This window comes from Bacillus rossius, chromosome 1, assembly GCF_032445375.1.
Source record: "Bacillus rossius redtenbacheri isolate Brsri chromosome 1, Brsri_v3, whole genome shotgun sequence".
Taxonomy (NCBI): Eukaryota; Metazoa; Arthropoda; class Insecta; order Phasmatodea; family Bacillidae; genus Bacillus; species Bacillus rossius.
Window position 1 is genome coordinate 197,294,029 of NC_086330.1, and position 978,473 is coordinate 198,272,501.

The 978,473-nt window shown below is 37.1% G+C and overlaps 3 protein-coding genes and 3 long non-coding RNA genes across 9 annotated transcripts; 5 read left to right on the plus strand and 1 right to left on the minus strand.

Annotated features, from left to right (window-relative positions):
* The first annotated feature begins 79,392 nt into the window (after positions 1-79,392).
* On the plus strand, positions 79,393-88,571 carry LOC134527219 (uncharacterized). The gene is made up of 3 exons (XR_010074126.1): positions 79,393-79,482; positions 81,708-81,761; positions 87,187-88,571. It is a non-coding gene; the product is annotated as an uncharacterized LOC134527219 (long non-coding RNA).
* Positions 88,572-151,889: 63,318 nt separating this feature from the next.
* Positions 151,890-163,674, plus strand: LOC134527208 (uncharacterized). Of its 3 annotated transcripts, XM_063359674.1 has the most exons (6): positions 151,890-152,285; positions 152,812-152,954; positions 159,363-159,967; positions 161,171-161,307; positions 161,399-161,602; positions 162,737-163,674. In XM_063359674.1, the coding sequence occupies exons 1-6, from the start codon at positions 152,062-152,064 to the stop codon at positions 162,960-162,962; spliced, it is 1,539 nt and encodes a 512-aa protein (XP_063215744.1). In that variant the 5' UTR covers positions 151,890-152,061; the 3' UTR covers positions 162,963-163,674. The 3 variants fall into 3 exon arrangements, with proteins under 3 accessions (XP_063215744.1, XP_063215745.1, XP_063215746.1); XM_063359675.1 differs by lacking the exon at positions 161,399-161,602 and having other exon boundaries at positions 151,893-152,285; XM_063359676.1 differs by lacking the exons at positions 161,171-161,307; positions 161,399-161,602 and having other exon boundaries at positions 151,897-152,285.
* A 129,002-nt stretch (positions 163,675-292,676) lies between these two features.
* LOC134527218 (failed axon connections) lies at positions 292,677-863,191 on the plus strand. Of its 2 annotated transcripts, none has more exons than XM_063359709.1 (7): positions 292,677-293,263; positions 725,823-726,025; positions 804,170-804,305; positions 806,192-806,329; positions 840,810-840,940; positions 841,855-842,017; positions 862,561-863,191. In XM_063359709.1, exons 1-7 carry the CDS (start codon positions 292,976-292,978, stop codon positions 862,618-862,620), a joined length of 1,119 nt encoding a protein of 372 aa, XP_063215779.1. In that variant the 5' UTR covers positions 292,677-292,975; the 3' UTR covers positions 862,621-863,191. The 2 variants fall into 2 exon arrangements, with proteins under 2 accessions (XP_063215779.1, XP_063215778.1); XM_063359708.1 differs by having other exon boundaries at positions 292,678-293,263; positions 804,170-804,320.
* On the plus strand, positions 745,471-760,622 carry LOC134527210 (uncharacterized). The gene is made up of 2 exons (XM_063359677.1): positions 745,471-745,528; positions 757,766-760,622. Exon 2 carries the CDS (start codon positions 757,806-757,808, stop codon positions 759,606-759,608), a length of 1,803 nt encoding a protein of 600 aa, XP_063215747.1. The 5' UTR covers positions 745,471-745,528; positions 757,766-757,805; the 3' UTR covers positions 759,609-760,622.
* On the minus strand, positions 842,895-846,821 carry LOC134527220 (uncharacterized). Its single transcript, XR_010074127.1, has 2 exons — positions 846,552-846,821; positions 842,895-844,724 (listed from the first exon to the last, which is right to left on the minus strand). It is a non-coding gene; the product is annotated as an uncharacterized LOC134527220 (long non-coding RNA).
* Positions 863,192-936,674: 73,483 nt separating the features above from the next.
* Positions 936,675-949,481, plus strand: LOC134527225 (uncharacterized). Its single transcript, XR_010074129.1, has 2 exons — positions 936,675-944,682; positions 947,997-949,481. It is a non-coding gene; the product is annotated as an uncharacterized LOC134527225 (long non-coding RNA).
* The last annotated feature ends 28,992 nt before the right edge of the window (positions 949,482-978,473 follow it).

Genomic DNA, 978,473 nt, shown 5'->3' on the forward strand with positions numbered 1-978,473 from the left:
ATATGATTATGAACTCAAGTACGTACCGGGTAAGGATCTAGCAATTGCAGACATGTTGTCGAGGGTAAACATAAAACAAGAGAGCAAGGATAAATTTGATTCTGAAATAGAGGCTCATGTATGTGTAGTGCAGGAAAAAATACCTATTACAAAGGATCGCTTAGTAAAATTTAAGCAAGCAACAGAAAATGATGAGGAATTGCAAAGGGTATTAAAATATACTAGGGAGTGTTGGCCATTGAGTAGTACAGAATGCGAGGCCATAGCAAGACCGTATTACAAATTCAGAGAGGAATTGTTTGTACATAACGGGTTGTTGTATAAAACAAATAAAGTAGTGGTTCCAAAAGAGTTAAGACAGAAAATGTTAGCATAAATACACTATCATCACTGTGGGATTGAAAAATGCAAAAACAGGGCAAGACAACATTATTTTATACTGGCCAGGGATGACCATACAAATTGAAAATTTAGTGGGTAACTGTGAGGCATGTATTCAGTTTCAAAAACGGCAATCTCCGGAACCTATGCTGACTAGGATGTCTGAAGAACCATGGCTTATGTTAGGTACAGATATTTTCTATTATAAAAACAAAAATTTTCTCATAGTGGTAGACTATTTCACAAAATTCATTGAAATAGTAGAACTTTCTAATATGTCAAGTGAGGAAACAGTCAGAAAACTCAAATCAATTCTAGCAAGACACGGTATCCCAGAAACAATATATTCTGACAATGGTCCTCAATTTAATAATAAAAAGTTTAGGGATTTTGCTAAGAAATGGGGTTTTCAACATATAACTTCAAGTCCACATTATCCAGCTTCTAACGGTATGGTTGAACGACAAATACAAACGGTCAAAAGAATGTTGAAACGAATAGATCTAGAAAACAAAGATAGTGACCTAGCTCTGCTGGAGCTCAGAAATACACCTGTCACTAATACCATTCCATCATCAGCCAAGTTATTGTTCAACAGAAAAGTCAGAAGCATGTTAAGTATTAACACCAAAGCCCAACATGATTATAACAACATTGTGCAGGAATTTAGGAACAGAAATATAGTCAACAAACATTACCATGATAGGAATGCTAAAGTGTTAAGAGAACTGGCAGAAGGGGAAGTAGTGTATTTTGAGGATGCAGAGGTTGGGAGCCGGCCGTTAAGGAAGGGACGTATTCAGAAAATGAGTACAGTAGGACCCAGATCTTATCTAGTAGAAACCGAGAAGGGTAATATTGTCAGGAGAAACCGTCAATATATATATACGACTGGTAATCAGGTTCAGTTTAAAAAAATTGACAGGAAAGAGTTGGTAGGCAATGAGGAAGCTGTGGAAACTGATTCTGGGGGCATGGAAATCTTTGCTCAGAGGGATCTCTCCCCAACTAATAAACAACAAGGGGGAGAGATTGACTCTGACTCTAAAACTGACAGCAGAGTGACCACAAACAATACTCGAGTGAATTTGGGTACCCAGAGAACACGTAGTGGGAGAATATGTAATAAACCTAAATATTTGGATGATTATATGTAAAGTGTCATGTATACTTTGTAAAGATGATTTTATGTAAAGGGTCATGTATACTTGGTAAAAAAAAAAAGGAAGATGTCATATATGTGTCATGTAGTCTATGACGGAAGGGAGCGAGAGAGGCAAGATGTATGTAAAGACAACAGGTTGTTATTGAAAGTATTAAAAATCACAAACCATCGTACTCAATGTTGTTCTTATTTAATATAATTATAACAAATCATGACACATGTTGTATACAAAAATCTAAAATAACTAGATTTTAAAACATAGTAAATAATTTTTTTTTAGTTAAATTCATATTTTTTTATTTTGAATTGCACTCTCATTGGTTGCCATTTTGACGCCGACCACCAATGCTCCTCTGTCGCATAGACCGCTATGCCTCATCAACGTCTCGCAAAAGCGTGTGCACCGAACGCGCCCGTGCGCGCAGCAAAGGGTAGTGCGTGCGACGAGGCGAACGCCATGCAACGAGTGCTGCGCCGGCGGAAGGATCCGGCCGGGTGTGGCATACCCTTCCGCCGCACTACACCAAATTATTTTAATTGTATTTTCCACAGGTTTTTATTAAACATTATTTTTCATCAATTAATATTTCAGTCCTTGCAAAATCATGTTTCACTGTGCGATTTGTCCCGAACCTGGCCGGTTCAGTTTCCCGCGAAATTCACACGTTTCCGCGGGAGGGCTGGCGGGGGAGGGGGGTCACGCACGGCGACACCGGCAGTGTCCTTCGAGAGCTCAACCAGGCCGACAGCCTGCGCGCAACGCGAAACCTTCAACCTTTGCTTTCACCGACATGTAGTTTTCAATAGTGTAATATCTTTTCAACCTTTTATGTACAGTTCACGGTCGGCCTAAATTTACCATGAGGTACTTAACTTAATTAAATCAGTGCTCCAAGATGAGTGTTCTACGTCATACGTAAGTACTGTGGGGAGTTTATGTGAATTTACATCGGCGCTTCACGCCCCAACCTAGCCTACAGGCTACATAGTTTTGGCCCGCACGGGGCAGCCAGCAGGCGACGCGTGCCATCGAACATAATAACGATTCAGTCCCTGGGACACATCTAGACATCACGTAGAGTCGCCGGAGACACGGGCCTACGTGCCGCTAGCCCAGTTTATTAAGTGTAATGTATTAGTGAAATAGTTGTTCGTCCAAGTGTTATCTGTCACGTTAGGGTTTATGTATCACCGTTGTACGGCATTGAGCCGCCAAACATAATAGCGATTCAGTCCCTTGGACACATCTAGACATCACGTAGAGTCGCCGGAGACACGGGCCTACGTGCTGCTAGCCCAGTTTATTAAGTGTTAGGTAATAGTGAAGTGTATTGTTCGTCAAGATATTGTGTGTCATGTCAGAGTGTATTTTTGTAACTATCGCATCACGTGTACAAGTCCGCACCTCACGCGCATTAAAATCGTGAGCCGCCACTGAGGAAGTGAGCTGCGCATGTGACTAGTCGCGTCGGGCAAACCGTTAGGGCCAGAACGGGCAGTACCATGTATTGGGCTGTGCTGTATTAAATTCACCAACTAAACTTTGTGTTATTCTTCAGGCGTCCAGAGTGGCCATAACAGCTCGGGGGGCCCTACTGCGTTAACCCCTACCTCTAGCCACAAGGCCGAACCTTCCCTGAGATCACGAACCCGAGCAAAAATCACATCTAAATAGTCAGAGGTAGCGGGGATGGCGTCAATTTGTAACGTTGTTACCATGTTGGTAACTGCCTCGACCGTGTGTGATTACTTGCTGGTCATTATATATAATTGTTTTATATTTATTCAATTTCTTGTTATATTTAATTACTTTTATTTACTTTTTGGTAATTAATTTGGTAAAATTAATTACTTGAACTTTTATAAATTTGCACTATCGAGCCAGCGAGTGTTAACTTGGTACACTATACTGCACGCTTTCGGTAATGTTCGGGCCGAGCCGAAGATTTCCGAGGGGAATACTCCGTGTGAAGCCCGCGAGGAAGTGGTACTGCTCGATGTGACGCCGGTTTGGACGGACCGCAAGGGACGAGTGCCTGCACTGATCGAGCGTGGAGGTTTCGACGGCCGGGCCGCGTTGGAGAGATGCGAGGCGATGGACATCGCTGGTGCCCCGGGGTGGTCAAGTGCCACGGCAGCGGCGGACTTGCTGCGACTCTGAAAGTAAGACTAGAGACCCTTATTTATTTTCTGGTGATGGTTCACCTGCACGGAAGGTGGAAAAAGAAAATTGCAATTTGACTTGATTGATTACTTTATTGAAACGATCGTGACTGCGTTTAACGCCTGGCGCTAATGTGATTAATACTCTCAAGAACTTAAAACTACTTCTGAAGCGTGTTCTATATAGCTTGATACTTTGGTGCAAAAACAATGTGGAAAATACCATTCGGTGAAAATGGCCGTACAGACTTTTTTGAACTTTCATAATAATAGTTCATAATAATATTCCTTTTTTCAGTAAATCCATGCGCATGGTGTTGTTGCGATTATATTCCCGGTATCACTTATTAATTTTTCATGTCAGTGCTAAATGTATATTATTATTGTACGGCGTCATCACTCGCAGTTACAGTATTGCATTAAATTCATACTCCGTACGTCTGTTTGCTTTATATGTGACGTCCCATCGATCCCACTTCAATTTGTTGCTTATAGAATCTTTTTCGAATCCCATACACACAAGACAGGGGAAGGGTACATATAAGATTTTTTTATTATTTTCCTTTGCTTCCCTGTGGCGGTGTGTGTGGAAGGTTTTTTGTAGACCCCGGTAGCGATCAAGGTTTTTGAGATTGCTGGAGGCCGGGGTTACAACGTTTCCGTGCATTGTGGAAGCAGCAGATGCGACAGTGAAATGTCAGGGAGATCCTTCTCCGTTTACGTTTACAGTGTCTCCGTTTCCGTGCCATTGTAGAACAGGCCTGAGAGTGCATTTCAAGATTAATAAATATTTATTTAACTAAAAAAATAATTACTAATTATTTTAAATCTAAGTATGGGCAGAATTTGCAAATATATGAAATTAACGTCAAATTAATAAAGAACACTAAAAATGTTAGTTTTTCAAACAAATTGACATCGACCCAAGTGTCTCCTCGGCTCCTTCAGGCCGTTATGCCTCGTCAGCGTCCTCTCTTGCATAAGTGAAGTGGTTACGATCAGGGACGCACCCGCTTGCGCCCTAGCATGTCAGTAGACATCATTGTGTTGTAAATATTTATACTTTTTATGTACATTTTAAGTGATCACGAGCCTCCACGATTGTATATATTTGTAACGTAACAGAACTCTCACGCCTTAAATAGTGTGACTAAATATTGTACAAATACTTCACTTGTCATTAATTCGTAACTAAGTAATTAATTTGTGTTTTCGTTTTGCCAGTTACAGTTTAATTACTTGTAATGTTTCTTAATAATTATGTGATTTCATTCGAGTGCTATGTTTAATTATGTAACCGCAGCCTGGTCCGCTGCGAGACGAGCCTCTCACACGCCGGCCTATTTCCCCTCCCCTCCTCCGCAGTCCGCAAGCTCCGGCGCGCGGATGGGTGGAGGAGAGTAAGGGTTAAGGCGATTGGTGCAAGGTAAAAAATGGTCACAGGCCCAAAAACAATGAATTTTGTATCATATGATCACTAAAGAGTCTAGATGCCCATGTGGTTGACCGTTACTATGTAGGGAGGTCAAGAGCTTAGTTCCAGCTCGTCAGTGGCGAGGTGGCCTTCAGACGGGAAGGGTGTTGCTGGCGGTCGCTTTGCGGCCTGCCATCTATGAGAAACTAACAGAACCTCGAAGGTTGTATCTCGCTCTCCCTCTAACACACAGCCGATACGGTTCTATCGTGCCTGGAGGAGGGGAAGGTTTAGCAGGTTTCTCTTTCACTCATCCTTCACCATGGGGAGGCGGAATGGATTTTTTTTTTCCGCAACTGCGCACGACGTCATGTGGCTGAGAGCCACTCCCAGGGCCCCCACATGGCCGGTGCTACCGTTGCTATGGCAACGGGGCTCATGGGTCTAGGGGGGCTGCGAAGGAAAGAAAAAAAAGCTTAAAACAACAAGTAGACAATTTTAAATAAATCATAGAAAACAATTAAACAGTAAGGCCTAAATTTAGTTACCGATGAAATATTGCACCAGAGAAATATTATTCGAAATATGCTGTGCATACAGAACGTGTCTGATTCTACAACTGTGAGTAACAAAACCACCACCAATTGACGTGACTCCATGTTGACAGTGCAGAACACTTACACTCATTTGTTTGCCATTATTCAAAATAAATTTACGTTGACAATCGAAACACTGACTTAAAACTAGTTTTAATGTGTTTTGATAATAATTGTGAAAAGGTTAAAAATATATATATAACTAAAACAATGTACATAAAAGGAAAAAACCGTTTTTTAATCTCTGTTAGAAAAAAAAGGGGGGGGGGCATGATGACTTCTAGCAACGGGGCCCACAGAATGGTGTGGGGGGGCCTGGCCACTCCCGCACATCTTCTCACTTAACTCGCTCGTTCTCTCACACTATTTCAATAAATATTTTCAAATATTCAACATCAATACTTTAAACCATTGCGCTTCCTACGGATTAATTATATTTCATGCACGTGCCCGAATTCAGCTGCAAAAAAATAAAACGTGTAGTCATTTTTTTTCTTCAAAAACCTTCCGAAACACTGTGTGTTAAAAAACATTCTGAAAGCGCATTTTTCTAGATAAATGGAAATTCTAAATCACCTACGCCACAAGAAAACATTGTGCTTTAAAATTATGTAAAGAAAACACCTCTTAGTATAATAATTATGCAAAGGTGGTGTGATATGTTTTAGATGTCTCACCATCTTATCATCCATGTAGAAGAGTTACTCGAAAAGCTAACAAGACTATTGCCTCGGCAATGGAATAATGGTTAAGGAACTATTTTTCAAATGTTTGTAAACAGTAAACAACATATAAAAAATCTTATAACTGTAAAATTAAAATACAAACAACCCTATAGAAAATTTAATTTCAATATGAAAAAGTCTACAATCATGTTTACAAGAAACGAAATTGCAATAGCAATACAAAAATATCGCAATTTTGTTACATTGTTAACATATATATTATTTTTAATAAAGGCAATAAAAATGACATACTCAATATTTGGAATACAAAAAATACCTTAAGCCCTACATAATTGCTGCGATATTCACAATAAATGCTTTTCTTAAATATAGTACCTAGTTAAAAAACATCGTACTTAAATAAATTATGAACATACATATTATGGTGAAGGAAAGTGGACACTATCACACTGAAAAATCTTAGAGGGTAGGTAGTTTTCCTCATCTTATTTCTTTCTTTGTGTTTTTGGTCTTGTTCATTAAAATATTTCAAGTTCAAATACTTGATACGCATATACGTTCTTGTCCTGACAAAACAGTATATAACTTCTGGATATTTATTTTCAGTAGTTCCGCAAATAATTTTAGACAGTGATTCAAAAATCCGCTCTTTTTTGCACAAATTGTTGCCATGGACATTGTCAAAACACATTTCAGCGATATTTATTAATTCAAAAAATTCATTAGTGGGACATTTTAAGTTACTCTTTGATTGTTCATGTATCCAGCTATCGTCCTCCGAATTGAAATCTGTAGTGCCAAGGTCAGGCTATGTATTTCTGAAATGGTGAGCTATATAGCCAGAAACATATTTCAGACCTTCAAGAGAAATTTCGTCACTTGAAAGGGGCCTGGCCTCTAAATCTAAGTCTATTTCTTCCATGTCAGCAAGATCTATTTCATTTAAAGGTGATTTCTCTTGAAATGTCTTTGTAAAATGCATTTCCTTGCACAAAAGTAGTTCTGTAATTTCATTCTGATAAGCACTGCCCTGTTCCATTTAATTTGACGAAAAATCACTTACCAAACACATTTCGTCTGTCTTTTCATCCGTGTTTTTCCGTTCAGCAAAAACTGCTGCAGAATGTTTTCACAATATGTAGTTTATAATTCTGTATTTAAAGTCAATGGGCGACAGATGCGTATTTTGATGTCCCATACCTCTAATATACAAAAAAAAAAAAAAACACTCTTATTTTCGAGTGTTTTACTGGCTGAGTTATACTGGACATTAATTAAATTGATCGCTGATATTTATACTTTTAAACGAAATTTTGGATTTACCATTTTATGTGAACTCTAATGCGTTTAAAAGTGTAACGCAACACTACACACAGGTAGTGATGTCTAGTACACTGCCCTATGCACATTAGTTAACAAAAAAATAAAATAAAATATTAATTACTGATAAAAAATACCTAGATGTCGTGATACAAGTAACACATGCTTATCTGATATTTATCTCAATTAGAATACGAAAGAGGAAGACAAAATAATTAACTGATTTTAAGACTGATTTATTACTTACACACGAATAAACAAATACCATGTATCCCTCAATACAGTAATTCCATTTGACCAAAATATGACTCCGATTTTTTTTAACTATCGTTGCCAGGTACATGGGCACGACTTCGCAAATGTCATTGTTTCACGTAGAGTTCAAAAATGGATTTACGGTTCGAAAAATTCACTTACTCATAAATTAAATTAATTGTCCGATAAAACATAAGACCTATATACTCAATACCACTAAGATAGTTGTGCATTGTATGTTCATATGATCGTGCCATTAATAATACTGAGAGGCTAATTAATTTAGTAAATATAATATTTAAAAGCGGCTGGTTTTAGTCTATCCCAGCAACATCAACAAAGTCATAATATCAATCGGCAATGTTAAAAAGTTGCAGGGCGTCAGTACAGCGATAGTGATAGAGTAATAACAAAATGGCCATACCTGGACTAATGATATCTTCTGACGTTAATAACTTTAAAATCGTGTATTCCCGTTCGCAACTTAATATACCATCAGCAGTCTGATGATAACCTTTTTATACATACTAATATTACCGCACACGTAACACAACTTATGGTAGGCCCGCGTCAGGAACGTCCTGACGCGGAGCTGCACGCACCAAAACGACCAAAACCAAGCTTCTTTTTGGTAGCGTAACTTTTACAACAATAGGCTCGAGGCACTTTTTGAAAGTTCCGCCGAAACCTCGGGCAATTTCTGGCCGTGAAAAACGTAATTCCAAAAACCGCAATTACTTAATAATTACATAGAGAAAAGCCCAAACGTCTGTAACAATGTCAGAACCCAAAATAAATTGAACATATAAATTTAAATAACGTAGCACAGACAGTGGCGTCTCGTCAGGGCAAGCAAGACAAGCAGTGCTTGCCCAGGCAGTTGCCAGACATTGTATTTTTTAAATAAATATTTTATTCAGAATAGTATTTTACTTTGGCTCGTGCAGTTGGGTGTATGTATTTTTTACATTATATTCTTGGGACCCAATACTGTGCGCTGTGCGCTATAAGAAAAGAACTCGTTGACACACAAAACATGCTGTTTTAGAAGCGTTGCTAGGTTTAGAAGCGCTGGTAGGACCACTTTCAGCAGGAAGGCTGCCGCAGTAGTTTCCTTTCGGAAGGGGGGTGGCATGGTACAAATGTTCGAGGAGGGGATCGGCTGTAAAAATACGTGGTAGAAGCTACGAAGGTAACGCTTTTTTGCCGAACTGAAGCGAACATGGCCGAAGCAGATGGTGGAATTCTTGCGCCGACTGCTTCGACTGTGTCCGCTACAGTTCGGCACGGCAGGTGGCGAGGTGGCGTTTCAGGAATGTTTGACGTGCCAGTTTCTTGGTACACGTACCAGTTAACAGAGTTTCTGTTCATGTATGATGATAATTTCTTTTGTGTTGGTACGAAAAATACCAAGATTTAATTTTTTACTATTCTAGTACATTTTTATGAGGTTCTTCTCTTTATTTTAAGTACTTACTTTGCCATGTGTTGTCTGTTTATATATTTTGTACCAGATATCGATTATAATACACTCCCACTTAGTATATAAATAATGTAGAGTAGGTATTTTATTATCAGAATAATGTAAGTCAAACATTATTATTTTTTAAAAATATTTATAATTTAAAAAAAATGTCCATTTTTCTACCTGTGGAATAGTCAATGTTCAGTTAAGAAAACCACTTAAATAGCACCCTTTTGGACCTTTAAATCCAAATTTTCACGGGGGAGGGCCCCTGGACACCCCCCCCCCCCCCCCCCCGGGCAATGTTTTGGGATGAACAGAGTTGTTGCTTCCCCTCATGTAAACCTCACGCCTCGCCACTGAGCACAGAATAATAAAACTGTAAACAAATATTTGAAGTATTAAGGTTTCAGTGTTCTGTGCAATGTAATATTACAAAAGGACATTTGTAATTAGTGTGCCCGTCATTCTGGCAACGCTAGCTAACATTTCAATTTTTTTTTATTTCATATAACTGGAATAGCCTAGTGTTGATTTGATGTTCTAAATAAATTTTAATACATATAAAATCTATTTTTTTGGTTTAATTTATGTCTGTCATTCTAGTGTGCATATAGCATACCCTAACTAACCGGAATACACAACTGATGTTCTATGCTGTCAAAACATAATAATGTGGAGGGTAAAATTTTTTCATATGTGTGAACAACCACCACAAAGAATAATCACAGTGTCAGTATTCAACTTCAAGTCAAAACATAACCGCTAAAAAGAATTTCGCTGTACGAATTTTTCTGTACAGAGACAGTTTCCTTGCTTGAGCAAAGATAAACTCCACTATGAAGCGCGACCTTGACAGACCCTTCGTTTCTTCGGCCTCTTCTCTCGTCCTCCCTCTACACCCCATTCTTCCCCCTCCCCTCCCACAGGCAGTGGCCAGCCGGCCGGAGCTCCGCCGGACTACCTGGTTCCGATAAGCGCCGCCCCTCAGTGCCACGTCGTGGGGACATTCTTCCCGGCGGCGAGAGTTTTACACGCAGCACTAGAACTTCCACTCCAGAGGGCGTGTTTTGAGTCGGATCGTATCAAAAACAAAAAAATATGAAAATATATACATAACTCAATTGTGTTCTGCCAATTATGTTTTAATTTTCATTTAAATTTATTCTTTAAATCGCTCCTGAAGTAGTCCAGCACTGATCAATGGAAATTGTCAATATTAAACTGTAATTTTGACGATGAAAATTTTTTCTTACTTTTATAGGTGCAGAAACCTATTCGTACACGCGTTTCTTGAACTATACTTAAGTTTAACATAATTATGTGTTTTCTAAATAATTCTGGCTTGGAATAAAAATAAATGCATTTAAAATGACATAACTCAGTAAAAAAAGTTTATTAAAAAAGATCCTAGGTATATTATGTCTTAAAAAGAAGTGTCAAAAATAAATATGTACAGTCAAATTAGTTTTGTCGTAATATTTTCCATGCGCCAAACGCCTTAACCAGACTCGGAGCCGATCAGACGTGGGCTCGCTCCGCTCCGCTCGAGACGCGTGTAGCGCAGCAACGTCGTTTGCTAGCAGTATCATTCGTTCCGGGACTGCTACCGCAGTTGTGTCGAGCCGGGTCAGAATTACTTAACACTGCTGAACTTTCTCAGTACGTTTCGCCACAGAACTATCTCTGCGTACGTAACGGGCTGCATATGTCCTACGTATTACTGCTGAACTTTTGTAACCGGTATGAATCGCCACGGGACTGCATCCGCGACCACATAGAGTCGCGTTTCGTTATCAAGAGTGAATTTCCGGGAGTCCGGGTCGCGGCGAGGGAGGACGCTCGTTCTGCAACGTGCCGGCCAGGCTGCAACAGGATTCTTCACGGAATAAAGGAGCTCGTGAAAATGGACAGCATCGTCTTCTCCTTGCTACCATCTACCATTCCTTCTGCCTATGTAAATTTCCCTCCTGGTACCATATTCCACGGTCCCGGCCACGTTGGCCTGAACTCCACTCTCTCTCCAACTGGAGCTACACGGGAAAATCAGAGCGAGTCTCAGGACAATTCACAATAGGGACTTAGGGACCATAGGCCGGGGGACGTCAAAATGTTAACGTATTTAGAACATAAACAAACATGGCTACCACCACATCCAAATACTCGGCGTCTATTGGTCGCACGGAGCAACGTAAACGGAAGAGCTCAGCATTGCCGAGCTAATCCGTACGGGTTCGTCTACGTCTGCGTGCTACTATAGAAGTTCTGTTCCGTGAGATCCGTATCTGATGACGTGATCCGTCTCCGTTTCCGTGCCATTGTAGGACGGGCCTTAAAAAGAACCATATCATTATGTTTTTTACAACTGACTTTCTGAATTATGAACATGACTTTTGTTGCCTTATTTTGGATGTCAGGAGCCACAGGAATGAAATTTATTAGGAAATGAGACTTGAAATCGTTAGAGTTAATACATTTTTCTCAGTTGGAGCTTTGTTTGCAACAACATTATTTCTTAAATCACGCCTTATTTGAGCCGTGAGCCGGCTGGTGTAAGCAATTTAGCCTTGCGTACATCTTGGATACAACTGTTTCTTAGAATATGCTAGGATTCAAAAACTGTATTTGACACTTCATCGTCGCGTTTAATAGCTCCCTTATATTTTCTGAAAGCAGTATCCCCTCGAGCCATCAATAACAAGATGCCGGTGTCATCTGTGCAGACGGAGGATGCGCCACACGCCGGGTTTATAAGAATAACTAGACCATTTTGTTAAGCAAATCAGTTTTATGAAAAATTTTGATATTTCTGCAGCTAGAAACTTAAATGGGCGAATGGAAAAGCATGGTAAATAAGATTGTGGCGCGATAGACCCGGTGCAGGGAGATGCCCATGGCACACAACTTTGTTAAAATTAGAGGTGAAGATTAGGTCAAGCCACTAACTACCTAGATAGTAAAATAGACTTGAATCGAGCTTGAATCAAGCTTGTCATGGCAAGTGTGTTAGCTTGAATCAAGCTTGATTCAAGCTAACTAGTTTACACTTGACAAGCTTGCAGCAGCAAGCCTGCCATGACAAGCTTGCAGCAAGCTTGCCATAATGTGATTAAATCAAGCTTGCAGCAGGCTTGCCGCGACAAGCTTGCAGCTGGTTGCCATGACAAGCTTGCAGCAGGCTTGCCTTGACAAAATTGAAGCTGGCTTATCGTGACAAGCTTGCGGCTGGTTTGCCATGACATGTTTGCTGCTGGTTTGCCATGACAAGCTTGCAGCTGGTTTGCCGTGACAAGCTTGCAGCTGGTTTGCCATGACAAGCTTGCAGCAGGCTTGCCGCGACAAGCCTGCAGCTGGTTTGCCATGGCATGTTTGCTGCTGGTTTGCCACGACAAGCTTGCAGTTGGTGCCGTGACAAACTTGCAGCTGGTTTGCCGTGACAAGCTTGCAGCAGGCTTGCCTTGACAAGCTTGCAGCTGGTTTGCCATGACAAGCTTGCAGCAGGCTTATTGCCTTGACAAGCTTGCAGCAGGCTTGCCATGACAAGCTGTCAGTGGCTTGCCACTAGATGTCATGAGATGCTTGCTATGCAGCAAGCTAGTAGTGATGTGCTTGAAACAAGCTTATAACAAGTGTGCTTTCATATGCTTGTAGTAAGTCTGACTCAAATTATTATACTATCAAATTGGTTTTGCTGCAAATTTGCAGAAAATTTCAAGATTGCAATTAGTTGTCTGAAGAGTAAAATAAATTTTGTACAATCAGTGCAACACTACTGCTGATACAGGCTTAAGAACACATAATGCTTATATTGTTCTGTCAATAATCATTATTGTACATCATTCTACAAAAAGCCAGCTGCAAGTAAAACAATTATAAATTGTCTATGTAGGACGACAAGCTGCATTAACTCTCTTTCTACTTTCAAGAAAAAAAAACATCAACTATCGAATAAATCTATTTGCAGATGAATGCTCCGATTAAAGCAAAAAAGACCTGGAAAAATAGAAAACCCGGTTTTGGACCTGTTTTCGACAAGGAATTAAATAAAATACTGCCCATCTTGTTATAATACACTAAAAAGTTAGTACCTACTCTTATTAAATGCCGTATACCAAGAGCTTAGATGTTATACATCAAAAGGTAATCAAGAATAAAATTATATTTTTAAAAACTAAAAACACGCTTTAATTGTATGAACTAAAAAGTAAAAAAAGCTTTAATTATATTACTTTGTTCAACAGCGACATAATTAATTACAGCAGCTCTGTACAACGTCGGCGCTACAGGTCGTCAACCTGTGTGCGTAGTTCGCCCCCCCCCCCCCCCCAAGTATGAAAATGACATACTTTATAGCCTAAATAGAATCGTTTTATCATAATTTAATAACACTTGATCACATAAAATTATCATTTGATCAAGTTAATTTAAACAGATACAGCCTGTCAAAAAAAAAGTGCGAAGTTAGCCCCCCCAAATTTCAAAATCACAACTTTTATTATTGAATCTGAAAGAGGATCATTTGATCAATTTTGATCAACCAAAAGTACCATTTGATAAATCATAGTTTCATAAATATATCGACTTTAAAGAACTGAAAACGCGAAGTTCCACACACCCCCCCCCCCCCCCCTCTCCCACATTACAAAATCGCAACTTTTATTATTTTATTATTGAATCTGAAATAGAATCATTTTATCAACCAAAAGTACCATTTTATCAATCATAGTTTCAAAAATATATCGAAAAATAAAACTCGAAGTAAGACCATCCTCACATTTCAAAATCGCAACTTATATTATTGAATCTGAAAGAGGATCATTTGTAAAGTTTGTTTAACCATAATTACCATATGATCAATCATTTTTTTAATAAATCTATCTAATTTTAAAAAAAAAGAAAGAAAATGCGAAGGTGACAACCCCCTTCCCCCCCACATTTAAAAATCGCAAATTTTATTATTGAATCTGAAAGAGGATAATTTGTTCAAGTTTGATCAACGAAAAGTACCATTTGATCAATCATAGATTCATAAATATATCAAATTAAAAAAAAAATCAAAACATGATGTTAGCCCTATCCGCCCCCCCCCCCCCCCCCCCGCCCCCCACATTTCAAAATCACAACTTTTTTTAATATTTAATCTGAAAGAGTATAATTTGTTTAAGTTTGATCAACCAAAAGTACCATTTAATCAATAATGGTTTCATAAATACATAGTTTTGAAAAATTCTAATGATAGTATAGCTCTCCACATTTTTAGAAATTTTACTTTTGTTGATATTGTATATGAAAGAGTATCAAGTGGTAAAGTTTTACAAAAGAAATTCCTTTTCTAAGATTTTTTTTTTTTTTCAAATTAAATGCCTAGTCATCTCCCTTACTTACACTGTCGAGCTAACTAGTGTATCCAATAAACGTTATTAATTTGAGTTTAATAACTTTCTACACACTAGTTTTAATCTCACAGTGTTTGTGAATGAATAGTGTTGACAGATTTAGTCTTAAGTTAAACTAGTATGTTCATGCTTTATAGTGATAATTATACCCTGAAATGACTTAAATTTCCATGTAATAGTTCGTGTATTTTCAGGTTTAGTTTTATGTGTACGTTGATCAAGTACAATTGAACAATATATTCTCTTAAACAAATAATGTTAACTTGCTTTAACTAGTTTAAATCATTACTTAATGACTAAAGCAGATGGAATTCGTTTAGTTTTCTGTCACTTAACCATTCAATTATTTTTTACGTTTAGTTTGATCTTTAAGAATGATATCATTTTTCTCAATATTCTATTTAATAAGAAATATTATGTATTAATTAATGACAAATAAGTTACAATATTTATGGGTTCAAGAAAATACTTAATTGCCAGCTAAGCTCATGGTCGGAAAGTTTGGACCTCTGAGTTTGTGAAACAAGAAATACGCAGATAAAATACTAATGAAGGTTATTAAATAATGATCTGATTTTAATATTGTGTTACTAAAACAATTCCACCTGTAGTAACTACTAAATTTTACAGGGATTAATATTCCAATAACGTAATTTAACAGTTAGAGTTAACTGTTGAAAACAAGATCAGAATTTACAGTCCTTATACAAACATTTAAAGTGTGTGATGATGTAAGAAAATTCACTTTTATTATTAAGTTCCAAATGTTGTTTGTTGTTTAAAACAGGGTTAAAATCATTGAAACAGGGATGTCGTTAACCAACCTCGGCAGCTGTATACGAACGTTCATGAAGGTCTAGAATGATGTCTTGGATTGATCCCTGGAAACTGATGTAAGTTCTTCAAACTCTTATAGCCTGCTGGACTACAACTGAAACACTACTCATATAATTTTAATTGTGTAATGAGTTTTAGATGATATTAGCCAGTATTTTTTTTTCAACCACAGATATGTGCTTAAAAATACTTCGTTAGTTAAAAAAAAAAAAAAAATACCAATTTAGTTACGTACCTTCAAAATTCAAAACGTTTGAAAATCGAATGCTATTTAATCAGATTTAATAAAATTTTAAGTTTCATTCTATCAGCAACATAAATAGTAATAGTTCTATCAGAACCTAAAAATTTTGTAAACATCTATTTAAACACATTTGTGACGTATTTAAAAATTGAAAAGTAAGTATCAGTGTTATGATGTTATCTGATTTCTTAGTGTAGGTACTGCACACAGTACAAATAAATAAAATAAAAATGCTTGCAAAGGAAAATACTTCAACTTGATAGTCCAGGAAACCAAGACTTAAAAAGGCACAAACCTGTGAAAATTTTGTCCAAAGCTGAATTTTTGTACAGTGGTAGAGTTGACTATGCTTAATAACATACCGAAAGTTTACCGCTGTACACCTTGTGCGTATCACAGAAAATATGCATTTAAGTCCTAGATGACAGCGACTTACATCAGTCCATTAAAATCACCATTTGTACAGTTTTTAATTTAGACTGTCCATAAAATTACCAAAATAATCCTGAGACTCTAATACAGCCATTAATGTTGTAAAAAGCATAAATTGTTAATATTAAAGACATGATAATAAGCGATTAATTCATGACATTTTTTTTTATCTTTGCCACCCAGATAAAAATATGATTTACACCAATTTGAAGAGCCCAATGCGAAAAATTTGCAAATAAATGTTTTTGGTTATATCTTTAGCTTTAAGACAGTATATTTATAAAGAGTCTAACGTAATTAGTTGGCTCATTAAAGCGGCCCGAGCGTTGCAGTGTACTCCGGCCGTACTGATCTCTCACGGCCACCGCCGCGCCGGCGCGGCATTGCGACACACTGCGTACTGCGACACTCATTCAACTTGGTCTTACTTAGGGATTACTTAAAACATAGCTAATTCATATGATAGGGTGTATTTATGTTACATGTATTGAGATTATGCATTTTTTTTTCTTATATGATTTTTTTTTGATACAATAAAATTAACAATAAACGATTTCTGCTTGGAACTTGTAAATGAAAAAACTCTAGAGGACCTCTGGTTTTATATATGCATGGATTTATTCTGTTACAACAATTTTATTATTAAAAATTATTTTTGTAGCAACTAATTTTTTTTTATTTCTGATACATCGTTTTATTTTCGATCAGAACAATGCAAAATTTTAATGTAGCCTGTATTCTAAAATATTAAAAATTATATAGGTATTTACTTCTTTAAAATCAGTTTTATACATACAAATTGAATAAAACGATACATCGTAAATGTACTCTGAGTTTTTTTTCACTTTTATAACATAATTCCTATAATAATAGTTTTTTTTGCCAGAAAATAAATAAAACACGAGTTGTGTTGTAAAATGTATAGGTAGCATTATATATTTAGTTTTTTTAATAAGTTAATGTATTTGAGTGCTGCGCCTAGCTGACGTCGTTGGATTGCTGGTGGCAAAGAGAGGTGGTGGATGTTTTTGCAATAGTTTGACCGTATTTTATGACCCTACCTGTGAGAGGGTGTTCATCCCAGAAATCCTAACGGTTAAGGAAAATAGCCATTCTCTGTATTCACGTACGGGTGTGCTACTCGCGCAGTATCGTCAAATATCACAACTTTCCGGGACGTTCCTTCATTTCTCGGTTAGCTCTGGTTTCACCAAAGTAAACGGAACAAAATATTGTCTGTAGTGATTTCATATTCCTATTACCGTAGCAGTATGGCGTTTGAAGAAAAACCAAGTTTGCTGTATACTGAGAGCCTACTTAAAAAAAGTATTTATGGAGTTATTAAATTATTTACGTAACACAATTTTGTGGATCTTTGGGAAATTATCATTTAGGACTTAAATGCTCGTTATTGGTGTGATCACAAGGGTTACATCGGTAAACTTTTGACATGTTACTAAGAAACGTTCATTCTACAACTGTACAAAGTTTATTCTTTGGGATAATTTTCCATGTATTAAAACCCTTTGTTTCTTAACAGCGAAATTCGTCCCGACCCGAGCCAACTTCGGCAACCTCGCAGTAGTACACACTACGCGGCTCGGATCGCTTCGGTGGTCAGACAAATTGTATCAGACTCTCAACAAATAAACTAATGTAAAGCTTAAGAACTTTGCAACTACTTTTATTTAATGTTTTCACATCGAGCTTTTCATGCGTATTTCCATTTGTGCCATTTTTTTTTCATAACACCTCTCTCCTAATATTATTGAATACATTGCATATTTAGTCAAACGTAGTGAAAGGTTTTTAAATTTAATCATAGAGATAAATGTTTTGAGTTAGTTTTGGTTTGCTATTATGAAGGTCTACTATAGTAATTGCGTTTAAGGAGTGCCATATTGTTAAATTGCCAATAAAGTATTATTTAGTACTTAACTACATGTTTTCGGTGTTAGGCGCAAGGTTTGCGGAGGTAAACATTTCACATGTTGCTAGAAAACGTGTACGTTACTACTGTTTCAAATTTCAGTTTGGAGCAAATTTTACAAAGATTAAAACTCTTCGATTTCGTGGGAGTGGAAGTGGCCCCAGCGCTTGCGGCTGTGGCTCTGTCGCAGTGGGTAGATGACATTGATACGCTCGGAAGGCTCTAGTGATCCAATAAATTAAGCTAGACCTTAAAGAGATATGTCGCTGTAAAGCTTATGAATTATACAACAACTTTTGTTTTAAAAATATTTTCGTAAAACCCTTTATTTTTAAGTGAATGATATTTTTATTTCCTTGACTGATGTAAAAAAAACTTATTTCATTAATAAAACAATTTTTTTTCTTACCTTTTATATTAACACATAGAACTTTATTTATTATAAATGTGTGAAGTAGTGCTTTAAGATTATTTTCATAAAGCTATCGAGAGTCTACGGTAAAGAGTGCGTAAATGGAAAGCATTTTAATGAACTGCTATCAGTCGCTGTCATCTAGGGATTAACTGCAAATTTTCGGTGATACGCACAAGGTCTACAGCGGCAAACTTTCGGTATGTTATTAAGCGTAGTAAACTCTACCACTGTGCTATCATATTATTTATCTTGTTTGGTATCCTTCCGCCCAGTGGTCAAATTAACGTTGTCAAGGGCCTAAAACTCGTGCCCAAGCGTCTATTATGGGAAATGTGAACATATTACAACTTTTAAAAATTAACTACACACCAATTCTTACGCAAACTTCACTGTACGCAGTCACATACACCTTTACCTGTAACTATTTGTAAATGGAGTTTAAGTAGAATATAATTAATGTCCATATGGTTTATATATAATACTAGCTGCAGTACCCAACGTTTGCCAGGCTGAACCCAGGGTGATATTTATATTGTCCGCGAGTTAAAACGAAATGTATAGCACTATATGAGAGTGTGGTGGATATAGAGAAATAACACACAATTGCTGTTTGTATGTCTATGAGCCTTTGTCCTATAAAAAAAACTTTTCATTTGAAAAAACAAATATTTAGGTCATTAATTGAGATAAAAACTATCCTACCCCTCAAGTTGGACTAAGTTACGTATATGTGCAAAATTTCATTAAAATCGGTTAAGTAGTTTCGGAAATTAGCGTGGACGAACATCGTGACACGGGATTTTTATGTATAAAGATATATCAATAAAAATATACAGCATTTCAGCTGTATATTTATGTTCAAAATCACAGCGACTAAAATTGTGTTATTTAAAAAATTCTGCTGTCTGAAAATGCTTACTCATATCACCCTCAAGGGCAATATAATATTTTATAGTTATTAAAAATCAAAATAACTATATAATTATGTAACTAAAGACCAAAATTTTTAAACAGCTTTCAATCCATATAAAAATTTCTATTTTAAATGTAGTGCAATAAAATGTCTCACAGAAAACGCATTTATTAAATTAACAAGTTTTTGTCATCATATTTTTCTGAGACATTTGCCCAAAATTTACTTACGTTCGAATGTGGAGCCATAAATATAATTTAATTAAGTACTACAACCATTTTCTTATTGCTTACATGAAATAACCTTTGGCAGACCACGGCCATCGCTGTTTTCAAACCACGTTATTGCGCACTGCTTCACAAGAAAAAGTCAGCTAGAACTCTGCCACATTAACAGAGGCAGCGCACTGGAAGTGTGACCACACCCAATCAATATTTACAAGAAAAATATAATATTAAGAAATAAACTCTTAAGTAGGTTTTTTTTTTACAAATGTGAACTGATTTATTTTTATTTGTGGAAGGGCCACGGGGTGTTGCGCTTCGTCCCGGAAGCCATAGCCTGGCTTTAGCAGAGGTTTAAGCTGAATTTTTGAATTCGTAGGCATCGTCTGCAGTTTGAAGTGCATTTCGGTTTGGAATCGCTGTAGACAGATAATTTAAATAAAAAAATTTATACTTGGTAAAATATATATGCACCTATTTGATATACCAGACGTTTGGGATAAGTTACAATTGAACCTTAAATGTGCAACATTGCAGCTCGTAACCTATAATTCGTACTCAAATCAGAAACGAAGATATTTAACTTAAATATAAAAGATAAACTAGTTTTGAAATAATATCATCTAATCCAGGCCATCATAAAATGGCTTTACAGTTAAAATTATATATAATTATATTTATGAAAGCATGAAAGACAAGCGAACTTAATCAGAAACACATAAGAATAATCAATATCCAAAATTTAAAACAAAATATTTTTCCAAAATTTGGTTGTCTGTAAAGTCGGTTTACGGACGATAGTTTAACGTGACAACATCATAACAAAACATTAATGAAATGATTGCATACTTTTATGAATAAAATTGAATCATTTTTATTGAATTATCGCTATTTTGTATGGATATAAAGAAGGAGTGAAATGAAATCTACAATTTAATTGATAAATTTACTTTTATTTGCACTCATTAATTCAAATATATTTATTACTTTAACGAAGAGATTATTTTAACTATAACTTTTATACATGTGTGCTATTTAACTTCTTCCAATTTTGGGGGCAGCCGGCGTTCATCGATTTATTAGACGTTGTCACGTCAAAAGTGTCCCGTAACGCACGTTGTCCCGTTACGCTGTGTCCCGTCAAGCTCATTGTACGCTTGCGCCGCATCTATTTCTCTTTCACTCGATTGGAACAACCATCGATTTGACTTTTTCGAGGCACATTAAACTTGAAACACTCCCATTCGTTTCCTACTTTTCCTATCATCGTCCTATCCTTAACAGAATAACACGTTTTATAAATATTTTTGCAGAATTCAAAAAAACTGAACCTGCAATCGGCTTAATGTTACAATAATAGCGTTACCGTATGGGTTCTACTCATCTTGTTAGTAAATATAATACAATATATTTAATGAAACAGAGCTCGCGCGTCTACCACTAAGTCAGATTTATAATTATCACATCACCATGTGCGGGACACTACAAATATGTGCAACATATTATACAACATAATACATGCCGTACGTATTCTAGAACTCCTGTCGAGCTGTGTCAACCGATTATAATTCAAGTTTTTTGTCTGGTATTGTGGAACAGGAGATTGGCAGTTTTGATGATTCAGAGACATTTTTTTTTATATTTAAAAGTAAAATTTTATTCTGTTGACGTCGTCCCAAGTACTCCTCCGGCTCGCTGAGGCCATTACTGCCCGTTCCTGCTTCAGGCTTGCGTGTGCGCCGGCGCCCGTGCGCTAAAGTGTAACAAATGGCCTTGGCCGAAAGGGAAACGCCCTGCAGAGGCACCACCATAACAGTGATGTGCCTTTCATAAGGGTTTTGTTTATGTAATTATGTGAGTGTGTAAATATCTATTTGTGTTGTGTACCTGTAGATGTGTTTCCCGGGCGACTGAGTCGCGTCTCCCCACCTGTGACCATGTGGCTCCACGCACTCGCACACGAAAGGAAGATGAGGGATTCATGTCCGCCCGGCAAGGGGGGAGGCCGCGGATCGTCGCGGAGCGTGAGTCGAGTTAGTCGCCTGAGTGGGATGAGAGGGAAACCACACATAACTTAGAAAGTCAAAACTTAGAACTGTCATAACTTATAAAACTTGGAAAATCCACGTAGAATTAGAAACACACAACTAAGAAAGATCATAACTTAGAAACACACAGCGCAGAACCACACAACTTAGAAACGTCATAACGTAGAAAGTCTCAACTTAGAACTATCACAACTTAAAAACACACAACTTAGAACTGTCAACACTTAGCAACGCGTAACTTAGAAACACGCAACGTAGAACCACACAACTTAGAAACGTCGTAACGTAGAAAGTCATAACTTAGAACTATCACAACTTAGAAACAAACAACTTAGACCTGTCATAACTTAGAAACACGTAACTTAGAAACACGCAACGCAGAACCACACAGCTTAGAAACGTAAATACGTAGAAAGTCACAAATTAGAACTATTATCACAACTTAGAAACACACAACTTAGAACTGTCATAACTTAAAAACACACAACTTAGAACGGTCAGAACTTAGAAACACGTAACTTAGAAACACATAACGCCGAATCACGTTACTTAGAATTTGAATGAGAAGGAGTAAATATTTTGAAAGGACTGTAGTGAGAAATATTTTTGTTTGCACTCCCTGCATTCAGAGCTGCACTCTTGTGGCTAAATAGTTACTTTCGCGTTCAGTTTGGTTCTCTCTGTATAGATGACGCTGTTAGTTTCACACATAGCTAAATTGACTCCCGCTAATGGTTTGCTCGCCACATCTGAACGACACGTTTATTTTATTCCTGTTTCCAATGATTAAGATTTAATTTGTGTTAGTAAAACAGTTGTTTTTTGTTTGTATAGCTATAATAAATTAAGTTGATTGCATAATGAGCGTTGGGCTAAATTCACGTGTTTAAATAACAACATGTAAACCTAAGAAGAAGAAAAATTGAATTAATTTCTCCCGTTTCCATGACGTCGTTGTTGACGGAAATTTAAAACGAAATAAAAAAATGTATATAAATTAAACTTTTATTATCTCATTTACTTTCGTTGTAGCGTCATTAGGTATTCTTCTCTCGAAGGTTACAGTAATGCCATTTATTTAATATAAAATTTTTACCTTTTTTTAAATGTAGCTTTAAGCATAATCTTGAGAATATAAATACAGAATGTATGTATAATAATCGTTAAAACTTTAATAAGTAAGAAATCACGTAATGTTCAGACGCAGGGTAATTTAATTTTTTAAAACATTTTTAGATAAAAAACGTTGCAAATTTTATATATGAGGAAAATAAAAATCTAATTTTTCCATTTCATAAAATTTTTATCAAGGTACTATTTTCCTCTTGATTTCCGGGGCAATACTGCACAAGCAATGTTTACTGGGGATGCAGAAAACGTTTGGCCAGACAGCTGGTTCCAACATGACGGCTAGGTCATTGGAGAGGTGGTAAAAAATCAAGATTCATGAAGTGATATCGAACCTGAGCTTTCGCGTTTGAGCTACCTCGTTGTATTATACGTAGTGCATTTCCGAGTAACTCTCATTACTTGATGTGATATAATGAAGTATTTTTACTGTAATTAGGTTTTAAATTTAAAAGTATATATTTTATTACAAATTTTTTCTTTGTTACTTTGATTGATTATTGTTTGCGTAACCTATTTTCATAGTTTTTAAAATAAAATTCGATAACTATTTTCGTTTAATATGCCTATTCATATCTTTGAATGAGTTCCCCATAGTTATTTATAACTATTTTTGACTAATATTATAAAAAATTTTCAGGGGTATTTTCCGTTTATAAATTTGTCATTACTTTGAATTAGTAACAGTAGTTAGGAATAGCCGATCCGGGGACAGTGGTGCTTGGTGCAGGATTCAGGATTGGTGACCCTTGACCCCTGACGTCACTGTTATGACCTTTGACCGATGACATCATCACCGATTTCCTGGAAATTTCCCGATTTTCCGCCAATTTTCCTCAAAATTTCCCGTTTTTCCCTCAAATTTTCCTCAAAATTTCCCATTTTCCTACAAAATTTCCCTACAATATTTCCCCATTCCCCCAAAATTCTAACAATCCCCCCATCTCCGGATAGAGGCTTGGCAATTTTCTAACAATCCCCCCATCTCCGGATTGCGGGTTGGTATCCCCCTTACCTACCCACCCATATCCGGATCTTGGATTACGTCATTTCCGGCCACCATTTTGAATTCTAGAACTTTCAACCATTTTGTTTTCCAGTATTTAATATTATGAAGTCATAGCCGCCATTTTAATCACACCTGTTGCAATTTTCGTTACGATCGCCATCTTTGTTTATGACATCACAACAATCATTTGTTTTCGTCTGCTGAAGGCCGCCATCTTGGATGTTGTTACTATCGCCATCTTGAATTTTTTTCTTCTGTGCTGGGGCCCGCCATCTTGATTTCACATTATGTTCCGCCATCTTGGATTTCCCCATCTTTGTTTCTTCTGTTTGTTCCTAGAGAGCATCACCATCGCTCTATTCAGACACATAAGGTCGATATTTCATTACATACCAATGTTATTATGGTCCTTATCAATATATTAAAAATATTGTTTTTATACAAAATACATTCGGTACAGCTGAGATTCGAACCATCGTTCACACAGCTCTAACCTTTAGGTTGGAAAACATACGCCTTTAACCGCTCGGCCATCAAGACAATTACCGATCGAAGAATTAAATAAGGTATATATATATGTAAAACATTAACACACATATTCGGACTTGTAATATTTTTATTGAAAGTAATAATAGCATCATCTTTTCGAGAATTATACGACATATATTTTTATTATTGTTTTCATACTCGCTACCAGGAGCACTAGTGTCTAGCAGAGTGCGGCCGCCATCTTGTTTTCCGTATTCGCTACCAGGAGCGCTAGTGTCTATCAGAGTGTGCAGCGGCCATCTTGTTTTCAATATTCGCTACCAGGAGCGCTAGTGTATAATGGAGTACAGCAACAATCTTGTTTTCAATATTCGCTACCAGGAGCGCTAATGTATAATGGAGTACAGCCGCCATCTTGTGTTCAGTATTCACTACTAGGAGCGCTAGTATCACTTAGTACACACATTAACTGCCAGAGGGTGTTATATATTAGTTTAATTCTGCCCCTGCTGGAATGTAGTACTGTCTTGACCTATAACATCTCAAATATGTCCCTCACCTTGAACTTTCCACTATATTGGATTATAGCATTTATGTTCGCCATCTTGTCGCCAACACTATCTTGGCATCATCACATTACTGTCGACACCCTGAACTTCCCGCCATCTTGGACTATATCATCACATTTGACTTATAACACATTCACACCACCACCATCTTAGATTTTGTTATCACCCACTTTAATCTTGGCCACCAACATATTGTATTATCACCTCATGTATGCACCCACCATACTTGATTATATAATCATACTAACTTTCATCCCCTGCTAGAGTATGTAGATTAATTATTCGTAATGAGCATCACGTGATCATCCCAAATACTAAGATAAAATATATATATTCCTAGTATTACCATTAAACTTATCACGAACCTTACACCAAAGTCATACTGCAGACTTGTGCACTGTAGCACTCTACTCAAACTGACTTACACAGCTTACATTTTCTTAACATGATTTCAATTGCGACTACAATTTCTTTGAGGGCTTTCATTGGCGCCTACAATTTCTTTGAGGGCTTTCATTTGCGCTTACATTTTCCTTGAGGGCTTTCATTTGCGCTTACAATTTCTTTGAGGGCTTTCATTGGCGCCTACAATTTCTTTGAGGGCTTTCATTTGCGCTTACATTTTCCTTGGGGGCTTTCATTTGCGCTTACAATTTCTTTGAGGGCTCTCATTTGCGCTTACAATTTCTTTGAGGGCTTTCATTTGCGCTTACAATTTCTTTGAGGGCTTTCATTTGCGCTTACATTTTCTTTGTGGGCTTTCATTTGCGCTTACATTTTCTTTGTGGGCTTTCATTTGCGCTTACAATTTCATTGAGGGCTTTCATTTGCGACTACAATTTCTTTGAGGGCTTTCATTTGCGCTTACATTTTCTTAACATGCTTTCATTTGCGACTACAATTTCTTTGAGGACTTTCCTTTACACTTATGTTTTCTTTGAGTGTTTTAAGTTTCGCTTATTTTTTCTTTACATGCATTCCTTTGCGATTACATTTTCTTTATATTGTAACTCAGTATCTCATGTAAACAATATTTAAGTATCCATATATATCATTAATCTTTATAGCAAATGTTATGGTCATGCATGCATCCTTATTTTTATAGTTGTCACCATAAATTAAGCAGGATAAATTAAGGGAAATAAAAAAAAAACATAGTATGAATGAAAAATTTATTTAATTTACAATGTTTATTTTATACACAGTTCTACACAAAGATATATTCATCTATTTATCTAGTGGGTCGAAATGACTGATTCTCAGCTCCAGACGGTTCACCGAAGTCAGCGTCCAACCAGATCCTTTACCCATATATTCTTCTTCTTCCATGCAGAGTTCTTCTATACTCTGTTTAACTGACCGATCTACTTCGTCAGAATCGTAAATTGCAGCAGCCGATGTCTTGAAAGCACGCTTGCTCACTTGATTCTCATGCGGTGGCGGTTTACCATATAGACAATCCAACCATAAGTTATATTTTAAAGGCCCATGCGATGCTGTATCATCCATAATCTGTTGTATTATATTCTGCTCAATATCACTCAGAAAAGTGCAAATATCTTTGGCCTCAATAAAAGTATTTAGATAATAATAGTCTTTCAGAACTCCTCCAAATGCAGATTGTGCCAAGTAAAATCCATTATCATTTGTCTGTAACTGACCAAGCATAGTGTTATATTTATGTCCAGATGACGATGCGGGTGGTTGTTGCTGCTGATCTTCTTTAATGCTGGAGCCTGTGCACATGGGTACCTCTAGTTTAAATTGAGGAATCGTAACGTTCACATTCTGTTCTACAGGCAAGCGAACTACACCTTTACAAATCTTCATATGTCTTTTCAAATTATCTCTGCGAGTAAACCATTGATTGCACCTGTCGCATTGAAACTTCACATGTGAGGGACTCTTCATACATTTACTTCTCTCGTGCTTTCGCGCATGATGAGCTAATGCAAACATCATGTCGCAGTAGTTGCAACGATGTATATTTGATGTGCCTTCCAAGACTTGAGCAGATGTGTTCGACGACGCAACACTTAAACTATTTGACACATCAATGCAACGCGGTTGCGGAGATATCATCACTAGTGACCACATAACTCTTCCTTTACATATTTCTTCATGTGTTTTTTTCAATTCTTCGCAGTGAGTAAATGTCTTCTGACATTCATTACAGAAAACAATAGTGCGAGATGGATTCTTCGCACAATTACTCTTCTCATGACGTCTCATATTAAAACTTGTTGAGAACATCATATGGCAGTGCGGACACCGATGCTTTATTGGTGGTGATGGCTCCATGCAGGATTTCGAAGAACTCGCGGTAGGAACCATACTCTCCCCAAATGCCTTTGTAGTTAAACAAGAAAGAGAGCTCCCAAGCGATGTTCACTCTTCGGAGTCAGGATGACAACTAAGCTACTAATTCCATCCACATCCCTACATATAAAGCCAACCCCTACCCCCACTACGACACTCTTCACATCATCAACATGTTTACTTAGGACTCAGCTTACATAGGGTCTCTCTCTCTCTTCTACTCCATATCATTCAACTATCCTAGAATTCTTGAAACAATCTAGAAAAAGCAGATTCATAAACTAACCAATGTAATCACGAGATTATTTCTTTGTATGGTAAACACAACTAAAATACATCTCCTCCAGCTGCCATGATCTATTATTAATAACATGCATCATATCCTCTTAAATATTAACATCTGTATAGGACTTTGCACGCCTCATTTAATTTCAAAACTCCCAGCCACTATATCTACGCAGAACCATAAATCATTAATACTATTCCAAATCACAGTCTTACACCAGCATGTTTGTGTAATATTATCTACTATATTTTTTTTCGTAAAGTTACCATTCCAACATAACCTACTAACATAATACTTTGATAATGTTATGTAGCATTCCATACCATTTTATCAGTCAGTCGTAATCATGCATAACTATACTCTAGCCATTGTTCCAAAGCAGCCAAATTTAATACTATCAGTCCATCATTATCATACTACTTATTATAATTCCATAAATATTTACCATAAATAAACATTTACTACACCATATTAAATATGTACTTGGTCCGCTCAACAATCCAAAATGAATATCGGTCAAAAGACAGTTTTTTAAATCTACAAACCATAACATACATTCCTATTCCTCAGCCTCGCAGTACCCAACTTTCATCAGCTTACAAACTCTTTAAATTAAACATTTAATTATGTATTTTTTCTTTCATTCTTTGAATGATTCTTGCAGTAAAGAATTTTGAGTCAAATACCACTTACAGACAATGCAATTCACATCATGCCATACAAAAAATCACAGCATATCTCGACTTAACCACAGGATAAATCCATACAAGATCTTAAAAACCAACTAAATATAATACTAAAGATATGTACAAAGTCCTATCTGACATTCTGGTCGAGTCATTGCATATGAATACAAATATGAGGAGGGTACACACAAGCTAAGTCATTACATACGAATACAAATATGAGTAGGAGGAGGAGGGATCGTAGCTTATGGATACAAATATGAGGAGGGATCGTAGCATACATACATAAATCACACCAAACTTTACTCAAATACCAACTATATCAACCAGAAAGTAAATTATAAGAGGTATGTTTCCAATTTTAATTACTTTCCGATCGATCATTCAGAAACCCAGGCATAAAACACATAAATATCGTCTAAGATCAAAAGAACTGCAAAGTCAACATATAATATCACAGTCTAAGCCATAAGATCTATGTCCATCGCATTTATATCAACCATTTCCCTTATACACCTTAAGTGTATGAAATGTAAGGCCAGCAAAAAGAAATACCTGATACATATCACCCATTTTAATTGTCCTTTTTCACAATGAAAAATACTTGTAATGATTATGCGTAGAGATTCCAAACTTGTATTCATACTATTAATTCTCCATACCCACATACTCTAAACTTCATAAAAATTTATCAAGCAACATTTCTATTACACATTACACAAATTACATAGTTCAATATCTATGAACCCCCTCCACATAAAGCAATATATAAAAAAAACATTAGTATAAGTACCTACTTATAAAATATCTGCAATAGGTGAACTTAACAGAAGCTATGTTTTACCAAACATTACTTTAAGTCTCTTAAAGGCATTTACCAAAATAAATATATATATATATATTATTTCATACACACACAAACAACACAGTTAAGCCCCTCACGATTAATTTTACTATTAGAACACTTTCGATTATTATTGAAACCATTAAGCGTTAGATATGTCTTAATTCATTTTTTTTATTAAAAGTGTTTAAATAAAAAATTATCCAAATAATTCATCCTATGTAAAACTCATAATAATAAAAGCCATACTACCTCCTATTCAGAATCTCATCATGGGTATTATTATCATTATGAGAAAACACTACATTACCGACTACAGTAAATGATTCCAACCAATTATTTGTCAACGAAATAGTGCTGCTAAAATTAAACCCTTTTCACTAAGCCAAGTTACAAGCCCCAAAAAATTTAATACAAAATCACTGGCACAGCACCACTTTTGTTTACGTATAATTTTAAAAAGGAAAGAAAATGTATAGATACATACTTCCATTAACACTTCCTGTTTTAAAGCATATAAATAAAACTCTTTAAAGTCGAGTTTAATATCCTCCATCAATTAACTATAAGCTCTTAGGTTTACTTAGTAGTATAAATAAAACGCACTTAGATTTATAAGTTTTTATTCACTTAACTCACACTAAACAAATAACTAACGATGCAATATTGCATAAATACGCCCCAATTCCTCGAGTACAAATTGCATACGATGCAATAATGTCGTTAAAACAGTATCAAGTGATTCGGATAGATTCCTCACAGCCTGCAGCACTTCATCTTCTCCAACTTCATTATCTTCACCATCGTCATCACCATCATCATCATTTACGATAACCACATCAATATCCCGAGCAGCTGGAGCAGGAGCAGGCGCAGCCGGAGGATGCACAACCAAAGGTTGTATCACAGCCACTAAAGGACGCAACATAGGGCGCACATCCCTCACCTCTTCATTCGTCACCCCGTGATGGTCTTCCAGACGCACTAGAGGCGATCTATCCCGAAACTCAACAGGTGATGATCTCAACTCCCGGCGGGATCTACGCCCCCGACGAGCCACGTTTCGCGAAGCCATCACTATATTGCTGACAGACGAAGCAAATGAAGCTAAGTTGATTCGTTCGAAACTTATATACTAAACAGTAGGTACACACAGTTCCCCATGTAAACACATTATTAGTAACAGACAAACTATTCACATTGGATACCGAAAAGTTTTCTGATCAGTTCAGTGGCGCCACATCCATCAGACAGTATTTCTAAACTTTCCACAAATAACATTTCGAAGAGGAAGAAAATACCACGAGATAATCATTTAGAGTAAACTCCAACAGAATTCTGTGAAGTGACAAGCTAAAATGTTTGCAAGTAATTTAATTTTAGGAATACCCCTTCAGGGGAGCTTCCCTCCAACATGATACCGTAAAACGGGGTGAGAATGTGACTGCATGGGTGAGAATGTGACAACACACATTTCTGTCCTTGAGTGCACTCCTGGTGAGTCACAGCAAAGTTATTTTTTCGATCGATTAATCGTTGAATTCTTTAGATTTCGATACATGCGATGGAAGTGTTTTTGTTGTCATACTATCTATAGCCTATTTGTATGAATTTTTTCTGCAAAGTTGGGAAATAAACGTGTTGTTTAAATATAGAAAAAGTGTTCCAGAAAAGGGATATTCCGATGTTTCATACATAAAGGTAAAATTGGTTTTTGTTAACTACAATTAATACCAAGTTATTTGCTGTATAAATTATCTGAATATTATGAAACTGTAATTTTTGAAAGACGGTTAAGTAAAAAATGTGCATTTGAAGGGGTGAGAATGTGACATCAGTGTCACCAATTCCAATTTTAAAAAGTCACAAAATCCCTCATAACATAGACAATATATTCAAATTATCAGAAAGACTAACTAAAATAAATAATTTAAGATTTAAGAAAGACTTATAACTTTATGTTAAATGCTTTATCAGCGACATTTTGTAAGATTGTTTATTTATCAATGTTCTTTGGTATTGATGTTTTTGTTCATTATTTCAGAATTACCTACAGTTTTTACCTGGTAGTTGTTTCCAGTATGCCACGCAATTACAAAAAAAAAGTTGGCGGCAGAACGTATCGTAATTGGACAGATGACCAATTAAAGGCTGCAATTGAAGACATTAAATCTAAAAGAGAGAGTCTACGTTCAGCTTCTGAAAAGTCTGTTAACATTTGATTTCTATCATAATTAATTTTAAAGTTATTGTATAAAATATTAGGAGCACAAAGATAATGTTAATCGTTTAAATTTTCAGATATGGGATCCATAAAAACACTTTGTGGAAAAAAATGCTTGGCGAATTGTCATCCAAAACAGGCGGACAACCTGTACTAACAGAGGAGGAAGAAAACGTAATTGTTGCTCATCTCATCACTGTTGCAACTTTTGGCTTCCCCTTCACCATTTTGGATCTTCGATTGGTGGTCAAATCATACCTTGACAGGTTAGGGTGAATTGAAAGAAGATTCCAACGTAACTTACCAGGTAAAGATTGGGCAGATTTGTTTTTGAGACGCCATAAAAAGGAGCTAACTCAGCGGACAGCTCGTCCCATTTCACGAGTTCGTGCTGCATTAGATAAGGATGTTATTGTTGAGTATTTTAACCATTTAGGCAACAGTATTGATGGAGTGCCTCCTTCTCATATATGGAACTATGATGAGACGAATATAACGGACGACCCTGGAAATAAGAAAGTACTCGTCAAGAGAGGAACCAAATATCCCGATCAAATTAAAAATTCCACTAAGGCTTCAGTTTCTGTAATGATGTGTGGGAATGCAGCAGGGGAAATGGCCCCACCTTATGTCACCTACAAGGCTGAAGGACTCTATCAAAGTTGGACTGAGGGAGTACCACGTGGCACAAGCTATAATCGCTCGAAAAGTGGTTGGTTTGATGCTAGGATATTTGAGGATTGGTTTGAGGGATTGATGCTCCCTATACTAAAAAAGCAAGATGGTGTTAAAATTTTAATAGGAGATAATTTAAGTTCTCACATAAATTATCATGTTGTTGAACTGTGTGAAGCTAATAACATAAGGTTTGTAGCATTGCCTCCCAATTCCACACACTTGTTGCAGCCATTAGATGTAGGGTTCTTTAGACCAATGAAGGGAGCATGGAGGAACATTTTAAATGAATGGAAAGAAAGTGACCAAGGTAGGAAGCTGAGAACAATCCCCAAAGAGAGTTTTCCTGTTTTTCTAAAAATGTTAGTTGAAAATCTAAAAGAGAAGAGCAGCCAGAATTTAAAATCAGGTTTTCAAGCATGTGGCATAGTTCCTCTAAATCAGGACGCTGTTCTCAAAAAACTTGTTGGCAACGAGATGGCTTCAAGTGATCTCCGTGAACATGTGGCAGAGTCCTTTCTGAATGAGATGGAAAAGAAAAGAAAATCAGTTGTTTGTGTTGTGCAAAGGAAAAGGAAGAAAATTGATGTGCCACCTGGAAAAGGTTTCACAACCGCTGACATTCCTCACATGATCCAATCTCAACCTACCACTCTGATGGAAATTCAAGAGCAGCAACCTTCCACCTCTGGAGTAGTTCAAGAGATTCAGCAGAAGCCTCGTCAAACGAGCGGGACAAGGAAAAGGAAGGCCATAAAAAGGAAACAAAAAGATTTCTCATCTGAAGAGGAAGAGGAGAGTGAGAAAATAATTGATGATGAAAGTGAAGACAGCGTAACAAGCAATTTTTTTCAAGATTCTTCTAATTCTTCTGAGGAGGACAAGTCTGAGGATGAACAAGAACCCCTCACTCCAGCACCTGTCTCTGAACCGCAGTACGTAAAAGGAGATTATGTAGTGGTGACATATGAGGGAAAAAATTATCCTGGTATTGTCATTGACCTGGATGATGATGATATTCATGTATCGACTATGATTCCCTGTGGAAAGTACTGGAAATGGCCAGAAAAAGTCGATTCAATTTGGTACAAACGTCATGCTGTTTTATTCAAAGTTCCCCCACCTCGACAAATAAGTAAAAGAGCAGTGTTTTGCATAGACATGAAGCCTTAAATACACGTTGATGAATTGTAAACATTTTGTATTAACTTTATAATTGTATTGTGTCAATGTATGGTCTGTATCAGTAAATCACTGTATCGTAGTTCATTGTATTAAGCTAAAATGTTTTTGTGTATGTTTAACTTTATTTTTTCTTCAATGAACATGTGTTTTGTGGTCTAAAATACATTGATTACTTATTTTTGTAAAGCAAAATGTAATTTATGGGGTTAGAATGTGACACTACTAACTTAGCAGCAAATATAATACAATATTGCTAACGTCACATTCTCACCCCACTCATTGGGGTGAGAATGTGACAAACAATTGTTTTAATAAAAACATTTTAAATCCATTTTTGAAAATTGATATTTTCAGAAAAGTAAGAAAAAGGTGTTATCCATCATAAATAAAATTTTCAGTCCATAAATATAAATACTGTAGTTAGGGCAGGTCAAAAACTAAGAAACCTGTCACATTCTCACCCCGTTTTACGGTATAGGACACACTGATGAGGACTCAGCTGTTACAAGGACTGCTACCACTCAATTACCAACAAATAAACATTCTTTCTACGAAAATAATAAATTTCTATAATTTCAGCATATAATAATTTACTAATAAAAGTATGAAAGAATTATTTATATAAACAAAATTTATATACATCCCCTTATAAAATATATTCAAATGATAAATTGTTTTTTATTCCTCAAAAAACACATTTAGAATCTAAATTTATATTTATTATGTAAATGCTTTTTGAATGATGCTTTATTCCAAATATAACAATTACATATAAGGTAGGTTGCCCTAAGTTCGCCAGTGTGCCAGAATTCGCCACCTGCCCTAAAAAAAAAAGTACTGATGTGGGCCAACAGGTGGCAGCAAGCATATATATTTACACCTCTAAAGCTTTAACCTTTGTTCTGTAAGTATCCATTTGTGATATATTAATCGTTTTAATTAATTTAAAGTTCCATATATATTTTAAAAGAGTTTTCTGTGTACTTTATGATGAAATAAATAGTTGTGTGGATTTATGAAAAAATGTTTAATGGTTCATTATTTTAGAAAATCGTGTATGTGTTCTTAATTTCGCCACCATAGCATGTTATGTGGCGAACTTAGGAACAGTATGACAAACTTACCTCTGTCAGTTACTCAATACCTAAAAAAGTGTCAAGAGGTGGAAAATCATTTTGCATTGGTAAATATAATTACATGATATTAATTTATGTATTTTAAAATTATTAAAAAATAAATAACTCATAATTTTGGATAAATATTTGGAGTGTGTAGTTATTTAATAAAACATTCATGAACTTATATTTTACTTGTTTCTTTTTATAATTATAAACTCCATTATTCACTGCTGGTATTTAAAACATTGTTTCAGGCCATGGATAAAAGTACTCTGCGTGGAAAATATTGCAAATGGTCCAAGGAGGATTTGGACAAGGCTTTGGCCATGATCAGAAGCAAGAAGATCAGTATATTGGGAGCAAGTAAGCGATATAACATACCGCGCCGAACATTAGGAGGTTATGTCAAATCTCAAGTTTGGAACAAAAAGAAAAATGGACGCCCTACAGTCCTGACAGGTGAGCAAGAAGTACAGTTGGTTGCTAGAATAACGCGATTAGCAGATGTAGGCTTTCCCTTGACTGTTAAAGTCTTAAGGAAATGTGTTTACACCTTTTGCGAAAAAAATAGGATAAAGCAGCAATTCAGTGTTATGAAAGGGTATGCTGGCAGGAAATGGCTTAAAGGTTTTCTCCAGAGACATCCTGAAATCGCTAGAAGGAAGGCACAACATCTTAATGAGGCTCGGGCACAAAAATTAAATAAGTTTATAGTGAATGATTACTTCCGAACACTGAAGGATGTAATGACAAAGCTTGATATTGCACACATGCCTGAACGAATTTACAATGTAGATGAGAAAGGTTGTCGTCTCAGTTTACATCGACAGCCTTTCGTACTTGCCAAGACAGGCTCTCGGAGAGTACATTTCCGTGGTAAAGAACATGGTGAAAATGTAACTATTGTGTCATGTGGCAATGCACTGGGCAATGTTATACCGCCTATGATCCTTTTCAAGGGACAACACTTGAAGCCAGAGTGGGCTGACAACTTGCCAGCTGGAAGTGTAGTAGAGATGACAGCGAAGGGTTCAATGACATCTGAAACATTTGTGAAGTGGCTGCATCACTTCAGCCGTTACAAGTCTGCAGGACCATGCCTTCTAATCATGGATGGAGCCAAGTGTCACTTAGATTATTCCATAGTCGAGGCAGCTGACAATGTGGGTGTTTCACTGTTATGTTTACCCAGTAACACCACCCACGAGCTCCAGCCGATGGACAAATCAGTTTTTGGCCCATTTGAAGCTTACTGGGATGAGGAACTTATGAAATTCTGGACAACATATGAGGATCGAGTATTCAACAAGCAGCGCTTTGGTTATGTGTTTTCACCCGTATGGGAGAAGTCTACAATTCCAAAAAATATTAAAGCTGGATTTGAAGCTTGTGGAATTTTCCCATTTAATCCAAACAGAATTCCGGAACAAGCTTTCGCGCCAAGTGAAACCACCACAGTACCAAGAGTAACCTTGCCACCTTTTCCTGAGCCAGCTCAACATCAAGAAGCCATACGGAACCACCACGAGGATGAACCACACAATGACTCTGAAGAAACAGATAATAGCAGTGCATGGGACAGTGATAACTCGCATGGAGACAATAGTACTCGGAACCAGCAATCGAATGTCTTATTCTCAGAAATCCTTAGTACACCTGCCAGAAATGTCCAACCAGCCAAAAGAAACCATCCAGCAATTAACAGTCGAGCAGTAGAAGTGCAAAAATCGTTGTTTGTGAACTCAAACAATCAATCCATTCCCTGCAGCTCCAAAAATGTCCATCTCTCCGCATCACCATCAGCACACAACCAGAAGAATCCTCCCAAGAAGTCCAAAGCTGTTGGTTCCAAAGAAAATCCAACAAAACTTTACACTTCACCTCGAAGATCTTCTGTAACTAAGAAATCACTGCATCAAGAGAGTTGGTACTGCTTTTTGTGCAAAGAAGATAGAGTGATAGACATGAGGGGTTGCAGTTTGTGTAAACGGTTTGTGCATGAAGAGTGTGTTGGACTTACCAAACATGACAAACAAGTATTTGTGTGTCCTACATGTGAAGTATAGTGGGATGTTTAAGTAACCGCATGTAGAATGTTTACATAGGTACTGGAAGTAGTTGTTCAGTTTGTATGTTTTATATTTGATTATCATGTGGCGAACTTATGGTACATATGTACCCTAAGTTCGCCATTTGTAGACACACAATTTTTTATGTGTATACAAGTGCGCATACAGTATTCTTTGGCTTCACATCCATTTTATGGTGCCTTGATATATTTATTTTACAATAAAATACCTACATAGTTTGTCAAACTATATATGATTAGATATGTTAACATATCTAAGCTTCAGCATATGTTTTAAATATATCTAATACAAATATGCAAGCATAAAATATATGGTGCCCACCTACGTCAGAAAAGAAATTGTCCGTCGTGGGAGATAATTTATTTTATTAAAGCTTGATTTTTCTTTAGCTGACTGCAGGCAGTTGTTATAAAAAAAATGTTAACATATCTAAGCTTCAGCATATGTTTTAAATATATCTAATACAAATATGCAAGCATAAAATATATGGTGCCCACCTACATCAGAAAAGAAATTGTCCGTCGTGGGAGATAATTTATTTTATTAAAGCTTGATTTTTCTTTAGCTGACTGCAGGCAGTTGTTATAAAAAAAATTAAAAATGTTAAAAGCTGTCAACACACATTCATCCGCAACGACATATTCTAATACTCAAATACATTGATACATCTTCTTCTCCAATTTATGATTTTATTTATCTAAGTAGTAACATTTAATCTAGGTGTTGGAATTTTATAAGTCTACTATTAAAATAACATATAAGTTGTATTGGATGCAGAAGCTAACATGTATTATTTATCGCTACCAGCATCAGTACCGGTATGTTACCTGATCTTTTCCTTGAGAAAGAATTCTTCCCCCCTAGAGGTCTAGCGAATCTCTCCATCTCTTGTGATTGTGAGAGAGCATCCTACCTAATTATACACAAACTTTACTTTGACACAGCATGTGGTGATATATGTTAGCATGAAGCGAAACTACTTGCAACTTACATAATTTAAAAGAAAAAATTAGTTACCGCTGATGGCATGTTTAAAAAATAATATTTAAGTAATTGTTACAAATTAAAACTCCCAATATGCATCTGGTATTAGTCGTAGAAGCTGATATGTATTCTGAGTCGATGTCAGCAATGTTATCGAAATGACACGGGTGTGTGTATATTGCGACAAGGAATTCACCTTGAGAAAAATGCGAAGCGACATGAGAGAGCAGAGTGTACATTAAGTCCTTACCAAAATCCATTTAGTTGCAATCTTGTGTCAGAAATACTTTGGTCGAAGATATTTGTTGAATAAACATCACAAGATCTGTGCAACCAGGTTATCTAATGATAACGAGATCAAGTCTACAACAGCAAAGAAGAGGAAAGAATATAAATTATAAGAACATTATTATGACCTCGGAGAAGGTGAAAATGCTGGTTCTACAGACTCTAACCTAGATATCACTAATGAAATAGAATTGAAATCTAATGAAGAAAGTAGTGTTTTTATTGGAAATTAATAGAAATAATTCACACAAAAATTAAGTTGTCTTCGTCAATTTATGAACAAAATAGAATAGGCTGAAACTGACAAATTCTAAGATATCGGTGAAGCACTTAAAGCTGACTAGATCACAATTGTGCTTTGTTTAGGAACTTAATTTGTTAACGGTATACTTGAGACAAGCGAGATTTTCTCTAACTCTAAGGAATTAGGTTGAAGACATTATCTTTTACTACATACTAAAATTAATCATTGGAAATTTTTTAGATATTTTCTTAATATAAGTTGATAAACAAGAAGTTTATGCTGTGAAGGAAAATTTTAATACGTAACAGACTTTGAATTGTTTTATAATGAGATAAATTTATAACTGGGAATGAAAGAGTGGTGCCTATTAACAAAATTAATTTAAAAAATATTAATAATCAATTTATTTTATATATGTAATTGTTATATTTGGAATAAAGCATCATTCAAAAAGCATTTACATAATAAATATAAATTTAGATTCTAAATGTGTTTTTTGAGGAATAAAAAACAATTTATCATTTGAATATATTTTATAAGGGGATGTATATAAATTTTGTTTATATAAATAATTCTTTCATACTTTTATTAGTAAATTATTATATGCTGAAATTATAGAAATTTATTATTTTCGTAGAAAGAATGTTTATTTGTTGGTAATTGAGTGGTAGCAGTCCTTGTAACAGCTGAGTCCTCATCAGTGTGTCCTATATGATGTTGGAGGGAAGCTCCCCTGAAGGGGTATTCCTAAAATTAAATTACTTGCAAACATTTTAGCTTGTCACTTCACAGAATTCTGTTGGAGTTTACTCTAAATGATTATCTCGTGGTATTTTCTTCCTCTTCGAAATGTTATTTGTGGAAAGTTTAGAAATACTGTCTGATGGATGTGGCGCCACTGAACTGATCAGAAAACTTTTCGGTATCCAATGTGAATAGTTTGTCTGTTACTAATAATGTGTTTACATGGGGAACTGTGTGTACCTACTGTTTAGTATATAAGTTTCGAACGAATCAACTTAGCTTCATTTGCTTCGTCTGTCAGCAATATAGTGATGGCTTCGCGAAACGTGGCTCGTCGGGGGCGTAGATCCCGCCGGGAGTTGAGATCATCACCTGTTGAGTTTCGGGATAGATCGCCTCTAGTGCGTCTGGAAGACCATCACGGGGTGACGAATGAAGAGGTGAGGGATGTGCGCCCTATGTTGCGTCCTTTAGTGGCTGTGATACAACCTTTGGTTGTGCATCCTCCGGCTGCGCCTGCTCCTGCTCCAGCTGCTCGGGATATTGATGTGGTTATCGTAAATGATGATGATGGTGATGACGATGGTGAAGATAATGAAGTTGGAGAAGATGAAGTGCTGCAGGCTGTGAGGAATCTATCCGAATCACTTGATACTGTTTTAACGACATTATTGCATCGTATGCAATTTGTACTCGAGGAATTGGGGCGTATTTATGCAATATTGCATCGTTAGTTATTTGTTTAGTGTGAGTTAAGTGAATAAAAACTTATAAATCTAAGTGCGTTTTATTTATACTACTAAGTAAACCTAAGAGCTTATAGTTAATTGATGGAGGATATTAAACTCGACTTTAAAGAGTTTTATTTATATGCTTTAAAACAGGAAGTGTTAATGGAAGTATGTATCTATACATTTTCTTTCCTTTTTAAAATTATACGTAAACAAAAGTGGTGCTGTGCCAGTGATTTTGTATTAAATTTTTTGGGGCTTGTAACTTGGCTTAGTGAAAAGGGTTTAATTTTAGCAGCACTATTTCGTTGACAAATAATTGGTTGGAATCATTTACTGTAGTCGGTAATGTAGTGTTTTCTCATAATGATAATAATACCCATGATGAGATTCTGAATAGGAGGTAGTATGGCTTTTATTATTATGAGTTTTACATAGGATGAATTATTTGGATAATTTTTTATTTAAACACTTTTAATAAAAAAAATGAATTAAGACATATCTAACGCTTAATGGTTTCAATAATAATCGAAAGTGTTCTAATAGTAAAATTAATCGTGAGGGGCTTAACTGTGTTGTTTGTGTGTGTATGAAATAATATATATATATATATATTTATTTTGGTAAATGCCTTTAAGAGACTTAAAGTAATGTTTGGTAAAACATAGCTTCTGTTAAGTTCACCTATTGCAGATATTTTATAAGTAGGTACTTATACTAATGTTTTTTTTATATATTGCTTTATGTGGAGGGGGTTCAGAGATATTGAACTATGTAATTTGTGTAATGTGTAATAGAAATGTTGCTTGATAAATTTTTATGAAGTTTAGAGTATGTGGGTATGGAGAATTAATAGTATGAATACAAGTTTGGAATCTCTACGCATAATCATTACAAGTATTTTTCATTGTGAAAAAGGACAATTAAAATGGGTGATATGTATCAGGTATTTCTTTTTGCTGGCCTTACATTTCATACACTTAAGGTGTATAAGGGAAATGGTTGATATAAATGCGATGGACATAGATCTTATGGCTTAGACTGTGATATTATATGTTGACTTTGCAGTTCTTTTGATCTTAGACGATATTTATGTGTTTTATGCCTGGGTTTCTGAATGATCGATCGGAAAGTAATTAAAATTGGAAACATACCTCTTATAATTTACTTTCTGGTTGATATAGTTGGTATTTGAGTAAAGTTTGGTGTGATTTATGTATGTATGCTACGATCCCTCCTCATATTTGTATCCATAAGCTACGATCCCTCCTCCTCCTACTCATATTTGTATTCGTATGTAATGACTTAGCTTGTGTGTACCCTCCTCATATTTGTATTCATATGCAATGACTCGACCAGAATGTCAGATAGGACTTTGTACATATCTTTAGTATTATATTTAGTTGGTTTTTAAGATCTTGTATGGATTTATCCTGTGGTTAAGTCGAGATATGCTGTGATTTTTTGTATGGCATGATGTGAATTGCATTGTCTGTAAGTGGTATTTGACTCAAAATTCTTTACTGCAAGAATCATTCAAAGAATGAAAGAAAAAATACATAATTAAATGTTTAATTTAAAGAGTTTGTAAGCTGATGAAAGTTGGGTACTGCGAGGCTGAGGAATAGGAATGTATGTTATGGTTTGTAGATTTAAAAAACTGTCTTTTGACCGATATTCATTTTGGATTGTTGAGCGGACCAAGTACATATTTAATATGGTGTAGTAAATGTTTATTTATGGTAAATATTTATGGAATTATAATAAGTAGTATGATAATGATGGACTGATAGTATTAAATTTGGCTGCTTTGGAACAATGGCTAGAGTATAGTTATGCATGATTACGACTGACTGATAAAATGGTATGGAATGCTACATAACATTATCAAAGTATTATGTTAGTAGGTTATGTTGGAATGGTAACTTTACGAAAAAAAATATAGTAGATAATATTACACAAACATGCTGGTGTAAGACTGTGATTTGGAATAGTATTAATGATTTATGGTTCTGCGTAGATATAGTGGCTGGGAGTTTTGAAATTAAATGAGGCGTGCAAAGTCCTATACAGATGTTAATATTTAAGAGGATATGATGCATGTTATTAATAATAGATCATGGCAGCTGGAGGAGATGTATTTTAGTTGTGTTTACCATACAAAGAAATAATCTCGTGATTACATTGGTTAGTTTATGAATCTGCTTTTTCTAGATTGTTTCAAGAATTCTAGGATAGTTGAATGATATGGAGTAGAAGAGAGAGAGAGACCCTATGTAAGCTGAGTCCTAAGTAAACATGTTGATGATGTGAAGAGTGTCGTAGTGGGGGTAGGGGTTGGCTTTATATGTAGGGATGTGGATGGAATTAGTAGCTTAGTTGTCATCCTGACTCCGAAGAGTGAACATCGCTTGGGAGCTCTCTTTCTTGTTTAACTACAAAGGCATTTGGGGAGAGTATGGTTCCTACCGCGAGTTCTTCGAAATCCTGCATGGAGCCATCACCACCAATAAAGCATCGGTGTCCGCACTGCCATATGATGTTCTCAACAAGTTTTAATATGAGACGTCATGAGAAGAGTAATTGTGCGAAGAATCCATCTCGCACTATTGTTTTCTGTAATGAATGTCAGAAGACATTTACTCACTGCGAAGAATTGAAAAAAACACATGAAGAAATATGTAAAGGAAGAGTTATGTGGTCACTAGTGATGATATCTCCGCAACCGCGTTGCATTGATGTGTCAAATAGTTTAAGTGTTGCGTCGTCGAACACATCTGCTCAAGTCTTGGAAGGCACATCAAATATACATCGTTGCAACTACTGCGACATGATGTTTGCATTAGCTCATCATGCGCGAAAGCACGAGAGAAGTAAATGTATGAAGAGTCCCTCACATGTGAAGTTTCAATGCGACAGGTGCAATCAATGGTTTACTCGCAGAGATAATTTGAAAAGACATATGAAGATTTGTAAAGGTGTAGTTCGCTTGCCTGTAGAACAGAATGTGAACGTTACGATTCCTCAATTTAAACTAGAGGTACCCATGTGCACAGGCTCCAGCATTAAAGAAGATCAGCAGCAACAACCACCCGCATCGTCATCTGGACATAAATATAACACTATGCTTGGTCAGTTACAGACAAATGATAATGGATTTTACTTGGCACAATCTGCATTTGGAGGAGTTCTGAAAGACTATTATTATCTAAATACTTTTATTGAGGCCAAAGATATTTGCACTTTTCTGAGTGATATTGAGCAGAATATAATACAACAGATTATGGATGATACAGCATCGCATGGGCCTTTAAAATATAACTTATGGTTGGATTGTCTATATGGTAAACCGCCACCGCATGAGAATCAAGTGAGCAAGCGTGCTTTCAAGACATCGGCTGCTGCAATTTACGATTCTGACGAAGTAGATCGGTCAGTTAAACAGAGTATAGAAGAACTCTGCATGGAAGAAGAAGAATATATGGGTAAAGGATCTGGTTGGACGCTGACTTCGGTGAACCGTCTGGAGCTGAGAATTAGTCATTTCGACCCACTAGATAAATAGATGTATATATCTTTGTGTAGAACTGTGTATAAAATAAACGTTGTAAATTAAATAAATTTTTCATTCATACTATGTTTTTTTTTATTTCCCTTAATTTATCCTGCTTAATTTATGGTGACAACTATAAAAATAAGGATGCATGCATGACCATAACATTTGCTATTAAGATTAATGATATATATGGATACTTAAATATTGTTTACATGAGATACTGAGTTACAATATAAAGAAAATGTAATCGCAAAGGAATGCATGTAAAGAAAAAATAAGCGAAACTTAAAACACTCAAAGAAAACATAAGTGTAAAGGAAAGTCCTCAAAGAAATTGTAGTCGCAAATGAAAGCATGTTAAGAAAATGTAAGCGCAAATGAAAGCCCTCAAAGAAATTGTAGTCGCAAATGAAAGCCCTCAAAGAAATTGTAAGCGCAAATGAAAGCCCTCAAAGAAATTGTAAGCGCAAATGAAAGCCCTCAAAGAAATTGTAAGCGCAAATGAGAGCCCTCAAAGAAATTGTAAGCGCAAATGAAAGCCCCCAAGGAAAATGTAAGCGCAAATGAAAGCCCTCAAAGAAATTGTAGGCGCCAATGAAAGCCCTCAAAGAAATTGTAAGCGCAAATGAAAGCCCTCAAGGAAAATGTAAGCGCAAATGAAAGCCCTCAAAGAAATTGTAGGCGCCAATGAAAGCCCTCAAAGAAATTGTAGTCGCAATTGAAATCATGTTAAGAAAATGTAAGCTGTGTAAGTCAGTTTGAGTAGAGTGCTACAGTGCACAAGTCTGCAGTATGACTTTGGTGTAAGGTTCGTGATAAGTTTAATGGTAATACTAGGAATATATATATTTTATCTTAGTATTTGGGATGATCACGTGATGCTCATTACGAATAATTAATCTACATACTCTAGCAGGGGATGAAAGTTAGTATGATTATATAATCAAGTATGGTGGGTGCATACATGAGGTGATAATACAATATGTTGGTGGCCAAGATTAAAGTGGGTGATAACAAAATCTAAGATGGTGGTGGTGTGAATGTGTTATAAGTCAAATGTGATGATATAGTCCAAGATGGCGGGAAGTTCAGGGTGTCGACAGTAATGTGATGATGCCAAGATAGTGTTGGCGACAAGATGGTGAACATAAATGCTATAATCCAATATAGTGGAAAGTTCAAGGTGAGGGACATATTAGGATGTTATAGGTCAAGACAGTACTACATTCCAGCAGGGGCAGAATTAAACTAATATATAACACCCTCTGGCAGTTAATGTGTGTACTAAGTGATACTAGCGCTCCTAGTAGTGAATACTGAACACAAGATGGCGGCTGTACTCCATTATACATTAGCGCTCCTGGTAGCGAATATTGAAAACAAGATTGTTGCTGTACTCCATTATACACTAGCGCTCCTGGTAGCGAATATTGAAAACAAGATGGCCGCTGCACACTCTGATAGACACTAGCGCTCCTGGTAGCGAATACGGAAAACAAGATGGCGGCCGCACTCTGCTAGACACTAGTGCTCCTGGTAGCGAGTATTAAAACAATAATAAAAATATATGTCGTATAATTCTCGAAAAGATGATGCTATTATTACTTTCAATAAAAATATTACAAGTCCGAATATGTGTGTTAATGTTTTACATATATATATACCTTATTTAATTCTTCGATCGGTAATTGTCTTGATGGCCGAGCGGTTAAAGGCGTATGTTTTCCAACCTAAAGGTTAGAGCTGTGTGAACGATGGTTCGAATCTCAGCTGTACCGAATGTATTTTGTATAAAAACAATATTTTTAATATATTGATAAGGACCATAATAACATTGGTATGTAATGAAATATCGACCTTATGTGTCTGAATAGAGCGATGGTGATGCTCTCTAGGAACAAACAGAAGAAACAAAGATGGGGAAATCCAAGATGGCGGAACATAATGTGAAATCAAGATGGCGGGCCCCAGCACAGAAGAAAAAAATTCAAGATGGCGATAGTAACAACATCCAAGATGGCGGCCTTCAGCAGACGAAAACAAATGATTGTTGTGATGTCATAAACAAAGATGGCGATCGTAACGAAAATTGCAACAGGTGTGATTAAAATGGCGGCTATGACTTCATAATATTAAATACTGGAAAACAAAATGGTTGAAAGTTCTAGAATTCAAAATGGTGGCCGGAAATGACGTAATCCAAGATCCGGATATGGGTGGGTAGGTAAGGGGGATACCAACCCGCAATCCGGAGATGGGGGGATTGTTAGAAAATTGCCAAGCCTCTATCCGGAGATGGGGGGATTGTTAGAATTTTGGGGGAATGGGGAAATATTGTAGGGAAATTTTGTAGGAAAATGGGAAATTTTGAGGAAAATTTGAGGGAAAAATGGGAAATTTTGAGGAAAATTGTCGGAAAATCGGGAAATTTCCAGGAAATCGGTGATGATGTCATCGGTCAAAGGTCATAACAGTGACGTCAGGGGTCAAGGGTCACCAATCCTGAATCCTGCACCAAGCACCACTGTCCCCAGATCGGCTATTCCTAACTACTAGTAACAGTTTAGGAAAAATTGCGGTTTCTTTTCTTCGGCTCGTAGAAGTTACAATTGAGTTCTAATGAAAAAGGTGTGGACTAAGAAAGTGGTTGGATTAGATTTAGCATGTTTTCTTTAAAGAAGAGGTACAAATAACTGATATCAAAATGAATGTAAAATTCGAACAATTTCTTATATTTAGTTTTTAAATTCAACTTTATTTAATTATTGCTGTAGAAATGTGGTAATAATAACATATGGACTGGGTTAACATTCAAAAGTGATGTTAACTTGTGAGAATTATAATATATCATATTTCAAAAGCACGTGTACGCCACGTTCTGGTGCAACCATGCAGTAATAAAATATTAAGTGAATCAATGAATTATTCCTGTTTTTTAACACATTAAATAGTCATAATTGATTCTACACAAAAATATCTCCAAGAAAGTATTGAAATACATATTATTTTATTCCAAACTTAAATCGAAACTGAAATGTTAACACCACACATAATTGTACAAAAACAAATATATTAAAAATGTAAATCTACTTAAATATTTGTTGTAAAGCCAATTTAATTAAAACGCAAAGGTTTGAATCGAGTAGGAATTTTTGAAAAATTAAAACTTTTTGGCAGTTTATAAAGAGCAATGTGTGCAATACACCAAGGGCCTTTCACGACTGCGGTGAAGAAAGCATCGACAATGCAATAGCTGCGGTCAGTAGGAATAACACGGAATAGAGACTATACTAAGAATATGTCAAATTAAAAGTCATGTTACAAAATAAGTATGCTGTTGATAAAAACAAAACCTTTTAAGTGTTTTATAAGGAATTTCCGAATAGAAAAAATTTCATATGAAGAAAAAAATACTAATATAATAAATATAAAGTAAACTTAATATATGCATAAGAGGCATGTGAGGGGAGTATGTTTAAAATAATGGTTTTACAATTTATGAAACACGGAACTTGTGTTGTCGAGGTGTATATAATGGCGTAAAGATCGTTTAACATGAAATAAAGGAAACTTTATTAAATTCTGATAATATTTATTTGAAGGGAAATTTGACCCCCTTCCCTTTCCTCTCTTCCAGAAGAATCTATGTAAAAAATTAGTCTCCGAACAACGCGAAGGACAGACAGAAAAACACTAATTTATTATTTTAATAGACAGAATTGATGAAAAAAAGCATAGCAAAGGAGGTTTAAAATATATGATTTGCTCTTAAAAGTAGATAAACTTTAAAATATATTTATTGTAAAGAAAGATGGTTTGATTAGTTAGCAAAACGTAGTTAGGTACACACTGTTGGCTAGCGTCTCCCTTCTGAGCTCCGTGTGCGTGGCTGACAGTAAATAAAGACGAGACTACAATAGCATTACTTAATAAGGTACATGTAAATGAAAGACTGTAACGCTATAGGCGTAGCTTGACAGGAGCAAGGCACTGAGACTAGGGATTGCAATACAGCTAAGTGGAATCCTGCAATCCCGCGGGATCCAGCATCATCTGAAGGCCTGGGGGATCCCGTACTGGTTTGTGGATCCACATCGTGAATTTATTGACAAAAAGCGCAAAATTCAGTCAAATTTGCCGCTCTTTGAATCGCTTAGCGCGACGTTGCCGCTCCGTCGCTCTACATCTCACATGCACTCGGACATAGCCGCGCCGCCGCGCCGTCTCACTCGCCAGTTGGCATTTGACTCGCGCAAAAAAACTGGGTGGTTCCGCGAACAATCCGTCGTCGCGTTAGTAAAGTATATTTTTGTTTACGTTCATTTAAATAATTTCTGTCTTTACCTTTCAAGATAATCCCATTGAATTGTGGTAACTTTTTAGAGCAATTTTATTAGCTATTCACGTAAGGTGTATTACATTAATCCATGTACAAAACCTAATCTATTATTTTTAATTGCGGGTACTAGTAAAGTATGGCTCTTTCAAAACCACATCAGAAGAATTTTGGTGACAGTAATGTTAAAGTTTAATGGCATTAATTAAATACGTCTGAAGACCTAATGTGTTCTCAATTTTTGAAAATCAGTCATCGTTATATCACTGGCTTAAGAACCCACTTAAAATTAAAGCGATGCTTAGAAATAGGTCAGTTACGTTCATTTATAAATACAGATACCAAAGCATCCACGTTAAAAAATGAAGATATTGAAGAAGAATTACTCAAAAAGAAAAGTAAAACTATCAGACGGATATTTGATAAAAGAAAATTCGATGTGGCTTCTTACTACAATATTAAAACATAAACACAATTTATTCATACAAATGTTTTCTGAACAAAACATTACCGCAAACTGTTATTTTCAAAGGCTTGTTTTCGCCAAACGAAAACTAAGCATAGAGTGTCTCGCAACATTTAAAGTAATTTGCCAGCGAAGTAAATCAAGTCGGAGGCTTCGAACGAGAAAGTTAAAATCACGTCTAGCGAAAGAGGAATTAATTTCTTACATATGTAAGGTTTAATTCAGTACAATAAAAGAATAACTAAGCCTACTGTCTTTGTAAACATTAAGTGGCGCTCACAAGTCATGACGAATTAAACAAGTGTGAAATGGACGGCGTGTGCATTTTACGCCTTTAAATCTAATAAAATGCACGCACTTTTGTATCTTGTAAGTGAATCCAATTATTTGTACAAATAAGGCGTTTATAAATTATTGAATTGTATAAACAAAAATTGCGTCTTCTTGGTTAGAACTTTTGCAATTTTTTTTAATGATGTTACATTAGATGACACTTGTGTTGCCTTCTTTAAGCAACAACTAAATTGATTTTTTTAAATGTATATTTCTGTATTCACTTAAATATAGGACAAGAAAACAATGACGTTAATTTTTTTTTGCTACCTTAAAATATTTAAAATGACTCTTTATGTATACACCATACGTTGCCAAACATTTCTAAAAATAATTATTTGCATTAAAAGTTAGGAAAGAATTTCATCATATGAAAATAATTGTGATTAATATATATTTTTTTTTAATTGTATGAAGATTTACCAGCATTCTGTTTATTTTTATGTCATGTTCAGTGAGATTGAAAAGTTAAAGAATAGAAAGAGTATTTGAACATAAAGACTTCTTGCTTGCTGCGGAGGAGATGTCACCTAATGGGCTTGGAAGTGTAAAGACAGCGGTGTATTTTTTGTTGTCTTCCCGAGGTTCAAATACCGTAATTGAATTAATTGACACTAATATTTTTTTTTCATGTGACTGGTTTCAAATACGTCTTAATATAAGTTATATTTATAAATAGTTGTCTGAAGAAAAGAGAATGAAAATATAATTCATAATTTTTGTAATTTATTTCAATTTTTTTTATTTGAATCTTTTAGTTTCTAGGTAAAATTGGAATCTAGGATTCAAATTTCACTCGAAGCATCAAATTCTACCTGATTTATGGAACTTTATTAGATCTGTTATTTTTCTGTCAAAGTAATACGTCAAATTCGGGTAGAACCAAACTTTAACAACAATAACAACTCTAAATTATGTTTTCGACTCGCCAGACCTTACTACTTGCAATAATTCAGAAATTTGTTAGTCCATGAAAATGTTATGTAATTTTGTTCTCTTTTAATGTTAAAATATTCAAGTTAACCAACATGAAAATATCTGTTAAAATTATACTTTCCTTATTCATTTAATTTAAAGGAATTTTGTAACTGGTAAAAATAACGACAAAATGTTTGTGACTGCAGAAGTTACACTAATTATTTTATTTATTTATTTATTTATCTATTTATTTATTGTCTTTATTGGTGGCGAAGTTAAGGCGGTACGCCTTCTCTTACACTTAACCACTTTTCTGCAATTACATCAAAGATTTGAATATTAAAAACTAAGCATGATATAGACTAAATATTAAGAGAACAAATTAAAATTTTAACTTAATGTTCAAATATTAACTATTACAAAAGATTCAACCATAACTAATTATAAAGTAATTAAAAATAAAAAGGAAAGTAATTAAACATACAGCAAATAGTATCAAAACCGAGAGAAAAAAAAACATTAGGTGCTACTACATTAAAACCAGTCACTCGCTCATTCACACACAGAATCAAGCAGTAGGGTAGCAGCGAAGTGGTCATGGTAAGCAGTTGTTACAAAGATGTTTTTTCAGCCTGTACTTAAAGGATGTTAGATTTTTTGTTTGCCTTGTCGCTTGGTCTAATTTATTCCAGAGCCTGCTACTCACGGTTGCAAAAGATCCCGACAGACATTTGGATGAGTGCATTGGGTTGCGTGTGGATCGCGTGTCATGGCTATGGTAACTATGTAGGTAATTAATACTGGCTGACATATAATGAGGTGATACCTGCTGCAGCACCTTATAAGCAAGGATAAGTATGTGCATTTTGCGTCTTTGTGCGAGAGTGAGCCATTTTAACTGCTGGTAGTATTGGGTTAGATGATCACGTAATTTAAGGTTAAAAATGTATCTTACGCAGCAGTTTTGGAGTTTCTGTAGTCGCTTAGCTAGTTTATCAGTTAGATCAGAAAAGAGGACATCGCAGTAATCAAAGTGGGGCATAGTTAATGTTTGAACAAGCATGGTTTTAATACTAAGTGGAAGCAAATTTTTTAACCGTCGTAAGCAGTGAAGGGAAAAATGTACCTTCTTACATATTTGCATTATCTGCTCCCTCCAGGTTAAGGTTGTGTTTATCAGGACTCCCAAATTTCTTACGACGTTAGAAAGCTGAATATCAACTCCTTGGAGCATTAAGTTACAGCATTTGTTAGGAATTAATTCAGTGAGTTTATGAGGAGAACCAATTAATATTGCTTGGGTTTTATTTGCATTCAGCCTGAGTTTATTAACTTTTGCCCACTTAGAGACAGAATCTAGATCATCATTGACAGAACAAATTGACTGATTGATATCGGTTGCTTTTGCGTGAATATATATTTGCACATCATCGGCGTACATGTGGTATAGGCAATGTTTTAAGCATTTAGGTAGATCATTTATGAATATAGTAAATAAAAGTGGCCCAAGAATTGAACCCTGAGGAACACCTGCTACTATTGGGAGCCACGTGGATACTTCGGTATTGAGAAAAACACGTTGGTAACGACCACCTAGGTAGGAATTGAACCATGTACAAACACTATGAGAAAAATTATATTGAATTGACATTTTTCGTACAATAAGATTGTGATCTACTGAATAAAATGCTTTACTAAAGTCAAGCAACGTTAGGATCGTTATTTCACGCCTATCAATAGCATGACGTATGCTATCATTAACATTAATGAGGGCAGTAGTGGTACTGTGGCCGGGTCTGTTTCCTGATTGGAAGGTATCTAAAAAATTTATCTGTAAAAGGTAAGCATAGGTTTGTTTGTGCACCAGATGTTCAAAGGCTTTGAAGACAGTTGGCAAGATGCTTATAGGGCGAAAATCTTTAGCTGTCTCAGGAGACTTAATTTTTGGTATGGGCTTTATGTGTGAATACTTCCACTCTGTCGGGTATTTACCTATTGTAAGGGATACGTTAAAAATATGTTCTAATGCAGGGACTACAAAAGGTAAAATAATTTCCAGCATTTTAATTGATATTTGGTCGTTACCAATTGCATTACTTTTGATGCGACGCAAGGCTTTCGCGACATCTAGACATGACACAGGAGAGAAGAAAAACTTATCTTCAGAATACTCAGAGTTGTTAGGTACGAATGTGTCAGACGATTTGGTTGTGGACGGGATTGACGTATCTGTATGCTGGCTAACGAAAAATGAATTTAACTGATTTGCTGTTAAATTATGACTTTTAAGATCCTAATCTTTCTGTGATGAGTTAATACCCGCTGTTCTAAGACTAGCCCACAATTTCTTAGGCTCAGAACGAAACTCGTAGAGACCATACAAATGTTTTCGTTTGGCTGTTCTGACAGCTTGAGTACACTGGTTCCTGAGTTTTCTGTAAATTTCAAACATTTCACCTTTAAGAGACGAGTTGTGTTTTCTTTCTGTTTTGAAAATTCGAAATGCATGGTCTCGTTTAGCCATTAATTTACGGATGACAGGTGTCATCCACGGAGAGGGGGGGCGCGTTATACGCTTACGAACGACAGGAGCATGTTGGTCAAAAATATAGGTAACTATCTCATTAAAAGTGTTAACTTTTCCGTCAATAGTACTGCATAACAGAATGTTATGCCACGGAGCGTTTGCAGCCTCATCGATAACTTCGTCAGTATTGATGTTTCTTAAGCGCCTGTAAGTTACGATCCTGGGGGAGAACTTGGGTACTTTTAAGGAATAGGTTACAAAAATGAGGTCATGGTGGGAAAGTCCAGGGGCTGCAAGTTGTCCATGGTTCAGAACTCTTTCTAAGTTAGATGCTATGATTAAATCAATCCACGTGCTAGTTGTTTCAGTATGATGAGTAGGCAAAAGTTGGCATATGCTAAGGTTAGAAGAAGCGAGCATATTTCTCAGATAGCGCGTATGACTCGTTTCATTAAGAAGATTAGTGTTAAAATCACCCAATATTATGACATGTTCATACATCGAGACAGCTGATATAATAGCTGTTTCAAGTTCATCGCCATAGTTAATTTTAGGGGGCTTGTAAACTACTCCTAACAACACTCTCTGGCTGTTGACAATAGCCTCCAGGAACAGGTACTCGGGCCCAGGCAGACTCTCGGGTAGGGAGGTTGAGACAATTTTAGTTTTAATGTCGTTACGTACAAATATGACCACTCCTCCACCTCGTTTGTAAGTTCTGTCATTTCTAATTAGCTCATATCCATGGAGAGAGACAAGGCTATCTGCAAGGGATGGGACTAGCCATGTCTCAGACACTAGAATAGCGTGGAATGACAAAGAGGAGAAAATATCTCGGAACTCGTCGATGTGTCCAAGGAGGGACTGTGCGTTAACGTGACTAACGTGTAAAGTGCGCGGGAAACGGTTCGCTTGGAGCCCAAGGAGCATGTAAGAAGATCTGGAGTGGACATGTGTAGGGCGAGAGCGAAGCCAGCCGGTTGCGAAGAAGGGTTGAAAAGAAAGAGGAAGAGAGCGTATTTCTACTGCAAACGCAGCCCCAGCCCACTTGTCCTTGAGGTTTGAGTGGCGTAGGTGTGCGGCTACAATGGTGGTTTCCTGTAGCGCATATGGCTGTACAAATCGATGGAATTCCAAGCCGGATGGCGTTGCTTTTCACATGTATTAAAGATTTTTTTTTTCATTTGTTAACTAAATTAATTCCCAAAACTTTTGAAGCATCAGAAAAAAGTGGCAAATTTTTTAAACGGAAGTAATTAATCTTCGAACTTTTCGAAAAACCTAAGAAAACTATTTAACAACGAGAAGTTGTTTCAGTTGTAAGTATAATTCTTTACTTTTTTCATAGATTTCCAAAACGTGACGATCAACGACAGATCTGGGAAAAGCGACAAAGCGGAAAAATTGGACTGCGTCTCCGAACCATGCATTGTGTACAGTGCATTTTGAAGACAAATGGGTCTTAAGAAGCGAAAATCTAACTCGATTAAAGGATGATATGGTGTTCGGTATATTAAGGTTTCCCTCAAAGGAACGGTTTCACAATGCTTTTAAGATATTAGATAAATCCCAACATAAGTTTAAAACATTTCTCTTAAAAGTGTGCTTCGTAGCATTAAAAGACGTGCCTTAATTATTTTGCAAATTTATCATTGTTATGGTGACGATGTCAGGGGTTTTCGTATTTTTTTAAGAAATATAGTATAGTATGTATTAGCAACTACGTTAAGAACTGTTATTTTATTCACACAGAGAAAAGAAATACAAAATGCTAAAATTTGGCGTCTGTCTTTTTATATCCTATATAGGCTTGTTATTATATGTGTGTTGTAACATGTATAAAAATGTTAAATATATTCAACAATATTTGGTAATTATATATATTTAAAAACTTTTATGTACGCTACTTGAAACTACGTGAAAGGTTTTCAGTCTATAAAGGCCTATTCTATGATTTTTTAAAATTATTAATTCTTATGCAAACAATTAATAAAATTGAAAGTTTCTTACATTGTCAGTATATGCATAGCATTACAGTTATTACAAACAATTCTCTACCAGTGTTTAGCTAAGGTTTGCATGTTACGTTGGTTGAGTAAGTAGACTGGAACATGAACATGATATTGAAAAGACTTCTAACTTCTACTAATACACGTATATTACAAGAGATTTGTAATAGATTAAATGAAGTAAGTAAGAATTAGTTTTTTATAAACGTTGTGTATGAAATTATAAAATTTGAGAAGTATAATAACAAAAAGAAGTGCGTTACGAAGACATATGTCGGTAGTGTTACCCACTGAAACATTATTCCCACTTCAACTCTCTGTAAAAATAAAAGTATGGGGTTGAATGCGTCAAGAGTGGTATATAAATAAAATTTGAAGCTTCTTCCTAATTTCATACGCAGGTGTCCCCCACCTATAGTTGCAAACAAAAATTTTTCCTCGATGTTGAAATTTACTCTGCGTATTCACAAAAAAATTTGGCAGTAAATAGGTATTTAATTTTTAAAAATGAAAGTATTCGTGTTTCGAAAAAAATATTAAAGCGGTGTGGGGAAGAATGTTTACAGATAATCCAGTAAAATTTTCAGTTTGATTGTTTTGATAGTTTCGGAGCTGTTGCGAGTTTAGTTTGGAGGATTTTACGGCCGCGCGAGACAAGTTTGGCTCGTTTTCGTTTTCTTCCAGCGTAGGAAGCAGGGAACAAACGCCGATACCCGGCTTCACCTCGCATCCTCTGCTAGCCTTCCCTTGTCCTCTCCAGATGTATTACTGTATATTAGCTCCATGTTGGAGCCTGAGTTGACCGCTGGTAGAAAGCGTGGGCTGCAGAGGGGTAGTAGGGACAGGGGTCACAGCAGGGGACGGCCAAGGGACGGTAGACGTCTCCGGGGAAAGAGGCTCTATGCGACCAAGGGTACGAGACCAGGCGGACAAGGTTACGGGTGAATCTAATGCTGCTGACATGACACTAGAAGTTCAATATGAAACCAACTACTCACCATGATCACCCCACGCATAGACTTCCACGACAGGTCACACACACAAGCACACGCAAAAAACAAAAGGAGAAAATACATGATCCACATAACAAAAATTAGAACTAAGATACACAAACTTTTGAAGTATGTTAAAGATATTATTTAATGTTGTGGGGAAGTGAATTTCACTCCGCAATCTGTAGTTCCTCTGATTTAGTAATGTAAATCCGGCGTGTTCCAGTGTTGACAACCACTTTGCAGTCAGCAGTCCACACATTTTTCAGACCATACTTCGCAACAGCAGCATTCAGCAGGGCGAGGCGCTCCGAGGTCAGGTCCTCGCGTATGGTGATTCCTGTTTTCGCGAGCTGACGCTTCGCACGAAACACCTCACTACGCCGTCGATATGAGACGAATTTCACAATTATAGGGCGAGGTTTACCACTCTTCTTTGCACCGACCCGATGGCTGCGGTCGATGTCATCGACGGTGATGTGCGGGAGCTGCAGCCTGTTGTGAACCACGTCCAGAACCAGGGCGTCAGTGTTCTCTCGGTCGTGCTCCGCCACACCAAACACTCGCAGACTTGATCGCCGCTGGTACTGCTCCAGCTCGTCCTGGGCCAGGAACAGGTCACGCTTTGCATTTTTCAACGACCCTTCCATCTTCTGTATTTCGCCTCGCAGTTTGCTTGTTTCTTCGACGTTGAAGGATATCGTGTCCTTTAGTTCACGCATAACAGCCTCAGAGACAGCGGAGGTTACAGCCTCAACAATAGCACTCACAATGTCCTTCGAGCAAAGTAGGTCCTTGACGCGTTCTTGCACTAAATGCTCAATCTGGCGCATCTCAACTTGTCTGGCAGCCATGGCACTGTTCTAAACGATACGCACAAAGACAAACGCAAATTATTTTAAATTACGGTTATTGTGCTTGAACTAGACAATTATTTTTTATGCAGTTCAACACCACGACACCTTCCCTATTGTTAATGCAAGTTACAAAGATATACACCGAAAATTACACCTGCAGGAGCTACAGAAAGCAGGAGCGAACTTATACACGTCTACCCGCTGCCCGCCATTTTCGCCGTTTTTTGGCAACCAAATCCAAGTACACTTAAAAAATACAGCAGTATGAATCAGTCAACCGAAAAATATCTTCAGGCAATATTTTGTATGGTTACGAAAAAAAACTTAAATTTGTTTTCAGGCTAATTTTTCATATAAAATTTAAAACAAAGTTTTTAATTTTTGATGAGTCTACAGAAATCGTTTTAAAATAACATTCTGAAGTAGGGGCCTATTAAGCGTTAACACAAATAAATTATGGATACTAAAAGTAAGCTCAGGAACAGTATAATTAATGTAAGGTTATAAAATTAGTTCTTAAAATAATGACTCTCTTAAACAATTAACCTTATTGAGTTAAAATAAGATAGGATGGCTTGTCGCTACAGCAGTATCTAATATAATTTCGAAATACATTTCATTAACTTTTTACATGTTTTTGGCATTGTTTTCTTGATAATCCAATACACGATCAAACTCTATTCGACAATCCGTTTGAAGTGTACAAAACTATGTCGCTAAGATTTTTTTTCTCATTTCCATTGGCCTACAACACAAACTCTAGATGATTTACTTACAAATAACAAATGGTTGAAGTAATATCATGTAACGTGTAATGAAACCATTGAACTATCAAGTATATATTTTAAATTTGCATGATTATAAAGCCCTGTAGTAAATAATAAAATTTACATATACAAAAAAAAAGCATATGAAATATGTTGATTTCAAACTTTTGTCAAAAGATAGACCCGTAAGTCTGCTAGGTATGTATTTATTGAACCAATGTTTAAACTAAAATAATACTATTGCACATAACGAAAACTTAAAAAAATGTTTCACTGTGAATTAATTGGCTAACTTTCTGTGTTGTATGGGACGATTATGCATTTTCTGTAAGACGGCATTTTATTACACGTACATACATAATACTTCAGCCTACTAACATTATTATTGAACATTGGACTGTGAATTAATTTTTCCGTTTCACAAATGACCAATAAAGCGGAGCTTTAACAATTAAACGAAATAACATATACATTTAAAATATTTGTTTTATTTACGCAGTTTAAAAACACGAATAGTTATTTGGTGTTCACTTATTGCAAAGAATAAACCAATCGTATTGTTCCGAGTTTTAAAACCATGCAATCAAAACTACCCATAAAGTTTTAGGCATTACTAGTTAATTTAAATGGCCGTTATTTCCATAATATTGGTAATTGTATGTTAACTTTATTTTTTATTTCAGTTGAAATAAATTTTTGTTAGATTGCGCTTCAAATAATTTAGGCTATTTTTATATATCATAGTTCAACTCTGTGTTTCAATTGGAGATAAGCTCATTATTTACTATTCTACAATTAATAATAAGTTTTTTGTTAAATGTACGTACTGTGAGGAAATTCCATAGTTAATAAAAAAGTTTATAAAAATGTAGTATTTAAAGTACCAAATAGAAAGCACTCGTGGTAAAGATGGTTAGGTATTCATCTCCATCTAACGAGCAAAGTGAGAACTATGTAGGGACTGCATGAAAGACAGTATGAAAACCTTCGCCACAAACACACAACCGAATATTAACAATTCAAGATCCACACAACTTAGAAACGTCATAACGTAGAACTATCACAACTTAGAAACACACAACTTAGAACTGTCATAACTTAGAAACATGTAACTTAGAAACACGCAACGCAGAACCACACAACTTAGAAACGTCATAACGTAGAGTCACAACTTAGAACTATCACAACTTAGAAACACACAACTTAGAACTGTCATAACTTAGAAACACGCAACACAGAACCACACAACTTAGAAACATCGTAACGTAGAAAGTCATAACTTAGAACTATCACAACTTAGAAACACACAACCTAGAACGATCATAACTTAGAAACACACAACGCAGAACCACACAACTTAGAACTGTCGTAACTTATAAACATGAAACTTAGAAACATGCTACGCAGAACCACACAACTTAGAAATATTGTAACATGGAAAGTCACAACTTAGAACTATCACAACTTAGAACTGTCATAACTTAGAAACACGTAATTTAGAAACACACAACACAGAACCACACAACTTAGAAACGTCGTAACGTAGAAAGTCATAACTTAGAACTATCACAACTTAGAAACACACAACTTAGAACGATCATAACTTAGAAACACGTAACTTAGAAACACGCAATGCAGAAGCACACAACTTAGAAACGTCATAACGTAGAAAGTCATAACTTAGAACTGTCATAACTTAGAAAATTCTAAGTTATGTGTTTCTAAGTTGTGTGTTTCAAAGTTATGACAGCACCCCCGATGAGAGAGTGCGGTCGCGAAGTTGTGAGTGAAAGTCGAACGGATACTGTCAGTCGTGTCACCGTTGTCACGTCCCCGTCATTCGCGTCTTCGTCGGTCACGTCACCGTCTTTCACGTTGTCAGTCACGTCACCGTCAGTCACGTCACCGTCGTTCGCGTCGGCAGTTACGTCACAGTCTTTCGTGTCATCGTCATTCACGTCACTGCCAGTCACATCACCGTCATTCACGCCACTTTCAGTCGCATCACTGTCGTGTCACCGCCAGTCAGGTCACTGCTAGTGTCGTGTCATGTCGCGCTCAAAGTGCGTGGAGCCGGGCCTCGCCCTGATGGACTGTCACATATGGAAGCCGTGACAGCCCATGTACAGTGTGTTCCGTGTGCAGTAAACACAACTAACGTCATAAAATCTTTTATTTCATCCGAGTTAGGCTAGTTCCCTTGCCACGTGGCACGAACCTTCTCTGCCGGAGCAGTTGGGCAGCGACTCCGAACTACGGGAACGGCCCTAACGTCGACATTGTATTACACAGAAAATAAAGAAACATAGTCAGTGTATGAATTGACAACTTAGGTATGCACTTAAAAGTGCAGGCATAAAATAAATCATGTGTGCAAATAGAAACCGAGATACACAATAAATTATAAAATTATAAATGACAAAGGGTATACTGGCGCACCCTGCTCAGTGGTAATTCGCAATGAGCTTCAATAATTAGTTATGAGTAACATGACAGATGGCGTTGCTAAACCACGCGAACACTGCAATCTAACGTCGTTATGTAGGTACTACTTGAAAAATTCAGATTCGAATAAAATCCGGATCTGACCATGTTTGACCAAACTACAGTAACAACATGAATTCCATTGAAAAAAATTCGACACTTTTCCGGATACAACTAACCCGACTACCACCATACCCGGAATCTTCACTACACGGAAATGTGTCGAACCGGAATAGTGACTATTCCGGGTCGGCACCAGTCCGTGCCAACTTGTGAGATTTAAATCTTATATGAAATAGTGACTATTCCGATTTGACACAAATCCGTTTTTTGCCATTGTTTAGGCGGAATAGTCACTATTCTTTTCGACACAAATCCGCGTCCCCATGAGAAAACCGCTTACAGTGTAATTAGTTCGAGGTACACCCACGTGAGTGCATTTGAGCGCTAGTAGTCTGTTTTGTTTATGTTGACTGACATTTTTTCCCGCTTAAATGCTTATGAACTGTGCACAATATAGGCAGGGGGGGGGGGACACTTCATAGGGCAAGGCAATCGCATTTTTCTAGTTGCTATACAGTTTTATCCATCATCTGAGCACGAAAATTATAATCAAAATACCACGTTGATTAAATAAATATTACATTTGTTTTAACATTTTATCAAATTTATGGCATAAATTGGTATTGTTGAAATGAAAATAATATATTTACTTGACGCCTTCTGCCTTCTGCCAAGGTGATGTTGAGGGTGTGGAGTTGCTTCTGGGCGCCAACTAGCAATAATAGCTACGTGCTCTTGACTCAGAGCGTGACGTCGCCACGTGGCCGGCAGGCAGTAAGGGTCGTTCCGTCAGAGTTACCCCCAGCTGTTTAGCCACCAGGGACGCTATACTACGGGCGTTGTAACAAATACGCGGGGGCTCAATTCAAAGTGATTTATTGTCAGGCACGCTATACATGCGCTGCGTCGTGCATGACCCGCTTACTGGGAGCCGCGCTCTACAGGACACGTTTCTGATGTGCTGAAAACTCACGCAATTCCGGTAGAGATAGCAAGGGCGGAGATCGAGAGTCTCCGCGGGCGACTCGCGTCTCGTCTCCTTGGAGGGCGGTGATTAACTGGCGATGGCTGTGACGTCCGCACGACTCCCCAGCCTCGCTCCCGCGAAAACGTGTCGTGTGCAAAAGTAATCCCGGGCCATGCACGCCGCTAAAGTCCAGAATTACAATTAATATTTAAACATAGCCATTACTTAATTAATATTGTTTTTTAGAGTGCTGAATGTTAATTTCAAAGTCCAGGTAATCAGGTCACCTAACAGTACCCCCGTGGTCGACTTTCGCGCGGGCGACAGTCGATTAGGCAGGGCAGCTTACGTTCGAGGTGTTGCACCACCCTGCACCCAGGTGCGTTCACGTCGCACACGCTCGGGGCGAGGCGGCGATGCGCCATAGCCGTCTGTGCGGATTCGAGGAGCACTAATGTTTGGCGTCATACTTAAAAGAAAATAAACAAGTTTTCGTTGGCATGTTGAACCACTTGTTTATCCAACAACACCATAATTAATGGCGTAGGCGTTGAATTAAGCAATATTAGGTTTAATAAAAAACTTTCTAAGGAAATTTTGTTTCAATCATGTTGAAATAGTAATCTCGTAAAATAATATCAATGATTTCATGAACTACTTTATAAATCACTGTTGACTGTTATGAAACGTGCCTGATTCGGCTACGTGTTGTGTTAACTACTGGTACAACAAGAGAAGACCCATACAGCACAAAATGTTACAGATATGTTTCAGAAATATAACTTTTGAAACATTGTAACATGTTTGAAACATTTCGCAACCTACCTGAAACATCTCGGATATATTTCAGAAACGTCGAAATGTCCGCCCTGTGAAATATTTCAATGAAACCTCCCTGCAACATCAAATGGTAATGTTTCTGAAATGTTTCAATGAAACCTCCCTGCAACATCAAATGGTAATGTTTCTGAAATGTTTCCACTAATGTCCCATCAATATTTCTGAAACATTTAACCGAAATATTTCCATAAATGTTCTGAAATACATATAAAATGTATCATGTGACCCAAAATACCTCTGGAAATTAGGATGACTGAGGGTATATTTATAATTTAAAAGAGTATTGCACTTTAACAGATACCATAATGTTACAGCTGCATTGGTCAGCTAGTTGCAGTGAAGTGCAGTGACTGTGTTCCAATTCATCACAGCATTCCCTCGTACACTTCCTCTTGATCACTTTTTGCATAATGCCCCTTGACCACACCCTTAGAAAGTGTTAATCGGTGGATTGATATGATCTTGTTCGTATCTTCTTGTTTTCGTCAAGTTTTGCTTGTCCATAGTAATGTGTCAATTTTTTGATTATATAAAAAAATAGATATTGTAATATTATTTTGTTTGAAATTATTTTAAAGATGTGCTCTGGTAGGGCATAGAATGTGAATTTTTGTCGTTTTTAATGTAATGATAATTGATTATATTACTTTATAATTTGGCTTGTACAATAATTAAAAATTTACTTACAATTTCTAATGTAAGATTAAAAAGGCCTGCCGACAAAATCCAACAATTCAGGTAAATTAATGAAACCATATTCTCCACCCTACTGAGATTAATTTATAATTTATATTTATATATATATAAATATATGAACCAAGTTAAAGAAATAATTTAATTAATAAAGACATCAGATGTTTTCCCAGGTCAGCGTACCAGACTTGCCTAACATTAATTTTACAAACTATTTTATTATACTAAAAAAAATTATGGTTATAAAAGTAAAATTTAAATAAGTCTTCAGTATGCTTGCAAAGTGAATGAAACTTACATGAATGTAATAGGTAGCCCAGCATTGGTGTCCATGGTTCCTGTCCATTGCATTTTATTTTAATGGGGAATTTGAATGTGATATAGTGGCAGGCAGGCATGCATCTACATCAGTACATGGGGAAAAAGGGACAAGCTAATGCACAAAGGTTCCATTATTAAATACAATGACAATGTCATCTTGTAATGAATAAATTAAATTGAGGCTCCCCAAGCTATCTGGATGTGATCTCCTTATGCTCAGCACAGAAAGTATGCTAATATTTACTTAATCCATAACAACCAAACCCCACTTGCATAGGAGACATGATTAATGAGCATTTTAAAATATAATTTTCACAACCCAATGTGTTATGGCCACTTCAAGTTTGTTTTTGAGTATCATAAATGAGCACTTGTCCATCGATGTCTTTATCTGTATTTGAACAATGTCTTGAGAATTTGGGTATGGTTTTCTATTGCATTCCAGATGTTGACATTCTCAAAAATCACGACACTGTTATTGTGTACGGTATCAGTGGTCTAGATAATCATGTGGTATTACATTAACTTAAAATACTTGATACACACAAGAAAAAAAATCGCATTCAACCTCAAACAAATGTTATAGAAATAAAAAATAATATACCTATATACAATACACTAACATATTATAATAGAAAATTCCTACTTGTATGTTGCACAGGAAACCGGTATTAACATAATGAACAGCCATGAGACTTGACCTGTGCTCGTATTGTGATGTACTTTTCTCCTTATTTAATGCTATAGTAAGTATATATGGCTGGTGCTTGTTTTTTGGACATTTGCAAGAAAAAAATGTGCGCTTGAAAACCCTCAAAAGACATGTAACAATTTTATGTTATAATTAATGTCTTTTTCTTCTTAAACACACATATACTAATTTACAGAGGGTCTAAATATGAAACAATGCAGTCTTAATACAATTTCATCATATAGCTTTATAATCGACATATTGTTTTCCATTTCACACAAGCTCAACATAAATGAGACTGGACTAGAATCGGCTGTCCTCACTAAACAAAAAACTTGTCTGACCAGCCTAAATGAAGTGAGATGGTGGTGTAGTAGTGGAATATAAATGGGAATGAAACAAATGTGCAATGAGAAATACTCTTTAACATTGCAATGTCACTTTCCCTAATTGAAAGACTTATTGTATCAGACAAGAGCTCAAATTGATCCAGCTTCCCTAACATTGAGTGGCCAGTGACTTGCTGAAGATACAATAGTGGCAGTCCATAAAAAATCTGGTTTCCTTAATTTTTTCTATAGATAGCATGTTAATCTACCTAAAGTTCGTGGATTAAGCTAGGTTTTATATTTGTATTTTAATACTACAAAATTGACTAAATAGCCTAAGGATAAAACAACAAATACAATATGGCAATAGTATATAGGGTCTCTAAAATCCAAATTTTCAAAGTAAATACACAAAATAATATTAACACAACAGTACTTCCACACAAACTATATTCAAATGAGATCACAAATTTATTGTAAACAAATAATATAAATAATTTTGTAATATGCAGTACAAAATTTTAAAATAATATGAATGGCGAGTTATACTTTGTACAAAATAGAAGGTACCGGTACGCAATAAAGCCGAGGCGATCCTGTTTTGCAATATTTGTAAACTGTAAATATTTGTTCTCCTCTGTAGGGAAACAGGAACGCACCGCTTGATGCTGGCTGCAGAGAACAGTGTGTGAAGTTAACCTGTCTTCACTTGTAAAGTATTGAAGACAGCGCTCGCAAATCCATTTCTTACAATTACCTCGGGACAGTTGTGAATACAATAATCTGGACAGACTCTTAATAGTTACAAAGTGTAGGTGCTCTGCCGCGCCACTAGAACGAATCGCTAAAACATTTACATGTCTCGCTCTTCGCTCAGAGGATACGCGAAGAGGTTGGATAGAGGATACAGATTTGCCACTAAAACATTCATCAACAATACTCCCCTTACTGTCTACGCAAGCATAAACGTTAACGGAAATATTATTGTTCCTCTCGAATGTCTTAATCTGATGGAGAGTAGACGGGAAACTCAAACCAGACGTATTGAAAGCCACAAGTGGATCCGGATACGAACTGGCTCGTTTAATATTGCCTTCCGCCGGCATCACACCTGCCATAACGGCATACAGAAAGCAATGCTGCTCGGGACATTCAATATTGACACAAGCTTTCCTATTGGATAAAAACGTCGGTAATTTCGTGTGCGGCGCGCCAACGGTGAAAGCCCTATAGCTTGAAACATGTACATCCATGTTAATCAATCGCTGTAGAGCCCACTCACTGCCACGAGCAGCGAATTCGCTAACGTTCCTATTGACTTCCGGTATTAATACTGAATCGTAGATTTCCCCTACCTCATCAGAGAGCATTACCGCGGCTGAGTGGGTTGTAAAATGAAATGTCTCACTCTCGCCTCCCTCCACAGATTCCTTAACAAACGAAGCCGAGAGTGAAATGTAGACTTTAAAAGGGCGTACCAAGACGGAAGTTAAGGCCAGAAAGGGAACCCTACATCTCTGTAGAAACCGGTCCAAATCGGGATCAATAGGCTCAACATCATTTCCGATCCGAAAGTCCACTATCCGGTTAGCAAAAGCAGAGTCCAAGCTAACACTTTCCAGGGGAGGCAAGTCGCCAGCTTCACGCGGCTCCACCCCGGACGCCCGCGCGCTGTCGCGAGTGCCCGACGTGGAAGCCTCACTGGGACGGGGTCGCTTCGCCTCGGGGGGAGTAGACATGACGAGGAGGGGATGGACGGGAAGTTACGTTCAGCGGTACAAATAATGTTCTGGAAACATAAAATAAACATTTGTTAATATTAAAGGAAAGGGTCTTGAGTGAAGCCCTTAAGCGTGATTGAGCGCAAACTATGTGTCGCTGTAAACATGACTGAGCGACTGTGAACTTGTTACTCTGCGCGCGCCGTAACCGCGACTGAGCGCACTCCCCCTCCGCGCTGTGTTGTCATGACAACGAGCCTTTCCCCGCCCCGCGGTCGGGGAGGGGAGCTCACCCCGCAGTCGGGGAGGGAGCCCGCCCAGCCGGCAGTCGGGGAGGGGAGCCTGCCCAGCCCAGCCAGCGGGAGGGACCGTGTAGAGACGTAGAATTAACACTAGCGGAGGAGACTTACCTCACGTATCATGCGTCGACATCAAATGCAAGCAATCACCTCCCGACGGCGGTATTTATACATGCCCAGCTAGGTCAGTCCGGGTTGGACACACTTTCACCACACGTACGTCACACGGCCGTTTTCCGTCTTAAGACAAAATTTAGTGTGAACACATTAGTTATGTATGTTGTTTGCAAGGTCATTGCAAGGTCACGAGTAAACACATTAGTGTGGTTTGCAAGGTCAAGTGTGAAGACATTTTTAAATAATATTTATGTGGTTTGCAAGGTCACGAGTGAACACATTAGTGTGGTTGTCAGGGTCAAGTAGAAAGAAAAATACATCGAAACATTTTTTTTATGTTTTTAATAGCCCACACCCGTTGGAATAGAGTTACAAACTTATTACATTGAAAACAATTTACGTATAAAGATATTACACCGAAGACAATAATACGTATAAAATAATACAAAACGTGAAAACGATTTACGTATAAACAATTTTACGTATAAAGATATTACATTGAAATCAATTTAACGTATAAATGGTATTACACATAAATGATATTATGTATAAAATAAATTATATTTTCTTTAAAAGGTCTGTAAGTACTTTGCGCAGTGTGGTTCTGGCAATGTCTAACACTCTTTCGTCCAATGCTTGGTCACTGCTCACCGCTGGACCCAGGTCGCCCTCATCCAGGCCCCGCGCTCTGCGGGCGGAAGGGCGGCGTCGGCGTCTCGGCTCTACCGGCGGCGAAGTCTGACTGCAGGCGGGCAATGGCGGCTGCGTCTCGAAGGCGTGTGCGTAGACCTCTGCACTTGTTGCGGGTAGAGTTGTATCGGTGCGTAGCATACTAACGCAGCACTCGCCGAAGCCGGGGCAGGGAATCACTTCTAGAGGCAGGTCTTCCGGTCTTGGGTTGTGTATATGTTTCGAGTGCACGGTAGAGTCACATTCTTCCGTAACATGTCTCAACGCGCCCTGGCTCCACTCGCTATACTCTACACTGCCTACGCTTGGAGTTACATCTGGATACGTGTTCCGGGGATTAAAGCTAGCCATCTTTACACCGTCACTGTTTCTGCACAACTGTTCACGCACGGACCTGCGGGTCATTTAAAACAATATTCACCAGATGAATAAATAAATGTATTATGCAATCACGGCATTCTGAACAGTTCATTGCATCATCTGTTACTTGGGTATTTAGATACGAAGACATTGAGACGTTTACTCTGGACCACCGAGCTATATTTATACCGACATCTCGCCGTTTGCGGTGACCTTGAAGCCTACCCCTCCTCCTCTGACATTTCCGCCTTATCATTGCTCTCGGCAATGTTTTCAATCATCCATGCTCTGAGCAGCGCTGTGTTGTGGCGCGACGATACCGGTCTTGTGCCTCTGCGGTTGTTGCTGTACGTTTTATCTAATATCTTTAATGATGGGCAGCCATATTCACTTTGAACGTTCACTATGCGCACATGTTTGCGACAATGTTTAGCTAGCCAACGTTTCTGTTCGGCTCCGGCGACCATTATAGTTCCACTCAGGTGTGCCGTCAATATGTTTGGCAGGCTTGTGTAGGGAAATATTCCGTCTTCCCATTTCAGATTGTGGAAGGTGTTGGTGAGCCATGTGTTTGTTTGTTGATGTTTTCTAATTAAATGTTCCCACGCAAATGGTGGTTGAAACGAGCGCGTAATCACGTTCCCTTCCGCGTCTGCGATGCTAACTTCCTTAACGATAAACCCGTGCTGTGAGAAGAAGCCTTGGAGGTTAACACACTTCGCCATGGCGGCTGAGACACGACTGAACATACATCGCGTTTAGCTCATTATTTTAATACTTTGATCCCTCGGGTTGTACGATACTAATCTATCGTGTAGAATAATTGTGTATGCCTGTGTTAGCGGCTGTATATTGTTTGCTGCGGTAATGTCTATTTTACAATCTATGATGGTTGAGGTCAGTTTTTCGTTTTGACGTGACACGTCGAATACAAAGAGAGGGGCCTTATCTTTAAATCCCTCCGGGTCAAGTAGAGGCGTATTTAGTCTACCGTAGTAGCTCGCTTGAAAGTCCGAGTACATATTATATGCAAGTAGGTAGTATCCATTCGTAAAGTTTATTGCTAGGTCCGAATATGGATACGCCTCGGAATTAAGATAGACCTTGATATTTTGTAAATTACAATGGTCGAATTTAGATTTGTTTGCGGCTAGAACATTATGCCTGCCGGTTTGAAATGCCACTATTATATAACGAGGGCGTTCGCTGGAGAAACTAGATTTTACAGCCCAACTGACGCTCTGTGATGGTGGTAAACTCGGGTAAACTTCTACTCCCCACGATCTGAAAGCCATATCTATGTCGCGGCCTTTTTCAATCATTTTCAACAGCCGTGTGCGCTGGGCGGGGCTTACAGTTACATGTGGAACAAGCCAGTCGATAGATTGCAAACTTAATGTCACTTGCTGTGGCTGATCGCTTGTGTCCATTATAGCGTTAATATAACTGTTTGCGGTGATTATAACGAGCGTTTGTTTACAATTTATTAATATTTGTTTATAGTCTTCTGCAAAGCCTAGCAACTGGTTCAACGGAACGCATATTTCAAACTCGCCTTGCACTGTAAGTGGTAAACTGTAGTCGCCGTCCGGACACCATCCCGCCATCTTATTTACGGATTTTTCATCACGCGTGCGCGATAAATAGTTTTTCACAGTTGTCACAATTCCAACTTCACGTACCTCGTCGATTGTCACGCCGTTAAGTTCGAATGATATTCGGTTTATCATATGCAGTATACCATTGTTTACGATTTTTGCATTGTCTGGTTTCTGCCCGTTTGGTTTCGTGAATGCACCGCGAATTCGCAGAAACGATTTAGCAATGTGCGTATACACGTCAGAGTTTTGTATTGCTATAACTATCTCGGAGCTTGGCTCGTACGGTCCCGCAATGTATGGTTTGTACGTGTGCATTTCACATTTTGAGACTGCATCGTCAAACTGCGGTGATTGTTGCACATCGAGTATACTATATTCCATTTGGAAATACTTTGAAACCTAATTTTTCTAGGAACCTCACGTTGGCAGGTGTTAACCGCTTGATGTTTGCTTTCGTACTGGCTCTATGCTTGCTCACCCCCGCCCCTTTATGCAAACCAAAGTATCTTACGCCCATACTTTTTTCAAATGTAAGCGTAGGATAGTCACCTCGTTTCTAAAGTTGATCAATTTACCGTTCTGGTCTACCACTCTAATAACCAACTCTCGTATTTGTTGCACGGTAACCGGACTGTAAATGAGTGTTTGGGGTGTATCACTGAGCTTATATCCTGGAGGAACATTCGGGGAAAATTCGTGTATCGTACTGTTTGGTTTTCCATTAAGGAAGCTGTGGCCAATAATATTCGCCGTGATTCTAATCACGTTTACCGGCATCACGTTTACGGGCTGGGTCGACTCGTGAATTTTATTCGCCTCGTAGACTTCCGGTTCGAATCCAAGTATCGGGGCTAGGGAACAGTCGCCGGTGCAGTCGATTTGTGCATTGCTGTGCAATACACATTGTAGAGTGTTTGGATTACCTTTCAACGAAAACATTACGTCTGTGGGTAGGTGTTGTTTAATATACGTTTCAATGTCTAAGACTTCGTAGGAACCTATAGGTAATTTAATTTCTCGCGTCATCTCTTCGTTCTTCAGCTTGTACCTAAACATCTGGTTGTTTTCGTCCACGTTCGGGATGGAATTGTATACGGTAAAATCCACGAGAGCGAGCTGCCATAACCCGTCACTTACGTCGATCGGTGGGAAGTGTGTTGAACACAGTTCCGATGTGTTTCCACTTAGTATTAGCGTGATGGACATGTTCTTTCGAAGCCGGTTCTCTTATATACCGAGATGAGAAACTTTATGCACAAGTGTCCGCAGTTGAATGAGTTTAACTTTTGCTGTCTATCGTAATTATATGTTATTTTGCAGCCTCTCAGGTATCGCTGTATTTCTAAAGGGGGCGGCAGATCTCCAAAACTATCGTAATACCGAGCCGTACGATCGGTCTTGGTATACGCTACCCAATGCGTTCCGGGCCCCTTACTCGTATCTAAATTAATAATACCGCTCTCGTTGTGATATGGTTTTGTGGGTAATTTATCCTTCATAAACACATTTCTAAAATGTGGAATTTTTAATTTCCTAATTGCTGTCTTTATGTCTGTGGTGGTAAGGGCTCGCTTTGGCAGGTTACTCAGTATCCTCATTTCCTTTTCCCGCCCCTCTTCCTTCTTCTCCGCTTGACCCCTCCCCCTGACTTTGGGTAGGGATGCAGGTATAGGCCCGAACCATTTTTTGCAAGCACCCGCATTTTACTATTGTGCTGTGCGTTGTTTACGGTCTTGGCTATACCCGCCGCTCCGCCAATCAGACTGCCTAGCGCTGCCAGCGCTGGGAAAATGAAAGGTAGTAGCCCGCCTTTTTTCGCGCGGTTTTTCTTTGTTGAGACACCGCCGCCAATCTTACGTTTTACTCTCATTATCTTATTGACTCCCCACGCTGCAATCTTTTCACCGAATTTCGTTGCGGGATTCTTTGCTATTTGTGCGGCTTGGTTCGCTAATATACCGTCGGCTATATGTCTGTCACTTTGGTTATTACTTTTAGAATAGCTAATATCGTGGAGACGACACGCCTCGTCAAGGGAGTTGACTCCTGTATCTCCGCGTGCTAGCCTCTTGGCGAGTTTCGTTCCCGGACCGCAGAAATTATATCCTGGTAGATGTACTTCTACTGGCAGCTTGTTAATAACAGAGTTTATTATTCCTCCACCTCTTTGTACCTTCTTTCGTGTACAACGCATAACACTATACTGATTCGAGTTGGTATAAGTACGCTGTTTTTATAGTTTTCTGTTTAGTTGCGTAATGGAAGTAGTGCCACAGCGCGAGTCGCTGCCTGTGCAAATTACACAGGCTGATGAAGCCAGTGCTCGCGAGTCGCGGCATGGTTCTTTATTACCGTCGACAATAAGATGTTTGATTGTCGGTCCGTCCGAATGCGGAAAAACGTGTGTCCTACTTAGTTTACTCGAGGAACCGAACGGTCTTCGGTTCGAGAATGTGTATCTATATTCAAAATCGCTGCACCAACCAAAGTATAAACGGCTGGCTACGGTTCTTAGAGCGGTGGAAGGTTTGGAATTTTTCCCGTATACGGAAAATGCTGATGTGGTACCTCCTAGCGAGGCCAGGGCCAATTCGGTGTTTGTGTTTGACGATATAATGTGTGAGAAACAAGGAATCATACAACAGTATTTTTCTATGGGTCGACACGCACATGTTGATTGTTTTTACCTAGGTCAAACTTATGGCAGAATACCTAAACATTTGCTTCGTGATAATGCGAATGTTATCGTGCTTTTCCGCATGGATATGCTTAATTTGCGACATGCCTACGATGATCATGTAAACAGTGATATGGAGTTTCGCACGTTTAAGGATATGTGCTTCTTGTGTTGGAAAAATGAACATGGTTTTCTTGTTATTGTAAAGGATTATCCTTTACTTAATGGCAGGTATCGTTGTGGTTTTGATCATTTTATTGTAGCGAGTCATTGAAGGATGTCCTACAGCGTATCAAAGTTTGGAGGTGGTCCTCTGAAACGTCAGCTTGACTCGTGTATATCTCGCGATCTTGATGGGAATTGCGATTTGGGCGGAAAACTTTTAAAGCGTGTGGGTATGCCAAAGGATGCTGGGGATGGCGCGAGTAAACATTATATCGACTCGGTCGCGAGTGTAATCACTCGCACGGTGACGGAGGAGCTGTTGCGTCGGTTTACGGAGCTCAATTCATCGTTAGTCAATGTACGGGATGTGCAGGTTGGTATTATCGAGTTTTTACGTAATATGGAGTTGAAGGAGCAGCGGTCTGTGGACCAAATTAATTCTCGTCTGTCGGTACTGCCAACAAAGTTGGGTGATATGTATGTTACTTTGTTGGAGAATAAACTCGATCTATTTGAGAATGCGATTATAGAAAAGGTAAACGGTATATTGGCGGAACTGATATTGAAACTTACCGCTAGTGGCGCTGACATTTCGCAACGTGTTTCTCAATTGGCTCGTACTATTGGTGTTGTTAAGAATGGTGTTGATGGATTGGTTTCTGCATCAACTGTGAGGACTGTTGCTAAGCGGCCCACACCTCAGAGACCGCCTCCTAAAACTTAGACATTTTGTATATAAAAAGGCTTTATGCTGTATGGTTATCTTCAGTCATGTCTGCCGAGGCAAACGCTTTAGATCATGTCATACGGAACATACGTGCCAAATATATTTTGGCTAAGCGAGCGCGAATGGAGAGGGATGCGATTAATCAGGAAATGTTCAAGTCTGTTAATTCGCGTTTGGATAGTCTTGGACAGTCGTTTGTGCAGTCTATCCCGCAACGTGATATTGTTCCGAAACAAGAGTCTTCAGAGGTGAAGCCGGAACCGGTAATGAGTGATGGTTATGATTCTGACACTAGTATACGTCGCAATGTTATGAATGATTCATTGGGTGAATTACAGTCTTACGTACGGAGCTACAACCTTCGCTCGGGTGATGGGACCTACGGTCTCTATAAACGCAACAACCATTGGTTCTTAGGGGATACGGAAGTATATTTTCACGATAATAATTTAATTCGCGTCAGCGAAGAATTGATACAGCCTGCTCCCGGCTTATTCGAATTATTGTTCCGCCGAGTGCCGCACGCCTACTCTGATTCTGCCTTAAAACAATACGGACATTTACTAGATATTACAAATGCTTATTATAAAAAAAATAATCCTACGACAAAACGTTATAAAAGCGAAACGCATGCAAAGTTTGATATCATTAGGGGATTGTTTCCGAATATTGACTCATCTCAGCGAGGAAGTGGCTTGTTACAAAAAACATTGGATTTGCAACGCACAAAGCAATTTATCTATTGGGACAACCCGAACCAACTTATTGCTCGCCTCAGATTACTAATGGCCTCGCAAGCTGCTGGCCATACCGGACCTAGCAACGAGGTGATATCTATTCTTGAAGAGTTGAAGGAAGCTGGATATATCGTAAAATGAGTGTCGCACAACGTGGGATTTCTAATGAACTGCATCGCGGAGTTCGCAGAATTTTTCCTCGTAGACCTGTGTTGACATATGGGCTTCGCGATTTATTACAGATTGATTTGGTGGAGATGATTCCGTACAGCAGGATAAATAGCGGTTTCAAGTACATCCTTACTGCTATAGATGTTTATAGCAAACGTGCTTATGCGGTTCCAGTTAAACGAAAGACGGGAATATTAGTCACCGCGGCCATGAAGAGTATTTTAAATGAGGCGGGAAGTTTTAAGAATATTCAAAGCGACGCTGGAGCGGAATTTTACAATAAACATTTTCAAGCCTTAATGCAAAAGTACGCAATTAATCATTACTCTAGTTATAGCGAAGTAAAGGCGTCTGTTGTAGAACGTTTTAATAGGACTTTAAAGGATATGCTTTACCGTGAGTTCTCGGCGCAAGGCAATTATAAGTGGCTTACACTTTTACCGAAATTACTTTCTGTCTACAATAATAGGTTCCACCGCACTATAGGCATGGCTCCGAATGCTGTGAGGGATAACTCTTTGCTACAAACAGTTTACAGATATGTTAAGAAAATCGATTCTAGATGGATAAAGGCTCGCGTGGGTTCGTACGTACGTATATCACAACTCAAGACAGTGTTTGAGAAGGAGTTCAAACCGAGGTGGTCGCACGAAGTTTTCAGAGTGGTCAGAGTTATGAATAATTTTCCACGTGTGTTTCATTTGAGTGATTTGGACGGTAATGAAATTAAAGGCGGATATAATGGTCCTGAGATTCAGGTCACTGCATATCCCGATACTTATTTAGTGAATAAAATTCATAAAAAGTGTGGCGAACATTTCCTAGTGTCGTGGAAAGGTTTTCCCGTTTCCGTAAAGACTTGGATTAATTACCGTGATGTTAGCCGGTAGGTTTCCCCCTCCGGCTTTGTTTTTCGGCCTCGCCGCCTGTGTCCGACATAACAACTTGCCCCCTGGGGCGTTCACGGGCGAGATCGGTAGTGGAGATTTCATTTTCCCCCTCCGGCCACGCGCCTCATCGGTCAACACTTTTTTGTCAACAAGTCATCTGCAGTCACCTTCCCCCTCCAGACACGCGCCGCATCGGTAAACATTTTCCCTAGCGGCGTTTTGTCAACAGGTCCCCGCAGACGCAGCGCGGCCACCGGTGAGAGAACATGCTTCCCTACACGACATTTATTTTGTTACATGTCGCCGGGGTAGGCTGGGTGCGTTCCGGTGTTGTTTTTTCTGGGTCTTCGCCCCTTATTTTAACTATGTTTATTACTTAACGCTAAGGCGCTAACTCATTGGCCTGTAACAATATTATTACATTTAAATATGTTTATACATTGTTTACGCAATATTATATATTTTAACTATGCTTGTTTTACTCGACGTAATAGTAACTATGCTTATTACTTGGCGTGTTGCACACACACAGTGTTGTTTTTAAATACATTATTATGCTTATATTATGATGTGTGGGGTTATAATTGCGCAGTTTACGAGTGACGCTCCAGCAGGCAACATCTCGCTCTCTCTGCGCGGGATTTTGAGGTTATGTTTGTTTTAGTCATAGCTGGTATTGTGGGGCTTTTAAGCATACTGAAACATGGCGGGTTGTTTTCGAATTTTAATTATGGTTGTTGGAAATTAACTTTGGCGGCTTATGCATACTTTTCCAAATTTAAACATAGCGATATTTTATTTCTTTTCGAACTTTAAATATGGCGATTAAGCATACTTTTTGTGGCGGGGTTTATAGACATAGCTATAATGACTGTATTATTTAAGCATATTTTTTTTCTTTCTTTTCGAAATTTAACAACATGGCAGTTGCTTCTTTTAAGCATATTTAGATATGGCGGTTGTGGAGTGGTGGGGTTTATAGACATGTTTTTTTTTATTTAAAGACATGGCGGTTAAGCATAATGGTGGGGGGTTTGCTTTAAGCATACATCATGGCGTCATTTGTTTTAAGCATACAACATGGCGGCGGTTGTGGAGTGGCGGGGATTTTAAGCATGGTGGTTTAAGCATAGCAGTTTAGACATAACTAGTGTGGGGTTGTGTGTTTTAGGCATACTTGGGGTGTGGGTGTGTGTGGGTTTATAGACATATTTATTTTTCGTAATTTAAACATAGCGGTATTTTATTTATTTTCGAATACAATATGTCGGGTTAAGCATATTTTAATATGGCGGTTGTGGAGTGGTGGGGGTCTATAGGCATATTTTTAATATTTAAACATGGCGGCGATTGTGGGGTGGTGGGGTCTATAGGCATACTTTTTTAAAATATGGCGGTTAGGCATAACGGCGGTTAGGCATACTTGGGGTGGGGGTTTATAGACATATATTTTTTTCGAATTTTACACATAGCTAGTATTGCTTTTAAAGCCATAGTTTCTTTTAAGCATAGCTTCTTTAAAGCATATGTTCGTTATTTAATTCCCCATACTTCATATGGTTCCGTGGTCTAGTGGTCAAGGCGCACGCCTCCTGACCACGACGTTGGTGCGTCCCCGGGATCGAATACACCCAGCGCCCTGGCTTTTTTGTATACAATTCCCACATTCGGAGCGACGGTGGCGCGCTCCGGTAACTAAAGGCTGAACTAAGATGGCGGCCTACCGGCGCGCCCTGGTAACCAATGTCAACAACAATGGTGGCCTCCGTGAGACAAGATGGCGGCCTCCATGAAACAAGATGGCGGCGCCCATGGGGGTAGTGGGGTCGGTGTTTACATTTCTATGTTTACATCAGTCACAGTACCCCTACGCTCTCCCTACTGTTGGCCTCATATATTTTCGGTTCGAATCCGAGCATGGTACCTATGGTTTCGGATTTCGTAATGCCAATTTGTTCACTACACATTATTTCACACTGTAACGTATTGGAATTGTCACGTAATTCAAACACGGTGTTTGGAGACAAGGCTTGCTTGATGTAATTTGCGATGTCGCTCAGCTCGTATGCACCAACAGGTAACCGTATTTCATGGACGGTCCCATTGCTTTTCAGGAAGCAGATCTTGCAGTTTTCTTTGTCGATATTCGGTATGGCATTATAGGTTTGAAAATCTGCGAGTCTTTTACACCATTCTCCTTCCAACTCCAGGGGCGGGAAATGGACCGCGCGCAGCTCCGAACTGTGACCCGTCAGGATAAGTTTTATCGACATGACTAATAAATTATCATCACTGCACAACCTTTAAGTAGCAATTGTTTTGTCAGTTAAATTTTTTTAGTTAAAAAACGAAGACACAAGTGTCTGCAGTTTGTTTTATTAGGTGACTGTTCGGTTTCCTAATTGTAGAACAATGTAGTGGTTCGGCCCAGGTACAACCTAAGTTCTGGCGGAGGCCGTAAATGTCCAAAACTATCGTAGTACTCGGCCTTTTTTCCAGTCTTTACATAAGCCACCCAGTGCGTGCCACGACCTGCCGATGTATCTAAATTAATTATGGCGCTCACGTGTCTTTGGCTTGCTGGGTAAAGTGTCTCGCATAAACACGCCTCGGAAATTTGGTATTTTCAGTTTTCGAGCGTACCTGATCAAATCTATATTGGTGAGCGGATGTTTCGGCAAAGAACTTAGGATTTTTTCATTGGTTTTTTTCTCATGCCCCGTCCTGCTTTGCGAGTGTGAAGATAGAGTCCTGCGCCGTTCTTTTGTTTACCCATGGCAATGGCTTCCATTTTGGCGTTGTGTCGTTGTGCTTCCTTTAATTGTTTTTTTCTGGTTCTTGCTAGTGTTGACTGCTCTGGCAATATTTGCTGCGGCTGCAGCGATTCCGCCGAGTGTTCCGAGGGCGGGTAGCAGCAGAGGTAGAAAATCACCCTTCTTCTTGTTCTTTCGTGTCTTGCGCTTGCGAGACCTGGTCCGGCGACGAGCACCCATTCCTAATTTGGTTTTTGCCTTCATGATTTTGGAAACGCCCCAGGCCGCGAATTTCTCTCCTAGTCCCGCGTTCGACGATTTACTTATATCTTCGGCTTCCTGTGCCAATATCTCGTCGGCCCGGTGCCTGGATTCCAGATCCTTGCTGAGTGAGTATGCAATATCGAGCTAACCTAGTTTAGTGCCGGGGCCGCAGAATCTGTAGCCGGGAATGTGTAGCTCGAATGGCAGATTGTTTATCAGCGAGTTCACGAATCCTGCACCGATGTGTTTTTTGTTCTTACCTCTTCGAGGCATTACACACAACTGACCAGAAAGTATAAATACGCTTCTTATTTACATTTTTTGTCAGTACAATGCAAGTCGTCAAGCAAGAAGTGTGTTTGCCCGTGCGCATTAGGCAAGACGATGTATTTAGTGCACGTGAATCACGACATGGCTTACTGTTGCCTTCTGCCGTACGATGCATAATGGCGGGTCCATCCAACTGCGGTAAAACGTGTGTTCTACTGAGTTTATTAGAGGAGTCAAACGGTCTTAGGTTCGAAAACGTGTACCTCTATTCCAAATCATTGCAACAGCCAAAGTACCAGCGACTAGCTACGGTTCTACAGTCGGTGGATGGTCTGGAGTATTTCCCGTTTAATGATAATGCGGATGTGGTACCTCCTAGCGAAGCGAGAGTCAATTCCGTGTTTGTTTTCGACGATTAATGTGCGAGAAGCAAGGCATAATACCAGAGTACTTTTCCATGGGCAGACACGCCAAGGTAGACTGCGTTTACCTGTGTCAGACGTACAGTCGTAATCCAAAACATCTCCTACGGGACAACGCGAATGTCATAGTGCTTTTTCGCATGGACGAACTTAATTTATGTCACGCGTATGACGATCACGTAAACACCGACATGACATTCCAGGAATTCAAAGACATGTGCTCCTTGTGTTGGAAAGAAGAACACGGATTCCTAGTCATCGTAAAGGACTGGCCTCTATATAAGGGCAGGTACAGACGAGGTTTCGATCAGTTTATCGTCAAACATGAGTCATAGCATTTCAAAATTCGGTCGTAGCAGCAGACATACTGTATGTCACGACTCCGATATCCGCAAATACATTATACTACTGGCTCAAAGGGTGGAAAGTGTGAAAAACGAATTACTAGAGTATCTCGTTGCCATCGACCAGCGCGTGGAAGCTTCGGATTCTCGAATTCGCGACATGATCGAAGTTTCGAATGCGCAAAGACGTGACGACCTAAAGTCGCTCTTTTCGAAACGTAATTCGCGTCTTGTGAAAAAAGACGCGTAAGCATGGATGAAAAAACCGATTTAGCCAAACAACTACACGAGGTGATCGAGGCCATACGAACAAAGTACTTGCTCGCGAAGCAACATAGATTAGCCGACGAAGTTCGTAAGGAAGAGGAATTGAAGCCCCTAAGTACACGACTGGATAGTTTGATATCCAGGAGGGACGAAGACGTAAAACCGGTTAAAATAAAAATTAAGGATGAAGAGCTACAGTCTACGCCCGCAGTGAAAAGTAAGCGCGGTCTTGAAAACGACACTACTTCTAGCGCGGATTCTACAGCGGAAGACGTACAGCGTAGACGATTTCTCAGGAAGAAAGTACGTGACACAGGCCCCGAACTCGGACCGCTAGCGAACGAATACCTAGCCTCTTATGCGTCTGGAACAAGCGACACGACTTATGATGTGCGTAAACACAGGAATAAATGGGTCCTTGGTTCGAAGGAAGTACATTTCTTACCTACCGATAACATACAGTGCGATAAAGACTCGCGGTCTGTGCGAATTGTTGTTTCGCAAAAAGCCGTGACGGTATTCTGAGAAGGACTTGCGTAAATATCATAAACTGCTAAAGGCCACACATGTAGTTTTCGTAAACAACGATCCGAACTCTCGAACATTCAAGGACTATGAGCATGAAAAGTATCCAATTATAGCCAGTCTTTTTTCGGAAATAGTGGGGGCCGGGCTACATAAACTCGATACTGGTAGAAAATTGGACTATGTATATTATGACGAATCGAACGAGTTGGTTACGAGATTTAGACATTTGATGGCTTCGCAAAACGCGGGAAATTATTCGCACACACATGAAATTGTATCCATTATAGAAGAATTACGGGAAGCGGGATATATTGAATAGTGATCATGTCAAAGTTTGCCATTGCGGGCGAGTTGCATAAACCCGCAAGACGTAATTATCCACGTCGAAAAATCAAAATCAAAGGATTGGACGACAATTGGCAGTCTGATTTGATCGAGATGATTGAATATTCGCGTGTGAACAAGGGCTACAGGTACATTCTTCTTGTTATTGACACTTATTCCAAATACATTTGGACTATGCCCTTGAAACGTAAGACTGCAGCTGATGTTACGAATGCGATGGAGGATATTTTGAAACAAAAACGTAAGCCCTTATTATTACAGACGGACGGCGGGAAAGAATATTTTAATGCTTCGTTCAAGGCATTGATGAAAAAGTACAACATAAGTCACTACTCTAAGTTTAGTGGCGTAAAGGCATCGATTGCCGAACGTGTAATTCGTACTATCAAGAATAAACTGTACAGATATTTTAAAGCGAACGGAAATTACAAGTGGGTGGATATCTTGTCGAAAATTGTGAGTGAATAAAATATACAGTGCATTCTACAAAGAAAATGAAGCCAAAGGACGCAACGGACAATCGCCTGCTTCGAACCGTGTACACCAACGAAAAGCGACTGGATCCTAGAACGAAAAAGGCGAATGTCGCCGACGTTGTGCGCATATCAAGAAATCGAGGAATATTTCAGCGTCCCTACAAAGGGACTTGGACTGGAGAATTATTTCGTGTTTATAGAATAAACAATACGTATCCTCGAACGTATTTCCTGAAAAACCTGAATGGTAAAAAAATTTCAGGCGCGTTTTACCAGGAAGAAATACAAAAAACTGGGTTTCCAGATACTTTTCTCGTTGAAAAATTGTTACGGCGTAAGAAGGGAAAGGCCCTAATTCGTTGGCTTATCCATGGACCTGAGTTTGATTCATGGATTGATGAAAAAGATATTTTAAAAAAATTGATTTTTTTTTTGTGTAAAAAATTGAAACAATGAGTGTAAAACATATTTGTATTAATAATAAATGTGTATGTACTAACTGGCATGTTTATATTTATTTATGTACGTGTATAAATACATCATGCTTGGAGCGTGCAAAGAGCAAGTCTGCACCGCACCGCGGTCGACTGGACAGTGAGGTGGCTTTACCCCCTCCACAGAGCCCGTGGCGGGGGTGGGGGGGCCTGGCGTCACCTGCAGGTCGAGCATGGTTCTTTTCCTCGCCACCGTCATAGCGACGACGCGTCGCCGGTAAGAGCACGGATCCCATCGTCATATGTCTCCTGTCATCGCTAAGGCGCCTTACCTACGACGGCTTGGCAATCGATAATATGCAGAGGTTGGCAGTGAATTTACAGAAAGGATGTGTTTTATTTGGCAGTTGGTGTAGCTGCTAGCAATTTATAGCCAATAGAAAAATACCTACACGAAAACAAGATTGTGGACATTCGTAAAACTTAGGCATGATGTGACTATCGAATTATATATTTTCTACAACTATATTCAATATTTATATCATTTTTCATTGTACGCCTTTTGGAGTTCCGTAAATGTAAGTTTTACAGACTATTTTTTGCTCAGTAAAACACCCGTCACGTCTCAGTCTTAAAATATAATAAAATCATTTTACATAGCAAAGTCGGTTATAATTATTAAATAGTATATAAGAAGGTTAAGGAGTGCATTAGAAACTGTGAAAGTTTGTAGTTTTTAATATGAAAATATTATTTAGCGATCTTGTGAAACGTGTTGCCCGTTATTATTAATTTTGTTTTCAATGGTCAGTTATTATTACTTTAAATCATATGATGAAAAAAGAATTTTATAACACTTGTGACTCGACGTGAAACATTAAAATACTAGACCTGATTTAATCATTATTTGGTAATTTTCGTCACCGTTAAAGTTAATATGCCGATTTGAAGGTACCGAAACAACTCGGTGTGCTATACGTCCCACTGTTCAAAAATACTACTGTTATATTTAATTACATTATCCTTAGATTTGTTTATAGCATATTTTCTAGTGCACTGCAAGTTTTATTCACACTATTTTGTACCGTAGCATATGTATTGGGTGAATACGCTGATAATATTTATTGAGCATCTTGCAAGCTTGAAACAATATAACACGAAGTCGGTGTTGTTAATTAAATGCCTGAATATAATATATTACGTAAGCTGTAGTTGACAATATTGTGTCTTCATTTTATAACTACCAGAAGAGTATAGGAACTAAAAATACCCTTTAACGGAATTAATTACTTTCTTTTCACATAAGCCGCTCCTCTCACAAATTACAATTTTCGTATGAACTATAAACACGAAACCTCTCAACTCTACGTGAAACACTATAATTCCTACATTGTTACCATTTTATCATACTGATAGTATTTGAGCGAATCTTAGGTGAATAAAATACGTTTCAATATGCGATACAGCAGGAGCAAACCTAGCCACCAACGAGGGTGGGGAGTAGGCCTAACCTAAAAGTCACTAAATGTTTGGAGGAAATGCTTTGTGTTTAAAATGCGATAAAACGAAGGTTTAAAATAACCATCAGACTACTATGTATTTATCAGCGGCATTCTTGTGTATTTTCAACCTTATCAATGCATGTATTTTATTTTTACAAGTGATTTTTTTTATTACACGTATGGAAGCTGAAGGGGAAATGAGTTGTTTTTAGAAGTTTAATAAGCCACACGCGTATAGGTGTTTCACACTTAACTTTTATACAGAATAATTAACTAATGTGATGTTATCTTCTATCTAGTTGAAATATTACGTTATTTTGTCCTGGCCTTTATTTTTTTATTAAGTGATATGACAAAAGTAGGCAGATTGGCAGTTTTCTTAGTATGATATATTTTGGTTAACTGAGTATTATGCAGTTAAAAATAACGAGAAAAAAGAATCAATGTGTCTTATTCACACGAAACATAGAAACAAAGTATTTATTTATGCGGCGTGATTATTATCGGAAACAAGTTGTTTCGAAGTTTGTTCAGACAGAGAAAAACATAACCCTTTTTTAGATACATCGTATAACTCACATACGTAATTTCTGAGTAAATATAATTAAGGCAAAACCTTAAATTTCACGAAAATATATTATTTAACTCATTTGAAAGAATTATTTCCCAGTATTAAATGAAAGTTACACACGTAGTCGGCTGTATGACGGGGTTATGACTGACAAGCCATTGCGACTTACGTATGACGGGCATGTCGTAGCTAAGGCGTCTTCCAGAAGGCGAAGAAAGATCCATGCTCGCTTTTAGTAGCGAAGCGTCATGCCGATGACGCGTCATCCCTATGACGGGCGAAAAAGAGAACCATGCTCGCCCGGCTGGCCGCAGCGGCGGTGGCAGGCCGCCGGTTGTTCATCACTGGGGCGCAGCCCCTCAGCGCGGGGGAAGTACAAGCCTGTCAGGGCTCTTGTCCTCCCAAGTGGTCGTCATTATCGGATGGGGGGATTGAGAGGGATAGCCCTTCCCCTCCCCTCTCGTCATTAGTTATTGTGCGTGCTGATTCCCAGCTGAATGTGTGGAGAGGAGGATTGAGAGCCACAGTTTCAGCCCCCCTTCCATTCCCTTTGGTTTCCCCCTCCTATCCTGCCTACCAAGGAAGGAGGGGGAGGCAGAGTAAAAACATCCCCTGCCCCGTTGGTGGCTATTAAAATTTTGAAAACTGTAGGTCTGGCCTATTGGCATGTATTAATTTTTGCCGAAAGTTTGGTGAGATTCACGAATTTACTTCTAAATTTATGTTGTAGGTGGCGCCAAGGGCTGACAGTGAAGCTGCATTACGTAATTAAGTTGAATTTACGGTAGGTAATATTAGTTAATTAATTATTGAATTTTAGAATTAATTATATGATCCAAGCTACAAATGTAAGAGGAGCACGGAGTTTTTGTGGCTATTCTACTTATTTAGGTGTCATTTTGGGGCGTTTTAAAATGCGATTTATGTCGGGGTTGTAGTCGCCTATGCGTTTAATTTCTGGGTTAGCATGAAGTGCGAGTTTCTTATAGAATTTATTATTACGGAAGTGTAAGTAATCTTTTACGAGTGGAATTTAAGTCGGCTGTGTAAGTCTATTGTCCATGTGAGTGGGGGCACATCGCCGATTATTCTAAGAAATTTGTTTTGAATTACTTGAAGTATTGGTTTTTGATAGTTTGTAACATTTCCCCAGACTTCGTTTCCGTACATAAACTCGGACCGGACAATAGAAACGTAAAGGAGTAGTTTTATGTGTCGTGGTAGTTTAGTGCTCTTTATGAGAGGGTATAGTAGGGAAAGTTTGGCCATTGCTGCCCCCCGCACTTTGTGTATGTGATTAGTCCATCTAAGTTTGCGATCTATGATTAATCCTAAATACGTGGTAGTTTCGGTATAAGGAATTATTATATTACCTATTTAATGTTACGTTTTTAGAAGGTTGGAGCCTGCGAGTGGTGAGATTTAAAGCTTGGGACTTGGCCGGGTTGGTTTTAATCTTCCATTTGGTGAATCATTGTTCTAAGTCGTTTAGTTGAAGTTGAGTGCGGAGAACAGCATAGGGAAGGCTCGGGTCGTGAGTGAATATTATTGTGTCATCGGCATACATTTGGATGGTGGAGTGAGTGACTGGGATGTCTGCCGTGTATATTTTGTACAGGAATGGCGAAATTGCCGAGCCCTGCGGTACGCCTGCTGTGATTGGCCGGATGGAAGACTGGCCTTTGTCAATTGTTACATAAAATTTTCGGTCTTGAAAATAACTGTATAATAAGTGAATATAGCAGTCCGGGAAATTGAAGGATATTAATTTTTGTAGAAGACCCGGGATCCAGACTTTGTCAAAGGCTTTTGCGACATCCAGAAATACAGCAATGGTGAATTCTCTTTTCTGCATGGCAGCCATGGTTTCAGTAGTAAATTTCGTAAGGGCATGAACTGTGGAGTGAGCTGAGCGAAAACCAAATTGCGTGTCCGGGATTATTTTGTGTACAGCCGCATGTGTTTGGAGTCTGGTTAAAATAAGTTTTTCAAAAATTTTACTTAATGAGCTAAGCAGTGAAATTACGTCTGTTTTCTGGTAGTTTCGGATTTTTGCCTGGTTTTGGTAGTGTGATAATTTTGGCTGTTTTCCAGGAGCTGGGGAAGTGCTGATACGAGAGTATAGCATTGAAAAGGTCTGTTATTGCGCATAATGCATTAAATGGCAGATTATTGATTAGTTGGTATGTAATTTTATCTTCTCCCGGGGTTTTGTTTTGTTTTACGGGTTTGATAGTGCTGATTAGTTCTGGGAGAGTGATTGGATCGGGAATGGAAGTGGAAGGAGTTTGATTAAAATTATTTACGTTTTCTAAGAGCTCCTGTGTAAAAATCGGGTCCCCTATGTCATTATTTGGTGTAAACTGTTGTTCGTAGCAATCGGCTATTGCATTAGATTTGTCTATTGGATCGTAGAGAAGTGCACCTGTCGGGGATTGAACCGGGTTGGAGTTTGTGTTTTTAGTGGTGTTTCTTAATACTTTAGCTATTTTCCAAAATTTATTCATATGGTCTGAGAGTTCTGCTACAAAGTTTTCCCAGTTATGTATTTTTAGTTGTTGGAGCTTATGTTTTAGTTGATTTTTAAGTGCGTAATATTTATTTTTATTTTCAAGTGTTCGAAACTTTTGATATTTATGACGGGCTTGTCTTTTGTTAATTAGTAAAAGGTCGGCATCCGGAAATGCATGCTTTAGAAATTCGCGTCTATTTAAAAACGTGGTGTGTTTTTTAACAGTGTTTAAAAACGTGTTTTGAATTATTTCTGCCGCGGGGTCGATTTGTTCTTTGGATGTTATTACTAGATTATTATTTTCGAATATTTCCTCTATTTATATTTTAAAACTGTCCCAGTTGATGACCGGGGTTCTGCAAAGTACTGGATTTGGGTGTTTTAGAGCATTTGTTTCTAGGACACAGTGTACAGGCAAGTGGTCTGAATCTAGTTCCGGCAGGGCTGTTAGGTTAATATTTATATTAGGAATGTTAGTTAGTATTATATCTATCACGTCTGGTTGATGGCTGACGGCCCCGGGGAAGTGAGTGGGAGTGAACGGCGTGCGGACTAAGTATTTATTTTGCAGTGAGTGGTCGCTTAATACTGCTCTTTTGCGATTATTTATTTTACTGTTCCACTGTTTGTGTTTGGCATTCAGATCTCCAGCTATAAGGAATGGGTGCGGTTGGTTTATTATTTCGTTGAGATATTCATTTAGCAGAGGTTTATTTGGCGGGCTGTAGGCTGCGACTAAAGTTATGTGGCCGGTATTTGTGCGAACATTTATTGACGTATTTTCTATGTGGCTGGTTACTGAAGTTTTATTTATGTGGTGTTGAAGTCGGTTGTGGACTAGAATTAAAGTTCCCCCTCCGAAAGACACTCTATCTGTGCGGTAAGTTATGTAGTTTTTAATATTGCATCGTTTTGTAGGTTTTAAAAAAGTCTCATTAATTAAGGCTACTTCCACTCCGTACTCCTCTAGAACTCTCTAAGTTCGTATAGTTGTGTAATTATAACATTGGCATCCCAGTAAAGGATGGAGAGGGTACCTGGGTTCGGGGCAGGAGGGTGTGTTACCATTAAGGGGCCTCCCTAGTAGCATCAGAAGTTAGCGGAACACTATGTTTTTAAAATAATGATGGGACTTTATTAATCGACACTACGAATCTGAAAATTTTTCACCCACGAGAAGATAATACACGAATTGTCTGTATACTTTTACATTTTTGTTTTTTTCTATCAAAATATGAAATAAAAAATCACCAACTTGTCCAACTTTGGAGCCATTTTATACTGCTTAGGAGAATGACAGAAAAAAAGTACAAGTCTAGAAAAAAAGATAATTTTTTTCTGAAGAAATTCATGTATTTAAAACATATAGTCATCGCTTTGAATTCCGAGATATCTTTTCCACAATTTCCGCAAATCCTGAAAGTTTTCCACCGTCTCGTGCTGCCGCTCGGCGAAGCCAGCTCGTAGGCCAGCTCAGGTAGCGTGGTGGAGGAACCCGTTCCCGGAGGGGAGTCAGGCTGCGTGTACACATTGCGTTGGTCGACGTCCGTTGCTGCGGTGAAACCAACGGACGTTGATCTGTACTCGTGTTCCCACATACAGCGGTAGCGTTGTGCTTGCATTCGATCGTAAGTCATGGAGCGTGTAAGAGTAGTGTGCTTGGCGGAGAGTCTAGGTTTGCTAGACAAACCTCGAAACAAAAGAAAATACTGGGTGCATCCGTACAACAAAGAGAGAGCATCTTCTAACAGGTTCAGATCGTTTTTTGAAGAAGTTAGGAAGCACGAAGATAAATTTTTTAGTTACTACAGAATGTCAGTCAAATCATTTGACGAACTTTTGGAAATCGTGCGACCTCAAATTACCAAGATTGATACATGTTGGAGAAACCCATTAACTCCTGAAGAAAGACTTTCAATAACACTAAGGTAGGTAACAAACTTTATTAATATTTAAGTGATTGTGAACAATTTTGCACATTACAGCTGCAAGGGTTATTTCAGATATCTGCAGTGCTATGATGGGACATGAAATCAGGCGATGGTGTAGGTTCCGAAACACTGTATGATGGTGAGGGTCGGTACTCAGGTGAAGTGTCATGTTGGCTGCTTGAGGCTACGGGATTTTGAAAAGGGTGAAGCTGAAAGGTGAGCTGTTGTGATGGAGGGGCGGTTGAGACGTGTGCAGCCCTTTCATATGTCGTCGAGGGTCGGGACAAGTTGAAGGTGTGCTGATGGCTAGTTTGGAATGTTGGATGGGCAGTAGGCGCTGTTTTTTCCTTAACTGAAATCATGAAATTTATAATGTGTTGTTGAAACCTGAGTTTTTCAATATCACTTAACGATTTGTACATGGGAAGCAGTGAAAGGAGATACATTTTATCTGGGTCACTTGTATCTTCGGGCTGGTTAAGTTTGTTTAGAAGTTCTGTTTGAAATTTCGTCATTATTGTATTTTGTTGCGGCCGGCGGTGTTTGAAAGTTTCTTCTCGATGAACGGACGATGAGGAGGCAGAAGTGGATGTGCTTGGTGATACGTTTGATGATTCTTGGTTGCCGATTTCTGTTGGCGTGTCTTGGTCTTGTTCGCCCAGCTCGTCTTCTGTCATGTTACCGGTAGTTCTGAAAATAAAAGCATAGCACAAGTTGTAAAATAAAATTGACGTATAGATATTGAGGGGACCGCCTTCGTAGGGATACGTCCGCTGTATTAAGCCAAAAAGTAGTTCGGAGTTAAGGGTGGTACTGGCATATGTGCCAACAACAGTTTCATAGCCTCTAAGCGCGGAGCTCTGTTTGCGTGTAGTGTTTTCGTAATCCATGTTTTGTACGGGATTTTATTGTTGCACTAATTTGACAAAACATTGAAGCATGTTCGTTGAGTGGTTTCATACAGTATTTCAATGGCAAGCTAACTGTAATTCATTCTGTACTTTAATGCAAGGTAACTTTAATTCATTAAGTATTTTAATTCGTTAAGTACTTTAATGGCAAGCTGCGCCTCTAAAACTGTCTTTTCCTGGTGAAAAACTGTAACAATACCGAAGCTTTCGAGAGACGTGCAGTAGTACAGTAAACTTTAATCTGTATTATATAAATTACTTTTGAAAACATCCGATAATACGAAATACGAATTACTGCACTGTTATGTTCTAGGAAGGTGAGCCTCTTAATAATCATTACAATTTTATATTTCGTAGCAATAGTTCAACTTACCTCCTTTTCTGAAGAGAATTAAGCAAAAACTGAAGAGCATCGGCAAATACATATTTCCTTTTCTTCCCTCCCGGTGCTCCGCTTTTTTCTGCATTGATAGAGCGGACGAAATTGTCTCTTATATTTCGCCACTTGTTTTTGATTTCGGTAACTGCAACAAAAGGAAAAAAAAAAAAAACACTCACAATTTTTGTGAAACATGTGAAGGAAGCACATGGTTGAATCAGCTCTATATTTTTGATTGCCAGTATTCATATAAATATTGTATTGTTTCAATTAACCATTGTTCGTAGTGCATCCTCTATAGTATGGACAGTAACCGTAAACATTTAGCATTGTTCGGTCAACAGTGTGTATTATGATACCATTAAGAACTACAACTAATAAAGATAACTAACGTACTGATTGTTTCGTGTCAGAGATTTGTAACGAATTAAATTTTTCAATGTGACGTTACAGTCATTTCGTTATATTTGTTGCAGGTACCTTGCGTCTGGAAGCACCTACGCTTCCCTACAACTTGAATACTTAGTTGGGAAAACAACTATTTCTAAAGTTGTCGCCGAAACTTGCCAAGTAACCTAGGATTGTTTGCATTGCACGGAAATGCCCGAACCAACAGTGCAGCAGTGGATCGAGATCGCTGACAATTTCTACAGGAAGACTAATTTTCCCAACTGTGCAGGTGCGGTAGATGGGAAACACATACGGTGTATTAAACCTTGCAGATCGGGGTCGAAGTACTTTAATTATAAAAAATACTTCTCAGTCGTGCTGATGGCAGTTGCGGATGCTGATTTACGCTTTGTTGCTATAGACGTAGGGGCATATGGACAAGAAGGAGATTCAACAGTTTTTAGAGATACTGTTCTTGGTAAAAAGTTGTTTTCAGGTACATTGAATTTACCACCTCCAAAATGTTTGCCAAACACCTATTTTAAACCACAGCCTTTTGTCATGGTTGGTGATGAAGCATTCAGACTTCATACAAATCTTCTTCGCCCCTACCCACAGCGTAATCTCGATGCCCGTAAAAGGGTTTTTAATTACAGGTTATGTCGCTGCAGAAGATACGTGGAATGCGCATTCGGGGTGCTCGCTAATAAATGGCGTGTTTTGCACACCCCAATACTGTTGCATCCTGACAATATTTACAAAGTAGTAAAAGCGTCTTGCGTCCTGCATAATTTTGTGCGCAAACGAGACGGTGTTAATTGTGAGGACTCCGAATCACATACGTTCGTGGATGTCAGTGATTTCGGACGTAATGCTTATGTTCAAGGTGTAGGCGTTAGGGACTTTTTTGCTGATTATTTTATGGGACCAGGAGCAGTCCCTTTCCAAAAGCCCTATATGTTCTAAATGCCTTTTATGGACTCCACACAATGTGTCTAATGATGCAGTTTGTTCGTCGTAATGTTTGTTCCAAACACTGTTTCCTGAATTATCTGTGTGTGTTAAATAATTAACAAAATGTACTCATTGCAAATACGATACATTAAAGAAACAATTGTAACAATATCACATAATTATGCTGTAACATATATAGGCCTAATAATAACATTTACGACAATACAAATAGTGTGTTTTTCTTACCTTTTGTTCTTTTCTCCGATTGAGACAGTTGTTCCCAATTATCAACCAGTTCTCCTGCCACTGTCAACCAACACTTCTCTTTAACTGTTAAGTCTTTAAAAAACTCGTCAGTTTTGTCCCAAAGTGGAGGATTATCTTGAACCAATGCTATCAACTTGTCACAATCCATAGCAGACAAAAATAAATTGCAGGCAGTTGTATCGACGCAGGCCGTTGAACGTGTACTGTGGGAACAGATCCGTCTGTTTGTTTGTGTCCTACCCCCACGCATCACGGTGCGGTGGATGTTGGCACCGCGACAGTCGCCGGTAGGAAATCCCCAACGGCCGGTAAAAACACGCAACGGCGAGTGTGGGAACGGCCACACTGATATCTACGTGTTTACTCCTGTTCTCCGACACCGCACCGCAGCAACGGACGTCGACCAACGCAATGTGTACACGCAGCCTCAGGCTACCTGTGTGTGCGTGCGTGCGTGAGAGGGAGACAACCCACAACCGGCACCGGTAAAAGATAATCCCGTGACCGAAAGAAATTCTCAGAATTGCTTTTAGTTTGCCTCGCCACAGTACCATGTGCTCGACTTACTCTGTGACTATATTCGTGTATCTCTAAAACATTGCTTTTGTTTAAACTACAAATATCCTAAAGCTTACCATAATTGTAGATCATGTATTACGAAATAAAGTATTGAAACTAATCAATCAACACATTGAAAGTTGTCCTACAAACTATTTATTGGTGGCTTTACAGTCTCGCTAGCTAATTCGACAACATTTATATTTAATTTTTAACATGAAAATACACTTCATTGTTTTTCCTTTTATTTTTAATAAAAATTCAAGAAACAATTATTATACTACCCAATATTTTTTAAAATTATTTTAGTTTTCCAAAATGATTTTACACATCTTACAACGCCGGGGAAAAATTTTATACTGGTATTAACCAAATGGTTAACTATTTACAAAAGTTTTGATACTTAAAAATGTAGGTTTTATATAAAATGTATCTTAAATTAAAAGAAAAATCGTATTTTGAAAACTAAATGTCATTTTGCTATGCTTTTTGGTTAGATAGATATCTGATTGTCTGCACTGTTTTAAAAATGATCATGGAATGATAAATAAAAAATAAAAACTAGGGAAGTTCTATATTAAATAAGCTAGTCAGAATTATGTAAATGTTCCTCCTGGCGCAGGAATCACGAGGAGGATTGAAGATGAGGTCAGTGACCGATCGCTCACATATGTAGTTATGGATGGTACGTTATTAATTACAAAATTCAAAAACCATTTTGAAGTTAAAAAGTATAATTAGTGGCAATGTTTAATAAAGATGACGTAAATTTTCAGATAAACTTATTTCTACAGCTCAATTAATTAATAAGGGCAGGAAATAAAATTTTTACAGCAATTATACAAAAAAATTTTAAACCACAATTAATTTATCCAAAAACCAAAATTAAGTAAATATTGCCCACACATTACAACATCCACGAAAGAACCTTGCAAATTATTTTTGTTAGATGCATTATTTTGCATTCAAGTTCTTTATTGTTTTATACTTCACCTACTTATAATTGTTACATATTTGGCACATTGTCCGTCACGCCCAATTAAAGGGCCTGAATAAGTAGAACGCGTTTCTGATCAAATTGCACGCCTGTTACTTTACCTGCAACCCGGAGCGGTGTGAAATAAATTATTGTACATTCGTGACGTTGGCAATCAACTTAAATATTTATGAGTTAAAACCAAACATAACTATAACGGATAATCAAAGAAATTTTGAAATTTTGAAAGTTTGTTCTGTTTTTATATAGTACACAAAGCAGTTAAACCATAAATTATTTGTTGTTGAAAAAAAATAATCCTTAACCTTTCATGCTTTTTTTCATTTATTTTTATTACCAGATATTTCCGTTTAAGTAATACTTATATATATATATAACAATATAGCAATCTAGAAAAAAAATTAAGGTAGCCTTATTCCAAATATGTTATGATAGACGTTAGTTAACTAAGAATATAAATTCGCTTTACAACCACAGCTTGTACACAAGTAAAAAAAACATGGTTCTACTTACAGGCCGTATTGAACGTAGGGTAGGTTTATGACAAATACAACAGCAATAAACATATGGCTGAGTCTGCTTTCATGTACACTTTTTTTTAAGTTATCACTTTTAAAGCGGGTAAAGGGTACCTATCAAGTAGCTTAGCATTACCCAAAGTGAATGTCGTGCTCCAGAAAATGTTCGAACTATGTAATATTTGTATCACTGTTGCGTTACAGACTTGCAACTTTTTTCAGTGCGCGATGTCACTCTTATGTAAAAATATGTCGTGTTTAGCGCAAACGTGTTCGAATGAATCCACATCGAGCTGCCAAAGAATACCTATCGATGTCGTCAACATACACAACACACAATATACAAACCAACGTTTACAAGTGTATTCATACGTAAGTATAAAACTGGCGGCGGGCCATGATGCAGTTGGTTCTTCGCGTACAGTCCACTGACGGGATAAGAAGCGTCAAAGATCTTATATGGCTATTCTGTAAACTTGTATGTCATTTCACTGCCTGCTTTAGACAAACAACATCTATTACTTTTAGCTTTGGCTTGAAAAGAATTACTCCGACCGGCTTTCTTATATGACTTATTTCAGCTCCTCGTGCGACCAGTGTGTATACCTAATTTGTCCGCGGCCTTATCTTTAGGTGAAAGTTATTTGTAAGGGAAGTTGTATCGGTAATGTTCATCATGTATTACATAACAATTCGACTTAGATACGCACATGTGTTTTTAAAATATATGTTTAATAACTTGCAATACAAAGTATGTGTTGAATTTCATGTATTGAATTTTTTTTTACATTATGTACGAACATAATAATCACAATATTTCATGAGAAATTTTTAAAACATTTTACAAAGTAATCTCTAATTTCTTCCACACCTCATGGTTAACCTTACTATTTTATTTCATGTTTCAGTTGATTTAAACTGTTTGGAATCATAATATGACGGACAATGAAGAATATTAGTTTCAGTAAATTTTATGAGAGGATTTACTTATTACATTAAATATACCTCAATTTTTACCTCAAAGGAAAATAGTTGCATATCATTAAATGATAAATATTTGTTTCCCATTAATATAGTTTATGAACATAACTTATTGTTATAATACCTACATTAGTTAAATTGTGTTTTTGTAATGCTCTCCTATTTCAGTAAAATTTTCGGGCAAATTGAATAGCATATAGTCGATCTTTAACATAAGCTTTTGGAATACATAAATATAAAAATTATGTTCTCGTGATTTTAACAATTAAATATTTCTTCGCATGAAAAAATTAATTAACTAAAAAATATTTCAGTAATTTATACTTAAGGACTAAAAAATTTTATTTTTATAATATAATAATATTGTATGTATGTATACTTTTCTGAAAAAAAGTAGATTCAAGAAAACAAATTTTCTTTTTTTTAATTTTGTTCTTGAACTTACTTGACAAGCGATATTGAACTTCAACTTTATACTTTCGGTATAGCACTTTTCGATTTATTTTCTCCAAACGGGAATTAAAAGTAAAGAATAAATAACATTTTCCTCTATAATTATTGCAGCAGTATACTGAAAAGTTTAACTTTCCTTTATTTGCATGACGCGGAGCTCCTAACTACACAAAATTTTTGTTATTTATTTTGAACGTTGTATTTATGTTTCCTTACAAACTTAAATGAACCTCTTAACATTTAATTTCATCAAAAGTTATACAATATAAGTATCAAGTTAAAAATTTTTAAGTGTAGTTGTGGCTATTTTGTTGTTGAAAATGACACTCTTAAGTTTGAATGAAAGTGAGATATGATAAAATTATATTTGTAGTTAAAAACAGATAATTCATTTCAAATTAAATCTTTTGTTACATGCATATTTCCAAATAAATTTGACAATATATTAAATTCTATGCATTTGAATCTATTCGTATATTCTGCAGCATTAATTCCTATAGGCCTAAGCAAATACTTATTACGTACAATTTACTTTTAGTCCTGTCGTATAGTTATGCAAAAAATTGTATCAAAAGTATTGTTTCTTCTATGCGGTTATGGTTTAAAAAGAAAAAAAAAAGTAATTTAATTTATTTTTAAATTCGGTTGTCAGTAAGAACACGTATTTAGTGTAATACGGCATATATTATTCTGTTTATTAAAACATTACTATCGATAACTCCATTTTAGATTTATCTGTCTATGTTATATTTCAAATTGATTCTTTTTCTTCGGCTTATGACAGCAGCAAATTTTGTTTTATCGCATATGTAATGTTTTTATGTTTTGCATATTATAATTAATGAGTTAGTATTGTTGGCGGGTGAGGCTTTTTCACAAATGGACGCGTTCTTGGCGGCTAGCAGGTAGGACGCGTGTATTACGCAGGCTGGATAAGGGAAGTACGACTGCGGGCGAGCTCCATGATAGAAGCAACGGGAGTAGTATCACTCGGCTATTTGTATAGGTTGGGATAGCTGTGCGAATGGTAGAACAGACCACGGGACTATGGTGAGGAAAAAGGTCCCAAGCTCGACATCCCGACGATGAGACCGTTTACGTACTGTCGATGGATCATCAGGAAAGTTAACAACTTCTTCAGAAACTTGAGTCCCTCTTTCAAAATTCAGTTTAATACCTGGAGATGACTATATTCGGTGTTCTACCAAGCGAAGCATACTCTTAATTCATTACTAGTTGATGTTTAATATTTTGACGCAAAATAAAATTGTGAATCAGCTTACTTTGCTCATGCCAGGTTTTACAAGTTTTGTCAAAGTTAATTAAATGAATAAAAATTGTGTCCCTTTGTTGCTGGCTACCCGCAAGAAATTATCATGGTGAATAATAATAATTTTAAGTCGACATGTAGGATATTATGATTTTTATGGGATTGTGTTTTGGTAATGGTGTGTGTAACTGTCTTGTGTATTTTATTACATTCACTTCACGTAACGAATTGTCTGAACGTAATGTTATTGTTTGTTTGTTTTAATATTTCGTTTTATTGAACAAAGATACATAGTTTGCCACTTCGAGCGACTACAGAAATGACAATACAATAAGTTTACAGTGTTCCAAACATTTTAGTTTCCTCTACTGTACATGGGGCGAATATTTTTTATGTTATGTTTACTGAAACCATTTTACGCGCTAAGTGAGATGTTGCGATTGAGTAGAAGGGAAAATATGTCTTAAAACCCTGCGTAATGTTATGAATTCCATTCATTCGTTTACTCTGTGATCCGGAGGGTCTAATGTTAAGACTGAATACATGTGCACTTCCTCTATGTAGAGTGGCTTCATTGAGATGAAAGCAAAGCTCACGTTGATGAAATACTTATTAATTAAAAAATTAAAATGTTGTTTTATGCTTCAATTTCTGTTAGTGTCGTACACAGATTAAAAATGTAATGCAGAGTTCCTCAGTTTTATGTATATTGAAATTTGCTCATGTGTAGAGTAGTTATTAAAAGCATAAAAAACATATATGACGAATTGTTGTGTATTATTTCCATTAGGCGTGACCATGAAAATAGATAAGATTTTATCATTATGTGAAATCTACATTTTAAATGTTGGCGTTTAAATATTTATGAAAGCGTGTGATCTTAAAGCACTATTTATCTATTTAGGAAGTAGGTAGTTTCTTTGATTTTAGAAGGGTTTTTTAAACAAACAACTAAATTAATTCAAAAATTTGAACTACTGCAAGCAAAAAATACTTTATTCCATTTTTATTTTAAAATTAGCCATTGTATTCTACCTTGCTTACACTCTATTATCGAAAAATATTTTTTTTTTTTGACAGAGATGAATACCGTAAATTAATACACAAAACATACATGTTTTCGTATGATACAATAATAGCTAGTGACAGTGACGAAACCAAAATTATTTTGATAGTTTGTATAGAAAATCCCCAACAGTAGTGGTGGTATATTTAGGGATTTCTTTGTAGATGGGTACTATTCCACAATAAAAAGGAGTTATCGTCAATTATCAAAGCAGCCATATTTCGTATCTTCTTTGACAGCCTAAATACAGCACCAAATGACGTACTTGGCTAAAAATTAATTCCAGCTGCATGCGTAGATTCCGGGAGGAGGGGAGAATCTCAGGGTGGCCCGAACCTCCCTGAAATAAAAAAAGCCCATCGGAGGGGGCCCGCTGGCATTTGCAAAATCTTCACGTTATCCCGTGGGCCTCATGGGAATCCTACAAATTTTCGCCCGTGGTTCCAGCTATACATTTCACTGACACCTTGAGCACAACAGTCAGTGCACACTTAGTTCTTCCATACCACCCGCACTTGTCTTCGATAAAATCTGAACTCAGGTGGATTCAGCGTGACTGACTAAGCCTGCAGTCTGAATCCACCTGTAGGCCGCTGTTGCAACAGCTAAGAAATGAACACTGCTCGTAGTGAACAGTCTGTATGTAACTCGAAACGGGATTCCAGTTCATTCGTGTATACTTATTCATCATATTATGCAACGTTAAAGTCATTAAAAAAATATGCAAAAATAAAATAAAATGCTAAACATGTAATAAGAGCCAGAAAATAATAATATGCAGTAATATTTAGTGTAACTAAATACGACGTGAACCCTAGAATACAAAGTTGACGATGTGTCGTTGGTGGGAACACTTGTTTGTTCCTGACATTTTTTTTCTTTACAGAATTTAAAAGTAAGTTTGACATGCACTTTTTATTCAGGAAGTAAGTTAAAAATTTATTTGTCGTTATTTAGATTTAAAAAGTTGATTTGTGTCTAAGAGTAAAAATAATTAATATTATTTTCATCATTTTATTCCCAGTTTTATTACTCAATTATTAGTAGGACGTGATTTCTCGTCGCGGTGCGGAATACTTTTATGAATGAAAGCATAACTGTTCGTGCAAAACCATTCATCACACAAATGTCAGTTCGAAAGTATAATGTTGGAAATTTTTTTAATGATATAATTTTTGCATTTTTTCCCCCCTGAAAACACAAGCTAACACATCGATTGTTGGTGACAGCATTTTTTGTAATTTATGTAAATCTCTTAATTATGTAGAACGTTAATTAAAAAATAAAAATACATGTTTTAAACAGAATTGACGATTGTTTGCATTTCATGGATATGGACTGGATCGCAACACTAATTCAATGTTTCAATTTAATAAACACTGTCAGGAAGCAAGCAAGGCAATGCGAGAACATTATCCTTTTGGTTGAATGTAGCGAAAGGGAAAAAGAGTCACCTTTCTTGCCACGATCTTGTTCGCAGATAACGCAGATATAAGTAGTAAATGGACTCCACACAATGACAACCCTCCCATTTTTCCGCCCCTCTCGCTGAAACGCCCTCTCCCAGTAAATGGACTCCACACAATGACAACCCTCCCATTTTTCCGCCCCCCTCGCTGAAACGCCCTCTCCCCCCTCCACCCCGGCGCAGGCGACAGGCTCAGGTATATCGCCCCGCCCAACCACTGCCCGTAGCACGTGGCCAGTGGCCCACCGCGCTAAAAATTTTTACTAGGGAGGCCCCTTAAAGGGCCCCGGTGAAAGTTGTCAGGGCCTGCACCAGCAGGAGGGTCTTCATTGAAGGATCGGTGGCTGTGTTGGCAAGGAGCATGTAGGGCTTCATGTGTGCCATGAAGGCGGCGAAGTTGGCATCACGCAGGATGTCCATGAGGTCCCGGAGGTCGGACATGGCGGATTGGATGCCAGCACAGTCGCCGAGGGAGCTTGGAGTTGCGGTAGGAGTTTGGGAGTGGGGGGGGGGGTGGATGTTGGGAGGGGGTGGGGGGAGGAGGGGGGTGGGAGCTGGAGTGTGATGTGGTACGATGACTCGTGCGTTGTTCGCCGCCTGTGCGAACGAGAAAGTTGGTACCACTGGCCGTGTGAGTGCAGGGGGTGGTAGCAGTGGGTATTGAGCTGGTATTGGCTGTGGCGCAAGAGGCTGCGCTAGTTCTGCGCGCGAAGACGCCTGATCCTGTCGGAATTGCACGTGTTTGAGATATTCGGGGCAGAGTTTTGAATTGCCCTCGTGCACGCCTTTGCCCTTGCAGTTTGCACAGTTAGGGTTCTTGTTGAGGTTGGGACAGGCGGCGTATGTGTGTGGCCCGGCGCAGTGTTTGCATTGGGTAGCGAGACGGCAGAAGTTGCGAGTGTGCTGGTACCTCCAGCAGTTCTGACACTGCGCAACGTCCCCGACACGTTTTCGGTAGAGCGTCACTTCAACACGAGTCATGTTGATTGTAGTGAGTGACGTGAGGCGAGGGAGGGTGTCGTTTTTAGCGGCCGTGACGCTAAAGAGTGGTAGTAGCTCCTCCCAGGTGTTGGTGGGATCGGCAGGGTCCACGCATTTCTTCTGAAACTGGTATACATCCAAGATGGTGTACCCACGTGCCTCCAGGTCTTCCCTGATTGAGTCTATTGGTGTGGCGCGCGGCATGCGGACAACAACTTTCTGAGGTAACTCAGAGGATGTGCAGAAAGTGTAGTATGGTATGGGCACTGAATCTAGGTACTGTTTAAGCGATTGGTATGCTTGTACGTGCTCGCACGCAATCTGCAGGCCCTCGCGCACGAGAGAAATCTGCGCGGCCCCTGGGGCGAGCGATCGCATGCGAGACACTAACTGACTGTACAAAGACTGGTCGGTAGGGATGCAAACGATACATCGATGTTTTGAAAACATCGATGTATCGTTCATGAAACATCGATGTTTTGAAAAGCGATACATCGCCGATGCATCGACGAAAAAGTCCAAAAACATCGACATCGTTCATCATTAAAATTGCCCTAGTTTTTTTTATAATATTTTGTCTATAATTTCATGAATATTTATTGAATAAATAAAAACATTACGATACGACATTTAAAGATGTGTAAAATCATTTGGAAAAAATAAATACCGTTAAAAAAATTTGTTTGAATAAGAATTTTCTTTTAAATTTATAAAAATATAGGGAAAAAGCAGCGAGACTTTATGGACAATTCATAGCTTGTTGTACATACAAGCTATTGGTATCTACCGATACGGTCTCGCTAGCCCTAATGAGAAAATTAATGTAACATTTTAAACCTGCACATACACTTCATGCTTTTTCCCTATTTTTTTTTTCAATTAAAAATAAATTGTGTAAAAAAATAGTTATTTTTAAAATGATTTTAGACTTCTTAAAATACTGGGGAAAAAATGATAAGGATACCAACCAAAATGGTTTAGCATTTGCAATATGTATTTATACTTAAAAATGTAAGTTTTATAAGTATCGAAAATTAAAAAAAAAAGTTTCTTGAAAACTAGATGACGTATCGCAATGGTTTTTGGATAGATAGATCTCTCATGATCTTTAATATTTACAATATATTCATGAAATGATAACTAAAAACATAAAAAAACAAGGCTGTCCGGGCGCACACACACGGTGCGGAGAGCTTCAGGAAAAACGTGATTTGAAAACTACTCAAGATATCCAAGTGGGGTCTGTTTACGAAAAGCATTTGAGTGTTCGCTGAATGCCGAAAGGTACTTTTGAATTCTGATTAAGTTTTTAAACTGTGTTTTTAGTAGAGTGAAAATTGGCTTAAATGTTTTTTTTTCAGAGTAATTTTTAGGCATAAAACAACCTATACAGAATCTTGAAACCACTTAAGGGCAGTGCAGTACACCTTTTTCTTCATTTCTCCGCTATATAATGTTACGGTCACCGCTCAACTTTCACAGTTATCCTGTGACGACGAGACGAATGCGCGCCAGTTCGGAGCCTTGCGCTTAGAGGCTATACCGCGCTGGAAGCACCAGCGAGCGTCGCGCTTATCATTCCGCCTCACTAACACACATAAACCCCGAACAGACGGCCAGTTTTACATACATTTGAATTACGGACATGCCCTTTTAATGTTTACCTTTATTTCTGCTAAAGTTGTGAAGCTGTAGTCATTTAAATTTGTCCACAACTCTTTGAAGTTTACTGAGAGCTGGTCAAGTAGTTCATGTGGATTTTAAAGTTTTTGGTAGCAGACTTTGCTTTTAATACATGTTTTTGTTCTGCATGAGACACGACTGTAAATGGGTTGTGGATATTGTGGTCAGGAACCTGTAGTAGGTATGGTTTTTGGCTACATACTATAGTTTAAATCATTTTGGCATGTTTTTCCTGATATTTAAAAACATCGGTTAAAACATCGATGTATCGGTTGTCAGAACGATGTTTTTTGACATCGATGCTTTTTCGTTTGAACATCGATGTTCGTGATATCGATGTTTTTCAGAGCGATGTTGCATCCCTACTGGTCGGGAATGACCAGCCTGAGCGCGTGTTTGCGCGGACCTGTGGCACGCGGGGTGCGGGTGGAGGGGGCGGCTGCGCCCTGATTGGCCAGAGCGGGAGCGGGCGGAGAGGGGGCGTTGGATGGCCCTGCCGCGGGTCGGGAAGCGTCTGCCTCCGCGAGCGTGGCGAAGCGATTTGAAACCGTTATTTCAGGTGGTCTGACTGCTGGCGCTGTTGTTCGCTGCCGTTTTCTATGTGTGGTCCATTCTGCTGTGCGCTCTTGCTCCTCCTCTCGCTGCTCCATCGCGTTCTTTTCCTTTTCCTGAGCATGCAGCCAGGCCCTGAACTTTGCCATGTCGCTCGCGGGGACCATGACAGGTGCGGAGTCGGTAGGGGGGACAGAGTTGGTCGTGTCCATGTTCGTGGGTTCCTGGGGGGGGGGGGGGGGTGCGGTGACTGAAACTGTGTGGTCAGGTACCTGTACCTGGAAGGTACCTCCCTCGTATGAGATCAGGGCTGCGCCAGGCGGAAGGTTGTCCGGGATTGACAGGGCCGGGATTCCCTGCTCCTGCATGCCACTGGCCCCTTCCCCAGCCGGCCCCAGGGCGCGGGTGTAGGAGGGGGGGAGGTTACTGGAATGTCTGTCTGATGCTTTAAGAGCGTGTGGTCTGACAAAAACGTATCCCTAATCGCTGTGAGGGGGCTCGCCGCTGACCCAAGCGGGCTAGGCTCGAGATGACCTGTCGAGTTTTCAAAAGTTAACTCGCAGGTCGGCTGCCACCCTCGTGTCCACGAGCTAGCGAAGCGGTGCGAAGCGAAGAAGTAGGCAGGGCCGCACTCCGACGATCCGAACAGCTCCGAGGTCGCGTTGAATCTGGCGGTGGCAGGGTGGAGGTGGTGTGGATCTTAGTTCGCAAATATATACCCTCGCCTCTCCCCTGGTCCATGCAGGTGGATCTGCCCCCACCATGTCGCTCGTCGGACCGTGGGACAGTGCTCTGAGGGCAGAGACCTGATGTCCGCTTCAAGGTCACGTGTGCTGGTCGCCACGTGCTAAAAATATATTACAAAATTATTTTATTAAGAATAAATATTAATGTAATTTTAAGTATACAGTTATAAAGAAAAAGTTTATTCCAAGTATAAAGTTATAGAGAAAATTTTTTTCCAAGTATAAAGTTATAAAGAAAAAGTTTATTCCAAGTATAAAGATATGAAGAATTTTTTTCCAAGTATAAAAATGAAAATAATTAATTTTTAAAAAAAATGTGTATAGTGATTTGGGGATTTATTATAATGATAAAAAACAAAAATTTTTTTTTTTTATGTTTTTTAACATTTTTTTCTCTACTTAATCATACATGTATACATTCCTCATACATTAGTTTTTTTGCCTCAATGCCCCCTCCCCCCACCGAGTACCTTCTTCGTAACACGTAGATGTAATTTTTTTTTTATTTGATTAACAAGTTTTTCTTAATGAAAGATTCATCAACAACAAAACATTATAAGATTTTAATTTAGTTTTGTAGAGATACATTGAAAAAATATAAAATATTATAAATATTTTTTAATTAGTTTTTTATTAAGATACATTGAAAAATGTATTTATTAAAAAGTTTTTTTTCAAAGATACAACAAAATAATTTTAAAAAACTTGGTTATTTTCTTTTCATTTAAGTTTTGATTAAAAAAATACATTAATAAAACAATATACAACAACAAAATAATATTTTTTTAAAGTATATGATGGCTAATTTTTATTGCATTGTCTATGAATATGCATTGCTGCGTTAAAGTTAGGCGTCACACAATAGATTTGATCTGGCCACGGGGCACAGTTCACGACAGCAAGGTGTCTCAAACTTTGAACAATAACTTATATCATCGTAGTATATGTATCAACAATGTTTTAGTCCAGTGCAGTGTTCACTGTAGCGAAATTTCCGATTACTGATTGTCGATGTCTTTAGTTCATCAATCGAACACGGAAAACACGCGTACGGATGGCATAGTATAATTACACAATTTGGGTTCGTCCAGTCAAATGCAATTATAGGTTTTACGGTACCGAAGGGGTCCTTGGAATCCCATTTAAGCCTAAAGTGCGTGTCTACACGGCAAGATTCAAAGTACATAATGACCGTGGCGAACACGTCAGTCGTGGAACCGTAATAAAAAACTTGATAATGAACGCACTGCTGTCCTGATCGTACGAAAGAATAGTTTTCTTAACCGATGTCGAACAAGGCACACTTTTCAGTCTCGTGAGGGCGTGGATCCGGACAGAGGTCCCAGCACCACGTGGTGACATCTTCATCATCGTCGTCGTCGCCGTCGTCGTCATCGACGTGGTCGACAAAGTCTGGGTACCTGATAGAAGATGTCCTCTGGGCGAACCACGTTGACGATCTCCGGGGCAGCTGTCGCGTCACGACGGCTGAGACGTCCTCGTTTGGAACGTGCGGCTGCCACGGTCCCTCAGCGAACGATGCCCAAAACGTGTCGGACGAAGGTGACGTCGATGGGCTCCGACGGCCCTCGTCGACGCGGTCACCCGCCGCCGACATGGAGATGATGATGGTGATGCTAACGAAGGTGGTGTCTCACTCTTCGATTCCAGAGTCTTGGTCTTGTTGTTGTTGTTGCTGCTGCTGCTGCTGCTGCTGCTGCTGCTGCTGCTGCTGCTGCTGCTGGAGTTCTATAGCCGCCTACGTCGTACGTAGGATGCGGTGGTGTAGATAAAGAATTAATTCCTCGCTTCCGGGAAATGCTTCAAGAGTACTTAAGATGGTTGCAGTTAGCGATTGACGAATTTGTTCGAAAGTCATTCCTTCGTATCCCGTAATTATTTCCGCAATGCATTTGTGCATTTCGGCAAGCGAATCCATGATTATAAATATTATGAAAAAAAATTTCGTCTCCGCGGCACGATGTAGGTACTCGATGTTGACGGAGGAGGAACTGAGGCAAAAACTGAAGGCTTCCCGGGTCCGGCAACCGGTATTTATACCCTAAAAAAATTAGGGGGAAGGGGGTAGGGGTGGAGGTGGTGGTAAGTGGTGGAGGTGGTGGTGGTGGGTTAATTGCAGGAAATAATAATAATTTTTTAGAGCCGAGGGGGGGGGGGGTGGTTTTTGGGTAAGGGGGAGGGGGAAGGTGGAAAATTCCTAGAGACGAATATTTAGGGTAAGAGGAAAAAAATTCCAAGAAAAAAATGGGGGTGGGGGGTTGTAAGTTCGTATATGTGCATGGTAAAAAGTGGTGGGGGCCAGTCTGCCAGCAGCCACTGTGAGGGAAGGATCGGTCACTATTTTTTTTGCCCTCACCGGGTTTGAACCGAAGACTCCGAGCTCCGTGTCGTAAATTTATGTTTTTTTTTTAATTTTTTAATTTAAATTTTATTAATTGAATTTTTTATAAATTTTAAATATTTTTCATTAAAATCGGATAATAAATAAAGATTTTAAAGATGGCGGATGTAACGGAAATTGCAACGGTGACGTCATAATTCAAAATGGCGGGGGGAAAATGCCAGAATGTTCGAGAAAACATAATGACATATTAAATGTCCGCCAAAATGGCGGAACCAATATGGCGGATCAAAATGACCTTCTTCGTCTTTAGATAATAACAGTCATTTAGACCATCATGAAATTTTTATACATACTAAAGGACCAAGTGACCTTGAAATATATTTTAGTAACACCAAGAGGTTTTGAACTAGTAAATATTCAGTCACTTCATATTTTACTACGCGAAATCAACAAAAAGGAAGCACCGCGTAAACGACTTGTTACATCGAACGCAACTTATCATATTGCGTAGTGGATTTTTAACACAGTCATTCTTCTGGTGTTGTCTTCCATTCTGCGGTCCATTCTGCGGTCCATTCTGCGGTCCTGAAATGACTAGCCTATACGTCTGATATTGTCATGACTCGGTCTCATGGTCCATAGACAATTGGCCTGTATGTGTGGCTTTGTACATGAATGATTTATAGGTTATTCAGATTATCGAAAAATTATACTTTCATGTAAGGCATAGCGGTACTGTATTTAATTCGTTGGTCAGGTTTATTGTCTTGAGTTGTTTTTCGTAGAGTGAATGATTAATAAATACCACGAAAAGTAATGGAAAATAAAATATTAAATATATTTAATATTTAGTTACACCTGTCACTGGTCAAGCAGTGCGTTCATTACTTCTGGAACTATTAAACAAAGTATAATGTTATTTATATCAATTTTCTCTTTATTATGTATTTCAAAGTATATTATACTCTTTGTAACTTGGATGTCCAGGTCCGATCTCAAGACACAATGCTAGCATGCTTAGGGCTTGGATGGTTGATCACCGTGTTGAAATGTTGGAGGTCGCCAGCAAGGCGGGGGACAACAACGGAAGCAACGGTACATGTGACTGGACTGGAGGGTGGTCCTAGCGGAATAAATTGAGGTCAACACCCTAGACACAGCAGTCAACACATAGTCGTGTGGGTATAGAGCTGCTGCTACAAATTCAAGCAAATGCTGTTCGTTCCAACTGCAAAGTACGCGGAAGTAACGCCCGGATTCCGTCGTGTGCACTACGTCACCGAGGATGGTTACTTCCAACTAGAGGTCTGCAACTTCGGTCATCACTGCACTAGTGATTGTGACGAGGAGGCTCCGGACATCATCGAGACATCCTGCAACAAGGTAGATTGTGTCGTCTATTATCTAAGACCTGACAGTACATTACCGGCTTAGTCTCGTCTCGACCACCATGACGAAATGTGTAAACCTCCAAGTCTTCTCTAGTCAGTATGGATTTATTATCAAGGAAGTTAGCATTGCAGATGAAGAAGGAAATGTAATAACACACTATGTGTGATAATTATTTTTAGCAGAATTGATAATTTAATAAAACACGTAAAAATTAACTTTAAGGTTTTTTTTCTAATGTGTCAACAAATCAATGATAGGATGGATTTGTATGTAGAACTAGAAGTATACCACATCTCTTGAAGAACACTGCATGGTATATAATGAAAGACTCTTGGGCTCAAGAAACTATACTATAGGTGGAAAGGATGATGCGGTTCCTAAGATTAAATGAAGGGAACATTGTTGATTTTTTTTCTGTATACTACGATGATTTAATTGTGTTTGAGATGATGGGTTGAAGGATTAAATAATAAAACTGGACACACAGGCTTTTAAAGAAAACGAGAATGGAACTAACCATGTCTACAAAACAATAGAGAATAATGTGAAGCTCACAAGATCATAGATTGTGGTAAATCTCTGACAACTGAAATGCGGAAACGATATCATAAAATGAGTGATATTGATGCAGCTCATGATAATATTGATGACAGCTACGATGATGATGATGATAACTTTGCGTCTGTGATAGTGACACGGATGCGTGGATGTTAAGACTAATAATAACAAATATGTAAAGAAGATGGAAGCTGTAGCACATGAGACCAATTGTTCATCGAGAGACAATCCAAATGATTGAAGAATAGACTAAAACTTCTACTTGGTTCGCGAAATGCTGAAAATTTATACGTCCTCAAAGAAACATGAACTAAGAAATTCGAGGTTTATATAATAAAACCTACTTTTTTTGATCTGATGTGTATTAATGGGAATAAATATACAATTTAATATGAGTTTTATTAAATATCTTTCTTACATATGTACTTTCAAGCTCTTGACGTCTACAGTGTACATAAAGTATATAAAATATTTACGTACCTGGTTCTTCGTTTACCATGTATATTTTGCATTTTAAAATATGAATTTATTAAAGAAAAATGACTGAAATGTTGTGTGTTAGAAACCATAAGTCCGTCTATAACTGGTGTGATTTATAATACTGTGAAATTTTGAGGATAGTATGACCAATAGGATGTTAATATGATGATGTGACATTGGCCTGCTACTTCGCTTGAATGAAATTTAAATGTTAACTTTGTGATGAAATCTGCAAGTGCGTGCATTGCGTGTCCATTTCATATGTCGAATTTGCTTCCAAATTTGCTGCCTTTTTCGTTGAGTGGGCTTCTATTTTTAATGTAGTTTTGACTCGAGTATTATAGTAATTGGTTCTTGATTTGACTAGCGTATTATTCCATACGGTGCATGTATACAAGCAAGTCCTATACAGCAGGTCGCTCAGTTTGTTACTGACGTTATCGGTGTAAGGATCACCTAGTTTGTTTCTTCTGGTGCATTCATCATGTAATTACGTGTTCTTGCGAACTCGATGGCATCTTTACCGACTTTAACGACGAACTCGATGGAGGTTGTACCATCGTCTACGGGAACCTTGACGACAGCTACGACGGAGAAGGAGCAGATTCCGTTGACAACCACGGCGACAACACTGGAGGAGACTTTTCATCAGGCTCGATACCACCAGCAGAAGAGACTTTAATGCCGGTAGTGTTGGCTGTGCAGGAAAACTCGACGAACTTCGTTTCAGCCTCAATGGAGACTTCAATGGATGCCGAATCGACAACAACTAACGAACATCGGTGCTGTTACTGTGACAAGATTTTCTCAAACAGCAGCAATGCTCGACGGCATGAGAAGAGAGAATGTGCCAAGAACCTATATCCTAAAATGATTGTTTGTGAGAAATGTCATAAGCAGTTTGCCAGAAAAGATAATATGAAAACGCACATGAAGACATGCAAAGGTCCTGCTGTTCGGCAGAAAGTAAAGGTTTCGGTGCAACAGTGATGCATCGATGTTCATAAGAGTATGCCTGGAGATGTCGCAACTGCGGCAACGTCAGTATCTGGATCGGGTCTGAAAGGTTCGTCTTCATCAGCAAGGTATCCTTGCAGCTACTGCGATATGTCGTTCACTTTTTCTCATGTAGCACGAAGACATGAGAGGAGTAAATGCAAGAAGAATCCATCTCGCATGAAGTTCCGCTGTGATGAGTGTCATGTATGGTTTACACGTATTGATAGTTTGCGACGGCATGTGAAAAAATGCAACGGTAAAGTCCGTGTGTCTACTGAAGAACTACCTGTAGAAATTTCGACTCCTCGCTTTAGATTGGAGACTCGTAAGCGTACAAGCAAGAAAACCAATGTGCAGCAACCGATTGCTATAACGTCTGGACATGAAAATAAACCTAATACTGTGTTCGGTGCATTACAAGTGAATGATAATGGGTTCTACTTGGCGCAGTCTGCATTTCGTGGAAAATTGAAAGATTACTATTATCTAAATACGTTAGGTGAGTCAAAAGACATTTGTAATTTTCTTGATGATATCAGAGAGGACATAATCAATCAGCTTACTGATGATGTAGCAACAAACGGTCCATCAAAATATAACTTGTGGTTGGACTGTATATATGGAAAGCCGTATCCATTCGAAGACGAAGTGAGGAAGTGTGCATTCAAGACATTGGCTGCAGTAATTTACAGTTCTGACGATGTGAAGCAAACTGTTAAAAACGGTATCCAGAAACTCTGTCAAGAAGAGGAGGACTATGTCTGTAAAGGTTCTGGTTGGTCTCTGTCTAGTATAAACCGATTGGAGCTAACAATTAGTCATTTCACGCCTATGCAGGGCTTTCGTAAGTGATCCTGTAGTAAAATATAGATTTTGTAATAAAATTTATTTTGTGAAAGAATTTGCGATGTTTTATTTACGAACCTGTCACTATTATGTTAAATTGTTGTTATATTTATTTTTTCTTCAGCATCCAGAATCGTACCAAGGACCTAAGTCGATCTAATTAATCATTTTATTGGTTGCAAAATTTATTTAATGAGTTTTGAACTTTTTGCTGAATTTCTAGCATTGAAATTACGAATTTCTAGCATTGAAATTACGAATTTCCAAGATGGCGTACATGATGGCTTATAATATGATGGTAGTAGAGGATTTTAAGCCTCTTTAAGAATTTTGAACATGGTTTATTGAAATTATTATTTTTTTACATAAAATTAAACATTATTGCATCGATCGAGTATCGAACCAAGGACAGGAACTGATCGAATCAATATGTAAATTAATGAGTGATTTATTTAATTAATTATGGATTTTTTCCCGAATTTCTAGCTAAATAATTACACGATTCCAAGATGGCTGCCATAACGAAACATGCAACATTAATAGGATCCAATATGGTGGTCATAATGTAAAGTGTAACGATAACATCGTACTCAACCGAGATGGTGAGCATAACGAAACATGCAACAATTAAATATAATCCAAGATGTCGACCATAACGATATGTTCAACAGTGGTTTTAAGTAATAATTTATTTAATTTTTATTATTTTAATTCGATTAGTTATTTTTTTTAATGATTTTTAATTTTTTTCCCGTTTTTCTAACATAAAAATTATTGATTTTCAAGATGGCGGACATGACGGTTAGGTTAGGTTAGGTTAGGTTAGGTTAGCATAGATTAGCATATGGATTAGGTTAGGTTAGGTTAGGTTAGCATAGATTGGCATATTGATTAGCATGGATTAGATGACATCATCCAAGAGGTTGGCAACATCGAGGGTCGCAAGGCTAAAGGTCAGGGTCGAATTTCAATGTCAGGGTCAAATTTCAAGATCAAGGTCATAGTTAAAGGTCAAGGGTCAAAGTTCAAGGTCAAGGTCAAATGTCAAGTTCATAGTTAAAGGTCAAGGGTCAAGGTCTAGGTTCAAGGTCAATGTTCAAGGTCAAAGTTCAAGGTCAAGGTCAAAGGTCAAGGTCATTGTTTAAGGTCATGGCCAAAGATCAAGGTCATAATTAAAGGTCAAGGGTCAAGGTCAAGGTCAATGTTCAAGGTCAAAGTCAATGTTCAAGGTCGGCTCCTGGATCCTGCGCCTGTCCCAGAACCGGCTATTTCCTACTACTGTAACGGGACATTTTTTCGTGCGTACATGGCTGATGAACGAAACGGGACACTTTTTCGTGTGTGCATGGTCGAAGGAAATGACATAATCCCTTAATCCCCCTCCCTCCTCCCCTGCCCTCATACATACTATACTTACCTACTCATGTGTGTGATTATTTTTAGGTTCTGTTCGAAGTATAAACGACATCGACAATCATGGGACCACGATGCGATGCAGATGGCAATTCAGACAGTGGTGTCTGGAGCAATGGGGGCATTCAAGGCGGTAAAGCAGTTTAGTGTCCCACAGACAACACTTGAAAGGCGCGTGCAGAAAGTGCGGAATGGGAAGTCAGTCCTAGAGGCCACAGAAAAAGGTATGGAATACACCTGTTTACCTCATTAAATATTGTTGGGCAGATAGATGTTTAAAAAAGTACTAAACTTTTTCGTGGTTTTGTTCAGGTCTGGAAAGATTCAAGACGATTTTCTCAAGAGAACAAGAAAACGTTTCACATGTTATTCGTATGGAAGAGCGGCTGTTTGGATTTAGTATTAGTGACTTACGAGCCATGGCTTTTGAGTTAGCAGAGAGGAATAAATTAGTTAACAATTTCAACAAAGATAAGAAAAAGGCAGGGAAATGTTGGTATTATTCTTTTCTGAAAAGAAATCCAGAACTTTCTTTGAGAACACCGGAATCCACTTCTCTTGCCAGAGCTATTGGATTTAATAAAGTTTCGGTTGCAAAGTTTTTTGAGCTACTGAGACAAGAATACGTAAATAATAATAAATAATAAATAATTTTGGACCAGATCGCATTTGGAATGTCGATGAAATGGGAGTTTCTACGGTCCCCAAAAAGAAGTCCAAGGTGATAGGATTAAAAGTAAAAAAGCAAGTTGGGAAGTTATTTTCAGCAGAAAGGGGCACGCTAGTAACAGCAACAGTCTGTATTAGCGCTGCAGGAAACTTCATGCCATTGATGTTCATTTTCCCGAGAAAAAAGCCCAAAAATGATTTTATTGACCATGCACCACCTGGAACTACAGCTGAATTTCATGAGAGTGGTTGGATGCAAAAATATATTTTCGTTGCTTAGTTTAAGAGGTTCGTGGCTTTCACTAATCCTACAGCTGAAAAGCCAGTTCTCCTCCTGCTTGACGGACATGCAACTCACACAAAAAGTTTAGATTTAGTTTTATTAGCGCGTCAAAATCATGTGGTTATCATATGCTTTCCTCCTCATTGCACACATCGCATGCAGCCACTGGATGTTGTTTTAATGGCACCCCTTAGCCAGTTTTATGCACAAGAGGTTGTCAAGTGGCTACTGCAACATCCTGGTAGTTCTGTCTCTGAGAAGCAAGTTGCTGACCTTTATGGAAAATCCTTCATGATGATGCAGTCTGCAGTGAATGGATTTCGGGTAACTGAAATTTATCCACTGTACCCAAATGTATTTCCCGACTACCTTTTAGAACCACCATACACAACAGAAAGACCTAGCCCTGCCGAAACACATTCTGCAGTTCAAGAAAAAAAAAGTCCCTTGCCAACAAGGGGGAAAACCAGCTGGAGAGATTATTCAAGCTTCTATTGCCGAACCAGGATCTTCAATAGAAAAAAATGTTTTTGGAGCTACAGTATCGCTTCTCCAGACGATCTGGTGAAAATCCCTCAAGCTGAAAGAAACATTAACAAAAGTCGCAGATGTGGGAGAACTGCAGTGTTGACTTCCACTCCTTATAAGGATGAACTAGCTACAGATCTCGCGACCCAAGAAAAGAAACTAGAGGCAAACAAGAAGAGAACTCATAATGAAGGGAAACATCGCAATGTTTCGAAGAAATTGAAAGCAGTGTCCTACAAATTATTTGCTGAATCATCAAAGTAGAGAACTGATTTGAGTATGAATATTTTAATATATCGGTGTGTGTGTGTGTGTGGATGATGGAAAGTTTCCATTTTATTGTATGTAGATGATGGAAAATGAGTGTTGAAGTTGGAAAGAGTATGTAGAATTGAGTGTCGATGACAGAAAATGAGTGTTGAATTAAGTGTCGATGACGGAAAATGATTGTCTAATTGAGTGTCGATGATGGCAAATGAGTGTCGATGATGGAAAATGAGTGTCGAATTGAGTTTCGATGATGGTAAATGAGTGTCGATTATGGAAAATTAGTGCCGAATTGAGTGTCGAATTTAGTGACGATGATGGATAATGAGTGTCGAATTGAGTGTAGATGATGGAAAATTACTGTTTAATTGAGTGACGATGATAATGAATTTGCATTTGATTGAATGTCGATGATGAAAAATGAGTGATGAATTTTGAGTGTCGAAGATGGAAAATTAGTGTCGAATTGAGTGACGATGATGATGAATTTGCATTTGATTGAATGTCGATGATGAAAAATGAGTGATAAATTGAGTGTAAATGAAGGAAACTGAGTGCTGAATTGAGTGTCGATGATGGAAGATTAGTGTTGAATTGAGTGTCGATGATGGAAAATAAGTGTTTAATTGAGTGACGATGATGATGAATTTGCATTTGATTGAATGTCCATGATGAAAAATGAGTGATGAATTGAGTGTCGAAGATGGAAAATGAGTGTCGAATTGAGTGACGATGATGATGAATTTGCATTTGTTTGAATGTCGATGATGAAAAATGAGTGATGAATTGAGTGTCAATGATGGAAAATGAGTGCCGAATTGAGTGTCGATGATGGTTAATTTGCATTAGATTGCATTTTAATGATGGAACATGAGTGTGTAATCAAGTGTCTATGATGTAATATGAGTTTCAGTGATGGAAAATGAGCTTAGAATTACTTGCATCCAGCACTGTGTATGTGTAGCTAGGTTCTGAAGGTTCAATGTAAACTTTGCTAATATGTTCACTGTCAGGCTTATTTAACTAGCCGTCGGTATGCAGTTGTATGTTCGAATGTAAAGAAATAATAGGTTGTTAATTGACTTCTTTTAGTTTTTGTGTGCTGAGTGAAGCCAAGTAGACTGATGAAAGTAAGTTCGGAGCTTAATGTAGAATGGACTTGTGTTGATGGATATGTTGGTGGCCTACTGTATGAGCATAAATCGAATGCTAGTGGTCTGATAATATTTTGGGTTATTTACAAATTTATTTATCGACTAGCTGCAGTACGCGGCGTTGCCCGAGCTGAAAACAGGGTGAAGGGGACCTTTTACGAAATCAGATGTAGTTAGTAATTGTATTCTTAATTTTAATGTCAAATGTGCAAAATAATTGATATCACTTTCAGATCCCGACAGACGTTGTTCTGCCAGTGTATTGTTATTTACCTGTATATATCGAAAAATTGGTGGTCTGTATGTAATCTACACTATAAAGCACTATAGAAAAAAGCTGAAAAATAAGAGATTACATATATTGAAATTATTATATTATCTAGCTAATGCTCAGCATGCATTGCAATGCCTCATTCAGTTTTGTTTTGTAATATGTTTAAAGTAGTTACACATACACAAATCATCCATCCATATCTCTAAATATATATTTATCTCTATTTACATCTATATATATGTATCTCTCTATCTCTATTTATCTCTTTATATCTACATATATACATATATACCTCCAAATATCTCTATCTCTTCTATATATAAATCTCTATATAGTGCTATACATCTATATATCTCTTTATCTAACCCATTTCATTCCCTATACCTCGCTCTATCTCAACTTATCTCTCTGTCTCTCTCAATCTCTCTCTGTATATATCACTCTATCTCTGTCTCTCTTTTATATTTAAATAAATTGTATCATGCGTGCGCACTTAGACAACAAAAACAGACGAAGTGCCGCTATATAATATGATCATATGAAATAAACACATTTTTTTAAACGATTCGTGCTCCAACTATTTCAAAATAGTTATACCGTCTCAGAAACCTTCACGGGCATCCGCATAAGAAATCACCAAAATTTAATCGCAATCGGATAAATGGTATAGGAACGCATACGGCACAAACAAACGAAAATTAAAGACATGACAAACGCATCGAACGAAGGTGCGTTTAAAATTAAAGTCAACTCTATCTATTGACGAAGTTAAGAACCAAACTGTTATTAACACCTTTATTTTGCTAGCCGCTGCGAGCTCCACTAAGCGGGCTGGTCTCACCAAGGAGAAAAATATGAATTGGCAGACCTTACTATGTGTATGATCGTGTGGCAGACATAGAGAAATGACACTCACTCACTATTTGTATGTCTATGACCTATGATTTTTTCTGTTATAAAATGAAACTTCACTTTTTCACTCCCTTAAGGATGGAATTTCATATTAGTATGTAGCCTATGTGTTATTCTGATGTATAAGCTATAAAATTGTAATGTTTCATTAAAATCCATTCAGTAGTTTTTACGTGAAAGAGTAACAAACATCCATCCATACTTACAAACTTGCGCGTTTATAATATTAGTAGGATGTGTGCTATGACAAGCATACAAATTTCTAGTAAACTCATAGAGTGGGTCTCTTTCGGAGACTTTTGTCGTAAGGCTTAACAAGAATCGGTTCTGAAGGCTTAGGATTTTGAAGATGTGTGGTACTGAGCATGTCTTGGCTGTAGCTATATAAACATTGATGGTCCCCTGAACTGTAGATGAGAGTTACAAAAAATAATTGACTTTGGACCTAGCCTGGTATCGGATAAAATATTGTAGTCATATGTTGTGGTCATTTGGAGTCAGTTGGATGTTATGTGTAGGTGTGTATAATAAAATTTATATTTGAGTAGTTTAAATTATGTTTGGATTCTGAAAGTTCAATTAGGTATTCAGGGACTCTTGGTCCTCTAGTAAGCCTAAATGAACCATGTATGTACGATGTGCGATTAGTTGTTTGAATATATAATTTAAACTTGTAGGTATTCCCTGAAATTCCTAATTTTTTTTAGTAATAACAATTGCTGGTGTGTTGACTTGCGTATTATTTAAGCGGACCCTGTTATTTAAGCGAGTCTCAGACAACAGGACCCTCAGTCCACCTCTTGTAGTGGTACATTGCAGATCTGTTGGATTGACTTGTCGGCATATAAGTCTGGTATATGAATATTTTGTGTATCCGAACTCAATGGTAGCAACGTCAACATCGGTACAAAACCCAATGGTGGCGTGGTCAGCGGCTTCAGAGATCTTGGCGGAGGGTCTCGCGTCTTCACCGGGGTCCCTGACAACGGAGGCGACGATGACGAAGCAGATCCCGATGTCAACGATGAGGGCAGCTCCAGAGATTCCGATGCTAACGAGGCTACTATCTCCAGAGATCTCGATGATGGCTATATCTACTGTCTCTTCACTCCAAGAGACTTCAATGTATGCATTATCGACAACAGAGGAGACTCCGATACCTGCAACTACACCGCATTTGGTAAATAAACATTTTGTGAGCAATTCCGAGCTACTGCATCAGTCATGTATACTTCAGATACTTTGACATCCAGTACAGATGATCTGTCAATGTCGACTGGGAAATCTCCAGCTCACGCAACATACGGGACTTCGTCGCCTACAACAGCAGTGTACATTGAAAGTAATATACTTTCCGAGCCGTCGGTGACTCAAGGTCTAACGACGAGACATCTGTGTACGTACTGTGACAAAAGTTTTAAATACCGTCAACATGCAAAAAGACATGAAAATCATGTCTGTAGAAGAAACGCTTATCGTGTGACATTTCCGTGTGACCTGGTGTACTTTTCACAAACAAAAGTAATTTGTAAAAGCAAAGTTCATTTGCAAGTTGTACAGCGGGGAAGCGATGGTAATTATGATGAATATCTGTATCAGTGCCGCTACTGTGGTAAACGTTTTGAACGACTACGAAGTACACGCATCCATGAAAATCATGGCTGCAGAAGAAATCTTGACCGTGTAAAATTTCTGTGTGATAAGTGCGGTGTAAAGTTTACTCGAAAATTTTACTTGAAAAAACATTATAAATTTTGTAAAGGTAGGTTTCTAGCATCAACATCTCTGGCCCTCTGTATGATACAGTGCCAGATTTTACTGTGTATAAATGTACAATTTTAATTAAATTATAGAATTAAAGAATTTTTTATATATTTTCTTAAACTACATCGTTTATCTTAATGTAAAAAACTACATGTGACACGTAATTTAGGTCGAAGTTGTAATGCGCGTTTTGTCTTGTTTGTGCGTTTTTTTTTTACCAGTAATGCTGAAGGCAGTTTTTTTTTTGCTACAATTATTTTTGTCTGAGTATGTCTTCTGCATTCTTAAGAATTTTTGATGGGAGATGTTTTCGTAAAGTGCTGGTACAGGTAATATCGTATTATTAGAGCAAATCTGATAGGAACTTTATTTATTATTTATGTGAAATAATTTATTACTCTCCGAAATATAACTAACAGACTAGATCCACATTTTAGCCGGGTTGAGCTGGATCCTATCGTTTCCTTTATAATTTTAGCTAATGTATCCTAGAGATCGTATCCTACTGAGTTGAATGTTTTATCCAAATGTGTGTCCGTTTCATTGAATGTTTGTTGTCAAGTCTGTAGCCAGGGCTGAATATGTAATGGTTGAAAAACCACTTGGTCTTGTAGTAAGCATAAAATACATATTTCAGGGGTGTTTCTGCTCTACAGTAAGCTTTAAATTTGCTGATTTGGTATTTTTATACAAAGATTTTTTTCATGTGTTTCTGATGTACCCTTGCAGCCTATTAGCCTTGTAGCCATGTTCGGAAAAAATAATTAATTTATTTTCAAGGAAACAAAAGGATGGGTGGATGAATGATTTATTCCTGCTCTAAAGGAAGCCATGTGAAGGGAGTTCACAGCAAAAAGAAGTTATATGTGGATTTATATGTTACAGAAAATACATAAAAACTGGCATGGACCCTGTTAATGTAAAAGATAACTCACTCCTGGAACCTGTTTATTTTGATGCAAATAAACTAGGCATAATAAAACATAGAGCTAAAATTGTATATTTACCAGTATATTTATAAATTGTCGACATAAATATTCCGTATTGTTAAAATACGTGATTACCATAGGAGATGTTACTACTTGGAAGATTTACAAGGTTCGGCGATATGTGGCGGATTCTATGGGGAAGAAATTCAGCCTACCAAGTACCCAAGCGATTATTAAGTAGAAAAATTGATACATTAGAAAGATGATCCCTTGTTTGTGAAGTGGCTATGATTATATAATCATGTGTAAATCAGTTGGATAAACACTACTGATGCCATATAAATTTTAATGTTTTGAAATGTTGTAAATTTTTATATTAATAAATGGAAGTCTTAAATAAATAAAAAAAATGTATTTATTCATGTACTGTTTGAAACTTTTCACTAGTTACCAGAGGTCGGGATGTTCGTCGAAGGTGCTTAAAATGGTATTAGGAGGCTGGTGACGTGTGGCGACAGGTCTAAATGACGCAGCTATTTGGGGTGTGGATGGTTCATGATGAGGGGGTCTGCTGACTAAAAGGCCGTGCGTAAGTGACGTGTGTGCTTGGCACGCACGAACAGGACTGCAATAGAAAGGGTAGAGAGGTGGGGACAGTTGAACAATTGCACCCCCTTAGGATGTATCATTTGTAGTTATCAACAGAGCTAGTAAAATGTGTCGTGCCAGCTATGAGAAGATAGTTGAGGATGAGTTCTATGCGTGCTGTCAGGAGGCTAGCGGCCAGGAAGAAGCTCTTGCGATGGATGAAGACGAAAAGTCCAGGGAAGACATCGCAGATGTACCTGTGAACACCTCCACTCTGACTGTGGAGTATATTGTTGCTGAGGGGGGGGGATATTAGGCAATTATTCCTCAATTATCGACTTTGGAGCTGTGTGATGCTTGTATAGTTGTGTGGACAGAATAATTGATGGCTAGTATGGAAAGTACTGCGGAGCGGGGTGTTGTGAAGGGGGTCGGTAACGCCTTCTGAATGGTATTGTGTTAACAAGGGGGAGAAGATGGTGTGAAGGAGTGTGTGTTTTTTTATTAAATAGTGTTAAATATTTTTTATATATATATTTACTTCGACTTCTTGCCACGACTTAAAAATATACTATTTTCATTTGATATGAAGTGCATCTCGTAGTGGCAATGGCTTTGCTCGTAGCGACAGTAGGTAATGGCTGAGGTGAGTGTTGTAACTGCATCATATACACTATAGCGATCAGACATTAAGTTGAAACGTAAAATATTCATGTGTCGGATGTGGTCTCTCTCGTGAAGATAGGGGAATATCTAATATTGTACAAATGTGAATCGGTATTTTTGTTTGTAGCATAATATTCTCGTGAACGATTAAAGCTGCGTGTGTTTTTTCTTTCATTAAAAATTTTAGGGGGGTGGATATATACCCAAACATTTAAAATATCTGCTTCCATGCAGCTCTTTAAACACATGTACGCAAACATGTTCCTACTTAGAAGAGATACTTCACTACTTGTGGGTTAGGACTCTGAAAAATTTCTGGTTCCTGTGACGACTATGAAGTAGTAAGTAATTAAATTTGATGGAAGAAAAGTTATTAAGTATTATTACTATAACCATCGCATCCGCAACACTGAGACTTTTTTGTATATAGTTTCCATTTTCTGATGTATAGTGTCCGTTTTTTGTATATCTTTTCCGTTTTTGTATATAGTTTCCATTTAGGTTATATAGTTTTTTTTCTTTTGGATTTTATGTCGTGAAAAGCCTGGTTTTATTTCAATTAATATGATTTTACCTACAAATTGTTTATTATTTTAACATAACACCTGCATTCCGCAAGGTAATCCTATTTAAATTTGTCTCTGAGAAATGAAAATATATACGCAAACATTAAAATGTCTGCTTCCATGCAGCTTTTTTAACACATGTACGCAAACATTGACGTGTTTTGAAAAGTAAAATGAAATTATATGCAAACATTTAATAATATCCGCTTCCATGCAGCTTTTTAAACGCTAGTACGCAAACATGTTACTGCTTAGAAGATACACCAATAAAACTATTAAGTGTGAGGACTCTAAAAAATCTGGTCCTTAATGATGTTGGATTGGGTGAATAAATTAAATGAACTAAATATTTTCTAAAAATTATCATTACAATAACCATCGCATCCACAACGATGAGACGATTCTTTTGATATATGATAGCATATATCACAGACTATACATATAAACATCATAAATGACTATGTTTTTAACAAAATATGGCCGTCTATAACAAAATGACTTTGGATTTTTTTTTAATTGTTTGTCCTTAAGGCTCACAACAACTCTGTTGGGAAATATAAATACTTCCCTGCATACATTGTATGTCTTTAAAAAATAAATGGTGGTCACAACAACAAAATGACTGACTTTTGTGGATTTTGTGATTTATTTTAATAAAATTTGTGTATTTTTTGGTCTATTAGGGTCATAACAACACTGGTAGGAAATATAAACTCGACCTTACATACACAAACATACTTTAGAAACCTACACCCGATGACGAAATCCATCAGATGACATCAAGATGGTGGTCTCCACTAAACAAGATGGCTGCCTCCAGCAGACTATAATGCATGGGTAGGAGTGGGGAGCTTGATGATGGCATCGTAACGAAAAGTGCAACGCACAGGAGTGAGGAGCTCGACGACGAAGTCATCAAGTTTTTAAATTAAAATTTTATTAATTTTTTTTATAATTTTTTTCTTGACTTTCTAAGTTAATAATTATGATTTTCAAAGATGGTGTACGTGACGTCATAATTCGGTGAAATGTTCTAGAAAACAAAATGGTGGAATTTTCTAGAAAACAAAATGGCGGAATTAAAGATGGTCGCCAGAAATTACGTTATTCTAAATGGCCGCCGGAAGTGACATAATCCAATATGGACGCCGGAAGTGACGTAATCCAAGATGGCCGCCGGAAGTGATGTAATACAAGATGGCCGCTGCAGATCCTTAGATCCCGACCCCCCACCCCCTGTGCCAGAATGAACCAAATATACTTACTGATGGTGAGTACAATGACAAATCGACTTAACCCGCAAACTGAGAAATACCTCATGAAAATGGCAGTGAAAGCATGTGATCCTTATTTATAAACACAATACTTTGGTAGTCTTAAAATTTAATGCGTAAATTAACAAATATGTGCTCGATTATTTTAAGGTCTTAATTATTGAACCCTTTTCGTTTTAGGATTTTCAAATTAATTTTGATGTTATGTGGATCCCGCCCCTCCCTCGACAGCGGGCCTGAAAGGTCCATGACCCTGTCCGAGAGTCCTCGGAAACACCCGAGCACTGAGTAGCCTACATATGAATGAAAGAATAATGTTCAACTCCTCTTAGACATCGAGGGGATGCGAGGCAGGTTACTGGAGAGATGAGATCACAGCAATGACGGGGTGCATGCAGCCCCATGAAGACCTTCAGGCTCACGGCAACATCAGCAATGTTTCCCACCTGCGAATAATCACGGATGATCCCGTTTCCGTTCACCAGTTGACCTAAAAGCGGCGCGTTTGTTGAACAAAACTGCCAGGTAGCCTGCCAGTAGCGAGCATTGCAATAGGCTGGTTAGAAATAAGCCAAGCTGCGATTCCACTAGAATGCTGTAATGTAGTATCACTGGACTATAGTACTTCGTGTCAATTTTTGACGAAGGCATCAGGATTGTATAATTATAAATATTGTCAATATATTAAAATTATTAAAATTATAATTTTAAAAAATTTGTTCATGTTATACAAGAAATAACTAATCGTAAATAATCATTGAAGATCAGCTGTGGCTAAAACCAAAAGCTATTCAGTCTTGAAAATTTTCTCTTTGTAATCAACATCAATAAGTCGTATAGGTAAAGTAAATTCTTTATATACCAGTGTTTATAAATTTTTGTTTCGTAATATTTGAAACGGAATATTAGTAGGTGTGAGCTCGATTGCAATATGAGGGTGCTTTCCTAGTCTAGTCTAGTCGGTCAGAGTACAAAGTGTGACCTTATCACCGACACAAGCTTGTTCTGGGTCTTGAATAGGTCGTCATGCCAGAGACGATAAGTGGGCTGTCTTCGAGCAGCAGGATTTCTTCAAACGCGTTGACCGACTTCCGGAACTGGTACATATTTGTAGAGCTCCTGGGGGCCTCACAGAGCTGCGTGGTAGTTTGTATAGTCCTTCTGTAGGCCACGGAAAGCTGTGAGGAAGTCTATCTGGTCCCAATGTATGCCATGCTGAGCTGAGTTGAAGATTGATTGGTTCCTCGTGTTGGTCTAGCAGAGCTGAAAGTAATTCTGTCTTGTCCCTCCTGTAGGGCAAGTAGAGATGTGAGGAAGTCTGTCTGGCCTTCCTGTAACCTCCGCAGTGTTCCAAGGAGTTTGGCTGTTCCCTCCTGTAGTCCACATAAAGCTGTAAGGGAGTCTATCTGGTACACATGTATGGCACACTGAGATGCGAGGATGTTTGTCTGAAACTTCCTGTAGACCACGAAGTGCTGAAAGAGAGTGCCTGGTCTCTGCTGTAGGTCCTGCAAAGCTGCGAGGGAGTCAATTTGGTCCCATCTGTATGACACGCAGAGCTGCGAGTGAGTATATCTGGTCCTTTCTGTAGACCCCGCAGAGATGCGAGAGATTATGTCAAGTCCCAACTTTAGGTCACGCAGAGCTGAGAGGGAGTCTGTCTGGTCCTATATTTATGTCATGCAGAGCGGCGAGGAAGTTTGTCTGGTCCCTCCTGTGGGCCACACAGAGCTCAGAGGTAAACTCTCTGGTCCCATCTGTAAGCCATGCAGAGCTGCGAGGGAGTCTATCTGGTCCTATCTTTATGCCATGCAGAGCTGCGGGCCAAACAGAGCTGCCTGGGAGTTGGTGTGGTCCCTCCAGTAAATAACGAAGAACTGAGAGGAGGTCTGTCTTGTCCTATCTGCATGCCACGTAAAGCTGCGATGAAGTTTGTCTGGTCCCTCCTGTAGGCCACGCAGAGGTGGGAGGTATTTTTTGTGTTCCTCCTTTAGGCCTCGCTGAACTGCGAGGGAGTGTCTTGTTTCACCTGTAGGCCCCGCATTAGTTGCGAGGGAAACCTTGTTGTCTTACCTGTAGCCCCGCATTAGCTGCGAGGGAAACCTTTTTTGTCTTACCTGTAGGTCCCAGAGAGCTTCAAGGAAGACTGTTTTATCTCACTTGTAGGCCCCGCAGAGCTGCGAGGGAATTTACTTGGTCCCTCCTGTAGGCCACGCAGAGTGGCGAGAGAGTTTGTCTGGTCCCTCTCGTAGGCCACACAGAGCTGCTAGGGAGTGTCTCTGGACCCTTCTGTAGGCCACGCATAACTGAGAGGAAGTTTGTCTGATTCCTTCTAAAGGATACGCAGAACCACCAGGGAGTTTGTTTGGTCCCTTCTATATGCCACGCAGAGGTGGGAGGATGTTTTTGTGGTCCCTTCTTTAGGCCATGCAGAGCTGCTAGCAAGTCTGTCTGGACCCTCCTGTATGCCACATAGAGATGCAAGTAGTTTTTCTGGTCCCTCCTGTAGGATCCGCAGAGCTGCGCAGGAGTTAGTCTGATCCCATCTGTATGCCACGCAGTGGTGCGCGGGGAATTTGACTGGTCCCCTCCTGTAGGATACTCCAAGCTGAGAGTGATTTTATCTGGTCCCTCATGTAGGATCCGCAGAACTGCGATGGAACCCTTCTGGTACCTCCTGTAGGCCACATAGAGCTGCGAGGTAAATTTGTCTGGTCCCAATTGTAGGCCATACAGAGATGCGAGGGAGTCTGTCTGGTCCCCCCAGTATGACACGCAGAGCTGCAAGGAAATTTGTCTGTGCCCTTATGTAGGCCACGCAGAGCTGAGTATGAGTCTGTTTAGTCCCATCTGTGTACGACACAGAGATGTGAAGGAGTTTGTCTAGCCCATCCTGCAGGCCACGCAGAGCTGCGACGGAGTCTATTTTTACCTCCCGTATGCTACGCAGAGCCGCAAAGAAGTCTGCCTGGTCGCTCTTGTAGACTACGTAGAGTTTCTAGGGGGTCTGTCTGGTCTCTTCTGTAAGCCACGCAGAGCTGAGATGGAATCTAATTGGTATCATCTGTATGTCACACAGATATGTGAGGGAATCTGTCTGGTCCCATTTTTAGGCCATGCAGAACGAGTTGAAGTTTGTCTGGTCCCATCTGAATGCCAAGCAGAGCTGAAAGGGAGTCTGTCTGGTCCCACCTGTAGGCAGAACTGTGGGGAAGTCTGTCTGGTCCTTCCTTTAGGCTCCTCAGATCTGCGAGGGAGTCAATTGGGCCCCATGCCACGCAGAATTTCGAGGTTGCCTGTCTGGACCCTCCCGTGGATTCTGCAGAGTTGTTAGGGAGTCTGTCTGGTCTAATCTATATGCTGCGCAGAGCTGCGCAGGAATCTATCTCGTCCCATCTGCATGCCACGTAGTGCGGCGGGAGTTCGTCTGGTCCTTCTTGTAGACTAAGAAAAGCTGCGAGGAAGTGTATTTTGTCCCATCTATTTGCCACGCACAGCTGCGAGGGTGTCTATTTGGTCCTTCCTGTAGGCCACGCAGAGCTGAGAAGCAGTCTGTCTGGTCTCATCTGAGTAGGTATATATAGTAGTCCTGGGACAGGGGCTAGGGGGCTGGGGAGCCGGGAAGCCACGGCCACCATCTTGGATTACGTCACTTCCTGCGGCCATCTTGATTTACGGAACTTCCGGCGGCCATCTTGGATTACGTCACTTCTGGCGGCCATCTTGGATTATGTAACTTCCGGTGGCCATCTTGGATTCGACTTTGACCTTTGACCCTGGTGGCCATTTTGTTTTTAACTGCCATTTTGTTTTTCTAGAACATTCAACCATTTTGTTTTTCTAGAACATTCCGCCATTTTTTTAGAACATTCCGACATTTCGAGTTTCATCCGCCATCTTGAAAATCTTTATTTATCATCCGATTTTAATGAATTTTTTTTTTAAAAATTTACAAAAAATTAAATAATCAAAATTTAAAAAAAAAATTAAAAAATATTGTTTAATAAAATTTTAATTAAAAACCCGCGCATCGAAAACCCCAATCCTCTATATTACGAATACACCTTCTAACACCCCACTCCTCTGTTACAATGACATCGTCATCGAACACCCCACTCATCCCTGTTACAATTTTTCGTTACACCGCATTCTTTAAAATAAATTTATTATCAAAATAAAATATATATACCATCGTTGTCTGCCGGAGCCAGCCATCTTATTTAGTGGAGACCACCACCTTGATTTCATCTGATGGATTTTATCATCGGGTGTAGGTTTCTAAAGTATGTTAGTGTATGTAAGGTCGAGTTTCAATTTTCTACCAACATTATTATGACCCTTATAGATAAAATCTACAAAAATCCACAAAATCCACAAAAATCCACAAAATACAGTCATTTTACTGTTGTAACCACCATTTGTTCTTAGTCTTATCATTTATAGGTTTTAACTAAAATATATGTTATCAATACTATCGTTGTGGATGCGATAGTTAAAGTAATGATAATTTTAAAAAACATTAATTACTCTATCTTAGTGAACCAGAAATTTTTCAGAGTCCTAACTCACAAGTAATATTCTCTTCTAATGTTTGTTTACTCGTATTTTAAAAAGATGCATGGAAGCAGATATTTTTAATGTCTGCGTATAATTACATTCCTAGACAAGTTCATGTTTGCGTACTCATGTTTTAAAGCTGCAAGGAAGCAGATATTTTTAATGTCTGCGTATAATTACATTTTACAATTCTCTAACACATTTATAAGCATTAGTACCTTGGATGATATAGGTGTTATGTTAAAATAATAAACAATTTGACGGAAGCACATTCATAGAAAAGGACGCACAATCGGAAGCACAATCAACAAAAAGGAAGCACATTTGGAAGCACAATCAACAAAAAGGAAGCACAATCGAACATTTTACGTTTCAAATTAATGTCTGATCGCTATAGTGTATATGATGCATTTACAACACTCACCTCAGCCATTACCTACTGCCGCTACGAGATACACTTCATATCAAATGAAAATAGTATTTTTTTAAGTCGTGGCAAGAAGTCAAAGTAAATAAAATATCAGAAAAATATTTAACACTATTTAATAAAAAAAACACACAAACCTTCGCACCATCTTCTCCCCCTTGTTAACACAATACCATTCAAAAGGCGTTACCGACCCCCTTCACAACATCCCGCTACGCAGTACTTTCCATACTAGCCATCAAATACTTTGTCCACACAACTATACAAGCATCACACAGCTCTCAAGTCGATAATTGAGGAATAAGTGCCTAATATTACCCCCACCACAGCGACAATATCCTCCACAGTCAGACTGGAGGTGTTCACAGGTACATCTGCGATGTCTTCCCTGGATTCTTCGTATTTATCCATCGCAAGAGCTTCTTCCCGACCGCTAGCCTCCTAACAGCACGCATAGAACTCCTCCTCAACTATTTTCTCATCGCTGGCAAGACACATCTTACTAGCTTTGTTGATAACTACGAATTATACATTCTAAGGGTGCAATTTTTCAACTGTCGCAACCCTCTGCCCTTTCTATTACAGTCCTGTTCGTGCATGCCAAGCACACACGCCACTGACGCACAGCCTTTGACGTCAGCAGACCTACCCCCTCCCCCCTCTCCCTGAACCATCCACACCCCAAATATCTGTGTCATTTAGACCTGACGCCACATGTCACCAGCCTCCTAATACCATTTTAAGCACCTTCGACGAAAATCCCAAACTCTGGTAACTAGTGAAAAGTTTCAAACAGTACATAAATAAATACTTTTTTTATTTATTTAAGACTTCCATTTATTACTATAATAATTTACAAGATTTCAAAACATAAAAATTTATATGGTATCAATAGATTTTATCCAACTGATTTTCACATTTATCGAATCCTAGCCACTTCACATTCTTTCTAACATATCAATTTTTCTACTTAATAATCGCTTGGGTACTTGGTAGGCTGAATTTCTTCCCCATAGAATCCGCCACGTATCGCCGAACCTCGTAAATCTTCCAAGTAGTAACATCTCGGATGATAATACCATATTTTAACAACACGGAATATGTATGTCAACCATTTATAAATACACACAAAATATTCAATTTTAGCTCTAAGTTTTATTACGCCTAGTTTATTTGCATAAAAATAAACAGGCACCATGACAATTTTTCTGTATTTTCTGTAACATATAAATCCACATATAGCTACCTTTTGCTGCGAACTCCCTTCACATGGTTTCCTTTAGAGCAGGAATAAATCACTCATCCACCCATCCTTTTATATCTGTGAATATAGTTTAATTATTTATTTCGATCAAGTCTACAAGTCTTCTTGGCTACAAAGCTACAAGCTACAAGGTTCTAATTGGCTACGAGTCTACAATACTACCAGGCTACAAGACCACGAAGCTACAAGGATACATAAAAAACACAAAGAAAAAAATCTTGGTATAAAATACCAACTCAGCAAATTTAAAGCCTACTGTAGAGCAGAAACACCCCTGAAATATGTTTTTTATGCTTACTACAAGACCAAGTGGTTTTTCAACCATTACATATTCAGCCCTGGCTACAGACTTGACAACAAACATTCAATGAAACGGGCACACATTTGGATAAAACATTCAACTCAGTAGGATACGATATCTTGGATACATTAGCTAAAATACTAAAGGAAACGATAGGATCCAGCTCAAGCCAGCTACAATGCCTCCAACCACAATTGGCTCCAAATGATTTTAGTTACAATGTAGCACGTACCCGCCACAATTGCCGGAAAGACGTTATTATGACTCTTCATTTTGTTAGTCATTTATTACGAATTTTACATCTTTTAGTTAGAAGTTGTATTACGAGAACCCAACCTTAGCTAAAAATTAGATTACAATAAATAAAACAAACTTTTTTATCCAAAGTATAATTTTGTTTTTCACTTTTATACACATGCAGACAAAACAAATTATTATTGTATGTAGCATGCATTTCTTATTTCACGAGGTATAGACCATATTTGATTGGTATTGGGTAAATCTTCTTCATTTTTGCGAGGCAAGTAGAAGTCTTAAGGCTCGGTCTCAGTCATGAGAAATTGTCCTTGCGGCACTCAGGCCGTTGAGGGGTGGAAAGATGAGCAGAATTCACAATACAATGCCTTACCCCCACTCTAGACCAGCGAGGGAGGTAGGTAGGGTTCGCCCCTAGTCACCCTTCACCCCTCCTACGCATGGAACCGGTATTTACGGACTGCACCCCTCCCCCTCGTCCTTCCTGGAAGTTGTTATCTCACAGGCGACTGGGAGGGAAAATCCTTCCGTCTTGCCTAGGCTCAGTAGCCTCGCATTTCAGACATGTGGTTTGTCATGGCCACTATCGGTAACACACCGCGCCAGTCAGAAGGTGTCGTCTGCGTGTCATCTGCTTTGATATTAGTTTGTATAGACCTAGTAACACAGGATTTTGCCCTGGTTTTATAGCTGGTTTGTTTTTATATCTCAGCGCTATGAATAAGCGTATCAGTATAAATAGTTTTCCAATAACAAATTGGGAAATAATAATAAAAAATTTAAAAAGATAAAATTTATCTTATTTTCAGTAATTATGGTGTTTATAAGATCTTGTTTGGCTAGCCTTGCTCTGCATTCCTACTTCAGACATTACAATCTGTAAGTGCGAGGTTTACTTTTACCAATGCCAAACAGCAAATCGACACATAAACACACTGCATTTCTTGAAAACACTGTACCGTTCTCATGTAATTTTCATAACAAGTCAAATTCGGCCATTAAAAATACTTAAAGGAAACTACGCAGGCAAGATTTAAATATGAGCTTTTTGACAATTTTCACAATTTTGTTTTCTTTTCATATACTAAATAGGATAAAAACTAAAGGATCATCCTTAGATAATAAATGTTTAAATTTTATTTTAAAATACCATAATCCCACACCGTTTACTTCCTGAGATACGCACAAACGCATACAAGCTGAGTCTCACTAAAAAAATCTACGTCCCCAGTCCTCTTGAATAGATGTATGGGAACGTTTTCAGTTTTCTGTATAATCAGTTTTAAGACAGTAATTTACAATAAAAGAATGTAAACATCAACGCAAGTTAGTCTCCAAATGAAAAACGTTGTCCGATTATGTGTAAAATGTCAAAGAACCATATTCTAAACTCATCCGCTTAAATGTCATGCTGTTAACAAGGGAGTATGAAAATGTTGAGTAAAGCGGGAGTACAAATTCGATACTAATATATATATATATATATATATATATATATATATATATATATACTAGCTGACCCGGCAAACGTTGTTTTGCCATATAAATTTTATCTAGGGAATTTCTAGTGTAGAAAAAAACTAACTTATTGTGTGTAAGTATGTGGTATATGAGGATGTGGTGAAAGAGGCATGGAGCACTGTGAACGATGAGGGAATATAAATAATTTATTTTTATTTATTTTTAATTTATTATTTAAAATTATATATACCATTTATATAATACGATAGTAACAATAACAATCAATGGCATTGGCAGCAATGAGCCCATTTTATGATACTTTGTGATACTACATCATATCACAGAACACTGAAACTTTAATTTAAATAGTTTATTTATGTTTTCAGTTTTTGTTTACGTTTTTATTTGTGCCAAATTTATATATCTTTCATGTTAATTAACTTCTATATTTGTTTTGGATATTGCTTTGAGCTTTGAAACCAATATGATAGAATATTCCCATGTGGTGCAATAAATCTCTTCAGCAAACATGAACTTGTTTAGGAATGTAATTCTACGCAGACATTAAAAATATCTGCTTCCATGCAGCTTTTTAAAACACGAGTAAACAAACATTAGAAGAGAATATTACTTGTGAGTTAGGACTCTGAAAAATTTCTGGTTCACTAAGATAGAGTAATTAATGTTTTTTTTTTAATTATCATTACTTTAACTATCGCACCCACAACGATAGTATTGATAACACATATTTTAGTTAAAACCTATAAATGATAAGACTAAGAAAAATGGTGGTTACAACAGTAAAATGACTGTATTTTGTGGATTTTTGTGGGTTTTGTGGATTTTTGTAGATTTTATCTATAAGGGTCATAATAATGTTGGTAGAAAATTGAAACTCGACCTTACATACACTAACATACTTTAGAAACCTACACCCGATGATAACATCCATCAGATGAAATCAAGGTGGTGGTCTCCACTAAATAAGATGGCTGGCTCCGGCAGACAATGATGGTATATATTTTTTATTTTGATAATAAATTTATTTTAAAGAATGCGGTGTAACGAAAAATTGTAACAGGGATGAGTGGGGTGTTCGATGACGATGTCATTGTAACAGAGGAGTGGGGTGTTAGAAGGTGTATTCGTAATATAGAGGATTGGGGTTTTCGATGCGCGGGTTTTTAATTAAAATTTTATTAAACAATATTTTTTAATTTTTTAAAATTTTGATTATTTAATTTTTTGTAAATTTTTAAAAAAAAATTTCATTAAAATCGGATGATAAATGAAGATTTTCAAGATGGCGGACGAAACTAGAAATGTCGGAATGTTCTAAAAAAATGGCGGAATGACCTAGAAAAACAAAATGGTTGAATGTTCTAGAAAAACAAAATGGCAGTTAAAACAAAATGGCCACCAGGGTCAAAGGTCAAAGTCGAATCCAAGATGGCCACCGGAAGTTACATAATCCAAGATGGCCGCCAGAAGTGACGTAATCCAAGATGGCCGCCGGAAGTTCCGTAAATCAAGATGGCCGCAGGAAGTGACGTAATCCAAGATGGTGGCCGTGGCTCCCCGGCTCCCCAGCCCCCAGCCCCTGTCCCAGGACATACTATATATACCTACTCATCTGTAGGCCACGCAGAGCTGCGAAGGATTTTTTCTGGTCCCTCCTGTAGGCTATGCAGAGAAGCAAGGGTGTCTGACAGGTCTTTCATGTAAGCCTCTCAGATCTACGAATGAGTCTGTCTGGTTACATCTGAGGGCCCCGCGGAGCTGTGAGGGAGTCCATCTGGTCCCTCCTGTATGCCGCTCAGAACGAGAGTAAGTATGTCTGGTCCCATCTTAATGCCAAGCAGAGATGAATGGGAGTATGTATGGTCCCACCTGTAGCCTCCGTAGAGCTGCGAGGGAGTCTGTCTGTTCCCATTGTAGACCCCACAGAGCTGCGAGGCCTCTGTTTTATTTTTCCTGTAGACCCCACAGAGATGAGAGGGATTCTGTATAGTTCCACCTTTAAGCCCTACAGATCTGCGTGGGTGTCTATCTGGTCCTATGTGTAGGCCACGCAGAGCTGCGAGGCAGTTTGCCTTGTCCCCCCTGTAGGTCACGCAGTGCTGAGAGGGAGTCTGTCTTGTTCCATCTGTAGGCCCCGCAGTGCTGCAGAGGAGTTGGTCTGTTACCATCTGTAGGTTACGCAGTGATGCGAGTAAGACGATCTGGTCCCAACTATAGGCCCCGCAGAACTGTTAGTGAATCTGTATAGACCCAATTTAGGCCCCGAATAAATAAGAGGGATTCTTTCAAGTACCACATGTAGGTCCCGCAATAGCTGTTTGTGAGTTTTTCCTGTCTTACCTGTAAAGCCCACAATAGTTGTGAGGGTGTGTGCTATCTGTTCCCATCTGTATGCCCCGCAGAGCTGCGAGGGAGTTTGTCTTTTCCCTCTTGCAGGCCATTTAGATCTAATTGGGTGTCTTTTATGTCACTCCTGTAGGCCCTGTAGAGCAACGAGGTAGTCTGATTGGTCCCTGCTGTAGTAACCGCAGTGCTATGAGGCAGCATGTCTAGTCCCATCTGTAGGCAATGCTGCAGCTACGAGGCAGTCAGTGTGGTCCCCATGTAGGCCCCGCAGAGCTGCGAGGGAGTCTGTTAGGTCTCACCTGTAGGCCCCGCAGAGCTGTGAGGGAATCTGTTTGTCGCACCTATAGGCCCAGTAGTAGCTGCGAAGGATTTTTTTTAGTCTTACCTGTAGGCCCCCGCTGAACTGCGAGGAGTCTGTCTTGTCCTACCTGTAGGCCCCGCAGTATCTGTGCCGGAATCTGAAATGCAATGAGACGCTTTGAGTAGAAATAAATAAAAGCAAATATCTATGTCGTAAATATATTGATTAATTTTGATAAAGAGAATACTTTATACGTCACATTATTCGATAACCATTCCAGATATTAAAAAAATGCGATTATTCGCAGATATCGCAATTTAGCGATGATCCGTCGTGCAGCACACCAATGCTTTTTCTGCCTGCTTTCCACAGTGAGTGCCGTGTCGAGGTGTGAGACAGTTACAACTTGGAAATGTCGTAGGCTGAAACGATTATAACTGACAAACACACAAGCTAGAACTATCATAACTTATAAAATCACAATTAAGAAACTTCTTAACATAGAATATAACTTAGTATTACCATAACTTAAAAACATCCAAATTAAAACTATTACAAGTAAGGACCACATAACTTGGAGGTCGCCAGCAAGGCGGGGGACAACAATGGAAGCAACGGTACATGTGACTGGACTGGAGGGTGGTCCTAGCGGAATAAATTGAGGTCAACACCCTAGACACAGCAGTCAACACATAGTCGTGTGGGTATAGAGCTGCTGCTACAAATTCAAGCAAATGCTGTTCATTCCAACTGCAAAGTACGCGGAAGTAACGCCCGGATTCCGCCGTGTGCACTACGTCACCGAGGATGGTTACTTCCAACTAGAGGTCTGCAACTTCGGTCATCACTGGACCAGTGATTGTGATGAGGAGGCTCCGGACATCATCGAGACATCCTGCAACAAGGTAGATTGTGTCGTCTATTATCTAAGACCTGACAGTACATTACCAGCTTAGTCTCGTCTCGACCACCATGACGAAATGTGTAAACCTCCAAGTCTTCTCTAGTCAGTATGGATTTATTATCAAGGAAGTTAGCATTGCAGATGAAGAAGGAAATGTAATAACACACTATGTGTGGTAATTATTTTTAGCCAAAGTGATAATTTAATAAAACACGTAAAAATTAACTTTAAGGTTTTTTTTCTAATGTGTCAACAAATCAATGATAGGATGGATTTGTATGTAGAACTAGAAGTATACCACATCTCTTGAAGAACACTGCATGGTATATATTGAAAGACTCTTGGGCTCAAGAAACTATACTATAGGTGGAAAGGATGATGCGGTTCCTAAGATTAAATGAAAGGAACTTTGTTGATTTTTTTTCTGTATACTACGATGATTTAATTGTGTTTGGGATGATGGGTTGAAGGATTAAATAATAAAACTGGACACACAGGCTTTTAAAGAAAACGAGAATGGAACTAACCATGTCTACAAAAAAATAGAGAATAATGTGAAGCTCACAAGATCATAGATTGTGGTAAATCTCTGACAACTGAAATGCGGAAACGATATCATAACATGAGTGATATTGATGCAGCTCATGATAATATTGATGACAGCTACGATGATGATGATGATAACTTTGCGTCTGTGATAGTGACACGGATGTGTGGATTTTAAGACTAATAATAACAAATATGTAAAGAAGATGGAAGCTGTAGCACATGAGACCAATTGTTCATCGAGAGACAATCCAAATGATTGAAGAATAGGCTAAAACTTCTACTTGGTTCGCGAAATGCTGAAAATTTATACGTCCTCAAAGAAACATGAACTAAGAAATGCGAGGTTTATATAATAAAACCTACTTTTTTTGATCTGATGTGTATTAATGGGAATAAATATACAATTTAATATGAGTTTTATTAAATATCTTTCTTACATATGTACTTTCAAGCTCTTGACGTCTAGTGTACATAAAGTATATAAAATATTTACGTACCTGGTTCTTCGTTTACCATGTATATTTTGCATTTTAAAATATGAATTTATTAAAGAAAAATGACTGAAATGTTGTGTGTTAGAAACCATAAGTCCGTCTATAACTGGTGTGATTTATAATACTGTGAAATTTTGAGGATAGTATGACCAATAGGATGTTAATATGATGATGTGACATTGGCTTGCTACTTCGCTTGAATGAAATTTAAATGTTAACTTTGTGATGAAATCTGCAAGTGCGTGCATTGCGTGTCCATTTCATTTGTCGAATTTGCTTTCAAATGTGCTGCCTTTTTCGTTGAGTGGGCTTCTATTTTTAAAGTAGTTTTGACTCGAGTATTATAGTAATTGGTTCTTGATTTGACTAGCGTATTATTCCATCCTGTGCATGTATATAAGCGAGTCCTATACAGCAGGTCGCTCAGTTTGTTACTGACGTTATCGGTGTAAGGATCACCTAGTTTGTTTCTTCTGGTGCATAAGTCGCGTAATTACCTGTTCTTGTGAACTCGATGACATATTTACCGCCTAAAACGATGAACTTGATAAATGTTGTACCATCGTCTACAGGAACTCTAACGTCAACGGCGACGAGGAAGGAGCAGATCCTGACGGCAACGAGGATGTCAACATTGTGGGAGACTTCAACAGTCATGGTACCACCAGCAGAAGAGAATTTAATGCCGGTGGTGCTGGCTTCACAGGAAGACACGACGAACTTCGTTTCAGCCTCGATGGAGACTTCAATGGCTGGTGATTCAACAACTAACGGACATCGGTGTTGTTACTGTGACAAGATTTTCACAAACAACAGCAATGCTCGACGACACGAAAAGAGAGAATGTGTCAAGAACCTTTATCGTAAAATGATTGTTTGTGAGAAATGCCATAAGCAGTTTGCCAGAAAAGATAATATGAAAACGCACATGAAGACATGCAAAGGTCCTGCTGTTCGGCAGAAAGTAAAGGTTTCTATTCAACAACGATGCATTGATGTTCATAAGAGTATGCCTGGAGATGGCGCAACTGCGGCAACATCAGTATCTGGATCGGGTCTGAAAGGGTATCCTTGCAGCTACTGCGATATGTCGTTCACTTTTTCTCATGTAGCACGAAGACATGAGAGGAGTAAATGCAAGAAGAATCCATCTCGCATAAAGTTCCGCTGTGACGAGTGTCATGAATGGTTTACACGTATTGATAGTTTGCGACGGCATGTGAAAAAATGCAACGGTAAAGTCCGTGTGTCTACTGAAGAACTACCTGTAGAAATTTCGACTCCTCGCTTTAGATTGGAGACTCGTAAGCGTACAAGCAAGAAAACCAATGTGCAGCAACCGATTGCTATAACGTCTGGACATGAAAATAAACCTTATACTGTGCTCGGTGCATTACAAGTGAATGATAATGGGTTCTACTTGGCGCAGTCTGCATTTCGTGGAAAATTGAAAGATTACTATTATCTAAATACGTTAGGTGAGTCAAAAGACATTTGTAATTTTCTTGATGATATCAGAGAGGACATAATCAATCAGCTTACTGATGATGTAGCAACAAACGGTCCATCAAAATATAACTTGTGGTTGGACTGTATATATGGAAAGCCGTATCCATTCGAAGACGAAGTGAGGAAGTGTGCATTCAAGACATTGGCTGCAGTAATTTACAGTTCTGACGATGTGAAGCAAACTGTTAAAAACGGTATCCAGAAACTCTGTCAAGAAGAGGAGGACTATGTCTGTAAAGGTTCTGGTTGGTCTCTGTCTAGTATAAACCGATTGGAGCTAACAATTAGTCATTTCACGCCTATGCAGGGCTTTCGCAAGTGATCCTGTAGTAAAATATAGATTTTGTAATAAAATTTATTTTGTGAAAGAATTTGCGATGTTTTATTTACGAACCTGTCACTATTATGTTAAATTGTTGTTATATTTATTTTTTCTTCAGCATCCAGAATCGTACCAAGGACCTAAGTCGATCTAATTAATCATTTTATTGGTTGCAAAATTTATTTAATGAATTTTGAACTTTTTCCTGAATTTCTAGCATTGAAATTATGAATTTCCAAGATGGCGGACATGATGGCTTATAGGATGATGGTAGTAGAGGATTTTAAGCCTCTTTAAGAATTTTAAACATGGTTTATTGAAATTATTATTTTTTTACATAAAATTAAACATTATTGCATCGATCGAGTTTTTAACCAAGGACAGGAACTGATCGAATCAATATGTAAAATAATGAGTGATTTATTTAATGAATTATGGATTTTTTTCCCCGAATTTCTAGCTAAATAATTACACGATTCCAAGATGGCGGACATTGTGTCATACTACCTGACGATATATATACTATTAACAAAGTGATGGGAGGTCAGTCTGCCGATAGCTTCTGTGGAGGAAGGACCTGTCGCCATATTTTTTTATCTCGACGGGTTTAAACCGAGGACTACGCGCTCCAAGGCGTAAGTGTACATTTTTTTTTATATTTTTATTAAAATTTTATTAATTGAGTGGCTAGCTCTAAGGTTTATTAAGCCGCTTTTAGGATTTGGGTTTTTTCTAAGGCAAAACGACTTTTGAGGTTTTTCGAAATCCTAATTTTTCCTCGAAACGGGAATTTTTCCCTCGAAAACGGGAAATTTTTCCTCAAAACGAGAACTTTTGAGTCATTTTGAGTCATTTTTAAGGAATTTTAGGGAATTTTTGAGTCCAAGATGGCCGCCGATGACGTCATCCAAGATGACCGCCGGATCCTGGATCCTGCGCCTGTCCCAGAACCGGCTATATCCCACTACTTTGAACAATTCTTCAGAAAGAGTCCATGTAATACCTAGACTTGTAAATGGTCGGAGGTATTCTTTGCATTTGCAAATAATTTTGAACCCCAGGATCTTTCCTTACCAGAAAAAGAACTCACACTGTCACAGCCTCACCAACTATGGAATCCTATTACTGCAGAGGCAACTTCTGAACTTATTGCTTTGTCAATTTTGCCATCAATTACTCTTATGTGATTTTTCATCCCTTTTATAATGTATAAGCAGTGTTGTTAAAAGTACTCGGAAAAAGTAATTGGGCTCAATTACAATTACTGTGGTGATAATGTAACTAATTACAAGTAAAATTCACTTTATATAGAAGTAATCAGTAAAATTACAATTACAATTACTTTCCGCTACCATTTTAAAACTGACCTACGCTTCAATTTTTTTTACACTTTGTTACATTAATAAACATACATATATGTTTTGTTAAAAAAAAGATTTCATGTAATGATTAAATTTATTATCTTTAATTAAATGAATAATATTTGAGTACAAACTTGCTTGAATAACATCAAAAGACTTCATACAAGTAGCTACCTGTAATAAAAGTAACACACTTTAAATTTTGGAATTGACCTTACGAAACAATTGCATTTTAAAGTTCTCATCAGATAGATTCCCTCTCTTGATGGCAAAAACATCTTTACCAACACTAAAAAGACGCTCAACGGGAGCACTTGACGGTAGCGATGTGTTAAATTTTAAAAATGCAGATTTTAGGATAGGGTAATGTTGGAGACACTGCAAGTCACTATGGATCTTCATTTTTGATCATAGATGTTGTGCATACGATCGTAGCACTACAAGCGTAAAATTATAAACTTTACTAATACAAAAGTGTATGATCTTCTTGTTCTTAATTGTATTCATTATACGTTCCGAGAATAAAAGTAACGGCAAGTAAATATAAAGTATCGATTACCTTAATGTATCGATTACAATTAATGTTATGTATTCCGATTACAAGTACGAATTACATTTTTTAAATGTAATTCTTTACAAGTATAAATTACTTGAAAAGTAATCGTTACAAGTAATCCGATTACTTGTAATTCGTTACTTAACAACACTGTGTATAAGTTAGCCTTCATATCCAAGTGTAGACAAACTGAAATGACCAATACATCTGTGTCATTTGAGTAACAAAGCACTGTTGGATAATTAATGGCAGCATGTTTAGCAAGTAGCATTATGCAGGTATCTACTTCTTCATGAATACATGTTATGTCTTTCACAGCTTCAGAACCATTTGATGTGATATTGATGCATTACTCTTCCAATGTTACAAAATCTTCTTTGTCACCAATCATTTCTTTCCATTGCTCACCTTGCCAAGAGTCCACCAAAAATTTTATTAACTTAGTCTTACTTTCACCACTCTGCAGAAGCCTTCTCCAACAAACTATTTTGTGGCCACTCTTAATGCAGCTAAAATTGATCCCATCTTTGGAATCCCTCTTTTCCCGTTCTGACAATTTAATAGAGTTTTTTTTTTTCTGTAAACATCGAAAATTACATCTATTCTCAGACTTAAGCGCCCTATGTTCAACACCTGAATAAGAATATCCTTACACAATTCTTCGAAAGTTCGGTTTTCTCCGTGTACTGCGTGCAGCAAACACATTGCATCTATTATACAAGCAGATTTTGTTTTTGGTACTTCACAAGGTTATGTAAAACTTTCCAAATGATGAGCAAACTTAGCTTTATTAGTTTTCTTCAGTGATCCATCTGCATTTCCTAGAGTCCAAGGAAGTGGTCCAAGTGGGTGACTGAATACATCTCGCATGTCAATATTACGATTTCAAAACACACTTAAAAAACAATAATTTAAATAAAAATATTTGAATGTAAAGTTACATTCCAAGTTCAGCATTCTACTCTGTATACAGTTCTGGAAAACTTTGTCATCTTATAAAAAATTCAGAATTATTTATGAATATATTATTTCTTAAGCTATTATTTAAAAAATCAATTGCATTTTTTAATTTAAGTTCATTTAAATTTATTTGTTTGTTAAATGTAATTTTTCCTGATAAAAAGCTAGGGTATTTTTAACAAATGGCAGTATAAACAGTATAATGTTGTCCAAATGTTAGCACTTTTTTTTTAAATTTCTCAAATACAATTAAAGTTAACAAGAACTTAGTTAAGCATAAAAATTGAAGATTTAATTCCGCTGTTTAATTTTTAAAAAATGGTTAAAATCGGATAACCCATAGCTTAGAAATATGACTTTGAATAACTCAATGTCGGCAGCCATTTTGAATTGCCGCCAATTTTATAAACTACCCTTTTGAGATGTCTAACACTTATTTTTAAGTTCAGCATCATCCAATAATCAAGTCCTGGAAGTTTAGTTTTGTCCCCCCAATTTATACCAAAATAATATTATTTTAGCAGTTGGGACAAGGATACTTGGACACTTTGTCATCATAAACAATTAATCGTTTCTCAGGCTACAAAAATCCGATTAAATTGGATGTTTTTTTTAATTGAAGATCTTTTTATTAGCTTCATTTGGTATTCATAGTTGTTTTTGCTAAAAAGCTTCGTTTTTCAGCAAATGACAGTAACAGCGTAACAATACTGCCAAAATATTAGCCTTTTTCAAAATTTCTCAAAACCTATTACAGTTACAAGAAATTAGTTAAGAATCAAAACTGAAGATGTGACTCTGATGTTTAATTTAAAAAGAAATTGTTATCGGATTGACCATAGCTGAGAAATATGACTTTGAATGCCTCACTGTCGGCATCCATTTTGAATGGCTGCCATTTTTAAAAGCTACCATATTGAGATGTCTATCACTAATTTTTCAGTTCCTCATGACCCAGTAATCAAGTCCTGTAAGTTTCGTTTGGTTCCCCCAAATTATACCAACAATTTGTCTGGCACAAGGACTATAAGAGACAGACTGGAACTGTCTCTCCTTTCCTCCTCGCCAGCCTGCTAGCCCGCGCGAAGGAGGGGTGATAATCCCCTTGGCATCCGGGCTAACGGGACTCCTGGAGGGTGCGCTGCATTCTGGCCCAGGGGTGTACAAACACCGACGGGACAGCCGGTGCTGACAGCCGCATGGTTGGCGTAGTGCGGTAGACGTCTTCACGATGTACCGCCACACTCCTAAACGTCACTTGACCTAAAAGTCACTTGGCCTAAAAGTCAGTTTCCCTAAAAGTCATTTGACCTAAAAGTCATTTGCCCTAAAAGTCATATCTCCTAAATGTCACTTGACCTAAAAGTCACTTGGCCTAAACGTCAGTTGCCCTAAAAGTCATATCTCCTAAACGTCACTTGACCTAAAAGTCAGTTGCCCTAAAAGTCATTTGACCTAAAAGTCATCTGCCCTAAAAGTCATTTGCCCTCAAAGTCATATCTCCTAAACGTCACTTGGCCTAAAAGTCACTTGGCCTAAACGTCAGTTGCCCTAAAAGTCATATCTCCTAAACGTCACTTGACCTAAAAGTCAGTTGCCCTAAAAGTCATTTGACCTAAAAGTCATTTGCCCTAAAAGTCATTTGCCCTAAAAGTCATATCTCCTAAACGTCACTTGGCCTAAAAGTAATTTTTATTTTTTTGTTATCTTCTCTTCTCTGTGTTTGTACTTCGGACGTCATCGTGTTTCTTGAAGTGCTTAGTTATTCGAGTCAATCATAGAGTGCAGCAGAGACATTTTTTGAGGCCACGATGTTCCTAAAAACATCTGCGTAAAGATTTTTCCTTCAGCAGACATGAGTAATGTCATCATATCATTCAAAAATCTTCCAACAGTTCTAAAGAAATTGAATTTTAAAATCATAAATCATATAACTTAATTAAAAATTGGATACATTTTCTCTCGTGTACCTAGCTGTTACATGCAATGAAAATATCTTCAGTGAAATGGCGATGCGAATGTTTCTCATATCACATAATATTGACAACGATTAAGAGCTGCTCTATAACTGGAGTCTGTGTCATTTTTTTCATTCATGCCACTTTCTTTGGATATTCTAATGAAATTGTAATGGAAATTAATTTAAATAACTATAACATAAAATACCTTTATTTTTATCTTACTAAAGAAATGTGAGAGAGCCATTTGGAAATAGTAAATAGAGAATGGTATCGACCACATAAAAATGAACTACTGTTTTCAGCGTTTCCAGTGGTAGGTAGCATCGCGAACTAACTTATGTAGCGTTAGCATGAATATCGTATTTATGTAGCTATACACTAAAAATTATTTGTTTAATGTCCAGCATTCGAGAAGAACAGAGGTCGCTATAATAACGTGTCTCTGAAAATGTCTCATTCCAATTTTTTCTCGCATAAGGACGCCTTAAAAAGATAAGTATATCTTTCCATATTTCGCACTCTTCTTGTATTGAACTTTATTAATCAATTAAAGTCCAATATTTTCTGCTATGTCCAATATCACAATAAGAAAAAAAATAATACTTTCCATGAATTTATGTATTATGAATGTACTAAAAAAATTCATATGTATTCTGCTTTGAATAGGGCTTTGTAAATAATTTTGATGAAAACACATTTTTTTTAGATGAAAAGTAACATAACGGCCTTGCTAGTCTGTAAATCAAGACACTTTTCTTAGAAAAATCTACAGAAAATCACAGTGTTTTGATTATTTTTTTTGTCTATTCTATAATTAGTAAATGTCAACTCCTTATTTTCCCCGAACGCAAAGTTTGAGAAAATTTTTTTTAAATATTTTTCTATTAAATGTTTAATTTATTTAAATTATATTATTTTTGTTGCAACTGCTGAGTAAAGTTTGCGAAGTATGTATACGCCTGTGTTAACCATTAATATTAACGGCAAGGAGCGACAATGAAGTTGGTAGGTTTACACTTCACTGGATGGTTGGTTGTGTTAGATACTGCGCAGCAGTATTGCATTACTCTGCCGCAGTTTTTAGTTACCAAGAAACAAATCAAGAAAAACTATTTTTTTTTTACATTTTTTAATCAGATTTATTAATTGCGGCCCTTGGTCTTGCAATTACCGCAGATAGTCGGGGGTTGACTTTACTGAAAATAGATCATAGAATTAATATTTCAGTTACAATTCTTCAATCTGATAAATAATATTTTACCCTAAAATGGTTTACGAAGTGGAAGCCGAAAAGTGGAAAACCGATTCGGCTCATCTTCGAACCTGACCGAGATATGGACCCAAACAGTTTGTATACGAAATTTCATTTTGATCCGTTCTTAAATACGCCTGCAACCTTGCGGACAAATTTCGTTATATCACACATATATGTGCATATATATGTGTGTGTATGTATATATATATATATAAACTTTTCAACGGGGGGTAATTTTGGGGTCTTGGGACCATGATCGAAGGAAATATGGTGAAATTTCCTTAAAGTCGTGACTCGCGGAACTCCGCAATAGGTAGATTATAAAAAATTTTCAACGAGATTATACACTAACTTATTGTTATGACCAGATTTACTGCAGCACTGTTATTTTCTTTGTAACATTTATTATTTTCCGTGTTATGTTACTATCCCATAGGCGACTAGGGGTAATAAACCTAAACAGCATACTTTTTAATCTACACTAATTCATTGCTGGCTTTAAAATATTTACTAAGTTTCTGATAAGACTTTCCATAAAAAAACGAATACGAAATATGAACTACTGGTTGTACAAAAACATTGGAAATACGAGATGACGAGCATTATTCCTCCTTTCGAAAACTAGCCTTCGTACCAGAAAATTGAGCTGCATATGTTATAAATCCATCCTTTTATTAGAAACTATAAACCTGTCCCTAACGTGTTTATTAACAAATCACTTTAACTAACGACTGTATTTTAGTTTCAAGACATCACGTTTATTAGAAACAAGATTTTGCAACCTCTTTAAATATCTAAAAAACTACTTCTTTTTAGACTGATGTTACTAAAAACCCACGTATTGATTCAGATGTACGTATACCTAATGGAAACCTTCATTTAACTCTATGTACACACTGTCAGCAATAAAACTAGTTTGTCTTCTCTGCTATGGCTTCTAAAAAAATCGTATTACAAAAACATACGTTTGTCAGGACTCCGCGCGTAGAGACGATGCTTGTCACTTCCGTGTTCCCATGCCAAAAGTACTGTGCAAATAACTTGAAGTAGAAGTCACCAAATTGGTTACCAAACTGGTCACCTCGGAGATTTCAGTTACATGCAACTTTTGTTTGTAATGTAATTTAATTTTACCAACATGCATTATCATTTCGTTTGAGATCATAATCGTATTACCAAAAACTTTATTTTTGTTTATTCGAAAACAAAAACTTCATGATTTTTTTTAAGATATGTTATATTGTAAATACAATTTGTATAAATGTGTCCAGACAATTTTTCAATTCGTTATGTTAAGCTTGTGTTTCAAAAATTGATATAATAATAAGAAAAAAAACTAGTAATGGGCCTTGATGTAAAAAATAATTAGTTTCAACTTCCTCTTGCAAAATACACTTTCCTTTATAGTTAACGTAATTACGTTATCTGAACATTTAGTTCCACGCTAAAATCAAACTCAAAAGTTGGCGCCAATGGCACGATGGTAAGTGTTGGAATAGGGTGAAACATTTATAAGGCCCGAGGAATGTAGAAGGGGGGGGGGGGGGGGGGCAGTTTGAGAAAAAGAGACTTGTATATGTGTTATTTAAGGGTTTGTTGTGCAATAGCAGTATGCATTTTAGATTTTTGTCATATTTGTTTTTACGTGGTATTTATTGAAAATTATAAGGTAAGCGGCTACCGTAACGCAATGGCCAACATAACGCCAGTGCAATTGTGCTAATTATTGTATGACGTCGAACAACCTTGACATAGATTAATTAAATTTTAATTAATTAATCTTTAGAGAAATTAATTTCAAATCTTAATATACGGTTCAACATTAAAATTAAATTTCCAAAACTAAAGTTTAACAGTTTTTATTAAATTACAATAATAATGTTTAAAGGGTGAACAAAGACTTCAGAGCCCGTGAGATGTGGCGTGTGAGATTCTCGAAAAAACCTGCTGACCTGGAGCAGTCCAACATGTAAAATTTGACACTAAGAAATGTTATCTCAGCTTTTCAAGCAATGGGGATTAATTTTTTTTTTTTTTTTTTTTAACCAAGACGTTACCTCACCAACTTGATTCGCCTCAAAACAATTCTATGCCCCCAATTTTCTTTCGCCATCAGCCCTCTTAATGACAGCAAATATTATCAAAATATCTTTATCTGAAAACTATAGAAGCAGGTTTTATAACTGATTAAATTTTGTAAATTTTAAACATGCATGAATATAACATTAAATTATTTTAAGTACGTGGGTTTTTGTATCCACATGGATGCAATAAAGCCATTTCGTTCTTTACGCGCTAACTGATGTTTTAAACGAACATATCATTAATTAACAGTCCTTTTAACACATTAGTTGTATCAAATTATTTATGGACTTTACCTACATTTCTGACATAAAATCTTGATATTTAAGACACTTTTTTTTTTTTTTTCAAAGATAAATATTCTCTAAACTGGTGGCGTTATTGTATGCCATATACTGCAGGGACCACGAAAGTAGCGAGCTGGATCCAAGGCTGGATCCTATAGTCCTAGCAGCAGGCATTGCTCGGCACGGATCGGCATAACGAAGCGGCGGCGGGGAAGCACGCCTAACTCGGCACGGCCCGGCTATATATAAGGCGTTCTAAAAGTATATGGCTTAGTAATGAAAGTGCAGCATCTAATTGTGTGCCCGTGAAAACGTTAAAAAAGCAATTATACATGTTGTAAAATAAAACACAGTGTAAAATGATATTAAAATTATAAAGAAAATTAGACTAAAGAGTGGAAACACACTGCATCGTTGGTTTGACCCACAGCTCACGTGAGGCGAAATGGCACCTCTCAGTCATACGAAAAGAGGCGATACGGAAATATTAAAAACATAAAAGTAGCACTAGATCTCACTAAGTCAAAGAATAAACACCAGCTCTTACAAAGGCTGAGACAAACACGATGTAGCACTGTCACTATCACTATTATAATCACTGCTGTCCCTAACACTAGACATGATTGCAATAACCTACCCAGTCGTCCGTTGTTACCGAGTTAACAGCATCCAGTATGTGCATCTGAAGTGTTGGCGCGGAGAACTCTCCCACAGTCCCACGGTACTTATTACATTCCCGAATGCACCTCTTTATCTTTGCCCACGCCAGCTCAATAGCGATTAACCCACACATGTATGGTGGGAGTCGAATAACACGATATCCTACATTTTTTTTAGGTTGATCAACCCGAAAAATTTTCTCCTTTGGTTTGTGTTTTTCTACTAGTTTCATAAACATACATTTTAGGCATTTTTTCGTTACACACTTCACCATTGCGTTTTAGCCATGTAATAATTTTTCTTTTTAACTATATTTCGAAGGAGGCTTATCGTCTTGTTTGGAGTGGTATGACGTATTATCCATCACAACAACAGAATATGGCGGCAAGTTTGGTATAACACGTTAAGACAGCCATTTTTCAAAATTAGTAGCATTCATTTCCCCGTGATAATATCCGACCTAGTCTCTTGGTTGCATTTCCTTACGTTATTCCGGTTACGTGATTTTTGCGTTGCCAGCATTTATGGAATATGAGATTAAGAGTGAGCGATAGTAAAAATTTTTTCTGCAGATTGGAATGAAATTTTGTCAAAAGTTTTATTTAGCTACTGTTGTTGTCTGTACGTAGTGTCGAAATTTTTCATAACATTTTAATTGAGATATTAAACATTAAGTTTTAATAATTTAAAGCAGTTTTATACAGAATTTTAAAAAGTCTCGTGTCTGACGCGTTGACTATATATGCATGTAACCTTCTTGTTTACTAAAATAAAATGTCGTGTTAATAGGTGCATAAATTCTATCATAAAATAATTAAATTATAAATATCTGCATAATGCAGAAGTGCAGTCTTTTATGAAATCGCCTCTTACACATTACTAACATATTGTAGAGAGATGGGATGAAGCCCTTATAGAGACAAAGCACCATGGATATTTGTTAAGGCTAAAATACGTCAGAGCTATATCTGGGAAAGCCAAACGAAGATCAGTTAATATTACCAATTTTTCACACGTAGCGAGTGCAGACGTCTGTGAAACTATTTCCACATAAGTTCGTATTTGACGAATCAAAATGTAAGTTAAACTATTATACAGTAGAAAGAATACTGCATCGTTTGATACCTAACATATGTCTGTGCACTGCCTGGAAACTCTAATCGAAGGTTAGTTAAAAGTCCAATTTCGCGTTGTTTTTCGAATTTTACACGCAGCCGTTTAAAAATAATACGCGCTGAAGAGCCCTGAACAGTGCTGCTAAGGATTGAGCAGCGGGAACTTCCCTGAACCAGGTACTACCTGCTTGTAGTGGGGTCTGGCGAGACCGCGCTAAGCCGCTTATCTCTCTTCAAGATCAGGAAAGGGGGCAGTGCCTTGTTACCTGCCTCTTTCTGACCACTGAACCATGGAAGTGCAGAGTGTATCAGTGCTGTCGTTCAAGTTCCTTGTGCCAGCTGAAAGAAACTTGCATCAACAGTTTCTATGTTCAAAGAGATAATTAGTAATCATATTGAATTATTTATAATTAATTTTTATTAACGTTACCTTATTTTTCCCTGTTCACTTACAATTTTGTTTATCTCACACGTCTGCCTCCCTACACTCAGTACGCCTTCATGGCCAGTGACAGTAAACCTTGTTATCATTAAAGCCCGTTATGTAATGACACGGAAACGTAATCAAACAGAAACGCATCTCGTAAACGCAAGACGACCATTTACGGTACTCCGTCAGCTCGTTCTACAGAGTACGAATTTCACAGAAACATAACAAAACTTGCGCAAATAAGCGTAAAAAATACTGACGTCAGCAACATCATTGTAAACAATATCAAACGTGAAATTTTAAACATGCATCGGTTTTTATGTTTAGTTTACGTTGAATTGTGCATGATGACTTCTGTTTGATGCATTTAACTAGTCAAACGGCTTATAATTAGAGACGTCTGAATTTCGCGAATAGATTTCGTGACTGGTTGTATTGCATATCACTGCATCTCATATTCACGTAACTGATTAGGTGCTTGTTACTCTCGCGCGTCTGGGCACTTAAATATGTATATGTCAAATATCATACCACACGTACGGTAATGTATGATTAATCACTTACTGTAATTTTTACATCTCGGAATGCATTTATACACAACACATTCGGCTTAGTTTTGATAAAACTTAAACAATTAGCTTGTCTGTATTTCACGGTTAATTTATCAATGTACTGAAATGTCACTTTTGGTTTTAAATAAATAAGTTTTATATATCACACTGTATAAAAACATAAAATTGTGTGAATTAGCACATAACAAACAAGGTAAACAACCTAGATTTCATAAAATCATTTCTACATCCACCGGTTTTAAACTCACGATGTATGTAGACTAACCGACATGCCGAAGGCATTACTTGTTGGAATTTCGCGCTTAATCTAGCTCTAAAACTAAATATTTCCATTCGTTAAAAGTGTGCCGCAAATATGCTTCTGTTTGTTTATTGACATTTTTTTTTTTCACTTGAGCCATTATCATTACCCAGCCTTTTTTCGCCGTTCAAAACTGGTATTCCCGAAAGAGAGGTGTACACCAAACTAGAATTTTTTGATATTCCAGACAAAAAAAAATTACGTCTTAAATAATAAAGCGGAAATAACTAGCAAATACATAAATATCGTATGGGGAAGGTACCTAAGGGTAGGGTATCGTACTCCGAGTGCAGACTTGTTATTGGGCGCCTGTAGACATCTGCGTGCCCTAAGGGATGAAAGCAATGAAGCCCTGCAATTGCGAAGCGCTTGAATGAGTGGGGCGGTGGAAACTGGAGATCCCCGAGAAACCCCGCCAACCACGAAATCGGAACGATTCCTACGTGCGAAATTCCGGGCTTCTGCCCCGCTGGGATCGAACCCAGATCGCTTTGGTGGGAGGCGAGGGGTCTGACCCATCGACCACCGCGGACCCTAATATTCAAAAACAAGAATAAAATGGACATGTACATGGTATACGTAGTGATAAAATAGTGCATTGCTATTAGCTGCATGGAAGAACGCATGCACAAGAGTTCGGCATTGCCCATTTCTACATCTCTCTTACGCTTGCGGATGCGAATATGTGTACACTTACGTGTGAATTTAGAACGAACTTAAAGGGTCTTACGTTTCCCTTTTCGTGATACGTATACGTTTGCGTGTCACGGTCAAACGGGCCTAATCATTACTTGCATAGCTGTTTCATAAATAAGTAGGTATATACTTAAACTCCCTTGCCCAGAAAACTGCTCGTAACTAAATAGGCACTTCGTTAACGATGCTAAGACTTTGCTGCAACTATTTTAGTATACAACTTGTATTTTAGTTAAATTTATTAACATTTCTGAATGCGTACTGCTGTATTTTCGTAAAATTAATATCACACACGTGATGTCACGGAAGTTGTTATTATGGCATAGTTGTAATGCACGTGTTACTGAAGTCTCTATTGTTTTATATAATCATCCTAACTACACTATTAATTTCAACGACAGTTTGTTATTTATTTGGAAAAAGAAACCGCGTCTCCATGAAGATTCGAACCACAAAACATTTTTCTCTATATTAATCTATACACTGCTAACTAAACATACCCCAGAACAAATGAACAGTAAGCACCAAAACGAAAATATTTAACAGAATTAGCATAAAATGTACAAAACAAAAAAGTTTGTTTTACTATAGCATAAAAATTACAATATACAATAAGCGCGGATGTGAGTGTCTTATAGTGCCTGGTTGTAACACTACTATATAACAACCACGATTTAGTTAATTATTTTGGACAACGCCATTTATGTTTTGAACTGTTAGTCATCTAAAAACCTCCGAAAACCAAATAAATAAATAAAATATTAACAACAGAAAAAAAAATAATTTAAAAGAAAAACAAGACCGAGTCAGATGTATTCGAACACAGTCTGAACCAGCAAGGAAAATAAAAATAAATATGGACAATACAACGAAAACATCACAGACCAAATATTTAACCTCAAAAAAACTAGAGAGCACAAGAATTCCGTGAAAGGAACTTATTAAAAAACATGTATTAAACACAGACGAACACAGTGGACATACAGTGAGACAGATTGGATGCAAGCAGACAGAAAAGCTGGACAACGCAGCAAACACATAAAGACAACGATGAAAATAAAAAATTCTGTGAACAACACAACGACGACAGCACTAACGAACACAGAAGTTGTTCAATGACATCAGGCACAAACAAACTGTTTGTGCCTGATGGCGGGAACAGATGTCAGTTCCCGAAACGTCGTAACTACTGTCATTGAAAAACTTCTGTGTTTGTTAGTGCTGTCGTCGTTGTGTTGTCCATAGTATTAGTCTGACTGCTCGGTTCGCCCACGCTTTGTTATAATAAGTCCTATAGCACCGATCATACAATTCCGTATTCCTGTAGCTGTCTCGCCAGATGCGCAAAACTGGCATGAGTTTTCAAGAAATTATATAACCACAGAACATTTTTGAAAAGCAGCATAATTATAAATCGGCCCCTTTGCATTACCGTTATTATATTGAGGAAAATACATTTCGTGGGAACAGATTTTTTTTTTTTTTGCGGCAACCAATAAATAGTTTGTGACTAAACGAATGTAGCACTAATAAACAGTTCAGTGACTGAGTAAATATTCTCAATGTTACATATGATCAACAGCGTACCAAGCTGCTAAGTTGGTATATATTGTACTATTAGCCCCGCCTCGAAGCTTAGTCGTGTCCCGATTAACCATTTCGTGTTATTGTGATTGTGTTTTGATGCAGTGTTCAGGGCCGCCGAGAAGGGGGGGGGGGCAAAAGGGGCAAATGCCCAGGGGCCCGGTAGCCTTAGGGGCCCGGGCGCCCGGCTGGGAAGTGGAAAATAAATGGCTGGAAAAACATTTTTCCCCTGCTATTAAAACATCTTGTACTATGTGTGTGTGTGTGTGTGTGTGTGTGTATATATATATGTGTGTGTGTGTGTGTGTGTTATGTGTTCCTGTGTAACATTCAGTTCACACCAAAATGGGAACGCCAGGTACGAGCACAATAGGTTTGCTTGGTCCAGTATACCCCCTCCTCTTGGGGTCAATGCCATTTAGACTCGCCCTTCTGAAGTAAAGAGTGCGGTGATGGGCCCTGGCTGGAGGGGGTTTCATGGAGATATCTAATGAAATGAAACATCTCAAATCAATTAATGTTTCAAATATTGGTCCAAACCAGTTGAAACCAATCCAGCTTTTAAACACACTATGGAGATTAAAATTGGATAGTTTATTTCCAAACGTGTGTATCGCTGTTCGAGTGTTCTGCACAATTCCCGTGACAGTTGCCGAAGCCTAAAGGTCCTTCAGCAAAATGAAGGAAATAAAAAATGTACATCGCTCATCCATGTCTCAGGAAAGGATTAGTGGGCTCACCTTGCTTGCCTTAGAGTCTGATCTCGCTCGGTCATTGAACTACGACGATGTAATTAACGATTTTGCTTTGAAAAAGGCACGGAAAACAGATTTGTTGTGATTACTTCTGAACTATTTAATTGTTTGTAAATCAATATTATTGAGTAGCATAATCCTTTTAAATGCATTATATGTTTAAAATTTTAAATAATATACTACAGTGTATGATTATTCTGAATGTAGTGTTTCGATATGAAGTAATGACTGTTCTGTCGTAAAACATTTTGCAGTGTTATTAAATTTAGACATTTTTATATAGTATATGACATTTGAATTGTGTTTTAGTAGGATGTAAAATATATATCATTGTTATTTAAAATGCACGTCATTTATGATTTTACATCGAACTAAGGGTATTAAATTAATTTGGATAAATTATCAATATGTATTACAAATTTTTCAATGTAATGAACGTGGTTCAATGTGTTTCATATTTTAGAAATAATAAAATTTATTACTTAAATTATTTTAATAATATTTATATTTAGAATAAATTATTATACTTACGTATTTTAAACACTCATATGATAATGCAATTTCTGATTACCATTTAAGATCTTTTTAGCAGAATATACATCAAAATTAAATATTATTTGTATATTGATGGGATTAAAAATGTAAAAGTGCACTGAGATAATACATGCAAATGCTCTCTTTTTTTGCGTAACTAGGAAATCGTTATGTATGTTCAAATGAAGGATGCAATTTTATGATACCATATATATTTATGGTATAAGTAGTACGTAGTAGTGGTATGGAAAAAAAAGGAAGGGGGCCTACTACCCCAGCTGTCCAGGGGCCCACAAATTCTCTCAGCGGCCCTGGCAGTGTTTACCATTTCCTTGCCTTGAACTTATACTTGCAACATTGCACTTATTCACTGTCACAATAAAATAATTCACGTCCCTTCAATAAGTTGACAAAATTAGATTTAAATACATATGCAGAACTCACAGTCTACTGGACCAATCACTTGCAGCACTGACTGCAACGGATGCTTTCATAGTTCTGTCTGGCCGTTCATTAATATGATAACGGTAGTGTGCAAATTAAAACAGACCGAGATGTCTGACTGAATTTAAATCTGCACAGTACTGTATTGTAAATTAAAACTTTTATGAAACAAGCATTTGAAAGCATCATGGAGAATTACGTAACGGAAGTTAAAGAGTTAAAGACAAAAGTTCTTAAAATGCTTATTTACCATTTTTATTTCAGTTCAAAAAAGCTAGTGTTCCACTAGTTCTTATATTTTTTAATTTTTGTGACATGATAAAGTTATATTATTACAATGCTGTTTACGTAATGTATTGAAGTGACTCAACTTAAAGATTAAAGCAGTGTTAATGTTGTTAATCTTGCTACTCTTTCGCCATAAATTGTAATCTCCATCATCAGGGTAACAGCCATGGTACAAAGAGTGGGAAGGTATACCGTGTAGGTCAGTGGTGAGGGCATATAGTTGAATAAGTAACAATCTAGAGCCACTACGCTGCCAGGAACATGGCAGATTAGATTTTGTCCGTTATCACTCCTCGTTAATATGCCGCACTGTGCGTTCTATAATGGACGTAAAGTTTTTATCATTTCTGAAAGACGTTGGGTTTGCGAAGACAATATATAAATGTGTGTAAGAGAAGAGACACTGTTAACGTGATCACAGGTTATCACATATTGTGATCGTTGGAATGTTATCAACAGCACTCATAAAAATTATAGTTGAATTCATTGTTTAAAAACTTGCGTAAGTGGTAGTATTTCTTTGGTTTATTTATGTTAGTTCTACACCTTTGCATTACAATATCAAGGGAATGTTCGTAATTATATATATATACATACATACATACATACACACACACCTAAACTCATGCCGTTACAAGCTTTTGGCTTCAAATGGTATATAGTCTATCCCATGAACGAGTGTAGCCCTACTTCTTTACATCTCGTAAAAGTAATTTTAAAAACTAAACGTAGTACCTATTTTATATTCGCAAATATATGATATAACTTGCCACAGGGACGGTTAAAGGTGAAACGATATAAACAGCAAAAGTAACAAAGTAATTTGAAAATAATGATGTCTAAGTGAATGAATAAATAAAAATTTTATGAGTAGGGTACACGAGTCTCATACCCCGAGGGCAGATTTGTAACTGGGCGCCCGTTGTCATCTGCATGCCCTGAAGGATGCAGAAGCGACGGAATGAGAAGGGCGGGGGAAACGGGAGATCCCCGGCAACGTCAGAATGCAAAAAATCTCGGATCGCCTTTCGAAGAAATATTGCCTGTTTTGCATCATGTCGCTAAAATAATGACGTAGTCCTCTTAACAACTATATTTCCATTTTTGCCTTCATTATTTTCCCTTATGCCTAAACAATTAATATTGAGCGAATAAACTCCAACTGGTTCAAACACAACTTCCAAATATGCATTCGAAATATTTAAAGGTACACATTTTCGTACAAAAAAGTTCGAAATGTGTACTGACCACGTTTTGGTTGGATGCTAGGTTCACCATAGGCTCATTCACGCAATTTAACTACCACATCATTAATTATACGTTTTGTAACAAATTATTTGTATTATTTGTATTAATACAATATCATAATTTACCACGTATATTTACAATTGGGAGATTTTTGCTAGCAGACTGACTATTGAAATGATGATGTTTTGTTTTCGATTTGCTCTGCAACTAAAACACTAGAAAAAATCAAATGGAATTGGCAACAAAAATTCATTTATTTACACACCGCATTTTGGTATGTTACTTTACTACTTTAATTAAGGATGGTAAGCTGGGGTCGCAACGAGACCTTTGCATTTTTTTTTATCTTTCTTTATCATGTGCTATTATAACACAGAAATCGAATTACAATTTATGAAATTTTATGCCCAGAAAATTTGTTTAACGTATTTCGTTTACAACAAGACTACAGACTATGTCAAACTATGTCAATATATTACAATTGATAACTGGCACGATAGTGTACTCTGAAAAATTATGATTTTAAATTAAAACAATGGCTAAACCTAACATGGTAATTTTCCATTTAAAACAATACGACGAGAACACTAAAATATTGTCAGCATACTTGTCATGTTACTTAACAAATACATCATATGTAATTTTGTGTTAAATCCATGAAAAACTAATGATAACAATACAGTAGTATACGAATGTATTTCCGACGGCAGGCTTCAGGCTGTGGATTGTGTGGATTGTGATTGTCTGTCCGCCATCTTGGATTGTGACGTCACGGCGGCCATCTTGGATGACCTTGACCTTTGACCTTGACCCCGGCGGCCATTTTGGATCCGCCATCTTGGATCCGCCATCTTGGATGACGTCATTTTGTTTTCTCGAACATTCCAGCATTTTGTTTTCCGCCATTTTGGATTATGACGTCACCGTTGCATTTTCCGTTACGGCCGCCATCTTTAACTTTTTTATTTATTATCCGATTTTAATGATAAAAATTTTAAAATTTATAAAAAAATTCAAATAATAAAATTTTAATAAATTATTTATAAAAAATATACAGTAACGACACGGAGCTCGGAGTCCTCGGTTCGAACCCGACGAGGTCAAAAAATTAAAAATGGCGACCGATCCTTCCCCCTGTGGTGGGTGCTGGCAGACTGGCCCCCACCACTTTTTACCATGTACATATAACATCGTCATCTAGTATGACATCATGACCGCCATCTTGTCTTCGATGTTGGAAGCCATCATCATTGTATCGGCGGCTAGAGTGCGCTGACGCCATGTTAGTTTAGTTCTTATCCGCTAGAGTGCAGTAATCATTTATTATTACTGAGGTTCCCGCCATCTTGAAATTTGGCCGCCATCATGAAAATTCGTAATTATTTAGCTAGAAATTCGGGAAAAGTTCCAAAATTCATTAAATAAATTTGTAATCTATATACTGATTAATTGGATCGACTAAGGTCCTTGGTTCGATCACTGGCCGATAAAAAAAAAACTTTAATATTTTAAAAAGGAACCACTAAAGTGTCAGGTTTGAGAAAATAATTTTCGTGGTAGAATGCATCGTGGAATTATACTCGTTTATTAGTTTCGGCAAGATGTCAAGCCACTTGTAATTTCCGTTAGCCATGAACTGCCGCCACATCTTGGATCGCAAAGTTCTGTTAAACCTTTCGACAACGGAGGCTTTGACGTTACTAAATGTAGAGTAGTGTTTGATGCCATACTTCTTCATCAAAGCCTTGAAGGATGCATTGTAGAATTCTTTCCCGAGGTCCGTTTGCAGGTGCGACGGTACACGTCCATCACACAAAATATTGTTCATGGCCTTGACTACTTCAGTTGCAGACTTTGATTTGACAGGTCTAGCCCAAGCGAACTTGCTATAAACATCGATGACTGTCAACATGTACTTGAAACCTTTATTCAATCGGGAATACGGTATCATCTCAACAAGGTCCGCCTGGAATAAATCATCAATTCCACGAACTATGACTTTGCGACGAAGGTATTTTCGTCTAGCAGGAGCATGAAGTTCGTGAGCGATTCCGGTTCGACTCATTGTATGTAGCCGGCTTCCCTCAGTTCTTCAAGTATGGAGACTATTTCGTTGATGTGCGAATATAGTCCATCCACGGTAACCTCCTACTTTTTTAAACGAACCTTTGAAAAAACACACCAGGATGCAGCATGTTTGGTTCGTTTGCAAAAATACTTTCCATCATATGCATATTAAACATGAATTAACACTAAATTACCGTATAATGATGTTAAATAAAATTTTACAAAAAAAGTAACTATCTATGTACAATATTATTAATATTAATGATCTCGCATGTGTGTAAATGAAACAGTGAGAGAAGTGGTGTGTTGGCAATGATTAGAACGAAATAGTTCCATAGCCAAAATATATATTTTTTGACTTTCCGCGTGTATTTAAGAATTTGTGTGGGTATTTGTTAAGTTTGAACATTTTTTTAAATCTCTGGTGAAATAAAAACGTTATGTTAACGGTAAAAAAATATTACGTGCCGAAACCGTGGTCGCGCATTAATAATGTTAATAGTCACTTGTTTGTTTTCTCTTTCAGCCGTTTGCAGTCTGCACTCTTTACGCCATATTGCAGTGTGTTTTAATATATTACTGACCGTGAAATAACGTACAGTTTGTGTTTCAGGATTTTGTGTTAATATTGTGTATTTTAACTTTGTTATATTATTTATTATCTACTATTGTAATGATGGAATTTGTTATCGTTTTGATATTTTGTGTGGTTCTTGTGATTGCTGTAATGGTAATTGGTTCCGGGATGGGGAAAGCTACTTCTTCGCAGCGTCAGATGGACATCATTAACGTCGCTCAGAACTTATATGTTTTAATTAGGAAAGGCGACTTGAAGAAATGTGACGTTACGCAGACGACCGCGTTTCTTCTCAACATCGCAAAGTCAACTGTTCTCAAGTAAGTAGGCTTTTTTCGTTTTCATGCACGTAAAAAAAATATCGACTGTGTCCTAAGTATTGTCGGCCTGTGTTTTAACTCACGAGGTTTTTTGTGTTTTATTTCCAATTTATATTTTTTGGTGTGAGACAACACCGCCATGTGGCGTCTCTGTTGAAAAGTTAACCTAAAATCATATTAGGCCTACTCAGGTCCTAACAATAACAATATAGGCACTTTCAAGTATTTTTATGGGTGTGATACACGTTTGTTTATAACGATGTTTATAAACTTTATGATAGGTTTAACTATAACATAAGGGAGTGATTTTATAATTTGCATTTAATTAGTTTTTCATCTGTTTGGGAGATCACAAAATAAATAAAAAAACACTTCATTAATTTCGTGGACAAAGTCTGTCATGTTTCCATTTAGTGACCACAAAGCAAATATTTGTGACAAAATGCCATATTTGGAACACTGCCTAACTGCGTATTGTGAACGGGTCCCCGGAAAAGTGTTATGACAAATGTTTTTTTTTTGTTAGGTACTACAAGAAAGACATTGAAGAAGTTTCAACACCAGGAAAAAAGAGGAAAAAAAGGCCACAGGAAGGAAAGGCACTTGACACAGTCGACGATTTCACAGTAAATGCAATCAGGAATGCAATTTACAGGATGTACGCTGAAGGTAAAAATTTGATACTGAAGAGTAGTTTCAATATCACTGGGGTACAGGGGCGTAGCCAGGGGGAGGGTTTTAGGGGTTCAAACCCCCCCCGAAATATTCAAAATATCTCATTAATATATACTGAAATATTAACACTTGTTCCACGGTAATTGCTCACTATTACAACAATGTTTTGAACATGCCGCGCTGCCGCCGCACGCCGCCGATTATCCAATGACACTGCCCGCATCATCGTATTCGTTTGGTAACCTTAGACTTGATTTCGTGTTGTAACCCGCGCCGCGCATGCATCCGTTGCGTGCAATCAGCTCGGCTATCGCCAGTCTCCACCGATCCCTTGCCACCGATCACTGAATCTGTGTACCGTGTACTGTGAAGTGTGGACAATTGGACATAGTTATTTGTGTGATCATTGCTCTGGCTGTGATTTCACTTCGAGTAACTTAAGTGGCCACTGGCCATATTACAGGAGTAAGTAAATTGTAATCTTCTTTACTTACTATAAAATTAATTCGCTTCCCGCTTTTGTCTGGTTGTCTCTATAGCTGTTAGTTTGCAACTCTGTACGCCTAGATCTTCTAAACTACTCAACTTATGTTAAGGCTGTAAGGGTATATTATCGTAATATACATATACACCTTTAGAGAAATTCGAAACTTCATTCGGTGAACAGTTCCAGTCGCCGAGAAGCCATCGTGGATTAGAAAGTTGTTTTGTTTACATCAAATTTTTATTTTTTTTTTGTTTGCTGATTTCGCTTAGAAAACTTTGCTAATTCTATTTTAATATTAATTATATAAGAGTAAAATTACGTTTTTTATAACCTTGTGTTTTGTAAAACTATGAATCAGTAACGGCTTTGTTTGGAGTTTCGGGCTCGCTGCATGTGACTGGTCCTCGTCGCGGCGGGCGGCATTTCAAATGTTTGAATAAAGCTGGAATCACAATACCACGACGGCTCCGACACGACAGGTCCGACAAGCTCAATAGCCAATGAAATGCAATGTCACCGTGACGTCACTCCGTCAGAAAACGCACCCCGACGGCCCGCAACGAATAGATTTTATTTCTAATTCCGTCGTGTCGTACGGCCCGACAGAAAACAAAACGGCAACGGAAAGGAAACAGTACGGAACTAAATTTCAAAAATATTTACCTACTTCGTAATTTTGTTTAACATGCGAGTGAGTTTTATATCTTGCCTTCATCTGTTTGTACAAATTTAATCGTGTTTATGGTTAAAGTTGTTATTGTAGATTGGTGAAGTTTGAATTTAATAATGAATGAGTTTAGCGAATAACTAAATATTAATAAAGTTAAGGCTGAATCTATTTTGTAAGGCATTAGGTTGAAAAACTGCCATAATTATCCTAACAAATAGCGAGAAAAAAGCATGGGCTGTAATAGCATCATCTGTTTCTCTTTCAATTATTTTTTTAAACGTCAGATATACTTTATTTTATGAAAATAATTTGTTTGGAACGATTTGCCGACAGCCAAATCAGAAATCGTCGGGTTGAATATTGTCGTGGCATTGTGACCCTAGGCTATTAAATCTGTCGTGCTGCAATGCTGTACGACGGTTTGTCGGGCCTGTCGTGTCGGACCCGTCGTGGCATTGTGATTCCAGCTTAATAGTGCCGCGGCCCATGGCATGCTGAGACTTTAAAACATCAAAAAGTTTTGATTTGTTCCTTTGAAACTTTTAGCGTCTCCCGCATTAGGGGAAGCTTAATTTTGAACAAATAATATGTGAAAAGTGGTTTGTTATGCCAAAATACAGTAAAACAGTGCGGGTTAAGTGAAATTTGGCTGCACAAATTAATGCAAGAAATTTCATGATTCGGTGACGTAAATATTTGTAAGCTATATTTGGCCGTATTATACATGCATATTATAGTAGAGAAAATTCTAGAAAGATTTGTAATGATGTCGTAAAAAAAGTTTCTTTTTTTTTCCATATTGAATGTTAATTAATAGTATACATAGCAAATGCAATGTTCTTTAATGTTATTTCTGACGTGATAATGTCTTATACCTCGATGAACGCTGGCTGCACGAACGAAAAAGTGTCCCATTCCGTTTGAGCCGAGTGTTTCCATTGTCGTGGTTTACATTGTTTATTACAAAAATAAAAAAACCTTAAAATTAACGAGTGCGAATAAATGTTACATTTATCGAAAAAAATGTAATTTACAACTTACTCCTTCTTTGTATTATACAAAATAATGATAATTCAGTGATATAATAATTAAATAATTCAATTCAGACGACTCGCGCGGTTAGCACATAGCACTGTTGCTGTAATGTACTTAATGAATAATTTCAGTTACATTAATTTTAATATTAACTCTTATTATTTAGTTGTAATTTTTATTTTTCTTTCTAGGTACGAGTTTCATGTTGTCGAGAAATGGAGGGAAAAAAAAGAAAAGGCGATAAGTTTAAGGGTATGGACTACTGGAAAAAGTGGTGTGGTCAAGCGGTTTCCAGTAAGGAAACACATTTGGCTACTGAAACTACAACAAGCTTGCGCGCTGCTGGTAATGAGACTGTGGTGGCAAGTGAGCCTTCGACCTCAGTTACAGAATCGAACGACAAAGTCGAGTCAGTGGCACCTGTGACCTCAGTTACAGTATCTAACGACGAATTCGAGTCAGTGGTGCCTGCAGCCTGTTTAATGGGTACGACCAACCAGCCTACGTTTATTCAGGAACCGACCAGCTTGCCTGTTTCATCATCATCTCATCCTGTAGCTAAACTGGACGTTGGTTTTTATTCGAATCAAGATGAAATGGTGAATGAATATATAAAAGTCCAAATTTTAAAAGTCCCTTGGACCCCACCCAAAGATTATAAGTTTCCCATTTCCACAAAACGAAATTTGCGCTTTCAACTTAAATGGATAGAGAGATTCCCCTGGTTGTCATATTCTGAATATAAAAGTGGAGCATTCTGCAGAATTTGTGTTGTAATGGGACGTTCACTTGAAGGTAAAGGCAGCCATCAGCGAATTGGCCAGCTTGTAACCGAGCCATTCTGCAAGTGGAAAAATGCATTAGAAATATTTGAAACTCATGCAAAAACAGGATATCACAAGAGAAATTTGGAACTTGCAGAAAACTTTCTTAAAGTAACATCTTTGCAGGCTTTTTCAGTCAGTGAGCAGTTGTCTTCTGAGAGAAAGAGGCAGCAAGAAGAAAACCGAAAGAAATTAATCCCTATCGTAAAAGGAATAATTTTTTGCGGTAAACAAGGCATCCCATTAAGAGGTAAAATAGATTCTGGGCGGATTGTACCAGAGCCTGATCAACCACTGCAGAATGATGGTAATTTTCGGGCACTGTTGCGGTACGGAGCTGAGTCTGGGGATAAAGATCTTTCTGAGCATTTGGCCACTTCTCAGAAGAATGCTCTTTACACAAGCCCTCAGATCCAAAATGAAATAATAGACATTTGTGGTGAAATAATTCAACATAAGATAATCGAAGAAGTAAAGAAAGCCCGATTATTTGCTATTCTCGCTGACGAAACTACTGACATCTCGCGTGTGGAGCAAGTCTCGCTGTGTTTGCGATATGTTGATTTGAAGGATGTTGAACATCATAAAGTTAAGGAGATGTTTCTCGAGTACATTCCTACTGTTGATGTCACAGGATCCGGCCTAGCAAATCTAATTATTACAGCTCTGAAAAGGCATGGGCTTGAGTGTTCTCATGTGGTTGGTCAAGGTTACGATGGGGCTGCAGCTATGAGTGGGTATTTGCACGGGGCCCAAGCTTATGTTCGTCGAGAATGTGCTCTTGCTCTTTATGTACACTGTAGTGCACACTCTCTCAACCTTGCAATTGCTGACTCATGTTCACAAGCAGATATCCGAAATTGTGTTGGGATTGTACAGTCTGTCGGTTCGTATTTCAGACATTCCGCTCAACGCACTGCTGTTTTGAAAGACAAAATTCGAGAGTTGTTACCCGCCGATCACCAAAAAAGCCTGCTTGTAATGTGCGAAACACGGTGGGTCAACAAGCATGAAGCTGTCATGAGATTCAAAGAAATTTATCCAGCGATTGTCAATGCTCTCGAAGAACTCCAATCTAGCCATAATAAGGAAACATCACAACAAGCCGTCCAAATGCTTAACACACTTCGATCTTCGAATTTTGTGATGTCCTTAGTGATTCTTGAGAAAGTCATGAGCTATACATTGTCGTTATCCAAACAGCTGCAAACAGCTAACACCGACCTGATTACAGCATTCAGCCATGTGGATGATGTTATTAATACCTTGCAACTTCTGAGGAATAAAGTTGATGACGAGTATCCTCATATTTTTGAAGAAGCAAAGGTTTTGCTCGAAGAAAATGGCGGTATACTGCAGATGCCACGCATAGTCGGAAGGCAGTTGAACCGCTCAAACATTCCTGCGTCTGATACATGCTCGCATTACAAAATAAATTTCTTCATCCCATTCCTTGACCATACCATTCAACAATTGAACGAAAGGTTTACGAAGCACCGTAAAGTAGTGACTGCACTTTCTGGTATCTTGCCATCAAATTTCGCAGCCAGTTCTGAAATTGAAGAGGCAGTTTGTATGTACTCTTCAGTGCTTCCCGAAAGAAGTACATCTGTAGTCAAAGCAGAACTAGATGTGTGGAAAGCAGTGATGACAAACACCTCCCCTACTCCAAAATCTGCTTTGGAATGCCTAGATAAGTGCGATCAAAAACTATATCCAAATGTTTACACATTGCTACAAATTTTGGCTACCATACCTGTTTCCACTGCTACCCCAGAAAGGACGTTTTCAAGCCTAAGGAGACTGAAAAACTACTTACGCAACACAACCAGTGAAAACAGACTGAACGGTTTGGCTCTTATGAATATACACTATGGGGCAGAAATAGATGCGGATGAAGTAGTGGACATATTCAAAATGAAAAACAGAAGAATAATTCTATAAGTGTAATTGTGTATGCAGTATGCACTTTCTATTCACGTGTATATTAATGTTGCATTGTTTTGTCATTTTATTTTGTAAACCCCCCCCAAAACTGAAATCTGGCTACGCCCATGCTGGGGTAGGCCCTACTTAATTGTATTCATTTCATATATCCATATGCAGATTGACCGGTTCAGTTTTTTTCCCGATATCATCTGTCCTTTAAAAATACTTAACATTTTTGGGTGGTTTGTTAGGTTTCTTTATTGATATGGTATTGATATATAGAATATTGTGCAACATATGAAATAGGTACACGTCCTTTTAAGGTTAGGTTAAAGATAGAAAGAAAATTGTTACATTCTAAAACTACAAGTAATGTTTATATCGTTATACACAGTATACATATTAAATAACCTCAACTTTTATGATGTATCAGAAGGTTAAATAATGACTATTTCCAGTATCAATAATATCCAGTTGTGCGCTTTAGCAGTAATTGGTTACAAATTAGTGAGTTGTGGTCTAAGCAAGCATGGTTATTAAAAAAAAATTGGGATACTTAATTGGCTAAATTGTACTGTGTGGCAGGGTCCAGTACAATATATATTCTATTGCAAAATAGTGTCATGCCCCGCCTAACCCTTTAGAAAATATAGGGGTATTGTTATTTTATAAACAATAGGCCTACTTCATTGTAATGAAGTATCATATGAAAACACAACTTAGCCAGACAAACTGTGTGTTAGTGTATGAAGTAACAGAAGGTTATAAAACAGTAAAAGTTTAGTATCGCGTATCCGATTCGATACATTGATCCTGATCGCATGATCCTGCAAATATTGATCCTGTGATTGATGATGCTTGCTTTTCTAATTTATTACGTTTAAAAATCCTGTACAAAACCAAAACTAAAAACCTGTGATGTAGTAATGAGTTATGATTTAAAGTTGAATAATAATGAAAATATATATGTTTTATTAAACTTATGATAATTATTCTTGCTATACCACAATATTTGATTATGTTCAGGATCTTTGATCTGAATAAATGAAAAAAAGCATGCACCACACGATCAATAGGATGTACAGGTTCATGCATAAAGATCTAGGGATCACATGGGATACACGATACAAAACATTTACCTATAACACAGTGTAGAGCTTGTAACTTATTGATTGCTAAATTGAATGCTGAAATACTAATGTTTTACACAACTTCAATACAAACGCGCAATATAATCATCATATCATTGCAGACAAAAATACTGCAATGTAGAATTCCTCTAAGCAAACTACAAAATTTAAATTAATTTAAAAGTATTTTTGAAATGTAAGTTTATTAAAACTATTTAATAAATGTAAATTGTGCACTTAAATTATCTTCTACGGGGTTGTGGTTTCGCTTAGTTTTGTGTACCTATGTTATTTCATGTATTGTTAATGTATGCAATAAATTTACAGGTTTGAATGTTACAGTCGACACCATTTTGAAAGAAATCAGGGAAAGACAAATAGATTATTATGGTGGAAGATCAAGTCTTCATAAATTGTTAAAGAAGATGGGATTTTCATGGACAACTGTTGATGGACGAAAAGCTTTGATAGAGAATGAAAACATAGTATTGAAGCGAATAGATTTCTTGAGAAAGTATAAAGAAGAAAAAGAAAGAGGTGCCAATTTCATATTTGTTGATGAAACATGGATTTTCCAGAGAGGCAAGGCATTAATTTATTTGAAAATTTGTTCTGTGGTCCAATACAAAGTATTTCATTTCCATTTCATATATTTTTCAGGAACTGTATCAAAGTCATGGCAGGACAAGAGTCTACAATCTGCGAAGAGACGTACTGTTGGAGATGGTAAAAGGTTTATTGTTGTTAATGCTGGAGGGCGCACTGGCTTTGTGCCAGGAGCAGGATTACTTTTTGTTTCAGGTCAGAAGACTGCAGACTACCATGTCGAGATGAATGGGGAAACTTTCTTGATGTGGTTTGAAGACATGTTGGTGCATCTTGAGGAACCCAGTGTCATCATAATGGACAATGCTTCATATCACAGCACCCAGGTATGTGCAATGGTAAAGCAGTGTCTTTTTATTGCTCAAATTGTAATGTGAAAAATTTACATGTGTTTATTATTGTGTATAAGTACGAATATTCGAGACTAATAAATTTTGCCAGCAATAATTGTTATCTTAATAGTATGCCTACACTACATTTTTATAAACTATAATGTTTGAGCTGAAATTGATTACACACACACACAGATATATATATATATATATATATATATATATATATATAATGTAATTGAATTACATCATAGTGCAAACTAATTTAGTAGAGGATTTGAAATAACAAATAAAATTTTTTTATTGCAAATAGCATTTGAAAATGACATAATTACTTGTTTGGTAAAAGGACCCACTTTATGAATGCTCTGTTGCCCTACTTAATAAATTAAAATAATATTTTCAAAAATATTTCTAGTCACTAAACTAACATGCTTTGTTAAATTTAGAAATTCATTACGACAATATGCCAAAACACATGTTTGCTTTGCATAAGTACAGTAGAACCCTGTTATAATTTGTTTTTAAGGGGCTACAAGAAAAAAAAACATAAGCAGGAAATTCAATTTAGTACTTTTTAGTGTGGATTTATTGCCAATGGACTCAACAATCTGCATAAAGATATATTTGATGCTCCAATTTGCTTGTAGCAAGCCAAAAACAATTTTTCTTTAACATCATGGTGCTTCCAGCTTCTATCTGCTTTGTCTTTACTTACACATTGTCTCATTGCTGTAAAATTGTCTCATTTCTGTATAATTGTCATAATTCACGACAGTGTTTACAGTGGAAATGCTTAAGTCCAGTTCTTTTGCCACTTGAACATGTGATTTAAGTGAATACATTTGAAAACACACAGAATGGCTAAAAATTTATGAATTTATTTGTTTTCCAAGGGTGTCAACAGGCAGTTAACTGCTAACATACACATATACATAGACAGTATAGACAAAGGCTTTTAATTTTTTTCGTCTTCTAAAATTTTATGAAGTGAACATTACAAGCACGAAACGCATAATTTGTGAAACATTATATCCAGGAATTAAATACATTGTCCTTATAGGGAAAATATTGGACTTGAAAAATAATACATTATAGGCAGGAAAACTTTATAAGCAGTAAAATTGTAACAGGGTTCTACTGTCATGAATTCTTATCAGCTACTTGAGTATTTAGTTAAATGTTGGCATAACGTAGGTTGAGAAAACACCTACAACGAACTGGACCAAGGATGCACTGATCGCGTGGCTGGAGAAGAATGAGATAAAACATGAAAATAATTTGTTGAAAGTGGAGCTGCTGAGAATAGCTAAACAAAACAAGCCCCGAATACGGTATATTATTTCGTTTTTTTTACAGCATTTCTTTAAAAGTGAGATAGTTGCAAAAAATTACGTATACGCCTTGTTCTAACACACTTTTCAGATATGAGGTAGACGAGTTGGCTCGTAACTATGGCCACGAAATTCTACGACTCCCACCCTATCACTGCCACTATAATGCAATCGAACTAGTTTGGGCTCAATGTAAACACCATTACAATAGTAACGTGGGGCGGGCCAAGAGATTTGACAATGATGCAGTTGCAGCCATCTGGAAAGAGGCTCTTGATGCTTCCACACCAGAGAGGTATTTTCATGTTGCATGACCAATGGGGTATTCCTTTTGAAGTAGAAATTGTTTTATTTTCCTGTAGAACATTCCTCAAGCTTCAGCAAAACCCTTACCATACATTTTTACATAATACGTAAGTATTGTTGCCTAGCAGCCTGGTCCTACCATTCCTTTTGATAACTTTGTGTGCTAGTGTGTGTATAGTGTGATTATCATTTTGTGTATATTCATATACCAGTAATACAGTTTTAAAACAATTGGTAAAAATAAGTGGTTTGAATTTGTGTAGTTGTCGTTTTGAAAATGTGTTGCATGTATGTGTTTGTAATTTTATTCCCATGTGATTCATACATATCTGTGTAGTTTCTAGATCTAACAGTGGTGACTTATTTGCAAGGTTTTTTTTTTTTGTAATTGCAGTCCATTTGCAATTGTTTCATTTCCATAAATAGTTTTGTATTTATTAGTAATTGTGATATTACTTTCTGTTATGCTTAATCTTGTGTCAATGACTTTAAAGTTATGGTGGGTTCAGTGCTGTAGGCAGATTTCAATATTCAGATAAAATTTCAACGTAGAGAATTTTGAATATTTTCATCTAGCGAACTTGAATAGGTATTTACACATGTAGTTCTTGCACATTAGTATTTTCAAAAGTTATGTTATTATAGTGAAATACATATACAGTAAATCATCAAAACTATTCAAAAAATTAAATTTTCGCTATATCTCACTGTTTTTGTCTGGGACAAATTTTAACCAAAAACAAACACAAAAGTTATGAAATAAATATTTTATCATATGCATTCTAAACCTTTATTGATAACATAGAAAATATTTACAGCTTTATTATATCTTGAATAAACCACTATAAATTTTTTTTTTTTTTCAGATAACATAAAACAAAACATGTTACTTCAAGTATTAAATAATAGCTTTGATAGTTGAGGAAAACACATTAAATGAGTTTTGTTGTGTTTGAAAATAATTTCTTGTGGAGTGAGTTCAAAATTGTATGTAATAAAGAGCATGCCATGCATTGTTTACTATGCCGTTTTGACAGAAACAAACATATTTTGTTATAGAGTGGTTTTTGCTATAAACAGGTCATTTATATAGAGGTTTTACTGTATACATTAATTTTTTTAGATGGGCGAGGTGTGTGGATCACGTGGAGAAGCTAATTCAAGCAGACTGGGAGAGAGAAGTCCACATAGACAGCGGCACCATTCCTCCACTCATTATCCACCTCGGCGAGGATAGTTCAAGTGAAGACAGTGACAGCGAAGAATTTGAGGTTACGACACAGCAAGTAGATGGAGACAGTGAAGTACTGGCAGTTCCTCTTGATGATTTACCCGGGTGTTCTTATTGAGGTCTGTATGTAATAAACACCTGGGCAACTGTAAGTATTGGGGTTTGAAACATTTTTTTTCTTTTATGCATTCCCATTAAGTATGTTGATTACTGGAACTTTATGTATTAACTTTATATTACACATATTATAAAATTAATAATAAATTTCATTTCTGGATTCGTATAGGTGTATGTGAAACATTTTATTTTGTTGTGTCTCTTCATTTTTCAGTGAACTTACTTGGAAAACAAAAAGCCAGTCCCCATCCAGGGCCACAAATAAATAATGCATATAAGTGGTATAGAAATTACTGTCAATTCTTTACCACAATTTTACTGTTCATAAAATTATGATTTTGTCTAATAAGTATACTCAGGAAAATGTATATAACCATATTTTTATTTGTGGCCTTAACCGGCAAAATGGTAGGGGTTTATTAAATAAAAGAAGAAAATTCATTTTTAAATGTTTTCATCTGAATTTGTTAATTTTATTAAACCTTTAATCCTTAGTCTTTTCCAGATTGCTTAGATGGACAGCCATATGTATAATTTACAATACTTTTTTTTTCAGATGCAGAAAACTGTGTTGAACTGTACTAAAGGATGATATTTATTGCTTACATAAATGTTGTAAATTTATATGTTCTCCTAAAAATTTACTTTAAATTATATGTTATTTCTTTAGCTAACAAACTTATTTTTTAATATTTTTACCATTGGGTATCATAAATGTTATGAACATATACATGTATACTTAGATCATATTCAAATTACTTATATATATATACATACACACACACACATTGTTTTGACAGCTGGTGATTGTAAACAAACCATTTGACATTTGTCACATGGCAATGTTTTTGTTTACATACGGCGGAAGGATACATAGTGACATTAAAGTAGATCCGGTGAAAAGCAGGGCTTCAGAAAAGTAGGAGGTTACCGTGGATGGACTATAGTTTCCTACGCTAAGCGAAGCATGTAGAATTCTAAGGCGATCAACTAATTCATTAGGATCGTCCCAATATACATAGTCAAATATCTGACCACTTTCTAGCTTTTTTAAACCTTCGCCATGTATTGTTAGTTCACTGAAGAGATTAGCGAGAATGTCGATTTTTTCATGATCTACGTCTTTATATACACCACTATCTGGATCGTTATCGCGAAAATGTGCATTGGTTAGCTCTAGCAGTTTTTTGTACTCTTGTAAGTCTTTGTGAGAATATCCTTTAGGCTCCCTGCGAAACAGCAATTCGTACAGACCCGGAGTCCCGCGCGTTTTGAACTCTTCTACGCGAACGATATTTCCTGGTAGAAAGTCTATTTCTTTAGCACCGAGGAACCACTTATTATGTTTTCTGTACACTCCGTAGGTCGTGTCATTATTCCGACTCGTAAACGATATCAGGTATGGTCGGACCATTGCATTCACTTGATGTCCCTTTTTCGGTATTTTTTTCTTGTGCATGGTCTCTGTACTTGTTGAGTCTTCTTCTTCTCGATCTGGTTCATACTTTCTCTTCTTTACTGTTGACATTTCATCTTCAACTTCTGTCTTCATAATGATAGCTGGTTCTTCCTTGTTTTTAAGTTCGTCGAGACGACTAGTGATTGGTTTAAATATCTCCTCATTTTCCATCTCACGTGCAAGTCTGGTTCGTCTAGCAAGTAAATATTTTTCACGAACAGACTGTATAGCTCGATGAAGGTCACTGGCCAGGTCCGACATTGTACTGGCTGAAAACTTATTGCAAGACCTCCTTATATACTTTTTTATTCCTTCGCAGAAACTTCTTTCTTGTGTGTGGCAAAATCTGAATTTGTTGACAAGTGAGATAGTGATGCTTTCAGACTACTTTGAAAAGTCCTCAAATCGTCACGTCTTTGTGCATTCGATACTTCGATCATGTCTCGAATTCGTGAATCAGAGGTTTCTACGCGCTGGTCTATGGCTACAAGGTACACTATTATTTCGTCTTTTGCACGTTTTATTTCTTGGCCAAGTATCGAAATGTATTTACGTATTTCAGCATCATGGTTTACGGCGCATAGCTGTGTACTTGGAGCTCGACTGGTACGACCGAACTTAGAAATGCTATGATTCATGTTTGAGGATAAACTGATCGAAACCTCGTCTGTACCTGCCCTTATATAGAGGCCAGTCTTTGACTATAACTAGGAATCCGTGCTCGTCTTTCCAACACAAGGAACACATGTCTTTGAATTCCTGAAACGTCATGTCGGTGTTTACGTGGTCGTCGTAGGCGTGACGCAAATTATGTTCGTCCATGCGAAACAAAACTAGAACATTCGCATTATCACGCAGCAAATGTTTGGGTATTCTACTGTACGTCTGACACAGGTATATGCAGTCTACCCTGGCGTGTCTGCCCATGGAAAAGTACTCTTGTATAATACCCTGCTTCTCACAAGCAACATCGTCGAAAACAAACACGGAATTAGGCTTTGCTTCGCTTGGAGGTACAACATTGGTATTATCGCTAAACGGAAAATACTCCAGACCATCCACCGAGCGTAGAACAGTGGCCAAGCGCTGGTACTTTGGCTGTTGCAACGACTTGGAAACAAGTCAACGTTCTCGAACCGAAGACCGTTTGGTTCCTCCAGTAAACTCAGTAGAACGCACGTCTTGCCACAGTTTGACGGTCCTGCTATGATGCAACGTACGGTGGATGGTAATAATACACCATGTCAAGATTCGCGACCGCTAGTTTCATCGTCTTGCGTAATGCGCACGGGCAAACACACTTCGTGCTTGACTACCTCCATTGCTACTGACGAACATCCTATAAGAACAATCGTATTTATTGATTTTAGGTCAGTTGTATGTAATGCCTCGAAGAGGTAAGAACAATAAACACATCGGTGCAGGACTCGTAAACTCGCTGATAAACAATCTGCAATTCGAGCTACACATTCCCGGATACAGATTTTGCGGCCCCGGCACTAAACTAGCGAAAAGGTTAGCTCGCGGTGACGTGGGCATTAATTCTCTCGACGAAAAGTGCAAGCAGCACGATATTGCGTATTCCCTCAGCAAGGATCTGGAATCCAGACACTGGGCCGACGAGACATTGGCACAGGAAGCTGAATATATTAGTAAATCGTCGCACGCGGGACTAGGAGAAAAAATCGCGGCCTGGGGCGTATCTAAAATCATGAAGGCAAAGACCAAATTAGGAATGGGTGCCCGTAAACCCAGAACTCGCAAGACCAAGAAACGCAAGTTACAAAGATCCAATAAGAAAAAGGGCGGATTTTTACCGTTGCTGGTGCCCGCTATAGGCGCATTAGGCGGGATCGCAGCAGCCGCTTCCAACATTGCTAGGGCCGTGAATACGTCCAAGAACCAGCGAAAGCAGTTGGAGGAAGCACGTAGACATAATGCAAGCATGGAAGCCATTGCCATGGGTAAAAAAAACGGTGCAGGACTGTACCTACGTCCTCACAAATCAGGCCGAGGCATGAAAAAGAAACGAAAATCCTAAGTTCTCTGCCGAAACGTCCGCTCACCAACGTAGATTTAATAAAGTACGCACGAAAATTGAAAATACCAAATTTCCGCGGCGTGTTTATGCGAGACACTTTACCCAGCAAACCAAAAACCAACGAACGCGCCATAATTAATTTAGACATGTCGGCAGGTCGCGGCACGCACTGGGTGGCGTACATAAAGTCTGGAAAAAAAGCTACTTACTACGACAGTTTCGGTAATTTGAGACCTCCGCCTGAACTTAGGCGGTACCTGGGCCAGACCACTACATTTTTCTACAATTACGAAACGGAACAGAAGCCTAATCAAACAAACTGCGGTCACTTGTGCTTGAGATTCCTAAGTATAAAATAAATGAACAGTAGCGAAAATAAATCAGTCATGTCCGTAACACTGATATTGTCAGGCCGTAGCTCACAGCTACGAGCCACATTCTACCCGCCACTGGACTTGAACGGAGAATGGAGCATCGGGCTCGCAGATTTTCAAACGTATAATGCCATACCGAATATCAACGAAGAAAACTGCAAGATCTGCTTCCTGAAAAGCGATGGAACATCAACTCGCGAAATTTCCATACCTACCGGGTCGTACGAGTTGATCGATATTACAAATTACATCAAGCAAGCTTTGACTCCAAACACAATTTTCGAATTGCGAGATAATCCAAACACGCTACAATGCGAACTTTACTGCAGTGAAAATGTCGACTTTACGAAACCCAGGACCATAGGTTCTATGCTAGGATTCGAACCGAAAATATACGCGGCCAAGACCTTGCACGTCTCCTCGTTACCCGTACAAATAATGCCTGTGAATGTAATACGTGTAAACTGCAATTTGGCAAGTGGAACGTACCTCAACGGACGACTAAACAACATGCTCCACGAGTTTTCGCCAACGGTCCCGCCTGGATATAAACTGGTCGAAGTACCGCAAAGTATCATTTACGCCCCTGTGCTCGCCAAAACAGTACACGAAGTGGTAGTCGACATTGTCGATCAAAACGATAAACTAGTAAATTTTAGAAACGAAGAAATCACACTACGTTTACACTTGAAGCGATGGGACTGATTTTCAAGGCCTATAAATCAAAGAAGCGACACGAACTCAGGACCAGTCTGTTGCGAGGCCGCGCTGCGCTAACACCTCTTAACGTTAAGTATCTCCGCAGTTTAGGCTACAAAGTTCACAAGCATGGAAGATTATTTAAACGTGTCAGAAAAAGCTCAGTTTAGCGACGAGGTAAATAAATTTGAATACCACTGCTACGCACCCTACCTCCAAGGGCCGTATATGCCCGGTAGGGAAATACGCATTCCGGTACAGAAACAAGACGTCTATACTCTACCCTGCCAGTCGTTTATACGTATAAGAGGCACGCTGACAAAGGCGGACGGAACACATCCCACAACTGCGTATTTCGGACGAAACGGAATATTGCATTTATTCGAACGAGTTATTTTCGAATTGAATAATATTGCGATCGACGAATCGTGGGACTTGGGCATTACCGCCACGATGAAAAATTACCTGTCTCTAACACCGAACGACCTGAGCGCGACCAAAATCGCAGGTTTTGGAATGGAACCCGATTTCAAAATTCCCATTTACGAATCTGGTAAATTCGAAGTTAGCATACCGCTTTCGATGCTTCTCGGCTTCGCGGAGGATTACAAGAAAATATTGATTCAAGCCCGCCAAGAACTTGTGTTAATTCTAGCGACAACGCACCTGAATGCCGTCGTGGGAGCACCCGGAAACGACCCCCAGCCGGTCGCAGTCACCGTCACGAGCACCGAGTGGTTTGTTCCGCACATAACCGTCAGCACGAAAGAAAGGCTCAGACTATTAAGTTACGTCAAAAAAGACAAGACGGTCGAAATTGCTTTCAGGAGCTGGAATCTCGTAACTTGCCCCTTACTGACCCAGAACAGACGCAATCACTGGGTCGTCAAGACGTCGAGCAGTACAGAAAAACCGAGATATATAATATTAGCTTTGCAGACAGACAGACAAATGAACTTGAAAGCCGACAGGTCGGTGTTTGACCACTGTTTTATGGAAAATGTAAAATTATTTTTAAACAGCGAAAGCTACCCGTACGTGGACATGAACATTGATTTCGAAAATGGCGGTATTTCCTTGCCATATCACATGTACACGCAGTTCCAATCTTCGTACCACAGACGTGAATCGCACCCAATTCTGAGTCCAGACACCTACAAAACATTGGCTCCGCTAATCGTATTTGATGTGAGCAAACAAGACGAATCGATTCGTAGTTCAATGATTGATTGTCGATTGGAAATTTCCACGAAAAATGACGTACCGCCACTCACAACGGCGTTCTGTCTGATCCTACACGACAGAGTAATTAATTACGATGCGTTTTCAGGTCTCGTGAAAATATTGAGCTAGATATAAATACGACTGCATGCATCATTACAACATCAGTTGGCGACAAGATGTACTGCAACCTGCAAGGTTTCCAGAGCCAAAATGGCTTTGTTCTCAAAGAAATTGCCGTCACCTCCGGAGACAAGACTCGAACCCGCACCTTCCAACCCCCGTATCCGTGGAAACTACTAGACGAAAAAAGTAAACGCTCGAATGAATGGCTATGTAAATATTATCACGGACTAGAGTGGGACGAAGGAAAAATCCCATACCACCAAGTGAAAAACACACTTCAAGATTTACTAGTCCAAAACGAAATAATATACGTTGCCGGACCTGAACAGAGGAAATGGCTACGAGATCTATGTGACGACGAAACAGTTGAAATTGTAGATGTACAGACCGACTACGGCTGTCCTTCCCTGCGCAAACTCTGTTCAATGTACGACGTGCAGCTACGTGACAAGTTTGAACGTGTCTGTGCCTGTACAAACTCGCAGTTAATGCAGAAATGGCACACACAGTGTTAGTAGGAGCCTGCATATATAAATGACGTACCTACGTACATGCCTTCAGTTGACGTTCAACCTGCAAGAAGATGTTTACGTTTCATCCTGCTAACGTGTACGTGAGCGCAAGACCTAGCTTCAGCAGTGTCGAGTACAGCTACTGGGATTCCGGGTATCTACGTACATATACAGAAACCTGTGATGGAGATGCTCAGCATTGGCGGTTTGCTCACTTTCCTGTGTCCTACGAACCGACTCAGCAGCTATTATATTGTTGCGAACCTGGAAACTGTGCCGTCTATCACATGATACCGCACACAATCCTTCCTGCTAGCATCGCTGAGGTAGTTGCCTCGTCTGCACGTGTAACACCAAACATGAGCGTGTTGCAACCTTTTGCTACCTGTGATGCTTCTACGCAGACTTCCAAACGGCGTGCATCACGTCGTCGAAGTTCAGGCAGTGAATCTGTCCCAACAAGCACTGCAATAGAGCCAAGGCGCAGACGTGGTCACAGATGTCATCGACCAAGTCTCGCTCGAGATGACGACATCGCAGAAGATGACCAGCTGGAAACCTGTGTTCCTGATCCCGTGACCTGCGAACCAGTTGGAACCGGAGTCGAAGAGGCAGTTCGTGCGGCATTAAAGACTTTGCTTGCGAAAATGCTTAATTCCTTAACCTAACATGCATTTGTGTAATTTTTTTATAAATAAATGTGTAAAACCTGAACTTGTGTTTGTTTTTTATTTCTACAATTTTTAGCTACCTAATAAAAATTAATTTTAATTACAGACAATATTTTGACTAATGTAGTATTCCAGTAGACCGCGGGTATATAAGCGAAGTTCAGACGAGTGGACCCTCAGTATACCTCTGGCCGCGGTGCAGTACGGACCTGCTCTCTTCAGTCAATTTCGTGAGATTTAGTTACTGCTCCAATGTCGACCGGGATAGACTGTTTACCGTCAGCAGCGGGGACCTCGATGACAGCAATGATGATGGAGTCGGAGATCCCGATACCGACTGCAGAGGAGACTTCAATTAATGAAGAGCGTACTTCGCATCAGTGCAAATACTGTGGCGCATCATTTACTAGCACTTCAAGCGCTCGCAGACATGAAAGAAGCAGTTGTCCGAATAATTTACTGAAACCAATACAATTTCAGTGCAATAAGTGTAATAAACTAATTTCACGCCTCGACAGCTTACATCGTCATTATATAAAATGCTCCGAGACAGTTAAGTGCAAGTATAATGAACATGGTTATTGTTTTGACTCATGTGTTGTACCAGCTGATGAGAACATATAAGTGAGACCCTGGTGATATGAACTTTAGTCCGTCTCTGGCTGCGGTGATGAACGCATCGGGTAGTTAGACTTGAATAATAGACCAAAAACTAGCTGTTCTTGAGACCTCGATGGCGTCTTTACCAGTATCAACACCGACCTGGATCGAAGGTCTACCATCATCAGTGCAGACCACGATGACTACGTCGTCTACAGCTACACCTGCTCTCTCAGCACAGCAGGAGATTTCGTCGCGTGCAACATCTTCTGCAGAGCAGACCTCAAAGGCTTCCGAAGTTAACATGACAGCAGTGTTACAATGGTTGTCAACAGTTCCAGTGTCATTGATAAAGGAAGGAGCATCCAACGGTGTTCCATCGCCCAACTGTACGTACTGTGAGAAGATCAAAAACTTGAAATTACGTGATTATGTAATACACAATTGTAATAATAACTCTGAACGTATTAAATATCAGTGCAACAGGTGTTTAAGCAAGTTTATACACTATGGAAGATTAAAACGACACCTCAGGAATTGTAATAGACTGGCTGTACATTCATCAGAATCAAGCTGTATATTTTGTAACAAAACATTTACAACTATTCGAAGTGCTAAACAACATGAAATATATCACTGTCCTTTAATGAAGTCGATAATTCGGTTTTGTGTGAAAATTGTAGTGTACCAATATGTCGACCTGATAGACTGAATAGTCATTTACGAACATGTAAAGGACTTAGTCCATACAATAAGAAGACTGTTTGAATCGAGAAATCCACAAGACTTTAGTTCTATGTCTGTGTATTATTTTTTGTACTTGTAGTAGATTAGAATGTATGTAATAAAAAATTTTTTTAAAAGAACTTGTGGTGTTTTTATTTTCTCAAACCTAACACTTTTGTGGTATTTTTTAAATTAAAGTTGTTTTGTATCGACCAGGGATCGAACCAAGGACCTTAGTCGATCTAATCAATCAGTATATAGATTACAAATTTATTTAATTAATTTTGAACTTTTTCCCGAATCTCTAGCATTAAAATTACGGATTTTCAAGATGGCGGCCAAATTTCAAGATGGCGGGTGTCACAGTAATAAATGATTACTGCACTCTAGTGGGTAAGAATAAAACTAACATGGCGTCAGCGCACTCTCGCCGCCGATACAATGATGATGGTTTCCAACATCGAAGACAAGATGGCGGACATGACGTCATGCTCACTGTCGATATATATGCTTTGAAAAAAGTGGTGGGGGCCAGTCTGTCAGTAGCCACCACAGGGGGAAGGAGCCTGTCGCCATTTTTAATTTTTTTTGCACCCGTCGGGTTCGAACCGAGGACTCCGAGCTCCGTGTCTAAAAAGTACAATTTTTTAAAAAAATATATTAAAATTTTATTAATTGAATTTTTTTATAAATTTTAAAACAAATTTAATTAAAATCGGATAATAAATAAAAAAGTTAAAGATGGCGGACGTAACGGAAATTGCAACGGTGACGTCATAATTCAAAATGGCGGAAAGTTCGAGAAAACAAAATGACGTCATCCAAGATGGCGGATCCAAGATGGCGGATCCAAAATGGCCGCCGGGGTCAAGGTCAAGGTCAAAGGTCAAGGTCAAGGTCATCCAAAATGGCCGCCGTGACGTCACAATCCAAGATGGCGGGCCGACAATCACAATCCACAGCCTGAAGCCTGCCGTCGGACATACATTCGTATACTACTCAATACATTTGGTTCTACAATATGTGATCCAACGAGTTACAGCTTTGCTTAACATGTTTCTTCGCCAATTTCAGGCCAACCACACATAAGGAAAATTCAGTTTGGTGTTTACAAACAGATTCAGTTAAAATGTCTTTCTTGCGTATTTACTTTTACAATACAAACTTACAACTATGTACTGAAAATACTTTCCTCCCCTTCTTTTTTCAAATGCACATTTGTCGATGTTTTAAGATTTCATGGAAAACGAAACAAACGTAAAATTTTAATAATTTATTTTGAGTAATATTATTATTTAAAATAGGATTTAAACAATGCTCCCCCAAAACTGTTTACACATAATTTGCAGAGCTAGACGAATAAACAATTTTACCTTTAGAATGAATTTTTATATTTTATGTAGTACGCATTACTTTTAATCCTAATTCTATACGCAACTTTCCACGAAATTTTTATTCACAGCATATTTATTACTACTGACACGATTTACACTGATTGTTATTAGGTAAATTTCAAGTAAATGTTTCTTCGCCAATTTCAGGCCAACCACACATAAGGAAAATTCAGTTTGGTGTTTACAAACAGATTCAGTTAAAATGTCTTTCTTGCGTATTTACTTTTACAATACAAACTTACAACTATGTACTGAAAATACTTTCCTCCCCTTCTTTTTTCAAATGCACATTTGTCGATGTTTTAAGATTTCATGGAAAACGAAACAAACGTAAAATTTTAATAATTTATTTTGAGGAATATTATTATTTAAAATAGGATTTAAACAATGCTCCCCCAAAACTGTTTACACATAATTTGCAGAGCTAGACGAATAAACAATTTTACCTTTAGAATGAATTTTTATATTTTATGTAGTACGCATTACTTTTAATCCTAATTATATACGCAACTTTCCACGAAATTTTTATTCACAGCATATTTATTACTACTGACACGATTTACACTGATTGTTATTAGGTAAATTTCAAGTAAATGCTACCTTTTGTAGCCGAACCCACGGTGTGAATTATGGGAAATTTTTATATAGTTTTTCGTTTCATGGTCCATAGACCTTAAATACAATTTATGGACACGATAACTGCCGCAATTTTTTACCAATCACTTCTAAACTGATAAATAAGTTCTGACAGTGGAAATTTTCGATCAAGTTCGTTAATAGACAATATCTGACCAAAGTGGTAGAAATGGGGAAGGTTTTCCTAAAACCCGAAAAATCGCTATAACTCCCATAATATGAGAAATATCATATTCGTTTGAACGTATTAAAATTTGAATTTTGGTCTTAGCTATTTTTTTTATACGACCAACCATAACTGCAGGGGGTTGATAAAACAAGGGTTTGAGGACAATAAAAAAATCATAGCTCCCAATGTAGGCACAACTTCGGATCTATGAATTTTTGTATTATTGTTATAATTTTTATCTCAAACGTTTGTCTAAAACATTTTTGGATTAGAGAAACGTTTTCTGAAAGGGGTCAAAAAATAAGGGCGAATTATTAAAAATAATTCATAAAGCGCCCTTAGTAGAAACACTACCAAATCCGTTCAAATGTTTTATTAATCTTTTAATTTTGATCTAAAAATTTAGTCTAAAATATGTTTTGATTAGACGTACTGTTTTAAAGGGGTTATATAAATATGGGTTAGTTATAAAAAACCATTACTCCCTTAGAAGAAACACTATCAAATCAGTTCAAATTTTTTGTAAAACTTATAATTTTGTTCTAAAATTATTTTTTACGAGACGAGCCAATATTGCAAGGGGTTAAAAAAACAAGTTGGAGAAGGAAAAAAATCATAGCAAGGGCACAACTTTGGATCCGTACGATTTTTGTATTAATTTAATAATTCTAATCTTAAACTTATGTGTAGAAAAAATTTTGATTACACAAAAATTGCTGCAAGGGACTGAAAAAAGAGTGGGATATTAAAAAAATTACAGTTCCCTTCTTAGGCATACCATAAAATCCGCTCAAACTGTGCTTAAATCTTATAATATTCATCCAAAACATTTTGTCTAAGAACATTCTTGATAATACAAACCATTGCTGCAAGGGGTTTTGAAAACTTTGGTATGGAATATGAGAATAATTAAAAGCTCTTTATCATGTACTCTATGGAATTAATTTTTGTTTTTGTTTACATTTTTAGTGTTGCAAATATTTTTCTAAGTAAATTTTATGTTACAAACCATTACTGCGTGGGGTGGGAATAAAAATGATAGAAATATAAAAATGTTATTACTTTTTTAACAAATATTTTTATAAAACTTTAGAAACTTTTCCTAAAACGTTAAGCTGAAATAATTGTTGATAAAAAGAACAATAAAAACCGAAGTTGGTATTATAAAAAACAATACCTAACCTTAATAAGTATCAATTTAATCGAATTTTATTTTTATTACCTTTTTTTAATATTACCTTAAACCTTTGTCCAAAGGATATTTGTGTACGACCACGTATTAGTGGCAAGGATGATAAGTAGTGTTTGAAGGTTGAAAACAATTACATAACTACTTAGTAGGTACAATATTAAATTCGTTTAGACATTAAATGCTGAATATATTGAGTTGTGAAAAAACATTAAAAATAGTTTCGCTGTCTGGAATGCAAGAAAATGTTTAGTCGGACATTTTTTAATATTGGGTAAAATATCTATAATAGGATGTTATGTACATTAAGTTTTTAAAATGTTCCAGGAGTTTGTAAAAATCTTCAAATCACTTTCACTTTGAAATCTACGTACGCCTGTAGGCTTTGTTGAAATAGATTGTTTATATCTATTTACAGATGCACACGAGATAGTAACACAAATGAATCATCCAGTGTCAACAAGTTACCAATTCCAAATTAATATGTTTCAAAAGGTATCTAATATCAATACAAACTTTTAATATATTATCTTCGAAATATATCTTTTGACTTTTTTTTAAATAGATGTTTCCTAATGCATAATGATAAACACAATAAAAACCAATTTCATTGGAAAATTAGTAAATTCACTTTGAAAAAGTTAATGCATAAAGTGGCTAACTTACATTCTGCACTTAACGATTCAAATGTTGTTAGGTGTTTTACATTACCTGGAAGACATATATTAATATTATACAAATTGAAACCAAATAACAAAATTTGCTTCTTCGTTTTGCAGATGACGTGCCTTATAACATGTATATTTTCTTTGAAATTCTATCCAAATCGGCTGCAACAAAAGACCTAACTATAAAATGTTTTCAGCAATATTTTTGTTTTAAATTACAGCATTTTAAAACAGATGTTGAAACTTATAAAATTTTTATTTCTATAAATTTAGCAATATTATGCACGTAGAAAAAATTCTCTTTTCTTTATTTAAAATACTTCGCAATGAAAAATCAGATACATCAAGTCACGGTTAGCTTTTTTAAGGCCTCGTAGGTTTATTATATATATTTAAATGAAATTATTTACATTAAGAAGATTAACGGATATTATTGTTGGCAAAACAGTTCACAATTATACTTACAAATTTGGACGTCGTTTGACTAAATGGTTTTTGATTTATTGCGAGTTGAGTTTGACAGATCAGAAATAGCGGACGCGCAAACACACTCCTTGCGCCTTACACAGCCCAGCTACGTCGCAGGACGAGTTCGCTCCCCCCCTCCCCAACCTTTCCTGTCTTGTAGTCCAGGAAACCAAGACTTAAAAAGCCACAAACCTGTGAAAAATTTGTCCAAAGCTGAATTTTTGCACAGTTGTAGATTTGACTATGCTTAATAACATACCGAAAGTTTACTGCTGTAGACCTTGTGCGTATCACCGAAAATTTGCATTTAAGTCCTAGATGACAGCGACTTACATCAGTCCATTAAAATGCTACCCATTTGTACAGTTTTTAATTTAGACTGTCCATAAAACTACCAAAATAATCTTGAGACTCTAATACAGCTATTAATGTTGTAAAAAGCATAAATTGTTAATATTAAAGATGTGATATTAAGCGATTAATTCATGACATATTTTTTATCTTTGCCACTCAGTTAAAAATACTTTTTACACCAATTTGAAGAGTCCAATGCGAAAAATGTCTAAATAAATGTTTTTGGTTATACCTTTAGCTTTAAGACAGTATATTTATAAAGAGTCTAACGTAATTAGTTGGCTCATTAAAGCGGCCCGAGCGTTGCAGTGTACTGCGGCCGTACTGATCTCTCACGGCCACCGCCGTTCCAGCGCGGCATTGCGACACACTGCGTACTGCGACACTCATTCAACTGGGTCTTATTTAGGGATTACTTAAAACATAGCTAATTCATATGAGAGGGTGTATGTTACATGTAATGAGATATGCATTTTTTTTCTTATATGAATGTTTTTAGATACAATAAAATTAACAATAAACGATTTCTGTTTGGAACTTGTAAATGAAAAACTCTAGAGGACCTCTGGTTTTATATCTGCATGGATTTATTCTGTTTCAAAAATTTTATTATTAAAAATTATTTTTTTAGCAACAAATTTTTTTTATTTCTGATACATCGTTTTATTTTCGATCAGAACAATGCAAAATTTTAATGTAGCCTGTATTCGACAAAATGAAAAATTATATATTTACTTCTTTAAAATCTGTTTACTACATAAAAATTGAATAAAACGATACATCGTAAATGTACTCTAAGTTTTTTTTTTCACTTTTACAACATAATTCCTATAATAATAGGTTTTTTCCCCAGAAAAAATATAAAACACGAGTTGTGTTGTAAAAAGTATAGGTAGCATTACATATTCAGTTTTTTTTTAATAAGTTAATGTATTTGAGTGCTGCGCCTAGCTGACGTCGTTGGATTGCTAGTGGCAAAGAGCGGTGGTGGATGTTTTTGCAAGAGTTTGACCATATTTTATGACCCTTCCTGTGAGAGGGTATTCGTACCAGAAATCCTAACAGTTAAGGAAACTATCCATTCTCTGTAGTCACGTACGAGTGTGCTACTCGCGCAATATCGTCAAATATCACAACTTTCCGGGACGTTCGGTCATTTCTCGGTTAGCTCTGGTTTCACCATAGTAAACGGAACAAAATCTTGTCTGTAGTGATTTCATATTCCTATTACCGTAGCAGTATGGCGTTTGAGGACAAACCAAGTTTGCTGTATACTGGGAGCCTACTTAAAAAAAGTATTTATAGAGTTATTAAATTATTTACGAAACACAATTTTGTGGATCGTTTGGGAAATTATCATTTAGGACTTAACTGCTCGTTATTGGTGTGATCACAAAGGTTACATCGGTAAACTTTTGACATGTTACTAAGAAACGTTTATTCTACAACTGTACAAAGTTTCTGCTTTGGGATAATTTTCCATGTTTCTTAACAGCGAAATTCGTCCCGACCCCAAGCCGACTTCGGCAACCTCACAGTAGTACACACTACAGGGCTCGGATAGCTTCAGGGGTCAAACAAATTGTATGAATCCCTTAACAAATATACCCATTTAAAGAAGAATAAATATGCAACAACGTTTATTGAAAGCGATTTTCACGTAGAGCTCTTTATATTTATGTAAGATGTATTAACTTTTCCGTAAAATTGAATGAAAATGAATTTATCAACTTTAATGATTTAAATTGTCTATTTTATATAAAGATGTTAAAACTGTGTACTTTTTATTACTATCCTCAGATAGGGAAATGTTTCTAGATTATTTTGGGTTCCATACTGTCAGTCTACTCCATAAACTGCATTTGCAATATCCATTATTGTGGATCGTTGCAAAAAATTGACATTTTGAGCTTAACTGCTCGTTTTTGGCGTGACGCACAAGGTTTGCATCGGTAAACTTTTGATATGTTACTAAGAAACGTTCACTCTACAACTGTGCAAAGTTTCTTCTTTGGGATAATTTTCCATGTATTAAAAACCTTTGTTTCTTTACAGCGAAATTCGTCCCGACACGAGCCTACTTCGACAACATCGCAGTAGTATACACTACGCGGCTCGGATCGCTTCAGCGGTCAGACTAATTGTATGAGACACTTAAAATATATACCAATTTAAAGATGAATAAATATGCAACAACGTTTACTTTAAGCGATTTCCATTTTGGGCTCTTTAAGTTTATGTAAAATGTATTTATATTTCCTAAAAATTGAATGAAAGTGAATTCGTTAACTTTAATGATTTAAATTGTCTATTTTATAGAAAGATGTTTAAACTTTGTACTTTTTATCACTATCCTCAGATAGGGCAATGTTTCTAGATTATTTTGGGTTCCATACTGTCAGTCTAATCCATAAACTGCATTTGCAATATCCATTATTGTGGATCATTGCAAAAAATTGACATTTTGGGCTTAACTGCTCGTTTTTGGCGTGACGCACAAGGTTTGCATCGGTAAACTTTTGATATGTTACTAAGAAACGTTCATTCTACAACTGTACAAAGTTTCTTCTTTGGGATAATTTTCCATGTATTAAAAACCTTTGTTTCTTTACAGCGAAATTCGTCCCGACCCGAGCCTACTTCGACAACCTCGCAGTAGTATACACTACGTGGCTCGGATCGCTTTAGCGGTCAGACACATTGTACCAAGCTCTCAACAAATAAACTAATTTAAAGTTTAAGAACTTTGCAACTACTTTTATTTAATGTTTTCACATCGGGCTCTACGTGTTTTTGTTATACGTATTTTCATTTGTGCCCTTTTTTTCAGAACACCTCTCTTCTAATATTATTGAATAAATATCATATTTAGTCAAACGTAGTGAAAGATTTTTAAATTTAATCATTGAGAATAATGTTTTGAGTAAGTTTTGGTTTGCTTTTCTGAAAGTATACTATAGTAATTACGTTATAGTGCCATATTGTTGAGTGGTCAATAAAGTATTATTTAGGACTTAACTTCTCGTTTTCGGTGTTCCGCGCAAGGTTTGCGGAGGTAAACATTTAAAATGTTGCTAGAACACTTGAATGTTACCATTGTTTTAAATTTCAGTTAGGAGCAAATTTTACAAAGATTAAAAATCTTCGATTTCGTGGGAGTGAGAGTGGCCACAGCGCTTGCGGCTGTGACTCTGTCGCAGTGCGTAGACGACATTGATAAGCTCGGGAGTCTCTAGTGATCCTATAAATTAAGCTAGACTTTTGAGAGATATGTCCCTGTAAAGCTTAAGAACTGTACAACAACTTTTGTTAAAGAAATATGTGCGTAAGACCCTTTATTTTTAAGTGAATTGTCTTTTTATTGCCTTGACTGATGTAAAAAAACTTATTTCATTAATTTAACATTTTTTTTCTTACCTTTAATATTAACTTTTAGAACTTTATTCATTATAAATGTGAGTAGTAGTTCTTTAAGATTATTTTCATATAGCTATCGAGAGTCTACGGTTAAAAGTGCGAAAATGGGAAGCATTTTAATGAACTGCTGCAAGTCGCTGTCATCTAGGACTTAACTGCAAATTTTCAGTGATACGCACAAGGTCTACAGCGGTAAACTTTCGGTATGTTATTAAGCATAGTCGACTCTACCACTGTGCAAAAATTCAGCTTTGGACAAATTTTTCACAGGTTGAAACCTTTGTTTCCTGGGCTAGCTACGACAGTGCCCTCTATGAAAAGATTCTGGAACTGTTTGCAAGTCTATTTCGTGGCCTCCATGGCTCCTCCACGATTTTGTCATTTCCTCCTTCCGCCTCCGACCAGTCGCTCACTCTTAAGAGGATTCATCATAAGGAAAATAATTCTGCTCTGCCTTTGCGGTAGTCTTCGTACGTGAAGTGGTGGGCGGAAGGTTGAGAAAGTCAGTGGGGAGCAAGGCAGGCGAGGATGAGCTGTAAAATCAGCGGGTGGTCCAGGATGCAGGGGGGTTTGAAAAGGTCTTACAATGGCTTAGGTAAAGTGGTTGAAGATGACCGTGAAGAAGTAAGGGTGGGGGGGGGGGGGGAATGTCCCAATATTTCTATTCCCTGCACCAGATTGTAGTTTTCTGTATCATCTTTAGTTACCGCCGCACAAAAAATAAATCTGTGAATCATTCAAAGCTTTCCATAAGGTATCTGTAATGCATGATGAAGTGATAAATGAAAAATAATCACATAAAATTTAAAAATTATACTCAAAATAAAAACAAAAGTCAAAACATTGTTTCATAACACATTATTTATATTTAATACATTTGCAGACCTTTTATAATAGAAACGGGTACAACACTTATCTTACAGATATACTTAAAAATCGCCTACGCAGTTGTGAAAGTAAAAAATGCATATAAATAGATATAAAATTTTTTTGACTATACGTTTTTAATAAAATCCATAACTAGTGAAAAAAAACTTTGTGTACAATATTCAAACCATACACTTTACATAACAATAACACAATCTATAGTTGTGCAAATTATCTGTGCTAAAGAACGTTTGTAAAAAAATCCTACTAATATTATAAACGCGAAAGTTTGTAAGTATGGATGGATGTTTGTTACTCTTTCACGTAAAAACTACTGAATGGATTTGAACGAAATTTGGCCTACAGCTAGCTTATAACCTGGATTAACACATAGACCCCATATTAATATGAAATTCCATTCCTAAGGGAGTGAAAAGTGATAATTTCATTTTATAACAGAACAAATCATAGGTCATAGACATATAAATAGTGAGTGAGTTTCATTTCTCTGTCTGCCACACGATCATACACATAGTAAGGTCTGGCAAATTCATATTTTTCTCCTTGGTGAGACCAGTCCGCTTAGTGGAGCTCGCAGCGGCTAGCCAAATAAAGGCGCTAATAACAGTTTGGTTCTTAACTTCGTCAATAGATAGAGTTGCCTTGAATTTTAAACGCACCATCGTTTGATGCGTTTGTCATGCCTTTAATTTTCGTTTGTTTGTGCCGTATGCGTTCCTATGCCATTCATCCGATTGCGATGAAATTTTGGTGATTAGTTATGCGCATGCCCATGAAGGTTACTGAGACGGTATAACTATTTTTCAATAGTTGGAACACAAATCGGGTCAAAAAATGTGTTTATTTCATTTTATATAGCGGCACTTCGTCTGTTTTTGTTGTATAAGTGCGCATGCATGACACAATTTATTTAAATATAAAAGAGAGACAGAGATAGAGTGATATATATATATATATATATATATATATATATATATATATAGTGAGATAGAGACGGAGAGATAAGTTGAGATAGAGCGAGGTATAGAGAATGAAATGGGTTAGATAAAGAGATATACCTATAGATGTATAGAGCTATATAGAGACTTATATATATAAGATATAGAGATAGTGGAAAGCATATATGTAGCTATAAAGAGATAAATAGAGATAGAGAGATACATAGATGTATATAGATGTAGATAGAGATAAATATATATAGAGAGATGGATAGATGATTGTATATGTGGAACTACTTCAAACATATTACAAAACAAAACTGAATGAGGCATTGCAATGCAAGCCGAGCATTAGCTAGATAATGGAATCATTTCAATATTAGTAATCTCTTATTTTTAGCTTTTTTATATATTGCTTTATAAAGTCTAAATTACATACAGACCAGGTAAATAACTATAAACTGGCAGAACAACGTCTGTCGGGATCTGAAAGTGATGTAAATTAAATTTTACATTTGACATTCAAATTAAGAAGACAATTACTAACTACACCCTGTGTTCAGCCCGGGCTCCGCCGGGTATTGCAGCTAGTACCTATATCATTAACGTTTATTAAAGTACCAGACACTTTTGCATTAAACCAAATAATAAATAATAGTTTAAAAAAACTAGAAAACACGCTTTTATAGAAAATTGAACTAAAAAATAGAAAATAAATTTTAATAAAATTGAATTAAAAATAGTGTAAAAAATGAATTTTATTTTAAAAAAAATAAAGCGTGGGGTGCATGGTGTCAATAGTTATAATTATTTTATTGACAGATATGAGTAGAAGGATTATCATTTTGATAATATATTAAAAAGCACCCCACGCTTTTTTTAAAATAAAATACTTTTTTTCCACTATTTTTAATTCAATTTTATTAAAATTTCTTTTCTATTTTTTAGTTCAATTTTCTATAAAAGCGTGTTTTTTAGTTTTTTTAAACTATTATGTATTTTCTACTTTTTAGTTTGGTTTATTTATAATTTAAAGTGATACTTCTTTATCGACGTATGAAAGAAATTTTATAACAATGTAAAAAAACTTGTTAGTTATTACATCAATTACTATTAAGTAGATTTTGAATAGATATTGGCTGCAGTTAAAATAAAATCGATAAATATTGTTTTATCTCAGAAGTGTCTCTAGATGTGGCTCAATTTTTTATTTATTACATGACTTTACTATCAAAGTGATGAGTAGATATTGGCTGCTTCTAAAATATACAATCAATATAGCGTGTTGAAGAACTACAGTACTCAATAATTTCAATATACTGCTATTAAAATCAATATATTCGGGAAGTCATTGATGTTTATTCTAAGTCAGCATATCTGATGGGTGACATCCTTTGTTTTCAAATGTCTCAAAACATTTTCTCCCATTTGTTCCGGTCCGATTCCACTGTAAGTTTCATTTGCATGCAGTTGTACCAAACTACACTGGAGTATTCTAAGAAATGTTTTAAAATTTCTATTTTCTTTTTGTCTTCTTTGATTAGCAAACATTTACATTCTTTGTTGAAATCTGTAATCCACTGATAAGCATTTGAGTTTCTGCCCGTGAATTTCTCAATCATGAAATCGTATGCAAATTTTCCCTAAATTTTGAGTTTCAGATATAGTTTTTTTTTTCCTCAAGAAATTTTTCTAACAGTATTTCCAATTTTTTATTAGATCCACTAGGTATAGATTCAGCACTTTTTGTTTTTTCCTTAATTTCATCGAGGTAAAAATCCTTAAACTGTATGTTTTGCTCTTTATCCAAATATATTTTTGATATATCATCTGTCAAACTTATCCATATTTTCCGTGTTTGATGTCTTTTATTTAATTATTTACTGACCTTGGCATAGTTTGGAATATTTTTAACTGCTTGGTGTAGATTTGCAGGTTGGTATTCTCTTCAAGAAAGTATATTGCTCACAATAATCATAACTCACTCTCACTTTTCATTTAATTAAATGTCACAATATTTAGTAGGCTTTGTTTATATCGCACCAAAGACAAACTGAAAGAAAATAGTTCGCACATGAGCGAAATGCGAACTCTTTTCTTTCAGTTTGTCTTTGGCGCGATATAAACAAAGCCTACTAAATATTGTGAAATTTTATAAATAACAAAAATCTTATTTTGCAAATTGAATAATGGAATAATCTTATCAAATTAGTGTATTGTCATCGGTCTTCGATAAATCTACAAAGTTTGAATGAAATCTGGCCGTTTAAAGTGGGTCAAAATCGCACCCAAAGGAGTCGGTTACAAACATACAAACAAACATACAAACATACAGGTGAAGCTAATATAAAGTGTGTAAAATTAAATCAATTATACTTTTTTGTCAACTTATATTATTACCCTTTATTTTATTTGTTGAGAGAAAAACATGAAACAGTAAATTTAAAACCATTACAGAATGGCAATTTTAATTGTTAAAGATATTAACATTATCAAACAACACTTTAAAATAAATATCGCGCGCTTTCACGGTTTTTGCTTTGACTTTGGGTTCTAGCCGCGTCACATTGGAAGTTATTTCGACGTTGCGGAGTGCATTGCAGCCTCTATCTTTAGGGAAGCAGCAGCAGTCGTTTCTTACCTACTGTTCGTAACAGTAAGTAGTAGGTTACTGACGAACAGTAGGTAGTAGGTTACTGAGAGTAACAGTAGGTAAGAAGCGACTTCTGCTGCTGCCCTGAAGATGGAGGCTGCAACGCACTCCGAAACGTCGGAAAGAACTTCCATTGTGACGCGGCTAGAACCCAGAAGACAAGAACATTTATTAAAATGTTTCTAGTTGATTTGATTACTTAAAGTATTTTAGTAAATTCTTGCTTATTACCATAATGTTCCTGATTTGTTATGAAGTCGCTTGAAATCTCGATTATCAATGACTCCGACATCTTTTCATGTTTATCATTGGCCAAACATTATTAAATATGCAAGAGGAATTACCTCACAGAATTTGCCAGCCAATTTCAAACTTACCATACATAGTTTATCAAATACAGACACAAATACAGACATATTAGTACCTCTGGCCTGCGCCTCTTTTTCCTGTATGCTGATAAAAACTATCTGGCTTTGCTAGACTTCCGAGCCATTGATAGCTACACTTCTTCTGGCGAGTTGCGAACCTCAGTTTTGGGACAGCTCCACAGGAAGTGGTAACCCCACCCCCTGCACTCTTCCCTATTGTTGTTGTCGTCAGGCTCGGGCAGAGTCCTGCGCCCAGCAGGGGTCAGCTTAGCAGCTCCACAGGGGGGAGGGCTCTCGCTGTCTACACCTCATCTTCTCTTCTCTGCCTCCCACCATGTTTTCCGCGCGACGATCATATTTTGGCCCAGCAATGTGTGCATTACTTTAGAAATACATAATTTTCATCAAATATCTCAATTACGACAGTGAAAACACAGAAAGAAATTTATTTTATAAGGTTAACACTATGTTTCCAATGAAAAATAATTATGAAATATTCAATTAGAACTTCTGAAAATCACGCTGAAAACAGCTCAGAAACAGTACTTTCAATGCGGGATAAAACTTATTTAATCACAAAAATTAAAAAAAAATTATTCAATAAAAACCTTCCTTATACCTTTCTATATTTTTCAAAAATTTTTATTTATTTTCAGTATTAAAATTACGCCATTGAGACTTGGAACCGCGAGACCCTGCAGCACACAATTTTAGCAGCAGTGATGAATCCTCTTAACATCCACCCACGACTCATCAAGGTAAAACACTTCGTTACCTTCAGACCTACACTGTCTAATTTGTGCGAGGTACTTAGAGCTCCATGCCACTATATCAGCTCTTTCGATCAACAAACGCCACCGGTCTTCGCATCGTTTCCAGACTCAATAATTTCTAGAGCGATGAAAGGCTTCAATGCCAACCCATTTTTTTCTACTTTTATTTCGTGACTTGCACATAAAAAAATACGTTGTAGCAAACAGAATAAACAATAATAAATAATTATACGCATGTCTGCTCCATTTTGTGCAACTAACATAACCAACAATTAATACAATTTTTTTACATCACTGATGCATACTATTCATGTATGAAAAGCATGGCTTGCCTCATTTTCCCTAGTGTTGTATGCCGTTCATTATGCATTGTAATTTGTTTATTCCATAGGGGCCATAGGGGCAGTAAGCCGTTACTGGGACCGAAGTAAACATCGAAATGTAAACATTGCCCCAGTAACAGCCTGGGGGCCGCCATCTTGTCACGTGGGGTCCGCCATTGTTGTTGACATTGGTTACCAGGGCGCGCCACCGTCTGCTGGAGGCCGCCATCTTAGTTCAGCCTTTAGTTACTGGAGCGCGCCACCGTCGCTCCGAAGGCGGGAATTGTATACAAAAAATCCTGGGCACTGGGTGGATTCGATCCCGGGGACGCACCAACGTCGTGGTTACGAGGCAGACGCCTTGACCACTAGACCACGGGACCAGATGAAGTATGGGGAATTAAATAACGAACATATGCTTTAAAGAAGCTATGCTTAAAAGAAGCTATGTCTTTAAAAGCAATACTAGCTAAGCTTAAAATTCGAAAAAAATATATGTCTATAAACCCCCACCACTCCACAACCGCCATGTCTTTAAATCTCAAAAAATATGCTTAAAAGAAGCTATGCTTAAAAGCCCCTTCATACTAGCTATGCTTAAATTTCGAAAAGCAAACCCCACCCCCAACCCCTAAAAGAAGCAACCGCCATATTTAAATTTGGAAAAGAAAATACCGCCATGTCTTAAAAAAAAAAAAATATGCTTAAAAGAAGCTATGTTTAAATTTCGAAAAAAAAAACATATCTGTAAACCACCACCCCAAGTATGCCTAAAACCCCGCCATTATGCTTAACCGCCATATTGTTAAATTACAAAAATTATCCAAAAACAATTACCGCCATATTAGCTATGTCTAAACCCCTCCACTAAAAGTATGCTTAATCACCATATTTAAATTATGAAAAGAAATAAAATAATGCTATATTTAAATTTTAAAAAAATATGCGTAAAGGCCCTGCCATACTAGCTATGCCTAAACAGTTACCCTATATTTAAATTTCGAAAATAACCCGCCATGTTTCAGTATGCTAAAAAGCCCCCACCCACCATATTAGCTATGACTAAATAAACATAACTTCAAAAATCCCGCGCAGAGAGAGCGAGATGTTGCCTGCTGGAGCGTCACTCATAAACTGCGCAATTATAATCCCCACATCATATTATAAGCATAATAATGTCTTTAAAAAAATGTTTTAAGTAATAAGCATAGTTAAAAAAGGTGTTAAGCATAGTTACTATTACGTCGAGTAAAATAAATACTATAAATATAGAAAATAAGCATAGTTAAATTTTTATAATAATGTATAAACAATGTGTTAAGTATATTTAAATTTATAATATTTTTACAAACACTTTGTAGTAATTGGCTCTCGGCCAATGTGTTAAGCATAACTGTACGTCGAGTTACAAACGCCATGCTGGAAACCTCGCTCGTGCGACCAGGAATTTATTAAGGGACCCCTGCAGTTAACACGAAGCGCTCAGTAATTAGCTATGGCACGATCGACATATGTTACCGAGGTAATAAAAAAAATAGCAAATAAGCATACATAAAATAAAAACTCACCGGAACGCACCCCCACCCACCCCGGCGACATGTAACAAAATAAATATAAAGTAAATGTCGTGTAGGGAGCTGCAAGCATGTTCTCACACCGGTGGCCGCGATGCATCTGCAGATGACTTGTTGACAAAGAGACTGACGCAAGTGAAACTGTTTACCGATGCGGCGCATGGCCGGAGGGGGAAGGTGAAAGCACCACTCCCGGTCTCGTTAGCGAACGCCCGAGGGGGCAAGTTGTTATGCCGGACACAGGAGGCGAGGCCGAAAAACAAAAGCCGGAGGGGGAAAGACGGGCGACCCACAAACCTACCGGCGAAAGTCACGGTAATTAATCCAAGTCTTTACGGAAACGGGAAAACCTTTCCACGACACTAGGAAACGTTCGCCACACTTTTTATGAATTTTATTCACTAAATAAGTATCGGGGTACGCAGTTACTTGAATCTCAGGACCATAAAATCCGCCTTTAATTTCATTACCGTCCAAATCACTCAAATGAAACACACTTGGAAAATTATTCATAACTCTGACCACTCTGAAAACTTCGTGCGACCACCTCGGTTTGAATCCCTTCTCAAACACTGTCTTGTGTTTTGATATACGTACGTACGAACCCCCGCGAGCCTTTAACCGTCTAGAATCGATTTTCTTAACATATCTGTAAACTGTTTGTATCAAAGAGTTATCCCTCACAGCATTCGGAGCCATGCCTATAGTGCGGTGGAACCTATTATTGTAGACAGAAAGTAATTTCGGTAAAAGTGGAAGCCACTTATATTTTCCTTGTGTCGAGAACTCACGGTAAAGCATATCCTTTAAAGTCCTATTAAAACATTCTACAACAGACGCCTTGACTTTGCTATAACTAGAGTAATGATTAATTGCATACTTTTGCTTTAAGGCCTGAAAATGTCTATTGTAAAATTCTGCTCCAGCGTCGCTTTGAATATTCTTAAAACTTCCCGCCTCATTTAAAATATTCTTCATGGCCGCGGTAACTAATATTCCCGTCTTTCGTTTAACTGGAACTGCATAAGCACGTTTGCTATAAACATCTATAGCAGTAAGGATGTACTTGAAACCGCTATTTATCCTGCTGTACGGAATCATCTCCACCAAATCAATCTGTAATACATCGCGAAGCCCATATGTCAACACAGGTCTACGAGGAAAAATTCTGCGAACTCCGCGATGCAGTTCATTAGAAATCCCACATTGTGCGACACTCATTTTACGATATATCCAGCTTTCTTCAACTTTTCAAGAATAGATATCACCTCGTTGCTATGTCCGGTATGGCCAGCAGCATGCGAGGCCATTAGTAATCTGAGGCGAGCAATAAGTTGGTTCGGGTTGTCCCAATAGATAAATTGCTTTGTGCGTTGCAAATCCAATGTTTTTTGTAACAAGCCACTTCCTCGCTGAGATGAGTCAATATTCGGAAACAATCCCCTAATGATATCAAACTTTGCATGCGTTTCGCTTTTATAACGTTTCGTCGCAGGATCATTTCTTTTATAATAGGCATTTGTAATATCTAGTAAATGTCCGTATTGTTTTAAGGCAGAATCGGAGTAGGTGTGCGGCACTCGGCGGAACAATAATTCGAATAAGCCGGGAGCAGGCTGTATCAATTCTTCGTTGACGCGAATTAAATTATTATCATGAAAAAATACTTCCATATCCCCTAAGAACCAAAGGTTGTTGCGTTTATAGAGACCGTAGGTCCCATCACCCGAGCGAAGGTTGTAGCTCCGTAAGTAAGACTGTAATTCACCCAATGAATCATTCATAACATTGCGACGTATACTAGTGTCAGAATCATAACCATCACTCATTACCGGTTCCGTCTTCACCTCTGAAGACTCTTGTTTCGGAACAATATCACGTTGCGGGATAGACTGCACAAACGACTGTCCAAGACTATCCAAACACGAATTAACAGACTTGAACATTTCCTGATTAATCGCATCCCTCTCCATTTGCGCTCGCTTAGCCAAAAAATATTTGGCATGTATGTTCTGTATGACATGATCTAAAGCGTTTGCCTCGGCAGACATGACTGAAGATAACCATACAGCATAAAGCCTTTTTATATACAAAATGTCTAAGTTTTAGTAGGCGGTCTCTGAGGTGTCGGCCGCTTAGCAACAGTCCTCGCAGTCGATGCAGAAACCAATACATCAACACCATTCTTAACAACACCAATAGTACGAGCCAATTGAGAAACACGTTGCGAAATGTCAGCGCCACTAGCGGTAAGTTTCAATATCAGTTCCGCCAAGATACCGTTCACCTTTTCTATAATCGTATTCTCAAATAGATCGAGTTTATTCTCCAACAAAGTAACATACATATCACCCAACTTTGTTGGCAGTACCGACAGACGAGAATTGATTTGGTCCACAGACCGCTGCTCCTTCACTTCCATATTATGTAAATACTCGATAATACCAACCTGCACATCTCGTACATTGACTAACTACGAATTGAGCTCCGTAAACCGACGCAACAGCTCCTCCGTCACCGTGCGAGTGATTACACTCGCGACCTAGTCGATATAATGTTTACTCGCGCCATCCCCAGCCTCCTTTGGCATACCCACACACTTTAAAAGTTTTCCACCCAAATCGCAATTCCCATCAAGATCGCGAGATATACACGAGTCAAGCTGACGTTTCAGAGGACCACCTCCAAACTTTGATACGCTGTAGGACATCCTTCAATGACTCGCAACAATAAAATGATCAAAACCACAACGATACCTGCCATTAAGTAAAGGATAATCCTTTACGATAACAAGAAAACCATGTTCATTTTTCCAACACAAGAAGCACATTTCCTTAAAAGCGCGAAACTCCATATCACTGTTTACATGATCATCGTAGGCATGTCGCAAACTAAGCATATCCAAGCGGAAAAGCACGATAACATTCGCATTATCACGAAGCAAATGTTTAGGTATTCTGCCATAAGTTTGACCTAGGTAAAAACAATCAACATGTGCGTGTCGACCCATAGAAAAATACTGTTGTATGATTCCTTGTTTCTCACACATTATATCGTCAAACACAAACACCGAATTGGCCCTGGCCTCGCTAGGAGGTACCACATCAGCATTTTCCGTACACGGGAAAAATTCCAAACCTTCCACCGCTCTAAGAACCGTAGCCAGCCGTTTATACTTTGGTTGGTGCAGCAATTTTGAATATAGATACACATTCTCGAACCGAAGACTGTTCGGTTCCTCGAGTAAACTGAGTAGGACACACGTTTTTCCGCATTCGGACGGACCGACAATCAAACATTTTATTGTCGAAGGTAATAAAGAACCATGCCGCGACTCGCGAGCACTGGCTTCATCAGCCTGTGTAATTTGCACAGGCAGCGACTCGCGCTGTGGCACTACTTCCATTACACAACTAAACAGAAAACTATAAAAACAGCGTACTTATACCAACTCGAATCAGTATAGTGTTATGCGTTGTACACGAAAGAAGGTACAAAGAGGTTAAGGAATAATAAACTCTGTTATTAACAAGCTGCCAGTAGAAGTACATCTGCCAGGATATAATTTCTGCGGTCCGGGAACGAAACTCGCCAAGAGGCTAGCACGCGGCGATACAGGAGTCAACTCCCTTGACGAGGCGTGTCGTCTCCACGATATTAGATATTCTAAAAGTAATAATCTAAGTGACAGACATATAGCCGACGGTATATTAGCGAACCAAGCCGCACAAATAGCAAAGAATACCGCAACGAAATTCGGTGAAAAGATTGCAGCGTGGGGAGTCAATAAGATAATGAGAGTAAAACGTAAGATTGGCGGCGGTGTCTCAACAAAGAAAAACCGCGCGAAAAAAGGCGGGCTACTACCTTTCATTTTCCCAGCGCTGGCAGCGCTAGGCAGTCTGATTGGCGGAGCAGCGGGTATAGCCAAGACCGTAAACAACGCACAGCACAATAGTAAAATGCGGGCACTTGCAAAAAATGGTTCGGGCCTATACCTGCGTCCCTACCCAAAGTCAGGGGGAGATGTCAAGCGGAGAAGAAGGAAGAGGGGCGGGAAAAGGAAATGAGGATACTGAGTAACCTGCCAAAGCGAGCCCTTACCACCACAGACATAAAGACAGCAATTAGGAAATTAAAAATTCCACATTTTAGAAATGTGTTTATGAAGGATAAATTACCCACAAAACCATATCACAACGAGAGCGGTATTGTTAATTTAGATACGAGTAAGGGGCCCGGAACGCATTGGGTAGCATATGCCAAGGCCGGTCGTACGGCTCGGTATTACGATAGTTTTGGAGACCTGCCGCCCCCTTTAGAAATGCAGCGATACCTGAGAGGCTGAAAAATAACATATAATTACGATAGACAGCAAAAGTACAACTCATTCAACTGCGGACACTTGTGCATAAAGTTTCTCATCTCGGTATATAAGAGAACCGGCTTCGAAAGAACATGTCCATCACGCTAATACTAAGTGGAAACACATCGGAACTGTGTTCAACACACTTCCCACCGATCGACGTAAGTGACGGGTTATGGCAGCTCGCTCTCGTGGATTTTACCGTATACAATTCCATCCCGAATGTGGACGAAAACAACCGGATGTTTAGGTACAAGCTGAAGAACGAAGAGATGACGCGAGAAATTAAATTACTAATAGGTTCCTACGAAGTCTTAGACATTGAAACGTATATTAAACAACACCTACCCACAGACGTAATGTTTTCGTTGAAAGGTAATCCAAACACTCTACAATGCGTATTGCACAGCAATGCACAAATCGACTGCACCGGCGACTGTTCCCTAGCCCCGATGCTTGGATTCGAACCGGAAGTCTACGAGGCGAATAAAATTCACGAGTCGACCCAGCCCGTAAACGTGATGCCGGTAAATGTGATTAGAATCACGGCGAATATTATAGGCCACAGCTTCCTTAATGGAAAACCAAACAGTACGATGCACGAATTTTCCCCGAATGTACCTCCAGGATATAAGCTCAGTGATACGTCTCAAACACTCATTTACAGTCCGGTTACCGTGCAACAAATACGAGAGTTGGTTATTAGAGTGGTAGACCAGAACGGTAAATTAATCAACTTTAGAAACGAGGTGATTACACTACGCTTACATTTGAAAAAAGTATGGGGGTAAGATACTTTGGTTTGCATAAAGGGGCGGGGGTGAGCAAGCATAGAGCCAGTACGAAAGCAAACATCAAGCGGTTAACACCTGCCAACGTGAGGTTCCTAGAAAAATTAGGTTTCAAAGTATTTCCAAATGGAATATAGTATACTCGATGTGCAACAATCACCGCAGTTTGACGATGCAGTCTCAAAATGTGAAATGCACACGTACAAACCATACATTGCGGGACCGTACGAGCCAAGCTCCGAGATAGTTATAGCAATACAAAACTCTGACGTGTATACACACATTGCTAAATCGTTTCTGCGAATTCGCGGTGCATTCACGAAACCAAACGGGCAAAAACCAGACAATGCAAAAATCGTAAACAATGGTATACTGCATATGATAAATCGAATATCATTCGAACTTAACGGCGTGACAATCGACGAGGTATGTGAAGTTGGAATTGTGACAACTGTGAAAAACTATTTATCGCGCACGCGTGACGAAAAATCCGTAAATAAGATGGCAGGATGGTGTCCGGACGGCGACTACATTTTACCACTTACAGCGCAAGGCGAGTTTGAAATATGCGTTCCGTTGAACCAGTTGCTAGGCTTTGCAGAAGACTATAAACAAATATTAATAAATTGTAAACAAACGCTCGTTATAAACACCGCAAACAGTTATATTAACGCTATAATGGACACAAGCGATCAGCCACAGCAAGTGACATTAAGTTTGCAATCTATCGACTGGCTGGCCCCGCCTAGCGCACACGGCAGTTGAAAATGATTGAAAAAGGCCGCGACATAGATATGGCTTTCAGATCGTGGGGAGTAGAAGTTTACCCGAGTTTACCACCATCACAGAGCGTCAGTTGGGCTGTTTAATCTAGCTTCTCCAGCGAACGCCCTCGTTATATAATAGTGGCATTTCAAACCGGCAGGCATAATGTTCTAGCCGCAAACAAATCTAAATTCGACCATTGTAATTTACAAAATATCAAGGTCTATCTTAATTCCGAGGCGTATCCATATTCGGACCTAGCAATAAACTTTACGAATGGATACTACCTACTTGCATATAATATGTACTCGGACTTTCAAGCGAGCTACTACGGTAGACTAAATACGCCTCTACTTGACCCGGAGGGATTTAAAGATAAGGCCCCTCTCTTTGTATTCGACGTGTCACGTCAAAACGAAAAACTGACCTCAACCATCATAGATTGTAAAATAGACATTACCGCAGCAAACAATATACCGCCGCTAACACAGGCATACACAATTATTCTACACGATAGATTAGTATCGTACAACCCGAGGGATCAAAGTATTAAAATAATGAGCTGAACGCGATGTATGTTCAGTCGTGTCTCAGCCGCCATGGCGAAGTGTGTTAACCTCCAAGGCTTCTTCTCACAGCACGGGTTTATCGTTAAGGAAGTTAGCATCGCAGACTCTGAAGGGAACGTGATTACGCGCTCGTTTCAACCACCATTTGCGTGGGAACATTTAATTAGAAAACATCAACAAACAAACACGTGGCTCACCAACAACTTCCACAATCTGAAATGGGAAGACGGAATATTTCCCTACACAAGCCTGCCAAACATATTGACGGCACACCTGAGTGGAACTATAATGGTCGCCGGGGCTGAACAGAAACGTTGGCTAGCTAAACATTGTCGCAAACATGTGAGCATAGTGAACGTTCAAAGTGAATATGGCTGCCCATCATTAAAGATATTAGATAAAACGTACAGCAAAAACCGCAGAGGCACAAGACCGGTATCGTCGCGCCACAACACAGCGCTGCTCAGAGCATGGATGGTTGAAAACATTGCCGAGAGCAATGAGAAGGCGGAAATGTCAGAGGAGGAGGGGTAGGCTGCAAGGTCACAGCAAGCGGCGAGAACGTAAAAAACAAAAACAAGATGTCGGTATAAATATAGCTCGGTGGTCCAGAGCTAACCAGTAAACGGTAGCCCACATCCGTTGGGAATGACGTTCGACCCAACAGCACACTACCTGGAGGTAACGCCGGGCTTCCGCCGCGTGCAGTGTGTCACCCCCGACGGTCATTTTCAGCTACACGTATGCAATTTTGATCATAATTGGGTGAGTGACTGCGACGAGGAGAACCCAGACATCCTCGAGACGCCCTGCAAGCTGTCAGACTGTGTCGTAACCATATACGGCCAGATACTACTTTCCCCACAACGCTAGAAGAACTTAAGGCAGCAGCCGACACTGAAACTGTAAATTCAGTCCCCGATTATTCCTCCGTAACGTGTGAACTGACATGCATCACGAAGCCAGAGACTATCGTTCGTTGGGTAGAGAGGTGCGGTGGACGTATTCACTATACCATATATGGTAATCATAGATGGTACACATCGTGCAGCTTCCTACAGTGTAGACTCTTCCGCTTCAAACCCCTCGTGTAACAATGTTACATAACCGTAAACCAAGGACTCTGAACGAAGCGATCACAATAAGACATAATGTTGGGCGCTGGGATGAAGACTATATACCTGACGCTATAGACATACACGATGATCCTGTATTCTACCCGCTGTGGCATCTTCCGCCGGACCCAACACAGTGTGAAAGGCAGGCATGCACTATGTTTGACCCTACCGAAAAAAGATACATGCTTACCCATGCGGGTTTGCATAGTATAGAATACCGAATACGCTTCTATGATACAAACAATCCAAACATTATCAAAGCCTTCACATACCTCGAGTACTGCAGAGACAACACGCATTTCCGATTGAGGTGGGAACCGAAACGGCCATATAATACTGTGCGCCGTGTGAGCGTGTTTCAGTGTGAGGGTAAAGACTGTATTGTCCATTTGAGCCATCCGCATGCACGCTTCCCATGCACGCATCACGACCTCGAAACATCCAGAATACCTGCTGAAGAATCCGGTTACGCCGAGACGTGTGCCGGATCATCACGTTCTCGCTATGACATGCAATTACCAACAGGATGGATACAAACGCATGACACGCCTTGTAGTCACCATTTGTGTCCGTTGGGGCGAGCCTACATATTAAAATTGAACAACTTCTCAGTGCCTTTGTATCTAAATACCCAAGTAACAGGTCGTGCACCGAAACGTTGCCGTTTGATGCCACTCCTCCTCCTGCAATGAACTGTTCAGAATGCCGTGATTGCATAATACATTTAATTATTCATCTGGTAAATATTGTTTTAAATAGACATGCAGGTCCGTGCGTGAACAGTCGTGCGGAAACAGTGACGGTGTAAAGATGGCTAGCTTTAATCCCCGGAACACGTATCCAGATGTAACTCCAAGCGTAGGCAGTGTAGAGTATAGCGAGTGGAGTCAGGGCGCGTTGAGACATGTTACGGAAGAATGTGACACTACCGTGCACTCGAAACATATTCACAACCCAAGACCGGAAGACCTGCCTGTAGAAGTGATTCCCTGCCCCGGCTTCGGCGAGTGCTGCGTTAGTATGCTACGCAACGATACAACTCTACCCGCAACAAGTGCAGAGGTCTACGCACACGCCTTCGAGACGCAGCCGCCATTGCCCGCCTGCAGCCAGACTTCACCGCCGCCACCAGTAGAGCCGAGACGCCGACGCCGCCCTTCCGCCCGCAGAGCGCGGGGCCTCGATGAGGGCGACCTGGGTCCAGCGGTGAGCAATGACCAAGCATTGGACGAAAGAGTGTTAGACATTGCCAGAACCGCACTGCGCAAATTACTTACAGACCTTTTAAAGAAAATATAATTTATTTTATATGTAAAAAGAACTTTTATTTTATACGTAATATCATTTAAACGTAATTTCTATGTAATATCTTTATACGTAAATTGTTTATACGTATTATTGTTTATATGTAAATTGATTTCAATGTAACTTGTATACATAAAATTGTTTATACGTAAATTGTTTTCAGTGTAACTTTTATTTTATACGTAAAATTGTAAATATTAATTACAATGTAACTTTTAATTTCAATGTAATATCTTTATACGTATAATTGTTTATACATAAAAATTGTTTATACGTAAATTGTTTTCAGTGTAATATCTTTATACGTAAAAATTGTTTTCAGTGTAACTTTAAATTTCAATGTAATAATTTTATACGTAAATTGTTTATACGTATTATTTTTTTCAATGTAACTTTTATTTTATATGTAAAAACGAATTATACATAAAAATTGTTTTCAATGTAATAAGTTTGTAACTCTATTCCAACGGGTGTGGGCTATTAAAAACAAAAACAAAATGTCTCGATGTATTTTTCTTTCTACTTGACCCTGACAACCACATAAATAACTAATGTGTTCACACTTGACCTTGCAAATCACATAAATAACTAATGTGTTCACTCGTGACCTTGCAAACCACATAAATAACTAATTTGTTCACACTTGACCTTACAAACCACATAAATATATTTTTTAAATGTGTTCAGACGGAAAACGTCCGTGTGACGTACATGTTTACGGACGTGTGGTGAAAGTGTGTCCAACCCGGACTGACCTAGCTGGGCATGTATAAATACCGCCGGCAGGAGGTGATTGCTTGCATTTTATGTCGGCGCATGATACGTGAGGTAAGTCTCATCCGCTAGTGTTAATTGTATTACACATTTTCTATTAATCACGTCTCTATGTCTCTACGTCTCTACACGGTCCCTCCCGCTGGCTGGGCGGACTCCCTCCCCGACTGCGGGGCGGGCTCCCCTCCCCAACTGCGGGGCGGGAAAAGGCTCATTGTCATGACAACACGGAGCGGAGGGGAGTGCGCTCAGTCGCGTTTACAGCGCGCGCAGATTAACATGTTTATGTAGCTCGGGCTCAGTCATGTTTACGGCGAACATAGTTTGCGCTTAAGTAGTTTGGGCTTCACTCAGTATACACAAGGCCCTTTCCTTTAATATTAACAAATGTTTATTTTATGTTTCCAGAACGTTATTTGTACCGCTGAACGTAACTTCCCGTCCATTCCCTCCTCGCCATGTCTACTCCCCCCGAGGCGAAGCGACCCCGTCCCAGTGAGGCTTCCACGTCGGACACGCGCGACAGCGCGCGGGCGTCCGGGGTGGAGCCGCGTGAAGCTGGCGACTTGCCTCCCCTGCAGAGTGTTATCTTGGACTCCGCTTTTGCTAACCGGATAGTGGACTTTCGGATCGGAAATGATGTTGAGTCTATTGATCCCGATTTGAACCGGTTTCTACAGAGATGTAGGGTTCCCTTTCTGGCCTTAACTTCCGTCTTGGTACGCCCTTTTAAAGTCTACATTTCACTCTCGGCTTCATTTGTTAAGGAATCTGTGGAGGGAGGCGAGAGTGAGACATTTCATTTTACAACCCACTCAGCCACTGTACTGCTCTCTGATGAGGTAGGGGAAATCTATGATTCAGTATTCATTCCGGAAGTCAATAGGAACGTTAGCGAATTCGCTGCCCGTGGCAGTGGGTGGGCTCTACAGCGATTGATTAACATGGATGTACATGTTTCAAGCTATAGGGCTTTCACCGTTGGCGTGCCGCACACGAAACTACCGACTTTTTATCCAATAGGAAAGCTTGTGTCAATATTGAATGTCCCGAGCAGCATTGCTTTCTGTATGCCGTTATGGCAGGTGTGATGACTGCGGAAGGCAATGTTAGCCGAGCCAGTTCGTATCCGGATCCACTTGTGGCTTTCAATACGTCTGGTTTGAGTTTCCCGTCCACTCTCCATCAGATTAAGACATTCGAGAGGAACAATAATATTTCCGTTAACGTTTATGCTTGCGTAGACAGTAAGGGGAGTATTGTTGATGAATGTTTTAGTGGCAAATCTGTATCCTCTATCCAGCCTCTTCGCGTATCCTCTGAGCGAAGAGAGAGACATGTAAATATTTTAGCGATTCGTTCTAGTGGCGCGGCAGAGCACCTACACTTTGTAACAATTAAGAGTCTGTCCAGATTATTAAATTCCCAACTGTTAAGGTCTACTCATAAGAAATGGATTTGCGAGCGCTGTCTTCAATACTTTACAAGTGAAGACAGGTTAACTTCACACACTATTCTCTGCATCCAGCATCAAGCGGTGCGTTCCTGTTTCCCTACAGAGGAGAACAAATATTTACAGTTTACAAATATTGCAAAACAGGATCGCCTCGGCTTTATTGCGTACTGTGACACCGAGTCATACCTTAAGCCGATATCCACCTGTTTACCCGGTGATGAGACATCTAATACCACACGGGTAAACGAACATGTACCATACGCATGCAGCATTTTGTTAGTGTGTGGATACGATAGCTCTTTGATCAGGTATGTGTAATTCGAGGGTGATAATTGTATTGCTGAATTGGTCGCCGAATTAGTTTCAATGACAAAGTGGGTATGTGATATTTATTCAAAGACCATTCCTATTAAGACGCCGACTCCAGACATCTCTGCAAGGCTTGCGAGTCAGACACATTGCCATATCTGTAAGAAGGTATTGGCTGGGCAGAAGGTGCTCGATCACTGCCATTTGACTGGTGAAATACGTGGTTATGCCCATTCGAAATGCAACCTGGCTTTCAGGATGCAAAAGAAACAGCTTGTCGCGGTATTCCATAATTTGCAAAATTATGATGCCCACTTTTTAATGAAGCATTTAGTTTCGCGGCGGATTGCACAGCCGGACGGCTCCTTTGTTGTGGAGAATCCCGGCGAGGTCAAAGTATTAGGCGTAACTCTAGAGAGTTACAAATGTATTACTAAATACATTCCTGTCTCAGGTAATGCGCAAGGAGGCATGCGCACTGTGCGTCTTAGATTTATTGATTCACTTAACTTTTTAAATTCATCTCTGGAAACTCTCGCTGGCAATCTCACGCCGGATCAGTTGAAACTCACCCGTTCAATGTTTACGGATGACGCACAGTTTCAGTTAGCTACGCGTAAAGGTGTGTTTCCCTATGACTTTGTTAAGTCAAGTGAACATTTGCAGACTGCCTCGCTACCACCAAAGGATGCGTTCCATAACGTAATGAGTGGCACGGACGTGAGTGATCTGGACTATACTCACGCTCAAAGGGCTTGGGATGTATTCCATTGTGCCACATTGAAAGAGTACGCACTTAGTTACCTTAAGGTGGATACTTGTTTGCTGGCCGATATAATCGAATCGTTCCGTTTCGTTTGCCTACAACATTATTCGCTTGATCCCGCTCATTACATTACCGCTCCCTCGCTCGCATGGGATGCACTTTTAATTAAAACCGGTGTGCGTCTTGAACTTGTGACCGACCCGGACATATACCTCTTCCTAGAGTCTGCCGTTCGTGGAGGTATTACAAACGTAAGTCGACGTCACGCGAAAGCTAACAATGTGTAAATGTCCAGTCACGACCCGAGCCTTCCGTCTTCGTACATTTGTTATTTCGATGTTAACGCACTGTATGCTCACACAATGTTGGATAAGCTTCCTGTGGGTAATTTCCAATGGGTTCCCAGGGATGAGTATACGAGTTGGGATTTCAACACCATTGACATCGATGGTGATACATTTTTCGCGGAAGTAGATTTGACCTTTCCCGATGATTGTCACGATCGCCTATCAGATCTGCCTCTGGCCCCTGTGAATGGCGTACCGCCAAACGGGCGTATGAGTAAATTACTGTTAACTCTCGCGCCGCGTACTAACTATGTTGTCCATGCTAAAACACTGCGGCACTACGTTCAGTATGGGGCGGTCATCGGCCAGGTTCACCGCGTGCTGCGGTTTGCGCAGGCGGCCTGGATGAGGGACTATATAACCTTTAATGCTGAGCGTCGTGCCCAGGCTGTGAACCCCATTGAGAATTCGTTTTTTAAATTACTGTCGAACTCGGTTTATGGAAAAAGTTTGGAAAATACGCGAAAGCATAAGGATATACGCATTGCTTCCCGATACGATTCCATTTATGGGGCGGCTGAGCTGATTGGTCGTCCGACATTCAAGGCTCGGCGAATCATCGATGAGAGTTTAGTCCTCATAGAGATGCAAAAAGGAACGATTATCTTTGATAGACCGTTGTACACAGGTGTCGCCATTTTAGATTTATCAAAATTAGTTCTCTACGATTTCCACTATAATTACATGCAAAAGAAATTCCCTCCACAGTCTCTGCATCTCCTGTACACGGATACGGATTCGTTAATTTACCACGTTGTGTGTGACGACATTTACGATTCGATTCGCCCCGATTTAGCTTCCCGTTTCGATACTTCCAATTATGCGCCAGGTAATGAGCAACGCTTCCCCTTGGTTAATAAGGGTGTAACAGGTGTGATGAAGGATGAGGCCGCTGGCAATGTCATCACGGAGTTTGTTGGTCTTTGCCCGAAGCTTTACGCGTTTAAGATGGAGGACGGTTCTTCTACGCGTAAGGCGAAGGGAATCAAGGCCAGCGCACAGCGTTCACTCCTGTTTCCTCAATACCTGGAATGCTTGCTTCAAAATTCACGGGTTCTCGCGACCCAACACCATTTCCGATCGCGAGGCCACACTGTGTTTACGGAGCGTGTGACCAAGGTAGCATTGTCTTCAGGAGATGATAAGCGTTGGCTTTCTGAAGACGGTGTCAGCACTCTACCTTGGGGACATAAGGACCTACGCCTTTCCCCGGACCATGATTAGCCCTTTCCCATTGTTATGTTCAGCTATGCTGTCGTCTCCGAGTGATGGGGTGGCCTAGCGCTCCGATCCTCCCACCATTGCACGTGGAGAATAACCTATTGGTATGTCACAGTACACAAGTATTTTATTTTTCTCTTTAAAAAAAAGTTATCTCTTTTACAAAGGCTAATGTAATTTAATTTATTTTTCTCTTTAAAAACAAGAAATGTTAACGTAATTTACGTGTTTTTTAAAGTTAGAATGATTTTAACATAATTTACACATGTTTATATAATTTTTTTCCTCTTTTACAATGGCTAATTTTTTTTCTTTACGAGTCTTAACGTAATCTCTTTTACACAAGTAATTTATACAAATGTTAACGTATTTTTTTTTAAGTAGAATATCTTTAACGTATTGTACACATGTTTATATAATTTCATTTTCCTCTTTTACAATGGCTAATGTTATTTTTTTCTTTATAAGTCTTAACGTCATTTATTTTAAACATGTTTATATAATTTAATTTACACAAGTAATTATCTTCTTCTTTACAAGTCTTGGAGTAATTTATTTTAAATGTGTAATTTATTTTCATGCATTTTACATTTATTTATTTTACACAAGTAATTTATTTAAAAAAAAAGAAATGTTAACATATTTTCTATTTCCAAATCTTAACGTAATTCATTTCACCCCATATTTATTTTCTCTCTTTACACGCTTGGGTTATGCTGTAGCTACTGCGTATGTATTGTTCTGCAGATCTCCCCAACATGAGATGGCTGTATCGACATGTGCTGATATGTCGGCCCTTATACCGAAAGAGATAGCCGAGCTGTTCTTTATGGAGGAGGGTGAGCCACAGCCACCGCGGGAACGTGAGCCTGAAGTTGGCCGCAGCGATGGCTCGACCGCGCGTTCGCTGCGGCCGAGGGAGTTAAAGAGTTGGCGGGGCCTTCGGGTTGGAGTTGTCCGCCAACCGTGGATGAGCGACGTGGCTATTATATATATATATTATATATATATTATATATTATATATATATATATATATATATACCAAAAGTTAAATAAAACCAACATTATTTTTTACCAGTGTGTTGTCTACATTATTTCTTTTTCCACCTCTGTATATTCCTTGTGCTTGCTCCTTTCCTGTACGCAGCGATGGCCTGACCTTGTTTCTCTGTGGTAAACACTTTCACTGTCACCCAGCAGGTAAACACATTCCTGGTCGCTGGCGCACGAGCGAGGCTTCCAGCACGGCGTTTGTAACTCGACGTACAGTAATGCTTAACACATTGGCCGAGAGCCAATTACTACAAAGTGTTTGTAAAAATATTATAAAATTTAAATATGCTTAACACATTGTTTATACATTATTATAAAAAATTAACTATGCTTATTTTCTATATTTATAGTATTTATTTTACTCGACGTAATAGTAACTATGCTTAACACATTTTTTAACTATGCTTATTACTTAAAACATTTTTTTAAAGACATTATTATGCTTATAATATGATGTGGGGATTATAATTGCGCAGTTTACGAGTGACGCTCTCTCTGCGCGGGATTTTTGAGGTTATGTTTATTTAGTCATAGCTAATATGGTGGGTGGGGGCTTTTAAGCATACTGAAACATGGCGGGTTATTTTCGAAATTTAAATATAGGTTAACTGTTTAGGCATAGCTAGTATGGCAGGGCCTTTACGCATATTTTTTTTAAATTTAAATATAGCGTTATTTTATTTCTTTTCGTAATTTAAATATGGCGATTAAGCATACTTTTAGTGGAGGGGTTTAGTCATAGCTAATATGGCGTTAATTGTTTTTGGATAATTTTTGTAATTTAACAATATGGCGGTTAAGCATAATGGCGGGGTTTTAGGCATACTTGGGGTGGTGGTTTATAGACATGTTTTTTTTTTCGAAATTTAAACATAGCTTCTTTTAAGCATATTTTTTTAAGACATGGCGGTATTTTCTTTTCCAAATTTAAATATGGCGGTTGCTTCTTTTAGGGGTTGGGGTGGGGTTTTCTTTTCGAAATTTAAGCATAGCTAGTATGAAGGGGCTTTTAAGCATAGCTTCTTTTAAGCATATTTTTTGAGATTTAAAGACATGGCGGTTGTGGAGTGGTGGGGGTTTATAGACATATATTTTTTTCGAATTTTAAGCATAGCTAGTATTGCTTTTAAAGACATAGCTTCTTTTAAGCATAGCTTCTTTAAAGCATATGTTCGTTATTTAATTCCCCATTCTTCATCTGGTCCCGTGGTCTAGTGGTCAAGGCGTCTGCCTCGTAACCACGACGTTGGTGCGTCCCCGGGATCGAATCCACCCAGTGCCCAGGATTTTTTGTATACAATTCCCGCCTTCAGAGCGACGGTGGCGCGCTCCGGTAACTAAAGGCTGAACTAAGATGGCGGCCTCCAGCAGACGGTGGCGCGCCCTGGTAACCAATGTCAACAACAATGGCGGACCCCACGTGACAAGATGGCGGCCCCCAGGCTGTTACTGGGGCAATGTTTACATTTCGATGTTTACATCGGTCCCAGTAACGGCTTACTGCCTCTACTGGCATGACTGTTGCTTTGCTTACATCTGTATAATTTGCAACACGTTCCATTGCTTTGAGAATAGGAATCGAAAGGTATTTTTCACGAACTTCTTGACCACAGATTAAAATACTTTACTAATTATTTCCTCTCTTTGCTGTGAATCACTTTTCCTTCGGCTGCATGATTCGTCAAAAACTACCTGCCAATATTATAACGCAGGAACTCCCCACTGCAATACGCTCCCTTCCCCTTCCGCCCGTACTAGCCCTGTCGTCCTTCAACCTCTCTTTCCCCTACACCCGCGCGCAGACAGCTCGCAAGATTCCTGGTCCCTACAGTACTTAAGTGTGTTAGGCCCAAAATTATTTATAGCATATTATTTTGTCTTTATGTTGGCATACATGCTTCTGTGCAAAACCGATTTTCGCCATAACTTATAGTTTTCTCATAGCTGGCAATCAAGTTAAAATATATGACATGTCTTGTAAACATTATTTCAGTGGCCAGTGGATGTAATTTATTATTTTTTGGTATATTAAGAGTTCATTATGCATACTACTGAGTGATCTATTTAAAAACAAATGAAAAATAATAAGTTATTCGTGTGCTTCAGCCAGAAGATGAAAAAATTCAAGTTTTTTCTAGAACAAAAAATATTTGTTTAAAACATATAAAAATACAATCACGAAATACCTATCTAAATATACTTTCATCTAAAATAACAAAAAAAAAATGTGACTTTTAGTTGTGAGCCTCTACGAAAGAAATGTATCCCCTGGAATTCCAAAATATATTGAATGCAACCCGCCACTCTAGTGGTGCCGCGCTGTCTGGCTCCTCTTTTCCTCTTCCCGGAAAGACCACGCGGACTTGGCCCGGCGTTGCCGAGTACCTGACAAGGAGCATGTAAGAAGATCTGGAGTGGACATGTGTAGGGCGAGAGCGAAGCCAGCCGGTTGCGAAGAAGGGTTGAAAAGAAAGAGGAAGAGAGCGTATTTCTACTGCAAACGCAGCCCCAGCCCACTTGTCCTTGAGGTTTGAGTGGCACTGGTGTGCGGCTACAATGGTGATTTCCTGTAGCACATATGGCTGTACAAATCGATGGAATTCCAAGCCGGATGGCGTTGCTTTTCACATGTATTAAAGATTTTTTTTTTCATATTAACTAAATTAATTCCCAAAACTTTTGAAGCATCAGAAAAAAAGTGGCAAATTTTTTAAACAGAAGTAACTAATCTTCGAACTTTTCGAAAAACCTAAGAAAACTATTTAACAAAGAGAAGTTGTTTCAGTTGTAAGTATAATTCTTTACTTTTTTCATAGATTTCCAAAACGTGACGATCAACGACAGATCTGGGAAAAAGCGACAAAGCGGAAAAATTGGACTGCGTCTCCGAACCATGCATTGTGTACAGTGCATTTTGAAGACAAATGGGTCTTGAGAAGCGAAAATCTAACTCGATTAAAGGATGATATGGTGTTCGGTATATTAAGGTTTCCCTCAAAGGAACGGTTTCACAATGCTTTTAAGATATTAGATAAATCCCAACATAAGTTTAAAACATTTCTCTTAAAAGTGTGCTTCGTAGCATTAAAAGACGTGCCTTAATTATTTTGCAAATTTATCATTGTTATGGTGACGATGTCAGGGGTTTTCGTATTTTTTTTAGAAATATAGTACAGTATGTATTAGCAACTACGTTAAGAACTGTTATTTTATTCACACAGAGAAAATAAATACAAAATGCTAAAATTTGGCGTCTGTCTTTTTATATCCTACTAGCTAAACCCGGCCACGCTTTGCTGTGGCACAGTTTAATATTAATTCATTGTTTAATTTAATATTTTACTGTGCATGGCTGTGGAATGTAATAGAAGAAATAAAAATGTGTTTAGCTTAAATATTTTTATTGTAAAGCTAATGGAAGGACTACATTCCTTGTTTTCCCATTTTTTGCATAAACATATAGATCAGATGGTTTACCGACTCTGGAGCACCCGACATATAACTGTCCATGAGAGAAGCATTCATTTTCTAAATTCAAACCGCACACTTGCAAAGATTGTCCTTGTGCTTTATTGATGGTCATAGCGAACGCAAGGCGTATTGGAAATTGAAGTCGTTTGAACTCGAACGCCATATCTGTCGGAATAAGTGGCATTCGTGGAAGTAATACGTCTTCACCTTTATGAAGTCCAATCAAAATTGTTGCTTCAATAAGATTATCCATTAATTTTTTAACTACTAATCGTGTACCATTACATAATTTAGGCTGACAGATATTTCGAAGCAATATAATTGGCACACCAATTTTCAAATTCAAAATATGTGGTGGTAATCCTGGAACATCGAGTGAATTGAGAAATTCCGTTGGAAAGTTCACTGCTTCATTTTGGTGCACTACTGAATCAATAGATTTGTATGTCATTGTTTCACCTTCGATTCTGTTTATAATACTATTGTTCATATCGTGTACGTCAACATTTTTAGCCGCTAGAATGGCTCTTTCGCTCAACCATGCATGATTTTTGAATTTTGTTTCGATGTTTTGGAATACCTTGTCTACTAATTCCTCTTTTGAATCTACGATGTTGCATAAATCAGATGATAAGCTGATTTTTCCTGTTTCTGGATTTGTAGGTACAGTGCCGTTACCAACTTCAATTAATTGTCTTGAAAATATGACTGCTGTTGGATCGTTCTGAAGTTTAACTCGCATATTCGTGGTTAAATGCATTTTTTTTACTGTGTTCCAAAAATTTGAATATTTTAAGCAGGCATGCAATTCATCAGCAGGTGTTGAGCGAGGTATCACTGGGAGCGTTTGCCTGAAATCACCGGATAGTAACACCAACACTCCCCCAAATGGATCTGGATTATTTCGCAAATATTTCAGTGTATGGTCTAATGCTTCCAATGACTTTTTGTGAGCCATTGTACACTCATCCCATACAATGATTTTGCACGTCTGAAGAACTTTTCCCATTCCTGATGTTTTTGAAATGTTACATGTTGGACTTTCTGTGCATTGCATGTTTAGTGATAGTTTAAGAGCTGAATGCGCTGTTCTACCTCCTTCCATTAATGTTGCAGCAATACCCGAGGAAGCAAGAGCTAATGCAATATGGCCATTTGAACGGATCGTAGCAAGGATTAAGGAAATTAAGAATGTTTTTCCAGTTCCACCTGGAGCATCCAAAAAGTACAATCCACCGGATTGGTTGGCCTAAGCTTGTATGATAGTATTATATACTATATTTTGTTCTTGAAGGAGTCTCGGTGTATTTTCCTGGACGAACAATTATCATAACAACGTACGTGATTATAACAAATTATAATAGCAATATATAAGATATAAGCTATAAGATAAGAATTATTTAATTTTCAAATGTATTGTACGAAATGTATTTTTTAATTTAAACGTATTTTTATCAATAGAGTCGAAAGAATATACTTTCAAATTAAATAAAGTTTTTTATTCTTTCTTGAAATATATATATATACATATTTGTGTAAATTATAGTCGTCAAGGCACAATGGTCGAGTAGCCTGAAGTGCTTGAACTTCGACAATATGGTACAGCATCGTCGAGCGTGGTCACAACTAAGTTGGGTGACCATGATATTTAGTTATAGAAACATTTTTTTCCGACTTTTCCGGTGGATTTTCCCAAACTTTTATTTCATATAAACACTCTTCTGTTAAGATGCAATGTTCTGTAAAAATTTCAATCCAAACCATCGTATACTTTCCGAGTTTTGCGGCCAAATACATACGGAAGCTAAATTTTTATATATATAGATATAGGCTTGTTATTATATGTGTGTTGTAACATGTATAAAATGTTAAATATATTCAACAATATTTGGTAATTATATATATTTAAAAACTTTTATGTACGCTACTTGAAACTACGTGAAAGGTTTTCAGTCTATAAAGGCCTATTCTATGATTTTTTAAAATTATTAATTCTTATGCAAACAATTAATAAAATTGAAAGTTTCTTACATTGTCAGTATATGCATAGCATTACAGTTATTACAAACAATTCTCTACCAGTGTTTAGCTAAGGTTTGCATGTTACGTTGGTTGAGTAAGTAGACTGGAACATGAACATGATATTGAAAAGACTTCTAACTTCTACTAATACACGTATATTACAAGAGATTTGTAATAGATTAAATGAAGTAGGTAAGTAAGAATTAGTTTTTTATAAACGTTGTGTATGAAATTATAAAATTTGAGAAGTATAATAACAAAAAGAAGTGCGTTACGAAGACATATGTCGGTAGTGTTACCCACTGAAACATTATTCCCACTTCAACTCTCTGTAAAAATAAAAGTATGGGGTTGAATACGTCAAGAGTGGTATATAAATAAAATTTGAAGCTTCTTCCTAATTGCATACGCAGGTGTCCCCCACCTATAGTTGCAAACAAAATTTTTTCATCGATGTTGAAATTTACTCTGTGTATTCACAAAAACATTTGGCAGTAAATAGGTATTTAATTTTTAAAAATGAAAGTATTCATGTTTCGAAAAAAAGATTAAAGCGGTGTGGGGAAGAATGTTTACAGATAATCCAGTAAAATTTTCAGTTTGATTGTTTTGATAGTTTCGGAGCTGTTGCGAGTTTAGTTTGGAGGATTTTTCGGCCGCGCGAGACAAGTTTGGCTCGTTTTCGTTTTCTTCCAGCATAGGAAGCAGGGAACAAACGCCGATACCCGGCTTCACCTCGCATCCTTTGCTGGCCTTCCCTTGTCCTCTCCAGATGTATTACTGTATATTAGCTCCATGGTACCTGACCCGTCTGTGACAATCCTCTCTACCTGCTTCTAGACCAGCGGGCTTTCTTCCTTTCCCCACGGCAGTTTAAACAAGTTGTCAAGAAGTGTCGTGGTCAGTGGTTTAATGCTTGCGGTTTAATATGTTGAATGTATTAGAGTAATTAAATGAATTTAACTTCTATACAATAGTTATTTTTGCTGTTGCTATGGCACCGTAAATACTAAATTCGGCAGACGTTATCTCAAAAGTAAAATGATTAAACTTTCCAAAGCAATGAAGAAATACAGAGCTGAAATTGCCACGTCGCATACCACAGTCTCGCTACACGGCACTGAGGCTCTACCAAAATGTCAGGATTATAATTATCAACACTGCTATTATAATGCCACATAATTAACTAACATGTTTTTGATTCGTAAAAGTGAAAAAAAAAACACATTAATAAATCCTTTTCCTCTCATTTAGTTATAGACGTGACGTTAATCTGAATCACAATCGAACATAAACATATTTGACGTAAGTTATATTCACGGAAATCTGATAATGTTCCTGGTTTATCCGTTATTAAGGATTTGTAAACTAGGACAAAATTTAACTACTCACTGTAAATGCGTAACCAGTTGAGAACATTGTTTGAAGTTTTAAAAAAAAAGTAAATAAAATAAACTTGTAGCCCATCGTTCAATCGTAATTACACCCCATGTTAGTTAAGCAATAAAACATTGTTTGTGGCTATACAGTCAGGCTATAATTTATTTCAGGCTATTAACATTTCTTCAACTTGATTATAGTTGCCGAAAAAAGCTGGCGCGGTACCACTTGCATTCGGATGGACCTAAGATTTATTTCTTGGTGTCCTGTTTGCTCATTGTACGCATGCGTGATATCTCTCTTCATTCTCATTGTACGCATGCGTGATATCTCTCTTCATTCTCATTGTACGCATGCGTGGTGGCATCTCTCTTTCACTCGATTGGAACAACCATCGATTTGACTTTTCAATCATATTTTCGTCGTTTGAACTATTAATATTATGTAATTTAACGATCGTCCACCGATTTTCAGCACAATCGGTACGGTTATTTAAAAGTAATGTTGAATATTCAAATACGTTTTGAATCAACAATGGTGTTTTACAGTTACACATAATAATTCAAATTACACCCGGGATCTTTTGCACAATGTTTTAAAAAATATTGTAACACATTATAAATAAGTTTGGTGTATTTGGGATGCGTATTTGTTATAAAATCGTGTTATAAAAACGAATTAATATTATTCCCCTACCGTGAACAAAATTTTTATAAATATGAAACTATTATTATTTCAAGTATGGCTTCGTGGCCGTGCGGTCAGCATCGCTAACTTTCAATCCAAAAGGTTGTCGGTTCATATCCCGGCAGCGGCGAAATTTTTTTTTGTACTTGTAAAAATAAATATGGTGCACGCAACATTTCAAAAGTAATAAATTTATTTGAATTAATGAATGCAAATAAAAGTAAATTATTAATTAAATTGTACATTTCATTTCACTCCTTTGTATCCATACAAAATTGTGATAATTCAATAAAAATGATTCAATTTTATTCATAAAAATATGCAGAGGTAGATTTTATCATACAAAAGATAGAAAAATTTAAAAAAATTATCTTCCTCAAAGAATATACCTAATATTTTTAATGCCTAACTGGTTTGGTTGCAAAAACCTATTACGGCTCAGTCTCAGGCCGAATATGATATTTCCTTTTCTTCTGGATCAATCATTTCATCAATGTTTTGTTATGACGTCACGTTAAACTATCGTCCGTAAACCGACTTTACAGACAACCAATTTTTTCTATAGGTCACCAGACACCTGTATTTTCCGCATTTTGTTCCATGAGTAAAGTGACATGAGTTAGTCTGGGATTAAATAATCTGGTCGGTATCGTATATATCACGTACGTCTTCCACCCCTATACAGTACATGTTAGCTGTATATTTTATCGTATGTATCGACTGTGAAATGTAATAATAACGTTAAATATATTATTCCAATTTAATTTTCAGTGATGCAGATGAATTTGTTCTTATACCAGTTTCCCCCACTACCAGTGCTATTGACACTATAGATGAAGACGACGATAATAATTTTAATAATGGGAATGGGGTGGATTTGAGATAAACGAACTGGATAATCCACCTCTCACCGTTGAATATCATCCATATCCATTGCAAATCAGCGAAGTGGTACCTGGACGACGCATTGTGAATCCATCATTTTTGCTCCCGCAGGTGGAGTCCGTATCGAAACACCTTACAGTATGTACAACAGGTCGAATGAAAATACAGAATGAGATTCGTACAGGGCTTCTCTGTATGTGGGCGTATGAATGATAAAAATGTGGCGCTGAAGAAAATGTCACAACAGATGAAAAAATTGTATTCAATTGTGAAATTAACGCTGCGTTAGTATGGGTAGCTGTGGCCACTGGAATAGGTCACTTACAAGTAGAGGAGCTTAAGGTAGTTCTGAATGTACCCACAATGACGTCAAAAGTGTTTATAAAAGAAGAGAAGAGAATTGAAAAGGTAAAATAAAATTATATTTTATAATAATTTATGGTGAGGATATGTTAATATTTTGTTTATGTGTGTGTATATATAATCTGTGTTTCCGTGAATCCTATAATATATTCTCTCAGTTGCAACATGCCATTAATTGTTCTCATAAATCAACCACAGAACAGTAGGAATAAGAACAAACAAACGACTTAAAATCCGTAACATGAAGACTTGACAAATATATCAGTATGCCTAATATGTATACGCTTATCAGTTGTTCGAACATAAACTTTAAGATTTGATGAAACGAAAATACATACTCTTTTAACTAAACAACTAGAGACCTGTCAACTTTGTAGATTCCTTTAATGACATAGGTGTTTGGTGGCCGTGATCGCTACAGCGTTATGCCCACGTTGCGGGGTGCCGTGGTACATGAGTTTGATCCCAGCCCATGGCATGGCTCAAGTATAATATGAACACCGAGTAGAGACGCATGCAGATCAGAGCCTACAGCAATTAACAGGTCCCATCGCTTTTAGCCTTTCTGTGAAAAACTGTGCAATGTCACTCTCTCCCTCTCGCTCCCCCTCATTTAAGGAAGCTACGCTTCTAAGAATTTTATAAATTTCGTATTTGGTCAGTTGATAATTTAAAACCACATACTAATATTAAACTCAGGAAACGATTATAAATTCTAATGTTCAAGTGACTGAAACCGGGAATTGTAGCAACCGTGAAAATAACATAGATTTTCCCTTTAAAAGGGGATTCGCTACTGAAAATGTAAACTTTTTTATTTATTTTGTGAGGCATTCAGATATATTTTTTTCCTGTTTAAGTGGTATAAAAAACATGTACTCAAATTAAGAAAAGAATTAAAATTTGTACGGTGAAGGTTTTTTTTTTTTGTAAATTTTATGTAATATATATGTAATATACAAAATACTATATAACTCTGGAACTATTTATTAGATTTTCATGAACCAAGTGTTGTTTTTCAGCTGTTTTGCAGTTGTTTTTCAATTGAGGAAGAAGTGGACTCTATCTGAGGCGGGAAAGTTTTATGCCATCCAAGCATTTCAGAATTTGTTCTAAACACTTCTCCCAAGATTGTTTTGACAAGGAAGCTTGTTCCAACTGTTTTTGACTTTCCGGCACATTTACAGCCTATAAATGTCAAGAGGAAAGCACCTACCGAGAGAAGCCAAATTATGTCTCAGCCGCATGAGAACGCCACCACCTCGCAGCAATCCACTACCAAGTATGTGATTCAGAAATATTTTTTAAATTTTATATATATTTAAATTTATTTAAATTTTAAGGTTAAAGACTATGTTTAAAGACATTTAACTATTAGCCGTAAACTTAAATATACAATCATTACAGCTTTGGCAAAAAAGTAGGGATTGGGTTAGGTTAGGTTGCTCCTGAACTAGGTACTTTGAATTTTAACTTGGAATGAATTTTCAAAGTTCTTCAGGAAAATATCAAGAACTGTGTTACATTTTATATTTACATCCTCACCTTCAAACAAGTTCCCCCAGTTATTGCATGACAATGAAGGTATTGATTTGAAATTCAATGAATTTTCTAGTTATATATTTTCATGTTTTTTGTTTAGAGTCTATACATTTCACTGGCAAGTCAATTATTTGAGCCAAGTGATCTGAGCATCCTAATACAACATTTTCTACTTTAAGGAAAAAGATGTTTGTAATGATGAATTCCAAGGGTGTCGCCAGGGGTGGGGGGGTTGGTGTTAGGGGGGCAGTTCCCCCCCCCCTAGAGCCCTAGAGATTCAACAAAGTGTAGCAAAATTCAAAAAAATACATACTTTTCCAAAAACTTGCCCCCCCCCCCCCCCCCCCCCGTCGACGTCTGGCGACGCCCTTTATGAAATCTATTGTATTTTTTGATTGTGCTGTTTAGCACGTATAGCCAAATACTCTTTTTCAAATTGCATTTGCACATAATCTCTACAAGCCTGGTACCTACATAATATGTTCATAGGTTAGCAAAATAATAATTACAAACATATTTTTTTTTACAGGGATATTCATACAGTTGGAAAAAAGTTAAGATTGGCATATCTAGGTGACTTCAATGAGAAGAACCTGACTTCCCAGCAGAAGTAAGAAGTGCCTTGGTGCTGCAAAGGAAATAAGATAAAAATACCGTAAGAAACTGAAACTCCTTCGTCAGCGGTGTAAACCAGCCACTGCAAAAATAGTGAGCCTTCAGGCAGTTATCTCGCATCTACAGGACAAGAAACTGATGGGTGATGTTGCTGCAGATACACTACAGGTAATGCCACTTCAAATAGCTCAGCTCATTAACACATTCATTGTTTGTAATACCTATTAGCACCTGGACACCTGAACACATTGTCACTAACTATTAGATTTATTCCCTCAGCTTTACTTTTGTCTAAAATATATCATAATTCAATTTTAAGTAATTATAACACAATAAGTTCTCTCTGAAACTTGGTTAAAGAGATATGTAAGGGTTTGAATGACCAGGATCTAAACTATACTTATGGTCAGAACTGTATATGATTATTCACACGTCTATAAATTTAGTGGTCTGAGTTATTGAGAAAATTATCAAGTACATTATGCAAAATTTCAAACAATACATTTTTGTTAGGAGAAATGACAATTTGCTAGTTGCGTCCTTTATTGAAAGACCAGCTTTGACAGAAAATTCCTAGTAGACATTTAAGCTGTTATACATTATGCAAGTTAGTATATTATTTGCAGATGCTGAAACAGCAATAACTTAAACCAGCTGTAACAACCCAGATTACAGCCTTCCTCATGCAATCTAGTAATTATCTTTTGTTATAAATTTTTTTTGTCAAATTTCAGGTTAGGTTTTCAAATGATGTAAAGTTTTCCTTTTAAAAATTTTTGTAAACGTAATTCTCTGGGTTTATTGTTTTTATTTTTTATAATGCATAAGTTTATTTTTGAAGTAATATTTTTGCTGGCTTCTTTGTGTGGGAAGGCGTGCTGACGTGATTTTCCTTCGTTATTTCCACAACCGAGGCTTTGTTTCACACGCTAGGCATGTGTGTCACGGTCACGGGAGTGTGAGAAAGATACAAAATTGCTGCGTCGTGGGAACAGAAGTAAGCATTTCGTGGGAGCTTCTGTTGCTATGCGCAGTGATTGGCTGAAAATTACGTCAGCGAGCCCATGACACTGCCCGCACGAAGGAAAGGAAGGCTGTAAGATCAGTCATTGTCTGAGCACCGTGCCGAGAGGTCGTGGTCGGGCGATGGCTCGTATCATTTAACAATGTAATATTGAACTAAAACTTAGCGGCTACGGTGCGAGCGACGCCTAACAACCTTCTTTTTTTTTTGGACATTTAAATAAATTAGAAATTTTTGACCGTAGACGTAGGCAAAGCTCACAGCGAGGAAACAAAGTGTTTTGTCCAGCCGTCACTGCCCGGAACTGATCTGGGCAATATAATGTAGTCGTAGTAAGAATCTACGTGTTTTTTCTCCTTTCTAGAGGTACAGTTTAAATTTTTTTTGTGTGCTCTGTTACACGGAATATGGTGCGATTTTATCATGAATAAAAGAAACAGGTAATCCATCAAACATTGAGCAGTAATTTCTTCGTGACATGCTTCTAACCTGTATGTTCCACTCATCACCAAATTTGAGCTAGCCGGAGGTGGTGGGTGGTGACACAGTTTCTTTTTACTAAATTTTAAAGGTAAAATCTGTTGCACTATAACACAATTAAGATCATTGGTTTCAGAAATATTTGCCACCTGCTGTTGTGGATCTCATCCAGCGATGGAAGAAGGGGCCAACCAGAGAAGCCTAACCTCCAGAGCTGAATACGTTTGCTCTGACACTGAATTTCTACTCGGTAAATATGTAGTTCAGCGGTATTTGCGAAAAAAAAATGTTAAAAATCTGAAAATACTATTATTGTATGCTCTTCAACTTCCTCTTTTCATTAAAAGCGGTGGAGATAAGAAATTCCAAATACTTTAGGAGATATCGCCGTTCTTATTTTGCTATACAAAACCTGTGTAGGTAATCATTCGACCGTCGCAATTTTTTATTGCCATGTGTTTGTGAATGCCTAATTAATGTAAATGGTCGATTAGGTCAGGTCAGTTACATTATAAATACTTTGAAACTAAGCGTACATAAAAAATAATATGAATTAATTTCAATGGTTTTGTAGTTTTAAAGTATTTATAATGTAACTGACCTGACCTAACAAACCGGGACAAAGGATGAACAGTAACAACTCACATAAAAATTTTTTGTTACTTATTACTTGCGCAACAATATCCAAATAACAAATAAGACTTTAAAATTAGAAACGTTAAAAACTCACCTAAGTTGGAGGCGGTAATTAAACACTGTTTTAAACAATAAATGAACTAAATAATAACATATTGGTTCATTTGAATTCTGGCCTATCACGAACAATCACGTGACATCATTATCCAATAAAAAAATAGATACTCGTAAACAAGAAACAATGTTGAATGCCACATGAATGCACTGGTATTGTGATGAAATTTAAAAATTCGATATCTCCTAAAGTATTTGGAATTTCGTATCTCCGCCGCTTTTAATGAAAAGAGGAAGTTGAAGAGCATATAATAAAGGTATTTTCGGATTTTTAACATTTTTTTTCCGCAAATACCGCTGAACTATATATGATGAAATTAAAAAATTAGATATCTCCTAAAGTATTTGCAATTTCTTAACTCAACCGCTTTTAATGTAAAGAGGAAGTTAAAGAGCATATAATAAGGGTATTTTCGGATTTTTTACATTTTTTTTTTGCAAATACCGCTCAACTACATATTTACCTTCTACTCTCCTAAGGCGTACAATTATGTTAGGAAAATGTTCATGAAGTGTTTGCCACATCCTGTTACACTGCAGAAGTGGTATTCAACTGTTGATGGAAAGCCAGGCTTCAGTACTGAGGCTTGTACAGCATTGAAACTGAAGACAGCAGAAAATGTTACATGTGGTAAACCTACATTATGTTCTTTGATGTTAGATGAAATGGCCATACGTAAACATATATAATTTGATGGTCAGAGTTTCATTGGATATACTGACTTCGGTACAGGGTTGGATGATGATTCCCTACCTGAAGCAAGGGAAGCATTGGTGTTCATGGCTGTTGCTCTAAATGGTAGCTGGAAGATCCCAGTAGGGTATTTCTTGATTGCTGGTCTGCTTGTATAATAGTCTACCTCAGCATGTTAAAAATATCAATAATAAAAAATAATTTGCAATAGAGTTAAAAAAATAGCAGAATAACTGTTTTTTTCTATTCCTTCAAAGATATTGAAGACTTTATAAAAATAAAAAATAATAGTAAATATTTTATAGGGTAATTTCAAACCCACTTGTAATTTATGCTATTACTATCTTTATTGCATACTGATTATGTGTTATATGTTCTGTTTCACTTTTAATTATACTTTCAGTAGTTTCATATGCTGTAATTAATAACTTATAAGTAAAATGTAATTGTATATTTTGTTTTTGTTTTTTTGTTTTGTGAAATTGTATATCATATATTTTTTGTGTTTTGTTTTTGTGAAACTTTATATATATATATATATTTTTTTTTCTATATGTACTGGACATTTATCATACCCCAGAAATGGGGTCAAAGGATATGAAATAAAAAATAAAAATATAAAATAAAATGGTATGACAATGGCAAGTCAATGCTTGAAGATTCTTTTTGATTGTGGCATAGTTGTAGCATCAATGACATTTGATGGTGCTGCATCAAACTTATCTATGGCTGAACACTTTGGAGCCAAGTTTTCAGTACCTGATATGAAAACTTGGATCACAGATTCTCATACAGGTAAGCCTATAGGTATACCTGTTTCTTGACCCATGTCACATGTTGAAACTTGTCAGGAACTGTTTGGCCAGCAAGGGTAGTTTAGTGGATGAGAATGGAATTATTCTGTGGAGGTTTATTGAGGAATTAGAAAAACCTTCAAAGGTCTCAAGGTTTACATGCGGCAACAAAAGTGGGAAAACGCCACATAAATTGGTCTAGCGAAAAGATGAAAGTGAAGTTAGCTGCACAATTATTCAGCCAGTGTTGCTGATGCTTTAAAATTTTGTAGCCAAGATTTACAGTTGGTTGAATTTGAAGGATCTGAGTCTACCTTCAGATTTATAGAAGTTTTCAATAATTTTTTAGATATTTTGAACAGTTGAAACTTGCTAGCAAAGTGTTACAAAGCACCTCTATCTGAACAAAACATTGACAAAGTGAAGGAATTCTTGGTGTCGCAAAGAATTATATATTGACATTATGTGAATCATCAGGTGGGAAACCAATGCATTTGAGCAACACAAAGACAGGTTTCATTGGATTCCTTGTATGCATTGAAAGTTTATTGCGTTTGTATGATTATGTGGTAAAAAAAAAAAACTTGATGATGAAATTTCTGTTGAGATACAAAGTAAGCCAGGACCATCTGGAATTATTTTTCAGTGCAGTAAGGGGTCATGGGGGCCATAACAACAATACAACTGCGAAACAGTTTCAAGCAGCTTTCAAGCGCCTGCTAGTGCACATACAAATAAGCACCACCACATCTTCCAACTGCCAAGCTATTGATTCTACCACTGTTTTGAATGCAAGCAGTGGGAAAAGGAATATTAGTGATCCCTTCCTCAACATTACACTGTAGTGTTCCTGTTGCTGTGGAAAGTGTTGAACATGACCACAGCTACAATACCTAGCGAGTTCTACCAGACTGAGTGAATATGTAGATGATGTAGTGGGGTACATTGCTGGCTTTGTTGTCAGGAAGTTGAGATTAATTTTGACAATTGTTGTAGTGCACTAGTTGCAGAGGAAATGGGTTTAAAGCTTCTGAACCGGAAGAATATTGGTGGATTGGTGAGACCTGCTGAAGATGTAAAGTTATGCCGTTTGGATGAAAAGTATTGTAGGATTGAGCTCTAAATTTCGCTTTGCATAAAGTTTGTTTGAACACTGTTTTGTGTAAAATAATGAGAGGCCTCGATCTATCTCTGTTCCCTGTGTTAGATGAACATATACTGTATCAGCAACCCTTACATAACCATAATAAGATACAACTTTAAAAGTCCATACTTACCAGATAGTACATAAAAATTAGATTGTATCACACAGGAAAACAATATTCAGATCCTTGTACCAGGAGAGAGTTAGGAGTGTGTGCACAAAGTTAGTGCTGTTTAAAAATCAGTAAACCTGTGTAAGTATTTATTTGGTGCATATTCAGAACCATTTTTGTTAATGAAGGTAATGCATCAAGGGATGCAGTGGTAATTTTAATTATGTGAATCCATGAAGTCATGCATTTCGTAACACCAACACTAAATAGTTAATGCTACTGAGAAATGCTTTGAACATTCACAAAAAATTTTCCGTGCAATATATGGTTTTAGATTGAGTATATATACAGCCCAGATCTGTGTCATTCTATAACTTAACAAAATATTTTTTTTAGACATTTGATAAAAGTACAATTAGTTAATTAATATTCTTTAATTTTAGCAACTTTTTTGTATATTTCATCCCAGCTCAACATGACGAACGAGACACTATCATAAAATTATTGTAAATTTAAAACTTCATTATGCCAACACTGAGTTAACATTTTAGGTTTTCAAGTTTCTAATTATTCTATAATTGAACAAAACACGCAATATAATAGTGTTAAAGTAATTCTAAGTAAAACACATTCGAAAAAAAATTATGCTGTGAGAAGGACGAACACTTAACACTTCGCATTATGCTCCAAAATACGCCGTACATCAGTAAAATGATATAAATAAACCACAGGAATATTTAAAGCACCTTTATTGACGTGTAAGTCATTTAATTATCACCATACCTTACAGCAAATACACGCATATGTATTCTAATTAATTCAGAACCATGTTTCGTATCACGAATTGCCATTACGTTGCAAACAATAACAAACCCGAGTGGCCCACAATCAGCTGTTTTATGTTGACCTCAAGGCGGTTGTTTGGAGCGCTAAGACGACGCAGGGTCTATGATATATATACGTCGTTGATTGCGACGGATTGCGAGTGGAGTCAATTAATGTGAATTTTAAGAGCTCGATATTTATAAAAAAAAAAATTTCAAATTTTCTGTGAATTCAATGTCAGAAGTGTTACGTACGAAAAACGTTACTTCTTGAACACGAAACAAAAACATCTTAATTTACTTTACCGTTTTTTTACTATTGGCAAGTTGCAGTAACGACTTATATAATTATAATTTATCCTGATGTAAGCCTATTGGTTATCATAATTACGGCTAATAAGCTGTTCTAGTATAGTTGTATTTTGTACAATGGTGACTCAAAACTTAATTCAATACAAATGAACAGGGGGGGGCCGCTCCGGTTGCTCGCGCGCCATTGGTTGGTAGTGTACGACGTCACTGGGGGGACAGCTGGTCGGGTGAAATAATGCCGCGCAGCGACGGTAATCGCCGGAGCTGAAGTGCGATTCAGTTATTGCTCCAAACTACATAAACATTTTACTTTCAGAAGCAGATACAGTAGCAAAAACAATGATTCGCAACACGTATTTTACATTTAGTTTGTAGATAATATTTATCGAGAAATTCTTCTGTGTTGATAAATGTTTTACTCCAATTTTTGAATGTAAATTTGCAGTTTTTTTTACTTGTAAAAAGAAAAATTCGTTAGTTTAAACGTTAAATTAACGCTTAGTTAAATTAAAGCTTAAATATATCTCAATGTATTATCACTGTAAAAGAAACATAATCGTAAACTGTTTTATTTCTGCATGCATACTAGCTGCTAATATAAATTATTAGGCAATGTTTCCTCATGCATTTTTATTGTCAAATCTACGCATACCATAAGCATAGTGTTTCAAATGTGAGTAGGCCTATAGCCCGTCCCACTCTTAGATTGCAGTACACGGCTTATGGCGCGCGCTGTTGCCAAATCTCTAACACATTACGAATTTCAGGAGATGCGTGTATTTGTAATTTGGATCGAACAAGAAGCATTTTAAGAAATCATATCGTAATTTATAATATTTTATACTATTACACATATAAATTTGTAATAATGCCACTTTTATGTAAATTTCAAATAAAAACTACCTATTGTAGACGAAAATTTCTTATAGTTTTCTTTTCTGTTCTAAAAATCCCATATATATATATATATATATATATATATATATATATATATATATATATATATATATATATCACATTTTCATGGGCCCGATAAATGCCGTATTTTTGGACAAGTCATGTCCAAAATGATAAATAAAATACAGTAATGGAAATTCTCGGTCGAGTAAGTTATGGGAAAAATCCGAACAATTGGTTCGAAATGGGGAAGATTTTTTGAAAAACAGAAAAATCGTAACAACTCCCATAATATGAATAATATCGAATCCGTTTTAACGTATGATAACTCGGATTACCTAATGCCGAAAAATGTTTTCTAAATACATTTTTGATACGACCAGCCATAACTGCATGGGTTCGAAAAATATTTTCACCGGACAAAAAAACGTAACTGCCTTAGTAGACACCTTATCAAATCTGTTTAAATTGTTTGTAATAATATCATAGTTATTTTCCAAAACTTTGTCTAAAACAATGTTTGATAAGATGCTTGGTGTTGAGAAGGATAGAAAAGTAATTCAAAATTTTGTACCATGATCGCTATTGAATTCATTCGTATTTATTTCATACATTTTACATATTATGTTCAAGAATCGATTATAATATTTTTAGTTGACTAAGGAAGCCATGTATTTGAAATTGCTTGTAGGACAGAACCCCACTTATCTAAACACACGACCCTGTTTCCTCTTACGACGGCAGCGCGCGCTCTTGTACTGATAAGACACATCTTTAACAGCTATTTCCACGGAAACTGTAGAAGCAATTGAGATGGGGCTGCTTTTAAAAACTAATTCAATTCATTGTGAACATTTTTCTCGCTTTCGTCCCCCATATATCTTTAATAGAAAAAATGTTTTCCGCGTGTCAACTTTTTGATGTTTCAGTTTGTGAGAAAATGCATTTCAATATATTTAAAAAATTATTTAAGTGAAACCTGTACAGTTTTTGTCTTAACATTTGTTCGGTGGCGTCCTAAGGCATTAATTTACTAACAAAAAAAATCTGAATGAAATACACATGTAGGTTTTCTTTTTTTGATGTGAAACATATCGGAATACTTCAAAACAGTTCGCAGCGAATAAGTTATGTTTTTTAATTTTTTCGGACACTTAAAATATTGTTAAGTATTCAAAATAAGCATTGCCTGATGCGTATTTTGATTCTATACAATATGAAAAAAAGCTTGGTCCAAAAATTAAAATTTTAAATTTCGTTTGATATTTGGCAACAACGCACGAAGAAACAAGGACAGTGCTAACGGCAATCGGCGTGTGTTAGAGAGAGAGAGAATGCGCCCATTTACTTCCACACTGCAATCTAAGAGTGGGATGCTCTATAGTAGTACTCCAAAAGTTAATGGCAAAAATTTGATACAACAATGCAATTTACACTTTTCCAAGTGGCATTTTATACACATTATGTCGCGATGTAAATTTGCATTACTTACATAAATATAATTTTATGAAGAATAAAAAAAGACGGCTCAAACCGTGTTTCCGTGACATTATTTATACAATTATAAAGTCTCTAAAAATCATTACAATTAGCTTAGTACATGCATCACTCGTTTATGTTTTAATACAAAAAAATTAATGCATCACTTTAAACATGTTACAGACGACGAAAGATGACGATGTCATGACATTTCATTACCTTTCGCATACAGGCGTATCCGAAGCTTCAACCGATGTCATCCTCAGGCGTTGCTGATCACTCCTAATCTTTAGCAGATGACGATGATAATGATGATGATACCCATAAGCGTTTTTTTTTCGCTGCATGTTTTTTCAAGGCTTCAATTTTATTTTTATGGTTTAAATGTCGAATGCGAATGAATGTTCTTGTTTTCACGAACAAATGTAAAATTTTTCTGTTTATTTCAGGGAATTTCTCTTGCAGCAAAGATGTCATTTTTTCTATTACGTTTGAGCTCTTGGATATGTATGACCCATGAACAGCAGCAAACACGACTTCGAACTGCATTACTTTATCCAACCACTCGGGTGAAGGTATCGTGAGTCTTCCTCTTGATATTATTGAAAGCCAATCTCGGGGTGGACTGGTCATGCGACCCACCCTCCCTACATAAACTTGACCTGCCAGCTGTCATAATGAAAAAAGACCATATATCAGTTTTAATTGGTATATTAAAATATGTTTTTAATAAATAATTATTTCTCTATTTAATTCTCAATAAAAAGTTAGTACATAGTTAAAATTTCTAACATTTGAGGGAATGGCGTACCTGATAAAAATCTACATACATTATTGAGCTAAAATCATACATAAGGTCAAGAGAATGTAGAAGGTTTTGAAGACTAGTTTACTATAACAAATAACGCAAAATTATAAAGTTAGAATTAACTAAACAATAACGTAAATTACCTGCTCTTCCGATGGGTCCTTTTTTGACACTGTTTGTTGTGCATGCCAATTGGATATTTGTTGGGAAGGAATTGCATTCGGTTGCAACTTCTTCCTTACTGGTAAGCCCAAAAGCTCGTTCCTTACGTCTCGCTCATAGTCTTCTGAAAGAAAGTGGACTGAAAACACGCGAGCATTGCTGATATTAAATTTATCTTCCCGCTTGCATCGTGATACCAACACCTTTTGAAGTTCGAAAGTTGTAGGAAAACGATGGTAAATAATGTCTGAAGTCTTGCGTCCATAGTTACTGCAGCTTGCTATTGCACAGTTGTGATTGCTTTTACTCATTGTTGAACAGGATAACTAAAAAGAAAATTATTTCTAGGAAATACTGTGAAAAGTTCAGGAAAAATTTCCCGACACTCACACAAATTTCGTTTACGAAACGTCAAACATGTTCGAAAACGATGCAAAATATTCACGGATAAATAGCTACACAAGCTTACGAAAAGGATGAAAGATATTAAATAAAATATCGTTAAGTGTTTTAGAAAATAGTATGGAAAACTATTCACAACACAATAACGTCCACGTCACTGACCAAAAGTCATAATGAACTAACAACTGCTATATTGCTGATTGTTGATCGCTAAAGCGGCGAGTCTCGTGTCCCCCAAGTGACGTCACGGAGTGCGGCGGAGGAGGAGAAATAAAAGCGCGCGAGCCCGGAATGGCCTACCTCCTATTTTACTTACCTTGACAAATGAACAAGCATTCCGGTATCGAAAAAATGTATCGAACTTACAGTTTCGATACTCGATACTTTGCGATACCGTCAAGTATCGAAGGTATCGAGGTATCGAAGTATCGAAAATCCCATCACTAAAATAAATTTGTTTGTTTCCATGAATTATTGCATTGTAACCATGATTTTGTTGTTGTTTAATTTGACTGGCACACAGCCATAAACCTCGAATGGGATATGACTCTAAAACACTGCATTGTCTACTAATTAACTCTTTTATTACTTTAGCATGCCTTACGAATTCAGAAGCGAAAGGATAACCTGAGCTATATTTTAATATCATTAAAAATGGTGCCATAGAACTATTTGATGTTTGATATCTTTTATTACTTGTTATGGAATTCAGTGAATAATTAAATCATTTATGAAAATATATAATTATTTAATTTAGTTGCGAACCAATTTGTTAAGTCGATAATTCATTTATCCATATATCTTAAGAATCTGAATGCTTCATACAATTTGAAAGTGTTTCTTTCATTTCAGATGAACATTACTTTCTGCCTTGTTGACTATAGCCTGATATTGATTGTTAATGCATGGTAACCTCATTTATAAAATTATTTGCACCTGGTCGTCTGACCGTTAAACAATTTACAAAACTTATATATGATAATATAATTTCAAAAAACAATTCAACATTTTCTGCTTCCTAATGTATAAAAAATATTTTCATGAAGATTTATTTCTAAACTTGTTTTTTCAATGCTGGAGACGTACTGAACAAATCAATCATATGTATACAGTGTTTAATATGATTTTTTTTTGTACATACAAAGATTCGGAAAAATTGCAGAATATTAATTTTTAGTACAAAACTTATTTCACGAAGCGATTTAAAACCTTGTATAAAAACATATTTAAAAATATATATATTCCGTGCCATGTTTCACCCTTTAGTCAGCTACGAAAACATGGCATTTTTAATATCTGACCCTTCGTTTATTCACAATAAAACTGGCGGTTCTTTACATAACCATTAAATAACCATACATAGTAGTCAACAATAATTATATGGGGGACTATTTGCTTACATTACATTTTTAGACACCAACCGAAGCTTAGAGGTAGGTATAAATGACACGCAACACGCAAGTGGTGGTGAACCACATTAAAATATAAATAAAAGGATAGGATAAATCACATAAAGATCAAGTTTTTATAGATTTCGTCTGGTGTATGTGAAAGCGCATTGTAACATCTGGGGCTATCGATAAAATTACAGCGTATTTTAATAAGCCTCTGAGGCTAGCATGTTTTAGGAAATTTATTTTTTGAAATTTTACACGACAGATTTTAAACAAATGCAATATATTGTCTTTTTCAGGATATTATTTTACCCTCTTTGCGCTCTAAGTAACCTATCCGCTATTAAACCTGCCTTTTACTCTAAAATTATATTATTCAGTATTCACTTATTCCTAGTAGTCAAATCTAAGTATAAGCGTTCCTCTTTTGAGGCACCTCAAAGAATAAGCATCACTTAATCTTACAACAACTACGCATTACGAACTGCAAATGCAGTGAAGTGTCATCACTTTTGATTTTGCTATTGGTCTTGGGTGTTTTAACAATGGATATGGCCCTCAGTATTGGTAACATAAATGTGCAGATTGGACAAAACTTTAACAACTGTAAAAGTATTTGAAACTTTTTTCCCTGCAAAAAAAGGAAAATAGTTGTAGGCTTACACATGTAGAATATCCATAACTAAGTTTGGGTTCAATCACGCAATGTAACAGGAGTTATTTTGTAACGTCAACATATTTGTGTTGAGTCTCATTCTGTGTATTTTGGCATGGTTACTTATAAATAAATTTCAAATTGTGTGTTATGGCTTAGCTGAACATATTTGGAATCCCTGCTTACAATCTTCTTTATCTTGTTTTGCATCACTCTGCTCAACGGCGAAACTTACGTACTTGATGTACTGACTCGTGTCCAAGAACTATTGCGAAGAAATGTGGAAATATTTCAAACTTCAACAAAACATAAACCAATTACAGGAGCAAGCAATTTAAATATTATACTTTTTATAAGACGTTAATGCACTTAACTGTACTTCTCCGCTCTCATTGCGAACTTGACTGGATATTTACTAAATAAATTTACACTATCTGCATTTATGAGCAGGGTTTTTTCAAAGGGTGGATAATGTAAATCGATGGTCTACCATCACAAAAACATTACTTACCTGTAACTATTTTTCTTAAAATTTATTTTAAACCAATAATTATAGCATATGCACATAATTTATAGGTAGGCCTGTATATTAATCAAATCAAATAACCACTTTCAGCTGTAGAATTATGTACAGAAAACTCTAAAATAAATTTTATTTAAAAAATACTGCTATATGCTTTTATTCTTACTTAAACCCTTTTCAAGAGCCATGTCACCAAAGAAACATTTTAAAAACGTATTTCATTGACAAACTAATTGCGTAGCTAAAGTATTTTGTTAGATAACATTAATTCATTATCGTTAAAAGTTCTTTTGAATCGTTGGTCAATAAAACATCTCACCGAAGGTCTTTTATTAAATTAACGAATCTTGGCAATTCTTTAAATGTTGCTGCTTTTCCAAATGATTACATTTAATTTTACTAAAGAGTAAAATCATTGTTTTATTGTTTAGGTACATGTTTAATACTCTTCTACAAGCTGTTGAGCTGCACACTGTACGCCATTGGCTTGTCCAGCAGCAAAAGAGGAAACTCAGGCAGCTGAAGTCTTCAAAAGGAAAGACAGGGATGAGTGACCGCGCTTCCAAGAATGTCCCTACCTGCTTTGAATATATATACTGTATAGAAGTCGCCAGCCCAGGTTAAAATTTCTAATACGGTTTTGAGGTAGTTGGTTAATTCACCGCCGCAATCGCCACCATCTCTAGGGCATCGACTTGTGGTGGTCCCTAGCGGACAAGTGTCGAACTCTTCAAACACCCCTTCCCCCTCCCGTTGAACGACGTTGAACTGCAGTGAATGATGGATGAGGGGTGCGGGGAATGACAGCGGGCGACAGCGCTGCGCTCTAACGTGTACATAACAACTAAGACGATACAGGGCGTTACGGCAGCGCACTACAGCGGTGAAGTTCCCAAGCTGCTCATCATACGCTTCTGAAAAACGTAGAGTAAATCCTATCCACTCGCGACTTCTATACAGTATATATATTCAAAGCTACCTGCTAGGTTTTCGTTTGGCAATATGGCATCCCGCCACCTTTCTGTTTCGGGACTCAGGAGATTATTATACATGGGAATGCCCAAGCCTCATAGAAAGAGAGGTCCCACGCAGAACAGAGACGGAGATAAGACCGACCCTTGCTACCTGAACAATACCACTAGCGCAGACACGCGGAATTCTCGAACAGTGGAGCGGCTCGAGCGCAGTTAACCTATATTCATGACATACATGATACATTTGTACGTACACTTTTTAACGTTTTTATGTTTTCTCTGAAAATATAATTTCTTGTTCCTACTGATACGCCAAAAAGTGAAAGTGAAAATCTAACTTGTGAAAATCTAAATTCATAAAATACAGTGTTTTTAAAAACAGAAGAGTCACAGTCTTTTCCATAAGCACCTATGTCCACATACACAAATCTATAATTTGAATCAACCAACGCCATCAAAACTATAGAAAAGAAGTGTTTGTAGTTCATGTTCATTGACCCACTCCCAGGTAATTTAAATATTCTCACATGTTTGCCGTCAACCGCCGAAAGACAGTGCGGAAAATGCGCTGATTTGTTGAAGCCATTGCTAATAGCCCGCCAACGCTCATCTGTAGGTTTCGGCAACAGTAGAGTATTAAGCCGGTTCTGGACCAATGTAAACATTGCGCCAGTACCAGCCTGGGGGCCGCCATCTTGTTTCATGGAGGCCGTCATTGTTGTTGACATTGGTTACCAGGGCGCGCCACCGTCGCAACCACGGGGGGCCGCCATATTGTTACGTGGAGACCGCCATCTTAGTTCAGCCTTTAGTTACCGGAGCGCGCCACCGTCGCTCCGAAGGCGGGAATTGTATACAAAAAATCCTGGGCGGCGTGGGGATTCGATCCGTGAGATGCAGCAATGTCGTGGTTACAAGGCAGACACCTTAACCACTAGACCACGAGATCAGGTGGGAGGTGTAGAATTAAATAAGGAACATATGCTTAAGATTCTAACCACCATCTCTTTAAATTTCGAAAAAAAATATGTCTATAAACCCCCACCAATCCACAACCGCCGCCATGTTGTATGCCTAAACCGTCAAATTTGCTCTTTAAAGTGCTATATAGTGACAAGAAACGATAAATACGGAATTATGTATATTTAGATACCAACCATACAATTATAACAATTTAAATATGAAACATATAAAACAAATCCTCGTGTATGTCGTATATCTAGAACCATACTGTCATGATCAAAGATGTCACCAGTAGTTTCCTGTACACATAATGAAGTAATAATAAACAACCAGTGGTTACAATCAGAAATATTACAAAAAATATGCACTTAAAAATGAGTTTGGTTATTCAGAAGCATTATAGTAATAAATATACAATTGAAAAGCAAACCAAATTACCAATAATATGAAATCACTTCAAAAAAAAAGAAAACAAAGTTCAGATTTTACAAACACAGAAAGGTGAAAAAACGCAAGTAGATCAGTAAAAGCTTCAAAGACCAATTCCCTCGCAGATAAAGGATGATAATCATTGCAGTAGCGCACATTGTCCCACATATGTATCGAAACACAGGGTTAGATCGTAACACACACAACCACACACACGACTTCCAGGATGTTTCCACCATCATGTTTGGAACCTTTATACTTATTTTTTTAAATTTAAATTTACATTGATTAACAACGAGAACCGTAATATATAGATATACATACAGCAGCACCGATAGTATCTAAACACAACACTCTTAATAGAATATTCTCCATCACGTTCACAAACCCATCCGTGAAATAAAAATGAAGCTGCCAAGAAAAAGAATCGATATAAAGACTTTAAACTCTGCCGGCCACCGCAACCCAGCATGAGTTGCCAGACGTGTCCTTCACAGACAGAAGGGGTTGCCAGTGCGCAACCAATATGTAATTATTGTAAAAAGACTCAATTAAAACAATCAAACATGTACGTTAAATCAGGCGAGCATTCTCATAGTTTAAGTGAAAACAGGTCGGAACACAACTTGGTAACATAATATTAGCTATTCCTAAACCTTAAATACATACAATGTAAGAAATCGCACTAGCCAATTTACACTAATATTCCACAAAATATAAGTTCACCGAGATACAATGACACACGAATATATGCATGAATGATAGATAAGTACTATACAACCCCCCAAAATTCAAAACATATATATCAAAGTACACTTTCAATACTAACCCCAATGAAGCAGAAAATTCTATTACACTCCAAGCACATATCACAATTGAACTAGAAAAATAAATATAAAAAAAAATCTTGCGAACACACAGACAAATATTCATCATAGCACCATTGGGTGGAAAGAAGATAGTACCATCAATTTCATCTTTACAACCACATTCATTAAGAAAAAAAGCAATATATATAATTAAACTTTTATTAACCACACAGGAATCTTTTAGTGTATAATCGTTGTGCAGCAAAATTAGGAAAATAAAATTACAGTTTATTTTTAAAAAATCTAATTACCACTACTAAAAAGTATGTGCGCTAACTCATAATTGCAAAACCATTAATGAAAACCTACAAAACCTCTCTCTCTCTTTCTCTCTCTCTCTTATTCGTTCTATATACTGGTTGCGAAATTCCACGATTGATACAATTAACTTAGAGATAACCCCCACACAGATGCATTGTAACGTCAACTACATTATGCTTTTGAGAGGGAAACGAGAGCAACTCGAGAACACTCGCAGACTCACAGCAACGTCCGCCACATTTACACAGAAAACAAACCACTCGTTCCCACCGGAGGGAGACGAACCCCGAGCAAAAGGCAAACACCTCCGCTTAAACACAATAACAAGTGACCTAAATGTAAAACGATACTGCTAACGCGAGCAAACACATTGGTTAAAAAACTTGTTTAGAATAATGGAAGCAATACACTCTTTAATTCTGTGTCTCAACTCTTGAAAATCATTACGTAGCGGCGACAATTTTACATCTTTTATAAAGAACCCTAAAGGAAAAAAAAATCTCAATGTAAATGATGAAATTAAAACATAGTATTTGTCGGTTGATGATAGTGAAATAATGTTAGATAAAACAATAAAATAAATGTTAAATAAATCTATTCAATTTTTTTTACTATAAAATGACTCCATTTATAACCATAAAATTTTTGATAGTAATTCAACAAATCAACACAACTTAAATTAATTAAAAGTTGTAATACTAAATTCTTAAAATAAATATATTTCCTTTAACAAATTGACATAAAGATTTAAATTAATTAAAAAAATAGCTAACTAATTAATTTTAAAATCTATTCATTTTTATTATTATAAAATGACTCTGCTTTTAACCATTAGTTTTTGATAATTTTCAACAAATAAACATAAATTTAATTATTAAAAAAAATAATTTATAACTATATTCTTAAAAAAATTTGCGTTGATAATTTTCAACAAATAATCATAAATTTAATATTTAAAAAATTAATTTTTAACAATAATCTTAAAAAAAATTTGCGGCCGCAAAATTTTTTTAAAGATTATTGTTATAAATTAATTTTTTAATAATTAAATTTATGTTTATTTGTTGAAAATTATCAACGAAAAATTATTTTTAAGATTATTGTTATAAATTAATTTTTTAATAATTAAATTTATGTTTATTTGTTGAAAATTTTCAACGCAAATTTTTTTTAAGATTATTGTTGTACTTGTACTCTCATGTGTATACTTCAATATTTACCTAATTTTCTGTTCAGTTTAGACTTTTGAAATTGCTCTTTTAGTTCACTCTCCTGTTTTGTGTTTTTATTTTATTTTTGAGGCTGTGATATTTTCGGTGGTAATAATGTATTGTTTCTTTTATATAATACTTTCAGTTATGGCGGTTACGCCTGTTTTTATTGGCATACATGTGTCTTTTTAGTACAGCATCTGTAGTATATGGAATGTAATTTCTCCTGGCCATCTCTGTGGGTTTATGAGGTGTCTGGGTTTGAGTCTTGGGTTGGGAATATAGTGGTCGTTTCGATGTAGGTTGCAATATGCCTGTAGGCGTTGTTTGGTTTTTTCGAGTTGTCTTGTTATTTATTACTGATAACGATATTATGGTAATATTAACGAATTGTATATGTGGGGGTACAAATTCAATGAACGTTTATGATGAGAAATATACAGTTTTGTTTGTGTAAACGCTTCAGTTATTTCAATACTTATTTTTTTAGTATTCTCCTGACACTATATTTATTTTAATGTAAAGATATTTTATATAGTAATAATTGGTTAATTTATGTCTGGCAATAAATGGATTAGCACTAGTAGGTAGTACATAGTTGGTGGGTAATGAGTATTCGTACACCACATGTTTACTTTCATGTATATATTATTTCCTTCTTTACTCCTTGTCACTTGAAAGTCGTAGTCGGGCTTCGTCGTTCACGTTACTTGGTTTAATGGCATGGGTGGCGTAATTAATAGTTTGCAAGGCATCCGTGCTGTTTTACATATTTTAATATATTATTATATCAAGCATTACAGCTGGAGGCTTGTGTTCGGAGGATGCTGAGTGTTTGTACTAAACAATACTAATTTTTTTCTGCCCTCAAGCAATGTGAAAGTTACTAGTGGTCCGCCGAGGTGACTGTAGCAGTCTCTTAGGGAAGGCAGATATAATTTTTGTTTTCTGGACCATCGTTGAAGCGATGCGGTGTTTGAGGCATGGAATTGCTATGTCTGTTATTCTGTAAACGATTTTGGCTAAGTGGTTATTAATATGAATATCCTCGTGTGTTCTTTCACAAACATTACTGGTATGTTCTATTCAGGTTTCGTCGGAATGGGATTACAGTGCTTCCTATGCTTAATGGAATGCGTAGTAGTAGAATATAGTTTTTTATTTAAAACTGAACCAGTAACATTTTATTTTACATTTTGTTTTTAACGCCAGAGTTTCCTATGCTTATTGGGATGTAGTTATATAGGTTATTTTTTTATTCACCCCGATATATCGTTAATTATTATTATACTAGTATGAAGAGTATAGTTGGTCTCTGATTATTCATGTACCATTATATAGAGATTGTTTTTTTTATCTAGCCTTGATGGAAAGTTAACAATAATCTTATAAGCAAACTTACTGTACAACATGACTCATATAATATTCCTTTGTGGGTGTCAACACTCCTTATTTAGAACACCAGACACACACACACACTATATGTATATGTCATGAGCGAAAGGGAAGGATGGATAACACTTAATATTTTTTTTGTAAGTAAATAGTATGGTTATTAAGTAACAATGGTATAACTTTTTATAATGATACATTTTTTTATTATTAGAATAACATGCTATGTTTATAGCCGGGAATTAGTTTACTTATATGAAGGATAAATAAGTCAGAGCTGATGATCTACCTATAAGCATTTGTATTACACAGACCGTTAAAACGACTTATGTTTATATTCCTACAAAGTTTGACTATAAGAGATCAAATCTGCAGATATTTAGTTTAGGGTTTAACACATTTTACTTACATATATATTATTTAATGGCTATACATACACTTTATCACTATATTTTTTACTTAACAACGTATTGTGGCTATATCGCTTTGTACTTCCTATTTAATGACTATAGTACAGTATGCCTACACAAATACTATAACCGATTTTTTTTTATTAATGAATGTATACTAGCTGGGATAGCACTAAAGACTCGTATGTGCGTCTTATTTTTTTTTTAACAAATGGGAATAGCATGTTTTGTCTCTGGTGTTGCGTCGTTCGTTCGCGAGGTCTTATGTGCGCATTGGTTTGTTTCGCTGGCTTTTAATTATTTCTGTCTTCGTTTTACAGGGTTTACGTTCTCTATTTTCGTGTCGCATGAGCGCTTCATTCATTCTTAGCTTGTTCCTTCAGTTGGTGTGGTGGTGCGGGGTGGGAGGTCTCAGTCGACAGATCTTGGTTTCAGATCTTTCCCTGGGCTTGGTGTTATAGTCGTTCTTTCCTGTTGTGTATGTATGTTTCTTAAGTTTCGGTTGCTTAATAACATATTTTGAGGATGTAGGTATTTATGGTTATTTATATTTATTTGTGTTGTCATTTCTCGGCTCATGCCATTTGGTGTGTTGACTTGAGAGTGTGGTAGTTTTATAATATTGTTCTCGTAGATAGATTTTTTTTAAAGACTGGTTTTGGTTTATTGGCTTTCTATTGTGATTAACTTATGGGTTATGTTTAGCCTAGTGGTATAATTTTTTTGGGGGGGAACTAGGGGTTTCCGTCCTTATTTATTTCCTCAATGTGTAACTGAATTAGTATTTTTATTACCTTTCTTGCATTTGCTGTCAATGGTTTTGCTTATTTATTTTAGGGTAACACTATTTTATTAAGTCTTATGTTTGTTTTCTCGCGGTTTTGCGTTTGTTTTATTTTTATTCCTATTTACGTATAGGGATTTTTACACTTTGCATCATGCTGTCTCAATAAGCGAATATTATTTCATGGGAGTTTTCGCTGCTGAGGTTTTATTTTCTGTGATTGGCGATTTTATCTGCATTCCGCTGTATTGTGTTCGTGTTTGTGAGTGTCTGCTATATCATTTTGATTGTTTTTGTTTTGTTTTAATTGGTTTTTTTAATTGTTATTTACACTTGATTTATGATATTTTCTGTCACATGCTTTCGGCGGTTTCATGTATCACTGGGCTGTACGTTTTTAATTATTGTTCTCCCCGCTTAGGCGAGTTCCGTGGCTCTACTGCAAGCTACTATAGCGCGTGGGCCAAGGTCATAAACAACTTTCCCCTTCTCGCTGGCTTTCGTCACGCGAGAAATTTGTCAACAGTCCCTCCGCGTGCCTACACGGCGTACAAACATGTTACTCTAACGCTCCTGCTTTGTTATATGTTTTATAAATTTAATTATCGTTAAACGTTGTCGGGTGGGCGGGTTGCGCTCCACACGGCGTACATAGGTGTTACTATTTTAATATGCCTTTATGTCTGCGTTTTTATTTGCTTATCATTACACGTCGCCAGGTTGGACTGGGTGTATTCCGGTGAGTTTTTATTTTATGTATGCTTATTGGTACATGTCGCAGAGCTCTATTTGGATACAATCTTTCCTACACGGGCTTTTGTTCTACATTTATTAAAAATTTTATTTATTTACTTATCGTTACACGTTGCCGGGGTGGACTGGGTGCATTCCGGTGAGTTCTTTTCTTTTCTTTTATTTATGCTTATTGGTACATGTTGCAGAGCGCTATTTGGATAGAGATACTGTTTTTATTATTATTTTTAACTATGTGTACATGGTTACATGGTTACATCCGTTTTCTAAAGTAAAGTATGTTTTAAATAAATAAGTTTACCTGGAGTTAGATATATTTCAAAATTACGCAAAATTGCTCGACTCTTAACTACATAGGACCCCAGATCTCTGTGTTCGGTCCTGAGGCCCATGCATTTCACACACATCGTAGGAGGTTGAGTTTAACTTCAGTCTACCTCAGGCTCCATATAAAAGTGAAAAGGTAGTTGGCATTGTACTACTGAGATTAAATTCTAATAATGTCGATAAGTTCTCATCTTCTACGCATTGAACATTATTTATTGGCTTACCATTTTCCAATAGAACTAAATATATATATATATATATATATATATATATATATATATATATATATATATAATTATCAATGACACATTTGTTCGTTTACATTAATCCAAATTTTGGATTTTTTTTTTCATCATCAGACTTACAGAAAGTAGCAAAAATATGCAGCTACTTCCTGAACTGAAAATAATTGTAAGTACAAAGTGATACAAGGTTTTCATAACCTCAAATATTTGTTAACTTTTTTCGCCATGAAATGTTTTCAATGTTTCTCTTCGCAAATATGCGAGCATGGTCCATCTCATCATTAATCATGGTCCAAGCCATAGGCGGGATTTGGGGGTGGCACCCCAAAAATTTTAGAGAAAATTTTTTTTTGCAGGTGTTGATAGTTACCTCTCTTTAGCGCTGACGCACGGCGCAGCATCACTGTGAGTGAATTACACTCGTTTCAAGTTCGTTGTTAGTACCAATGTCACCGTTAGATAGCAACATATCAGTAAAAATAATAAATTCCGTGTACATAAAACAAAACTTCTTATATTTGTATTACGCCTCACGTAAAATTATTACTCAACGTAGTAAACCAACTGCTGTAAATGATTTTATGAGCTATAATTTTAGTTTAACTTCTAAAACGATTATATATAAAAAAAACAATAATTCACTTAATCATCGGTGGTACGAAGTTAGCCACACAGAGAACCTTTCTGTGTTTGTATGTACACATAAAGTTTCTCTGTCTGTGGGTAATAATGATATACGGGAACAGAATAAGTAAAGCTAACAGAAGTTACATTAGACAGATTTTTCATTGTTGTTTTTATACCAACTCTTGGGGCGTGCATAAATTAAATGTATACACGGCAGCCCAATAGTTCTGTAATCTATCTATCCCGAAATAATTAATTTGAAAATTGTATGCGTCATAATACTCACTTGGTAAATGTTTCCTCAAAAAATTTGAAATAAGTAAAATTTTTAGTATAACATAACATCCACATTCAGTGTAAACCATCTTTGGTGCCATGGCAACAAAGAAATAAACGAGTTCGTTAAAAACCACACTATGTCGCTTCTTTTACTTGTTTATTCTATGGCATGGGTCAAAACAGTGAAAGTGAATTGCCCAAAAAAAAAAAAAATTTGTGGTATGTGTCAATTGTACGTCATAACATTTCAATGTAATACACATAAAAATTATTTCGGGCTGGCCGGGGAGGGGGGGGGACAAAGTGCACTGTTTATCACTTTCCCTCGTTTGTCCCATGTCTCATTACTACCCCTTCTGACCCTATACTTTTTGTTTTGTTTTGTATTTTCATACTACCATAATAACCAAAAGTTATTGACAGAATCACAAAACCACTGAATTTATGCTTGTACTAAATTGTCATATATAATATTTTTATGTAATTTTTTATGTTAAGTCGGTATGTTTATATTTCAAGGCTCAAATAAAAGGACAGAGTTCACTACTGCGAAATGAGAGCTGTCAGCAAGAAGAGGATGAGGCATCTTATTCGTCTTCTCATCAACTACCCGCTCCTTGCTCTCACTTGAGTGACCGTGCTTCTTTGTCTAGGGCTGAATCTGTTTTCAAACGAGATGTTTCCGCTTTTTGTACTAAAGACGACTCTTGAATGCCTGACCAATTACTCAGAAACGAACGTGATCCCTGTCATCATCCATCTCTAGCTATGAAATACTTCAAAGAGGGTCCATTTCAGCCGGACAAGTTAAAATTTCCTGTTACGGTTGGTCGGAAATTTAGGGCTAAGTGGTACAAAACATATACTTGACTGGAGTATAGCCCACTGAACGACAAAGTCTACTTTTTCATATGCCGACTATTTCACCAATCAGAAATGGTAACAACAGCTGAAGATGCTTTTACAGTCACCGGATTTTGTAAGTGGAAGAAGGCTCCTACAGCTTTCGAGAACCATCAGAAGAGTAACACACATATCAGAAATAAAAATGAAATTTGCTTAGTGTCAGCAGGCCGAAAAAGATGGAAGCATTGCCGAAAGGGTTATTGATAAATATTCCAAAGACGTTCAAGAAAACAGACTATACCTACAAGTAGTGTGCGAAACCTTGATATTTTGTGGAAGGCAGGCAATTGCCTTAAGAGGTCACGATGAGACCACTGTTTCAAAAAATAAAGGGAATTTTTTGGAGTTGATGGAGCTTCGCAGCAAAGACAGCACATTAATAAAACAATTCTTCGCTGATCGACACAAACACTTCCAGTACACAGATGGAAAAATTCAGAATGAACTGCTAAACATTATGGGAGAGCAAATAAAGACTCAAATCACTGATAAAATAAGACAGGCAAAAATGTTTGCCTTGATTGCTGATGAAACACAAAATATTTCCAGACTGCAGCAAGTAGTTGTTGTGATAAGATATGTGAACGACAATCTGGAGGTTCATGAATCGTTTGTTGGATTTTACTATACAGAAAAAAACTGATGGTGAATCGTTAGAAAATCTATTGAAGGATGTTTTAACTTCATTCAATTTGGAAGTACAAAACATACGAGCTCAATGCTACGATGGAGCATCGAATATGCGAGGGCCGTATAAAGGAGTTGCGGCAAGAATCCAGAAAGAAAACCCTTTGTCAATGTACATTCACTGCAATGCACACATTTTAAATCTCTGCATTGTAAGTTGTTACACAGGGGTAACATCAATAAGGAATACTTTTTCCACTGTACAAACTATGTACAACTTCATTGAAAAATCAGGCAAACTCCACGCAATTTTTGAAAAAATTCGCAAAAGCACAATTTTTCAGTGGTGGAACAAAAATTTTGAAGTCTCTGAGTGACACCAGATGGTCCTGTCGTGTTGAAGCTGTACGTTCATTACTTGACAATTTTGAAACTACACTGACAGCTTTGAGCGAAATCGCAGCATCTGATCATACCTTTGGTGGCGAGGCCAGTGACCTACTTAAATGCATGGAAGATTTCAATTTTATGTTTGATCTTTTGTTGTAAAGAAGAGTACTTTCTCAGTGCAGCATCCTATCTAACTCCCTCCAAAGTGGTAGTGTGAGCTATTAAACAGTAAAACGTGTGGCGAACAGCACTATTGATGTTTTGCTTTCTTTTAGGACAGATGCCTTTTTCACTCAACTGTTTAATCACAGCACTGAGGTAGCCGAACAGTATGGTTTCCAGCCAGCACAGTTACCACGAAAAATAGATGGTGGTAGTAAAACTCCCTTTGAAACTGTGGAACAGTTTTACAAAATTACGATACATTTCCCTCTTCTTGACATTCTTGTCCAAGAAATACAAGACCGGCTGGATGAAAACAATTTAGATGTCCTAAATCACCTGAATAACATTCTAGGTGAAAATAAAATCAACGCCTCTAGTGTAAATGTTGTTTGCAACTACTACAACCTAGACAAGGAATGCCTCGTGGCAGAACTGCAGTGTTTTTATAAAATGGAAATTATTAAGAACAAGTGCATTGAAGAAAGAGTGGTTGCATCTGCATGTGTAGGAAATAATGTGAAACATATTTTTCCATTAATTTTCTAATTGTTTCGTTTGTATCTTACCATACCTATGAACTCGGCTTCTTGTGAACGATCCTTTTCATGTCTGAGACGGTTAAAAACATATTGCAGGAATTCTTTAGGACAAGAAAGGCTCTCTTCTTTGGCTCTGTTCGCCATTGAAAGAGACATAAAAATTTGACATATCGGATGTGATTACTGCTTTTAATTCAAGTCGAAAGCGAAGATTACATTTTCAGTGAATGAGAAAAAGTAGAAAAACTTAACTGAAATTGTGTGTTATTTACAGTAAAATGACTACATTTTTTGTTACTTATGTCACTATACTATATTTTCTGTAAGAAAAAACCTTCGCATTAATAAGGCTACATATATTAGAATGGAAGCCAGTGTTGAAATCATGTTTTTTTTAATTGAGATTAAATCCCTCTCTTTCCCCCCACAGTAACTTCTACATTAACGCGGCCGAAAACTGCTTAAATAGCCATTTTGCACCTTGAATTCAAAAATTTTCCGGGGGAGGGCCTTTATTCGCTGGGTTGCTGTTACTTCATTTTCCCGTTGCCCCCCCCCCCCCCCCCCAACAAAAATGCTGAAATCCCGCCCCTGGTCCAAGCTGTAGTAAAAATGACAGTATCGTGTACAGCAATATTGCTAGCGGTGTCCTAGAGTCAGGGCTGCAGGGAAGTCAAGAGCTTAGAAAAGTATGACTATACATGTGGACTAGCTGTCCCCCGCCCACTTCGCGTAGCATATAATACAATCTGAGGGGGAGGCAAATTTGTTACATCTTCGGTCTCCGATTCAAGATTGTTTTTCAAGATTGATTCATGGTTTAGTAATATCACTATTTATGAGTTTAAATAATAGAACTAAAGCGTCATAATGACCATTGTTGTAGTTTCCAGTAAACCTGTGTCTTTTAATTCCATCTAATGATTCGCAAAACGTAGCCCTGAGACAGCCATCTTGATATACTGAAACGTAAATGAACAAAATAATTTTGAGCTTGAGTAAGTATTGTAATAAAATTTAATTGAAAAAAAAATAGTTCAAAAAATTAAATTATCATTATAACCATAAATAAAATTTCATTAAATGTATTGATTATCAATAACTTAAGAAATCAAAATTTAAAAAAAATTATGTTAAATAAACTTTAGAAAATAAATAACGGATGTTTTTAAATTTAATTAAGAATCTAGTAATTACTATTAAATGGATATGTAATTAATATTCCAATTATTACTTCAAAAGTTGAATTACTTAAAATTATGGTGATAGATTACATGGGAAAAATAGTAGAGTATATAAGAATTATATATGTTTAAACGGAAAAACCAATTAAATAAAAATTCACCAAAACTTCAAGAATATGAAGAATAAATTCTTATTGATTGAGTTCACTAAGTTTGATTTCACTCACTTTAAATATCAATAAAATAACTTCTTAATTGAGTAACAATTAACTAAATTATCATGAACCACATATTAAGTAATATTCTATTCAAATAAAAAATCACCAAAGCGAAGGAAATAGTAAGAATATTATAGATTAATAATTAATCTCACTTAATTAAGCTGACTTAAATCCGGTCTACTTGATTTAATTAAATCAATCTGATTAGTTTTTTTGAAAATATTAATCCTGACAGCTGTCTGGTTATATTTTTATTTTGACACAATAAAAAAAGAAACAAATTAATGTGATTTGTTTTTAAGATAACATCAAATATATAAACATAATCAAGTTATATTATGACTACTGTAATATTTACACATTAAAATAAAATCTTATTTAAATTTTCTACAAATAAAGAACCTATTTCAATTTAATAACTGAAATAAAAATTAATATATTTATAAATTACAAAATTAACTAATTTAAATAAAAATAATATTTGAAATAAAATAAAATAACCAAATATAAACTAACTGATTAGAAAAATTTTCGCCAATATTTTTTATAAAAATATGGATTAAAATAATTTTAATTTAGAGCAATTAATAATAAATGGATACAATACATTATGACCTCTATAAATTAAATTAAATACAATTTATTAAATTAATTGTAATGAATTGGTAAAAGTTATTCTTATTCTGATGGTAATCTTTTGAATTGGAGATTTGCAAATTCAGAGGTTAAATAATATTCATAGAAAGTAATAATTCGATAATCGAGAATTGAAAAGGAGAGAAAATAAATGTCATCGTCATCTACGTCCGAAAACTGAACTCCAATTGTTGTATTCTCAGCAATGAAAACCTATGAATAAGAAAAAAATATTAGATAAGATATAACTTTTCATTAATAATGTACCTAGTGATGATTATAAAAATTAATACTTGGTTAGCTAAAATCTTCATGTTTTTCAAAAACTTAAGACGCTGATTGAATTCAAATGCTGATGAGTTTATTGATAAACAAAGAATTGTGGTTATGTTTTTTTACAACGCTTATTCAATTTCTATAACTAAAGATTATTTCTGTCAACATCAGCAATCTAAATTAAACCCGTATAGAATCCTTCATATTAATTTTATTATTCATTATAGCCCGAACTGTAATTAATATTTTTTTTACTTTCATTATAAAGCTCCCGCAATCCCTTTCGTGGGTGGAATTTCGTAAAATCCGTTCTTAGCTGACCTCTACTCGGCGAAAGGAATATTCCTACCAAATCTCAAGTCTTTAGGCCTTATGGTTCCAGAGATATCGTGATGAGTCAGTACATAGGTGAAAATCTCTTTTATATGTATAGATAGATAATTATCTGCCCGATGGGAAGCCACATTTTAATGTTATTTCTCGTATCAATATGGCGGTGTTCCTTTTGATTTTGTATCTATCAGTAAGAATTTGGGGAGTAGGTGTTTTGAATCTTTCCATGTTTATAACTGAACTCAAAATGAGCACTACCTCTACCCCTTTTCTCAAGTGTATAGCAGATTTGTTTTGCTTATAATGAAGCTTTCCTTGCTGAAATGTTAACATTTTTGTTAAACAGTACTCGCTTCATGATGGAATTTTTACTATTCTTCCCAGTGAGTTACTTTCAAGCCATTAGACGACAGAGTGACATTATCTTTATATTAGATACCCAATCCATATGATAAAACAATGGTTTTGACTAGCAGTCGTGATTTAGGCAGCAAACTGAAAAATAATCTGACAACAACTTTTGTTTCCGTATCTAATGACCTCGAATATCGTATCTAATGACCAGAGTAATTGAAATCATATTTTCATTCCATGCTCATAAATGCCTATAATCACAGAGCCCGAGATGCATAGGCTATGTCACCAAGCAAACAATTCCCACTCCCCTTGCACGTAAAACATTACACGTCTCACCTGTGGAGGTGTAGCGAGGTGACGCAGTGGTAAGACCCGTTCTACAATAACACGGAAACGGGAACGGATCACGTAAACGGAGACGGACCCGTACGGATTAACTCGGTAAGGCTGAGCTCTTCCGTTTACGTTGCTCCGTGCGAACAATAGAAGCCGAGTAGGCCTACTTGTCTGAGGTGTTAGCCATGTTTGTTTACGTTCTAAAAACATTAAAAATTGTTTAAAGTATTTACAAGTATGTCTAGTGTTCTATTTTACTTTGGGGGTTTATTTTAAGTGTAAATTTTGCCTGTGCTGTTAACTCAAGGCATAATACTTTTTTTTTAATTAAATTAATATTTCATAACGTTCCGTGCATTGTGAAAGCAGCAGATATGATATTGAAATGTTCCGGGAAATCCGTTTCCGTGCCACTGTAAGACAGGTCTAAGGCACTAGACTGGACACGGGTTGGTATTATGGCAGGGGCAACTCCAGGATTATTTTTTGGGTCCAGCATACCACAGGGGCGTATGCACAGTTTCGGGAGTCTGGGCTCTACCGGGGGTCTGGCCCCCGTATCAGAGTTTGGTCCGAGAAATGTTTAATATCCAGGTGCAAAATGGAAAGTTTGGTAGATTTCGGGGGGTAATTTATTTCTCTCTGAAGTCCAATAAGTATAATAAACTTATTATTTTATGTCTACAAAATGCACTTTAATACCTATAAATGTCACAAATTTAATTGTTAGGATTAAAATTGTGTTAATATTAGGTGAATATTACAAGACAATTCGTACGTTAATGTAAAATGTTACCAATCTGCAGGCAAATGTGTAGTTTCATTTCATTGCCAACTACCCTTTTAAAAATACACCTAACGTTTAATATGAAATGTGTACTTTTATATAAAGTGTCTTATTTCCAATTTTTAATTTTGAAAATGGGTAGGTCTGGGCCTACCCGGCCTACCCGCTGAAGCCGCCTATGTATTCTGGGAAGGACATCAGGAGTGAGAGTGAGAGCAGCTGGCAACACTGCTGCTTGATCGGCGCTGCAGCAAACAGGCGGGGCTTTGTGCTGCTGGGCTGAGTGCGCATGCGCAGTACGGCCCGGCGCACGTGGCGTCCATACGGCCACACGGCGCATGCGCGGGCTGCGGGCTTCCAGCTCGGGGCCCAAACTACACATGTCTCTCAGGAGATAGCTGTTTCCGGATACAAAAGGATGCGGGCTTCCAGCTCGGGGCCCAAACTACACATGTCTCTCAGGAGATAGCTGTTTCCGGATACAAAAGGATGCGTCCATAGCACCCGCATACCTACATCCCTTAGCAATTAAGCCAAAATGTAAAGGACGCATTTAAAAAGGCCCCCACACACGATCAGTCGAGCTTATCAGTTAGAACTGTACAATCGGAACTTCCGTGTGTGAGAACAGGGATTTGCCAGTCCAACCGGAGACGAAAAAATAAAACAATCCATCACTCCATCAGCTGAGTGTCGTGGCAGACTTCTTTGTTTATTCTCTTTGGTTGCTTTGCTATTTTTTGTTTCAAATTCAATTGCAACTTACAAAGTTTCTGCCATATTAAATGCTCAAACGAAACAACCAACAACAACTGCAACCACAAGACTAATTATGCGAGAGGAAAGCTTCAGTTTTGTCCAAATTGACAGCTCAGAATGTGGTTAAAATTGAGTACCGGGACTCATAGTGTGTATTTATCATCTGTTAACATTTGTTAACATTCTAGGCATCATGTGTATAGAGTTATAAATACTTTCTTTCCTTCTGATTTTCAAACCCATGGTTATTAAAAAAAAATGGTTGTCTGTAAAGTTGGTTTACAGACGATAGTTTAACGTGACAACGTCATAACAAAACATTAATGAAATTATTGATCCAGAAGAAAAGGAAATATCATATTCTGCCTGAGACTGAGCCGTAATAGGTTCTTGCAACCAAACCATTTAGCCATTAAAAATATTATATTCTTTGAGGAAGATATTTTTTTAAATTTTTCTATCTTTTGTATGATAAAATCTACCTCTGCATACTTTTATGAATAAAATTGAATAATTTTTATTGTATTATCACTATTTTGTATGGATACAAAGGAGTGAAATGAAATCTACAATTTAATTAATAAATTTACTTTTATTTGCATTCATTAATTCAAATATAATTATTACTTTTGAAATGTGGCGTGCTCCGTATTTATTTTTACAAGTACAAAAAAATTCACAGCTGCCAGGACACGAACCGACTAGCTTTGGATTGAAAGTCAGCCATTCTAACCTGACGGCTACGAAGCCATATCGAGAAAACTGTTTCAGATGGTGTAAATTAATATTATTCCACGCACGATATTTGTTTGAATTTCTTTTAACTAGCATATTCTCTGTTGGACTCGAAATATTTACACGCTCGTGGGCTCATAACTATAATACGGTGTGTGATTTAGTTGATCAAATAATAACTCCTGACAAATAATTACCAATGTCAAACTAAAGCGTGAAAAGTATCACACCAGCAATAAATATTTAGTTACACAGCTAAAACAATACTCATACAAAAGTGTTTAAATATACTGATTGACACTAGTAATTAAAATAATACGTAGGCCTACTTGTAAGAACGCCATTTCCTTGCGAATATAATCCCGTGGCGCGGTGCACAACAATAACCTCGGTTTGCCGCCACGTGCCGGCCGAGTTCTCTGTACCGTCCGCAACATACCAGAGAGATGCCACGCATGCGTAAGTGGGACATCCGTAGTGGGACAATTTTTCGTGCGTGCAGCCAGCGTTCATCGATTTATTAGACGTTGTCACGTCAAAAAGTTAAAGAAGGAAATGGGCATCGTGTGGAATGGGATAAAACGAACCAGTACAGTAGCGGGTGCTCAGACGATATCCGTCAAGCAGCTGGCGTTCGGTCGACATCCGTTCTGCAGCGGGTGCTCGGACGACATTCGTCAACCAGCGGATGCTCGGTCGACATCCGCCCAGCAGCTGATGCTCGGTCGACATCCGTCCTTCAGCTGGTGCTCGGACGTCAACCGTCCAGCAGCGGATGCTCGGACTCAACCATCCAGCAGCGAGTTCTCGGACGACATCCGCCAAGCAGCTGGTGTTCGGATGTCATCTGTCCAGCAGCGGGTGCTCGGATGTCATCCGGTCAGCAGCCTGGTCTTGCACGACTACCGTCCATTAGCGGGGCCTCGAACTACATTATTTTAGCTGTGGTGTCACACATGACAACTGTCCAGCAGCGGGTTTTCGGAGAACATCCATCATCATTGTTTTTCGGGCGACATCCGTCCTTTTGCGGGCCTCGGACCACATCCATCCTGTGGCCGAGGTTTGGACGACATACGTCCGGCGGCCGCGTCTCTGACGACATCCATCCAGGAGCGGGGCCTCGGACGACATCCATCCAGAAGCAGGGCCTCGGTCTACATTCGTCTAGAAACGGGGCCTCTGACGACATCCGTAATGCAGAGTGGCTTAGACGACATATTACTGTTGGCGAAGCAGTCACCCTCAAATGACAGACATGTCTCTGCCCATGTCAATAATTGGTAGGGAATTTTTTTAGCTACTATAGTAGTTAGGAATAGCCGATCCGAGCGCAGTGGATTGTGGATGACGAGCAAGGAGCAGTGACCTTTGACCATTGACGCCACTGTTATGACCTTTGACCGATGACATCAATGCCGATTTCCTAGAAATATCCCGATTTTCCCCCAAATTTCCTCAAAATTTCCATTATTTCCCTCAAAATTCCCTTTTTCCCTATAAATTTCCCATTTTCCTACAAAATTTACCTACAAAATTTCCCCATTCCTCCAAAATTCTAACAATCCCCTCATCTCCGCATAGCGGGTAGGTATCCCCCTTACCTAGCCTCCCTTCTCCGGATAGCGGGTTGGAATCACCCTTACCTAGCCACCCATATAACACATCACCGCACCCCCATATTGGATTACGTCATATCCGGTCACCATCATTTCCGACCGCCCTTTTGGATTCAATTTTCGCATGCTCTATCATTCCATTATTATTATGCAATCATATAGTATAGTGTAACTAAATACGACGTGAACCCTAGAATATAAAGTTGACGATATGTCGGTGGGAACACTTTGTTCCTGACATTTTTTCTCTACAGAATTTTAAAGTGAGTTTGACATGCACTATTTCTTCACGAAGGAAGTTAAAAATTTGTTTGTCGTTATTGCAATTTCAAAAGTTGATTCGTGTCTAAAAGTAAAAATATTTAATATTATTTTCATCATTTTATTCCCAGTTTTATTACTGAATCTATTAGCAGGACATGATTTCTCGTCGCGGTGCGGAAGACTTTTATGAATGAAAGCATAATGTTCGTGCAAAACCATTCATCACACAGATGTCAGTTCTAAAGTATAATGTTGGAAATTTTTTTAATTATATAATTTTTACAAATTTTTTTCTGAAAACACAAGCTAACGCATCGATTTTTGGTGACAGCATTTTTTGTAATGTATGTAAATCTCTTAATTATGTAGAACGTTAATTAAAAAATAAAAATATATGTTTTAAACAGAATTGACGATTGTTTGCATTTCATGGATATGGACTGGATCGCAACACTAATTTTAGTGTTTCAAGTTAATAAACACTGTCAGGAAGCAAGCAAGGCAATGCGGGAACATTATCGTTTTGGTTGAATGTAGCGAAAGGGGAAAGCAGTCACCTTTCTTGCCACGATCTTGTTCGCAGATAACGCAGGTATGAGCAGCAAATGGACTCCACACAATGACGAAAGAGCCTTCCCCTCCGACCCTCCCATTATTCCGCCCCCCTCGTTGAAACGCCCTCTCCCCCCTGCACCACGGCGCAGGCGACAGGCTCAGGTATATCGCCCCGCCCAACCACTGGCTGTAGCTGTAGCACGTGGCCAGTGGCCCAATGCGCTAAAAATTTTTACTAAGGAGGCCCCTTAAAGGAGACTTGTTCTGGAAATTGTATGGACTCAGTTTCGGCGGTTGTCCGCGACCATAGTATTCTTGCTGAAACCTGGCATACATTTAATATGCGAGAAGAAACCTTCCATTTCCAAAGACCATCACGTCCGTATACAGGCAGCTTTCACTGTTAAAAAATATTTTTACATTACATATTTGACAGTTATCGAACACGGAACGGCTCTCTCTTGAATTGAGCTGTCTTCCAGTCTGAAGCCCGTCTATAATGTATCTTGTTTTATCCGTAGCAAAGCTGGACTTTACTATCCATTTGATACTCTGACTTTGAGACATGCCAGGATACACTCCAGGCTTCAGGATCGGAATTATACATCAATGTTCTTGCCATATTCTACTTACTTCAACATCTTGATACGTTCCACTGTACTCACTTGGATATGAGGCAACATCCACTCGATAGACTGTAGTGTTAGCGAGATATCCTGTGAGTTTACTGCGGCAGCGACTATTGCATTAATGTGCGTGTTGGCTAGAAACAGTACGACCACTTGTTTCTAATAATTAATTATATGTTTGTAGTCTTCAGCGAATCCTAGAACCATAGATAAAAGGAGCACAAACTTCGAAATTTCTTTCGGCATAAGTAGTTAGCCTGTAGTAATCCTTGAGGCCCCAGCCAGCCATCTTGGCAACCGACAGTTCGTTCGACATCAGCGACAGGTAATTTACATAGTGGATGTTATGCCCACATCTCTCCTCTGGTCTACCTCGACACCAATGAGTACATATTTAATTTTCTCGATTAGGTGAAGAATACCATTGCAGGATATTTTCGTCATCGTCTGAATTGTACCATCAGCCTTTATCAGCGTGCTTCTTGACTGTAGAAAGGACTGCGAAGGTAAAGTACAGATATATTGATACTGTACAGTGATACTTACGTCAAATGGCAGCGCGTACGGCCCGAGCAGAAATGACTGGTACTCGTGCAGTTCCATTTTCGTAATGCTATCATCGAAAATGGCCAGGTCTCCCACATTAAGAATTTCATCTTCCATATTTATTTGGCATGTGTCCTTTACTGAGAAGAAACTTGATGCTGTCAGGTGTTAATACACCGATATATTGGGTGAGAATTGGTATTTTGCATGTCAATGCGATTTTTTTAACTGATGGTCTAGCAAATTTTATGCCCATCGCTTCAAGTGTAACCGGTAATTTCTTCGATTCGAAAATTCACTAAGCGCCCTCGCTGGTCAACGATTCTGACGACGACTTCGTGTGCGCTCTTCACGACGACTGGAACATAAATGAAACTTTGCACTACTTCAACCAGTTTGTATCCTGCTAGGGCCATTGGCGAAACACATAAAGCAAGTTGTTTAGTCTTCCACTGAGATACATGCCACATTGCCAATTATGGTTTATTTGTATAACATTCACAGGTAATATGTTTAATGCTCGCATAGATTCGTACATTTTTCCTGCAGTATCTACTTTCGGTTCGAATCCGAGCATCGTACCTATGGTTTCATGTTTCGTAAAGTCGACATTTTCACTGCATATTGGAATGCTATTTTGGATGTTTGGATTTTCATGTAGTTGAAAGTCTACTTTTGGTGGTAACTTTTCTTTCATGTAATTTGCAATGTCATCAATTCGTAAGAGCCAACAGGTAACTGTATTTCTTGAGAGGTCCCACCATAAAGCAGAGCCTGCAGATAACTTCATTTATATTCGGTAAGGCATTACATGTTTGAAAATCTGCCAATCCAATACACCATTCTCCATCTAAATCTACAGTTGGAAAATGAACCGTCCGCAGCTCAAAACTTTGACCTGTCAAGATAAGTGCTATAGACATGACTGACTACTCAATATTATGTATGTCTTTTATATTTTTTAAGTTAAAAAGTGAAGGCACATTGGCCGAAGTTTATTTTGTCAGGTGACTGATCGGTTTCGTAGTTGTATTACAACGTAGTCCTGCATAGTCACCGTCTAAGTTCTGCGGAGATCTCAAATTACTGAAACTGTCGGAGTACTAGACCTTTTTTTTTTCCAGACTTTTTGTATGCCACTCATTGCTATGGCCTGTTGACACATTAAAATTAATAATGATATACTCATGGGTCTTTGGCTTGCTAGTTAAATTGTCTCGAATGAACACATTTTGGAAATGAGGTATTTTCAGTTTGCGAGTGAATCTAATTAAATTTATATTGATTAGGGTCCATTTTAGCAGAGAACTTATGATTTTTTCACTCGTTTCTTCCTCGTGTGTTGCCCTGTATTATGATGCCTTAAGTATAGTCTGCGCCTTTTTTTACCCATGGCAATAGCTTTCATGTTGTCATTGTGTCTTCGTACTTCCTCCAATTGCTTACACTTACTTGGATCTGTTAACTGTCCGCACTTTAGCACTCATAGCACAGATGAGATCACCGAGGGCACCCAATGTAGGCAAAAGCAAAGATACAAATCCACCAGTAATCTTTTTAGTGATAGTTTGTGCTTTTTCCTTGATCTTTCGCAGATCTGAACCAGTCTTGGGCGAGTAAACCTTGGTCTTGTTGGTACCAGCTCGGCCAGCACCCATTTCTAATTTATTCTTGGCATTTATCACCTTGGATACGCCCCATGCCACTAATTTTTCCAAGTCCTCCATCCGTCGATTAATTTATATCTTCGGCTTCCTGTGCCAATATATCTTCTGCCCTAAGCCTAGATTCTTGATCCTTGCCAAGGGAATACGCGATATCGTGCTGCTTGCACTTCTCATCAAGAGTATTAATGCCCATATCATCTCGAGCTAGTCTTTTGGCTAGTTTCGTACCTAGACCACAGAATCTGTAGCCTGGGATGGTAGCTCTAAATGCAGGTTATTTATCAGTGAGTTTACGAGTCCTGCACCGATTTAGTGTTTTGTTCTTATCTCTTAGAGAAATTACATGCACCTGAGGCGAAAGTATAAAGGTGCTTGTTTTTATCGAATTTCGTATGTACAATGCAACTCTTAGAGCAAGAAAGTTGTTTGACCTGCGCATACTATAAGACGACGAAGTCAGTGCGTGCGAATTGCGGCACAGCTCATCATGGCCTTCTACCATACGATGCATAATGGCGAGCCCGTCCAACTGCAAAAAAATGTGTGTTCTAATGAGTTTGCTGGAGGAACCAAACAGTCTTCGGTTTGAGAACATGTAGCGCTATTGCAAGTCGCTGCAACAAATATTGTACTAGCACCTGGCTACGATTCTACGATCGGGGGGTGGCCTGGAATACTGATAATGTAGAAGTTGTGTCTCCTGGCCAAGCAAGAGCCAATTCTATAATAGTTTTCAATGACATCATATGCGAAAAGCAAGGCTTGATTGAAGAGTATTTTAGACTGCATATACCTATGGCAGATGTATAGCAGAATACCTAAACATTGTTGTGTGACAATGCGAAATTTATCGTGTTTCGCATGAACGACACCGACATGATGTTGCAAGTATTAAAAGATATGTGATCCTTGTTTTGGAAAAATATAATGTATTCCTTGTTATAGTCAAGGACTGGCCTCTATGTAACAGCAGATACAGACAAGGGTTCGATCAGTTTATTGTCAAACATGAGTCATAGTATTTCGATTTTCAGTCGTAGCAGTCATGCTCTGAGTACCGAACTACATGCTATTCTCAAGTCTCACGATACAGATATCCGCAAATACATTTTGCTACTTGGCCAAAACTATAAAGTGCAAAAAACGAATTACAGAGTACTTGGTTGCCGTCGACAAGTGCATGCATTCATATTCTCGAATTCGCGACATTATCAAGGTATCGAATGTGCAAAGACACGACGATTTGAGGACTTTACAAACTAGCCTAAATGCATTACTAACTTACTTGACATCTAAAACAGATCTTGCTAAACATAGCAAGAATGTTATTGATTCAAGTATGGAAGATATTGATAAAGTTCTGTGGGACGAATTAAATGTATCAAAGGCAGTCTTACAATCTGTTTTTTAGTCAGTACAATTTCGGCTTGGCCATTGACCTTCATCGTGCTATAAAGTCTGTTCGTGCAAAATATCTACTTGGTACATGAGCTAGATTTTCAAATTAAATGGAAAATTTATTTAAAAAACACCAGTGGTCTCATCGAACTTAAAAATAAGGAAAACCTACTCCTTATGGTGAAGAAAGATATTGATGACGAAATGCCAATGTTGCGCCCGTCTGCCTAACACTGTGCAGTCGGGCTTAGGTGGGTTCGAGTGCCGAGCGGTGCACTCGCTGATAGCCAAAATTAAGGGATAGGTACCCCAAGAAGGAACTCGTTGAATCAGTGGAAGATCTATTTACTACTGCTGCCAACTCTACAATTCATTTCAGTACCAGTCAACTACAACCATAATTACATACTGAACGTCCGCTCCCTCCGAGAGCCTAACCTCCTCTGCTCTCTGTCCCTCAGCATCTCTCACATAATACCACCGCCAGCAACGCCCTAATCAAAGTTCAGTTTTTCAGGCGTCCAGTCACGAGGCACGCCGGCTTCCAGAAATCAGCAACGACGCACAAGCACACTCATCCTTGGTTTGTACAGCATACAGAGTTTCACAAACAGTTCTGTGTACATGCCCGTTGACGTCTTGAGATTACAAACATTCGCTACGCATCAGCCGGCTAATTGCGCATGTACCATTTCCACTGAATCATAAGAACTAGGGTAAACCTGGGTAATTTCGTGATAAAATGTCATTTTATGATCATTTCAATGATACAAATAATTGCAAGTCTTTGTTTAGTATGTTAGCATTTAGTACACACTTAATGTTAATACTTTTATTGTGTTTTAAATTATATTATATAATTTTTGTTAATTATAATTAATATTTTGTCTATATGTGTGTATACTAGGTTATTTCGTGATAACCTTGGTAATTTCGTGACTATACCTTGATAATTTCGTGATAGTTTACTACTCTGTTAAATACATAGAAAAAATTTCTATAATGTGCCAATTAATTTCATTATGTTATTTTTACAGTTTTACATGTTAATTGTCTCCAAAGTACACTAAAATAATATTTAACATTTACTTAAATTGAATAGTAAAAATTAAAAAAAATTCTTCCACCGAAAATAAATGGAAAATAATTTCAAAACAAATTAAATAGGGATTTTAACAATAAAACACATTAATCTTCTTTACAATTGCCCTGATATTCTTCACACATGAAGATGTCTTCCTCAGCATCATATAATGTTTGGCATTTAATGTGATACCAGACCAAACAGAAACTACACTGAACCCATGTGGCTCCAGTTTTATTCCTTGCATAGTCATTGTAACTCTTGCCACAAACTTCACAGATGCAGTCATCATATCTCTCCTGCTCTCCAGAAGTGATGGCAGTTGCACTGTTATTGTTCTGCTTATTTGGTCTGCCTGTAGCAAAATAATTACCACATTTAGTGAATAACAATAAATCATAATGCTTAGTTTCGTTTTATACAAAATTACCTTTTTGTCTTTTCTTTGCCCATGGTTCTCCCTCAGGTGGATTTAAGCATTTTGCTCTGGGATCTCTCTTAGCTCTGTTTGTTTCTCGGATCTTCCTTACAGTTGCCGCTGTTGGCAAAGAAACTTGAAAGTCAACATCTTCAACTGGTTGAGTTGCTGTTCCAGGAGATGTTTCTGTCAGTTTTGATGTTGTTTTTGGCCTCTTCTGAGAAAGCATTGGGGATTAGTGGGCAAACACCTGTCTTCTTGAAAACTGAAATGATTGTTTCAGAGCTAAAAGCACTTAAAAATGCTGGTCTAAATAGTCTGTTAAAATCAGCACGTCTTGGTTATTGAGTACGATTTTCTCTCATGTGGCTACTGAGACTCTTCCGCCAAGCTTGTTTCAACGGCCGGTCAACTCCAACATTAAGTGGCTGTAAAAGATGAGTCGTGTGAGGCGGGAATGTGAATATGAAAATCCTATTCTCTTTCGCAAGTGAAATGACATCTTCAAAATGTGTGAAGCATGGGAATCCATTAGAAGGACAACTGGCCTCTTTGGTGGAATGCAGTTGATGAAGTGCTGGAACCACTCAAGAAAGAGATCACTATTGATCCAACCCTTTGGTGTGAGCCTTATTAAGCTTCCTGGGATGGCATCCTTTACCAGATCATCATTCATCCTAACACCTTTAAAAATGGTCATGGGTGGTACCCAATGACCACTGGCATTCACACATACCAGTATGGTGTGGTTTTCACCACGATCGACATATGTTCTCTTGTAGACATTTTTTTTCCAATCGCTGTTACAACTTTAGAAGGTTTAAAAACGTACGACAAACCTGTTTCGTCGCAGTTCCAATTTTTATCAGGACAGTCTTTGATTTGCAACTTTTTTACAAGTTCATCCAGGCTTGCGAAGAAGTCATTGATGATTGATTGATCTGTTTGCCATTGATGATCTGTATGCAGCAATGTTTTCTGGGATCCGAAGTGTCAAGCCATATCGATTCTTGAAGTCCTTTCACCATCATTCGCTTGCTGCTTCATCGTCACTGTTGAAAGGGTGTTTCTTACCAGAAATCACTGCAAGTTTGTAAGCAAGGCGAAGAATTTGAATGACTGTCAACCCAAAACCAAGTTCATGCATTGCGATTAGATATTTGTAAATTCTTTGTTCTAATTCTATTGACAAAGCGAAAGGTTTCCCAAGTTTTGGTAAACTTTTTCCCAAGTTTTCTTCATTCTTGCTCCTTGTAATAAAATCTTTAAGAGTGGACCAAGAACATTGCATTCTCTCGATGACTTGAACACATAGTAACCATTTCGTACCATTTGTGCAGCCTTGATATGGTCTTTCTGGTAATACTGTGGATATTTTGTAGCCATCTGGCAGACAATAACAAAACAAATTGTTGTTAATTGACTAGTGATGCAGGTGTCATAAAATCCAAACATCTAGGCTCCTAAATAACAATATATATTTTTTTAAGATTCAAAGTCACTCCGATAATAATTTGCTTAATTTTTAGGTTCTAATTCAGTAAGTGTTTAGAATTAGATAACTGGAAGAAACTGGCGACAGAATATTATCGCAAAAAATAACAAATAATAAATTTACTAGTCATTTCTACGTTTGTGTTTACACTATACAAAAATGACAATAGGTAATTTCGTGATACCTTGGTTATTTCGTGATATCCTAAATTAATGTGAAAATATTTTCAAAGTGTAACTCACATGCATTAGTTTCGGTACAATTATTTAAATAATTAGAATTAGTGTTTACATAATCGTCACAAATTATTAAACAATACACTGCAAGACACTCCAAATTATCTTCTCCTAAAACCTTAAATTATTCTTTGTGTTGCTAAGGCTATATAGGTTTTAGGTTAGAAAGAACAAATACGTTTAAGGTGCTAAAAAATAGCTTAATATATTTGCTATAATTTCACAAAATTTCAATTACTTACCTGTTTTGTTAGTTTTTCAAATATTTTTCAAGAACACGCTTAGATAGCCTTCCGCAAAACATTACAAAAATTCAACATCAAATAACAAAACAACTCACAGAGAACAAATGAACTATTATGGGGAATCCTACGTGAGTTAGTCCGGACACAGACATGCCGCGCTATCAACCAACGAAATTTCGAACTGAAAGAGCGTTTTGTTTTTCCGTGAGAGAATGTTCAAAATATGTCACGAACTAATCACTGCCACGAAATTATCCAGGTTTACCCTACGTACAATATTTATGTCTTAAAACGTATGCTTAAATGAAATAAATACAATACAAAGAAATAATCTTGTCATTATGTCTACCCTCCCGGAATCCCTGACACAACACCAAATGCAAAGAAGAGGAAGTATGAACCCGCACGAGAAGAATATAAGTAACTTTACGAGTTCCGAGTTTATGAACAAGGAAAACAATACAAAAATGAGGACACCAAGTTAATGCAATGGTCAAACCTGAGATCTTTCACGAGTCGGGATAATGATCCGACCTACTGAGTGTACAGAAAACATAATAAGTGACCCTCAGGGCTAAAGAAATATACAATATTTTACAAGAAAATATCATAAGTGTAGAAGACTACAAAACATACGAGACTCCAGTCCGGTACGAATTGCTGTTTCGCAGGAATATTTGCAAGAGTACAAAAAACTGCTAGAACTAGCACATGTACAATTTCGCAATTACGATCCAGAAAGTGACATATATAAAGACGAAGATCATGAAAAAACCGACATTCACGCTAATGGTGAAGGTATAAAGAGCTAAAAAAAAAAGTTATTGGAACTTAGATTATGTACATTGGTACGACCGGAACAAATTGATCGATTGTTGCTACTAGGAGCTTATTCTAAATTTATCATTACAGCCGTCGATTCATCTCGACATCGAGTTCCCTCGATAGGGTTTCTAACGACATAAAATATCGAAAGCAAGTAAAGTGAATCATAAGAAGATAATAGTTAAGATGCTACAATCCTCTCCTCCTCTGAGACTTCAGAGGGGCATGACGTCACAGTTGCAATGTAACGAATGAAATACATTTTATATGTTTCTTAAGTGTTATAAATAAAACGCAATTTTCTGAAATAATATTATGTTGTATTAAAATAAGTAATAATTTTTAGAATCAAAATTTTTTTGGTTGGTTGAACAAAGAAAAAGAGTAATTATAAATTATGTAGGTAACACACTCCCATGATTAAAAATTTGAGTTTACAGCTGTGACGAGACTGCGAAAGTTTGTATAGCAGAAGAAAAGCAAAAATTGGGTTTCTTCACACATAACAGAAAAACAGCCAACTCAGTTGCTGACCAAAGAAACTTCTTACTTATGTAAACATAAATATATTACTGTTTAAATAATCCAAACTCTAAAAAAAGAAGACAAAAACACGAAAATTTCAGTCATTTATTATAAATTATTTTACTCAGGACTTGCAAGAAAATGCAATTAAGTTGACTTAGAAGGTATTAAAAATATTTCTGCGCAAATTTTCGAATTAACGAGATTAAATTTTCTTTGGTATGATAGAAGCGTTTGATTACATGTTATTCAGCTCATGGATATAATTCGCAGTAATAATGGTGCTCATTTAATTTAAAGAGTTCAAAATACCACCGACCCATTATTTGTATATTTTCTTTGAGGAATTGTAAATAACAAGCGAGGCAAAGAAACAAGTGAACTTTCACGTATTTTCATTTGCCAGAGGTTCAGTAGATATAAATGCTTTATTTATGTATAATTTATTTATAATATTCATTTCTTAATAAAATAAGTTATTTGTTTCATTTAGATATTTAATTTTTTATTTAAGTTATTTGACTTTGTGTTTTATTATTTGTCTCTATTACTAATTTTCAAAAATTAAGGCTATAGGCCTATCCAGAATGAAAGAAGGAAACAAATGGATAGAGCTATGAATTAAAAATATTATAGGATTCAGAACAACTATTTTATTTTTTTAAATTTCACACGAAGGGAAACCAACTTTTTAATGCCACAAAGCAAATTCAAATAATATTTTGTTTTCAGCAACGGTGTTTGAACCTCATCAATTCATTTACTTGAAACATGGGACCGCACACTAACCCGATATGTTACAAATAGACAGTTACATAACTCTAGTTTACTCGCGTATTATTTTAATGTGATTATTTCTAGTCATGACTATTTAAGTTTGCAAAATGTATTCCAGCATAGTTCCACTATCACAAAGTTTCATTTGCCACACCAGTACATTTGGTTTATACCTATAGAGGTGGGTTCTTACAGCAATTTTCTGTATCTGTTCCAATCAGTTACTGATACAGTAATGTACTGTTTACAAGTAGCTGATACTTCTGTATCAGCTACAGCAGTAGCAGTCCCAGGAAGCAACAAGGTATCAGCATTCTCGTTACAGGTTACACATCCTCCGTGCCGTCATCACCAGCGTAAAAAGTTATGAGTTTTATCTTTCCACGTTCTTCGTAAAAAGGTATCAGTTTTCTCATTCTACATTCTTCGTAGTCGTAAAAAGGTATCAGTTTTCTCATTCTACATTCTTCGTAGTCGAAAAAAGGTATCGGTGTTCTCTTTCCACGCCTTTCGTAATCGGAGTCTTCAATATTTGCAAGGAGCACGCACTGCGCACTGAGCGTACTTTGATGAGAAGCCTAAGATGTACAGGGTGGGTACAAAGTCCCGTTACCCCCCCTTTTCCAATTATATGGGCTGCATTGGATAGCAAACAGATTTACGGTCCATATTTCTTTGAAGAAACTGTAAACCAACATCATTACCTTCAGATGTTGCGAACCTGGTTCATTCCCCTGTTGGATAACAAAGGTATCAGAGATCACTGGTTTCAACAAGATGGTGCGCCTCCCCATTATGCCATTTCAGTGCGTGAATATCTTAATGAGGTGTTTCCAGAACGCTGGATCGGCCGTGGATCACCTGCATTACCAGCTCCACTTGTCTGGCCACCCCGTAGCCCCAACCTCACAACCTGTGACAATTCACTGGGGGGGTTCATCAAAGACATTGCTGCTGAGAAGCGGTATGCAAATGTTGATGACTTGAAGGAGGCCGTGAGGCAGGCATTTCATAGGGTTACTCCAGCGATGCTGCGCAAAATGTCGCACAGAACGTGGTGCCGAATTATTTTTTGTTCGGAGAATGACGGGATGCAAACAGATGTTGTGGACAGTTAAAGACAAAACTGGTGTATATGTATTGGTGTTACTGTGTATTAGTCCAACATATTCACCATTTAACATGTTAGTAGGGGGGTAATGGGACTTTGTGCCCATCCTGTACATCAAGCTCTGTCCCTGCCCGAACACGCCCGAATATTCACCTTCGGCCAACCTCGGGATTTCTTTATTTTTGCGCAGGAAAAATGAATTCAAATATTAAAAGTGGTCGGTTAGGTTAGCTACATTAAATCACTTTAGAACACTATGGACGGTTAGTTAGGTTAGTATAGCTACATTAAAATAAACAGAGAACTATAAATATATATATAAATAAACCCGAGGTTGGCCGAAGGTAAATATTCGGGCATGTTCGGGCAGGGACAGAACTTGATGTACACCTTAGGCTTCCCCCTCCCCTACATTCTTTCCCTTCTTTATCCCTTATAAGTCGTGCCGCTCCCTTCCCTTTCACAAGCTCCGCCCAAGTGACCGTCATCTTCGATCGGGTTCTGCGCACATTTGCCGTGGTGTTGTTCCAGGTGAATTCTAAACTGATACTAAAGTACTTGATACTTGAATAGTGTACTCGTTTGCAGTACCTGATACAGGTGTGTATCAGTTACAAAATATCAGATTGATACTCTGCAACCCACCCCTACCTATATATTAATGAAAGAGAATATATATACACGATACATCACACACGGGTCCGCCATCGTGACGACTTCGGCTCGTGGGTATGGTAGAAAAATAGAACACGTTCTGTTACGGTTTTAGGTAAGACTTTGGGCATGAAAACTTTTAAGCCCAGAGCTATACCATCTTGGAAGGATGCTAAATTGTGATCTACACAGGAGCAGAGGTGTACAAGCTAAAAATAAGCATTAAAACAGCCAAGGAAATGGGCATCGTGTGGGGCTTTCGATAGCTTGTACCATCTCATTACGAAACTATAGTTTGTAACGATTTTATACATCGAGAATGATGTCACATAAAAACTAAGAATACGAAACTGTCGAGAACGACCGATAATTGATAGGCAACGACAAATAGTCGTCAAACTAGAAGAACTAGGGGAAGCTGGCTACATATAATGTGTCGAACTGGAATCGCTCGCGAACTTCGCGCTCCTGCAAGATGGAAATATCTTCGGCGCAAAGTCGCAGTGCGTAGACTTGATAATTTATTTCAGGCGGACATTGTTGCTATGATACCATATTCCTGAATGAAATAAATGTTTCAAGTACATATTGACGGTCATCGATGTGTACAGCAAGTTCACTTGGGCCAGACCTGTGAAATCGAAGAATGCAATCAACGTAACCAAGGCCATGATAGACATTTTGGGTGACGGACTTTAACCGCCGCACCTGCAAAAGTATCTCGGCAAAGAATTCTACAATGCGACTTTCAAGGCCTTTATGAATACGTTTGGCATCAAACATTGCTCTAAATTTAGTGACGTCAAAGCCTCAGTAGTCGAGAGATTTAACAGAAATTCGCGCACCAAGATGTGGCAACTGTTTACGGCTAACAGAAATTACAAGTGGTTGGGTGTTTTGCCGAAACTAACAAGCGAATACAATTCCACTGTGCATTCACCTATGAAAATTAAACCTAAAGACATAAAGGACGATCACCTGCTTCAAACAATTACGAAACCCAGTATCTTCGCATATCCAATGTCCATAAAAACGTTTTTAAGAATGCAGATTTCATACTCAGTCAAAACACTGCATTCAATATTATTATTGTTAAAAAATACCCACAAACGGGCAAAATTGTGCATTACAGACCTGACCTAATAACAAAATTACCTGTCACCTGTACAGGGCCGCAACTAGGGGGGAGCAAGCGGGGCATACGCCCCGGGCGCAAAGCTGTGGGGGCGCCGAAATCGCTTGCATTGTAATTCCTTCCTACTACAACTGGTAACTGGTAAAAAGTTTTTTAACTTGTATGCCAGGATTGTCTAATCTGATTTACAATATAACGTCTCCACATAGCACCATTTTTTCCGTGGGAGGGCCCCCGGACCCCCCGCTTTATTGTTGTGGTATGTGCAAAAAAGAGGGGGGGGGGGGGAAGAATGAATCCATTCATGCCCCGGGTGCCACCAGAGACTCTAGTTGCGGCCCTGCACCTGTAGTTTATTACATTAAGAAAAATGGAGAAAATGATAATAAAAATAAACAAATTTCGTTAATGCAATAATTTATTTTAAATTACACACATTTACATACAGTCAAATCAGACACTGTATATATATATATATATATATATATATATATATACATATATATATATATATATATATATATACATATATATCGTATACATTTATCAGTCCATGCTACAAACATTTTTAATTAAAAAAAATATTTTAGTTCGTTTTAAGACTAAAAAAATACAACTAATTCATACATATCACGGTACAACAGTTCAGGAGTGTTACACCTTATAGGAACACAGATGTTGATGCTAAATTAAAGCAGTAACACGCGAGACATATAGTACATCGAGAGACAATCCGAATGATTGGTCAATATGCTAAAACTTATACTTGGTTCGCAAAATGTTGAAAATTTATACATCATAAAAGAAACATGAACTTAGAAATGCGGGGTTTATAGAATAAAAACAAATTTTTGCTCTTGTTTATATTGATGAGATAAAATATACATTAATCTTATGAAATTAATATTTTTATTTAATATCATTTTTCGTACGTTCCTTAAATTTTTTGGTGCCTAAATTGTTCATAGTTGATATAAAACATTAGCACACCTGGTTCTTATATTTAACATGTATATTGTACATTTTAAATTTTATTTTTTTAAAGGTCAATGACTGAAATGATGCGAGTTTTCTTATATTAGTCCTTCTATAATTGTTGTGATTTAAAAGACTGTAAGTTTTTGAGGATAATATGACCAATAGGATATTATTCTGTCACATTGGTTTGATACTCCGCTTGAATGAAATTAATGGAATAGATTGCTTGGTTGAGCTCAGTACGATACATCGAAAAAATTGAACAAAGATATATTCAGCTTGGATGGTCTCGGTAGGTACGAACGAAAAATGGGACAGTGGAGTATTATGATTTGTGAGCCTAGGTAGGATACAAGGAGAAAAGTATCGTTGGGTTACGAAATGTGGGATACGATTAGCAGGATACGGTTGGTAAGTTAAGTTATGTTAGAATGATTGAATTATTGGTAAGTGGGTATATGTAAATTTGGGGCCTATAGTCACTTATAGTTCGGTAGACTCTTCTAAGGCTTTTAATACATGTGTTATTAATAAGCTCAGACATGATGAAATTGGTCACTATAAAACTCTTTCGTTTAATATGATTGGGGTGTAATAATATTTTTTCTGTATTTCGAAGATATTTTATGTAAATGCTTGCAATAGATAATGTGATTCTGGCAGTACAAAGCTTTTATCGTATATCTTTGAAAGCATGTTAAATTCTACACAGTAGGGCTCGTATGCCTGACATTGGACATGTCCTGGTTGAAATGTATGACAAGTATCGAAATAAATAATGCATCATGGTTAGTATACGCTAAGTATATACATATCTTATATTTGGACATGACTTGGTTGAAAGGAATTACTAGCAGTCGAAAAAGAAGGCCTCCTAATTTGGAGACATTTGGTCTATAAATTTATAGTTGGCATTATAGTAATCATAAGGTGCAATGAATCCTGACTACATTGTAGGTGTAATGATGAGTAATACATATATGTCTTCGTCCTTGTTTGCAGTGACGATTATTAATGTCATAATTTTTATAGCATAAATTATTTTTGCATTCAGCAAAGTTCGAACCAAGTACTGAAATCGATATAATTAATCAATATATTAATTAATAATTACGAATTTCCAAGATGGCGGACATATAGGCTTATAGAAGGTTGGTATATAAGAAACGTAACCCACTTTTAGGATTTTGAACAAGATTGATTGAAATTATTATTTTTTGTCTGAAATATATTTATTTTTGCATTGATAAGTATCGAACAAAGGACGGATATCGATCGAATCAATCACTTAATACATGAGTGACTTTTGCGATGAATTTTGAAATTTTTCCCGGATTTATAGGTCTATAAATACAAATTTTCAAGACGGCACTCATTATGGCTTACTGGAGGCTGGTATATGAGGAATTTAAGCCTATGTTAGGATTTTGAAAATTATTTATTGAAATTGTTATTTTTTACATAAAAATATTTTTTTGCATAACACAGGGATAGGATCGAGAACCTAAATCGATCGGGTCAATCAATAAATTAACAAGTGATTTTTTTTTAAAATTATTTTTGGAATTTTTCCCAATTTTCTAGCTAAATAATTACGAATTTCCAAGATGGCACCCAAATTTCAAGATGGTGGGTACCACAGTAATAATAAATGATTACTGCACTCTAGTGGGTAAAAATTAAACTAAAATGTCAGTAGCACACTCCAGCAGACGAAAATAAGATGGCTGTCTCCAGCAGATGAAAACAACATGGCGGATGTGGCTTCAAACTAGCTGACGATATATATATATATACCCTGGAATTAGTGGTGGGAGGTCAGTCTGCCTGCGGCTTCGGTGGAGATCTGTTGTGGTTTTTTTATTTTTGACCAAGGGTGTAAGTGCTTGTTTTATTTAAAATTTATTAAAATTTAATTAATTTCTGTATAAATTTTTAATTTTTTCTAAATTTTTAGCATAAAAATTACGGATTTTCAAGATGGCAGCTGTAGCGAAAATTACAATGGTTGTCATTAATCAAAATGGTGGAAAGTTCGATAAAACAAAATGGCAGATACAAGATGGCGAATCCAATATTGCCGGCGGGGTCAATGTCAAGGTCATCCAAGATGGCCGCCGTGACTTTAGAGAGGTTGGTCTTTGAACCCAACCCAATCCACACCATGCACTCTAGTGCAGAATACCTTTTTCTACAGTACTTACAAAAACTAATAAAAAACCATATAAATGGAAAAACTAGGAATGAGTAAACGGGAATAAAGATGTCAAAGCTGAATATGTACTTATATTATTGATAATATATGTAATTAGGCACACCATGCCTTACATTTAGGGGAAATTGTTTGGAAAGTGGTTTTGGTATAGCTTAGAAATTCTTGATGCATAAGCAGGCTAACAGATATAAAATAAAATAACTGGCCGGCTGTTAATAGGTAATAGCTAGATCTGCTTAAAGATTTTAAAGAAAACAGCGGAGATACAATGTGAACATTTTTTTTTTATGAAATGCGAAATAAAATCGTCAGGAACACAGGATTTTGCGAGATTCCAACTATTTCCTGGATTTTAGAGAGGTGCTTGTCAGTCTTGACGACGGCGTCGGGTGATCAACATCATTCCTTAAGGGCATTCAAGAATCTATAACGGGCGTTTGATTTTTAAAAAATATTCTGAAAAAAAAAAGTGTTTTAGCCCTTTTCACTCCTCAAAAAATAAAGTGTTAGATCGAAATACGGAAACAGAACCACTCTTATGCTCTCGGCATATTATTAAATGCTCTTCGTAAATAGACACAACTCTTATATCTTGAGCAGTTTCCAACTCGCACGGTTTCTTCTGAATCTGTGTGCACCATGTGTGTGCTTGAGCACAAATCCATTTTGGCTCTGGAAACCTTGCAGGTTGCAGTACATCTTATCGCTATCAATGCTCGACCGTAAATAAATTAATATCGCAAACAAAAATGTATATATGACAGAATTTTCACAAGCTTGTCTCAGCAATTGCACGATGCAAGCCTATCGTGAAGTATCAGACAAAAAGCATAGGTTTTTGGTGGAATATTTCCACTCGTCGATATCTCAATCCTACAGTCGATGATGTTTGAATTTATTCGATCATCCTGTTTGGAAGCCCTGTTCTTGAAAATTTCGGGACTCAGTATCGGAGACTGTTGTTACACTCCTCAGTCATAACAGAGTAAACCTAAGTTCTGTTATCACTTTGTCACACTTTACTCTTTCTTGATGACTGGGGTAACTAGTGGATCTTTTAGTTTTAAAAGGCAAAAAACAATGAATTCGTCTAGATATTAAGGTACCTCTATTTTTATTTTACTTATGACTATTTTCACAGTAAGCTGATATTTTATTAATTGATTGACAAATATATATATATATAACATTGACATTGATTTAAAATTACTTTATTAAAAGAATGGGCCGGCCCTCATAAGGAAATTACCCTTAATTAGCCCATTAAAATATAATTAACAACATTAAACATGTTCCTAAGTCGCAAGTCCAGCATATGTTGAGCAAAGAAACATTTCTGGTTGTCCGACCTATTTATTCAACGTCGCGATTCAATGATATTCTGAAAATATTAAAAACAATGAAGGGCTGGCGGTTTGACGATTGCTGGGCGAAGTGGAACATCTGACTGGACGTCAGAGGGCCTTAGTCATCCGGCCCTTGGAAACTGATCTGGTCCTTGGAAACTAATCTGGTCCTTGGAATCTGTCCGGTCCTTGGAAACTTATCCGTTCCTTGGAAACTTGTCCGTTCCTTGGACCCTGTCTGTGAACAGATCCGAAACACATATGTTCAGGACTGGTTCACAAACAGTTGGCAAAATAGGCAGAAAATGCCTTATAATCACGATGATGGTCGGGAAGTAAAGGTTGTCAAAACTCACCAAACAGGGAGATGGCTTCCAGGATCAGCCTAGGTGTGGAGCTCGCGAACCAGCGGTTATCGCAGACGTATTCATAATCAAAAAATAATAATGATTAACAAAACATGACTACTCCTACGAGGTACACAAGACTGACTAAATGCTAATCACTAAAGTTGTGGGAATCATATCCCTGGCCTGCAGATTTGCAAATAAACGAAGAAATTCACAATGAAGCATTAATTTTAATTGAGGATATGTGCTTTATGCTTACCAACAAAAAATTATTACAATTAGGAATGACAACGCCCAATCGCCCAATGCACGACGCATTTAATCAAGAGTTGAGACGCGAAACCCAAAACGATTGCAAAACATTAAGAAAACCGTTCAAAGACACGTACCCCTTTTAAATCAGCAACAAAAATATGCCTACGATACACTCATGCAAGTAGTGAAAAATGGAACTAGCGAAATTTTTTTCTTATATGCGCCTGGTGGAACTGGAAAAACATTCTTGATATCATTGATTTTGGCAATGATTTCGATCACGAAACGGTATTGCACTTGCACTTGCATCATCAAGTATTGCAGCAACGTTGTTAGAAGGCGGTCGAACACCTCATTCAGCACTCAAATAGCCGTTGAACATGCAAGTTAATGAAACTCCAACTTGCAACCTTTCGAGGAATTCTGCGATGGCCAAAGTGTTGCAGCAAAGCAGATGAATGCACGATGGCACACAAAAATTCTTTGTTGGCATTAGACCGCCTACGATTTACGAAAGAACCAAAACCGGTTTGGTGGAGCGATGATTCTATTGGCAGGTGATTTTCGACATACATTGCCAGTAATGCCTCGATCAACGCCAGCCGACGAACTTAATGCATGTTTGAAGTCGTCCATTTTATGGAAATACATCAAGCACTAAAATTAAATATAAATATGCGAGTCGTATTGCAAAATGACGAATCTGGTGAAATATTTTCCAAACAATTGCTCGATATTGGTAATGGCAAAATTCCTGTTAACACATCTTCTGGATACATTACATTCCCTGCAAATTTTTGTCACTTTACTGAATCAAAGACCGAACTCATCGAGATGGTTTTCCCAAACATTGCTGAAAATTACAAAAATCATGTTTGGTTAAGTGAACGTGTTATATTGGCTGCAAAAAACGTTGATGTCAACGAAATGAATTTTCAAATTCAAAGTAAGATAGCTGGCGAATTGATGACATACAAATCGGTTGATTCCGTTATAAACCAAGATGATGTTGTCAACTATCCAACGGAATTTTTTAATTCCCTGGAATTTCCCGGATTACCACCTCATAATCTGCAACTAAAAATCGGATCGGTAATCATAATGTTACGAAACATAAACCAGCCACATCTTTGTAATGGCACTCGGCTTGCGGTGAAGAAATTAATTAACAACGTCATCGAAGCCACAATTTTAAAAGGGAAGTATAAAGGCGAAGACGTTTTGATTCCACGCATCCCTATGATTCCGAACGACATGCAATTCGACTTTAAACGGTTACAATATCCAGTGTGACTTGCATTTGCAATGTCAATAAATAAATCGCAAGGGCAGTCGTTAAGTGTTTGTGGCATTAATTTTGAAAATCCATGTTTTTCACATGGCCAAATGTAATTCGCCTGTTCCCGTGTCGGAAAACCATCAGCATTATTTATTTAGGCGCCAGGAAATAAAAACTAACAATCAGTGGCGTCTCGTCAGGGCAAGCAAGGCAAGCAGTGCTTGCCCAGGCAGTTTCCAGACATTGTATTTTTTAAATAAATATTTTATTCAGAATAGTACTTTACTTTGGCTCGTGCAGTTAGGTGTATGTATTTTTTACACTATCTTCTTGGGACCCAATACTGTGCGCTGTGCGCTATAAAAAAAAGAACTCGTTGACACAAAAACATGCTGTTTTAGAAGCGTTGCTAGGTTTAGAAGCGCTGGTAGGATCGCTTTCAGCAGGAAGGCTGCCGCAGTAGTTTCCTTTCGGAAGGGGGGTGGCATGGTACAAAGGTTCAGGGAGGGGATTGGCTGGAAAAATACGTGGTAGAAGCTACGAAGGTAACGCTTTCTTGCCGAACTGGAGCGAACATGGCCGAAGCAGACGGTGGAATTCTTCCGCCGACTGCTTCGGCTATTTCCGGTACAGTTCGGCACGGCAGGTGGCGATGTCGCGTTTCAGTCGGCGGTCGTCTCTCGGGGCGCGCGCATCTCTCCCGCGGGCTGTTGGCTGGCAGTGCGTGGGGGATTTGTGGGCGTACGATGATACTACACTCCCACTTAGTATATAAGTAATGTAGAGTAGGTATTTTACTATCAGAATAATGTAAGTCAATCATTATTTTTCAAAAATAATGTATTTAAAAAAAATGTCAATTTTTCTACCTGTGGAATAGTCAATGTTCAGTTAAGAAAACTACTTAAATAGCACCATTTTGTACGTTGAAATCCATATTTTCCCGGCGGAGGGCCCCCAGACCCCCCTCCCCCCCCCCCCCCAACCACATCATGTTTTGGTGTGAACGGAGTTATTGCGGCTCGCCACTTGCTAACAATGTTGTGTATCAACAAGCATTACAATAAACAATATGATATAGAGATAATAAAAAATTACAAACGTATAGAATATAAAAATATACAACAATATAAATAATAATTATTAGTATAGTATTCCAGTTTGAATTGAATGACAGGACAACGTCTGTCGGGTCAGCTAGTGAACAATAAACAAGTCCAGGAGAGTCCCGCTAATCCGAACCCCGCTACTCCGAAAATCCGCCTAATCCGAACAGGGCTAGGACAAAAAAATTAATTTTTATAACATTTAAGAACTAGGAAAAGTAAAGAAAAACAATTTTTTTTTCAAGTAATGTTGTAGATTTATTAATATTATTACTAACGTGAGCAAGGCAGCGACACGTGCAGGTGCAGAGCTGGCTGGCGGCCCCACACAGCCACTGACGTCACGTGGCCGCCGCAACATGAGACGTGCCGCGCGCGCCTGGAAGATTAAAAGGATCGTCGCTTCCCCCCTCCACCTCCCCCCCCCCCGCTCCGCGCGCGGTGCTGATAGCTAGACACCGGACACCTGAAAGGTTGGGGAGTCCCGCGCGCCACCTGGCAGCTGCCAATGCGTGTCTAGAGATTTCTCGCGTCGGGTCGTAGCCCAGGAAATGAAGGTTTTATGTCGGGAAAAATTAGAGACAAGCTTTCGCAAGGGTTAGGACCTAACTAGAGGTATATTTACCCAAAAGTCCCCACCCCTCCCCTCTGTGCTTCCCCCTCTACCCCCTTTAAGAATAGATTTGCAAGCATTTGGATTACCCTTCATATCTCCGTTATTTATCGCAGTCAAACTTTCTATATATCGTTTTATTCCTTATATTAGTATCTACAATAAAGGTATTTATTGTTTTTTTCCTACGATTAACAGTTAACTAGATATTAGCTGAGGAATGTTCAGTTTTACAATGTTATGTTAAGTTTGTTAATAATATTTAAGTTTAAAATTTTAATTTGCGACAATTTCACGAAACGTTAAGATAAAAAGTGTAGAATGATTCTTTAACTTTCCAACGGTATTAATTTTTTCATAGTTTGGATGACGATAACATGAAGTAGAGGGCCGTAAGTAAACCAAGAACTAACCCGGACTTAAGGCCATATTTCACAGATTTTTTTTTATTTTTCTATGTAAAAGAGTTGTACATGGATACTTTAAAACTGTAGTCGTTTTTTGTTTAAGAACCATAATTTGCAATATATTTCACTTTTAAGTTGATAATTTAGGGTTTTTGTGTACCTTTTTTTAATTAACTATCCATTTTTTCCCTACTAAATTGTATTTGATGTGATCTGTACCATCTGCAAAACAAAATAACATATTATGAAAGTGATAAAGCAAGTTGCCGAATGTGTGTTGTAGTCTTAAAGGATGCTTGAATAAGCGCAAATATTTGGGTAAAAATTACCATTTATTTTCAGATTTTGTTAATCGATAGTTTGAAACTTAATCTGTGAAATAAAATCTGTTTCGAATTTCTTAGTAATTTGTAGCTCTCAAAAAACATCCAGTTTTGCAACACCGTTTTTGTTATATGTCAGTTGCCTAAAACACTCTTCTCTTGGACTGTACAGTAGTTGTGCCTGTGTTGTACGCACCCCACTGGCACCCCCTGCCATCAGGCCACGCGGAATTCTTTCCCCACCCCCCTCGCTTTCTGACCTTGAAGATTAGTCACACAAAATAAAATTTTATTTTCGAGTTTTTTTAATATAAACAATATTAGTGGGTAAACAAATTTCGGGCCAACCTCAGGCTTCTCGTCCACGGAAACGAAACAAACACGCAAAAGCTGTGAACGAGATGTGAAGGAAAAGAAGAAAAATAAGTAATATTGACAATTATCTGAGTTTAATCGAAATAGAATAATACCTATTTAATTTTACATGAAACAATAAAGTTTAATAGTTGATGAAATACATTTCTGTATTATGTCCTTGAGTTTTGTCGAAATAAGAATTTGAAATACTATGATAAAGTTAATGTCTTCCATGATGCGAATTGGATTTAAAAAATGTAAAATTAAACGCATATATATATATATATATATATATACATATATATATATATATATATATATTTAATTTGAGTATTGCACTGTGTTGCTTCAAACTTGGAGCTTCCCCATATGGATTTAGCAAACTTACAGTTGGTTTTACTTTGTTGTTTATTGTAATTATGTATGTTAAGTTTTATATTTAATAAATGCAATTTTATAACCGTTTTGAAGCTGAATATCATTGTGTAATCGCTTTTAGTACAAGAGGTAGCGGGTTCAAATACCGGCCAGATTTAGTTTTCTTGTCGACATATGAGTCGTATAGTTCCAAAACCTGCCTTCTCCCCAAAAATCACAAAATGAGTTGGTGGTACTGGCACCTTCTGTTTTTGAATTCGCATCCTTTGATGTTGTCAGATTATACCAAAAAAAAAAATCTATTCCTATTTTAAACACCATAGCAAATCTAAGTTTTTTTTCCAAAAACTGCCTTCTCCTTTCTAAATTAGTTCCAATACATGCCTACTTCAATTTATTCCAAATGCTGCTTTATCCTCATTTTTAGAAGTCTGCCATATCCATTTCTGTTCCAAAACATGCCTATTTAAAGATTATTATTATGAAACTACCAATGGTTCAGAACAATTGTATTTTTAATAATTTTTCTTTTCTAGGCTGTACATTCTGGCTGTATTCGAATTTATCACATTCATTTGTTGCAGAAAAGAAATCATGTGTTCCTGTGCTCCTGAGTTATATCTGAAAGAAGTTTGTGCTGTGATGTAGATTAAATAGTGTTTTTCTTCATAAATCTCACATAATGGACACACATTCTGAACTAGATGTTTCTGTCATCAAAACTACAGAACGGGGGAGGAAGAGAACAAGAGATCCTGCAAAGTGGATAAAAAACATAAAGAAAGTAGAAAGGTAAGTATTGTCGCCACCAATGGGTGAAATATTATTTGCAAGCTTTTGTTTTGAAAAATCACATTATAAAACATTAATATAAATATAACTATAAAGAATATAAATACTTATTACATTTGCAATTGTACAACTCTAAAAATGTCATTTATTTTCAGATACACGTCCAAGTGTCCACCAAAGCAGCCCGAATGTGGTCACAAATCAAACGCATACAAGTGCTGCACATTGACAAAAAGGGATGTAAATCATTTCAATGCTCTTTTCTACAAGACACCAAATAAACTTGTACAGGATTATATTATTATTAAGTACTGCAGTGCATCGTTGCCGAAAAGAAAAAGGGCAGTAAAAGAAGGAAGTTCACGTAAAGGTATATCAATAACGTATTACGTTAAGAAGGCAACATTGAGACCAGGAGAACCTGGTAAGATTCCTGTCTGCCAAAAGACATTTTTAGGCATTTTAGGAGTTAAAAAGACAAGAGTACAAAACATTTGTAAGAAGCATTTCATGAAATGTGAGGTGTTGAATGAACGCCGAGGTGGGGACACCAGGTCGAAAGCTTATGAACCAAAGCGCAAATCTATTGCACAATTTATTGAGCAATTAAAACCACTTGAATCCCACTACTGCAGAGGTAAAAGCAATAGGCATTATTTACCAAGCGATTTGTCGATCAATAAACTGTGGAGAATGTATAATACCCAGTGCACTGAAGTAAGTTTGAAAGTAACAAAATCTTTTTTCAGGAATTATGTTAATAGAAACTTCAATATAGGTTTTGGCCAGCCGGCAATGGACGTTTGCTCTCAGTGTCTTCAGTTAACAGAGCAAATTAAACGTTGCCACGACAGTGAAAAGAAATCTGAGCTGATAATTAAGAAGCGAGTACATTCAATGCGAGCTAAAGCATTTTTTCAGCTTTTGAAAGAGAAAAATGAGGAAACGCTTGTTCTGTCATATGACTGCCAGAAAAATCATGTTTTGCCTAAAGTACCAGACCAGTCAGCGTACTATAGTCGACAAATATTTATATTTAATTTTACTGTTTGCAGAGGATCATCTCGAGACACACTGGATAAAGGGAATGTATTTGTTTATTGTTGGACTGAAAAGGATCATCCTAAAGGTCCGAATGAAATAGCAAGTGCTGTATATCATAATTTATGTTCATATCCTGTGGATCCTTCTGTAAATAAGGTTAGGTTATTTGCAGATGGGTGCGGGGGACAAAACAAGAATGGTATTATCGTCGGAATGCTTTCAAAGTGGCTTCTTTCTAAGGCACCAAAAAATGTGAATACCATTGAACTTATATTTCCCGTGACAGGTCATTCTTTCATGCCTGCAGATCGAGTGTTTGCTCGTATTGAGAAAGTGATTAAACGGAAGGATACGATAATTGAACCATGTGAATACATGCAGATATTTTCTGACCATGGAACTTTACATTGCCTAGGTTCTGCCGAATGCCCAGTCTATGATTGGAAAACAGCTGTGAGTGACGTCCAACTACCACCTGGGAAATGGCACTTCAAATTCAAACCTAGTAAACGTATTATCCTCAGTAAGTCTAAGAAAAGCTCTTTAGTGCTTGTCAGGGGAGAAGAAGCATACAGAAGTGACATTTTATGTGTTAATAGGTCCATTGTTAAGAAACATAATTCAGTACAAGAAATAAGCGCCTCAGTGCTCCCATTCTGCAAAAACAGAATAAAAAAGGAGAAGGTAAAAGACGTTTATAAGTTGCTTGAAAAACATTTTGGAGATTTGTGGCAAAACCTGCCAGTGCTTTCATTTTACAAGAATTTAGATAGTGGTAATAATGAGTTTGAGGATTGTTCATACCAGGAGCACGAGGTTTGTGAAGGTGGCTATGAAGAAAACGATTTGAGAATATAAATATTTTTTAAATATGTATATTCTTTACAATGAAAGTGTAACATTGAAAGTGCTTTTATTTTAAGCTACATTTGTTTGACAGCTTGTAACTGTATTTTATAGTAATATTTATGTATAAGATATTTAATTGCATGTAATTGTAACATCGTCATGTCTATAGAGATACGTATTTCTTGATTACAACTTCAAATTTTGTATTTTCAAAACACCTCAAAACCTAAATCTGAAAATTTAAGTTTTCTTGTTATTTTCAAAAGCTGTCATATCCATGTGTGTTTATTCCAAAAGTTTCCTAACACCACTGTTAATTCCAAAACATGCCTTCTTCAATTTTGATTTCATTATAATGCTCACAATTAACATTTTTTGAACATTTAGCTTTGAAAAAACTGCCCTTTGATTCATTTTATTTTGATATAAACACAAATCTTGCTAAATTTATTGTGTGATCAATATGAATACGTTTTCCTTGATTATTGTAAAAACACCAAAAGTGGAAAAGGCAGGTTTTGGAACTATACGACTCATAAGTTTAAGTTTATAAATTACGCCCCTCCCATAAGCAAACCAGCTTATAAACCCTAGTAATAAACGTCAGCTGAAACAACTTGATTTAACTTCTGCTAACAACATAGCTACACTTCGCGGGAAATTTTGTTTCTGTTTCTTGGACTCTAACATACGATTAACGAATTTCCAATTTTTTCTTTCATTATTTTCTGTATATTGTGTGTGACGTTACTCCCATTTTGTACTGACAAAACCAATTCTGAGACTTTTTAAATAGATTGAAGTGTTTTAACTTAAATAAATATCTAAATGTATTTAGCAAACCTGTACGTGTAAAATCTCGAGGCCACAAACTTTCTTGAGACCTGAAAACGAAATTCGCTGGGCAGGTGGGTGTCGGACCGCACATACATCCGTCTTCCCCCCTCCCCCGCCGTATTCAGCTTTTTCCTTGAGTCATGTACTTAAAAATGTTTAGCCTGCTTTTCTAACACTGTTTTACCTACGCCTATGCTTACAGTGGGTGTATGTATTAGTCTTAACCATCTAATCTGTGTCATAAGTATCTATTTGTACAATCCAATCGAAAAGCAGCAGATCGTTACAGTATTTTGAAAACGAGTTGAAACAATTTATATTATTGATGTACTACCATCTGTGATTGTAGCTGTTATTCTGTTGATGTCACCCCAAAATCGGGTTAGTTGTAGGTGCATAACAATAATCTCGAATTTATCTTTCTATCTGAGAGTTACAAACAAACATTTATAGGTCGTCTTTTTAATAGCTTTTAAGCAGATAATGTAAGTTAGTAATTTTAAAATTATTTTTTTCATTCAATCATAGAGTGAATAAAATTATTAATAATATAACAGACTGTATTTAGAAGTATAAAAATACTATAGCATCAAGTTCGTGCTGTGAATACTTTCTTAGTGTCAAGTCATATTACCAAGTGCTTTTTTTTCAACGCGACTTCAAAAAAACTTCAACACACAAATTTTCACAACCTAATAATTTTTTTTCTCAAAAGTAACACGTATATAGATCGCATACTAATATTTCAAACACATTTTTATAAGTCATTATTTCACATGTCTATCTTATTCATTGTGGCATAATGTCATTGATATTACCAGCCTACCATTATTTGTTTATCCTATTCGATGTAGTTAGTTGACCTGATTTCATGTACCTGTGCTGCTAACTTTAAAGTATATTGTAAAGAAACACTCCTACGTCTCACATTGAACATTTTATGTAAAAAAAAAAACACTTTTTTTTGGCAGAAACAATATGGACGAAATACAAAACATGTCTGGAGTTGAACGGCTAACAAGCAGTGGCAATACGTCTTCTTCGAAAAGTGAATCTCGTGCGTCTTTGTACGACAGAAAGGAAGACAACGATAAATTGTTCATATTTGATGAGGAAAGACTTCCAGATCTATTAGTTGAAAACGTTCCTTCGTTGGGCCATACATTAGCAGGAAACAGAATCGTAGACATCGGACATTTTATGAAAGGAATGAGAGTAGTCTACAAGCACCCAAACATTTGCACACCAAAACGTTTGAACAGGTGGTAAACATTAAAGTTAACTAAATTTTTTGCTGAATTTGCAGAAAAACGTTTTTGTAAGTGTTGGAATCTTAGTTATTTAGGAACATATAAATTTAATGTCTTAAAATTACTTGCGAATTTGTAAGGAATCTTTACAGTTTGCTTACGATGACATACCATTTAAGCTGGAAAGTATTCCAAAGTGTATAAATTTTAATGCGCGTACACTAAAAAATATTGTGTGCTTTTCAAAAACGTTTTTGGAATCTATTTGCTAAGGATTATATTTGTAATAGTACAAGCTAAACATTTTACATTTGAACACACTTCAATAGAATGAACATAATTCATGTTGCAATGATTCAAAATAAATATGATACTAGAAAAGATCTGTTATGCGGTTTCACGAAATGTAAATCTCAAAAATAAGTGTGAAGTGTACGAAAGTATGCTTGTCCACAAAAAATTGTTTTGGCATCTAGTTCCCAATAAATATATAATGTACTGTGTATCCATTACTTTGAGTTTGTGGGTTCTCACAAATTGAAAATCTTGCGCATCCTGAAATATTAAAAAACTTAAGAATCTTATATGTACTGAAACGTATATTTTATACTGTTTGCCATAAAATATTTATGCGTATGAAAACAATTTAACAATGGGTTTTTATGTTATTTTTGGTTCAGAGTAATATAAATATATGTTTAATCCCCTAAAGAATCAAGTTTTTTTTGTAATAATATCTATCTGAAATTTTTCATGATTAAATGCTTAAATATACAGTTTTACAAGGAAACTTATGTATCAATTTTTTTTTAAATCGCCGTCGCATTTAATCAGTTTCCTGGACTGTCAATAAAAATGCAGTATGTTAAAGTTATACGTGGATTACGTTAAAATAATAGTTTGAAAAAACTAAAAAAACACGCTTTATAGAAAATCCAACTAAAAAAAAAGAAAATAAATTTTAATACATTTGAATTAAGAATAGTGTAATTTTTTTTAATAAATATAAATTAATAATAGTATAAATAAGAAAAAGATGTATTTCATTGTAAAAAAAAAGCGTGGGGTGCATGGTGTCAATAGTTATAAATATTTTATGGAGACACATGAATAGTCGGATTATCGTTTTGATATCTATAAGAGCACCTCACGCTTTTTTTTACAATTAATTACATTTTTTCTTATTTATACTATTCTTAATTTATATTTATTAAAAAATTTACACTATTCTTAATTCAAATTTATTACATTTTTTTTATATTTCAAGTTGGATTTTCTATAAAAGCGTGTTCGGACTGGCAACAACCGGCAGCTGTGAACTAAAATACATGACTGCTTATTCACAGTATCATCAACAGCATCAAGCTGTTGTGACATTTACTTAATTATTCACTTCTTTATGTGCATTTTTCATTTCCAAACTTTGCTATTATTAACACATCATGCTATTTAATTTGTATAGGCCTAGACAATTTCTACTTACAACAAAAGTACTTCAATGTATTTAACAAACAGATCTATTCATAACATTTTCGACTCAACGCCTACATACATAATTATTCATCATCAATTGCATCTTCACTATGGCTGTTGCATTGTTAGCTACACGAAAGACCATTTCAGTGTTCACACATAGCTGAACAATGTAAACCTGTCTTTCGATATCCACAATAGTTCCCACATGCAGATTTACATGAACATGACATTAAGTGCAACAGATCGTTTGGTGCAAAATACTTAGATGTGGTGATTGGCTTAAGTACTTTTCTCTCGCCTCCAGCTTCTCTTACACACTCCAGCTTCCATCCTCACTCAGAAGGTGGTAAATTATCTCCCAACCATCTTTGAACTTGCAAATAAACCCTTAGCATATGTGGCTGACATGCCTCTGTTGTTGGAGGCATTTTAGCCAAATCAAAATTTAACCTTAAATTTGACTTCTTTGCCATCATAGTGAACTTGAAGTATCGTGCTTCATTCAAGCTAGAATATTTGTTCATTACATATAATTCTAGTACGAATCTTTCTCCGCTGATCAGCAATTTTGGTTTCGATACATTATATTCTGTAAACATCAAAGCATGTTTCTTTGCCTCAGACGAAGATTTTAACATTTCAACTGATTTTACCTTGCCTAAACCATAAAAGCATGATGTCGTATCGCAGCCACTCACTGTATGTGCAAATAAGAGGGCTTTTCTGATGTCATGTTGTTCAATCAACGTTTTAACGTTGTAGAATACTTTGGCTGGATCTTTACCACCTCTTGGTTTACAAAAAGTACATATTTACTTTCCCGGGAGTTAGGGCAACTAACAGAACCAGTAAATCAGTATCGGAACCTACAACCACCACCTTGGAGAACGGATTTAGTTATTCCATGGCAACCTTCGCAATTTCAACATTGGCATCTTCTTCTGCAGTGTAGGTGGCTAAACCCTTTTTATCCATTTCAGAAGCTACTACCTGTAACAAATTTTTCTTGTTTCTTCTATTTCCCAATAAGTTTTCTTTAGGCACCATACATTTAGTATTTTTGTCGAAGTTTATGTCACATGAATTTTTTTATGCAGCTCTTCTTGTTTGTTCTTCGTTTTTCGTGGAAGAGTGCTCCGGATATCCATCACAGATGATAGTGGCATGTTCTCCATAGTTACTTATTACATATTCGCAGTAGTTAATTATATCTCCATATGTGGAACCATTTGGCCAGCTGTCATAATGAATCAAAAATCCTCCATCAAGTACAAATATAGTATCAGTTTCATCAATATCTCCCTGCACGCCATTTTAAAATATCTTCATTAATGAAGATTTTGTGCCTTTTCGGAGTGACACATCATCGAAAAGAGATGGTGGCCTAGATGCCAGCTCATATGCAAGGTATTCTTTTAATTTATTTGGACTATCGCAAACACACAGTATTCTGTTGAAAAGCTGTTGAGGATTAACTGTCACTTCTTGCGATTGAACTTTTAAGTTTAACCATGTCCCTTCTCTGCAAATGTAAATAGGCAAAAATTTTTCCTTCCATTTTCCTCATTGCTGCAATACCGATTTCATAAGCCTGATCACAGTTCACGGAGTCGTCAGACACAAGAGACAAGTTCACCAGATAACTTGGTGAATGGATTTTGATCTCGAAGCCACACAGTGAACTTTTCCAAATCGTTGTGGTCTCTGTTTCTTCTTGATTCTCTTATTTATATGTGTTGTTCAGTGAATGTAATAGCACATTCCAAAAATTCTTCAATGGCCTCTTGTATCTTCCAAAAATGAGGTGTTCCAAATACCCATTTGGACAGTGTGCTTTCAGTTATGCCTCTTTCGTGTGTCAAACCACCTACAGATTTCATTGGGCGCATGGGGCACTGCTCAATACACATATCTGTCCAAGTCCCTGACCAAAATTTGCCACTTCGTCTTACTGTGAACATTCCCCTCTTTGTAAACAATTATAGATCCCTCTCTGCCAGTTTGGAGTCGACGTCCATCATTTGCTGGACATATTAATGTGCAGATTTCTAATAAGGTTAGTGTCCTGCAGAATGGAAGAACGGAAGAATTTTCACATATGTCGCCAAGTGCACATCCCAATCTCCTGTTCTTTCTACATAAATGAATTGCAGAACTAGGTCTATACATTTTAAAAGAGTCAGCCAAAGTTTTGAAGTCCTGCTTGATGTTTCCATGTTTTTTTTTATAGAAGTGACTATTTTAGCATGAGCTTTAATAACTTCTGGTTCCTTTACTACATATTCTGGATCCATCTCGTGGTTCAGGAGTTTCTCGTGAAACTTCTCCAAGGTGGCGATGTTGTCCTTCAGCTCTTCACAATGGTCTTTCATCTCATTAACAATTGCAGAGGCTGTGAGTGCAAATGCTCGGACACATATAGCATATGAATGACCATTAAGCATGGTCTGCAATGTATTTTTACCATACACAGTAGCCCACAAACATTCAAGTCCACTGTCTTCCATTATTCGTCCCACAGAGCCACCCACTGCAGCTTGTACCAAGGGTAGAAGAAAATACAGCGCCTTCCTCGCATAATCTAGTGTTATACATATGTTATCGTCATCCAAAATATGAAAGAATTAATACCATTGGAAAGCTAAATAATCATTTTACACTTTTTATCTTAAATGTTTCGTGAAATTGTCGCAAATTAAAATTTTAAACTTAAACATTCATAACAAACTTAACATAAAATTTTAAAACTTGACATTCCTCAGCTAATATCTAGTTAACTGTTAATCTTAGAACAAAACTATAAATACCTTTATTGTAGATAATAATATATTGAATAAAACGATATATAAAGTTTGACTGCGATAAATAACAACGGAGATATGAAGGGTAATCCAAATGCTTGCAAATTTATTGTTAAAGGGTGGTAGGTGGGAAGCACAGAGGGGAGGGACTTTTGGTAAAATACATCTCTTTTTTGGTCCTAACACCTGCCAAAAGTTCAGCTTGTCTCTAATTTTTCCCGACATTTATACATTTTTTCCTTTCATTTCCTGGGCTATCGGTGCGGAATGACGCGACTGGTCCCAGCCGCACTAGTGAATTGTAGAAGTGGTGCCTGTGATACATAAGCCCGGGACGCGGGCCTCCAGTTCAGTTGAGTTCAGCGGGAGTTTTCCCGCGGCGGAGTTCCCGGGGCAATAGTGCCGCGGGTGCTGCAGAGCGGTGAAGTCCTTGGATGAAGGTTCCAGGGCGGGGAGTCAGTCAGTTCAGTCGGGAGTTTTCCCGCGGCGGAGTTTCCGGCCGATAGAGCGGCGAAGTCCCTGGACGAAGGTTCCAGGGCGGAGAGTTCAGTTCCGGGCGATAGAGTTGCGGGTGCAGCGGAGTTCTGAGCGAAGTTCCGAGCGAAGCGTCGAGTGGATCCTCGTCGAAGGGAAGTCGACGGCGGCGGCGGAGTGCGGTGACGGTGTACTGCGACGGAGGTCCACAAGGGGAGCTGCGGCGAGAGTTGCGCCAGAGTTGCGGCCCAGCGAGGTGCGCAGTGTGTAAGAAACGAGTGACTGGGGAAAAAACATTTTTAAGCGTAATTAATTATTTGGCAATTTTAGAAGATTATTTGTTAGTGATGTGAATATTGGCAATTAATAAAACTGCGTAGTAAAATATTTAATTTGGCTATCCATTTGCGAACCCGGTAGTTTTTCCCACATGACGATTTATTTTTAATAAATCCTAACAATATGTACATAAGAAACTTACAATTTGTCTATTTCACTTTCTAACTATCGTCTACATCGAGATCAGTTGACGTTCCCTGCACAGCTGCTACGATATCTTAATCTGTGTATTCCTCGTGACCACAGTCGTCAATGGCCGTCCACTTTTCAACGCACTCTTCAGCATTTTCGCAACCTGGTACAATTATTTTCACTTTTTGAAGAAGTTCAAACTTTTCTTTTGCTGGGGGGAAGACCGTTTGGACAAACTCTAAATCAGGCCAGACATTTTCCCATGATTTCTGTAAAGAATTATTTTGTGTTTTCTCCCTAGTTTCTGCTACCCAGTAAATAACATCTTTGATGGTGATTTTCTTGAGTTTATGCAAGATTGTCAGTTCTTTATTCTCAGAAGCATTTTTCTGTAATTCTGTTTCAAAGCCTGCAAAACTCCATGGTCCATTGGCTGCAAAATTGTAGTGACTTTTGGTGGGAGAAAAATGGCTTTGATATCACCGCAAACAAGTTGCATTACTTCAGGATGTGATGGAGCATTGTCTATAAGTAACAAAGCACTATGAGAATATCCACTTTCTTTGTTAAAAGCCTTTACTTTTAGCACAAATTGTTTTTCAAACCAGTCTTGGAACAAGACACGATACATCCAAGCTTTCTTTTGGTTTCTGTAAAATACAGGGAGAGTGTTCATGTTCATGGTTTTATAACAGCGTGGTTTTGCCGATTTGCCGATAAACAATTATGGAAGCTTATTTGTGGCAGAAGCGTTGCAGCAGGCTAACACAGTTAGGCGTTGTTCATCCATTTAAAACCCTGGTGCAGATAGTTCCTCTTGTGATGCAAGACGTTTGGTAGGCAATGCCTTAAAGTTAAGTCCCGTCTCATCCGCGTTAGCTGCCTGATTCCATGTCGTTTCTTCCATCGGTCTAAGAAACCGCAACTAGCCGTAAATGATGAGTCACCATCCATGAGATTGTTCAATTAAAGCGCTTTTTTTCTGGAATCAGAGGGCCAGTGATAAGGATTCCTTTTTGTCTTTCTTGAGTAAACCACAAAAAAAAGTGCTTCGTCCAATTTTTCGTAAGAAGACACTGTTGTTTTGCTACGTTTTTCAATATTTTTTTCACTTGTGATAGTACAAACCTGCTCAATTTTGCCTCTGTTCTTTTTGCAGTCGGAAATGGTTGCTTTGCCTACAGCGAATTCTTTCGATAACAGAGTGGCGCTTTCCACTTTGTCAAGTCTTTTCACGCACTTCCAGTTTTTCTTTTAATGTACACGAGTTATGTTTACGCTTGCTTGACATGATGACCAACATCAGGGACAAGCACAGAATGTAAAAAAGTACACTAAACACCGCTCACAAGAGCTCACAAAACACACGACAAGTGCGCAGCAGCAGGTGACACAGCTGTAGCATGTGACGCACTGACTGTCTGACTCATCATAGTTGGGAACGGAAAAGGAGAGGAATGAGTAAGCCTATGCGGGAAGGAGGATGGGGGCTTTGTTAACTCTGGCTGAAGGTCACTGCCCTTCCGCTAATACACACTCACGATCCGCCCTACATTTCGACCTAATGTTGTCACGTAATTTAGGCTGTTGAATTTGTTAAACTCGGAATATTTGAAATTGCAGTTTAGGCTATGTGAGTAATTAAAAATACTAAAGGAGTATTTTTCGTCTGACATTTCATACATATCAGACACTAAATACGCCTCAAAAAGACAATATTATAATGATAAAATTTCGCCTAATCCGAATTTTCGCTAATCCGAACAGGGTTCTGTCCCAAATAGTTCGGATTAGCGGGATTCTACTGTCATTGGAAAACATAAGTACGCAATATTAGGAAGTATGTGCTTCAAGATGTGTGTATTTAAAGATATATAAAGTTATTGATTAAACTAAATATGTATAAAATAATCAATGCTTAAGTACTTAGCAATAGTGTGTAATGATGATGATAATTATTTTTATTTTGAAATGTTTTATTAAACATGTTTTATTATTGGTTGTGCGTAAATAAACACACATACATATTTTATTTTCCCCAAAATGTAAGGTTTATACTGCATTTAATATAGAAAATACCCAATCAGTAATTTTGTGAACATTTAATAATATTAAATAATAGTCCAGAGTATTTGTATTATGTGTGCTTATAATATTTATATTTAAAGTTTTATCTTTGCTTCTATGACCATCATGCAAATATTAACATTTTCGGCTCATTATTTCTTGTGACTAAATGATGATGATGTTGCTGCTGCTGCTAATGATGATGCTGATAATTATAATAAGAATAATAATAGTAAAAGTTTTGTGAAGTTTATTTACCGAAGTAAATTATGTACTGTTGTGTACGAATAGCTGTATTCATACGATTGTTGGGATACCAATTTAAAATATGCATATTACAAGCAAACAAATTTAATTTGATATTGAGCCAGTGCCTATAAGAAGCTATGTGTCTTCGTTGGTCACTTGTTACTCTAGACCAGTGGTGGCCAGCTAGCGGGTATGGTACACTATATTTGTAATTATGCCCGCTTAAAGAATATTTCAATAAAATATCATTAGGTATACTCTCGTGCATTTGCAGTCCAATTTTGTCTATATGTAGGATAAGTTGTTAGCCATTGCATGCTCACAGAAGTATTGAAATATGTTAGTTAAATAATTTTTTTTTTGTAATCTATATATTGTTACATGTTAATTCTCCTTAGATGAAAAGATTTTTCTTTATTTTTGATATTTGATTTAAATCTTAGCTCTCGGTGTATGGAATTTGGTAGAAGTGATTTCGTGAAAGGAACGAAAGACACATGGAACGGAAATGTGTAACCAGTGTGGCGGATGGTGCAAAACAATGTCCACAAAGCCAAAAGGAAATTTTATATTATTAACTGTTTAATGTATATGAAGAAGATGGACAGTGTTATAATAAAATTCATTGTCAAAAAAATCCAAATCCGGGGATTAATATTTTTAAGTCCTTTCTTTTTTATCGAAACAGTTTCATTATAAATTATAAAATTTCGCTTTGCAAATGGAATGATTCAATAGTCAACGTAGCTGCTTCTGCATCTAAATCTAGCGGCGGGTGCGGAAACTACGTGTGTTTGCGTCCAGAAATGTAGTTGAAAACACAATTTTCGTATATTTATCACGCTTTGCATTAATTTAAAGAATTCTACGTTAAATTTCGTGTCCGAGTTACGTATTATAAGTGTATTTGCAACGTGAGAACACACGAATTTGCTCGTTACCGAGGTTAGATATTATGCATCTTTGGCGAGTACTGAAAAACTCGCTCACATTTATTTTTTTAAATATAGTATGTTTAAAATAATCATTTTTTTTTTCCATGACATTCCAAGTATTGTATTAATTGGTAACTCTACAGAATCGTACGACCTTAATAAATCGTTGTTATAAATGCCATGTGTATTCATGCGTGTCTGATCCTCAGATTAGTCAGAAGGATGATATCTGGCCCTCGGAAATAGTGAAGTTGATCGTCACTATCCTAGACTGTCAGACTTGGATCAGAAACTTTACACTCGAGTAGCCTAGTAGTGTAGGTTAGCCGGTCCGGGCCATGGCGTCAGGCGCTTGATTATGATTGTCGGTCCGCCATCTTGGATTGTGACGTCACGTGACCATCTTGGACTCAAAATTCCTCAAAAATGACTCAAAATGACTCAAAAATTAACGTTGTGAGGAAACATTTCACGTTTTCTTCCTCAAAAATTTGTAAATTAGGATTTCGAAAAACCTCAAAATACTTTTGCCTTAGAAAGAACACAAAATCCTAAAAGAAACTTAAGCATCCATGTCTACAGCCTTCGATAAGCCTCTGACGTCATCTAAAAAAATATTTTAAAAAATTGGTTGTCTGTAAAGTCGGTTTACGGACGATAGTTTAACGTGACATCATAACAAAACATTGATGAAATGATTGCACACTTTTATAAATAAAATCAAATCATTTTTATTGAATTATCACTATTTTGTATGGATACAAAGAAGGAGTGAAATGAAATCTACAATTTAATTGATGAATTTACTTTTATTTGCACTCATTAAATCAAATATGTTTATTACTTTAATGAACAGATTATTTTAACTATAAATTTATACATGTTTGCTATTTAACTTCAAGATCGTCAAGAATGTTTTACGCTTTTTCGCAATTACACATTTAATGACGAATTTTGTTCGTCGTGAAATTAAACGTAGAATTTAATAAAAATGCCCTTGCAGTTAATAAAATAAGTATTAATAATTTTAAGAAAGAATTTCGGCTTTAATATCCAACCCAGGCGCTCGTGGTGCTTTGGAGCCGAGGTTAAAATTCGTCGAGAATATTTTACGTTTTTATGTCTTCCAGTGCTCAAAATGATATGCAATTGTGGCCCCAGGTACGAAATTTTATTTATAATTCATTAATAATAACGCCCCTCACGATAAACAAAGGAAAATATGTATTAACGAGTACCTGGTTGCCGTGGAAGCGGATAGATAGCACGATTCGTTCGGTTCGCGTCCGTCACCGTAGATTACAGCACCGTAGGGGAATAATATTATTTAGTTTTTATAATGCGATTTTATAACAAATAAGCATCCCAAATACACCAAACTTATTTATAATGTGTTTCAATATTAAAAAAAAAAAAACATTGTGCAAAAGATCCCAGGTGTAATTTGAATTATTATGTGTAACTGTAAAACAACATTTTTCGTACAAAAACAAATTTGAAAACTGAACATTAATTTTAAATAACCGTACCGATAGTTCTGAAAATCGGTGGACGATCGTTAAATTAAATAATATTAATAATTCAAACGACAAAAATTTGATTGAAAAATCAAATCATGTGGAAGAGAGATAGATGCGGCACAAGCGTACAATGTGCGTAACGGGACACATCATATTGGGATAATGTGGGTTACGGGACACTTTTTCGTGCGTGCAGTCGGAGTTCATCGATTTATTAGACGTTGTCACCTCAAAAACTTCCTTCTCGAAATGGAGCTCGGAGTCCTCGGTTCGAACCTGATGAGGACAAAAAAAATGCGACCGATCCTTCCCTCATGATGGCTGCAGGCATGCTGACTCCCCCCACCACTTATGCCATAGCATATATATCGTCACCTAGTATGACGTCATGTCCGCCATCTTGTAAATCCGTAATTTTTATGTTAGAAAATCGTGAAAAAATTTAAACGTCATTAAATAAATTTCAAATTAATATTCTGATTGATTCGATCGATTCCTGTCCTTCGTTCGATCCCTTGATGATGTAAAAAATAAAAAATAAATAAAAAAGATCCTTCCTCCATGGAAGCTACCTAACCCACAATACCAAGGTATATATATCATCACCTGGTATGATGCCATGTCCGACATCTTGTCTTCATCTGCTGAGACTACCATCTTGTTTTCAGCTCCTTGAGTGCACTGGCGACATGTTAGTATAATTTTCTGTTCACCATACCATGACCTCGACTGTTTACATTGAACTTTAACCTTGACCTTGAAAATAAACCTTGATCTTTGTCTTTGATCTTGAACTTTAAACTTGACCTTGAAAATTACCTTGACCTTGTAATTTTTCTTAACCTTTAAATTATTTCTTGACCCTGTAATACGACTTTGACCTTGAAAATTGACTTTGACCTTGATGACCATCATGGATCCGACATTTTATGTTCAGTACATGCTACCAGGACATGCTAGAGGACATTGCCACAATCTTGTTTTCGTCTGCTGGAGGACAGTAATCATTTATTATTACTGAGGTGCCTGCCATATTGAAATTTGGGCGCCATCTTGGAATCGTGTAATTATTTAGTTATAAATTCGGGATACAAAACCAAAACTTATTAAATAAATTTGCAATTAATATACTTATTTATTCGATCGATTCCTCTCCGTTTTATCCCTGGATGATTCAAAATATCTTAATTTTATATTTAAAATATTTCAATAAATCATGTTCAAAATCCTAAAAGAGACTTAAAATAAACTATCATATAAGCCATTACGACTGACATCTTGGATATTTGTATTTATTGACTTATAAATTCGGGAAAAATTCCAAAATTCACCGAAAAAATAACTTATTAATTTACATATTGAATCGATGGATTCCTGCCGTCAGTTTTCTTCTTGACCAGTGAAAAGTGTAACTAAATATTAAATAAATGTTATATTTTGGTTTCCATTACCTATCGCGGAGTTTATCAATCATTCACTCTACGAAAAACAACTCAAGACAATATGCGACAATGTTCGACGAATTAAATACGTTTCCGATAAGCCTAACATGAAAGTCTAGTTTTTGATAATTAGAATAACCTCTAAACCGTTCATGTACAAAGCCATCCACACATATAGACCAATCGTCTTCGGACCGCGAGGCCGGCTCATAAATAATGTCAGACGCATAGACCAGTTATTTCCGAACCTCACGACCTTCTTCATCGTCAGCTAATTATATTCAATTAAACCAACGTAACATGTTTTTACGCTTACAAGAGGACCAAGATTCCCATCAAAAAGGCAGCACATTTTGGAAGATCCATCAACAAAAAGGTAGCACATTTTGGAAGCACCATAATCGAAAAGGCAGCACATTTCGGAACCATGATCAAAAACGCAGCACATTTTTAAAGCACCATCAACAAAAAAGGCAACACATTTGGAAGCACAATTAAAAAGGCAGCACATTTTCGTCGCACAGTCAATCAAAAGGAAGCACATTCTACAACACGAAAGCTCATTCAACAAAAAGGTGTACATTCTCACGTACATTCAACTCGGTAGGATGCGATCGTCAATGTTAAGTTAGGATATAATGTCTCCAACAGTCTATGAATCCAATAGTTTTTAGTTCCATAAATCTTTAGCTCCAAAAGTCATTGGCTCCATCAGTCATTACTCAAACAGCTCCAACCGCTCAAAATGCTCAAAAGCTCCAACAGCTCCAAATGCTCCTAAAGCTTCAATAATCCAAAAGCTCAAAATGCTCAAAAGCTCCAACAGCTCCAAATGCTATAAATGCTCCGAATGCTCAAAAGCTCTAACACCTCCAAATGCTCCAAAAGCTTCAATGCTCCAACAGCTCCAAATGCTCAAAATGCTCCAAATGCTCCAAATGCTCTAACAGCTCCAAATTCTCCAATAGCTTCAATGCTCCAACAGCTTCAAATGCTCCAAATGCTCAAACAGCTCCAAATGATCCAAATGATACAAAGGTTCAATGCTCCAACAGCTCCAAATGCTCCAACAGCTCCAAATACTCCAAAGCTCCAAAGCTCCAACAGCTCCAAATGCTCCAACAGCTTCAAATGCTCCAAAGCTCCAAAGCTCCAACAGCTCCAACAGTTCCAAAGCTTCAAAGGTTCTGAGAAACCTCTCTCTGCATGAAGGATTTTTTACCTAATGAGGCATGACATGCTATTTGGAGTTACATTTTATTCGTGAATATCTGCTACTAAATCATTACTTCCATTTTTTGTTTACCAGGCGGGATTCAAAAAATAAACAACCATTACTCAGTCAAATAATATACCATGAGACATCTGTGAAGCACTAACATGCAAGACGAAATTCCTTCTCCTTGGTGTCTAACGAAGCCATCCTTCTTTTGCGATCGTTAGTGAGCATCCCGCATCCCACATAAAAGAACTAAATAATATTTAACTGTAAGCAAGATGTGGTGTCATCTGTTGACAATAATCGACACTACTTTAAACAGGTTATTTTGCATGAGATAAATTAACTCTCACCACTGAATGGTGCTATTGTAGTCAGAGTCATGTAGTCTCGTAGCCATATAGCCTTGTTTCCTGGAAGCTTCGTAGTCCTGTAGCCTCGCAGTCACGTAACCTTGTGTTCTGGAAGCTTCTTAGTCATGATCAGGGCCGCAACTAGAGTCTCTGGCACCCGGGGCATGAATGGATTCATTCCTCCCCCCCCCCCCCCTCTTTTTTGCACATACCACAACAATAAAGCGGGGGGTCCGGGGGCCCTTCCACGGAAAAATGGTGCTATGTGGAGACGTTATATTGTAAATCAGATCAGACAATCCTGGCATACAAGTTAAAAAACTTTTTACCAGTTACCAGTTGTAGTAGGAAGGAATTACAATGCAAGCGATTTCGGCGCCCCCACAGCTTTGCGCCCGGGGCGTATGCCCCGCTTGCTCCCCCCTATTAGCGGCCCTGGTCATGATGCCTTGGAGCCTCGTAGACTTATAGCTACGTAACCAAGTATCCTTGAAATCATGTAACCTTGAGTACTGGAAGCTTTGTAGTCCTGTAGCCTCGTAATCACGTAACCTTGTGTACTGGAAGCTTGTAGTCTTGTAGCCTTGCGATCACGTAACCATGTAAACTCGCAATCGCATAGTCTCGTAACCACATGGTTCGTAGTCACGTAATCATGATGCCTTAGAGCCTCGTAGACTTGTAGCTACGTAACCAAGTAGCCTTGTAATCTTATAACATAATGCTGTTTGAGCAGTTGGAGCAAAAGAGAAAATTCTGACAAAGACAGATGCGGCAATTGGTGCCTTGTAGATGTGTAGCTTCGTAGTCAAGTACTCATGTATACATGCAGTTCTGTAGTATCGTAGCTTCGTAGCCTCTTGATCTTGTAGTCAAATAGCGTAAGGCCTAAGACTAATTGGAGTCAAATACTTTTGACATCATTGATTTTTGGAGCCGTAGTCAGTTGGAGCATTTGTAGCTGATGGAACTTTGAAGCTTTGGAGCTGTTGGAGCTGTTGGAGCTTTGGAGCTTTTGAGCATTTGGAGCTGTTGGAGCATTTGGAGCTGTTGGAGCTTTGGAGCATTTGGAGCTGTTGGAGCATTGAAGCTTTTGGAGCATTTGGAGCATTTGGAGCTTTTGAAGCTTTAGAACATTTGGAGCTGTTGGAGCTATTGGATCATTTGGATCTGTTGGTGCTGTTGGAACTATGAACCTTTGGAGCATTTGGAGCATTTGGAGCTGTTGGAGCATTGAAACTTTTGGAGAATTTGGAGCTGTTGGAGCATTTGGAGCATTTTGAGCATTTGGAGCTGTTGGAGCATTGAAGCTTTTGGAGCATTTGGAGCTGATGGAGCATTTGGAGGTGTTGGAGCTTTTGAGCATTTGGAGCATTTGTAGCATTTGGAGCTGTTGGAGCATTTGGAGCTGGTGGAGCTTTTGAGAATTTGGAGTGGTTGGAGCTGTTGGAGTCAATGACTGATGGAGCCAATGACTATTGGAGCCAATGATTTATGGAATTAAAAACGGTTGGATTCATAGACTGTTGGAGACATTATATCCTAACTTAACATTGACGATCGCATCCTACCGAGTTGAATGTACGTGAGAATGTACCTCCTTTTTGCTAAATGAGCTTTCGTGTTGTAGAATGTGCTTCCTTTTGATTGACGGTGCGACCAAAATGTGCTGCCTTTTTAATTGTGCTTCCAAATGTGCTGCCTTTTTGTTGATGGTGCTTTCAAAAGTGCTGCGTTTTTGATTATGGTTCCGAAATGTGCTGCCTTTTTGATTGTGCTTCCAAAATGTGCTGCCTTTTTGATGGGAATCTTGGTCCTCTTGTAAGCGTAAAAACATGTTACGTTGGTTTAACTGAATATAATTAGCTGACGATGAAGAAGGTCGTGAGGTTCGGAAATAACTGGTCTATGCGTCTGACATTATTTATGAGCCGGCCTCGCGGTCCGAAGACGATTGGTCTATATGTGTGGATGGCTTTGTACATGAACGGTTTAGAGGTTATTCTAATTATCAAAAACTAGACTTTCATGTTAGGCTTATCGGAAACGTATTTAATTCGTCGAACATTGTCGTATATTGTCTTGAGTTGTTTTTCGTAGAGTGAATGATTGATAAACTCCGCGAGAGGTAATGGAGACCAACATATAACATTTATTTAATATTTAGTTACACTTGTCACTGGTCAAGAAGAAAACTGACGGCAGGAATCCATCGATTCAATATGTAAATTAATAAGTTATTTTTTCGGTGAATTTTGGAATTTTTCCCGAATTTATAAGTCAATAAATACAAATATACAAGATGTCAGTCATAATGGCTTATAGGATAGTTTATTATAAGCCTCTTTTAGGATTTTTAACATGATTTATTAAAAAAAATTTAAAATATAAATTAATATAATTTTCATCATCTAGGGATCAAACGAAGGAGAGGAATCTTTCGAATCAATAAGTATATTAATTGCAAATTTATTTAGGCCTTATGAATTTTGGTTTTGTATCCCGAATTTCTAGCTAAATAATTACACGATTCCAAGATGGCACCCAAATTTTAAGACGGCAGGCACTTCAGTAATAATAAATGATAACTGCACTCTAGCGGGTTAGAATAAAACTAGCATGATGGTACACATACAAGACGGTGTCTTCCAGCAGACGAAAACAAGATGGTTGCAATGTCCTCTAGCATGTCCTGGTAGCATGTACTGAACATAAAATGTCGGATCCATGATGGTCGTCAAGGTCAAAGTCAAATATCAAGGTCAAAGTCAAATTTCAAGGTCAAGAACGAATTTAAAGGTTAAAGTAAAATTACAAGTTCAAGGTCAAGGTTCAAGGTCAAGGTCAAAGATCAAGGTCAAGGTTAAAGTTCAATGCAAACAGTCGAGTTCAAAGGTATGGTGAACAGAAAATTATACTAACATGTCGCCAGCATACTCTAGGAGCCGAAAACAAGATGGTAGCCTCCAGCAGATGAAGACAAGATGGCGGACATAACATCATACCAGGTGATGATATTTATACTTTGGTATTGTTTGGTCAGTTGGGTAGCTTCCATGGAGGAAGGATCTGTTGTTTTTTTTAGTTTTTACATCATCCAGGTATCGAACGAAGGACAGGAATCGATCGAATCAATCAGAGTATTGATTAAAAATTTATTTAATTGCTTTTAAAATTTTTCCCGATTTTCTAACATAAAAATTACGGATTTACAAGATGGGGGACATGAAATCATACTAGGTGACGATATATATGCTATGACATAAGTGGTGGCGGGAGTCAGTCTGCCTGCAGCCACCATGAGGGAAGGATTTGTCGCAATTTTTCTTTTGCCCTACCAGGTTTGAACCGAAGACTCCGAGCTCCATTTCGAGAAGGAAGTTTTTTTAATTTATTTTTTAATTATTTTTAATGAATTTTTTTATAATTATATTTTTTTCCATTAAAATCGGATAGTAAATAAAGTTTTCCAAGATGGCGGCCTTAACGGAAATTGCGGAGGTGACGTCACACTCCTAGATGACGTCAGAGGCTTATCGGAGGCGGTAGACATGGATTCTTAAGCCTCTTTTAGGATTTTGTGTTCTTTCTAAGGCAAAAGTATTTTGAGGTTTTTTGAAATCCTAATTTTCTAATTTCTGAGGAAGAAAACGAGAGAATTTTCCTCACAACGGTAATTTTTGAGTCATTTTGAGTCATTTTTGAGGAATTTTGAGGAATTTTGAGTCCAAGATGGTCGTGTGACGTCACAATCCTATATGGCGGACCGACACTCATAATCGAGCGCCTGGCTCCATGGCCCGGACCGGCTAACCTACACTACTTAGCCTGTTTGTTTAAAAAATCAAAACAACCTGAGCTGATTAAAAAAGTGTACGCCATCTCATTTAAGCTTATTGTGTAACTAGCTATAGCATCTAACATCTAGCAACTACGTAACATCTTCGCTCGTGCCTATTAAAGGATTATTGATGATTTGTGCCATTTTAAGAGAAGTATATGAGAATAATTCCAAACTTTTTACTAAAGAAATATACGAAATAATATGTCAGATGTATATTAGATGTCATCTTAACAAAAAAATTTAAGTTTGAAGTTTTGAAAGTGGCAATGCGTAAGCCCCTTTAATTTTTAACATTGATAGAGAATCTGATTTTATAACTCCAGTTTTAATGTATTTGAGTATATATTTTACCTTGATGAAATTTCAGTTACCTAGTTTTCACTTTATGAGTAAGCCTATTTTAAAATGCGTGATACACGCGTATATTTCATTTTAATTTAGATTATATAATTTTATACATTCACACTTTCATTTAGACTAATTTGGTTGTATGCGCACAACAATTAAAAAATAGAAATTAAAAATCTTGAAAAACAGATTACGTACCTCTTTATGTACTTAAATAATTTATTCTCAGTTTCTCATTTCCCGCTTGATTTGCTTCATGTTTTAAAATTTTTACTATAATACCTACCAAACGTACCCGTTTTCCACCACTTTTCCGGTATAGGGTAAAGTCGGGAGAGATGCCGCACATTTTATAAAAGTAAAAAAAAGGGTTAATATTTAAATTATACTACAGTTTTATGAATAAAAACTTATCTGTACTTGTTGATTAATCATGAAATCTTATTATAAGTATGTTTGAAAATATCTATAACAAAATAAAAATATGTACATCAAAAAAATCATTACACTTGGCCATCTATCCCACCAGGGGTGGGTGTGATGCCGCAGTGTGGTGGGAGAGATGGCTTATGGAAAATAACATTATATTTTCTTAGCTGCCCAGTTCTTCCTCTTTTCCATTCTACCGCACACTGAACACATGTTGCAATAAATCGTGCATGTTTCATTCAACCACCGTGAACAAATAACACATTTGATCCAGTCTGCTGATGAAGTTGTTTTTTTCGTACTCTTCTAAGCACTCGACGCACTCGTTTTCTTCGGAAAGTTCTGTTTGTCCACTGCATGCTACACTAAACTCACTGTTGTCTGATGATGAAGAAATTTTCCGTTTTCTCAGTCTTGGTTTTCCGTTGGACTCAGGCTTGTTGCACGTCAACTGTTTAGACCTACATTTTCCTGCAGTTTGGCGAGCAGAAATTTTACTTTTCTTTCCCGAGATGAAATCGGGTTCGGTGAGAATTGCAGCTGACTGTTTCTCTTTGAGTTCTTTCTTGCAGGCATCACTGGTATCGGCGATATTACGCTTTCTTCAGCTTTTCTCAGAGAGAGGTTAACGTTACGTTCCATAAACGATTTGAACCAATCCCGACCCGCTCGCTGCCTTTCATTGTTGAATTTGTGGGGTATACCGCAACTTACGGCAGGGTCGTAAGCGAGTTTCTGGATGGTTTTCCTGTTTGGAGCGAAACCTGCAGCTTGCAATTTTTCAACATGAGAAACTAATTTCTTCTCAGCTTCATATCCTAGACACAATGACGACACAGAAATATTGAACCCAAAAAAAAATTCAGCACAACGGTTGTGGTTTTTTTTTTTCGTTCTCTTAGTACATTTTTCTTTGGTTTGTTGACCATATTCCTGTCACGGAATATTTTGTGGTGTTTATATCCTTGTTGACAACAGCAATTTTTTGCTTAATTTTGTGTTTTTTGTATTTTTTTTGGGTTTTATTTATATATTTCTTTATTTTAATTTTTTATTTATTTTTCAACAGAAAATGTTTTTAGCAATGGCGTATGTCCAAAAACTTACATCAAGTCATGCACTCCCACTGCACAAATCTTTCAAAGATAATATTAATTTATTTAGCAAACCAAACGTATGTTTGTCCCATGATAAAAATTCATCAATCTCAAGTCCAAGGAATCGTGAATGTGCCACAAAATTTAAGTTAGTATTTTTTAACAGAGTATTTGGTTTATTTGATTTTAATTTAGAGGTAACGCTAAAGCCTAAAACAATTTCAAGGTCCCTTCAATACTGTTGTTGTATGTTTATATTATTATAATACAATAATTATATGTTCCTAAGACGACAACAAATTTTCTTAGTTGCAACATGTTTTTCTATTTTTAATTTGTGTACACAAGCACCAAAGTGATATGTACAAGTTTCATTATAATAAATGATATATAAACGGTCATATAAAATTTTGGAATAATATCGCAAACCGAAGACTTATTATTCGTTTTATTAATGTTTTAGTTGTCGGCATATACTTAACTAAACGTTTGATATCGAATTTAAAGGTTAATTCATTACAATTATGTTTTGAAATAATATTCTTGGGAATGTGGTCCTGAACTATTCACATTGAACTTTAAATTTAAATGTCCAGATATCTTTTCAATGTTTGTTTTTACTGTACATGTATATGAGAAGGTATTATTTTTTGAATATATTTAGTTATATATATATATATATATATATATATATATATATATATATATATATATATATATATATATATATATAGCTATATATATATAGTCCATGAAATAGATAAAAAAAACAGCTTTTATTTTTTTGACTTATATAAGAAAATAAACTTACGTTTATAAAAAAAATTATCACCATTGCCGATTTTTTTAAGCATTGTGGTTTTTCAATATAATCATAAGTATTATTAATATTAATGTTTTGATATTTTCATGCAAACGGATTTTCCGCAAAGAAACTTTATTAAACAGAAAAAAAAATCGAGTGCATGATGTACATTAAAAATGTGTTTAGTAGCGTGCAGGCATCTACTAAAACATTGCGTGTGCCATAACTCACGCAGTCGGGCGGCGACATATCCAGGGGTTGCTGGCGAATCGAGGGTGTGTCGCCACACCACGCTAGTCAAGTACGCTTCCCGGCCACGAGCCAACCTTCCCGGGCGAAGCTGCACAAACGGGCGGGGTCTGCGACTCTCACCTCCCCTCTCTTGACTAGCGTAGTCGCCCCGTAGACGTCACGCCGGCTTCGGTTTCTGCTTCGTCCTTTCAGTCCCGGCGGGTGAAGCCGAGCGAGTTGTTGAGTTATTGAGTTGTGTTGTACGAATTAGGGCCGTCTCGTCGCTGACACTTGAAGTCCGATCAGTGGCTTGTTAGTATACTCTCCGATTGCAGTTTCAGTTCGTCCCGCTTTAAGTTGTTTTTCGCTCGCTGTTCGTATCCCCGTTCATCCTCCGCGTGCGTGGTTTAGAATAATGGCGAGTGAGGAGAACAACGTGCCGGCAGAGGCAAAGGAATTGGAGGCGACGAAAGTACAGGAGCAGCAGGAGAAAGCCCCAGAAAACGCCGCGGCAGCTCAGCCGGCTGAGACGCCGGCTTCACAGACCGCCCCACAGCCGCCCAAACCAACCGTTCACAAACAGAACTTTGAGCAGGACGTTATATATCTTTACCAGTTCTCCCGCACGCCATTACTGCCGTCGCTGTCTCCCTTCTGCCTGAAAGTCGAGTCTTGGCTCAGGCTTGCCGGCTTGAAATACGAGGTAAGTGAACGTGAATTTTCCTTTGTGTTTGCATGTTAAAGTTACGCTATTTAAAGAAAAGCCTAAGTTACTGTAACGGTTTTCTGCTGTTATTTTAAGACGTGGTTTCGTGTTATGAAGTGGAGCAGTGCTTAATTTTCGTAGGTTACTGGAGTGTGTTAATTGACCTTAATTCCCTACTGAGCGTGCGTTGAAAACATATCGTTGTGTAGACGAATTTTTTGTTTTCGTGTACCGGCGGCTCCGAATTCTTTTTCAAATTGAGTGGAATGTTATTTACCGCTACGTGTCTTCCATTACTCAGTCGTTATAAACAATCTTCAAAGCGTGTTTTTAATTTGTCAGCCTCTGATGTAAGCCTTTAAATAATGTAATTTGGTTGGATTGAGTGACTGCAAATGCAAGCGGCGTTGCTTTCCCACTACGGATAATAGCGTTTTGAGTAGTGTATTATATAGAGCCCTCGTGATTGTTTTGTTAGGCAATCAAGGGCTCAGGTACTGGAGACTGCGGACAGGATAACGGCTCCAGTCGGAATGGCAACACCGCATCGTTCATGGTCCACATTATTTTTTGTATTCCATGGGAAACTTGTGGGGGAGTTCAGTGGCGCTGCGCAGCGGTAGTATTTGGCAACATGCGAACACTGGCTAGATGACTTCTACATAGTGTAGAATTACATTTTGATATAAATAAAAACAAAATGCTTTAGCTTTTACGTTGAACTCTGAAGTCATTTTGTAGAACTAAATCTTTCAGATTTATATTTATTGATGAGATTATTTGTGTTCAAGATATCTTAAGCTGGTTTTACACTATGCAATTCACTTCTCACACAGCTCCTTGCATGCAAGCTCTCGTGCAATTATTGCATGCAATCTTTCATTTACACAGCGCAAATTCCCCATGCAATAAACATGCGATCTGTTTTGTTCCCGCCACATTTCTGTACAAATGGATAATCAAAGGAACAAGGCAATTTGTGCACTGACAATGATGTAAATGTTATCTGATGAAGCACGATCGCAGATTTCTAAACTTGTTTTTTTACATCTTCTGTGGTCGTGTTTACACGTAATTCCGACACAGACGTGGCCACAGCTTGTATTGCTTTCTCACGCAAATGTTTGTTATGGTAATTTGGCGATTTTGTGTTGTACAGAACTGGATATTTTTGATATTCATCCAAGAGCCGCAAAACACACTCGGGTGTCCATTCCATGTTTGTAAAGTGCTTGCTTTTGTTTATGTTTACAACTACGCGCGTAAATTTACTACAGAGAACGACCAATCACAGTGCTTGTTCTGCGCAACTTGCATCAAAATATAGAGCATGATCTATTCTCAGATATTGCACCGTAGCTTGCATCGCGTGTGAAATTCTGAGAATTTTTTATGTGAGCTGCAATGCAATATTAACAGATTGCATGGAAATTGCGTGCATATTGCGTCGTGTAAATCCAGCTTTAGCGCTGGAAACAATTCTTGAAGAGGAAATAAAAATTGAAATTACTACTTAGATTTTTAAATTATTGGTATTTATGCGTCATAAATTTTAAAACGCCTATTTCAGTATAATTTAGAATTCACTGACCTACAAGATAAATGTTGCTACGCTTTCTGTGAAACAGCACTACTCATGTTTATCTCCAAACATTTTAAATAGTTGAGCAAAACCTTTGTTAAATGATTAAAACATATATATATATATAAATGTAAGTAAAATAATTTTTGACTCATAAAATTTAATAATAACTTAAACTTAATTATATTTAGTACCGGCTGAATGTTCCTAATGGAAAATTTAAATAGCATTAGTTCGTGAAAGACTTATTGCGTGATTAGATACGGTATTATAATGGTAGTACATATACAGTTTATTCAAAATATATTTCAATAGCCTCTGCTGTGTTTTGTGGTTACGTATACATATATTGACCGACAATGGAATTTTTTGCTAGCAAAAGAATGAACAGGAATAATTGGACGTCACGAAAGTTTGGGTATTTGTTTCTTACCCATAAGGGGAGTATTTGAAAACATTTGCCTTGGCTTTACGTATCAACACATCAACCGTTTGAGCCGTATGACGTAGCGCATGAATGATAAATAATCTTGTTTCAAACCACGCGCGGATGATGCACGATCTTGGCCGGAAATAGAACGACGTAGAACGTTCTATGCTTTGTTACGGTACTTCTGCCCAGTGTGCGTATCAAACAATCGCAACTTCCTCCAATCATTGTATTTTCCCAGACAAACTTTGGTATAAGTTTGGTATCACGTATCCAAAGTATCACAGAGGATACGTTAGCTTCGACTTCGAATCCGCGATTCATTTCCGAAGAGGTACCATAGTTACTATACCGTACCATAAAAATCGGGCGAGTCCACGAAAGACGTTCGTGCAATACAGGACTAACTTTATTGTAGAATATTGAGGCAATTAACCTACAAATGAAACAAAAATTATTTCGACCTTATACAGGCTGTTTATCAGCTTCGTGGGAACCTACTCTACTTTATATTTTAAGGCGCACTCTGGTTTTGATTTTAAGGCGCCTTCAATGTGGGTCGACCCGACCCGACAATAACTTGTGGTACCTATAACAATGAATAATGATCGTAAGTTGAATACAATATGTATTTTCCTTTTTAATTTCAAACTTCATAATTTATTGTTATATCACAAAGTTTTTGTTATGCGCAGTATCTATTGATGTGTACTAAAATAAAACAGCAATCATCATATATCACAGGATCATAATGTATAGGATCACGCCATAAGGATCTTGTTTGTGAAGTTACCTGTCTATTGCAGTAAAACTTTGTGTTTATAATTGAAATACTTTATTTATTGTGTGGTCTTAATATAAAAGCTTCCAACAGTAAAGTTATAGTATGACTAGTTTTAATCGGACAATGGTATTAATAAGAAATTATAACCCCCCAGGCATTTACACTAAAAACGTTACGCAAGGGAGAAATTCTATGAATATTCTCTTGTTAGATTAGATAATTTTTTTTAATGTCATTTAGAAAATAACCTGTCATGTTTGACGAATATGTAAAGAGTATAGTTTTTTTCGAAAATACATAATTTTTTTCTGCCCCAATGCACTAAGTCGGATATTTTTTACACATTATTCGAATTAACCATAGCTAGTTTTGTGTGGGAATCCTGCAATAGAAACGTCATGCAATATTTTCTTTTTCTTTATCGCAGATAATGGTCATGGTAACTTTTGATTGTTACTCTGTACATCTCCGGTTCGTGTTAGTCTCTGGAGTAAACGTCCATCTTTCAGCACGGGGGAGTGTTACCTGTGCCGCGGCTTGTTGTGCCACACTGAGTAGATAAGCCCCGTGCGCCGGCAGTCTTGGGGGCATATCACTGGAATTCCATACTGACGTAATCGCTTACGTCATTACCACCCCTACATTCTTACCGGGACAAGCGCGGGAATATGGGGATTTTGTGCGGGGTTCTATAAACACGCGTATTGCATTTTTTGACTTTTTTTTTTTTTCGGTATCGTAAACTACACTATAATCCCCCCGCTATAGTTTATTTGCGATACAGAAATTTCATTATCAAGTACACTATTTCTAAAATGTTATAAATTACATCGGTATCCTGAATTATAACAACGTCCCCTATTTATTCGAGCGTTTCATAATTCTGAAAATTAAAAGTTGCTGGAACCGTGGATTATATAGAATTAAAAACCGTATCACAAAATACACTAGACCGGGTGAGACTGTAGTGTACTTTACGATACCGCGAATATTCTATTATATTTATTACTATCAATAAATTTACTGGTATCGCAAAATACAAAAGAATTGGCGGAACTTAGTATGAACAATACCAGGAATATATTCCCTATAAATTATTTCAATATATTATCGGTAACACAAAATACACTATACCAGAAGGAACTGTTTTCTACTTCACGATATCGCGGTTCTTTTTCCTATAAAACTCTTTATTTTCAAATAATTCTTCCCCGTTTAAGCGCGCACACAATAAATCGAGTGGGACAGCAGTCTACTTTATAACTGGGAAAATTTTAATTACCAGTATCGCGTAATAGACTATACCAGTTGGGACTGTATTTTACTTCATGATACCCATGAAATCTTACCTAGAAACATATTATTTCTAGTTAATGAAGTACCGCTATCGCAAATTACACTCCATTCTACTTCATGATATCGTGAAGTTTTTCGTATAATATTAGTTTCTATAATTTATTTACCGGTATCGCAAATTATACTACACAGAGTGCGACTATAGTCTTCTTCACGATACCGTGAAAATTTTGTTGGAATGTCTGTTTACCACATTAAAAACCAGTATCCCTAAGGTACAAGAGTTTGAAATAAATCGAGGCCTACTTTAGATCACCTAAACCAATATTTCACCTTAATTAAATACGCAACTGTCACAACACGATATACACATAAAACTACAAATCACAACAAGTTCACATCCATTAAACCTTACTTACATTTCGTGTTTTTTACAGCAGTGATTTTATACTATCAATTTTTATCTTACAGTTGCATCATTCACTCCAAAACCAATCGCCGTTTCTCCATTTAATATTCTTAGCTCGCGAAACGCTATCCGTCTTTCGTCCATTTACTAATACAATTTAAATACACACATTCTTACCACTGCACCTTTATAAAAATCTGTTACAAATAAACACCTTGCTCTTTACTAAATACAAGTAATTGTTTGCACACATATTCACTACGATTCTTATAACATTCTGAATACCTATTGCGTAGACCTATTTATTTATTTACTTACGCAACTGTTATATCCTTATTACATAAGTCCTCGTACCTCATCCGCGCCAAATCACAAACAAATTAACATCAAAACACCTCCGGTAACAACACAGTAATGGCACACCTGCGAGCTGACTGCTGTATCATGTTTTACGGTACACCAGGCTCGATATTGCTACAAGCACCTCGATAATGGTCCTTCTGAAAACCCTGGTTTGTGTTGCGTTGCGAAGTAGCGATATACTCTCATGCCTCAGCATGTGCGCGTTGCAGTGTGTCTTGCTCATGCCTCGAATGAAGTACCCGAGTCAATCAGACTTCAAAATTCCCTTTCTGTGTTTAAGAAATATTATTCAGGTACTTGCTTAGCTCCGATAATCAGGTTTAGCTATGGTATCATATATGTGTGATTGAATATGTGTGAATGTACGTGTATATGTATGATTTATTGTAAGAAAATGTGTTGGTATATATATTTATATTGTTTGTGTCTTCGTTAGTTTTTACATAAATGTTTAGGTTATTAAATATCTTTAAATCTTTATAACTGTAGCATTAGGTAAAATAAAAAAAGGCCTTTTTATAATATGCGTATAATGAATTATACTTTGATAGCTTTTGTTATTTTCATATTTGTACTGATATGTTGATTCAGTTATTATTTAAAGGTATTTGTGACAATTTTTGGTAAGTCTAGGTTATAATATTTATCAGTTTTACTTTGCATGTTCCTAGTTAGTAAAGATGTGGTTAAGTGTAAGACAAGGCAGTACGCCTTAACTTCGCCACTTAAAATAAGACAATAAATAAATACACATTCAATACAGCCAGAACTAGGTTTGGCCATGTTTCCTCTCGCCAGCTGAGCGAAATGAAAACCCGTGTCTGGGATGATTGTCATTGAGTGCAGGGGCGCAACAACAGGGGGGGAGGGGCAAGGGTATTTTGCCCCTCCTCTGAAACCTTGAAGTGGGGGCAAACGGGGGCAGAAAAAGTTATGTCTAATCAATTTTTAGATAATAAAACTGCTTAAATAGCACCATTTTCCACCTTGAAATACAAATTTTACCGGGGTAGGACCTCCGGACACCCCCCTCCCCACCCCGCTTCAATAAGGGGGATCGATAATTCTTTATAAAATAGTATATTGCCCCCCCCCCCCCCTTTGGAAATTTAGTTGTTGCGCCCCTGATTGAATGCATGTATGTTAAACGTTTCTTCCATTTCACTATACAAATGTTTTTACACAATGGCATGGGACATGTCAAAATATAAAAGTAAAATGTTAAATATACTAAAAATACAAAATATAGACTTACAGAGCTCTAAATATAAACTTAGATAAAAGTTATTCGCAGATGGTTGTAAAACAGTAATACAGTTACAAATAGCATATAAACAAAAATGGATTCAATTATGTACAGATAAAATTAACGGTTATACAGTTACAAAATATATGTTTTACAAAATATATATAAATACACATAAAGTTAAGTGATATAGATGAGATCGTTTGTTCATGATTGTGTTGATTACTTTCTTGCAAACATTGAAAGAACATATTAGACAGAATATTTTTTTATGAACAAGGTTTTTAAGTGAAAAGTTAAGATGGCCTATTTCTATACTCTTATGTAGAGTAGTAACATTTTTGCAGTAGAACGATAAAGCATCTTAATAAAGATCGCAGGCATTCACGGCCATTGTCTGCATTTTTTTTTGGCTTCTGGATGTAGGCCGTGTCAGGTAATTGAATTGTGACGTTTCGGCATTCATTACAGCTGCCATCATCAGGTAGACTAATTCTAACTGGTGCCGCCGCCGCCGATCCATCATACTGCCATCCGGGGCATTTAGTGTGCGAGACCAGAAACCGAAGTTTCTATAACTCGCTTGGTGCATTATAAAGCAGGTGCACCCCACACTTTTGTTAGAATCACTTGGATCAACGGGCGGGGTGCGTGTCTTGTGGGATAAGTTTGGCACACGGGTCTGTGTGTGCGCTGGCTTGCAGTGTAATGCTAGAAAAGTTACGTGTACCTTTCGGCGGGGGGCGATGGAAAAGTACCATACTGGAAAAGTACCATACTGGTATGGTACTTTTCCGTATGGCACAATTCCGCCTCTCTTCTTCGAAAAAGACGGAAAAGTACCATACTGGAAAAGTACCATACTTGGAAAAGGACGAGGCGGAATTGTGCCATATTTTTTTACACACTCCATGGAATGACTGCAACGCCTCTTTTCTCAGAATAGTGTGGAGAATTCGTCTGTAGACAGCGCTGTCAACTCCAACAGTTTCTTAGGTTAACTCAAATGATGTCAGATAGCAGCACGTGTCCTTTTTAAGTATGGCACTTTTCCGGTATGGTACTTTTCCGTCTGTTTCGAAGAGGCGAGGCGGAATTGTGCCATACGGAAAACTACCATAATTTACTACATGATTCAAAAACATTTGTGGCAGCTATAAATTATATATTTAAGTATGGTACTTTTCCGTCTGTTTCGAAGAGGCGAGGCGGAATTGTGCCATACGGAAAACTACCATATTTTACTACAAGATTCAAAAACATTTGTGGCAGCTATAAATTATATATTTAAGTATGGTACTTTTCCGGTATGGTACTTTTCCGCCTGTTTCGAAGGGGCGAGGCGGAATTGTGCCATACGGAAAACTACCATATTTTAATACCAGATTTTATAACTTTCGTGCCAGCGATAAATGAGATTTAAGTTTACAATATTTTCAAATGATTGCAACTATTAACTTTTTTTAAAAATACAATAAACCAATAATAACTAAAGTTAACAAAAGCAATGTTTCAGTGTTCCTTAAATACAATACCTCCTAAGACATACTTACTACCTTCTTAAAATATTACTACTCCCGAAAAAAAATCCATTTTAAATAACTCACTGTAATCAAATAATTTATTAGGGCAATCTTACAACTCAAGCAGCGATTGCTGTATGCTTTCTTAACAAAACGCACTATCCAATTTTTCTATACGGGATGACTGATTGTTAGAATAGGCCTATGTGTTTGGCAACAATATTGTGTATCGAAAACTTGCATTAACCCGCGAGGGATCGGCTATAATTTTCACTTATTTTTCAAAATTCTGTTATTTATTTTAATGAAAAATTATAAACCAATATTAATTAATGTATTTCATAAACAAAATATGTTTGCAAACATGCTTCAGGATAGATGCTATAAAAGTTAAATTATTTTAATATAATAATATTTAATATAAGAATTAAATAATTGTTAGAAGTTTTAGAGTGCTATTGTTGATATTCACAATTTGATAATGATTGTATTTTATAAAAAATAGTTAGGTAATGTATTGTGGATCATTGTTCTTATTTATAACTTTGTACTAAATAAATAAAATATAGCATAGCCTACCATTGGCATGAGTTAAATTCTGAGTAAATCTTCATTTTATATTATTAAATAAAGTCTTTATGAAATAAATGTAGTTAATATTAATTATCTGAAAGAATTTTAAATACTTTCAGAACTCTTGTAACGCTTATTGATACATACAAATAAAAATCCAAAGGTCTTAAAGAGTTTTATATATTGAAACTCGAAACAATAATAATCGTGGATGCGAGCATACCTACAAAGGTTTGTTTTAGATTTTTTCCTCCGAAATATTTTGTTGTTACTTACTAAATATCTATATTACGTCAGCCAGTAAGCAATAAGTTTGTACTGGCACCGCAAATTCCAGAAATTTCCAAGACATGAAAATCAGCTGTTGCAGCTTTTAAATTTAAGTTCTTAGATTTTTTGAACATACTTTTTAAAGATTCATGTTGATATTGTCTTTACAAAAAAAAAAAGCCTACAGATATCTGTTATTTGTTTGAGATTAGAGATGGTGAATGTGTAGTGAGATCATTTGTTTCTTTTATGCCAAAACTGTGTCCTTCTCGTCCATAAACCTGATATCAGCACGTATCATACTGACAGTTGTAGTTTAAAACATTGAATAATATTTGTTTATGTATTAAAAATACATTTTCAAACATGTCAAATAAAGAAGGTGTTAATTCGTTCAATAATTGTAATAATCATTTTCTTGCTACATCGAATTAAATTTTATTTATTTTTTGCTTTAAATTTGATTATCTGTTAAACGATAACAATTACTTTCAAATAAATGTGTGAATTTCAATATAAAAATGCTACTATGGTCTTAAGTAATGAAATGCTTATCACATAGTTCGAATACTCGAAAGACATGGGTAAATTATGGCTGGTATCTGAAGAACCTATAGAACTAAGCAGCAATCAAATGCTTGCGATTTTATTTCAAATGTTAACTCCAGGTCACTAGTTGAAATGCAATCCATTGTATTGATCTTAGTCACGTGACCGAAAATCATAACTCCCTGACAACACATAAAAAATAAATTAAATATTGCAAGATTTAAATTATGTTTAAAATGAGGTATCAGTTCAATTAAGTTTTGTTTTTGGTTAATAAACTAAGTTACATAAAAAGGACGATAAATTGAAACTCAGCGGATCATTTTACAAAACAAAATATATATTACTACTTTATTTAACCTTCTTTATGTATCTGATGGGTTGTCGGGATTCACAGTCAGTTTTTTTTGGTCTGAAATCTGGTGTGGTTCTGTTTTGGTCGTGTTGGGGCTGTTTTCAGCCATGTACCGTGAAAAATACCAGAAAATTATTTTTACGTACTGATGTAAGAAATGTAAATATGCATACAGTTTCCTCGCCTGAGGCAGGGTCTATGCGGATGAAGCTGACATTTGTTACGTTTGTGCAGTGTTGGAAAATAAGTTTAAATTACATATCAATGCTAACCTTTTATCATACACTGCTGTAACGGTGATTCTTTTAGTTTAAAAAAGTAAAAAAAAAAAAGAAACAAGGTGTGATTTCGTCTAGATATAAGTATCTATATGTTTATTTGACTGGTAATGCTTATAACATGAAATTGATAACCTCTGATTGATTCACATATATATTATAATTATATTAAATTATTAAATCGTTGAATTATTGAATTTACATTAAAGCTCATTAAAATTACATAATTAAAAATATGGCTTGTAAAATATCTGAAATTATGGGCCGGCCCTAAACGGAATATTAGGTTTCATTTAGCGTCGGTAAACAAAAATAAAGAAATAAAACGATAGAAAAAAAACAATCCCAGAGTGATCAATAAGTGCTATAAAGTCCCAAAATAAATATTTCTGGTTTTTGATGTTGTCTACGTCGTGATACAAAAGTGGTTAGGGAAGTAAAAAAAAAAAAAAAAACTTTAGCACCGGAGGTTTGGTGCTCGCTGGCCGAAACAGAATTTATGTCTTCAGGGCGCCCTAGTAGTCCTGATTGCTGGAGGACTCGAAGGAGGAACTGCTATGTCCGGATATGGCTCTTGGACCCTTTGACCCTGTCAGACAGGGAGGTGGCTTCTAGTGTTCGAAGCGTAGCTCGCCAGGATCCGAAGATCGCAAAATCACGGAAGTCACGGATGTTTCCATAATTAAAAAAAAATATGTATATGTTAAATATAACTACTGAAGCATAAATACTTCTACGATGAATGTAGATGGGATAAGAACTAATTAAAATGACTTGTAGGGACAGCATCCCTTGCCGAGCTGACTACATCTTTAGTTACGGCCGGACAGGAGTCTTGCGGGGCGTCTCGCCGATGATATGATTCAGTCCGTAGTTTTCCGAGTGGTAAATAAACAAAACTCTGACTTCGATATCTCTAAGTTGGTAGCACTGGCAGATGTCCACGCGACCTACTGAGAGGTGTCCGAAACGAGTAAATATCGACTCAATCAAATTGTCTGCTACAACGTGGGGCTAATCGAGGGACAGGTACCGATCTCTGGCGACTGGCAAAAGGACTAGCGGACATAGCTTACAACATAAGTCGCCAGGGGGCAGTGGTGTAGCGCGGCCATACGTTAGGAAGGCTGTCTCTTAGCCTTGAGTCGTCGGGGTTATTAGCCCAGGTCATTGCTCTGGCCAATGTTCCCTGTGAAGCCTTTTATGAAAGGGGGGGGGGGGGGGGGAGTGAAAACTCGCAACCTCAGTCGGAAAGGAGGCTCTACCGAGCCTGGAGACGTGCCGAGGTCTTGGGCAAGACGACTCGTGTTCGTGTCCGAAACTCGCTCACGTAAGGAGGGTTCTCAGGAACTGCCTGATCTGATAGTCTGCTGGGGAAAGCACTCCTTGACACGGAGAGGAGGAGGAGGAGAATATCAGCCAGTGAATGTGCGTTAGAAGCGGGGTTAGACGAGTACACTGCACGACATGCATTGCATTGGCAAAAATCAGATTCAGTAGAGGGAATGATTGGGGTGACTGGTCTGACAAAGGTTAAATGGGAGTGTTTAAATATGAGCCGCTAAAAATTTTGCTGGAAATTTCGTTATCTGGAATCGTGGCAACAACATGCCAATTCAGCAAATATTCTGGAATTGGTAAAGTACTACAATCATATATGCTCTTTATATGGGACGAATGCATATGCCTCACAAACAAAAAGATCTACAAGCTCTTTATCGCAAACTTAAAGTTTGGTGAGAAAATGAACAGCTATTTGATGGTGTACTCATTTTATTGTATTCTGATTTTCGACAAACTCTCCCCCTTATACCATGCTCTAAACTAGCTGATGAACTTAATGCATGTCTCAAATGGTCAGTGTAATGTCAACCAGTACAGAATTTGTCTTTGAAAACATGATGCATGTGCAATTTCATTTTTTCGGGGCACACTTTTGTTTAAATCTGTACCAGAACTAATACATATAACTAATTATTGTAGTCATAATTCTCTAAGAACTACCACATTTGCGCTATTTACAACTGTTATGTTTGGTTTGTATTTTCCTATATAAATAGGGCAAGCTTCAAGGACACGTTTGTGAATCATGGTCGCCAGGTAGCGCTTAGGAGAAGCCGAGAGCGAGAGATCGCGGACAGAGATAAGACAGAGACAGCATGTATTGTTCTTGTGAAGGGGGGGGGGGGGGGGGGGTGGTTTACCGACGGGACCACATGGTCATCCAGTGTTGCCAGCTCTGTCTCATTCATTAAAGATAGCAGGCGCGTGCCTAGCTAGGGCTTTCAACTGTTAACAGAGCCATTAGGCTCATTGTCACCCAGCAGAGTATCAGCCCTGGAAGCCCGGGAAGGTCGGAATCCATTTTGCATCCAATAGAGCAGTATTCTTATTTTATTATTGTTTATTACATCAATTGATACAGTAAGGCACTAATGACCTAACATATGTGAAGCAATAATTCTGGAACCAATTCTTAATTAAACTGGTTCTCTTCCCTACGTGTGTTTCACTCGGTAGGTACCTGCATACATATGAAGGATGATGTGGAGCTACGCGTCCTGCTACACAAGTCCTCTATCTGTGGTGGGTTCTTCCCAGTCGTGACATGATATATTTACAATATATTACCTTTTCATTTATTGCACTAACGTGCGTTTTTAATTATAAAATACAGCACTTTCGAATCTTACACAATCACATATAAATAACACACTTTAAAGACTATAAGCATGAATTATATTAGAATATATATGTTTTTTTTTAACTTATTGAAGTTATAGGGCCTGATTTTTATTGTAATATTAAATAATATGACATTACTAGATAAATGCAAGAGTATTCTTATTAATTAAAGATATTTTAATATGTATTTTTGGAAAGAAATATAAAAAACATTATACATGCCGAAAATTGCAAGACATTGAATATGAACTGGAATGTGAAACAGATTAAAATAGAATAATTATATAAACGTATTATTACATAAATCTATATAAAGTCCCAAGTTAATTAGAATTAGAGTGACCTATGTCGTTCATAAATGTTTGTTCATATATGTCGTACTTCTAGGAAAGATTTCTTTTAAAGCCAGTTGCCAAGAAATATTTTGTAAATTTTCAAGAAGATTATTATAAATATGTACTACAACATATTATTATTGTAATTTTTTATTTTTAGAAATAATAGTGAATATTTAATGTCGCCCTAACTGGTTTAGACTGACTTTTGTACAAGCATAATTTTTTATACCACGGAAAACGTAATAGAGTACCTACTTTAAAATAAATGATGAATTATTGTCGTGGGCCATTCGCAGCTGGCGCTGCGCCGGGAGCCGAAGGGTGTCGACGGGGATCAATGAGCAGGCTAGTTTTCAAGAATTGGAATGGCTATTGTGAGAGCGACATTGTTCGAGGGTCGGGCCACCCTCCTCACCTGTACCCCTCGCCAGTAACGTGGGCTTGCCATAAGGTGCCAGTTTACAAATATCTGTGATTTTAAATGAATATTTCAGTTATATTAGAAAAATATCGCGTGTAACTCACTCTTACACGTGATAGAAAAGAAATTTTTTTGGCAATTCTAACCTCGATTAATATGTATAGAAGATAATTATCTAAAATAATCACAGAATTAAATGTTATATTTAGATTTTCATGACCCCAACTACAGCATTAAAAATTATATTTATAATTTCTAGGCCTTTTAAAATGTACATCTTCTATAAATTGTATCCTTAACCACATTTCAAATGTTTTCTTATTACTACTTGGCAAAATCATTTATACAGTGTATGAACTAAATAACACAGTGCACATTTTATTTAATTTCATTTATTTTTAAAGTATTTAATAATTCTAACATTTCGGCATTTATTTCAAATTTTATTAAAGTAGGAACAATAAACATGAATTAAAATATTATGACTCATTTACAAATATACTTAAATATCTGTCACAGTTCAAATACTCAGACCATAAGTTGTTTAGTTAATATCAAAACTAAGATTAAATTAGTCGTTAATTTAATATTACAACCTTACATTATAAACAGACTGCTACAAAGTAAAAAAAGTATGTCACACACTACTTTTGTTTAAACTTTTTTAAAAATAATTTATTCTAATTTGTACTTAACATATTTCCTCGTTCGTGGGGTCATAGATAATTAAAATGTGGTGTATGATTTAGTAATATATTTGGTGACAGATAATTGACTTTTAAAAGACGGGTTCCTACTGTCGCTTCCTTTGAAAAGGTTAAGAAGCAAGAATATTATCAATTCAGAACAATTTTTCACAAAAACGCTGCATTAATATTCAGACTTTAAATAATACTTCCATCGCTCCTGAAGAAGTTTAATAAAATATAAAGTGGAATGCCTCAATTTTCCAGTATACAATCCAATTAAAGTTTCATATAGATTACAATCAAGGTAAGCATACACTGAACGAACTCCAAACAAACTACCTGTGACTTTAAATTTTTTTGATAATTATTTCACATATACGGCATTCAAACCCTTAAAATATTTCTGCACAGTTATATAATATGCGAACATGGAAACTATATAAATATTTTTTTATAATCTATAAGCCTATGCCAGACTAGATGGCCATATTAGACAAAACCAGTTGGATTCCAAACCTTAAATTTATTGACCTTATTTTACCTGAACCAGAAACGAAATACTAAAAAAAGGGCTTATCCAATCACAGCCAATTACATCAGACCGTATATAGGCTCGAAGACAAACGGAAATTCTGCGCATTCATTTGGTCGCAAGCAAGAATGCAAATATTTATACTTTTTCACAGTGTTAACGATTGAAAGGCAGTTATTTGGGCATGTCCCTCTGCGATTGTGAGCCAATGCAGCATAGATTGGTATTTGAGTTACAAACCTGGCCAAAAATATATATTTTTTGCTTTTCGTATGGAGATGCGTTAATTAATTAAATAAAAGCAATCACTTTCAACAAACTCGTGAAAGTTATACGTATGCATACCTGTAGCTGTTTACTCAAGCTTAACCCATATATATGTAGTAACGACTGCGTTGTGGTCCGCGGTCGGCCAGGTGGCTTGAATTGCCGACGTGTTTGACATTTTAAGAACAGTCTAGTCCGCCCTCCTCGCCACTGGTCTACGTCCCCGGCAGTGCGGAGACCAGTTACACAGAGGGTCGGGTTGGCAAGGCCAGCTTCAGAGGAGCCGCCTTGCTGACTGAAAGCGGCCCAAATTACTGACGCGCCACGCATACCAGTGCGTCCCGACGCTTGTTCTGGGCCATTAGGCAGCGGCACCCCTTCGCCCTGGCTCCTTCGTGCCACGTCATTTTTCCAGCAGCATCTCGGTACGTCGACGTCTAAAACCTTCGATAAAGCCAGAAAGGGTGACAGTGGAGGACCGTCCCAATAAAAGGGACGAGTGGCGTCGCGAGAGTCAAGAGTGGTACCGGGGCCTTCTCCCTGGTATAGGGGCGACAGCGTGCGATAGTTTGGAGCAGTGTGCGTTGGCGAGCGGGAGTCTCGGCGAGACCAGAATATTGAGTGCTGGGGCGACCCGGCGACTGGCGACAATCGTGCGATAGTTAGAGGCGTGCGACAGCGGTGGTGCGGAGTCGAGCGAGGGCTGCGGCGGCGGCGCGACGACTTCAGGAGCTAGCAGCGACTACTTGGAGCCGACCTCTCTCTGCGAGTGGGGACTGGGCCGGCAGCGCGGCTGGTGGCGAGAGCTGGAGTGTGTGTGAGTGAACTGCGAGACTCGATAGAGCGGAACAGACTTGTATATAGTGCGGAGACCAAAGTGTAAATAGTGAACAATAAAACAGTATTTAAACAATTAATCTTTTAATTGGGCTATTCCTCTCGAACCCACTTGGTAGGATCGTAACAATATTATACTGCCTACATACTGGATTGGATATATAACAAAAAAAAAGTCGTAAAATAACTTGAAAGTACATATTTAACAAATAAATAGACACTCGTTAACAAAAGATATAACTTACAACATTTCATCATCATTTTAACTATCATCAAAAGAACCAGCTTGTTTTTAAAAAAAAAACTCTAAGACTTTCTTTGATATTGTCTGCCTTTTTCTATTTAAGTTAGATTTCATGCCAGTGAAAATGGGTCCGAAGGTAACGCGAGCGATTTAAAATATCCTCATTACAGTCCAACCTGAAAAATGTTCTGGAGAAGCTTTCTCTGTACTGAATAAAACGTTTATTTCTCGCTTCGGCTGCTTATTCCGACAACTGACTATTCGGAAATAAAGCATGCAATGTGATCCTCGGAACATGAGTTAATATACTGTGGACTATTGATGACATAGGTTGCTAGGCACACAATTCTACATAATATTAAGCAATATTTATGGTGTACGTACCAAAATTTTCGACACTTATATCGAAACCCAAAGATATCACTTTCAATATTATTTAAAATCGGAGAATATATTCAAGATCTAGCCCTACAATGGCAGCAGCCATCCGAAACTTTGTGGTTCTGGTTGGAGACTTTGTCTGGAAGTATACTTATTAGCCATAGCTGTATTGCCTGCGGCACGATGACCCAATTGCGCTGCGTAAGTTAATTCATCTACAGGAACTTTCTTTCTGAGCTCCATTTTTTTTCCCGGTGCTTTGATTGATCACTCAAATCATCGAATTATTTATACGGTCGCCATTTCAATGAAGAGACTGGGGCAGAAGGTAAACCATTTCTTCATTTAACCAGTTTTCAATTTTTTTTTTTCAAGAAGCTTTTTTCTGTACTGTTGCACAAGGCCCATTTTAGCTTGTGAAAAATCTTAAAACTGTTAATGATGTTTGTAAGATCCGATAATATCTTAGAAGGGCACTTAATAATTTCAGCTAATGTATATATTTTTATAATTCTTAGAGCTTTACATCAAAGAACCTGTCTGCACTTCATCTTATAATATTTTGCAGTTGTTTTTGATTTGTATACATCAATGAAGCCATAGAACCTAAAAAAAATTATAAATAAAAAATCATTATCTGATATATTACGTCATATTTATCTTCGTGTTTCGGGGCCCAAGGCCAATGCTTATCATTAAAGTTGAATTTTTGACTCAAATACCAGCCTGTATGATGCCAAGCTAGTAGAGAAAGTAAATAAATCAAGTTGTGTCGATTAACAAGATAAAAAAATCTGTTCTCGCTAATAAATTGAAAAGCAAACCTCGTTTTAGCACATGTCGGACTGTTAATTCCACCCAGACGCCAGATGAATCCGAAATATTTCTGGATCTCTTCAAATAAGTATCTAATGTGAAGTCAGTACATGCGCACGAAGGTTAGTTTTCACTTAATTTCCTACATAATCTAGAAGTGGCAATCCAATCCTAATTTAAAAAAAAAAATTACAGCATAAAGGCGTAGGTACATTTAAAAGTTCCTGATTATTCTGTAATATTCCAGAAACTTTTATAAACTTATGGCACTTTTAAAAAATTACTTTATGTAACATTATATAATATGTTATTAAATACTCCAAACCGATCGATTTAATATTTTCTCATTTTTCACAGAGTGAAAATTATTCAAATGGTTTTAATTTAATGCATCCAGCATTGAAGAACTTAGAACGATTTTACGTATTATGCATACTACCTTAGTTGTTAATTTTATATAAATTTTTACTTTGGACTTAGGTTTGGATAATATTAACAATGTTTAAAATACATTTAATCAATTAACAGTAAGAAAACTTAAAATATTTTAGTTCCATCACTTCCCATTCTTACTCTAATAGTTCCTTACATAAAGAATATTTTAGCTCAAGTTTTTGGATCATGTTTATGATTCTTTTATAGATTATTCTGGATTTGAGAGTATTCCCACTACATTTTTTTTTGTCCTTCAACCCTTGTTAGTTCCACCCCTTGAAGAAATTGTTGGCAATATAAACATGAGGTAGAAAAAAAAAATTAAGAAAGTATTCAATCGTGTTCATAGTGCGTAATTTGTAGAAAATATTTTGAGGTTTTACAGTAACAAGAAAGTTTTTAAATGGTACAGATACTATCATTTCAATTTTTTAATTCTCTCCGTGTTTTTTATCCACTAGCGGCAAATTGGTTTATAAAAAAATTTCTGACAATAGTCTTAGATAAAAATTACATCTAAGATTTACAAACAATTCAAACGGATTCATTGACATGCCTACTAAGAGAGTTATGAATTTCTTTTGTCCTTCAAAGCTTGTTTCTCCCCCCTCCTTCCTTTTCAGTAAGGGTTGGTTGTATTAAACATTATTTTAGAACACAGTTTTTGGTATTACTCCTACGTTGAAATAGAAGCAATATTTGTCATATGTTGTAAGAAATAACCATTTTTCTGTTTTTCAAAAAACGTTGCCCATTTATAACCGTTGGGCGGAATTAACTAATTTGACCGATATTTATCATTGCCAATTTTTATACATTGGTTTGAAAGTTATTTGTTCAAAATTACGATAGATATCGTGTCCATAGAAAATGGAATTTATATAGCTATATAAATATATATAAATTTTTCAGTTACATACGGTTTTGGGGTTATGGACAATGAAGCATAACATTATATAATAATTTTCCAGTAGTCAGACCGTGGCAACATCTAACAATGGGTAAAATAAAAAAAAACATATATGGTTTTTATTTTTTTCATATATTATTTATGGTTTATATGCTATCTATTTCCAAGTAAATAATTATAAAGCGTTCATATGAAGAAACAATTTACGGCATAACATATTTATACAATAAGAGATATTAAAAAATAGGGCGACTGTGTTGAATGCATCAAAAAATGATTATGCACCTCACTGAAATACTGCTTTACTTTGGTAACGGTTGTTTTAGTAACGATAAGTATTTTCCGGCCAAAGAAATTTGTTAAAGTAATAATCACACATTAACGTTTTTATATGGTTGTTGTTATTGTTATCCTTTTCAACTAAGTTTAGGAGCTTCTCATATTAGACTGATTCATGTTTTATGTTCTATTGCTTGGAGAAAAATCTCATAATAAACAATAAATTATCCATAAACATCTTCGCAGCTGAAGTATTACACAAAAATTAAATGTCCAAATTCAAATACTTTTAATTAGTTTCAGTTCATTAATATGTTAGCTGAGAGTTTTTCAAACTTTTCTGAGACTACGGGTATGTGTTTGTAAAACAAAAATATATTTGCTTAATTTTCAAAACAGTATAGGTATATATGTATTACCCATAATTTTCTTTAGTTATCTTTCTTTCTAATATATGAAAAATAAGTAATGATTATTTCAGATTATCATAATTTCTTAGTAATAAAATATTGGCTAAAAATTTATGGATTCCGAAGACACGTGTCTAAAAAGTGTCTTATAAGATACAGCGATATGAGTAAATCTTTTGTGAAGTGTCTGAAGATACGGCTATGCACATAAAATAGATTTTGTGAAAAATGTACATAAATTTAACACAAATATTTGTAGAAAAACTAGTAACTGGGTATTACTGAATTAGTTTCCATCAGTAACAAATAATTTTTACAGAGTTAAAACTTCTTAAGTGGCTAAATGAACATTAAACCTAAATAAAACACGTTGGTTTTAAAATGTAATTTTTGGCAATTTCATATAAAAATTTAAAATAACAGTGTTCATTGCTCAATTAATATTATACATAATACAGAATCTTAAAATAACAAGAGAAACCAGACCAGTATGCTATCCTTTAACGAACTGAAGACTGTAAATGAATAACTGTCTGCCTCGCACCTAGCCAGAGAGGTTGGTACAAACTCATTTCCATCTCCCAAGCACACTCTGTCGTTGGCGGGGGGAGGGTGTGAGTGACCTTCCTGGAAGGAGCTGGCAACAGCAGCCTATCTCCGCCAACCCGCGTGTCATCCGCTCCCCCCTGCTTCCCCCCACCGCCCTCATGTGCTGGCAGATCGCTTCCTCAATGTTTCGATTACAAAAAGTGATGTGTCCAGGAGCTCCCACATGATTTTTTCCCTGGAGGGGAGGGGGGGGGGGGGGGCAAAGTCAGTTGTTTCATAATTTTATACTCTAAATATAGAAATTAAAAATTATTCAGACAATTTTTAAGGAAATATGTCTGTTTATTAGTATTATTCACATATTCATTAATCAGCACTAAAGTTGTTAATATGTTATGTTAATTTTTCATCAAATTGTATGTGAAACTATTTTCCAGTCAAACTCGCAGAGGGGTCAACTGCCCCTGGGTACTGCCCTCCCCCTTGTTGGCACCACTGATGCTGTCGCTTTGTTTTCAGATAGAGTATCATACTCGCAGACTTTTTTAAAGAATTCAACTCAGTCAAAAATGCAGTCGGGCCCTTTAAGTGATTAAATGAATAGCCTGAAATTTATGATATGTACTTTGAAAATTATATCTCATCATATAACCATCTTTAAGGAAATATTTAAACGTTTGAAACCATAGCGCCATTAAGGTCTTCAAAATCTATAATATAGTTTTTGTTTCACAATTTTATCACAAAAATTATGTAAATCGCACGAGTAAATGTATTACATTTAAATTATTATCCCACCACCATAATGAGTTTGGCTGAAGACCGATCTTCATTATTTTAATACTATTTAATTAAATTTAACCGATAATATATATCCAGAATATTTCCTCTTTTTAAGATAGATGTAAAAATATTCCTAAGAACTTAAACATATTATGTTAAACTAAAAGTATCATTTTGCCTTATAATTATCATAAACTGGTGTTACAACTTAATGTGACTTAATATTTTTTTTTTAAAGTAAAGTTGTTCCAATCAAGACAGTATACCACGTACGTATCAAAGTTCTCATTTAATGTTAATGTACACCTCGTAGAAAAAATGTTCGTTGTTAAAAACAGTAGTAATATACTTAAATCTATGTCGTTTGAGTACTGTAAGTTTGACATGAATATCTTTCTTTAACAGTTACATTTATTTTAACACGTTTAGATTGGTATCACACAAGATCTCTAATTTCTAGTGTATGCCACTGTACTTTAAGTTGACTACCACAGAAGAGTTATGAATGTTTGATTTATTTCTCAGGTTCAGTTTTAATGTATGTGATCAAAAAGTCAACCAACCTAATAACAATAATAATAATTTTAATAGTATCGTTCACCAGTGTAATTGCAAGAAGATGCTACAAAGCATAACTGAAGCTTGCTGGACATACAGTTGCATTATTTCTCAAATATTATAAATTATGGTAAAATACGTCTTCAGGGATGACATGCACATTTTTAGAAGCTTGACATATATTTCTACGAATCAAATCTGACATAATATTGAAATATTAAGTGATTTTGCAGACCAAGTAAAAAAAATACGTGTTTTGCTGTCAGTCTTTTTTTTAACATGCTAATTCAATATTCCTAGCTAAATTTTTCAATACGTTAGTCAATCATAAAAGTTACTCAAATTTTAAAGATTGAAACATACCGGTTATGAATAATCACAGAATTTCTAGTCCATGGATACATATAGTATTATAAAAGCTAACATGAAGTTTTACACAAATTTTCAGTACAATAATATAAAATAAAAATATCTGACACAAGTGGATATTTATTTACATGAATTGCACCTCAGTGAATTTTTCATTGTCATAAGATAATATCCGAAGAGGTATAATAAAAAAAAAATCTGGTGTAGATAATTCATTAATTTTCTCTTAGTTTAAGCAATATATATTAAATTTAAATTTTAGTATGAATTCAGTAGTGATGTTGTATTATATATTATACCTAGTAAATATTTGTATATCTATTTTTAAACCTTTAAAAAAAAATAATGAAAAATCATAGCCTATCTATCGCTGGTCTGAATGTTATTGAATCTGGTAGTAAAACATGGTAGTTTTCCGTATGGCACAATTCCGCCTCGCCTCTTTGAAACAGACGGAAAAGTACCATACTGGAAAAGTACCATACTTAGATATATAATATTTAGCTGCCACAAATGTTTTTGAATCTTGTAATAAAATATGGTAGTTTTCCGTATGGCACAATTCCGCCTCGCCTCTTCGAAACAGACGGAAAAGTACCATACTTAAATATATAATTTATAGCTGCCACAAATGTTTTTGAATCTTGTAGTAAAATATGGTAGTTTTCCGTATGGCACAATTCCGCCTCGCCTCTTCGAAACAGACGGAAAAGTACCATACCGGAAAAGTGCCATACTTTAAAAAGAACACGTGCTGCTATCTGGCGTCATTTGAGTTAACCGAAGGCACTGTTGGAGTTGACAGCGCTGTCTACAGGCGAATTCTCCACACTATTCTGAGAACAGAGGCGTTGCAGTCATTCCATGGAGTGTGTAAAAAAATATGGCACAATTCCGCCTCGTCCTTTTTCAAGTATGGTACTTTTCCAGTATGGTACTTTTCCGTCTTTTTCGAAGAAGAGAGGCGGAATTGTGCCATACGGAAAAGTACCATACCAGTATGGTACTTTTCCAGTATGGTACTTTTCCGCGCCCCCTTCGGCGGGGGAGAGAAGCTCCCCACCAGTTATATCGGCTAACTGGCGTGATGTGGTGTGATGGTGAGCTTTAGAGGCTTGTAAGTGTGCTGAAATTTCAAGTGACCTAGTTGAACTCGGGTGTGGCGTGTAGTGTAGAGCTGTGCGAGCTACTCCAACGAGACCCCTAGAGCACAGGACATGCATGAGTAGTTAGCCCATCTGTGCATGTCAAGGGTGATTCAGGCCGACACTCGCTCAGGCATATCATCGTGTGGTAGTGTTGGTGAACGGTAAATAAATTAACATGGGTTAGTACACTGCTGGCTGCCTTATGGACCGAACTGTCGCTTTTCAAAACAGTTTCGGTCAAAAGTAGGCTAAGCCAGTTTCTGCGTAAGAGCCAGAGGGCTGTCGTCACCTTATTCCTTGAACAAAAGGAGCCATGTTATTAGTTATCCTTGTACAGGTCGTAAATTGTAATTCAGGAAAAACGCCTTTTTAATTTTTTTATTTTATTTTATTTTTTAATTTTTATTTAATTTTATTTTTTATCATTTTTATTATCTTTTTCTTTAACCTAACTGTGTACACTCCCCGAGTCCTGCCCTGGCAGGTATGCATGCCTCTCGGCCTGGATCCTAAGTGGGAGTTTGGGGCAGAACCCCCTAACAGTTTTCCTGCATGGCCCTGCCCTGACAGGGTGCGAAACGTGTGTGTTTGGGAGAGGAGGTTATAAGCTCTACACGCATGTTAGCGCGTCCGGAGCTGTTGGGTGACAGCTGGCGCGGGACTGCCAACCAGTTTTGTTTGGAGAGAGTCGCGCTGTGATTGGCCGGCAAGCTACTCGGCCAATCGCGTGTCAGGACGGTGTTTGCTCGTTGTGGATGAAGTGTTCGCGGCCCCGGGGAAGGGAATATTTAGATTTTAAAAAATTTGGTGGCTTTACTGAAATTTTAGAAGTTTAGGCTTACAATTCAAAATCCCATGTCTTTCCGAAATGCAACCGGCGCTGTAGGTGAAGACAGACAGGCGGGCCACGCCCTTCAGACATAGGAAGGCGGCCCTAACACAACAGTTAGAGAACCCGAGGGAGCCTATCATACTTCTGCGTGCTTCGGAGCATTTTGAATTAGCACTATGTTTGTTTAAAGTTTATTGAGTTGGTTTATAGCTAATAGTCCTTGTGCCAGAGGCCAAAATTACATGATTTGGTATAGTTTGGGGGGACCAAACGAAACTTACAGGACTTGATTATTGGGTCATGAGGAACTGAAATAATAGTGATAGACATCTCAATATTGTAGCTTTTTAAAAATGGCAGCCATTCAAAATTGCTGCCGACAGTGAGGCATTCAAAGTCATCTCAGCTATGGTCATTCCGATTTTAACAATTTTTTTTTTAAATTAAACATCAGAGTCACGTCTTCAGTTTTGATTCTTAACCAAACTGCAATAGATTTTGCGAAATTTTGAAAAAGGCTAACATTTTGGCAGTATTGTACCGCTGTTACTGCCATTTTCTGAAAAAACAGCTTTTTAGCTAAAACAACTATGAATACCAAATAAAGCTAATAAAATGATATTTAATTTAAAAAAAACATTCAATTTAATCGGATTTTTGTAGCCTGAGAAACGATTAATTATTTATGATGACAAAGTGTCCAAGTATCCTTGTTCCAACTGCTAAAATAATATTATTTTGGTATAAATTGGGGGGACCAAACTAAACTTCCAGGACTTGATTATTGGATGATGCGGAACTTAAAAATAAGTGATAGACATCTCAAAAGGGTAGTTTATAAAATTGGCGGCAATTCAAAATGGCTGCCGACATTGAGTTATTCAAAGTCATATTTCTAAGCGATGGGTTATCCGATTTTAACCATTTTTCAAAAATTAAACAGCGGAATTAAATCTTCAATTTTTATGCTTAACTTAGTTCTTGTTAACTATAATTGGATTTGAGAAATTTAAAAAAAAAGTGCTAACATTTGAACAACATTATACTGTTTATACTGCCATTTGTTAAAAATACCCTAGCTTTTTATCAGGAAAAATTACATTTAACAAACAAATAAATTAAAATGAATTTTAATTAAAAAATGCAATTGATTTTAAAATAATAGCTTAAGAAATAATATATTCATAAATAATTCTGAATTTTTTATATGATGACAAAGTTTTCCAGAACTGTATACAGAGTAAAATGCTGAACTTGGAATGTAACTTTACATTCAAATATTTTTATTTAAATTATTGTTTTTTAAGTGTGTTTTGAACTCGTAATATTGACATGCGAGATGTATTCAGTCACCCACTTGGACCACTTCCTTGGACTCTAGGAAATGCAGATGGATCACTGAAGTAAACTAATAAAGATAAGTTTGCTCATCATTTGGAAAGTTTTACATCACCTTGTGAAGTACCAAAAACAAAATCTGCTTGTATAATAGATGCAATGTGTGTGCTGCACGCAGTACACGGAGAAAACCGAACTTTCGAAGAATTGTGTAAGGATATTCTTATTCAGTTGTTGAACATAGGGCGCTTAAGTCTGAGAATAGATGTAGTTTTCGATGTTTATAGATCAAACTATATTAAATTGTCAGAACGGGAAAAGAGGGATTCCAAAGATGGGATCAATTTTAGCTGCATTAAGAGTGGCCACAAAATAATTTGTTGGAGAAGGCTTCTGCAGAGTGGTGAAAGCAAGACTAAGTTAATAAAATTCTTGGTGGACTCTTGGCAAGGTGAGCAATGGAAAGAAATGATTGGTGACAAAGAAGATTTTGTAACATTGGAAGACCATGCATCAAGATCACATCAAATGGTTCTGAAGCTGTGAAAGATCTAACATATACTCATGAAGAGGCAGATACCCGCATAATGCTACATGCTAAACATGCTGCCATTAATTATCCAACAGTGCTTTGTTACTCAAATGACACAGATGTTTTGTTCATTTCAGGTGGTCTACACTTGGATATGAAGGCTAACTTATACATTATAAAAGGGATGAAAAATCACATAAGAGTAATTGATGTTGGCAAAATTGTCAAATCAATAGGTTCAGAAGTTGCCTCTGCAGTAATAGGATTCCATAGTTGGTCAGGTTGTGACAATGTGAGTTCTTTTTCTGTTAAGGAAAGATCCTGGGGTTCTAAATGATTTGCAAATGCAAAGAATACCTCAGAGCATTTACAAGTCTAGGTATTACATGGACTCTTTCTGAAGAATTGTTGAAGACTATCGAGAAATTCATATGTGAAATGTATTGTAGGAAGACAAAAACCGAAAGTGTCAATCAGCTTCGCTATGAATTATTTCGAGCCAAGGAGGGTCAAATTGACAGCTCTCAACTACCACCATGCCAAGATAGCTTGAAACAACATATACTTCGTGGAAAATGTTCCTGTTATACCCAGCCCAGAAGTACATGAATGGATAAAGGACAGTGAAGGACAATTACATATACATTGGATGGTCGGAGCATCAGCGCCAGAAGCTGTACTTAATATTCTGTGTTACGATTGTTCTGCAAAAAACTGCAATATTACGACTTGTACACGCCTTCAAAACAAATTGCTGTGTACATTAGGATGTGCATGGAAAGGATGTCAAAATTCAATCACTTTGGAATCAAGTTACGGCCAAGCCATCCATGATTACAACAGTGATTATAGTACTGACTCTGAGGTCTGAACATGGGTGATGAAGTTAGAACTACGATGCTTACAGTTGTCAAAATTCCAGAAAAATTTAACGAAAACAAGTAAGTGTTCTCCCATTGTGTCATAAAGTAATGATACATAAAATTTAATTTTACTAATCTATCTCACTAAAAGTTATACAAACTAGGAATATAGCATGAATGATGTATATTAAAAACCACAGTGATTATAAATTACTTCTCCAGTAATGGTATATGAAAATTGAAAATACTTTTATTAGCTTCATTTGCTATTCATAGTTGTTTTTGCTAAAAAGCTTAATTTTTCATCAAATGGCAGTATAGACAGTATAATGTTGTTCAAATGTTAGCACTTTTTTTATTATTTATCCAATTATAGTTAACAAGAACTTAGTTAATTTAGCTAATTACAGTCAATTAGACCATCGTGAAATCAAGTAGATCTTTCCTTCTTTGTAAAAATGATGACTCCTAAAAAGTAAGCATGAAGACGATGAAGACACTTCGACATCATCGATATCGAATTCTTACGCTAATATGTGAGAAGACAATGCCTTCTACAGTGATTGCTACAGTGACTCTGAGGCTGATGACAAAGGCATAAACTGTGATGAAGCACCTAAAGCTGACAAGATCGAAGAATGTGGTGGTGTTCTGAGACCGAAACGATGGAAACGTGTTATAATAAATAAATCTGATAATGCTTATTTTGATCACTGGAACGATTGTGATATTAAAAGTATTTATAATAAACAAGCAAGTAAGATGGTGGTAGAAGAGATTGATTACACCTCATGGAAAGATCCAAACATATTGGTTGACCGACTAATACTTATACAATGGTTCGCTTTGTGCAGGAAACTATTCGAGCATCAAAGAAATATCCTTCATACTCAAAGAACTGAGGAAAGCTGGCTACATACAATAATGGCTTGTTTTACTTGCATTTGTATAATGTTGAGAAATAAATAAAATATTGAAAGTAAAAATTTAATGTTTTTATTTCTGGTATTCTGATTTCTAACTAAGACTTTGTTCTCGTAACTTGTGCTTCCAAATGAGCTGCCTTTTTGTTGATGGTGCTTCCAAATGTGCTGCCTTTTTTGATTGTGCTTCCAAATGTGCAGCCTTTTTGTTGATGGTGCTTCCAAATGTGCTGCCTTTTTGTTGATGGTGCTTCCAAATGTGCTGCCTTGTTGATGGTGCATTCAAATGTGCTGCCTTTTTTGTTTGTGCGTTCATATGTGGTATCTTTTTGTTGATTGTTTCTTCCTTTTGGTTGATTGCGCGTGGTAAAATCTGTAGTGACTGAATATTTACTAGTTCAAAACCTCTTGGTGTTACTAAAATATTTTTGCAAATTCAAGGTCAAGGTCAATGTCACAGATCAAGGTGCGGTCATCTAAGATGGCCGCCGTGACATCACAATCCAAGATGGCTGCCATACACTCAGTTCCTCACCCAGGACCCAGTGCCTGGACTGGCTATTACATACTACTTAGAGTTGATGGAAAAATTTTAAAGCAGAGATCGACGTCGCTTCCATTTTAAGTTTCAATTTAATCTAGGTTTTTTGTGTTTTCTTTTCTCGGATGGGTCGTAAATCGCTATTGAGTTTATGTATTAAGTTTTCATGTTGTGGTAGATCAAGGTAAATTTTGTTATTATTCATATTGATTATTTCTTTAATGTACGGAATTTCGCGTGCATTGTTTTTGACTTCATTGCTGGTGTGTCGGGTGCAGTTTAAGATAGCTGGAGTCGTTTGCTAGAAGACTGGGCAGCGTAGCCCCACACCTCACATCCATATAGAAACTGCGGGCGTATGATTTGTGTGTAAAGTTGGAGCTTTTTCCGCTGTGGTAAATTAATAATCCTTAAATTTCCTGTTTATTATATTGGTTTATTTTTAAATTTTTTTTTTACAGAGCTAAGATCTGTCTAGTATGAGGCCCAGGTATTTGGCCTCAGTGACATTGGAAATAGTCAGTTGAAAGATTTACAGTTCCCTGTTGGCTCTGCCTCTGTGTTTTGTTATTATTAGTGTTGATGATTTAGTTGTGTTTATTTTGATTGTAGTAGTGTTCTAGAGCTGTTTACTGTCGCTGAACACATATCATTGCATATTTTAAATTACCAGATTGCTTAATAATTGCTGTGTCGTCCGCGTACATTTGTACATAGGCGTTTTCGTGCGGGATGTCAGCTGTGTATGGGTATTTCTCAGTAAACCAACCATTTTAAAAACCTCACTGCAGCTCTAGAACCAAATGGTTGGTTACTTACGCCACAAAATCCAGCAGAGCATCAAAAGTTGACCCAAAAAGTCCGAAAAAGAAAAAGAATGCCTGAAGAACATAGCAATCTTGCCTTGTGTCAAAGGCACACCGAACAACTGGCTCGACTGCTCAAAAAGCACGACATACATACTATCTCAAAACCCATCAACGAGATAGAAAGTATTCTGGAATCGGCTAAAGACAAACACCAGTCGAAGAACAGGCAGGAATATACAAAGTACCTTGCTTGTGTGGGAATGTGTACATAGGGCAAACAGGCAGAAGAATCACAACCAGAATAAAAAAAAACATATCAGAGCCTACATATACAAGAACCAACAGTCAGCCATAGCAGAACATTCCATGGAAACCAAACAGCATCGATTTTGACAGGTCCTCTACAATAGCCAACATCTCAAACTATCGCATGAGAACAGTAAGAGAAGCAATAGATTTTATGAAACATCCTAACAACATCAACAGGGAAGATGGCTACCGACTTAGAAAAATATGGGCACATCTTTTTGTGGATAACTCGAAAACTAGACCAGATGGAAATTAAGACAGTTCCACCAGAAGAGGCCAGTCAGCCCACCCAACCAAGAACCCTTCCATTGGCTAACCACCTCAGCCAATCAGGAGCCAGCAAGCCTGTCATTGGCCGACCAGCCCAACCAATCAGAAAACAGCCACCCTGACACCAGGGTATAAAGGACCTGCATCCTTTGGGATTTACTCGAGCACGGTAGATGAACATAAGTGTGGATACCTTCCATTTTGTTGGGTACCTCCACCATATATAAGCTCTTTATATAGGAACGTGCGTCTAGAGCAACCCATCAGAAATACTGAAGCGCAGAAATACTCAAGCGCATCAGATTAAGGTAAGGTGGGTTAGTTACTAGCTGAAAAGTATGTATTTCAATAATCTGACGACTTGAGCGTAACGTATGGAAGTGGGAAGGGTCACAAACTTGCAAAACAAAATCGTCTTGAAATTCTCGAGCATGGTTGATTTTTTTTATTTTGAAGGAAATAATGCCGAAGTAACAAAAATTGTCTAAAAATTTTAGTGCATGCCGCTGGAGTAAATCATGTATTCTCAACTCCACGCCTCTCTTCACTTTTTCCGTATCTCTGACACTCGCACCTGGTTCGTTGGTAATCACCTACCAGAAGCCTGTTTAAGATGTCATAACACCAGTTATTCTAGGAGATACTTCTGATTTAGGTATATTTCTTTTCAATTCTTTAATAAAACGCTTTTCATGGTATAAATAAAATATTAAGTGTTATAACGATTTCTTGTTACATATATGGACACCGCAGTTAATATTGTCGACCCAATTGAATCGGAAGATTTGCAGTACGACGATAATTCCATGGATAACGATAAAGATTGGGAAAAAAATATTTTTAACAATTATAATTTATTTAAATTTTTATTCTAAAGTAATTATAGTTCTAAATATCTACTTAATTTTTGGTGCTTTTATTTGTCGCATTTCATGGTTATAGAAAAGAGAAAAAAATCATTTTTTACTAGCCATCAGATTAAGAATTTCTTTCCAAATAATTTTCAGATTTTAGGCTAGCACGACTGGGACATCAAGCTGAACCGTTTGTATAAAAATCTGGTACACTCGAGTATTTCAATATGGCGATTTTGTTTTCTTTAAAATTTCGGTACGAGCTTGCATTACTTCTGAATCGTCAGTCTTTTGAATGGGAGCATTTTCATGGTTCACTTAACATCCCCTCTGAATATCTCATGTGCACGAATTTTTTTTTTTTTTCAATTTTTTACCTTTTCGGATGGCCACCCCCCTTCACGCAAGCCGGCAGATTACTATATTTTTGTTATCAGATACATTGGAGCACCTAAATTATCAATATCTGTCACGCTCAAGTATTTATGTTTGATGGATTTTTTTTTACATTTTTGTAAATCTGCTAATGCTCCCCCCCCCCCCCCCCCCTGAAAGAGACATTATATAACCTTTAATTCTTTATATCATCTAATCTTCGAAATTCAAGAGGTCCCCACGATGCTCGAGCAAATCCCCATTTAGCATCATGGGCTCCCCTACTATAAGATTCTGTGGTAGGTCATTGAATAATTTTCCTCCTTCAAAATCTATTTTACTAGAAATGATGGAATGGTTCACCAGTTTCGTGTGTACGTGTGGCAGTGCTGTCAAATGGAATTCCCGGATCTTAAACTGAATGAATATATGATCTAGCATAAACTTAAAACGCAGTTAAAAATTATTCTTATGGGCTTTGCCTATATGGGTGCACATATGTTGTGCAAAGTTTCAGAAAAAACCACGCGATTTGGAAACTGTTCAAGATATCTTAGTGGTGTCTACAAAAAGCATTTAAGAATAGGCCTACCCTGAGGGTGGTTGATATTTCTGTTTCTGTATTTCGTTTACAGCCATTCCATTGTTACGGACAGGACGTTTAGACCTTAAAAATAATGTTGCACACTGTCTTAAATATATTATTATACTATTTTATCAATATCTGCAGTTAGTCACCCTTAGTACGTATTATACAATTTCTAATTGTCGATGTACAAGATAATTATTAATTTTGATACCAGCAATTATACGTCTTTTAGGTATTGTTACAGACGGGAAACAATTTGGATAGGACGGCAAAGGTGTGTTTTTCACCGAATATTTTCTGTGCTTAAAGTGATTTACAGCCAATTATTACAATACATGGTACCTATAGTAGTAGTTAGTTCAAACATGCATAATCTCCTGAAATCAGAAATTAATTTTAATATGTACCAATAAAATGTTTTTGAGAATGTGACACGTTACGTGCGGGATGTTGTGGATGGGACAAAAGTCTGCATGACAATAAAACTTAATTTAGCACTCTGACTTACAATTTTCTTAATGAACAGAACACAATTAAATTTAATAATATCAGCATGTATGATGCTATTAATTGTCCATTTTAGTTATTTTTGGCCTTTGAATCAAAGAGGAATACTAAATATTTTTGAAAATAATTAAGTGGTTTTTATCCAATTAATTTACTATTTAGTATCTAAATAACCAATAACTATATACTGACATAAAAAATTAAGTTTTAAGCAACAGTTAAAATGTTTGTTAGTGAGTGACCTGTTACTGATGGGACATGACCTGCGACAAAATATAATTTATAATGCCACCTTACTGAACATAATTTGTTTTAAAAGTTCCTCCTTAATGAACACAACAACAACAATTCTAACATCAGTTATTTCAGTATCGTAAATATTTTAATTTCAGTCAATCAGATCTACATAATCCCAGGAATGATCATTTCATATTTGTAAAAAATCCTATCTCCAAGCTGTTTTTACTCAGGTTCTGGAAGTAAACCTATCACTTCTGAAAAGTCCACAACACATCTTCCTTGTATCAATTTTTAAAATAATGTCCTGGCATCCATAGCGTACAACCTGCTCCCTGTAGAAAATCTCAATCCTGCCATCATCTTCTACTCCTCCCTGGATCACCACTACATATTTGTTTTTTCTGCTGCTTACTCTGCCCTACTTGCTCAATGAGTAGGTACTGCCCTCCTTTAACATTGTTCTTGGTAAGCTCCACAACACTCTCTTCATCTGTCTCCGAATCAGTGTACACTTTACTGTAGTATGGAATTCTGTTCCTTGGCTTCAATATATTGTCAGAAACTTAAAGATTCACTGGCATTCCCATAAAATACTTTATTAATCTGTAGTTGAGAAGAATTGGTTCTACCATTTACAATAAATCCTGGGTATAAAAAAGAAGCCAGGAAGTAATGACTTGAATGGACATTTGGAATTCGAGAGATGTTTTTCCATCGCTCTTCTAAGAAAATTCTGTTATGGTCAATCTCAGGGCTGGAAATGAACATAATCTCAATACCTATAACAACACTAGAACAAGTTGTGTAAAATTCCTCTGCAGATGAAACAAGAGCTTTCCTTGTTTTTATTCCCACACCATCCTTTTCACTGTACCTCCAACACCATCTACAGCCCCTTTCCCATGAGAGGTTGCAAAAAAGCACCACTCTCCATCCACTCCAAAATCTTTTACCAAAAAGCACAGATTTGACAATGTATACTTATTTTTAAACTGGCCAGCAGAAAAAAAAAAATAACGCCTTCAATAGAGTATTTTGTCGTCAAGTCATTTAGAATTGCTTTGAGGAACACCCATATGCTATATTAGTTGTGGATTAAATCATCACTTACAATTGCATATCTTTTTTTGATACATCACTTAACCATGCAACATGTAAATATAGTTACTTGAATGTTGCTCCAGGTTGCACTCTGAATCTTGTCCTGCGACACACATGAGTAATTCTCGGCAAAGTCGATCTGTATTAGAGCTTCAGTTGGCTGCAAATACTGCTTCTTTTGTTCAAATATGGAGCCTTGAGTCGACTTAATAAAGCAATGAATTTTGAATACTGGCAAATTCTTTTCAAGAATATCTATAGCATGCTCTACTGACCCTACCTTGTTGCTTAGAACAGGACGAACATTAATTTCCACCAATGTTTCCATGAATGATCGGATTGTAAGTCGTAGTTGTTGTATATGTTACAGTTGGTAAGTGTGTTTTTAGTATTGTAAAGTTGGTGTAATTTCCGTGTTGCGTATTTGTTGTTTTGTAAAAGAATGACCTGCTGAGCGTTCAGTTATATTGTGGTGTTGAAACAGTAAAGTTATGTAAACGTCTATTGTCTTATTTCATTACAGTCACAACATATTTGGCGACGAGCATGGCCTTTTTTCATCCTGGATTGTAGGCCTCGGTGTTATGTTATGTTTTGGCCTCGCAAGTGACTGTAAGGATATCAAGACTCCGTCTGTGTTAGGACCTTTCAACATGCAGAGTAACAGTTTTGCTCCGTTTAACCCGAATGACGAACCAGTCGATAACTTTCTAGAACGTCTGGAATCTTATTTCAACATTCATAATATTCGAACATCCTGGGAAAAGGTTGATCATATTACGGTTTTACTTAGTCCTGAACATTTTAATGTCCTTAAAAATACGTTAGTGCCGAAAACCGTCAAAGAGTGTACCTTTGAATAATGCAAGAAAAGTTTATTGTCTCATTATGCTCCGACGACACGTGTGATAGCCGAGACGAGATTTCAGTGCAATGGAGAATGCTTTTCGGATTTAATATCTGATTTGAAACAACTTTCCATTAAATGTGAGTTTAATACTTTTCTTTATCGAGCCTTACGTGATTAGTTGGTGATTAGTCTTCGTGATAAGGGTATGGTCAATCGCTTGTTACTTGAAGATACTAACCTAACTTTCAATAAAGCTTGTCAAATTGTCCTTGATATGGAAAGTGCTAATGTTTCCGCGGGCAAAATATTTTCGTCAACTCAACACCCTGGCAGTGCTTCAGATGTTTGGTCTCTACGCGACGTAAAGAAAAATCTTCGTCTCAAGTTGGTCAACGTAGCAGTGCAGTGAGTCATCGAAGTCAGTCGCGATCGAAAAATCAAGGCCATCAGTCTAGTTCTCCCACACTACTTCAAAGCAGAGGAAAAGATGTGAACAGTGTCTTGTCAAGCATCAACCTACAAATTGTCCATCTTTGTCGTGGACATTTTATAATTGTGGCAAACGAGGTCACATTTATAAATTTTGCCTTAGCAAGACTGTTCGCAACAATCTTATAACCCTTTATTCTCATAGGACAAGTGAATCATCCATGCCTAACCCAGTACAGTTAAGTATTGAAATTAATTTTAGGTCTATAGTGTTTGATGTCGATACTGGTTCAGCATGTACATTAGTTTCCATAAATATTTTCAAACAGTATTTTTCCAATGATGATTTAGTTAAATTTGATGGAAAATTATTGGCAGCAAATGATCAAGCCATTCCCATTTTGGGAAAATGTGTTGTCAGAGTCAAGTTCAATAATAAAGATTTTGGTACTTTCGAACTATTGGTAATGCTCAGGAAACGTAATAAGGCTTTACTTGGTCGAGATTGGTTAGATGTTCTAGTACCGTCGTGAATTTTCTTTGAGAAGTCAATTAGTGAGTGTGTCAGTGTGAATACGATTGAGCAAGTGCAGTTAGGTCGTAGCAAGTCTATAGTAAAAGACCTCGAAATACAATTTCCTGCTGCATTTTGCAGACAAAGGAATAAAGAACCAATCATGCAATTTAAAGCCAACATTAATGTTAAAGATGATTGCGTCCCTGTATTTTGTAAGGCATATGATGTCCCTTATGCATTGAGAGAAAACGTAAAAAAAGAATTGTCTCTCGAATTTAAAGTGATAATATCTATAGTTAATTATAGTCAATTGTTTGTGTCCCTAAGAAAAATGGTGGTGTTAGATTGTGTGTGGACCTGAAAGTTACACTCAATAAATTAAAAATATTGATCAATATCGGCTAGGACCACTCCTGCTGATGTCACACGCCTCCCTCCGTTTAGAAAGCAGGCCTTGTATCCAGAGGGTGTTGGCTATATAGACCCGGTGGTCTGAGCGTGGTCGCTGCCTCCCTTACCACCCCAGCTCCCCACCCCTCGACCTCTAGCTCACCCCCACGCGCACCCCAAGGCCATGCCTTCTTCCCCGTAAACTCTCGCTGCCACGGCTTGCCGCCGCGCGCGACTCTTTCCAGGTCTTCAATTCATATAGCAGAAACGTTTTTCCTCAAAAGTTTCAGTGACGACTATAGGTTTTATATACATCAAAATGTTCGTAATCGTAATGCGCATGTTTGTATAGCATTATTTTCCTCTAAACATTTCACAGCAAAAACTTTTTTTTTGTTTAATTAAACACTGAATAACTCGGTGGAAACAAATTAAAATGCAAAATCACTTCCTAATAAACACAGGTAATAGTACAAGTTCTTCAAATATATCTTTAGAATATTTTTCGAACCTCAGGTTTCGTGACAAAATGTTTTCTCCCGAAGGCCTGAAAAATCGATGGTGGACTTGATCCAAACGACCCTTAAGGCTCCGTCTACCTAAGCACACATACGGTGTGCAGAGCTTCAGAAAAAAACGATGTTTCAAAACTACTTAAGATTTCCTAGTGGGGCCTGTTTACGGAAATCATTTAAGAATTCGCTGAGGATCGATAAGTAGTTTTGAATTAAAATTAAGTTTTAAACAGTATTTTTAGAAGAGTTCAAATGGCTTAAACGAGTTTTCGGAGGAAATTTTAGGCGTAAACCAACCGGTACAGATTCTTGTTAGTACTTAAGTGCCTTGCATTACACCTTTATCTTTATTTCTCCGCCATATAATGTTACGGTCACCGCTCAAATTTCACAGTTTTCCTGTGACGACGAGAAGACTGCGCGCCAGTTCAGAGCCTTGCGCTTAGAGGCATGTCCGTCAAATGGGCCCGGTCATATTTCGTCGGGAATATATATATTTTTTTTCAAAATACGTTAGTGCAGGTTAGTGCCGAAATTTGGTCGTTAGTGCTCCAAAATTGCAAACATTTATGGCCGATTTAGGGATCCGGGCTGGCTTGACATCAAGCTGGCCCGGAAACATAGGAAAAAGCACAATATGCAAAGTTCAATAAATGCATTCGTTAGTGCTATGTTAGTGCTACGTTAGTGCCAAAATTTGGTCGATAGTGCTCCGAAATTGCAACTTTTATGGCTATTTTATACGCAATAAAAATGCGACCCAAAACTATCTAATTTAATTACTGTAAATGAAAAAAATAATTTCATTATGGGCAACTGTTGTAACTATGAATATTAATTTAAAGGTAATATATCAATGTTGCCAGCTATAAGTACTTACTTTGTGTCATGACTCCCCTGGATTTTTGAAATAAAATTTTACGTGCGTTAAAACAAACGTTTAACCGACTGTCGGACTCATACACTCATTATATACATCCCAAACCATTAGACGCAGAATTTAGGAAATTAAGATGTAACCATTCATTACTAGGTACCAAAATATAATATTAAGGATTTTATGTTCGTAATTTACTCCTTAAGGTTGCTCACGTCATAAATTTCTTTTTGAGCAAAAACATATATACATATATATATACTGATATACATAGAACAGCATAGTTTCGGTAACGAAATTAAAAATAAATTATATTTAAAATAAAAGAAATTGTCCAACATCAGGTCACAGAATTAACTTTATAAATTATAGATTTTATCTATAACAACTTCACAGAGGATACCACAGTTTCCATATCATAATTATAAATGTTGTTTTTAAAATACAATTGTGTAATATAATTTAACATAAATACATTTTGTGTTTTAAGAGTATTGGGGTCCTAGAATTTTTAATAAACATCAACACTTTCGCGAACGTTTTTTGACCGCGAAATGGCACACAGTTGTAGAATTTTCGAAAAATTTCATGAATTTCCATATTTCCCTAGAAATATTCCTAATGTCATTTTTTAAAATAAGTCACAAAGCAATCACGAATCCTAATTTTTTTATCCTGAAAAAACACAAAAAAGACCAAAAAGAAGCCACAAATTCACGATAAAAATGCACAGAAGCAAAAAAAATCATCTGTTACCAGTATGCTTACACAGTTACGACGTTTTGTTAATATTTCGCTTTATAATCATACCTATGATTAATTTTGTAACCAAATGTTCTACATCCTTCAAAACACATATTTATTGGCTGAACAACATACATATATGTGCAAATCGTCCTTTTTATAACAACATGCTTCATTTCGTAACTGAACGACTTACGCCCTTCAAATTTCCTATGCAGATGTCCATTACAAATACACCTACACAAAAATCGTGCATTTTAACACAAGTTGCTCTAAAAGCATACCCTATCCAAATTTCTTAACCAAAACATTTAAGCCCTTCAAATTTAATATGCAGATACTCATTATAAAAATACTTAAATATTTGTTTCGAAATTCTTGTAAAGTAAAATAATAACCAAATAACTGATGGACAGATGGCTTTGAAGTTTCAAAAACATGTGTTAATACAGATTGAATGATTTTATGGCTAATTTTAGAAATTGTATCAGTAGTTAGATTTAGTAGGTCCGAGCGCAGTGGCTGCTGGCATAGGAGCAAGGAGCAGTGACCTTTGACCCCTGACGTCACTGTTATGACCTTTGACCAATGACATCATCATAGATTTCCTGGAAATTTCCCGATTTTCCGCCAATTTTCCTCAAAATTTCCCGTTTTACCCTCAAATTTTCCCTTTTTTCCCTATAAATTTTCCATTTTCCCTCAAAATTTCCCTACAATATTTCCCCATTCCTCCAAAATTCTAACTACCCTCCCATCTCCGGATAGCGGGTTGGAATCATCCTTACCTACCCTCCCATCTCCGGATAGCGGGTTGGTATCCCCCTTACCTACCCACCCATAGATGACATCACCGCACCCCCATCTTGGATTATGTCCTATCCGGTCACCATCATTTCCGACCGCCATTTTGGATTAAATTTTCGCATGCTCTATCATTCCATTATTATTATGCAATCATATAGTATTACATCATATCTGACCGCCATCTTGGATGACCCGGCTACCATATAGTATTATGTCATTTCCGGCTGCCATCTTGGATTACATCATTTCCATTCACCATTTTTGATTTCTAGAACTTTCTACTGTCTCGATTACATCACCACTGATAAGACTTAGGGTTTCGGATTGAAGATTTTCACATTAATATTATACAATCACCAATTTAGTTTATAGAAACACCCACCCACCATTTTTAATCATGAAATCACACCTACCGCCACTGAATTGAGTGCCCCGCTCCTATGTTGACCTTTTCGTTACGACGACATCATACCATTTACATGCATTACACTTTTTCGTTACGGTCACATAACCATCGCCATATTGTATGACCTTGACCCCAACTGACATTTATAATTCTACCATCTTAGAATCAACCATTTTGAATTATGTAATCACACCTTACACCCCAAAATCGAGCACCCTACTCCCATGTGTTGATATTTTCATTATACAGTCATAGTAATTTTATCTTCTGAAGGCAACCATATTGGTTTTTTTAATCCTCACCTTTGACCTATGACATCATGAACATCATATTGGACTACGTCATCATCACCAGCTCCAAAGCCATCTCGGACTCTAGAACTTTCGATCATTTTTTGAATTATGACATCACACCTATCTCGTAATCTAGTTCCCCACTCCTACATATTGCAGTTGTTGTTAAGACACCAAGCACCCGTATGATTATATCATTATATATTTCATCTTCTGTAGGCAGACATATTGTATTGCCATCACTGTAGCCCCTTTCGAACGACATCTTGGACTATATCGTCTTCACTTGACCTATATCACCTCGAACTTTCCACTATATTGGATTATAGCATTTATGTTCACCTTCTTGTCGCCAACCCTATCTTAACCTTTGGCATCTTGTACATCGCACTTCACATTACTGTGACACCCTGAACTTCCCTCCATCTTGGACTATATCATCACATTTGACTTATAACATATCCACACCGCCGCCATTTTAGATAATGTTATCACCTACTTCAATCTTGACCATAAACATATTGTATTATCATCTCATGTATGCACCCCCATACTTGATTATATAATCATACTAACTTTCATCCTCTGCTAGAGTATGTAGATTAATTATTCGTAATGAGCATCACGTGATCATCCCAAACACTAAGATAAAAAAAACTTATTACCATTAAACTTATCACGGTCCTTATACCAAAGTCATACTGCAGACTTGTGCACTGTGGCACTCAAACTGACTTACATAGCTTACGTTTTCTTTACGTTCTTTCATTTGCGCTTACATTTTCTTAACATGCTTTCACTTGCGACTACAATTTCTTTGAGGGCTTTCCTTTACACTTATGTTTTATTTGAGTGTTTTAAGGTTCGCTTATGTTTTCTTTACATGCATTCCTTTGCGCTTACATTTTATTTATATTGTAACTAAGTATCTCATGTAAACAATATTTAAGTATCCATATACATCATTAATCTTAATAGCAAATGTTATGGTCATGCATGCATCCTTATTTTTATAGTTGTCACCATAAAGTAAGCAGGATAAATTAAGGGAAATAAAAATACATAGTATACATGAAAAAATTTATTTTATTTATAAAGTTTATTATATACACAGTATTTTACATAAAATGCAACATCTATTTATCTAGTGGGTCGAAATGACTAATTCTCAGCTCCAAACGGTTCACCGAATTCAGCGTCCAACCAGATCCTTTACCCATATATTCTTCTTCTTCCTTGCAGAGTTTTTCGATACTCTGTTTAACTGACTGCTTCACGTCGTTTGAAGTATAGATTGGAGCAGCCGATGTCTTGAAAGCACGCTTGCTCACTTGATTCTCGTGCGGCTCCGGTTTACCATATAGACAATCCAACCATAAGTTATATTTTAAAGGCCCGTGCGATGCTGTATCGTCCATAAGCTGTTGTATTATATTCTGCTCAATATCACTCAGAAAAGTGCAAATATCTTTGGCCTCACTAAAAGTATTTAGATAGTAATAGTCTTTCAGAACTCCTCCAAATGCAGATTGTGCCAAGTAAAATCCATTAACATTTGTCTGTAACTGACCAAGCACAGTGTTAGATTTATGTCCAGATGACGATGCGGGTGGTTGTTGTTGCTGATGATCTCCTTTAATGCTGGAGCCTGTGCGCATGAGTAGGAGTAGTAAGCCGTTACTGGGCCAATGTAAACATAGAAATGTAAACACAGCGCCAGTAACAGCATGGGCGCCGCCATCTTGCTTCATGGGCGCCGCCATCTTGTCACATGGGGACCACCATTGTTGTTGACAGAGGTTACCAGGGCGCGCCGGTAGGCCGCCATCTTAGTTCAACCTTTAGTTACCGGAGCGCGCCACCGTCGCTCCGAATGTGGGAATTGTATACAAAAAAGCCTGGGCGCTAGGTGGATTCGATCCCGGGGACGCACCAACATCGTGGTTAGGAGACGGACGCCTTGACCACTAGACCACGAGACCATATGAAGTATGGAGAATTAAATAACGAACATTTGCTTTAAAGAAGCTGTGCTTAAAAGAAGCTATGTCTTTAAAACTTCGAAAACAACCCGCCATGTTTCAGTATGCTTAAAAAACACCGCCATATTAGCTATGACTAAAACAAACATAACCTCAAAAATCCCGCGCAGAGAGAGCGAGATGTTGTCCGCTGGAGCGTCACTCGTAAACTGCGCAATTATAATCCCCACATCATATTATAAGCATAATAAAGGCGCAATGATGTATGCTTAAAACCCCCGCCATACTAGCTATGCCTATGCCGCCATGATGTAAGCTTAAAACACACACACACACACCCCAAGTATGCCTAAAAGAAACCCCTGTCATACTAGCTATGCCTAAACCGCGAAATTTAAATTTCCAACAGCCATATTTAAAGTTGGAAAAGAAATAAAATACCGCCATGTTTAAATATCGAAAAGCAAGTACCGCAACCCCACCACCCAGCATATGTTTAAAACAAACACCACCATACTAGCTATGACTAAATACCTGAGAGAAACATAACCTCAAAAAGGGGCCATACCAGCTATGTCTACCCCAACCCCACCACCAGTATGCTTAAAACAAACACCACCATACTAGATATGACTAAATACCCGGAGCAACATAACCTCAAAAAAGGCACCATACTAGCTATGTCTACCCCACTCCCACCACCAGTATGCGTAAAAGCCCCGCCATACCAGCTATGACTAAAGAAACATAACCTCAAAAATCCCGCGCAGAGAGAGCGAGATGTTGTCCGCTGGAGCGTCACTCTTACACTGCGCAATTATAACCCCACACATCATATTATAAGCATAATAATGTCTTTAAAAAAATGCTTTAAGTAATAAGCATAATTAAATTATATAATATTAGGATAGCATAGTTAGGACCACTGCAGTTAACACGTAGCGTTAAGTAATGAGCTGCGGCACGATTGACATAAGTTACCGAGGTAATAAAAAAAAATAGCAAATAAGCATACATAAAATAAAAACTCACCGGAACGCACCCCACCCACCCCGGCGATATGTAACAAACAAAAACGCAGACGAAAAGATATACTAAAAAATAGTAACACCTATGTACACCGTGTAGACAACCGACAACATTTAACGATAAGTAAACATATAAAATATATTACAAAGCGGGAGCGGCCCGCTCACGAATATGTTTTAGTGTTATAAGCATAGGTAAAACTTAAAAGTATGTAAAGAAATTTTAAGTATTAAGCATAATTACTATTATTTTACGTCAAGTAAAAAATAAATATTATACAAACAATGTATGGTAATCGGCTCTCGGCCAATGTGTTAAGCATTACAAACGCCGTGCTGAGAGCCCCGCTCGTGCGACCAGGAATGTATTAAGGGACCCCTGCAGTTAACACGTAGCGTTCAGTAATGAAAAAATAAAATGTAGCCGCGGCAATATCGTCAGAAACAAATTACGTATGTAACCGAGGTAATAAAAAAAAATAAACTATAGGTGCCACCCCCACTCCTAGTATGCTTAAAACACCCACCCCCACAAGTATGCCTAAAAGAAACCCCAACCATACTAGCTATGCCTAAATCATTTGCAGCCATGCTTAAAAACCCCCGCCATACTGGCTAAGACTAAATGGAGTGCCACATATACACACCGACACCTTTAATGTCACAGAGGAGAGCGAGAAACGTAACGTAAAATATGCTTGAAGTAATAAGCATAGTTAAAATTTATAATATTGTAAATACATAAAAATAAGCATAGTTAAAAAAACCGTAGATCACCATTTAATAGTACTGGACCAGATAACATATGCCATAGCGATAGCATGAATAAGCATAGTTAGGACCCCTACAGTCAACACGTAGCGTTCAGTAATTAGCTGCGGCACGATCGTCAGAAACAAATTACGTATGTTACCGAGGTAATAAAAAAATAGCAAATAAGCACACATAAAAAAAACTCACCGGAACGCATCCCGCCCACCCCGGCGACTTGTAACAAATAAATATAAATAAACGTTGAACAAACGACCGTGTAGGGGAGCTGTAAGCCTGTTCGCGCACCGCAAATAAGCATACATAAAGGAAAAACTCACCGGAATGCACCCACTCCAACACGGCGACGTGTAATTAAAAATAAAAACGCAGACGAAAAGAGATATTAAAAATAGTAACACCTATGTACGCCGTGTAGACAACCGACAGCGAATAACGATAAGTAAATTTATAAAATATATTACAAAGCGGGAGCGCACGTCTGTAGTCCGTAGACGCACTCCTCAAACTGTTTTCAAATTCCCGGTGCGACGAAAAGAAAGCTGTTTGTCGACCCTGGCCCGCCGCGTGCTATAGCAGTTTGCAGCAGATTTCACGGAACACAATAAAAAACGTACAGCCCAGTGATACATGAAACCGCCGAATGCATGTGAAAAAAAACTACCATAAATAACAAAAAAAATTAAAACATAAAAAACAATCAAAATACACTCACAAACGCAATACAGCGCAATGCAGTGAAAACTCCCATGAAATAGAAAATCGCTTATTGAGACAGCATGATGCAAAGAGTAAAAATCCCTATACGTAAAATAAAACAAATGCGAAAACAAAGATATGACGTAATAAAATAAACAAGCGACAGCAAAAGCAAGAAAGGTTATAAAAATACTAATTCAGTTACACATTGAGGAATTAAATAAGGACGGACCCCCCAAATACCACTAGGCTAAACACAACCCATAAGTAAATCACAATAAACCAAAACCAGTCTTTAAAAAATCTATCTACGAGAACAATATTATAAAACTACCACACTCTCCAACACACCAAATGACACGGCCCGATAAATGACAATACAAATAAATATCAATAACCATAAATACCTACATAATCAAAACATATTATTAAGCAACCGAAAAATACACCACAGCCCACATAAGGCCTCGCGAACGAACGGCACAACACCAGAGACAAAACATGCTATTCACATTTGTTAAAAAGACGCACATACGAGTCTTTAGTGCTAGCCCAGCTAGTATACATTCATTAATAAATAAAATCGGTTATAGTATTATGTGTAGGCAATAAATAGGAAGTACAAAGCGATATAGCCACAAGACGTTATTAAATATAGTAATAAAGTGTATGTATAGCCAGTAAATAATATATATGTAAGTAAAACGTGTTATGCCCTAAACTAAATATGTTAATGTTTAATTCCTTATAGTCATACTTTGTAGGAATATAAACATAAGTCGTTTGAACGGTCTGTGTAATACAAATGCTTATCATCAGCTCTGAGTAATTTATCCTTCATATAAGTAAACTTAGCATGTTATTCTAATAAACTATGTATCATTGCAGGTATAAAGACCCCAATATACCGCTAACTAATTTGAAATAGTCATACCATCATTATTAAATAATCATACAAAAAATATTAAGTGTTATCCATCCTTCCCTTTCGCTCATGACATAGAGTGTGGTGTTCTAAATATGGAGTGAAAGAATATTATATGAGTCATGTTGTAAATGCTTATAAGATTATTGTTCACTTTCCATCAAGGCTAGATAAAAAACAATCTCTATATATGGTAGATGAATAAACAGAGACCAACTATAGACTTCATACTAGTAAATAATAATTAAGAATATATCGGGGTAAATAAAAAAATAACCTATATAAATACACCCAATAAGCATAGGAAGCTCTGGCGTTAATAACAAAACGTAAAATAAAAGGTTACTGGTTCAGGTAAGAATATATATTCTACTACTATGCATTCCATTAAGCATAAGAAGCACTATAATCCCATTCCGACGAAACCAGAATAGAACACACCAGTAATGTTTGTGAAAGAACACACGATGATATTCATATTAATAACCACTTAGCCAAAATCGTTTGCAGAATAACAGACATAGCAATTCCATGTCTCAAACACCACATCGCTTCGGCGATAGTCCAGAAAACACAATTATATCTGCCTTCCCCAAGAGACCGCCACAGTCGCCTCGGCGAACCTCGTGAGGTCACCAGTAAGTAACTTTCACTTGCCGGAGGGCAGACGGTAATAACACACACGCAGCCGCCCCCGAAAACAAGCCTCCAACAAGAAAAAAATAATATATCAAAATATCTAAAACAACAAGGATGCCTTGCAAACTATTAATTACACCACCCATGCCTTTAAACTAAGTAACGTGAACGACGAAGCCCGACAACGACTTTCAAGTGACAAGGAGTAAAGAAGGAAATAATAATTAAATGTGGTGTACGAATACTCATTGCCCACCAACTATATACTACCTACTAGTGCTAATCCATGTATTGCCAGACATAAAATATCTTTACATTAAAATAAACATAGTGTCGGGATAATACTAATAATAAGTATTGAAGTAACTGAAGCGTGTACACAAACAAAACTATATAATTCTCATCATAAACGTTCCTTGAAATTCTACCATCACATATATAATCCTTTAATATTATCATAATATAGTTACCAAAAATAACAAGTCAACACGAAAAAACCAAAACAACCCCTACAGGCATATTGCAACCTACATCGAAACGATCATAAGACTCAAACCCAGACACTTCATAAACCCACAGAGATGGTCAGGAGAAATTACATTTCATATACTACAGATGCTGTACTAAAAAGACACATGTATGCCAATAAGAACAGGTGTAACCGCCATAACTGAAAGTAGTATATAAAAGAAACAATACAATAAATATCACAGCCTCAAAAAACATAAGACAGGAGAATAAACCAAAAGAGAAATTTCAAAAGTCTAAACTGAACAGAAAATTAGGTAAATATTGACGTATACACATGAGAGTACAATTAAGTATAAATATATATTTAAAAAAATACACTACCTAGCGTAAAAAAAAAAAACGCATTCAGAAAGATCAGACATCGCTTCCCCAACACAAAATGTTCGATGGTAATAGTCACAATCCCTAATAACATACATGTGAAATAGAAAGAGTTAAAGACACAGACTTTAAAAAGAGAATCACTCGTTAAAGACGTGTAAAAGTTAAAGGACTAAGCTAAATGAATATAATGAAGCGTGCGACAAAACACGTTTCCTATACTAAATGTCACATCCCAAATAAATTAAATTCATTATTTAGAAGAAAAAGGTTATTTTTTTGTTCACCTAACCGAAATCTAAGTTTAAAAACCCATATAGAAGAGAGATTCCGCATTATAATTAAGTATATTGAAAGGAATTGCGAACTCTTGTTCGCACAAATCATTTTAATTATGTATGTTCGCACACAAGTTGAGAAAAAATGGATTAGTGTAAGAAATTTGATGTTTGCTCAAGTGCTATGTAGTGACAAGAAACGATAAATACGGAATTATGTATATTTAGATACCAACCATACAATTATAACAATTTAAATACGAAACATATAAAAAAATCCTCGGGTATGTCGTATATCTAGAACCATACTGTCACCACTAGTTGCCTGTACACATAATGAAGTAATAATAATAAAACATCCAGTGGTTACAAACATAAATATTACAAAAATATGCACTTAACAATGACTTAGGTTATCCAGAAGCATATAGATATAAATATACAATTAAAAAGCAAACCAAATTACCAATAAAATGAAATCACTTCAAAAAAGTAAACAAAGTTCAGACATTTCAAACACAGAAAGGTGAAAAAAACGCAAATAGATCAGTAAGATGAAGCTTCAAAGACCAATTCCCTCGCGGATGAAGGATGATAATCATTGCAGTAGCACACATTGTCCCACATATGTATCGAAACACAAGGTTAGATCGTAACACACACACACACACACGACTTCCAGGATGTTTCCACCATCATGTTTGGAACCTTTATACTTATTTTAAATCTAAATTTACATTGATTAACAACGAGAACTGTAATATATAAACAACAGCACCGATAGTAGCTAAACACAACACACTTAATAGAATATTCTCCATCACTTTCACAAACCCATATAAAGACCTTAAACTCTGCCGGCCACCGCAGCCCAGCACGAGTTGCCAGACGTGTCCTTCACAGACAGAAGGCGTTGCCATTGCGCAACCAATATGTAATTATTGTAAAAGACGCATCTAAAAAAAATCAAACATGTACGTTAAACCAGGCTAGCAATCTCATAGTTTAAGTGAAAACAGGCCGGAAGACAACATAGTAACGTAACATTAGCTATTCCTAAACCTTAAATACATACAATGTAAGAAATCGCACTAGCCAACTTAACACTCATATTCCACAAAACATAAGTTCACCGAGATACAATGACACACGAATATATGCATGAATGATAGATAAATACTATACAAGACACAAAGTTCAAAACATATTTATCAAAGTACCCTTTCAATACTAACCCAATGAAGCAGAAAATTCCATTACATACCAAGCATTGTATATGAAAGTAAGCACATATCACAATTGAACTAGAAAAAATAAATATAAAAAAAAGCTAGCGAACACACAGACAAATATTCATCATAGCACCATTGGGTGGAAAGAAGATAGTACCATCAATTTCATCTCTACAGCTACATGCATGAAGAATATATATATATATATATATATATATATATATATATATATATATATATTTATTAACCTCACAGGAATCTTTTAGTGTATAATCTTTGTGTAGCAAAATTAGGAGGGTAAAATTACAATGTATTTAAAAAATAAATCTAATTACAACTATTAAAAAGTATGTGCGCTAACTCACAATTGTAAAACCATTAATGAAAAACCTACAAAACCTCTCTCTTCATATCTCTCCCTCTTTCTCTCTCTTTCTCTCTCTCTCTCTTTCTCTCTCTCTCTTTATCTCTCTCTCTTTATCTCTCTTATTCGCTCTATATACTGGTTGCGAAATTCCACGATTGATACAATTAACTTAGAGATAACCCCCACACCGATGCATTGTAACGTCAACTACATTCCGCTTTTGAGAGGGAAACGAGAGCAACTCGAGAACACTCGCAGGCTCACAGCAACGTCCGCCACATTTACACACAGAACTAACCACTCGTACCCACCGGATGGGATACGAACCCCGAGCAAAAGGCAAATACCTCCGCTTAAACACAATAACAAGTGATCTAAATATAGAACGATAGTGCTAACGCGAGCAAACACATTGGTTAAAAACTTTTTAGAGTAATGGAAGCAATACGCTCTTCAATTCTGTGTGTTAACTCTGGAAAATCATTACGTAGCGGCGGCAATATTTTACAACATCTTTTATAAAGAACCCTAAAGGAAAAAAATCTCAAAGTAAACGATGAAAACAAAAAAAAAACGTAGTATTTGTCGGTCGATGGTAGTGAAATAATGTGAGATAAACCATTAAAATAATGTTAAATAAATATATTAATATTTACTATAAAATGAATCCACATATAACCATAAGTTTTTGATAATAAATCAACAAATCAACATAGATTTAAATTAATTAAAAAGTTTTAATAATAAATTCTTAAATAAATTTATTTCCTTTAACAAATTAACATATATGTTTCAATTAATTAAAAAAAAAGTTTAATGCGAATTTCACCAACGTTTCGGTCGACATTGCAGTCGCCATCATCAGGAAGCAATTATCTACAAAGTAGTTGTAATAATAAATTCTTAAAACAAATTTATTTCCTTTAAAAAATTAACATATAGGGTTCAATTAATTAAAAAAAATAGTTTAATAATAAATTTTAAAAACTATTCATTTTTTTATTATAAAAGGACTCTGCTTTTAACCATTAGTTTTTGATAATTTTCAACAAATAAACATAAATGTATAGATAAACATAAATTTAATTATTAAAAAAATAATTCATAACAATATTCTTAAAAAAAATTTTGCGGCCGCAATGTTACAATACATCGGTGTGGGGGTTATCTCTAAGTTAATTGTATCAATCGTGGAATTTCGCAACCAGTATATAGAGCGAATAAGAGAGATAGAGAGAGAGAGAAAGAGAGAGAGAGAAAGAGAGAGAAAGAGGGAGAGATATGAAGAGAGAGGTTTTGTAGGTTTTTCATTAATGGTTTTACAATTGTGAGTTAGCGCACATACTTTTTAATAGTTGTAATTAGATTTATTTTTTAAATACATTGTAATTTTACCCTCCTAATTTTGCTACACAACGATTATACACTAAAAGATTCCTGTGAGGTTAATATATATATATATATATATATATATATATATATATATATATATATATATATATATTCTTAATGCATGTGGCTGTAGAGATGAAATTGATGGTACTATCTTCTTTCCACCCAATGGTGCTATGATGAATATTTGTCTGTGTGTTCGCTAGCTTTTTTTTATATTTATTTTTTCTAGTTCAATTGTGATATGTGCTTACTTTCATATACAATGCTTGGTATGTAATGGAATTTTCTGCTTCATTAGGTTAGTATTGAAAGGGTACTTTGATAAATATGTTTTGAACTTTGTGTCTTGTATAGTATTTATCTATCATTCATGCATATATTCGTGTGTCATTGTATCTCGGTGAACTTATGTTTTGTGGAATATGAGTGTTAAGTTGGCTAGTGCGATTTCTTACATTGTATGTATTTAAGGTTTAGGAATAGCTAATGTTATGTTACTATGTTGTCTTCCGGCCTGTTTTCACTTAAACTATGAGATTGCTAGCCTGGTTTAACGTACATGTTTGATTTTTTTTAGATGCGTCTTTTACAATAATTACATATTGGTTGCGCAATGGCAACCCTTTCTGTCTGTGAAGGACACGTCTGGCAACTCGTGCTGGGCTGCGGTGCCCGGCAGAGTTTAAGGTCTTTATATGGGTTTGTGAAAGTGATGGAGAATATTCTATTAAGTGTGTTGTGTTTAGCTACTATCGGTGCTGTTGTTTATATATTACAGTTCTCGTTGTTAATCAATGTAAATTTAGATTTAAAATAAGTATAAAGGTTCCAAACATGATGGTGGAAACATCCTGGAAGTCGTGTGTGTGTGTGTGTGTGTGTGTTACGATCTAACCTTGTGTTTCGATACATATGTGGGACAATGTGTGCTACTGCAATGATTATCATCCTTCATCCGCGAGGGAATTGGTCTTTGAAGCTTCATCTTACTGATCTATTTGCGTTTTTTTCACCTTTCTGTGTTTGAAATGTCTGAACTTTGTTTACTTTTTTGAAGTGATTTCATTTTATTGGTAATTTGGTTTGCTTTTTAATTGTATATTTATATCTATATGCTTCTGGATAACCTAAGTCATTGTTAAGTGCATATTTTTGTAATATTTATGTTTGTAACCACTGGATGTTTTATTATTATTACTTCATTATGTGTACAGGCAACTAGTGGTGACAGTATGGTTCTAGATATACGACATACCCGAGGATTTTTTTATATGTTTCGTATTTAAATTGTTATAATTGTATGGTTGGTATCTAAATATACATAATTCCGTATTTATTGTTTCTTGTCACTACATAGCACTTGAGCAAACATCAAATTTCTTACACTAATCCATTTTTTCTCAACTTGTGTGCGAACATACATAATTAAAATGATTTGTGCGAACAAGAGTTCGCAATTCCTTTCAATATACTTAATTATAATGCGGAATCTCTCTTCTATATGGGTTTTTAATCTTAGATTTCGGTTAGGTGAACAAAAAAATAACCTTTTTCTTTTAAATAATGAATTTAATTTATTTGGGATGTGACATTTAGTATAGGAAACGTGTTTTGTCGCACGCTTCATTATATTCATTTAGCTTAGTCCTTTAACTTTTACACGTCTTTAACGAGTGATTCTCTTTTTAAAGTCTGTGTCTTTAACTCTTTCTATTTCACATGTATGTTATTAGGGATTGTGACTATTACCATCGAACATTTTGTGTTGGGGAAGCGATGTCTGATCTTTCTGAATGCGTTTTTTTTTTTACGCTAGGTAGTGTATTTTTTTAAATATATATTTATACTTAATTGTACTCTCATGTGTATACGTCAATATTTACCTAATTTTCTGTTCAGTTTAGACTTTTGAAATTTCTCTTTTGGTTTATTCTCCTGTCTTATGTTTTTTGAGGCTGTGATATTTATTGTATTGTTTCTTTTATATACTACTTTCAGTTATGGCGGTTACACCTGTTCTTATTGGCATACATGTGTCTTTTTAGTACAGCATCTGTAGTATATGAAATGTAATTTCTCCTGACCATCTCTGTGGGTTTATGAAGTGTCTGGGTTTGAGTCTTATGATCGTTTCGATGTAGGTTGCAATATGCCTGTAGGGGTTGTTTTGGTTTTTTCGTGTTGACTTGTTATTTTTGGTAACTATATTATGATAATATTAAAGGATTATATATGTGATGGTAGAATTTCAAGGAACGTTTATGATGAGAATTATATAGTTTTGTTTGTGTACACGCTTCAGTTACTTCAATACTTATTATTAGTATTATCCCGACACTATGTTTATTTTAATGTAAAGATATTTTATGTCTGGCAATACATGGATTAGCACTAGTAGGTAGTATATAGTTGGTGGGCAATGAGTATTCGTACACCACATTTAATTATTATTTCCTTCTTTACTCCTTGTCACTTGAAAGTCGTTGTCGAGCTTCGTCGTTCACGTTACTTAGTTTAAAGGCATGGGTGGTGTAATTAATAGTTTGCAAGGCATCCTTGTTGTTTTAGATATTTTGATATATTATTTTTTTCTTGTTGGAGGCTTGTTTTCGGGGGCGGCTGCGTGTGTGTTATTACCGTCTGCCCTCCGGCAAGTGAAAGTTACTTACTGGTGACCTCACGAGGTTCGCCGAGGCGACTGTGGCGGTCTCTTGGGGAAGGCAGATATAATTTTTGTGTTTTCTGGACTATCGCCGAAGCGATGTGGTGTTTGAGACATGGAATTGCTATGTCTGTTATTCTGCAAACGATTTTGGCTAAGTGGTTATTAATATGAATATCATCGTGTGTTCTTTCACAAACATTACTGGTGTGTTCTATTCTGGTTTCGTCGGAATGGGATTATAGTGCTTCTTATGCTTAATGGAATGCATAGTAGTAGAATATATATTCTTACCTGAACCAGTAACCTTTTATTTTACGTTTTGTTATTAACGCCAGAGCTTCCTATGCTTATTGGGTGTATTTATATAGGTTATTTTTTTTATTTACCCCGATATATTCTTAATTATTATTTACTAGTATGAAGTCTATAGTTGGTCTCTGTTTATTCATCTACCATATATAGAGATTGTTTTTTATCTAGCCTTGATGGAAAGTGAACAATAATCTTATAAGCATTTACAACATGACTCATATAATATTCTTTCACTCCATATTTAGAACACCACACTCTATGTCATGAGCGAAAGGGAAGGATGGATAACACTTAATATTTTTTGTATGATTATTTAATAATGATGGTATGACTATTTCAAATTAGTTAGCGGTATATTGGGGTCTTTATACCTGCAATGATACATAGTTTATTAGAATAACATGCTAAGTTTACTTATATGAAGGATAAATTACTCAGAGCTGATGATAAGCATTTGTATTACACAGACCGTTCAAACGACTTATGTTTATATTCCTACAAAGTATGACTATAAGGAATTAAACATTAACATATTTAGTTTAGGGCATAACACGTTTTACTTACATATATATTATTTACTGGCTATACATACACTTTATTACTATATTTAATAACGTCTTGTGGCTATATCGCTTTGTACTTCCTATTTATTGCCTACACATAATACTATAACCGATTTTATTTATTAATGAATGTATACTAGCTGGGCTAGCACTAAAGACTCGTATGTGCGTCTTTTTAACAAATGTGAATAGCATGTTTTGTCTCTGGTGTTGTGCCGTTCGTTCGCGAGGCCTTATGTGGGCTGTGGTGTATTTTTCGGTTGCTTAATAATATGTTTTGATTATGTAGGTATTTATGGTTATTGATATTTATTTGTATTGTCATTTATCGGGCCGTGTCATTTGGTGTGTTGGAGAGTGTGGTAGTTTTATAATATTGTTCTCGTAGATAGATTTTTTAAAGACTGGTTTTGGTTTATTGTGATTTACTTATGGGTTGTGTTTAGCCTAGTGGTATTTGGGGGGTCCGTCCTTATTTAATTCCTCAATGTGTAACTGAATTAGTATTTTTATAACCTTTCTTGCTTTTGCTGTCGTTTGTTTATTTTATTACGTCATATCTTTGTTTTCGCGTTTGTTTTATTTTACGTATAGGGATTTTTACTCTTTGCATCATGCTGTCTCAATAAGCGATTTTCTATTTCATGGGAGTTTTCACTGCATTGCGCTGTATTGCGTTTGTGAGTGTATTTTGATTGTTTTTTATGTTTTAATTTTTTTTGTTATTTATGGTAGTTTTTTTTCACATGCATTCGGCGGTTTCATGTATCACTGGGCTGTACGTTTTTTATTGTGTTCCGTGAAATCTGCTGCAAACTGCTATAGCACGCGGCGGGCCAGGGTCGACAAACAGCTTTCTTTTCGTCGCACCGGGAATTTGAAAACAGTTTGAGGAGTGCGTCTACGGACTACAGACGTGCGCTCCCGCTTTGTAATATATTTTATAAATTTACTTATCGTTATTCGCTGTCGGTTGTCTACACGGCGTACATAGGTGTTACTATTTTTAATATCTCTTTTCGTCTGCGTTTTTATTTTTAATTACACGTCGCCGTGTTGGAGTGGGTGCATTCCGGTGAGTTTTTCCTTTATGTATGCTTATTTGCGGTGCGCGAACAGGCTTACAGCTCCCCTACACGGTCGTTTGTTCAACGTTTATTTATATTTATTTGTTACAAGTCGCCGGGGTGGGCGGGATGCGTTCCGGTGAGTTTTTTTTATGTGTGCTTATTTGCTATTTTTTTATTACCTCGGTAACATACGTAATTTGTTTCTGACGATCGTGCCGCAGCTAATTACTGAACGCTACGTGTTGACTGTAGGGGTCCTAACTATGCTTATTCATGCTATCGCTATGGCATATGTTATCTGGTCCAGTACTATTAAATGGTGATCTACGGTTTTTTTAACTATGCTTATTTTTATGTATTTACAATATTATAAATTTTAACTATGCTTATTACTTCAAGCATATTTTACGTTACGTTTCTCGCTCTCCTCTGTGACATTAAAGGTGTCGGTGTGTATATGTGGCACTCCATTTAGTCTTAGCCAGTATGGCGGGGGTTTTTAAGCATGGCTGCAAATGATTTAGGCATAGCTAGTATGGTTGGGGTTTCTTTTAGGCATACTTGTGGGGGTGGGTGTTTTAAGCATACTAGGAGTGGGGGTGGCACCTATAGTTTATTTTTTTTTATTACCTCGGTTACATACGTAATTTGTTTCTGACGATATTTCCGCGGCTACATTTTATTTTTTCATTACTGAACGCTACGTGTTAACTGCAGGGGTCCCTTAATACATTCCTGGTCGCACGAGCGGGGCTCTCAGCACGGCGTTTGTAATGCTTAACACATTGGCCGAGAGCCGATTACCATACATTGTTTGTATAATATTTATTTTTTACTTGACGTAAAATAATAGTAACTATGCTTAATACTTAAAATTTCTTTACATACTTTTAAGTTTTACCTATGCTTATAACACTAAAACATATTCGTGAGCGGGCCGCTCCCGCTTTGTAATATATTTTATATGTTTACTTATCGTTAAATGTTGTCGGTTGTCTACACGGCGTACATAGGTGTTACTATTTTTTAGTATATCTTTTCGTCTGCGTTTTTGTTTGTTACATATCGCCGGGGTGGGTGGGGTGCGTTCCGGTGAGTTTTTATTTTATGTATGCTTATTTGCTATTTTTTTTTATTACCTCGGTAACTTATGTCAATCGTGCCGCAGCTCATTACTTAACGCTACGTGTTAACTGCAGGGGTCCTAACTATGCTATCCTAATATTATATAATTTAATTATGCTTATTACTTAAAGCATTTTTTTAAAGACATTATTATGCTTATAATATGATGTGTGGGGTTATAATTGCGCAGTGTAAGAGTGACGCTCCAGCGGACAACATCTCGCTCTCTCTGCGCGGGATTTTTGAGGTTATGTTTCTTTAGTCATAGCTGGTATGGCGGGGCTTTTACGCATACTGGTGGTGGGAGTGGGGTAGACATAGCTAGTATGGTGCCTTTTTTGAGGTTATGTTGCTCCGGGTATTTAGTCATATCTAGTATGGTGGTGTTTGTTTTAAGCATACTGGTGGTGGGGTTGGGGTAGACATAGCTGGTATGGCCCCTTTTTGAGGTTATGTTTCTCTCAGGTATTTAGTCATAGCTAGTATGGTGGTGTTTGTTTTAAACATATGCTGGGTGGTGGGGTTGCGGTACTTGCTTTTCGATATTTAAACATGGCGGTATTTTATTTCTTTTCCAACTTTAAATATGGCTGTTGGAAATTTTTATTTCGCGGTTTAGGCATATCTAGTATGACAGGGGTTTCTTTTAGGCATACTTGGGGTGTGTGTGTTTTAAGCTTACATCATGGCGGCATAGGCATAGCTAGTATGGCGGGGGTTTTAAGCATACATCATTGCGCCTTTATTATGCTTATAATATGATGTGGGGATTATAATTGCGCAGTATACGAGTGACGCTCCAGCGGACAACATCTCGCTCTCTCTGCGCGGGATTTTTGAGGTTATGTTTGTTTTAGTCATAGCTAATATGGCGGTGTTTTTTAAGCATACTGAAACATGGCGGGTTGTTTTCGAAGTTTTAAAGACATAGCTTCTTTTAAGCATAGCTTCTTTAAAGCATATGTTCGTTATTTAATTCTACATACTTCATATGGTCTCGTGGTCTAGTGGTCAAGGCGTCCGTCTCCTAACCACGATGTTGGTGCGTCCCCGGGATCGAATCCACCTAGCGCCCAGGCTTTTTTGTATACAATTCCCACATTCGGAGCGACGGTGGCGCGCTCCGGTAACTAAAGGTTGAACTAAGATGGCGGCCTACCGGCGCGCCCTGGTAACCTCTGTCAACAACAATGGTGGTCCCCACGTGACAAGATGGCGGCGCCCATGAAGCAAGATGGCGGCGCCCATGCTGTTACTGGCGCTGTGTTTACATTTCTATGTTTACATTGGCCCAGTAACGGCTTACTACCAGAGGCGAGGGGTGAGTTTTACACAAGGGGAAGCTACTACTGGTGTAGGAACATCCGTCCCATTCATAAAGTGGGGGGTCCGGGGCTCCTCTCCCGAGGAAAATTGAATTTATATGGGCAAATTGGTGCTATTTAAGTGGTTTTAGTGCCTAAACATATAATATACACCTGGTAGACATATTAATATTTTTATGGTATAACTAGCTGACCCGGCAGACTTCGTACTGCCTAATTAAATTGCAATGAAGTCCTGACAAAATTATTTGTAATGTGACATTTTTTTTGTTCCCACATATTTTATAGTCGGGGCAAAAAATTCTCCTGAACAGAACCGTCACCCTGGTGATAGGGTGGTGTGAATAAGAAATATAATTAAATAAAACATATAAATATAAAGATAAATAAAAAAAGTAATTTTTTATTGTTAATCATGTGAAACATAATAATTTTTATTTTCATTGTAGTGCATGAATAGATCGGTAATTAGCTTGGTTTGTAGCATTTCGGGTTCTTCTACCTAAATTGATTCGTCTAATAGGAGGCATATCTATATTATAGATTATTTTGTCACATGCAATAATTAGCGATCATAGGTAAATAAACACTGAACAAAACACTATATAGGTAAGAATTTGTTTCGTGTATAAGTTGACAAAAGCAAACTCATTAGGGTAGGTAACCTAAAATCCAAGAAAAAAAACACTGACATTGACAGTTTGTTGTTGTTTCAACTTTTTTTAAAATTTGATATGACTTGGAGTCAAATCCTTCAAGCTGTTTTTAAAATAGGGAAATGAAATAATAAAAACTTAAACTTATGAAATACTTTTGGTAACGCTGATTTTGTTTGACTGATGTAATGACTTGAAAACTGATGCATTTTAAAGAAAAAACAAAAGAAATAATATCGCGAAGCCGACCAAATTGAACTATTCGATTTCGGTTTTTTTTTTTATCTGTGCTCTAACGCACACTATTTTGATAGATATGATTGAACTTTGTACAGAGGTAATAAAGTGCAAATTGACTCTTTGACGTTAGGAACATACCTACATTGTTTAAACAACAATGAGTGCTCGTTTTAGTTAGAAAACGTTTGTATGGGAAAAAGAAAAGGGCTGGTTTTAGGGTTTTTCCGGCAATTATTCGAATTTTTCTCGCCGTAAAAACAATCTTTGAACTTCAACGAACATTTAAAAAAAAAATTGGCCAAATTGGTCCAGGCGTTGTTGAGTTATGCGCTTGTACCAACACTTTTTGCGATTCATTTTTATATTATAGATTTGTTTGAGTGAAGAATTTAACAAAGATACCTTTATCAAACCCGAAGACTTACCCAGTCAATATCTGTATTATTTTTATACCGGGAGAATTATAACATGCATTACAATTCTCATTGACAGAAAATATAATTTCCATTTCAATACTAATTAAATCTTTAATATAACACATTATAGCATTCCAGTAATATTTATGACAACACATTAGATTTTTTAAAATGCAAAAGTGTATCTACACAAACAGTAAATAACGATTTAGAATTAACAATTTTAATGATTTTCACAAACTTACCTATGATGCGCAACGTCCCAGCTGTTTAGATCACTACGCCTCAAAGCAGTTTACACTCTTCGCGGGTACTTGCCTTATAGGTTAATATAGGCCTTCTGTATCGATTTTATACAACAAACAACAAAACTACCCTAACTCTTGTAAACAAAATTCATTCTTCTCTCCTTTTTTTTCACAAATTCCGCCGTGACACATTCATAAAAATCAACTGACAGTTTTATTTTTGACAAAAGTTTCTTCTCTATAGAGAAAAGTGCGAGACCAGATAGTCTGTTTTGCCCCATTGTGTTTCGTGAGTAAGTTTTTATTCGTTTTAATGTAGAAAATGAACGCTCCACAGATGATGTTGTAAACGGTATTGTTGCCACCAACACACACAATTTATGGAACTGTGGAAGAGCATCTTGTAAATCATTGTCATGAATGTATTTAAGAAAATTTTGAACACTTTTGGTTTTCATAGCATCTCGACTATACACAACTTTGAGTTCAGACCGTAGCTTATCAAGTTCAAAATAACTGCCATAATATTCGATTAGGGACTTAAACTGGATCTCAGGAAAACTCTGTGAGAACTGCTGGAATTTTGAAGCATTTACAAGTTCTAAAAATTTTAATTTATTGATGTTTTCGAAACGAGTTTCGATTTGTGTGATGATATTGTCTAATATTTCGGCATGTAGTCTCGAATACTCTCGCGTTGGGTCTTCTACTTCTTTGTGTTTCCGACGTTTATTTTCTAATTCTAGGCCGAATTTTAGCGTGTCACAGAAAACACTTTCAAAATCGTTTCTGAGTTGACAGAGAAATGCTTTCGTTTCTTGTATTTCCTGAATACAGAAACTGATGTCGAGTTGTTTGGTCTGCAGTATATTATACAGGTGTCCAGTGCTGTCAAAAATCTTAGAAAATAGAACTAGGAAAAACACATTTTCAAAACTTTCTAGAAAACTGATGAAACCTTTTGCTGAAGAAATAGTGTCACTATCCCATTCTTGTGGATGTTCTGTTATTGTGGTAAACATTTCCAAAAGGGAATCTCGATTACTGAATGCAGTGTTAACAAGTCTATCATTATAATTCCATCTTGTTGGTGCAACACCTGGCAGCCGTTTCCCAACTATCTTATCTAGCAACGCTACCCGCTTAGTAGAGTGCGAAAAAAAAAGCAGAAAGTCCAGATAGGGTGCTGAAGAACACTCTACACTTGCTAATGTTATTTACAGACTGCGTTAAGACAAGATTCAAAACGTGTGCTGCGCAATGTACAAACAAAGCACTCGGGAATTGGTCACGTACCAGTTTCTGTACGGAATTTAAATTTCCTGCCATAACTGCAGCTCCATCATAAGACTGTGCGATAAGTTTGCTCCCACAGTTAGCTAATGCAACTACGTCAATTGCATGGCCGGCTATGGCTCTCGCTGACCTATTACAGCTAACATCAGTGAATCCATAAAATCGCTCGTTTATTTCTCCATCACTACTTACAAATCTAAAAACAGTGGACAACTGAGAAAGTTTAGCACAGTCTGATGTCTCGTCGAGTAAAATTGACACAAAAACTGATTTTTCAATTTCCTTTTTAATTTCAGCCAACACAACATTCTGAATGGATTCTATTAGATCGTTTTGAATGTTGCATGACATACCAGAAAATACTGTGGACGTCTCGAGATGCTGCGACAATACTGGATCATAAGTCGCAATTAAAGCAAGTAATTCGCCATAATTACCACGGTTTTCCGATTCTTTTGTTTCGTCATGACCACGGAATGGCAATTCCTGCACACCTAAGAAACAAACAACATCTATTAAACGCTTCAAAATGTCTCTGTTTCTTTTAACTTGTTCGTTATGTCGTTGTGTGCTTAATTGTTTGGATCTATCTAAACCAAGATCGACTCTATGTTTCCCAAATTCTTTAAGAGACAAAAACGAGTTTATGTGAACTTCAGAACGTTCGTGTTTTTTAACAGCATTACAAAGATTGTTGAGGTCACAATACCCAGTAGAAGTCCATGTGTTGACGTCTTTTGAAAACAACAAACATGGCCAGCAAAACAGTTTGTTTAGGCTGTTGCATCCCGCTAACCACAAATGTTTTTGATAGACATTTTTTTGGAAATGGCGCACAAAACTGCCTTTCTTACGTGTTGTCGTAATAGTAACTTCTGGTGTCGGCCTACCTTCTTTAATAATGTCACATCTATCCTGAAAAGTGTAGGCACTGCAGGAAAAATTCTTCGCTCGTAATCCACACACACCACACTTACATTCACGTTTTTCTGTTTCATCATTCATTTTATTTTCTCGGTTCTTAGTCTCACAATTAACTTTCTTATTTCGGTTATCGGTGTATACTGTAAAGCCTACATTGCTAACGAATATGGAATAAATTCTAAGTAGCAAAACTAAAATTAATAAAATCAATAGGTACGAGTTATGTGATAGCGTTACCGCGCGCGCAAACAAACGTACTGAGTTCGTATCTCGCCACCTGCCGTGCCGAACTGTAGCGGACATAGCCGAAGCAGTCGGCGGGAGAATTCCACCGTCTGCTTCGGCCAAGTTCGCATCAGTTCGGCAAGAAAGCGTTGCCTTCGTAGCTTCTACCACGTGTTTTTACAGCCAATCCCCTCCTCGAACCTTTGATACCGTGCCACCCCCCCCCCCCCCCCCTCGCTCCTGATAAGAAACTACTGCGGCAGCTTTCCTGCTGAAAGCGGTCCTACCAGCGCTTTTAAACCTAGCAACACTTCTAAAACAGCATGTTTTGTGTGTCAACGAGTTATTTTCTTATAGCGCACAGCGCACAGCATTGGGTCCCAAGAAGATAGTGTAAAAAATACATACACCTAACTGCACGAGCCAAAGTAAAATACTATTCTGAATAAAATATTTATTTAAAAAATACAATGTCTGGAAACTGCCTGGGCAAGCACTGCTTGCCTTGCTTGCCCTGACGAGACGCCACTGCTTACTACTCCTACTCGCATGGGTAACTCTAGTTTAAATTGAGGAGTCGTGACGTTCGCATGCTGTTCTACAGGCAAGCGAACTGCACCTTTACAAATCTTCATATGTCTTTTCAAATTATCTTTGCGAGTAAACCACTGATTGCACTTAACACACCGAATCTTTATACGAGAGGGACTCTTCATAAATTTACTTCTCTCGTGCCTTCGCGCATGATGAGCAAATGCAAACATCATGTCGCAGTAGTTGCAAGGATGTCTATTTGATGTGCCTTCCAAGACTTGAGCAGATGTGTTCGACGACGCAACACTTAAACTATTTGACACATCAATCCAACGCTGTTGTGCTGATGTCCTCACTTTCGACCGCTTAGCTCTTCCTTTGCATATATTCAGGTGTATTTTCAAATCATCGTTGCGAGTAAACTTCTTCTGGCATTCATTACAGAAAACAATAGTGCGAGACGGATTCTTCAGGCAATTACTCTTCTCATGACGTCTCATATTAAAACTTGTTGAGAACATCATATTACAGTGCGGACACCGATGCTTCAATGGAGATTCTTGCTTCATACTGGATTTCGAAGAACTAGGGGTAGGATCCATACTCTCCTCAGATTTCTTTGTTGTTAAACAAGGAAGAGAACTCCCAAGCGATGTTCACTCTTCGGAGTCAGGATGACAACTATGCTACTAATTCCGTCCACATCCCTACATATAAAGCCAACCCCTACCCCCACTACGGCACTCTTCCCATCATCAACATGTTTACTTAAGACTCAGCTTACACAGGGTCTCTCTCTCTCTCTCTCTCTCTCTCTCTCTCTCTCTCTCTCTCTCTCTCTCTCTCTCTCTGCTACTCCAAATCATTCAACTATCCTAGAAGTCTTGAAACTATCTAGATGATGCAGATTCATAACCTGACCAATTCAATCATGAGATGATTCTTGGTATGGTAAAAACAACTAAAATACATCTCCAACTGCCATGATATATTATTAATAAAAAAAGCCTAGCATCCTCTTAAATATTAACATCCGTATAGGACTTTGCACACCTCATTTAATTTCAAAAACTCCCAGCCACTATATCTACGCGGAACAATAATTAATTAATACTATCCCAACTCAGTCTCACACCAGCATATTTGTGTTATATTATCCACTTTATTTTTCGTAAAGTCATCATTCCAACATAACCTACTGACATAATTCTTAGATAACGTTATGTAGCATTCCGTCCCATTATATCAGTTAAAGTTTTACCGTGCATAACTATACTCTAGCCATTGTTCCAAAGCAGCCAGAATTTAATACTATCAGCCCATCATCATCAAACTACTTAATATAATTCCATAAACATTTACTATATGCAAAGATTAACTACACCATAGTAAATATACAACATAGGTCCACCCAACAATCCAAAATGAATATCGGTCAAAAGGCAGTTTTAAATCTACGAGCCATAACATACATTCCTATTCCTCAGCCCGCAGTACCCAACATTCTTCAGCTTACAAACTCTTTAAATTAAACATTTAATTATGTATTTCCTTTCATTCTTTGAATGTTTCTTGCAGTAAAGAATTTTTTTGAGTCAAATACTATTTACAGACAATACCATATAAAAAAAGAGATCATATCTCGACTTAACCATAGGATAAATCCATGCAGCATCTTAAAAACCAACTAAATAGATAATACTTAAGATATGTGCAAAGTCCGGTCTGACATTCTGGTCGAGTCATTGCATATGAATACAAATATGAGAAGGGCTATGAGGAGGAGGGCTATGAGGAGGTAGGATATGAGGAGGAGGGATCGTAGCATACATAAATTACACCAAACTTTACTCAAATACCAACTATATCAACCAGAAAAGTAAATTATAAGAGTTATGTTTCCAATCCAAAATACTTTTCCGATCAATCATTCAGAAACCCAGACATAAAACTGATAACTTTTCGTAATTAATCACAATTTTATTTTATACTTACACACATACATGTTCTTGTTATTTACATAGACAAAACGATAACAGTTTCTTTCTATCAACACAAAATAAAAACCGTCAATTTATATAAACAAACATAAACGGAAAATCGATACAATGGATGGCGCTAAATTTGAATTCATTTTAACACGCCCCTCTCAAATTTTTGCGTCTCTACAGACTTTTAATCCCATTGCTTCTGCATGACGATGATGCGCAGGTCCTGGAAGCGGCTTTGTGAGAGCATTAGCAGGCATTATTTCTGTTGGTATATATCTTAAACTTAGTTCATCATTTTTCAACAATTGACGCACAAAATGGTATCTTGTAGCAATGTGTTTAGTGCGTGAGTGACAAGTAGCATTTTCTGCAATGTATTTCGCACCTCTGTTGTCTGTTCCGAGATCTATTTTTGATAAATCAATCAAGTTCAATTCCAACATTAAATTTCGTAAATACAAAGCTTCGCGAGCTGTTTCTGACAAGGCTACATATTCAGCTTCAGTGGACGAAATCGCAACTGATTTCTGTTTCTTCGAACGCCATGATATTGCAGCTCCACTTAATGTAAATACATATCCTGTGTATGAAATTCTATCGAAGATATCATTTGCGTGATCTGCGTCAGAATATCCTTGAATTCCATATGAGTTCCCCTTAAATGCTAGGCCATAATTTTGGGTACCTCGTAAATAACGTAATACACGTTTAGCTGCTGACCAATGAATATCTTGGTACTTTTCATTGAACTGCGATAATCTGTTTACAATAAATGCAATGTCCGGACGAGTAGCGATTGCCAAATACATCAATGATCGAATTAATTGTCTGAATGGTTTTTCTTCACTCCCTTTTCGATTTGAATTTCCATCTGGTAACTTTGCTTGATGTTCACAGGGAGTGTTTACAGGATTACATTCTTCCATGTTAAATTTTTTCAAAAGATCGTTTATATATTTTTGTTGACTCAATATAATTTCACCATTTTCTTGATTAATTTCAACTCCTAAACAGTGTCGTGCTAATCCTAAATCTTTTACTTCGAATTCTTTTGCCAGACCAGTTTTAATTTCATTTAGCTTCTTTTCATTCTTTGATATGTACAAAATATCGTCAACGTAGACAACTAAAATCGTATACTGATCTTCACTCATGTTGTAATATAAGCAAGTTTCGCTTGCGGCTGAAATAAGTCCAATACCTTGCAACACTTCACTTAATCTTTTATGCCACTGACGACCAGCTTGTCGTAGACCATATAACGCTTTCCTTAACTTACAAACTTTATGTCCTTGTGCTAGTGTCAGGAGCATTTTTTGAGCTTCTTTTCCTATTTTGCTGTTTATACCATCATTTGTAATTATTTCTTGTAAAGCTTCTTGAATGTACTGTGGGGGTTCCATAAATATTTCTTCTTCTAAACTTCCATTTAAATAAGCTGCGACAATGTCCAATTGAAAAACTGGCAGTTTTTCACGAGCAGCCAGTGCCATCAAAAGTCTAACTGAATCTAATCTTGCTACAGGAGCAAATGTATCAGTAAAATCAACCCCTTGTCGCTGCGTAAAACCTCGAGCTACAACTCTTGCTTTTCTTCGCTCAAGTGTTCCATCGGGCTTTAATTTATTTTTAAGAACAATTTTACTTGTGATAACTGCTCTATGTTTAGGACGTTCAACTATTTCCCAAGTATTATATTTTATCAAACCTCGAATTTCTTCAGAGATAGCTTTCATCCATTCAGCTGCTTCGTTTCCAGTCATAGCTTCTTTCAGTGTTATGTTAACCAAGTTTGCTTCGTCGAGTATGTCAATTTCATTTTCTGCACCATCAACAAATATTTCATCATCACTCAGAACTCCTTGCGTTCCAGTATGGTTATAATTTTCATATTCTTCTTGATCTTCATTTACTTTTGCTGTTGGTCCAGTGTTATAAATTTTACGCGGTCTTCCTCGTTTACCTAATCTCTCCAATCGTGGTCTTCCGGGCATTTTATGCAAAATTGGCTGAAAAATTTCATCTTGTGCCTGTTCTTTTTTATTTATTTGCTCATTTCCTATTTCTTCATTTTCTTCCTTAATTTTATTTTGCATATGTACACATTCAAAATCATCTTTATTACTCTCAATGGTTTTACTTCCCTTTTCTTCATTCAAAAATTGGTTTTCCAGTATTCGTACATCTCTTGCTACAACAACTTTCCTTTCGACTGGAATCCATACTCGGTAGCCTTTCGATTCTTCAGAATAACCTACCAGCACACCTTCTTGTGATCGTGAATCAAATTTTGATTTTCCTAATCCTTTTTCCAAAACAAATGTTTTTGCGCCAAACACTTTCAAGTTACTCAAGTCCGGCACTTCTTTGTTCCAAGCTTCAAATGGAGAATGACTGTCTAGACTAGATGTTGGGCACCTGTTTCTCAAATAATTTGAAGTAGATACTGCTTCAGCCCAAAATCCATGAGCTAATCCAGAACTTATCAAAAGACATCGTGCCATTTCAACTAATGTTCTATTTTTTCGTTCTGCCATTCCATTTTGTTGTGGTGTATAAGGAACTGTCATACGTCGACGAATACCATTTTTCTTTAAGAAATCATCAAATTCCTTATTTAATATTCTTTACCGTTGTCTGACATCAAACATTTTATTTTACGACCAGTTTGTGTTTCAACACAAACTTTGTATTCCTTAAAAACTCGAAAAACATCACTTTTATTTCTAATGAATCGAACTTCACACCAACGAGTGCTATCGTCAATGAATGTCACGAAATACCTAGCGTGTCCTAATGACTCTGTTCTTGATGGTCCCCAGACGTCGGTATGTATTAATTCAAATATGTTTGTACATTTTTCAGATTTCTTGGGAAATGGCAAGGCGGTCATTTTTCCTCGTAAACATACCTCACATGTTCCCAACTGCTTTTCTCCATTTAGCTTTATTCCAACAGCTAATCCTTTTCGCGGAATCTTTAACAAGTCTTCATTCAAATGACCAAGACGATGATGCCATAACTTCAAACTAGCAGAATTATCATTTGCAACATTTGTTTGTTCTCTACTACCGCAAACATAGTATAGATTTCCAACTCTTTGTGCTAACAGTTTTATCTTACCATCTTTCCCGAAAACTGTTGCACCAGTTTTGTGAAAAGTGACTGTATTTTCGTGATCAGTGATTCTCGCAACAGATAACAAATTTGTTCTCAATTCTTTTACTAACAGTGTATCATTTAGTTTTACCGACCTGTTTACTTTCCCATCCGTAGTAGTAACTTGCGCAGTTCCTTTTGCAACAATTTCAGTCTCCGCACTGCTAGCTAACAAAACTTTTCCATTTGTTGATGACATATTTAGAAACGCTGCTTCATTACAACACATGTGAGACGTGCAACCACTATCCAGACACCATCGATCATCGCTTGATGTAATCTTCGTATGTAAAGATTCCTCGGTAATTTTCTCTTTGATTTTGAACACATCTTCAACTTGAGATTCAACTTTTGACGAAAATTCTTGACCATCATCACTTAGTTTTCTGGGACAATCAATTGCCTTATGTCCTATTTTATTACATTTAAAACAGTTGTATTTGAAAGGCCTATTAAAATCACTATTGTATCTGCGTGGACTTCCTCGATATTGCTTGAAACTTTTCTGATTTTCCTTACCCACATAACCTCAGAATCGTCTGTATCTCGTTGATTTTTAGCTTCATACCTTTCGATAATTTTTTCTCGAAGAACATCCGGTTTTGGCAATTCGTTTTGAGACTCCATTGCACATCTAAACATTTCAAAACTTGGAGGTAGTGCGTTTAGAAGTAACGTTGATTGTAAATCATTGTGCATCTGAACGCCCATAGCTGACAGTTTTGCAATTATATCGAAAAACTCCATCAGTTGTGTGTGGAAATCATCATTTTCCCTTATTTTGTACGAAGTTATGCGTTTTAATAAACTTGCCCTTTTTACTGGTCCTGTGGAAGCATATTCTGACTTTAACTTATCCCAAACTTGTTTTGAAGTTTTTAAACCTTTTACCATACGTAATAAACTGGGATCTATTGCAATTATTAGATCTGATTTTGCTTTAGCATCATCATCCTCCCACTTTTCAAGGTCTTGTAGTGAAGCGTCCTTACCTTCAACTGGTTCTGGTCTTGGCTTTCTTCCATTTACGTATACCCATGTTCCATTTTTAACCATCACAGCTTCAATTTGAATTGCCCAAGTATCGTAGTTCTCCTTTGTGAGAGGTTTAATCGAACTCGACGAAAACATCTTAAAAAACTTATTAAGTCTGATCAAATTTTCACGAAGCACAACTTTTACATTCAGTGGATCAACAATTTATATTTTAAGCACTCTGGGCCCATAACCTGATAACTTTTCGTAATTAATCACAATTTTATTTTATACTTACACACATACATGTTCTTGTTATTTCCATAGACAAAACGATAACAGTTTCTTTCTATCAACACAAAATAAAAACCGTCAATTTATATAAACAAACATAAACGGAAAATCGATACAATGGATGGCGCTAAATTTGAATTCATTTTAACAAAAACACATAAATTTCGTCTAAGATCAAAATAACTGCAAAGTCAACATATAATAATACTGATGTCACAGTCTAAGCCATAAGATCTATGTCCATCGCATTTTTATCAACCTTTTCCCTTATCCACCTAAAGTGTATGAAATCTAAGGCCAGCAAAAAGAAATACTCGATACATATCACCCATTTTAATTGTCCTTTTTCACAATGAAAATACCTGTAATGATTATGCGTAGGGATTCCGAAACCAATTTCTTACTTAAATAACAACTACTATGCCACCAATTCATATTATAAGTACTAGTAATACCACATCTCCTTACCCACATAATACAAACGTAAAGTCAAAAAAAAATTAATCAACCATCATTCTCAGTTCTCATATTCCTCAACATGTTAGTAGATCTACATAACAACAATATGTAAAGTCATATGTATAAGTATTTACAAAACTTGCACGAATCGAGAAGTTAAACCATACAGGCTAAACATTACTTTAAGACTTTTATATGCAGAGCATAAATATCATATTATTTTCCGAAGGATAGAACATGTATTTGGCATAAGCATTTACGCTAAGCTACATACATTCAAGTTAATGGCATTAGCACTCATTCGATTATTGAGTAACAATATTGAAGCAACATCTACAATGTAATGTCAGAAAAAGGAGAAGTAAATGAAATGAGAAGGATCTAGAATTAACAACAAATGCTGGAATTTGGCACATAGCTATATTTTACTATAATCACTGATCCAGCTAGGTACATTATATCAGGAACAAGTTCTTACACTTTCAATTACCTCCAACAATATTCAATATTCGATAATTCTGGATTCAGCTGCGAAAACATATCGTGAAAGAAAATGTTTTTTATCAGGTTCTTGTAGTCGGACATTACTTAATGTGCCAAGTTAAATCTCTTTAGGTGAATATATATTACACACCATTAATGAACAATCATTTCCAACTGCTTCACTTATAAATCACATCATCATCATCATCTGGAAGCCAGCGAGATCTTGTAAACTGGAGGCCAGTCTCATAGTAGTTTGTGCTGGGCTGGATGCTTTCATAAGAATGAAATTATATGTTGCAGCGACTCATGTGCACATTCAAAATATCACTTCGTGAAAACAACTTTCCACATCTATCACACTGATGCGACTTGGAGGTAGGATTCACAAGACAATGATGTTCTTCATGTCGCCGAGCACTACTGCTGCTTGCAAACTTCTGCTTACAATATCTACACAAAATTTCGCATTTACACTTCACAATATGGAGGTTAAAATTTTCTCGTCGCATCAACAACTTTCCACATCTGTCACACAGAAGGTTTATATCGGGGGAAGTCTTCATACACTCATATTTTCCAGCACGTGATGATTCTGGTGACACTATAGGTGATGTAGGCATTGGTAATGGCGGGTGCGATGACTTCGGCTTCATTTCTTGTGTAGTAGAATGATTCACTGCTAGTGATCTACCACTAAATGTTTGGCCCATTGCAGGAGAAAAAATAACCCGGGAAGGCTATCCCAATGAGTCTCCGCTATTTAAAGCCCAGAAACAAACTGATGGATTGCTATTTACATCGCGCCTTATATACTCTCGAAACCATGATCACATCATATTTACCAATCAAAAGAAGCCGAGTTCTCTTACATACATAAATATGTATTCACATGGACATGCATTGCACTCACTGAATACACACAATGATCATACAATGAGACTTAAAAACTAGCTCCAACTGCTACCATAGCTCCAACTATCTCCAATAGCCCAAATAAGTTCATTAGCTCCAACTATCTCCAATAGCCCAAATAAGTTCATTAGCTCCAACTAGCTCCAATAGTCCAACTAACTTCATTAGCTCCACCTAGCCCCAATAGTCCAATTATCTCCAACTAGCTCCAATATCAACAACTGCTACATTATCCCTAACTAACTTCATTAGCTCCAACTAGCTCCAACAGCTCCAACTAGCTCCAATAGTTCCAACTAACTCCAATAGTTCCAACTGCTATAATAGTCAAACTGCTAAAATGACTCAAAACTAATCCAACTGCTAAAATAGCTCCAAACGGCTCCAACTATCCAAATAAATCCAATAGCTCCAACTAGCTCTAATAGCTACAATAGCTTTAACTAGCTTCAGTACTTAAATTAGCTCCAACCTCATCTGACTCTAGAGCCTCAATTGCCCCACAGACTCCAAAGCACCAACCGATTTCAGATATAATATTACACGAAATAAAATAAAAAAAGTTTATATTCATATTAAAATTTATTTCACAATTTTATACACGTTTCCATAAACATATTATTGTATGTAGCCTGCTCTCCTTAGTTAACGAAGTATAGTCAATGTTTCTTTGGTGATGGATACTTTTTCGGCATTTTGAAAAGCAACTAGAAGCCTTAACCTATCGACCAATACATTAGGATCAACCCATGATGTGTATTCTATCTCGCTTATTGTTATTAATATTTTTAAGCTATCTGAAGTCTTCTGTTTTAACAACCGTCTCATTGTCTTCCACGCAGTGATCATCAAAAGAATGACCAGGTTTCTTTATTTTTAACACGACGTTTCCATCGTTTAGGTCTCAACGCTTCAACATATTCTTTAATCTTTTTTTTATCTTCGGGTGCTTCATCAAAGTCTTTGATGTTTTCAGTAACACAACACTTCCCTTGTTTAGATCTCACAACTTCATCACATTCTTCAATCTTGTCAGTTTCGGGCACTTCATCAAAATCTTCGATACCTACGGTTCCATCGTTTAGGTCTCAAAACTTCATCACAGTTCATAATCTTGTGAGCTTTAGGAGCCGCATTACAGTCTTCGATATTGCCAGCTTCGAGTGCTTCATCAAAATCTTTGAAGTTGTCAGCTTCAGCCTGTTCTATGTTGTTCATAATTTAGTGAAGGTAACTTGAATTTGGTGTAAATAATTTTTTTATTTCGAATGAAGACACTACTTTCATCATTAGATTTCAATTTATTTCATTAGTGATATCTAGTTAGAGTTGGTAGAACCAGCATTTTCAACTTCGAGTTCATAATAATTTTTTAATAAATTATCTTATTTCCTCTTCTTTGCTGTTGTAGACCTGACATCGTTATCATTAGATAGCCTGGTTGCACATATCTTGTGATGTTTATTCAAGAAATATCTTCGACCAAAGTATTTCTGACACAGATTGCAACTCAATGGCTTTTGGTAAGGACTTAATGTACACTCTGCTCTGTCATGTCGCTTCGCATTTTTTTTTTCCCCTCAAGGTGAATTCCTTGTCGGAATATACACACCTGTGTCCTTTCGACTAATACCAGATGCATATTGGGAGTTTTAATTTGTAACAAATACTTAAATATTATTTTTTTAACATGCCATCAGCGGTAACTAATTTTCCTTTTTTAAAATATGTAGGTTGCAAGTAGTTTCGCTTCATGCTAACATATATCACCACATGCTGTATCAAAGTAAAGTTTGTGTATAATTAGGTAGGATGCTCTCTCACAGTCACAAGAGATGGAGAGATTCGTTAGACCTCTAGGGGGGAAGAATTATTTCTCAAGGAAAAGATCAGGTAACATACCGAACTGATGCTGGTAGCGATAAATAATCCATGTTAGCTTCTACAGCCAATACAACTTATGTGTTATTTTAATAGTAGACTTATAAAATTCCAACACCAAGAATAAATGTTACTACTAAGATAAATAAAATAATAAATTGGAGAAGGAGATGAATCAATGTATTTGAATATTAGAATATGTCGTTGCGGATGAATTTGTGTTGACAGCTTTCTTAATATTTTTTTTATAACAACTGCCTGCAGTCAGCTAAAGAAAAATCAAGCTATAATAAAATAAATTATCTCCCACGACAGACAATTTCTTTTCTGATGTAGGTGGGCACCATATCTTTTATGCTTGCATATTTGTATTAGATATATTTAAAACATTTGCTGAAGCATATATATGTTAACATATCTAAAATTAAAATTTATTTATGCTTAAGCATATTATATGCTTTAGCATAAGTTATATAATATATATATATATATATATATATATGGTGCCCACCTACATCAGAAAAGAAATTGTCTGTCGTGGGAGATAATTTATTTTATTATAGCTTGATTTTTCTTTAGCTGACTGCAGGCAGTTGTTATAAAAAAAAATATTAAGAAAGCTGTCAACACAAATTCATCCGCAACGACATATTCTAATATTCAAATACATTGATTCATCTCCTTCTCCAATTTATTATTTTATTTATCTTAGTAGTAACATTTATTCTTGGTGTTGGAATTTTATAAGTCTACTATTAAAATAACACATAAGTTGTATTGGCTGTAGAAGCTAACATGGATTATTTATCGCTACCAGCATCAGTTCGGTATGTTACCTGATCTTTTCCTTGAGAAATAATTCTTCCCCCCTAGAGGTCTAACGAATCTCTCCATCTCTTGTGACTGTGAGAGAGCATCCTACCTAATTATACACAAACTTTACTTTGATACAGCATGTGGTGATATATGTTAGCATGAAGCGAAACTACTTGCAACCTACATATTTTAAAAAAGGAAAATTAGTTACCGCTGATGGCATGTTAAAAAAATAATATTTAAGTATTTGTTACAAATTAAAACTCCCAATATGCTTCTGGTATTAGTCGAAAGGACACAGGTGTGTATATTCCGACAAGGAATTCACCTTGAGGGGAAAAAAAATGCGAAGCGACATGACAGATTAGAGTGTACATTAAGTCCTTACCAAAAGCCATTTAGTTGCAATCTGTGTCAGAAATACTTTGGTCGAAGATATTTGTTGAATAAACATCACAAGATATGTGCAACCAGGCTATCTAATGATAACGATGTCAGGTCTACAACAGCGAAGAAGAGGAAAGAAGATAAATTATTAAAAAATTATTATGAACTCGAAGTTGAAAATGCTGGTTCTACCAACTCTAACTAGATATCACTAATGAAATAGAATTGAAATCTAATAATGAAAATAGTGTCTTCATTCGAAATAAAAAAATTATTTACACCAAATTCAAGTTACCTTCACTAAATTATGAACAACATAGAACAGGCTGAAGCTGACAACTTCAAAGATTTTGATGAAGCACTCGAAGCTGGCAATATCAAAGACTGTAATGCGGCTCCTAAAGCTCACAAGATTATGAACTGTGATGAAGTTTTGAGACCTAAACGATGGAACCGTAGGTATCGAAGATTTTGATGAAGTGCCCGAAACTGACAAGATTGAAGAATGTGATGAAGTTGTGAGATCTAAACAAGGGAAGTGTTGTGTTACTGAAAACATCAAAGACTTTGATGAAGCACCCGAAGATAAAAAAAAGATTAAAGAATATGTTGAAGCGTTGAGACCTAAACGATGGAAACGTCGTGTTAAAAATAAAGAAACCTGGTCATTCTTTTGATGATCACTGCGTGGAAGACAATGAGACGGTTGTTAAAACAGAAGACTTCAGATAGCTTAAAAATATTAATAACAATAAGCGAGATAGATTACACATCATGGGTTGATCCTAATGTATTGGTCGATAGGTTAAGGCTTCTAGTTGCTTTTCAAAATGCCGAAAAAGTATCCATCACCAAAGAAACATTGACTATACTTCGTTAACTAAGGAGAGCAGGCTACATACAATAATATGTTTATGGAAACGTGTATAAAATTGTGAAATAAATTTTAATATGAATATAAACTTTTTTTATTTTATTTCGTGTAATATTATATCTGAAATCGGTTGGTGCTTTAAAGTCTGTGGGGCAATTGAGGCGCTAGAGTCAGATGAGGTTGGAGCTAATTTAAGTACTGAAGCTAGTTAAAGCTATTGTAGCTATTAGAGCTAGTTGGAGCTATTGGATTTATTTGGATAGTTGGAGCCGTTTGGAGCTATTTTAGCAGTTGGATTAGTTTTGAGTCATTTTAGCAGTTTGACTATTATAGCAGTTGGAACTATTGGAGCTAGTTGGAACTATTGGAGCTAGTTGGAGCTGTTGGAGCTAGTTGGAGCTAATGAAGTTAGTTGGGGATAATGTAGCAGTTGTTGATATTGGAGCTAGTTGGAGATAATTGGACTGTTGGGGCTAGGTGGAGCTAATGAAGTTAGTTGGACTATTGGAGCTAGTTGGAGCTAATGAACTTATTTGGGCTATTGGAGATAGTTGGAGCTAATGAACTTATTTGGGCTATTGGAGATAGTTGGAGCTATGGTAGCAGTTGGAGCTATTATAGCTACTGAAGGTATTTGGATCCATTTGGAGCTAGTTTTTAGTCTCATTGTATGATCATTGTGTGTATTCAGTGAGTGCAGTGCATGTCCATGTGAATACATATTTATGTATGTAAGAGAACTCGGCTTCTTTTGATTGGTAAATATGATGTGATCATGGTTTCGAGAGTATATAAGGCGCGATGTAAATAGCAATCCATCAGTTTGTTTCTGGGCTTTAAATAGCGGAGACTCATTGGGATAGCCTTCCCGGGTTATTTTTTCTCCTGCAATGGGCCAAACATTTAGTGGTAGATTACTAGCAGTGAATCATTCTACTACACAAGAAATGAAGCCGAAGTCATCGCACCCGCCATTACCAACGCCTACATCACCTATAGTGTCACCAGAATCATCACGTGCTGGAAAATATGAGTGTATGAAGACTTCCCCCGATATAAACCTTCTGTGTGACAGATGTGGAAAGTTGTTGATGCGACGAGAAAATTTTAACCTCCATATTGTGAAGTGTAAATGCGAAATTTTGTGTAGATATTGTAAGCAGAAGTTTGCAAGCAGCAGTAGTGCTCGGCGACATGAAGAACATCATTGTCTTGTGAATCCTACCTCCAAGTCGCATCAGTGTGATAGATGTGGAAAGTTGTTTTCACGAAGTGATATTTTGAATGTGCACATGAGTCGCTGCAACATATAATTTCATTCTTATGAAAGCATCCAGCCCAGCACAAACTACTATGAGACTGGCCTCCAGTTTACAAGATCTCGCCGGCTTCCAGATGATGATGATGTGATTTATAAGTGAAGCAGTTGGAAATGATTGTTCATTAATGGTGTGTAATATATATTCACCTAAAGAGATTTAACTTGGCACATTAAGTAATGTCCGACTACAAGAACCTGATAAAAAACATTTTCTTTCACGATATGTTTTCGCAGCTGAATCCAGAATTATCGAATATTGAATATTGTTGGAGGTAATTGAAAGTGTAAGAACTTGTTCCTGATATAATGTACCTAGCTGGATCAGTGATTATAGTAAAATATAGCTATGTGCCAAATTCCAGCATTTGTTGTTAATTCTAGATCCTTCTCATTTCATTTACTTCTCCTTTTTCTGACATTACATTGTAGATGTTGCTTCAATATTGTTACTCAATAATCGAATGAGTGCTAATGCCATTAACTTGTATGTATGTAGCTTAGCGGCAATGCTTATGCCAAATACATGTTCTATTCTTCGAAAAATAATATGATATTTATGCTCTGCATATAAAAGTCTTAAAGTAATGTTTAGCCTGTATGGTTTAACTTCCCGATTCGTGCAAGTTTTGTAAATACTTATACATATGACTTTACATATTGTTGTTATGTAGATCTACTAACATGTTGAGGAATATGAGAACTGAGAATGATGGTTGATTAATTTTTTTTTGACTTTACGTTTGTATTATGTGGGTAAGGAGATGTGGTATTACTAGTACTTATAATATGAATTGGTGGCATAGTAGTTGTTATTTAAGTAAGAAATTGGTTTCGGAATCCCTATGCATAATCATTACAGGTATTTTCATTGTGAAAAAGGACAATTAAAATGGGTGATATGTATCGAGTATTTCTTTTTGCTGGCCTTAGATTTCATACACTTTAGGTGGATAAGGGAAAAGGTTGATAAAAATGCGATGGACATAGATCTTATGGCTTAGACTGTGACATCAGTATTATTATATGTTGACTTTGCAGTTATTTTGATCTTAGACGAAATTTATGTGTTTTATGTCTGGGTTTCTGAATGATTGATCGGAAAAGTATTTTGGATTGGAAACATAACTCTTATAATTTACTTTTCTGGTTGATATAGTTGGTATTTGAGTAAAGTTTGGTGTAATTTATGTATGCTACGATCCCTCCTCCTCATATCCTTCCTCCTCATAGCCCTCCTCCTCATAGCCCTTCTCATATTTGTATTCATATGCAATGACTCGACCAGAATGTCAGATCGGACTTTGTACATATCTTAAGTATTATCTATTTAGTTGGTTTTTAAGATGCTGCATGGATTTATCCTATGGTTAAGTCGAGATATGATCTCTTTTTTTATATGGCAGGATGGTGAATTGTATTGTCTGTAAATAGTATTTGACTCAAAAAAATTCTTTACTGCAAGAAACATTCAAAGAATGAAAGGAAATACATAATTAAATGTTTAATTTAAAGAGTTTGTAAGCTGAAGAATGTTGGGTACTGCGGGCTGAGGAATAGGAATGTATGTTATGGCTCGTAGATTTAAAACTGCCTTTTGACCGATATTCATTTTGGATTGTTGGGTGGGCCTATGTTGTATATTTACTATGGTGTAGTTAATCTTTGCATATAGTAAATGTTTATGGAATTATATTAAGTAGTTTGATGATGATGGGCTGATAGTATTAAATTCTGGCTGCTTTGGAACAATGGCTAGAGTATAGTTATGCACGGTAACAACTTTAACTGATATAATGGGACGGAATGCTACATAACGTTATCTAAGTATTATGTCAGTAGGTTATGTTGGAATGATGACTTTACGAAAAATAAAGTGGATAATATAACACAAATATGCTGGTGTGAGACTGAGTTGGGATAGTATTAATTATTTATTGTTCCGCGTAGATATAGTGGCTGGGAGTTTTTGAAATTAAATGAGGTGTTCAAAGTCCTATACGGATGTTAATATTTAAGAGGATGCTAGGCTTTTTTTATTAATAATATATCATGGCAGTTGGAGATGTATTTTAGTTGTGTTTACCATACCAAGAATCATCTCATGATTGAATTGGTCAGGTTATGAATCTGCATCATCTAGATAGTTTCAAGACTTCTAGGATAATTGAATGATTTGGAGTAGCAGAGAGAGAGAGAGAGAGAGAGAGACCCTGTGTAAGCTGAGTCTTAAGTAAACATGTTGATGATGTGAAGAGTGCCGTAGTGGGGGTAGGGGTTGGCTTTATATGTAGGGATGTGGACGGAATTAGTAGCATAGTTGTCATCCTGACTCCGAAGAGTGAACATCGCTTGGGAGTTCTCTTCCTTGTTTAACAACAAAGAAATCTGAGGAGAGTATGGATCCTACCCCTAGTTCTTCGAAATCCAGTATGAAGCAAGAATCTCCATTGAAGCATCGGTGTCCGCACTGTAATATGATGTTCTCAACAAGTTTTAATATGAGACGTCATGAGAAGAGTAATTGCCTGAAGAATCCGTCTTGCGCTATTGTTTTCTGTAATGAATGCCAGAAGAAGTTTACTCGCAACGATGATTTGAAAATACACCTGAATATATGCAAAGGAAGAGCTAAGCGGTCGAAAGTGAGGACATCAGCACAACAGCGTTGGATTGATGTGTCAAATAGTTTAAGTGTTGCGTCGTCGAACACATCTGCTCAAGTCTTGGAAGGCACATGAAATAGACATCCTTGCAACTACTGCGACATGATGTTTGCATTTGCTCATCATGCGCGAAGGCACGAGAGAAGTAAATTTATGAAGAGTCCCTCTCGTATAAAGATTCGGTGTGTTAAGTGCAATCAGTGGTTTACTCGCAAAGATAATTTGAAAAGACATATGAAGATTTGTAAAGGTGCAGTTCGCTTGCCTGTAGAACAGCATGCGAACGTCACGACTCCTGAATTTAAACTAGAGTTACCCATGCGCACAGGCTCCAGCATTAAAGGAGATCATCAGCAACAACAACCACCCGCATCGTCATCTGGACATAAATCTAACACTGTGCTTGGTCAGTTACAGACAAATGTTAATGGATTTTACTTGGCACAATCTGCATTTGGAGGAGTTCTGAAAGACTATTACTATCTAAATACTTTTAGTGAGGCCAAAGATATTTGCTCTTTTCTGAGTGATATTGAGCAGAATATAATACAACAGCTTATGGACGATACAGCATCGCACGGGCCTTTAAAATATAACTTATGGTTGGATTGTCTATATGGTAAACCGGAGCCGCACGAGAATCAAGTGAGCAAGCGTGCTTTCAAGACATCGGCTGCTCCAATCTATACTTCAAACGACGTGAAGCAGTCAGTTAAACAGAGTATCGAAAAACTCTGCAAGGAAGAAGAAGAATATATGGGTAAAGGATCTGGTTGGACGCTGAATTCGGTGAACCGTTTGGAGCTGAGAATTAGTCATTTCGACCCACTAGATAAATATATGTTGCATTTTATGTAAAATACTGTGTATATAATAAACTTTATAAATAAAATAAATTTTTTCATGTATACTATGTATTTTTATTTCCCTTAATTTATCCTGCTTACTTTATGGTGACAACTATAAAAATAAGGATGCATGCATGACCATAACATTTGCTATTAAGATTAATGATGTATATGGATACTTAAATATTGTTTACATGAGATACTTAGTTACAATATAAATAAAATGTAAGCGCAAAGGAATGCATGTAAAGAAAACATAAGCGAACCTTAAAACACTCAAATAAAACATAAGTGTAAAGGAAAGCCCTCAAAGAAATTGTAGTCGCAAGTGAAAGCATGTTAAGAAAATGTAAGCGCAAATGAAAGAACGTAAAGAAAACGTAAGCTATGTAAGTCAGTTTGAGTGCCACAGTGCACAAGTCTGCAATATGACTTTGGTATAAGGACCGTGATAAGTTTAATGGTAATAAGTTTTTTTTATCTTAGTGTTTGGGATGATCACGTGATGCTCATTACGAATAATTAATCTACATACTCTAGCAGAGGATGAAAGTTAGTATGATTATATAATCAAGTATGGGGGTGCATACATGAGATGATAATACAATATGTTTATGGTCAAGATTGAAGTAGGTGATAACATTATCTAAAATGGCGGCGGTGTGGATATGTTATAAGTCAAATGTGATGATATAGTCCAAGATGGCGGGAAGTTCAGGGTGTCACAGTAATGTGAAGTGCGATGTACAAGATGCCAAAGGTTAAGATAGGGTTGGCGACAAGAAGGTGAACATAAATGCTATAATCCAGTATAGTGGAAAGTTCGAGGTGATATAGGTCAAGTGAAGACGATATAGTCCAAGATGTCGTTCGAAAGGGGCTACAGTGATGGCAATACAATATGTCTGCCTACAGAAGATGAAATATATAATGATATAATCATACGGGTGCTTGGTGTCTTAACAACAACTGCAATATGTAGGAGTGGGGAACTAGATTACGAGATAGGTGTGATGTCATAATTCAAAAAATGATCGAAAGTTCTAGAGTCCGAGATGGCTTTGGAGCTGGTGATGACGACGTAGTCCAATATGATGTTCATGATGTCATAGGTCAAAGGTGAGGATTAAAAAAACCAATATGGTTGCCTTCAGAAGATAAAATTACTATGACTGTATAATGAAAATATCAACACATGGGAGTAGGGTGCTCGATTTTGGGGTGTAAGGTGTGATTACATAATTCAAAATGGTTGATTCTAAGATGGTAGAATTATAAATGTCAGTTGGGGTCAAGGTCATACAATATGGCGATGGTTATGTGACCGTAACGAAAAAGTGTAATGCATGTAAATGGTATGATGTCGTCGTAACGAAAAGGTCAACATAGGAGCGGGGCACTCAATTCAGTGGCGGTAGGTGTGATTTCATGATTAAAAATGGTGGGTGGGTGTTTCTATAAACTAAATTGGTGATTGTATAATATTAATGTGAAAATCTTCAATCCGAAACCCTAAGTCTTATCAGTGGTGATGTAATCGAGACAGTAGAAAGTTCTAGAAATCAAAAATGGTGAATGGAAATGATGTAATCCAAGATGGCAGCCGGAAATGACATAATACTATATGGTAGCCGGGTCATCCAAGATGGCGGTCAGATATGATGTAATACTATATGATTGCATAATAATAATGGAATGATAGAGCATGCGAAAATTTAATCCAAAATGGCGGTCGGAAATGATGGTGACCGGATAGGACATAATCCAAGATGGGGGTGCGGTGATGTCATCTATGGGTGGGTAGGTAAGGGGGATACCAACCCGCTATCCGGAGATGGGAGGGTAGGTAAGGATGATTCCAACCCGCTATCCGGAGATGGGAGGGTAGTTAGAATTTTGGAGGAATGGGGAAATATTGTAGGGAAATTTTGAGGGAAAATGGAAAATTTATAGGGAAAAAAGGGAAATTTTGAGGGGGAAAACGGGAAATTTTGAGGAAAATTGGCGGAAAATCGGGAAATTTCCAGGAAATCTATGATGATGTCATTGGTCAAAGGTCATAACAGTGACGTCAGGGGTCAAAGGTCACTGCTCCTTGCTCCTATGCCAGCGGCCACTGCGCTCGGACCTACTAAATCTAACTACTTGTATCTTTTTGTGGCTTTTCAGGATGATTATGTGAGAATTTTATTTATTTTTTAAAGGGTACGTAATTAGGGAAATTTTTAGGAATATATGGGATAATCGTGAAACAGTTCATAAAATTATGCAAAATTTCGGTTATTTATAGGCATATATCATTAATAGATGTGCGAAATTAATTAATATTTGCTTACGATTAGTCTAATGTATGATGCGGATATGTACAATTTAGTGGCAATTTTTGCAATTCCAACACGAACACCAGCTGATTTCAATAATCCTCAGTCTCATGTTGCTCCGGAACATACTTTTCCTATTTGCTTAAATAAAATTTAAATAAAACTTTAAAACACTGCACAAATTTGGAAAGTCAACAATGTCTCACCACAGTTCATTCTACAAACTATAATTTATCCCATCTTCTCTATCACCAGTTTTTATACATGTCACATACATGGGAAACAGTTACTTATTTTGTAATAAAAATTGATTCGATATATAAAATAAAATGAGCATACACAAATAAATTTAATATATCCATTTTAAATTCAAAATAATTTATTTATCTGTATATACTTTAAATTACAAAAGTTTACATAAAGTAAAGTATATTAGGGCTACTGTTCTGAGAAAATATTAATATTATTGCAGAAACATAGTAGATGAACATGGAACACAACAAGCCCGTGATTAAGTACCTCGATATCGCCTGATTATAATTTACAAATTTGGGGTTAGTATGTGTGAAATAACAATCCATAAAATGTTTCGACATATTTTAATGGCGTACACAGAATGTTCTCATCCTATTTGATATTCTCATAATGACATGAAGATAAAATCTTATATCTATCTATATATGTGTGTGTATATATATATATTTATATACACACACTTAGTAAAGCTTCTATTTCTAGGTAAACTTACTAATAGCCCAATAGTGCCGAAATTTGGTCGTTAGTGCTCCAAAATTGCAACTTGATTTCTACCTGTTAGCGATTGCGACCACCGAGTAATCTTTGGGAGCTGTCTTAGCAGAGGCCGAACAACAGCTGCCTGGGAAGATGTTCAGAAAGCGCGGGGCAGATCACAAATGTCCTGACAGTTTGAGACACATCAATCTGGAAGAGTCGGCTTCTACAGAAGTATCCAGACAGCAGATAGCGCTGAAGAAACATTTCGGGTGGGTGTGATTGTTGGTGGGGGGGGGGGGGGGGTTGTGCGGTTTGGGGGGGGGGGGGGGGGGGGGTTGTGTGCATGCCGGTGACACTCATGGTACTAAGTCAACAGGTACGCGCGCGCGCATCGCCTCCCCTCGCCCCGCAGCTGCTGACGTCACGTGGCTGATAGCTCACCCAACACCAGCAACTACAGAGCGTTGACTCACCACCACATACTGTGCTTCTTGCCATGGTTGTTGCGCTACAGTAGCTCTGTACGGTTTGTCATTCTTTCGTTCGCAGTAAAGCTGTTTACGGTGTACGAATTACGTTTAAATGTCATACTGTGCTGTTTACGGTTGTAAAAACAGTAGCAGAAACAGTGATGGGATAAAGTTTTTCCGCTTTCCAAAACATGAGGATCTTCAACAAGAATGGATACATTGCTGCCGCAGAAGCGACAAAATTAATGTAAAAAATGGTAAGTAGCCTATATCATTATGTACCAATCAAATGTGTAGGTTTACATTAAACACATAGTCCTTAAAAAGAAAACATTCTGCAGCAGTTTTTTCTGAACGGAAAAACACGGTTGAGAAGACAGGCGAAATGTGTTTGGTAAGTGATTTTTCGTCAAGTTAAATGGAACAGGGCAGTGCTTATCAGAATGAAAGTACAGAACTACTTTTGTGCAAGGAAATGCATTTTACAAAGACACTTCAGGAGAAATCACCTTTAAATGAAATATATCTTGCTGACATGGAAGAAATAGACTTAGATTTAGAGGACAGGCCCCTTTCAAGTGACGAAATTTTTCTTGAAGGGCTGAAATATGTTGCTGGCTATATAGCTCACCGTTTCATAAATAAATATCCTGACCTTGGCACTACGGATTTCAATTCGGAGGACGATAGCTGGATACATAAAGGGTAACTTAAAATGTCCCACTAATGAATTTTTTGAATTAATAAAGATCGCTGAAATGTGTTTTGATAATGTCCATGGCAACAATTTGTGCAAAAAAGAGCGGATTTTTTAATGACTGACTAAAATGATTTGCGGAACTACTGAAAATAAATATCCAGAAGAAGTTATAAACTGTTTTGTCAGGACAAGAACGTTTATGCGTATCAGGTATTTGAACATGAAATATGTTAACGAACAAGACGAAAAACGCAAAGAAAGAAATAAGATGAGGAAAACTACCCTCTTAAGATTTTTCAGTGTGATAGTGTCCACTTTCCTTCACCATAATATACATGTTCATAATTTATTTACGATGTTTTTTAACTACTATATTTAAGAAAAGCATTTATTGTGAATATTCCAGCAATTATGTAGGGCTTAAGGTATTTATTGTATTCCAGATATTGAGTGTGTCATTTTATTGCCTTTATTAAAAATTATATATATATATATATATGTGTGTGTGTGTGTTAACAATGTAACAAAATTGCGAAATTTTTGTATTGCTATTGCAATTTCGTTTCTTGTAAACATTATTGTAGACTTTTTCATATTGAAATTAAATTTGCTATAGGGTTGTTTGTATTTTAATTATACAGTTGTGAGATGTTTTTATATTTTGTTTACTGTTTACAAACATTTGAAAAATATTTCGTTAACCATATTTCCATTTCCATGGCAATAGTCTTGTTAGCTTTTCGGGTAACTCTTCTACATGGATCTAAAACATAACACACCACCTTTACATAACTATTAAACTAAGAGGTGTTTTATTTGCATAATATTAAAGTATAATGTTTCCTTGTGGCGTAGGTAATTTATAATTTCCATTTATTTAGAAAAATGCGCTTTCAGAATGTTTTTTAACACACAGTGTTTCGGAAGGTTTTTGAAGAAAAAAATTGTCTACGCGTTTTATTTTTTTGCAGCTGAATTAGGGCACGTGCATGAAATATAATTAATCCGTAGGAAGCGCAATGGTTTAAAGTATTTATGTTGAAGATTTGAAAAGATTTATTGAAATAGTGTGAGAGAACGAGCGAGTTGAGTGAGAAGTTGTGCGGGAGTGCTGTCTGGCTGCGGGCGTGGCACAGGTTAGCTCTCAGCCACATGACGTCGTGCGCAGTTGCGGACGAAAAAATAATCCATTCCGCCTCCCCATGGGTGACACTCGGCAGGTTCAGGATATCAGATAGCGGCGTGGTAGGTTGTTGGGATGATCGGCAGGGGGAAGGGGGTTTGCTGGCTGAGATATGTGGAGACGCGCACTGCAACATGTATGTATATGGTTTCAAGTTTGAAAATCGAGATTCTTTTAGTACATTGTTTTCATTATCTAAAGAGAGAGAGAGAGAGAGAGCGCGCGAGAGAGAGTTTTTTTTTGAATGTTTTAATGTTCCAGCATTATCTTCTAGAAACTTAACCTTTTTGAAGATATTTTTTCGGATACATTGCCCTTTGAAAATACCACAATTAATTTTTTCCCCCTGGAAAGATGTATCTGCTTTGCGGGCGGTTGGGGACACATTTTTTTATGCCATGTTGTAAAAGCGGTGCGTGCAGTTTTCAGCCGGTCAACAGGAAACGGGAAGGATCATAAGCGATTTTCTGACTATCTTGCCCATCCGGCAGTCCTGCGTGCAGAGGTTTGGCGTCAGTAGTACATTTGAAGCAGTGACTGGTGAAGGTATTAGCACTCCAGAAGAATTTTTCGACGAAAGTACATCAGTTAACCTGTAACTTCTGCAAGGTAAATGGATTTTATTTTACCTGTATATTAGATAAAATTTTATCGTCAAGGTTTTTCAAAAATTACCTTAACCCACATTAAATTAGCATGACGTAAGGAGTATGCTGTACTAAATTCGTATTAATACAGTTATGAAAACGTATTACTAAGTAACTTAAGAATAGTCCTACATTATGCTTAAACGTTTCTTCTATTTAATTTTATGAAATTGTTTTCTAATTATGCGATAACCTTATAGATATTTAATATAAACTGTTTTTTATTATACTGTATAAGTTAACAGATAATTTATTATTTATTTACCAAAGCCCAGGGCTGCCAGCGGTCCCTAGAATTCCCTATAAGTCCCTTTTTTTCTGCTTGTCCCTAAAAGTCCTCTAATTTTATTCAAGTTCCTAAAAGTCCCTTTTTAATTGAAGTTTTTGAAACAAAATTGTATAATAAAACACGTGGCGAGGTAAGGATGGCTGAAGGGAAGGAGGCCATTAATGAAATATGTACTGCAATAAATGTTGACTATCTACTATCTAAACTGCCACACATCTTTTACTAAAGTTCCTAACACACGGGTCTCTTTAATGAGCAGATAGGTGGGTACTTTTCTGCCCACCTTGCTAAGGTAGAAAAGGCAGCATCTGCAATCAAAAGAAAAGCTGATAATTTACAAAATAGTTTGCAGAAGAAAACTAAAAAGTGTGTTAATGACAGACTTTTCAGAAGAAGTAAAACGAGGAAAAATGACAGTAGGAGTAGTAAGGGGGTTCTGGCTCAATGTAAACATAAAAATGTAAACACAGGGCCAGTACCCCCCCATGGGCGCCGCCATCTTGTTTCATGGGCGCCACCATCTTGTCTCACGAAGGCCGCCATTGTTGTTGACATTGGCTACCAGGGCGCGCCACCGTCTGCTGGGGCCGCCATCTTTTTTTCCGTCTGCTGGAGGCCGCCATCTTAGTACAGCCTTTAGTTACCGGAGCGCGCCACCGTCGCTCCGAAAGTGGGAATTGTATACAAAAAAGCCTAGGCGCTGGGTGGATTCGATCCCGGGGACGCACCAACGTCGTGGTCAGGAGGCGTGCGCCTTGACCACTAGACCACGGAACCATATGAAGTATGGGGAATTAAATAACGCATATATGCTTTAAAGAAGCTATGCTTAAAAGAAGCTATTTCTTTAAAATTCGAAAAAATATATGTCTATAACCCCCCACCCCAAGTATGCCTAACCGCCATTATGCCAAACCGCCATGTCTTAAAAAATGCAACCATACTAGCTATGCCTATAGACCCCACCACTCCACAATCGCCGCCATGTTTAAATTTCGAAAAGCAACCCCCACCACTCCACAACCGTCATGTCTTTAAAAAATATGCTTAAAGGCCCCACCATACCAGCTATGCCTAAACAGTCCCCCACCCCAAGTATGCCTAACCGCCATTATGCTTAACCACCATGTCTTTAAATTTAAATTTTTTTTAAATAATACAGTCATTATAGCTATGTCTATAAAACCCCACCCCATAATAACTATGTCTAAACCACCATGTTTTTAAATTACAAAAAGTACGCTAAAATCAATTACCGCCATATTAGCTATGACTAAACCCCTCCAATACAATTATGCTTAATCGCCATATTTAAATTTCGAAAATAAATAAAATAACGCTATATTTAAATTTAAAAAAATACAGCCATACTAGCTATGCGTAAACAGTTAACTTTCGAAAAGAAATAAAATAACACTACGCGTAAATAATGCTAGCATACTAGCTATGCCTAAACAGTTAACTTACGAAAAGCAAACCGCTATATTTAAATTTCCAACAGCCATATTTAAATTTCGAAAAAAAAAATGTTTAAATTATACAGTCATTATAGCTATGCCTAAAAGCCCCACCCGCCATATTAGCTATGACTAAAGAAACATAACCTCAAAATCCCGCGCAGAGAGAGCGAGATGTTGCCTGCTGGAGCGTCACTCGTAAACTGCGCAATTATAATCCCCACATCATATTATAAACATAATAATGTTTTTAAAAACAATACTGTGTGTGTGCAACACGCCAAGTAATAAGCATAGTTAAAAAACAATGTGTTAAGCATTATTAAAATCCATAATATTGTGTAAACAATGTGTTAAGCATTACGTTACGCCGAGTAAAATAAATATTAAGCATAGTTAAAAGTTTTAATAATATTAAGAATATTTAAAAACATTGTGTAGTAAATGGCTCTCGGCCAATGTGTTAAGCATTACAAACGCCGTGCTGGAAACCTCGCTCGTGCGACCAGGAATGTGTTTACCTGCTGTGTAACAGTGAAAGTGTTTTCCACAGAGAAACAAGGTCAGGCCATCGCTGCGTATAGGAAAGGAGCAAGCACAAGGAATATACAGAGGTGGAAATAAAATCCCCACGTCATATTATAAGCATAATATAGGCGCCATGTTGTATGCTTAAAACCCCCGCCATACCTATGCCGCCATGATGTAAGCTTAAAACACACACACACCCAAGTATGCCTAAAAGAAACCCCCGCCATAAGAGCTATGCCTAAACCGCCAAAATTAAATTTCCAATAGTCATATTTAAATTTGGAAAATAACCCGCCATGTTTAAATATCGAAAAGCAAATACCGCAACCCCACCACCCAGCGTATGTTTAAAACAAACACCACCATAATAGCTATGACGAAATACCTGAGAGAAACATAACCCCAAAAAAGCGCCATACTAGCTCTGTCTACCCCACCCCCACCACCACCAGTATGCTTAAAACAAACACCACCATAATAGCTATGACTAAATACCTGGGAGCAACATAACCTCAAAAAAGGCACCATAACAGCTATGTCTACCACACCCCCACCACCAGTATGCTTAAAACAAACACCACCATACCAGCTATGACTAAAGAAACATAACCTCAAAAATCCCGCGCAGAGAGAGCAAGAAGTTGTCCGCTGGAGCGTCACTCATAAACTGCGCAATTATAACCCCACACACAATAGTATAAGCATAATAATGTCTTTAAAAAAATGCTTTAAGTAATAAGCATAATTAAATTATATAATATTAGGATAGCATAGTTAGGACCCCTACAGTTAACACGTAGCGTTAAGTAATTAGCTGCGGCACGATTTACATAAGTTACCGAGGTAATAAAAAAAATAGCAAATAAGCATACATAAAATAAAAACGCACCGGAACGCATCCCGCCCACCCCGGCGACTTGTAACAAATAAATATAAATAAACGTTGAACAAACGACCGTGTAGCCTGTTCGCGCACCGCAAATAAGCATACATAAAGGAAAAACTCACCGGAATGCACCCACTCCAACACGGCGACGTGTAATTAAAAATAAAAACGCAGACGAAAAGATATATTAAAAATAGTAACACCTATATACGCCGTGTGGACAGCAACCCGCACAACCGTCAGCATTTAACGATAAGTAAATTTATAAAATATATTACAAAGCGAGAGCGCACGTCTGTACTCCGTAGACGCACTCGGAAAACTGTTTTCAAATTCCCGGTGCGACGAAAAGAAAGTTTTGTTTGTCGACCCTGGCCCGCCGCGTGCTATAGTAGCTTGCAGGAGAGCCTAAGCGTGGAACACAATAAAAAAACGTACAGCCCAGTAATACATGAAACCGCCGAATGCATGTGACAAAAAAAAATTACCATAAATAACAAAAAAAAACATTTAAAACATAACAAAAACAATCAAAAGACACTCACAAACGCAATACAGCGCAATGCAGTGAAAACTCCCATGAAATAATAAAATCGCTTATTGAGACAAAGAGTAAAAATCCCTATACGTAAAATAAAATAAACGCGAAAACAAAGATATGACGTAATAAAATAAACAATCGACAGCAAGAAAGGTTATAAAAATACTAATTCAGTTACACATTGATGAAAAAAATAAGGACGGACCCCCCAAATACCACACATAAGTAAATCACAATAAACCAAAACCAGTCTTTAAAAAATCTATCTACAAGAACATTATTATAAAACTACCACACTCTCCAACACACCTAATGACACGGCCCGATAAATGACAACACAAATAAATATCAATAACCATAAATACCTACATAATCAAAATATGTTATTAAGCAACCGAAAATACACCACAGCTCACATAAGGCCTCGCGAACGAACGGCACAACACCAGAGACAAAACATGCTATTCCCATTTGTTAAAAAGACGCACATACGAGTCTTTAGTGCTAGCCCAGCTAGTATACATTCAGTAATAAATAAAATTCGTTATAGCATTTGTGTAGGCAATAAATAGGAAGTACAAAGCGATATAGCCACAAGACGTTATTAAATATAGTAATAAAGTGTATGTATAGCCATTAAATAATATATATATGTAAGTAAAACGTGTTAAACCCTAAACTAAATACCTGCAGGTTTATACAGTCAAACTTTGTAGGAATATAAACATAAGTCGTTTTAACGGTCTCTGTAATACATATGCTTATCATCAGCTCTGACTACATTATCTTTCATATAAGTAAACTAGTTCGCGGCTATAAACATAGCATGTTATTCTAATAAACTATGTATCATTGCAAGTATAAAGACCCCAATATACCGCTAACTAATTTGAAATAGTCATACCATCAATATTAAATAATCATACAAAAAATATTAAGTGTTATCCATCCTTCCCTTTCGCTCATTACATAGTGTGTGGTGTTCTAAATATGGAGTGAAAGAATATTATATGAGTCATGTTGTAAATGCTTATAAGATTATTGTTAACTTCCCATCAAGGCTAGATAAAAAAACAATCTCTATACGGCCGCAAAATTTTTTTTAATAATATTGTTATGAATTAATATTTTTAATAATTAAATTTATGTTTATTTGTAAATTTATGTTTATTTTTTGAAAATTATCAAAAACTAATGGTTAAAAGCAGAGTCCTTTTATAAAAAAAAATGAATAGATTTTAAAATTTATTATTAAACTGTTTTTTTTTAATTAATTGAAACCTATATGTTAATTTGTTAAAGGAAATAAATTTATTTTAAGAATTTATTATTACAACTACTTTGTAGATAATTGCTTCCTGATGATGGCGACTGCAATGTCGATCGAAACGTCGGCGAATTTCGCATTAAACTATTTTTTTTAATTAATTTAAACCTATATGTTAATTTGTTAAAGGAAATAAATTTATTTAAGAATTTATTATTACAACTTTTTAATTAATTTAAATCTATGTTGATTTGTTGATTTATTATCAAATACTTATGGTTATACGTGGATTCATTTTATAGTAAAAATTAATATATTTATTTAACATTATTTTAATGGTTTATCTCACATTATTTCACTACCATCGACCGACAAATACTACGTTTTTTTGTTTTCATCGTTTACTTTGAGATATTTTTCCTTTAGGGTTCTTTATAAAAGATGTTGTAAAATATTGCCGCCGCTACGTAATGATTTTCCAGAGTTGACACACACAGAATTGAAGAGCGTATTGTTTCCATTACTCTAAAAAGTTTTCAACCAATGTGTTTGCTCGCGTTAGCACTATCGTTCTATATTTAGATCACTTGGTATTGTGTTTAAGCGGAGGTATTTGCCTTTTGCTCGGGGTTCGTATATCATCCGGTGGGTACGAGTGGTTAGTTCTGTGTGTAAATGTGGCGGACGTTGCTGTGAGCCTGCGAGTGTTCTCGAGTTGCTCTAGTTTCCCTCTCAAAAGCGGAATGTAGTTGACGTTACAATGCATCGGTGTGGGGGTTATCTCTAAGTTAATTGTATCAATCGTGGAATTTCGCAACCAGTATATAGAGCGAATAAGAGAGATAAAGAGAGAGAGAGAAAGAGAGAGAGATATGAAGAGAGAGGTTTTGTATGTTTTTCATTAATTGTTTTACAATTGTGAGTTAGCGCACATACTTTTTAATAATTGTAATTAGATTTATTTTTTAAAAAAATTGTAATTTTATCCTCCTAATTTGCTTCACAACGATTATACACTAAAAGATTCCTGTGAGGTTAATAATATATATATATATATATATATATATATATTTCTTAATGGATGTGGCTGTAGAGATGAAATTGATGGTACTCTCTTCTTTCCACCCAATGGTGCTATGATGAATATTTGTCTGTGTGTACGCTAGCTTTTTTTTTATATTTATTTTTTCTAGTTCAATTGTGATATGTGCTTACTTTCATATACAATGCTTGGGGTGTAATGGAATTTTCTGCTTCATTGGGGTTAGTATTGAAAGGGTACTTTGATAAATATGTTTTGAATTTTGTGTCTTGTATAGTATTTATCTATCATTCATGCATATATTCGTGTGTCATTGTATCTCGGTGAACTTATGTTTTGTGGAATATGAGTGTTAAGTTGGCTAGTGCGATTTCTTACATTGTATGTATTTAAGGTTTAGGAATAGCTAATATTATGTTACCATGTTGTCTTCCGGCCTGTTTTCACTTAAACTATGAGATTGCTAGCCTGGTTTAACGTACATGTTTGATTTTTTAGATGCGTCTTTTACAATAATTACATATTGGTTGCGCAATGGCAACCCCTTCTGTCTGTGAAGTACACGTCTGGCAACTCGTGCTGGGCTGCGGTGGTCGGCAGAGTTTAAGGTCTTTATATGGGTTTGTGAAAGTGATGGAGAATATTCTATTAAGTGTGTTGTGTTTAGCTACTATCGGTGCTGCTGTTTATATATTACAGTTCTCGTTGTTAATCAATGTAAATTTAGATTTAAAATAAGTATAAAGGTTCCAAACATGATGGTGGAAACATCCTGGAAGTCGTGTGTGTGTGTGTGTGTGTTACGATCTAACCTTGTGTTTCGATACATATGTGGGACAATGTGTGCTTTTGCAATGATTATCATCCTTCGTCCGCGAGGGAATTGGTCTTTGAAGCTTCATCTTACTGATCTATTTGCGTTTTTTTCACCTTTCTGTGTTTGTAATGTCTGAACTTTGTTTACTTTTTGAAGTGATTCCATATTATTGGTAATTTGGTTTGCTTTTTAATTGTATATTTATATCTATATGCTTCTGGATAACCTAAGTCATTGTTAAGTGCATATTTATGTAATATTTCAGTTTGTAACCACTGGATGTTTTATTATTATTACTTCATTATGTGTACAGGCAACTAGTGGTGACAGTATGGTTCTAGATATACGACATACCCGAGGATTTTTTTTTATATGTTTCGTATTAAATTGTTATAATTGTATGGTTGGTATCTAAATATACATAATTCCGTATTTATCGTTTCTTGTCACTACGTAACACTTGAGCAAACATCAAATTTCTTACACTAATCCATTTTTTCTCAACTTGTGTGCGAACATACATAATTAAAATGATTTGTGCGAACAAGAGTTCGCAATTCCTTTCAATATACTTAATTATAATGCGGAATCTCTCTTCCATATGGGTTTTTAATGTCGCACGCTTCATTATATTCATTTAGCTTAGTCCTTTAACTTTTACACGTCTTTAACGATTGATTCTCTTTTTAAAGTCTGTGTCTTTAACTCTTTCTATTTCACATGTATGTTATTAGGGATTGTGACTATTACCTTCGAACGTTTTGTGTTGGGGAAGCGATGTCTGATCTTTCTGAATGCGTTTTTTTTTACGCTAGGTATTTTAAATTTTTAAATATATATTTATACTTAATTGTACTCTCATGTGTTTACGTCAATATTTACCTAATTTTCTGTTCAGTTTAGACTTTTGAAATTTCTCTTTTGGTTCATTCTCCTGTCTTATGTTTTTTGAGGCTGTGATATTTATTGTATTGTTTCTTTTATATATTACTTTCAGTTATGGCGGTTACACCTGTTCTTATTGGCATACATGTGTCTTTTTAGTACAGCATCTGTAGTATATGAAATGTAATTTCTCCTGACCATCTCTGTGGGTTTATGAAGTGTCTGGGTTTGAGTCTTATGATCGTTTCGATGTAGGTTGCAATATGCCTGTAGGCGTTGTTTTGGTTTTTTCGAGTTGACTTGTTATTTTTGGTAACTATATTATGATAATATTAAAGGATTATATATGTGATGGTAGAATTTCAAGGAACGTTTATGATGAGAATTATACAGTTTTGTTTGTGTACACGCTTCAGTTACTTCATTACTTATTATTAGTATTATCCTGACACTATGTTTATTTTAATGTAAAGATATTTTATATAAAAGAGAATTGGTTATTTTATGTCTGGCAATACATGGATTAGCACTAGTAGGTAGTACATAGTTGGTGGGCAATGAGTATTCGTACACCACATTTAATTATTATTTCCTTCTTTACTCCTTGTCACTTGAAAGTCGTTGTCGGGCTTCGTCGTTCACGTTACTTAGTTTAAGGCCGAGATCCATAGTTTTGCAAGCACGACGGAAATTATTTATCCCACGAATAGCACTGTCGGTAAAAAAATTGTAAATTACAGCATTATAAGACCAAGCTTTGATTTTTGCAATTGTGGTAGAAAAAGCTTTATCAAAAAATTATTTGTTACTAAATTGTAATTAATAAATTTTTAAAACGACGTATTTCATATTTATAAGAACTGTACACGGTCTTTATTTTACATACAAATCAAATTGAGTATCCTTTACAATTCCTGTAGCCCAAAACTGAAACATTACGTACAGAATTTAAATAATTTTAGTTTAAAACTTGTCATGTAACGGACGCGTGTAGCTCGTGAAATGGACGAATGATGTGTTAGTTCAGCTTTACGCCGCTAGACGTCAGGCACGATGAGTTTAGAATTTGCCCGCTAGATGTCCCAACTATCGCAGAGGATTTCTGTAGGGAATAAAATTTATTTTAAACTTTCGACTTCAAAACTTGTTTCGGTGACAGTAAGTCGTTGTGTTTTGAAAATAGAAATAAGCCAATTGAGAACTCTTCCATTTCCTTCGAACTATATTGAGCAATGAAACATCTATATCCTAATATTGCACAGATATGATTTAACGAAACTCTGTAGAACTTTAATTGTAAACTTTTATTGAGACAAGATTTATTGTTTTTATGATTATAGTCATATTTCGTGGATCAAACGTGACCTATTAAATGTCTTTTCTTTATTTTACTTTTTACAACATCACGCGTCCTCTTTCGCCCCATGGTCCGCTCTGTACGTATCAGGTCACGCAATATTTTGAATGTTATTGTAAATTTGGCAATTTTAATTTTTATAATTATTATTTTTTTTAGTTGGTTGGTTTTCTAATAGTATATACGTTCCTTTATTTCCTATAATAAAGTCATATTTTACTACTGTAATCTTTCCATAATATCTTCAAATTGCAATAACTATTTCTCTGCATGAGAAAGGTAATAAATCAAATATATAAAATTAACGTCTGATAGCAGTTATGTCTTGTTTTGCAATAATATTTGAACAATGTGTTGAAATTATATGTATGAAAATTACAAAATACTATCAAATTTACAACAGCTAGAAGCACTGAAACAGCTTTTGCTGATTTTTGTTATAAAAGATACCGATACAAGGCAATTGATGATGAATCGATAGGAATTTTTTGTAACGCATCTAACACGATTTGACACGATTAATCAAAATATAATGTTGAATAAAAAACATTATTTTAACTGGGAATAGTTTAAAAACACAGAATTATTTCAGTTTTATCTTAATGACATGAAGAATATAGTACCCATTCTGCTCAGCCTGAATGATTAGGTCCACATTGTCAATTCTGATATCCAAACAACAAATATCGGGGTTGCCCAAGAAAGCATTGTCCAAACCTATTATTGAATACGTGAATGTTGCGGAAGAATCAGTAAAAATGTGTATCTCATTAGCTTTGCGGATGACGCCAACACAATTCCTAAAAAAAAAAAAAAAAAAATCTCAAATGTACGAATGTTTGTTTCAGAGAAACGTTTTAGATACTATTTAGAAGATTTTCGATAAATTGTATCATATTTGGTAGTGAATGGTAGTTAAGAAATGTTCTATTCTTTAGCCACTGTTTTTTTTTAAATCCCTTACAGTATTGGTTGGTTGTATAAAGTATTATTTAAGACTAAAGTTGTAGAGACTATTTATTAAGTTTGCAGAAAATAAGAATGTATTTTATATTTTATGTGGCAAGAATGTTATAATTTTTGTTTGTTTTTCAATTCTAATCGTTTGAACTCCCTGCAACAATGTTTAGACTTATCAAAAATAGTTTTATAAACATTTTCTAGAACACATCTAAAGTTTACAAACAATTTGAACTGATTTGATGGCGTGCCTGCTAAGGAAGTTAAGAAATTCTTTTGTCCTCTGAGCCATTTTTATTTAACCTTGCAGTTATTTTGACAAAAGGTTTTTGGTATAAATTAAACGAGATATATAATAACTCTTCATACGGATGCGCGGGTTATAGCAATTGTCCTATTTAAAAAAATAAACCTTCCCCATTTCTGCCCCATTGGTCAGATATTTTCCATTAACAAACTCGACCAAGATTTCTCATTGTTTTTTTTCTTCATTAATTTGGAAATGTTTCGTGCAAAATTACGTAGTTATCGTGTTCATAAAATTTTATGTATGTTATATATATGCATATATAATGTTTTGAGATGATGATTTTGGGGACACTAAACTATGTAACGAAAAACTTTGTAGAAATTTTCCTCAAGTCACACAGTGGTAACTGCTACAATAGGAAGTCTTTCTCCGAAATCTACCCAACTCTATAAAAAAAAGATCACTTTTATTTCAATGATTTAAAGGCTAGCAAATTCATGCCAATACATTTGCATACGAACAGCATTTTTTATAATCACTCTATTAGTTGCGGCATTAATTTTTAGAGTTATAAACAAATCCAAGTTAAACAAAAAAAAAATTAACAGTAAGTATTTAAATGAATAAACCACTTCAGTCACTACCGAAAACTATTTAAATCGTTAAGATTCATCCTGTTCCTTATATTTTTATCTTTGTATCCATTTTATATATCAAAACAACATGGAAAAAAAACTTCATTATCGATCCAGAAACAACCAAAAAATACACTTGCAGAGAACCACAAAAAATACTGCCTTAGCAAGTGTTTCCGCAGTGGATTTAAACTTATAATAGCTTTCGTGTTTCATAAAATCAATTTTAAACTCTATTAAATTAAATTAATTCTTCTAGATAAATTGAAGTTTGTAAGGCCGTGTCCGTATTCGCCTGAAGTATATAATACTATACGTACTTGTCCCTGGAAGTGAAATCACAAGGGCTGCATAACTGAAAGTTAAGTAAATTCAAGTACGCAAGTAAATAAATCTGTGTACTTCTCACGTACTTCCAGTTGAAAAAACGTCACCATTTTGAAAAACGATTTTAGGTTATATTTGATTTTAAAAATTTAAGAACTCTTAAAAAACATTAATAATTTTTATTATAAATTTGATGAAAACATTATTTATACACGTTTACAAATAAGTTTAAACAATTACATGCACATGCACAGCCTACCGTTGGTAACTACAAAACGTAGGTAAAATAAAAAATTAAATTGCCATAAATTCGCGGGACAGTAATTAAGTGTTATATGACTATTTTCGGCTAAAAACATTTTTCTCAATAAAAATTGTGTGCAAAAATAAAATGTAAACATCCTTTTTGGCTAGATATTACCATGTGAAGAGGCCAAACATTGAACCTGTCCAGATTCGTCAAGGGCAAGTGAAGTACGCAAGGTTGCAAGCTCATAACTACATAACTTTAGTTCGGATCGGCCTAAATAAACATGTTAGTAGTAGTATTATAGTTTGGTTGCTCCGAGCCCTGGCTTCAGGCTGAGGATTGAGGATGGGGTCAATGACCAATTGATCTGGCGTTACGGTGGCAATATTTGGTGTCAAAATTCCCCAAAAAAAAATTCATATTTGGAGGGAAAAATTCCCGTTTTGAGGGAAAATTTCTCGTTTTAGTTATCAAAACTGTCAACGGCTTTAAAATTCCTAAAAGTGGCTTAAATTCTTAGCGTCAAGCCGTTCTAAGCCGTCGAGGTCATGACCTTGACAATTAGGATGACATCACCGCAATTTTGAATTATCTCGTAACTGTTGCAATTATCGTGTGTATAAAAATTAAACTAACTGGCTGTAGCGCACTCTAGCAAACGTAAACAAGATGACGACTGTGATGTCGTAATCCAAGATGGTGGGCGTGACGTCATACTAGCGGGCTATATATATATGTATATATATGTGTATGTATATATATATATACATATATATACACTTTAGCATTAGTGGTGGGAAGTCATTCTGATGGCGGCTTACATGGAGGAAGGATGGGTCGCCATTTTTTTTATTTTCAGCACTCACCGGGTTAGAACCGAGGACTCCGAACTTCATTTTGTAAGTGCGTTTTTAAATTATACTTTATTAAATATTGATTAAATTTGTTATAAATTTTGAATCTTTTCTTATTAAAATCTGAAAATAAATACGGATTCTCAAGATGGTGGTAGTGATCTCATAATCCAAGATGGCGAAGTGATATTATTTAAATTTTTATGTTTTATAAATTTTAATAACGTTAATGCATTTTTTGGACAATAATTACTGTTTTTCAAGATGGCGGCCGTAACAAAAATTGCAAAGATCTATAATTTAAGATGGCGGGCGTAAAGAAAAGTGAAATGATGGCGTTATACACATCCATTATGGCGGGCATAACGAAACATGCAACAGTTCTGGAATCCAAGATGGTGGCCGTAACGATATGTGCAACGGTGTGTTTAAATATTTTTTATTTAAATTTTGTTAATTAAATTATTTAATAAATTTTAAATTTTTTGCCGATTTTATAGCATAAAAATTACGTATTTTCAAAATAGTAGGCGTACTGATTATTGCAACAGTTACGACATAATTCACAATGGCGGTGATGGTATCCTAATTGACAAGGTCATGACTTCGGCAGTTTAGAGCGGCTTGACGCTAAGGAATTTAAGCCGCTTTTAGGAATTTACAAGCCGTTGACATTTTTGATGACTAAAACGGGAAATTTTTCCTCAAACGGGAATTTTTCCCTCGAATTAGGAATTTTTTTAAAAGGAATTTTGAGTCATTTTTGAGGAATTTTGACACTAAAAATGGCCGCCGTGACGTCAGAGAAATCGGTCTCATACGTTTATGCCCTTATATATTCTTGATTAAAAAGTGACAATGTATAATGACAGGGCCCATAGCATAATTATGTATACCAGTTGCGGAAAATGTAATGTAATGATACTTGTATATATAAGAAAAAATATAATTTTTCTCATTAATTTGCAATGGATGTGTAATTATTTTACTACAAAATTTGTCTAATACATTGCTATTTAATAAATAATTTGTCCTCTAGTTGTTTTATTTTCATTTGTCCAAAGACATTTAATTATATACTAAGCTTACTAATTTTTACTTTTTCTCAATTTTTCTTTATTATGCAATTTTAAAATGTAAATTTGGTATGCAGCAATTACAATTTCTAAAACGTGAGTATAAATTACTATAAAACTACGTCCATGACTTATATTTATTGTACTAGTATTCCTCGCTCCTAATCACTTAGACTCTGGTTGATTTCCGTGTATTACATCAGTGGTCGTAATTTATGCACGCCTTTTTTTTACTTACCTGATTCAGGTCCAGATCTGAAGCAGTGTTTTGCATGTGGTAACGTGTCAATTTTTTTTTTTTTTTTTTTTTTTTTTACGGTATGGGAAGGGGAGAATTACTACTCTTCGCGTATCACTTTATCTAGCCACCTCTGAAATATTATTTTGTTACCTACGACGAATAGCCTACTCCCTACATATGTTCATTCAGACACTTCTGACTGGGTAGCGAAGGCAGTTTGTGGTAAAGGTCTGTGACCCTTTCAGAGTTAAATTTTAATTATAGAAATATTAATGATTAATTACAACATATGTTATTTCATGCTTGTCCGACCTGCAGTACATAAATACCTACAAGGAGAACTACCGGTGATGGTTGACGTCACCCGTAGGGATAGCATGAAGGTGCTCTCCATTTCGTCAGACGCGACCGCCAATATTTATGTTGCAATTATAAATTACTACACGATACCATATTTTGTAAATTTTAATTACGTATTTTTAAAATAAATTTTTTTGACGAATGCCAGGGTCATTGAGCAACTAATGACATAGATTTCAAACATCATACATGATAAATAAAAATGAAGGGGTCATCGAAAGCCACAAGCTGCAGGTAGGCTAAAAGCAAACCAAAAAATGCTTCAGCTCTATCCTCGTCTATACATACTTACATGCATAATACATTCAAACAACTAAAATTAGTGCAATAAGCGGCAATATTTTGTGGACATATATTCAACTACAAATATAAATTGATTGTATAAAAAGGTCATTTTTATATCATCGTACAGAAAACTATAAATTTTAATCATATACCCAAAAATATCACTTTACAACAGAAAGTCGCGTAATTAGATGTTCAATCATATATCTGTGGCAAAATGTGTAAAGGAAGAAAACCCATAAAAGCTCAAACCCTTTTTCGTACAGTATATAACAATACTTTTTTTTACGAGAAGGAAAACTGCATTACTGGCCAACCTCACTGATTGTAGTGGTCAGCTGTGTGCATAACTTGCAGAAGAGACCAAATCTGAGAGTTTCGCCACCAACCCACCGCGGTAAAATGTACAATATGTTTATCGTATAAGTGAAGTGTTCTTTATATTTGTTTGCATATGTATGCACAAAATTAATATTTATTATAATTCTGCTGGGTTGCATAAGGTTGCATACGGTTACCTACGGGTTTATAACTGAAATGTCAAATGTACTGAAAATAGTAATATTTATTCTCTTACGCGCTGAGGGTCGAGCGGTCGAAGAAGTCTGGGGAGAATTGACAGAGAAAACCGAGCGGAAATCTTACTTCTCTCCGAGGCAGGCAGTTGGCTGGCTTCCCCCACCCCCCTCAGCTCCTTGAAGAACATGACACCCCGCTGGGCGATAAGGAATTCTAAGAAAAGCGCGCTCTTTCCTCCTACTCCTCCACCCCCCCCCCCCCTCCCTTCATCATACCATAGCTCATCCGTACAGCTAGTGCTCTCTATCGAGGATTTTGGAACTACGTGTGTTGTGTTCTTTCTTTGCGCGCTCGGGAGAAACTCAGGATCTTAGCCTTAAAGGCATGGGTGGTGTAATTATAATTTGCAAGGCATCCTTGTTGTTTTAGATATTTTGATATATTATTTTTTTCTTGTTGGAGGCTTGTTTTCGGGGGGGCGGCTGCGTGTGTGTTATTACCGTCTGCCCCTCCGGCATGTGAATGTTACTTACTGGTGACCTCACGAGGTTCGCCGAGGCGACTGACCATCGTCGAAGCGGTGTTTGCTATGTCTGTAAACGATTTTGGCTAAGTGGTTATTAATATGAATATCATCGTGTGTTCTTTCACAAACATTACTGGTGTGTTCTATTCTGGTTTCGTCGGAATGGGATTATAGTGCTTCTTATGCTTAATGGAATGCATTGTAGTAGAATATATATTCTTACCTGAACCAGTAACCTTTTATTTTACGTTTTGTTATTAACGCCAGAGCTTCCTATGCTTATTGGGTGTATTTATATAGGTTATTTGTTTTATTTACCTCGATATATCCTTAATTGTTATTTACTAGTATGAAGTCTATTGTTGGTCTCTGTTTATTCGTCTACCATATATAGAGATTGTTTTTTTATCTAGCCTTGATGGGAAGTTAACAATAATCTTATAAGCATTTACAACATGACTCATATAATATTCTTTCACTCCATATTTAGAACACCACACACTATGTAATGAGCGAAAGGGAAGGATGGATAACACTTAATATTTTTTGTATGATTATTTAATATTGATGGTATGACTATTTCAAATTAGTTAGCGGTATATTGGGGTCTTTATACTTGCAATGATACATAGTTTATTAGAATAACATGCTATGTTTATAGCCGGGAACTAGTTTACTTATATGAAAGATAAATTAGTCAGAGCTGATGATAAGCATATGTATTACAGAGACCGTTAAAACGACTTATGTTTATATTCCTACAAAGTTTGACTGTATAAACCTGCAGGTATTTAGTTTAGGGTTTAACACGTTTTACTTACATATATATATTATTTAATGGCTATACATACACTTTATTACTATATTTAATAACGTCTTGTGGCTATATCGCTTTGTACTTCCTATTTATTGCCTACACAAATGCTATAACGAATTTTATTTATTACTGAATGTATACTAGCTGGGCTAGCACTAAAGACTCGTATGTGCGTCTTTTTAACAAATGGGAATAGCATGTTTTGTCTCTGGTGTTGTGCCGTTCGTTCGCGAGGCCTTATGTGGGCTGTGGTGTATTTTCGGTTGCTTAATAACATATTTTGATTATGTAGGTATTTATGGTTATTGATATTTATTTGTGTTGTCATTTATCGGGCCGTGTCATTTGGTGTGTTGGAGAGTGTGGTAGTTTTATAATAATGTTCTTGTAGATAGATTTTTTAAAGACTGGTTTTGGTTTATTGTGATTTACTTATGTGTGGTATTTGGGGGGTCCGTCCTTATTTTTTTCATCAATGTGTAACTGAATTAGTATTTTTATAACCTTTCTTGCTGTCGATTGTTTATTTTATTACGTCATATCTTTGTTTTCGCGTTTATTTTATTTTACGTATAGGGATTTTTACTCTTTGTCTCAATAAGCGATTTTATTATTTCATGGGAGTTTTCACTGCATTGCGCTGTATTGCGTTTGTGAGTGTCTTTTGATTGTTTTTGTTATGTTTTAAATGTTTTTTTTTGTTATTTATGGTAATTTTTTTGTCACATGCATTCGGCGGTTTCATGTATTACTAGGCTGTACGTTTTTTTATTGTGTTCCACGCTTAGGCTCTCCTGCAAGCTACTATAGCACGCGGCGGGCCAGGGTCGACAAACAAAACTTTCTTTTCGTCGCACCGGGAATTTGAAAACAGTTTTCCGAGTGCGTCTACGGAGTACAGACGTGCGCTCTCGCTTTGTAATATATTTTATAAATTTACTTATCGTTAAATGCTGACGGTTGTGCGGGTTGCTGTCCACACGGCGTATATAGGTGTTACTATTTTTAATATATCTTTTCGTCTGCGTTTTTATTTTTAATTACACGTCGCCGTGTTGGAGTGGGTGCATTCCGGTGAGTTTTTCCTTTATGTATGCTTATTTGCGGTGCGCGAACAGGCTACACGGTCGTTTGTTCAACGTTTATTTATATTTATTTGTTACAAGTCGCCGGGGTGGGCGGGATGCGTTCCGGTGCGTTTTTATTTTATGTATGCTTATTTGCTATTTTTTTATTACCTCGGTAACTTATGTAAATCGTGCCGCAGCTAATTACTTAACGCTACGTGTTAACTGTAGGGGTCCTAACTATGCTATCCTAATATTATATAATTTAATTATGCTTATTACTTAAAGCATTTTTTTAAAGACATTATTATGCTTATACTATTGTGTGTGGGGTTATAATTGCGCAGTTTATGAGTGACGCTCCAGCGGACAACTTCTTGCTCTCTCTGCGCGGGATTTTTGAGGTTATGTTTCTTTAGTCATAGCTGGTATGGTGGTGTTTGTTTTAAGCATACTGGTGGTGGGGGTGTGGTAGACATAGCTGTTATGGTGCCTTTTTTGAGGTTATGTTGCTCCCAGGTATTTAGTCATAGCTATTATGGTGGTGTTTGTTTTAAGCATACTGGTGGTGGTGGGGGTGGGGTAGACAGAGCTAGTATGGCGCTTTTTTGGGGTTATGTTTCTCTCAGGTATTTCGTCATAGCTATTATGGTGGTGTTTGTTTTAAACATACGCTGGGTGGTGGGGTTGCGGTATTTGCTTTTCGATATTTAAACATGGCGGGTTATTTTCCAAATTTAAATATGACTATTGGAAATTTAATTTTGGCGGTTTAGGCATAGCTCTTATGGCGGGGGTTTCTTTTAGGCATACTTGGGTGTGTGTGTGTTTTAAGCTTACATCATGGCGGCATAGGTATGGCGGGGGTTTTAAGCATACAACATGGCGCCTATATTATGCTTATAATATGACGTGGGGATTTTATTTCCACCTCTGTATATTCCTTGTGCTTGCTCCTTTCCTATACGCAGCGATGGCCTGACCTTGTTTCTCTGTGGAAAACACTTTCACTGTTACACAGCAGGTAAACACATTCCTGGTCGCACGAGCGAGGTTTCCAGCACGGCGTTTGTAATGCTTAACACATTGGCCGAGAGCCATTTACTACACAATGTTTTTAAATATTCTTAATATTATTAAAACTTTTAACTATGCTTAATATTTATTTTACTCGGCGTAACGTAATGCTTAACACATTGTTTACACAATATTATGGATTTTAATAATGCTTAACACATTGTTTTTTAACTATGCTTATTACTTGGCGTGTTGCACACACACAGTATTGTTTTTAAAAACATTATTATGTTTATAATATGATGTGGGGATTATAATTGCGCAGTTTACGAGTGACGCTCCAGCAGGCAACATCTCGCTCTCTCTGCGCGGGATTTTGAGGTTATGTTTCTTTAGTCATAGCTAATATGGCGGGTGGGGCTTTTAGGCATAGCTATAATGACTGTATAATTTAAAAATTTTTTTTTTCGAAATTTAAATATGGCTGTTGGAAATTTAAATATAGTGGTTTGCTTTTCGTAAGTTAACTGTTTAGGCATAGCTAGTATGGCAGCATTATTTACGCGTAGTGTTATTTTATTTCTTTTCGAAAGTTAACTGTTTACGCATAGCTAGTATGGCTGTATTTTTTTTAATTTAAATATAGCGTTATTTTATTTATTTTCGAAATTTAAATATGGCGATTAAGCATAATTGTATTGGAGGGGTTTAGTCATAGCTAATATGGCGGTAATTGATTTTAGCGTACTTTTTGTAATTTAAAAACATGGTGGTTTAGACATAGTTATTATGGGGTGGGGTTTTATAGACATAGCTATAATGACTGTATTATTTAAAAAAAATTTAAATTTAAAGACATGGTGGTTAAGCATAATGGCGGTTAGGCATACTTGGGGTGGGGGACTGTTTAGGCATAGCTGGTATGGTGGGGCCTTTAAGCATATTTTTTAAAGACATGACGGTTGTGGAGTGGTGGGGGTTGCTTTTCGAAATTTAAACATGGCGGCGATTGTGGAGTGGTGGGGTCTATAGGCATAGCTAGTATGGTTGCATTTTTTAAGACATGGCGGTTTGGCATAATGGCGGTTAGGCATACTTGGGGTGGGGGGTTATAGACATATATTTTTTCGAATTTTAAAGAAATAGCTTCTTTTAAGCATAGCTTCTTTAAAGCATATATGCGTTATTTAATTCCCCATACTTCATATGGTTCCGTGGTCTAGTGGTCAAGGCGCACGCCTCCTGACCACGACGTTGGTGCGTCCCCGGGATCGAATCCACCCAGCGCCCAGGCTTTTTTGTATACAATTCCCATTTTCGGAGCGACGGTGGCGCGCTCCGGTAACTAAAGGCTGTACTAAGATGGCGGCCTCCAGCAGACGGAAAAAAAGATGGCGGCCCCAGCAGACGGTGGCGCGCCCTGGTAGCCAATGTCAACAACAATGGCGGCCTTCGTGAGACAAGATGGTGGCGCCCATGAAACAAGATGGCGGCGCCCATGGGGGGGTACTGGCCCTGTGTTTACATTTCTATGTTTACATTGAGCCAGAACCCCCTTACTACTCCTACTAATGACAATAATTGTAATCAAGAACTATTAATTTCAATCACATTGTTTGTAAGAAAATCGTTTGTTCTAACTTAAAAGATTAAAAGTTGGCAGAGAACTGAATTTGGGTTAATTTAAATAAAGATTGGAAAATGTGCACATTAGGTTTACATTCAAATGTTTTTGTTTTTTTTTCAATCCAAATATTGTTTTGTTAAAATGTATTTCATCTTTGTTTCACAATTATTTATTTGTGAGAATTTAATATTAGATAAAGCTTCAAATGTTTTTCTTTTTAATGTCAATATCGTCTGTCATTTGTAAGAAGGGGCTAACCTACAAATCATAAACTTTTCAGGAGAGCATAAAAACAAAATGAGCACACTGTAATGTATCACTGTATTTTAATTATTTATGGTAAGTAATATTATGAAAATTGGCATATAGATGTAACAGAGAAATCTTTTTTAATGAAAATTATATAAATTAAGATGGAATTATCATTTTCCTGCATAAAGTTTGCAAGTCTTTGTACTTGGCATCTGATAAGGGTAAGCACGTCCAACTTCAGGCATGATTTTCCTTCGTTTCAGAATTGTCATAATTTGTCGTCAGTTCTTTATGCACACTAGATGACCAAATCTCAATTTCCTGTGTTCCTTTGGTCACCTTAAGACCACACAGCTGTGACCATTTCACTCTGTCACCATTGTCTGTGGTAACGTTAATGGGGAGCAACTGATCTTCAATTCCACTCCAGTTTATGAAATCGGGAAACTCCAGTTGCCTTGTTTTTAAAGGACCTTAATTAAATGTTATTCATCTTCATTTCACATTTATTTGTGAGCTATTTCTATAAGATAAAAAATCTTAAAATAAATGTAAAAAATACATTGGTGTAAAAGGGAATGGTGTAAGCAAAAATATGGTGTAAACCAATAATTTAATTTTTTATGTCCTTAGTTTTTATTTTCAATATCAGAAAGTTAAATCAACCACCATATTAAATTGTGGAAACTAATTTTTATTAATTTACACAGTATTCTTGTTTACTGGGGAGAAGGGTGACCATTTTACAAAGTAATTAGCAATATAAGTAGTATAGAATAGCCGGTCCGGAAACTGGGTTCTGGGTGTGGAGCCGAGAGCCGGTCCACCATATTGGATTGTGACGTCACGGCGGCCATCTTTGATGAGCGTAACGGGACACAGCGTAACGGGACAAGCAGTACCTTGACCTTTGACCCTCAAAACTTGTCAAAATTGGGCAAAATTTGCCCAAAATTCCTCAAAAATCGCCAAAATTGGCATTTTTTGGGAAAAAATTCCGTCAATAATTCTCAAAAAATTCCACAATTCCAAATTTCTCTTTTTGAGGGAAAAATTCCTGTTTCGAGGAAAAATTCCCCGTTTTTAGTCCTTAAAAATCCCAGCGGCTAGAAATGTCCATATAGAGGCTTAAGTATCCATGTCTACAGCCTCCGATAAGCCTCTGACGTCATCATGGAATATGTCATCTTGGATTATGACATCACCGTTGCAATTTCCGTTACGCCCGTCATCTTTAAAATCTTTATTTATTATCCGATTTTAATAAAAAATATTTAAAAAAAAAAACATTTACGAACGGAGCTCGAAGTCCTCGGTTCGTACCTGGCGAGGAAAAAAAAAATGGCGAACGATCCTTCCCCCGTGGTGGCTGCAGGAAGACTGACCCCCACCACTTTTTACCATGTATATATCGCCAGTTAGTATGACATTATGTCCGCCAACTTGAAAATCCGTAATTTTAATGCTAGAAATGCGGGAAAAATTTCAAAATTCATTAAATAAATTGGCAATAAATATACTGATTAATTCGATCGATTCATATCCTTGGTTCGATCCCTAGACGATGCAAAACATTTAATTTTATGTAAAAAATAATAACTTCAATAAATAATGTTCAAAGTCCTAAAATAAGCATAGTTTCCAAATCAACCATCATCCTACAAGCCAGTACGACCGTCATCTTGGATATTTGTATTTATTATCCAATTTTAATGAAAAATTTTTTAAATTCATTAAATAATTCACTCATTAATTAACATATTAATTCGATCGATTCCTGTCCTTGGTTCGATCTCTGAACGAAGCTAAAAATAAATTTAATTTAAATATCAGAAAAGTGTCAGGTTCGAGAAATAAAACACCGCAAGTTCTTTTACAAACATAATATTTATTACATAATTTCTATTTTACTACACGAACACTTGCGAAAGCCAGCAATCTTATAATCATTTAGTTCCGCATCGGTGTGAAATGACTAATTCGTAGCTCCAATCGGTTTATACTAGACAGAGGCCAACCAGAACCTTTACTGACATAATCCTCCTCTTCTTGGCAGAGTTTCTGGATACCATGTTTAACAGATTGCTTCACATCGTCAGAACTGTAAAATTGTAACGGTCGATGTCTTGAGAGGACTTCTTCTCTAGGTCCTCGAACGGAAACGATTTACCATATATACAGTCAAGCCACAAGTTATATTTCAAAGGTCCGTACGTTGTTACTTCATCAGTAAGCTGATTGATTATGTTCTACCTGATATCCTCAAGAAAAATAAAAATGTCTTTAGCTCCAAATGGCTCCAAAAGGCTCCAAATGTTCCAAAAGGCTCCAAATGTTCCAAAAGACTCCAAAAGGTTCCAAAAGGTTCCAAAAGGCTCCAAAAGGTTCCAAATGCTTCCAAATGCTCCAAAAGGCTCCAAATGCTCCAAATGCTCCAAAGGCTCCAAATGCTCCAAATGCTCCAAATGGCTCCAAATGGCTCCAAATGGCTCCAACAGCTCCAAAAGGCTCCAAATGGCTCCAAATGGCTCCAAATGCTCCAACAGATCCAAATGTGCCTAAAGTCAACTGATTTCAATTACTTTTTTTTTTTATCGAACTTGGCATGATTACTTACATGTCTTTATTAGTATACATTTTGACTGGCAGTGGTGACATTTTTTACACCTTTAAGTTATAAGTTTTATTTAGAAATCAGATTTCGAGAAGTGGTAGATACCATCTTGAAAAACGTCACAATCCAATATGGTGGACCGGCTCTCGGCTCCACACCCAGAACCCAGTTTCCGGACCGACTATTCTATACTACTAATATATATCTAGAAAATTTTCTCTGTGAACAAAATTTGTTTTATAAAGTTTCTAATTTCAATTCAGTCCTAAAAGTTCCCTATTTTATGTCTGAGGGCTCTAAAACACCCTTATTTTTACCTACCTGGTTGCTGGCAGCCCTGAAAGCCGTAAATAACAAATTACCGCGTATTCTTCCACTACCTGCAAATGAGTTATTTTAAATTTAAAGTAGGGTGTGATAAAGAGAGTTATTTAATGTGCTGTCCGGAAGGACCACCCCATTCGGCCGTCTCGACGACTGGCGCGGCGCAGCTGCCGGCCGCGTTCGTGCGCGAACACAGCTTGGCTGGGCCTTACGGCACAGGCGCACAGTGAATAAAGGTTTTAAATTTTTAATAAAATAAATCATGGCAATTGAATGAGCAAAAGGAGTCAACAATTACACGGTTACAATTAAAACGTAAATAATTAGTCTAAAAGAAACCCCGGCGGGATGGGTTGGCACTCCTGCGACTCAGCGTTCGTCGCGCTGCACTAAAATGCCACAGGGCACGTTAGACTCACACGATCACCTGAACGGTGATGTCGGCGTAGCATAACGGTCTGTCCGAGTCGAGGCGACACTTGGGTCGACGTCAAAACAAATACTCAAGACTTATATCTGTTCTTTAGTTGTAAGATCAGAAACTTGTCTTAAAGTATCTCGGGGTTCTGAAATTAGTAGTTCTTTATAGTAAATGAAAAATTATCTTAATTTTGCTAGTAGAACACAAGTCTCTACACAACACTTATAGGGGTTGTCGTAGTCCTGGTTCATACAGATGTGATGCTAAAAATAAAATCCAAATCCTTTTTAATATTTAATCAGCGAGATTTAGGTTATCTCATGCAAAGGAAATTGTTGTAAGTAGTTCTGATTCTTGTCAACGGATGACGTCACGTTTTGTGGTAGGTAAAAATATTATTTATTTCGTTTATGTGGGATGCGAGATGCGCACTATCGATAGCTTGATACCAAGACGAAGGAAGTTCATCCTTCATGTTAGTAGGTACTTTTCAGCTGTCTCAAGGCCCATCATTCGACTGAGTAATTGGTGTTATTTGTTTTAAAATCCACCATATTAAAAAAAAACTATTTTTAGCGATAATTTAGTAGCAGAAATATATTATTTAAAAACAACTGTAAATAAAATTGCATGACTCATTAAATAAAAAATAATTTCCACGTACAGATTAATTAGATATTCCAGAAGCACTCGGATAACATCAGCAGAAGTCTCGACAGGAAACACCAGGAGCACACGGAGAAAACCTTCAAAATAGAGACAGGAATAACCAGAAACAACCGGAAAAAACCAACTCAGTTTTACCTGATATGAAAAAAATCACAAAGAAACGAATTTTTAAAAAAGTAAAAAATAGCAAACAATGATGAAAATAAAATAATTTATTCAAAAAATTAAAAACAAATTCTGGCTTGTGCAAGAGCTCTTATTGTTCATGAAAAGAGAATTTCACAATTTCGTAACTGTTTTCTGGGAAATGAATCTGAACTTTACGAAAACGAAACCGTAGTTACATTGCTGTTGTAATTGTGAACAGGTGTATAGGAAAATAATTTCTAAATTTTATAAAAGAGCTATAATCACTTCCATTCGTAACTTAGGCATTAGTTGAATATTAAATAAATTTTTGTCATTTTGACCCCTCAAGACATGATATTAATTAACTACAGTCTAACGTGGTTGCACTTTAATGAAGAAAACTTTCTCCTAGACTCCGTAAACTGAGGGCAAATAATCTACCAAACGAAGCATCAAGGTAAAGGCGAATCTTAATTTCCTAACTTCTGCGTCCAATGGTTTGGGATGTATATAATGAGTGTATGAGTCCGACAGTCGGTTAAACGTTTGTTTTAACACACGTAAAATTTTATTTCAAAAATCCAGGGGAGTCATGACACACAGTAAGTACTTATAGCTGGCAACATTGATATATTACCATTAAATTAATATTCATAGTTACAACAGTTGCCCATAATGAAATTAATTTTTTCATTTACAGTAATTAAATTAGATAGTTTCGGGTCGCATTTTTATTGCGTATAAAATAGCCATAAAAGTTGCAATTTCGGAGCACTAATGACCAAATTTTGGCACTAACCAGCACTAACGTAGCACTAACGAATGCATTTATTGAACTTTGCATATTGTGCTTTTTCCTATGTTTCCGGGCCAGCTTGACGTCAAGCCAGCCCGGATCCCTAAATCGGCCATAAAAGTTGCAATTTTGGAGCACTAACGACCAAATTTCGGCACTAACCAGCACTAACGAATTTTGAAAAAAAAAAAATTCTCGACGAAATATGACCGGGCCCATTTGACGGAATCTTTGAGGCGATACCGCGCTAGAAGCACTAACGAGCGTCGCGGCGCTTATCACCCCGCCTCACTGACACACACACGCACACCCCTGACGAGGCGGGCCCCTAAACGGCACAGTTGAGGAGGGGACGACGACGACGACGACGACGACGACGACCGAATATAATCTAAAAGCGTGTACTGACTATTATCATTATCAAATGCTTCAGGGGCGGAAAAATGTAGGATTCGCAAGTTGTGGCCCCGTTGTGGTCTGACACAAGTCATCTGTGGATGGGATAATTAATTCTCCTTATTTTCGCCTATATGCATGGGATAAGCACAAAACTTACAGAAAGGAAACCGTTGTCAGTGACTTTTTTGCAACCCCTCGGTATTTACGCCCATAACATGCTTTCTAAACCTTAAATGAAATACAGCATTCCAGCTAATCTGAACATTTAGGAATCTACTGCAGACATTTCTTTAATGAGCCAGCTATGAAAATGCTTCCAAGTGTCAACATATTGGGACAGGTAGTTAAATTCGAAAGCCTTCTTGACAAGAAGTGGAGTGGTTAGAGATCAGCTGTAGAGAAGTGTAATGTAGCCGCCTGCACCGGGTTTGTTCGCTTCGCCTGCGAGCTATCTCGCTGGAGGGTGACGTCATGGCAACTTCCTGGCGGCGATAAGCAGCTCGCCTGACTGTCGTGCTCCTCCGGCCGAGCCGAGATGCTGGTGCAGCATCCACGGCCCACTTCCGCCGGCCGGCGTGCGTCACGCCATCGTCTCGCTGCGTGATCTGTTCCCCGCCAGTGGATTCGGTTTTCACGACTACAGATGTGCTGGAAGAAATGTTTTAAGTGAATGCTTCCATATAAGTTAATTGTGATGCACCGTCCAACCGCGTAGGCTTGTCGGTGATATGTCGCGAGTGGTTTGATTGTGAATACCTTCCTGTCTTTTTTAAAAACCGTGAATAACACTTAGCATGAACACGGAGATAAAATTAGCACTAAACATATGAAATATGTTTAAAGTAAAAAAAAGAAATCCCTCCTAAAACAGTCGTTTTGGGTTCAACTCATTAATCACATATCCTTATATGGTTTTGGAAAATCACCTAATTTAATAATTTCATACAAATTACATTTTTGCACTTATCCGTCACAAACATTATTTCAAATAATAAAATTTGCTGACGTGAAATGTTGCCTGCTTTCGACGAGGGGGCACGTCAGACTTTTACTACCACGTAACAATACACTTTATTTTAAGGAACTGTGAACCTTCGGTTTACTGCAAACCAACCTTATCACAACTTACTGTGCATGTTGTCACATCGTGCTGCTCGACAAGGGATTTGGCATACATCTGGAATCTACTGATTAATTGTTGAATGAATTTAACTATTTATCACGTTGGCAGCGCTCACATAAAACTGATCGTATTAGCAACACAAATTTCTATAATACTATAAAACCTATTTGGTTTTAGTTAAATTGTAGCAAACGAAAAAATATACTAAACTATGAAATATTTTTTTTCGTAAGTTTACTTATGTCTTTCAAATAATGCATTCGCTTTCAGCTTCGTTTTCGTTTGGATTGCCGAACAGCTAAATTATCTCTAAAAAATAGACTATTGAAGTATGAGTTACTAGGTACTAGATAAAAGCTTAAATTGTTTCTCAGTGCGTGCCCAACTTGCAAGCTCTCTGATATACACCCCTGCTGGGCAAGCCCTTGTCGGCAGTGCCGTCCACTCTTGGCTGGGCTCTCACCTGGACACGCACAGCTTCATGACATCAGAGTGAGGTCTCTTTACGAAAAGCATTTAAAAAATCGCTGTGGACGATAAGTAGTTTGGTTTCAGGATTAAGTTTTTAAATTGTATTTTTAGAAGAGTTAAAATGGCTAAGGCGTATTTTCAGAGAAATGTTTGGGCATAAAACAACCAGTATTATTGGATTATTATTGGAAGCACTTAAAGGGACTTGCATTACACCTTTATCTTAATTTCTCTACCATATAATTTTACGGTCACCGCTCAAATTTAATAGTTGTCCTATGCACGAGAAGACAGTACGCCAGTTCAGAGCCTTTCCTATGCAGCGTCTGACGCAGCACGTCTGACGCATAGATGGCGATTCCCATAAAGATTGTGTCCGGTCCTGGTACTGAAAGGTGACTGAGCGCGGTATTTTGCTTTATGTATTGTTGGAAGTTGAATATAAATAATTTCTACTGCAACCATGCGAGGGGACTGTTGAAACAACAATGATTTTCCATGTAAAGGCGTAGAAGGTTGTTTTAAACATCTAATCAATCGACTCTTGTTGAAAGTTAAACTTTTTAAAATATGTTTTTCTGAATAGAAACAATAATAGGGTCCCGTGAATGTTTTGGTTTATGAATTTCACTTGGCGTATTCTATATTATTATTAGTATTATTATTATTGTTACGATCGCGCTTGGCTACAGTGCTTGGCATCGCCGCGCTCGTTCGGCCTGTCTGCGCCCCCTTCCACCTACATCCTCTCCCTGGTATCTCGTGCCATACTGTCTCGCAACATCCTGACCGTCGCAGCGCGCACCTGCCTCAGATCGAGTTACTTAAAAGAGGCCGCACTGCGGAATAAAAGGACTTAGACATGTTTATCGGCGCGTTTTGTGGGAACCCGATGCTTGTTGCGTTTATCGGCGTTCTTTGAGCAGCCGCCGTGTCCTTCGAGGACTCACGACGCGTTTCTGGGCATTTCGACGGCGAAGGTCGCGCGATATCTCGGAGACATGCCCGATTGTTCTGGACGGGAACCCAAGGGCTATATAAGGAGGTTGGGCCGACCTTCGAGAGAGTTCAGTGGGGAGTTCTCCCGCAGCGGAGTTTCCGGGCGATAGTGCCGCGGGTGCGGCAGAGTGGCGAAGTCCTTGGACGAAGGTTCCAGGGCAGGGAGTGAGTGAGTTCAGTGGAGTCGGGAGTTTCCGGGCGATAGAGTCGCGGGCGCGGCGGAGTCCCGAGTGAAGTTGCGGGCGAGTAGTCGTGTGGGATCTCGGCGAAGGGTGTGACGGCGGCGGCGGAGTGTGGCGACGGAGTCCCGCGGCGGAGACCCACGAGGGGTGCTGCGGCGAGAGTTGCGCCGGAAGTGCGGTCCAGCGAGGTGTGTGAAACGAGTGACTGGGGAATTGGCCTTTTTTACGTGTAATTAATTATCTGCCAATTTAGAAGATTATTTGTAAGTGACAAGTAGTGGTAATAAATAAAACTGTGTGTGTGAAATAAAATCTATTAATTGGGCTATCCTTTACGAACCCGCAGGTAAATCGTAACATTATTATAAATAACTAGTGACACTGCAGCAAAAAATAAACTAAAACAGAAGACTAAACTGAGAACACAGTTTACTTTTCGAAACCTTATCTATCCATGCGTGAGTTTTTTTTGCTAAATATCGCAGTTAAGTACGCATTTGCGGCTAGAACAAGGTTTATTCTTAACATGAAAAAAAATCACAAACACTTACGATTTGTAAGGAATTTATAAAATGTAATTTTCAGGACCCTAAAACGCCCGAATATCTCTACCGCGCCCTTAACACAGAGACACCCTTGACGAGGCGGAACCCCTTAGTGTCCATACATTTTAATATTGATCCTGTAAAACTCTTTGATCATTTTATTCTAGACTAATGGAAACACTTTTTTTTTTGCGTGATTATTTATTCTTAGCCAAAAACTGTATCTATTCGTGTAGGTTATATCTGAACGCCATTAATATCGTTAAAAGATAAATTTTTATTAATGCACGAACATGCGAAACATATTTTTTACTCGTTAAGCGAATATTGGCACCTTTTTCTTTTTTTAGAAATGGAATGTTTGAATTGCTACCTGCTCAAACGATTTAAATAAAATTTAACAAGGAGCCTTTAAATATTCACATATTAGTTTACCATAATTTTATGTTATCGTTATCACAAGTATTTAAATCGCTTGGCCCACGCCAGTCAATTTAGAGAGAACCGAGGAGGCTTAGAGCAAACATGCAATAATATACACCATTTTATTTTTTTTTGTTTAAACATATATATTTGGTCATGTTAGGTTTATAAATACTGTTGCGGACTGTAGCTTTTTTGAAAACTTCTTACGAGAAACTATTACAACGTAAGGTAATTGAACCTGGTTGGTTATGGTTGCGCCGTCTCTAGACGCCAGTTAAGTTGTGCTATGCTCTCACCGCCAAGTCACACTGTCCAGCCTCCGCCTGGGGCACGTCCCGTGACACTGTGTAATATATGTGAAACTTTTACTGTATGTATTGAGTTATGTGTATTAATTTTAGTTAATGTTTTAGCTACTTAGGCTGTCGGGCAAGCGAAGTCAGGGCGGATGTTGTCGAGATAGCTGAGTGTGTACAGAGTCAATAGTTTATCCGCGGGAGCCTGAATCCACGGGACGACAGGAAATGTACCATGAACCAGTAACGGAACTTGGGTAAATAACACACAGCCTCTTTGCCGGGAAGTACAAACATGTGATCAACCATGTTTACAGAACGAGGGCAAGAACTGGCCTCTCAATCATGAGGTTGAGTGACCTCTCGGTCACGAGGTTGTTACAAAGTGACCCTCCGGTCACAGGGCGGAGACAGAGTAGGAATAAAGGCAGATGAAGCTATCGGGGTCGAGATAGTCTGTCGTAGAAGCTGGAGGAGGACAGTCGTAAAGTAGGGACCAAGCAGGGTCCACGCGCTTGGCAAGAAGCGTGATGATTATTTAGTCTTCAGAATACTGGAAGCAGTTAAGGTAGATACTTCGCAACCACCATGGCTTGGCTGCCATTAGTAATCTTAATAATGAATTAAGAAGTTTATGATTATTGTAAGATAACACCGATGCAGATTATAATAAAGAGAACATAGTATTACAGGAGTAAAGTTATTGCTTGAAACTTCACTCGCTTACCCGCAACATCGCTGTCTAATAAAAATCCTCGCCGCTCGGATACAACACATTATTTTGGTGTCAAGATGGTTGGGTAGAGTGGGTCTTCTGTAATAACTGTGATTCTATGAGATAAATATGAAAGAAGAAGAATCGAAGAGTCTTACGAAGTTCGAGGTGTGAAGATGTACGAAACGACGAAAGAAGATTATCATTCTGTAATAACTGTGGTACTACGAGATACGTCCGAAGAAAGAAGAGCCAAAGAGTCTACGAAGTTAGAGTTACGAAGATTTACGAAACAACGAAAGAAGAATATCATCAGTCAACGAGTCTGCAGACGCACGAGCCACGACGATCGAGATGTCTGTCACCGCACCAGTCATCAGTAGCAGAGATTGCAGTAAGGAGTTCAATGCATACGCTGACAGTTCCAGTTCTACAAGCAAGTAAGAAGTTTTTCGCCAACGCTGCCAGTCACAACATGAGTCAACTAAGTAGTATTATAAGGCACAGAACATTATAGGTTAAGACTGTAATGCGTAATTAAAGTTAAGAATATTCATAATTTGAGGAGGTGTAATTGAATCAACATGCCAGACAGCACAGAAGGGAGTGAAGCCGGCGACCAGTTTATTTCAATAAGTAGCGATTTAAAGTTAATAAGTCAACCATTCGACGGGAATAAGAATAAATTGAAGGATTTTCTCGATAATGTTGACACAGCATTCGAGCTAATAAACCCGGTAAAACATGACATACTACTAAAATTTGTTCAGTCTAAAATAGTGGGAGATGCAAAATCAAAACTTTTAGTAAGGGAACGAACTAATCACTGGGATTATGTTAAAGAAATACTATAGAACTACTCAGTACGCAGAACAATCGATTATTATGCCTGTAAACTTATTAATGCTCGCCAGGGTAATTCGGAATCGGTTGCAAATTGGGGAAGCAGAGTTGGTACATTGGTAACAGATTTAAAGGAGCCCACCATGAGGGTGTGTACAGGGCCACAAGAAGTAGGAGCAATTTCATTGATTCAGCATTTAGCTCGCGCTTGCTTTACGCAAGGCTTGAATAGCGAAAGAATCCAAACTATTTTAAGAAGTAAGAGCTCTCAGATCGGTACATTAGGCTTAGCAGTGGAGACTGCCTTGGAGCAGGAATCTAATCTACTATCAAAAAAGTAACGAAGTCGTACAATATTTTCGAAAGTTAGTGAAGGTTTAGAAACACGACTGCCATGCACGAATTGTGGTATGATGAGTCACACATCGTATCTTTTTTTTTTTTAGAAAACCTTTCCAGAGGGGAACATCAACAGGTAAGAAGGTACATGTCAGCATGACACCCGAAGGTGAAAAGCTAGAATCATATTCAAGTTGAGAACCAGTGGGACGAAGGGACCCAATGGGGTACATCACATTCAATACACTGGAAATCTGAATGATGATACTTGTTATTCCTGTGGGAAAAGGGGACACTTAGTACGACAGTGTCATAACAACACGAATGATTGGAGACAGAGGCAAGGAAAAATTATCCACAATCAGGAGGTTATCAGAGCAACACCAGGGGACCGCCGACTTCCTGGGGACAGCAGGAGGAAAATGGTAGGTATATCTACATTAAGAGAGAGAGGCGAAAACTGGAGATGATAAGGGAAACGAGAGAGGGAGTTAGGTGAGCAGCCTGCCTATCACTCCCTTGGACCCGGCTGCAACCAACAGGATCAAGGTAAGAAAATCAGTAAGGGGAAGGAAATAGAAGAAAATAATAAGGCACAGAATAGTGTTATACATGTAAGAGTGAAAGAAATAGGTAGAGATGTAGAATGTTTGATACCGGTTCAGATTTAACATTAGTCAATGAGGCTATACTGGGAATCAGTATCAGATAACATATTAACACAGAGGAAAAAACTCAGCTAAGTGGGTTGGCCACAACACATTTGATGACGATAAGCACAGTAGTACTAACATGGAAATTAAACTCCTTTGAGAGGAAACAGAAATGCCACATAGTATCTGTATGTCCACATGACTATATTAGGTAGGGATTTTCTAAAAGCATCAGGAGCTGTAATAGATTTCAGATACGATTCAGTCAAAATGGGAGCGGAATCTTTGAGGTTTGCAGAGGATAGTATAAGAGTAAGTACTGTGAGAGTTAAGGTGCCTGCGAGGTGTTAGAGAATAGTGCGACTAAACGCGACCACAGAGGGTATTGGGATTATAGCCAAACAAGAATTGATACCAGGAGTTTATTTGGGTAACAGCCTAACAGAGGCTAAAGCAGGAAACTGTGTGGGTTCTATAATAAACACTAAAGGAAAAGAAGTAGAGATAGATGTTCCGCCCCTACAATTAGAAATATGGCAGGAGCACGAAGGGCAATACAGTGTACAGAATACACTGAAGCTCAGGAACAAAACATTAGAATCAATGTTAAGATTAGACCATCTATATGATAAGGAAAGGGAAGCACTAGTAGAAATGTTTAAAAGGAATATAATGATATATTTTTTCTCCCAGGAGACAAATTAACACATACTAATACTAGAGAGCATAGTATTCCTACTAATAATGTAATCGCACCCATAAATGTTAAACCATACAGAATACCTGAGATCCACAAGGAGGAGGTTAAGCGACAAGAAAAACGAATGTTAGAAGATGACATTAGCGACCAAGCTGTAGTCCGTGGAATCACCCATTTTAGTAATTCCAAAAAAATTTGATGCATCAGGACAACCTAAGTGGAGAATAGTGGTCGACTATAGAAAACTGAATGAAGTCTCGATAGGATCGGTATTTCCTATTCCCGGTATCACGGAAATTTTAGATCAGCTCGGACATGCAAAATATTTTACCACATTAGATTTGGCCACTGGGTATTTGCGAGTCAAGATGAAGGAAGGTGATAGAGAAAAGACAGCCTTTAGCACTCCTACAAGGCATTTTGAAATGAATAGGATGATGTTTGTTTTGAAGGTAGCCCCGGCGACATTTTCCAGATTGATGAATACAGTACTTTCAGGACTAGTGGGAATCAAATGCCTAGTCTACTTAGATGATGTAGTTATTTATGGATAATCAGTAGAAATACACAACGAGAGACTAAGAGAGGTTTTCGATAGACTGAGATGACACAATCTCAAACTACAACCTGACAAGTGCGAATTCCTCAGAAAGGAAGTTACTTATTTGGGACATGTCATTATAGTGATGAAGGGGTGAGACCAGATCCGGTTACGGTTAAGGTTTGAAAAGGTACATAACTATCTCCGACCTAGAAATGCTAAAGAAATAAAAATGTTCTGTGGACTTGCATCCTACTATAGAAGATTTATCCCTAAATTTAGCAATATCGCTAAACCACTGTATGAACTTATAAAAAAGGACGTGACCTTTAAATGGAAAGAACAGGAAAGAGCATTTAACACTTTGAGAAACATCTTAACATCAGAGCAGGTACTACATTATCCTGAATTTTCGAAGCCATTTTTGTTGACGACATGCCAGCCAATTGGCGGTAGGTGCAATATTATCACAGGGTGAGCTAGAGAGGGACAAACCGGTGGCATATGCCAGCTGAACCCTTAACAAGGCCGAACAGAATTATTCGACTACATAGAGAGAAATGCTCACTATTGTTTGGGCAGTCAAACATTTTCGTTCTTGTTAGGGAGGCATTTCATCATATTGACTGATCACAAACCGTTACAGTATGTATTTAGTGTGAAGGACACTAGCTCCAGACTACTAAAATGGCGACTAAAGTTAGAAGAGTATTCTTATGAAATCAGGTATCGCGCAGGTAAAACGATAACTCATGTGGATGCGCTGAGTAGGATACCCAAGAACGAGGCAGGAGGAACCAATCTATGTGAGGTAAGTAGTAAGAAAGACTCAGAAGAAAGCGAAAGTAAACCAGAGGTAAGGGGAGAAGAGCAGGTGAGTGAGTTGTCACCTGAACAGAAGCAAAGAATAATTAAGGAGTTCCATGATTCGTCAGTAGGGGGACACCAAGGCATGAACAGGACATATACCAGAATCAAACAGTACACGACATGGATAGGTATGAAATCAGACATAGAAAATTATAACAAACACTGCGACTTATGCCAAAGAAATAAATGAACTAAACCATCCATAAAATGCCACTTGAATTTACCGATACACCTGAATCGGTTTGGGAAAAGTGTTCAATGGATATAGTGGGCCCGTTGGTGGAAAGTGAACAGGGGAATAGATATTTACTGACATTTCAGGACCTACTTTCTAAATATAAATAGTAGCGGTGCCTATCGCCGAACAATCAGCTGAGTCTAGCAAGAGCGTTTGTTAATGAAATAGTTTTAAAATTTGGAATACCCCATAAATTGCTCTCAGATCAAGGAAGTAACTTTACCTGTGAACTATTTAGGAAGGTGTGTAAGATGCTAAAGATCTCAAAATTAAAGACGACTGCATTCCATCCTCAGAGTAATGGTAGTATAGAACGGTGGCATCGTTCTCTCGCCGAATTCTTGAGGCATTTTGTAGCCTGCAATCAGAGCGACTGGGACCAGTGGATCAACTTTGCCACATTTGTACATAAACCAACACCACACATAGCTACGGGATTTGCCTCTCATGTACTCATGTTTGGTGGGTTACCCAATGTATCAGGTAGTCTACAAAAGGAACCCATAGAAATCCCATATAACTATGAGGATTATTTAAAAGAGTTAAAGGTAAAGCTACAAGAAACCTACCAGTTAGCTAGAAGCAAATGAGTAAAGGCAAAAGAAACAAGTAAGCTAAATTATGATTAGAGTATAAATGCACATACATTCGAGCCTGGGCATAAAGTTCTCTTATATGACGAGACTGTTAGGAGAGGAAGGTCAAAACAATTATGCAGTCAGTATAAGGTCCTTATACTATCATAGCCGTGAAGGGAGTGAAGGTAACGTTGTTAAGAAAAGGCAAGAAAAACGTCAAGGTGCATGCAAACCGTTTAAAACCAAATTTTTAATATGTTGCAGAAACATTTTCCAATTCCTAGTGGTCACCAGTGCCAGTAAATCAGAAACTAGCCTAGACATTAGTATTCAAAAAATCAAAGATTTACTAGGACTGTATTATGAGCACTATGGAGAAACTGAACTCTATAATATACAGTGGAGGTTAGTTACGTATTTAAATCTAAGTCGGTTAGGTGAAAATTTTGAAAGACTGACAAGATATGCTCACCTAACACGCGACCTTTGAACAAAGGAACAAAAGGAATACAAAAATAAAACACCTTGCCCTACTAATATTAATCGCATTGTGAATCAACTATAATCTATTAAAAATATACGAGATATTACATTAGAATAGTATGTAATAGCCGATCCGAGCGCTGAGGCTGGAGGCATAGGATTCTGGATATGTGACCTTTGACCCCTGACGTCACTGTTATGACCTTTGACCCCTGACGTCACTGTTATGACCTTTGACCCCTGACGTCACTGTTATGACCTTTGACCCCTGACGTCACTGTTATGACCTTTGACCCCTGACGTCACTGTTATGACCTTTGACCCCTGACGTCACTGTTATGACCTTTGACCCCTGACGTCACTGTTATGACCTTTGACCCCTGACGTCACTGTTATGACCTTTGACCCCTGACGTCACTGTTATGACCTTTGACCCCTGACGTCACTGTTATGACCTTTGACCCCTGACATAACCGATTTCCTGGAAATTTCCCGATTTCCCCCCAAATTTCTTCAAAACTTCCCATTTTCCCCTCAAAATTTCTTCAAAATTTCCCTACAAAATTTCCCCATTCCTCCAAAATTCTAACAATCTTCCCATCTCTGCATATAGGCTTGGTATCATCCTTACCTACCCTCCCATCTCCGCATAGAGGCTTGGTATACCCCTTACCTACCCTCCCATATATGATATCACACACCCATCTTGGATTATGTCATATCCGGTCACCATCATTTCCGACCACCATTTTGGATTCAATTTTCGCATGCTCTATCATTACATTATTGTTATGCAATCATATAGTATTACATATCTGACCGCCATCTTGGATGACCCGGCCACCATCTTGTATTACATCATTTCCATTAACCATTTTGATTACTAGAACTTTATACTGTCTATATTACATCGACACTGATAAGACTTAGGGATTCGGATTTTCAAATTAATATTATACAATCACCAATTTGTTTTATAGAAACACCCACCATTTTAAATTATGAAATCACACCTACCACCACTGAATCGAGTGCCCCGCTCCTATGTTGTACTTTTCGTTACGATGACATCATACCATTTACATGCATTACACTTTTTCATCGGTCACATAACCACCGCCATATTGTATGACCTTGACCCCAACTGACAAATAGAATTCTACCATCTTAGATTAAACCATTATGAATTATGTAATCACACCGAACACCCCACAATCGAGCACCCTACTCCTATGTGTTGATGTTTTCATTATACAGTCATAGTAATTTTATCTTCTGAAGGCAGCCATATTGGATTTTTTTAATCTTCACCTTTAACCTATGACATCATGAACGTCATATTGGACTACATTGTCATCACCAGCTCCAAAGCCATCTCGAACTCTAAAACTTTCGATCATTTTGAATTATGACATCATGCCTATCTCGTAATCTAATGTCCCACTCCTACATATTGCAGTTGTCGTTAAGACACCAAGCACCCGTACTTTTCATTATGATTATATCATTATATATTTCATTTTCTGTAGGCAGACATACTGCATTGTCATCACTGTAGCTCCTTTCGAACGACATCTTGGACTATATCATCTTCACTTGACCTATAACATCTTGGACTATGTCCCTCACCTTGAACTTTCCACTATATTGGATTACATCATTTATGTTCGCCTTCTTATATGTCGTCACCAACACTATCTTAACCTATGGCATCTTGCACATTGCATTTCACATTACTGTAGACACTCTGAACTTCCCGCCATCTTGGTGTATGTCTTCACTTTACTGTAGACATCCTGAACTTCCCACCATCTTGGGGTATATCATAACATATTACTTATAACACATCCACACCACCGCCATCTTAGATTATGTTATCACCCACTTTAATCTTGACCATAAACATATTGTATTATTATCTCATGTATGCACCCACCATACTTAATTATATAATCATACTATCATCCTCTGCTAGAGTATGCAGATTAATTATTCGTTCTTTTGGTATTGAGAATCACGTGATTATTCCAAATACTAAGATAAAATAAAATATATTTCTAGTGTTACCATTAAACTTATCACAGTCCATATACCAAAGTCATACTGCAGACTTGTGAACTGTAGCACTCTACTCAAACTGACTTACATAGCTTACGTTTCCTTTACGCTTACATTTTCTTGACGTTCTTTCATTTGTGCTTACAATTACTTCTAAGGCTTTCATTTGCGCTTACATTTTCTTTACTTTCTTTCATTTGCGATTACTTTTTCTTTACATGCTTTCATTTGCGACTACAATTTCTTTGAGTGTTAAGTTTCGCCTTTGTTTTTTTACATGCATTCCTTTGCGCTTACATTTCCTTTATCTTGTAATTCAGTATCTCATGTAAACAATATTTAAGTATGCATATGCATCATTAATCTTAAAACAAGTTTTTTGGGAATTCTTTCATTATATTTATAATTTTCGCCATAAAGTGAGCAGGATAAATTAAGGGAAATAAAAACATAGTATACATGAAACATTTATTTTATTTACAAAGTTTATTATATACACAGTCTTTTACATAAAGTAAAGCATCTATAATGGGTCGAAATGGCCAATTCTCAGCTCCAGATGGTTTACCGAAGTCAGCGCCCAACCAGATCCTTTACCCATATATTCTTCTTCTTCCTTGCAGAGTTTTTCAATACTCTGTTTAACTGACTGCTTCACGTCGTTTGAAGTATAAATTGCAGCAGCCGATGTCTTGAAAGCACGCTAGCTTACTCGATTCTCGTGCGGCTCCGGTTTACCATATAGACAATCCAACCATAAGTTATATTTTAAAGGCCCATGCGATGCTGTATCGTCCATAAGCTGTTGTATAATATTCTGCTCAATACCATTCAGAAAAGTGCAAATATCCTTTGCCTCACTAAAAGTATTTAGATAGTAATAGTCTTTCAGAACTCCTCCAAATGCAGATTGTGCCAAGTAAAATCCGTTATCATTTGTCTGTAACTGACAAAGCACAGTGTTAGATTTATGTCCAGATGACGATGTGGGCGGTTGTTTCTGCTGATCTCCTTGAATATTGGAGCCTGTGCGCATGGGTACCTCTAGTTTAAATTGAGGATTCGTGACGTTCACATGCTGTTCTACAGGCAAGCGAACTGCACCTTTACAAATCTTCAAGTGTCTTTTCAATTTATCGTTGCAAGTAATCTTCTTCCAACATTCATCACATCTAATCATAGTGCGAGACGTATTCTTCAGGCAATTACTCTTCTAATGACGTCTCATGTTGGAGCTCGTTGAAAACATCATATTACAGTGCGGACACCGATGCTTCAATGGAAATTCTTGCTTCATACTGGATTTCGAAGAACTAGGGGTATATTCCGTACTCTCCCCAGATGTCTTTGTAGTTAAACAAGAAAGAGAGCTCCCAAGCGATGTTCACTCTTCGGAGTCAGGATGACAACTAATCTACTAATTCCGTCCACATCCCTACATATAAAGCTAACCCCTACCCCCACAAAGACACTCTTCACATCATCAACATGTTTACTTAGAACTCAGCTTACATAGGGTCTCTCTCTCTCTCTCTTCTACTCCAATCATTCTATTATCCTAGAATTCTTGAAACTATCTAGATGATGCAGATTCATAACCTGACCAATTCAATCACGAGATGATTCTTGGTATGGTAAACAAAACTGGAATACATAATCTCCAACTGCCATGATATATAATTAATAAAAAGCCTAGCATACTCTTAGATATTTACATCTGTATAGGTCTTTGTACACCTCATTTAATTTCAAAACTCCCAGCCACTATATCTACTTGGAACCATAAATCATTAATACTATTTCAAATCACAGTCTTACACAGCATATTTGTGTAATATTATCCAATGTATTTTTTGTATAGTTGCCACTATATCTACGCGGAACCATAAAGCATTAATACTATTCCAACTCAAAGTTTTAAGCTGGCATATTTGTGTAATATAATCCGCTGTATTATTTCGTATGATTGCCATTCCCACCTAACTTCTGACAATACTTACATATATAGTGTTATGTAGCATTCCATCTCATTATAGCAGTTAAAGTCGTAATCGTACATAAATAATTGTCTCCTCGCATACCATTATTCCAAAGCAACCAGAATTTAATATTATCAGTCATCATCATCAAACTACTTAATAGATATAATTCCATAAATATTTACCATACGCAAACACCAACTACACCATAGTAAATATACAACATAGGTCCACCCAACAATCCAAAATGAACATCAGCCAAAAGACAGTTTTAAATCTACGAGCAATAATATACATTCAGCCTCAGCCCACAGTAACCAACATTCATCAGCTTACAAACTCTTTAAATTAAACATTTAATTATGTATTTCCTTTCATTCTTTAAATGTTTCTTGCAGTAATGAATTATTTTTTAGTCAAATACCACTTACAAACATAACCAGTCACACCATGCCATACAAAAAAAAGAGCACATCTCGACTCAACCATAGGATAAATGCATGCAACATCTTAAACAAAACAACTAAAGGTAATAATTAAGATATGTACAAAGTCCGATCTGACATTCTGGCCGAGTCATTGCATATGAAAACAAATATGAGGAGGGTACATACAAGCTAAGTCATTAAATACGAATACAAATATTGTGATGAGGAGGAGAAGGAGGAGGGCTATGAGGAGGAAGACTATGAGGAGGATAAGGAGGGGTTATGAGGAGGAAGTATATGAGGAGGGATCGTAGCGTACATAAATCACACCAAACCTTACTCAAATACCAACTTTGTTAACCAGAAAAGTAAATTGTAAGAGTTATGTTTCCAATTTAAATTACTTTCCGATCAATCATTCAGAAACCAAGGAACAAAAAACATAAAAATTTCGTCTAAGATCAAAAGAACTGCAAAGTCAAATGATGTCGCAGTCTAAGCCATAAGATCTATGTCCATCGCATTTACATCAACCTTTTCCCTTATCCACCTAAAGTGTATGAAATGTAAGGCCAGCAAAAAGAAATACTGGATACATATCGCCCATTTTAATTGTCCTTTTCACAATGAAAATGCTTGTAATGATTATGCTATAGGGATACCAAAACCAATTTCTTACTTAAATAACAACTACTATGCCACCAATTAATATTATAAGTACTGGTGATACCAATTCTCCTTACCCACGTAATATGAACGTAAAGGCAAAAATTACTCAACATGTAGTGTGTGTGTGTGTGTTTATATATATATATATATATATATATATATATATATATATATAGACATGAGTATAAGTATTTACAACACTTGCACGATTCGAGAAGTTAAACCAAACCATACAAGGCTAAATATTACTTTAAGCCTTTTATAAGCAGTTCACAACAAGTTTTCCCGTACGATGGAACATACGTATATTTAGCTTCTGCATTGTTGCTAAGCAACATACATACAAGTTAATGGCATTAGCACTGATTCGATTATTGAGTAACAATATTGAAGCAACATCTACAATGTAATGTCAGAAAAAGGAGAAGTAAATGAAATGAGAAAGATCTAGAATTAACAACAAATGCTGGAAATTGGCACACAGCTATATTTTACTATCTATCACTGATACAGGTAGGTACATCATATCAGAAACAAGTTCTTACACTTTCAATTACCTCCAACAATATTCGATGATTCTGGATTCAGTTGCGAATACATATGATGAAAAAAAAAGTTCTTTATCAGTTTCTTGCAGCCGGACATTACTTCATGTGGCATATCCTCAAGTTAAATCTCTTTAGGTGAATATATATTACACACCGTTAATGAACAATCATTTCCAATTATTTCACTTATAAATCACATCATCATCATCATCATCATCATCATCATCATAATCTGGAAGCTGGTGATATAATGTAAACTGAAGGCCAGTCCCATAGTAGTATCTGCTGGGCTGGATGCTTTCATAAGAATCAAATTATATGTTGCAGCGACTCATGGGCACATTCAAACTATCGCTTCGCGAAATCAACTTTCCACATCTATCACACTGATGAGACTTGGAGGTAGGATTCACAAAGCAATGATGTTGGTAATGTCGCCGAGCACTACTGCTGCTTGTAAACTTCTGCTTAAAATATGTACACAAAATTTCGGATTTGCATTTGGTTTTCCCGTTACACTTCACAATATAGAAGTTAAAATTTTCTCGCCCCGCCAAAAATCATTCCACATTTGTAACACAGAAGTATTACATCGGGGGAATTCTTCATACACACATATTTTTTCCAGCACGTGATGATTCTGGTGGCACTATAGGTGATGTAGGCGTTGGTGATGACGGGTACGATGACTTCGACTCCATTTCCTGTGTAGTAGAATGATTCACCATTAGTGATCTACCACTAAACATTTGGCCTATTGCAGGATAAAAAATAATCTGGGAAGGCTATCCCATTGAGTCTCTGCTATTTAAAGCCCAGAAACAATCTGATGGATTGCTATTTACATCGCGCCTTATATACTCTCGAAACCATGATCACATCATATTAACCAATTAAAATAAGCCCAGTTTCTTACATACATAAATATGTATTCACATGGACATGCACTGCACTCACTGAATGACTAAAACTAGCTCTATATTGATCCAAATACCTTCAGTAGCTATAATAGCTCCAACTAGCTCCAATATGTACAACTAACTTCATTAGCTCCAACTAGCTACAATAGTCCAACTAACTTCATTAGCTCCTACTAGCTCCAATAGTCCAACTAGCCCCAACTAGCTCTAATAGCTCCAACTAGCTCTATCATCTTCAACTAGCTTCAGTACTTACAATTAGCTCCAAACTCATCTGGCGCCAAGCCTCAATTTCCCCAAAGACTCCAAAGCACCAACTGATACAACGGATCCTACCGTTATCTGATATAAGATTACAAGAAATAAAATGTTTATATTCATTTTAAAATTTATTTCACGATTTTATACACATTTCGGTAAAACATATTATTGTATGTAGCCTGCTCTCCTTAGTTAGTATGGTCAATGTTTCTTTGGTGATGGATACTTTTTCAGCATTTTGAAAAGCAAGTAGAAGCCTTAACCTATCAACCAATACATTAGGATTATCCATTGAAGTGTAATCTATCTCGCCTGATGCTGCTATCTTTCTAACATGTCTGTTATTAATATTTTTAAGCTCTCTGAAGTCTTCTGTGTTAACACCAGTCTCATTGTCATAATAATCTTCCATGCGGTGATCATTATAAGAATTATTTATTTTAACACATCGTTTCCATCGTTTAGGTCTCACCGCTTCAACACATTCTTTAATCTTTTCATCTTCGGGTGCTTCATCAAAGTCATTGATGTTGTCAATAACACGACATTTCCCTTGTTAAGGTCTCACAACTTCATCACATTCTTCAATCTTGTCAGTTTCGGGCACTTCATCAAAATCTTCGATACCTACGTCAACATTATGCTTCCATTGTTTAGGTCTCACCGCTTCAACACATTCTTTAATCTTTTCATCTTCGGGTGCTTCATCAAAGTCTTTAATGTTGTCAATAACACGACATTTCCCTTGTTAAGGTCTCACAACTTCATCACATTCTTCAATCTTGTCAGTTTCGGGCACTTCATCAAAATCTCCGATACCTACGGCAACACTACGCTTCCATCGTTTAGGTCTTAAAGCTTCATCACAGTTCATAATCTTGCGAGATTTAGGTGCCGCATTACAGTCTTCGATACTGCCAACTTCGAATGCTTCATCGAAATTTTTGAAGTTGTAAACTTCAGCCTTTTCTATGTTGTTCATAATTTGACAAGGACAACTTGAATTTGGCGTAAATAATTTTTAATTTCCAATGTAGATACCATTCTCTTCCTCAGCTTTCAATTCCATTTCATTAGTAAGATTTAGGATAGTGTTGGTAGAACCCACATTTTCAACTTCTTTGAGTTCATAATATTTTTCTAATAAATTACCTCCATTCCACTTCTTTGTTGTTGTAGACCTGGCATCGTTATTATTAGATAGCTTGGTTGCACAGATATTGTGATGTTTATTCAACAAATATCTTCAACCAAAGTATTTTTGACACAGATTGCAACTAAATGGCTTTTGGTAAGGACCTAATGTACACTCTGCTCTCTCATGTCGCTTCGCATTTTTTCTCAAGGTGAACTCTTGTCGCAATATATACACCTGTGTCCTTTCGATAACATTGCTGGCAACGACCCAGAATACATATCAGCTTCTACGACTAATACTAGATGCATACTGAGAGTTTTCGCAGCTTTTCATTATTGGGGCGAAGCCCCTCAGTGCGGGGGAGGTACAAGCCTTTTGAGGGGCTCTTGTCCTCCCTTTGGGTCCTCATACAGTAGCGTGAGGGTTATAGGGGAAAAGCAGTAACTAATTTTCTATTTAAAATATGTAGGTTGCAAGTAGTTTCGCTTCATGCTAACAGATAGGTATCACTACATGCTGTGTCAAAGTAAAGATTGCATATAATTAGGTAGGATGCTCTCTCACAGTCACAAGCTATGGAGAGATTCGCTAGACCTCTAGGGGTAGAATTCTTTCTCAAGGAAAACATCAGTAACATACCGACACCGATGCTGGTAGCGATAAATAATCCATATTAGCTTCTAGAGACAATAAAACTTATATGTTATTTTAATAGTAGACTTATAAAATTCTATCAGCAAGAATAAATGTTTCTACTTAGATCAATATAATCATAAATTGGAGGAGGAGATGTATCAATGTATTTGAATATTAGAATATGTCGTTGCGGGTGAATGTGTGTTGACAGCTTTTAAATTTTTTTTATAACAACTGCCTGCAGTCAGCTAAAGAAAAATCAACCTATAATAAAATAAATTATCTCCCACAACGGCTAATTTTTTTTTCTGATGTAGAAGGGCACCATAACTTTTATGCTTGCATATTTATATTAGATATATTTAGAACATATGCTGAGCATATATATGTTAACATATCCTAAATTAAAATATATTTATGCTTAAGCATAATATATGCTTTGGCATAAGTTATATATATGTATATATAATATATATGTATATATATATGTATATGTATATATATGTATATATATATGTATATATATATGTATATATATATGTATATATATATGTATATATATATGTATAATATGGTGCCCTTCTACATCGGGCTGCGCGTGTTGCCTACCTGTCCGCATTGTCATAATGCTCCGACTTTGAGTGCCTGTATCTCAGAAACGGTTTGTCTGAGCGTGTTCAAAGTACGAGAACCTTTTATGTTCCTTATGTCATTCCTGTTATTGATTCACTACGATAGCTTAGAACAGGCGTACAAGTACAGTAATACGTGCATAGTAACAAAGGCGACGCCATGTTTCCTACGTATGCCATGGAATTGTGGTCACCTTTTATTCCCTGTATACGTGTTACTGTTGTCATGCATCTTAATTGAATCCGGAAGGTCAGCGTTTCATTAGTTGTGGTTGTTGATTTATCTTCGCTTTACCGTTTCCTCAACACTACATTCACAGTGGTTTTGCGCCCATACTATTGGCAACAGAGGGGTGGTTCCTATACCCATTCTTCTTGGTGGAGGTCTGGCTACCTGCATCCGCGAGATTTTCCGCCATTTCATTTACATCCTGTATATATATAATATTTATATATATATATATAACTACTAACATGTTGAGTAATTTTTGCCTTTACATTCATATTATGTAGGTAAGGAGAATTGGTTTTACCAGTACTTATAATATGAATTGGTGGCATAGTAGTTGCTATTTAAGTAAGAAATTGGTTTCGGTATCCCTATAGCATAATCATTACAAGTATTTTCATTGTGAAAAGGACAATTAAAATGGGCGATATGTATCCAGTATTTCTTTTTGCTGGCCTTAACATTTCATACACTTTAGGTGAATAAGGGAAAAGGTTGATATAAATGCGATGGATATAGATCTTATGGCTTAGACTGCGACATCATTTGACTTTGCAGTTCTTTTGATCTTAGACGAAATTTTTATGTTTTTTGTTCCTTGGTTTCTGAATGATTGATCAGAAAGTAATTTAAATTGGAAACATAACTCTTACAATTTACTTTTCTGGTTAACATAGTTGGTATTTGAGTAAAGTTTGGTGTGATTTATGTATGCTACGATCCCTCCTCATATACTTCCTCCTCATAACCCCTCCTCCTCCTTATAGTCTTCCTCCTCATAGCCCTCCTCCTTCTCCTCCTTACAATATTTGTATTCGTATTTAATGACTTAGCTTGTATGTACCCTCCTCATATTTGTATTCATATGCAATGACTCGACCAGAATGTCAGATCGGACTTTGTACATATCTTAAGTATTACCTTCAGTTGTTTTTTTTTAAGATGCTGCATGCATTTATTCTATGGTAGAGTCGAGATGTGCTCTTTTTTTTTGTATGGCATGGTGTGACTGGTTATGTCTGTAAGTGGTATTTGACTCAAAAATAATTCTTTACTGCAAGAAACATTTAAAGAATGAAAGGAAATACATAATTAAATGTTTAATTTAAAGAGTTTGTAAGCTGATGAATGTTGGTTACTGTGGGCTGAGGCTGAATGTATATTATAGCTCGTAGATTTAAAACTGTCTTTTGACATGTTCATTTTGGATTGTTGGGTGGACCTATGTTGTATATTTACTATGATGTAGTTGGTGTTTGCGTATGGTAAATATTTATGGAATTATATCTATTAAGGTTCCTATCTATACGCGTGAGAACTCGGTATGTGTCCGGATAACCTTGAACGGAGCGCCCTGGAGGCGGAGTTTGTAGCTGGGGGCGTCATAGTTCTGGGCTCGCCGCGCATCTACAGTAGGAAGGGAGGCGATGACGGTGCGTTACCTCCCCTCCCTCGCAGACAGTCGGCTGCAGGCGCCGTGGAGGAAGGAAGACTGGAATCCACCACCAGTTCCGTGAATGTACCTGTGTTTGGCTTTCGTCCAAGCACAGTGGTATGACATTTGTACGCAGAGTTATGAAACATTGCTTCCCGCTCGCACAATTTCTGTCGCTAAAAATAAACAGCAATATAAATATAAACTGAAAACTTCATGCTAAGGACGTATACATAAATTGACCGTAATTGTAATCTAACACTGCTCTGTAAAGCTATAAATTCCTGACATTACAGGTTTTTTTTGTTATGGTTACTGGAAAGTAAATATTATTAGAAAATATACGCAGGTCCTTGCAAAGACGTGCAAAAGACACACTTCCAAAACTTTTTTTTTGCTTCTTCCATTTGCTTTACCTTTATTTATTCATGCAAGGACAGGTGTTGCTCACAGAATCACCAGAGCAGCCGGAATGTCGTTGTGTACCCTGAATCCGGCATTATGCGGCAAAACGTAAGTTATTTATTTTGAATTTTTGTTGCTTAGTTTCTAAAGCAAAGTTTTATTTATATACTTTTATATATAATTACTTAAATTTTCCAAAATTAATCAATTGTAAACGAAAGGCTGAGAAGCAGTAAGCTGTACTACCATGTGGGGCGATTTAACAACTACATTATATATATTCACAATAATATAAAAGACATACTTTCACATGAGAACAACACTAAACCAAGTGGTTAGTTTGTATGACATCTCAAAATACATAGGCTACACTTATGGTAAATTAGTCGACAGTAATGATACAGACAACTTTAAGACAATCCGCAATTTTGTATACACAATCTCATAGAAGACATATTTTTACATGAGGACAATTTCACGCAAGTGGTTAGATTCCATGGCATCATAAAATACATACGTCTGCTGTAATAATTCTTTGACAGGTAACGAGTGATATAAACAAATTTAAAACATTCAGCTAGGTTATGTACACAATCTTACATAGCATATAATTTCACACGATAATACTGTTAAACCAAGTATTTTAGATTCTATAGGTAGTATCTCAAAATACAAACACTTGCTGTTATTATTTCGTCGTTAATTTTAACGATAAAAAATTACACAAATATATTTAAATTTACTGTCATAATGCTTATTTGTACAATTACAGTATTTAACAAAAATTGTTTTAACAAAAAACAAGACATCTGCGACGTGAAGCACCCCAACAGGCATGTTCCTCTGTCTTAGAAGTTTATATAAAAATAGACGATTGCTCTATAACAAAGCATAACTTACACTGTTGTCAAAGTATATCGTCCACAAGCACTGCCGAACATTTCCCTGAATGCATGTTAGATTGCAATGCATTATTTAATTCCGTAATTTTTTCGTAAGTCTTCGTTAATTAGGAGATAGGAATCGTTATTTCAAAAAAATAAATTCTGCATTTACTTTTCGTGCAGTGCCTCAGTCCTGCTCAAGTTCAGAGCTGTCAAGCCTGTATCCCAACTGAACCTAACATCAGTCTGTTGACTGTATAGCTAAGTTAATGCAGTGTTTATAAAATGTGACAAGTTTATTTTTCATTTTGTTTTCCCAGAATGTGTCATCTTTTTCGATCTTCGTGATTGTTATTTCCTTTTCGGTAGATGTCCAGACAGCAAATAAACAAACATCTCTCTGTGTGACATGTAGCTGACCTTGTATTTGATAAAAATATTCATGTTTCTTATTTAAAATGACAGAATTCATTTTATCATCCGAAAACATCAGGTACTTCAGTTTTCCTTCTTTCATGGTTTCTCTTAGATCCTTTCCATATGCAGATGCAGGGCACTTTATTTCCACTATTGTATTACTTCCAATGAGGCCATCAGGTGTAGCACCGATGAAGGGGTATTGTTTATCTATTAAAAGTCCCGATCGTCTTATCTGTACCTCATCTTGATTTTCCAGTTCTTTTATCGCAAGACCTTCACACATTCTCCCGTGTTTTAATGCCGGATCGTGAAGAATATCTGAAGAATATATTATTGATTTGACAATTTTCTTACCGCTAGTCGTTGGTTTCATCCGGCACACCTTCCCAAAATTTGAAGCAGTCAGCATTTTCCTCCTGGTCTCAAGCCATTCGCCACTTCCGGCCTGAAGAATTGTTTCTCTATTTGGTTGCGCTCATTGTCGGTTTTCTCCAGAGCTTTAAGAAATGTATTCTCTTCTTTGTATATTGTACGAAAACATGGTTTTCGTCCAGATTTTATTTATTTATTATTATAAAATTAAATGTTAAAGATATTATGCAATGAGCATTGTTATATAACAGTAAATATTATATTGTTAAATGTTTTCTATGAGATTAGGCCACGAACAATCTGAACTCTTATTATATACATCCACAATAGCAATTACTGTATTTCCTCATAAAATGTTGCAAACTATCCTGAACTGAATTTATTTTAAATTATTTTATGTTATTTTGTTCTATAACAGCATCTCAAGCTAACTGATTTTGTGATTTAATTGTCATTGTTTGTAATTGTATTAATTACTGTTACTTACCGGTATTTGGCTCCTTAATATGTGTGCGAAAGCTGCCGGATATGGCCTTAAAGCAGCCAATCAGCACACAGATTTGAGTTAACAATAAGCCTTTGGCTCAACAGGGAGGAAGTAGTAGAAAAAAGTGTATCAAAAATTTCTTAGGTGTATGCTTCGTAAGGCTTAGCCTGACACCATCATGTAGTATTTTTTTTTTTTTAAATATTGTGTAAAATATTTACTACAGTTTTTGAAAATATAGTGTTCGTTGAAATTTACATTCTGCAAAGGCGTGACGTGAGTAAATGTGGCGAGAAGTGACTATGTTTCAATTAATTATTTAGGGATTTCAATTGAAGCCTAAGCCATCGCCATTACATTCAAGCCTTTCTCAGTAGTGCCACTATCCAAGTCTAGTTACTTCATTTGAAACTTTCTTTTTGTTTTGCCTCACTAACTGTGTTTTAAACTGAAAATAACGGTATTTAAATAAGTTCGAGCAGTTTAATTAATATTTAGAGACCTTTATAAGCTGGAATAATATACCAGAGGTCTGATATAAAAGTAATCATCGCGAACCCTGAACAAACTAGCCGTGATAAATTTGAACAATTGATCGTGATACAACTGCATAAAGTTAATTAATTCTTAAATATGTTAAGACTGAGTTAAAATTTTCTGTATTTATTTTAATATTGAACGGGTTTAAAGAATTTTTGAAATAATCTATCTCACTATACATCCTGTTAATTCTATCCAGTTAAACATCACCAGGTCTGCCCTAATAATAATAAACAATAATCATATTTGTTATTTTAATTTTGTAAATCTAAATCAACCTAAATAAATGCCTATAATATTTGCCTTTTAGTGTTCTTGTGTATGTATTTTGTCTTAGGTAATCGTAAGTGTATATGTATGTGTAAGGTGTAGTGTTTTAGGTGTATTAAAGATGTTTGGTGTCCCGTTGCCAAATATCAAGATTTTATTGTTTCAGTATATATATTTACCCCCAATTTTTCACAAATTATCTGAAAATGAGCCTACATGTTTCTTCAGTACGACAAATTAAAGAAACACACACACAATTAGCATTATTCTCTCGTTTTTAAGAACAGCTATGGTGGAAGTATGCACTGTAAATCTGAATGAGTGAATATTCACAGATTCATACCGATAAACCGAGCAGTATCAACAAATTGAATCAGTGAATAAAACACTGTTAAATCAGGAAATATCCATAGATTTAGTTTAAGAGTGCCAATATTCTAAAAGTTAATTTGTGAATATACACATAATTTTTACTCAGTCTCAGTAAGTTACAACTATTATTTAGAAACAACAGAAACAATCGGTGAATATTCACTAATTAATTAGTGATATATTGATACTTTTAACGAAATATGTTAATATTCACTGGCTTAATAGTGATTATTTTCACAGATTCAAATTGTTGAAACTGCTTCATCCATCTTTGTGAATTAGTGAATATTCACTAATTCCGATTTAGAGTGTATGCTGTCAAAATAATATTGGCGCTAATTTAAAACTGTCAAAAATTAGGTTTTTTATTTAAACTGATACAGTGGTAATACGTATCCGTTTGGATGCCTGTGTTCTGGCCGTCACTTCTATATCCATGCTGACAAATTGAAACTGAGATAGATGCATGTGGATATGTAGGTATGTTAACTTAACTATTAGATCACAATAAGAAGAAAAAACGGATATAAAACAAATGTTACACTACTGTTACAGAATGATAGTAGTGAAATGTAGGCCTATATTTACTTAGCTACCTATTGAAAGTGAAGGAGGGTAAAAATGTCACAGTGAAAGTATGGAACATGCTCAAAAGGAAATGCAAACAAAAAAGGAAGCAAGTTAATAATATTATTATTTTCTGTGCCCCTGCGAAATTCATTACGAGAAGTTAATTTTGACTGTGCATACTCAGTCAAGTAAGGTATATAAAATTTAATTTGTATATGTAATTTAGTAAATCAGGAACATTTTTTAAATTTTATTAAAATAGTTTCAGATATCCTAAGTCTTTTTCCAATTAACCAAGATAAAAAAGGATTGAGTTCATGATGAATTAATATGTTCGGATATTTGTACATTTCTGATTTTTCTGCAATTACGTATGCAGCAGAAACTAGAAAATTTATGTTTCAAGTAGGCCTATCATGATTACACGGCTTATTTTAAGCTCATTATTATTATTGCATCTTTATATATGAAGCTGATGACTAATAACCGGAGCCTTTACTTACTTCTAATAATATTAATGCTATAGTTCTTTAACCAATATACTTTATACAGAGGTGCCTCCCCCAAACACTATGACTCACAACCCCCCCCTAACTTAATGATGGCCCCCCCCCCCCCCGAATTTTTTATGCCATTTTCTCAATGATTTACTCAATTATTTTATAATATTATACTTTTTTAGTATTATATTTTATCACATTTTGCATTAATTAAAACTGATTTTCTAATAATAATTTTGGCCATATCAGGTAATATTTCCATCCTGAACCGACAGATGCCAAACTGCTTTTGTTGAGGAAAGTGCGGGGTTGCCAATTTGATTTACAAGATCCCTTTCAATTATCAAAGCACCAGAAACGTATTTTCACATTATAAGCTATAATTATGTAAATAATATATACATTTTTCTCGTCTTTTAACCACCCCCCCCCTGAAATTTTAATGACGCAGTCTGCATCATTACCCCCCCTTGTGGGCACCCCTGCTTTATATTCACTTTATGTTGGATGGCAATTTAGTGGAATACTAGACAAACATTGCATAATTATTTAGGAGTGTTTTCCTCTACAAACATCCACATTCTCGTGTGCGGAATGGTTTGAGGTATCTCAAACATCAAAGTACAGGATACAACGGCAGGAAACACAAGTTGCTGCTGCGAGCAGGGAAGAATCGGCTTACAGTTATCTCTCGGGCAATGTTCAAGGTCGGAACTACCCCTCCAGCGCCGCCAGGCCCTGCAGACCACGCCATCCCCTCCCTTCTAGACCTCGCCTCGAGCTTGACGTGTCTCTCCCGCCTGGCAGCACGAGTCAGACACAAAGAACACCAAAATATCCCATTTTCGTAAACGAATATTTTGAAATTCAAAGCGGTGACCCTACACTTTTATACTATCATTTTGATCATAACAATGTCGTCTTTAGTTGTATTGTTTCATATTTCACAAATTTTAGATAAGTAATCGGGAATTCAGGCATCAAAATGCTTGTTTTGAGCAATTAATTTTAGTAAATTATATCACGAAATTAGAAAATGTAAAAATATGCTTCCAGAAAGACTACATTTTACTTGTCGGATAAAAAATTTAAGAGCTTTTGCTCTAATAGTTTTATTGGAAAGTGCATAAAACAATGTACATGTTTTTGAAACCTCAAAGGCAGGTAGATAGGAACCTTAAGTAGCTTGATGATGATGGACTGATAATATTAAATTCTGGTTGCTTTGGAATAATGGTAAGCGAGGAGACAATTATTTATGTACGATTACGACTTTAACTGCTACTGTGGCAGCAAACCACGCTCTGATTAACATTTTTGTGCTGGGGATCTTTAAGGTTCCACATTGTTATTAGAAATGAACAGAAACAAGGTGTGATTCCGTCTGAATATAATTACGTCAAATTTATTAAAGGCAAATTTATAACAGATAGAAAAGTCATTAACATACAATTTCAATTACTTAATTAATTAGCTCTCAGATATAATTAAAAAGAAATATGGGCTAGCCCTAAATGAAATTATTACAAGGTTTCATTAAAAAAATACATAAACCAATAAGAAATACAAATACTATGTTTAAACTATCCCAGTATATATATATTTATGGTCCAGAAATTATGTTTATATGATGAACTGCGTCTGACGGCGTAATTTAGGTAAGTTCAAAAAAAAGGTTGAAAGGCGCAGTAGCACCGGAGGTCGAGGCTTCGTTTCCCGGAGATCACGAGGGAACACGATGCCAGGGCGCCTGTGTGGTGTTGAGGAAGGGAGATGAAAGTGCCAATTCGGGGTCCGGCTCTCGGACCCTGTCTGCGAACAGTCCAAATCAAAACTGATCAGATCTTGTACACAGGCAGTATACGGGGCAGAAAATGCCCGGAAAAGTTAAGGGGAGGTTGGGGAAAGTCGCGGATCGTCACTCATCAGACAGGGAAGTTGGCTTCTATTTTCTGATGCATCGCCAGCCAGGAACTGGATTCCGCGAATACGCGGTTGGCACTGTCGTTTCTACCATTTCAAAAGAAATAATTTAAAAGAAAACTAACTATCACACTTTGTACTATGCAGACGGACTAAACTACATAAAGAAGATTATTTGGATAGCATCCCTTATTTAAGCGACTACATGGTCGGTTGCGGCCGGATGGAAGTCTTGCAGTGTCTCGTCGACTCGCCGATAATCAAACGGTCCGTCTGCAGTCGCGACGCGAAGTGAAGTGTCTCGCGAAGAACCGCGTCTCGTAATTAAAAGTAAAGGTTCAATCAAAAGTGGAAGTGGGGGAGACTAGTAGTCTGGACCGAAAGGTTCCGAAGTTCCCCGAGTGGGTGTCATAAAAAAAAACTCTGACTGATGTCTTGAAGTTGGTAGCACTGGCCGAACTTAGCGCTACCTGTTGAGGGGTGTCTGAAATAAAAAAAGAATCGACTCGCCCAAGGTGTCTGCTTTAACAAGGGAATAAAGGGCAGTCAGGTGCTACACTCTGGTGGCCAAGATAATAAGTTACTGTTTCTGCCGCTAGATGTCGTGGGGTGGTTCATCTTTGCACACACACATTTTATGCAAGGCGTCCTTGGAGACGGTCGCTGTCTGCTGGGGTTTATGACCGGTCATTGGTCTTAGGCGAATTCTTAGAACTGAGAGGGAAGGGGGGTGGACAAAAGCGCAACGACGCTGGGAACTAGCATCCATGACGTGACTCCAGGGGAGTGAACTTAATATGTATTCGTGACGGTAAAGGCTATGGTCAGCTCGCCTCTGAGAAATGGTAACAACTCGTCCAGAGATGTTGTATGCAGTTTTAGTCATGAAGGGAAGTAACGTTACAGGCCTGGGATGTGCCTGCAAGCGGGGGAAATGTTAAACGGTCTGCCAACAAAGTCTTAGATCTGCAAAATATCCTATAGGTCTCTGGGAAAGGTGCTTCAGACTACTGACACAAAGTTTAACTAAGGGGAGTACACCAGCCTAACAAAGAGTAAATCGCCCTTTAGTAACCAAATTATAAAGAAAAAATAAAATGTCCAAAAATAATATAAATTATATAAAATTAGAAGAAAAAAAAGTGTCGAAATTCCTAATTTCCGGCACACTACAATGAGATGGACTGCTACATAACGCTATATATTTAAGTATTGTCAGTAGGTTAGGTGGGAATGGCAATCATACGAAATAATACAGCGGATAATATTACACAAATATGCCGGCTTAAGACTGAGAGTTGGAATAGTATTAATGCTTTATGGTTCCGCGTAGATATAGTGGCAACTATACGAAAAATACAGTAGATAATATTACACAAATATGCTGTGTAAGACTGTGATTTGAAATAGTATTAATGATTTATGGTTCCAAGTAGATATAGTGGCTGGGAGTTTTGAAATTAAATGAGGTGTACAAAGTCCTATACAGATGTAAATATTTAAGAGTATGCTAGGCTTTTTATTAATTATATATAATGGCAGTTGGAGATGATGTATTCCAGTTTTGTTTACCATACCAAGAATCATCTCGTGATTGAATTGGTCAGGTTATGAATCTGCATCATCTAGATAGTTTCAAGAATTCTAGGATAATAGAATGATTGGAGTAGAAGAGAGAGAGAGAGAGACCCTATGTAATCTGAGTTCTAAGTAAACATGTTGATGATGTGAAGAGTGTCTTTGTGGGGGTAGGGGTTAGCTTTATATGTAGGGATGTGGACGGAATTAGTAGATTAGTTGTCATCCTGACTCCGAAGAGTGAACATCGCTCTCTTTCTTGTTTAACTACAAAGACATCTGGGGAGAGTACGGAATATACCCCTAGTTATTCGAAATCCAGTATGAAGCAATAATCTCCATTGAAGCATCGGTGTCCGCACTGTAATATGATGTTTTTCAACGAGTTCTAACATGAGACGTCATTAGAAGAGTAATTGCCTGAAGAATCCGTCTCGCACTATGATAAGATGTGATGAATGTTGGAAGAAGATTACTTGCAACGATAAATTGAAAAGACACTTGAAGATTTGTAAAGGTGCAGTTTGCTTGCCTGTAGAACAGCATGTGAACGTTACGAATCCTCAATTTAAACTAGAGGTACCCACGCGCACAGGCTCCAATATTCAAGGAGATCAGCAGAAACAACCGCCCGCATCGTCATCTGGACATAAATCTAACACTGTGCTTTGTCAGTTACAGACAAATGATAATGGATTTTACTTGGCACAATCTGCATTTGGAGGAGTTCTGAAAGACTATTACTATCTAAATACTTTTAGTGAGGCAAAGGATATTTGCACTTTTCTGAATGGTATTGAGCAGAATATTATACAACAGCTTATGGGCGATACAGCATCGCACGGGCCTTTAAAACATAACTTATGGTTGGATTGTCTATATGGTAAACCGAAGCCGCACGAGAATCGAGTGAGCTAGCGTGCTTTCAAGACATCGGCTGCTGCAATTTATACTTCAAACGACATGAAGCAGTCAGTTAAACAGAGTATCGAAAAACTCTGCAAGGAAGAAGAAGAATATATGGGTAAAGGATCTGGTTGGGCGCTGACTTCGGTAAACCATCTGGAGCTGAGAATTGGCCATTTCGACCCATTATAGATGCTTTACTTTATGTAAAAGACTGTGTATATAATAAACTTTGTAAATAAAATAAATGTTTCATGTATTCTATGTTTTATTTCACTTAATTTATCCTGCTCACTTTATGGTGAAAATTATAAATATAATGAAATAATTTCCAAAAAAACATGTTATTAAGATTAATGATACATATGCATACTTAAATATTGTTTACATGAGATACTGAGTTACAATATAAAGGAAATGTAAGCGCAAAGGAATGCGTGTAAAGAAAACATAGGCGAAACTTAACACTCAAAGAAATTGTAGTCGCAAATGATAGCATGTAAAGAAAAAAGTAATCGCAAATGAAAGAACGTTAAGATAATGTAAGCGCAAATGAAAGCCTTAGAAGTAATTGTAAGCACAAATGAAAGAACGTCAAGAAAATGTAAGCGTAAAGGAAACGTAAGCTATGTAAGTCAGTTTGAGTAGAGTGCTACAGTTCACAAGTCTGCAGTATGACTTTGGTATATGGACTGTGATAAGTTTAATGGTAACACTAGGAATATATTTTTTTTATCTTAGTATTTGGGATAATCGCGTGATGCTCAATACCAAAAGAACGAATAATTAATCTGGATACTCTAGCAGAGGATGAGAGTTAGTATGATTATATAATTAAGTATGGTGGGTGCATACATGAGATAATAATACAATATGTTTATGGTCAAGATTAAAGTGGGTGATAACATAATCTAAGATGGCGGTGGTGTGGATGTGTTATAAGTAATATGTTATGATATACCCCAAGATGGTGGGAAGTTCAGGATGTCTACAGTAAAGTGAAGACATACACCAAGATGGCGGGAAGTTCAGAGTGTCTACAGTAATGTGAAATGCGATGTGCAAGATGCCATAGGTTAAGATAGTGTTGGTGACATCACATAAGAAGGCGAATGATGTAATCCAATATAGTGGAAAGTTCATGGTGAGGGACATAGTCCAAGATGTTATAGGTCAAGTGAAGATGATATAGTCCAAGATGTCGTTCGAAAGGAGCTACAGTGATGACAATGCAGTATGTCTGCCTACAGAAAATGAAATATATAATGATATAATCATAATGAAAAGTACGGGTGCTTGGTGTCTTAACGACAACTGCAATATGTAGGAGTGGGACATTAGATTACGAGATAGGCATGATGTCATAATTCAAAATGATCGAAAGTTTTAGAGTTCAAGATGGCTTTGGAGCTGGTGATGACTATGTAGTCCAATATGATGTTCATGATGTCATAGGTTAAAGGTGAAGATTAAAATAATCCAATATGGCTGCCTTCAGAAGATAAAATTACTATGACTGTATAATGAAAACATCAATACATAGGAGTAGGGTGCTCGATTGTGGGGTGTTCGGTGTGATTACATAATTCAAAATGGTGGGTGTTTCTATAAAACAAATTGGTGATTGTATAATATTAATTTGAAAATCCGAATCCCTAAGTCTTATCAGTGGCGATGTAATTAGACAGTATAAAGTTCTAGTAATCAAAATGGTTAATGGAAATGACGTAATACAAGATGGTGGCCGGGTCATCCAAGATGGCGGTCAGATATGATGTAATACTATATGATTGCATAACAATAATGTAATGATAGAGCATGCGAAAATTTAATCCAAAATGGCGGTCGGAAATGATGGTGACCGGATATGACATAATCCAAGATGGGTGTGTGATGTCATATATGGGAGGGTAGGTAAGGGGTATACCAAGCCTCTATGCGGAGATGGGAGTGTAGGTAAGGATGATACCAAGCCTCTATGCGGAGATGGGGAGATTGTTAGAATTTTGGAGGAATGGGTAAATTTTGTATGGAAATTTTGAGGGAAAACGGGAAGTTTTGTGGAAATTTGGGGGAAAATCGGGAAATTTCTAGGAAACAGGTGATGACGTCATCGGTCAAAGGTCATAACAGTGACGTCAGGGGTCAAAGGTCACGAATCCTGAATTCTATGCCTCCAGCCTCTGCGCTCGAATCGGCTATTACATACTACCTATTAGATATATGTGCTAACAATCCCGCTAGAAGGAAACGCAGTATTTTTCCTTTGAATATTGTAGGACAATTGAGCAAAATCCTTTTTGGCACTATGGATGAAGAAGATGCCTACTATTATAATTCCAAAATTACTAAACTTGAGAACGAACAATCAGACTTTCTTACATTAAGTAAGGAACAGATCTTGATTGTAAAATCTACTCTAGAGACAAATAATAAAACTTAATGATTTATTGCAGAGAGAAAATATACTAAACGATAGGTTAGAAAAAATAGTGGAAGAGGAAAATAAAAGAAATGAAAAAGTTTCTACAGTCATGTCAATCCAGGAGTTAAGGATCTTGGTAAACTAACATTAAAATGTTTTGTATTTAGTAGTAGGAACCTTAAGAAATCAATACGAACTAATTTTAGATGCTATTATGAACGCTGTTAAAGGTATTGTAAATCCACAGATTGTATTACCTAGACAGATAATGCAATTTTTTAAGCAATTTCAAACTCATTAGAGAGGTGACATAATTTTACCACTTCCAGATGAAATGGGAAGAGTCCACTTACTATTGAAACCGATGGAATTAGATATTTTCAGTAAGAACAAACAACATTTTATGTTCTGTAATAAAGTTACCGATAATAGATCAATTGAAATTCAACATTTATAAACTAATACATTTTCCTGCTAGGATAAAAACCCCAAACAATAAATTTGTATTTGTTAATCCTTAGAAACAATATTTGCTAATGGAACAATCCAAACAATATTATGTTAAGTTAGACAAGGATATCATTGATAATATTTGTAAACCTGTAACTAAAAACCACATACACCAGTGAGGAATGTGAAGCAAAGTTGTTACATGCTGTAAACTCATTGCCTTCAGACAGTGTAAAACAGATTGTAGACTTGAGGGAGACATTATGGAATCAATTGGATGATAATGAATGGTTATATGCAGCCCCTAATACTGATAAATTAACAATCATATGCGATAGTGAAAATCCTTTTGATGTCACGATTGCAAGTGTAGGAAAGATAATTTTTTTTGGAAAAATGTAAATGTTATGGAGATAGTCATTATTTCTCAGAATATAGTTATAATTACAAACTCCAGTTACCGTGATATAATTCCAAGTATCAAAGTAGATATTGATTGTTGTGAATTACTAAATGACAAAATAACTATAGATGACATAAATTCATTTTTTCCACCAACCGATTGGATGGCCTAAGCATATCGAGTCATAAGATATCGGAAGTTGAAAAAATGATTCATTAACAAGAATGGAAATTATGTAATACCAATAACCTGTCAAGAGTTTCTGTAATATCGTATGTATGTATTGTTGTAGTGTCATTAATATTGTGCTTATACATATGTAAGAAATGTGGATGTTTGAAATGTATATATAATAATCTATCCAGGAAATGGAAAGATGATGATTGTTGTGGATGTAGATCAATTTATTTCAAACCTACCATTGTAAATACTATCGACAGAACTGCAGATGTAGTGGACTATCAAGGAGGTAAAAGGACCTCTCGTTCTTCCAGTGAAGTGAACATAAGTGATGACATAGAATCGAAGGACAGATTCCATCATCATCAAGACATAAAGGCTATAGATAACTGTGTTAGCTTCTAAAAAACAATTTTTGGCAAAATTGTTTCTTCCCCAAGAAGGGAGGTATGATATGTGAAACTTATACTGTATGTTTTGAGTTATGTGTATTAATTTTAGTTAATATATTAGCTACTTGGGCTGTCGGGCAAGTGAAGCCAGGGCGGATATTGTCGAGATAACTGAGTGTGTACAGAGTCAATAGTTTATCCGCGGGAGCCTGAAGCCACGGGACGACAGGAAATGTACCATGAACCAGTAACGGAACTTGGGTAAATAACGCACAGCCTCTTTGCCGGGAAGTACAAAAATGTGATCAACCATGTTTACAGAACGAGGGCAGGAACTGGCCTCTCAATCATGAGGTTGAGTGACCTCTCGGTCACGAGGTTGTTACAAAGTGACCCTCCGGTCACAGGGCGGAGACAGAGTAGGAATAAAGGCAGATGAAGCTATCGGGGTCGAGATAGTCTGTCGTAGAAGCTGGAGGAGGACAGTCGTAAAGTAGGGACCAAGCAGGGTCCGCGCGCTTGGCAAGAAGCGCGATGATTATTTAGTCTTCAGAATACTGGAAGCAGTTAAGCTATCGGGGTCGAGAGAGTCTGTCGTAGAAGCTGGAGGAGGACAGTCGTAAAGTAGGGACCAAGCAGGGTCCTCGCGCTTGGCAAGAAGCGCGATGAATAGTTAGTCTTCAGAATACTGGAAGCAGTTATGGTAGATACTTCGCAACTGCCATGGCTTGGCTGCCATTAGTAATCTTAATAATGAATTAAGAAGTTTATGATTATTGTAAGATAACACCGATGCAGATTATAATAAAGAGAAGTTGGCGCGCACAGGAATGCGAGGGTTGCCTTTTAAAGGGGGGGGGGGGGAGACTGGTTCTTGTAACAATCCCCCCCATGGCGCAGCGCCCGCTGTTTCAAGAGCTGGAACCTACGTCGATTCTAAATAAAATGTAAAATTAATTCTTATCGTTAGTGCCTTTTTTCTACATTGTTTTTGTACACAGTTGCTTATTTTGAATTGTTCCTTGCAGATCGGCGTGCAGGTTTTCTTAAGTCCAGACTCGATCTTCACACCAAATATCTTGAGTGATATGTAAGATTACTTTTTAATACTGTAGTACTAGTAATCTCGCGTCTTTTCTATGTAGTATTTCTTGTAGTAAACAGGCGCTAAAAGAGGTGTTTTCATTCTGTGTAGGATTATTCGTATGAATATTTGAAACAAAATTTTAAGGTAGTGCCAGTGTACGCTATCTTGAATTTTTCAAAACTAAAGGCGTAAAGGCAGAGAATCTATTTAAATCAGACTCCAGCTTAACTTATATCATTACATTTATATGTTGTTCTCATCTACCTTCTCATTCTACGTTGCCACTAGGTGCAGGAAAATGTTTTACAATAAACTATTGCAAACTGATTAACGGGCTCAATGCTTACTTCACAACAAAGCGTCATTTGTTTCTTCAAAGTTACGTTGTAGACAATGTGGCTGGCACAAAATTTATTTACAATTAAAAATTTATTTACAATATATATTTACATAAAGACATAGTTTGCTTTCCGTACTGTTATTTTCTTCCTCTAAAAATGTAACCTTTCATACAGGACTCGTTTATGTAAAACCCCGCTTATGCTTGCTCGTCACTTGCCTTGTATTTGCCACACTGAAGACGTCGTCGTCCCTGGTTCAGCCTTAGGTTGCTGCTTGGAACTCGAGCAACTCGCGCTCGTATTGTGGCCCCTGGTGTCGCCATGTTCACCGGGAGCAGGGACTTCAGCTATACCTTTCTGGACTCCAAAGGTGTTCGTTGTTCAGAGGCCCCAAGTTGTCCCCAGAACCTGCTGCACCTCTTGAGCTGAGCGGCCGCAATCCACTCGTTCGCCGGCGTCCTTCTGTAAAGTTTGGCCCTAAACCCCGGCCAAACCAAACAACTTCCGCAACCCGCGACACAGTAAAACTCCTATATTGCCCCGTACCGCGAGTGCAGGTAAACCCAGAAAAAAAATTAAAACCCAAACTAATGGCAGGCTCAAAAATACTAATAAGATTACGAACAGTGAGAGGAGGCAGCAAGTTAAAAATATAGTTTAAAAAACTAAAGAAACATGCTTTTAAAGATTATCAAACTAAAAAGTTAAAAATAATTTTAAAATTTAATTTATGACAATAGTATATAAGCAATACTAGTATAAATGAGAAAAAAGCATGGGGCGCTTAATATACAAAAAATATGGCACAAAGCCCCTCAAGCTTTTTTCTCATTTATACTAGTATTGCTTATATACTATTGTCATAAATTAAATTTTAAAATTATTTTTAACTTTTTAGTTTGATAATCTTTAAAAGCATGTTTCTTTAGTTTGATATTCTTTAAAAGCATATTTTTTTTAGTTTTTTAAACTATATTTATGTATAATTATCATAGGGAAATGAGTTACCGACACTACCTATTACCATCTGAGATAACTATTTGGAGTTGCAACGTCACAAAGAAATGGTAAAGTCTCTCCGAATCATTTACAGTTAATGTATGGATATAATCTTAGAATTTACCGGAATTTTTTTTTTTTCGGCGTGGCCGGGAGTAGAACCCACGATCGCTGAATCCGAAAGCTGACGTCACAGAAGTCGCGCGCCTTAGACTGCTCGGCTAACGAACGTAATGAAATTGGTGGGACATTTTACAGTGATGAGCCACTCACTCTTAGTCGAAAGAGTTACAGACGGACAGACAAACAAACATACAGGTGAAGCTAATATAAAGCATGTAAAAAAGACGCAAAATGTATATTGCAAAATTTAATAATATATATAAATATACCATAAAATCGTTTCATCACAAATCGGCGCATCCATCATAAAATACATACCCTATTACTACTTACAAAAAAATTTCTATACAATAAAACTAAATAAAAATACTTTAAAAATTCCCCCAAAAAATCTAATTTGATCATCTACTTCGGAGCTCCGTAAAATTAAAGGTAATTACCGAAAAGGCATTAAAAATATATAAGAACTTATTAATACAATAACCAATATAGATACGCACCGGGCGTAGCACTACTATAAATACCAATTAACAGAATGAAATCTAGCAAAAATTGACACACATTAGCATCCAAATCAATATATCAATGATTTAGCTAATTAAAAATTATGGGTTAACAAGCCCTTCTCAGTTAAGTCATTTTCTAACGGTCGTCTTTTTTTTCTTCCACGTCTGGTAGGGATTGGATGAACAGGCTGAACGTAAAATCCCAGTTTCAGAGTTATTGGTCTGTTAATTTAAATCCCTAAAATCCACAAATTATAGTTATGCACTAGGGGTCAAAGGGGTCAACGTGGCGGTGGCACTGCTGGCACTTACTTGCTTTTTTGACGTTGTGATGTCCCTTGCCATAACACGTTACCTTAGCTGCGGCTGATTGTACGGATATGACGAATCCTTCGCCATACCGTCTTGGAGTGTTGGCGCACATAATTCATCCTTGGAAAATCCTCGCGACATTCACACACGCCAACCACTCGCGTTTCGTCCTACCAACGCGTTCCAAATTATATATATATGAACCCCGTTCATATTCAAAAAGGAATACTCGTATTCAGATGTTCGACCGGCAAGTCACTTCGACGTGGCACCATCACCATGGCCAACCCGCGTTTTTCTCAGGTCCGCGCCCGCCCAGGCCCACCAGGCGACTGCCTTCGCAGTCTCCCCTGACGTCACACACTCAGCTGTTCACCTGCGCGCCGTCTAGCGCCGCGATTACCAAAATATTCGGTAGCGTCCTTGAACTTTCCAGACCAATTTAATAACTTAAAATCTTAAAATTAAAAATAATAAGACTAAACAAGAATTATAATTTCCTTATTTAAAACAAAATATAACAAACTTAAATCCAAAATAACTCTTATTACCAGGGCATTTGAAAAGGTTAATAAAATAAGTTAACCATTTCTGCCAACATAAACATTATCAAAGGTAGAGGCTGTAGCCAGTGGCGAGGCGTGAGGTTTACATGAGGGGAAGCAATAAATCCGTTCACACCAAAACATGATGAGGTTGGGGAGGGGGGGGGGGGGGGTCTGGGGGCCCTCCGCCGGGAAAATATGGATTTCAAGGTACAAAATGGTGCTATTTAAGTAGTTTTCTTAACTGAACATTGACTATTCCACAGGTAGAAAAATTGACATTTTTTTTAAATACATTATTTTTGAAAAATAATGATTGACTTACATTATTCTGATAGTAAAATACCTACTCTACATTACTTATATACTAAGTGGGAGTGTAGTATCATCGTTCGCCCACAAATCCTCCACGCACTGCCAGCCAGCAGCCCGCGGGAGAGATGCGCGCGCCCCGAGAGACGACCGCCGACTGAGGGCCGGTTTTATGACCTCCGGCTAAAGTTCCGGCTAAAATTTAACCGCAGGCTAGCTCTTATTTCGGTTTTATGACTCCCTGTTAACGTCTACCTTCCAGTTAAAGTTCCGGCTAACCTAGCGGGTGGATGAACCGGCCGCTAGCTGCTTAACCGGAGGCTAAGCAACAGAAAATAAAATGGCGATGTATCAGGCGAGGTTAGTTGTTGTTAGTGATGATGACTATTTGAGGAATTCTATTGAATATTTGCAGGATGCGATGGAATAATTTATTACTAAATGTAAAATGCTTCGCTTTCGTCAAAGTTTTATTAAAAATTACATGGCATGAAAGTGTAGTCACACTTTTCTATTCTCGTCGAGTCGTGTATTATTATTTGACTTTAATTGATCACGAAGTACATAAACGTATGCTATGTATATAAACTTAAATGTTCCTGCTTAAGAATATGTGTAAATAAGTGAATTTTAAAATTGCAAAACGAGGGTTATTATTACCGGTAGGTACCTATAAAATGCGTGTTTTCGTGGAAGTTGTATCTGTGAATTTTTATTCGTAATACAGTGGACATATGCCGGGAATGAAATGCACTTCATACTACTTCAGACGTGGTTATAATTCAATGAATACAATTGAATGTGAAAATAAATGTTACCCAATTATCCCTTCCCTATCTTACAAACCATTAGGTACTTATTATCTACCTGCCACGCAAGTGCAAAACGAAAACAGCACTGGAATTATTCTGTTTACCGTATCCAAGTTTATCCCTTGATCCTATCGGCATGACCCTTTATATGTTGGTCTTGTTTTACATTATACTTGCTGTTTTAATTTAGAATGTTGAAAAATCCTGTACACAACACAAAATACCTAACATATCACGATGCAAACAAATTATGTCAGGTCTTGTAAAAATATATTTCTTTCGTATACATTTTACAATCATAATTATTTCCCCAGTGAATATATCTAGGATCTCTCGACCTACTAAATTAAAACAGCAAGCATCCTATACCACAAACTAATTCCATCAGGATCGGATTAATTTGGATACGTGATACGAAACTATTAGTACAAAAATGAAACCTACACCAGTGAAATGAAAATCGACAAGTATTTTCCCGAAACGGGGTCTATATTATTTGATTATGAAATAAATTTATGAAAAGTGTTCTCTAGCAAAAATGTCATCCCTATTTATTTGTTGGTATAGAATTACTTCGTTAGTTTTGGCTTAATATATAACCTAACAAAATCATGAGTTCCAATACAAGAGTAAAGTTGAAAACACACGGTTTTGAATCGTAAATTGTAATTTTATGGTTTAATACAAAGCAGGTTTGACGTCAAAGTAGTTTTTGGTTAATTTAATTATATCTGTTGCAAGATAAAGTTCGCGGCATATTTCTTTACTGCAGCTGTAAATATTCCGAATCACAATACAAACAAACAGCTGACTAACATTCTACCAGAAAAAATAACTGTCTTGCAACAAAAGTTACCAAATTTTGTTTTATTTCATTACCAACACACCCATTATTACACCACACGCTTCGTCAGGTTCCGGTTAGCCAACCGCAGGCTAAGTATGGGTCATAATACACCCCTCGTTCGTTAACCGGAGGCTAGCCTTACCTGGAGGCTAGCTAACCTGAGGATTTAGCCGGAGGTCATAATATCGGCCCTGAAACGCGACATCGCCACCTGCCGTGCCGAACTGAGCCGAAGCAGTCGGCGGTAGAATTCCACCGTCTGCTTCGGCCATATTCGCTCCAGTTCGGCAAGAAAGCGTTACCTTCGTAGCTTCTACCACGTATTTTTCCAGCCAATCCCCTCCCTGAACCTTTGTACCATGCCACCCCCCTCCCGAAAGGAAACTACTGCGGCAGCCTTCCTGCTGAAAGCGATCCTACCAGCGCTTCTAAACCTAGCAACGCTTCTAAAACAGCATGTTTTTGTGTCAACGAGTTCTTTTTTTTATAGCGCACAGCTTGGGTCCCAAGAAGATAGTGTAAAAAATACATACACCTAACTGCACGAGCCAAAGTAAAATCCTATTCTGAATAAAATATTTATTTAAAAAATACAATGTCTGGAAACTGCCTGGGCAAGCACTGCTTGCCTTGCTTGCCCTGACGAGACGCCACTGGCTGTAGCACACATGCTACACTTCTTCGGAACGAGATGGTGCCGCCTCATCCCTGGTGCAGCCGCTGGTTGATAGGCGCTGTTTAGGGCCTGCTCGCTGGCGACGTCCGCTTTGTTTCGACTACTTCTGACTCGTTACAGGGCTTGGGTATTCCGTATCTTGGCGTTTCTGCAAAACTAGATGTTCGAGGCCAAGTTATGCTTGTGGCACCTCTTTACATGTTCAGACATCACCGGGCGTTTTCTAGCGCCGCTGTCTTGTGCCGATATCTTCCCCGTCAGACAGCGATAGGCCTACTAAAGCTCGTCGCCCACTACGGCGCGCCGCGCCGCGCAGCCCCGGAAAGAATTCCGGCTCAACAGTTTGCATGTATTTAAGAGTGAGCGACAGGCCGGAGACGGAAGGAGGAAATGACAAAATCGAAGAGGAGCCACCGAGGTCACGAAAAAGCCTCCCAAAAAGTTCCCGTAACTCCTGGTAGCATGTACTGAACATAAAATGTTGGATCCATGATGGTCGACAAGGACAAAGTCAAATTTCAAGGTCAAGGTTAAATTTGATGGTCAAGGTCAAATTTCAAGTTCAATTTTGATGAATTTTTGAGTCCAAGAGGGCTGCCGTGACGTCAGAGGTCGGTCGGTCATTGACCCGGCACCGGCACCAGAGCCTGGCGCCTGTGCCCGGACTTACATTCATATACTTCTTTCGCCTCTTTTTACTTTTCCGTCCCTGTTTCAGGTAAAAGGTCTAACAGATTTGGTAACCAACCTTGTTTTGTCTAATCTGGTCATTTGTCAGTCCGCATTTGCTTGTAAGTCTTGTCCGCAATGGCTTGTAGATCATAAAAGACAAACTATAAAAATTTCCATGTTCACATATTATAGCTATAGTTCGTTAGGAATGCTGTATCTGCAAAGTTGTTGAGAGCTCGTCAAGCATAACTTTACCGTGGTTAAAGCCAATATGTCACTGAAACACTGTTGATTCTTATACTGGAAAGCTTAGACAGTACTCTGTAATTTTTTTCAATCAAACTGAAATATTCATGCACACAAAATTACAGATATTTTTGAAAATCTGTACATTTGCACGAAAGCAAGTGTCGCTGCAAATTTGGGATTGGATTATTGCCCGGGCATTTATGCTTTGGGTTGTCCCAGTACCTTAATTAGTTAAAGTTATTTGTAAACTTTTCCCTGTATAGCTTTCCACGAGTAACTGCACACATACAAAAGCACAATAAACAATTATGAAGTCCATTGCTAAATATTATTATATTTTCCAAGGGTTAAAATATGTACGTACTCTTGTACAAAGAACAGTCGAAATATAATATTATATTGCAATATTCGTGAGCGCGACAGTAAATATCCAGCTTTGTTTCGAAAAACGCAAATCATATATTCAAAAATAACCATAACAATGTTTTGTAGATATGTACTATACTTTCTCTTGTAATATTACGAAATATTTCTTGGCAACCGATTTCTAAAGGAATTCTGTGTAAATGTCCAAGAACATTTTTTTTTTCTGTGTAAGGAATATGATATTTAATTCTAATAAATGATTTTTTTTATGTATGTACAACTAATTAACAGATTACTTCAGTTTACAAGTTTGTAAGCTAAGAGCACATATCCATGAACGATACGGAGTTCTTGATTTGTCTATTGTACTTGCATTTGGTAATTCTTTTATAAATTTAAGTTTTATTACGTCCTTGTATTAGGTCCTCAATTTTTACATGTAGTTACATTGCCAATGTGTAGCAAGTATATATGTATGTATGTACATTGTGTGTTATTTCTTACGAAATATTTGTGTCTTGAAAAAAAAAATATATTTCAAGAAACGCATCTCGACTGCTGTTAAATTTTTACATAAATGACAAATTGTTTAATATTTTGAAAATAGTCCTGCCCTATAACTCGAATATATATATATATATAACATAATTCAAACATTTGGTCACAAGTGTAATATTCGCATACATTATATGGAAAAGTTAAAATATTTTAAATTAAAAAAAATTATGTTTGTTCATAAAATGAAATGTGTGTGTGGTAAAACCCGCCAGAGTGACGGGGCTTATGTTATGGGACGTGTAAGTGCACGTCATCCTTGAACGTGACATGCGATAGATTCTAGTCTGACCATTGGTTGTAGGATTATAGCTAAAAAAAATAAATTAGATTTATCAATTTCGTACTATCTGAATTCATCTCCAAAATTAAATCCTGCTCTATACGATGCCCAATGAATATTCTGGCTGTCCCGGGCTTTACCGGTGCGAAGTTAGCACCCCCACTTTTGAAAAACAAAGGTTTTTTTTACGTCAATCGTTAGATCATCGTTAGATCAGTTTTGATCAACAAAAAGTTTCGCTTGATCAAGTTTGGTATTTTCCCAATTAATCATGTTTAAAAAAGTGCTTAGTTAGCACCCCCACTCTACAAAATCGGCATAAGAATAAAAAAATTGGAACTTTCTTTATGTCAATCGTTAGATCATCGTTAGATCAGTTTTGATCAACAAAAAGTTTCGTTTGTTCAAGTCTGGTATTTTCCCAATTAATCATGTTTAAAAAAGTGCTTAGTTAGCACCCCCACTTTACAAAATCGACAAAAGAATTAAAAAATTGGAACTTTCTTTATGCCAATCGTTAGATCATCGTTAGATCAGTTATGATCACCCAAAAGTTTTGTTTGATGAAATGTATTTTTCCCAATAATCTTGTTTAAAAAAGTGCGTAGTTAGCACCGCCACTTTTGAAAAACAAAGTTTTCTTAATATAAATCGTTAGATCAGTTTTGATCAACCAAAAGTTTCGTTTGATCAAACGTATTTTGCCAGATAATCGTGTTTAAAAAAATGTGTTTTAGCACCTCCACTTTACAAATTCGGCGAATAAATAAAAAAAATGGGATCTTTCTTTATGTCAATCGTTAGATCATCGTTAGATCAGTTTTGATCAACCAAGGGTTTTGTTTGATCAAACGTATTTTTTCAAATAATCATGTTTAAAAAAGTGCGTAGTTAGCACCCTCATTTTACAAAGTCGGCGAAAGAATAAAATAATTAGAAATTTCTTTGTCAATCGTTAGATCATCGTTAGATCATTTTTGATCAACCAAAAGTTTCGTTTGATCAAAGTATTTTTTTAAATAATCTTGTTATAAAATGTGTGTATATTGCAGGCACGTTCGATTAGATTAATTTACACGCTTTTTTTAATTATCCTGTTTAAAAATGTGTGAATTTTTCAGGCCAAATTTTGAAAGTTGTTGAAGGTAATGGAAATCTGTTTTTTACACTAAAAATTAGTCCATTTTTGGTAATAAAAATTGTATAAGTTCAAGTGTCGTTCTGTTCCAAGTATTCATGTTTTAAAAAGGTTTGTAGTTGCCACCCTTATTTTGAGAATTATTTGAATACTTTATTTTTATTTTTTTTAAACGTTATTTCATTGTTAAACCAAATTTTTTCAACCAATAATTTCGTTTGTGAAACTGCATATTTCGCTAAACAAGCTTGTTTAATATTGCCGTTTTAGCACACTTACTTTTGATAATCAGCGAAAAATTCCAAACTGACATTTTATTTGCCATTCGTTATATAATAGTTTGATTATGTGTGACCAGCAAAAAAATTTGTATGCTCAAATTTTTCTTTTAAAATTTATATTTTTGGATTAACGTAATTAACCACTTCTACTTTAAAAATTTGTGAAGAAATTTTATAACATTGTATATTTTATAACATTGTTATTTTATAACATCCTAAACATTCTTCGTTTTATAATATTTGTCAGATTTAATAAAAATAAAAATAATACGTGCTATAGCCTTAACATAGTAAATCAATAAATATACGCACTGCAGAACGAAAATAAATTGTAGTCTTACATGTAACTAATTTTTTTATTTGATTTATTTATTGTTTGGATTGTTAATTAAAGGCTTTTGTGTAATAATAATTTCGGTTAGCTTCCTTCGTTTGATTTTATTTTTCTTCCTTCATAATGTGTAGTACAAAAAACTTTACTTGGACACATAAAACGCAATAAAATGATTTATAAAAATTAGTTGCTCTACAAATTGTTTACATTCAAAAATATATATATCTTCTACTTACTTTTTACAAATAAAAGTTCGATATTAAATATTTAATGTATTTGCCAGAATATGATAAAAATATTACCTAGAAATTTTAATATGAAATAACTTTTTATATGTTCCTAGTGAAAACTCATTTCATTGGTTAAAACACTGTTGTGTACTACCGTCAGTTTCTCAGACATCCAGCTATACCTCCAAACATTATAATAATTGGTTTATTATTTGTAATAATAAATTAAAATATTTATGTATGAAAAAATTCAAGAACCATCTTCAGATAAATTTATGTTTGATACGAATAAAATTACCCTATATTAATTAAAATGTATTATTGAAATATGTCCTCAAAAAAGTTATTTGTGACTTTTGGTTAACAAATACAAAGATTCATCAAAATCGTCAAGTAGTTTTCCTTTAATGCTAAACAAAACACACAAACAAACAAAATTAAAAAAATTATATTTTTAGCTTTTTCATTATATATAAATAACCATTCCAAACTCTTTTTTCATCATTTTATCCAATGTACTTTTCAGCTCAAACAATTTTATTATTATTACTGATTCGTTTCTAACACAACCGATGAGTCTCGAAACATGCAGGTACCTACACAACAATTCACAAAACGTTATGTGCAAAATTACACTTTTAAACTGTAAATAAGAAACCTTACATTTACCATACCATGCATTTAAAAAATGTTACAATAATGCAGCACCACAAGAAAACCAAAAAATAACTTACTGACAGTAGACTACTGAAATGTTTGCACGAAAATCATACTTTGTTCTAAAGCTTTACTTAAATTAAATGTAATATATAAACATTCAGAATTTTTCAGCCCATCATATCATTAAATCAAGTTAAAACAATTTCAAGATGGCTAAAAAAAATACTAAATCAATTATAGTACTAGATAAAAAGTGGCTTTTAAAGTTATTCCAGCCTAAGTTTATAACCCAAAGCAAAAACAATGTAATTTATGGCATCAACAGTTGCAATATTGACGTCTCTATTCAACATGATATATGGGCTATAAAATATGTTTTACACTAAATTTTTGCTCATGCTCACTAGGTTTGTTATTTAAGTATCTTGTCATTACTTTTATTAAGGGTTATTCCTGTAAACCATGCAGGGTAGCTCTTTTGAAAGTTGAGTTATGTGCCTTTTTTTTTTTTGGTGGTTGAAAAATCGTGAAGGTGTAGTTTCAATATAATTAAAATTATAGTCATGACTTTTTGAACTTTAAGTTAAGTTTATTATATCTATGTTGAACAAAAAACTTAAAATTCAAGACAGCTTTAATGACAAATTTACATGAATTGTGTTTAAATAATATAAATCTCAATTGGAAAAAAAACTGGGCATATAAATTAAGTATTGGGTGCAGACAATTGAAATTGAGTGACCTTGTTTTTTTTTTGTTGGAAGGCATTGAAATGTATGTTTCACGTGGAAAGGATACCAACATTATCAAATTCTATTGTTAGGACTTAATGTTTTACAAACTTACAGTTAACTGAAAGAATAAGCGAGTTTTTGAAATAAAGTTTTTTTAAAGTAATCATTTCGCATGTCTAGAAATAACAAGTTCTAAATTCAGTACATGTGTCATGGATAGTTACTCTACTTCTTAAAGGAAAAAAAAACTATTTTGGTGCTTACCGTACGCAAATTTTGCTAAACGCATAATAAACTTAATTATATAACAAAGAATATTAATTAAAATTTTTAACACAACTAGATTTTTAAATCTAAAAATGAATTTACCCCACAATGTTTACAAATCACTAATAACAAATAAGCTACAATACCTATATAAAAAATTACACATGTACATAATATATTACCTCGAATTTTCCTACTGTGCTACCAGCCGAAACTTTTCTCATTTTTTTTTTAGCCAGGTCATCATAAAGTTCCCTAGTATTGTCTTTACTTCTACAATAATATACGAAATGGTTTCCGCGGACAAAGTCTATTGCACCTCCGAGAATAAAGGTTTTATTGTCAACGTGGATTTCATGTGGCACGTCGGAAAGCCGAAACGCTGCATCAGAAAGACCGACTCTCGGTTCAAGAATGAGGTGAGAGCCAGTTTCTTTTCTCGTGGAGACTTCTTGACCACAGCTTTCACAAAAATGTTTAATGTTAACTTCTGACGAGTTAATAACCGCAGTTTCCAAATGCTCGATACCATTTTGAATGTCTTTCACATTTACATTCCAGAAAATATCGGTGTAAACTCTTTTCCCCGAGCAAATGTCGTTGCACGACATGTAAGTAATGACACTTGGAAGACATGACAAAGTTTTTGAGATAACACCTCCGATGGAATCTTCAGCACTGATTACTGTGATCATTTCTTCACTTGGTGGTAACTTGGGATAGTACAAGGTCCTAAGAGTGTTTAATCTAACTTCGTAAGTTTTCCTACTATTTCCCCCTTTAATGAACTGTGAAACAAGATTCCATAATTCCCCCCCTTCCTCCAACATCCTACGCCGGTACGGCTCGTAGTCCACACACAAGCATGTTATTAATTGTACAAGAGAGTCAAGTGGGTACGTGTTCATGACAGTGTACACCGTTTTGTTAATTTTCATGGGGCCAAGCAAATTCCCATTTGCAAGTAACCCAACAGATTCTCTTGATTTTTGCGGATTTTCTAGATACAACAGTACATTTGGATCTGGATCAAAGTAAGTCTTTCTCTTTTTAGGTGGCAGGTGTGATTTTTTCCTTGGTTCAACTGCAGCACAATTTGGAGTCTTGGACATCACATTTTCTGAAATCATAAATAGAGGATACATCAAAAATTAAAAAAAATGTTAAACCAAATAACCATAAAAAATTATTTTTAAAGGCGAGTAACAATTAAACATAATTTTTTTAAATACTTACCTATAAGAAGTTCTTTTTCCTCAAAATTAAAATTTATGTCTTATGTGCTTTCATTCCTTCCTCTCCACTGTTCTTGAAACAATAGCTCTTTTTGCGAATCATCAACTTGTGAGCTGCAAGATGATGGAGTTTTACTATTGGTTTTCTTTACTAAGGCTTGTTCTGCAGCAGCAAGTTTGGTTAGACTACTAAGTGCCCTTAGGTGTTTCGATACAAAATTAGGCAATTTTAGAGGTGGTTTATCATGCATTAGAATGCCGTTCTTCAGAAGTGCAAAATCTCCTTTAACAGTAGAAGAGGATGCAACAGTATTTGGCGGGCCAAAAAATTCTGTCATAACCCCTGTCCAGAGTGGGAAATAGGTGAGTAGCCAAACCAATTTTTCAGAAAAACCAGGGCAGTAATATGGATTTGACTCTACTACATTTTCTAATGCATAAATTTTTGCTTTTGAGAAAATACCCTTTATGAACTGTTGGATACTCTCACAATGGCCTACTTGGGTTGTTGAAGGCTGTTCTATTGCACCAAGATCATGGTCTCTGATGATGATCTTCGATGACTTCCTTCAAAGTGTCTGGGATTACAGTCCCAGTGAGAATTCTTTTCCCAATATAAATTTTTGCTTTCTCTGCTCTTGATTCTTCTGATGTGTTGATGGCTAGAAGCCCACAGGTTTCGGATAAGGTTAGTACAAAAATATGTTCTACAAGTTTTTGTAGATCTAAGAAGTTTCTGCACAGTACCAATAAACCAACACATCTTATAAGAAATTTTCTGACCAGTTTACCTTCCGTTTTGTTCCTTTGACCAGTAAAAGCAAAAAAATTCATCGTAACTGATAATATGTATTTTGCCGGCATATTCTGGACTCATTTTCATTTTAATAAAAGCCAGTACAGGGTCTGCTATTTTAGGCGTCGGGCAGTCTAATCTTTTAGCTTCTTCCTTAACCTTTCTGCACGTTTTGAGAGATGGCATGTACGGAGGGTCCTGCTCTCCAAACTTCATGACCACATCTGCTTTCTTACGACGCCAATTCCAAGCTCGGTTTTCCAACATTTCCTTTCCTGCATCAAGTCTCTGTTTACCACGAAACTGCCTCTTTTTCGTATGTATTACGCCTCGTGTGTCTGGAGCGGTGACTGTCAAAATTAAAGGTGAGGGGGATTTAGGTTCTTCTTGTGCCTCAATCCGAACTTTTTCTCCGCATTCTGTGCACTTAGCTATAGCAAACAAAAATGGTCCCGATCCCATTTCACTAAGACGTACTTTACATTTTTTGAACGAAAGTGAGCATGGAATCTTACATTGATCACTTATGTGCGTTGAGAAGATCCCAGCCTAAAAACCACTTTTCAAAACTTTTCTCCATTTTATCCTATTACCTTCTGAGTATTCTACTTCCTCAGGCTTGCATAAATCGTAATCTTCAAAAGGTACACATACTCTCCATTTGGAATGCCCTGCGTAATATGAATTCTCCTCCGAAAATGAAGAATTACTTTCCTCAGATTCATTATATGTATCTTGGAATGAGTTTTGATTGTTTTTTTCTTCGGTATCTATTTGAAGGTTTTCTGACAGTAAGTCGTATAAACCATATCGGTTTTGCTGTACATAGTCATGACATTGTTTCGGGTTATACATAGGTTTGTCATTAACAAACAAATTTCTATCCGAAGACACATCTCTCCATATAGAAGCTGAAGCTGTCTTTAATCGTCCACTGGGTTCGAAAACATCAGTATACTTCAGAAATGTTTCTCTAAGTAAATCTTTGGAAATGGGACATTTCTTCGGCATCTCCTGCAAAGACAAGGAATTAATGTTAATAAACAAATCATCTCTTATTATACAAACTTACAAATACAGAAACAAACAGGCATGCATGTCAAAAATGTTTTCAAAACTGAATGTGTTCAATTGCGTCAAAAGTTTAGGTTGTATTGTAAACAAGATAAGCAATAGAGCGAGATCCTCTTATTTTCTTTTCACAAAGAGGAGTTTAAGTACAATGCTTACAAACATATAAATTAGCATTATGGGTAAGATAGGAAATAATAATGTGTACGAAAAATAAAAGTAATTCTCAAATTTTACAACAAAAACGCCTTACGAAATTCAGGCAACAATTTTCATCAAATCTTTACTAGACTTATTTCTTAAGAAAATAAATGTTTATGTTATAGTATTAGTATTTGGAAATACAATTGGACATGTTGCATCTAAAATAACTACATCTCTCCATGAAAAGAAACTCTCCATTATATCTATTATATCTACGTGCATTAGATGCTAGGGTTCGATGACAATACAAAACAAAATATAATAATTATGAACAAATCACATTTACTCACATAAATTTAATGTAATTACATTTGAACGGGTGTAGTGCTTACTTGTGAGATTTTATGAAATCATGCATTACACCACTTCCAGTCATCAGAAGTGATCATAAAGACTCAATAAATGTATGGTGGATTTACAGTCCAAACAAAACAAGACAATTGTTTTTAGCTCAGAAGATTCCCCTAATTAGATGGATTAAATATGTTGCGCACGAAAACTATCGTGGTATGCATATAAAAAGTGTGATCATGTCAGAAACCATGAAAGCGACGCGACTAAACGTAAAAGATCAATATTTTTATGTTTCGTGTTACGTCATCAGCTAACATGATCGCCCTTTATCGCGCCCTTGCCAGCTGCATGTTCGAATTCCTTAAATCCTGGCTCTCGCCTAGACTGCTCGATTACAATTTAACTGTTTAATTTTACGCGTTTCCAGTATTAAAAATGATTTATATGTGGTATGGCAAAAATTGATGGACGCAATTATTGCCTACAAAGCCATTAAAAACTAAGCGTCGTATCTTGTGATCTGATGGTCGCAGCAGTTACATTACTCTTTTTTTTTGTTAAAGTACATTTTCAACGCTGTGATTTTGCACCTGCAATGTGGCGGACATAGGAGACTGCGTGCGCCGCGAGTCGCGGCTACAGGGCTGCTCGGGCCAGCAGTCGAGATGGAGTAGGTCATGATGTTGACGAGCACCTATATCTCGTCCAACTTATTTATTAAATTTTTTTATTGGTGAACTTAAGGAAGTTTTGATAACGCTTTGAAATGTTAGATATTTTCATCAAAAAACTTTGTAGGTAAGAAATACAGCTTCAGAACATAACGCTAATGTGATACAGTTATGATGAATTGGCAACTACGCCAGCTGGCATTTGAGTGCGTATTGTGGCGAGTTAAATACCAAAACGCGCCCGGAGTGTGAGTTTTGTCGTTAATACGTTGGTTAACGATTGAACATTTGATTACTACATGTTGCTGACAGAACTTATAATAAAACTCTTAACGCAAAATAAGGGAAATCAAAGCATTTCAGTGAGCATGATTGTGTTTGCCTATTGCACACAGCTCATTTAGCAGTGAATAATATTTTCTTAAATATTATTCTTAGAAATTTTAAAATTATCACTCAATTAAATTAAAAAATTACAACCTTTTCCGTGGTTTTGGCTATAAAAGTGTTGGATAACTCGTTGAACAGGAAACTGCTAAACGTTTGGTTTTTTGTTAGTAGTTTCTCCGCCGAGTTTATTGGGTCGCTTATAAACATACAAGCCAGTGTGTACTTGCTCTGTCTCATTAACCACCCGACGAGGACTCTAGAATTGCGAAGTAGTGAAAGCTACGAAAAAATTTTCTCCTTGGAACTGTTGGGTGTTTACTCGGGATAAGTGGCTGGAGAAACTTCATGAAACCTATGAGATATGATTTAGATGGGTGGTGGGACATTTTTAGTGGGACACTTAAAGGAATATAACTAGCTACGTATTTAGGTTAGAAACACAGTTTCTTTGAAAACCAACCCGTTTGAATTGGTAAAATATTGGTTGTAAGCAATGCTAGGCTTTTGGATAAGGTGGAATGTTCCTTCCCGTTAAAGCTAAACACATGTTCCGCGAAGAGCTTGAGGCAGTTTATTCCTTTGAGATATGTAGCATAAAGAGTTGTTTTGTTTTACAATCTGCTGTCAGGTAGGCCTAATGCTGGAATTATAATGAAAAAATCCTTAACTAACCAATTTGAGCACGTCTGTATCGTAAGCCCTTTTAAAATCGCAGGTACGACAAAATACTACACGTTTAGAAAGATTTTCTGTATCTTATTAAATAGCGGCCTCAACTTTAGTGAAACGAGGATTGGAATTTTATTCTAGAATTTAATTGGACTGAGTCATTCGCAATAACACATTGCGTTTTTTTTTTAGTTAGATTATAGTTGATTTGATCGTATTGGTTATAATTTCTTCTTGAGTTATTTTTACGAGGTAGTAAGATTTTTTGGGTAACTTCTGATAGTGTTATAATTAATATAAATTATTTTTTTTTGTGTTAAGTGATTTTAAATGTTTTTTTTTTAACTATGTGTTAAAGTAAAGTGATTTTCGCAAATTAAACTTTAAACTTCGATTAAACAAATTTTCCTCAAACACATGTCGATAAAAAAATATTGTTAATATGGATAGCTGACGTATGTGAAGAGGGCATGAAATGCCGAGAATTAAATTGTAACAGTCATTAATCGTTTATTTTAGTTTATAGCGTGAGTAAAATTTTGCATCACTTGCATCGCGGCGCACCGTAACGCCAATGATTCCAGCATATTTGCTTCAAGTCGCAGAGTGCATGTGTCCAGCGAACATAAAGCGAGGAATTCCAATTCAAGTAGTACACTTGTTCTAACGCATTTCTTATTGTTAGTAATCGGTATGTGACGCTTTAAGAAAAAAATATTTTTTCGCAAGTTATAGAACATTTCTGAGTGTGGAAGGGGATGGGGAACAGAACTTTCAGTGAATATAAGGGTATGACTAAAATCATTGCTTTATTATTACTGTACGATAAATAGAGGATACCACAGACATTGAATTTATAATAATGGAACAAAAGTGATGAAAAGCAGTGATGTGCCCAGTAGTCACATAGCTATTGACAGAGAAGTCTTTAACCGAATTTTTTTTTGTAAAATTTTGGAATTTCAACAAAACTATAGGTCGAAACTATCACTTGAAGGAAAACAGAGAGGTCATGTAACTATGGCCTAGTTCACGTACGTCAAACAGGCATAGGCCTAATAGACGCTTAAAAATCAAAGGACACAATGACTATAAACAAGATGGAACAACAAATAGGTCATGGTTGAACATTCATCTATTTCGAAACACTAACGTAGTGTAGACAGATTAATTTGAAACTATAGCCAATATAGATAATAACACAAACAGGTCAGTCAGAAAAGCTATATAAAAATTTGAACACCTAAACATTTTTAATATAGAATATGGCTATAGGCTGAATACAGCATGGGCACCACTTATAGGTAAGCAAAAAACGAACACCATGAGAATCGAGTGAAGCTATGCAGGTTCTATTCCGATTGGCCAATAAGTCAGTAAGACGAGGTAATTTGAGATTGGCAGATACATACGTAAACTCCATGTATGAATCATAATTTTTGTAAATCAACAAATATTTTAGTGTTTTGCTAGGATGTTACATTATTACCTAATAAATTAATTTCCGGGGATCAAAATACTATGGATAATAAAATATATCACATTAATGAATGAAAAATGATTTTCATTTTAGTGTTCATTTAATTCTGTAACTATTAATTGGCAAAAAAATTATAAACTCAAATTTTTAAATCGTTTGAAATGGATATACTATTTTTTTTATTACAATAATGAGGTTTGTAAGAGACAACTTAACTCTGCTGATATTTGCATCGAATTTTCGTTATTCATTGACTCGTAAAGAACACTATCAATTCTACAGTTTAGCACGGCATACGCAGCAGCATCGTAGCTACCAAACGAATCAATCGATTTTGATGCGGGTTTTTCTGTTCAAAAGCTGATATGATAAGTGGTGGTTCTTGACTGTTATTAATCCCCGACGCAAAAAGAGGTGTGTAATAAGTTTTACCTATGCATCTATTAATTTTTGTGTCTGTCTGTCATCGTAGCTACCAAACGAATGTACCGATTTTTATGCGGATTTTTCTGTTCGAAAGTGGTCCTTAGCTGTAATTTATAAAGATCTGTTCAGGCGTTTGAATATCATGAGGTAATTTTCTATTTGTCTATGAATTGATTTTTTTTCTATTATGTTTTCTAGTAAATTAACATCATAAATCGCATCATGAACCTGTATGCGCAGATTTTGGCAAAAAAAATCTTCTTTAACAATATAATGTTCCATCTCGAAAAATATTTACGATAATGTGGAGATAGAGTATTGTTCGTGGCGTTTTTATAAGCAATTTAAAAAGCTCCAAATAAACATCAAATTAAAAAAAAACGACACAAAGGAAGCCTCTAAAAAGTAAAAAAAAAAGTGTTTCTTAACCCTTTAACTTTATAATGATTACCTATTAATATATTATCTTAAGCTTCATCGTGTCAGGGGATCGCTAAGCAAAATATAAACAGAATATAAATAAAGAGAAACTTGGAAATGCTAAAGTATAAAATTTAGATACAAGTATGTACTCTTTCTAGGCAACGTACTCAAGTAATAAAACAACAATATCAAATCTTTCAGTCTTAATAAATACAATAACTTTCTCTAGGCAACGTAGGTGAGTAATAAAACAATATCAACTCGTTTACCTTTCAGTATTAATTAAATTACTCTGAAAATTCGCAAAATATACTTAATTGTCAACGATGTCTGTCCGCTCAAGAGGGCACCAAACAGAGGAGGTTAATGAATTATACCCAGCAACAATAATGAAAATACTTATTTTTCAGAAGGTGATAGCAACACACATGAAATTTTTTAGCTCTAAATAAAGGGTTTATCAAAATAACTTCAGTAGTATACAATAGGGGCTACTGGGACAGGCGCCAGGCGGCGGTTTCGAGTGCCGAGCCACATCTCTGACGTTACGTCCATCTCTGACGTCACGGCGGCCATCTTGGATGAGCGTAACGGGACACAGCGTACTGGACAAGCAGGACATTGACCTTTGACCATCAAAATTGGGCAAAATTTGCCCAAAATTCTTCAAAATTCGCCAAAATTTCCATTTCTGTGGAAAAAAATTCCGCCAAAAAATCTCAAAAAATTCCTCAATTCAAAAATTAGGATTTCGAAAATCCTCAAATGTTAATTTGTCTTAGAAAGCACCCAAATGCCTGAAAGCGGCTTAAAACTCCTAAGAGCTAGCCGCTTTTAAGCCGCCGACCTTGAAAATAAGGATGTCATGGCAGCCATTTTGAATTATGACGTCACCGTTGCACTTTTCGTGACGGCCGCCATCTTGAAATCACCCGCTGGAGATCACCATCTTGTTTTCGTCCGCTAGAGTGTGCTGATACCATGTTAGTATACTTATCTGGACACCACACCTTGACCTTGAAATTTGACCTTGACCTTGAACTTTGACCTTGAAATTTGCCCTTGACCTTGAAATTTGACTTTGTCCTTGTCGACCATCATGGATCCGACATTTTATGTTCAGTACATGCTACCAGGAGCTACCACCTGCTGGAGTACACCATCTTGTGTGTGTGTACTCGTATTATAGAGTACATTTCCATCTGGATAATTTTATTCGAACCCGCTACAGTGCAGTAATCATTTATTACCGAGGTGCCCCCGCCATCTTGAAATACGGCCGCCATCTTGAAATCATGTAATAATGTAGCTAGAAAAGCGAGAAAAAATCCAAAATTCATCAAAAAAATTAACTCATTAACTTACATATTGATTCGATCCGCTCCAGGCCTTGGTTCGATACTCGATCGATGCAATAATGTTTAATTTAATGAAAAAAATTATAATTTCAATAAACCAAGTTCAACATTCTTAAAGAGACTTTAAATCCTCTACTACCATCATCCTATCAGACATCAAGACCACCATATTGGAAATTCGTAATTGTAATGCTAGAGATTCGGGAAAAAGTTCAAAATTCATTAAATAAATTTGTAATCTATATACTGATTGATTAGATCGACTAAGGTCCTTGGTTCGATCCCTACCCGATACAAAACAACTTTAATTTTTAAAAAAGTACCAGAAAAGTGTAAGGTTCGAGAAATAAAACACCACAAAGTCTTTTACAAACATAATATTTATTACACAATTTCTATCCTACTACAGAATCACTTGCGAAAGCCAACAATCTTATAAACATTTAGCCCTGCATAGACGTGCAACGACTACTTCTTAGCTCCAACAGCTCCAAATGCTCCAACAGCTCCAACAGCTCCAAATGCTCCAACTGCCTTTTCTTTCAACAGTTCCAATGATATTGGGCTACAATGCTACGAGTCTAAGAGACTACGAGGCTACAAAGCCACGAGTCTAAAAGGATCTAGCTGGTTCCGAGTTATACATGGCTGCGAGACTGCATGACTAAAAGACTGCATGGCTACGAAACTACATGTCTATGAAGCTACATGGATACAAGTCTACTCGGCTCCAACACGCAATGTACACAAGTACACACAGGAAACTGAACGTACACACAGGAAACGGAACGTACAGACAGAAAACGGAACGTACACACAGTACACACAGGAAATGGAACGTACACACAGTACACACAGGAAACGGAATGTACACACAGTACACACACACAGGAAACGGAACGTACACACAGAAAATGGAACGTACACACAGTACACACAGGAAACTGAACGTACACACAGTACACACAGGAAACGGAACGTACACACAGTACACACAGGAAACGGAACGTACACACAGTACACACAGGAAACGGAACGTACACACAGTACACACACAGGAAACGGAACGTACACACAGTACACACACAGGAAACGGAACGTACACACATACAGTAGCGGAAACACAGGCTTAGTTGGAAATCAGAATACAAGAAATAAAAACATTAAATTTTTTTACTTTCAATATTTAATTTATTTCTTAACATTACACAAATACAAGTAAAAGAAGCCATTTTTGTATGTAGCCAGCTTTCCTCAGTTCTTTGAGTATGACGGATATTTCATTGATGCACGAATATTTTCCTGCACAAAGCGAGCCATGTAGAAGTCTTAGCCGGTCAACCATTATGTTTGGATCTTTCCATGATGTGTAATCAATCTCTTCTACCATCATCTTACTTGCTTGTTTATTATACATACTTTTAATATCACAATCGTCCCAGTGATCATAATAAGCATTATCAGATTTATTTATTATAACACGTCGTTTCCATCGTTTCGGTCTCAGGACACCTCCACATTCTTCTATCTTGTCAGCTTTAGGTGCTTCATCACAGTCTATGCCTTTGTCAACAGCCTCAGAGTCACTGTAACAATCACTGTAGAAGACATCCTCTTCACCCAGATTACCGTATGAATTCGCTATCGATGATGTCGAAGTGTCTTCATCGTCTTCATGCTTCCTTTTTTAGGAGTCCATCATTTTTACAAAGAATGGAGGATCTACTGAATATAGGCTTGAATGTATTCTCACTTTTCACGGTGTTGATACTTCCATTAGTTTCAGTCTTCCCGAAGCCATTAGCAGAGAGAGAGAGAGAATGAGAGAGAGAATGAGAGAGAATGAGAGAGAGAATGAGAGAGAGAGAGAGAAAAAAAAATTAATAAGAAATAGCTAACAGCATATCCTTCCATTGAATGCGACGAAAGAACCGAGGCATCACACACTAAGTCAGACCAAATAAGTTTAAGAAAACATACTTACATCTTAAAAGGAAAACTGTTAAGCGTTTATATACTTACTTTACTGTGGTGGCGATAAAGAAGAGGCTGCGCACGAAACAACACGACATGTAAATGCTTCGAAGTTCTTCTTCCTTCTGTCAAATGATGACTGGGATTTTTCTGAGTGTTGTAAACGACAATGCGTTGGATGATTTAGACTAAATGCTGTCGTCCGATTGGTTGTGTAGTGTGTCACTCAAAAAAGTACCAATAAGAAGACGATACGATTATTTATACTCTAACTCTGCCTACAAAATTTAGGTTTTTCTGAAAACAGACCCCTCTTCCGTTCCTAAAAGGGCCGCTGGCTGCTCAGTCTTTGATCCTTGGAATGTTTACGGCCCATGGTATTTTTCCCTCTTTGCTTTTGAGGCCACCTGCAGGCGTACAAAAGCATTTATTGCTTCCGCTGTTGCATTGTGTCCCGCGCAGGAACCATAAAAGAATGCTCTTTCGGCACGGAAAAGTGAAAGTCCCAACACAGTTTGAATATTTTGAAGTATTTTTGCATGTTCAAGGGAATAGGTCACAAATATTTCGGAGAAATTCCATGCAAGAGTTCTTATTCTCTGCATGAAGCGGCATTTATGTGGTAACAAAGAATAGCTCTCTCTAAGTGAATTGCTGGGCAAGGTTATACATTTCACACTTACACAAGGCGCTATCTTCAGTTGCAGTGACAAAAAAAAAATAGAAAACAATTCTTCTTATTATTATTTTATTAATTTACATAATCACCCATTTATTGGCCGTTGGAATAAGCTTCAACGAATCAGAAATATGAATGCCGACACGTAAATACATTAATTTTTATTTTCAAAAAGTAGCTTTGGGAGCGTTCAAGTATTACGTAACGCAATTTTTTGATATTTTTGACCCCCCCCCCCCCTTCCTCCATGTAACGCGCCGTAACGTTTTTCTGTACCCCTCCTCCCCCCTAGTAAAAGTTACGTAACCCCAAGTGACCATTTTTACCTAAAAGTCACAATTATGTGGCGTAACGTACCGGAATAAGTCACTAAAATACCTTTGTTATTGTTTTAATCGCGTTAATGTTATTTATTAACATTTGAAATGTCTTGTTTTTAAAAGCAAGAGCTTTCTAATGTTTTTTTGGTCCTAATAAATGTTTACTACTCAAACATACATTTAGCAATCATACATTTAATTACGTCGTTTTCCTGACTTGGCTCTGTCCTTACTCACTTTTTGCTTTATCCGCCATTGTTATTCTCATGCATTCTCCTATTTTAGCGTTTTACTAACAAAGCTATTAAAATCAAATAACAAATTTTATTTCTAATAATTATTTTTACCTTTGGCAATGCAATTACAAACATAAAACTAACTGAAATAAAATATATTTGTCAAAATATAATACTATTTAAGAATACGATCGAACGAAAACGAAAAACATTTAAAATAAAATTAGCCATAATTAAAATAAGTAGATTGTAAAAAAAAACAATTAAATTGGAGTTTTACTACTCCTCTGTCCATGGGTTTGCCAGCCACTCAGATTCTTTCATTACTGGCATCCGGAGAGCAGACGAAGAGGGTTCCGGAATTGTTAACCCGCTTGCATCAACTTCGTCTTCGTCGAGCCAATCGGCATCCTCAGACGATGTTTCACAGCGACGCACAATGCAGAGAAGCTCATTTGCCCTTCTTGCAGCAAGTCGCTGTGGCCGTACTCGACTTTCACGAAGGTATTGGGCAGTCTTGCCATGCATGTAACGATTGTGCATTTTCACACTCTTTTGGGATGTAAAATAAATCCCACAGGTTGAACATACTCGGTTCTTTAGGTCAGATTGTACTGATGGGCAAAATAAATCGTAAGGCATCTGCTTAAACCTTTCTAGAGGAGGCGACAGATCAACAGACAACCTCACAAGAAGTGGCGAAAACTTGCATGATCCTTTGTCTATCTGACTAGGTACCACGAGCTTGTTTGCGGTTTGAAGGATTGGGCAGGGTGGTGGCAGGAAAGTTTCTGGAAAGACAGATTTTAATGCACTCCTCAAGCGGGAACAGCAGGATTCATCCGCGTATTTAATAACTTGCAAGAAATATTGCGATTCACGGACGTGAGCGCTATACCACGCCATATTAGGTTCTGCTGGATCCTGCAAGCTATCTTCAGGGTTTCTATATTCCGCCGAAACATCGTAGTTGTTAATTTTCATACAGTCGGTCGAGCGCTTGGAGCACATAAACTAAAAGGGTTGCCATCTTGGGAGAACAAAATACGAACAATTCAATCGGGAATCCCCCGTAAAAAATTAACGAAAAGGGTTGCCAATTTGGGAGATTTTAATTCACTAGTTTTTTTATTAACCTTTCAGACCAATCGTCTTTCGTACCACAACATTACTGTTGTGATGAGAGAAAATGTCACACATAGAAAACAGTGTAATTTGAATATCAATACCTATATAATTTCTAATATGGCGATTGGAGTCTACGTTGACAACCGAAGTATAACGAAGCCATCCGAATAGCGGTATTTTTTGTTTTAACTACTTTACTGGAGTGACGAGAAAAACTATCACAGCTGTTTATATATATATATATATATATATATATATATATATATAAGCTTAACGTTTGGAGTTAAAAAAACATTATTCACTAATCCTGTAAAGCAAGCAGAAGCAATTTTGTGAAGGTAAAAAAAAATTAAGTTATCATTACATTTGAAATTTTGAGAAAAAAAGTTTTAAAAAATGCGTGAAAGAATCTGTCTCTACGCGACCGTTCTGAAGGGTTAAATAAAAAAAAAACAATGTGACGTAACGCGTAGGTCAACCCCCCTCCCTCCCCCGTAACGCATCGTAACGTTTTACAAGACCCCCCCCCCCTCCCCCCCCCAAATTCGTTACATAATACTTGAACGCTCCCTTTGCTCACTTTACATTGATATAATTTACCATGTTTAAATAAGGAAAATATTTGGATTACTGATTGAAAACATAATGTATGATCATATCTGATACAGAAATGTATCGGCAGGAAACTAATTTCGCACGTTATTTAACCTCACCATAATGATTAGCCATACCATATTAATGATATAGGCCCTATCGTTTTTATATGATGGTGACTACAATACTTAAATTTAAATAGTTTAATACTCAAACATAAATAAACATGAAGTTAGTGCTTTAACTAGAAAGCTATTTTACGCCAAGCTAATTATTATCATCAGTAATTAAAATCCATTATTTTTCCCTATTTATGAAGATTGATTTTTATTTTTTATAAATTTGTGTGAGCGGGAATGTTTTCTTAAACAATGCTATCTTTGTGATTTTGTGTCTGCGTGTAAATTGATCGTATGAAAATATACAAAAAATCTACCAATAATATTTGTGAACCAAAAGTCACAAATAACATTTTGAGGACATATTCAAATAGTACATTTTAATTAATTTAGGCTATTTCTGTTCGTATCAAACATAAATTTATCTGAAGATGGTTCTTGAATTTTTTATACATAAATATTTTAATTTATTATTACAAATAATAAACCAATTATTATAATGTTTGGAGGTATAGCTGGATGTCTGAGAAACTGACGGTAGTACACAACAGTGTTTTAACCAATGAAATGAGTTTTCACTAGGAACATATAAAAAGTTATTTCATATTAAAATTTCTAGGTAATATTTTTATCATATTCTGGCAAATACATTAAATATTTAATATCGAACTTCTATTAGTAAAAAGTAAATAGAAGAGATATATTTGTTGAATGTAAACAATTTGTAGTGCAACTAATTTTTATAAATCATTTTATTGCGTTTTATGTGTCCAAGTAAAGTTTTTTGTACTACACATTATGAAGGAAGAAAAATAAAATCAAACGAAGGAAGCTAACCGAAATTATTATTACACAAAAGCCTTTAATTAACAATCCAAACAATAAATAAATCAAATAAAAAAATTAGTTACATGTAAGACTACAATTTATTTTCGTTCTGCAGTGCGTATATTTATTGATTTACTATAAAGAGGCCACTCCAGTGTTTCAGGGGCACTATGCAACCCGCGTTAACCTCTTAAGATTCAATGCTATTTTCATTTTGCTTATAACTAATTAACTAATATAGATTTAGAAATGATGCTTGCTTTATATGTAAGACAACGATGCTCTTATAAAAGCCCCTTTCTTCAAAAACGTGCATAAATTATGGTTTTATACCAATCTTTACTAATATGCATAAGGGGTCGTCCATTAATCACGTGATGTTTTTTTAGCAAATTTTTAACCCCCCTCCCCCCTAGTGATTTGTGGTGAGGTTTCAGACTACACCCCCCCCCCCCCCCATAAATCACGTGTATTTTTTTGGTCCAAAATATTTTAAAAAATTTCAGAATATTGTCTTTAAATATAGGTTTAATCTAATTTAATTCTGGATAATTAAGCACAGTGATAACAATGTCCAGACACACATTAAGGTTGCATGATTATTCTCACTGGCATACAAATAATAAAGGAAAGGCTTATATGTGATATACGCATGTATTCGGCGCCAAAATCAAAGTCTTACTGGTGACTGGCAAGCCAGGCCCGGTGGTTCATGTTGGGGCCGGGCGGGGATATTGTTGCCTGGCTACGGCGAGTCAAGGTCACGCGGCCCTTTTCGGTTTAGTAGAAATCGCGCGAAAAAATAAATACACGTGACATCTCTCTACACCCTCCCCCCTCCACCCTTGTGATATTTCGTGATTTTTCCCGACAACCCCTCCCCCCCCCCCGCCACCCTTTCGAGCCTCACGTGATTAATGGACGATCCCTAAGTGTATTGTCTAGGTTTGAACCATAATTTATGCACGTTTTTGAAGAAAGGGGCTTTGATAAGAGCATCGTTGTCTTACATATCAAGCAAGCATCATTTCTAAATCTATATTAGTTAATTAGTTATAGGGGAACTCGGGCAAATATGAGCATATTAAGGAACACTTCGAAAAAAACTTTATTTTTAAGTCGTAAAAAAATAAAATTAATACACCAACTAATACTTACAATTGTTAACTTTCTTTCACCAAAAGTATTTTGGACGTACACATTCCACGTGGAAGTAGCAACATAAATTTTACAAATATAACAACTTGCTCATATTACCCAGTTGTAGGGGTAATATGAGCAAGTAGATAGGCAAATATGAGCAGGTATATTTAACTTGAAAGAGACTTATATGGGACAAGGCATTATTATTTTAATACTTTCAGTAATATCATAACCATGTACTAAAAATATATAACTTGTTCTTTTTAATTATATTGTAACAGAAGAATAAAAGACTGAACTATCATAAAACATGTTTTATAGGGTGTACACACTTTTTCACATATTCCTACTTCGGATAGAAGGGATTGTCTGCCTTTACGATTCATTTGCAGTTCTCAGAAGAAAAACATTCCGAGTCGAAATAACTTACACAATCTTCATGGTACCACTGGCTACATTTTTTACACCTGACCCATTGTTCACATGGTGATCATCTGTGAAATGACCACCACAGACAGGGCACATGAAGTTCGAATCAGTCAATTTCCTTTTTTTCATTAGAAACAGAAGTTTTAGACTTCCCTGACCTCATTTTCGCAAGTTTAACTTTGGAAATCGCGTCAGCTGATGTGAGTTCTCTTGCTCTACCCCGTTTCCTGCCTCTAGAAGACCTCGTTCGAGTAAGAGATGGAAGAGGTAAAAGTGCTTTAACAGTTCTTCTAGGAGTTTCAGGTTCTTGGGCGTCTTGGTTGCACTTTGTTGGCGTTATCTGCTTGGAGGTAGACAGGAGTTGGGAAGCTGTACTTGTATGTGGTTGTGATGTTGCAGAACTGCCCGCTGTAGGTTTGTCTTGTAGGGTTTGACATGTTCTGGTTTATTGATCTGAGCCTGGAATCACTTCTGAAATGAAAGCATGATCAGGAATAACATTTCGATTCACAGGCCACATACCTGCTGCACGAAACGAATTGGCTGCCAGACTGACTGTTGCAACTCTCTCCCAAGCTTCCTTTACCAAGTCTCCGAATTCAACCTTGGTGAAAGCTCTGCTATGCTGCCTAACGAAACGACTGCAAGCATCGTAATAAGCTCGTTTCAGTGGCGAGAATAGTCCTTTATCTGCAGGTTGAAGCCAATTAGTGGTGTATGGTGGCAAGCAAAGCATATAAAGACCATTTTCCACAGCAAATTCAAAAAGTTCAGGGTTAGAACAATGCGAATCATGCCTATCCAAAATCAAAATGGCTGGCTTCTCCTTGTTTATGTGGAAATAATCTACGAACTTCTTAATTACAACAAAGAAAATTGGTGCATTAATGTATGCAGACTTTTCATTTAGAAAAACTTCGCTTCCAGGAGGCAAATTTTCCTTCAAACCAACCACTGTACGCTTTCCTTTCATGATGATCAGGGAGGAGCAGGCTACCAAAGTTGTAGTTTCACCTTTCTCTTTCGGAGAAATCGCGTGAACGACTCTACATCCTTTGGGTGCTACAACAATAGTTGGTCTAGTGTTAAGTTGGAACCCACTCTCATCAATGATGAATACTCTGTCAGCTCTATGTATCAAGTTCAACTCTTGCATCTTTTCCTCGAGAAGGTCAAAGAATACTCCAAGTTCCGATTTTGTCATGGATAAAGATTTTCTTCTTTCCATATTGAGAGATCTGGATGACGCTTGAGAAAGCTCCACAGCCAGTCCACACCTGCCATACCCGCTTCCTTATTAAACCTATGCTGGCTGTACTTTAAATTTTTCTGCTAAATTAAAAGCTTGTGCGCGTAACTATTCGGTTAAGGGAAAACCCATGTTCAGACAGGTATTTTACATGCTCAGTAAGGACTTCTTCATCTCGCTCCCCTAATTCAGGCTTGCGACCCAGTTTTCTTGGTTGAAGTCCCCAAGTTTCATCAGTAACGGAATTCAAATACCTGCATAATGTTTGGCGTGGAACATCGTAAATAGCAGCAGCACGATTCTCAGATATATTGTCGCAAGGGCCCTCGGTCTCCGTCAAGATCTACACAAATGTCACTCAAAATAAAAATAATAAGATAACATCTTAGGATTTCAAAATAAACATTGGGGGGGGGGGGGGGGGGGGGGGTAGCAGTAGAGCTGGTACAGGGATTGTCTAACCTCCTTAGGACAGGGGGTGTAGGGTGTTGACTAAAAGAAAAAAAAGTATTATTTATCCCACATCGTTTCAGGTTTTATTTCCGGTAAACTATGACCAACACAAAAGTAAATAATTAACTAATTAAATAAATAAATAGTCAATAATGTCAAAATACTCTGGTAACAAAAAAAAATAAATACTCCTTTGAAATAAATAAACAATAATTTATCCTCTTCTTAGAACGAGTATTACTTTTTTAAAATAACATGATTATTCTTAACGCACACCTCGACCCATCCTTAAGCTAAAATTAACGAAAGAAATTTTACATTACTGGATACCACAAACTGCCTGCAATCCTGGAAAGAATCAAAACGTTAAGTCATCCTAACACAATTTTAAAATACGCCCACAGATGTTACAAGAGGTGAAGGAAAATTACGAGTTCGCCATTACTTACAACACCTTCGAACGGCAGCACGCAGCTACCCGCCAGGCCGGGGCTCCGACAGACCTCCAGCACCTCACCGAGAAGAACCACCCTGGGCGCACCCAGGGTGGCCCCCTTTATTAATTTCACTTCACATCGTCATCACGTCGAGAACACTCCACGCGAAAACAAAAATCCCGGCCGCGATTTCACAACACAACCGCCATGCCGTCAACCGACGCTATTCCCTCTCCACCGGTCATGCCAAATTCGCACTTTTCCCACCAGGTTGCGACACAAACACCAGCGCGTCAGGCGCGCGCCTGCGCGAGAACAGCAACGCAGCGAAACCAACCAGGCCGGCCAACGCTCCCGGAGATTCCAGGCCAGGATGTCGCAACCGCCCGCGTAGCTGGCCAGGCCCTCGGGCGGCGAATCACGCCACCGTCCCAGAAAAACAGAGAGCGTTAGCAATCTACCGCGCCCGGAAAACAAAAGTCAATGCCCGAGTGTCGCAATCAAGTGTCAGGAACTCACGTGGGCTCACAAAGCACTACATGTGCAAAGCCAAGTTCAATAAACCCTACACATAAAATTTTACCGCGTGACAATATTTCCGGTTCTAACAGCATTAACAGTTTTTTCCATAGATTCTGCCGACCACTTCTGGCGGGCAGCACTATTTCTTTTGAGGTCTTAAGCCATCTAAAAGTAAAAATAAATTAGGGTTAATTGATTTAAGGCACATTTATTTTCAAAAATGTTGTGATTTATAGGCTACTATGTGAATTTGCAGTAACGCTTTGATGGTGTCGTGTTCTAAACGATTCCAGGTGTAGGCCTACATTCATATTTAATGAACATTTTATACAATGCAGCAATGTAGTAAAACATAAGTTTTAGTTTTTAAGTTCATCTGCATAGGTGTCTTCCCTGAAAAAATACAATTTTTCAAGAAAAAAATGTTTCTTCTCAAAATTTTCCTAGACTGGCCCCGACATGGCGTCGAATGGATGAAGCTGGCTAATGGTTTCTTTCTTGTCTCTCTAATAATAATTGACCATCGCTGCGTTATCTCTACATTTCAGTGTTAACTAATTATTGTCACAGAACAAGACAATATTTTAACATATTTTATAAGTCGTCATTGTTTCTTTTTATGACTAGAAATTACAACATAAAGTATTAAAGGATAGTTTTACTGTTAGAAAGTTAAAATTGACACATCAATACGTTTGGTATTTAGTATTTACCATGATTTCATTAGCTTGGCCATATTACCCATAGTGAAAAACATCTGACCATATTACCCTGATTAGGCCTGCTCATATTACACTTTTGACTGCTAATTCTTTTATCAGACCTCAGCAGACAACCGACAAAATAAACTACAAATTACATACATGAAAAGAGAGAGCAAATACCATGGTTTCACGGACGTACCCTAGAATTTTGTTGTGTTTAAGAGTAAGAAATATTTTTAACATTTGTTTACACTTCATTTAACTACATAAGCCAAAAATAATCAAGTAACAAAACATACATACCTTTGAATGACAATAAAACACATTTGAAGAATAGCTGGAGCCTTGAATGTTACTTACAAAGCTAAAGCATACTACAAAGCAGTGTTACCACCAGTCATTGATAGTAAAAAAAAATCTCTTGCGATGTCGTGGCCAAAGAGGTTAAAGTTGCTCATATTACCCGACTGCTCATATTTGCCCGAGTTCCCCTAAGCAAAATGAAAATAGCATTGAATCTTATGAGGTTAACGCGGGTTGCATAGTGCCCCTGAAACACTGGAGTTGCCTCTTAAGGCTATAGAACTTTTTATTTTTATTAAATCTGACATAAATATGATAAAACGAACAATGTTAAGGATATTAATGTTATAAAATTTCTTCACAAATTTTTAAAGTGGAAGTGGTTAATTACGTTAATCCAAAAATATAAATTTTAAAAGAAAAAAATGAGCATACGAAATTTTTTGTTGGTCACATATAATCAAACGATTATATAACGAATGGCAAATAAAATGTCAATTTGGAATTTTTCGCTGATTATCAAAAGTAAGTGTGCTAAAAAGGCAATAATAAACAGGCTTGTTTAGCGAAATATGCAGTTTCACAAACGAAATTATTGGTTGAAAACATTTGGTTTAATAATGAAATAACGTTTAAAAAAATTAAAAAAAAAAGTATTCAAATAATTCTCAAAATAAGGGTGGTAACTACAAACCTTTTTAAAACATGAATACTTGGAACAGAACGACACTTGAACTTATACACTTTCTTATTACCAAAAATGGACTAATTTTTAGTGCAAAAAAAAAAACAGATTTCCATTACCTTCAACAACTTTCAAAATTTGGCCTGAAAAATTCACACATTTTTTAACATGATCATTAAAAAAAGTGTGTAAATTAATCTAATCGAACGTGCCTGCAAAAAAACACTTTTTTAACACGATTATTTGGAAAAATACGTTTGTTCAAACGAAACTTTTGGTTGATCAAAACTGATCCAACGATGATGTAAGGATTAATATTTAAAAAACTATTTTTTTCAAAAGTGGGAGTGCTAACTACGCACTTTTTTAAACACGATTATTGGGAAAAATAAGTTTCATCAAACAAAACTTTTGGTTGATCAAAACTGATCTAACGATGATCTAACGATTGACATAAAGAAAGTTCCAACTTTTTTATTTATTCGTTGATTTTGTAAAGTGGAGGTGCTAATACACATTTTTTTAAACACGATTATTTGGTAAAACACGTTTGATCAAACGAAACTTTTGGTTGATCAAATCTGATCTAACGATGATGTAACAATTGATATTAAGAAAACTTTGTTTTTCAAAAGTGGGGGTGCTAACTACGCGCTTTTTTAAACACGATTATTGGGAAAAATACGTTTCATCAAACAAAACTTTTGGTTGATCAAAACTGATCTAACGATCATCTAACGATGATCTAACGATTGACATAAAGAAAGTTCCAACTTTTTTATTTATTCGTTGATTTTGTAAAGTGGAGGTGCTAATACACATTTTTTTAAACACGATTATTTGGTAAAACACGTTTGATCAAACGAAACTTTTGGTTGATCAAATCTGATCTAACGATGATGTAACAATTGATATTAAGAAAACTTTGTTTTTCAAAAGTGGGGGTGCTAACTACGCGCTTTTTTAAACACGATTATTGGGAAAAATACGTTTCATCAAACAAAACTTTTGGTTGATCATAACTGATCTAACAATGATCTAACGATTGACATAAAAAAAGTTCCAATTTTTTAATTCTTACGCCGATTTTGTAAAGTCGGGGTGCTAACTACGCACTTTTTTAAACATGATTAATTGGGAAAAGACCAGACTTGATCAAACGAAACTTTTTGTTGATCAAAACTGATCTAACGATTGACATAAAGAAAGTTCTATTTTTTTTTCTAATTTTGCTAACTACGCACTTTTTTAAACATGATTAATTGGGAAAAGACCAGACTTGATCAAACGAAACTTTTTGTTGATCAAAACTGATCTAACGATGATATAACGATTGACATAAAGAATGTTCCAATTTTTTTATTCTTTCTCACCGATTTTGTAAAGTGGGGGTGCTAACCACGCACTTTTTTAAACATGATTAATTGGGAAAATCCCAGACCTGATCAAACGAAACTTTTGGTTGATCAAAACTGATCTAACGATGATCTAACGATTCACATAAAGAAAGTTCCAATTTTTTTATTCTTTTGCCGATTTTGTAAAGTGGGGGTGCTAACTAAGCACTTTTTTAAACATGATTAATTGGGAAAATACCAGACTTGATCAAACGAAACTTTTTGTTGATCAAAACTAATCTAACGATTGTCATAAAGGCAGTTCTTTTTTTTTATTTCGCCGATTTTGTAAAGTATTTGTAAAGATTTTGTAAACTACGCACTTTTTTAAACATGATTAATTGGGAAAATACCAGACTTGATCAAACGAAACTTTTTGTTGATCAAAACTGATCTAACGATGATCTAACGATTGACAAAAAGAAAGTTCCAATTTTTTTATTCTTTTGGCGATTTTGTAAAGTGGGGGTGCTAACTACGCACTTTTTTAAACATGATTAATTGGGAAAAGACCAGACTTGATGAAACGAAACTTTTTTTTCAAATTTGGGGGTGATAACTTCGCACCGGTCCGGGCTTCTAGTTCTGAAACTCTGCTGAGTGGGTGTTGCTCGCCTAACGGTCCGCCTTTAGCTAGGCCAACATCTAGTAGGTGTTGGCTAGGCACGCGCCTATTCTCCTCAGTGGGACACAGAGCTGGCAACACCGGATGAACACGTGATCCTGCCGGCGCCCCCCTTCCACCGTTCGGCCCACTCGCTGCCACGATCTTATCTCTGTCTGCGATCTCTCGCTCTCAGCTCCACCCCAGCACTATCTGGTGACCATGATTCACAACCTCGACCTTGAAGCTTGCCCTTAAGCAGCCGCTGACGGTCACCATGCTCTGGCGTTACGTCTTACGTTACTAAATCTTCTTAACGTCTGTCGCTCCTCGGCGTCTGTCCGATCCGTACTAACGTCTGCGTAAATCTCCCGATGCGTCTTCCGCTTTCGTGTAAACCACGCTTTAAGTCTGGTTCTGTATCTCGTTCGGATGTCGTTGTCTCACTTCTTTCAGCAGGGACTCAGAAGTCGGTGACTTGTGTCTTCTGATACCGCGGCCCAATTTATACAGCTGGTCCACGGACGGTTATGCCGCAATGCATAACAACCAATCAGGACGTCTTATTAAATAAATTCTGCATTGCAGATATTTGTGTGGCTGGTTGCATAACTCCTGGGCATTTCGCAAGTTCCATCTGCGCTGGTTGCCTATCCATCAAGGATGCTGCTCGTTCGCCTCTAGGAGTCTCTAAACTGGTTACGGGTGTGGTACTGCTTGTCACACCACAAAGTTTCGCATTGCTGCCGCGTTTTGTTGGTGTTGTAAGTGGCGCAACAGCGAAACGTATGACCTGCGTTTGGAGGACACTGGTTGTATTTCTGGTCCATCCATTCTGGTACTGTTGTCCATGGTTTTCCAAAATCACCCCAGAAAGTGCTGTAGGTAAGCCAGGGCGGATTCCTTGTTCGATATTCTTCAACATGGCTGATGTCAACAGTAGTATAGCATAGCCGGACCTGAAACAGGGTCCAGGGTGAGGTGCCGAGGTGCCGACCGCCATATTGGAGTGTGACGTCACGGCGTCCATCTTGTATGTGTGTGACGACCTTCATCCTTGACCTTCAAATTTGACCCTCTAAACCCACCAAAAGTTGTCAAAATTGGGGAAAATTTGCCCAAAATTACTCAAAATTCGCCAAAATTTTCATTTTTGTGGAAATAATTCCGCCAAAAAATCTCAAAAATTTCACAATCCAAAAATTAGGATTTCGAAAAACCTCAAAAGTAGTTTTGGCCTAGAAAGAACCCTAATTCCTAAAAACGGCTTAAGCATCCATGTCTAAAGCCTCCGGTAAGCCATTTCTAGGAATAAGGATACCATGACCGCCATCTTGGATTATGACGTCACCATTGCAATTTCCGTTACGGTCGCCATCTTTAACTTTTTTATTTACTATCCAATTTTAATGAATAAAAAATTAAAATTTATAAAAAAAATCAATTCATGAAATATTAATAAAGAATATAAAAAAACATACATTTTTTTTGGAACCGAGCTCGGAGTCCTCGGTTCAAACCTGGTGAGGGCAAAAAATAAAAATGATGACCGATCCTTCTACCCCATGGTGGCTGCTGGCAGACTGACCCCAACCACTTTGTTAATAGCATATATATCATCAAGTAGTATGACATCATGTCCGCCATCTTGAAAACCGTAATATTTGTTAGAAAATCGGGAAAATTTATAAAAATCATCAAAAAAATTAATCAATCGAATTAAATTATAAAAATCATTAAAACAACACCGTTGTACTTTTCGTTACGACCGCCATCTTGAAAATCCGTAATTTCAATGCTAGAAATTCGGGAAAAATCCCAAAATCCATCAAAAAATTTACTCATTAAGGAAATGATTGATTCGAAACTTGGTTCAATCCCTGGACAATACAAAAAAATAATTTTTTATGTAAAAATACCTCAAAAAAGACAGGTTCGTAAATAAAACACCACAAGTTCTTTCAAAAACACTATATTTATTACATAATACATATCTTACTACACGAACACTTTTAAAGCCAGCAATCTTATAAACATTTAGGTTTGCATAGGCGCGAAATGACTAACTCTTAGCTCCAATCGGTTTATACTAGACAGAGTCCAGCCAGAACCTTTACAGACATAGTCCTCCTCTTCTTGACAGAGTTTCTGGATACCGTTTTTAACAGTTTGCTTCACATCGTTAGAACTGTAAATTACTGCAGCCGATGTCTTGAATGCACACTTTTTCACTTTGCCATCGAACGGATACAGCTTTCCATATATACAGTCCAACCCCAAGTTATATTTCAAAGGTCCGTTTGTTGCTACGTCATCAGTAAGCTGATTGATTATGTCCTGTCTGATATCATCAAGAAAAGTACAAATGTCCGACTCACTTCTCGTACTTGGATAATAGTAGTCTTTCAACGCTCCAAGAAATGCAGACTGTGCCAAGTAGAAACCATTATCGTTTACTTGTAATGCACCGAACACAGTCTCAGGTTTATTTTCATGTTCAGACGTAATAGCAATCAAGTGCCGCACATGTTTTTTTTTCTTTTTGCTTGTACGCTCACGAGTCACCAATCTTAACCGAGGAGTCAAACTTTCTACAGGTAGTTCAGCAGTAGGCGCACAGGCCTCACCTTTACATTTTATCGCATGATGCCGCTAACTGTCAATTCGAGTAAACCATTTATGACACTCGTCACATCTAAACTTCACGCGAGAAGGATTCTTCTTGCATTTGCTCCGCTCATGTATTCGTGCATCATGGGAAAATGCGAACGACGTATCACCGTATCTGCAAGGATAACGTTGTGATGAAGACGAGCCTTTCAGACCTGAGCCAGATACTGTCGTTGCTACAGTTGTACCATTTCCAGGCATACTCTTATGAACATCAATGCATCGTTGTTGTATAGAAACCTTTACTTACTGCCGCACAGCAGGACCTTTACATGTCTTCATGTGCGTTTTCATATTATCTTTTCTGGAAAACTGCTTTTGAAATTTTTCACAACCAAACTTGTTACGAGGTGGATTCTTAGCACATTCCCTCTTCTCATGCCCTCGAGCATTGCTGCTGTTTGAGAAAATCTTGTCGCAGTAACAGCACTCATGTTCGTTATTTGTTGACGATTCTCCATCCATTGAAGTCTCCATCGAGGGCAAAACAGCGTTCTTCGTGGTTTCCTGTACAGCCAACACTACCAGCATTAAAGTCTCTTCTGCTGGTGGTATCGTGACTGTTGAAGTCTCCTCCAGTGTTGACGTCGACGTTGCCAACGGGATCTGCTCCTTCTCCATCGTAGCTGTCGTCAAGGTTCCTGTAGACGATGGTACAACGCCCATCGAGTTCTTCGTTAAAGTCGGTAAAGATGCCATCGAATTCGCAAGAACAAGTAATTACGCGACTTATGCGCCAGGCGAAACAAAGTAGGTGATCCTTACACCGTCGACGACAGTAACAAACTGAGCGACCTGCTGTCTAGGATTCGCTTATATACATACACCGGATGGAATAATACAGTAGTCAAATCAAGAACCATTTACTACAATGCACGAGTCAAAACGACATTTAACATAGAAGCACCATCAACGAAAAAGCAGCACATTTGGAAGAACCATCAACAAAAGGAAGCACATTTTGGAAGCACAATCAAAAAAGGCAGCACATTTGGAAGACAATAAAAAAAAGGCAGCACATTTGGAAGCACCATCAACAAAAAGGCAGCACATTTGGAAGCACAATCAAAAAAGGCAGCACATTTTGGAAGCACAATCAAAAAAGGCAGCACATTTTGGAATCACAATCAAAAAAGGCAGCACATTTGGAAGCACCATCAAAAAAGGCAGCACTTTTGGAAGCACCATCAACAAAAAGGCAACACATTTGGGAGCACCATCAACAAAAATGCCGCACATTTGGGAGCACCATCAACATAAATGCCGCAAATTTGGGAGCACCATCAACAAAAAGGCCGCACATTTGGGACCACCATCAACAAAAAGGCCGCACATTTGGAAGCACCATCAACAAAAAGGCCGCACATTTGGAAGCACAATCAAAAAAAGGCACTAAATTTGGAAGCACCATCAACAAAAAAGGTCGTACATTTGGAAGCACAAGTTACGAGAACTAAGTCTTAGTTAGAAATCAGAATACAAGAAATAAAAACATTAAATTTTTACTTTCAATATTTTTTATTTATTTCTCAACATTATACAAATGCTTGTAAAACAAGGCATTATTGTAGGTAGCCAGCTTTCCTTAGTTATTTGAGTATTAAGGATATTTCTTTGATGCACGAATAGTTTCCTGCATAAAGCGAGCCATGTAGAAGTCTTAGTCGGTTAACCAATATGTTTGGATCTTTCTATGAGGTGTACTCATTCTCTAATATCGCAATCGTCCCAGCGATCAGAATAAGCTTTATCTGATTTATTTATTATAACACGTCGTTTTCATCGTTTCGGTCTCAGGTCACTACTACATTCTTTGATCTTGTCAGATTTAGGTGCTTCATCACAGCCTATGCCTTTGACATCAGCCTCAGAGTCACTGTAGTAATCACCGTAGAAGGCATCGTCTTCACCCAGATTACCGTAAGAATTCGATATCGATGATGTCGAAGTGTCTTCATCGTCTTTATGCTTCCTTTTTAGGAGTCCATCATTTTTACAAGGTAGGAAAGATCTACTTGAATTCGGCTGGAATGTATTCTTACTTTTCACGTTAAGCATTCTTCCATTGTCTTCATTCTTCCATAAATCATCAATGTCCTTCAATTGAAGTTCTTTGTCGAGATCGGAGGAGCCACGAACATAATCTCTCCCAAGACAAGGATTGTCGTAATGCAGATCACTCTTCCTTAGTCTGGTATATCCGTCGTTGTCCTCTAGCTTGTACGCAGGCTTGGCGTTACAAGTTCTGCCATGTATTTTTAATCTCTCTCTCCGCGCAAATGACTTGCTACATCGAACACAACTTATCATATTGCGTAGTGGATTTTTAACACAGTCATTCTTCTCGTGTTGTCTTCCATTCTTTCTCAAGATACATTCTTTGCTGCAAAACTTACACCTGTGTCTTTTCGATACGTCAGACACCGAATCAGGATTCATATTAGTTAATGAGACTAATGCCAGATGCAAAAATGAGTTTTTTTTAAAATTATATCCATTTCTTAAATATAATTTTTTTCCATATTTAATCAGCGAGAATTAAGTTACCTCATACAAAGGAACTTTTTACAAGTAGTTTCGATAATTAGCACGAGATGTCGCCACATGTTGTATTGAGTCATAATTTATTTAGTTCTTTTATGTGGGATGCGGGATGCTCACTAACGATCGCAAAAAAAGGTTGGCTCCGCTAGACACCATGGAGAAGGAAGTTCGTCTTGTACGTTAGTGCTTCACAGATGTCTCATGGTATATTATATGACTGAGTAATGTTTTTTTAAATTCCACCTGATAAAAAAATATTGCAAGTGATGATTTAGTAGCAGAAATTCACTAATTAAATGTAACCTTAAATAAAAGGACAAGTCTCATTAAGAGTAAAACTCCTTTATGTAGAGATCGGTTTCTCAGAAATAACCAGAAGCTCTTGAAGAAACCCCAGGAATGATCGCAAGCACACGAAAAAAACCATCAAAATATTGACAAGAATAATCAGCACACGGAGAAAACCATCATAATATTGACAAGAATAATCAGGAGCACACGGAGAAAACAATCATAATATTGACATGGATAATCGGGAGCACACGGAGAAAACCGCCACACATTTTCTTTGATAACATAAATTTACAAAAAAAAATTAAATAATTTAAATTACAAAAAATAACAAAAACTGATTCTGCTAGCTTGTGAACTTCTTATTGTTGAGCTAAGATAGACCGAAACGATGGAAACGACGTGTTATAATAAATAAATCAGATAAAGATTATTCTGATCACTGGGACGATTGCGATATTAAAAGTATTTATAATAAACAATCAAATGTGATGGTGGTAGAAGAGATTGATTACACCTCATGCAAAGATCCAAACATATTGGTTAACCGACTAAGACTTCTACATGGCTCGCTTTGTGCAGGAAACTATTCGTGCATCAAAGAAATATCCTTCATACTCAAAGAACTAAGGAAAGCTGGCTACCTACAATAATGCCTTGTTTTACAAGCATTTGTATAATGTAGAGAAATAAATTAAATATTGAAAGTAAAAATTTAATGTTTTTATTTTTTGTATTCTGATTTCTAACTAAGACTTAGTTCTCGTAACTTGTGCTTCCAAATGTGCGGCTTTTTTTTTGTTGATGGTGCTTCCAAATATGCTGCCTTTTTTTGATTGTGCTTCCAAATGTGCGGCCTTGTTGATGGTGCTTCCAAATGTGTGGCATTTTTGTTGATGGTGCTCCCAAATGTGCGGCATTTTTGTTGATGGTGCTCCCAAATGTGCGGCATTTTTGTTGATTGTGCTTCCAAATGTGCTGCCTTTTTGTTGATGGTGCTTCCAAATATGCTGCTTTTTTTTATTGTGCTTCCAAATGTGCTGCCTTTTTTTTATTGTCTTCCAAATGTGCTGCCTTTTTTGATTGTGCTTCCAAAATGTGCTTCCTTTTTGTTGATGGTGCTTCCAAATGTGCTGCCTTTTTTTGATCTTCCAAAATGAACTGCCTTTTCGTTGACGGTGCTTCCAAATGTGCTGCTATTCGTTGACGGTGCTTCTATTTTAAACGTTGTTTTGACTCGTGCATTGTAGTAAATGGTTCTTGATTTGACTATCGTATTATTCCATCCGGTGCATGTATATAAGCGAGTCCTAGACAGCAGTTCGCTCAGTTTGTTACTGTCGTCGACGGTGTAAGGATCACCTACTTTGTTTCCCCTGGCGCATAAGTCGCGTAATTACTTGTTCTTGCGAATTCGATGGCATCTTTACCGAAATTTAACGATGAACTCGATGGACGTTGTACCATCGTTTACGGGAACCTTGACGACAGCTACGATGGAGAAGGAGCAGATCCCGTTGGCAACGTCGACGTCAACACTGGAGGAGACTTCAACAGTCACGATGCCACCAGCAGAAGAGACTTTAATGCTGGTAGTGTTGGCTGTACAGGAAACCACGAAGAACGCTGTTTTGCCCTCGATGAAGACTTCAATGGATGGAGAATCGTCAACAAATAACGAACATGAGTGCTGTTACTGCGACAAGATTTTCTCAAACAGCAGCAATGCTCGACGGCTTTAGAAGAGGAAATGTGCTAAGAATCCACCTCGTAACAAGTTTGGTTGTGAAAAATTTCAAAAGCAGTTTTCCAGAAAAGATAATATGAAAACGCACATGAAGACATGTAAAGGTCCTGCTGTGCGGCAGTAAGTAAAGGTTTCTATACAACAACGATGCATTGATGTTCATAAGAGTATGCCTGGAAATGGTACAACTGTAGCAACGACAGTATCTGGCTCAGGTCTGAAAGGCTCGTCTTCATCACAACGTTATCCTTGCAGATACGGTGATACGTCGTTCGCATTTTCCCATGATGCACGAATACATGAGCGGAGCAAATGCAAGAAGAATCCTTCTCGCTTGAAGTTTAGATGTGACGAGTGTCATAAATGGTTTACTCGAATTGACAGTTAGCGGCATCATGCGATAAAATGTAAAGGTGAGGCCTGTGCGCCTACTGCTGAACTACCTGTAGAAAGTTTGACTCCTCGGTTAAGATTGGTGACTCGTGAGCGTACAAGCAAAAAGAAAAAAAAACATGTGCGGCACTTGATTGCTATTACGTCTGAACATGAAAATAAACCTGAGACTGTGTTCGGTGCATTACAAGTAAACGATAATGGTTTCTACTTGGCACAGTCTGCATTTCTTGGAGCGTTGAAAGACTACTATTATCCAAGTACGAGAAGTGAGTCGGACATTTGTACTTTTCTTGATGATATCAGACAGGACATAATCAATCAGCTTACTGATGACGTAGCAACAAACGGACCTTTGAAATATAACTTGGGGTTGGATTGTATATATGGAAAGCTGTATCCGTTCGATGACAAAGTGAAGAAGTGTGCATTCAAGACATCGGCTGCAGTAATTAAAGTTCTAACGATGTGAAGCAAACTGTTAAAAACGGTATCCAGAAACTCTGTCAAGGAGAGGAGGACTATGTCTGTAAAGGTTCTGGCTGGACTCTGTCTAGTATAAACCGATTGGAGCTAAGAGTTAGTCATTTCGCGCCTATGCAAACCTAAATGTTTATAATTATTGCTGGCTTTAAAAGTGTTCGTGTAGTAAGATATGTATTATGTAATAAATATAGTGTTTTTGAAAGAACTTGTGGTGTTTTATTTACGAACCTGTCTTTTTTGAGGTATTTTTACATAAAAAATTATTTTTTTGTATCGTCCAGGGATCAAACAGAGTTTCGAATCAATCATTTCCTTAATGAGCGAATTTTTGGATGGATTTTGGGATTTTTCCCGAATTTCTAGCATTGAAATTACGGATTTTCAAGATGGTGGTCGTAACGGAAATTGCAATGGTGACGTCATAATCCAAGATGGCGGTCATGGTATCATTATTCCTAGAAATGGCTTACCGGAGGCTTTTGACATGGATGCTTAAGGCGATTGGTGCACGGTAAAAAACGGTCACAGTCCCGAAAACAATGAATTTTGTATCATATGACCACTAAAGAGTCTGGATGCCTATGTGGGTGACCGTTACTATGTAGGGAGGTCAGGAGCTTAGTTCCAGCTCGTCAGTGGCGAGATGGCCTTCATACGGGAAGGGTGTCGCTGGTGGTTGCTCTGCGGCCTGGCATCTAGCGGGAGCTAACAAAACCTCGAAGGTTGTATCTCGCTCTCCCTCTAACTCACAGCCGATAAGGTTCTATCGTGCCCGGAGGAGGGGAAGGTTTATCAGGTTTCTCTTTCACTCATCCTTCGCCATGGGGAGGCGGAATGGGTTATTTTTTTGTCCGCAACTGCGCAGAAGTCATGTGGCCACTCCCGTACTCTTCTCACTCAACTCGCTCATTCTCTCACACTATTTCAATAAATCTTTTCAAATCTTCAACATCAATACTTTAAACCATTGCGCTTCCTACGGATTAATTATATTTCATGCAAGTGCCCGAATTCAGCTGCAATAAAATAAAATGCGTAGTCAATTTTTTTCTTCAAAAACCTTCCCAAACACTGTGTGTTAAAAAAAAAACATTCTGAAAGCCCATTTTTCTAGATAAATGGAAATTCTAAATCACCTACGCCACAAGGAAACATTGTGCTTTAATATTATGTAAAGAAAACACCTCTTAGTTTTATAGTTATGTAAAGGTGGTGTGATATGTTTTAGATGTCGCACCATCTTATTATCCACGTAGAAGAGTTACCCGAAAAGCTAACAAGACTATTGCCATGGAAATGGAAATATGGTTAAGGAAATATTTTTCAAATGTTTGTAAACAGTAAACAACATATAAAAAATCTTATAACTGTAAAATTAAAATACAAACAACCCTATAGCAAATTTAATTTCAATATGAAAAAGTCTACAATAATGTTTACAAGAAACGAAATTGCAATAGCAATACAAAAATATCGCAATTTTGTTACATTGTTAATATATATATTATTTTAATAAAGGCAATAAAAATGACATACTCAATATTTGGAATACAATAAATACCTTAAGCCCTACATAATTGCTGAGATATTCACAATAAATGCTTTTCTTAAATATAGTATTTTAAAAACATCGTAAATAAATTATGAACATACATATTATGGTGAAGGAAAGTGGACACTATCACACTGAAAAATCTTAGAGGGTAGTTTTCCTCATCTTATTTCTTTCTTTGCATTTTTGGTCTTGTTCGTTAAAATATTTCATGTTCAAATACTTGATACGCATATACGTTCTTGTCCTGACAAATCAGTATATAACTTCTTCTGGATATTTATTTTCAGTAGTTCCGCAAATAATTTGAGTCAGTGATTCAAAAATCCGCTCTTTTTTGCACAAATTGTTGCCATGAATATTATCAAAACACATTTCAGCGATCTTTATTAATTCAAAAAATTCATTAGTGGGACATTTTAAGTTACCCTTTGATTGTACATGTATCCAGCTATCGTCCTCCGAATTGAAATCCGTAGTGCCAAGGTCAGGATATTTATTTCTGGAACGGTGAGCTATATAGCCAGAAACATATTTCAGCCCTTCAAGAGAAATTTCGTCACTTGAAAGGGGCCTGGCCTCTAAATCAAGTCTATTTCTTCCATGTCAGCAAGATATATTTCATTTAAAGGTGATTTCCCTTGAAATGTCTTTGTAAAATACATTTCCTTGCACAAAAGTAGTTCTGTAATTTCATTCTGATAAGCACTGTCCTGTTCCATTTCATTTGACAAAAAATCACTTACATTTCGTCTGTCTTCTCATCCGTGTTTTTCCGTTCAGCAAAAACTGCTGCAGAATGTTTTCACAATATGTAGTTTATAATCCTTTATTTAAAGTAAATGGGCGACAGATGCGTATTTTTATGTTCCATACCTCTAATATACGGACAGAGAAAAAACCACTCTAACACATCTTAGTTCAGTTTAACTGTTAACAAATATTTAGGTTAACAGGTCCTATACATATTTCCGAATGTTTTACTGACTGAGTTATACTGGACATTAATTAAATTGATCGCTGATATTTATACTTTTAAACGAAATTTTGGATTTATCATTTTATGTAAACTCTAATGCGTTAAAAAGTGTAACGCAACACTACACACAGGTAGTCTAGTGCACTGCCCTATGCACATTAGTTAACAAAAAAATAAAATGAAATATTAATTACTGATTAATAATACCTTGATGTGATACAAGTAACACATGCTTATCTGATATTTATCTCAATTAGAATACGAAATAGGAAGATAAAATATTTAACTGATTTTAAGACTGATTAATACTTACACAGTACAGTGCATTTTGAAGACAAATAGCGAAAATCGTACTCGATTAAAGGATGGTTATATTAAGGTTTCCCTCAAAGTAACGGTTTCAGAATGCTTTTAAGATATTAGTTACATCCCAACATAAGTTTAAAACATTTATCTTAAGAGTGTGCTTCGTAGCATTAAAAAATGTGCCTTAATTATTTTGCAAATTTGTCATTGTTATGGTGACGATGTCAGGGGTTTTCGTAATTTTTTTTAGAAATATAGTACACTATTAGCAACTACGTTAAGAACTGTTATTTTATTCACACAGAGAAAAGAAATACAAAATGCTAAAATTTGGCGTTTGTCTTTTTATGTACTATATAGGGTTGTTATTATATGTGTGTTGTAACATGTATTAAAGTTAAATATATTCAACAATATTTGGTAATTATATATATTAAAAAACTTTTTATGTACGCGACTTGAAACTACGTGAAAGGTTTTCAGTCTATAAAGGCCTATTCTATGATTTTTTTTAAATTATTAGTTCTTATGCAAACAATTAATAAAATTGGAAGTTTCTTACATTGTCAGTATATGCATAGCATTACAGTTATTCCAAACAATTCTCTACCAGTGTTTACCTAAGGTTTGCATGTTACGTTGGTTCTTTTACTAATACACGTATATTACAAGAGGTTTGTAATAGATTAAATGAGGTAAGTAAGAATTCGTTTTTATAAACGTTGGGTATGAAATTATAAATTTTGAGATGTATAATAACAAAAAGAAGTGCGTTCCGAAGACATATGTCGGTAGTGTTACCCACTGAAACATTATTCCCAATTCAACTCTCTGTAAAAATAAAAGTATGGGGTTGAATGCATCAAAAGGGGTATATAAATAAAATTTGAGGCTTCTTCCTTATTTCATACACTGGTGTCCCCCACTTATAATTGCAAGCAAAAATTTTTCCTCGATGTTGTAATTTACTCTGCGTATTCACAAAAAATTTTGCCAGTAAATAAGTATTTAATTTTAAAAAATGAAAGTATTCATGTTTCCAAAAAAATATTAAAGCGATGTGGGGAAAAATGTTTACAGATACTCCAGTAAAATTTTCAGTTTGATTGTTTTGATAGTTTCGGAGCTGTTGCGAGTTTATTTTGGAGGATTTTTCGGCCGCGCGAGGCGAGATTGGCTCTTTTTCATTTTCTTCCAGCGTAGGAAGCCGATACCCGGCTTCACCTCGCATCCTCTGCTGGCCTTCCCTTGTCCTCTCCAGATGTATTACTGTATATTAGCTCCATGAGCGCGACCTTGACAGACCCTTCGTTTCTTCGGCCTCCTCTCTCGTCATCCCTCTACACCCCATTCTTCCCCCTCCCCACCGGCAGGCTGCGGCCAGCCGGCCGGAGCTCCGCCGGACTACCTGGTTGCGACAAGCGCCGCCCTCAGCGCCACGTCGCGGGGACATTCTTCCTGGCGGCGAGAGTTTTACACGCAGCACTAGAACTGTCACTCCAGAGGGCGTGTTTTGAGTCGGATCGTATCAAAAACAAAAGGATATGAAAATATATACATAACTCAATAGTGTTCTGCCAATTATGTTTTCATTTTCATTTAAATTTATTCTTTAAATCGCTCCTGAAGTAGTCCAGCAGTGATCAATGGAAATTGTTAATATTAAACTGTAATTTTGACGATGAAAATTTCTTCTTTTATATGTGCAGAAACCTATTCGTACACTCGTTTCTTGAACTATACTTAAGTTTAACATAATTATGTGTTTTCTAAATAATTCTGGCTTGGAATAAAAATAAATACATTTAAAATGACATAACTCAGTAAAAAAAAGTTTATTAAAAATATCCTAGGTATATTATGTCTTAAAAAGAAGCATCAAAAATAAATATGTACAGTAAAATTAGTTTTGTCGTAATATTTTCCATGCACCAATCGCCTTAAGCCGTTTTTAGGAATTAGGGTTCTTTCTAGGGCAAAACGACTTTTGAGGATTTTCGAAATCCTATTTTTTGGATTGTGGAATTTTTTGAGAATTTTTGGCGGAATTATTTACACAAAAATGAAAATTTTGGTGAATTTTGAGTAATTTTGGGCAAATTTTGCTACAGTGACGTCACACACCAATATGGCCGTCGGCACCTCGGCACCTCGGCACCTCACCCTAGACCCTGTTTCAGGTCCGGCTATTCTATACTATTGTCAACTTTACCTATCTCTGATCTCGCCCACGAGTAATTGCATTAAATCTGCTGGGACTAGTTGTAGTTTCATAAGACTAACAACGTAAAAAAAAAAAAAGGTGTGTGTGTGGCTGTGTCACGGACACGGCCGTGTGTTGTACGTGAATACGTGTAATAGGTAATATGTTCTATACAAAATATAAAATACGCTATTTGGATGGTCATACGCCAAAGTGAACTAAGTGCCAAAACAAAACTTTCGAGTAAATGGAAGTTAAAGTTCAGGGTACTATAGAAAATTCCAAGAAATAGATACAATGTAATTCTAAAGTGGCATACCATTTCTATAGTGTTCCATGTACTATGGCCATCAATAGACCATTGCAGCAAAAGTTTACTGTCAGAAAGTATTTAATAATAGTTCCAGTAATGGGATATAGTTCACTCTGGCATAAAATCTCTTTAGCAGTTTTTGTAGATACAATAATAAACATAAAAAAATATATAATTCTTACAAGTTTAATATATGAAATAAACATAGTTTTAATTAACACTGTAAGAGAGAGAAAAAAAATTACTGGCTCAATAATGTCATTGTTACTAGTATTATTTTTAATGAACTCTTTTATTAGCCAAAAAGTAACACAGTACACTCTTGCTTGCAATGTGGTCATTTCTTATTCTATACCGTCATCTTCACATTCTTCTTCACTATTGCCTTCTACAGTGTCATTTCCACAGCTCTGCAAACCATCATAAAAATAATGATATACAGGTGGCACAAACTGCAGAAGACTTCTTACGTCTTTGAGCTTCTTTTCACTAAGTTTTCTTCCTTGAGGGTACAAGATCGGCATGACCACAAGGCCTAGATTTACAGGCCGGCCTTTGAGTCTTTTGTTTAAATTTATCGAATAAAAACCTACCATATTGTTGTGAGTGTACTTGTATTCCATTATGCCAGGTTTGTCCATTGTGAATCTCATCTCTTTGATGTTGAACCACGTAACTTTTTCACCTGTCCCAGTTTTCTTTCTGTTTACTATGTTTTCTTGAAGACTTGAAGTGCTTTTGAAGTCATCTTTTTTCATATGTATAACATCAAATTTATTTTTCTTCACTCTAGAATTGGAAATTATCTCGCACCATTGCGTTGGCGCATAAATCTCGGGGTGATATTTAAATTTTCTCTCTATATCACTAAAGTCACTGTCATTCGGCAGGTATGAGTGGCCAGGTTCTGCAAATTTGTGGCAGACTTCTTTCACATTCATTCTAGGAGACTGCACTATATGCATCCACATGGCAGCCATTTTTACGTTCCTGTTTTGTCCCCCACACGAATCTGACCAAGCTATAATATTTTCTTTGTGGTCATGAGTGTTCAAGTATTTCATCGCACAGGATCCAATTTCTTGTGCTCCTCGTGATGCAACACTTTCGTCCCAAACATGCATCGCACCAATCTTTGTTGAAAAATCGTGAATACCAAGATTGTAACATGACACCTGTCTTTTGTAATACACAACCCCTGCAGTCAGTTTAGGTAAAAGCATTACTTTTTGCATGTCAAATGAAAACACAGTAGCACCTTCTTCAGTGTGGCTTGATGTCTCATCGTCTCTAATACTTTGTCTTGCAAGTTGAACTTTACGGTGGTGAAGTTCATGTTTGATTTTTAATGTGTGGCATAGTTCTTGGTTATGTTCGCTCTCAGCAGCCTGTATCTGAATGTTTAGCTTGTCACACGTTTGACATGTATCTTTCCTTGGTGGTTTGAAACTCAAACAGAAGTCACATCTAAAAACCTTCTCGTACATTGACTGGCTTGGTATCTTTTCTAAATGGGATTTATCTTTCATGTCTTCAACGAAAAGTCGATACATCAAACCGAGATTCAGATTTGTTCCCAAATATTTTTTCTTTGTCTGAGATCTTGCATAATGGCTATGTGTAGTCGGAAACTTTTTACATGGGCATGAATCAACTCTATTGTAGCTGAAGAACTTTTGTTGTGAGGGACATGCTTTCCTCTTAGATCACTGGTTGTTGAAGACTTTACCTTAAGTAATGCTCTATGAATTCGAGCACTGTCAATCTGCAATGTTCCAGTAAACATATTTTTGCACACCTTTATGTCACCTTTTGATGTAGTTATATAATAAGTCCTGCTAACTTGCTTCTTGTTTTTGTTCTTTGTATTTGAACGTCTTCTTTCAACACTCCGACACTTAACAGCACCAGCAATAAGCACAGTTTGCGTATCCCAAGTCTCTGCGCTATAAAATAGTTCATGAAACTTCTGCTTATCGTCCAGACTCACCTTACTTCCACAGTTATATTTACATTTGCACGAGGAGTCTTTAAATTCCTTGGCTTGAACCACAGCACCTTTACTATTCACATACTCTTTGCCTTTGAGTCTTGAACTTTTCCTTATATTCTTCTTCCATTTTTGTGGATTCCCTTTTCTTCTCTTTTTGGGGGATTCCTTTACATGTGTAGTTTCTGCATCTGAATTGAAAAGAAAAAAAAATGTATAAATATTTTGTGGAAGACAGTTTCTATTTATTACCTAAGCATATTCTCATGACACATAAAACAATTTCAAAATAATTTTATCGTCGTGGTTTATTTATTTAAGTTATGCTAAGTGTGTTTATAATGCTTGTATACAACTCCATCAGAAAAGTTCTACATACACACTTTTGCCAGAGTGAACTATCTCCTTCTTAGTTAAAGAAAAAGAAGAAAAGGATTACTTCACTATATTTTGGATATTTTATAATAAAACGTATGTTTAAATGCTGGCAACACTGCAAAATCTGAAGTGCTGCTTGATGTGGTGAGCTTGGAAACTTCTATTTTAACATGGTTCACTTTGGCATAAGAAAGTGCTATATATAAACCCTGTTTACATAACCTAGATTACCAATGTGTTTATAGTTATAAATATTTATAATAATCACCTGTGGATGGTGTTTCTGACTCAAAACTCGGTACATAGTTGTCGGATGATCCATTGCTGATATCACTCACTTCGCTATCACTACTACTGCAACACAATGTATCAGTATTACATCTTGACCTTTTTGAACTGTGTCCTTTAGATGCCATCTTGATGTGGTCTATAGTTCACTTTGGCGGACTAAATACAGGTATACCAACCATATGCCACAACAAAACTACAACATTACCAACTCCCCTACTGAAGTGGATCATAGTTCTCTGTGGCATAAGAAAGATCATGAAATACTGAACATGCACATATATTAATCCACATTCACTCTGGCATAAGGCCATCCATTTTATGTATGTTATGATTTATTTTTGCACCATATATATTCACTGTAACTATTTTACACTAATGTTTTATATATGAAATCTATAGATTTTGACGATAGCTGACGATTGACACTCAAACGAACGTCGTAGCTTTTCCGAGTCAAAAGTTATACTAAATGGAAATCTCGAAACGCTGCAAAAAGACCTCAAATTCGCGGCGCTTCCGTCCACCGCGCGCGATGCGTCACAGGTCCCACTTAGCGTAACGAATTCTTTGATCCTTTAGCTATCCAGTGGTGTAATTAAATTTTGGATGGAGATGATAGATATGTAGCTGCAACACCAAACTGTATCCCCCGATTTTGTTATTCGTTTTTTTGAATTGCCTCCCACTATGGAAGCAAATTTAAAGACGCATTCACGTCAAAAATAAATGTCTGCGAGTCTCTCAGTACTCGCCAGTATAATCTAACCTCGGTGACGAGAAAATTCATGTGTTCTCATGTTGCAAATACATTTATAATATGCGTTACTGGTTTATTGGCATTTCTTGCGTAGTTTATAAAACGGGCCTTAGAAAAACCACAGGCAATGCGTCGCGATGTTCATTTACGAGCGTGATGAATATTCGCTTTTCAAGTACGCACATACTTCACCAGCCGCTAGAATTTTGTGCCTGAATCGTAATCGTTGATAGCCACCATCTCTCTCAGATAGCAGCACAAATAATATGGAAATTTATAACTAAGCGTTAAAAGCGACAGACTTGAAAAAATACTAAACCTTGGCTTTGGACCTGATTTTCGACAAGGAATTTTATTAAAATATTGCCCAGCTTGTTGAGTTATTAAACCGTTAATTCTAGAAAGTTTCCGCACACGTTAGATTACAGTTAATTAGAACGAAGTATTTAAGGGTAGTTGTACTATTATAGAGATTTATTTTTAATACGTTTGCGAATTCATAGATATTCATTTACTACTAAACTTAAATATTTTTTTAAAGTAAAGTATACATAATAGAAAGTCCACTAGACTAATCTATGCATTTAATATTATATTAAAAATATATATTTAATAATATTCCTTGAAGTACAAGTTGTATCCCAGTTATCTGTTATTAAAAAAAAAGTTAATTTTTTTTTCGAGCGACGAGGGCCGAACCACTTCAATTCCCCCCCCCCCCCCCCCCCCCCCCCCCCGAGTGTTTAAACCACGCATTCTGCCACTGCGCTATCGAGACTTCCAGTTAAGTAAGACTATGTATTATCAATAGTAAGTGTAATGCCCGATTTCTTATTTTAAAACTTGGGATTACCTTTTACTATGCCTATTTTAGTTTACCAAATAATTTCCATGGTAGTTTCATGATATTAAAGTTTAATATGGCACACCAAAACGTTTGGTATGTACCGTAATTTTTACTAAAGTAACTATATAGGTACATGTTTTTGTTACACGTGAGCCCGCCATCTATGTCGTATTTGCGTTCATTTTCACGAAATTACTACTATCAAATGCCGTATACCGAGAGCTAAGATGTTTCCACACAAAAAAAAAACCTAAGCAAGATAACTTATTCGTGTCCGTGGCTAAAATTGCTGTTAGTAAAGCATAGGGACGTTGTCTGGTGCCATGTTAGACTCGGTACACGTGGGCATAATAGTTGATGTCATGTGTTCATTAGCCGGTGATGCATTTCACCTTCACTCCGGGTCGCACATGATTTGGTCAGATGTTAATAGGATTTGCTTGGCTCCTGGGATGTAGTCGCGTCGAAGGCGAAAACGTAACCTACGTTTCGGTCGACCTTGCAGTCGCATCATCAGTAGGAAACTGCTACCCTGATATCGACATGACTACAACCCAGGAGCTAAGAAACTCCAGACAATGGCCGATAGAGCCTGCAATTCGTATAGATGTTTTATAGGATTTAATTAACCTCCAGTTCTCTAGGCTGTAATAATACTTTTATTAGTGACAGTGATCATACCAGTGTTGTAAAGGCATTTGTGGTTTGGACCGTCGCCAAAATGTATGTTTTGCTGGTCCTTAATAATTAAAATTTATATATTTTTTCCTAACCTAATTAAAACTAGATGTATTATTTTGGGAGAGGTTTGGGTTAGCGAAGACTCTTCGTGCCTCTGGTGAAGCCTGTATGCTTAATACTGCTGGGTTTCATCCATGCAGAAAGGGTTGTTAGCATGCATCATGTGCTTTGTTTGGGTATTGTCCAGCCTTGGCAGCAATTGATGCCATGATGAACTCCCCTATCTTAGATCTAGACAACTAATTGTTTGGCCCAGGTAAAACCTGCAAAGACACAAGGAAAACCCTGGACTCATTCATGCGGGGTTAAATTATTGCAAGCATTAAAGCAGGCAGGTCCGGAAGAAGAGTTGGATAGAGGCAGATAGTTTCAGCCATGTTGGGGTGGGAGCTTGGGCTATGTGTCCACAAGAATGTTTGTGCGCGTCTGGATAAGAATGGACAGATGCGAGATGGTTGGGGTTAGTTGAATTCCTAGGGCGTAAAGGCGCCGATACCTGCGGATCGTTCAGTGTCGCTCTGTACCAGGGCTGGCCGACCCGTAGTTTTTAAGTAACTTAAGTAACTTTTCAAGTAACTGAGTGAACGATTAGTATTTTGGAGGTCTTAATAATGAACGTAAAAAACAATTCTCCCCTTTCCCCTCCGTTCCCATAATTTTAGGAAGTTGGGTTTATGAAAAAGGTCAAGCAGCTTGGGATTGTCAGTAAATAGCAGCTCTAATCCAAAGCAAAGGGGAAAACATTAATTTAAAATTTGAGTAGCAGCATGGAAGTGTGTAACCTTGTTTCATTTCATGCTATCTAACAGCCGAATAGTGAGTTGCTGCTGGAACCTATAGCACGCTCGCACGCAGGTAGTTAAGCCCACCCCACACGATGCCCATTTTCTGCTTTAACTTCTGTTATACCCATGGGTATAAAAATTTTCATAAAAATTTGTATAGCAGAACCGCAGAAAGATTTCTTATCTCCATACACACGATACCTAGAATGCTAACAGAAAACCAGCCAACGCAGTTGCCGACCAAAGCAAACATATCAGGGGAGGATAAACCTGTCGTAGTCAACTTATAAAAATACTGAAAAAAAAAGTGAAAGTTACACCTGATTGTGTTAAAAATTATGTAACTTGCGGAAATATTATTTGATATTTTATCTTATATTTTTCATTTGCAAATAAATAACAAAATTGGTTTAGTATTTAAAAACAAATTAAGAGCAATTTTGGAATTACAAATATATTTTTAAGTTGTAGGTTAATTTCAAAATCTAAAAATATATAAATTTAAATGATACAAGGGACATTGGGTTTACTAAATGTAGTTTATGTACGGTTTAAATTCTAATATTAATTTAATTATACAGTTAATCAAGCTAATTTCAATGTAATAGTAAAAAAATGATTCATATATGTTATATATAAGATTTATTGATTACTTATATATTTAACTACATAATTAGAGGAATTGTAACTAATATTTTTTGTAACCCAGTGAGACAAATAAACACGCACATATCGCGTAATAAATTTAAATCTTAGGTGAAGAAAAACATTTTGCATGTTTGTTTTTACCCTCACAGGTGTGTCGCTATGAAGTATCAGTTTATTCATTATTAATTTATGGACACTCGTTTCTTAATAAACGTTGGCGTTTTAATTATAAAATTAACTTTTGGTTTAAATTATTTGTGAACATGTGATTTTACTTTACTTTTTTAAAAGTAAAAATAAATCTAGGTACGTAGTACCATGAATAAAATCAATGGACTGAGACACCTAAATGTAGTTAATAATATATCATAAATTAATTCTAATAATTTATATTTGCAGAAAGCACAGTATGTACAATTTAATTATCTGTTATTTAAAAAAAACTAAAAAAAAAAAAATTGGACTGATGAGGATTCGAACCACATTCAAAATCACCCTTCTACCGCTGCCATCGTGCCCTTCGCCACTACGCTACCGCAACTTCTACGAATGTGATAGGAGATAATGGGTAATATAGAATGCAACGTATTTTCATAACGTATTTTAAAATTTCCGATTACTTCTTTCTGTGGCAATTTCAGCTTAACAAATATATTCCATAGTAGTTTTACTATTATAAAGTTTCATTTGGCATACCATTACATTTGTTACGTCCCTTAATGTTGACAATACAGACTATATACGGGGTTATATAGCAACACGTGGGTCCGCCATCTTGACGGCTCCAGCTCGTGGGTATAGCAGAAAAATAGAACACGTTCTATTACGGTTTTGGCTAAGACTTCGGTTATGAAAACTTTTATACCCAGAGCCAGACCCCTTGGAAGGGTGCTGAAATGTTACCCACACGGGAGCAGGCGCGCTAGCATAAAAATTACATGAAAACTGCTAAGGAAATGGGTGTCGTGTGGGGCAGGCTTTAGGTACGCAGTCCCCGGAAGGCCGGACAGGGACGTGGCAACGCCGCGGTGGGCCGTGCGGTCGAACAGCGTTGCCACGTGTACCCGGGTCGCGGGATGCTGCCATATGTTCAACATATTTCCTCTCGCGCCCAGCTCCCCTTCCAGTAACTTATCCCCCCTCTCTAACTGCTTTCTTTATTCGGCTGCTACACTATTTTTTTTATCCTCGAGTCTAGTTTATTTTGTCGACTGACGGTGAAGATAAAGGTACAAAAAGAGAAGGTGCGGGCAGCCCGTGGTGGCTGGTGCTGGCTCGGGAGTCGCTTTCCGACCCTCTGCACGGCTTGTAACATGTGCTTGGCGTCGACCTGCGGCCCCTGGCGTGTCTACGCCGACCGTGCTCTAGTTGCTGGCAGCCGGCGACCGGCGACTTTCCACGCCCAGCGCGTGGACACTATATCGGTCAGAAATAATATTAATACAGTTTTTAATGGATTTTGTTATACCAAAAATAAATTTTTTATCAAGTATTTAGAAATTTTCAATGCCCTAGGAAATGTCACGATGTGATTTAACCTATTTTACAATTTATTATTTTTATTTGGTGGAAAAGTTAGACGAAACATTCATCCATGTTGAAATTTAATTTTTGCGGAAGCAAAAACTGTATACCATAAATTATACCATATATATTAGCCATTATTTTGCACGTGAAAATTTTCTGCCAGTATATTTTTGTCTACTAGTTGAATAAACGTTTCTATGGCCTGAAAGACACAAGTTAATTTTTTGGTTTTCCATACAAATTCCATAGCCTTATTTCCGATAGATTTCTTCATATGAGTGGAATTGTGGGGAGGTGTGGGAGGCACAGTGCATTTCACGTAACTTCGAAAGTAGTTACGTATACTCCTGCCACTGTTTTAGCAAGGTTGTCAGTGGCGGTATCTGGGCACCACGTGAGCATCGAGACGGTGGGGAGGCAGCCCCTGACCGCGTGGGTCATGAGGACGGGAGGGATGCGCAGCCACATTCCGCGCGCTAGCCGCAAGTGGGGCCAACAGGCGCAGGAATGCGGGTCGCGTGCTCCGCTGCTCCACATCGTGGCTTGCTGCACGCTCTTGTCACGGCTTGGGTGTCTCAACAAAAATATACACTACTTATGTTTACTACTAGTATTTTTTATTTGTATAGATATGTCGGAATTTGACTACAGGTTCATCGGGGGGGGGGGGGGGGGGGGGGGGAACACGACTCACTGTTTAAATTTTTACAACCAGCGCTAAACTCTTGCCACTGTCGTTAAATGTGTACTTCAAATTAATCTGGGTAGCAAGTAAGAAAAATGTATGGAAATTTTACGTGCTACCCCCAATTGTTTAATTCAACATTATCCAGATGCTTGGTGTTCACATTTAATTCTTCCTGTTATTTGTAATAAACTATCATGCTTCAACTTGAAAGGCGTGTATAGCAGCTTTAAGGTACGCAGCAGACAATATGTGGTATACGTTTTCAACTTTTTTTTTTTAACGTGTTACACTTACATCCGAAGTTTGTCTGTTGAATTCTGACTCGTTCTGTATATTCAGGCCTTAAAATGGCAACGGGTATTTTAAGGGGTCCGCTTACTTTTTTTCACAGGAAACTGAAGTACTAGTTTTTGCATGAAACTAATGAAAGTATTCCCAATCGGTTATCGACCAAAAATAAAATATTCTGACAATGCTTTAGACTTCTGGCGTTTGGTTAGTGTTTATTTCAAGACGTTCAACGTAACCACAATTGACATATCAAACTTCACCATGTTTATTAAGGTCATTGGATTTATATTTGCATTGCATTAAGCATTTAAGTTGTTACGAACTACTGAAAGTAGTTCCGTGTTAACGTATTAAGTGCAATATTTGTGTTGGTGTGACAACCTAATTTTTTTTATACTTTTTTTAATGCTTTACATGCTGATATGTCTTAGTTTCGTGTGATCGACGCATGGATACGTCACGAAGCCCACACGTCAACTGTGTTCTTCGGCGGAAGATAACTGTGCTGCCATGAGGCGAATGTATTTCCAAAACAAGCTCAGACAAATGTTAGTTAAAAAAACTTTAACATTCTGCAGTGACGGCTACATACTGCGGTGCACAGCTGGTAAAACACGCAGACGCCTAAACGATGTTCAGTAATTTGTTGTATCACAGATTCTCAAAGCATAATTAATTGCTACTTGGCATTTATCTTCTCTATATATAAAAATCAATTGCCGTCCGGTAGTCTCGCTAAAACTAGAAAACAGCTCGGCCGATTTGAATGATTTTTTGTTTGTTTTGTTCGCCTCATCGCAGGGATGGTTTAGGAGGGAAAAAAATACATTAGTAAAAACCGAAAGGAACAGCCAAAAAATCGAAAAAATCGAATTGGGTAATTTTGTATGGGAATGGCCACTTCGAATTCTTTTGAATGTTTCTATGTTTGTCCTCTATGCCTTTCTAAACAACTGATCCGACCTCTATGAAATTTTGTACACTTGACCTTCGAAACACGAGGAAGGTTAAATTATCTGTGTCTAGGTGAGATTACGATAACATCAACCCTTAAGAGGATTCATCATAGGGAAAATAATTCTGCTCTGCCTTTTCGGTAGTCTTCGTACGTGACGTGGTGGGAGGAAGGTTGAGAAAGTCAGTGGGGAGCAAGGCAGGCGAGGATGAGCTGTAAAATCAGCGGGTGGTCTGGGATGCAGGGGGTTTTGAAAAGGTCTTACAATGGCTTGGGTAAAGTGGTTGTGGATGACCATGATGTCGAAGGGGGGGGGGGGGGGAGGTCCCAATGTTTCTATTCCCTGCACCAGATTGTAGTTTTCGGTATCATCTTTAGTTACCGCCACACAAGAAATAAATCTGTGAATCATTCAAAGCTTTCCATAAGGTATCTGTAATGCATGATGAAGTGATAAATGAAAAATAATCAAAATTTAAAAAAAAAAATGCCAAAACTTTGTTTCATAGCATATTATTTAGATTTAATACATTTGCAGACCTTTTATAATAGAAACGGGTACAACACTTCTCTTACATATATACTTAAAAATCGCCTACACAATTGTGAAAGTAAAAAATGCATATAAATAGATATACAATTTTGTTGACTAAACTTTTTTAATAAAATCCGTAACTAGTGAAAAAAAAACTTTATGTACAACATACAAACGATACACTTTACATAACTAACACAATCTATAGTTGTGCAAATTATCTGTGTTAAAGAATGTTTGTAAAAAAATGTCATTAACTTTTATTAAAATACCAGACACTTTTGCATTAAACCAAATAAAAATAAATCAATTATACTTATTTTGTAAACTTGTTACCCTTTATTTTATTTGTTGAGAGATAAACATTAAACGGTAAATTATAAAACCATTACAGAATGGAAATTTTAACTGTTAAAGATATTAACATTATCATACAACACTTTAAAATAAATATCGCGCGCTTTCACGGTCATTGCTTTGCCTTTAGGTTCTAGCCGCGTCACATTGGAAGTTATTCCGGCGTTGCGGAGTGCATTGCAGTCTATCTTTAGGGCAGCAGCAGCAGTCGTTTCTTATCTACTGACAGTAACAGTAAGTAGTAGGTTACTGAAAGTAACAGTAGGTAAGAAGCGACTTCTGCTGCTGTCGCCCTGAAGATGGAGGCCGCAACGCACTCCGATACGTCGGAAAGAACTTCCATTGTGACGCGGCTAGAACCCAGAAGACAAGAACATTTATTAAAATGTTTCTAGTTGATTTGATTACTTAATGTATTTTAGTAAATTCTTGCTTATTACCATAATGTTCCTGATTTGTTATGAAGTCACTTGAAGTCTCGGTTATCAATGACACCGACATCTTATCATGTTTATCATCGGCCAAACATTATTACATTTGCAAGAGGAATTACCTCACAATGTGCCAGCCAATTTCAAACTTACCATACATAGTTTATCAAATACAGACACAAATGCAGACTTATTAGTACCTATAAATAAACACATGATCTTTATACAAACATTCATTTTTCAATTATTGTTTTTATACATTCTAGATAAAATGGCTTCTTACATTAAGTACTGGTTGAAATACTCAGCCGAGTTCACCGATGCAGAATATATCCCCCTAAATGCTTGATACAAAAATAAAAATGTTAACACTGACATTGCAATTATCTTTTATTAAAATGTAAATACGAATAATGTTAAAGTAATATATCGCACATATCTATCGAATATTGGATTATTTCATATATACAATTTTGAGACTGAATATCTTCCCACACAATGCTGAAATAGCAAGTTAGAACCCATCAAACGTATACTTATTGCAAAATGAAACCTTTCTTACAAGCAGAAACACTTTCCCAAAATGTACATGTTAATAATTTATGCAAAACTTGATACAACGATTTTATCTTTAGTGAAATTCTATCACATGCAATGTAGTAAGCACATAACTAATAAGTTACACTATCGCACTGAAAATGTATGTACCTATGTAGTTAAGAACTGAACAATGCATAAAATGACATACCCAAAAACAATACAGCAATATCATGCGTTTGTACTAAAGAATCAAATGCAAACGTCTTGTAAAGTTCAGGTGAGCGTAACATGTGGTATATTTATAATGACTTACATGAGACGATTTCATTATGAATGGTGATAAATCAAATTCAAAAACACAAATTTCTTCTTGTCTTCTTTGATTCAGGTTCATCATTGTTGGCAATAGCTTGTACACTTTTATTTCTTCTGGAATTTGATGGTTTCTTGACACTAAGTTTGTGTTGTCTTGCAGCAAATTCGTTCATAACCTTTGTAATATAGTCAGGATCTCGTATGGGCAACGACCGCGGTCGTCGCAGGTCTACAAGTTCTGGCAGCATACAGTTTAAGTAAAACTTCGTCAATTGCTGATCCATTTGATCCTTCCAGAACAGATCATCTCTGTCAATACGTGTGGTTTTAATTATATTTGGAGTCCAGAGCCCGAAGATGCAGTAATTACACCTTGTCACATGAAGTTGCCCTCGAACTTGGTAGAAAAAATGATGATTCTTATTAATGTCTGTAACAGTTTTTTTGTCTCGAGATATGTTCCAAAATGTGCATTTCCTTTTAAGAATTAACTCATCAGGACTTAGAACTTCTGGCTTTACTCCAGAAGATGGACATTTTACTTCCACAATACCATCTCTTTCAATCAGTCCATCTGGGCTGGCCCCTAGAAATTGTATTTCTTAATCAACAAACATATGCCTTTACTTGTACATCACAAGTCTCTTCCAGTTTTTTCACTGCCTCTTTTTCGTGATCTCTACCCCATATCATAGGATCTGTATCGAAAACCTCATACAACAATGTAGCCACCAATTTTTGGCATGAAGTATGTGGTTTACGCCTACAAATAGAACCAAAATTAGAAGCTGTCAACAATTTTCTCATAGTTTCTTTCCACAGGCCGCACTCCCTTTGTAAAAGGGTACCATTCTGCAGTTTCTCACGCTCTTCAAATGTAGAGGGCAAGGATTTTAAAAATCCTTCCTTAGCTAGGTTGTAACCTTCTTAAGTCATGTCTGGCTTTTGAGATTGGGCACTTTCAAAGGGAAACCTTGAGGATTTAGAGCTGTAGGTGGTAATCTTGCGCACATACTGGGTTATTAACATTTTGAGAGTGGATATAATGTCATATGTTGAGCGGACATAGGACTGAATTGTATATTTAGTTGTGAAGCCCTTTCATAGCAATCATTATATAAAAGCTAGATTCAAGTTTAAATCTGTTAAATATGCTTTTATGGTACTAAAATGACATTAATTTGTGTAGCATAGGGTAGTAACATGTTATTATTATTGGTGACTATAAGATATGGATGGACGCTGTGATAGTGTGAGTATGCGGAATTCCCCCGACCTCATATAAATATTTACTACACCTTCACGGTTGTACTGAAATAAGCTAAATGAGTATAGTTTCAGGTACATTGCGTATCTATTACATTGATTTATAAGTTCTTTATTTATATAAAGTTCTCCGACTTTTCCACGTTTTCCTTGTTTATCTTGATGATGGACACAATGATTCAGCCACCTTGAAATAATTTTTTCTGTGTTTTGTTTTCAGATATAATTCCTGAATAACATTTCATTGAAAACCAAATTTTTTTAACAGCCATTTGCTCTGATTTTTGTAATGACTCCCAACATAGATATTGGTGGAAAATGTGTCTCATATTGTACATGTACACATGAGCAAGTGTGTGTTCTCTATCTCTCTCTAAAGCTATCAAATGTACATAATAGCAAAATAATAAATGTCAGCTGATATAATTTAAATATTTTTTTATATAGATGTGTGTAAATAATGGTATTGTATTAACTTACAACAGTGGTAATATCTGAAATTATTTTTTGCTAGCAAAATTATACTAGGTTGCAAATATGATGGTATTAACTTGTGCTATACATCTATATTTTTATAAGTATGACATGCGAACAACAAAAGAACACACATGTGTACAACCATAGAAACATATTATTAATTTTTAGTAATACAGGCATTAATATCAGGCCCATTATAGTTGCACAGATAATTTTTATAATTGATACGTCTCTGTATTTGTGTTTTACTGTGTTTACACGTAATACCGAGTACACACGCGTTAACATAAAATTATTCTGGTAAATGCAGTAATATCTATACGCAACAGTGTATATCACTCTAACGTATGACAGTTCGATTTATCTTGTAAATAAGGTTTGTAGTTATTTTGAGCATTTAATTTAATATGAATTAATTTTGTTACCCTCGGCTATTAATCTCGTGGATGAACATGAAAATCAGTGTCTCTAGTTCTGCTGGTTTGCTACGAGTTACGGAAAACTAATAATGTGAAAAATATACTTTTTCCAATGTACCTTAGTAATGTTTTCATTTAAGTCAATAGTAATAATGATAATAATGAACTAAAGACATGAACACATATTTTAGTCTTCTGGTCTTTTAATTTTCAAGTCACTTTCATGGCATCCAAAAAGCCTCCTTTGAAATTCCAGGCTTACCTCATGAAAATGCAGATTGTAGAAACTTCACAATTATGACTAATATAACATCAGACATCTACCTGAATAATAATACTCGAGCTTCTGAATCATCAACATCGTAAAATCAAAATAAAATGTCTTGCTGAACTACTCCTGAATTTATTGCAAATATATCAATATTGCGTGCACTAACCAAACTAGACCAGGTCATTTTTATAAAGTTCCTTTTCTTCTCCACATTCAAATTAAGTTAGCTTTCCAACAATGCGGTATTGTGACGTCATTCTCTGAATAGATTTTCTCATGCTTACTTGCAAAACTGGATGAAAAAATAGCCGTTATTAAAATAACAGATTAAATGACTTAATCATGACATACCACATCTTCAAATTACATTTCCAATTGAAATTAGTGCCAAACAAAAACAATAAAATGTTAAATATGAATAACTATTGCTATGCTTAGTGGTAAATCAATGTAACAAGACGTGTACTAATTTAATGTTCGTATCATCTGTTTTATGAATCACATTATGTTTTATTTAAATTTTTGATAAATATGAAATATTTGCATTCAGGCCATATTTTCGGACTCATCTGTACGTCTACCCCGAACAGTACATTAAATAAGAAAGAATTATTCCTATCTTTTGTAAGAAGTATTAAATATTTCTAACATTAAAATTAACAAACTGATATATGTATGAATAATTATATGAGAGTGTATTTTAGTAACCTATGTTGTGTGAACCGCATGGGAAAGAGATCTAATAATTTAATGTAGGCTAGTATTCGAAGACACAAAAAAATGGTTCAGGTGTTGAATCTGCTACATCTGTACCCCAGCTTTATTCCTTATGCACATTGCCACTCCAGAACCCTTATTTTCAGGGGACGGATTTTGGTGTCCTATCCATGACATATATGTTGCACAAACTTCTGCGCAATCGCAGAGCTCATTTTTTTGATGATTTGGCGGGCCCGCGTCAGGCGGTATACACTCGATTTCGTTAATGTTGGGGGACATACCAAGCGTATTGGTTTGTCAGATAAATCTTTATGATAGCAAAAATTTCCTAGAAAACATTTTATATACTTTAATAATAATAACAATCAATAATCCTTACTTATAACATACTTGAGAAAATTACAATACAAATCTTCATTACCCCCAGTTTCTTTTACGTTCAGGCCTATATCTTGTCTCAGTAGCAGAGTGGTAACGTGCAAGACACACAGAAGCAAGATTGGTTGGTAAAATGTTGCAAACTCGACAGTGGGAAAATATTTTAATTGTTTTATAAAACGTATTACAAACTTATGTACACTATAGTGCATGTAAAATAAATTTAATAATATTTTTTAAGTAATTGCTATTACATATATCACAGTCCATCGACGGGTTTTGTTACTTCACATAAGAAAGGTCTATGACCCTTAGTTTTTACTTTGTGTATATATATATATATATATATATATATATATATATATATATATAATCACAATAAAAATCATCACATGTATTTGTGCGCGTAAATAATTAATTTTGCATCTTCTGTGCTGTGAAATATTTTTCAGTTACGAAATGTTGATAAGAATTAAAATACTACATTAATACCATTCATCCTGTGTAAACCAGACACACTGATTTTTGTTTTCTTCCATTACTCTCATGTACCGTAAACAAAAAACAAAATGTTTTCCTGTATGCTGATAAAAACAATCTGGCTTTGCTAGACTTCCGAGCCATTGATAGCTACACTTCTAGTCCAGGAAACCAAGACTTAAAAAGGCACAAACCTGTGAAAAATTTGTCCAAAGCTGAATTTTTGCACAGTTGTAGATTTGACTATGCTTAATAACATACCGAAAGTTTACCGCTGTAGACCTTGTGCGTATCGCCGAAAATTTGCATTTAAGTCCTAGATGACAGCGACATACATCAGTCCATTAAAATGCTACCCATTTGTACAGTTTTTCATTTAGACTGTCCATAAAACTACCAAAATAATCTTGAGACTCTAATACAGCTATTAATGTTGTAAAAAGCATAAATTGTTAATATTAAAGATGTGATATCAAGCGATTAATTCATGACATATTATTTTTTATCTTTGCCACTCAGATAAAAATACTATTTACACCAATTTGAAGAGTCCAATGCGAAAAATGTCCAAATAAATGTTTTTGGTTATACCTTTAGCTTTAAGACAGTATATTTATAAAGAGTCTAACGTAATTAGTTGGCTCATTAAAGCGGCCCGAGCGCTGCAGTGTACTGCGGCCGTACTAATCTCTCACGGCCACCGCCGTTCCAGCGCGGCATTCCGACACACTGCGTACTGCGACACTCATTCAACTGGGTCTTGTTTAGGGATTACTTAAAACATAGCTAATTCATATGAGAGGAAGTACGATACATGTAATGAGATATGCATTTTTTTTCTTATATGAATGTTTTTTGATACAATAAAATTAACAATAAACGATTTCTGCTTGGAACTTGTAAATGAAAAACTCTAGAGAACCTCTGGTTTTATATCTGCATGGATTTATTCTGTTTCAAAAATTTTATTACTAAAAATAATTTTTTTTAGCAACAATTTTTTTTTTATTTCTGATACACCGTTTTATTTTCGATCAGAAAAATGCAAAATTATATATTTACTTCTTTAAAATCAGTTTACTACATAAAAATAGAATAAAACGATACATCGTAAATGTACTCTGAGTTTTTTTTCACTTAAAAAACATAATTCCTATAATAATAGGTTGTTTTTTTTTTTTTTCAGAAAATAAATAAAACACGAGTTGTGTTGTAAAACGTATAGGTAGCATTACATATTCAGTTTTTTTTTAAATAAGTTAATGTATTTGAGTGCTGCGCCTAGCTGACGTAGTTGGATTGCTAGTGGCAAAGAGTGGTGGTGGATGGTTTTGCAAGAGTTTGACCGTATTTTATGACGCTACCTGTGAGAGGGTGTTCGTACCAGAAATCCTAACGGCTAAGGAAACTATCCATTCTCTGTAGTCACGTACGGGTGTGCTACTCGCGCAATATCGTCAAATATCACAACTTTCCGGGACGTTCGGTCATTTCTCGGTTAGCTCTGGTTTCACCAGAACAAAATCTTGTCTGTAGTGATTTCATATTCCTATTACCGTAGTAGTATGGCGTTTGAGAACAAACCAAGTTTGCTGTATACTGGGAGCCTACTTAAAAAAAAGTATTTATAGAGTTATTAAATTATTTACGAAACACAATTTTGTGGATCGTTTGGGAAATTATCATTTAGGACTTAACTGCTGTTTATTGGTGTGACGCACAAGGATTACATCGGTAAACTTTTGACATGTTACTAAGAAACGTTTATTCTACAACTGTACAAAGTTTCTGCTTTGGGATAATTTTCCATGTTTCTTAACAGCGAAATTCGTCCCGACCCCAAGCCGACTTCGGCAACCTCACAGTAGTACACACTACACGGCTCGGATAGCTTCAGGGGACAAACAAATTGTATGAGACCCTTAACAAATATACCCATTTAAAGAAGAATAAATATGCAACAACGTTTATTGAAAGCGATTTTCACGTAGGGCTCTTTATATTTATGTAAGATGTATTAACTTTACCGTAAAAATTGAATGAAAATGAATTTCTCAACTTTAATGAATTAAATTGTCTATTTTATATAAAGATGTTAAAACTGTGTACTTTTTATTACTATCATCAGATAGGGCAATGTTTCTAGATTATTTTGGGTTCCATACTGTCAGTCTACTCCATAAACTGCATTTTCAATATCCATTATTGTGGATCGTTGCAAAAAATTGACATTTTGGTCTTAACTGCTCGTTTTTGGCGTGACGCACAAGGTTTGCATCGGTAAACTTTTGATATGTTACCAAGAAACGTTCATTCTACAACTGTACAAAGTTTTTTCTTTTGGATAATTTTCCATGTATTAAAAACCTTTGTTTCTTTACAGCGAAATTCGTCCCGACCCGAGCCTACTTCGACAACCTCGCAGTAGTATACACTACGCGGCTCGGATCGCTTTAGCGGTCAGACACATTGTACCAAGCTCTCAACAAATAAACTAATTTAAAGTTTAAGAACTTTGCAACTACTTTTATTTAATGTTTTAAAATCGGGCTCTACGTGTTTTTGTAATACGTATTTTCGTTTGTGCCCTTTTTTTCAGAACACCTCTCTTCTAATATTATTGAATAAATATCATATTTAGTCAAACGTAGTAAAGGATTTTTAAATTTATTCATTGAGAATAATGTTTTGAGTAAGTTTTGGTTTGCTATTCTGAAAGTATACTATAGTAATTACGTTATAGTGCCATATTGTTGAGTGGTCAATAAAGTATTATTTAGGACTTAACTTCTCGTTTTCGGTGTTCCGCGCAAGGTTTGCGGAGGTAAACATTTCAAATGTTGCTAGAAAACTTGAATGTTACCACTGTTTTAAATTTCAGTTAGGAGAAAATTTAACAAAGATAAAAAATCTTCGATTTCGTGGGAGTGAGAGTGGCCACAGCGCTTGCGGCTGTGGCTCTGTCGCAGTGCGTAGACGACATTGATAAGCTCGGGAGAGTCTAGTGATCCTATAAATTAAGCTAGACTTTTGAAAGATATGTCCCTGTAAAGCTTAAGAACTATACAACATTTGTTAAATAAATATTTGCGTAAGACCCTTTATTTTTAAGTGAATTGTCTTTTTATTGCCTTGACTGATGTAAAAAAACTTATTTCATTAATTTAACATTTTTTTTCTTACCTTTAATATTAACTTTTAGAACTTTATTCATTATCAATGTGAGTAGTAGTGCTTTAAGATTATTTTCATATAGCTATCGAGAGTCTACGGTAAAAAGTGCAAAAATGGGAAGCATTTTAATGAACTGCTGCAAGTCGCTGTCATCTAGGACTTAACTGCAAATTTTCAGTGATACGCACAAGGTCTACAGCGGTAAACTTTCGGTATGTTATTAATCATAGTCGACTCTACAACTGTGCAAAAATTCAGCTTTGGACAAATTTTTCACAGGTTGAAACCTTTGTTTCCTGGGCTATTCCGTCTTCTGGCGAGTTGCGAACCTCAGTTTTGGGACAGCTCCACAGCAGGTAGTAACCCCCACCCCCTGCACTCTTCCCTATTGTTGTTGTCAGGCTCGGGCAGAGTCCTGCGCCCAGAAGGGGTCAGCTTAGCAGCTCCACAGGGGGGAGGGCTCTCGCTGTCTACACCTCTTCTTCTCTTCTCTGCCTCCCACCATGTTTCCCGCGCGACGATCATCTTTTTCGCCCAGCAATGTGTGCATTACTTTAGAAATATATAATTTTCATCAAATATCTCAATTTCGACAGCGAAGACACAGAAAGAAATTTATTTAACAAGGTTAACACTATGTTTCCAATGAAAAATATTTATGAAATATTCCATTAGAACTTCTGAAAATCACCTTGAAAACAGCTCAGAAACAGTACTTTCAATGCGGGATAAAACTTATTTAATCCAAAAAATTTAAAAAAATTATTCACTAGGAACATTCTTTTTACCTTTCTATATTTATAAAAATTTTTATTTTTCAGTATTAAAATGACGCCATTGAGACTTGGAATCGCGAGACCCTGCAGCACACAATTTTAGTAGCTGTGATGAATCCTCTTAAAGCAGAATTTAAGGTGGCGCGCGAGTCGTATGGCTAGTTACCTGTAAGTATTTTATAGTATTTCGTCTTTGCTATAGTCATAATAATAATGGTGGAAGGGAGGGTGGGACAGAGAAAGATAGAGGGATATATAGAGAGATATTTAGGTATAGAGAGAGCTATACAGATAAAGAGAGATATATATAGAGAGTTACAGAGAGGTATAGAGAAAGAGCGGGATAGGGACACAACGCACGCACACACTGTTCATGTATACCTACTTTTAAAAGTTTGGAAGAAAAAAATAAAGGCATTGCAACGCATGGCGGGCATTAGTTAGTCTCTATACAGAGTGTATCAAAATTCATGTTACAACGCTTGAGGGTAGAAAGCTCTTATTATTTGCAACCATTTTTGCCGATAAACATGTTGCCGGAAGCACGTAGTTGAGCCCCTGTAGCCCCAGAAAGAGTCAGCGTAGGCAACCCGTTTGGCTTTGTGCGAGACAGACGATGCTGTGGTGAATTACGTGTTTACGACGCCGGGCAGCGCTCGAGAGAACTGTACGATGTCGAATGCTGACCCCCGCCCTTTTTACTTCCGTTGGTGGCGCCCTCACCTCTTTTCTTCCGTTCGTGCCGTGCAATAGCACTGCGCAGCGTGACATCGCAGTGTCGCAGTGTGGTCCGTCGTTGACTGTTCTGTCGTAAAAGCAAACTCGTGGTGTCATTTCTTTCGCTGTGGTTCTGAAAAGGGCGACGTTTTAGTGGAGATCAATGGAGTACACGTTTAGTGAGTACACGGACATGCTGCTTGTTTACGGGGAAGCTAGACAAAATGGACGAGCCGCCCGTCGTCTGTACGAAGAACGATATCCGGGTCGTATAATTCCAGCTCACACCATGTTTGCAAGACTTCTCAGCGAATGCGTGATACTGGTAAATGTGCTGTCACAAGACCAAATGCTGGTGCTCCACGCAGGGTTCGTACTCCCAGTTTTGAAGAAGATGTACTTCAGAGATTTGAGGAGAGTCCGGATACAAGCACAAGGGCAGAAGGTTCCGATATGGACGCTGAAAAAATGGCTGTTTGGCGAGTTCTTCATGAGCAACTCTTGTACCCGTACCACCTTCAAAAATTGCAACACATGGGTCCGGCGGACTATCCTCTTCGCATGACCTTTTATCGTTGGTACATTCGAAGAGTATTGAGGAATGCCTAGATAGCGGTTTTATTCAGCGATGTAGCCAAGTTCACTCAAGACGCTATTCTCAATTCGCACAACAGTCATGTTTGGAATGATGTCAATCCGCATGCAACGTGTGTTACAGCTCGCCAGGAACGTTTTTCAGTTAATTTGTGGGCCAGTATTGTTGACGGCGTACTCATCGGGCCTTTTTTTCTTCCGCAACGACTTACCGGCGCCAGATACCTCCACTTCCTTCAGGACGAACTACCAGGTCTTCTTGAAGAAGTTCCATTGCATGTCCGATGTGTGATGTGGTACCAACATGACGGGGCACCACCTCATTTTTCCCTGCAAGTGCGAGAGTATTTAAACCAAACATTTCCAAACCGATGGATTGGACGAGCGGGCCCTGTCACATGGCCGCCAAGGTCACCGGACCTAACCCCGTTAGATTTCTCTCTGTGGGGTTTTGTAAAAGGGCTTATCTACGCTACACCAGTAGAAACGGTAGAAGAGCTTACACAGCGAATCATCGAAGCGTTCGAAATCATAAGGTCGACTCCACACATGCTCCAGCATATCCGTGAAAACATGATTCGCCGTTGCCACCTCTGTGTCGCTCAAGGTGGGCATGTTTTTGAGCCGTTGCTTTAGGCTTTCACGTTATTAAAACGTATGCAACATTTTCAATGTTGTGAAACAAAGCCGAAGCTGTGATTGATTTCAGAGTGAAATTAAAATCTGTGCCACGATTAAAAAGGTTATTTCTCTACTTGAACGCCCGCACATTCACAACATAACACTCTACAATGGGTTGCCTACGCTGACTCTTTCTGGGGCTACAGGGGCTTAAATACGCGTTTCCGGCAACATGTTTATTGGCAAAAATGGTTGTAAATAATAAGAGCTTTCTACCCTCAAGCGTTGTAACATGAATTTTGATACATTTTGATATTGTCCCGCCCGTCACTTTACCGGATGACTGAGGGGAACAAGTGGATCTTTTAGTTCCAGAAGGTAAAACAATGCTTTCGACCAGGTGTTGGTTTCTCTGTTTTTATTTTACTTTTGGTTATTTGACACAATATGGAGTTACAACATTTGATTCAATTAACAGAAAGTACAGTATATACAACATGGAATTTAGATTACATTAATACAAGAATGGATATAAGAATGGTTACAAGAATGGGTACAAGAATGAGCTGGCCCTTCTTAGAGAATTAACATATTATGTAGATTTAATTTTTTAAATTACAGTTAATAATAAGTAAACACATTAAATTATCATAGTGATGTTCTTGATGTTCTTGATTTCAGATCGAAGAAACTTCGTGGTTAGATCCTGGTCCGAAAAAGGTTAAAAAAAATTGAAAGTCTGGCGTTTTGGAGATTTTTGGATGTAGTGGGACAGCTGACAAGATGTCAGAGGGCCTGGGTTATCTTCCCTGATTGAGGCTGATCCACTCCTTGAAAAAGTACCCGGGTTTGGTACTCGGTGCCTGGGTCCAGCACTTGTTCTGTGTTACTTGGTCCCTGTCTGTGAACAGATCCAAAAACACATGTTTAGGACTGATTCACAGACAGTAGGTGGAACAGGCAGAAAATACCTTCTAGGTAGGATGACAAATGGGGGAGGCGTGGTGCTAAAAACTCACCAAACAGGGTGATGTCTTCCAAGGTCTGCCCGATGATTGACCAGGCGATCGCGACACGGATGATCCATGATTAAAAAAAAAAAATTTAGGATGACTTCTACATGACTACTTTAGCTAGATTTACGTGGCCTGACTAACGCCTAAACACTACTATGATGGAAACATCCCTTGTCTAATCTTATCACATCTTAAGAGAACAGCTCGGCGAAGCATCCCGATGTTGTCTTGTTCTATGCAGTCAGGTTCCGAACACTACCGAGGTGCTTGTCGAGGAAAGGCAGACTTCGATACCTCGAAGTTGTTGGTACTGCCCGATGTCAGCGCGATGTTCTGAGCTGTGGCTGAACTGAGTAGAGGTCGACTCGCACGGGTCAGCTGGCAGCAGCATTGAGTCTTATAGAGAGGACTGAGCCAGCACTCTGGTGGCCTGTGGGGAACTACAATACTGGTTATTGCGGGAGATGCCAGAGGGCAGGCGTTCTCCGGGCATTCAAACTCCCAGGGGAAGAGATTCGCAAAACTACCGCTAGGTGGCATAAGTATGTACTTCGTGCACTACTGTCGTGGCCTTGGGGACAGGCCGTGCCTAGCCGGGGTTACCGGCCGGTCAAAGACCCGGGGTGTGTTTCCAGGAAAACCTGGAGAGGGGAGAGGGGTTAAAACTGCGGCGCTAGTGGGAACGGTGGTCTACAGGACCCGTATGTGTGACTATACTTTGGCGAAGATGATTCGCGATCATGCCAAGGAGTGCTCGCATCAGGCGAGTTCTAGGAACTGGCCGGTGCTGAGAGTTCGCAGGCCTTAGCAGTTCTCGTCACGAATCGGGGACGAATTTCAGGAGACGTCCGTGCGCCAAGACGGGAAGAATGGGATCGCCCTTCTGAGTCACAATCAGATCTAGAGCTGGAAAAAACTTAGGGAGAAGAGTCTGACAAAGGTTGGATAGAAGGGGGCGATGGAAAAGTACCATACTGGAAAAGTACCATACTAGTATGGCACTTTTCCGTATGGCACAATTCCGCCTCTCTTCTTCGAAAAAGACGGAAAAGTACCATACTGGAAAAGTACCATACTTGGAAAAGGACGAGACGGAATTGTGCCATATTTTTTTACACACTCCATGGAATGACTACAACGCCTCTTTTCTCAGAATAGTGTGGAGAATTCGTCTGTAGACAGCGCTGTCAACTCCAACAGTTTCTTAGGTTAACTCAAATGATGCCAGATAGCAGCACGTGTCCTTTTTAAGTATGGCACTTTTCCGGTATGGTACTTTTCCGTCTGTTTCGAAGAGGCGAGGCGGAATTGTGCCATACGGAAAACTACCATATTTTACTACAAGATTTAAAAACATTTGTGGCAGCTATAAATTATATATTTAAGTATGGTACTTTTCCGTCTGTTTCGAAGAGGCGAGGCGGAATTGTGCCATACGGAAAACTACCATATTTTACTACAAGATTCAAATACATTCGTGGCAGCTATAAATTATATATTTAAGTATGGTACTTTTCCAGTATGGTACTTTTCCGTCTGTTTCGAAGAGGCGAGGCGGAATTGTGCCATACGGAAAACTACCATAATTTACTACTAGATTCAATAACATTCGTGCCAGCGATAAATGAGATTTAAGTTTACAATATTTTTAAATGATTTCAACTATTAACTTTTTTAAAAATACAATAAACCAATAATAACTAAAGTAAACAAAAGCAATGTTTCAGTGTTCCTTAAATACAATACCTCCTAAGACATACTTACTACCTTCTTAAAATATTACTACTCCCGAAAAAAAATCCATTTTAAATAACTCACTGTAATCAAATAATTTATTAGGCCAATCTTACAACTCAAGCAGCGGATGCTGTATGCTTTCTTAACAAAACGCACTATCCAATTTTTCTATATGGGATGACAGATTGTTAGAATAGGCCTATGTGTTTGGCAACAATATTGTGTATCGAAAACTTGCATTAACCCGCGAGGGATCGGCTATAATTTACACTTATTTTTCAAAATTCTGTTATTTATTTTAATGAAAAATTATAAACCAATATTAATTAATGTATTTCATAAACCAAATATTTTTGCAAACATGCTTCAGGATAGATGCTATAGAAGTTAAATTATTTTAATATAATAATATTTAATATAAGAATTAAATAATTGTTATAAGTTTTAGAGTGCTATTGTTGATACTCACAATTTGATAATGATTGTATTTTATAAAAAATAGGTAATGTATTGTGGATCATTGTTCTTATTTATAACTTTGTACTAAATAAATAAAATATAGCATATCCTACCATTGGCATGAGTTAAATTCTGAGTAAATCTTCATTTTATATTATTAAATAAAGTCTTTATGAAATAAATGTAGTTAATATTAATTATCTGAAAGAATTTTAAATACTTTCAGAATTCTTGTAACGCTTATTGATACATACAAATAAAAATCCAAAGGTCTTAAAGAGTTTTATATATTGAAACTCGAAACAATAATAATCGTGGATGCGAGCATACCTACAAAGGTTTGTTTTAGATTTTTTCCTCCGAAATATTTTGTTGTTACTTACTAAATATCTATATTACGTCAGCCAGTAAGCAATAAGTTTGTACTGGCACCGCAAATTCCATAAATTTCCAAGACATCGAATTCAGCTGTTGCAGCTTTTAAATTTAAGTTCTTAGATTTTTTGAACATACTTTTTAAAGATTCATGTTGATATTGTCTTTACAAAAAAAAGCCTATAGATATCTGTTATTTGTTGGAAATGAGAGATGGTGAATGTGTAGTGAGATCATTTGTTTCTTTTATGGCAAAACTGTATCCTTCTCGTCCATAAACCTGATATCAGCACGTATCATACTGACAGTTGTAGTTTAAAACATTGAATAATATTTGTTTATGTATTAAACATAAATTTGAAACACGTCAAATAAAGAAGGTGTTAATTCGTTCAATAATTGTAATAATCATTTTCTTGCTACATCGAATTAAATTTTATTGTTTTTGCTTTAAATTTGATTAACTGTTAAACGATAACAATTACTTTCAAATAAATGTGTGAATTTCAATATAAAAATGCTACTATGGTCTTAAGTAATGAAATGCTTATCACATAGTTCGAATACTCGAAAGACATGGGTAAATTATGGCTGGTATCTGAAGAAGCTCTAGAACTAAGCAGCAATCAACTGCTTGCGATTTTATTTCAAATGTTAACTCCAGGTCACTAGTTGAAATGCAATCCATTGTATTGATCTTAGTCACGTGACCGAAAATCATAACTCCCTGACAACCCATAAAAAATAAATTAAATATTGCAAGATTTAAATTATGTTAAAAATGACACGACCTATTGTCATCCTTGAGGTGGTATCAGTTCAATTAAGTTTTGTTTTTGGTTAATAAACTAAGTTACATAAAAAGTACGATAAAGTGAAACTCATCTGATCATTCTACAAAACAAAATATATATTACTACTTTATTTAACCTTCTTTATGTATCTGATGGGTTGTCGGGATTCACAGTCAATTTTCTTGGTCTGAAATCTGGTGTGGTTCTGTTTTGGTCGTGTTGGGGCTGTTTTCAGCCATGTACCGTAAAAAATACCAGAAGATTATTTTTACGTACTGGTGTAAGAAATGTAAATATGCATACAGTTTCCTCGCCTGAGGCAGGGTCTATGTGGATGAGGCTGACATTTGTTACGTTTGTGCAGTGTTGGAAAATAAGTTTAAATTACATATCAATGCTAACCTTTTATAATACACTGCTGTAACGGTGATTCTTTTAGTTTCAAAAAGTAAAAAAAAAAAAAAAGAAAAGAAACTAGGTGTGATTTCGTCTAGATATAAGTATCTATTTGTTTATTTGACTGGTAATGCTTATAACATGAAATTGATAACCTCTGATTGATTCACATATATATTATAATTATATTAAATTATTAAATCGTTGAATTATTAAATTTACATTAAAGCTCATTAAAATTACATAATTAAAAATATGGCTTGTAAAATATCTGAAATTATAGGCCGGCCCTAAACGGAATATTAGGTTTCATTTAGCGTCGGTAAACAAAAATAAAGAAATAAAACGTTATAAAAAAACAATCCCAGAGTGATCAATAAGTGCTATAAAGTCCCAAAATAAATATTTCTTGTTTTTGATGTTGTCTACGTCGTGATGCAAAAGTGGTTAGGGAAGTTAAAAAAAAAAAAAAAAAAAAAAAAACTTTAGCACCGGAGGTTTGGTGCTCGCTGGCCGAAACAGATATTTTATGTCTTCAGGGCACCCTAGTCGTCCTGATTGCTGGAGGACTCGAAGGAGGCACTGCTATGTCTGGATATGGCTCTTGGACCCTTTGACCCTGTCAGACAGGGAGGTGGCTTCTAGTGTTCGAAGCGTAGCTCGCCAGGATCCGAAGATCGCAAAATCACGGAAGTCACGGATGTTTCCATAATTAAAAAATATATATGTATATGTTAAATATAACTACTGAAGCATAAATACTTCTACGATGAATGTAGATGGGATAAGAACTAATTAAAAAGACTTGTAGGGACAGCATCCCTTGCCGAGCTGACTACATCTTTAGTTACGGCCGGACAGGAGTCTTGCGGGGCGTCTCGCCGATGATATGATTCAGTCCGTAGTTTTCCGAGTGGTAAATAAACAAAACTCTGACTTCGATATCTCGAAGTTGGTAGTACTGGCCGATGTCCGCGCGACCTACTGAGAGGTGTCCAAAACGAGTAAATATCGACTCACTCAAATTGTCTGCTACAACGTGGGGCTAATCGAGGGACAGGTACTGATCTCTGGCGACTGGCAATAGGACTAGCGGACATAGCTTACAACTGAAGTCGCCAGGGGGCAGTGGTGTAGCGCGGCCATACGTTAGGAAGGCTGTGTCTTAGCCTTGAGTCGTCGGGGTTATTGGCCCAGGTCATTGCTCTGGCCAATGTTCCCTGTGAAGCCTTTTATGAAGGGGGGGGGGGGGGGGGTGAAAACTCGCAACCTCCGTCGGAAAGGAGGCTCTACCGAGCCTGGGGACGTGCCGAGGTCTTGGGCAAGACGACTCGTGTTCGTGTCCGAAACTCGCTCACGTAAGGAGGGTTCTCAGGAACTGCCTGATCTGATAGTCTTCTGGGGAAAGCACTCTTTGACACGGAGAGGAGGAGGAGAATATCAGCCAGTGAATGTGCGTTAGAAGCGGGGTTAGACGAGTACACTGCACGACATGCATTGCATTGGCAAAAATCAGATCCAGTAGAGGGAAAGATTGGGGTGACTGGTCTGACAAAGGTTAAATGGGAGTGTTTAAATATGAGCCGCTAAATTTTTTGCTGGAAATTTCGTTATCTGGAATCGTGGCAACAACATGCCAATTCAGCAAAAATTCTGGAATTGTTAAAGTACTACAATCATATAGGCTCTTTATATGGGACGAATGCATATGCCTCACAAACAAAAATATCTACAAGCTCTTTATCGCAATCTTAAAGGTTGGTGAGAAAATGAACAGCTATTTGATGGTGTGCTCATTTTATTGTATTCTGATTTTCGACAAACTATCCCCCTTATACCATGCTCTAAACTAACTGATGAACTTAATGCATGTCTCAAATGGTCAGTGTAATGTCAACCAGTACAGAATTTGTCTTTGAAAACAATATGCATGTGCAATTTCATTTTTTCAGGGCACACTTTTGTTTAAATCTGTACCAGAACTAATACATATAACTAATTATTATAGTCATAATTCTCTAAGAACTACCACATTTGCGCTATTTACAACTGTTATGTTTGGTTTGTATTTTCCTATATAAATAGGGCAAGCTTCAAGGACACGTTTGTGAATCATGGTCGCCAGGTAGCGCTTGGGAGAAGCCGAGAGCGAGAGATCGCGGACAGAGATAAGACAGACAGCATGTATTGTTCTTGGTGAAGGGGGGGGGGGGGGGGTTTACCGACGGGACCACATGGTCATCCAGTGTTGCCAGCTCTGTCTCATTCATTAAAGATAGCAGGCGCGTGCCTAGCCAGGGCTTTCAACTGGTAACAGAGCCATTAGGCTCATTGTCATCCAGCAGAGTATCAGCACTGGAAGCCCGGGACGGTCGGAATCCATTTTGCATCCAATAGAGCAGTATTCTTATTTTATTATTGTTTATTACATCAATTGATACAGTAAGGCACTAATGACCTAACATATGTGAAGCAATATTTCTGGAACCAATTCTTAATTAAACTGGTTCTCTTCCCTACGTGTGTTTCACTCGGTAAGTACCTGCATACATATGAAGGATGATGTGGAGCTACGCGTCCTGCTACACAAGTCCTCTATCTGTGGTGGGTTCTTCCCAGTCGTGACATGATATATTTACAATATATTACCTTTTCATTTATTGCACTAACGTGCGTTTTTAATTATAAAATACAGCACATTCGAATCTTTCACAATCACATATAAATAACACACTTTAAAGACTATAAGCATGAATTATATTAGAATATATATGTTTTTTTTTAACTTATTGAAGTTATAGGGCCTGACTTTTATTGTAATATTAAATAATATGACATTAATAGATAAATGCAAAAGTATTCTTATTAATTAAAGATATTTTAATATGTATTTTTGGAAAGAAATATAAAAAAACATTATACATGCCGAATTTTGCAAGCCATTGAATATGAACTGGAATGTGAAACAGATTAAAATAGAATAATTATATAAACGTATTATTACATAAATCTATATAAAGTCCCAAGTTAATTAGAATTAGAGTGACCTATGTCGTTCATAAATGTTTGTTCATATATGTCGTACTTCTAGGAAAGATTTCTTTTAAAGCCAGTTGCCAAGAAATATTTTGTAAATTTACAAGAAGATTATTATAAATATGTACTACAACATATTATTATTGTAATTTTTTATTTTCAGAAATAATAGTGAATATTTAATGTCGCGCTAACTGGTTTAGACTGACTTTTGTACAAGCATAATTTTTTATACCACGGAAAACGTAATAGAGTACCTACTTTAAAATAAATTATGAATTATTGTCGCGGGCCATTCGGAGCTGGCGCTGCGCCGGGAGCCGAAGGGTGTCGACGGGGATCAATGAGCAGGCTGGTTTTCAAGAATTGGAATGGCTATTGTGAGAGCGACATTGTTCGAGGGTCGGGCCACCCTCCTCACCTGTACCCCTCGCCAGTAACGTGGGCTTGCCATAAGGTGCCAGTTTACAAATATCTGTGATTTTAAATGAATATTTCAGTTACATTAGAAAAATATCGCGCGTAACTCACTCTTACACGTGATAGAAAAGAATTTTTTTTGGCAATTCTAACCTCTATTAATAAGTATAGAAGATAATTATCTAAAATAATCACACAATTAAATGTTATATTTAGATTTTCATGACCCCAACTACAGCATTAAAAATTATATTTATAATTTCTAGGCCTTTTAAAATGTACATCTTCTATAAATTGTATCCTTAACCACATTTAAAGTGTTTTCTTATTACTACTTGGCAAAATCATTTATACAGTGTATCAACTAAATAACACAGTGCACATTTTATTTAATTTCATTTATTTTTAAAGTATTTAATAATTCTAACATTTCGGCATTTATTACAAATGTTATTAAAGTAGGAACAATAAACATGAATTAAAATATTATGACTCATTTACAAATATACTTAAATATCTGTCACAGTTCAAATACTCAGACCATACGTTGTTTAGTTAATATCAAAACTAAGATTAAATTAGTCGTTAATTTAATATTACAACCTTAGATTATAAACATACTGCTACAAAGTAAAAAAAGTATGTCACACACAACTTTTGTTTAAACTTTTTTAAAAATAATTTATTCTAATTTGTGCTTAATATATTTCCTCGTTCGTGGGGTCATAGATAATTATAATGTGGTGTATGATTTAGTAATATATTTGGTGACAGATAATTGACTTTTAAAAGACGGGTTCCTACTGTCGCTTCCTTTGAAAAGGTTAGGAAGCAAGAATATTATCAATTCAGAACAATGTTTTAACAAAAACGCTGCATTAATATTCAGACTTTAAATAATACTTCCATCGCTCCTGAAGAAGTTTAATAAAATATAAAGTGGAATGCCTCAATTTTCCAGTATACAATCCAATTAAAGTTTCATATAGATTACAATCAAGGTAAGCATACACTGAACGAACTCCAAACAAACTACCTGTGACTTTAAAATTTTTTTGATACTTATTTCACATATACGGCATTCAAACCCTTAAAATATTTTTGCACAGTTATATAATATGCGAACATGGAAACTATATAAATATTTTCTTATAATCTATAAGCCTATGCCAGACTAGATGGCCAGATTAGACAAAACCAGTTGGATTCCAAACCTTAAATTTATTGACCTTATTTTACCTGAACCAGAAACGAAATTCTAAAAAAGGGCTTATCCAATCACAGCCAATTACATCAGACCGTATATAGGCTCGAAGACAAACGGAAATTCTGCGCATTCATATGGTCGCAAGCTAGAATGCAAATATTTATACTTTTTCACAGTGTTAATGATTGAAAGGCATTTATTTGGGCATGTCCCTCTGCGATTGTGAGACAATGCAGCATAGATTGGTATTTGAGTTACAAACCTGGCCAAAAATATATATTTTTTGCTTTTCGTATGGAGATGCGTTAATTATTCAAATAAAAGCAATCACTTTCAACAAACTCGTGAAAGTTATACGTATGCATACCTGTAGCTGTTTACTCAAGCTTAACCCATAATATGTAGTAACGACTGCGTTGTGGGCCGCGGCCGGCCAGGTGGCTTGAATTGCCGACGTGTTTGACATTTTAAGAACAGTCTAGTCCGCCCTCCTCGCCACTTGTCTGCGTCCCCGGCAGTGCGGAGACCCAGTTACACAGAGGGCCGGGTTGGCAAGGCCAGCTTCAGAGGAGCCGCCTTGCTGACTGAAAGCGGCCCAAATTACTGACGCTTCACGCATACCAGTGCGCCCCGACGCTTGTTCTGGGCCATTAGGCAGCGGCAGCCCTTCGCCCTGGCTCCTTCGTGTCACGTCATTTTTCCAGCAGCATCTCGGTACGTCGACGTCTAAAACCTTCGATAAAGCCAGAAAGGGTGACAGTGGAGGACCGTCCCTATGAAAGGGACGAGTGGCGTCGCGAGAGTCAAGAGTGGTACCGGGGCCTTCTCCCTGGTATAGGGGCGACAGCGTGCGATAGTTTGGAGCAGTGTGCGTTGGCGAGCGAGAGTCTCGGCGAGACAAGAATATTGAGTGCTGGGGCGACCCGGCGACTGGCGACAATCGTGCGATAGTTAGAGGCGTGCGACAGCGGTGGTGCGGAGTGGAGCGAGGGCTGCGGCGGCGGCGCGACGACTTCAGGAGCTAGCAGCGACTACTTGGAGCCGACCTCCCTCTGCGAGTGGGGACTGGGCCGGCGGCGCGGCTGGTGGCGAGAGCTGGAGTGTGTGTGAGTGAACTGCGAGACTCGATAGAGCGGAACAGACTTGTATATAGTGCGGAGAGCAAAGTGTAAATAGTGAACAATAAAACAGTATTTAAACAATTAATCTTTTAATTGGGCTATTCCTCTCGAACCCACTTGGTAGGATCGTAACAATATTATACTGTCTACATACTGGATTGGATATATAACAAAAAAAAAGTCTTAAAATAACTTGAAAGTACATATTTAATAAATAAATAGACACTCGTTAACAAAAGATATAACTTACATTTCATCATCATTTTAACTATCATCAAAAGAACCAGCTTGTTTTTTAAAAAAAACTCTAAGACTTTTTTTGATATTGTCTGCCTTTTCCTATTTAAGTTAGATTTCATGCCAGTGAAAATGGGTCCGAAGGTAACGCGAGCGATTTAAAATATCCTCATTAAAGTCCAACCTGGAAAATGTTCTGGAGAAGCTTTCTCTGTACTGAATAAAACGTTTATTTCTTGCTTCGGCTGCTTATTCCGACAACTGACTATTCGGAAATAAAGCATGCAATGTGATCCTCGGAACATGAGTTAATATACTGTGGACTATTGATGACATAGGTTGCTAGGCACACAATTCTACATGATATTATGCAATATTTATGGTGTACGTACCAAAATTTTCGACACTTATATCGAAACCCAAAGATATCACTTTCAATATTATTTAAAATCGGAGAATATATTCAAGATCTAGCCCTACAATGGCAGCGGCCATCCAAAACTTTGTGGTTCTGGTTGGAGACTTTGTCTGGAAGTATACTTATTAGCCATATCTATATTGCCTGCGGCACGATGACCCAATTGAGCTGCGTAAGTTAATTCATCTACAGGAACTTTCTTTCTGAGCTCCATTTTTTTCCCGGTGCTTTGATTGGTCACTCAAATCATCGAATTATTTATACGGTCGCCATTTCAATGAAGAGACTGGGGCAGCAGGTAAACCATTTCTTCATTTAACCAGTTTTCAATTTTTTTTTTCAAGAAGTTTTTTTCTGTACTGTTGCACAAGGCCCATTTTAGCTTGTGAAAAATCTTAAAACTGTTAATGATGTTTGTAAGATCCGATAATATCTTAGAAGGGCACTTAATAATTTCAGCTAATGTATATATTTTTATAATTCTTAGAGCTTTACATCAAAGAACCTGTCTGCACTTCATCTTATAATAGCTTGCAGTTGTTTTTGATTTGTATACATCAATGAAGCCAGAGAACCTAAAAAAATTATAAATAAAAAATAAAAAATCATTATCTGATATATTACGTCATATTTACCTTCGTGTTTCGGGGCCCAAGGCCAATGCTTATCATTAAAGTTGAATTTTTGACTCAAATACCAGTCTGTATGATGCCAAGCTAGTAGAGAAAGTAAATGAATCAAGTTGTGTCGATTAACAAGATAAAAAAATCTGTTCTCGCTAATAAATTGAAAAGCAAACCTCGTTTTAGCACATGTCGGACTGTTAATTCCACCCAGACGCCAGATGAATCCGAAATATTTCTGGATCTCTTCATATAAGTATCTAATGTGAAGTCAGTACATGCGCACGAAGGTTAGTTTTCACTTAATTTCCTACATAATCTATAAGTGGCAATCCAATCCTAATTTAAAAAAAAAAATTACAGCATAAAGGCGTAGGTACATTTCAAAGTTCCTGATTATTTTGTAATATTCCAGAAACTTTTATAAACTTATGGCACGTTTAAAAAATTACTTTATGTAACATTATATAATATGTTATTAAATACTCCAAACCGATAGATTTAATATTTTCTTATTTTTCACAGAGTGAAAATTATTCAAATGGTTTTAATTTAATGCATCCAGCATTGAAGAACTTAGAACGATTTTACGTATTATGCATACTACCTTAGTTGTTAATTTTCTATACATTTTTACTTTGGACTTAGGTTTGGATAATATTAACAATGTTTAAAATACATTTAATCAATTAATAGTAAGAAAACTTAAAATATTCTAGTTCCATCACTTCCCATTCTTACTCTAATAGTTCCTTACATAAAGAATATTTTAGCTCAAGTTTTTGGATCATGTTTATGATTCTTTAATAGATTATTCTGGATTTGAGAGTATTCCCACTACATTTTTTTTTTGTCTTTCAACCCTTGTTATTTCCACCCCTTGAAGAAATTGTTGGCAATATAAACATGAGGTAGAAAAAATATTAAGAAAGTATTCAATCGTGTTCATAGTGCGTAATTTGTAGAAAATATTTTGAGGTTTTACAGTAACAAGAAAGTTTTTAACATGGTACAGATACTATCATTTCAATTTTTTAATTCTCTCCGTGTTTTTTATCCACTAGCGGCAAATTGGTTTATAAAAAAAATTTCTGACAATAGTCTTAGATAAAAATTACATCTAAGATTTACAAACAATTCAAACGGATTCGTTGACATGCCTACTAAGGGAGTTATGAATTTCTTTTGTCCTTCAAAGCTTGTTTCTCCCCCCTTCTTCCTTTTCAGTAAGGGTTGGTTGTATTAAACATTATTTTAGAACACAGTTTTTGGTATTACTCCTACGTTGAAATAGAAGCAATATTTGTCATATGTTGTAAGAAATAACCATTTTTCTGTTTTTCAAAAAACGTTGCCCATTTATACCCGTTGGGTGGAATTAACTAATTTGACCGATATTTATCATTGCCATTTTTTATACATTGTGGTTTGAAAGTTATTTGTTCAAAATTACGATAGCTATCGTGTCCATATAAAATGGAATTTATATAGCTATATAAATATAAAAACTTTTCAGTTACATACGGTTTTGGGGTTATGGACAATGGAGCATAACATTATATAATAATTTTCCAGTAGTCAGACCGTGGCAACATCTAACAATGGGTAAAATAAAAATAAAAACATATATGGTTTTTATTTTTTGCATATAATATTTATGGTTTATATGCTATCTATTTCCAAGTAAATAATTATAAAGCGTTCATATGAAGAAACAATTTACGGCATAACATATTTATACAATCAGAGATATTAAAAAATAGGGTGACTGTGTTGAATGCATCAAAAAATGATTATGCACCTCACTGAAATACTGCTTTACTTTGGTAACGGTTGTTTTAGTAACGATAAGTATTTTCCGGCCAAAGAAATTTGTTAAAGTAATAATCACACATTAACGTTTTTAAATGGTTGTTGTTATTATTATCCTTTTCAACTAAGTTTAGGAGCTTCTCATATTAGACTGATTCATGTTTTATGTTCTATTGCTTGGAGAAAAATCTCATAGTAAACAATAAATTATCCATAAACATCTTCGCAGCTGAAGTATTACACAAAAATTAAATGTCCAAATTCAAATACTTTTAATTAGTTTCAGTTCAATATGTTAGCTGAGAGTTTTTCAATCTTTTCTAAGACTATGGGTATGTGTTTGTAAAACAAAAATATATTTGCTTAATTTTCAAAACTGTATAGGTATATATTACCCATAATTTTCTTTAGTGATCTTTCTTTCTAATATATGAAAAATAATTAATGATTCTTTCAGATTATCATAATTTCTTAGTAATAAAATATTGGCTAAAAATTTATGGATTCCGAAGACACGTGTCTAAAAAGTGTCTTATAAGATACAGCGATATGAGTAAATCTTTTGTGAAGTGTCTGAAGATATGGCTATGTACATAAAATAGATTTTGTGAAAAATGTACATAAATTTAACACAAATATTTGTAGAAAAACTAGTAACTGGGTATTACTGAATTAGTTAGTTTCCATCAGTAACAAATAATTTTTACAGAGTTGAAACTTCTTAAGTGGCTAAATGAACATTACACCTAAATAAAACACGTTGGTTTTAAAATGTAATTTTTGGCAATTTCATATAAAAATTTAAAATAACAGTGTTTATTGCTCAATTAATATTATACATAATACAGAATAATTAAATAACAAGAGAAACCAGACCAGTATGCTATCCTTTAACGAACTGAAGACTGTAAATGAAGAACTGTCTGCCTCGCACCTAGCCTGAGAGGTTGGCACAAGCTCATTTCCATCTCCCAAGCACACTGTGGCGTTGCGGGCAGAGGGTGTGAGTGACCTTCCTGGAAGGAGCTGGCAACAGCAGCCTATCTCCGCCAACCCGCGCGTCATCCGCTCCCCCCTGCTTCCCCCCACCAACATGTGCTGGTAGCTCGCTTCCTCAATGTTTCGATTACAAAAACTGATGCTTTCCAGGGGCTCCCAAAGGATTTTTTCCCTGGGGGGGGGGGGGCGGGCAAAGTCAGTTGTTTCATAATTTTATACTCTAAATATAGAAATTAAAAATTATTCAGACAATTTTTAAGGAAATATGTCTGTTTATTAGTATTCTTCACATATTCATTAATCAGCACTAAAGTTGTTAATATGTTATCTTAATTTTTCATCAAATTGTATGTGAAACTATTTTCCTGTCAAACTCGCAGAGGGGGCAACTGCCCCTGGGTACTGCCCTCCCCCTTGTTGGCATCACTGATGCTGTCGCTTTGTTTTCAGATAGAGTATCATACTCGCGGACTTTTTTTAAAGAATTCAACTCAGTCAAAAGTGCAGTCGGGCCCTTTAAGTGATTAAATGAATAGCCTGAAATTTATGATATGTACTTTGAAAATTATATCTCATCATATAACCATCTTTAAGGAAATATTTAAACGTTTGAAACCATAGCGCCATTAAGGTCTTCAAAATCTATAATATAGTTTTTGTTTCACAATTTGATCACAAAAATTATGTAAATCGCATGAGTAAATGTATTACATTTAAATTACTATCCCACCACCACAATGAGTTTGGCTGAAGCCCGGCCTTTATTATTTTAATACTATTTAATTTAATTTAACCGATAATATATATCCAGAATATTTCCTCTTTTTAAGTTAGATGTAAAAATATTCATAAGAACTTTAAACATATTATGTTAAACTAAAAGTATCATTTTGCCTTATAATTATCATAAACTGGAGTTAAAACTTAATGTGACTTAATATTTTTTTTTAAAGTAAAGTTGTTCCAATAAGACAGTATACCACGTACGTATCAAAGTTCTCATTTAATGTTAATGTACACCTCGTAGAAAAAATGTTCTTTGTTAAAAACAGTAGTAATATACTTAAATCTATGTCGTTTGAGCACTGTAAGTTTGACATGAATATCTTTCTTTAACAGTTACATTTATTTTAACACGTTTGGATTGGTATCACACAAGATCTCTAAATTTCTAGAGTATGCCACTGTACTTTAAGTTGACTACCACAGAAGAGTTATGAATGTTTGATTTATTTCTCAGGTTCAGTTTTAATGTATGTGAACAAAAAGTCAACCAACCTAATAACAATAATAATAATTTTAATAGTATCGTTCACCAGTGCAATTGCAAGAAGATGCTACAAAGCATAACTGAAGCTTGCTGGACATACAGTTGCATTATTTCTCAAATATTATAAATTATGGTAAAATACGTATTCAGGGATGACATGCACATTTTTAGAAGCTTGACATATATTTCTACGAGACAAATCTGACATAATATTGAAATATTAAGTGATTTTTCAGACCAAGTAAAAAAATACGTGTTTTGCTGTCAGTCTTTTTTTAACATGCTAATTCAATATTCCTAGCTAAATTTTTCAATACGTTAGTCAATCATAAAAGTTACTCAAATTTTAAAGATTGAAACATACTGGTTATGAATAATCACAGAATTTCTAGTCCATGGATACATATAGTATAAAAGCTAACATGAAGTTTTACACAAATTTTCAGTACAATAATATAAAATAAAAATATCTGACAAAAGTGGATATTTATTTACATGAATTGCACCTCAGTGAATTTTTCCTTGTCATAAGATAATATCCGAAGAGGTATAATAAAAAAAAATTCTGGTGTAGATATTTCATTAATTTTCTCTTAGTTTAAGCAATATATATTAAATTTAAATTTTAGTATGAATTCAGTAGTGATGTTGTATAATAGATTATACCTAGTAAATATTTGTATATATATTTTAAACCTTAAAAAAAAAAAAAATAATGAAAAATCATAGCCAATCTATCGCTGGTCTGAATGTTATTGAATCTGGTAGTAAAATATGGTAGTTTTCCGTATGGCACAATTCCGCCTCGCCTCTTTGAAACAGACGGAAAAGTACCATACTGGAAAAGTACCATACTTAAATATATAATTTATAGCTGCCACAAATGTTTTTAAATCTAGTAGTAAAATATGGTAGTTTTCCGTATGGCACAATTCCGCCTCGCCTCTTCGAAACAGACGGAAAAGTACCATACTTAAATATATAATTTATAGCTGCCACAAATATTTTTGAATCTTGTAGTAAAATATGGTAGTTTTCCGTATGGCACAATTCTGCCTCGCCTCTTCGAAACAGACGGAAAAGTACCATACCGGAAAAGTGCCATACTTTAAAAAGGACACGTGCTGCTATCTGGCGTCATTTGAGTTAACCGAAGACACTGTTGGAGTTGACAGCGCTGTCTACAGGCGAATTCTCCACACTATTCTGAGAACAGAGGCGTTGCAGTCATTCCATGGAGTGTTAAAAAAAATATGGCACAATTCCGCCTCGTCCTTTTTCAAGTATGGTACTTTTCCAGTATGGTACTTTTCCGTCTTTTTCGAAGAAGAGAGGCGGAATTGTGCCATACGGAAAAGTGCCATACTAGTATGGTACTTTTCCAGTATGGTACTTTTCCGCGCCCCCGATAGAAGTTGCAGGAGAAGGAACAAGTTTAAGTTCATGCAGCAGAGGAATGATTGGAGACATAATTTAAATTGAAAAAAAAAAAATCTAATTTAAAATTTTGCTAAAACTACTAGTTTGCGGCACAATATAAAAATCAATTGCAGTGCGTTAGTCTCGCAAAAACTCGAAAATGGCTCTACGGGTTTTAATAATATTTTTTTGGTTCACCTCATTACTGAGGTGGTTTAGGGGAGAAAAAAAATGTCAGGAAAACCCCAAAGAAACAGCAGATATAATGAAAAAATGGAAATAGGTAATTTTGTATGTGAATTGCCACTTCGGATTACATTCAATAGATGGCGTACGCGTGGCGAACCTTTCGTTTTACAACTGCGCCATGCATAACTGTTTTTCCTCTGTGTTTTTCATTCCGTGTGGTTGTGTGAAATCTATTACATTTAATTTTTTTTTTTTGTTAAAGAAAGTTAGTGAATTTAATTACATTTTGCGAACAATATTTTTTATCTGCCATTCTATTAAGGTAAATTGACTTTGCAGGCGTAGACATAACCACAAATGTGTTTCAGCGAGACTCGAGGAATAAATCTGCGCCATGCATGACTGTTATTCATTCCGTGCGATTTTATTTAATCTTTTACTTTTTAAATAGTTTTTTCGTAAAAAAAAAAGGCATTGGAATTTGAGAATAGAATTCGTTAAAGCAAATTTAATTAATTATATTTTGCAAACATTCATTTTGATCAGCCATTATTTTAAGGCAAATTGACTTAGTAGGCTTAGACATACCCACAAATTAATTCAAATGTGTTTTAGCAGAACTCGAGGAATAAGGTTCAGGTTAACAATAAGTTGTAAAGTTCTCAAGGTAAGTTCGACCGAATTCAGTGATTATGAAAAAAATTCCGTGTTGTTTTACAGTGTTCATAACAATGCCAAGGAGAGGACGATCTGACATAGGTCGTCGAAGTCATTTAAATGCGCGTTTAGCTACTTCACGTTCGAGCAGCACTGATGACCACTGAAGTTTGCGGAATTAACTTGGAGTTTCTGTGTTTCGCGCATGGACAACAGTATGTCGCGTGTTCGCGTGTCGGAAAGCCATCATGTTTATTTATGCGCCGAAAAACAAAACGAAAAATTTAGTTTACCAGAAAGCTTTGCTTGAATTATAACTTTATTGATCTTTCATGTAAATAAAATACATTAAATTCAATTAAATTACGAACGAATTTAATGTAATAACCAAACAAAACCCAAACTGTGCACAATGCGGCTAAAATTTTCGATCTCAATGAATTAGAGTTAGAAGGTTGATAATGATTGATAATCGCTTGTGAAGAGTTTCAATCAAATTAATTTTAGGTGGTACGAAATTCACCGGGTCATTTTGTAAGTTACACAATTGTTTACGACAAAAGTGTGTACACCATACATATTTATGAAACTAATACAGTATAAATCGCATTTAACGGTTTAAAAATCAAACATTAAACATTTGAATTAATACAATATTTTAAATCATAAACTCCAGGCGGTGGATTGTGATTGTCGGTCCGCCATCTTGGATTGTGACGTCACGGCGGCCATCTTGGATGGTTGTGACCTTGACCCCGGCGGCCATTTTGGATACGCCATCTTGGATCCGCCATTTTGGATGACGTCATTTTGTTTTCTCGAACATTCCGGCATTGTGTTTTCCGCCATATTGGATGATGATGTCACCGTTGCAATTTTTGTTACGGTCGCCATCTTTAAAATCTTTATTTATTATCCAATTTTAATGATTTTTTTTAAATTATAAAAAATTAAATTAATAAAATTTTAATGAAAAATTTAAAAAAAAACTAGAAATGTCCCCATAGTGGCTTAAATTCCCCATGGTCAAGCCACTCTAAGCCGCATGCTGTGGGGAGCTTTGATCGTGACCTTGGCGGCCATATTGGATTCTATATCATTGCTCATTTTGTTACGGTCGCCATCTTTAGCTTTTTTATTTATTATCCAATTTTAATAAAAAAAAATTTTAAATTTATAAAAAAATTAACTTATTAGAAAACAGATTGATTATATCGATTCCTGTCCTTGGTTCGAAACCGGCGAGGGAAAAAAAACATCAGATCCTTCCTCCACGGAAGCTACCTACAGACTGACTTACCATCAGTAGCAAGGTATATATCGTAAACTGATATGACGTCATGTCCGCCATCTTGGCTTCATCCACTGGCGACTATCATGTTTTCGTCTGCGAGAGAGTGCAGGCGACATGTTAGTATAATTTTCTGTTCACCATACCTTTAACCTCGACTGTTGGCATTGAACTTTGACTGTGACCTTGACATTGAACCTTGAACTTTGACCTTGAACTTTGACCTTGAAATTTGATCTTGACCTTGACCTTGCAAATTGCCCTTGACCTTGAAATTTGACTTTGTCCTTGAAATTTGACTTTGTCCTTGTCGACCATCATGGATCCGACATTTTATGTTCAGTACATGCTACCAGGAGCTACCACCTGCTAGTGCTTATTGCCACCATCTTGTTTTCGTCTGCTGGTGGCCACCATCTTGTGTGTACTAGTCTTACCATCATTACCAACATTACCTTCATGCTAGTTTTATTCTAACCCGCTAGAGTACGTAATCATTTATTATTACTGAGGTGCCCGGCATCTTAAAATTTGGATGTCATCTTGAAAATTCAAAATAACTAACGCAAAAAATAGGGTATAATACCAAAATTCATTAAATAAATTTACAATCAATAAACTGATTAATTAGGTCGACTTAGGTCCTTGGTACGATCGTAGTTGATAAAAAAATTAAATATAAGAACAATTTAACATGATAGTGACAGGTTCGAGAAATAAATAAAGTTCTTTCACAAAATAAATTTAATTACATTATTTCTATTCTACTACAGGATAACTTGCGAAGGTTAGTAATATTATAAACATTTAGGTCTGCATAGGCGTGAAATGACTAATTCGTAGCTCCAATCGGTTTATACTCGTCAGAGACCAGCCAGAACCTGTACAGACATAGTTCTCCTCTTCTTGACAGAGTTTCTGGATTCCGTTTTTAACAGTTCGCTTCACATCGTCAGAATTGTAAATTACTGCAGCCGATGTCTTGAATGCACACTTCTTCACTTCGTTTTCGAACGGATATGGCTTTCCATATATACAGTCCAACCACAAGTTATATTTTAATGGTCCGTTTGTTGCTACGTCATCAGTAAGCTGATTTATTATGTCCTCTCTGATATCGTCAAAAAAATTACAAATATCTTTCGACTCACCTAACGTATTTAGATAATAGTAGTCTTTCAATGTTCCACGAAATGCAGACTGCGCCAAGTAGAACCCATTATCATTCACCTGTAGAGCACCGAACACAGTCTTAGGTTTATTTTCATATCCAGATACCATAGCAATCTGTTGCTGAGCATCTGTTTTTTTGCTTGTACGCTTACGAGTCTCCAATCTAAAGCGAGGAGTCGAAATTTTTACAGGTAGTTCTTCAGTAGACACACGGACTTCACCTTTACATTTTTTCACATGTCGTCGCAAACTGTCAATACGTGTAAACCAACCATGGCACACATCGCAGCGAAACTTTATACGAGAAGGATTCTTTTTGTATTTACTCCGCTTATGTCTTCGTGCGTCATGAGCAAATGTGAACGACATATCACAGTAGCTGCAAGGATACCGTGGTGATGAAGCCGATCCTTTCAGACCCGAACCAGATGATGTTGTTGCAGCAGTTGCACATTCTCCAGGCATACTCTTATGCACATGGATGCATCGTTGTTGTATAGAAACCTTTACTTTCTGCCGTACAGCAGGACCTCTACATGTCTTCAGGTGTCTTTTCAAATTATCTTGCCTTGCAAATTGCTTACGACATTTGTTACAGCTAAACATTTTGCGAGGAGGATTCTTAACACATTCTCTCTTCTCGTGTCGTCGAGCATTGCTGTTGAGAAAATCTTGTCGCAGTAACAGCATCGATGTTCCATAGTTTTTCCCGAATCACCAGCCATTGAAGTTTCCATCGAGGACTAAACGAAGTTCGTAGAGTTTTCCTGAGTAGCCAGCACCACCGGCATTAAAGTCTCTCCTGCTGACGGTATCGCGACTGTTGAAGTCTCCTCTTGTGATGACGTCGTCGTTGCCGACGGGATCTGCACCTTCTCCGCCGTAGCTGACGTCAGGGTTCCCGTAAGTAGATGTATATGGTTCGTTCTGGGACACCGGAGGACGGTGATTTAGTAGATGGAAAAGGCCGATTCAAGGACAGGCGCAGGATCCAGGATCCGGCGGCCATCTTGGATGACGTCATCTAATCCGTATGCTAATCCATATGCTAATCCATGTCAATCTATGCCAATCCGTATGCCAATCTATGCTAATCCATATGCCAATTCGTATGCCAATCTATGCTAATTCGTATGCCAATCTATGCTAATCTGTATGCCAATCCGTATGCCAATTTATGCTAATCCATATATTAATCCGCTAATCCATGGATCCAGGATCCAACGGCCATCTTGGATGACGTCATCTAATCCGTATGCTAATCCATGCCAATCTATGCTAATCCATATGCCAATTCGTATGCCAATCTATGCTAATTCGTATGCCAATCTATGCTAATCTGTATGCCAATCCGTATGCCAATCTATGCTAATCCATATGTTAATCCATCCGCCATTTTGTATTTCTAGAAATTTCTACCAACTTCGAATCGTGACGTCACCGTTGCACTTTTCGTCACGGCCGCCATCTTGGATTAGAATTTTTTTTTCGAACTTCAACTTTTCGAAATTTGATGTAATCATCAGCCGCCATCTTGTTTCGTCTGCTGGCGGCAGCCACCTTATGATGTCATATAGTTCTGTTGGTCGCCACCAGGTAGCAGCAGGGATTATTTTATTTTTTTCTTTAACTAAAATATTTTCAGTGCCAAGGCTGGGATTCGATCCATGAGACGTGAAAACGTCCAGGATGTCGAGGTTAGAAAGCAGGCACCTTACCAACCAGACCACGAGACCAGTTGGGATATAGTGGAATAAATAATCTATATATGCTACGTACTGACAGCAAGTTTATGATAAATTGGGGGGAGGGTGTTTTTGCCTTCCTTAATGCATACCTAAGGCGCCACATTTGAAATTAAAATTATTATACAGCCGCCATATTTAATTCAGCACAGACTACCAGATGGCTCTAAATTCAAAAATTAGTTGCCATAGGCGCCGCCATCTTGGTTCTCAAGTTGGCTGGTAAATGTCGCTAGTATCGTGCGCCAAATTGAAAAATTAGTTGCCAGAGGCGCCGCCATCTTTGTTCTCAAGTTGGCTGGTAGATGTCGCTAGTATCGCGCGCCAAATTAAAAAATTAGTTGCCAGAGGCGCCGCCATCTTGGTTCTCAAGTTGGCTGGTAGATGTCGCTATATTCGCGCGCCAAATTCAAAAATTAGTTGCCAGAGGCGCCGCCATCTTGGTTCTCAAGTTGGCTGGTAGATGGCGCCACCGTCTCCATCTTTTAGTTTATATAATCGATACCAGATCACTCCACCATCGCAATCTTTAGTTCCTAGTGTTGCTACCAGAGTGTGCCACCATCGCCATCTTTAATTCTTAAAGTTACCGCCGGTGAACGCCACCGTCGCCTAATTTAATTCTTAAAGTTACTGCCGGATGGCGCCAAGTGTTATGTAGTCAGTCGAGACAAGTCGGGGGACAAGACGAGACAAGTCGGTAGCCTGTATTCACCAAGTTCACCATTGCCATCACTGCCACCCGGGTATCTGACGAGTCCTAATTAATATACTCGTACACATCCTACCTCTATGATTTCTACAAACAGACTGATTGTCTGCGTATAATTACATTTTACCATTCTCTAAGACATTTATAAGTATCAGTACCTTGGGGGATATATGTTATAACAATTAAAAAATAATAAGTAATATGTAGGTTAAATCTTATTTATTAAATTAAGAACATAAACTGAAACAGAAACTATACAACAAAAACAGAAACTATACAACAAAAAAGAAACTATATGACAAAAACAGAAACTATTAAACAAAAAAACAGAAACTATACACCAAAAACGGAAACTATACACCAAAAATGGAAACTATACAACAAAATGAAAACCATAAAACAAAAAAATGGAAACTATACGACGAATGGAAACAGAAACCAAACTACCAAACTATTTACAACAAAAACTATTTACAGAATAAAAAAAATTATTCGTCGCCTCCAATATAGTCGTGGGGGACCGTGCGGATGCCGTCTTCACAGATTAAATGTTTGTCATCCCCCCACGTTATGGCTAGCTTATTGCTGTATTCGCTGTACAGCACATGCTTTCTCGACCGTATGGCTCTAACATCTGCCCTCCTTGTGCGGTGGTCTTGCAGGGCATCCAGGTAATCACCGAATGTGATGTGGTTTTCGACCACACAACGCTGGATACCCTTAGCCTTCTTCTCAACCTTACCACCGCACCTGTATGCATAGAGTTTGGCCCGCAGACTGACAAACTCGCTCATTACTTCTCCCCCACATTCATCTTTGAATTTGCGAACAACTTTCTTGTGATGGGGGAGAAGCATGGGTGGTCAGGAGGGTAGCAGCTGGTGTCGAATTCAAACATGAACTTAGGGTCGGTTCTTAGACCATGGTAGAAGTCCTGTGTTTGAATCTCATACACAAAGCTGTCTGTATCCATATATGCCAGATGAATATTTTCCTGATATTTTTGGTTTCATAGTATTATAGTGGAAGTCGTACATGAGTGTTTTTGATAGATCAAGTACTGTGAGTCCGGCATAGATCGGCTTGTCGAAAATGATGGTCTCATGGTTCAGGTGGACAAGAGACAAGTTTGGCTCATACATTGTGCGGTCGTTGAAGGACGGATGACACACCAACTTCTTAAAACGCTTCTCGGAGCACACCAACTCCATTTTGAGCCTCCGTCTCTTGTTCTCCATTAGTTTGCCAAATGTCGAGTTCACAGTGAGCTTGAAGAACTCCTTCTCGAACTCGTTGACTGCTGCTTTGCGCTTGTTGGTGTTCAACCGAATATAGGGCTCCAACCATGCCGACTGCTCAAACTGAAGAACTTAATGGATTCTTATGATTTTTAGACCATGCGATACTGCCTGCTGTAGGTTTTTATAGTGAACGATGTAGTGCTCTTTATTTTCCAGCGTTGTCATAAGCTTTGATTGCTTTGAGCCAGGTGGACACTGATTTACAGGAAGAAATGGCAGGTCTTTGTGACTCTCGTGGAGTTCGAGAGGGTACTCCACATCACACTCGATAATGTAGCCTGTGGAGGAATTTTCCGGAATAGACATGACATTAATTGATGTTTCTGTCCATTCGAAATGACGAATGGGGAGCGGCAGAGACATCGCCCACCCGTACAAGTTGTTTGCATCAATGTATTCCAGGAATGTAGATGGCTTGGATGAATCATGTGTTTCTGGTACGTAGGCGTTATTGGCTACGCAATGACGTTTAATACTTTGTGCTACACCACTGCGAATACCAGCCTCCACAAACATATACATGTCGTAATCTGTGAGTAGCTCTAGCTGTACACCTGTGGTTCGAAGCATCGCGTCGAAAGCGAACCCAGGACAAGAAATGTAGTGAGACGGATCTAAACTATATGTTTCCAAGCAAAGACTGCGAAAATTCTCGAATACGTCCGCCAAAATCAGAACATCCGTCTTTAGGTACAAGTCAGCATATTCCCCCAAAGTAGCACACCGAAACTTGTCCCAGACATTTTGTGCATGAGCGTAATCCGCCTCGGAAATACCAGTATCAGTCAGAATATTAAAGAACTCATCGATGGATGGAAGACTAGTATCGTCTAGTCTAGCAAAAGAACCAACGATGTCGTAGGGGAAGACTCCTTTGCGGGTAACCAACTCCAACTCATCAGGAGCAAAAAACTCGGCAGTACTTATAAACTTGTCTGCAGGCAAGAACTCAGCGAGCGAAGCGAGACCCCGACTCATAAAACGGAACGTATCGACAAACTGAATGCTGAACTTATCATGTAACGACTTGGAAAAAGTTATCAGCTTCTCTTCCGAATTAGGAATGAAGAAGATGTCTTTAGTGTCGTACCCCAACTTCCTGATAATGAAGTTCTGATCGTATGCTAGGTTGTGGAAGAACACAATCATCTTTTTTGGTTTGCGCCTGAGAAGGTTGCAGTCATTACATGCAGGCCCAATAAATTCGCAGGTGAAGTGATTGTGGTAACGAACTTTCTTTACAGCCCCTCTAAACTTTCCCCCACAGTAGCAACAACACCTTGCTTGCAGAAAAGCAGTGTTTTGTGCATGTGTGAGCGGAGTCATAGTAACAGATGTAGAAAATATTTCCTGTACGCCATGTCCAATTTCCACAATGCGGGATATGAATTTATCTTCTGCATCACACCCCCTGTATACTTCAGGCTGTGAAGGAAGTGCAGAAGTGAGGTGTGCTGGAATGACTATATTATCTGATTTTACATAAATGCAGTAGCTTACGCTTTATGCTTTTGGTACTGCAGCGTGCATGACTCATCAGGATTCGGGTGACACGTATGGATTTTCTCCAGAATAGCTTCAAAGTCACAATATACCACGATGGGCATCTTATCAGCATGATGGAAGTTTTTGAACTTCAGAACAGGAGGCAAGCAATTTTTATCGGGCGATGGCATCTCCATCCTAACAGCAGCATGCTGTTTGCAGATCTCACTGTGTTTTACCAAACACTGAAGACCAGTGAGCCCACTAACCTTTTCCCGATCATCATAATGCTTTAAGCATCTTTTACAAATGTGGATAGCGTCGTGATGAGTAGTGAGTTGGGACCGAATCAATGTTGAAATGTAGGTGAAATGGGACGATTTGTCATTAACCAAGAGCAGAAGATCGTAATGATGTTCTTTTTCTTCAGGAGCGACTCGTGCAGGTACAATGTTCTGGTTCTCATCGATACTGTAGATGTTGATTGAGACTCCAGGGTTCTGTTTTTCGAACAGAGGTATTTGCCTGATTGGAGTAGGAAACTCGATGTTGTTGAAGTTGAATTTCTCTTCAAGTGATGGTAACGCTGGTTCACACGTTCAGGATGCTCACCTTCCACATACTTGACCAGGATCGCCCACTTAAAGCACATGAGGTCTTCAAGATTTTGCGGATTTATCACCGCATGTTTTGTTTCGATGCATGCAGGTAGCTCGATGTAGGAGCTGGCACGGAGTGGATCGAGCTTGTTTATTCGGAGTTGAAGTCGCTTAACGGCCGACAAAGTCCATCCGGACCCCTTCCCCAAGTAGTCTTCCTCCTCCTTGCAGATCTTAGAGATGGACTCGGTAACTACCTCCTCCACCTCATGAACTGCGTAGAGGGGGGCATTCATGGTTTTGAAGGCCCTCTTGTCTTCACTGGTATCTACTGGTTTTTCGTAGTCGCACTCGAGCACGATATTGAATTTGAGAGGTCCGTTCTCTTCAATCTCCTCCACAGTTGGTTTATTATTTTGTTCTTGATGGAGTCCAGGTACGTACAAATGTCCTTGGCAGTACTTGACGTATTAACAGCAACGTAAGTCTTCAAATTGCCCTTGAATCCTACTTCAGCGGTGATGAAGCCATTGGTATTGGCCAAACCCGCACCGGTCACCACCTTTGTTCGGCTGGTCGATGGTTTAGGCAGTACTGCTGGCATAACTGCTGCCATCCTTTGCTTCTTTGTCGGAGGCGGAGTAGGCCCCTTGCACGCCTTGATGTGGGCTTTCAAATTATCTGCTCTGGCGAACTCCTTAGCACAGTTGTTGCAGGAATGTGCTATGCGGTTAGGGTTGAGGCCACAAGCAGACTTCTCATGACGTCTAGCAAAATCAGCACGGGCGAAGACCTTATAGCAGAAACTGCACCGCATGCCTGATGTCGTGGCGACAGCTCCAGCACATGTTGACAGATGCTGCTGCATCTTGTCGCTGCGTGCGATCATCTTGCCACATAGGTGGCACTGCTGGAAGTCACGCTGCTGGTTCTCGGCACACTGGCGCTCATGTCGGTAGCGGTTGTGGGCCAGCGAGAACACGGCAGGACAGAAACGGCATTTCTGCACGGTAGATGCCATCACAGCAATCTGCAGACTGGTCTCGACGTACAGAACAGGCGAAGGAAGCTCTACGTACGGAGAACTATAACAAACGAATAAAGAAAACAATGTAGCTAGATGTTACACGAAAAAGTTGCAAACATAACCACAAAACTCTAGCCCTCAAGCTTACTAACCTAAACTGTTAGCAATGCAACTAAATAAAAAAGTTGCAAACATAACCTCAAAGCTGCTCCTTCATGTACAATCCTAAAAATGGTATAATATTTAAAGTACTGATAAAAGTTAGAGCTGAAAAAGTTTTCAATGTTAACTAAAAATGATTGATTACATAACCTCAAAACTACTCTAATGCACAACCCAAAAATGCTAGAATATTTAAAGTACTGTTAAACGTTTAAGCTAAACAATTCCTGGTTACCCACACACAAGTGTACAGAAAAAAAACTAGCTTCTGATAACCTACAAAAAAGCTGAGAAACATAAAAATATTAACGAAACATGTAGCATACCTGAAAAAACGATGAAGTGGAGCTGCAGAAGATGATGTAGCATTGGCGGTAGGAATCGTGGTAGCAGCGAAATTCACACACGAACTAACTCACTCAAACTCTAAGAACACACTGAAGCTCCGACAGCTAATCCCGTAATTTTATGAGTAGTTCTGCTTTTCAACAACAGATGACACCACATATTGCTTGCAGGTGAATATAATTTTTTTTTTCATGCGGGATGCAGGATGCTCACTAACGATCGCAATAGAGGGATGGCTTCGCTAGACTCCAAGGAGAAGAAAGTTTGTTCTTCCAGTTAGTGCTTTCAGATTTCTCAGGGTATATTAGAGGAAAAGGTGTAAATATGGGCACCATATTTATTTATTGTCTTAAAGTTAACTTATTTTAAAAATATTCTAGATTATTGACTTTCATTAAATACTATTACATATTTACTATATTATAGGTGGCAAGACTATTATTAATATATATTATTTCAATACCAAAACAAAGATATACAGAAAGCTTTAAAAAAGGCCTTTGTAAAAATGGGGTGTAAATATGGGCCCTCTCCAAAAAAATTATTTTAAACGTTTTTAAAAATGGATAACTAATTGAAAATGTTACACAGAACATCACACCAAAAATTATTTACAGAAATCGCAAACATAAATGTCTCTTTCAGCCCCAGCACAATCTAAGTGTGCCCTCATCTGGCACATAACACATTCAACCCACACTTCTCCACGAGTGTCTTCAGAGAACTTCATATCGCAAAAGATGCAAGTTGCATCGCTCGAGTCTGGTGTATCCCCATCATTTAAATTCAAGTCGTCATCGCTGTCGACAAGGGGAGGGTCGCTAGAGTCTGATGAGTCCGATGATGAAATGTAGCTTTTCGTGGGTTGAATTTTCTTTTTCTGAAGGCCTTTTGTCTTTTTGCCCCTACCTCCTGGCTGGTCTCTTGCCCCGGGAAAACTCAACGACCTCTTCTTGTGAGCACTTTCGTCAAGCGATTTGGTCAACTGCATCTTGTATGGTGATCCAGTGATGAGGTGGCCCTTGCTGCTTTGCGCCCCCGAGTGGTGGTTCTCCTCTTAATGTTGGGGACAGGAGATATGTCAAATGGTGAAACTGCATTTGAAGTTCCTGTGGAACATTTTGGTGTTTCAAGAGCCTCATCAACTGGCATAGAAGGAGCCTGATGTGCTTGTATATCAGGATAACTTGAAGGAGAGGCAGATGATGTTGATGGTGCACAGAAAGCAAGTTGAGGAGCACATGATTCAGAAACATTATTTGCCACAATGGAGCAAGTTTTTCCTGCTATCAACTCAGCAGCTATAAAGTCAGCGTTATTGAAGATATAGCGATTCAAAGGGTATATTCCAGTTATTCTGAACCCATTTATTGCTATCTCAGCCGTTTGGGCACGAACACAGGCTTTGCCAAAAACTTCCATAACATCATAGGGTGTGAGAGGATGCCCATTCTGTTGCAACCATACTCTCACTGCCTCGCTGTAGTACAACTTCAGAGGCCCCATAAAAGTTTTATCTAGGGGCTGTAATTTGTGGGTGGAATGAGGAGGAAGCGAGATGGTAGTCTCATGGTTCTGCCTTGCCAAGTCAATTACATCTGGATTACGAACATGGCTATAATGACCATCCAAGATGAGTAAAACAGGCCTTTGTTCAGAATGGCATGTTTTCTCAATGAAGTGAGTGAACCATTCTGTGAACAAATTGTTTTGAACCCATCCAGAAGGATGGGTTCTACCAACTGCACCATCGGGACAGCCTCTCATCAGAGCATGGGTCATATTTGTTCTAGGGAAAATTATCATTGGTGAGACATAATGACCCGAAGCACTCATGCTTGCGATAATTGTAATTGTAGCCCCTCTTTCTGCGGATGTTAGAGCTGCAATTTGTTTCTTCCCTTTCATCCCAATCACTTTAGGAATTCTGCTCTGGACAATGGACAGTCCCGTCTCATCCACGTTATACACTCGATCTGCTGGGAATGAGTGTTTGTTAAAAGTATCTGCCAAGAGATCAAAGAAAGCAGCTACATTCTCTTTATTGAAACCCAAAGCTCGAGCATAGGATGTTCCACAGGGTTTGCGAATTGATAGCTGATCCTTGTATCTCTCAAGAAAAAGGTCAGCCCAAGCTCGTCCTGCCTCTCCATTTTTGAAAGGGTTGTCAAGCCATTTCTCTGGGCAAGTAAATATGCCATTCTTCTCAGGTCTGTCAAAGTGCACCCAAAAAAATTTTCCTCCATCACAAGGAGGTAAGAAACTAACTGTTTTTCAAGCTCTGCATTTAAAAATGGTTTCCTTCCAAGCCTTGATTCTTAAACCACTTGCTCGGGGCTTTTATCAAGTTTAAGAAATCTCTGCAGAGTACTACGTGGTACTCCGAATCTTCTTGCGGCACCTGCCACAGAAACCTCCTTAGCTTTTACAGCTGTGATAGCATGTACCATCTGAGATTTATCCCACTGATTCCTCTTGTTATTGCATTCATAACGCTTCTTAGTCCTTGGCATTCTGCAACAACCAGAAAATAATTACTAGCATATTTCAATGGGGAAAAACTGCTACAATGCCCTCACATTAATTTTTTTTAGCTCTTACTAAGTGAATAAGATATTGTAGGTATATAATGTTATATGCTGCACATTACTCAATATATTATAAAATAAAACTTACATATATGCTTTGAGGTTGGAGAACTTTAAATGTCCTTATAATTGTTTAAGATAAAATTTAAGAGAAAACATGGTGTAAATATGGGCCCCTTTTAAATGGAGGCCCGTATTTACACCAGTGAAGGGTGCCCATATTTACACCATCATCACCAGAGAAAGATGGCCTGTACCTCACATAACCTAAAAGCATGCTCGACTAGACGGGTGCTTCTAAAGGTAGCTTAGGATCTCTGGTTACCGAATACCACTGTGAAATTATTTTAAACTAACACAAAGTACATGAAAATAAAACGATTTCACATACCTGCCAAAGGTTTGCAGGCCAAAACAAACACCAATTCACACATTAACTGAAACTGTTTCCACACTTCTTGAAAGAAAGATTCCAACTGATTGCTGCTATCATATAGCAACAATGGCCACTGTTTACATTACTGGCCGCCAGTCTGCAGTACCTCCCATATCCTCTTCTTGAGGTGTGTCCATATTTACACATTTTCCTCTATTATTTGACTGAATAATGATATATTTTTTTATAAATTCCACCTAATAAAAATAAAATAGAAGCACTCAGAGAAAACCATCAGGGAGAAGATGTCGTTTATAAACATCATAAATTACCAATTTTTTTAAAAAAGTCCAAAATTTAATCCTGCTTAAGCAAAGAGTTCACAATCGGGCTTGTGCTAGAACTCTCATGTTGCTTAAGCAAAGAGTTCACAAGCGGGCTTGTGCTAGAACTCTCATGTTGCTTAAGCAGGATTAAATTTGGACTTTTTTAAAAAAATTGGTAATTTATGATGTTTATAAACGACATCTTCTTTCTGATGGTTTTCTCTGAGTGCTTCTATTTTATTTTTATTAGGTGGAATTTAAAAAAAAATATCATTATTCAGTCAAATAATAATATACCCTGAGAAATCTGAGAAACACTAACTGGAAGAACAAACTTTCTTCTCCTTGGAGTCTAGCGAAGCCATCCCTCTATTGCGATCGTTAGTGAGCATTCTGCATCCCGCATGAAAAAAAAAATAATATTCACCTGCAAGCAATATGTGGTGTTATGTGTTGTTGAAAAGCAGAACTACTTATAAAATTCCGGGATTAGCTGTCGGAGCTTCAGTGTGTTCTTAGAGTTTGAGTGAGTTAGTTCGTGTGTGAGTTTCGCTGCTACCACGATTCCTACCGCCAACACTACATCATCTTCTGCAGCTCCACTTCATCGTTTTTTCAGGTATGCTACATGTTTCGTTAATATTTTTATGTTTCTCAGCTTTTTTGTAGGTTATCAGAAGCTAGTTTTTTCTCTGTACACTTGTGTGTGGGTAACCAGGAATTGTTTAGCTTACACGTTTAACAGTACTTTAAATATTCTAGCATTTTTGGGTTGTGCATTAGAGTAGTTTTGAGGTTATGTAATCAATCATTTTTAGTTAACATTGAATACTTTTTCAGCTCTAACTTTTATCAGTACTTTAAATATTATACCATTTTTAGGATTGTGCATGAAGGAGCAGCTTTGAGGTTATGTTTGCAACTTTTTTATTTAGTTGAATTGCTAACAGTTTAGGTTAGTAAGCTTGAGGGCTAGAGTTTTGAGGTTATGTTTGCAACTTTTTTATTTAGTAACACTGCTAACAGTTTGGGTAAATAAGATTGAGGACTAGAGTTTTGAGGTTATGTTTGCAACTTTTTCGTGTAACATCTAGCTACATTGTTTTCTTTATTCGTTTGTTATAGTTCTCCGTACGTAGAGCTTCCTTCGCCTGTTCCGTACGTCGAGACCAGTCTGCAGATTGCTGTGATGGCATCTACCGTGCAGAAATGCCGTTTCTGTCCTGCCGTGTTTTCGCTGGCCCACAACCGCTACCGACATGAGCGCCAGTGTGCCGAGAACCAGCAGCGTGACTTCCAGCAGTGCCACCTATGTGGCAAGATGGTCGCACGCAGCGACAAGATGCAGCAGCACCTGTCAACATGTGCTGGAGCTGTCGCCACAACATCAGGCATGCGGTGCAGTTTCTGCTATAAGGTCTTCGCCCGTGCTGATTTTGCTAGACGTCATGAGAAGTCTGCTTGTGGCCTCAACCCTAACCGCATAGCACATTCCTGCAACAACTGTGCTAAGGAGTTCGCCAGAGCAGATAATTTGAAAGCCCACATCAAGGCGTGCAAGGGGCCTGCTCCGCCTCCGACAAAGAAGCAGAGGATGGCAGCAGTTATGGCAGCAGTACTGCCTAAACCATCGACCAGCCGAACAAAGGTGGTGACCGGTGCGGGTTTGGCCAATACCAATGGCTTCATCACCGCTGAAGTAGGATTCAAGGGCAATTTGAAGACTTACGTTGCTGTTAATACGTCAAGTACTGCCAAGGACATTTGTACGTACCTGGACTCCATCAAGAACAAAATAATAAACCAACTGTGGAGGAGATTGAAGAGAACGGACCTCTCAAATTCAATATCGTGCTCGAGTGCGACTACGAAAAACCAGTAGATACCAGTGAAGACAAGAGGGCCTTCAAAACCATGAATGCCCCCCTCTACGCAGTTCATGAGGTGGAGGAGGTAGTTACCGAGTCCATCTCTAAGATCTGCAAGGAGGAGGAAGACTACTTGGGGAAGGGGTCCGGATGGACTTTGTCGGCCGTTAAGCGACTTCAACTCCGAATAAACAAGCTCGATCCACTCCGTGCCAGCTCCTACATCGAGCTACCTGCATGCATCGAAACAAAACATGCGGTGATAAATCCGCAAAATCTTGAAGACTACATGTGCTTTAAGTGGGCGATCCTGGTCAAGTATGTGGAAGGTGAGCATCCTGAACGTGTGAACCAGCGTTACCATCACTTGGAAGAGAAATTCAACTTCAACAACATCGAGTTTCCTACTCCAATCCGGCAAGTACCTCTGTTCGAGAAACAGAACCCTGGAGTCTCAATCAAAATCTACAGTATCGATGAGAACCAGAACATTGTACCTGCACGAGTCGCTCCTGAAGAAAAAGAACATCATTACGATCTTCTGCTCTTGGTTAATGACAATTCGTCCCATTTCACCTACATAACTAATTTTTCAACATTGATTCGGTCCCAACTCACTACTCATCACGACGCTATCCACATTTGTAAAAGATGCTTTAAGCATTATGATGATCGGGAAATGGTTAGTGGGCTCACTGGTCTTCAGTGTTTGGTAAAACACAGTGAGATCTGCAAACAATATGCTGCTGTTAGGATGGAGATGCCATCGCCCGATAAAAATGGCTTGCCTCCTGTTCTGAAGTTCAAAAACTTCCATCATGCTGATAAGATGCCCATCGTGGTATATTATGACTTTGAAGCTATTCTGGAGAAAATCTATACATGTCACCCGAATCCTGATGAGTCATGCACGCTGCAGTACCAAAAGCATAAAGCGTACAGCTACTGCATTTATGTAAAATCAGATAATACAGTCATTCCAGCACACCTCACTTCTGCACTTCCTTCACAGCCTGAAGTATACAGGGGGTGTGATGCAGAAGATAAATTCATATCCCGCATTGTGGAAATTGGACATGACGTACAGGAAATATTTTCTACATCTGTTACTATGACACCGCTCACACATGCACAAAACACTGCTTTTCTGCAAGCAAGGTGTTGTTGCTACTGTGGGGGAAAGTTTAGAGGGGCTGTAAAGAAAGTTCGTTACCACAATCACTTCACCGGCGAATTTATTGGGCCTGCATGTAATGACTGCAACCTTCTCAGGCGCAGACCAAAAAAGATGATTGTGTTCTTCCACAACCTAGCATACGATCAGAACTTCATTATCAGGAAGTTGGGGTACGACACTAAAGACATCTTCTTCATTCCTAATTCGGAAGAAAAGCTGATAACTTTTTCCAAGTCGTTACATGATAAGTTCAGCATTCAGTTTGTCGATACGTTCCGTTTTATGAGTCGGGGTCGCGCTTCGCTCGCCGAGTTCTTGCCTGCAGACAAGTTTATAAGTACTGCCGAGTTTTTCGCTCCTGATGAGTTGGAGTTGGTTACCCGCAAAGGAGTCTTCCCCTACGACTTCGTTGGTTCTTTTGCTAGACTAGACGATACTAGTCTTCCATCCATCGATGAGTTCTTTAATATTCTGACTGATACTAGTATTTCCGAGGCGGATTACGCTCACGCACAAAATGTCTGGGACAAGTTTCGGTGTGCTACTTTGGGGGAATATGCTGAATTGTACCTAAAGATGGATGTTCTGATTTTGGCGGACGTATTCGAGAATTTTCGCAGTCTTTGCTTGGAAACATATAGTTTAGATCCGTCTCACTACATTTCTTGTCCTGGGTTCGCTTTCGACGCGATGCTTCGAAACACAGATGTACAGCTAGAGCTACTCACAGATTACGACATGTATATGTTTGTGGAGGCTGGTATTCGCGGTGATGTAGCACAAAGTATTAAACGTCATTGCGTAGCCAATAACGCCTACGTACCAGAAACACATGATTCATCCAAGCCATCTACATTCCTGGAGTACATTGATGCAAACAATTTGTATGGGTGGGCGATGTCTCTGCCGCTCCCTATTCGTCATTTCCAATGGACACACACATTAATTGATGTCATGTCTATTCCGGAAAATTCCTCCACAGGCTACATTATCGAGTGTGATGTGGAGTACCCTCTCGAACTCCACGAGAGTCACAAAGACCTGCCATTTCTTCCTGTGAATCAGTGTCCGCCTGGCTCAAAGCAATCAAAGCTTATGACAACGCTGGAAAATAAAGAGCACTACATCGTTCACTATAAAAACCTACAGCAGGCAGTATCGCATGGTCTAAAAATCATAAGAATTCATTAAGTTCTTCAGTTTGAGCAGTCGGCATGGTTGGAGCCCTATATTCGGTTGAACACCAACAAGCGCAAAGCAGCAGCCAACGAGTTCGAGGAGTTCTTCAAGCTCGCTGTGAACTCGACATTTGGCAAACTAATGGAGAACAAGAGACGGAGGCTCAAAATGGAGTTGGTGTGCTCCGAGAAGCGTTTTAAGAAGTTGGTGTGTCGTCCGTCCTTCAACGACCGCACAATGTATGAGCCAAACTTGTCTCTTGTCCACCTGAACCATGAGACTATCATTTTCGACAAGCCGATCTATGCCGGACTCACAGTACTTGGTCTATCAAAAACACTCATGTACGACTTCCACTATAATACTATGAAACCAAAATATCAGGAAAATATTCATCTGGCATATATGAATACAGACAGCTTTGTGTATGAGATTCAAACACAGGACTTCTACCATGATCTAAGAACCGACCCTAAGTTCATGTCTGAATTCGACACCAGCTGCTACCCTCCTGACCACCCATGCTTCTCCCCCATCAACAAGAAAGTTGTTCGCAAATTCAAAGATGAATGTGGGGGAGAAGTAATGAGCGAGTTTGTCAGTCTGCGGGCCAAACTCTATGCATACAGGTGCGGTGATAAGGTTGAGAAGAAGGCTAAGGGTATCCAGCGTTGTGTGGTCGAAAACCACATCACATTCGGTGATTACCTGGATGCCCTGCAAGACCACCGCACAAGGAGGGCAGGTGTTAGAGCCATACGGTCGAGAAAGCATGTGCTGTACAGCGAATACAGCAATAAGCTAGCCATAACATTTAATCTGTGAAGACGGCATCCGCACGGGCCCCCACGGCTATATCGGAGGCGACGAATAATTTTTTTTATTCTGTAAATAGTTTTTGTTGTAAATAGTTTGGTAGTTTTGTTTCTGTTTCCATTCGTCGTATAGTTTCCATTTTTTTGTTTTATGGTTTTCATTTTGTTGTATAGTTTCCATTTTTGGTGTATAGTTTCCGTTTTTGGTGTATAGTTTCTGTTTTTTTGTTTAATAGTTTCTGTTTTTGTCGTATAGTTTCTTTTTTGTTGTATAGTTTCTGTTTTTGTTGTATAGTTTCTGTTTCAGTTTATGTTCTTAATTTAATAAATAAGATTTAACCTACATATTACTTATTATTTTTTAATTGTTATAACATATATCCCCCAAGGTACTGATACTTATAAATGTCTTAGAGAATGGTAAAATGTAATTATACGCAGACAATCAGTCTGTTTGTAGAAATCATAGAGATAGGATGTGTACGAGTATATTAATTAGGACTCGTCAGATACCCGGGTGGCAGTGATGGCAATGGTGAACTTGGTGAATACAGGCTACCGACTTGTCTCGTCTTGTCGCCCGACTTGTCTCGACTGACTACATAACACTTGGCGCCATCCGGCAGTAACTTTAAGAATTAAATTAGGCGACGGTGGCATTCACCGGCGGTAACTTTAAGAATTAAAGATGGCGATGGAGGCACATTCTGGTAGCAACACTAGGAACTAAAGATTGCGATGGTGACACCTACCAGCCAACTTGAGAACCAAGATGGCGGCGGCTATGGCAACTAATTTTTGAATTTAGCGCCATCTGGTAGTCTGTGCTGGAATTAAAGATGGCGGCTGTATAATAATTTTAATTTCAAATGTGGCTCCTTAGGTATGCATTAAGGAAGGCAAAAACACCCCCCATTTTATCATAAACTTGCTGTCAGTACGTATCATATATAGATTATTTATTGCACTATATCCCAACTGGTCTCGTGGTCTGGTTGGTAAGGTGCCTGCTTTCTAACCTCGACATCCTGGACGTTTTCACGTCCCATGGATCGAATCCCAGCCTCGGCACTGAAAATATTTTAGTTAAAGAAAAAAATAAAATAATCCCTGCTGCTACCTGGTGGCGACCAACAGAACTATATGACGTCACAAGATGGCTGCCTCCAGCAGACGAAATGAGATGGCGGCTGATGATTACATCGAATTTCGAAAAGTTGAAATTCGAAAAAAAATTCGAATCCAAGATGGCGGCCGTGACGAAAAGTGCAACGGTGACGTCACGATTCGAAGTTGGTGGGAATTTCTAGAAATACAAAATTGCGGATGGATTAGCATGGATTAGCATGGATTAACATATGGATTAGCATAGATTGGCATATGGATTGGCATAGATTGGCATACAGATTAGCATAGATTGGCATACGAATTAGCATAGATTGGCATACGGATTAGCATAGATTGGTATACGAATTAGCATAGATTGGAATGGATTAGCATAGATTTGCATATGGATTAGCATACGGATTAGATGACATCATCCAAGATGGCCTCCGGATCCTGGATCCTGCGCCTGTCCTTGAATCGGCCTTTTCCATCTACTAAATCCCCGAATCCCCCTCCGTTCTCCGGTGTCCCAGAACGAACCATATACATCTACTCCCGTAGTCGATGGTGCGTCGTCCAATAAGTTCAGCGTTTTAGATGGTAAAGATGCCATCGAGTTCACAAGAACAGGTAATTACGCGTCTTATGCACCAGAAGAATCAAACTAGGTGATCCTTACACCGTTGTCGTCAGTAACAAACTGAGCGACCTGCTGTCTAGGACTCGCTTATATAAATGCACCGGTTGGTATAATACGCTAGTCAAATCAAGAACCAATTACTATAATACTCGAGTCAAAACATCATTGAAAGAAGAAGCACACCAAAATAAGGTAACACTTTTGGAAGAAAATTCGAAAAATGAAATGGACACACAATGCACGCACTTGCAGCTTTCATCTCAAGGTATCATTTAAATTTCATTCAAGCGAGGTATCAAGCCAATGACACATCATATTTACATCCTATTGCTCATACCATCATATTTACATCCTATTGCTTATACCATCCTCAAAATTTCTCAGCATTATAAATCACATCAGTTATAGAAGGACCCATAGTTTATAACAAACATCATTTCAGTCATTGTTCTTTAACAAAATCAAATTTAAAAATTCAAAATATACACGTTAAACAAAAAACCAGGTACGTAAATATTTTATATACTTTATGTACACTGTAGGCGTCAAGAGCTTGAAAGTACATATGTAAGAATGGTATTTAATAAAACTCATAGTAAATTGTATGTGTATTCCCAATAATATACATCAGATCAAAAAAAGAAGGTTTTTTTCTATAAACCACGCATTTCTTAGTTCATGTTTCTTTGAGGACGTAAAAATTATCGTCATCTCGCAAACCAAGTAGAAAATTTAGCCTATTATCCCATCATTTGGATTGACTCTCAATGAACAATTGGTCTGTCATGCTACGGCTCCCATCTTCTGTACATATATGTTATTAATAGTCTTAAAATCTCCGCGTTCGTGTCACTATCAGACGCAAAGTCATCATCACCGTAGTGACCAGTTATAATACCAGGAGCTGCATCAATATCACACATTTTATGATATAGTGTCCTCATTTCAGTTGTCAGAGATTTACCACAATCTATGATCTTGTGAGCTTCACAATATTCTCTATTGTTTTCTAGACATGGTTAGCTCCATTCTCATTTTCTGTAAAAGCTAGTGTGTCCAGTTTTATTATTTATCACATCATCCAAACATCCCAAACTCAATTAAATTATTTAATTATATAGAACAAAAATCATCAAAGTTCCTTTCATTTAATCATAGGAACCACTTAATCCTTTCCACCTATAGTATAGCTTCTTGAACCCAAAAGTCTTTAATTATATAACATGCAGTGTTCTTCAAGAGATTTGGTATACTACCAGTTCTACATACAAATCCATCTTATCAATAATTTGTTTACACAACAGAGAAAAAAAATCATCACGTTATTTTTACGTGTTTTACTAAATTATCACTTCGACTAAAATAATTACCACACCTTGTAATTTCTACGAAGGACTCTTTACCTAAGATATTTTAACCATCATCTCTGAAAAAAACCATGTCCCATCTATATTACATAGTACAAGAGGGTTAGTGGAGATAGTACACGCCACAAGTACCAGTCACCCATAGGGTAAGAACCATGTGTTCGATACCTATCTCAGACATTGAAGCAACTCTGTATTATTACCTGCATCATGTAGAAAAATATCTTCCTATACATACGTTTTTAAAATTATTCACGTACGACTAAGCAAAAGTACCTAAATTCAAGCTCGTTAACCTCAAATATTTTTAAAAATTCTCGAGGCTAGAGACAGAAGTTGTCGAATGAGACATGGAGACAGGCACCTGCAAATGAACATTGAAACCTCGCGTGGGAGTGGCAAGCTTGTTGATTGCGTCGACAGTCAGATGTTTGCTCGAGACATGCATACATCACCTCGCTAGCGTTCCAACACATTACACGTAAAACTCCAGTGAAATCGTAATAAAGCTCATGTAAAGTACTCGCTGGAATCAGTTTAAAAGTGCTAAGCACGGATCCAGAGCAGAAAATCAGCCCTCGAATGTATAACTCGCTACTATAAAAAAATTTGTAGTGTATATAACAGATTCAAACCCAATAGCATACTACTTACTCTGAAAATTATAAGCGGCAAAATATTTTAAATCATGACCCCGGCCAGTATACATTTTTGTCGTGAACCCTAAATTCATGTTAGTAATCAGTACGAATGTGTGAGTAATTCGGACGAATAATCGCTTACCAAGTATCCAGAATCTTACTGTTACAGCCCAGCCATTGCACCAGCTTACTCCGAAGTGTGCGCAATTGATTAACATTATTCAATTTTTTAATATCACCTCCGTAGTGTACAACAATATATGACAGGTTACGATTTAAGACCATAAATTTTCCACAAGGCTGTTAGTTTTATTTCGGGGAGTAATAAATTATTTCTCAAAAATAATAAATGAAGTTCCTATCAGATTTGCTCTAATGTTACGGCATTACCTGTACCTGCACTTTACCAAAACATCTCCCATCAAAATCTTAAGAATGCAGATGGCATACTCAGACTGAAATAATTTTAGCAAAATAAAAAAAACTGTCTTCAGCATTATTGGTAAACAAAATAATACACACAAACAAGACAAAACGGACATTAAAAATCCGACCTAAATTACGTGTCACATGTAGTTTATTACATTAAGATAAACGATGTAGGTTAGGAAAAATAAATAAAAAATTCTTTAATTCAATAATTTTTTTTAAAAATTGTACATTTATACACAATAAAATCTGACATGGTATATATCGTATACATTTTTCAGTCCTTGCAACATTCATTTTTATTACAATAAATTATTATAGTTCGTTTTAAGAGTGACAAAATACAACTAATTCATACAGATCACGATACATCGGATCAGGAGTGTAACACCTTAGAGGACCAGAGATGATGCTAGAAACCCACCTTTACAAAATTTTTAATGTTTTTTCAAGTAAAATTTTTGTGTAACCTGTACACCGCACCTCACGCAGACATTTTACACGGTCAAGATTTCTTCTGCAGCCATTATTTTCATGGATGCGTGTACTTCGTAGTCGTTCAAAACGTTTACCACAGTAGCGGCACTGATACAGATATTCATCGCAATTATCATCGCTTCCCCGATGTTCAATTTGCAAATGAACTTTGCTTTTACAATGCCTAATCAAATTACTTTTGTTTGTGAAATGTACACCACATGGGTCACACGGAAATGTCACACGATTAGCGTTTCTTCTACAGACATGATTTTCATGTCTTCTTGCATGTTGACGGTATTTAAAACTTTTGTCACAGTAACAGCACCGATGTTCGTAAGTCGTTCTTGAATCACCAGTCATTGAAGTTTCCATCGAGGACGAAACGAAGTTCGTAGAGTTTTCCTGTGTAGCCAGCACCACCGGCGTTAAAGTCTCTTCTGCTGACGGTATCGCGACTGTTGAAGTCTCCTCTTGTGATGACGTCGTCGTTGCCGACGGGATCTGCACCTTCTCCGCCGTAGCCGACGTCAGGGTTCCCGTAGTCGATGGTACAACATCCATCAAGTTCGTCGTTTTAGATGGTAAAGATGCCATCGAGTTCACAAGAACAGGTAATTACGCGTCTTATGCACCAGAAGAATCAAACTAGGTGATCCTTACACCGTCGTCGTCGCCAGTAACAAACTGAGCGACCTGCTGTCTAAGACTCGCTTAAATATCAGCGTCCGCTTGTATAATACGCAAGTCAATACATCATCCATTGTTATTACTAAAAAAAATTAGGAATATTAAGGAATAAAAGTTTAAATTATATATTGAAACAATTAATCGCACATCCTACATACACGGTTCATTTAGACTTACTAGAAGGATTAAGAGTCTCTGAACAGTGGAACTTTCAGAAACCAAACAAAATTTTAACTACTCAAATTTAAATGTTATTATGTACCGCTACACATAACCTACAACTGACTCCAAATGTCTACAACACATTTCTAAAATAATTTATACGATACCGGGCTAGGTCCAAAGTAAATTATTTTTGTACCTCTCATCTGCAGTTCAGGGGTCCTTCAGTGTTGATATAGCTACAGACAAGACATGCCCAGTACCATACATCTTCAAAGCCTTCAGAGTCGATCCTTGTTAAGCCTTATGGCAAAAGTCTCCGAAACAAGAGTCCTACTCTATAAGTTTACTATACACTTTTATGATTTTCATAGCACACATCGATAAATATCTTCGTAAATAACCCTAAATATTATCAGACCACTAGCATTCGATTTATGCACATACAGTAGGACACCAACATATCCATCAACACAAGTCCATTCTACATTAAGCTCCTCACTTATTTTCATCAGTCTACTCGGCTACACTCAGCACACAAAAACTAAATGAAGTCAATTAACAACCTAGTGTTTATATACATCCAGTCATTTAACAGCATACCGATGGCTAGTTAAATAAGATTGACAGTGATCATGTTAGCAAAGTTTAAATTTATATAGGAACAGGGACCCATTGAATCTTCAGAACCGAGCTACACATACTCAGTGCTGGATGAAAGTTAATTCTACACTCATTTGCCATCACTCATGTTACATCATAGACACTTGAGTCAACACTCATTTTCCATCAATAACATGCAATCAAATGCAAATTAACGATCATCGTCACTCAATTGGACACTCATTTTCCATCATTAACATGCAATAAAAAGCAAATGAACGATCATCGTCACTCAATTCGACACTCATGTTCCACCATCGACACTCAATTTGACACTCATTTTCCATAATCGACTCTCTATTCGACACTCATTTTCCATAATCGAAACACATTTTCCATCATCGACACGCAATTCGACACTCATTTTACATCACCGACACACAATTCAACACTCATTTCCCATCATCGACACTCAATTCGTCACTCATTTTCCGTCATCGACACTTAATTCAACACTCATTTCCCGTCATCGACACTCAATTCTACATACTCTTTCCAACTTCGACACTCATTTTCCTTCATCTACATAAAATAAAATGGAAACTTTCCAACACCCACACACACACACATAGATATATATTAAAATAGTCATCCTCAACTCAATTCTTTAATGTAGAAAACACATGAACTTTACTAGGGTATGAATAACGATACATTTTTAATATCAATTTTTAAAATTATATTTAAATCAAAAATACATAAGTATAAAAATTCGTCAGTCAATACACATTAATAACATATTCTATATACCCAGAAATTCTAAGTTCATCAAGATTAGTTCACGTTTCTTTGATAACTGATAAAATTTCGTCATCTTGCGAAACAAGTAAAAGTCGCAACCTGTTCACCATCACGTTCGATTCTTTCCACGATATATAATCAATTTCACATGTTGCCACCATCTTCTTCGAGTGTTTGCTGTACATATTCTGAATGTCGTTGTAATAATTAATACGTTAATTTACATCACCATCATCGGTGCTGTACACATCTTTGTCAAACACACTGACATCTACATCTTGATTTTCCCAGGATTTCGAATTTTATGACATTAGAGTACCATCATTGACATCAAGCTTACTTGCTAATTGTCCAAAAAAATATTCCAAAGTCCGTAGAAGACTACTATAAGACGATTTGTCAATTTTTCTGGAGATGCCTATGCATCACCATAATATTGACAAGAATAATCAGGAGCACACGGAGAAAACCGTCATAATATTGACAAGAATAATCAGAAGCACATGGAGAAAACCGCCACAAGTTTTCTTTGATAACATGAAATTACAGAAAAATAAATAATATAAAATAAAAAATAAAAAAATAAAAAAAATCTGCTAGCTTGTGAACTTCTCATTGTTGTGCAAAGTTAGAGTTCTAGCACAAGCCAGAAATTTTTGTATTTTTTCGTTTTTTTTATTTTTTATAAATTTTTTATTGTAATTTCATGTTATCAAAGAAAACTTGTGGCGGTTTTCTTTGTGTGCTTCCGGTTATTCTTGTCAATATTACGGCGGTTTTCTCCGTGTGCTTCTGACTATTCTTGTCAATATTTTGATGGTTCTCTTTTAGTGCTTCTCATTATTCCTGACTAGACATCTGATGGTTTTCTCCGAGTGCTTCTGGTTACAGATGAGTAATTGATCTCCGCATGAAGGACTTTTTACCTAATGAGGTATGAAATTTTTTCCTGTGATGCAATTACATTGTTAATTTCTGGTACTACGGTCAAAGGTCAAGGTCACAACCATCCAAGATGGCTGCAATGACGTCACAATCCAAGATGGCGGGCCGTGAGAACTCTGAGATGCACTAACAGGAAGGACGAACTTCCTTCTCCTTGGAGACTAGCTAAGCCATCCTTCTTATGCGATCGATAGTGAGCATCCCGCATCCCGCATAAAAGAAATAAATATTATTTACCTGAAGCAACACGTGGCATCATCTGTTGTTGAAAAGCAGAACTTTTTGCAACAAGTACCTTTGCATGAGATAAATGAACTCTCACCACTTAATGGTGCTATTGTAGTCTGATAGAGATATGACGTTTCGTAGCCACGTCGCCAATTAGTCATGCAGTCTCGTAACCATGCGTTCTGGAAGCTTCGTAGTCCTATAGCCTCGCGATCATGTAATCTTGAAGACTAGCAATCGCATAGTCTCGTAACCTCATGGTTCGTAGTCTCGTAGTCATGATGTATTGGAGCCTCGTAGACTTGAAGCTACGTAAGCAAGTAGCCTTGTAATCTTATAACTTAATATTGGTGGTGCAGTTGGAGCAAATGAGAAAATTCCGACGAAGACAAGATGCGGCAATTTGAGCCTTGTAGTCTAGTAGCTTCGTAGTCAAGTACTCATGCAGACTTGTAGTTCTCTATCTTCGAAGTCACGTAAACGCGTGTTCTAGAAGCTTCGTAGCTCTGTAGCCTCTGTAGCCTCGTAAACCTGAAGATTTGTAGTCACATAGTATCGTAAGCTCATGGCTCGTAGTCGTGTAGACATGATGTCTTGGGATGTCATAGAATTGTAGCTACGTAGCCAAGTAGCCTCGTAGACTTGTAGCTATGTAAACAAGTATTAATGTTATCTATTAACATAATGCTGCTGGAGTAGTTGGAGCCGAGTAGACTTGTATTCTTGTAACTTCAAAGACATGTAGTTTCGTAGCCAAGCGGTCTTTTAGCCATGCAGTCTCGTAGCCATGTATAACTCGTAACCAGCTAGATCCTTTTAGACTCGTAGCCTTGTGGCCTCATAGTCTCTTAAAGACTCGTAGAATTCTAGCCAAATATATTTGGAGCTGATGAGACAAAAGACAGTTGGAGCCAATGACTGATGGAGTCATTAGACTGATGGAATCAATAGACTGATGGAGCTTATGACTATTGGAGCTAATGACTATTGGAGCCTATGACTATTGGAGCCAATGACTATTGGAGCCAATGACTATTGGAGCCAATGACTATTGGAGCCAATGACTATTGGAGCCAATGAATATTGGAGCCAATGAATATTGGAGCCAATGAATATTGGAGCCAATGACTATTGGAGCCAATGACTATTGGAGCCAATGACTATTGGAGCCAATGACTATTGGAGCCATCGAATATTGGAGCCAATGACAAATATGCTGCCTTTTCGTTGGTGGTGCTTCCAAATGTACTGCCTTGTCATTTACGGTGCTTCCAAATTTGCTGCCTTGTCTTTGACGGTGCTTCCAAATTTGCTGCCTTGTCGTTGACGGTGCTTCCAAATTTGCTGCCTTGTCGTTGACGGTGCTTCCAAATGAGCTGCCTTTTCGTTCGCGGTGCTTCCAAATGTGCTGCCTTTTCGTTGGCGGTGCTTCCAAATGTGCTGCTTTTTTGTTGACGGTGCTTCCTTTTTGTTGATTGCGCGTAGAACAAAATGTAGTGATTGAATATTTACTAGTTCAAAACCTCTTGGTGTTACTAAAATAATTTTCATGGTCACTTGGTCTTTAGTATGTATAAAAAATGTGACGATGAACTAATTTAATATAATTAGCTAAAGACGAAGAAGTTCATACGGTCCTGAAATGTCTAGCCTATACGTCTGATATTGTCATGTCTCGGTCTTATGGTGTGAAGACAATTGGCCTGTATGTGTGGCTTTGTACATGAACAGATTTTAAGTTATTCTGATTATTGAAAAATTTGACTTTCATGTTAGGCTAATCGGCACTGTATTTAATTCGTTGGTTAGGTATATTGTCCTGGGTTGTTTTTCGTAGAGTGAATGATTAATAAACTCCGCGAAAGGTAATGGAAAACAGAATCTAAAATTTATTTAATAATTAGTTACAACTGTCACTGGTCAAGAATCTAACTGTTGACAGGAATCCATCGATTGAATTTGTATATTAATAATTTATTTTTTCGGAGACTTTTGGAATTTTTCCCGCATTTCTAGCTAAATAATTACATGATTTCAAGATGGCACCCAAATTTCAAGGTGGTGGGTACCTCAGTAATAATAAATGATTACTGCACTGTAGCAGGTTAGAATAAAATTAGCATGATGGTAAGACGAGTACACACAAGATGGTGTCCTCCAGCAGATGAAAACAAGATGGTGTAAATGACGACTAGCAGTTGGGAGTAACAGGCGATTTGCCTAACGGCGGTTTGCCTATACATGAATTCGTTACGGCGATTTGCCTAAAGGCATTTTGCCTAACGGCGTTTTCTCTAACTGAGTTCTGCCCGATGGCGATTTGCCTATCGGCGTTTTGCATATCGGTGTTTTCCCTAAAATGTTACTATGATGACAATACCTCATTTTGCCTAATGGCGAATTGCCTAACAGCATTTTGCTAACAGCTGTTTTCTTAACAGCGTTTTGCCTAACCTAAGCTAACCTAAGCTAACCTAACCTTAGCTAACCTAACAGCATTTTGCCTATTAGCTGATTGCCTAATGGCGATTTGCCTAACGGCGATTTCCCTACCGGCGATTTGCCTAATGGCGATTTGCCTTACGGCGTTTTGCCTAACTCTTATTTGGCCAACTGCGATTTGCCTAACAGTGTTTTTCCTATCGGCGTTTTGCCTAAACGGTGTTTTGCCTAAAATTAGGCTAAATGCTTTTAGGCAAAACGACACATGCCCACAGTCAGTAACTCCTGGTAGCATGTACTGAACATAAAATTTAGGATCCATGATGGTCGTCAAGGTCAAAGTCAAAGATCAAGGTCAAATTTAAAGTTCAAGGTCAAAGTTCAAGGTCAATGTCAAAGTTCAATGCCAACAGTCGAGGTTAAAGGAATGGTGAACAGAACATTATACTAACATGTCGCCGGTACACTCTAGCAGACGAAAACAAGATAGTGGTCTCCAGCGGACAAAGACAAGATGGCGGACATGACATCATTCCAGCTGATGGTATATACCTTGTTATTGGTGGTGGTAGGTCAGTCTAAAGGTGGCATCTGTGGAAGAAGGATCTGTTTTTTTTTGTTTTTTTTTTTCTCTCACCGGGTTCAAACCGAGGACTGAAATCGATCTAATCAATCAGTGTTATAATAAGTTGATTTTTTTGATGAATTTTGGAATTTTTCCCGATTTTATGACAAAAATTACGGATTTCCAAGATGGCGTCTAATTTTTTTAGATGGCGACCATAACGATATTTGCAACATTAATAGGAACCATAATGGCGGTCGTAACGTATAGTGTAAGGATGGCATCGTACTTAAACCAAGATGGCTGGGCGAAACGAAACATGCAACATTTATATAATCTAAGATGGCGACCATAACGATAAGTGTAACATTGGTTTTTATGTAATATTTTATTTAATATTTATTATTCAATTAGATTAAATAATTTTTTATTTTTTTAATTTTTTTCCTGATTTTCTAACATAATAAATAAATATTTTAAAGTTGGCGAGCGTAACGGAAATTGCAACGATGGCATCATATGACAAGATGGCGGTCATGGAATCCTTATTTCTTTAAATGGCTTATCAGAGGCTGTAGACATGGATGATTAAGCCGTTTTTAAGAATTTCGTGGTTTCTAAAGCAAAACGACTTTTTAGGTTTTTCGAAATCCTAATTTTCGAATTTTTGTGGATTAAAACGAGAAATATTTCCTCAAAGCGGTCATTTTTGAGGAATTTTGAGGAATTTTTGAGTCCAAGATGGCTGCCGTGACGTCACAATCCAAGATGGCGTGCCGGCTCCCGGCTCCACAGCCAGTTGCCAGTTTCAGGACCGGCTATTACACACTACTGTTGATCATGTGCTATTTTAATATTACGTGGAGTATGTATTTACTAGGATAATTCTTGTACACACAGATTTGTGAACAATAGAAATATTAAATTTTAATTAGGCAATAACACGAACTTTCTCACGCTGCCACCTGAACGCGCAGCAACGCTCAGCGAAGTTTGTGTGTAGAGGTATTTAGTGGTCTTCTCGCGTGATCACGGCATTGCGCGGCGCGACGAGTTCCCGTTGCAGACCTGGAGGGGCTGTTCCATTATCGGCGAGTGCAGGGTGTCGTTATTGTGGCTGTTCCCGCCACTTCGCCCGTCTGCAGGAATACGCCCTTGAGACGACTTTTGCCTCTTATAGCAATGCAGACTGGGTTGCAAGTCTGTCAGTCCGCTACATTCACAAGTAGCATTGCCGACATATGCTACTAGGCGCGGCGCGGCGGTGTGAATGCTGGACACTTTGTTGGCGTATCATATACATCAGCTAAGCGTGTGCCAAACACCATTAAAACGTATGCATTTATGGGATGTGATATTTTCAAAAGTTGCGTATAATTATGCCGTGTCGAGGATTGGTACACTCGTAATTTTGTATTTTATGATTTCAGATGATTCCATTTGGATGTATATGTTATTTATTTAGTTTTTTTTTTATAAAAACTAACTCATTGATCCCGTTATATTTACATTTTAATAATATATTTAAAATTTGGGTTAGAATCTCATGCTAGTTTACTCTCAAATACCCCAACAGCAACTTTACTAAAATACAATGAGGCGAATTCATCTTTAATTGTTTTCATTGAAATAATTGTAAAGGCAGTGTTTAAACTGAATATATCGTCAATCTAAAATTTATAATATTTATTATGATCACGTGTTTTTATTGTAAAATTTAAAACTATTATGGGGGATGCGAAATTGGGAAAGTTTTAGATACAAAACACGAAACCGTTCACGAAATGTAATTTTTTGAAATATAAAATCATGTGCCATGGCTAATATTTTTTTATTGTTTACATATACTAATTCTAACACTTAACAGAATTTCTAAAGTTTTCAAAGATATTGCAAACGAGCGAACCAAGTCAATTAGATATATTATTGTGCTTCATTGGAATAAGAATATAATATCCGGTTTTAGAAGAAACTTACATTATTGACAAACCTGTACTACTGTGGAAGATTGTGGTTGTAGGACTCTTATTCCCAATATTAGTTTGCGGCAGTTTCGGTTGTGTTTGATTTCGAGTTAATGCTTAATGTAAATAAGAACATTACATTGTCTTTGATTAGAGAACTACTGTTTACGCAAGGTACTCAAAATGCCACTTCGCGTATAAGTAGTATAGGAAAGTATGTTCTGGCACTGGCCCATGGTGCCAGTGTTAGTCTGCCATCTTGGATTGTGACATCCCGGTGGCCATCTTGGATTGTAACGTCACGGCGGCCAACTTGGATGACGTTGACCTTGGCGGCCATCTTGGATCCGCCATCTCGGATGATGTCATCGCAGCTATTTAGTTTTCCGCCATTTTGAATTATTAAGTCACCGTTGCAATTTCCGTTACGGCCACCATCTAAAAAATCTATATTCGATTTTAATGAAAAAATACTAAAATTGATAAAAAAATACAAATACAATTTTAATAAAAAAATATTTAAAAACATATACTTACGCCATGGAGCTCGTAGTCCTCGGTTAAACCCAGCGAGGGCAAAATAAAATGACATCCTTCCTCCACGGAAGCCACAGGCAGACTGACGTCCCACCACTTATGCCAAGGTATATGTATCGTCAACTCGTATAACATCATTTACGCCATCTTGAAAATCAATAATTATTATCCGATTTTAATAAAAAAATACTTAAAATTTATAATAAAATAATGAATTAAAAATTAATAAAATGTACCGTTGTACATATCGTTACGGTCGCCTTATTGGATTATATAAATGTTGCATGTTTCGTTACGATCGCCATCTTGAAAATCCGTAATTTTAATGCTAAAAATTAAAAAAAAATGCATTTGTTTTTAAAAACTACCTACTTCATATGTTTAGTTACTTACACGATTTCGGTGTTCGGTTCGATTCCCGGCAAGAGTAAACCAGTCATTTATTAACATATTAAAAAATCATCAATAAATTGTAATAAAAACATCTTACACCACACCCCACATTTTGAATTATGTCACCACTGTATCAATTATCGTTTCGGAAGCCATATTGAAAATCTTTATTATCCGATGTTAACGAAAAAAAGTTGCATATTCATCAAAAAATAACTTATTAAAGTACTGATTGATTACATCGATTCCCGTTCTTGGTTCGAACCCAGTAACAGCAAAAAATTAAAATGAACTACAGATCCTTCCTCCACGGCAGCCACCTGCAGACACAACACCCACCACCAATACCAAGGTTATATCGTAAGCTGGTATGACGTCATGTCCGCCATCTTGTCTTCGTCCACTGGAGGCCGCCATCTTGTTTTCGTCTGCTGGAGTGTGCTGACACCATGTTAGTGTAATTTTTTATTCGCCATTCCTTTGACCTCGATGTTGATCTTGAACTTTGACTTTCACCTTGATTTTTGACATTTACCTTGGCCTTGAACTTTGACCTTGATAATCTTAGATCAGCCATTTTGTGTTCAGAACGCGCTACCAGGAGCGATAGTAACATAAATCACCTATTAGATGACATTGCCACTATCTTGTTTTCATCTGCTAGAGGACACTATCTTGTGTGTGTACTTGTCAGAGTGCATTGCCATCATATTAGTTTAAGTTTTACCCGCTAGAGTGCAGAAATAATTTATTATTTTTGAGGTGCCCGCCATCTTGAAATTTGGGTGCCGTCTTTGGAATTGTGTAATTACTTAGCTAGAAATTCGGGAATGAGTTCAAAATTCATCAAAACAATAACTTATTAACATACTGATAAATTCAATAATTTCCTGTCTTTGGTTCGATCCCTGGGCGATGCAAAAAAAAATTATGTAAAAATACCACAAAAGTGACAGGTTCGAGAAATATTAACAAATGTATTATTTATTACTTAATTTCTATTCTACTACATGAATACTTGCGAAAGCCAACAATCTTTTTAACATTTAGACCTGCATAGGCGTGAAATTACTAATTCTTAGCTCCAATCGGTTTATACTAGACTGAGACAAGACCAGAACCTTTACTTGCATAGTTATCCTCTTGACAGAGTTTCACTAACATGCAAGACAACCTTCCTTCTCCTTGGTGTCCAGCGAAGCCATCTTTTTTTTTTTTGCGATCGTTAGTGAGCATCCCGCATCCCACATAAACTAAATAATATTTACCTGTAAGTAAAATGTGTTATCTATTACAAGAATTTACACTTCTTTAAAAAGGTAATATTGCATGAGATACATTAACTCTCACCACTGAATGCTATTTTAGTCAGTTAGAGCCAAGTAGACTCGTAGCCTCATAGCCTTTTGTCCTGGAAGCTTTGTAGTCCTGTAGCCTCGCAGTCTCATAACCTTGTGTTCTGGAAGCTTCTTAGTCCTGTAGATTTGCAGTCTCGTAACCTTGTATACTCGTAATCGCATAGTATCGTAGTCGCGTAGTCATGATGCCTTGGAGCCTTGTAGACCTGCAGCTACGTAACCAAGTAGCCTTGTAATCTTATAACATAATGCTGCTGGAGCAGTTGGAGTCAAATAGAAAATTCCGTCGAAGACAGATGCAGCAATTGTAGCCTTTTAGACTTGTAGCTTCGTAGTCAAGTACTCATGTAGACATGTAGTCCTGTAGTCTGGTATATTCGTGGTCCCTAGTCTTGTAGTCAAATAGTGATATGCCTAAGACTATTTGGAGTCAAATACTTTTGACGTCATTGATTATTTGAGTCATAGACAGTTGGAGCTAATGTCTGTTGGAGGCATTGTATCCTAACGTAAAATTAACGAACGCAACCTACGGAGTTGAATGTTCGTGAAAATGTGTGTCCTTTTCGTTAGATGTGCTTCCGATTGTGCTTCCTTTCATTGATTGTGCTTCCAAATGTGCTTTCCTTTTTTTATTGTGCTTCCGATTGTGCTTCCATTTCATTAAATGCTTGAAACGCGTGAACTATGTGTAGTCATTGTGTGTACATTGGGTGTACATTGCGTGTATTGCGCGTCAATTGTGTGAACATTTCGTGTTCGCTCCGTTTACTGTGTGTACTGTGTGTTCATTCCGTTTCCTGTGTGTCATTGCGTGTTGGAGCGAATGGAGCCTTGAAGCTCCGGAGCTCTTGGAGCACTTGATGCTGATTGGCAATTGGAGCATTGGGACCAAATGTAGATGGATCTGATGGTGCGAAGTGGAGCTCTTGGAGTCTAGTGTATAATGGTGAAATCGAATACCTAAGACGAGATTGTATCACACAGCATCGAATATTTTCGATCACATGGGCTTCTATTTTTAATGTTGTTTTGACTCGTGTATTATAGTAAATTGTTCTTGATTTGACCAGCATATTGTTCCATCGGGTACATGTTTATAAGCTAGTCCTAGACAGCAGGTCGCTCAGTTTGTTATTGTCTTCGACGGTGTAGGGGTCACCTAGTTTGTTTCATCTGGTGCATAAGTAATGTAATTACCTGTTTTGTGAACTCGATGACATCTTTACCATCTTTAACAGCGAACTCGATGGACGTTGTACCATCGTCTACGGGAACCCTGATATCAACGTCGACGATGATGGAGTAGATCCCGTTGGCAATGATGACGAAAACACTGGAGGAGACTTCAACAGTCGTGGTACCACCAGCAGAAGAGAGCTTAATGACTTCAGTGCTGGCTGCACAGGAAACCTCTACGAATGCTGTTTCGCCATCGATGGAGACTTCAATGGAGGGTGATTCGTCAACAACTAACGAACATCGATGCCGTTACTGCGACAAGATTTTCTCACACATCAGCAATGCTCGTCGACACGAAACGAGAGAATGTGCTTAGAATCCTTCTCGCAACATGTTTGGTTGTGAGAAGTGTCATAAGCAGTTTGCCAGAAAAGATAGTTGAAAACGCACATGAAGACATGCAAAGGTCGTGCTGTATGGCAGAAGGTACGGATTTTGCTACAACAACGATGATTTGATGTTCATAAGAGTATGCCTGGAATGGTACAACTGCGACGTCAGAACCTGGAGCGGGTCTGAAAGGCTCGTCTTTATCACCGCCGTATCCTTGCAGCTACTGATATATGTCGTCTGGTCATTGAACTACACCTAAGACTGTTCGGTGCATTACAGGTGAATTTTAATGGCTTCTACTTGGTGGAGTCTGCATTTCGTGGAACATTGAAAGACTAATATTATCTAAATACAATAAGTGAATCGAGGGACATTTGTACTTTTCTTGATGGTATCAGACTGGAAATAATCAGATTACTGATGATGTAGCAGAAAACGGAGTAGGGGGAGGGAAGGAGTACTGTGACCAATGTAAACATTGAAATGTAAACACCGGCCCCAGTACCCCCATGGGCGCCGCCATCTTGTTTCATGGGGGCCGCCATCTTCTCACGGAAACCGCCATTGTTGTTGACATTGGCTACCAGGGCGCGCCACCGTCTGCTGGAGGCCGCCATCTTAGTTCAGCCTTTAGTTACCGGAGCGCGCCACCGTCGCTCCGAAGGCGGGAATTGTATACAAAAAATCCTGGGTGCTAGGTGGATACGATCCCGGGGACGCACCAACGTCGTGGTTACGAGGCAGACGCCTTGACCACTAGACCACGGGACCAGATGAAGTATGGGGATATAAATAATACACACATGCTTAAAAGAAGCTATGCTTAAAAGAAGCTATGTCTTTAAAATTTCGAAAAGCAATACTAGCTATGCTTAAAATTCGAAAAAAAAAATATGTCTATAAACCCCCACCACTCCACAACCACAATATTTAAATATGGAAAATAAAATACCGCCATGTCTTAAAAAATATATGCTTAAAAGAAGCTATGTTTAAATTTCGAAAAATAAATATGTCTATAGACCTCAAGTATGCCTAAAACCCCCGCCATTATGCTTAACCGCCATATTGTTAAATTATAAAAATGATCCAAAAACAACTACCACCGTACTAGCTATGCCTAAACCGCTATGCTTAAAATACCTGCCATATTGTATGCTTAAACCGCCATGTTTAAATGTCAAAAAAATATGCTTAAAAGATCCGCCACTCCACAACCGCCGCCATGTTGTATGCTTAAAAAAAATTGACGCCATGATGTATGCTTAAAGCAAACCCCCCCCACCATTATGCTTAACCTGTCATTTTTAAATTTCGAAAAAGAAATACCACCATACTAGCTATGCCTATAGACCCCACCACTCCACAATCGCCGCCATGTTTAAATTTCGAAAAATAAACCCCCACCACTCCACAACCGCCATGTTTTAAAATTTCAAAAAATATGCTTAAAAGAAGCAACCGCCATGTTGTATTCGAAAAGAAACATCTACAACCCCCCACTACAAGTATGCTTAATCGCCATATTTAAATTTCGAAAAGAAATAAAATATCGCTATGCTTAAATTAAAAAAAAATACTGTCATGTTTATTAAATTATCGCCATACTAGCTATGCCTAAACAGTTAACTTTCGAAAAGAAATAAAATATCGCTATGCTTAAATTTGGAAAAGTATGCTTAAGCCGCCAATGTTAAATTCCAGCCACCATGTTTAATTTCCAACAGCCATATTTAAATTTCGAAAATAACCCGCCATGTTTCAGTATGCTTAAAAGCCCCGCAATACTAGCTATGACTAAAACAAACATAACCTCAAAAATCCCACGCAGAGAGAGCGAGATGTTGCCTGCTGGAGCGTCACTCGTAAACTGCGCAATTATAATCCCCACATCATATTATAAGCATAATGTCTTTAAAAACAACACTGTGTGCAACACACCAAGTAATAAGCATAGTTAAAAACTATGTGTTAAGCATAGTTACTATTACTTTACGTCGAGTAAAATAAATATAATAAATATAGAAAATAAGCATAGTTAATTTTTTATAGTAATGTATAAACGTGTTAAGCATATTTAAATTTAATAAAATTTTTACAAACACTTTGTAGTAATTGGCTCTCGGCCAATGTGTTAAGCATTACTTTACGTCGAGTTACAAACGCCGTGCTGGAAAACTCGCTCGTGCGACCAGGAATGTATTAAGGGACCCCTGCAGTTAACACGAAGCGTTAAGTAATTAGATGCGGCACGATCGACATAAGTTACCGAGGTAATAAAAAAAATAGTAAATAAGCATACATAAAATAAAAACTCACCGGAACACACCCCCACCCACCCCAGTGACATGTAACAAAATAAATATAAAGTAAATGTTGTGTAGGGAGCTGCAAGCATGTTCTCACACCGGTGGCCGCGATGCGTCTGCAGATGACTTGTTGACAAAGAGTCTGACGCTAGTGAAAGTGTTTACCGATGCGGCGCGTTGCCGGAGGGGGGAAGGTGAAAGCTCCACTCCCGGACTCGTCCGCGAACGCCCGAGGGGGGAAGTTGTTATGCCGGACACAGACGGCGAGGCCGAAAAACAAAAGCCGGAAGGGGAAAGACGGGCGACCCACAAACCTACCGGCGAAAGTCACGATGAGTAATCCAGGTCTTTACGGAAACGGGAAAACCTTTCCACGACACTAGGAAACGTTCGCCACACTTTTTATGAATTTTATTCACTAAATAAGTATCGGGGTACGCAGTTACTTGAATCTCAGGACCATAAAATCCGCCTTTAATTTCATTACCGTCCAAATCACTCAAATGAAACACACTTGGAAAATTATTCATAACTCTGACCACTCTGAAAACTTCGTGCGACCACCTCGGTTTGAATCCCTTCTCAAACACTGTCTTGTGTTTTGATATACGTACGTACGAACCCACGCGAGCCTTTAACCGTCTAGAATCGATTTTCTTAACATATCTGTAAACTGTTTGTAGCAAAGAGTTATCCCTCACAGCATTCGGAGCCATGCCTATAGTGCGGTGGAACCTATTATTGTAGACAGAAAGTAATTTCGGTAAAATTGTAAGCCACTTATAATTTCCTTGTGCCGAGAACTCACGGTAAATCATATCCTTTAAAGTCCTATTAAAACGTTCTACAACAGACGCCTTGACTTCGATATAACTAGAGTAATGATTAATTGCATACTTTTGCATTAAGGCTTAAAAATGTTTATTGTAAAATTCCGCTCCAGCGTCGCTTTGAATATTCTTAAAACTTCCCGCCTCATTTAAAATACTCTTCATGGCCGCGGTGACTAATATTCCTGTCTTTCGTTTAACTGGAACCGCATAAGCACGTTTGCTATAAACATCAATAGCATTAAGGATGTACTTGAAACCGCTATTTATCCTGCTGTACGAAATCATCTCCACCAAATCAATCTGTAAAAAATCGCGAAGCCCATATGTCAACACAGGTCTACGAGGAAAAATTCTGCGAACTCCGCGATGAAGTTCATTAGAAATCCCTCGTTGTGCCACACACTTATTTTACGATGTATCCAACTTCCTTCATCTCTTCAAGAATAGATATCACCTCGTTGCTATGTCCGGTATGGCCAGCAGCTTGCGAAGACATAAGTAATCTGAGGCGAGCAATAAGTTGGTTCGGGTTGTCCCAATAGATAAATTGCTTTGTGCGTTGCAAATCCAATGTTTTTTGTAACAAGCCACTTCCTCGCTGAGATGAGTCAATATTCGGAAACAATCCTTTAATGATATCAAACTTTGCATGCGTTTCGCTTTTATAACGTTTTGTCGTAGGATCATTTCTTTTATAATAAGCATTTGTAATATCTAGTAAATGTCCGTATTGTTTTAAGGCAGAATCGGAGTAGGTGTGCGGCACTCGGCGGAACAATAATTCGAATAAGCCGAGAGCAGGCTGTATCAATTCTTCGTTGACGCGAATTAAATTATTATCGTGAAAAAATACTTCCATATCCCCTAAGAACCAATGGTTGTTGCGTTTATAGAGACCGTAGGTCCCATCACCCGAGCGAAGGTTGTAGCTCCGTAAGTAAGACTGTAATTCACCCAATAAATCATTCATAACATTGCGACGTATACTAGTGTCAGAATCATACCCATCACTCATTACCGGTTCTGGCTTCACCTCTGAAGACTCTTGTTTCGGAACAATATCACGTTGAGGGGTAGACTGCACAAACGACTGTCCAAGCCTATCCAAACGCGAATTAACAGACTTGAACATTTCTTGATTAATCGCGTCCCTCTCCATTCGCGCTCGCTTATCCAACATATATTTGGCACGTATGTTCCGTATGACATGATCTAAGTGTTTGCCTCGGAAGACATGACTGAAGATAACCATTCGGCATAAAGCCTTTTTATATACAAAATGTCTAAGTTTTAGGAGGCGGTCTCTGAGGTGTGGGCCGCTTAGAAACAGTCCTCGCAGTCGATGCAGAAACCAATCCATCAACACCATTCTTAACAACACCAATAGTACGAGCCAATTGAGAAACACATTGCGAAATGTCAGCGCCACTAGCGGTAAGTTTCAATACCAGTTCCGCCAAGATACCGTTTACCTTTTCTATAATCGTATTCTCAAATAGATCGAGTTTATTCTCCAACAAAGTAACATACATATCACTCAACTTTGTTGGCAGTACCGACAGACGAGAATTGATTTGGTCCACAGACCGCTGCTCCTTCACCTCCATATTACGTAAAAACTCGATAATACCAACCTGCACATCCCATACATTGACTAACGACGAATTGAGCTCCGTAAACCGACGCAACAGCACCTCAGTCACCGTTCGAGTGATTACACTCGCGACCGAGTCGATATAATGTTTACTCGCGCCATCCCCAGCATCCTTTGGCATACCCACACGCTTTAAAAGTTTTCCACCCAAATCGCAATTCCCATCAAGATCGCGAGATATACACGAGTCAAACTGACGTTTCAGAGGACCACCTCCAAACTTTGATACGCTGTAGGACATCCTTCAATGACTCGCAACAATAAAATGATCAAAACCACAACGATACCTGCCATTAAGTAAAGGATAATCCTTTACGATAACAAGAAAACCATGTTCATTTTTCCAACACAAGAAGCACATATCCTTAAACGTGTGAAACTCCATATCACTGTTTACATGATCATCGTAGGCATGTCGCAAATAAAGAATATCCATGCGGAAAAGCACGATAACATTCGCATTATCACGAAGCAAATGTTTAGGTATTCTGCCATAAGTTTGACCTAGGTAAAAACGATCAACATGTGCGTGTCGACCCATAGGAAAATACTGTTGTATGATTCCTTGTTTCTCACACATTATATCGTCAAACACAAACACCGAATTGGCCCTAGCCTCGCTAGGAGGTACCACATCAGCATTTTCCGTATATGGGATAAATCCCAAACCTTCCACCGCTCTAAGAACTGTAGCCAGCCGTTTATACTTTGGTTGGTGCAGCGATTTTGAATATAGATACACATTCTCGAACCGAAGACCGTTCGGTTCCTCGAGTAAACTAAGTAGGACACACATTTTTCCGCATTCGGACGGACCGACAATCAAACAATATATTGTCGAAGGTAATAAAGAACCATGCCGCGACTCGCGAGCACTGGCTTCATCAGCCTGTGTAATCCGCACAGGCAGCGACTCGCGCTGTGGCACTACTTCCATTACGCAACTAAACAGAAAACTATAAAAACAGCGTACTTATACCAACTCGAATCAGTATAGTGTTATGCATTGTACACGAAAGAAGGTACAAAGAGGTGGAGGAATAATAAACTCTGTTATTAACAAGCTGCCAGTAGAAGTACATCTACCAGGATATAATTTCTGCGGTCCAGGAACGAAACTCGCCAAGAGGCTAGCACGCGGCGATACAGGAGTCAATTCCCTTGACGAGGCGTGTCGTCTCCACGATATTAGCTATTCTAAAAGCAATAACCTAAGTGACAGACATATAGCCGGCGGTATATTAGCGAACCAAGCCGCACAAATAGCAAAGAATCCCGCAACGAAATTCGGTGAAAAGATTGCAGCATGGGGAGTCAATAAGATAATGAGAGTAAAACGTCAGATTGGCAGCGGCATCTCAACAAAGAAAAACCGCGTGAAAAAAGGTGGGCTACTACCTTTCATTTTCCCAGCGCTGGCAGCGCTAGACAGTCTGATTGGCGGAGCGGCGGGTATAGCCAAGACCGTCAACAAGGCACAGCACAATAGTAAAATGCGGGCGCTTGCAAAAAACGGTTCGGGCCTATACCTGCATCCCTTCCCAAAGTCAGGGGGAGGGGTCAAGCGAGAAGAAGGAAGAGGGGCGGGAAAAGGAAATGAGGATACTGAGTAACCTGCCAAAGCGAGCCCTTACCACCACAGACATAAAGACAGCAATTAGGAAATTAAAAAGTCCACATTTTAGAAATGTGTTTATGAAGGATAAATTACCCACAAAACCATATCACAACGAGAGCGGTATTATTAATTTAGATACGAGTAAGGGGCCCGGAACGCATTGGGTAGCATATGCCAAGGCCGGTCGTACGGCTCGGTACTACGATAGTTTTGGAGACCTGCCGCCCCCTTTAGAAATGCAGCGATACCTGAGAGATTGCAAAATAACATATAATTACGATAGACAGCAAAAGTTAAACTCATTCAACTGCGGACACTTGTGCATAAAGTTTCTCATCTCGGTATATAAGAGAACCGGCTTCGAAAGAACATGTCCATCACGCTAATACTAAGTGGAAACACATCGGAACTGTGTTCAACACACTTCCCACCAGACGTAAGTGACGGGTTATGGCAGCTCGCTCTCGTGGATTTTACCATATACAATTCTATCTCGAATGTGGACGAAAACAACTGGATGTTTAGGTACAAGCTGAAGAACGAAGAAATGACGCGAGAAATTAAATTACCTATAGGTTCCTACGAAGTCTTAGACATTGAAACGTATATTAAACAACACCTACCCACAGACGTAATGTTTTCGTTGAAAGGTAATTCAAACACTCTACAATGCGTATTGCACAGCAATGCACAAATCGACTGCACCGGCGACTGTTCCCTAGCCCCGATGCTTGGATTCGAACCGTAAGTCTACGAGGCGAATAAAATTCACGAGTCGACCCAGCCCGTAAACGTGATGCCGGTAAATGTGATTAGAATCACGGCGAATATTATAGGCCACAGCTTCCTTAATGGAAAACCAAACAGTACGATACACGAATTTTCCCCGAATGTACCTGCAGGATATAAGCTCAGTGATACGCCTCAAACACTCATTTACAGTCCGGTTACCGTGCAACAAATACGAGAGTTGGTTATTAGAGTGGTAGACCAGAACTGTAAATTAATCAACTTTAGAAACGAGGTGATTACACTACGCTTACATTTGAAAAAAGTAAGGGCGTAAGATACTTTGGTTTGCATAAAGGGGCGGGGGTGAGCAAGCATAGAGCCAGTACGAAAGCAAACATCAAGCGGTTAACACCTGCCAACGTGAGGTTCCTAGAAAAATTAGGTTTCAAAGTATTTCCAAATGGAATATAGTATACTCGATGTGCAACAATCACCGCAGTTTGACGATGCAGTCTCAAAATGTGAAATGCACACGTACAAACCATACATTGCGGGGCCATACGAGCCAAGCTCCGAGATAGTTATAGCAATACAAAACTCAGATGTGTATACGCACATTGCTAAATCGTTTCTGCGAATTCGCGGTGCATTCACGAAACCAAACGGGCAGAAACCAGACAATGCAAAAATCGTAAACAATGGTATACTACATATGATAAATCGAATATCATTCGAACTTAACGGCGTGACAATCGACGAGGTACGTGAAGTTGGAATTGTGACAACTGTGAAAAACTATTTATTTCGCACGCGTGATGTAAAATCCGTAAATAAGATGGCGGGATGGTGTCCGGACGGCGATTACAGTTTACCACTTACAGCGCAAGGCGAGTTTCAAATATGCGTTCCGTTGAACCAGTTGCTAGGCTTTGCAGAAGACTATAAACAAATATTAATAAATTGTAAACAAACACTCGTTATAATCACCGCAAACAGTTATATTAATGTTATAATGGACACAAGCGATCAGCCACATCAAGTGACATTAAGTTTGCAATCTATCGACTGGCTTGTTCTGCATGTAACGGTAAGCCCCGCCCAGCGCACACGGCTGTTGAAAATGGTTGAAAAAGGCCGCGACATAGATATAGCTTTCAGATCGTGGGGAGTAGAAGTTTACCCGAGTTTACCACCATCACAGAGCGTCAGTTGGGCTGTAAAATCTAGCTTCTCCAGCGAACGCCCTCGTTATATAATAGTGGCATTTCAAACCGGCAGGCATAATGTTCTAGTCGCAAACAAATCTAAATTCGACCATTGTAATTTACAAAATATCAAGGTCTATCTTAATTCCGAGGCGTATCCATATTCGGACCTAGCAATAAACTTTACCAATGGTTACTACCTACTTGCATATAATTCCACGTATTACCATAAGTTTTTGATAATAAATCAACAAATAAACATAGATTTAAATTAATTAAAAAGTTTTAATAATAAATTCTTAAAATAAATTTATTTTCTTTAACAAATTAACATACAGGTTTCAATTAATTAAAAAAAATAGTTTAATAATAAATTTTAAAATCTATTCATTTTTTATTATAAAATGACTCTGCTGTTAACTATTAGTTTTTGATAATTTTCAACAAATAAACAAATTTACAAATAAACATAAATTTAATTATCGTAATTATATGTTATTTTGCAGCCTCTCAGGTATCGCTGCATTTCTAAAGGGGGCGGCAGGTCTCCAAAACTATCGTAGTACCGAGCCGTACGACCGGCTTTGGCATACGCTACCCAATGCGTTCCGGGCCCCTTACTCATATCTAAATTAATAATACCGCTCTCGTTGTGATATGGTTTTGTGGGTAATTTATCCTTCATAAACACATTTCTAAAATGTGGAATTTTTAATTTCCTAATTGCTGTCTTAGTCTGTGGTGGTAAGGGCTCGCTTTGGCAGGTTACTCAGTATCATTTCCTTTTCCCGCCCCTCTTCCTTCTTCTCGCTTGACCCCTCCCCCTGACTTTGGGAAGGGATGCAGGTATAGGCCCGAACCGTTTTTTGCAAGTGCCCACATTTTACTATTGTGCTGTGCGTTGTTGACGGTCTTGGCTATACCCGCCGCTCCGCCAATCAGACTGCCTAGCGCTGCCAGTGCTGGGAAAATGAAAGGTAGTAGCCCGCCTTTTTTCGCGCGGTTTTTCTTTGTTGAGATGCCGCTGCCAATCTGACGTTTTACTATCATTATCTTATTGACTCCCCATGCTGCAATCTTTTCACCGAATTTCGTTGCGGGATTCTTTGCTATTTGTGCGGCTTGGTTCGCTAATATACCGTCGGATATATGTCTGTCACTTAGGTTATTGCTTTTAGAATAGCTAATATCGTGGAGACGACACGCCTCGTCAAGGGAATTGACTCCTGTATCGCCGCGTGCTAGCTTCTTGGCGAGTTTCGTTCCCGGACCGCAGAAATTATATCCTGGCAGATGTACTTCTACTGGCAGCTTGTTAATAACAGAGTTTATTATTCCTCCACCTCTTTGTACCTTCTTTCGTGTACAATGCATAACACTATACTGATTCGAGTTGGTATAAGTACGCTGTTTTTATAGTTTTCTGTTTAGTTGCGTAATGGAAGTAGTGCCACAGCGCGAGTCGCTGCCTGTGCGGATTACACAGGCTGATGAAGCCAGTGCTCGCGAGTCGCGGCATGGTTCTTTATTACCTTCGACAATAAGATGTTTGATTGTCGGTCCGTCCGAATGCGGAAAAACGTGTGTCCTACTTAGTTTACTCGAGGAACCGAACGGTCTTCGGTTCGAGAATGTGTATCTATATTCAAAATCGCTGCACCAACCAAACTATAAACGGCTGGCTACAGTTCTTAGAGCGGTGGAAGGTTTGGGATTTTTCCCATATACGGAAAATGCTGATGTGGTACCTCCTAGCGAGGCCAGGGCCAATTCGGTGTTTGATATAATGTGTGAGAAACAAGGAATCATACAACAGTATTTTTCTATGGGTCGACACGCACATGTTGATTGTTTTTACCTAGGTCAAACTTATGGCAGAATACCTAAACATTTGCTTCGTGATAATGCGAATGTTATCGTGCTTTTCCGCATGGATATGCTTTATTTGCGACATGCCTACGATGATCATGTAAACAGTGATATGGAGTTTCACACGTTTAAGGATATGTGCTTCTTGTGTTGGAAAAATGAACATGGTTTTCTTGTTATCGTAAAGGATTATCCTTTACTTAATGGCAGGTATCGTTGTGGTTTTGATCATTTTATTGTTGCGAGTCATTGAAGGATGTCCTACAGCGTATCAAAGTTTGGAGGTGGTCCTCTGAAACGTCAGTTTGACTCGTGTATATCTCGCGATCTTGATGGGAATTGCGATTTGGGTGGAAAACTTTTAAAGCGTGTGGGTATGCCAAAGGATGCTGGGGATGGCGCGAGTAAACATTATATCGACTCGGTCGCGAGTGTAATCACTCGAACGGTGACGGAGTTGCTGTTGCGTCGGTTTACGGAGCTCAATTCGTCGTTAGTCAATGTATGGGATGTGCAGGTTGGTATTATCGAGTTTTTACGTAATATGGAGGTGAAGGAGCAGCGGTCTGTGGACCAAATCAATTCTCGTCTGTCGGTACTGCCAACAAAGTTGGGTGATATGTATGTTACTTTGTTGGAGAATAAACTCGATCTATTTGAGAATTCGGCCAACATCATAAACAACTCGCAAAAAATCAGAACAATTCTATTTGATGCAAGGGCCCCCCCCCCCCCCCCTTTTCCTTTTCAGGTGACAAGGTTACTGGACTATGTAGCGGCATGCATGCGACGGTAAATGGTTCGTCACGTGTTTGCACAGTGTTATTGTGGAAAAAGTTTTATCCAACCCCGTACACCAGTAACTTCTTCGTTGTAAATATATTTCAAATTTATGGGATTCCTAAAAGTCTTGGAAATTTCCCAGGAAAAGTATTTTAAGGGAAAAAGACATGACCTAGTCTGCCGTCATCCAGACAGTAAAAACCTTTTTTTATCAGTTGGGGTTTTCAGTACACATTCATACACACTAAAATTCTGTATGCTAGGTTCAGTTAAAAATTCATTAAAATTGTAATGTTATGGAATCTGGATGAGGCTGTTTTTCTTTATTTCTTTCAGAAAATTTCAAAAGAGGTAAATTATTAAAAAATAATATCCAATGAAATTTTTAGCCAGGGAAAGTGAAATAAATTTCTATACATATTTGTGTGGATACACTATATAACTGTAAATATTACAGGATGTACATTGACATTATAAGCTCCAAATGCTATAAGGAATAATCCCTCGTGAATGAGCCAGTATATCATGTTTCTTACCGGAGCCCTTCTCTTGGGGGCGACCCGAAGTAGGAGCAGCAAGGAGGTTCTGGCTCAATGTAAACATTAAAATGTAAACATTTCGCCAGAACCCCTTGGGGGCCGCCATCTTGTTTCATGGGGGCCGCCATTGTTGTTGACATTGTTTACCAGGACGCGCCACCGTCGCCGCCCCTGGGGACCGCCATATTGTTTATGTGTGCTGGAGGCCGCCATCTTACTTCAGCCTTTGGTTACCGAAGCACGCCACCGTCGCTCCGAAGGCGGGAATTGTATACAAAAAATCCTGGGCGGTGTGGGGATTCGATCCGTGGGACGCAGCAACATCGAGGTTACAAGGTTGACACCTTAACCACTAGACCACGAGATCAGTTGGGAAGAGTAGAATTAAATAAGAAAAATATGCTTAAAAGACGCTATGTTTAAATTCCGAAAAAGAAATAAAATGCCGCCATGTTTAAATTTCCAAAAAAGAAATGCCGCCATATTTTAAAATTTCCAAAAATCATTTACCGCTATGCTTAAGCCGCCATGTTTAAATTTCCAAAAATTAATTTACCGCTATGTTCAAACCGCTATGTTGAATGCTTAAACCGCCATATTAAAATTTCGAAAAAGAAATAAAATGTCGCCATGTTTAATTTCCAAAAATCATTTACTGCTATGCTTAAGCCGCCATGTTTAAATTCCGTAAAGAAATAAAATGCCACCATGTTTAAATTTTTACAAAAACAAACACCGCCATACTAGCTATGTCTAAAACATTTGCTGCTATGCTTAAATAATGCCGCCATACTAGCTATGACTAAATACAAATACCTGGGAGCAACATAACCTCAAAAAGGCGCCATACTAGCCTTTATGGAAAGTGAACAATAATCTTATAAGCTTTCTTACTGTACAACATGACTCGTATAATATTCCTTTATGGGTGTCAACACTCCTTATTTAGAACACCACACATACACACACACACTTTATGTATATGTCATGAGCGAAAGGGAAGGATAGATAGCGTTAATATTTTTTTTTGTATAAATAAGTAGTATGGTTATTTAGTAACGATGGTATGACTATGTCAAATGAGTAAGTATATTGAGGTCTTTATACTTGCAATGATACACAGTTTATTTTATTATTAGAATAGCATGCTATGTTTATAGCCGGAAAATAGCATTCGTATTTTTCATATGAAGCACTTTAATAGGGACAAATTAGTCAGAGCTGATGATCTACCTATAAGCATTTGTATTACACAGGCTGTTTTATTTAGAAACACTTTATGTTTATATTCCTACAAAGTATCTTGTTTAATGACTATAAGAGCTTAAACCTGCATATAGGCCTATTTAGTTTAATAAGGTATGGGTATACCACGTTTGACTTACATATATTCCATTATATATTATTTATTGGCTGTAAGCATGCGCTATACATACACTTTTTTACTATATTTTTTACTTAACAACGTCTTGTGGCTATATCGCTTTGTACTTATATTACTTCCTATTTAATGACTATACTACAGTATGCCTACACATAATAATATAACATATTTTATTTATTAATGAATGTATACCAGCTGGGCTAGCACTAAAGACTCGTATGTGCGTCTTATTTTTTTTTAACAAATGGGAATAGCATGTTTTGTCTCTGGTGTTGTGCTGTTCATTTGCGCATTCACGGGGTCTTATGTGCGCTTTGGTTTGTTTCACTGGCTTTTTATTTTTGGGTCTTCGTTTGACAGGGTTTACGTTCTCTATTTTCGTATTGCATGAGCGCTTCGTTAATTATAGTAGAGACATAGCTTGTTCCTTCAGTTGGTGTGGTGCTGTGAGTGAGATGTAGAGCTGGCCTCTCAGTCGACAGGTCTTGGTTTCGGTTCTTTCCCTGCAGTGTTCATGGGTTTGGTGTTATGGTCGTTCTTTCCTGTTGTGTTTGTATGTTTCTTATGTTTCGGTTGCTTAATAACATATTTTGAGGTTGTAGGTATTTATGGTTATTGATATTTATTTGTGTTGTCATTTCTCGGGCCATGCCTTTTGGTGTGTTGACTTGAGTGTGTGGTAGTTTTATGATATTGTTCTCGTAGATAGATTTTTTTTAAAGACTAGTTTTGGTTTATTGGCTTTCTGTGGGGGCTCTATTGTGATTTACTTATGGGTTGTGTTTAGCCTAGTGGTATAATTTTTTTTGGGGGAAAATAGGGATTTTTTCAATGTGTAACTGAATTAGTATTTTTATTACCTTTCTTGCATTTATATTATGGTGTGGTCTGCTGTCGATGGTTTTGCTTGTTTAATTTATTACGTCTTATGGTTGTTTTCTCGCGGTTCCGCGTTTGTTTTATTTTTTTCCTATTTACGTATAGGGATTTTTACTCTTTGCATCATGATGTCTCATTAAGCGAGTTATTTTGTGATGTGTGTTCTATTATTTCATGGGGTTTTCGCTGCTGAGGTTTTATTATTTCATGGGGTTTTCGCTGCTGAGGTTTTATAATCTGTGATTGGTGATTTTATCTGCATACCGCTGTATTGTGTTCGTGCTTGTGTGTGTCTGCTATAGCATTTTGTTTTGTTTTACATGGTATGTTTTAATTGGGTTATTAATACCTATTTGTATTGTTATTTACACTTGATTTATGGAATTTTTGTCACAGTTATAGTACAGCGTTTGATTACCTTCATGTATCACTGGGCTGTACATTTTTAATTATTGTGTTCCACGCTTAGGCGAGTTCCGTGACTCTACTGCAAGGTACTATAGAACGCGGCGGGCCAGGGTCAAAACAACTTTCCCCTTCTCGCTGGTTTTCGTCGTGCGAGAAATTGTCAACAGTCTTTCGAGTGCTTACACGACGTACAAACGTGTTTCTCTAACGCTCCCGCTTTGTTATATGTTTTATAAATTTACTTATGGTTACACGCTGTCGGTTGTGCGGGTTGCGCTCCACACTGCTTCCATAGCGTTCCTATTATTAATATGTCTTTTTGTCTGTGTTTTTTATTTATTTGTTACATGTCGTTGGGGTGGGTGGGTTGCATTCCAGTGAGTTTTTTTTCTTTTATGTATGCTTATTGGTACATGTCGCAGAGCACTATTTGGATAGCTATTACTGTTTTTATTATTATTTTTATTACCTAGGTATCAAACGTAAGTTTATTTCTGTTGATCGTGCCGCAGCTGAGCAGGCCGGTGTTCTTATTTTTTCTGGGTGTTTGCCCACTCCGTGCAGTTTTTATTTTAACTATGTTTATTACTTAACTCTACATGTTAACTGTAGGGGTCCTAACTATGCTTAATACATTTCTATGCTTATGCCACTGGTAGAGAGCCAATTACTACACGACGTTTGTACAATATTTATTTTACTTGACGTAGTTGAAGAGAAATAATAGTCTTTGTCCTAACTATGCTTAATACATTTCTATGCTTATTCATGCTATCGCTATGGCATTTTTTATCTCTCTGGTCGAGTACTATTAGCTTATTTTTTCTTTCTTCGCAATATTATAAATTTTAACTATGCTTATTCCACTGGCATAGGGCCAGTGCTACCACTAAAACATATTCATGAGCGGTCTTCTGTTCCCTACACAGTGTTGGTAAAATTTATATTTTAAATATTTAAAGACATTATGCTTTTAAATATAATTTGATTTGGGAATTATTATTGCTCATTGTGTGCGTGGCGTCTCAGCGGACAACATCTCGCTCTCTGTGTGCGGGGTTTTTTGAGGTTATGTTGCTCCCAGGTATTTGTATTTAGTCGTAGCTAATATGGCGGCATTTGTTTTTTGAGCATACTGGTGGTGGGGGTGGGATAGACATAGCTAGTATGGCACCTTTTTGAGGTTATGTTGCTCCCGGGTATTTGTATTTAGTCATAGCTAGTATGGCGGCATTATTTAAGCATAGCGGCAAATGTTTTAGACATAGCTAGTATGGCGGCATTTTTTTTTTGTAAAAATTTAACATGGCAGCATTTTATTTCTTTACGGAATTTAAACATGGCAGCTTAAGAATAGCGGTAAATTATTTTTGGAAATTAAAAATGGCAGCATTTTATTTCTTTTTCGAAATTTAAATATAGCGGGTTAAGCATACAAAATGGAGGTTTGAGCACAGCAGTAAATGATTTTTTGGAAATTTTAAAATATGGCGGCATTTCTTTTTTTTTGTAAATTAGACATGGCGGTATTTTGTTTCTTTTTGGAAATTTAATCATGAAGGCTTAAGCATAGAGGTAAATGATTTTTGGAAATTTTAAAATATGGCGGCAATTTTTTTTTGGTAATTTAAACATGGCAGCATTTTATTTCTTTTTCGGAATTTAAACATAGCATCTTTTAAGCATATGTTCCTTATTTAATTCTACTCTTACCAACTGATCTCGTGGCCTGGTGGTTAAGGTGTCTGCCTTGTAACCTCGACATTGCTGCGTCCCTCGGATCGAATCCCCACACTGCCCAGGATTTATTGTATACAATTGCCGCCTTCGGAGCGACGGTGGCGCGCTTCGGTAACCAAAGGCTGAAGTAAGATGGCGGCCTCCAGCACACATAAACAATATGGCGGTCCCCAGTGGCGGCGATGGTGGCGCGCCCTGGTAACCAATGTCAACAACAATGGCGGCCTCCATGAAACAAGATGGCGGTCCCCAGGGGGGTTCTGGCGCAATGTTTACATTTCAATGTTTACATTGAGCCAGAACCTCCTTGCTGCTCCTACTACCCGAGACAGAGGTTTAATGTCCCACGTGATCTCTGCATCCGGTTGTTGAGGTACCAACGTAATGCACCAAGTTACACGTTAGGACACTAGTTCGTACCATAGGTCCACGCGCTTTTTTACCACCAGCAGAATGACTTGGCGATAAGTTGGTTCAACAAAACTGTACGTCAGTACCACCTAGACTAGTTTATTTAGACATCAAAGTGTCTTAAATATTTGTTTAAAACACCAGGCTTCTCACAGACAGGGGAAGTATGGAAAACTCAGGGGATTGAAAAGGTGCACAAAAGCTGGGAAACACAGGCACTGTAGTAGACCCGCTAGTTCGGACCCCGCTTGTCTGGACGTCAGGTTATTCCAGACAGGATCTAAAAAAATAAAGCAGGATTAACTAATTTAGGCAAATAAGTCACAGGAAAAATTTATTTCTAAAAGTATATTTATAATTTTGCCCATCTAAAACTTATATTTCGTGCATTTTATGGTTTTTGGTAATCTGTGGTTTGGATCCATCTAGTCAGGATTAGCGGGAGTACTATCTGAAGTACAAAAAAAATTCTTTTTCATGCGATGCAACATACTGTTAGTTAGATAAACAAAGGAAACATTGTATTTGGCACAGGAAAAAAAAATCATGAAGTAAGAGTGCGGAAATAATGTTCTGATCTTAGCCTACACAACGTAACTAAGAACATAATAAAGACACATAACATACTCAAAAACATTAGTAAACGTAAATAACACAAATGTAAAAAAAAACTCAGTAAAGAAGTAGAAAGGTAGATTTCATACACGGATGTCTGAGAGTATACTGGCGGATAGAACCTCGCCGGCCGGGCAAGAACCAGCTTGCCCCACGTGCGCGGGCCAGCAGGGGTGTCTGGGCCGCGAGCCGGGGTGGTTGATCCTCAAGAGGGGGCGCGCCCAATCGATAGCGGGGCACGTGGCTGGTCCAGGCCCGGGATGCTGCGAGCCAGGGCCCTGCCTCGCTACCACTGGCCACGAGGCTTTCATGACAGGTGGGTACGTGCTCAGCAGCAAACACAAACTCGGTTTCAATCAGCATTTTTATTATGTCAATAAAGATTACAGTGCACCATACGAATTACGAGAATTACAATATTTTTATAGGGGAAAGTGGGTAAATACCGCACAGGTGGGCAATACCGCACAGCCCCTTTTTTTTGTGTTAACTAACACAGGTGGGCAATACCGCACAGCCCCTTTTTTTTTGTGTTAACTATAGGCTGACCGCCGCCTTGTACGTGGCACGCTCTAGCGGGAGAGTGGGTGAACTAAGTAGTAAGAGACTATTTAGGTAGTAGCCGTATGAGTGTCGCGACCTGCTCCGAATTTTTTTTTAACATTACCTTGTTATTTTGTTGTTTCTTATTTAAGCTCGAGGTAAGTACTATTTATATTCAAATTAAGTTTAATTCATATAACTGGTTGGATTCGGCATTTTTTTACGGTAGTCTGCTTAATATATATCGTTTGAATAACGAACTTTGTTTCTTTTTTAGAGGAGCTAAAATGACGGAACACATCGTGGGGTAATACCGCACAAGTAGGGTGGGTAATGGCATACCCTGTGCGGTATTGCCCCTTTGTTGTGGTTTATGACCAAATATAATTTTTAAATCTATTTTTCCAGATAGAAAACTAATTAATCATAAAGAATTCCGTTAAAATTTTCTTACAGTCATTTATTTAAAATAGACTAACCGAAATCATGTGTAGGTGCAAAACATTATTTTTAATCAACTTCGTGTTGCCTGTAAAAAAGGTGAATAATAAAATACAATACATGAACAATATTTTTGCTTATTTTTCATATGTTTATGCAGCAAAATTTTTTGATAAATTTGGTCTATAAATATTGTTAAGACCCTTATAAAACTACCTGGCATGGTCTTATAAGCCAATTTGGTCGGCTCTTTTAGGCCAACTGTACGGATTTGTTTTCATGCAGTTGTATGTTACGATACAATGTTACATAGTGGATATGACTCGTACAAGTATTCTTTTAAAACTGCGAGGAAGAGAGTGAGAACCACAAATAGAGCGAAATGGACTGCAGAGAGTATGAAGGAAGCATTGAATGCCATGGCAATGGGTCGAGGGCTTAGGGAAGTAGCGAGATCTTTTGGGATTCCTTTATCCACTGTAAAAGATCGGTACAAATCTGGACACTCACACGAAGCTATCTTAGGTAGAAACTCCGTCTTCTCAGCAGCGCAAGAAAAGGAACTAACCAATCATGTAATAACGATGGCTAGAATGTTTCATGGAATCACGCCTGTAGATTTGCGCCGAATTGCTTTCGAATTCGCTGAGAAAAATTCTATCCGGAATGATTTTAATGCAAGTTCTCAAACAGCTGGGAAAGACTGTCTTAAGGGGCCCGCCTCGTCAGGGGTGTATGTGTGTTAGTGAGGCGGGATGATAAGCGCGACGCTCGCTGGTGCTTCCAGCGCGGTATAGCCTCTAAACGCAAGTCTCTGAACTGGCGCGCAGTCTTCTCGTCGGCACAGGATAACTGTGAAATTTGAGCGGTGACTGTAACATTATATGGCGGATAAATGAAGATAAAGATGTTATGGAAGCCCCTTAAGTGCTTTCAAGAATCTGTACTGATTGTTTTATGCCTAAAAATTACTCTGGAAACACACGTTTTAGGCATTTTAACGCTTCTAAAAACAGTTTAAAAACTTAATCCGAAATTAAAAGTACTTTTCGGCCCTCAACGAACTCTTAAATGCTATTCGTAAATAGGCCCCACTCTGATATCTTGAGTAGTTTTGAAATCGCGTTGTTTTTCCTGAAGCTCTGCACACCGTATGTGTGCCCAGGTAGGCGGGCCCCTTAAGCGAAATCCACAAGTCAGCCTTCGCAAGCCAGAAGCAACAAGTTTGAATAGAGTTATTGGGTTCAGTGAAGCTGCTGTAAAAGAGTTTTCTTCAAACCTTGAAACAGTGATGACGAAACACAAATTTCAGGGGTCAAGAATATTCAATATGGATGAGACAGGAATATCTGTTGTTCAGACTCCAAGTAAAATTTTGGGACCCAAAGGCCAAAAACAAGTTGGATCACTAACAAGCCTGGAAAGAGGCAAAAACATATCTGTCTGCATGGCTATGAGTGCAAGTGGGTCATACATACCACCGATGTTTGTTTTCCCAAGAGTGAGAATGAGTCCAACTTTGAAGAAGGGAGGTCCTGAAGGGGCAATATATGACTGCTCTAAGAATGGGTGGATCAACGAAGATCTTTTCATTAAATGGCTGGAGCATTTTGAAGCACATGCGAAGCCAACAAAAGAAGAACCAGTGCTGTTGATCACCGATAAACATAACTCTCACAAGACATTAAATGCATTAAATTTTTGTCGAGATCATGGTTTTGTTATGATAACGATTCCTCCTCACACAATGCATTTAAAAGGATATGGGCAGACGATGTTGCAATGTTGTTCAACAAATCATTTATGAGGGTTGCGACTATTGAGAAAGGAGTTTCTGGATTCTCTGCTGCAGGAATCTATCCCACGAATCTTGATAAATTCACAAAGGATGATTTTACATTCCCTACCACTCAGATAAGTTCCAGGCGTACGTCTGACCTTGTAACTGTTTCTAATGATGTCGCAGAGAGAAGTGAAGTCGAGAATAGTCATGATCATACGGAAACATTCAGGAAGAAAATTTTGTGAATGAATCGAGTGAAAACGCTGAATGTTACCAGCAAACTGTCATTAGGCCTACTGAAAAGGATTTATCTACTGCTACAACTTCCATTAGGTTTTCTGATGTAAATCCCATTCCTTGTCTTAGACCTACAGCTGTACCTTCAGAGGCAACACCTAGGCATCGGTCTAGGCAGCATTCGGTAATTTTCACTGCAACTCCAACTAAAGTCGTGCTTGAAAAAGCTATGAAGAAAAAAACAAGCAAAAACATTAAAAAACGCCTAAAAGCTAAGAAAAGAGAAGCGAATCCTGACAGGCGTATGAGCACCAGCAATAAGAAATTGAAGCTTGAGAAGACAGTAAAGAAAAGTAAGAAAATAAGCAAATTTGGTCCAAAGAAGAAACTTTTTGACACTGCCAGTTCCGATGAAGCAAGTGATGCAGATTCTTTTGTACATTTATGCGATGACAATGATATTGACGATCTTGACCAATTATTTAACCAATGTGCAACTACGACTACACCTGATTCAAGTGACACGTGCATGTTTTGTAGGGAGTTTGGCAGAAATTAGAAGTTGTGGTTCAGATGTGTTTTTTGTTCGGGATGGGTACATGCTGACTGTAGCGCATCTGACACAGCAGAAAATTTTGTGTGTGACTTTTGCAAAGCTAATTTATTTGGTGGACTGTGAGAGGAAAACATAAAAAATTAATAATTACTTATTATGTAGAAATTATTCTAATGTGCAATTTTCTGGCCTGATACACATGTCTTAGTTTTATATTGTTCCCAAAGGTCTAAATGTAATACAAAGTTTAAATGTAGTGTGTAATTTATTCTACATAGTCGGTAGTTTATGATGTGGTGCTTGTACATAATAATATGGTGTGCGACATTGCCCCTTGGTGTGTGCGGTATTGCCCCATGGGGTGGGGAATACCGCACAATTGCATCATTTTGTTTTGTTGTAAAATGTAAATAAACTAATTAGTTTTTTGCAGATTATATTTTAGAGATGCAAAAGGTATAGATCTAGGTTCGTTTAATTAGTCAGCATATTTTAAAATAAATAATAAATTTCAATTTATAGCACTTATTCCTTAAGTGTGCGGTATTTCCTCACTTTCCCCTACATCTTTCGAAGGGATGTTCTGTTCCAGCGGCGTTTACCCTGAAGACCTAAGCCTATCAACAGATTTATATATGACAAGATGACCCAGTGAAATCGTACCACCTAAAATTAATTTGATTGTAACTCTTCATAAGCGATTATCAATCCTTATCAACCTTACAACTCTAATTCATCGAGATAGAGAATTTTAGCCGCATCGTGTACGGTTTCGGTTTTGTTTTGTTAGTAAATGAAACATATTATTAACCTAAAACTTATTCCTTGAGTTTTGCTAAGACACATTATATTAATTTGTGGTTATGTCTAAGCCTGCAAAGTCAATTCGCCTTAATGGCAGATCACAAAAAAAAATGTTCGCAAAATGTAATTAAATTCGCTTTAACCAAATCTAATTTAATTTAACGAAAAAACTATCTTAAATGTAATAGATTTCACACAACCGCATATAATAAAAAAAAAGAGGAAAAACAGTTATGCATGGCGCAGCTGTCAAACGAAAGGTGAGCCACGTACACCATACAAAATTACCAATTTCCATTTTTTAAATTTTTTCTGCTGTTTCTTTGGGTTTTTCCTGATCTTTTTTCCTAAACCACCCCAGTAATGAGGTGAACAAAAAAAATTATTAATCAAACCGGTCGAGCCATTTTCGAGTTTTTGCGAGACTGACGCACTGCAATTGATTTTTATATATAGAGACTAACTAATGCCCGCCATGCGTTGCAATTTCTCTTCAATTGTTTTCTCCAAATTTTTAAAATTAGGTATACATAAACCATGTGCGTGAGATATGTCTCTATCCCTCTCTATCTGTATAGCTCTCTCTATACCTAACTATCTCTCTATATATATATCCTCCCTTCCTCTCCCACTCACCCTCTACCTCTTTCTCACTCCCTCCCTCCCTATATATTCCTCTGTCCCACCATTATACATTATTATTCGGACTATAGCAAAGAGGAAATAGTATAAACTACTTACAGGTAACTGTGTGTCCCTACGACTCGCGCAGCACCTTAAATTCTGCTTTAAGGGTTGGTGTTGTAATGTAACCTTGACAGTGACCTTCCTCGTGTTTCGAAGGTCAAGTGTGCCAAATTTCATCGTGATCGGATCAGTGGTTTAGGAACGCATAGATGACAAACATAGAAACATTCAAAAGTAATTCGAAGTGGCAATTCCCATACAAAATCAAATTCGATTTTTCGGATATTTTTGGGATTTTCCTAGTGTTTTTGTTCCCCATAAACCATCCTGTAATGAGGCGAACAAAAAAATCATTTGAATTGGTTTGAGCGGTTTTTTAGTTTTAGCGAGACTAACACACGGCAATTGATTTTTATGTATAGATATTAATAACAATCATTAAATAACAAAGGATTTGTGCACATCAAACCCTTCATGTGGAACGTGTCAAAACATTGTGATTAGTAGCAGGGGGCAGGAATTATGCTATGAGTGCCGTTGATTAGGGATTTAGGCACGTTTTATTTAAGATTTTATTATCATAAGTATTTTTGGGAATTAATTTTTTTTACGCTTCTTATATCTTTACTACCAGGCCCTCAGCCTCTGTTCTCAGAGGCAAGCTGATTTTTTCCCCAGCCTAATGCTAGGTTAGTAGTCTGGCTAATATTTCTCCCGCCTATAGGCACGTCGGAGGCCGGTAACTTAATTTCTCCGCATGACTAATTTGCATACAGCAGCTTGTGGAGCAGTGCTGAGCCCTGCTAACTCTGTCACGAATCTGTATAAGGTTCACTAGCAGCAAGACACGACAGGAGGATCCCGTGGGCCTTGCGTCCCACAGACCATGCGTTTTTGAAGACAACCTCCCCCTCCCCCTCCCCCCCCCCTCTCCTGGTGCTCCACCACTCTTTCTTCTCAGAATTGAAGCCAGGAGCGATGACCGCTTGTGAACTCCTGGGGACGGTAACCGAATTCAAGGCCATCTCGGGCTTGACAGCCGCAGATACGATTCTGGTCTTTAACGACAACTAGCGACGGCTATGGTCACTAACGCCACTTGTGGGCGTCGGCAGCGCCGACACTAGCGCGTTCGCGCGGAGGTAACAACCACCTTTCTCCCCCTTATATCTCGGGCCCCTAGGTGGCAACACTGGCTGTTCCATTATCCCCTAGCAGTGACGCACTCGTCGGTCATAAGTCGATTTCTTAGTACTTCTTCTCGCCACCAAAAGATAGCGCCTCAGTCACGCAGTCACTCCAGTAAGACTAATATTTTTTATGCCGGACACCTTTGGGTGGGCTCAGTAATTTTCGGCTCAGAGCCTAACCCCCCTCCCATTCTCTAGAGATCCCGCGCTTATGATATACTGACGATATCCCGCGCTGAAGGGACTTCGGTGCGCGCCGCCTGGCTGACTGGTACCTCTTGTAGCTGCGCTCTTCGGCGAATTATCGGCATCGCATCTCGAATTATGTAGTCTTCTCAGACTATAGGGATGAAGTCCCTATCTGGAAAATTTAGATTAACCAGTCAGTAGATTAGAAAAAGTAGAGAAACTTAGTGTGTGTGTATATTCTTAATCATGAAGACTTCCGCGTCTACCGCGCATCGTGGTTCGGGTTTTCCGAAACGGGACGCCCTCTCCTTAGCGCCAGGACCAACACCCTGTTCTGGTAAGTCTTGACGTCATCCCCCCTTTAATTTCCCTCTATTGGCCTTTTGCGCCATTTAAGTATACTGTCTGGAAACAGGTCTGATTCTTTGGAATTTGGACTTCCGTTTCAGACAGGGTTCCAAGTTTGGGGCAGCCAAATTCCTCTGCCAGAACCTCTAGAGTCGGATCCTGAGCAGAATCCACCATCTTTAGGCCTACTACCTCGATCACCGTCAACCTACAGCCCCGGGTGATACCCGCATCATTCAATCATTTCCTTTACGAACTCAAAAATAGTCTAAACCAATTAAGACAGCGGACAGTTAAAGCAGTTCGAGGAGAGGAAATTCATATAATGTTTTGCAAGGACAAGGACTATATGTACAACCCTTAAAGTTAACGATGTTAATTTCATTCTTTTCTTTAAATATTGTATTTTTTGTTAAATATTTAGGGCCGGCCGTCTCGTAAATAAAGTATAATATATAATAAGTATAAAATTATAAAATATAATAAAAGTATAAAATATAATAAGTGTAATTGTGAGGAATTTATGTAAGATCACTTATCAATGAAAAACACATGTTACAAAGGAAAATTTAATCTATAAAAAAGAAAGAACAATGATTAATAAAATAAGGAAGTCTATAGACGTAGCTGTTGTTTTTATTTAATTAATCTATAATAACTATCCCTTTTCTCCCAAGTGTTCGTAGGGAGTCACTAAATTTTCTTCGTTTACTCCTAGTGTCGCCTCTGATGTTGACTTTTGATAGCTATTAATTGTGGGCCCCAGTATTAAGAGTTTCCAAATCTTTTCACCTGCTTATTTAGTAATTCTTTAAGACACTTGGGGTATTACATATGTGACAAACATATAATTTAATTTAGTAAAATAATAGGGATGCATTTTTATTTATAATTAAATTAAATAAATATGCCGAATTTAATCTAATTTGTAATATTTAATAATAATGAATTTATAATGTAATAAATTATATATACGGAAAAATAACCTGTTATTCAAATACACTTGAAATGCTCTTAGAAATTGTGTTTATAAAAATTTCTATCTCTAATACAGTACACTCCCGATTATCCGCGAAATTAAGTGGCAGGGCCACCGCGGATAGTGAAAATCGCGGATAATCCGCAAAAGAGCCGAAAATGGGAAACAAAAAAGGAAACATAATTTCAACTTAAAAATCTAAAAATTCTAGTATTTTACTGAATAATTAACATACAGTACATTTCAGTAATGTAAACATAAAAGTGCTCGGTACTTGTTTCTTAACAAAGATACTGTACTGTACGTACTCAGAGACTTCATTAGACACTGCATGAGTTCTGAGAAGGCCTGTGGCGTTTTACTGTATACTGCACACAATACACTCGTCCGTAGAGTTCAAATTTGCTCACTTGTAATAAAGTACAGATTTACATATGTGCTGTATTTTTTCGTAGCATGCGCGGATAATCCGCACCGTGGATAATCCGCCCGCGGATAATAGGGAGTTTACTGTATTCAGTATAAATGTGTTCAATTATATAGCCCAGTATTCAATATCAATCACTAAGTAAATGATTTAAAAGCAGATAAATAACATTTTTATATGTATGCAGCCTTTTTTTTTGTACTTGTCAATTTTATTGCACGCTGCGCGCGCGCAAGGCGGATCCAGAAGATGGTCAGGGGAGGGCGAAATTCAGTTTTCTAATACAGTCTTAGTACATTTAGAATGGGAATATTTAGTACAATTTGTTTCTGGTTTTGATATGTCCTGTCATGTATAGCACTGAAGTAAAATATATAAGTAAGTTTGGTAAACAATAAAGAATTATGAGAAATTTAAAAATATATATTCATGGATTGGGAAGGGGGGGGGCGGCATGCGCGTATCGTAAAAATTCATTCTCACGATTTTTTTCGAAATCGCTCAGATTATAACCTAATCTCACTTTATAAATACAACTTGAAATTAAAATTGAAAAAGTTTATAGAACACAACTTTGACCACTAATATTAACCATAAGTAATGTTTTTAATTATACGGACCAGTAATTAATATCAATCACTATGTAGCGGTCAGGTCCGCTACCATCAAACTTCGCGCGTCAGCGCGGGCGTCGGCGCTTCTTCCCCTCCCTCCTTCCCCCTCCTAGTGAGTGTTTGATTTCTCCTCGCCTCCCCTCCTGGGGTTGGCGCATGCGCGCTGTGCCGCGCCGATTTAATATAAGCCGCTGTCAGGTTGTAATTCGGTCTTGTTGGCTTGGTTTTCTTGTCTCGTCTGGTCTATTTCTGTAGCTTGAGTAGCTACATTGTCTGTTTAATTCGGCATGTAGTCTGTTAGTCTTTAATATTGTAACGACGTGCGAGAGCGACCTCGGGGGAAAGAATGTAAGTGTTATTCTTTTTTGCGAGTGAGGCGGTGGCCCTTGCCCCAATGTAACGTAAAATAATAGACTGTCTTGTTTAAATTCCCTTTCGATCGCCACCTAGAAAATTATGTTTGGATTAACTTAATTAACTTAATGAACTTAACTTTCAACTTGTAGTAACTGTTCTCTCCTGAGGCGTCGACGTACGTAAAACGTACGTAAAGTAATTTATTGTAACAGAATGTAACTCTCTTGCGTGCATTATTCTGTTGTTCGCGTATTTTTTGCCTTTGAATTCTTATTTGATGTAACTTTTCTGTATTTGAGGCGTCTGTATTGTGTGGACACAACGCCCCTTTTGATGGTCCGATTAGGGACCACGCTTTGTTAAACAAGTGTCACTTACGTTTTTCTTGGTCTTGATAGATGGCTCGTCCACCTAAATAATTCTTTTTGTATGTTCCTTGTCAATTATTAATGTCACTAATTAAGTGAAACGTAATTGTAAACATAGTTTGTCTTGCTGTCTTACTGTTCATCGGTATTTAATTTGGCCTAATTAAATGCAAACGTAATCGTAAACTGATATAATGTATTTCCAGTAATAAACCTGCTCCCAAACACCTTTCCGCAGTCCCAGCCATGTTATGGCCCTCCTCGCCTCTAATATTATAGGCTTTCAACTATAGTATAAGATTTGAAAGCCCATATATAATTTTTATTTGTATGTAGCCTTTTTTGTGTAGACTTTTTTCATCCTATGATAATTTCGTTGCATAGTGCGCGCGCATCCGAAAAATTCACTCATTCTTTTTTTCATAATGCGCTTAAGAAGTTTAAATTCGAATACCTTATCACAAATTTTGTTGAAACATAAAACATTCATTCAAGAATTCGCGTCATCGGGTTTTCCTACATATGTTTAATGATGCAGTCAATATAAAAACACCGCATGTGATGCCTAATTGTTATTAAAGTTATCACTCGGCATACCAAAAACTGACGCTGTTTGTTATATAATATCTAGAACACAACAATGAAACTTTAATTTTTTTTTAAAAGAAATTCCGGTCACTTATTAGATTCTACCACGGCACGCATTCTTCTGTACTACAATATAATCTGCAGACTGTACCACCTGTTCGCACTACAGTTTTTCTTCTAGTCCCACAACATTCAGAGATTGAGAGTTATCAGTCTACACTATCACTATATTAAAAAAAAAAAAGTTGTGTGGTGCAACACGCCTTTATGAAGGTTTCAGCATTCCGCACGGTTACATTCAGCGGGGTGTGGAGGAAACACAATTTATTTGTAAGACAGGGTGTCTACAAGTCACGAAAGTCCCGAAAGTAACGAATTTTGATGCGAGGTCACGAAGTCACTAAAAAGTCACGGAATTCAATACAAGCTCACGAAAAATTTTTCTATTGACGTATTTTCACGTGTATTTATTGGACACTAAGTGACTGTGTAATTGGCACAGCCGTATTTTTCTTTCTTTAGTATGTTTGCCTGCTATAGAAGAACAAAGTGCTGAAATAAGATACCATGAAACGCAGTGGTGAAATTCAATGCTATGTCAAGCTGATTGTCGTGCTATGTTCGTTTTAATGTTTCGTTTTTTAGGACACAGGCCGTGCGAGTCTAGAATTGCCTGACGTATGAAAAGTCTCTTATTTGTACGAGGATTCAGAGTTTTTCAAACCATAGATGTTACAGTATACTAGTACGTACAACTTGTTACGATCAGGGTCTCCACAGTTAGTACTTTCGTACTAGATCTAGTACTTTTATAACTTTTTTAGTGGTTTAGTACAGATCTAGTACATTTTTCTTTAATATAATAATATTATTGTAACTCCAATATGTTTTATTATTAAGCGTAATTATTTTTTTAAAAACTATGGAATGCACGTGTGTGTGGTGTGATATTTAAGTTCGAGCATTGCAATGTCATAATAACTTCCTAAATTGTTAAAAACCATAACAAATTATATTTTAGTACTTTTTTTTCTGATCTAGTACTTTTTTCTCGCCTAGGTTGGTACGAAATATTTTTTCCTTGTGGACACCCTGGTTACGATAACGATGCTTTCCGCCTCCGCGTCCATATAAGTATAGTAAATACACTCTCTCATTAGCAGAGCTGCCAACCATTACGAATTTAACACCGAATTACGGAATTACGGAACATCGCTGGTTTATTACGGAAACGAGACTTTGTGCTGCATGCTGCATGGTAACGGAGAAAATTCCGTTTCTGCTGTGCGTGTTTCGTGAACGCAGTTTGAATACATCGCATGTACTGTCGAAATAAGTGGATTAATTCTCGTGTTTTGAAATAATAATGGGATGGTATTACGTACGATACAACTAGTACATATTCTCAGACTTTTCGTTTGAAGGCTACTTACATCACGATAATTTTTTTAACGTTCTTTGGCTAACCTGTGTTGTTTTAATTTATTGCTTGAAAGCCATTTTTTTCATCATGGTGTTTTTGTCGTGTATACAGACGTGAAATTTTTTTATGTTTTCCGATAGTGTTGTGTTCTTTAGTGCCGGTTGTAGAAATGAATCGCGTGACAGAACATTGTGTATCTGGGGGGGGGGGGGGGGGGAAACACGCAATTCTTCAGAACTTTCGACTTAAAAATTCAACAGAATGGCCATGCTTGTTGTCTTCAAATGTTTGGAACGCCATGCGTTTTGTAATGTATGCACGTGTGACTTTTCGATTGCACATGGTGGAAGGGATGACTGTAGACGGCATATTGAATCAAAGAAACATGCGGGTCATTTTATAGTCATGATGGGCAATAAATCTATATCGTCCTTTTTTCACTACATCTGAAGAAACGAAAGTAACGAACGCAGGGTTATTGTTTACAAGTCCTTGTGTTTGTCTTCTGTTGTTTGTTTACATGACAGTTCTTATCCAATTAGGATAAAATAAGCAAATAAAAGACAGTTTTTCTAAAGTTTAACTTTGAATACTTTGAAATGAAGATTCAAAAATTTCAGTAAAATTGACATTTCTTACATATTCAGTTTGTATTGTTCAAAAAGTTTTTTTTTTTTCGATTCATTAATTTGCATTATATTCATATACATAGGCATATATATATATATATGCTTATTTATGTCCTTGTTTTATCTTGTGAGTGTGTCATAATGCCTCAGGAAAAAATTATCGTGCATGATTTACGCGTACATTTTTCATATAATTGTAATTACTGATGCGTGTGATTTGAGGTAGGCAGCTCTGCATTAGGATAACATGTCCTTTTAAATTTTGGTGGTCATTGGTAGTTTTTAGACATAAATGTTAAGCCTAATGTGTAATTTTTTATGTAAAAGTGTCAGTTAGTTTAGTCAATAGTAAAAAGTAAAAAAAAAAATAAAGAAATGTTGCCATTTAGGTCACTGAAAAGGTCACTAAAAAGTCACTAAAATTGATTTTGTCACTTCTGTAGACACCCTGTAAGAATGCCAAAAGAAGATTATGTATCGTCTTGCTAGCGAAATTCTGTAATTGGATATTTTCTTCTTGTGTGAAAGATTTTTCTCACCATATTATATATTCATGTGGTTGGAACTGTCCACTAGGCAACAGTTCTGATGTAATTGCATGCATCCATAATGATCGCTGTTGCTACGACACCAACGAAGTACGAGGAGAACATGAAGATCATCTTCCTCGCCGGAGTCCATGATCAAACTCAGTGGGCCGAACTGAATAGGCGGAATTTTAAAAAAAAGCTGTGCGGTTGAGAAATGTAAACATAAAATATTAAGTTTTAAATATAAAGAAAACGTAGACTCTTCTTAAACGTAATAAATTAAAAAAGTAATTTTACAAACATTCTTAGTTCAGAATTTATAGAGCGCTGTATTAACGGAGTGGCGTATTGAGTATAATTGCAAAATTTTATACTTTATAATTATTTTTGAGAACGTTAAATTATCCTTGTGGCAATGAAATAAGCATCGCTGCCATGTTGCTCTGTGCAGACGTGTGCATGTGTATATATATTTTGGATTGAAAGTGAGGTTATGATTTTCAAAACTTATACTTTGTAGCTATGCAGTTTTCAAATTTTGACACCAAAGATAAAGCAATTTAACATGGTTTTATTGTTGTGCCGTACTGCAAAATTGATCATCTTAAAAACATATGTTGAATATTCCCGGTAACGTACACCCACAAAAAAAGTCTCTTTTTTAATTTAACGTCTGAAAGTTGTTAGGTTGCTTATAAATACCGCAAAGTTCGTTGATTCCTAAAGAAAATAAGAGCTTTAGTTATAGAATTGAGTAGCGACTCTTATCATACTTGCTTTCTGACGAAAGTATTTTCCTCTGTGGCGCTCCTCTGAAGCTTTTTCATTCTCACGGGCCACTCGGTGGCATGCACTGTGTGGCGCCACTCAGTGGCATGAACAAGCCACCGAGTGGCCTAAGAGTGGCTTCTTGCTCGAGAATATGTCCGTGTTGCCCTTAGCTGCAGCTACAAGCCGTGCCGAAAAGCCGGACACACCATTTACACGGACGTGGCCTCTAGACCTGCAGATCCCCACTCCCCCTTTTTTTTTTTTTTTCCTGGGCTGTATTTACAGGTGTCATGATCCTGAATGAGTTATATGTTATTTGCGTCTTAATGTAAGGTGTAAATAAAGAACATTTACATGATATGTTAAGAACAACTTAAAACCTAAAAAAATAAAATAAAATTTGCTAGTGTTGTGTTATATCGTTTATACTTAATCAATTTTAATACATACTGTTTAATGCACGTATATAAAATTTAAATGATCTGCTGCGGTGTCCGAGTGGTTAAGGAGTTTGACTCGAATGCCCGCACAGGTTCGAATCCTGTCCGCAGCCTAACGAAATTTTGATTAAACCTATCAAGCACGAAAACTGAATGAACATTCGAACGTTAAATTAAAAGAGCTGAAGGTGTTGAAAAAAAATTATTTTGTTATAATAGGTTCCGGCCGGAATTTTCTAGATGGCGTGAAACAACTGGAGTAGTTGGTGACTGGCCACGACAACCTTCGATCTTGTTTTATATATGTTTTTAAAATCATTGAAAATAATATATAGGGCTAATACGGAATTTATTTAGGGAATATCAGCGTTATTTTTGAACTAGCTAATAACTCGCGACTTTCGCCCGTGTAATTCCAGGGTGTAGCTGATATCTTACAATTGTGAGAGAAATTTCATTTTTACTTAAGAAATTAACATATTAAATTGTCAGGTGTATAAAAGATTTGTTTCATAAGAAAACCGTGTGAGAATATTGACTACTGCCGTTATGCATAAACCTTTTTAAATTTTTAGTATAGATTAAGTACCTATCTGATTTTATAACATGCTATTTATTGCCCGCGACATCATCTGCGTGGACTTCAGGATTGGATACAGAGGGGAATGAATAAAAAAAATATTTATAAAGACGAATCTGATTTATAGTCCTACTGAAGTTTTGCCCTTCATAGACATGATCTAGTCGCGAAATTTGTATTGTTTCTTGCTCTTAATTTAATGCAATATATTTCTGTAGACAACATTTATTTGATTTATTATTTTCCGCCAGTACGTATAAGTTTTGGGCACTCGATTACTCTTCAACAACCAACGTGCGAGAAGCAGTGTCCAACGAATTCCTGCCACTTTTCAATGTTTAACCGTGGGACTTGTTAATGCTAAATTTAGCAGGAATTTCAGATTCTTAAATTGTAATGGCAAATTATTGGGAAATATTTAACTGCTGCGTATCAATACACTGTCCTTTAGCTACTCCGGTGAGAGCATTTTTCTCCCTAGCTCTGTGATGCGCAGCCTGGTACTGTTGCATAATCTCCATGCATCAAGGTTATGCATCAGCAAAACCGAGACGCGCCAACCTTCAGCGCCAGTTTGTGGGAAGGCAGGTAAACTTTAAGCAAGACGTGACGTACGCACCAAACCATAGTGCTTTTTCAAATTAAAGACAATGCCATCTGTTTAGGAAATTCTAAACTAAACTGTTGCTAAGCGCCGCCGCCAGTCCGGCCAAGGAGGATATGAAGTTGCCAGAACCTAATGCATGACCGTGTGGCGGACACTGTGTGTCTATGACCTACCTCATATGATTTTATATTATAAAACTGAATTTATGCCTTTCACACTCCCTTAGGATTGGAATTTCATAATTATATGTTGCAATTATAGCCAGTCTAAATAAAACCATTTGGAGGGCCTTTAGTCTAGGGAATGGTCAAAATTAAATAAATCTCGTAGTGTCGTAGTATACCTATATGAAAATATGTGGTTTTATTGTTTATATTATATCTTTGGCTCCCGTCGTAGCGAGATAAAATACACACTTTTTAAGATTAGTCATTAGCTGTGAAACAGTTTCATTAAAATCGGTCCAGTAGTTTTTACGTGATGATCAAGCAAACACGTACACGCACGTGCACGTACACGCACACTTCTGTTTACGGTTTTACAGTTTTATAATAATATCGATAAATGAGATATAATCCAACCATGGAAACAGGAAAAAACTAACACCAACCGTAGCCCTTATATGCCTTGCACGTAAATGCATAAGTCACATGTTCACTCTCTTTTTAAAATAATTGTCCGTTCCTACGGGGGCGCGACCGCACACGTGGCTGTACGCACAGTCCAGGGATTTTAAGGAATCTACCTTGTTCTGCAAGTGTGGGAGGAACCATTCAAGCATTCACCTGGATTTTTCAACGAGGATGGTCGGACTGGGTTGGACCGGACCCTCTGCAGGGTGTCCACCAGACGGGAAAATACGGGAAGTACGGGAAATGTACGGGGATTTTTTATCATACGGAATATACGGGAATGTGCGGGAAATGAAAGTTTCCATCCGGGAATTCGAAACGATAGACGATAACGTCGTTGTGATAGCCAAGCCCATGTTCGGAAATGCTCGTTATGTCTCGGCTCGGTGTAATGCTAGATGCTACTGTGCTGTACCAATATTGTAGGACGTAAGAGAATAGTGGCACTTCTAAACCGGTAGCTTTGGGTGGTAATCTGTACGGGAACGAATTTTATTGCGTGTAGTACGAGAACTGTCGTTTCTTGGTGCGAGAAACAAAAGGCGGTAAAAGTTACCGCAGTTCGTTGGCAAGTTGATTTGGTGGATAGGCCGTAGTGTTACTGTTTACGGACATTTTTTTAAAGAGAACACAATATTTCTCTCGGATCACTGTTTAAATTGTTTCAGTTGAAATGTTACTCTTCGTGGGATAACCTCGGACTCTTTGTTAACATTCTCTAGACAAAGGTGTTGATACTACTAAGTGCGCCGTGAGAGATGGGTTATGACAGTATTTTTCCGCAGCGCGGTAATTAACTAGAATTACAGATTTGCAAAAGAGACGTGTAGTCCACAAAAAGTGTGATTTTCTTTGTTGTGATTAATGTAATATTTATTTATTTTTATGTAACGCTTCTCGTATGCTGCGTAAGTGATGTTCACATTGTGTTATGTTCGATACTTTTGTCTAGTATTGGTCATGTAGGCCAAGTTTACTAGTGTCATTTCAACATAGACACCAGTGTCTGTAATTCCTATAAATCATAATGCGTTCGCAACGAGGCAAAATAAAATATAATAGTAAGTGGGAGCAAGAATTCACTTGGCTAACCCTTGTTACAACCGACTTGTATAGAGCTAAATGCAAAGTATGCAACAAACATTTTGCTATAGACAGTATGGGTAGGAGTGCGGTGGTTTCTCATAGCAAAGGAAAGGACCATTTGTCAAGAATTAAAGTTCAGAACTCAACGCCACCATTGATGTATTCATTTGCATCAACATCTGTTGTACCTGATTTCACATCTGCTGCTTCAACATCTGCTTTACCTGCTTCTGCATCTACTGCTTCAACATCTGTTTCAACCGCTTTTACGTCTGCTATACATGCCTCTACGTCATTTGCACTTGATTCATCAGTTGTGTCTACATATGCATCCAGTCAAGATATGTGTAAAATAAGCATTAGACAAGAAACGTCAGTTGGTGAGTCAGTGAGCATACTAAGCATGCCAGTAAACAAAAAATCAGAATCGTCACCATTTCAATCACCTGACATACAACAATCACATTTACACACAGTTTAAGGTAGTGGTCTGAAAAGAATGCTGACTAAAGACAGTGTTACAAAGGCAGGGGCTTATTGGTGTTTATCCACGGTGCTAAAACACTCATCCTTACGCTCAGCAGAAAGAAATTGCAGCCTCTTTAAGAAAATGTTCCCAACATGTGAAATTGCCAATAGCATGCAACTCCACCGGACTAAAATGGCATATTCAATTGTTTATGGCCTAGCACCATACTTCAAGAATGAGCTAGAAGGTCTGTTGAATACATGTAGTAAGATTACTTTAGGCTTTTATGAATCCCTAAACAAAGTAGCACAGAGCCAGCAGATGGATGTAGCTGTACGGTTTTGGGATTGTAACACCAATACTGTATGTACCAGGTACTTGACATCTGTTTTTTGAAGCATTCTACATCTGAATGTCTCCTTCAAGGCATTAAAGAGGCACTGATAGGCATACCATTGAACAAAATTATGCAGTTGTCTATGGATGGACCGAATGTTAATTTGAAACTTCAAAAATTATTGAACAGTGAACTCTCGTCCTGTGAGGTTGATGGACCCAAGTTGCTTGATATTGGATCGTGTGGGTTGCACACGTTGCACAATGCATTTAAGGTAGGGCTCAAGGGAACTGAATGGAATCTAAATGAATTTCTTATAGCTTTGTATTATTTGTTCAAAGATTCCCCTGCTAGGCTAGGAGATTACATTCAGGTTACAGGAAGCTTTGTTTTCCCATTGAAGTTCTGCAATGTAAGGTAGCTTGAAAATGATATTGTTGTATTAAGAGCCTTGCAGGTTCTTCCTTGCATAGAAAAATATGTAAAAACAGTTGAAGGCACTCCAATGGAACCCAAATGCAATAGTTTAAAAACTGTTGTTAGTAGTCTCAAAGATAGGTTATTATTGGCCAAACTGACTTTTTTTCAGTCTCTGTCCAAAGAGGTCGAGCCCTTCTTGAGAGAGTTTCAGACGGACAGTCCAATGGTGTCATTCTTGTTTGAAACACTGTCTGATCTTGTACGGAATATCATGACAAGAATAGTCAGAGCTGAAGTAATGAGCTCAAATTTTCTGAAGATTGACATTGGAAAAAAGGAAACTCTAATGCTTTCTAAAGACATTGATGTTGGTTTTGCGACGAGGTCAGCTCTAAAGAAATGTAAGGGTGCTACTGAAAAAGATATTCTTGTCTTCAAAAATGACTGCAGAACATTCCTGAAGTTATTTATCCAGAAATGTACGGAGAGGTCACCATTAAAGTATTCTTTTACAGAATCTGTTTCTTGCCTTAGTCCGCATATTTCTGCATCAGATAAAGGAAATACAAGGCTACGACAAACTCTTGAAACCCTTGTTTCTACTACTTCTGGACGTTAATCAACCGAAACCTCCGGTGCCAGGACACAGGACATAATTAAATCTCAATGTAAATTTTTTTTTGAGCCTGCGAGCTAACTTAAAACCAGTATTAAATTCCAGAGGTATTATGGTGTTACTTATATATGTATTTTGTTGCCCCGGGGCTCCCTCCATTTTGTAGTCAAGCTGTTTTAATACCAATGTAATTAATAGATAAAATCAAAAGTAAATTAGTTAAGTAAAAGGGCACTTATATAAATCAAACCACCAGTCTTGTTATTTCATTAGTATTCATCCCCGATCCACATAGCCTATTAGAGTTGCTAGGAGGTTATAAATAAAATTCTTTTATACGACGTCTGGGCACCTCTGTGATTTTTGTTGTTATTGTTTTGTTTTCTGGGCTGACGCTTCCAAGGCCTTAATTTAATTAAACACTTTGAGTGTTTACTGGCAGCCCAGCGTTCGTAATAAGCTGATAGATCCTGACTTAGGTGAGAATGCTGGATGTTACATTTCAATGGCTTTATTCGGGGTTAGGTGGTTGGCATTTTTGTTTAAAGATGTAATTATAATATTTAAACACTTTCACAAGTTGCGCAACGGAATTATTCAAACAAATTTTTGTTGTTTTCCTAGCTAAAAAGTACACTACAGAATCTCAGTGTTCCACAGAAATTACAGGTGGTTGGATATCTTCCCGAAACTAGTAAGCTAATACAATTCCATGGTGCATTCTATCACGAAAATAATGTGTAAAGACGTGAAGGATGATCACTTGCTTGGTACAGTGTTTCCCAACACAAAGAAGAAAGATCCACGAAAGACTAAATCTAACATCGGTGACTGTGAGAATTTTTAAGCAAAAAGGCATCTTCGAGAAAGGTTTCACTGCGAATTGGAGTCCCGGATTTTTCCGTGTGACCCACGTTCCTGAATCGGAGCCTAGGACCTACTACCTTGAAGATTTGAACCATAAGCCTATTCGTGGCGATTTCTATGCCGAAAGATTCAGTCTATGATGTATCTCGATATGTACTTGGTGGAGAAGATTCTCAAACGAAGAAGTGGACTATCCTACGTCAAGTGGTGGGGCTTACCACCTCGCTTTAATTTGTGGGTAGCAGGTACATAAATCGAGAAACACTAGTGATTTGTTTTTATTCTTGTAGTAGACTAGAAATTATGTAGAATATTTAGTTCCTATTTTGTTGGTTTATTCCCGTCACTTTTGTGGAAATTTTAATTAAGTTATCTTTCTTTATTTGTATTGATCAAGGATCGTACCAAACACTGTTATCGTTTGAATCAATCAGTATTTTAAAATAATGACTGTATCGATGTATTCTCGACCAGTGACAAGAGTAACTAAATATTAAATAAATTTTAGTATCTGTTTCCCATAACCTTTCGCGGAGTTTATTAATTATTCACTCAAAGAAAATCTACTCAAGACAATCTACCGGCCGACGAATTAAATACGTTGCTTACAAGCCTAACATGTAAGTCTAATTTTCAATACTTAGAATAACTTCTAAACCGTTCATGTACAAAACCATACATATAGGCCAAGTGTCTTCGGAACATGAGACCGGGCCTTGAACAATGTCAGAGGTATGGACCAGACATTTACGAACCTCATAATTTCATTGTCAGCTAATATAACATAAGACAAATTCTTTGAACTGTCAGCCTTAATGTATCATGCAATGAACAACAATCAAGTAGACCAACGTAACATGTTTTAGGCTTACAAGAGGACCAAGAATCACTGAAAAATGGATTTTTAAGACAATTATAATTGTAATCGAAAGAACTCAAAACATATCATATTAGTTTAGGATTTCTGTAAAATTTCTGTTATTTATTAATTAATTGTTTAATAATTTATAATTATTTATTTATAATTCTTTTTCAATTATTATGTATTTATTATTGATTAATAAATCCAAGTAATTTATTATTAATTATTTAATAATTGCTAATCAATTTACTATTGACTAGCTGCAGTACCCGGCGTTGCCCGGACTGTACACAGGTTGAAGGGGACCTTTTTCGAAATCGGATGTAGTTAGTAATTGTCTTCTTAATTTGAATGTCAAGTGTGCAAAATAATTTATATCACTTTCAGATCCCGACATACGTTGTTCTGCCAGTGTATAATTATTTACCTGTGTGTGTGTGTGTGTGTAAATTGGTGGTTTGTGTGTAATCTAGACTCTATAAAGCACTATAGAAAAAGGCTGACAAATAAGAGATTACTAATATTGAAAAGATTTCATTATCTAGCTAATGCTCGGCATGCATTGCAATGCCTCAATCAGTTTTGTTTTGTACTATGTTTGAAGTAGTTACACATATACAAATCATCTATCCATCTCTCTAAACATATATTTATCTCTATCTACATCTTTATATATCTATGTATCTCTCTATCTACATCTTTATATATCTATGTATCTCTCTATCTACATCTTTGTATATCTATGTATCTCTCTATCTACATCTTTATATATCTATGTATCTCTGTATCTACATCTTTATATATCTATGTATCTCTCTATCTACATCTTTATATATCTATGTATCTCTCTATCTACATCTTTATATATCTATGTATCTCTATATCGCTATTTATCTCTTTATATCTATATATATACATATATACCTCACACTATCTCTATCTCGTCTATATGTAAATCTCTATATAGCTCTATACATCTATATGTCTCTTTATCTAACCCATTTCATTCTCTTTACCTCGCTCTATCTCATCTTATCTCTGTCTCTCTCTCACACTCATATATGTATATATCACTCTATCTCTGTCTATCTTTTATATTGAAATAAATTGTGTCATGCGTTCGCACTTGTACAACAAAAACAGACGAAGTGTTGAACAGGAATTAGCCTGTATATGAAGTGGCGATTGAAATTTTTTATAAAATTCAAAATATTTTCAAGGAAAAATATGCGAAATCACACACAACCGCTGCGAGCCGCGCGGCACTTTATTTTGTGACATCCGCACCGCAGTGACACTTAGGTGAAATGCTGCTGCCTTGCTAGCCGAGCGGGGTGTGGGCGCGGCGCGGGAGCAGAGGCAGGCGGTGGTGGGAACGCGAGCGTGAAGAGAGACACGACGACGACGACGACGACGACGACGACGACGACGACGACGACGACGGACAGTTGCTAGTTACTGAATTACAAAGATAGAAAAATTAAAATATGTTGTTTAAATAATGTGGTTAATATATAACGCGGTATCAAGTATGTTCATCAGGGATAGAAAAATTAAAATATGTTGCTTAAATAATGTTTTTATAAATAACGCGGTAAAAAGTAGCCTATGTTCATCAGGGATAATGTCGGCTTCTAATGGAAAAATAATTTTTCAAATCGGTCGAGTAGTTTCGGAGCCTATTCAATACAAACAAAGCACAAATCTTTGCTCTTTATTATATTAGTATAGATTAATAATTATTGTTTAGTAATGTGTTGTCAGTTTATTAAATTTAAATACTAAACATTTTTTAATAATTGTTAACCGATTTACTATTGATTAATTATGGTTTAATAATTTATTATTATTTTATATACATTTAAAGAACTTATATTTTATTATTTGTAAATTTGTAGTCAGTCATAAACTGTTACTTAAATTATGTTAATTATAACTCATTAAAGTTCGTATATAGTTATATTATGGTTCAGTTAATTAACGTTCTTTCATTTTTGTTGAATGCGTTTACTAATATTTGGGTAAGACGTTCTTTAATATAAATTTTATTTATTATTTTTAATGTGTTTTCTATTACTATTTACATAGAAAAGAATTAAGCCGTAATATTTTAAGAGTTTTAAACAATACTCGCTTAGATAAGCGCAACTGTATCTAAGTACCCCTTAATATTTTGCTTATACATTAAAAAAAAGATTTACCCAAACATTCCAACATAACATTAAAAGTTTTTTTTTGGAAACTTAAAGATTTATAAAATATAATAAAATAAAAGAAAAGAAAATTGAATAATAAGAATAGTCTAGAAGTAACAGAATATACAAAGGTCCCGCCTACAAAATAAAAACATGTGCGTACAGCAATTATTTTTAGAACCACGTGTAAAATAGAAGCTAAGCAAAATGTATCCATGTTCCGAAATTATTAACAAAAAAAAATAGCTCATAGAACGTTTAACTTCGCGTAAATTTTGTAGTTAGAAATTCAATACTTACAGCCGATAATTTATTACAATTTATTATAATTATATTAATAATTAATTATTAAACAATAACTAAATAATAAATAAAGAACATTTATAGATTTCTAAGCGAGTCTAATATGTTTGAATTCTTTTGATTAGAAATATAAAAAAACAAAACTTGTAGCAATGACAATCAGTAATAAAAATTTATACACGAAACGAACAAAATACGATACACGAATCCGGAGCGCCCCGTTTCTGATCGGTCACCTTATTCATAGGACTATCGCGTTTGTTTTGAAATTTATAATATTTTCAAAAATTTTAATTCTCAAATCAAAATTATGTACAGAATTGATTTGAGAATTAAAATTATGTACGTAATTTTATTAGGATTAAAATCGTGTTTATAATTTTAATTTCTGAACAAAATTTCGGGGAATAAAAATAATGTACTTAATTTGAATTCAAATATTAGAATTATGCACAGAAAGAAAATTGGTGATTAATATTTTGTGTGGGCACAATACAAATTCCGTGCGATATAAAATTTATTTCAATTAATTTAACAATTATAATTGTGTATTTCATTTTAAATTTGAAATAGCACGCAGTCGTAGTATTATTTTAATTCATCGAATTTAAATTCCTATTATTTTGTTGCCCATTCAATTTTTCCCCCTGCAATTTTAATGACTGTGAAGCTGAAAAAAACGCATTATTGTTTTCTTATACCATAATAAAAATGAAATAAAATATTTCTAGACAAAAATTCAATTCCTCGTTTTTAATATCCTTTCCTGATATTTCGAATTAATTTTATGTATAGATATAAAATTCTTCTTTTCCAAATATGTGTTCAATTTGATATACAAATAAATATTTATGAGGCAAAAGATTTAAATCAATTAATTATATCAATTTTATGTCTAGACACAAAATTCATTTTATTTTGACTCTTGACTGATGAAAAATGTTTCGGAAACTAGTAGTTTCTGTTAAAATTAAATACTGTTTTTTTTTATTTATTTATTTAAAGTTCATTATTTTTGACAAAAAAGAAAACGGCGTGCCATAAGCATCACGATTCGATATAAAAACGGCGTTCTTATACGTCGGTATATATAGATATATAGGACACTCGACGGCCAAAGACGAAAAATATTCGCTAACGCTTGTGAAAATGGAAAGAGAGAACAAACAGTTTTGTTTCTCACTCGCACACTCGAGTCTTGACGGAGAGGCCCGAGAATAGCCGAAGACCCTTCGTTTGTGTTAAGTTCACACGTACGCTCGCACGCACACTAGCCCCACTTTTACAATTACGCTTTAATTCTTTCACTCCAATATTTCTCGCTCATGTTTGCAAATACGAAGATGGACCTAAGGACATTTTTTAAATGTATTTTTTTAATTCTCCACAATGTTTGTTTGAAACATTTTTCGATTAAACACCTAGATTCTGGAAAAAAAAAACTTGATTCGAACCAATTTTTAACCCTTTTATCCATAAACTTCACGTCCGATTACAATACACACACACACACACACACAAAATGGCGGAAACAAAATGGTGGAAAGTTTGAGAATACAAAATGATGTCATCCTAAATGGCGGATCCAAGATGGCGGATCCAAAATGGCCGCCGGGGTCAAGGTCAATGTCATCCAAGATGGCCGCCGTGACGTCACAATTCAAGATGGCTGACCGACTATCACAATCCACCACCTGACACCTGGCGCAGGAGCCCCATTTACACACTACTCGTTAACATGTTAACAAAAAGATCAATGCTCAAAGCATTGTCAAAAGTGTAACAACCAGGAAGAGAGTGGTATACTTACATTGCTATTTGGTGCCATGTTTGTTAAACGTACACTCCATGGTAACACCGATCAGTTGGATGTGGCGAGACCTCGTGACTGCGGATACGTCAATTGCACATAACACATTTTCTGAAGCCTGTTGACTACTAGCTTTTTAAGATTAACATGAATTTAAAAAAAAACTTGCACATAACCCATAATTGTACCTTACTAGCATTTACACTAAATAATGCCCCTCGAATCACTAATTTATATTTGAGCCATCATGTTATACCCCGAAAACACGGATGGCAGCCGCACTGTTTTAATAAAAATATTAATTTAAAATTGTGAGCGAGTCTTCAGTACTCGTCAGTGATGTGTAACCATTTAACCTCGGCAACGAGCAAATTCATGTGATGTCATGTTGTTCATGTTGCAAATACACTTATAATATTGTTTGAACGTGAGCAGAGCCACGGCGCGTGCAGGTTCGGAGCTGGCTGGCAGCCCCGCACGGCCACTGTTGTCACATGGCCGCCGCAACGTGAGACGTGCCACGCACGTCTGGTAGATTACAAGGTTTACCATTTCCTCTCCCTCCTTCCCTCCGCTCCCCTCGCGAAGCTTTATCTCAGCGACGTAACTGACACCTGACACCTGACAGCTGCCGACACGTGTCTAGAGATTTCTCGCGTCGGGTCGGCACGGAATGACGCGACTGGCCCCAGCCGCGCTCGTGAATTCTAGAAGGGCGCTTGGGCCTATATAAGCCTAGGACGCTGGCCTCTGAGTCAGTCAGTAAGGAGTTGGAAGTTTTCCCGCGGCGGAGTTTCCGGGGCGTTAGTGCTGCGGGTGCGGCGGAGCGGCGAAGTCCCTGGACGAAGGTTCCAGGGCGGGCAGTTCAGTTGGGAGCAGAGTTGATCCGGGTGATAGTGTCGCGGATGTGTCTGAGTTCCTCGGCGAGTGCAGTTGAGTCGCGACAGTGTCGCGGGTGCGACAAGAGTCCCGAGCGAAGCGTCGAGTGGAACCTTGGCGAAGAGAAGTCTGGCGGCGGCGGAGTGCGGCGACGGAGGTCCGCGAGGGGTGCTGCGGCTAGAGTTGCGCCAGAGGTGCGGCACAGCGAGGTGTGCGGTGTGTAAAAACCGAGTGACCGGTGCATAAACATTTTTAAGTGTAATTGATTATTTGGCATGTTTAGAAGACTTTTTGTTAGTGATGAAAATATTGGAAATCAATAAAACTGTGTAGTAAAATCTTTAATTTGGCTATCCATTTACGAACTCAGTAGTTTCCCACGACGATTTATTATTTTTGTTTTTAATAAATCGTAAAAATACGAAACCTTAATGCGAAATTTAACTTAGAATTCTTTAAAATAATTCCGAGCGTGATAAATATACGAAAATGGGTTTTTTTACTATAGACGTAAATAACATTTAGTTTCCGCACCCGTCGCTAGAATTCGCCGCCGGAGAAGCTACGTAGACTATCGTACCATTCAATTTACAGAAAAAGTATACTAAAATGATTCGATAAAAGTGAAAAAAAAAAACCTTGAAAAAAAAATACTAGGCCCCGGAATTGGACCTGATTTTATACTAGAAATGTTACTAAAATACTGCAGTTTCCCCTAGGCTTTGTGAACTTTGTTTTGCGCCATACTTCATACATAGCAGCACCGTTGTGTTAACATTTCAGTTCCATGCGACTTCCGTCCCATTCGCCAAATTATTCCTACCAAATGCTGATGTTTAAACATCAAAAATTTGTAAGATGTTATGGAAAGGTCGTAGAAAAGTGTCGATACTGGTAAAGCGGAGATGTGTGGTCGGCATGCGATAATTTCGGGAGGAGCGTTGAAAAGTGGGTCGCGGCCGGCGCTCCTCAAAGGGAGCCGCTGATTGGCTGCGGGGGCCGCGCACTCGCCATGAATGTGCGCTCTTTGGCGGCCTTCCACCTCCGCAGATGTGCGTCTGACACCAGCCCCTCGAGGCACCTCCCTGGCCCTCGGTCACCGCCTCAAGCTGGCAGCTCGAGGCGCTGCCAGATTCAACCGTGTTCAGGCGTGTCAGCACTGGTAACAAGTAGGGGCCCATGCCCTGCCATGGCTATCACTGTAAACGTAATGTGAATTGTATTTTTTTTGTCTTATCAAAGCGAACCCGGGTTTCAGATTTCACAGAGTAGTTTATACATATTACAAACTGGACGCGATGGTTGATGGAAATAACAGTGCGAAATGTGTATGGGAAACTATTTTTGGTAAATTGTAATGTGTGGTTAGCATGTTTTTGTTTAGCTTAATATATTTAATTATGGTATCTTGTAAGATTGAGACAGAATAATATGTGGACAGAGAAAACTCAGGAAAATGGTCTGGAGTTAGTGAGAACCTAGTTACTGTCTTCCCGTTTATAGTTTGCTGACAAGTCACCTTTGAGTTGCTTTTAAATGCGCTGAAATATTATTATTTTTCCGCAATTAAATAGACTTTTTGTTTTACTATCCAACTGTCTCTCTGGGTCGCCAGTTGTAAACTCCTAATAAAGTGTTTAAATTGAATCTCTGGAGGGATTAGATGTTAAATTTAACCTCTGGAGGGATTAGATCTCGGCGCATCAGTGGCCACGAATGAGCCAGTAAATTATCGGTAATAAACACCGATTTCCGGGGCGGAAAGATTCTTAGAATGTTGGCGGTCCTGTCGCGTCCCGAAGCCTCCACGTAGTCGTGCAACATACAACCCTGAAACCACCGTGACTATTAGTGTAGTTAAAAATAACATTTAGTACTTTTAAGTCTCGAACATATTGTAACGATCTATGTGGGGAGAACTGGGTTCGTAAGGGATAGCCCAATTAAATTTTCCAATTAAGTTTTATTACATTTTTATTAATTGCGAATATTTACATTACTAATAAATAATTGTACTTAAAAATGTCCGATCACCAATCACTGGCACTTAAAAATGTACTTAAAAATGTTTATTCGCAAGTCACTCAATGCCTGTCAAGTTTCTCACTGGATTTAGGCCCATCAGTGGTTCGGCACTTACCTCGCGCCTGTCCACACACGATCTCGCGCCAGTGAGTCGCATTCTCGATCCCGTCGCTCCGCGTCGCGTCACTCTCGTCCTCTTCGCCGAATTCGCACTTCTCTTCACTCGCGAAACTCTCGGAACTCTCGGAACTTGCGGAACTCGTCGCAGACGACCTTTGTAATCCGGCCAGGCACGCGTTACATGCCTTACGTCAGTGGACTGAGCGTGACGTCAGTGGACTGAGCGTGACGCCAGTGGCCGTGCAGGGCCGCCAACCAACTCCGTAGCTGGCCCTGTCTGCGTTCGTAACAATTTAAAAGACCAATCAAAACTTAATTAGACATGTGGTAGTCATTACCGATCTGTCATTTGCAAAGCCACTCACGGTACGTACCAACACTAACAACCACATTAAGTTTTAACGAACAGTTGACAGAACAGTGGCAGATGGATACCTATTGTTACCACTTTTTGGGAACTGTCATATTTCAGACAGGTTAAATGACGCAGACTATATATTTAACTGTGTTCACGTAAAATGAATTTGGCGCCATCGATAAGATTTATCTGATGTGATAAAAAAAGTTGCAGGATAAGTGATTCCGCCTGTGCGTATTTGATGGTAGCTAGCGGGACTACACCACCACCAGAGCGATAGGAGTGTGTAGTTTGCATGACCTATTCGAGGATACGGTCAAAACTGTTCCTTGGTACACTTCTTACCTACTCTGAATCGTTACGTTAATTTATAATTATGTCTTACCGTCTCCACAGTTTACCCCTCGCTCTTAGTTAACCTAACACGGTTTCAGGGACAACTCAGTTTCTAATTCTTTGATGGGTTGCTTGTTCGAAGTTTTATCTTTTCTAATAAATTTGTCGTTGCCTATGGATTATCGTTCGTTATCGACAGTTTCGTATCCTAGTTTATCTGTGATAACATTCTCGATATATAAAATCGTTTCAAATTATAGTTTCGTAACGAGATGGTAAAAGCTATCAAAAGCCCCACATGATGTTCTTTTCCTTGGCAGTTTTAATGCTTATTTTCTGCTTGCACACCTCTGCTCCCGCGTAGGTCACAATTAGCATCCTTCCAAGAGGGTTTAAAAGTTTTCTTGCCCAAAGTCTTACAACCGCACTTCTTATACTCATGAGCCGAAGTCGTCGTCATGGCGGACCGCGTGTGATATCGTACACTCGTATATATTCTCTTTCATGAATTATCAGGCAACGAACCTAACGTATTGGAGTGCCAAATGAAACTTAATGAAATTGAAACTATCCTGAAATACATTTTATGAACTTAAATAGTCATGGCTAGAAATAATCACACTAATAGTACGCAAGAAAACTGGCATTGCATTATTGTGACTGTAGTGCTTAGGTCCCGTGATACTAGTTTATATATATGTTTATATATATATATATATATATGCTGTTTTTTAACATTTCTTATTTCATGCTGGGTAAGCCAATGGCCCCCATTTTTTTTAGAAATAATAAAAATAAATTATCTGAACACAAGTAACTTAAAAAAATTAATATCTACCTAACTGAAACACCTACTTTTATTAACCAATGAATGTCCATAAATAAATTATGAAAAAATAAAGCGTTTACATGAACTGCACATCTGGCACTTATAATTCTAGTTTATCTTACATTCTGTTTCTTTGTGTCGCTTGTTATTTACAGTTTCTCAAAGAACGTATAAAAACAATAGCTCAGTGGCATTTTGAACTCTAGATTAAATGAGCACTATTATTACTGGGAATTATCTCCATGAGCTGACTAACTAGATGTATTTTTAAGATTATATCATAAATAACATAGTGTAACATTGCAGACACCAATTTATTTATAATCTGTTTATATTGTGTCTAAATATCCAAACTTGTACAACAAATAAAATTTAATCTCAAGTCAAAAATTGCACAGGATTATTTTTAATAACTAATAAGTCAACTTAATTTCATTTTCTTCTATTTTGTTGTTTTAAAGTATCAAAAATCCATTCCGGATATTAGGTTATTTGACAGCAGCATGTTTGTTTACATAGATAAGTAGTTTATTTGGTTGGCAACTGCGTTGCTGTTTTTCTGTTAGTACTTTAGGTATCGTATGTGCGAAGAACCAATTTTTTTGCTTTTCTTCTGCTATACAAACGTTCGCAGTGCCACCACAGTTGTTAACTCAAATTTTAAACACGGGAGGATGTGACCTACATGATTTAAGAGGCCGTGTCACAAATTTGTGCTCCTATCTATATCAATGTTATTTTAAAAGGCAGTTTTTCTCAAAGTCTATAAGAGGTAGGGGCCGGAAATTTTGCCTACTGAAAGTATACAATACATTTAACATAACCACTTTTTTCAAATTTAGTTATCATATCATATTTTATTTCTGTGATGAAAATGATATTATCAATATTTTGATTTGTCCAGATACATTGAAATTTTACTTATATTTATAATTATTTAGCAAAAACTGACAACGCCATTCAAATGTATTGCACATTACCTTCCGATCAGTGTCTTCATGATCATGATGGGTTTATAAACCTGGGTGTAATCAAGTCTTTAACTATTACATGACAACATTTATACTTAATAATTTGGAGATAGGCTTTTTCTATCCTCAGCCCCTGAACTTTTACTACCTGGTCTGGCGACCGACCTGTCACCCTTCACACCCCCCCCCCCCCCCCCCCCCCCCCCCGGTCCTTCAATGGCCCTGTCACCCTTCAACCACCCCAGGGATCTCCAACTGCACATCCCATAAAAAAAAAGCTGTTCGTTCATTTGTTTTTGTGTTCGATGGAAGGTTTACTTCTCCACAAGTGCCACAGTCTTCACACATTTAAGCTAAGGGAATATTCCGCTGATGTGACGCCATACGAATGTATTATTCGCGACCATACAACTTTTTTGTTTGTCATCGGGAAGAAATAAAATCATGGTGTTTTTTTATACAGGGAAAAACCGTCGTTTATCAAGCAAGAGTCGGGTGTTTATTTCAACTAGAAGAAAGAAAAACAGAGGGGAAAGTTTGCAGAAATGGAGATGCAAGGAAAAATTTAAGTAATTTTTTTATCATATTAACATTAATAGATAGTAAATTGTCAACATCAGCTACGAACATTAAAGATAGTCAAGAGATCGCCCAAAACTTGTACAAATTAAATTAAAAGCAATATCCATAATGTAACGTCGTGTGCAGAATGCCAGTGCTGAGAATAGTTTTACCCTCTAGGTTTATTATCATGAGAAATTACATATTCCCTTGCCCACAATAATCCAATGTTAAATTTGTTTAGACTCTTTTGGTGTTTTAATTGCAGTTTTATCATGTTATATTTGAAGTTAATGAAATGGCTAAGAAACAAGGTTAGGAACATAGGAACAACAGGCAACAAAGAAAATATAATATGTGTACTGCCTCTTATTTTATTGTCACTGACACAATTCGGAGTGTCATCCTAGTGTGTAAGTGTTTGAAGTGAGATTTAATTTTTTTATTTCGTTGATTTAGCATTTATTTTGTTGAACATACTGAATGATCAAATTGAAAATTTTATTTGGCCCAATGATGAATCTTAAATAACAGTATAAACAGTGATGATGTGCACGCAGATTGTATACTTTCCGATAATTCTGAAGCAGGGATTGTAATTGTAACTATTTGACATGGTGCAATTATTTTAATGGATGAATTCCGACATCTCATTTATTATATTTCCTTACATTGAAACAAAAAAACACTACGTGGTGAATAGCTTCAAAATTTCTATGTTGAGATCACTATCACATCCAAAATGCGAATGTGCCACCTTGTTCCCCATAAAAAAAATAATTTTGTCTTTTACTTTCAACATATATATCACAAACGTTTTGTTGTACATCGAAATGAATAGATATGATATGTGCCATAAATTTTCCTATTATTATTAACAAAATCCTAAAACTCAGGAAACTGTATCATTGACAGCAAAAAGTACTAGTCGTGTAACAGTTTCAATGATTTTTGAAACGCCTCATCGTATCAAAACTAAACGATATGATGAAATGTAAGATACAAAATTTATTTATTGTAAGAGTATGACTGGTATATTGCTAAATTACATCCGACAGCTTCCAAAACGCTGATTGTCATGCTACGTCTGCAGAAGCATTCGTGAAGACTATTTTGTTTGAAGGCTAATCGTGTGTTTTCAATAATATTGCAGTGGCATGGCGAATGAGTTAGTCACATTCAGCACAACAGTCAATTACGAAAATAAAATATAATGTTTGTAAATACTGAGTTTAAATTATCGAGTAGTCAGTGTTTTCCATAATTAATCACTGTCTTTAATTATGAAATGTAGTGGGAATCCTGAATCACATATAGTGCAAATGATTTTTGACAAAATAACCATATTAAAAATATATATTTACAGTGTAAATTGCAAAATTCTATTGAAATAATCTGCATCCCAAATATCTAAAATATCAAAGAATAAATTGGATATATAGTTTTTACAAGAATTATGTTAACAGCAGGTACTTAAACACTAAACAAGAAAATTATATTACGTCAAGCATCAAGTTATAAGAAATTTCAAATTAAATTTTAAAAATGAATATAGACATAAACTGATGTGCATGATTTCGACACCGATGCCATGTTGTGGGGAAGAGAAAATGAAATGAACGCCATTCAAGAACTTGAGAAAATACTTTCAGTCAAAATCAAACCATGTGGACTATTTGTAGACCCAGAACATTCATATTTAGGTGCAACCCCGGATGGAACTGTTGACTCTGATGGCCTTGTTGAAGTTAAGTGTCCATCGTCAGCAAAAGAAATTTCTCCTGACGATGCTATACTATCTAGAAAATTCACATTCTGGAATGTAAACGATAAAACACATGTTGATGTTATCAACAAGAAGCATGCTTATTACTATCAAGTTCAGGGTCAGCTTCATGTTACCAGGAAATTGTACTGTATTTTTTGTCTGTGGACTCCATTGGGCTCAAAAATAGAAAAATTTTTCGAGACGATAATAGTAGGGAGAGCGTAGGGATACTGTGACCGATGTAAACATAGAAATGTAAACACCGGTCCCAGTACCCCCATGGGCGCCGCCATCTTGTTTCATGGGCGCCGCCATTGTTGTTGACATTGGTTACCAGGGCGCGCCACCGCCGCCGCCACTGGACGCCGCCATTGTTGTTGACATTGGTTACCAGGGCGCGCCGGTAGGCCGCCATCTTAGTTCAGCCTTTAGTTACCGGAGCGCGCCACCGTCGCTCCGAATGTGGGAATTGTATACAAAAAAACCTGGGCACTGGGTGGATTCGATCCCGGGGACGCACCAACGTCGTGGTTACGAGGCGTGCGCCTTGACCACTAGACCACGGGACCTGATGAAGTATGGGGAATAAAATAATGAACATATGCTTTAAAGAAGCTATGTCTTTAAAAGCAATACTAGCTATGCGTAAAATTCGAAAAGCAAACGCCATGTCTTAAAAAAGTATGCCTATAGACCCCACCACTCCACAATCGCCGCCATGTTTAAATTTCGAAAAAATATGCTTAAGTTCGAAAAATAAAATATCGCTATGCCTATAGACCCCCACCACTCCACAACCGCCATATTGTTTAAAAAAATATGCTTAAAAGAAGCTATGCTTAAATTTCGAAAATAAATAAAATAACGCTATGCTTAAATAATACAGTCATACTAGCTATGCCTAAACACCCATATTTAAATTACGAAAAGAAATAAAATATCGCTATGCTGAAATTGGGAAAAGTATGCTTAAGCCGTCAAGGTTAAACTTCGAAAAGCAAACCGCTATATTTAAATTTCCAACAGTCATATTTAAATTCGAAAAACAACCCGCCATATTAGCTATGACTAAAGAAACATAACCTCAAAATCCTGCGCAGAGAGAGCGAGATGTTGTCCGCTGGAGCGACACTCGTAAACTGTGCAATTATAATCCCCACATCATATTATAAGCATAATAATAATATCTTAAAAAAAAAATGCTTTAAGTAATAAGCATAGAAATGTGTTAAGCAAAGTTAAAATTTATAATATTTTTACAGGCCAATGTGTTAAGCATTTTTAAAATTCAAAATATTGTGTAATCATATTTAAAATAAATAATAATAAGAATATTTAAAAACTCTGTGTAGTAATTGGCTCTCGGCCAATGTGTTCAAACGCCGTGCTGGAAACCTCGCTCCTGCTGAGAGCGTGCGCCGGCGACCAGGAATGTGTTTACCTGCTGTGTAACAGTGAAAGTGTTTACCACAGAGAAACAAGGTCAGGCCATCGCTGCGTACAGGAAAGGAGCAAGCACAAGGAATATACAGAGGTGGAAATAAAATCCCCACGTCATATTATAAGCATAATATAGGCGCCATGTTGTATGCTTAAAACCCCCGCCATACCTATGCCGCCATGATGTAAGCTTAAAACACACACACACCCAAGTATGCCTAAAAGAAACCCCAGCCATAAGAGCTATGCCTAAACCGCCAAAATTAAATTTCCAATAGTCATATTTAAATTTGGAAAATAACCCGCCATGTTTAAATATCGAAAAGCAAATACCGCAACCCCACCACCTAGCGTATGTTTAAAACAAACACCACCATAAAAGCTATGACGAAATACCTGAGAGAAACATAACCCCAAAAAAGCGCCATACTAGCTATGTCTACCCCACCCCCACCACCACCAGTATGCTTAAAACAAACACCACCATAATAGCTATGACTAAAGAAACATAACCTCAAAAAAGGCACCATACTAACTATGTCTACCCCACTCCCACCACCAGTATGCTTAAAAGCCCCGCCATACCAGCTATGACTAAAGAAACATAACCTCAAAAATCCCGCGCAGAGAGAGCGAGATGTTGTCCGCTGGAGCGTCACTCTTACACTGCGCAATTATAACCCCACACATCATATTATAAGCATAATAATGTCTTTAAAAAAATGCTTTAAGTAATAAGCTTAATTAAATTATATAATATTAGGATAGCAAAGTTAGGACCCCTGCAGTTAACACGTAGCGTTAAGTAATTAGCTGCGGCACGATTGACATAAGTTACCGAGGTAATAAAAAAAAATAGCAAATAAGCATACATAAAATAAAAACTCACCGGAACGCATCCCGCCCACCCCGGCGATATGTAACAAATAAAAACGCAGACGAAAAGATATACTAAAAAATAGTAACACCTATGTACGCCGTGTAGACAACCGACAGCATTTAACGATAAGTAAACTTATAAAATATATTACAAAGCGGGAGCGGCCCGCTCACGAATATGTTTTAGTGTTATAAGCATAGGTAAAACTTAAAAGTATGTAAAGAAAGTTAAGTAATAAGCATAGTTACTATTATTGTACGTCAAGTAAAAAATAAATATTATACAAACAATGTGTAGTAATCGGCTCTCGGCCAATGTGTTAAGCATTAAAAACGCCGTGCTGAGAGCCCCGCTCGTGCGACCAGGAATGTATTAAGGGACCCCTGCAGTTAACACGTAGCGTTCAGTAATGAAAAAATAAAATGTAGCTGCGGCAATATCGTCAGAAACAAATGACGTATGTAACCGAGGTAATAAAAAAAATAAACTATAGGTGCCACCCCCACTCCTAGTATGCTTAAAACACCCACCCCCACAAGTATGCCTAAAAGAAACCCCAACCATACTAGCAATGCCTAAACCATTTGCAGCCATGCTTAAAAACCCCCGCCATACTGGCTAAGACTAAATTGAGTCCCACATATACACACCGCCATCTTTAATGTCACAGAGGAGAGCGAGAAACGTAACGTAAAAAACGCTTGAAGTAATAAGCATAGTTAAAATTTATAATATTGTAAATACATAAAAATAAGCATAGTTAAAAAACCGTAGATCACCATTTAATAGTACTGGACCAGATAACATATGCCATAGCGATAGCATGAATAAGCATAGTTAGGACCCCTACAGTCAACACGTAGCGTTCAGTAATTAGCTGCGGCACGATCGTTAGAAACAAATTACGTATGTTACCGAGGTAATAAAAAAATAGCAAATAAGCACACATAAAAAAAACTCACCGGAACGCATCCCGCCCACCCCGGCGACTTGTAACAAATGAATATAAATAAACGTTGAACAAACGACCGTGTAGGGGAGCTGTAAGCCTGTTCGCGCACCGCAAATAAGCATACATAAAGGAAAAACTCACCGGAATGCACCCACTCCAACACGGCGACGTGTAATTAAAAATAAAAACGCAGACGAAAAGAGATATTAAAAATAGTAACACCTATGTACGCCGTGTAGACAACCGACAGCGAATAACGATAAGTAAATTTATAAAATATATTACAAAGCGGGAGCGCACGTCTGTAGTCCGTAGACGCACTCCTCAAACTGTTTTCAAATTTCCGATGCGACGAAAAGAAAGTTTTGTTTGTCGACCCTGGCCCGCTGTGTGCTATAGTAGTTTGCAGCAGATTTCACGGAACACGCCTAAGCGTGGAACACAATTAAAAAAACGTACAGCCCAGAGATACATGAAACCGCCGAATGCATGTGACAAAAAAATTACCATAAATAACAAAAAAAAAACATTTAAAACATAACAGAAACAATCAAAATACACTCACAAACGCAATACAGCGCAATGCAGTGTAAACTCCCACGAAATAATACTCGCTTAATGAGACACCATGATGCAAAGAGTAAAAAGACATCTTTATACGTAAATAGGAAAAAATAAAAACGCGGAACCGCGAGAAAAACAATTTAAAACAATCGACAGCAAAAGCAAGAAAGGTAATAAAAATACTAATTCAGTTACACATTGAGGAAATAAATAAGGACGGACCCCCAAATACCACTAGGCTAAACACAACCCATAATTAAATCACAATAAACCAAAACATATCTACGAGAACAAATACCACACTCTCCAACACACCAAATGACACGGCCCGATAAATGACAACACAAATAAATATCAATAACCATAAATACCTACATAATCAAAATATGTTATTAAGCAACCGAAAAATACACTACAACCCACATAAGGCCTCGCGAACGAACGGCACAACACCAGAGACAAAACATGCTATTCCCATTTGTTAAAAAGACGCACATACGAGTCTTTAGTGCTAGCCCAGCTAGTATACATTAATTATAGTATTTGTGTAGGCAATAAATAGGAAGTACAAAGCGATATAGCCACAAGACGTTATTAAATATAGTAATAAAGTGTATGTATAGCTATTAAATAATATATATGTAAGTAAAACGTGTTATGCCCTAAACTAAATATGTTAATGTTTATACAGTCAAACTTTGTAGGAATATAAACATAAGTCGTTTGAACGGTCTGTGTAATACAAATGCTTATCATCAGCTCTGAGTAATTTATCCTTCATATAAGTAAACTTAGCATGTTATTCTAATAAACGATGTAACATTGCAAGTATAAAGACCCCAATATACCGCTAACTAATTTGAAATAGTCATACCATCATTATTAAATAATCATACAAAAAATATTAAGTGTTATCCATCCTTCCCTTTCGCTCATGACATAGTGTGTGGTGTTCTAAATATGGAGTGAAAGAATATTATATGAGTCATGTTGTAAATGCTTATAAGATTATTGTTCACTTCCCATCAAGGCTAGATAAAAAACAATCTCTATATATGGTAGATGAATAAACAGAGACCAACTATAGACTTCATACTAGTAAATAATAATTAAGAATATATCGGGGTAAATAAAAAAATAACCTATATAAATACACCCAATAAGCATAGGAAGCTCTGGCGTTAATAACAAGACGTAAAATAAAAGGTTACTGGTTCAGGTAAGAATATATATTCTACTACTATACATTCCATTAAGCATAAGAAGCACTATAATCCCATTCCGACGAAACCAGAATAGAACACACCAGTAATGTTTGTGAAAGAACACACGATGATATTCATATTAATAACCACTTAGCCAAAATCGTTTGCAGAATAACAGACATAGCAATTCCATGTCTCAAACACCACTTCGGCGATAGTCCAGAAAACACAAAAATTATATCTGCCTTCCCCAAGAGACCGCCACAGTCGCCTCGGCGGACCACTAGTAACTTTCACTTGCCGGAGGGCAGACGGTAATAACACACACGCAGCCTCCCCCGAAAACAAGCCTCCAACAAGAAAAAAATAATATATCAAAATATGTTTTGCCTTGCAAACTATAAATTACACCACCCATGCCTTTAAACTAAGTAACGTGAACGACGAAGCCCGACAACGACTTTCAAGTGACAAGGAGTAAAGAAGGAAATAATAATTAAATGTGGTGTACGAATACTCATTGCCCACCAACTATATACTACCTACTAGTGCTAATCCATGTATTGCCAGACATAAAATATCTTTACATTAAAATAAACATAGTGTCAGGATAATACTAATAATAAGTATTGAAGTAACTGAAGCGTGTACACAAACAAAACTGTATAATTCTCATCATAAACGTTCCTTGAAATTCTACCATCACATATATAATCCTTTAATATTATCATAATATAGTTACCAAAAATAACAAGTCAACTCGAAAAAACCAAAACAACCCCTACAGGCATATTGCAACCTACATCGAAACGATCATAAGACTCAAACCCAGACACTTCATAAACCCACAGAGATGGTCAGGAGAAATTACATTTCATATACTACAGATGCTGTACTAAAAAGACACATGTATGCCAATAAGAACAGGTGTAACCGCCATAACTGAAAGTATTATATAAAAGAAACAATACAATAAATATCACAGCCTCAAAAAAACATAAGACAGGAGAATGAACCAAAAGAGAAATTTCAAAAGTCTAAACTGAACAGAAAATTAGGTAAATATTGACGTATACACATGAGAGTACAATTAAGTATAAATATATATTTAAAAAAATACACTACCTAGCGTAAAAAAAAACGCATTCAGAAAGATCAGACATCGCTTCCCCAACACAAAATGTTCGATGGTAATAGTCACAATCCCTAATAACATACATGTGAAATAGAAAGAGTTAAAGACACAGACTTTAAAAAGAGAATCACTCGTTAAAGACGTGTAAAAGTTAAAGGACTAAGCTAAATGAATATAATGAAGCGTGCGACAAAACACGTTTCCTATACTAAATGTCACATCCCAAATAAATTAAATTCATTATTTAAAAGAAAAAGGTTATTTTTTTGTTCACCTAACCGAAATCTAAGTTTAAAAACCCATATAGAAGAGAGATTCCGCATTATAATTAAGTATATTGAAAGGAATTGCGAACTCTTGTTCGCACAAATCATTTTAATTATGTATGTTCGCACACAAGTTGAGAAAAAATGGATTAGTGTAAGAAATTTGATGTTTGCTCAAGTGCTATGTAGTGACAAGAAACGATAAATACGGAATTATGTATATTTAGATACCAACCATACAATTATAACAATTTAAATACGAAACATATAAAAAAATCCTCGGGTATGTCGTATATCTAGAACCATACTGTCACCACTAGTTGCCTGTACACATAATGAAGTAATAATAATAAAACATCCAGTGGTTACAAACATAAATATTACAAAAATATGCACTTAACAATGACTTAGGTTATCCAGAAGCATATAGATATAAATATACAATTAAAAAGCAAACCAAATTACCAATAAAATGGAATCACTTCAAAAAAGTAAACAAAGTTCAGACATTTCAAACACAGAAAGGTGAAAAAAAACGCAAATAGATCAGTAAGATGAAGCTTCAAAGACCAATTCCCTCGCGGATGAAGGATGATAATCATTGAAGTAGCACACATTGTCCCACATATGTATCGAAACACAAGGTTAGATCGTAACACACACACACACACACACACACACACACACGACTTCCAGGATGTTTCCACCATCATGTTTGGAACCTTTATACTTATTTTAAATCTAAATTTACATTGATTAACAACGAGAACTGTAATATATAAACAACAGCACCGATAGTAGCTAAACACAACACACTTAATAGAATATTCTCCATCACTTTCACAAACCCATATAAAGACCTTAAACTCTGCCGGCCACCGCAGCCCAGCACGAGTTGCCAGACGTGTCCTTCACAGACAGAAGGGGTTGCCATTGCGCAACCAATATGTAATTATTGTAAAAGACGCATCTAAAAAAAATCAAACATGTACGTTAAACCAGGCTAGCAATCTCATAGTTTAAGTGAAAACAGGCCGGAAGACAACATAGTAACATAACATTAGCTATTCCTAAACCTTAAATACATACAATGTAAGAAATCGCACTAGCCAACTTAACACTCATATTCCACAAAACATAAGTTCACCGAGATACAATGACACACGAATATATGCATGAATGATAGATAAATACTATACAAGACACAAAGTACAAAACATATTTATCAAAGTACCCTTTCAATACTAACCCAATGAAGCAGAAAATTCCATTACATACCAAGCATTGTATATGAAAGTAAGCACATATCACAATTGAACTAGAAAAAATAAATATAAAAAAAAGCTAGCGAACACACAGACAAATATTCATCATAGCACCATTGGGTGGAAAGAAGATAGTACCATCAATTTCATCTCTACAGCCACATGCATTAAGAATATATATATATATATATTTATTAACCTCACAGGAATCTTTTAGTGTATAATCGTTGTGTAGCAAAATTAGGAGGGTAAAATTACAATGTATTTAAAAAATAAATCTAATTACAACTATTAAAAAGTATGTGAGCTAACTCACAATTGTAAAACCATTAATGAAAAACCTACAAAACCTCTCTCTTCATATCTCTCCCTCTTTCTCTCTCTCTTTCTCTCTCTCTCTCTTTATCTCTCTTATTCGCTCTATATACTGGTTGCGAAATTCCACGATTGATACAATTAACTTAGAGATAACCCCCACACCGATGCATTGTAACGTCAACTACATTCCGCTTTTGAGAGGGAAACGAGAGCAACTCGAGAACACTCGCAGGCTCACAGCAACGTCCGCCACATTTACACACAGAACTAACCACTCGTACCCACCGGATGGGATACGAACCCCGAGCAAAAGGCAAATACCTCCGCTTAAACACAATAACAAGTGATCTAAATATAGAACGATAGTGCTAACGCGAGCAAACACATTGGTTAAAAACTTTTTAGAGTAATGGAAGCAATACGCTCTTCAATTCTGTGTGTTAACTCTGGAAAATCATTACGTAGCGGCGGCAATATTTTACAACATCTTTTATAAAGAACCCTAAAGGAAAAAAATCTCAAAGTAAACGATGAAAACAAAAAAAAAAACGTAGTATTTGTCGGTCGATGGTAGTGAAATAATGTGAGATAAACCATTAAAATAATGTTAAATAAATATATTAATATTTACTATAAAATAAATCCACGTATAACCATAAGTTTTTGATAATAAATCAACAAATCAACATAGATTTAAATTAATTAAAAAGTTTTAATAATAAATTCTTAAATAAATTTATTTCCTTTAACAAATTAACATATAGGTTTCAATTAATTAAAAAAAATAGTTTAATGCGAATTTCACCAACGTTTCGGTCGACATTGCAGTCGCCATCATCAGGAAGCAATTATCTACAAAGTAGTTGTAATAATAAATTCTTAAAACAAATTTATTTCCTTTAAAAAATTAACATATAGGGTTCAATTAATTAAAAAAAATAGTTTAATAATAAATTTTAAAATCTATTCATTTTTTTATTATAAAAGGACTCTGCTTTTAACCATTAGTTTTTGATAATTTTCAACAAATAAACATAAATGTATAGATAAACATAAATTTAATTATTAAAAAAATTAATTCATAACAATATTCTTAAAAAAAATTTTGCGGCCGCAAAATTTTTTTAAGAATATTGTTATGAATTAATTTTTTTAATAATTAAATTTATGTTTATCTATACATTTATGTTTATTTGTTGCAAATTATCAAAAACTAATGGTTAAAAGCAGAGTCCTTTTATAATAAAAAAAATGAATAGATTTTAAAATTTATTATTAAACTATTTTTTTTAATTAATTGAACCCTATATGTTAATTTTTTTTAGGAAATAAATTTGTTTTAAGAATTTATTATTACAACTACTTTGTAGATAATTGCTTCCTGATGATGGCGACTGCAATGTCGACCGAAACGTTGGTGAAATTCGCATTAAACTATTTTTTTTAATTAATTGAAACCTATACAGAGCTGCCAACCATTACGGATTTTCCGTAATTATTACGGATTTTAACCCCGAATTACGGAATTACGGAACATCGCTAGTTTATTACGGAAACGAGGCTTTGTGCTGCATGGTAACGGAAAAATTTACGTTTCTGCTGTGCGTGTTTCGTGAACGCTGTTTGAATACTTCGCTTGGTTGCTCAAATAACGGAACTAGTAAGTGTGCGCATGTACGATGTACTGTCGAAATAAGTAAATTAATTCTCGTGTTTTCAAATAATAATGGGATGGTATTACGTCCGTTGTACGATACAACTAGTACATATCCTCGGACTTATCGTTTGAAGGCTACTTACATCACGATAATTTTTGTACGGTACTTTGGCTAACCTGTGTTGTGTTATTTTATTTCTTGAAAGCCATTTTTTTCATCCTAGTGTTTTTGTCCGGTTTTTGTCGTGTCTACAGACGTGAAATTTTTTTATGTTTTTCGATAGTGTTGTGTTCTTCAGTGCCGGTTGTAGAAATGAAGCGTGTGACAGAATAATGTGTATCTGGAAAGAAAAAAAAAAACACGCAAGTCTTCAGAACTTTCGACTTTAATATTCAAAAGAATGGCCATGCTTGTCGTTTTCAAATGTTTGGAACGCCACGGTTTTGTAATGTATGCACGTGTGACTTTTCGATTGCACATGGTGAAAGGGATGACTGTAGACGGCATATTGAATCAAAGAAACATGCAGAACATTTTAAAGCCGTGACTAGCAATAAATCTATATCTTCGTTTTTTCGCTACATCTGAAGAAACGAAAGTAACGAACGCAGTTATTGTTTACAAGTCCTTGTGTTTGTCTTGTTTGTTTACATGACATTTCTTATCGAACCAGGATAAAAGAAGCAAATAAAAAGACAGTTGTTTTAAAGTTTAACTTTGAATACATTGAATTGAAGATTCAAAATATCCAGTAAAATTATTAATATTTCTTACATATTCAGATGATTGTATTGTTCAAATAGATTTTTTTATGTATTAATTTGCATTGTATTCATATTTTTCTTTTTCTTTTGCATATTATTGTCGTTGTTTTATCTTGTGAGTGTGTTATAATGCCCCAGGAAAAATTTATCGTGCATGATTTACACGTACTTTTTTCATATACCTAATTGCCATTACTGATGGGTGTGATTTGAGGTTGGCAGCTCTGCCTATATGTTAATTTGTTAAAGGAAATAAATTTATTTAAGAATTTATTATTAAAACTTTTTAATTAATTTAAATCTATGTTGATTTGTTGATTTATTATCAAAAACTTATGGTTATACGTGGATTTATTTTATAGTAAATATTAATATATTTATTTAACATTATTTTAATGGTTTATCTCACATTATTTCACTACCATCGACCGACAAATACTACGTTTTTTTTTTTTTTGTTTTCATCGTTTACTTTGAGATTTTTTTCCTTTAGGGTTCTTTATAAAAGATGTTGTAAAATATTGCCGCCGCTACGTAATGATTTTCCAGAGTTAACACACAGAATTGAAGAGCGTATTGCTTCCATTACTCTAAAAAGTTATTAACCAATGTGTTTGCTCGCGTTAGCACTATCGTTCTATATTTAGATCACTTGTTATTGTGTTTAAGCGGAGGTATTTGCCTTTTGCTCGGGGTTCGTATCCCATCCGGTGGGTACGAGTGGTTAGTTCTGTGTGTAAATGTGGCGGACGTTGCTGTGAGCCTGCGAGTGTTCTCGAGTTGCTCTCGTTTCCCTCTCAAAAGCGGAATGTAGTTGACGTTACAATGCATCGGTGTGGGGGTTATCTCTAAGTTAATTGTATCAATCGTGGAATTTCGCAACCAGTATATAGAGCGAATAAGAGAGATAAAGAGAGAGAGAGAGAGAAAGAGAGAGAGAAAGAGGGAGAGATATGAAGAGAGAGGTTTTGTAGGTTTTTCATTAATGGTTTTACAATTGTGAGTTAGCTCACATACTTTTTAATAGTTGTAATTAGATTTATTTTTTAAATACATTGTAATTTTACCCTCCTAATTTTGCTACACAACGATTATACACTAAAAGATTCCTGTGAGGTTAATAAATATATATATATATATATTCTTAATGCATGTGGCTGTAGAGATGAAATTGATGGTACTATCTTCTTTCCACCCAATGGTGCTATGATGAATATTTGTCTGTGTGTTCGCTAGCTTTTTTTTATATTTATTTTTTCTAGTTCAATTGTGATATGTGCTTACTTTCATATACAATGCTTGGTATGTAATGGAATTTTCTGCTTCATTGGGTTAGTATTGAAAGGGTACTTTGATAAATATGTTTTGTACTTTGTGTCTTGTATAGTATTTATCTATCATTCATGCATATATTCGTGTGTCATTGTATCTCGGTGAACTTATGTTTTGTGGAATATGAGTGTTAAGTTGGCTAGTGCGATTTCTTACATTGTATGTATTTAAGGTTTAGGAATAGCTAATGTTATGTTACTATGTTGTCTTCCGGCCTGTTTTCACTTAAACTATGAGATTGCTAGCCTGGTTTAACGTACATGTTTGATTTTTTTTAGATGCGTCTTTTACAATAATTACATATTGGTTGCGCAATGGCAACCCCTTCTGTCTGTGAAGGACACGTCTGGCAACTCGTGCTGGGCTGCGGTGGCCGGCAGAGTTTAAGGTCTTTATATGGGTTTGTGAAAGTGATGGAGAATATTCTATTAAGTGTGTTGTGTTTAGCTACTATCGGTGCTGTTGTTTATATATTACAGTTCTCGTTGTTAATCAATGTAAATTTAGATTTAAAATAAGTATAAAGGTTCCAAACATGATGGTGGAAACATCCTGGAAGTCGTGTGTGTGTGTGTGTGTGTGTGTGTGTGTTACGATCTAACCTTGTGTTTCGATACATATGTGGGACAATGTGTGCTACTTCAATGATTATCATCCTTCATCCGCGAGGGAATTGGTCTTTGAAGCTTCATCTTACTGATCTATTTGCGTTTTTTTTCACCTTTCTGTGTTTGAAATGTCTGAACTTTGTTTACTTTTTTGAAGTGATTCCATTTTATTGGTAATTTGGTTTGCTTTTTAATTGTATATTTATATCTATATGCTTCTGGATAACCTAAGTCATTGTTAAGTGCATATTTTTGTAATATTTATGTTTGTAACCACTGGATGTTTTATTATTATTACTTCATTATGTGTACAGGCAACTAGTGGTGACAGTATGGTTCTAGATATACGACATACCCGAGGATTTTTTTATATGTTTCGTATTTAAATTGTTATAATTGTATGGTTGGTATCTAAATATACATAATTCCGTATTTATCGTTTCTTGTCACTACATAGCACTTGAGCAAACATCAAATTTCTTACACTAATCCATTTTTTCTCAACTTGTGTGCGAACATACATAATTAAAATGATTTGTGCGAACAAGAGTTCGCAATTCCTTTCAATATACTTAATTATAATGCGGAATCTCTCTTCTATATGGGTTTTTAAACTTAGATTTCGGTTAGGTGAACAAAAAAATAACCTTTTTCTTTTAAATAATGAATTTAATTTATTTGGGATGTGACATTTAGTATAGGAAACGTGTTTTGTCGCACGCTTCATTATATTCATTTAGCTTAGTCCTTTAACTTTTACACGTCTTTAACGAGTGATTCTCTTTTTAAAGTCTGTGTCTTTAACTCTTTCTATTTCACATGTATGTTATTAGGGATTGTGACTATTACCATCGAACATTTTGTGTTGGGGAAGCGATGTCTGATCTTTCTGAATGCGTTTTTTTTTACGCTAGGTAGTGTATTTTTTTAAATATATATTTATACTTAATTGTACTCTCATGTGTATACGTCAATATTTACCTAATTTTCTGTTCAGTTTAGACTTTTGAAATTTCTCTTTTGGTTCATTCTCCTGTCTTATGTTTTTTTGAGGCTGTGATATTTATTGTATTGTTTCTTTTATATAATACTTTCAGTTATGGCGGTTACACCTGTTCTTATTGGCATACATGTGTCTTTTTAGTACAGCATCTGTAGTATATGAAATGTAATTTCTCCTGACCATCTCTGTGGGTTTATGAAGTGTCTGGGTTTGAGTCTTATGATCGTTTCGATGTAGGTTGCAATATGCCTGTAGGGGTTGTTTTGGTTTTTTCGAGTTGACTTGTTATTTTTGGTAACTATATTATGATAATATTAAAGGATTATATATGTGATGGTAGAATTTCAAGGAACGTTTATGATGAGAATTATACAGTTTTGTTTGTGTACACGCTTCAGTTACTTCAATACTTATTATTAGTATTATCCTGACACTATGTTTATTTTAATGTAAAGATATTTTATGTCTGGCAATACATGGATTAGCACTAGTAGGTAGTATATAGTTGGTGGGCAATGAGTATTCGTACACCACATTTAATTATTATTTCCTTCTTTACTCCTTGTCACTTGAAAGTCGTTGTCGGGCTTCGTCGTTCACGTTACTTAGTTTAAAGGCATGGGTGGTGTAATTTATAGTTTGCAAGGCAAAACATATTTTGATATATTATTTTTTTCTTGTTGGAGGCTTGTTTTCGGGGGAGGCTGCGTGTGTGTTATTACCGTCTGCCCTCCGGCAAGTGAAAGTTACTAGTGGTCCGCCGAGGCGACTGTGGCGGTCTCTTGGGGAAGGCAGATATAATTTTTGTGTTTTCTGGACTATCGCCGAAGTGGTGTTTGAGACATGGAATTGCTATGTCTGTTATTCTGCAAACGATTTTGGCTAAGTGGTTATTAATATGAATATCATCGTGTGTTCTTTCACAAACATTACTGGTGTGTTCTATTCTGGTTTCGTCGGAATGGGATTATAGTGCTTCTTATGCTTAATGGAATGTATAGTAGTAGAATATATATTCTTACCTGAACCAGTAACCTTTTATTTTACGTTTTGTTATTAACGCCAGAGCTTCCTATGCTTATTGGGTGTATTTATATAGGTTATTTTTTTATTTACCCCGATATATTCTTAATTATTATTTACTAGTATGAAGTCTATAGTTGGTCTCTGTTTATTCATCTACCATATATAGAGATTGTTTTTTATCTAGCCTTGATGGGAAGTGAACAATAATCTTATAAGCATTTACAACATGACTCATATAATATTCTTTCACTCCATATTTAGAACACCACACACTATGTCATGAGCGAAAGGGAAGGATGGATAACACTTAATATTTTTTGTATGATTATTTAATAATGATGGTATGACTATTTCAAATTAGTTAGCGGTATATTGGGGTCTTTATACTTGCAATGTTACATCGTTTATTAGAATAACATGCTAAGTTTACTTATATGAAGGATAAATTACTCAGAGCTGATGATAAGCATTTGTATTACACAGACCGTTCAAACGACTTATGTTTATATTCCTACAAAGTTTGACTGTATAAACATTAACATATTTAGTTTAGGGCATAACACGTTTTACTTACATATATATTATTTAATAGCTATACATACACTTTATTACTATATTTAATAACGTCTTGTGGCTATATCGCTTTGTACTTCCTATTTATTGCCTACACAAATACTATAATTAATGTATACTAGCTGGGCTAGCACTAAAGACTCGTATGTGCGTCTTTTTAACAAATGGGAATAGCATGTTTTGTCTCTGGTGTTGTGCCGTTCGTTCGCGAGGCCTTATGTGGGTTGTAGTGTATTTTTCGGTTGCTTAATAACATATTTTGATTATGTAGGTATTTATGGTTATTGATATTTATTTGTGTTGTCATTTATCGGGCCGTGTCATTTGGTGTGTTGGAGAGTGTGGTATTTGTTCTCGTAGATATGTTTTGGTTTATTGTGATTTAATTATGGGTTGTGTTTAGCCTAGTGGTATTTGGGGGTCCGTCCTTATTTATTTCCTCAATGTGTAACTGAATTAGTATTTTTATTACCTTTCTTGCTTTTGCTGTCGATTGTTTTAAATTGTTTTTCTCGCGGTTCCGCGTTTTTATTTTTTCCTATTTACGTATAAAGATGTCTTTTTACTCTTTGCATCATGGTGTCTCATTAAGCGAGTATTATTTCGTGGGAGTTTACACTGCATTGCGCTGTATTGCGTTTGTGAGTGTATTTTGATTGTTTCTGTTATGTTTTAAATGTTTTTTTTTTTGTTATTTATGGTAATTTTTTTGTCACATGCATTCGGCGGTTTCATGTATCTCTGGGCTGTACGTTTTTTTAATTGTGTTCCACGCTTAGGCGTGTTCCGTGAAATCTGCTGCAAACTACTATAGCACACAGCGGGCCAGGGTCGACAAACAAAACTTTCTTTTCGTCGCATCGGAAATTTGAAAACAGTTTGAGGAGTGCGTCTACGGACTACAGACGTGCGCTCCCGCTTTGTAATATATTTTATAAATTTACTTATCGTTATTCGCTGTCGGTTGTCTACACGGCGTACATAGGTGTTACTATTTTTAATATCTCTTTTCGTCTGCGTTTTTATTTTTAATTACACGTCGCCGTGTTGGAGTGGGTGCATTCCGGTGAGTTTTTCCTTTATGTATGCTTATTTGCGGTGCGCGAACAGGCTTACAGCTCCCCTACACGGTCGTTTGTTCAACGTTTATTTATATTCATTTGTTACAAGTCGCCGGGGTGGGCGGGATGCGTTCCGGTGAGTTTTTTTTATGTGTGCTTATTTGCTATTTTTTTATTACCTCGGTAACATACGTAATTTGTTTCTAACGATCGTGCCGCAGCTAATTACTGAACGCTACGTGTTGACTGTAGGGGTCCTAACTATGCTTATTCATGCTATCGCTATGGCATATGTTATCTGGTCCAGTACTATTAAATGGTGATCTACGGTTTTTTAACTATGCTTATTTTTATGTATTTACAATATTATAAATTTTAACTATGCTTATTACTTCAAGCGTTTTTTACGTTACGTTTCTCGCTCTCCTCTGTGACATTAAAGATGGCGGTGTGTATATGTGGGACTCAATTTAGTCTTAGCCAGTATGGCGGGGGTTTTTAAGCATGGCTGCAAATGGTTTAGGCATTGCTAGTATGGTTGGGGTTTCTTTTAGGCATACTTGTGGGGGTGGGTGTTTTAAGCATACTAGGAGTGGGGGTGGCACCTATAGTTTATTTTTTTTATTACCTCGGTTACATACGTCATTTGTTTCTGACGATATTGCCGCAGCTACATTTTATTTTTTCATTACTGAACGCTACGTGTTAACTGCAGGGGTCCCTTAATACATTCCTGGTCGCACGAGCGGGGCTCTCAGCACGGCGTTTTTAATGCTTAACACATTGGCCGAGAGCCGATTACTACACATTGTTTGTATAATATTTATTTTTTACTTGACGTACAATAATAGTAACTATGCTTATTACTTAACTTTCTTTACATACTTTTAAGTTTTACCTATGCTTATAACACTAAAACATATTCGTGAGCGGGCCGCTCCCGCTTTGTAATATATTTTATAAGTTTACTTATCGTTAAATGCTGTCGGTTGTCTACACGGCGTACATAGGTGTTACTATTTTTTAGTATATCTTTTCGTCTGCGTTTTTATTTGTTACATATCGCCGGGGTGGGCGGGATGCGTTCCGGTGAGTTTTTATTTTATGTATGCTTATTTGCTATTTTTTTTTATTACCTCGGTAACTTATGTCAATCGTGCCGCAGCTAATTACTTAACGCTACGTGTTAACTGCAGGGGTCCTAACTTTGCTATCCTAATATTATATAATTTAATTATGCTTATTACTTAAAGCATTTTTTTAAAGACATTATTATGCTTATAATATGATGTGTGGGGTTATAATTGCGCAGTGTAAGAGTGACGCTCCAGCGGACAACATCTCGCTCTCTCTGCGCGGGATTTTTGAGGTTATGTTTCTTTAGTCATAGCTGGTATGGCGGGGCTTTTAAGCATACTGGTGGTGGGAGTGGGGTAGACATAGTTAGTATGGTGCCTTTTTTGAGGTTATGTTTCTTTAGTCATAGCTATTATGGTGGTGTTTGTTTTAAGCATACTGGTGGTGGTGGGGGTGGGGTAGACATAGCTAGTATGGCGCTTTTTTGGGGTTATGTTTCTCTCAGGTATTTCGTCATAGCTTTTATGGTGGTGTTTGTTTTAAACATACGCTAGGTGGTGGGGTTGCGGTATTTGCTTTTCGATATTTAAACATGGCGGGTTATTTTCCAAATTTAAATATGACTATTGGAAATTTAATTTTGGCGGTTTAGGCATAGCTCTTATGGCTGGGGTTTCTTTTAGGCATACTTGGGTGTGTGTGTGTTTTAAGCTTACATCATGGCGGCATAGGTATGGCGGGGGTTTTAAGCATACAACATGGCGCCTATATTATGCTTATAATATGACGTGGGGATTTTATTTCCACCTCTGTATATTCCTTGTGCTTGCTCCTTTCCTGTACGCAGCGATGGCCTGACCTTGTTTCTCTGTGGTAAACACTTTCACTGTTACACAGCAGGTAAACACATTCCTGGTCGCCGGCGCACGCTCTCAGCAGGAGCGAGGTTTCCAGCACGGCGTTTGAACACATTGGCCGAGAGCCAATTACTACACAGAGTTTTTAAATATTCTTATTATTATTTATTTTAAATATGATTACACAATATTTTGAATTTTAAAAATGCTTAACACATTGGCCTGTAAAAATATTATAAATTTTAACTTTGCTTAACACATTTCTATGCTTATTACTTAAAGCATTTTTTTTTAAGATATTATTATTATGCTTATAATATGATGTGGGGATTATAATTGCACAGTTTACGAGTGTCGCTCCAGCGGACAACATCTCGCTCTCTCTGCGCAGGATTTTGAGGTTATGTTTCTTTAGTCATAGCTAATATGGCGGGTTGTTTTTCGAATTTAAATATGACTGTTGGAAATTTAAATATAGCGGTTTGCTTTTCGAAGTTTAACCTTGACGGCTTAAGCATACTTTTCCCAATTTCAGCATAGCGATATTTTATTTCTTTTCGTAATTTAAATATGGGTGTTTAGGCATAGCTAGTATGACTGTATTATTTAAGCATAGCGTTATTTTATTTATTTTCGAAATTTAAGCATAGCTTCTTTTAAGCATATTTTTTTAAACAATATGGCGGTTGTGGAGTGGTGGGGGTCTATAGGCATAGCGATATTTTATTTTTCGAACTTAAGCATATTTTTTCGAAATTTAAACATGGCGGCGATTGTGGAGTGGTGGGGTCTATAGGCATACTTTTTTAAGACATGGCGTTTGCTTTTCGAATTTTACGCATAGCTAGTATTGCTTTTAAAGACATAGCTTCTTTAAAGCATATGTTCATTATTTTATTCCCCATACTTCATCAGGTCCCGTGGTCTAGTGGTCAAGGCGCACGCCTCGTAACCACGACGTTGGTGCGTCCCCGGGATCGAATCCACCCAGTGCCCAGGTTTTTTTGTATACAATTCCCACATTCGGAGCGACGGTGGCGCGCTCCGGTAACTAAAGGCTGAACTAAGATGGCGGCCTACCGGCGGGCCCTGGTAACCAATGTCAACAACAATGGCGGCGTCCAGTGGCGGCGGCGGTGGCGCGCCCTGGTAACCAATGTCAACAACAATGGCGGCGCCCATGAAACAAGATGGCGGCGCCCATGGGGGTACTGGGGCCGGTGTTTACATTTCTATGTTTACATCGGTCACAGTATCCCTACGCTCTCCCTACTGATAATTTCTGGAATTGTCAGATGAAAGAAAAACTTATGTATATGGATTGTATGCTTCCTGAATTAGTAGACCCCAGGCATTCCCGCTCGATGCCCATTAGGAACCCAATTTACATCCTTCAAGCTATTAAAGAAAAAGAGGAGAAAACGAAAACTTCTTGCGCAGAAAAGCAGACCAAGAAATCTGTACGAAGGATGTTATGAATTAGGCTACGCCACAGTTTGATTTCTTGTGGTGATACAAAATAAATTTTCTTGCTAGGGAGTGTTCATTTTGAATTGAGCATTTTTAAATGTCAGCGTAAAATATGCTTATCTGCCCATTTTGTTTCTTTCCATAATAATGAGAAAAGTTAACATTGTCATAGACATTTTATTATATTCGTTTGCCGTCCAAGTACAATTGTCACACTATATCGCACTTAATTATATATTTTACTAATTTGTTAGTTGTCATTTTATTTCAGTTACAAATAACAGTAATAAAAATATTACTTAATAGTCCAGAAAATATATTTAGTTATTATTCATTTAATAGGGTTTTAAAATATGGTACTACATACATACTTATATTATCTTGTTGTCTTCTTTGCAACTTTACTGGAAGAATGGCATTTGGTATGTATGTTAACTCACAATGAAAATACTTCAGAAGTACTCAATTAACAGTGACCAACCTAGGCCCTATACTAATTTAATTATGTTGATGGAAATATAATTGAAATTAATAATAATGAACTATATGTGTTTTACGTAGAGATATCGTACGAACTGTATGTGGTACAGACCAACATTTGCTAAGACTCTGTAAATAAGTAATTTCAGTTAATGTGTAGAGAATATTAAAAGTTAGAAATAATGATATATATAAAACAATGCAGAGTTATCAGCATAAAAATAAAAGTTATTTTTACGTAGCGCCTACTGGAATGTGTATTTTGTGTTAAATTATGTGGCATGATTAGTATTCTCTTATTGTATGTGTGTTCTGTTAAAATCTTATAAAACATAACTTACTGTTGAAGGATTTTAATTTTTTTTGTGATGATCTTAAACAAGTTTTAATATTATCACACATGTCTATTTTAAAAGCATTTTAATGTATACTTATATAATTGTAATAGGCTTTATACGGACTCTCACGATGCATGTGAGCATCTATAACTATCTACATCACCATTATGGCCGTTTCACAAGATCAAATATATATTGAATTCAATCAGTTGCATTCATTTTACATGATTTTCGATATGTACATTGAATTCAATACAAATTGAAGATGTTACTCAACTAAGCATATTCTTATTAACTTATAAATATTTTGTTTGTTCAGTACATTAAAGTAAAAGATTCTTTATTATTTAAATAATGAGCATCTATAAGCAATGACGTTTTCTAAATATTTACATAATATATGGAATATATATTTCATTACTTTATATCTACGATCACATTAACGGCAGTATTATGTAATCAATGAGGTAATGAAATATCTTTAAAGGATATTTTCACCTCTTAAAGTAAATTTGTAATGCAGCCCTTTTAATGTTAGTCTTGTGAGTTATTTCGTCGTCTAATATGCTACAGCAATATATAAAATTAAGTTTTGTGAGTGTTTTAGTCTTGTGTAATGTTAAAGTGTAATGTAATCAATTCAATATTTTTTTTGTAAATTCGTATTCATAAAGATACATACCGTAATAAGATAAATAGTGATGTTTGTAAATATTAAATCTTTGAAACAACATCCATAAGAGGTTCCCCTACCTCTGTTAAACTGTATGATGGTGCATTGTAAAAAATGAGGTAGTCTGACTTAAGTGAGATTGTATTTAGATTGTATGCAATGTATATGCAATATCTAAGCATATGAATTTATGTTATTATCCTTTTATAGCATTACATGATGAATTTCGTATTCTTTTTAATGTCAACTAACATTATTTTTCACAGAATATTACATTCAGATAAAGAATAATTACCACATGTTTTAAGATTAATTGTATTCCGATACGTTTAAAGTATTAAATTTTTTAGATACGACTGATTCCACAGTTGTAAATGTGAGGTTTCTTGACTCTGAATCCCTGCATCCGCAATTTCCTAGTGAGCCGCCGGTTAGATTGTCATCCTCTCAGATTGTCAAGGAACTAGCTACATTTTTCGTCGAGTAAGCTGGAGCAGTCAACCTTCCCACTTATCCTGTGATGAGGGTATAGTGGCATTTTCACGCGCTGCGGCTACAGTTCCTTCGGTTGAAAAAGCCACTAAATCTCACTGTTAAAAGAGAGAACTTTAGAGCAGAATTGTGGAAATAAACATTTACTGACACGGCCTCTTAAGTCTACACTTTCTTATTTCTACCAACCAATAAAATTTTCATTTTAAAAATCATTACATATTTTAATACAAAAAAATATTTCAGAAAAAAAAATAGTTGTATTTATAATACTTAAGAAATTTGTTTCACGAAAAAAAAAAGCTTTGTTTGGAATAATAATTTTAAGATTTTCGGAAATTGGTTATTCTGATGTGTGTCTTGTTAGTTGTTGCTATTATACGAGTATATTAATATTGTTACGCCCCTGCTAGAAACTAGGCTCGTAGCGGGGCGTTGAGCCAGGCCAGGTGGAGACGCGCCGTCCATTGACGCCAGGTATGCCACGCGTGCCTGACCGGATTACAAGGTCCTCGCTACCGCCCTCCGCCCTACTCACCCCGCGCACCTTCCTGTCACGCGCTGTTGTCACTGACCCTTCAAGCGGCCTGGGAATTCTGTGGTCCTACAGAGGATGCTCATGTCACAGCCGCTCTCGTCCATTCGAGAAGGACGCCACGGGTATATAAGCCTTGACGCCGGCCTCCGCGGGAGTTCCGAGAAAAGCATTCTCCCCCTCGTGAGTGATACTGGCAATAACCGTGTGATCAGCGAGATATGAAGAGGGCAAGTGGCCCTTGCTGAGCGAACTGGACCTATCGGAGGCGATACCTGCGAGAAGGCCTGGTGAGCCAGTCGGATGCGACGAGCGATAGTTGTCTGTACTGCGGCGCGCCGTGGGTGAGTGCGCGAAGGAGCGGACAGAGGCGGACAGAAGAGCGAGGCACTGTCGAGCCAAATTCCAGTGGTACGTGTTATGGCTCTGGTTTTTCAATTAGTTCATAACTAATTTCACCAAGGGATATCTACGAATACAATAATTAAACATGTCTTCTTTCTCGCCCGTTTTTATTGCCTGGACTTAGCGACTACCTGGACTTAGCAACTACTAATTCAATCATAAACTGGATATTACTTAACCATGTGCTCGTCGTTGTACAAGTTAAGTTTTTAATTCTAAGTTTTTCAATCGTAAACCCACCTTTAGGTTGAGGCCGGGACTTGCAGGAAACACGGCGCTAGTTACACTGGACGAGCCTACAAGCTACTGGCGAGAGTTGTGTACTTGCTCACAATAAGTTGGACGCCAGGTTTTATTATTTTTCTTAAACATAGTTACTTTCTAAAGTTAATGGCGCAGGGCCACCACGTACAGCGTATTGAACGTGACGAATGGATTTATCTCGTTTCTACGCTGCAAGCTTCATCGTGTTTACACACTAGTTTTTTACGCGATTTAAACGTACATCGTAGCCAGTGCACGGAATGAAGTGGAGGATATGCGTTGCGCGCGCGTGTGTACTTGTCTGTCTCTCTAGAACCGTTGCGTTTGAATGATGAAGGGGGGAGGGGGAAGAGGAACCCCAGTGAGGGACCGCTAGTCGCGTAGCAGCGTGGGCGCGACACGTGTCGTCCCGCTGCCCAACTGCCGGCATTACGTCACACATTTTTAAGTTCTGTTAAAAGACGCCTACGGGCCACAAAACAATAGACTGCGTCTTGTGCCCGTCCAACGAGCTGCTGGGAGGGTTCGCTTGTTCACGTTGGCATTGCACACGCTAGTTTGTACTGGCGTCCCACCAGAGCGACGGCGCAAAGCAACGAAATACTGCGCTGTCGTGAATATCACGATTTAGCCCGCGCGTATAACATAATGTTATTTATAAGTTTTTCTTACCAAGTAAGATAACCGTTACTGTTTACAGTTTTTTAATCGATTTATGTGATAAATTTTTTCCCCGCAAATGCTAAATAAAAAAAATCACTTTTTTAAACTTTTCAAACATTTAACTGATAAATTTAGTTAACATGACTTAAATACACGAATATCGTCACCAATGCCACAGGTCTAACCAACTTAAAAAAAAAAAAAATGCTAACGTTTTATTTCGATACCGTCGCGCCCGCTGTATGATGGAAATAGGATGTCTCGTGTCTGTCAATTTTCTCGTGCTGACGTCACAGATGTGTCGAACGTGATTGGTTGGTTAAGGCGAGTGGCCTACGAATATCGATAAATTCCATATTCAAAGCATTTCTTGGTTACAAACTAATGCACGTGATTTTTTGTTTCCGGTAATAACGTAGTATATATTGCCTTTACGATATAGTTTAATTAATTTTACTTCTGCTTTAAGAAAACTAAATTTTTTCGGTCTTGGGCACTTGTTAGCAGTGGCTTATAGAAAACCTTAAACTTTGTTGAAGTAATGAGTTGTCGTCCAAAACCAATCAAAATTAATTCATGAAACTACGTAAGTCAGTCATCAATTAGGTTTAATTTTTTTTTACTATTGAAAATTTTGTATATACCTATGGTTTCAAGTTAAGATGCTTATTTTAGTATAATTGCGATAAAGTACAGTATTGACGTTGAGTTGTATAATGCTAAGAATGCAATTAATATATGCATGGTTTCGATATACTATGTTGCATTTTTTTTAAAGCTGGGATCACTATATTAATGCTTATCCACCTATCCTGGGTTGATTACACTCGTCCCGCAAATATTTGTTATCTAACACAGTGTCCTCATGCCGAAGGGTTGGATTGGGACGCATTTCAGAGTATTTGTATCAAAAACTTTTTCCGTTGCGGAACTCAGAAACTCTATCTCAGGAGACAAATCAGTTACTGTAGCCCCTGGACCATCTACACGGGGTACACACGGATTTCGGTTTTAAATCTAGGGAAAGGTGTAAAGTATTTTATCACGTCAAGCATAACTTGTTTATTAAACAGCCTTATTCTGACAGGTGAGTCACGCACTTTACATGTCCCATCTGTTGCTGATTATAGTTTGTTAGACCTTTTATCAGCGTGTATGATGGGTATATATAGTTGAATGGCGATCAAGTGACCGCTCACATCTTGCTTCCGGTCAGTGTGTATAATTCCGCCACATATTAGATTCATGACTATGAATCTTGCACCAGTTTAAATGACCCTGTTTAATCTAGATCGTAAGCTTTCGCTGTAAAATGCTTTTTTTTTGTACTTTTTACAAGGGAATTTCTTTGAAACTCAGTTGCCACCGAGATCAGGTGTAAATCTGCAAGGCAGAGCTTTGTACAAAGCTCTGTCTTGCAGTTTTACAAGTGATCTCGGTGGCAACTGAGTTTCCAAGGAATTTCCTTGTAAAATGTACAAAAACCATTTTTTTTACAGTGTATAATTAAGGGCGATTGCCAACTGTCAACTGGTTTAGTATTCTTGTACGTGGCTTAAATGTAGAATGGTAGCATTAATGCCGGAAGACCGACGCGCCAAGCAGCACCTCCTCGTAGTTCGGAAGGTCTGGTGGCTGCGTGTAGACTCCAGCCCCAGCCGTGCCCGATCGAGGAGACAGATGCATGCACGCGGCCGGCTGGGGCGAAGAAGTCTGGGGGCAAGCAAACAAGCCGCACTACAAAAAAACGGCGGGAAGTTACTGGCCGCCGACTGGCTATGGGAATGTGGTATTAATTAACTCCAACCACTAGTGAACTGAACTGAGCTGAGCAGAGCAGAGCGGCAGCGGCATGCGAAAGAGGTCGTGAGAATTTCGCGCTCCCTACTAGCTTCCTCCACGTTGTCATTTGTCCATCTTTATCATCTGCATGGTTGAAGACATTTTCTTCCAAGTTTTCATTCGTCGCATTCTAAAGCAAAACATACCTTTAAAATGCGCATGGATATCAATTTTTCATGTAGCCCGAAAGAAGTTATGATTTTTAGTCTCCGCTGGAATCTACACTTCGACAATTCAGTCAAAACTAGACCTGACCTAACAACGGTGGCACGGTACATTTCAACCAGAATTACATATGGTAGCGTTCAAAGTGCATTTTCCACCTACATTTAGATATTGGCGCAACTTAATGCTCTTTGAAAGATTCTTGCAATAAGGAAGATTGTTTCAAAAGAATTTAATAACCTCAGGAATGGACGAAAAATACGAACACTTACATATATTTTTCTGTTCAAGTCTTTGAGGAGTTTCTTAAACAAACAGTAATGTAAACCAGAAACTATGTATATCCATTATATTATTTTTGAGTGCAACATGTTTACAAAATTCATTTTCGCCAATTACACCTGCCGGTGACTGGCAGGTAGTGGTTTCGATTCCCCGTCAGCTACATGCCATTTTATTATACAGCTTATGGACTGTTGAGTATAGTACAGTAAGTTGATTTTCAAGTCAATTTCCTTGAGACTAATAAACAATGCATCGGCGATTCCTACAGTGCACCAACATTTTACCTGTTTAAACCATTTCTAATTCCCCTTATTGCACCTGCTATTAGTGATGGGAAGAAATATACTTTTTACTGAATCGATTCATTTGAATCGGTTACATGTAATGATTCATTCAAAAGATTCGTTCTTTTTGTTCTTTTCGTTCATTTACGGAATGTGGCTTTTATCAAAAATACCTAGTTAACCCTTTGGAGCATTAGTTACGTCTTTGCGCCTGGCTAGTTAGGGGGCGTTCAAGTATCACGGGTAATACCTCGACTTTATTGTATGTCATTTTTATTTTGTTTTCGTTGTCAGTATTCGTTAGAGTGTACGCAGAGAAGCACATTGCTGTAGTCAGTGTTGTCAAAGTGAGTTTATACTGTAATGTCCTCAAAAGAGGGAGATTCGCATTATCAGCTGTTCTTGGCCTATAAAAGCTCTCATGCTGACTTGCCGGTGCAAATTTGCGGGGAAAAAAATGCCAACGAAATTTGGAAAATAAATGCTAAAGAAGAACTAAAATAATAAAGAAAAGTTTATAGAACATATAAATTACGTTAAAGAAGAGTTCAAGGTGAAGGCTACGGAGAAGAAAGCAACAATGCTTAGTTATTTTACACGGGTAAGTTTACTGCTGACATGTAATAATATTACATATAGGTTAGGTATGTAATATATAAACCAAACCTAGATTGTTTATGAAAGAAGCAGCACATATATTCATTTACACTCGCGCGTTTTTAACACTTAAGAGGGAAGAAAGCACGTACACACCGTACCCGTAAAGTTAGCAAAACCACAGTCCGTGATGCACAAAAAGCACGAGGATGGGGAATTCTGCACTGCTACAATTAGATCCTTGGAATCTCTCGCGTAGCTTCTGGGACCGCAGCAAGTATTTGTTCTGTCTCAAGACGATAAGGCACGTGTACCAATAGGTTTACCCGCAGTGGAAAGTCAGAGCCCTCTTTTAATGCATATGGAATACAGAATACTTTACATGGTTATGACTGGGTCGTGGCAGAGCGGCACAAACTTATTCCTTCTGTATACTCCGGCATCAACGTGGATCCTGGCGGTTTCGTTAAGGAAGAAGCTGTTAGTTACAGCGGGCCGACACACACATCCATAAGGATTGGGAAACACGCATCCTCCACAGCGAACACCCATACTTATGATTTCGAATCATTTTTATCAGTGTCTGCATTCCAAACCCTTATTGATGACAGAATCGAACACCGTGAAGCCAGTGATCATCATCTTTGTAGATGGTGGGCAAGCCCGCGTTATCGGTAAGTCAAGAACTTTGCCATTCAACACTTTAAAAATACAACCTGGACGCCCTTTTCATAGCGACTAATGCTCCTGGGCAGAGTGCATACAACCAAGTTGAGCGGCGCATGACCCCCCTCAGCAAACAACTGTCAGGCGTCATCCTGCCACATGAACATTTTGGTTCTCATATCGACTTCAAAGGAATTACTATTGATTATGATTTGTAAAACCGCAATTTTCAGCACGCTGGGGAGACACTTGCTATGGTCAGGGGGGAAATGGAAATTGACAAATACGATGTTTTGGCAGAATATAGAAAGCCCGAAGATAGCTTGCAGGATCGTGCTTGAAATTAGGCATTTCGACATGTTTTTTTTTAAATTTTTATTATAATTTTAAATTATATTTGGAAACTTTATTTTCTATATAATTTTGTTAGGCTGGTGTACCCCACATAGTTAAACTTTGTGCCTGTTAACCGAATCATCTTTCCAGGGACCTAACTGATATTTTGCTAGTCTAATGTGGACGTGGGCAGCCCGGTTGAAATTTCTCTCGCCTGCAGTCACGTCCCGGGTTTGTAATATTAATTCCCTGCATGACTAAAATCGCATAGAGCAGCTTCTGGCCTGCAAGTTGCTACTTCTTAGAGGCCTGCTGAGGCTAGCTAGTCTCGGCACGAACGAGTCTCCAGTGGACCTCCGTCCCCAGCCTAGTGGCGTTTTCTGTCCACCCTCCCCTCTCTCTCCACCCACCTTAGTTCTGAGAAATTAACCTAGGAGCATTGCCCTGTGGTGCACTCGCCAAAACGATGGCCTACTCCAAGGACATTCTCACTTGCCCTAAAGAACCACCCACCACATCTAGCGGCAGAAAAAGTAACTTCGGCCCTGGTGGCCAGCGTGCAGAGCACACGCTCGTGACACCTGGTGGCAAGTCAGCTCACCGCCCCCGTTAGTTCTCCTTTATGCCGCTAGAGTGCACCACCAGCTACGACGTTAGCCCCTATGCTTTCTAGTCGTGTCCATTTAAAGTCGATTCTTTGTAGCTTCCTGTTACCGCCCGTAGAGAGCGCGCATGTCGTGTTGTTGTCATGCCCGCCTCGGACTCCTTCGGAAATTTTCGGCCTAGAACCGAACCTTCCCCCTCCTCTGCCCTAGGGCCTTAGCACCCGTTTTAATTAGGAGCGTGGTCCTCCGTCAGAGAATTTTGACATTGGCTACTAACCGCGCTGCAGGTCGGGCAGAACTTCTCTCCATCTCTTGTCGGGGCTACAATGGAAACACCTTCTATTGAGAATGTAGTCAGCTGTCTTGGGGGATGTGATCCCAGTTGTACAGTAGCCAGTCAGAAGTAGTCCTTAGAAAAAGTCATAAATTTTATTATTTTTTATTTATTTTTACTAAAAATTCTATTTCTGCCGCGTCTTCCGCGGATTCCTCGGTCCGCGACATCCTGATGTCGGCGCGAGACGCCTCCTGAGCCCTGGAGATACACCCTGTTTGGTGAGTGACTTCGATTTTTTTTCTCCCCGAATTCCCGTTTGTTGGCCTTTCGCGCCGGCTGTGTTTGACTGTCTGGAAGCAGGTCTAATTCGTTTTGAATTTGACTTGTGTTTCAGACAGGGTCCAAGTGCTGGGGGACGAATTGCTCCCAGCATGTCATTCGGGACCTCGAGCTCCGAGTCCCCTTAAGAATAGTTTTTTTTTTCGGCCCGACGTCATACTTTGAAGACCCGGGTGATATGAACAATATATTTTCCACTTACATATCATGAACTAAATTAATTAAATGAATACCAGCAAACAGTGCCTTAAGAACTTAATCGACGAGAATATGTAAAGTCCATGAGACTGTTATTTATGTAATCATCGAAAGAAGCTAACAGGGTGGAATATTTCAATTTTTTTTTTGTTCTGTGACAATGTTTAATTGATATAATATAAATTGTTTGAAATAATTTTGGGCCGGCCCTTATTTTTGGTTACTTGCTAAGATTTTTATTGTGATATCGAAACAATGCGAAAACAAAACTTTTTCATAATAAACCAGGGAAACCTATAGACCAAGCTATTTATGTAGTGTATTTATTTATCATATACCTTATTCTATTTAACGATCCACTAACTCCCAAGTTGCTTGTGTGCAGGGAGTATGAAATTGTCTTGGTCACCGCCTCGTGCCCCCTCTGGTAAATAACTTTAATTTTATTAATATTTTTGAACCTAGTAGTTTCCAAGGTTTTATTATTAAGTTAAAATAATTTAATTTCGAGGCACGAGGGGCGTTACAGGATCCAGCAGAACCCAATCTAGCGTGGTATAGCGCTCACGTCCGTGAATTGCAATATTTCTTGCAAGTGATTAAGGCTGCTGGGTACGGTGGGCTGAATAGTGGTAAACATGTGTACCGCTGTTAATCTTTTTTGGGAGAATGAATGAAGTTAAAGCTATAAACATTTTGGAAGTAAGTAATATAATGTCGTATATTAAAAACATATTTAAAATTTCTGAATAAAAAAATATGGAAAAAAGCTATTTTTAACATTATTTTCTTGATTGCAGTGAACGAATGCAGCATAACGTGACATTGGCCGGGACACGTGCAGGTGCATATCTGGCTGGCGACTGCCGCAATATGATATGCGCCGCGTGCGCCTGGAAGATAACAAGGATTGTCGCTTTCCCCCCTCCTTCCCATCACTCCCCGCGCGGCGCCATGCCTTTGACACCTAACTGATATCGGACAGCTGGGAGTTACGCGAGCCGCCGACACGTGTTTTCGAGAGATTTCTGCCTTCGGGACGGCTCGCGATGACGCGACTGGCCCCGGCCGCTCTCGTGAGTTCTGGAATTGCGCCGGGGCCTATATATATGTCCGAGGAGGTCAGAGTCAGTGGAGTCAGTTCAGAGTGTTCAGTCGGGAGTTCTCCCGCGGTGGAGTTTCCGGGCTATAGTGCCGCGGGTGCGGCAGAGTGGCGAAGTCCTTGGACGAAGGTTCCAGGGCAGGGAGTGAGTGAGTTCAGTGGAGTCGGGAGTTTTCCCGTGGCGGAGTTTCCGGGCGATAGAGTCGCGGGCGCGGCGGAGTCCCGAGCGAAGTTGCGAGCGAGGCGTCGAGCGAATCCTCGTCGAAGGGGAAGTGCGTCGGCGGCGGCGGAGTGTGGTGACGGAGTCCCGCGACGGAGACCCACGAGGGGTGCTGCGGCGAGAGTTGCGCCAGAGGTGCGGTCCAGCGAGGTGTGTTGAACGAGTGACTGGGGAATGGATCTTTCTTTAAGTGTAATTAATTATTTGCCATTTTAGAAGGTTTTTGTAAGTGGCTTAAGTAGTGGCAATAAATAAAACTGTGTAGTGTAATAAAATCTTTAATTAGGCTATCCTTTACGAACCCGCGGTAAATCGTAACAAAACCATAGAAATCTATGTCGTAGACTCGCACCTTACCATGTTCTATAGTAATTTGCAACTTAAACATTACTTGAATAATAATCAGCCTGTAAAACTAGTAATCAAAATTAAATAATTTAAATATTTTCTCTCATGAAACAGGACATCTATTTGTGGAGATATGTTGCTTCTATCCCCAACACCTTGAGTGAATGCGGAGCAGACATGCGAGCGATAAGAAAGTGGCGACTCAGATTTCCTGTAACCGAGATGGATTATCAGCAATGGCCTTTTGGTTCGTTGACAGTAGCCTAAATAGCTTGTTTCCTTTTGTATTTTTTTCATTGCAAGATTATATTTAAAACATTGCGTTTTGAGGATACTTTTATCGAAGCGTGTTATGATGCAGGGCGAGAAAAACTGCGGACTAGCGACATCATCTGGCACGATTCCCATGTGCAAAGGTCCGGGGGTGGAACCCACCGGGGTTCGAACCCGGATCGCCGTGGTGGGAGGCTAGGGTCCTTACCAGTTGATCTCCGTGGCTCCTGCTGTTATAGAACATTGCGAATAAGTTATACAATAAAAGTAATCAAAACGGCTTGTTCTCTAAATTCCTCCTTCAATACGTTAGTAAGAAAGCTTTTCAGGAAAAAATCAGTAAACTCAAGAGAACTCAAATTCCAGAAATAAAAACACATTTCCATCCCTTTAAACTGTTACTTTCGCAATTGAAAACATCAAATTTTACATATCAGTTGAGAGTTAATTTTTGTAAGCAAAATAGTTGATTGGAACACAAGCTCAACATTCCCAATATAAGCGAATTTGTATGAATCTGGAATACTCTTTTCACTTTTTTTTTTAATTTTTATACTCGATTTTAATATTGGGATGCACGAGAAATTTTTTTTGAACGTTTTGTGTGTTTTGAAAAATAAATTTATTTTTGAAATTATATTAATTACATTAAAGTTGTGCAAAATACAAGTATTAAGCTGTGGTTCACTCTTATCTTCATTTACAGCTACTCACAAGTGTCTCTTCTTTGGCCCTCTGGGCTTCTTGTTGGGCTGTTATGTATAAGGGATCCTAAATATCCATCTTGGCAAACCTTTTTGAAAACTGGGGGTTTACTATTTCCTGCAGCAGACATTCCTTGTAGAATATGAAACAAACATAATTATAAATTCGCTTAGGTATGCTGTATGTGTGTAATATAAACTTTAATTATATTTTTATTTTAACACTGCAAGTTCTCTGTATATGTTAAGCTGTTGATAAGAAGACATATTTGAGTCGTAAATGTGTGTGTACCATAATCGCTTACGAAAAAACTACCAGTAATGCAATGTATATGTTGTAAATGGATATCAGTGGTATAAAAACCTTACTGTGAAAGATCCTACTAATATTATAAACGCGAAAGTTTGTAAGTATGGATGGATGGATGGATGGATGTTTGTTACTCTTTTACGTAAAAACTACTGAATGGATTTGAATGAAATTTGGCCTACAGCTATCTGATAAACTGGATAAAAACATAGACCCCATATTAATATAAAATTACATTCCTAAGGGAGTGAAAAAGTGATAATTTAATTTTATAACAGAAAAAATCATAGGTCATAGACTTACAAATAGTGAGTAAGTATCATTTCTCTATGTCTGACACACGATCATACACATAGTAAGGTCTGGCAAATTCATATTTTTCTCCTTGGTGAGACCAGTCCGCTTAGGGGTCGTCCATTAATCACGTGATTTTTTTTTTTTTTTAGCAAATTTTTAACCCCCCTCCCCCCGAGTGATTTATGGCGAGGTTTCAGACTATTCCCCCCCCCCCCCCCCAATAAATCACGTGTATTTTTTTGGTACAAAATATTTTAAAAATTTTCAGAATGTTATCTTTAAATCTAGGTATAATCTAATTTAATTCTGGAAAATTAAGCACAGTGATAAAAATGTCCAGACACACATTAAGGTTGCAGGTTTATTCTCACTGGCATAAAAATAATAAAGGAAAGGCTTATATGTGATTTACGCATGTACCTATTCGGCGCCAAAATCACAGTCTTACTGGTGACTGGCAAGCCGAGCCGGGTGGTTCATGTTGCGGCGGGCGGGGATATTGTTGCCTGGCTACGGCGAGTCAAGGTCACGCGTCGCTTTTCGGTTTAGTAGAAATCGGGCAAAAAAATAAATACACGTGATATCTCTCTACACCCTGCCTCCACCCTTGTGATATTTCGTGATTTTTCCCGACCCCCTCCCCCCCCTTACGAGCCTCACGTGATTAATGGACGATACCTTAGTGGAGCTCGCAGCGGCTAGCAAAATAAAGGCGCTAATAATAGTTTTGTTCTTAACTTCGTCAATAGATAGAGTTGTCTTAAATTTTAAACGCACCACCGTTTGATGCGTTAGTCATGTTAATTTTCGTTTGTTTGTGCCATATGCGTTCCTAAACCATTCATCCGATTGCGATGAAATTTTGGTGATCTGTTATGCGATTGCCCATTAAGGTTACTGAGACGGTTTAACTATTTTTCAATCGTTGGAGCACGAATCGTGTCAAAAAATGTGTTTATTTCATTTTATATAACGTCACTTCGTCTGTTTTTGTTCAAGTGCGCACGCATGACACAATTTATTTAAATATAAAAGAGAGACAGAGTGAAATAAATATATATATACAGGCTGTATCAAAATTCATGTTACAACGCTTGAGGGTAGAAAGCTCTTATTATTTGCAACCATGTTTGCCAATGAACTTGTTGCCGGAAACGCGTAGTTAAGCCCCTGTAGCCCCAGAAAGAGTCAGCGTAGGCAACCCGTTGGGCTTTGTGCGAGACAGACTATGCTGTGGTGAATTACGTGTTTACGACGCCGGGCAGCGCTCGAGAGGACTCTACGATGTCGAATGCTGACACCCGCCCCTTTTTACTTCCGTTGGTGGCGCCCTCACCTCTTTTCTTCCGTTCGTGCCGTGCAATAGCACTGCGCAGCGTGACATCGCAGTGTCGCAGTGTATTTTGATATCAATGGTGGTTTGTCGTTGACTGTTCTGTCGTACAAGCAAACTCGTGGTGTCATTTCTTTCGCTGTGTTTCTGAAAAGGGCGAAGTTTTAGTGGAGCTCAATGGAGTACACGTTTAGTGAGTACACGGACATGCTGCTTGTTTACGGGGAAGCTAGACAAAATGGACGAGCCGCCCGTCGTCTGTATGAAGAACGATATCCGGGTCGTAGGATTCCAGTTCACACCATGTTTGCAAGACTTATTCAGCGAATGCGTGATACTGGTACATGTGCCGTCACAAGACCAAATCCTGGTGCTCCACGAAGGGTTCATACTCTCTGTTTTGAAGATGTACTTCAGAGATTTGAGGAGAGTCCGGATACAAGCACAAGGGCAGAAGGTTCCGATATGGACGCTGACAAAATGGCTTTTTAGCGAGTTCTTCATGAGCAACTATTGTACCCGTACCACCTTCAAAAATTGCAACACATGGGTCCGGCGGACTATCCTCTTCGCATGACCTTTTATCGTTGGTACATTCGAAGAGTATTGAGGAACGCCTAGATAGCGGTTTTATTCAGCGATGTAGCCAAGTTCACTCAAGACGCTATTCTCAATTCGCACAACAGTCATGTTTGGAATGATGTCAATCCGCATGCAACGTGTGTTATAACTCGCCAGGAACGTTTTTCAGTTAATGTGTTGGCCGGTTTTGTTGACGGCGTACTCATCGGGCCTTTTTAACCACCAACATTGTTGGATGATACAGCTGCTGCAGAACGTGTTTGGTACTGTCCTTTTAAGAGCATAATTAATGCGCTTTCCTCCAACAAATTTATTTACGGAACTATTGAATAATTCCGACAAGTTATTGTTCTGGTCTGCTATGAGACTTGAAACATGCCTGGAAACGCTTCCAGAAACTATCTTCATTATTTCTTGCAGTTGAAGGGTACTTGTTGCAGATCAGCAAATAACCTCCAACCCACGCATGGATAAACTATAAAAAATACCCTCACAAAATATGTACCTTTAAACATTTGACAAAGTCCTAAGCTGGATTAGGAATGGCTAGTACAGGTGTGTTATTGTAGGTACAAGCAAAGTTAAATTTTATATTTACGTCTTCTTTAATTACTATACTTTCAACTGTAAATAGGTACATTATAAATAGATACAAATAGTTTCTTTCACAAAATACATAGTTGAATAATTCGCATATAATACTGTAACTGTAACATTCAATACTTGTATAAAAATTATAAGCATAATATGAAACTATTATATTTTACATTTTCAAGTCCCACAATCGGACTCTCGCAAAGCAAAGCTAGCCAGCTGTGAATGACAAAATGAGAAAGAGTCAAATAGATACAACGCATCATGCCTCAAACGGCTTACACTATTAACGTAGACCAGAGAACAATACAGAACTGGCAAAGCCAAATACAGTTACAACCAAAAAAAGAGAAAAGAATTAAAAAATTATTGTACCACAAAACCGTACGTACCACGAGACTACTTGACATGGTTACCCCACTGCGTAATTCCAAACGTAATTTCCAAGTGGCAAGCAGAAACAATTAATTTAGAACAAATTTCAAAAAGCTACATAACGATCACATGACGTTAAGAACAGGGCCACAACCTGTTGGTGCCCAAGCACACAAACCCAAGATCCGCGAAGAAGCTTACCATGTCGAGAGCTCGCCAGCACCTTACCCCTAACTAACTTAAAGAGTTACAAAAGGAACTACATGCTGCTAAAATGCAAAGTGACCCGACCCTGTCGGTAGCTACAGCTGAACAGAAATGGTGACCCAGCGCCGAAAATCCTCTAATACCGCGCCCCAGAAGGGGAACCGCGCAAGCGCAATAAAACTGAAGGGTGGGGGATCAATTACCAGTTGGAAGGAGAAGGAATCGTGACGTATCTAAATGGGAAAGGAGCGGAATGGGTAGGAGGGGTGACGACCACGCCGCGCCGAATCCAAAGTACATGACGTTGTCATTACACAGTAAACCACTTGATTTCAGCTCAGGGACGTGATTTATTCCTCCATCTTTGGCACCATTGCAGAAATATCCATCACAATACTCATGATCGCCGAATATGTGCATAGGTGAGTTTTATATATCTTTTTTCAGCATGAATATACGTGTGTTCAGTGGCTCATTTACGGCATCTCTATACTTTATTGCCTTATCTACAGAAATTCGGAACCTCTGCATGTTTTGCTTCAGAATATTTCTAGAGGTTACAGAAAAATTTGTGTCTTTGGTCAGATTTGTCAGCTTTTGGCTGTAGTTGCGAAGGACGTGATTCTTACATTCCACTTTTTCCACCATCAGATTAGGACCGCGCGGCATTGTCTCGAGTATTTTATTATGTATAGAGCTGTCTCGCATCACCTGTCAAACATAAATAGAAAGTAAGTGTACTAATCGTACATTAAAACAATATACTGAAATTCATATATAGCCTAAGCTGTCACACAAATATTTTAACGATGACAACCACTGAATAATGTGTAAGTATATGAAAATCTCACCGATAACTTTGTTAAATTTAAGGCCAAGTATTTTTTGGCTTTGAGTGAAGCAATCTGCCACAATATCTGCTTCCATGCTAGTAGCACTTTTCTTCCAATTAAGAAAACATGTGTGGCTTGGTGGTGTTGATTTGTATTTTGATATTACATACAGATAGAACAATACCGATTTTTGACACCTATGAATAACACCTTGCCTGTTTTGAAGCCAACAAGGGAAACCTGGAAGGAAAAGAAGTATGTATAAATATAATTTTGTTGAATATTTCGTAGGAAAACTATAGTAAACTTATATTATTTAACTTACCACGCCCTATAGTGAGTCATAGCTGGTTTTATAAACTACGCTTGCACCACGCCCCATCGGTAACCACTGTCCACATTGTAATAAGTACCCTCACTATCTACGTTTCCATCCCCAATAGAAATGACTTTTTCTTCCTCAGCAGCTTCAAGCATAGATTTTAAAGCTGCATCGTCAATGGCTTTTGAAACCTTCTTCATATGCTTTCCGAAAGTTTTAGTACTCATACAGTGCATATCAAGCCCAGCCGAAAATTATGTAAGTTGAGAATATCCACCGCTTGTCGCTAGTATACTGTGAACAGCAGTCTCATTGATTGTCCTGTATTTGTCGTTACGTTCCGGATTTTCAGACAATATATGAGAAACTCTGTTACACATTCTGCATTAAAAAATCCAGGTACATTGAAATCCATTCACTTTCTCTTGTATCAAGTCCATATCCATAAATGAACAATCCGTACCTCCATGATGTTTTTCACTCTGGATTTGCATGAAAAGATAACTTATATCAACTATCCGTCGCCCTGATAAGACATTAGCCATTGCTGGTGTACTAATACAATCAGAATTTTCATTTGATGTGACGTCAATAATATTCCTATGGGGGAATAAATCAAACTTATTATTCATATTATTATTATTTTACATACATGGTTTTATTACAATGACTTCAACACTATCGCAACTTCTATAAAAATAATTTAAAAAATATCAACTGCGTAAGAATTATTTTGCATATAAATTTAACGGTCTGTCTGTAAACCAATTCGTATTACAAAGACAAACAGAAAACTGAAAATGTAACTTATCTAATTGTTTCATAAAAAGAAAAAAAAGTACTAATTTTATTATTCGGATGCTTTATTAAAAAATGTAACTTGTTAACTTTCCCAAAAGTATCTCTTCTGTTTTTGCTTTCTTTCCTCTATAATTACGAATGCTTATTCTATCTGCTTTTATCAATCTGTGTAAATTTCTGTTATCACTGTTGCGTCTTTTACGAAAGACATTTTGTGGACATGGTTACGTTATCGAATCAAAATTCATATTACTGTCCATGTTTAAGGCCATGAACGGGAGCTTTTAAAATACTGATTTAAATTATTCAAGTACTTCGTACCGAAATGCATTGAAGAAACTCAAGACAGTGCGTATGCACTGCAATGGTGATGTAAAAAATAGTTATTTAATTAGTATCTTGCCGCTCATTGCAAATATCCTTTAAAAATAACAAGCAAAATGTTTCTCTTAAAAAATTTATTTCGGGAAGAACTGTAACACTTACTATCAAGGTCTTACAATGAACTTCACTTTTCAACTGTTTTTACACTTTAATAATATATATATATATATATATATATATCTTTATCTTCTTAATATATATAAATCTCGTGTCACAATGTTTGTCCTCAATGGACTCCTAAACCACTTAACCGATTTCGATGAAAATTGGCATTTAGGTGTAATATTTTCCAACTTGAGAGATAGGATAGTTTTTATTTCGATTAATGGTCTTAATCTTATAATTTTAGAGTTTTCTAATGTGATGTATGTATGAGTTGGCAGAAAATCACCACGGCAACGGCTGTAGCATTGTTGATGCTTCATTCGTCTCCATGGCAACGACTATTTCATTGTTAGTGTAGTCCTCATCACTCATTAAATACAGACCACCAATTTTTAGATATATACAGGTAAATAACTATACACTGGTAGAACAAAGTCGGTCGGGATTTGAAAGTGATATAAATTATTCAAATTAAGAAGACAATTACTAACTACATCTGATTTCTAAAAAGGTCCCCTTCACCAAGTCAACTGATTTCGATGAAAACGTTGCGTGCTCGAGAGTCGGGAAACCATCGGTGCTATTCGTTTTTTCTTCGGTACATTACAAAGCATTGTATTAAATTTTTGTCAAAATTAATTAATTTCCATTTTATTTCATTTATTATAACTGTAAATAAGAGATTTGGTCTCATTTCCCCCCCCCCCCCCCCCCCAATTAATACAACCGTGCGAAGCCGGATCGGGCAGCTAGTATATATATATATATTTCTTGTGTGCGTGTGTATGTCACTGAACTCCTCCTAGACGGCTGGACCGATTTTGATGAAATTTTTTGTGTGAGTTCACGGGGATTCGAGGATGGTTTAGATTCACAATTGGATATTTTATCTCGATTCTGAGTTAAGAAAAAACTAAAAAAACACGCTTTAAAAGCAAAAAAACTAAGCATTGTTGATAATAAGCCTCCATGGCAACGGGCTTTTGCATTGTTGTTGCCTTCTGCGTAACCATGGGAAAGGTTTTTGGTAACGGCAGTGGCGTGCCCAAGAGGAGGGGTATGTATAATGAGAAGATACAAAATGTCCAGCGTATAAATACTTACCGCCATATCCATATCTCACAAAAAGTACATTTGGGCAGGACAATGTCTGTCGGGTCCGCTAGAGAGATAAAGAGAGATGCTTAGTATACGTTTAAAAAATTACATTATTAATAAATTAATATTGCAACGCATATTGCAACGCATGCCGGGCATTATCTAGTATGTATATATAATTGGATACTGTTCTACTGCTTTAGTTAACCTTTACATCATGTAAACGGACGACACAGCATTTATTATGTAATCATTTCATCCCATTATTTATTAAATAAAACACTATGAACTAGCTGTTGCTTCCTTTTGTTCCACCAAGCACGAGAGATTTCCTTTCTTGACGCTCTTCTGATAGGTACATGGTCTTACACGTAGACTTGTATTTTCTTTTGAAAACCGCCAACTTTTTTTCTGCGACATTGCACATGAAATCGTAGTGTTCAGTTCAACTATTCTAGAATGTCTGCGCCACAGAATAAATAAGATCAGAAGCGAACTAGCGCGTCGGCGCCTTTGATGTCAGCGAACTCGGGCGCTGATTGGCTAGTGATGTCCACCATATTGTAACTGCGTTCCCAAGGTAAACAACCCATATACGACAATGTACTTTCGTGTGAAATGTTTATCGTCAAATATGTTTTTTCATTGCGATTGAGATAATTAACAATTTCATAAACACGCCGAAGCTTACGGTTCGTAATAGAAAAAGGGTTTTTAATGAAATTATAAAATTTTGATCTTAAACGTGTTATTTTATTAACTTGCGTAGCTGATGCTGACTGGTTATTTTACCCGAATAATCACCTGTTCTAATGGAAGACAAGTCCTTTTTATCTATTAAATGTGGTTTTGCACGAGTAATAGTGTTTGTTCTTTTGGGTGGTTGCAATACTGTAGTTGTGCAATGCGCGACAGGTATTTTATTGTTAACTAGCTGCCCGACCTGGCTTTGCACGGCTATACTAATGGAATAAAATTTAGCCACATCTCCCATTTACAGTAATGGTAAATAAAAAATAATTATGTGAAAATTTATTACAATGCTGTATACTGTACCGGAGAGAAAATTAATAGCACTGATGGTATCCCGACTCGTGCACGCAACGTACAACTGATGTACCCGTACTTCGCTGCGCCGCTCATTATACATGCCCCTCCTTGTGGGTACGCCACTGCCGCGCGATGCCCGTTGCCATGGAGACGCAGAAGGCATCAACAATGCAAAATCCTGTTCTCATGCAGACAAAGTACCCACTGTTTCCTGGTTTTAACCACCCATGGGATCTAATTTTCGGAAAATGTCATCCTGCGTAACATAAGGAACATTACTGTGAAGTTTCAAGTCTGTAAAATATATATACATGAAAAAAAAGGGCAATAAAAAAACAAATTAAACACAGAGAGAGGAAAAAAAACACTAGTTTAGGTTTGCGATTTAAAGTGATAAAAAGTATTAAAATACTAATTGAACTCTTATGAGGGTACTGATTGCTTCGTTGTTAATATCACACGGGTGTTTTTTACTTGTATGGGAAAATTAAGAATGATAAGGCATCTAGTGCGTGGCAACAATGTTAATAGGCAATAGGAAACTTCTAGCGCCTGCGGCATTGTCAACACACACTTCGTACGTGTACTGCATGTTGTATCTAACCCCCTCCAACGCATTCGATTCTAAATTGGACTTTTATTAAGGATCCGTAATGTTATTGATAATATAATATAGCCTATAGCCTTCCTCGATAAATGTACTATCCAACACTGAAATAATTTTTCAAATCGGACCAGTGGTTCCTGAGATTTGCACGTTCAAACAACAAACAAACTCTTCAGTTTTATAATATTAGTATAGATATGTCCACCTACGAAGTGTAGGATTTCGAGAAAATAAGATATAAAATGCTACTAATTTATTAATACGTATTCAAAATCCATCGGAAATTTAAATGGTAAACGCATATATATATATATATATATATATATATATATATATATATATATATATATATAGAACTGCATGTTTTTTTTGGCAACAGAACACAGGTTCCTGATTCAAGGTTAGCACTGCTGTAAATGAGTTACGCATTTAAGTCGTTTGTTTATAGTAAATGTAGACCTACTAATTAGTTTAGTGGTATTTATATAGTAGATATCACGCAGGTTCGTATTGAAAGTGTAAGTTATAATAAATTATTGGCTTGATGAAAACCTACTATAGGAAAGCTGGCCTATGCTGTTTTCACAGCATAAAAATGAGATAAACATAAGTAGGCCTACTTACATTGCAAATTAATATAAAAAGGTATTTGTCCATTTCTTCGTGATCCAATCACATCAGTTTGATATAGGTAACCAATCATGTACCAAGTGTAGGCCTCTTTTACAAAAGTCTCACGAAATACTTAAAACTAAAGAAAAGTCCTCACATTTTGGCAATTAAAAAAGCTTCCAACAGCAGAACTCTTTCCAATACCTACCTTTTTTATTTTCATAGAATGTCTTGAAGAACATTATGTTAATACAATCCAATTAATAACATTACATTATGCAAATACAACACAATTACAAGAGTACTTTAGAAATTATAGGTATATCAGTTTTCTCTAGTTTTACGTAATTTGTATATTACTTAAGGGAAGCCAGGGTAGTAAGATAATTTTTTTTTATTATATTTAGTTTTAATCATATGTCTTTGATAAAATTTTACATTCACAATTTATAGTGAAATAATTTTTTTTTTAAATTTTATAATATCTTATGTATCTTAAAACCCCATCAAAGGGAATAAGAGACATACCTTTAACTGCCAACTGTATAATAATAAAAACGTAGCAAATAAAATGGACATTTGTAAAAATCTTGCACAAGGACTTTTCCATAAAAAAAAATTAAAAGTCAAAATTACTGCTAAGAAAATAACTGTAATCAAAAATATCAACACAAACTGAATTACCATAAGCTACAAGCTGTATAACCAGCTGATATATTACTAAAACACGTTAGGTTAAAAAAAAATATTTTATATAGTGCTGGAGGTATGATTACATCTTACAATTAAAAAGCCTCTCCAAAATACATTACAAATGCATACAAGCTGTGTACAGTAAATCTGTCATAAACATAAGTACATACACAACTGACTCATTAATTAAAACATTAACTTAAATGGCAACTTTCATGTGCCCTTCAATGCCAAAACATATAAAGTCAGCATGGAACATTATATAAGTATCAAAATGTAAACAAATATGCTTTGAAACACAAACCACACAATGGGGTAAGAAACACTAATTCCAAATAAAATTTATCGATCAATTTATGTTGAAGAGAAACATTGGAACTGCTTAATATTTGCCTGCACTGGGCTGTAAATGTTTACTGTTTATAAGGACATAATTGTACAAACACTGTTGATACAGTATCAGATCAAGTGCAACAATAACTTGGCATAAATGCAGAATCTACATAAATATAGGGTACCATGTTTACATATTTATATACTATGAAGATGCTCAACTAATATATTTAACTGTGTTTTGCTACTAGTGTTCAAAATTTGAAAGATTAAACGTATCTCATGAGAATCTAACAACGATACAATACAATAGAATACAGTAGAGTAACAGAAATTGGATTAACCAGAGAAAAATTAACTGTACTGTAATTTGCACTGTTTGCCATATACCTGTAAGCCAAGAGTAAACACACACACACACACACACACACACACACTTGTTGAAGCACAATTACCTGTGTAAACCTTTATTGGCTTTCCTGTTTCTTCTCTTCTTCTGAAGTCGTTCGCAATATATGTCTGTTGTACCGTTTCACAAAATGGTATATCTTCATTCTTAAAAATAGTTTCATAGTAAATAATTTTGGAAAACTGGGGCAAGGATGGCAGACGTTAACACGCTCAAATGCTTTCGTACGTTGCATTCTTCCAAGAATCAAGTCATTAAAAAAATTAGAATGGAATTTCTTGCAGACAAATTTACTTGCCTACGAATCTTAGTAAATCCGATTGCACAAAATCACCACAATATTATTCCAAAACAATCAGTCGCTCATATACACTAAGCACACGAATACGTTGGAAACGCAGTTAGAACATGGCGGCCGTCCACGTGGTCGAGTTCGTGATTGGCCAGTGGAGTTCGCTTCTGATATCCCTTATTTATTCTGTGTCTCCGCTACACCTTCGGAAAACAGTTTGAGAGGAACCGGTTATCGGTAACACACTCTTAGCGCGTATTTTCTCTCACATTCCTTGCCCTTGGACTCGCAGTGGAAGAAGGGTCTAACGATCAGGCAGGGAAATATACAAATGTTGAGCTAGATGGGCGCGTTGCCCTTGTTGTCATGGACAGCCTTAAATGCGCGGACTAAACCTGCTGTTCCCGCTCGAGGAGTGCTTTGAAATCTGTCTTTTCGGATACTTCTCTGCCGCCACCCTGCCTAATACTTCAAACCCCAAGCAAGCTAGTGGTACCTAGTCAGCTAGACAAATGATCATGCAAGTTTTCGCCACTTCTTGTGAGGTTGTCCGTTGATCTGTCGCCGCAGATGCCTTGTGATTTCTTTTGCCCATCATTACAATTCGACCTCCAGAATAGAATATGTGCAACCTGTGGGTTCTATTTCACATCCCACAAGAGTGTGCAAATGCACAGTTGTTATATGCATGGCAAGACTCCTCAAGACCGTCGTGAAAGTAGAGTAAGGCCACAGCGACTCGCTGCCAGAAGGGCAAATGAGCTTCTCTGCATTGTGCGTCGCTGTAAAACATCGTCGGAGGATGCCGATTGGCTCGATGAAGACTAAGTTGATGGAAATGGTTTAACGATTCCGGAACCCTCTTCGTATGTTCTCCGGATGCCAGTAATGAAAGAGCCTGAGTGGCAAACCCGTGGACAGAGAAGCAGTAACTCCAATAGAATAGTTTTTTTACATACCTACTTATTTAAATTATGGCTGATTTTATTTAATTTTTTTTATTAAGAATAATATTTTATTTTCACTAAATTTTTTTATTTCAGTTAGGTTTCTGTTTCTAATCGCATTGCCAAAGGTTAAGATAAATAAGTTATTTTATATTTTATTTTAAGAGTTTATTAGTAGAAAAAGCTAAAATAGGAGAATGCACGAAAATAATGCTGGATGAAGCCACAAATGTATTAAGGACAGGGCCTAGTCAGGAAAACGGCGTAATTTAATATAAGATTATTAGTAAAAGTTTATTAGGACAAATTTGAGCCTATTTTAAAATATTTTAAACTTAAGAAAATGTTTATTACATCATGTGTGATTGTTTAAATAAATAACAATATAAATAAATCAAATAAACAATATACGCATGTATTGCTAGTTAGAAATGGCTTGTTTTATTTATTATTACCGCAAACGCGATTAAAACTATAACAAAGGTATTTTAGCGACTTTACGGTACTTTGCGCAACATAATTATGACTTTTTAGATTAAAATGGTCATTTGGGTTTTACGTAACGTTTAAGGAGGGGATACATGTACAGATAAATGTTACGGCGCGTTACATATGGGGGAGGGAGGGCCAAAAATCTTCAAAAATTGCGTAACGTAATACTTGAACGCCCCCTTATCGTAATCTGCTCGGCTCGGATTGATGAAATTCCAGACGTCTACCCGTATACTGACTGTTAGCTGATGAAAATATTATTACTATTTTGTCTAAAATAAAAAGCACTTAAATAATTTTTTTCATATGTTATTTTTCTTTTTAACGATATTTATAGCAACCTTACTTTAGAACTGCTCTAAAAAGCCAGTACAAGCAATGTGAAGTAATTAACCCAAAAATGGTATGTGTGCTGCATTTATTGTTACCTTCCCTGTTATTTTTAGTTCGCATGGTTTGTTAGCAGGGGCCTAGCCAGGGGGGGGGGGGGGGGGGTTAGGGGTTCAAACCCCCCCCCCCCCCTTAGTATCAAATCTTTAATTAATTTCTTATTCATCACTCAAACAAATTTCATATTAAAATTAATAACATTTTTACCATTACAATATTTAAATTTAAGTACCAAAAACTGCTAAAATAGCACTATTTTACACCTTAAAATCCAAATTTTCCCGGGGGAGGACCCCCAGACCCCCGCTTTAATACGGGGGTGGGGGGGCCATGCTTCTTAACACCCCCCATACACAAATCCTGGCTACGCCACTGTTTGTTAGTGATTTTATTTCCAAAGTTTTTTTTGGTGTACGCGAAAAAATTATTTCAAGTACAATTAAACCGTTAACATTGTCAGGTGTAGATACTTTCCATGTTATTCTGTTTTTATTTTATTCAAAAATCGTTTTGCTCTTGTGTATAAGCACGCTTACGCAGCGATTATTGATTACTCTGACTCCCGACGTCATGATTTATTTCACGAACGAATCAGACTGGCCGCGTGGCCGGTTCTCATTTCTTTCTTTCGCCGTTTCGTTTTTCTGATTCGTGTTCAACTTCAAGGAATCGACTCTCAAAGAACCGATTCTACACCACGAAGGAATTACATGATTTCGTTCGTTCAAAGATTCGTTCGTTTTGAACGAATCGTTTACGAACGTCACATAATTACCTGCTATTACTGTTCCTGCTTGGTTAAAAAAAAATCCTATGAATCATTTAAAATAAATTTATTAACAATTGATCAGCACCATTCGTATTCGAAACAGAATTCCACCAATAGGCCCTCAAACTGATAAAATATATTTTTAATTTCTTTGTAAATGTTTTCTACCCCTTCATTTACTTGGGAAATCCTTCCACATACTTTAAACACGTGGGATCTCTCCTCCACCAGCACTGTCGGAGAATCTCGGCGAGCCGCCCACTCAGTTCCTCCATGGTCCTGCCCGTGGCGGGATTGTGTCTTAGGACTTGCCGCAGGATGTCTTGATGGGGACGGCAGGATGTGGAATGCGCTCCGCCGCCTCGAGTAGCGGTAATTGGTTAACGAGCCAGCTGTCAGTCGTGGGATCGCCGGCTACCATTGTTTGTGCGACAGAATCCTTTGTTGGCCGGCTATACAGGGCTTGGCCCGGGGTGCAGCTGTTAGCCTCAACTGCCTCTAATTGACTCTGGTAGGGGTGGCGCTCAATTGGGCTGGCACGACTGCTGTCGCTACCTTTAGTTGCTTGTACAGGCCGTGCGGCTTGGGAGGAGTACTGAGGGAGTGACGCCATGGGGCAAGGGGACGGAGCCTCGGCCAATCGGCGCGTGCGTGCGGCTTGTAATGAAAGGGAGGGGGATATTTTGCTCCTCCCCGTGTCTCTTTCCAGGCAGTGGAGCCCATACCTACGTGGCAGAGCAGCACAGGGTTTGATCTTCAAACCAGAGGCGGCGATCATCTGAATGACATTAAGTAGGTCAGTGGGGGAAAGTGTGGACTGACTGCCAGCAATGTCTGACACATTTTGCACACCCGGAATCTGGGATTAAACCTGCCGGTTTATGAACTCGTATCGCCATGTTGGCCAGCCAGGACATCAAGTCCTAAGGTGAAATACAAATTCATGAGTGGCATATTTCACTCTTTCCTCTTCCTTCTTCCCTCTTCCCCTTTGCGAACGACTTGGGACATCCACCTTCCGCTGTGACCCCTGTACTTAATTCTGAAATGCAGTACTTCAGCTATTAAGTACAAATCCATACGAATTACTTGTCAATATCAAATTAGCATGTAAGTTTTTCATGGTTCAAATATATCCCATTTATACATATTTTTTTCTGCTTATTTGTGTTATTACTTAGACCCAAAATAATTAAGTTTTTAATAAAAAACTGTTTCGAAGTCTCATATCTTTAACTCTATTGATATAATTCCTGATGCATGTTTTGCTATTCAAAAAGACTAAGTATTTTAACCCTTAGTAATTAGTATGAAAATATTAATTCTTTTAAGCGAAAGTTACTAGACGAAATAATAGACTCGTTATCCAAGTGTATAAACGACTTTATAACAAATGAAACAAAAAAATGTGATGTACATCACTCACTAGTCATTCGCCGTCCTCCTCTGGATTCGGGCAGCGAGAGCACTATTAAGTGGGCGAGAGTGCTCTTGGCGAATCGGGACACAACCTTGGTTGTTGAGAGTTGTAAAATAAGTAAATATAGGGTTTTGCATTACATTCCTAGCCATGGAAAGACTCTTGGAAATGGTACATCTAAGATTACAGCAAGTACCTACTTGGTGCCCATCATTCGTTGGCTCGCCTCATGCGCATATGGCCTCAGAGATATCTCGGAGGACGTTGCATTAACTACTTATATCACATATAGAATGGACGTGAAGAACCATCACGAGGTGGGAAGGCTAGGTGGTAGTGGTCAGATTACTTTCCTTCCACTGAGGCGATCCGGGTTCGATCCTTAGCGGGGTTTAACTCGGAATTTAAGTGAACCGGTTTGATATTGTCGGGGTGTTCCCGTTTTCCCCACGCATGTATTATCATACATAGTATCTAATGACATCGATGTCGGTGACGCTTAAAATCACTAATTCATTCATGCTGTCTTAGCCACAAGTGAGTTAAGCCTCAGTTTGTGTAGCCAAAAAGGACTCTTAGCTTGCGCAGCATCTTCGTACTGTTGTGCACATTGACGAGTCAAACGTTCTTGCTCCATGTTCGTTAGCCCTTTTGGAGTTATTTCCTCCTCCCCCCCCCCCCCCTTAATTTCAATTAACCGGTCCCTTGCCCATCGATCCCAATGCGGGCTCCGTGCTTTGTCGTTGGTTGTAAGCTGTCAAGTTTATTTCATTTTCTGAATGACATTCCATGCTCGCTACTCGCATTTTGCTCGCATGCTTGGAGGAAATAAGGCAGCTGCTTCCGTTAATCTAATTTGAATGGTATGGTCAGCAGAGCTGTGCTAATGTTCTGTTAGCTCCTAGCAATGCCACCTTCCCTCTTAGCCCAGGAAACAAAGGTTTCAACCTGTGAAAAATTTGTCCAAAGCTGAATTTTTGCACAGTGGTAGAGTCGACTATGCTTAATAACATACCGAAAGTTTACCGCTGTAGACCTTGTGCGTATCACTGAAAATTTGCAATTAAGTCCTAGATGACAGCGACTTGCAGCAGTTCATTAAAATGCTTCCCATTTACGCACTTTTTACCGTAGACTCTCGATAGCTAAATGAAAATAATCTTAAAGCACTACTACTCACATTTATAATGAATAAAGTTCTAAGTGTTGATAATAAAGGTAAGAAAAAAATATTTAATAAATGAAATTAGTTTTTTTACATCAGTCAAGGCAATAAAAAGACAATTCACTTATAAATAAAGGGTCTTACGCAAATGTTTCTTAAACAAAAGTTGTTGTATAGTTCTTAAGCTTTACAGGGACATATCTCTCAAAAGTCTAGCTTAATTTATAGGATCACTAGAGACTCCCGAGCTTATCAATGTCGTCTACGCACTGCGACAGAGCCACAGCCGCAAGCGCTGTGGCCACTCTCACTCCCACGAAATCGAAGATTTTTAATCTTTGTAAAATTTGCTCCTAACTGAAATTTAAAACAGTGGTAACATTCAAGTTTTCTAGCAACATTTGAAATGTTTACCTCCGCAAATCTTGCGCGGAACACCGAAAACGAGAAGTTAAGTCCTAAATAATAATTTATTGACCACTCAACAATATGGCACTATAACGTAATTACTATAGTATACTTTCAGAATAGCAAACCAAAACTTACTCGAAACATTATTCTCAATGATTAAATATAACAATATTTCACTACGTTTGACTAAATATGATATTTATTCAATAACATTAGAAGAGAGGTGTTATGAAAAAAAGGGCACAAATGGAAATACGTATTACAAAAACACGAAGAGCCCGATGTGAAAACATTAAATAAAAGTAGTTGCAAAGTTCTTAAACTTTAAATTAGTTTATTTGTTGAGAGCTTGGTACAATGTGTCTGACCGCTAAAGCGATCCGAGCCGCGTAGTCTATACTACTGCGAGGTTGTCGAAGTAGGCTCGGGTCGGGACGAATTTCGCTGTAAAGAAACAAAGGTTTTTAATACATGGAAAATTATCCCAAAGAAGAAACTTGGTACAGTTGGAGAATGAACGTTTCTTAGTAACATGTCAAAAGTTTACCGATGCAAACCTTGTGATCAAACCAATAACGAGCAGTTAAGCCCAAAATGACCATTTTTTGCAACGATCCACAATAATGGATATTATAAATGCAGTTTGTGGAGTAGACTGACAGTATGGAACTCAAAATAATCTAGAAACATTGCCCTATCTGAGGATAGTGATAAAAAGTACACAGTTTTAACATCTTAATATAAAATAGACAATTTAAATCATTAAAGTTGAGAAATTCATTTTCATTCAATTTTACGGAAAAGTTAATACATCTTACATAAATATAAAGAGCCCTACGTGAAAATCGCTTTTAATAAACTTTGTTGCATATTTATTCTTCTTTAAATGGGTATATTTGCTAAGGTTCTCATACAATTTGTTTGGCCGCTGAAGCTATCCGAGCCGTGTAGTGTGTACTACTGTGAGGTTGCTGAAGTCGGCTTGGGGTAGGGACGAATTTCGCTGTTAAGAAACATGGAAAATTATCCCAAAGCAGAAACTTTGTACTGTTGTAGAATAAACGTTTCTTAGTAACATGTCAAAAGTTTACCGATGTAACCTTTGTGATCACACCAATAACGAGCAGTTAAGTCCTAAATGATAATTTCCTAAACGATCCACAAAACTGTGTTTCGTAAATAATTTAATAACTCTATAAATACTTTTTTTAAGTAGGCTCTCAGTATACAGCAAACATGGTTTGTCCTCAAACGTCATACTGCTACGGTAATAGGAATATGAAATCACTACAGACAAGATTTTGTTCCGTTTACTATGGTGAAACCAGAGCTAACCGAGAAATGACCGAACGTCCCGAAAAGTTGTGATATTTGACGATATTGCGCGAGTAGCACACCCGTACGTGACTACAGAGAATGGATAGTTTCCTTAACCGTTAGGATTTCTGGTACGAACACCCTCTCACAGGTAGGGTCATAAAATACGGTCAAACTCTTGCAAAAACATCCACCACCGCTCTTTGCCACTAGCAATCCAACGACGTCAGCTAGGCGCAGCACTCAAATACATTAACTTATTAAAAAAAACTGAATATGCAATGCTAGCTATACGTTTTACAATAAAACTCGTGTTTTATTTATTTTCTGAAAAAAAAAAAACAACCTATTATTATAGGAATTATGTTGTAAAAGTGAAAAAAAAAACTCAGAGTACATTTACGATTTATCGTTTTATTCAATTTTTATGTAGTAAACAGATTTTAAAGAAGTAAATATATAATTTTTCATTTTGTCGAATACAGGCTACATTAAAATTTTGCATTGTTCTGATCGAAAATAAAACGATGTATCAGAAATAAAAAAAAATTGTTGCTAAATAATTAATTTTTAATAATAAAATTGTTGAAACAGAATAAATCCATGCAGATATAAAACCAGAGGTCCTCTAGAGTTTTTCATTTACAAGTTCCAAGCAGAAATCGTTTATTGTTAATTTTATTGTATAAAAAAACATTCATATAAGAAAACAAATGCATATCTCATTACATGTAACATACACCCTCTGATATGAATTAGCTATGTTTTAAGTAATCCCTAAATAAGACCCAGTTGAATGAGTGTCGCAGTACGCAGTGTGTCGCAATGCCGCGCTGGAACGGCGGTGGCCGTGAGAGATTAGTACGGCCGCAGTACACTGCAGCGCTCGGGCCGCTTTAATGAGCCAACTAATTACGTTAGACTCTTTATAAATATACTGTCTTAAAGCTAAAGGTATAACCAAAAACATTTATTTGAACATTTTTCGCATTGGACTCTTCAAATTGGTGTAAATAGTGTTTTTATCTGAGTGGCAAAGATAAAAAATAATATGTCATGAATTAATCGCTTAATATCAAATCTTTAATATTAACAATTTATGCTTTTTACAACATTAATGGCTGTATTAGAGTCTCAAGATTATTTTGGTAGTTTTATGGACTGATTTACACCAGGCTCGCTGTAGGAAAGGTTTTGATGGAGATTAAAAACGGACGAAAACTAGCTTCTACTGCGCAGCTCAAGTATACCCCCCTTCTTGGTGACGAAGAGGGGAGTGTAAAGGAAAGAAAACACGTGTACGGTACACACCATACTGAAAACATCATGCGGCTGTTATGTAGTTGGTTCGCCTACTGTAATACTTGATTTACTATCCCTTTCAGAGTGGTTACTTTCGGCACAGCAAAACACGTATATACAGTATACATTACACTGAAACCAAAATACATTTTCCAGGTTACTTACCTACTGCAGTTCTTCAATGCCCGACAACTCGCTGTCCCTTTCAGAGTGATTTCTGTCATCACTGTAGCTATCAGCTTCACTTGAAGTGTCAGTTTCTTCGCCTAAGTTAATTATCACTTCTTCCACAGCGATATCAATTGCCCCTTCCTGTGTTCTATATCCGTTTTCAATTGTTTGTACGTGTGCACATACTGACTTCCATTTGTCCTGATCTATCTCGGAGAACCGTTGATTGCACAAAGCGATAACACTTTTAATGTTAAAATCAACATTTCGTTGCGCAACCCACTGTTTAACGTCCGCCCAGATGAGTTCGATGGGATTTAAATCAGGGTGGTATGGAGGAAGACGTAAAACTCGGTGAGAGTGCTGTGACATAAGCTCGTCAATAACGTAACTCTTATGTAGTTCTTTGTGTTTTTTTATTATTTCGTACAACTCTGGTTTCAATATGTCGGGCCGGAATGAAATACCTTTTTCACGTAGCCATGTCTTCATGTCCTCTTTCTTGGAGTTGGAGTTAGGACACTTTTCACGGAGTTTATTGTGATACGGTGCGTTGTCTATTACCAGAACACTGTTTTCTGGAAGATTAGGTATAAGCTTCTCTAATACCCACTTCTCGTAATTAGTGGCGTTCATTTCATTGTGATAGTCACCCGTATCTTGCTTTGAACGCCACATTAACAACGCATCCTTGATAAAACCCATTTCGCCACCTGCGTGAACAATTATCACTCGCTCGCCTTTAGATACGGGTTTCAACAGGCCTGCATTGCTTTCGTCACTCCATGATTTTTCTGTACAGTGCGAGCTCAGTAAATACGTCTCGTCCATGTACACTATAGGCCTGCCTTGCTGCCTAGCTTCCTTTATCTCTCTTAGATACGCAATCCGTTTGTATCTTATTTCTTGTCTCTCTGTAAGTACAGAACGATTTGTTCTCGTTTTCTTCCATCTAAATCCCAATTCTCGTACGATTTTTCGTAAGCTTGTTGCTCCTCCCTTAAAACCAATACTCTTTCGTAGTTCTTGTAGTAGTCTTGGGATAGTAGGGGCGATTTTCTGATTTATATAAAAATTGTGAATACTTCGTCGCACAACACACTTATCAAAATCGTCAAGTCCCGTAACATGCTTCGTACGCGTCCTATGCTTGTTTGGTGTTTCGAAACGTGTGCCCTCGCCGACTGCAATACGCTGCATCTCTTTGGTAATCTGGGTAACTACATTTGTAGACACGCCTGTAGCCACAGCAACACGTCTTCGTGCTTCGGCAAAAGGGATGATAGGCTCTTGAGCCGCTTTTTCATTGTTCATGAACTCAATCACATTCGCAATAACTTCTCGCGTTTGACTATGCAGAACCTTGTGTTTCAGCTTCGAATGTATTGGAAGCATTGTTACGTATATACCTCAAGAGAACGTGCACACAAAATCCGACAATTCTCGCGGTAGCCTACTCTGTTAAATACGTACACAACACAACCACGGAAAGAGGAAGACTGATATATTCACGCACGGTAGTAGTCTACTAGACAGCCGTGCGCTATCGATGGCCTTCGCAGGCACAGCCAATTAGAGCACAGGCGCCGCTTTGACTGCCGAGGGGGGCGGTATCACAACCTGCGCGTCTCAAAGCCCTTCCTAGCCTGCGCGAGTTGTAAGTCGCTGTCATCTAGGACTTAAATGCAAATTTTCGGTGATACGCACAAGGTCTACAGCGGTAAACTTTCGGTATGTTATTAAGCATATTCAAATCTACAATTGTGCAAAAATTCAGCTTTGGACAAATTTTTCACAGGTTTGTGCCTTTTTAAGTCTTGGTTTCTTGGACTATCTGTGGCCTCGACTTAGCAAGGACGTTTACCCTGCTCTCGTCATGGATAATACGGCAAGGCTGCTGCTTTTGAGAGCTTGGGCGTGTTCCTCCGTCGTTGATACGGGGCGGTGATCTGTAGACTCGCATCTTCACGAGCAGTGTTGCGAGCTGATGTCTGAATAAGGAAAAGGAGTGAAAACCAAGGAAAAGCAGTGGTATTTCACTGGGAAAAAAACCCCTACGAATTTATTGCAAATGGAGCAGTTTAGCAGCTTTTTTGTCAGTCACAGCAGATTCAATTTTTTTTACATATTAAGAAAATTGAGCAATTTAAGCGAAACTTAAAAATATTTAGCATTCTCTCTCATCTAATTTTAGCTAAGCATTGAATGTTAACATTGAACTCTAATCATGCCAGTTTGACATTTCTTACCATGAACTCCTTTAGGAAAAAAAGGGGGGTAAGGCGCATATATGGAAGATTCGTGATTTGGAGGGGGGAATTTGTTTTTGTTCACAGGATTCTTCATGAAGTGACTTGCACGTTAGTTCCAGTATCTTGCCGACAGACGGGTTTAGCGCACGGGCGCAGTGCTCATGTTGTGCGTGAATGCTGCGACCAAATCGGAAAATAAAAATAAGTTACTTTTGTAGCTTGGACTTTGCTTAAGCAATTGGGAGCAATGTCATATTTAAACGTTAAAAATTTAAGCCATGGTTGCAAAAAAATTATAAGTTTACTATCGGTGCAATAAATTTGACTTTGCCGGCTCAGCTCAGAATTTCACGAAAACATGATTTAGGCTACTTCTTGATTTGGAACTTGCAAGTTTGGTTTATTTCATCACAATGTTAAAATAAAATAAAAACATTTCAGCACTTTATAATCAGTTTTTATAGTCTCATTTTTTATAATTTTAAAATCCTTTAACACATACTACTGTAATGTGCAAAATGTTATTTAAAAAGTATGATTAAATTATGGCTAAAAAAAATATTGGGCTAAGTGTAATATCAAGCCATTTTCATGCTTAGATTGCAGTACAGAGTAAATCACAGACTTTTGCCAGATTGATACTACCTTGGTTGTTAAAATTAAGCTTTATTTTGTGTTCATTCAGTTTCTTGTGTGTACCCTGTGTGTACTGTGTGACCATTCCACTTAAGGAGTGTACTGTGTGATCATTCCATTTCCTGGGTGTCCTAATTGTGTGTACAATGTGTTCTTTTATTTTGTTGAATGTGTGTCTTTTCATTAAATGCGCGTAGTCAAATCTGTGGTAGCTCTGAATATTTACTTGTCCAAAACCTCTTTGTGTCTTGATAAAACATTTTACAAGGATTCTTGGTTCTCTTATAAGCTAAAACACATGATCAGTTGGTCTAAATGTTTGTAATTGAATTTATCGATACTTTAGGTCTGACAGTTCGAAGACTTTGTCTTTACTTGCTGAAATATGTTATATCAGCTATCGATGAAGATGGTCATGAGGTTTGGAAATGTCTGATCTATACGACTGACATTGTTCATGACATGGTCTCGTGGTCTGTAGACACTTGGCCTATACGTATAGCATTTTACATGAACTTGACAGAATGTATCTAAGTATAGAAAAATTATACTTCCATGTTAGGCATAGCGGCAACGTATTTAACTCGTTGGACAGGTATTTCGTTCAGTGAATGATTAATATATTCCACGAAAGGTAATGGGAAACAATATAAAATTCATTTTAAGCTTTAGTTATCGTTATCACTGGCTGAGAATCAAACCATGGACGAAAATCTATCGCGCCAATCATTATTTTAATAATGGAATTTTTTGAAAATTTTTGGAATTTGTCACGAAATTATAGCTACATAATTACATATTTCCAAGATGACGGACATAAAGCCTCACTGAAGGTTAGGTTGGTTTTGTGGAAATTAGGCTACTTTTAGAATTTTCAACATGATTTATTAAACAAGTATTTTTTTTACATAAAATTAATATATTTGCATAGGTCAAGGATCGAACCAAGGACAGGAACTGATCGAATCAATCATTATATTAATTGAACATTTATTTAATGAGTTTTGGAATTTTTGCCGAATTTCTAGCTAAATAATTACGAATTTCCAAGATGGTATCCAAGTTTCCAGATGGCGATGCCACAGTAATAATAAATGATTACTGCACTCTAGATGGTAAAAAATAAACTTATATGATAGTGAACTCAAGCAGATAGCATGTGTACTACGCGACACTAGTGCTCCTTGTATCGATTACTGATAACAAGATGTCGACAGTGCTCTCCAGCAGATGCCATGTGTGTTAACTAACGCTCCTGGTAGCGAGTACTGAATTCAAGATGGTGTATCCAAGATGGTCACCATGGCAAAGATCGAAGGTCAAGGTCAAAATAAAATTCAAGGTTAAGGTTCTTGTGAACAAAAATTAAACTAGCATGATAGTGCACTCTATCAGATGAAAACAAGATGATGGCCTCCATAGGCTAAAATAAGTTGGCGGATGTGATGTCATACTAGCTGTCGATATATACCTTGGCATTAGTGGTGGCAGGTTAGTCAGCCGGTGGCTTCCACGGAGGATCTGTCGTGTTTTTGCCCTCGCTGGGTTCGAACCAAAGAATAATATTTTATTAATTATAATTTTTTATAAATTAAAAAATTTTCTCATAAAAATTGGATGGTTACCCATTTTAAATATGGTGACCGTAACAAAATGTGCAATGGTATTTTTATATAAATTTTAATTATTTTTGTATAAATTTTAGAATTCTGTTCATTAAAATCAGATAATTACAAATTTTCAAGATGGCGGATATGACATACTAACTGGCGATATATATACCTTGGCATAAGTGGTGGGAGGTTAGTCTGCCTACAGCTTCCATGGAGCAAGTATAGGTCGCCATTTTTTATTTTTATAGTCACTGGGTTCGAACCGATGACTCCATGATGTAATTTTTTTTAATAAAATTTAATTTAATTTTTTATAAATTTTAATTTTTTCCAAATTTTTAGCATAAATAATACGGATTTTCAAGATGACGGGGGTAACATAAATTGCATTGGTGACTTCATAATTGAAAATGAAGATATGTTCTAGAAAACAAAACGACATAATTTAAAATGGCATAAATGTCGAGAAAACAAAATGGCTGATTCAATACAGCGGGTCCAAATGGCCGCTGGGGTCAAGGTCAAAGTCAAGGTCATCCAAGATGGCAGCCATGACATCACAATCCAAGATGGTGATCCGGCTCCGCACCTAGAACCCAGGGTCAGGAACCCCTTTTCTACACTGTATCATAAGTTTTAATATACGAGGTTTTTTTTTCAACCTCCGATCGGCTGTAATAAAAAAACGGGAATGAATTGGGAAATTATTTTAATGTCAAAAGAAACGTACATCTTTACTCTATTTTTCCACATAATCACCGTGCAGATTGAGGCATTTGTCGTACCGATGCACCAGCTTTCCAATACCCTCTGCATAAAATGATGCCTCCTGCAGACTTGCCAACTTGTACGATTTTCCCGTACAATGTACGGAAAACGACTTACTTGTACGGTGTACGGGGACGTCTGGAAATCTTCCGGATTTTTTGCATTTTGTAGTGTAGGTATGTTGGTGAAAAGTGAAATGTTAGTTGCTCGCGCTCATGTGTCATGTTTAGGCTTACTGGCAATTTTTTTTTATTGTGATTTACTGTTAGTCACGCCGTACCCTTTTCGCCGCCAACCAATACAAATATTTTCACAAATAGAAAATATACTGGTAAGTTTTGGATAATTAACGTACTACGAATACGTTTGTGTGGCCGTCTTTTGTTTAGATAGCTGTATTCAGCTTGCAGCGACAGTTGCGCGCGCACAGGTCAGTGTAAACAACATGGCGTCTCGCAGCGCGTGCCTTTGTTGATCGTTAAGGTTTTATATGCATATATTCTTTGCCAACTCACGTAGAAAGTTATTTTGTGCAGTGGATCTAAATCTGGTTTACATTTTTGTGCTCACACTTTCGCTCTCCGCCCGCGAAGATTTAATTTCCTTCATGTAATAATATTGTTGATAGTTGACGACGCTTCAGGTGGAAAATGCCTCCAAAGTTGAAAAAACAGTATATGCAAGTTTTCCTTGACGTTTACGCGAAAGATTTTCCGTGTATGATTAAATCTGGAAAAGGAATAAACTTCGCGTTTTGTTCGATTTGTAGGTGTGACATAAATATCGGACATGGTGGCAGAAGCAAGGGCGCCCATACCCGGGGGCAGGGGGGGGCCGTGGCCCCCCCCTAGCTTTCAGGGAAGGAAAAAAATATAGTGTAGTCAGGTGTTTTACTTTAAAGAAAATTATTTAAATTCGGTATTATGTAGAAGTGATTCAACACGAAGATATTATTGTATATCGTTTTTTACATGTCTATTTCATTTGTTATGTTAGTTCAAGCATTAGTTTCTGCTGCTGCGATATAAGGTGTTGTGTACAGGGAGAAAACGCTGTTCAAGCGCAACGCCCGTGGCGAGTCATTCCCCTTCGTATTCCTACCCAAGCTCGCGCGATAACACAACACAACAGATTTAGACCAGTCAGAGTTAGACGACGCGACAGTTGACATGTGCTTGTAGACGGCGAAATGTTTTGCTACTTTTTCGTCATAATAATGTGTATGTTCACAAATAACATCTCAAAACAGAGATTTTTCAATAGTCTTTAGGTCTACCTACAGTTTTATGCATCTGGTCTAGATTTAGTTTAGTGTATTCAGTCAGTATAAATAACTTAAGTGCAAATAAATAAGTGAAAAGTGTAAAGATAAAAACCATTGTTATTATGTAGTGTTTCTTAGTTTTCCTCATTCGTCACATCCGCTCAGAATATTCACAATTTTTAAGGTAAGCTAACACCTTTAAAGTTACTCAAATAAGAATTATTGTTCAGAAAAGTCTACAACGTAAAATTTATGTTGGAATTTTTAATTTAGAGGAAAACCACTTTTTCCCTTCAAAAGTGTTTAAAGGGATAAGGATTCCGCTACCTTCAGTAGACTCGAAAGCAATTTACACTGGAATCTCGATTTTACGTATGCTCACAGTCGCTTGGATTGCATTCGTAAAATCGTTATCTTCATAAAATTTCAAACACCCCACCCTGTGAAGATACATGTTATAATTTATTGAACGGAATATATATAATATTAAATAGTAAAAACAATGACTGCTGTCTGCCCTCTGCCCTCCCCTTATTTTTTTTTTTAACATTCCACAACTTGCTTCATTGCACGAGTGATATAAAAGCGACATCACAGCGACTAAACACAGTTGCACCACGCATTGCATCATGTTAACTTTTGTGTGGTGACAGTAGGTTGTCCGACATGCCTTTCTTGGATATCTTTCCTTTTCGTAAGACGCGTGTTACTAAAATAAATTTATATTTGAGTTTGCAAACTTGTCCACTCCTTGCCAGAGACGACTGAACACAGACGAGACTATCCAGGGTCGGGTTGATGAGCTGGAAGAATTCCCTGCCTTGCATTTTTATGGACTTCACCTTATCATATTTATCAGTTAATCTTTAACAAATCAGCTTGAAAAATATTAATGAACGCACTTTTAGTAACATAATCGAGGAGAACAAGCACACAGTTCAGTGTACACCTGTACTGTTTCATAAAAGTGATCATAGGTAGGGACTGGAAAAATTCGCGGTTTCAATGACCACTAGGATAGACTAAACGATTCTCCTATGTACTCTGGCAACTATCACATGGTCATTGGCTACCGACTCGGGGAAACTGTTTACTGCGATTCTTATGATTCGATACTTCTTTTGTTGAGTGTTTGCCATTGGCTCAGAGTCCTTCAGGTAAATTGCGGTCCAATCACTGACGCAGCATTAAGCTAAACGAGTTTGGATTCCAGCCTGTCTCGAAAGGAATCCGCGAATTTTTACGGTCTTTAATCATAGGCTTATTTGGTGAAAAAAAACGCTGCTCTTTAACGACAGACATTCATTAAAAACACAGTACATTTTAGTGCGAGAAGCCCTTGAATTTGTGATAGCCATAGGGAATTATTTGTTTGTATAGTAAGTTAAAAAAAAGCTTAGTTGAAAATCCGCTCGTCACGTCTACTTGCTGCGTCACTTATACCATTTTTGAGCGTTTTTTACTGGGAAACCGATGCAGCGAAGGTAATTAATGCGAAAATTGTCAAGATAATGCCTAATGGCTTGGGTTGCTGGATATTAGCGGAAAGGAGAGGAAGTAGCTACTCAATATCGTTTCTTTCTCTCACGCTTCTCAAGGTTTCAAGCTCAGTTGCTATGTTCACGAGCTGGAAATGTTGGAATGGGTAAGGAATGTTGAGTATAGTTCATTTGCGGTAAAATAAATATTTTTACAGCCTTGGCATAATTTTTCAATCTAAGAAATTTCGAACTTTGCGACAAATAAAGTGTACCTAGTCCATTTTTTCTTTTCGATTTTGAGTTTGATGCCGCAATAACTTATACAATATTCACTAACGGTAAATGGCTGTTGTATTAGCTTTAAAATATGAATACTCTGTGCATTAAAAATTAATATCTTTATATGTTTTCATAGTGTTTTTTTAATTTTTTTAAAAATATATTTTGGTGTCAAATTTTCCGAATTTTAGATGGTTCCTGAAAAAAATGTATTCGTAAAATCGCGGCTTCGTTCAGTCCGGGCTCCGTAAAATCGAGGTTCTAATGTACTCTTAATTCTGAAGTTAAGTTCTGAACATGTTATTTAAGGGTTTATCAATGCCGTATTTACGCGCAGGCTATCTAGGCTGTAGCCTATGGGCCCGCACCACAAATGGGGGCCCGCACCACACGACACGAAAAAAAAAAATTATACTGCGATGTGGATCTTCTTATATTCTTAAAATACGCGTCGACATAGTATGTCCAGTTGTTTTGTGTGGATTAATTGCGCCGAACTAAACTCTTCTGTGGAAAGCTGATATATGAGTTATGTCAGCATTTAGAAATTTTCGATTATTTTCATTGGTTTTGGTGTCACTTAATTCCTTAACATCTAAATACTGTTTGGTTAAATAGTCTAGTTTAATAATAAACTAATTTTTTCTGTGCTTTACTACTGAATCCATCTGTGCTAATTTTAAATGATAAGCAATTATGATTCATATCGAAACATAGTAATATTCATTTAATTGTGAAACAATTTTTGACTGTAATTATAAGCGTAGTTCAGGTGTTACATTTAAAAACAACTGTTTTCTGACTGTGATAACATACTCAAATCGTTTCTCTCCCAAAGTTGAATCTTTTGATCAACACGTTTTAAACTTTATAATTATTTTAATTTAATTTGTACGCGACATTTATTTAGGGGTAAAGAGAGCAATTAGTTGAAGGACTGTATTCTTGATATCCGTGTACCCGAGACGCTTCAAAAGTATAAGGACTCTATTCCTGCATTTGTGTTTCTAAAAATTCATTTGTTTCAATAAAATAGTTAATATTTAATTAATAAAGTAGCCAATAAAGATTTTTTTATGGCGAATGAGTACTGTGGTCTATTATTTTAGTAACAGGACAAAAAATTTTAACAGGGTCAGAACTGGAACTATTTTATGGCTAGTAACAAGCCGCAGTTAAGTCTTCCAAAATATTAAAAATACTTCATACCCCTAAGTCTGGCCCCCCCTACAAATTATCATATGGGCGCCCTTGGGCAGAAGTGATATAAAGGCTCACTTAAAATGTGCAAAACATGTTTCGAATATTATGAGTAAGGAGACGAGTTGAAAATTTCTTGACTACTTTGCTAGGAATGAAAAATCTGACAGTGCTGTGATAAAGGCTGAATGTCTTTTCACAAGTTTTCTTGTGGAACATAACATTTCGTTAAGTGTTTCTGACCATGCCGGCCCACTCTTTAGGAAAATGTTCCCAAATTCTGAGACCGCCAAGAGATACGGTTGTGGTAGAACTAAGTCAACAGCTATTATGCAAGAAATGGCTGCATCTGCCACCGAGGATATTATTTCTTTGTTGCTGTCTGTACCATTTTCGATAGCAACAGACGGCAGTAATGATTCAAATTCTAAATTATATCCTTTGGTAATTACATTTTACGATGAACATTTGAAGTCTGTAGTGTCCAAATTGCTTTCGTTGCCAGTTTTAAAGGGGGATGCCACTGGCCGAAATATTGGCAACCTAGTAATTTCAGAATTGGAACATTTGAATGTCCCTTTAACACACTTGCATTTTCTGCAGATAATGCTCCAGTTATGCTGGGAAGCAAAAATGGTGCAGCTTCTGTGTTAAGGGAAAAACAAGAAGCGCTTATTGTAGTTGGGTGTCCCTGTCATCTGATTAATTTGGCAGCGGAGAAGGCAGCTGCTGGCCTCCCTTGTAATGTCCATGACATTTTGATAGATGTCTACTACTATCTTGAAAAAAGTTCAAAAAGAAAAAAAAAAACTGCAGAAAAGTTTTGATAACATCTCTATAAGGACATCAGTTTTTACAGATACTTGTTCCAAAACTCCCGCGAGCATTTTACGCACTTTTTAAACATTTTTGCTTATTGTACTATTTGAGAATTTTAAAAGTTGGCAAGTCTGCTCCTGCCTATTCAGCCACGTTTTAACAGTGCCCTGCAGTGTGATTACAGTTTCATTTCTCCATGGCATGCCCATTAGTCGATACCCTAATCGCTCGTACACGAATCGACACGTCTCATAGTGTTTACCCCCTTCTACCAACCATGTGGAGCGGCCAACTCACACCTCAGTTGAAGCTTGCTTATGGGAATGTCAACATGGCTGCAACGATAAAATGCGAGCTGCGTGGAGTCATCCGTTTCTTACAGGCAGAAGGGCACACTGCAGCAGAAATCCATCGCCGAATGAGTGTTGTGTACGGTGAAAACTTTATGAGCGAGAGTGGTGTCGGAAATTCCGCGAAGGCCGTATTGATGTTCATGATGAAGGTGGCCAAGGAAGGAAGTCGGTAGCAACAGATGAAACAGTTCAGAGAGCTGATGCAGTTGTTCGTGAGAGACGTCGATTCACGATTTCAGAACTGTCTGAACAATTTCCGCTCATTTCAAGGTCAGCCCTATACGCCATTGTTACAGACAATCTCGAATACAGGAAAGTCTGTGCCCGATGGGTACCCAAGATGTTGACTGACATCAACAAGGAGCGGCGAATGGCATCATCCTTGTCGTTTTTTCTGCATTATGCAGACGATGGTGAACACTTTTTGACTCAAATTGTGACAGGTGATGAAACATGGATTCATTTCGATAATGAAGAAACAAAACTTCAATCACAACAGTGGATGCACACCTATTCTCCAAACAAGCCGAAAAAGTTCAAACGGACATTCAGCACCAAGAAACAGATGGCTACAGTGTTCTGGGATCACCAAGATGTGCTACTGGTTGATTTCATGGAGCCAGGGACAACAATCAATGCTGCTGCATACTGCGCGAGAGGAATGCTGACATCTGGTGTTGTCTTGCTTTATGACAACGCCCGATCGCATAGTGCCGCCGTAACACAACTCCTTGCAAGATTTCGATGGGAAGTGTTTGATCACCCTCCTTACTGTCCGGATTTGGCACCGAGTGACTATCGCCTTTTCCCCACGTTGAAAAAGTGGCTTGGAGGACGACGCTTCAACACCAATGATGAACTTCAGAGCACTGTTAAAACGTGGCTGAATAGGCAGGAGGCATCATTTTATGCACGGTGATTATGTGGAAAAATAGAGTAAAGATGTACGTTTCTTTTGACATTAAAATAATTTCCAAATTCATTCCCGTTTTTTTATTACAGTCGATCGGAGGTTGAAAAAAAATAACCCTCGTAGTTTTTAATTATACTATTTTTCGATTTTTCTGAAACCATGATTGTGTTTACTGATATTTCAGTTGTCATTTCGACAAAATTGAAGTATTAAATAAATGCTTAACACCAGTTATTATTTCAGAGGAGAAACGATTTGAAAGTACAGTTATTATTAATAACAAGTCATTTCATGAAAGTATGTGTAATGCTGAAAAGTGTAAAATTTTTAAAATTAAATTATATAAACGAAATGTTAACAAAAATGACCGAAACCAAAATTACGTATAGTATTGATATAAATGGAAACTATCGATTTTCTCGATTAAATACACAAAAAAAATATATTTCCATAATTTTCATTCCAAATTTCACCTTACAAAATACAATTTCTCCGATATATTATACAAATTTTCTTTACATTACGAAGTTGTATCTGAAACATTTGCGCCCTGTTGTGTGCATCTGGTAAAAAAGCACACCGAAACAAGTACAGCGCTAATAACAGAAATAGTGTATTGGAAAAAGAGTAAATTCCATTTTAAATGCACACTGCAATCTTAATGATAAGATGCACTATAGATGCGAATGCAGTGATGGTGTTTTGACGAAAGTAGTTTTAATATAAACGAATAAAGATAAAGAACTTCAGAGTGTGTGCTAAAGTAATATAAAGTCTTTAATATAATATAGTTTTACAGTAGCCCATGGGAGCATGATTTCTGGAAAATGGTGATTAGAAGATTTACCTAGGAAAGAAGCAGGATGAAACGTGTCCAGAACGTCCACTTAAACCTGATGTTGGGAAGGATCATCGTGCTAGATCTCGGTGTGGCGCATTCGACCGAGCGAAATGGAACACACCGCCCGATGCTGCCGATCTATCTCCCTGGCGCAGGTGTCTGGAGATGTGCCTCCCAGAAGCCATGGAACTTGGGAGGAGGCCAGCTTCATTAACGCGTAGACATTTTTGAAAACTCTTCTCTTTCCTTGCCTATCTTTACTCTCCCATCTGCTGCAGCAATTTATTTTTTGCTTTGCTGCGAATTTTTTTCCTTCAGACAGTTTTTTTTTTTTTTTAAATTTTTCTATGTGGTTGTGTCTGTATACAGTTTCTTCCGTCACCCTCAGTCTCGTTTTTAGTTTTCGATCCGGTTTCCTGATCGTTGTATTTCCGTTTTCGGGCGATCTTCTCTCGACTATTTCTTCGCTTCCTAACTTGAAAGCTCTTTGCTCTCCGCCTGTCGCTCAGAGAAAAAGGATATTGATTTACTGCCCTAAATAAGCGGGTGTTGCTGCCAAGAAAAGTTTTCTTTTCTCGATGTGACGCTACATACTATCTCACCACCCACCAGTACATACCCTTATACATCGAGATGCTTAACTGCAATCTAAGATATGAGCAGAGTCGGATCCAGAAACTGGCGGAAAAAAATGAGGGAAGTACTCGTGTCCAGAAACTAATGCTTTCCAAATTTTTTTGGGGGGAAAACTTAATTTTTTTCTGTTTGTGATTAGAAAACCTTCCAAACCGTACATTTTATGCTATGATGTATTCATGGTACGAAATCCTTTTACTTGCAGTAAACCCAAGTGTGGTAGCTTTTAAACACACTCGAGCGAGCCTGATCTATGGGTTAGTAATTTTGAAACACATTAATAGCTTAGTCTGAGAGTACGAAGTGGAACAGTTCTGGAATGCAACTCTTGAATTGATTCCAATGATGGTGTGAAGTTTTGTTAACTCAACCTGGTCTTGCAATTGCTGAAGTCTGCTGCAATTCAGGAAAGACATGTCAAAAGTGAATAAAAACTATTGACCTCACGAACAATTTGCTATGCTGTCAGAAATACATCCTTAAAGGGCCCTGGAAAAGTGCATCCTAAATAGTCTGTTTTTGCCATCTTCCGAGTAGTTGAGAGTATCCATAGTCGCCGATGCAGCCTTCGTGACGGGTCGACTCGCTCGTGTCTTAGCATCCTTGTGGTCTGTTAGGGTTTGTGGCGTTATCGTTTAGTACAAGTGTAACTTAGTCTTATGCTTAGACAGCCTACTGGTGTCTACATTTTATTTTTATCGATATTGACTGAAAATAATAAAAAATGTGTAAAACAAACAACTGTAGAAAATGTTGATGCAACCGTTGTGTTCGTGTCGACGTAATGCTGATATCCTTTCATGCCTAGTTTCTCACTGAGTGCAGCCTGTATATTAAATTATCTTTAGTATGGCTGCATCAGTAAAGGAATGAGTCATCAAACCCATGTTTTGTCCGATACAGTTAGACATGTGGCGGAATGGTGTTCGTAGGTGACTGCCTTTTTCTAGCAAGTCCTTCCAGTGTGTCCAGTGGCCGTAAATGAACTACATTGGCGCTCGTGGTAGTGAATTAATCATTGCGACATTAAGATGGTGGAGCATATCCCAAGGGATAAAGTTAATTATCGCTAACGAGATCATACTTCGGGACGGGGACAGATTGAGTTGCATGGTTCCCGGCCCCGTGGAGCGCTGGGGTGAAGACCCAGTTGGCGCTCCCCAGAGCTAAATCAATCAAGTTGACGCGAGTAGGAATCGATTACAATTCAGGGGGCGATAGGCGAGCGTTTGATTGCCTTTCAAAAGCTTTGGAAGATAGCATTTTTATAGTTCGTTTGGCTTTCGCATCGGTCTGGTGGGTTACAGTTCTTTGGTAGATGGATTAAATTTCCTTTGAAGGGTAAAAAATTAAGTCTATGAATCAAAGGCTAAGCAAAAATGACTGATTCATGGCTATGCTACATATTCATGTCAGGGTAGAGATAAAAGCAGGACTTTAAATATCTTGAAACAATGAACAAACCATAGACAGGAGATTACAGAAGCAGTGATCTATGGAGTTAACCCCGAGCTGCGTGAAGTCGTGTCATTGCAAGGCCCCGCATGCGCCCAACACCCCCCCCCCCCCTTCTACCATTGCTCTTGTACGTCTGGGCGCTGAGGGCGGCCTATCCTCTACGCGCCAGGCACCTCTAAGGGACTGTGTCGACCCTATTGTTCTATGGTGGAACTTTTTGAGTTATGGTTTATTAGGCAATTCTGTGTGTCTTTAGTGCACTCAAATGGCAGATTCTCACGAACGTGCGGCTGTGAAGGTTTTTTTATTACTCCGCAAGAACGTTGCGGAAAATATAACTGAACGGCATCTTGCCATTGGGGCTTTCAAGTGTTCGATCCCCGCCAGCGCGATAGATGAAGGTTCCGTCTAGAACGACAGTTTTTCACGAATTGTGTTCTGAGTAGTGCCTCTACAGTGCTGTGGGCCCTTTACCGATAAATGTTCTCAATTTTGTGCCATTATTGTGGCGTTTCTCTCTGTTAAATATGTAATTGGTTGTTAAACAAATGATTTTTTTTTAAAGGGGTCCATAGAAGTGAAGGCACGTCTTCTCAGAGCTCCTCAGTTATTTCCCGCGATGACAGTGTTGCCGGATGACGCAGTGTGCTGGGTCAGGTTCATTCCTACTAGAGTTATGGTTTTGCATTATTTTGTGGTTAGTTTCGCATAATAGGAGTTCCTGTAAATTTTACTCTTGAAGTATTTAATATTTGTTCGTCAAGCAAGTATAATGATGTAACCCTTTTTGTTAAGACTAACGTAGTCTTTGCCACAGTCGAAAAAGTTAATTTTGTATCTTTCGGTAGCGAACACATTTGCTGTGATATATTTCCTCGTTTAAGAGGATTTTTCACAGTTTTGCTATAGTTATAATTTTGACCTATTTATCCAAATTGTTGGCATGTCAAGGTATAAATCGTATCTCCCAGACCTATACCTTGTTGCAACCACATTTTTACTAACAGGCTTTAGCCTGTAAGCGCCGCGAAGAACTTCAACTATAATGATAATTGCACCAGTTCACAAGTGTTGAATTATAAAAGTAGAAAAAGCTAAGTCACTATGCCATGTCAAGCCGCAAACGAATAATAATCGAATAAGACGTGTGAAGATGGGGCATACCTGTGGCGGACTCATGAGATATGGGAGGGGGAGGGGGGGAGGTTGCTGCGACGGTTTTTCACCAGAAGTTATAATTTGTGCTATTTAGTAAAAGGCGGTATGTTATTGTCGACAATGCAGGGAAGCTGTCACAACGCCCGGAACAAGCTACGCAGGAAGCGACTCGTGTTGAGATTAATAATGTAATAGTCCAAATCCCTTACTGTTGACGTGTTTTTAAAATAAACTGTTTTAATTAATTTATTTTTATCCCTCTCTCCCCCGGAAAAAAAAATCTTTTTGTACGTACTACTGGCACTACGGAGGACCGGGGTTGGATTCCCGGGTGTGGTCTCCCGGGAGTCACCGGAGGCACCTGGTCCATGCCTCGCCGCCGAGACGTGTAGCCTGTCCTTGGCAGACATCTACACAAGGACCCGACCCGGCCATCCTTCACTTTCCGAGAGTACTCCAGTGTCCCCAATATGGTATTCTCCTCTAAATGTCACTCGACTAGACGTTTAGTTTATAAAAAAAAAACCGTGTTTCATTTGAATTTATTGACAGGCATAAATCGGAAGTAGATTCGAAAAGGTTGATTAGCTGGATTGAATTACAGTATGTATATATTAATATATAATTGATTTAAATGAAAATTTACAGCTATACAGCAATAATGTGTGACCAACTCTCTTCGTAAGTGTAAAATATTTGTTTAAATACACACATTTAAACTAGACAGTGTAATTAAACAAGTCATTCCTGTCGACACCAGCACTAAATTCAAAATACATAGCTTTGCTTAAACATGCCCAGATCGACAACATCGCGGCTGAAAGAAAACACTGAGCAAGAGCTGGAGTGGACTACAGAGTGTGGCACTATCAACGAGCAGGTTGGCAGCAGCGTCGTGGTCGCTGCAGATACAGATAGCCTCGCCGTACCGGCGCGGCCCTTAGACGCGGATATTCCCGGTGTCTCTTTCTCTTAGTCCATGGAGAAACACGTACCGAATATCAATGAGCGCAAGCGGGCCAATCGCCGCTCGCGTCTGCCCTTCCGAGTCTGCTATCTGCACGCTCTTAGGTAAACTCTGCAACTTGCTCGTTCATATGTCTGGACATTGTCTGGTTGCTTATGTTTTGGTAGAAGTAATTTTCTGAAACTGTTTTAAGAGACTTATTACTCGCGAGATGAAAAAGTATTTTAAGTATAAATTCTATGAGCTCATTGCTTGCACTGCAGTTATTTGACTTTAAAAACATTCTGATAATGGCTTCTGGCCACAAATTTGCTATCAACCGCAAGTTCGTAAATGATTCACACATACTGGGCTCGATATAAGATGAGACGTTTTGACAGGTACTTCAGCTGAGATTCAGGTTCGACTGACTCAAGTCACGACTCTGCGAAGGAAAGTGTTCCATTTGACATCAAGTTTTTTATGAGATTTTACTTACTCTTTTGTTCCAGAATGCGCCTTAGTCTGAAAAGTGAATATTGTGACGTAACGAACAAAATACATCCATGTAGCACCAGACTAGCTAATCACAACTCAATATGTATTTATTAATTTTATGAAGGTTTTCAACGACCGGAGCCTGAACGTTCGCTAAAATACATTTTGCGCAACGAGAACAAATTTGTCTTAAGACTGTGATAGTAAGCAGTGCGTTTGGCAGAAAACAAATTAACGAAGAGCTAGAAAACAAATATACAGACACTGTGAAACACGGCGGGAGAAGCATTATGAAATAGGACATTATTTCAGGTGGAGTCTGTAAATTACCCGATTTTAGAACTATGAAGAAGACTAAGTGCATTTTGAATGAAAAATGTGGTTAGATAGTTTCATGTTTTATCGGGACACTGACAAAAAAAAACTTGCATTATGAGAAGTTGACTGTTCATAAACTGTCCCAAAACAATTGAAGCACCTCCCCAAAGCCAAGACCTCAATCCTATTTAAAGTTTATAAGCTGAGTCGAAAAAAGAGTGCACAAACACGTCGACCATTCCAAAGCTTAAGAGAGATCGTAGACAAAAAGTTATGTTAAAAAGTTCCAGGGTATTGACTGTTGTATTCCTTGGAGGTGCTACTGATTTGGACATTTGGCCGGGCTAATATTAGTGACTAGGATACTTATAATTTATTTTCTATGAAACTTTCAAGAAGAGGCCACTTTTTTTAAATATATCTTGCGAAGAGAGTGCTGTAACTGTAATATCGTAGTGTTTGTAAATGGTTGAATTAGGGATATTGTACACTAGTGTGACACCTGACCGAATATTAGTGTCTGTGTACCGGAGGATGGAGCCACAACCAACACAACTCCTGCATGAGAGTGGAACTGGATTTGTCCCATCGGCAGTTGTTGGGATGCGAGGTGGGTAAGCGGTAGTCCCGTGTCAGGCGCGCGGCCAAATAGCGGCTGTCCGATAGGGTGTCCAGCCCAGCGGCTGTCCCCACGCACTTTAATGGTCCTCTTGAAAGATTATATTAAATCTAAAACACAACGAAGGTATACAATGGTAACAAACATAGCGACGAAAAAATACACTGGGACTTACAGTAGTCTGATTTTCTACTTTATTCGTTACTACCCCTTATCCTGACATCGAACGCCCCACTCCCGAGCGTTTAATTTGATGGCAACATACACTAAAATATAAATGAAAATCTCTAAATACTTACGCTGGCGTTCATAGTATCCTGCTTCAATTATATTAAGTGGTTTAAACAGGCTAAAAAAAGATAGCCCAATAATTATTTTTATTTATTACTACTATTCACACTTTTTATTAAATGACTGCACTGCAAAATGTCTGTCTACAAATTAATCACTCTTTCATTTAGTCCGCAGTTCACTCTACCCACTGGAGCTCGGCTCAACAGTGGCTCTCCCTACTGCTTGTCTCTTACTGCGCACCTCTGTCAACACACTGCCTCTCACTACTCACTCGTTCGTTGTCTGCTTTCGCTCACCAAGAGGTCACGCCCTCTCCACTTGACTGCCTCGGAGGCCGGCGTCTTTGTTTTTATACCCCTTAGTCTCCTTCTGGAGTGGTCTCGCACCCCTTCGATGTGTCGCGTCATAAAAGAAGACTTAAAACCCGAAGCTTCCAGAACAATAGCGTCCTAATTACTCCACTTCATACATGAGGGGCCCTGGGAATGTGCCAAACCCTCCAGAGCCACAGAGTTCAATGATAAAGCGGTGTGGAAGGAGTAGTGAGGGTGGACGAGGGGGTAGCGTGGCGCCGTTGGTAATTAGATTAGTCTTGATTTCGGTAATGGACCGCGTTCCATCCGCAGGCGAGCGCGCGAGCTGGCCTGCCTCGCTGCCCCGCATCTACTATCCTCGTAACAATATGTAACACAGATTTCTCAGACAAGTGTCACTGATAACCAGTGAATTATAGGAGAGATGTGTTTGACAATTTTTTTATTTTTGAACTAAGATTACCGGATTAAAAAATTAATAGTCTTTATATAGGTATGCTAGTTGTACTTAAAGAAGCGTTACCTATTTAATATACTTGTAGTAATGATGTAAGTAGTTAAATGTTAATACAAGCATAATTAAACTTAAAAACTCTTAGATTTGTTTTAAGGGGATTGGTATTAAAAAAACAATATATTTGTTAATGATTCAGCTGCTAGAGAAGATTTGAACCATTCTGGTGTAAACTTTATTTTTTTATTTTAACTAAGTTATTGCTGATTTTCGGAAATTTTTTAAATTCAAGCTTTATTAAAAAAAAAACTATAAAGAATTCAGTGGTAAAACTTTCGCAGATAAATTTTCAGACACGGGAGATATGACTGTGACCATTATTTTATCTGTAATCATTATTAATTTAACGTATTTACAATTTGAATTTTAATAACTGAGCTGCTACGAAATTGCGTGATATTCATTTGCGAATTAAATAACATTCGCGTTTTCAATTGTAATTCAAACGCCAACATCTGTCGGCTGAATGATTGACTTTATTTTAGTCTTTAGCTTATTGCAGTCGGACCTAAAGTAAAAACGTAGCTGTAGAAGTTTGAGCAGCGTGCAAGCTCGGATACGAGAAATTATGGAGCGCGCTGGACAGTAGTGACACCTTGCGACAGTTTCCCCAACTTTTTGCATCCAGTGCTTTCTCTAGTTCCCACCCTGCCACAGCTGTCTGCTGTTTACGAAGGGGAGACGGGATTTCGCGGGTAAACTGATATGGTCAACGTACTCATTTTCAGTAGATAAGAGAACGTGTTTGGTCTAGCTCGGCGTATAATTGAATGGTTATTCTCTGTTATTATTTAGCACAGTGATTTAGCTAGATGTTTTTTGTTGTAAGCGTGAGATTTATTCAGGAATAAAATGCCGAAGAAACCTCTACCAAGCAGAGTACACAAAAGAACAAAACTATCGAAAGCCATTAGAGCGCTTAGAAAAAATAATAAAGAAAAATAAGAGATTATTTTAATATAGATTTTTTTACCATACATTTATTTTTCAGAGTTGCGTATGTACAACGCTATGGACGTGATGCGACAACAAAAAAAAAGTGTAAAATTGTAAACATGCTTCTTTTTTTCAGCAATGCGTGAACCGTTCATAAACTATACTCAACATGTATCCGTATAATTAAGTTTGAATTTTTTTTATGACAGGCATCAATGTTAACAAGTTTATTAAGCCACAATAGACTTTTTTCAGAAAAATAACTGTAGCAGAAAACACTCAACATAGTCTCACAGAAAATCAGTTTACATGAATGCAGTTTTAAGAAGTAAGCTACGTAAATAATAGTTAAACATTATTTAATATCTGCTGGTAACGTTTCCAAAGTATCAACTTCGCCTTCATTCACGAACAATATTCGTGAGCTTATTTATTTATTTTTCTGGCGTTTCGTTGGTGACTGTTAGGACTGCAAAATTAGTAAACATTTTTCACCCTATCCTGAGTTAAATCTAAGTGTGCGCGGTTAGATGAGGACCTAGATGTGGCTCATGCTTACGCCTTTACACTCTACTCATGCGGGGTATTAAGGGGCCTCCCTAGTAAAAATGTTTAGCGCGTGGGGCCACTGGCCACGTGCTACTGCCAGTGGTTGGGCGTGGCGATATACCTGAGACTGTCGCCTGCGCTGCGGAGGAGGGGGGAGAGGGCGTTTCAGCGAGGGGGGCGGAATAATGGGAGGGTTGTCATTGTGTGGAGTCCATTTTATATGTTTTTTATGCTTTTAATAACTACTCTACACATGAGCAAATTTCAATATACATAAAACTAAGGAACTCTGCATTACATTTTAAATCTGTGTACGACACTAACAGAAATTGAAGCATAAAATAACATTTTTATTTTTTAATTAATAAGTATTTCATCATCGTGAGCTATGCTTTCATCTCAATGAAGCCACGCTACATAGAAGAAGTGCACATGTATTCAGTCATAACAACAGACCCTGCGGATCACAGAGTAAACGAATGAATGGAATTCATAGCATTACCAGGGTTTTAAGACATATTTTCGCTTCTACTCAATCGCAACATCTCACTTAGCATGTATAATGAATGATATAGTTTCAGTAAACATAACATAAAACATATTCGCCCCATGTACAGTAGAGGAAACTAAAATGTTTGGAACACTGTAAACTAATTGTATTGTCATTTCTGTAGTCGCTCGAAGCGGCAAACTATGTATTATTGTTCAATAAAACGAAATATTAAAACAAACAAACAATAACATTACGTTCAGACAATTCGTTACGTGAAGTGAATGTAATAAAATACACAAGACAGTTTCTTAAAAATACACACACCATTACCAAAACACAATCCCATAAAAATCATATAATATTCCATGTCGACTTAAAATTATAATCTATTATTCACCATGATAATTTCTTGCGGGTAGCCAGCAGCAAAGGGACACAATTTTTATTCATTTAATTAACTTTGACCAAACTTGTAAAACCTGGCATGAGCAAAGTAAGCTAATTCACAATTGTATTTGGGTCACAATATTAAACATAAACTAGTAATGAATTAAGAGTTTGCTTCGCTTGGTAGAACATCGAATATAGTCATCTCCAGGTATTAAACTGAATTTTGAAAGAGGGACTCAAGTTTCTGAACAAGTTGATGACTTTCCTGATGATCCATCGACAGTTCGTTAACGGTCTCATCGTCGGGATGTCGAGCTTGGGACCATTTTCCTCACCATAGACCCGTGGTCTGTTCTACCATTCGCACAGCTATCCCAACCTATACAAATAGCCGAGTGCTACTACTCCCGTTGCTTCTATCATGGAGCTCGCCCGCAGTCGTACTTCCCTATCCAGCCTGCGTAATACACGCGTCCTACCTGCTAGCCGCCAAGAACGCGTCCATTTGTGAAAAAGCCTCACCCGCTAACAAATACTAACTCATTAATTATAATATGCAAAACATAAAAACATTACATATACGATAAAACAAAATTTGCTGCTGTCATAAGCCGAAGAAAAAGAATCAAGTTGAAATACCTATAGCATAGACAGATAAATCTAAAATAGAGTTATCGATAGTAATGTTTTAATAAACAGAATAATGTATGTCATATTACACTAAATACGTGTTCTTACTAACAACCGAATTTAAAAATAATATAAATTACTTTTTTTTCTTTTTCAACCATAACCGCATAGACGAAACAATTTTGATAAAAAATTTTTGTATAACTATACGACAGGACTAAAAGTACATTGTACGTAATAAGTATTTGCTTATAAGAATTAATGATGCAGAATATACGAATAGATTCAAATGCATAGAATTTAATATATTGTCGAATTTATTTGGCAATATGCATGTACAAAAGATTGAATTTTAAATTAATTATCTGTTTTTAACTACAAATATAATTTTATCATATCTCACTTTCATTAAAACTTCAGAGTGTCATTTTCAACAACAAAATAGCCACAACTTCACTTAAAAATATTTTAACTTGATACTTATATTGTATAACTTTTGATGAAAATAAATGTTAAGAGTTTCATTTAAGTTCGAAAGGAAACATAAATTTAACGTTTAAAATAAATAACAAACGTTTTGTCTAGTTAGGAGTTCCGCGTCATGCAAATAAAGGAAAGTTAAACTTTTCAGTATACGGCTGCAATAATTATAGAGGCAAATGCTATTTATTCATTACTTTTAATTCCCGTTTGAAGAAGAATAAATCGAAAAGTGCTATACCGAAAGTATAAAGTTGAAGTTCAATATTGCTTGTCAAGTAAGTTCAAGATTTAAATAAAAAAGAAGAAAATTTGTTTTCTTGAATCTACTTTTTTCAGAAAAGTATACATACATACAATATTTTTTAAAACTAAAATAACCATTTTTAGTCCTTGAGTATAAATTAACTGAAATATTTTTTTAGTTAATTAATTTTTTCATGCGAAGAAATATTTAATTGTTAAAATCACGAGAACATAATTTATTACGTTTATGTATTCTAAAAGCTTATGTTAAAGATCGACTATATGCTATTCAATTTGCCCAAGAATTTTACTGCAATAGGAGAGCATTGCAAAAACACAATTTAACTAATAGGTATTATCACAATAAGTTATGTTCATAAACTATTAAAGGGAAACAAATATTTATCATTTAATGATATGCAACTTTTTCCTTTGAGGTAAAAATTGAGGTATATTTAATGTAATAAGTAAATCCTCTCATAAAATTTACTGAAACTAATATTCTTCATTGTCCGTCATATTATGATTCCAAACAGTTTAAATCAACTGAAACATGAAATAAAATAGTAAGGGTAACCATGAGGTGTGGAAGAAATTTGAGATTGCTTTGTAAAAAGTGTTAAAAATTTCTCATGAAATATTGTGATTATTATGTTAGTACATAATGTAATAAAAAATTCAATACATGAAATTCAACACATAGGTACTTTGTATTGCAAGTTATTAAACATACCTATATTTTAAAAACACATGTGCGTATCTAAGTCGAATTGTTATGTAATACATGATGAACAATAACATTACCAACACAACTTCACTTCCAAATAACTTTCACCCAAAGATAAGGCCGCGGACAAATTATACACACTGGTCGCACGAGGAGCTGAAATAAGTCTTATAAGAAAGCCGGCCGGAGTAATTCTTTTCAAGCCAAAGCTGAAAGTAATGGATGTTGTTTGTCTAAAGCAGGCAGTGAAATGACATACAAGTTTACAGAATAGCCATATAAGATCTTTGTTGCTTCTTATCCCGTCAGTGGACTGTACGCGAAGAACCAACTGCATCATGGCCCGCCGCCACTTATATATTTAACGTATGAATACACTTGTAAACGATGGTTTGTATACTTATGTATGTTGCCGACATCGATAGGTATTCTTTGGCAGCTCGATGTGGATTCATTCGAACACGTTTGCGCTAAACACGACATATATTTACATAAGAGTGACATCGCGCACTGAAAAAAGTTGCAGGTCTGTAACGCAACAGTGATACAAGTATTACATAGTTCGAACATTTTCTGGAGCACGACATTCACTTTGGGTAATGCTAAGCTACTTGATAGGTACACTTTACCCGCTTTAAAAGTGATATCTTAAAAAAAAAAAGTCTACATGGAAGCAGACTCAGCCATATGTTTATTGCTGTTGTATTTGTCATAAACCTACTAAGTTCAATACGGCCTGTAAGTAGAACCCATGTTTTTTTACGACTTGTTTACAAGCTGTGGTTGTAAAGCGAATTTATATTCTTAGTTAACTAACGTCTATCATAACAAATTTGGAATAAGAACGAAAATATCTGGAAATAAAAATCAAGGAAAAAAGCATGAAAGATTACGGATTTTTTTTAAACAACAAATAATTTATGGTTTAACTGCTTTGTGTACTATATAAAAACATAACAAGCGTTCAAAATTTTACAATTTTTTTTTGATTATCCGTTATAGTTATGTTTTGTTTTAACTCGTAAATATTTAAGTTGATTGCCAACGTTACGAGTGTACAATAATTTATTTCACACCGCTCCGGGTTGCAGGTAAAGTAACAGGCGTGAAATTTGATCAGAAACGCGTTCTATTTATTTAGGCCCTTTAATTGGGTGTGACGGACCATGTGCCAAATATGTAATTATTATAAGTAGGTGAAGTATTACTTAAACAAAAAGAACTTGAATGCAAAATAATGCATCTAACAAAAATAATTTGCAAGGTTCTTTCGTGGATGTTGTAATGTATGGGCAATATTTACTTAATTTTGGTTTTGGATAAATTATTTGTGGTTAGTAAAATTTTAATAATTTTGTATAATTGCTGTAAAAAAAATTTATTTCCTGCCCTTATTAATTGATCGAGCTGTAGAAATAATTTTATCTGAAAATTTACGTAATCTTCATTAAACATTGCCACTATTTATACTTTTTAACTTCAAAATGGTTTTTGAATTTTGTAATTAATAACGTACCATCCATAATTACATATGTGAGCGATCGGTCACTGACCTCATCTTCAATACTCCTCGTGACTCCTGTGCCAGGAGGAACATATATATACTTCTGACTAGCTTATTTAATATAGATCTTCCCTAGTTTTTATTTTTTATTTATCATTCCATGAACATTTTTAAAACAGAGAAGACCATCAGATATATATCTAACCAAAAAGCATAGAAAAATGACATTTAGTTTTCAAAATATGATTTTTCTTTTAGTTTAATATACATTTTATATAAACCTACATTTTTAAGTATGAAAACTTTTGTAAATAGTTAACCATTTGGTTAATATCAGTATAAATTTTTCTTCAGCATTGTAAGATGTGTAAAATCATTTTGGAAAACTAAAATAATTTAAAAAAATATTGGGTAGTATAATAATTGTTTTTTGAATATTTATTAAGAATAGAAGGAAAACACTGAAGTGTATGTTCATGTTAAAAGTTAAATATAAATTTTGTTGAATTAGCTAGCGAGACTGTAAAGTCACCAATAAATAGTTTGTACGACAACTTTCAACGTGTTGATTGATCAGTTCAATACTTTATTTCGTAATACACGATCTAGTATTGTAAGCTTTAGGATATTAGTAGTTTAAAAAAAAAACGATGTTTTAGAGATACACGAATATACACACAGAGTAAGTCGAGCACATGGTACTGTGGCGAGGCACACTAAAAGCAATTCTGAGAATTTATTTCGGTCACAGGATTATCTTACCGTTGCGGTTGTGGGTTGTCTCCCTCTCACGCACGCACACACAGGTAGCCTGCCTCCCCTCCGGGCACTGGTTCCCTTATCCCGCTACCTGAGCTGTGGGCTGCGAGCTGGCTTCGCCGAGCGGCAGCACGAGACGGTGGAAAACTTTCAGGATTTGCAGAAATTGCGGAAAATAAATCTCGGAATTTAAAGCGATGACTATATGTTTTAAATACATGAATTTCTTCAGAAAAAATTATCTTTTTGGCTAAACTTGTACTTTTTTTCTGTCAATATCCTAAGCAGTATAAAATGGCCCCAAAGTTGGACAAGTTGGTGATTTTTTATTTCATATTTTGATAGAAAAAAACAAAAATGTAAACGTATACAGACAATTCGTGTACTATCTTCTCGTGGGTGAAAAATTTTCAGATTCGTAGTGTCGATCAATAAAGTCCCATCATTATTTAAAAAACATAGTGTTCCGCTAACTTCTGAAGCTACTAGGGAGGCTCTCTCTCATCATCTCTCTCTCTCTCTTCTCTCTCTCTCTCATCATCTCTCTCTCATCATCTCTCTCTCTCATCATCTCTCTCACTCTCTCATCATCTCTCTCACTCTCTCTCATCATCTCTCTCACTCTCTCTCATCATCTCTCTCACTCTCTCTCATCATCTCTCTCACTCTCTCTCATCATCTCTCTCACTCTCATCTCTCTCACTCTCTCATCATCTCTCTCACTCTCTCATCATCTCTCTCACTCTCTCATCATCTCTCTCACTCACTCATCTCTCTCACTCACTCACACACTCACTCTCTCTCTCTCTCTCTCGCTCTCTCTCATATTTATATTTAACTTTTAACATGAAAAAACTATTTTAGTTTTCCAAAATGATTTTACACATCTTACAACGCCGGGGAAAAATTTTATACTGGTTTTAACCAAATGGTTAACTATTTACAAAAGTTTTCATACTTAAAAATGTAGGTTTATATAAAATGTATCTTAAATAAAAAGAAAAATCGTATTTTGAAAACTTAATGTCATTTTGCTATGCTTTTTGGTTAGATAGATATCTGATTGTCTACACTGTTTTAAAAATGTTCATGGAATGATAAATAAAAAATAAAAACTAAGAAAGTTCTATATTAAATAAGCTAGTCAGAAGTATATAAATGTTCCTCCTGGCGCAGGAGTCACGAGGAGTATTGAAGATGAGGTCAGTGACTGATCGCTCACATATGTAGTTATGGATGGTACGTTATTAATTACAAAATTCAAAAACCATTTTTAAGTTAAAAAGTATAATTAGTGGCAATGTTTAATAAAGATGACGTAAATTTTCAGATAAACATATTTCTACAGCTCGATTAATTAATAAGGGCAGGAAATAAATTTTTTACAGCAATTATACAAAATTATTAAAATTTTACTAACCACAATTTATTTATCCAAAAACTAAAATTAAGTAAATATTTAGATTTAGATATAGATTTAGATATAGATTTAGATATAGATTTAGATATAGATTTATATATAGATTTATATATAGATAGATAGAGTTATAGAGAGAGATGAGAGATTCCCGCTAGATGGCAGGCCTCAGAGCTGCAACTTTCGACAACCTCCCCTCATGGAAGCTCTCTCGCCACTAACTTGCTAAATCTAACCCGCTAGCTTATATACGTGCTGGCTGGCCTTACAGTAGTAATAAACAAGCATTTATGAAACACTTAAGCTCATATCAAACAAATTCTGATGGATGACTTTTTTGTTTTGCACCAATCCCATTAAGACTAATCCTAACCCTCTAAAATTATTAGGATGTACCATTTTGTTATTTATTTAAATTTAAACGTATGCACCCGCTTTTTCCACACACTTCTGGAATATTTGAGGAACAGAATACATGGATGGCTCTTCTTAGTATCTCAACTGTAACATTTGCGAACACTTCATAGATATTTTTTTAATATCCCATTGTTTTTAATGTGTAAACTTGTTCCTGAGCCCAACCCCAAAGGAAGAAGTCGCTGTGTCTTCAGATTTGGATGTTGAGGGCCGTCCAGATCGACTTTGAACACACTACCAGTTGTAATTAATTTATTTTGACTAATTTATTGTCTTAGGGTTAAGCGTTGCATCTCTACCTCTCTCTTGCCTTCACCGACCTCCAAACCTCAATACATGGCGGCAATCGTAGCTCTGTCTTCTGTGCTGGATACAACAGCCATTATTCGGTTTTCACTGGATCAACTTTTGAAATCATAAATGGTAACTCACATTAGTAAACAGTATTACACGCCAGTTAGAAATGATGCTAGTTTCTAAGATAATATAAATTTAAGAAAAAGCTGACTATACAACCATCTTGGGAACATAGTATAACGTTAAATAATGTATGTAGCCTCTTTATCCATAACAAAATTTTGTGTGGTCACGGGTTAGGATTTATATAATATGGCATAGTTTCAATTGTTTTCTTTGAATGATTTTTGCAAAGGGGAAATCTAGTTAAAAATAAATTCCACAGAAGCAATTATTTTTATACAAATTTTATTTGAGCATTTTTAGAATTTTTTTCGGAATATTAACTAAATTAAGATTTTCAAAAAAATTATGGATGCCAATAAACTCAAGCATTTGTTAGAATAACTGGTCTTGTGACTGTAACTTTTCCTTTTCCCGACCGTCACTCGCCGAACACCTGATATTAGTATGCCAACACTTTCGCATAACAGCGGCGGCCTGACGGCGCCAGACGACCTACTCGCCCAGACTGCCCCGACTGCCCCGACTGCCCCGACTGCCCCGACTGCCCCCGCACCAGTCAGACCCAATGCCGCTCGCCGCCCAGACCAGTTGCTAATCCAGTGCCATTGCAGTTGAAATCAGCGTGTTAATTATATATACACAAATAACTGTGGTGCCTGTATTCGTACGGGTCGGTAAACTGGTATCTAAATTTGTTTTATTGTTTTCTGTGTAAAATACAAAATTTGTAATTTTACTACTTTTGGATACCACATAAACAAAGATGAAATAGGCCATCCCACAAAGGATTAAATAAGGGTTGGGAAAATGGATGGGGTAGTTGAGGCATGTAAAGTGTAAGAAAGTTTTATAAGCTCGGAGTAAAAATGTAGATTTGTTTGTAAAATATCCGCATATACATATATATGATACATATCCATGACTAATTTTCTACTCCAATTCAAACAAGCTTGGTAACTCTGTGGTCTCGAACCCGCGCCCAAATTTACAAACCCGTTTGCTGGCCTCGAATCATCTTGGAAGAAGTTGCAGTTGTGCTCCATTACTATCTCACACTTCACCTGACACTCGTTTACTGTTTTGGGGTGTATGTGGTCATAGGCGTGCGCAGGACTCCAGTATTGGTGGTGCCAGATTACACAACAGCCCTATCATTCACGGTCCCCGAGCCTAAAGAGGGGGGTCCGGGGGTCCTCCCCTGGAAAAATTGGGATTTGAAAGCGCAAAATGGTGCTATTTAAGGTGTTTCCGAACAAAAACATTAAATACACAGATGTAAAATTTTTATCATTTTTCATGACAAATTATGGGTTTGAACGTTATAATCGCCAGGAAAACTACTAAACTATTTACAGTTTTAAGCTTTGTTGAGCCATAAAGTAAATTGCACAAATTGTTTGCACGGAATTCATGCTGGTGGCTTTGAAAAACCGTACTTACATGTTTTCTGAAGACGCCAAATAAATGCAAGAAAAAACATTCTCAAATGTTAAGTTTTAAAATCAACAAATCAAGGGAGTTTTTGTAACATACCTCAAATATGTAAAATATTAAAATAATAAAAATACACAAATAAGAGTGGGCGAAAGTTTTAACTTTTGTAATACAACAAAAATGTTTTGTCAGCGACTACATATAAGTCATCGAATAAGCCTATCCGATTAGTATAATGTATGTTAAGTAGTAGTATATGTTTGGTACAATATTGTTCAAAATTTCTTTTGAAAACAAGTTTACAAGTCCAGAACTAAAAATAAAAAACCTAAGGAAAATCTGCTGAACATAATACTCTGTATTACTAAAGGGCCATTCGTCGATGAAACGGAACAATGTTTTTAAATAAGTCAATGATAGCATTTGTGTTTGCACAAGCAGCCAGTTTTTGCTCCACAAATGGAATCATCTGGTTTTTTAAGCGTTCCTGGCGCATTGTAGACCTAAGCTTTGATTTTATGATAGTAAGCTTTGAAAAAGTTATTTCGCTTGTACAGCTAGTTACAGGCATTGTTGCAAATGTATTCATTATTGCCAGTGGCGTAGCCAGGATTTGTGTATGGGGGGTGTAAGAAGCATGCCGCCGCCCCCCCCCCCCCCGTGTTAAAGCGGTGGGTCCGGGGGTCCTCCCCCGGGAAAATTTGGATTTTAAGGTGTAAAATAGTGCTATTTTAGCAGTTTTCGATACTTAAATTTAAATATTGTAATGGTAAAATTTTTATTAATTTTAATATGAAATTTGTTTGAGTGATGAATAAGAAATTAATTAAAGATTTGGTGCTGGGGGGGGGGGGGGGGGTTGAACCCCTAAAACCCCCCTGGCTACGCCACTGATTACTGCACTGAAGCTTTTGTTGGTTGAACTTCGCTGAAACTTTGACAGCCAATCAATCCAGTCAGAAACAGTTTTAGGTGGGAAATCGGTGTCCATATCTCTCTTTGTCTTCAAAAGCTTCACTTCTGCTTCTAGTTCCGTAACATTCACTCTGAACTGTTTTTAGAGAACTTCAAAGTCACTACTTTCACACTTGTAAGGACCCAAATTTAACCCCATTAGTTTTCCTGAGGCAGAGATCACTTTCTTGGTTTCTTGTGCAAACCTAGAGTTGATACCTTGAACTAGACTGTCCAAAACCGGATGAAATGTAAACAGTTCCAACTCATCCTTTTTGGTTTCTGCGTGAAAGGCAGTATAAGAGCACGAACTGACAATGCCTTCTAAGATGACTGAGACTTTGCTTTTACGAACTTTAGAGATTTGAACATCCAGTAAGTTACACATTTCGGCCCGCGTGTACAACACAAGTAATTGCACCTGGCTTGTTTCCGTGTGTATAGTTGGTTCGATTAATAATTGATATACTGATAGTGTTATGAGCACATATCTGTAACTCTACACGATTGGAAAACATTTTTTTGGAAATAATGCGGTTTTTTGTATGTATGTATTATTTCTGCGTGTAAAAAACAAAATAACGTTAACCCTAATGGTGGTGCCAAGGCACCTGTGGCACCTACCGTGCGCACGCCTATGTAATGTGGTGACAAAAAGGTGGCTGGCTGGTAGGGCTATGTAATTGTACATTTTCCCAAGACCTTGTTCCCGTTTTTCTGTATAGAAGACACGATTGTGCATACGCTTCTGTATTAATCATTCCGTTACTCCACGATTGTTATTCTGTAGAATAGGTAGAATGGCTGACGCACCTTCTTTTGGACGTATCTTTATCAAATACTTCACTGACTGGTATATTAATATTTGCACGATTATTTTCCATTATCTTGGTAGTCATTCATGGCGTTTTCGCACTCCCGTATAAATTACTCATTCTGTGTATACATGAATATATTACCGTGCTAACCTAAAAATGTCATTCCTGCCATGATTTCGCGCCTCGACACCAGCTTCAGACCACGTGAGTGGATGCGCGTGGTGGGCCGGAAATAGTGACGTAATATCCAGCTATAATTGTGTTGATTTAGTTACGGAACCATTGACTTCACACTGAGTGCACGAATATAGTAACGGAACAACATTGTGAGGAATCATATTGTAACAACTTTTGTATACCTTATCAGGGTTAAATTACGCCGTTCGCGACCAGAGCCTGTTTAACATCATTTCCATCTCTAAACTTTCGCGTCTTGGTCTGTTTGGCCATCTTGGGCTTCTACAGTTTTGACGCTATCCTGGACAACTTTCAGAGGCGGACCCAGGCTTGTTTGCTCTTGAACACCCACTTAACTCGCACTAATCTCTATAAAATGACACTCCCATCTTTGAATTAAGCGTTCTTTGTATCGTTATTATTAATAATAAGGATCTAATTGAAATGTGGAGTAAAATGTTGCATCGATGCCCCGCGTGTATCTGTAATCTCGAATACGCAATCCAGTATAAACTTGACTTTTGCGAATGTGGCAATTCTTGCATCGGATGCATCGGAGTTGCGAGATTATTCCAATTCAATGTCTGCACGAAATCCGCAAAATGAGAGGTCAGAAAAAGGCATTGAAACGGTTAAAAATAGTTTTCACTGAGATGATATAGTCACAATCGCAAAAGAAACAGTCGCTTGTATAATGCCCCGTATGTATCCTTTGATGCGCAAAAATATTATGGCTGCTGTGAACACATTGTTTTAAGAAAATTTGATTTCAAACCGACCATAGTATAGGTACGAGCTGGATTGTTGATCGAATCTTACATTGTACCAGATCCGTGCATTTAATTACCGTAGTTATTTAACCCTGAGGGAGTTGGACAAAGACCGCAGTCTGTGTCTTTAGTGTCTTATTATGGTACTAAGCAGTCAAAATGATCGTATACTGCACCAAAAATAATGTTAGTTACAATCATAGTTTTACAAAATATGTAATGGGCTACTACCACCTATGCTAAAGTTTAACTATAACATTTTTTACAATCTTATTACATTGTTTGCACCATTCGAAGACATTTCCAGTTATGTAGAAGACACGGGGCCTGTTGCACAACAAACTACAAGTTACAAGTTACAAGTAAAAAAATACAAGTTCTAATAATTTCTGTTGCACAACATTTCTGAAGGCACTTGTGAAATGTGATGAAATTCCACAAGTTATCAATGTAAACTACAAGTTCATGTGGTTTTTCTACAAGTGGTAGAGTGAGGTTATGTATAGTGAATGTGTAGCCTCTCGTGTTAAACACTCGAGGGGAACAAGGAGTAGGAATGGAACAGAGTGCGGCAAAGTGTCATCAAGTAGTATTACAACTTTATGGTAACAACACATTTATTATCGCTTATACATTAAATTATTCATTACAACTTAATTTATGACAAAAATGTAAACAGTTGATATTTTCGGCGTGGCTCTGATGCAAAAGTCTGCGAACAGAAACGTTTAGGAATTATTGCAACGTGAGACACGTGAATGCAGCTTAACAAATTCACTTCACAATTCCCCGTGCTCTCATACTTGGCACCGCGCTTGGCGCTGGGTACACCGTCAAAACAAAAGCTAAGTCACAAGCAATTAACGTACATAAATTTCCAAAGTGTAAATGAAAGTATATAACAAGACCCCTCGACTTACTGAATATTATGCGACACACATCTGTCAATGCGCAAACATCACCTTAATCATTATAATCATTTAACTAACATGGTATTTATACACAACATGATTAAAACAAAAAGGAACACTATACATGTTTTCACGAGGGTACGCAGACCTCTAATTATTAATATAACTAGTCGTCAACTTAGATTACTCTTGTCGACACGTATTTCTGCGGGCAAGTTCTTATTCGTCGATGCAGGGGTTACCATTGACTATCTCCCCAAACTATCGTAGCGGGAGAAATGCTCGTCGGTGTGGGGACTGGCATTATTCTTCGCGTGTCGCTGACGAGATTCGCACCTAAGTGTTGTGTGTCCAGTCAGGTGTAAAGTCTTTCATCGGGACTCACAAGCTCACACCGCCGTCTCCAAGCCTTGCCTCCGTCACCACTGACCCTCTTCTCACTATAAGTTTTCTACCCACTCGGTCTATAGGTATCTACGACGAAACGGTACTTTACCATTCCGACGGGCAGCGTGACGGCAGACCGGCGAGACGTGTTGACAGTGTAGCTTCCTTCGGCAGGGAAGGCCAGCAGTCCCTCAGCGGAAAATGGGACCCCTTTTATACTCTGTGAACTGCTAGTAACGAACATGTCAGATTGTTCTCGGTCGGGGCAACCGGAACAGGCGCCTTCGGCGATGTCCGGTTGGCAGCCCGCCAAAACGAGCCTCCCCGAGGGCTCCCGAGCGGCTCCGAGCATCATGTGCGCAGCGCGCGAATACTTAGCTTGTGCTGGTTGCATCGGCGCGCGGTTAGGCGCCGCGCGACACATCATGATGTGCGTATGCGGAGCACACGCAACAAATGTGAAGTAACAGAGAGTTTAGATTTTGGTATGCATTAATAACTTTCAAGTTGTTGAGTGAGGTAATATTTCTGCAGAGATATATTAGAGTAACTGAGAGGTTATATTTTTAAACGTATTTGTGAAGTGGTTAAGCCATGGGGAAACGTGATGAATAACGCAAGTTAAAACTTTGTGTGTTAGCGAAAATTAAAGAAAAGAAACATATTTTGTTTGGTGGATTCAGTGACAAACTTTCTAAATAAGACAAAGCAAGGGAGTGGAAGGACATAAATAGCTATGCTGAATCACTTGGATTGGTGCAGGGAAATCGGGAGTGGACATATGTGAGAGATGTTTGGTGGCCCAACGTAAGAAAATCTGCAACAGTAAGTGTAATTTTGTTTTATTTCGAAAATATGACAAGTAATATAAACACTACAAGCCATTTTTACACATTTAAACAATCTTAACTTTAAATGGTAACAGGCACTTTACTTAATGTCAAAAAGAATTCATGTAAATAAGTTATAAGACATATTTAATGCACCTGTCACAATTATTATGTTCAAATCCATTATGAAAAACTGGACAATGCCAAGAAAACTGGGACAAGAGGAGGAAAAGACGTCAAATTAAATTAAGTCGACGACGAAGTCTTCAATGTTATTGGAAAATGTTCCCTAGTTATCCGTGGTCTTGGAGTTTTAACATCATTAGATTTACCCCAGCATACTCCAGAGTGGCTACCAATCGATCATGAATCACAATGTGAGAAAATTCTACACACTAGTAATAATGATGAAGCAACAACCATGCTGACTGACAACCCTTCTGCTTCACCTTCACAGTTACAACTACATTAATAAAATACCTGGGCCTTTGTGCAAAAAATAACCATATGTAGCCTATATGATGTTATATTTTTGTAATATTAGGCCTACATTGTTTGCTATTACTTTATTTATTCTTTTATGCAGGCAGAAACAAAAAACGGTGGTGAGTGATTGTGACGAGAAGAGACAACTGCAGATTGAACTTTTAAAGGTCCAAATTTACAAATCCAAAATAGAAGCAAGAGCTGGAAATGTTAATGGGACTTCCCTGCAGTGAATTCACAGCAGCCATTTCAGAAGAAGTAAATTATGTAATTGATAACCTTAGCCATATTGTCACAATAGATAGCAATATTGCGTATGTTATTGACAACAGTAATGCGAACAAGTAATAAAAAATGGTCCAAATAATTTAAATTATATTTAATCTTTTTGCATGTTTAATATGTAAACATATAATATACCTAATAATGCACCGAACCCTACCCCTGACTTTAATATAAATTATTTTACTTATTTCAATAAACTTTATGCAGATTTTGGGTTTTAAATAACATGGAGCATAAGGTAAACTAACCTTAGTTCAATCACCTAAGGTCACAAAAAAATGTTTTTATAACCAAGTGAACTGCTGATTTCAAGTAACGTGTATACCAGATGAAACTTCAAATCGCATCTTACAGCACAATATATATTTTTCCTTTGTTGTTCAGACGCCAACACTAGTGTATGCTGAAGTAAAAACTCCATGATAATAATGCACTATTGATACAATTATTATATTCACTAGTTAGAATTTTTTTGACACCAAAATTGACTGGTCAAAATTAGGGTCATCTATCTTACAGTATGTATATAGGTATAACACAGAAACAAATATACCAATTTGCATTTACGATTACATTATCTTGACATTAAAAAGGAACACGACAGAAATATCAGAAATAATGCAAAACTTGCTAGTTTAACGAAACTAACATCAATTTATGTCATTAGGTTTATAATTTGCTGTCGTCTTTGCCTTGCTGCAGGTAAAGCAGGTTCTGGACATTCATTTCCATAGTCTCCAATTTCTTCTTGGTGCTCATTTTCTTCCTGAATTGGCTTTACATCTTCCTCCATGTTCCTGGAGTGGTTGCAAAATGCCGCACAATACTTTACTATTTCTGCAGCATAAACAGGCTGCACGCGAAGGTGGTTCAAACATAGAAACTTTTCTTTTAGTATGCTATCTGTCTGGTTGCCTTATGTCGGCGGTTATATCTCTGCTCTGCTACATTTGCAGGATCGTTGTGCAAAGGTGTCATCAGCCACTCCCTTAAAGAATAAGCTGAATCGCCCAAAAAGACACCATTTGGGAATAATTTGCCTTGTTCCATTATTCGATATAAACTACTGTTGCGCAGAACGCGTGCATCATGCACGCTACTTGGCCAGTTTGCGCTTACATAATAAAATAACTTGGTAGCACCACATACAAACATACAGTTTATTGAATGTTCACCCCATATATCTACAAATGCTGCTTCATTTTCAACAGGCGCATCAATAGGTATAAGAGAACCATCAATCACACTATAAACATATGGAAAATTTGCAATTGTATAAAATTTCTGGATTTCTTCATGAATGTTTTCTGGCCATGTCACAATACGGTTAAACATAACAGAATTCACTGCAGAAACCACTGATTTTATTGAACGGCACACAGTTGCTTTATTAACGCCATGTGTGTCACCAATGGTGTGATACTGACATCCAGTTCCTAACCAGTGCAAGCCTATGCATAGTTGCTGCTTTGCACTTAGTGCACCACTTCTCCTCGTATCATGTTGTAATTGATAACCAATGTCTTGTATTAGTGATTCTACTTTTTCTGGCGTCATTCTAAATCTTTCACAAAATTCAGACGTTGGCTTAAACATAAAAGTTCGTTCGAGCACGATATATTTTTTTTTCCTTGGCTGTATTTCATCATCTTCGCTTGAGGACTCAAAAAGCAGGTCGTCAATCATGTTAAATTATGTCAATTACCACACATACAATCAATATTTGATATTGCTTAAATATAAACACTGGCAATAAAATACTAACGTACTTTTACTTGTAAAAACTTCTCTCATAATACTTGCAAAAGTTAACACCACAATATTATTAGTAGTTATTATGCAACAAACACTTGTAAAATTACAGTAAATACACTTGTACTTTTGTTTCTACAAGTAGTAGATTAATATAAATTTTTTGTGTTTTGTGCAGCAGAATATTACAAATTACAAGCTCTTTCACTAATATTATTAGTCTAAAAGTTATTGTGCAACAGGGCCCAGATTAATATACATCACCATGGCAGACAGTACAGGGATGATACACGTGCGTACCAACCCAGAACTGGAATCCACAACTATCCATCCAAGCTACTCGATAGCTGGGTCTAGAGCAAAGTGTGAACATTACGTAAACTAATCTGTCATTTCGGATGCCTGTCACGCCACTAAAAATGTGGCGTGGTGTACTTAGTTTTTAAAAGGGTCTCACAATTAAGAACTAACCGTGGCAATATATTCAACGGGGATGATTATTCAATGACATGGTTGGATTGTAAACAAATATTACTTTGAAAACTTAAGTCTATTTGGGCTTAATTGGAACAAACTCTCGTATTCAAGCCGACTGTCTTCTGTAGTCCGTCATTAGTAGGGCCCCCCTGAAAGTGGTAAATAAAATTTTCAGATTTCGTCATTAAAAATTACCAAAAGCGGTGTTAAAATTCACTTTTAAAACACAAAAGCGGTGCTAAAATTCACTTAAAAACACAAAAGCGGTGCTAAAAAAAAAAAGTGTTACCGTAAATATATCTGAAATTATTTAAGTTAAATAATTTTACTTGAACCTACTCATTACTGAATACCCTTAACAAATAGGTTACAAGGTAAGGTAAGGTAAGGTAAGGTAAGGTAAGGTAAGGTTTGATTGTGGTATTTCGGCGTTAAGGTACATTAGAAACGCACACAAATTCATTCAGTTGTTATTTCGGCGTTGTGGTCAATTTTGACATTCGGCGTTATGGTATTTCGGCTTTGTGGTCAATTTTGACATTCGGCGTTATAGTATTTCCGCGTTGTGGTAACGACCCAACAAAATCTATAAAAACTGTTGGCCAACTAATTATCATCGTCACACCATTCAAAAATTAATGTTTGTTTACATTTTTCCGCTTTTTGGCGCGATTTGAAATGCTTGTGCTGGTTCGCCCGATAATCTGCTTGATACTACGACGCAGTTCCAACTATATGCCAGCGCCCCCGGCGGACGTGATATGGCCACTCACGTAAGGCTGTTCCAAACACCGTTCGCCCAATCATCTGCTTGCTTTTGTATTTATCCGGTGTCGCTGTTCTAAGCTGACGTCAGTGCCCCGAGCGGTGTGTGTACGCTTTAAAACTTCGCCTGTTTGTCTTATCTATCCAAACATTATGCCGGAAAGGAAAATAAACGCCTTAGTTTTGCGTATTTTTACAGTATATTTTTGGGTTTAACTTTATAACGTGAGCGTGTGTAAGCTTTTGTTTGCTTTAGTTCATTTATGATTAATGTTTGGCGGCCATGTTGCGGTGTTTGTTTACCATTGACGAGACAAGTCTTTAACCAGTATTTAAATTTCGCGTAAAAACACTGCGATTTCGTGTTTTAATACAAAATTTCGTGTAAAAATGCTGTGTTATGGCGATTTCGCGTAAAAACTGTATTTAACGGTGATTTCGCGTTTATCGTCGTTTAATCGCGATCGCGAAAAGAACAGGCCGCTAGTCATTAGTGATATTGTTTACCTGCTCCGTGATGAGCGCCTAGGGATGTAGGCAATCTGCCTCGCGCGTCGGTGTTGCGGGTCAGCTGCATGCTGTTTGTAAATAATTCAGCGGTGTTCATGCGCGTGTTGATAGTGCCCGACTCTGGATAGGCCCGGCCCGGCATGCTGCCACGCACCCATGCGTGGCGCCCGGCTCACACGCTTGGCTATCCCGTCGCCAGCGCACATAGGGGTATTTATTACATTTAGCTGGCCAAAAGTCCAATTCTCGGAATTGCTTTCAGGTTAAAAAAAACCGGTTCCTAGAAAAGCCAGATAGTTGTGCGACCTAACCACATTGTTTTCATTTCACCCACCCCATTTTACAGATGGTATTGTCAGTCGGAACTCAGGCATTGCTCGCAGTGGTTGTGTATACTCGATGTTCGTGCTTTAAAACTCAATATTTAAGTGTTTATTATTTTATGTTCTATTGTGAAAAGATAAATTCTGGTTATGGATTCTGAAACTCCTGGTAAGTAACTTTGTTTTTTTAGTCCATATATTAGAATTTTACAAACCACGTCTTTTCTTTTTCACTTTTAAAAAAGGCTTTTAGATTCAGTTATTTTTATCAAAAATAGTAGTTTTGGGAGTCTTTTTGTTTAAGTGCCCGGCATTTCCCGGTTATGATGCTTATATATTCTTAAAATATAGTTATTATACTTTTGAAAAATGTATATATTGGTTCCAACTAATTCCTACTCCTCCGTGTAGAGTGATTTAAAATTTATAATATGAAAATGTGAAAAAAATCATGCTTCCGATACATTTTATTTCTATTATTTCAGGACCTTCTGGAAATAGTTTGATGACTCGTAAGGAAATATTTGACTTGATGATATCACAAAATCATCTAGATTTTAATAGTCAATTAGAATACATCGAAGATTATTTGGTTTCACATAAACCTTATACCGAAGAACAAGTTATGGAAATAAAGCGTAATTTATCAAGATTGAGATCACAATGAAAAATCGCTGGGTAACAGCAAAATACAGAAGTGATTTATTTGTGAAAAACAATGAAAAGTGGTTGAGTGGAGTGTTTAAATTACCTGTATTAGTGACAAGAAGAAGACCGGGTAGACCAACAAAATCCTTTCAAGACATTAGTGAGCAAAGCAAAAGATGCAAGACTGAGGGTATACGTTTGTCTGATAGCCCTGAGAAAATTATCTATGCAGCTGAAATGGAATTGAGAGCCCAAGGAAATAGATGTGCGTCAAATATACTGAAAGAGATTTCAGAAAGTAAGGATCGTGCTAAGGAGTACAGAAATTCAATCGAGTGTGACAAGGCACATGCCAAGCAAGTTTGTCCGGAGGAAGCACTAGCAATGTTTGTAGATGCTGATTTGTCATGGACGCAATATAACAGAATCAGACAAACAACAGGAAATTTCCCTGCTACTCAGTTTTGCAGCAATATAAAAAACATTGTTATCCTTCCGACGAATCTTTCAACATAACTGAAATCTGTGCCGAAGTGAATTTACAAGGTGTCGTGAACCACACAGCCGAAATATTACTTTTACATTTAGAATAAGTTTTGAAAACCCTTGACGATAGTGAAAATACTTTCCGAATGATTTGTAAATGGGGATGTGATGGCTCACAACAGGCTCAGTTCAAACAAAAGTTTGAAAATGATAGCGGATGCGACTCACACATTTTTAAAAGTTCTTTTGTGCCTCTGCGTATAGTATATGGAACGGAAAATAAAATAATGTGGCAGAACCCAACTCCATCGTCACCCCGCTACTGTAGACCTATCCGTATACGTCTTGTAAAGGAGACAGTTGACATAACGAAGGAAGAAATCAGTTACGTGGAAAGTGCTGCAAATAAATTGGAACCAACAACAGTAACAATTGATGGAAGACCATACATTGTAGAAAATAAGATAATGCTAACAATGATAGACGCAAAAGTGTGCATTGCGGCAACAGGCACAAAATCTACAATGAGATGTTATATATCTGGATCTACGTCTAAAGATTTCAACGATTTGAATAAAACAAGTGAGATTAATGTAGATTCGTTAAAATTCGGTTTGCCTATTTTACACGCCAGGATTCGGCTATTTGAAAGCTTACTGCATATTACTTACAAACTTGGCGTGCAATATTTACCCGCTAAATCTGAAGCAGACAAACTTTTAATACAAAAGAACAAAGAAAGAATTCAAGACGAATTTAATAGCAAGCTGGGTCTCCGCGTAGATTTTTCCCAAAGCTGGATTCGGAAACAGTAATGACGGAAATACAAGTCGACAATTTTTTGAAGATCCTGAGTTGGCAGCTGAAATAACAGGCCTGGATGTTACTTTCATTCAAATAATAAAAGTGATTCTTGAATGCATTTCAAGCGGGTACAAAATAGATGTGAAAAAATTTCCGAAATTTTCTAGAGAGTCTGCAGAACTTTATGTTGAATTGTATGGTAGGCATAACATGACGCCTACCATGCATAAACTATTGATACATGGTTCAATAATAATAGAGAATGCCCTTTTGCCTATAGGACAATTGTCTGAAGAGGCAGCATAAGCCAGAAATAAGCATTTCCGTTCATACAGGCAAAATTTCGCAAGGAAATTTAATAGAGTAGACAGTAATACAGATATTTAAAATAGGCTGTTGTTAACATCTGATCCCCTGCTTTCATCAAGGTGAACAATGATCAAGAAAAAACGAAATTCTTTTATGAAGGAAACATTGGAAATCTTGATATGTGAAGAAAGTTAAGGCTTTTTCCATTTAATATTTATATTTTAAGTTTTAAAATATAATTATATTTTTTTATTTTAATTTAGTTAGTAGATACGTATATAGTTGTCCACTTTAATTATTAACCAATATAAATTTTACTTACAAGAACTTCCATTTTCTTTCGCTATTTGTTTTCGCTTTTGCTCTTTGCTACATTGCATTGCTGGAAATTAGAAGTGAAGTTACTTTTGCAGACAAGTTTTTATAAATTACAGATTATTTTCCAAACGTTTAAGAGCGATAAATAATTTTGTCCCGCTAGATTAGTCCAATACCCCTATGTGCAGCGCTCCTATTCCCTTACACTGCCTTCCAGCTGCTTCCACGGGGTTACATGCAGCCATTCTGAACTACTTGCACGGGCATAGGGTTCAACTAGATTCATACAAATAAGGAATACCTGTCTTATTTCTCCACATTTAATGAGAACTGAGGTTTTTAGTTCAGGATATCATTAAATTGAAGTTTCAGTGAATTTGTTCCAGTGCATTTCAGCCCATTTACCCGAAATCTTGGTTTAGAGGTCTATCAAAAATGAGCACAAACGCAACTATCGCAGTATTATTCAGGCGTGCCATCGTGGAAGTGTGTAGCTTCTTTGGTGAATGTTTGACATTTGGACCTAGCCACTATTCCGGGTTTTATTGGAATAAACACGACTGTTGCTCAGTGCAAATGACTCTTTTAATTAAAAATAATTTTCTTAAATATCTGAAAAAAATTGTGTGCAAGTTTTGAATTACTCGTCAGTGATGTGTAACATCTAACCTTGGTAACGAGCAAATTCATGTGTTCTCATGTTGCAAATACACTTCAAATTTCGTGTCCCAAATTTCATATTATAAGTGGAATTCTTTAAAATAACGCCGAGCGTGATAAATATAAGCAAATTGTTTTTCAACTACATTTATTCACGCGAATCACACATAGTTTCCGCACCAGCTGATAGAATTTGTTGCCGGAGTACTACGTTGACTATCGAATCATTTGATTAACAAACAGAAATTTAAACTTTACAATGAAACGTCTCCGATAAAAGAAAAAAACTTAAGCCTTTGCTTTTGGACCTGATTTCCGACAAGGAATTTTATTTTAACACTGCTACATTTGCGTGCTACCTAGGTTGCACGTCCCAAAGAAAAACCGGTTTGCAGCTTCTCTTCAAAAAGTGTTGGACTAGGAACACAGTACTGTATTTAACGTGTCAGCTCCCATGAATTTGCATGTGTTGAAACATACCTGCGGGAAACGCTTTTTGGCGTTGAATTTGGGATTCGCAATGCCGTTGTTAAAATGCTTTACTCTCCCCCGGAAGTGACTTGAGCATAAACCGTTACCTAGAAACCGCCGCCCTCGTACTCCGGACATATTTAACGTATTGGGAAATATTTTGTGCACACATTTACAGTGAAACAATTTTGATGATAAACGTCCTGGTGAACTATTTTTAATAACTAGTATTTTAAAAAGGTTTCCAAGATGTTTATAGTTATTTTTATTTTTTTATAATCTTTAAGTTTTTATGCATAATTTTATAATGTTTATATGCTACACTGCCGCTAGATTAGTATACGTAGGCAGTATTGCATAGAAAGTTTTTTCCATAAAAACTCAGGCCCATTTATAATTTTCCTGTAACAGCAAGGCATATATCCTTTAGTAAATTGCCGAAAGCATAATTTTGAGTTTTTTTTTCTTAAATACTGTCTCCTACCACGAATCTGCGAACCTACAATCTGTTTCACTATGCGTAATTAATGTGGGTGTTATAACTAGGTAATGGTTGGTTTTAGCCATACTGCATATGCATGCTCATTTACAGCTCTATATGTGTAACAATTCATAGTAGGGTAGAGAGGGGCAATTCCGATCACTTCAAATTGTGTTGTGAAAATAAATTGTTGAAAATAAGATTAGGTTAATGAAAATACATGAGCATAAACTTCAATATGTATACTTAATATACCTTGAATGAAAAAGGTAATTAATGGCACATATAAATTTACAAAAAAAATATTCTTTAAAAGGTGATATCACAGGATTCACAAAACAAGTGGGGTAATTGCGATCACACACGGGGTAAATCCGATCATAGTGGGGCAATCATGATCACACACATTTACCGCATCTTTCCTTTGGCACCCACACAGATTTCATGATACCAGCTTCTACATTTCTGGCACTTGATCCAGTCCCCTCTGTTGGCAGACTGGCTCCATCATCTGTTGCAAAATCTACATGGTGCGTCACTCGAATCTTTCATGATGAGGATTTCTTCTCCACTAGAGTCCATTTCATTTTCTGCAAACAGTCTTCGTCTCTTCACTATGCAATCTATCTGTTTCTTTTTTAATGTGGCAATTTTAACTTTTTCTGCTGTTGCCTTGATGTTTCCATCCGATGTCAGATGTCGAGATTCCTGCTTTCTGGTTTGTTTCGGTGCATTCCTATTTGTAGATGATTTGTTTGGGGTTGGAATGATGTCATTAAATCCAATGAGTTTCTGTTCACTGGGAGACTTGGACGTAGAAGCTGATATGGACATGGTGGATGAAGCTTGGGAACTGGAGCAAACTGTGTGTGTGGACGGGGAATGTTGGCTGTCTGACTTATTTTGAACATGATCAAGAGAAACATCAGATGAAGGACCTGAAGTTTGCATTGTGGATGATTTTGTTGATGTAGAAGAATATTCAGCTCGGAAAGCTACAGATGGTAGAAATTTATCCATCGAGATAGCCTGAGGGTTAAATGGGTAGAGACCAGTACACTGAAACCCTTTAGTAGCATTCCCATGGGATGCAGCTTTGTTCCACGCAGCTGTGAAAATCTTTCCAAAGTCAGACTTGGTGATCGATTGTGTTGAGTTGTTGTGAAAGAATGTGGTTGCTTCTTGATGGTAGAAAGTTTTTAATGGTTTGAATAGTGTGCGATCTAGAGGCTGAAGGACATGAGTGGTATGAGGTGGTAAACAGAGAAGTTCAATTTCATTTTCTCTGCAGTATTTCAGGCATTTAAGCGAACAATGTGATGCGTGTCCATCCAAAATAAGAAGGCATTTCCCTGGGAGTCTGTGCTTTTGAAAATGTTGCAACCATCTGAGAAATAGGTCTTCATTTATATATCCAGATTCAGACATTGCTACTACAGATCCAGATGGCAAATTAGCACAGTATGACTCTCGATACCGCACACCCTTGAAAATCACGAATGGTGGTATGTACAGCCCACTAGCACTGAAACAAGCTACTACTGACACATTTTCCCCACGTTCTACACTTGTCAATTTAATTACTTCTCTTTGGCCTTTTTCACAAATGATTTTTGATGGCTTATTGTTTAAAGGAAATCCAGACTCATCAACATTATAAATTCTCTCTGGCTTCTCCCTGAGTTCTAATTCATTCGTCAAATCACCAAAGAGGTCATAAAAGTCGTTAAAATCTTTTTCATCTATGGCAGCTGCCCTCATTTTTGACAAACCTTCCGGTTTCCTCAAAGAGAGTTGAGGATGTCTGGCCATGAAACTTGCCAAGCCAATCTTTACCAGCCAATTTTTCGGTATTGCTCCATGGAATTTTTAGACCCTTCTTTTCAGCATACATGTATGCTGCATTTCTTACCTGAATTGTGGTCAAACCAAAGCCTCTTTTCGACAGGTTGAACAGTCTGTCCCACAGTTCATCTTCCTCCTCAGCATTTAGTACAGGTGGGTGACCAACTTTATGTTTGCACTCTTTCCCTTTGTCTCCTAATAACTGCTGTAGTTTTACTTTTTGGATCCTGTTCTGAAGTGTGGTGAATGGCACCTGATGTAAGTTAGCAGTTGCTCTGATGGTTGTTTCTCCATGGAGGACACTGCTGATAGCATTTGACATAGACTCCTCGGACCACTGAAGAGTGGTGTTCTTTCTTTTGTAGTTTCTGACCATCTGAAATTCACAACCATAGTACATATTAGTGTTGATTTACATTTGAGATGTTTTAAATGCATGCAACACTTCAGTAAAATGCATCAAAATGTTTATCTCGGTTATAACTTGGGTAGTGTGGAATTCTGTTATCGTCTCGTATTCCAGAAAGGATTTGGAGATTAAATAAATTATTAATAACAATATTAGATTTCAGTATCAAGATGTTTAAGAAAATCCGTAATTAACTAAACTTTGTTGCGAGAAATCTTATGCTGCTATGGTCCCCGAAGACCCATTTCGAAAGTTGTTAGATTTCAGCACACAGCGGCTGGTACTAAGAACCAGTAAAATTTGTGGATGGCAAACACTCTGACAGTATTTAACCAATGGTCATATTTCAAGGTACAAACTTGACACTTTTTCGTTTTATGTATGTCAAGTTGGTAATGCCTTTATTTTATGGCATCGAGATGAAAAAGTGTGTGCGAGTTATTTAAAGTGTGGCCAACACGGAGTGCGACCAGCCAACTCTTTCTTGAGTAATATAGGGTGCGACCCGCCAAGCATCGGCAGTGAAACCAATCACCGCAACGGAATGTGCGGTAGTCGAAAAGATAAACATCAGTATCTACAAACTGGCGACAGCTAGGTCTCTAACTGTCCCCTCAGCTATCCTTGAAACATTAAAATAATACTTTTTTCTGTCAGCTACGTGCACCGGGACAATAGAGCAGTGTCGAGTAATCGCTTTTAAGATTAGTTGATAAATACGATCCTTTCTGTGCTGTATTCTCCAGAGCAATAAATTATTTCCTGTGATCAAAATAGCCCCAATAGCATGATCGGAATTGCCCCATTTTGTCGACTTTTACCTTTGCCGTCCAAACTGTAAGAGGAAACTGGTTTTTATCAGAACTGATACAAGGATATTGTTTTCCAGTAAATATGCTACGTGAAGAAACCAAAGTACTAAAAGATATCTCGTTTCTGTAATTGTAGCTTCTTATTTTGGAACGTGAGATTTTATAAAGAGTGATAAAAATGCATGGCGTGTCTTACCTTGGTGTTGAATCGCTTCCTTACACACAGCAAAGTTAAGAATAACAACGGAAATTTTTTACCACGTGAACACCAACACTCCCAGCTTGCGACTGATGGGATGATAATGTTTCCTTTCGGCTCATGGCTTGCTGTGTTGCCAATTCTCTTATTATGATCGGATTTACCCCGTGATCAGAATAGCCCCGCTCTACCCTAATAATTATTATTGCAACTTATAATTTCTACGGTAACATTTTTTCTGAATTACAGAGGTGGTTGGTGATATAGTAGCATTTTATGTTTATCAGATGTTTAATCACAGCGCCAGCGAGTTTAGGTCATAAAACTGTTTATAATATAAGAGACTTAAACTTTCTAGAAATACTTGAATATGCCAGGAAGTGTTAAATTGTTTAAAAGTGTTAAAATGCTCGATTATTATGTATCTATAGCCTAATGTAATATTTTTTGATCAAAAAATTTAAATGTATAATACAAACATTATTTTATAATTTATATAATATATATTTATTTATTATTAAATACTTAAGGGCTAACTTTTATTTCAATTCTAGCATGAATTGAGATCATGTCGTTTAATGTGAGGTCAGTTTCGAATGAACCATAAGTGTAGCTTTTGTCTTAAAATTCTTTATTTTAGGATATTATATAAAATATAAAAAAGTTCTTCCCACAAACTTGTTTGGAAATTTTGGGAAAACCAATTTTTTAGTTATAAATTTAATAATATTTTAAAGAAAAGTTATTTCTAAACTGTGTACAATTTAAAGCTTTTAATTTATGCTAAGCCTGAAATATATTGTATTAAGGCTTTAAAATCATTAAACGTCTATTATAATTTGTATGAATTTAATCAATAATATTTTTACTAAGAATTAATACAATTTTTTGAAGAAACACAAATATAGAAGCAAAATAATCGAAGCTACTGGACCTGTACTCGCTACACCCAGTAATGGATAAGAAGACTCGTCATCGGATCCTAAAGAGTACGAAGGGTAAGCGTGAGGCATGAGTCGCAGAGTGGGTTGAGGCGAGGGTGAAACTGGTTCTGGATTCGCGCTCCGCCCGGCCATCCTGGTTTTGGATCCACGTATTTCCCCGAAATGTCTCCAGGCCAATGCTGGGATGCCCCTTTCCTGTTTGCCATGGCGTATTGCCCCCTCAATTATCCTGCGTGTGTTCGCTACGTAAGGCAAATGACCTCGCTCCAATGAGCGCTAATTAATAACTGGTTGTGCTAGCTAGCATGGTTCTCAGGTGGTGTATCATTACCTTCCTCAATAAAATGAGCAAATGAGGACTGGTCAGCGCGCTGTTTCAAACACCGCCCGGGTCGTTATGGTCACGGGCGAGCATGCATGCCCGGTAACGTCACAGCCGAGTGCAGGTGCACTGGGCGACCGGGCCAACACCGGGCATGCTGGCGACCTTGAGCGCTCCCCATCCCCCACCCACTCGCCCGCTACTCACCGTTCCGCTTTTTCATCTTTCCCAGAGGTGTTCCCCTTTCCGATCAAGGAGCATGTAAGAAGATCTGGAGTGGACATGTGTAGGGCGAGAGCGAAGCCAGCCGGTTGCGAAGAAGGGTTGAAAAGAAAGAGGAAGAGAGCGTATTTCTACTGCAAACGCAGCCCCAGCCCACTTGTCCTTGAGGTTTGAGTGGCGCTGGTGTGCGGCTACAATGGTGATTTCCTGTAGCGCATATGGCTGTACAAATCGATGGAATTCCAAGCCGGATGGCGTTGCTTTTCACATGTATTAAAGATTTTTTTTTTCATTTGTTAACTAAATTAATTCCCAAAACTTTTGAAGCATCAGAAAAAAGTGGCAATGTTTTAAACAGAAGTAACTAATCTTCGAACTTTTCGAAAAACCTAAGAAAACTATTTAACAAAGAGAAGTAGTTTCAGTTGTAAGTATAATTCTTTACTTTTTTCATAGATTTCCAAAACGTGACGATCAACGACAGATCTGGGAAAAAGCGACAAAGCGGAAAAATTGGACTGCGTCTCCGAACCATGCATTGTGTACAGTGCATTTTGAAGACAAATGGGTCTTAAGAAGCGAAAATCTAACTCGATTAAAGGATGATATGGTGTTCGGTATATTAAGGTTTCCATCAAAGGAACGGTTTCACAATGCTTTTAAGATATTAGATAAATCCCAACATAAGTTTAAAACATTTCTCTTAAGAGTGTGCTTCGTAGTATTAAAAGACGTGCCTTAATTATTTTGCAAATTTATCATTGTTATGGTGACGATGTCAGGGGTTTTCGTATTTTTTTAAGAAATATAGTACAGTATGTATTAGCAACTACGTTAAGAACTGTTATTTTATTCACACAAAGAAAAGAAATACAAAATGCTAAAATTTGGCGTCTGTCTTTTTATATCCTATATAGGCTTGTTATTATATGTGTGTTAACATGTATAAAAATGTTAAATATATTCAACAATATTTGGTAATTATATATTTAAAAACTTTTATGTACGCTACTTGAAACTACGTGAAAGGTTTTCAGTCTATAAAGGCCTATTCTATGATTTTTTAAAATTATTAATTCTTATGCAAACAATTAATAAAATTGAAAGTTTCTTACATTGTCAGTATATGCATAGCATTACAGTTATTACAAACAATTCTCTACCAGTGTTAAGCTAAGGTTTGCATGTTACGTTGGTTGAGTAAGTAGACTGGAACATGAACATGATATTGAAAAGACTTCTAACTTCTACTAATACACGTATATTACAAGAGATTTGTAATAGATTAAATGAAGTAAGTAAGAATTCGTTTTTTATAAACGTTGTGTATGAAATTATAAAATTTGAGAAGTATAATAACAAAAAGAAGTGCATTACGAAGACATATGTCGGTAGTGTTACCCACTGAAACATTATTCCCACTTCAACTCTCTGTAAAAATTAAAGTATTGGGTTGAATGCGTCTAGAGTGGTATATAAATAAAATTTGAAGCTTCTTCCTAATTTCATACGCAGGTGTCCCCCACCTATAGTTGCAAACAAAAATTTTTCCTCGATGTTGAAATTTATTCTGCGTATTCACAAAAATATTTGGCAGTAAATAGGTATTTAATTTTTGAAAATGAAAGTATTCATGTTTCGAAAAAAATATTAAAGCGGTGTGGGGAAGAATGTTTACAGATAATCCAGTAAAATTTTCAGTTTGATTGTTTTGATAGTTTTGGAGCTGTTGCGAGTTTAGTTTGGAGGATTTTTCGGCCGCGCGAGACAAGTTTGGCTCGTTTTCGTTTTCTTCCAGCGTAGGAAGCAGGGAACAAACGCCGATACCCGGCTTCACCTCGCATCCTTTGCTGGCCTTCCCTTGTCCTCTCCAGATGTATTACTGTATATTAGCTCCATGTTTCCGATGACGCGTAGAGCAGGTCTGGAACCTGGGTGGGAATGGAAAACGATCACTTACATGCTATTTAATTTTACTTAATAAGCCCGTCCGTTATTTTCGCCAGACTCCTAATAGTAAATTAATTATTTTAAATTCATAAATTGAACCTCCAGCAATAGAGTTAGTGGCAATTTTTAATTCAATTGTAGTTTTATTTGTGTATGATCGCGCAACCACAGTCTTGTGATTTTACACTGAGCCTATTTATAGTATGGACAAGAACGGTTTAAAAGACATAACTGACCAAAAGTAGTAGGAAAATACCGGTTCTGGGACAGGCGCAGGATCCAGGATCCGGCGGCCATCTTGGATGACGTCATCTAATCCGTATGCTAATCCATGCTAATCTATGCTAATCCTTGCCAATCTATGCTAATCCATGCCAATCTATGCTAATCCGTATGCCAATCTATGCTAATCCGTATGCCAATCTATGCCAATTCGTATGCCAATCTATGCTAATTCGTATGCCCATCTATGCTAATCCATATGCCAATCTATGCTAATCCATATGTTAATCCATGCTAATCCATGCTAATCCATCCACCATTTTGTATTTCTAGAAATTTCCACCAACTTCGAATCGTGACGTCACCGTTGCACTTTTCGTCACGGCCGCCATCTTGGATTCGAATTTTTTTTTTCGAACTTCAACTTTTCGAAATTCGATGTAATCATCAGCCGCCATCTTGTTTCGTCTGCTGGTGGCCGCCATCTTGTTTTCGTCTGCTGGTGGCCGCCATCTTGTTTTCGTCTGCTGGAGGCAGCCATCTTGTGACGTCATATAGTTCTGTTGGTCGCCACCAGATAGCAGCAGGGATTATTTTATTTTTTCCTTTAACTAAAATATTTTCAGTGCCGAGGCTGGGATTCGATCCATGGGACGTGAAAACGTCCAGGATGTCGTGGTTACGAGGCGGACGCCTTGACCACTAGACCACGAGACCAATTGGGATATGGTGGAATAAATAATCTATATATGCTACGTACTGACGGCAAGTTTATGATAAATGGGGGGGAGGGTGTTTTTGCCTTCCTTAATGCATACCTAAGGCGCCACATTTGAAATTAAAATTATTATACAGCCGCCATCTTTAATTCCAGCACAGACTACCAGATGGCGCTAAATTCAAAAAATTAGTTGCCAGAGGCGCCGCCATCTTGGTTCTCAAGTTGGCTGGTAGATGTCGCTAGTATCGCGCGCCAAATTCAAAAATTAGTTGCCAGAGGCGCCGCCATCTTGGTTCTCAAGTTGGCTGGTAGATGTCGCTAGTATCGCGCGCCAAATTCAAAAATTAGTTGCCAGAGACGCCGCCATCTTGGTTCTCAAGTTGGCTGGTAGATGTCGCTAGTATCGCGCGCCAAATTCAAAAAAAATTAGTTGCCAGAGGCACCGCCATCTTGGTTCTCAAGTTGACTGGTAGATGGCGCCACCGTCGCCATATTTTAGTTCATACAATCGATACCAGATGACGCCACCATCGCCATCTTTAGTTCCTAGTGTTGCTACCAGAGTGTGCCACCATCGCCATCTTTAATTCTTAAAGTTACCGCCGGAGCGCGCCACCGTCGCCATCTTTAATTCTTAAAGTTACTGCCGGATGGCGCCAAGTGTTATGTAGTCAGTCTAGACAAGTCGGGATAAGTTTGGAACCTGTAGCCATATTATTATTAATTAATAATGTATGTTTATTAAATATGATAGAGTATTTATAAAATATTGGTGTTGTGTAGAGACTCTCTCTCTTCTTCTCGTAGTGGCGGAAGACATCTCGAAGGTAGTGTTAGAATTTATGTATTAAAGCAATCACTCTAGCTGAGGAGGTTAATAACTTATAGTTACAATTCAATAATAGCGGCAATTAAATGTTTAGAAATTAAAGCAAACAACGTAAATGTTAAACACATATTTATTTAAATCTTATTACAAACAGCAAGGGGTAAGAACAATTGATGATTTAAAAGAAGTAAGTAACGAGTAATAAAATCACATAATATTCACACACTACACATCATAGTGACAAAGGCAACATTAACTCGAGACCCAATACCTAAATATTAAGCATAACTACAAGTTACATAGAGTATAATAAACTCTGAAATACATATTAAAGAGAAAATTGATATAAATAACATTATACTTTGCTCAATAGTTCCAGAAGTAATGAACGTACAGCTACACGGGCAATCTCAACAGTTCTTTCATCACTAGTGTTTTCTGTGGAACATACTTGAGTGGTGTCTTCACTGATCGGACCTAGATGACTGAGATCTCGGGTTCGACTCTTGCGAGATGTAGGAAGGCGAAGCTGACGCCGGCATTTAGGCTGGACTGCTACTGATGTAGTAGGTGCTGGCGATGTAGCACCCATCTGGGTACAGGCAGTTGATGTCTGTACTGGCGAAGTCTGGCCACATGCAGATGCTGGTGGTGACCGAATAGCTGGTAGGTTGAATGCATGTGCGAAAACCTCTTCAGGTGTTGCAGGGAGAACTGTATCGTCTCTCATCATATTCACACTACAATGTCCATAGCCCAGGCAGTTGATAACTTCTAGAGGTGTATCTTGAGGTCCTGGGTTTAAAACCTGTTTCACGTGAAACACAGCGTCACAACTCTCCGAAAAATGTTTTAAAACACCGTCGATCCACTCACTATAATCAACAGTGCCTAGCCCAGGCGTTAGTAGGTAGAGCGTGCCGACTCTGGAACATAGGCGAGGGGGGGAGCGGGGTAATCCGGGGATTATCCCATTTTTTATGGTTTTTTACGCATTTTTTATGGTTTTTTATGTGCAAATCCAGTTTTTTATGCGCTAATCCAGTGGCTAATCCGCAAATCCGCAAATCCGCAAATTCGCAAATCCGCCATTTTGTATTTCTAGAAATTTCCACCAACTTCGAATCGTGACGTCATGATTCTGTGTCGTCTGCTGGAGAAGTTATCAACTGCCTGGGCTATGGACATTGTAGTGTGAATATGATGAGAGACGATACAGTTCTCCCTGCAACACCTGAAGAGGTTTTCGCACATGCATTCAACCTACCAGCTATTCGGTCACCACCAGCATCTGCATGTGGCCAGACTTCGCCAGTACAGACATCAACTGCCTGTACCCAGATGGGTGCTACATCGCCAGCACCTACTACATCAGTAGCAGTCCAGCCTAAATGCCGGCGTCAGCTTCGCCTTCCTACATCTCGCAAGAGTCGAACCCGAGATCTCAGTCATCTAGGTCCGATCAGTGAAGACACCACTCAAGTATGTTCCACAGAAAACACTAGTGATGAAAGAACTGTTGAGATTGCCCGTGTAGCTGTACGTTCATTACTTCTGGAACTATTGAGCAAAGTATAATGTTATTTATATCAATTTTCTCTTTAATATGTATTTCAGAGTTTATTATACTCTATGTAACTTGTAGTTATGCTTAATATTTAGGTATTGGGTCTCGAGTTAATGTTGCCTTTGTCACTATGATGTGTAGTGTGTGAATATTATGTGATTTTATTACTCGTTATTTACTTCTTTTAAATCATCAATTGTTCTTACCCCTTGCTGTTTGTAATAAGATTTAAATAAATATGTGTTTAACATTTACGTTGTTTGCTTTAATTTCTAAACATTTAATTGCCGCTATTATTGAATTGTAACTATAAGTTATTAACCTCCTCAGCTAGAGTGATTGCTTTAATACATAAATTCTAACACTACCTTCGAGATGTCTTCCGCCACTACGAGAAGAAGAGAGAGAGTCTCTACACAACACCAATATTTTATAAATACTCTATCATATTTAATAAACATACATTATTAATTAATAATAATATGGCTACAGGTTCCAAACTTATCCCGACTTGTCTAGACTGACTACATAACACTTGGCGCCATCCGGCAGTAACTTTAAGAATTAAAGATGGCGACGGTGGCGCGCTCCGGCGGTAACTTTAAGAATTAAAGATGGCGATGGTGGCACACTCTGGTAGCAACACTAGGAACTAAAGATGGCGATGGTGGCGTCATCTGGTATCGATTGTATGAACTAAAATATGGCGACGGTGGCGCCATCTACCAGTCAACTTGAGAACCAAGATGGCGGTGCCTCTGGCAACTAATTTTTTTTGAATTTGGCGCGCGATACTAGCGACATCTACCAGCCAACTTGAGAACCAAGATGGCGGCGTCTCTGGCAACTAATTTTTGAATTTGGCGCGCGATACTAGCGACATCTACCAGCCAACTTGAGAACCAAGATGGCGGCGCCTCTGGCAACTAATTTTTGAATTTGGCGCGCGATACTAGCGACATCTACCAGCCAACTTGAGAACCAAGATGGCGGCGCCTCTGGCAACTAATTTTTTGAATTTAGCGCCATCTGGTAGTCTGTGCTGGAATTAAAGATGGCGGCTGTATAATAATTTTAATTTCAAATGTGGCGCCTTAGGTATGCATTAAGGAAGGCAAAAACACCCTCCCCCCCATTTATCATAAACTTGCCGTCAGTACGTAGCATATATAGATTATTTATTCCACCATATCCCAATTGGTCTCGTGGTCTAGTGGTCAAGGCGTCCGCCTCGTAACCACGACATCCTGGACGTTTTCACGTCCCATGGATCGAATCCCAGCCTCGGCACTGAAAATATTTTAGTTAAAGGAAAAAATAAAATAATCCCTGCTGCTATCTGGTGGCGACCAACATAACTATATGACGTCACAAGATGGCTGCCTCCAGCAGACGAAAACAAGATGGCGGCCACCAGCAGACGAAACAAGATGGCGGCTGATGATTACATCGAATTTCGAAAAGTTGAAGTTCGAAAAAAAAAATTCGAATCCAAGATGGCGGCCGTGACGAAAAGTGCAACGGTGACGTCGCGATTCGAAGTTGGTGGAAATTTCTAGAAATACAAAATGGTGGATGGATTAGCATGGATTAGCATGGATTAACATATGGATTAGCATAGATTGGCATATGGATTAGCATAGATGGGCATACGAATTAGCATAGATTGGCATACGAATTGGCATAGATTGGCATACGGATTAGCATAGATTGGCATACGGATTGGCATAGATTGGCATGGATTAGCATAGATTGGCAAGGATTAGCATAGATTAGCATACGGATTAGCATGGATTAGCATACGGATTAGATGACGTCATCCAAGATGGCCGCCGGATCCTGGATCCTGCGCCTGTCCCAGAACCGGTATTTTCCTACTACTACCAAATTCTTTAAGGACGGGTTACGAAGTTTCATGGTGGGCCAGCAGAAATTTGTCTGTGGGCCGCTTATTAACAAGACCTGGTATATACTATGGAAACTGAACAGGCTTGGGACATTGATATTGCCCCGGGGCACAAGGTAAACTACACGAAGAAAACCTAATCTTCCTTTCCTTGACCAACTTATCCACAGTCAGTGGTAGTTTTCCCCTTTTCTGCGGTATATTAAAAAACTTATCGTAGAATGGTTGAGTTAAACGTATATTATTATTAGTTTTAAATTTTTCAATATTGTCAATTTTCATTTATTTTATGTTTGACCAACACTATATTGGAGCCCTATTTCAAAATGTTATCTGCACTTAAGTATTAAGACACGGAGTTCCTTTTAAATTCGGAGTTGTCTTAGCTAACACGTCTCGAGTCAATAACAGAATAAGTAGACTTATAACAACTTATCAGGGAAGCAGAAGCATGTTATCACACACGTGTTCCATTCAATGTATTGGGATAATTTTTTATGTTTTAATCCTTTCTAATCCGAAATAAGTGTTGAGTTAAGCTGGAATGCACTTATCGCTCGGAGTATGTAAAATTTGCATTTCGGACATTACGTGTGACCGCTCTGTCGCTTTGTGTGCGCACCTCACATAGGCTATGTAATGACGTATGTTACTTACACACGCAAGCTGCCATGTCTTCACATTGCAACCTGAGCTTTACGTGTAATTCAGCGTGCCCATTGTCACGTCAACCGTTTCTATAAATGCTGTAATGAATTATAGGTAGGACTGATAAAATACATATTCACATTTACTAAAACACACATCTATGTAGAAATTCGTGCACGACTAATCGTAAGGATCTAACGATGCAGGTAAGAAGTTGGAGAGATTATATTAAACAGTAGTCTACTGTTTTTTCTTCAAAATGTACCCATTATTGAAACAAAAGCTTGTGGCCTTGTCTCTCCCATGTTAGGTGTTTAGTTCTTTTTACTAAATCCAAATTTGTACTTTTTTTATGTAAGAAACTGTAGCATAAAAATAACACTTCAAGTGAACGTCTATGACTTATCTAAGCACAAAAAAAAAGGTGATTTTACTAACAGCAGACATCACGTTTGGAGACTAACTTTGCAATAAAATGTAATACGAAGTATAAGTAAACCAATTGTAGAAATTGCCCTGAAACAAAAATGACAAACATACAGTAACGCAACATTGGGAGAAGTAGTCTGTGGCTATGCATAGAGTGGACGTCTGTGCTTATCGAGCACCTTACCTGCTATCAAAGTTTCAGCCATAGCCTGTGCCGCGAGGCTTTGGTGCAATTTCGGATGCTAGTATTTCCTCCTTCTCACCCCATTTATCTAAATCTTTGCTACTACCGCAAACACCATCCCCCCCAACCCCATGAGATGGCCGCCTTCCGACAAGCTTTCACTTAAAATTTCAGCCAAGTTCAGACCGACGATGAAAACCTTCGTGCAGTGCGATATGTAGTGCCAGTAGTCAGACGAAGGAATTAATGTAAATTAATTAAAATGAAACTGCGTAGAATATTCCTGATACTAATAAAATATTTCTTGGTAATATTCGCAGAAAGAATTCGGAGAAAATCTAAAATTAAATTCTGCTGTAATAGATCAAAAGTCTTCATCAGGCGCCCTGGATCTTTAGCTATCATATTGTAAAATAGCGGTCAAAATTGCATGTTTTTTTTTCCAAAACACAATTACATATTACAGTTTTCATTGAAAAATTTCTTATGCCTAGAGCAATTATCTGATGTCTAAAACCATGTAAAAATATAAGATTGAAAGCATGTCTGTGTTTATTTTTCTTATGACTAACAGTTAATATATATTTTTTGAAGAATATTATGTATACGTTTCTAGACAGTTATTTACTTAGGAATCCACTAAATTATAATTAAAAATGGTACCTTTGTTATGAAAAAAAAGATCTTGTCAACGAAAGGATATTTTTTCCCCGCATAAAAGCGATTTAAGTTGAGTGCAAACACAAACAAACTTGTCATTATTTTTATTTACCAAGATCTAACTGAAACACTCACTCTTCAGTTTCCATCAAATCAAATGATAAAACTGAATTAGTTTACACAATTCTACGAACATGATTGATGTGTAGGGCGTACAGCAGTAAAGTGCGTGCGTCGGGAAGACTGGACAATACATCCCAGGCGGGCGAGGGAGCGGACAGCCTCGAGGAGTTAGCTTTCCGGACGCAGGGCTGAACTCTGAACTCCGCCGGTGTGGATGCAGTATCGATCGCAACTGCAGCTGCACGATGAACGATGCACGATGCACGCGCCCCTATTTATCAGGGAGGACTCTAGCGTGCAAGGGCGTCACACTTCTCACACTGTTGTAGCCCCTTTATGCAGCGTGGAAGCACATCTAGGTATGTTCCGTGGACACGGCGGAAACTGGGTAACCACGCGACTGCACGCAACGCATACAACCGAGTTGTTGGACTCGACAGTATTCATGGCTTCGCTAGAAGTTCACGGGCTGATTCTTCAGCGCTCTGTCGAAGGGGTTGTGTAGTCTAGAACGACAGTTTCTTGTGAGCCATATTCCATGCCAATTATTCCATTTAATTAGTTTTTCGTACGTCGCGTAAAATGAAACTAGAAAAATTACAAATCTGCAACGTCTGTTTTAATTGTTTATAATATTTGAACTTAAAGGTCATAAGCAGTGATTCATAATGAGCACTATAAGCTGCAGTTAACAGCCAAATATGGTTGGGTGGCTTACCAATGTAGTCACCAAAACTATTGGTAGTGAAATTATGTGTATTTAGTATAGTTTTATCGCCCTATTTGCGTTCGCACATTTTAACTACATGTGCACAACATGCTAATCCTATGACCAGCGTGCAGTGTGGTGTTACGTAGTTTTGCACAAAGGGTTTAGACGGTACGACCTGAGACCTAGACATCGATCAAGCTCGTGAGTCGTGCCAGTGGATTAAATCGAACCATCTACACTCGCTTATGGACTTAAGTTTGCGCACACCTGAAGTCCAATTGTGTTTAAAGTAGCATTCATTAAAAACCTTCTCGGGAGCAATTATGCCACTATGCCAATCATCCCTGTTGACAATCGCACATAATTAAACTTAAGTTAAAATTGAACCCTGCTGACTCCTTTTCCAACTGTCAACAACAGACCCACGTAAGGGGCGACTGTCGCAAATAGCCTCTATAACCCATTGCAACACTTGCATCCTCATGGCACCATGGGGTTGCCCTGCTCCTCAGGTGCCCCAGTGCCTGGGTAGGGGCATATGGGCGTGCAGGCAACGGCAGTCCGGGGGTTTGGACTACTGGGCCTCAGGCTTTCATTCCCTGTGAAGAGAGAGTTAATTGTAATAGTGAGGACCGGGTGGTAGCAGAGCCTAAACGACTGAACTCAAGCCTCGGGCGCCGAAATGAAGTTCGCCCGCAAGTGCCATGGGGCTGATTCAACCAGGGGCGCGATCAGACGGGTGTGGGGGACTCAAGATGGCAGTCGGCACACTCCCAAGCTCGGAAGGAGGCCCGAGGGATCCCCATATCTGCGAAGGTCGACGCAGTAAGAGGCACACATCTCCGACATTAAGGGGGGCAGCTAGTAAGGTATGGGCAGCCCCTACCGGATGACGGGGTTCGCGACTGGGACTAGCTCCTGGGAGTGCTTGGACGTTTCGGGGTTCTTTTCGGGCCAACTATCGGTTAGCGACTCCCGGATCTCGATGAAATGGCATATTCATCCCACCTCTGCCTTACAAGATCCTGGCCTGATTGGAGTTAAACACTGACTTGCGTGTAATAAACTAATTTCTGTCTAGCACAGAGTTATTTGACAATATACAGTCGCAGAAGTATCGAAAAATTGTAATGCCTTATTGACTGAAGGAGTGTTCAGATTAACTGATTGCACAATACCTCTTATAATGATACGAAGTTTCCGCAATGGACTAACTCAAATAGCGAAATAACTTAAAATTAGTGTAATGAACTATTATTATTACTATGTATAGTATTTATTTTGCTCTTCTCTTTTGGTTGTATACAGGTTACGAAAGTCAAGTCACGAAGAAGTAAGCAATCCAGCCAAAAAAGTCACGAAAAGGTCCCTAAATAAAAATCATTGGTGCTGAAAGTCACGTAACTTTAAATTCCTGCGGTTTTTTTTAATGTGCATATTTTGGTATTTGGATGGCTCACTTTAGTTTATAGTCGAACTTTAAATACAAATATTTGGAGATTGTGTACTTAAAACATGAGGAAATTAGCTGTGGATAAGTTTAAAGCTTTGTAACTTAAAATCCTGTTAGTTTTTTGCGAACTGTAGAAAATTTTGTAATCACATTTGTTCATGTTTAACCTTTGATATTTATTTAAAAATCATCCTTTGATAAAAAAGAACGTTATAGGAAAATTTTAATATAAGGTCCTGAAAAAGTTTGGAGATCAGATATTTGTAGACGCCCTGCTCTGTCTTGCTTTGGACTAAGTTTGAATATTTTCAGGTGTGTGACGTGACTAAATATGGATAAGGTTGCCAAGAGCGCTGATTCGGGCACGGGTGAAAGGTGTCGTCGACAGCTCGAGCAAATGGCGGTCGCGCCCCTAGCGCACAAGATGGCGCTCCATTGAGGATACCTGGTGATCACCTCTCCCTTCTCCCCGTCCCCCTTTCTCGTTTCGGCCACGGTCAGTGCCTCATCGATCGCTGTACATTGCCTCCCTGATATCCGCCTCTGTTTTAATCTCTTAGCACCAGGTCCCTCACCCCCCCCCCCCCCCCCTGCACTCAGGGAGTAATGAAGTGTCCAGGTCTGTGGTCCTGCCGCACAGCACGCTGGTGGTCTAGAAGCTGCCGTGTGGCTGTGTTTGGACATCTCTTACACAGTGCAAGTTGCACTCTCAAAACACTCCCGGATCCACTTCTCATGGAAAATAACTCAATTGTCCACACTGTCAATGTAATGTGCAGACTAGCTTTGGCAAAGTTGCTGGGTTGCCAAAAGAAGCATGAACAAACTAAACACTTGCATAGATAGCTATTTCAGGGATCCCCGTAGAAAATATGTTTTACTGAATCAATCATTATAACGGGTTTCTATGAATTAAAATTCGGTCATGAAAAATGTAATCAATGTGGCCAGCACTGTCATGTATAAGTTTCATTAGTACTGCACACATTTTGTTTCTAGTATCTTTGATGTTGCTTACCTTCCGTACCCCTCTTATTCTCCAGGATAACTGGGAATGACACACCTGTCTTTTCAGCAAAGCAGCCAGCTCTTCTACCATCTACATAATTTTCTCAAGGAGAAAACATGTGATTTACCTTATGATTATACAGAATCAGCAGTTTTATTGAACATTTTTTTTGTCATGTCAAGCTTTTAGGAGGAAATAACTAGTTTTATGTATTGTGTCTGAAAGTGACACACTAGTCTAGGAAGGCTGACTTAACATTAATGTTCTGTGTGGTGTAGAGCCACAAAATGTGATACAAAATGATTACTGCAGGTTGTAATTTCGTATTTTAAAAATCCATGTTCATAGCCTCGTGTAGTATTGTGTCAATTTTTGATGTTATACTTTTTAGGTGTCTTATAAAAAAATGAGAATTTTTACAATGCGCATGCACCATGCAATTATATTTTCACAGGATAAAAAAAGACTACATTCTAATAAAAATTATATATGTGCTTTTAAATCATATACTTTATTGTTTAATATTGAATACTTGGCCATATAATAAAAAACATTTACTTTGAATTATTGCTATAAATTTTGTTCATAAAGTTTTTCAAGTTTGTTTTCAAGTGAGGTTTTCCGATATGTTCAATGTCAGATTGCTTTTAAGCTTCCTTTGTCGCTGGCAGGGAGTGTCTGTGGAAGGTTTAGTAAGTTTCCTGGCCGTTTTCATGGGATAAGTTTCCTGGCCGTTTTCATGGGAGTGTTTGTGAGGTTATGTTCCCGTATGTTTAATTTATTTCCATTATTTCTACATTTTTACGGTTTTAATTAAATTTAATAAATTATATACTAAATTAAATAATTAATTGTAAATATTTGTATATATTAATATTGATTACTAAGTATTAAAACATATTTTGAGTGAATTTTTACTTTATCAACCATATTTATGGTATCAGTCGCCCATTTTGTAGTTTTATTTGTATTAATTATTTGCACTCAAAATTAAAGTTTTTACTATGCCAAGTAAGTATAGCTTCTAATGCACGTTCTTAAATACATGCACAGATTTTTTGTAAATTGCCGTAATTTATACTTAAAAAGTTAGTTCATAACTAAACAAATTTATATTTTAAATTTTTATAATGTAACATCAGTTATTACAAATAATTTCATCCCAAAAAAAAAAACAATTTACTGTAGAAATGGAACATTGCAAACCATGCCAAAAAAACTTAAGATTGCTGATAAAGTAATGACAAGATGAACAGCAAAATACACAATTCATCTTATTCCTTGAAGACAAGTAGGGATTAATTTTTTTTTCTAAGTGCAAGTCTCTTCTTAAAAAAGATAATTACAAAATTTTATGTGTAAATTGATTGATATTGTTACGACCTATGTGGAGAGAACTGGGTTCGTAAGGGATAGCCCAATTAAGCTGTATTACTGTTTTATTAATGACTAATATTTACATTACTAATAAATAATTTTACTTAAATAATGTCCGATCCCAAATCACTGACACTTAACAATATTTATTCGCAAGTCACTCAGTGTCCGTCAATTTGCACAGTTGACACTCCTCACTGGAACAGTGGTTCAACAGAGGTTCGCCCCTTACCTCGCGCCTCTCGGTCGAAAACTCGATCTCGTCGCTACGCGTCGGGCCACACTCGAGGGGGTCTCTCACCCTCTTCGCCGATGTCGCAGTTCCCTTCACTTATAGAACTCTCCCGTAGACCGGCGTCGCTGCTTAAGTACTAGTGGGTCGTCTTTCCAGAACCGACGAGAGCGGCTGTGTCAGGTCGCGTCATCCCGGGCCGACCAGATGCCCGAACAGTCCAGAAGGGCGGCGTCCATTCATGCCACTCCGCGGAATTCCCAAGGCCGCTCAGCGATAGATACAGTGCAGAGGCAGGACGATGCGTGGGGAGAGGGGGTAGCGACGACCCTTGTAATCCGGCCAGGCATGCGTGGCATGCCTTACGTCAGTGGACCGCACGTTACACTGTGTGTGACGCCAGTGGCCTGGCAGGGCCGCCAGCCAGCTCCGAACCTCGCGCGTGTCGCGGTCCTGTCTGTGTTCGTAATATTCAGACATTTGAGAGTTTGGTACATCTTTAATTTCATTGAAATTATTTTAATTTTTGTCTTTCAAAAATTAGTTACTGTATAAAGTCCATTGCTGTTTTTGCGACAACTACACTAGGAGCATGTCCAGCTCATAATAGATTTGGACACAGTAGAGGGCATTTTCATGGAATTAACTTCTTTCATAGGGGAGTGGGATTCATGGGGCCATAAAATAATATAAATGGCAACAAAAGAAAATAATTATTAAAACATTTTTTTCAAAAATAGTTTGAAAGTATTAGTTACGAATTTTCTTTAAATACAGGCCTTTGTTCCTTTGTTTTATTATTAATTCCACTTCGAAAGAAAAAAGGGGGAGGGGAGCTGACCCTCCCCACTGGATACTCTCATGCACTACACTAAACATTTTGTGTGTCCAGTTATATTGGAAAATATGAAATCCTAATAGACTTGCCAGCCTTGTTTTGCATTTCACGCTTTTATAAAGAATTTTCTATAACACACACAACTTTAGTCCCTTTCTTTAATTGTGTAGTGCTTTTATTATACATTTAACCTTTTCGAAAACGCGTACTGCATTTACACTTAACTGAAACATCGAGTGCTTGCAAAACCATTTAGGTATTCTAAAGGAATTTCTTTTTGAAAATTATTGTGCTATATTATGTGAGATGAGTGATTTTTATGAACCAAACTTAATCAAAGTACGTTCAGAGGCTTTTGGTATCTACATAGGACTTGTATGATTAAACTAGCTAAACCCGGCCACGCTTTGCTGTGGCACAGTTTAATATTAATTCATTGTTTAATTTAATATTTTACTGTGCATGGCTGTGGAATGTAATAGAAGAAATAAAAATGTGTTTAGCTTAAATATTTTTATTGTAAAGCTAATGGAAGGACTACATTCCTTGTTTTCCCATTTTTTGCATAAACATATAGATCAGATGGTTTACCGACTCTGGAGCACCCGACATATAACTGTCCATGAGAGAAGCATTCATTTTCTAAATTCAAACCGCACACTTGCAAAGATTGTCCTTGTGCTTTATTGATGGTCATAGCGAACTCAAGGCGTATTGGAAATTGAAGTCGTTTGAACTCGAACGCCATATCTGTCGGAATAAGTGGCATTCGTGGAAGTAATACGTCTTCACCTTTATGAAGTCCAATCAAAATTGTTGCTTCAATAAGATTATCCATTAATTTTTTAACTACTAATCGTGTACCATTACATAATTCAGGCTGACAGATATTTCGAAGCAATATAATTGGCACACCAATTTTCAAATTCAAAATATGTGGTGGTAATCCTGGAACATCGAGTGAATTGAGAAATTCCGTTGGAAAGTTCACTGCTTCATTTTGGTGCACTACTGAATCAATAGATTTGTATGTCATTGTTTCACCTTCGATTCTGTTTATAATACTATTGTTCATATCGTGTACGTCAACATTTTTAGCCGCTAGAATGGCTCTTTCGCTCAACCATGCATGATTTTTTAATTTTGTTTCGATGTTTTGGAATACCTTGTCTACTAATTCCTCTTTTGAATCTACGATGTTGCATAAATCAGATGATAAGCTGATTTTTCCTGTTTCTGGATTTGTAGGTACAGTGCCGTTACCAACTTCAATTAATTGTCTTGAAAATATGACTGTTGTTGGATCGTTCTGAAGTTTAACTCGCATATTCGTGGTTAAATGCATTTTTTTTACTGTGCTCCAAAAATTTGAATATTTTAAGTAGGCATGCAATTCATCAGCAGGTGTTGAGCGAGGTATCACTGGGAGCGTTTGCCTGAAATCACCGGATAGTAACACCAACACTCCCCCAAATGGATCTGGATTATTTCGCAAATATTTCAGTGTATGGTCTAATGCTTCCAATGACTTTTTGTGAGCCATTGTACACTCATCCCATACAATGATTTTGCACGTCTGAAGAACTTTTCCCATTCCTGATGTTTTTGAAATGTTACATGTTGGACTTTCTGTGCATTGCATGTTTAGTGATAGTTTAAGAGCTGAATGCGCTGTTCTACCTCCTTCCATTAATGTTGCAGCAATACCCGAGGAAGCAAGAGCTAATGCAATATGGCCATTTGAACGGATCGTAGCAAGGATTAAGGAAATTAAGAATGTTTTTCCAGTTCCACCTGGAGCATCGAAAAAGTACAATCCACCGGATTGGTTGGCCACAGCTTGTATGATAGTATTATATACTATATTTTGTTCTTGAAGGAGTCTCGGTGTATTTTCCTGGACGAACAATTATCATAACAACGTACGTGATTATAACAAATTATAATAGCAATATATAAGATATAAGCTATAAGATAAGAATTATTTAATTTTCAAATGTATTGTACGAAATGTATTTTTTAATTTAAACGTATTTTTATCAATAGAGTCGAAAGAATATACTTTCAAATTAAATAAAGTTTATTATTCTTTCTTGAAATATATATATATACATATTTGTGTAAATTATAGTCGTCAAGGCACAATGGTCGAGTAGCCTGATGTGCTTGAACTTCGACAATATGGTACAGCATCGTCGAGCGTGGTCACAACTAAGTTGGGTGACCATGATATTTAGTTATAGAAACTTTTTTTTCCGACTTTTCCGGTGGATTTTCCCAAACTTTTATTTCATATAAACACTCTTCTGTTAAGATGCAATGTTCTGTAAAAATTTCAATCCAAACCATCGTATACTTTCCGAGTTTTGCGGCCAAATACATACGGAAGCTAAATTTTTATATATATAGATTAGTATGAATGAATTTCTTGTGCCTTCCTTTTGGTGGAATTTTGTTTTGAAGCAAGGTTGAGCAGGTTTGCTCACTCATTCATATGAAGTAACTGGGGAAAGTATTTTTTTCAGTGCACATAATTTAGTTGATCTCATTATGGTTGTCTTATGTTCTAGAATGTGGATCACAAAATGAAGTTCCGCTCGAAGAAGGGCCAGTTACCTTTTATTGAGCTAAATGGAGAGGAGATAGCAGACAGCACCATCATCCTGAAGGAGTTGGGACAGAAGTTGGAGAAGGATCTGGACGCAGGACTGTCCAATGACCAGAAGAACGTCTCCCATGCTATGATATCCATGATCGAGAACCATCTCATTTGGTAGGTGTCTCAACTGCCATGTTTTTTTATTTTTATTTTTAAGCACTTGGTACATACATGTGCAGGTCTTGTTGACTAGTCTCTGTTGTATTAAGAAGATTGGTGTCTTACCCACTGCTCTAAAATCAATTTTTTAATGTAACTATGTAAGAAACTAAAAAATAGTGGATTTTCTAAATAATTGTGAAAATAAAATATGTGCATGTTAATTTTTTGAGTGATTTTTTTAATGTCTTGTAATTTTTCACATTTATTTTATTTTCAAGTTATTTGTATGACCGCAAAACTTCTGACCATGTTGAAATAATAAAACATTGTGTGCTGTGTGGGCAGTGAAGCAAGTGTTAATATATTTGTAGCATCAAAGTTTCAGTTTACATTATTAGTATTCACAGTAATGTTGCATCACTACTGTACTGCAAGTTAAGGGCTCCTAAATGAATTAAAAATTATATTTAAACTTGTTTATTGCTATACCATGCTTTTCCAAACTTGGCTCTCTTAAAGAATGATAAATTTACCATATTGCACTATAACATTCAGTGTTTTGAATTTCCTTAATTTGTTTGAATGATTATATAACCTATGACATTATTATGTAGTAAAGAGTTGTTGAAAAAAAAAATACAACAAAAATTATTTTAACTTAAATTTTATATATTGTTAGGCTTATGTACTGTCATTGTTTCACTGTTAGGGAATGAAGCATCCCCTGCATGTAATGTTAATTCTATTCTGTTTATTAGCGAGTCTTATAAATTGGCTTTATTTTCCCAGTTTTCAGTTGAATATCTAATTTAGCATGTTGTAAACTTAATTTAAAAATCTACTTAAATCCGTTGTTTATTTTCTGTTACCTTAGACCCTGGATTTGATACTAATAATTTTTTTTTGTTATGGAAGTTGTATTACCTGCGTTCAATCTGAGACTACATAGTTTTACAACTTGCACACACATTTCTTTTTAATGTCAGAAGATAGCATATTTGTTATAAGAACTGGAAATCTATCTTAGGTTATGAGCATGTTATATATACTATCAATATTATGAAATACTTTATTTTGAATTATATCCTGAAGTTTTTGACGAGGTACAAATTGTGCGTTTTAATAGATTTCTGGCATACTAAAAAACTTTCAGGTTTTTGGTTACATCAGATTTCGGTAGAGGTTTTAGACAGGGGCGCAACAACAGGGGGGGGGGGGCAAGGGTATTTTGCCGCCGCCCCCCCCCCCCCCCCGAAACCTTGAAGTGGGGGCAAACGGGGGCAAAGAAAGTGCTGTGTAATTAATTTTTAGATAATAAAACTGCTTAAATAGCACCATTTTCCACCTTGAAATACAAATTTTCCCGGGGGAGTGACAACCCCCCCCCCTGGAAATTTAGTTGTTGCGCCTTTGGTTTTAGATGTACTAACGGCCCTGAGTAACAGAGGATGTATACTGCAAGTATTTACCAGTGATAATTCCAGTTCTTTACAAAATAAAATAGCTGTTCATTAACATTGAATTTTTTTAGTGACTGAAATTAATTGCAGAAGGTTATAGCAAAACACATTCTAACTCGAATTATGTAGGAAGATGGTATGCACAGAGGCTTATATTTTTGCAACTTCAGTTTTTATTTGGTTTGAGAAATACTTAATAATGTGTTTTAAAACAAAAAAGAAAAAAGGTTGGCAATTATATGTAATATCACAAGTCCACCAGGCTATGGTGGATTCTACCCCGCCACCACATGGGGGATAATCATTGAGAGAAAATCTTACAAAAATTAATGCCAATCCAAAACAGAACTAACATGAGACGTAATGTTTTCATCCTAAAATATCACGAAAAACATTTTCTTAGGGCCTTGTTGTAAAAGATTTATAGGCCTACGTATCTAGTTATTTTATTGTTGCTGATAATAAATACCTCCATTGCCACGAGCACTGTTCCATTTACTGCTCCTATGCCGACACCATCAAGCATTTCATCTTCTACACCATCGACCATTTCGTCTTCCATAATTACATTATTATCAGCAACCTGCCTGCACCAGTAGAAATACCGTTTTCACTCTCTGACTGCATTGCTGACTGAAGTAACGTGTACGATTTTGGCATTTTCCTGTAAATGTTACACATTCCCGTACTAAATTTGCAAACCTACCCATAACGAAAGATCAGCGGATATAAACACAAATTAAAAAAATATATAACATGTTTTCAATGTTATTTACAAATAATTGTTTTAAAAATAATTTGCAAAGTTAAGAATGTTTTATCACTCTGCCACAGTGAAGCACTGTAGTTTAATCTAGCTTCTATTTACAGTTATGTGCAATAACATAATGTGGAAAACAATTAATCACACCTAGAAGACTATGGGAGTTAGGGCAAACATAGTTTTTTTTTTCTATTTAAAACCTATTCAAATAATATATCAATGGCAGAAATTTACCATGATAATAATTGTTAGGCAATTTTTCTAATAATTTGTTCCCCAAATATTTTAATACTACTTATATTTAATGCATAATCCACTCTAGTAACAAGCAGTGTTTTTAATTTTTTCAAAGGTTCATTTTCAAAGAGTTTTCTTTAGACTGAACTAAACACTGAAGAGAAGTAACCATGGCATTGTCCAATCACGTCAGTTATTTAGAACTCGTTGAGAGCAAATTTCTGTCAAGAAGCAAGTGGTAACAAGCAAAAATACTGTATTTATTGGTGGGAATGTTTTTTTTTCAAACATGTTACTGTATTATTTTCACAAGACAAAACAGCTGGATTGAGAAAGAAACATAGAACCAAAAACTACGGTAATAACTTACGAAACAAAGTAGTAAAAATTAATAACAAAATATATAAACACATGGTATGCATTCGTATATCATCCAAACGTGCAAGTTACTAAAAATTAATCTTTTGAATAAGACTCAATTTTTCTTACAACATGACATTAAAAACATTGTAGTTAAAAAAAATATGGTGGTAGGTACTGGTAGCGATTTGCAGTACGCAGAAGTGGGGACGTTAGGAAAAAATCTTTCATGGCTGAATAAAATAAACTATTATTACTTACACTTCTCCGGTGCTCAAGCCGTGACATGAGTTCTCTATGTCGCAAGTTTCATGTACATGTGTATCATTGACTGTACCGACTTCAGAGTGCGAAACATGAGTTGCGTTGTGCACTGTACTAATGGCTTGCGGTAGAATGTCTTTTGAATTTTCCTGAAGTCTGCTGTATTTTCTGAAAACACAAAAAAATATTATTACTAACCCTCTTTGTAGAGGAGCAAAATAAAAAAAAGGGGGGCGGTTGGTAAAAAATTTAGTTCCCCATTTGAGTCCACGCAAAAAAAAAATGTGACATACCTTTGTTTCTGATATTCAATCAAGACTGTTCCTTTTCTCTTCCTTCTTGCTCTCATAAACAATTTGCCCGATTTTGCTTTTCTTTTGTCTACATGCGCTTCCATCTTTATATATGAAGCTGATTACTAATACCCGGAGCCTTTACTGACTTCTAATAATATTTCTGCTATAGTTCTCTAACCAATTTAATATAATCACTATTAATTCATGCGTTTATATACTTTATATTCACTTTATGTTGGATGGCAATTTAGTGGAATACTAGACAAACATTACATAATTATTTAGGAGTGTTTTCCTCTACAAACATCCACATTCTGGTGTGCGGAATGGTTTGAGGTATCTCAAAGATCAAAGTACAAGATACAACGTCAGGAAACACAAGTTGCTGCTGCGAGCAGGGAAGAATCAGCTTACAGTTATCTTTCGGGCAATGTTCAAGGTCAGAACCACCCCTCCAGCGCCGCCAGGCCCTGCAGACCACGCCATCCCCTCCCTTCTAGTCCTCGCCTCGAGCTTGACGTGTCTCTCCCGCCAGACAGCCGGAGTCAGACACAAAGAACACCAAAATATCCAATTTTCGTAAACGAATATTTTGAAATTCAAAGCGGTGACCCTACACTTTTATACTATCATTTTGATCATAACAATGTCGTATTTAGTTGTATTGTTTCATATTTCACAAATTTTGTATAAGTAACTGGGAATTCAGGCATCAATGTGCATGTTTTGAGCAATTAATTTTAGTAAATTACATCACGAAATTAGAAAATGTAAAAATATGCTCCCAGAAAGACTTCATTTTACTTGTCGGATAAAAAATTTAAAGAGCTGTTGCTATAATAGTTTTATTGGAAAGTGCATAAAACAATGTACATGTTTTTGAAACCTCAAAGGCAGGTAGATAGGAACCTTAAAAACCGTTCTGAAAGCACGTGTTTCTAGATAACTGGAAATCTAATGCACCTATATCACAAACAAACATTATATTTTAATTTTCTTCAAAAAAATCACCTTAGTTCAATAGTTATGTAAAGGTGGTGTGAAATGTTTTAGATGTCGCACCGTCTTAGCATCCATGTAGAACAGTCTAAAAAGCTAACAAGGTTTAAAATGTTTTTAAACAATAAACAAAATATAAAAACATCATCTTATTACTGTAAAATAAAAATACAAACAACTCTAAAGCAAATTTCATTTCAATATGAAAAAGTCTACATAAATGTTTACAAGAAAAGTAAATGCAATAGCAATACAAACATTTCACAATTTTGTTACATTGTTGACATATATGTTATTTTTAATAAAGGCAATAAAAATGACATACACAATATTACGAATGCAAAAAATACTTTAAGCCCTACATAAATATTTACTGCGATATTAACAACAAATGCTCTTGTTAAATACAGTAGTTAAAAAATATTGTAAATAAGTTATGAACATACATTTTATTTATTTTATTTTTGAATTTATTAAGCTCGCTGAAATTTGTTTTGATGATGTTCTGGCAACAATTTGTGTAAAGACGAAAGGATTTTTGAATCACTGACTAAAATTATTTGCGGAACTATTGAAAATAAATATCCAGAGAAAGTTATAAACTGTTTTGTCAGGACAAGAACGTATATGCGCATCAAGTATTTGAACACGTTACACGTAATATGTTAGCGAACAAGACCAATAACGCCAATAAAGAAATAAGATGAGGAAAACTACCCTCTAAGATATTTCAGTGTGATAGTGTCCACTTACCTTCACCATAAAATGTATGTTCATAATTTACGATGAAGCCTCTTCTTTCCTCCAACCGTCCCCGACGCGACCGCTGAAAATAGAGGAAATTCCCAGAATTCTTCCAACTAGGATTTCCAGACATGGCTACTAGTTGCCAAACAGGGGACTTTTTATGTTTCGGGCGAGACAAAAAAAAATACTTGGTGACTTGGCTACTTTATGGCGACTTTTAAAATAAGTAAGGCAATTTCGTGGCTACTATATAACAGTAGAAACAGGTATCAACAATTGTTTTTAAATTCAACTAATTTAAATTTATAGTTAATAAAAATAAGATTTCCGTGTCTATGACCATATAAATGTATGATACAAATATGTTGCGCGAATTTTATGTCTATAATGGGATTTTGCTTTTATGGCAGACCATAATTTATCAAGATGTTACGGAAGTATACTCACTTCAATCAACTCAATACGGTTGCAATTTCTCTTCTGTCATTTGTAAGCCCTCATTATTCAGCTGAAACTCTCTGCCAGATCTACTCGAGTGTACCCTGATCAGGAGCTAAATTGCTATCTGCCAACGTACGAAACAGACAAAATAGTGTGTTACATCAAAGTAAACACAGGCTCCCCCTTGGCAATAAATTACATGTTTTTGCACTAATTATCTGAAAATATCGGGAAGTGTAGTATATTGTGGGACATTTAAATTTTATTTTTTAAACTCTTTACTTTTTAAATAACTTGCCAACAAACAATCGTGACGTTCGAAAACAACCTGGAGAACATCCAACGTCAGAGTAAACTTAGTGTCGTGATCAATACAACCGAGTGGATTGCAACTACTAGGTTTACGTAGGAGCCTTTTGTCAGGGAAGGAAATACAGACGGGAACGAGAAAATTAATTATGGGATAAAGGTTAAGAAATTTTATAAATATTTAATTTAAATCATTGTTATAGAATATAGGCAACGTACTACTGATTGACTGAAGTAAAATTTCATCACATATATTAATACGGTCAAAATCCGCGGTCTAATTTTGTATCTTCGGGTATGTAAACATATTAAGTAATGCGCTTAGAACATTTTACAGCATAAGCATTTCATTTTCTATCATGAACCAATCATCTTACAGTATATATACACATAACCATAGATGAACCGGGTTCTATTCTCGCTTGGTATCACCAAGATATTCACAAATGGAAATTGTGACGTATTATATTGTTGGGCTCGTGTCGTCGACCAAGCATGCGGTCTATTCCAATCCTCAGTAACACAAAACGCGCATCAAGGATCTTATAGCCTGCAAGTGTAAGGCGTTCCATTAAATTGCAGGCAGTTTGTCAGTGAAACACCTCTTTAGACTTTCAGCGTGACTCTGTTAATTTATTGCGTAAAGATAGAGATAAATGTACGTTGTAAGTGCTTATACAGCTTTGATAGCTCAGAATCGTAATATTAAAACTATTAAATCGTGTTCAAAATTCTTATTTTAACTATCAATAATCCACTTTAAAAAGGAATACAGTATTCGCCAAATAGTAATAGGCATGGGGAATATTTCTTAAATGCTATTTTGTAAGCAAACACCAAGCACTCACATGAAGCAGTTTTAGGGTGAAACGTTTGTGGATTCCTTTTGATAGCAAAATATGTAGTTATTAGATTTTTCTAAATAAAAAATGTTACAAAGTACGTACGGCTGGTAGTGTTTCGTTATGTTTGGCATCACAAACCATGTAGAATGTTATATTAAAACCTCGCAGCTCTCACTTCAAAATAATTATTAGTTATTACTTACTATAAAGCACTAGCTTCTTAATTTGCATAAACCAAATCAGAATTAAAAATAATAGGTCGTAACAATTCATTGATAAAGAAAAAAAGTATTTAACTTGACTTGCATGTTTCAAGTAACAGCCTATATTCCTATTAAGCTTTTAACTACATGAATTCACGGACATGTAAGATCTTATTCTTGCCGCAATAGGTACTGTAGTAAGTTTTAGAAAGTATACAATATTTATGTGTGTATAAATGTTTTTTTTTGCCAAAAGTATTGCACAATAATGATCATATTATTAAAACTCCTTTTTAAGTAATGCAAATATCAGTAAAATGTTTAAGTTTGAAGCCTCATGTTCATGTGTGGGGAGGGTCGAGTATTTAATTCCACTCCCTGGCATGGCTCGCATTTATATTTGATCACTGAGGTGTGGAAGAGATTCGGAACCCACTACAATCAAAATATTCAATCGCCTTAGGCCTTTCCGTGCAAAACCGTGCAACGTCAATTTCACGAAACATAAAAAAATAAAAAAACACCAGTTCAGAAAACAGTTTTTACTGAAATAATACTTACATTAATGTCATTTTGCTCCCTTAGTTATAACAATGTTCAGCATAGTAAAACCACCATGTGCCTTCTAAAAATACATTGTTACACTTTCATTATTTGTTTCCAGTTTTTATAAAGTATCCATTCATAAAAAATTACTTTAACTGCCAGTTTTTCGCGGATAAACTTATTTTATGTCATTGCTACACATTTTTTTTTTTTGGAAAATTGTCATTACTAAATAATACAGGTTGGCAATAAACGTCTCATTATCGGCACCTGAGAAAGCAGAACGTTCGTCGGCATGGTCCAAGCATGATCCTTAAATGCGAAAAACCCGAACATGCCTAAGGAAATTCCTACCCCTATCGCCATGACAAAAGGTGGGTCCTCTAGCTACTTGAACAACGAAGCGCCTTTTTACAATCAGATTTCCTCTAAAAATAGGAGGGGGTATAACAGCACTATGATTTGCATTCTTCGAGAAATAGGTCTGCATATGCAACAACTAAATTCCTACTGTGTTTACTACTTGAGTGGTGTATGAACCGTGCTGGGATTATTCAATGGTTATCCACTTTCTTATACATTGTAAGTAAATCTAAATATTCCTTCCTACTACAACTACTTAGTGCACAACAGTTGGTTGCGCAACATGTTGTTTTTAATGGTATTACGGCTACAGTTTCGTAAAATGTAACGGAAGTTTTTATTTTTCGCAAAGTGAAGTAAAAGTTTTATCTTATTTTTTAAAGAAAATTGAAACACTATATGATATTTGGCAAGTAAAATGATGCAAGTTATATTATTTTATAAAATATGCGGATTTTCTTTGTTCTCATTAGTTTGAGTGTATAAAACAACTGCTGTTTTTTTTCTATTTCATTTTTTTCCAATTGCGTAACATATAAGCAGTTAACTGTCTCCTGATAATACCAAGAGTTGTTTTCTAATTTTTGACGTGACGTCTAATAAATCAATGAACGCCGGCTGCACGCACTAAAAAGTGTCCCATTACGCACATTTTTCCGTTAACACGGTGTCCCGTTACGCTCATTGTAATCTTGCGCCACATTTATCCTTATCCACTCGATTGGAACAACCATCGATTTGACTTTTTCGAGGTACATTAAACTTGAAACACTCCCATTCGTTTCCTACTTTTCCTATCATCGTCCTATCCTTAACAGAATAACACAGATTGGAAGAAGTTAAATAGCAAACAAGCAATAAACATATTTGAATTAATGAATGCAAATAAACGTAAATTTATCAATTAAATTGTAGATTTCATTTCACTCCTTCTTTGTATCTATAGAAAATAGTGATAATTCAATAAAAATGATTCAATTGTATTCATAAAAGTATGCAATAATTTCATCAATGTTTTGTTATGACGTCACGTTAAACTATCGTCCGTAAACCAACTTTACAGACAACCGATATTTTTTTTCCACTGCATTCCTTTGTACGTTTTTCTCATTAATAACATAAAAATGGCTGTTTTGCATGAAAATAATAACAACTGTCTAATGTTTGCATTTATTAAGAACGTACGTAATACATATCATAATCAAGACCTGTAGAGTAGTTGTAGTCACATAGTAAGGCTGTCAGATTACGTGCTTAAATAGCTAACAATGCTGAATTAATTAGCCTGTGTGTTTTGTACTCTGGTTTTGCAGCTCCTTTCCAATTCAAATTTGCAATTTTCGGACTCAAACTTCTGAATGCAAGCGTGCCAGACAAGCATTGTTAATAAAAAAAAAAGTTGTGTTAATAATATGTATATATTTTAGTACATACATATCATTATAAAAACATACTACAGTTAATATGATTATTTTTATAATTTAGTATACATGGAAATCAATGTAGCAACGAATTGCCACGATGCCAGATAATTGTGTAAATATGTTACATAACTTTACGATGCAAATAATGTAGGTAAAGGATATAAATAAAAATAATATTTTTAAATTGATAACATTTATTGCGAGATAGTTTAGCTATAAGAACTGCAATATTCACTTCACAAATAATAACACTTTATTTTCTAAAAGTTTTATATTATAACATATTGAAAAATCATTTAGAATGAAGACAGATAAAACATAATTTAAAAGTATTCATACATACATATTTTGAAGGATGAATGTTGTTTGTAAAAATTAACAACTCTTTCGGGTTTATAGTACACAGCGTGTTTTAGACATGCCAGTATATTACGCCATAAACCACATAAACTTTAAAATAGATAAATAACTAGAAATCATACAAAATTTACAATATTTCAATCTATAATTCAAAGTTTTATCAAACTTAACTAGTACAAAGAAAATGTCCCTTCCATACTATCGACAAAATAAACTAATGTTTTCTGAACAGGTAATACAAGCAACTAGAAGACTTTTAAAGTAGAGTAAACTGCTATCTAGTGGCAAAACTCAAAACCAATTTGAAACTATACGGAAACTAACGAAGGAATATAATGTTTGACAAATAAAAATATTTTATTTACAGTCACTTGCCCTAAAATGTAATTTGCCCTAAAAGTCATATCTCCTAAACATCACTTGCCCTAAAAGTCATATCTCCTAAACATCACTTGACCTAAAAGTCACTTGGCCTAAAAGTCAGTTGCCCTAAAAGTCAGTTGCCCTAAAAGTCAGTTGCCCTAAAAGTCAGTTGCCCTAAAAGTCAGTTGCCCTAAAAGTCAGTTGCCCTAAAAGTCATTTGCCCTAAAAGTCATTTGACCTAAAAGGCATTTGCCCTAAAAGTCATATCTCCTAAACGTCACTTGGCCTAAAAGTCATTTCGCCTAAAAGTCATTTCCCCTAAGTCAGTTGCCCTAAAAGTCATTCGACCTAACAGGCATTCAGCCGAAATTCATTTTAGGTCGAATGACTTTAGGGCAAGTAGAGTGTACTCCTTCTGTGCAGTGGTTCTAAATCTGGTTTACATTTTTGGGTGCACATTTTTCATTCTCCACCGGCGACAATTTAATTTCCGTCATGTAAAAAATATTGGTGATAGTTGAAAACTCTTCAAATGGAAAATGCCTCCAAAATTGGAAAGAAAAAAAAAGTGTGTGTTTGCATAAGTGTGTGTGTGTGCGCGCATATGCAAATTTTCCTCGACGTTAACACGAAAGATTTTCAGTTTATGATTAAATCTGGAAAATGAATAAACTTCGCGTTTTGTTTGATTTGTAGGTGTGGCATACACATCATGGCACAGAGTATATAAGTGAACCAGAGACGAAATAGAGGCGCGGTCTCTTTGATCTTGGCGAACTCGACAGCAGACAGTCGAAAAGTTGGCCGCCATGTTTGTGGCGTGTGCGCTGCTCATAAACACATGTTGAATGCTACGTTTTCCTGAAGTATGGATCGTTATTCCGTAAAATTTCTACTCGACACATAGTTATATTCAATTTGCCATTAAAGTTTAATGCGTGGACCATACGTAACGAATGCATTCAGTTACAATTCATGCGTAGATTGGCTAGTGGTGAAGTATTATGAGACGGTGATTTTTTGTTGTGTTAGAGCGTGTTTAATTAAGTGACGAGCCTATTTGTCCGTGTGTGACGGCGTGTTTGCGTAGGCAACTTACGAAATATTTTAATGCGTGAAATCAGAGGTTATACAGCACACAATCCATGACCATATCTGCATACAAGAAAAAATAGTGGGAAGACCATATCAAAATTGTTGTATTTGATCCTCCAGAATATTAAAAAAAAAAAAAAATACACAAATGACGTGCACACTAATCATTCCTTTCTTTTGGTACGTACCTAAGTGAAAGTATTAGGCCTAGTTCTAGGACAGTAGGTAGTCAACCTGTTGCAATAAATTCAAATTATATAGTAAATATCAGGAATAGCTTCTCGTGCAAAAGTCTTGGGGAAAAAAATCCCTGTTTTTACTAAATTACTAACTTAATCTCATTTGGGTGAAAGTTCCGTATTGCGTATCCAAGTTTACCCTGTGGTCCTGATGGTACGATTCTGATGGCACGGTCTTGTACAGCTGACCCTGTGGTACATGATGCTTATTTTTTCTTTAGCAGTGGGAGACACGTAGCGCTGAGGCGTAGCGCGAAACCTGATGTAATTTATCTTACAAATAATTTATTTTTTATATCAGCTTTCGCGCTGTAAAATGCGTCGGCGCTACGCTCATCGCCACTGCTAAAAAAAAAAGCATCATGTACCACAGGTTCAGTTGTACAGGATCATGCCATCAGGATCAAAGGTATATCTGGATACACCTGGATACACAATACGGAACATTTACCCTTATTTGTTAAGTATGATAAGGTTAGATTACATTGGGATAAGGTTTATTAGGTTACAATTATGTTTGGTTAGGTTTACCTTAGGTTAGGTAACAACTGATTATGTTTCAATGTTATGAAATCATTACTCAACACTATGTACCCACATGAAAAAAGTACATCTCGCCCACATATGACATCACGGATAAGAAAATGTAAACTAGCTCATATCCGGGCCAGATCTGCCCAACCTTAACACAGTCATGTAATAAGAACAAGAAAAGAAAGTGACAACTATCCGTGATTTCTCTAAATTAAAATAAACCAAGGGAAACATGTGCTACAAAGCCATTTACACTCGCTTTGAACACCTAAAACACACAAAACCAGTCACAGTGAAACTAATATGTTATAGTTAAAAACTGATTCAATTAAGAGACTTACCTGCAGCCTAAGACAATTAGGCCTACCTCCTAAACGATATGTTTGCATCAACTGACACCAAGAGAGGTAGCATTTAAACAGGACAAGAAAGCGACAAAGAAGCCTGTGATTCTTATGAAATGTACGAAAAACGGTAACGTCACTGTAGGGACATGTCTTTTCTACAAAAAAATATTACAAATTATATCGAATAAAACACAAACTTTACGTGAATAAAAATTATAACTGTACAGATTACAAAAATAAAAACAAAAGTACACATAAATTAATTCAGACAAATTGCTGTGACACCAATCTAATAATCTGAAACTTTGTTGAAGAAAAAATTTCTGTCATACCAATGGAACCATCTGAAACTGTGTTAAAGAAAAAAATTAATATAAAAATGAAATGTAGATACTTTTAATTAGAAGAAACAAATGTAGCTAACTTGATTTTGTACACATTAATTTAAAAGGTACACACATACCACCCACAACAAAAATTAGGTAATTCAAACCAAGGCTATTTATATTGAAGCTGAAATTTTTATTCCAATACAAATGAAATTAATTTCCATAATATGCCTACTGGAAAGTTACTGAAATTTTGAAACACCTGTCAAATATTACTTGAACCTATGTTGTTTCGTAGTGAGCTAAGTGGCCATATGACATGCCTAATTTATTTATTTATTTCTCAAGATTAGATGCAGAAATATAGCACAGTTACAGTTATCTCCCTGAGCAGCATTCTGCTCCAGGTGGAGAACATACAAGATGATTACACATGGCAGGCTATTACAAGTTAGAAACAAACATGAACACTTTTGTTACAATATACAATTAGGTTGAAAGAAAGATTTTTATTTTATTTTAGTTCACTACGTTTGACCCCTGTATTTGCGGTATGGAGCAAGTCAATTGTACATTAATACATTCTAAATATACATTTATATCGAACCACCTTATTTACACTTTAACTTCATAAATAAAAGCATAAAGTTCATACAATATCAAGAGGTCAATAACAAAACCCAGTTCCACACAGAAAACATTTAGGTTAAACAGAAGTATTAAAATTGAAAATTAATTTTTTTTTATGCTGTGAACACTGCAACTAAAACCATTTTTATAGTAAATTATCCAGACTCAATATGCACATTATCAAAAAAGGTTAAGCATTTTTGCAACTTATTTACAAAATCAACATTTCACCAAACCTTCAGTTTCAGTACATTGAGCATACACATACTTAGGCCTGGTATATCTACTTTTGAAATTAATTGCTGCAAACGTCGAGGTGTGGGTAAAGGCAAGAACCCCCTTAAAAACTTGTAAGTTTGTGGACTTATGAAATGAACAGAGAGTGCGAATTTTTTTACAGCTTGTGAATGTATAACTTTTTCTTCTTTCTTGAACATTGCAAGAAAGTTCTGCAGCGTATGTGGAAGGTTACTCACACAACATTTGCAATGTACTTCTGGGGCAGCCTGATAGTCAGGTTTACTTACGTTTGTATGCTGCTCTGTTTAGACGTAAAGCACGAGATCTCCACTTGATAGCCAGCATTCTTAATGTCTTCCTTGGAGAATGTACAGGTGACCCCAAAGATTCCCTTCTAACAGGCTGAATATCTTCTACTCTCTCAGGACAAGCTGCATTAACATGCACAGTTTCTGGCAGTCCTGGAACACAAATGTAAGTTTGTAATACACAATATGAAATATCATACAGTGTTAACAACTATTCATATGAGACATTTCATCCTCAAATATTCTCTGGGTCTGGACAGTACAAATGTAGCATTTCTATCATCATAATACAAAATCTATCTTGGGGTAACGATATGTAAAGACAGTGGTTTTTGCAAAATTAATGTTGCAACAACTTACGTTACGTCTTACGTGCACATTTACAGCTGTGCTACTAGGCCATTGATTGAATGTTTTTAAGTATCGCATGTCTTGGGGTTATACCAGCAAATCACCAGATGAGTGATCACACAGTAACCTCATTTGGATTGGCAAAGTCAAAAGAGAGACGTGTCTTCACAAAGAGGCATGCTTCCCAATTACCATCAAGCACACACACACACACCAACGCATAATATTAACCTAACTTACTGCAGCATAGGCAAGCATGTAGACCACTCTAATTATGAAATAAAATACAACAACAATGGTTGCTCTAGTAGAACAGAGATTGTAGTCTGACAGCAGCACTTGATCAAAACAACAAAGTTTGGATAGCACCTAACAATGTGTTAAGTAATTTCCATTAGTAATTTTTTGAAGGTAAATTAAACTGATTACTGTAGCTAACTTGTGTTTTGTAAGCAACTTCAATTCTTTCCGTTAAGAATGGACATGATGCATAACTAACCAACATTTTTGTAAACAATTTTTAAAAATTATGTGATTTAGTATCACTTGTTTTGTGTGCCATAATATGTGCACCAAATATTAATGCACCACTTAACTTATATTGAGCTGCTATAATTTTTTATTTGTAATACCTGATGTTTTTGACAGTGTAAGAATGATTTCTGCTGCACTTTCCACACCCACATCATTTCTTGCAACAGAACTGTAAGGCATGGAAATGCTTTCATCATCTGACGCAAGTTTCAGTTTTTCTGAAGGAAAAAAAATGACAATTGTACTTTCCACATTTCACAGTTTGAGGTTATTACAAATCTCAAAAAATTGCAAGTTCCATGAAACTTTCTAAGTTATTGCAATAAGTTTATCACAGCAACACCTCGTTCGATGCTAGAAGGTTGGGAGATTTAGGTAGGGTTTGGAGGATTGGTACTGTGGGGATAGTAACGAGATCACTCACCACCTGGTGGTAGCCCAATTGCAAGTGTAATCTTTTATAATAGTAATACTGGTCATCCCAGAAATGAAAATTAAAAGATTTAGGGATTTCATTGGTTGAAAACAACATTCATAACAATGACAGGTGCAGGTTCCCATTAAAACTTGGCAATTATAGTTGTCCTGATCCATCTACAAATTAAGTTACTAGCAGCTAATGTAAATTAACTTAGGTCATTGACAGCATTCATAACATATTGACTTCAAAATTGTAAGATTTCACTACAGAAATTTTAATTATTTTATTGTAAGTTACCTCTTTTTATTTTTATATTGCTCATCCTTTTGTTTCTTCTAACTATTAAATTTGACAAAATTTGTTTATGCATTCATGTGTATTGTATGTAGGCATGGTCGGGCAGAGAAATTTGACTTCGGGCGGGCTCGGGCGGGTAATTGTCCAAAATTTTCGGGCTCGGGCAATCTCGGTCGGGCATCAAAATCAGTTAATGAAATAAATTTTGAACATAAAATAGTCGTACTTAAGTTTGCATTGACAAACCTGAACTGTTTTTATTTATTTACTATACCGCACTGATATGAAAGTTAAACATTAAACTAAAAAATAGAGTGCATATTAATCTTGGAAATAAAGTGCTTATTAACTAAATTGTGTTTGGGTAGCTGCTTGAAGTTTCATTGTCACTGTTGATTGTTTGACCGATCACTTCCACTGGTATCCATTTTGGTAAAATAATGACATGAATTAAATAGAAACACATCACAACCACTTTCTGTAAATGCCACGCAACTACAATGTGTGTAATTAAAGTCAGCTTATAATCCTTCTCGCACACAGCAAGCAGATCCGGCCTTGAACACTACTTTGTGACTATTGAGCAGTGAGCATCCGCCGTGCGTACGCGCGCGCGTGTGTGTGTGTGTGAGAGAGAGAGAGAGGCGGGCGACCAGCTGCATCGTTAGTCAGCCAGCGAGAGTAACGGTAAATGTTGACCTTGACCACTTCCGCTTGCTGCAGGGCTCGCTCTCTTATATCTGTCTCCCCCTCCCACAAACACACTTGCTGACCGGGCACCTTCTTTATCTTATCTCTCACACACACTCACTTCACCGGCTGGTGCCGGGACGGCGGCGGCGTGGCATGTTCCTGCAGCTGCCGCGCGTTCCAAAAAAAAAGAAGCTTTGTTTACTTGCGCCGTGCGGTATTGCCGTTTTCCAAGGTGCCCGATATTTTCGGGCACTGAAATACCCGCCCGGAATTTCGGGTATACTTGATACCCGAAACACTGCCCGAAATTTCGGGTACCCGACCATCCCTAATTGTATGTAATGTAATGGCATGAGTTTCAGATATTCAGTAAAATATATAAAACACCCACACTACTCCCTGTACTCTCTAGCCTATAGGGAGCCTACACTAAGTTCATTACATTACAGCATCTCTAGAGGAACAATGAAGACACATAGGTATGGTATTATTTCCTATTTCATTACAATTACAAATTTTTAATCATGACACAAAGGCAATACTTACATGCAACAGACCCGAGTTCATGACATTCCATCTTCCTTTTCACATGTCTTCTTGTAGAAGAAATATGTGGAGGAGGATTTGGTATGTTAAAGAGGGTGGGGACAGCATGACTATGTATTCTGTTCTTCAAATCGTTCAAAAACATTCTCTCTTCGAAGTGGTCGCTACATATTCTGCAGTTCCAGGGGTCGAAAATGGTCACTTAACTCACTTACAGTCACTTATTTTGCATCAATAACTTTTTTGTCAATTTTTTTTTAAACAGTCACTTAATTTACTTTTTTTCGATATTGGTGCCCAAAATTTGCATTTCCGTTTATGAAAGTGACATTAATTAAAAGGCTTGAATTTGTGTTTTTGACTGTAATCAAGGTATTTGAAGTTTGCTATAACACGGATTGTGTTGAGATCGTTGTTTACATGCGTAAAAGCGTAAACAACTGAAGTCGAACTATCCATTAATCGATTCGCCCTACGTATCGATCTGCTGACATGATGGCAGATAACCTAAGTTCGCGCCAGTGTGTTCTGTAGTTAGTCTGATTATGGTATTAAGTTAGTTTTGTCCTTAGGGATCTTGGATAGCGATATGACTTGTGTCATGCTATACTATTATTTGAGATAAACAAGTAACCGGGAAATACAATCGTAGTGTTTTGATGTTTTCTTGTGTGCTGAAGATGGGGAAGTATTGTTTTCGTAGCGAGTGGCTAGAGAGGCGCGATGATAATGGATATATCATTAACGAGTGGGCAAAAAACGTAACGATACTGATGTTTTTTGTGCAGTTTGTTGTGTCACAATCAAAATATCAACCAAAGGGTATCAAGTACTATCTCAGCATGCTACTTGTGAGCGACATAAGTGAATGTCGGAATAAGTTGGCTCCTAGTCAGCTAAAATTCACGGTAGTTCGACCTTCATGTTCAGCTTCTACATCAAGTGAAGTGTCCTCAGAAAACCATGTTAAATGTCTTTACAGTGTACGAGATCGTGCAACAAGTGCAGAACTGAAATGGGTAATGAAATGTATTATTTCAAATTATTCAGCATCATCTTGTGGAGGAATAGCTGACGTTTTTAAAAGTATGTTTGGTGAGGGTGTGCCTGAGGACTTCAGCCTGAGCAGCACTAAATTTAGGTATCTACTAACAGATGCATTAAGCCCATATTTTTGCAATGTTATTTTGAAAGACATTGATGGTGCATACTATTCAGTATGCTACGACGAAACAACAAACCACACAGGTAGAAAGGAACTGCAAATTGCTATCAGGTACTGGTCTAAAACGAAGCTACAAGTTATCACTCACCATCTTGAAACCTTTTTTATTGGATCAGCTACAGGCGAAATACTAGTTGAGAAAATTAATTCTGCACTAGACAATGCTGAGTTACCTCGTCAGAAGATATTAATGTTAGGGAGTGATAATAGTGCTGAGAACAAATTGAAGAGTTTGCAAAGTGAAGAGCAGCAAAAAAGAAAGACTGCAGATGTACTTTTTGAGGAGGCAAATAAGAGATTAAAGAGGGCTGTAGAAAAGAAAGATATGCAGGAAATTGGATTGGCCCAGGCCATGTTGGAAGGTGTTAACAGAGTCAGAAAAGAAGCTGCAGAGAAGAAGCTTGAGGTTGATACTGTACAACACTCAGTGGAGAAAAGGAAATCTAAAATTATTTCTGACTATTTTTCAAAATACTCAAAAATTAGATGTTTTGTGTTGATGGAGTGTTCTGACATAAGTTTGCTGATGTTCTAATGTTCTTAAATTGGACTAGATACAGTTTTGTAGTAGGCCTATGGTGTCTTCTTAATTTTTATAATTCTTAGTTCATTTTATAAGACAATATAAAAATGTTAATCTTGACAGAATTTTCATGGAAACCACTTTTAAGTCACAGTTTACACAGTTGACTTCTCTTTCACCATCTTAGGTATGTGAATAATTTGTTTCTTTTAATTTTGTGCTACTGGTGCATAATTTGTAACTTGTGTGTTTTTAAATAGTTAATAGAATAACTGTCAGTATTTTATTAGATCCATATGTAACCTAACATTTTATTTTACTACAATCAGAATTTTTTGTAACATTTATTTCAGTTATATTTCAGGTCACCTTTTTAGTCACTTATTTTCCTGGAGATCACTTTTTTCTCACTTTTTCTATCACAAAGGTCACTTTTCTCACTTTTTTCCAGTGAATAAAGCACTTTGAGGCCTGCAGTTCTTGTACAGATATGCTGAACTTTTATCATCAACTTTTATCATCAAGGTCGGCACGCCTACATGCAACCCATTTCCTGCACCTAGTAAAATTAAACCAAACAGTTACATTTCCATATTTGCTTTATGAAACTAAGTACAAAAAAAACCCTACAAAGACTACAGGCAGAGATTTCATAAACATATTGAATAACAACACGATTCAACCAAATGCTCATTATTTAATTTATTAGCCACACAAGAATACTCTAAGCAAATAATTAATTCCTTTTAGAAATGTGATGAACAACTGTAAATTAATTTGTCGAAGTTCTTTTTTAGCGGTAGGTAGTTAATTATTTTTAATATTAGGTTTATGTTTGTCTAGTATGTAAGATGAGCATTAGGGCCTACTGTTTGGGATCATTCAAAATAAGGTAGTCCAAAACTTGTTCCTTGGTGATTTTGAAAATCCCGCTTTGTGTTGTAACACTATGAGGTTGTAACTTTAGACATCCGCCTAATAGGGTGACATAGCCAGTAGTTGATCAGAACCCAGTAATTGATCAATGTGACAAAAAAGGTAAAATTTTAAGAGTTGGTGAACCTGGAAAGTGTCTATAAATATGTTATGTTATTGCTAGAAGGTTGGCTAACACGGTAAGAGTAGCACCATTGAAATCACAGCCGCCATTTTAGTGTGAGTTTGTATTTAATGTCTGCATGTCACATCATCAGCTTCAGAGGACATTTTGGACTAGTTGAGAGGTGAGTTACAGTTCATTATTAATCATTTGACATCCACCTTTAATTGTAATAATTTCAGAGTTATTCTCATAGTAACTCATTGATTACTATTCAGAGGTATAAGTATTATTGCTAAAAGTAATATTAGTTAGGCCTAACATTTGTTTTTTTTTTGTGAACAACTATTAGACCTTGCAAATTGGAAATTTCCAGTGGTTGGTCAAAGTGATCATCTACTGGTTTTTTCCCTTTTTCTCTTGTTTACTGTTAAATCCTACATATGATAATTTAAAACCCATACACTTTATGATTATAATTCAGGATAAATTAAATCTTTACATGTTCCAATAGTTGATCACAGTGATCAACTACTAGTTTAGTTTGACCAACTACTAGTCATTTACTGGATAATAAAATGGTTATGCTAGGACTTGCTTCCTACTTTATTGAACAAATAAACCCAGTTAAAAATACTAATGAGAGAACTACACAGAAGTCCATAAGATTTTGTAAGAATATGCAGCTTGTGCTATTATTATTTTCTCTGGACAAATAGGAATGTTACCTAACACTCCAGTTAAATGTTAGGCTGAACTGTTGCTGAGTAAAATGTTGAAACAATAATTTTAATTATTGGGAAACATTTTTCTGGAACCACTTTCCCTTCATCATTTGTCTAAAGAATTTGTGTAAGTAAAGAGATTTGGGCAATACTTAAGGGGGTGCGGCGTTTGTCCTAAAATCGTTTGTCCTAAAGCGTTTATCCTAATTTCGTTTGTCCTAAAAATTAGGACAAACGACTTTAGGACAAACGACGTTAGGACAAACGACTTTAGGACAAACGACTTTAGGACAAACGAATTTTAGGACAAACGACGGAGCAGCTTCAAAATATTTTTACTCTGAGTTTTAGGACAAACGACTTTAGGACAAACGTCTTTAGGACAAACGACATTAGGACAAACGACTTTAGGACAAACGACTTTAGGACAAACGACTTTAGGACAAACGACTTTTAGGACAAACGACGGTTCCAGTATCGATAAATCCTTACTCTGAGTTTTAGGACAAACGACTTTAGGACAAACGACATTAGGACAAACGACTTTAGGACAAACGACATTAGGATAAACGACTTTAGGACAAACGACTTTTAGGACAAACGACGGTTCCAGTATCGATAAATCCTTACTCTGAGTTTTAGGACAAACGACTTTAGGACAAACGACATTAGGACAAACGACTTTAGGACAAACGACATTAGGATAAACGACTTTAGGACAAACGACATTAGGACAAACGACTTTAGGACAAACGACATTAGGACAAACGACTTTAGGACAAACGACTTTAGGACAAACGACTTTAGGACAAACGACTTTTAGGACAAATGATTTTAGGACAAACGACATTATGAAAAACCAAGTTAGGACAAATGACTTTAGGACAAAAAACTTTGAGTCAAACTATTTTATTTGAAAACCACAGAGCATTAGAGAACTTACAGTAAAATAAAACGTTTGAAAAAATAATGTTATATACTGGGGAAACACTTTACATTCTATGTAAAAAAATTCAGCGTTGACGATCGTTACCATTTTTAGACATCTAGGAATGGACGACTACGGTTTCAACGACCTAAATCTGTTTTTTATTTCGCCATCTTGGTTCCGCCATATTTAAATCGAGCGCCCCACTCATTATGATGAAATTTTCGTCATGACCGCAATATCGAATTTTTCTGTTCCACTGGAGGCCACCATATTGGATGCCGTCGACTTTGTTTCTGCTGTTTGTTCCTAGAGAGCGCCAGCGTCGCTCTTTATCTTTTTTTGTACTTCTGGAGGCCACCATTTGAATACCATTGACTTTGTTTCTGATGTTTGTCCATAGAGATCGCCAGCGTCGCTCTGATATATCACATAAGGTCGATGTTCCTTTACCTACCATAGCTATTATGAACCTTATCGACATATAAAATTAATTTTTTTTTTTATAAAATACATTGGAAGCACTGTGATTCGAACCATTGCAGCTCTGATCTCTAGGTTGGAAAACATGCATCTTTAACCGCACGGCCATCGAGAAATTTACCAGACTGAGGATTAAATAAGGTATATATAAAAATAACATGCATAATCGAACTTGTAATTTTTTTTATTTGAAGTAATAATAGCACCACCTGTTCGAGACAGAACCACCATCATGTATTAAGACATAACTGTTGCAATTATCGTTCTGGTCACCATCTTGAATATCCGTAATATTTATGTTAGAAAATCGGGAAAACATTTAAAAATCATTAAAAAATTAATCAATCGAATTAAATAATAAAAATATTAAAAAAGTTACACTTTACGTTATGGTCGCCATCTTGAAAATACATAATTTTAATGCTAGAGATTCGAGAAAAATTCCAAAATTCATTTAAAAAAAAATTCCTTATTAGAATACTGATTAATTAGTTCGATTCCTGTACTTGGTTCGAAACTGGTAAGAGCAAAAGAAACAACAGATCCTTCCTCCACAGAAGCCACCCACAGACTGATCTACCGCCACCAATAGCAAGGTATATATATCGTCAGCTGGAATGATGACATGTCCGCCATCTTGTCTTCATCCGCTGGAAACCACCATCTTGTTTTCGTCTGCTAGAGTGTGCTGATACCATGTTAGTATAATATTCTGTTCACCATAACTTTGTCCTCAACTGTTGGCATTGAACTTTTACATTGACCTTGTCGTTGATTATTGACTTTTACCTTGATGACAATCATGGATCCGCCATTTTGCGTTCAATATATGCTACCAGGAGCTACCACCTGCTAGAGGTCATTGCCACCATCTTGTTTTCGTCTGCTGGAGGACACCATCTTGTGTGTGTACTCGTCTTATAGAGTACATTACCATCATACTTTTCTAAGTTTTACCCGCTAGAGTGCAGTAATTATTTATTATTGCTGAAGTGCCTGCCATCTTGAAATTTGGGCGCCATCTTGGAATCGTGTAATTATATAGCTAGAAATTCGGGAAAAAGTTTCAAAATTCATCAAAAAATTCACTCATTAAAGTAATGATTTATTATATAAATTGCTGTTCTTGGTTCGATCCTTGGATGATGAAAAATAATAATTATATGTAAAAATAATAAATATAATAAATATTATTGTCAAAGTCCTAAAAGAGACTTAAAATCATATATTACTATCATCCTTTAAACCATTACGACCGCCATTTTAGATATTTGTATTTATTGACTTATTAGTACGGGAAATATTCCAAAATTCACCGAAAAAAATACACATTATTTAACATATTGAATCGAAACTTGCTTCGATATATTGACGAAGCTGAAAAAAAAAATTAATTTAAATACCAGAAAAGTGTCAGGTTCGAGAAATAAAACACCGCAAGTTCTTTTACAAACATAATATGTATTACATAATTTCTATCCTACTACAGGACACTTGCGAAAGACAGCAATCTTATAAAAATTTAGCCCTGCATAGACGTGAAACGACTAATTCTTAGCTCGAACAGCTATAACTGCTCAAAATGCTCCAAATGCTCCAACAACTCCAAATGCTACAAAGGCTCCAAATGCTCCAAATGCTCTAATATCTCCAACAGCTCCAAATGCTCCAAATGCTCCAATAGCTCCAAATGCTCCAAACGCTCCAAATGGTCCAAAGCCTTCAACATCTCCACAGATCCTAATGCTCCAAATGCTCCAAATGCTCCAACAGATCCAAATGCTCCTAGGCTCCAAACAGCTCCAAATGCTCCAAAAGCTCCATCTGTTCCAAATGCTCCAAATGCTACAAATACTCCATATGCTCCAAATGCTCCAACTGATTTCAATTACTTTTTTTTTTTATCGAACTTGACATGAATACATGCATGACTTTATTAGTATACATTTTGGATGTCAGTGGTGACTTTTTTACACCTTTAAGTTATAAGTTATATTTAGAAATGAGCCTTCGAGAAATGAAATATACATTTTGAAAAAAAAAAATAATAATTTCTCTTTAAGTTTATACACATGCATTTAATTGAAACCATTATTTTATGTAGCCAGCTTCCCTCAGTTCTTTAAGTATGAAGGATATTTCTTTGATGCTCGAATAGTTTCCTGCACAAATCGAACCATATAGAAGTCTTAGCATGTCAAACATAATGTTAGGATCTTCCCATGAGGTATAATCAATCTCTTCTGCTGCGTTCATCTTCCTTGTATGTTTATAATAAAAATTATTATCCCTGGTGTCTTCTGTTTCAACACCAACAACAAGGTCAGTTTCGTCATCGAACCAGTATTTATCACAAACTTGATTAGGATAATTTATTTTATTACGTCGTTTCCATCGTTTTGATCTCAAGCCACCATCACTGTCTTCGCTCTTGACCGCTTTAAGTGCTTCAGCACAGTACTCAATCATGTCAGCATGACAAGCTTGATCAGGATAATTCATTTTATTACGTCGTTTCCATCGTTTTGGTCTCAAGCCACCATCACAGTTTTCGCTCTTGCATGATTTAGGTGCTTCAGCACAGTAGTCATTCATGTCAGCATCACAAGCTTGATCAGGATTATTTATTTTATTACGACTTTTCCACCGTTTTGGTTTCAGGCCGCCATCACAGTCTTCCATCTTGACCACTTTAGGTGCTTCAGCACAGTACTCAATCATGTCAGCCTTAGATTTGTCAGCATAGTCGTCGTTCATGTCAGCCTCAGATGTGTCACCACAATCTTCAATCATGTCTGCTTCAGATGTTTCATCACAGTCTTCGGTCTTGTCAGCTTCAGGTGGTTCTCCATCTTTCACATTTTCACGGAGACGACTAAATATTGATGTAAATATATTTTCATTTCTAATGAGGTTGCTACTTTCTTCGTTTTTTTTAATTTTAAATTTTTGTCTTGATCTATATCAGTATTTTTGGCATTAGCTTTTTACATTCTTCATAATAATTACTGTCGTCTAATATTCTGCCTTCGTTCCTCTTCCACGATGTTGGAGCACAGTCTTCGTTATCTTTATTTATCTTAGTTGTACAGTTCTTGCAATGTCTATCCAAGTAATATCTTCTACCAAAGGATTTATGACACTGGCTGCAATTAAATGGTTTTTGACAAGGACCCATATTACTCTCTCTTCTCTCATGTCGTTTAGCATTCTTTCTCAAGGTAAACACCTTGCTGCAGTATCTACAGTGATGTTTTGATACAGCTACAGGCAACGAACCAGGGTACATGTTATATTCTGCGACTAATGGCAGATGCAAACTAAGAGTTTTAAATTAAAACCATTACTTAAATAGAATTTTTTAAATATTTCGTCAGCGAGAGTTAAATTACCTCATGCAAAAGTACTGGTTGTAAGTAGTTATGCTTTTCAACAACAGATGACGCCACGTGTTGCTTGCAGGTAAATAATATTTATTTCTTTTATGCGGGATGCAGGATGCTCACTAACGATCGCAAAAGAAGGATGGCTTTGCTAGACTCCAAGGAGAAGGAAGTTTGTTCATACAGTTAATGTTTCTCAGATTTCTCAGGGCATATTATTATTTTACTGAATGTTTTTTTTTTTTATTTCACTTGATAAAATTATTGGAAGTGGTGATTTAGTAGCAGAAATTCACTAATTAAATTTAACCTTGAATAAAATGACATGTCTCATTAGGAGTAAAACTCCTTCATGGAGAGTTCGGTTTCTCAGAAATAACCAGATGCACTTGGAGAAACCAAGGGAATGATCGCAAGCACACGGAAAAAAACCATCAAAATATTAACTCGAATAATTAATGAGCACACGGAGAAAACCACCACACTTTTTCTTTGATAAATTGAAAAAATTGAACAAAAATTAAAAAACATACATAAACTGATTCTGGCTTGGACTAGAACTCTATCTTTGCTCAACAATGAGAAGTTCACAAGCTAGTAGAATCAGTTTTTGTATGTTTTGTAATTTTTGTTTAATTTTTAATTTTTTTTTGTGATCATTCAAACAAAATGTTTGGTGGTTTTCTCCGTGTGCTCCCGATTATCCATGTCAATATTATGATGGTTTTCTTTGTGTGCTCCTAATTATTCGTGTCAATATTTTGATAGTTTTTTTCCGTGTGCTTGCGATCATTCCTGTGGTTTCTCCAAGTGCATGTGGTTATTTCTGAGAAACCATTATCTCCATGAAGGAGTTTTACTCTTAATGAGACATATCATTTTATTCAAGGTTAAATTTAATTAGTGAATTTCTGCTTCTAAATCACCACTTCCAATATTTATATCAGGTGGAATTTAAAAAAAAAAATATTCAGTAAAATATTAATATGCCCTGAGAAATCTGAGAAACATTAACTGTATGAACATACTTCCTTCTCCTTGGAGTCTAGCAAAACCATCCTTCTTTTGCGATCGTTAGTGAGCATCCTGCATCCCGCATAAAAGAAATAAATATTATTTACCTGCAAGCAACATGTGGCGTCATCTGTTGTTGAAAAGCATAACTACTTACAACCAGTACTTTTGCATGAGGTAATTTAACTCTCGCTGACGAAATATTTAAAAAATTCTATTTAAGTAATTGTTTTAATTTAAAACTCTTAGTTTGCATCTGCCATTAGTCGCAGAATATAACATGTACCCTGGTTCGTTGCCTGTAGCTGTATCAAAACATCACTGTAGATACTGCAGCAAGGTGTTTACCTTGAGAAAGAATGCTAAACGACATGAGAGAAGAGAGAGTAATTTGGGTCTTTGTCAAAAACCATTTAATTGCAGCCAGTGTCATAAATCCTTTGGTAGAAGATATTACTTGGATAGACATTGCAAGAACTGTACAACTAAGATGAATAAAGATAACGAAGACTGGGCTCCAACATCGTGGAAGAGGAACGAAGGCAGAATATTAGACGACAGTAATTATTATGAAGAATGTAAAAAGCTAATGCCAAAAATACTGATATAGATCAAGACAATAATTTAAAATTAAAAACAAACGAAGAAAGTAGCAACCTCATTAGAAATGAAAATATATTTACATCAATATTTAGTCGTCTCCATGAAAATGTGAAAGATGGAGAACCACCTGAAGCTGACAAGACCGAAGACTGTGATGAAACATCTGAAGCAGACATGATTGAAGATTGTGGTGACACATCTGAGGCTGACATGAACGATGACTATGCTGACAAATCTAAGGCTGACATGATTGAGTACTGTGCTGAAGCACCTAAAGTGGTCAAGATGGAAGACTGAAATGGCGGCCTGAGACCAAAACGGTGGAAACGTCGTAATAAAATAAATAATCCTGATCAAGCTTGTGATGCTGACATGAATGACTACTGTGCTGAAGCACCTAAATCATGCAAGAGCGAAGACTGTGATGGTGGCTTGAGACCAAAACGATGGAAACTACGTAATAAAATAAATTATCCTGATCAAGCTTGTCATGCTGACATGATTGAGTACTGTGCTGAAGCACCTAAAGCGGTCAAGAGCGAAGACAGTGATGGTGGCTTGAGATCAAAACGATGGAAACGATGTAATAAAATAAATTATCCTAATCAAGTTTGTGATAAATACTGGTTCGATGACGAAACTGACCTTGTTGTTGGTGTTGAAACAGAAGACACCAGGGATAATAATTTTTATTATAAACATACAAGGAAGATGAACGCAGCAGAAGAGATTGATTATACCTCATGGGAAGATCCTAACATTATGTTTGACATGCTAAGACTTCTACATGGTTCGATTTGTGCAGGAAACTATTCGAGCATCAAAGAAATATCCTTCATACTTAAAGAACTGAGGGAAGCTGGCTACATAAAATAATGGTTTCAATTAAATGCATGTGTATAAACTTGAAGAAAAATTATTTTTTTTCAAAATGTATTTTATCATTTCTCGAAAGCTCATTTCTAAATAAATTTATAACTTAAAGGTGTAAAAAAGTCACCACTGACATCCAAAATGTATACTAATAAAGTCATGCATGTATTCATGTTAAGTTCGATAAAAAAAAAGTAATTGAAATCAGTTGGAGCATTTGGAGCATATGGAGTATTTGTAGCATATGGAGCATTTAGAACCTTTAGAGCATTTGGAACAGATGGAGCTTTTGGAGCATTTGGAGCTGTTTGGAGCCTAGGAGCAATTGGAGCTGTTGGAGCATTTGGAGCCTTTGGAGCATTTGGATCTGTGGAGATGTTGAAGGCTTTGGACCATTTGGAGCGTTTGGAGCATTTGGAGCTATTGGAGCATTTGGAGCATTTGGAGCTGTTGGAGCTATTAGAGCATTTGGAGCCTTTGTAGCATTTGGAGTTGTTGGAGCATTTGGAGCATTTTGAGCAGTTAGAGCTGTTGGAGCTAAGAATTAGTCCTTTCACGTCTATGCAGGGCTAAATTTTTATAAGATTGCTGTCTTTCGCAAGTGTCCTGTAGTAGGATAGAAATTATGTAATACATATTATGTTTGTAAAATAACTTGCGGTGTTTTATTTCTCGAACCTGACACTTTTCTGGTATTTAAATTAATTTTTTTTTTCAGCTTCGTCAATATATAGAAGCAAGTTTCGATTCAATATGTTAAATAATGTGTAATTTTTTCGGTGAATTTTGGAATATTTCCCGTACTGATAAGTCAATAAATACTGTTACGATTTACCGCGGGGGTTCGTAAAGGATAGCCCAATTAATAGATTTTATTTCACCACACAGTTTTATTTATTTCCACTACTTATCATTTACAATTAATCTTCTAAGATGGCAAATAATTTACTACACTTAAATAAATGTCAATTCCCCAGTCACTCGTTTCACACACCTCGCTGGGCCGCACTTCCGGCGCAACTCTCGCCGCAGCACCCCTCGTGGGTCTCCGCCGCGGGACTCCGTCGCCGCACTCCGCCGCCGCCGTCACACCCTTCGCCGAGATCCCACACGACGACTCGCTCGCAACTTCACTCGGGACTCCGCCACGCCCGCGACTCTATCGCCCGGAACCTCCCGACTCCACTGAACTCACTCACTCCCTGCCCTGGAACCTTCGTCCAGGGACTTCGCCACTCTACCGCACCCGCGGCACTATCGCCCGGAAACTCCGCCGCGGGAGAACTCCCGACTCCACTCACTCACTCAGACTCTCTGCCCTGGAACCTTCGTCCAGGGACTTCGCCACTCTGCCGCACCCGCGGCACTATCGCCCGGAAACTCCGCCGCGGGAGAACTCCCCACTGAACTCCTTACTGAACTCCACTCGAAGGTCGGCCCAACCTCCTTATATAACCCTTGGGTTCCCGTCCAGAACAGTCGGGCATGTCTCCGAGATATCGCGCGACCTTCGTCGTCGAAATGCCCAGAAACGCGTCGTGAGTCCTCGAAGGACGCGGCGGCTGCTCAAAGAACGCCGATAAACTCAACAAGCATCGGGTTCCCACAAAACACACCGATAAACATGTCTGAGTCCCTCCATTCCGCAGTGCGGCCTCCCTTAAGTAACTCGATCTGAGGCAGGTGCGCGCTGCGACGGTCAGGATGTAGCGAGATAGTATGACACGAGATACCAGGGAGAGGATGCGGGTGGAAGGGGGCGCAGACAGGCCGAACGAGTGCGGCGATGCCATGCACTGCAGCCAAGCGCGATCGTAACATTACAAATATCTAAAATGGCGGTCGTAATGGTTTAAAGGATGATAGTAATATATGATTTTAAGTCTCTTTTAGGACTTTGACAATAATATTTATTATATTTATTATTTTTACATATAATTATTATTTTGCATCATCCAAGGATTGAACCAAGAACAGCAATTGATATAATAAATCATTACTTTAATGAGTTAATTTTTTGATGAATTTTGAAACTTTTTCCCGAATTTCTAGCTATATAATTACACGATTCCAAGATGGCGCCCAAATTTCAAGATGGCAGGCACTTCAGCAATAATAAATAATTACTGCACTCTAGCGGGTAAAACTTAGAAAAGTATGATGGTAATGTACTCTATAAGACGAGTACACACACAAGATGGTGTCCTCCAGCAGACGAAAACAAGATGGTGGCAATGACCTCTAGCAGGTGGTAGCTCCTGGTAGCATATACTGAACGTAAAATGGCGGATCCATGATTGTCATCAAGGTAAAAGTCAATAATCAACGACAAGGTCAATGTAAAAGTTCAATGCCAACAGTTGAGGACAAAGTTATGGTGAACAGAATATTATACTAACATGGTATCAGCACACTCTAGCAGACGAAAACAAGATGGTGGTTTCCAGCGGATGAAGACAAGATGGCGGACATGTCATCATTCCAGCTGACGATATATATACCTTGCTATTGGTGGCGGTAGATCAGTCTGTGGGTGGCTTCTGTGGAGGAAGGATCTGTTGTTTCTTTTGCTCTTACCAGTTTCGAACCAAGTACAGGAATCGAACTAATTAATCAGTATTCTAATAAGGAATTTTTTTTAAAATGAATTTTGGAATTTTTCTCGAATCTCTAGCATTAAAATTATGTATTTTCAAGATGGCGACCGTAACGTAAAGTGTAACTTTTTTAATATTTTTATTATTTAATTCGATTGATTAATTTTTTAATGATTTTTAAATGTTTTCCCGATTTTCTAACATAAAATTCAAGATGGTGACCAGAACGATAATTGCAACAGTTATGTCTTAATACATGATGGTGGTTCTGTCTCGAACAGGTGGTGCTATTATTACTTCAAATAAAAAAAATTACAAGTTCGATTATGCATGTTATTTTTATATATACCTTATTTAATCCTCAGTCTGGTAAATTTCTCGATGGCCGTGCGGTTAAAGACGCATGTTTTCCAACCTAGAGATCAGAGCTGCAATGGTTCGAATCACAGTGCTTCCAATGTATTTTATAAAAAAAAATTAATTTTATATGTCGATAAGGTTCATAATAGCTATGGTAGGTAAAGGAACATCGACCTTATGTGATATATCAGAGCGACGCTGGCGATCTCTATGGACAAACATCAGAAACAAAGTCAATGGTATTCAAATGGTGGCCTCCAGAAGTACAAAAAAAGATAAAGAGCGACGCTGGCGCTCTCTAGGAACAAACAGCAGAAACAAAGTCGACGGCATCCAATATGGTGGCCTCCAGTGGAACAGAAAAATTCGATATTGCGGTCATGACGAAAATTTCATCATAATGAGTGGGGCGCTCGATTTAAAAATGGCGGAACCAAGTTGGCGAAATAAAAAACAGATTTAGGTCGTTGAAACCGTAGTCGTCCATTCCTAAATGTCTAAAAATTGTAACGATCGTAAATGCTGAATTTTTTTTACATAGAATGTAAAGTATTTCCCCAGTATATAACATTTTTTCAAACGTTTTCTTTTACTGTAAGTTCTCACATGCTCTGTGGTTTTCAAATAAAATAGTTTGACTCAAAGTTTTTTGTCCTAAAGTCATTTGTCCTAACTTGGTTTTTCATAATGTCGTTTGTCCTAAAATCATTTGTCCTAAAAGTCGTTTGTCCTAAAGTCGTTTGTCCTAAAGTCGTTTGTCCTAATGTCGTTTGTCCTAAAGTCGTTTGTCCTAATGTCGTTTGTCCTAAAGTCGTTTATCCTAATGTCGTTTGTCCTAAAGTCGTTTGTCCTAATGTCGTTTGTCCTAAAGTCGTTTGTCCTAAAACTCAGAGTAAGGATTTATCGATACTGGAACCGTCGTTTGTCCTAAAAGTCGTTTGTCCTAAAGTCGTTTGTCCTAAAGTCGTTTGTCCTAATGTCGTTTGTCCTAAAGTCGTTTGTCCTAAAACTCAGAGTAAAACTATTTTGAAGCTGTTCCGTCGTTTGTCCTAAAATTCGTTTGTCCTAAAGTCGTTTGTCCTAACGTCGTTTGTCCTAAAGTCGTTTGTCCTAATTTTTAGGACAAACGAAATTAGGATAAACGCTTTAGGACAAACGATTTTAGGACAAACGACGTGTACCCATACTTAAGAGCATTACTCACAATGTGTATGGAATTAACACCAGAATGAAAGGATAGAGGAAACTGGAGATCCCACAAAAACTTACTGACTAGTGACCCTGCTGGGGATCAAACTTGATTTGCTTTAGTGGAAGGCAAGTATCTTTACGACTTAATCACAGTGGCCCCTTTCTCAAAAATTTGAAGATAATTTCTTAGTTTTTTTTATTTTTACTAGTATGAGGAGTATTTTACGTAAAATAAGAAATATAGGTATTTTTTATTTGTTGCAGGATCTGAAATGTTGACATTTCTTGCTGGGTAGACTGCAAAATGGAGGTAGCTATTAGAAAGCCAAAGAAAGAATTTTTCAAGTATTCGGAAGAAAATTTAAAAGCAGCAATAGATGCAGTCCAGTCGGGCAACAGCAGTATACGAAAAGCTGCAAAATATTACGGTGTACCATTCAGCACACTAAACAACAAAGTTAAAGGTAAGGTTCCACTTCAGTGTAAGATGGGCCCAAGTTCAATTTTATCTGAAGCTGAAGAAAATTTATTAGTGTGCTGGATTCATGCATATGCAAAAAAGGGTTTTCCCATAAAGCGAATAACATTGCTTGAGACTGTTAGAGACATTGTGTTATCTGACCAAAGACCAACTCCATTTAAAGATGGACAACCAGGTATCAAATGGTTCAAATCGTTTTTGAAGCGTCATCCGACTTTATCCGAACGATATGCTGAAAGCATTAACACAGCCCGAGCAACAGTAACTGAAGAAAGTCTCAGGCAGTGGTTCCATGAACTGAAAGGCTTCTTGGAACAAGAAAATCATTGGGACATCTTAAACGACCCTAGCAGAATTTATAATGCTGACGAATCTGGTTTTGAGACTTGCCCTAAAACAGGCAAAGTTTTGGGACCAGTTTCTTTTGACAATCTCTACGAAGTAAAAAGTGGAAATGAAAAAGAAGCTATCACTGTAATGGCCAATTTTAATGCCGCTGGAAATACGGTTTCCCCCATGATTGTGTTCCCATTGCAAAAAATATCACGAGAGATTGCGCAAAACCTGAACAGTGAGTGGGGTGTAGGAAGATCCAAGAAAGGCTGGATGACTGGAGCACTCTATTATGAGTATATTGCAAATATTTTCCTGCCATGGCTCAAGAAATGGAATGTTCAGTTTCCTGTTCTACTGTTAGTCGATGGACATAAATCTCACACAACTTACAAAGTTGCACAGTTTTGTGCTGACAATGGTATAATACAATTTGCATTATACCCAAATGCAACTCATGTGCTGCAACCAGCAGATGTTGCGATCTTCCGTCCCTTGAAAGCTGGATGGCGGAATGTTGTGTACTCTTGGAAACACAAAACTGGCAATAAAGTGGTCACGAAAGTTGTGTTTGGGCCATTGTTAGAAGCAGTTTTTACTGAAAGAGCGACTGTAGATACTGTAAAGAGTGGATTCAGGAAGTGTGGTATATTTCCATTTGACCCTGATGCAGTTGACTACAGCAAATGTATGTCAAGTAAATCAAGGAACTGTCCCCCTATCACAACTAGGTCAAGCAATGACACGATCCAACCAGCATCATTTGGTGTAGAACATCTTTTGTATTTGGAAACATTGATGAAAAAGGGAAGAGCCGAAGAGTTTCGAGCAGCAGAAAAATCAGGTTGGGGAGGCGAGCCTCAAGCTTTGGAACTTTATGAAGTTTGGTGTAAAATTCGTTCAAAGTGTGTGAGTGTCCCATCAGCAAAGACTCCAAAAGAAGACAATCTTGCATCTAGTGATGAAGATTCACCTTCTGAAATAACTGTACAACTACCTGAGACTACAGTAAGTGTGACTACTAATGTTGAAGAGGATAATTTGGATACCAGCAAATTGTTGGATGAGGGACCTGTAGGTGATATTCTCCAGCCAGCTATTGATGAAATTTTTTCACCTCAGACTTGTAATAACGTTGTAGGAGAAATGTCAGGAATCACTGAAGAGAATCCATTAAATGCATGTTGTACATCAGCGTCTTCCATAAATACCGAAGGAACTCACAGCTCAGTAACACCTAAAATAAATAGGCCTTCCATGATAAGAAATGTGAAACAACAAATCAGCTCTTAATTTGCAGACCATATTTTGTGGCCCAGCGAATCACCTGTCAAAGTTGGAAGAAAAAGGGAACATTTGCCATATGCTACAACATCTAAAGAGTGGTTACAGTGGAATGAATCTAAGGAAAGAATTAAACAGGAAAAGGAAGCTGCCAAGAGGATGAGACTTGAAAAACGCATAAATAAAGATACGAGCAAAAGTGTAGCCAAGCTAACTAAAAGATTGATATTCTCGACTAAGCCTCAAACTGATAAAACTGACAAATGCAAAAAGCTTGTTAGAAAGAAGAAACAAACACACACATCATCTGAATCTGATACTGAGGAATGGCATTCTAGTGGAGACAATATGGATGATGTTTCACTTGGAACTACATCAGAAAGTGACGAAAACAAAAATGACCAAATTAGCACCTCGGTTGACAGACTGAAGAATTTGAAGGAAGGAGACTTTGTGCTGGTGTCATTCCCTGGGTTAAAAAATTTGAAGTACAGATTTGTTTGCACCATCCAGAAAATAACTGATGGAGAATACATTGAAGTCATGGGGCTCAAAAGTAGTGATAAAAATAATACAGTGTTCAGAATAGATGAAGATGATGTCAGCTTTGTGAAGCACTACCAGATTTTAAAGAAGTTACCAACTCCGAGAATCGTACCTATTGGAGACAGAATACGTTACAAGTTTGATAACCCAGTTGAAGTGAGCACAATCAATCCCTAATTTATTTGTAAGTCTATTGTGTACATTAACTGCTTGTATTATAGGCCTATGAATGACATTAATATTTTCTGAAGAAAGGTTAGGTAGTTACTGTAGTGCACATCAGTTTAATATATAAATACACACACACACACACATATATATATATATAATTATTAGTCTGTGCTTTATCGGTGTGAGTTAATGTATACATAGACAGTGATCAACCACTAGATTCTTGCTGATCAATATATGGACTGCTGTGATCAACTACTGGTGCACCCTGGCAATTTTTATTTAAGGTAAAATATCCTAGGTAACTAATATTTTAAATGTGTGTGCATATAGTGGATTTTGTAGAGAAAACTTTGTTCTTTTACAGTAAAATTAGAAATTAAAGGTTTTTTTGAATCTTTACTGTGTATCATGAATTAAAATGGAATTTTCGTTTAAATGATCAACTACTGGCTATGTCACCTATTACTCAAATTTTTTATTATTGCCTTTTTTTTTGCATTGGTCAAATTAAATATGCTAGCGTAATTGCTAGGTAAACAAATTTTTATTATTATAAATATTATTATATGGCAAATTTTTACTTGTTAGGGTTACAATTACGTTTGGTTAGGTTTACCTCAGGTTAGGTAACCGAACTTATTACGTTTCATGTTAATGAAATCATTACTCAACACTATATGTACCCACATGAAAAAAGTACATATAAATGAAAATTTTAGTCCATCACTTATGTTTTAAAGCACTCTGATGGTTTTACTCGAACACTTATAGGTCTATAAGCAGCTATTTTATTTTAACACGCTAGGCCAATTTTAATCGCGATAATTCCTATATTCGTTTACTGCATAAGTTAACAAACCCACATTACACTCTAAAATATTACTGATAATTAAGATAACAAATAGAAGAAGAAAAGTAACAGCCACATTTTGCAAGTTTGTGGAATCAACATTGCAGAACTTATAGGTACTAGGTTGACACGTTATTTATACTTACAGTATTTCATCTATAGGAAATCTGAAGAAGCTTCTTTTTTCAGGTTGACCACTGTTGTTTGAACAGTTTGGTGCCGAGCACTAAGTGGCTCCAAAACGTTTACGAACCTCATTCATTTTCATAAAACTGATCTCTGCAGTTTAACATGCTATACCAACACCAGAATTATACTTGCCACAAAAATGGCGGCTAGCCTACAATGTGTCAACACGGCGAGTTCGGGTGTGCACAGCTGATTTCGCCTCTGGTTCTTATCTCCTCTGTGTCATGGGGGGGAATCTCTTATTCGCGGATTTAGCACTTCTAGAGCGCAGCACTGCATATAACAAAATGGAGGGCAAAGACGGCATTGAGATTGTTGATTTGTAATGGATATTTGTGTTATCGTGTGTCTGTAGGTGATAATTAAATTTGCTGGTTGTTGTGAAAGATTCATTAAAGGAACCAGATTGAATACACAAAGTTATAAGCATTACTGTGGCTAGGTTTTTTAACATTGAGCATAATTAAAGTTGATTTAATACACAGTTCAACATTATGATTCCCTGGCTACTGTAACTACGGCAGGAAACTCAACAATGCAAGTATCCTGTGGGTGCAATGTGTACATAACTAATTGCACTTAACTTACATTTCTGTTTTTTGTGCTATTGGTAGAGCATTTCTTTCAAGTAGACGTGCTGCTCGCTTCGCCTTGTTCCTAATCTGTGCAGCAGTGCTCACTCTGTCGCACGGACGAATAGGTAACCTGCACGATGGAACTACTCCCTTCTTCAGACGCTTGTGTTTTACAAATATTGCACCTGTAAAATGTCAAAATGTTACTATAAGCTTACTGTACTTAAGCTTAATGAAAACTATTTACATACAAATGTAACTCAAATGTAACCTTTAATGTTCCTAAGCCGATAACATGTTATAGTAACTATGTACTTAAGCTGGGTTTATAATTGAAAATTAAGAATTATGAATTATGAATCGTAATTAGTTGTGTACTTAATATGACTCAATGCATGGTAGTGGAATGGTTTATGATTTTTGTGTAGGAATTTTGACGGGTCGTGTGCAAACCACATGATGACTTAAGATTTAACAGAAATGGTTATATTTTATATTTTTCCTTAAGACTTATGATAAGTGCTAATAGAGCACAGTAGAAGGTGGTGTTGGTGTGAAAAATGATTTGCTGGGAAAACAGGTTACAATGTAGTGCAAAAGGAGTTCAAAATACAGAATTATTAGTATCCTGTGAGAAATGAGAAGATACTTGAGAATAAAACATGTTCCTACAAAAAATTAAAATAATTAAAAATAAATAAACATCTTTAGTATTAAATTTCCTATATAGATTATTCTTAAGTGTTTTAAGTTCGCTTTTATACGAGTCTTTAAAAAATATATATTTAAAATGTCATGAATGCTTACAGTTTTTAAATGTATAGCCATTTTATGGTGGCCTGGATTAGATTATATTATCATTTAAAAACTACTTTCTATTTTATATATGTACCTATATTCAAGTTAAATATCTCATTTTTATGATTTGAGTATGAATTATAGGTTACGAGCTGTAGTATGGTAATTATTTAGTTTTGCCCCTCTTCTTTAAAACAAAAGTAAAAAATTCTGTAAAAATTTTAGTTATTAATATAAACCTTTCTGAATTTATTGCAAAAGGCGGAGATAAGGAATTCCTTACCATTTTGGTGAAATTGCTGTTTATAGTACCCACTATTGATAAGAGCCTAGTAAGTAAGAAGAAAAACAATTACCTACCTCTATAAAAGATATCCTCTTTCGTAAAATGATGTTGACATACATACATATAGTTGGTTACTGGTTTGCCTATTCTTAAAACATGCGCCCATCGTCTTCTCAACTTCGCGTCCTTAGGAAAACGATGCATTGAAACATTTTTTCCTGAATAAACTCTACAGTCCGGAACTGAGCAATACATTACACAAATTTCTTGTATCTTCCGAACTTAAAACATATCTCATACACTGCTTAATTCAAAAAAATTTACTCAAACCACGAATCCAAAACATCTTGCCATCCTTTAACGCTCCTTGAAACCAAGCATACTAGGGATGGGTAGTTCGCGAACTACCAGTTCATTTGGAACTGTTCTGACGAGCGAACTAGGTGACTAGTTCGCTGTTACCAAAAACAATCGTTCTTTCGTTCTTTGCATGTTTCTCTTCTCCTACTCTGTTTGATCCTTACTGCGCATGCGCGAAAGATAACCCCCCCCTTACCAAACAAACCACTGTCAACCAATATGCCACGTCTTTCTTTCTTGCTTTCTTCCCTCTCTTACGTTTGTTCTTTATTTGGTCTCATCCCCCCCCCTACCTATATTTCCCCATCGTTTCGTCAGTTCTAGACTTGCGCATAATAGTTCGCGACCGGCAGCGCTCCTTTTAGTTCGCAGCTCCTTGGCGAACTAGGTCGCTCTTTTAGTTCGTCCGCTCCCATCTCGAATTCAAAGAAGACAGGTCACAGATAGTTCGTTCGCTTTGCTACCGCTACTGCAGGCGATCTTCTTTGTATGTTATAATAGTTATTTTTTATAATGATCAGTGTTGTGAACGCCTAGATTATTATCCTTTTTTTGGGTTATTATACATCAAATGAGTAAATAAAACAATAATTTACATAATTGGGTAAAATGGCGTATATAACAGTTCTGTTTTTATTCTTCACTTAACATACACTATAATCGAAACATTTTAATTTATAAAAGGATTTATTTTATAGCTAGTTTAAGAAATATTATTTATGAAATGCGTTTATTTAAGTGAATAAAATACCGTTTTATAAATATACAAATTATATTTTTTTTTAAGAAATAATCAACAAAAATGTGTTATTATGTACAGGCTACAAAATTACGTAAATTATTAAGAATAGAGACCCATTACTCTTCTAATTTGTTACCTTACAATTAGATATAGAAAAACTAATAAAAACTCTTAAGTAAGATTGTATGCTAATATTGCTTAAGAATGTGTATGTTCATTAGGACCTATATATAATTCACTAAATTTAGCAAGTTCAACAACACTTAACATACACTATAATCGAAAATTTTTAATTTCTAAAAGAATTTATTTATTAGCTAGTTTAAGAAATATTATTTATGAAATGTGTTTATTTTAGTAAATAAAGTAACGTTTTATGCCTATAAAAATACAAATTTTAATTTTTTTTTAAGTTTTAGAAATGATCAACAAAAAATTGTTTGTCTGTAAAGTCGGTTTACGGACGAAAGTTTAACGTGACGTCAACACAACATTGATGAAATGATAGCATACTTTTATGAATAAAATTTAATCATTGTTATTGAATTATCACTATTTTGTATTTATACAAAGAAGGAGTGAAATTAAATCTACAATTTAATTGATAAATTTACTTTTATTTGCACTCATTAATTCAAATATGTTTATTACTTTAACGAACAGATTATTTTAACTATAACTTTTATACATGTTTGCTATTTTACATCTTCCAATCTGTGTTATTCTGGTAAGGATAGGACGATGATAGGAAAAGTAGGAAACGAATGGGAGTGTTTCAAGTTTAATGTGCCTCGAAAAGGTCCAATCGATGGTTGTTCCAATCGAGTGGAAGAGAGATAGATGCGGCGCAAGCGTACAATGAGCGTGACGGGACACAGCGTAACGTGACAATGTGCGTAACGGGACACTTTTTCGTGCGTGCAGCCGGCGTTCATCGATTTATTAGACGTTGTCACGTCAAAAATAAGTTTATTTAACAATGGTTTTATATAAGTCAAAATTTTAATATTAAAGTTTTCATCAGCTGTCAAAATTATTTTATGAATATTGAAATCATTTTGTAAACACTGATATAACTACCTAATGTAATTATGTCTGACTTGTTCTCAGTATACACCACGGTTTCCCCACCGCGAAGTTACCGTGCTCGGACACGAGTATAAAGCTATCATCTGAAAATGTTTCATTGCAGTAAACATTTGCAGCGATCAAGAGTCAACATTTTTGTAAAGTCAGTATCCATTAGACGTCTGAAAATTCAGCTATCTGACCCGAGCAGATAACGATAGTCAGCCAAAAAGACCAGCGACAAAGCCGTAATTAATACCCGAAAGGGAGAACGAGTGACGACTTTTGATAAGAGCCAGATCATGTGCACAGAACTAAAAGAAGGAGATCGGTAAAAGAACGAGCTAATGAACTGATGAGCGAGGGATCTGGGAACTAGTTCGCGTAGTTCGTCTGTGGGAGCGCTCTTCCGAACTAGTTCGATCGCGAACTACACAAGTCTAGTCAGTTCCAAGCAGAGACGTTCCAAGTACTGATCTGAACTACGAAGACCGAAGAGAAAGGGAGTACATATACACACTGAACTAGCTAGTTCAAAGACATATAGTTCACACAGTAAGTTTATTTAATTGCGTAGTTAGGCTGTCGGTCATTATTTTCGTTTCGTTCTTTCTTGCGCAATGATGTATCGTTTGACGATCGTGAACTCTTAATTTTTATCTAATATTCTTTAGACATTTACATTACATATTGAAATTAAAAAACGTGTCACGTAAATAAGTGTAATTACGTTAAATTTCAGATAGCCTATACAACCTGAAATTAAACTTTCATTACACATAGACCACACATTACAAAACTACACTAAAATTTAAAGAAACATAATAAAACTTACCTAATACGAAAAAAATCAGCTTAGGTTGTCACAGATGAGAAAACACTATACCATTATTTTGTTTTGTAAACATGTGAAAATAAGCACTTTACTTGCAGAAAATAAATTAATACACATTCAAAAATGTAAGAAGTGTGTGAAAGAAAAACAATATGATAGTCGCTCATTTGTAATGGGAGATATTGTTTACAAGCATCGGATTACTGTGTGCCTCTTTTATTTATAGAAAAAGAAATGCCCATAAAACAAAAAGTCTGTAACGATTGTGTTGGTGTAATGTATGGAATATTTTGTTTAAACATTGGAAACCGCGATACAGTCCGCGACCGATGTAGTTCAATAGAACGGTTCCTAAAGAACTAGTCTTTGAAGTGACTAGTTCCGAACGAACTAGTTCGTTCCAAAGAACTATATTTCCCATCCCTAAAGCATACGCTCCCTTTGTTTATACCGTCTTCGGTGATTCAAAATCAAACCACCAGATGTCAGCCACTTTGCCTTAATCCACGAATAGCCGCAGCGTATATAGAAATTTTAGTTCTGTTCACACTAGTGATGGGCAGAACGGTTCTTTTGACCGAACCGGTACTTTCGGATCAGTTCCGTGAAAGATTCGTTCAGAACGATTCGTTCATCTCGGTCATTTCGTTCTTTTCTGTGAATAGGATCTGGCTCTTTTATCAGGTGTCGTAACTCGTTCATCCTTTAGAGTATTGGCTACGTGTTTGCTTCCAGCCTCCCCTCGTTATCGCGTGACCCGATAACGAGAGGAGGCTGGATCGCGTGGGTGGTTATCTTTATCTACTCTGCATGGGTAAATGAAATTTCAAACGTCTAGTTGTATACTGACTGTTATAAAATTATTGACTGTTGATCGCTGCAAATGCTTCATGCAGTGATTCTATATAATACGGGAGCATTAAATCTAAGAATGTTAGGTACGAAAGTGATCTTTCTTAACTTTAATTTGTAATCGCACTATTATAGCTAGTACTTGAACATTGCTTTTCGTAGCCAGTGAATCACAGTTGCGTATATGAAACAAGATTATTTATATTGTATTACTTTTTAAGTTACAAATATTAATATACAGGCTATTTACACTCTAGAGAGAGTAAAGTGTTTACATGTAGACCAACACATTTAGAGAAAAAAAGACAAAAATTGAATACTACTACTGCGATTCAGTATGAAGAGAGAAAAATGAAGTAGGTACATTAATTAACACCTAAATGGTAAGTGTGAACATTTGTAGTTACTTTCCCTGTTATTTTTAATTCATGTTTTTTTCCCCCCCAAATTTGTGTATGTGAATGTGAGAACGCAATTTTAAACCACTACTTAACAGTTGACATTTTCAGGTATAGATACTTTTCATGTTACCCTATTTTATTTGATCAGTTATCGTTTGCTCTTATGAACATGCTCACGCTGTGATTACTAATTCTTCAGACTCCTGACGTCATGAATCATTTCACGAACGAATCAGACCGGGCGCGTGGCCGGTTCTCTCATCTCGTTCTCTCGTTCTCTCCGCGTTTTCGTTCTTCCGAATCTTTCAAGGTACCGGCTCTCAAAGAGCCGGTTGGTTCTCTCGTTCTCTCCGCATTTTCGTTCTACCGAATCTTTCAAGGTACCGGCTCTCAAAGAGCCGGTTCTTTACATCGCGAACGAATCGCAAGATTTCGTTCTCTCAACGATTCGTTCTTTTTGAACGAATCGTTAACGAACGACCCATCACTAGTTCACACCGGCCAGAGTGTTTTCAAGCAGTAGTGTTTGTTTACGTTTTTCTTCCCACGCTTGTGAAAATTTAGCAATGGCTGCAATTTGCAAAAAATTGTTGAAATGCTGAACACGTGACGTATATTAGTGTTATGATTTTGATTTTGTTTTCGTACACGTTTTTTTTTGCAATATTGTATTATTTTGCAAGTAGTGAAATAAAATAATAATGGTGTGAAAGAGACCCTGTGTAGTGACAAAATTTCTGTGCGCCACCGTTTTCCACTTAAAAACGAGGTTTTTTACACGTGGATTCAGAGAATAAATCCAAAACTGCAAGGCCATGAAAGGAAACAGATTTATGATACTTATCTTGTATGCGACCGACATTTTAACGAGCAGTGCAAGAATGCTGGTTCAAAGAGTCTCAAAATTTACTCGTTGCCGACACAACATCTTCCAGGTGAGTGAATTCTGTAAAAACTTACATTATGCTATTCTCCAGTCTTTAGAATTGTAAATTTTAATATTTGTCTAAAGTTTATGTTTTCATGAATACCACAGGGTCACATTTTATCGTGGTATGCAATTCCCCCCCCTCCCCCCACTCATAGGCGTGCGCAGGACTTCAGTATTGGTGGTGCCAGATTACACAACAGCCCTGTCATTCACGGTCCCCGAGCGTAAAGCGGGGGGTCCGGGGGTCCTCCCCCGGAAAAATTTGGATTTGAAAGCGCAAAATGGTGCTATTTAAGGTGTTTCTGAACAAAAACATTAAATACACAGATGTAAAAATTTTAACATTTTTTATGACAAATTATGGCTTTGAACGTTATAATCACCAGGAAAACTACTAAACTATTTACAGTTTTAAGCTTTGTTGAGCCATAAAGTAAATTGCACAAATTGTTTGCACGGAATTCATGCTGGTGGCTTTGAAAAACCGTACTTACACGTTTTCTGAGGGCGCCAAATAAATGCTAGAAAAAACATTCTCAAATGTTAAGTTTTAAAATCAACAAATCAAGGGAGTTTTTGTAACATACCTCAAATATGTAAAATATTAAAATAATAAAAATACACAAATAAGAGTGGGCAAAAGTTTTAACTTTTGGAATACAACAAAAATGTTTTGTCGGCGACTTCATATAAGTCATCGAGTAAGCCTATCCTTTTAACTAACTAAACTCTCTCTCTTTTTTTAAATAAACCCTGGCGGACGGCGGCTATTATTCCGTGCGCCTGCCGAGTGGAGTGAACAGTGGACACCGAGCGCGCATTCTATGTAATTCGAGGAGAACTATGAGAAGTATTTACATTTCAGAAGTTTCGTAGCCGCGGCCCGCGTGTACAACACAAGTAATTGCAACTGGCTTGTTTCCGTGTGTATAGTTGGTTCGATTGATAATTGATATACTGATAGTGTTATGAGCACATATCTGTAACTCGACACGATTGGAAAACATATTTTTTTGGAAATAATACGGATTTTTGTAAGTATGTATTATTTCTGCTTGTAAAAAAAAAAATAACGTTAACCCTAATGGTGGTGCCAAGGCACCTGTGGCACTTACCGTGCGCACGCCTATGCCCCCACTCCCTTTCGCTCTTATAACCTCCTCGAACATTGTGTAATTATCAGTAGTAAACCCATATCAATAGATGTTACGTTAATGATATCTGCACCTGGAATGGTCCATACTGCTCCAGTATTTTTTTGATTTGCTATTACATTAATTATTTGGTGTAGATGTCTAATTTTAGCCCCTTCGTAGTCTGCGGTCTGAAGAATGTTTTCACAGTAAGCAGTTATAGTAAAATGTTGCAGTGAATGAAGTTATCATTGGCTATCATGATTTCTTCATTGTCATAATAAAACTAAGAAAGCAAGCTTAGGTAGTATATCAGCCCGTAGAATAAACCAAAATAACTGGTACATAGGCCAACAATTACGCTTAGGCCTATTAGTACCAAAAACTGAAATTCGTTTATAGGATTTATTATCTTATAATTCTATTTCAAATCCTAATGAATTAATTACAATGTGATTTGGTTATATTACCTAGGCCCTAATATAAAGCAACAATTTTTATATTAGATAAAGTAATGGTAAATATGTAGAGTAACTGTATATGCGAAAAGATATGCTAAAAATCCGAAAATACTTTTATTCAATGCTCTTTCACTTCCTCTTTTCAAATCAACCGGTGGAGGTAAGAAATTCCAAATACTTTAGGAGATAAGGAATTTTTAATTTTGCAATACAACACCTGTAAAACCATTCGACCGCCGCCATTTTTGTTATTTTGCCGTGTGTTTGTGAATGCGTAATCAATAAAATGGTCGATTAGGTCAGGTCAGTTACATTATTAATACTTTCAAACTAAGCGGACATAAAAAATAATGTGAATTAATTTTAATGGCTGTTTAGTTTTAAAATATTTATAATGTAACTGACCTGACCAAACAAACCGGGACAAAGGATGAACAGTAGGAACTAAAATGGTCGATTAGGTCAGGTCAGTTACACTATGAATACTTTCAAACTAAGCATACATTAAAAATAATATGATTTAATTTCAATGGTTCTTTAGTTTTAAAGTATTTATAATGTAACTGACCTGACATAACCAACCCGGACAAATGATGAACATTAACAACTCACGTAAAATTTTTTTGTTATTACTTGCGCAACAATATCCAAATAAAAAAAAAAGACTTTAAAATTAGAAACGTTAAAAACTCACCTAAGTTGGAGGCGGGTACATTTCCTTTGCCATTAGAAGGAAATGATGTAGTCATTCACCTACATCGCGATACCTCCGACGGAACATGAATAAATAAATAAATAATCACATATTGGTTCATTTGATTACTGGCCAATCACAGAACTGTCACGTGACAAAATTGTCCAATAAAAAACATAATAGATACTCGTAAACAAGAAACAATGGTGATCGCCGCATGAATTAACACAGGTATTGTGATGAAAATTAAAAAAAATTTGATATCTCCTAAAGTATTTGGAATTTCTTACCTCCGCCGGTTGATTTGAAAAGAGGAAGTGAGAGAGCATTGAATAAAAGTATTTTCGGATTTTTAGCATATCTTTTCGCATATACCGCGACTCTACATATTTACCAAAGTAATTTGAACACATGTTACTTATAATAGTGTTATACCTTGATGACAGGGTATTTATCTAGTTTGACCCCTCTACCATAAAAATAAAGATAAAAATCTGAAACAATTTATATTTAGTGCCACAAAAATTCCTCTATTTATAGCTAAAGGCTCACATTCGAAATTCCGACTCGATTTGGATAAATCACCGTCAATATGAAAGTTTACAGTACCTGTTTGGTAAGGTGCCAACGGACATTAATTGTTATTGTTTCTAAGTCTGTGAGTGTGGTTTTTGAGTAATTACGTAAAAAATAAATTAAGTAAAAAATTTGATTTTATATAACATAAATTACTTCTGGTTTCGCATTATCGCGCGAAACGCGTCAGCGCTACGCTCCGCCCCACCGCTAAAAAATATAAGCATCATGTATAACACACAATCAAATGCACAAGTCCACAGGATCATTTTATGAGTCTCGTAAATGATAAAATAGACGGAAAATGTTATGTAAATAAAAATGTAAACAAATTACAACATTGTAGCTACCGCATGAATGCTCAGGCTTAATAATGTAAACAATGATCCTAATTTCGAATAGAGTGGGAATTTTGTAGGTCCACCTTTTGTTATGAATGGATGAATATTTGCACTAAATAAAATAAAAACAGTGTTGTGTTATTTTTATCTCTTTTTTTTAAGGATTAGGGGCCAAACTAGATAAATACTGAATTGAGAAAATAGGCAAGCACTATATTATTATTGATAAATTACCAACAATAACTTTGTCGGACTCAATGACAATTTTATTATACAGTTAAGTTAATAATTATTTGCTTGAACATAAATGCTTTCAGCAAGTTAAAAAGTAAAATATTTTCTAGAAGAAATGTGGGAAAAGAAATGGATATGGTTCATAGAAACCAAGAAAACTGAAAATAATTTTAGCTGTTTTGAAAGATATAGGCTAGCTACTCCTTATTCTTGAAGGGTTGTGCACAAACACTTTCAAATTAATTTTATTTTGCAACCCTCTTGTAGGTACGGTAGTCTTAATTTGTAAACCAAAATTTTTGACTGATATACTGTGCTTTGTATGTTAAAGTAGACTTAGGAATAACTGTTGAACAGAATGAATGTAACACACATACAATTTGTCTCATAATTCATGAAGACCAAAATATGGCCTAACTTATGTGAAAAAACTTTACCACAGTATGCTTAAGTAGTTGTGTGTTTTTTCTACTGCTTGTGAACTGGCCCATTTAGTAAGTGTAAATTCTCCTGGCATTTTCAATATCATACCTTTGAATTTGATTTCAGAATTCCATGAAAAGTTTACGAAGGAAAATTCATTCCTCTATCCCCTTGATATCACAGGTAGGTTATTTTGAATACACCTCAATGGTACCTACCTACATATTGTTTGTAATATTTGTAATGTGTAGGCCTAGATTGTCTTGAAGCTGCAGTTGTTTGTATATACTTATTTTATATCTTTGTTAGATATTTAAAATGACTATTTTGTTTTAATGTAAAATGAAAGTTTTTTTTTACTGACTTTGAAAATGATATTGAAAAGTTTCGAAATCCTAAGTTCTTTTAGAAAGTTTTAAATTTAAAATGATGGAATAGTTATACTTAAATAGCTTACGTCCTAAGTTTATATATATATATATATATATATATATATATATATATATATATATATATATATATATATAACTTAACAGTGTGGAGGGATAGTTAGTTAGGTAATGGCTTTCTTTTGAGACAGAATTGTCAAGGAACAAAAAGCATAAGTACCTAACTTTTAAAACACATTTGTACTAATATTGTGAAAATTTACCACTATTGTACACTACTTAGGCCTATGCATATCATTTACATGCATGTTTCACATTTTTAATTTTGGTTTGTTTGTAAGGATGTTTGGACCCATACACTGGAAGTTGCTTATTTGTGAATGTTTCATTTAACAAGTCAGTCGTACAAGTTATTTGACCCATTTTAATATGATGAGCCCCGTTTCTTGCCTCGTATGGCAATGATAATAAGCATTTATAAGAAGCTGGTTCTATTAATGGTTAGTGTGTATTTTGTATGAAGCAGCCTTTCAGAATATACTTAATTGAAATGATTAAAAAAATTGTTTCCATATTCTCAAGCCTGCCTCACACAGTACCTACAGTATTTCTTACAATATTCAGTAAACTAGTAAGTATACTAGCATACAATATTGTACTCTGTGCGGTGGCCTTAAGTTGATGCACGTGATAAATTGTAATGTTGATGTTGTCGTATTACAGCTGGGATAATTTCAAAGGTCAACGACAGCAGGACTTGCACAGTTGGAATTGAAGAAAGTTGTAATGGCATACAACTGCTGGGGCCATGTGCGTTAGGATTGTCAAGGTGTGATGAGTTAATTAAACTTTACTACAAAACATAGTGTTGTAGTTTAAGCTTGCCTGCACTTATATGATACATTTTATTGCAATATTACCTACTTATTGTTTTGCAGTAAAAACAAGAGCAGAGGAAAATATCAGTATGCCGCAGGGGTGCAGAAAATGTACAGGGACCAATATTTCCCCAGAACACCATAATTTGATTCAAAATTTCCCCTAAAACTGTGTAAATTTTCGTGTACGGTTATGGACATTTAAATTATGTTTAAAATTATGTACCGTCATTAAAATTTGAGTTTTGTTACATATTTTACACTTAATTTCATTATGAAAAATACATTAAAACATGCACTGTTTTCTTAAGTCAATCATCTCCGAGAAATGGCAGCCTTCCTCTCTCTTTGTGAACTTTGTCAATCAACTTCGAAGTGTTGTACACCTTGAGACGAGATGCTGAAGAAAATCGTGTAAAATGGTACTTTCCACCATGGAAATGCCTGTCCAAAGATTCTTTTAACAGCTGTGAAGCCTTGTGAACTGGAGGTCCATTCCAAGAAATAAAGACTTCATGGAACAGAGTGTCAAAATGAATATTCCGATTATGGAGGTGGTTCCCAATAACTGATCCTACTGATTCACAAACTGCTTCACTACATATTTTCATACAGTTCTCAAGCAGATAAATTATTTCAGGAATGTGAGCAAACACATCAGGGTTAGTAAATGCTTCTTTTATTACTGTGTTGTCCTGAACGATTAATTTTGGTTTCTGATTTTCTTCTAAAGAATCGACATTTTTGAAAAATGGTGTGTTTAAAAGGTTGTTTCTCAAACTATTAAGTTGAGAAAAAAGAACCTCACTGTCTAGCTTGCATCCTCTGTTTTCATTGACCCATGCAACAAGAGTTTCTAGAGATTCCTTAATTGTAGGCACAGCTGATGTATCTGGAGGGCATGTCAAGTATTTGCTGCTAAAACATTTCCTCATATTTTCTACTATTGGTGGTTTAGTAATTCTAAGTGCAAGTTTTTCAAGAAGTGTTACACAAAAAGTTGCTAATTTTGTTCTGGAAAGTTTGAAACTTTCTTCATCTGATGCTTCGTCCTCCTGATGCGAAGTCTGGGAACGGCTTGATCTAAGACAGTCTGGATTAACCAACAGACAGTCTTGATATACATGGCATTTTAAAGAGTCAATTTCCTTTACAAGAGATGGAAAGTTTTTTTCAGTTATGCACCCTTGTTTCAGTTCCATTACCATGTCATTAAGTGTGTTTATCATGCAATTGTAATAATCAAAGATTGTCCAAATGCAAGTGTTTACATTCTGAGAGGTACAGCTGAATTCTGTTACAAGCTCCAATATATCAATAGTCCCAAGCAGTTGATATATAAAACTAGGACTGGAAAAATTATTCAGTTCCAATGAGTAATCCTTGGCTTGAGTATTGTTGCCTTTCTTGATGCATTCAGTGCGCTTCTTTTGTAAGTCTATAAAAAACAACTTGAAGTCTTTTTGGAATGTTTGATAAACTCTTAATTCACTCTGAACAAAACGAGTTTCCTGGAATGATTTTGGATTCAAAACAGCCACTTGTAATTTATCTGCTAAAGCAATTATTTCTTCATAGCCAATACCCCAATTGTAGTGTTTCATTAAATGACCTACAGTTTGAGCTTGATTGTTGAGCCATGATAATGACTGAACTTTACGAACATCATTTAAAACACACTCTAGCCTATGGGCTAAGTCCCACATAGGAAGAAAGAAGTCATGATGGGCATCTTTACAAAGGCTTACTAATTTTTTGTCCACACCAAGATCGAAATATTGGCCATCAAATGCCATTCCATTAAGTTGTTCACTCAACTTAATTTTAAAGTTTTCAAGGGCACACTGCAGTTTTTCAACTAGAACAACACCTTTGTGTGAGGTACCACATGGTGAGATATCAATCACGATGCATGTCTGAACACCCTCTACAAGTGTAACCAAACATGTTATCTGGTATGTTCGGTGTAGTTTGGTGATTTTGTCCGCTGTAACTGACACAAGGGGAAGATGATTTGTCACTGGATTTTTTGTACTTAAAAAGTCGCATATTTTTGCATTCATAGTAAAGGATATATTTTTCCTGTATTCTCTGAAAAATTCGGTGGAATGATTAAGTTCACCAACATCAGCATCATTTAGAACATTTAAAGTCAATAAACGTTCAAAAAACTTGCCACCCTTTCCTTCTTTGATTGCACTGTAAGCACTCCTGGCAACCCTAAGTCCCACCTTTTCGTGTTCTTTGTTCACCTTCACATTCATTTTTTCTGTTGTTTCAGAAAACTTTACACACCACTTATGTGCATTTGATTCTAAATGATCAATGATGTGGGTCTTCATATTTCGAAACTCAGTACTCTGAGTTGATTGCATCAACTGTTTTTCACTTGGAAGAGTAAAAATACCAAAACTGCTGGTTTTTAGAATAGCTACTTCCTTAGGAATACATTTATAATGTTCTACACATGGAGAACATTGAATTGTTGTTGTACTGCCGACTAAACAAGGCATAATTTGACAAATTTCTGGAACTGTTTTGCAAACTCTAAGTAACTTAATTTTTGTTTCAAATGCTTCATTATCGAGTGTTAACGTTGGAATGACTCGGGCCTTCGTCACAGATTTATTTGGTTTCAATAATACATCAACTTTGTTAGTAAGGCTAGACAATGTTTGGAAAATAGTCGCTAACTGCTTGTTGATCTCGGCAGAGTTTTTTTCGTCAACAGCATCATTGTCATCTTGTGTGCGAGACGAAACTGGTGATTCCCGACTCAGTGTTTCCTCTATTTGAATGACAGACGAGTCTTCTAATTTTCTTACTTTGTTTGAAGGTTCACAGCTACTATTACAGGGGAAATCATTTTCAGTCACATTAATGGTACAAAGTTCTACAGCATCGCCGGTTTTGTTTGTTACAAATGTGGAAATACTACTTTGGTCTTTAGTTCTAGGTTTTTCATTGGGATGTTTACTATAAACGTGCTTTGTGAGCTTATCGCGTCTCCCTCGCCAGTCACAAAATGCACAGTTTACGTCTTGTTTACTTTTGAAAGTATACATTGTTTTCCTTGAAGAAATTCACAACATAGGCCTACATTAAGAATCGGGTCGCGGCAAACAACACACAGTGTAGGCCTAATCACAGAGCGAGTAATATACTGCAAAATATCTCCAGATTTTTCAAATTACTTCGAAAAAACAACAAAACAACTGATTTTATCGTAATGATACGCCAGATACGTCTTTATCTCGAAAAATCGTTAGACAGTTGTTACTTGTTACGGAACTATTATCAATCTCTAAAGCGAATGTCGAGAATATCGAATCGAAATCTCTTGCTTGCATCGTAGCGTCACCGCTCTCTTTTCTCGCACATGTACTAAAGACGCAAGCTGCTAGTTTTTTTTGACCATTCATTACTAGGTAGCTAAAACTGTTTATATATCGGTCACAGAGAAAAGTATTTAAGATTTTACGAAATTTTAATCTCGGAATAAATCCCGGGTGAAATGTATTCTACCGTTGCATTTCACACAGGCAACGATTGTGCGTAGTAACTTTTTTTTATCTACGTGTGTGACAATCAACCAGACAAAACCGAGCGATGTACACATAATAAAAATAAATAAAAATACAACCTCGGAGTTATTATTATTAAACAAGTCAGTGGTATCAAAGATTACCAGACAAACTAATAAGAAGCAAACTAAACACACGCAATACGCTGTTCTATCAAGCGATAAAATAAACGGTAGGTTATGTACGTTTGTTTATAAGACCGAGTTGGAATCGAGGGACCTAAAGTTTATGTAGTCATGAAAGTGTAATGATTAGATATATTTATTATATTGTCACGGTAGACATGGAGGTATATATTGGAGGGGGGGGGGGGATCCGTAACTCTTAAAATCTACACTCGCTTGGCAATAAAAATAGGGTACTTATAATCAAAACTATTCACAACCTGGGATCTTAAAATAATAGGTTCCGCCCCCTGTACAGGAGGTCTGGAGAGAGAAGGAATTACTTTAAATGAGTTAAAACTTAATTCTAAAGAAAGTACCTTTATTACACGCGATCTTAAACTCATACAAAAGTATTAACTTTTACAATTAAACTAAATAAATAAAATCAAGGGCATTCTGACAATCAGTCTTATTAGTTGCTTTACAATTAAGTACTTTAACTTGAATGAACTAAAAGGGGATCTTTATTTACAAACGCTTTGATATGCGAGCAGCTAGAGGGTATCAAAATCTTCTACGATGTTAAAACTCATTCTAAGTCTTTAAAGATAACTTAAACATTATTCTAAATTATCTAAGGTCAAAAGTAAAACTTTACGTCTAGCATAAGGTTAATAACATCTGCTCAGGTCCGGCCTCTTCAAAACAACTCAAACATTACTTCTGCGACCCCAACCATTTTTACATAAACGTAGGGCTGTTTCGGGGCATAGCCTCCGCCTCAAAGAGCCTAACATACTTAACATCCTAACCGACTCGTTACCACAGGAGAGAAGCATAGCTTCCCCCCTGAGTGAGCCCCGAGCAACCTCCAGCGGCTGCTTATAAACCCTCTCGGCCCCGCCGACCCTTCCAGAGAACCTCGGCTCGCCGACGTTGCCAGAGAGTCCCGGCCCGCCGATGTTTCCAGAGAACCTCGGTCGCCGCCCCCAAATTTCGCAATCAGGGCCCGAGCCCGCGGAACGAGCACCGCGCTGCGACCTAGTTACGCCAGCAGACCGCCGCCTCGCGAGGGCCGATGACCCGCGCGACTCATGAGGAATGTGCAGCGAGGACAAACGACACGCCGCCGGCCGGTCACTGACGAAACGAGGCCGCTTCTCGCACGGGCGCAGCGGCCCGCCCACAGCTCGCGCCATGAAAGACAGAAATCTGAACCCGGCCACACCGAGAAATTTCAGGAGCGTGACAATATGGTAAAACTAGGACTGTACTGACGGGTAGTGTGTGATAACACGACCTGAGTGTTCAGCAATAATTTTGTTCCAGTGTTTTTTCTCAACAAATATTTCCCCCGAACATTGTTCGCGCGATCGGACATATTCTGCACCCCTGGTATGCCGGAAATTTGAGTTGAGGAAATGTTGGATGGCATACAACTATTGGAGCAGTGTAGTTCACCAGCTGTGCATGAGGATGTCAAAAGTACAGGATTCAGTCAGGAGCCTTCAAAGGAGCATAGTGCGTTGGTCATCGACCAGAGTTTAATTTAGATGTGATATAGCTAACCTCATGAGTATTCGTAACTGCCTTAGGTTGTCTTTTTTCTTCTTTTTTCCCCCCAGTATTTTATAGTGTAAGCAGTTACAACCTGTGTTATGTACATTACATTTTCAAACTGTGCCCAGTGAACACACACATAAGTACTATTCCTCAAAGCATTTCATAACATTTGTTCCAGTGAAGTAATATTCACAACAGATTGCTCCATGTTTACTTACACTTTTTCCTTAATTTCATGTTTTCTGGCATGAATTTATTGCCTTTACCATTTTAATAACTAATATTGTCTTGTTTTTATCAAAGTATTTTCATACTACATGCATGCGTAAGTTATATAAATTTGCAGTGGTATAGACGTATACAGTAAAATCTTATATAAAAAAACTTCTATATTACAAAAACCTCACTATAACCAAATATGTGTTTGGACTATTCAAAATGGCATATTAAACAAGGTATTTTATAATTTTATGTGCTTTCCTTAGTTTTCAAAGCTGTATTTCAGAAAAATCTATTGTCTTATAAAACAATACCTACAGCAAATATTAAAAAGAAAATGTTATGTTAGTTGGGTGTGCCACACATTTTTGTTTTAATTAATGTATCTAATTTATTATTATAGCGAGCATTTATAAAATAACTCGTTTACCTATAAGTCTATTACCAGTTAAATGTTTTCAGCAATTTATATAGGATTTAGCAAACAATGTTACAACAGCGTTGACAATTTACAGTACAAGTACTTTTGCATTTATATGTACAGTGATAGGTTAACAAAGTTGAGAAGCTAAATGTGATGCGTAATCTTCAATGAATGGCATAATTCATAGACATTTTAAACGTAACGCAAACAATTTGGAACTCCATTAATTGTGCACTAAGTGACAACCCAAATTGTAAGAAGCTAAATATTTTCATTTCAACCACAACTTGGTAATTTATACAGATAGTTTAAAGCACAGCTGGCACTCAAACAAATTTAATTGTAAAGTAATGAAATTAGATATCTTAAAAAATTATTGCACCTCCCAACTAAAAAAAAAAAACAAATTTGGTAATTATTTATTGTACATAGGGTTTTATTTACGTAACCAAGGCAAATTCTATTGATGTAGGTACTTTTTGCTTTTATGTTTCAGATGTTGAGCACACTGTTTGCATATCTTTCCTCTGTATGATGGAAGCCAACAAGGAAGTGTGTTTTATATCATTGTATCTAATATCCAGTGTAATCTAAATAAAGAAGTTTACATCTGTTTAATATGTTTACAATTTTTTTTATTTTCATTCATAATTCTCTTCTACACAGCCGACAAAAGTTTGTTCAATACAAGTACAGAAGATTGTAATGTGACGTAAGTTGAAGGTGGTCACATGATACCTACTACCTCCTTTCATTGGTTGAAAACAGACACCAGCACTGAAACTCGTACTCGTTCCTATTTTCAAAATATTGCAACCCAGCCCATAGTATAGCAGACAAGCTACCATCTTACAGGAAAGATAGTTCGTTCAGTAGCTGGCAAGACAATATATATACAATATCAAACCGAAAATTGGCGGGTTAAGTTTTGGCACATTTGTTTATTGTTATAAATGTGACAAAAGTGTTGTTTCTGGATGCATGCATAATATTCATCTGCCAAAATACACATTTTTACGTACATTTTGGTTTATAAACAATATACATATTTTTAATATTTCATTGCAAATATTTCCCCAAGTATAATGTCCATTTTTATTAAAAGAAAAGTTGATGCTCGTTTGCATACTTTAATGTAAACTCTGTATTCGTAATCATAGATCCTTGGTCTCTCAAAATGAATGGATAGTTCCTAATATTTATTCATGAAAATAAATGACTACCTACATGCATTTGTTTTTGATGGAAAAGTGTTACATTTATTGCTACATCTGAAAATATGGTAGGGGTGAAAGATCCAGTGAATGAACACACATAGTATCTTTTATTTAAAATAAGAATTTCTTTGTTACTTTAAGGTTGGTAACTTTTTTAAAATTTAATTTGGCTTTTTTGAATGATCAACAGTCTTTTGTTTTGGAGGGAAAGTTGTAGTTTGCATATGGTTGGCTTGTAAGAGACCTACTGTTTTTGATGTATTCATCTTTGGTGTCAGTGTCTTAAGGTAAGTAAATACACACATTCTTAATATTAACAAAAATTATGTGTTACAATAGTATTAGTCCTTTGAACTTGATATTTTGGTAAGGTTAGGAAGGTTTGAAAATTATTATTTCCACAAAATTTTAGGATACAAGTTTCTTGTTTAGTTATTATAATGATGTTCATGCATTGGTACACACTAAACACAAAAATCCAGTCAATGAACATGTGTTCATTCACTGGGGTAGTAGCTTTTTTTTTTCTTTGCTGATTTGAGAGTTACAGGAGCTATCCTAGTGGCCACAGTAAAAGGAAGCTCCTGATGCTCACAATACTGGTCTAGACCAGTGAATGAACAGCAGCTGGACATAATGTTCATTCAATGGTTACTTGCCACCCAGTGAATGAACAGGAGTGAAAATTAAGTTTATTTATGTTTTTGCTATGTTTAAGAGCCTCACCAATGATAGATAATGATTTTCAATTTAATTATTTATTTTATTTCACTTGTAACACATCATAAAGTGATTATGATTATGGGTTGAGCTGTATGGGCCTGTTGTTTGTGGTTACATTTTAGGTTACCGGTACATAAGTAGGAATGCAATTTTGTTGATTAATTTATTGGGAAATATTTGTAATAAGGGCCAAACTATATTTTATAGGATTATTGCAAAATAAATTATAATTTCCTTATACAGATGGCTTCAGCTTCAAGTAAAAAAAAGTATGAGCGTTTCAAATACAGTGAAGAGGATATGCTGTCAGCTATTGGGGCTGTGAAGTCAGGTGAATCATCCCTAAATGAAGCTTCACGAAATTTCAAAATTCTCAAAGTAACCCTGCATAATAAATTAGCAAACAAAGTACCTTTGGAACGGAAAATGGGACCGCAGACAGTACTTGGTACAGAAGAGGAAAAGAAGATCGCAGAGTGGATTCTTGACAAAGCTAAATTAGGTTTTCCTATGCATCCAGACATTGTTAAGGATGCAGTGCATCAAGTTCTGCAGAAGTGTGGCAGAGAAAATGTGTTTTCAGAAAACAGGCCTCGTAAAAAAATGGTTGGAACTGTTTTTGAAAAGACACCCAGACATCAAGAAAAGGAACACTGAAATAATCTCCAAAAGTCGTGCATCTGTAACGGAGGAAGGTTTACGTGATTGGTATTCAGAAGTAAGGGCCTACCTAATGGAAGAGAACTATATTGATATTCTTGAAGATGTAACGAGAATTTTGAACTGTGACGAAACAGGCATGCAACTTTGTCCTAAGTCTGGAATGGTTTTAGGACCAAAAGATCTGCAGAACTTATACGAAGTGGCAGTAGGACAAGAAAAAGAGTCTATAACAGTTCTGAGCACATTCACTGCGAATGGTGATACAGTCCCACCAATGATTATCTACCCATATAAGAGACTACCTGTATCTATTTCCAAATCTGTTCCTGAAGAGTGGGGTGTTGGAAGTTCTGATTCGGGTTGGATGGTATCTGCAAAATTTTATGAATATGTAGCAAACGTTATGTATCCCTGGCTGGTTAAAAATGACACAAAGTTTCCTGTAATTCTCTTTTTGGATGGGCACAAGTCCCATTTAAGTTTGGAGCTTTCTGAATTTTGTTTTCAGAAAGAGATACTGCTCTACTGCTTACCACCCAATGCTACACACATTATGGAGCCATGTGATGTTTGCATTTTCCGCCCTTTGAAAGTGAACTGGAGAAAATTTGTGCAGCATGAAAAGCAGATTTGTAACACCATTTCAAAATCCAATTTTACACCCATATTCAAGAAAGCTTTTGAAGCTACAGTTCAACCACAGTTGGTTCAGAATGCTTTTAAAGTTTGTGGCTTGTTTCCTTTCAATGAAAATGCTGTGGATTTCAGTAAATGTTTATCACACATGTGCCAAGAGATGAAAAATGTCTGCTCTTCATCAGTTGCTCCATCTTCAGCTCAGTATGCTACTGCTAAAGCAGTTATTGAGTTTTTGATTGGCCCAACTGAAGCAGCAAACATGAACAGAGCCATAAAAGAAGGAAAATCCACTAACACAACCAAGACATTGTTTGATGTTTGGAAGAAATGCAGAGAAAAATGTTTTGATGTACAACATGTTCTCTGACACTGATAGCAAACTGCAACCGGAAGCAGAAAATTCATATGGCATGATGCCTTCAGTTAGTGCAGATAGTTTGAGCTTTTGTCACGGTTCTGATGTAGACCAAATTCCAATAAACAACTCCTTCAACTTGAAATCGAAGGAGTTAGAGTATTACCTGAACTGGAAACTTAAAATGGTTTACTTGATCAAGGTGCAGAGGACATAGCAGATTTGAGTGCAGCTGATATATGTAGTCCTATTGAAGACATTCAAGTTATAAGCAATATGAAGAGTTTTAGCAGTGAAACTGTACATTCTTGTACTGACACACAGAAAAATGAAAATACTGATAATGTTACTACATATGAAAATCAAAAGACAAGCTTTGACGAGAAAAGGAGTTCTAGCAGTGAATCTGTACATCCGCATAAGCCTGCAGAAACAAGGGAAGCAATCACAGAAAATGTTACTGCAACTAAAATCCAAGAGACAAGTCCTGATGAGCCAAACAGTTCTAGCAGTGATGCTGAATATCCTCATTCTGAATCCAGGGAACATGCAATTACAGATATTGTTACTGGAACCGATATTCAAGAGACAAGCTCCGACAAGCAAATAGAAAATGGTGAATGTGGAACAATGACAGAAGAGAAAATCCATAATATTAAGAAGGCAGAAAACTCATCGCAGGAAGAAAAGGCTGTGTGGGATGAACATTTGCACTGGCCCAGGCAGTTGGCCACGAAACAAAAAAAGAAAAAGGTGACCATGAAAAACATTTATGCAATAACATCCAAACAGTGGATAGAAGCTCAAACGAAAAAGGAAGCTGAAAAACTAAGAAAGGAACAGGAAAAAATAGAACGATGTGAGGCCAGAAAACGAAAAACTGATTGCAAGAAAAGTGTCACTGCAAAAAGGAAGTGCAGAGAAAGTAAAGGAAACAAAGAAACTGAAGCCACACCAATGGTCGGAAAATTGTCTTCACAGCCTCAGGCCACTGAAAAGGAGGCTCATATGAACCATGAGAACAGTACAGTGGCTTCCTACAGTGGCTTCCAAACCTCATTGTGAAGAAATGCTTGGGAATCCTTTAAGAAATGTCATTCCTGGATGTTTTTTACTAGTAAAAATTTCTTCCCAAGCAAAAAAAATTAGTGAATTCAAATATGTTTGTGTTGTGCAAGAACTACTGCAAAATGGTGAAGTGAGTGTAATGGGTTTGAAGTGTACCGAAGGTAAGAAGGCTTTTAGAACTGTGAATAGTGATGTATATGTAGTAAAGTTTTCTTATGTGGTAGCAGTGTTACCTTCTCCTAAAATGAATGTGTAGGCTCTAGGATAATTTATACTTTTGTAAATGATGTTGACATCAAGGAAATGTAAAAACAATTTAAAAGATTCTTGTGCAAGAAGTTAAGAGACTCTTCCTGATCAAGAATGCTTTAAAATAACATATTGTTCATTCATTGGGCATTTAAGTGTTCAGTTTTTGGATTAATGTGTTCATTCACTGGTAATTTGCATTTTCATGAACATAATTCTAATAGTACTGAGTACTATAATTGTTTACTCTTCAAATATTATTTTTAATGAAAGAGTAAAAACCCAGTTTTTTTAATGTATCAAAACATGTATTTTAAGTAATAATTTCATATACTGACGTGCAGATAAAGTTGAATCAGACCTTAAGTGTTCATTCATTAAAGCATTTACCCCTAGTGTTTTTAATTTATCTGCGTAACCGAACTACTGAAAACATTTTGAGCAAATTTGTTTATAAAACATATCACATACGCTGAAGTAATTTTTGTTTCACTCTTATGTAATTATTTTTTATTATGCTTTTATTATATCGCAATATCTCAATGCAGTAGACATACTCACAGTTTCAGTTACAAAAAACACAATACGGTACCTCATTTAATAAGAATGGCAAACATTTTAAATTGCATAAGGGTGCTTGTGTTTTTATTTATTAGTATTATCAGTGTATTTTAGGATAAATTTAGCCTCAATTTGTGTTTTAACAACTTTTTACACCTAGTATTTATGCTTGATATTTAGCATGGGAGCGTCTGTAATTAAAACAATCTCGTGTAAACAAATCTTAACGTGCTCCTCAATTTCTGTTTTTAGCTTGGGTACAGATGTGCAGATTGCTCTGGGATGTAGTCCATGATATGACTCACTACATTTACAATGTATGTGAATTTATTATATTACTTAAAATAATCTTAAATTGAAAACTTTGTAGTCATTTTCACATTTTTTTTAAATCTAAAAGTAAAACAATTCCTCCATTTGTTAAAGTGCAGGTGCACAACTTCGCTATAGTGACATATTAGCGTTAACACAATATATTGATTTCCTGTAGTAAGGTATTGTGGGAACATTTGTTTCATGAAAACTAATGAATTTCCACCCTATTATCAGCTTTTCCCCAGGGAGGGGGGAGGGTAAGACATTTTTAATGTCTTCTATTTTTTACACGCTTTATATTAGCTTCACCTGTATGTTTGTTTGTATGTATGTTTGTATGTATGTATGTTTGTATGTATGTATGTATGTATGTATGTATGTATGTATGTATGTATGTATGTATGTTTGTAACCGACTCCTTTGGGTGCGATTTTGACCCACTTTAAATGGCCAAATTTCATTTAAACTTTGTAGATTTATCGAGGACCGGTGACAATACACTAATTTGATGAGATTATTCCAAAATTCATTTTGCAAAAATAAGATTTTTGTCAATTTATATAATTTCACAATATTTAGTAGGCTTTGTTTATATCGCGCCAAAGACAAACTGATAGAAAAGAGTTCGCACATGAGCGAAATGGTTTTCTTTACAATGTGCGAACTCTTTTCTTTCAGTTTGTCTTTGGCGCGATATAAACAAAGCCTACTAAATATTGTGACATTGAATTAAATGAAAAGTGAGAGTGTTTTATGATTATTGTGAGCAATATACTTTCTTGAAGAGAATATTATCTATATTTGTAAAAATATGAAAAAAAACCACCAAAATAAGGGCTCTAAATGTTTCTTTCGTTAAATAGAAAAACACAATTATGTCTTTGTTTCATTTTACCAATTAACCAAGAGTGAAACATTATTATAAAACAACATTTTCTGCAAATATTTCACAAAACATAAAAAAATTGAGGTTTGATTTTTCTGTGAAACTAACAGCAGATGGGAAATCAAACACCATATACATAACATCAATAGCTACACCTGATGGGCAGATTGTTTAAATTCCACTCGAACACCAACCTGCAGTTCTACACCAAGCAGTTACAAATACTCCAAACTATGCCAAGGTCAGTAAATCATTAAATAAAAGACATCAAACACTGAAAATATGGATAAGTTTGACAGATGATATATCAAAAACATATTTGGATAGAGAGCAAATCTTACAGTTTAAGGATTTTTACCTGCAAGAAATTGAGGAAATAAATAATAGTTTAAAAAAACTAAAAAGACACGCTTTATGTAGAAAACCAAATTAAAAAATAGAAAATAAAGGTAAATATGTAGAGTCGCGGTATATGCGAAAAAAAAAAATGCTAAAAATGCTAAAATACTTTTATTCTATGCTCTTTCACTTCCTCTTTTCAAATCAACCGGCGGAGATAAGAAATTCCAAATACTTTAGGAGATATCGAATTTTATAACTTTCATCACAATACCTGCGTATTCATGCGATTACCATTGTTTCTTGTTAACGAGCATCTATTATGTTTCTTATTGGACAATTTTGTCACGTGACAGTTTCGTGATTGGCCAGTATTCAAATGAACCAATATGTGATTATTTATTTATTTATTTATTAATGTTCCGTCGGAGGTATCGCGACGTAGGTGAACGACTACATCATTTCCTTCTAATGGCAAAGGAAATGTACCCGCCTCCAACTTAGGTGGGCTTTTAACGTTTCTAATTTTAAAGTCTTATTTTTTATTTGGATATTGTTGCGCAAGCAATAAGTAACAAAAAAATTTTACGTGAGTTGTTAATGTTCATCATTTGTCCGGATTTGTTAGGTCAGGTCAGTTACATTATAAATACTTTAAAACTAAAGAACCATTCAAATTAAATCATATTATTTTTAATATACGCTTAGTTTGAAAGTATTCATAATGTAACTGACCTGACCTAATCGACCATTTTAGTTCCTACTGTTCATCCTTTGTCCCGGTTTGTTTGGTCAGGTCAGTTACATTATAAATATTTTAAAACTAAACAGCCATTAAAATTAATTCACATTATTTTTTATGTCCACTTAGTTTGAAAGTATTAATAATGTAACTGACCTGACCTAATCAACCATTTTATTGATTACGCATTCACGAACACACGGCAAAATATCAAAAATGCCGTCGTTCGAATGGTTGTACAGGTGTTGTATTGCTAAATTAAAAAATTCGATATCTCGTAAAGTATTTGGAATTTCTTATCTCCGCCGGTTTTAATGAAAAGAGGAAGTGAAAGAGCATATAATAAAAGTAATTTCAGATTTTTAGAATTTTTTTTTTCGCAAATACTGCTACTCTACACGTTCAAAATTAAAAAATTCGATATCTCCTAAAGTATTTGGAATTTCTTATCTCCGCCGGTTGATTTGACAAGAGGAAGAGAAAGAGCATAGAATAAAAGTATTTTCGGATTTTTAGCATTTTTTTCCGCATATACTGCTACTCTACATATTTACCAAAATAAATTTTAATAAATTTGAATTTAGAATAGTGTAAAATTTTTAAAATTAATATAAATTAATAATAGTGTATATAAGAAAAAAATGTAATTAAAAATAGTGTGGGGTGCATGATGTCAATAGTTACAAATATTTTATTGACTTATATGAGTAGAAGGATTATCTTTTCGAAAATATCTTAAAAAGCAGGCCACCCCAAACTTTTTTTAAATAAAATACATTTTTTTTTCTTATATTATTCTTATTATATTATTCTTATATTATATATATTATTAATTTATTTTTATTAAAATTTGTTATGCTATTCTTTATTTAAATTTATTTTCTATTTTTTAGTTTGGTTTTCTATATAAAGTGTGTTTTTTTAGTTTTTTTTAACTATTATTTATTTCAGTTTACTTAAAATTATAAACGTGTTACAATTCCAAATATATATATATATATATATATATATATATATATATATATATATATATATATATATATATTTATGTAATATTAATTTTCATGCATGATCCAGTAATTTAATTTGAATTTCCCGCCACCAAAGCTATAGCAATTCAATTTGAATTTCCCGCCACCTGCGCGTAGCGCTTTGGTTCTGTTCACACCCGCTAGGAGCGCTGCAAACAGTGTATTCGCTATCTAACATGGAAGATACCCTTCTATACTTCCCTCTGTATTCTGTGATACACATCGTAAATGGTGGCACAAATGATATAAATGCTCACTTAAAATGCGCAGGACATGTTTAGAATGTTAGGAATAAGGAGACTAGCTCAAAATTACTTATTTACTTTGCTAGGAATGAAAAATCTGACAGTGTAACGTACGCTGGGCTGCAGGTAAACACTCAATAAATTAATAAGTAAAAATTAAGGCCTTTGAAGCATCAGCCCAGAAAACAAAACAACAAACACAATAATCACAGAGGTGCCCAGATGTTATAAAGGAATTTACTAATAACCTATTAGGAACTCTAGGAGGCTATGTAGATCGAGGATGAATGATAATGAAATAACAAGACTGCTGGTTTGATTTATATAACTGCCCTTTTACTAAAATAATTTACTTAGTTTTTTATTTTATTTTATCTTTAACTTTTAAGTACACGTGTATTAAAATATATTAATTACAAACAGGAGGGAGCCCCAGGGCAACAATACATATAAAAGTAAAACAACCATATCTCTTAAACTTGACCCTGGTTTTAAGTGAGCTCGCAGGCTCAAAAGAAAGACAATTACATCTTGTTTTTAATTTTCTTTTGAAATGAGTTTAACTAAATCCTGTCTCCTAAAAACTGGTGGTCCTGGCACTGGAGGTTTCTGTAGATTAAAGTCCAGAAGAAATAATTTTATGTAGAAACTTTTATGTCGACCAGAGAGGGAAGACTGCATGGTAGCCAATCACAGACTGCTAATTTTGGCAGAGAGGTTCCATTCTCATTCTTGCAGGCTAATCTTGCACATTATTCTTGCACCCCGCCTGTAACCAAAGTCCCAAATTGCTTAGACTGATTAACAGGTGGCTAAGTCTGGGCAAGACTACGCCCAGGGATAGGCCAAAAAGAGGGGGGGGGGGGGGGAGGTATGACGACCACTTTCCCAAAGTAGCGGGGTGAAGTCACGTTAGCTGGCTCCATGAGTCGAGTAGGCAATTCCCGGTGCGGAAGTCAGCGGAAGCTATGACGTTCGTTATATACAAAAATAAAATGATGTTATGCGTCAATTTGTAGTTTTATTTTTTTGAAATAGAATGCACAGACGAATCCAATCACTTTCGAAATATATTCTCACTCATTCAATACGTACATCCGCCTGTCTAGAAATTGCTCGCAGCTAGGGCGATGAGAATTAACAAAAAAATTACGTAGATTAAGTCCTTCAGTAACATTTTTCTGTAAGTACACGAAAATCAGTGCGGCCTCAAACATGGCCACACCCAGCGAAAACGAATATCATCATGAGCCAGACGCCGACGTCGGTAGCCGCAATTTCAAATTTAAAAAAATGTGCTAAAAGTTTTAAAACAACAAATGATTAAATGGCATGGCCGGAGCTACCAACGTTAAATTTTCTCTTCCACAATTAATACATAATTTCTGAGAAGCCACCGAACGCACCCTCCTGGTGCAGTGATCGACAGACGACTGACTGGTGAAGTCATTCCACCTTTTTCATCACGCAGGGAGGAGAAGTCACATGACCTCACCGACCAATCACACGCACGCTTCATTCACGCTACACATCACAAGCCAATAAGAATACACGACACACCATGAAAACATTTTTCTACACACAGAGCCAGAGACTTTACATCTTTGTTCTGTCTCCCACATCGTGAGACAGTATTTATCACTCAGTTCCCATGACCAGTGGGGAATCCCAGCTTTTGTCTCTGTTACTGGGGAATCACTGTTTCGTTCTCACTCGCACTTACAGGCCTCTTATACCTCTCTCTAATACATCCCATACCAAATTCATTGTTGTAGAACCTTATGTACCAGCAATCATAATACAAATTACTTTACAAAATTAAACTTATTTAGCAAAACCTCAAAAAGTAGGCCAAAACAGGCAAAAATCCAGTACAACAGCTTATTTGTGAATAATTACATAAAACATAGTAATGATTTAAAATGTCTGTTAAAATCCAAAGTACATTCTTAAAGCATACAGCAACCCTTAAATACATAAAAACTGTAAAATATTCTTAAAGAGGTTTTTTAAGAAATGTTTACATTCATGAAAATAGTTTAAAAGAAAAATATTTAGCTAGGAGGGCAGGGGTCTTGCAATGTTACAAAGCCATGATGAGAAAAGAAGAAATAATTTAGATAAAAAAAAATAACTCTTACTGCCAGCCAAATTTAAAAATTAGAAAAATAAGGCATCTATGCCTTGACGTTGGCGACTACATGACGTAGTGTCGAGTCTTGGAAGTACAACAGAGATGGACTCTCGCGAATCGCGACGCGTGGTCCGCACAGACCAGATGCTGCCCGCTGAATCTTCGAAAAAGGCGTCGGTGCGCCTAATTAAAGAAAGTAACTGCCCCCATCCAAAGAAGGGGGGTGGTGATTGCCCGAAGGTGTCTGGAGATGCCCGAAGGGGCGAAGCAGACTGCAAAACGCTCGCTGCGCTCTCACACAAGTCGCAGGCGGACAGCGACTGCTGCCAAGGTCGATTGTGACAAGCTGTCTCTTATGGGAGGGATGAGTAGTGCGCTCTAGCGGCCAAGATGAGAACCTGCCTGGAGGGTCATAGAAACATCCACTAGAGTGCTCTGGGCGCCATCGCAACCAGCAGACCGAGCAAGGTTAAGGATTTTTCCGGCCGCTAGGCTTCGCTGATGGCTCTGTTGGACAAGGGCGGATGTCCTTGAAGAGACCATGTACCCTGCGCGGGTTCACTGGGGGTCGATGCTCCGGGTTGAAGTTCTCGTGAAGCCACAGGTGGGTGATGAGGGAAGGGGGGTCAGAACTTGCTAAGTCGCCTGGGAAAGGCGTCGTGTGGACCGTCCTGAGGCGTCGCCGAGGACTGTAACATGGTCCTCGACGTGCTGTGAAACAGCTTACCTATGCTTGCCTCCGAGAAATGAAAGATGCTAGCGGTGGGTTTGGGGTAGCGTTCGCTAGCACGAAAAGTCATACTGTTACAGGGAGAAAACATTATGCAAACCGCGGCCGAGATGCAGTGATAGCCAATCGTCAGCAAAAGGTATCTAATTGGGCCTGCAAACAAGTGCTGGTGCACTGGGTTGCACAAGATTACGTTGGAGTGTACAGTAATGGAAACAAAATTAAATGAAATAAAAAGGCAACTTTATTTTTGTGGTATCCTATAAAAATTAAAAAATAAATTTAAAATTCAAAATTTGTGCCCGAAAATTATGATAAATAGTGCTGTGATAAATGCAGAATGTCTTTTCACCAGTTTTCTTGTGGAACATAACATTCCATTAGGTGTTTCCAACCATGCCAGCCCACTTTTTAAGAAAAGGTTCCCAAATTCCGAGACAGCCAAGAGATACGGTTGTGGTAGAACTAAGTCGGCAGCTATCATGCAAGAAATGGCTGCATCTGCCATTGACAGGGTGGCCACAGACTGGAAAAACCGGGAAAAGTAAGGGATTTTAGAAATGGTCAGGGAAAATTGGGAAAAGTCAGGGAATCACCTGAGAGGTCAGGGAAAATTATCTCTTCTACCGTGCATTATTAACTTTGAATATGCCATGATATGTTAGAATGTGTACCATAAACCAGTTCTTATGTGCTGTTTTCGTTCGACAGTACGAAAACAATGGCTTGCGTGCAACATGAATAACTATCGTAGATCTCTTTTTACATCCTAAATGTCGCACACCAGTACCATAATAATTTGGTGTGTATGGTTTTTCTGCTCGGTGTTGCCAACAAATGTAATGCGTACCGGTAAACCAGTTCTTACGTGCTGTTCGCATTCGACAGTACGAAAACAATGGCTTGGGTGCAACATGAATAACTATCGTAGATCTCTTTTTACATGCTAAATGTCGCACACCAGTACCATAATAAATTGGTGTGTATGGTTTTCTGCTCTCGGTTTTGCCAACAAATGTACTTGTTTTTGAGCATGTTCTAAGAAATCTACAAAATCAAATGGCTACTTTGTTTGGCAGCATATTTTCAGTTCTTATTTTCGCTTATATCACGCATATTATTTCGTAGGGATTTTTCTAAAATAAAAGGTTTAATAATTGACGTGTTAAAACATTGCAATGAAAATCAAAAGCAAATGAAAAGCTGGTGGTGGGGTAAATTTGACGTTATTTCTTTCGGTTTCGGCTGGGATCGCCATATTGGCTTATTTGCCTTTGTGTACACTTGTAAAGTACCTATTGCTGGTGTTGCGGAAATTATTACGACGGAGTTGTAGGGGTAGTGTTCGTTAGACGTAGTGTTTGAAGTGATTATTACTGCAGTGAGCTACTTCTTAGGAATCGTAAATGGGGATTATGAAACGTCTATCATTGCTGGCTAGCTGTTCAGAGAGTTAGCTAACCAATTTTTATACAGACGTGACAGACGTTCGATTTGTTTGTTTACACGTGAAAATATTGCGTAAAATTGTGTGTTTTAGTATTTAAAGTGTGACGAAATTTTCATAGTTTAGAAATGACAATTTAAGGAAAGTTCGTTAACAGTTTCATGGTAAGTTGCGAATAATTTGAGACCCTGAAACATGGTATTTCCAAGAAAGACTTCAAATTTCAAAGATGATTGGCTTCAAGATGAGAGATTTTGTTTGTGGTTGGAACATCCTAAAACCGGAAGTAATCATGCTCGTTGTTCGCTGTGTGAGAAAACATTCTCCCGCAGCAACATGGGAAAACGTGGACTCATAAGTCACATGAATGGTGAAAAACACAGGCAAGTAGAAGAATATTACAAACGTAGCAGTTGTAACTTGGGTATGTACTTTTCTTGTAAGCCAAAGCATTCTACTAGTGCCAGTGGTAATTCTGATTCACAGTCATCCTCCATGTTGTATACTACTACTATTGTTTCTGATGATACTGTTCTTGGTGACCAGTCGAGGATTGTCAGTAAAATGCAACATGAGAAAAATTGTGAACTGTCAGTTGTGGAATCTACAGCTCTTTGCAAAATGCCACTGTCAGGATAAACACGTTTGTTTTAAATGAGGCGGTGACTAGGGCTGAAGTTTTGTGGTGCATGCAAACAGTTTTATCACATAAGTCTTTGCGTTGTGCAGCAAGTGATGTGACTGTGATGCAAATGATGTTCCCAGACTCATAAGTTGCCAAAAAAATGCAACTGCAAAGAACAAAAATTGGGTACATTATATTACTTGGCATAGCCCCTTATTTCCATAATGAATTAGTGAAAGACATATTCCAGTGTACTGAAATAGTTGTGGGGTTTAATGAATCACTAAATAAGATTTCCTATCTTGGACAAATGGATATAGTGGTGAGATTTTGGAGAGAACACAGCTGCCAGGTTTCAACTAGGTACTTCAACTCAGCATTTTTGAATCATGCCACAGCTGAAGATCTGCTGAAAGAATTCACTGAGACACTCTCAGAAATAGATTTGTGCAAAATTCTGCAAATCTCTATGGATGGTCCCAGTGTCAACCTAAAGTTTCACCGTGATATTTGTTCTTCTTTGTCCTCAGATCCAGAGGCTCGTCAGTTGCTTGACATTGGTACCTGTGGCCTTCACAGTATTCATGGGGCTTTCAAAATAGGGATTAAAGCCACTGATTGGGACATAGTCAATTTTTTGCGGTCACTCTATACACTTTTCAGGGATGTACCAGCTCGGCGAGGGGATTTCACTCATTTCTCAGGTTCAAAGATTTTTCCTCTCAAGTTTTGTAGTATTCGCTGGATAGAAAACTAGAGTGTCAAAAAGGGCTATTCAGATGGTTCAAAAATATGTTGATGCTGTTTCCAGAGATTCCAAATTGACACCAAAGTGCAAGAGCTTTAACACTGTATCTTCAGCATTGAAAGACAATCTTCTGACTTGCAAGCTGGCTTTCTTTGTATCTGTGAAATCTGAAATAGAACAATTTCTTACAGAAATCCAGACAAACACTCCTTTGGCACCCTTTCTATATGAATCGTTGAGCACAATTTTGAAAAATGTACTGTCAAGGTTAAAGATGGAATTGTAAATGGAACAAAGTCTGTAACTAGAATGATGATTTCAGATGACAAAAATTTACTTACTGCCAAATATGTCAATCTAGGCTTTGAAACACTGGAAGCTCTGCGAAAAATCAGACAAAGTTAAAGAAGTTGAAATTGTTGTGTTTCGTCAACATGACTTCAGAAAATGTGCCTGAAAATTTTGGAAAGGTATCCTCTTATCGATATCCTTACCAGAGGAATTTCTTGTCTGGATCCTGAAGTAGCACTGCGTCCAAACATCCGGGACAAACGATTGGCAATGGTTATCCAACAGCTGGGTCAAAAAAGGCATTTCACAGGCTTAGAAGCAGACTGCATTCAGAGGCAGTTAAAATCTGTTTGTGAAAATGACTCTTTTAAAGAAACTATGAAGAAATTTTCAAGAGAACACGACCGCTTAGATGACCTATGGATGAAAGTGTTATCAGCTTATAAAGAAAAAACGGAGGAACTCAAAGCATTTGTGAAGAATGTTCTTATTCTCTCGCATGGAAATGCACCACTAGAAAGAGGATTTTCTATCAATAAGGAATGCATTGTCGAAAACCAAACTGGAGAATCTCTCGTAGCACAGAGGCAGGTGTATGATGCTGTTGTAAACATTGGTGGAGTTGAGCAGGTAACATTCACTCTGTCCGTAACTCCAGAACTCGGTACCAAGAAGCTGCAGAAAGAAAGAAAAATAAGAGAAGATGCAGAAGACAGAGCAAAAAGTGAGAAGAAAAAATTTTCATTACAAATACAAGAATTGGAGAGGAAAAAATGCCTACTTATGCAGAGTGCAAGAACAGAAACTGCTCTTCTTGATGAGGAAATACAGTCTTTAAGAAGACAATGAGTGAGTGATATCAGGCCTAAATATTTGCATTGCTTGGTTATAACAATTTTTACTTTTCAAATGTTTAATTCTTTTAGATACTGCATGGTCTTATTAATTTTTTATTGTTTTTATTACTGTTGAAATTTTTATGCCAAAGAATCATAACAAAACTGCTAACAACAGAGATCCTATATTTCTCGTTTTAAAATATATTTATAAAATCGCAATCATGGTTATGTAAATTAAAAAAAAATTGTCAGGGAATTTTTTTTGCACAGTCAAGGAAAACCTGGAAAAGTCAGGGTTTTCATTTCTACATTTCTGTGGCCACCCTGATTGAGGATATTATTTCTTTGTTGCAGTCGGTTCCATTTTCGATAGAAATGGATGGCAGTAACAATTCAAATTCTAAAATGGGACATCCCATGTCAAATCAACACACTTTTAATAAAATTTTTACCTCACCATCTCAGATTTTGATGAAATTTTGCACAGATGTTACCTCCATACAGACTAACAAAAATATAAAATTTTAGAATAATATATCCATCCGTTTTGAAAATATTGCTTTGTAAATTTTCGAAAAAACACTCAAAATCGCACGACAGGCATATTTTAAAATTACCATAACTCTTTTCCAAATTAAGTTAGAAAGGTGAGACAGTTGTCATTTTGCAGCATTTGGTATGGCCTTTCATGTGATATGTAACACAATAATGTCTAGAAAAAAATAATTTTTAAAATTTAAATTTAAAATTTTGGAAAAAAGTGCATTTTTAATTTTTTTTTTTTCAAAAAATTCTATAATTTTTTTTGTACAAATATTAAATTGTCTACAAAGTTTCAAAGTTTGGTAATTACATTCTATGATGAAAATTTGAAGTCTATAGTGTCCAAATTGATTTTGTTGCCAGTTTTAAAGGGGGGTGCCTCTGGTCGAAATATTGGCAACCTAGTAATTTCAGAATTGGAGTGTTTGAATGTCCCTTTAACTCATTTGCCTGCATTTTCTGCAGATAATGTTCCAGTTATGCTGGGAAGCATAAATGGTGTAGCTTCTATATTGAGGGAAAAACAAGAAGCACTTATTGTAGTTGAGTGACCTTGTTATCTGATTAATTTGGCAGCGCAGAAGGCAGCTGCTGGCCTCCCTTGTAATGTCCATGACATTTTGATATATGTCTATTACTATCTTGAAAAAAGTTCAAAAAGAAAAAAGTACAGACATTTCAAACATTGCAAAACAAAGAAGCACGAAAGATTCTTAAACACGTTTGCACTGTCTGGTTGTCTCTTGGAAAAAGTCTTCTTCGTTTTGTGGATCAGTGGGATCCTTTATTAAGTGTTTTTAAAGAGAGGTTACTGTTCAGAAGCATGCTTCATCTCTTCAAACATATAAAATTCCTAAACAAAGTACTAGTGCTGCACCCAAAATCCCCATGTCTTCAAACAAGTTTTGCCATTTCTAATTGCCACTTCCAGCAAAAAAGTAGGTCTATCCAGTTCTGATGTAAGGAAGCCTGTTAATGAGAAGGAAATTAAGTCCATATCAAGTGAAGCTTCAAAATCTGGCCTGTGTGCAAAAAAATGTGAACTAGATAAAGACATTTCAACTTCATTTGGAAAGAAAAGAAAGTTGGATTTAGACCAGGAAAGTTTGACTCATTCTTCACCAGGTAATGTTAAGCAGAGCTTTAAAAACATAAATTAAATCTCACAAGGGAAGAAAAAATATTTATGTTTTTATCCTCGCTTTTGAATAAAGTCATATGACACCTTCTTTTGATAAAGTAAATGTCATTTTGCAGTCAGCGACTCCTCAAATACATGTTGTCAGGAAATTACTTTGTGGACTTCTTCAGGAACTCTTATCTAAATTTGCAAACCAGTAGCAATCAAGAACAAACAATTTCATGAAGTCAAGTATCACTTGGCCTGAAAACCAGCTAGAAAATTCAGAAATAGTAGTTGGTTGTTAAACTTCAAAGGTTGTTGACATGTTGAGTGAAGCCGACAAAATAATTTTTTCACATCAGTTAAAAAGTATTTGATAGTTGCCCGTGACTATATGTTACATAAGTTTCCACTAAACGAAGAAGTGTTGCAAAACGCAGAAGTTTTAAATGTTGATGGGATTGAAAGAGCTTCATATTCTAACGTAAAATTTTTCCTGAAAATCTTTCCTTTTATATTGCCCGTAAAAGAAAATGAGAGTAATATAATGACAATGCAATTGACAAGCTGCAAAAACAATTTATTTCACTTCCCCAGTTACAAGATGCATCTTCCATTATAGATAAGAAAGACAGAATTGATGCAAAGTTGGTTAAATTACGTTCAGTTGTAGGTGCTGATGGATTGCCAAAATATGACAGATTAGCGAAAGTAATGCTCTCAGTGTTAACCAAGAACAGAACTAAATTCAGACCTCAAGTTTCATACAAATCTCTTGCAAGTTTGCTGGTTATGAAATGCAACAAATCAGATGTTTGTTATGAACAGAAATTTCTGATGACTTTTTACAGAAACCGAAGAAAGCTACTGCAGCTTCTCTGAAGAAGCAGTGATTTTAACCAGTTTTTTTAAAGTGATACTGTGAGTGTGTTACTTATAAGGACTATAAGGAAATTGAAAACTGTAAATATGTGTTTAAAATTGTTTGACTTTAACTAAGAATCCACTTAATATTCAACCAAACACCATTGGTAAGTTTTAGCACTTTTTAGAAGTTCTTTGTAGTGGTAAATTAATTTAAGTGTGAAATGAGTTGTATTTCTTAATAAGTTAGTTTTAACTTGCCACAGTATGATAATTTTCTTTTTCCAGAAAATTGATTTGAATGCACAAATTTTGTATGTAATAAGAAGCTGCTCAACAAGTCATGATGCCATTCAAGTTTTGTTTGATAACACCTCTATAAGAATGTCAGTTTTTACAGATACTTTAATCCAAAACTTCTGCAAGTATTTTATGCACTTTTGAAACATTTTTGCTTGTTGTACTATTTGAGAATTTTAAAAGTTGGCAAGTCTGACTGTACATTGAGCGAGGCGGGCTGGTATTGGCCCGTGACGAGAGAGGTTGGTGACCTTGACTGGTGAGCAGGTGGTGGGAAGATAGCTGACCGTATTGTGGTTTGTCAGGCCTGTACATTACTGTCTTGTAGTTAAGTCAGCTCCCGTCTTTTCTGTACATGTCTCCTGTCACTCTACTACTTAATTGGTGTGCTGTTTGTTTTGTTTCTGTCAGAGTTGTGTTGTTATTGTTAAGTTTTTAAGTGAATGGTGTTGATTGTTTTGATTTTAAATTACGGCAAGCAAACTAAAACACAGTTCGGGGGTGCGGCGTTTGTCCTAAAATCGTTTGTCCTAAAGTGTTTATCCTAATTTCGTTTGTCCTAAAAATTAGGACAAACGACTTTAGGACAAACGACTTTTAGGACAAACGACGGTTCCAGTATCGATAAATCCTTACTCTGAGTTTTAGGACAAACGACTTTAGGACAAACGACATTAGGACAAACGACTTTAGGACAAACGACTTTAGGACAAACGACTTTAGGACAAACGACTTTAGGACAAACGACTTTAGGACAGACGACTTTAGGACAGACGACTTTAGGACAGACGACTTTAGGACAGACGACTTTAGGACAGACGACTTTAGGACAGACGACTTTAGGACAGACGACTTTAGGACAGACGACTTTAGGACAGACGACTTTAGGACAAACGACTTTAGGACAAACGACTTTAGGACAAACGACTTTAGGACAAACGACTTTAGGACAAACGACTTTAGGACAAACGACTTTAGGACAAACGACTTTAGGACAAACGACTTTAGGACAAACGACTTTAGGACAAACGACTTTAGGACAAACGACTTTAGGACAAACGACTTTAGGACAAACGACTTTAGGACAAACGACTTTAGGACAAACGACTTTAGGACAAACGACTTTAGGACAAACGACTTTAGGACAAACGACTTTAGGACAAACGACTTTAGGACAAACGACTTTAGGACAAACGACTTTTAGGACAAATGATTTTAGGACAAACGACATTATGAAAAACCAAGTAAGAAAATTGACTTTAGGACAAAAAACTTTGAGTCAAACTATTTTATTTGAAAACGACAGAGCATGTGAGAACTTACAGTAAAAGAAAATGTTTGAAACAATAATGTTATATACTGGGGAAATACTTTACATTCTATGTAAAAAAATTCAGCGTTTACGATCGTTACAATTTTTAGACATCTAGGAATGGACGACTACGGTTTCAACGACCTAAATCTGTTTTTTTTTTTCCTCTTGCTATAAGGTGAATTACCTTGTACTAGCACCGAAAAATTGTCACATCAAGTGGCTTGTGGATACCCACAGGAAAAATATTCTATGTATTCACAGCACAGAATTGTTATAACATAAGGGGAATAAGGGTTCGCATGCATATCTCAAATTAAATAAATCCATTTACATTTATTCACTACTTAGGTATATTAACAACTCATATTTATATCTTTAAACGAGAGAATTTTGCCCGGTCCTGGGGCCAAGGAATATGAAATAAATGATTTTCGGAGACAAATGTTGTAACTTTCGAAAAGCTAGGACATTACTCTCTAGCCACCCTCGTAGGTATATTAACTGATCGGCCACCCAATGAGATAATCATTCCACACTGAGAGAAAGGTTTGTTTGCCACAACAAAATATTTGTTTGTATGAGCAAATAAATTCATGTTGATGATTCAAACAAATATTTTGTTTTAGGAAAGATTTTGTTGATCTAAAAAAAATTGGATCGGTCAATCTGTTTATTTTGTTAGGTGTAATAAATCAAATTTGTTAATCGCCAAATTTGGTTAGGCCAACAAAATGTTTTGTTACAGGAAGTAAATATTTGTTTCGCCATATATAAAAGTAGGAGGAGCGAAGGGGTACTGGACCAATGTAAACATTGAAATGTAAACATTGAAATGTAAACATTGCGCCAGTACTCCCCCCTGGGGGCCGCCATCTTGTTTCATGGGGGCCACCATTGTTGTTGACATTGGTTACCAGGGCGCGCCATCGTCGCAGCCACTGGGGGCCGCCATCATTTTTCCGTCTGCTGGAGGCAGCCATCTTAGTTCAGCCTTTGGTTACCGGAGCGCGCCACCGTCGCTCCGAAGGCAGGAATTGTATACAAAAAATCCTGGGCGGTGTGGGGATTCGATCCGTGGGACACAGCAACATCGAAGTTGCAAGGCAGACACCTTAACCACTAGACCACGAGACCAGTTGAGGAGAGTAGAATTAAATAAGGAAGATATGCTTAAAAGGCGGCATGTTTTTAAATTTCCAACCGCCATGTTTAAATTTCGAAAAAAAAAAAAAAACTTAAATAACGCAGCCATGTCTATAAACCCCCACCACTCCACAACTGCCGCCATGTTTAAATTTCAAAAAATATGTGCTTAAATAACGCCGCCATACTAGCTATGTTTATAAACCCCCACCACTCCACAATCGCCGCCATGTTTAAATTTCCAGTATACCAAAAGTAAACACCCACCACTCCACAAACGCCGCCATACTAGCTATGTCTATAAACCCTCACCACTCCACAAACGCTGCCAAGTTTAAATTTCGAAAAAAAATAGACGCCATATTTAAATTTCCAAAAATCATTTACCACTATGCTTAAACCGCCATGTTCTATGCTTAAAACACCTTCCCCCACCCCAAGTATACCTAAAAGAAACCCCCGCCATACTAGCTATGCTAAAATAAAATGCCACCATGTTTAAATTTCCAAAAAGAAACAAAATACAGCCATGTCTAATTTAAAAAAAAGAAATGCCACCATATTTTAAAATTTCCAAAAATCATTTACCGCTATGCTTAAATATCCAGTATGCTTAAAAGACGCCAACACCCCACGACCCAGAGTATGCTGCTATGCTTAAATAATGCCGCCATACTAGCTATGACTAAATATAAATACCTGGGAGCAACATAACCTCAAAACCCCGCGCACAGAGAGTGAGATGTTGTCCGCTGGAGCTTCACTCATAAAATGCTCAATAATAATCCCCACATCATATTATGTATATTTAAAAGCATAATAATGTCTTTTAAATATAAATATTACCAACGCCATGTGGGGAACAGAAGCCCGCTCATGAATATCCTTTAGTGGTAGCACCGACTCCCTCTGCCAGTGGCTTAAGCATAGTTAAAATTTATAATATTGCGAAGACAGAAAAAAAAGCATAGGTAAAAAAATGTATTAAGCATAGTTAGGACCCCTACAGTTAACACGTAGTGTTAAGTAATAAAAAATAAAATTGTAGGAATGCCCAGCTGTGGCACGAACGCCAGAAAACCATATAGGCATAGTTAAAATAAAAACAGTACTAGCCATCCAAATAGCACTTTGCGACATGTACCAAGAAGCATACATAAAAGAAATACTCACTGGAACACACCCCACCCACCCCGGCGATATATAACAAATAAATAAAATAAGCATAAATATAAATTAAAATAAATGTTGTACAAATGCTGTATATGGGAGCATGTTCGCGCACCGGTAGCCGCGCCGCGTCTGCAGGTGACTTGTTGACAACAGCCTGACGTCAGTGAAAGTGTTTACCACAGCGAACACAGAGCCGGAACAACGCCCGAGGGGAAGGAGGAGAAAGCTGTTATTCAGTCAGTCCCAGATACCGACTCCGATGGTGCGCTCGCGAGGGCCGAAAACAACGCCCGAGGGGGGAAGGAGGAGAAAGTTGTTAGTGTCACCAGTGTCCAGTCCCGGATACTGACTCCGACGGTCAAGACACATCCTACCGTTGAATATCACCGGAATTAATCCACCTCTTTACGGAAATGGGAAACCCCTTCCACGACACAAGGGAACGTTCGCCACACTTTTTGTGAATTTTATTCACTAAATAAGTGTCAGGGTACGCAGTTACTTGAATCTCAGGACCATAAAAGCCGCCTTTAATTTCATTACCGTCCAAATCACTCAAATGAAACACACGTGAAAAATTATGCGTAACTTTGACTACTCTGAAAACCTCATGCGACCACCTCGGTTTGAATCCCTTCTCAAACATCGTCTTGTGTTTTGATATACGTACGTAGGAACCCACGCGAGCCTTTAACCGTCTAGGATCAATTTTCTTAAAATATCTGTAAACTGTTTGTAGCAAAGAGTTATCCCTCACAGCATTCGGAGCCATGCCTATAGTGCGGTAGAATCTATTATTGTAGACAGAAAGTAATTTAGGTAAAATTGTAAGCCACTTATAATTTCCTTGTGCCGAGAACTCACGTTACGGCTTAACGAAAAAATTAGCGGTGATTCAGCCTTCACTGCTAGTAACGGATGGTTGGATTGATGTAAGAAAAGGCATGGGATCGGACAACTGTCAATAAGCGGAGATAAGCTATCAGCTGACAAAGCTTCTTTAGAAGAATACCTAAGTGAATTTTGTGATTTGATTTCCTTAGAAAACTACTTGCCACAGCAAATTTATAATGCAGATGAGACTGGGTTGAACTTTAAAGCCCTACCCACAAAAAGTCTTGCTTCTCAAGAGGAATCTCCTGTGCCGGGTTTTAAAATGAACAAACACCATCTTATGGTTTTAGCCTTCAGTAACACAGCGGAGTCAAACAAGCAAACAAGGAGTGGTTTGACAAGCATTTGTTCTTTCAGTGAAAAAGTTTAATGAAGAAAATTGACTACTACCTCAAGCTCTACTTCTGATAGGCAAAGCCCCTTCTCACCATCAGACATGCGGCTAATATGCGGGAACATAAAAGCTGTTTTTCTGCCTGCCAATGTAACATCACTGCTGCAGCCTATGGATCAGGGTGTTCTAAAGAATAAGCTACCGAAAAGTTCTCTTACTATATCTTATTGAAGAAACGCCCCTTTCTATCCTTGAGAAGCTGAAGAAAGTTACAATAAAAGACATTATTTACTGGGTTGCAGAATCATGGCAAAATGAAAGGGTGAACTTATTGCCAAGATCGTGGAAGAAGCTTTGGCCTACCCTCGAGTTCAAGAAAACACCTACCTCTACACCTGTCACACAAGACAATAACACTGAGCTCCTTCATCTTGTTAAGCAAGTAGCAGGTTGTGAGGAGGCTGGAGAAGGTGGTCTAGAGGAGTGGGCAAGAGTTGGTTAATGAAGAATGCAGCGAACATGAAATAGTGAGTGGTCCAAAGTCAACATGACCGGAATGTAGCTAGTGACAGTGAGGAAGAAGAAACTTCGACAGTCAGTGTGACTTATACTGATGCTGCCTTTGCTTTTAACGTAGTCTAGCACTTTGTAGAACAACACGCAGCAGCCACGCCAAATGATATCATGTTCATGCGACGCTGGTGCGCAATTGCCTCCGCGGGAAGGTTTTTGTCACTTCGACAATTGAAGATAACTGATTTAAAGTGAATGATTAAGTGATATTTTGTGTTTCTATTGTTATTTCATTTTTTTTTTTTTTGCAATTTCAATATAATATTAATACAATATAATATTATAATACAATAATAGTAAACGTTTACTGTTTTTCAATCCTAAATATGTAGACACATTTAGAATTTGTTAGGTATGCTAACTGTACTTGTTAATTTTAAATGAATTATGTAAAATAAGGTTATAATGTAGAATATATAATTGTTTTATGACTAAATAAGTTTTTTTCTTTTTTGCAAGTTTTTTTTTTTCAAACTTAATAATGCCAAAAAACTAATTCTGATTTTCCGAGTTTTCGGGTTTCCCAGGGTTTCGAAGTATTTAAAATTTTTCAAACTTATCTCATGAAAAATATGGTTAATGTGGCAGTGTTTTATGCTTCAAGTTGTATGTATGTATGCATTTTTATATATATATAATATATATATAATATAAAATGTTTTTCGAAAAGATCTGCAAGTTTGCTTAGATGGGGCTCAGTCTTCTTACTTAAGTTTTATCACCAAGGTGGCCTGAATCAGAAGTAAGACAAATAGACCATACACGATACAACTGGTCTTCTAGGTTGTGGCTATGCACAGGAGGCCTGATGTAATGTCTCTTCTACAGGGTGGTACAGTGGTGGAGGGCCAAGTACCCAGACAACGTGCTCAAAGGCTACAAGGTGAACCTGCAGCATGCCCTAGGCTCCAGGATCCCAAACGGTATTCTCAACTTCTTTTTCAAGTTCACCTTTGGCCGCAAGGTGAGTGACTACTTGGTGAGTCCACATTGGTAGGTATTGCCTCTCGTTTACTCTGCGGTGTAAGTCTAGACTGTTAGTGTGGTAATTTATAGCTTTGCTTGATCTTCCTCACAAGAATGGTGCATGTGGTTAATGATGCAAACTTATGTCATTGATAATAGGATTACAGGAGAGAGTGCAGCCCACTAATATTGCACATGCTTAAAAACCAAATTTTGCTCAGCGTTTAGTGCATAAAATAAAAACCATTTTCCACTGTGTAATTACATAGACTTAGTGCGAAATGTTGACTTTCCGTTCAAAGTCCTGCTGAGCACGCTGAATGAACATTGACTCAGAACACCTAATACACATAACTGCTATTTTGTTGGACATGAGCAAATTCTTAAAATTTATTTGTGGTGTTGTGGCCCTTTCACTGAGAAGCCACAAATAAGAGGGGAGGTGTATCGAGTTGACTAGGTGAAATATTTTCGCTAATTTACCGGGAAATTTGTCATTATATAAGTAATTACTAATGAGGACTATTGGTAAAAGGTTACTTTTTACAGCCTTTTATTTATAGAAGATTAAATTTTTTACTTAAGAGTAAGAATTACAATAAATTTAATTTATGGGACAATTCTTCACTTAAATATGGATACATCAAAGTGTTTTGGCTCTTTCTACACTTACAACCTTGAATTATTAATTATTTTAACATAGAAAAAGACATGTCTTTGATCCAAAACCAGGTCTTTTATGGAATATGTATGTGTGTGTGTGTGTGTATCTTAGACATTGAAGTAGAGAATTGTGTAAAATGATAAATGCTTCATTTTACTTCAGTTTTAATGGCAATATTTTGCACTTTGATGCATGAACTGCATGTTATTAATCACATTAAAGGAGATTATAGTTTTTGGTGTAATTTTGTATTTAATAGGACATTTTTGTGTAAAATTAGATAATACAGTTTTTACGCATTACTGTATGGGATTTGCAAGATTTTGGTGGGAGAGTTACTGGTGATTGTGTACCACATTGACTCTGACATATCACGGGATGTCCTACAGCTGAACTTATTGTATTGGACTAATCAGCATTGATCTCTTGTAATAATTTCTGTGTAGCTTGGAATTGAGTTCATGCATGTATGTACATTTAACATTTCTCCATAGTTACAACTTTGTTTTTGCTTTAATGATTTTATATGTGAACTTCACGAAATTTTGAAGATTGGCCAGCAGGTATCATTAATTTTTGCAGAATATTGTGGTAGAGGATGGAAGCACTTTGGTAAATATTTTAATGGTTCTGGGATGTGTGTTAGGGTTTGCTATCTGCTGAGCTGGCTTCTTGTAATGTCCGTTTCTCTCAAACAGGTGATTTGCTGGTGTGCATATGGGGAAACCACTTATAGTATTTGCGTGGTCAACCTTAATTTTGTAGTCTTGACTTCATTTGCATATTTGTCAGTTTTATGTATAATTTTAAAATATGCATTATTGTTATTATTATTTATTTTTCTTTAATATTTCCATATTCTCATGCTATTGTCAAATGTATTGTTTTTTAAAACCCTATTATGGAGAATATTAATTCAAATAACATGTGTTCAGGAATTACTTACAGCCTTGATAAACAAAATACAATCAGTTCTTTTGTGAAAACCTAAAAATGGACTGTACATTTTTTAGAATGGTTATAGTTATCATCCGTTAAATAAATTACAAGAATTAAGTTTTGGTTGAATGAATGTAATCAATTTTTTTACCACTAAACAAGCTATAAAACAAAATTTAAAAAATTATTATTTAATATTTAGTGTACAATGAAATTTCAAATTTAATTCAATGACTCGAAAAACTCTTGCCAGTGTCTCACATTTGTGAAATGTTTTCCAGGGGGCCAAGAAAGTGAAAGCTCAAGGTATTGGAGTCCACAAGCCAGAAGAAATAATGGAGTTTGGACAAAATGATTTGAAAGTATTGTCGGACATGTTGGCTGATAAACCCTTCTTCTTTGGCGATGAACCCAAGGCGGTGAGTGGCACTGGCTCCACCATGTGTACGTCACTGGGACAGTGTATATGTACAGCAATATTCTTATCGAGCAGAGATATTAGATATAAAGGTTATCTTATGTTACACATATATGAAATTTTATAGTGAAGATACATATATTCTTTTTTACTTGGTAATTACTTTAATGAGAAATATTTTCAGCAATTTTTAATACTTATATTGCAAAATGTCTTAATTTAAGTATCATTTATGAAGTGGGGTATTTGAAAATGAGTGAATAAAAGTACTGTTCTGTTTTTAATTATATGATGTCAAAAGGTTTATAAAGAAGAAAACACATTTCTGCATTAAATGTTTAAATTGAGTTGGGATTGCTTGATAACCATGAATGCAAAAGTGAAATGGCTGTAGAGCCTCGCTACAATATAAAATATTATTGATGTGTAACATATTAGCTCTAAGTATTAGGTGGGAGTAAATTCGTGAATGCAATGTAAGTCAAGAAAATTAAATCTGCAACACCCACAGTGTCACATCATAGACGACCTTGGCTAGCTCAAATTTTTGTCTGAAACTGACATACATAAAACACTTGCATTAATAATTTGTCCCTTTCAAAAATACTTTAAGTTCCAGAATAAAATATTACTGTCATCCATAAAATACTGCAATAACGTTTCTGACACGAAACTGATTGGATGCTGAATGTGTATACCTCTCCAGCCAATCACAGCACAACCCTTAAAAAACCACAGTAGGATAAAATTTATCACCCCTCAGAGCGAGGCTTTTTTTGACGAAGATTACATCCAGAAAAATCACGTGAATTAGTGAATTTTTAACCAAAAACAATTACAAAGTTACAGTTGTCAACTACCAGCCAATCATGGTGCAAGGCAACAGTGGCCTGACACTCTCTAATCTTTTCCCACAGTTCCTCTATTTTGTTTCTCTCACTCTTACCTTGCACAACCATCTTAACTATTGCATCAGCTTTCAAACAAAGAATCAAGGCGAGAACAAAAAATACAAAACTAAACTACGTTACTGTTCTTATTTATGAACCCAGAAACACATGCAATACTTAAATTAAGTTTTTGTGTGCTTTAACATAATTTTTTAACAACCCAGCAAGTAAAATAATATCTAGGGGCTTATTCATTGAAGATGAAGCAAATCATTAAATAGTAAAGCATTAAAGAATATAAATGATGATTATAATAAAACTGGTGAATACAAATGCTTCTCAGAACAAAATAACTAGCTGTTACTTAAATTTTATCAAAGAAAATTAACCTTAGAATTTTCTTTAAGATGACATAATAAATTGTAGATTTAACTATTTATCAATTGGGAAGGGCAATAACCGGGGTTGCTACATTATCTCTCCAACTTTTCAATTAAATGAACTAATCTGTAATTTAAAAGTCCAACCAAAAGCAAAAAAAAGTAGGACATTGCCTGACAAATGTCAAAATCATTATAAACTATATGCACTCAGTATCACACTAAACAATCTTTGCATATGTAACTTTAGAATCCTATTCCTGGCTACTCTGGAAACCAACCAAAATATACTCCTTATACTTCCAAATTTTGAAGTGCCATGGGTTATCATATTGTCAAATTCTACTCTCAGCAAAATTCTACTCTCTTCATTCTATCAATGCATAATACTACTTATTTCAACATTGGCCTCTTTAAGTTTTAAACTGAACCTCTCTGGTCTACAAAGAACATCATTACAACCTCTTAAACAACTTCAACAGCAACAGTTACTTCATCAGCAACTTCAAAATAAACTTCATGAACTTCAACTTCAAAAGCTTCCACAACTTTGACTGTAACGACTTAAAGAACTTCACCTTCATGATAGGGAGAACAGCAAGAGAAGGGATCCAAACACCATTGCCAAAAATCATCATCAACCTTACTACCCAAAACACCATTAAAATTAACTTCCTTGCCTCCTAACTGCCTCACAACAACAACAACGATGACTATAAAAACCTTTGCTCCCATAGTGATACCATGTTTCACCCACAATTCGGCCAATCTCTTCACATCCAACTATGCACTTGTAAAAATTTGACAACTGTGCTCTTTTGTTATCCAACAAAACCACTATTAAAAATCTATAATTTTTTTAAAAACTAAAAAAAGACCTCTATTCTCATTTACCTATGTGGTATACAAACTTTTAAAACTTGAATATCTATACAAAACATTTAATTCTTCCATTTACTCCAACTTCGTGATATTTATAACTCAAATTTAAATACCTATGTAAAATCTTCAATTAGAAACACATTTATACCAGTACTTATTCATTAATATAACTAGACTGCAAAACTATTATACATCATTTTCTACACACATTCATAGACATATCTTCCCCAATAAAATAATATTCTATTTCATTCATTACACAATCTTCCATTGCCTTAATAGTAATAAATGCCAGGTGGCAATGTTTACTTTATATACATTATGTGCTGTTACAGATTTTATAACAAATAATGGCTCATCATATTAACGGAAAAATTGGTGGATTTCTGATCTGTTATTGACGACACCTTGTATGTCACTATAAACACTTTGTCACCTTGTTTAAAAATCACTAGGTTTTATTCATTTGACAAACTTATCTTTTCGTCTCCATGCCTTGAACAATAGCGTCTTCCCTGCCTTTTCCAACTTGTCCTTGAGTTGTACATAGTTGCACTGTCAGAGAAAACGATGATCCCTTGTAGTTTTGTTTTATAGCACCTGCTGTATTAACTTAATATTTAAAAACCGGTGCCCTCGTGCCACATATTGTTTATCAGTCCCTCCACTTCACTCATCACATTAGCCCACTGACTATGGTTATCACTGCAATACAATCGAAACACTCACTCACTCCCTCCCTCCCTCCCTCCCTCCCTCCCTCCCTCCCTCCCTCTTCGCTCTCTCCACAGGATTTATTACGATGATACACTGCTATGTATCTCAACTTTATATCCAGAATACCAGATTGTTTTTTCCACAGTTCTCCCTGGAATCGAGGTCCATTATCTGAATTGATTTTCTTTGGAATCTCCACCTTCTTTACTTAAACAGTGAGAATTTTTTCAGTTACAACCTGCGAAGTAGCTTGTTTTATTGGATACAATTTTATATTCTTAGTAAAAACATCAAATAAAACAAAATATACTTAACCCCTCCCCTTCTAGGTAATGGGTCAGTCAAATCTACTCACACAACTTATAGGGGTTCTGTCACCAATACATGTTGCATGGCCTCTTACACTTCCTCTTCATTACCCTAGTTTGTGCACACAACAAACCATTATTAACAACTTTCGCAACAGACAGATACTTATCCCTGTATACACTAAACCTTTGAATATATTGTACAGTTTTTTCACCCCAAAATGTCCTGATTCTGCAATCATAAGTGTACATATTTCAGTTCTTAAGCTATTTGGTACACAACACTCATTTCGGCATATCGTTGCTTATATTATGAAAAAGATGCCCTTCCTAATTGCAAATTTATCCTTGATAATATCTCTACAATAAGCAGACTCCAATTCTTTCACTACAATTTGTAACCTAGGATCCTCTGCAACCTCATCCTTTAATTTCTTGAAAAAAAAAATCTCATAACCGGTTTTCCATGTGTCTCGTCTGTTTGTGCAAAGATTCCTTATCTGAATTTTTTGCCTGCATGGCCTCTACATCTGCAACCCCTCTAGACAACGCATCTACAACTATTTGGGTTTTCCCAGAAATGTATCCAAAGTGTATTCCTGGACCGCCAAAATCCATCTTGTGATTTACCCTGTAATAACTTGCAGGAATTAATGTGACATAAGGCCTGGTGGTCTGTCAGTACTATAGTTCTCTACCATAAATGTAAGTATGGAATTTTGAACATGAAAATAAAATGCTGGTAATTCGTTTTCTGTTGTGTAATTTACCTCTGCTGTGTTCAGCGCTCTACAGGCAAAACAAATGTGTACTTGTTCCCCGTCCTCATTTACTTTAAACAATATGGCCCCTAAAGCTTCATTTGAAACATCACAAGCTATGTAAAACTTTTCGTCTAGCTGAAGGTGGTGTAGCAACAGATCGTCTCCAACTCTTGTTTCAGTTGTTAGACTGCATACTCGTGCTCAGTTCCCCATGCCCAACATGACCCTTCTGCATCAATTTTCTCAGTGATACACAAATTTTACTGAAGTTCTGTATGTATTTACAAAAAAAAAAATTGAAAACCAACTAATCTCTCCAACTGCTTAAAATTTGAAGGTCAATATGGAATGCCCTCTGCATTTACCACATTCCGTAAAAATGTTATATCTTTCAAAAATTATGATTTTTTGAAAATTAGCTGTCAATCCACCCTGTTGTAATTTTCTCAAAACATTCTACAATCTGACTAGTGTTTCTCAAAGGTAGCCATGGAAATCATTGTCATTGACATTAATTGTAACCAACTCCAATATTTCTGGTCCTAAAACAGCCTGAATTCCCTAATGAATTCACTAACTGAAACATTCAAGCCAAAAAGTAATCTCTTAAAACAATAGGTCTTGCCTGTGTAGACAAAAGCAGGGCACAGCCTATACTCAACAACCAAAGGAATTTGCCAATAAGATGCAACCAAATCAATTTTTGGGAAAAAAAAGTACAACCGCCAAATTTCTGTAGCAATTCATCCATGGGTTCTGGTGACTGCATGTCTGGTATTATTTATTATGTTTACCTTCCTGGCATCAAAACATAACCTCACCCATACTTGCCAACTTTTAACATTTCTAAATAGTAAAACATAAAAATTTTTTTTTTTTGCGTAAACAGCACACAGCAAGTTTAAATATTAGCCTACTTTATGTAGTAGGTATACGTATTTGGTTGTAACAATAGGCCAAAGCAATTGGTACCTTAAAATCACAATAAATTAACAAGTTACAGCATTTAGAAAAATACTTTGTAAGCCTTTTAATAGTAGGTGAAATCTCTGGCAGTGTATTTCAGAAACTGTGTTTAAAAAATGACTACCGTACAATGTCATGGCCTTGGTTCAAACAGTAAATATGTTTTCATTAAAAATTAAAATAAACTGAAAGTACTGCACTTTTACAGAGACAAAGGTACAACACACACATCTACAAAAAACTCATTATTAAAACTAATTACTTACATGTTGTGTAGTAGTTCAAAAACTTGTAGCAGTGTACTCAACCACGAACAAGCATATAAAAAAACTCTTGCAGTTTATTATGTCAAAAATATTTTTTTATAACTGTTGAAAATTAAGTTCACAATAGAAAAAAATCTACTGCCTACTACTAATAAATTACTCTTTGCAACTAATTTTTTAGGTATGCAACGGTGGCCTTTTTTAGAAATTGTTCACTGAAGGTGTGTTCAAAACACTTGCCTAATTGTTTACTTTTTATAACAGAAATATTCTCCAGTACTCTGGTTGACAACAAAGACCTTAACTGGGATCTGTTCTTTTTTACTACGCTAAACACACGCTCACACTCTGCATTGCTGTGTGGTAAAGTCAAAACAGCAAACATCACAGCCTGTCGAACTTCCACTGCTCAAAAACATTTTTTATGTGTGATATTTTAACCCATTTCTGTACTATGGTGTCTTCTTTGTTGACTAGTGAGTCTACTGTTTCAAGCTGAAGATTGGTAAACTGGTTGTGAAGTACATCCATTGCTTGTTCTCTGGTTTCATTTTCATGAACAGGTAGCGAGAAGGGAAATAAGTCAATGAAGAATTTCACATTAGAAAAAATGGCATTTTCTGTGTTCTCTTCATTTGCAACTCGTGCTTTGCTAACAAGTTCGTTTTTTATGGTAAATTTGTTCACAATATAATCACACGAGGCTACAAAATAACTTCTGACAGACGAGAAAAACAGTTTCTTATCTTTATCACTTAATATGTTGACAAATTCTGATGCAGTACCAACTATCAAATCACTGTCTTGCCTTTGATTATCAGCAAGATTATATTTTAACTGAACTTTTGAAAGCACCTGGCTTGACAAATCTGAGCAACAAATCTTTAAACAATTCACAAAGAAACTCCCCCAAAATATGAATATGTGGATGTGATGACTGCAAAATAGTGTTCAACTTATCAATTGTAGGAATTACATTAAGTAAAAACAGGCAAAATGCTTTGTTCACGGATGATAAAAACATAAACATCTTTTCTTCACGACTTACATTTACCACAGACTTTTGTTTCTCAAAACTAACTGAAGGCAACATAACCTTATTTACCTTATGTGGAATAACTTTCTTCTTTGTAATAATTTTGTCATCACTTTCTGTCCATTTCCTTTTCAGAGGAAAAACAGGCTATGTGGATACAGGTGATTTTGACGTTAGTGAAGTCTGAGCTATCTGACCTGAAACTTTCGGTATTTTGAATGAATTAACCCACTGGACATGCTGGTTTCTGATGATTGACCTGATCTTTGAAAAAGCTTAACAATGGATACCATTGCTCAACTAACCGGGATAAACTTTTTCCTAGGGACAACCATCTAGTACAGACATGCTTCAGAATTTTTCTAGTTTCACATACATGCAAGTCTTGGACTTTTTTAAGATTATCTTTACGTTTACTACTTTTTACAAGATAGTAAAAAATGTCCGTCAAAGCATCTTCAAGTTTCATTGGCAGACAGGCAGTCACCTTCTCGGCAGCTAAATTAATGAGATGGCAAAGACAACCCATTACAAAAATATTTTCTTGTTTGTTTTTTAAGATCGCAATACACCATTTTTGTGACCCATCATGACTGCTGCATTATCAGCTAAAAACGCAATCATATTTTTCACAGGAATGTTAAAAACTTTCCAGTTCATTTAATATTAGATTTCCAATGTTTTGGCCAGTAGATTCTCCCTGCAAGTCTGGTAGAGACAGAACACAAGACACTATATTTTCCACATCCCTATCAAAATACGTCACTACCATCGGGTATAACTTTGAGTCAGTATCGTTTGTACCATCAGTTGCGAGAGAGAATGGACTCGCTTGCAAATGCATAACAAGTACATCCCTAGTATCTTTAGCCATTTCTTTGACGATTGCCGTAGCTTTTGTCCGGCCACTTGCATATTTTTGTGTCCCTTCTGACTTGGGAAACATCTTCCGAAATAAAGGGCCCGCATGGTCAGCTGCATTTAACGGAATATTATGTTCAATTTAAAAAAAAAGTGAACAGACATTCGGCTCGTGTGACGCTATCTTCACTTGCACTGCTTGTGAAAAACGTATTGATTTTCTTGCTGTCCTCTTTGATTTGAATATTGCTCGCATGTTTATTCGATTTCATATGAACTAATATGTCACTTCTACCACCATGAGAAATATTTAGATCACACCTACATACAGTGCAGAAAGCATATTTCAGTCCTTTGTCCGACTTTAAAAAAAATTGAAATTCTTTATAGTACTTTTTACGGAAACACTGCCAGTAACAGTGTTTTTTAATGCCACTAATTCCGTAAGTTAGCTAAATACGCATTTCACAAAGAAAAAAAAACTCGTAACTAAAAACCACCACGAAGCACAAAGGTTTACTAAAAAACAATATGGCTGTAAAACTGGCAAGGATAACGCTAGTGTAGCCAAAGCCATACTTTCCACGCCTTTCGTAATCGGAGTCTTCAATCTTTGCAAGGAGCACGCACTGCGCACTGAGTGTACTTTGATGAGAAGCCTAAGATGTACATCAAGCTCTGTCCCTGCCCGAACACGCCTGAATATTCACCTTCGGCCAACCTCGGGATTTGTTTTATTTTTGCGCAGGAAAAATGAATTCAAATATTAAAAGTGGTCTGTTAGGTTAGCTACATTAAAATAAACAGAGAAATATAAATATATATAAATAAACCCGAGCCGAAGGTGGATATTCGGGCGTGTTCGGGTAGGGACAGAACTTGATGTACATCTTAGGCTTCCCCCTCCCCTACATTCTTTCCCTTCATCCCTTATTGCTTATTCGTCGTGCCGCTCCCTCCCCTTTCACAAGCTCCGCCCAAGTGACCGTCATCTGCGATCGGGTTCTGCGCACATTGGCCGTGGTGTTGTTCCAGGTGAATTCTAAACTGATACTAAAGTACTTGATACCTGAATAGTGTACTTGTTTGCAGTACTTTATACAGGTGTGTTTCAGTTACAAAGTAGCAGTTTTATACTCTGTAACCCACCTCTAATGTATATCGATATAATCAATATTTTAATAACCCATTCTGCCAGTTTCGGTAATAAATCCGTAAAATATTTATTAAAATTGTAAAATCGTAAAATTGTTCGTTTTTTGTACATTTTACGAAAAATTCGTAAAATTTGGCAAGTATGCCTCACTTCTCCATTCTTCTTTTCTACGACCACCATTAGTTTTAAATATTCTGAGCTGCGCCTCTCATGATGTCGGTATCGAGAATGTTTTGAATTCCCTGTTCTACTACTGACCTCATCTGATAGGCTACTGGATATAGTCTCTGAACAAATAGTTCATGTTCTCTTAATTTAATTTACTTTCATACTTCTTATTTAGGCTAGGGAAATTGGCAGATGCTCAGCACTGTTCCTGCAAAATTTGTCTGAACTCGGATTGCTGTTGCTCCGTACCACTATGCAATATGTTCTGAGTAACCTATGTTTCTGAAATGTACTGCTTTTCCAAGAAATTGCATCCCAGTGCTAATTTTCTCTCAAAATTTTTTTCCCATTATTATTTTTAAACTGTAAGATTGTATTTTTGTGTCTTTCACAACCAATCTGTGCTCCTAATAACTGAATACACTGCCTGGAATAAACAATTATGGCATTATTTCCCTGCAGCCAATCTGGCCCTAACACAGTATAAATACTGAGCACTTTCACTACCAAGAAAACAACCCACATCACTACTTCTTTAAATTTTATTTCCAAAAGTACTTGTTTTTCAACATTCCTTTTTCTTACTCCAGTGGCTCCTACAATAGTTACATTTTAGGCTGGCAGAACTGTTAATGATTTAGTAACTTCACTACCCAATGACAAAAAAAAATTCCTCAGACATTGCTGTCACTTCACTACCTGAGTCAACTAAAAATTTTAGTTTTTTGTGTCAGCACTATTTCTCCCTGAAGGTAGGGGCAGTTTCCCATTTTTCCAATTATCATGTTAGTTGACCCCTCTACATTGTTCAAAAAATCTTCCTTCATGTGTAACCTGGTTATGTCATTTGGTTTGCATAACATGACCCTGCACATCGGCCCCCGAGACATTCATCTGGGAGGGATCTGAGGCTCGATCCTCCTCACTTACCCATTTAAATTGTGGTTCTCCTATTTTTCTCGTGTATTGTTTCCTTGTCTGTCTGTCCTGTTCCTGTTCTGTTAACAATGCTCCTGCCTCCATCTGGGCAGCTGGTCGTTTCCTGGATTTCCGGTCACCTTACCTCTTTTGGCTGCTCTTCAGGTTGGAGGACTCTCTCCCTGGGTGGTCCTCCCTGCCTGTCCTGGTTATCTGGCTCCCTGCCTCTGGCCTTCCTCCTGCTCGTTCCTCCTGTCGAATGTTTCAAACACGGCAGTGACCTCAATTCTGGCCCTAGCTCCCAATATGCAGTGTGCAAAATAAACCTCTCATCCATAATATGATTATTGAAATTTTTTTTGCATGCATTTACCTAAAATCAAGCATTGTGAAAAATCATCCTGGACACATATTCCCCAATACTTATTTAAAAAGGCAGTTTTGGCTTCCCCAAAGGTTCTCCATTCGCTTTCCTTCTGCCCTATCAAACTTTGTGACAGATAAATCAACCTGTTGTTCATCAGAACCCTTCAGATAGCCGAATACCTTCTCACTGTATTGGGGGTCGCCCCTCTTATCCCCAAAAAATGTTGGTACTGTTTTCTCAAACATGTTAATTTCATCAACGGCCAGCACTGAAATTCAGATTCCTCCGTTTGTATCCACCCTAATCTTGTTTAACTTCTCCTCTACCTTTTTCAAACTTTCCTTCCTCACCTCATCACGAAACTTGTCAAACTGATATACAATCTTTCGTTTTTGGGTTAATACCTTTTTAACATTTACTTCTAAAATACTGTCAGCTTCCTGAATTTTTCTTTCATTTACATAAATGCCCCTTGCATTATCATTAATCTTACCCTGAAAATCGGTGATTTCATTTTGGTTCCTACCAATGTTATTTTGTTCCTGACTACTTCTCTTGTAAATCTGCAATTTGTTCTCTATTTTACTGAACACTATGAACTGTGGATGTTAGATGTTCTTCCAAAATACAAATCTGTTCTACCATGTTCCCAACCCCTCCTGTACTTCTGCAATCGTAGCTTCACATTCATTTAACCCAGAGTGTACATGAGAACATCTGTTCATTTACTTCAGTTCTGAAACCATAAATTTTTTCCTCAATTCTAACCAATTCCTGTTGGACCTGTGACATTTCCTGTCTTATTCTGTCCCGGTTCCAATTTGAGTGTTAGGTTATTGTGTATTTCTATCTTAGTACGTAACTCAAGTCTCATCTCCTGCATGTTCTGTAAATTTTGATCCATTTTGTTCTTGGTTTGTGGGACTTCCTGTTTTATTTTATCTATTTTGTTTGTGTGATCTGGTTTCATAATCCTTCTGTCCCTGTGACATTTCCTGCATCATTCCCATTAATGCCAAAAGTATTGCTTGATCTGACAACCCCCTTCCCCCCTTTTGTGTGATCTAGTTTCATATCCTTCCGTCCCTGTGACATTCCCTGCATCATTCCCATTAATGCCAAAAGTATTGCTTGATCTGACAACCCCCTTCCCCCCTTCTTCACCCCATATATTCAACTTGAACAGGCCCTGCAGGATCTTCCAAGTTTCCAGTCTTTGTCTGGGGACAAGAAAAATCCAGACCTTCTAACAATTCCAAATTTCTGTCGGGATTCTCTCCAAAATTTTCTGAGCTTTCTGCAAAACCTTCAAAATCTTTCCCTTCACTACTATTTACGGTACTCATGATTGTTAATGTAAATAACTTCGAAAGACAAATTTATTCTTAATCCTATTATAACAAAAATGTCTTAGTTTAAAATTTTTCTACATATGTTGCCCTTATTTGATTTGCTGCGTGTTGGTGTCTGTCCCGTGACGTGAAGATTTAGATGTTCTCTGGAATTGGCGGCATGCCTGTCCCACAGAGCCCGCGTTGTACTCATACTGGGTCTGGATACCGCTGCCGGCTTCACATGTTCAGATCGTACACCTCGTTCTGTCGTATCTCCTATGATGCTAGACAATGTACTCGTTGATTCAGCTCGGCGGTAAACCGATGATCCTGAAATACCTACACAGGAGTTCAAATTTTTTTTTTTCACTTGCCACAAAAAAAATGTATTTTATCTTCACTAATTTTTTTTTTCTTACGTGACAATGTCTAATAAATCGATGAACGCCGGCTGCACGTATAAAAAAGTGTTCCGTTACGCACATTGTCCCATTACACATTGTCCCATTACGCTCATTGTATGCTTGCGCCGCAATTATCTCTCTTCCACTTGATTGGAACAACCATCGATTTGACTTTTTCGAGGCACATTTTAAACTTGAAACACTCCCATTCGTTTCCTACTTTTCCTATCATCGTCCTATCCTTAACAGAATAACACAGATTGGAAGAAGTTAAATAGCAAACATGTATAAAAGTTATAGTTAAAATAATCTATTCGTTAAAGTAATAACTATATTTGAATTAATGAGTGCAAATAAAGGTAAATTTATCAATTAAATTGTAGATTCAATTTTATCAATGTTTTGTTATGACGTTGTCATGTTAAACTATCGTCCGTAAACCAACTTTACAGACAACCAATTTTTTTAATGTTTCCATCTCGGGTCGTTGATTCACACCAGCCCTACGTTGGGTGTCAATTGTCATACCCCAGACCACCTCTGATAGCTTAAAATTTGGTCTGAAACGGACATACATAAAACACTTGAATTAATAATTTGTTGGCTTCAAAAATACTTTAATTTCCAGAATAAAATGTTACTGTTGTCAATTAAATACTGAAACAATGTGTCTTTGTCACCAAAAAGATTTTAATGTATTTTCATTGATACTTGATGAAAATTCACTGTCATTGTTAGCCACCTTGTGATCACACAAAACAGTATGTGTAAAATTTATAAACAAGCTGCACTTAACCTCTTCCCTAATTTCAAAACCACAAATTATTTCAAAACAACAAACACTTCACTGTTTGCAAGTACCGAAAGATGCAGGTTCATTTACAAGAAAGTTCATACTGATGTTCCGTGGTTTCTCACGAACTCACGGATGCTGCAGTTGCTTACCTCTCCAGCCAATCGCAGCACAACCCTTAAAAAACCACAGCAGGATACAAATTTGTACCCCTCGTAGCTAGGCTTTTTTTTGACAAAGATTACATCCAGAAGAATCACGTGAATTAGTGAATTTTTAACCAATTACAAAATAACAATTATAAATTATCAGCCCATCAAGGTGATTGCAAACAGTTGCCTGAGGAACTATAGTCTCTTCCTACAGCAGGGTTCCAACACTCCTTGAAAGTCCTTGAAAATTGCTTGAAATGTTTTGAAGTAATCAAGGGCCCTTAAAAGTGCTTGAAAAAACATTTAGGTGCTTAAAAGTGCTTGATAAAATTTACACTGTTTGTAAGAGTTATAATTACATTGTATTTATTTAGGACAAGTTAAAAGTGGGGCACCGCAATTTAATTTTACGATATTTATGGTATGTTCAAATAGTTTTTACATAGATAAATGCCCCGTTTTTCGACGGCATACGATAAGATATCTTCTATGTACTATTTTTATCGGCAGTTATGGAGTCATCAATGTTTTTGTTCTGATAAAAGATGATCTACTTTCATTTATTTAAAAAAAAAATTGGTTGTCTGTAAAGTCGGTTTACGAACGATAGTTTAACGTGACAACATCATAACAAAACATTGATGAAATGATTGCATACTTTCATGAATAAAATTGAATCATTTTTATTGAATTACTACTATTTTGTATGGATACAAAGAAGGAGTGAAATGAAATCTACAATTTAATTGATAATTTTACTTTTATTTGTACTAATTAATTCAAATATGTTTATTACTTTAACGAAGAGATTATTTTAACTATAACTTTTATACATGTTTGCTATTTAACTTCTTCCAATCTGTGTTATTCTGTTAAGGATAGGACGATGATAGGAAAAGTAGGAAACGAATGGGAGTGTTTCAAGGATGATGTGAAGGAAAATGGCTTACCCAACACCAAGATGCAGTCAAAAATAATATATTTGCACCACAAACTCTGCAGCAATGCTAGGAGGAACGGGTTAGCAAAGAGCAATGAAAATGTTACATTGAAATGCATGAAAACAGAATTACGCCACGGACTCGGTCGCAATGCTAGAAGGTTCAGGTTAGCAAAGAGCAATATAAAATGAGCGTAATGGGACAGTGAAACGGGACACTTTTTTGTGCGTGCAGCCGGCATTCATCGTTTTATTAGACGTTGTCACGTCAAAAACCACCTTGTTGGAATCTCCGTCTACACCATCTCTTTCTCTGCATTGTTCGTTGATGCAGCCATGTTGAAATTTGCTGTTTGTTGACTTTTATCTCGTAAAAATGCTGGGAGGAAAGTGTATTTTTAGTGATGCGTGGCTCGCAAGCGATATTTATTCATCATGGTTAGTGAAAGTGCCTGAAAAATATAAAGCAAGATGTTCGCTTTGTTCAAAAATTTTTGACATTAGTAGCATGGGCGAAGCTGCTTTGAAATCTCATATGAAAGGTAAGTCATATTTTTATTTGGTTCATTATGAATTTTTGGGTTTGTAACAAATTACCAATTGCCGCTTTTGTAATTTTTTATTATTAAAAATCTTTAAGTTGGCATTATTATAATAAACTAAAGTACCTATACACCCGATTATCCGTGTTGCGTAACCGTGCCATATTTCACTTTCATAAACCATTAAAAGAAAAAAATAACTTTTTTTTTGTGCGAGCACAATGGCAACGGCACTTGCGTAGCATTAAGTATAATGCAATGATTTAGTAATGCAACTTAATATGGCGAATCCACCAACAATATTTTGCTCTTTCCTCAATTGCTATCAGCTTCCTTCATTGCATAATTATTTCTGAAAACACCCAAGTGTTCAGCAAATGTTTGTATTCCGCCATTCTGCCGGTTAACACCAGCTCTGGAGAGAAAATCCAGAAGCTTTCCAGTATAGTTTATACTTTGCTCACTAAGATGCGTTAGGATGGCAGACACGCAGTTAGTAAACAACAGAGTCAGGAATTAATTTAACAGATAATAATATCTATGATAAAAAAAAAATTAAGTAAGTTTTTGTTTTTTAAATTTACATTAGAACTAAATATATATTCTGTATCAATAACTTTATTATTTTGTAACTCAGAAATGTTGTTAACGCCCACATTGAAAAAACAAAAAAAAAAATGTATTCCAAAATCCTTTTACCGCATGTACGGTACGTGAAATTTAAATTTAATATAATATGTTTGTTTAATCCCTAAATGTTGTTTGACATTTTTTTAATGTTCTCTTGATATATTTAAATGTACTTCTAATATATTTATATATTTATTAGTACTATAAATTAATTTCAACGGGAGTAGTGTGTTGATTAACATCGTAGCCAGCTAGTGCACTTACCTGTTCCTAAAACAAATTATTTTTATAAAAATTCTCCCTTATGCAAAAATATGTATACAACTATCACAGTTTGGATTAGCGCTATGTATTATTGAAATAAATTAGGGTGTTACTTTAAGGGGTGGATGATGCAGTGTTAAAGATAGTCGGGTTACTAACATTTTAGTCATTTTTTGTGACCTTGCTTTAACAGTTTTTTTTGGTTATCCATGGACCCCTAGCCAGTCATCCCGGATAATCGGGAGTCTACTGTATTTGTAGCTGACCTCCGTAACGTAGTCGGATGCACGCCGTCTTACGGTGCGATGGGTTCTGGGTTTGAATCCCGGGTAAGGCTTGGGTGTAATTTGAACATTGAAATCTTGATAATGACATGATAAAGAGATTGAATGCGGCAGATTTGCATCTTTGGCCGGTGGCGTAAAGCTGTAGGCGACATAATAAGTAAAAAAAAAAAAAAAAACTATTTGTATTGCACACAACATTTTGAAAGTAATTTACCAAAATAATTTGAAAAAGCTTATTTAAGAACATTCTAGGTTTTTAGGTTGTGAATAGATAAGAATTGATTTGTTCCTCTTCAATGGTGCAAAATGTGAAATGCAAATAACACAAAATTAAAACCAAAGTGAGTTGAAACATGTCCTCAGATTTTAATTTGTGCTTTCTACAATGTTTACCCGCTTATTTTTGGGTAAATTACTTGTAGCTTCTCTACATAACCCCACTTTTTCATGGACTGCATATTTTAAGAAAATTTATGTTGTACAGAAGAAGTGCCTGAGTGGTTAGCTTAGTTTTTCCTAGGACACATTGTTTTGTGATTATAAATCATAATTATACATATCCTGTTCTATCTCTTTCAGGAAAAAAACATGCTTCTCTCACTGATGCTGCAACAAAATCACTTGGATTGACACAGTTCTTTGGTGTTGAAAACTCTAACACAGTAAATGTCAAAGCAGACGAGAATAAAATTTTGGCCAGCTGGTGCTGCTGCTGCTTTAGTTGTAGACAGTTGTCATTTTAAAAGTGGTGATAATTTAATATCTAGTTGTAGTAGCAGTAGTGCCAGTCCTTCAGTGTCTTCACATTTCAGTGGAACAGATGTTATGAATGCTGAAATAAGATGGGCTTTGAAATGTACAACCAGTCATTACTCACTTAATTTGTGGGAAGGACTTCCAGAACTATTCAAGAATATGTTTCCTGATAGCAGTATTGCGAAACAGTTTTCATGTAGTGCCAAAAAATGTGCATATTTGATATGCTTTGGACTTGCACCACACTTCAAGGTTGCCATCTTGAAGACTGCCAATGAAGTGGAACACTATTGCCTGTTGTTTGACGAGAGCTTAAATCTTTCTAATCAAAAGAAGAAAATTGACATACACATCATATTTTGGGACCCAAACAGCGATGAGGTAGCAACAAGGTTTTTCACATCTGACATTCCAGCACAGAAGTAACCCTATCAGCTTTGCAGGAAGCAACAGAAAAGTTGAATCACTCAAAACTGCTTAACTTGTCAATGGATGGTCCAGCTGTGAACTGGAAGTTATTTAATATTCTGCAAGCTGAATTAAAAAAAGGATTTTGGTTGCACCTTAATAGATGTAGGCAGTTGCACTCTTCACACTTTGAATAATTGCTTTAAACATGGCAATAGGTCCACATCTTGGGATCTTGACAGTATTTTGGTGAGCATATACTGGCTTTTCAAAGCTTCTCCAGCTCGCAGAGAAGATTATTTGAATCTTTCTGTAAACAAAAAACTCCCCTCTAAGTTTTGCAAACATCGTTGGTTGGAAAATGTTCTAGCAGCCGAAAGAGCACTTGAAATTTGGGATGACTTGAAGAAATATGTCGGAGAAGTTGGCAAGGGACGTCGTACAAAAAAAAAGGTATGTTATTGTTAAGGAGGCATGTAAGGATGTTTTGATGCCAGCAAAATTGAACATTTTCCTTTTGGTCGTCAAACTGTTACAACCTTTTCTTACGAAGTATCAAAGTGACAAACCACTCTTGCGTTTCTTAGCTGAAGATATAAGAAATATTATTGTTAGTTACTTGCAGAATTTCAATATTATGAGGAGTGAGTACATTTTGAAATTATCTTCACCATACCAGGTTTCACTCTTTGACTTTAAAGACAGAAAGCGTCTTAAAGTTCATGCAAAGTAAACTTGGGGTTCATTGCTGATAGACTAGTCAAAGAACTTGTTCACAAAAGGGAAGTTTCAGAAAAAGAGGTACTAGAACTCAGACATGAGACACAGAATTTCATTTTTTTTATGCTTGGAAACCTAGTAGTAAAATCCCCAATCAAGTATGCATTCGTTCGAAGCCTTTTGTGTCTTGAGATCCAAGATTTATGTTAACCGATAGCCACAGCTGCCACAAGAAGATGAAGCAGATTTAGTCAATTATTGTAAAGGCAAAACACCTTCAGGAAAAGATGTGTGATGAAATCCTGTTAGAGTACCAAGAATTGTTTCGATATGCTCATGAAAACAAAACAGCATTTAGTGGTTTTTCCCCTGATGTGTCTCGAATTGATGTTTTCTTTCGCAATTACTTTGGTGATGTGAAAAAGTTTGTGAAATTGTGGCCAGTTATAAAAATGCTTTTAATTTTTTTTACGTGGCCAAGCAGCTGTAGAGCGAGGGTTTTCTGTTAATCGCCACGTAGAAGTGGAAAATCTAAAGGAAGACTCGTATGCAGCAAAGAGATTAACCATTGAAGAGGTCAGAAAATGTGGCAGTGTTATTAATGTTCCTCTAACAAGAGAGTTGTGGGCATCTGTTGCAGGAGCTCGTCAGAAGTACATGTCATACTTAGATGAGGAACGCAAGAAAAAAATTAATGTGCTGGAAAAGAAACATATAGTCTTCAGTTAAGTGAGGAGTTAGAAGTTCATAAAAAAAGAAGATTCGACTACAACAAACAATAGACAGTCTCCAAAAATCCGCTGATGAACTTGCTGAGCAGGCAGAAAAAACCGAAAATGTGAATTTGATTATCCAGTCAAACAGTTTTAGGAAGACAGCTAAAGAAAAGTTACTTGAAATTAAAAATTTAGAAAAGAAAATTCAAGAAGTATCTGAAAACATGAAGTGCTTGAACATGAACTTGTTGTGCTATTTTATCAGGAACCTTGGAAAAATTAGGTTCTGTAAACTGTGCAATATGAGTACCTATTTTCTAGTAGTAGTGAGTAAAAAATGCATTAATATGATCATATTATTGTCCTGATATGCAATGTGCTTGTAGATGTAAAACTGTGCAATAACTTAGCATATTGTAAATTTTGCAGTTGATAGAAATTTGGTATTGCATCATTGGTATGTATTTTTGTTACACTTTAAGACCTCATCACTCTAAAACATAGCATTGTTATGAACAGGAATTTTGTAATGATGGGACTGTCAAGGTTACCTATAGTAATTTAAGAGGCCACTCCAGTGTTTCAGGGGCACTACGCAACCCGCGTTAACCTCATAAGATTCAATGCTATTTTCATTTTGCTTATAACTTATTAACTAATATAGATTTCGAAATGATGCTTGCTTGATCTGTAAGAGAATGATGCTCTTATCAAAGCACCTTTCTCAAAAACGTGCATAAATTATGGTTCAAACCTAGACAATACACTTATGCATATCAGTAAAGAACAGTATAAAACAATAATTTATGCACGTTTTTGAAGAAAGGGGTTTTGATAAGAGCATCACTGTCTTACATATCAAGCAAGCATCATTTCAAAATCTATATTAGTTAATTATTTATAAGCAAAATGAAAATAGCATTGAATCTTATGAGTTTAACGCGGGTTGCGTAGTGCCCCTGAAACACTGGAGTGGCCTCTTAAGTTAGGAATTTCATGAGTGCTAATTCAATACTGTTAAATTTAAATTTATATGCTTACCAGAAGTAGAATAACCTAAATAACTTACGATAATTCTGAATCAGTTCGGTATAATGTTAAACTCAGCCAGTTTGCAATGTTACTGTTCCTCCGATAAGCTTTTATCTTTCTGTTTGTAAGTAATGAACAGAAAAAAAAAAAAACAATTCTGCACGTGTTCGAAATATACGTACTAAAATTATTTCATAATATTTGGGTCCTTGAAATTTTTGAAAAAGTCCTTGAATGTGCTTGAAAAGTGCTTGAAATTTCTTTAGCTAAAAGGAGTGGGAACCATGTACAGTTCCTTTATTTTGTTTCTCTCACTCTTACCTCACGCAACCATTCTAGCTATTGCATCAGCTTTCAAACAGACATGGTGATAACAAAAAATACAAAAAAAAACTAAGTTACCATTATTATTTATGAACCAAGAACACAAGCTGTACTTAAATTATGTTTTTATGTGTGTTAACATAATTTTAACAACCCAACATGAAAAATGAAATCTAGGTGCTTATTCACTGTAAAAGAAGTAAATCATTAAAATAAATAGTAAAGTATGAAAGGATATAAATTATGATCATAAAATAGCTGGTGGATACAATAATGCTTCTTAAAAAATAACTAGCTGTTACTTAAATTATATCAAAGAAAACTTTACCTTCCAATTTTAAATTAAACTATTTATCAAGAGGGAAGGGCAGTAACCTCGGTTGTTATAACAGTGTTGCCATCTGTGGCAATAAAATTCCTTGTTGAAAATCTGGTCCAAAGCTGGGGTTTCTAATTTATTCAAGTCTTTCGCTTATTGGAGCCATTCCATTATATAGGTAGTTTAACCTTTTTCTCTGTAAATGGAATGATTCAGTAGTCAAGTAGCTGCTCCGGCAAAAAATTCTAGTAATGGGTGAGGTGAAATGTAGTTCAAGAAATGTAGTTGAAAACACTTTGTCATGGTTGTTATGCATATGGAAAACAGGGAAAATCAGTAAAACTCGGGATTTTTTTTCCATGGAATAATCAGGGAAAATTCAGGGAATTTAAAAAATTCTTTGGAATTTTTCCAAAATTTATTTTTTGCAAGAATTACGAAAAATGGAACCAACTTGAAAACAAATCTGAAAGTTAATAGTATGAAAAAGAAAAATTTGGATTTCTTAAAATATTTATATTGTGGCGGTACATCGTGAAGACATCTACCGCACTACGCCAACCATGCGGCTGTCAGCACCGGCTGTCCCGTCGGTGTTTGTACACCCCTGGGCCAGAATGCAGCGCACCCTCCAGGAGTCCTGTTAGCCCGGATGCCAAGGGGATTATCACCCCTCCTCCGCGCGGGCTAGCAGGCTGGCGAGCAGGAAAGGAGAGACAGTTCCAGTCTGTCTCTTAGCACGAGTAGGCTGTTGTGCACTGTACACAGATGTAAATTTTCTAGCGCACTCTACGGCGCAAATAAATAGTGTGCAACAGTAGACCTATCTGTTTATTCTAGCATGGCCTACCTGCCCCTCCCGAATAATCAGTAGCCACGCGGCTACAGTGGTGACCCCGACGTGATAGGGGCAAGGCTAGTATGCATTCCGAAATAAGTGTCACGCGATATTCATGTTTTGCGTAATATAAGCGACCTGTCACACCGCATGTTACGCGCGTCGTACGTCGCCCGCAAGACACATCGCTCGCGCCGCCCGTCATCCGCGCCGTCCGTCATCCGCGCCGTCCGTCATCCGCGCCGTCCGTCATCCGCGCCGTCCGTCATCCGCGCCGTCCGTCATCCGCGCCGTCCGTCATCCGCGCCTTCCGTCATCCGCACCGTCCGTCATCCGCGTTGCACGTCATCCGCGTCGTACATCACCCGCTCCGCAAATCGTCCGCGTGTCACGTCATCCGTGTCGCACATCACCCACACCGCAAGCCATCCGCGCCGCGTGTCGTCCGCGCCGCACATCACCCGCGCCGCTCGACATCCGCACTGCCGCGGAAGTAGAGGAAATGAACGAGTTCTGTGACACTTCCAGCTCATACTTCGGACTTCCGAGACTCGTTGTGACATGCAAGTAGGAGTCATATTGGTGTTCGGCGACACAGTCCAGGCAGTTGCATCGGGTTCCAGCACATAATCGCACCTCTTTTTTTAGTGTCATTATCACTCTATAACACTTCCTCAGTTATGGCTGAACCCCCATCATCAACCGTCTCCATCGAGTGTGTTGCAGTACGCATTCCACCCTTCTGGGCTCCAGACCCGGAAATGTGGTTCGTTCAAGTGGAAAACCATTTTGCCCTAGCAGGTGTCAAATCCGACGAAACCAAATTAAACTATGTGGCAGGTCATTTGGACTGTAAATACGCGATCGAAGTGCGCAATATACTTGTCCATCCCCCGACTGAGGACAAGTATGGCCGACTCAAATCAGAACTTATAAAGAGGTTAAGTGCATCACAGGAATGGAAGACGAAACAACTACTGGAACACGAGGAAGTCTGTGACCGAAGGTCTTCGCAGTTTCTACGGCACCTCCGCAGTTTGGCAGGAACAGTTGTTCCAGATGACCTTCTGAAGTCATTGTGGCTGGGTCGTTTACCGCCATCAACACAAGCGATCTTGGCGACACAGACAAATTCTTCGTTAGACTCATTAGCCGAGCTTGCAGACGCCATCGCAGATACAAATCCGAGACCACAGATGGCAGAAGCAGCCTCATTGGACTCCATGTTCGAGAAAATGTCAATCCTCATGACTGCCAAAATAGGAGAGATGGCCACGACACTGCGACAGGAGATCGCAGCTGTAGCATCCCCTACTCGTCTTGGCCAGCACGACAGTCGCCGCGACCGCTCCCCATCTGCATCACGCCAGCAACGTTCCCGCAGCAGGAGCTTGCAGGGGATTTGCTGGTACCATCGTTGCTTTGGCGATGGGGCGCGTAAGTGTGTTCAGCCCTGCAAATACAGCTCGGGAAACATGTAGGGGACTCGCTGATGGTGGCCAGCGATCCAACCCCGACTTCAGGCAGCCGCCTCTTCATCTCGGACAAGGGCACAAAGGTACAGTTTTTGGTTGACACGGGTGCTGACATTTGTGTGTTTCCTTGCGCTAGACTGCCTGGAAGGCGGCCCAAGTCTAATTATGTCTTGTTCGCAGCCAATGGCTCAAATATTTCGACTTATGGCTTCCTCACCCTAACTTTAAACTTAGGACTCAGGCGTGATTTTGTCTGGCGTTTTGTGGTGGCCGATGTTACCAAACCAATCATTGGTGCTGATTTCCTCCACCATTACGGCCTGTTGGTAGACATTCGGAATCAGCGCCTAGTAGACAGTACCACATCTCTTGCCTCTGTCTGCCACAAGGCTACAAGTGACATCAGTAGTGTCAGGACTCTGCCTCAATCATCTCACTACCTCGAACTCCTCCAAAAGTATGTATGTCTTACCCGCCCATCTGGTACACCACATCTTGTCCAACATTCTGCAGTACACCATATCCGCACTACAGCTGGGCAGCCTGTGTTCAGCAAATCACGTCGTTTGGCACCGGACAAACTCACGATTGCAAAGGAGTAGTTTGAATCAATGCTCAAACTTGGCACTGCTCGCTCTTCTGACAGCTCCTGATCTTCACCTCTGCACATGGTACCCAAAAAAGGGGAGGAATGGAGGCCATGTGGGGACTATCAGTTGCTCAATGCACGAACAATTCCAGACAGATATCCAATTCCCCACATACAAGACTTCTCCCATACTCTTTGCGGAAAAACAATCTTCTCAACTATTGACCTTGTGAGAGCTTACAGTCAAATCCCAGTTGCACCAACTGATATTCCAAAAACTGCCATTACAACTCCCTTTGGACTTTATGAATTCCCATTCATGTCTTTCGGCCTTCGTAATGCTGCTCAGACTTTTCAGAGGTTCATAGACGAAGTTCTCAGAGGACTTGAATTATGCGTGTCTTACCTTGATGATATCTTGGTAGCTTCCATCAATGAGGTAGAACATAGACAGCACCTCGAGGAACTCTTCCGACGCCTTGCTCAGTATGGGCTACTTATTAACCCATCCAAGTGCATATTTGGCAAACCACAAGTGACATTCTTAGGACATAATATCTCAGCAGATGGGACCACACCCGTCCCAGAGAAGGTTGATGCTATACTCCACTACAAAAAACCAGTTACGGCGAAGCAGCTACGCCAGTTTACAGGAATGCTAAACTTCTACCGGCACTTCATTCCCAAGGCTGCCCAGTTGCAGGCTCCCCTTCACGAACTTCTATAGGGTGATGTGAAAGGCAAAGCCCTGTTAACATGGACACCTGACAGCGACAGTGCCTTTGAGAAGTGCAAAACTAGTCTTGCTGAAGCCACCCTGCTCGCCCATCCAAGTTCGTCCGCACCCTTAGCAATAATGGCAGATGCTTCAGATTTTGCAATGGGAGCAGTTTTCCAACAGTTTGTACAAGGATCCTGGCAGCCGTTAGCATTCTTCTCCAAGAAATATAACCCTGCTCAGCAAAAATATGGTGCCTATGATCGGGAGCTACTAGCTATTTATTTAGGGATCCATCAATTTCGCCATATGGTCGAAGGCAGACATTTCTCTGTTTTTACCGACCACAAGCCTCTCGTTTATGCCTTCCAGCAAAACCCCGACAAGTGCTCACCTCGGAGATCCCGACATCTTGATTTTATAAGCCAGTTCACCACTAACATTAGGCATATCACGGGGTCCCATAACATCGTTGCCGATGCCCTGTCTAGAGTGGATGCTGTCGCTGCAACCCTTGATTACCAAGCCCTTGCGGCCTCACAGGCTGAGGATGAAGAACTACAAAGGTTTCTACAACTAGATTCTGGCCTGCAGCTGCAGAAGATATGCTTGCCAGATTCCCCAACAGAGATCTACTGCGATGTCTCCACACCAACACCACGACCCTTTGTCACAGCTCGATTTCGCCAGGATGCATTCAACTTGGTACACCAGCTGGCTCACCCAGGTTGGTCACCTGTATGGTTGGTCACCCAACGATTTGTATGGCCCTCTGTCAAATCTGACTGTCGAAGATGGGCCCGTGCCTCTCTACGCTGCCAGCGCTCCAAAATTTCTCGCCATGTTTCTTCCCCTGTTGGCTCCTTCATTCCACCATCCTCCCGCTTTGACCATGTCCACATTGACATTGTGGGACCCTTGCCTATTTCACAAGGCTACCGTTATTGTGTGACCATCATAGACCACTTCACCTGCTGGCCAGAGGTAGTTCCTGTGGAGAACATTGAGGCTAACACCATAGCTCGAGCATTTTATGCCAACTGGGTTGTACGCTTTGGAACTCCCCTACATCACTACCGACCAAGGGCGCCAGTTCGAGTCCTGCCTTTTCAGGGACCTCAGTAACCTGACGGGAATGACTCGATTTCGGACCACTGCCTTTCATCCTGCCTCCAATGGCATGATGGAGCGAATGCACAGACAACTCAAGGCCGCCATACGTTGCCATATGACAGAGCACTGGGTGGACATCTTGCCCACCATACTCTTAGGCATCAGAGCAGCATGGCGCGAAGATCTCCGTGCTTCTGCAGCAGATTTGGTATATGGCCAACCACTACGCCTACCCGGCGAGTTTCTTGTCGCCCATCCTGATGCAAGACAACTGGAGGCCCCGGGTCTTATCTAAGAGCTTCGGCAGCACTTCCATGAACTCCGACCAGTTGGTGGCTCAAGACATGATAAGCCGAGAACATTCGTTTTCAAGGATCTTGCCACATCCACTGAGGTCTTTGTTCGCCACGACGGTCCAAAAGGGTGCTTGCAACCTCCTTATGAGGGACCTTTCCCTGTTGTTAGTCGCTCAGGAAAAACTGCGACTATCCAAATGCATGGTAGGCAGGCTACTGTTTCCATCGATCGCCTCAAACCTGCATACACCATCCGTGACATCATTCCAGAGGACCACGACATACCACGTCCTGCTGCTGGGATGGCCGCTCCAACGAATCATCTGGATGTCAACATCGTGCCTCCCCAAACTGCAACACGTCGATCTGGCAGCCAAGTCCGCTTTCCTAACCACCTCCAAGGTGGTTTCTCATAACTTGTACGCAAGTCACTGGCAGGGGGGTACTGTGGCGGTACATCGTGAAGACATCTACCGCACTACGCCAACCATGCGTCTGTCAGCACCGACTGTCCTGTCGGTGTTTGTACACCCCTGGGCCAGAATGCAGCGCACCCTCCAGGAGTCCTGTTAGCCCGGATGCCAAGGGGATTATCACCCCTCCTCCGCGCGGGCTAGCAGGCTGGCGAGCAAGAAAGGAGAGACAGTTCCAGTCTGTCTCTTAGCACGAGTAGGGTGTTGTGCACTGTACACAGATGTAAATTTTCTAGCGCACTCTACGGCGCAAATAAATAGTGTGCAACAGTAGACCTATCTGTTTATTCTAGCATGGCCTACCTGCCCCTCCCGAATAATCAGTAGCCTCGCGGCTACGTATATTATTCTTTTCTTAATTAAAAAAAGGTTATATCAGTGCCAAACATTGAAAATTAAAAAAACAAACTGAATTACTGTAAAGCTCTGTACTTTTGCATTTGTTTGATTAGGCAATACACAACACAATTATTATTATAGATAAGTGTTATACTTTTTATCTATTAACACAGACATAAATTCTGTTTGTAATAAAAAACAGGTTATTTATTTGCTTTTTATGTATTAATTTTTTACTTTACAGTGTTTAAGTTCTTTTTTGAATTTCAGTTTAGTTTAAATTTGTTTATTTTAATATTTAACATTTTCATATACTTTATCTTTAGAGAATTATGTTATCTAGTTCAACAAAATTTTTCAATATAAGGATCGAATTGAGAATTTCCTCCATTTTCTCAAGTCGCTTGAAATTTTCCCCCCTCAAAAATGGTTCATTGCTATTTCTGGTATACAATTTTTCCCGTAAAGTTTGTAAACATGCTAGTGTTTTGATGAACGCCAATAACCTTGTAAACAATACTGAGCTATATGATATGCTATAGCCCGAACGCTGGCCAAACTTTCTCAGTCTTTGTCCTGGTGACCATCGTTCTTGTCATCTTGTATCTGACATGTGAATCAGAACGAGATAACGTGAAGTGTTACTTTTTCTTCTATTGGTTGTACAAAATTGAAAATTGCAATATTCAAACTGCCAGTAATAATACGGTAAGTTATTTGGTAAATATTCAGATTTAGGGCTTTACCGAGAATTGGCCTATAATTTTTTGTTATGTGTGTTCTGATGATAATAGAAAAAAATATCGGCTGCATAGAATTTTTCTGGTAACATTTTTTTCAAGAGAGTCCGTGGCCAGAAACGAATCTCATACATTTTTAGTCTGGGATAAAAACCCAAAATTCTTTTAATTATATATAAAAGCAGCTACAAAAGTATTTTTTTTTATTTTTTAGATCAATTGTTGCCAAAAATTTAGTCCTCTTTTCCCAAAATGATGAAAAATTCTGATAAAAACCATAAGATAACTGTTGATAGCAACCAAACTATGTAATAGAACGCAAAAATCCTATGCACTTATTTAACTGTTTGTATATATTTTGTTCCAAGGTAAAAAGTGTACGAGATTCATTTCTGGCCGTGGAAAAAGAATGTCGCAGGAAAAAAATGTTGTGCAGCCGTGATTTTTGTCTATTAATAAATGTGAAAAAATTATTTTTGTTGAGTTTATTAATATTTTAATAAAGAACTGCCCACATAATTCCGATTCAATTCATACTTTCACTAAAAAAATCCCCAAAATATGCTGATTTTTTTCTCGCTCCAGAGTATAATGATTACAATTGTACATCCAATTTATAGTAATTAAAAAGAGAACTCATATTCTTTGTTCACTACTTCTTTATTACGATTACACTGGATATACGATACTATGATATATAACACACACTTCCTTGTTGGCTTCCATCTTTATCACTGTCCTTTCTTGCCAACCTTAGCTACACAACTTCCTCCTGGCGATCCATGTATTTCTCTACTATTACATCTCCCTTTCTTAACAGTACTCTTCCAAATACTTAGGTCTATGTACATGACGTCCACTTTGTGTTGTGAGAGTGGTGGCAGGTTGAGCCGTGGCTAACTGACTGTCATCGTGGTGTAACATCTGATTGTTATGTTGATCCCACCATATTGTTTCCTTAAACTCCCTACTCTCATGATCCCATCCTTTAAAGTCCTCGTCTATACTTTCCCTTCTTCCCCTTGCCAGCCTGTTTGTCTCACCTCCTTCCCCCTCGTCAATCCTGTTCTTAACTCTGAACTCAAAATTGTTAGTTCCTTTATGTATGTGAACTATATTTCTTTCAACCTGCTTGCCCTCAGGGGTCATAATCACATAAGATCGTGGTCTTTTGGAGGAGTACCCCAGTACCTGCCCCATGGTCCTTGTCTGCTATAGAATACATTATCGCCTGGCTTGAAAGGCTTGAGCCTTCTTGATCCCCTATTGTAATACTCCTGTTGTTTGTTTTGTCTGCTAATGAGCTTTGCCTTGTCTGCCTGATGTACTTCCAGACTATCTCTACCCACTGTCAGCATGGTGTTTGGTTGACGACCAAACATCATTTCTGCTGGCGTTTTCCAGTTTCCCTCTAGCGGAGTGTGGTTTTGTTCCAGCATTGCTAACTTGACATTCTTGTTCTCTACCCCGACTTTCTTTAACATCCGCTTAACTGTCTGTATGTGTCTTTCTGCTAGCCCGTTTGACTGTGCATATTGTGGACTGGAGGTGACATGGTTAAACTGCCATTCCTCTGCAAATTGTTTGAATTTTGCATTGGCATACTGTGGGCCATTATCACTATACACAACGTTCGGCATCCCATACCGGGAAAAAAACTGATTTTAATTTATCTATGGTACCCTCGCTAGACATATCTCTGAGTTCTCCTATTTCCACAAACTTAGTAAAGTAATCCACCACCAACACATAATTCTTTTGGAAGAGAGCGAAAATATCTGTGCCTACAGCCAGCTACGGACCACCTGGTACCTCTCTCATGTACATTGGTTGCTTGACATTTTTCTTTGGACTCCTCAAACAAATTACACAATTATTCACCACATTCTCTACTTCTTGACCCATATTAGGCCAGTACAAATGATGTCTGGCACAATGTTTACACTTAGATATACCTAAATGATTATAATGCACCCGATTCAGCATCTCCTTCTGTAGGGCCTTAGGAACTACAATTTGCTCTCCCTTAAATAACAAGTCATCAACTACGTTTAACTCACCCTGCACCATGAAGTAAGGTTTTGCGACATCCGCACACTCTTTCTTGTCTTTTGGCCAACCCTTTTTAACCAGCTGTATTACTGCCTGCAATTCTGGATCCTTACTAGTCTCTACTTTAAACTGTTCTAGTCTACATTGTGTGACTGGCAGCTTAGCTATTACTAGCCCTACGTGCGCTTCAATTTCTTGGCAAACATCACTATTCTGTGATTTCTTTCCCCCTAGCCTCGACAAAGCATCTGCGATGATATCTTTACCCGGGACATGCTCCAAGGTAAACTCGTAAGGTTGTAACCTCAAGCGCATTCTTTGCAATCGCAACAGACACTCATTCAAGGGTTTTTTAAAAATATAAATGAGAGTTAAGTGATCTGTCTGTACTACAAACTTAGTTCCATACAGATATTGGTGAAAGCGCTCACAACCATAGAGTATTGCAAGACACTCTTTTTCAATCTGTGCATAATTTTCTTCACTTTTGTTAAGTGTTTTGTTTGCATATACTACTGGCAACTGCTTTTGAAGGATAACTGCTCATAGGCTATGACTAGACGCATCGAATGATAAAACTATCGGCTTATTTCTGTCATAGTACTGTAGTACTGGGTTTTTTGTTAGCACTTGCTTAAGTTCCCTAAAGGCCTGCTCATGGTGATCATTCCACTGCCACGCTGCATGCAGTTTATTAACTTCTCTCAGGGGATGACTAATTTTATTTACCTGAGGGATGAACTTTGATACATACGTGACCATTCCCAAAAAAGTGGCTAATTCTTTCTTCTTTTTAGGTGTGGGCATGTTCCTTATTGCTTCGACTTTTGCTTCATCAGGGCTAATGCCGTTGGAACTGATTTTGTGCACAACATAAGTTACCTCTGAAGAACTGATCCTGCATTTTGACTTGTTGAATTTTACTCCATTTTCTTTAGCTCTTTGTAGTACCTGTTGTAACCTCAAGTCATGTTCTGCTTGATCTTTCCCCCATATAATCAAATCATCTATGTAAATTTCCACACCTGATATGCCTGCAAAAATGGTTGTAAAGCATTTGTGAAATACTTCCGGGGCTGATCTTAACCCATATGGAAGCCTAGTGAATTGGTATCTCCCAAATGGTTTATTAAATATTGTTACATCCTGACTTTCCTCATCTAACTTGATATGCCAGAAACCCTTGAAACCATCCACTGTTGTGAACACCTTCGCTTCCGGCATCCGTGTGACTAACTCTTCGAATGTGGGCAATTGAAAGTATTCTCTTTCTATTTCCTTATTTAATTTAAATGGATCTATACAAATTCTGAGACTATTATCTGGTTTCCTGACCACCAGGAGGGAGTTAACCCATTGTGTCGGTTTTGTCACTGGTTTGACCATTCCTAACTGCTCCATTTTATCTAGTTCCTGTTTCAGTGCATCTAGCAAGTGAAATGGTATTTTTCTAGGTTTTGCAACATGTGGTTCTGCTCCATCCCTTACCTTTATTTTGTATGTATAGTTAAATACCCCTATTCCTTCGAACAATTCCTTATACTCCTGTAACACTTCACTAACGCTGCCAGGCAATGCATTGCTATCTAAACTATCCATGAACCCTGAGCTACCCTACCTCCTTCCATGGTGCCCTGTTTAGAACATTTCTGTGCCCCATTGTTTTCAGCTGTACCTACCGTTAGTACTCTCCTCACCAGATCATATTGTTTTATAGTGCGTAGGCCGATCACTGGTGGTGTGTTCTTGTTACCTTCTACAACTTGAAACTCCACCACACCTTCCTTACCTCCTTTAAATATACAATAACAGAAACACTTTCCTACTACAGGTATGGGTAGACCACTATAATAATTCTCCAATTTTACTGTTGGGGGCACCATTTTTATTCTTAGGTGCTTTGCCTCCTCAGTTGTGATTATGTTTACCTGTTTTCCAGTGTCTAATTTAAATTTAACATACCTATTCCTAATTAACACTTTTTCAACCCATTTCTCCTTACCGTTTGCACTTTCACTCTGTACACATGAAACTTGACCTAATAACAATACTTGCTCATGTACTTGACTCCCATCCCATTTCTGTTGTCCGTTAAATTCCCTGTCCTGATCACTCATTTTGTTTACCCCAACTGTCCCGCTTTGCTGATTCACTTGATGTACGGAATTGACGTTTGATCTGCACACTATTCCAAAATGCCCTAGTTACATACCTTGCACACCTTTCCATATGCTGGACACTTCATAGGTGGATGCTTCTTACCACATCGCGAACAGCTAAAAGCATTGCCCTCAACCTGGTTCCAATTTCTTCCTCCATACCGCTGTGGCATCTGCTTGCTGCTCTCCTCTCCATCTCTGTAAAGTTCTGTTGATCTTGATTGTGGAGACCCCGAATACCTGGATTGTTTTTGATACGCGGATCTTGAAGGTTGTGCTTGCTGAGACATATTGGCTTGTTTGATTTTGCACACACTTGCCACGTTTTCCCCTCGGGATACGGTTTGTAACTGGAGTGGTGTTAGTTCTGCATTTTTGCATATCTGGACACACTTGTTTAAGGTTAAGTCGTCTGTGTTTAACAGTTTGGTTTTAATTTCCCTATCTTGCAGACCACCAATAATTTGGTCTTTTATCAGGCTGTCCCTCATATCTTCAAACTCACAATTCCGGCTTAGTTTATTCAGGTCTGTGACATACATATCAATATTTTCCCCTTCCTTCTGGTCCCTGTTGAAAAATACATGCCGTTCCACACTGACATTGGTTCGCGGAACACAATAGTTCTCAAAAGCACTTAAGACTTTGACTGGGTCATTTTTTTCTCCCTCGGTCAGTTCAAATGTATTGTAAAGCTCCAAACCTTCTTCACCAATTATTGTCAGTAAAATCGCCGTTTGCATCTCAGCCGTTTGCTTCGTGGACCCCGACGCTAGCATATACAATTCATACTGCTGCTTGAACCTCCGAAAATTTTCCGCTGCATTTTCCGTAAATTGCAATGGATTAGGCAGTTTCAAATTATTCATTGTGATGTTTACTGCGTTGCTCGGCACGCTGCTCTGCAATATCTTATCGTTACTGCGTGGTGTCTATTTGCCGTTCGTGACACGTTGACTCTTCTCTGACTGCGCCATGTTATGATTACAATTGTACTTCCAATTTATAGTAATTAAAAAGAGAACTCATATTCTTGGTTTACTACTTCTTTATTACGATTACACTGGATATACGATACTATGATATATAACACACACTTCCTTGTTGGCTTCCATCTTTATCTCTGTCCTTTCTTGCCAACCTTAGCTACACAACTTCCTCCTGGCGATCCATGTATTTCTCTACTATTACACAGAGTGGCTTAACCCCTTAATATATTCGTTAATATTGCTCACATTTTCCCAAATGAAGTTATATAATTAAAGTTGACAACATTTTCTTGATTAATGTTAATGATTATTCAGTTTTCACAGGGTCCAATGTACAACAATGGCTAAGGCAGCATTTAATATTGACTGGCTCAAAGATGAGACCTATTCATCCTGGATACAAGAGTGTAAGAATAACGGTCATTCTGCCTTCTGCGTTCCCTGTAAAAAAAACTGTGAGCTGTGGGAGTACAAGCACTGAAAAGTCACATGGCTGGAAAAAAAACATAGCATAGCTATGGTGTCGCTCAAAGTACTCAAAGTACGGCTACTGAGCCGAAGAAGGCCGATCAGCGTGTGACAATGCACTTGGATGTTTCAACTAAAAATCCAGATAATAACAAAGAGAAGCAAAGTATCGTATGTGAACATCCATTGTCGAAGGTGGCTTCTTCGAATTTGAATCCATTGTTATTCAAGGACAGTACTGCCACAGCTGAAATAATCTGGGCCCTAAATACAGTGAAAAATAATTTTTCTATGTCTGCGGCTGGACAATCTACTGTGTTATTTCACAAAATGTTTCCCGACAGCAAAATTGAAGGAGATTTGAAGCTTCAGCATAACAAAATAACATATATCATCGTATATGGACTTAGACCGTTGTTTTGAGAAAATGTTGTGAGCAAAGTGGCAGAAAGCGAATACTTTGCAATATCGTTCGATGATTCATTGAATAAAGTTTCCCAAGAAGAAAAAATGGATTTGATCGTTCGGTATTGGTGCAATACAAAAAATACTTCAGTATGTCAGTATTTGGGATCAGCGTTTCTTGGCCATACGAGTTCTGCGGACCTTCTTGCAGCTTTTAAACATGAATTAGCTGTACTTAATCTCAAAAAAAATTATTCAAGTATTGATGGATGGTCCCAGTCTGAATCTTTGGTTTTTAAGCGATTTGAACAAAAGATTTACAAGATCTAACGATCTGCAGCTGTAGGAGATGGGAAGTTGTGATGTTCACACTTTGCATAATACATTTAAAGTTGGCATTCAATCAAGTGGATGGAAAATAATTGATTTTCTCAGAGTGGCATACAATTTATTCAAGAATGTACCAACACATCGGACGGACTACATTCGGTTTTCGAAATCTCGTGAGTTTACGAAGAAGTTCTCTGCCGTTCATCGACTTGAAAATGTTCGTCGTTAAAGGTACTCAAAACATATTGCCCAATTTGGTGGAATATAGAAAAGGAGTCCGCGATGAAAAAAGAGCCAAAATCAGATTCGTATGCTACGGTTGTTCGTAATCTAGACGACAACATTATTGGCGCGAAATTAGCGTTTTTAGAATCGCTTGCTGCTGAGGTTGAACCTTACCTGGCTTTACACCAGAAAGACCAGCCCATGGTGCCTTTCTTATACACGGATTTGACCAACCTTTTGAGGATAATTATGGGCAAGTTCGTTATTCGAGAGATCTTTGACAGAGACAATCACAAAAATCGATATTTGTGATAAGGAGAATTTAATTGACTTAAAATAGATCGATCTTGGTTACGCTATTTGAGATGCGTTAAGAAAGTCGAAGAACCTGTCTCAAAAGGATATATTGCTGTTCAGGAGAGACTGCTTCATAGTTTTGCAAAAGATGACATCCAAGATTTTGGAAAAATCACCTGTCAAGTACAAAATTGTAAAGTCTTTGACATTTTGGTATCTGCATATTATCATTCAAATGGAGACAGTTTCCTTTCAACAGCTGAAAATGGCTCTCGAAAATTTTGTTCAACTGGAACAATTGGATGGCCGAACTGCAGACAAGATTGAACGAGATTTTTTGAGAATTGTGCTGCAACATTGTTTTAAAGGATAGCTTGGTAACATTTTCTAGAAAAGAAAACAGATTAGATTCATTTTGGATGGAAATGATATCAATGTTCAATGGATCTGACGAATTAAAAATTTTTTACAAATTAATCTTTGTATTGTTTCACGGCAATGCGAACGTTAAACGAGGTTTCTTCGTCAACAAAGAATGTCTAATTGAAAACCAAAGTCAACGTTCATTGGTTGACCTTAAACATGTATGGGCCGAGCTCAATAGTGTCAGAGGTGTCAAAAATATCGGAGTAAATAAAAAAAAAATTTCACGCCGTGAGGAATGCACGATCACATTACATGGAACATCTTGAGAAACAAAAAAAGAAATACAAAGATGGGTTAAAAATCGCAGAAAACAGGAAGAGATCACGAGATTTAATCAAAGAGTTGATTGAAAAAGGAGGAAGCTGGCGATCAAATACCAGAAAGATCTCTATAGTCTTGATGAGCAGCTAAGTGCAGTTCATCAAAAGTAGAGTGTCAGACTATAAAACTTTAAAAAATTCTGACAATTCCGAAATTTGTCGTTTATATCTGTATGTATGCAGTAATGTAATTGATTGAACTAAATTACATTTCATAGAAATGTGGATCTAATCTTCAAATATTTTACTGTCATATTTTAAAATGTGTTAAATTTGTTTGTAATATCTTTTCAGATTGTTTTATCGTATGTAATGGATATTATATAGTATATAGTTCAAGGTATTATTTTCCAAAAATGCTCAACTTCTGATCTTTAGTATTCAACTTAAAGAAAGATATATTTGATGAAAAACAGCGTGTTCTTTATTTAACCCTAATCTCCCTGGAATATTTGTTAAATCTGTGTGGAAAACCTGGAAAAGTCAGGGAATTTGTGTCAGTAATGCATAACAACCATGTTTGTGTATATATAATATATATGTGTATCTCATTATACACAATTTCATGTAAATACACATCATGTGTCACATAATTATACATCATGTGTGTCACATAATTATACATCACGTGTGCCACATATTCATTCATCAGGTGTGCAACATAATTGTGCATCTTCTATCTTATACATGTTTATAATGTACGTGCACACACTTAAAAAGTCTTATTAATTTCATGTCTCAGGGTTGGCAGGTATGTAGAAAGCACATAACATGTTTACAAGTGAGGGTTACTGGAGTGACTGAAATTTTGTAGCCAAGTTAGTGGCATTGCATAAACAGAGATAGTTTCTTTCGCAAACACCATGTGAGCCTTGTGCTGACCAGTGTAGGTTCGTACTTGGGTGTGACAGCTGGGGTGACATGTGCAGCTGGACGTGGTGGCCTTCGCGACGCTGGCGCAGATCTACTTCATCAACAAGGAGGTCCAGTACCCGCTGAGGGACTTCATGCAGGACAACTGTGCCAACCTGGTGGGCCACGTCAACAGGATGAAGGAGAGGTGAGTGTCATCCTCTGGCACCTGGGCTTCGATCCCACTGCAGTCATCTTAGTCAATACCGCCTGTAAAGCTTGAAATTAATGTTTTCCATGTTTGCTGTCTACTCTTTAAAGTTGTGCAACTTTGTCATTGTCCAACAAAAACAAATTATTCACCAAGATTCATCTCTAAATAAAAATGGTTAGCACATTTAGAGAGATTTTTGTATGGTTTGTAAAGTAACAAGTATATCAACTAATGTAACTTTAAATCTCAAAAGACTGAAATGGAGTAAACATAGTTTAACATGCTAAGTTGATTGGCCATGGTTTAGCAAGTTTTAAACTCATTTAGAGTTGTGAGTAGTCTTTTATTTAATATATCCTTTTTTTATGTTGCCATCAAAATAGCTTCTTATTAAAGTATGTTTTATATTCAAAGGCAGCTTCTCTTGTAGTAGAGGTACTCCTTTCATTAATGTCTTCCTTACTTTTTTTGTTATTTTTTGTCTGAATGTGACGTACATTGGACAGACTAATTCCTACTGAGATATTGTTTTGTTATAGATTGCCTTATTTTTTACGTTGTATTACATTTGATTTGTGTTACATTTTAGGATAATATTTGAGGTCATCCTGTATGACTGAATGGATGTGCTACTTAAGATTTTAAAAAATTTTATTAGCACATTACTGATGTAAAGAAATGCCACTTTTAAATTAAACAAAACTTTTTTAGTCAAAGGAATATTCAAGTAAATTTTTTTACCAAAATGGAAAATTAAATGTTATAATGCTGCATGATTGCATTACATACTGAATAATTATACAATCCTATGAATGCTTCTTTTTGTAGCCTTTTGTTTTGGCTATATGTTAAACCTTACAGATTTAGACATCTTTAATTTATCACAACTATATTGGTGTGTGACACAGGTGCTTCCCCGACTGGGAGGACATCTGCAAGACACTGGACCTCAACTCTCACCTGCCTAAGCCAGAGGAGAAGGAGGCCAAGGGCAAGGAGGAGGAGAAGAAGGAGAAGGAGGGAGACAAGGAGAGTGACAAAGAGATAGAGAAGGAGATGGAAAAAGAAAAGGTATGCACAGTGGACAGGCATTTACAAGTTAATTTCTGGTAATGTTTCTTGTACCTGGGAAACTCTCTCGCAGTAGACACTTTTTTTTAGTGGTCTCTTGAAACTTGTAAATAAAGGATTTAACTGTAATAAAAGTCTATCATGAAATGGGAAAGTATAGTCCAAATTAAGGTTTCTTTATTAACTAGTATTTACCCTTTCTCTTTAAGTCAAATGGCTGTCAAAAATTAATCACACTTATTAGGTCAAAGTCCCAGACTTAACAGCATGGGGTTGCTGCACTGTTGGAGAATTCCGCATGACTGCATAGTGGTACTGTTCAGGTAGCAAGGGTTGCTCCTATCTCCGTCTTTCTCCTGCGTGGGACCCCTCATTCTATTAGGTTTGGGCATTCCTGGGTAAGATAATCTCCCAAGTTCCGAACTAAAATGCTAGCAGCTAGAGACATTCTCGGAAGCGAGGTCATTCATCCCTGCCTTTCTGTTGTTTGAAGACATCAGCTACCTAACTTACTTTTCGGTGCTAGACCTGTCAGACTCTGGCTTTCAGCGTGAAGCGTAACACTCGTGGAAGAGTGTTAAAAACGTAAATAAGATAATGGTTTTACTCTGTACTATAATTTTTTTTGAAAGGCACAACATTTAATAGAAGGCAAATTAGGGACAAATCACCCAGAAATCAAAGATAGTAGCAAAGATGTATTAATTTACTAATTGGCTTTCGGAGAGTTTTTTAAAGATAATGATTTGATTTTACGTAACAGAATACTTTATCCAAGAAATTAGTCTGTATTTTGAAAAAACTAAAATTTAATTTTTTTTATTAAGTTGACATTGTTCTTGGAAAGAACTATAGTAAGAATAAAGACGCAGAGCAGGAATTTTCAAATAATTTTTATTTCAGAAATTAGGTTTCTGTACATAATTATACAGCTGAAAGTTGTTATATGTTTTGATTGATATATATTGATAATTGATTTGCACATGCTTATTAATTTTAAGAAAATTAGTTACAGGGAAGTAATTATTTTTAATGCATACCGTCCATTTACGCATAACTTTAATACTTTATAAAATTAACCCTTGAAAACATCTCTGCCCAAAACTGCGTATAATGTAATATGTATTTTCTAGTAAAGAACCGATTAAGTTGGCAATAAAAGCGCAAAAGTATAGTTCAGTGCATTAACGTTTTATTTGCCACCTTTATTTAAACTGGAGTAGTAATTAGTGTGTGGCAGCATTTTGAAGTGTGTTATATTTTCACTTTTCTTCATGATGTCTGAACATAAGTCACTACGTCAAGCACAACGTAAGTTTTGCCGTTTAGCATAATGATACAATACTAAATAATGAAGATAGTCAGGGTTTTTAAAAGTGTTCAGCTAAGCCGTAACACACATTTTGAAACTTATTACTAAATAACCACCACAAAATACACAGAATGACACACTAAGGAAATATTTTGTGGTCACAAAATAACTCCTTTTACATTGCGTTTTTTTTTTTTTTTTTTACTCAAACCAAGTTATGGATATTCTATGTACATTTGTACATATTTGTAGGAAAGAAACTTGTTACAAAGATTTTTAGTTCTTAGTCTTTTCCAGTTTATACATTTATTTTACCAATACAGAGGGCTATAATCTATAGCCAAAACACCCAAAACCAATAGCTGATGACTTTCTACATTCGTTTATAATGTGTAGTTGCTGTAAGAACAAGCGATGCTTATTCTTTGAGATAACTAAAAAAAAGTACGGTTATTTTCATATTTGACTACCGGCGTTAATTTTATACAAAATAATATAATTTTGGGGTAAAAGGCAGCTTTAATGACATATGTCACTATAAGTGCAAACATGGAAAAATAATATAACATATTGTTTTAATGTGGTTCATGATCAATTGCATGTTTTGTGTCATTAAAACATCTTAAGCTTCAAAAATGAAATGAATTGTTCTGAGTGTAAATAAAGTTCATCCGAAAATTGTTTTGTACTATGTATTATGTTATGGTTATGTGAAGAATTGCCAGTTTCGTAAAGAATAAACTAAATTCCAGAAATTAAATACGTAAGGTTTTCGTAATTGACAGTTAGATTAAAATGGCGTGGTTTTTTCCTTCTTTTTTTTTTTTTTTTTTTTTTCCATGCAAGGTTTTAAATTGTTTTGGGAAGTAAGCTTTGGAATAACATTTACCTTGAGCAATTTTCTCTTATCTAAAAAAAAGTTTCATATCGAAGTTGCTTACACATGAATTATTTATGTATTAAGTCTCCAGCATTGGGTTTACAGGTTTTTAAATAAATCTATATGAATATGAAAATTAATTTCACATTACCTCACAACAAAACCAGAAATGCATGGTGTCTTGTGCACGAACCTTTTTTATTTTTATTGCGCAATTGCAGTGGTCACGTCTGGCAGGTATTAAAACAAAACAAAAAATAATTTCAAATTTAAACTTCTGAAATATTATTTACTCAGGGCATAAAATTAACTTTTAAACTAATTTATTAGGGTCAAGCATTTTACACAAAAAATTTTGAACGCCGATCAGACAGCTACAAGGTATACCCGCTTCAGTGGTTTCTTCCTTGTGATTGGCGGCCATCTGCGATGAGAAGTCGTTGGCTTACGTGACGGAGCCACTGAGGATGATTTTGCTTCCGCGCTGGATTGCTTTGATTGGTATTGCAACAGACCTGTACCATTATGCATGCCCTTATTTATTATTAACACACAATTCAAAACACAGGTCAGCTGTTCTTAATTATGTCAAGAAAGAGGTTATTTTGTACTAGATTCCATTTGGCAACCTAAAGTGCACAATGGGCATAGAAATATATTGACCCAACAAAAAGATTTTAACATATCTGATAAGTGCATTAAACAGTGGGAATAAAGTTGAGCCAATAATAATTATAAGATGCATAAAACACGTCCTTTCACATTGTAAGAGTAACAGTTTGAGTAAGTTTATTTTTTTGGAGATTCAGAAGTAAGCTGACAAATTATTTTGTGGAAGAAAGAATTTTATTTGGAATAACGGCAAATATATTTTAATAGGTCCACGACACGATAAAGCAGAAAGATATAGTACAGCACCCCAAACTTATCTGCATGGAATTGGTACTACTTAATTCTATTTTATGATAAATCAATTGCATTCAATATATCAATACTGGTTAGCAAAGAACAACCTGAAAATTGTTGGTTAACCACAAGACCAGCACAATACAAACTAATATGCTACGGATAATATTTTTTTTGTTCTCTGAAATGTTAATGAACACTCAACGTTCATAATATCCAGCCCATAAGCCATGAAGAATAAACCACACTCTTAGGAGCTTACTTTCAGGATAAATGAAGGAAACGAGAACTTTCCTTTCTGCGTGTCTATGCAAGTACATTTAAGTCTATGAACATAATTTAATTCAATGAAATTGATTTACTAATGTTTTAAAACAAATTTTGGTAAAATATTTATTTATTCCCTTCCACTTAAACTAAGTTACTAAAATCTTTTACTTAAGCCCTTTATGAAAAAGATTAATTTTTGTTAAATACAGGTTCGCTAACTAGCATTTAACTTGAGTCCTAGATAACATTATACCTTTCCTTTGTTATATATCACATTAAACTGATATTACAACATAATTAAGTTTTTTGCTCAATTTGTTTTACAAAGGATTTATTAACAGATAAAACTATACATTAATTTTTAAAAAACCTCGTATCTTTTCCATTCAATATTGATAAATATGGCATAAATATTTTTAACATTTACAGTTACGTGGCCACCTGTTATATAATATTTCTACTGTATCAACTATTTAAATTATTTAGTATTTTTTATAATGGTAAATATTTTTTAACGACTCTCGCTATGCATCCGCAGAGTAGAATATAAATTTAAATAAACCAGTGAACTAACTTTGATTAAATTCAAATTCAGCATATCTGAAAATTGAAAATTTCAGTTACATTACTTTATTGTATTAAGTGTCTCAAAGAAGTAAAGCTTAAGCTATGTCCATATTTTTTTTTCTTTCTTTCTTCCTTAGGTGAAACACAAATCACGTTTTCTGATACTCATAATCAAATCCAGCGAGGGTGAATCTCTGAAGTAACCTTAATTATCAGCTTACTTATGTTTTGTTTCTAGACACATTATTTCTACCCCAAGTATTGAATGCTACATTTGAAAAAACCTCATAGGTTACTTACACTTATTAATAAACATCATTCGAGTAGTGAATTCTTAAAATACTGGTCGAGGTTTTTGCATGTGTTAGTTGTGATAAGAGTTATAAGCATGTGCTAGATAAACAGTTTAGCTAAGATTTTCAATGTTTTCTTTAAAACTATTACATTTCCTTTCCATGGTGACTGCTGGTTGAACACATGGTGGTTTTGTTTATTTAGAATGGAATTGTTTGAAAATTAATACATACACTGGCCCCTTAGAAAATTTTCAATACTCAGTTAAAATCTATGCATGCTCTTATAATTAAAATGTTACTCACAGTAGCTGAAATAATTTTGACACTGGTTTGCTGAAACCCCATAGTTCACTGTGCGTCACAGCTTCAGATGCGTGGTTAGTTTCTTGTCTTTTTCTTGTGCCACTACACTTTATTACTAATAAGTCTACATGTTTTAATGTGCATATTTAAAACTTCATCATTTATGCTTCTAATGATTTAAAAACATTTATGTAACCCACTTTATTATCATCATGCACATACTTACATCCTACTAATATTATAAACGTGAAAGTTTGTAAGTATGAATGTTTGTTACTCTTTCAAGTAAAAACTACTGAATGGATTTTAATGAAACTTTACAATAATATAGCTTATACATCAGAATAACACACAGGCTACATTTTAATATGAAATTCCATCCTTAAGGAGTTAAAAAGTGAAAATTTCATTTTATAACAGAAAAAATCATAGGTCATAGACATACAAATAGTGAGTGAGTGTGTGTCATTTCTCTATGTCTACCACACGATTATACACATAGTGTTACACTCCAAAGACCGCCGGACTAGCTCAGATATTTTACGTTTTGGTCTTCGAAGGGTAACTCACAAGGTACACTTGCATATTCGGATGCTGAAAAAGTGAGGTTATGTTTCCCTCAGAATATTAGTAATGGGTGATGTTGAATTTCAATGATGTCTCTCGTACACAAAATGTTTTTCACTGATTATTTATTTATACCTTACGAATCCACGAGACATTTGCCGCCATCTTGCGACCACACCATTTACAAGTTGAAAGCAGTATTTTCCTTTCTCACAGCAAACAAGCTTCATTAATTTGGTTGACACGCTGACTGGCCGAAAATTGAATATTAAAACAGTTCGAAGTTAAGTCCCGCAGTTGTACTCAACTTTTGGTACAATGCCGAAGGACAATGTCCCCGGAAACAGTGACGAATTTTAGTAAGTCCTGTTTTTGGGCGATTACCGACGACTGTAGTCACTAAATTCTAATTGTGTCCAAAAAAAACGAAAATAAGGTTGATTATAAACCGGTGATGCCCGGACCACAGCCGCGAAATTTACTCGTTACATCTTCATAATTAAGTTGTGAGCCACCTACTCAACTAACCACCTCAGTCGCTGTTCAGTAGATGACTGAGGAACCAAAACGACACACTGGTCTCAGGAGAGACCAAGGATTGCACCATGACGTAACTTTCGGCCAATCACAGCACAGTATCCAGCACTCCCTCCAACACCAGCCAATCACAGAACAAATTACAATACATAAAAAAAACCGGTACACACATAACTCGGGGCTTCCCTTGATCTGTCTCTTTTCAATTTCATATCAAAATCGGGGACTCCCAGAATATTTTCTCATGCTATTTGCTCTGTCTCTCTCTTACACAGGATGCATCATTATCGTTTTATCGCCTCGGCGTCACTGTCGACGCACGCCTTTCTTTCTCACTCTAACTGCCACGCAACTGGCTCACATGATTTCATCATCCCATGGACAAAATTACAAAAGAAAAATATGTTACAGTGCATTTGTGCATCTAAACAAAATATTTAAAGCTAAAAAAAAACATTTTAAAACACACAAAAACGTAATTATTTAGGTAGAATTCGGTAAATTTACAGTTACATGGCTGTTTCATAATAAAGCAAATAGGCTTAAACAATACACAAATATTAGAAACGGTAATTAATTGAGAAAGTACATTAATAAAACATAAGGAAACATAAATATTAACATGGAAAACAATTATAAATGGTAAAATATTATCATGAAAGTTATTTGAAAAGATTCATTGTAAGTTTCAATGATTTACTACATGTACCACAGTTAGGTTATGCCTGAAAATTATTTAAACAACTTACATACAGTATTACTGTTAAAACATATTATTCATAAAAACTTAAAGAAAAATTGGGGAAGGCACTGTCCTGCAATGCTACAATAGTGAGGTCTTGAAAATTCATATTTTTCTCCTTGGTGAGACCAGCCCACTTAGTGGAGCTCGCAGCGGATAGCAAAATAAAGGTGCTAATAACAGTTTGGTTCTTAACTTCGTCAATAGATAGAGTTGCCTTGAATTTTAAACGCACCTTCGTTCGATGCGTTCGTCATGTCTTTAATTTTTGTTTGTTTGTGCCGTATGCATTCCTATACCATTTATCCGATTGCGATTAAATTTTGGTAATTTGTTATGCGGATGCCCGTGAAGGTTTCTGAGACAGTATAACTACAGTAAAACCCTGTTAAGAAGTTTTTCAAGGGACTGGATGCTTAAAACTTCTTGACAGGGAAAACTTCTTAAAAGGGAAAAATAATTTCCAATGTAAAAATTGATTTTACTCATATGACATGAACATGATATGTCATATGTACATTGTACTGTATTCACACAAAAATACACTTACTATCATTGGCATGCTGGAATAACGGAATAACTAATTACATATTTTTTTATCAGTAAATTGAATTATTAAAACTGTATTTAATTTAATAAGCACATTAAAATTAGTATTATCAAAACACTAGCAAAAAAAAAAGCAATAACTAACATTTATTGTCTTAAAAAATATACGCAAATAATTCAAAGAAAGTAATAATAGCTGGCGGTATATGGTTTACTTTGTTTTCATAACGTGACTTGAATTGGAAAATTGGTGTACTGATGGAACAGCCTCTAGTCCCTGAGAATGCAAGCAGGTAATTGGTGTGCGGCGTGCGGTACAGGTTTCGAAGATCGTTGGCGTTTCTCATTCGTCAGTTAAGCCACGAATTGGGAAAATGGTCTGCAGGTGGAACAGCCTCTCAGTCCAAACAAACACAAGCATATGATTTGTCAAAATACACAAGAGTAACAGCGTGTGGCGTGCGGCGTAGGTTTTTCGACGGTCTTGTTCTGTTCAAATTAACTACCGTATTGGCCCGAATATAAGGCGACCTGCAGTTTCAGGAGGCCAAATAAATGTAAAAATAATTTTGGTAGAAATTAATGTGAAAATTCATTAGACATACATTTTGTGTTGATAAATCCTTTTGGCATTTATGTATACCGAATTTAACTTTCCGTTTCACTTAAGCTACTTATTACTATTTAGTAGTGTGTCAAACTTAACAAAGCAAACAAAGAATGCAGCTTGCCGGAACAAAACAAGTGGCTAGCTGCCATGGTGATGCATACGGCCATGAATAACTTCGGTGACGTGACCGCGAATATTTGTCCATATTACTCTCTGACAGAGAGTTTCTGTCCTATGAATTTTAAAGAATAATCTTTGATAATTATGTTGTTTGAAAGGTTTTTACATAAATAAAGAGTGGATTACTGTGAAATTATTAAAATAGCTTGTGAAGCAATGTGCCAAATTCCTGTAAATATGGCGTCTTCGTGCGTGTTCGGCAATGTTCGTTTTACAACAAAGAAATATTGTGGAAAGAAAGTTGGCAGCCGTGAATTTCCAAACATTACATCCAAAATGTTCTTAACCAAGTAATTTTTTTAACTCAATAAACGGGAAAACATATTACGCGGGAACGTCTTAGGCGAGTTTTACTGTATTTTGCAATAGTTGGAGCACGAATCGTTTCAAAAAAATGTGTTTATTTTAGGTATGGGTCTTGTCGATTCTTCGGTGCTACGATTCCGCCGATTCTGCCAGGAATCTGAACCGTCGATACTTTCACCAAGTTTCAAGGAATCGTATCGTATTTAGTATGGTTAATATCTTAATAATTTAGAAAAAAAAATATTTTTTTCTGAATGAAACCAGCGATTCCTGCTAAAATTACAGTTTTTTCGGCCAGAATATTGTCACAATATTTACGTAACTCACCTTGCACTTTGATTTCAAAATTCGGTAAATTACGTAATAGTTACATCACATTTATATTCGTTGCAGTTTCAGCTTATACAATTACATTATAAAAGTCATTAGGATCAAATGAAATATTTGTTTTCCAAACTCTAGAATCATAACCGTGTTTTAACTTGTTTCGTGTTGAATTACACAATACGTAAAGAAAGCAAAAGAAACAAATTACGAATACATCATCTCATCTAGCCGAGTCCGCCATACTTTAACGTTATAAACAGCTAACAGTGTGTGCAACACAACAAAAGCAATACTATCTATCGTAATTTATTTTGTTTGAAGTTTTAAAATGGTTAAAATTTGGTTAAAACACGTAATATATCACAGTATTTTTATTTAATATATTAATATATTTAACTAGTACGTCTGATTAATTAACTTTTTTTTGTTTGCTTCGCACATAGATGGTACATTTTGACGCGGCTGAGCACTCACTGAATGAGATGAAACAAGAAAGCCTCCATATTATCGAATACTTTAAGTTGTAACCTCACTTTTGTTTCTATTAACACGCGGGTTTCAATTACTATTTTTCAAGAGATGAGGTCAGTTTATTTCTACTATAGTATAGTACACGTATTTCTGTGATGTATATAACTCGTTTTTGCAGAAACACACGTGAAACGGTGTATTAGAAATAAAAAATCATGTCTGAAGTGTGGAAACATTTTACAATCTATCCGTTCGATGACAAATTTGCAATATGCAATTATTGTAACACGAAAATATCTCGTGGGCCAACAAAGATCACAACCAACCTATTAAAACATTTTCGGACTCAACATAAGTAGGACCTATCTTGCTTTGGGGGACTCCAGTGAAATTCATAATGTACCATAAGATTCTATTTTTGATTTATATACTGTTTTAATATTTCAGTTTGTTTTGTAAATAGTACACCTGAATTCTCATTTCTAGAAATTGATGAAATTATAACCTTGTATTGCTTATGAATTAATTAGCATAATACAAGCAGCTGAGTTCTCATTAGAATTGCATTAAAAACTTTGTCTTGAAAAAGAAGTTTGTTTGGAATCATGGTATATTGTATTTTTCCTTTAAGTTCTTTAATGATTAGGTACATGGCAATTTTTTGGTGGAATCTGAATCGAACCTGGAATCGAAGCATTTTTGGAATCGGAATCGGAATCGAGAAAATATGGAATCGACCCATCTCTAGTTTATTTCATATTATATAGCGGCACTTTGTCTGTTGTTGTCTAAGTGCGCACGCATGAGACAATTTATTTAAATATAAAAGAGAGACAGAGAGATAAGTTGAGATAGAGCGAGGTATAGAGAATGAAATGGGTTAGATAAAGAGATACAGTAGAACCCGTTTATAGTGAACCCGCCTATAATGAATTCCCATTTATTGTGAATTTCCGTCTCAGTCCCGGCAAAATGATGTGAGGTTATGTATTAATTTATTGGATATAGCGCACAACTTTTGTCAATGTTGATACGTTTTCCCGTGTACCACGAACAAATTTTGCCGACATAATGCACATTTATCTCAAATATTTTCATATAATTTTATGTTTTTTCACAAAACGTCTATTCTAGATCACATTGAAGTTTTTCTCCGCAATACGCTACTCGATTGTCCACTGTTCATATTACAAACAAGTCGTATTCGAGTGGCCTCGGTAGGCTACGTGTAGCCAAAAATTGTGATCAGTTGGGTGAAAATAAAAAATAGTTTTCCCTGCATAGTTATATAATGGACGAATGCGTGTACATTTAATATGTTATCAAAATTAAAAATAAATTACCGCCACACAAATACGTATGTACATTATAGCAGCAAATTCAATATTTTTACGTCTAATTTTTATTGTTCACGTTTCGGACATTTTGATTGAGTAAGGTTCGTAAGAATACCACTAGATAGAACTCTGTGGACTAAATTTTTTCATAGAAAGAAACTTTCGTTCCAGCTTTAGCAACTGCGATACTAAATGATACGTAGTGATCTTTGATGCGCTAGACTCGTTATTTTTCGTTTATTTACTTTTGACGGTAAAAAGAAATTCGTGTTATTAAGCTGCAAATGTGCTTCAATAAGAAATACGTACATAAGAAAGGGTGAAATACCTACATAAGAAATGGTGAAACACGTGGTAAAACGTAAGGCATTATCTGTGCGAGATTGAAGGGTACCTGTTGCAGATCAGCAAATAACCTCCAACCCACGCATTGATAAACTATAAAAAGTACCCTCACAAAATATGTACCTGAAAACAAATGACAAAGTCCTAAGCTGGATTAGGAATGGCTACTAGAGTGCTATTGTAGGTACAAGCAAAGTTAAATTCTATCTTTATGTCCTCTTTAATTACTATCCTTTCAACTGCAAATAGGTACATTATAAACAGATACAAATAGTTTCTTTCACTAAATACATATTTGAATAATTCTGATATAATACTGATAATACTGTATAATACTGATCCCTGTAACTGTAACATTCATAACTTGCACAAAATTATAAGCATAACATGAAACTATTATATATTACATTATCAAGTCCTTTGCAAAACAAAGCTAGCCAGCTGTGAATGTCAAAAAGAGAAAGAGTCAAATAGATACAGCACATTATGCCACAAACGGCCTAACTTTTTAACGTAGACCAGACTAATATAGAACTGGCACAGCATGATACAGTTACTACCAAAAAAAAAGGAGAAAAGAATTGAAAAATTATTTAACCACCAAAACCGTACGTACCACGAGACTACTCGACATGGTTACCCTACTGCAGAATACCAAACGTAATTTCCAAGTGGCAAGCCGAAACAAATAATTTAGAAGAAATTTCATTAAGCTACATAACGATCACCTAACGTTAAGAACAGGGCCACAACCTGTTGGTGCCCAAGCACACAAACCCAAGTTCCGCAAAGAAGCTTACCATGTCGAGAGCTCGCCAGCACCGTACCCCTAACTGACTTAAAGAGTTAAAAAAGGAACTACATGCTGCTCAAATGAAAAGTGACCCGACACTGTCGGTGGCTGCAGCTGAAAAGGCATCGAGACCCAGCACTGAAAATCCTCGAAATCAGCGCCCCAGAAGGGGAACCGCGCAAGCGCAGTAAACCAGAAGGGTGGGGGATCAATTACCAATTGGCAGGAGAAGGAATCGTAACGTATCTAAAGGTGAAAGGAGGGGGAATAGGTAGGAGGGGTGACAACTACGCCGCGCCGAAGTCAAAGTACATGACGTTGTCATTACAAGATAAACTGGACATTATTGAAAAGGTAGATTCAACCCCACTGTCCCGCACGTGTTAATAGCAAAGGAACTGGGAATTGCAACATCCACATTAAGTACAATATTAAACAAGCCGAACAATCTTCTTTCTCAAGCAGCGAATACGTCACAGAGTATTAAACGCCTGAAAAAAGGAAAATACGCCAATGTCGAAGAACCATTAATAGAAATTTTGTACATGTGTAGTACATTAAAAATAATATCTGCATTTGCTCATAAAACTGTTGCTTTGAGTATTTTCATTCTTTCTTTTCTTGGCTTAGGCCTATGTGTTGTTAAGATTTTGCTTTTGAGAATGTATTGCTAATATAAAAGTTTTCCCAGATATAAAGTTTCCCCTCTATAGTGAACATATAAACTACTCCCTTCAGATTTATTATAACAGGGTTCTACTCAGGGACCGGAAAGTTACTTTTAAAAAGTAACTCAGTTACAGTTACAAATACTCCATTGGAAATGTAACCCTGTTACAACTACAAGTTACACTACTGAAAATAAACCAGTTACAGTTACTGTTCTGAGGAAAGTAACTGTAAGTTACTTTAACTGTTACTTTGTGAAAAACTAAAAATGTGATATGTAATATTGTTATAATTAAAAGCTAATAAAACATATTGTGTTTAGTAAAGATATGTTTATTTAAACTGAAATTTTTTTAATTAGGTCTTTAATTACACTGAGTAATTAGTATACACTACAAAATAATGAAATGTTCGTTCGTTCGGATCATCTTAATGTTCGCAGCACCACACAAGCACTTCACAATAAGGTTATTTCGATCACTCGACCGAACTTCGAAATAATTAGAATATGAAGGCCACGGCAACGAAAGTTCTGGACTGCTGTCTTGGCTTCTCGCTTCATTAGATTTTGTCATTGCTTTCGCGCATGTGCACAGGTAGGTTAATTAATTAAACAGAACAGCAGTAAACCCACATGTAGCAAATATTAAATAAATGACAATCAAAATACGAGCGCAGGCTAGCCAACAGCAGTTTTACAAGTACAAGAAATACCATCGCAAATAATATGCTTGTAGGGATTTTCGTTCTGGGATTGAAAAAATCAACAAATCGTTGTTCGTTCAGTAAGAAATACATTTAAAAAATGTAATGCAAGATGTAACGACAATTATCGTTACTTTAAAGCGGAAAAATGTAATTCAGTTACCGTTTCAGTTACTGAAAACTTAATATATTGCATTACCACAATCGTTACCATAAAAAGTAACTGTTACAAATAACGTCGTTACTAGTAGCGTGTTACTTCCAGTCCCTGGTTCTATATATATATATATATATATATATATATATATATATATATATATATAATAAATACAAGTAACTCATAATCTAGAGCTTACTTAAGAAAACAAAATATTTTAAGACATGGTTATGCAAATTATTTTCTCTTCAAGTTCTTGTTAAGGAAAACAAATATCCTGACATGCTCAGGATCCAAACTGTTCCTTTTAGTGTCACAAATGTGGCCACTTGTGCTGAAGTGAATAGCCTTTCAGGGTAGGAAATTTATGATTCTTCTTCCAATACTTTGCAATAGAAGATTGTGCTGGCAGTGTTTTTTCACTCAGGTACATTTCAATCTCCTTTTCAGACTGAGCAACTTTGTCAGCTACCTTTTCTTGCTGCTCAAATACTGTAGAGTATTTGGACCAAATATCTTTGGGATCAGAGTATGCAGCGCATGTTTTGTTTGGTAATGTTTCACATTCAGAGTCACCAACCTTAAGAAAACAAATAGGCAGTAAATAACCAACATAATATTGACAGATTTTTAAAGTTATATATTGTATATAATTAATCATTACGTAGGCCTACCTTGTGAATATTCAACTGTTCAACTTCATGCAGAAGTCTTTGTTTTGCATTATGCAAACTAACTGTCACTATCTCTAAATGGAATACTCTTGAACCTGGGATCTAAAAGAGTGGTCATGGCAAGGGTTTTATCACTTTCAACATCTTTGAATCTTTGCACCAGTGAAGCCAGAAGATCATTTTTTAGGCCTTGTAGACCTGATCCTTGTGGTGCAGGTTTTTGTGACTCATGTTGAATAACATGCACCAGAGGAATAATCTAAAATTGAAAAAAAAAAAAAAAATATGTTGACTGATCAATGTTATTGTTCACAGATGGTAGAGTAAGTATAATTTACCTCAGATGCATTGGAATTTGCAGAACTCACTTGTAGAGTTGCATTGTTGAAAATTTCGAGCACTGAAATACAGTGATCTATGACAGTCCACTGAGAACTGTTTAAAACTGTTTGGGAATTATTAGTTTCACTGCAAGCCAGTATAACAGCTTGTTTTTGTTCAACAAGTCTTTTTAGCATGTGGAGGGTGGAATTTCACCTAGCTGGCTCATCTTGAATGAGTCTGTGATTTGGTAGTCCTGCCATATTTTGACACTTTGCAAGAATTTTGCAATTTTTGGATGAATGTTTAAAGTGGCCAACAATTCTCCTGCATGCTGCAGTTAAATTTGAAACAAGCTTTGAGTTCAAAAATGCATCTTTCAAAACCAACTGCAATGTGTGGGCAAAACAGGAGATGTGTTCAAAAGGGGATGCTGACAATGCAGCAACAACGTTACATCCGTTGTCTGTGACCACGGCAACTACTTTATCTTGGAGGCCCCACAGAGTAATTGTTTCAACAAGAAAGCTGCACAGATTTGATGCTGTGTGGGAAACTTCCAGGACAGGCTTCACTTCAATACAGTAGTGTTTGAAACTGAAATCTTTGTCAATAAAATGTACCGTAATGCTAAAATAATCATCTTGTGAGGTTGAGGTCCACAAGTCAGTTGTAATTCCAACATATTTAGCATCATCAAGTTCTTTTTTAACATTTTCTTTCAGGTTTGAATACATTTCAGGGATAAGTTTGTTCGAAAATGTTTTCCATGTCGATATTGTGTACCATGGTTCTAGCGCCTGTACCAGCTGCCTGAAACCTACATTCTCTACGATGCTGAAAGGTTGTTGATCAAGACAAATCATTTGAGCTATCAAACAATTAAATTTTTCAGCACGTTTATCCCCTGGCTTAAATTTTGATTTTTATGACAAGAAATGTGCCAGTGTTGGTTGGCTACTAGTACTAGTACTGGCCTGTGCAGTAAAAGGTACAATATTTTGTAAAGTTTTTTTTTTCAACTAGCAGTGAAGAAGCATCTTCACATAAAGTTTGTTTGCTAGTACTAGGCTGTGCACAAAAAAGTTCAACATTTAGACAGGGTTCTTTAACAGGCGATAACACAGATAACATAACATCTTTGTTCAAAATGGGTTCAAAGGTAGCACTACTTTTTTCTGTGGTACATTTTGACTTGGTTGGCGACAGTGCTGTAAACAAAAGTTAGTTTTTCTGCAAACACTCTGTTTTTTCTGGTAGTAATGTGTGCCGGGATTTCAAATGCTTCATTAAATTGGTTGTAGATTTGGAAGTCCCGCCCCGTGAAATTTTCGCACTACAATTATTACAAATTGCATATTTGTCATTTTCACTATTGATGCGAAAATGTTCCCAAACTTTAGACATGTTGATACAATATCTGACCATTCGCCACATAATTTGAAACGACAGTCGGCGAACATTCGTTTTACTAACAAACTAGCAAAACCCTTCAAAATAGTTTTAGCAAAACAATATTTGTGCCAAATAAATAGCATATGCGAAACAATTCACAATAACCTCAATAGCATGACGGTGAATTACTGTTTTCCCTTGCAAGTAATAAACACGAGCCTCTCTTGGCGATATGGCCAGAGAATTCTTTAAAATCGATTGTTGCTTTCATTATACAATTTGTCCCGGAGGCAACGAATCAATACGTTTTGACTTGACTTTATGTTTTATGGGCACCAGAGGTTTTGTGGAGGCCATCATCCTTGAATTGATCCCAACTAAAATGGTCACGACACGTGATGTGATCTCTTTCATAACCGTCACTTTCTTCACAAAAAAACAATGGACTTTTCTTAACTGTAAATAAAATTAATTAAGTCTTTTTACAATTTATTTACGTCTAATACATGAGTGAGGAATAATGTTCTTCGATTGTGGAGTTTTTAATAGAGATTAAACATGCGCGGTAACATTGTTTTTATTTTTTATTTTTATTCATATAAAATTAATATTTAATAATAATGAGCATTATTAGGAATTTGATGCGCATACGGCAGGTAAGATATATTAAAATGTGTAAGAAAAGCTCAGATGAAAATATATTTCTACTGTATTTGCTTAACTTAACCGATACCTAACCTACCTTGCCCTGTTTTAGTACCCGATACTGAGTACCCAAATTTTTTTAATAATCGGTGGTATCAAGGAATCGGAGAATCAAATCGACCCATCCCTAATATTTAGAGATATGGATGGATGATTTGTATATGTGTAACTACTTTAAACATATTACAAAACACAACTGAATGAGGCATTGCAATGCATGCTGAGCGTTAGCTAGATAATGGAATAATTTAAATATTAGTAATCTCTAATTTTTCAGCTTTTTTCTATAGTGCTTTATAAAGTCTAGATTACATACAGACCACCAATTTTTTTTATATATACCGGTAAATAAATATACACTGGCAGAACAACGTCTGTCTGGATCTGAAAGTGATATAAATTATTTTGCACACTTGACATTCAAATTAAGAATACAATTACTAACTACATCTGATTTCGAAAAAGGTCCCCTTCACCCTGTTTTCAGCCCGGGCTATGCCGGGTACTGCAGCTAGTGTTAATATAAAACTAAATTTTTTTTTGCTAAAATTTGTAATTTAAATATTTGCATTTATTTAAAAAAAAAATTTTAAAAAAAGTATTTTTGATTGGTTGTATAATAGAACTCCCAAAGTCCTTAAATACGGCAAGAAGAACCAGTCACAATTATAAATTTATAATTTTAAGTTAGGTGTTCTTTATGTTGGCATTAACACTAAATTATTTAAAAATTTTAAAGGTTTGCATATGTTTAAAGTTTTTGTGTTAACGTCACTTAAACTGTTTTCTGTGTTTGTACCGGCCAAGTACATTACTCTATATGCAGAGGAAACAACACAAAGTGTTTCCGTCTAACCACCGACATGTCATTCATTCATTAGCACCAAGCAGTAGCAAATTTTTTTTAGGCCCTTTATAATCATGGAGGTCTCGTCATAAATATATCTGCGAGAAACCCAGTTAGTTGATAAACTTACTTAATCTTCCATGTTTTTTTGCAACCCTTCATTTCAACGTACAAAATAAAATATTTGTTTCCTATCATCTATGCATTTACCAGATTTTCAAGTTTACCATTATTAATTACTTTCCAAACATATTTGGCAGTAATACTTTAAAGACGCGTACACACACGTTCATATTTACAAGCATACACATAAACAAACATACATACTCCTATGTGTACATAATTGCACCCTTCAACATATTTGAATGAAGGCCTACTTATAACCTATACACATGTTTATAAATATTTACGTTCATTCACATCCTATATGAATACAAACATGAGTTCATGAGAATGTTTTACTTTCAGATGACTATTAAATTGATGATGATGATGATTATATCCTTAGCTCAATTGTGAGCCTGGTAACATCATTTAAGGACGTGGTTGGAAACTGCGAAACACCTAATTTTTTCTTGACAAGGTGATCCCGTAGTGGTTTTACGATTGCCTTAGGTGACACGTGAGTGAGGATATAACACCAAGTCTCAATTGAAAACATTTTCAACTCTGGCAGTAAGCAAGCTGGGACGTTCCAACCACAGACCAAACGACTGGACAAACATACACATAGGTATGCACACCTACATTATACACATTAAAATATACCTACATATATATCGGAATTTTTTTCATTAAGCTGTGATAAAATTGTACTAAAATGTAAGCAAAAATTAATTTCAAACTGTACTGTAAACAAAATACACTTTATGGAATTCTTCCCGAACTTGATGGCCAGATTCTGCCAAACTAACTGATGACTCTGGCTGGATTTCTTCCAAACCACCTGCTAAGCAGCTTGGTTTTTCTTTCTTGCTTGTGACACTTTTTTCTTTTATTTTTTAAATATTGTTTGCAGTTCCTTAATTTCTGGGTAGTCATTCTAACAAGAAAGCCAGTGATTGTAAAATTATACGATTTATTTCACAAGACTGATAAAGCTTGTATCTAAAACCAGCACTTGTTTGTATTAAACTAGCGACCCACGTATTGACATTTGGACACCACGCGACGTGACAATCAGGTAGGGGAAGCCAGCCCGGGGTGAAGGGCAGCTGAGGTCCGGCAACCCTGCAGCTGTTTACCTACTCGCTCCCAGGAGGGGGAGGGGGGCAGTTAATACACAGCCAGACTTCACGGCGCCATGTGAGTAGCGGGTTGCATCTGATTTATTTTGGAATTCCAGGTGCCAAGAAAACATGCCTTGTACTGTAGTTTGGATGTGTAGTAATATTAAGAATATCAGACTTTATTGTTTTTTTCTAAAAGTATATGGTTGTGGGCATTTCATGATTATATAGATTTTTACTTTAAGTGAATTTTTGCAGTTTTTGTATTAAAGTGAAATGAACTGATTTTATGACTGTATACAAATACTACTAATGAATTTGTAAGATTTTTAAATGTTGTAACACAGTGGATCACGTTTGTGACTTGCACTGTACCAAAAATTAGCAAATTTCATCAAGTATTTTTTGAGATCCATACTGCAAGAAATGCTACAAAATGAAACTTTTAGCTCATGTAGCTTACAAACCAGCAGTTTGAGACTATTCTTCACTTAAGAAAATTTGTTTATATATGTGAACATTATTTAAACATAAAAATCAGGAATAAAATATTTTTGGTCATTCAGCCTTAACACTCAAAGCTGCAGAATTCTCCAGACAGTCAGGGTGAGGGGCTGTAGTTTACTAAGTGGCCCACTAATTCAGGATCCAGGAGGAACATGGCCATCTTGTAACGATAGTTTTCAGATTTCACTGTGTTAAATTTAAAACTATGTTAATCTGGTGAACCAAGCATTACGTCAATGGACAGGTGTAGAGTATTTTTGCAAACCTTTTCAATACATACCTAGAAGGAACTATTTTGTACTTTTTATTAGTTACATTTAAACTATCCAAACGGCAGAGTATATTTGAGCCTTTTGTGCAAGTATACTTTATTTTTAACCGACTTCAAAAAAGGAGGAGGTTATCAATACGTCTATTTATATTTTTTTTTATGTTTGTTACCTCAGAACTTTTGACTGGGTGAACCGATTGTGATGATTATTTTTTTATTTGAAAGCTGGTGCTTCCCGTGTGGTCGCATTTCAATTTGGTCCAGTTCTGACAATGGCATCCATGAGAAAACCATATAAGTCTTAAATTTGCATTAAGTATGTACACAACAAATGGACGAATAACTCAATATCACGCCAATCGATTTTGATAATTCTTTTTTTATTGGAAAGGATCTACTTGAAGGGTAGTTTGAGAGTTTGGTTAGGTTCTGATTATGGGATCCATGACAAAGTAACAGAACTCTTCAATTCTTAGGAGCAAATTAACTATACTCGGCCAAATCTTTTATAGACTATCCGGATATTTGAGTCACCTACCGTAACGTGGATCAAGCTGAGTCAGTGGGCACTTTGCTCCTCCGTCTCAATTCGATCAACGATCGTTGATCAAGCCGAGACGGTGACTATGTTTTTCGATATTTTTCCTGTCCAAAACTTTTTTCATGTAAAGCCACATTTTCGAAAGTCTATTTTTGCGCTCTTCGCAAATCTCTTTTGAAATTGTCCTCCAGGTATATTTCCTCTGTTGAGATAGGTGTTTCTCCCTGACTTTGTTTGTTTCATTTAAACGGCGCTTTCTCATATGAGCAGCACGTTTAGTAGGTCTACCCATATTCACACAACTTAGTTAGTGTACTTCAGATTCACTAAAAATCAAAAAATAAACAGAAATCTTAACAAAAAAAAACCGACTTAAGAAAAACTATTTCATAACAAATCAACTGACTTTTTCTACTCATCGATTATTACGATAATATAATGTAGTTACACTTATTGTTATTTTTGGAGTCAGTGTCAGCCAAGGAAACACTACAATATACCTAGCAATAATAATACAAGAATACTTTGAGACATATTTTTTTTACATATTAACTTTTATACGAACGACAATATACTGTGAGTACTGTGACAGAATACCAATACATAATTAAACCCATTTACAAAATAAATTTTATGCGACAATATACTGTGACAATATCTGCGACCTTGAAACAACATAAATACCAATACCTAATTAAACCAACAAACAAACTTTAATAGGACATATTGTAGCAAACGGTGATATGAAAATATAGCCAATATTAAACACAAGGATTTACCGTGCTTCTTTCTCTTGACTGACGCGGCGCTTGCCCGGCGAGTCCACTTGACAGCTGCCACGGCCCCGCTCTCGCCTCTCGCCTCGTCAAGTCGCGTGTGCGACACAAGCACATCTCACCTATGACTATGTATGTAGTTACAAACCTACCTTGGCTGACACCGACTCCAAAAATAATAATAATTGTAATTACATTATATTATCTTTATAATCAATGAGTATAAAAAGTCAGTTGATTATTAAGTTGTAGAAGAATACGCAATTATTTTTTTTTTACTTTTTAGTGCATATTGATTTGTTATGAAATAGTTTTTTTTTAAGTAGGTTTTTTTTTTTCTTAAAATTTGTGTTTATGTAGGGACGGGATTGTTTTGTACTGATGAGGTTTCACTGTGTTATTAATAACTGTTGTGTGAATGCTGGCTGAAATTCATGCTATGTTGCAGTCTGAGGAGGAGAAGGATGTGGAAGAGAACAAGCAGAAGGAAGAGAAGGAGGCAAAGTGAAATGTGTGACAGTGTAATGGAATTTTGCTCCTGATGCCCAGTTCCCTATTCGCCTCAGTTTGTCTTGTCGTTCGGCCGTGTTTGTCCCCAGCTGTGCGTACAGCACCGTGTTCGTTCCCACCTCTGTGAGTTTATCATGTAGCTTTTTAGCGACTGTTCATTTCATTAATTTGCTCAGCCCAGTCTCTGGTGCAAGATGAAACACATACAAACTTTAGGCATTATTTCCTACAGTTTTTATAAAAGTGTTAGTTAAGGAGACCACAAAATGGTTCATTTCAGTATTTTCACCTGATGCATTTTGAGAGTTTCTAGTAGAATGTGTCTAGTAAGTAGCATGTTTTTAACAAGATATTTCAATACAGAGTGAAAAAATTTAGCTCTGTCAGCTCAATATCAGACTGTTTTTTTCTCAGCTGAATGATCTCAGTGGTGTGTTTGGATTTTTTAACCATTAATTTCTGCCCCAAAGAAAGATGATGTGAAATAAATTGCCATACACGTACTAAAATTTTGTAGTTGCATGAAAATTGAATCGATTAAAAAATATATATATATATTTCTCTTGCCATCTCTAGTGGAATGAATTATGAGCATTTGATAATTTTTCTCCCCAGAGTAAAAGATATTTGATAATGTCTGCAAGTTACAAGGTTTCATTCGTATTGATTTTATTTCCACAGTGTATTACAGAACTTAAATGTTTGAGTGTGATGCCAGTTTTGATGGTTATTAGCAAATTTTTTTTTGCAGAACCATTACAGTAAGAGTGAGTGAGTGAGTGAGTGAGTTTGAGAGTGAGTGAGTGTGAGAGTGTGTGTGTGTGTGTGTGAGTGTGTGTATGTGTGAGAGTGTGTGTGTGTGAGAGTGTGTGTGTGTGAGTGTGTGTGTGAGAGAGAGTGTGTGTGTGTGAGAGAGAGTGTGAGTGTGTGTGTGAGTGAGTGTGTGTGTGAGTGTGTGTGTGAGTGTGTGTGTGAGAGTGTGTGTGAGAGTGTGTGTGTGAGTGTGTGTGAGAGTGTGTGTGTGAGTGTGTGTGTGTGTGTGTGTGTGTGTGTGTGTGTGTGTGTGTGTGTGGAGTCAGTATCTTACTGCTTCTACTCGGTGTACAAATAAAACGTCGCACTGTTTTGGTAAAGCTTACATGAAATTGCATTTACTTGGAAGAGAACTGAAAGATTGTTTTTCTTATATATATATATATATATATATATATATATATATATATATATATATATATATATATATATAATGTATGTGTGTGTGTATGTATGTATGTTTATGTTTAGTGTCTTGGAGTGGATTGACTTTTAAGAAGTAGCCAATAGTGAGGGCAGTACTTTAGATCATGGGACCATGAAGTATAATGATTTTTGTTTTATAATTTTGCCATTTATTAGTGGTTTAGAGGCAGGCATGCAACCTACTTCCAGGTTTAACTTAAAATAAAATACCAGTAGGCATTTTTAAAACCTGCCCTCAATGTTGGTACACCCAAACAAATAAAATAACATTTCAAAAAAAATGTATACATTATTCTAGTTGCATAAAAAAATTTATAAATATATTAGGTTTAGTTATAATTTTTTCTTCAAAGAGGTTATTTTGTTTTTATTTGTAGAAATAGATCTATCCTTAAAAGTTAAGTTATATAGTATTATTTGCCTTGTGTATAAAATTGAAAATTTTAATTATTAAGAATGATGATGATTGAGGGTTAAAGATTGGTGCGAGACTAGAACACAGCAGATTTTAGATGCATATCAAGTTGGGACTTGACCGCAACAGTTATGGATGGCAGATGGAATGTAGCGTTTGCTTGCAGTGCTTGTACGTTTTAATATGTGTGTTTTAGAGGCATACAAGTGAATACTCAGTGTAGATTTATTATACAATTTTACTATAAAAGTTACTCAATAGCGATATTCAGTGGTATTCGTATTAAGATATTCTGCTTTTGTATTTTGTTTCACTTATTTTGCTTTCGACATGTAAGAAACTATTACCTAATAAAGTGAAAAATACCATAAACGTAGTATTTATTCATTTCTTTTACTTAACACAGGGTACCCACATTATGGAAAGTTGGGAAATTAGAACTGGTTAGAGAAAGTTAAGGTATTTACGTAATTTTAGAAAAGTCATGGAAATTGCCCAGTGATAGCAATTTGAGGGGAAAGTGTCATGCATACACCCGACTTAAGAACTTTTTTCTCAGATAGTCTGTTAGTGCACAGTCATACACACTAGACAATGTTGAATGCAAGGTTCTGTTTTAACTACCCCAGTTTTGGTGATGGTGGTGGCTGGATATTATTTAAGAAAATTGAAAAATATATATATTTATTATTATTGAAAATAATATTCAAGGAAGTTTCTAATTTCAATCATGTGAACATACTGTAAGAGCCTAATTAAATTCCTGCTTTCATTATTCATGCACTGAAATCATTAGAGAACTTCTGTCTGTAAAGCAATATGAGTATGCATTGTTTAGCTACCCTAAGTTCACAACATTTTTTCTGGAAGCATTTTACTAACAAAATAAAAACTTCAAAATTATTGCTTAGGGCTTGTAACAAGTCAAAGGCTTTAAAAAAAATGTGGGAAGTGACATTTTGAAAATGATTTTCAATTAATTTTTAAAGGGTGAAGATGTAATGAAATAAAATCAACCAACTATGAAGTTCAGCACTATCAACACTAGATTTTTCTTTTAATTAAAAACAATTACCTGAAAGAACACCACTTAATTAGTTTATGCTGTAGTGATCAACAATGCATACTTATTGTTTTATCTAATATAAGAGCTTGGTAAAATCGGTGAGGAGGCACAGTTAATCACTGGACTTCCATTCATGAGGATTTAATTCCAAATAACCAGTCTAGTTATCCTAGCTTGTTTTTCATTAGTGCCGTAATATCTAGTCGCAGATTTTTATAACATATTCTACGTTACTTTGTCAATTTTACTGGCACAAATGTAGCTGCACTTGTAACTTGGCAGATTAAGAGACAACACATTTGACCAATGTTTTGAAAAGCCAGTGAATATGCACATTATGCACCACTTAACCACAGCATAGAAAAGTTACCAAAGAGGAACTATTGGGGGGGGGGGGGGGGGGGTTTCTCTTTGATTCAAGCTACTCGTCAGTTTACAGTAAAAGTTCCAGCCTCCATGTTGGAGGTGCTGCAATTGTTAATACACATTTGCAAACTGAACTTTGTTGTCATGTAAAATAATCATGTTAAATTGTTTTGCTTAAGTATATGTGCAAATTTAGATCTTTGGTAAGCTATGTTTGATATAAAAAATAATTCTGGAACAAAAATAACCTTGCATTGCTTTAGGTAACAATATTGGCCAAAATTTTAATGGTGATTGTAGCTAACAATGCCTCCAAACACCATTTGATCCTTCAGTAATACAGTAAAAACTCTTTAATTTGGCAAAGTATGTAATCCGGCACCGATAGAGCCACTCACTCACATTAGGATTTTGTGGAGAAAAATAAATAGCGTGAAAATTGATTGAAATGTTTTTACTAGATAATGATTAATTCTAGGACTTGTATTTTCACTACCCTTAATTTATATGCCCAGTAATAAAAATTCAATAAATAGAAAACTGCAGTCAATGTTAGGACTCCATTGACACAACTTACTACACCTCCCGGCTGACCGCACTTGACTTTTTGGCACAATGGGTTCTTTATCATACACTCGCCTGTCTTCCCCTCTCTAGTAGAGATGACCTGGCTATTGCAGTTTCCCTGGTTCATATCAATTAACCCTCCATTCCTACTGGTAAGGCTACATGTGTATATTACAATGCACGGTACACAGTGATTCCATTCCCAAACACACAAGTTGGTTGGATGCTGCTTGATTTATGCTTACTATAAAATACTTTAAAATTCTTTTTGTACAAAGCATTGCTAAAACTTGCTTTACTTGGTGAAGGATATTGATGCAAGTAGTCCCTATTATTGGCATGAGTTGTCGTCATGTGTTGTGTTGAGTCAAAATTTATTTATTAATATTATGCAGGATGCGAGTCTGCATTTTGTGGAACATTGAAAGACTACTATAATCGAAATACGTTAAGTGAGTCGAAAGACATTTGTACTTTTCTTGATGATATCAGACAAGACATAATCAATCAGCTTACTTATGACGTACCTACAAACTGTCTATTAAAATTTAACTTGTAGTTTGACTGTATATATGGTAAGCCGTATCCATTCCATGACAAAGTGAAGAAGTGTGCATTCAAGACATCGGCAGCTGTAATTTACAGTTCTGACGATGTGAAGAAAATTGTTGAACACAGTGTCCAGAAACTCTGTCAAGAAGAGGACTATGTCAGTAAATGTTCTGGCTGGTCTCTGTCAAGTATAAACCGATTGGAGCTAAGAATTAGTCATTTGACACTGATGCAGGTCTGAATGATTATATGATCGCTTGCTTTCGCAAGTGATCCTGTTAGTAGAATAGAAATTATGCAATAAAATTTTATTTTGTGAAAGATCTTGTGGTATTTTATTTCTTGAACCTGCACCACACCTTACCTCCATTCATAAAATTTTTGAGGTTATGAACAGAGGCAGGCGGATGCTGAAAGCTCGTGGACCAAGGCTCATGAAGTGTTTTGATGTGCGGAGGGGTTAGTTAGAGTATCAACAGGGCTGACTGGTCATGCACACTCACAATAAACTATAAGAGTATTATTCAATGATTAAATAAAAAGGACAATTTCAGATAAATAATTTATTTTTTATGTAAATTATTTTTTAAATCTCAACACCCTGACCATATTATATTACCATATTATATTATCACTAGATTTTAAATTATTTCTTACATGATACTGATTTTACTATGTTTAAGTTTTATCTTATCTGGGGCCCCTTACAAAAACGAATAAAAAATTTTTTTTGTTTACTATTCCTTACAAAACAAAAATTTTTTGTTTATCAAAATATCTTTAGTCCATGTTACATTGTTTCGTTGCTTGTAAATTACATATTTTAAATAAGACGTTACATTGGTTCAAAAAAAAATTCTTTAAGATAGAAGAGAAGACAAAGTTTGACGAGAAGTCCGATGAGGTTAAGTCCACGAAATTTTCACATTATGTAGAGTTGATAAAAAAGGTTAGTAGTTCATGCCAAAATAATGAAATAGTCGTCGGCTTTCCTGAATTAGGTGCGGTCACATCATTTTGCTTCCGGGCTGCCGGGGACAGGCCCACAGCACAAGTTGGTTCAAGTGTACCGCATGGCCGGTATCGTGGAACCGCTCTTAGTGCGGTTGTAGATGCTTAATGCATCTTGAAAACTTTAAATCACACAAGAACGAATTTTTGAGTTACTACATCATGGCGTCAAAGTGCTGGAAAAGACCGTTTGTGGTCAGTAAGTGCAAGACGAAGAAGGACATTGAACATGGCACTCGTAGAGAGTACTTTTTTTTTTTAAAACATATCGATTATTAATGGAGCATTAATTCTATTACAAAAGATTGACTTATAATGTCTTAAACATACCTTCACATATTTACCATAATAATTAAATTGTAAACACATTATTCATAATAGATTCAAAAAAATTACATTGACACAATAAAAAAACTTGATGTTCAAACATTTAAATTACACATAATTAAAATTATTACAACTTCGTTTAGAATTAACTTTGAAATATTTAAATAACATATTACCATTAACAAATACCAATATAGAACACTGAAAACGTGTGGAAACCAGTTCGCCCAAAAAAAAAGAAAAAAAAAATAATTATAAATAAATAAGTTGAGCAAGTGCCACCAACATTACAACGGCACAAACCTTGCACTATTATGTTTAATTGTTGTTATATTTATTTTTTTTGCATCACTCAGGATCGTACCAAGGACCTAAGTCGATCTAATTAATAAGTAAATTAATGAGTGTTTTTGATGAATTTTGGGATTTTTCCCGGATATCTAGATCAATAAATACTAATTTCCAAGATGGCGGTCATAACAGCTTATATTGTGGCGGAAGCCCCTCGGACTCCGTCAAGATCTGCAAATGTCACTCAAAATAAAAGTAATAAAATAACATCTTAAGAAGTCAAAAACATGGGTGGGGGGGGGGGGGGGGGTGGTGGTTCCAGTAGAGCTGGTACAGGGACGTCTAACCTCCTTGGAACATGGGGTGTGAAAAAAAAGAAAGTATTATTCATCCCACATCGTTTCAGGTTTAGTTCCGGTAAACTATGACCAACACATAAATAAATAATGAAATAAATAAACAATAATTTATCCTCTTCTTAGCATAATGTATTAACTTTTAAAATGAAATTAGTAATGTTTACAAACACCTCGACCAATCCTTAGGCTAAATTAACGAAATAAATTTAACATTACTGGATACCAAACTGCCTGCACTCCTGGAAAGAATCATAAAGTTAAGCCATCCTAACACAATTTGAAATACACCTACATGCTTTACACGAGGTGAAGGAGAATTACGAGTTCGCCATTACTTACAATACCTTCTCCGAACGGCAGCACGCAGCTACCAGCCAGGGGGCTCCGACAGTCCTCAAACACCTCACTGAGAAGAACCACACCGGGTGCATCCAGGGTGGCCCATTTATTACCTAATTCCCCCTCACTTCGTCATCACGTCGAGAACACTCCATGTGAAAGCAAAAATCCCAGCCGCAATTTCACAACACAACCGCCATGCCGCCAACCGACGCTATCCCCTCTCCGCCGGTCATGCCAGTCTCGCATTTATTCCGCCAGATTGCGACACCAACACCAGCACGTCAGGCTGCGCGAGAACAACAACGCAGCGAAAACAACCAGGGCGGCCAACGCTCCCGGAGATTCCAGGCCACGATGTCGAAACCGCTCGTAGCTGGCCAGGCCTCGGGCGGCGAATCACGCCACCGTCCCAGAAAAACAGAGAGCGTTAGCAATCTACCGCGCCGCGAAGAAAAAAAACAACACCGAGTGTCGCAAGCAAGCGTCAGGCACTCAAGCAGGCTCACAAAGCACCACTTGCGCAAAACCAAGTTCAATTAAATCTTCACGTAAAATTTTACAGCGTGACAATATGTTGCTGGATGGTTAGGAAACTATGCATCTTTTATGTCTACCACATGATTTATTGAAATTGGTATTTTTTTACATAATAGAACAGTGTTTAATTTCATCAGTTTTTTTTAATGTGCGCATGGAGTCCGTCTAGTAATGCTGGAACGAACAGACAACAAACAATCAGACGAACAGACACAATTCTTGAATATTTTTTTTTTTTTGTTTTTAAATAATTTTAGTAGCCAATTACAGTATTTTTTTTTTTAATTTTATTCAATGTACAGACTTTATTACCTTGTACATGTTTACTATTGATATAGATTTTTTTTTTACTTTCGAAACCAAATTAAAAAATCGTGATTTGATAAAAAATTATCTCTGTTCTTCTATCTGTAGTTTGGATTAGTTAACACTTCGAGATCTCAAACTACCTTAGATTTTTTAGTGGTGTCGTGATAATTCAAACAAAAAAAATTATACATTACACTTTTTTTTATTTATACTGCTTATTTTTTGAATAGGGAGCTTTTAAAAGGCAATTAATTAGGTCTTACAATAAAATTACCACCAGTTTAAATACACAGAAATGCAGATTGCGCGCCATTTTTAACGCTTTGCACTTGGAATGTAATATATGCACCTGAAGCACCTGCTAGTCACCCTTAGTGACCTTTGTGCTCTCGGACTTATGAATCACAAAAGAACATTCTTGTGCAAAAACACACTTGACCAAACATTTTGATACGGAACTTTGCAGGCGACATACTTAGGCATTAAATTTTAACTGTAATTTATTGCGGGTGATTTTATTATCTTTGAAAGATTTGTGCAATGGGAGTGCATGACTTGATGTGATGTAAGCTTTTGAACATATGCCATTCCTAAGCACATGTATGTCTGTAGAAGAAAACTACAAAAAACACAAAAACTTCCAAAAACAGAAGAGAATGAAATAACCCCACACATTTCAGCACAAAAATATTGAACCCAAAAAAGACATTGCTTCGATCAAGTATTGAACCAAGGACAGGAACTGATCGGATCAATCAGTAATTGATTTCAAATTTTCGTAATGAATTTTGGAATTTTTCCCGAATTTCCAGCTAAATAATTACGAATTTCGACGATGGCATCAACATTTCAAGATAGTAGGCGCCTCAGTAATAATAAATGATTGCTGCACTCTAGCGGATAAAACTTTAACTAATATGACAGTAGTGCATTCTAGCAGATGAAAACAAGATGGTGGTCTCCAGCAGGCGAAAACAAGATGGTGGACATGGCATAATACTAGCTGGCATTAGTGGTGGGAGGTCAGTCTGAAAGTGGCTTCTGTGGAGGAAGGATCTGTCGACAGTTCTTTTTTATTTTTGCTCTTACCTGGAAGTAAGTGCGTTTAAATAGTACTTCATTAATTACACAGGCCTGCGATGAAAAAATTGTTTGGAATTTAAAGGGTGATTCTTAAGTATTTTAGTGTGCTCAATTCAGGAAAAATATTTTAAAAAGTCCATCACGTACAGTTTTTTTACAAAATATACTTACCGTACAATTGTTATATTACAATTTTCCCCTCAGGAGTAAATGCATACACTAATGTTTTCTGATTTTGTATATTTATAATTATAATTGCGGGGTCTAATTAGTTTTAATTGTTTTAAAGATTTCTGGTATAAAAGCATTAAAGTTCAAGAGCAGGTGATAAAGATGACTTTCGGTAGAGGAATGAGAGCAGCCAGGGTGAAGAGGTTCTTGGCCGCCAGACAGCCAAGAACATGTTCAATCAGGTTCTAACAGGATTTTTCATGTTCTGTCCTCGTTCATAGCACTTCTTACTTTCCTTCTATCATTCTTCCCTTGGTGTGCCGACCTCCGTAGCGTAGTCGGATGCACACCGGCTTACGGTGCGAGGGGTTCTGGGTTCGAGTCCCGGGTAAGGCATGGGTGTTATTTACAAGCTACAAATTGATTGATTAGGGCATGATAATGATTCGAATATGGACGAATTGTACAGAGATTTTATTGATAAGATATGATAAAAGAAAAAAAAGCTTCGTATAAGGACACGCTCATTTCTGGCTGAACGGGTACCCCCCAAGGCCATAACTATCAAGGTAGAAGAAGAAGGTTCCCTTGGTGTTGACACAGTTAACGTGGTCTTACAGTCGTATAAAATCTAATTTGCTCTTGGTTTTGTTTGTGTGTGTTTTTTGTTTTTTTGACCACTGACTTATTTATTTATTTATAAAATGACCTCCAGAGGATGTCGTGTTTCTCCTGATAAGTTTTGTTATATTTGTGGAAGTTTTATTGTGAAAAAACAACAGAGAAATATTACTGATTTTGTGAAAACAGCGTATTTTGCCTATTTTGGTATGAAGCTAGGGGACCAAGACAAATCGTGGGCACCACATAAAGTGTGTTCTATTTGTGTAGAAGAACTTCGTCAGTGGACCCAAGGTAAGAAAAAATCTTTTCGATTTGGAATCCCCATGATCTGGAGAGAGCCTCGTAATCATTCAGATGATTGCTATTTTTGTTCTTGCGATATTCAAGGTTACAATTTGATTAATAAGAAACAGATTTTTTATCCAAATATTCAGAGTGCTATGCGTCCTGTTCCCCATGGTACAGATATTCCAGTACCCGTTGCTCCAAAGTCATTAGATGATATATCACTACCAGAAACATCTGAAGAAGAAATCACTGTTTCAGGTGATGAAGAATTCTACAGCGAAACCCCTTATTTACGTTACCGTTATTTACGTTTTCCCGTTATTTGCACTATATTCTTCAGGTCCCGTTTGGTTCCCATATAGTCCAATACAATACTTTCCCGCGAATTACGTCTCAAAAATCGAATCAATCCCGCTATTTACGTCACGTAACAACCATAAACAACCAGAAAATACCGTGGAGCTAGTAGGCAATGAACATTTTAAATAGCAAAATATACATATTTTATAACATGAAAAGTTGCTTTTATTTCTAAACATGTAATAATTTAAGCCTAGGCGTGTAAAAGTACGAGTAATTATAGCAGGAGACAATCTAAAATGCACGAGGGAAAAACGTAAACTCATGAATGTACAAACATGGCTGCTTGTAAGTTCTGATACTGTATTTATGTCACAACTTAGCCGAAATACTGGTACGAGACATAAACTTCACAAGATAAAATGAGCGGTGTCTTGGTAACTGTTTTATACGTCTTTTATAATTTGGGAAGTGTTGTACAGTTGACGCCATATTTTTTAAACTAACCATTTATTTCTGGGGATCGTAAATAATTAATTATTGGTATCAAGACATCATGATAAACGTAAACTTGAACATGTCACGGCAGCGAGAAAACTGGTGCGTATACCAATAAACTGGTATTAGAACTGGATAAAATTGGTACACGGGAGGTGGAGCTTATATTTTTTTCCGCTAAGCTCGCATCTATTGGTTGGCGGCTGATGGCGTCATGAGTCTGGGCGGAGCATAGAGTGCGCATGCGCCGCCGCGTCGTTACAGCAGCTGACCGAGTACAATGACCTTTCTCCGCGTTTGGCGCGCTATTGACGGTAAATATTCAACAATTTGCGGCCTTTTCTTAAAAAAATTTTTACTGTGAGCAATGTGTATGTAGCCCGTATTTGTTATAAACCCTGCCGGTTGCAACTGTATTTATAATTTGGAGAGGCAAATAATCTTGAACAGCCAAAAAAGCAAGCAGAAGAAAATTTCAAATTTATTTTTAGGAAGTAATCAGAAAAACATTTTGGCTTTCATTCTTTTTTTTATTTTTGTCAAATGTGGTAAATTAATAATGGATTAAATACTAAAGTAAAATTTGTTGTTAGTGTGTTTGTACCTGCATTGTAGTATGTGCTATTAAACAAAAGGAAAAAAATTCTAAATAAGGTAAACTGTACTCCTTTTTATACTTTTCCCTTTATTTACACTTTCCCGCTTTTTACACTTTTTTACGTTGTCCCCATGAAAAGTGCAAATAAGGGGTTTTGCTGTATATACCTCAAAGTGAACCTCAACTGTTTTCCCAATGTGAATTGAACGATTTGATCAGGGATTTAAGTTTATCTAAAGAATCTGCTGAGTTGCTATCTTCTCGACTGAAAGAAAAAAATTTATTAGCTCCAGGTACTTCTTTCTACTGGTACAGAAACCGTGAAAAACATTTCACTCCATTCTTCACTCAGCATGAGGAACTGGTTTACTGCCATAATATAACAGCGTTAATGGGTATGTTTAATATTGAGTATAATAGCAATGAATGGCGTCTTTTCCTTGACTCGTCAAAGAGAAGTTTTAAAGGCGTACTTCTGCACAATGGTAATAAGTATGCATCAGTACCAGTAGCCCACTCTGTTTACTTGAAAGAGCGTTATGAAAATTTAGAAATGATATTGTCAAAGATTAATTATAATGAACATATGTGGACGATTTGTGGAGATTTAAAAGTGATCTCGATGTTACTGGGACAGCAGGGAGGGTACACAAAATTCCCATGCTTTATATGTGAATGGGACAGTAGAGACAAAAGTTCACATTGGATTAGAAAGGAGTGGCCAAGAAGAGAAGCATTAGTACCAGGAGTTAAAAACGTGTTAAGAGAAAATCTTGTCGAACCAGAGAAAGTTCTTCTGCCCCCACTCCACATTAAATTGGGTATTATGAAGCAATTCGTCAAAGCATTGCCAAAAGATGGCCCGTGTTTCAAATACTTGGGAGAAAAGTTTCCAGGATTGTCTGAGGCGAAATTGAAAGAGGGCATTTTTGTCTGCCCTGATATTCGTAAGTTGATGAAAGATGATGTGTTTGAGACGAAAATGAATATAACAGAAAAAGAGGCTTGGCTTTCTTTGAAAGAGGTAATAACCAAGTTTCTAGGAAATTATAAGGACCCTAACTACATGTTCATTGTAGAGAATATGCTGACTAAACTGAAAAATCTGGGTTGTTCGATGAGTTTAAAACTTCACTTCCTGAATTCCCATCTTGACTACTTCCCACAAAACCTAGGAGCTGTGAGTGAGGAACAGGGTGAAAGATTTCACCAAGATGTGAAAGAAATGGAAAGGAGGTATCAAGGTCGATGGAACATTACTATGATTGCTGACTACTGTTGGATGCTGAAGAGGGACTTACCGGACAAAGTCTACAAACGAGAAAGCCATAAAAGGAGCTTCAAAAAGAAGAGAATGAGGCATAATGAAGACGAATAAACATACAAATTGGTCATATCATACAGTAAATGGTGTTAAAAGCGCTCTAAGTGATTTATGAACAATAAATTTTATGATAAATAAAAATAAAGTGAAGTTTCTTGATCATTTATAAAATTGTATTATTTCTCCTAATTTTTATTTGCATTTTGTAGGAAAACCTTACGTGATGGAAAAAAACCATGGTCATATTTGGATTCAGCACACTTAAAAATATAAAGTTCAGCCACCAAATGTGAAACAATTTTCAAAAATTCGAAAAATGCAGGCCTGTGTTATTTTTTTATAAATTTTAAATTTTCAATAAATTCGGATAATAAAAAAAAATTTCCAAAATGGCGGACATTACATACTAGTTGGCAATGGATATACCTTGACAAGTAGTGGGAGGTCATTCTGCCAACAACTTTGGTAGAGGAAGGGGGAGCGCGTCGTTTGGCCTAAAATATTTGGCCTAAAACTGTTTCAGAACATTCATTTGGCCTAAACTTTTTTTACCTGAAGTCATTACGCCTAAAATTATTTGGCCTAAAGTCATTTGACCTAAAGTCATTTGACCTTAAATTATTTCCTCTAAAGTCGTTTGGCATAAATAATTTAGCTTGAAGGTATTTGGCCTGAAACTGTTTTTAGAATAATTAACTCTGATCTTTTAACAGGTACTTCTAGCAAATAGTAGAATGTTTTAGTTACTTCCAGTTGAGCTGTAGGGTTTATAGAGCAATAATTTACAACCCTTTATTTAGACATACAAAAATTTCTAAAATGCACACAGAATTGCAGTTTACAAGATTATTATAGCTGTAAATTGCAAATTTTCGCACTAATATAAAACTTGTTTTGTGTTTGTATAAAAAACAATCTAGGTGATAGCATATTGGTAGAGATGATGGAAAATAACATTTATAAATCAGACTCATAGCATTACGTTTTGAATTAAAGAATATATGTAAACTATAATTTATTATACTAAACAATAAATTAAACAAAAAGCAATTTATTTAACAAACAGTTGAGTCAGCTTTGGAAGCCCCTTGATTTGCACAAATTCTTTGTTATTTTTAAGTACTATCCTACACTGTGTTTACATAGATTATTATTGTTTTGGTTACAAGTAAACACAAATTAATGTGCAATAACTAGTGCGTGAATAAAATACATTTCCAATAAATCTAAAAGAAATTATTTTCGAGATGCTTTGGGTTAAATTATAGCTGGTAATGTTTGCAGTTAATTATTGTACTGTCATTTAGACGAGACTTTTATTACACTTATCTGTTGTCTTTTATTCTTCCAATTATCGCTGTTACAGTGTGTGCACAACAGAACATTTGGATTACCGACATAAAGTAACAAGATATATTTTCTGTGCCCTACAGTTGATAATAGCAACATGCATTTTAACAACCGCTACTGATGAAACCTATGTGTCGCTTAGAAAGTATCGCCAGTTTGTTCTCCATGTCACAACTGGTTCCCATTTACGTGTTAAATAATTTGTCGAGTTAAGCAAATAGTGCATGCACTCAGTATGAAAAAAAAATCGAAATACCCAAAAATACTGGATGAGTGAAAGTTTTTTTTTGCAAGTTGGTGCATCTCACTTGGAAAAAAGTTGGCTACAATTACTGACTTTGTATTGGAAAATGTTTTTGATATCTACAAAATTTTTTTGCAGCAAGTCATTTTTGTGTGGCAATCAAATTTTTCTGCTTTAAAACCTGATTGGAGCATTTTATAGCTAATTAGCAGAACCCGGTAGATATGTTTCTGCCAGTGTAAGATAGAAGTTGATGCGCAGCAACGCCATCTAGTTGATACGCTACTAAACTTGACAGGATCACCCGCTGGACTGAACCTGAGATCGCCAGATGGTAGACCAAAGATAGTTTCCGTGTTGTTTATTGATGTTATGTTTACAGTTGGTTTTATGTATTTAGTTAGGTACTGGATACTGATACTGTTAGTTCTTTATTGGGAATATTTACCTATCACCTAAGTAAAATATAGTTAAACAAGTCTTACTCATGTTATTTATTAATTTATTCTGGTTCACTCAACTCGAACCACACAATTGTGATAAGGACAGTATGACAAGACAATCACATAGAACATGTGGTGCACATTATTGGACTTTTCCAGGGATGGGGTATTTATTAAATAAAATTAACCAGAAAATAAAATAATCATTCACTTATTTTGCTTATTAAACTAACCACCAGAGAAGTGATATGTAAATAACAAGCAAACAAAAAACTTGCGAACAGAAAAGTTCATCAGTGTTTAATCCACTAAACTTATTTTAAGTTTTCTAGCCATGTTGAATATTCAAAGAGTGTGGTAGATAGATAGAGATAGAGAGAGCTAAATGCGCAAGCACTTCCTTTTGCCAGAAATAAAGTTACTTTCTACCAAATTACCAAAAATTATTTGACCTAAAATAATTTTTGGAAACTTATTTGGCCTAAATATGTTTGGCCTAAAGCTATTTGACATAAATTTGTTTGGCCTAAAGTCATTTGACCTAAAATTATTTTGCCTAAAGTCATTTGGCATAAATATATTTGACCTAAAGTCATTTGACCTAATATTGTTTGGCATAAAGTCACATGGCCTAAAAATATTTAGCCTAATTTTAGGCCAAATTATTTTAGGCCCACTGGCGGGTACCCGAGGAAGGATCTGTCATTATTTTTTTTATTTTTGTCCTCACCGGGTTCGAACCAAGAACTTCATGACGTGTGTTTTTTTCTACAAAAATATTAAAATTTGATTAATTTTTTTATATATTTAAAATTTTTTCCTGATTTTCATACATAAAAATTACGGATTTTCAAGATGACGGCTGTAATGAAAGATGCAAAGATCTAGAATCCAATATGGCTCTAGATGCCAAGGTCAAAGCTTCCCACCAGCGGCTTATCGGAGGCTGTAGACATGGATGCTTAAGCCACTATGGGGACATTTCAAGCTGCTGGTATTTTTGAGGACTAAAAACAGTAAATTTTCTCTCGGAATGGGAATTTTTCCATTCAAAAGAGAAATTTTTTTTAGGGATTTTGGAGGCTTTTTTTTCTTCCATAAAACATAATATTTTGGCAAAATTTTTTTTTGCAAATTTTGAGGTAATTTTGGACAAATTTTAGCCAATTTTAAAAGTAAAGGTCATCCAAGATGGCCACCGTGAACGCACAATACAAAATGGCGGTCGGCTTTTCGGCTCCTCACCCAGAACCTACTACTTCTGAAACTTTTACATTGAGAGATTAATGGTGGTTTTTATCAAAACAATTGTGTCTTAATTCCTGAGACACTAATGCTTACAGAAAACATTCTGCAATTGATTTATCACTTTAATAAGTTATTTTGTTGGGCATTTTGTACAGATCACATCAAATAGAATTATTTAGGGAAATTGGTACACAAAAGCCCTGAAATACCAACTTTGAAATGAAATATTAAAAAATTATTCTTCTTAAAAATAAATCTGTGAAATAAGGCCGTAGTAAAATATTTTAGCGCGCTGGGCTAATGGCCAAGTGCTGCTTCTAGTAGATGGGCGGAGCGAAAGACGTTATCTTGCGAAGTGATGGGGGTGACTGCCTGGGAGACCTGGAGGGGAAGGTTCTCTTGTCGTGTGTCGGCTGGAGTCCAGTTACTGCTCGTACCCGTGTTATCTGTGAACATGGCAGGTTACTCTGCTTATCGCTGCATGCACCAACAGGATCAAATTCTCGTTTTTCCTTGCTCATTTCTCGACCTTGTTAGTTAACTTGAAAAATGAACTGAATTCTGCGCTCCAGAATATATCCCTTAGTTGAATTGCAAACAACTTTAATTCTGTTTGAACATTTTTTAATTCATATACTACATAACTAAGATATTTAAATTTGTTTCAAATATTTATGTCACCATAAATTGACGAGGTGGATCGGGTTTCAAATCACAAATCACAAAAATATCTCCAACATTTTTATTTTCGAAATAATATTTAGGCGATGAAAGGTATTCCACGTACAGTCACGCTTACATTTACAAAAATCTTCCGTACCACAATGAAAATCACTTCTTACTAATATATTTTATTGTAAAACTAGATATTAAAACATTGCAAATTAAGCGTTAATACTCATACACAGATACGTATATATTACAATACAAAATATCTATAGAATTTACAATAACTAAACTACAAACCAATTTTTAATCTACTTCCAAAAAAAAATGTGCAAATCAAACTCACTTCCCAATTCTGTAAAGAACAATTTAACTTCGTTAAGAAAATGGTGTTCGCATTATATATTCTGACATTCTCAACGTTCCATCACTGCCCTATGGAAGAAAGTACAAGTCAACAGCTATCCAGCAGCTAGAAAAAGAAGAAAACATTTCTGTTCAGCCTTGTGGTCTTTTTATAGATAAAGTTGCAAAATAAGATTTTTGTCAATTTATATAATTTCACAATATTTAATATTCTTTGTTTATATTGCACCAAAGACAAACTGAAAGAAAAGAGTTTGCACATTGTAAAGAAAACCATTTCGCTATGTGCGAACTCTTTTCTTTCAATTTGTCTTTGGCGCGATATAAACAAAGCCTACTAAATATTGTGAAATTTAATTAAATGAAAAGTGAGAGTGGGTTATGATTATTGTGAACAATATACTTTCTTGAAGAGAATATGATCTATTTGCAAAAATATGAAGAAAAAAACCCTGAAATAAGGGCTTTAAATGTTGTTTCTTTCGTCAAAAAGAGAAACACAATTACGTCTTTATTTCATTTTACCATTTAAACAAGAGAAACATTATTATAAAACATCATTTTCTGCAAATATTTCCGAAACATGGAAAAATTGAGGTTTGATTTTGCTGTGAAACCAACAGCAGATGGGAAATCAAACACCATATGCTTAACCTCAATAGTTCCACCTGATGGGCAGATTTTTTAAATTCCACTCTAACACCAACCTGCAAATCTACACCAAGCAGTTACAAATACTCCAAACTATGCCAAGGTCAGTAAATCATTAGATAAAAGACATCAAACACAAAAAAATATGGATAAGTTTGACAGATGATATATCAAAAACATATTTGGATAGAGAGAAAAACTTACAGGATTTTTAACTGGAAGAAATTAAGGAAAAAACAAAAAGTGCTGAATCTTTACCTACCTAGTAGATCAAATAAAAAAATTAGAAAAACTGTTAGAAAAATTTCTTGAAGAAAAAAAAACTTTATCTGAAACTCAAAATTTAGGGAAAATTGCAGAAGATTTCATGATTGAGAAATTCACGAGCAGAAACTCATATGCTTACCAGTGGATTAAAGATTTCAACAAAGAATGTGAATGTTTCCTAATCAAAGAAGACAAAAAGAAAAAAGGGTAAATATGTAGTGTACGGATTAGCGCCAAAAAAAAAATCGTAAAAATCTGAAATAACTTTCATTATATCGTTAGTTCGGAAGAACAGTGACACAACTCAAAAAAGTAAGTTTTTCAGGAAACGAAATTGAAAATTTTACCTAATTTTGATATATTTTCTCTCACAATTTTGGAACGGTAGGTTTTCTGTAACAAGCCCTATCATGAATTTCATATCTTGTATTTATTTTACAGTCTGATTTTTTCAGAAGAACTGTTTATACACTTTTTAAAATAATATTTAAAAAAATTATTTAGACTTGTGACACTTTTCTTGCGATAGGTATTGTTAAGTTTTTTACTTAAGTAATGTATGCAAAATAAAAAAAATGCCACAAAGAATGTTTTGATAGAAATTTAAACTTAAATCGCTTTATTAGGCTTTGAAATATTATGTACTGATTGCAGACATTATTATTATTATTATTATTATTATTATTATTATGTAACTACACATTTTCAAACTACATAAGCTGACAGTTTTGAATTACAAAAATTAACAATTAACAGTTACACATCTATGATCAAAACTTTCAAGTAGCATACACAATGAATTATACTCTAATACATTTATTTTCCCTTCTAATTAAAGTAAAGGTATGTCAAGAACAGTTTTATCTAGAAACTAAGAGTTAAGTTTTAATAAAACCCTTTCAGAAATTCCACACTCAATTCAGACTGCAGACCAAAAAATATTACTAATTATTATTTTGTTATATTACTAATTATTATTTTGTTATACAAATTGAGACTTTTCATTTACAAATTAGTATAAAATGTCGCATAGCAATTTGGAATACATTTCTTCCTCAACAGAGACAATAGACCATCTTTTTTCTTTTCGGAAATCCCTTGTTTTCTTTGGTACGCTTTCTGCAACTGAATGTTTGACACCTTGCTAAATTTATTATCTCTTCTAGACTGCAAAACATCAACTTGTTTGAATTCACTTTCTTCATAGGAAGTCTTGTAGAAGAGTTTTCCAAACTGATCCTTCTTCACCTTGAGCACTTTAACTTCCGAAATCTTGAATTGTTCTCCATCAGTATTTTTTATTATTCGAAGGCCAAGTTTAGCTGATAAAGCTTTCACATCGTTTATGTCTTCATGGCAGATTTCATGCACTCTGTAGGGCTTTCCGGTTTTCTTTGCGCATCGTATAAGGGACACGTACTGTTCAGGAACATAAATTGGTCCTGACTTTAGGGCTCGAGTGATGTGTCTCTCTATCACCGAATGAGCACTGTCCCCTTAATTTTGACTGTGTCCGGTTATGAGAAACTTATGTGTTATACTTTGTATCCACAAAAACTTTATCATTGCATACATGTGCGTAGCTATCAAGAAACTTTTTTTTGTTGACTAGCGCAGTTGTCGGAATAGAAAATCACATCAATTCCGTGCGAATGATCTGTTTTCGTACTTTCGAGATACAGTAGAACAAGGGAACCTATTTCATTTACTCCTCTTTTAGCCTCTCCCTCGTGCCATACATAGCATTCAACTTGGTTAGTTTTCAAATTGTACACAGTGAAGTTGAAAACACTCAATTTTGACACATAATAAAATGAGGAGGCTTGTCCATTTGGACAGGGTAGCACTGCTTGAAGATCGAACACAGCTACTATGGCGTTGGAGTTGGACTTATCATTTGTCTTTCTTCTCGGGATAGCTTGGTTTCTTCAATGTATCATAACTACACTGTAATTCAGCTTTTTCCTCTTCATTAGCATTCGAATAAGCAAGGCACTGTTCGCACTGATCCTTCTTAGGAACAAAGAATGATAAGTTGAACTCTTCGCGGAATATTCGGAAATACATGACATAATTAGCAGAGGGCTGGCTAGTCTCTTTGCACATGTTTTTATAGTCCCTATGTAGTTCCGCAATCGTTTTGTTTCCTTCTATATACTTCTTGTTTGTCACAGCACGGCAATAATGGCTTGGTATGCAAGGGATGCTATTTATGTGATTACTCACACTTTCCTTGACGTTTTCGTCCACTTTGCGCTGATGCCCGTGTTTTCCTCTCATATCCAAGGAGAGAATGTTGCCTGTTGAAGTATTTTTCTTCTGCTGAACAGTTCTTATTGGCCTGTCATTAATGCAAAGATCCCTTGCAAAGACTTGAAAAAATGCTTACAAACACGAGTTCGCTTACCCTCAGTAACAAAATAAAATGCATTATTAGGAAGCCTGTTACTGTCCCCTTTGAGGTACTGATATTAAATTTTACCTCTGATATACTAGCCAACAGGAATTCACGTTGCCTTTGCAAGTCCTTGAAGCCCCAGTAATAATTGAAAATATTCCTACGCTGATCTTCAGTGTACTTACTAAAACATTTTAGTCTGCATTTTTCGTTGCATGGTGGTTGTAATTCTCTGCCTGCAACAACTTTTTGGCTGTTAGAAAATGATGTATAACTTTCACCAGCATTTCTCGCTCTTTTAGCTCGATTCTTTTGCCACTCGTCTGGATTACGTAACCTTTTTCTACCCCTCTGCTTATTTTCGCTGGGTCTCAAAACACACCTTTATGTAGCTTTTCCACTTGTTGATGTACTGGGATCAGCATTTTCAGATCCCTTTATTTGTAGTGATTTAACATTCGATGCTTCGTCAGATGTAGAGTCTGTAGGATCTAAGGCATTGCAGTCTGGATCAGCCACGCTGTCATCACTTGACAAGTCTGATACAGAATCACTGCTGGAAAGTTCATTGTGGCCAGAAGCATTTGCTGGAGAGTTACACACACTGTCCCTTCCAATATTGTCCGGAAAAAATTGCACATAATTTTTTATTTTATTGATTATAAATTCTTGTCAATAATTATAGTTAAAACATTACAAAAATAATTACGTACCTAAGTTTGTATTTTTGGCGTCATAAGTTTTTTTCAGGATGTTTATCAGTCGTATTAATATCGGACATGCTTTCTTGTATATCACCTTTTTTTGTTTATAGCAATGTGCCACATACAAACACGGCCAGATGTAGCTCTTTCCTCTTCTTTGTCATTATCACGCTCTTTGCAGAGTCTGAGTATTAAATCACAGCGACTGTTATCTGAAATAAACAATCAAATTTAGTGTCAAGCATATCATTGAGAGTCTACAGTATGCTAATTATGATATAAATATCTTAACACAATCATGAAATGCCATTGTTACAATTGATGAACGAACATACAATCTAGGCTCACACTCATTGCCATAAAACAAATTTACAATAGCTACGCATCATTGGGAACATAGCTTTTTTCCAAACCTTTTAACTTTAATATAATATTTTAATATATTTCATTTAATAATTGGATGATATCAGTTTAGTAATGTTTTAGGACTGACACAATTAAAAATGCAGGATTATAATTTGTTCTTAAGTATGTTTTAATGAGCTTAACTCAACACAGTCATTGCAATAATTCTAAATTATAAAATATGAAAGAGAGATTCGAACAAGATAGAAATTGAAAACGGATCGCTAAAAAAAATCTACACATATTAAAAAGTTCTTCCATTCATGATCTTTATTTAGAATTGAGTTTCTGTTTACAGAACCACTTTTAACCAGTGATTCCAGGAGACAAATAATGTAAAATTTTCAGGAACAGTGACAACTTCTTAATACATACAAATACCGTCTTAATAGATGCAGAAACCGTAAGGAAATTCAATCACATAAACAGACACATATCTAATTAGCAGTATACTTTATTTAATATAGTGTAATATTTTTATTCACTTTAAACGAACAGTGACACAAATCATTAAGTGTCACTCTTCTTGAACAAATCACAACTCATGAACAGCACCTTTTTGAGATATGTCGTTCTTCCTGTTTAAAACACAGTCTTACTCTGTGAATGTCGTGACTCACAACGAAATGTGACGCTCTTCTTGCCCCGCCTGAAACTCATCTCCTCAAAAGAAAGGTGACACTACTGCCATCTGGTGAGCGGTTACTGCCTGTAGTTTTGTGACTTTTTCTCGCGAAAAGTATGAATGATTAGGAATGTGTTTCAATGCATAACTCAAAATCCGGGTTTTTTGAGTTGTGTCACTGTTCTTCCGGACTAACGATATGCTCTTTTACGTCCTCTTTTCATAACCGCCTGCGGAGATAAGAAATTCCAATTACTTTTGGAGATATCACCGTTCTTATTTTGCAATACAAGACCTATGTAATCATTAGAACGTGGCCATTTTATATTTTGCCGTGTGCGCGTGAATGCCTAAATAACAGAAATTTTCCATTAGGTAAGGTTAGTTACATTATAAATACTTCAAATTAAACAGAAATTAAAAATAATATCAATTTATTTTACTTGTTGTATAGTTTTAAGTATTTATAATGTAACTGACCTGAACTAACAAAACGGGACAAAGGTAGATTAGGTCAGGTCAGCTATATTATAAATACTTTGAAACTGAACGGACATTAAAAATAATAAAATTAATTTTAATGGTTGTTTTGTTTTAAAGTATTTATAATGTAGCTGAACTAACCTAACAAACCGTAACAAAGGATTAACAGTAGGAACAAACGTAATTTTTTAAAGCATAAAAATTTGAAACGTTAAAAACTCACCTAAGTTGGAAGCGGCCTATTGGTTCATTTGAATATTGGCCTATCACGAACTAAAAAGTGACACTATCCAATAAAAAAAAAACAATTGATACTCGTAAACCAAAAAAATATTGTGAACGCCGTAAGAACGTGCAGGTATAGTGATTAAAATTTAAAAATTCGATATCTCCAAAAGTAATTGGAATTTCTTATCTCCGCAGGCGGTTATGAAAAGAGGACGTAAAAGAGCATATAATAAATGTTTTTTCAGATTTGTATAAATTTTTTTTTACAATAATTAAAATTTAAAAATTCAATATCTCCAAAAGTAATTGGAATTTCTTATCTCCGCAGGCGGTTATGAAAAGAGGACGTAAAAGAGCATATAATGAAAGTTATTTCAGATTTTTACGATTTTTTTTGGCGCTAATCCGTACACTACATATTTACCGAAAATAGAAATTTTAAAACATTTCTTAGAATACTCCAGTGTAGTTTGGTACAACTGCATGCAAATGAAACTTACAGTGGAATCGCCTGGAACAAAAGGGAGAAAATTTTTTGTGAGACATTTTAAAACAAAGGATGGTCACCCGTCAGACATGCTGACTTAGAATAAACATTAATGACTTCCTGAATATATTGATTTTCATAGCAGGATATTGAAATTATTGAGTACTGTAGTTCTTCAACACGCTATATTGGATATAGGTATGTTTTAGAAGCAGCCAATATCTACTCAAACACTTTAATAGTAAAGTCATGTAATAAATAAAAAATTGAGCCACATCTAGAGACACTTCGGAGATAAAACAATATTTATCGATTTTATTTTAACTGCAGCCAAAATCTATTCAAAATCTACTTTAATAGTAAATTGATGTAATAACTATCAAGTTTTTTTACATTGTTATAACATTTCTTTCATAAGTCGATAAAGAAGTATCACTTTAAACTATAAATAAACCAAACTAAAAAGTATAAATAATAGTTTTAAAAAACTAAAAAAACACGCGTGGGGTGCATGGTGTCAATAGTTATAAATATTTTATTGACATATATGAGTAGAAGGATTATCATTTCAATAATATCTTAAAAAGCACCCCACACTTTTTTTTTAATAAAATACATTTTTTTCTTATATACACTATTATTAATTTATATTTAATAACATTTTTCACACTATTCTTAATTCAGATTTATTAAAATTTATTTTCTATTTTTTAGTTTGGTTTTCTATATAAAGCGTGGTTTTTAGTTTTTTTTTAATTATAGCCTGCGTTTTACAAGTTTTAAATTGGCTACTGTCGAAACATTAAACACCAATGTTAATAACAATTTTGATAAAATAGCAAGAAAAAAAGCACAAATCACTACAATCTGCTTTCAAAATAAACTTCTGTCAGTATACAAATGTAATATAATTATTTACAAATTTTTGTGTGTGAAACTGTAAACAATACATATCACTTCCAGTACAGAATTCACACTTTTCAGCTTACTCTGGCTAGTTTTCTTCTGTTTACACGAACTAGCCACGTCTCGTATTTCCATATTTCTTGTGTAGCGAGGGTCAACAAGTTCTGGAACCAAGCAGTCATTATAAAACTGAACCAACTGTTGTTACATTTTATTTTTCCAGAATAGGTTATCTTTTTCTACCTTTGTAACTTTTACAGGATGATCCTTAGATGTCCAAATAGCCAAAAGACAGAATTTCCTGTTTGTGATATGTAACTGACCTTGAATTTGAAAAAAGTAATCATTATTTATTTTCAAACCAGTTATTTCATTTGTAACCATGTTGCATGTTAAGTACCGCATTTTTTCTTGTAACACTGTGACGTCAGCCGGGGCTACGCCCCATGAGCCTAGTCAGTCTCCGTTTCCTCAACATTCCTCTCCCCTTCCCCGGCATTTGTACCGCCATGTACGTAGTCGTGTGTTTGAATTGCGCGCCACGAACTACCACAAGAGGGCGCTTAGAAGCAGTGCGGCGATCCCTAAAATTGCTATGTTAATATTAATTGTAAGCCTTTTTGTTGTTTTCATCCATCTTCGCCCCAGTGCTGTGTAGTTTACTTGTGTTTCTTTAATTTAAATAAGTTACCTTAAATAACTATAGACGTTGCCCGGGCGGACCCGAACAGGCACGGACTTGGACGAGGATAGGAATGCTTTTATATGAATTATCATTAAATAAGTAAATAGTAACAAACTTTCCATTGTCAGTAATTTTTATATATTTTTAATGTTTATCTGTAATTTACTCAACTTTCGCCGGGGCACGGAGTCGTAGAATACAGTAACGGTAATTGTGTTGGCGCGAAGGGCGCCATGTTGCCACCTGCGAGCGATGAGCTCAGCCCAGTCCATCTTCATCACTGACCGAGAGCAGACGCGCCAGCACCCCGGGGACCTCAACCTTTGTTCATCACTGACCAAGTAATTTCTGTATCGTTAATTCTTTTTAAATCGCTTTCGTTCGTCATCCTCGGGGCAGCTCTCGGTCAGCGGGCTGTTTAATTAATTAATTGTCTCAGTCGAGTTTTTCATCACCGTGTAATAAGTATACTTTGCAGTATGGCCACGTGTGTGGACCATGCCCTCACCTAAACCGATTCGTGCCTCAGGCTTTTTAACCGTGTAATGTGTAACGTGTAACGGGCGTGTAGAGAGACGTGTTAGTGAAATTAAATCTGGAGAATAAATATAAAGTGAGTACTTATTTAATCACGTGGTGAGTGAGTCTAGGAGTGTGGCGTGCCCGACGCCTAGAGCGGGCCAGGTCTGGGTAGCTAGGATAGAAAGGGCTGGTAACTCGTCCCCACTTGGGCTACGTCACGCCCTGAGTGAGAGACTCCGCCGGGTCCACGTGCCCTTCCACGTGGTGGCGCCCATAGTTAACATCTCGAAATCACCGGCAATGCGCGATCAGCCCTCAAATGGCGCCCAAGAGCGTGGGGCGAGTTACATCTTCCGCGAAAACCAGACCTGTACGAGCATGTGAGATAGGCGGTTGTTACGCGGAGCGCGCGGAACTAAAGTTCGCGCTGGAACTATTGTTCGCGCGGAGCGCATAGCGGGACTCTGGCGCGCCGGCCACGTGACCAGCCGGGCGCGCGCTTCCAGGAATTCGCTGCGAGCAGCCAGGTGGCCGCATTCCTCGCGACAACAGCAGCCGGGCCAGGTCAGTGTGTGTGTGTACCGCCATCCGCGTCGCGTCGCGTAGCGAAGGGAAGAGGGGCAATCGACCGGCCTCACCACCACACGACCATGTCGGACAACCACGGACTTGACAAAAATCCGGGCGCGATTAAGGCAAGTGAGTTGTTTCAAAAGAATAGCTTATATTGTGTTATGTGCGCGCGACCGCGCCAGGTGAGCGGGACGGCGATTTCTTCGTGGACGGACACGTGCGTGTGCGTAGGACAGTATGAAGCGCAGCCGAACCACGAGCAGGCAGAACGGGCGGATCAGTTTGAGGCGGGACACGGGAAGTGCACGGATGCGGAGTGTGAGGGCAAGACGCGGGAGGGAGGCTGGTGCCGGAACTGTCGCGCGTTCAAGCACACGGCGTGTCTCGCGAAGTCCGAAATAATCTCCTTTCAAGACGGGTGGTACACGTGCCAGTGGTGCCACCACGTGAGAATAGCGGGCCCGTCAGGCCGCAGCCCGGTGAGAGACGCCGCCGACACACCACGGAGCAGGGTACCTCTCATAGGACACGTGGAGCTACCGGAATTTGCGGGCAGAACCAGCGACGATCCGCGGAGATTTGTACACGCGTGTCGGGAACGCCTGAATCGCTACGGAGTGCCGGAGTGTGAGTGGGCGAACAGGGTGAGCACCGCGCTCAAAGGCGACGCCAAGACGTGGTGGCAGATCGTCCAGGAGTATGACATGCCGTGGACCGAGTTCGCGAGATTGTTCGAGGCCAGATTCGCGGACGTGAAGACAGAGATGAGAGTGCGGACGGAGCTGTATTGTCTCGAGCAAGGCGCGACGGAGGCGGCGGAGGCGTTTATCATGAAAAAAATACGTCTGTACAAGCGGCTGTTTCCCGGAGAAGAACCTACCGGAGTGCTGGAGCGGGTAGTTGAGCTGATGCGCCCGGAATTTCGCCCGTATTTACGCCCGATGACGCGGCGTCCGGCAGAGGAGTTCGTCCAACAGGCGCGCGTCTTAGAGCAGGACCTACGAGCTGTCAGACCGACCAGGATCCACGCCACCCTGAGCACCAAGCAGGAAGACACGACGCCCGCCGACACCAAGGCGCTGGTGCCCTACACGGCGCCCACCCGAGACCAAGCTAGGCGCGACGAACCCGGACCGAGCGGCCACGCGCAGCTGACATGGCGGAGACGGACTACCGGCGGCAGCCCACCACCTCAGTGCCACACGTGTCCACCAGGCACGTTCCATTGGCACGAGAACTGCCCGGTGAGGAACAAGTTCCGGCCTGACTTCGCGGCGCAGCAGCCGTCGGGAAACGGACGGCAGGGGGCGGCGCGCTAAGACAGCCCACCTCCCCCGCCTCACCTAACAACAACAGACCTACGGCGGCGGGGCCTCTCCTGGGTCACGTGGGAGCGGCGGAGGCCGACCTGTTGCGCATTCCGGTGGTTGTCAACGGGCGCGCAGTCCACGCGCTTGTTGACACCGCCGCCAGCCACAACTGTGTGGCGGCACGCGTGATTGGCCGTGACAACTTCGAGTACCACCCGGGCCAACTCCAGCTGGCTACCACGGGGGACGCCTGCTACACCCAGGGCGTCGCGACGCTGGAGGTGGACGTGCGGGACCAACGGTCCGTCACGACGGCGCTGGTGGTGGAGCAGTTACGTGATGACGTCATTCTGGGGCTACCCTGGCTCTACGAGCAGCACGCAGCCATCGACATCCGGGCCGGCTGCGTCCACGTCGGCACCCAGGGGCGGCGGACCATCCACGGGCTGGGTAAGCCTACTCCACCAGCAGTAAACCAGGTCAGTCTCGACGAGTTCCAGCACGGAGTTCCCCCCGAGTTTCGTGCTACCATCCAGCAGGTCCTCGATCATCAGTGTAATGTGTTTGCGTCCGCGGACCCGCTGAAACGTACCACCATAGCTGAGCATGCCATCCCGACCCATCCTCACGAGCCAATGTTTATCCCACCCGGTAGCTACGGCCACGTTGGTAAACAGACCATCCTAGACCAGGTTCAGGACATGTTGCATGACGGGATAATTGAGCCTAGCGAAAGTCCGTATAATTTCCAGGTCGTGTTGGCAGAAAAAAAAGACGGGAAACTACGCTTCTGTGTCAATTTCAAACCTATCAATAGAGTGACAATTAATGCCCCACCCCCCCTGCTGAACATGGCCGACACACTTTCAGGCCTGGGTAACGCCAAGATATTTTCTTCCCTCGACCTAAAATCTGGGTATTGGCAGGTGCCGATAGGTCCGGCGGACCGACCCAAGACGGCGTTCACAGCCCCAGACGGGCGGAGATTTCAGTTTTGCGCGATGCCATTCGGCCTACAGGACGCCCCCGCTACCTTCCAAGGGATGATGACACGGGTCTTAGACAACTACTCGGGCAAGTTTGCGGCCGCGTATCTGGACGACATAATTGTTTGGTCTCAGACGTGGGAAGAACATGCGCATCATTTAGCATTAGTCTTGGAACGCCTGGCGAGCCATGGTCTGACATGCAATCGCGAAAAATGCCACCTGGGGACCACAGAACTAGATTTCCTGGGCTTAGTGGTTAACGCGGACGGAAACCGACCCACGGAAAAACAGCTGAGTGTAATTATCAACAAGGAGCCCCCACGCACGCGCAAGCAACTGCAAAAGTTCTTGGGGCTAGCTAACTGGCTGCGAGCCTTCGTCCCAGAGTTCTCGGTAGTAGCGGCGCCGATGACAGAACAGCTGTCACCCAAACGTCCGTTCAGGTGGACCGTGGAAGCCCAGAACGCTTTTGACGAGCTAAAACGCAGATTTCAACAGTGCCACTTACTCGCGCGGCTGGACCCAGGCAGACCCCTGATCGTACAAACAGACGCGAGCGAGAAGGGCATCGGGGCCATCCTGTTACAACTCGGCGACGACGGCGAGCCTCGGGTGATTGAATATGCAAGCGCCAAGTTCGGCGACGTCGAGCAGCGGTATAGCGTGAACGAGCGTGAGTGTCTAGGCGTAGTTTGGGCCCTCAGACGCTACCGCCCACACCTGGAGGGGCAGAAATTCGTACTGAGAACTGACAGCCAATGTCTCAAATGGCTGGCCACGATGCAGGGGCGACGTTCGAAGCTGACGCGTTGGGCCATGCTTCTACAGGCCTTAGATTTCGAAGTCGAGCATGTACCGGGAAAACAGAACGAACTAGCGGACGAGCTGTCGCGAGATCCGGACGTCACCGTCACAGCCTGTGACGATGCGGAGTGGGAGGAGCTTTTGCCACCACCCAGCGGGCGCATACCCAGGACCCCGCGCACCCCGACAACCCAAGCCGCATTGTGTGCCCTAAACCTTAACGTCACACCGACATTACCGCCAGGCGCGGAGCTTGATGACTTAGACGCCTACGTGCGAGCGGCCCAACTCACGGACACAGACACACAGGAGATCGTGCGCCGTTGCGGGAGCGGAGAATGTGAAGGCTACCGTGTATTGGACGGGACACTGCAGGCGCGACCTAAGGGGACAGCTGGCCAATGGCGGACGTTCGCGCCAGCCGCCACCCGCCGGGAGGTGTTTGACATGTATCACGTGAACAGGCTAGCCGGACACCCCGGCGCAGACCAGACGCGACGCGATCTGCGGGAACAGTTCTACTGGCCAGGGGTAAACAAGTTTGTACGGGACTGCGTGAGGAGATGTAAACATTGCCAGAGGCACAAGGCGCGCCGCACCGACGGGACAGCCCAGCAGGTACCCAGGCAGCCCACCGAGCCATTCCATACAGTCGCCATAGACCTAATGGGACCATATCCCCGCACGCCCCGAGGGAAAAGATTTTTGTTGGTGGTGACAGACTGCTACACGCGTTGGGTGGAGGCCTACCCCCTGGCGAACATCCGCGCCGGCACCATTGCACGCAGCCTGGAAACGGAGTTTTTTCCTAGGTGGGGGTACCCCCGGGTCCTGTTGTCGGACAATGCCACCCAATTTGTCGGGCGCCGGTGGGCGCAGCTGGGGAGAAAATGGCGGGTAATCCTACACACCACCCCCGTGTACCACCCCCGCGCGAACCCCACGGAACGACGCAACCAAGAGGTGAAGGTTCAACTGCGGTTGAGGCTCGCGGATGACCACGCCCAATGGGACACGCACATCCCGGACGTTCTGTACTGCATCCGGCGACGGGTGAACGCGGCAACCGGCGAAACACCAGCCACCATGGTCCAGGGGCGGAACCTCACCCTCCCCGGGGAATATCACGTGCGGCAACAACAAACGGACCCGGACGTAGAGAGCCCCGAAGGACGCCTGAGGCGATTGGCCGAGACGCACGATAGGGCGCGACGTAACCAGGCAGCTTACCAAGCACAACGCACACCCGAGACGACCCGCCCGCCCCCTGAACTGAAACCAGGCCAGCTGGTTTACGCGAGGCTCCACCCCCTCTCCTCCGGCCGACGCAACTTCTGCGCCAGCCTGGCGCCAAAGTGGTTTGGCCCGGTGGCGGTGGTCAAGGCGGGGCCCACGGCGGTCGTGATAAAGTTACCCTCAGGCCGGGCCGCGAAATATCACCGGGACGATGTGCGCTTGGCACAGGAAGAGACGGAGCGGCGGACGAGGCGGAGACGGGGCAGGAAGAGACGGAGGCGGCGGACGAGGCGGAGACGGGGCAGGAAGAGACGGAGGCGGCGGACGGGGCGGAAGAGACGGAAACGAGACGTGACGGAGCAGGGACGCGGCAGGAAGAGACGGAGGCGGCGGACGAGGCGGAGACGGGGCAGGAAGAGACGGAGGCGGCGGGCGGGGCGGAAGAGACGGGAACGAGACGTGACGGAGCAGGGACGCGGCAGAGAGAGACGGAGGCGGCGGACGAGACAGACGGGAGGGCGGCCGCACAGCTGGTCACGTCCACCCCAACAGACGGGGACGGGTTCAGAGGCTTCCCGGACCTGGGGGCGGGACAGGCGACGCCCCTCGCAGTCACAGATGTCCGGCCGAGGCGGCTGTTCGAAGACTCGGGGAGTGACGTCTCGCCTTTCAGGGGATTTCTCAGGGACACGCCCGGAGTGACGGAGGGCCAGTCGACATCCCAACCACTGATAAGGTGGCCGGAGGAAGTAGAGAGTAGGCCGGGTTCGCCGGACGAGCCATTATGGCCGCTGCATTACTCGTTGGCAGACTCCACGTTCAGGGTGACAGTAACCGAACCGCAGGAAGACGAAACACCGCGGGAAGAGAGGGGAGACCGGGCGTCACAAGACCCAGTTCCGGCTCCGCGATACACGCTACGACCCCGAGGGATCGCGAGGAAGCACAGCTGTTGTTGATAAGGGGGCGACCACGCCCACAGGCGACCCAGCGGAAACGTCGACATGACCGGCTATTCGAGGGGGGGGCAATTGACGTCAGCCGGGGCTACGCCCCATGAGCCTAGTCAGTCTCCGTTTCCTCAACATTCCTCTCCCCTTCCCCGGCATTTGTACCGCCATGTACGTAGTCGTGTGTTTGAATTGCGCGCCACGAACTACCACAAGAGGGCGCTTAGAAGCAGTGCGGCGATCCCTAAAATTGCTATGTTAATATTAATTGTAAGCCTTTTTGTTGTTTTCATCCATCTTCGCCCCAGTGCTGTGTAGTTTACTTGTGTTTCTTTAATTTAAATAAGTTACCTTAAATAACTATAGACGTTGCCCGGGCGGACCCGAACAGGCACGGACTTGGACGAGGATAGGAATGCTTTTATATGAATTATCATTAAATAAGTAAATAGTAACAAACTTTCCATTGTCAGTAATTTTTATATATTTTTAATGTTTATCTGTAATTTACTCAACTTTCGCCGGGGCACGGAGTCGTAGAATACAGTAACGGTAATTGTGTTGGCGCGAAGGGCGCCATGTTGCCACCTGCGAGCGATGAGCTCAGCCCAGTCCATCTTCATCACTGACCGAGAGCAGACGCGCCAGCACCCCGGGGACCTCAACCTTTGTTCATCACTGACCAAGTAATTTCTGTATCGTTAATTCTTTTTAAATCGCTTTCGTTCGTCATCCTCGGGGCAGCTCTCGGTCAGCGGGCTGTTTAATTAATTAATTGTCTCAGTCGAGTTTTTCATCACCGTGTAATAAGTATACTTTGCAGTATGGCCACGTGTGTGGACCATGCCCTCACCTAAACCGATTCGTGCCTCAGGCTTTTTAACCGTGTAATGTGTAACGTGTAACGGGCGTGTAGAGAGACGTGTTAGTGAAATTAAATCTGGAGAATAAATATAAAGTGAGTACTTATTTAATCACGTGGTGAGTGAGTCTAGGAGTGTGGCGTGCCCGACGCCTAGAGCGGGCCAGGTCTGGGTAGCTAGGATAGAAAGGGCTGGTAACTCGTCCCCACTTGGGCTACGTCACGCCCTGAGTGAGAGACTCCGCCGGGTCCACGTGCCCTTCCACGTGGTGGCGCCCATAGTTAACATCTCGAAATCACCGGCAATGCGCGATCAGCCCTCAACTGATTCGTTGGGTTCCTTGCCTGCTGCAGACGAAGGACATTTTATTTCCACCAAACCATCTTCTTCAATCAATCCATCCGGCGTAGCTCCAAGGAAAGACAAATCTTTATGTATAAAAAGACCACAAGGCTGAACAGAAATGTTTTCTTCTTTTTCTAGCTGCTGGATAGCTGTTGACTCGTACTTTCTTCCATATGGCAGTGATGGAACGTTGGGCATCTGCGACATATTCTTCCAAACTTCAATGCTTTTAGCATTTTACGCAAACCTTTAAAACCAATAGTAGGAACTTGCACTCCGAATTACATCCGCTATCCCACGGAACCAGATTCACGCACACTGAAGGATACAGGAATGTGGCTCCGTTTTCCTAGGATCGCGCATGCGCGATGCGTGGTGCGTGATGCGTCACTGTGTGGCCACGCAGCACTCGAGTCTGTGCGTTGATACGGGGCTGGTTTTCAAGGACGCGCAAGCGGGGTTCCCCGTTCCGGCGACTGCGTGTCGCGCATGCGTATCGCGCAGCAGTTGCCTGGCTGCCAACTTCAGCGTGATCATGCGTGCGTTTTATAATGGAGGCAAAGGGTTTCACTGCATAACAGGATGAATAAATGATTGATTTAGTGAAAGCAATTTTCTCAACAACTAATTGCGGAAACTAGACTAAAGGTGTGCCAAGTTGGTCCCCGACAATTTATCCAACAAATGGCAGCACTCCAGAAATTTTAGACATAGCCCTAACAAACATTCCAAACGCTCAGATACATATAGAAACTCTGGATGAACTAAACTCCGATCACTTACCGGTGCTAGCACAAATAACATTCAATGCTACTTCCAACATACAGCTTTTTAATAATAACCTAAAAATCACAGATTGGGACTGGTTTAAGGAAGAACTTATAGACACCCTAAATCAGCCCCCCGAAATATATTCACCTGAGGAAATAAATCCACATGTAAAACTATTCACAGACACAGTAAAAAATGCCATAAAAAACACTCCCGCTTTGAAACAAAAAGGCAGTTCACTAGAACACACTACCCCGATCTGGATTATCAAATTTCTCTTAGGCGGCAAGCCAGAAACAGAGCACAAAGACTCCACACACCAGAAGCCAGAAACGAATACAACAGACTAAATAATCTCGTACAGCGCAAATTAAAACAGGAAAAAATAAATAAATTCGGAAACTTAATAAACGAAGTAGCCACAAAACCGCAGGAAATGTGGAAACTATCTCGCAGGCTCCGCGGTAAAAAAAAAATTATTTCAACTCCAGGTATTTTAACAGCCACCGGGGCTAAATACATTGCAGAGGACAAGGCCAACGCAGTCGCAGACCTACTAGAAAAACAATTCTCCCCGAACACGGACGTAAATGACAGGCAGTTCACCCTAACAATAACACAGGCGGTAAATAACTTTCTACAAACAGGCACGCAGTCTGTCCCTGAACCCATAACGTTAAGGGAACTTTTAAAGCTAATTAAAGCCAATCCGAACAACAAATCAGGCGGCACGGACGCAATAAATTACGAAACACTAAAAAAACTCCCTCTAGAGGCACTTGAATATTTACTGGAGATATTCAACGCTATACTAACACATAAAACTTACCCCGACTCCTGGAAACTAGCAAAAATAATCACAATACCTAAACCAGGGAAAAACCCAGCCATTCCAGAAAACAGGCGACCCATAAGCCTTTTAAACAGCATGAGTAACATTTTTGAAAAAGCATTACTTTCGCGCCTTCAAGCACACGCAGAGGAACACAACGTGATTCCAGACATTCAGTTTTGTTTCAGGAAAGGTCACTCAACAATCCACCCCTTAATTAAAATCGTTGAAGATGCTACCGACGGATTTAATAACCCATCTAAAGCTTACACTGTAATGACAATGCTCGACGCAGAAAAATCTTTCGACAAAGTCTGGATTCCGGGCCTTATTCAAAAATTCATAAATTTTAATTTCCCAGACACATATATTTACCTGGTGGCCCACTATTTATGGCGTCGTAATTTTTATGTTGCTCTGGGGGCTAAATCGACTACTCGCGAACTTACAGCTGGAGTGCCACAGGGCTCCCCTCTCTCTCCTCCCTTCTATAATATTTACACAGCCGACATACCGCACGCAAACGCCTACGTACAGATGTATGCGGACGATACAGCCATAATAAAACAATCCGGAAACTTAAAATATGCCATGGTATGCGTCCAACGACAGCTGACAGCACATGAGCAATTCTGCACTCTGTGGCGAATTAAAATAAATGCAGCAAAATCAACCACGCTAGTAATATCAAAACGTAGAGGCAGACCAGACAGGGAGCTAGAAATTTTTCATCAACCCATCCCTAATGTTACACAGGCAAAATATCTAGGACTCACGCTAGACAGAACACTACTATGGGGAAAACACATCGCTCGAGCAACAAACATTGCAACAGGATCCTTAAGAAGCCTGTACCCAATGTTAAAAGCACCTAATTTACCACGCAGGAAAAAACTCCAACTTTACACACAAATTGTACGCCCGCAGTTACTATATGGATGCGAGGTCTGGGGCTATGCTGCAAATCACCATATAAATAGACTACAAGTTAAACAGAATAATTTCCTAAGGGCCATTTTAGATTGCAATAGATTTACGAGTAACGAAACTATTCACAACACACATAAAATTCCGTACATCCGCGAAATAATATCAAAGAATAATAATAAAATGTACCTAAATTTACCACAGCACGAAAACGCACTGATAAATTCAATAGTGATTTACGACCCGTCCGAGCAACGTAAACATAAAAAACCTCGTTTAAATTAAAACGATAAATATTAAAAACGAAAGCGACATGGATTCAGTTTTTAAAAAGTCAACAATAACTTTAAAATTACATAAAATAGCATCCCGAACACCTTGTGTGGCGGCCTGCGTGGGACCGACCAATCACGGACCTTGGAGCGCGCTGATTGGTCGGGCCGCCGAGGGTCGACAAACAAAACTATTTTTCTGTCTGTCCCCAGGACAGTCACACCATAGAAAAGGGAGGGGATAGAAAGGCCACTCTCTGTACTGCTACTGAAACACTGTTTGCAGCGCTCCGTGGCTGCTTACAGAACTACCAGCGGGAGGCGGGAAATTTGAATGTGACCATGCAAAAACGTACTATGGGACAAACATTTTATATAGTATTTATACATGTAAATTAAGTATATGTTTAAACATATATACACATAAATGTATATTTAAATATATATACATTATATGTATATTTAAATATATACACATAAATGTATATTTAAATATACATACATAAATGTATATTTAATTATATATAAGTTAAACATATATTTTCATGTACATGTATTACACAAACACAAATTTGTGTTTAAATGAGTTCATATAGGTTATATATATTTTATTATCTATTTCATTAGTAGTTTCTGTGGTAAAATCTAGTATGTTGTAATTGCTCGTGTAGCCAAGGTTTATTTCTTATTAACTTTAATGCAGGCAGTGCTTAATTAGTACATATTATAAATACTGAAAATAATGTGTTATCATCCTGGCTAGTTAATTTGGGTGGAGCTACTTTTACATTATTATTCATACCAGAACAGGAAGACAGAGTTAATTTGCATTTCATTACCTGCATTGTAATAAGAACTTTCCGACAAACACAATTAATTGCTGGTAACTGGCTGTTGCTCCAATGTCTCTCACACACCAAAACTCAACACCTCAAAGAAAATAAACTGCTAAGAGAAAAAAAAGGAGAAAATGAAAAAAAGAATTTCAAATACATTCTAAGTTAACTATTATGATGTAGTTAAGTATAGCGGCAAACTCTGATAATTTGTGTTCAAATGAACACAAACACACAGAAATGCTGATTTAAAAACTGGAGAATGAGAGAGACAGGCACAAAAAGAAAACACAATTGTCTCTTGCATTTTTATTCTCATTTAATATATTTTGCATGTCATTTAAAAAAAGTTGTGATTTACAACTAGCCTGTATAACAGAACAAATTCACTACACAATTATTACTACACCACAAAGTCACAAGTGCCACATGTATTTATAATCTACAAAAATATACATCTCTATTTAAATAGAATGCATAAATTTTGCAAAATTTGCCAGACTTAAAAATGTACAAATTTTATTTATTCTAAAGAAATTGACATTAGGATTATGTTTGGGTTATTATAACTTATACTTTAAAGTATGAAAAAAAACTTAACAGAAAATTACTGAATGTATTTTACTGTGGCCTCTTGGATTAACATATATGTCCTAACTATATATTTAAAAAGAAACTACACAAACCTTGGTTCACAGGTATTGTTGATTATTTTAATTTATGCATTTTTACACACAGAGGTAAGTTACATATTCATACTTAATAAGACAGGTGCACAATGGAAAAATTAAGAATTATGAACTTTACAGTATGTGTTAGACTGTGATCATGGTAAGAAAAATTCAGTTTTCTGTGGTTCACAATAACTACGCCAATAATTTGATTCCACCTAATGAGAACTTGTGTTCAAACTGCCATGTGGTGAATAACTTGATAAGTGTTATGATTGTGATGTGCAGGGATTTAGGATCCAATAAGTAACCAACGAACAAGCTGTTGTGTCGCCATGTTGCGAGCTTTATTTAGGTGCAGGTCTCACACGACACCAATGTATTGATACACAACATCTCCCCTTCTTACAAAGCTTTTAAAAATACATTTTTTTTTGCACCAACTGTAAACACTTAGTGCTTTAACGATACATATGGATGTTTCAATAGGGGGCCCACCATTTGTCCAACTGTCCACTTGTCCAACTAACCACTTCTCCAAGCTCCATATGTTCGAAGGACCATTTGTCCAAGTGACCACTTGTCCAACTGACCATCTCTCCAAGTTTTGAGGGGCGGGTGGCGTCTCCCACCCGCGCAAACTTGCTCCGCCCTGCCTCCTCGCGACACCTAATCCCAGCACAACAGATTAGCCACCAATCGGCGACGTCAGTTCTCACACTGCGAGGGAGCTACTGAAACTTAAACCGCTCTTACAATTACGTGCATAAAGCGACTATGTCGGGCAGGCACGGCCCTAGACGCCCAGAGATGAGAAACTCAGTCCTGTTTCAAGACATGATTTTTAAGTGAGATTTAAAAATATATATTTAATGTTTAAATGTTTAATGACACATATACAAAGTTGTAATTTAATCATAACATGAAATTTGATTGGTTTAACGATAGAGTTGTGACTAAATAAGACAAATACAAATTTATACTCGAACCTTATCCTTGTCTCGATCTCCTATACCCTTCGCACTAAGAGCTTACTCTACACATGCTTTTATTAGCTTCACCTGTATGTATCTATCAATGTAACTGATAAGATAATTTCGACGTAATTTTCATTGAATTAAAGACATTTTACTAACTTAAAATTTACACACTTGCCAAGGGCTGGCGACAATATGAGATTTTGATAACTAAAAACCTTAAAATTAAAAGGTGGAGGGGGTCATAGGGTTAAAAACCATTTATTAAGAGCTATGGCACAGTTGAGGCACAATAAAGCATAGTTTTTGCGCAGATTAATCACCTTGGATGAAACTTGAATTCACCATTACAATTCGGAAACAAAAGCACATTCAAAACAGTGGAAATTTTTCTAGTTTGGTCTCTCTTCCTTAAAAAAAAATTGAATACTAAAATAAAAATCCCAAAACAATTTTACTTGGTGCTACAAATATTTCTCTATTTAAAGCAAAAGGCGGACATACAAAATTCCTACTCGTTTCATATAAATTACCGTTTATTGTTTACACTATAAAGCCTGAGCATTGTTGCTGTAGCCACAATGTTATTTGTTTACGTTTATTTGTATCGCATTGTCCGTTTTCTTTATCATTTTAAAGCTCATAACATGGTCCTGTGCACTTGATCCTGTGCATTTGATCCTGTGGTACATGATTTTTTTTTGCTTTGAGGAGACACGTAGCAAGTATTTTTTTTGTACCTAATTTATATTTTTTATAGTTCATATTTTACGTAATTTATTATTTTCTACGTAATTGATTATTATTACGTAATTTTTATATTTTTACGTCAGGTTCCGCGCTATCACGCAAAAAGCGTTGGCGCTATGCGCCTCACCACTGCTAAAAAATAAATATCATGTACCACAGGATCAGGTGTGCAAGATCATGCCATTAGGATGAATGGAGTGGATTCAACATGAAATGTTAAACGTTCTAAACTCACCTATGTTGGAGGCGGGTACAGTTTCTTCGCGAAATCGTTCACGTTCGTCGGGATACCTCCGACGGAACATACATTCCAAAAAGTACCCGACGACGTGCGGAATTCGTCGCATAGTTTCCAACCAAAAATCCTCGAAGAACTAGCCATATTCAAGACGCAATTTATCGCGGCATTGATAGACGAATTGACTTGAACGACTGAAACAATTCATGCAAGAAGTAAACAATAGTTTTCAACAATGAAAATTAACAGTGTATGGATCCATTTGAAAGATTACCTCCCACACTACAAAATAGTACAACGTTTGAATTCTCCAATAAAAAGAAATGGCAAAATAAATGCTATGCCTATGAAAATACACATCGTTACGTATTTTAAGAAGAAAAAATGTTGCAACTCATGTAAGTTGTTGTAAAAAAAATATGGAACGTCAGATACTTAATTGAAAAGTACTCAAAATCACACTCACGGATTTAGAAACAATAGCAATTAATGTCCGCTGGCGCCTTACCGAACAGGTAGCTACTGTAAACTTTCATATCAACGGTAATTTTTCTAAACTGGTTGGAATTTCTTATGTAGCCTACGCCTTTTACTATAAATAGAGGAATGTTTGTAGCACTAAATAAAAAAGTTTCGGATTTATTTTTTTAACGGTAGAGGGGTCAAAGTAGATTAACACCAAATAGTTGATTGCAAATGGGAATCAGCTCCAAAAAAGGCAAATGCTGTTCTTTTGGGTGGGAACGTGACTGTGAATACTTTCTAGGATATTCATAAAGCTATTTAATAGATTATATTGGAAATATATAAACCATGACAGGAGCATACTGCACAAAATAACTTGTTAAGCAGAAGCCGGAAATTGCAGAAAACAACAATATTTGCTGCAAATTTTTTTTTTCACCGAGACAACGCACTATCTCACACCGCAATGATTATCATGGTGAAAATCGGTGAATTGTGGTTTCAACTGCTGACCACCCTTCTTACCTCCCCCTAGGCTATTTCCGAGTTGAGGTTATGGTGGAAAATGTGCACGGTGATCAGTTTTCTTCATCTAGAAAAAGGGAGGGGGGGGGGTGGTAAAATCCTCTAAATATAACAATTTTTGTAAATGTATTCTTCTTAACACACTTTTATTGGCTTTACATGTATGTATCAATGTAATGGAATAATCCACCACGAATTTCGCTAACTGTATGTCTCTGACAGAAATTAAAATTTTCACAAGTTTTAAGTAGCTACCGTTGCCAATTCAATATTTTCATGACTTGGAAAGACCTTACAAATAAGAAGTAGGGGTTGGGTTTATGGGAAAGAAAAAAAAACACCATTTTGAAGTTACAGGTAATAAACTGTTTGTGACGTGATAACATCTTATAAATCTATGAACGCCGGCTGCACGCACGAAAAAGTGTCACGTTCCACCTGAGCTGAGAGTGCAAGTGAGAGCGCGGCTTGTGACGCATCAATCTCTCTTCCACTCCATCGGCCGATGCGTCCGAGTAGAAGAGAGACAGTAGCAGCGTACAACCTACATGCGAACTGTTTTGTCAACTGTTTATAAAGTGAAGTGAAAAGTTTATGTAGTTTCCATTGTTTATTACAACAACAATTACGGAATAAAGTAATTAATTCTTGCATTTTAAGCATTTGATTAGCGATATAATCCCATATATTTGTTCTTCTTCATCAATGTTTTCTTACGACGTTATGAATTAAAATTATCGTCCGTAAACCAACTTTACAGACAACCATATCTACCAGTTTTTTTTCTATTCATGAAGACCGGAGCATGGTGGGAATTTTCCCCAGGGTCGACTGTGATGTGGGGTTAAAGACACAAAGTTCTGAAAATTTTAAAACATAGTGACTTTTATATTTTGTATGTTTTGATCCAAATGGTAAGGTTTAGGTGGAAAATCTGCTCAGGTAATGAAGGGAGTGTAACTCCTCTATGTTGTGAACATTTTAAAAATATATTCTTTCCGATTTAGAGTGTTTCTGAGGTTGTGCTGTTATGGTTGAACATGTGGCTGGGGTTCATCTTTTGCCCAATTATAATTCAAAATATATAAATTAAATTGCTATTATAAAATACCTAAAACTGAATCCATGTTAGGGCGTAATGCCCTTAAAATTCAAAAATTTCAGAAAAGTGTATATATTTTTATTTATATGGTAGTTTATTAGCTTGATCTGAATTATGTAGGACTAGTTATGTACGTGTGGACAAATGTTATCTAATTTTTGCCGTCAGAATGTTTTGAAATTTTGTGTATACGTAAAGAATCACAGACAACACAATATTTTGATAACATATAACATATCGATTGGGGGAGGGGGGAGAACAAGGTAACATAGTAAAACAAACCAATTAAATAAATGAGTAGTATATAAATGGGGCTCCGAGCGCAGGAGTGGAGGCGAGGATTGAGGATGGGGTCACCGACCGACCGCTCTGACGTCATTTTGGTGTCAAATTTCCGCAAAAAAGCCTCAAAAAGCCTCAAAATGTCCCATTTTGAGGGAAAATTCCCGTTTTTGAGGGACAATTTCCCATTTTCGAGAGAAAATTTCCCGATTTAATTTTAAAAAATTCAAAAATTCGACTCTTCCTAAAAGCGGCTTAAGAGTCCTGAAGACAAGCCACTCGTAAGCCACTTTCAGGAATTAGACCTTGAACTCGATATTTACCATTGCACTTTTCGTTACGCCCAAAAATGCGAAAATCTGTAATTTTTATCGGATTTCAACGGAAAAGTCTTAAAAATTATAAAAAATCAATTAATAAAATTTTAATAAAAAAACGTTCTGCCATATTGAATTTTGGCCACCATCCTGGAATTACGTAATTTTTAACTTAGAAAAATCACGGAAAAATTTTAAATTAAAAATAACTTAATAAATTTAATCAAATAGGGCCGCCATCTTGACATCGAACGCCCCACTCCATAGCGCTGCACTTTTCGTTACGACCACCATATTGTATGTTTTTATTATCCGATTTTAATGAAATAAATTTAAAAAAATTAAGTAATAGAATTTTAAAAAAAAATTTTTATTTTTTTTATTTAAATGTAATAAAAATCATACTTGCATCTTATAGTCCTGGGTTCTAACCCGACGAGACCAAAATAAAAGATGGCGATAGATCCTTCCTCCACGGAAGTCACCGGCTGACTGACCTCCCACCACTAGCAGGGCTTCCAGCAACTTTTCCAACCCAAAAAGTAGGAAAAGTAGGACTATTTTATCAAATAGTAGGCAAAAGTAGGAGACCTATTTTTGCATCATTTTTCAACGGCATATAGTTCTAGCAATGCCATAATACAAGTGTTTATGATTTTACAGGAAATAAAGCATATTATTACTTATTACTTTTTAAATAACCCCTACCAAATCGCCGGTTAAGCTAAACTCAACTTCTGAACCTATTATGATTAAAAGATTACAACTAGTAGGTAGTAATATCATTGGAAACTGATTAGTAGTCCTAGACTTGCACACTTTTAAAATATAAGTTAAAAATACTGTTCCTGAATCTGAAATAAAATCTAAGGCATACAAAGCTTTGACTCAAAATCCAGAACACAAAAACAATAAAAGCCATACTCCTAAGACCCTATCCTATTGTAGACCATTCCAAAGAAGTTGAGTTCACCCTGGATGAGGTATGGCCTTTATTTTGTTATAGTAAAATTTCCATAGTTTAATGTAACTGTTATTTATATGTAAAAGATAAAACAATATAGTATAATGAGCCTAACACAAGTTCCATATTTTAACATATTTTTCTGAAAACTTAATATTAGATAATTACGAATCTGGGACAGAATTAAACAATAAAACATTGTAAAAGAAGATTCAAAAAGAAAATTTTGCAATACAGTGTTCATTAAACTATCATTGTATCTAAAAAAAAAAAAATATATACATATCAATGAAAACAAGTTACATACTAAAAAATGCAAGACCCTTTCCAGATTTGAACCACAAAATGTTTTGCCACAAGTTAATTTTATTTTAACTTGTTTTTAACTTCTTTTCCTTGGAAGATACTGAGAAATATTCCAGTAATGTTCGCTTGTTCTTTTCCACTTCTCTTTGTTCAACTCGTATTCCTTTTAAGCTTGACTTGCTTTCTTCCACCTTCTTAATTGCTGCTTCTAGCATGGTTTGTCCTATATTCGCTCCTTTCATATCATTATTAATCAAGGCATTTCTTATCCTTGTATTAGCTTCTTCCATCATTTTAGTGTAATTTTTTATGTCCTCATCAACTTCTTCCTCTTTCTTCCGCAGGGTTTTTTTCTTTTTTCATTAGTGTTTCCTGAGCAATTCTCTCTTGATACGACCTGTATGCTAATTGACCCTTTCTGATGAAATCCTTGGTTATGGGAAGTTTGTTGGGAAGATTTTTGAATTTTCTCAGCCCATCTTTGGTAGATTGAAGCCCACTAACACCCGCTGCTGACAGACACAATCTATTTGATGTGAGGAAATTACTGGTGTCAGAAAATCCCCGCTCGACATCAGCATTACCATGGGGGAGAACAAGTATTGATATTACCAGTCTTGTTAATTTTGGAAATATTTTCCTCCAAGTGAATTTTGTAAAGAAAAAATTTTTCCCCAGCAGTGATCTATTCTTGTGCTTCTAATGTTTTCAGAATATTCTTCCTTTTCACTTGAATGTTCTCCACCACTCTCCTCTTCAACATGCCACTCTTCTGGGATATTCTCACACTGTAGTATTTTCCATTAATCACTAATAGCATCTAAATTCACACGTGGAACCAACTGTACAGATTCTGCAAGACTTTTCATAGCTTTACTAGACAAAAGATCATGCCTGTTCTTTAAATTGAGACAAGACGAATTTCGTATTATTGGATTCCCCAATGGTAGTTTTGAGATGGCATGCTGCATAACCTTATGGTAGAATTTCCTCATCGAGTACAGAAGAACTGTCCGAGTTTCTTCTTTCAACTTATCCAAAACTTTCCTTGTCTCATAGCCAACTTCTAGTTCGGTGCTGTCCAATTCAATCTCTGAACAAGGAAACTTCAATAATATAATGTCCTGAAATGATATCTTTTCCAGTTCGTTAGTTTTTACCAAACATCCTAAATAACTTCTTACAATTGCGCACATTTCTTCATAAAGCACATGTATTAGAGATTATTCTCTCTGAATCAAAACAAGAAACTTTTTGAAAGGTCTTGAAGCATAAACAATGAAATGCAACTGAACAAGAGTTTTCAGATGAGTGTCTTTCAAACACTTCAAAATTCTTGTGTATCGTGTATTTCTTGACAAAGTCTTATCTCGCTTTGGAAGCTCTCTGATGAAATACTTTTTCAGAGCTGACCACTGGCTTATGACTCTCTGTGCGGCTGGAACCAAAGTCAACCACCGTGTTTCAACATGCTTTAGGAAAGACAATTCATCTAGTTCAAGATCAACTTGAATCTCATTCATCTCCTCTTTTCTCAGAGGAGATAACTTAAAGAAGATGAGTACATCAATAATTAAATCAACTACCTTTTGCCCAAATTCTCTGACACCTTTCCCAAAAGCATTATGAACCAAATACAAAGGACATGTTCCTATATCTAAAAGAGAAGGTAAATCTAGAGCTTTCTTACATTCACAAATAGCAGCAAACACTGCTTTATTAACATTTGGGCCATCACTACTCAATCTTACAAGATCTTTGAGCATCAAGTTGTTTTCATTCATTGACTTAATTATACACTCTGTAATATCTTTAGCTTTTGCTTGCCCCATGATATGAGTACTTAAGTGATTAACATTCACTTTGTTGTCTTCCTTAGACCAATATCTTATCTTGATATCTAGTTGCTTCTTGATCTGCTTATTTGTCAGTTCATCATATGAAAGAGTAAATGGTGAGCAGGAACTGTTTAGATCATTTACTAGGAGAGAATGTAAATATGGACCAGTGGCTTCGGAAACCATGTAAGACACTTTCGATTTACTTTGTCGCGGTTGACACTCCCGGTGTCACACCACCACAAGTTAGACACCCGTCTGGGAACAGCCTTCAACACTCCAATCTTGTTTATCTTTTTTAAGTTATTATTTTGCACGCTGCTCCGAAAAACGAGTGCCCCAAAATTCATAAATAAATTATTCAAAAGGTTTTTAGAAAAGGAAGAGATCAGATTAATAGTATTTAAAATGAAAAGAACGTAATTAACAAAACTTATAAAAGACCAATACTTATAAAAAAAAGAAAAAGGGCAAATACTAAAACTAAAATTACGTCACAGCCATAATTCAACATTAATTAAAATAAATATAAAATCAAGTGGCCATGCCACCTATGGCCACACTCATTTGAAATTTTCGACCTATTGAACTGTCCAGAAACATTTCCCTAAATGTATCACCAATAGAATTTTAAGAAGTTTAACTTAAGTTTGAAGCCACTGTTTTTAAACTCCAGATATGTTAGGCTTTAGTGACACTGTCTTTTTGTGACCTGATGATGTAGGACCAGATGGACCACTTTGCACAACAACCTTCTGTATCTGTTTTTGTGTTCCACTAAAAACATCTCGAGTTTGAGATAAATGGAGTTTTGTTTCAGAATGACTCATCAACTGACTCAACCCCCTATTATCACATCTCACTGATTTCTTGCAGAACTTGCAAAAAGCTTCAAATTTTGAACTAGTCTTTTCACACCATTCTTCCAGAACAACACCATTTGAGTCTTTAACCTTCAACCAGTCTTCTGAAAATAAAGTTTTGTGACTAGGCATCTTGGCTGGTTACACAAGATTATATACCTGAAACAAACATAAGTAGGTAATTTAGAATAAATAATTTTTATATCAGCACATTAAAATCCACTTGCTATGTTGTGTTGTCGTTTCGTTGTGCCCACCAACAAAGTCTAACGACTGGTGGTGGGCATGTTACAATACAAAATAAATAAAAAAACAAACAAATCCTTGATAATGGTGTTGTAAGGAAAAGACAAGTTTTAAGTTAGAAGCATTATTTCAAACAATATTATCTGCACCACCCACTACTACATTAAATTTCTAGAATGGTGCTTCAACAGCATAGGGCTGGAGCACCAAGAAAAGTGCCCCTCAGTTAATCTTCATTGGGGCTGACATGAAAATAATTTACTTACCTACTTGGATACTTTGACTACAATTCAAATGGCAAATTATGGCAAAAAGTAGGAAAAATAGGACATATTTAGCAAAAGTAGGACCATTCCTACTTTCCTACTAAAAAGTAGGAAAAGTAGGAAAAGTAGGAGGTCTGGAAGGCCTGCACTAGGATGAAGGCATATATGACGTCATCCGACATGACGTCATCGCCGCCACCTTGGTTTTTTTTAATGTTTCACTGGAGGAGGCCATATTGTTTACAGCAGTCATTTGTTTTCGCCTGCTGGAGACCGTCACCTTGTTAGTTTAATATCTTACTGCTAGAGTGCAGTTTATTTAATTAGTCACATACCATCCACCATCTCGTTAACCGTCCGCCATCTTGTTAAACTGTTGCTATCTGGTAAATCCGTAATTTTTAAGATAGAAATTCGGAAAAAATTCCAAAATTCGTCAAATAATTCGCTCTTTTATTTACCGACCGACACGAACGTCTCCGATGATTCCTTGACCACGCAAAAATACTCTTTTTTAGTAAACCATCCAACCAGCCAAAGTCCATCGTCTACCAACCGACAATAAGCCGATACGACCACGATGTAGGCAATTCTTATTTATAAAAAAAAAAATCGATTCATGTAGGCGTAAAGAACTAATGTACACGCCAAGCCATGAACCAACTGATAATAACTAACAGTCAACCGACCACATAATGAAAGATCCAGAAGCACAGGAAGCACAGGAAGCACAGGAAGCACAGGAAGCACACTAGGCAGCACAAGGCAGCACCGGCAGTACATTTAGCAGCACATTTGACAGCACTAGACAGCACAAGAAAGTACACTAGGCAGCACAAGGAATCACAGAAAGCACAGGAAGCACATGGAAGCACGTAAACACAAGGAAGCAGATTCGGGAAATGAAAAAAATTAGATTAAGTTAAATAATTATTTTATTTTCAATCATGACAGCCTCAGTGATGTCACAGTATTCTATCACGTCAGCCTCAGATGCTTCATTACAGTCTTCGATCTTGCCAACTTCATCTCGTTCTCTGTTCTTCATTATTTCGTGAAGACGAACTTGAATTTGGAGTCGGTAATCATCTTTTCATTTCCCATGAGAATGTTACTTTCATCTAAGTTTTCAATTTTAAATCATATGAGAGATGTGAGATTTTAGTGCTAACATGGGTATTTTCACATTACTCGCAATCATTCATCTTCCTCGGTGTTGTATCCACTATATCGCTAGTTGGCTGAGTAATACAAATCTTACGAGGTTTATCCAAGAAATAACTCTGACGAAGGATTTCTGACACTGACTGCAACTAAACAGTTTTTTTTTTGTAATGATCAAAAATACACTCACTATTCTCATAATTTTCAGCATTTTTTCTCAAGGTAAACTTCTTGCTGCAGGATCTACAGCGGTGTCCTTTCGATGCAGCTGCAGGCTTCGAACCAGAATCCATGTCAGTTTCTGAAACGAATACCAGAAATTTACAGTTTTGAATTAGAACAATTACTTCAATATTTTTTTATTTATGTTTGTTTATATTTCATCAGCGGGAGTAAATATATATATATTTAAAAAAAAAAAAAGAACTTGTTGCTAGGAGATATAAGTAGGATAGCTTGGCCGGTCCGGGAACTGGAGTCGGAGTGTGGAGCCGGAGCCAATGTCTGCCATCTTGGATTTTGACGTGAAGGCGGCCATTTTTGGTGTCAAATTACCTTATAATTCCTCAAAAATTCCCCAAAATTTCTAAAATTTTCCATTATCGAGGGAAAAATTCCGTTTCGAGAGAAAATTTTCAGTTTTAGTTCACAAAAATATCAGAAGCCACTAAAGTCCAGGAAGAGGCTTATCCATGAAGCTAGCCTCCCAATACTCTGTTACCAAATATGAATTTGACTTCGCCCGCCATTTCGAAATGTTGCACTTTTCGTTACGCCCGCCATCATGGATACTTTTATTTATTATCCGATTTTTATGAAAAAATTAAAATTATTGAAACTGATATTTAATTAAAATGTAGCCGCTATCTTTAGGTATGACGTCACGTCCGTTGCACTTTTCGTAACGCCCTCCACCAACTTAGGTTTTTTAATCAATAAAATAATACATATTATTTAATGTAAGAAAATTTAATAAAAATGATTTAATTTAAGAATATTTATGAAGAAAATTTTATTAAAAATACTTAAATAAATAAAGGACCTACGACAAAAAGTCCTCGGTTCGAACCCGGTGAGGTGAAGTAAAGATGGCGACAGGAACTTCCTCCACGGAGGCTTCCAGCAGACTGACCTCCCACCACTAATGCTAACGTACCTATATATTACGTTAGCCGGTATGATATCATGGTAGCCATCTTGCAATTTTTCGCCTAGAGGACGCCGTCTTGGATGAATTCAGGTTATTTTAATTTTTTCCCGCTAGATTACAGTATTAATTAATTGCCTGGACGTTTGCCATTTTGTAACTTGGCCGCCACCTTGTTACTTGGTCAAATACTTGAAAATCCTTAATTTTAGTGCTAGAGAGCCGGCAAAAATTTTAATATTACAAAAATATTTAAATTAATAAAATACTAGCATAAAATCAATCCGGCATCTGATGTTCGTACATCATATTGGAAAATTTGTAAATATTAAGCTAGAAATTCGGGAAAAGGCCCAAAAATAATCAAATAATTCGTATATTTAATAAAAAAATGACAGGTTCGAAAAATAAAACACCACAATTACAAAACAGACACACAGTACACACACCTACACACATTACACACAGACAGCCCACTACAAATAGTCCACACAAACACACACAGAACACACAGGACAAACTGTTAACATAGAACAAACAGTACATACAAATGACACACAGTACACTCAAATTGCACACAGTACACACAGTACATGCAAAAGGTAGCGCAGGCAGTATAAAAGCCAGCACAGGCAGAACAGACAGTATAAAAGATAGCACAGGCAGCACAAAAGGCAGAACAGGTAGAATAAACTGCAGCACAGGCAGCACAAGCAGCACAAACGGCTGCACACACAGCACAACCGGCAGCACAGGCAGCACAAACAGCAGAAGAGGCAGCACAAAGAACGCTCAGGTACACTCCAGGCAAACTCAACGGATGCTCAGGAACACTCAAAGTACACTCAAAGGACACTCAGGTACACTCAAAGTACACTCAGAGCAAACTCAACTGACGTTCAGGAACACTCAAAGTACACTCAAAGGATGCTCAGGTACACTCAAAGTGCGCTCAACGGTTGCTCAAGAACACTCAATTACACTCAAAAGATGCTCAGGTACATTCCAAGCACACTCAACAGACGCTCAAGAACACCCAAAGTACACTGAAAGGATGTTCAGGTACACTCTAATGATGCTCAGGAACACTCAAAGTATGCTCAGGAACACTTAAAATACGTACATATAATGCTCAGGTACACTCAAAGTACACTAAACCGACGCTCAGGAACCCTCAAAGGACGCTCAGGTACACTCAAATTACGCTCAGAGGACGCTCATGTACACTACTAGCACACTCAACGGACGCTCAATGTTCACTCCGAGCAAACTAAAGCATGCTCAGTTCACTTAAAGTATGCTCAGAGCACACTCAACGAACGCTCAGGAACACCCCAAGGTCCCCAAGGATGATCAATGGACGTTCAGGTACACTCCTAGCACTCTCAATTGATGTTCAAAGTTCACTCAGAGCACACTCAAAGGACGCTCAGGTACACTCAAAGTATGGTCAGAGGACACTCAATGGATGTTCAGGAGTACTCAAAGTACGCTTAAAGGATGCACAGGTACACTCCAAGCACCTTCAACGGGTGCTCAGGAACACTCAAAGTACGCTGAAAGGACGTTCACGTTCACTCCAAGCACACTCAATGAGTGCTCAGGAACGCTCAAAGTATGCTTAAAGATGCTCAGGTACACTCCAAGCACACTCAACGTACGTTCAGGTACACTGCAAGCACACTTTACGGACGTTCAGAGAACACTCAAAGTATGCTCAGGAACACCCAAAGTGCACTCAACGGATGCTCAGGAACACTCAAAGTACACTCAAAGGATGCACAGGTACACACAAAGTACACATAAAGGACACACAAAGGACACGCAGCTTCAAAATCTCCAATAGCTTGAATAGGTCTAACTGCCCAAGTACTCCAACTGCCCAAGTGCTCAAACTGCTACGACATAATTTGACTACCAAATTATGCAACTTCGAGACAGCGCCACGAAGATAAGCGACTTCGAGGCTTATTTCCACGTAACGCCGTGATAACGAGATTTACGATCACGAAGCCACGCGACTATGAGATGTATAGGATCTCGCTGCTACCTGGCTATGAAATTTTATGGCCACGAAACTTCGACGCTGCAAGACTAAGAGTCTGCAAGGCTCCGACTGGAGTCACGTCCAGTGGCTTAGCCAGGATTTGTGTATGGGGGGTGTTAAGAAGCATGGCCTCACCCCCCCCCCCTCCCGTATTAAAGCGGGGGGTCCGGGGGTCCTCCCCCGGGAAAATTTGGATTTTAAGGTGTAAAATAGTGCTATTTTAGCAGTTTTCGGTACTTAAATTTCAATATTGTAATGGTAAATTTTTTTTATTAATTTAATATGAAATTTTTTTGAGTGATGAATAAGAAATTAATTAAAGATTTGTTGCTAAGGAGGGGGTTTGAACCCCTAACCCCCCCCCCCCCCTTGTCTTCGCCACTGGTCAGGTCTACAGGGACACAAGGCTACATTATTAGGTGGATACATGGCTACGAAATTATAAGACTTAGGACAACGAAGCTAAGCGACTACGAGACTTAGGTTCACGATCTTACGTGACTACAAGAATTAGGTTCACGAAGCTTTGCGGCTACGAAACATAGGATTACATAACTTCGCAACACTAAGAGACATAGGTTCATATAACTATGTGATTTTGAGGCGTATAGTCGTGAAACTACACGACAACAAGACATCAGGATCGCGAAACTACGTGATTACGAAACATTGAATCGGGAAACTACACGACTACGAGATTTCATGATCACGAACCAAAGAGACTATAGGACTTCGAAGTTGCAATACTTCGATTTTACAAGGCTCCAACTGGATACTTGGCAACAAAGACACAATGCTACTTGATTACGTTTATACTCTGCTACGAAACTACTTGGCTACATGGATACTTGGCTACCAAGCTACGCAACTACGAGACTAAGGATTACGAAACTACGATACTCCAGACAGCGGCCTGTCTTATCCAGTAGGTGGTCAAGCACACACGTCCAGTCAGTTGGCCAGGCTAACACACATAGTTGGTGGTAATTAACGCCAGGCACACACAGCTTGTTGGTTCGTCAGGCTAACACATTCAGTCGGTAGCCATGCATAGAACAAAAAAGGACACACATCTCGTCCAAGCAGTAACTAGAATCGTGCAGAATGCATCCAGTCATGTCCAGTAGGCGGTCAGGCATATCTACTTGGTTATGTCAGAGATGTTGGACAGCCTTGTTTATCCAACGGTTGGTCATGCTATCTCGTCCAGGCAACAGTCAGCCATGTCCAGTAGGTGATAAAGCACACACATCCAGTTGGTCAGGATATCACACATAGTTGATGGTAAGTAACGCATAGTCGCGGTCAGCCAGGTACACACAGCCTGTCGGTTCGTTAGGTTAACACGCTCCAACGGGATACAGGGCTACTTGGTTTAAAAGGCAACTTGGTTACATGGATACTTGGCTACAAAGCTACAAGACCACGAAGCATCGAGACTTTGAAGTTATTGGCATCAAGTGGATACTTCTTCAAATTAAGGTAAAAAGAAAACAATTTACATAAATTTTGCACAAAAATAAAAAAAGTTCTGCTAGCTTCTAATAAGTATATACATAAAAATCAAGAAATTTTTTTAAAGATCACATAAATTCCACAAAAACTACTACCAGCTTGCGAACTTCTCCTTTGTTCAGCAAGGATAGAGTTCTACCACAAGCCATAATTTTTGTAATTTTTATTTTTTGTTTATTAGGTTTTGTTGAATTTATGTGAATTTAAAATTTTCTTCATTTTTATATGTTAGAAGCTAGCAGGTCTTTATATATTTTTGTGGTATTAATGTAATTTAATTTTTTTCTTTGATTTTCAGAAGTATCCTTTTTATGCCAATAACGTCGAATTCTCGATGCCTCGTAGTCTTGTAGCTTAGTAGAAACTTATCCCCATAACCAAGTTGCCTTTTGAACCAAGAAGCCCTGTATTCCGTTGGAGCGTGTTAGCCTAACGAACCGATAGTCTGTGTGTGCCTGGCTGAACGACTATGCGTCACTTACCTAAACTATGTGTGTTAACATGCCCAACTAACTGGATGTGTGTGCTTTATCCCCTACTGGACATGGCTGACTGTTGCCTGGACGAGATAGGATGACCAACCGTTGGATGAGAAAGTCTGTCCAACATCTCTGACATAACCAAGTAGATGTGCCTGACCGCCTACTGGACATGACTGGCTGCATTCTGCACGATTCTAGTTACTGCTTGAATGAGACGTGTGTCCTTTGCTTGTACTCTGCATGGCTACCGACTGAATGTGTTAGCCTGAAGAACCACCAGACTGTGTGTGCCTGGCATACCAACTACGCGTTACTTACCACCAACTGTGTGTGTTAGCCTGGCCAAATGGCTGGACGTGTGTGCTTGACCACCTACTGGACATGGCTGGCTGTTGTCTGGACGAGATAGCATGAACAACCACCTGGATGAGCAGGTCTGTCAAAACTACCTGACAGAACCAAGTTGATGTGCATGACAACCTACTGGATATGACAGGCCACAGTCTGGATTCTCGTAGTTTCGTAATCCTTATTCTCGTAGCCGAATGGCCTTGTGAACCTTCTTCTCGTAATTTCGTGAACCTAAGTCTCGTAGTCGCGTAACTTCATTATCCTTAGTTTTGTTATCACGGAGCTTGGTAGCCAAGTATCCATGTAGCCAAATAGCCACCTAATCAAGTAGCTTTGTGTCACTGTAGCCCTGGCTACAAGATTCGTAGTCTTACAGCATCGAAGTTTCGTGGCCATAAGCCAGGGAGCATCGTGAACCTACATATTATAGTCGCGTAGCTTCGTGATCATATGTCTCTTAGTCACGACTTTTCGTGAAGCTAAGCTCTAAGTCGCGTATCAACGTGGTGCTATGTCTCGAATTTGCATAATTTTGTAGTCAAATTATGTGGTAGCAGTTGTAGCACTTGGACAGTTGGAGTACTTCGGCAGTTAGAGACCTATTGAAGCTATTGAAGCTGTGTGTCCTTTGCGTGACCTGTACGTGTAATTTGCTTGTTCCTGGGCATCCTTTGAGTGTACTTTGAGTGTTCCTTATCATTTCTTGAGTGTACTTTGAGTGTTCTCTGAGAGACCGCTGAGTGTGCTTGGAGTGTACCTGAGCATCCTTTGAGTGTACCTGAGCATCCTTGAGTGTACCTGACCATCCTTTGAGTGTACTTTGAGTGTCCTGAACATACTTTGAATGTCCCTGAGCGTCCGTTGAGTGTACTTGGAGTGTACCTGGCATCCTTTGAGCTTACTTTGAGTGTTCCTGAAACTCGTTTGAGTGTACTTTAAGTGTACCTGAGCATTCTTTGGGCATAATTTTAGTGGTCCTGAGCATCCGTTGATCGTACTTTTAGTGTTTCTGAGCGTCCGTTTGAGCATACTCTGAGTGTCTGTTGAATATACTTGGAGTGTAACAGAGCATACGTTGAGTGTACCAACTTTAAGTGTTCCTGAGTGTCCATTGAGTATGTTTGGAGTGTACCTGAGTGTGCTTTGTGCTGCCTGTGCTGTCATTTGTGCTACCTGTGATGTCGTTTGTACTGCCTGTGTTGCCTTTTGCATGTACGGTGTATACTGTGTGCCATTAGTGATACTGTGTGTCATTTGTGTGGAATATTTGTACTGTCTTAACAGTGTGTACTGTGTGTACTGCGTGTGTCATTTGTGTTTTCTGTGTGTGTCATTTGTGTTGACTGTATGTACTGTGCTGTTTGTGTGTAATGTGTGGTGTTGTGTGTTTTGTGAGTACTGTGTCGTCTGTGTGTGCTGTGTGTACGGTGTGTCCTTTTTTATTTGTGGTGTTTTATTTTTCGAACTTTAATTTTTTTGTTTAAATGTACGATTTTTTTAATTTTGGACCTTTTCCCGAATTTATAGCTTAATGTTTACAAATTTTCCTAAAGGGTGGAAGAACATCTAGATTGTGGACCGATTTTATGTTAGTATTTTAATAATTGTATTTTTTTATTTTAAAAATTTTCCCGACTCTCTAGCACTAAAATTGTGGATTTTCAAGAATTTGACCAAGCAACAAGATGGCGATCAAGTTACAAAATGTGCGGACACCCAGGCAATTAATTAATATTTTATTATAGGGGAAAAAATAAACTAACTTGAAGTCATCCAAGATGGCTCCCACCAGTACGACATAAAACACCAAGATGGTGGCCTCCAGCAGAAAAAATGAAAAATGGCTACCATGACGTCATACCGGCTGATGTAATATATATGTTGGCGTTAGTGGTGGGAGGTCAATATGCTGGAAGCTTCTGTGGAGGAAGGATCTGTCGCCCTCTTTATTTTACCTCAGCGGGTTCGAACCGAAGACCTTTTGACGTAAGTCCGTTTTTTATTTATGTATACTTTATCAAATAATATTTTATTAAATTTTCTTAATTTAAATCATTTTTATATATTTTTTGATTAAAAACCTAAGATGGCGGAGGGCATAAAGGAAAGAGCAACGACCATGACGTTATACCTCAAGATGTCTGGGTACATTTTAATTAAATATTTATTATTTATTTTGTTATTAATTTTTTTTCTATAAAAATCGGATAATAAATAAAAATATCCAAGATGGCAGGCGCAACAAAAAGTGCAACATCCCAGGATAGTGGACGAAGTCAAGTCCATATTTGGTAACAGGCTTGGGAGGCTAGCTTCATGGATGCTTAAGCCTTTTCCTGGACATTTGTGGCTTTTGGTATTTTCGCGGACTAAAACGGGAAATTTTCTCTCAAAACGGGAAGTTTTCCCTTGCAGATGGAAAATTTTTAGAAATTTTACTGAATTTATTGCCAGAAACACCAGCCGGCCAGATGGTCAACACAGCTTCTATTCAATATATTCACGGAAAACCCAGCAGGATGCGCTCGGTTGCAGAGCACTACTTGGCTGCCCTCTGATAACTCTGAAAGCAGCCGCGGAACTCGCGGCCTTTGGTAGCCCAGGACGCCAGACACGACCCGGCTCACAAGATCGGAGCTCCACGTGGAGTAATGGATCTGTAATCCTAGCTGCGAGCGTCACATGTGGATAACGCAATGCAACGCCGCGTATCATATGTGTCCCTCTTTCTCTACACCAGACATAAACTGCGCCCGGAAAAACGATACGTCTGTGATAGCGCGATTACTGGCGCTCGTCGAGACCCTGAACACAGCTCTCGTTTTTTAAAGTGCGGTAACCTTTTTTACATACCAGCACTTAGCTACTTTATGTACGGAGGCGACACGGTATTGTTTTTATTATCTCGCCGTAAAAATAAAAAAAAATTGCTAGCGCTGATTCGCTGTTAGACTTCCGTGTGTTCATTGGCTCCAAGAGAGGGGAAAAGACGGTGCATGGGAAGGCAAGTGGGAGACACATCCACCCCTCAAAACTTGGAGAGATGGTCGGTTGGACAAATGGTCACTTGGACAAATGGTCCTTCGAACAAACGGAGCTTGGAGAAGTGGTCGCTTGGAGAAGTGGACACTTGGACAAATGGTATACACCCGTTTCAATACTCAACAAAACATATAGTGCCTCATGGATACCTTATACTAATGTTTAGTTTCTGGCACTTAAATCTATTTACAACATTTTACACACATTACTGCCAAGTTGCTCCTTAGGACTATGCAGTATAATTCTCTAGGTATCTTGGAGGCTTCACTATACGGCCTGATCTAGACCTAGTAACTTCACCCTCCGCAAGTAGGCAAAATGCCTAACTGTTGTATGGCTAACAGCCCCAATATTGGTGGAGAATTTTCCACCTTAGTTACCTGAAATTCAATCACAAGAGATTTGTCATGTTTGGTTTTACAATGAAAAAAGCATTTGCCAATAACGGGTAAATCAGAACCAGTATACGTTTTTAGTTTCACTTCTGATCTCAAGAGTGCACCCTCTCTTAGCTTAAGTTTACAAAATATACTCTTTGGAATAACATTGACCTGTGCTCCAGTATCCACATTAAAATTAACAAAGCTGTTAGGTTCTGCAATTTTAAGTTTACAAAACCACTCGGTTCCATTTACAGAGCTGGTTATGCATTTGGATCCCTTACCTGCAACACTTACTTTAGCGATACAGTTTGCTTTACAACATAATTTATCACTCTGTGCTTGTTGCTGGACATTTACACTACTGTCTACACAACTCTCATTTGCTTGTCCCTTTGAGGTTATACATCCTAAAACTAAATAATTGGTAGTGTCAATAAGAACATTAACAACACTGTCTTTCCCCTGTGCCTTTAATCTACACACACGTGAAAAATGTCCCCTTTTTTGACAATGGTGACAAACTGCATTATATGCTGGGCAGTGTGAACTGGTGTGGTTAATTCCGCATCTGTAGCACGACTGATCCGACAACTTATCGCATCTAGGCATACCTTCTCTCGGTGTTTGATACTCCCTTCGACTCATCTTGCACGCAGTCTGTTTCTGGAACTCCTGCGCCGTATCCTGTTGCTCCATCCCTTGATTCCGGAACTTTGCAGTTGGTCGAGAAGATTGGTGGAACCTCCCTCCTTGGCCTCCTCGGTTGTTGTAGCGTAGATACGTAGTTCCTGCGCATTCTCCAGGCTTCCCGGCTGTGTCTTGACGGTCCACTCCTTTGTAATCTCGTCTCACTGTATGTACAACTTCATTTTCAATGGTCTTCATTATTACCCGAGTTTTCTCCGCCGCTTTACATATTTGTATTGCCTTTGTTAGAGTTAGCACTGGCTCACGAAGCAATCTGTCCTTAAGACGCGTGTCTTTAACACCGTATACAATTCTGTCCTTTATGAGGTCGTCCCGAAGTGTATCATACCCACAGTTTGCACTAAGGCGACGCAGCGCAGCCACGAACGAATCAATTGTTTCACAGTCTTCCTGGACACGATTATTGAATTTGTGTCGTTCAACGCTCTGGTTTGTTTTAGGAAGAAAATACGCATCTAAGCGTGCCATCACTGCCTCAAATTTTTTTGCCTCTTCATCTGGAACATCCATTGTAAAATACAACTGTTGTGCTTCCACTCCCAAATGTGCAGAAGCGTTGCTATTTTGATGTTGTGGCGATTAAATAAATATTGAATTGCTGCTTCCATCTTTTCCAGTTTGTAGCCAAATCGCCCTCCAAGCTGAGCGGTCTTGGTGGCTTCAGGTTATCCATCGCGTGGACGCAGCATGTACAATCTTGCCCCAACTATAATCACAGCCAACGTCCGCGACTTATTTTCCGTTGTACTACATTATAACCACGTACCCAAAACTTGACGAATTTGTCCGCAGCACCATGTTATGATTGTGATGTGCAGGGATTTAGGATCCAATAAGTAACCAACGAACAAGCTGTTGTGTCGCCATGTTGCGAGCTTTATTTATCGAGCATCCGCTCATAGATATTGTCACTGGCCGTTGCAGGTCTCACACGACACCAATGTATTGATACACAACAATAAGTAATATATACTTAATCTCACTTTCAAAATTTGTCACATGTCGTTACAAATGTTATGTTATAATGAGAAATTTTTATACCGTAATTAAATTTCACAAATACAATGAAGTACTATAGCAAATTTGTTTTATCAATAATTTTATTCTTTTCTGCACAGTAAATATCTGTTTCCCACCAACAATACATTCTGCTTCTCCTTGATTGGCTACTGTTATACTATTCACAATTCTTAAGGGAAAAATTCAATCATGCTGATTAATGTTAATTCTTAAGTAGTGCACGTTTGGCGTAAGACCACTCTACGACCTGTAACTTTCTGTTGCAAACTAATACATCAAACAACACAAAGTATGTCCATTTCTGGCGTTCTCACATATTCGCCATAGTTCTTAATTTTTCAATTGTGAACTAGGTTTTACAGACTTGAAAAATTAATATTTACTTGTTTCGACGATGCTTCAGGTACTTATTATAAGCAAGCTGCTTTACTAAATCCCCAGAAAACTTTCCAACTGCATGGAAAGTATGAACATCTTTACCAGATAATATTCTAGTAACATTTTTGCACCAGACAAGAATCATCATTTTAACTGCTACAGAAAGGAAAAGTTTTTTAGTGTCATGTTCTTGGCAAGTTAAGAAAGACAAATCTACATCAGAGGTTTCACTTATTATACACTTCAAAATATCACGCTGATGACTCAATACAGGTAAAGTGTTTGATACAATACATGTAACTTCTTTAAATGCTGCACTGAACTTCATGTTTGGGTAACACAACAATTTAGGGGAAAAGGCTCGTGAAGTTATCAACACATCTCCTGCTCCTTCAGTTTTTGATGACAAATTCTCACGGCATGTTGCACAGCCTTTACAAAAAGCTAACAGTTTTCTTGCCAGGTACCCACTCACATAGTTGTTAACTGCTGCAGAAGTTGTATTCTGTTCTTTGTGATCATACTCTAGACCCTCGAATCTATGTGCATGTACTTGACTATCTTCATTGAATTCTGTAATGTTTACCAGGTTTTCTACATCACGTCTACCAGTTACAAAGGATCTTAATGTGTCTAAAGCTCCAGCAGATAGGTCTTCTTGACAGTTAGCCCTCACTGAGTGGGGAGACATAAAATTACTTACCAAAAGAGATTTAAATGAATTAATAAATGATGAGCATGTTGGATTTGTGTTCCTACAACCTTGACTCCTAATGGAACAAAAAAGTTTTCTATGGGATCTTGATTTAGGTTATGTAAACATAGGAATTTAAAGCCGATTTTTTGCAACTTAATCCACAGATACTTCATAGACTGTATGGAAAATGTCCAGATCTTGAAAGAAGGTGGCACCGATGCATTTCCTTTGCTGTCAATACATTTCATTGTTGCTAAAACTCTTAGCGCTTCATTCCAAAACTCCAAATGGGGTGAAGATGATGATATTGCACAACGAAGATTCTTGCCACCTTTTGGTTTAATTGCTCCACCATTCCACTATCAAAAAGCTGGTCGAAGAAAAGAAGGAATTCAGCTGTGTCAGCCGCTTCTTTATCCAAATCAGGGACATACTTACCATCTTTAGCCAACATTTTCATTGAAGAAGCAACCCTGTGACTGAAAACCTGTGAACAACAACTAACTTTCATTTTCCTTATTTTCCCTGGAACAACGTGTTCATCCGTGAGTTTAGGACACATTTTCGGTTCGCAGTTTAGCTCGTCCAACTTGTAAAACTGTAATACATGTTTCCAAGATGCTTTGCGGGCATTTGATTTCCATATAAATTTAACATCTTTGGACAAAAGATTATTTCGAATCCCTTTGAGTAGGTGTGGTGGATCAAATATGTGTACAACTTCCTTATTGTCAACTAAGAAGCCTATGAATCTATTTTCTATACCTTGCCTTATACAGTGCTCACTAGTTTCTTCAATCAAATGTTTGATTGCTGCCTGATTGCTTGAACCTTGATCGGATACAGTAGCTACCACTTCAAGGCCACATATTCGAATACTTCTAATGACATCCTTCAAAATGTTACACAACTGAATGGTTTTTGTAGTACTGTCCACAAAATAAAATGCAATAGGCTGTTTAAATTTTTTTCTCAATCCACACACCATAAAAACCAGCACATGATCAGCAAATTTCATAGCTCTCTTTTCACCACCTAGATCTTCAAAACCAATTACAGCATCTGTTGATGAGTTGAAGTGAACACCTGGTTCGATAGCCATCTCATCAAACAGAAGACAGCAGTATCTGTCAAGTTGTGGCAACTGTGAAACAGTACCCTTCAAATGCTCCATTATTCTGTCATTGATCCCAGTATCAAATGCTATGTTTGACAACAGCTTAGAGAGTGTCTTCCGTGAAGGCAATGAAAATACCCTGGACAACAACATGTAAGCCTTTCCACATTGTCGGTACAGCGAAAGAGCTAGAACTTTGTCATTTAACGTAAACCTTCTGCCACGGGGTTTTAGTTTCTGGGTTCAGACCTGTGACATTATGAAATTGTAAGTAACCTCATCCACATGGTCAGCCAAATATTGAAGACACAGCCGGGCACTAACATCTTCTGCCATTCGTAGACGTTTACGAAATGAACACGTTTTCTTGGACAACAAACTTGCCTGACGTTTCAGTTTTGCTGCTACCTTGTACAAGTATGTAGTCTTTGGGGTCAAGTCATCTTGCCGCGTGACATTAACAGCTCTCAGCAAACTGCTCCGACCAGCTGTTCTGGAACCTATAGAAACAAAACATGACATAACACACATGTAACACAGGTACAAAAAAAATTACATCAATATTGATACTCATAACAACACACATCCAGCAAGTACTCATCAGGCCTACTTGTAGGATTGTGCGAAAGTGATATTTTCCCCACAAAATAATGTTCTTACATGAATTCAGCCTCTAATAAAGTAAAGATTTTTTTGTTAAATAATTACAACGAAATCTCATTAATACAAACCAGAAGGGGGTGAAAATTTGGTATGCTACTTTGTAATATAGTTTGTATAGGAAACCATCTCAGACTAAAAATCACATGAAATTCATTGCTGTACAACATTTTTTGTTAAAAATTATGATAAAACATATGCACGTAGTAGTATGTACTCAGTACAATAACAATTATTCAATGTTTGATTTCTAATGGTATGCTCAATGGACAAAAAAATTAGTTTGTAATATTTAGTACTCTGTATTAACGATGTTTGTATGAACAAAGTTATGTGTTATAACATAATACATAAAATTTAATATATATTCAATTTATTGCTAATTTAAATAGGGAAATAAATCTCTTTTGTATAATTGAAATTTGAATAATGACTAATTTTGCCCCCATAAACATAATTGGTTGTACTATAACCCACACAGCACACTTATGTTGCAGAAACGTAACAGTTAAATAACTTTGTAACATTCGTAATGTTTCAGAAATGTTACGATACATAATTGTTCGGTTTCAGTTACATTACATTTACGTAGATATGTCCTCTTTCATAACTTAATGTTGCAATGTCTCTGAAACATTACAGTGATACCTCTCAGAAATGTAACATTGTTACATAACAAATATGTGACATTGTTACATGTTTCATACCATATATGTAACATTGTTACATAACATATATGTAATGTATATGATATAAAATTGTCATATTCATACCATATTAATAGAGGGATATGCTTGCAAACTGCAATATACAGGCAAAACAACTGGCATACTCTTGTCTCTTGTAATAAGCTGAGTTATAGGCATTCCTCATTGGTCAAATAATAATGTGCAAACAATAAAGGAATTAACCCTATTTTGTAGTATAACAAGTGCATTAAAGGAAGACCAGCTTTGTCTACATTTTTGGAAAAATTTCACAATACTGTTATAAATCTGCAGTCCTTTTTCTTTATTTTGACCACATTATGTACAGATATTATTTATAATATTGTGCTACAAAATATCACATTTATGAAGGTAAAAACCTGAACATGTTGTCCACACTTCTTTATGAAAGTTTCATACAAATTTTCGATTGTTGAAAGTTATTTCAGCCCACGATGTTGAAAAACTAAATATTAAATAAATTAATGTTGTTAAATTTTCTGTTTGTATTTAGCATTCATATATTTTGCCTTTTCACATTCATTTTTATGCGTCATTTTAAACACTTTCTCCCATCATCCATAACCATACCATTTAGAAACTTGGAAAAGAACAAAAAAATCATATGGTTCTGCCTTGAAAAATATATTGCAACAAGAATGTGTACAACAGAATTAATTAACATTCTCATACACCTCACTTCTCGGTTATTCTCTCTTCTTTTTCTGGAACAAAAATAAAACCTATTAAGGCTAAGATCCTGAGTTTCTCGTGAGCGGGCGAAGACACGCGTAGTTATCTTTGTCCTCAACAGAGCGCACTAGCAGTACGGCTGAACGATGTAGCGACGCGCGGAAAAAAGTAGGGGGGTGGGAGAGAGGATGCTGTTCTCAGAATTCTTATCGCCCAGCGGGGTGTCAGGTTTACGACCGGTCCGGGAGAGGGGGGTGGGGGAAGGGTGTACTCTTCCTCGGCGAGCATTAGATTTCCAATCCCTTTGTCTCTCTGTCCCTTTCCCTCACACCCATCCAAGCCTACTCGATCCTCAACAAAGCGCAAGAGAATAAATATTACTATTTTTGGTACATTTCAGTTAGAAACCCGTACGTAACCGAGTGCAACCCAAGGTAATTATAATAAATATTAATTTGGTGCACTACACATATACGATATACAAATTGTATGTTTTACTGCGGTGATTATGTGGCCAAAACTATCAGATTTGGTCTCTTTTGCAAGAACGCTCATTCACAGCTAACCACTACATTCAAATAAGTTGGCCAGTAATGTAGTTTTCCTGCCCCCGTAAAAAAAATAATAATTTTTAACTGTGTACTACAAAGGTTTTGCGCTCCTACAAATTTTATTTCTTTACACATTTAGTCACAGGTGTGTGCGTATGTGTATTACACAAACAGTTGAACGTTGACCATCTAATAGCATGACGTTATGTTGCAAAGCGGTATTATTTGCTATATTTGATATCTCATTAGGACTGTATTTTTCTGTGCAACTATATATACAGGCGAACTTTTTATACTATCAGAGAATTTTTTGTAGCTGAATATCTGTCTTCAAAATATTGCAGGTTATTGCATTAATTTTATTGTTTTAAATGTACTATGTTTTTAAGTATGTATACATGAGGCTAGAGATAGAAAAATGTTTGGTTTGCGTTTTTAGCTGACCTGCAGCTTGTGGCTTTTAATTACACTTCCTTTTTTTATATGTGATGTTATTGGTAAATGTCCTGGCATTTGTACTTCTTGTAAAAAACAATCATATTTTCGAAAAATAAGCTATCATTTAGTAATTTATTATTGCAATCAGGGCAGTGGCGTAGCGTGCCATCTCGGCGTCTGGGGCGGGAAACCCATTTTGCCGCCCCCATTCTATAGGTGCTTGATTAAAATTAAATTTCACATGCAATGAGGTACCTTTTATTGAAGTTAAAATAGGATGAGCGGTTTTACAAGCGGATCTACGGGCCTTATGAGCAGCGAAGTCAGAAATAACTTTGTCAAAATCAATATTAGCAGCCAATTCTTGTTCAATCGACAATAAAGTCAAGTTTGATAGTCTAGCGGAGTTATGTTCTTATATATTTTTAATGCCTTTTTGGTAATTATATTTAATTTTCGGAGCTCCGAAGTATATGATCAAATTATAATTTTTCAGGGGAATTGTTAAAGTATTTTTTTAGTATTATTATATAGCTATTTTTTATAAGTAGTAATAGGGTAAGTATTTTATGATGGATGCACCGATTTGTGATGAAACGATTTTATGATATATATATATTAAATGTTGTCATATAAATTTTGCGTCTTTTTAACTTGCTGCCTCCTCTCACTGTTCGCAACCTTATTAGTATTTTTTAAGCCTGCTATTAGTTTGGGTTTTAATATTTGTTTGGGTTTACCTGCGCTCGCGGTACGGGGCAATATATGAGTTTTACTGTGTCCCGGTTTGCGGAAGTTGTTTGGTTTGCCCTGGGTTAAGGTCAAACTTTACAGTACAATGCGTAGTACTAAATTCAATGAGTGCGAAAGAGAGGCATCGACACGGGCCGACGCGTGAAACAAAAGATTTTGTATGAGTAATTAACATAATAAGGAGTGCCGCTCAACTCAGCTCACGCGCGCCGGGCGGCGCGGTGTGATGCGATGTTTCCGTTCGTATTTAAACAAACAAACGTTATAAAGAGCTCTGTCAGTGATTTTGCAGTTTTTCTTTTAAATAAATATTAAAAAATAGTTGGTGCGCAAAATTTTAGATAAAAATGGAACATTATAGTGTGTCTGACACATGTAATGAATGAATCATAGATCAGATCTCAACCCGCTTCACCGGCGACCCGCCCCCGCGGGCTGCCGCCCGGGGCGGGCCGCCCCCTCCGCCCCACCCACGCTACGCCACTGAATCAGGGATAGATTTTAAGGAATATTTTAACCTGCCCAACGGACAGGTGTAATTGAAAATTTGCCTGTCCGCCATCCAATTTGCCTGTCCGCTGTTTTACCCAAATAAAAAAAATTTCAAAGTCGCTGAAAAAGTGAGAAAAAAAAAGGATTTTTGCTATATTTTGCACCTATTTTTATCACACACTTAACATCCTTATTTAATCATCATTTTCAGACGAGTCACTGTCTGAGTCAATGCATGAATTACTTGGCTGATTCTGTCTTGAACATCTTCGATAAGGAGGCTGAAAGGGTCGACATTTTCTCTGAACATTATGATACCAGAGATTTATTGCTGGTGCTGGATCAAACTCACTTTCAGAAGGTGACTGTATTTGAACACGCATGAGGGCAGACAGTGTATCATCATTTAGACAGTTTCGCCAGTCTGTCTTCATAGACTTCATGAGTGAGAACCCTCGCTCACAATCTGCAGTGTGAGCTGGCAGGAATAGCACAAGATCAATGAGAGAGAGTACATTTTCATACTCAAGATGGTGTGCTAGACAATGTATAGCAACCAAATTGGGCTGAATTGATTGCTTCAATTTGGTACTAACTCCATTATGCAATCCTCGCATCACTGCTGCACCATCACTTGCAAAGCCTACCAAATGCAGCTTTAAATCTGAAATGGTGAACCCACAATACTCATTTAAATCACACAATATGCAGTCATAAATCAGGGCTGCATTAGGCCTTTCTACATGTTTAACACCTACAAACTTACAATGTATTACCCCTTTAACAGCAAACCTTACATAAACAATGACCTGTTCTTGTACAGCACTGTCTGTAGACTCATCACACATTACTGAAATATATGGTGCACTTCTTAAGTTATTTTCCAATTCCTGGCGTTCTATTTCTGCAATGGAACCCAAAAATTCTTTGCACTTCTTGTCAGTGCGGTAAGTATTACCGACATCCAGGCCTTTCTTTGTGACAAGTATACACTGCCAAACAAAGTCTGTGAAAGGTCGCCCATGTTTAGCCAGGGCATTAGACGTACGAAACAGTATTTCCAGTTTAGTGAAAACATCCTTTTGAATACTTTGTAAGGTCATCTCTGCTTTGGATTGTCCAGGTTTTGTCAGTATTGCATCTTCCATATCTTGAGACTTGTTGTGGGCACTGCTTGTAGCATGCGACGTTAGGTTTTCCTTGCGAAAACTTGAGCAGCCCGTAACAAAAACTGATCCAGATGATTTTGAATGTGTTTCGCAGACTTTGCAAAACATTTGTTTTGTTTCTATGTCGTAACGAAGCCAAAGAAACTCGGAACACCAAGACGTTAAAAAGGTACGGGACCGGGCGATTTTGTCATATTTAACATTATATTCTGACTTGTCCTCGTCCGTTTTTCTTTTCTTTTCTGGTGGTTTTTAAGCACCAGTAATGAATTTCTACATTGTGTAACGCAGTTAATTAAATACTTAAACAATCGCAGTGACAAGATAAACTGTAAAAGATTACCGTGTCCTCTGTAAACAAGTAATGTTTATTTTTTGATGCAACAGTTGACAGGCGAATTTTCAAGCAGTCACAGTTACTGCGGCCACTGTCAGCTGCATCTGGAGTACGCCGTGAAATGTTAACCACGCGAAAACGCTTTTCTGTTAACAAACTATGTTAAAGTAGAGCAAGGAATTAGTAATGTCGTGATTTATAAAGACAATAAATTTAAAAAATTATATTTTGAAAGTATACAACGGTAAATTACGTAATTGTTGGCTGCACTGCAACGAAATTAATATTAAAACATGGCAACAAAAACAAACATCATCGGTGTGAGACGTTTTGCATCTCTAGCATACGAATACGACTATGTTACGTGAATCATGATGTGAACGTAAGATTTTAAGAATTATGATTCAGAAGATTTCACCACGGTTTGTACATAACCTACTTTTTTTTTCCCGCGGTATACAATAGCCAGAGTCGTCCGTCACAAAAGAGCAGCCATTATTGTTTATTTATATATATTGTCAAAGACGTTTTAGTTTGCGGTCGCGGTCGCATAAATGTTATTAATCACCTCTGCTGCATTAATGCGTGCGAATAACCTCGGCATCACAAGTTGCACCTGTCCACCGGACAGTTGCCTTTTTTATTTTGCCTGCCCGGACGAGATTTTGCCCGTCCCGGGCAGGCGGACAGGCGCTAAAATCGAGCCCTGATTGCAATATAAATACTTGTGTATGCCAGTCGCGTCTGGCGAAATGAGGAGCTCCTTCATGCTATCCCTACTGGTGACGTCAAGCATCACTGGTAGTTCGTCTTTCATGTATGAACTGGAAGTCAAAGAGGCTCGAAATAAACATCAGTTGTAACTAATAATAATAATAATTTAATTCTGAAAGGGCCACATACTCGAAGAATCGCCTTCTCTACGCAATCCAACGTGTTGGAAGTAAAATATCTAAGGAGTAGACTACACGTCATAGGTTGTATATAAGAATATTTCAGAGGGAGCTAACCAAAGGATATTTTATTAAGCATACAGATAAAGTGATATTTTAAGAGTAGTAATCCCCCCCCCCCAACACCGACCCACAAACTGACTGATTTACTGACACATCCGTACATAAAAAAACACTGCTCCAGAATCTGCACCTGAATCGGCTTAGTGGGGAAAAGGTGTACATAAATTACGATCACTGACTGAGGTTATACAGAAGGTAATCAACCAGAGTAAGTGATTAGGAGCAAGGAATACTAATGCAATAAATATGCCATTGATATAATTTAATGATAATTTTTACTCACGTTTTAGAAAGTTGATATTGCTGAATAGCAAATTTACATTTTAAAATATTGTAACAATGAAAAATTGCGAACCAATAAATATTTTTTGCTGAGTGTATAATTTGATTATGTCTTAAGACAAATGGAAACTAGATATTATGAGTACAAAATATTTGTAAGTAATAAAAATTTACATAATAAAATACTTACATTCATACAAAATACAAATATTTTTCTTAGATATACAAGTATAACTACAATTCATTTTCGGCCAACGAACATAAAGTTATGCTTTGGGCCCTGATAATAAATAATACCTACATAATTACATTTTCACTTTTCACCAAAAGTACATGAGGTACAAAAGTCAATAAATCTTAAAACACAATAAAAATATACCCGGAATACATTATATTTTAATACAAACACCAATACAATACTAATTTTAACTGAACGTTTTTTGGAGGTATGCATAATTTTATTAAAATTAATCAGAAAGTAATGCAGTTACATGTTTACCACCTTGCGTACTTCACTTGCCTTTGACGAATCCGGATATGTTCAATGTTTAGCCAGCCGAAAAGGATGTTTAGATTTTATTTTTAAACGCATGTGAAATTAGTCCTTCCTTATAACACTTCATCGCTGTCACGTGAATTTACGACATCTTACATTATTATTGTACTTTTGTTTTGTAGTAACGATCGGTAGGCTAAATATGTACATGTTTGTTGAAACTTCGTTTTAAACATCCATAAATTAATTTTGTCAATTGATTTATTGATACCAGTAAAATACAAAATAAATGATATTTATTTTACGAACTCTTAAATTATTTAAATGATATATAAAATATGACCAAAAATTTTTCAAATTAAGACGTATTTTCAACTGGAAGTACGCGAGAATTACACAGATTCATTTACTTGTGTATTGCATAGCATACTTCACGTCCATTTCTGACAGCCTTGCGAAGTCACTTCCAAAGTATCTACAAGTATATTCTTCAGGCGAATTCGGACACGGCATTATAATCTTCCATTATATCTAGAAGACGTGTTCTTACATTTGCTTGGAGTTTTAAATTATTTTTTTTGAAATAATAAAGGCAATTTTAAAGTTTAACTCCATTGCAGAAACACTTACGCAATATATTTGGTGGTTCTCTGCAAGTCTATTTTGTGTTTTATTCTATTTCGATAATGAAGTCAATCTGAATTTATTGCACTTTTTTCAGATTTGTTTATACATTAGATGTATATAAATATAAAAATTTATGTAACATGATGAATCTTAAATGGTTTGAACAGTTATCTATAATGACTTAGTTGGTTTGTTCATTAAAAGTCTTTCTTTTTTACTGTTCAAGTTGGTTTCCTTTATAACTAAAAAAAAAAATTATCACGTAACTAAAAAAAATGAATAAAAGAGCAAACTTCTGTTCGTATAATTTTATGAAAATAATGTAATACAATTTGTTCTCTAGATAAGTAGATTTAGAAGTAAGACTTCATATTTCAGTCGTTACCATGGTACGACTTCCGGAAAAGTTTTAAATATATATATATATTATATACAGAAGGTACCGGAGCTTGCAGGTTGCGCAGAAAGGAATTGTATTGTTTGTGAGAGTTCTCTGTTGGCAGTAACACCTATGATATGTTTGATGTTCTGTTTCCAACTCATCATTAAAACTAAATTTTACAGACTGATTATTATCCTTTGATTTAAAATCTAAGTTATTTACAGTGTTTAAAATATGCTTTCTTGCGTTTAAGAATATTTCGTATTGTTTATATGATGTTTGAGTTACCCGCAAAGATAATGAGATAGTTACTGCTTCTTTCGCGGTTTTTTTAATTTTAGTCTTGACAATAGGGAATGAATTGTTCAGGCTGTGCTAAATAGATAGATTATGCTTTATGTCGTTAAGATCAAACTCTTCTATTTTTGTGCTTTTTATAGTATACCTAGTTTAGTTAATTTATTCAACAATATATTTATACAGTCCAGGGCTTAGATGCTTTATAAAAAAAACTCAAGTGATTCATAATCAGTTGCAGTGTATACAGTGAAACCTCGTTAATAAAATACCGGTTATTTCAAAGTTCGCGTTTATTTGAACACTTTTAATTCCCCTTCAGACTGGGATAGCATATTTAATGTCAATCAATATGGTTAATACGAAATATTCGTTATTATGTATTACGAAGTAACCTCACGTCCGCTCACGTAGTGTACTATTGTTTTATTATCGGATAAACCGAATGAAATTTTAGAACAAGAATCGCACACTTTAATCACGTGCACGCAACTTCACTATAATTCTGTTAACGGCAAATAATTTGTACGGTAAATGGTCTACAGTCAAACCTCTATCTATCGAACTCGCATGTATCGATTGTCCGTGTTTATCGTATACTTTCTACGGTCCCGGCAAAATTGCCATACAACTAAGGTTAAAAAAGTCCGCTTGTACCGATGTTCGAATTATCGTTTTGTCCGCATTGATTGTACAAAATATGTGGTCCCGTCACTATAAATTATAATAGATGATCGTTTAACCATAAAGATTTTGCAGAAATAACCATTTCTTAGAAAGAATCCGTCATAAAAACAGTAACGATAGTATACAGTAGTAAAAATCAACTTAAATCTGCAGCCAAGTAATGGAGCATGTAAATATGAAGAAAAGACAAATGAACAACAACTTACGAAGAAATTGGATGATGTACCATAACTACAGTACAAACCCCATTGTTATCCTAAGATAATTACCATAAAAAGAACTAAAGATTCTTTGTCGATACCATAATTACTACAGAAGCACGATAGCTACCACATTTGCACTACAGTTACTGTAACAACCGAGATGTATATTTACAGTGACGGTAATGTATTTATTTATGACATATTAAAAATAAAGAACATTATTGAAAAATAGGATGTTAAATTTTTATATGTACGTTTGGCACATGTTGCGAAGAAATAATGCGATCTGAAAAAATGCAGTACTACTACGTAAAGCGAAAAGAGTAATCGTGGATTTTTAGGTTATGGCAGTCTCTCTCGTTTTTCAGTAATATCGACCGAAAATTAACAAGCGTATCGAAAGTCGGCAGAAATGCCGATTCAACTAAATATTGGCAAAATCGGCTTCTTCAGTACAGCTCTACATTTGATGACATGAGTAAACATATTTCAGACTTCAGGATATTGAAAAAGACTAATTTCCATGTAGATTTATTGTGCGTATGTTTTTTTTTTTTTGCAAGTGTAAATTGAATTAAGTAAAATACTTCCATTTTTATTTATTTTTCAACTGATTTAACTTTAATGACAAGTAACTGATATATTTCTGACACTAATTTTGAGGCTGAAATATTTTTTAAAAATTCTTAGAGTGAAGTCCACTTCAGCATGGTCTTGGAAAATGTTCTGGCTGCTAATGATGTAGACACTGATGTCTTGTCTTCCTTCGACAAACTTTGCAGTGCAGTAAAGGACATTTATGCAACTAAAACAGTGCAGAAAAAAATCAATGAATTTTTCAAGCCTCTTTAATTCTCTATTTGACTAATTTTCGAGTAAAAAATCAATACTTGATTTTGTCGATTATTATTAATGTGAGCATATGCACCTGTTAATACAAACCTCGTTAATACAAACTGCAAAATTTTAGGTCCCTTCAGGTTTGTATTAAAGAGGTTTCACAGATATATTTAGTAGAAAATAAGCAGTATATGTTTTACTGCTTAGAGTTGATATAAAACCATGTATAAAATTTGAAACTATTTTGTACTTTTCATACTTAAAATTATCATACAGTGTTAAAATATTTTTCGATATAAGTAAGGACACATGTATTTAGCGAATACATCTCGTGTCAGGCTATTTCACACATAACTGTGCTTTTTTCTTAGAGGTTTGGCGAATTGCGGGCGTGCAGCAGTACGGTAACTACGTCCTCATTGGCCCCGTCAAGTGTGGGAAAACAGCCTTCACCGACCACAGCCAATAATTACAAGAAAAATCTACAGTGTTTTGTAAAATACCTTGACACAAAATGTATTCACGAAATACAGGTGTCCCTAGATATAATACGTAATTGCTCTCTGACGATAATTTTCTTTACTTACCTTTCTTATGCAGGAGAATAGTTTTTGTAGTCTTGTGATACCCATTCTGAAAGAATTCCAATAATGGAAAATGTGTTTATTATAATTAATGGAGAAGTGTATATATTATTAGCAAATGGATCATTAAAAATGTGAAAAGAAATTATGAAAAATTAAAAATTAGTCTACTGCACATAAATCACAGATTTTAAAAAGCCAAAATTACTATAGCATTCAAAATATTACAGAGCGTGCCATGTAGAAAACACGGACGCATGTTGTTGTCTAAATGAAATAAATAAAATACAAGTCTGCGGCTTTAAATACCAAACAAATAAAATGTTTCATAAATATTCAACGCTTGTAAGGGTACAACCATTCATTACACTGATAGGGCATATTTTTTCTAGTACATCATACTCATGGGCGTCTCTGGCGGGGAGGACGCGGGGGACACGTCCCCCCCAATATTTTCAAGTACAACCAGTAGTTTTATAGTATTTTAATTTTTATAAAATACGTGTGATTACATTAATGAAATAGATTAGTAGATCATGTGTCAACTAATATCTACACACAAAGCATATGATTGAAAAAGTAAGTCATTTTTCCTTCTCTTCTTAGAAATGCGTTCTTCGAAAAAACCCTAACACGTAGGAGAATAACTGCGTATCTCAGGAGTATTATGTTCGACGGGCGGCACTTTGAAATCCAATAAGAACATGAGATGCTGCTATCGTTATCTGTACGTTACAGTAACATGATCCGATGCCCTTCAATCCGCTCATACACACACACCTACACACACATCAATATGCCAGTTCCGAAGCTTCCAACTGTAGGAGTGGTTGTGGTTTTAGTTACTCGCGAATTTAGGTGTTATATATATTAATGAAAACATGGATAAGTTCGTTATTAAAATTAAGAAGCGTAAATTTGAGGAAGAATCAACAAGTACACAATTAAATGAATATGAAAGTAATGTTGAAGTACGAACTTCAGTGCGTGTTCCTGAAAGTGCTGGCTCTAGTGTTACTTTAAATGATGTAGATAAGAATTTGTTCCCAAATAAACCACTTCAAATGCCAGAGAACTTTCCTGTTCAAAACCTAAAAGGACGAACCCTGCAATTTCAGATTTCGTGGTTTAAAGACTTCAAATGGCTAAGTATTGAACAAAACGTATAACAGTATTATTTGTTTCTATTGCAATCGATATTGTCATTTAAATCCAGACAAAATACTTGTGAAGAAAATGGAGGATTCATTCACAACGGACGGTTTCAAGAATTGTAAGAAAGCTCTGGAAAGATTTCGCACTCACGAAAAATCTAATTCTCATAAACAAGCTGTTTTAAGTTATCGTCAGTTAAGTCAGCCTATCGAAATGCAACTGAGTTCTGTTAAACAACAAGAACAGAAAATAGCTAAAGAATGCCTTCAAAAAATATTGAGCTCTATTAGATGTTTAGGGATTGGCAATAAGGGGCCATGTGTCAGACAGTGGAAACCTACAGTGTTTATTAAATCTGCGATCAGAGTATGTGCCTGATCTGAATGGGTGGATTAACAAACAGAGAGAGAAGTTTACTTCTGGAGAAATTCAGAATGAGATGCTTAGTATGATGGCAAATGAAATTGTTAGGTGTATTTGTAACAGTGTTCGTTTACAAGAACTTCCAATATTTTCCGTAATCTGCGACGGTACCCACGATATAAGTGGTATTGAGCAATTAAGTATTTGCATTCATTGGGTAAACGCGGATCTTGAACCACATGAAAGTTTTCTGGGACTTTACAGCACAACAGACACAACAGGTAGGGCTATAGCATCTGCTATATTGGACACATAACTAGACTAAATCTACCTGTCAGTATGCTCCGGGGACAGACGTATGATGGGGCTGCCAATATAAGCAGTATATATTGTTACGATTTTCCTGTGGGTTCGTAAAGGATAGCCCAATTAAAGATTTTTATCACTACACACAGTTTTATTTATTACCACTACTTGTCACTTACAATTAATCTTCTAAGATGGCAGATAATTAATTACATGTAAAGAAATGTAAATTCCCCAGTCACTCGTTTCACACACCTCGCTGGGCCGCACTTCCGGCGCAACTCTCGCCGCAGCACCCCTCGTGGGTCTCCGCCGCGGGACTCCGTCGCCGCACTTCGCCGCCGCCGTCACACCCTTCGCCGAGATCCCACTCGACGACTCGCTCGCCACTTCACTCGGGACTCCGCCGCGCCCGCGACTCTATCGCCCGGAAACTCCCGACTCCACTGAACTCACTCACTCCCTGCCCTGGAACCTTCGTCCAAGGACTTCGCCACTCTGCCGCACCTGCGGCACTATCGCCCGGAAACTCCGCCGCGGGAGAACTCCCCACTCAGACTCTCTCTCTGACTCTGACTCGAAGGTCGGCCCAACCTCCTTAAATAGCCCTTGGGTTCCCGTCCAGAACAATCGAGCATGTCTCCGAGATATCGCGCGACCTTCGTCGTCGAAATGCCCAGAAACGCGTCGTGAGTCCTCGAAGGACGCGGCGGCTGCTCAAAGAACGCCGATAAACTCAACAAGCATCGGGTTCCCACAAAACACACCGATAAACATGTCTGAGTCCCTCCATTCCGCAGTGCGGCCTCCCTTAAGTAACTCGATCTGAGGCAGGTGCGCGCTGCGACGGTCAGGATGTAGCGAGATAGTATGACACGAGATACCAGGGAGAGGATGCGGGTGGAAGGGGGCGCAGACAGGCCGAACGAGTGCGGCGATGCCATGCACTGCAGCCAAGCGCGATCGTAACAATATAATAGAGTGCAATCGGTAATTAAAACGAGGCAGCCATTAGCACTATTTGTACATTGTGGTGCTCATTGTGTGAATCTGGTGATAAGGGAAAGTTGCGAAGTCTCTGCCTGTTCTAAAAATGCAATGCAATGGGCTCATGAGCTAGGTGTCTTGTTTTCTCACTTATTTAAAGCACAAGGAAGGTTTGTTTCTGTAGTTGAATCTAAATCTGAAGGTCCAATAGGTAATATCAGTAAATTAAAACCGCTATGCCCTACAAGATGGTTGTATAGAGGTAACCAAATTCGAGAATTTTAAATAAATATGACATTATACTAGAAACATTACAAGAAATTTCTGAAACCGAAAAGCAGATTACAAGTGCTCCTCGTCTATTGGCTCACTTTAAATGCGGCACAACCCTAATGGGTCTATTATTAGGGAAGAAAATAATTGACATGTTGGAGTTTCTGAATAAGTCATTTCAAAGTCGGCAGCAAACTGTATCAGGATTGATTAAGGCTGTTGAAATTGTTTCAGAAAGTATTCAAAACCTTCGCAACGAAGCAAGTTTTGAGGAAATAATGCAAGGAGCGAATGAAAAATAGAACAATGTAATTTGAATCCCATTTCATTACCAATAATGAAGAGAATACCAAGAAAGTACATAGGTTCGGGAGAAGATTGGGTTCCTGAAGATATAAATGTTTATATTACAGGAAAGAATATTTTGCCATAGTTGATGCAGCTCTGAAAGGTTTGGAATCGACTTTTGCTCAGGTCGATCTCTTGTGCCTTCGGAAATTAGAAGATACATTGTTATCAAGTATGGACAAACAAAACATTACCAGTCTACTTCGAAATTATTCAGAAATAGATGTCGCATCGTTTTCAGTTGAGGTGAAAATGTTTCTACAGAAGTATGGTGTTTCGTGTGTCAGTGATGTTCGTAATATATTACGAAAAATGTTGCCAGAAGTTAGGGCTTTGTTTAAGAATGTTGAAAACTTAGTGCGCCTCTTGATTGTGGTACATACTTCTTCATGCGAAGCTGAACGGAATTTTAGCTCCCTACGAAGACTAAAAACATTTTTAATAACAGCATGACTCAAAAACGTTTAAATAATGTTATCATCTGCCACACACACCAAGATTTGCTAGACCTTCTCAACCTGGAAGAGTTAGCAGCAAGATTTATTGCAGCCAGTCACAGTCGCAGGGCAATCTTTGGTCCAATCAGCATTTCAAAATAGGTAAGTGAAGTGATATATGTTAACACAATTCAGTAGTGCCTGTCAGTACATGTGATACGTTTTTGAGTTGATTATTCCTCTAAGTTTGTTATCTGAGTACAGAATTTAATTTATAAACAGCTACGAATGACTTTACCACAGATTGTCGCATGAACAAAAAAAAAATGGTTCAAACTGAAACTTGACAGAGGTAGCATTAAAAAAAATTTTTTATGTCCCCACCAAAATTTATTTGCCAGAGACGCCAATGATCATACTGATTCCTAACCAGACACACATATATAAATAAATTGTGTTACACTTCAATTAATTTGGCCATGAATTAAACCTGATAAACAATGCAAACAAGCGAAACTCTACAGAGTATCGTCAAATAAAACCTGGGCCAAAAGTAAATCAATATTTTAGTGCTCAATACAATTCGAAAGAAATGGAAGATTTTTTGTAGTATTATAAATGATCATACAAGGATTGCTGATTTGGTTTTGTATTAATTTTGAGCGTAAAACTACCCCGAAAATATTGAATAAATTTTTCAGTTAAGCTGCATATAAACTGAACTGGTTTGCTAGCTGTCTTGCCATCGTAAACATGACTATGAGTCTGATTGGCCATGTTGGTGATAGGCACGATTTTCAAGGCTGTCTCCCGATATTATATGATATGTGTTTTATTTTTATACAAAATGAAGCACGAATATGTTTTATATTTCTTGTGTGAGATACCAGTTGCAAAGACTTTGCAGTTTGATTTTATGGGTAGTGAATCAGTGGTATAAAATAACTTCATTTATTTTTTCCCGATAACATCTTTTTGACATTAGTATAATTTAATCACTCGCCAAGCAGAGAACCTTATTTTTTGTAGTCACGGAAAAAATTGTTTGTATTCAATATCAGCTAATAACTTACTATTGCTTATGTCATCAAATACATTTACAGTAGGTACTGTTCAATTTGTACAAGCATGAAAAGTAAACAATAATTTCTGCAACAACGTTCTTCCGAAAGAAGGTATACACCGATTTTAAAGGTGCGTGCCTATTTCTTAATTTTATTTTTTTAGTAATTAGAAAATAAAAATCGGTACTTTTCCGAATTTCCTCATTGAGGCTGCGACCCAAATTTCCAGTTTCCAGCCCTTTTGGTAGTGGATTGGAATTTGTATAGGCCAGTGTGTGAGCGAGTGAATTACTTTTTGCATATTCGAGCAAATACAAAATTTAGGCAATAAAGTTTAATTATAACAATTTCACGTAAGCTAGAAAGCTCAAAGGCTGGTAAAACAATACAATTTTATTTCATATAATTCTAGATCAATTTCATCTAAGTATAACACACCCATTTACACACATTTTATATACATAATAATTTTACTTCAGCAAGGTCTTCGGTTTCTTGTAACACAAATAAAATTACCTAAAAAAAATTACTGGACATACTTAAAAAAGTTTTTAAATTGTAATATTTGCCAAATAATTTAAATAAATCTAACTGCAAATGTAAGAACACAATAAAAAGGTCTTTAAAATTGTATTTTGGAAAATTATCTGAATTTTTATTTGCTAAAACTCCTCATTTCACTTGTTCAAAAGTATTTACATGTATACATATGCGTGTGTGTGTGCGCGCACTCGGAACTTATGTTTCTTTGATCATTTATAGTTGCAATTAATGTAGCGGAAGTTAAATTGAAAAATATTCAATTATTTCAGGCCAATATTTGTTTACAAAGATAATTTTACATGACCCCAGAAGAAAAAGAAAAAAAAAATATATCGCCACTGCCTTGTAATTGTGTTTCTAACGAACTTGTGTAACTAACGAAAATGTTTAACTGCTCAAGGTTAGTGATACAATAAATGCTGGGTAGTGAAAAATCTATTGTTAAAAACCAAAGGTAATTTTAAATGACTTTCAGTTAACCATTGTTCAACGACAGCATCGAGAGAATGGCCCTTATTTTTGTATCGTTATACACATAACTAAATCATTACGGGAGGAAGTTGCCATAGGCGGCTGATCCTTCAGTTACTATTTTTTTTTAAACATCTTGCAACCGCGCTGCTGCGTAACTCCCGCAACAGCGCGATTAGCAACTCTTCCCCACACTCATGCCCCAAGGCCAACCAAAGGTAAATAGCTTATTCCCTTATTCCCCGGGCAATGTGTGAGTACCATTATAAAAACACAAAAAATTAAGTGCAGTCAACATTTACTATCAGACCTACCTAGGATTACAACCCCCTCCACGTATACATTTCATGAAACACATAGATACAAAAAATATATATATAAAACTATAGTTAAACAAAAATCTAAAGTTTTTTTTTTGTCCTGTGTGCGCACTTTCCCGTTTGCTCGCGGCTCATACGGCAGTCCTCATGATAATACGTAAACGTACTTGAACTGTGTCCGTGCACCCCATCCAAATTATGACTATGTGGGCCCGAGTGACAAGTTCATTAACTTCTTTAAGTTCATTCATCCACTACCAAAATTATTGCAGGTCCTGAAGAAAGTCACATTATGTTGTGAATCACAGTCTATTTAGCATTTAGTATTTCACAGCCCCGACCTTCGCCTATTCTGGCCATAACAAGTATGAGCGTCGACTCCTTACTTTGAGCATGTTGAGTGGGGCCCCAGCTGGTGGTCAACGCGCCTCCGCGCCGTTGCCACACCGCGGGCCAGACGGTCGCACCGAACCATCCTCCTGCTGTCGAGTCCGGCTTGCAAGTCCCGTACCGCACACTCGCGCGCCACCGCTGAGCGCGTCACTCGGCTACGTCACCATCAAGCTTCTTCGGCCGTCCTCGGGTACACTCGAAACAACGACACCCACACATGACTAGACGGCCGTTGAGCAAACGGTTTTACGTTCTTAGAGTCCTCCTAATGCAATTAAATAAAAAAAAAACTAAAAAACATAACTGTGAATAATGAAATAACAATAACCTAATAATTAAATTATTAATTACAAAAACAGTTACCGGAAACGGTAACAATCTCCGCGCCCAAAAAAAAAAGAATTTGGTTTCCACGATACCTTCATTCAAAACAACCGATCAACTCTCAGACGCTAACGTAAACATCAACAGGGCAAGAGGAAGAGAGAAGCTCAGAAATCGAGAGAAAAACACACAAGACACCAAAAGGGAACTCTAAAAGCACAACAAACAGTTAACAAAAACACTCAATACGAATATCTACTGGAAACCAATTTCTTGCGCAAACAGCCTACTCATCAAAAAAAAAAAAAACTAAAATCACAATGAAACCACGTTCCAACGTAATGGGACAACATCCTAAACAAACAGACCTTCATTTAGCTCTCAGCTGGCTTAACGCCACAGAACTTTGCTATATGTCCCTTTTTGTTACATTTTTCACATTGCAATGCCGATTTATTGCTACCCCCGCTCACAACTTGAGGCATAATGGCCTTTCTCTCCACACTTAAAGCAAGTAATAAGGCTTACAATTCGTTTTGAACCTTGACGAAGATGTCCTCTTCGCACCGATGTCTCTCTTGGGTGAGAGCCAGGTATCGGGTGGAGAAGGTCCAACTGCAGGTCTTGCGGCAGGATTCACACTCGGCTGGTGTAGGCGAATAGCTAGTGGGGTGAGAGATAGGGACTAAACTATTGATTGGAAATAATGTCGGTATTTTCACGGAACTTTTATTGACCTGAATTGTCGAAACAGTTCAATTTGTTGCCTGCATCGGCTTTTACAACATACACTGAATTGAAACACACGGTATACCCTATCGTCCAGAAAGGGGGGGGGGGGGGGGGGGGGGGGGGAAGGGAGACAAATTCCCTATGCTGAGATAGGTCCTCGGATGGCCTAACTCGCGAAGGAGGGGTGCGAGCAGCAGAAAACGGATAGCCAGTAGTTCTGCTGCTCCCCCTATGATCGTCCTATGGCCAGTGGGCGGAATCCAGCCTCACTGGCCGTCGGGCCGATCAACTGACTTCAGGTGGATGACCTCGCCTTTATATAGGGAGAAATGCGCGGGAACGAAGAAAAAGAAGGGAGGGGCGAACTAACTCCTCTTTGGAAGGGATGAGATGCACGCGCACGAACTCTCGCCGAAATTTCCCTGTCCTGGTGGTGGAAGTATAAACTAGATATTAATAATTAAAAAGAAAAGATAAACTTGACATAAATAATTATATTGTCACGGTCTGAAAATTTCATTACTTTTTTTTCTTAAATTTTATTGTAATTTTGTTTCTCGTCAGGTTTACGTGTTGGTGTACGTGCACGTTTCCAGGCTCGGCCGGTTGATTTCGACACGCGGGTATGGGAATATAGGTTGCTGCGACATTAGTTTACAGGCACCGCGGGCTTTTGCGAAGCTGCGTGGTTAGCTAATTCTCGCGGGTTGCTGGCCAGGGCCCGCTGAGAGGTTGCAACACGCCGTTCCAGAAAAACCTGCTACGCTACGCTAGTCTCTTGTTTGTCGCGCGAGGCTTTTGAGTACGCGTTTCGAGGACTCTGTCCTGATTAGTGATGCCATCTTGCGTCCGAGTTTGGAAACGTAGACGGAAAAATAACAATCGAGCAGCGCAAGAGGGAGAGGGGGAAACTCGTGCGCGCCTGCGCGGAAGGAATAGCTGACTTCACTTGTTTTTCATTTTTTTCCTTGTGGGAAGGGAGGGGACCGCGAGTTGCCTTGTGGATAAGTTTTCCCGGTGTTCGTGTGTTTTTTTTTGTTTTTCCGGCATGGCCTAGTTTTGTAGTTAAAACCTCCTTCCAGGGAGGGGCCGAGGCTTTTTGCCTGGGGACCTCTCTGGAAGCCGAGTCCACGTCGGTTTGAAACAACTTTGCTTCGCCACAAGTCAGAAGGGTAAGTGGTTGGCCATGGCTCGTTCGCCACAATCATTTCTTGGACGATCTTCGTCTTAATCTTTTAAGTAATAATGTAGTATTCCACCTCTATTATTTATTATTTGGTTTTGGGAAAAATCGACGTCTGGTTATAAGCATGCAGGTAGTGGTAACTGGGAAGTATACTATCCTTCCGCGTAGCTGTGACGACGAGAGAACCGCCATGTTGTAGAGATAATTGTTTGCCGGCTGACGTCACTTTAATGTGTATTTAATGTATTTATTTATTCGTTAATCCCATCCCATTGTAAAATGATTTATTATTAATTTGTTAATCAAATATTTGGTTGATTATTATTGTTTTTTTTTATCCTAGTGAATAAAATCTGTGCTTGAATGAACTAATCATGTTTCTTTTCAGTACATAAATTATACCCTACACTTCCTGTATAGGGAGAAGACTTGATCTCGAGTACCATGCTTACCAACAGCTACCACCCCCCAAATGTTATAGGTTATTTATTGTTATGTGTATAGGTGTACGCGGGACGTCTGACGGAGCCCCGTCACAAGTGGTGTGAGGCTTCGGGTAGTCTCTTGTAGGGTTGTTTGTGCTTTATTTTTTTTTCTCTCTTCTCTTGTTCTTCCGAATTTAATAATGTTTTATTATAGAGCAGTGCAAGCAGGGTCGTGTGGGAGCACGCGGCGGACGTGTTGCGTTGTGCTTCACGTATTTTTATTAGTAATGTTACTGTTGTTCTGTTTAAATTTAATGGATAAAAAGTTTTTGGTTTAGTTAAGTTAAGTCAGTGAGTCAGTCAGTCAGTCAGTCATCGGGTCGTTCAGGTCACCTATTAGGTTTTATTAAGTTTTAATTACGTAAATTCTAATGCCGGTTTAATGATTAATTAATTAATTTTGAAAATTATCATAATTAAATTTCGGTTAAGAATCTAAGAGTTTGTGTGGAGTTTTTGGTTTAGGAATGATGTTAAAACTTGTGTTAAGTAATGTTATAGACAGTGCTTGTTGCGGACGTGGAAAGTCATGTGTCGTGGAGCGGTGACGAGCGGCGCGACGGTCAGCTGTGCGCTGACCTTGAGCGGTTTCCGGCCTGGCGCGACACGGCTCGGCACGGCGCGGCAAGAATCGTTCCGGCCCGGTGTTTACCGGCCGGCTGGACGTCAGACAGATAAGTTTTTCACAGTTATTTTTTTTTTTTTATGATTAATTTTATGTGCGTCATTGACTACACCACACCGTCTAAGTTTTTTTTTTTATGAGTTAACTTAATAATTTTAAAGTATTTATTTATTTGTCATTATAATTATTTTTGTTTTGATAATAATTAATTTTTTTTTAACTTTTCTTTTCGAATTATAGGAGGTACACATTAGAAGGGATTAGCTCTGAGAATAGTGTGAGGTTTGTTTATTTGTGTAGGTTAAGGGAATGAACTCCAGGGGAACAGTCTTTGAGATGAGAGAGTTGTTGTGATTGTCCAGCCATAGGAGATGAGCTGGGACAATTTGAGGTGTCCCTGGGAGAGTAGGGACGGTAGCGCAGACCCATAGAAGATGGGCTGGCTACTGGTTAAGGGTCGGGAGAACCCTGTGTTGTTAGTAGTTGGGGCAGGAGTTCCCCATGGTAGTACCGGAAGTGGCTATCCCGTACGGGATAAGGGTACCACTTCAATTAATTTGGTTTGTGGGGTTAGAGTCCCCTGTTGTGTAGTGGGCCTATAGGAGATAGGCACTACAGCGAAATTTTTGGTTGCTCTGGAGGTAAATTCCCTGGGTTAAGTTAAGGAATTGTTCTTAAAGTTAGGAAGTAGTGAAATGTGAATCATTATGGAGAGTGAGTTAGTGTACCTGCCTACGTATTAAAATAAATTTTATTGAATTAATTTATGAGAAAGTTTATTGTGTTAAGGATAATGGAAGTGAGTTAATTTTTTTTAAAATTGGTTTTCTGAGTAAAGTGTTTTAAGTAATGAAGTTAAATAATTAAGTGAGTGGGGACAGTTATGATTGAGTATTTTTGAATTTATTTTGTTTATCATACTTGGAATGTAATGTTTTAATTTGTTCTCTCAACATAATTAAAATTTAAATAAGTTTTTTTTACAGTGCCCCTTATACATTTATTGACACAAGAGATAACAGTTCAAAATATTTATTTTTTTACACGAAAATTTGTATTTAGATTTGTGATACAGAGAAATTTTTTTTAATGAGTTGTTTTGTTTGTGATTGATTCTTATCGGTTTTGTGAAAGTAGTGTTACAGTAATCAGTTCAGTGGTGACCTGGGACTGGCTTCATGACTAAGAAGACTGAGCATGGGGTTGCTGGCTGCACATCAGAGTGAATCTGATGGCACCACCAGTAGCTGTTGTTTCGAGGTGTTGCTGTTTTCACCAGACGAGACCAACCAGCTGCTTGCTGCCTACAGCATAGCAGATGTTAAGGTGAAAGTATTTTTATTTTTCTTATCAGGTTCATTAATTTTTTTTTAATTTTTGTCTAGGATGTTTAATGCAATTTTTATTTCAGCTTTCATGGTTTATTAATAACAGGCAGATTTTAAGTGAATAAAGAAAAGTATTTTTTTTCTTGGGCAGTCTAATTTTATGATGTTGATTCAGGAATTTGTTTTATTAAAATAGCAAGTTAAATAGTAAATAATGGTTAAAAATAACAGACATAATTTTTGTTGATTTTGGCTATGGCCCTGGTTCGATTGAGTAGTTACTGGGTTAACGAAATTTATTTGTTGATGATGCCAGTGTAGGAAGATATAGAGAGTAATGTAATACAGACCCTGGAGGAATGGGCTGTAGCGTGAGGGCATGGAGGCCCTGGTTGTGACTGGGTTCGCAGGGTAGGCGACCCTTAGTAAATGAGAATTTTTTTTTTTTTTGTTGTTGTTGGGTTAGAGTCCCACAAGGTGTGTCCACAGGAGGTGGATGTTAGGCATCTATTGGCTTTTGTTGTTTTGAAAAAGTTAGAAGCATGTTGATAATCATCGATTTCAGGTCGGAGTCATTTGTGAACCAGGTGCCAGAGGTCAGATCGTTAGAATAATTTAAATTTTGATTGATGAGATTATTGGTAAAATTATTTAGTTTTGGTAATGAGGTTTTTGCCTGTGGGTATGTTTAATAATTTTTTTTTAAGGCTTTTCAAATAGTTAACCTATACCCATCTTTGTTTAGAATCGATTAACTATTAGTGTTGACCAAGTACAAAAGTATTTTCATTTACCTATTTGTCGCTGTCACATTTATCAGGAGAACTTGTATGTCAAACTTAAGATACCTATTGTTCATGTTAATTCCAATTGGAAATTATTTCAGTTTGTTGCGGTACCTTTCCGCTGGAAAAATAACACTTGCCACTTGGAGCACGAGCCAAACTTTTTAGCCGTAAATAATGAGCAACTGGTGACCATTCAGGGTAGAAATTTGTTGGATTGTCGTCCCTTCGAAGACAGTTTATGTTTTGTGCCCAGATTTTCAGGTGATGCCATGGGAAGTTCTCTATGTCCTAAAGCTTTATTTCAGGGCGTGACTGCAGAGAAACTTGGTGAACTGTGTGCTTACAGATGCCATTCGGGAACCCACCTCATGATTACGCAGGCTGGCCCTGAACGGTATTTTCTAACTAACCCTGTTGGTAAACTAGAAGTGCAATGTTTAGTGAATAAGAACCAAACCTTGTTTTTAGCGGCTGCAGATCGACCTGGCGCTGTGGACATTGAGGTCCCTTGTGATTGTCGCCTGTACATGAATGATGAGCTTAAAATTAATGAACTTTATCCGTGTGATTTTCTTTCTAAAGCTAAATTCCAAATGATTCATGTGATTCCAGCTGCTTGGTCAAAATTAAAAAAATTAAAGATTTTACCTTTAACAGCATCTTCACACACAGTTTTTCCTTCATTAGAAGATTGTTTAGACGAGGATTGGCCTTCTGTTATTCCTCACTTGAATTTGGTCGTTTCACGTTCTTTTACGAGGCCCGACGAATTACAGCTGCGAGACCCGGTGGAAGTTGTAAGCTTTTTGTTAAAACATTTACAAAGTATTTCTTTATTTGTGATTGGTAGTACTTTATTACTAATTGTTGTAAGAAACCCTTATCTAGTGGGGATTGGTACCTTCCCCCGCGTATCAGCTTTTAGTGAAAATGTCATGTTAACAATGGAGATAAGCATAACTGTATTTATACTTGGTGTCATAATGTGTATGATTCTTTTTCTGCTATGGAAATGGTTGTCACTCAAGTGGAAATTACGGAAAACTGAGGAAATCTCACCTACTGTACAGACTGATGTTGCAACTACAAGTGAAACCTTTAACTTACGTGATCAATTTTCTGAGAACTGTCGATTAAAATCTAAGTTGGTTAGTGAGTCAGGTGAGGAATTTCATGTCTACCTCACCCTGTGTGATTAATTTTATAGAACTGATGTTTATGTTTGATTTGTTTTCCCCATCAAGGGCACATAGTTGTTAAACACTTTTGTGGTTAGGATTTATAATGTTTTTGTAATTAACTGTTCAGTTCAGAGGTTTTACTTTTTGCTTAAAGAATAAAAAAAAAAAGAGACGACAATCGAGGATGAATCTAGGGGTCCAAGCAATTATTAATCTAGGGTTAATTTTTTTTTTAATTTATTTGTCTACGCTCGCCTTTGATTTAACCTGGGTAGGGATACCTTGTTCCTGGTCTATCCCCTCCCCTGTCCGAACCTGTGTGCACTCGTGCCTCTGAAGACAGTGTAATTCCTTTTTCCACAGACTCAAGTGAGGCAGAGTTGTTAGCAACAAGTGTTTATGTTTTCTTTTTCTTTCTTGAAGAAGAGACAGTGCATCGATGTAACACATCCAGAGACTTCAACGATTACGTTACGTAAGTTATGTGAAGAACTTTCCTTCGCCATGTATGTCCTCCTGACTGAGGACCATGTGTTGTGCAGCCATTGAACTTGTGTGGGAGATGGACTACTGTTTCCTCCCCTGTTGTGTGGTGGGCTGCTTATAACTCATGAGGAGTTATACGGTGGAAGCCCCTTCCCAAATTGGTTGCTGTGTGTATGCGAACTTTCTGTCTAAAAAGAATGAAGAAACGGATCAGCGTGGGGCTCGTTTTCGTCGACTTGGGCCGAACGAAGAAATCAGTTACTCTCGGCCAACCAGTGACAATGCTATTTTTTTTTTCTGTTCTGTAGCTAGTAGCTGCAGAGGCGTGTTATGAAGATCTTGGACTTCACCTAATCCTATGGACATTTCAGGTTCCTTTCCTGATGTTTATCCTTTGTTTTCCTGACTTGTATAGTCCATTCCTTTGTTTTTCTTGGAGGCCAAGCTCCCATTTTACTTTAGCTGTGTTTGTTTCATTTTATTGACATATTTATGATCATCCTTGTTGTTGTTGTTGGAGAATAACATGCCCCTGGACTCATCCTTGGTTAGTTATGCTGTTTATGGAACTGATAAAGAGTAAATGTAGGGTGGATCTTTTTGTGTTAATCAGTCACTTTATAAAATGTGAACATTGTTTGCTAATTATTCAATAGGGTCACTTCACAGCTTTACTTAATGGAATAATTAACTTTTCTTTTTTTGTTATCAACCTTGTATTAACATAATGTTTTGATATGACGTTAAGAATAACCCCCCCCCCCCCCTAATTAACTTGTTTAAATAGGCTTGACAGTGTCGTGTATGTTCTTTGGTGAGATTTTGATACTGGTGTTGAAATTTTTGTTCAGTTTCACTGGGGAGACATCCCCGATGACATGCTGCGAGGAAGGCAGGCTGAGGGCAGAACTGCTCTGAAGGCTGGATCCTGGGTGTGAGCTGCAGATCACACTTCAAGGACTCTTCTCTCCAGCTTCAACTAGGGCTGATCTGTCCACAGTTCATGCCTCTCCTAGTTGTATGTCGTACGAGTAGTTTTACGATGTGCCAGCCACCATCGATTCTTACAGGAAAGAATTGTTTCCTGGGCTATTTTGTATTTTGTATTGGTTTAACTTTTTCAGTTTAGACTTTGAATGTAATTGTTGTGGTAAAACCTAACCTTCGTGCGCTGTCTTGGTCGAGTAGGCATTTAACTTATAAATTTTTGCCCCTTGGTCTTATTCATTGTTAGGAATTTTTATGGCTTGTGGGGCACAAGCCCTTGTAGACCGGGGTAATGTCACGGTCTGAAAATTTCATTACTTTTTTTTCTTAAATTTTATTGTAATTTTGTTTCTCGTCAGGTTTACGTGTTGGTGTACGTGCACGTTTCCAGGCTCGGCCGGTTGATTTCGACACGCGGGTATGGGAATATAGGTTGCTGCGACATTAGTTTACAGGCACCGCGGGCTTTTGCGAAGCTGCGTGGTTAGCTAATTCTCGCGGGTTGCTGGCCAGGGCCCGCTGAGAGGTTGCAACACGCCGTTCCAGAAAAACCTGCTACGCTACGCTAGTCTCTTGTTTGTCGCGCGAGGCTTTTGAGTACGCGTTTCGAGGACTCTGTCCTGATTAGTGATGCCATCTTGCGTCCGAGTTTGGAAACGTAGACGGAAAAATAACAATCGAGCAGCGCAAGAGGGAGAGGGGGAAACTCGTGCGCGCCTGCGCGGAAGGAATAGCTGACTTCACTTGTTTTTCATTTTTTTCCTTGTGGGAAGGGAGGGGACCGCGAGTTGCCTTGTGGATAAGTTTTCCCGGTGTTCGTGTGTTTTTTTTTGTTTTTCCGGCATGGCCTAGTTTTGTAGTTAAAACCTCCTTCCAGGGAGGGGCCGAGGCTTTTTGCCTGGGGACCTCTCTGGAAGCCGAGTCCACGTCGGTTTGAAACAACTTTGCTTCGCCACAAGTCAGAAGGGTAAGTGGTTGGCCATGGCTCGTTCGCCACAATCATTTCTTGGACGATCTTCGTCTTAATCTTTTAAGTAATAATGTAGTATTCCACCTCTATTATTTATTATTTGGTTTTGGGAAAAATCGACGTCTGGTTATAAGCATGCAGGTAGTGGTAACTGGGAAGTATACTATCCTTCCGCGTAGCTGTGACGACGAGAGAACCGCCATGTTGTAGAGATAATTGTTTGCCGGCTGACGTCACTTTAATGTGTATTTAATGTATTTATTTATTCGTTAATCCCATCCCATTGTAAAATGATTTATTATTAATTTGTTAATCAAATATTTGGTTGATTATTATTGTTTTTTTTTATCCTAGTGAATAAAATCTGTGCTTGAATGAACTAATCATGTTTCTTTTCAGTACATAAATTATACCCTACACTTCCTGTATAGGGAGAAGACTTGATCTCGAGTACCATGCTTACCAACAGCTACCACCCCCCAAATGTTATAGGTTATTTATTGTTATGTGTATAGGTGTACGCGGGACGTCTGACGGAGCCCCGTCACAATATGTACATACATATATATTCAATCCTATGTATTAAAAAGTATTTAAACTTGCTTTCACAACTTAATTAGTTAAATTTATACTATTATAAAATATAAATACAGTTGGTAGATCGCCGTTCACAAGATGGCGTCACAATGTACATGTTTAGCTGTGGCAAGAGAAAAATATACATTGTTTACATAACTCGTCCATATTTACTATTATATTCTGAAGTACGTTTATATGTGTGGTTATAGCGACGTAAAAAATAAAGGGCGAAGATGGTTGGTTGCTTTAATGAATTATTCTATTGTTCGTCGCTTTGTTTATAACCTACGACGTCGCACAGATTCGTTGCCGCATATTCCGTGAGTAGGCCTATTGCCGAAACATTTTTCCCTGAATTGCTTCTGAACTTATTAAAACTTGTTTTGAGTTTAATTATAACGTAAAGTAACGTGATATTTAATATAGGGAGGGCGGGCACGCGTCAATTTCCCCCCTAGTGGCGAGCGTTACTTTACGGGAGAAGACGCTAGGACGTCTTGGAGGAACACTTTACACATAGATAACTGTCAGTCTCTGTAGTGTACGAGTCTCTGGGTTATCACTTCGGATATGGCTTCTTCAGCTTTCTGGAAGTCCTGATTGTGGACAGCTGCCGGTGGTCTCCTGGGAACGCCTATTGGGACAGCTGCCGGTGGTCTCCTGGGAACGCCTATTGGGACTGCTGCCGGTGGTTGTAGGATTCGGCCATTGGTAAGGCCGTTGGTTTGGTGTCCGCCAAACTGTCTCGGTACCGTCCTGGTAGGTCCTTGGGGTCTCCTTTGCAGCTCCACCACGGCATCTGGCGATGCTGTGGAGGCTGGTAGAGGCCTGGTTGGGTGCTTCCCACTTTGGTGCGAATCCGGCGCAGAAGTGGTTAGGCTTATTGCTGAGTGGATGGGTCTTGACTAGTACCCTTTGTCCTTCAGCAATCTGGTGGTTGGGCGGATTCTTCGGTGTAGGATACTTGCTGGCTAGGTACCCTAGTTGAGCCTTTCGTGCGCATCTACTCTGGTGGCAGCTTGTAGACAGATCTCTTCGGCTGAAGGGCGGTATGTGAGCCCTTTCTTCAGTTCCTGATTACGGCGCTCAGTAGGGTTTGCCTGGGGATGGTAAACTGGAGTGGCCCAGGTTTCTATTTCCCATTTGGCGCAAGTGTTGGCCCATAGTTTGCTAGTGAATTGCACCCCATTGTCCGTAAGTATGCTTTTGGGGTATCCCCATCGAGGGAACACTTCATCTTGGAGTTTCTTTAGGATAGAAGATGAATCAGCTTTAGCGAGGGGAAAGGCTTCGACCCATCGTGAGAAAAGGTCTGTGACGACGAGAAGGAAGCACTTACCAGTCGTGCTTCTGGGGTAAGGTCCCATCAGGTCTAGGGCTAATTGGTTCCATGGTGTTGTTGGGCGCCTCAGTGTTCCTGTAGGGTGTTGTGTAGCACTTGCTTTGGTTGCTGCACACATGTGGCATTGGCGGACATGTTCTCGTATGTCCCGGGTCATTCCTCTCCAGGAGTATCTTCTCTGGATTTCTCGAATCGTTTCGTGGGTGCCAGGGTGTCCTGCCAATGGGTGATCATGGAAGTGTTGGCAGATGGATACTCGTAGGGATCGTGGTACCCATATTTTCCATTTGGTGTTTTGGTTGGGGTGGTACCATATTATCCCTTGGTCCTCTTTCCAGGTGGATGGGCAAGTTTCTATTAATTGATGAACCTCGGGGTCCTTCTGTTGCTCAGCCATTAGTCTCTCCAAACTATTATCATGCTTGATAATTTGGAGATGGTGGTGAGGTGGTCGGCGCAGTGGTGAAGGTGATGGAGGCAAAGTCTCTTCCCAATTGTGCAGTGGGACTGTCTCATATTTATGAACGGGTTGTCGGGACAGTGCATCGGGTAGATCATTTTCTCGTCCCGGACAATGCTCTATAGTGAATTGGAACTCTTGCAGTAGTAGCGCCCATCGGGACAGTTTGGTTTTCTTGTCCTTGGCAGAGTTTAACCAGGTAAGGGCTTGGTTGTCTGTCCTCAGTACAAAAGGGCGGTCTTCCAAGTAGTACCTGTATTTGCGTACAGCCCAAACAATTCCCAAGCATTCTTGTTCATAGATGTTATATTTCTGTTCAGCTTTGGTCATCAAGGTACTGGAGTAACTGATGATTCTTTTTTGTTTCTGGGGTCCTTCTTGGTAAAGGACTGCTCCAAGTCCCCTCTGGCTGGCATCTGTTTAAAGTATTAGAGGTGTTTCCGGTGTTGGCCGGTGTAGCTGGGTTGGTTGCTTGAACTTTTCTTTCAGCTGCTGGAATGCCTCCTGGTGTTGGGGCGTCCACTTCCAGCGCTGGTTTTTGGAGAGCAAGGTGGTCAGAGTTCCCATGTTGGGAGCTACATTGGGGATGTATTCCCTCAACCAGTTGCATAGGCCTAGGAAGCGTCGAAGCTGCTTCCGGTTCCCAGGTACGGGTGCTTCCTGAATTGCCTGGATTTGTTCTGGTCGTGCTTGATTTCCCTGAGGTGTGATAAGGTGTCCCAGGTACTCGATAGTTTCTTGCCCAAAGCGACATTTCGGTAAGCGGGCAGTAAGTCTATGGATTGCCAGGCGTTCCAGTACCAGATGTAGGTGCCTTTGGTGTTCTTCCCAATCGCGAGAGTATATGATGATATCATCGAGGTAGGCTATGCAGAATTTACCTATGTATCCGGCAAGGATAGTGGTGTTCATCATTCTTTGGTAGGTTGCCGGTGCATTTTTCAACCCAAAGGGCATGACACGAAATTGCAACTGTTCTTCGTCAGGCGTGGTGAAGGCGGTGAGGTGCCTGGCGTCTTCATGAACAGGAATCTGCCAGTAACCGCTTTGCATGTCGAGGGTAGAGAACATTTTTGCTTGTCCTAGATCTTTAAGGGTATGCTGGACGTGAATGGTTGGAGGTGCGACCATCTGGGTGATTTTATTGAGGCGAGAGTAGTCTACACAAAATCGCAGCTCCCCGCCTTTCTTAGGAACCAGCACGATTCGAGAGTTGTAGGCAGAGTTGGTGGGTTCTATTATTCCTTGCCTCTTCATCTCCTCGACTTGCTCTCGTATGATTTGCTGTTTCTGTACAGATGGTAGGCTTGGCCGATCATAAACTGGTGTTGGGCTGTTGAGGTGAATCTGATGTTCTGTTGAGGTTGTTTGCTGGAGCCGCTCTCTGACTTTGAATACCTTAATGTGAGTGTTGATGAGACTCAAGAGTTGAGGTACTTGGTCTGGTTTTAACTGGTGTGTTACTTCGCCCTCTGTCAGGGGTTGGAAGGGTGCTGGGTCTTGCGGTTTTTCCCAGTTGATGGCATATCTCTTTGTGTTCCCAAGGTAGATTCTCCTTTCAAGATAGTCCAGGATGCAATGTTGTTCCAGTAGCCAGGGTTGTCCTAGGATGATGGGTTCTTCAAGGTCTCTGGCTAGGAAGAATTTCACTTCACTGGTCCCAGCTGCTGTGGTTAGTGGTATCTGGACGACTCCTTGGATTGGTAGATATGTGCCTTTTCGTGCTAGGCCTACCCGTCCTTGTGGTGGTGAGTAGATCTGCTGAATATCAGGTGGTAGTAAGGTTGGATTGATGAAATTTGCTGTCGCAGCTGTATCCAATGTGGCCATAGCTTCGTGGGTTCCTACTTGAACTAATATTCGTGGTGGATAGTAGGCTAGGTTTTCTACCTGTTCTTCCTTTAAACTGAGGGCCTGAGGTTTTGTGCCGGGGGTGGCGGCCCGTTGAACTTCCCGGCGGTCCTGTTTCCCTGTAGTTTAGCAAACTCGGTGGTTTCTGGTCGCTGCCATTGTTGTTGCGCTGTCTTGGCGTTGATTCTCTGGTGATAAATAGGGCAGTCTCGATGTAGGTGGCGTTTGGGGCAGTACCAGCATTGGGGCAGTTCCGTTTTATTGGGTGGGATTGCTGGCTTAGATTCCCTGGGTTTGCCTTCTGTATAACAGAGTCCTCGATTGCCATGGTTGCGATGGGTCGCCTTGTGATCGTTTTCGATCTCCTTAGCTCTTTCGATGAGCTCCTCTAGTTTCTGTGCCTTGGGTATCCGAAGGAATGATCGTATTGGGGCATCCATAAGTCCTAGGATAGTGCTGATACAGGCTTCTTCCGTCCCATGTGGAAACACTCTTTTGTATATTTGAGCCTTCCTTCTGATGAATGTTTCGACATCTATGTCTGGGGTCTGGCGGATACTGTATAGGTCCTGGGTAAGCTGGGTTACCACATCAGGTCCAGAGAACTGCCTCTGAAGTCGTGTCCTGAATTGCTGCCAAGTAGTGATGAATTCTCCATACTTGTCCTACCATTGGCTGGCTGGTCCATGGAGTTGTCGCCGAGCTTTCTGTGTCCAGTGTCCTGGTGGTAAGTGATTTGCTTGAAATTCGTTCTCACATTCGGCCAGGAATATTTGTGGATCTTCATGCGGTTTCCCGTGAAACTCTGGAAGTGCGAGATGTTCAGGTCCACCCCATTGTGCCCGAGATGGTACCGGGGGTCTGTGATCCTGGCGAGAGGCTGCGTGGACCATTCGGCATGGAGGGCAGCGATAGGTCATACCTTCCAGGCTGTGGATGGTGTCTGGCCACCCCAAACATAAGTTGTGGAACAGCCGTTGGCAGTAGTCACACTGAATTCGGTAGCGGCCTTGCCCAGGGCATTGGTCCAGGCTGCAGCAGGATTGTCTCTGCTGGCATGCGGGGCATCGATACTCCAGTCCGGCGTGATCTCGGGGCTCGTCTGGCCATCCCAGACAAGAGTGATGGAACAGGAGTCCACAGTGAGCACAGCTGATCTGGTGGATTCCGGTGCCAGGGCAGTCTTCTACAGCGCAGAGTCGATGAGCTGCGTCCGCCGTTGTTGGGTATGTACAGGTAGGTGAGTTGTTGGGCGCCAGGAGGGGAGGCTGTTCCCCTCAGATGTCCGGGTCCACTTCTCGGGAATCCCTGGTGGTAGGAAGGTCAGGAGCACTTGCCTGCTTGCTGCTGTTCCTGGTGTGGGCCATGGTGTGCCTGCTGTTGTTGGTTAAGTCTTCTATGAGCTGCAAGTGGTGGCAGGGGTCCATTCCAGTGATTGCTGGCTAGTCCGTCTGGTAGAGCTTGCAATGGGTCTTCACGGGTATTGTAGAACAATCAACAGGCCCCGCGTTGGTGCGCTAGATAAATTGTGGTGGTCCCGTCTCCTCCTCTCGTACCGACGTCTCTCTTGGGTGAGAGCCAGCAGGGGTGGAGGAGGTCGAACCGCTGGTCTGGCCCCACGTTGGGCGCCAACTTGACAAAGATGTCCTCTTCGCACCGATGTCTCTCTTGGGTGAGAGCCAGGTATCGGGTGGAGAAGGTCCAACTGCAGGTCTTGCGGCAGGATTCACACTCGGCTGGTGTAGGCGAATAGCTAGTGGGGTGAGAGATAGGGACTAAACTATTGATTGGAAATAATGTCGGTATTTTCACGGAACTTTTATTGACCTGAATTGTCGAAACAGTTCAATTTGTTGCCTGCATCGGCTTTTACAACATACACTGAATTGAAACACACGGTACACCCTATCGTCCAGAAAGGGGGGGGGGGGGGGGAAGGGAGACAAATTCCCTATGCTGAGATAGGTCCTCGGATGGCCTAACTCGCGAAGGAGGGGTGCGAGCAGCAGAAAACGGATAGCCAGTAGTTCTGCTGCTCCCCCTATGATCGTCCTATGGCCAGTGGGCGGAATCCAGCCTCACTGGCCGTCGGGCCGATCAACTGACTTCAGGTGGATGACCTCGCCTTTATATAGGGAGAAATGCGCGGGAACGAAGAAAAAGAAGGGAGGGGCGAACTAACTCCTCTTTGGAAGGGATGAGATGCGCGCGCACGAACTCTCGCCGAAATTTCCCTGTCCTGGTGGTGGAAGTATAAACTAGATATTAATAATTAAAAAGAAAAGATAAACTTGACATAAATAATTATATGTACATACATATATATTCAATCCTATGTATTAAAAAGTATTTAAACTTGCTTTCACAACTTAATTAGTTAAATTTATACTATTATAAAATATAAATACAGTTGGTAGATCGCCGTTCACAAGATGGCGTCACAATGTACATGTTTAGCTGTGGCAAGAGAAAAATATACATTGTTTACATAACTCGTCCATATTTACTATTATATTCTGAAGTACGTTTATATGTGTGGTTATAGCGACGTAAAAAATAAAGGGCGAAGATGGTTGGTTGCTTTAATGAATTATTCTATTGTTCGTCGCTTTGTTTATAACCTATGACGTCGCACAGATTCGTTGCCGCATATTCCGTGAGTAGGCCTATTGCCGAAACATTTTTCCCTGAATTGCTTCTGAACTTATTAAAACTTGTTTTGAGTTTAATTATAACGTAAAGTAACGTGATATTTAATATAGGGAGGGCGGGCACGCGTCAACCTTTTGGACAATTATTCTGAAAATGCCCTAACTCCCCGCAATTATAACATATGGAACCCGCGCGGTAACCTCCCACTGCTTTACCCTTGTCAAACTCTAACTTAGCACACCATACGTTATCCACTTCCGTAGCCCATTGTATTATAGCACTCAACGACCTAGGTTTTTCAATAAACGTGCACTCACGTCTTAACTCCGGCCGCATGTTTTCCACGCACAAAGAAATGAAATCATCAGCTGACATTACTATTCCCATCGCTTTAGAATGATAAGAAATATCTGTCACGTAAGTTACCATATTCTCGTCTGCCCGCTGAAAACGGTAAATTTTCTCCCGTTGTTATTTCTTTTTTACTCGTCCCGGACATAAGTTCTCCCACAGTTTCTCCTTACATTTTTCCCAACTTAACTTTTCCTCGACACAACCCCGAACTATGTTACGTGTCACCCCTTGACATTTACTTATTATGCATCGTAATAGTTCTACATCTGTAGCAAAAGGTTGTAATTCTCTAATGCGATCTAATTCCATACAAAATCTTATTAATTCACTGGGCTGCCCTCCATGCATACTGGGAATATTTCTGAAACTGTCATATACTAATTTACTTTTTAAGTCCGCGATCATATTACCTACGTCTTTCTACGGTGCCAACTCCTGACCCAGCACCGGCCTCGCTTACATCTTTTTTTAAGTATGTAGACAACTTGCGTCGTAATTCATCCACCCCATCGTCATCCTGAAACGGGATTCCGGCCGTGTTTAAGTTCACCTGCAGGCCGTCCTTATTAAGCTGATAAATCCAACTAACTGCCATGATAACACACACGTTAAACACTATCAGTATCATGAAACCCATTTGACTGCACTTGGAAGCAGAGTGGCGCAGATAAATTGCAACCGCGCTGCTGCGTAGCTCCCGCAACAGCGCGATTAGCAACTCTTCGCCACACTCATGCCCCAAGGCCAACCAAAGGTAAATAGCTTATTCCCTTATTCCCCGGGCAATGTGTGAGTGCCATTATAAAAACACAAAAAATTAAGTGCAGTCAACATTTACTATCAGACCTACCTAGGATTACAACCCCCTCCACGTATACATTTCATGAAACACATAGATACAAAAAATATATATATAAAACTATAGTTAAACAAAAATCTAAAGTTTTTTTTTTGTCCTGTGCGCGCACTTTCCCGTTTGCTCGCGGCTCATACGGCAGTCCTCATGATAATACGTAAACGTACTTGAACTGTGTCCGTGCACCCCATCCAATTTATGACTATGTGGGCCCGAGTGACAAGTTCATTAACTTCTTTAAGTTCATTCATCCACTATCAAAATTATTGCCGGTCCTGAAGAAAGTCACATTATGTTGTGAATCACAGTCTATTTAGCATTTAGTATTTCACAGCCCCGACCTTCGCCTATTCTGGCCATAACAAGTATGAGCGTCGACTCCTTACTTTGAGCATGTTGAGTGGGGCCCCAGCTGGTGGTCAACGCGCCTCCGCGCCGTTGCCACACCGCGGGCCAGACGGTCGCACCGAACCATCCTCCTGCTGTCGAGTCCGGCTTGCAAGTCCCGTACCGCACACTCGAGCGCCACCGCTGAGCGCGTCACTCGGCTACGTCACCATCAAGCTTCTTCGGCCGTCCTCGGGTACACTCGAAACAACGACACCCACACATGACTAGACGGCCGTTGAGCAAACGGTTTTACGTTCTTAGAGTCCTCCTAATGCAATTAAATTAAAAAAAAAACTAAAAAACATAACTGTAAATAATGAAATAACAATAACCAAATAATTAAATTAATAATTACAAAAACAGTTACCGGAAACGGTAACAATCTCTATAAAGTTGCAATACTAACTATTAATATTTTGATCATAACTCATTTATGTAACATTACACCCAGAGGTATAGCCCATTCTACCAGAGATAAGTCGAGGAACAAATATAATTAAAGAAACATAATTAAATAAATAGAACTGAAGAAATAAAATTAAATAAATTTATAGAAAATCATTGTCATTTTGCAAATAATTTTTTTTTACATTAATTGAAATATTCTAATAAAATCTTAAACATTATTTATTTGTCTTGAATGTACGATTCTTGAATAGAAGTATAAATAATAATTTAATAATTTAAATTGATTTTGGAAGTTATATTATAATATGAAACCATTTTGCTATTATTGTAATACACCGTGATTGCAGGATTCATTCATGTGTTAAGGTAAAGAGTCATATCAAAATACATAATGAAGTCACTAAGATAATATGTGAAATAATGTTGTAATAAAATGTAATGTGCGACGTTCACGTAGATGCCAGTAAACGAAACAGGATAGATATTATAATCATATTTAGCACTTTAGTATTTCCAAAATAAGTTTTTTTTAAGACGCCCAACTATTATAATAAATCTCTATCTACTAAAACAATTCAGTAATTGTAGTTAGATGAATTTAAATAAAAAATATTCTATGAATAAATTTGTCACAAGTGAAGCATATTAATAATAATTTACATCACTGCAAAGCTGACAAATATATCTATAGAAATTGTCGACAACATGATACGGTTTTCAATTCATTGATTACTATTGCTGATACTAGTGTTGTGTTTTGACCGTTTCGAAGCGATAATATTCCCGCCTGAACTCCTGCGATATTAGAGCCATCTAGTGAGTAAACTCGGAACTAATCGGAGCTCTAGCGGCAAACTGTTGAACTCGTTCCTTTCATCAGTGGCAAGTGACAGTTAAAACACAGTATTTAATACTCAGATTATTTAAATTCTGTATGTTGTATTAAAAAAATTAATATACAGGATTGTTCATTGTACCTCCTTTAAGTTGTGTGCAAAGTAATAGCCGTGTACCGTTTAAATATATAACTAATATTTAGTTTTGAAAATTTCAAAATTAAAATTAAATAAGAAAGCATTTTTTGAAAAACTTTTTATCATCATATTTACAAAACTCATAGTTTTATTTACAATTATGCCAAGTATGTATATTTTATCTACTACGATATTCATGTGAGAAATAATTTTCTTGGAGGCTGCAAAACTAAGGATCTTAGCCTTAATTTCCTGGTTGTCCAAGTTTGGATAAAGCATGACCTAGGAAACTGAGGTTTCAGAGTTTCACAATCTTTAGACAACGAAAGTGAAAAACATATTACATGAATATTAATACAAAAACTGCAAAAATTATGACATCATATGAACTGTAACAAAGCTGAACTTAATTGCTCTGGATCACATGGAAGTATTATTTCACAATCTTTTGAAAAATTATAGTAATAACATTTTTTTTTAATAATTGAAATTAAAATAAATCAGTTGAATATTGACGCACAAAATGTAATTCTTAACTGATACACAGTAATACCTGAAACCTCAATTTTGCCGCTTTACCACATACAAAACTATACTCTCAACACATGACTTTAATTACAAACATAAGTTTTGAGACTGTCTCGCATCACTTTTCGAAAACTAGGCTTCATTTAAACTGATTTTGGGGCTGGTCAATCATATATATACTAAAAATATATAAGCAGTCAAACTGCAAAGGAATGTGAATTGCAGACTCAGATGAAACAGCTAACATTTTCATTGCAAATTTCAATGATATTTCGCTAACATATTTTGATTTTGTCAGTAAGGATACGGCATCTCATCATATGCCTTTCATGAAGTATTTTTTACCCAATCAGCAAGAAAATAAAAAAATAAAAATTGAAATGTACCAAGTTTGTTTATACAATGTTTTCTATAATAAATATTGCAAAGAAAATTGTAAAATGTTTGGCTAAATGTTTGTTTACAATTTTTTTAAAACATTACAAACTATTACAATTATATATGTTTCATAATAAATTAATTTTTAGATATTGTAAGTGAAACATTCCTGCAAATATGTACAGTATATTTCAAAATATTACAAATATTGTAAACAAAATATTATTTTGAAACTATTTCAGATATATAAGTTATAACAATTTAACACCATATTTTTAATTATAATAAGCATTTTAAAAGCTACAAAACATTTTAAGTTTATTATTATATAAAATGTCATATTAGCAAGTAGACATGTTCTGATAGTACGTGTTAAGGTAACTGGTTGAGAAAGCAAGGCTCATAGGATCCCAACTGCATCCAGTTTTCTATTGGTTGGGTTGCACACTGTCAACATCATCAGTTTCCAGAATAAGACATTAAGATGTGGAAAGGAAATTAAACATAAGGTAACTGCTGAGATTAACAGTAATGTTTCGGAGTTTTCATTAAAAATATTCTAGGAACTACATAAATTGCTGCACTCTGATAATACACATTACATAGAAATTTGCTGAAGTTATAAGTTCTATTTATTATGCAGTAGTGCAAGACGGGAGACTATACACGTGCATCAGGAACAACGGAAATAAATTGACAGGAAATGAGTAAAGAAAAGGCCAGTAAGATTACATTTCTGAGAAACATAGCAGGCATGAAAAAACTACAGCTATTACTTACAATTTCTCTCCGTCAGCCCTCAATTTGGCTTGGACAAGCCATTTTCCAGTTATATACGACACTTCTTTTTCTGTCGCACCTCTAAAAGATTCCCGTACAGATCCTGCAACATACGTTAATGGTTTACTTCTGCAGACTACTTTACAAGCAAAATTTATTTGTTAATTTATTTATTAAAGAAAGACCAATAGGTACTTTCTTCAGTATTCATGAATAAAAACATGTATGGTACTGGATGTTGACCATTAAGACATCCTTTAAGGGGCCTCCACACTCAAATTTTCATGACTTTTTGTTTTCGTTTTATTTGTACAAGATAGTGTTTTTGTTTTGTAGACATAAAATGTGACTGAAATTTGATCTTACTAAAATTCTTTATCACTCATAGTGTTTACACATTGACATGATTAGGCAAAAAATAAATTGTTTTAAACGTACCATCTTATAAATTTGAAAACTTTAAAATTTGACCCATGTTCTGTCTTCCTACCAAATTTGATTTCAAAATTCTGAGCATAGAAATAAAAGTAATATTTAACAACTCACTTCATTAAACATCCACACAACATGGACACCATCTTTGAACATAGTAGAGGAAATTAATGATTGGCTACTTAAAGCCAACAAGAAATTTTTTAAGAATTTAGCAGTGGGTCCCATTAAATGCTTGTTCATGGTAACAAAAAAAAATTTGAATTCAAAGCTAATACGCCTTTTAGTAGTATCAGCACACAGTATAATGATGTGCTACTCAGAAGGCAGTTTTTATGTTAGCAGGTGTAAGATCATGTGTGTAATTGTGAGAAACGTTAACTTTTTCAACACTGAGAAGTGTTTCTTCTTGTATTAATCTACGCTTATGTATATCACTATAACCTGCTACAGTTCGCATTTTTCGATTCTTGTCCATTGCAATATAAACATCCGTATTCAACTTGGAACGTACACGAGTATATCCTGATTGGGTGCTCCAAGCCTAAATTCGCAAGCACATTCTTAACCCCACCACATTTTGAGTAAGGATAGGAATATGGAAATATACGAACATCGAGAAACCGGGAACAAATTTTCGTTCAAAGAAAAAACACAGTGAATATTCCTATTAACTACCGAACAAAAATTTTCCTCTAACCTAAAATTTTTCATAAGCATGCTACGGAACGATCTATGAAATAATTATTCAATGTAAACAAAAATAGTACAATATTAATAATTGTTGCTTACCATGTCAGCTATAACTATTAATGAAAAACAATGATTTCAAACTAAAGTTAACAAACTTCACCTACTTCACATTACCAAACCAAAACAAAAACTTATTTGGCGCGAATATCATGAATATCATGAACATACATATTACAAAAGATACGACACATTTATATCTCAGAAACATCGCACATGTTATGTAACAAATTACATAATTCAGTTATTTTTCAGAAATATTAATAATGTTAGTTACAAAAAAGGTATTTGATTATATTTCAGAAAAATTTACCGTGCTAAGTAATAATTTGTAAATCTCAGTTATATTTCTTAAATATTAGCAATGTTATCTATCATAAGTTATATTTCATTAATATTTCCGAAATATGTAAAATATTATGTAACAAGTTGTATGATACAGTAACATTTCAGAAATATTAACATTTTATGTAACAAATTGAATGTATAAGGGCGCGGTTACACGGGAGTCTGAACTACTTCAGGTGAACATGTTCAGCTGTTGAGTGCGGTTACACACAGTCTGAACATGTTTCGTTCGAGGCCATTTCCCATTTAACTTAAACAGGTTGGCAAAGTAGTTCAGATCGACATATCTTCTACATTAGCCTCTGATTGGCTGTTTAGAATATAAACAGTCTTTTGCAGAAATTCAAGATGGAAAGTGTTTCTGGCACAAGTTCGAGTAATATTTTACCGAATGCAACAAAAAAAATCAACAGATAATCATATATATATATATATACATATATATATATATATATATATATATATATATAAATTGATCCTAATTTTCTTAAAACTGAGATAGGTACTCTCGCTCAAAAAAAATAATAAATAAGTTTACAAATTTTACTATGCATATTGTTTGAATTCCCGATTTGTAAAAAAAAAAAATTATTGAGCAATATAAAACACATTCCATTTGTGCTAATAATGCTGTATAAACAAGTGAGAAAATCACGCGTTTTCTGGATACAATTACAAAATAGAAATCAACAACACAGTTATTCGTTGACAGTAGACAATCGGTATTAGAGCTAAACACACTTTTCAGCAACTACTGTGTAACCGTACACTTTCGCGTTTGTAAACGTGTTTACTTAAACATGTTCACCTGAAGTAGTTCAGGGTCCCGTGTAACCGCGCCCTTAGATATATTTCAGAAACATACATATTGTTACATAACAAAAGAGGATATTACATCTACATTTCAGAAACGAAATACTGTTACATTACAAAATGTACATTTCATATATATTTCAGACACATTAATGGTGTTATGAAATGAAAATGTCATTTAGTAATATTTCAGAAACATAAATGTAACATAGTATGCTGTGTGGGAAATAAGGGTGGTTATTTTCTTTACATTAGTCTGAATGAAAGTTAAGAAATGAAATTGGAGAAATATTTACAAACTTACTTATTAGTACATATATGCACTGCCAAATGAATAAAAAATTAGAAGGAAAAAAAACACATTCTACATCAAAATTGTTTACAGCTAAGGTACTTATTAGGTTAAAAGTTTTCATGTTTTACAGAAAGATTTCATATAAATTAATTTTGGTATAAAACAAGTGTCATGTAAAAATTATGCAATAAATTCTATGCGAAACAAAACCCTTAAGTTATTTATTTTGTGAAAAATAATTTTGTCAGGTTCTTTGTCTTTCATAATAATGACATTAAGAAATTTATATGCAGAACAAAAGTTACCTTTTTAAGACAAATAAATGAACACCCATCAAAAAAATTAATATTCATGGAATGCAAGAATTTTCATTAGGCCTGTATAAAGACTTGCAGTAATTAAACAACTTCAATAAAAAAAAATTGTTATTTCTTGCATTCATTTTGGTCTACTAACCATTTCAACCAAACAAATTGACAGACAAAACAAGTTTGAGATGAAAATTGTCAAATCTTTGCTACTATTGAAGGATTAAGTTACGTATGGACACTTTTGAAAACCACCTCGGAGAGATTAATAGTCAAAAAATGTATTTCTTTGTGGTCTTACATCTTAACTTTTCAGTACAGTAGAATATACACAATGTGTGTATTACTTATGGTGATATATTTACATGAAAAAGTTGCAGAAAGATTTAAAAAGGCTGAATGAAAAAAAGGAAGAAAAAAAAGTTTCAAAAATGTTCGCTTTATCGTGAATAGGCTACACTAAAAATAAGATAATACCCAGTTTCAACGAACAATCCCCTACATCTTTCTGTGCAGCATGTACCGTGTTTTATCACAGAATCGTCGCAACCATATTTTTGGCTGTCAAAATTGGGATAAAAAAACTTCTCGCGTAAACGTCGCATGATTTTTTTGGTCCCGCTAGTAGATGCCGAACGCTTTGTGTAGGTATCTTTTCCATATAAAACGATGTACAGTAAGTCCTCGGTTTACGTCGGGGTTACGTTCCTGAAAACCGCTACGTAAATAGAAACGACGCAAAATGAGCCATGTTTCATGCCACCGGCAGACCACGGCCCAAGGTCGGCCGGAAGCGCTGGCTTACAGACGTGACAACGGGCAATTTTATCAGCAAATTACAACAGACAGCGTGGGAAACAAGTCCAACTAGTACTTCTCAGCTTTATAGAATGGTTATTTAACCAGCTGCTTTATTACCTTTATTGATTGAAATATAAAAACATATATATATATAGTCGTTTGGAAGACATCTTATGAAGAAAAAATCATAAATTGCAGTGAGCTGATACTGTATGCCTACTACAAACGCATTTAATCACGATAAAGTTAACAACGGCACGTTTAAAACTCCGGCCAACTCAATGATATCATAGCGACTGAAGTGTAGAGCTGTAGAAAACCGTATGTATTCGTTACTGAGTAACGGGTGCGGCATCTAGTAACGAGTAACGAAACGTTACACACGAATGCATTTCGTTACTCGCATTTTTCGTATGTTTTACGCATGCGCGCACTTATTCGTTACAAAGAACGATGTTTGTTTATTAAGAAAAGTATAATTTGGAAATTCGTCGTCCAAGTTTTTTACTGTTTATTAAAGGTATTGTGTATGTAGACAAAGTTTGAGATTGGAACAGAAACAACGTAAGAAAGTATTTTTTACAAATTATAAATATGTATGTTTTTGTTTTTTATTATCGCGTATTTTCACATTTTTTGTTATTATCGTAAAAGAGATATTATAATAGGGTGAATTGGTAGAATTGGGTGAATTGGGTGAAAAATGGTAAATTTGGTGAATTGGGTGAATTGGGTGAATTGGATTAATTGGGTGAATTAGGTGAATAAGGGCGAATAAGGCTGAATAAGGTAGAATTGGGTGAATTGGGTGAATTTGGTGAATTGGGTGAATTCGGTGAATTGGAAGAATCAGGGTGAATTGGGTGAATTGGGTGAATTCGGTGAATTGGGTGAATTGGGTGAATTGGGTAAATTGGGTGAATTGGGTGAATTTGGGTGAATTGGGGTGAATAGGGTGAATTGGGTGAATTGGGTGAATTAGGTGAATTAGGTGAATTGGGTGAAATGGAAGAATCAGGGTGAATTGGGTGAATTTGGTGAATTGGGTGAATAAGGTAGAATTGGGTGAATTGGGTGAATTTGGTGAATTGGGTGAATTCGGTGAATTGGAAGAATCAGGGTGAATTGGGTGAATTGGGTGAATTCGGTGAATTGGAAGAATCAGGGTGAATTGGGTGAATTGGGTGAATTCGGTGAATTGGGTGAATTGGGTGAAAATGGTGAAATGGGTTGAATTGGGTGAATTGGGTGAATTGGGTGAATTGGGTGAATTGGGTGAATTCAGTGAATTGGAAGAATCAGGGTGAATTGGGTGAATTGGGTGAATAAGGATGAATTGGGGTGAATTGGGTGAAAAAGGTAGAATTGGGTGAATTGGGTTGAATTGGGTGAATTGGGTGAATTGGGTGAATTGGGTGAAAAATGGTGAAATGGGTGAATTGGGTTGAATTGGGTGAATTGGGTGAATTGGGTGAATTGGAGTCAATTGGGTGAATTGGAGTGATTGGGTGAATTGGTTGAATTAGGTGAATTGGAGTAAATTGGGTGAATTAAGTGAATAAGGTGAATTGGGTGAATTGGGTGAATTGGGTGAATTGGGTGAATTGGGTGAATTAGGTGAATTGGGTGAATTGGGTGAATTAGGTGAATAAGGGTGAATAAGGCTGAATAAGGTCGAATAAGGGTGCAATTGGGTGAATTGGGTGAATTGGGTGAATTCGGTGTATTGGAAGAATCAGGGTGAATTGGGTGAATTGGGTGAAAAATGGTGAATTGGGTGAATTGGGTGAAAAATGGTGAAATGGGGTGAATTGGGGTGAATTGGGTGAATTGGGTGATTTGTGTGAATTGGGTGAAAAATGGTAAATTGGGTGAATTGGGTGAATTGGGTGAATTGGGTGAAAAATGGTAAATTGGATGAATTGGGTGAATAAGGGTGAATTGGGTGAATTGGGTGAATTGGGTGAAAAATGGTAAATTGGGTGAATTGGGTGAATTGGGTGAATTCAAGTGAATTGGGTGAATTGGGTGAATTGGGTGAATTGGAGTGAATTGGGTTGAATTGGGTGAATTGGGTGAATTGGGTGAATTGGGTGAAAAATGGTGAAATGGGTGAATTGGGTTGAATTGGGTGAATTGGGTGAATTGGGTGAATTGGAGTCAATTGGGTGAATTGGAGTGATTGGGTGAATTGGTTGAATTAGGTGAATTGGAGTAAATTGGGTGAATTAAGTGAATAAGGTGAATTGGGTGAATTGGGTGAATTGGGTGAATTAGGTGAATTGGGTGAATTGGGTTAACTGGGTGTATTGGGTGAATTGGGCGAATTGGAAGAATCAGGGTGAATAGGGTGAATAGGTTAAATTGGGTGAATTGGGTGAATTGGGTGAATTGGGTGAAAAATGGTAAATTGGGTGAATTGGGTGAATTGGGTGAATTGGGTGAATTGGGTGAAAAATGGTAAATTGGATGAATTGGGTGAATAAGGGTGAATTGGGTGAATTGGGTGAATAGGGTGAAAAATGGTAAATTGGGTGAATTGGGTGAATTGGGTGAATTGGGTGAATTGGGTGAATTGGGTGAATTGGATGAATTGGGTGAATAAGGGTGAATTGGGTGAATTGGGTGAATGGGGTGAAAAATGGTAAATTGGGTGAATTGGGTGAATTGGGTGAATTGGGTGAATTGGGTGAATTGGGTGAATTGGAGTCAATTGGGTGAATTGGAGTGATTGGGTGAATTGGTTGAATTAGGTGAATTGGAGTAAATTGGGTGAATTAAGTGAATAAGGTGAATTGGGTGAATTGGGTGAATTGGGTGAATTGGGTGAATTGGGTGAATTAGGTGAATTGGGTGAATTGGGTGAATTAGGTGAATAAGGGTGAATAAGGCTGAATAAGGTCGAATAAGGGTGAATTAGGTGAATTGGGTGAAAAAGGGTGAATTGGGGTGAATTGGGTGAATAAGGGTGAATTGGGAGAATTGGGTGAATTGGGTGAATTGGGTGAATTGGGTGAATTGGGTGAATTGGGTGAATTGGGTGAATTGGATGAATTGGGTGAATAAGGGTGAATTGGGTGAATTGGGTGAATGGGGTGAAAAATGGTAAATTGGGTGAATTGGGTGAATTGGGTGAATTGGGTGAATTGGGTGAATTGGGTGAATTGGGTGAATTGGAGTCAATTGGGTGAATTGGAGTGATTGGGTGAATTGGTTGAATTAGGTGAATTGGAGTAAATTGGGTGAATTAAGTGAATAAGGTGAATTGGGTGAATTGGGTGAATTGGGTGAATTGGGTGAATTGGGTGAATTGGGTGAATTGGGTGAATTGGAGTGAATTGGGTGAAATAAGTGAATTGGGTGAATTAAGTGAATTGGTTGAATTGGGTGAATTGGGTGAATTGGGTGAAAAATGGTAAATTGGGTGAATTGGGTGAATAAGGGTGAATTGGGTGAATTGGATGAATTGGGTGAATAAGGGTGAATTGGGTGAATTGGGTGAATTGGGTGAATTGGGTGAATTCAAGTGAATTGGGTGAATTGGGTGAATTGGGTGAATTGGAGTGAATTGGGTGAATTAAGTGAATTGGGTGAATTGGGTAAATTCGGTGAATTGGAAGAATCAAGGTGAATTGGGTGAATTGGGGTGAATTGGGTGAATTGGGTGAATTGGGTGAATTGGGTGAATTGGGTGAATTCGGTGAATTGGGTAAATTCGGTGAATTGGAAGAATCAAGGTGAATTGGATGAATTGGGTGAATTGGAGTGAATTAGGTGAATTGGAGTGATTGGGTGAATTGGGTGAATTGGGTGAATTAGGTGAATTGGGTGAATTGGGTGAATTGGGTGAATTGGGTGAATTGGGTGAATTGGAGTCAATTGGGTGAATTGGAGTGATTGGGTGAATTGGGTGAATTGGGTGAATTGGAGTGAATTGGGGTGAATAAGGGTGCAATTGGGTGAATTGGGTGAATTGGGTGAATTGGGTGAATTGGGTGAATTGGAAGAATCAGGGTGAGTTGGGTGAATTGGAGTCAATTTGGTGAATTGGGTGAATTGGGTGAATTGGAGTCAATTGGGTGAATTGGAGTGATTGGGTGAATTGGGTGAATTGGGTGAATTGGAGTGAATTGGGGTGAATAAGGGTGCAATTGGGTGAATTGGGTGAATTGGGTGAATTGGGTGAATTGGAAGAATCAGGGTGAGTTGGGTGAATTGGAGTCAATTTGGTGAATTGGGTGAATTGGGTGAATTGGGTGAATTGGGCGAATTGGAAGAATCAGGGTGAATAGGGTGAATTGGGTGAATTGATAAATTGGGTGAATTGGGTGAATTTGGGTGAATTGGGGTGAATTGGGTGAATTGGGTGAATTGGAAGAATCAGGGTGAATTGGGTAAATTTGGTGAATTTGGTGAATTGGGTGAATTTGGGTGAATGGGGTGAATTGAGTGAATTGAGTGAATTGGGTGAATTGGGTGAATTTGGGTGAATTGGGGTGAATTGGGTGAATTGGGTGAATTGGGTGAATTGGAAGAATCAGGGTGAATTGGGTGAATTTGGTGAATTGGGTGAATTCGGTGAATTGGAAGAATCAGGGTGAATTGGGTGAATTTGGTGAATTGGGTGAATTGGGTGAATAAGGTAGAATTGGGTGAATTGGGTGAATTGGGTGAATTCAAGTGAATTGGGTGAATTGGGTGAATTGGAGTGAATTGGGTGAATTAAGTGAATTGGGTGAATTAGGTGAATTGGGTGAATTGGGTGAATTGGGTGAATTGGAAGAATCAGGGTGAATTGGGTAATTGGGTGAATTGGGGTGAATTGGGTGAATTGGGGGTGAATTGGGGTGAATTGGGTGAATAAGGTAGAATTGGGTGAATTGCGTGAATTGGGTGAATTGGGTGAATTGGGTGAATTTGGTGAATTGGGTGAATTGGGTGAATTGGGTGAATTAAGTGAATTGGGTGAATTGGGTGAATTGGTTGAATTGGAAGAATCAGGGTGAATTGGGTGAATTTGGTGAATTGGGTGAATAAGGTAGAATTGGGTGAATTGGGTGAATTGGGTGAATTGGGTGAATTCGGTGAATTGGGTAAATTCGGTGAATTGGAAGAATCAAGGTGAATTGGATGAATTGGGTGAATTGGAGTGAATTAGGTGAATTGGAGTGATTGGGTGAATTGGGTGAATTGGGTGAATTAGGTGAATTGGGTGAATTGGGTGAATTGGGTGAATTGGGTGAATTGGGTGAATTGGAGTCAATTGGGTGAATTGGAGTGATTGGGTGAATTGGGTGAATTGGGTGAATTGGAGTGAATTGGGGTGAATAAGGGTGCAATTGGGTGAATTGGGTGAATTGGGTGAATTGGGTGAATTGGGTGAATTGGAAGAATCAGGGTGAGTTGGGTGAATTGGAGTCAATTTGGTGAATTGGGTGAATTGGGTGAATTGGGTGAATTGGGTTAACTAGGTGTATTGGGTGAATTGGGCGAATTGGAAGAATCAGGGTGAATTGGGTGAATTTGGTGAATTGGGTGAATAAGGTAGAATTGGGTGAATTGGGTGAATTGGGTGAATTGGGTGAATTGGAGTGAATTGGAGTGAATTGGGTGAATTAAGTGAATTGGGTAAATTAGGTGAATTGGGTGAATTAGGTGAATAAGGCTGAATAAGACTGAATAAGGTCGAATAAGGGTGAATTGGGTGAATTGGGTGAATTGGGTGAATTGGGTGAATTGGGTGAATTGGGTGAATTGGGTGAATTGGGTGAATTGGTTGAATTGGGTGAATTGGAGTGAATTGGGTGAATTGGGTGAATTGGGTGAATTGGAGTGAATTGGGTGAAATAAGTGAATTGGGTGAATTAAGTGAATTGGTTGAATTGGGTGAATTGGGTGAATTGGGTGAAAAATGGTAAATTGGAAGAATTGGGTGAATAAGGGTGAATTGGGTGATTTGTGTGAATTGGGTGAATTGAGTGAATTGGGTGAATTGGATGAATTGGGTGAATTGGGTGAATTGAGAGAATTGGGAGAATTGGAGTCAATTTGGTGAATTGGGTGAATTGGGTGAATTGGGTGAATTGGGTTAACTGGGTGTATTGGGTGAATTGGGCGAATTGGAAGAATCAGGGTGAATAGGGTGAATTGGTTGAATTGGGTGAATTGGGTGAATTGGGTGAATAGGGTGAATTGGGTGAATTGAGTGAATTGGGTGAATTGGGTGAATTTGGGTGAATCGGGTGAAAAATGGTAAATTGGATGAATTGGGTGAATTGGGTGAATTGGGTGAATTGTGTGAATTGGGTGAATTGGGTGAATTCAAGTGAATTGGGTGAATTGGGTGAATTGGGTGAATTGGAGTGAATTGGGTGAATTAAGTGAATTGGGTGAATTAGGTGAATTGGGTGAATTGGGTGAATTGGGTGAATTGGGTGAATTAGAAGAATCAGGGTGAATTGGGTGAATTTGGTGAATTGGGTGAATTGGGTGAATAAGGTAGAATTGGGTGAATTGGGTGAATTGGGTGAATTCAAGTGAATTGGGTGAATTGGGTGAATTGGAGTGAATTGGGTGAATTAAGTGAATTGGGTGAATTAGGTGAATTGGGTGAATTGGGTGAATTGGGTGAATTGGGTGAATTCAAGTGAATTGGGTGAATTGGGTGAATTGGGTGAATTCAAGTGAATTGGGTGAATTGGGTGAATTGGGTGAATTGGGTGAATTGGAGTGAATTGGGTGAATTGGAAGAATCAGGGTGAATTGGGTGAATTGGGTGAATTGGGGTGAATTGGGTGAATAAGGTAGAATTGGGTGAATTGGGTGAATTGGGTGAATTCGGTGAATTGGAAGAATCAGGGTGAATTGGGTTGAATTGGGTGAATTGGAGTCAATTGGGTGAATTGGAGTGATTGGGTGAATTGGGTGAATTGGGTGAATTGGAAGAATCAGGGTGATTTGGGTGAATTGGGTGAAGAAGGGTGAATTGGGGTGAATTGGGTGAATTAAGTGAATTGGGTGAATTAGGTGAATTGGGTGAATTGGGTGAATTGGGTGAATTGGAAGAATCAGGGTGAATTGGGTGAATTGGGTGAATTGGGGTGAATTGGGTGAATAAGGTAGAATTGGGTGAATTGGGTGAATTGGGTGAATTGGGTGAATTGGGTGAATTGGGTGAATTGGGTGAATTGGGTGAATTAAGTGAATTGGTGTGAATTGGGTGAATTGGGTGAATTGGGTGAATTGGAGTGAATTGGGTGAATTCAAGTGAATTGGGTGAATTGGGTGAATTGGGTGAATTGGGTGAATTGGAGTGAATTGGGTGAATTAAGTGAATTGGGTGAATTAGGTGAATTGGGTGAATTGGGTGAATTGGGTGAATTGGAAGAATCAGGGTGAATTGGGTTGAATTGGGTGAATTGGAGTCAATTGGGTGAATTGGAGTGATTGGGTGAATTGGGTGAATTGGGTGAATTGGAGTGAATTGGGTGAATTAGGTGAATTGGGGTGAATAAGGGTGCAATTGGGTGAATTGGGTGAATTGGGTGAATAATGTAGAATTGGGTGAATTGGGTGAATTGGGTGAATTGGGTGAATTGGGTGAATTGGGTGAATTGGGTGAATTGGATGAATTGAGAGAATTGGGAGAATTGGAGTCAATTTGGTGAATTGGGTGAATTGGGTGAATTGGGTGAATTGGGTTAACTGGGTGTATTGGGTGAATTGGGCGAATTGGAAGAATCAGGGTGAATAGGGTGAATTGGTTGAATTGGGTGAATTGGGTTAATTGGGTGAATAGGGTGAATTGGGTGAATTGAGTGAATTGGGTGAATTGGGTGAATTTGGGTGAATCGGGTGAAAAATGGTAAATTGGATGAATTGGGTGAATTGGGTGAATTGGGTGAATTGTGTGAATTGGGTGAATTGGGTGAATTGGGTGAATTGGGTGAATTGGGTGAATTCAAGTGAATTGGGTGAATTGGGTGAATTGGGTGAATTGGGTGAATTGGGTGAATTGGGTGAATTGGAGTGAATTGGGTGAATTGGAAGAATCAGGGTGAATTGGGTGAATTGGGTGAATTGGGGTGAATTGGGTGAATAAGGTAGAATTGGGTGAATTGGGTGAATTGGGTGAATTCGGTGAATTGGAAGAATCAGGGTGAATTGGGTTGAATTGGGTGAATTGGAGTCAATTGGGTGAATTGGAGTGATTGGATGAATTGGGTGAATTGGGTGAATTGGAAGAATCAGGGTGATTTGGGTGAATTGGGTGAAGAAGGGTGAATTGGGGTGAATTGGGTGAATTAAGTGAATTGGGTGAATTAGGTGAATTGGGTGAATTGGGTGAATTGGGTGAATTGGAAGAATCAGGGTGAATTGGGTGAATTGGGTGAATTGGGGTGAATTGGGTGAATAAGGTAGAATTGGGTGAATTGGGTGAATTGGGTGAATTGGGTGAATTGGGTGAATTGGGTGAATTGGGTGAATTGGGTGAATTAAGTGAATTGGGTGAATTGGGTGAATTGGGTGAATTGGGTGAATTGGAGTGAATTGGGTGAATTCAAGTGAATTGGGTGAATTGGGTGAATTGGGTGAATTGGGTGAATTGGGTGAATTGGGTGAATTGGAGTGAATTGGGTGAATTAAGTGAATTGGGTGAATTAGGTGAATTGGGTGAATTGGGTGAATTGGGTGAATTGGAAGAATCAGGGTGAATTGGGTTGAATTGGGTGAATTGGAGTCAATTGGGTGAATTGGAGTGATTGGGTGAATTGGGTGAATTGGAGTGAATTGGGTGAATTAGGTGAATTGGGGGTGAATAAGGGTGCAATTGGGTGAATTGGGTGAATTGGGTGAATAAGGTAGAATTGGGTGAATTGGGTGAATTGGGTGAATTGGGTGAATTGGGTGAATTGGGTGAATTGGGTAAATTAAGTGAATTGGGTGAATTGGGTGAATTGGGTGAATTGGAAGAATCAGGGTGAATTGGGTGAATTGGGTGAATAAGGTTGAATTGGGGTGAATTGGAAGAATCAGGGTGAATAGGGTGAATTGGGGTGAATTGGGTGAATTGAGTGAATTGGGTGAATTGGGTGAATTTGGGTGAATTGGGGTGAATTGGGTGAATTGGGTAAATTGGGTGAATTCGGTGAATTGGAAGAATCAGGGTGAATTGGGTTGAATTGGGTGAATTGGAGTCAATTGGGGTGAATTGGAGTGATTGGGTGAATTGGGTGAATTGGGTGAATTGGGTTAACTGGGTGTATTGGGTGAATTGGGCGAATTGGAAGAATCAGGGTGAATAGGGTGAATTGGTTGAATTGGGTGAATTGGGTGAATTGGGTGAATAGGGTGAATTGGGTGAATTGAGTGAATTGGGTGAATTGGGTGAATTTGGGTGAATCGGGTGAAAAATGGTAAATTGGATGAATTGGGTGAATTGGGTGAATTGGGTGAATTGTGTGAATTGGGTGAATTGGGTGAATTGGGTGAATTGGGTGAATTGGGTGAATTCAAGTGAATTGGGTGAATTGGGTGAATTCAAGTGAATTGGGTGAATTGGGTGAATTGGGTGAATTGGGTGAATTGGAGTGAATTGGGTGAATTGGAAGAATCAGGGTGAATTGGGTGAATTGGGTGAATTGGGGTGAATTGGGTGAATAAGGTAGAATTGGGTGAATTGGGTGAATTGGGTGAATTCGGTGAATTAGAAGAATCAGGGTGAATTGGGTTGAATTGGGTGAATTGGAGTCAATTGGGTGAATTGGAGTGATTGGGTGAATTGGGTGAATTGGGTGAATTGGAAGAATCAGGGTGATTTGGGTGAATTGGGTGAAGAAGGGTGAATTGGGGTGAATTGGGTGAATTAAGTGAATTGGGTGAATTAGGTGAATTGGGTGAATTGGGTGAATTGGGTGAATTGGAAGAATCAGGGTGAATTGGGTGAATTGGGTGAATTGGGGTGAATTGGGTGAATAAGGTAGAATTGGGTGAATTGGGTGAATTGGGTGAATTGGGTGAATTGGGTGAATTGGGTGAATTGGGTGAATTAAGTGAATTGGGTGAATTGGGTGAATTGGGTGAATTGGGTGAATTGGAGTGAATTGGGTGAATTCAAGTGAATTGGGTGAATTGGGTGAATTGGGTGAATTGGGTGAATTGGAGTGAATTGGGTGAATTAAGTGAATTGGGTGAATTAGGTGAATTGGGTGAATTGGGTGAATTGGGTGAATTGGAAGAATCAGGGTGAATTGGGTTGAATTGGGTGAATTGGAGTCAATTGGGTGAATTGGAGTGATTGGGTGAATTGGGTGAATTGGGTGAATTGGAGTGAATTGGGTGAATTAGGTGAATTGGGGTGAATAAGGGTGCAATTGGGTGAATTGGGTGAATTGGGTGAATAAGGTAGAATTGGGTGAATTGGGTGAATTGGGTGAATTGGGTGAATTGGGTGAATTGGGTGAATTGGGTGAATTGGATGAATTGAGAGAATTGGGAGAATTGGAGTCAATTTGGTGAATTGGGTGAATTGGGTGAATTGGGGTGAATTGGGTTAACTGGGTGTATTGGGTGAATTGGGCGAATTGGAAGAATCAGGGTGAATAGGGTGAATTGGTTGAATTGGGTGAATTGGGTGAATTGGGTGAATAGGGTGAATTGGGTGAATTGAGTGAATTGGGTGAATTGGGTGAATTTGGGTGAATCGGGTGAAAAATGGTAAATTGGATGAATTGGGTGAATTGGGTGAATTGGGTGAATTGTGTGAATTGGGTGAATTGGGTGAATTGGGTGAATTGGGTGAATTGGGTGAATTCAAGTGAATTGGGTGAATTGGGTGAATTGGGTGAATTCAAGTGAATTGGGTGAATTGGGTGAATTGGGTGAATTGGGATGTGAATTGGAGTGAATTGGGTGAATTGGAAGAATCAGGGTGAATTGGGTGAATTGGGTGAATTGGGGTGAATTGGGTGAATAAGGTAGAATTGGGTGAATTGGGTGAATTGGGTGAATTCGGTGAATTGGAAGAATCAGGGTGAATTGGGTTGAATTGGGTGAATTGGAGTCAATTGGGTGAATTGGAGTGATTGGGTGAATTGGGTGAATTGGGTGAATTGGAGTGAATTGGGTGAATTAGGTGAATTGGGGTGAATAAGGGTGCAATTGGGTGAATTGGGTGAATTGGGTGAATAAGGTAGAATTGGGTGAATTGGGTGAATAGGGTGAATTGGGTGAATTGGGTGAATTGGGTGAATTGGGTAAATTAAGTGAATTGGGGTGAATTGGGTGAATTGGGTGAATTGGAAGAATCAGGGTGAATTGGGTGAATTGGGTGAATTGGGTGAATTGGGTGAATTGGGTGAATTGGGTGAATTGGATGAATTGGGTGAATAAGGGTGAATTGGGTGAATTGGGTGAATTAAGTGAATTGGGTGAATTAGGTGAATTGGGTGAATTGGGTGAATTGGGTGAATAAGGTGAATTGGGTGAATTGGGTGAATTGGGTGAATTCGGTGTATTGGAAGAATCAGGGTGAATTGAGTGAATTGGGTGAAAAATGGTGAATTGGGTGAATTGGGTGAAAAATGGTGAAATGGGGTGAATTGGGGTGAATTGGGTGAATTGGGTGATTTGTGTGAATTGGTTGAATTGGGTGAATAAGGGTGAATTGGGGTGAATTGGGGTGAATTGGGTGAATTGGGTGAATTGGAAGAATCAGGGTGAATTGGCTGAATTTGGTGAATTGGGTGAATTGAGTGAATAAGGTAGAATTGGGTGAATAAGGTAGAATTGGGTGAATTGGGTGAATTGGGTGAATTGGTTGAATTGGGTGAATTGGGTGAATTGGGTGAATTGGAGTGAATTGGGTGAATTGGGTGAATTGGAAGAATCAGGGTGAATTGGGTGAATTTGGTGAATTGGGTGAATTCGGTGAATTGGAAGAATCAGGGTGAATTGGGTGAATTTGGTGAATTGGGTGAATTGGGTGAATAAGGTAGAATTGGGTGAATTGGGTGAATTGGGTGAATTCAAGTGAATTGGGTGAATTGGGTGAATTGGAGTGAATTGGGTGAATTAAGTGAATTGGGTGAATTAGGTGAATTGGGTGAATTGGGTGAATTGGGTGAATTGGAAGAATCAGGGTGAATTGGGTGAATTGGGTGAATTGGGGTGAATTGGGGTGAATTGGGTGAATAAGGTAGAATTGGGTGAATTGCGTGAATTGGGTGAATTGGGTGAATTGGGTGAATTGGGTGAATTAAGTGAATTGGGTGAATTGGGTGAATTGGGTGAATTGGAAGAATCAGGGTGAATTGGGTGAATTTGGTGAATTGGGAGAATAAGGTAGAATTGGGTGAATTGGGTGAATTAGGTGCAATTGGGTGAATTGGGTGAATTGGGTGAATTCGGTGAATTGGGTAAATTCGGTGAATTGGAAGAATCAAGGTGAATTGGATGAATTGGGTGAATTGGAGTGAATTAGGTGAATTGGAGTGATTGGGTGAATTGGGTGAATTGGGTGAATTAGGTGAATTGGGTGAATTGGGTGAATTGGGTGAATTGGGAGAATTGGGTGAATTGGAGTCAATTGGGTGAATTGGAGTGATTGGGTGAATTGGGTGAATTGGGTGAATTGGATTGAATTGGGGTGAATTGGGTGAATTAAGTGAATTGGGTGAATTAGGTGAATTGGGTGAAGTGGTGAATTGGGTGAATTGGAAGAATCAGGGTGAATTGGGTGAATTGGGTGAATTGGGGTGAATTGGGTGAATAAGGTAGAATTGGGTGAATTGGGTGAATTGGGTGAATTGGGTGAATTGGGTGAATTGGGTGAATTGGGTGAATTGGGTGAATTAAGTGAATTGGGTGAATTGGGTGAATTGGGTGAATTGGGTGAATTCAAGTGAATTGGGTGAATTGGGTGAATTGGGTGAATTGGGTGAATTGGAGTGAATTGGGTGAATTAAGTGAATTGGGTGAATTGGGTGAATTGGGTGAATTGGGTGAATTCAAGTGAATTGGGTGAATTGGGTGAATTGGGTGAATTGGGTGAATTGGAGTGAATTGGGTGAATTCAAGTGAATTGGGTGAATTGGGTGAATTGGGTGAATTGGAGTGAATTGGGTGAATTAAGTGAATTGGGTGAATTAGGTGAATTAGGTGAATTGGGTGAATTGGGTGAATTGGAAGAATCAGGGTGAATTGGGTGAATTGGGTGAATTGGGGTGAATTGGGTGAATAAGGTAGAATTGGGTGAATTGGGTGAATTGGGTGAATTGGGTGAATTGGGTGAATTGGGTGAATTGGGTGAATTGGGTGAATTAAGTGAATTGGGTGAATTGGGTGAATTGGGGTGAATTGGGTGAATTGGGTAAATTGGGTGAATTGGGTGAATTGGAAGAATCAGGGTGAATTGGGTTGAATAGGGTGAATTGGAGTCAATTGGGTGAATTGGAGTGATTGGGTGAATTGGGTGAATTGGGTGAATTGGAGTGAATTGGGTGAATTAGGTGAATTGGGGTAAATAAGGGTGCAATTGGGTGAATTGGGTGAATTGGGTGAATTGGGGGAATTGGGTGAATTGGAAGAATCAGGGTGATTTGGGTGAATTGGGTGAAGAAGGGTGAATTGGGGTGAATTGGGGTGAATTGGGTGAACAAGGTAGAATTAGGTGAATTGGGTGAATTGGGTGAATTGGGTGAATTGGATTAATTGGGTGAATTAGGTGAATAAGGGTGAATAAGGCTGAATAAGGTCGAATAAGGGTGAATTGGGTGAAAAAGGGTGAATTGGGGTGAATTGGGTGAATTGGGTGATTTGTGTAAATTGGGTGAATTGGGTAAATTGGGTGAATTTGGTGAATTGGGTGAATTGAGAGAATTGGGTTAATTGGAGTCAATTTTGTGAATTGGGTGAATTGGGTGAATTGGGTGAATTGGGTGAATTGGGTTAACTGGGTGTATTGGGTGAATTGGGCGAATTGGAAGAATCAGGGTGAATAGGGTGAATTGGTAGAATTGGGTGAATTGGGTGAAAAATGGTAAATTGGGTGAATTGGGTGAATTGGGTGAATT

Excerpts from the sequence above, each read along its gene's own strand:
- LOC134527210 (XM_063359677.1), top strand. The coding sequence starts at position 757,806 with ATGGAGGTAGCTATTAGAAAGCCAAAGAAAGAATTTTTCAAGTATTCG.
- LOC134527208 (XM_063359674.1), top strand. The coding sequence starts at position 152,062 with ATGATGGAATTTGTTATCGTTTTGATATTTTGTGTGGTTCTTGTGATT. Across the intron at positions 152,955-159,362 it reads TTACAGGATGTACGCTGAAG|GTTTGAATGTTACAGTCGAC; the intron begins GTAAAAATTTGA and ends ATAAATTTACAG. Across the intron at positions 161,603-162,736 it reads GATGCTTCCACACCAGAGAG|ATGGGCGAGGTGTGTGGATC; the intron begins GTATTTTCATGT and ends TAATTTTTTTAG.
- LOC134527218 (XM_063359708.1), top strand. The coding sequence starts at position 292,976 with ATGGCGAGTGAGGAGAACAACGTGCCGGCAGAGGCAAAGGAATTGGAG. Across the intron at positions 293,264-725,822 it reads TTGCCGGCTTGAAATACGAG|AATGTGGATCACAAAATGAA; the intron begins GTAAGTGAACGT and ends CTTATGTTCTAG. Across the intron at positions 842,018-862,560 it reads AGGAGATGGAAAAAGAAAAG|TCTGAGGAGGAGAAGGATGT; the intron begins GTATGCACAGTG and ends GCTATGTTGCAG.